The sequence below is a fragment of the Sus scrofa genome, chromosome 16 (genome assembly GCF_054392235.1).
Source record: "Sus scrofa isolate SSC_HxYL_T2T_F1_AM1 chromosome 16, Sscrofa_HxYL_maternal_Yorkshire_Landrace_v2.0, whole genome shotgun sequence".
NCBI classification, from domain to species: domain Eukaryota; kingdom Metazoa; phylum Chordata; class Mammalia; order Artiodactyla; family Suidae; genus Sus; species Sus scrofa.
Genome location: NC_139398.1, coordinates 35,343,008 through 36,496,440, shown reverse-complemented (window position 1 = coordinate 36,496,440; position 1,153,433 = coordinate 35,343,008). Strand labels below are relative to the sequence as shown.

Below are 1,153,433 nucleotides of genomic sequence, written 5' to 3'. Positions count from 1 at the left end.
GTTGTGGCTTAGTGGTTAACGAGTCTGACTAGTATCCATAAGGACGTGGGTTTGATCCCTGGCCTCACTCAGTGGGTTAAGGATCCGACATTGCCATGAGCTGTGGTGTGGATAACAGGCTCAACTCAGATCTGACATTGCTGTGGTTGTAGTGTAGGCTGGTGGCTACAGCTCCAATTAGACCCCTAGCCTGGGAACCGCCATATGCCATGGGAACAGCCCTAGAAAAGGCAGAAGGACAAAAAAAAAAAAAAAAAAAAAAAAAAAAAAGATGGTTGAGGAGTTCCCTAGTGGCTCAATACTCAATGGGTTAAGGGTCCAGCATTGTCATTGCTATGGCTCTGGCTACTGCTGTGATGCAGGTTCAATTCCTGGCCCAGGAATTTCCACCTGCCACTGATGTGGCCAAAAAAAAAAAAAAAAAAAATACGGATGATTGAAATCCATAACTGACTACTAATAAAAATTACCCTTGGAGATTTGGGGTGAGGAAGAGTACATAAGTAATATTTATAAGTAAAATTCAATTTATGTGCCAGATTACACCTTATGAAAGGGGTTCAATAAATGTTTACTAATATTACAGAACTATAAATGCTTCACTTACATTTTCTCTCTCCTCTCAGAAAACATCATGAATGACGACTTCATAGATGATGTTATTTCATTCATAAGAGGAGGAACCAGAAAATACGCAACTGAACTGAAAGAGAAGCTTCTCAAAGGAGCCAAAATGATTAACGTGACTGACTTTGTAAACTGGGCCTCTTCCTTAAATGATGCTCCGGTGCTCATAAATCAAAAAGTAAGCAATGTTTATTTTCAAATAGAAGATTTTTTTTTATTGTCTTAATCAGCGTAACTTAGTGGTTCAGAGGAACAGTCAAGTTCATCTGAAAGAAATATAAGCGTTCAAATGCACTCCCATCCCTGAAAGAAGCATGACATAGAAGAGAGACACAGAGCAGGCACTGGGCCAGCCTGGGCTGGGTTTGTTAGACATATATTTTCTGACTTCTGCAACAGTAAATTCTCTAGGGCTCCGTGTTTACTCTGAGGACTTGATAAGATTGCCTGTATAGAGGCTATAGCACAGATTGGCATCATATAGTTGCCCAGAAACTGCTAGTTCCCTTCCATCTGCCCCAGTGGTCCCTGGCCTCCGGGTGACATCATACTACCACTCTCAATACAGGAGAATCAAATTTATTAAGGGCCTTTGTGAAAGGGAGGTTTTTAAGTTCTCAGAAAATAAGACCAAGGATGAGCAATTCTCATGGTCAGGAAACCCTATCCTTTTTTATTACAGCAGTCTTCAGTTTATAAACCTTTTGAGACTTTACAGTCTGGTACTTAAGGGAAAAAAATCTGCATTATAATTATAAATATATAAATGCCAATGTTATTATAGGCTCATCATTCTTTCCCCAGAATAACGAAAAATGTTATGTGTTTGACTGCCCTGCTTGGTTTGTGCTTGATATTGTCAGGAAGTATTTTTCCTACTTTCTTTTGTAGCTTTCAATTTTCCCTGTATGCTTCACAGTTTTTTTCCCTCAGGTCTCATTTATCTTTGATTGCCTCCTACTTCAGCTTGATTAACTGGAGTTATAAACATGCTGACATTTATGATAGGACTAGTTATTGGAGAATTTTGTTCTTTCATTCTTTGTTATTGTCTTTAAAGAGTGAGGAAAGCCACCAAAACTGCTTCTTTTATGTGAGGGAGAAACTCAGAAACTAGAAAATTGTAACATACTCTCCTTTTAGGTTATGTAAATCTAGCCAATGATAAATGTCCAAGCATAGCTTTGAGCAAGCATAGCAAATATTTTGTCCCAAACTCGAACAAAGAGAGGAAAAAACCTGACCAAATTAGCATGGCTATATACATAAAATTAAAATCAGAAGAGACCCCTTCTGTTATGTTTAAATAATTTTAAATGATTTTTATTTTTTTCTGTTATAGCTGGTTTACAGTGTTCTGTAACCAATTTTCTATTGCACAGCAAAGTGACCCAGTCACACATACATATATACATTCTTTTTCTCACATTATCCTCCATCATGCTCCATCACAAGTGACTAGATATAGGTCCCAGTGCTATACAGCAGAATGTCATTGCTTATCCATTCCAATGTCAATAGTTTGCAGCTACTAACCCCAGATTCCCAGTCCATCCCACTCCCCCCCTTCCTCTTGGCACCCACGAGTCTGCTCAAGTCCATGAGTTTCTTTTCTGTTGAAAGGTTTATTTGTGCCATATATTAGATTCCATTTATAAGTGATATCATATGGTATTTGTCTTTCTCTTTTTGACTTACTTCACTTAGTATGAGAGTCTCTAGTTTCAACCATGTTGCTGCAAATGACTTTTTTTTTTTTTTTTTTTTTTTTTTTTTTTTTTTTTTGTCTTTTTGCCTTTTCTAGGGCTGCTTCCCATGGTATATGGAGGTTCCCAGGCTAGGGGTCTAATCAGAGCTGTAGCTGCCGGCCTACGCCACAGCCACAGCAACACCAAATCCGAGCCGTGTCTGCGACCTACACCACAGCTCATGGCAACGCTGGATCCCTAACCCAATGAGTGAGGCCAGGGATTGAACCCGCAACCTCATGGTTCCTATTCGGATTCATTAACCACTGAGCCAGGATGGGAACTCCTATTTTGTTTTGTTTTTTATGTCTGAGTAGTATTCCATTGTGTATATACACCACATCTTCTTAATCCATTCATCTGTGGATGGACATTTAGGTTCTTTCCATGTTTGGCTATTGTAAATATTATTATTATTTTATTTATTTATTTATTTATTTTGTCTTTTTGCCATTTCTTGGGCCGCCCCCATGGCATATGGAGGTTCCCAGGCTAGGGGGTCAAATCAGAGCTGTAGCCACCCGCCTACACCAGAGCCACAGCAACACCAAATCCGAGCCGCATCTGCGACCTACACCACAGCTCACAGCAACACCCGATCATTAACCCACTGAGCAAGGCCAGGGATCGAACCCACAACCTCATGGTTCCTAATCAGATTCGTTAACCACTGTGCCACGACGGGAACCCCTGTAAATATTATTTAAATTCATTATCTTGAACTCAGTGAAATAAATCTATGTCAGAAGATCTTAAAAAAATTGATTTCGGTGGATGTTTACATTCAGATAGATACCTAAAGTAGCTTTTTTTCTCACCTCTACAAAGGAAGTTCACCTATCCTTGTACTGATCCAAGATTGTTCTCTGAGGAGGTCTTAATAATAGTCTATCATACTCTAGAGCTGATTTTTAAAATTTCAAGTAAACAAAGTACCTGCTGAAGATTTACTACTAGATTTACTAGAACCATGAAAGACTTTCATCAACCCTATTGGGACAGTCCTTCTGGCTGCATGCAAAATAGACTTTATCCTATTTTTAAGGGCAGTTATTGACCCATTTAGAGGAGTAGGCAGTCCATCTAAAATATTTGTAAGTTTCATCCTTCATGAATTGGAAACCTAGACTTTTCATGTCAATGTTCTACGTAAGAAAATGGCAGCAGTGATGATAAGGGCATGAAATACTTTTTAAATTTATCTTCTTGTAGAGGTTCAGAAAACAGCAAAATATTGTTGTTTTTACTGACTTTGTGGGGCTTTTAAATTTCTAAAGAGATGTGAGATATACCTTAATTTGACCTTGAAATAGATTCCAAGTTAGTTTGTTCTCATAAGTTCAGGTGTCCTTTGGTTAATTGGCATTTAAGTGAGTGAGTTAGACAATATGTAATCACTAATTCTTCCTTTGATAAGTTGAAGAATTCTATTGTCTGTGTATGACGTGTTCGCACAGTGGGGGTGATCTTAATATTAAAATAGTTGGCCCTCCTATTTAATTACGTAAAGAATTGATAAAGCCTCTCCCCATTCACACTAACTGGTTTATATTTCATTCTCTCTAGCAATTTAAATCAATTATCTAGGTATTTATGTTGCAAACGTTTTGTCTTAGAAGAAACACAAAGTTGCATTACTTGAAATTAAAGTCTGTTTAAATATATTACAGAGGAGTTCCCATCGTGTCTCAACAGAAACAAATCTGACTGCTACCCATGAGGACAAAGGTTCAATCCCTGGCCTTGCTCAGTGGATTAAGGATCCAGCATTGCCATGAGCTGTGGGTGTAGGTTGCAAACGTGGCTCAGATCTGGCATTGCTGTGGCTGTGGTGTAGACCAGCAGCTGTAGCTCTGATTCGACCTCTAGCCTGGGAACCTCCATATGCCACGGATGTGGCCCTAAAAGGACCAAAAATATATAATTTTTCATTACTGAGATTTTTCTAAATAAGACACTTGGTTTTACTGAGATTTATTTTCCATACTTGAATCTTATGGCTTTGACTATCCTTTAGTTTATGTGCTTCAGCAGACCCCAGATCACTTCCTGAGGAATGTCTTGGCCCAATCTAAGAATTTTCCTTCAGCCTTTCTCCATATGCAGAGGAAATAGGCTGGACCTCTCTTTCAGCGTGGACTTTGTCATAATCTTCAACTTTCCTGAAAGTATATTAATTCGACTTCCAGCTTGCCTACATGGGAAGACAAATGGCTCTACATTTTACCGCAAGAGAATAGCTGAATTTGGTTTCCTAGGCTTTCCACTACAAACGAGTTATAAAAATGTCAGATGAGAGAAATGACATTTACTGACGATTGCCTGAGAGATAGGAAGTTTATGATTTCCTCTAGAGTAATAGAAGTAGAGATTGCTGTAACTAGCATGGAGCAGATTGGCTTCCTGTACAGTTTTGTTTTGGCATTATAAAGGACAAAGTTATGCTTGTTTTATTGGCTGAAAAGATGTTACATAATACAAGGTCCCCTTTATGAGAACTCATGGGAGACATTACTCTTCATTTTCAGTTTTAAGGACAATTTTGTTTCTCTTGGGAATCAGGTCAGCTTTTCTTATAGGCACGTCCTCATTAAAATCCAGTTGTCTTACTCAACATGCTAGAAGTATCATCAAATCCATGACCCTGGATGGGTCCTCCTGCATGAATTTTGTGCACTTGTGTTGCTTTTGCCTTTGTCTTGCCCTTTCCCTTCATTCTCAAGTCTTTTCTTTTTTCTTTTTTCTTTTTCTTTTTTTTTGTCTTTTTTTGCCATTTCTTGGGCCGCTCCCACGGCATATGGGAGGTTCCCAGGCTAGGGGTTGAATCGGAGCTGTAACCACCAGCCTATGCCAGGGCCACATTAATGCGGGATCCAAGCCGCGTCTGCGACCTACACCACAGCTCATGGCAACGCTGGATCCTTAACCCACTGAGCAAGGCCAGGGATCGAACCCGCAACCTCATGGTTCCTAGTTGGATTCATTAACCACTGCGCCACTACAGGAACTCCCTCAAGTCTTTTCTTGTTGCTCTCAGCCACTCCCATCCACCCACATATCAAACTATCTTCAGCTCTTTCTAGAGCAACTTTGAGTAATAAGGAATTAATTTAGCTACCATTTTGTTATACCGTGCACCCATAAGAGTGCATCAGATGTTAAAGAGGAGCAATTTTTTTAAAGAGCTGTGGTACCAGTGTTCTATGTTTTGGTCCCTACAGTTGTAATGATATAGTGAAAATCATTCCTCTCTCTTGTACAGAGATTTTTAAAATACTGCTCCTTTCAACAAACTATTTTTGGTACATATGGTTTAATTAGTTGGGAACCCTAAAAGAAACCTGAAAATACTTCATATTAAACTGTATTGTTAATCTATTTGAAGGTTAGCACGTTGCAGGGTAGATTATATCTACTGAAAATGAAAGAGAGTTAGTGAGTATAGGGAGAAAATTTTAAGCTGTTTTCTTGCATAACAGAATGTCAAAGTTCATCAGAAGAAAACTGTGGTTCTTCAAGAAAACTTCAAAAGTACATTTTAGTTATTCTTTGTCTTCTTGTAGGTTTCTCAACTCCAGAGTTCGAGGCTCCTCTGAAACCGTTTGCCATTGCACGTCCTTCCTTCTTTATCTCTTTAAACACTGTTTATACATTTCATCCAAATTGTATTTTCTCCATGACCCTCTATTCCTGTATCTTAGATCATCTGGCCTTGACTTTCTTTTGAAGGATAAAACAAGATGAACTTCTTTTCTTGAAAATCAAAATAACTCCACCACATGCTTATGTTGTTTGTGCCAATGTGGAAACATTGGTAAGAGGTTTCATTCCTCCAAATAAATACGTCATAGTTGAAATCTGAACCCTACATGCTAATTCATAAAAGACTGTGCTAGGGAACAGTTCCGTGGACTTCATACTTCATTTTCAATATCTTCTTCTCAACTGTATTTCATTTAGTTAACTTGGCTTCAGCTGTATCACATCTGCTATTTAACCAGTCCATTAATTTGTGCATTATAATAGCACGTGCCGGAGTTCCCGTCCTGACTCAGTGGTAAATGAACTGACTCGTATCCAGGAGGACGAGGGTTCGATCCCTGACCTCGCTCCAGTGGGTTAAGGATCCGGTGTTGCCATGAGCTGTGGTGTAGGTCGCAGACACGTCTCAGATTCCGCTCTGCTGTGGCTCTGGCGTAGGTCAAAGGCTACAGCTCTGATTTGACCCCTAGTCTGGTGACTTCCATATGATGTGGGTTCGGGCCTAAAAAGACTAAAGAAAAAAAAATAGCATGTGCCAATATTTCTCTTTACTTTTTTCAAATCTTCTATTTTTAAAAATAATTTTCAAGATTTCCCTTATCCAGTGGGTTAAGGATCTGGCATTGTCACTGCCGTGGCTCTGGTCACAGCTGTGGTGAGTGTTCAATATGTGGCCCCAGAATTTCCACAAGCCATGGGCTCGGCCAAATAATCATAATCATAATGACCAGTTCTCTGCTATAATTTTTAATCTTGCCTCTTATTTTATGTTTATGTACACATAGTTATTTTATTTTATTTTATGGCCACACCGAAGGCATTTGGAAGTTCCTGGGCCGCTGCAGTGACAATGGCAGATTCTTAACCTGCTGCACCACAAGGAAACTCCAAAGGGATTTTGCAGATGAGACTACATTAAAGGTCATTTTGTTTTGTTTGGCCAGGTGTGCAGCAGCTTGATGTGGGGGTCTCTGTTCCCAGACCAGGGATTGAACCCAGGCTGCAGCAGTGAAAGTGCCAAATTCTAGCCATTTATTTTAAAGTCTATGTCTGATAACGCAAATCTTGGCATCCCGGAGTTCCCGTTGTGGTGCAGCAGAAGCGAATCCAACTAGTAACCATGAGGTTTCGGGTTCGATCCCTGGTCTTGCTCAGTGGGTTAAGGATCTGGGGTTGCCATGAGCTATGGCATAGGTCACAGATGTGGCTTGGATCTGGCGTTGCTATGGCTGTTGTGTAGGCCAGCAGCTGCAGCTCTGATTGGACCCCTAGGCTGGGAACCTCCATATTCCTCAGGTACGGCCCTAAAAAGAAAAAAAAAAAAAAAAAAAAAAACTTGGCATTGTCCAAGCTCTGTTCCTTGTTTCCATCATTTCTACTGGTTCTCATTTATGTTGGCTCATTCTCTTCATATCTCGTTACTTTTATTGTGGGCTGGATATTATACTTTAAAAATTGCTACCAGAGTAGTAGCTTGAGGCCTTAGATGATTTTATTTTCTTCCAAAGGAAATCTATATTTGTATCAGGAAAGCTTCTGGGAGTACTAATGACTTAGGATTATTTTAAAACTGGGTTGCAGCCTTTGCCAGGGCTACCTCAATTCCAGGTACCTCTTAGTTCCAGGGCTGTAGTCCTTTGGGTCCTAACCCCAAACACAGCTTGTTTATCTTTGTCGTACCTGAATTCCAACGCTTTTCCCTCCAGTAACATGCTGCTCTTCCTCTTAGCTCCTTGACTACATCTTCCGGATATAGGAAATGTGTCAAGGGAACTGGTGACCCAAAAGTACCGAATTTCCACCCCCTCCCCACCCCAAGTCTTAGCCTACTTTTTGTTACCTTGTTAGTTCTCCAGGGCCCTCCAGCAGATTTTTTAAAAATTTTCTTTGACCCCATGCTTGGTATGTGGAAGTTCCCAGGCTAGGGACTGAACCTGACCCCAGCCACTGCAGTAAGAATGCTGGATCCTTAACCCACTGTGCCACAAGAGAATGCCATAGATTTTGGGTTTTTTTTTTTTTTTTATGTTTTTAGGGCCTAACCTGCAGGATATGGAGGTTCCCAGGCTAGGGGTCAAATTGGAAGTGTAGTTGCCAGTCTACACCATAGCCACAGCAACACAGGATCTGAGCCTGGTCTGCAACCTATACCACGGCTCCAACGCTGGATCCTTAACCTGCTGAGCCAGGTCAGGGATCAAACCTGTGTCTTCATGGATACTAATCAGATTCATTTCTGCTGAGCCACGATGGGAACTCTCTGTACATTTTTTAAATTTTATTTTTACTTTGTTCAGCTTTTCTTGTTGTCCTCAGAAAAAGGATCACTTGACATTATTTAATCTATCATCACTCTTCTGTAGGAACTTATGGTATATTTTCTAATCTTTCTTTCTTAAATCTTTAGATTCTAATTTTCTTCTAAATTTTTGTAGTCTCTTATTTCAAATTGCTGTGCCACTGAAGGGTCTCAATTTCTTACACTTTATTCAAACAGATCTTTATCGTTACATAATTAAATTTGATTCAATAGACATACAATACATTCTTCTATATGTGGTGTGTGTATAATATAACTATATTTTCTATATGTGTTATATAGGAAACATTACTATAGGAATTTTTTGAATTCTGCTCTATATGAGTAATCGTCTTTCCATCTTAACACACTTAGATCTCAACTTAATAGTCATTTTCTCGGGAAAGCTTTTCCAAACTTCCCTGTATCTTACTCCAGGAATTTAAGTAAACAAGATAAATCATTATACTTCATGAATTTAAGTATAATTAAATTTGATATTGAGATCCCATCCCTCCAGGCTGCTGGAAAATTCACCCTTCATTCATTTGTTGGATGGGGTTCAAGGTGGGTTTTGCTTGTCCTGATGCTTCTGTCTGGGAAATGAGGATATAATACATGGAAGTATTTAGTCCGCTGTGGCCACCTTTATGATCTCATCATTCAAGCTTACGAGTTTGCTTGAAGTCATGTGGTTCCAAGCCTTCCATGCTGAAATTGTGCATCAGAGTCAATGACAAGACCGTAGCCTGTTCCTTGATATCCACCTTCCCTAGGGGCACCGCAAAGGTCTAGCTCCTTCCCAGAACAGCTGCTAGAGATCTAGTTCTGGTTTCCTGCTGTGAAAAGGCATGTGCTAAGTCTATCCCCTTCCTGGACATGAGGAATGCCCTCCCTCGCTGGCATTTCTCACGCTCCTTCTCCCAGCAAAAATTTCTCGATGAGTTCAGGCCTTTAGAGAACAAAGTCAACTAAGATTTTGCCTTAAGGGGCTTTCTGAATTGGCCTTCGACACCAACCTCCTCTTAGACAAGAGATCGGAAGCACCTGCCTATCTTCTGGAAGAGAGGAGGCGAGAAGAAGGCAGCAAAAACTATTCACAATAAATGTCTGTCAATAAATCATCCTGCTGAAAGTTTAAATCCCTGTTTGTTCATTTTTAAAACACATATACCTGTACTTTATAGCGCCTATCACAGATTCCATTTTACATGCATCCATATGATTATTTAGAATCAGTCTCCTTACCTCTATAATGGAATCGCCATGATTTTACAGAGATCATGACTAGTTTTGATCCCAGGGATTTAGTCTTAAAAGTTAACATCAGAGTTCCTGTTGTGGTTCAGTGGGTTAAGAACCCAGCTAGTATCCATGAGGATGCAGGTTTGATCCCTGGCCTCCATTAGTGGGTTAAGGATCCCCTGTTGCCACAAGCTGCAGCATAAGCCACAGAGGCAGCTTGGATCCCATGTTGCTGTGGATGTGGCATAGGCCTGCAGCTGCAGCTCTGATTCGGTCCCTAGCCTGGGAACCTCCATATGCCTCAAGTGTGGCACTAAAAAGGAAAAAAAAAAAAAAAAAAGGCTAACATTATATCTGGGAATAATAATCATTCAGTAAGCTGTGGGTTTTTTTGTGGGGTTTTTTTATTTCCTTTTTTTTGCTTTTTAGGGTCACACCTGAGCCATATGGAGGTTCCCAGGCTAGGGATCAAATCAGAGCTGCAGCTGCCGGCCTACACCACAGTTCATGGCAACACCAGATTCTTAACCCACTGAGCAAGGCCAGGGATTGAACCTGCATCCTTATGGGTACTACTTGGGTTTGTTACCATTGAACCACAACAGAAACCAATAAGCCTTTGTCGAATCAATGAATCAACAAATCAACGAATAAATAATTTAGAAAAAATATTGCACAAGGTCCGTCCACAGAAAAAGATTTAATGTTCTGCTCTCTTGCAGCTGTCTCCGATATATGATCTGATTCCAGTGAAACTAAATGATGCACATCTAAAGAGACAAAATTTGGAAAGAGCCATTGAAGACTACATCAATGAATTCAATGTAAGAAAATGCCAACTGTGCCAGAATGGAGGGACAGTGATTCTGCTGGATGGACAGTGTTTGTGTTCCTGCCCAAACAAATTTCAGGGAATTGCTTGTGAAATCCCAAAATAGAAAATCTCTGAAGGTGAGAACAACTTCTTTGATATTATTAAGGACATAAATATACATTTAGGTGTTAACTTGAAAGCTATCTCTTGAATTAATTTGCCCTAAACTTTCTAGGTTATCCACATAAACAGAGGATGAAAATGGAATGAATAGTGGAAATGGGCAAATTAGCCTTTATATATCATTTAGCGTGCAGTTTTAACATCTTCTACCTCTATATCTCAATAGAACTATAAACAAATAATAAATTGTAATGACTGTGTTGCTTTTTAATTATAAAAAAGTTCATATAAAGGAAAAATTTTCAGAAATATAGCAAGCATCCAAGTACTCACCATCCAGAATTAGCGAATGTTAAACACATATATATCATGGAATTCTCTTGTGGCACAGTGGGATAAGGATCCAGAATCCAAGCTGCTGTGGTATAGGTTTGATCCCTGTCACAGGAACTTCCACAGGCTGCAGGCATGGCCCCCCCCAAAAAAAATCATATATACTTTATATATGTATATATAGTATACTATATGTGGATATGTGTATATACATTGGCATAAATACTTCAGAACCCCTTTACAAGAAAACAATCACAGGGAGTTCCCTGATGATGAAGCAGGTTAAGGATCCAGCATTGTCACTGCAACACCTCAGGTTGCTGCTATTGTCAGGTTTGGTCCCTGGCCTGGGAACGTCCATGTGCTGCAGTCCCGGCCAAAAAAAAAAAAAAAAAAGAAAGGAAAACAATCACAGATACAATACAAATACTTTGTACCACATCACCTCCCCTCAAAAAAAACCCAGATCCATTCCTCTGTCCCATACTACTCAGCTGTGGTCACTTTCTTTTTTTTATTCTTCCAGTTTTACTGATACTAAATTGACATCCAGTACTGGGTTTAAGTTGTACATTTAAGTATACAAGAAGATGACTGACTTTCATACATCGTAAAATGATTATATTACCACAATAAGTTTAGTGAATATCTATCATCTCATCTATCAATACCAAACGAAAGAAATAGAAAAAAAAATTGTTTTCCTTGTGATGAGAATGCTTAGGATTTAATCTCTTAACAGCTTTCACATATAACAGAGCAGTGTTAATTATATTGTTCATGTTGTGCATTGTATCCCTAGTACTTATTTATCTTATAATAGAAGTTTTACCATTTGACTGCCATCAACCAATTCCTCCTCCTCCTACCTCCTGCCTTTGGTAGCCACAAATCTGATCTCTTTTTCCATGAGTCTGTTTGTTTTTGAAGTATAATTGACCTACAACACTATCTTAGTTCCTGTAACACAATATAGTGATTTGATATTTCTATACATTTCAGAATGAATTCCATGATAAGTCTAGTTACCAACTGTCACTATTTGAAAAAAAGAAAAAAAAAGAAAGAAAGAAAAGAAATGAAAGAAAGAAAAAGAAATCATATTATTTTACTTTTTTCCAAAGAGGAATGACTTTAGCTGTGTTTCTAACACTAAGAGGATCTGCTTAGTCTTTCTTTCTGTTAGAAGTAATAAGAATGCTGATAGGTAAGTAAGATTTAACTCAACTGTTAATTATCACAAGATTAGCTAGTTAGATTAACTCCTGTGAAAATCATAGCTTACATCTTTGATTGAATAAGCAGTTTACTAAAAGAAAACGTCAGAAGCAATTATATAGTTTCCTCAAAGATTCACAGCCTCAAGTCTATCATTCAACCATACTTTCAATTATTGCTATAAAATTTTTAATATTACAAGAATATCTTTTGCCCTTCTTAGCAAACACACTTAGAAATCTATATGTACAGTGATGATATACATGTAGATTTGCCTTAAATTTTAAGATAATTGGTTTATCCTACATACTAACTCTGTCTCCCATGTATCTAAAATGTCAATCCAGGAGTTATTGGTGGTTCAGCAGAATAAGAACCTGTCTCTGCAGTGGCTTTTGTTACTGTTGCAGTGCAGTTTCCATCTCTGGCCCTGGAATGTCGGCATGCTGCAGGCTTTGCCAAAAAAACAAACAAACAAAAAAGTCAATCCAATGTTCTGTGTTCCAAAAAGCATTTTTGTAGTCTCCAAAAATCCATACTTAGTACCTCCGTTTTCTACCTATTTTTCTCTATGTGGAATATTCTGTAGCTTTCTCTGATTTCTTTAGCCCTGTCTTCTATTTTTCCAGTTTTTGTTTTGCTTTGTTTTGCTTTTAGGGCTGCACTCTCCGCATATGAAAGTTCCCAGGCTAGGGGTCAAATCCACAGCCACAGCAACGCCAGATCCAAGCCACGTCTTTGACCTACACCACAGCTCATGGCAATGTTGGATCCTTAACCCACTGAGTGAGGCCAAGGATTGAACCTGCACCCTCATTGTTCCTAGTCAGATTCATTTACCGCTGAGCTACAAAGGGAACACCTGTTTTTGTTTTTGTTTTTTCCCAGCTACATATAATCTATACCTTTTAGCCAATCTTTTGAGGATTTTTAAAAAATTGTTTTAATTGGAGTTCCCTTGTGGTGCACTGGGTTAAAGATCTGGCACTGTCACTGCAGTAGCTAGGTCAATACTGTGGTATGGGTTCAATCCCTTGCCCTGGAACTTCCACATGTTATGGGTGTGGCCAAAAAAAATATTTTAATTATGAAAAAAGTATAATTAAATTGTAAATAAATTTAATTTCTTTTTTTTTTTTCAAGTCTATTCTTTTTCCTCCCTAACCTTCTGGATTTTTTTTTCCTATTTTTATCTCTTTGAACATGTAAAACATATTCACATATAAATTTCTCTCAGGAGTTCCTGTCATGGCTCAGTGATAACAAACCTGACTAGTATCCATGAAGACAAGGCAATCCCCAGCCTTGCTCAGTGGGTTAAAGATCTGGCATTGCTGTGAGATGAGGGGTAGTTTGCAGACTCGGCTCAGATCTGGCTTTGCTGTGGCTGTGGTGTAGGCTGGCAGCTACAGCTCCGATTTGACCCTTAGCCTGGGAACCTCCATATACTGCAGGTGTGGCCCTAAAAGGCAAAAAAAAAAAAGTTCCTCTCAGAGCTCCTGGGTGGTTCAGCAGGTTAAGGATTCAGTGTTATCACTGCTGTGGCTCTGGTCACTGCTGTGGTGAGGGTTCCATCCTTGGCCCAGGAATTTCCACATGCCACAAGTCTGGCCAGTAACAACAAAAAAAAGTCTCTCAGATTGATCCATAGTATATAGTTTCTATAGTTACTCTCTATAATTAATTTCTTCCTTGAGTACTTCATAATTTTTTATAACAGGCCTAGCCTTCAGTGAAAATAGTTTTCTGTGAGAACCCTGTCTATTCCAAGTAGTGAGAGTATACGCTACGTTAGGGTTAGTTCTCTTCTTGGGAGGCCCTGTTGTTTTCATGCATTTGCACCAGTCTTTATGTAAATTTCTTGGTTTAAGTTCTATATTTTGGGATTGTGAATAATGAAAATCAAGGTCATTTTTGGGAACGAGGGACCTTCAGGTTGACCTTTCACACCTGACCAGGGAAGGTCCATGGATTCCTTGCTGAGACATGAGACCACAGTGAAACCTTTCCTGCTGAGTCTTTCCCTTGAGGAATCGCTTCCAGCCATCTAAATCTGTGAAGAATGAATGTTCAGCTCCAGCTTTCCACTCAAACAGCGATCCCCAATCCTGAGATTGAATACCTTAAGATACCATCTTTCTCTTTTTCTTTCTTTCTTTCTTTTTTTTTTTTTTTTTTTTTTTTTTTTTTGCTTTTAAGGGCACCACCCACAGCATATGGAGGTTCCCAGGCTAGGGGTCCAATCAGAGCTGCAGCTGTCGGCCTAGGCCAGAGCCACAGCAATGCCAGATCCGAGCCATATCTGTGACATAACACCACAGCTCATGGCAACGCTGGATCCTTAGCCCACTGAGCAAGGCCAGGGATTGAACCCGAGTCCTTGTGGATACTGATTGGGTTCATTAACTGCTGAGTCACCATGGGAACTCCCTGGTGAGCTTTTTTAAAAGGGCAAAAACAGAAACGTAGCAAAACAGATATCCATCCTAAGTCAGTTACACCAACACCTTTGTGGTGGATGTTGCCTGGACATGGTTCTTTTTCTTCTTCTTCTTTCTTTTTTCTTTTTTTAATTCTCTAGTTATTCTAATCTATGGCTGGGGTTTAAAACCTCCATTCTGGACCCAGGCCATTTATCACTTCTTTGATGAAATCTCCTCCAGCATCTCCAGGAATCAGTTCTCTATCTACACTCCCTGAGTTCGATTCCCTCTGTTCTTCTGGCACTAATGACATTTACTCTCTGGGCACAAGATGAACAACCCCTCTCCTTTGGAAATATGTCTTATATCTTAATTCTTTATTTGATGAGCTGCATGCAAAATTTCTCAGGCCAGGGACTGAACCCTCACCACAGCTGTGACTCGAGCCACAGCGGTAACAACTCTGGATCCTTAACCTGATGAGCCATCAGGGAACTTAATGTGCATTAAACCTCATTCTTTTCCCAGCACCTACGAAGTGTCTGGCCCATCATGGTACAATAGGATAAGAGGATGAATAAATGAATGAGTGTATTGACTCAAAGTTGAAATCCTGTTAATCTTTAAGATTTGCTAATCCTTGGTCTTCTCTAGGATTGCCAGCCCCCCACCAAAAAAAAAAAAAACAAAACAAAACACTGAGCTGTTGGTTTCCCTGGGATCACATGGGAAGAAAAACACCAGGACTCCAGGACTGTCTAGAGGTAGTCCTTGCTGCCGAATGAAAAGCAACATGCTTCATGAAAATCCCCCCAACCTCTGAAGTCTCCTCTCTCAGATCCACAGAGCTTCTTCTCTTCCTTGAACTCCTATGGTTTCCAGTTTTTTATTACATAATGAGGAGAGTCAGCAGTCAAATATGCCAAGACTGCTTTCTCCCACAGGCAATGCCAATCTCTTGCTAACAAAACAAAATTAAATTAAAAAGAAAGTGTTGGTTAAAAAGACCTTAAAGTCATTGCCAAAGGTCTTTGTATGACGAATACGTTCTGCCAGGTCCATCACCACAAGTCTGTACCATGCAATTTCACTCCTGTTTACATACTTGTGTCATGTTCGGTCATTTGTAGATACGTGCATGCCTTCGTTCTGAAAGTACAAACACCCACCACAAGCACAGCACTCTGCTTTTTAAGTCTTAGCTCTCTGGTTTAACTCTATGTGTCCAAGGAGGAAAATGTATTGTATTTGTAACCAAAAACTATTAGATTCAGTAATGTGAAATTACCTTTATTCAGTCATAGTTTACCAAAAAATGAAAACAAAACAAAAAACAAAACCCAGCAATTCCATATGGTCCCCTTAATACCTAGTGTTACGAGTTGTATAAAGTCTACCCATATAAGAAGTTAATTAAAGGAGCTGGCTGTACAATTGTATTCATTAGATAATGTGGTACTTGAGAGCTTTTAAAGTTCCCGTCATGGCTCAGTAGTTAACGAATCTGACTAGGAACCATGAGGTTGCAGGTTCGATCCCTAGCTTTGCTCGGTGGTTAAAGATCCGGCATTGCCGTGAGCCATGGTGTAGGTTGCAGATGCAGCTCGGATACCAAGTTGGTGTGGCTGCGGGGTAGGCCGGCGGCTACAGCTCTGATTAGACCCCTAGCCTGGGAACTTCCATATGCTGCGGGTGCATCCCTAGAAAAAGGCAGAAAGACAAAAAAAAAAAAAAAGATCTGAGAGCTTTTTAAAAGGTCTGAGGATTCTGAAAAAGGAAGGAGGAGGAAGAGAGGGAGAAGGGGAAGAAAAGAAAGGATTCAAAATATGAAAAGAAAAACACAAAATCAAAATTAATCAATTTTTAATTAAATGCCAAGAACATTATCATGATTATCGTGTCAACTCCACTCCTTGTTATACTTTTTTTTTTTTTTGGTCTTTTTAAGGCTGCACCCTTGCCATATGGAAGTTCCCAGGCTAGCGGTTGCTGTTGGATCCTTAATCCACTGAGTGAGGCCAGGGATTGAACCGGAGTCTTCATGGATACTAATCGGGTTCATTACTGCTGAGCCATGATGGAAACTGCTGTTATTCTTATTAATAAACTTTTTCACATCTTTATAAATAAATTTAAGTTAGTTTTTCTCACTTCAAGAAATTTTCAAGAATATACATGATGGTTGAGAGATCATAATAACAAATAATTTTGAAAGTAAAACCTAAAAAATACTTTTCAAGTTTTTTTTTTTTTTCTCAAAGTAAAAAAAAGATTGTTGGAGTTCTCACTGAGTTGCTGCAGTGGGATTCTGTCCCTAGCCTGGAGACTTCCGTATGCTATGGGGATGGACAAAAAAAAAGAAAAATATTGGTGGATATGAGATAAACAAACATATATGTATTTTGTCTTTTCTAGGGCTGCACCCACCGCATATGGAGTTTCCCAGGCTAGGAATCTAATCAGAGCTGTTGCTGCCACCTACACCATAGACACATCAACGTGGGATCCGAGCCGCATCTGAGACCTACACCATAGCTCACAGCAAAGCCCGATCCTTAACCCACTGAGCGAGGCCAGGGATCGAACCCACAACCTCATGGTTCCTAGTCAGATTTGTTAACCACTGAGCCACGAAGGGAACTCTAGCATATGAGATATATTTTAATGTTAGGTATGGTACAAAGATGGTGCTCTAAAAATAAAAGTCCTGGGCTCTCGAGGGTGTAAAATAGCTCAGAGCTCAAAAGACTAATATTTCCTACTCCCAGAAAGCTGAGTGAATCAGAAAGGATTAGGATGTTAAATGAATACAAATACTGAACTCTGTTCTTAGTCCACTGTTGAGTTTTTGATGGATCTGGATCAAGGTAAAGTTATCATAGTTACTACTGAGACTTCCTTGCAACCTTGCAAATTATAAAATAGCCAAACAAGAGGTTCTTGTCATGGCTCAGTGGAAATGAGCCCAACTAGTATCCATGAGGATGTGGGTTCAATCCCTGGCCTCACTCAGGGGGTTAAGATCCAGCGTTGCCACAAGTTGTGGTGTAGGTCGCAGATGTGGCTCAGATCCTGTGTTGCTGTGGCTGTGCCGTAAGCTGGCAACTATAGATAGCTCTGATTGGACCCCTAGCCTGGGAACCTCCATATGCCACCAGTGAGGCCCTAAAGAGACAAAAGACAAAAAAATATAAAATAAAATAAAATAAAGTAAAATAAAATATAAAATAGTCAAACAAGAAAAGAGCTGAGCCTTGACCAGACCCCCAAGGGTAAGCTTAATAATTTATCAGAGTCCCTTTCCTGGAAGTGGGGGAATAGTGCAGATTCACTGTTGACAGTGAGATTCTCCAACTTCCTCCAAAGGCGGTGTATCTGGTAGAGCATATCCAGCAGGGTGCACCATTGACACACCAGACACTGCCCAATGGGAATCAGCACAGAGAAGTCTCTGGACTAAACTGAGGAAGAATCACCAGAAATTGGGGGAAATGAGGACCTCCTGGCTGCTAAATTTACCTGGCTCATCTTGGATTGTGGTTTCCTGAGAAGGGAAGTCCTAGCTTGCTCCCGCCAGACTGAGTGCAGTACGACCCACACACCCCCCCAGAGAGCACCACCAACTCAAAGAGCAAGGGATGTTGGGGGGAAACAGACTGCACGTTCAGATCATTGTACTGAACTCCAGCCTATATCAAAAGGACCTGGGGGCAGTTCCCGTCATGGCTCAATGGTTAATGAATCCGACTAGGAACCATGAGGTGGCGGGTTTGATCCCTGGCCTCGCTCAGTGGCTTAAGGATCTGGCGTTGCTGTGTGCTGTGATGTAGGTCACAGACGTGGCTTAGATCCTGCATTGCTGTGGCTGTGGCTGTGGTGTAGGCTGGTGGCTATAGCTCCGATTAGACCCCTAGCCTGGGAACTTCCACATGCCCTGGGTGCAGCCCTAGAAAATAAGAGGGGAAAAAAAAAAAAAAAAAAAAAGACCTGAGGAAGCTAGATGGGCTTTCGTGTTTCCTTGGGTATAATGGGAAAACAAGCTTCAGAGAATCACTATATTTAAAAAAAATTTTTTTTTGCTTTTGCTTTTTAGGGCTGTACTCTCAGCATATGGAAGTTCCCAGGCTAGGGGTCCAATCAAAGCTGTAGTTGCCGGCCTATGGCACAGCCATAGCAGCACAGGATCTGAGCCACATCTGTGACCTATCCCACAGCTCATGGCAACGCTGGATCTTAACCCCCTGAGTGAGACCAGGGATCGAACCCATATCCTCATGTATATTAGTCAGGCTCATTTCTGCTGAGCCACAACGAGAACTCCTAAATTTTTTTTTTAATTGAAATACTGTTGATTTACAATGTTGTGTCAATTTCTGCTGTATAGCAAAGTGACCCAGTCATGCATATCTTGCTGTTGTACACATAGCAAGACACTGTGCCCCAAAAACTCATAAGAGCAGCCCCTGAGTTAGTGTCCCAATATTTATGAAAAACGCCCAAAATGGTTAATAAAAACTAAGCTCTGGAATCCCCAGGCCGCCTAGCAGTTAAGGATCCTGGGTTGTCATTGCTGTGGCTCAGTTTTGATCCCTAGCACAGGAATTTCCCCATGCCACGGGTGAGGCCAAAAAAAAAAAAAAAGCTAAGCTCAGCTTATATTTATCCTAAAAGAAAATAAAGCTTCTCCCTCTCTCCTCTACATACTCTATACAGTACATATATATATATACTATAAGGTAAGGGTCCAATTTTATTCTTTTGCCTGTGAATATTCAGTTATGATCAGTAACTTTTCACCATTTCACCATGTGCTACCCTACTAAAGTCAATCTGCCTGGAAAGGACAAAAGAGGACAGGATGACATAGAATTCTTTCACAAATTGTATTCTAATGTTTCTTTTCCTAGCTTCATTACAGACACTCCTAAGCCCTCCATGTAACATTATTAAATAAATAGTAGTAGTACATTTCAAAAGCTACTATAGAATTGAAAATAGAAGCATTCCTATTCTTCTGACCAAAAAGAAAATTGTCACTAGGTTATACTCAGACATGACCAGCTTTGTAATAGGACATAATTTTTTGTATTAAGGTCAGCTTCCTATGTGAAAAAATCCTAATTTGAGCACAAACTATAGAAAAAGACAAAGCTTGAGTAATTTTTCAAATGGAGAGAATAGTGTATCTAGGGTGAAAAAAAAAAAATAAAGAGAGAAAGGGAACACAAGGAAAAAGAGTAAAGCCAGGTGATGTACTGAAACTGCAGAACTCCTGGTGGGTCTTGAACCCACAGGCTGTGACTTGACCCCAGCCAAAACCCACAGTAGGACTTGACTACTGCCTTTTTTTTTTTTCTTTTTTAGGGCCATACCTGCGGCATTTGGATGTTCCCAGGCTAAGGGTCAAATCAGAGCTACAGCTGCCCCCCACAGCCATAGCAACACCAGATCCTTAACCCACTGAGTGAGGCCAGCGATAGAACCTGCATCCTCATGGATTTTAGTCAGGTTTGTTTCCACTGCACCACAACAGAAACTCCCCTGACCACTGTCTTTTAATTGAAATCACACACCTGGTCTCAGGACTCACTGAAGTTGAGGTTCTTTATATCTCAGTGCAGAAGGAATTCATGAGAGGCAAAGTGATAGGAAAGAAGTTGCTTTATTGAGAGAGATACACACTCCACAGACAAAGTGTGGGCTCTTAGAAGGTGAGAGTGGCTCTGAGAGACATCCCACTGACAGAGTGTGGGCTGTCTCAGGAGGTGCGAGGCCCCAAAATATGTGGGTGGTGAGATTTTATGGGCTGAGGAATTTCATAAGCTAATGAGTGGAATTTCATAGGCTAATTTCATAGGCTAATGGTTATTCCAGCTATTTCAGGGAAGGGGAGGGGATTTCTGGGAATTCACTTCTGGGCCTTTAATGGTTGGCCTGGGAACTCTCATGGCGCCTGTGGGCATGTCATTTAGCTAATGTATTGCAATGAGCATAGAATGAGGCTCAAGGTCTAAGAGAAGTCGAATCTTCTGCCATCTTAGATCTAGTTGGTTCTAAGGGGTTTTTGTCATACCCTCAACGTCTACATCATACTTTTAAAGGCTGTGCCCTGCCCCCTTCCCTCCTGTTTCACTGCGAGCCCCTCAAATTCTGAGAGAGGGTAAGATACAAATTGTAGCCAAAATAAGAAAGTAGTGAGTAAATTCATATATAACATAAGAATACTCCTAGAAGCTTTGTCTTTTTGCTCTCCAAGTTAATTGGTTTGATGAAAGACTGACTCCTTGGAGTTCCCATTGTGGTTCAGCAGGTTAAGAACCCAACTGAAACTGACAGCACTAGTGGCCTGAACCTAGCCAGAACACAGATTGGGACTTGAACCCACATTTTAAATTAGCACTCACCCGATGTTCAGGTTCTTTATGCCTCCACGCAGAAGGAATTCAGTGAGAGACAAAGTGATAGGCAAGAAATAGATTTATTAGGGTAGGATGCTTCTGAGAGATGCAAGCAGGAAGCTCTGACCAGAGGATCCGGTGGGCTACAGCTTTTATCATCCAAGGGTGGGGGCAGGGGTCGGAAGAGACTGCTTCTTCCTTTACTAGCTCCTCCTTAGTGTCCTGTAAGGTGTGTATTCAAATCAGCCGAAGGGTGGTCCTCAAACGCTTGCCCTTGGTCTGTCCTGAATACAGGCCTAATCCCACCCCCCACCCAACGACCTGAGGCAATTCTCAGGCCTCCACTAGTCAACCAAGCTTGCCTTGCACTGATGACTTTCTTCAGCAGTTTTTTGGTTTTTTTTTTTTTGGTTTTTTTGTTTTGTTTTGTTTTGTTTTGTCTTTCTGCCGTTTCTTGGGCCAGTCCTGCAGCATATGGAGGTTCCCAGGCTAGGGGTCGAATCGGAGCTGTAGCTGCCGGCCTACACCACAGCCACGGCAACACTGGATCTGAGCCACGTCTGCAACCTACACCTCAGCTCACAGCAATGCTGGATCCTTAACCCACTGAGCAAGGCCAGGGACTGAACCTGCAACCTCATGGTTCCCAGTTGGATTCATCAACCACTGAGCCATGACGGGAACTCCGAGCAGTTTTTAACTTATAGTGATCTCCCAGTGTCCCCTTAATTTCCTTCTTTAACTATGGTCCTTTATCAGGACTTCTACAGCCACCTGTGCCTACTCCATCCCTATCACAACTAGTATCCATGAGGATGTGAGTTTGATTCCTGGTATTGATCAGTGGGTTAAGAATCCAGCATTGCCGCAAACTGAGACATAAGTTGGAGATATGGCTTGGATTTGACATTGCTGTGGCTGTAGCTGTGGCTGTGGCCTGCAGCTGTAGCTCCAATTAGACCCCTAGCCTGGGAACTTCCATATGCTGCAGGTGCAGCCCTAAATAGAAAAAAAATAAAAATGACTGACTCCTTAAGTAAAATTTGGATTATTTCATCATTGTCCTAATTCAGCAGGTTTTTTTAGACTTCAGTAAACATTTGTCTGGGGTTGGGTTTAAACTGTAGAGACAATTATTTCCTGCCCTCTTGGGTTTAAGTACAATCTATTCATCCTGTATGCAGATAGGGTAGGGGATCCCCAGAAAACAAAACAAAACAAAACAAAACAAAACAGGCATGGCTTTCTTGACATGCGAGTAGCCATTTTTGGCCTAAGCCATTTTGTGCGCTACGTCTGGCCATAATGTTTGTCCTTGAACAGGTCTCAATAATTAATGCTCTTAAGGGAACAAAAGAATGCAAAAACAAATGACTGTTATCAGGCAAGAGAAGTGACAATAACAAAGATAATATATCAGTTGTAAAGACTTCCATTTCTATTTCAGACCAGCCTGAAGCACTCAATGACAAGATCAACTGGAATCTAAAGCATGATGATGTTGACCTTTGCTGACCCTCACGACTTCAATGAACTAAAGCTTGGACTCAGTCAACTGCCCCTTCATCAATATACATCTACCCTTAGCTTAAAACTTCCCCAATTTTGTTCTTCTGCTTTGGAAAAAAAACCTCTGGTCTTCTCTTTACTTGCTACAAGTAATAAATCCTTCCTTTGCTAAGGTTTGGTTGTGTCTTTAGGCTCAACACCCACCAAGAAGCAAACCCAACTTTCAGGTTACAATTCTATTGAAAGATGAATTGATTTTTCACTGAAGTTAATGAATACATATTTCTTCCCAGAGCAATCATGTTCTGAAAGGGTTATGGCCTCCCTTCATCAAAATATGAAGCACAAGAGTGAAAAAACAAAACCCATTTTGTTTTCAAAACAAAAAGTGAAAGAGAAATAAGCCAAATCAAGGAAGCACCCATTTCCTCCTACACAGCCTTTTTAAGCATGCCTGTTCTTATCCTGTTTTCTGCTTGCTGCTTTCCACTTGGCTATTTCATATCTATCCATGCAGGGAAACTAGAATTTCCTTGAATTCCTATGAATCTATTTTGTGAGTTTGTGTTGTACTTTCCTGGCACAGTTCACCTGCATGTTGATAAAAGGAGACAAGTTTACAAAATAATGGAAGTTTTTCGGACCAGTTTTCTGGTCTGGAAACTTGTGAGGTCACTTAACCTTTCTATGTTTTCATTTCATCATCCAAAAGCACCAATGTAGTGACCATCTCCTAGGGTGTTAGACTATTTTAGCCAAGAGTTCTCCTCCAGCTTCCCATAAATGATGGGTTTCAAGGAGGCTGTCCACAGGGAGAATTTGTGTGCAAATTGTATACTGCTTTCATCAGATTCTGAAAAATAAAATAAAATAAAATAAAAGCCACTCTAGGATTTAGGGTAACAGAAGAAAGTAAGAAAATCAATTCATGCTAGAGGAGTTTCAGATCTAGTTAGGGAGTTAGACTTAATGCGGCCAACACAATGGGAGAAACATCAAAAGCAGACAAAAGAGCTTCCTTCCTGGTGCAGCCTGCAGGAGTCCAGGAAAAGGGGGAGATGAGTGGCCCAGCGGCAGAGAAGGCTTCCTGGAAGAGGTGAGATGCCATGTCCTCCTGTTCTATCTCGGGGGTCTTGCCCAGGCTTGTGCGTGTCAGGCACATAAAGATGATTATTTGTTTCTAGACTTTCTAAAGCTGAAACTGTGTTAAGAGTTGATAAGTAAGTTTTTGTTAGACCTTTATGCTAACAATTTCAACCATGCTCCTTTTACAACCTGATAGGTACGATAACAAAGCCTTTTTTTTTTTTTTTTTTTTTTTTTTTTGCTTTTTTGCTTTTTAGGGCTGCGCCTGCGGCATATGGAGGTTCCCAGGCTAGGGGTGTGATCCGAGCTATAGCTGCTGGCCTACACCACAGCCACAGCAACACCAGATCCAAGCTGTGCCTGCAGCCTACACCACAGCTCTGGGCAATGCTGGATCCTTAACTCACTGAGGGAGGCCAGGGATCAAACCCCCAACATCATGGTTCCTAGTTGGATAGGTTTCCTCTGCGCCACGACAGGAACTGCAACAATGCTTTTAAATAAGGGTCGATAAGTAGTGTTACTGAAATTGTTATTTGTGTTCTCTTCTTCTGTCTTGCAAACTGACTTTAGAAAAAGAAGAAGAAGCTGGATACCCCACCCCCCTTTAGGTCTCTGGGTCTCACAGTCACCACTTAGCTCTCACTTTGTACCAGGGGGACGGCCTCATTCTACTATTGCCTAAACAAAGACAGTTCTCTAGCATGCAAATTCATGAAAAGAGATTTGAAGAATTACAACCAGTTTTGCATTCTCTAATCTACTTCTCCCTTCTACTAGAAGGAATTATCGCAGCACCGATGCCACAAAAAAATAACTTTATCTTCTTTAGATGGTATCATTCTTCTGTGTCATCTCTCTTGCATTTCCTGTTTCATTCTCCTGCTCAAGGATTTACATACTTAATTGACTTCACAGGGAATATGCTCACATATGTGATATTTGAAATATATATATTTTAAAAGTAAAATGATTATACTCCAAAAACCAAAAATAAAAACATTGGTGCATGCTGAGTTATGGATAGAAGCTTCAGCCTGTCTTTTCTTAGCCAATGCTTCTCTGAAATATGTTTCTAAGAGATTGCTGAACATATGTCAATAACAAATAAAAATTACTTTAATCTGCATTTTGAAATAAACACAAATTGAAATGGAATTCAAATGAATAAACTGAAATTCAATGTTCTCTTAACCAGAGACATGTATAGTTAGCCACGCCATTAACAGTAATTGCTAGATTTCTGTTTATTATGTAATTTTTGTCCAATTTACAGGCACAGAGAGAAAATCATAGAATGATCAAGAATCAGTCATTACTACATAGCGCATGGTAAAAATATGTTGATAATCTGAATAATAAACCGTTTCAGAGTGTCAGGATTACTGTTGCCAAAACTTGGCCTCTGTCCACCAGTGCCGAATGGAGACACAGGGAGAGAGGTTTGGGTGAGGGAGAAAAAACTAGCTTTATCGCTTTGCCAGGCAAAGGAGGCCACAGCAGGCTAATGCCCTAAAGACGGTGCCCTCCTTTGGAAGAGAAGAGGAAGTGGTTTTACAGTTTGGGAGCTGAAAATAGGGCTGTAGATAAAGATCAGGGTAGATGCAAGTTTTCATTCTTCTTCCAAGTTGTTGTTCAGTGGCCCCGAGCCTGGTTCTGGTGGTCCTCCTCTCTAGTTTTCATTCATTGGGGGTTTTTGTTCTGCAGACGTCCTCAAAGATATTGTTATGCATATTCCCTGAAGCGAACCAGGACCCTACCCCAAGGCTGCACTGTTATTTCTGAACAGCTCCTCGCTTTACTCTGCACCCCTCCTTTCTCTGCTCAGCAACTGAACCTTCCCTTTGGAACTCAGGGAATGTCCTGGAGGCTGAAGCTTTTTCCCTAAAACTCAGAAATGGGAGACACAGAAAGTCTTGTATGTCCAGAAGCTCCATAGTGTCCCGCTTGTTTTTAGTATTTCGGTCTTTTGTCTTTTTGTCTTTTGTTGTTGCTATTTCTTGGGCCACTCCCGCGGCATATGGAGGTTCCCAGGCTACGCCAGAGCCACAGCAACGCTGGATCCGAGCCACGTCTGCAATCTACACCACAGCTCACGGCAATGCCGGATCCTTAACCCACTGAGCAAGGGCAGGGACCGAACCCGCAACCTCATGGTTCCTAGTCGGATTCGTTAACCACTGCGCCACGACGGGAACTCCCCGCTTGTTTTTAGTATTTCTACTGACAAGTCTTGCCTGCTAATCTGTTTATCATCTTCCTCGTAGGAGTAACTTGCTCATCCTTTTATTTTTTTATTACTCAATGAATTTTATCACATTTATAGTTGTACAATAATCATCACAACCAAATTTTATAGCATTTCCATCCCAAACCCTCAGTGTATCCTCCCACGCCCTAACCTGTCTCCTTTGGAAACCATAAGTTTTTCAAAGTCTGTGAGTCAGACTGCAAAGAAGTTCATTGTGTCCTTTTTTAAGATACCACATGTAAACGAGAGCATTTGATGTTGTCTCATTGTCTGACTTACTTCACTTAGCATGATAATTTGTAGGTTCATCCATGTTGCTAAAAATGCCGGTATTTTGTTCATTTTAATGGCTGAGTCATATTCCATTGTATATATGTACCACATCTTCTTTATCCATTCCTCTGTCAGTGGACATTGTCTCCATGTCTTGGCTATTGTATACAAAGCTGCAATGAACATTGGAGTACATGTGTCTTTTCGAGTCATAGTTTTCCCTGGATAGATGCCCAGGAGTGGGATTGCTGGTAGCCCATCCTTTTAGAGCCCAGATTTGCCTTCACCTTGAAACCAGATGAAGAACTTTAAAAAGTACTGACCTTTGGGCCTCAAAACTAGGTAGGATGTTTATTTAATGGTCTGGGGTTAAGCCTGGGAGCTGGAATTTTTTTTTTTTTTTTAGATCTTTTTTTTTTCACAGCCATGCCTGCGACATATGGAAGTTCCCAGGCTAGGGGTCGAATCGGAGCTACAGCTGCTGGCCTACACCACAGCCACAGCAACACCTGATCCAAGCCACATCTGTGACCTACACCACAGCTCACAGCAACACTGGAACCTTAACCCACCGAGTGAGGCCAGGGATCAAACCTGCGTCCTCTCAAGAATGCTATTCAGGTTTGTTACCTCTGAGCCCCAATGGGAATTCCAAAGGAACTGGGATTTTTTAAATCTACCCAGATGATTTTAATGTGCTGCCAGATTAAAAGCCTCTGCTTTAGACTCTAAACTGTACTGTCCCAGCAGATAATGAACGAGAAGCTTTCTGGTTAAACTAAAGAATGTCTCCATCTCAAGGTCTTCTTCTGGCAATGGCTTATATCTGAAAGCTTACCTGGTTCTCATATCTGCCTTGCCTTCATTTTCCTGTTCCACTCATTCATTGATGGTTTACTATGTGCCAGAGACGGTGCAATTTCAGATTCCTGACAACCCTCCTAACTCCTGACTATATCAAGCACCACCCTTCTTTAAAATACCTACAGGTTTCCAGGCAATCTCAGGGTTTTTTTTTCCCCTGGGACATGACTCTTGCCCTGCCTTTTTACCTTGTCCTGGCAATGACTCCTTCCATATTCCTAACCATATCTTGATTCTGAAAAACATTTTCATTTTAAGAAATACATAATAGGGAACATCCTTTTAATAAAGGATTTTATTGTCATAGTAGTAATTAGCATTAGCTCAGGATTAAATGAAAAACTTTGGTGTTCATTTACTAGTTAATGCAGTAACAAGATCTAGAAATTTACAACCCAAAATAAAGGAGTCAGTTGCCTTTCCTTTGCAATAGGACACAAAGATTATCTTCAGCCCTTGAAATTACCTTAGTGTCTATCTATCTTTCTATCTATCTATATGTATATATTATATATATTAAAAATAAAGGAGAGGAATTTTCATCATGGTGAAGCGGAAACGATTCCAACTAGTATCCATGAGGTTGCGGGTTTGATTCCTGGCCTTGCTCGGTGAGTTAAGGATCTGGCTTTGTCATGAGCTTTCGTCACAGATGAGGCTTGGATCCTGTGTTGCTGTGGCTGTGGCGTAGGCCGGCAGCTGTAGCTCAAGTTGGACCCCTAGCCTGGGAACCTCCATATGCTGCAGGTGTGGCCCTAAAAAGCAAAAAATAAAAAATAAAAGAGATAAATCCATGTACCAGTATGTGTTCAGACAAGTATTACAGAAGATTGGCGGGAAATCTGACAAGTTGGGAGCAAATATCATGTCCTTAACTCAAGAATCTCTATTCACCAGTCTGAGACACTAAGGCATCTATGCTAATGAATATTACCAAAAAGTTAATGCATGAACCTAGACTGACACTTACTTTATATTTTCTATGAAATTAATAACACCCTGTGATAAACTTATTAATATGTTCACTATTTAAATATTGGTGAGATAGGTTTAAATACATTTGGAGTTGATTAAAGTTGTCATGATCCTTCTCTTCTTTTTAAGATTATTGTTTTGTTCTAAACAATTATTATAAGGAATTCCTGCTGTTGCTCAGCGGTGATGAACCTGACTAGTATCCATGAGGATAAGGGTTCAATCCCTGGCCTTGTTCAGTGGGTTAAAGATCCAGCATTGCTGTGAGCTGTGGTGTAGGTCCTCAGATCTGGCATTGCTGTGGCTGTGGCTAATACTGCCAGCTGCAGCTCTGATTCAACCTCTAGCCTGGGAACTTCCATATGCCACAGGTGCAGCCCAAGGGGGGAAAAAAAAAAAGAAAGAAAGAAACAAGCATTACATACACAAAATAAAAAAGTCAAAAAGTCAGCAAAATACAAAACAAGAATTATTTGTGATAATACCTCCACTTAGGTCAACCACTGTTAACTTTTTTTTTTTTTTTTTTTTGCCTTGTAGGGCCACACCCATGGCATATGGAAGTTCCCAGGCTAGGAGTCAAATCGGAGCTACAGCTGCTGGCCTATCCCACAGCCACAACAATGTGGGATCCAAGCCAGGTCTGCGACCTGCATCACAACTCACAGCAAGTCAGATCCTTAACCCACTGAGCGAGGCCAGGGATCAAACACGCAACCTCATGGATACTAGCTGGATTCATTTCTGCTATACCACAACAGGAACTGCCTTAAATATTTTAAGGGGTTTTTTTTGTTTGTTTGTTTTTTAGGGCCACACCTTTGGCATTTGAAAGTTCCCAGGCTAGGAGTTCCCAGCATGGAGCAGTGGAAACAAATCCAACTAGGAACCATGAGGTTGTGTGTTCAATCACTGGCCCTGCTCAGTGGGTTAAGGATCCGGTGTTGCCATGAGCTGTGGTGTAGGTCGAAGACGCTGCTTGAATCCAGAGTTGCTGTGGCTGTGATGTAGGCCAGCAGCTGCAGCTCCAATTTGACCTCTAGCCTGGGAACCTCCATATGCTGCAGGTGTGGCCCTAAAAAGCAAAAAAAAGAAAGAAAGAAAGAAAGAAAGAAAGAAAGAAAGAAAGAAAGAAAGAAAGAAAGAAAGAAAGAAAGAAGAAAGGAAGGAAGGAAGGAAGGAAGGAAAGAGAGAGAGAGAGAGAGAAAGAAAGAAAAAAAAAGAAAGAAAGAAAGACAGTTCCCAGGCTAGGGGCCGAATTGGAGCTGCAGCTGCCAGCCTACGCCACAGCCATGACAACACAGGATCCAAGCCACGTTTATGACCTATGCCGAAGCTCACAGAAATGCCAGATCCAGATCCTTAACCCACTGAGAAGGGCCAGGGATCGAACCCACATCCTCATGGATACTAGTCAGGTTACTGCTGCGCCACAATGGGAACTCCTATTGTTAACACTTTGATGTGAGTCCTTGATAGATAAACAGATGATAGATCCACAAATACACATTTTATGTAAAGCGAGCTAATAACATACATGGGATTTACTATTCAGGCACTTTTTAAAAAATTTTATGTCAGTCTTCCAGACTTCAGAGCTTCACCTGTAGCTGTTTTCATATTATTAATGTGTAATATCTGGATAAACCTGGTCAGTTATACAAATGCTCTGAGAGCTGAGATAACATGCAAATAAACCTTATATATCAATGTGTGAAGACTGGACAGACCACACATTTCAAAAAAGGAAGTACACCCTGCCTAGCAAAGTTGCACACTCACTGTCAGACTCTGACAGCATCTTCTGGGTCGCTGTGTGCCAGGACTTCAAGTCTTTACAATAAAAATGGTAAGTAGTAGATTTTATACCTCTGCTTCATCTCCTAGCAAACATCTAATCCTTTCTAGGTAGAGTGGAGAGGCGTGGGGGTGTTTCAGGGCCGGTCCTCCAAGCCTTTGGAATTTTTGCTTATCTCATCATTGTTATATTTCCTAACATACTACTAAGGCTTTATTATACCAGAGACGGTGGCTTCAAGAGTTCCGTTTTCTGATTCTAGATTTCAGAATAGAGGAAGAGCTATGCCTTAAAGAAAGAAAAGCTGCGTTCTTCATCTTTGCTTGTTTAGATGGTTGAATGTTAGAAACCAGTGTAGTCAAGTTTCCTTTTATGAGCATTTTGGAACCCTGACCAGCGCTCCAGTGGTATATACATTGGGCAATATTGCCGAGGATGAATGCTATTTTGACAACATACTGTGTTTTATAAAAGGAACTCTTCTGTTTAAGAAAACGCATTTTGTTGTTTTAATTAACAGAAGCAAACAAAGCCCAAATAGTCCAAATCTTAAGGACGGGTTGTGTTCCCCGAAGTTAACTGAAAGTCACCATTTGGAGAGCACTTAAAAGAGTGCCTGAGTTCCCAGGGTACCATAACAGCTGGCTACATTCAACCCGTAGCGTTGCTGAACCACAGCATTAATATCCTGCTGCACGGTTTCTATTATTTCTCTGTACAATTGGCTGAGCTCTTGCGTGTGTGCTGTTCTCAGGCTCCCAGAGTCCAGAAGACAGTCCACTTTGTAGCCCACATCCCCCTCCCCGACTCCGCAGCCCCCAGGAACCTAGAGATCCGTTATCCCTTCTCTTGTCATGGAGAGGATTCCTTCCTTTGGCAGCTCCAAGTGAGCAGGTGGGGACTGAGGCAAGTACCCCTACAGGTACTCCGTGGGGGGAGGGAGTGCGCCGCAGGCACTAGAATAGAGATGGCGAAGGCTTCGTGGCGTGTGTTTGAGCTCTGAAATCTTTTGAGCCAAAAGGCGAATGTGCAGGGGTTGAGAGAGTGTAATCTCACCACGAGGAGAGGGGGAGGAGAGTCATGGGGAGAGGAATACCACAAGGGGGCGCGGCGGGTGGAAATGGTAGTTCATGGACTCTCCCTGCAGCCCCATGGGTAGAGGAAGGCAGTCACCTGTCAAGGTGAGATTTACAAGCCCCTCTAGTGTTTGCAAACTGGGTCTTCAGATCCAGGATTCTTAGAGGGGAGCTTGACCTTCATTACTGATATCGTCTTCAAAAGTAAATAAGGGAACTGTGCTTTATAGGGTTGTTTGGATTTTCTTAAGGGAAACAGGATGATAATATAAGAAAAAAGAAAGAAAGGTGTAACTGGGTAGTGTGTGTTTGGTGTCAAACATAAATAAGAGATCATCGTCTTGGAGTTCCCTGGTGGTCTAGTGAGTTAAGGATCCACCACCGCAACTGCTGTGGCGGCAACAAGTTTGATCCCTGGCAGGAAATTATGCATGCAAAAAAAAAAAAAAGAGAGAGAGAGAGAGAGAAATATTTCTGTCTTATTATTACCAGAGTAACACACATCCGGAGTTCCTGTCATGGCTCAGTGGTTAATGAATCCGACTAGGAACCATGAGGTTGCTGGTTCGATCCCTGGCCTTGCTCAGTGGGTTAACAATCTGGCGTTGCCATGAGCTGTGGTGTAGGTTGCAGACGCAGCTCAGATCCCACGTTGCTGTGGCTCTGGTGTAGGCTGGTGGCTACAGCTCTGATTGGACCCCTAGCCCAGGAACCTCCATATGCCACGCAAGCGGCCCAAGAAATGTCAAAAAAAATAAAAAATAAAAAAAAGAGTAACACATTATTAGAGAAAATTTCTTAGAAATATAGATATGCAGAAATGAAGAAATGACATAATACATATTTAGTATATTTCTATAACCTCAGGGGCAATCACTGTTAAATTCATCCAGATCCTTTTAGAATTTTGTCATTTAAAAATATATCTTAGGCAGTTCCCCATCGTGGCTCAGTGGTTAACGAACCCGACTAGTATCCATGAGGACACAGTTTTGGTCCCTGGCTTCGCTCAGTGGGTTAAGAAACTGGCATTGGTGTGAGCTGTGATGTAGGTCACAGACATGGCTCAGATCCCACATTGCTGTGGCTGTGGTGTAGGCTGGCAGCTAGCTGCAATTTGATTCCTAGCCTGGGAAATTCCACATGCCGTGGGTTCGGCCCTAAAAAGAAAAAATAAATAAATAAAATAAAAATATATCTTATAGGGAATTCCTTGTGGCTCAGTGGTTTAAGAACCCGACTAGAATCCATGAGGATTCAGGTTCGACCCCTAACCTTGCTCAGTGGGTTAAGGATCCGGTGCTGCCGTGAACTATGGTGTAGGTCTCAGACTCAGCTCAAATCTGGCATTGCTTTGGCTGTGGTGTAGGTCAGCAGCTGTAGCTCTGATTTGACCCCTAGCCTAGGAATGTCCATATGCCACAGGCATGGCCCTAATTTTCTTCTTTTTTCTTTTTTTTCCTTATTTAAAAATAGTTTTCTATAAGCACTATCACACTTTATATAGCATTTCCTTACCTGCTTTTTTATTTAAAATATCTTGAGGAGTTCCCATCATGGCTCAGTGTTTAACGAATCCGACCAGGAACCATGAGGTTGAGGGTTCGATCCCTGGCCTTGCTCAGTGGGTTAAGGATCCAGCGTTGCCATGAGCTGTGGTGTAGGTTGCAGATGCGGCTTGGATCCCTCGTTGCTGTGGCTCTGGCGTAGGCTGGTGGCTACAGCTCAGATTCGACCCCTAGCCTGGGTACCTCCATATGCCATGGGAGTGACCTAAGAAATGGCAAAAAGACCAAATAAATAAATAAATATATATATCTTGAAAAATATCCAAGTTATGCAAGAACTTTTAATGAAGAATCATTTTTAATGACTGCATTGTATTCCATAATTTGTTTTAATAATTTCCATACAGTTGAATGCTAAGATTGTTTCTTATTTCAGTTCTCTTTATGGTAACATAGGCGAGACTGTCACAAGCATTCTTTTATATACATTGCCTGATTATTTTCCATCGGCAGAACTACTAGAAGAATAAATGGGTAAAAAAACAGATATATTTAGACTTTTAATATGTTACCCCCTTGTTAATCTATTTTAAGTTTACCTACTATGTAGTGCCAAAGTAAATGAATTTCCCAATTGCAGTTATGGTATATACCTGCTGATCTTTGTAGCATATCAAAGTTATACTAAGGAAGAAATAGATTTCCTTTAGTGTCTCTCTCCCCAACACTGCCTCTGACATTCTATGAGAAGTTGAAGAAAGGCTCGTAGCATATTAAAGGAAGAAAAAAACTCTTTCTATTTTTTCTCCTTGGAAAACATCATGGATCAGTCAAAGGGCCATATTCCTGGATTCTTATGCTCTGCTTACTAGTTATGTGTTTTTTTCACAAGTCACTTAAGCTCTGAGTTTGTCTCCTCCGACAGTGATGAAGATGGTGATGATGATAGTAACATTTGCACAGGGTTATTTTAAGGAGTAAATAAGGGGAGCTCCCGTCGTGGCTCAGTGGTTAACAAATCCGACTAGGAACCATGAGGTTGCAGGTTCGATCCCTGGCCTTGCTCAGTGGGTTAACCATCCGACGTTGCCGTAAGCTGTGGTGTAGATTGCAGACGTGGCTCGCATCCCGCGTTGCTGTGGCTCTGGCGTAGGCCGGTGGCTACAGCTCCGATTCGACCCCTAACCTGGGAACCTCCATATGCCGCGAGAGCGGCCCAAGAAAATGGCAAAAAGACAAAAAAAAAAAAAAAAAAAAAAAAAAAGGAGTAAATAAGATGGAGATTATAAAGCATCTATTTCAGGGCAGGCACCAGCCAGACACTGAATGAATGTTGGTTTCTTTGTTTTCAGCCCCAAATAAATGATTTCCTCAAGAGGCATAAAGACTCCCAGTGAACACAGGAGGAGGATGATAATGGCAGTTAACATTTGTGAGCTTTGACCTATGCAGCCCATTAAATTCCTGTAACAACCCTCACAAAGATTTACTGCGATTGTCCCTATTTTCCAGCTGAGAAGATGAAGTCTTGGGAAGGGTGACTCAGTTGCTCACAGTCACAGAGCAACTGAATATTGGGGCTGGAGTGTGGGCACAATTCTATCTGCCCTCAGAGCATGGGCTTTTCTACATTACGCTGCATCCGAGAAAAAGTAAAAGAGTAGGTGCAGAGGAAGACACAGCAAGGTGGTCCACGAAAAGCCCAGGACGCGCTCTTTGGCATGTGAGGGGCCTTTCCTCAGGCTGGTGATCGCCTCTGTTAGATTTGGGATTCTTCTGCTGTTGCCATTAGGAATCATCTTATTTTCAGAATTCTTACTTGATTGAAATCTTGCAGAGCCCCTGGGAAGGGAGACTGAAGGGGGTCCTGGCTGTGTGGTTCAGAAAGCAGGATTCAATGAGCAGATGCTCCCTCCCCCTTGCCCCAAGCTCACCTGCTGGGTAACTGGTATGACTGACGCCTCCTCCTCCTGATTATGCACAATTCACTTTTTATTGCCCTCTCCCTATAACTTATGGGTAGAGGAACTGTGGAAACTTGTGAGAATAAGGCAGAAAAGTACACTGAGGAGTTCCTGTCGTGGCGCAGTGGTTAACGAATCCGACTAGGAACCATGAGGTTGCGGGTTCGGTCCCTGCCCTTGCTCAGTGGGTTAACGATCCAGCATTGCCGTGAGCTGTGGTGTAGGTTGCAGACGCGGCTCGGATCCGCGTTGCTGTGGCTCTGGCATAGGCCAGTGGCTGCAGCTCCGATTCAACCCCTAGCCTGGGAACCTCCATATGCCGAGGGAGCGGCCCAAGAAATAGCAAAAAGACAAAAAAAAAAAAAAAAAAAAAAAAAAGTACACTGGGCTTTGTGAGAAGGACATCAGCTATTAAGAATGATGGGGGTGTTCCCGTTGTGGCTCAGTGGTAATGAACCCAACTAGTGTCCATGAGGACATGGATTCAATCCCTGACCTCGCCCAGGGGTTAAGGATCTGGTGTTGCCATGGCTGTGGCGTAGGCCAGCAAGCTCCGATTCAACCCCTAGCCTGGGAATTTCCGTATGTCACAGATTCAGCTCTAAAAAGACCAAAAAAAAAGGAAAAAGAAAGAAAGAAAAGGATTGGTTTTGGAGTTCCCTGGTGGCTCAGTGGGTTCAGAAGCCAACATTGTCACTGCTGTGGCTCAGGTCACAGCTGCAGAGAGGGTTTGATCCCTGGCTCAGGAACTTGTGCAGGCAGCAAGCATGGCCCAAAAAAACCGGAAAAGGAATGATGGGTTTTACCCACACAGTGGTAAGGAGTGGGGGGTTCTAGGCCCAGCATACCCTTAACCTATAATAGGATCTTGACCCACTCTCTCCAGCTCTCTCTCAAGCTGCTCAGTAAAGGTAGATGTTGGCCTAGGTGTTCCTTGATGTTCCTTATCATATGATTCCACATTTTAGAAGCAAAAAGTAATGACAGTGGGATTCTACTTCTCCAACATCTGGCCTTGCAGAAATTAATCTGCAACCTTAGGTAAATCAGCTCGATTCACAGCCCTGCCCTAAATAGAAATAAAAAGATACCTGTCCCCATGACAAGTATGTTTAGGTACATTCCCAGTTGTAGAATTTTCTGGGGGAAAAAAGGGATGAGCAGATATCAAATAAGGCACACTTTTTTGTATGTTCATCGTGAGGAGAAAAATAAATCTTTTATGAATAAATCTTAAAGGTTTTAAGAAATGAAATAAAAGTTGGTTTGGGGTTTTTAGGTTTTTTGTTTGCTTGTTTGTTTTTGGCCATGCACGTGGCATTTGGAAGTGCCCAAGACAAGGACTGAACCCTTGCCACAGCAGCAACCCAAGCCACTGCAGTGACAATGCTGGGTCCTTAACCCGATGAGCCACCAGGGAACTCTAGTTTGAGGGTTTATTAGTTTGTTTTGCTCCTTTCAATCATCTTTCAGTTCACACGTGAGCTACTAACAAAGAAATATGTCATCATCACTTTTTATTCAGTGAAGGTTTATTGAGCCCCTGCTCCACGTTGGGCTCTGCTGGACAAGAATGCAGGGTTGCAGGGTGAAGGAGTTCCCTGGTAGCCTAGTTGTTAAAGATTTGGCATTATTATCACAGTGGCACAGGATCCCTGGCCTGGGAACTTCCACATGCTGTGGGCCAAAAAAAAATGAATGCCAGCTGAAGAACACAGGAGGGGTCCTGGCTTCCTGGGGCTCACTCTTAGTGCAGTGGGGCTCCCACATTAGCATGCATCAGAATCGCCTGGAGGTTGGGGATGGAGCCTGGGAATTTGCATTTCTGATAAGTTTCCAAGCAACGCTGATGCTGCTGGTCTAGGATCCACACTCAGAAGACCACTGTTCCCCAGGAGAGGAAAAGTTAATTCAAGTAAACAAGTAAAATACCAGGCAGTGAGCTATGAAGGACGTAAATAAGGAGCTGAGATAAAACAAATATAGGAAACATCCTCTCTAGATAGGGGCCTGGTCTTTGATGAGGTGATATTTAAACTAAAGCAATGGTGGAGTTCCCATCGTGGCATAGCGGAAACAAATCTGACTAGGAACCATGAGGCTGCAGGTTTGATCCCTGGCCTCGATCAGTAGGTTAAGGATCTGGCGTTGCCGTGAGCTGTGATGTAGGTCGCAAACGCGGCTCGGATCCCAAGTTGATGTGGCTGTGGTGTAGGCTGGTGCCATAGCTCCAATTAGACCCCTAGTCCAGGAACTTCCATATGCCTTGGGTGCAGCCCTGGAAAAGACAAAAAAAAAAAAAAAAAAAAAAAAAAAAAAAAAAAGACAAAAATAAATAAATAAATAAATAAATAAAATAAAGCAGTGGTTCTCAATCTTGGTTGCACATTGGAATAATGTGAGTAGCTTATAAATCATAGCCCCAGCCCAGACCTGTTACATGGAAACTTTGAGGTGGGAAGTGGGGCCCAGCACAGGCTGAGAATTACTGCACCAAAAAGTGAGAATAAGCTGGGCACAGGAAGGTGGCAGTAAAGACTGTTTCAAGCACAAGCAACGGTTGGTGCAAAGGATTCGAGGCAGTGGAGCACCTGTATCTGCAAGAAGACAGGGTGGTTGGAGGAAAGCAAGAGGAGAGAGGGGGCAAGAGGTGGTTTCTAGAAATAAGCAGCAGCCACCTCTTGCTAGGTCTGGAGGGCCAAGACAAGAAATTTGATCTTATTCTCTTCACCCTGGCAGTCACTGGAGGCTCCCAAGCAAAGGCCTGAGTGCCTTTATCGGCTTCACATTTTGAGGAGTTCCCACTGGGGCTCAGTAGGTTAAGAACCTGACCTTTTTTTGGATAGGCAAGAAATAGATTTATTAAGCTAGGACGATTGTGAGAGATGCAAGTGGGCAGACACAGAAGCTCTGCTAAGAACCCAACTCATATCCATGAGGATGTGGGTTCAATCCCTGGCCTTGCTCAGTGTGTAAAGGATCTGGCATCGCTGTGGCTGTGGTGTAGGCCAGCAGCTACAGTTCCGATTGGACTGGGAACCTCTCCTCTATATGCTGCGGGTGCGGCCTAAAGAGCAAAAAAATAATACTAATAATCAAAATAAGTGTAGGGTTTGAGAGGGGAATGGGTTTGGGATCTGCAAATAATTTGAGGGCTGCAGTGGAGGCCCAGCAGAGAGCTGGCATCCCAGGGAAATCAGAGCATGAGATCTGTGCTAGAGGAATTTCTCTAGGAGTTGGGGTTCCAGCCCACTTCTTTCAGGGAGAGCAGTGATTCTTGTCCTTAGAGTGTAAGCCAGAGGGTGGTCAATCACTGTCGTGAATGACATGATACCAACCCCAAGAGAAACCCACTCATCCCTCCACACTCCCTTCACACATGCCCCTACCCTCTTCTCTCACTCTATTTACATCCTCTGCTTCTGCAAAGGAGCTACCTCTTTTTTTGTTGCAAGATCTAGACCAATATGTTTAAACAAACAAACAAATTTAAAAAAAAACAAAAAAAACAAACAAAAAAAAACCTTCTCTGTTATGACACATGAGTTTTAAGACCAAAGCAAAAAGTTCAGATTCTAGAAGGCTGCACTCATCCAGAGGTCAAAGCGCAGGAAGAAACGAGAGGAACCTTTTTAGAGCAGATTTGAGCAGACACTAAATGGGCAGCACCCTTGCTCTCGGAGCAAGTGGGTGTGGGGCCCAGTTCTGGATTTGGTAACTTCAACAGCACTTCCCTAATTCTTAGAGATACATTCTAAGGGCCCTTTCTTTCCTGTCATGTCTTTCTCTTTAAAAAATATTATAGTATATTATGAAACAAATCACGAACCAAATACAAACTCACTGCCTAGAGGTCACATATGTTGTTGCCATTTTGCCATCTTTTCAAAAAAATCAAAAAAAGTTGAAGCGCTCTTTCTGCCCTTCCCCAATTCCATGCCCCTCCTCCAATTCCATGCCCCTCCTCCCAACAGCAGAGGAAGACCTACTCCAAGAGTAGCAGCTTGCCTTTCCTGCCATGGCTTTTTCTTGTTTGTTTTTTTGGTTTTGGTGGTTTGTGTGTGTGCGTCTTTTTAGGGCTGCACAGAAGCACATGGAGGTTCCCAGGCTAGGGGTCTAATAGGAGCTGTGGCTTCAGGCCTCAGCCACAGCCCCAGCAATGTAGATCTGAGCCACATCTGCTCAAGGCAACGCTGGATCCTTAACCCACTGAGCGAGGCCAGGGATCAAACCCACAACCTTAGGGTTACTAGTCAGGATTCCTTTCTGCTGAGCCACAATGGGAACTCCCTGATGTCGTTTTTATAAAGTAAGTTCTCTTATGATACAGCAGGTTAAAGATCTGGCTCTGTCACTGTAGTTGCTTGGGTCACTGCTGTAGCTCCAGTTCAGTCCCTGGCCCAGGAGCTTCCACATGCCGAGGGTGCAGCAATACATAAATAAATAAATAAATAAATAAATAAATAAGGGTATTCTCTATTATCAAATATTAAAGATATTTTCTAAACTTTTCTCTAAATGTTTTAAAGATTTGGTTTTCATGTTTAGGTCCTTAATAATCACTTTTATTTATACTTGTGATGTGAAGTAGGCGTCTAATATATTCCCAAGGTGTAACCAGTTGTCAAGTACTATTTATTTTAGTCTGTTCTTTTCCCCTTCTGCTCTGATGCCTCCTTTGATATATGCCCATTTCCTATATATGGATATTGTCTAGTCTCCTAACTCTGTGACCAGTAGGTCCATATACTTATAAAATTCCATGTGTATTGTTTCTTCCGCCTTGCTCTTCTACTCTAGATTCAGTTCTCTTCTTACCCAAGTACACATGCTCTCACCCATTGTCTAAAAATTTCTACAGTTAGTGTTTCTGTTATTTTCCTCCCAAATACAACAAGAATCTAAATACAGTGTAGTGACCCACTGACCATTAGCAAGCAACTCTATTTCTAGTTATTAAAACTTCTGGCTTGAAAGAGATGTACTTCATTTTCACTCAGTTATCTAGAATAAGTTACACAGTCATGCCTCGGCTGCATAGGACAGAGATGTGGGGATGTATAATCCCCATGAATTCAGGGGAACGGCGGAGTTGGGTACCCATTTGGAAGAAGAGTAATGTTGCATTCTGCAATGTATGTTGGGTCTTGTATGACTGAAAACATTTTCATTTTGACTTCACTCATAAATGTTAGTTTAGCTGTATATAAATATTCTAAATTGATACTTTTCCTCAGCACTTTACAGATTTACCCCATTGGCTTCTTTTTTTCTTTCTTTCTTTTTTCTTCCTTCCTTCCTTTCTTTCTTTCATTCTTTCTCCCCCCCCCCTTTTTTTTTTAGCAGAATAAGATTTACTTCTGGGTCAAGCAAGCAGAATAGGTGATTTGTGCTCAAAAACCTGGAACTCTCAGACTTAACCCCTTGAATTCTATTGTTGCTGTTTTGTTCTTTTAAGTCTAATTGTCACGCCCTGTAGGTGAAACTGTCTTTCCTTTTAAGATGTTATTTCTTTTTCTCTATACTCTACAGCTTTACCACGCTTCATAGGCATGTGAATTGATTTTTATTTATTCTGCTTGGTATTCAGAGTGTAAATTTAAAGCAGGCATCAACAACATTTCTGTAAAGAGCTAGATAGTTTTTTTTAAAAAAAGATATGAATCACTTTGCTGTACAGAGGAAAATGGCACAACATAGTAAATCAACTATACTTTAATTTAAAAAAATAATAAATGCCCCCTGAAAAGAGCCAGAGAGTAAATATTTTTGGTTCTGTAGGTTTTGTGGTCTATTACAACTGTTCAGCTCTACCTTTATAGCATGAACACAGCTGTAGACAATGCATAGACAAAGGTTGTGTCAGTGCGCCAAAAAAAACCTTTATTTATAAAAATGGCGGCAGGCTGGATTTGGCTCACAGGCTGTACTTGTCAAAAACCTGATGCAAAGCCTAATGATGTTCTTCAACTCTATCAAATTCTCAGGTGTTATTTATTCAAAAACTATTACTCTACAATTTCCTCTTTCCTTTTTTTTTTTTTTTTGTCTTTTGTCTTTTTAGGGCCACACCCATGGCATATGGAGGTTCCCAGGCTAGGGGTTCAATCAGAGCTACAGCTGCTAGCCTACTCCAGAGCCACAGCCAACACAGGATCCAAGCCATGTCTGCGACCTACACCACAGCTCACTGCAATGCCGGATCCTTAACCCACTGAGCAAGGCCAGGGATCGAACCTGCAACTTCATGGTTCCTAGTTGGATTCATTTCCACTGTGCCATGATAGGAATTCCCCTTTCCTTGCTTCTTTGTCTAGAGTCCTTGTTAGGTAAAAGCTGGATAAACTCAATTTATCCCACATAATTTTAACTGCTTTTCTAATTTTTTTATCTCTGTGATTCTGTGATGAATTCCAAATCAGTTTATGACTTCATTTTCCAGTTCACTAAGTTTTCCTTCATCTGTGTCTATGGTGATTAATGGTCTTATTTTGCCCAGCACTTTCCCAGTTTTAGCACTAAAGGCCCATGTCCCAGAAACTTCTCAGCCCTACACAGATGAGGATAGTTTCTCACCTTATCTGTGTCCAATCTATACTTCATCCCATATATTGAATTTATGTTTCAGTGATTAAGTTTTTATTTATAATTTTTTAAGGGCCACTCCTGTGACACATCGAAGTTCCCAGGCTAGGGGTCAAATCGAAGCTGCAGCCGAGACTTACACCACAGCCATAGCAACGCCAGATCCAAGCCACATCTGGGACCTATGCCACAGCTTGAGGCAATGCTGGATCCTTAACCCACTGAGTGAGGCCAGGGATCGAACTGCATCCTCATGGATACTAGTCAGTTTCTTAATCCCCTGAGCCACAATGGGAACTCCTTATTTCTAATTTTTTGAATTGGTTGTTTTTGATAATCACCTGTTCTTGCCTGATTTCCCCCCATTTTTGTATCCTATATTCTTATGTTCTTCTTAGATATAGATATTACTAATTTTTTTCTTGATGTATCCTAAATTCTTAATGTCACTTTCAGATTGTTCTATTATTTTAATTCAAGTTAAAGTCAACCCATCTTTCAGTTGTTGATTTTGTTGGGTTTTTGTTTCATATTAATGGTCTCTCTGTATTTTGGAATTTTGTGTTATAGACCCATTTGAAAATGTTTTGTTTGTTGATGGCTTAGTTTTCTCTTTCTAGCTTCCATCTCTCCATCTTTTCTAGTGATGTGCTTATCTCTGCTCCTTATGAGGACTCCAGCCAAGAACCAGGTCTATATTGACAGCTGATCCAGGCCCACAATAATTTTGCGTATCAGCATATTCATTACTAAATCAATCAGCTTCCTGACCCAGATTCTGATTCTAGGGCTGTATCTAGCCCAGCATTTCTCAGTTTCAGCCCATTTGTGTGTTATAGGATGTTTAGCAGCATCTGTAGTCCCAACCCACCCGATCTTAATAGCACCCTTGCCCCCTTACTGTGACAACACAAAACATTTCTAGATATTACAAAATGTGCTCCTTCCACCGCCCCCCCCCCTCGCCGTGCCATGTTCTCATCCACAGGTGAGAACTGCTTGTCTATCCAAGGTAATTCTTAGTGACTGATAATTTGGTCTCCTTTCCTGGCTCTAAGGATGGGGAAAAGTGTATCTGCCCCTGTCCTTGGTTTCAAAGAATGACTCTAGCTCAGGTTTTCAGTTGCTCTATAGAAGCTGAACTAACACATACTTCTGTACCCTGAACCAACAGCTCACCCTGCCAGTCCTTCAGTCCTCCAGTCTTACTCATTTCTGTTCTGTTTCTGACATAGAAAGGTGAATTTCTTTTTTATTTACCCAGTTATATAGTGGGTTTCTTGCCCTTTTTTGGAGGTTCAAGTTCTTCTACCAGTGTTCAGTAGATGTTCTGTGTAAATCATTCTACATGTAGATGTGGTTTTTTCATGTGTTTGTGGGAGAAGGTGAGTGCAACACTTTACGCCTCTGCAATCTTGATCCTTTTCCCCTGAAATTTTTTTTGCAGGTAGCTATGTTTAAATTTTCTCATTTTGTATTCTATCCATCAGTGACATGTTGTTAGGTCAGTGAGAGAGTCATAAACCTTAGCGTACTGAAGAGTTGATTCCCCTTCTCTATCTCTTTTCCCTCACTTCCCTTTAGTTCATATCTTCCCTTTTTTTTCTTCCCTCATCCTCCATCAGTGTTATTGGATAAAGCAACAAAGTACAAGAAATGTGTCAGCGTCAGTGTTGATGAGACAGTAGGACAGTTAGTCCAGTTTCTTCCAAGTCTCTATTACCCTCCCCTTTATCCCCATCCTAACTTGTTAAGAAAGTTGTTCTCAATGTAGTAGTCCCTATACCGGCAGGATCAGCATCACTGAATTGGGAACTTGATGGAAATTCTTAGGCTCAACCCAAGACTGATTGAATAAGAATTTCTGGGTGTGGGTTTAACACCCAGCCACTTGGGTATTAATGTGTCCTCCAGGTGATTCTGATGCATGCTTATGTTTAAGATTCCCTGTACTAAGCTGTAGCTAGAAGTTTGGATCAGTGGTTCTCAACCTGGCAGCACGTTGGAATCACCAGTTGAACTTAAGTTGCAGGAGCCCCAGCCCTAGAGATACTGATCTCACTTGCCTAGGTGGGACTCAGGTGCTTTTTTCTTTTAAGTTCTCCAAATGATTCAAACATCCAAAGTTTGCTTTAGTTATTCATTTACTGCTTAACCCAATTTGAAGATCACTTATGCAAACTCTTACCCAGTGTTTTGGAACTTTAAGTGGATATTGGTAAACTTTTAATGAACAGAGTCTAAAGTGACTCTGGTCTGGAGTTGAATTTCCTGGATTTGAATCTCACTGTTGCCCATTTTCAACTATGTGGCTTTGATCAATATACCTTCTCTGTGTCTCAGTTTCCCCATGGGTAAAAAGAACTGAATAACTATACCTACCTACTTACTAAGGTTGTTATAAAGCTTGCCTAGGTTTATATATTAATGTCTTCAGAAAAATGCCTGTCACATAGCAAAAGCTATACAAAATTTTTCTAAAATATTTATTTTGTAAGTAAAACCTGCAAAGAATTTGCAAAACGAACTTGAGTCAAAATAATTGTTTTGAGAATGGGATTTTAGAAGCATTTAAAAGATGTTTCTCTTGGAGTTCCCGTCATGGCACAGCAGAAACAAATCTGACTAGGAACCACGAGGTTGTGGGTTCGATCCCTGGCCTTACTCAGTGGGTTAAGGATTCTGTGTTGCCATGAGCTGTGGTGTAGATTGCAGACACGGCTAGGATCCCAAGTTGCTGTGGTTGTGACGTAGGCCGGCAGCTGTAGTTCCAACTCGACCCCTAGCCTGGGAACCTCCATGTGTTGCTAGTTTGGCCCTAAAAACCAAAAAAAGAAAAAAAAATTTCTCTTTTTTCATTTTGGGAACTTTTGTTTTTATATAACTCACTTTTTCCTCAAAATGCTATACACTGTTTTAAATAAAATGTTACTTCAATAAAAATTAACTTTTTTTTCATTAAAAATGCTAAACGAGAGTTCCGTTAGTGGCTTAGTGGTTAACGAACCCATCTAGGATCCATGAGGATTCGGGTTCAATCCCTGGCCTCACTCAGTAGGTTAAGGATCTGGTGTTACCATGGGCTGTGGTGTAGGTGGTAGATGTGGCTCAGATCCGGAGTTGCCATGGCTGTAGGGTAGGCCGGCAGCTGTAGCTCCAATTCAACCCCTAACCTGGGAACTTCCATATGCTGTGGGTGAAGCCCTTAAAAAAAAAGCAAAAAAAAAAAAAAAAAAAAAAAAAAAGCTATACAGTGTTTTAAAAAATATTACTTCAAAAAAATTAAATGTTTTCATTAAAATTTTCAGGATTTTGCCATATATGTCATATGATTTTTAAAACCAGCCAGTGGGATTATAAAACCAGAACTCAGAATCACTGGTCTGTAGTCAGATTTGAGCAACAAACACTGATAAGCCAACAATAAATTTGACCCTTATGTAAATTCTGGCAGAGATCAAAAGAAGTGGAGTTGAAATAAACATCTGCTGAATTTGACCTACAACAGAAATGTAATTGAAAGAATTCATGAGAAACCTAGCAAAAACGGTTTTAATATATAGGCATTTGGGAGGTTTAACTTAAATGAATACATTTTGTTTTGTCAATGTATGGGCATAGTCCCAAAGACCTACTGGCAATTTTATTCATTACAATCTTGAAAGAGAAGTAGTTGAGTTTACTTTATCACAAGAGGACAGTCGCCCAAAAGAAACTAATTTTATCACATATACCCACAACTGCATGAGACAGCATTTCAGGGCTGGGTGTAATTTTTTAAATAGCAGAACAGACTATCCCAACACCGTAAGGCTAAGATACACACTGTTTAAATTAGTTCCTTAGAGGGTGGGGCAAGGGGAGGGGGGAAATTTCCAAACTATCTGTTGTTAATTATCAAGCAAACAAAGAAGAGACTGTAAGGGTAGAATTGTTGTAACTTCTGATTTCTAAGCAAAGTCCACCTGTAGCCATTGCACAGAGATGTTTTCAGTTCTCAATAGATGTAAAAGTTAGCCAACCTGAGCAAACATTGACTGAATTTGATAACCAGGGCAAGAAGGAGGAAGTTCCAGGAAATAGGCCAAATGACCACATCTTAGTGGCTAGTGGGTATGAAAGACCACATAAAATTTCCGTATATCTTGACCCTTCTACATCCCCATTTTTCTAATCAGTCTTCCCTTCCATATGGGGTAACTCCTTCTATTTAACTTGCAAGCCACATAGATTTAAAAAAAAAAAAAAAAAAAAAAAAAAAAGGCTGCTGGCACCTGCTGGCACATTCCTGAGAAATGACACTACATCTACCCTTTGATCAGTGAGAAAACCGGTTCTCTTTTCTTTGGGTTCATTACAGAGTGGTAGTCAATCCATCAGAGATGGGGGAATATTGCCTTCTTGGGCAAGCAATGTGCAAAAACTAGAGACATACTGCATCTCTCTCTTTTTTTTTTTTTTTTTTTAAGCTTTTTTAATGCTGCACCACAGCATATGGAGGTTCCCAGGCTAGGGGTCTAATCAGAGCTACAGCTGCTGGCCTGTGCCTCAGCCACAGCCACACAGGATCTGAGCCACATCTGCAACTTACACCACAGCTCACGGCAACGCAGTCTCCATTAGCACACCCGCTGGATTTTCTTACAGGAGATACCCACTTTTTATGCTACCTGCTTGTTCCTGGAAAAAACAGAGTTGATGACCCCAGATCAGATATTTTGCCTAACCCATGAATTGAATAATTTACATAGTTCTAGATATATAGAAATAGGGTAAAGTTTGGCAAATTACCTTCTGGATAGGCAGCTGATTTGGGACCTTTGGTTAGGAAGCAGTGCCTAGATATGGGAAATGAGGTCAGATTTCAGTGGATAACAGCCTTCTGGAAGAGTGTTTGCCAAGAGAATTGGTAGGTAGTCAGAATTTAGTATCAAATAGACTATTAATATCTGAAAATCATTTTGAAAGGTGTCAAAAAAACAAAAGTAAATGAATAAATGAGTAGATATAAAGCAAAAGCAAGAATAATAAACTGCTAAAAATTGTAGAATCTGAGGGGGCCTGCATGTTAGCATTCATTTTCAATTCCAATTTTAACTTTTAGATATGCTTGCAATTTTTCATAATAAAAAGTGGGGTAGAAAGTTTGTGTCAATACACTGGGCAAATGGAGCTGGGACTTTTGGTACAATACTCCTTCTTCTACATTCTTAACCAGTGCATGTATCTACTGAGTTTCTGTTTATCTACTGAGATATCAGCAAAATATATTTTTCTCTCTAAATGCAAGTAGCTTCTTCATTTTCCCCTCTTATAAAAATGAGATGCATGATGATGATGAGTATTTTCCAAATATATAGGAAAATAAAGAGAAAGTAAAAATTCCACTATCTGAAGAAAACTAGTTAACATTTTAGTAGTTATTTTCCTTTTCTTTTTTTTCTTTCTTTTTTTTTTTTGTGTGTGTCTTTTTGCCTTTTCTAGGGCCTCTCCCGCGGCATATGGAGGTTCCCAGGCTAGATGTCGAATCAGAGCTGTAGCCAATGGCCTACGCCACAGCTCACGGCAATGCCAGATCCTTAACCCACTGAGAAAGGCCAGGGATCGAACCCACAACCTCATGGTTCCTAGTCGGATTCATTAACCACTGAGCCACGACGGGAACTCCTGTAGTTATTTTTCTAGACATATCACTAGAGAGAGTTTAAGATCATCCATATATGCCCCTTGTAGCTATGCTTGTGCTACTTCTCTGCTTTCTGCTCTGCCCAACTAGCTCTGATGCTGCCTTTAATGCAAGGCTCCACATGTCTTCCTTCAAGAAACTTTCGACTTTTCATTCTCACCCCACTCTTAATCCCCCTGACTTGCCATGTTCTGCCTTCACCATTTCTCTTGTCAATGCCTTGAAATTCTCTTTCGTATTCATATGTGAATCTCCCCAATTATTTTGCATGCTACCATGCCATCTTGACTACCCCAAGCTGTTAATACATGTTTGCTGTCAGATTCATAATTTTACAAAAGCCTAATCTGATTAAGGCAAACTATGCTACTGATGTGATTGGTTACTCGGTAGTTTAAAACAAAATTCTCACTTGAGACAGAAATCAGGATATCCATGCCAATCCAGTTCTGCTAAATCATGGGAAACACAGAGATTATAATACATAATATTCTTATTCCAGAAAATATAAGCCAACCTCTCAGCTGATGCAGAATTAACTTGAATTTTTGTCATTTACATTTCCCAAGAGTTCATGATGAGTGATTGGGATAGTCTCTGCAGAGCAGGGAAGTTTCAGGCTCCCTAGATGGGTATTGGCACTGTTTAGGGATATTTTTATTTCATAGAAATAAAACTAGATTTTGATTCTTTAAGAGCAAAAAGAAGTATTTATTTTTTGTTTGTTTGTTTTTCAGGGCCACATCTGTGACATATGTAAGTTTCTGGGCTAGGGGTCAAATCAGAGCTGCAACTGCTGGCCTATGCCACAGCCACAGCAACTTGGGATCTGAGTTTCATCTGCAAGGTATGATGCAGCTTGTGGCAGCGCCAGATCCTTAACCCACTGAGCAACGCCAGGGATCAAACCCATAGCTTGGTAGATCCTAGTTGGTTTCCTAACCCAATGAGCCATAGCAAGAACTCTGAGAATTATTTTTAATACATCTACTTCAGGGAGTTTCCATGAATTCACTTTTTTTTTCTCACTGTACACTTTCTAAATGGTTTCCTGATTTATTGAAATATCTTCCTTATCATCATTGAAAACTTTCAGGGAGTTGCAAAGACTAGATTAATAGACTTGATAATTTGGGCAGTAAAAAGTGCATTTTTCTAAAGAAAGTGAGGAGAGAAATGGGTTGTTTCTATCTTCTTCCTTTAAGTGTAGCACTGTCCTGAGCTGTATCAAGGTTTTCAAACTTTGTATTTGAAGAAATAAAGAATATAGCAACAATGATCAATATGTGCCTTCTACATGCCGGACACTGTTGTATTTCAAAAATATCAATTCATTAAATTCTCACAACACTGGGAGATAGACCATTTTTACTGCATTTTTAGGGATCTGGAAACCAAAGGAGGCTAAGTGACTAGCAACCAGCAAGGAAGTGGTAGAACTAAGATCCATCTGGGCTGGCTCCAGAGCCTGTGCCCAAACCATTCCACTTGGCTGACTCTCTAGGCTTCAGAGCAATGGCACTCCGGTATCCTAGAGGTAGGGTACAATGGGAACTTGCTGTTTCATAAACTTCAAAAAAAATGTATCTATGTCTCTCTGGGTGGGTCTTACAAGGTTAATAGCAGATCACTAGTAAATGTGCTAAATTGATGCCATGAGCCTTTCTCTTAAATACATGCTTCAACATATTTCTGTCATTTTGATTTTTATGTTGGTTGACTTCGGGCTCCTTGCCTACTCTCCTGTGCACAAGAGATTTTTCTTCTCTTTGTGTCTGTCGTGCAAAATATGTTAAAGGAAATTTGAAAAGGGGAACAATGCACAGTCAGAGCTATTTCCCTTATATGACCATTCTGTTTTGTATCTGCAAGTAAATACATATTTTTACATAATTATCATAGCATTTTTTTCACTTAAGGTTAACTCACAAACACTCTTCCATGTTGTTACACACTGTTCATAGTTCATTTAATAATTGTAACGTATTCTGCGAAGCTAGGGTATCATAGTGTACTTAGATATTTTGGTAATTATCAGGATTTTTCCAATTAGAAAAATTGCCAAAAAGATTACTAGGAACCATGAGGTTGCAGGTTCGATCCCTGACTTCACTCAGTGGGTTAAGGACCCAGTGTTGCCATGAGCTGTGGTGTAGGTCGCAGACTCGGCTGGGATCTGGCGTTGCTGTGGCTCTGGGGTAATCTGGCAGCTACAGTTCCGATTAGACCCCTAGCCTGGGAACCTCTACATGCCTCGGGTGTGGCACTTGAAAAGACAGAAAGACAAAAAAAAAAAAAAAAAAAAAAAAGATTTTTATGCATATAATTGACAGCTGTTTCCTTAAAGTCCTAGAGGTGGTAAAAAATTAAATTTATTATTACTTTATGGGAATATACATTGACAGAAAGGATTTTTAATTTGTTCAGGTTAATTATTTAATACCTAAGACCATATTAAAGAACTATTTTAAATAACTTTTCTTTAATCACCCTTGAATTGAACACATTCAGTTATATTAGGTTAATATTTGCTCTCACATAGGATTTAAGGGCATGCGGGAGGTGGGGGGCTATCTATTGACATTTAATGAAATGCTCATATTTAAATTCCTAATTTAGAATGTATTAAATTTTCATCCCATTTGTGCAAATATATTATACATTTTGCTTTGCCTTTATTTTATCACTGTTGTCCGTTGTTTGTGGCAGGTTTTTCTTCTTTATGAGTTGGTCTTCTCTGTTGTAAATTCTTTAAAAGTCCATACCTTTTTTGGATAAATACTATTGTCCATGCTCTGCTGATTTTCCTTTTAACTCTAGAGTCTATTTGGAAGTTATCCTTACTTACAGAAGGAATTCAATGTGAAGTTAAAATAACATCTATTTGGACATGCTCTTTCCCCATTTTGTTATTTTTAGATTATCATATATGATGGCTCTTTCTTGAGCCATCTATATCTTATTTTTATATTATCATACCTTTTCAATTACTATTGTATAATCCATTCTGTAGTCTAGCAGAGCTAATCTCTCTCACCCTTTCCATCACTGCTCCTCTTTTATCACGATATTCACTGATGTTTTTACCCATGTACTTTTCTAAGTAAATTTTATAATTTTCAAGTTCTTCAAAAAGTACAGTTGTGATTCTAATTGTCACATGTTCAGTATCAAAACAAAAAACAAACGAAACTAGTATTGGAACTAGTACTGGAACTCAGTATCCAGTTTCCTTTTCAGTTACACTCTGTATAGAGTACAATTTACTTTTCACACTTCAGCTTTTAGAGCTGTTCCCACCTCCTCAAGTAGCCCAAAGTATTCTCAGGATGACTGACTTCTCCGGTCAGGGCAGAGTCTGGCCAAAGAGTAGAGAGCAGCCCCTATTGACAATAAAGTCATCCCTTAATAAAACTCTAGTGCTACTTAGGACTCATTCCAGTCTAACCTAGGGAGCCAGCTGGTCACTGGCCATGAAGGAGCTCCTTCTTTTATTTCTGTTGCTTTATTATTATTATTATTATTATTGTGTTACTGCCCATCAAGTTCACTTTCCCTCAGTGTGGTTTAGAGAGGTAAAAGTTATTTAAAGAGTTCAGAAATGTGTGTTCCTTAGATTTTCATGCTCTCCCAAAGCAGTTCCTTCAGGAACACACAGCAATTCTTATTCTCTCCTGAAATACTCTTGAAAACCGCAAGCATGTTTTCGTCAGTTTTTCCATATTTTAAGACAAACTTTTAAACAACAAATCAAGCAAAGTTTGAGTGAGTTATATTCATCCACTAGGCATGTAAAATATTTTCCTAATATAAACCTCTTCAAAGGTGGCTATAAATCATCATTTGAAACTTCTCCATTGAGGGGATGACTAATCCTTTGACCATTAAATTGTGAAATGGAAAATTCCCAAATCACGTGATTCTATCTTAAAGCTATTATTATTTAGGTTTTTTTTTAATTAAGGTGGCTTCAGGATAAAACGTTTATATATGTCAAGTGTGACTATTGCATAAAACTCCAAGGTCCCCTGTCTTAAGAAGTCCATTTTAGTCCTCATGTATCTTAAAATCAGAATACATATCATTTTAAGAGCTTATCAAGCTGTTTTCCAACACTTACAGCATGAGGCTCACCCAAAGGGTTTGCACTGAAATCACTTCATGCAAGACCAGATAAGATCTCACTTGCCCTTCTACCCACAAATAGAGTGATTGCTGGACATATCATTTACGAGGGCCAATTCAAAGGACCCTAATTGTCTCCCTTCTTTTAAGCAATCCTAACACTACACACATACACATAAGCACACACACACGGAAACCATGAATGTGAAAAGTCATAGCTATCATCATAATGAGCTTCAAATGAGAATTCAAAATGAGCTTCCTGAGTTCTCACTGTGGCTCATCAGGTTAAGAACCCAACTAGTATTCATGAGGATATGGGTTCGATCCCTGGCCTCACTCAGTGGGTTAAAGATCCAGCATTCCCACAAGCTGTGGTGTAGCTTACAGATGTGTCTCAGATCCCGCATTGCATGGCATGGCCAGCAGCTGCAGCTCTGATTCAACCCCTGCCTGGGAACTTCCATATCCTGCAGGTGGGGCTCTAAAAAATAAAAATTTTTAACCATGAGCTTGCAGGTTCGATCCCTGGCCTTGATCAGTGGGTTGAGGACCCGGCGTTGCTGTGAGCTGTAGTGAAGGTTCCAGATGTGGCTCAGATCCCCTGTTGCTGTGGCTGTGGTGTAGGCCGGTGGCTACAGCTCTGATTAGTCCCCTAGCCTTGGAACCTCCATATGCCATGGGAGCAGCCCTAGAAAAGGTAAAAGGACAAAAAAAAAAAAAAAAAAAAAAAAAAAAGTGTTTTTGACAATTTGATGGTAACATATTTTATTTCATTTCGTGAAATCTATTCTGAAAAACATTCTAAAAATGACCCCTGGAGTTTCCTCTGTGGCTCAGCAGTTTACAAACCTGACTAGTATCCGTGAGGATGTGGATTTGATCCGTGGCCTAGCTCAGCGGGTTAAGGATCTGGCAATGCTGTGAGCTGTGGTGTAGGTTGCAGATGCAGCTTGGATCCTGAGTTGCTGTGGCTGTGGTGTAGGCTAGCAGCTGCAGCTCTGATTCAGCCCCTAGCCCGGGAACTTCCCTATCCCACAGTGCAACCCTAAAAAAAAAAAAAAAAAAAAAAAAAAAAAAAAAAAAAAAGCAAATAGAATACAATAAAAATGACTCCTAATTGCCAAACATAATGGAACCTTCTTATCTCCTCAACAGCACTTGAGTCTTCCTTTGATTTCTGCAATCCCATCCTTCCCTGGTTCCGCACACTCCCCTCCACCTGCCCCATCTCTGTAACAATTCCTTCTCAATTCCCTTTGAACCCACATCTTCCATTTTGGTAATACTCTAGGCACCATCATTTGCCTCCCTTTCACTCTGCGTGTACTTCCTAGATATTCTCTGTCATTCTCAAGGCTTCAGCTACTACCCACTGCTAATGACTCACATGTGTGGCATCTCAAATGCCACATGATCCAAACTGAAGTCATCATCTTTCCCCAGATCTGTTCTTCCTATATCATACAATCTGGTGCTGCCAGGATGGTGCATCCATCAGCTACCCAGTCACCCAAGCTTTGCACTTCCACATCGATTGATTGATTGATTGATTGATTGATTTTGTCTTTTTGCCTTTTCTAGGGCCGCTCTCGGGCATATGGAGTTTCCCAGGCTAGGGGTCGAATCGGAGCTGCAGCTGCCAGCCTACACCAGAGCCACAGCAACGTGGGATCCAAGCCACGTCTGTGACCTACACCACAGCTCACAGCAACACCTTATCCTTAACCCACTGAGCAAGGCCAGGGATTGAACCTGCAACCTCATGGTTCCTAGTCGGATTCATTAACCATTGAGCCACAACGGGAACACTTCCATGTCATTTTCTATTTCTTCACTACCATCAGTGCCCTGCCACCTAACTTAAAAGCACATACATATTCCCTCCTCAAGAACCATGTTCAATGGGCTGCATTCAGAATTCAGGGCTTTATCCTCTTTGACCAGACTATTGGAGGGTCTAGCATCTCACACTCCTTAAATTCATCCTGACTCTGCTACAGAAATGATCTTACTAAAGCTCACATCTGATTATGCAACTTTCTGGCTTCAAATTGTCCAGGGGATTCCTAGTGGCCTAGTGCAGTGGTCAGCAAACTATGGTCTGTGGGCCAAGTCCAGCCTGCTGTTAGTTTTTACAAATCAAGTGTTACTGGCACACAGTCACACTCGTTCCTTTATGTCTTGTCTGTGGTTGATCTCATCCTACAAAAGTCGAGTTGTAAAGTTTCAGCAAATACCATGTGGTCCCAAGAGCCAAAAATATTTACAATCTGGCCCTTTACAGGAAAAGTTTGCTAACGCCAAGACTAGTCGGTAAAGTCTGAACTCCATGGTATGACATGCAAAACCTCCATCCTCTGGCTGCAACCTCTACCTCCAGTCTTAGCTTTTGCCACACACCCTTTAAAACTTACCCTCTAGCAGCGCTTATCTGCTTGCAGTTTCCCAGCACTGAATGATAGAAATTTCTGCGGTAATGGAGATACTTTTCACCTGCACAGTCCAATGTGATAGCCACTAGCCACATGTGGCTACTGAGCTCTTAAAATGTGGCTAGAGAAACTAAGGAACTAAATGTATAGTTATACTTAGTTGTAGTTATAGAATTTTTTTTTTTTTTTTGTCTTTTAGGGCCACACCCACGGCATATGGAGGTTCCCAGGCTAGGGGTGGAATCAGAGCTACAGCTGCCAGCCTACAGCACAGCCACAGCAATGCAGGATCTGAGCCACATCTTCAACCTACACCACAGCTCACTGCAACTCTGGATCCTTCACCCACTGAGCGAGGCCAGGGATCAAACCCACAACCTCATGGTTCCTAGTTGGATTCATTTCCGCTGCACCACAATGGGAACTGCTGTAATTACATAAATTTAAGCAAAGCCACATGTGACTAGTGGCTACCGCATTGGTCAGTGTTGTTCGAGATTGTGTCACCAGCAATATCTTTGTTCACTCTAACGGGAATATTTAAAATATTTAGAATACTTTGTCCATCTGGGAAACACGTTTTAACAGTTAACTTAAGGCTTGCCTTTTCTAAGGAAGCTTTTCTGACTCCTAAGCCCTAGTCTCCCCCCGAAAGAACCGGGTATCCTCCTTCTATGCCCTCACTGTGCCATCCTATTGCCAGAAAATAATTATTATTTTTTATTTTATTTTATTTTTTTAGCCTTGCCTGCCACATGCGGAAGGTCCCCAGCCAGGAATCAAACCTGGGTCACAGAAGTGACAATGCAAATCCTTAACTGCTAGGCCACCAAGGAACTCTGGAAAAAAAATATTTTTAGCTCTGATGTGTCTCCCCCAACCAGAATAGCAGTCCCTGAATGCAGATCCTGGTCCAGTTTGTCTCAGTTTCAGAAGCCCCTAACCCATGAGTTCCCAGGTAACAGTTAAGGATCTGGCATTGTCACTGCTGTGGCTCAGGTTGCTGCTGAGGCAAGGGTTCAATCCCTGGCCTGGGAACTTCTGCCTACCATAGCTAAGGCCAAAAAAAAAAAAAAAAAGCCCCGAATCCAGTGTCTAGTTTGCACCAGAAGCTTAATTAAAATGAGTCAGATAGATTAATTCTACTTTCAAACTTCTTTTTCAACATGTCACTCTTTCCTTCACTTATAGTTCTTTCACAAGTGAAGAATGACAGCTTGGACAAGGGCTAAAATACCCTTGGTTGTGAAACACCACCCCCCAAGCCCTCTGCCACCCATTAGACGTTGACTTCTCTCTGGGAAAAATACCTGGTTACAATCCCCTCAGCAATTTGACTTTGTTCACAGTTTAAAGTTCACTTCCCTAATAGCATCTTTGAGACTTAAAAATGCCACATTCTTCTAAAAGTAATGAGGAATCCATGACCATTCTGCCAAGCTACTTCTTTGATCGCTATAAAATGTGCTCATTTTGACTTTTTTGAGAACACACTGGTTACTAGTGGTGACCCCTTGGCTACTGCAGCTAACTTGTTTTTTTACTTAGTTGTAGTAACTTTTAACATTATGTAAACTAAGGATGAGTTTTGAGTTTTGTGTTTTGAGTTTTCTTGATGACACGAGCCCAGTGTGCTGAGTTGTGTATGCGACACAAACAATCAACAGTCATTAAAAGGAGGAGCCAAAAAATGTCAGTGTCATTTCTGAGAGTGTTGGAGGATCTAGCCCTGTCAGGTGGATTTCAGAGTCAGCCAAGAATCTAAAACTGCACGTGTTCACAGGTGCATGGTATCAAAGCAAAGTTTCCACACACATCCTTTTTCAAATTCCAACTTAAATATTGACAATTTTAGGAACTCCTTTCTGCCCATATAGAATTCAGAACACTTTAAGAGACATTACTTCAAAATGCTTTACAATCTCCCAACACAGACATGTTTTAAATTATTGAGGTTTGGAGTTCCCATAGTGGCTCAGCGGTTAGAGAACCCAACTAGCATCCATGAGGACCCAGGTTCAAACCCTGGCCTTGCTCAGTGGATTAAGGATCTGGTGTTGCTGTGAGCTGCGGTGTAGGTCGCAGACGAGACTCAGATACCAAGTTGCTCATGGAATGTTTGCTCTTTTATTTGTCTGAGTTCAAATGCTTCAGAATTCCTGTTGTGGCTACAGCTCCGATTTGACCCCTAGCCTGGGAACCTCCATATGCCGCAGGTGCAGCCCTTAAAGACAAAAAGACCAAAAAAATTAAAAAATTTAAAAAATTAATTGTTGAGGTTTAAAATCAGATGATTTTAATCCATTTCAACTGGTTTTTAAAGCTCTAATATCTTTTGCCTGTAGGATGGAGAATGTAAAGATAAATGATCAAATAATGAATGATGAGGGTGCAGTTTGTTCATCAGGTCACTTCTCTTTCATCCTCCTACCAAATAGTCAGTGCTGCCCACACAAACTCCTGTGGGTCCTCTGTCTAAGGGATTAGCACAATGGTTGTGAATAGTCTCAGAGCCAGACTGTGTGCAAATCTACCTTCTGCCTTTTGCCACCTGCTTCACCTGGGGCAGCTGCCTCATTCTCAGTGGCCCCGTTCCCCCTCTGTAGAAGGGGGCAAGGAGAGCCTCTCACCTGTGGGCGCCAGTGAATGTCAGAAGAGCCGATACAGAAGCCTTTTGTACTGAGCCCACCACACAGACACTCATGGAATGTTTGCTCTTTTATTTGTCTGAGTTCAAATGCTTCAGAATTCCTGTTGTGGCTCAGCAGGTTATGAACCTGACTGGTACCCATGAAGATGTGGGTTCAATCGTGGTCTCCCTCAGTGGATTCAGGATCCAGTGTTCCCATGAGCTGTGGTATAGGTCACAGACGAAGCTTGGATCCCATGTTGCTGTGGCTGTGGTGTAGGCCGGCAGCTGTGGCTCCAATTTGACCCCCAGCCTGGGAACTTTCATATGCCACAGGTGAGGCACTAAAAAAAAAAAAAAAAAAAAACAGTTTTTTAATTAAAAAAAAATAAAATGGAGAGGTCCCATCGTGGCACAGCGGAAACAAAACCGACAAGGAACCATGAGTTTGCAGGTTCGATCCCTGGCCTTGCTCAGTGGGTTTAGGATCCAGCGTTGCAGTGAGCTGTGGTGTAGGTCACAGACGCGGTTCAGATCTGGTATTGCTGTGGCTGTGGCATAGGCCGGCTGCTACAGCTCTGATTAGACCCCTAGCCTGAGAACCTTCATATGCCGCAGGTGCCACCCTAAAAAAGGCAAGACAAAAAAATAAAATAAAATGCTTCAAACCTCAAATGCAGATACTTTCACAGCCTTAGCTTAAAATCTGAAAGCTTTGGATTCCCTTCAAAATGGTTTTGAGGAGCTCAAAATTATTTTTTTATTTTTTTATTTTTATTTTATTTTTTGTCTTTTTTAGGGCTGCACCCACGGCATATGGTGTTTCCCAGGCTAGGGGTCAAATCGGAGCTTTGTAGCCGGTGGCCCACTCCACAGCCATAGCAACGCCAGATCCTTAACCCACTGATGGAGGCCAGGGATCTAATCTGTGTCCTCATGAATGCTAGTCAGATTCATTTCTGCCAAGCCACTATGGGAACCCCTCAAAATTCTTAATTAAAAAAAAAATCAATAGCGTACTTTCTAAAAATGCTTAGAAATGTCTGAGATTTCTTGGGAGATATGGAAGAAAAATAGAAGCAAATATGATCAGTGAACTTGAATAGGAGGCTCTGAGTTATGGAAAATGGATAATTGTAGAATGTTTCTACCTGACTCATGACCCACCCAGGGAGTGGCCAGCGGGTAGAGATCCCCTTTAATAGGAATAAATTTCCTCTTGTTACACAAGAGCTACCAAAGAGGTTTACTTTGACTTATAAGCTGCTGGACCAAGTTTCCAAAACCTCAGAAGAACAGAAACGGGCTCTCTGAAAAAATACAGCAAAGTACACCCAGAGCTTCAAAAATGCAGTATTGCCAGTGGATCAAACTTTCAAATGTTTATAAGTACAAACTTTTCTAAAAGCACAGTATGGGCCTTGCATATACTAGATGCTCAACAAATGTTTGGTAAATGAAGTTTGCTAAAATTACCTTGGAGGTATTATTTTCCTTGTGTAAAATATTACAAGACAGTGAAATATCATAGTTGACATATAAAGAAAAATGCCTATAAATATAGTTCTAGGGTAAGAAATGTCCAATATAAGTGATAATTTATAAAAGGGACAATCTATTCCTTTACTTGAGATTTTCCTTTTTAAAAATCATAGTTTTTAGAGTTCCCTGGTGGCCTAACATTTGAGAGTCTGGAATTGTCATTGCCATGGCTTGGGTCACTGCTGTGGCGCAGATTCAGTGCCTGGCCTGGGAACTTCTACATGCTATGAATGTGGCCAAAGTAAATAAGTAAATAAACCACATTCTTACCATTTGTGGTGCTAACCTGGAAACATGAGCCCAGTTGGTGGAACTGAGCCAAAACTATGAGTATTTATCCTTTTTTATAACTAACTAATAATCTTGGAATAAGAGCTTAAGGCAAATAGAACATTGAACTCCATTTGCAAATACAAACTAAAGATTTTAACATGTGTCCAAATTATGTGGGGATCCTTTTTTGTGCATATGCTGTGTAATGATGAAAAACGTTTTCAGTTGCGCAGAACCAAGTAAAAATATGCAAAGTAGAAAATCTTTTAAACATTTCAGAAACTAGTATCTGGAAACTATAATCCACTAGGCAGAAAAGTAACCATTTTTAAAGTCATCTTCTTGGGGAATATTTAAACTTTAAGGCTTACTTTGAGTTTGTAGCATTATCCTATATCGACACAATTCTGAGGTTTGTGCTATGTCATCATTATTCCCATTTTCAGATGAGGAAATTGAGGCACAGAGAAGTAACTGCCATAGCTAACATGCAGACCCAGGCCATCCGACTCCATCCAGGCTCTAAAGCTCTGTGTTACTCTTTGTTGAATGGGAAGATGCTGTTTCCATTATGCTTCTTGTGACATTACTCTGTAACAGGATTTACAGAATGGTTCTGTGATTATGAATGATTATGAACAAATATGAGAATAGTTCTGTGATTATGTTCTGTGACTATGAGATGTTATGAACTCATCACTCTGTCCCCTAAATCATGAAACTGTACACTTCAAAGACCACTCCAAATAGAGGTACACTGCCTTACTTTTTCTCTGTAGGGATGAAACAAAACAGAAGGGTAAAAAAAAATATTTTTAAGAGTTCCCATCATGGCTTAGAGGTAACAAACTCAACTAATATCCATGAGGATGAGGGTTTGATCCCTGGCCTCACTCAGTGGGTTACGGATCTGGCGTTGTCAAGAGCTGTGGTCACAGACACAGCTCGGATCTGGCGTGGCTGCAGCATAGGCCAGTAGCTGTAGCTCCAATATGACCCCCAGCCTGGGAACTTCCATATGCCATGGATACAGGCCTAAAAAGACTTTGTTTTTCTTTATCCCTTTGGCACACAGTATTACAGTGCAATTGCTAAAGAAGAAATTAGAATTCTTCTAGGAGAATGAAAACCCCCCTCCAAGTCTTACTGTAGTCTTCTTTGAAGAAGGATCCTCTAGTAGCTAATAACTCTGCTTGCCAAGTTCTACAAAATCCTGTCCCTCTCCATCCTGCCCAGATATCCCAATCCAGGAAGCCTCTTCTCTCAGATGTCCCTAAGGGTACCCCCCTGCTCTGCCCTAAGGGGCTGTTGGGTCATGTGAGACGATCATGAATTCTCAGTTAGAACTTATTGGAAAATTCAGAAGAATAACCCATCTAAGTAACTGTCATCTTGTTCTTGCTTCTTTCTCAGCAGAACCTGATAAATTATGTTCTCCATCTCCTCTCCCTCTCTCACCCAAAGACACACACACATCTGAGACTGGAGGGAAGGGAGCAGGGCACAGTCATTAAAAAAATGACATAGCCCTTGAGGACACAACAAAAACTGGTTAGAACTATGTCTGGAGTCCCCTGGGGGCTCAGCAAGTTAAGGATCTGGTGTTGTGATTACTGTAGCATGGGTTCAATCCCTGGCCTGGGAACTTATGCAGACTGTGGGCATGGCAAGAAGCAGAAGAACAAGAACAAGAAGAACTGACCAGGTCCCAAAGGATGGAAGATTCAACTTCCAGTGGACATTATATAGTCATTATTAATATGTTAGCTAAATGACACATATCTAGGCACCATGACAATTCTGACGCCAATCATAAAAGCCCAAAAAGTGGGTGGTGGCCCAGTTCTTAGAAATCTCCACCCCTTCTCCAAATAATTAGTACTCCTCCTGCCTACTAGCCTAGGATATCAGCCAGTCCTTAAAAACTAACCACCCCATATTTCAGGGCCTCTCACCTTCTAAGATGGCCCACACTAAGTCTATGGAATGTGTATCTTTCTCAATATACCTACTTCTTACCTAACACTTTACCTCTCACTGAACTCCTTCTGCGCTGAAACATAAAGAACCTGAGCTTCGTTAAGTCCTGAGACCAGGTGTGTAATTTCCGCTAGGAGATTGTGTGTTCCAGTTCCAGTCTAGGGTGTGTGGTTTCACAGCCACACAAACATTGACGAATAATTATTAACTTGATTAGTACAGAGATTTATATTTTGACCCTATGTCTCATTTTGAGTTGGGAAAATATTCCTGTACAAATTAGAAGCAACCCTCCTTCCCCCGACCCCCACCTAATTCATGCACACATGTACACTTTCATTTATTTATTTACTTCGCCTTTTTTTCTTTTTTTTAGGGCCACACCCATGGCATATGGAAGTTCCCAGGCCAGGGGTCAAATCCAAGCTATAGCTGCCGGCCTACACCACAGCCACAGCAATGATGGATCTGAGCTGCGTCTGCAACCTACACCACAGCTCATGGCATCCACTGAGCAAGGCCAGGGATCGAACTTGCAACCTCATGATTCCTAGTTGGATTCGTTCTGCTGTGCCACGACAGAAAATCCAACACACACATACACTTTAAAAATTAATTTTTAAAAATTAACTCTGGATTTCAGCATTTGACAATTTTAAGAAAATTGTTGAAATAGATTGAAAAGAAAAACTTGGAAGTAACCTAGGAGAGTATGGGATTATTTCCACCAGAGGGGAAAAAACCCAAGAGTGAAGTGATTTAACAATTTCTGGTTTATGAAATAACATGTAAGAGTCTAAAGGTTCTCAGTAGCATAACCTCATAATGACTAAAATAAAAAAAAAAAAGGGTGGGGGTGGGGGGTGGATTACAGCCAAGAGGGAACATAATGCAAAATTCTTGGCCTGATCCAACTTCCTTTGGGCTTTAATGTAAATTTACAGAAGAAATGCACTTTAAATAACAAATTATCTGAATATGGTTATAAACAGGTGCCCTCCAGCAATTAAATATAGCATGAACACATCAGATGAGCCAAAATGACAAGGCTCCTTTCCAAAGCACCTGCTTTTCTAAAACAGATTCTTGCTAGAAAGTGCTGTGTATCATATTCCACCTTGTGACTGGCACCCCCTAGGGTTGTGCAGGGCACAATCAACTCAACCATACCTGTTCTTTTGCCTGCACAGAGCCATCCTTAGAAGTGAGATGAGGAGTTCCCTTTGAGCCTCAGTTGTAATAAACCCAACTGGTATCCATGAGGACGTGGGTTCGATCAGTGGCCTCACTCAATAGGTTAAGGATCTGACGTTTCCATGAGCTGTGGTGTAAGTCACAAATGCAGCTGGGATCCTGCGTTGCTGTGGCTGTGGTGTAGGCTGGCAGCAGCAGCTCCTATTCAACCCGTAGCCTGGGAATTTCCATATGCCTCAGGTATGGCCCTAAATTAAAACAACAACAACGATAACAACAAAGTGAGGAGGTTCCCATTGTGGCTCAGTGGAAACAAATCCGACTGGGAACCAAGAGGTGGCAGGTTCGATCCCTGGCCTCGATCAGTGGGTTAAGGCTCTGGTATTGCCGTGAGCTCTGGTGTAGGTCGCAGAGGTGGCTTGGATCTGGCGTTGCTGTGGCTGCGGTGTAGGCCGGCAGCTGTAGCTCTGTTTCGACCCCTAGCCTGAGAACCTCCATGTGCCACGGGTGTGGCCCTGAAAAGCAAACAAAACAAAACAAGGCAAAAAAGAAGTGAGATGAAAAAGGAAGTGGGAACCCCAACCACACTGCCAAGCTAAACCTCATTTCCCTCTCCTTTTACCACCTCTCCACTGTTACAGAACCAAACTTGGGTCTGCTCCCCCGCATGCAGTAGAGCCCATCTACTCTTTTTTTTTTCCGTTGTTTCCCAATTTTATTGATTCTTTATTAAAAGTATACTCATTGAATCAATTCTTTCTCACATGAAAAATTATATGTTAAAAATGAATTGGCAAGTCAAATGCAAATTTTACGTGTAAAGGTTTTGCTTTCGTGAGTTTCCTTTTGCAGCCATTATTTCCAGCAAAGTGAAATTTTCTCAGATTGAATTATACAAATCTAAATGCTACTGTATGCAGTTTTATCCACTATAAATTTTCTTTTGTGTTAGTCTTGCTGCTATTCGTATTTTGTTTTTGAGCCCATCTACTGCTACTGGGTTGTATGGAAGAAAAGTGGGGCATTTATTACAAAGACATCAATACAAGGAGGAGGAAGGGTGGCTTGTGCTCTAAGCTCCCAACTCCCCAAAGGATTTCAGCAAAGCAATTTAAAGTCCAGGTGAGGGATGCGGGGGGAGGTCACAGGGTGTCTGATCGGCTCATGCACAGTTCTCTGATTGATGGTGAGATAATAGGGCAATGCTGCAGGGGTGAGCATTGTCAATCCTTAGGCTTCAGGAGCCCTGGGGGCTGCATGCTCATCATCATCAGGTACTTAACATCTTCCCCTTGGTAGGAGGTTCACTCTGTAAAACGACTCAGGAAACGTGTATCAGATACTGTTATCTAGGTACTTGAGAGAGGAGCTAAAGCAGAGGATATAGGGAGGGCTGCCTGGGGACCCCATAGGGTCCTGCTGGGTTGCACCACTCCTCTAGGCTTTGAGAGGCAAGAGAAAAGGGAAAGTGGAAGAGAAGGAGGTAGAAATAAATGGGAAATTGGGAGGAATACATGGAGCTAAGAGCAGGTAGCTCCAAAGCCCAGGCGTGAAATTTTAACTCACGTCCCCTTGGACATCTCCCCAAATTAAGTCTGGAAGACCCAGGGATGGCTACAGTTCCTTTAGAGTAGCTCCATGTACGCCCAAGTCGCCGTGACCAACCTGGCTGACCAACAAGGCACAGTGGCCTGTGCAGAAGTCTTCAGTGCCCTGTAACACACAACAAAGAGGTTTTCACATGTCAGAAGGGAAGTGGTTTGAAAGCCTAGTTATTGGAGGCAAGAGGTGAACAAAACTTCAAGTCCCATTCTGATACCCTCTCGCCTTTCCTCTGGGGTTAAGACAACTTTCTAAATTGTGTCACTTCACTTGTGCGTGTGTGTGCAGTTATCCCTGAGAAGCCGCTAGACACTCTTGCTGCTGATTTGGGGGGAGCTGTTGTAGAAATCACACACTGATACTTAGAGGGCCCAAGCGGCTTTCTTCTCTTCCTGTGTCCTGGTAATCGTTCTGCATCTCGCCACAGAGACTTCATCGTCTTCAGCCAGCTCTCTCCTCCTACAATAGCTGCTCTTTGTGGTCCCTTCTTTAGGAGGCAGGTAGGCTGGGGCACAAAAGTAATACAAACCAACTGATCTTGGCTTAAATGTTGTGAACTTCCTCAAGTCAGGAGTGAATTATTTAAGACCCAAAGGAAGAAACTAAAATGGCACCTAGCAAAGGGTAAAGAATTCTCTTTTTCTTTCTTTCTCTTTCTTTCTTTCTTTCTTTCTTTCTTTCTTTCTTTCTTTCTTTCTTTCTTTCTTTCTTTCTTTCTTTCTTTCTTTCTTTCTTTCTTTCCCTCTCTCTCTTTCTTTCTTTCTTTCCCTCTCTCTCTTTCTCTCTCTTTCTTTTTTTTCTTTTCTTTCTTTCTTTCTTTTTCTTTCTTTCTTTACTTCTTTCCCTCTCTCTCTTTTTCTCTCTCTCTTTCTTTCTTTCTTTCTCTTCTTTCTTTCCCTCCCTCTCTCTTTCTTTCTTTCCCTCTCTCTCTCTTTTTCTTTCTTTCTTTCTCTCTCTCTCTTTCTCCCTCTCTTTCTTTCTTTCTCTCTCTCTCTTTCTCCCTCTCTTTCTTTCTCTTTCTTTCTTTTCTTTCTTTCTTTCTTTTTCTTTCCTTCTTTACTTCTTTCCCTCTCTCTCTTTTTCTCTCTTTCTTTCTTTCTCTTTCTTTCTTTCCCTCTCTCTCTCTTTCTCTCTCTCTTTCTTTCTTTTTCTTTCTTTCCCTCTCTCTCTTTCTTTCTTTCCCTTTCTCTCTCTTTTTCTTTCTTTCTTTACTTCTTTCCCTCTCTCTCTTTCTCTCTCTCTCTCTCTTTCTTTTTTTCCTTCCTTCTTTCTTTTATGGCCGCACCCTTGGCATATGAAATTTCCCAGGACAGGGATTGAATCTGAACAGTTGCAGCCTACGCTGCAGCTGCAGCAATGCCAGATTTTTAACCCACTGCACAGGAGAAAGCATTTCTTTCTCTTTTCAGCCTTCCTTAAAACTTACCCCCATGGTAATTAAGTAATTAATTACTTAATATACGTGTATATGTATCAATATATATAAAATCTATTGAGTGTATGTACCATATTTAATATATATTACATGTATATACCATAATTATGTATGCATATATTACATATACACATACATAATATATATGTAGAAATATATATATAGTAATATACACATTTACCCAACAGTAAAGCAATTACAGGTACATTTGCCTTGTTAGGTGCCCTTTTGAAAATTTATTTATTTTGCTGCCATGTGAAGTGGTTTGATGTGGGATCTCAGTTCTCAGACCAGGAATCGAACCAAGGCCAAAATAGACACTGAGTCCTAACCACTGGCAGGGAACTCTGAGCTTGTCTATTTTTACCTTCTTAGTTTACAGTCAACAAACCATTCTAAATCTTGATGATATCAGCCAATATTTTACCTATTTCTCCTATATTTGTATGATTTATAGATATCAGAATGGTTCCCTATCTTTGTTTAAGATGAAGATTAAAATAACAGAACAAACCAAAAGACAAAGGAAATAGAAACAGACAGATATCAAACCATTAATTTACATCCTCTGAGTAGGGTTTTAACCAAATGCAGCTGACTGTATTCCAATATCAATGCAAATAATCTCTATCTCAAAGACACATCTCATTTTTTTCTAATCCTTTTTTTATTATTATTATTTTAAGATCTGCACCTGCGGCATATGGAGGTTCCCAGGCTAGGGGTCGAAACGGAACTGCAGCTGATGGCCTACACTACAGCCACAGCAACGCCAGATCTGAGCAGCATCTGCAACTTATGCCACAGCTCACAGCAATGCCAGATCCTTAACTCACTGAGCGAGGCCAGGGATTGAATCTGAGTCCTCATGGATACTGGTGAGGTTCATTAACTGTTAAACCACAATCGGAATTCCGTCATTGTCTGCATTTTTACCTTCATCTGTCCAACTGGGCTGAGAACCTTTGACTGCAAAATCTGTAACCCCTGTAATTCTTAGGTGTTGTTGTGTCTCTACGGATATGACATCTCAACTTCTGAATTTTTGCCGAAGCGTGATAGTCCCTTTGGTCCGCATGTGCTGCATGACACTATCCACAAGAAATGTGATTTCCATTAAAGGTCTTTATTTTCTGCATTTGCCTTTACTCTTTGCCAGAATTATTCATTACCTTAGTTTTTCAATTCATAGATTATTATAATATCAAAAAGCCCCAATGCCTTCTTTAGCCTGTGATAGTCTAGGCTGTCTAGCAGATTTTGCAAGAAAATTGGTCACTTTATTTTTTTTAATTACTCAAGGAATTTTATTACATTTATAGTTGTGCAGTGATCATCTCAACCCAATTTTATAGCATTTCCATCCCAAACCCCCAGCCCATCTCCCCAGCCCCCAACCTGTCTCCTTTGGAAACCATAAGTTTTTCAAAATATGTGAGTCAGTATCTGTTCTGCAAAGAAGTTCATTGTGTCCTTTTTTTAGATTCCATATGAAAGTGATAGCATCTGATGTTGGTGTCTCACTGTCTGACTTCACTTAGCATGATAATTTTGAGGTCCATCCATGTTACTGCAAATACCGTTATTTCTTTCCTTTTAATGGCTGAATGATATTCCGTTGCGTATATGTACCACATCTTCTTGATCCACTGCTCTGTGGATGGACATTTAGGTTGTTTCTATGTCTTGGCTATTGTATACAGTGTTGCAATGAACATTGGAGTACATGTTTCTTTTCGAGTCCTGGGAAAATTGGTCACTTTAAATGAGACATCTAGTCCCATAAATCTTTTAGTGATTATTTCCAAGTCTATTCTTAATTTCAGAGCAAAATAAATAGTGAGTTAATCTCATTAACCTAAATTTGAGCATAATAACAATATGAATAATATAATTTAATACAAAAGAATCTTTTAAAATTCTATTACATGCTTAGAATTCATGTTGCTGAGAGGTTTAGAAAACATAGACAGGATTTCCCTGGTGTCTCAGTGGGTTAAGGATCCGATGTTGTCCCTGCTGCAGCTCAGGTCACTGCTGTGTCACATGTTTGATCCCTGGCCTGGGAACATCCACATGACACAGGCACAGCCAAAAAAATGGTTAAGTGGATGGTTCTGGTCTAGAAGAGGCTGTCCAATACTGTAGCCACTAGCCGCATGAGGCAACTCAAATTTTAATTATTTAAAGGTAAATAAAATTAAAAATTCACTTCCTCAGTTGTACTAGCCACATTTCTTTTTTTAAATTTAATTTAATTTTTATTTTATATTGGAGAATAGTTGATTTACAACATCCTGTTAGTTCGGGTGTACAGCAAGGTGATTTCGTTATACATATACATACATCCCTTCTTTTTCAGAATCTTTTCCCACATAGGTTATTATGAAACATTGAATAGAGTTCCTTGTGCTGAACAGTCATTCCTTGTTGATTTTATATTTTATATATAGTATTGTATATATATTAATCCCAAACCCCTAATTTACACCCCCCCACACACATTTCCCTTTGGTAACCATAAGTTTGTTTTCTATGTCTGTGAATCTCTTTCCACTTTGTAAATAGTTCATTTGTATCATTTTATTAGATTCCACATGTTAGTAATTATATTTGTCTTTCTCTGTCTGAGGTACTTCACTTAGTATGGTAATCTCTAGGTCCATCTACATTGATGCAAAAGTCATTATTTCACTCTTTTTAATGGCTGAGTGGTATTCCATTGTATATATGTACCACATCTTCTTGATACTAGCCACACTTAAAGTGCTCAATAGCAAAATATGGTTAATAGAAACCATATACGACAGCACGGATGCAGTACAGTAGCACATTTCTACATCACAAAAAATCCTAGTGGACAGGACCTCTCTAAACGTTTATTAACAGTTTAGTTTAAAAATATGTAGTATGATTGGGAGTTTCCTGGTGGCCCAATAGTTAGGATGCAGCACATTTACCACTATAGCCTGGGTTCAATCCCAGTTCTGGGAACTGAGATCCCACATCATGCTGCAGCCTAGATAAATAAATAAATAAGAAAGAAAGCTGTACTTCTTTTTTTAAAAAGTATATATGTGTGTGTGTGTGTGTGTGTGTGTGTATAATATGTTTGATGTAATTCATAGCAGCTGATGATAAGTTAAGGTTTCATTCACAATTTACTCACTCAGTGTAACACCTGGTGCCCAAAAAGTGCTCAAAAATGTTTGACGAGTGTTTGTAGAATAAAGATGGTGGATCCCATACAGATGCTCAATTGTCTGGCATCATAATATTAAAACAAAACAAAAAAAAAGGAAAAATTTAAGCAGCATAAAGAGAAGCAAACCATTCTATACACAAGTAATCTACATTTTGTGAATTCTGCCAAATTCCAAATGCAAACTTGTGGCAAATTGTTGACACCGCCTTTGCCCCTGCTTGGACAGCTGTGGATGACATCTGCATCAAATCAGCCAGGAGTTATTTATTTTTGAAATGTGCACTGACCCACTTCTAAGCCCAAAGGGTAAAAATGTCACCTTTGTTCATTTCTCAAGAAAAATATTTTTAAGATCCTGCACTGACTGTGAAAGGCAAAGTGTTCCTTGGGGTGTTATCCATAATTCCCTCTTCATTTCAAGCTTTCTGACAGTCATCACTTCTTGACTCCATTCCTAATTGTAATACAAACAGGAAAGCAATTCCAAGCCAACTGGCCTCTTTTCTTCCAAAGAATTTAAAATTATTATTGAGTTTGTGTTTATAAACTCTGTGGTTTGGTGATTACCTGTTCATATTTCAGGGACCGTGAGCTTTTTGGCACAATAGGACCAGTTGATTCAGTCTTATAATCCCATTACCTAGAACATGGCCTCATAGGAGACAACCAATAAGTAATTTTATATGGATAAATCAGCTAAGATTAACAAAGGCATCTCCTTGCCTGGAGTTGTCTTTTAAGTCAATAATACTATTAATAAAGATATAAATACAATTAAAACAACTTCTATAAGCAACCTTTTTTTTCAGATTTCTCAATAATTCCATGTGAAATTAGGCTATCTGCCTTATATGTGCTCTGGTCATGTGGCCATTACTATGGAACTAGAAGGGAGATTTGTTAGAATATCTAGAAACAAGCCTAGCTAGCATACATTTGGAGTGCACAGTTAGTTTACTTGAGGAATCATCCACAGATAACAGAAGTCTCACATCTCCTGGAAATTTATCAATCCCATTTAAAGCTAGAGAAAGGCCAGAACAGCAGTTCATAAAGTGTGGTCTGAAGACCCTTGGGAACCACCAAGTCCCTTTCAAGGAATCCACAAGGTCAAAACTATCTCCATAAAAATTCAAAGATTTTGCCTTTTTTTCACTCTCATTCTCTCCTGACTGTTCAGTGGAATTTTCCAGAAACCTCGCAATTATCTGAAAAGGCTATTAAGATATTCTTCCCCTTTCCAACTGCATATCTGTATGAGGCCATATCTTTATATGTTTCAAACAAAACGATATGTCACAAGAGATTGAATGCAGACCAAATATGAGAATGCAGCTGTTTTCTCTTACACTATACGTTGAAGACATTTGCAAATATGTAAAGCAGTGCTATGCTTTTCACTAAATTTTTTGTTTTGGAAAAATATGTTTTTCATTAAAGTGTCTTCCATGTTAATATGTAATCATTTATTAAGGTTGTTTTAAATGAATTCATAAATAAATGAGAAATTTCTCAGCTAGCACCCACATTAACAAAAACTATTTAGGGTCATCCAATAATTTTTAAGCATGCAATATAGTCTTGAAACCAGAGTTTGAGAACCACTGTACTAGAATATGGTATATACAAATATAAGATAAATGGGCTCCCAGACAGTGATTAACTAAAGAAGGGAAAAAGGAAATAGAAACCTGTTTCTAAGCTTGGCCAGAAGGCTCTGCTAAAAATGCTGACCATAGTTCTTCATCCAATTAGCTAATTACCCACAGCTCTTTTGAGGTTGCATCTAAGTCTTAGTTTACTCTCCTCTATAAACCAAGCCATTCATCTGCTCAGCCAAATATTGGCCGATTTTCAGTTGCATACAAATTGTTTTGTTTCATAAAATATTTATTCTCAAATGCCACACTTAGAATGGTTTTAAATAACAATTCAGTTTTCATTTGAGAACAAGTTCAGGTCTGTTGGCAGTCTAGGCTAAGCTTGAACATGTGATCACAGCACACAGATGCTCCTTCTGAAACCTGGTGCATCTGGGTTGCTGCAAACAGACTGGGTAAACTGGTGCCCAAAACAGCCCCAACTCATTTTCCCAATGGCTTATTGGTTTGTTTAACTTCACATGACATATTTGTAGGTAATAGGGGCTAATGATACCAGGAATGCTTATATTAAATTGATCCTTTTGTATTCAAGAATGCACTGTCAATTTTAATAAAAACTAAAGGGCATTGGTATTTGTGTGTGTGTGCATGTGTGTGTGCGTGTGTGAGCATATTCTCAAATAGATGTCTTTCAGTCTCTTTTTTTCAGTCACTCTTATCTTTGGCTCAGAGAGCGTTTATCACGCCTAATTGCTCTACCCTGATACATTTCCCAAGAGCTCAAAGCTAAGCCAGTTTGATAATATATTTCTCTGTGTCCCTATAGCTTTTCTTGTGTCTTGCATCCTGCTCATGGTGATCTTTCAATTCTCACCACCTCTGTAAAAAACTATTATTGCTTGGCTGGCCCAGTCTTACCTTGACACCCTTCAAAGGACACATGCAAGGCTGGTGGCAACATGATCTAATGACTGACACCCAGCTGGACAGAGTGCAGCTGGGAATTGCTGACTCTGTGAGAATGTAGTCTTCCTCATCTCAGTTCCCCACCCAGGGAAGAAAAAGACTTTTCTGTTCGCCCATTCACTTCACAGCCATGTAAGAAGAATTTTGAGAATGATGTAGCCTCTGAGATCCTCCTTATTAGCCTGTTTCTCCCATTGTTTCCACTGTCTCTCATCTCACCAAACCCTGCCCATGCCTCAAGTAAGATTTCAGGGTCACTCCAAGGGCTTAATAATCTCTCATGTCTGGACAGAAATATACATGAACCATGTTTTTTGCTCTATCGGTCAGCCATGGCCATATCTGAAGCCCTACCCACAGGGCCTGGGATTCTGATAATTAGACATCCCAGAGGTAACATACTACAGAGTAACGGCAGTGTACTTAGGGATCCAAAGACTGGGAGTCCTGCTCTGCCTCAGTTGTTGATTTCCCTCTGCTTGTTTGCCTATTCGTGAAATAGAGATGATGATCCCTGCCTCACACCATCAGCAGGTTTTCAGTAAACTTTTTTTTTTTTTGGCTGCACTTTCAGCATTCAGAAGTTCCCTGGCCAAGGGTTGAACTCATGTCATGGCAGTGACAATGCCAGATGCTTAACCTGTTGAGCCACCAGGAGACTCTGTCAGTAAATGTTTTCTGAATTGATGGATAGATGGGTGGATGGATGAGCAAGTGGGTGAATATAGTTGGATAGAAAGCCATGAGGCATATGTAAGATTGTCAAACACAGGCGTCCCCATTGTGGCACAGCAGAAATGAATCTGACTAGGAACCATGAGGTTGCAGGTTTGATCCCTGGCCTCACTCAGTGGGTTAAGGATCCAGCATTGCCTTGAGCTGTGGTGTAGGTCACAGACACAGCTTGGATCCCATGTTGCTGTGGCCATGGTGTAGGCCGGCAGCTGTAGCTCCAATTCGACCCCTAGCCTGGGAACCTCCATATGCCGAGGGGGCAGCTCTTAAAAAAAAAAAAAAAAATTGTCTGACACATAACTAAACCACTTCCAGTATAAGCAAAAGGCCAGATTTAGTGGCTTAAAACACACACACACACATGCACGCACTCACACACACACACACACACACACACATATTTATTATCTTACAGCATAGGGCAGAACTTTAAAATGGGTCTGAGTCAAAATCAAGGTATGAGCAGGGCTGTGGTCCTTCCTGAGGCTCTAAGCATCTGTTTCCTTGCCTCTTCCAGCTTCCAAAGGCTGCCTGCATTTCTTGGCTCATGGCTTCCTTCCATCCTCACACTGCAGAGACTGTGGGACAAATCGGCTTAGCATTACATGCTCACGGTCAGTTGTCTCCATTTCCCAGCAAGATAATATACACTCAGTACCGTCTCAGAGAGGTTCATAGCCCTACTGGTGTTTTTTGTTTTTTGTTTTTTTTCTTTTTCTTTTTACATATGGCCACATCTGTGGCATATGGAAGTGCCCAGACTAGGGGTCAAAACAGAGCTGCACCTGCCAGCCTATGCCAACTTGCCAACATACCATCTACACCACAGATTGAGGCAATGCTCAATCCTTAACCCACTGAGCAAAGCCAGGGATCAATCCTGCATCCTCATGGATATTAGTCGAGTTCTTAACCCACTGAACCACAACAGGAACCTGCCTCCTGATATTTTAAGTCCTTCCTTTAGTAAGAGACTCAGTTGAGTCCTCAAAGACTCAGGGATCCCTTAGCCCTAAATTCTTCCCATCAACACAAGCCCCATCCTGGCCCATGAGGCGGGACATTCAATCAGGACTGACCCCGGTCCTATGTGGCAAGCTGCACTCTGTCCCACAGAAAGATGAGACCCTCTGGGTGGTGCCACCTCCTTCCAAAGCCCCTTTACTATCCTACTTTATTTTCATGCATTCCTAAGGATTAGAATGGGCCAAAAGAACTTTCATAATTGTAGTGACAAAAGGCAATATTTAGCTAAAATCCCAAAAGAGTCATGAATTGTAGAATTATAAATGTGTTTTTAAATTTTATTAGCTTCCAAAATTTAAAAAAAAAAAAGACAGGAGATTACATCATAAGTGTGAAAACTTGCTTTATTAGCTTTTGGAGTCAGAAAACAGAGAGGGGAAATTATACATAAGAAAGATTTCCCACTTTTTTTTCCTTTACTTTTCCTTTGCCAGTCTCTTTCTTTAACTGCTGGGGAAGCAAGGGGAAGTACCATATCCAAAAACAATGACCCTGGTGATTTAAAATTGAAATCTGTGGTTCTTTGTCTTCAGGACAACTAGAGTTTAAGGTTTTACTTCCTCTTAGAGCCCATTACTCTAGGATGTCATTTCCAAACATGGTTGGGAATGCTTGTGGGAATCTTTGTGTCCTGTGTGAGGCAGAACCAACATTTTTGTTGGTCAGTTGGTTGGTTAGTGTGGCCAGCCTCACGGCATATGGAAGCTCCCAGGCCAGGGATCCAACCCAGGCCACAGCAGCGACCTATGCCACTGCAGTGACAACACCAGATCCTTAACCTGCTGTGCCATAAGGGAACTCCTTGTTTTTTTTGGGGGGGGTGGTTGAGAAATTTTAAAAATAGGGGAATGAATGGAGTTCCTGTTGTGCCACAATGGAAACAAATCCAACTAGTATCCATGAGGTTTTGGGTTCCATCCCTGGCCTTGCTCAGTATGTCGGCAATCCGGCATTGCCATGAGCTGTGGTGTAGGTTGAAGACATGGCTCAGATCCTGCTTTGATATGCTGTGGCCTGCCAGCAGCTCTAGATCCAGTTTAACCCCTAGCCTAGGAACTTCCATATGCCATAGGTGTGGCCCTAAAAAGCAAAAAAGTAAGGGGGTGGGGTGGGGGTGGGGATGGAATTCCCTGGTGGCTCAGGGGGTTAGGATCCAGCATGTCACTGCTGTGGTTCTGGTTACTGCTGTGGTGCAGGTTCCATCCTTGGCCTGGGAACTTCCACATGCCATAGGTGCAGCCAAAAAAATAAAATGGGGAAAAGCACAAAGAAGTATATAGCAAACATCAATAGATCCATGACGAAGAATTTTGTCACATTTCCTTGAAGTATTTTCTATCATGAAAAGAATAAAGTGTACATATATAGAGTTACAATCCATCATCATTCTTCCTCAGGCCTATTTCCTACCATTTCTTCCCATGAGGGAGACAGTTTCCATCATGATTTCATTGTGATTCTCTTAGGGTTCCTTCTTTACCTACTAGCCAAAGTCAGTTCTGCTTGTCCTGGCTTGTATAGCCAAGGTCCCAAACCCCCGAGGAGTTTGGGACTAGTTCAGTGCCATTCATTGCTGCGGACTGGGTCTTTCGCCTCATATGCTGGTCTAGTCACTGATCTTGGAGAGAGGCACCAGGCTTTGCGTGTGTTAAGAACAGGTACAGCCAACATGGCAAGCCCAAACCTTCTGTTTCTCCCCAGTGTGAAAGGACTTCCCCAGTGAAAGACCCTTTAGTTCAGTTTTATTGGAGGCAAGAGAAACAATCCTATGAAAAGAACCCAAGAGGAGAATTTCAAAGGCTCTTGACCTCCACCTCATGGGTTGCAAGTCAAATGCCTCCTCTGACCTGAGAGGTGACTTTAATGAAACAAGTAGTTAGAGCAAATTATGGAGGTTCTGTGAAACTCCAGCTAACTTTTGTATTAGGAAGTCAGACTTTTCAAATGAAAGCCACAAATCTGAATAATTACGTACACTCTAGTTTTTACATTTCTTCACTTTTTTTTTTTTTTTTTAGGGCCACCCCCTTGGCATGGAGGTTCCCAGGCTAGGGGTCGAATTGGAGCTACAGCTGCCGGCCTACACCATGGCCACAGCAATGTGGGATCCAAGCTGTGTCTATGACCTACTCCACAGCTCACAGCAACACTGGATCCTTAACCTAATGAGTGAGGCCAGGGATCGAACCTGCAACCTCATGGTTCCTAGTCGGATTTGTTTATGCTGCACCACGATGGGAATGTCCTATTTCTTCATTTTTATATTTAAAGTTTAGAAATCCATAGAAAAGCTTAAACAATAATACCACAAACAACTGAATTCCCTTCAGCTAGATTCATCCAATTGCTAACATTTTGCCACATTACATGCATGTGTATAAATAATTGCCTGAACCATTTGAGAGTTGTACAAATCATGACAATTCATTTCCTAAAAATTTAAGTATGTATCTCCTAAGAATAAGGGCCTTCTCCATTTTAACCATGTCATTATCCCACCTAAGAAAAGTAACAATTTCTTTAGCCTTTAATTGGCCATATTAAAATTTCTCCAGGAGTTCCCTGGTGGCCTGGCAGTTAAGGATCCCGAAATGTCACTGCAGTGGCCCGGATCGCTGCTGTGGCTCGGGTTCAGCCCCTGGCCTGCGAACTTCCACATGCCAGAAGCACAGCCAAAAAACAAAAACAAAAGTAGAGTCTGTCTCGGCCCATATGAGTGCATTCACTTATCAAGGATGGAAAGACAAGAGAGAAAGAATTCCTTCTCTCACTGCTGTTAACTGAATGCTTGGCACAGATACTGCGCTGAACATTGAGGAGGAATTGAATGAGAGTCACCTGGGAGAGGGAGCTAGCTGCCCAAGACGTGGCGGGCTCTTACTCCGCCTGGAGTCACACTTATTTTAGAAGCAACTCCAGCTACTCCAGCTACTCCTTTGAGGGCTACTATTCTAAAGACACGGAGATAAAAATTAAGGATTGGGCCCTACCCTGGGCAATTCTGGTGGAACCAAGACATAAAACGCTGTCACGTGATACAGTTAAGTCCTCTGGAAGCCCAGAGGGAAGGTCAGAGCCGCCTTTGCTGGGGGAGGTGAACTCTGGCTGGAGTCGAAGCTGAAGCCTGGGTTAAACAGAATGAAGAAAAGGCGGTATGGACATGTGAGATGCAGAAGCAAGGCCACGTGCGGCTGGAGGTGTGGCAAGGACACAGGAAGGAGAGCCTCCTCCATGGTGAGGTGTTTTAATTTTTTCTTTCTTTTCTGAAGGGTTGGAGAGCCACGGAAGGGCTCTAAGCAACCGTGCGCCAGTTGATCACAGGAAGAGTACACATGGCAGCTCTGGGAAGGGGCTAGAGGCAGAGCAGTTCTGTAAGAGGCCACGGCAGCTACAGAGGTAGAAGTGACGAGGGCAGGGCGCTGGGGCAGGAGAGCAAGCAGGAGGCAGAAGACGCTTGGGACAGAGAAGCACGGAGTCGTGCAGAGGAGACGTGGCTGTGGGAGTTGGGGGAGGGAGGCTAACGCTGGTTTTGGGCTCACGTTTGGGTCCCGTGAGAATGGGTGACTGGGGCGCCCGTTGGACGTTTAGGTGATAATGCGCCTTGGGTGGTTACCTGGTTAGGACAGCAGGAGCGAGAGCCTCAGACTCAGGAGAGACCAGAGGGGTAACGCAGAGGGGGCAGAATGGGGTGAGGAGCCAGGCTTCGGATCAGACAGAGGGTTTGGCTGGATTCTCCAGCTAAGAAAGGAACCCCTTTGAATGGGTGGAACCAACCGGTAGGGAACACAGGCTTTGTTGGTGTCCCTATGCCCTTTGCTACTTCTAGTGCTGTGATCTCCTCTCTCTACTCTTTTTTCCAGTGGCCTCCAAAGTGGAGGCCCCTCCAAAGGAGGGTTCGTAGCCAATATGTTGAGCATGAAGAGAATTTATTTATTTATTTATTTTGTCTTTTGTCTTGTTAGGGCCTCACCCTTGGCATATGGAAGTTCCCAGGCTAGGGGTCAAATAGGACCTACAAATGCCGGCCTACACCACAGCCACAGCAACTTGGGATCTGAGAGGCATCTGTGACCTACACCACAGCTCACGGCAACATCGGAACCTTAACCCACTGAGCAAGACCAGGGATTGAACTCTTGTCCTCATGCATACTAGTTAGGTTGGTTAACTGCTGAACCATGACAGGAACTCTTGTATTTTTTTTAAATCTCTTTTCTATTTTTGTTTATCTTTTATAACGGATAAAGTATATTCCCAAAGTAGTATATATGAATGGATAGAGTTCACTAACAAATACTCAGATATTAGGGGCATGCTCAAATATATTTTATTGCTAGCTCTACATAATGTAAATTTTTGAATGACCACTTTTGTGTATGACAAAACTCAGGAAAGGAGAGGCTTAAGAATGAGGAGGGGGGCTGTGGGTCTCCCATGCCCACTACTCAAAGGTTGCTGGCCTCTTTTAAAAGGTTCTGCCCGGGAGTTCCCGTCGTGGCGCAGTGGTTAACGAATCCGACTAGGAACCATGAGGTTGCGGGTTCGGTCCCTGCCCTTGCTCAGTGGGTTAACGATCCGGCGTTGCCGTGAGCTGTGGTGTAGGTCGCAGGCACGGCTCTGATCCCACATTGCTGTGGCTCTGGCGTAAGCCGGTGGCTACAGCTCCGATTAGACCCCTAGCCTGGGAACCTCCATATGCCGCGGGAGTGGCCCAAGAAATAGCAACAATAACAACAACAACAACAAAGACAAAAGATAAAAGGTTCTGCCCGCTGATAGGACCCCACATGGTAGAATCCCTGGAAATTGTTCCAGGTTCCCTGCCTCTTTTCCTATTTTAAATGTGTTTTTAGAATCTTAGATGCTGAGAGTTGGAAAACTGTTTGATCAGCTAGTTTTCTTCTTTCCCAGGAAGCAAGAAGGAAGGATAAGTTAGAGAAGAAAGTTGGGATCAGAGGAAAAGTAGAGAAAAACCACCTTTTCTTCACACATTAACCTGGAGCCAGTCCTGCATCTTGCAGGTTGTAATGTTTCTCTGATTCAGGTGCAGGAGTTTTGAGGGGAGGAAGGGGACATAATTGTTAAAGTCAAAGAAAATAAGCAGAACCTGTTTCTTGGCTTCTCTTCTATGCGATCTACTCTCATCCTGATCCTAGTTTCTGGGCAGAGGGTGGTTTCTGGTGGCAGGCAATGAACTCACTCTGGGAATATGGGCCTTTGATGACCTGGGATGGGGACTGGCTGACGGAACTCCTGACACCCAGGCATCTGTCAGCAGGGCAATGACGAGCTTTGGGAGGCATGAATTCATCCATGCTTCATCCTGTGCTCTTGTCTAGAGCAGCTCGAGGCTCCTGCCAAAGGCATTCCCTGCTGCGTGAGCAGAAGGCTGAGGCCTGCCCATCTGTCTTCACACACCACCCAGAGCATCCTAGGAAAGGAAGCCACCTGGATGGTGCCAGGGCCTAACTTCAAGCCAAATCACTTTCACTCGCAAACACGTTCATAATTTGTTTTCTGAATAAGTCAATAGAGGCTCTAAATGGCACAGCAGAATCGTCATAGCCACTAGAACCAGGCCGCCTCTCCTTGGAAGGTGGCTCGATGGGCCACTGGCTTTGGGTCACTTACTGCCTAAAGAACTAGAATATGAACTTTGTCATTTTCATTTTATTTTTTTTAAAAATTTTAAAGTATAGTTGATTTACAATTTCTGTCAATTTCTGCTGTACAGCAAAATGACCCACTCGTGTGTGTGTATATATATACACACACACACACACACACACACATTTTCTCATATCCTTCCATCATGTTCTGTCCCAATTGATTGGATGTAATTCTCCGTGCTATACAGCAGGACATTTTTTTTTTTTAACTGAGGGAAAATAAATGTTAATAGTTGCTAAACCTTAAGAGCAATAATTCATACGATATTTTAATTTAGGAACAAAAAAGCAAACGTGTTGATGGGCCATAGGTATAAACAGGCCAACCCTGCACAAGTAGTAGTTATACAGACCAGATAGAAACAGGGTAAGGTTTTTCAGTCTGGGGTAGAGGCGAGGATGGGAAGATATAGGGATAGTAGAAGAATTGACCTGGATTATAAAAACAGAAATTCTGTTATCATAAATGATGTTGATGCTGTTGGTAATGAATGGAGTCAGCTGACTTCCTCCATCTTCTTCACACAACCCCCCTCCCCAACTCACTAATTTTCCTTCTAGAGTATTTTATTTCCTTGGGTTGCACAATAGAATTTCACCAGATAGGGAAGAAAAAGCCTGGTATTCAAGTCCACAAAGAATGAACTATTCATGAGACCATCCTTTGCATAGAATTGCTCTGGCTGGGGGAGGGGGAGAGCCCTAAACATTTAATAAAATATCCAGAAGCACTGAGGTGTTAGTTATGTCTCAGTAGCAGATGTAATGTGAGATCTATCCTTTGACTTAGAAACCTTAGAATTATTTTATTTGACTTTATTGCCAGATTTCCTTGTAATTTATGAAAAGCTTTAGAGAGTAGCTACAAAAATAGCAAAAAGGAGATATGCAACTACTAGCCCCATATGACATTATTAGTTCCTTAAAAAAAAATAATGCAAGTAATTCTTTCCAACTCCACCTCTTTCGACACCATCTCAAGAAGGATTCCATGTGAAGAAAAATAGGTCCCTCCTATTTTCTATTCTTTCATCCAAATGAAGGGGGAAATGCTACTGCTATATAGTGTCTGCAAAGTCTTATTAATTTGCTGGTTCAGAAAAATTGGTTACATAGATCCAGAGCATATAGTAAAAGAGGTTTATACCAAAACACTGCTTTTGCACTTTTTTTTTTCTTTTTTTTTTTTTTTTTGGTCTTTTTGTCTTTTTAGGGCTGTGCCCGCAGCATATGGAGGTTCCCAGGTTAGGGGTCCAATCGGAGCCAGAGCCACTGGCCTACGCCAGAGCCACAGCAACGCCAGATCCGAGCCGTGTCTGCAACCTACACCACAGCTCATGGCATCACCGGATCCTTAACCCACTGAGCAAGGCCAGGGATCAAACTCGTGTCCTCGTGGATGCTAGTCGGGTTCATTAACCGCTGAGCCAGAAGGGGAATTCCTGCTTTTGCACTTATTAATTATAAGCCACATAACATGGAGGGGCGTGAGGAAAAGCAAATGGAATTTTTACATTATTGCTATCAAATAATAATAGATGATTGTACATATTTTCCTTTATAAGGAAAGATGTTATAAAAATTGTATGTTTATTATTATGTAATAATAAGATCAGTTCAAGATAAGACAGATTTGGGCTATTTATTTCAGGAATATATCATGTTACCTAACTGATCTCATGGCTTTTTTCTTGTTTTTATTAAATGTTCAAACCTTTTCAGACACTATCAGCAAGCACAGCTACCATCCAAATGCAATGAAACATTCAATTTTTTTTTCTCAAGTATGTTCTACATTTTATTTTATTTTCTATTTTATTTTTTATTTAATGATTTTTATTTTTTCCATTATAGCCAGTTTACAGTGTTCTGTCCGAAACATTCAATTTTTAAAATGTAGTCTTTCTAAATGTGTATATTCCTTCTCCCTCATTTCAGAAAGCAAAAATGAGGTCTACCCCTCAGAGGTGGAAATTGCTAGACTCATCTTTTCCTGGGATAAGTGCATAGAAAAAAGCAATAGCCCTACAAACCAGGAAGCTATCCTCGGTCTCTAATAAATTAATTCATTTCACAATATTTATAAAATTCCTTGTGTGTGCAAGACACCATACTAGAAGCTAGAAATCAAAGACAAAGAAGCTGCGACCTGGAGTTACTGTTGTGGCTCAGTGGAAACAAGTCCGACTAGGAACCATGAGGTTGCAGTTTCAATCCCTGGCTTCGCTCACTGGGTTAAGGATCTGGTGTTGCCGTGGCTGTGGTGTAGGCTGGCAGCTGTAACTCCAATTGGACTCCTAGCCTGGGAACCTCCATATGCCACAGGTGCAGTCCTAAAAAAGCAAAAAAAAAAAGAAGCTGCCATCCACCCTTAAAGAGCTCAGAGTCCAGAAGTCCAACAACTAAAAGACAGCATAGAAGCCAAAGGAAGACAGCCTTTCCCTGGTTCTCAGGAACTGAGATCAGAAGTCGGTGATAAGTCTACACTGGACTTTGGGTCACAACCAAGAGTGAACCAGAGGTGGAAAGGAGGTGTATTCCATGAAGACAGGGCACACTGGGTTCTGGAAGATTTGTCTTGTTTTTGGCATCTGTCCCTCATAACCATCCAGGAAAATCCAGGGGTGATTGAGTCGTTCCCTGGTGCCAGGGCCCAGCTGCACTGCTGACTCTAGAGTATTAATTAGCCCTGGTCAGCAATGAGCTCACTTGGCTGTACAGTAGAAAATTGACAGGAGGAATTCCTGTCATGGCTCAGTGGTTAACGAATCTGACTAGCATCCTTGAGGATGCTGGTTCAATCCCTGGCCTCCCTTGGTCGATTGCAGATCTGGCATTGCCCTGAGCGGTGGTGTAGGCCGCAGGCACGGCTCAGATCCTGTGTTGCTGTGGCTATGGTGTAGGCCAGCAGCTACATTTGACCCCTAGCCTGGGAACCTCCATATGCCACAGGTGCAGCCCTAAAAAGAAAAAAAAAAAAAAGAAAGAAAATCGACAGAATACTATAAACCAACTATAATGGAAACAAAAAAAAATCATTAAAATAAAAAAATAAGAAAATAAAAAAATAAAACAGGTATTGGCAACCTTTTTCTGCAAAAGGCCAAATAGTAAATATTGTAGGCCACATATATTCTCTGTCATGTATTGTTCTTCTTCTTCTGTGTTTTTCTTACTCTTTAAAAATGTGAAACTTGGAGTCCCCTGGTGGTACAGCGGGTTAAGAATCTGATATTGCCACTACTGTTGATCCCTGGCCCCGGGACTTCTGCATGTCTGAGGCAAGGGAGAAAAAAAAAAAATCCGAAACCCATTTAGACCTTGAGATGCTGCAAAACAGGCTCTGGGCCAGATGGGGCACATGGGTCTAAACTGTCAATGCCGACTATCGAAGAAGGGGAAATTATACAAGGAGGAAAGTGACCATCTCTGACCTCTGCAAGATTATCCACCTCTCAGAGGAAGAGCCTTTTCTCGTTCACCTTTCTAGTTTAGCACAGTGCTCGGCCCATATAGGAGGTGCATAATGACTTGTGACTGAGGAAGGAATGAAAGAATAGAAGGAAGATAGAGGAGGTTAATTTCACAGCCACAATTTCTTAAAATCCCATTTAACCCCAGTGGTGGTCTCTTAACATGAATGGTCTTTGGAATACTCTGTTTTCTCCAGACTTTGAAGCAAATCTAGCCAAGAGCAGACAAAAGTGAATCCCCTGGGCTTTCCACCTGCCTCACCCCCTTTAAGCTCATGCAGTCAGGCAGCCCCCTACAGCTCCCAACTGCAGATGCAGTGCGGTCCCAAATATCCCACACAAAGTTGGAGAGGACTTCCCTAGTCGCAGCCTCCGTCCTTGACCTGCTCCGCAGGCAGACAACCTGGCTGTGCCAGCAGATTCCTGGACCTTCCAGGTTCCTCTCTTTGACAGCCACGGTGGCAGGCAGGAGACTTGGTTTTGCCCTTTTACATATCACGTGCTTGCAGGGAATGTCAGCAGAAGCGTTCAGGCTGAACAGACACTTTTTAGTTCCCCTCTTTGTCCGCCCTCTTACTCAATATCCCGAGGGCATAATAGAACTTTTCTTGTCTAAGGCAGCCTGATGGGGCGGGGTGGGGGGAGAGGGTGGGTCATTCAACTGCTTCCCTGACATGTCCCTGCCAGGGCTCAGAGAGTGCCACAGGGCTTGGATTCTACGTGCAGAGCAGACACCACAGCCAAAACGTGAGGAGGGGACCAGCCCCCCCCACCCCCAGGCCCCAGGAAGACCCACTCATTGGGACCACCCTCCCGCTTTCTTCTGCAGGAGTCAGGTAACAGCCCTACCCAGGTTTCCTCTTTCAAATCTGTGTGTGATGTTTTACAGCAGGAAAAAGTACCGCCTCCAAGTTCTGGCGGCACAGAGTGTGCTGGCTGGAATCATTGACAGCAAGGCATGTTCTCTCTGTTGGCAAATAGAAGAAGAGGTAGACATCAGACCCCACAACTCAGCCTCCCTGTAGCCAGGAGGGTGGTAAGCAGATAAGAATGTGTCCCTTGCTGTTTTGTACCTGGATAGGGCCTCTCAAGCAGGCCTGCGGGGCTCTGGTATTAAATGAAGCCTCGCAACAAAACCAGAACCATGGTCCTAATTGAGCACAGACGACCCGCTTTCATCTTGGCTTCTGACAAGCGGGTACTCACCCTTTTGATGAAGAGGAGAAATTTCCCAAAGTTTAAGAGCTGGCAGGAAGTGGAGATTTGTGTGAAATTTCTACACAGATTAGGGAAACAGGGCTATGCTGCCATCAACCGTGCCTTCTTAGAAGGAATGCCAGCAAACTGGGACACAGATGACAAAAGGCTGCAGGTCATGTTTCAGAACAGCCAATGACTCCAACGTTTGGTTCGAGCCTTTGGCCCTCTTATACGAATTGCCGCCTCGTGGAAAATTCACAAGGCCTTTCCCCCTACCCCATCCTTAATTAAACTGATAATGAAGTAATTAAAAGAAGAGCATGGGGAGGTCCTGTCGTGGCACAGTGGTTAACGAATCCGACTAGGAACCATGAGGTTGCGGGTTCGGTCCCTGCCCTTGCTCAGTGGGTTAAGGATCCGGCGTTGCCATGAGCTGTGGTGTAGGTCACAGACGCAGCTCAGATCCCGCGTTGCTGTGGCTCTGGCATAGGCCGGCGGCTACAGCTCCAATTAAGCCCCTAGCCTGGGAATCTCCATATGCTGTGGGAGAGGCCCTAGAAAAAGCAAAAAGCAAAAAAAAAAAAAAAAAAAAAAGAAGGGCATGGGCCTCTTACTCTGCCTCCTAGCAGTTGTGTGACTTTGGGCCAGTCACTTAACCTCTCTGTGCCTCAGTTTCCTCCTCGTAAAAAATGAGAACAATAGTAGTACTTACCTCATAGGGCTCTGTTGAGTATAAAATTATGTAAACTTCTTGTGTACTAATATTTGATAATAGATCATAAATATTTGCCACTTAAAATACTTTGGGCTTCGAGATTATTCTGTGTAGAAAAATAGATGAGATTGTGAACACAAGCCAAATCATGGCTCTGCTTTTCTGTCCGTGCTGGGAGACTGTCAGGGGAGATTTTATGTAGTTCAAAACATGCGCCTGTACAAAGTGGGGCATGAACTTCAGATATTCTTATGCTCTGAGAAATTAATGATAAACAACAGGATTGCTCTTTCCAATAAAACCATATCCTTAAAAATATTCCATTAGGAGTTCCTATTATGGCTCAGTGGTTAACGAACCCAACTAGTATCCATGAGGACAAGGGTTCAATCCCTGGCTTTTCTCAGTGGACTAAGGATCCATCGTCGCCATGAGCTGTGGTGTAGGTCGCAGATGCAGCTCAGATCTGGCATTGCTGTCTACAGCTACAACTCTGATTCAGCCCCTAGTCTGGGAACCTCCATAAATGCCAAGGGTGCAGCCCTAAAAAGACAAAAAACAAACAAACAAAAAAAAAAACTCCATTAAAGGTGTTCATGAATATCAAAGGAATTGAGGTGAGACACCCTGGAGAAGTTAACCTGTTTCAAACAGAAATGTCTGGGAAGGACTCCATTTCTCTTGGAAATATTATTGTTATTATTATTATTATTATTTTATGGCTGAGCCCATAGCAAATGGAAGTTCCTGTGCCAGGGATTGAATTGCAGCTGCAGCTGCAGCAACACCGGACCCTTTAACCCACTGTACCAGGCCAGGGGTCAAACCTGCACCTCCACAGCCACTGGAGCCTCTGCAGTTGGATTCTTAACCTGCTCTGCCACAGCAAGAACTCTGTTGAGAAATTATTTTAAAAGTTCAAATCCATGCTTCCTGCTTGCCATTTCTATTCATCTAGCTAATTTCCCAGCTCCTGCTGGAATCCTAGGGCCCCTCCCCTGGACTCAGGGCTCAGTCACCTGTTTCTGGGGAAGTTCTACATCCTTGAAGGATATGCTTCATCGAGCAGTCACACCGCCGCCTAGTGGCGTATGGGCTAGGTGCAAGCTATTTCTTTGGCGATTGTTCTAGCCTTACAAGTGTTTTAAAAATCATGAATTTCCAGGGTTGGAATCCCATGTTAACAAGAGAGAGGGGTCAGGGGAAGTAGAAAAGATCGTTTTATTTAGAGGTGTTAGCGGGGGCTGCCTCTGGGTAAACATTTCTAAAAACAAGAAGGAGGGAGAGGACCATGGCTCACTGGCAAGGTTAAGTCTGAGGTCCCAGGGGTTGTGGTTTAAGACCCTAGCTCCAGAATCAAGACCCGAGTTTGAATGAGGGCTTTGCCATTCACGAGCTATGGTTCTTGAGTGAATTACTGGATTGTACCATGCCTTGGTTTCTTTATCTATAAAATGGGAACAGCGATAACTTCTTCATGGTGTGTTATGAGCTCCTAGCACAGAAGCCTTATCATTGTGACTGTTTCTAAGAGTAAGGTGCAGTAGAAGCTGCCAGTCCACAGCTGGCAACACACGACAGTGGGAAGTTCAGTGGATGAGCAAGTAGAAGACTTGCTGATCGTGGCACTAAATAGCTGTGTGACTTTTGGTAGATCGCTTACCCTGTCCTCTTTCTGTAGAATGAAGAGCCTTGAATTCATTGATGTTTTAAGATTTTTTTCTTTCTCAAATACTGTGAGTCTTAGGTCAGTCTTCAGCCCCCAGCCCATACCCCTTTTGCTCTTTATTTTTACCAAAGCCCTGGGTCAAGCATGTCCCAGGCATTTATTGCTATGGTTGCTGACTGACAAGACTGGAATTGTTTCTGTATCAGCCACTAGGAGTATACCAAGTACATGTTTGGGCAGGGGTAAGCAGCCAGTACCAAGTCCTAGAAGCTGAAGCGTAGTCTCCCATCAGAAGCTGGTCTGGGGTTTCCCTAATACATTTGAAGAGTTCATGACTTGTGCTGTTTTTGTTTTTTTTTTTTTACCTCTCCTAACCGTCCATCTTTCATGGACAGGAAACCGGCAGAACTATTGAGCTGTGTAGATTCAAAGCATACTTCATCAATCCTATTGCCATCTGTGCCGCCAACGCTCGTCAGACTTGTACCTGATTTTGCTCCCAAGATCAAGTTAAAGGCCACCAGAGTTCCGATGTGGCTCAGCGGGTTACAAACCTGACTAGTACCCATGAGGATGTGAGTTCAATCCCTGGCCTCGCTCAGTGGGTGAAGGATCCTGCATTGCCAGGAACTGTGGTGTAGCTGCAGCTCCGATGGACGCCTAGCTTGGGAACTCCCATATGCTATAGGTGTAGCCCTAAAAAGCAAAAAAAAAAAAAAAAAAAAAAAAAAAAGCCACAAAGCTCACCTGCTGCATGTGACCTATCCCCTACTCTGTCATTCCAATGCAGGGGCCATCTCAGTCAGGACACTTTGCTCTGAGGTGGTAACAAATGGTGGCCCATAAAAGGTAATCATGAAGTAAGACTTTCTGCCCTTCATCCTAAACCTTATATGCAGGTGGCTTGGACATTTGTAGAAATACCACACAAAGGCATTTTGGATCTTTGCGAAAGTGGATATATTAATTTCTTATGGATCCTGTAACAAATTATCACTGAATTACTTGCTTAAAACAAATTATTCTCTCACAGTACCGGAGGCTGGAATTCTGAAATCAAGGCATTGAGAGGGATGTGCTCCCTCCAAAGACTCTAGAGGAAAATCTTTTTTTGTTTGTTTGTTTGCCTCCTGTAGTTTCTGCTGGCTCCCGACATTCCTTGGCTTGTGGCTGCATCACTCCAAGTCCATCTCTGCCTTTGCATGTCCTCCTCCTCTCTTGTCTCCCCTTTTTTGTATCTTATAGGGACACCTGTCATTGGCTTTAGTTTCACCTGGGTAATTCAGGGTGGTCTTCTCACATGATTCTTTTTTTTTTTTGATTCTTAATTATATCTACAATTTTTTGATTCTTAATTACATCTACAAGAACTCTTTTTGCAAATAAGGTCACATGCACAGGTTCTGAGACATGGACCATTGCTACCATCCAACCCACTTAGCAAGTATAGACGACAGAGGGAAAATGTAGGAAGGCAAGCAACCAGCATCTGCACCTCAGTCCCATTCACCCATACCGAAATAGGGGAGCCTTCGAAGATATCCCAGTCCTTGCCAGTGAATTTCTGCAACTCTGTTAGCAGGAGCTGATCTATAAAAATGGGAGAGTAGGAGTTCCCGTCGTGGTGCAGTGGTTAACGAATCCAACTAGGAACCATGAGGTTGCGGGTTCGGTCCCTGCCCTTGCTCAGTGGGTTAACGATCCGGCGTTGCCGTGAGCTGTGTTGTAGGTCTCAGACGCGGCTCGGATCCCGCGTTACTGTGGCTCTGGCGTAGGCTGGTGGCTACAGCTCCGATTGGACCCCTAGCCTGGGAACCTCCACATGCCGAGGGAGCAGCCCAAGAAATAGCAACAATAACAAAAACAACAACAAAAAAAGACAAAAAAAAAAAAAAAATGGGAGAATAGAGCCGGAAGGATCCAGGATCCCAGTAGTTGGTTTTTTGGGTTTTTTTTTTTTTCTTTTCTTTTTTTTTTTTTTAGGGCCCCACTTGCGGCATATGGAGGTTCCCAGGCTAGGAGTTGAATCCAAGCTACAGCTGTGGGCCTACACCTCAGCCCCAACAAAGCAGGATTTGAGCCACGTCTGCGACCTACACCACAGCTCACGGAGGCACCAGATCCTTTACCACTGAGCGAGGCCAGGGATGGAACCCACAACCTCATGGTTCCCAGTCGGATTCATTTCCTCTGTGCCATGACAGGAACTCCCAGGATCCCAACAGTTTTGAATCACTTTTGTACCCAAGTTATTCCACAGGGTGGCACCCCATCCCATTTGCTCAGGTCATGGCTATGGTGTGAGTTTGGTCCCCAGCCTGAGAACTTCCGTACACTGCAGCACAGCCAAAAATAAAAAGATTTTAAAAAGAAGAAGAAAAAGAAACCTTTAGAGAAAAGAAAACAGGATGAGTTGGAACATTTAGCGTGTGGAGCTTGAAAAAAATCCCCAGGATGATTCTACCACACCCTGTGCTTTTTGCCTTCCTCTTTGCTTGCCATCCAAAATACCCTTACTTACCCTAGCAGACAAAAAAATAACTTCAGTCAATGGCAAGTGTGCTTGTACAACTCGAGTCATTTTTTATTGTTTTTATTCATACTAGAAATTTGGCATTGTTACATTTTAGCCACACTTATATGTAAGCGATTTAAAAAGCTTCACAAGGAGTTCCCATCGTGGCTCAGTGGAAACAAATCTGACTAGTATCCATGAGGTTGCAGGTTTGATCCCTGGCCTCACTCAGTGGGTTAAGGATTTGGCGTTGCCATGAGCTGAAGTGTAGGTCACAGACACGGCTTGGACCCCGAGTTGCTGTGGTCTAGGCCAGGGGCTATTGCTCCAACTGGACCTCTCGCCTGGGAACTTCCATATGTCGCATGTGTGGCCCTAAAAAGACAAAAAAATAATAATAAAATAAAAAGCTTCAAAAGTTTAAAGAAATACTTTGAATCAAAATTTCATCTGGACAGTAAGATGTTTACACATGAGCTTGACCTTACTTAAATGTCATTTTCGCCTCCCTTTTGAGTCATTTTCTTTTTTTTTAATTGAAGTATAGCTGATTTACAATATTGTGTAAGTTTCAGATGTACAGCAAAGTGATATATAGATAGATAAATATTCTTTTTCAGATATTTTTCCATTATAGGTTATTACAAGATGTTGGATATAGTTCCCTGTGCTGTACAGTAAATAGTTGCTGTTTAGCTATCTTATATATAGTAGTGTGTATCTATTAATCCTGTACTCCTATTTTATCCCTCCCCGACTTTCCGCTTTTGTTATGCTGTTTGTTTTCTATGTCTATGAGTCTTTCTGTTTGTAAAGAAGAAACTTTATTATATTTTAGATTCCATGTATCAGTAATCTCCTATGATATTTGTCTTTCTCTGATTTATGGCACTCAGTATGATAATCTCTAGGTCCATCTATGTTGCCGCAAATGACTTTGTTTCATTCTTTTTATGGCTGAGTAGTATTCCATTGTGTGTGTGTGTGCCACATCTTCATTTATTTGTTGATAGACACAGATTGCCTCTATGAACATTGGGGTATATGTATCTTTTCAAATGAGTTTTCATTTTTTCCAGCTAAAACGCAGGAGTGGGATTGTGGGATCAAAAGGTAGCTCTATTTTCAGTGTGGTTTTATGGGGTTTTTTGGTTTTTTGGTTTTTGTTTTTGTTTGTTTGTTTGTTTGACTGTGCCTGGAGCATGCAAAAGTTCCCAAGCCAGGAATCAAACCTGGGCCACAGCAGCAACCCAAACTGCTGTGGTGACACTACCAGATCTTTCATCCACTTGTGCCACAAGAGAAGTCCTATCTTTAGTATTTTAAGGAACCTCCATACTGTTTTCCATAGTGGTTGCACCAATTTACACTCCCACCAACAATGTAAGAATGCTCCCTTTTCTCCACACCCTCTCCAGCATTTATTATTTGTAGACCGTTTGATGGTGGCCATTCTGACCAGTGTGAGGTGGCCTCATTGTAGTTTTTATTGCATTTCTCTAACAATTAGTCATGTTGACCATCTTTTCATGAGCCTATTTGTCAGCTGTATGTCTTCTTTGGAGAAATGTCTATTTAGATCTTCTGCCCATTTTTTTGATTGTTTTTTGTTGTTGGTATTGAGGCATATGAGCTATTTGTATATTTTTTGGAAATTAAGCCCTTGTCATTTGCATCGTCTGCAAATATTTTCTCCCATTCTTTAGGTTGTTTTTTAATTTTGTTCATGGTTTTCTTTGGTGTGCGAAAACTTACAAGTTTGATTAGGTCCCATTTGTTTATGTCTGCTTTTATCCCTATTGCCTTGGGGAGACTGACCTAAGAAAACTTTGTTACAGTTTACGTCACAGAATGTTTTGCCAATGTTGACTTCTAGTTTTATGGTGTCACATCTTATATTTGACCTCTAAGTCATTTTGAGTTTGCTTTTATGTATGGTGTGAGGCATGGAGTCATTTTCATTTTCCTCTTTTAATCACTATAACTTAGACAAAGAGAAAGAAACCATTCACTACAAGAAAATATAAAATCAATGGTTTTCATGTCAGTTCACATCCTTCTTCAACCTCCTGGTAATAAATTTTAAGTGGCAGCCAGGTGAACAATCAAAACCATCCCTAGGGGGACAATGGATGAACCAGAATGGTGCCCCAGGTCTCCGAATTGACCGTTGGAGGTCAATTCACTGACTCCAGGAGGCAGCTGTTTGCAGTAAAGAGAGCTCATACAGTCGTCTACCTAAACCCCACCCCCACACCAAGACACGTGTAGACCACACATCAGAAAAAGCAAGCAGCATTGTTTGTCTTCTCTTAGTTGTTCCCTCTTTCCAGGTTGCATGTGATGTTGCAAAGTCAATCGGGTTGCTCTGGCCAGAGCCCTACATCACCTGTGACTGGTTTCCTCTCCTTATTCATCTCAGCAACTAGGAGTAAAACAAATCTTAACACATCACCTGCAGTGATTACAGATTCTTGGACAGAAGGTAGATTACTAGGGTTTGGTAAAAAATTTTTTGGATCAGAATAGGAAATTTTAAAAGGTTTGTATGTGAGCTGAGATTTTTTTTTTTTAGTTTTTTTTTTTTTTTTTTAAGGCCACACCCATGGCATATGGAAGTTCCCAAGCTAGGGGTCTAATCAGAGCTACAGCTGCTGGCCTACACCATAGCCACAGCAACATGGGATCCAAGCCACATCTGCAACCTACACCACAGCTCACCACAATGCCAGAACTCACTGAACAAGCCCAGGGATTGAACCCCCATCCTCATGGATCCTAGTTGGGTTCGTTAACCACTGAGCCACGAAGGGAACTCTGAGCTGAGAATTTAAACTCCAGCTTCGGGGAGGAACGAATGAAATACTGTATGTGAAATTTTGTTTTTAAATGTGATTATTAGTTCTAATAATAGAATTAGTAATAGTGTAAAACATCAAACTCCAGAATCTTTTGGCCAGATATACAGAGTCTACATAGAAAAATAATTGAGATTATTTGTACCCTGGAATAAGTGACCTTAGCAAAGCACAGACTTTATACTGGATAGTATAAAGTGGCAAAGTGGCTACAACCCAGAACTAGCAAAGAAGCAAGGAATTACTGGTACCCTCAGGAGAGAATGAAGGAATGCATAAATGAGAAGGTACATGAAAACCCAGAGCAGCCGAAATCATGCAGCACTGTGGAAAGATGAGGGTGCCTGGGAAAAGAGGGTGCTAGGTGTTAAGAGCAGAATATGCATCACGAAAAGCTTGTAACTGAGAGCATCACAAATTTAATGAGAAAAAGTGTAAAGAGCCCCATGATGACAAAGGTGAGAGAAATTGCTCACTTCATGGCAGAGCCTTGTTGCTGTGACTTACAGGAGAGAAAAGTGAGGTAATAAGTGTGAGGTGATGATATTAATGAATCCTAATTATGAAATACCGAATGCATTTTCTTCCAAATTCAAAAGGAGATGAGACGGAGTAAAAGTGAGTCAGGGGAGAGGTGTTGGGGGAGGATTCCGTAGTCATATTCTGTAGAGTGAGGGTTCAAATATTATCCATCTCTGTGTATGGAATCTTCCGTAACTCTTCATTTCCTTTTTTTTTTTTTTTTTTTTTTTTTTTTTTCGCTTTTTCCTTTTAGGGCTGTACCTGTAGCATATGGAGGTTCCCAGCCTCGAGGTCTAATCAGAGTTGCACCTGCCAGCCTACGCCACAGCCACAGCAACACTGGATCCTTAACCCACTCAGCAAAGCCAGGGATCGAACCCAGATCCTCATGGATCCTAGTCGGCTTTGTTAACCACTGAGCCATGAAGGGAACTCCCAAACCATTCATTTCTAATGTCTAGTTTTCATTTTCCTCAAGTCACAGTCTGGATCCACGGCTGATGAACAGCCATCCCCTGTCTTGATGGGCCTGTTGAAATCTTCCTCTTCTAAGCAGTTCTCGTCACACAAATTTTTCACATGCTGGGAAGGAAGTCTCTAGAAAACCCCACAGATGGCCTCACTTCCCCACCCCCATCTGCTCCATGTAGACCATACACTTTCAGTTTCTAACTTCTCGTCAAGGGCAGAAAGGAACTCACGTCCTAGGCTCAGTGTCAGGAGGGATGTGGACACTGAGAAAAAAGAGAGCAGAACACTTCTGTTTTATTTTCTCTATGCCAGGAGTATCTTTCTCAGCTATCAAGAAAGTTTTATTTCAAAGTTCACGTTTTTAGCAAAGTAAATTTTCTTTTGCTGGTTTATACTAATTTTTTTTCTTTTGCTTTTTTTTATGGCTGCACCTGCAGCATATGGAAGTTTCCAAGCTAGGGGTCAAATAGGAGCTGCAGCTGCCAGCCTACACCACAGTCACAGCATTGCCAGATCCTTAACCCACTGAGCAGGGCCAAGGATCGAACCCACATCCTCCTCATGGATACTAGTCAGGTTCTTAACCCACTGAGCCACAATAGGAACTCCTGGTTTATGCTATTCTTCTATGCAAAAAGAATAACCATAAGAAATAATAGATGAAAGTAAGATCTCTACAAGGTGACAGAATTGGAGGTACAGGGGAAAAAAATGAAAGGACTTGTACTATGGTGTATACATTAAATATTATCTTAAGAGCCAGATAAACTCCTAGGAAGAGATCTGTGTAAACACCTCACTTATATACAAGTTCACTAGACAGAATGTAAATTCCTCAGAGACTCTTCTCTGATTTTGATTTTAGTTAATACAGTCTGAGTGAATTATATCCTAATCAAATGCAAACTAAATTTGCTATAAAAACTTTGTGAAATGGAATACAAAAAAAATACACATGGTTTCATAATGCCACTTACAGCAACGTGAATGGACCTAGAGATTATCATACTAAGTGAAGTAAGTCAGACAGGGAAAGACAAATACCACATGATATCATTTATATGTAGAATCTAAAATATGACACAAGTGAACGTATCTCTGAAACAGAAACAGACTCAACCACATAGAGAACAGACTTGTGGTTGCCAAGGAGGTGTAGGATTGGGGAGGGATGGACTGGGAGTTTTGAATTAGCAGATGCAAACTATTGTATACAGAATGGAGAAACAACAGGGAAATATATTCAATATCCTCTGATAAACCATAATGGGAAAGGAAAAAACAAAAACAAAAACGCATGACTGCGGGACTGTTTGTTGTTCTGTATTAATCTACATTCTAACCCCACTCCATTGGCATGAAGAAGTCAAAAACTCAGAGCAGAACAAACTTCAGAAACACATAGAAAGTCATATTTAATTTCCTCATCCATTAATGGTTAAGCCATCAGGGGCTGTGCCAAATTCAAAACTTTATCCGTGCAGGAGCTATCCAGTAGCAGAACCAGGGAAAGGTTTGAAGGTTCTAATTTGTAGAATGATGGTGATTTTCAAGCCTGGTCTTTAAAGACAAAGGGTACACAAACGCCTAACTGATCAGGAGACCGAGAGAGCTCAAGGTGACACAGTATTTGGGAGGTGGGCCTCTACCAGTTGCTGAGCAACCTGGCTTCCTCCACTTCAGTTCAACCTGGAAGAGAGAATCCAGTAGGTAAAGAACCAGGAAAGAGTCCAGAGCAGCAGGTGCCTGAGGTCCCATTAGAGGCAACAATGATTCCCAGCAACACTGCAGAGGTTTTCGGCAGGTGCTCAGGCCATCTTCCTGAGGGGAATGGCCACGTTCACCTATGTCGAGGGGAGCCAGGTACACATAACTCCTAGAGAGACCCCACTCCTGCCAAGGGTTTTCTTCTGACTACACTCCACCTCATAGCGTGAGGCCCGGGTGGTCTGCAGTCCCCTCTCCACCTTCATGAGTCACTGACAGAAATGTAAGGGCTGCCACCCCTGCTTCCGCTGCCAGCTCCTCCTCCCTGGGCTTTGCCCGGTCTGCAACAGCCGGCTCCTGCCCCAAGAACTCAATTTGTGGTGAGAGGCGTGTTCCCACATCCTGTTGAAGAGGGGCCTGGTGCTCTCCTCAGCATCAGAGGCTCAGCCAACTGGAATCCATCACAGTCCATTGCGTGAAGTAGACGTTCTGTTAGACAGAGAGCTCTTGAGAATAATGACCAGGGTTCAGCGCTTTTGAAGAAACGAAGGAAATCCTTTCCCCACCTGTCATCTGTGTGATCAGTCATGGAGAAATTCAAGTCAGTTCAGCCCATCAGCCAGGATGCTTAATTTGATGGAAACAAATGTGCCAGGTGTTGTAGGAGTGCCTGTTTGGGTGGGTGGCAGCAGAGGGGTGCTGTTTTTGAGGAAGAAAAATAAAACCAGGTGTCTGCTTTTATATCTCCTTAAGGAAATGGAGTACACATATTAAGTGCATAAATAATGATTCATTAAGGGTCTAAATATCGGGCCAGTGTTAATGGGGGTAAAAGGAAAGAGTCTGCAGTTTCACTGTCTGCAGTAGACCTTGCCATCTACCATCTTCTGAAATGTTGTCACAAGCACTGTATTTTCAGCCAACTTCCCTTAACTCTATCTTAACAATCAAAAGTAATTAGAGTATTTTTGTAATTTTTAACAATAAGGAGTTTTAAGAAAGTTTATTCAGCTTAAGAAGAATCCCCCCTCCAAAAAAAAAAAAAAAAAAAAGGCCAATTCCTTTTTCCAAGTCTACTTACTGGGTATAACAGATCCAGGTCCTTAAAACAGAAAAGTCAGCTTATCCCTCTGGGGGTTGGGGGGAGTGGGAGAGGGCTTGGCTTGTTGGTGGGAACATATCTGTTATTTTCTGTCATCTAGACAATATAAATCATTGAGGCTGAATACTCCTATTGCTTTATGAAAGTTTGAACTGCTTGAGTCTATTCCAAGTTTTCATCAGCCTGCTTCCTCCCCCAAGGATGGTAAGTGTATCTGGCTTACAAGAGAACTTTCTATCTTCTCAGTCTTTTTGTTATACCTTCCAGTCAATCCTTGGCTGAGTGGATCCTAAATTTGTGCAACGTGAGCCATCACCTCGGCAAAAGTGCAACACACCATCCTCACCAGCCTTATTCGCTCTTTTACTTGCACTGGGCAGGACTATGCTGGCCTCCTGGAACATTTCCCCATTACATGTGTATCTCCTTGCAGTTTTTGTGTTATCCTCTGATGCTCCTCTACCTGGGATTCTGTTCTGGGCAATGACGGCAGGGGTAGGAATTAATTTTGTTCCATCAGAAGAACCAGCAATTCGGACCAAATAAGTCATGAGTAATGACATGTTATCTCAACATATCAATAAAAAAATAAGAGGCATTCCCATCATGGCTCAGCAGTAATGAACCATACTAGTAGCCATGAGGACTCAAGTTCGAGCCCTGGCCTCCCACCGTGGGTTAAGGATCCGGTGTTGCCATGAGCTACAGTAGTAGGTCACAGACGCAGCTTGGATCCTGCATTGCTGTGGCTGTGGCATAAGCCTGTGGCTAAAGCTCTGATTCAACCCCTAGCCTGGGAACTTCGATATGCCATGGGTGTAGCCCTAAAAAGCAAAATAAATAAATAAATAAATAAATAAAAGGAAGGAAGAAGAGAGAGAGATAAAGAGACTGATTTGAGTAAAGAGATAAAGAGATAATTTACCAGCTCCCTCCTGATTAAAAGCATCATATGCAACCAAGTGAAAACATTTTCTTCTCTTATTTTATAGGCTCTATTTAGGAAAGAATATCAGTATTCAAATGAGCAGTTCATTCTCCCCATGCTTTAATTACAAAAGTGATACAAACACATCTTAAGGAGGTAAAATCAGACTCAAAGTTATTTTCTTTTTTCAAATAAAGTGTACATTATTCACAATGCCTTGTTAGTTTCAGCACAATGATTCAGTTTTATGTATATATATATATATATATATATATATATATATGCGCAAAGTTTTCTGTTTTTTTTGTTTGTTTGTTTGTTTTTGTTTTTGTCTTTTTTGACATTTCTTGGGCTGCTCCCACAGCATATGGAGGTTCCCAGGCTAGGGGTCAAATCGGAGCCATAGCTACTGGCCTATGCCAGAGCCACAGCAATGTGGGATCCGAGCTGCGTCTGCGAACTACACCACAGCTCATGGCAATGCCAGACCCTTAACCCACTGAGCAAGGCCAGGGATCGAACCTGCAACCTCATGGTTCCTAGTTGGATTTGTTAACCACTGCGCCATGGTGGGAACTCCTCAAAGTTATTTTAAATTATTAGTTACCCACAAGTCATGGGTGTTTTATTTCTTCTGTGCTTTACACATTATATTTTACAAAGATGAGACTTTGAAAGATGAGGAACTTTAAAACTAGTGATAGTCTTTTTTATTACTTTATTTCTCTACAGTTATTTGCAGGTCTTAGAGTGTATTCTATTATAAAAATTAAAAGCAGACTTTCTGGTGAGGTGTTTCCAAATATCCAGAAGCAAGAGAATTAGCTCAGGGCTTCTCAACCTCATCGCTGTTTGCATTGATAGTTCTTTGTTGTGGAGATTGGTCCTGGGCATTGAAGGATATTGAACAGCAGCCCTGACCTCTACCCACAAGGTGTCAAGAGCACTTTCTGGTTGACCATTTCAAAGATGTATCCAGACATTGCCAAAATTGCCGCAATTTTAGAACCACTGGATTAACCTAATATCCAAGATACATTTAAAACCAAACAACATCCAGTTACCGACAGTAGCAATAGGGTATTATTAATTTTCATGTGAAAATATGTAGACAAACTAGCAGCAAAAGAAAACAATTTCTTTTTTCTTTGTCTTTTTAGGGCAGCACCTGAGGCATATGGAAGTTCCCAGGCTAGGGGTCGAATCAGAGCTATAGCTGCCAGCCTGTGCCACAGCCACAGCAATTTGGGATCCAAGCTGCGTCTGTGGCCTACACCACAGCTCATGGCAATGCCAGATCCTTAACCTACAGGGCAGGGCCAGGGATCAAACCCCCATCCTCATGGATCCTAGGTGGGTTCATTAATTGCTGAGCCACAAAGGGAATTCCCAAATGCATTTTAGACTTAGGATATTTTCAACTTACTTTATCAGCATGTAACCCTATTGTAAATGGAGGAAGATATGTATAAATACACTAATGATGGAAATAATAACAAATTGCTTCAAATAACTTGGAAAAGAAATTTCAAGTAATTTGAGATGAAATGTTTATTTTACTTAAAATGTCTTAATATTTTAGAAGACTCTGAGGTTGTCTAGATTGTGAACTATCTCTTCTTAAGAATAAGTTGAGAAGGAGTTCCTGTTGTGGTGTTTCGGAAATGAATCCAACTAGGAACCATGAAGTTGCGGTTCCATCCCTGGCCTCCCTCAGTGGGTTAAGGATCCAGCGTCGCCGTGAACTGTGGTGTAGGTCACAGACGCAGCTCGGATCTGGTGTTGCTGTGGCTCTGGTGTAGTCAGGAGGCTACAGCTCTGATTTGACCCCTATCCTGGTAACCTCCATATGCCACGGAGGTTCATAATAATACAAAAGACAAAAGACAAAAATAAATAAGTAGAGGAGTTCCCGCTGTGGCACAGTGAGTTAAGAATCCAATTGCAGCGGTTGGGAGGTGAGGGTTCAATTCCCAGCCCTGCACAGTGAGTTAAAAGGATCCAGCACTGTGACAGCTACAGCATTAAGTCACAGCAGATTCCATCCCTGGCCCAGGAACTTCTATATGATGCAGGTGTGGCCTAAATTAAAAAATAATAATAATAATAAAGAGGAAGGAGTAGAAGCCCACCTTAAATCTTTAAAAGTTTAAAAGCTCCCGCAGGAGTTCCATCATGGTGCAGCAGAAACGAATCCGACCAGGAACCATGAGGTTGCGAGTTTAATCCCTGGCCTCGTTCACTGGGTTAAGAATCTGGTGTTGCCATGAGCTGTGGTGTGGGCTGAAGACATGGCTCAGATCCTGCATTGCTTTGGCTGTGGTGTAGTCTGGTAGCTGTAGATCTGATTTAGCCCCTAGCCTGAGAACCTCCATATGCCTGGGGTGCGGCCCTAAAAAGCAAATAAATAAATAAATAAATAAAAATAAAAGATTCCGCAAACTAATGTAAGGTGTTACTAACTGGAGAAGCTGGAGTGACATATGGGGGAACTCTCTGTATACTGTCTTCTGCATTCTTCTGTAAATCTAAAACTGTGCTAAGAAATAAAGTTAAGCCTATAATACACATATAATATACACCGGTATGAATCAATTGTCAAGGGAAAAAAAGCAGAGTTAATATTGAAAATGTTTAACAACCATAATTACCTAGGCACCAAGCAAATGGGAGTAACTGGGAGTAATTGCTGATCCACATCTGGCTGTGCTGGTGAGAAGCAGCTCAGTTCAGGAAAAAAGCAAGTTGGGAAACAAGGTTTTCCATTTGTGCAAATTCCATTTCTATCCTCCTGGGAACAGAAAGTGTGCGTGTGTGTGTGTGTGTGTGTGTGTGTGTGTAGCTATGTATTTGTATAGGCACAGCTTAGAAGCACACATGAGAAACTGATAACAGTCGTTGACTCTAAAGAAGCACTGGGTAAGTTACTGTGTAATTTATTGTTTAAAGTAAGTCAAGTTTGAGAGTAAATGGAAACATTAGGATGATTCCATAACAATAGGCATAAACTTGTACTGTAATGGCGATCAGGATATATGAGCCCCCTAGAACCCCAGGCCCGAGGGCTTAGATAAGGGTCAACACTTAAAACAGACTTACTTTTCCCTCTATTGTAAAATACATTGCTGGAGTTCCCGTCGTGGCGCAATGGTTAAAGAATCCGACTAGGAACCATGAGGTTTCAGGTTCGATCGCTGGCCTCGCTCAGTGGGTTGGGGATACAGCGTTGGCGTGAGCTGTGGTGTAGGTCGCAGATGTGGCTCAGACCCCACGTGGCTGTGGCTCTGGCGTAGGCTGGTGGCTACAGCTCCGATCAGACCCCTAGCCTGGGAACCTCCATATGCCGTGGAAGTGGCCCTAGAAAAGGCAAAAAATAAATAAACAAAATAAAATACATTGCTTTTACTCAATTTTTAAATTTTTCAAAGGAAAAAGAGCCCTGGAAAATAGAATGAATATTCAATCTACAATGAAATCAGAATGAAGGAATGTTAAAAAAAGTTTTTAAAATTATTTTTGCCTTTATTATCCTGAAGGAAGGAATTGAGCTATTGTTGTTAGGATTAAGGGCAAATCTGGGTGTTGAAAATTCTATGTAATACATTTATTAAGAGTGATAACAACCAAAAACCTCTAAAGCTAAGCAGTCAGTCTTAGAGATTAAATAGCTGTAGAGTTCAGGCTATTGACTTGCCAGACATATTAACAAACTCAGGCTCTGTTTACTGTGTCTTCAGTGTGTCCCACATCAAAACCTGTGGCTCTTTCTTTCAACATCCAGCTAAAACTTCCAGTGTGGGTAAACCAAACTTAAACATAATAACTCTACGATGATATCCAGGGGTATGTTTCAGTCACATTAATTTAAAATTAGGACATGACATTAACGATTGTCACTTCAGAATTAGGTTACCTGGAAAAAATGATGTTATGTGACTAGTCACTTAGGAGGGAAAAAAACCCACGACAGCAGACAATGATTGGGTGTCTATCTCATGCAGTTCTTGATCTAAGAACTCTACAGGCATTAACCCATTTCATCCTCATTAAAAAAAAAAAAAAAAAAGCCAGGGGAGTTCCCATTGTGGCTCAGTGGTAATGAACGTGAGTAATATCCATGAGGACTTGGGTTTGATCTCTGGCCTCACATAGTGCATTAAGGATCCAGCGTTGCTGTGAGCTGTGGTGTAGGTTGCAGGCTCAGCTCAGATCCCACCTTGCTGTGGCTGTGGTGTGTAGGCCGGTAGCTGCAGCTCTGATTTGACCCCTAGCCTGGGAACTTCCATATGTCCCAGGTGCAGCACTGCCCCCCACCCCCAAAAAAATAATTCCAGTGAGAAATAGGTACTGTTATTATTCTTATTTTATATAAAGAAGATTGAGTCTCAGAGAGGCTAAGTAACTTGCTAGATCACACAGCTAGTAAGTAGCAAAGTCAAGGTGGAACCCAAATCCGTCATTTCAGAGCTGGTGCTATTAACTGTGCCGCAGTACTCCCCCTGGGTCCAGGGTCTGGGTTGGTATCCGAGGCTTAAATTCCAATTCTAAATCAACCACCTCCATATATTCTAAACTAAAATCAGGGCACAAAGATTGGCCATGGGTAGCGTGTTTCATGGATTCCCCCCTGTGGAATCCAAGACATAAAGTTGCTGTGATGAAACAGGACATCACTTAAATCCTTTGGTTTCTGTTTTCTCACCAAGGCAGTGAGAGAGGTGGACCAGATGATTCCCAAGGCTTCACTTGCTTTGTAAAATAGGAACCTCTCCCAGGCTCCAGGCATTCTTTAAAGTGTCTCACAAATACTGATTTGCTTTATTTTCCTGACCGTCTTGTGACATATCTCTAATATTCTCATAATAGAGGTGAGCACGCTGAGTCCCAGGGAGCTTCTGTACTTTGCCTTATGTTAAATGGCTCATTAGACTGAAAACCAAGGAGCCTGGCTCCCAAGTCTGTGCTCTTAACCCCTCTTCTCTACAGCCTCTTATCATTCGGGGCTAAATTGTAGCTCTGGAATACAAGTTACAAAATATGGAGTGAGTCTAGAATAAAAGATTCTTCCCAAGAAACAGATCTTTTTTTCTTCCAGGTGGGGAGCAAATTTTTATACTTATATTTCTTTATGCAGTTTTGTTAAGGCTTAAAGTCATCTGCAGCTGTGATCTCCTGGGAGGCATAGGGCAGGACCTGCCTTCCCCTGTTCCCTCCACCAGCACCCAGACTCTCCCTGGTTCTGTTGTTTCCTGCCTGTTACCTTCAAGCATTGCTTGAGGATTTGAGAAAATCATGCGGATAGAAAAATGGTCATGGGAGGCAAGGCAGAAAACAAGGTATTTTCAGCAACTCAGACACAGGGTAGTAAATTAAAGGAGCAGCATCCAGGCTGGAAAATGCAGCTTTCACCTGGTTTTCTCCTCCTGCTTAGGTTCCTTACCCGCATCCAAAATACACATGTGCTGCAACTTGGTACGGAGAAAAGTGCTTGCTGAAGGCACCCTTTCTTATTTTTCTTTTTTAAGTATAGTTGATTTATAGTGTTGTGTCAATTTCTGCTCTACAGTGTAGTGACCCAGTCATGCATATATATATATTCTTTTTCTCATACTATTATCTTCCATCATGTTCTATCCCAAGAGATTGGATATAGTTCCCTGTGCTGTACAGTAGGAGTTCATTGCTTATTCATTCCAAATGGAATAGTTTGCATCTACTAACCCTAAGCCCCCAGCCTCTCCCACTCTCCTCTCCCTTCCCCTTGGCAACCACAAACCTGACCTGTATGTCTGAGTCTGTTTCTGTCCTGTAGATAGGTTCATTTGTGTCATATGTTAGATTCCACATATAAGTGATATCATATGTTGTCTCTCTCTTTCTGACTTAGTTAACTTAGTATGAGAATCTCTAGTTGCATCCATGTTGCTGCAGATGGCAATACTGCATTCTTTTTATGGCTAATTAGTATTCCATTGTATGTATGTACCACATCACATCTTTTAAACTCACAACTCACAGTATTCAGCTCAGGATCAACCTAAACAATTTCGCAAATATATTAGGATCCTGGGCCAGGTATCATGGGCAGACAAAGAGGAATGAGACAGTTTCTGGACTTTGGAGCCCAGGACAGACCTGATTCTGCATCCGTGTCCTCACAGTTTGTGGCTATGAACCCTTGACAAAGCTACTTAACTTTTCTTTTTTTTGTTGTTTTTGTTTTTGTTTTGTCTTTTGTCTTTCTTTTCAGGGCCGCACTCGCAGCATATGAAGGTTCCCAGGCTAGGGGTTGAATCGGAGCTACAGCTACCGGCCTACGCCACAGCCACAGCAACTTGGAATCCGAGCCACGTCTGCAACCTACACCACAGCTTACAGCAACGCCGGATCCTTAACCCATTGAGCAAGGCCAGGGATCGAACCGGCAAGCTCATGGTTCCTAAACGGATTCGTTTCCACTGCACCACAATTGGAACTCCCTTAACTCTCCTAATCATAATAGTTTCCATCTATCAAGCCTGTGCTGTGGGCCAGTCAGGCACTTTACAAATTCCATCTCTAATGCGAAGGACAGTTGTGGCAGATGTGCACTATTATCCCCATTATATGGATTGTGCACCTGAGGCCCCACTAATCAATGAGGATTCCAGCCAAGTTTCCATGCTTTCACCATGATGTCCTCCTGCAGTTTCAACCTCCATTCTCTTTCTTGCGGAATGGAGTTAAATAATGCCCTCCTCCGAAAAAGTGAGATGGAGCAATATGGATAACGTGCCTGGTTCAGAATTGAGCACGTACATTTACACACTGAACGGTGGTTCTTATTATCATGAAAGGAAGTAACCCCGGAACGTGTAAAACTGCCCAAAGTGCTACATGAGTTAAGAGGAGGGAGCCCATCATCCCAACCGGACAGGATCTGGTTTTGTGGTATTTGAGTGAGGCCTTGAGAGAAGCAATCTGCTGGGGTGTGTGGCAGTGACAGGCCAGGCTGGGGAGTAAGAAAACGTTTTCTAAGTGAATTTATTTTTTATTTATTTATTTATTTATTTATTTTGTCTTTTTGCCTTTTCTAGGGCCGCATCCGCAGCATATGGAGGTTCCCAGGCTAGGGGTCTAATCGGATCTGTAGCCACCAGCCTACGCCAGAGCCACAGCAATGCTGGATCCTTAACCCACTGAGCAAGGCCAAGGATCAAACCCGCAACCTCATTGTTCCTAGTCGGATTTGTTAACCACTGCGCCACGATGGGAACTCCTAGGTTAATTTTAAAGTGCAAAATGGAAGCTGTCTACTTGTGAATCTTCAGTGATTTGTTCTTTTTAAGCCTCAACTTCTTGCTTTTGAGAAAAAAAAAAGCAAACCCACCATGAATTCTTCCAGGTTAAATGGGATTATTGTCACAGAGAAAGGTGACTGGCTGCCCTCTTTACCAAGTGATACCCTGATTCTAGATAAGGACAGAGACGATAGCAGGAAATGAGACTGGAGATGCCAGAGTCTGGAAGTAAAACTTTCCAGCCTGTCCTTGCTGCTTCCTCGTCACGTTCCCTGTGTACCCTAGACTCTGTCCCCTTGAAAGTGAGCCCACTCTGCCTGCTGGTCTGGTTCCAGTGGAATCATTAGCCCTCAGTATGTATCAGTAAGCAGAAAAAAAAAACTCATTTTATTGCTGAGGTATAAAAACAAGTGGGTTTTACTGCCACATCTCCCCATTAGCCAACAGATGGACCTTAAAGGTAGAGGGGAATCAGCAAAAGCTTGCAAACCACAGGGCTGTCGAACATGGCCATGCTATATAAAGCATGCAACCTAAATTTACAGAAGAGCTTGCTTTCATTTTTTAAGTGCAGTTTCTATTTAAAAGGCTCAGCTGTAAAATATGGAAGGAACCACTTCTTGGTCACTTTCTTATTTTCTCAAGTTCAACACAATAGATAAATACCCCGTTCAGAGTAAACCTGACAGGAGAGCTGGAGACACTGTGAGAAGAAAGGGGGAAAGGTTAAGTTGTGATTTAAACAAAGAAACAAAAAACGGCCAGTGGGTCTAAGACAACCAACACGTCTATGTCTAATAGCCCTCCCCCTTCAAGAAAGTCTCACAACTTATTTTGCCATAGAGGAAGATAAATGTTACAATATCTCGCTAACCAATCAGCGACGCTGCAGGCCTCAAACCAGGAAACCCTTTAAAGTGTAGTATTTTAAATTGTGCAAGTGAGACTTCTGGCTCTCAGCGAGTTTTTGTTCCCTGTGCTTGCAGGATGGGAAGGCAGATGTGAAGTCTCTCATGGCGAAGTTTAACAGCGGGGGCAACCCCACGGAGGAAGCCTTGGTCAATAGCCGGCCCTTCAAGGTCACGGGCCAAAACTCCCCTTCAGGAATACAGGCCAAAAAGAACTTGTTCAACAGCCAAGGAAATGCCAGCCCTCCCGCAGGACCCGGCAACGTGCCCAGGTTCGGGTCCCCAAAGCCACCTGTGGGGGTGAAACCTTCTTCTGAGGAAAAGCCTGACAAGGAGCCCAAACCCCCGTTTCTAAAGCCGACTGGAGCCAACCCACGGTTTGGAGCACAGGCTAACCCGGCCACCAGAGACCCCGAGGCGAAAGCGGGATTTCCGAAACCTGCAGGCCCCAAGACCTTCAACCTGCCCAAAGAGGATTCCAAACCTGCGTTTCCCCGGCCTCCTGGGAACAAGCCTGCGCTTCACAGTGCAAACCAGGACCCTGACCTAAAGCCTCTGGGTCCCAAGCCCGGGTCTCATCCTCCAGCCCAGGAAAATGAACCGAAGCCAGCGTTCCCAAGGCTGCCCGGGGCTAAAGGCAAGTTTGTGTCAGCCTCACCGGAGCAGGACCCCAAGCCCCTCTTCCCTAAACCCGCCTTTGGCCAGAAGCCATCCCCTTGTGCCCAGGACCCCCAGGAAGATGAGAGCCCTTCTAAGACGGCGGCTCCACAGAAAGGCCTCCCGGCCCCCCCGGGACCCAAGGCCAGGTCTGGTCCTTTGAAACCTGCCAGGGAAGATCCAGAGAATAAAGAGCAGGGAAGCGAGACCTCAAGTTCTCCTTTTTCTGGGGTCGTTCTGAAACCTGCCGCGAGCAGAGGCACCCCAGGCCTCCCCAAACCTGCTGAAGAGAAAAGAGACGAGAGGAAGATGGATGCTGCCAAGAACGTCTTCCTGAGCAAGATGAATCAGGAGGAGCCGGCCCCTGGGGTTCCTCCTGCCAAGTTCCCTAAGACACCTTCCAAGCCGACGATGACAGGGACCTGGGGCCAAGGTCAAGAAAAGGAAAAGGGGGACAAGAGCTCAGCCACCCCCAAGCAGAAGCCCCTGCCACCCCTGTTTACCCTGGGTCCCCCTCCGCAGAAGCCCAGCAGACCCCCGCATGTTGACCTATCGAAGTTCCGAAAAGCCACTTCTGGAAACAGTGAGTTCTTGTCTCCTTTGCTCGTTCCCGGGTTTTGTTTCACAGCAGAAGGTGTTTTAGCTTCTGGGGAAAAATTTATCACAAGGAATGATTCCGTCAGTGATCCTCCTGGGTATGTGATGACTTTTCTTTGGCATTTATTTTCCTCTGGTGTAGGAGGTCTGAGTGGGTTGAAATCCTTAGTTCTGAGTCGACCATTGTAAGGAAGGGCCAGGTTGGAGGGGGAGGGATACATCTATTCAATTGCTAAATGGTTTTGCTTCATGATAACCATTGCATTGACTCCCTTTGCTGGGTTTCATTTCTGTTGAATGAGACTGAGGTTTGTTCCCCCTGCGACCACAAGAGTTAGACCGAAGGTGAGCCAACCTCTGAGTCAGTGCTGGATGCCCAGGGGACTCTGAATTGTCACAGCTGGAGGGTTGCTACTGGCCTCTAGTGGGTAGGGACCAGGAAGGCTGCTAAACATCCCACAATGAACAGGACAGCCCCTTCCACCAAAGAATTAGCCAGTCCACAATGTCACTAGTACAGAGGTTGAGCAGTCTTTTTCCCAATGATTTTCAGTGTCCACAAGTCTATCCTACATCTCCCTCCTAAGCCTGATATTCAAATAAAGAGATGACTGGGACTCTTCTGAAATGGTACTTATAGTTTTCTAGTTTAGCTGTTTTCTATTTCTCAGTCAGTATAAGGTTTCCTGGATGTTTCTGTTTCATAAAGCAGTACATAAGTACATAACTAGGATAATAAGCCAGACAAAGGGATACATTAGTTTCTTTCTGGCTAAATAGTTTAATTGTCTACCAGAGATGTTACTACAATATGGTACATGCTAAACGTTAGTCCTAAATGACTTGGTAAAGATTTGTAACCCTGCACAGTGATGAAAGAAGCTCCCTTATGCCTAAAAAGGATTAATATTTTAGGCAAGTCATGTGCAACTGTTGTTTATGGTGAGAAAGGAAAAAGGATGCTTATGAGGGACTGCAGGACTGTGAGATATATTTTTTACTTACCCAAGTGTGGTCAATTAAAGCAGATCTAGGTATAGAGGCTGTTTGTCTTCTTTGGCTCTGCAGAAGCATCTCGAAATATGTCATCTTCCTGAGGTCAGTATTCTCAGTGTCAACCAACAGATTGGTGATCAAATCCCACATTAATCCATCACACCGAAAGCAAGTTTGTCATGACCTCATGGTCATTCTCTTGACTCTCCAGCTGTGACAATCCAGCTTCCCCTGGGCATCCAGCACTGACACAGACTTCCAGAAAGCATCAGCTTTGGTACAGTTGCTATGTCCTCATCCATCACCTTCTCATTTGAATGCCGGTTCCTAACTCAGAAATGCTCTCTTTGTGAAACTTTCTAAAAGACCCTATCTTAATTCCCTCTCTCAGTTCTTCTGTGCCTCAGATAAGAAATTACCTACCTAGTGTAACCTCCATTGTATGGCTCTGACTTCAGGCCAGGGAAACTGTTTTGATGTTACTGGGAAATTGTGGAGAGTTTTCTCCTCCGTCTTTATTTCCTCCACCTTTATTTCCACTCCGCTACCATGTTGGCGTGGTGACATCCAGGTGACTGCTGTCACACCCTTGAAAAGCTAATGAAGGCCACTCTGGGCTCTGCAGTCCTGGCAGGGTCCGCACGGAGCTGATTTTCAGTGCCATGTAGCTCTGGGGGACGCAGGCAAAGTCGCTCAGTAAGTGGATTGATCCTTGCCCTCTTTCTCCTCCTCCTTAGAACCTTTTGCCCATCCTGGCGGGGCTCCCCCACTGCTCAGCTGCCCCAGGACAGCATACATCCTAATCCTCTGGTCAGGACACCCCTTCTCCACCCAGTGGTCCCTCCAGACACATCATGCTCTAAAATGGACCCTCTCCCCTCTTCATCCACCTCTTCCACAAATCACAGCTCAGTCTTCCTAATTTGAACTGACTTCATGTTGGTGTCCGGATAAAACAATCTGGTTCCCAACCTTTAAATTCTGAGGAACAGCCTTTAATGCATGCACATTTTAAAAAAGCATTTAAATTTTTAAAGTGGTTTTTTAAATAGAAATTGCATCTGGCTCAAAACCAGCAAGTATAAAAGGGTACACAGTGAAAAGTACCTTTAGTCCTGGTTCACCATTTGTGGGTCTTTTCACCCTTTGCCCCATAGAAACCACGCTTCTTAATTTCTATATCTGTCCAAAGTTTCTTCATATTTACACAAGCAAGTATAAATATAGATAGCAAGCCCCGTGCTTTTTACTCAAGAAGTAAAATATTATATGCAATGCTTTGATCCTCGCTTTTTAAAAATAAAAATAAAATTCCTGTCTCTCTGTCCCCATTTTTAAAAGGTTACTGAATCTTCTTTAGAGCTGCCAGATGTTCAGGTAAATGGATGACTCAGCTAATTGATTTGACAATTTGTATTGTTTCTAAACTTTTCCCCTTTGAAACAATGCGACAGAAAATAACCTTGTATACATGTCACAAAATAAGCATTTACTTTGTGAACACAGAGAATTTCTTCAGAGTCAGGTCTGCTGACTCCTAAGCAAACCATTGCTAGTTTTCCTAAACCATACTAAGTAATTTAGCATTCCACTTAGAAAGGTTAAAAAGAATAGCAGAATTTGGAAGTATATAGTATTCAAATGAACTAAAGCTTCATCTAATGATTCTGTAGGTTTTCAAACCTAGGGAACTTTTTTCTTAGCCTTTTGCCTGATTCCTTCCATTCCCGGTTCACATCCAATTCCTTAAACCTCTTCCCCAGATCTACCCTCCATCTTTCATCATCTTTGTTCAATATATTAGCCATTAAAAATATTTATTATTTATTGAGGACTTGTTACATATTAGACACATGTTACCCCTGTTTATTCCTGCCCCAAACCCAAAGAAATGGGAATTCCCTGGGGTAACTAAACTCAGAGAGGTTAGATAATTTACCCAAGGCCACGGTGTCACTAAGTTGGGACAGGGCCGGCCCACCTGTCTCTCTGATCTCAGAGCCTGTGTCCCCTTCGCCACCGTCCCTGCTTTGTTCCCTCTCTTGAAACATAGGGTATTATGAAATAATAAATCAAACATAAGTTTGAAACCCAAAGAATCTTTATTCTTCTCCCTTTCTTTATCCTTCGGTTGAAATATCTTTTTATTTGTTTGCTTGTTTTACCATGAATACCCCTATAAGCTCCATGTATAACACTATTTATTTGGAACACAAAAATAATATATTCTTGTTAGTTGCTCAGGTTTTCCCTCCCACCAAATTCTATTTAATCAGAATTTAGTATTCATACTCTCTATAGCCTAGCAATTGCTTTTAACGAATTAGTTAACCCCTGCCAATAGAATTGTACTCAGCTGAATGAATTGTGAAATAAATATTATCCAAAGGGCCTGTATTGTAGATCTTTTCAGTTACTTGCTTGTAACCATAAGCTTGAATATAACATGTTGCTTTTCTGAGCCTGGAGCAAACAGCTGTTCTCCAGAACCATTTAAGGAACAAAAGCCTAAACTTAAAAAAAAAAAAAAAATCAAATATCAAAATGTTTTCTGAACTAACCTTTTCTCTGACTCTTTTTGGTTCCTGGGCCAGTGGTGAAAGGCTTCCCTCTCAAGCATCAGTGAAGCTTGCTCATCAATAACCATGATCCTCAACAGCAAAGTCTGGATTGTTAAGAACCTGTAGCCTAACTGCAGGTTTGCATGTAGAAGTTAGTAAAACCTACTGGTAAACATTCAACCAACCCTTTCTCTAGTCTTGTTCTTGAAATTAAAGAGAAACTAGGACTCATCTTTCCACGTGTTAGCTTTAAGAGTGTTAAGCTCAGCGTCTTGACAACCGAAGGGGTAAAGCCAGGGTCCCCAAGGCAACAGCAAAGGGCTATTGACTGACACTGTCCCTCTCTGCTGTGTGTCTCCTTAACAAACCCGGCCTACAACATTTTGAAGCCAAAGGTGCATGGGTTATTTTCATCAGCAAGTCCCTTGCTTCTAAGGAGGGGCAAGATTTTCCTTCCTAGACCCTGAGGCTATTGCCTTTTTCTTCCTCTTCACTCTCCTTTTATGTGCAAATTACCATAGTAGACAGTTATATATTTTAGAATGTTTGATATCTGTGTGTGCTGCTCCTACCCACTGCAGAAAAGGGGGATTCTGTGCTCAAATACATGTAAGATATTTGGGGCCGAGTAGATTCTTGACAGCAGAATTTCCTGAAGCATTGAGACACCCGCCATATGCTTGGGATCTAAAAATAATGTAGATCCTGGGACAGATTTGCTGAGACGTATCACAGACTGGGCTATTTCAGAACACTGAAAAGCCAGAGGCAAAGCTCTTGGTACCCAAACAATTGCAAGCAGTCCAGCTTCAAGCTGCAACAATGTTCTCCACTTACCTTTCTGCTCGATCATTCTCCAGGTGCCTGCTGTGTGCTTGTGGCTGGTATGGGCCTTACGGCTGGAGTCCACTCTTACACTGAGCTCCAGCCTGAGCTGGATTTCCTTCACTCTCCCTCCCCCATCCCTGGGAAAGCTGTTTTCCATGAAACCTGTGGTTCTTGTTTCTATTCCTGGTTGAAACTTCTGAGGACCCACTTACTATGGGAAGCTTACCTGAGGTTAACTCCAAAACAGAAATGCCCCTGAAAGAGTGTCACTCTCTCGACCACACGCTGTCCCCAGTCAGATCTTTTGAGCTTCCCATTCTTGGTCTGGCCTCTCCAAGGTCTAAAGCTCTCTTCTGCTCTTCTAGAATAAACCAACTCCTCAGTCTCATCCCTGTTCTCTTGAACAATCTGGTTCTGGCTGTTATATCCCAACAGCATGCTTTGGACATTTTTTTTTCTGTCTTTTTGGGGCCACACCTGCAGAATATGGAGGTGCCCAGGCTTAGGGGTCCAATTGGAGCTACAGCTGCTGGCCTACACCACAGCCACAGCAACATCAGATCCAAGCCACATCTGTGACCTCCAACGCAGCTCACAGCAGCACCAGATCCTTAACCCACTGAGCAAGGCCAGGGATTGAACCCGCAACCTCATGGTTCCTCGTTGGATTCGTTTCCGCTGTGCCACGACGGGAACTCCACTTTGGACATTTTTTTAATCCAATGTTTTAATCATGTTTATAAGCAGTCTTCATGGTCTTTATTTTTATATTCTGGCATTTAATTTTACTGTGGGAAAGTCTGAGACTCCCCTGAATTTCCCCCTTGGAAAATGATTTGCTTTTCTGTCTGGATTTCCAAGGAAATCTCTGAGTTCAAAGTTTAAACACTTAGCCACGGAGACACTGCTTTGGGAAAGATCCCCAGTGTTCTCTTTACTTGCTGCGGGTCATAAGTCCTTCCTTCTCCCCAAATAAACAAATACAAACTTAGCCAGGATATATCTGCGTCAATCATTCTATTAATTAGCATTTTCTCAGATGATATTCCTCTTAGCTCTCAGAGATTTTCGCTTCCACATACATGGGAGCCCTACCATTTCTTTTGATCTGGCTGATGGATGACAATCACATCGAATCCAGTGTGATGAGTTTGTCTTTCCCCCAGAGCTGTGACTTGAGTTCTGAATATTGCCTTTAATCTGCTCGCCTGCAGCGTGAAGGTTAACTGTGCTGGTCTTGAGGGCAGTCCTTGCAGGGGACCTGAATGCTGTTCCATTTTCTGAGCTCTCGCTCATAACCCTGTACCAGGGAAAGGCCAACTGTGGCAGGTCCTCCTTCTCTGCCTCTGGGATGACTCTGATGTGGTACTTAGGGCTTCCAGGCTATAGGTTTCACTTTGACCTTCCCTACGCTGTTCATCCATCCCTGTGTCCACTCATGAACTAGAGAGAATCTACAGGTTTTCTTAGCATCACAGTCTTCTCCATATATTGCTTCTGAGCCTAAGGGAACAAGTGGGAAGCTTCACTTGCCTCCTATGGCACCCTCTGTTTCTTTCCTTAGCCACTAGTTTTTGAAGTTTATCTAATGAAGTTGCTTCATTACTTCCCTTTTCTCATGGTGACTTGGGGATAATGTTTTTCTTGCCATATTTTGTTTTTCCTATTTTGTCAGTTAGAAGAAGGACATTCTGTAAGTACCCCCTTCATCATTTGATACCAGCTGAATATTGAATATAACCCAGGAGTCAGCAAGGAGGGTGGCAAGATGGTGGAGACTCTGGAGTGCCCACTGACAGCCTTGTTTCGTACTCTCTGGATTGTGCTCCCTGGTCATGGACACATGACCCCTCGCTATCCCCTCCCCTACTCCTATTATGAGGAGTCTTCAGACACAATCGAGAAGGGGGGAGGAGGAGCTCCAGCTACCTGATGGGAGCTTCACTCAGACTGTTGACAGCATCTGACCTCCACCCACCTGCAAATCCCTGAGAGCAATCGTAGTTTCAGTCTTTAACAACCAGTCAGTTTATACTTCGACTAGGAGAGGAGAATGAGCCAGGAAAAGGAGAGGACCACCAGGCTGACCCCTGGGGAAGGCAGATGCCCCTTCTTCAGGGCCTAAGTCATTTTGTCCCTGAAAAGTCCTCCAGCCTATTGAGGTTCCCAGTTCCTTGCTGGGCACACAATCTGGCCTTCAGAATTCTTTCTTAACTGTTCACGTACCAGCTAGACTTTTAATGTTATTTTTGACACAATATTCCATACTTATCATTTAATTTACAGGAAGAAATTTCCTTATAATATCATTCGCTATACCTGTAAGATAGATTATTGCTTTTCTTAGTTATGAAAAGAGAAATTTCTATAAAACCTTTGCAATTTGGAGCAACACGCCATGATTTATCCTGGTATAATAACTCTTCCTATGATCAAGAGGTAGAAGTTGGTATATTTTTAAGGCACTTAAGAGGAAAATATAGAAATATTGCCCAATCAACAGGCATTATATCAACATTCAATACACATGTGCTAGATCAAAGAAGATGTGGCTACTTTATGCATAACTTAAATGAATATTTTGTTTTACAATGACTGACTTAAATAAAATATGAAATGCTTATGAGATGACTTAGTATATAACAAATGTGATCAAAATTATTTAATTTTAAAATAGGTATGCAAAATTATTAGGAGAGTAAATCCTAAGGTATAAGGAAAATTTTTTTTTCTATTTCTTTATTGTTATATCTATATTGAAATGATGGGTGTTCATTAAACCTTTCTTGGTAATCTTTTCATGATGCACGTAAGTCAGATTATTGTATTGTACTCCTTAAACTTATACAGTGCTGTATGTCAATTACATATCAATAAAACTGGAGAAAAATTGGCATGCAACCCATAGAGGTCAAAACATTAAAATGAAATTGCAATTTACTTGAGAAAGAAAGGAGATGAAAAAGAAAGTGACAACTAAGAGTCAAATACAAATGCGTATGAGTCTACTATTCACAAACCTAAAAGCTTTTCCTGATTTACTTTCAGTTGTACTTCACATAAAAAGTTTTTTTAAAAAAAGCACTAGATAAGAAGATTAGGGCAAATGTACATGTTATAATTTGGTCAAGTTCCTGGGCAGGAGATGCCATGTTTCATAGACTCTGCTAAAATAATTTCCAAGCCAAGCCAAATTGAACCTTTTTTTAAAGAATTGGAATTCTATTCTTTTTTTTTTTTTTTTTTTTTTTTTGTCTTTTTGGAGCCGCACCCAAGGCATGTGGAAGTTCCCAGGCTAGGGGTCTAATTGGAGATACAGCTTCCAGCCTATGCCACAGCAACAGCCACAGCCACGTGGGGTCCAAGCCGCGTCTGCGACCTACACCACAGCTCACGGCAGTGGCAGATCCTTAACCCACTGAGCAAGGCCAGGGATCAAACCCGCAACCTCATGGTTCCTAGTCGGATTCGTTAACCACTGAGCCACAATGGACACTCCAAGAATTGGAATTCTAGAATAGGCACTTGCCATTGAAGCTTCCTTCTTTCTGCCGATGGCAACTATTTCTACATATGACAAATTCAAATGCAAAAAGTGCCTCTTTGGGTACATATTTTTTTCTCAAAACAAAATGAAATTAAGTTTTACAACACAAGAACAACTCCAATTGTTAGAACAAAATTATGCCTCAAGAGCAGAAATTTAGCTACCTGGCTTTACGAAAATATCTGGAAATTTCCTATCCTCTTAGAGAAATCACAATCATGATAGCTGTGGCATGGTTCTAAAGCCCAGAGAACCATCTAGAGTAGTAGACTGTTTTTCCGGTGTATAAGAAACAAGGAAGAGGGAAAAAAAAAAGAAAAGTCCATAGTTCGAGAATTTAACTGCTATGTAACCCCTAATAGACATGTAGACAAGAAACATGTTTCTCTTCCGTTTAAATTGCCTCTAAAGAAAAAAGATTATACTTCATTTTCTCTGGCATGGCCAAGGCAGAAAAAACATTGAGAACAGCCAATAGCGAAAGATACTATCAGGAAAAAGTAACTGAAGATGAGCCATCTGGTTGTAGAAAAAAAAAAAAAATCTGAACAGAAACGCATGTGAGGTTTTTCTTTCCCCAAAGTAAGAACTCACTTTGTAGAATCAGCTGTTCAGTTTTGTCACAACAGTCTGCCTCTCTCTGCAGCTGTGCTCCTGCACCCAACTGCTTTCTCAGCCAGCAGCAGGCTCCTGGCAAAGAGCTGGTGTTTCTCCAGGGGCAGCTGTAGGTCTGTTGACATAAAGAGGGCACAGGAAAGGTTCTGCCACATAACACTTCTCCCTCTGTGTGTGTATTGAAGTATAGTTGATGTGCAATATTGTGTTAATTTCTGCTGTACAACAGAGTGATTCAGTTACACATATATGTGTATATATATTCTTTTCCATTATGGTTTATCACAGGATATGGAGTTTAGTTCCCTGTGCTACATGGTGATATACCACTCTCTTTTCTTGACTTTCTTATAATTCTCAGAGCAATAAGATAGCTCATATCTGATTTTCAAAAGCAGCCTGTGTGGGGATAGGATTAATGTAACCAGGCAGCTAAAAATCTGCTCCCTCCCCCCAAAAAATGGCAAGGCAGATAAATATCACAGATATTCAAAGTGTGTTTGAGTATTTGGAAAAAGACACCTCGATTAATGTCCCAAAGAGTCCCTCCTGGTGGTTTATTTTAAAATCCTACTACAGTGGCTCCAAATTTCTCTTCCAAATCGTCACCTTAATGAAGTTGAGGTACATCATACACTCTGTTACTGAGGATCTGGACTGCAGCTTCTCCAGAATCCCTGCATCTCTCTGTTGTCTCTCCAATCTCTGGCTTCTGGTTCATCTAGTTTGGGCAAGAAAGCTACACACACACACACACACACACACACACACTCAAACTCATACTCACACACACATATAGCCTTGGCTAGCTCCTCAGCCAATTTTTCCAAAAGCTGTTTTATATGGAAAGAGGATAAAGCAAAGTGTATAAAAAAATACCTTTCAGTCATTCGTGTTACTCTAAAGAGAGTTTTCTAGACCTGATATGAACAGTTGAACAAGCAGGAAACCTCAGTCTTTAAGAGGCTGTCTTTGATTTCTCTGAAGGCTTGAGTTCTTTGTGCTCATAAGGAGAAATGAATTGTGCTCTGGCTGAGGAGTGTGCGACCAGATAAGATTTCTCTATCTCTGCTTTCTGCTAGATCTCTATCTACCAGTTAGGAACTTCTGCCTTCTCCACTAACTCTGGATGATTATCTAATGGACTTTTCTGTTTGGGTGAACTGTTATGAAGTGAAGTAGTATCTCAGTTCAGGCTTCTATCACAAAAATACCATAGACTAGGGACTTAGAAGCAACAGAAATTTATCTGCCACAGTTCTGGAGGATGGCAACTCTGAGATCCAGGCACCGATAGAGTCAGTGTCAGGTGAGAGCCCACTTCCTGACTCAGATGGTATCTTCTCATTGTGTTCTCACATGGCAGAAAGGGGAGGAAGCTCTCTGGGGTCTCTTTTATTAGGGCGTGAATCCCATTCATGAGCGGTCCACCCTTATGACCTATTCACCTCCCAAAGGCTCTGCCTCCCAACACCATCACATTAGAGACTAGGTTTCATATAAACTGTGGAGGGACACAACCATTCCTGTGCTCCTCACACTTGCAAATGACAGTCCCCCCCCCCCAACCCAAAGTCCCCCCCCCCATCTTGGTTTCTTCTTTCTCATCTTTTTCTTCTTTCTCATCTTCTAAGCTATGATTCTTGTTTAAAAATCCTGCTCTTTCCCATCCCTGCACACCATCACCATGCATCGCTTTTCTTTGGAGACAGTGAAGTGCATAAAACCCTCAGGAAAATGCTGAGCTTTATGGAGGTCTGAGGATCAAAGAGGTTGCTAAATTCTGATCTACTGAGAAAACATGGCTAATTACACATGCAACATGATTTTAAAACAGAAAAGCTAGGGTGGGAAATAAAACAAGCTGCTAGTATGCTCCTTAAAAGCTGGATAAAGTTCATTCCAAACACCAGACCCTGTTTCATGGACCAATTTAATGGTCCCCACAGAAGATCAATGAGTAACCATGTGGCTTGAATTTCCAAGGCCACTTCCGGCTTCCAGCTTCTAACTTGCATCAGTTTAGCAACTGCCTCCCTAACCCTGTGCCGTACTGCTGTCACCCAAACAAGACCTGGTGCTTTTCCTTAGTTTTCATTGCAAACCACTCACCAAAAGCGTTTGTGTGCGTGAGTGACAGACTTCCCTGAGGGTGTGTAAAGACAGGAGTTCACGTTGCATTGAGCCTGGAAACATAAAACAGAACATTGGCAACCACCGTTTTTCAAAAGCAGCAAGACCTTTTGCAACTCAGGCTCCTGTCCCCTTCTCTGTGGCTCACCTTTTTTTTCCCCACTTCTTTGACCTCCCCTTCTCAATAGCAAAGAAAAATGAGAACACTCTTTCCCTTTTCTTAATCAGAAAAATTCAATTGTCTCTAACCCAAACCCTTGAATTCAGCTAGTGTCTCCCTTGCACATAAATAGTTTTCTTAGAAGTTCCCGTCTTGGCTCAGTGGTTAATGAACCCGACTAGGAACCATGATGTTACGGGTTTGGACCCTGGCCTCGCTCAGTGGGTTAAGGATCTGGCGTTGCCGTGGACTGTGGTGTAGGTCGCAGACACAGCTCAGATCCCGCCATTGCTATGGTTGTGGTGTAGGCTGGCAGCTACAGTTCTGTTTCGACCCCTAGCCTGGGAAACTCCACGTGCTGTGGGTGCGCCCTTAAAAAGACAAAAAAAAAAAAAAAAAAAAAAGTAGTTTTCTTATTCAAAGGCATCTTCACCATCTCTTTTTGGAAGGAGTTTGTGGGACAGGATGGCCAAGAAATGGAAGTGGTTGTATTTTATTACTAGAAACAAACTGCTAGTGAATTGAATATATCTGGGAGAGCCCAGCAATCCTGATAGAAGTACGGGAACTGAATTGTTCCAAATTGCTGCAATAGTCAGTTTGTTTTATCCTCTTATTTATTTTCAATGCCTAATAACCAGAGATTCTTTAAAAATAAGATTGCAGGAAAGCGGCTTTTTTCTATAAATATGGGATTTGCACGTTTTCAGATTCTTGCCAGAATTGAGATATTACCAAGACAGCCATGCAAACCAGTGTCCCTTTACACGTCTTCCTGATCATTGTGACACTGAAGGGTCTCTAAAGAGAAAGATGACCTACATGGATAGCTATTCTGATCAACAGTGTATATATATTACATTGTATATATTCATATATTCAGAAGGAGCGAGAGAACATCAAAGTAACTTAGCCCTTCAAAGGTGTCGAACTTCAAATTGCTTAAAAATGCCCCCAGTGGAGTTCCCGTGGTGGTTCAGTGGTAACAAAACCAACTACTATCCATGAGGACTTGGGTTTGATCCTTGGCCCCACTCAATGGGTTAAGGACCCAGCGTGCTGTGAGCTGTGGTATAGGTCACAGACTCGGCTCAGATCCTGCGTTGCTGTGGCTGTGGCTGTGGCGTAGGTTGGAAGCAACAGCTACAATTAGACCCCTAGCCTGGGAAACTCCATATGCTGCAGGTGCAGCCCTAAAAACGACAAAAGACAAAAGACTAAAGACAAAAAAAAAAAAGAAAAAGAAAAAGAAATACTCTTCTGATAACATGTATATATAGGTATGACTGGCAAACTTTGCTGTACAACAGAAATTGGCACAGCCTTATAAATTAAATTAACTACACATTAATTTTAAAATGTAAAAAAGAGAGAGAGGAGAAAAAGTACTGCACTTTATGTGCACTCTGGAGGAGTGGAGGAGGAGGAAGAGTAAAGGGGATGATGGGCTGAGGGAGGAAGGACTTCTAAGTCAGAGATATTTTCCTGAAAATGAAAAAAAAGCCGAACACAGAGACAGGATACTAGAAGTTAGTGATTACATCAAAACATGGAAATGAGTGAATGATCCATTTAAGCAAACAAGTAGTGTCCTTGGCTGATCTTAAAAATTTGCTTAGCCAGGGAAAGTGCAAAGGTGCTATTCAAATATCTAACATCTGGGTGGCTGTCACCAGAGTCCTGAAAGTCTTTTGCTATGTCAGGCATTAACCTGTTCGTTGCTGGATTAAAAAGACATCAGGGGTTACTGAGGGGTCTTCAGATGGCTTCGGCTAACTAGTCTATTTTGAAAGTTGCTAGCTAAATCGTACACCCCAGCTGACTTGCCCTTCAGCCTGAATGAGTGCAGTGCCTCCCCCACCTCCCACCCTGCCCCCCCCCCGAACATCTGTTATCAAGGATGCTCACCACTCTCGACCTCTCTTTCCTTTCTTCCTTTTTTCTATTCTCTGTTCCTTTCTGTTCTCATCTCTCCCCTTTTGCCCTGCAGTGGCCTTCAGTTTTGCTCATGTTTCACATAGCACATACAGTTACTATTCTTTAAATTCATAACCATGTTTAAGAGTTCTCCTCATGGCTGACTAGTATCAAACCTGACTAGTATCCATGAGGAGGCGGGTTCAATCCCTGGCCTTGCTCAGTGGGTTAAGGATCCGATGTTGCGGTGAGCTGTGGTGTAGGTCGAAGACGCAGCTCAGATCTGGTGTTGCGTGGCTGTGGCCAGCGGCTACAGCTCTGATTCAGCCCCTAGCCTGGGAACCTCCACATGCTATGGATGCGGCCCTAAAAACACAAAAGACAAGGAAAAAAAAAAAAAACATATTTAACACTATTGGTGATATTTGCAAAGAAAATGAGATAAATTGACTTGGAAAATCTGAACAGTTGTGTTTCTCTGTAAGAACTGCCAGTATATTTTTTAATTTTTTAAAATTAAAGTGTAGTTGATTTACAGTGCTGTGCAGAACTGCCACTATTATTGATGGAGGCCAGAATGACAGGGGAGCCCACAGTCCTGCCCAGGGTGACCGTGCTTATTCCCTTGGGAGGACTCCATGCTTGGAGATGGAGGGTCCCCTCCACTGAAACTGACCAGCAAGGCGAAGGGCTGAGCAGAGTGTTTCTAGGCTCTGAAACTTATCAGCACCCAAGCGCAACTGTACTGGCCTAGTTACCTCGCTACCTATATAACTCATCCCTAGATAACAACATTCATCTTTTTCTTTTTTCTTTTTCTTTTCGCTTTTTAGGGCCACACCTGTGGCATATGGAGATTCCCAGGCTAGGGATCTGATTGGAGCCACAGCCACAGCAACATCGGATCCAAGCCACATCTGAAACCTATACCACAGCTCATGGCAATGCCAAATCCTTAACCTACTGAGCAAGGCTAGGGATCGAACCTGCAACCTCATGGTTCCTGGCCAGATCCGTTTCCACTGCGCCATGATGGGAACGCCTCATCTTTTTCTGTTAACAGTGAAGTATTTTAAGTTTCTACTGAATTAAGTCTCTAATCTTCAAAATAGACCTATGTTCATATACTATTTTAGAGAAATTAGGCCAATGCAAAAGAAAACTGGGCATTTATCCTAAGATAGAGGGTGACTTTCTTCTTTGATGCTGTTTGGTTGATGTTCAAAGCGAGATGAGTTTGGAGAAAAGCTCTCTCAGGTTCTGATGCCGCAGACAGATTGCTGCATTATGCATCTGATGAGAAAAGGAGAGGGTGGATGTGGCATGGATAAAGACAGAGATTTTTTTTTTCAAGCTTGTCGCTGAATTTTCGTAAACTGGAAACTTTCTTTTTAATCTCGCTGTGAAGTTGATAGAGCTTGCAGAAAGCTCTCTGAACCCTTGGTAATTTATGAGAAGTGAGATCTGTTCTAAAGACAGGAGCATTTTTTGCTGTTGTTGTTTTGAAAAATGCAGGCGTTTACACAGTTGTTTTTCATCACAGAGTTCAGAAAAGTTGCTTTGTTGCTGGAGAGACTCGGGGTCTAGCGCAAGCTCAGAGGCTTACTATGGGCCCGAAAGGAAGGTTCTTAGCCTCTCCAGGCCTTGGTTTTCTCATCTGTTAATGGAGATAAAGTCTATTTTCTGGAGTTCCTGTCGTGGCTCAGTGGTTAACAAATCTGACTAGGAACCATGAGGTTGCAGGTTTGATCCCTGGCCTTTCTCAGTGGGTTAAGGATCCGGCGTTGCCGTGAGCTGTGGTGTAGGTTGCAGACTCGGATCGGATCCCGAGTTGCTGTGGCTCTGGCATAGGCCGGCAGCTACAGCTCCGATTAGACCCCTAGCCTGGGAACCTCCATATGCTGCAGAAGTGGCCCTAGAAAAGGCAAAAAGACAAAAAAAAAAAAAAAAAGAGTCTGTTTTCTCACAGGGTTATCCTGTGGATTAAATGTATACAATGTACTTCAAAAGTTCCTGGTATATCCTGAAGACTCAAATCCTTATCAGCCATTTAACCACATTTACTAAAGGGGCAATGGAGATAATGTTCACATGAAGACTCCACTGAAAAAATAGTTGAGAAATCGATGGTAACCATCAGCTGTTGCCTCAGGTATGAATCCGTCCTAGGAAGAATTTCCAACAGTCGTTGCAGACTTTAAATCATATTTTATTTTGTTTTAACACAACATACAAGATTTTCATTTTCACAGCATCCACTTGGACCTCTTGATTCTCTCTTGGTGTAAGTAGTTGTTCTACTCTGTGTTCACTCCAGAGCCCTCCTTTGTGAGAGCTGACTTTTCCTGAATGCTTGGAGATTTTCTCTTTGTGTGCTTGTGGGCGGTGAAGCTTCTATTAGACTATTTGCCATTTCTGTTTATGCAGCCGGCTTGTGAGCCAAGACAGAGTTCAGTGGATGAAGAGAGTGACGGAGTGCTGTGGGGCAGGGCCCTGATGGCTAATCTTCACCAGGTCTTCCGCATGAGACCCCTTCCCTCTTAGACACTGCAGCCCCCAGAGCACGGCTCCACTTCTCCCACCCAGAGGCAGAGTCATTGTTCCCAGGATTCCTCGCTTCATTCCCGCCAAGCACTCCCCAGGCCCCGTTCCCGCCCCCCCACCCCCAGTGTGCTCTGTCTTTTGAGTGTAGAGCACTCTGAATGGGGGCCCACTCTTTTAGAGCCCTCTTTCTCACTCTCTTTTTTTTTGGGGGGGGGTGCGCACCTGAGGCATAAGGAAGTTCTCAGGCTAGGGGTCTAATCAGAGCTATAGCTGCTGGCCTACACCATAGCCACAGCAATGCCAGGTCCAAGCTGCACCTGCGACCTACAGCACAGCTCATGGCAACACGGGATCCTTAACCCACTGAGCGGGGCCAAGGATAGAACATGCATCCTCATGGATACTAGTCGGGTTCATTACCGCTGAGCCACAATGGGAACTCCTGTAGCCCTCTCTCTTGTGCACTATTTGGGTTCCTGTTTCTTCTTTTAGTATATCTTTTTTTCAAATCTCTTTTTTGGGGCTTCCTCATGGCTTCTGGTTCATTGTGGATTTAATTCCTTGTTTTCTAGTGTGTTTATGGTTTGTTTGTTTTCAACGCTATCTTTTCCATTATTTCTAGAGATGTGGGGTGAGCAGAGCTTGGTTGGGCATGTAGTCAACCATCCACCCTGATTGGGAACTTTTAATCATATATCTAAGGGATAAAACATCAGTAAGGCATTTAACTGTTGTAAATGTCAATACCAGAAAGAAAAAAAAAAGTACTTAATGGGTTATCTTAAAAGAATCATTGAAAATTTTGGATTTATGCAATGTAAAAAACAGTGAAAAATTCAACCATCCTCATGTATTGATAGTGCGTTTGTATCAGTGTAGAGTTTGTCCCCGGTAATAATTAATGACAACCATCCTAAAGAAGATATTGTTTATATGGACTTTTCACTACTTGAATTATGTTTTAAGGAAAAAAATGTTTACATATAATGAGAAATCTTCCTAATGTATAAGGACTTATAAGATCTAAAGAAAGAGCTTTGAGAAATGTGTTTGAGTGCCTCAAAGGGACACATAAGTCATTATTTGGAATTTTAAAAGTTACGTAGGCTCTACAAAAGGATTTGTACTTAGATTCCAGACTTAAGGTATAAATGCTAACAGCATGTAAGTCAGAATCAAGGTTAACTAGAGCAAAGATCAAAAATGTTCTTAATCAAACTGCTTTCCATTCAGTGAGGGGGAGACTATAAATTGATTTGAAAGATATCCATGGGATAGAGATTAATTAATCTTTGATAAATGAAACAGAATTTCTATGAGATTTTATAACCAGGTCAGAATAGGTTGTGCATCATCTCTGATTTTTAAGAGAACACTGATTCAATACGTATGTTGAGTCAGTATCTCCCCATAACACTATTAAATAAATTTGGGGGCAGAGGGTGAACCATCAGAAACCATGGACATTACTGAAGAGACTTTTTATAGTCACACCAGCAAACTGATGGAAGTTACTTCAGCATCTTGATTCAACAAAGAATACTTAAGTAAAAGCCAATTTTCAATAGCAGTAACCTATTTGATAGCACATTCTGCAGTGAAATTAGTCTTTTCCTAGAGTGGACGCATCATCCAATATGAAAATTCTTTGGTAATTTTCTTGAAAAGGCAAGAAATTAATCTTTGTGTAGTCTGAGTGAACAAGAGAGATTTGAATTAATTATACTACCCAATAGTTTAAGATGTTCACATTCATACTCACCAAAATAACCCCTTTAACTTTTGTTTTCAAATTTTCACCTTTTAGTAACTTAAAATAGTTGCAGCAACATTACTGATTTTATTAAGATAAGTATACCTCCTTATGAAAGCAAACTCATCAAACTTGCTTCTGGTTGAAATACTTGAATTGTTTGTTATTTTAACTTTTTGTCATTCTGTTCCAAGGATGGAATTGCAAAATGTTTGAGACTTTATTGCTCTGTTTGTTAAGTTATAACTCGCCTCAGCATTTTGGCAGCTATCAGCTTTCGATAGGTTTATGAATAATCACATTTTCTGGTATGGTCACAAAATTAGCTTAGCAAATCCGTTTTTAATACATTACTCTGTTTTCTCCAGTCATTGAAAACTGAGTTTTCTTCTAAGTTGCTAAATGGGACTGGGTCTGCCAGTAGATGAAGTAAATTTTCACATTCTCAAAATATCTCACTTGACAACTGTTGTAAAATTTTGTTTTTACCCATTATTTCTCAAGGCAGTGTTTCTCCCAGCACAACCTGTGGGCCATCTCCATCAGAAGGGGCTTAGGCACTTTAGAAGACTCAAGATCACTGCCTCCCACAATTCCAATACCATAGCCACGGCTCCCTGAATCAGAACTTCTGGCTTTAGAGCCAAGGTATCTCCTTTTTTAATAATTGCCCAGGAGATTCTTTTGCACATTGACAATAGAAAAAATTTAACTCAAATCAGTTAAATTTTAACTAGCAAAGTATGTTATAAAGTAAATCCAGCTTGTTTTGAGCAGTGTTAGAAGTTTATTTTCCTTAGAGAAGGCCTGGACAGAGTAGGAATGGGAAAGTAGCGTTCGAGGAAAGGGACAACTGGTAAACCAGGCAGTTTGTCAACCACGCCACACAACCTTGTCATAGACGCTGGGCTGGCCTGAAGTGCTACTAGAGCTGGCATTTGGCAGTTAGCTTGCATAGAATCATAGAAGACTTCTGGATAACATTCACTCTTCCATCATGCTAGGAATTGTAGGCAATCTTCCTGAAAGAGGCAAGTCCTCTTAGGATAGGTCCTAACAGGTCAAATGCATACATATGCTTGTTTTCAGTTGTGATTAAAGACCCCTTGGATGCAACCACTTTGGGAACCACAGTTTGAGAGTACCTAAAAAGAAACAGATCTAAATAGGAGACATGGAGACCTTTGAAGATGAACTTTGTCAACTCACATTTGCTTAGAGCTAGGACTACCTGCCGCTTATTTTCTTTTGTTTAAGAAGATAATTCTGCCCTGAACAGCGTTTGAGGATAACGAAATTCTCCTGAAACATCTAAAGAAGTTAATAACAATAACAACAAATAGGAAAGAAACAACAGCACACAAGTGTGTCTGACTGAGGCGCCCACTATTGTAGAGAAAGAAGTGTTGTGAAGAAAGCCTTCTCTTATGCCCTCCTCTCCCTTCAGCTGGGCATTTTAACTTACCAAATATTTCACATCACCTACATGGCTAGGTACTCTGACCTTCAAAGATCTTAAATTATGGCTCCTCGTTTCACCTTGCTTTGGGTCTGTAATGAACTAGTTAGCAAGGAATGTGATGGCACTAAAATAAATTTACTTTTCCCATTTTGTACCTGCATAGGTCACACTAGCCTAGTTAAAATGATGTCTATGACTTGAAAGTCTTCTATTTAATTAAAATTTGTATTAAACAGAGATAATACAGACCCAAATAAAAGCATTTATTTTTACTGCTTAGAGGCACCCCCACAGTGCCTCTGAAAGCTTCCTCAAATTTTTAACCACACACACACACACACACACACACACACACACACACACACGAACAGCATCTGTACATGCCACCTACAGTCCATTTATACCACCATTGTTTAATGAAGGATAAGAAGGTTAGCAAAGTTACCATGGAGAGAGAGGAATAAAAGCAGTAAAAGATGGGACCAGGGAGGTAGGCAGGGGTCAAACCTTATAAGCCATTTTAAGGACTTGGAACTTTTGCCTAAATATGAGGGTGAACTGGTTAATTAGATGTTCGGGAAGGATTATTCTAGAAACAGTACAAAGAGGTAGGAGACCACGGCAGTGATCCAGACAGGAGCTGGGACTGGAGAGGTGGCAGTAGAGATGGAAAAAAAGAGTGGATCTGAGAGATATCTAAGCTAGTAAACAATGGATTAGCTGTGTGAGGAGACCGTGATTTTTATTTTGAATGTGTTCGTCTCGAGGAGTCCAAGGCATCACATAATTGCAAGGGTCTGGAACCTCATGGGAGCTTCGGTTCTTTCTCTTCATGTTGACATTTCAGACTGCCTCTTGGGATCCAGTGCTTTTCTGAGTGCTTACCTTTCTGTCTGATGGACTGTTACCTAGATCTGCCCTGTCCAATGCAGTGGCTACTAGCCACAGGAGCAGTTTAAGTTTCATCAAATACAACTTAAAATTCAGTTCCTCAGTTGCACTAGCCACATTTTAAATGCTCAGTAGCCACCTATGGCTAGTGATGTAAGACAGCACAGCCAGTAAACATTTCCATCATTCCAGAACATTCTGCTGAACAGCGCTGGTCTAATAATCAGCTGGTACCTCAGCTACATCTCTAAAACTGAGTTAATATCACCAACAAGATTGCACCAGTTACATTCTATTTGGTGCTAGCTACTTCTGTGCCTCAACTATTGCGTACTATGAGTTCCATGAAAGGACTATGCCCTGCTCATGCTCAAGTCCCCTCACACCCAGCAAAATGAGTTTGTATCTATGTGCTTGGCAAGCATTGGTTGAATGAATGAGTAACTGAGCAAGACAATATCTAAAACTCTATTCCAAAACTCTTAGATTTATCCTGATGAAATAACTACTAAAATTTGGAAAGGTAGAATACTATAGCTTGGCTTATAAAACAGCTTCAGTGAGAGGGTTTATCACCCGTAATATAGCACAATCATAGTAGAGTCAGGAGAGGTAGAAAGTAGATGGTGTCTCCTGAGTTGCCTTCTGCCTCAGCTGCACTCAGTTTTAAGGAGACCAGCATTCAACGGGTAATGCCTGCCACCATGTGCCTCTTCATGGAGCCGGCAGCAGCAATAGCATCTGTTGCTATGGCATCTCTGTTTTCATCCCTCAAGTGTTCTGCTCCTAAAGGGCAAGAATATCTGGCCAGATAACCTTAGCGGTAAGGAGAATTCTGGCCACATAGTCTTCCTGGGACTGGTCAGGGTCACGATAGGGACTTCCCCAAGAGTCTTAGTCAACACCCATCCTGCATACATTCATCACAGCATTGCTGCCTGGGATTGCCTCGCACACCTAAGGACTGGAGGATCAGAATAGGAAGTAAGCAGTTGTGGAGGGCCCAGGAGGAATGATAAGGCACATGAAAATGGAACAGGGCAGGAGAGGCAAAGCTTGAGTAGAAACATACTCCTTTACCCCAGCAGCGTGATAGGGTCTGGTATTATTTTCTTGTTTATGCACAAGAAAGAAAGAAATCGTAGGTGGGGGATAATTATTTTGAACATGGCGAATCACTGGGGAATGGAACAGTGTGGACAGCAACAAATAGTTATTTAATCCCAAGCATGTTCTAGACCCTAGAGACTGAATAAAAAGGAGACATGTAGAGCTCCCCCTGTGGCGCAACAGTATCCTTGGCATCTCTGGAGCACTGGGATGCAGGTTCGATCCCCAGCCCAGCACAGTGGGTTAAGGATCCAGTGTTGCCACAGCTGTGGCATAGGTTGCACCTGGGGTTTGGACCTGATCCCTGACCCAGGAACTCCATATGCCTCGAGGTGGCCAAAAAGGAAAACACAGGAAACAAGACATATATCTCTTTTCTCCTGAAGCTTGCCTTGTACTCAGACAAGTCATGGACACATATACTACCCTCAACAAGTGCTAAGGAAAGGAGGGCACAGGCTACTGGAGACTGTGAGACTTGCGAATTCGAGGGGGAGGCTTCCTATTGGAACTGACCCCCAAGCAGAGCCCCCAGAAAGGAGTGCCAAGCAGGCCTAAGACGGAAAAGTAGAGGGGGCTGGGAGAGAGAGAGGAGCATGTGCAGATGTCTGGAGAGAAGAGAGAGCTGGCAGGGCAGGGAGCAAAGTGGATTTTTGTCTAACGCAGAGTGGCTGTGCCAGAAGTACAGGGAAGTACTGAAGAGACAAGCCCCCTGTACTGTTCTCTGTCCCTTAGAAAAGGAAAAGCAGCTCACATCCTTTTTTTTTTTTTTTCCCCTACTCTATGTCTTGCTCCCCCACAGGAATCTGAACCAAGGCTGCCCTTCAGTCACACCATGGGGAGTGATGCCATGGCTGGAGCCAGGCTGTATGGGTGTGATGCCCAGCTCTGACCCCCGGTTGCTCTCGCCCATTGGGTGGGTAATGCAAATAACAATAATAATTTGCATGTTTCCTCACCTGCAAATGAGATCAGTAATGCTACCTACCTCCTAAGATTTTTGAGGAATGGCACCAATATTTCCAAAATCAGAGCTCTTAGAACATAAGTGCCTGGCACATAGTAAAGCAGCCTACAAAGGTTGTTTGTTACTAGCATGGGCTGAAAAGACTCTTGTTAACTAGTATGGAAATAAGCATTTAGCCTCCATTTCTGTGGGAAATGACTTACAAACGTCTCTGTCTTTCAATCCACTAAGAATCAGAGCTAAGAAGATTGTCAAACTCAGAAAATTTTCTGTGTGCTCCATGAGATGACGTGTCTTCTAAAATAAGGGATTTCATGAGATTTTTAAGAAAATTATAAAAGGGAATTTGAGGTCATTGTTCTCAATCTTCATTTGCTTGAGGTGGGGAAGCTGAGACCAACTTTGCAAAGATATGTTACCCGTAAAGTAGGAAGTGGGTATTCTTGCAGCTTCTAACAGCTTCAGCAGCTTTGTTGTTCAGAGCCAGAGCTGTAAGCTGCCTTATCTCAGAGTGCACGCAATGGGCACACACAGCCTCAAGGACCAGAGAGAGGCGATGAAGAGCGTTCGGGGACTTGGGTGGCAAGTCCTCAATTTTATATATAAAATTTGAGGTTCAAAAGCTGGAAGTAAAAACAATTGCAAAGTTTCCAAAACTGACTGGGGGAAAAAAAAAAGTCGTTTCGCATTCTGAATGATTGATTTGCATTCTAAATGACAGGATGACTGATTGAGTCCCTGGTACTATGACCACCCGCCGTTCCAGCACCATAAGTTGCCATGACAGGAATCAACCTGCAGTTATTAACCATGAAGTTGGGTTTAATGTCAAGAGTTCCATTCTGGGCCCAATTCTATTAACTTCGGGTTTTCTTGGACAAGGAATTCCTTTGACCACCTTCTCCTTTCCAAAAGGAAAGGGTTGAACTGGATCACTCCTATGGTATGTTCCAGCTCTGGAAATCTGTGAAATTAAAGGAATAGGTGGGTGCCAGACCTCCGCTGGTTGTTAATTCTCCCAGGAAAGGGAGACCTGTCTGGATAGCAGGGGCATGGTGGTAAGAAAACAGCAATAACAACAACACACTTCATAGGTTAGTCACAGCCCTCAAGAAACCGGACAGGCATCTAGGCTCTAGCTTGCAGCCCACTGTGTCATGCTACTAAATTCAGGATGGGATTGCAATAGGAGGTGTGGGCCATGAAGGGCCTGAAATAATAACAACTGTCAAAAAGTGACCTTCCAGTGTTGCCAGGGCTAGGGTTCCTGAGACAGGGTCCATGCGAAGTAGGATAACTTCCTTCCTCCCATGGGTGCCTGATGCCTAATTGAAATTGTAACCACCCTGTCTCTGGAAATTAGGCTGACCTCTTACCTTCCTGTTTTTGCTCCTGTCTCTCAAGGTGAAACCTCGCCGTGGTTTTACTGGTGCACTCGTCACTGCCTGCACCGTCTCAATTAAAGTGGGCTTGGGAAGAAAGACCTGATGAGTGGCGCATGAAATGATTTGAATCAGAAAATCAGGAGGTTGTGTTGCTACTTTTATTTTAGTTTCAGCTTTAGCAAAAAGCCTCATTTCTGAAAAATTCTAACGTTTCCAGCTTTGTTTCTTGTCCCTACCATTTATGACTGTCTTGAGAGATAAACAGTGTTTATCTTTTCAAAGCTTGGCACATTCAAAGTAAAGCTGCTCCTCATCGCTGATGCCAAAGAAAGCCTAATCAATCATATGATCATCCAGAGTGGCGAGTTATCATGTGCTTGGTTTTTTGAAAGTATAGATTTATTGTTGCTGATGTGGGGGAGTCTAGTAGCAGCAGCGTGGCTTTAAAATCATGCCATTCTGGGAATTCCTGTCGTGGCGCAGTGGTTAACGAATCTGACTAGGAACCATGAGGTTGCGGGTTCAATCCCTGGCCTTGCTCAGTGGGTTAACGATCCGGCGTTGCCGTGAGCTGTGGTGTAGGTTGCAGACGCTGCTCGGATCCCGCGTTGCTGTGGCTCTGGTGTAGGCTGGTAGCTACAGCTCCGATTAGACCCCTAGCCTGGGAACCTCCATATGCCGTGGGAGCGGCCCAAGAAATGGCAAAATAAATAAATAAATAAATAAATAAAATAAAATCATGCCATTCTTAGGTGGATATAAAGATGACTTGGGTTTTGTTTTGGTTTGGTTTTGGCCTTTTAGGGCCACACCTGCAGCATATGGAAATTCCCAGGCTAGGGGTGGACTTGGAGTTGCAGCTTCAGCCTACACCACAGCCACAGCAACACCAGATCTGAGCCATGTCTGTGACCTACACCACAGCTCACCGCAACACTGGATCGATCCTTAGCCCTCGCAGTGAGGCTAGGGATCAAACCTGCATCCTCATGGTTACTAGTCAGGTTTGTTACTGCTGAGTCATGAGGGGAACTCCCGGGATTTTCTGAATAAAAGAGGACAACTGTGAGGACGTCCCAGGGGAGCAGCAGAATGTGCTCCATGGGAAGGATTCTACATTGCTGTATTTAGAGGGGGCTGCTCTGGGCTCGGCACCTGCCTCTGGAGCACTTAACACCCTGGGTGTATAAAGTGAGCTCTTCAGTTTTCTGCGTACCATCAGCCATCTGGGATACACTATTCCTCCTCGAGTAAAACTGTCTTGAATCCTTATCAAGGAATTTTAGCCCCTTGACCTCCAGCCACTGAACACCCAGTAGCACTCACTAGCCATTGAAACAGCCAAAATCAACCCCTCCTCCTGCACCCCATCCCCAATTCCAGATGTTTCCTTGGAAGCCGATATTGCCCATCCCCATTTGGACTCTGGTGCAGATGCACCCTGAGCTTCCTCTCTGCCCAGCATCCTATCAGGAGTGGCCAAGAAGAGCACCGGGCAGTCAGCCTACAGTTTAAAACCTCTTTATGTACAGGAAACCTGTAAAAGGCACACTAATAATTGAGCTCATTATGAAATTATAGAGCGGTGATTCCACATACTCTCACAGCAACTTTTGTTTTTCTTCTATTTTTGTCTCCAGGAGAAGGTAGGGGTTTTTCCCGATGAGGTCAAAAGAAGCCTGTCACTAGTTCCAACCATCATACATCCACACTCCAGACCATGTGAGACATTCTCATCTCAGAAGCATTTCAACTCACTCAATCCAGTTCATTGCTAATGTCAGGGACATCCATTACTTGGGGTCTTCTCCCAACCCTGTTTAGTAGATGTCTCAGTTGCTGTTGATATATTCCCTAGCAGCATCCACTGGGACCTCCTTGTTTGATGTTGTCTTGGATTCTTCATAATGAAAATAAGTAGCCAAAACAGAGTTTGCCTGGGTAAACCTCCACTCTCTTCTCTCTTGCCACCCTACACCCTCTCTTCCTCCCTCCAGCTCAGGGGTCTGACTGTCAACCATTCCCAGAAGTTAGTTATCAGTTCTGCTCATGCCCAAATCATCTCAGCATACAGCGCACACATGCACACACACGTGAGCATGCAAACATATACCCATGACTTTGGGGAATTTCTAAGGTCCTCGCTTTCACAAAAAAAAAAAAAAAAAAAACGACTCAGAAAACTGATTCAGGGGTAGGGGGAGAGCTCTGCCTATATTTTTTGCTTTTAATCTGGTAATTACTGATTTGGAGTTTTGCCTTCTATCTCCTTAGTGCTGCTTTCATCTTGGACAGTAATATGTACATTTTTTTATTATTTCACCATTGAGATACTGAAAAAACTTTCAAAAGGAAGATGTTGAGCAAAAATAAGTGAGCAAGAGAAAGAGAAAGAAAGATATTTTTGGTTTCCTGAAATAGTAGAAAGAACAAAAGACTTGGATAAGGAAAAATAGGCCCCTAGAACTAAGATCTCATGATTTTAAGCTTTGCATCCTTTCATGAATTGCTAAACTTTCCTGGACCTCAAATTTCTTATCTTTGATCAGAGTGGAGGACACTTTTAAGAGTTATCCGTTGCTATGTCATCCCTAAGGTTATCTGATTATTTCATTCTGTACTTGAAAGTCTTATGCAGAAGTAAGAAGATGGCTTCATAAAGAATCAACAAGAGGAGTTCCCGTCGTGGCGCAGTGGTTAACGAATCTGACTAGGAACCAGGAGGTTGCGGGTTCGGTCCCTGCCCTTGCTCAGTGGGTTAATGATCCGGCATTGCCGTGAGCTGTGGTGTAGGTTGCAGACGCTGCTCGGATCCCGCGTTGCTGTGGCTCTGGCGTAGGCCGGTGGCTACAGCTCCGATTCGACCCCTAGCCTGGGAACCTCCATATGCCGCAGGAGCGGCCCAAGAAATAGCAAAAAAGACAAAAAAAAAAAAAAATCAACAAGAATTTTTATGCCAAACTACATGAAAGGCACAGAAACAATAAATTTTCAAGGAATTCCAGTCGTAGACTTTTACGGTTGTCTTTGGGAGCAGAGACTCTAATTCCTTAGCTGTTTACTCCACAAGAGGTATATATAGGGTAGGTTGTCAGAAGGGATTCTTTCCTGCCCCTCCTCACCCCCATCTTGGTGAACCCACTTTGTCTGGTTCTTTTCCCTTTCTGGAGACAAAACTGGTGGTTAGTATTCTACAAACTGTATGTTAAGGATCCTGGTTGCTTTGTCTTCTTTTCTCTTGTCTTTTTCATCTGCCATCTCCTAAAGTCATCTTCTGATCTCCCCCACTGCCTCTATCATCCCTACCCTGACTTGTTCACTTCCCCATCCATCTAATTAGAAAAGAGGTAGCATGGTGTCATCTTAATGAGGCCTTTCCCGTTTCATAATCACCTGCTTCTCTTACTTCAACTATGGTTGGGTCATGTGAGTGTTGGTTCTTACAGAAAGGACAAGAAACAACCAGAAAAAACTTTCTCACTCTGAGAAAATGAAGTGCAAACTGAAAGCATCAGTTTGTAGCCAATACGATGTTACTGAAAGTCAAAAATAAACAAGCTGTGCTTTAAGACAGAAGAAAGAGAGGCTGTGATAATACTGCACTTCAGGCCACCAGTTGCACACCCTAGTAGCACAATGACTTTCTTTTTTTGTAGTTGTTATTTGTGTGTTTCTTTGTTTTTGCTTTTTAGGGCCTCACTCGTGGCATATGGAGGTTCCCAGGCTAGGGGTCAAATCGGAGCTGTAGCCGCTGGCCTACACCACAGCCACAGCAACGCCGGATCTGAGCCATATCTAAGACCTACACCACACAACCCTGGATCCTTAACCCACTGAGCAAGGCCAGGGATAGAACCCACGTCCTCATGGATACTGGTCAGATTTCATTTCCTCTGAGCCACAACAGGAACTCCTTATTCATTCTTTTAAAGAATCTACCTAAGGGAGTTCCCGTTGTGGCACAGTGGTTGGCGAATCCGACAGAACCATGAGGTTGTGGGTTCGATCCCTGCCCTTGCTCAGTGGATTAACCATCCGGCATTGCCGTGAGCTGTGGTGTAGGTTGCAGACGAGGCTCAGATCCCGCGTTGCTGTGGCTGTGGCGTAGGCTGGCAGCTACAGCTCTGATTCGACCCCTAGCCTGGGAACTTCCATATGCCACGGAAGCGGCCCAAGAAATAGTAAAGAGACAAAAAAAAAAAAAAAAAAAAGAATCTACTTAAAATATCTCTTTATACCTTAATCTAAACCTTTTACCAGATCAGTAGCACCAACATTAGCTTGAGTTTCACTATTTCTTTAAGGGAGAAGAAAGCCAAATTAATGTTTCTCAAAGTATGGTCCAAGGTCTACATGCATCAGAACTCCCTGAGCTTCTAGGCAAGAGGGCAGACCTCTGAGCCCCATCCAAGATCATCTGAATCAGAATCAGAATCTCCAGAACCTGTTTACTAAATATGCACCTAAGGGATTCTTAAATTTTAAAAACTACTGCGTTAGATCTGAATACAGTAATCAGCCTTATACTCAATTTCTGAATAAATTCTGACAACTTAATAAGACCTTAAAAGGTGATTCCTTTTTGGAGCTAGGCGTCATATTTCAGTTGAAATATCTAAAACGTTAAATATTTTAAGTTTTAAAATAGCTATCTGTATAATTTATTACTATTTCATCTATGGTAAAATAAGGGTACCCTAAAAGTTTTATATGATTGCTTTACATACTTAATTTTTTCCCATCATGCACTAACTTTTTGGTCACTATATAATTAATTTGTGCTTTTTTCTGTGTAATGTTATTCTTTTTTTTTTAGGACCACACACGAGACGTATGGAGGTTCCCAGGATAGGGGTCTAATCAGAGCTACAGCTGCTGGCCTACACCACAGCCACAGCAATGCCAGATCCAAGCCTTGTCTGTGACCTACAACACACCATAGCTCATGGCAACGCCAGATCCTTAACCCACTGAGCAAGGCCAGGGATTGAACCCATAACCTCATGGTTCCTGGTTGGATTCGTTTCCACTGAGCCACGCTGGGAACTCCTGTTTCGTGTGATTCTGATTAGATCTCTCTAACTTACTGGGGTTTCTTTAAGTATAATTCTTATCTTCTAAAGTAGCAGTAGGCCCTTCGACGAGGTGTTATCAGCAATCTACGTGTGCATCTTTGATGCAGTCCTGCAAAAGACTGCATTGGAAGTAATGGTCAAAACGAGCCCTGTGAGCACAAATTGCAGATGTCAAAGTTTACCAAATCAAGCATAAGTAATACAGTTTCAGCAAAGCACATCAGAAGAAACCAAGCTGGAGACTTTAGGTGGGCATAGCTTCTTATGGCTCCTAGCTCCTAACGATAATTTTGAGTTGGTGTCCATTTTATGTTGCTTGTGGTGAATTCCTGGCACCTACAGAAAGCCCAAAATGGGATTACCAAGCTCTTAATCCTTTCCCTCTGGTTTTATCCTGCTAAAACTCCAGGATTACTACTTTTTTTATGGCTGCAAAATCTACATCATATTATCGGCATCTAATATCGCCATTTCACAGACAGTTTCTTACCAGGCTGCCAGCACTGTCTTGCTGTGCTGTCCACATGTTATATAATAACTATTAACTATTACATATTTATAGGCACACTGCAACCAAGCAACAATGACCAGTCAATGGCGATCACATGAAAGGGCAAAGGGATTTGACTCCAAGTCTGACTGACTCCAAAACACATGGTTTTGACTGAAACTCTACACTGGCTGGCTTTCTTGGACTCTTTTCTCCTTCCTGGCTGACCTTTCTAGATGAATTTTGACCAGTCCAATTTTTATCTACCCGGGATCCTTAGTCTTTGACCTATACTCCTGACTGGATTTGCTCTCTTATGGCCAAAGATTTCCTTTGTTCGTCAAGTCAGTGATTTTAAAATTAACTATATTTAGACTCAGTGAATTTTTCCACTGGATGACTTCTTATTCCAATTCCAAGTCTGATATTAAATGTTATTCTTGGGAGTTCCCGTTGTGGTGCAACGGAAATGAATCTGACTAGTACCCATGAGGAGGCAGGTTCGATCCCTGGCCTCACTCAGTGGGTGGGGAATCCAGCATTGCTATGAGCTGTGGTGTAGGTCACAGACACAGCTTGGACCCCGAGTTTCTGTGGCTGTGGCATAGACCAGCAGTTGTAGCTTGGATTCAGCCCCTAGCCAGGGAACTTTCGTATGTCACAGGTGCGGCCCTAAGACAGGGAAAAAAAAAAAAAAAGTTATTCTTTTACTAGTTATATGACTTATGCCTATACTTGACTGTCATTCTTTCTGTTTAGTGCCTGGTAACATTAATTTCACTACTGCATGCTAAAAATAATGATAGTCCTTAGTGTGAATATTAGTGACAGATACAAATTACATCATAAATTTTATTATGTTTCATCTTTACTTTTGTTCTAAGAATGTCAAGATCCAAGAGGGTTTGACATTTCATATTTTTTCTAGCAGAAGATCATTTATTTATTCATATATCCGTGCAACAACAAACATTTAGTGAATGACTACCATGTGTTTATGCTTGGGAATAGAGCACCAAGAATGATATGTATAATTTTTGCTTTCATGTCCCTTATATCCTATGTGAAGGAGCAAATAACACACAAGTAAATGTATAAACAAATTCAGAGAATTCTTAGTGCTGTGAATAAAATAAAAACAGTTATGCAATCGAGTGACTGAGGAAGTGGCAGACAAAGTGAAACTGTTTTGAATGAGATGCTAGTGAACCCCCCTGAGAAGACAGTATTGAAGCAGAGTCATGAATGACCAGAGGGTCCAGCTGTACCATGATGTGGGAGAAGAATTTCAGGGCAGAAAGCAGTGAGTGTAAATTCCTTAGGCAGGAATCAGCTTGATGTGGTTAAAAAAACAAAAAGACCTGAAATTAGCTGGAATACCCCAAGTGAAGGGGGAGTGGTTCAAGCTGAGGCTACAACGGTAGGTGTTGACCAAATCCATGGGTCCTAGAAGGTCATAGTTCAGAATTTGTAATAAGATGCCATTGAAATTAGAGCCATTATGAAGAGTGTCACAATCTGGTCTACAGTTGGGACTTCTCACCAACTGCTGTGTGGAGCATAAAATGTAGGCAAATAAGAATGAGGCTGAGGAGCTCCCGTCATGGTTCAGTGGGTTAAGAACCCTACAAGTATCCATGAGGATTCGGGTTTGATCACAGTCTCAGACCTTCTCAGTCTCTTAAATTTTCTACACAAAATTTTTAATTATCATTTTAGTGAAAATCTAAAAATTAATGTAAGCATACATTTACATTAATTTTCATTAAAATACACCTCTATGGAGTTCCCTGGAGGCTCAGCAGATTAAGGGTCTGGGATTGTCATTTTCGTAGCTTGGGTTGCTGCTGTGGTGCAAAGTTCGAGGGACTTCGAGTGCAGAAAAAAAAAAATACGTCTCTATTTGCCTCAGACTAAAGAAAAAGTGCAAGTGAAAGCCAATGTCACAATGAAAATAAAAACAAAAGTTTCGCAATAACTGAAAAAAGAATGGAGTAGGAAAATTGGGTTATAATACAGGACATAATATTCTAGCAATACTAAACTCTGAAGAAATATTCCTCACTAGGGCACTTTAATCAAAAATAGACAATGAGGAAGTTCCCTTTGTGGCTCAGTAGTAACAAACCCAGCTAGTATCCATGAGGATGCAGGTTTGATCCCTGGCCTCATTCAGTGGGTTAAGGATCTGGCATTGCCGTGAGCTATGGTGTAGGTCACAGACACAAAAAGAAAAGAAAAAAAAAAAAAAAAAGACAATGAGTATGGGTTAAAAATTAAAAATTGATTTATTCACCGGTTAAAGAGATGCTCCTAATTGCAAATGCTTATCAGCACCTTAAGAAAATTATACAAATATGCCTAATTAAATTTTCCTTCACTAAGGAATGCATAGTAAGGGAAGGGAATGAAGGTTCTTGGATTATCTACTGTGAGCTAGGCACTTGGGAAAGGCACTTTTGTTAATCAATGTAATTAACATAACGCTATGAAGAAGGATTTTTGTCATCTTACTGAGCTTCAGAAAGGTTAAGTGAGGGTGTTGAGAAAATTGGAAAAAAAATGATTAAAAATGTCCAGTGGGGAGTTCCCATTGTGGCTCAGTGGTTAATGAATTTGACTAGCATCCATGAGGACACAGGTTCCATCCCTGGCCTCACTCAGTGGATAAAGGATCCAGCGTTGCCGTGAGCTGTGGTGTAGGTTGCACATGTGGCTCGGATACTGCATTGCTGTGGCTGTGGTGTAGGCCAGCAGCTGCAGCTCCAGTTCGACCCCTAGCCTGGGAACCTCAGTGTGTCACAGGTGTGGCCCTAAAAAGCAAAAAAAAAAAAAAAAAAAAAATGTCCAGCAGTAGAGGAGTTATGAGGAGACAAGCCTTCAGAGAGTCTTTATTGACAAAGCTCCACTGCAGGACAATTTGACAGAACCTATGTGAATATATAATGTGCAAATCCATCATGTCAGCAATTCTACTCTAACACATGTAGTCTAGAAAACTACTGCCACATCCATGCTGAGAAGCATGTAGGTGGCTGCTCATTGCTGCATTGTAATAGTCAAGGGATAAAGGACTAAACAAACTCATGAAATATCCCAGTCACAAAGCACCCTGTCGTAGTTACAGAGAACGAGATAGGCCCACTATATACAATATGACACTCAACATACAGTAATATTAAGGTTTTTATGCCAATATTTCTATGCATGCAGACACAGATGAGTAAATACATAGAAAAAGATAAACACTGTTGGAATAGGGAGTGAAATGTGAAATTTTACTTTTCCTGTTGTAAAACTCTTCCCAGAAATAGTTACTATACCATTTGTATAAATTAAAAGACTATTTTTTTTCTCTTTTTCATTCCTGGGCCAGGGATAGAATTCAAGCTGCAGCTAAGACCTACACCACAGCTGCAGCAAGGCCAGATCCTTAACCCACTTCATCACAGCAGGAACTCCTAAAAAATTTTTTTTTTTTTTTTTTTTTAGGAAAAGAAGGAAGAGGAAAAGACCTGCCTGAGGTCATACCTCTAGTAGGAGCTTCTCTGTGGCTCTTAATTCTCTCTTCTGTGTCTTCTTTTAGGTCTTGACTTATCATCTGATGTTCCTCTGGTGTCTCTTGACCCAGGGGCCCTCCTCTCTTCTCCCCAGGCACTCTTCCAAAAATAGTGATGACAAGAATAGTCATTGTCATAGAGATGGCAAACATTCATTGAATTGAACCATCTGTTTACACCCCTCTGTCTGCACAGTTGTGCTTTTTACAGTCACACTGGGTTGAGGTCACTTCATCTCTTCCTGTGAGGTGTCGCTGGGAACGCCTGCTCTGTCCAGGCACTGCAGGAAGGGTCTAACTAACTTCTCTGTTGGCAGTTCTGGTCCTCTTTCCTCAGTTCACGATTCTACCTGATCTGATGGTCTAATTTCCCCTTTTCAAAACCATATCATTTTAGCAGGAAAAACTGGCTTCCTGGTGGAACCTATGATCAGGCAATTTCCCTTAATAAACCTTTTCTTTATGGTGCTTCTTCTTACCTAACCTAAAAAAAGGTATCTATCACAGATTAATTTAATCCAAAATTGTGCTTTGTTTGGTATGCAGAGTTGGGGGTGGTGTTTGTTTTATGCATTTGTTTGGTTTTGTTTACTTAGTTGCCAACATTCAAAAATGGAAAGGTTTTATAGAAAAATCTAGGTTTGTTCCCCACATATTTGAAAGATGCTGGAGTGAGCCCTGGCATAGCCCCCTATTGCTACAGGGCTTGCATCTGCTCACTGTAGTCAGTTCCCTGCACAGTGGACAAATGCCTGTTCCTGCCTGGCTTCCATTAACAAATGAGTTTGGATCATCTGCTTTAATCAGCCCTCTATTTGCTTATATTCTGAAGCTATAATATTGTTTCTGCATCATCAGTGTTTACAGCTTCTCTGCTCATAGGTGTCATGTTTCTATGCTGTACTGATTTTTATTTTAAAAGTATTGATTTATTCCAAATAGTCACTGTTCTTTCAACATATAAATCAGTTCATATGAGGAGTTTCTAAACCTTGAATTCTAGAACTTTCTTTGTTCCTAGGTAAATTTTAGTATACTTTTTAAACAATTTAGCATTTGAAGAAAAGAACTTCAGTTATTGTCTTCTGCCCAAATATGTTCTATCTCAGAATAAGAGACACTCTGTAAGCTAAAGGCATCTGACAAAAAAAAAAAAAAAAAAAAAAAAAAAAAAAAACTTTCCTCTACACTGACTTTTTTCCTCTTAATGAAATGTTTAACTTTTTTTTAAAAGGAAAGATTCAAAATTCAGCAATCTGCAGTCAAATTACTGCCTAATTTGAATGCCATGTTATTTTATGAATTGAAAATAAATAAAAACTTTTATTTAAAAACTTACATTTCAAGATCATGTATAATCATGAAAATAATTACATAAACAAATGAATAGTCAACAAAGTTATTGGGGGAGTGAATTTTTAAGAATTAAAAAAAACATTCAGAGACACTGAATGTTAAAGTTAGGTCCGAGATAGGGAAGTTTAAGATAGTGATCAAAGCTTTTCTTTGCTTATTTTCCTCTAATTGATTGGTATATTTGTTTTGATCTCTACTTCTTAACCTTCGTTTTAACTTCTGCTTTGATTATGTATGCAAACACTAATGTTTCAGTATTACTTTTCTTTCCATGTTGATGGACCATTCTAAGGTGGCCAACATTTTCTTGGCAGCTTGCTTTCAAAGCAAAGGGTTTTTTGCTAGTATAGTTACAGTACTTTGTTTTCAACTAAGTTGATTTTCAAAATTTCCCATCCACTATGAGTTTATATCCACTATGGGTTTTTAAATTCTTTGAAGATAAGAATAGATGATTTCAAGCCAGACAAGAAAAATTTCTGTAAAACCAGATTTTCTGAGCCTGTGACCTAGAGTTTTCAAGTCCTTACCTTTGAAGGCTGCTGAGAATCTTCTGAAAATGTTTAAAACACTTTGACATAAATGTCAATATCTATTTATATGCCTATATTATAAAAGTTATTCTATATTAGATCGGATGCCAATCATAAAAGTGTAAGTTCTTTTTTTTAGCAACCTAACTAAATAGGATGCTGTACCAGTAACATTCTGTATAATGAAGACACAGACACACAGACACAACACACACACACACAAATAAAATGTCTTATAAACACATGAAAAGATCCTTAGCCTCACTTAGAAGCAGAGAAATGCAACTTAAAATGTCATGTCATATTTTTTTTACCCATTAGAATTGTTAAGACCAAAATAGTTAGCAAAGTTGTGGTAAAACTGGTATTCTACTCTTGTGCTACAAGATACATGAATTGATAAAATCTTACCAAATGGCATTATTTACAAAAACATTTTAATATTCAATTCCACTTTCTAAGAATTTATCCTACAGAAATGGATGGATGGATGGATGGATGGATAGATGGATGGATAGATAGTTAGTTTTTTGGCCATGCCCACATCATGTGGAAGTTCCTGGGCCAGGGACCAAACTCCAGCCACAGCAGTTAACAAGTCTGGATTCTTAACCCACTACACCACAAGGGAACTCCTATCCTACAGATATATTTATACTTGGGATCCAACATACAAGTACAAGAATAATTTTGTAGTTGCAATTGTCTAATAATCTAAAAATGTCCAAAAATACAAAACACACTAGAATTCCTCAAGAGTAAACATAGTTACCAAGCAATTCTCCTCTGGAAAAATGGCCAAAAGAAATGAAAACATATGTCCATACAAAGACATGTTCATACCATCATTATTTATAACAGGTAAAAAGTGAAAACAACTCAAATGCCCATCAGGAGATAAATGATTACACAGATGTGGTAGCATAGAGTGCAATATAATTCAGCCATAAAAAGGGAAGAAGTACTGGAGTTCCTGTTGTGGCTCAGCAGTAATGAACCAACTGGCATCCATGAGGATTCAGATTTGATCCCTGGCCTTGTTCAGTGGGTTAGGATCCCATGTGGCCGTGAGCTGTGGTGTAGGTCAAAGACACGGCTTGGATCCCGAGTTGCTGTGGCTGTGGCATGGGCCGGCAGCTACAGCTCCAATTCGACCCCTAGCCTGGGAACTTCCATATGCTGAGAGTGCAGCCCTAAAAAGCAAAAAAAAAAGGGAGAGATGAATGAAGTACTGTTAAGCACTGCAACACAATTGAAGCGCAAAGACAATTAAGTGAAAAAACCAGTCACAGAAGACCACATAGTGCGTGACTCTGTTAATATGAAACATCCAGAATAGACAAATCTATAGAGACCAGAAATAGATTAGTGGTTGCCTAAGGAAGGGCTAAGAGGGATGGGGAAAAGGAGGTTAACAGTCCAAGGTTTGTTTTTGTGGTGATTCGTATATTCTAAAATGAGATTGTGAGATTGTGAAGATGATTGCACAACGGTAAATATACTAGCACCATTGAATTGTACTCTTTAAAAGTGTATTTCTGTAAATTACAGGAGTTCTCATTGTGGTGCAGTGGAAACGAATCCGACTAGGAACCATGAGGTTTCGGGTTCGATCCCTGGCCTTGCTCAGTGGGTTAAAGATCCAGCGTTGCTGTGAGCTGTGGTGTAGGTCGCAGACGCGGCTCGAATTCCGAGTTGCTGTGGCTGTGGTGTAGGCTGGCAGCAACAGCTCTGATTCAACCCCTAGCCCAGGAACATCCATATGCCACAGGTGCAGCCCTAAAAAAAAAAAAAAAAAGGAAAAAGACAAAAACAAAAAAATAAAACAAAGTATATTTCTGTAAATTATATCTTGATAAAATGATTTTTTTAATTAACTAAATTTCTATCAATTTTGAAATGGATCAAATAAATGCAATGAAGAATGTCACAGCTGTGAAAAAAACTCATTGCCTTATTTTTTGCCAATATAGAACACTCTTTAAAAAATTGTTAGGAAAGCAGAGAACAGAATAATGTATGTACCAGGGTCCTTTTTTTTTTTTTTTTTTTTTTTTTTTTTGTCTTTTTGCCTTTTTCAGGGCCGCTCTCGCAGTATATGGAGATTCCCAGGCTAGGGGTCCAATCGGCGCTGTAGCCACCGGCCTACGCCAGAGCCACAGCAACTCGGGATCCGAGCCGCGTCTGCAACCTACACCACAGCTCATGGCAACGCTGGATCCTTAACCCACTGAGCAAGGGCAGGGATAGAACCTGCCACCTCATGGTTCTTAGTCGGATTCGTTAACCACTGCGCCACGACGGGAACTCCCAGGGTCCTTTTTATGTAGGAAAAAAATGTATGGAATATTTCTTGAAAGACTCCTATGAGACTGGTAACAGCTGTCTTGAGGGGTGGGAATGGGGAGATGAGATCTTAAATCTGAGATTTTCTTTTCAGTATTCCCTCTTTTCTTAAATGCTTTACTGTGTGCATGTTTATTTCTCAATAAACTGTTTTAAATTTGCTTTTTCTAAAGGGAAAGAGGAAAAAAGAAAGTCCAAATCAGGAGTGCCCATCATGGTACAGCGGAAATGAATCCGACTACGAACCATGAGGTTTCGGGTTTGATCCTCGGCCTCGCTTTAGTGGCTTAAGGGTCTGGCGTTGCCGTGAGCTGTGGTGTAGGTCGCAGAGGTGGCTCAGATCTGGTGTGGCTGTGGCTGTGGCGTAGGCCGGCAGCAACAGCTCTGATTAGACCCCTAGCCTAGGAACCTCCACATGCTGCGGGTGCAGCCCCAGAAAAGACAAAAAGAAAGAAAGAAAAAAAGAAAGTCCAAATCAGCAAGGCATGAAATGCCCTGCTGTGTATGACAGATGCAAAGTGTTGTGGGGCAAACACAGATGTGGACAGAGTAGACTCACCCTCAGAAGTTTGCTATCTAACTGGGAAGAAAATAAGTAAGTGGCAAGGTGATTTATGAGAATTTTAAAGAACCTAAAATTAGTATAAGAAACCACAGGTACAAATGAAAGAAAGCTCTCTGAGCAGCATTAGGCTGCATGTGTGTCAGGCCTGAGGACAGCGGTATAGCCACACGACACTTAAAAGGGCTGGTGGCTTTTCAGAAGCTTGGTTGCCACGAATGGTCAGCAACTAGTGTGTTGTTGCTGCAACTAGTTGGTTGCCACGAATGGACAGCAACTAGTGTGTTGTTTCAGACAGTGGCAGTTTAGAAAACTCTTCTAAGAAACCATGATAGAGTATTATCATTCCAGTCTCTCTGCACAGAGAGAAATAGACTTGCTCTTGGAGGTTTAATAAGAGTCTATCCCATGTAGAACACAATGGTTCTAGGCTCGAGGATAATTCGTAATTGGAACACTCAGTATGTGCTGGGTAGGTACCCATATTATTTCTAATTCTCAGAGCCATCCTGCAAATTAGAAAGCAGCAGTCTCATTTTAACAGGCAAGGAAGAAAAAGCCCAGACAAGCAAAAATACATCCCCCAGTGTCCTATAGCTGGTACTGGTTGGGATTGGTAGTCAAACCCAGGCTGAATTATTCCAGCACCAGTATTCTTTCTACCAAACCATTCCACTCCCCACATTGAAAATGGCTTCTGGAGTTACTGTTGTGGCGCAGTGGAAATGAATCTGACTATTATCCATGAGGATTTGGGCTTGATCCCTGCCCTCACTCAGTGGGTCAGGGATCCAGCATTGCCATGAGCTGTGGTGTAGGTCGCAGACATGGCTCGGATTTGGAGTGGCTGTGGCTGTGGCCAGCAGCTGTAGCTCCAATTTGACCCCTAGCCTGGGAACTTCCATGTGCCATGAATGTGGCCCTAAAAAGCAGGGGAGAAAAAGAGAGAAAAAAATGAAAAATAGTTTCTGATGCTGTTTAGGAATAAAGAAAGTGAAAGTAATGTTTACTTGTTTGGTACCTAGTTGGCTGAATAAGGAGTTTAACACCCTGATTCTTAGTCCATTCTGAAAAATCCTAACAGAACCAAGATTATACATAACTGGTTTGGAGAAAAGGTTTTAGTTTTTAGAGTTGATGTGGGTAGATGCCATGTACCAACGACGCAGTCAGATTAAGTAATAGCTAAGTATAGGAATGTTTATTAAGAGCTACAATGTGTCAGGTACTTCTGCATGGTAGGTATATATGACCATTTCACAGAGGAGAAAATGAAGGCTTGGAGAACTCAAGCAGCTTACTCAAGGCCCACAGCTGAGTAATAAACAATAAAATAAAGGTTAACCTAAGAGTGGTGTAGTCTGAATTCAAAGCCAAGCTTCTCTATCCCAGAAATTTTCATTGTGCCCTCTGCCATGAAGCCACCCAATCACAATAAAGATATAGAAGTGGCAAATATAGGCTTGTGTTCCAAGAAGTGCAGCTGTGAAGGAAAAGAGAAAAGGCAGCTGCTAACTAGAGTAGGGGACAAGGGGTGGGAAAGGATATTGTTGTGTTTCTTTAGTGTAGAGGAGATCAAGCCATGTTTAAGATGGGAAGTGCTTCTTGCAGAGAGAAACACATAGTCCAGAGCACAGAATAAGCGTACAATAAATGTTGCTTACTTGATGCAAGTGGAGAAGTTAGTGATGAATGAAGCAGGGCCTATAAGGAAGTGGACTCTGCTAAGAACCAAGAATGGCAATTAGTATTGGCAAGAATGACATTTTTTCTTAGAGAATCAAGGACAAAGGAAATGAAGGAAGCAAGATGTAAGGAGGCTCTAAGTTAGAGCAAAGAGTAAGTGGGGATGCTCAGGTGGAGTGTTCTCCATGCTCTTAGTAAAATGAAGGCTAAGGTTACCTGTGGGAAATGAGGAAGGCATGAGTAGGGTCCGGGAACGTGGGAGCTTTGAAACAACCCTTACGGTAAAGGTGTTAAGAGCTCAGTGAGACTCTGTTCTGAAAAAGCCCATGTTTAGTTAGCTGTAAATGTCTGTGTGGGGGCAGGCAACTGCTAAGGGTTCCATCAAGTATGCATTTAGATTTTTTTTTTTTTTTGTCTTTTTAGGGCCATATCTATGGTATATGGAGGGAGGTTCCCAGGCTAGGGGTCGAATCAGAGCTGTAACTACTGGCCTACACCACAGCCACAGCAACACCAGATCCTTAACCCACTGAGGAAGGCCAGGGATCAGACCTGCGTCCTCATGGATGCTAGTCAGATTCGTTTCCGCTGAGCCATGATGGGAACTCCTAGATTGTTCTTAATGCAGAGTTCACCAGTCCAGACTCTGGAAATGCCACGCAATTGCTATTTGGATGGGCAATAGCCACATGCCTACCAGGCCTAGAGAACATAAAAGTCTCTATTCCATGTGACCAGTTGAATAGCAAAATCTTGGGGCTGGTACATAATAATTCCCAAATAAGTAAACGATGACCTTATCTAAATTATTTCTAAATACTTCAAATCAGGTTCATTTGGTAATGATTTTATTTGTGGCAACCATTATTCTTCTACGATCATCTTTGGTGCAATGCTTCAGACTTTTCAAGATGTTTTCATACATATCAGCTCATCTAATCCTTAAGCCTGTGTGAAGCAGTTGGGATCATATCACTCCTGTTTGACAGATGGAAAGATTAAATCACGTGGCAATTAAATGATTTGCCAAAGACAAAAAGCTCTTTGGCGCTAGAACTGTTGGTAAAATCAAAGTTTTCTAATGTCTGGCCCAATTCTAAGACATCCCAAATTAGGTCTAGGGTCAGGGTTTTATGGCCATTGGGGGCAATATGATACAATGTCTTTGGTTTTGTAGAGGAATCCATGGTTAAAAAGGAAATCCAGGCATTCTCGTCGTGGCTCAGCAGTTAACGAACCTGACAAGTATCCACAGGATGCAGGTTTGATTCCTGGCCTCACTCAGTGGGTTAAGGATCTGGCATTGCCGTGAGCTGTGGCGTAGGTCTCAAATGCGGCTCGGATCTATGGGATAGATTTCCTGAGTCGTCATAGACCTTTGCATTGTAAGAGTATTGTGACAATATCTGGAATCAGTATTTAGTTGTCAAAAGAGTCTAAAGTACAGAGTTTGTGAAATAATGCAATTGATGTTTTCTATTACATGAGTGTACCACCTGCCAATGCTGCCTCACTAATCATCCCCTCCCCCTCTTCCTTTCCCTTCTTTCCTTCCCTTTCAGTTCTGTTTTTCCATTTATAGTTTTAGATCCTGATATAATGTCATCACTTTGGGTAGCCTGTGTTTCCGTGAACCTGGAGCCACCCTTCAGGGCAGGGCCAGACAACCCCTGGGCACCGCTGACTCATGGAGGCCCCTCCTGGTCATTTCCTTCTGGTGAAATGTCCCTGCTGTTCCACCCGTCCAGGCGTGTCTGATCAGGCACATAGGACTTGTGCGAGGCTGTTTCCTGGCTTCCAAGATTAAAGAGAATGAAAAGTTTCCATCAGAAGTTGCTAACCTCCCATATTCTTGATAGCTATTTTCATGCTCTAGAAGGTTTTGCGATTTCTCTCCCCTTCATTCCCAACTCACCACGCTTTCTCTGTAACCAGTACAAACTGTTCCCTACCATAAGTACAGTCAGTTCTCTTTTATTTTTGTCATTAGTCACATCTTTTAAAATTATGGTTAAGAATTTTATTATCAAAACTAGGGAGTTCCCATCGTGGCTCAGTGGGTAACGAATCCGACTGGGAACCATGAGGTTTCGGGTTCGATCCCTGGCATTGCTCAGTGGGTTAGGGATCCGGCGTTGCCGTGAGCTGTGGTGTAGGTTGCAGACATGGCTCGGATCCTGCGTTGCTGTGGCTGTGGCGTGGGCCGGCAGCTGCAGCTCTGATTCAACCCTTAGCCTGGGAACCTCCATATGCTGCGGGAGCAGCCCCAGAAAAGGCAAAAAGACAAAAAAAAAAAAAAAAAAGAATTTTATTATCAAAATTACTACACCTCTTGGAGTTCCCATTGTGGCTCAGTGGTAATGAACCTGACTAGTATCCTTGAGGATGCGGGTTCGATCCCTGGCCTCTCTCAGTGGTTCAAGGATCTGGCGTTGCCGTGAGCTGTGGTGTAGGTTGCAGGTGTGGCTTGGATCCCGAGTTGCTGTGGCTGTCGTGTAGGCCATTGGCTACAGCTCCAATGGACTCCTAACCTGGGAATCTCCGTATGCCTTGGGTGTGGCCCTAAAAAGACAAAAAAAAAAAAAAAAATTATTATTCCTCTTGGATAAGTTCTCAGTTTTATAGCAAGGTATAAGTCAAACTCCCAATTGGCCTTTTAGCAAAATGCCCAGCATTTCCTTCTTGAAGCCTTGAGATCCTGTTCCAAGGCCTGGGAACACAGTTCCTGAATGTGACTTGGAATGAGATTGAGCAGCAGGATGCCAGTTCACAAGACTAGCTCACTGCCACCCAGTTGTCCAATACTGTCCAGGAGACCAGCTCTGCCTACTGCCATGAGGCTCATAACCCTGAACAATCCTCTCATTCTTTGAGGAAGAAATTCCAAATGATCTTTTCAATTCCAGTATTTTTTTTCCCCCTTCGGCCATGCCCTTGGCATGTGGAATTTCCCAGGCCAGGGATCGAACCCACACCACAGCAGTGACCACACCGAGTCCTTAACCATTAGGCTCAGGGAACTCCTCAATTCCAGTATTTTAAAGAACCAAGACTACCTAGGCAATACCCCCCAGAGACTGGGGGATGAGACTTATGCGTAGAGATCATAGTTTGGGAAATGTCTCAAATTTTACATTTCTAATTCTTGATGCCGACTAAACTCTAAACTTGTTGTTCTTCCCCTTTGTTTTATTTATGTCATATTTTTTAACTCCTTTCCTGATTTTATTTTAAACTCCTGAATTCCAATTTGTAAGACTTTTTTCCTGCCAGCCTGCATCAGTCATCCATCTCTGGGGGCCCATTTTCCACTAACTCCTGAATGTCTCCTTTCCTGCTATCTGGTTTCTGAAATCAAATTATATCCCAAACACCTATATAGCTGAATTCTTTCACGGATTACAGTCTCCAGAGCTAGTATTGCCCTAATGAAACTGAAAATAGTTGTTCAAAATTGCACTAAAAGGAAAGGTACCAGTTAGAAAAGCTGGACTTATGACAATGTGCTAATATGTTCATTTGAACTTACCAATAATTTCCATTTCATGACTTTGAGACCATGAGCAGAACATAGCAAATAGGGCACAGATACAGTAAGAAATCAACTAAGATTCAGTTTCTGGCTGAGTTAGAATTCCACCTCTAAAGCTTACTGACTCTCTGAACTTGGGTAATTTTCTTAACTATCAAATGGAAACTAGATAATAACATATACCCAAAGAGGTGTTATGACAGTTAAATAAAATTCCATATGCAAAATGCCTAAAATGGTTCCTAGCAAAAAAGGTGATTTATTAATGTAATTATCACTGATCTCAGAAATTTCCTGTAGGTTTAGGATTTATTTCTTCTTTACTGCTTTACTGTAATTCAGTAGCCACTCTTTTCATCACATCAGATTAGATTTTTGCTTTTGAGAGTTCCAATATTATAAATTATATTTTGGCATATTTTATAAAGTCCATATTAGGATTTTAGAACCAATCATATTTCAGTAAGATAAGTCTACCTGTTTTTTTCCCCCTGAAAAACTGATATGCTTTTCCTTAGAATTATTTTGTATATATGCAAATATATCCCCTGCAGTATTTGAAAGTGACCATAGATTTTGCAAAGCAAAATATTCCCCTGCTAAATACCAGTGTCACATAGGAAGAGTTTAGTGTGTGTTCTCCCAAGTTTAATAAGGAACAAGACACACATTAAGCTGTCAAATTATCTCTAACAATGTTTTTAAAAATTTATTATAGTTGATTTACAACGTTCTGTCAATTTCTGCTGTACAGCAAAGTGACCCAGTTAGACATTTATATACATTCTTTTTCTAACAATTTTTTAAAAGTAACTTTTAAAAATAGCCAACGAGTCCGTCTCCATCTCCCAGCCTGCTTTCCTTGGGTTTGCTGCATCCTCAGGCAAGCCCTCTGCTGGTGGTGGTGAGACGGCTGCCAGAGTTCCAGGAAGATCCCCCGCAATAGGAGGTCCGAGCCCAGTAGAAAGGCAATCACACCCCTTCCTGAGCAGCTTGGGTTGCTATAACCAGAGAAGGGAGAGTAGGTGCCAGGAAGGCAGAAGAGCAGGGGCGCACCACAGATGCCCCATCAGAAAGTCTCATAAACCTGTGTAAAGGCGAAACAGGATCATGTGGGCTTCAAGATAGGTTAGTTTTTAGTGTATCCAGTTTGTCATCCTCCACCCATGTCTGTAATTTCTCCCCTCCAGGCCTTAGATCACCGTCATGTGGTGACACCTCCCACTTGTCAAAATTGTTTCCATGAAGAGATAAGTCACAAGTTGCTCATAAACAGCTTTTCTTGCCTTTGGGCAATGGTTTATTCATATCTATCCACAGCGGCTTATTCTCTTTGTGTACAACTTTCAAATCACTTATGAGTCCATCAAAAGCTATATAAAGTAACAGGATGTCATTTTCTTTATTTTGTACTTAGTTGTTTTAAATTTTATTGAAGTATAGTTGATATACAATGGTGTGTTAATTTCTGCTGTACGACAAGACATCGTTTTCCTCTGGCAAATTCACTAGAATGTTTAATGTTTATTCTGTGATAAAAGAGGTTAAGTAATCATAGCTTATTAGACAAATGGTGCTGGGACATTGGTAAATGACTTATGAACAAAAACAACAACAAACCCGTAAAAATAGATCTTACACGTAATTCCAAAATAAATTACTGAGAGCTGAAAAAAAGCTAAATGTAAAAAAAAATGAATCCAAAGAGAAGTGAGAGACAATATGAGGTTAAAAATCATGTGTCTTTAAGGTAGAGAAAGGATTCTTAAACATAACTCTAGTGATAGAAATAATACATAAAACAATTTATTGGAGTTCCTGTCATGGCACAGCCGAAATGAATCCAACTAGGAACCATGAGGTTTCGGGTTCGATCCCTGGCCTCACTCAGTGGTTGAAGAATCTGGCGTTGCTGTGAGCTGTGGTGTAGGTTGCAAACGCAGCTCAGATCCTGCGTTGCTGTGGCTGTGGCATAGGCAGGCAGCTGTAGCTCTGATTTGACCCCTCCATGTGCTATGGGTGTGGCCCTAAAAAGACAAAAAACAAAAGAATTTATTAACTGAATTAGAGAAAAAGTAGCAAGTCCTATATATCAAAAATTTTAACTTTATGACAAAAATGACCTGGACAGAATGTTTCTAACATAAATGTAATAAGTTGGACATTTTTATTTATCAGATTTATAAGGGAACTAATTCTTCCTCCCTCAACCCCCCCCTCCAAAAAAAAGCTGCCAAAAGAGAAAATGAGCTGTTTTTGTAAGAGTTGTGCCTGGCATGGAGTGTCACATGTCAGGTGTGCCAGAGCTGAGAAATTTTGAAAACTCCAAGACGACCATGATAATGAGGAGAGAGCATGAAGAGAGAGGGGAGCATTTTTAATAATTACCATAACTGAACAACTTTGGAGAGAGGCAGGGATATCTAAAAGGAATTAGGAAGCTTTTGTATACTATATGAACAGAGTAGAAAAAAATGGTTGCCTGGGGCCCTAGTGGGGGAAGAAAAATGGAAGCGATAGTCAAAAGGTAGAAACTTTTGGAGTTCCCACTATGGCTTAGCAGGTTGAGAACCTGACATAGTGTCCCTGAGGATATGAGCTCAATCCCTGGCCTTGCTGAGTGAGTTAAAGATCCGTTGGAATGGATTTACAATGAGATCCTGCTGTGTAGCATTGAGAACTATGTCTAGATACTTACATTGCAACAAAACAATGGGAGGAAAAATTATGTATACAGGTATGTGTAACTTGGTCCCCATGCTATAAAGCGGAAAAAAATAAAGAAAAGAAAAGAAAAAGAAAAAGAAAGGATCCGGCATTGCCACAAGTTGTGGTGGAGGTCTGGAATTCATCTCGGATCTGGCATTCCTGTGGCTGTGGTAGGCCAGCAGTTGCAGCTCTGATTTGACCCCTGGCCTGGAAACTTCCATGTGCCACAGGTGCAGCCTAAAAAAAGAAAAAGAAAAGGTAGAAATTTCAATTATAAGATGTATAAAGTCTGAGGATCTAAAATAAAACCTGGTGACTACAGTTGATAACACTATATTGTATAATTGAAATTTGCTGAAAGAGTAGAACTTAAATATTTTCACACACCCCCCCCAAAATAGGTGAGGCAATAGATGTGTCAGTTAACTTGATGGGCAAAAATGTTTCACAATACATATGTATATCAAATCATCACATGATTCACTTTAAGTATCTTACAGTTTCACTTGTCAATTATACCTCAATAAAATGGGGTGGGGGGAGAGGGAATAGAACATTTAAAAATGCCATGTCCTGTAATACTCAGAGTATTAAACTTTTAAAAATATTAATTCAACTTAGGATGCATTTCCTGCGTTTTTTAATTTAAAAATCCTCATTTCTGCCTACTTGGAATGGCCCGTTCTTGTATTTTGAAGATTTGTCTTAATTCATGATATTTTTTGCTTTGCTTTTTAGGTACCAGCAAAGGCCCAACATCTTACTCAACAACTTCCCTACCACCACCTCCACCATCCCATCTGGCCAGCCAACCGCCACTGCCAGCCTCTCACCCAACACAATCGTCAGTCCCAAGTCTACCTCCCAGGAACATTAAACCTCCTTTAGATCTCAAGTAAGCAAAAGATTATCTTCTCATTTCTTTGTCCGTCTCTTACCATAGGTTTTAAAATGATGCTTGGCTAAATGCTGAGGGTTCCATGGTAAACTGATGGAACCACAAAGATGAGCAGATGACAGGGAGGAAGGATGGCTGAGTGGGCTCCTCTCACATTGCCCTTATTTTTCTGTTTTTACAGTGGTTTTCCCCTTAACAGTTCATTTGAAGAAAATTTCCAGTTCCATTTTAGAAATTCCGAAGCATTCTTCAGGTCAGCACCACCACCATGTCCTTCACTATCATCACCACCACTTCCACCACCACCATCATCATCACCACCACCACCATCATTGTCATTGTCACCACCATTACCATCAACACCACCACCATCATCATCACCACCACCACCATCATTGTCATTGTCACCACCATTACCATCATTACCACCACCACCTTCTTTGTCATCATCACCAACATTACCATCACCACCACCACACCATCATTGTCATCATCAACATTATCATCACCACCACCACCACTATCATCACCACCAAAACACTATTATCATCAACACCACCACCAGCACCATCACCACCAGCACCATCACCACCGTTATCATCACCACCATCACCATCATTGTCATTGTCACCACCATTACCATCATTACCACCACCACCTTCTTTGTCATCATCACCACCATTATCATCACCACCAATGCTATTATCATCACCACCACCACCACCAGCACCATCACCACCACCACACCATCATTGTCATCATCAACATTATCATCACCACCACCACCACTATCATCACCACCAAAACACTATTATCATCATCACCACCACCAGCACCATCACCACCACCAGCACCATCACCACCGTTATCATCACCACCACCACCATCATCATTGTCATTATCACCACCATTGTCATCATCACCATCCCCATCATATTTTACTGACTGCTTATGTTGTGGTAGGCACTTTACATATAGAATCCCTATAACGTTATGGAGTGGATAGTGTTAATATCATTTCATAGACGAGTAAACGGGACTATATAGAGGCTAAGTATCTTCTCCAAGATCACATACAATGTATAATAGAAACATGAGTCCAAAGTGTCCATCTGAGTCCAAAGTAAATGTGTGCTTTTAACCCTTCTGCTCAGTAACCTCCTTGAAGTAAAAAAACTGAGCTTTGCTCTGAATACCCAAATTTTTGTGTGTGTATTTAAAAACTGGGAAACTTATTCAAGCCCTTACTTTTCTTAGATGGCACTCTTTAGAAAGTGTAAATGTATGGGTTGTTATATGGGGGTTCTTTATCCACGATTTGCCAGCATAGCTGGTTGAGGAGAAAGCAAGCAGAAGATTGGAATAGAGTGAATGTTGTTTTAAAAATATTCAGACAATGGAGTTCCCGTCGTGGTGTGCGCAGTGGTTAACGAATCCGACTAGGAACCTTGAGATTGCGGATTCAGTCCCCGCCTTTGCTCAGTGGGTTAACGATCTGGCGTTGCCGTGAGCTGTGGTGTAGGTTGCAGACGCAGCTCAGATCCCACGTTGCTGTGGCTCTGGTGTAGGCCGGTGGCTACAGCTCCGATTGGACCCCTAGCCTGGGAACCTCCACAAGCCACCGGAGTGGCCCAGGAAATAGCAAAAAGACAAAAAAAAAAAAAAAAATATATATATATATATATATATATTCAGACAATGGCAAGCATAGGTCCTTATGGAAGCTCAAAGTACATCCTCCCTTTCCTCTTCTAGAAAACTGCTTCCCATCATTCACCTTTACCACAAATACGTAATATCCCAAAATATTTAGCTACAGTTTGTTTCTCCTTCACTTCAGTCCCCTACCAGATTGATGTTCATTACATTTAAAGTACTAAATATCCATTACCCATACAATAGAATCTATTAATATCGATATCTGATTGACAGCTTTCCTTTAATGCTAACAATCACAATTTAGAGCAGGAGTAGAAAACCCTTTTGTCATGGGGAGTCACGACTAAGTTTCACTTTATTATGTTTTTCGGGGGTGGGTTAAGGACAATTCCAGCTAACTAGAAGGTACTAGACTAGCTTAGTTACTACCATTTTGCATACAAGCTGTGTTGTACATTTGTGTTAACTTCATACCTTTTCAGGCATTTGAGTTTGTGAATCCTAACTTATGATACCCAGCTACCAAATAAGAGTGTACACTATCTACCTGCTAATGTAAAAGTGTCAGAGGAATATTAGTTGCATTAAAATAACTAATACATGTTCTTATATACACCTGATTTCTGTGTAAACTATTTTCCCTTCACCTATATTAAATCGTGTGTCTTTTTCCTAATTTTTTCCCTACTTTGATGAATTTAACCCATTAGATTTTGATCTTAGTGCTTTTGAATTTTATTATGCGACTCTCTCCCAGCTACTGGCTTTAGTTAGGCTTCTAGATCCTATATAATTCTAATGAGAAACTTCAATAATTTTGAACATGAATTCCTGTTAATTTATAAGACCTAAAGACTGGTAACTGTTTGATTGGAGAAGTCATAGAGAGGCGTGCTTAACACTACTCTTACTGTTTGGGGAGTTGCCAAGACCATCCATGGGTTTGATGATCCACTAAAAGGCCACCTAGGACTCAGCATATGGTAGTACTCACAGCAGCTGAGGTCTATCCCAGTCACAGTCTGCTTCTAAACCTAGGAGTGGGCAAAAGTAAGACCTCTCCTTCTCCAGCTACAAAAATGCAATACATGTAGTGTATTGCTTCCCAAAGAAACCTATGAGAGGGAGCTTTTTACTGAGAGCCGGCACGGAGGCACCTCCTGCCTAGCAACTACCAAAATAACAGAACTTCTAGAAAGAAAGGGTGTTCCCCCTAAGTCACGTTATTTATACAACCTAGGCTCAGCAAAGCACTCTTGTCATTTAGGCAATTTTTCCTATCAGTGCAGGGAAAGCTTTTGGAGCTGAGTTCCCAGATATGAGGCAACAGCCAATCTTGGTCAAAGATTCTTTTAAAAGATAGCAGCTTCACGGAGTTCCCATTGTGATGCATCAGAAACAAATCCGACTAGTATCAATGAGGATGTGAGTTCGATCCCTGGCCTTGTTGAGTGGGTCAGGGATTCAGGGTTGCCGTGAGCTTTGGTGCAGATAGCAGACGAGGCTCAGATCCTCTGTTGCTGTGGCTATGGCTGTAGCATAGGCTGGCGGTTGTAGCTCCGATTCAACCCCTAGCCTGGGAACTTCCCTATGCTGATGGTGCAGCCCTAAAAAAAAAAGGCAGCTTAGGTCCTGCTATGTTAACTCCTTTCTGTAAACTTACCCCCTAGGCAGAATCCACTGTGATAAGGTGGGGAATAAAAAGTTGAAGAAGGAAGAAAGGATTTCAGAAAGAGACCTATAGCCTGGCCTATACCATCATACAGATGCTGCTCAATTTCCCACCTTTGTAGGAAATTCTTACAACATTGAAAAGATCCTGCCCACCAGCCATGCTCAAATTTTTTTTTCACAATATTGTTTTCATCAGAAATTAGCAAAACCCACCAATGTAATTTTATCTCATTCCTAATTCCATCTTATGAAGGACTCCTAAAATTAAAAAGTTTGAGGCAAGAGCCTCAAAACACATATGCTCAGGAAAAAGATGAAGAGAAACAAGAAACTTAGATGTTACATTGCCTGGACAAGCTAGAATTGGCATAGCTGAAAGCTGTCAGATGGAGAGAATAGAGAAAATGAAAGCTAAAGGACATCTGTGAGATAACTTTTTTTCAAAAGTAAAAATGCGGTATATGGTGAAAGACTTTCAGGCTCCCATCAGAGGCTCAAGAAAAATCCAAAATGAAGAAATATCTGGGTTGCAAACTTTCCCCCACTAGAGGAAGCTAGATAAGACACAAAGAGGAAATGAAAGTATAATGGGTCTTGATATTCAGGCTCACAAATCTATATTTCATGTGGGAGGGAAATGTATAGAATCAACTTTTTTTTTTTTTTTTTAGGGCCGCCTCTGCAACATATGGAAGTTCCCAGACTAGGGGTCAAATTGGAGCTGCAACTGCCAGCCTATATCATAGCCACAGCAACTCAGGATCCAAGCCACATCTGCAACCAACACCACAGCTCACAGCAACACTGGATCCTTAACCCAATGAGCAAGGCCAGGGATTAAACCCATGTCCTCATGGATACTAGTTGGGTTCACTACCACTGAGCCACAACGGGAACTCCTGAAACCATCTTTTTTTTTTTTTTTTTTTTTTTTTTTTTTGTCTTTTTGTCTTTTCTAGGGCTACACCCGTGGCATATGGAGGTTCCCAGGCTAGGAGTCTAATCAGAGCTATAGCTACTGGCCTGTGCCACAGCCACAGCAATGCCAGATCTGAGCCGTGTCTGCAACCTACACCACAGCTCACTGCAACACCGGATCCTTAACCCACTGAACAAGGCCAGGGATCGAACCTGAAACCTCATGGTTTCTAGTTAGATTCATTAACCACTGAGCCACAACAGGAACTCCCCCGGAACCATCTTTAAGTAAAATTGTGAGAGATGGGTACTTCTGTGCTTTTCCACCACACTTCCAAACACACACCTGGGTGTTTCCCAGGTGCTCCCTCTATGGTCTGCAAATGTCATTCATCCCCTCTCTAATGTAAGGTCACTCTCAGGTCAAGATCTAATTGATTTTTTTCTATAATTCAATAATTATTCAATAATTATTTTTTGAGCCACCACTTTGTGCCTTTGTAATAGAAATTCAGGAAATATCAGTAAACAAAATAAAGATCCCTGGAGTTCCCATATGGCTGGGTTGGTTGAGTATCTGGCATTGTCAGTACAGTGGCTTGTGTAACTGCTGTGTCAGGGGTTTGATCCCTGGCCTAGGAATTTCTGCATGCCAAAGATGTAGCCAAGATAGTTAGATAGATAGATAGATAGATAGATAGATAGATAGATAGATAGATAGATAGATAAAGGTCCCTGCCCACCTATAACCTAGGGCAAGAGACATAAGAGATAAAAATAATAAACAGGTGAAAGATAGCATATGTTGGGAAATATCAAGTGCCATAGGAGAAAATAGGGCAGGGTTAGGTGATGGAGTGTGAGGGTGGGGTTGGGAACAGCATGTTGCAACTGTAAAGGGAGATGTGAGGGTAGCTCCCTGTATGGGAAGTTCATCTTGAACGAAGACTCAAGGAAGCAAAGGAGTTAGGCACGCAGACTCCTGGAGGAAGACCATGCCAGGCAGAGAGGACAGACAGAACAAAGCCTAGAGTATTCAAGGACTCAGAAGGAGGTGGCTGGGCAGGTGTAGGTGAACAAGGGAAGGAGTAGTTGAGAAAGACCCAGCTTACACGGGGCCCTGCAGGTCATGATGGAGATTGTGGCTCCTGTTCTAAGTGAAATGGGAGACACGGGAAGAACCTGAGCAGAGAAGTGATGTCTTCCAACTTAGGCTTTACAAATATCGCCTTCCCAGCTGTCTGAGAGCGCCAGGAGGCAGTGTCGAAGAAGGGAAACCAGTTAGGCAGATATTGCAGGTATGCAGGTGAGCTATGGAGGTGGCCCTCAGCAGGATGGTGCAGTGGACGCAGTGAAAGGTGTCCTGGTCATGGATATATTTTGAAGGTAGAGACAGCAGAATTTGTATTTAGGGTATGAAAGGTAGAGAGGCTCCAAGGCGGCTCCAAGGCTTTGAGCCTGAGTAACTCCAAAGATGATGTTTCCATCTCTAAAGCAGGCTTTGCTGAACATGAGCAGGTTTGGTCATGAGAAAGATCAGGAGGGCCTGGCCTGGTTAAGCCTGTGGTGTCTCTTAAACACCCAAGTGGAGATGTTGAGGAGGCATTTGGGCATAAGAGGTGAAGAGTTTGGGGGAGAGTTCTGGGTTATAAATACATATTCGAGGAGTTCCCGTTGTGGTGCAAGAGAAATAAATCCAACTTGTATCCATGAGGATGCAGATTCGATCCCTGGTCTCGCTCAGTGGGTTAAGGATCCAGCTTTGCTGTGGCTGCAGTGTAGGTCACAGACACGGCTTGGGTCCCGAGTTGCTATGACTGTGGTATAGGCTGGCAGCTGTAACTCTGACTCAATTCCTAACCTGGGGGCTTCCATATGCCACAGGTGTGGACCTAAAAAGCAAAAATAAAAAATACATATTTGAGAGTATGGTCATATATCCCACACTTAAAGTCATGAAACTGAAGATCACCAAGGAAGTGAGTATAAGCAGAGGAAGAACTGAACCCCAGGACGCTCAAAATCCACCAGGCCTGGGAGAAGGAAATTCTGCAAAGGAGGATAAAAAGGAGCAACCAAGGACGTAGGAAAGATCTGAGTGTGGTGTCCTTGGAGCCAAGTAAAGCTAGAACTCCTAAGGGGGAGGCAGTGATCGGTTGTCAGCTAAGTAAGGATTCGGCGTTGCCGTGAGCTGTGGTGTAGGTCACAGATGTAGCTCGGATCCCACATTGCCCTCTGTGGTGTAGGCTGGCAGCCACAGCCCCAATTCCACCTCTAGCCTGGGAACTTCCATATGCTGCAGACACGGCCCTAAAAAAAATTAAAGGAAAAGAGATAGGAGTTCCCAATGCAAGGGGATTGGCGATGTCTCTGCAGTGCGGGGATGCAGGTTCAGTCCCCTGCCCAGCACAGCAGTTCCCGCAGTTGCATAGGTCACAAAACAATGGATACTCCATGTGCCACAGCCCAGCCAAAAAAAAAAAAAAAAAAAAAAAAAGATGGTAGAAATAACAGTATGTTTCTACACTTGTGGAAATCGTAATGGTGGAGAGAGAATTCCTGGGACCAAGGACTACAACTACTAAGAACTGAAGCTCAGGGACTGGCTTCCCAAAGGCATAAGTGATAAGGTTCACAGTTCTCCCCAGGCTGTGGAGTCTGGATTACTTCAGGCAAGAAAACGAATCTCTAATTGGGATCAAAGCAAGAATTTCAGGAGATAGCTTGACCTTTTATCATCTGCTTACTTCCCAGAAGTCACTTGTAATTTTCTCCTTTGGGTCAGAACGCCCCGAGAGTGTAAAGGATTGGAGGCAGGTGAGAATTAAAAATAATAAACATCTTCAAAAGGAAAGTAGTTGAGGCCAGTTAGAGTGTGTTTTAAATTGTATTGTTTCTCCACCTAGTGGTCAGATATCGGCTAGCTCTACTTTCTGCTCTTTTACACAGCTGAAGAGGAACTGAAATGGGTCAAAAGAGCTTGTTTATCATTTTCACTGTTCAAATCCACATCTTTAGGGTAACATATCTCTGGGTACCATTTTCAGAAATTAATTAAAAATTTAACAGTATAATTCTTCATGTGAAAACAGAACCAGAGGATGAATACTTTGGTATACGAAGCAAATTATATGGTTATTAATAGTAATGAGACAGGAAAAGTGAAGTAATAAGAAGTAATAAATAATGGAAATGACTAAGGTTGGAAAAGGAAACGCTGAACAGTTCTTACCCTGAGGTCATTCTTAGTCAGTGTAAGATTTTTTTTTTTTTTCCTGGCTCTAAATTTGGAGGAAAAGTAAGAATTTACCACCATAACCTTTTTATCAATTAGGAATGCTTAACATTTTCTGGAATTGAAGCCTTGCCATATCAGTCATCCATGACCAGGCAGTCTTACCTAAGTCCACTGGGAGAGCATTGGCTTAAACAATTCATAGTTTTGTAATTCCTCATGCGTTAAATACCAGAAGACATGTTCCAGAGAAAAGTTCACAGGATTTCGTTCTCAGTGAGGGCAGGTATGGCACAAAGTTTTCTGTGTCACTTGATTTCCTCCTGATTCTTAAAAAAAACTGACAATGAGAGGCTGAAGCCATGAATAAAGGTCATGAATAGCCAATAAAGTTTAAAGGTCAACAACTTCACATCTTCAAATGTCAGGAAATAGAGCTCTAATAGCTTTCGAAACATGACAGTCAGAACATTACATTGATTTTGCCTCTCCAATTTAATTCTGCATGCATAAAAACAAAGAACTGTGGTGAAAGGCCTTCTCGAATAGATGTCCTATTGTAACAGCTGAGGAAGAAAAGCTTCCTTTTCTTCTTAGACTGCTCCCTCTGCTTTGTTTTCTAGGACTTGGGATGTGACTAATTTTGTTATTGGTCTCTTTAACTCTGTGGAGCTTTTCTCAATGCCTGGAACACTTTCTTTGAGCAATTGGTGACAGTTTGATCTCGGTCTGTCCATGACACTCACCTGTCTCTCCCCTTCATCTTTTATCCTTCACTGCTATTCCTATTCTTAACCCTATTTCCTATTTAGTGACGATTTTCACTTCTACATATTAAACCTATGAATTCACAGGTGAATTCAGACCTATATAAAATTAAATAAAATTTGTATGCTATAATGTTGGGTCCATGAATATGCATGTGCATGCAAACATTATCCCCAAGTATAAATGATTTGCATTCAAGTGCAGGCACATAGGTTTAAATGTGCTGTGCAGACACCCTTCATTTTGCAAATATTTGTTATTCATCCAAGTGTTTCAGGAAGTAAACTGCAACCCCAGTAGTACATATATATATATTTTTTGCTTTTTAGGGCCACACCCACAGCATATGGAAGTTCTCAAGCTAGGAGTCGAATCAGAGTTGCAGCTGCCAGCCTACACCACAGCCACAGCAGTGCGGCATCCGAGCCACGTCTGCCACCTACACCACAGCTCATGGCAACACCAGATCCTTAACCCACTGAGCAAGGCCAGAGATGAAACCCGAATTCTTTTTTTTTTTTTTTTTTTTTTTTTTGGCCTTTTGTCTTTTTAAGGCAGCGCCCATGGCATTTGGAGGTTCCTAGGCTAGGGGTCAAATCGGAACTGTTGCTGCCAGCCTACGCCAGAGCCACAGCAACGCAGGATATGAGCCGCGTCTGCAACTTACACCACAGCTCACGGGATGCCGGATCCTTGACCTGCTGATCGAGGCCAGGGATTGAACCCACAACCTCATGGTTCCTAGTCAGATTTGTTTCCGCTGTGCCATGATGGGAACTCCAGAACCCACATTCTAATGAAAACTAGTCGGATTCATTTCCGCTTCGCCACAAGGGGAGCTCCCCAGTAGTCTTTTTAACTTAATATTCTTCTTCAAAAATGATAGCAAACAATTCACTTTAGTAATAAATGTTAGTTTCTTAGTTTTACTAGGACATCATTAATTTAGCCAAAAAGAATCAAAGTGCTACATATGACAGGAATATTCTAATAGCTTCCTAAAGATGACATCATAATATTAAATTAACAAAGCAATAATCTCTTTCTTCAAAGGGCTTATGGTCTCTTAGTAAGAAGAAAGACTTGTAAGTAATTGCTTTATAATTAGAGTAATCCAGAATAATCACTGTGGTGGCTCAATGTATGACATATGGAAGCAGCTACTGCATGAGCTTAGGAGAGCTGAGAATAACTTCACAGTGGAGGGAGTGTTTAAGAAGAGGTTTAGAGATGAAAGAGAGCCTCAAGCCAGGGATCATGAGAAGGGAGAATTATTCCAGAGAAGGCAAACAACATGAGCTCAGAATGGAAAACAAGAAACCAGTGTTCAGAGAGTTAAGTGCGTTCAGTATTAATATGTGAAAAGAAGATGTAAGGAGAGGAAATAGGAAAACTAAAACTGTTAAAAGAGCAGGAATTCATCTTAAGAACCTGTATATCATGAAAAGGGCTATAAATTTTATTCTGTAGAATGTCAGTGTATTTTGATATCTAAGATATTTACATCCTGTGCTTTTAATGGATATTCACATGAGATCAGGCGCCTTCAAGGTGTATGGCCGAAGAATATGCAGCTCGTTAAAGTTAATAATGCAGAGGTCTAATGTATTTGAAGTACTTAAATTCACACAATATAACTTTCTGTGCTATTTATACATCTAGGCATTTTTATTTAAATAGGAATAATTATGTTCAGGGGGATCTTTAATGATTGGACAACTCAGGCTAAATTCTTTCAAATCGAATGGCTATGTTTATAAGTTTGGTTAACTAAACTCCCTTACATGTTTTACATTGCATGTATAAACTTACATATTGAATTTTATTTTTAAATGTTTTCAGTACCTGACTAAATGAATTTAATAACCCCACTCAGCCAAATGCTCCCAAGTACTTAAATGACTTTTGTAAATCTATTAAACCACATTCAGTTCTCTTAAATATTCCAATCACATTTACAGTTGGATTTTTTTTATACTATTCTCTTTTTTTGGCTATGCCCATAGCATGTGGAAGTTCTCGGGCCAGGGATTGAACCCCAAACCACAACAGTGATAACACCAAATCCTTAATGGCGAGGCCACCAAGGAACTTCTCTTATACCTTGTAAGAAGCATAGCTAGTTCTGAAAATTTTTTAGCATATGAAAGGCAGGGAGAATAGTATAATGAGCGGCTGTGTCCCCTTTCCCAGCTTCAACGTTTATAAATTCATTACCAATCTTGTTTCATCTATACCCCACCCACTTCTCTCTTCTCATATTATTTTGAAACTAATACCAAACATCATATAATTACATCCATAAATATTTCAGTAGGTACCCCTGAAAATACTCTATGTATTAATATAAAACATCAAGTGATTGTTCAAATTGCCAATTGTCTCTTAAATTGTGTGTGGGTTTTTTTTTTTTTTTTTTGGTTGTTTGAATAAAAATTCAAGCAAAGTCCATGGTTTATATGTTTTGTAATCCTCTTTCAAGCTATAGGTTCACCCTCTTGTACTTTTTACTTACTGCAATTTGTTTGTCGAACAAATCAAGTTGTGTGTGGCCCTTAGAGTTGCCCACAGTCTAGATTGTGCTGATTGCTTCCTTGTACTATAGCTTATATGTTCCCCTTTCCACTGTATTTCCTATAAATTAGAAGTTGGATACAGAGGGGGGCTTGATCAAATTTAGTTCTACTTTCTACATGTATTCTTTCTTTAGTTAGTTAAGACACCTTCCTAGATGATGGTGTATGGTTTTATTAGGAGCTTATAATTTTGGCTGACTCTGTTTTGTGATATCAGCAGCCACATGGACACTCAACACTCAGAGTCCTGGAGTTCCCTCGGGGGCTCAGTGGTTAACGAACCCAACTAGAATCCATGAGGTTTCGGGTTCGATCCCTGGCATTGCTCAGTGGGTTAAGGATCTGGCATTGCCGTGAGCTGTGGTGTAGGTCGAAGACGCAGCTCGGATCTGGCGTGCTGTGGCTCTGGCGTAGGCCAGAAGCTGTAGCTCTGATTGGACCCCTAGCCTGGGAACCTCCATGTGCCGCAGATGCGACCCTAAAAAGCAAAAAAAACAGAAAACAAAAACAAAACAAAACAAACAAAAAAAAAACTTAGAATCCTTACTTTTCAACTAATATAATCAAGTCTAACTCACAAATTTTTAAGTGATGCGACACAGAATGTTTTACTGAATTATCTACTGTAACAAATCTCTTACATATTACAAATACTTAAAATATTGAACGTACATATATTGACACAATGATTAGAAAACTTATTTCACAGATTTTTGTACCATGGGTTTGAATTACTTCATCATTTCTATATTTCATTCTGAATCTTCCAAGATCTAAAAGGACTCACTAAGAGGAACAAAGGTCTTGTCATGATCAATCTCACTGGACTGGACCTTTATACTTATCTAAATAGGAAGCTAGGCATATATGGGTTAAATTTTAAATGTTTATTTTTTAAAGCAAATTTATTAGATAACAGTTTATGAACACATATGCCTAGAATCTAGGTGGAAACTGTGACATGTATGTCCATGGCAATTCTTCCTGTGCCTCAAGAGTACCCACTAAGCACTTTTTTATGGTCTTCGTGATAACAAGGCACTGCCTACACATATTCTTCAAGTGGTGTTAATTTTGTGTTAAAAAGATCACTTTGGCAGCAGTGTAAAGAAGGGACTGTAAGGGTAGAAAGATGAAGAGCAATTCTCATCGCTAGAAGACTGTCCAGAGACCTCTGCATCGGTCCACACTAGTGATGAGAATCCTGTTCTTGCGTCTAGCAGGATGAAGGAGAGTGATAGAAGGGAGAAGGGCATTCTAGCAGATATTAAACATGCAGAACTGACAGAACTTGATAAATTTGATGTGGGACTGCAAAAACGTGAGATTTAAAGGATGACATGAGGCTTAGGTGGCTAAGTGAATTTTGGTGTGATTTTACCAAGGTAATCAGTGGGACATAGAAATAAAGATGGATGGATAGATTAGATAGATAGATAGATAGATAGATAGATAGATAGATAGATAGATAGACAGACAGACAGACAGACAGTTGAGTCTAAAACTCAGAAGTGAAGTCTGGGCCAGAGATTTTCAATGTTGAAGTCACCAACAGTAAGATAATATGTGAAGTTGTGGGGGTCTCTGAGACCACTTAGGGGCAAACGTAGAGTAAAAAAAAAAAAAAAAAAAAAAAAATGAGGAACCCAATACAAAGGCACACCATCACTTAAAGGGGAAGTCAGAGAAATGAACCCACAAAGGAAATTGTGGGGTAGTAACCAGAGAAACCAGAAGTGAGCCAGGAGAGATTTCTTACGGAAACAAAGGCAGCTGAAGGAAACCAAAATGGCCAGTAACTGTTAAGGACCACAAAGCAATCAAGCAAGATACAGGCAAAGTTTTTAGTGGACTTGGTAATTAAATCTTTTTTTTTTTTTTTTTTTTTTTTTTTTTTGTCTTTTTGCCATTTCTTGGGCCGCTCCTGCGGCACATGGAGGTTCCCAGGCTAGGGGTCCAATCGGAGCTGCAGCCGCCAGCCGACACTACAGCCACAGCAACTCGGGATCCGAGCTGCGTCTGTGACCCACACCACAGCTCACGGCAACGCCTGATCTTCAACCCACTGAGCAAGGCCAGGGATTGAACCCGCAACCTCATGGTTCCCAGTCGGATTCGCCAACCACTGCGCCACGATGGGAACACCTAAATCTTTTTTTTCTTCTTCTTCTTCTTCTTTTTTGGGCTGTGCCCATGGCCTGTGGATGTTCCTGGGCCAGAGATCAAACACGCACCACAGCAGCAACCCAAGATGCTGCAGGGACAACACCAGATCCTTAACCTGCTGTGCCACAAGAGAACTTAATTCTTTCAAGAGTAGTTTCGGTGGTGGCATTCTCTAGTGGCTCATTGGATTAAGGATCCTGCATTGTCACTGCTGGGATGCAGGTCACTGCTGTGTTGCGGGTATGATCCCTGGCCTAGGAACCTCCACATATTATAGGCAAAGCCAAAAAAAAATTTTTTTAAATTTTAAAGGAGTAGTTTCAGTGAAAGATTGGCAGCAGAAGCCAGACTGTAGTCAGTGAAGAAATGAGTGGGAGGAGAGGAATTAAAGTTGGTGAGTATGGACAGCTTTTTCTGCTTGGGCTGGGCAGAGGAGAATTGTCTTGTTGTCCATGTGAAGGATTTAGAAAGGTAAAGAGGAGTGTTTGTCGTTTGTGAATGGAAGTAACTCAAGCTGAGGGAGAAGACTAGAGTGAGATGTTTAGGGATGGGGAGTAGAAGAAGAACAATAATATAAATAATATGATGACACAGAAGAAAGGGAATACAAGGAGTAAAACAACTGATCAGTCAGATAGGATTCAGAACACAGATGGAAAGAACCTTGGTAGGGTGAGGTAAGGATGAGTCTAACTGCAGATGAGCTTGGAGGTTAAGCTTTTTAAGAGAGTTCGCCCCCAATAACTGCTAGTTTATCAGTGAAATAAGAAACAAGATCATCTGATAATTGGGGAGCAGAGAGGAATAGGAGATTTGAGGGAAGTAGTGAAGGTTTTGAAGACCCATTAAGAAGGATGATGCAAGAGAGTATTGACTAGAAAAAAAAAGGTGTAGTGAGAGAGTTCCCATCGTGGCTCAGTGGTAATGAACCCAACTAGTATCCATGAGGACTTGGGTTTGATCCTTGGCCTTGCTCTGGAATTGCCGTGGGCTGTGATGTAGGTCACAGACCTGGCTGGGATCTGGTGTTGCTATGGCTGTGGTGTAGGCCAGTGGCTGCAGCTCCAACTGAACCCCTAGCCTGGGAAGTTCCATATGCAGTGGCTGTGGCCCTAAAAAAACCAAAAAAAAAAAGTGTATGAGATTATAGAATAATGTTGGGGGTGTGGCTGAGATTGAATGCCAATGATGTGTAATATTCAGAAGCAGTAAAATAATTTTCCCTAGCTATGCAAATCTACACAAGATTAGAAACAGAAAATAGAAATGTTCCATAAATCAGGAGGGATTCATGGGGCTCAGGTATTGATAACTGTTAAGAGCAGATGGAGTGAAGCAGTTTGGATGAGGTGCCTTGGGGTCTGAGCCACAAATGATGGAAGAGATGCCAGATGGAGACCATCTGCAAGGGGAAAGGGGTCAAGGATTGGAACTAATGCTCTATGGTGTCCCTCACATAAAGCCAATCATATGCCCTCAGAATCCCAGAATTGACTTATTGATATACAGTCATTTTAACAGAAAACATTACTGCCATGAAACAACAGATTAATTGTAGGAGCTCACTCTGAATGGACAGGGCTGAACTTGAGCTCCCCAAATTCTCCATTTTTTGTAGCAGAAGCAGTAACAATATAACCCCAAAGTCAATTGGGGTTACGGACTTCTGAAAGTTTGGTTTGGTTTGGTTTGGTTTGGTTTGGTTTGGTTTGGTTTGGTTCGGTTTGGTTTGGTTTTTTGGCCTTGCCTATTGTATATGGAAGTTCCTGGGCCAGGGATTGAACCTGAGCCACAGCAGCGACCCAAGCCACTGAAGTGACAATGCCAGATCCTTAACCCACTGTGCCACAAGAAAACACCTGACATTCAAGTTTTAAATCAGAGCAGATATGAAACAGAAAAGAGTTATTTAAAGGATTCTTTTATTCTTTTTTCTTTGTCATTGTAAGGGGGCTATCTACTTGTTCCATGTTCACTTTCTCTTCTCTCTTATTTTCAGAAGCCCTGTAAATGAAGAAAACCATAATAGTGTCATGCACTCCGATGGTAAGAGTCAAAAAGATGTTTTATTTATTGACTTGTTACCTCAGATACGGAAGTTTGAGTCAATTATTCTCATAGGGTGATTAATGAGTCATTATCATCATTGGTTCATGTAAGACCCCTCTCTGTTTTACTTATCTATTTATTACCTCTTACCTCCATAACCTACTCCCTTTCCTTCCTTCCCCTTACCAGAGACAAATAGTCTAATGTATTTAGTGTATATGTGTCTTTTGTATGTGTTCTTTCATACTGTTGTATGTGTATATATTTCAACGTACATAAATATATTATAGCTCACTCTGGCCTTTTTTTTTTTTTTTACACTCAGCATAATGTGTTTTGGGGACGGCTCATCCGTGTTGTGTGTCTGTGTATTTAATTTGTTGCTGTTAACTACTGCACAGCACTCTATGGTATGCATCCCATGCATTTACATTTTACTTCCAACTTGAATACCGTGAATAATAGTGCAAAGCACTTCCTCTCCACATCCCCACCCATGGTCCTCTAAGAGGCTGCCTTTAAGATGTATATCCAGCTGCAGAATGGCTGCTTGGAAAGTCTGGAATGTTTGTTTTGACTGAGTAGGATGAGAGTGCTCTCTAGAAGAGCTGCTGTATATTCCCATCACAGGGCATGAAGATTCCAAGACGCCTGCCTTTCACTAGTGCCTGGCATTGGGCAGCTTTCCAGTTGTTGCCAGTCTGATACGTATAAAATGATGTTGATGTCTCGTTTCCTTTTCATATCTCTGCTTACAGTTGAGTTTGAGTACTTGATTTGTTTGTTAGCCTTTGAGGTTTCCTCTTCTGTAAGTTGCCAGTTCTATCCTTGGACCATTTTCTTCTTGGAGTTGGTATCCTTTCCTGGTTGACTTGCAGGAGTTCCTTGGTATTCCAGCTATTGACCCCATGTCAGAGGCAGACTTTGCACATATTTTTTCTCATTCTGTCTGTTGTCTATTAGCTTAGTCCATACTGTCCTTTACTGAACATAAATATATCTTGATATAATCAAATTCATTAGTTTTTTTGCTTTGTAAATTTTATCTGAAGACCTATACATAGGAAAGAAAAAAGATTTTATTAAAATACAGTTGATTTACCATGTTGTCCCAATTTCTGCTGTACTACAGGTGACTCCGTCATATATTTTATATATATATATATATATATATATATATATATACATATACACACACATTCTTTTAAAATATTGTTTTCCATTATGGGCTATCCCAGGAAATTGGATATAGTTCCCTGTGCTATACAGTAGGACCTTGTTGTTTATTCATTCTAAATGTAATAGTTCACATCTACTAACCCCAAACTCCCAGTTTATCCCACTTCTTCCTTCCTTCCCCTTGGCAACCACAAGTCTGTTCTCTATGTCCATGAATCTGTTTCTGTTTTGTAGATAGGTTCATTTGTGCCATATTTTAGTTTCCAAATATAAGTGATATCACTTACTTGTTTTTCTCTGACTTACTTCACTTAGTATGAGAATTTCTAGTTGCATCCATGCTGCTGCAAATGGCATTATTTCGTTCTTTTTTATGGCTGTTTAGTATTCCCTTGTATTTATGTACCACATCTTTTTAATCCATTTATCTGTCCATGAACATTTAAATTGTTTCCATGTCTTGGCTATTGTGAATAGTGCTACTAAGAACTTAGAGATGCATGTATCTTTTTGAAGTATAGTTTTGTCTAGATATATGCCCAGGAGTGGAAATGCTGGATCATATGGTAGTTCTATTTTAGTTTTCTGAGGAACCTTGATATTATTTTCCATAGTGGTTGTACCAATTTACTTTCCCTCCAGCAGTGTAGGAGGATTCTCTTTTCTCCACACCCTCTCCAGCATTCGTTACTTGTAGACTTACTAATGATGGCCACTCTGACCAGTGTGATATTGAGCATCTTTTCATGTGCCTTTTGGCCATTCATGTGTCTTCCTTGGAGAAATGTCGATTTAGGTCTTCTGCCTATTTTTTGATTGGGTTGTTTTTGTTGTCATTGAGTTGTATGAGGTGTTTTTATATTTTGGAGATTAAGCCTTTGTTGGTTGCATTGTTTGCAACTATTTTCTCCCATTCTCTTGTGTTTGGGGGTGGTTTTTTTATGGTTTCCTATGCTGTGCAAAAGTTTGTAAGCTTGATTGGGTCCATTTGTTTATTTTTGTTTTTATTTCTATTGCCTTAGGAGACCAACCTAAGAACACATTTGTATGGCTTATGACAGAGAATGTTTTGCCTATGTTCTCTTCTAGGAGTTTCATATTGTCATGTCTTTTTTGTTTTGTTTTGTTTGTCTCTTTAGGGCCACATCCAAGGCATGTGGAGGTTCCCAGGCTAGGAAACGCCAGAGCCACAGCAACGCCAAATCCGAGCCACATCTTCGACACACACCACAGCTCACGGCAGCGCCAGATCCTTAACCCACTGAGCAAGGCCAGGGATTGAACCCGAAACCCCATGGTCCCTAGTTGGATTCGTTTGCAGTGTGCCACGACTGGAACTCTGATATTGTCATGTCTTATGTTTAAGTCTTTAAGCCATTTTGAGTTTATTTTTGTGCATGGTGTGAGAGTGTGTTTTAATTTCATTGATTTATATGCAGCTGTGTAATTTTCCCAGCACCATTTGCTGAAGAGACTGTCTTTTTCCCATTTTATATTCTTGCCTCCTTTGTTAAAGTCGAATTGACCATGGGCGTCTGGGTTTATTTCTGGGCTCTCTCTTCTTTTCCATTGATCCATATGTCTGTTTTTGTACCACTTCCACACTGTTTTGACTACTGTAGCTTTGTAGTATTGTCTGAAATCTGGGAGAGTTATGCCTCCTGCCTTTTGTTTTCTCCCTCAAGATTGCTTTGGCAATTCTAGGTCTTTTATGGGACCATATAAATTTTAGGAATATTTGTTCTAGTTCTGTGAAAAATGTCATGGGTAATTTGATAAGAATCACATTAAATCTGTAGATTGCTCTGGGTAGTATGGCCATTCACAATATTAATTCTTCTAATCCAGGAGCATGGGTTATCTTTCCATTTCTTTGAATCCTCTTTAACTTCCTTGATAATTTTTTTTTTTTTTTTTTTGCCATTTCTTGGGCTGCTCCCATGGCATATGGAGGTTCCCAGGCTAGGGGTCGAATCGGAGCTGTAGCTGCCAGCTTACGCCAGAGCCACAGCAACGCTGGATCTGAGCCGTGTCTGCGACCTACACCACAGCTCACAGCAACGCCAGATCATTAACCTGCTGAGCAAGGCCAGGGATCGAACCTGCAACCTCATGGTTCCTAGTTGGATTTGTTAACCACTGCACCACAACGGAAACTCCTTCCTTGATAAATTTTTTTATAGTGCCCAGCAAATAAGTCTTTCACCTCCTTGGTCAGGTTTATTCCTAGGTATTTTATTTGGAGAGAAAAATATTATCTTCTATTTTCTTCTACGAAACTTATATTTAGGTCTTTGGTCTCTTGGCAGTTGACCTTTGAGGAGTTTGTAGAAATCCAAATTTGTTGTCTCTTTATGTAAAGTCAGTTTTCTCATCACTATATTCTGAAATCCACTCTTTTTTCATTAATTTATACTGCCACCTTTACTGTATTAGCTGTATTAGTGTGTTTATGTCTTTGTACACATGGTGTATTTGTGTGTGCATAATGTGTGTTTCTGTTTGCATGTGTGTAATTTGGGTATCTGTTTCTGAGCTCTCTGCTGTGTTCCATTAGTCTATTTGTTTTAATATCAATACTACACTGTTTATTATTATTGTTTTATATTATGTCTTAATATTTGGTAATTTGTTGATGTTACTAAACACTTGAGCAGTAAAATATCTTTTTGAAAAATCCTATTAACTTGATTTGTTTGATACATGAAAGTAAATCCTTGGGAGCAAATAAATCAAAAACTGTGAGCTAGTTGTGATTTTCTGGTCATACCTTTGTTCTACACAAGCCCACAAAATCAAACATGTGTATTTTTCATAAAGAAAATAAAGAGTGTCTTCATTATGTTTTGGTTTTTGCATTATTTTATGAAAGCCAATGAAATGATTTTGTAATTAAATTCCAAGATTCAAAAAAGCCATAATAGGGATCTAAACCACATGTTCTATTTTGTACTTACATACCTTGGGTAAAGCAAAAGTTCTGTTAGATTATAAACTGATTTGAATATTATATTGCATTTCATAATTCATGTTAAACCACTTCTTAATTAGAGTATATTAAATTGTATTCTTTTTTTAAATACTTTAGGTACTGGAAATCTCGATGAGGTCAGTTTTTCTTTCCTTCTTATATTACTGTCAATAGAATATTTAACCATTACTGTGATTCATTATCTTTTTTTCTTTTTTTGTATTTGAAGGGCCACACCCACAGCATATGGAAGTTCCCAGGCTAGAAATCAAATCGGAGCTATACCCCACAGCCTACACCACAGCCACAGCAACACCAGATTCAAGCTACATCTGCAACCTACACCACAGCGCACAGCAACGCCAGATCCTTAACCCTCTGAGCAAGGCCATGGATCAAACCTGCGCCCCTATGGATACTAGTAGGGTTCATTACTACTGAGCCACAATGGCAACTCTGTGATTCATTTTCTATTGGTAAAGGAACAAATGAAAATTCTTTGGAGTTAATGATGGTATTTTTTCACTTATAATCTTATTTTATCTGAAATGCTTGAGACATTAAACACCAATTATTACACTGACTCATAGTAATTTTGCAGCACTGAACATGAGCTCAGGTCTGGCTATATATCTGGATTATATAGCTGGATAGAAAATGGAATCTTTTTGTGTTTATTTTCTCAGTCTACTTCTAAAAAGGAAAAAAATATGTTTTAAACATTCCAAATTTATATGCAATTAAATTTATGTTTGTTTTACTGAGTATTTGAGCAATGAAATATGTGTATGTTCCCTTATTAAATAATTACAATTAATCATCATTGTTTTTCTTGACAGGAGCAAGAGAGTGAAGGAGAAACATATGAAGACATGTATGCATTACATTTTTTTACCATGATATTTTCCTTCTAAGATAAATGCAATGATTTGTAAGAGGGGGTGCAGATAGATATTCAACACTAGAGGAGAGACGCTCTATTGTTCAAATAAAGGGCTTATAATGATAACATTTATTTCAGTACAAGGGACTAAAGATTCTTTTCTTGTCTAAGGATTTTTCAGAGGACCCTGTTCAAATGCCGTTGTGAAAGGAGTTGGGAGCCTACACCCCACTAGATAGCCCACAGGCAGGGAATCCAGGGGCGGGAATCTGTATTTGCCACTCTTGGCAAGTCCTTGGGCAAATGCATTCATGTCCATGTAACACAATCCTCACCTAGGCAGCCCTTCGCCTCACAACTGTTCCATGAGAGACAGTTCAACACAGCACCAGATGCCAAAGTGTCGGCCTGCTAAAGCAGAAAAAATGTTTAAAATAGCTCCAAAAGAGACTTCTGGGTGGCCCAAGACTAAATTTCTCAGAAAATGAGGGAAAGTAGAAATGAGCATCGTATTTTATCTTTTGCTGATTCAGATACCTTAATTTTCTCTACCCAGTTCTTATTCAACTAATTCTGACTAAAAGTTTGGGAATTAAGGTTTGCACATACACATGTGTATGTGCACTTGTACCAGTGAGTGTGCACATGAGAGAGAAAGAGAGAGAGAGAGATGCATGCTATTCATGCCAACAGGCCTCAAGAGCAGGGCCTTTATGGGAGTTCCCGTTGTGGTGCAGTGGAAACGAAGCTGACTAGTATCCATGAGGACATGTGTTCAATCCCTGGCCTCGCTTAGTGGGTTAGAGATCCTGCAGCTCTGATTTGACCCCTAGCCTGGGAACTTCCACATGCTTCAAGTGCAGCCCTAAAAAGCAAAAAAAAAAAAAAAAAAAAAAAAAAAAAGAACAGGGTTTATGGACAGTGGTTTCTACTTGCTGGCATGAGTTTAGGGGTAGCAGAGCCTTTGGAAGGTATCCTCATGTATAGGCCTTCTGCCGTTTTTAAGAACCATCTCATACACCCAGGAATTTTGACAAGCCTTGGCTTTGTGCCTTCACCTGTACTTCAGACACTGCCTTCTGTGGTGGGCAGGAACTCTCTGGAGGGTGAGCCCTAACACATCCATGCCTGCAGATGCTGAAACAACCTAACAATGTTTATCCTCAGAGAAGCATCCAAAGAAAAAGAGAAGAAAAGAGAAAAAGAGGAAAAGAAGAGATTAGAGCTGGAGAAAAAAGAACAAAAAGAGAGAGAAAAGAAAGAACAAGAAATAAAGAAGAAATTTAAAGTAAGACCTCGCTTGCTAATGAATGAAAAGGAGTAACTTCTTTTTTTTTAATATAATGGGTTTTTTTTAATATAATGGCTTTTATTTTTTTCCCTTATAGCTGGTTTACAGAAGGAGTAACTTCTTTTTTTTTTAATATAATGGGTTTTTTAATATAATGGTTTTTATTTTTTCCCTTATAGTTGGTTTACAGTGTTGTGCACGTGTACATTTTTTTAAAAGGAGTTACTTCTTTATAACTTTCACACAAAAGGGGCACCATTTTTGAAACCTTACATATTTGGAAAATTTAATCATTGTTTTCAAGAGTAACTACCTTCATAACAGTAAGGTTTTTGTCCAATACTCTCCCTTATCTTTGCACTAAAAATGCAATATAAGAAAATTCAAATAGGAGTTCCCACTGTGGCTCAGTGGGTCAAGAATCTGACAAAGTGTCCGTGAGGATGCAGGTTCAATCCCTGGCCTCACTCAGTGGAGTTAAGGATCTGGCATTGCTGAAATCTGTGGTGTAAATCACAGATGTGGCTCAGATCTGATATTGCTGTGGCTGTGGCATAGACCACAGCTGCAACTCCGATTCAACCCCTAGCCGGGGAACTTCCATGTGCCGTGGGTGCAGCCATAACAAGAAAAAATAAATTAATTTTTTAAAAGTTAAAAAAATAAAATTCAGATAAAATATGGCAGCTTATGAGTTGCATAAAATCCAAATAAAATATAGTTGGAGCTCAAGAAATTCTACGTCGGTTGAGTGAATGAATACTTGGTTGGTTCCTTAAGACCCTTCTTGACTCTCCTCATCATGCATTTCACGTTAACCTACTTATAATAGGAGCTCAGACCCACACACTTAGCTATTCCTGTGGCATGTATAAAGTGGGGCAAGGGACAGGAGTGTCTCTGGATCAACCATACCTGTCTCAGAATCTCCAAGCTACTCTGATGGCTGATGTCTAGACCTGACTTACATTTTTGCCTGTGTTTTAAGCCTGTGTACATATTGACTTCTGATACTTGCTCTTTCTCATCCCTCTTCATCTGCCTGGATTTCTGACCTCTGTCTTCTCTGATGTCTAATTGTGTGACTTCTATTACTGCCACCACTAAGACTGCACTTGCAGAACGTACTGGCCTGGCTAGTCTGTCTTTGAAAACATGACCCATCTGGTGTGGGTTTGATATGTCAGCTACATTTAGAGTGATTATCTGGGTGACAAAACTATTCTTCACTTTAAAAAGGATAACATTATCAAGTTTCCTTTGAATATTTAATTCTTCCAAAACATTTAATATGTGGTTTAAATTATAGAAATGTGATTTATATACAACTTCCCAGTATATTTCTTATAATAAAATAAAGATTCAACAGCAGGGCACAGGGAAAATGTAAAGCTTAGACTCAGTTGAACAGATGGGCATTGAAATTCCAGATGCACCTGTGAGTTATTTGATGGTGTTCATGTTACTAAGCTTCTCTGAACCTCAGGTTTTTATTTCTAAAGTGAGTAAACGATAGCTCTCCTGAAATTTTATTATGGCATTAAATAAAATAATGCACATAAGGTGCTGTATCATTTATAGGTTCTCATTCAGTTTTTCTTACTATATATAATTAAAACTAAGATTGCAGTATGAACATCAAAACATTTTAATCATACAGTCTATATGGTTACGAGCGTTTAGAAATTTTCAAGCGTAAAACATGAAAAACTAATTTCTTAAATGAAAAATTTTATAGCATATCTATTATAAAGAGATTGTTTATAGTTTTGAAGGAATTATATAAAGATTTTCATTGTGGTTTTTTTCTGAAAAATCACATTGTTTGGCTTATTCATTCAAATAATATTTGTTAGTAAGAAAAAATAGGATATAGAAATCATGCCACTAAATATGAATTTGTAATTTTTTTTTCCCCCTCTTTGCAGCTCACGGGCCCTATTCAAGTCATCCATCAAGCAAAAGCTTGCTGTGATGTCAAAGGAGGGAAAAATGAACTGAGTGTCAAGCAAGGAGAGCAAATTGAAATAATCCGCATCACAGACAACCCTGAAGGGAAATGGCTGGGCCGAACAGCCAAGGGGTCCTGTGAGTGCCAGTTTCCTAAAACTTCAAAGTGTTTTCTTTTTGGGCCAATATGAATGTGAAAATTCTTCCAACAGGCATTACTTTCATAGGCATTAAGTTGCAAGTATGTTATAGGGTGGACAAAGATGAGAAGATTTTTAAAGGACGGGCATGGCTCCATTTTCACCTCATCTGTGTAATCTTTTTAGTGGGGGAAAAAAATGCAAACATTTATATTATTCCAGGGAGGAGCAAAGAGCATTAGATGCTTCACGGACGTTAAAAGACAAAAATGGTTCGTATGAATCACCTTGGAATCTCGAAAACTGATTCAAGGCTTATCCCAAACCACAACAGTGTTAAGACTTGACAAGGTACAGTGAGCGAGCCTAGGAAGTCTGTAAATCAGAATTGCAAGCAAAGAAATAAAGGGAAGATTTAGAGAGCAAATGTGCAGTGAATAACAACTCTAGGATATTTAAACTTCAGTTACTGAACATGAGTCATTCCCCTTTTGGTAGACGGCTATATTAAAACAACGGCGGTAGAGATTGACTATGATTCCTTGAAACGGAAAAAAACCTCTCTTGGTGCCCTTTCATCAAGACCTGTTGAAGATGACCAGGAAGTATATGATGATGTCGCAGAGCAAGAAAATGTTAGCAGGTATGTTAAATGCAAATTGTACAGCAAATCAAACAGTCTCTTTGTCAGAGATTGTGTATTTTTAAGGTGCCAGAATTTTACTTTCCACATTCTTACTGCTCTCTATCACTAAACTAAATTACCGTTTGCAGTCACTTCAATATGGTTGAAAAGTTGTTTGAAATTCCATAGTCTTTTGTTTTGCTCTTTGGTTATACGTATCCAATACTACTTGAACTATAATGGGCCATTTGCCGGGTGTTGCCAAAGGTGTTGTCAATCCGAAATGCCAGTTTTCAGTATTCATTCAGATGTGATCTTAGGGCTATGCCTAAAATAAATATGATTTTGTAAAATATGAAGCATGAAGTATAAAAGTTAGCTCTGAAAAATATAAGCCTTTTTGCTGTGAAATTTCCAAGCCTAAATATATTTGTTATTCTTATTTGAAAACATAACAGAAAAAAAAAATGGGTTTTTCCTATGACTCTGTTTTGCTCTTTAAGAGTAAAAATGTCAAAGCTCAATCCCTTTTGATCCCGGGCATTGAACTAAGGGTCCAACTGTCCATGACCCATTCATTCCATTAGATTAGCACGAGCTTCCCTGCAAAAATTATGGGAACATCTTCCTGGGGCTGAGGAACTGAACAAGGACATCCTTTCTGGAGGAGCCCAGAGGGGAAGCTGGCCGTCTTCTCTCACGTACCTTTCCTTCCCTTCTCTCCCTTCTCAGTCTCCAGCTCCCTTTATTCTTGCCTCCTCTTGTCGTCTTCCTAGCTTTGATCTTTCTTGTTCTTTCTTCTCCTTCTTCTTCCATTCTCCTTTTCCTTTCATGCCTTCTTCCTCTAATATCTTCCTTTCCTGGTAAAGCCATAATCCCTTCAAGCTGAAGGAAAAAGAGGAAGAAAATCTCCCAGCGCAGTGAAGAATCTTCATTTTTCTATGCCCACTTTGTGGAATTGGGAAACCCCCATGTGATCCTAAAACTTGTGCTCTGTGCTAGATCTTCACTTGAGAAAAAAAAAAAAAAAAAAACACGTATCTGCATTCTCCACAACTCAAAACACAAAGAAAAACATGTTTTAATTACCAACAATTTTAAACATGTAAAATGTTCAGATGTTAACATACTAATGAGACATATGAAGAACTAAACGTCCCTCTTGTGGTCTTTGAGCTCATGGCATCATTTAAACTTATTTTGCTTTCAGGCAGTTTTGTCTTTCTAAAATGAATGATAGCCTGCAATGCCTTTTTACTGTGTTATGACCATAAATTATGCAATATATAGCAAAACATGCAATGTATACACTGGAGTTCACAGATTGTAAATTGTAATAAGTTACACATTGTAATAAGAAACACATTGACCTTGTTTGAGATTTAGTAAATGCCAATTTGGGGGTTGGTTGAAGTTCCAAATGGCCATATTCTGAGAGTTACAGAATTTTCTGGACACAAGTATATCATACCATGTTTATTATCAACACGTATACCTTATGTTTGTCTTTTATCTTAAAATTTTCTCTATTAAAGAACCTCAGTTATGTTAATACATACATATTCACACTGAAGAACATACTTAAGAAAAAAATAATCCACAAAAAAGGGATGATGTCCTTAAAATGAAGTCTTGTTTACCATAATAGGTGATTATTTTCCAAAACTAATGCTATGGCCTTTTCCGTTTTCTCTGCTGCGTGCATACCTCCACTCTACAAGGCATCTCTAGTTAGCAAACATGTAGCAGAAAAAGAATTTTCTATTTAACACACTGGGGTTGGAGGAAGTGTGCAGTTTTAATGCTCAATATCTTAAACAAGTAAAGCACCACAATATTTCCTAGCTTCTGTTCCTCCCTTATACATAATTAATAAGAAAACGAAAGAAGAGACATCACTTCTACGCAAGCTTTGTTTGAAACTACAGCTGCTGCTGGCAGAGATCTCATAACAGAACATGCTTTGTCCTTAGCAGAACAAGGAAAGATGCTGAGTATAGCTGGCAGCTTGTCCTGGCACGAATAAGAGAAGGCACCGTCCTCTCCTCTGCCTCCCCCAGTCGCCTCCTGGTTCCTCGCACTCCTGATTCCTCCAGAGTAAGGAGTGCTGACTGTGCACTTCAAACTCTGAGCAGACAGGAGGCTTAAAAGCCCAGGTCCTGGCAGCTGTTCCCCCCTTTCTTCTCAACTAAGCAATTTTTGTCATAATTAGGAAACGAACAAAAGGAAATACAAATGCATGTACCACTCTTACATCACATAAAACGCTTTCTTCTATGTATGTTCCCCAACCTTTTTCCTGCCACTTATCCTTTCCTCTTTCTCCTTCCTCCTCTTTGCTCACACTCCTTCCCCTTACCTCTGGTTCCTCTGATCGATGGTTTGAATTCCAAAGAGGAAATTGAAGAATTGTTCTAGAAATGAAATAATGTATGGCGACTTGGCTCCTGATTATTATAACCCAGTTCTTTGGGAATGGGGTATGAGAATCTCCAAGATGGCATTTGTTTTATTTGCCAGGATTGGCAGCCAACCAAATGTGCAATTTTTTCACATAATTCTAACTGCTTGCTTTATGCTCTAAGGAAGTATCAAAGGCAAAAGCAATGGATGTGAAAGTAGTTTGTAAATAAGTAGAGAATATACTTAAACCTCATCAAAAATCAGTTCCTGGCATTCCCATTGTGGCTCAGTGGAAACAAATCTGACTAACATCCATGAGGACGTAGATTTGATCCCTGGCCTTGATCAGTGGGTTAAGGATCCAGTGTTGCCTTAAGCTGTGGTGTAGGTCGTAGATGCAGCTTGGATCTGGCATTGCTATGGCTGTGGTATAGGCTGGCAGCTACAGCTCCAACTGGACCCCCAGCCTGGGAACCTCCATATGCCGCGGGTGTGGCCCTAAAAACACAAAAGACAAAAAAAAAATCAATTCCTAATTATATATTAAGCCATTTATAGCATGTTTTTGTCCAAAATTCCATTAGCAAAATATTTTTTATCTCTAGATTAGTGGTAGACATGCGTCAGACCAATTTCTCTTATCCACACCTTAAGTTTGAGGAATCAGTAGGTGTATAATTATATTATACCATATGATTATAATATCAGACTGATATCTATTGCTGGCAGATTATCCAAAAGGCAAAAATGGTGACACAGGCAGGGAGTGCAGTGAGGCATAGCCAAAACGACATGGTACAGGACAGCAGGATGCTGAGGTTCTCATCTTAACTGTTAAGTTCATTAAAAGGAAGCTTTGACACTTAATTTTTCGGAGCCTCAGTTTCTTTTCTGCAAAATGAACTAGATGACTTCCCAAGTTTTTTTTGTTTTGTTTTTTTGAGGTTTTTTTTTTAAAGTTCCCACAGTCTAGAGTTCCTCTTTCTTTTTTTTTTTTTTTTTTTTTTTGCTTTTTAGGTCCACACTCGCAGCATATAGAGGTTCCCAGGCTAGGAGTCCAATTGGAGCGACAGCTGCCAGCCTATGTCACAACCACAGCAATGCCAGATCCAAGCTGAGTCTGCGACCTACACCACAGCTCATGGCAATGCCAGATCCTTAACCCACTGAGCAAGGCCAGGAATCAAACCCGCAACCTCATGGTTCCTAGTTGGATTTGTTTCTGCTGAGCCATAACAGGAACTCCTAGACTTCCTTTGCTCTCACAGAATTCACATCTTAATGGGATAAATGGGTAAGAAAACAAATGATTATGAAAGAGAAGAACAGAATGTTATAGAAATAAATTTAAAAATGCAGAAATCTGGATTTAGAGAATCGTAAGCCAGAGTTTATAAAAACCCCATGAATAGAATTTCCATTTTTTTAAAGTTCTCCCTTTGAAAAAAAAAGAAAGTAATGCTATTGGACTAAGAGTGAAGTGCTATGATTATAAGAATTGAAAAAATTTAACTTAATGCAATTAAGGTTGTATATAATTCTGGGAATCATACTTTTTGGGAAAAAAAAAGTCCATTTATGGAATGATGTGATACTGTATAATCTGAAAACTGCCTCATAGGAAAATATCAGAAGGAAACACTATCACTGTTTAGAATAGTTTATGTAGTACCTGAATCTCACTTGATTCCTATTAGGTTTGTTTTGTTTTGCTTTGTTTGCTTTGTTACTACTCATCTATTACCATGAGGAATAATTTTTCTTCCTTTTATTTTATTTATTTATTTATTTATTTAGTCTTTTCAGAGCCTCACCTGAGGCATATGGAGGTTCCCAGGCCAGTTTGAATTGGAGCTGTGGACACCGGCCTACACCGCAGCCACAGCTATGTGGGATCCGAGCCTACACCACAACCCAAGGCAACCCCGGATCCTTAACCCACTGAGGAAGGCCAGGGAACAAACCTGCATCCTCTTGGATGCTAGTCGGGTTCATTAACCGCTGAGCCATGATGGGAACTCTTCTTCCTTTCAGTATGTAACATATGATAACTTTTTTTTCTAGTTAAAGTATAGTTGATTTATAATATTATACTAGTTTCAGATATAATAGCATAAGGACTCAAAAACTTTATAAATTATATTCCATTTAAAGTTATTATAAAATATTGGCTATTCCGTATGCCATACACTGTATCTTTGTATCTTATTTGTTTTATATATAGTAGTTTGTAACTCTTAATCCTGTTTCCCTAGCTTGCCCCTCCCTCTATCCCTCTCCATATTGGTAACTGCACTAGTTTGTTCTCTGTATCTGTAAGCACTATTTCTGTTTTGTTATACTCATTCATTTGTTTTATTTTTTAGATTATTTGTCTTTGTCTTCTGATTTATTTCAGTAAGGCTTCCAGGTCCACCCATGTTGCTGGAATGGGCAAAATTCCATTCTTTTTAATGGCTGAATAATATTCCATTATATATAGATGTAGTTCTATACACACTACATCTTTATCTATTCACCTGTTACTAAACACTTAAGTCATTTATGTATTTTGGCAATTGTAAATAACAACCTGGAAACTTTTGACTGGAATGTTATTTCTCATTTATATAACCGCTCAGTAAATGTCCTTCTCTTCCTGATAGCTAAATAATTCATATATTAACTGAATTTGTCTATTTTTTTCCCTAGCCACAGCCAGAGTGGAAGTGGAGGTAAGCCACACACTTTTATCAGCAGTTTCTCCAAGTCTTCAACATTTTTGTGTATATTAGTGACAAAAATGCTTTTGTTTGCAAATAATGAGGAGGATCTGAATGTGGCAGAAAGAACACTGAACTAGGAACCAATGACCTGGAGTCCGGTCCTGGCCTCTGAGCCTGAGCAGTCAATTCTTTTTTCCAATTTTATCATGAGTCACAGGGGGACTCTACTTCCAGTGTGCCTGGGGCAGTTTTGATTTTTGCCAATCATCTGAGTACAGTGATCTGTAGTTTCCCTCAGCACTTTCAGAAGTATCCTTATTTGGATGATACTAATATGGTCACCTTGGCTGTGACTCCTAAAGACTCCTTGTAGTCTTACCAACAAAATAAGGGTTATTAATAGGTGGCAGTTCTAAAATTCTCATCCCAAAAATCAGATTTCAAATTTATTGCCCATATCCCTATATAGACAAGGTACTTAATAAACATTTTGTAAATAAATATTTGACAAATAGCAGATTCCTAAGCACTATATAATAACAAATCAAACAAGAAAAGGATTTAACGTTTAAAATATCACTTTGATGAAATGAAAAGCCACCTTGTATTCCTTTCCTTGTTTCAGCTCTCATCAGTATTGAGAAATTCACCTTTCCTTTCATTTTCTTTTCTTTTTCGTCTTTTGTATTTTTAGGGCCACACCCATGGCATATGAAGATTCCCAGGCTAGGGGTCTAATCGGAGCTGTAGCCGCCAGCCTACGCCAGAGCCACAGCAACGCCAGATCCTAGCTGCATCTGTGAACTTCACCACAGCTCATGGCAACACCAGATCCTTAACCCACTGAGCAAGGCCGGGGATCAAACCCGCAACCTCATGGTTCCTAGTCGGATTCATTTACGTTGCGCCACAACGGGAACTCCCCTCATTTTTCTTTTCTTTACTTAGCTCTTGCTCAGGAACTTTTTTTTTTTTTTTCCTCTTTTTAGGGCCACACTCACGGCATATGGAAGTTCCCAGGCTAGGGGTTCAATCGGAGCTGCAGCTGTCTGCCTACACCACAGCCACAGCAAGACGGGATCCAAGCCGTGTCTGTGACCTACACCACAGTTCACAGCAACACCGGATCCTTAACCCACTGAGCAAGGCCAAGGATTGAACCCTTGTCCTCATGAATGCTAGTCAGGCTTGTTAACGCTGAGCCACAACGGGAACTTCAGGATCTTTTTCTGAATGTCTCCTCAGTATTAATTAAATTTGTTTTATCACCTTCTTTTTTTCCACGATAAATACTTAACTCCATCCTCTGTTTTTTTTTATTTTTTCCCATTCCTTTCATCTCAGTGCACAGTACTCTTTATCATCCCTCATATTTCACCTCTAAGAATTCCTTATAAAATAATATAAAAAGCTATTAATTTACCTACTCTCTATGGGAGAGTGGGGAAATAAAGCTATTTTTAATTTAAATAGTTATATGAAAGAGATTTGTTTTCTGCCATTAAATAAGACAGACTTCTTATCAAATTTTGAGTGAAGATTTGTGAGCAAATTATGAAATTAATGAGGTTTTTTTCCTCCTAATTCAAATAAAGGGATGTTCCCACCTCCCCCAGATGATGATATTTATGATGGGATTGAAGAGGAGGAAGTTGCTGACAGGTAAGGATGCTGCTGATCGGCAGATGGCCTTTTTGCAAATTGCCGTGTATAGTGAAATTGTATAGTTTTGTTTTCTAGTTAGAATAAAAAGAGGGAAATAGTGTTTCCCTGTTAGATTACCAAAAATTATTTGGAAGAACCTTGACAACTATATCAAAAGAAGTGAAATGAAAAAGGGATAAAGGATTACAAGTGTTGCAGATTTTTTTCAAACTTTTCCTGGTCCATTATTGATCAATTAATAATTTATTTTTATGACAACTTCTGGAAAGTCTATCATTGCATGGCTATCCTTTGTATAGTAATCATAGTTGTGGGCAACCCAAATGAACTGAGATCATATGCAGTCCATGCCAAAACCAGCGTGGAATATTTAATCCTTTAGATGTTTAAAGTTTTTGGTTTTGTTTTTTTTTGTGTGTGTATCTTTTTAGGGCCATACCCGTGGCGTAAGGAGGTTCCTAGGCTAGGGGTTGAATCGGAGTTGTAGCCTCTGGCCTACACCACAGCCACAGCAATCTGGGATTGGAGCCATGTCTGCAATTTACACCACAGCTCATGGCAATGCCGGATCCTTAACCCACTGAGCAAGACCAGGGATCGAACCTGCATCCTCATGGATACTAGTCAGATTCATTTCTGCTGAGCCATGATAGGAACTACAGATGTTTAAACTTTTAAATTGGCATATTATGAAATTTAAATAGAGGAGTTCCCACGTGGCTCAGCAGATTAAGGATCCAGCGCTATCACTACTATGGTTCTGGTTACAGCAGTGTCAAGCGTTCAATCCCTGGCCCAGGAATTTCCACATGTGATGGACAGGCAAAAAATAAATAAATAAAGCTAAAAATTTTAAATACATATTTAAATTTATTTATTTTATTTTTTCAGCTGTGCCCATGGTATGTGAAAGTGCCCAGGCCAAAGATAAAACCTGGGTCACAGCCAGGACAATGCTGGATGCTTAACTCTATGAGCCCCCAAGAACTCCCATATTTAAAATGTTAAAATCTATTAACTACTTACTTTTAATTATAGTAAAGCTAAATTGATGTTTAAAACTTAATCCTGACTTAGTTTGCTCTTTAAGAACCAAGAGAATCTACCAAGTAGAAGAGTGCAACTTACCTACTGTTTACTTTGTAACAGCAGTATTGAAAGACCATGACCGGTAAACTTAATAGCTTCATTTTGTAAGTACAATGAGTAGCTTACAGCCTGAATAATCAATGCAGTGTGATTATAAAAAATCTGATCAATGCCTACGTGCTCCAAAGCTCCACGCCACAGGTTGAAGAGAAGAGTAACACGTGGTCCTGGGGGATTTTGAAGATGATAAAGGGAAAAGATGACAGAAAGAAAAGTATACGAGAGAAACCTAAAGACTCTGAGTCAGACAATAATGAAGGTTCATCGTAAGAGTCAACCGACCACCAAATCCAGTGCACAATAACTACACTAATATTAATTTAATCAAATGCTACTAATATTTTATAACCAATAACCAAATTCTGACAGGCTTAAGCCACTTTAATGTTTTTTATTCCATTAGTCATTCTAGCATCATTTACTGTGTCGCTTTAAATTCATGTATTTACATACGAGGAGAACAAAGGGCTCAAAAATCATCATATGGCTCAAAAAAGTATTTTGCTTTCCATTCAAACGTGCATAAGCACACATACACAAGTGCACACACACACACCCTCACACCCTCATAACTCTCTGTTTCATAGGATTTTTTTTTTTTTTTTTGGCTTTTTAGGTCCACATGCATGGCATATGGAGGTTCCCAGGCTAGGGGTCGAATTGGAACTATAGCCGCTGGCCTACGCCAGAGCCACAGCAATGCCAAATTCGAACCAAGCTTGCAACCTACACCACAGCTCAAGGCAAAGCTGGATCTTTAACCCACTGAGCGAGGCTAGGGATTGAACCTGCATCCTCATGGATACTAGTCAGATTCGTTTCCGCCGAGCTATGACAGGAACTCCCCCACAGGACTCTTTTAAACTGTAGTGTCATATCTAAAAGCTCACAATTCCAACATCACATTTTAGTATATAATGTATTGACTATTCTAATGTATTTTTTACTCTTCAAATAGTCATTCTCTTTTTAAAATTAATTTGCTAGAAATAAAGGACATAATTTGGAATTTCTTTTCTGTAATCGCAATATTTAAAGTCTTTGTAACTCTCTTTTATAAGAATGATATATTAATTCTACTTGAATTACATATTTACCCTGTCCTGAAATTATTCTAAACATCTTCAATTTGTATAAATAAGACTAAAGCATAAATTTTACCTTCCATCCAAAGATAAATTGGAAGATAACTTCAGTATAAGTTCCATGCATATGAATTTGAAGGATCTTAATCACACTAGCTGGTGCAGCATATTCTCATTGTTTTATATGTGCCTAATAGATTCACCACACTTATCTGAAGTCTTTTTAAGATATTAATTCCACATAGAATTCCAAATTTTACGTATTTTGTGAGACAGTTAAACAACACTCAATAAACAGGACACTTAAAATTATTAAATAAGCATAACAAATCTTCCCTTGATGCAGCTTTACTCAAATATTGTCCTTACTTAGAAAAGCAGAGATTATTTTTTCTACTCTACTTACACACCAGCTAATTCTGATTTTAGATCACTTGCACTAATGACCTGTCACACTTTAATGTAGCTGTGCACCATTCTCCCAGTGATGGGTGTGTGTGTGTGTGTGTGTGTGTGTGTGTGTGTGTGTACATGTTTAAACAACAGAAAGTCATAAAAGCAAAGGTCTTTTTCTGTTGTAACTAAAAGCCACTCGACCCTGATCTCATCACTGGTATTAATAAATTCTTATTCTCTAGTTTCACAGGATATTCCTCTCTTGTTCACCATTCTTCTGAACTGGGATATATATGTACATACTGGGGAAATATGGTCATATAAAGATTGCTATGACTTTCATTGATATTGACTCTGCCCTTCTATTCTCTGAGTCAGATCAACAGTTTGGGGCCTGAGCTATGACTCCAAAATATCGAGTCCATTTAATTTAGACTAGTATGATAATATGCCCAAACTTCCTACAACAAATCTAAAAACATTGGTCCAGTAGCTGTGCACAAAACAAACCATTAGATGTCTTGACTCTTGACTTTTTTGGCCAACACTGGAATCCAAAAAAAGTCTTGCTAAATTCCAAATTGATAAACATAAACTTAGGACTCTTCAGAGAAATGGAGAATGAGAAAGGAATGATAGTCAACAGACGATTAGGCTTTATGAGCCTCCGGGCTGTTACTTATTCATGCCTCTCCTAAATAAAAGACTCAATGTCTGTGTTTATATTGTCTAATTATCCTTGTGTTCTCATTTTCTTTCCAGTTTCCCTTCTCCTCCGAAACAAGTGGGTGAGTAATAAAAACTAATTGTATATTTGATAATTTCATTTCTTGCAGATGAGGTAGCAGAAAGGATTGGCTATAGGCATTGCTATCTGGATTAAAGTCCTGACTCCGAAAATAATAAATTGTGTAACCTAGTCAAGTAACTGCACCTGGGGTGGCCACAGTAAAATAGTGGAAGAGGAAATTTTTAAATATCAATGATTTTTAAATAGTTCTTCTAATCATAAGATCACTATGCAGAAAGGGACAAATGAGTAGGGATGGACCCCAACATTCCCCACATCTCTTACCCCAGTTCAGTCAGAGCTTAGTATACTGGACTTCTGCCGAAAGATTTCTAAAAATGCCCTACATTATATGCCACCAAGGTCCTTCTAAATCTAAATCTAATCTATTTTTAAATGTATCATTTATATCATCTTTGGAAAAATTTTCCACTGCTAAATGTAAAACATTTTCCTCTTCATACAATTTTGATCAGCTTACTCTTTTACCGCTGCTGAGACAGATCTTTAAAAGGTTTTTCTTAAATTTATTTTGAACAAAATAAAATGTCTCACAAGAATATTCAGGGGCTTTCAAAAAGTTTATCTTACCTTGTAAATAAATTGAAAGAGCAAACCAAACACAAAAGTAATCTATTCTTCTAGACTGTTCATCTGACTTGTTTTCAGTTATCAATGTGCAAATACATAGGGCTCTAACTCAAATTGAACAATAAGTGATGATGAGCTTATGTCTTAACCTATAATTTCCAAAAACCATTCAGGACTCTCTGTGCTTAACTCCATAGAGAGTATGTGTAAAATGGAACACAAATGTGATCAGTTAGGTAAAAAAAATGTTTCTTGTTTAAATTTTCTTTTGGTCTCAAGTGTGTCTTAAGTGCATGTGCATGGATTAGTCATTTCTTCCCCTCTGGAAACCAAGGATATGCCAAATTTTTGCATATTTATTATAGATTTTCCATATAATCTTGAAAAATGCTTACTTTTCATCTGAACAAGTTTTATCCTGTGAAATTAGTTAACCTTAGTGGGAGGAATACACACACACACACACACACACACACACACACACACCCCATAAATATACACACACATGAGGGGGGGGTCTTTTAAGGAAATCAAACCCTTGCCACTACCACAGAGCGTTTTAAATTTCTGTGATAATCATTCCTTAAAACATTTGTATTCCCTTCAACTCATCTTTTCAGCTTAATTTGCTCTGGTGCCACTTAATAGGTGCAGAGAGGAAGCATTCCTCCTGCCTTTATTAACAAGAAGTCTAGAAGGAAGAAAGGTGTCTACAGATTGGAAAAGCCATTGAATCAGTTAAGGTCATAGCAACTTTCCCACCGACACTGATTCTCAAAACCAAAGTGTCTTTCATTTTAAGGTGGTGCCACACATAATATTACTCTAAGGTAAACGTTAATGAAGAGCAGATCAATGAGTAAGAAAAAGAGTGATAGATAAACACAAAGACAAAGACTCAGACCTACAATAAAATGATGTATAGTATCATTGCACCCTAAATCCCACAAAAATCTTTCAATCTCTACCCTCTGCCAATGGCCAGGAATATTGATTTTTAAACATCAGCAATCTACTAATCCTGCCATTCGTCACACTTGTGAACCTTTGAATCTCAGTCACTAGGAGATTTTTTTTTCCTGATAACAATAATTATAATCATTGTCATTGCTTTTTTTGGTTGTGGTAGTGGGCTTTTTGTGTTTCTGTTTGGGTTTGGGTTTAGGCTTTTTTTTTTTTTTTTTTTTTTTTTTTGAGGGAAATTTAACACAAACATCAGGGGAAATAAAAACTTCTCCCTTTTAAGCACTAGGGAGTGAGTGCTTCCATGAGAAATGTGCAGAGATGTCAGGAAAACCTACTTTGTTGTCCTTAAAGCAATCTTTATATTAAAAACACCATCGAATGCTCATATCAAAATTTAAATTGAGTGTCTCATCATTTGCTATTCCATCTTTTGTTAGACACGGGAGAGGAAGTTTATGATGACGTGGATGCCTCTGATTTCCCTCCTCCACCAGCAGAGTTGAGGTAATGAAAATGTTCTCATTACAGAGATGTAATGAAAATCAGACTGCTTAAGCAAATTCAGCTGGAATAAACCCGCAATAAACACCAGAGTGCGTGTGTCCTCTGGGTGATCCGATTGGCTCTGTCCTCCTCTCCCTGATCCCAGCATCTCTGTCCCTGCCAGGTTTATGAATGGATAGCCCAGATCCTCCTCCGCCCCTCCCTCCTCTCTCCTGCTTTTCTCCCTCCCCCCCCCTTCCCAGTGGCCCTTTTTCCATCTCCTGATTATCTTCTGCTCTGTGACTCACTGATGACTGCATTCACTCATTCACTCATTCACTGGAAAAATATTTGAGAGCCTGATTGCAGCTGCTGTCACTGATTCATCCCCTCCCTTTATTTTTACTTGTTTCCCAAAATGTTTTTTGTCTTGAGTGCACTGCTTAGTTTAGGTCTCAACCCTCACCCCGCTGGCTTAAGCCTCCACCGTCCTCCGCAAGATTGTTTCCTTTTATGAAACAGAGAGAGAGCAGATTTTTTTTTTTTTTAATGGTCTTTTTATGGTCACACCAGCAGCATATGGAGGTTCCCAGGTTAGGAGTCAAATGGGAGTTGTAGCTGCCAGCCTATGTCACAGCCGCAGCAACTCGGGATCCGAGCCACATCTGCGACCTACACCACAGCTCAAGGCAACGCTGGATCCTTAACCCACTGAGCGAGGCCCGCAACCTCATGGTTCCTAATCAGATTTGTTTCCACTGCACCACGACGGGAATTCCTGAGGATTTGTATTTCGAAAGGACTTTTTTTTTTTTTTTTTTTTTTTTTGGTCTTTTTGCTATTTCTTGGGCCGCTCCCTCGGCATATGGAGGTTCCCAGGCTAGGGGTCCAATCGGAGCTGTAGCTGCCAGCCTACGCCAGAGCCACAGCAACGCAGGATCCGAGCCGTGTCTGCAACCTACACCACAGCTCACGGCAACGCCGGATCGTTAACCCACTGAGCAAGGGCAGGGACCAAACCCGCAACCTCATGGTTCCTAGTCGGATTCGTTAACCACTGCGCCACGACAGGAACTCCCTGAAAGGACTTTTAAAAGTTATGTCACTTCCTCACAAAAGCATCAGATTCCCAAAGATTCCATGCAAACAAACAACAATGATGACAGCAAAACAGTTCAATGGTGAATAGTGACATTCTTCAGCTTACCTAAGCCTTCAATTTAATTTGAAACAAATATTGTAAGAAAATCTAAAATCAGTTAATACAAGAGGAGTATCTTTTGAAAATTCTTTTGAAATAGGAAATAACATGGTAGGGTGCTTTTTTACACTCCAGTAAATATGTAAATTTGATACATACTATGTATAAAAGCAAGAACATCTCTCTAGGTTTTTTCAAGAAAAAAGAAAGATGAATAAAAAGATCTTGGACTTGATGAGTTAAAGGATGAAAGTAACAAAAGGAATACAGTAAGTGGTATTTTCTGAGCTGTGCTGGTAAAAATGCATGAGTGAACTCTATTTTTCACCAACATTGTTAAACCAATTAGAGAACAAGAGGCAGTATCAAGATCGAAGAAACTGAAGGGGAAATATGTTGTTATTTATATAAGAAAACCAAGTTCTATAGGCAAAACAAGCAAGAAAGATGGAAGGAGAATCATTCTCCTTTTTCAGTTGTCTATGAGAGGAAAATCTAACCCTTAGTAATATCTTAAGTTTTAATATTCCTCACCATCGTGAAGTCGGCTCTATCCCTGAAAGTTTTGTTTTGTTTTGTTTTTTCCTGGACACACTTGAGATACACAGAAGTTCCAGGGCCAGAGTTCAAAACCACACCATGGCAGTAACCAGAGCCACAGCAGTGACAACACAGGATCCTTACCCCACTGAGCCACCAGGGAACCCCCATCTCTGACAGTTTTAAACGAATTTTTCTGTTTAACATTGCTATAGAAATGCCACCACATTCCATTAAATAGATCTCTAAGAACTCAGAGTCACACATTGGCACTTTTCTTTAAGCAAAATAAACCCAAGCCGGTTAAACTTCATGCGATATGTACTATTTTCTTTCCTATCGCTTATTTTCAGAGTTTAAAAACACTGTGTGTTCTCCAACATAGCATTCTATTTTTTTTTTAATAAGTTTCAATAAATTGTTTTCAGGAGTTCCTGCTGTGGCACAGAGAGTTAAGGATCTGGCATTGCTGTAACTGTGGTGTAGCTCACAGCTGCTGCTCATCCCTGGCCCAGAAACTTCCATGTGCCATGGTTCGGCCAAAAAAATAAAATAAAATAAATTATTTTCTAAGAGAGATTGTGAGGCATTTTTAACATTCATGTGTATTCTGGTCACTCCAGAGTGCTAATCCAGGCCAGCAATTCCACTGCTGCCCAGGGTACAACAGACAGAAGACACTGAGAGCTAATGCAGAACCTAGGGCAGAATAGTGTGCTAATTCATTTCCCAGTGAATGATTGAAATTCTAAGATTCAAAAACTAAGGCTCAAGCATTTAAAACAATCAAAATATTTGATTGACAAACAAATTTGACAAACAAAACCCTATCTTAGGTAATCAAAATAAAAATGAATATCAGTGTTTAAATTTTTTCATTATTCAGAAATATTCTGATTTTTAAAGTTCCCTCCTGCTGAGACTCACAGTCTTTTCCCAACATCCATATTAAACTCTGGGAAATGGTTCATAACCCTGGTTGCAAATTAATATCACCTGGGAGCTTTTAAAATTTAATTTAGAATTTTAAATTAATTTAACTAAAAGTTCTTGAAATTAGACAAGGGCAGTGGTAGTTTTTAAAGAAGTTCACGGGTGAACCTATATGCGGTGAGGCTGGAGAATCACTGCCTTAGACCTTTTCACCTCTCTTATAGCAATTGGCTTTAGCTGGTAACTTAAGATATGACCCTGGCTTCGTTTTAAGTAGAAATAAAAAAGTTAATATATAGGAAATTTTTTTAGCCATAAAAATGGGTCTTCCAAAAAGTGTTCTTTTTTAAAAAAGCCTTTTCTATGACATTAGCCAAACCACTGTCTTAGAAGGGTTGAAAAATTATCTCGGAAGAGTTGAAAAATACAGGGGGTTCAAGGAGAGGTTGAATCATATGAAATTGCTGATGTGTAACCATGTTAAACTATACTTGAGTCATTTTATATCTTTCGACATAATAGATAATCTTTCACTTCCATTTTAACTCAATCTATATTCTCTTGAAGACTCTATTTTGCATTATGAAATGTCACCAATTATTACAATGCATGTACTGGATTTCTGAGGATGATAATTAACTGAAAATGAAATTTAACAAAAATGTAATGTTATGAGCTAAGTGTCTATTACACATTGTCCTTTTTATATTTTGAAACTAAATGCTATTTTATGTGTGTTCTCTCATCCCAGTCAAGGATCCAAGGCCAGGACAGAAGAAAAAGACCCCAAGAAGCTAAAAAAGCAAGAGAAAGAAGAAAAAGACTTCAGGAAAAAATTTAAAGTATGTGACATTTAGATATACAAAGTTCAAAGTGCTAATGAAAAAGAATTGATGATTTTTAAAAGTGTAGTTATCAATATCACAGTTATCCATCACAACTCCCTTATTTTCTATAAGATTTTATATTTAAATTTATTCCTATAACTAATTAACCAAACTCTCATACATGCACAATATATATATTATAATAATCATCTAAATTTAACTACCATTTAAGCTTTAATAAGAAATTAAGCTAAAAACAGTTAAAATAGGAGTTCCCGTCATGGCGCAGTGGTTAACGAATCCGACTAGGAACCATGAGGTCGCGGGTTCGGTCCCTGCCCTTGCTCAGTGGGTTAACGATCCGGCGTTGCCGTGAGCTGTGGTGTAGGTTGCAGACGCGGCTCGGATCCCGCGTTGCTGTGGCTCTGGCGTAGGCTGGTGGCTACAGCTCCGATTCAACCCCTAGCCTGGGAATCTCCATATGCCGCAGGAGCGGCCCAAGAAATAGCAACAACAACAACAACAAAAGGCAAAAAGACAAAAAGACGAAAAGACAAAAAGACAAAAAAAAAAAAAAAAAAAAAAAAAAAAAAAAAAAAAAAAAAAAAAAAAACAGTTAAAATAGTATTAATTAAAAAGAAATTATATATGTATATGTAACATATGTGTGTATATATATATATATACATACACAAACATACACACAAATATATATAATGGAATATTATTCAGCCATGAAAAAGAAGGAAATCCTGCCCTTTTTTCTTTTTTTGTCTTTTTAGGGCCACACCCTCGGCACATGGAGGTTCCCAGGCTAGGGGTCAAACTGGAGCTGCAGCTGCCAGCCTATGCCACAGCCACAACAATGCCAGATCTGAGCTGCATTTTTGACTGACCTACACTGCAGCTCTCAGCAATGCTGGATCCTTAACCCACTAAGCCAGGCCAGGGATCAAACCTGCATCCTCATGGCTACTAGTCAGGTTTGTTACTACTGAGCCACAACGGAAACTCCAAGCCTGCCATTTGTTACAACATGGGTAGATTTTGAAAGCTAAGTCAGACAAGAGACAGACAAAAACTGTATGATATCAATTTAATATGAAATCTTAAAAAAGCAACACTCACAGAAACAGAGAGAAAAATGGTGGTTATCAGAAGTAGGGACCATGAAGAGATGTTTGTCAAAGGGCACAAATGTTCTATTATAAGATGACTAAGTTTTAGGGATCTAATTACAGCATGGTAAGGTGATCAAACCAATAGAATTAAAGCTTTGATGGTAATCATTCTGCAATATATGAGTGTGATAAATCAACACGTGTATGTTTTAAACTTTAAAGTTGTTTTAATTTTAAAATAATTATTATATTAGGTGGATGAGGTTTTAAGCGATTTTTCTCCAAAAATGTTTCTTTAATACTCTTATGGTATCTTTCGAAAACAAAGAACTAGTTATTTAACAAGGGCTTTTAAAATAAATCTATACATAAATGAATTACTTTAATAATAACACATCAATAATGTAATTGTTTTCCCTTATTTTTTCAGTATGATGGTGAAATTAGAGTCCTCTATTCGACCAAAGTTGCACCCTCCATAGCTTCTAAAAAGTGGGGGAACAGAGATCTACAGGTAAAGCCTGGAGATTCCCTGGAAGTTATACAAAACACAGATGATACAAAAGTTCTCTGCAGGAACGAAGATGGAAAATGTAAGTCGCTACTGACTCTGGAGATAGGACACTCCAGAATTTACAACCAAATAAGCGTTAGTGATCACTCTTGTTTATATTAACTCTTTTTTGCTTCATGTTTCATGAATTGTGGAAAACATTAAGAAATTGGAAATCTTGGAGTTCCCATCATGGCTCAGTGGTTAACGAATCCACCTAGGAACCATGAGGTTGCAGGTTCGATCCTTGGCCTCACTCAGTGGGTTAAGGATCCGGCATTGCCCTGAGCTGTGGTGTATGTCACAGATGTGGTTGGGATCCCGAGTTGCTGTGGCATAGGCTGGCAGCTACAGCTCTGATTAGACCCCTAGCCTGGGAACCTCCATATGCTGCAGGAGTGGCCCTAGAAATGGAAAAAAAAAAAAGGAAAAAGAAAAAAAGAAATTGGAGATCTTGCTCTGCTGAAATCAATGTATTTTACTTTTTACTTTGTTTTCATTTCCCACCTGCTGCATTTGGCCTGAGTTGCCAAGGTAATGCCCAATTAGTGCTTTTGGAAATGCGGTCCCACATACCCCCAGCATCAGCAAACTCTTGTGCACATATTCAAACTGCGGGACTCTGGACCCACCCTTGACTTGCTGATTCGTGAGCTCTGGGGGTCAGACAGAATCTGTGGTCATAACTTCTTCCTTAGTTTGTTAGGATGTACACGAAAGTACTACTAAAGTAATGAGTGGTCCTTGCTATGGCCTCCTTTTGAAATTATATTGCATATGTCACATCTAGAATTTGCAGTTTTCCTACCTTGTAAATTCGCTTGTTTTCATTTCCTATTTGGACCCATTTAATGCGGCATTTTATTCCAAATAAATGCAAGAGGAGTCCTACCCTTTCTGACTTTATCAGTTACTACAGCTGACAGATGGAAATGTTTTTGTCCAATTTTGAAAGGAAGCTTACTTCATTTAAAGTCCGGGGAAGAGTAATTCAAAATTATGTTGTCTTATATTTAAAACTGAATAGCCAGCATGGCTGCCCCATATCAGCTCCGTCCGTCTGCACGGAAAACGTGAACGCTGAGTCCAATTTTAATGACAGGAAGGTGACTCAGGGACAGGAATCAAGATGGCGTTTTTAAGAATAAAACACAGTGACTCAGGGATGGGGAAAATAAATCTAAAGTTTTTGTGGAAGAGGTGTGGTTGGCTTTTACAAGGAATAAATGGAATGTGGGTACAAAGGATAAAAGGCAGGGGTTTTTGGTATTAAGACTTGGAGCTCACTGGAGGTAATTCGTAGACAGAGCTCCAGGAGACAAAGAAAACCCCCATTCACACCTGCATTTGTGAAGAGTTACCCCAAGGGATAGTCTTCAATGAGGAAAAACTACAGGCTTAAAGGGTCATCAAAATACTTTTTAATGTTCAAAAATTTTTAAATTATCAAGTTATGATGAAAATGCCAAAATGGAATATTTGATAGAATGATTTGATAATAATATGAGGAAATTCTTATGACACACTAGTAAGAGAAATAAGAAGCCTGCTTAAAGTAGGCTAGGATTTATGTACAGTCATGTGATGGAGCTCCCGTGGTGGCTCAGTGGTTAAAGAATCCGACTAGGAACCATGAGGTTGCAGGTTCGATCCCTGGCCTTGCTCAGTGGGTTAAGGATCCAGCATTGCCATGAGCTGTGGTGTAGGTCACAGACGCGGCTCGGATCCCTCGCTGCTGTGGCTTTGGTGTAGGCCAGCGGCTACAGCTCCGATTAGACCCCTAGCCTGGGAACCTCCATATGCCACAGGAGTGGCCCTAGAAAAGGCAAAAAAAAAGACAAAAAAAAAAATATGTACAGTCATGTTAAAGAAATACATAAGAAAAAGAAACTAAATTAAAATCCTAATAGTGGCTGGGAGTTTCCTTGTGCTGAAACAGGTTAAGGATCTGGCATTGTCACTGCAGTGGCTTGGGTCACTGCTATGGCGAGGGTTTGATCCCTGGCCTCAGAACTTCCATATGCCGCAGGTACAACCCCCCCCCCAAAAAAAATGCTAGTAGTGGTGATGGACCTAAATGATATGTTTTATTTCCTCTACTTTTCAAATCATTTCATGTTTTTCATGACAGAGAATTGTTCTAACACGTCATGTGGACCTTTTTGCAGAGGACAAGCTTCAGACATATATTGCCCTGCTATCCTGAGACTCCTGTCCTTGTCTAGAGCAATGCTCCTTAACTGCAGTGTGCATACACTCCATGTGGGGATCTTGTTGAAAATGCAGATTCTAATTTAGTAGGTCTGAGGTGAGGTGTGACATTGTTTTTCCCAAGCTCCCAGGTAACTGATGCTGCTGGTTCATGGAACATACTCAGTCACAGGATATAAATGACCTCAAGAACAAACATGCATAGATTCAGATTCGGCATCAGAAACAGAAATTTGGGGAGTTCCCGTCGTGGTGCAGTGGTTAACAAATCTGACTAGGAACCATGAGGTTGCAGGTTCGATCCCTGGCCTTGCTCAGTGGGTTAAGGATCTGGCGTTGCCATGAGCTGTGGTGTAGGCCGGCGGCTACAGCTCCGATTGGACCCCTAGCCTAGGAACCTCCATATGCTGTGGGAGCGGTCCAAGAAATGGCAAAAAAGACAAAAAAAAAAATAAATAAATTGCAGTTCAGATCCGATCCCTGGCCTGGAAACTCCATATGCCACAGGGCAGCCTAAATAAATAAAGACAGAAAATAAAAATGAGAGGTAAAAATTAAAAACATTACATGAAATTCTGGTAGATTAAAAACCAAGGGATCCTTGTGACTTTTTTTTTTTTCTGGTGCAAGATCAATGCACTTTACAGTTTCCAAGCTTATTGATAACTAATTCAATCCTTAGGTGGTTCAGGGGTCCATCTCAAACAGAATGAAAACCAGATGGTTATATTTACAGCACTTGCATACCTGTTATTTTTATTTAAAGACTTTTGAGGGCTGGACTTTGCTTTAATTTGGCTCCCCCATATGGGAGGTGATGCTGGCAAACCCTGCCACAAGTAGAATAGACTGGAAAGAGGAGGCAGCCAATAAAGCCTTGTTATCAGGGTGATGGTGACCTCATTGAATGAGTTCAGAAGTGTTCCTTCCTCTGCAATTTTTTTGGAATAGTTTCAGGATAGATGTTATTTCTTCTCTAAAGCATTTGAGAAGAATGTGATAGAATTTGCCCATAAAGCCTCTTCTGGTCTTGGACTTTTGTTTGTTGGGAGTTTTTAAATCACAGATTCAGTTTCCATACTTGTAACTGATCTGCTCATATTTTTTTTATTTCTTCCTGGTTCAGTCGTGGAAGATAAGAATGAACTTATTTGCAAGACAGAAAGAGACTTACAGACATAGAAAACAAACTTAGGGTTACCAAAGGGGACAAGAAGGGGAAGGAATAAATTAGGAGGTTGGGATTAACATATACGCACTACTGTATATAAAATAGATAAACAATAAACACCTAGTATGTAGCACAGGAACTATACTCAATGTTTTATAATAATCTCTAAGGGAAAAATCTGAAAAAGAAGATATGTATATTATGTGCATATGTAACTGAATCACTGTATGTACACCTGAAACTAACACAATATTGGAAATCAACCATACTTTAATTTTTTTTAAAGCCTTGTTACCAAAAAAAAGTTACCATTTGGGTAGCTGGAGCTTAGTCATTTGGGAACTCAAAGTGGCAGTATTATCCTATCCATTGGAAAACAAATTGTGGTATTTATACATCAACTCCTGTCCATCAGGAATTGAAGCCTACTCCTGGGCAGGTGGCCAATCGTTCAGAATACTGAGCAAATGGACAAAGAAGAGTTCTGGAAGCCAGAGAAAAGCTATCAGTAAATAAATTAAAAATGCAAGTGCTATCAGTTCAAAGTTGAACCGCAAAGCAGTGAAGCAATAATGGTGAATGGATATGAAAGGGCCGCCAGGAGCATCTGCTGTTGCATTATTCCACAATTTAATTATCATATCTGCTTGATTTCCCTTTCATCTTTCCAGATCTCTTGCTTTCCTGAATTGTTCTAAAATGGCTTGCTTATTCTTTCTCTGAGCTGAATCCTTGACATTCTTAATTTTCTTCATTTCTGGTCCATTCCTCAAATACCCAATAGGACTTGGAATGATTCTCGTATGGATTTAGCCCACTCTCACCTGGATTATTACAATAGCCTTTGAAATGATACATCTATCCTACCCTTCCTCTCATCAATCCACTCACCACACTGTTACCCAAATATTATTTTTAAAAACACGAAGTCTTTAGGGTTGGTATATAAAACTCTTTATGATCTAGCCTCACCCTCATCCACTATTTCCCATTTGCAACTGACACTCCAGGAATACAAACTACTTACTTGTCATTCCCTGAATAAACTATGCTGTTTCATCCTTCTAGGCTATTTTATTCTCCTTGGAATGCCCATAAATTATCTGTTAAAAACATCCTAGTTGTCATCTAAAATTGGAAGCACACTCACTCCCTCCCCCAGCCACCGTCACACAACGACTCTCTCCCTTTCTCCACTCTGCTACAACTGTTATTGCTGTAATTGTTCTTATTTTTTTACCAATCTATCACTCATTACACTCCGAGTTTGAGGGTAGCTTCAATGAATTGTTCTCAACACTGTATTGCCAACACATTCTACACCGCCTGGCACCTTGTTCAGGGCTTGCTGAATTGAGTATAACAGTTCGGGGATAGCAGTTGGATAATCAAATGAAACTCTGACATACTGACATTGGTAGGAAGAAGCCTGTTGAATATCTTAACTTGTTAGGAGACAGAGGTTCTCTGTCTTCCCTTTAGTGATGTGATTCATTGGTTGTGTATCATTTGGAAAAGGTTGAATCTTACAGCTCTTTACTTCTGCATCTAATGAGCAGTAACGGTATTTTCAATCCAACACACAATGACCCTAACATTTTCCTTACTTCCTATTCTTCCTAAATCCAGCAAAGAAAAGAAAATTGTAGTTTATTTAAACCTAATTTGCAACGATAGAAATCAGAGGCTAAAGCATTAGCAATAATCCCTTCCCACTGAGGAGTAGAGTACAAGCCACTTCTACAGGCATTATCACATTTGATCAAGTCTCACACACTCACTTGTACAAGAGCATACTGTAGACGTGTTGAGATCTTAAATATATATTTCTGGCACATTTCCAAATGCTTAGAATTTCTCGCTGATATTTATGCATATTCCTCAATTCAACGTCTCAGAAGCTTGTGAGTTTTCCCACCTCTTGTTACTGGAGAAGAATTTTCTACAAAAAAGTGTGGAATGAGGCATGAGTTATTTGTGGGCAAAATGTTCTCGATTTTCTTTGGGTGTCGAGGAAGGGAAATTTTAAAAGTGCTTTGGATATTCCCAAATCCAACTGATCATTTTTTTTGCTTAGGTAATTTCGTTTTCAATTTTAAAACAACGCATGGGAGTTCCCATCATGGCTCAGTGGTTAACGAATCTGACTAGCATCCATGAGGATGTGGGTTCAATCCCTGGCCTTGCTCAGTGTGTTAAGGATCTGGCATTGCTGTGAGCTGTCGTATAGGTCGCAGACTCAGCTTGGATCCCACGTTGCTGTGGCTATAGCATAGGCCGGCAGTTACAGCTCTGATTTGATACCTAGCCTGGGAACCTCCATATGAGGCCCTAAAAAGCAAAAAAAAAAAAAAAAAATTGAAACGACATATGCACACTGAAGAAAAAATTTTTATTCAGAAATTCTCTAAGTCACCTGATTTGATTTGAAACCCTAAAAATAAGTAGGGAGAGAGAGAGAAGGAAAGAGATCATTTCTATGAAATTAGGATAATAATTTATTTTTACTATTATGCACTACATTTTGTTTTTAGTTTCTATTATATTATGAGCATTTTCCCTTGAAGTTGGACATTGTTCCACTTGCCTGGGTATATCTATGCAATATGATTTTATTGTTTTTAAACTGCATGAAGCCAAATTGAGTAAATTTAACTTTATTTCTGGACTCGCTCACAACAGATGAAATAAGGAGGAAATAATAAAAGTTGTCATTTTTATTAAGTAAAAATGTTGAAAATATTAGAACAAAGATATTTTTCATTTTCTCTAAAAATGGTTTTGTGTAGCCAGGGTAATTTTATATTCACAATACCCTTCTGGAAGGTGAGTCATTAGTCCTGGGACACATTTGCACTGTAGCAAGTCAGTGATGTGGGAAGAAATTAACGGGTACATATGCAGGTGGGTGTTACTTCTGTTTTGTTTTGTTTTGTTTTTGATTGTGCCTGTGGCATGTGGAAGTTCCTGAGCCAGGGATCGATCCCATGCCACAGCAGTGACAACGCTGTATTCTTAACCCCCTAGGCCACCAGGGAACTCCAGGTGTTACCTTTTAACTAGCCCTGCCTCACTACCTTTTCCAATACATTTATTTCAAGCCACTGTGCTCTACTCTCTGAATGTGAAGTTTCCGAATAATAATTTCACATTATGTGTGAAAATCCCTGCTGGGCCAGTGCCCACAGTATTATAGGGCTAACAGAACACACAACAGCTACTCTACATGTGCTCGAACTATGATGAGAGGGTTTTTTCGTTTATTTCGTTTGTTTGTATTTTTTATTAACATTCCCTATGATGACTGTACATGGAACATGTGAGCAAAGAGAACATTTTTCTACTGAAAAAAAAATTGGTAATGGAGAGACTATATGAAACATCACAGTAAGTCAGTTGATTTGACAGTTTCTTGAATCAGGCTTCTAGCAGAATGAAGTTTTAGCAGAGGTTTTTAAAGGAACCAGAAAGCAAAACCTATGCTGTATTCAAAGTTATTAACCCCGTTAAAATGCTATATAATAGTGATTTTATAACTAATGAGCAACACGTTATTTCAGGGAACTAAAATAGAGCAGCACACCCTCATCCCACACTCCAATCCCTTGATAAACTTGTTCTTAAATAATATTTACAATCACTGATTTTTTGGTATTTCACACACAGAACAGCAAGGACAGTGCATTCAACAAAAGAAAAAGCTGTTCCTTAGAACTCTTGAATAGGCAAGATATAGGAGGAAAAGTAATAGGGACTTGAGAATCTAAGAAAACATACTTTTTATAATTAATTTTCTGAAGTTAGGTAATTGAGTTATGTATCATGAGTTATTAACTTTGGTCACTGAAAGGACAGTTTTATGCCTAATTACAGACAGTGTTTTATCTAGGTCTGTATAAGTTCAGCATAACTGAGTTTTAAAAAATAGATTACCTAAAAGCACAGGAAAATAAAAACTTTTCATTTCCACAAATGGTGATTATATTCTCTTTGTTTTGAATTTTATTTCTCTTAATTGTCTGAATAGTTTTTATAAACAACAGAAATGTATTTGATGCCAGCATAACTCCACTCTCTAGCCATATTTTCTAATTTCTTATAAATTTCTCTAATTTTCTATTTTCTAATTTTAATGCAGTACTTTACAAAGCTCAAACAACTGACAATGAGATTGACCTCAGTCAATTATTATTTTTAAATTAAAAATAATAGTCATTATTTTTAAATTATCCATTTAAACACAAATATCATGGGAACACTTCCTATCGTATTATTTTCCAATTTGTTTTAAGAGAAAATTCAGAAATGAAAACAGAACTACCAATTGTAACTAACGAAAAAAAGAGTTCATGCCCCTTACTGTCTATAGAGACTCTTCACATTTTATTCTAAGGTAAAGAAAGATTTGAACCCTGACAAAGAAATCTACAACTTCTAAAAGTCTAAAAGGTTTTTTGTTTGTTTGTTTTTCGTTTTGTTTTGATTTTGCCATATCCACAGTAGGCAGAAGTTCCCGGGCCAGGAATCAAACCCACGCCACAGCTCTAATCGGAGCCCCAGCAATGACAATGCAGGATCCTTAACCCACTAAGCCACCAGGGAACTCCTAAAAGATTTTCTTTTTTGACAGACACATGTAGAATTGAATTTGTTAGAGATGAGCTTATCCCCCCTTAAAAATTATGTTAAATGATGATGTCTACCTTAATTTAAGTCTGTTCATGTGAAACCAATAAAAGAACTGTGATATCAAAGGCTACCCAAGGATCAAAAATATTAATTTTAGATGACCTTACATTAATAATATTTGCCACTTTTGCTTTAATGGAAATAAAAAGGAAGATATGGTCTAATACTCTGAGAACAATGTTACTTTATTGTGCTTTTATCATTTTGATACATGCTTCATTACTTCCATAGTATAGGAAATCAAAGGTAATTTTGATTCTTTTCCAAAGCAGTTTTCATTAAAAAGCTGTGACTTTCTTGATAAAATATATTGGTTGAATTTTTAATCCTGTAATATTTCAAAAGAAAGTTCATTTTCTTAAAACTTAACCTATAATTTCAGTTGTATGATTATAAATTTTTTTTAAAATTGCATGTTAAATCAATGGCATCATGTCATTAATATGTTTAAGAAAGTTTATTATTTTTGTATTGATATTTGCTTATGAGCTTCCTAGTTTATCATTTTTTAAGCATCAACTCTAATTTAAAACTAAAACTAGGAGTTCCCACTGTGGCTCAGCAGTAACAAACCCAACTAGTATTCATCCTGATGCAGGTTCAATCCCTGGCCTCACTCAGTGGGTTAAGGATCTGGTGTTGCCATGAGCTGTGGTGTAGGTTGCAGACGCGACTCAGATCCCATGTTGCTGTGACTGTGGCGTAGGCCAGCAGTCACAGCTCTGATTGGACCCCTGCCCTGGAAACTTCCATATGCCCATGGGTGCGGCCCTGAAAAAGACACAAAGAAAAAAAAAAGAAATTATTTGAAGCTGGATTGACCATACTATAAATGGTACTAATCTGAAACATACAGTAGTGTTTAGGTGATTTAAAAAACTAATAACTACAGAAGTTAGTAATATTAATTAGATGTCAGCAGACATTTCCTCAAGAAAGATAGTCCAGATTTTTTCTCAGGAGTATTTTTGCGTAATAGGGGCAAATGAGGCTTAAAAAATGTGCTTTCTGGAGTTCCCGTCGTGGCGCAGTGGTTAACGAATCCGACTAGGAACCATGAGGTTGCGGGTTCAATCCCTGCCCTTGCTCAGTGGGTTAAGGATCCGGTGTTGCTGTGAGCTGTGGTGTAGGTCGCAGACGAGGCTCGGATCCTGCGTTGCTGTGGCTCTGGCGTCGGCTGGCAGCTATAGCTCCGATTCGACCCCTAGCCTGGGAACCTCCATATGCCGTGAGAGAGGCCCAAGAAATAGCAAAAAAAAAAAAAAAAATGTGCTTTCTGGTATAAGATATGGTCTGTTCTTTACTTAGAGAAATTACTAGAATCCCTGGCATGTATTCTCCTAATAATGATTTGTTGCAGGAAAGATGGTAATGCAAATGTTCATACTCTGTCAGAAGGCAGCAGAGGGGAGTGGAAGATCTTCCACACTGATTATAAGAGAGTTTTTGGAAAGCCTTTAGAATGCACACTCCCCAGGTGACCTCTCAGTCCCTGAGCTGAAAGGGGAGTTGAATCAGTTCTCACTCTGTTTAATTCTTAGACCTGGTGGTATTTAAAATCCCTACCTATGAACTACTTTTGCAATTAGAGAAACTACACTTAGTAAAATTCTTCTTCAAACTGCGTCAAGAGGGCAACACCTTGAAGAAATAGACAAAACTGTGACAGAAGCTTCTACAACAGCCTACAGTAGCTTAGAAAAGAAAATACTGGTTTTCAGTTTAAGGGGAAAGGAGGAAAGATTGTAAATAGAGGAAAAGAGCCAGGTAGGAGAAAAGTTACAAGAGGAAAAGAAAGAAAAGTTGACACAAATAGGACATATATTTGGAGCTAGATAGAATTATTCAATATAGTAGAGCGTGTTCTTTTAACTATTAAATTCTATTTCAATTTCTTTCAGGTTTGTACTATTAATAAAATTTATTTTCTTTTTCTTTCTCAGATGGTTATGTCCTTCGAAGTTACTTGGTGGACAAGTAAGTCCATTTTCTTCTGCTATTATTACTTGCCAAAAGAATTTATGCTTTTCTTTAAGAAACAGTCCTAATATCATTTGTGAAAATATATTCCACTAAACAATCATAAATTTTAAAACAGGAGTTCCCGTCGTGGCACAGTGGTTAACGAATCCGACTAGGAACCATGAGGTTGCAGGTTCAGTCCCTGGCCTTGCTCAGTGGGTTAAAGGATCTGGCATTGCCATGAAGCTGTGATGTAGGTTGCAGACACGGCTCGGATCCCACGTTGCTGTGGCTCTGGCGTAGGCTGGTGGCTACAGCTCCGATTGGACCCCTAGCCTCGGAACCTCCATATGCCGTGGGAGCGGCCCAAGAAATGGCAAAAAGACAAAAAAAAAAAAAAAAACTTTCATTTCACTTGCTATTAAAGCAGTTAGTTGAATTAATCAGAGACCAATTAGTATCTGCACAGTAGGTACAAATATCACCTGTTAACAGTTGATAGTTTGGCCCCTAATTGAGGGCTTTTCTTTACTAATACCAGGCATAGTAGAGTCTTAAGTTGCCTTTTTTGGAAGCATGCCAGAAAAAAGATAATGGTCAATGATTCTTCTATTCTTATGAATAGGACGTTGTCACAGTCTGGTACTAGTGCTATTAGAGTCCCCCTCAATGTTTGAAGATTCTGTTCTAAGTAAACAAGTGCAAGAAATGAACTCCATTATCAGGGTAGATCATATACCCATACAAAGATGTACAGAATTCAGCATAGTAAAGAAATTAAGGAGGATTCACAAACCGTATCCATGAGCAACCTGAAAGAAGCAAATCAAGTACCCTGTCCACAAACCAGTGAAGAGTCAAAAGAAAAATAATCATAATACTTTTCTTTTCCTCAGGACATTAATCACAGTGATAGGCATGGGACTTTTCAATAGGTTTTACTCTATGAGAAGTACACATTTCAAAGAAAGACTATGTGACAAATAAGGGGACCACATCTTCATCAGTGATTATTACAGGATGATTAAGAGAGAACTTAGAAAGTATCCTCTCTAAGTAAATATTTCTTCACCACCTATTGAAGTGAATATATAACAAATGTTTATTGAATGAATGATAGAAAAATCTGTCATCTTTGCATGTGTGTCAGATTTCCATTAGCCAAACCCTCCCTCAGTCTCAGAGAAAGGATCCAAACAGAAGACATAGGGAACTCACAGCATCTGCCAGAATTGGTAGCAATTTGAAATGCCTGCTGCTGCTTCCATGATAAATGCACAAAGGTGGTACAGGAATTCAGAGTGGGTCAAAGTGACAAAGTCACCTTACATTTCCGAACTTTGAAACTATATCCTATGTTTCAAAGCTATATTAATATTTATAATGCTATTTTAATTACTTGCATATCATTCTCTCCTCCATTAGATTATAAGCTTCTTCAAGTAAAAGCTGTGTCTTATATTTATATCTCCTGGTACATAGGAGGCACTCATTATGTGTATAGAATAGATTTTTTTCATAAAGATTTAAGGTCGGATAAAACCTAGAATGTGTAAAAGTCTCCAGAACTACTATTATGGATGCTGCTTATAACCAAAAATATTTTTTAAATTATACAACGTAAGAATCACCATATAAACCATATCCTGACTACTTATTTTGTAACCAGTATTTATATATTTTGTAATTAATATTTACAAATTATAACTAGAAACATTGCAAAAATGATGCACCTGTTTCCCAGGCCAAATATTTTGGTATTTCATTCAACATTTGAAATCCAAATGGAAGTAGTGAAAGTTTGATGTATTAAGGAATATAAAGAAACCACCACAATTTTGGATTAGGGCACCCAGTGGAGTACTGTGCAATGATTTTTCAGTTTGTTCAGTTCAACAAACACTTCTTAGCAAGCACAGCTGGGTGCTAGGCTCCCGGTTCAATCTAAAGATGATTAAGGTATGGTCTGTGTTCTTGGAGCATGTTTTCATTATTTTGTATATCTGTGATATGGACTAAGTTGTGTGTGTGTGTTTTAAGAATGAAACAAGATTAGATTAAGTCAATGAAAGGAAATGCAGAGGAATGTGAAATTACTTGCCACTTAAAAATGCATAACATGGGCGTTCCTTTCGTGGCTCAGCAGTTAATGAACCTGATTAGTATCCATGAGGACATGGGTTCAATCCCCGACCTTGCTCAGTGGGTTAAGGATCTGGCATTGCTGTGAGCTGGGGTGTAGGTCACAGACATGGCTCATATCTGGCATGGCTGTGGCTGTGGTGGGCAGCTATAACTCCAACTAGACCCCTAGCCTGGGAACCTCCATATGCCATGGGTGCGGCCCTAAAAAGAAAAAAAAAAAAAAAAGAAATGCATATCATGTAACTTCTCACTTTTAACTGCCTTATGTCAGATAAAATCATGTTATTAAACTTTTAATGTAAATACTGCTTTAATGTTAGGATTCTTTCTTTAAAATAAAAATTATTTTCTACATTTACAGTGATGGAGAGATTTATGATGATATTGCTGATGGTAAGTCTCACACCCACCACAGAGAACACTTATGGTGAATTTCCTGTTCTTAGAAAAAATAAGAAAATAGCTTGAAAATAGCTTGCTGGGTTAATTAGAGCCTTCCAATCTGATCAGAATTTGAATCACCTGAAAATGTTAGGAAAGGTCATTGCCATGGTATAATGAAAAAAAAATTATTTTTGTACTTGACTGGAAATCAAGGGAAACTCATTTGAAAACAAAAGAATGAAAATATTTAGTGAATTTTTCACTGTACTATAAATCTTATAAGAACTGCCTTAGATCCACAAAAATATTTGTACTTGGCCAATAAGTAGGTACTTGTTTCATAACCGGTATCACTCATTAATGTTGTCTAAGCATCATATATTTCTGAATTATTATCTAAAAAATTGATCTCACCTGAAATGAAGCATAGTGTTAGTTATCCTTTTAGTCTCCTTTTAAATGTATGATTCTTACTGATATCTAATATTTTCAACCTCTTCAAAATTACTATCAAAAATTACATTTACAAGCCAGTTAAAATTATCTGAGTCTCCTTTTGATAGAGAATAGATTTGTCCAGAACCTTTGTTGGGATTGTACACTGAGCAATGAATGTTAAATAAATACATGCCTTTCCATTTAACTGCTCTTTCATCAAGTGAGCCAATTCTACTTTTTGTAAATCCCGAACCAGGAGAGTATAAATCATCCCCATTTCCAACCTTGGGATACTTAATAGGTATGTGTTTTGTATAACAACATTTAAATTTATTTTTTCTTTTTTTCTTTCAGGTTGTATCTACGACAATGACTAGCTCTGAGCTTTGGTCATTCTGCGATGTTCATTTGATGTCAATGTGAACTCTGGGTTTTAGTTGACATGTTAGCACAGACAAGGTAGCACATAAAATTAATGCTCAAGACTACTTATTGCCGTTTGTTATAAAATTCTTATAAAGTAATTATAAGTTTTGAAATTTGGGACTTAGAAAATGATTTCTTTACATACATTTTGGAAGACTACATCAATGAGATATAAAAATTATTAAATACCCACTTCTGCCTTAGCTGCAGTTATCAAGGCACTTCTTTTAGACTACCAATAGACAATGCTCCCTTCCTAAAAAAAAAAAAAAAAAAAAAATCATTTGAGAAAAAATGACTGTGTTGTTTAAAGAAATGTAAAGAAGAACAGCAAAGGAATATAAGGAAGGAAACTTTTAAACTTTCCATAAGGAGAGAACTATTATTTGTACTTCTAATTATGATTGTATCTTAGATTCACTATTCAAACTCTGTGTCTGTTAAAAGGCAGTACTGCCTCCTCTCTTACTAGTGGGTTAAATGTTTTCAAAATTATAATAGTAGCAGAATGTTTGTATAAAGTTTGTCCCTGTTTGTTAATTGTGAATATATTTTAATTATTTGTTGAGAATGGGCACAAAAAGTATGCATACCTAAGATTAAAACTGTAGAAGAGTCTAAAACGTTTTCTTTTTGCAGATATAATTTTGTATTCTGTTTAAAGTACTGATGTAACTAGAGTAGATATGAATGAAGACTACCCTAAAATGGTGAAGAATGAAGTTTGAAATTAACTAGCCTTTTATGGCACCTCTTTACTGTGAAGTTTTTTATTTTTCAATTACTTCTATGAAAGGAAAAAAATTTTAACCACTTTAATGAAAAGTTGGCCAGCAGAGGGAGTACAAATTAATAAACTTAGCATTTGGGATAGGGTATTTCCCTATTGGTACATTCTTATTCCCAAAGCAACCCCCAAACAAAATATGAAGCATTTGGGTTACAAATCCTAAGAACACTAAACACCATGATTCAAGATGCAAAGACCTAACACTGAAGAAAATAGCATATTAGGAAATTTCTTTCACAAGTTCCAAAATACAAATTGAGCAAATCCTAATGCTGGCTCTGCTATTAATAAACCATGATGCAATATTGGGCAAATCATTCATCCTCTTAGTTGTCTCATCTACAAATCTCAGGATCGGACTAAGTCAGTTTTTCCCAACTTTTTCACTGTCAGTTACCTCAACCTTCTGTAATCCTCCCTCTACCGCAGCTCTGTGTTTGGGAATCTTTTGCTGATTTTTTTTTCTTTTTCTTTTTCTTTTTTTTTTTTTTTATGGTTACTATTTTTGGGCAGTAAAGTATTTTTTAATTAAGGTATGTACTTTTTTTGGACATAATGATATTGCATACTTAATAATTGACTACAGGCATACCCATCATGGCTCAGCCATTAACAAATCCGACTAGGAACCATGAGGTTACAGGTTCGATCCCTGGCCTCACTCAATGGGTTAAGGATCCGGCGTTGCCATGAGCTGCGGTGTAGGTCTCAGATGCGCTCAGCTCCCACGTTGCTGTGGCTGTGGTGTAGGCTGGCAGCTACAGCTCTGATTGGACCCCTAGCCTGGGAACTTCCAAATGCCTCCGGAGAAGCTCTAGAAAAGGCAAAAAGACAAAACAAAACAAATAATAATAATAATAATAATTGACTACAATATAGTGTAAATGTAACTTTTTTGGGGGGAGGGGCACGCCTGTTGCATGCAGAGGTTCCCAGGCCATTGGTTCAAACCCGCCATAGCGGTGACCCAAGCCACAGCAGTGACAATGCCAGATTCTTAATTTGATCAGCCACCCAGCTTTTGCTGATTTTTAAAACTCATTGAATAAATAATGATTAATACATTATCCCTGTTTTAGTATTGCAAAGGCCCTTTGGAGAGTCTGAAGAATGGCCCAACTGAGTCAAAATAATTTCAATTAATTGTAAAGGAACTCAAAGACTTCATATGGGTAAAGTGGGATTTCCATTAGGTGCTTTGAAATTTTTAAATAGATCATCTAACTACTATTGTTCAATTTATGCATTCTAGGAGTCTGAGGCCCCCAAATCAGAAGCCACTGATCTTAAGGACCCCCTCAAATTATAAAATATTTTGATGTCTACTTTTTGATAGGGAGAGCCAGTATATGCTCCTGTGATGAATTTATTTTAATATTAGATAAAATTACATCATCCAAAAGTGGTTTTTGTTTGTTAAATTTGGTAACAAATATACAAAATATACTGAGAGTATATTTCCAGTACTTCCAGTAATTTTTTTCTGATTGAGAATAGTGTAAATTCAATACAGTACCATTTTTAAATATTCTAAATTAGATCAAGGGAATAGTTGAGAGTTTTGGTTTATATGAAAAGAAACAGACACATGCCTATGAAAGATTTATATAATAGAGAATCATCTAAATATCAAAGATCCTAAAGTTTTTATTTTAATGTACTAAATACTATTTCTGTTAAGGTTGTATATAAGGAAGTCTGTCCTATGAAAAGAGGGACAAATAAATACCTTCAGCAGATAACTTTGCCTCCTACTTATCAAGAAATCAAGGCTACCACCCTTTCTGTCCTGTAATTTGACCCCATCTCTGTAAGAGTCTTTCTTGGAGCCCATTCTTACCTCTTTTGACTTCTGCCTCAAAGGATGGGATACCTCCTGTTCAAGACCAAACCTTCCACCAACGGTGCTGTTGATACTTTGCCTCCTGTTTTGTGGTAGAAATTGAGAAAACCAAGTGCAATTCCCTTTAACTTCCTATAATGTTCAGCCTTAACGCATATCCAGAACTATCCCAGACAATAAGATGCCACTGCTCAGATTCAAAGCCCTACCCTGTTATCCCATGTCTTCCTGCCTTCTCCGGAGTCTCATTCCTCCACAGTTAATTCATTCTCAATCCCTCCCTCTCTTTCTCTCTCTCCCCCATTCCTCCCTACCTTCCTCCCTCTCTCTCCTCTTCCCCATCCCTCTTTCCTTCCTTCTCTTCCTGTTTTTTGTCTTTAACTTCTCCCTTTGTGCAGATTCCTTCCTCTAAGCTTACAAACATACTGAAGTCTTTCCTATTTGAAATCAAACAACGGGAAACCTTGCCTCAAAGCTACAGCCCATTTCTATTTTTCTTCCCTCATCCCATTGTCTTAAAATGGTAGGAGCCAAGAAAAAATGCCTCATAGACCTTCAACCACAGAGAGAAATCCATTACCAGAGTTGTGTCAATGCCAGGCTTCCCACAGACTGCTCCTGTGTAGCTAGTGATTGAGCATGGTGGGCCAGTTCCTGAAAAATGCAGAATCTTCCAAAAGCCTTGCTAACCCTTCCTTACCCTGCAAAGCACTCTGAGAATATTCTACCCAACCAACCCTCTCTCCTCCCTTCATGGGGTCAGATTTGCACTGCTGCCTGATGTCTCCCTCCCATTTCCTCTGACACAGGTATTTGCCCCCGACCCCCCCCCCCAAAAAAAAATTACTGCATTTTCACTCTATCTTGGTGTTTGCTCTCCAGAGGACCTGCACTAAATACAGTAGCAATGGAAATTCTGTAAAAATATACAACTTCCTCCTGAGATCAACTGAATCAGAATCTCTGGGGGAGAAACTTTTCAATCAATTTTTTAAAAATGTTATTGAAGTATAGTTGATTTACAATGTCATGTCAATTTCCGCTGTATCAATCAATTTTTTTTTTTTTTGGTCTTTTTGTCTTTTTAGGGCTGCTCCTGCAGCACATGGAAGTTCCCAGGCTAGGGATCCAGTCAGAGCTGTAGCCACCAGCCTATGCCACAGCTACAGCAATGCAGGATCTGAGCTGCATCTGTGACCTACACCACAGCTCACGGCAATGCCAGATCCTTAACCCACTGAGCAAGGCCAGGGATTGAACCCAGAACCTCATGGATGCTAGTTGGGTTCATTAACCACTGAGCCACAATGGGAACTCCTGTAACAATCAATTTTTAATGAACTCTAAACATGAGCTTAATGCTTAGGTTTGGAAACCCCTGGTCCCTATTCACACTCTACCATATTCTCAAGTTATATTCAGTCTTCAGCCCTGCTACAATTACACTCAGTCTTCTCTGTGTGGCTATCCCACAAGTACCTCTAACTCACAAGACTCAAAACTGAACTCAATCCTCTTTCCCCCTTTCAGTTAATGATCTGTCTTGTAGATTCTGTCTCAGTAACAAATCTATCATCCATTCACCCAAGCTCAAAACCTAGAAGTTGCTCTACTTCTGTTCCTTCACTGTGTTCAATGGATCATCATTAAATGGATCTCCCCAAAGTAAAGACTCTGTCTTGCTGTGGCTCAGATTCGACCCGTGGCCTGGAAACTTCCATATGCTGCAGGTGTGACTGAAAAAAAAAAAAAAAAGACTCTGTCTTCTTATTTGTTTTACATTCCTATAGTTCACATGGTATCTGAAGCCTTTCATTATGTATTTAATAATGAAAGAATAAATGATGTCTGCAAAGAATGTGTTCATCCAGTGGGCTGCCACGTAAGTAATTTTCCTTATCACTGTTTCTTTTTAAAATTTTTTGTATTAAACATAGTTGATTTACACGTTCTGTCAATTTCTACTGTACAGCAAAGTGACCCGGTCATACATATATACACAAGTGATTGGATATAGTTCTTAATCACTATTTCAAATATCATAAAAATTTGAGCAAGGCGTTCCCATCATGGTGCAGCAGAAACAAATCCGACTAGGAAACATGAGGTTGCGGGTTTGATCCCTGGCCTCGCTCAGTGGGTTAAGGCTCTGGCGTTGCCATGAGCTGTGGTGTAGGTTGCAGATGTGGCTCAGATCTGATGTGGTTGTGGCTAAGTTTTAGGCCAGCAGCTACAGCTCTGTTTCAACCTAGCCTATGAACCTTTATATGCCTCGGGTGCAGCCCTAAAAAAGCAAAAAAAAATAATAATAATAATAATAAGTTGAGCAAAGTGATGGTTCATAAATGCAGATTCAATTTATCAGCATATAGATCATCGATGACCTTGGACTGAAGCCATCAAGTGTGGATTTTGGGATAGGGTTTGGTGTACAAATGTCTATTAGTGATCAACATCTGTGAAAGGAAGGGAAAGAAACATGACTGAGCAGAGAAAACAGCTGGACTGGGATACTGAGATGTAAGCCCAACATCCTCAGCCAATCAAATGGGGGCCTCGGGAATAAATGCTATGTATCAGTGTTATCCCCCTTCAGGCCACAATGGCCAGCATTTTTACCTCTACCCCACACATCATCATACGTCTTGGGCTGAGCAGACCCTGATGGAGCAAACAGTTTGAGGCAGACTGCAGGCCACACTCCCCTCAGCTGGGTAGCAAGTCCTTCCTTGAAGGGGGCCAAGCAGCCTACGTCCACAAATGGATGGAGAGGTGAATAGAAGGTTAGAAAACTGAGACAGACATAATGGACACCTCTTTCCAGAAATTTTACTGTAAAAATCAGGAAAGTTATGTGATAGCCAAATGGAAAAATAAAGTGAACAAAGATCTTTTTGATTTTATTTTGGGGAATTGCTTGTTTGTAAGACCGAAAAGACTTGAGCTTCTTCAAAAGCTGATGGGGCGGGCGAGTGCCCATTGTGGTGCAGTGGAAACAAATCCGACTAGTAACTATGAGGTTGTGGGTTCGATCCCTAGCCTCACTCAGTGGGTTAAGGATCTGGGTTTGCCGTGAACTGTGGTGTAGTTTGCATACATGGCTCAGATTGCTGTGGCTGTGACATAGGCTGGCGGCTGTAGCTCTGATTTGACCCCTAGCCTGGGAACCTCCATATGCTGCGGGAGCAGCCCTAAAAAAAAAAAAAAAAAAAAAAAAAAAAAAAAAAAACTGATGGGAAGGATCCAGTTGAAAGATAATAAATAATCAAATATCTCAGTTTCTGGAGTCCCAGCTGTGGTGCAATGGGGATCAGCAGCGTCTCTGCAGTGGACACAGGTTCCATCCCTGGACTAGCACAGTGGGTTAAAGGGATCTGGTGCTGCGACCACAGCAAACATAGGTTAAAATTGCGGTTCAGACATGATCCCTGGCCGGGGAGTTCCAGATACCATGGGGCAGCTGCCCCCCAGAAAGCTCAGTTTCTTCAAAAAGAAAAGAGGTTTGGACAGAAATAGGCTGCAGGTTACAATTTTTTTCCGTAGCAAATCATATCTTATTACATCTGTGAAATGCTAAGCATTTTCTGGACACATCATAAGGACTCAAATATTATCACATTATTACTATGACTAAATTTGAAAAACTTGCTGTCTATGGCAATACCACCCTAAACGCGCCCGATCTTGTCTCAAATATTTGCTGATGCAGCCTACATTGTCACAATTATGCCACATACTGAAGGTTTATTTTAGTGACTTTGTATGTCATTTTTGTTTCTCTACCTCTTGCTCGAGATTACCAGCTTAGTTATGTAACCTTGAATAAGAATCAAAATTTTGCTAAGACTCAGGCTCTTCATTTATAAAATATGAAAGTACCTACTTTACAGGAAAAATCAATTGAAACTAGGTACTTAAGCATTTAGTACAGCATCGACCATACTTTTATTAGTATCATTGCCCTGCTTGCTAGTTTGCTAGTATATTGTTTGTGTTTATTTTTACAGCTGCACCCATAGCATATGGAATTTCCCTGGTTGGGGTGGAATCAGAGCTATAGTTGGGGCCTCACCATGGCCAAGGCAACACCGAATCCCAGTCACAGATTGTGGCAATGCTGGATCCTTAACTCACTGATCAAGTCCAGGGATCAAACGTGTATCCTCATTGACACCGTGTCAGGTTCTTGACCCCCTGAGCCACAACAGGAACTCCACTATTATGTGTTTTCAATGTGTCAACTGAATGAAATTCTATTGAGATGAGCATTATGTTAATAATGGCAAACTTGCTCAGATTCCCAGTTATTTACCAGCTGATATTTGAAAGTAACATAGAAACACAAGATTAAACAAAATAATTATAAATAACCCAATGTCTGGGACAGGTCCAGTTCCTACATCTAAGTTTCAGGTAACAGTGCAGACATTTTTTTATTTGGTATTTCCTACAACTCTCTACACTATAGGGAGACAGTCATCCTGGCTTTCATAATACAAGCATCTTTTTTTTTTTTTTTTTTTGGCTTTTTAGGGCCACACCCGCGGCATATGGAGGTTCCCAGGCTAGGGGTCAAATCGGAGCTGCAGCTGCTGGCCACAGCCACAGCCACAGCCACGCGGGATCTGAGCCATGTCTGCAACCTACGCCACAGCTCATGGCAACACTGGATCCTTAACCCACTGAGCGAAGCCAGGGATCAAATCAGGTCTTCGTGGATTCGTTAACACTGGGCCACAAGGGGAACTCCCAAGCATCTATTTTTCTAATCAATGACAGTGTTCACTCTCATCAGGGAAAATATTAGGCTGTATATATGTTCTCGAGTAGGCTGGAGCATAGTCACAATCCTCAACTCTATCTGAAAATTTGGCAAAATAATGAATGTGCAGCAGGCACCTCTCATCTCTGAGGGTTCATCTGCATGCAACTATTCCTCTAAAATTGTCTCCACAGCCTATTGAATTAGAAGAGTTTTCCAAATGTCAAAAAGCCTGTTTTAACACCAACTTATAAATGGTCTTCCTACTCAGTAGTTTAGATAACAATTCAGTCGGAGTTCTTGGCTGTAAGCAACAAAAACTATTAGGTTTGTGTAACTAACAGATCAAAGTCGCTAGAGAGAGAATCTCATTGACTGTGCTTAAGTCCTGGGCCTATGCCTGTGGTGGGGGCAGGGAGGATCCTGATGCTTTGGCTCTGCAGTAAAAGAAAGTCACCTAGAATTACCCTCTGAAGCAAAGATGGAATTGGAAAGATAATTTCTCAATACAAAAATCAGAGTCCTACCAAGAAAAGGGAACCTGCCCCCATGAGTAAAGCAGACAAGATATGTATGTATGTATGTACATATATTTGAAAGACAAAGGTATATTTTGTTTACATATTAACATGCAGTAATATTTCTCTTCTGTAAGATATATACATATCTTGGTCTTCAATCTTTCCTTGGTCTCTTTGTTGGAGACAAATAGAGAAAGAGTTCTGTCCTATAAGAAACAGCATAGTGCCAACATGATGATCAATGGCAACTGATATTCACCTTTGGTGTGGGGACAATAGAGAATGGTGGGGTCTGTGGCAGTAGAATATAAGCTCTGTCTGCAGGATGGAGTTGCTAGTTACACTGATTTAATTATGTAATCTGTATACTGATACAATTATATCTGGAAATGGCCTTCCAGATTCTCCCTCCAATCTTTCCCACCCTGCTCTGTGCCCCTCACAACTGCCTCAAGAGTCTCCTGTGATTTACAGCTTCCAGGTTCATGCAGCCAATGAGGAGCACTGGCAGGCACTCAGAGGAACAGAGTAAGGCTGGGATATTTAGTCCCCCAGCTTCCTTCCTGAGGCATCATCACAGGCTATCTGTGTCCTTCACCCAAGGTCACAGCTCTGCCAGACAGCTTTCTCCACATTGTGCGGCTTCTCTGGTTCCCGTGCTTCTCCTTCCACTGAGAAAGCCATCACTCCCTCGCTTCCTGAGCATTGCTCTTTACTTCCTGGTTTCCCTACACACTGTCCACAGATGTGTAAACTGTCTCTTTATTAGACCTTCCTCAAATTTCACAATTTGAGTTTATCATTTGTTTCCCACCTAGGCCCTGCTAATATATAACTCAAGTCTGATGGATTGTGGGCCTGGCGTTAATAGAGTCTCCAATTTTCAATTGAAACGATAGCAAGGTTTATATTTATAATTTCTACTTTTCTTTTTTTACTGTAGATCCAAATTTCTTAAAATGCACTCTTCAGACTGAACAGATTATCCACATAGGCCGGATTCAACCCATGCCCTCCATCTACAATGTCAGTCATTTATGATGGGAAATCAGACGAGGCACAGGCCACTCTGGAGCTATCCAACTTGCCAATAATGAGGAATATTTTTGTGTGCGTGAGTGACAGACAAAATGTATTTAGTGTCTATGACAGCCAGATTCCATTTCTGTTAATAGCACCAAATGCTGGAGTTCCCTGGTGGTTCAGTGGGCTAAGAATCTGGTACTGTCAATGCCATGGTGGCTCAGGTCACTGCTGTGGCATAAGTTTGATCCCTGGCCCGAGAACTTCCGCATGTCATGGGCATGCCCTTCTCTACTACAAAAAAAAAGCACCAAATGCCATTGAGAATACAATCTTTAAAAATAAAAACTAGGAGTTCCCGTCGTGGTGCAGAGGAAACGAATCTGACTAGGAACCATGAGGCTGCAGGTTCGATCCCTGGCCTCACTCAGTGGATTAAGGATCCAGCATTGCCATGAGCTGTGGTGTAGGTCACAGACGCGACTCAGATCTGGCATTGCTGTGGCTGCGGTATAGGCCGGCAGCGACAGCTCCGATTAGACCCCTAGCCTGGGAATCTCCATATGTCGCAGGTGCAGCCCTAAAAGGACGAAAGATAAAAAAAAAATAATAATAAAAATAAAACTAATGCTGCAGCACACAAATCTCCTAGCATCTGATATACTCAAATGCCATGTGTTGGAGACCACTGAAACTGCCGAATTCTGCAGTAAACAAATTTGGCACACGTGCAAAAGCACAACCTAAGAGAGGCTTTATCATTACCTGCACCTGATTTTGCTAATTAACCTACGTTACCTTCCCTAATAAAAGTCATGAGGGCGAAAGCCTAGGCGCCTTTGTTCTGCAGAACAGAGTGCCTCCTGGTCCCTCATCTTCTAGATGGAAAAAAGTCTCGTGTGCTTTGTTGTGCTGCGCCGTCCTTCTTTCAGAGTCTCCCGTTGCCTTGCAGCACTAGACGCGGCAGCCATGGTCTGGAACTGAATAGAAATCCAGGGTCAAACTGTGGTTTACAACTTGCCCAACTGAGAACGATCTTCAATAGCTAATACCAGCTATTTTGTTTGTAGCCATGTTCTTATGAGTTAAGGAGAGCAAAGAAATGACCATTGATGTCAATTCCTCTCATCTTACTTCTTAGAAATAGATCTTTGAAATATTGGCATATTTTCCCCCAAATTTATAAAGTTATTAAATAATGAGTTGTATTTAGGCACATAAACGCTCCCCTTTCAAATTCATGATCTAACACGTGTCTTCAGCTACTGAAGCTTAACTCACCATCCTATCTCCAGCAGCACTGTGGAAAATAAAAGTTTTTTAAGTTAGGATGAAATTCAGGTTATTGTGTTTTAACTAATATATGCTTGTCAGAGCTTCACCCTGAATGGTAGGAGCTGTGTTAAGAAAAGCCCCGAAATGCTGTTCCACCCACTTATCTCAGGGGACCAAAGTTTTCTTTTGGTTTCTCGTCTTTAATATGTATAGATCTAAAAGAGGTGCACAAAACTATGCTGGTTACTAACCTCCAAGATCTAAATAAACATACAGGACAGAAAACCAAAACCCACAAAGTGTTCAAGGACATGTGAAGGGTTTTGTGCCTTTGTCTGAAAGAAGAACAACACGAAATCTCTATTCCTAACAGCTGTAGAAGTAGATTTCCTAGGAAGCTTCCTTAGGTTAGGTCCCCTGGAAACAAGGCTTGAGACAGGAATTCTTGTGTGAGGGATTTGCTGAGAGGAACCTCCCAGGAGAAGCCCGTAAGGCGTGTGGAAGAAGTGTGGTGCAGGAAGAGAAAGTAGGCAAAGACATGGATCTGGCTCAGCCGGATTCCAGAAGGAAGCGCTGGAGCAGGAGTGGCTCCCCTGAGTCATGCCACACTAAGGCAAGGGATCAGGGCTTGTATCTCCCTCTCAGCAAGCATTGGCTACCAGAGGCTTCCTCCTCCCGCAGTCTCATTCTCTAAGGCACCTCTGGGCAACACAACTCCTTTGGGCTGAGAGCAATTCCCTGGAGTGAGGTACAGCTGTGAGCTTAGCAGCAACTGATGGCAGCTGAGCGGGGGTGTACCTGCCAGTAAAACTACCAGGGATGGATCAGCAGTCACTTTTTTGCAGAAATAGTGGTCCTTTCATCAGGTAGGAAGTTATAGGAAAGTGTCTTTTTTTTTTTTTTTTTTTGTCTTTTTGGAAGTTTCCAGGCTAGGGGTCAAATCAGAGCTGTAGCTGCCAGCCTATGCCATAGCCACAGCAGCGTGGGATCTGAGCCACATCTGCGACCTACACCACAACTCACTGCAATGCTGCATCCTTAACCCACTGAGAGAGGCCAGGGATTGAATCTGTATCCTCATGGATACTAGTCAGGTTGGTTAACCACTGAGCCACGACAGGAACTCTGAAAGTTTCTATTTTATGGATCTAACGCCTAAGCAGGCCCTCCTCACATCATTAAGGGGTTGTACCGGCTTGCCAGGATCTTGTCTGCATCCTGAGTCATTTCAACTGCTAATATTTTCTATCACCAAATATGCACTGGGTAAGTAAGCCGAGAGGCAGTTAAAGGTGAGTGTTCATTATAAGCCTCTTTAAAATTACTCTGTGTCTTTTACTCATTTGTTCGAATGATAATTCAATCTCAGTATTTAAGTCAACTTTGTATACATGCTGCATTGTCATCCTCATCTTCGCCATCCATTAACTAAATTATTGAAAGGTTACTGTGTGCTAGACATGTACTGAGTGCTATGAGCCTTGTCCCATATAAGCCTGACGTCAATCTTATCAAGCCAGGCTCATTTTACTATAAATAGTGTTTAGAGATGATACATGATATGTCCAAGTTTCATGGCTAAGTCTTACACCCAAGATCTTATTACTGTAATATCCTGCTTTCCATGTCTATTTGATACACACTTCTCCCTGTGCTTCCTGAAAAAGAAAGAAGGGAGGAAGGAAGGAAAAGAAAGAAAGAGAAAGAAAGGGGATTTCTCATCATGGCTCAGCAGAAACAAATCCAACTAAGAACCTTGAGGTTGTGGTTTTGATCCCTGGCCTTGCTCAGTGGGTTAAGGATCCAGCATTGCTGTGAGCTGTGGTATAGGTTGCAGATGCGGTTCTGATCTGGCATTGCTGTGGCTGTGGCACAGGCCAGCCACTACAGCTCGAATCCACTAGGAATGATGAGGTTATGGGTTCGATCCCTGGCCTTGGATAGTGGGTTAAGGATCTGGCATTGCAGTGAGCTGTGGTGTAGGTCTAAGACATAGCTTGGATCCAGAGTTGCTGTGGCTCTGGCATAGGCCGGTGGCTTCAGCTCCTATTCGACCCCTGGCCTGGGAACCTCCATATGCCATGGGTGCAGCCCCAGAAAAGACAAAAACAAACAAACAAACAAACAAACAAAAAAACCCACAGAGAATCCAGAAATTAGGAAAATTGTTAGTTCTTTTTTATTATGATACAGATGACAAACAGAAAAGTTAGTGAGGGATATAGCAGAGTCCAGCTTCAAGAGAAAGACTTAGAAGATTGAAATGTAATTAATGTTAGATAAATTTGGAGACTATGAGCGGTGAAGTCTATGATAACTTCAAAAAAAAAAATAAAAAAAAAAGAGAGAGAGATAACGGAGTTCCCGTCGTGGCGCAGCAGAAACGAATCCGACTAGGAATCTTGAGATTGCGGGTTTGATCCCTGGCCTCGCTCAGTGAGTTAAGGATCCCACGCTGGTGGCTACAGTTCCAATTCGACCCCTAGCCTGGGAACCTCCATATGCTGCGGGTGCAGCCCTAAAAAAACAAAAAAAATTTTTTTTAGTTAAAAAAAAAATGATAGCAATATATAGTGAATGACCCTTTAACAAACACACTAGAATTTACACATTCGGTGTACTATTTGATCCCTTCAAAATAATCAGTTGTAGGGAAGCTATACCTGTTTCAATTATTTTAGGAGATTAAGATTTATCATTGGGAAAAAAAGAGAAATTCCACTTCAAATTTGCCTTTTAGAACTCAGGAAAAAAAATTTAATATACCTGTTATCAAAAGATAATAAATATTTATCCTTTGAAAGCAGATTTGATTTTTACCAATAGGCTAAAACCACTTAAGCTCCATTAGAGTATGAAGTGAGCAAAAGCCAGGCAATGTTTTTTTGTACAATTAAGCTGTAACTATAAGGCAATGACAGTTTCTTGTTCATCATAAATTGCCTCTAACTTTTTTTAGTATCTAAAGATAAATTGATTGAATATTTAAAATTTAAGTTTATAGTAATAGTTTTCCATCTCTCCCTCACTTTAAAAATGAATTTTATCATTAAATAAATTATAAATACATTTAAAGCTCCCTGTGTGCTTAATCCAAATTAGATTTTATTCTTTCCTTCCCTCCTTCTCAGAAAAAATCAGTGCCTGATTTTGGTGTTTATCATTCCATGCATTTCTTTATATTATATGCATATAACTCTCAAAATGTGTCAAGTATTATTTGTTGAAATTTGATATAACTAGTATCATACTGTATTTACTTATCTGCAACCTGCTTTTGTCACTCTTCATTATGCTTGGAAAAGACATATTTTTTTCAATGAACCAATCACAGATATTTCTATTTTTCTGTAGAAGTCCATATTGGATCATTCCCAGATTTAGCCAGAGTAAAAACTCTACTGCAGACATTCGGGTCAGAGTTTCTGTGGGCACACATCTGAGGGTGTCTCTATGGCGTTATACCTAAGAGTAGAACCATTAAATGGTAGGATGGGGCATTCTTCACATGAATAGATACTGCCAAACAGCTTTTGTGTCTTATTTAAGAAACTCTTAACCTTTTCCAGCTCATGAAGATATTCTACATTTTCTTCTAAAAGTTTTAAAGTTTTGCTTTCCGCTTTTAATTCTTTGAACCCACCTGGAAATGTAGATCTACCCCCAGCCCCACCCCAGTAAATGGTTCCTCCAGACCGTTTATTGACTGGTTCAACCCTCTCCATAAATGTCCAAGACCAACTCTCCATCATATGCCACGATACCATTTATGTTTGTTGTGAGACTCATTCCCAGGATTTCACGACCATTTTATTTCCACTGTATTCATGCTGTGCATTGCTTGCCATTTGACCAATAATTTCAAGACTCTGAGCACTTTTTACAAAAAAATTAAATAATTCAATAGCATTAATACATTATTAAAAGAGAAGCCTGAGAATTTAAAAATTTTCAATTATGGAAGTAAAGGAATTAATGATCATTCTTAGGAATACTATAGGAAAAAATAAGAGAAAAGTAAAGGAGTCCACTGGTGGCTCCTGAGTTAAGGATCTGGCATTGTCACTGTGGCTCAGATCATAGCAGTGGCCTGGGGTGATGGTTCATTACCTGGCATAGGAACTTCCACATCATGTGGCTGGCAGTGGCAGGTGGGGTGGTAAGAGGGAGTGGGGAAAGAAAAAGTAAAAACACAAATTAGAAATTTACAAAGGCCAGAAAAGTTAATGCAGAATATTAGACACAATTAGTCTACATTTAGGATTTGTGAAAACCTAAAAAGTAGCAAAATGTTTTTCAAAAAATCCAACAATTTCTGTGATTCCACATTGACCAAGTAACCTTTTGGTTACTAACTCAGTTTCCAAGGTATATCTGGAAAAAGGGTATTGTAGGAGAAGAGCAATAGATAATTTAGGGAGTTCTTATTGTGGCTCAGTGGGTTACCAACTCAACTAGTATCCATGAGGATGTGGGGTCTATTCCTAGCCTTGCTTGGTGAGCTTTGGTGTAGGTCAGAGACAGAGCTGTGGCTGTGGATGCAGGCCAGCAGCTGCAGCTTGGATTTGATTCCTAGCCTGGGAACATCCATGTGCCACAGGTTCAGCCCTAAAAAAAGCAAAAATAAATAGATCATATATTACCCATTGTTGTCTGCACTCTTTGTCCCTTCATGTAGAGCTGAATTTCCATCTGGTATTATTCTCTTAAGTCTGCAAAACTTCCTTTAACATTTATTGTAGAACACATCTATTCATGAAAAATTCTTTGAAATTTAAAAAACAGCTCGATCCCGTTGAGACTTGGTTTTGGTTTTTGTTTGGATGTGTCTGTGGTCGCCTTTATTTTGGGACTGGTGCAGCTTTCTCCCTAAGTTAAATCTTTTGGGGGTTTCATTCACCCCTTTCCCAAAGGTGTAGCCTTTTGGAGAGTCTTAACGGAATACTCAGTGTTCACCAAAGTCTCCACTCGCTGGTTGGAACTCTAATGTCTTTCAGCAATCTGCAAACTCTGGCTCTCCATTCAGTTCACATCCCCGAGGAGTTGTTCTCTGCCAGCCCTCACAAAGTACCTGTACTTGCGCAGCTTTAAATTCAGCTAAATAATCAAGAGGATTCATGTACAGATTTCTGGAACTCCTACTCCGTGTGGCTCCCTCCTCTCTAGTAGTCTGTCCTTCAAATTTCAATTGCTTCATTATCTCTGAACTTTAATCTTTCTTCCCTCCATCCAGTGAGACTGCTGTTTATTTCACTTCCACAGCTTCATGTTTTATTTAGAAAGCTGTCCTCAGGCAAAAAGGCAGAGAGAATGTTGACTTCACACTATTTGTTTCTTTCATCTCAAGGTCACAGTGCCACACGATCTATTGTCCAATAGCTAGAAACAGTTGTTCATACATTTTTGTCTAGATTAATAGTTTTTTTGGATTTTTTGGTGGGAAAGTAGATCCAATACCTATTCTCCATCATGGATGGGATCAGAATTCTTTATTTAAAAAAATTGTCTATCCAGACGCCTCCTTTATATTCTTTATATACTTTTTCTATCAGTATCTGAACTCTCTGGGATACAATTCTGCCAATTTTTTTTTTTTTTTGATTCTTACTCATATCAACTTTTTCTCATGCGTTTTGTAATCTTTCGACTTGAACTTTCTTTTTTTTTGGCTGCACTTGCAGCATATAGAAGTTCCTGGGCCAGGGATTAAACCTGCACACAGCAGTAACCCAAGCTGCTGCAGTGACAATGTCCGATCCTTACCCCTCTGCACCACAAGGGAAATCCTCAACATGAAACATTTATTTGTTTGATCTTAAATTGTATTTTTCTCTAAGAAGGATTTGTTATTGCTACTTCTGGAAGCTAGGGGGCATTACCAACCTTGGTCCACTTTGGTCCACTTCTAGAATCTTAGGCTCAATGCAGAAATGTCATGTTTTTCTTTTCCACCTTCTGGTAGTGACTTAGCTTTCAAAGCTCAGGTATGCTATTGGCATTTGCCTTCTATATAGCTTGGCTTTTCCAGTTTTCCACTCACTCACTGTTACTCTAATTTTCGTACACTGTTAGATTTTTGTTTCTTGGTGGAAGTGTTTTGGGTCTATTTTTTTTTTTTTTTAGCTGAAATAAAAAAGGAAAATAAAAGAAAGAATAAATTAAACTACTTATATTTATTTTACAGATTAACAATAGACAATTAACCCTGGTTAGTAGGTTAAATTAGCATGGTCATGTAAGGTATCCTGAGGAAAGACTGGGGATTCTGCAACTCAAGAGGCGTTCACAACCGTCTCCAAGGAAGTCTTTTCTCTTGGGCATATGTCCATATACTATGCCCAGATAAGTAGATTTAAGAAGTATATTTAAAGCTATCCTTCACAAAATGGATACATGGCTTAAAAAGAATCTTGCAAGAAACTGTGTGTAACACAAATAATAAAAGCACAAACACAAGATTTTAAAATATGGAAAATCAGTGTTCTCTCTCGTGTGGTTCAGCAGGTTAAGGATTCAGAGTTGTCACTGCAGTGGCTCAGGCTGCTGCTGTGGTGTGGGTTTGATCCCTGGCTTGGGAACTTTTGCATGCTGTAAGCACAGCCAAAAAAAATAAAATGAATAATATAAAATACAGAAGATCAGATAGATACTCATTCTCCTGATATAAGCACTTTATCAACATCATTACAAAGAAAAAGCAATGATAAGGTAATCAGATGTCTCAATCTCAGCCGATATTTTAAAAACTGAAATTGAGATTTCATGAAATAATGAATTTATGCACCTTAACCTTTACTGTTATTCTAGTGTATACTGTTCCTTGAGATGTTAGCTAATGACAGTACAAAGCTATCTATTAGCAAAATACTTTAAAACAAGCACTCAGAATAAGAAAATAATTTTCTGTTTTTTTCCAGTAAAGTTAGAAGTCATATAGTATTGAATTCATTGCTTTGCAAAAAGCCGTTTTTGTTTTTTTTTTTTCTTTTTTTTTTTTAAGCAACAAAGAGGTACATACCAGTGGGGAATTTAGCAGCATTTCCTGACATAGTTTAAAAAAACACACAAACAAATCAATTTGTTGACAGAACTAAAATATGCAGTCCCACTGGTCAACCAAAATAGAAAAAGGAAAACAAACAAACAAACTATAGATTTGAAGGAAAAGTTTGACCAAGTAGGCATTATGGAAGTTTTTTGGTATAACTGGATAGAAGCATAGATGTTTCTACACTGGGTTCAGTTTTTGGAATTCTCTTCAGTGGTAAAATACACCAGTAACTACTCTTTTTCTGTACCATCATAGTAAAGATGTACCAAAAATGTATATTCTTGTCAGTAAAAACAATGTTTTACGAAAAAGTCGATGAAGCTGTGGCTATAAGTGATACATATAAGAGATTCACAGAAGAATAAAAATAGTACCACATGTACTATTTATATAGTAAGGACCTTTACAACACAGTTTAATTTTCACACACTTTGAAATGAGGAGTGACTATGACAACCTTTTGTATCATGCAAGTGTTTGATGTTTATTTAGTGCCAAACTGTTTTTCATGATGACTGACGGTTTCCAGTAGCATGTTATCAGAAAAATTTTAAAATGTTTAATCTTTGCCTTCAAGGTAAACATGGTAAGAATAACTAAGAAAGTTATTACTTTTCAGAAGAAATTTGTGCTAGGAAGAGGGAGGGCATTTAGATAATAGACATTTGGAAACTTCTGCAGTTTTGTGATTTTTTTTTTTCTGAAAAGGAAAAATATAAGCATGCCACCTACATAAATTTTTATATCTACACACTTAAAAATCATGGAAAAAGAGTTTCTAATATGCTTAGAATCTTCAGATGAAGAGTTTTGAAACTATTTTGAAACTATTTGCTAAACATTTTTAAATGTTATGGCTTCCGGTTTACTATGAAAATGAATCGACATTAGGGAAGATGAATATTTATTAGCTAAATGAAATGAAAAAAATTTGTATGGATGGAATTTGGATGGATTTGAAAAATGAGTATGATGATTTAAAAACTGCAGTCAGTAGAGTAGTTCTTCCATTTTTTATTTTGTATTTTGTGCGATTCCAACAATTAAATCCAAAGAGTTAATATCCAAATAAACTCTTCTTAGAACCGGGCTTTTGAGTTGCTGTACCACAAAGAATTTAACAAGAGATCTTTAAAATAATGAAGTATACTCAGATCTATTGATTTTATTTGTACCATTAGTGAAGTAACACAAAAAATTACATTGAATCACTTTAATTTCATCTTTATTTTTTATGTTTTAGCTAACAAAAAAGTTAATTCACATATATTGGAGTATGTGTACAAATGGACTTTTTAGATGACAAGATAACGTAACAATTTTGATCAATCCACTGCTTAACACATTATTATAATCAAATATTTATGATTGTGGCTTAGGACAGCCAATAAAATTTCTCTAATAGAGTTTTCCTTTAAAAACATTGTTTTAGAACAATTAAAATGAAAGATAACATCACTCAAAATTCTGCCAACCAGAGATAATTATTGTTTAAATTTTAATGCATACCCACCCAGATTTCATGAATTTATGCATCTTTCACAAACATAGGCTTATACTTCATGTAAACTGCTTTCACTGGGGGATTTTATACCTTAGAGAATTTTTTTTAAATGACATATACTTGAGATTTTGCGACAGAGTTTCAATTTTTTTTTTGGCTGTGCTCATGGTATTTCGGAAGTTTTCAGGCACAGGATCAAACCCATGTCACTGCAGTGACCCCAGAGGCTGTAGTGACAATGCCAGATTCTTAACCCACTGTGCCACAAGGGAACTCCAGAGATTCAAATTTAAAGGAACAATACTATGGGACTAGTTCCTGCTGTGCAAGCCTGACTCTTCATAATTAACCCTCTTATAGGTCTGTAAGACCTGTTTAATTTAGCCCATCGCCTGCCATTTTAATGGCCTTTATCTAGATGTTAAATGAGTGGTTTAACTAAGAACAGAAACTACTAAAAAATAGACTGACCAAATGTGGTTTTTCACTTGCTTATCTTTGAATGGCCTATGTAATAAGGCAGATAGATAAGGGGAACTAAGATTTTGGCAAGGCTTTGTTTCTGTCCAGTGCTGCCACAGTATCTGAAACATATAATTTGGTATATAAACTAGAATTATTAACTGTGTATGGTAGAACAGGGACAAGAACCCAGAGTGACTATCAATGGAATCACTGTATCTTCTGAATCAAGCAGTAATATTTCAGAGGTGTGGTCCTGGACCTAATCTCATATAACATTTTTTATCAGTGACTAATAGTACAAGAAAAAAGCCTTTCACATAGTAAATGAAACCTAGTTGGAAAATGAAAACTAAGAAGAGGAAGTCACATTCTCAATGACCAGATCAGAATCAAAATGACCCGGAAAATTAGAGAAGTAGTAAGAAGTAAACAAAATGAGTAAGACAGAGGGGTGGGCTAAAATAAACACAGAGAAAAAACAAGTTTCAAAAAGAGGAGAGGCTAGATCTTAGCAAGTTTAGATGATAACATAGATTTTATTTTTATTAAAAAAATTTTTTTTGGCTTTTTGGTGTTGCGACCACAGCATATGCAGGTTCCCAGGCTAGGGGTCTGATCTGAGCTACAGCTGCTGGCCTATGCCACAGCCACAGCAACACCAGATCTGTAACCCACTGAGTGAGGTCAGGGATCAAACCTACAACCTCATGGTTACCAGTTGGATTCGTTTTCGCTGCGCCGCAAGGGGAACTCCTAAGGTAGAGATTTTAATAAGCTAAGATCAATAATGTAGGATTATGGCTTAAAATGCAAATACAACATTGTAAAATGTATTCCTTACTAAAACTTACCTAAACTCCTGCTTCCTAGCTCAATGTTATTTGCAAGCACTAAGTGTTCTTTTTCTCAGAATGTCATTCACCTTAAGAACAGATGTGGAGAACAGAGCCAATTAAATGACTGACATAGTAACAGAGGGAAAAAAGACTACTTTCATTGTAAGATGAAACTTAAGTCTTGGAGAAAGATGATTTTTTTTTTTCTCTCTCTTGCTCCTGAAAGGGATGGAGTATTCAATCATGATTTTTAAATAGCAATATATTATTATAAAGATGAAAGGTTATTAGATTCAGGATCTCCTGTATCCTAAATAATTTAAAAGTGGATCCGTTGTACTCAACTTTCATGGAAGACTGAGAAAGAAAATGAAGTTAAATTGTTCTGGGAAAGAGTTAATTTAAAATAAATAGGAATTATAAAAATAGGATAAAAGGTTAGTTGAAAATTGGGACAATTCTAAGAAATCTGGTAGAATTTTCATTGATAAATTTCCACATTTCTAAAATGGTGAAATGTGATACATGAAGAAATAAAATACAAAATTTTTAATGTTTTAGTCAGACCTCAAGTTTGGTGATTTTTGCCTTGGGCTCTAATTAGAATATGTAATTTTCACCAAGACTTAAAAACTTCATTAAGAGGGAGCAAGTTTGTTGTCAGTAAAATTACTGCTGGTAATTAATGTCAGAGGACATTTTAAAAAATAATTGTGCCACATCCTTGAATCTAAGAGCAATATTAACAGCAGATACCTTATTGGAGATCTAATAAGGAAAGGACCAGCAATATTCAGAGGATAGTATCCTACGGAGGCAGTGTTCCTCTTTTATTAACCTGATGATGCTACTCTATGCTGCTTTTTCCTGTTAAAATTTGTGCTTGTATTACAATTGATATGTATTAATTACAGGACATTTAAAAAGTACAGACAAACAAAAACCAAAATGGTGTAATTCTACCACTTAAGGAAAAAAATAGTTAACATTTTGATGTACATCTCAGACCTTTTTCTCCATACAAATATATGTAGAATATTTTATAAAGTATACTTTTACGTATTTTAAGTGTTTATAAAAAAGGGACTTTTGTGATCCTTGCTTGATTTAATACCATGAACATTATTTCCTATAAGGTAGACTTGCATATCATTTTTAATGGCTGCAATAATTTGCATAATCCTTACCTTTGGTCATTTAAGTGTTTCCAATTGTTTTTTTATTAACGACTGTATCTTCAAAAAAATTTTTATCAGCAAAAAGAATTGATACAAAGAAAGAAACTAGGGCATTTACTCAGCTACATTATTTATTGAACACATTTTTGCTGGACACTGCAGTAACTGGAAGCTGAGAAAGGAGATGTAGTTAAGGCTGTATCTCCCCTGCTAACTACCTTTCAGTCTCACAGAATAGAAGGACAAGTGTAGAGGAAGAAGAGGCGACAAAACGCTCATCCCTTTCTTTAAAAGTTTATTTAGATTAAGAGAAAGTTGCTGGGTCAGGGACCAGGTCTATATAATACATATGTATGCAAAAGTTTCTACACTTAATAACTGTTAGGTTATTTATATAAAAAAAATTAAGCCACAACATCTACATTGGCCACATACACGGAAAATCTGGACTCAGCCCTCAGCCACTTCTCCTTGGTTCCAAGCAGGGAGGAAACCCTCTCCCCTGGCCTCTTGGCGCCCGCGCGTGCGCGGGAAAAATCCCACCAACTGCCAGGGACCCCCACCCTGCGCTCCAGACTTCTTGAAACAGTTCTCGCGTCCTGCGCCAGGCGGTCGAAAACAAAACTTCCACCCGACCACTTCCACTTAAGAGAATCCAGCCTGGCCAAGTGTGGCTTCGAAGAGCAAGTGCAAGCATAGCGGTCAAAGCGAGGTTGGAAAACAAACTTTGTTACGTGTTAACTTGGTTGGAGCAAAACAACTCCTGGCAGGATTTAGTTACGTTCAAACTGAGCAGTGTTTGTTTTGCTTTAATAAAAACGTTTTTTAACTGATGAGTAAGGAAGAAGGGCTATCTCAGGGCTTGAAAACAATCCTGCAGGATGGTTTCAGCAGGTGGCCAGCACGGCGCATCCCGGCCTCCTCCCACCTCGCGTCGGTTTTGACTACGGTTTCCGTGGCGGCTGGAAGGAAGCATCCTCCACGCGGCAAACTCGCATCAATGGGATTCCCCTCGTGGGAAATGCCCCCTCCTGGCGGACATACTCCCAGAGGGCCGGGCGTGTCGCCGCACCCGCTGGCTCTAGGACAGACGAGCACGAGCTCCGTACGAACTGTAACAAGAGTCAAAGTAGTCACCGCGGTTCCTCCGCGCCCGAGGCGGAGCCGGCTCCACCCGCCACCCGCCGCCCGCCGCCGCCGCCGCTGCCGCGCAGGGGCGGGGGAAATGCCGCGGGGGGGCGGGCGCGGCGAGCGGGGAGGGGGAAGGGGTTCTCGCGCGATTGGGCGAGGTTTCCGGTGTTGTGACTGAAACCCGTCAATATGGCGGCGATCGGCCGCGGCCGCTCGCTGAAGAACCTCCGAATACGAGGTAAGTCTGCTGCAGCCTTCACCCCTCACCGCCCTGCGCCCGCCACCCCTGGCACTTGCCTCCCTCTGGCCCTGGACCGGAGGGGCGAGTCGGGGCGCTGGCCGGAGCCAGGGCTGCCGCCACTGGCCTGGGAGCGAATCCTAATTGGGGCTGTGTGTCTATTTCGCGCAGGGCGGAATGACAGCGGCGAGGAGAACGTCCCGCTGGACCTGACCCGAGGTAACGCGGGGCGCCGCGGGCGCCGGCGACGGTGTTCTACTGGGGAGGAGTCGGGGGCTAGGGGCCGCGGGCAGGGGCGGGCCCGGCACGGGACCCGCGGGGGTGCGGGAAGCAGAGCCCGAGCCCCGCCTGCCGGCCCGCGGGAACCAAGCCCCGGGCAGTCTCGCCGGACCCATCCCCCTTCTCGGTGCCCGCTTTCCTCGCCCCGAGCCCTTCTCCGGGCCTCTGGGTGCTGCGGGTGCCGGGGAGGACCGAGCGGGACTCGGCGGAGCCTGCGACCCACTGGGTTCTCTCGACCCCAGAGGCAGCGTGGTCCTCCTATCCCGGAGCTCGAGCAGCCGAATCCCGGGGGCGGCCAGAGGGAGGTAGAGACTGTTATTTAGGTTGCCGGAGGATGTCTGAGGGAAGAGCGACCACATCCTGCCCTCCTCGTCCCCCATAGCCGAAGCCGGACTGTCTTGGTCTTCGCCGACTGCGTGACTGCTTTTCTTTTTGCCCACCGCCCTGCTGCGGGGACCCGCAGCATTGATAACTCGGTAGCGAAACCTGGAGCCCGTGATTTCTGCTAAGTGTCTGGTTTACGCTGTATTTGCCTCCTGTTTCCCTTTCTCGGGCGGCTGGGACTGTAGTTGGCAAAGACCGCCCCCTCACCCTCGCTGCAGGTTCATTGTTTACCTTCTGCAGTGGCGATGGGTTTGTTTATACCTTTGGAACTGGGTAACCCCCAGTTATATTTTTAAGGACCTAATCCGGCTACGGGCCAGTGTATCATCTATTAGTCACCGTACTGGTGTTTATTCGACAATATCTTGCTGAGGATTCAGTGGTTATACACAAGATTTTTCTTTTCTCTTCCATGGTAAACAAGATTTGGTCTATTGATTCCGAAGAAGTCCTACTTCACACCGGCTGGCTGTAACTTAGAGTGTAATCTGGTTCAGCTGTACAGAATCAGTTTCCTTTTTGAGATCTTAAACACACTTTAGGAGGTTAAAAAAAAAGTTGTTTTAACATTATACATAATACTAAAAATTTTAATCTACGTTTTACCTGGCATAATGATTTTATCTACAGTATTTGTTAGACGTGGGCTCACTGTTGAGGTTCATCTCTGTATTTAATACGTAAAGCATACCTCATTCTCTAATTCGTTTTATTTTGTATGTCATAAAGTAAGATTACTGTTTTGTAAACTAAAGTCTAGTTTTTATTTAGCTACAAGAGTACATTTTTCTAACAGTATTTTATTCTGAAAATTCAGGGACTTATTTTTGTGTGAACTAGTTCCTTTTACAGGCAGAAGAGTTTCTAAGATAAAATAGGGCTTAAGTAATAGAAATGGCAACTGATTAGATCACTAATACACTTAACTGGAACTTTTTTTATTCAGCAGACGGTTTGAATATTAATGTAGAGAGGTGTAAAACTTTTGACTTTTGTGTAACAGTTTGGAAACTTGACTATATATAACACATACAAAAAGTCTGAAGTATATGTGCAAGAAGATAGCTCTAGTAAGTTTCCTAACAAAATAAGCAAAATTCCCACAGGCCTCAATTTAGCATTTGAGTTTTGTAACAGATGTAAATAGTGATTTAATTTATATATACACATATGGATTAGATGGAAGTGAAAAGAGCATTTATTAGATCTCGAGTCTGTGCATTAAAAACCAGTTTGTATGTTGTGCTAGAAATGTTATAGTTGTGCTTTAAATTGACTTTGCTGAATTCCTATGTATAGTGGTTTTTCTGATATCAGAATTTCAGGTAATAAAAGCTATGTCTGAATTTGATACTTTGGTTTACTCCAATTTTACTCAAGTTCATAGATAACTGTATATTTACTTTTTTAGTGAACGCCTATGTGCAAGATGTTTTTAGGATAATATAAAAGGTACAGAAGGTACTATTTCTACTTGTCCTGACAGAATGTATTTCAATTTAGAATGAAATATACACTGCCAATTGATTGCAAAAGCTGTATGCAACTAAGTAAGAAGGCAAAGAGAACTGTATTCCTAAATCTTAAGGAAGTTTCTAATAAGAAAAATAATCTGAGTTAGATTCATTGTATAGTGACTTTGTTGTTTGAGAAATCACTATTCTGACCAACATTCATTGTATTGTTAGAAGAAGGCTTGTGGATCAAACATGAAGAAAGTTCATAAGGAATTAAACTTTAGTTTAATTCCGTTTCAGAACTGTGGGGCAGTCTGGGTTACAGCTGAAGGGCAGCTGTTTGTGGATTAGATTACAGCATGATTTAGATAAAGTTTGGTTAACTGAATTTTTTTTTTTTTTTAATGCTAAAGCAGTGTTTGCTCTCATTTTCATTATTTTTATGTAACCTTTGAGAAATTCAATGTAGCTGTCTAACAAAGTTCATTTTAAAATAGAGGTCATGGTCATTGTAATTCCTAGAGGAGCCACGAATGTACTGAAAAAGAGAGCAAACTGTAAAGTTGTGTAGTTCTCTGAGTTGTAATCTCAGCTGTTACACTTAATGGTTGCTTAATTTGGAGCAGGTTAGTTGACCTTAACTCCTGGTTTTCTTCAGCTTAAAAAAGAGAGAGGTTAACTTGAAGTTATTGTTGAATGTTAAGAATGTGAGAAATAAATGAGCCAGTGTTTATAGTACACAAGAAAAGATATTCCGAGTACTACACTGATACTTTGTGAGCAATGCTAACTAAATGTTAGTTGCTTTCCCACACTATGAAATCAAAATTGTTTATATCACAGGTAGAATGCTTCAAATGATTGATTTGAATATTATAAACTCATTAACAAGGAATTATGGTTTTGAAGCTTTTGTTTTTTGCAGATATACAATTACTTGGGTTTAGTCTGTCTGAACTAGAGTTCTTTTTTATTTTAAATTTATTAAATGCTTCACAATATATAAAGTGTAGGTGAGTATATGTCTATAAATATAAGGAACTCTTTTGTGTCCCCCGATCACTCAGTTTTTCTCTGTGCCCCCACCCCAACTGTGATCATTTTTTTCTTCCAATTTTATTAAGATGTAATTGACATACAACACTATAGGTTCTTGAATATAACAATTGTAAAAAGTAGTTTGTGAGGTTACCTCTATTAGGTCTAAGAGGAGAAAAATTTATTACATTTATTTAAGATAAAATATGATATATTATTTGATAGAACCATAGAATTTTTCTCCCTGACTCCAGAAAATTTCTTAGCCTTGCAAACTTCTTGAAGCCCAGGAGAGTATTAAGGTACTTTGATTTTCATATTGCTGTTAGTGCTATGGTTTATATATAAAATATGCTTCGGTAAAAAATTGCTTATGGATTAAGCAATAATAAATTGCAGTTATTTATGGTACAAATATGATACAATTAAATTGTACTAGATCTTATAGTCAATTTATTGGTAATTGTACTAGATCTTATAGTCAATTTATTGGTAATTGTTCCTTTCAGTTTGTTCAGACAGCTGTTCTACTTTTTTGTGAAAGTCCCTTATATTTACTATTGATATTATTAAGTACTTTCTTATTTTGCGCATCAAAATTTATTTTGAAATCAAAATACTTTCCTTAACCACTTCCACTGCAAGGATGGTCTGTTTTTTTTTTATCAGTCCAGTAGTACATCTCTTCCTGGTACTGAATAACTTGAAGAGAGTATTCATCCTAGCCCTTCCTATTATAATTTCATTGCTGTGTTCAAGGTGAATTTCCAGGACATGGAAACACATATATTCAAATATAACCATTAGAATATAATTTAAGTACTGAGTTTTATATTTTTGTGATATACAACCCTCTTACTTTTCCATTAGTAAGAATAAAAAATTTGACTGTCTTGGAGTTCCTGTTGTGGCTCAGTGGTAACCAACCTGACGCATCCATCAGGATGCAGGTTCAATCCCTGGCCTTGCTCAATGGATTAAGGATCCAATGTATCCAGTGTTGCCAAGAGCAACGTCCTAGCCTGGGAACTTCACTTTTGACCTCTAGCCATGGAACTTCCAGGTGCCGCAGGTACAGCTCTAAAAAGACCAAAAAAAAAAAAAAAAAAGACAAAAAAAAAAAAAATTGGAAGTTCCTGCTGTGGTGCAGTGGAAACGAATCTGACTAGGAACCATGAGGTTGCGGGGTCGATACCTGGCCTCACTCAGTGGGTTGGGGATCTGGCGTTGCTGTGAGCTGTGGTGTAGGTCTCAGATGCAGCTAGATCTGCATTGCCATGGCTGTGGCGTAGGCCGGCAGCTGTAGTTCTGATTCGACCCCTAGCCTGGCAATCTCCACATGCTGCTACAGGGCTACTTCTCTTTCTTGTGTTTAATTTATTGTTCCATATTGCAGCCACTTCTTTATGTCTGTTCCAGTAAAATCCTGAGAAGGGAGTAACGTCTTTCTCTTTTTAACTTCTCCAGCACTTAGTATAGCATTTAATATATAAAAGGCAGTAAACGTTTGTTTTGCCTAACTGGTTGAACAATGTGAGTAATCTCCTAACTACAGAAAATCACAAAATAAAAAAGTGTGCAAATCTGCATCATTCAGATAACCTTCTTAAAAAGCACCTAAGACAGTCAATTGTTTTCTTTTTGTTTTATAGGGCCACACCCACAAGCAAATGGAAGTTCCCAGTCTAGGGGTTGAATTGAAGCTTTGGCCACTGGGCTGTGTCACAGCTGCAGCAACATGGGATCTGAGCCGCATCTGTGACCTATGCCACAGACCTACACCACAGCTCCTGGCAAGGCCAGGGATAGAACCCGCATCTTCGTGGATGCTAGTTGGATGTGTTTCCACTGCACCACAATGGGAACTCCTTCAACTAATTTGTTTTCTTCAGATTCTAAACTGACTTTGGAATCTTCCTACTTTGTGAAGAGAACTTTTGTTTCTTTATTAAGAAGACAGAAGCTGTCTAATGTGAATCCTTTTGTCTTCTCCCTTTTATATTTTCACCTTTACTTTACCTTCTCTTTCCCTGAGTACGAGGATAAAGCATCCGTGTTCATTTCCAAGGCTAAAATGGGAAAGAATTTTTTGCTCCTGATACTCTTTCCCCTAAGATTCTTGGTAGAGCTCAGATTTCTTTCTTCTTCATTTCTTCCTTCCTTTGGCTCAGTTTTCTCATATTCAGGAAACATTTGTTGTATTCTTCATGTGGAGCAGATACTATGCTAGGCATGGGATGGCGGTGAGAGATGTGGAAATGATAAGTCAAAGATTTCAAAACAGTTATTTTTTTGAAGGCCCTACACACAGAGTAGTTTATCCTCATTCCACAGCTTTCTTCCTTAACCCCTTTAGTCTTGTAAGCACAGCTTTCCCCTTGTACTAAAAATAAAATTTTCTTAAAGGATGCTGGTAACCTCATGCAAAATTCATTGGCATTTTTAGGTTCCCCATTCTATTATTAGTACTACTACTGCATTAATAGTTTTGTTCCAGGCACTGAAATATATTATTTTACTTAATCTTCAACAAATTTTTAAGGTTCTCTTATTATCCTTGTTTTACAGTTGAAGATATAGGCTTTAAGATTCTAAGAGCCTGAAATTCAGAAAGGTAAGCCAGGGTCACAGGCTAGTGAGTGACTAATTGCAGATCATGCACTTGTAGCCACTACACTATTGCTATTCTTACAACTCCTGTTCTTTTCCTACGTCTCAGGCTGCTCCCTTTTTGTTTACCGGCTGGTCTTCAGCTCCTTAAGCAAGTGTGCCCTAAGATTCTATTCTTGATTTCATTTTTTTTTTTTTTTTTTATTGTCCACCCTGTGACATATACAGTTCCTGGGCCAGGGATCAGATCCAAGCTGCAGTTGCGACCTAAGTCACAACTTTGGCAATGCCAGATCCTTAACCCTCTGTGCTGGGCCAGGGACCACACCTGTGTCCCAGAGCTCCCAAGAATGTTGATCCTGTTGTGTCACAGCAGGAACTCCTGGTCTTGATTTTCTTTTCCTCTCTCTTATTGAGTAGTGTTTTCACTTATGGTTTCAAAAGTCCATGAGTTGAGATGGTTATGATAGTTATATTTTTATTAATACTTTTTCTTTTAAGTTTGCAAAACAGATTAGCAAGTATGTCTGTAATCATCTCAGATTCAGATTTGTAATGTGTAAAATTTTGCACCCCCAAGGCACACCCACTTTTCATCTCTAGGTACCACCATCATCCTCTGTTATTCAAGCTAGAGAGCTATTGCTCATCCTCTTTATTTGCCATGTTTTTTTTTTTTCTCACTTTACCTCTGAAATGTGTACTGAATGCAGTCTCTCCTGTTCTCATTGTCATTGGTCTAGTTCACATCCTCATTCTCTCATTTGGATGATAGTAAAATACTCTTTTCTCTCACTTTTTTTTTTTTTTAACTCCCTGTGCTATATGATTGCCAGGATTATTTCCTTGAAATCTAGATATGATCTTTACATGTTCATTTTGCTCACAGAATAAAGTCCAAATTTCTTAGTTTGACATTGATGGCCTTTTATGATTTATTCCAGAATTATTTACTTCTGTACTCTCTTAACCATGCTGTTCGAAATCTATCTACCTCTCTTCATCGTTCGCTTGTGTAACACACTCCCTCCCTTCTTTATAAACAGTGTTTCTCAGAGGGCACTGGGGAGAGTTTGCTAAGCCTAAAGTACCTACCTCTTCATTCTTTTTTTTCCCCCTTGGAGATTGTTATGCCCCAGCTGAGAATCCTTGCTTTAGTGAAAGACTAAAAGATGACTGTTATTCCTTGCACATGGCATACATTTTCTGTTTGACCTTGTATAGGTTGTTTTTTTCTGTAGAATTCCATTTGGAGCACTCTTTAGAGAAATCATAATTCTTTGGGGTCTAAGTCAAATGCCACTTCTGGGAAGAATCTTTCCTTATCATTCCAGTGAGAATTCATTGCTTCCTCCTCTACTTTTCTACATCTTTATTTCTTTCTGAATATCACTTAGCATTACCTTACTTAAGTTTTATGTTCAGTTTTTCTGTCATTAGATCTTAAACTTCTTCCCCAGCATATATTGAATAATAATAACCAAAATATTTATCGTAAGGAAGAATGGAGAGAGAGATGGGAAAAGGAGTACAGTACTAAAAGAGAGTAGCAGTGAAAGAGTAGGAGTTCCCGTCATGGCCCAGTGGTCAGCGAATCCGACTGAGAACCATGGGGTTGCGGGTTCGATCCCTGGCCTCGCTCAGTGGGTTAAGGATCCAGCGTTGCTGTGAGCTGTGGTGTAGGTCACAGACGTGGCTCGGATCTCGTGTTGCTGTGGTTGTGGCGTAGGCTGGCAGCTACAGCTCCGATTAGACCCATAGCCTGGGATCCTCCATATGCTGAGAGTGCAGCTCCAGAAAAGGCAAAAAAAAAAAAAAGAAAAAAAAAGAAGCGAAGGAGTATTTTAGGAGTTCCCCTTGTGCTCAGTGGGTTAAGAACCCAACATTGTCTCTCTGAGGATGCGGGTTTGATCCCTGGCATCACTCAGTGAGTTAGGATCTGGTGTTGGCACAAGCATGCAGCTCAGATCTGCTGTTGCCGTGGCTGTGGTGTAGACTGCAGCTGCAGCTCCTGTTTGACCCCTGGCCTGGGAAATTCCATATGCCTCAAGTGCAGCCATAAAAATAAAAACAAAAGGAGTATTTTAGGTTTGCAGACTAACCTCTTTAAGAACAATAAAAGTGATGAAAAAAAAGTGAAAAAAATGGAGAAATCGTTTTAGAAGAGATAAGTTCAGCTTTGCATTTTGAGTTTCAGGTGATTGACTCTCAGAGATGTACAAGAGGTAGCAGCAAATGCTAGAATGAATGAATGTTTTTGTAGTTGTTCTAAACTTGTGATCTGATTCTTCTCTGCTTAGGACCTCCAGGAGGAAAGAATGTAAATAGAGAATGAGCTGAAGATTTGATTGTTGGAGGATAAGCTGATTAGCATATATGTCAGAGCAAGGGAATCAATAAGAAGAAAGGGACCAACGAAGGAGAGGAAAGTTAAAAATTATCATGATTGTGATCTTTGAAGCCCGGAGGAGAGTTTGGGGTTGAAGGGATTGAGACTATAGCACCAAAGCTGCAGTATGGAGAACTCAGTTATTCCTTAATCTGAGGATGAGCTTGGCATGCTCTTTAACCTCTCTGGGGTTCAGTTTCCTGATCTCTAAACTGCATATTGCTTTATATGTGTAGCACTTTCAAAGTCTTCATTCTTTGTGACTCTCAGATATCATGATACTTCTGGTATATTGAAAGTTAAAGAGAAAGTCTTGTTAAGTCACTTGTTAAATTACCATGAGAGAGATCCCCATAAGCAGCAATGAATACATGTAGGAGTATGGTATTTCATAGCTCTTTAAAATGTAAATTATGGTCAACTCTCAGTTTCCTTTTAAGTGATCATCTGCAGTGACTTGCTGCCTCCTCCCCCCTCCCAGGTCTCAGGCTACTGAAAATAGGGCTGTGAAAAGCACAGTGGGGTGAGTGAATGGTTTGCATGCCTGTGTATCTGTACCTCTGTCACCAAGCTAAATACAGTCCACTCTCAGTTACCTACACTTAATAAAAAGGTGAATAATGGTGGAACAGTGCTAAATATACAATCTAAATAGCATTATTTATATGTGGCTTGGGAAGATTTTATATTCTTTCCCCCCCTACAATAGATTGCTGTATCTTTTATTTGAATTATTAGCATCAGTTTTTATTTTCTATGCAAATACTCTTAGAATAGTGGGCTTAAACAGGCTAAAATATTCATAGATAATCCACATATGAATAATTGAGAGTTGACTGTTAATGCTTTTTGGATCATACATTGTTTTGTATTATCTGTGCATTTTTGTTAGTGTGGCCAGGTTAAAGCTTAATCGCTACTTAAAAATTACATTTGAATTTACTTATACAGTTATAAGATGCCAAACTAAATTGAAAATAACTGTGTAAAACTAGCTGAATATAATATTCGTATGTTCAGAGTCATAGGGTTGAGAGAGTACCCAAACCTAAGTACATTTTTAAAATTCCTCTTACACATTTGTTTAGCTAGAAAAATTGCATAAACTGAGCAATGTGCCTAGTAATGATGGAATTTATATAAAATATAATAAAGTTGAAACTATGCCAAGGCTTCAAACATAACTGTTCAAGGAGTCAGTTGAGTTTAGTAATACAGAAGAGTTTTAACCTTAATTACCTAGATTTTAAAAAATCTGGCTCCTTCAATTATTTTGCCTTTTTTTGTTTGTTTTTAATCCCAAATGCTGAAAAATTTGGATTCGTACTGGTTTGTCAGTCAGCATATTTTTTATAAACATATTATCAGGTTAGTAAGTGTTCATGTGAATCAGGAAGGCATAACCCTTGACTTCAAGGAGTTTCTGTTATAGTTGGGCTATATCTACATCATATAAGACAGCAGTATTTAAAGCACCTGCCAGTTATTTTTATAAAGGAATCAAAAGCCAGAGGAATTCAGAAAAATATGGGAGATAGTTAAGGAATGACCTAGAGGAAAGATCTGATGTTAAGTGTTGATACCTGTAAAAACTTTGCATAAAAGGAGCATTTGAATAGTTAAAACTCTGAATCAGTGTTTTAAAAAATTGTACTTAATTTTGTGAACTAACATATTCCTGGCGTATTATTCAGTATTTGAGGATAATGTTGAGAAAAAGTTGGTGATGAGTTCTGCATATAACTCTCTCTTAACTATAGATGATTGATTATATTTCATAGGGATTTTTCAGACCTTTAAAGGTAGTGCTGGACTAGACTGAGATTTTAGGCATATTGTGAAGTAATTGTGTGCTTGTGACTATGAGTAGAAAGATGCTTGGCTGCATTCCAAATCCAAGGGAAAATGATTTTTTTCCTTCCATTGTTTTGCAGTATATGTGTCTCCTCTCCCCTTCATTAATAGTGCATGTTCAAAGGGCTCTGTAAATTTGTGTCAAACTTATTTCTAGATCTGTGCAGTTTGGAAATAGAGAGTCTGAGTGGGATGGATAGTGTTTTTTGTCATTTTTCACAATACAATGACCATATTTCCTGGTTTCAAATTTTAAACATGAGGTTTGACAGTATTTTAAGATTATTCCGAAAAATATGGAATGTTTCATTACCAAATCCAGACACCCTACCCTCTAGTTATTTGGATAAAAGATAAACAGTGTTTGGGGAAATTAACACTCTATTAAAGGAGTAAAATGAGAGTTGAACTACCACTTGCAGGGATTTTAGTAATCTTATTCAGAACTTAGTGTAATTTCATCTGTTTCTTATAATAAATAGGAAAGAAAGACAGAAGCTCTCTGCCAAGTAATTTAAGGTGCTAAGAAGAAACAGCCTGCCAGATAAAAGTGTATTTAACTATTTTTACATGTCTATACATATATATTTTTATCAATAGTTTCATCCTTTGAGAAAATCACATCTTAAAATATTGATGATAATTTCCATGCTTAATGTTCATCCCTCATACACTAAAACTTTTAATTGCCCTTTTTTCCCCACTCATAATTCTGTGTAATACACTCCCTAACCTTGACCACACCACCATCACCACCAGTCCCCTCCCCCAAGGAAAAGAAAAACTGAGGAGAATAAAATTGCAGAAAGTGTGAGAAGACTCCAGTGTTTGGAGGTAGGTGAGCTGTAGCTCTAACCTTTAACTCTACAGCAATATTTGGGTTGGCAAGTGGGATATGGTGGGAATGTTTTATTTAGAAAATGAGTTGTAGATAAGATTTTAATCATCTGTCACACAAAATCTTAGTGTAAAATCATGGTTATGGGATATTTGAATTCAAATAGCTATTTCCTACCTTGTTTATTTATAATGATCTATGTGTGTTTTTATTTTATTACTATAGGTTATAATTTCTAGAGGTTTTTTTTTGTTGTTGTTTTTGTTTTGTTTTGTTTTGCTCGGGGGTTGTGTGGGGCTCCCCCACACTCAAGGCATATGGAACTAGGGGTTGAATCAGGAGCGGCAGCTGCCAGCCTACACCACAGTCACAGCAGTGTGGGATCCAGGCGGGTCTGTGACCTACACTACAGCTCACAGTAATGCTGGATCCTTAACCTAATGAGTGAGGCCGGGATCGAACCCATGTGCATCCTTATGAATACCGGTCGGGTTTGTTTCCACTGTACCACAACAGGAACTCCAGAGTTAATACCCAGGTCTGCTTATGTGTGTCATGTATGTCATGATGTGTATGGATTTTTTATTTTCCATTTGTATGGGCAGTGGATTTATATTAGTTCAAGTCTGGAGCAATTAAGCTAATTTCAACTTAAAATTAAAAAAAAAATTACTTTCTCAATATCTCTTTTTCCTCTTCAGCGTGACTTTTTAATAAGTTTTAGCCATTAGAGTATCTAGATAGGTGAATTTTTTCTTTAATTTTTTTCATGAATGACTGTATAAAGTGTAGATAATCAGATCACTGTAAAGAGTTCAAAGGTATGTGTTATAAAGTTAGAAAAACTAGAATGCCAATCCAGTAAAAGTTTTGTGTTGGAGTTTCCTTGTGGCTCAGTGAGTTAAGGATGCAGCATTGTTACTCTCTGTGGCTCAGGTTGCTGCTGTGGCACGGTTCTATCCCTGGCCTGAGTGCAGCCAAAAAAACAAAAAAGTTTTGTGTTGACCTAAGTGAAATGATTCAAAATTAGCTTAGTATTTCTATGGAGAAAAAAGGAGGATGATAAACCTCCTTTGGTTCCCACATCAATAATATTCTCATGTGAAAGACCTCATTAATAGTTATAAAGTGTCTGTGTGATTGTTTCTCCGTCTTTCCCTTGGGTTTTTTTTTTTTTTCCCCCGAATTTTTCTCATTGATTTTTATTTCCTTTTTCTTTTTTTTTTTTTTTTTTTTTTTTTTTTGTCTTTTTGTCTCTTTTGTTGTTGTTGTTGTTTGTTGCTATTTCTTGGGCCGCTCCCACTGCATATGGAGGTTCCCAGGCTAGGGGTTGAATCGGAGCTGTAGCCACCGGCCTACGCCAGAGCCACAGCAACGCGGGATCCGAGCCGCGTCTGCAACCTACACCACAGCTCACGGCAACGCCAGATCGTTAACCCACTGAGCAAGGGCAGGGACCGAACCCGCAACCTCATGGTTCCTAGTCGGATTCGTTAACCACTGCGCCACGACGGGAACTCCTTTATTTCCTTTTTCTATTTGTGATCTTCTGGTGACTCTTTACTGTAATAAGACTTGCTTTAGAAATGGACCATATTTTTCTTTTTGTGTACTTGATAGTGTTTTATATTCCTTGATTTAAAATAAATTTTAATTTTTAAATTTTTTTACTTAATCCTTCATTGAATTATTTTTTGCTGTATGAGTTGGTGATGCTTTGTTAGAAAAAAGATTCACTGCCCATCTCTTGGTGCATATCCCTAAGAAATTATAATTGAGTATTGCTTAGGAAATTGATTTAATACTTGAAAGCAACTTGGCAATGTGTGCTTAGACTAGATTAGCAGAATAAAGAACACTTATTTCAGTGTGCAAAAGCAAGAGTAAATGTGAAAGTGAAACAAAAATATCTGAAGGTGAAAAGGTTTTGATGAAATGTATTTTGTAAATGTTGATAATTTTAAGAATATTTGTATTCACTTCATTTAAAATATTTTTATGCATCTTACTCTTTGGAAGTATGAAAACCAGTGACTTTGGAATTCCCTGAAAGTGGGAACATTTAAATAACCTTGGGATATCCTGGCTGGTTCTGAGTCTAGACTGTTTAGTTCAGTGAACAGATTTAAACTGTGTGTGGATTATTAGCTACCAAAAGAATACTTGTTTTTAGTGATGAATTTTGAGTGATTGCTTGTTTGATTCTACCAGTCAGGAATGGCAAAATGCAGCAAATCTATATTTTTAACCGTGTTTTTCAGGATTATGTTAATTATTGCTCTTGTACATACTGGTACATATTATTTCCAACTGTTTTAAATGATTTTTCCTAGCATAGAGCTGAATTAGTGTGGTAAACTGTTGGCTGTCATGATCAGAACTTGGTCTAAGATGATATTTTGGTCAAAAATGCTATTTTGATTATCAGAACATTACAAATAATAAAGGATTTATCAAATGGTGTGTTTTAGCAGACAATCTAGAAATATTTTCCATTAAAGTAGATTTGTTTTCCTTCTAAGCAGTCCTCTTGGAAAGGCATATACTTGTTCTGGTTGTGATGTTCAAAACATTAAAAATTCTGCTTCTGAAGATTACTAAAGCTTATATTATAGATCTGTGAATTGATAATTTGATTTGTCCTCTGGGATGAATTGGAGTTCAGGAAATGTTTAAACATAAATTGGGCTCAAATGTAGTGGTAATTTATTAATTCATTGATTTATTCACTCATTAATTTGAAAAGAATTTTTTGAGTGCCTGCTATGTTTTAGCACTGTATTAACTACTGGAATATGTTTGATGAGTTAATTTTTCTAAAAAATAGGCAACCACTATATATGTGATGCCTGCCATTATATCTAGTCCCTGGGTTCCTTACTGCATTCTTATTTCCTAACTCTTTTTCTTTTCTTTTCTTTTCTTTTTTTTTTTGCTTTTTAGGGCCACACCAAAGCATAGGGAGGTTCCCAGGTTAGGGGTCAAATCAGAGCTCAACTGTTGGCCTATACCACAGCCACAGCAATGCCAGATCCGAGCTGCGTCTGTGACCTACACCACAGCTCATGGCAACACTACATCCTTAACCTGCTGAGCAAGGCCAGGGATCAAACCTGTAACCTCATGGTTCCTAGTCAGATTCTCTTCCGCTGTGCCACAATGGGAACTCCCTAACTCTTTTTCTTTTGTTTACTATATTTGGCAAAACAGCCTCTTGCTGTTCATTCCTATCCATTTTCTCTTTTCAGAGCCTTTGTACTTTTGTAACATCCTGTCTGGGTTATTCTTCCCCTAATCTTGGTAGCCTTCCTCTCTCACTTCATTTAACTGTCTTTATTTATTTATTTAGTCTTTTCTAGGGCCGCTCCCACAGCATATGGAGGTTCCCAGGCTAGGGGTCGAATTGGATCTGTAGCCACCGGCCTACACCACAGCCACAGCAACATAAAAAAAACAGAAAATGATGGAGATGAGGGCCACTTCAGATAAGAATGATAAAAGAAGGCCTCAGTGCACCCATTTTAAAGAGAGTTAAGGAGTTCCCACTGTGGCACAGTGGTTAACGAATCCGACTAGGAACCATGAAGTTGCGGGTTCGATCCCTGGCCTTGCTCAGTGGGTTAAGGATCCGGCATTGCCATGAGCTGTGGTGTAGGTTGCAGACCCGGGTTGGATCCCGCGCCACAGTGGGAACTCCTTAACTCTCTTTAAAATGGGTGCACTGAGGCCTTCTTTTATCATTCTTATCTGAAGTAGCCCTCATCTCCGTCATTTTCTGTTTTTTTATGTTGTTTTCTTCTGTAACCCTGTCATAACTGCTAATTACAGTATTATTTGTCTCCCTAGAGTGTATGTGAAGACAAGCACTTTTTGTTGTTCACCATTTTATCTTCAGTGCCTAGAACAGCCTCAGCACATTAAATATGCTTTATAAGTAAATCTTTATTGGCTGAATGAGTGACTATCAAATTTGTGTTTGGTTTGAGGGCTCTAGACCAGTTTTTTCCACTGCTTATTTAACATCTTTACCATGGAGTCATGTATATCAAGCTTTCTTTCACACTCACTAATTATTTTATTATTCTAAAAATCTTTCTGTATTTTCCATCTGGGTTTTAAGAGCAGTACTTTAATTGGGCCAGGCCCCCCAGGGGACACGAGGAGACATTTTAGCCCCATTCTTTGTCCTTATTCTACACATGAAATCTGTAACCAGATGATAATTATTTTATCTCTGAAACACTGATAATTTTTTTTTCTTTTTTTTGCTTTTTAGGGCCGCTCCCTCGACATATGGAGGTTCCCGGGCTAGGGGTCAGAATCAGAGCTATAGCTGCTGGCCTACGTCACAGCTACTGCAATGCCAGATCTGAGCTGCGTCTTTGACCTACACCACAGCTCACAGCGATGCCAGATTCCCCAATCCACTGAGCTCGGCCAGGGATGGAACATCATGGATCATAGTCACGCTGAGCCATGACTGGAACTCCTGTTTTTTCTTTTTTTTTTCTTTTTTGTTTGTTTGTTTGTTTCCATTTCTGTTGTCATGCCTTTTCAGGCCTCAGTTCCTTTCTTGGGTGATTGCATTGGCTTCATAACTACTATGCCTATTCTAGTTCTATCTTTTCCCAGTTTACTCTCTTCACTCTAGAAACAAGTTTTCTACAGTTAATTTCTTCAGTAGGGTTGAATATCTTCCTTCTTTGAGCATCTGTAGTATATTTTACCTTTCTTATAATTTGTTCACTCCTGCCTCTCTCAGTCACAGTTGACAAATACTTATTTATGTTTATGTGCTGGGTACTATTCCTTTGCTGGTGGTTTAGTGATGAAAAACATTGAGTCTCTGCCTTTGAGGAGTTTATGTCTTAGTGGGGAGAACACAGACAGTAAACATGTGAACATTTGTAAATTAACAATAATTTCTTCATTTCTAATATTTTAATGTTCACATTTTCCTGATTGCCTTACATATATCATTTTGTGTCATAGTTCATACAAGGTTCGCACACTTTTGATTTAATTTTTTTAAATGTGTAAAAAGTAAACTATCAAATTGTTTTTTCTGTCTGCATAATCTATCTTTTCGGTCTGTATTATTTCTTTTGCTTTGTTCTTAAACATTTTGAGAAATATGTGTTTAGATGGTTGTTTGTCCTCTTTGGGATGTATTAGGCATCCTGATTCAAAGTATTTGTCATGTTTTTGAATAATTTTGAAAAGTTCTCAGTCTTTGACTTTTCAAGTATTATATCTCCTACATTTTATCTTATTTAGGAATTCTTATTAAACATAAGTTAAAGAGTAATCTCTTATCTTTCTTGTTTTTTAAACTCTTTCATGTATTTTGTTTCCTTTTTTCTTGGGGTCCATGTTCTGTATAATATCTTCAGAAATAGCTTTCAGTTGATTAGTTCTCCCCTTAGCTGTGCTTATTCTGTTTATCCCCCCATTGAATTTTTCATTTCAATTAGGATATTTTTGTTTCAAGAAGTTCTGTTTGGATGTTTGTAAATTTTGAGTCTCGTATTTTCTATCCTTTCTTCCTTTAAACCAGGGGTTTGCAAGTTATGGTTCGCAAATCTTGCAAATAAGACTTACAGATGCTGCATTTGTAAATAGCTTTATTGGTAGATAACCATCCTCATTTAAGTATTGTCTCTGGCTGCTTTGATGCTGTAACTGTTCAGTTAAATATTTGCGATGAAGCCTTCAAAGCCTAAATATTTACAGCTTGAATGTTTATGGAACAAGTTTGCCAACCTCCCCTTCTTTAGATGTATAAAACATAATTATTTTATTGTTTGTATTATATAGTAATTCAAATATTTAGTCTTTTTAGATTGTTTATTGTTTCTCTTGATAGTGGCTTGTTTTCATGTTTCTTTCAATATTTATGATTTTTGCTTGTGCACTGAAATTTTTTAGGTTAGGGCTGAGGGTGGTTACCTATTTGGGTAGATGTGTGGGTTGGGGTGGTGGTTGATGATTGAATTTGCTTCTTCTTGCTGCCTGGGAGTATAGTAGACCAAGGGCTACTTTAAATTAAAATCCTCAAAGTCTGTGAACCAGATGGCTTTACAGGCAAATTCTACTAAACATACAAAGAAGAACTTATACCCATCCTTCTTAAACTTTTCCAAAAGATTGAAGAAGATGGAAAACTCTCAAAGATATTTTCTGAAGCCACCATCACCCTTCTTCCAAAACCAGACAAAGATTACTACCAAAAGAGAAAATTATAAGCCAATATCTTTGATGAATATAGATGAAAAAATTCTCAGGAAAATTTTAGCCAACCAAATCCAGCAACACCTAAAAAAAGATCATACACCACAATCAAGTGGAATTCATCCCAAGTTCACAAAGATGATTCACCATACTCAAATTAATCATTGTCATATACCAGGTTAACAAAAGAAAAGTCATAAACCATATGATCATCTCAATTGATGCCGGAAAAGCATTTGACAAAATCCAACATCCATTCATTATAAAAACTCTTTACCAAAGTGGGTATTGAAGGAACATACCTTAACATAGTAAAAGCAATTTATGACAAACCTACAGCCAGTATAATACTCAGTGGAGAAAAGCTGAAAGTCTTATTGCTAAAATCTGAAACAAGACAAGGATGCCCACTCTCACCACTTTTATTCAACATAGTATTGGAAATTCTAGCCACAGCAATCAGATGAAAAAAGAAAAGAAGAGGTATCCAAATTGGAAGAAAAGCGGTGAAATTGTCACTCTCTGCAGATCACATGATAGTATATATAGAAAACTCTAAGGATTCCACACAAAAACTATTCAAACTGATCAATGAATTCATTAAAGTGGCAGGGTACAAGATTAGCATTCAGAACTAAGTTGGATTTCTGAATCCTAACAATGAAAAATTAGAAAAGGAATATTAAAAAACACCTTTCAAAAATCACATTGTCTCCCCCAAAATTAAATACCTTGGAATAAACCTGACCAAGGAAGTGAAAGACTTACATGCTGAGAACTATAAAACATTAATCAAGGATATTAAAGAGGATTCAAAGAAATGGAAAGATATTCCATGTTCCTTGATTGAAAGAATTAATATTGTTAAAATGGTTGTACTAGCCAAAGAAATCTATAGATTTCATGCAATTCCTATCAAACTACCCATAACATTTTTCACAGAACTAGAACAAATATTCCCAAAATTTATATGGACCCATAAAAGACCCAGAATTGTCAAAGCAATCTTGGGGGGGCGGGGGACAAGCAGGAGGCATACCTCTCCCAGACTTCAGACAATATTACACAGCTACAGTAATCAAGACAGTGTGGTAGTGTACAAAACAGACATATGGATCAATGGAACAGCATAGAGACCCAGAAATAAACCCAGACACTACAGTCAGTTAATATTTGACAAAGGGGGCCAGACTATAAAATGGGAAAAAGTCTCTTCAGCTAGTGATGCTGGGATTATTGGACAGCTTCATGTAAATCAATGAAAATAAAACAGACCCTCACACCAGGTACAAAAGTAAACTCACAGTAGGTTAAAGACTTAAACATAAGACATAACACCATAAAAATCCTAAAAGAGAACATAAGCAAAACATTCTGTGCCAAATGTTTTCTTAGGTCAGTCTCCCAAGGCAATAAAAACAAAAACAAAAACAAATGGGACCTAAACTTACAGACTTTTGCACAGCAAAGGAAAACATTAAAAAAAACCCAAAAAGAAAACTTAGGGAATGGGAGAAAATAGTTGCAAATGATGGAGCCAACAAGGCCTTACTATATAAACACCTTAATATCCAAAATATACAAACACCTCATACAACTCAATGACAACAAAAAAATCCACTTGAAAAATGGGCAAAAGACCTAAATAGACATTTCTCCAAAGCAGACATATGGATGGCCAAAACGCACATGAAATGATGCTCAGCATCACTAATTATTAGAGAAATTCAAGTCCAAACTACAATGAGGGAGTTCCTGTTGTGGCTCAGTGGGAATGAATCTGACTAGGAGCCTTGAGTTTGCTGGTTTGATCCCTAGCCTCGCTCAGTGGGTTAAGGATCTGGCGTTGCTCTGGCAGTGGTGTGGGCCAGCAGCTATAGCTCCCATTAGACCCCTAGCCTGGGAACCTCCATGTGCCTCGGGTGCAGCCCTAAAAAGCAAAAGCAAACAAAACCCAAAAAAACAAGACCAAAAAACTGCAATGAGGTACCACCTCACACTGGTCAGAATTGCCATCATTAATAAGTCTAAAAATAAATGCTAAAGAAAATGGAGAAAAGGGAAGCTTCCTACACTATTGGTGGAAATATAAATTGGTAAAACCCCTCTGGAAAACAGTATGGAGGTTCCTCAGAAAACTAAATGTAGAACCACCATCTAGCAATCTTACTTCCTAGGCATACATCTGGACAAAACTATAATTCAAACATAGGAGTTCCTGTTGTGGCTCAGCAGGTTAAGAACCCACTAGTATCCATGAGGTTGCAGGTTCAATTCCTGACCTTGTTCGGTGGGTTAAGGATCCTGTGTTGCTGCAAGCCGGGGCATAGGTTGCAGATGCATCTTGGATCCTTTGTTTTTGTGGCTGGGGCATAGGCTGGCAGTTGCAGCTCTGAATCAACCTCCAGCCCAGGAACTTCCATTTGCTGCAGATGTGGCCCTAAAAGAATAAAAATACATATGCACGTACCCTGTGTTCACAGCAGCGCTTTTCACAATAGCAAAGACATGGAAACAAGCTAAATGTCCATCAAGAGATGAACAGATTAAGAAGATGTGGTACATATATATACGCTGGAATGCTACTCAGCCTTAAGAAAGAATGAAATAATGCCATTTGCAACAACATGGATGCAACTAGAGATTACCATACTAAGTGAAATAAGTCAGAAAGAGACACCATATGGTATCACTTACATGTGGAATCTAAAATATGGCACAAGTGAACCTATCTGCAAAACTGAAACAGACTCACAGACATAGTGAGCAGACTTGTAGTTGCCAAGGGGGAAGAGGGGGGAGTGGGATGGACTGGTAGTTTGGGATTAGTAGATTACATTTAGAATGGCTATTACATCTAAATGTCATAGATGGATGTATCTATGACATTTAGAATGGATAAACACCAAGGTCCTACCATATAGCACAACGAACCACATCCAGTCTCCTGGGATAGACCATGATGGAAGATAAATGTAAGAAAGGGGATGTATATATGTATGACTGGATCACTTTGCTGTACAGTGGAAATTGGCACAACATTGTAAATCAACTGTACTTTAACAAAAAAATTTAAAAAAGGAAAAATTAAACTCCTTACATTGGGATTTTTTTGGATTGTCCAAAAGAATATGTCTAGGTTCCAAAGATGCCTGTGTTTGGCTTCACAGTCTCAGAGAAGTCTCTTTTTATTTGTTTTATTTTTGTTTTCAGCTTTATCCAGAGAAATTTTTCTTTGCTCTCTGGCTCTGTTGGATGAGTGTTCTTCTAAGTGTATCCTAAGGTCTAACTTTTTGCCTAATGGACTCCTCGTCTTGCTCTAGCCCAAGGGTAAGGCCACACTCCTCAAGTCTTGTACTTAAGCTCTAGAACAGTATTTCTCAAACTTTAATGCTTTGGAAGTCCTCTCCTGGGGTTAAATAATTTGCTTGGAAGACTCATGGCAAAAGGATACAAAGCAAAATCAGCAAAGAGAAAAGTTACATTGGGGTGAAATGTAGGAGAAACCAGGCACAAACCACTGTCTTCTCCCTGTGGATTCACACAGGACATGCTTCATTCTGCCAGCAATGAATTGTGACAGTACATGAAATATAGTCCACCAGAAGGTTTGTTAGAGACTTGGCCCCTAGGGTTTTTATTGCAGACTTGAGAGGTAGGCAGCCTCTGCCTGGCAGGTAACAAAATTCCAGACTCACAGAAGGAAAGCAGATATTCAGCATAAACCATATTGTTTGCGTAAGTGGTTTAGACCCAGTGAGCCACTCTTACCAGTTAGGGTGGTAGAAACCTTCCCCAGATTTGTTTCTGGATGCCAGCCAAAGACTAACGTGTTAAGCAGACCTTTTTAAGGGAAAGCACTTAGGCCTAGTAGGTTAACTTTTTCTGTACTAATGAAGCACCTGGGGATGTTGTTTAAATGAAGAGTCATTTTGGGTAGGTATGAGAGGACCTAAGATTCTGCATTTCTAACAAGTTCACAGATAGACTTTGGTAGCCAGGTGGTTTGCTCTGAGGGCTAGAAATCCTTCTTTCCAAGAATATTTTTATCCTAAACAGTAAGGTTTTATTCTGAATTGATAGAAAAGCTTTTTGTTGGGGTTTAAATTCTCTGGGTTGACGAACAGTTTTTTAATGGTTTATTTTCTTATTTCTTTTTTGCTTTTTTATGGCCACACTCAAGGCATATGGAAATTCCCAGGCTAGGGGTCGATTGGAGCTACAGCTTTTGGCTTAAACCACAGCCACAGCAACTCAGGATCTGAGCTGCATCTGCAACCCACACCACAGCTTCCTGCAGCGCTGGATCCCTGACCCACTAAGGCCAGGGATCGAACCTGCATCCTCATGGATACTATTTGGATTTGTTTCCTCTGCACCACAATGGTAACTCCCATTTATAGTTTATTTCTTATTAAACTTTATTCAACCTGAATAAGATCTTCTTAATTTATACTTCAGTATTGGTACATGTTTTGTGTCATTGGGAGAATGGGAAAAGTGACAGTTTCAATGACTTTGTTGTAGAAAAGAGTGCAGGATCTGGAATGTTGGTAATATTAATTGTGCAGACCCATAATCTCATATCCACAACTTTGAAAAAATGAAAACCCTGAAAATGAAAGCTATTTACATAAATAATGTGACCTGACAAAACCTAACCTGACCTAAACCCACTTGCCAGCAAAACCTGACCGGACTTTGTGTAAGTTCAATGTTTCTCCTCACATATTTCACCTAAAAAAAATTACTATATGTGAATACATAATATACATACAGTTGGGACTGGTAAATCCATGATATATTACATTTAAAATAAATTTTGGATTCCTAAACCTATCTAACCCTAACATTTCAGATAAAGGATTATCTGAAGGTCCTATAGTAGAAATACGGAAAACAGTTATGTCTTAAAAGCACTATCAAAATATATAAATAAATATATAACAATATTGACAATGTGGATCATATTCAAACTCCTGTTCATGCAGTATATAACCAAAAAATGTTCATTATATTGTTTTATTTATAATAGTTCAAAGCTTTTTTTTTTTTCTGGTCTTTTTGCCATTTCTTGGGCCACTCCCGTGGCATATGGAGGTTCCCAGGCTAGGGGTCGAATTGGAGCTGTAGCCACTGGCCTACACCACAGCCACAGCAACTCGGGATCTGAGCTGCGTCTGCGACCTACACGACAGCTCATGGCAACGCTGGATCCTTAACCCACTGAGCAAGGCCAGGGATCGAACCAGCAACCTCATGGTTCCTAGTCGGATTTGTTAAGTACTGAGCTACGATGGGAACTCCAATAGTTCAAAGCTTTTAAAGGTTAAATTCAAACAGCATTTGTAAATTTACTTTTAGATTGCTTTTGATTATTGGTGTCAGTGTTAATTATTTATGCATGTCCAAGTGAAATGTATGGAAGAATAACTGGTAAATTTATAATTAGAGGACTTGTTTACATTTGTATTACACAAACCAGTTGTATGGTGGCATTTTTGCCTGATGAAGATCATCCTTGACCAAGGTTCATTAAAAAGCTTAATTTATCATGTTATTTCCCTCATGAATGGGACTACAGATTAGCCAATATGTTTTTATTTTGATGATTTTATTCGAGTTGTATCTTCTTTGATGTATGTAAATGGTTTTACTTAACCATAAAAACATAAATAGAATGCTAAATATGGTAATTTCTACAAGGCACTCATTAGGAAATTAGTAGTTATAAAAACAAGATAATATTGTGTATAGTCTATATAAGAGGTGCTGAAGATACATATACTAAGATGTCTCGATGATATTTGTTGATTACGTGGATGTAATTTTATAGTTCAGAGAATTTTACTATTGTCTGAGGAGGAAATTTTGGAAAGTTTTTTTTTTTTTTTTTAAAGGATGAAGTAATTTGATTTTATGACATACTGAATTTGAGGTAGACAGACCACCAAACATATAAATAGATTTGTTTCTTTAATTGAAGATAAAGTGTATAATTGAAATTTTGAGGCATTTTTTATATAAAGGTTAAAATTGAGTTTGTTAGGGTTATGGAGACAGTGAAAAGAGGGCCTGAGAGGGGCAAATGATACAATTTTATTTAATATTTAAGTATATAAAACAGGAGGAGGGGATGTAAACCCTTAAGGGAGGTACACAGGGATAATGAGAAATAGGTAGAAGAGGACCAAGAAAAGGTAATTATAGAAATCTAGGGAGAGAAAGTGAATTTGGTTAGTGTCTGCCAGCACTATAATGGAAAAGGCAGGGCATTTGAAAAGCCAAGAAAAAGCCATTGAATTGGGCAAATAGTAAACTTGAAGAGAACAACTTTAGTGGAATGGTAGCTTAGACACCAGATTGGTAGGGTTTTGAAAATGAGCTAAGAATTAACTTGGGTCTCAGAGAGATTTGGTAGAATAAAAATGTAGTGTCATTTCAAAAATGTGAAATAGTGGGCAAGAGCACATTTTTTAAAAGACAGGTACAAGAGTTAGTGAAAGAAACTGAGGTCACTGAGAAATAGTGAATAGATGGAAGTATTAGAGTTAGAAAATAAGATGTAGGCGCAAGAATATAAATGGAAAGGCTAGACAGTAACATTGTAATAACATTTTTCATATTTCTAACCCATACTCAAATTGAGTGTCTTGCGGCCAAAGTGTATTTGTACCCTTTGCTCCTTTATTAGTTTCTAAGAGGGAAGTCCTTAATTACATTCATAGAGGCCACCTGTCAGACAGGTGATCTGAACTATTCATGTTTGGTAGAGAAAAACAGAAACATGAAAGTAGCTGTACAAGCAAAATGTACAACTAACTTTGTAAATAAATCTAGTCTGTGTATATATAATAATTAATTGTCTCAGCTTTTAGGCACAGCTGTTCTGTTCTTTTACAGGGTTCATTTACATAGTGAATTGTTTCAGAGAGAAACAGTTTTTCTCTTATAATAAGTGATTTCTAATTAGGGGACTGTGGAAACAAAATGATGTAATAGATTAAGACATAGAAATTTTATCAGAGCATCCAGTGATTGTAATCTTTATATTGTAATTGCTTTTAGTTGTTTTTACTATTTTAGAAAATGTTCTTACTGCAGACAGTACTTTTGATATGGTTTTTCTGCAGAAAAACATGACAGAGATTTCTTTGAATGGCATACACTTCTGTAGCTTGAAGAATAAATAGCCTTTGAAGATATTCTTTGTATAATGTAGTATATTACGCATATACAAAGTAAAAGTGCTTTGTGAATTTGTTTGCAATTCTCTACTACAATTCCAACGAATTTTATAAGCCAGAGCCATCTACTGATCTCTCAATTTTATTGTGAGAAAGGGAAAGAGATGAACACTAAGAAAGCACTTCATACATTTTTTTTTTCCTTTCAAGCAGCTCTTCATTTTCTGCTAGAAATGTCTGAGCTATCTTTACCAGAAAATCTTTAAAAATTCACAAATTACTTACCATGTAAAAATAGATAATGATGGAATGATTAGAAGATTATTAGAAAAGGCAGTTAGTTAGGCTTTGGTTCTTTATCCAACTAATGCACTTTGGGAACATGATTACTAGCACAGCCATGAATGTAAATATAATGCTTGGAAGGAGGTGGGTGTAGAGAGGGGTCTGGAAGGTGATTTTCTAAAGATAGGTGGCAGGATTAAATGTCTACCCTTTCCTCTCTTTTTGTATTTCTAGACATTGTCATTTAAAATGTTTCTATTTGACAAATTTGAAGTCAAGGTGATTACATAGTTGATTATATTAGATTTTTTCTTACCTTAGAAAGTGAGATTCCTTTTCTTTTTTTTTTTTTTTTTTTTTTTTGTCTTTTCGCTGCTGTTGTTGCTATTTCTTGGGCTGCTCCCGTGGCATATAGAGGTTCCCAGGCTAGGGGTTGAATCGGAGCTGTAGCCACCGGCCTATGCCAGAGCCACAGCAACGCGGGATCCGAGCCGCGTCTGCAACCTACACCACAGCTCACGGCAACGCCGGCTCGTCATTAACCCACTGAGCAAGGGCAGGGACCGAACCCGCCACCTCATGGTTCCTAGTCGGATTCGTTAACTACTGCGCCACGACGGGAACTCCATGAGATTCCTTTTCCAAGCAATATAAAGACATGGTTAGGTTGGGGGTAGTGAATGTTTTTGGTTCTCAGAATTTGATAAATAGATATGTTAAAGCAGTGTGATCTTTCTTATTTGCACCTATTTTGCATATAGCTTGACTATAGTTATTGTTATTATAATTAATCATGAGGTAGTATTTCCATTGTCAGTTCCTTTATTTTTAATATTCACAGTGTGACCTGGGGTCTTCATTTGTTATGGATGCCAGATTGTGAGGTCAAGTTAAAGTAGCAAGTTCCTCTGTGAAAGGAGAACAAAATGTAGTCTGTGATATCTGATAATATAACCAAATTTTTTTCCTTTTTTCTCTTAACTGTTTGTTGAATTATACCCACAGAGAAGTTAATATGTTATAAGTATATTTATTGCTCAGTTAATTCTCAGATTGACACACCTGTGAAACTAGCACTTAGATCAAGAAACAGAGCTTGATATATTTTAAAGTTTTTATGTATTTATTTCTGAATAGTATATTCATTTATTCAGAAAATGTTTTGGGGGGTTGGTTACTGCGTGTTAAACATTGTTCTCAGTATTAGAATGACATCACAGTGGCGAACAAAAGTTGACTCATGGGGAGATAAACGTCAAACAATCACTCAAATAAATGTATGATTACAAACTGGTATGTACACTGAGGGTACACACACGCTTCTGTGAAAGACAGTGTAATGAGGTAGACTGTGGGGTGATTGTATATTGGAGAGTAAGGTAGGCTCAGAGTCAGATTGCTTCGGTTCAAGTCCTCTTGCCACATCTGATGTTTAAGTGACTTTAGCTAAATGAACTAATGTCTCTAAGACGCATTTCTTAAAATAGGGGAGATAATGGTAGCTCCTACTTTATGTAGTTGGTATGGAGATTAAAAGAGATTATTCATGTAAAAATATTAGCACAATATATTATAGGCTTTTGATTTGTATGTTTACTCTGGAATCAGTATTTTTTATAACTCATTTATTTCTTAGAAACACAAGTTTGAAAACCACTGCTCTATAAGTCTGTTTGTGATGAAGGCTAAGTAGCCAATTATTTTGCCTCATCATTTTAACATAACATGCAAGGTGTTTTTTGTTGTTATTATTTGTTTTTTGTGCATGTGCTTACTACCAATGGTAGAAAAATTTCCCTAAATCTCTACTTGTGCTAGGATTCTTATTAGGAAGTAGTATCATACCTTAATTTATCCAGTTGAGAAGTCCTTGATTCTTTCCTTTACATTTCTTCCCATCTCTAATCTGTTTTTCTGTCTGTCTTTTTAGGGCCAAACCGGCAGCATATCGAAGTTTCCACGCCAGGGGTCAAATTGGAGCCACTGCTGCCCTACCCCACAAACCAGAGCAATAGCAACAAGGGATCCGAGCCGAGTCTGCAACCTACACCACATTTTATGGCAACATCAGATCCTTCACCCACTGAGCGAGGCCAGGGATCAAACCAGCATCCTCATGGATACTGTTGGGGTTCGTAACTACTGAGCCACAACAGGAACTCCATCTAATCTGTTATTGATTAAGTTTCTTGTATGGAAAGTTTTTGTAAGCTCAATTTAAACCTACCTTTCTTCTCCCCTCCAGTCTTTCTAAACACAGAGCTGATTGCGCCATCTACTTACATAAATATCTTCCTTAATGATTATCCATTGTCCAAAGATGCCTAAATTTCTTAATATATCTTATAAGGCATTGGAATGCAGCTCCACTTTCCATTATTCCCTGTCATCTTGTTTTCTGGGAATGTATAATTACTTTCAGGTCCTTGAAAAAAATACCATATTTTTCCATATTTCCATTTTGTATACATTTTGCTCTTTCCCATCTTATGTGCCTAGAAGACTTATTGTTTATGGTCAAGAATCAGTTTCCAACACAACATTGTAAATCAACTGTACATCAGTACAATTAATTTAAAAAAAAAAAAAAAAAAAAGGAGTTCCCATTGTGGCTCAGTGGTTAGTGAACCCAACTAGTATCCATGAATACGCAGTTTCAATCCCTGCTATGAGCTGAGGTGTAGGTCGCCTATGTGGCTCAGATCCCACTTTGCTGTAGCTGTGGTTTAGGCTCAAAGCTGAAATGCTAATTTGGCCTCTAGCCTGGAAACCTCCGTGTGCTGTGGGTGTAGCCCTAAAAACCAAAAAAAAAAAAGAAAAGAAACTTAATTTTAAAGTATTTTAAGTCATTTAAATTAGTTTATTTTGCAATTCATTCAATATACTGATTTGAAATAAAGATGACAGAAAATATAATTTTAATAATGTTATGTATCCATATAACTTTTAATAGAAGCTCTGTTCAAATGAATTATTAACTATTTCCAAATGACTGTTTTTTATGTTTTATACCTAGATCAATCCTGGTCTATATTTTACAATTATATAATGACATGCTTGCAGTAAAGCAGTTAAAGATAATTTTTGTTCATAGAATTTTAAAACTATCACATCTGTGAACTGATAGATGCCAGTTAAAGGTATAAAATGAAAAATTGCAAGAAGGACCTTTTTGTCCCTCAGTAGTGTTTCCCTTTTTCCCTTGAAATCATTTAAAATGAGCAATTTTTTGGAGTTACAGAAAAAAGACTTTTTTTTTTTTTAATCTTTCATCCTTTTTAGGGCCATACCTGTGGCATATGGAGATTCCCAGGCTAGGGGTCTATGATTAGAGCTGTAGCCACTGGCCTACGCCACAGCCATAGCAATGCCAGATCGGGGCTGCGTCTGCGACCTTTACCACAGCTCGCAGCAACTCCAGATCCTTAATCCACTGAGTGAGGCCAGCGATTAAACCTGCAACCTTATGACTCTTAATAGGATTCATTTACGCTATGCCATGACAGGAACTCCAAGACATATTTTTAATAAAAATAAGAAGCATGCGTAAAATGAGGCAATTTGACAGTTCAAAACTGAAGTGGAAGAAAAGAAATCTGAACCCCTGGGACACTGGAAAGACAATATTAAAATGTTGTGTAGATCAGGAGAAGCTGCCTTACCTTTTCCTGCAATCTTTATTGTAAGAGTAGGACACTGGAACAGGAACCCAACAAAACTGTTCGCTTCCAGTCTTTGAGAAAAGCATATAGAGAAAAGTTCTAGTTCAAAAATTTTACTGCATTAGTTGCATTTTAACTTTGTATGCTTATCGTGGTCGTATCATTTATAATATAACCTGGGGTACTTTGAGGAGTGAAAGGAGGTTACACTGACACAATAGGTGTAAATTAGAACCCAGGCAGATCAGATACATGTTCTGTCATAACTGCTGTGATAGCGGTATGAAAAATGTATCATGGGAACATAAAGAAGAGAATTTGTAGGTTAAGGAAAACGTTTCATATCTGAGCAAGACTTCTAAAAAATGAGGATTTTCTCCAAATTGGGTAGAGAAAGAAAGGGCATGCCAGGCTGAAGAAACCTAGTGCCATCTTGCTGTCTATGTAGTCTTGCTTCTGTCTAAATCATTACCTCTTAAGAGATGCTTCATGCCCACCATTCTTCTAAAATAGCTCCAGAGAGTTCCTATCATGGCTCAGCAGTGATGAACCGACCGTATCCCTGAGGACGTGGGTTTGATCCTTGCCCTTGCTCAGTGGGTTAAGGATCCCGTATTGCTATGGCTGTGGTGTAGGCCAGCAACTAACAGCTACAATTCGACCCCTAGTCTGGGAACTTCCTTATGCCATGGGTGTGGCCCTAAAAAAAAAAAAAAAAAAATGGCCTCATGGAAATGCTCAGTTTTTAGTATAATAAACCTAACATTTAAGAAGATTATAACTAAACCGATTTTTTTTTGCAGTAAAATTGATCGATAGGTTTTACTTGCCCATCTCTACTACAGTATTTATATGTAACAACACTGATGATTAAAAGATTATCTGCTACAGTTGCTTGAGAGGAAAAATGATTATTTTCACTATGGGAGGGTAGATAAAACTTGTTCTGCTTTCCAGATTGTTACACCAGAACAAATGGATGAAAATTACCGAGGGACAGATTTTGGTGTCATTACAAGAGAAAATATTCTACTACTTTATCAAAGATGCAGTAGGCTGTCCTAGGAAGTTCTGAGTTCCTCTGCATTAGAGGTAAAAGGAAGGCCCTTTTCCCAGGCTGCTGTCATTGGGATAGATGCTTTCTCTACTACATTATATAACTCTTTGATATTAATAATTGTTAGAATTTCAGGAAATGCTAGGTAGTTTGAAGGAGTGCTTCCTCAACTTTTGGACCTGTGGGTAAAGTTGAGAAGATGTACTTGCAGTGTCCTTGCTAGTAGAGGAGACAGATTTGCTGAAGTCTTTTGCAAAGGTAATACCTATTGTAGTTATTGCCATATACTTTTAATCCTCTATGTCTGCTCACAATAATTATAGATAATATTAAAGATTTAATTAAGTACATATAAGATTTGTGTGGTCATTTTGTTAATCTGCAGCCATCTAACTTTTCCTGGCTGGTTGCTTATTAGCGTTTGTTCATGTATATTCACAAATAAATCACAGAAAATATTATTCACTGCTGCTTCCACTTCTAATTCCTCTGACATTTTCAAGAAGGCAAATAAGATGATTAAAGTTCTTTCTTTCTTCTTCTTCTTTTTTTTTTTTTTTTGGTCTTTTTAGGACTGCACTTGCAGCATATGGAGGTTCCCAGGCTAGGGGTCCAATTGGAGCTGTAGCCGCTTGCCTACTCCACAGCCACAGCAACGCAGATCCGAGCCGTGTCTACGACCTACACCACAGCTCTCACGGGAATGCCGGATACTTACCCTGAGGCCAGGGATTGAACCCACAACCTCATGGTTCCTAGTTGGATTTGCTTCTGATGGGCCATGATGGGAACTCCAAAAGTTATTACTTTAAAAATGAGGAAATCTTGGATCATAAAAGTAATACACTAAAACATAATCAAAATTCATTAATTTAGACACACATGTGAATTAAACATTTGCTTGGGCTGATTACAAAACTTTCACATGATTGATCCATAAAAATTATTTTTGCTAAGCAAATAATTGTAATTACAGTTGCTACATTTATTGAGTATCTCTTATGGGCTAGGTACTATGTTAATAAGTAAGTTGCACCTCATACCTCATACCTTGTAACATTGTCTTCAAGGTTAGATAATTAGAATATTCGCTGTAGATATGAGAAGAGGATGCCTTTGAGGTTCAGTGACTTAACCAAGACTCTGTGGTTTATAGGTGAATGAGATTCAAATCCAGTTCTTTTTAATTTCACAGTTGTTCCATTACTTCCAAATAGATGTATGCCAGTAGTTTTTGGTCATTAATTTACAATGTGTACTTGAACCTAAATTTATTTAAAAATCAATTTTATGTTGTATACTTATTGACAGGTAAACACATTAATATTTTTTTGTGGCATGTTACAAAGCAGTATGTATTGCAAATATTTAAAAATAAATGCATATCACTCACATGTATACATAGACGTGTGCATGTGTGCATATGCACAAACATGGAGAAGTAAGCTGAAGGGAATATATGTATGTGTATATATACATACAAAATAAATATACGTGTGTGTGTAGATTTATAAAGATAGGCTTATTTACTGTAATTTCCTTTTGGTGGTTTTCTGTATGTATGTATCTATGTATATGTACTTATATATTATTAAATTGCTGAATATTGACTATAGTTATTTCATTACCTCCAGAGAGAGTCATTGGAAATGCACATAGGACTTACACATTGCTGAATATTGACCACAGTTATTTCATTACCTCCTGAGAGAGTCATTGGAAATGCACATAGGACTTACACAATAAGAGGAAAAGAGCCACTGTAGTTCTAGTAGTTCTTTTGTGTTTTGCTTCCTTGCATTTGAATAGTTGGCCGTCATCATTTGCTAGCCACAATTTTTTTTTTCTCTTTTTCCTAGCCACAGTTTTTTTCCTCTCTTTTTCCTTTAATGCAGCTGTAGCTTTCTTAAACTGCTGGACTTCGGAGATATCCTGGTAGATTATCTCATTTGTGCTTTATACTTCTCAGATGGCAGTATTATCAACAGACAGTTTTGGAGAAGCTGAATTGGAAACATTGAGAGCAGGAAGAAATGGAGATAAACCTCTTCCTAAATTTCTTCCTCTCAACTCCCCATAAAAAGCACATTGATCTCAGCTTGCTCATGTAGTCTTAAGTTCTGACTGTCTGGCATAGGAGTTGGCTCATGAGACAGGATATTTTATAGAAACATAGCCACATTATTTACCTGTGTGTTTTCTAGTATTGCTTTCTTGGTTACAACACCAGAGTTGAGGTTATACTAGAAGAAGAGACTTTATGGCCTGCAAAATTTAAAATACTTACTATCTGGGCTTTTTTAGTAAAAGGTTTGCATGCTCCCAATCTAGCATGTAAGGAAGAAACCAGGGATTTCTCAAATCATTATCAGGGAAACTTTACCCTGATATTTCAAGTTAGAGTTCCCCATAGGAACTTTGTAACACAAGAGCATTACAATGCTCTAACACAAGAGCATTGCATGCTAGTATTTCATGTCTAAAATGTTCATAATACAGAGTTCCTGTCGTGGCTCAGTAATTAACTAACCCATCTGGTATCCATGAGGACACGGGTTTGATCCCTGGCCTTGATCAGTGGGTTAAGGATCCAGTGTTGCCATGAGCTGTGGTGTAGGTCACAGATTCGACTCGGACCTGGCATTGCTGTGGCCGTGGCGTAGGCTGGTGGCTACATCTCCAATTCGACCCCTAGCCTGGGAACATGGTCTCTAAAAAGACCCCCCCCCCAAAAAAAAGCCCTAATACTATTTCTGTTTTTGTGACTATGCCTGTGACATGAGGAGGTTCCCAGGCCAAAGATAAAAACCCATGTGACAGCAGTAACCCAAGCTATACCAGTGACAGCACCAGATCCTTAATCCTCTAAGCCATTAGGTAACTCCTTTTTTTCATTTTATTTATGTCTTTCTGTCTTTTTAGGGCTGCACCTGCCACATATGGAAGTTCCTGGGCTAGGGGTCTAATCAGAGCTGCAGCTGCCAGCCTATGCCACAACCACAGCAACAGCAACGTGGATCCAAGCTGCAACTGTGATTTACCGCGTAGCTTGCACCAATGCCAGATCCCTTAACCCACTGAGCAAAGGCCAGGGCTCAAACCCGCGACCTCATGGATACATGTTGTATTCTTTTTGTCTGTGTGTGTGTGTGTTTGTCCTTTTAGGGCCTCACCCGCGGCACATGGAAGTTCCCAGGCTAGGGGTCTAATCAGAGCTGTAGCCACCGGCCTACACCACAGCCACAGCAACGCCAGATCCTGGCCGAGTCTGCAACCTATACCATAGCTCATGACAACACTGGATCCTCAACCCATGAGCCAGGCCAGGGATTGAACACGCAACCTCATGGTTCCCACTCGGATTTGTTTCTGCTGCGCTGTGATGGGATCTCCACATGTTGGATTCTTAACTCACTGAGCTACAGTGGGAACTCCATTTTATTTTTATATTTTTTTCTAATACTATTTTTGAATTGGTCTAGGAAGTAACATAGTTACTGGGAGGAAACATGTTCTGCCTTTCAGGAAATATATTATGAAGAAATGTTGAAATTCTCCCATATTCCAATTCCGATTGGTACTTCCTGATAATTATATAAAAGAGAAAAAGATGAGGAAGAAAGCAGGATAAGGGCTGATTCATTCTGATTTGGATTGACAGCAGTAACTAACCTGCGTTATAGTGTGTTAGATTCATTTTCTGTCGTTATTCATTAGGCAAACATTTGACCCAATATTGGCTTCTCGTGGCCTGTCAATTTTCATATTGTGGGCATAGATGGTGGTGGTGGTGGTGCTTATCAGTTTTTTTCCACTTGTACATAAGGTCCAGTAAAGAAGGATCTGATTGCTCATTGACATATTCCCATTACCTAAAACAATACCTGACCATAATAGGTTATTCATTTAATACTTTTTGAATGGATGAACTCAGACATGAGATTTTATTTTTGTCACAAAATTGCAGCTTTTCAAAAATGTCTGCAATCAGTTTGTACCTAGAAAATAGTCAATAATTAGAAATCTGCAAGCCTTTGTGAAGAATGTAATCTTCAGACTAATAATCATCCTGTTAGTCCTATCACATCAATCCATAGTAGTAACTGTGTCCTCACTTCTGTGAAACTTTTTGTTTGGTGCCTGACGACTTAATGATAAATTAAAAATTATAAATTGATGAAAAATGATTTAGATTATATTTTTCCATTAGGCAAATTTCACACTGCTTTAAAGATACTTGACTCTGACTTTGCAAACTACTGTAGGTTATAAATTACTTTGAGGCTTGTTACAAAAATTGTATTAAGTTGTCTAGTATCCAAACAGATACCATTTATAACAAAAAGATACCACTAAATACCAACAGTGGTCTACTGATGGTCCATTTGCAATTCTTTTTCAAGAACTCTGATCCCACCCAATGATGAGCTGTTTTCATACCACTTGTAAGACAGCCTCAAATAGTCATTAATTGTAAAGAAATACCCTGAACCATTTAAAATTAGATTGAATTTCATTGGAGTTTTAAAAAATATCCAAAATTTGTAGGAAATGCTCTAAGGTCAAATGAATAATCTCACTATGTAGCAGTTTCAAAGTGATTGGAAACTGGGATATTTAATCTGTTTAGTGGTTTGATACTAACCAATTTGTGGCAAACATTGAATATAACAGAATGGGGGAAGGTATGCAGATGCAAGCTAAATAGAACAATGCAACCAGTTTCATAGCTGAAGAAAACACTAATTCAAAACAAATAGTTACAGGAAGTTCCCTTGTGGTGCAGCAGGGCTTTGTTGTGACTATAGTGCCGGAGACTGGGGTTTAGTCCCTGGGCTGGGAACTTCCACATGCTTTGGGTGTGGCCAAAAACAAACAAACAAACAAAATAACCAAATGCTTCCTTAGTTTTGTGTGAACAGATAAAAATCTCAAAGGAAGTCATAATGGCTCTTAAACTAAAATACCAGTAATGTGACACTGGTTTGATTTTTTTTCTTCTTTAGATTGTGCTTTTGCTTAAAGCAAATAGGATGCTGAATATATTAATAGAAGAATAGCTTGTAGAAACCTGAGGAAATTGACACTCTATTCCAGGACTTGGCAGACTACCAATCACAGAGCCATATCTGACTTTGGCCTGTTTTTGTAAAACAAATGAGCTAAATATGGTTTTTATATTTTAAAAGCTTTTTTTTTTCTTTCTTTCAGTATTTAAATGATGTTCCTCTGTTTTCTCCTTTGCCTTGTTTTCCACAAGAAATTTGTCATCCTTCTCTTTATTCCTCTGTATGTAACTCGTCTTTTTCAATCTGGTTGCCTTTTAAGTTTTTCTCTACTAGTGGTTTTGAGTAATTTGATTATCATGTGCTTTGGTCTATATTTCCTCCTGTTTCTTGTGCTTGGGGTTGATTGAGCTTCTTGGATTTATTGGCTTATTTTTATTAAATTTGGAATTTTTTCACTTGTTATTTCTTCAAAAAATTTTTCTATCCCCAATTTTTTCCTTTGAGGGTTCCACTTACTCATATTGTAATAGGTGGCTTTAAGTCCCATAGTTCACAGATGGTCTTTTCATTTATTTTTTTTCCCTTTGTGTTACTTTTTGGATGGTTTCTATTGCTTTGTTTTCAAATTCACAATTCTTACTTTCTATAAAAGCTATTATACTTTTATTTATTTATTTTTTGGTCTTTTTGTCTTTTCTAGGGCCACACTCACAGCATATGGAGGTTCCCAGGCTAGGGATTGGGAGCTGTAGCCAGAGCCACAGCAAGGCGGGATCTGAGCTGTGTCTGCAACCTACCTATACCACAGCTTATGGCAACACCGGATCCTTAACCCACTGAGCGAGGCCAGGGATTGAACCCTCAACCTCATGGTTCTTGGATTCGTTCACCACTGCGCCACGACGGGAACTCCATACTTTTTATTTTCATTCAATATTTTCGTTTGAGACATGGAAGTTATCTTCTCCAGAAACTCAGTTTGAGGGCTTTTTACACTTTTCATGCCACTCCATAAGTTTTTGAACATATAGACTATGGTTATAAAAATTGTTTTAATGTCTTTTTCTGCTGATTCTAATGTCGTGTCAGTTCTGGGTCATTTCCAATTGATCGATTTTTCTGCTCACTATGGGTCATGTTTTCCTGCTTCTTTGCATGTCTAATGATACTTGGATGCTAATCATTGTAAATTTTGCCTGATTAGGTGCTTCTTTCTTGTTTTTTTTTTATTTTTTATTTTAATGACTCTTCTTGAGACATGTTTTAGTTACTTGGAAACAGTTTAATTCTTTCAAGTCTTGCTTTGAATATTTGTTAGGTGGGGTCAAAGAAATGCTTAGTCTGTATTTGTTCCCCACTGCTGAACCAAGACTTTTCAGAATACTCTAACCAATGCCCAATGAACTGTTAAGGCTTTCAGTATGGCCCTTAGGAACAAGCATTGCTCCCTGTCTTATGTGAGAGGAGTGCAAGGTACTCTTCCCTTTAATTCTTTGGAGTAATAACTTCCTCACATGCATGCACCAATCATTGCTATACTGATTACCTGAGGGTCCCTTCACAGATGTCTAGTGTTCTCTCTCTGTACAGTGCTCTCATCTCTAATACTTTTGATCTTCTTGGTCTCTGAGATTTTTCTCTTCAACCCAAAACACCTTACCTGGGTTTCTCCTCTCAGCACCTAGGCCTAGAAACTCTCAAGACAGTAAGCTGGGGCATTGTAGGGTATACTTGTTTATTTCTCATTTCTTAGGGATTACTTTTCTTTACTTCTTGATGTCCAGTGTCTTGAGAACTCTAGTTTTATATATTTTGTTCAGTTTTTGATTCAAATAGGACAGAATTTTTGATCCCTTTTACTACATTGTGGCCAGAGGTAAAAGTTATGCTTGGAGATGGGGGCTGAAATTTAAGAATTAATGGTCGAATAATTCCACGTGATGATATACAGAGTTGGACATAGTGGACATAGTAGAGCGAAGGTCATCAAATGAGTCATCCACATGGCCTTTGACGTCTTCCAAGTAGGTAGATTTGAGAAACAGTGTAAGACTTCAAAAATCCAAGAGCCAAAGCTGTGAAATTTTAGTAATTCATGTTTTGTGTATTTTTTTTTAACGAAAACACCCTTTTAAAATTATGTTAAATTGTTTTGTCTGTTCTAGAACCTTCTGATAACTTAAGGGAGATTCTCCAAAATGTGGCCAAATTGCAAGGAGTATCAAATATGAGAAAGTTAGGCCATCTGAATAACTTTACTAAGGTAAGTAACTCCAATCTTTATATTATTTTCTTAAATTCTTTTTTCCTTGTTGTGCTTATTGGATACTACTTAACCATCATTAGTAAGAAATTCTTGAGTATTCACTTTATATTAGTGCTTTCCTCTGCTGCTTCTCATGGATTTTTTCAGATATTTTTAAATTCAAAAATATATTTGAATTAAGGAAGTTATGCTTGTTGTAAAAAATTTGGTAGGTTCAGAAGAGAATAAAGAAAAAAATCAGAGTTCATAATTCAGTCTCCACTGTTATTTACATAAGATGTATTTCTTTTGCCTTTTTATACTTATTTTTACATAATATTATATGATGTACATGTTTATATATAAGTATAGGTGCTACATTGCATAGGCATAACCATAATTTTAGAGAAATAATAGAACTTCCCCTTTCTTTCCTTGATACTCTATTCCCATTATCTGGATCTCAGTTAGAGCTCAAGATAAACATGGGGCCCTTGTCCCAAATAAATATTGACTTGATCTCTGTTAGCAGCCAAGAATTCCCAAGTTTGATTGATGGATTGGAATGTCATTGAATCTGGTAGTGCTGGATAGTGAACTCTTGGAAACACTAAAATACCTATAATTTGAGGTGATGGCATAAGTAGAAAACAGAATGTCTACTTGAGGAAAATTTTTTTCCTTTTTAGTTAACTAAATATAAACTGTTTTACATTTTGAATGTAGGAATAATTATACATTTTAACCCCTTGCTATTCAAAGTGTGATTCATATACTAGCAACATTGGTGTCACCTTGGAGCTTATTTGAAACATGCTATTTTTGGCCCTACCCCAGACCTGCTGAATCAGAACCTGCACTTTAGTAAAGATCTAGGTGAATTTTTGTGTCCATTAAAGTTTGAATGGCACTGTTTTAATCCTTCCAAAATGTTCAGTCCTTTGCTATCTGGTAATTAGAACGTGGCTTGGATTTGATTTTATTTCATAGAAATAAAAAAGGATGAAAATATAATCACTGTGTAACAAAATTGCTTTTTCAATATGGTGTATAATAAATACAAAATAGATTAGTTTTTTCATGGTTAGGGAAACATACGTATGCGTCTATTTTTCCTTGGTGAAACTGAATATTCTGGCTTTTGCTTTTTTTTTTTTTGGTCTTTTTGTCTTTTAGGGCCACTCCTGTGGCATATGGAGGTTCCAGGCTAGGGGTCTAAATTGGAGACGTAGCTGCTGGCCTATGCCACAGCCACAGCAACGCTGGATCCGAGCCGCATCTGTGACCTACACCACAGCTCATGGCAACGCCAGATCCTTAACCCACTGAGCGAGGCCAGAGATGGAACCCACAACCCCATGGTTCCTAGTCAGATTTGTTTCCACTGTGCCATGGCGAGAACTCCTGGCATTTATTTTTATATAACATTTGAGAAAATTATTTTGTATGAGGGATGACAGTGATTTTTAAAAAACTTTCAAATTCATTGCTTGAGAAGAGGTTTTCAAAAATATACCTGTGTCTGTATTTTATGAATGTAATAAATATGGTCAAATACCTTTCTTCAGTGTGCTAGTCAGATGACATCAAGTTTTTCAGACTGAGGAGTTGTTCCAAGTTGCAAATTATGTCTCCTGGTTTCACTTTATTTCTAATTTTATATCATTCTTTTTCACTCACCTCTAATGATAATGCCTTACCAATTCCCTATATTTAACTGTTAAAAACAATTAAGAGAGGTTTATGTCCTGTTTGAACTCATGGTTCCTGTCATAAGCAAGTTGACACCTAGATTTATAGTTGCACATTTCTTAACAACTGGTATTCAGAAAGTTGGGAATGAATGTAAGAATGGCATTGATTTCTGTTACTTCTCTTTGGCACCAGAATGGGTCCTAAGCAGTTATAAAAATCTGGAGCAGCCCTGTCCGTTAGAAATATAGTGTGACGGGAGTTCCCGTCATGGCGCAGTGGTTAACGAATCCGACTAGGAACCATGAAGTTGCGGGTTCGATCCCTGCCCTTGCTCAGTGGGCTGACGATCCGGCATTGCCGTGAGCTGTGGTGTAGGTTGCAGACGCGGCTCGGATCCCGCGTTGCTGTGGTTCTGGCGTAGGCCGGTGGCTACAGCTCCGATTCGACCCCTAGCCTGGGAACCTCCATATGCCGCGGGAGCGGCCCAAGAAATAGCAAAAAGACAAAAAAAAAAAGAAAAAAAGAAAGAAATATAGTGTGAGCCATGTATATAATTTTAAATTTTCTAGTAGCCATACTAAAGTAAGAGGAAACATGTAAAATCATTTTTAATAATATATTTTCTTTAATCCTGTATATCCAAGTTACTGTCATTTTCTGTAATTATTACATAAAATATAAAAATATTAATGAGATATTTAACATTTTTTATCCTCAATCTTTGAAATCAAATGTATCTCTTATAGTAACTCTCAATTCAGACAAGCCATATTTCCATGCTTGTAGCCACCTGTGTGTGGCTAGTAACTACCAACCATAATGGACAGTGCCCATGTACAACTTTTTTTTTTTTTTTTTTTTGGTCTTTTTGTCTTTTTGCCTTTTCTAGGGCAGCTCCCTCGGCGTATGGAGGTTCCCAGGCTAGGGGTCTAATCAGAGCTGTAGCTGCCGACCTATGCCAGAGCCACAGCAAGGCGGGATCTAAGTCGCGTCTGCAAGCTACACCACGGCTCATGGCAACACTGGATCATTAACCCACTGAGCAAGGCCAGGGATCAAACCTACAGCCTCATCATTCCTAGTCGGATTCCTTAACCACTGAGCCATGATGGGAACTCCTAGAATTTTGTTTTGTTTTGTTTTGTTTTTGGCCATGCCTGCAGCATGCGAAAGTTCTGGCCAGGAATTCAACCTGGGCCATGGCAGTGGAAATACTGAGTTCTTAACCACTAGGCCACCGGGGAACTCCTAGAAGTTTTTGAAATAAGAGAGGTCTAAACATCTATTTCTAGGAATTTGTTGGACATCTTTCTTTTTCTCTGCTCTGTTCTCCATTTATTTTTATCTAGATTCCAGTCTCTCTTGGGTTGGGGTCAGTTACCCTCTCTCCTTTTTTCACTCTTCCATTTCTTTGTTTCTTTTTGAAATTTTCTGATAGATTTTACTAAGTTGTTCCCTCCACTTGGTCTCTTCTTGATTCATGCTCTCCCAGGCTCTTCTCCAGTTTCTATCTCCCTGCATTTTTTTTTTTTTTCTTCTCCTTTATCTCCTTTCCTGCTTCATCTCCTTTCTCTTCATCCTTTTCTACCCCCTTCTCCTCCCTCCTTCCCTCTTCCTTCCCTATTCCTTTCTCCTTCCCTTCCATTATTGTACCACTGTAGAGTGTAGAATAATGCATGTTTTTAATGAAGGTCCCAGCTTTTGAGCTTTTTGTATTCTTGTTTTTTTGTTTTGCCATATCTTTTGTTTACACTTTTCACATTTCTGTTTGGTTTTAGTATCAGCTTGTAGCAGCCCTTTTATTGGCTGTTTTAGATTATTTATGCATTTAAAAATCAGATATCCAAACTTATTAGAATTTCTTTATAGTATGAGGGACTTGGGTCAGGATGTGAGGGGCCTCAGAGTCCATGAACATGACATGATAAAATCTGATTTGGCTGCTTGGGGATACTGTGGGAAAAGGACGAACTTCAGATCAAGTAAATGGGGTCTTACAGTCCAGCTCTGATCTTAATGAGCAAGACAGTCTTGGGCAGATTTCTTTACCTATTAGAAGCAAAGTCCCAGTATAGTTCCTGGCACATAATATGTACTCCATAATGGCCTTGCACCATAGGGTTTGTTTTTTGTTTTCTTTTGCATTTTTTTTTTTTGCCACTTTTTAAGATTTGGTATTTTGCTTCACTGAAAAGGTGAGTCTGCTTAATAGCTTGAGTTGCAGATTGGTAAACTGTTGTTGTAACAGAGTTTTTCAACCTATGCAACATAGGCATATTGGGCCAGGTAATTACTTGTTTTGGGAAGCTGTCTTATTCATTGTAGAGTGTTTAGCAGCATCTCTGGCCCCTACCTACTAGATGCTAGTAGCACATCTCCACCAGTTACCACAAGCAAAAAAGTTTCCAAACATTGCTAAATGTTTCCTAGGGGACAGAATCACCACTGCTGTAAATAAAGGTATGTAGGTTTTATTATAAAATTCCTCCAAATACCTAGCACAAAGTAAATGCTTATAGAATTTAATTAAAATATAATGTGCCTTTGAATCCCTCTTTTTTTGGGGCAAGCTAAATTAATAAATATTTACAGAGCTGGTATTCTTTTAAAATCTATAAATTCATTAACTTACAGAGTAAAATTTAGAAATTTTTAGAAACCTGTAAGCATAGGTCTATAGAATAAGAAAATAAGAAAAATGGACCATGATTCCAAGAGACTAGTTAGACAGGAGTTAATTGGTCACTCTCTATCATGTTCCTGTATTAGGTTATATATATTTCTACTAATTTTCGTCTATTCTTTTATCATAATTATTATTTGTTATGGGTTATTCTCTTATTAAACTGAGTTTCTTAAACACAAGAAATATGTGGTATTTATTTACTTTTTACTCTTATGTCCCCTTCTACCACAAATCCTAGCACATAACAAGTGTTTAATTAAAGGTATTCTATAGCATTAGGAGATTTTAGAGTTTAAATATGAAATTTTGTTGTACTAGCATTTCTTTTGTTATTAAGTATAGCCTGCCTGTTAGGATTAAGTTAATTTAGTAGATCAGTGGGGCTAAAATGTTGGAGAGGGTAGACTTCATCTCAAGAATGAAACCTCCTTTTAAGGTATGAAGAGAGGGTGCTAGTGATGTGATCCTAGAACCATGTGAGTGTCACACACCCATGCTTGCTTTCTGACATCATTTCACTAGATAAAGTAATGTGTATAACAGACTGTGGATGAATATAACCTTAGTATTCTATTTTTAAAACTGACAACATGCTCATAATCTAAAGACCTGTTTTTAAAAATGAAAATATTTTAGTTCTTTTACATTTTAAAGTTTTTTCCTATGTTTAATCCCATATATTAAAAGCTGCAGAGGAATCTTTATTTTGTTCTGTTTTAAAAAACTTCAAAATCATATATGCTACATATAAAAATTAAAGTGGCACCAAGTAATATATGGTAAAAAGTAAAAGTCCTCTCTCACTTATCCTTCCCGTCACCTCCTCACTCTGACAAAAATACCATTCCCCAAACCACTAGAAGATGTTTTTCCTCCTCTGGTATAATTATAAATGTGTGTGTGTGTGTGTGTGTGTTTATTTCAGTGAATTGTAAGAATTAATTAAGCTAAACAAAAAGAAATGTTTAATGCTCATTTTATTTACCATTTATTATATGTATGCACAAAGGTTTTTTTTAATGAGATTGAGATGTATTGATTTGCACTTTGCTTTACGTATTTTCCAATATATCATAGAGTCTTTTCCTTATCTAATAAATGTAGATCTGCTTTGTAGCTGCGTATGTGTGTTGATAGATGTATGAGTGGGTGCATATCCATCCATGTGTATGTACATGTATTTGCATCCAAATAAATATAGGTATGCGTAATACATATACCATAATTTATTTAATCATTCCATCATTAGAAAATGGAAGTTCTTGCCACTTCTTTTTGCTATTTTAAATAATGCATTAGTAACACTTGTGTACTGTTTTGTGCAGAACAGAATTTGAGAAGTGTGATTATTTAGCCATGAGCATTTGTACCTTTTATTTTAAAACTTACTTATAAATTGCCTTTTGAAAAGACTATGCTGTGGAATTCTAATTTGATTAGATTTATTAAAGTTTGGGTTATTTTGTGTATTGCTTTCTTAAGAGAACTGTTCAGGTAACCTTCAGAACGATATAAAAAAATAAGAACAGCATTTAACTGCCCAGTTTTAACTTAGGTGTTTTTTGGAGTTCCCGTTGTGGCACAGAGGAAGCGAATCTGACTAGTAACCATGAAGTTGTGGGTTCTTTCCCTGGCCTCACTGAGTGGGTTAAGGATCTGGCGTTGCTGTGAGTTGTGGTGTAGGTTGCAGATGTGGCTGTGGGGTAGGCTGGCAGCCATAGTCCTGATTTGACCCCTAGCCTGAGAACCTCCATATATAGTGGGTACAGCCCTAAAAGGCAAAAAAAAAAAAAAAAAAAAAAAAAGACAAAAAACTTACTATTTGTTTTAAAAGTTAATACTTTTAGTAAGCATCTCAGAGAGTTTTATTACCTAGAGATGGTTCCAACTTCATTTTATCTTTGTCAGAATATTAATATAGTTGATAGCCCCCTTTGAGTATCTTAGTATTTATAAGAAAGTTCTGTGGATTAATGATAACAAATAAATTGATTGACTGATGTTGGACATGGATTTTAACAGGCAAAACATACCAATAACATAAAACCTTTACCCCATTTAAAAATAAAATATTATGGAGTTCCCGTCATGGCTCAGTGTAACGAATCTGACCAGTATCCATGAGGACTCAGGTTTGATCCCTGGCCTCATTCAGTGGATTAAGGATCCGGTGTTGCCGTGAGGTGAGCTGTGGTGTAGGTTGCAGACGCGGCTCGGATCTTGCGTTGCTGTGGCTCTGGCGTAGGCCGGTGGCTACAGCTCCGATTCGACCCCTAGCCTGGGAACCTCCATATGCCTCGGGTGCAGCCCTAACAGGACAAAAATACAAAACAAAACAAACATTTTAAGTGACTGTTAGGATGCTCATTCTTAATTTTTTTTGTCCTTTAATACAATTTTTTAAAAATTATTATTTCCCTAATACAATTATTTTTTTCTACTGTATAGCACGGTGACCCAGTTACACATACATGTATACATTTTTTTCTCACATTGTCATGCTCCATCATAAGTGACTCACTCATTCTTAATTTTGAAAAGTCTTTAATGATTTCTAAACATAAATAGTAATTTTAATATTAACAAACCTATGTTGTAGGGCAGGCATTATTGCATTTAATAACATACAGGAGACAGGAAGTTACAAGTAACAGATAAGACAGAATTGAAGAAATTGCTACATAATGATTGAAGGTTAATTAGTAATTCAGTCAGTAGTTGAGGTAGGATGAGATTTCCCCTTGTTTAAATTTACCAGTTCAATATTCTTCTTGCTATTTCTGCTTGCTTCTTTCCTAGAGTTAAGAGTTAAGGGCTTTCATTTGTAGAGTTTTGTTTATTTAAATCAGGAGATGATTAGTAAGGTAGTGAGCCAGTCACTCCAAAAGTTTTGTATTAAAATAATTTATTCTTATTCCTGATATTTTGAAACTTAACAGTAGATGAACTCATGGTAGTGAAAAGTGAAATGATAATGTTTCTTTGATAATCAAAAACTCAGAATCCTATCAGTGTCTTCTCTAATTTCTTATTTTTGATATATGTGATTTATTTACATATAGAAAGTTTAGTGTCCACTTGGGAAAATTAATCCAAGAGGAATATTTTCGTTTAAAACTGACTAATAAGGCCCTCTTCTGTAATTCTGGAAACAACACGAAAGCACAGTTTAACCACCACTGAAAGCATAGCCCTAACATCTATTGTTATCACTGGAAAATAGGCAGCTGATTATGATAAATATGCTATGTTTCATTGTAAATTGTTTTGTAGTTGTTACTTGTGGATCTTCCAGTTTCCAACTGAATGAACATTTTTCTCAGAAACATTTCTTATAGTTGAAATACATTTATATTAGCAGAAAATGAAACTCCTTTCTAAATACTTTCCAAGTTGTATGTGCTTTTTGAGATCATGATAGTAACTTTGTATTTTTTTTTAAGCTTTTCATCAAAACTGCTTATTCTAACATGTTAAATGGTGAACCGTCATATATTTTGTGGTCTGAGAGGGTGGATAACTTGGAAATTATGTTTCTCCGAATCTGCAGTTTTCTACAAGGATATTTAGTAAGTGTGAAAAAGAAAATGCAGAAAAAGAGAAGCAAGTACTTATCTAGAGGAGAAGCTAACCCCTGATGGGATGAGATTTTGTGTACTTTATTTCTTAGTTTTCAAAGTGTTTGATTTTATTAGTAATCATTTTGTTAAAATCCATTACTACTATAGTGAAAGAATGGAAACACTGCCTTTTTATGGAGTTCCCATTGTGGCTCAGTGATAACGAGCCTGACTAGGATCCATGAGGATGTGGGTTCAGTACCTGGTCTTGCTCAGTGGGTTAAGGATCCAAAGTTGCCATGAGCTGTCGTGTAGGTCCCAGACATAGCACAGATCCCTCATTGCCATGGCTGTGGTGTAGACTGCAGCTGCAGCTCTGATTTGACCCCTAGGAACCTCAATATGCCACAGGTGTGGCCCTTAAAAAAAAAAAAAAGCCAAAGAAACAACTGCCTTTTTAGAAATGCAGTTGATATGTATAAATCATTGTTTTAAGAAAGTAACATTTTTCCCATTTTAAAAACACAGTATTTTATATGTTGATAATCAACAAATTCTAAGCTTCATTTTTCTTTTTTGATTTTTTTTTTTTTTTTTTTTTTTTTTTTTGTCATTTTAGGGCTGAATCCGTAGCATATGGAGGTTCCCAGGCTAGGGTCCAGTCGGAGCTGAAGCCTACGCCAGAGCCATAGCAATGGGGCATCCTAGCTGTGTCTGCCAGCTACACCACAGCTCTCAATGCAACGCCGGATCCTTAACCCACTGAGCAAGGCCAGGGATTGAACCCCCCTGTCCCCTTGGATGCCAGTCGGGTTCTCTAACTGCTGAGCCCTGACGGGAACTCTTAAGCTTCATTTTTCTGTTAAGTTTATGAATTAACATATGTCCCAGGTCTTCAGTAGTCAAAACACCATGATAAGGAGTCTTTTTATTTTTCTTTTCAGTAATATTTGGTAACTACAAAGTGACAGTGCTAGTAATCTGAAGTATCTGAGGAATTGCAAATGAATACTAAACTGTTTTTAGTAGTGATAAGTGTCTTTTTTGTCTATTTCAGTCCCTTGAAATGAGCAACCTTGAAATGAGCAATATTTGTGTATGTGGTTTTTAGTTATCTGTTCTAGAAAAAATAATAGTTAAATCCACTTACACATTTTATATGTTTATAGCCAGAGGGTGGTTCTCTAGATTCATGATTCATACCATTTTTGAGGCTGGAGAAATGAAATAAGATGGTAGTATTCAGTTATTCTTTTTTAAAATCCACCCCCCTCCTCAAGTAAATAATTTTTGTTTTTGTTTTTTCTTTTTCTATGTAAATAATTTTAATACAGAAGTATAGTAACATTTCAGTGGCCTCTGAGCTCAGGTTGGTTTGGTTTGATTTCTGACTTTACTGCTTAACTAGGTTTGTGGCCTTGGGAATTCGTTATTACTGTTTCTAGTCTCAGTTGTCTTTATTTACCAAAATATTACTTTCTAGTGTTGACAAGATGAATAGTCAATAAATGCTACTTTTGTTACTATTTATGAATTTTGTATTATATATAAAACCCTTCCCAGATTATGTGAGTAATAGATCTTCATTGTAAACACTTATAAAATAAAACCACAAAAGGAAAATAAATCCCCTATGATTGTACTTTCATTTTTTGATGTTATAATGTTCATATATAGACTTTTTAAAAATGTATATTTTTCTTAGAAATGTGTATCTTTTAGAATATTTTCCCTAACTTACCAGTACATGATGCAGGTTTTTTCCTCATGTTTTAGTATTTTGTAATATTAATGGCTACATAAGGTTCTTCCCTAGTGAACATTTTGTTTCCAGTTCCTTGCTGTTGTAAATGATGTCATGAGGCTCTTGTGCTTGAACCTACTTTACATTATAAATTATTTTATTAATAATATAAATCACCAGAAGTCTATCCTGATTTTGGCGCATTTTTCCAATTAATTTTACAATATGTGTTTAGTTAATGATTCTCTCAGCAGTGTATTTTCTTATCTGATGTAATCATGTTAAAAATAGTTTCTTGCTAGTTTGGTAAGCTTTATTTAGATGGCATTTTTTAATGTATTTGATTCAGATTTTATGAAATAGGAGATATGTTAATCAGTTTTATTTCTTCAGCAAATTCTTTGTACATTTTCTTTATCTCTTCTGAGAAATCTTTCCCTAATTTGTTTAGACCTTCACATTTATAAGGACCTGCCTCTGTTACTTTGCTATGAGGTTGGAGTGTTATGAGCTGAATTATCTCTTTGCAAAATTTATTTGTTGAAGTTCTAACTCCCAGTACTTCAGATGTGTCTCTATTTGGAGATAGGCCTGTTAAAGAGGTAATTAAGGTAAAATGGAATCATTTGAGTGGTCCCTAATCCAGTATGACTAGTACATCACTAAGAAAAGATAAAGACACAGACAAACACTGAGGAAAGATCATGTGAAGACACATAGAGATGATAACCATCTTCAAGCCAAGGACCAAGGCCTTCAGAACAAAGAAGTGCTGTCAGGACACCTTGATCTTGGATTTCCATCATCCAGAATCATGGGAAAAAAAATTGTTTGTGTATAATTTTTGTGATATTTGTTACAGAAACCCTAGCAAACTAATATAGGCCCCAAACTTTTTACCTATTAGTTTTGCAAAATTTTTTTTTGACTAGTATGTTTTTTAACTTTTAATTTTAGGTATACAGTTGGGTTTTTTGTTTTTTGAGGTATAGAAATTTTTTTCTCTTGTCCCAAAGCTTAGGAAATCTTACATTTTTATTTTAAATCTATGTGTATGTCTAAAAAGTCTCATCCTTCTCATATTTTAAGAACTTAAAATATTGTGTAACAAAGCACAATAAAAACAGCAAATAATTTTTTTCTCGTAATCTTTAAAAGTCTAAAGCTTCTTTGTTTATCATACTTCATAATTTCAAGATTTCAAGGATTTTGTAGGAATATAGGTCAATCATTTTGGGTATAGACCTGTGAAGAAAAGCTTTTTAGCTTGTTTTGCCTATGTACCTGTTTATGCAGCATTTTCTTACTGCATAAAATGATCATTTTAATAGTCTCCCTGCTATGAAAATGTAGCAGTGTCTGAGGGCTCCTGTATTCCTAAGCCCTACCCTGTTCTCTTTGCAACATCTCTTTTCTTTCACATCTAAAGAAGATATTGTATAGGAAATTTTATAAGGATCCTATCAATAGGGTAGTGAGTTTATGTCATGAGTTTTTTTTTTTTTTGTTTTGTTTGTTTGTTTCATTATTGTACATTTCACAGAGGCAGATGTGCTGGTCACTTTGGTGGGTTTATTCTGTATGGTTAAGATGTTTACAACTTCGTACTGAGGAAGAGTAATAGCACTTGAAGACCCCTCCTATTCTTTGTATTAATTAAATGATCGACTTTCCCTTTAATCCATTTCAGTTAGGCTCAGAAAATAGCTTGAGAAACTTTTATGTAAAAATCAGTTTTTGAAACTCAGACTAGATCAAAATGATGTGTTGTCATCCAGGTAGAATGCAAATAGCTACTATTAGATCAGTGTTCTTAATGGAAAAAACAAAACAAAGAGAGCCTGTATGAAGGCAGTAGGCCGTAAATGGTGTAGAAACCAAAGCTTCAGAGAAGAATCTTGTGGAGGTGAGCAAACTTCTCTAGCAACATTTACTTGAGGGATATTGGCTAATAGGGAAAGTGGACAGGAAGCTAAAGATTCAGACTTTAGTCCCAGCAGTACTACTATTGCTGAAGGATAGAAAAAAATAGCACAGGGCTTGTGGTGGACACTCAGGGGAAACCAAGTAAAAGGATATTCTCCCTTCATTACGTTTGTTGAATTCCTGGGATGGGGAACTTATTTTTTTTTTGATAAGATAATTTACTTTTTATAATGTGTTAAAATCATATTTTAAACTGTTCCTTGTAGAAAAATCAGGAAATAGAAAATCTTACACAGTTCTGTCATCTAGAAATTTGCAATATTAATATATGAACACACTTTTTCCAGACAAAACAGTCATTCAGTATGTTGGTAGCAATTAGTGTAAGCTTTAGAGTAGTGACCACTCATTAAAATATAGCTAGTACTGCAGGCTGGCATTTTTTGATACAAAAAATGTACAATATCATAATAGTATTATAAAGGTTTATAATTGTATTAGTTTCATTTTCTTAATTTTAAAAATAATTTTATTCAAATTTTATGGTATACTTATATATAAGCAGCATTTCTTTGTGTAAAAATATTGTTACTGAGGCAGATTACTATTATTGTTAATTTGTATACCATTTGGGTTTTTTTTGGATGGGGAACTTAAACATCTAAGTAGAAAATCTTTGAAAATCAGGGTGGAGCTCGTAGTGTTTTTGTAAAACAAAAATGAAATATGTCGTCGTCTTGAGACTGTTCCCTGAACAACAGGTTTCACTTGAGACCTGAGGGGAAGGGAAGGAAAGGAAAAACCAGAGGTAGACTGAGTCTTACCAGGGCAGCAATCTAATCTGGATTTGCCATTGTCCTTTGGCCTAACACAGAGAAGGATGAACTGTTTTTCTCTTGTTTTGTTTAATTTTATTGAAGTGTAGTTGGCTTACACTTAGTCTCAGGTATACAGCAGAGTGAATCAGTTACACATATACAAACACCCATTCCTTTTCAGATTCTTTTCCCATATAGGTTATTATGGAGTATTGAGTAATTCCTCTGAGCTATACAGTAGGTTCTTGTTGCTTATCTGTTTTATATATAATAGTGTGTATATGTTAATCCTAACCTCCTAAATTATCCCTCCCCCTAGCATTTCCTCTTGGGTAACCTTAAGTTTAGTTTTGAAATCTTCAAGTCTGTTTTGTGAATATGTTCTTTTTTTAATCATTTTTTATTACATTCCATATACTAGTGATCTCATATGATATGTCTTTCTCTGACTTACTTCATTTAGTATGATAGTCTCTAGGTACATACATGTTGCTGTAAATGGCATTATTCCATTGTTTTTTATGGCCCAGTGATAGTCTGTTGAATCCATGTACCACATCTTCTTTGTACATCCTTCTGTTGATGGACATTTAGGTTACTTCCATGTCTTGGCTAAAGAGTGCTGCAGTGAACATTGACGTGCATGTATCTTTTCTAATTATGGTTTTCTCTGGATATATGCCCAGGAGTGGGATTGCTGGATCATATGGGAGTTTTATATTTAGTTTTTTAAGGACCTTCCATACTGTTCTCCATAGTGATTGCACCAATTTACATTCCCACCAGAAGCGTAGGAGGGTTCCCCTTTCTCCACACCCTCTCCAGCATTTATTGTTCATAGACTTTTTTTTATGAGTTTTATTTTTTCCATTATAGTTGGTTTACAGTGTTCTGTCAGTTTTATGCTGCACAGCAAGGTGACCCAGTCACACATAAATGTATACATTCTTTTTTCTCACATTATCATGCTCCATCATAAGTGACCAGACATAGTTCCCAGTTCTTTTTTTTTTTTTCCTTCGTCTTTTTGCCATTTCTTGGGCCGCTCTTGTGGCATATGGAGGTTCTCAGGCTAGGGGTTGAATTGGTGCTGTAGCCGCCAGCCTACACCAGAGCCACAGCAATGAGGGATCCAAGCCTTGTCTGCAACCTACACTGCAGCTCACGGCAATACTGGATCCTTAACCCACTGAGCAGGGGCAGGGATCGAACCTGCAACCTCATGGTTCCTAGTCGGATTCGTTGACCACTGAGCTGTAACATGAACTCCACATAGTTCCCAGTTCTATACAGCAGGACCTCATTGCTTACCCGTTCCAAAGGCAATAATTTGCATCTATTAACCCAAATTCCCAGTCCATCCCACTCCATCCCCCTCCCCCTTGGCAACCACAAGTCTGTTCCCCATGTCCATGATTTTCTTTTCTGTGGAAAGGTTCATTTGTGCCATATATTAGATTCTAGATATAAGTGATATCATATGGTATTTGTCTTTCTCTTTCTGACTTACTTCACTTAGTATGAGAGTCTAGTTCCATACATGTTGCTCAAATGGCATTATTTTGTTCTTTTTTATGGCTGAATAGTATTCCAATGTGTATACATACCACATCTTCTTAATTCATTCATCTGTCAATGGACATTTAGGTTGTTTCCATGTCTTGGCTATTGTGAATAGTGCTGCAATGAACATACGGGTGCATGTGTCTTTTTTAAGGAAAGTTTTGTCTGGATATATGCCCAAGAATGGGATTGCTGGGTCATATGATTGTTCTATATATAGTTTTCTAAGGTACCTCCATACTGTTTTCCATAGTGGTTGTACCAGTTTCTTTTCCCACCAACAGTGCAGGAAGTTTCCCTTTTCTCCACACCCTCTCCCCCATTTGTTATTTGTGGACTTACTAATGATGGCCATTCTGACTGGTGTGAGGTGGTATCTCATGGTAGTTTTGATTTGCATTTCTCCACTAATCAGTGATGTTGAGCATTTTTTCATGTGCTTGTTGGCCATCTGTATATCTTTGGAGGAATGTCTATTGGGTCTTTTGCCCATTTTTCCATTGGAGTGTTGCCTTTTCTGATACTGAATTTTATAAGTTGTTTGTATATTTTAGAGATTAAACCCTATTTTCTCCCATTCTGTAAGTTGTCTTTTATTTTTTATTTTTTTCCACTGTACAGCAAGGGCATCAAGTTATATACATTACATTTTTTCCCCCACCCTTTGTTCTGTTGCAACATGAGTATCTAGACATAGTTTTCAATGCCACTCAGCAGGATCTCCTTGTAAATCTATTCTAAGTTGTGTCTGATAACCCCAAGCTCCCACTCCCTCCCTCTTTTTTTTTTTTGGTAGTTTCCTTTGCTGTGCAAAAGCTAGTCTGTTTGATTAAGTCCCATTTGTTTATTTTTGCTTTTATTTCTATTGCCTTGGGAGAATGACCTGAGAAAACATTTAAAAGCTTGATACCAGAATGTTTTACCTATGTTCTCTTCTAGGAGTTTGATGGTGTCTTGTCTTACGTTTAAGTCTTTAAGCCATTTTGAGTTTATTTTTGTGCACAGTGTGAGGGTGTTAATAGACTTTTTGATGGTGACCATTTTGCCTGGGTGACAGTGCATTGTAGGTGTTTTGTTTTGTTGTTGTTGTTGTTGTTGTTTTAGGGCTGCACCCAAGGCATGTGGACGTTCCCAGGCTGGGGGTCGAATCAGAGCTACAGCTGCCGGCCTGTGCCACAGCCACAGCAACTCAGGATCTGAGCCGTGTCTGTGACCTACAGCACAGCTCATGACAACACTGGATCCTTAACCCACTGAGCGAGGTCAGGGATCAAACCCACATCCTCATGGATCCTAGTCTCATTCATTAACTGCTTAGCCACGAAGGGAACTCCATCATTGTAGTTTTGATTTGCATTTTTCTAAAATGATGTTGAGCATCTTTTCATGTGCTTTTTGGCCTTCTGTCGGTCTCTTTGGAGAAATGTCTGTTTAAATCTTCTGACCATTCTTGGATTGGGTTATTGGGGTTTTTTGATATAAAGCTGCATGGGATGTTTGTATATTTTTGAGATGAATCCCTTGTTGGTCACTTTGTTTGTAAAGATTTTCTCCTATTCTGTGGGTTGTCTTTGTTTTTTAATGGTTTCCTTTGCTGTGCAAAAGCTTGTAAGTTTAATTAGGTGTCCTTTGTTTATTTTTGTTTTTATTTTCTTTATTCTAGGAAATGTATCACAAAAAGATACTGCTGTGATTTATGTCAGAGAATGCTTAGCCTATGTTTTCCCCTAAGAGCTTTATAGTGTCCAGCCTTATATTTAGGTCTTTAATCCATTTTGAGTTTATTTTTGTGTATGGTGTGTTAGAGAATGTTCTAATTTTCATTCTTTTGCATGTAGCTGTCGAGTTTTCCCAGCACCATTTATTAAAGAGACTGTCTTTTCTCCATTGTATATTCTTGTTTCCTTTGTTTTAGATAATTGACCATATGTGTGTGGGTTTATTTCTGGGGAGAAAGATGAACTCTTTGTGGGGAAAGGTAACATCATCAGGAATCTCTGCATTTTTTTTTTTTTTTTTTGTCTTTTTAGGGCCTCTCTTGTGGCATACAGAAATTCCCAGAATAGGGGTCACATCAGAGCTGCAGCTGCCAGCCTACCCCACAGCCACAGCAGTGTGGGATCTGAGCTGCATTTGTGACCTACTGAAGCCGAAGTTCACGGCAATGCCAGATCCTTAACCCATTGAGTGAGGCCAGGGATTGAACCCACATCCTCATGGATACTAGTTGGGTTCGTTTCTGCTGAGCCACAATGGGAACTCCTCTGCAAGCTTTTATGTACAAAGATTTTAGGATCTACCATAAAACAGGACTCCATGACCAGAACAACAACAAAAAAAAACATAATAAAAACAGACTCAGAGATGATCTACATCATTCATGTCCATTTAGATGGTAAGCACTTTAAAATATTTAAAATATAGTTATGTATCAAGAAAATAGAGCGTACTATGGAGAAAGTAGGTGAAAAATGAAGATTTTTTTCATTTTGATATTAGATGCATACAAAGTTAAATAGAATCACAATATGTATAATTAAAAATTCACCGGGGAGTTCCTAATGTGGCACAGTAGAAACAAATGCGACTAGGATCCACGAGGATGTGGGTTTGATCCCTAGCCTTGCTCAGTGGGTTAAAGATCCGGCTTTGCCATGAGCCATGGTGTAGGTCACAGATGTGGCTCAAATCTGGTGTTGCTGTGGCATAGGCCAACGGCTGCAGCTCCGATTCAACCCCTAGCTTGGGAACTTCCACTTGCCGTGGATGTGGCCCTAAAAAGTGAAGGAAAAAAAAAAAACCCACACTAGGAATGTATCATAGGTGAGTAGACATTTCAGAAGACAAATAAATAGAAAATACCCAACTGAAGGACAGAAATAAAAGGGAAAGGAGAAAACTCAAAAGAAGACTTAGAAATTTGTGACATGTACAAAAAGATCTAACATTTGAATTACCAGAGAAAATGGAGAGAAATTGGGCAAAAGTAATTTTGAAGTGAGACAGAATTTTCTAAAATTTATAAGCTACATCAACCTAGAGATTCAGAAATTTGTATTTTTCCTAAGCAGAATAGTTACAAATAAAACCATACTTGGAGAGTTTCTGTTTTGGCTGAGGGGGTTGAGAACCCAACATAGGATGCAGGTTCAATCCCTGGCCTTGCTCAGTGGGTTAAGAAAGGATCAAGCTATGGTGTAGGTTTGGAATGGGGCTTGAATTCATTGTGACTGTGGTGTAGGCCTGCAGCTGTAATTCAACCCCTAGCCTAGAAACTTATATTTGCCATAGGTATGGCTGTAAAAAGAAAAAAGAAAAAAAAAACCCCACACTTGAACAGTAAAGATTACTGAAATCAAAGATTAAAAAAAAAATCTTGAGTCTGGAAAAAAGGCTATGACATTCAATAGTAAGACTGAGATCAGGCTTCTCAACAGACAATCGAAACTATCCTGAAATTGTTTTAAGAGCTAGCCTAAAAATCTTTATTTTTAAAGAAATTTTCAGGAATTTTTAGGAGTTCCCGTGGTGGCTCAGTGGTAACGAACCCAACTAGTATCCATGAGGACTTGGGTTCGATCCCTAGCCTTGCTCAGTGGGTTAAGGATCCAGTGTTGCCGTGAGCTGTGGTGTAGGTTGCAGATGCAACTCGAATCTCATGTGGTTGTGGCTGTGGTTGTGGCTGGCAGCTACAGCTCCATTCTGATCCCTAAGCTGGGAACTTCCATGTGCCACGGGTTCAGCCTTACAAAGACAAAAAAAATTTTAAGTTAAAATATAATTGATTTACAGTTTTTTATCAGCTTTGCGCAGGTGGTTGTATTGTAGCCATTGAGGTTTATCTGAGGCATGATTATTGCTAAATGAAAACTTCTCCCAATACAGTGTTTTCCAAATTTCTGCTATTCAGCAAAGTGACTCAGTCATACATATACATACCTTGTTTTTTTATACATTTTTTTCCATCATGCTCTATCCCAGGAGATTGGATATAGTTCCCTGGGCTAGATCTTCTTGTCTGTCCATTCTAAATTTAATAGTTTGTATCCATTAACCCCAAACTCCCAGTTCATCCCACCTAAAAATCTTTATAAATACATCAAGTCTCACTTAGTCCTTCAAACACCTAAGTGAAAAAAAATCATTTTTGGACAAAGACGAAAAGAATCTGTTACCAGCGATCTTGACTATAAATGAAACAAATGAAGACACCAGTAAAATAAATCAACAACAATGAACGGAGGATTCTTTAAGCAGAAGGGAGAATATCCCATAAAGAGAACACTGAAGTGATGAATAAAGGAAATTGTGAATTTGAGAGTAAATATAAATTGATATTGACTAAATATTAACTAAACAGAAAAATGACATCTTATGGGGCCTTAAAAGATAGGCAGAAAAAAACCAAAGTGAAAGGTAAGAGGAGTAAATGGAATTAAAGTGTTGAAGGAGTCTCACATTATCAAGGACATGGAAAGTAATAATTTGTTAGACTATAGTAAGTCAGCAATGAGTGCTGTAATCTCTATGGTAACCACTAATAGAATAGTTTTCAAAATAGTAAAAAAAAAATTGGGAGGAAAAGAAAAGTAAAAAACATTGGGGAGTTTCCACTGAGGCTCTGTGGTAATGAACCTGACTAATATCCATGAGGATGTGGGTTCCATCCCTAGCCTTGTTCAGTGGGTTAAGGATCCAATGTTGCTGTGAGCTGTGGGGTAGGTTGCAGACGTGGCTTGGATCCTGAGTTGCTATGGCTGTGGCCTAGGCCGGCAGCTGTAGTTCTGATTCAACTCCTAGCCTGGGAACTTCCATATACGGTACCTGTGGCCATAAAAGGACCAAAAAAAAAAAAAATTTGGTTAACTCAAACAAAGGCAAGAAACCTAAAACAACTGTCAGGTCTGCATAATTGGACAACAGAATCATATATTATTGAAAATTTTTCTTAAAAATGCCTTATTTTCCAGTCTAAAAAGTTAACATGTAAAAATAGACAAAAATAAATAATATATATGTGTGTGCTTGTTTTTCTGACAGCTGCTTTGTGATATTGGCCATAGTGAAGAAAAACTGGGTTTTAACTATGAGGATATCATAATTTGGTAAGTATAATTCACTTCCCTTTCTCATCCCTTGTCAATTTTAGTAGTAATTTCAACTTTGGTAATTTTAAGCTAAAAATAGGATAACACCTCATTTTGATTTTTTAGAAACAGCTATTTGAATGTCATAATAATTTAGGAATATTTTTAACTGTTACCCTGTTGTTCTTACTGTTACTTTGTAATTATTAAGTATAAAGACCCAAAGCTAATGTTGAAAAGTACCTGGACTTCAGTCTATACTTCTAAATTAATTCACAAAATAAAAGTTCTCACATTCCTAAGAGCATGAAGAACCTGTCCAATTATCTCTAGATCTCAGGTAGACAAAGTGTGCTTATGGCAAAACTTGATTTGTTCATGCTCACCAGCAGAACTGCAGTGTTACAGTTTCATAGCTGTCTTTTCGGTATGTCTAGGAATTAAAATTGGTATAGTTTCTTCTCTCATTGTATTTTTATTTATTAGTTTAAACCAGTGATTCTCTGGGGGAAGTGAAGCAAGTGGGTAGATAGAGGGGAATAGATTGTAGGGGCATATAAAATACCGCCCGAAAAAGGCAAATTTAATTTCCCATTGTTTATATAAAATTAACTTACAGGAGTTCCCCTTGTGGCTCACTGGATTATGAACCCGACTAGTATCCATGAGGATGTGGGTTCAATCCCTGGCCTTGCTCATTGAGTTAAGGATCTGGCTTTGTCTTGAGCTGTGGTGTAGGTTGAAGACACGGCTCACATCCTGTGTTGCTCTGACATAGGCCGGCAGCTGCAGCTGTGATTCGAACCCTAGCCTGGGAACTTCCATATGCTGCACGTGTGGCCATAAAAAAAGGAATAAAGATAAAGAAAATAAAGTTTACCACAGAAGGTAGTACAAAACCCAGTAACATTTTCTTGACTGGTAAGAATGTACCAAGGAGGCACAAATTAAAAAATAACAGTAGCGAAATTCCTTGGCTTACAGCAAATTATTTTTATATATGTAAAGTTACTAGTACCTTTGCTTATTTCAACTGAGGAAGGATTTGGTACCATAATTTTCTGTTTATTTGAAACTTATCAGCAAGACTTTTTGTTTGTTTTCATACAGTTTGCGGTTAGCTTTATTGAATGAAGCGAAAGAAGTGCGTGCAGCAGGGCTACGGGCTCTTCGATATCTCATCCAAGACTCCAGTATTCTACAGAAGGTGCTAAAATTGAAAGTGGACTATTTAATAGCTAGGTAATTTTCCTAGAGCTCTCTGTATTTCTGTACATTTTAAAAAATTGTGTATTAATTTAATTAGCATACCTACAAGAAAGTATACAGACTTTTAGTATATATAAAGCCTGATAATTTTTACAGATAGATGCAACCAAGTACTCTGTTATCCCACATAAGATAGGAAATGTTTTCAGCATCCCTATCAAGTTCTCTTGTGTCTCCAACCAGTAGTAAACATTACTTTGATATTTCTTATTTTAGACTAGTTTTTCCTATTCTTGAGTATCATGTACTAGAAGTATTCATCTTTACTCTTTTCTTTTCTCAGTGTTATCTGTGAGATTTATCAATTTTTATTTTTTTTTAAAAATTTCTTTGGAATATTTTATGTTATGAATAGAGCATAATTTGTTTATTCTGTTGATGACTTTTTTTTTCCCAGAGTTGTTTTCAGTATTTGGCTATTTTGAATAAAGCTACCCTGAACATTCTTGTACAAGTCTGTTGGACATGTATACTCAGTTCTCTTAGGTATATAGGTAGGAGTGAAATTGCAGGGTGATAAGTTTTATGTATATTTAACTTGAGTAGTTACTGCCAAATAATTTTCCAAAACAGTTGTACTGATTTACACTCTTACTTACTAGCAGTGTTTGAGAGTTCAGTCTCTCCACATCATCATCAGCATTTGCTATTTTCAGTTTTTATAACTATACACCTTTCTACCATGGTTTTCATTGTGAGTTTCATTGTGGTTTTAATTTTATTTCTGTCATTTGCTTGTTAAGTATTTGGATAGCCTCTTTGTCCTTTGCTCATTCGTAAATTGAATTGTCTATCTTACTATGTAGGCGTTCTTGATGTCTTCTGGATATGAATCCTTTTGCGCACATGTATTGAGAATATCTTCTCCAAGCCAGTCTACTTTGTCTTCTTACTCTTTTTAATTAATAAAATCCAATTTAGCAGCCTTTTATTTGATAGTTAATGCTTTTGGCCTCTTTGGAAGATAATACCCTATGTTTTCTTCTAAAGGTTTTATTCCTTACATGGTGAAGTAGGTGTCAGGTCATGATTCGTTTTTCTCTCTTTAGATATCCAATGTGTATTAGTAACATTTTTTGAAAATATTTTCCTTTCATGTCTAAATTAGCTTTATTTTGTTGTAAATCAGGTAACTGAAAAGTATTGATCTATTTTTACATTTCCTATTCTCTTTAGTTGGCCTGTTGTCTAATGATTGCAGCTTTACAGTAAGTGTTGATATCTGCTAAGTCCTCTAGCTTTTCTTCTTCAAGTCTCTCTTGGCTATTTTAGGTTCTGTATTTCCATGTGAATTTTAGAGTCAATTTGTCCAATTCATAAAACTTTGTGAGGTTTTAGTAGTTATTGGATTGACGCTCTGAATAATTTGGAGTGATTTAACATCTTTTTTTTTTTTTTTTTTTTTTGTCTTTTTGCCTTTTCTAGGGCCATTCCCATGGCATATGGAGGTTCCCAGGCTAGGGGTCGAATTGGAGCTGTAGCCACCAGCCTACACCAGAGCCACAGCAACACCAGATTTGAGATCCGAGTCGTGTCTGCGACCTACACCGCAGCTCACGGCAATGCCGGATCCTTAACCCACTGAACAAGGCCAGGGATCCAACCCGCAACCTCATGGTTCCTAGTGAGATTCGTTAACCACTGTGCTACAACGGGAACTCTGGAGTGATTTAACATCTTATAGAATCTTCCAAACCTTTATTTATTTGAAACTTTCATTTCTTTCAGCATTTTGTAATTTTCTATGCTGAGGTCTTACACATATTTATTAGGGTTTTTCTTTCTTTTTGTTTTTTTTTTTTTGCTTTCTAGGACTCGTACCTGAGGCATATGGGAGTTTCCAGGCTAGGGGTCAAATAAGAGCTGCAGCTGCCAGCCTGCGCCACAACCATAGCAACGCCAGATCCAAGCCGCACGTGCGACCTACATACACCACAGCTTGTGGCAACATTGGATCTACTGAGCAAGGCCAGGGGTCTAACCGGCATCCTCATGAATACCAGTCAGGTTTGTAACCTGCTGAGCCACAACAGACACTCCCTCTAAGTCATTTATTAAATGATAGTATTAATGTAATTTTTTTTCCTTTTTCATAATTTTTGCTATTAATATCTAGAAAAATAATTGTAGGATTCTATTTTCTGGTTTTGTATATTAACTTCTTATCTTGGTGCTCTTGCTAAATTCACTTTTTAATTCTAATAGTTTTTAGGCTTATTTTAGAGTTTTTATATATACATGAGCACTAATTACAATTGACGACCACTTTATTTCTCCCTTCCCAATCCTACTATTTTTCTTTTCCTCGCCTTATTGTGCTAGTTAGAATATTACATTGACTAGAAATGGTAATTGGACAGCTTTATTTTGCTCCTGAATGCAAGTTGAACGTGTTCATTTTTTTGGCATTATTTATGATACTTACTATAGACTTTTAGTGAATTTCTTTGTATTCCTTATTTACATTCCTAAAATAAACACCTCCTGTTCATGAAGTCTTTTTACTTTAAATATGACTATATTTAGTTTGCTAATGTTTTCTGGAAGATAATTTGCAGCTATGTTTATGAGTGGTATTGCCCTTTATTTTTCTATTACTCTAATATCCTTGTTTGGTTTTGGTATCAAGTATGTTTATAGAACAAGTAGGAAAATGTTGCCCTCTTTTTATATTCTCTAGAAGAATTTACTTAAGATGAGTATTTCTTTCTTTTTTTTTTTTTACCATACGTAATTGGTAGAATTCAATGAATTTGTCTAAGCCTGCGGTTTTCTTTTTTAGAAAGTTTTAATATTATGGATTCAATTTTTTGAACTGACACAGTATATTCAGATTTTCTACTTCCTTCATCAGTTCTTGCTGAAGCTTTCTTTTTTTTTTTTTATTTTTTATTTTTTATTTTTTTGCCTTTTTGTCTTTTGTTGTTGTTGTTGTTGTTGCTATTTCTTGGGCCGCTCCCGCGGCATATGGAGGTTCCCAGGCTAGGGGTCGAATCGGAGCTGTAGCCACCGGCCTACGCCAGAGCCACAGCAACGCAGGATCCGAGCCGCGTCTGCAACCTACACCACAGCTCACGCCAACGCCAGATCGTTAACCCACTGAGCAAGGGCAGGGACCGAACCCGCAACCTCATGGTTCCTAGTCGGATTCGTTAACCACTGCGCCACGAACGGGAACTCCTGCTGAAGCTTTCTTATTGCGTTCATATTTAGAATTGTTAAACCTTCGCATTGGACTAATCTTTTTTTTTTTTTTTTTTTGCCATGCCTGTGGCATATAGAAATTCCCAGGCCAGGGAACAAACCCACATCATTGCAGCAAACGGAGCTGCTGAAGTGAGAGTGCCAGATCCTTAACCTGTTGGGCCACGAAGGAACTAGAGCTAAACCTTTTATAGTTATAAAACGTCCCTCTTTATTCCTAGTAATACTTCTTTTATGAGTGTTCATATTATCTAATATTAATATAGCTATAATAACATTCTTTTATTTATGGTTAGTGTAATATATCCTTTTCATCCTTTTACTTTTTATCTTTTTTGTTCTTATATTTAAGTTTCTCTCCTGTTAACATTACATAGTTTTTGTTTTTTTTTTTAATCTGGTTTGACCATCTCTGTTTTTTAATTGGAGTATTTAGACAGTGGCTAGAGGGTTTTTTTGTTTTGTTTTTTTTTTTTTCTTTTCTTTTCCCTTAGGGCCGCACCTGTGGCATATGAAAGTTCCCAGTCTAGGGGCGAATTGGAGTTGCAGCTCCTGGCCTACACCACAGCCACCGCAACACCAAATCCAAGCCGAGTCTGTGACCTACACCATAGCCCACGGCAAAGCCTGATCTTAACCCACCCACAGAGTGAGATCAGGGATTGATCCTGCATCTTTGTGGATACTAGTCAGGTTCACAACTCGCTGAGCCACAATGGCAACTCCCAAGGCTGGTGGTTTTTTATATGCAGAGTCTATGGACTTTATCCAAAGTAATTATATATATATGAGTTTGTCATTTAGCCATTCATTTTCTCGTGTATTTGACTTTGTTTGCTATTTTGCCATTGGTATTCTATTTGTCACATCTATTCTTTGTTCTTGTCTTGCTCCTCCTGTTTCTTTAGGAATAATCAAGAATTTTTTCCTCTTCTATTAATATTTTGGTTATAAAGTCTTCTTCCTCTAGCAGTTGCCCTAGAGATTATATTTATCCTAGATATATTAAAGTTAACCACTTTTTTACAACCAGAACAATGTAGGAAACCTCTTACAGTTTAATCATGTCATCTCCCCTCTGACTTTTGATTTTTATTTCTACGTATATTTATAACCCCACAGAATAGTCTTGTTATGGATTAAAGTGGAACTATTTACATTTACCTATGTTATTTACCTGTTCAATATTCCTTGCATTTCCACACTTTCATCTTGGGTCACTCTCTGTTTTAATGAATTTCCTTTGCTATTTTCTGGTAGTGTAGGTCTACTGGAGTTGAATTCTCTCATCTTTTATTTGCCCATAAATGCCTCTATTTGCCTTCTCAGTTGAAGGCTGGTTTTCTAACTGGCTACTGTTTTTCAGTGCTTTAAGTTACTGTCTTCTAGATTAAAAAAAAAAAAATCTTCTGAACAATAAATAGCCTCCTTGTTTCGTCTTTGTAAGTGATGTGTCTTTTTCTCCTTTGGTTACTTTAGGTTTTTTCTGTTATTTTCTCTCCTATCTCCTATCCTCTGGTACTCCAGCTATAAAATGTTGACTCTATTTTGCTATCCCACGTGTCTCTGATGCCCTTACTGTATTTTCAGTCTTTGTTGACTCTTTGTGCTTCAGTGTGGTTAGTTTCTAACCTGTTTTTTTTTGTTTGTTTGTTTTTTTTTTTTTTTTTAATAGTCCTCCATCCTGCTAGTAAATCAGTCTCTTGAATTTTTAATTTGTTATTGTATTCCTGTAATTTATATTTTACTCTCAGTTAAAGATTCTAGACCTCTGCTTTATTTCTTCATTGATTTTCTTGAGGACAATAATTATTTCTAGCCCTCCTATGACAACTCCAGTATGTGGAATCACCTGTGTTCTGTTTCTCTTGTCATTTTCTTTTCTTGGTTTTTGGTTACTTGACCCGTTTTTTCTTTGTTTTAAGGCATACCTCATATTATTATGTGATTGGATGTGAACATTGTATATTAAAAGTTTGTGGTGCTGTATCATGTTATTTTTCTCTTAAAAGAGTTATGCTTTATTCTGAAATACTGGCTCATCACATTGATTCAATTAAAATTTGGTTATTACCTTTGCCTTTGTTCTAGGAGGCTATTTGGAATCTCAAGTGAAAGTGTAGATGTTTGGCACCCTTTTCATCCTGACCAGCCTTGAGCCCTAACATCTTTCGTAGAATATTATATACTGACTGAAATTTCCAATCAGTTCTTTGGCTTCTCAGCAGCAGCTTTTTGCTTGATTTCTGGGATTTTAACCCTGCCTTGGAGGGGATTGCATGCAAATTCTTCCTTACTTTACTGTTTTCTTTTCTCTGAGATTTTTTTTTTTCCTTCAAGTTCCAGGCATTTTGGCTGTCCGTAAAGTTCATTCTGTCTCTCCAGTACAGCAAGATTTTTGCTTTCTTCTAGGACTATATTCCCAAACTGGGGATTGACAGGTGTCCCTGGGGACAAAGAGGAGTTTGTGCTTCTCTTTCCAGGGATTATTATCTACTACCCTTTAAACAGTTGCTTTATAAAGTACTTTATTTAACCTTTATAGTTATTTTTGGCAGAAGGATTGGTCTGATCTCTTGTGGCCAGAAATGGATTCTATGTTTATTTACTTTTTAATAAAATTGCTTCAGAGTAATTGTATTCAGATAACAGAAAATTCTTTTTGAATAGCAGATTATCTATTGATATATAAAGTATTGATTAGAATAGTGAACTGAATTAAACATAAGTAAAATTGAATTATTCTGCCACATAAACCAAAGGATTACTATTATTATTTTTTGGCTGTGCCCATGGCATATGGACATTCCTGGGCCAGGGAGGGAACCCTTGGTGCAGTTGTGACCTGCACCACAGCTGTGGCAATACTGGATCCTTAACTCATTCCGCCACCTGGAACTTCCCAAAGACTCTTTAGAAATTGAGTGATTTAATAACTTTTACAGAAATGTCAGTTAAGTGATATTTTGGCTTTAATTTTTGAAGTACATTCAGATTTCAGATTATATTTTGGTAAATAGAATTATTGTGGCTAATATAAGATGTTTAACTTAGTCATAATATGTAAAACTTAAGGCTGTGGTTAAAAATCACAATTCAACTAAAACATAGGCCTGAAATATTTTTTCTTCACAATTTTCATAAAATGTCTGTAACTTTATCTAAGATAGGTAAATTTTTTTTCAGTAGATTTCTGATACTTTGCTTTATGGATATGTTTATTATTTCAGTATAGACATATGTTATTCTATAAAATATTTACTATATACTTTCCTGGAGTTTTAAATGAAATAGTTTTTAATGTTTTGTTATAAGAAGTAATAATTATTAGAGGTATTAAATTAACTAAATAAGTATCTGCTGGTACCTAAAAATTGCATGTATTAAATTTTTAAAATGCTATATTGACATGAAGATGGGTCTGATCTAGTGGTATTATACAAAAAATTGTTTAATGAGTTTTTTTATCAATAATTAAATATTTTGTGTATTATTTAGGTGCATTGACATACAGCAGAGCAACGAGGTAGAGAGGACACAAGCACTTCGATTAGTCAGAAAGGTAGGCTCTGTGTCTGAGAGTAAAGGCAGATTTATGATTTTCATGTTAAGCATTTTACGTTTTTAGATTTAGACTGTTTTGTGAAATCTTTCTATTAAAATTTGAAGACTGAATACTCATTAAACATTTTTATTTTGTTAAAATTATATGTGAGTTAAATAGGTCTATTAAACCTCAAGGTAAGCATAGTTATTTTGTGTAATTACTCTATTTGATTAGGTATAGCTAAGACAGTATTTTTTTTAATTAAATATTGTATAAATTGGAAAGAATATTTCTTCCTTTAGTATACATGTTAATGAAATAACTGCTTTGATATGAAATTGAAGAAAGAGGATTACTTGCTCCCCAGCCTCATTTTTTCTTAATTGTGTGCTACAGTTAATACTATTATGTGAATGTCAAAAATAGTTACAGACTGGTTGTTCTGAAGATGAATTTGGATACAATCAATAGGCAGTTGCAATAAATAATTCAGGCTGTTGTACAGGATAAAAGGCCAAAAATTTAAACTCTACAAGAGAGGGTGTTGAGAATAATCCATAATGATTCTAATAAGAGATCTTCCAGTACTTTTTCGTTGTTATTTAATGTAATGTCATGCCCTAATGGCAGGGAACCGAGACTTAAATTGGTTAGGGTATAGCTTGTATGAGAATTTTTTCATGTTTTATCCTAAAGTATCATATTCTATCATGAGCCTTATGTAGTATACGTTTGTTTTAATGTAAAAACATCTAAAATTATTTAATAGTTAACTTTTTTAGTTCTTTTCTTCCTTCCCTACCTTGAAATTCAGTGCATGCTCCAGAATTGCAGAATGCTGAGTTTGTGCATTTACTAGATCTCTTCTCTTTCCTTTTTCTTCCAGTGTCTAGTTTGTGGTTAGTAATAGTACTCACAAGTGAGTGTAGTAGTAAGAAGTAAATGGGTGAGTTGTCTTCAAAGTTTACAGTTCTAGTGAGAGTGACATTGGAGATAGATTAAAAATGTTTGTTATAGGTAAATTGTTATGTTGGTGTCATGATTTGACTCTTCAGATTTAAATTCAAAGGCTAGGTTGGTTTTTACCTATTCGTACAGTCTCCCCTACTGCCATGATTTTGAGAATTCAAGATAAGAAAACGAAGTTTATTTCTGAAGAACCTAGAATAACTCTTTGGTTACTTGAGTCATGTGTGTGTGTGTGGGTGTGTGTGCCTGTGTATGTGTGCGTGTATGTGTGTCAGCGTTTATCATACTTGGAATTAAATGTGAGAAATTAAGATATATATTGATTATATTAAAAATAAAAAACTTATTACAAGTAAACATAATGAATACCATGTTTGTATAAAAATAACTATATTTTCCAAAAAGAAAATTAGTGTGTAGAGTGGCACGATTTTAGATTTTTGCAAATTTCTTTAGCATTTATTCTGATAGAAGATAGCTGGATTATCATATTTGCTTCTGCATTCAATCTGTTATGATTTCACATGCAGTGGAGCCTCTGGATAACTTCCATATATACTTGTGAGAGAATGTGAGTAAAAAAGACAAATAATGTCTTCGTATTACTATGAAAATAGTTCTAAGTTTGCAAAATCTCTGAAAATATCCTAAGGACCCTCAGTGTCTTAAACCACACTTTGAGAGTTGTTGCATTAAAAACTTCATTCAGAAGAAAAAACAACTCCAAATGGATTAAATTAAATTCATCTTATTTGAATTATTCACTAAATATTTTATTTCAGTTCTATATAGTGCTTTGTGCAAGTTACAATATAATTTATAAAAGAGCCCAGAAGAAGTAAACAGACCCTTAAAAATAAGTAATGCCATAACAAAAATATAATTTTATTTTGTTATCTTTTGAAGAACAGAGTAATTTGAGGCAAATGTCATTTGTGGATCCAAGGATCAGGCTCAGAGGAAGAATTGTGTCACAGGGTTCCTCCTTGGTTTAGCTAAAAGCGGTTAGTGTTAAAGGGAAAGCACACTTGCTGAATGAACTGTAGCCTCTCTTAGCCAGAGGAACTATAATTTCACTAATACTTTTTTTTAGGATTTTATTTTATTATTATTTTTTTGAGGATTTTTATTTATTTGTTATTTTTTTATTGTAGCATTTATAATAGTAAAAAAACCAAAAATGATAGTCATCTAATGCCATTGAATTGTATACTTAAAATTTTTTTTAACTTAAATTACAGTTAATTTACAATGTTCTGTCAATTTCTGCTGCACAGCAAAGTGACCCAGTCATATGTATACCTACATTCTTTTTCTCATATTATTTTCTATCACGTTCCATCACAAGTGATTGGATATAGTCCCTGTGCTCTACAGCAGGACCTCATTGCTTATCCACTCCAAATGCAGTACTTGTAATGATCAAAGCACATGTTTCTTTTTTTCCAGCAACATCTTGGCAACTGAGCTAGCAGAAATTAATGTTAATAGTATAATTGCTATGTCACTATGGGTTTTTTATATGTGTTCAAAACAGTTTTTACATTTTCTATGAAAGTGTTAATCTTTTATTAATTTTTGTCTTTTAGGGCCACACCCATGGCATGTGGAGGTTCCCAAGCTAAGGGTCCAATTGAAGCTGTCGCCGTAGGCCTATGCCGGGGCCATAGTAATGCGGGATCCAAGCCACGTCTGCAGCCTACACCATAGCTCACAGCAACACCAGATCCTTAACCCACTGAGTGAGGCCAGGGATTGAACCCTTATCCTCATATGCTAGTCAGGTTCGTTAACCTCTGAGCCACGATGGGAATTCCAAGCATTAATCTTTTATATTTGAAAGTAAAAGCAGAAACATTTGTTGCTTTGTAATAAGTTGGCTTTTTGAATAATTAAGGAATACTCAAGTTAACTTTTTCTTCTCTTTCACCTATTTCCTTCATTTTAAGAGATTTTGTTGTTCCCTTGTTTCTTTTTCAGTGTCTCGGAAAAGACAATGCTTCCTGGCTTTTGTGCCTCTCATTTTCTGTATTATTTTCCCATTGATCAGCTCTTGCTACTCTTTATCTAATTTAAATTCTTATTGCCTGCCTCATTTAAGCCATTATTTTCTTCTTATGTCATTTATTAATTCATGTAATAAGAGATTAATGTAGCATAGATTTTATATATTTGAAAGGGATTAACTTAAGGGATATAGAGCTAGATATCAGCAAATCCAGAGTGAAAAACTCAGTTCTGCAAATTTCCAAACCTACACTGGCCTATGAGTCCTTTTGGTGTTAAGGCCAACCTGCTTATCTTGGCATTTAGAGCCCACTTAGGGGTCAGCCAGTTATGACCTGTCTCATTATGCCATTATGTGTGTAGACAAGCTGCCCTTTACCACTACTACAATCATTATTTCTGTCCTACTCTTTTCATTTCATTTCAATCCCTTTCTACATTGTATTCATCTTGCAGTCTCAGCTGGAATTTCAGATATTTCCCTTAGAGAACTCAGTATTTCTATAATTATTTTATAGCAGGTCTGCAAATTTATTACCCACTTACGGTCTTTAGTTTGTTTTATATATGTCTGTTCTATCATGTCAAAAAAAGATGATTAAACTTTCATTTTAGTAGAGACTAAATTCTATGACTTTTCTCTCATTGGTTACTCATTGATTTAGGAGAAAAGCATTCTCTGATTTACACAGAATTTAAGAGTTTATTTGGATAAATTTTCCATGGAAAATAGGATGAACAATTTCATTTATTAAAAAATTTAAATTACAGCCACAGGTGCAGCCGTAAAAAAAAAATAGACAAAAAGATTTAAATTACAGTTATCCATTTCATAAAACTACACTTGAGATTCTTCATCTAGTCAAATACACCCTCATTTACAAATGAGGAAACTAAGGCACACAGAGAGAATTGATTTGGCCAAGGTAACAGGTTTTTGTTTTTTTTGTCTTTTGTCTTTTTAGGGCTGCACCCAAGGCATGTGGAAGTTCTCCACCACAGCTCATGGCAACGCCGGATCCCTAACCTGCTGAGCAAGGCCAGGGATCAAATACGAGTCATCATGGATACTTAGTCAGGTTCATTAACCACTGAGTCACTACGGGAACTCCCCAAGGTAACAGTTTATTAATGGCCAATTTGGCCCTAAAAGCCAATTGGCCTGGCTTCTAGCCAGCTCTTTTTAGAGTACATTACATATGTTTTACTGTCTTAGGAATTTTTCTTATAAGCTCCTTATAAGCATAATAATGTATCAGTAAATATTAGCATATAAATTAATATTGTAAGTTAGGATTTTCTCACCCAAGATGATCTGTTTCTTTCTTTCTTTCTTTCTTTTTTTTTTTTTTTTTGGCCTTTTTTTAGGGCTACACACCCCCACAGCATGTGGATGTTCCCAGGCTAGGGGTCTAATTGGAGCTACAGCTGCTGGTCATGGCCACAGCCGCACTGATCCAAGCTGCATCTGCGACCTATGCTACAGGCCGTGGCAGTGCTGGATCCTTAACCTCCTGGACAAGGCCAGAGATTGAACCGCAACCTCACTGTTCTTAGTCAGATTTGTTTCTGAACTCCAGAAGATGATTTTCTCATACGTCTTTTCCCTTTCCTTTCCTTCTTTTTTCTCCAGCATTTTTGATTAATAGAGAATACTGATTAAGAAGCAAATGTAGACACTTTAGTAGATTGTACAGTTATTGGATATCTGTTTTAGTAGATTGTACAGTTATTGGATATCTGTTTTATGGTTGTGGAACAGTATAATTTCATTTGAACCTTATATCACATAATGTTGCTGAATGACACGAGATCTCTTGCCAATATAGATCTCTACTTTGAACCTTTATTGGACTTTACTGGATATTAATTTAGTTATATTGTATCCTCTAATTATGTCATAGTACAAGTGTTCTTTTTTTTTTCGGGCTGCACCTGCAGCATATGAAACTTCCCAGGCTAGGGGTAGAATCAGAGCTATAGCTGCAGGCCTATGCCACAGCCACAGCAACACCTGATCCAAGCTGTATCTGCGACCCTACAGTACAGCTCATGGCAACACCGGATCCTTAACCCACTGATCGAGGCCAGAGATTGAACCCACATCCTTACGGACACTATGCCAGGTTTTTAACCTGCTGAACCACAATGGGAACTCCCAAGTCTTATTTTTCAACAGGATTGTAAATATAGTAACCTCCAGAACAAATTAATTATCCCCAATGTTTTCTTCTACTCTCATGCTAAGACTTGTTAATTTGTTTTCTTTTTTTTTCCTTCTCTTTTGGCTGCCCTGTGGCATATAGAGTTCCCGGGCCAGGGACCAGATCTAAATAAGCCATAGGTGTGACCTAAGCCACAGTTGTGGCAACACTGGATCCTTAACCCCCTGTGCCAGGCTGGGGATCGAACCTGTGTCCCAGCGCTCCCAAGACGCCTCCAGTCCTGTTGTGCCTCAGGAGGAACTCCAAAGACCTGTTAATTTTGAAATACCTTATCTACCAAATAGTCTTTATTAAACAGTAATTGTAAAATTTTTCTTTCTATCTTCCAAATTGAAGATATCTATTATCTGTTTTTAGTATTCCAAATATGTTATTTTCAATTAAACTTTTCATTTAAAATGAGATTCATCAAAAGTTTTATCACCAGGAACAAAATGTTTACATCACAATTTTTGAAGTGTTAAAAATAGATTATGGGAGTTCCTGTTGTGGCGCAGTGGTTAACGAATCCGACTAGGAACCATGAGGTTGTGGGTTTGATCCCTGGCCTTGCTCAGTGGGTTAAGGATCCAGCATTGCCATGAGCTGTGGCGTAGGTTGCAGAGGCGGCTCGGATCCCGCATTGCTGTGGCTCTGGCGTAGGCCGGTGGCTACAGCTCCGATTAGACCCCTGGCCTGGAAACCTCCATATGGCATGGGAACAGCCCAAGAAATGGCAAAAAGACAAAAAAAAAAAAAAAAAATTTTTTTATGGAGAGATTTCTGGCTACCTTGAAGTAGCAAATAACCATGAGTGAGTTACCTGTGACAAAGACCTGAGGGCATCCTCTAAGAGGTCAGAGCAATCTCTCAACAACCCAAAAGGAAACAGGGACTTTTGAAGAAAATAGGTTATGGGTTATTTCTTTTCTTCTTTTTTTTCTGGCCATGACTGTGGCATAAAGAAATTTCCTGGGCCAGGGATCAAACCCACACCACATCAGTGGCCTGAGTCACAGAGGTGATAATGCCAGATCCTTAAATGCTGGGCCACCAGGAAACTCCTAGATCATGGATTATTAACTTTTCCTTTTGATATAATAAGATGTGATAGCTAGAGATAGGAAGATTATTAGGCATTAGTTGCAGCAAAGTAAGAAAAATGAAAAATTTTTTTGAAAGTAGGAAAGAATGAGGGCTCAAATCAGATTTTGATCATGGAGAGAGTTGGGTTATTGAGGTAAATTGATAGGACTTAGTGGTAGTTATATATGGGGAAGGAGTCAGGAATGTAATAGTACAATAGTATGTTGGCAGCTGTTGTCACCATTGACTTACTTTGTCTAGTTACTGAAAAGAAAAAACTTTTTTGATGGTAGTGATTATTAACATTTAGTGCATCAGTTATTTTATTGGTCCTTTGACATGTTCATATGAAGCAGATTAAATTTGATGCCTGAATCTTCTATCTATAGGGTTAAACACCTCATGCTGAACAAAATAGGTTTTAAAAATGTATTATGAAATAAATAACTTCTTTTTCTGATTTCTCTCTGTTACAGATGATTACTGTGAATGCTTCCTTGTTTCCTAGCTCTGTGGCCAACTCATTAATAGCAGTTGGAAATGATGGACTCCAAGAAAGAGACAGAATGGTTCGAGCATGCATTGCCATTATCTGTGAACTAGGTCAGAATTTTCTCTGTAATAAAAAATGTAGTATTTTAGAAAGAATATATAACATTTTAATGCCTTTAATACATGAATTATTTAGTTATTAAAAATATATGAAAAATTCAGACATTCCTGATAGAGAACTAGAGGATTATTATTTAAACAAATAATTTGGAAGTGACATTGAAATTCTATATATTTTAAAGTTTTATTCATCATGAAATTTAATATATTGGGAGTTCCCGTCAATGGTGCAGTGGAAACGAATCTGACTAGGAACCATGAGGTTGTGGGTTTGGTCCCTGGCCTTGCCCAGTGGGTTAAGGATCTGGTGTTGCTGTGAACTGTGATGTAGGTCGCAGACGTAGCTCGGATCCAGCCTTGCTGTAGCTGTGGCGCAGGCTGGCAGCTGTAGCTCCAATTAGACCCCTAGCCTTGGAATCTCCATATACAGTGGATGTGGCCCTAAAAAGCAAAAAGTAAAAAAGAAATTTAATGTATTGGAATTGTCCAAATTCCTTTAGTTAGAATAAAATCCCTTAAAGTCTGGATCTCATACAGTTAACTACACTGTATTCTGATATGAGTTAAAAACAATAATTCACCATACATTACAAAAATAAATATAAATGCCACAGGATTAAAGAATTAAATAAGGAAAACATGGGGGGAAAATGGATGACTATTTCTCTTATCATTATAAAGAAAGGGAGTTTTGAATTCTCAAAAGAAATCAAATGGATTTCAGCAGCTATAGATTTTATTATAAGAATATAAGAAAACATTCAGTGCCAAAACAAAGAAGAAATAAATGTAACAAACATGATAGGTAAATAATTTATTTATATACAGATTGGTATGAAAAATAAGTCATCCTCAAAGAAATGCATGACTAATCAAAATATTTTAGAAGTTCAGCCTCACTTATAACCAAGGAAATATAATTGTAAATGACAAGATATTTTTCCCCACCAAAAGTAGAAATGGTATAGGTTACATTCACTCTTGATATACTCAATAAGTTAATAACAAAAATTTAAAGAAATGAAAGAGCCAAACCTTACCATTGAGAGTTTTAAAATACTACCCAGTATACCTGTTGATTTAGAGACAAAGTCAGAAATTTGAGGAAATTTTGAAAATAGTAAAAATTTGACCACATGTCAATGTATGGAATGCTTGGAAAGCTGTATACTTAGAGTTAACTTCTCATCAAAAGATGCTTTTATAATTAAGCAAAAAGTAATGAAAATAAGTAAATGAACCCCAAAAATAGAAAAAGAAGGAAAAAAATCAATTTTAAGGTAAGCAGGAGGAAGCAGTGATGATTTTGAGTCTTTAGATTGATTATTAGCTAACTTACATTGATTGGAAGAAGAAAACAATAATACATAGATATGCAAATGTACACTACTATCTGAAAAATGCAAAGGTCAGAGAAACAAGTTAATATAGAACGAGGAAGAGAATATAATAGGAGTTTTTAAAATTATGAGATAATTTTTTAAAATATACTTAAAAATTTTACTGAAATAAATGGGTTTTCAGAGAAAATTTAATTTCCAATTGATTCAAAAAGTAGAAAACACGATGGAGTTCCCTTGTGGTACAGCAGGTTAAGGATCGAGCATTGTCACTTTAGCAGCTCTGGTCACTTCTGTGACGTGGGTTCAGTCCCTGTCCTACAACTTCCATATGTCATGGATATGGCCAAATGGGAGAAGAAAAGGGTAGGAAGCATGATGGATCAAAAACCAGAGAGGTACTTGATGAATTATTTGCCTCTAAAAAAAGACTCAGTCAGATGGTTTTGTCTTTAAAAAAATTGTTTCAACGAATAAATAATTCGTATATAATCTAATTGAGAGCATTAAAAACATGGAAACGTGTTTGTTTTCTTAAATGAAACATTTTATACACACATACACACAGATACACATGTACACACAGTTACACACATACATAAAATAATTAGAATGTACTTTGTTAACATTCGGAAATACTTATCTCAAATCACCATTCTTTTATTCTTAATGGTGGAGCTATACAAATACTACATCCTTTAAAAAACTCTTAATTAGTGTTGTTTTAAAACTTTTAGCCAGGTTAGCAAGACAAAATAGTAAATGAAGTTTACATATCGGAAAGGAGAAATTATACTTTGTAGATGATACGTCTGGAAAATTGAATCAATTGAAGAACAACTTAAGTAATTCAGTACAGTGGAAACCTGAAAATATAGATTTGATAGATTATTTTGTATTTCAGCAGCAATCAGTAAATATAATAGAAAAAAGATACAATTTCCAAAGTAGAAAAGAAAACTCTATATAGCAAACTTAGTAAGAAATGTAAATGACGTGTATGTTTTTTCAGGGTACTTTTCAGTTTGTTTAATTGATTTTTAAGAAGGAACACTCATCTTTAGGTAGAAATGAGAATATTGGTTGCCTTGGTTGTGGTTGGGGACCAATCGAAAAGTGGTGTGAAGGAACTTTCTAGGATGATGAATATTCTATACCTTATTTGAGGTAGTGGTTGCAAGAGCATAGACACTGTTCAGATTTATTGAACTCATTAAAATCTGTCTGTTTTACTGTATGTAATCATACCTCAATGTAGAAAAAAAAAATGGAGAGGGACCTTAAATTTAAAATTTAGCTAGAATAAGCAGGAGAAATTCAATTATGAAAACATTTTTGAAAAAAATAAATGGAGGGGAAGGGAAAGACTTTTTTCTCATGTTTTTAAGCTAGGTTATTAAGAAAGAAAAAAATGAAAAAGAATCAAAAGTTGCAGACCCTCATATCTAAAAATTTTCAGTATATTAAAATTATAAAAATCAGTTTGGAAAGCATGCTGAATTAAGTGATTAAACATTTGAAAAAAATTGAGTTTATCCATATTAAGCCGAAGTCAACTTCCTAACAGGTTAAAAACCGAAATGTTAATCATGAGCTCATTTAGAAAACACATGTGTGAGGAGTTCCCATCGTGGCTCAGCAGAAACAAATCTGACTAGTATTCATGAGGATGCAGGTCCAATCCCTGGCCTCACTCAGTGGGTTAAGGATCTGGCATTGCCATGAGCTATGGTGAAGGTCACAGCCATGGCTCGGAACCTGCGTTGCTGTGACTGTGGCTGGCAGCTGCAGCTCCGATTCAACCCCTAGCCTGGGAACCTCCATATGCCGTTGGGTGTGCCCCTAAAAAAGACAAAAAAAAAACAACCCCAGATTAACTAGTGTGCGTGCCTACAAAGAAAATGCCTTGTCTTTCAGGTAGGGGAGAAGTTTTAGAGCTTAAAATCTAAAGTTAAATTATAAATCAGATAAAAAATGTGAAACAAAGAGCTGATTTTCCCACTCTGACGCACTGAAGTCCACAGGAAAAAAGAACCATTCAATAAAACATGAGCAAAGGGTACAAGAAGAACAATACAGGGACATTAAGGAAACAAAAAATTACGATTTTGGGAAGTATGTTCAGTGACTCTTAATTAGATACACTTTATCCTCGTACCCCTTCACCTGTCATTGATTAGAGAATTTTTCAAGTCAGAAAAAGGAAATTAAGTTTTAAAATCTCAGATTTCTGATAATTATCCCATATATAATATATTAAGTTTTTCTTTTTACTTTTAGCACTTCAGAATCCAGAGGTGGTGGCCCTTCGAGGTGGACTAAACACCATCTTGAAAAATGTGATCGATTGCCAACTAAGTCGAATAAATGAGGCTCTCATTACTACAATTTTGCACCTCCTTAATCATCCAAAGACCCGACAATATGTACGAGCTGATGTAGAATTAGAGGTAGGAATTTTAATGTTCTTTTCTAGTTTTGAAATATGACTTTAAATACATACTCTTTGAAATTTTAAAGTTAATAAATGCAGCACAGAATTAAATATTAAACCTAGGGGTTCCCTTCCCTTTGTGGCTCAGTAGTAACGAACCCAGCTAGTATCCATGAGGATGCAGTTCAGTGGTTCAATCCCTGGCCTCGCTCACTGGGTTAAGGATCTGGTGTTGCTGTGGCTGTAGTGTAGGCCAGCAGCTACAGCTCCGATTCGACCCCTAGCCTGGGAACTTCCATAAGCCATAGGTGCGCACCTAAAAAGACAAAAAAATAAAATTATTAAACCTAAATTTTCTAGTAAGACTGGCTTATTCCTAGCAATATTTTATAGCTCATTCAGTTTGGACTGAATTGAAAAAATTCTCAAGAGTATTCCATCAACATAGAAGATGAACTTTATTTTTTGACAAAGCAAATTAGAGCATAAGTAAGATTTATCTACTTAAATTTACCCATTTGTTTAAGAAGACCATTTCTTTTTAAGGAGTGTAGTGTTTTAATTGTGTGTGAATAGCTCCTGCTGATTATATACTACTTATTTATTAAACCATGCTAAAATTCTCTGAACTTGGAAGTACTCTTTGACAACTAATGACCATGTATGTACTTGAAAGAAACAGAATACATATTTTTCTTTTTAAAATATTACACAATTTAAAATTTTTTACTAATTCATTTTTTTACAATTCAAAACAATAAGGCTATCATACATTCTTTTCTGTAATAAAGTATGTAGTAGAGATTGGAACAGAATTATCCCAAATGATACTCTTAAAGATCACTTTTGTAAATGTATTACATTGTTGTCCATTGCAGATAGTTTTCACAACAGGTTTAAACCAGGCCTTTGTTTGTATTTGGTTATGAAATTATGCAAATTATAAAAGATTTATTGTTTCCTAATTTTCCTGCTTAAATTATTTGATGAAACGTGCCTTAAATGTTGTGGTTTTATCAGGGCTATTAGAAATATTTTGAGATTATAAAATTGACGTTAACCTGGATCATTAACAATGTTAATTACAATATTCTCCTCAATAAGTGATTTTAAATACATTATTCATGATAGCCCAGTGGGAATAAGCTGGCATTTTTGATATTTTACAATGCATTTCACTTTTTTTCTTTATCAAGTGTAAAAACTGATTTTAGGATTGGAGAAATGATTACAGTAAAGGAAGATTATAATATGTACAGGTCTATTTTTTTATTCCTTTATAATTGTAGAGCAGATTAGCAAAGCTTTTTTGTAAATGAAAAGACCTCAGAGAATATGATAGACATTTAAGTACACTCCTATCTTTGTTTATATCTTTAAAGCCACAAATGTTAGTTCTTTTTTTCCTTAACAAGATTCCCCCACCCCACCCCGAGGAATCGCATAGGGATTGAGAGCATTGACTTTGGATTATTCAGATCTGATCTGGATTTTTTTGTTCTGCAGCCTAATATTAGCTTTATGATTTGGGGCAATTTATTAGCCTCTCTTGGACCCATTTTTTTCTAGGTAAAATGAAAGTCATGGTTTTTAAGTATTACAATAATAATGGTAATAGTAATGGAAGCAACAGACACTTATGTAAAGCTTATAATGAGTTAGGCAGTATTTCTGGGTGCTTTACATATATTAGTTCTAATCTACATAAATTTTTTATTTGTGTGCCTGGCACAGAATAAGTATTCAATAAATATTGATTGCCTTGGATATTAATCACTATCATCATTATCTACTTTAGAGTCAGCTAAGAGAATATTGTCCTCCTTTTTTACTAGTTATATTTTACCAATTTTCATTCTGACTCCATAACTTTCACTTCTTTTCCATGTGCAAAGGACTCTTATTTTCAGGGCTACTGTCTGTTACTAGGCCCAAATCTTCTGTTAAAAAAAAAAAAATTCATTTTAAATTTACCCAGGCTTCTGTTTCTGCTATATGTAATATAATTTGACCTCACATAGGAAAAAAATGTAGATTTAGTATAATAATGTTATTAGAATAGTCGGTCTATAAAGACTTCAAAATTATAATTGTAATTTTTTATAGTAGATTTTATTTGTTTTTGCTTGTTTGTTTTTGTTTTCTTTTTGTCTTTTCTAGGGCTGCACCTGCGGCATATGGAGGTTCCCAGGCTAGGGGTCTAATCGGAGCTATAGCCGCTGGTCTATGCCACAGCCACAGCCACGCCAGATCCCAGTCGTGTCTGCGACTTACACCATAGCTCACAGCAACGCCGGATCCTTAACCCACTGAGCAAGGCCAGGGATCGAACCCACAACCTCATGGTTCCTAGTTGGATTCGTTAACCACTGAGCCACGACAGGAACTCCTATACTAGATTTTAAAAATAACATTTTTTAAATTTCAGAGTGGGATAGGGTGATTTATAGCATCTGCTATGGAAAACTAGAAAAGTTGAATAATTAAGGAAATCATGTATTTAAAACAGTATAGAGCTTTGAGAGCAATAAGGATCAGAAGGGGTGAAATTCTAAAGAGAGAAAATTCATTGAGAGTTGCTCTAAAGATCTACAGATGCCCTTGGGAACACTTGCAGATGTGGGCCACAAGCTAGAGGTTAATTAAGAACATGATTTCGGCCTAAGTAGAAGACCAGTGTATTTGGCAGGCATATGTGTGTGCAGTGACAAGTCTAGAGATATGAAAAGTCCCTAGATCAATTTGATTTGCCCCTCCAGAAGTTTGCTGAAATAAAAATCCATGGAGAGCAGAAGTTAAAATGTCGAAATCTGAGGAAGGGACAGTAGAAAGCTATGTCTCCAGTATATAAGATGCATGGCCTCCTCGGAGGGGGAGCCTTGGGCAGAAGTTGAAAGGCCTCTAATAAGAAGCAGTGAATTTGCACTGATTTTTTTTTTTTTTTCTTTTTTTGAGGGGGGCATATGCAAGTTTCCAGACTAGGGGTCGAATCAGAGCTGCCGGCCTCTGCTACAGCCACACCAGATCCGAGCCTCATCTTCGACTTACACTGTAGCTTTCGGCAATTCTGGATCCTTAACCCAATGAGCAAGTCCAGGGATCGAACCTGCATCCTCAGAGATACTAAGTCAGGTTCTTTAATCCACTGAGCCACAATGGGAACTCTGAATTTACACTGATTTTATGCAGTTGCTTTTTCTTCTTGGGGCCACTTACTGATTGGGGCCACTTGCTAATCAGGACAAAATTAGAAGCTGAAAATCCAAGTTGGCTTTTCCTGAGCTCTGAAAAACCAGAACAGCTTTTGGCAGTTGTGTGATGATAATCAAATGACAAAATGGGTATTTCATTGCTGATTTCCTATTCTTGACATCTTCAAATTCTGAAGCAATTCTGGATGGATAGCTAAAGATCTAAGTTCAAAACTTATGAAATATGTAGAAAAAATTACCCAATCTCTCACTGTTGAGGAGAAAAAAGAGCTTGCTAAGATATCTATTGAAAAGTATTGGAGATCCATACTTTAGGAACACAGAAAATCCAAAGATACTCTCAGATCTTACTAAAAATTGAGGGTACTCTCAACTTTACTGGTGATTAGGATAAACTGATCAATCCCTTTAATCTACCTGACTAACAAAGGAAAGGATAAACTATCTCTGATGGAGATAACATCACTTTTCATAAAATTTCATTCAGAAATTTGATTGAATGTCACACCAAAAAAATAACTATGTAACTGAAAACTCAAAAGAAGTTCCATAGAAACACGCCCACAGGTGAGCCAGATATTTCAGCTAGAGCAAAAAGACTTTAAAACAACCATGATTAACTTGTTAAGGAAAATGGAAAAGAAGAAAATAGATGAAATAATGGAGAATTTCACCATATAATTGGAAGATGCAAAATGAATCAAATGGAACTAGTACTGAAAAATATAATATGTGAAATTCTGAACTTGACACAATTAAAAAGTCTTTTTAGATGAGCAGATAGTGCTAAACTGGAAGAAAAGTCAATAAAAATATCAAGTAAAGCATGGTGGGGGTGGAGAGATAGAAAGGAAAGGGACAGAACAGGACAAAAGGAACAAAACATCATTGTTGTCTTTGGAGAAGAGAGAGAAAATGAGCAGAGGCAAACATCCAAAGAAATAGTGGTCAAAACTTTTGTTTTTAAAACTTCATAAAGCTCAGAAAACTCAAAATAACATGAAGAAAACAGCATGTAAGCATGTAGGCACATCATGATGAGATTGTTGAAAATCAAGATAAATAAAAATCTTAAAATGAGCTTGAGGAAAAAAGACATTACTTTCAAAAGAACAAATCTTACAGCTGATTTCCCATTAGAAATAATACAACCCGAAGACATAGAATGGCATCTTTAGAGTGCCGAAAGTAAATAATGTCAACCTAACCCATAGAAAATGTCTAAGAATTTTTAGACTAAAAAAGATCCAAGGGAATTTAAAGAAACATTGTTCTTTTTTGGATTGCTTGCCCTATGTCATGAAGACACTAAAGCAGCCTGTAGTGAGGCTCATATGGGGAGGAACTGAGCCCTGTTGCCAACAATTAGCATGTTGTGAGCAAACCATCTTTAAGCAGATCCTACAGCTTTAGTCAAAGATGACTGCAGCCCTGACCCATATTTTGACTGCAGTCTTTTGAGGGACCCTGAGCCATTAATTGCGCAGCTAAGCTCTTCTAGATTCCAATTCACAGAAACCATGTGAGAAAATAAATATGTATTGTTGTTGATAATATGAGACATACCTACACAAAGGAAGATTAAACAAAAGGAAAATGATCTGAGACAAATAAAGGAATGCAGGACAGAATGAAGGGTGGCAAAAAAGACATACATATGACTAAATATGAAAGGCTGCTCACTTGCAAGTTCCTGTTGTGGAACAGTGGAAACGAATCCGACTAGTATCCATGAGGACTCGGGTTCAGTCCCTGGCCTCTCTCAGTGGGTCTGGGATCTGGCATTGCTGTGAGCTGTGGTTTAGGTCGAAGACATGGCTCGGATCCTGTGTGGCTGTGGCTGTGGCGTAGGCCAGCAGCTGAAGCTCTGATTCATCCCCTAGCCTGGGAACTTCCAAATGCTTGTGGGTACAGCCCTAAAAAAGCAAAAATAAAATAAAAGACTACTCATTGTCAGAAGCAATCTTTGTCATGTGTTATGTATTTTATATTATATTTAAAATTAAAAATCAGACCACAATAATGTAATAGATAAGGCAGGGGGGTTGGTAAATGAGATAACAGTGGTTAGGGTTAGGGTCACTAAATATGAGAATACATAAAAAAAACTTGATACTAGCAACAAAAATGAAAATATAATTTATAAAATAAACCATCTAAATAATTGTTCAAAAATAGGTAAAACTAGGAGTTCCTGCTGTGGCACAGTGGGTTAAGAATCCGACTGCAGTGGCTTAGGGCACTGTGTATGGGTGGGTTTGATCCCCTGCCCATCACAGGGATCAAAGGATCCAGCGTTGCTCCAGCTGCAGCTCAGATTCAGTCCCTTTCCTGGGAACTTCTATGCCATGGGTGCACCCATTTAAAAAAAAATAGGCAAAACTAAGTGATAGTGTTAGAAGTTAGGATAGTAATTCTGGGGTGAGTACAAAGGAGAAATAAGGCTTTGAAGATGCTAGTTACAGGGAGTGTGCTTGGTTTGAGAAAATCTGTCAAACCTCATCTTCATGATTTGTACACTATTTAATACATATATAATATGTCAATTTAAAAGTTCAAAAATTCAATTTGTACATTTAAAAAATAATTCAAATATGTTCCTTGATGATGACTTCGAAGAAATAAGTCTCCCAAGCAGTGTATCCAATTAGAATTATAGTGAAGTGGAATTTTCCCTTATTGCAAAAAGAATGCATTTTATAATAAGGACTCTTTTTCTTCCTCTTCTTTTTTTGCCTTTTTTTTAATCAGCGAATTTTAGCACCCTATACTGATTTTCACTACAGACATAGTCCAGATACAGCTGAAGGACAGCTTAAGTAAGTACCTTGTGCGTTGCTGTTAAAACCTTTAGTTTTGCCTGATTATATGTAGAGCCATAGCAAAATCAGTAGTTTTTCTGTTTCATAGGGTTATATTGTAGTTCTCTCATAATTAACTATGGTTTAAAAAATTAAAATTAAGTTTTGGTAAATTTAAAAACTTGGAATTAGTTTCTTATTTTAAAAAATGTAAGATAGGCTGCAGTAGAAACCTAGATCTTTAATAGGTTTTCTATTGTACATATTTTTAGCATAATTATATTGAGACACTAAAAGAATTAAATAACAGTGAATAGAATGAAGAGCTGCTTTAACAAATTAAGTAAGCAGAAAGACTACTGTGTAGAATTTTGAGACTGAGGTTAATAGGAAAATGAGATAAAGGTTATTTTCTAATGGTTTGGATCCTGCATTGCTGTGGCTGTGGTGCAGGCTGGCAGCTGTAGTTCCGATTAGATCCCCTAGTCAGGAAACCTCCATGTGCTCTGGGTTCAGCCCTAAAAAGCCAAAAAAAAAAGATTATTTTCTATATATAAGGATAATTTTCAGAGTCTCTTTGGAGAAGAAAGCACAAGTTTACTTGGTATTTTGGAATAACTATATTCAAATTGATTTAGGGCTCAAATAATGTGTTATCTGTGAAGATTTTGCCAATGACAATTCCATAAATATACCATCAGGTATAGCATAGTAGGAATGTTGGATTGCAGACATACTTATTTTGAGAGATGCTTATTAAGCAGGCTGGTGTTGTCTCTAACGCTTAATTAAAGGTGCTAATAAGTTAAGAATAGTTTCAGAAAGAGAGGAAAAGTAGAACTCAGTAGAAAAGTGGAATTTATAATTTGTTTTAAACCATGTTGTAAATTTTAAATGTGAAGGGGGGCTTATCGGTATATAATCGGATAATTGCTATGAAGTAGATCTTATCTTTATTTTTCTTATATTGTTTAATTTCCTATGTTAATATTTAAATGTTAAGTAATGATAGCTCTTACTCTGATACAGTAGCAGGAAAAACTCACTTACTTTAAATTTAATTTCTTTGCCGACACCTCCCCCACCCAACAGAGAAGACAGAGAAGCAAGGTTTCTAGCCAGTAAAATGGGAATCATAGCAACATTCCGATCATGGGCGGGTAAGTTACTCTGTGCTGCTTTGTAACATCCAATAAGAAAAACTTGACTGTTTTCAAATGTTAAATTATTATTGCAGCATCGAATTTAGATATTAACCTAGTCTTCCTTTGTATGGTATCATTAAAATTGAGAGGTTTGTATACAAGTATTAAAATTGACCATTTTTAAGTCAAAGTACTCATGATAACCTGGGCAATTAAAAGAAGTTAAACATGATCTATACCAAAAAATATTTAAGAAAGTTGACTGTGTAACTAAAGTTTGCCACCTAAAAGTATGATGTTGTAGAATGTCGTCAATTACCAAATAAGCAAAGCTAGACCATTAGTAGCCCCAAATTTCTTTTTGTTTGTTTATTTTTTTGTTTTGGAATTTTAGGGGGAATTTTATTTGTAGAATAATTTAAGGGATGGTATACAAAGGAATGCTGAAGTAAATAGAACAAGAAAATTTACCTGAACATTGCTGTATGCCTCGGTAACCTAACATATTTTTTCCATAAAAATGTCTATCCCAGCCATAGACCTGGCCCTTAGTCAATATATGTATAAAGATTTCCTCTGGCCTCTTAACATTTTAGTAAAAACCCTAACCTTGCTATACCTCTTGACTGCCTATTTCCCCTTATAGTCTTGGACAACCTAAGATTCTGTGAGGGCTCAACCATCACATATCCTTGTTTATACTTTACTAGCCTTCACACAGACTTTCAACATAGAAACCAACACGTCCTCCTGCCAAGGTTAACTGTCACTGCCCTGATCTCAGAAGGTATAATGACTTTGTCTTCTGAAGCTAAGCCACCATTCTTTACAATTCATCAACTTCCTTGCCGTTAGAGTGGTTTTTGCTTTCCCCCAGAATGAATTCTGTGCTCCTCTAACCATCAGAACTACTATCTTCTCATTTTCCCTATTTCAGTCTCTACTCTCTCATTGCTGTGCCTCTAGTCTCTGTCAGTCTCCTGTTTTTCTGAAGTGTTCTTTCTGCTGTGTTCCAGTTTGTCGCAGAGTCCTTTATACACTAACCCATCATTAGAAATGTAAAAAGTCAGGAGTCTCTTTCCCTCCTATTAAGACAAATACTCTTCAACTTAGAACTCTGAAAACATTTTCTCACAAATAATTTCCTAAATAATATTAGGGTCTTTGGAATTCTGTGGGAGTTAAGTAAACTTCTATATATTTGTAATGTTTTTTTCTATCCTGTATGTAAAAATCCATATAACTGGTTGATAAATGAACTTTTAGATCACAGTTTCTTCATGAGTTCCAGTAGCCTATTTTCCCTGTTAGTGCAGACTATGATTACAGATTATCATATCTTAATCTGTAATCTCTCAACATACTGTCAGACATCAGAGTTTGAGAAACACCATTTTGATGTTTTAAGTAAGTCCATCTATTTATTATGTTTTAATTTGAATTAAGAATCTAAATTCAAAGAGAAAATGCGTATTATTCATAAAAATACATGTTAGAGGTAACAGGGCACTTCAGAAGAATTATACAGAGGACACCCATATACTCCTGCCACTTAGATTTTTCTGTTTACTTTAATATATATATCTATCCCTCTGCTTGTGTTGTGTCTCTCTATAAATTCACTGGAACTTGTATGTTACTCTAATACGTTTCAGAGAAAGTTGCAGAATTAAGTACTTTTGACTCCTAAACACTTCTGCGTGCACATTATCACCTAGAATTCAATATTTGTTTAGGGACCTTATTTGGTTATTTTTATTTCTGGGTTTTTTTGTTTTTATTTTTTGTTTTTTTGAGGTAAAATTTATCCCTTATGGTGAAATGCACAAATCTTAAACCTGCCATTTGAGTTTTGACAAATACTTACACCTGTGCATCCAAATGCTTTTCAGGATATAGAACATTGCCATCATCCCAGAAAGTTATCTCAGGTCCCTTTCTAGTTAATCCCTGACCTCACTCCCATAAGCAGCAGCCACCGTTAGGTTTATTTTTTATCATAGATTAGTTTTTCTTGTTCTGAAACTTCATGTAAGTGGAAGTGTTTGTATACTTTTGTTTTTCCTGTTCTGTAACTTCATGTAAGTGGAAGTGTTTGTATACTTTTGTGTAAGGCTCTTTCACTCAACATAATGATTCCAATTTGATTCAACATAATGCTACTGATTCATGTTGTATAAACCAATAATATGTTCTTTTTTCTTGCAAGGTAGTATTCCACTGGGTGAATATATCGCTATGTTTTTAGCCTTCCTCCTGTTAGTGAACAGCTGACCTGTTTCCACTTTTGACTATTCTAAATAGAGCTACTATGAGCAGTCTTGTACAAGTCTTTTTTTGGACATAACTTTCGACTTTTGGGGGTAAATACCCAAATAGAACTGTTGAGTCAGAGTGAATATGTATTTAGTTTTATGAGACACTGCCAGACTTTTCTCAAAATATGTATACTACTTTATACTTTCATTGTCAGTGTATGGGAGTTCCAGTTGCTTAGCATCCTTACCATCATCTGGTGTGGTCAGTATTTAACTTTAGCCACTCTAGTGGCTGTGTGGCAGTATCTCACTGTGAATGTTATTTGCAGTTCTCCCATGACTGATGATATTGAACACTTAGTATATGTTTATTGGCTCTTTATATATCTTCCTTTGTGACGTAGTGTTAATATGTTTGATATTATTTGACCTAATTCCCTCACTTAATGTTTTGATCCGTATCATTTATTTGAAGTCTGTTAGTTATAGTCTTCTGTGTGTTCAGTAAATTTTAAATTTAAACTAAGTTTTTCCCTTTAGGTTAAGAGAACATTAAATAAGCGAGACATTGTCTTATTCTCTCCAGTATTCTTACTCCTGGCGATCACTCATCAGCATGTAGGACTAGTCAGATTCATGAACCTTTTTTGGTATGAAACAAATTAAAAGAAGTAATTTGAATGAAAAATTGAAACTCTTTAATCCATTGGGAAATTCAGAGGATGTTAGAAATATGCTATCACTTATGATAATCAAATAATATTATAGTGTAATTTAGCTTGGAAAAATGTCACAGATTATGTATATCAGTGTAGAAATATATACTATATATTATTATAGAAATATATTACTGTATGCTATATATTAGTACAGAAATATATTACTATAGAATTTTTTTTTTTTCTTTTTGGCCATACTCACGGCACGTAGAAGTTCCCAGGCCAGGGATGGAACCTGAGCCACAGCAGTGATGATATCAAATCATTAACCCCTGGCCACCACAGAACTCACTAGAAACTTTTTTTTGAAATTCAAATCAGTGATTGTTTTTCTCTCTATTGTTTTAAGGTATTATTAATTTATGTAAACCTGGAAACTCTGGGATTCAGTCTCTAATTGGAGTACTTTGCATTCCAAATATGGAAATAAGGGTAGGTAAAAGTTGCTATGATTATTTCATTCCTGACTTTTAGTGGAGGAAATTAATTGAAATAAGTTATTTCAGTTGATACTTTTCCCTTATGATCACTTATCTGTATCACAGAGCATTTTAAAAATGCATGAATAAATATTTACTACTTAGTTGAACCCTAAGGATGTTCTATGCCGTTATTAGGAACTATGGCTGTATTAAAATTAGATTAAAAATGTGAAATTAATTGTGCTTTATTCATTAAAAAGTATAGACAATACACAGGGTCATTCTTATTGTGAAAGGTTCAAGCAATACAGAAAAATGTACTTAAAAAATACAGTATTTATGCAACTTATGCCTCCCAACTTATGTTTTTATGTTATGAGTGATCGGTGGTTTTGATTAAAATTGAATGGTGTATATGCTTACTTATTAGATATAGTTGTAAATTATTAGTGCATAGGAATTGTGTTAAACAAATTGAAATTAGAGGAAAAAAATTAATACTTCATGTGATTCTTTTTTTCCCCTTCAATGTTTTTGTTTTAATTTTGTTGAAAGGAACAAAATTTGCACCTTTGTTTCTTAGTAGTAGTAGTAAATATATTAGCCAGAGGTGCCATGCCTAAAATATGAACTAAAAATAAGAGCATTTAGACCATAGAAACGGAAGGATGTGATTATAGATGGAAAAATCTATAAGGAGAGAACAGAGATTCCAGTTCAATTGACTTCTTACTTAGCAGATGGGGAAAGAACTTGGACTTCTTCGGAGGCTGGCTGACTGAGATTTGACTCCTGGTTTTATTTTTATCTTCATGACTTTGGACAAATTACATTTAACATTTAAATCTTTCTTCATCTGTGCAATGGGGATAATAAAAGATTTATTGAAAAGATTACATCATGTGTATGCAGTAAGCATTCAGTAGTTTTCTCGAGTATAGGCCCGATATGGTGGTTTTCTAAAATACAGTAGTTGTGTTTTTATCAACTTCTAATTCTGGGAATAGGGACATTAAGAAAATTTTAAGTGAAGATTTATTTCATAAAAACAAATCAACTGTCTTTATTTGCACTTGCAGCGAGGTCTCCTTGAAGTGCTTTATGATATTTTCCGTCTTCCTCTACCTGTTGTGACTGAAGAGTTTATAGAAGCACTACTCAGTGTAGGTAGGTATTGAAGTGCATTCACTCACTATTCATATGTTTCAATTCTTCAAATGGCTTATCTAAGAAAGGCAGAGTCCCTCAAAGGAAAAGTACTGAACCAAACATTGAATATCATTTACTTACTGCATATTTGTGGCATGAAGCTAATATAAAGGTAAAATTTCAGATAAATTTCCTTTTTTAAAATTTTTTTTCAGTTTTTTTTTTTTCAATTTTTTGTCTATTTGTCTTTTTAGGGCTGAACCCACAGCATATGGAGGTTCCCAGGCTAGGGGTCCAGTCGGGGCTGTAACTGCTGGCCTACACCACAGCTCACGGCAATGCTGGATCCTTAACCCACTGAGTGAGGCCAGGGATTGAACCCGCAACCTCATGGTTCCTAGTTGGATATTTTTCTGCTGCATCAAGATGGGAACTTCTAAATCTCAGATAAATTTGTAAAAAGGAATTTAGTTTCTTCTACATTACTCAGCTGAATTTCACCTGAAATGAGCAGTGAAATTAATAGAAGAATGGACTGTGCTTGTTTTGGCAGCACATATGCTAAAATTGGAATGATAGAAGATTAGCATGGCCCCTGTGCAAGGATGACATGCAAATTTGTGAAGTGTTCCATATTTTTTGAAGTTAGAACATTTTCTAATACCACACACAAAAATAAACTCAAAATGGATTAAAGACCTAAACATAAGACCAGATACTATAAAACTCCTAGACGAAAACATAGGTGGAACGCTATTTGACAAAAATTGCAGCAATTTCTTATCTGATCTACCTCCTAGAATAATAACAATAAAAATAAAAATAAATGGGACCTGATTCAACTTTAAAGTTTTTGTAAGGCAAAGGAAACCATAAAACAGAAAGACAACCTACAGAATTGGAGAAAATCTTTGCAAATAAAGTGACCAAGGATTAATCTTTAAAATGTATAAACATCTCATGGAGCTTTATATCAAAAAAACAAAAAACTGAATCGAAAAATGGGCTGAAGATATAAACAGACATTTCTCAAAGACATAAAGATAGCTAAATCACATGAAAAAATGCTCAGCTTCACTAATTATTAGAAAAATGCAAGTCAAACCTGCAATGAGGTATTACCTCACACCAGTCAGAATGGCCATCATCAGTAAGTCTACAAACAATAAATGCTGGAGAGGGTGTGCAGAAAAGGGAACCCTCCTATACAGGTGGTGGGAATGTAAATTAATGCAAACACTATGGAGGAGTGTATGGAGGTTCCTTAAAAACTAAATTAGAGCTACCATATGTTTCAGCAGTCCCACTCCTGGGCATATGTTCAGAGAAAAAAATAATTCAAAAAGACACAAGAGCCTAAATGTTAATTGCAGCACTATTTAAATAGTCAAGACATTGAAGCAGCCTAAGTGTCCATCATCAGAGGAATAGACAAAGAAGATGCAGTACATATATACAATGGAATATTATTCAGCCATAAAAAATAATGAAATAATGTCAGTTGCAGCAATATGGATGGATGTAGAGATTATCATACTGAGTGGAGTAGGTCAGAGAAAGACAAATATCATATGATAACATTTATATGTGGAATCTAATAAAAAATGATACAAAAGAACTTATTTAAAAAATGAAACAAACTTACAGATTTCAAAAACCAATCTTATGGTTACCATAGGTGAAACTGTTGAGGGAAGGAAAGAACTAGAAGGGTAGGAGTAACATATACACTGCTATATATTAGATGGTTAATAAAAACCTACTGTATCACATAAGAAAATCTACTCAATAGTTTGTAGTAACCTGTATAGGAAAAAGGAAACAACATGTTTATATGTATGACTGATTCACTTTGCTGTATACCTGAAACAAATACAACATTTTAAATCAACTCTACTCCAATAAAACTAAATTTTAAAAAAGACCAAAAAAAATAGAAGAATGGATCAAGAAAGGAAGAGGAGATAATAAGGAACCTATGTGATTCTCAAATTATATTATTTAATTCTTATTTTATTTTGGCCAAATTATTCTACGTCCCACAGTGAAGGAAGTTAAATCTGTGCTCATGTACATAAAGTTTTTTTCTATATACCTTTCTGAGTTTTTTTTTTTTTTAGCCAGTATTTAAGAAAACTATTTATATCCTGGTTATATATGATGGTTATTTGAAGTGTTTCATTGATACCTCATTTTCTTCTACCTACTTATTTTTAACTATTTTAGATCCAGGTAGATTCCAAGACAGTTGGAGGCTTTCGGATGGCTTTGTAGCAGCTGAAGCAAAAACTATTCTTCCTCATCGTGCCAGATCCAGGTAGAATTTAGATACAGAAAATAGTTCAGATATCTTATAATTACTGTTTTCATGTTAAATATTATAATATATGGAACAATATTGAACTGCTTCTGTGCTGTTCTTATTTCCAGGCCAGACCTCATGGATAATTATTTGGCACTGATACTCTCAGCATTTATTCGTAATGGACTTTTAGAGGTAAGACTTATAAACCTTATTTTATTCTGTTTTGTTTATTTTATTTTCTCTAACAGGATTCTTTCAGAGCAACAGGCATATATGATGGATAAATGTGCTCATATATACTATTTTGCAACTATATTATTTTCTTTTTTATTTTCAAAGGGTTTGGTTGAAGTGATAACAAACAGTGATGACCATATCTCAGTTAGAGCTACCATCCTTTTAGGAGAGCTTTTACATATGGTAAGTTTAATAACTTCTGATTATGTTTCATGGCAGTAATGTTTTGATTTATTAAACATACTGTTTTAACAAACTTGCGTTTATTTTTTAAAAATTCACAACTATTTGAATGTTAATCTTTGCATTACAGAGAGCCCTTGATACCTTATATCTTAATTTATATAGGCTAGTTTTATAAAAGGAAAAAATATAAAAAAATAGAGTACTAAATATTGCTTTTTTACACTCATTTATTTTCTTAATTTTTTAAAAATTTTTTGCTTTTTTAGGGCCACACCTGCAGCATATGGAAATTCCCAGGCTAGGAGTCAAATGGGAGCTACAGCTGCTGGCCTATGCCACAGCTACAGCAGTGCAGGATCCAAGCCGCATCTGTGATCTACACTGCAGCTCACTACGCCGCAGCTCATGGCAACGCTCAACCCACTGAGCGAGGCCAGGGATCAAATGCAAGTCCTTGTGGATACTAGTTGTGTTCGTTATACCGCTGAGCCACAACGAGAACTTCCTATACTCATTTATTTTTATTTTTACTTTTTGGCCACCCCTCAGCATGTGGAGTTTCTTGGCCAAGGATCAGGTCTGATCCACAGCTGTGGCAATGCTGGATCCTTAACCCCCTATGTTAGGCTGGGATCAAACCTGTGTCCCATGCTCCAGAGACACTGCCTGTCCCCTTATGCCACAGCAGGAACTCCTATGCTCACTTTTGTTGTTGACATTTTGAGCCCTATAAATCCTTCTCTTAGACTTCCCACCTGAAAAGCATGAAATTACAAAACTATAGATATTACTTCAGTCAACTAGGAATAGAATTGCTATATGACAGTCAATGTCTGAATTTTAGATAACTTTGTAAAAAAAAAAAAAATCTAAATGTCGCTGCCTTATTTGAATATATACTTCTCTGTAAACTTGTAGGTTGGAGTTCAGAGGCTGGGAATCTTTTTTTTTTTGGCCACGATTTTATGACATTAGCAACTTCTGGAAACAGGATGCTAGCACAGTGATCTGATCATTTTCTGTTCCCAGCAGATCAAGCAATAAGGGTACTCTGATCATTTGCAAGATAGAAATTTGTATTTATAAGTCACTTATTACCTACTAGTTAATAAAATACTAAATAAAAAGAACCACTTTTTGCTTTTTTAAGCAAGAAGTAACCCTACGGAAAATCTTTTAAAATTATGTTTTGTGTTATTATTGGCAGAGTATTTTTTTGTTTTTGTAGTTTTTTGGTCTTCTCTGTCACCAGATTGTTTTTCTACATGGCATTTGGGCTTTGTGAATGAGGTAAAGAGAATTTACCTTACAAAGTTTAATGATGACTGTTTTGTATATCAATAAATTACTTAACCACTTGCTCTATTTTCCTTCAGCCCATCAATGAAAAAATTAAGTAATATTACATGTTCTCAGGTGTGATTATTTTTTAGTTAAAATACCATTTCCTGTAAGGAGATCAATATCTCGAATTATTTGCTTTTATGTAATGGACTCTCCTTAATAAATTTCCTCTATTCCCTTCCCCCATATACCAGAATTCTATGATTCCTTTGAAATATTAAAGCTGGTCATTTTGAGTACAGTGGTGTTAGTTCATTGCGTGTTATTTTTACATCTTCTGGTTTCTACACTTAATTTATTTAGATACATTGGTACGAAGAGGAATGAGTGGTAGGATTTTGTTTGGAAAGCAGAAAACAGGTTTCTTATTTTAAAGATGGGATATGTGACAAACTTGTTTTGAGAAGGTAGTTTTTAAACCGAAGAAGTCAACTTACAGTTATTGTCATCTAGCATTTTAAATGCTGTTTTTAACATACCATTATAGCACTGGATCTAAGTTTTGACATATAGTCCTTTTATTTTTTTAAATTTTTATTTTCTTTTAATTTTTTTCTTTAATGGCTGTACACATGGCATATGCAAGTTCCTCGGCCAGGGATTGACTCTGAGATGCAGCTGCAGCAACACCAGATCCTTTTACCCACTGTGCCAGGTGGAGGGTTGAACCTGCACCTCCACAGCGACCTGAGCCACTAGTCAGATTCTTAACCCACTCTACCACAGCAGGAATTCCTATATAGTCCTTTTCGGTAGTTTAAGAAATGAATTTAGTCAGGCATCACTTAAAAATTATAATTTAATGTAATATTAAAGGATCTATGAAATTTAAGAGTTTTATTAATGCAATATTCTATATTTTATATTTGTTACATCTCATCTTTGTTGAAAGCAAGATAAAAATAATAAGTATGTATTGGAAAGTAATTAACTTTATGGGTAAAACTTCAGTATTTAACATTTCTGTGGATAATCTGTAACATAAAATACTCCATTTTTCAACTGTTATAAAATGTTATGTTTCATTTCAGGCAAACACAATTCTTCCTCATTCACATAGCCATCATTTGCACTGCCTGCCAACCCTGATGAATATGGCTGCATCCTTTGATATTCCCAAGGAAAAGAGACTGTAAGTATCAGTTCTAGAGTAGCTTGTGCCTGGTGTACCTAATACCCATTTAGATGACCTTATCTCCTTTAAAAAAGAACTATATATAGATTATGCCTAGGAATTCTTTTTTTTTTTTTCTTTTTAGGGCGGCACCCACAGCATATTGAAGTTCCCAGGCCAGGGGTCAAATTGGAGCTATAGCTGCCAGCCTACACCACAGCCATAGCATCGCCAGATCTGAGCCACAACTGCAACCTACACCACAATTCACAGCAATGCCAGATCCTTAATCCACTGAGCGAAGCCAAGGATCGAACCTGCAACCTCATGGTTACTAGTCGGATTCATTTCTGCTGCACCACAGCAGGAACTCCCATGCCTGGGAATTCTTTAGGGAAGCCTTCAGATGAGAGGAAAATTAATCATTCTTTTAATTTGTATTTTAAGCCACAAAGCATTTTAGCTGAGTAAAACCTTTTCTAGCATGTTTCTGGACAAGGCCATAACTTTCTATCAGATCAGTAAAAATGCTGGAATTGAGAGTTTTTTAGACTCTTATGTTTTGAGTAGTAATTCTTTTTCCATGTCTGAATTATTTCGAATTAAAGCACAAAGACTAACAATGTAAATGTGTGGTTAAAAATGTTGGAATTTAGTAACCCATACTCTAGGCATTGAGTCAGCTAAACTCTTAATACTGAAGGAAATATTGCAGTTATAAAATTTATAAACTAAAGTATGGTATTAATAGCTGTAGCTTTGCTGTAATTCCAATGGTAATAATAGAATATAATTTAGAATTTTAAAATGGAGGCATTTAATTGGAAAGTGATAGTAGGAATCTGTTTTCATTTGGTAAAGATTATGTCTCGTCGAGGGCTATCTTTTTTTCTGTTATGATCAGAAAAATCTACATATTTAGACTTCATTTTTTTTGTACTATTTTGAAATATAGTTCAGTGGCTATCAGAACTATGAATTTGTTAACAGTTACATTTCTCACAAGTGTAGTTTATTAATTCAAAAGTACACATAAGGGCCTCACTCTAAGTAAATAATATTCTGTAAATTCGTTTTAAGTCTGTCAGTAAAAACACTATAATTTAACAGACTGAAATTGTGTTATAAACTGAGGGCATTAATGACCATTGGTTTTGACTCTAGGATTACATTAGTAGTGGTGGCATTCAGCTTTTTTGTTTAATAATTTTTATTTTTTCCATTATAACTGGTTTATAGTGTTCTGTCGATTTTCTCCTGTACAGCAAGGTGACCCAGTTACACATACATGTATACATTCTTTTTTTCTCACATTGTCATGCTCCATCATAAGTGACTAAATATAGTTCCCAGTGCTATATAGCAGGATCTCATTGCTTATCCATTCCAAAGGCAATAGTTTGCGTCTATTAACCGCAGACTCCCAGTCCATCCCACTCTCTCCCCCTCCCCCTTGGCAACCAGAAATCTGTTCTCCAAGTCAATGATTTTCTTTTCTGTGCAAAGGTTCATACGTGCCATATCTTAGATTCCAGATATAAGTGATATCATATGAAGTGATATCATATGGTATTTGTCTTTCTCATTATGACTTACTTCACATTTATTTTAGTAGTTTGATGATGGAAAAATATATTTTCCCAAAGCCTGGTAGACCTAAAGTATCTGGGTTAGATTATGGCCATGAACTTTAGGGTTCATCCATAATTCGAATTTACCTTCAAAATTCTAGTAATAATAGTATTCTTAAAATGATTTTTTTTAAGCTCAGTAAGTTTTTACTGGTAAGTACTTGCCAATCTGAGCAAATCTCAAGGTTTTTATATTTTAAATCCGATTTAAATCTCGTATTTATGAGAATTTGTGAAGTTGACTCTTAATTGCTACCAAATTCTTAAAAATTATACTTTTTATGCACCACAAAAAGGGAATTAAAAATAAATTTTAAAAGAACTCCATTTACAGTTGCAGATTAGTGGGGAAAATAGACGGTTCAGATGATACTGGAATCATTGGTTATCCAACCTCATACCATAAACAGAAATCAGTTTCTTATGGATTAAAGACTGCAATGTGAAAAGCAAAATTTTAAAACTTTAGAAAGTAAATATAGAAAACTAGGTTCCGACCTTGAGGAAGTAGTTTTTTTTTTTTTTTTTTTTAAGGGCCTTACCCATGACATACATAAGTTCCCAGGCAAGGGGTTGAATTGGAGCTGTAGCTACAGGGCTACACCACAGCCACAGCAATGCAGGATCCGAGCAGCCTCTGCCACTTGCACCACGGCTTGTGGCAATGCCACATCCTTAACCCAGTGAGTGAGGCTAGGGGTCAAAACAGCGTCTTCATGGATACTTGTTGGGTTCATTGCCACTGAGCCGCGGTGGGAAACTCTGAGAAAACAGTTCTTAAAATCAACAGACAAAAGGTGCCCACCACCATAGAAGAAAAGAATAGTTAAGTATGTTTAGTTGAGTCTAAATAATGAGTGTTTCTTCATACAAATCAGCAGCAATCTTGGGTTTGTTTATTTATTTATTTTTTGGCTTTGTAGTTGCAAATTCGATTAAATAATTTACTTTTTAGTAACAATCTCTAGCCTGAATTTATGTAAGTTTTAATGGAGTAATTTTACCAAAGTGATTTGTTTAAAATTACACTTGCCTTGCTACAATATTAATTGCATTTTTTTTCTCATTAGGCGAGCTAGTGCAGCCCTGAACTGTTTAAAACGCTTCCATGAAATGAAGAAACGAGGACCTAAGCCTTATAGCCTTCATTTAGATCACATTATTCAGAAAGCAATTGCAACACACCAGAAACGGGATCAATATCTCCGAGTTCAGAAAGATATATTTGTTCTTAAGGTACTGACATGAAGTTGCGATTTTTCATTTCCTAATTCTTTTAAGCACTGGATTTTAGCAGGCATGCACTTACTTGAGTTCACAGTTTTATTCACGCATGTGGATTTTCAAAAGCCTTCTAAGTTTTATGACTAGGCAGTTAAGAGCTGTGTTTTTATAACTTTTTAAAGTTAAAAACATTGATAATGCTCCTTAGATGCCAAATCTTTCTTTTTAAGACTTGAACTTAGTTTTTTTTTAATGTGAGGACAGTTTGTCTTAATTTTTCTTATTATTTTCTGGTGATTTTAGGATACAGAAGAAGCTCTTTTAATGAATCTTAGAGATAGCCAAGTCCTTCAACATAAAGAGAATCTTGAATGGAATTGGAATCTTATAGGGACCATTCTTAAGGTATGACAGCTTACTTCTTGGAAATGGCTTATCTTCATTTTATTATTTATCATAATTCATTAAAATTATATGTTTAGGAAGTGATAAATACGTAATATATTATGTTTTTCTAGTGGCCAAATGTAAATCTCAGAAACTATAAAGATGAACAGTTGCACAGGTATGTAAGAACTGTTTTGCATTTAAATTTAAAGAACTTAGATTTGAATTATATTATGCTTGATAACTACTAAAAGTAATAATTGATGTTTTAAAAACATCTATGTACATTTTAATAGTTGGTGTTCACTAGGTACATATGTACATTTTTGTATATGGTTCTATTTTATAACCGGATAGTATCAGCTAATTCTTTTTCTGGTTATTTACATTCTGGTTTTAGTTTTGAAACAAATGAAGCACTTGAGATAAAGGTGTCTCAAATTGAGGAATATTGACCATGTACTAATCTTAGCCCTTATGTAGGAAGATGGCATAGTAAGGACATAGTGTCTCCCTTTCAAAATGATGGCCTTTTTAAATCTTCCAATTCTACTTTCATTTTCATCTTGGAGGATTATTCATTCTTTTTCCTCATTACACTCTCCTTAACCAAGATGATGCTCTCCACACCTTCCATAAAACATGCTAATGTTCATAGCTCTTCAGGGTATTGTGCTGTTTTTTAGTACCCCATGCATTTTTATGTCTTCCAAGTTTAGACTACCCCACCGCCAGTGTTGATCTCATTGGATAAGAGGGCCTTTACTTCATGTTTTTGAGGGGTTCATATCATTAACATTATTATTATTATTTTATTTATTTATTTTTTTGTCTTTTTGCCATTTCTTGGGCCGCTCCTGCGGAATATGGAGGTTCCCAGGCTAGGGGTCTAAATTGGAACTGTAGCCACCAGCCTACGCCAGAGCCACAGCAATGCGGGATCTGAGCCGCGTCTGTGACCTACACCACAGCTCGTGGCAATGCCAGATGGTCAACCCACTGAGCAAGGGCAGGGATTGAACCCGCAACCTCATGGTTCCTAGTCGGATTCATTAACCACTGCGCCACAACGGGAACTCCGTTATTTTTTGATTGTACTCATCTACTCAATGATATTTAACTTAATATCTGAATTAAGTTTTGAGAATTGTATATAACATATAAATTACATTGCTATAAAGAAGCATAACACTAACTTTTCAGACCCCTTGAGAACAGAGATGAAGTCTGTTTCTCCAACTCCTGGACCTGGCACCTTTATTAGATTGGATTGTAGTGCATGAAATTAAATTGAGGTAATAAATTAAATGGAAGTTTAGAATATAATGTTGAAAATCATGACATTGAAATGTCATAAATTATGTCCATTGCTTCCTAAAGTCAGTTTCATAACTTTTACCTAGAGCTTTTAGGCTTGACTTTTCCCCTAATTGTGAAAAACTGACAAAATCATAGTGTAGCAGCATTTAATTACAGTTACCTAGTACAAGATTATTTTAGAGAGCCATGGGACAAAGTCTTTCAAAAAGTACAATAGAAGAAGATGTATATAAACTGAATTAAAAGAGAGTAAAAAAAAAAAACAAAAAAAAACTAACAAAAAAAAATGTGTGCACATTAAAAAAGAAGTGGGATTCCCGTCGTGGCGCAGTGGTTAACGAATCCGACTAGGAACAATGAGGTTGCGGGTTTGGTCCCTGCCCTTGCTCAGTGGGTTAACGATCCCGCGTTGCCGTGAGCTGTGGCGTAGGTTGCAGAGGTGGCTCGGATCCCACGTTGCTGTGGCTCTGGCGTAGGCCGGTGGCTATAGCTCCGATTTGACCCCTAGCCTGGGAACCTCCACATGCCACGGAAGCGGCCCAAAGAAATAGCAAAAAGACAAAAAAAAAAAAAAAAAAAAAAAGAAAATTTGTAGCTAGGTGGCGTCCTCATTTATGCCACCTTCTAGCTGTGTTAGTATCTGTATTTTTTTTTTCTGCTAGCATCTTCTCCATTATTTCTTTAAAGCATCTAATGATTCAATTCTTATTTCATGAAGATATTTTTTACAGTAAAGGGATTTTTTATTTTTGGTTGTTTTGTTTGTGTGTAGAATGTACCTAATATGTTTATTAAATTTCTTTCCATTTACCCCACTGGTTTAAATCCAAAACATATTCAGAATCTTATTATATCATAAGCTAGGATTAAGATTCTAAAATAATTATTTGGTTTATAACTTTGTTGCTGATTTTATTTTAATCTTAGGTTTGTACGAAGACTGCTTTATTTTTACAAGCCCAGCAGTAAATTATATGCGAACTTGGATCTGGACTTTGCCAAGTCCAAGCAGCTCACAGTTGTGGGTTGCCAGTTTACAGAATTTCTTCTTGAGTCTGAAGAGGTAATAAGCACTTTGGATATTTTCCAGAGCAATTTTTTCTTTTCTTTTCTTTTCTTTTTTTTTTTTTTTTTTTTTTTTAACTGAATTTGCCCCTTCCTTTTATTTCTGAATATGCATAACCTGTATTTAGAAACATAGGGAATGAGCCTGGACCTAGATTAGCTATTTATGTGACTTTGGGCAAATATTTGCCTTTTAAAAGACCTTACTTTTTTTCCTTGTAAAATGAAAAACAATACCATCTCCTACAGCACTGTGTTGAATGGGATTACAAAGAACAGGTACTCAGTGATTGATGTGTTATTAGTAACTTCATTATCATTTTATTTCTTGGACTTGATAAAAGTTGATTTTTCTAATTGTAGGCACTGTTTTCCAGCAATATCATAACGTATTTGCTTTTAGGATGGGCAAGGATACTTAGAAGATCTAGTAAAGGATATTGTTCAGTGGCTCAATGCCTCATCTGGAATGAAACCTGAAAGAAGTCTTCAAAATAATGGTTTATTGACTACTCTTAGTCAACACTACTTTTTATTTATTGGAACACTTTCTTGTCACCCTCACGGAGTCAAAATGCTGGAAAAGTGCAGTGTATTTCAATGGTGAGCATTCCTAGCTTCTGTTTCAGTGTATGCCTAAACTTTATTTATTTTTTTAACTTTTTTTTTTTAAGGGCCGCACCCACGGCATAAGGAGGTTCCCAGGCTAGGGGTCCAATTGGGGCTACAGCTGCCAGCCTACGCCACAGCCACGCCAGATCTGAGCCACGTCTGCGACCTATACCACAGCTCACGGCAATGCCGGATCCTTAACCCGTTGAGCGAGGCCAGGGATCGAACCCCCCACCTCCTGATTCCTAGTCTGATTAATTTCTGCTTCGCCATGGCGGGAACTCCCTAAACTTTATTTTTAATGTTAGCAAAAAGAGTATGCTCTTTAGTCTGTGTATCTGTGTTTGATAAGTTTTATTAAAATATAGGAAAAAACTTTTATTACAGTTGTTCTGATGCTCTGAAACTTTTTATGTGATGTTTGTTGTTAAATGCTTTCTCTTAGAAATGCTATTCATTAGGAGTTTAAAATATTTGTTGAATTAATGAATCAATAGAGTAGTTCCTAGTAATCGTCATTATTTTCTTTCTTTTTTTTTTAGTCTACTTAACCTTTGCTCCTTGAAAAACCAAGATCACTTGCTGAAACTGACTGTTTCTAGCCTGGACTATAGCAGAGATGGATTGGCTAGAGTCATCCTTTCCAAAATCTTAACTGCAGCCACTGATGTGAGTATAACATAGGCAATAAAATTGTATTTTTATAACCAATTAATTCAATATTGTATAAATTTTAGTCTAAAAAATTAAATTATAAATTCTAAGACTATGAGATTGAACTTGAAAGTTTATTTTAAAACTTTAGTTCCTCCAGGAGTTCCCGTCATGGCACAGTGGTTAACGAATCTGACTACGACCCATGGGGTTGCGGGTTCGATCCCTGGCCTTGCTCAGTGGGTTAAGGATCCGGCGTTGCCGTGAGCTGTGGTGTAGGTTGCAGATGTGGCTCAGATCCTGTGTTGCTGTGGCTCTGGCGTAGGCCGGTGGCTACAGCTCTGATTTGACCCCTAGCCTGGGAACCTCCATATGCCATGGGTGCGGCCCAAGAAATGGTAAAAAGACAAAACAAAACAAAAAAACAAACTTTAGTTCCTCCAAGGAACTCTTATACAGTGCCTATATATATATATATATATATATATATATATACACATTTTTTTTTTTTTTTGTCTTTTTGCCTTTTCTAGGGCCACTCCCACAGCATATGGACATTCCCAGGCTAGGGGTCCAGTCATAGCTGTAGCCGCCAGCCTACACCATAGCCACAGCAGTTCAGGATCCTAGCTGCATCTGCAACTTACACCACAGCTCACAGCAATGCTGGATCCTTCACCCACTGAGCAAGGCCAGGTATTGAACTCACAACCTCATGGTTCCTAGTCGGATTTGTTAACCACTGAGCCATGACGGGAACTCCCAGTGCCCATATTTTTATATAAAGGGTGAGAAGCAGCTGGATAGAAATGGAAGTGTTTAATTTTAGCAGCACTAAGAAAATATTCATATCAAGGGCTAGACCATCAATTCCAATCTTTTTGCCCTTTTCAGGCAACAGAACTATCCCAAAACAAAGTTAGGTAGGCTGTCCCTAGTGGAGTTTGGGGTTTTGTTTTGATTTTTAATGTTCTTATTAATTTTATAGGCCTGCAGGCTGTATGCAACAAAGCATTTAAGAGTGTTACTGAGAGCTAATGTTGAATTCTTCAATAATTGGGGAATTGAATTACTGGTGACCCAGCTACATGATAAAAACAAAACGATTTCTTCTGAAGCTCTTGATATTCTCGATGAAGCATGTGAAGACAAGGTGAAGGTTCATTATTTTATAATAAAATACTTAGACATGAATTTTTGTTAAAATGTTCAGTTTTTATAGAAAATTACATGAAATTATATACAATAGAGGCATTTTGGAAATAGAGTATTTACAGTCTTTGTGCAGTTGTTAATTTGCCTAATGATTGTTTCTTTTAGGCCAATCTTCATGCTCTTATTCAGATGAAGCCAGCTCTATCTCACCTTGGGGACAAAGGTTTGCTTCTCCTTCTGAGGTAAATTTTAAGAACGTTTTTCCTGTAGTTATGTCTTCCTTTGTGTTCTCTCTCGCAGTGTGTATTAAAGCTGGATTGAAATCTGTAAAGGAAGTACTCTATAGAGTTTCGCTGTTAATTTGTGAAAGAGACTTTTTTAGAATCTTGGGCATCATTAAACTGAAGCTATATTTTCATTTTTTTCCTTAATATTTCTTTTACATTTGTATTTCTCATTTTTTTTCATGATGTTTTCTTTACTGTGGTTGAATTCATGTGCTTTTGCAAAGATTATGAAAATTAATTTGTATTTGAAATTACAGATTAATAATTGACCATTTAGTTTTAGGACAGAGTTATTCTTAAAGTTTTTTTAGCTCCTTAAACATACTTTGTTTGAGATAATTTACCTCCTTAAACATTTTTTTGTGAGACTCAATGTTAAACTGTTTCTTCTTTTAATTTATAGATTTCTCTCCATTCCAAAAGGGTTTTCCTATTTGAATGAAAGGGGTTATGTAGCAAAACAACTGGAAAAGTGGCATAAGGTAACTTTCTTTTGAATAAGTTTCAGTTTGTATGTTTTTATCTTGGGAAATAGATTTGTGAATTTAGAGAATTTTTTAAATATCAATATTTTGAAACTAAATAAGTTAAATATTTAAAGATTCATTTGAAGTCATCTTAATTTCTCCATAATTATTTGTATTCAGATTTATCCATTTTTTAAACTACAGTTACAGAGAACTATTGATTTGGGGTATATTCTGTTGAAATTTTGCTTTCAGCTTAATTGATGCAGTCTACTGGTATAATTTGTCATCCTTACCATCATTTCTTTTATTCTTGAGTTCCTCTTACAGCCCTTTTAAGTGAAACCAAAACAATTCTCCTAAATGAAGGAAGATTATGAAGTGGTTCTACCAAGCAGATATAATAATCTAATTAAACTTTATTTTAGGGTGTACTTTTCATAAATCTGAGAGCAAACTTACTGTTTTTTGTGTAATAGGGAAACCTAGGAAGAAGGGAGTAATTTGAAGGTATTAGTTAACTTCCTATAGCTTTTCTTTAGTTGGTCATCACTGTGGCTTCATTTTGTTTGAAGCATTGTGAATTGTCAAACCCATGAAATAATCCTGATGTAAATGGTTTTCAGATTTTTCCATTATTTCAGATCATTATTTTGTCTATATTGAACCATATTTTATAAGATATTCTCATTTTTAAAAATATTATGACAACTATGGTTATAATTATCAGAATCAGGGGATGGGGAGAGGAATTGGATAAAGGCAGTCAGATGCAAACTTCATTATAAGGTAAATAAACTCTAGGGATATAATGTATAAAATGATAAATATGTTGGCACTGCTGTATGTTATATATGCAAGTTGTCAAGAGAATAAATCCTAAGAGTTCTCATTACAAGGAAAAAAATTATTTTCTATTTCTTTAAATTTGTTTTTATGAAATGAATGTTCATTGAACTTGTGATAATCATTTCAGAATGTATGCAAATCTTTATGCTGTACACCTTAAAATTATACAGTGCTGTATGTCATTTATATCTCAATAAATCTGGAAGAGAAAAAAAGGAAAAATACTATAGCTACAAAGCATACAACTTGAGGCATGAAGTCTTTCAATAATTGGTGAATTGAAAAACTGAAATAGGATGTAATAGTTTTATTTCCTAAATATTTACTGGTTATCTGAGAGATCTTTTCAGAATTGAGCTCATTCTCTTCAATGGCTGCATAATAAATTATATCAATGTACCATAATTTTTATAATCACTCCCATACTGTTGGGCATTTAGATTGTTTCCAACTTTTTAGTTTTATAAACAGTGTGTATTCTTGTGCAAGTATATCTGTTGGATAAATTTCTAAAAATATGATTGTTGAGTCAAAAAGTATGTGAATTTAAAATGTTGATAAATACAGCCAAATTGCTTTTCAGAGGTGCTACCAGTAACTTCTAAACTGTTCAAAGTGGTGATCTTTTGCAGTAAATTTAGATGGCAGTGGATTGACTGTTATATTAAAGAATTTAACTAGACGTTTTCCAAGTTTTGGAAATATTTTCTACATTTCACCTGATTTAAATCAGTGGGGAAAGAGATTTCGTACCTACAGATGCTGAAATCATAGAATTCAGTTAATTTCCTTTTAAAATTTCTAGTGACTGTCTTCAGGATTTACTATTAAAAAGCTAGTTGTCTTTTTAATGAGGAAAAGAATTCACATAAGATGAAAAACAAACTTATTAGCTTACTTATATGGACCCTAAAATATTAATTGAAAATGAAAAAAGTTTAAGCAGAAAGCTTATGGGTAGGATTAATAGGACATTTGCATTCATAATACCTTGTTCTACTCTTTTCAAAAATTTCTTAAATTTCCTGAACAGTTTATTTTTCTCATATTTATGCTTTCAAGATTTGCTAGGTTATCTAACATATTAAAAATTTAGTGAATGTTGTGATAATAGATACAAAATTAAGACAATATTGCCTTCTAGGAATATAATTCAAAGTATGTTGACTTGATTGAAGAACAACTTAATGAAGCACTTACTACTTATCGAAAGCCAATTGATGGTGATAACTATGTTCGTCGGAGTAACCAAAGGTAATAATAGTCCAGCTAATGGAATGATCTGTCACTGGTCCTCAAACGTAAAATTTAAAACCAGGTTATTATAAATCATTATTTTAAAAAGTTCTCTGAGTACGTAAATATTCCTATTTCTTTTTTTTTTTTTTTTTTTTTTTTTGTCTCTTTTTTTTGGCCTTTTCTAGGGCCGCTTCCCATAGCATATGGAGGTTTCCAGGCTAGGGGTCTCATCGAAGCTGTAGCCACTGGCCTATGCCAGAGTCACAGCAACACGGGATCCGAGCCGCGTCTGCAACCTACACCACAGCTCACGGCAACGCCGGGTCCCTAACCCACTGAGCAAGGCCAAGGATCGAACCTGTAACCTTATGGTTCCCAGTCAGATTCGTCAACCACTGTGCCACGATGGGAACTCCAATATAACTATTTCTTACACTAACATAGGAAAAATCTTTTGAAAGCATAGCATTGAATGTTCAGAAATTCCAGTGGCATTCATAACTTGCTGAATATGCTACAGCATTCAGATAACTCCATGCTCTTTGCCTAGTCTGTCTTTATAGTCTTAGTTCTCTTACTATTGCTGAGGCCAGCTAAACTACTTTTCTAGAGAAATTCTCATACCTTTCCATTTCCATATTTTTATTTGTATTGAGGGATTATGTTTAATTCTGTTTAGCATTTTATTATGTTATTGTTTAATATTTTAAATGAGCCAATAGGTATATCAATCGCTTTTATTATACTAGATTACAGCGTCCTCATGTCTACCTACCCGTACACCTTTATGGACAACTAGTACACCACAAAACAGGCTGTCACTTGTTGGAAGTACAGGTAAAAAAATTATTTGCTTATTTTATTTTTTATTTTCAATTAATTTTATAGTTGTATATTTGTTTATTTTAAATAGCTACAATAATAGAAAAAATTAATATTGGCTACTGTATTATATTTGCAAAAACTTCTCAAAAAAGCCTTAAGGTCAGTAGCATAATTGCTTTTAAAGCCATCCATCTTGTAATTGATTTGTTTTGTTGGCAATCCTTAGACATATTACTGGCTTGTGTGCATTTATTTCTCTGACCTATGACCTTTTGCATAGCAAATTTATAATGTATAAAGTAAGTATCCCAATGAAAATCTGAGTTGTTTCTTTCTATTTTGTTGGGGAAGTTCACCCTTTTAGTAAAAGCATACTGAAAAATTGAGTTTCTTCATTCCTCTTGTTGGGAAATTAAACTGAACCTGAAACAGATTCAGTTAGCTTTGGTGAGCAACAGACTAAAAGTATCAGCCACTCTTTGTTGGTGCCTCACTATTCTCATGTACTTCACATAATGCAAGGGGCTTAGGCAAGCAGTTGTTCTTTGAGTATAGTATGTACTACTGATTTTGGCTGGGAGTAGTCTTGCTACTAGGTGTTTTCAGTAAGTATAACCTTTTTGTTTTAAGAATAGTTATAGAAGTGTTTGTGAGTTTGAGCAATAGTAATCTAGTAATTTAGCTTTTTTTCCATATCAGTGTTTACCGCAGGAGCAAAAGTTTTGTATAAATAAACTCTATAGTTTCTTGTATTTTTATACTGTCTGTGAAGACTATTAGTGTATGTATCTTTATATCAATTTTCTTAATTCGCTGAAAATTTAAATGGTTTTCTCAGTGTCGTCTACATGGTATGATAAAATCTAGCTGTTAACTTACTGTTTTCTAATTGAAAGAAGTAATGATAGTTAATGACTAACATTTTTTTGTAGTACTAGATCCTAAGTACTTTGTTAAGCACTTTATATGTAATAATTCATTAAATCATTAAACTTTATGAGACAGAGGCTATCATTATCTCTAATTTAGAGGTTAGGAAATCAAGGCATGGGGAGATTATGTAACTTGTTCAAAGCCACTTAACTAATAGGTGCTAACTCTAGTATATGAACTTAGAGCCCATATCCTCATGCTGCTTCTTAAGAAATCTTACATAAAATTATTTTGTGATTTAAATAAGCAAAAATTACTAAATAAAGACCTTAAATAGATTTTAAGATGCAATGAGAAAATACGGTAAAACCATATTTTTAACCTTACGGTATTTTTTCCTTTTTCCAGAATATTATTACAGAACTCTGTCACAATGTTCGTACACCAGATTTGGATAAATGGGAAGAAATTAAAAAACTGAAAGCATCTCTTTGGGCCTTGGTTTGTAACAAACACTTCTATAAGACCTTCTTAATTTTAAGACTTTTCCCATTAATATTAAAAAGTAAAATAATTTTATTTGGAACTTAGAATTCTAAGGCCAAGATTGTTCCTGTTCATTTAAATATTATTTTATGTTGGAAAATAATAAACTATTAGTTTTTTTGCTAAAACAAATGGAACTTTAATTCTTAAGTTCCTTATGTGAGGGTTTTTTCCCCACATTTCTTTCTCTCATAGATTGGGTAGCTCTTGAGTTACTGTTGTATTTTTTTATTTTATTTTGCCTTTTTTTTTTTTTTTGTCTGCACCTGTGGCATATATGGACGTTCCAGCCCAGGGGTCCAATCGGAGCCACAGCTGCCAGCCTACACCACAGCCACAGCAATTCAGGATCCGAGCTGTGTCTGCAACCTACATTACAGCTTGTGACAACACCAGATCCTTAACCCACTGAGCAAGGCCAGGGATTGAACCCTCAATTTTATGGTTCCTAGTTGGATCCGTTTCTGCTGTGCCATGACGGGAACTCCATTTGAGTTACTGTTGTAAATATATCTGATATGTGATTTCTTTTCTTTCAGGGAAATATTGGCTCATCGAATTGGGGTCTCAATTTGCTACAGGAAGAAAATGTGATTCCAGATATACTAAAACTTGCAAAACAATGTGAAGTTCTTTCTGTCAGAGGGTGTGTCATTTAACTCAGAAATCTTTCTAAGTATATACTCTTGTTCACAAATGAGTGTGAAAGAAGAATATTTTATGATTGTGATTACTCAGTGCATTGAATTGAACATTTTTAGGTGCTCTTTGTTTAATAATATTTTATTTTTGTCATTATAATATTGAGATTTACCTTGCAAGTTAACAGTGAAAGTATAGTGTGTCCAAATAGTCCAGTAGTCCATTAGCCCACATATTCCAAATTTATCCCAGAAAAGCTAATATATACTTTTCTTTCTTTTTTTTTAGGGCCACACCAGTGGCATATGGATGTGTTCTCAGGCTGGGGGTTGAATCAGAGCGGTAGTTGCTGTCCTACACCACAGCCACAGCAATGTGGGATCCAAGCTGTGTCTGCCAGCTACACCAGAGCTCTCATGTCAATGCCAAATCCTTAACCCACTGAGCGAGGCCAGGGACCAAACCTAATGTCCTCATGGATGCTAGTCAGATTCGTTTCTGCTGAGCCACAATGGGAACTCCTATATTTTTCTTTTAAGTTATTTCCTCATAATTAGTATTTTTATTTGGATGATTTTTATGTTATTTATTGTTAATTATTGCCTAATTCATTTTTATATGTTTCTCCACAAGCTAAATAGTTTTTAATGGCTGTTAAAGAAAATGCAAATGGATATATAGCAAACTAATATTCTCTGGTTGCTTTAAGAAATCTCAGTTTTGGAATTATAAACTGTCATTACTACATCTTTTACTTACAGGACTTGTGTATATGTTCTTGGACTCATAGCCAAGACCAAACAAGGCTGTGATATTCTAAAATGTCACAACTGGGATGCTGTAAGGCACAGTCGCAAACATCCTTGGCCAGTGGTTCCAGATGATGTAGAACAACTTTGTAATGAACTCTCATCTATCCCAAGCACCCTGAGTTTGAACTCAGAGTCGACCAGCTCTAGACATAATAGTGAAAGTGAATCTGCACCATCCAGTGAGTATTGTAACATGGTCATATAGTTAGCCAAAACTAACTCTTGTGTTTGTAACATCACAGTTTAAATGACTTTTACATTCTTAATTTACCTTTTTCTGAGATAAATTAGCAGTAATAGCCTCTGGGAGAATATGTATCTTTTTACAACAGAGGTTATAGCCAGCAACCTACATTGTTCTCTCCCTTCCAAATAACCCTTTGGAAAATTTAGCTTATAGAGTTAAATAATAAGCCATGTGCCAGAAGAACCAGTCCCCCTTTCACTCACTTATTTTTTTCCTTTAAATCTTTTTAAGTTACAGGGTTGTTGAGCTATAGTATATTTGTTAAGACATTATATTCACATATTTTTGAAATAAGAGCTAAATTTTAAAATTAAATAGTAAATCTGTTAAAAGATAAGAGTATCAAAAATCAATTAAATGAAAAATGGTTTGTGGTTTTAAGCCCTCTGCTAAATTCTACTAATGCAGAAATTTTAAAACATGATTTTTTTTTTTTTTAGGAGATGGTACAAAATTTATCAAACCATATTTCACCAGATCTGAGACACCAAAAATTATAACATGCACCACTTCTTAAAAAATGCTGCCTATTGGCAAATGCGTCCTGATTTTAGAGATTTTAAGTACAAAAAATGCATATCTTAGAATTGACAAAATATGGAAGTACAACGCAGGGTACAAGTTTAAGGTTTTACTTTACCTTCTTTCAAAATATATTTGAACTAGTAATAATTTTTCAACAGAGAATTAATAAAAAATATAATAAAATCCCATAGATGTCATTTGAATCTTTTATTGGAGCTAGGCACTAAATTTAGATGCATTTCTTAGTACCTAAGTCAAAATGAGAAATAAATATGATTCGTTTAAACACAACTTTAAAATGTTGTGATTTGGGGGAGTTCCCATTGTGGCTCATTGGGTTAAGAATCCAACTAGCATCCATGAAGATGTGAGTTCGCTTCTAGGCCCCGCTCAGTGGGTTAAGGATCCAGTGTTGTGGATCACAGACATGGCTTAGGTCCCGTGTTGCTGTGGCTGTGGTGTAGGGTGGCAGCTGCAACTCTGATGCAACCCTTAGCCTGGGAACCTCCATATGCCACAGGTGTGACTCTAAAAAGAAAAAAAAAAAAAAGTTGTGACTTGGTTCTTTGTTTATTTTATTGCTTTTTAGGGCTGCGCATGCAACATATGGAAGTTCCCAGGCTAGGGGTCAAATCAGACTTCAGCTGCTGGCCTACACTATAGCTCATAGCAACACTGGATCTTTAACCCACTGAAAGGGATCAGGGATGGAACCCATGTCCTCATGGATACTAGTCAGGTTCCTTACCAGTGAGGCACAACAGGAACTCTTTGACTTGCTGCTTTATAAGTATAGTTTGTTTAAGAGTGGATATTCAGTTCTTAAAAGATTGATTTCACTTATTGTGATTTGAGTAAACCTCCAGGAATTTGTACCAGTTGAGTGAACATCCATAGTCAAGTCCTTTTTGCCTTTCATTTTATCTTGAATATTTGTAGGTTTTGGAAACTCTGGGATAATCAAAAGAAACTTTACATAAGCTATGCCATCCTGTAGTTTTTCTTTGGAAATAGCAGAAGATCCTCATAGTATATAATTTTATATTTTATTCAAGTATAAATTTTGGGTTTTAAGGAAGCTCTTTTTATGTAGCTTAGCAGTTTAACTCTTTATTCTTGAAAAAACTTTCCCTAGGTAACTTTCAAACAAAAATTTCCTGAATTATATAACTAATAGTTACTGTGATTTTTTGTCCTTTTTCAATGTGCTTTTATTAATTAGTCCTTTGATCATAGGTATGTTCATAATGGAGGATGACCGGTTTGGCAGCAGCTCTACTAGTACATTTTTCCTTGACATCAATGAAGATACAGAGCCAGCATTTTATGATCGACCTGGACCTATAAAGGATAAAAATTCATTCCCTTTCTTTGCTTCTAGTAAACTTGTGAAGAATCGTATCTTAAATTCGCTTACTTTACCTAATAAAAAACATCGTAGCAGCAGTGATCCAAAAGGAGGGAAACTGTCATCTGAAAATAAGACAAGCAATAGGCGGATCAGAACACTTACGGAGCCCAGTGTTGACTTTAATCATAGTGACGATTTCACACCCATGTCCACAGGACAGAAAACTCTACAATTAGAAACTTCATTTGTTGGGAATAAGCACATTGAAGACACTGGTAGTACTCCAAGTATTGGAGAGAATGACTTAAAATTCACCAAGAGTCTCGGTACAGAGAATCACAAAGAAAACACAAGCCGAGAGAGATTAGTTGTAGAAGGTTCAGCGAGCTCACATATGAAGATACGTAGCCAAAGTTTTAATACAGACACTACAACAAGTGGCATAAGTTCAATGAGCTCAAGTCCTTCACGAGAGACAGTAGGTGTAGATGCTACAACTGTGGACACAGACTGTGGAAGTATGAGTACTGTGGTAAGTACTAAAACTGTTAAGACAAGCCACTATTTGACGCCACAGTCTAACCATCTGTCTCTCTCTAAATCGAACTCAGTGTCCCTGGTGCCTCCAGGTTCTTCTCATACACTCCCTAGAAGAGCACAGTCCCTTAAAGCACCCTCTATTGCTACAATTAAAAGTCTAGCGGACTGTAACTTTAGTTACACAAGTTCTAGAGATGCCTTTGGCTACGCTACACTGAAAAGATTACAGCAACAAAGAATGCATCCATCCTTATCTCACTCTGAAGCTTTGGCATCTCCAGCAAAAGATGTGCTATTTACTGATACCATCACCATGAAGGCCAACAGCTTTGAGTCCAGGTTAACACCAAGCAGGTGAGCAAATAATACATTTAAAAATGAACAATAATGGTTGCATTTTAACGGACTTAAATGTAAAGCATTAGCCAGGTTTTACATCTACATAAGCCTCAAAACTGACCTGTTGTAATTGTTTACTGTGGTAGGCTATAAGCTCCTAGTTACCCGATATGATTTGAAATGGATTCTTGCAGCTGCGAGGGGGGAAGAGAAACTCCTTTAGGCCCTGAAAATAAACATATATGCTTTGCAAGGACACTCAAGTCACGAGGTTTTTTTTTTTTATTTATTTCTCGCTTCTGCAAGGATCGATTTTAAAAAGAAGCATGTCGGGGGAATCAGGAGCTTAAGACCTACAATAACAAACAACCTTTTCAGGTAGGTCACTTTAAGGCTCCAAGAGTTGACCTTTTTTTTTTTTTTTTTTTTTAAATTTCGGTACAATTATTTTCAGTTTAAGTAGAAATTATTAAGTAGGAACCAAGTGAACATTATTAAATAAATTACTTGGCCCCCAGGATTCAGCAGTAGCAGTTTGCCTGTGTTCAAGAATATTTGGGAGATTTCTATGCCATATCTAAATTGTATCAAGCTGGTCAAAGTAAACAATTTACATTTTACCTATAAAAAATATGCAGTATTAAGTTTGTTGCAAAAAAGCTCTAAATATTTTTGTTGGGTTGAATACTTCTAAAAATTTCCTCTAGTTTTAGATTGTTCATTTGCATTTTTTTTAATGGATTAATATTTGTCAAGGACTGAGACTAGTGCCTGGCACACATTAAGCACTCAATAAAAGCTATCATCATCACCACTGTTGTTATTGCTATACTGTTATTATTATTTTTGTCTTTTTAGGGCCGCACACATGGCATATGGAGGTTCCCAGGCTAGGGGTCAATTCGGAGCTATAACCGCCAGCCTATGCCACAGCCATGGCAACGCAGGATCCAAGCTGTGTCTGCCACCACGTCTGCCACCTACGCCACCACTCATAGCAATGCCGGATCCTTAACCCAGAGTGAGGCCAGGGATCGAACCCACATCCTCATGGCTCCTAGTCGGGTTCATTAACCACTGAGCCACAAAGAGAACTCACGACAGTTATTTTTTAATGTAATTTTTGGCTCTTACATAACCAAATTCTTAAAAGGTTATTAAGCAGTTTTGTTGCAATAATGCTAACACATTTAGTAGAAGAGGCTCCTTGTAGCAGATAAAGAATTTCATAAATTATGCAGTAATGTCTTACAGATTATCTGACACCCTCATCCCTCTCAACAGCTCACTAGTATAAATCTCTGTGGTGATGTTCACAAATTTTATTCAAAGGAGGTGTCTGACTGACTTTAAAATTTGTTGATGTTTATTCCAACAATTTTAGATATCAGATTTTCAAGCCTATAGAAGCAACAATTATAAGCTTCTAGTAGGGACACTGTGACAGGAAAGGATAGCTGATAAAATTGGTAGCAAAGAAGGAATCTTTAATACTATAATAAAATATTTGAAAACTCATAGACTACAACAGCTTAGTAGCATTCAACCAGGGACAGTAAATAAAAATAGCACACCAAAATAAGCAGTAAGGATATACCATCTTATATATAGCTCAGTATAATAACCAAGTGCTGTTAACTGTGAACCATCCAGTTAGGGTTATTTTGTCTCATTGAAGCAGGCATTTTTATCTAAATTGATTAAAACATAGATAAAAAGTTTCAGTGCTTAAATATTCATTAGAATAAACTAGAAAAGATGGCTGTCTCAAATAACTATTCCCTAATCAGTCTGGGTTCTTAGCATATTATTTACTGTTTTCTCTGTTAGAACAAGAGAAGGTTATTTGGGAATTTTACTCCTGGAGTAAAAACATAGAAGATTAGTAGGTGTTTTTAATTTCTTGGGAAGAGACAAAAAGCAGTCAAGAGAAATAGGAATAGCTATACAAAGGCATGAAGACTTAATGAAAATCTCACGTTCATCTAACCTTTCACTTATTCTTCAAACTGTGAAGAATCACAGTTTGAATCAGTATTGTGAATCAAGTTCCATGGAGGAAAAACTTGCGTGAACATTAATTTTTGTATTCCTACTTCTTTCTTTGGTTAGTTCAGAAAAAATACAAATTTATTTTAAAACAATAGTTTGAAATCTATGCTGAGAAGATGTTTTTGTTGTTTCTTTATTAAATTAGAAGAGTAGTTATACTCATAGCTGTGTTATAATAGCATGAATCCAGCAGTCTTAAAAACCATATCTTACTGAGATATTTCCTTGTATAGCAGAAAAAATACTGAAGAAGGGATCCTTAATCTTGAGTTCTAATCCTGGCATTGGGTGAAGGAACTTGGAAAAAGTTCCATAAATTTTGCCATGATGTCTCATCCACTTGAAGTTCAAAAGTTTTGCAAATCTCATTAAATCTAGAACAAAGCCAGGTCAAACCGAAGCCATTGCAGTGACAACATTGGATCCTTAACCCACTGTGCCACAGGGGAACTCCTTCTGTTGTAAATCTGTATAGTAAAATTCATGAATTTTGAAGCATGTAGGCCTCAATTACTTCGTCTAGTGGAGATTGGACTAGATCAGTGGTTTTAAGCTCTTTTTAAATGTTACTTCTTAATAAAAGTAGAGAATATGGGAATATATGAAATATATATGGAAATGTATATTTTTATATGTGGGAATATGTAAAAATGGAGCTATTCAGGTTGAAATGGGTGTTGTGAAGGCAGTTAATTCAATAATTTCCCTTTCACTCCAGTAGTCTTTGCAGAGTTTTATGGAATCAGAGAGGTATGACAGTAAAATTTAAAAACTACTGACCTATTTTATAAAATTTATAAAATTAAATTATGTGTGGTTTTTAGGTGAAAATTAGTGGAAAGTAGGAATGGTTTTTGCTATGATAATTTTTGTAGCTTTCTATTTATGAAGTATTTATGTGTTTTTCAAGACCTTCATTTTAATTTCAGGCTATATTATTACATTTCAGATGACTTGAGTTTTCAACTGGCAACATACATATACTGTGAAACTTTGTGTAATGCTTTGTACATACAAAGCAGGTGTACAGAAATATTTTATCATGTCTGTTGCATGAATATGACTTTATGTGAAAAGTGTATCTTATGGAAATATCAGTATTCCGTATTGCAGAATCACTGATGAGAATGCATTGAGGAAAAATATCTCTGCTTTATAAAATCTATCTCTTGTAATAGTTCTATATAATACCTTTCTTATTGTTTTGTGTCTTTGTGTTACAAAATCTTATGCTGATAAAGCATTACAGTACCTACCACACAAAGAATAAGTGATCATTCTTATTTTAATGAAAGTAATGTTAAATAGAGATAGTTGATGTGCCCTTAGTTGTATGATAGCAAATCTAGCAGTCTCGGTGAAGGTCATCCTTAGATAACCGCTCTGACTTCTGAGGTCAGTTTTTTGTTTTGTTTTATTTCTGGATGTTGAAAGTTATCTTTAATTGCTCACCTTTTCACTTTCACCTGGGAGACCATACAGTTGTTTTTGGTCAACAGTCAACATTACATAATGGCTTTTTATATATCAATTTATAAGAGATAAATATTTCCAATTATTTATAATGTTCTCAGTAAACAAGATGGCAGTGTTTAGTACTTGACTGGCTTCCTCTTTTTTATGAAGGTATGAAAATAAACTAATTTCTTTATATGATTGATATTACAAATCAAGAAACTAATGCAGTTTTTTTAATGGCATTATAGGTTCATGAAAGCTTTAAGTTATGCTTCGTTAGATAAAGAAGATTTATTAAGTCCTATTAACCAAAATACCCTGCAGCGATCTTCCTCCGTGAGGTCCATGGTGTCCAGTGCGACTTACGGTAGCTCAGATGACTACATTGGTCTTGCCCTTCCAGTAGACATCAATGATATATTCCAGGTATCATAAATTCTGTTTTCTTGTGAGTTGGTTTACTGTTTTTTCATATTCTATAACTGCTTACTAGGAATTATAATCTAGAGTGAAATTATAACTTGGGGGAAAGCGATTTTTTTTAAGGTAGTTTTATTTAAAGAAATTCTGTGATGAAAATTATTTCACTTTTCTCAACTATTCTATTCTCTTTTATTTAGCATCTCTAGGTCCTCAGAACACTATCCTTTTCTTCTCTTATCATACCAAAACAGTATCTTGTTTCTCTATCAGTCTGTTCTCTGTAGCAAATTTTAGTTCCTGGTTTTGCTTTTTAGTTATATTTGAGTTATTACTTGTTGGTTTTTTAAATTGAGATGTAATTGACACATAACACTGTGTAAGTTTGAAGTGTATGATGTACACATTATTTTATGTAATCCTTAACTCCGTTTATCCCATACATGGCAGCCACTTGTGGTAGTCCCATAAAAAACTCAGAAATCTCTAGATGAGAGATAGTACTGAAGAATACACATTTATTTAGAAGTCTAAAGACATTCCAGATAAATAATTGTTTTAATATCCACTTAAATCATCAAGAATAAATAAGACTTTAAAGGTTTTATGCTATTCTGTCAAATTTTGACTTGATTTAATAACCCTCTTCAGTAATCTTATGATTACAAGTTCATGTGGTATAGTAATTCAGTTTAAATTATATTTCATTTAATTGTACTAACATTCATAAAGTGAATTTCTTTTTATAATAGGACTTACCATGATTTATGTCTATTTTAGGTAAAGGATATTCCCTATTTTCAGACAAAAAACATACCTCCACATGATGATCGAGGTGCAAGAGTATTTGCCCATGATGCAGGAGGTAACATATGGTTTTTTTTCTCCTCTATATTAAAAAGAAAATTCTTCTCAGTAGGATGACACTCAAAATTCAGGTATACTTACTTTTGGATCAGCTTTAAAAAAATATAAGCAAAACAGTTGTTTGAGTACTTTTAACATTAAACCACAGTATTTTTGTTGCGTGTGTGGAGAACTTAGGAAACAACTAAGTACCTAGCTTCTCAAAAGGACAAAAACCAAATGAAGTGCTTCTGTTTTAAACAAATAAATAATAACATAAAAAAATTGTAATACCCTCATATGTCTAAGAAACAGCTGTTTGGAGGAAAACGAAGAAAAATGTGCTTATACAGTATAGGATCTCTCTTTATTATGAGAGATCCTGTACTGTATAAGTATTTTCATTGATACATGCATATCAGCCACAGACTTAAAGCTTTATAATCGTGATTTTTTTTTTTCTTAACAAGGACCTCTTTAGACTCCAAATTACTACTTTTCTTTATGCAAATATTGAGAGTAATTGAAATGATGCCTTAATTGTATAATCTTTTTTATTTTGTTTTTAAAACATCATCTTAATATAAACATATCTGCTGTTTAAAACAAATTACCTTTTTTTCTCCCCAGTTAAGATTAGATTTGAAGTCCTTGAAAGAGTTCTGGTTTTCTTTCCTACTTTTCCTTCTTTAAAATTTCGTGTAGTTTAAGGCACCTTGAACCATGTGTCATTGATACTTTCTTCATCAGATTATGTTTTATATTTACTTATGCACAGGTCTTCCATCTGGAACTGGAGGTCTTGTAAAAAACTCTTTTCACTTGCTACGACAGCAGATGAGTCTCACGGAAATAATGAATTCAATCCATTCAGATGCTTCTCTGTTTTTAGAAAGTACAGAAGACACTGGACTACAGGAACATACAGACGATAACTGCCTTTATTGTGTCTGTATTGAAATTCTGGGTTTCCAGCCCAGTAACCAACTGAGTGCAATTTGTAGTCATTCAGGTGAGTGATTATGTCCTTCTAGATGAATCCAACTGAATTTGAATCTTCTCTAGTCACAAGTCCTCTCTCAGCCCTGTTAATCATCCCAACTCCATTCTCACTACATCGCACTTTGTTCAATCACTTAGCATCTCCCTTTTGGAGCGTTAGTGTTTCAGTCTTCAATTTTGGCCCCTTCCAATTCATCTCCTATACATTGCCTGGGATATCTGTTGCCAGTTCTTTACTGATTATTCATGTCCAGCATACAAGACTCTAAATGTGATCTTTCTGTTGTCTTTTGCACCATTCTCCTGTCTTATAATTGATTTACCATTACTGACGTAATGTTTTTGAACAGACTGTGTTCTTTTTTATGATTCTAGGCATGAAAAATGTGTTTTCCCTGCTGTTCCCTCTTACACCCTCCCTTCTCACACACATGCAAGCTAACACACAGACACAGTCCATTTGGCAAGCCCATCTCATCCTCAATTTTATCTCCAAAGCTTTCTCTCATCCTCTTAGTCAGATGTTGACACTTCTTTTTCTTCATTTTCATTGCCCTTTGTACATAGATTTATTGTGATAATATATTACTTAGTTATTTTTTAGTTCCTTCAGGGTATGGTCTTTTGCATCTTTTCATTTTTATCTTTCCAAACCTAGCTGCATACTGCTTTATACACTAGGCACTCGATATGTTTTTGGTGAGGGAGTAAATAAATCAGATCCAGGTGCAAGCACATATATTAGCTATTTCAAATTAGTATATGTGTGTTTAAAGTATTATTATAGTACTTTTCTTGGTGAATATCATTTAGACACCCTCAGAAAAACCTAATGATACTAAGTCCTCTGGCTTATTCATCCAGATTTCTCCTTGGTATTCTGATTCAGAGCGTCCCAGCTGATGGGTGGCAGCACACCAATGAACCACAAGTAGGACATGGATGTGCTGAGATATTAATCCCCTCAGTGCCTTCATGCACCGGTTGGGTTTGGGTTTGACAGACCCTTGGACTAGGCTTTTCTCTTCATGAGTAGTTCTGTCCAGGAACCTAGCATGCTGTAATTATTTTCATTTTCTGGGAGTGAAAGGTTTGGGCAGTATTCAGATGTATTGTACACAGTGATGAAGATGCTGTTTTAAATCATTTGTCTACACATCATGATATTTTAGTTCTTGCAAGTTCTGTTTCTTCATTTACTCATCAGCAAATACTTATGAAGCACTTAATATGGAGTTTTGCTATACCCTTTTTTTAAATTTTTGGTCCTTTTTGTCTTCATAGGGCTGCACCCATGGCATATGGAGGTTCCCAGGCTAGGGGTCTAATCAAAGCTGCTGCCGCTGGCCTATGCCAGAGCCATAGCAACGCCAGATCTGAGCTGCATCTGCAACCTACACCACAGCTCAAGACAATGCCAGATCCTTAACCCACTGAGTGAGACCAGGGATCAAACATGCAACCTCATGATTCCTAGTTGGATTCATTTCCACTGCGCCATGATGGGAAATCTTGTTATACTCTTTTCTCTTTATTTATCAAACGAAAAACAGGAAAACCAGCCCCCTAGTTACCCCCCTAGTCACAAGACAGTCCCAGCTACTTCTAATCCACTTGTGGTCTCTAACTGGGCTGGTAAGTGGAGGAAGATGTGCTGCAGTCAGCAAGACTCTCACCTTGGCACAGTCATTGGAGCCCCTTGGCTTGTTATTCTCATAATGTGAAGTGTTAGATTGGGGAGCAGAAGGGGGAGAATAACTCTTAATTGGGAAATGATTACAATTTACCACTGATGATCCTCTCAGAGGTGTGAAGGGAGGGAGGCTAATTGTTAGAGTCACTGTACCTTTACTCATTCACGCATCCAACGTACTATTATGCCACTACTGTGGGTTAGGCATTAAACTAGATGCTAGTGAAACAATTGTGAGAGGAAAAAAAATTTAAAAAGGCACTATTCTTACACTCTTTGAGCTGTAGTGCAGTAGGAAAGGAACTGGATAGATTGATCACTAGATTAATCAATCAATACACAAATAAAATACTATATTTGTTGGAGTTCCTGTAGTGACACAGCAGAAACTAATCCGACTAGGAACCATGAGGTTGCAGGTTCAATCCCTGGCCTTGCTCAGTGGGTTGAGGATCCACTGTTGCCATGAGCTGTGGTGTAGGTCACAGATGCAGCTCAGATCTGGCATTGGTGTGGCTGTGGTGCAGGCTGGCAGCTTAGCTCCAATTAGACCCCTAGGCTGGGAACCTCCATGTGCCATGGGTACTGCCCTAAAAAGACAAAAATACAAAAATATATATATATTTGTAACAAGTGCCATCAAGAATGTGTTTGTAGTATTAGCAAAGGAATATAACCAAGCAGGCAGATCAAAGGAGAAACTTCTGAAGAATTACTATTGAGCTGTGGTCAAAAGAATGAATAGTAGCTAAGTGAAGATTAGAGTGTAGAGAATTTTAAGACAAAGGAAGTAGCATGATAAAGGTCTTCTTTGATGGGAGCAAACATGGGAAGTAGAAGGGACTAAAATGACCCATTTGAATGGAGCCCAGAAAGCAAAGGGAGAAGGAGATGGAGGATCAGCCTAGAAAGATAGGTAGAGACCAGGTTCTGCAGATCATTTCCTACACAGAGTGGACCAGTAGCAGCAGCATCCCTGAGTGTTTGTTAGAGATGCAGAGTCTCAAACTCTGCCCCACACTGAGAATCAGAATCTGCATTTTATTCACGTACATGTTAATGTTTGAGAAGCACTGCTGTTGGCCATATTAAGGACTTTGTGAGTCAGAAATGAGACATCTTTATTATTAATGGCAGATAACTAAAAATAGTCCATCTACTATTTAATGATCATTTTATTATTTATTATTTTTATAATTTTTTTAAATTTTCCCACTGTACAGCAAGGAGGTCAGGTTATCCTTACATGTATACATTACAATTACATTTTTCCCCCACCCTTTCTTCTGTTGCAACATGAGTATCTAGGCAAAGTTCTCAATGCTATTCAGCAGGATCTTCTTGTAAATATATTCTAAGTTGTGTCTGATAAGCCCAAGCTCCCGATCCCTCCCACTCCCTCCCCCTCCCATCAGGCAGCCACAAGTCTCTTTTCCAAGTCCATGATTTTCTTTTCTGAGGAGATGTTCATTTGTACTGGATATTAGATTCCAGTTATAAGTGATATCATATGGTATTTGTCTTTGTCTTTCTGGCTCATTTCACTCAGGATGAGATTCTCTAGTTCCATCCATGTTGCTGCAAATGGCATTATGTCATTCCTTTCTATGGCTGAGTAGTATTCCATTGCGTGTATATACCACCTCTTCCGAATCCAATCATCTGTCGATGGACATGTGGGTTGTTTCCATGTCCTGGCTACTGTGAATAGTGCTGCAATGAACATGCAGGTGCACGTGTCTCTTTTAAGTAGAGTTTTGTCCGGATAGATGCCCGAGAGTGGGATTGCGGGGTCATATGGAAGTTCTATGTATAGTTTTCTAAGGTATCTCCAAACTGTTCTCCATAGTGGCTGTACCAGTTTACATTCCCACCAACAGTGCAGGAGGGTTCCCTTTTCTCCACAGCCCCTCCAACACTTGTTATTTGTGGATTTATTAATGATGGCCATTCTGACTGGTGTGAGGTGATATCTCATGGTAGTTTTGATTTGCATTTCTCTTATAATCAGTGATGTTGAGCATCTTTTCATGTGTTTGCTGGCCATCTGTATATCTTCCTTGGAGAAATGTCTATTCAGGTCTTTTGCCCATTTTTCCATTGATTGATTGGCTTTTTTGCTGTTGGGTTGTATAAGTTGTTTATATATTCTAGAGATTAAGCCCTTGTCAGTTGCATCATTTGAAACTGTTTTCTCCCATTCTGTAAGTTGTCTTTTTGTTTTCTTTTTGGTTTCCTTTGCTGTGCAAAAGCTTGTCAGTTTGATGAGGTCCCATGGGTTTATTTTTGCTCTAATTTCTATTGCTTTGGGAGATTGACCTGAGAAAATTCATGATGTTGATGTCAGAGAGTGTTTTGCCTATGTTCTCTTCTAGGAGTTTGATGGTGTCCTGTCGCATATATAAGTCTTTCAGCCATTTTGAGTTTATTTTTGTGCATGGTGTGAGGGTGTGTTCTAGTTTCATTGCTTTGCATGCAGCTGTCCAGGTTTCCCAGCAATGCTTGCTGAATAGACTTTCTTTTTCCCATTTTATGTTCTTGCCTCCCTTGTCAAAGGTTAATTGACCATAGGTGTCAGGGTTTATTTCCGGATTCTCTATTCTGTTCCATTGGTCTGTCTGTCTGTTTTGATACCAGTACCACACTGTTTTGATGACTGTGGCTTTGTAGTATTTCTTGAAGTCTGGGAGAGTTATGCCTCCTGCTTGGTTTTTGTTTCTCAGGATTGCTTTGGCGATTCTGGGTCTTTTGTGGTTCCATATAAATGTTTGGATTGTTTGTTCTAGTTCTGTGAAAAATGTCATGGGTAATTTGATAGGGATTGCATTGAATCTGTAGATTGCTTTGGGTAGGATGGCCATTTTCACAATATTGATTTTCCCAATCCAGGAACATGGAATATCTTTCCATTTCTTTACATCTTCTTTGATTTCTTTGATTAAAGTTTTATAGTTCTCGGCATATAGGTCCTTTACCTCCTTGGTCAGGTGTATTCCGAGGTATTTGATTTTGTGAGGTGCAATTTTAAAAGGTATCGTATTTTTGTATTCCTTTTCTAATGTTTCATTGCTGGTATACAGAAATGCAACTGACTTCTGAATGTTAATCTTATATCCTGCTACTTTGCTGAATTGATTAATCAGTTCAAGTCGTTTTGGGGTTGAGTCCTTAGGGTTTTCTATGTATAGTATCATGTCATCTGCATACAGTGACAGTTTGATCTCTTCTCTTCCTATATGGATGCCTTTTATTTCTTTTGTTTGTCTAATTGCTGTGGCTAGGACTTCCAAAACGATGTTGAAGAGCAGTGGTGAGAGTGGGCATCGCTGTCTTGTTCCAGATTTGAGTGAGAAGGTTTTCAGTTTTTCCCCATTGAGTATTATATTTGCTGTGGGTTTATCATAAATGGCTTTGATTATATTCAGGAATGTTCCCTCTATACCCACTTTGGCGAGGGTCTTGATCATGAATGGATGTTGGACTTTGTCAAATGCTTTTTCTGCGTCTATTGAGATGATCATATGATTTTTGACTTTTTTTTTGTTAATGTGGTGTATGATGCTGATTGATTTGCATACGTTGAACCATCCTTGTGAACCTGGGATGAACCCAACCTGGTCATGGTGTATAATTTTTTTGGTATGTTGTTGGATTCGGTTGGCTAAGATTTTGTTGAGAATTTTTGCATCTATATTCATCAATGATATTGGGCGATAGTTTTCTTTTTTGGTGGTATCTCTGTCTGGTTTTGGAATGAGGGTGATGGTGGCGTCATAGAATGTCTTTGGGAGTATTCCTTCTTTTTCAACCTTTTGAAAGAGTTTAAGGAGGATGGGCACCAATTCCTCTTTATATGTTTGATAGAATTCACCTGTGAAGCCATCTGGTCCTGGACTTTTATTTGTAGGGAGTGATTTTATGACCTCTTCAATTTCATTTCTAGTGATGGGTCTGTTCAGTTGGTCTGTTTCTTCTTGACTCAGTTTTGGCAAGCTGTAAGATTCTAGAAAATTGTCCATTTCTTCCAGATTGTCAACTTGTTGCCGTGTAGTTGTTCATAGTATTCTCTTATGGTTTTTTGTATTTCTGCTGTATCCGTTGTGATTTCTCCCTTTTCATTTATAATTTTGGTTATTTGGGTTCTTTCTCTCCTCTTTTTAGTGAGTCTGGCCAGGGGTTTGTCAATTTTGTTTACCTTTTCAAAGTACCAGCTCTTGGTTTTATTAATTTTCTCTATTGTTTTTTGAGTCTCTATTTTATTGATTTCTTCTTTGATCTTTATAATTTCCTTCCTTCTGCTGACTTTAGGACTTTTTTGTTCTTCTTTTTCTAATTCATTTAGGTGGAGGGTTAAGTTGTCAATTTGGGATCTTTCTTCTTTTTTGAGAAAGGCCTGTATTGCTATAAATTTCCCTCTGAGCACTGCTTTCGCAGCATCCCATAGATTTTGAGAGGTGGTGTCTTCATTATCATTTGTTTCAAGGTAGTTTTTAATTTCCTTCTTGATTTCCTCATTGACCCATTGGTTTTTTAGTAGCATGTTGTTTAGTCTCCATGGAGTAGGTTTTTTCTCTTTGCTTTTCCCATGGTTGATTTCTAATTTCATGGCATTGTGGTCAGAGAAGATACTTGAGATAATTTCTATGCTCCTAAATTTATTGAGATTCGCTTTGTGTCCCAATATGTGGTTGATTCTTGAGAATGTTCCATGAGCATTTGAGAAGAATGTGTATTCTGCTTTTTTTGGATGTAGTGTCCTGAAGATATCAATTAAGTCTAACTTTTGCATGTGTCTTTTTCAAGGAAAGTTTTGTCCAGGTATATGCCCAATAGTGGGATTGCTGGGTCATATGGTAGTTCCATAGTGGTTGTACTACAATCCCACCAGCAGTGCAGGAGGATTCCCTTTTCTCCACATCCTCTCCAGCATTTGTTATTTGTGGACTTACTAATGATGGCCATTCTGACTGGTGTGAGGTGGTACTTCATAGTAGTTTTGATTTGCATTTCTCTAATAATCAGGGATGTTGAACTTTTTTCATGTGCTTTTTGTCCATCTGTATATCTTTTTGGGAGAAATGTCTATTCAGGTCTTTTGCTCATTTTTCAATTAGGTTGTTGGCTTTTTTGCTGTTGAGTAGTATAAGTTTGTATATTTTAGAGATTAAGCCCTTGTCAGTTGCATTGCTTGAAACTATTTTCTCCCATTGTGTAAGTTGTCTTTTTTTTTTTTTTTTTTTTTTTTTTTAATGATTTCCTTTGCTGTGCAAAAGCTTGTCAGTTTGATTAGGTTCCATTGGTTTATTTTTGCTTTTATTTCTATTGCTTTGGGAGACATTTGTACAGTTGATGTCAGAGAATGTTTTGCCTATGTTCTCCTCTAGGAGTTTGATGATATTTTGTCTTATGTTTAAGTGTTTAATCCATTTTGAAGTTATTTTGGTGCATGGTGTTAGGGCATGTTCCAGTTTCATTGCTTTGCATGCAGCTATCCAGTTTTCCCAGCACCACTTCCTGAAAAGACTGTCTTTTTCCCATTTTATATTCTTGCCTCCTTTGTCGAAGATTAATTGTGTCTGGGTTTATTTCTGGGTTCTCTATTTTGTTCTGTTGGTCTGTATGTCTGTTTTGGTACCGGTACCACACTGTCTTGATGACTGTGGCTTTGTAATATTGCCTGAAGTCTGGGAGAGTTATGCCTCCTGCTTGGTTTTTTGTTTCTCAGGATTGCTTTGGCGATTCTGGGTCTTTTGTGGTTCCATATAAATATTTGGATTGTTTATTCTAGTTCTGTGAAAAATGTCATGGGTAATTTGATAGGGATTGCATTGAATCTGTAGATTGCTTTGGGTAATATGGCCATTTTTACAATATTAATTTTTCCAAGCCAGGAGCATGGAATATCTTTCCATTTCTTTGAATCCTCTTTAATTTCCTTGATTAATGTTATATAGTTCTCAGCATATAAATCTTTACTTCCTTGGTCAGGTTTATTCACAGGTATTTGATTTTTTGGGGGTACAATTTTAAAAGGTATTGTATTTTTGTATTGCTTTTCTAATATTTCATTGTTAGTATACAGAAATGGAACTGATTAATCTTATATCCTGCTACTTTGCTGAATTTGTTGATCAGTTCAAGCAATTTTGGGGTTGAGTCCTTAGGGTTTTCTATACATAGTATCATGTCATTTGCACATAGTCACAGTTTTACCTCTTTTCTTCCAATTTATTTATTTTGTGCATCTGGTTGCTGTGGCTAGGACTTCCAATACTATGTTGAATAACAGTGGTGAGAGTGAGCATCCTTGTCTTGTTCCAGATTTTAGTGGGAAGGCTTTCAGCTTTTCTCTATGGAGTATTATATTTGCTGTGGGTTTGTCGTAAGTGGCTTTTATTATGTTAAAGTATGTTCCCTCTCTATCTGCTTGGGTAAAAGTTTTTATCATGAATGGATGTTGGACTTTGTCAAGTGCTTTTTCTGCATCTGTTGAGATGATCATGTGGTTTTAACTTTTCTTTTGTTAATGTGGTGTATGATGTTGATTGATTTGTGAATGTTGAATCATCCTTGTGAACCTGGGATGAATCCCACTTGGTTGTGATGTATGATCTTTTTGATATGTTGTTGGATTCTGTTGGCTAAAATTTTGTTAAGAATTTTTGCATCTGTACTCATCAAAGATATTGGCATATGGTTTTCTTTTTTGGTGGTATCTTTGTCTGGTTTTGGTATTAGGGTGATAGAATGTGTTTGGGAGTGTTCCTTCGTCTTCAACCTTTTGGAAAAGTTTAAGGAGGATGGGTATAAGTTCCTCTTTGTATATTTGGTAGAATTCACCTGTGAAGCCATCTGGTCCTGGACTTTTGTTTGTAGGGAGTGTTTTTATTACATATTCAATTTCATTTCTAGTGATTGTTCTGTGCATTTGATCTCTTTCTTCTTGATTCAGTTTTGGCAGGCTGTAAGTCTTTAGAAAGTTGTCCATTTCTTCTAGGTTGTCAAATTTGTTGGCATACAGTTGTTCATAGTATTCTCTTATGTCTTTTTGTATTTCTGCAGTATCCATTGTGATTTCTCCTTTTTCATTTCTTACTTTGTTTTTTTGGGTGTTTTCTCTCCTCTTTTTGATGAGTCTGGCCAGAGGTTTGTCAATTTTGTTACCTTTTCAAAGAACCAGCTCTTGGTTTTATTGGTTTTTTCTATTGTTTTTTGAATCTCTGTTTTATTGATTTCCTCTTTGATCTTTATGATTTCCTTCCTTCTGCTGACTAGGTTTTGTTTGTTCTTCTTTTTCTAAGTCATTTAGGTGGTGGGTTAAGTTGTCCATTTGAGATTTTTCTTCTTTTTTTGAGGAAGGCTGTATTGCTATGAATTTCCCTCTGAGCACTGCTTTTGTGGCATCCCATAGATTTTGAGTGGTTGTGTCTTCATTATCACTTGTCTTGAGGTATTTTTTAATTTCCTTCTTGATTTCCTCATTGACCCATTGGTTTTTTAGTAGCATGTCTAGTACCATGTAGTTAGTTTTTTCTCATGTCTTTTCTTGTGGTTGATTTCTGTTTTCATGCCATCATGGTCAGAGAAGATACTTGAAATAATTTCTATACTCTTAAATTTGTTGAGGTTAGCTTTGTGCCCCAGTATGTGATCATTCCTTGAGAATGTTCCATGTGCACTTGAGAAGAATGTATACTCTGATTTTTTTGGATGTAATGTCCTAAAAATGTCGATTAAGTCTACCTTTCCTATTATGTCATTTAGGATCTCTTACCTTAATTGATTTTCTGTCTAGAGGATCTGGCCATTGATGTGAGTGGGGTGTTAAAGTCCCCTTCTATTATTGTATTCCCATCAATTTATCCTTTTATGTCTGTTAGTATTTGTAGTAGGTATCTGGGTACTCCGATATTAGGGGCATATATATTGACTATTGCAGTATCCTCTTCTTGAATGAATTCTTTTACCATTAAATAGTGTTCTTCTTTGTCTTTCTTTATCCCCTTCATTTTAAAGTCTGTTTTGTCTGATATGAGTATTGCAACTCCTGTTTCCTGTCTTGTCCATTGGCATAAAATATCTTTTCCCATCCCCTCACTTTCAATCTCTGTAGTGTCCTTTGCCCTAAGGTGAGTCTCTTGTAGACAGCAGGTTTTTGCTTTTTTGTTCAATCTGCCACTCTCTGTCTTTTGATTGGAGCATTCATTCCATTGACATTTAAGGTAATTATTGATAGATATGTATTTATTGCCATTTTAAACCTTTCTTTCAAGTTGTTTCTGTTTCTCCTTTCTTCCTTTCTTTTTTTGGTTGGGTAGTTTCTGTTTATGTTATGCTTGAGTACTTTTCTTTTTAGTTTTTGTGGATGTAATGTTTGGTTTTGATTTTTGGTTGCTCTGTTTTTTAAGTATATTAACCCCTTCTAGTATCTGCTTGCTTTAGCCTGGTAGTCATATAGGCTGAAACACATTATTTAAAAAAAAAAAAAAAAAGTCTATATTTTCTTACTTTCCTTCCCCACAGTGTATGATTTTGAAGTCCTTTTTTAACATCTTCATGTTTGTCCTTTTTCCTGTTCCTTGTGTTTATCATCACTTTATTTCCCCTTCTATTTTAAATGATACTCTTGCCAGATAGAGTATTCTAGGCTTCAAATTTTTTCCTTTCAGAACTTTAAATATATCTTGCCACTCCCTTCTGGTCTGTAGTGTTTCTGTAGATAAATTAGCTGATAGGCTTATGGGGGTTCCCTTAAAAGCTTTGCTTTTCTCTTGCTGCCGTTAGAATCCTCTCTTTAACTTTTGCTGTTTTTATTATAATATGTCTTGCTGTGGGCCTATTTTGGTTCAACTTGTTTGGGGCCCTCTCTACCTCCTGTATGTTGATATCAGTTTCCTTTAGATTTGGAAAGTTTTCATACATAATTTCTTCAAATATATTTTCAATTCCCTTTTCTTTTTCTTCTCCTTCTGGAAATTCCTATTATGCATAGATTGGCCTGCTTTATATTATCCCATAGATCTCTTATATTGCTTTCATGTTTTTTCATTTGGTTTTCTGTCTGCTGTCCTGATTGGGTGATTTTCATTATTCTGTCTTCTAAGTCACTAATTTGTTCCTCTGCATTATTCATTCTGCTCCTTAGTGCCTTTAGTTCAGTTTGTGTCTCCACAAGTGAATTTTCTAATTTTTCTATGTTCCTCCTTATATTGTCTAGTTCCTTTCTAAAGGAATCTGCTACTACTGTTCATATCTGCTCTTAATTCCTTGATGTTCAGCCTTAATTTCTTCAGTATTTTCCTTATCTCTCTTTTGAACTCAGTGTCTGTCAGACTGCAGAGGTCTGTGTCATTGTTTGCTGCTACGTGTGAATTCTCCTGTTCCTTTAACTGGGAATGGTTTTTGAGATTCTTCATTTGCTTATGCTTTTCTTTTTCTGTGAGTTTAGGGAAGCCAACCTATAGTTTTGGAGGGCTACTTCTATGCAAGAGCACTCCTTTGTATTTTGTGGGGGGTTACTATTTATTTTTGGCATGGGAGTTTGAATACTTGCTGTCTCTTTCTTTGGCATGAGCAGGCCCTTATCCCCAGGGTGCTGAGCATGTTTCCAGGGAGAAGGAGGCAATGGATAGGACTAGTAGTCAGTGCCTGGTTGCTGGATTCTTAACAGTAGCAAGGACCTTCAGGAAGGTGGCGCAGGCTACTCCTAGTTGCAGGGCCCTGGGAAGTGGCAGATTTACAAGGTGCCCAGAGCATTTGGTAGTGGCAGCAGCAGGGTGTGTGAGTTCCCAAGGGAGTGAGAGCAACAACAGCTAGTGTTCTATTGCACTGTCCTCCTCTGAGGTGATTGGAACCACAAGTGGTACCTGTTCAGGGACCCCTAGAGGTTGCGGGGCATGCCCACCTCTGGAGTCAGTGATAACTGTGGTGGTTTGCCCTGGCCACCTGCAGACCATGCAGAGCACCCTGTCTCACTTAGCTCACACAAGAGGTGCTGCACAGGCTGCTCCTAGTTGCAGGATCCTGGGAAGTGACAGAGATCAAGTGTGTGAGCTCTGCCTGGAGCGTTTGGCAGTGGCAGCAGCAGAGCCAGTGTGCTCCAAGGGGTGCAAGAGCAACAACATGTGGTGTTCGGTCACAAGGCCCTCCTCTGTGGTGAGATGATTGGGGCTGCAAATGGTGCCTGTTCACAGACCCCAAGTGGTGGCAGGGCATGCCCACCTCTGGAGTCAGAAATAACTGCGGTAGTTTGCCCCCGCCACCTGTAGACCCTGCAAAAAAGCACTTCATCCTGCTTAGCCCCCACAGGAGCCACTCCTAGTTGTGGGTTCCTGGGAAGGGATAGTGATCAAGCATCTGGGCACTGCTCAGAGCATTTGGCAGTGGCAGCTGCAGGGTGGTTGTGTTCTCAGAGGAGTGAGAGCAACAACAGGTGGTGTTCCGTTGCAATGTCCTCCTTTTTGATGCCCTCTGCGGTGGTTGGGGCTGCAGGTGGTTCTTGCTCAGGGATCTTTGGTGGCAGTGGGCCACGTCCCCGCTCTGGAGTCAGAGGTGACTGTCATAGTTTGCCACTGTTACATGCAGACCACACAAGAAACACCCTGTCCTACTTAGCCCATGCAGGAGGTACTGAGCCAGCTGCTCCTAGCTGCAGGATCCTGGGAAGGGACAGTGATCAAGTGTCTGGGCACTGCCCAGAGCGTTTGGCAGTGGCAGCTGCAGGGCTGATGTGTTCCCAGAGTAGAGCAACAACGTGTGGTGCTTGGTTGCACTGCCCTCTTTGTTTTTTTGCCAACCCCTGAGGTGACTGAGGCCACAGGTGGAGCCCACTTACAGGCCCCCAGTGGTGGCAGGCCACACCTCTCTCTGAACTCTGCCACATGTAGATCACGCAAGAGGCACCGTGTCGCACTTAGCCCCCTGCTGCCCTTAGCCCACACAAGAGGTGCCTGGCCACTCATAACCTGCACAAGAAGCGCCCAGTCTCCCATAGCCAGAGCATGTGGCTTCTCACCACCCAGAGCCTGTACCAGAGGCGCCCCGCCCTCTGAGAGCCCGCGCAGGTGCGCATACAGGAAGATTCCTACGGTGGTCTTCCCCTTCTCCTCTTGCCCTCCCCAACACTGGAGCCTTGCTTTTCCTGCTGGCCCAGACCTCCTCCCAAGTTCCCTCTGCGTTCTACTCCCCAGCCTGTAGCACACCGCTCCTTAGCCTCTCAGGCTGTCCCCACACTGCCAACCCTAGTCATCTCCCTGGGACTTACCTCTGGAGCCTGAGTCTCAGTGCCCAGCCCCCACTCATGCATCTCAGGCCGTGGTGTCCAGGGCAGTGGTGCCAATGATCTGGGTGGCTCTCACTCTGCTTTGCCCTCCTCAGTCCAGCTGCTGCGCTTTTCTTGGCAACTTTGAGGTCTCTCTGTCTTGGATGATCTCCCTTTTGGTTAGGTGGCTTCCCAGGATGTGGGTTCCTTTTGTATTTCACAGATGCCTCTCAGGAATGCTACTCCCATCCTGATTCCTTCTCTCTCTCTCTCTCTCTTTTTCTCTTTTGTTCTACCCAGTTATGTCAGGAGTTTCTTGCCCTTTTTGGAGGTTTAAGTTCTTCTGCCAGCATTCAGTTGATGTCTGTGCGAGTTGTTTTACATGTAGGTGTGTTTTTTTGATGTGTTTGTGGAAGAAGGTGAGTGTGACCTCTTACTCCTCCACCATCTTGATCCCCTTTTCTGTTTAATGATCATTTTAAATGGACACATGACTTGAACACAACACTTTTCATTCTTTAAAACTTTCAGGTGTTCCCATTGTGGCTCAGTGGTAGTGAACCCAACTAGCATCCATGAGGATTTGGGTTCAATCCCTGGCGCCGCTCAGTGGATCTTAAGGATCTGCTGTGGCTGTGGCTGTGGCATAGGCCAGCAGCTCCAGCTCTGATTCAACCTCTAGCCTAGGAACTTACATATGCTTCAGGTGTAGCCCTAAAAAGAAGGAAAAAAAAACTTTCAGTCTGGTGGTAGTGTTGGTAGTGGTAGTTCAAAAAATGTTAAAGCTCAGAGGAGAGGCTGTTAAGACATTTCATTTATTCTGTGTCTGCCACCTTCACAGTTGTCTAGGCATCGTATCTTTTAGTGTGAAGGCAAAATGTTGGCCTTTCAAAATTTAGAATTACATGTTTCTTTTGGCTCTGCTTTGTATATACCACCACATTTGCCCTAGTGTAGCTAAATGAACTGAGAGTGGGAAACCTAAATGTGTTAGACCAATACATCTGTGAAAAAGAGACCACTGGGGGGAAAAAAATCAGCCAAGGGTAATGGCAAGATCAGTCTCAATGTCTGGGTTATTAAATTTGACAATATGTAAGGAATGGATAGAAACTACACTGGGGAGGGGAGGACCCTAAAGAGAAAGTGGTGGTTTTCAAAATTATCGTAGCTCCAAAATCCATGTTTCAGTAGAAAACTATACAGAAGATCAGTGGTATGCAGATGAGGGTGTAGGGGAAACCATGAAAGGGCACTCCATCTACCTGTCCTTGCCTGGGTATATAATTGGGGGTAGAGGAGGCTAGGAAATGCTAGCATTCCAAGGAACACTGAAGACCACGAATGTAAACATAAGAAAGCAGTGAGTTTGGTGTCTAGAAGACCTAGGCTCAAAGCCAGACTGTTCTGTCTTAGTAGTTCTTTGATCCTCAGCAATCCACTTAATTTCACTGAGCTTTACTTTTTAATTTTTTCTTAAACCTCTAAATGGAAATAATTATACCCACCTTATGGTGTGGTTTTGGTATTTACTGACATGTGTGATTAGTGTTCAGTAAGCTCTCTGTAAATGGTACATACACTAAATTATTTTATGTTAAAAATAATATTCTTTCATAAATTCTGATGGAATGCTCTTACTGTGCTCCTATGGAAAGTCTCCTGTTCATTTCATCTAACATCCCTGCTGCCCAGGAGAAGTGGTTATCAAGTGAGTGTATATATATGTATAGAGAGAGAGAGAGAGAGCACTCCTCACAGGAATTCTTAATTTTTTTCATAAATAATTATTTCAGGATTTCCCATAAGCTTTATAGGGACTTGACTGCTTTCTGGTAGGAAAAATTTGGCTTATGATGTTTCTGAATTAACCCATATGGAGACATATCTATATCTATCTATCTATATATATATATGCTTGCTTAGAACTTTTTATTCTTTTCAACATATAGTGGCTGGAGCTGGTATCATGCTCAGATACAGGGAGTAAAGAAGTTATCCAGTCCCTTAGAGTCTGGTCGGTCCTATGCTTTTATCGTCTCCATTTTTTATTAAACAATAAAATAAAGCTGAGCTCAAATATTGTTAATTAAAAAGAGAGGAAACAATAAAAGGAAACAACTAAGGTTAAGAAAGTAAACATCAGGAATTCCCATCGTGGCTCAGTGGTTAACGAATCCAACTAGGAACCCTGGGGTTGCGGGTTCAATCCCTGGCCTTGCTCAGTGGGTTAAGGATCCAGCATTGCTGTGGCTGTGGTGTAGGCTGGCAGCTACAGCTCCGATTTGACCCCTGGCTTGGGAACCTCCATATGCCGCAGGAGTGGCCCTAGAAAAGGCAAAAAGACACACACAAAAATAAATGTCAATCACAGATAAAATGGTTCCGTTTATGGGCATAATGCTTCATTCAAATTAAAAGCAATCTTGAAATAAAATGTCTTGAATAAACGTTCATTGCATTGACTACTTTTTAAGAGAAGATTGAAAAAAAGGTCCCTAGAGGTAAATTTCATCAACCTAGTATGCATGGTTTTGCTTTCACCAGAGTCATAGACATTTTATTCCATGCAGAAGAAGTTGGAACTAGCTGTTCCTTTCCCAATTTCAGGAATTTTTGATTCTCCTTCTCCTAGAATATACACACTTATAAATAATGCCATTATTCTACCAACATGTTTTTTTAAGTATCCATTTAGCGCATGTAATTATTTCACTTAAAAATTTATTCATATGGTTACACACACAAAAATACCCCATGTAGTAAGAGCCTTATTTTGGGGATGCACTGGGAGTGTGGGATGGAAATACTATAAAACTGGATTGTGATGATCATTGTACAACTGTAAATGTAATAAATGTAAAACAATGAAAAAAAATTTTTTTTTTTTTTTTTTTTTTGTCTTTTTGCCACTTCTTGGGCCGCTCCCACGGCATATGGAGGTTCCCAGGCTAGGGGTCGAATCACAGCTGTAGCCACCGGCCTACGCCAGAGCCATAGCAACGCGGGATCCGAGCCGCATCTGCAACCTACACCACAGCTCACGGCAACACCGGATCCTTAATCCACTGAGCAAGGGCAGGGACTGAACCCGCAACCTCATGGTTCCTAGTTGGATTCATTAACCACTGCACCATGACGGGAACTCCTGAAAAAAATTTTTAAAAAGCCTTATGTTATCATCATACTTAGGATGCTGTTTCACATCTTCAGATGGGACAAACTAATTCTTTTGGAACCTGGCTTAGTAAGAAATGTGTTTTGTTTTTTTTTGTTTTGTTTTGTTTTGTTTTTAATGAGAATGAATGAGGTCTTTAGAAATACAGTGTGATTCTAACAGTTTAGAAATATTAGGAATCATCACTGGTAAAAGGTCAGGCTGAAATGAATTAGTTTATAACTTTTCAGAAACATCATCACTGAAAGAAGTATAGTTTCCTTACTGTTCCCTGTGCTGGAATATTTTGTCATTTTACTTCCTGGGAAGCTCATCAACAGAGTCAAAAATAACATATTCGTCTCATACCTAGTTATTCAGCATTACTAGTTGTGAAGTACATCTTTAGTTTTTAAATCTTTTGGCAGTAGTTTTATTTTTAAAATCAGTGTGTAACTTAAGTAGCATCTATTAAGTACCTGACAGATGCATGATTTCCTTAATAACCAAAATATTAAAACTGTGCTGAATTGATAAATCTTTTCTGAGGAACCAAAGCATATTCTGTTCATATTATGTAAATATTAATTTTAGAAGTGCTTAAAGATAAGATGACATAGTGATGTCTGTGCTACGGAAAGCGACATTGTTGTAGTGACAACAGTCAGTAGTCTTTAGGTAGTATGTATTGACATTAGTCTAGTTTCATGGGCTTTTAAAAAGCATACTCTGACCATGTGTTATAGAGGAAAGAGGACTGGACTAGCTATCAAAAGGTCTTACCTTCCAGCTGAGTGTGTCCCTCCTCTTTCTGAATCTCTTTTCTTAGTGTTTTAAGGTTGCATGATTTTCTGGGTTGCCCAGTGTTACCTCCTTTAAAAGGATAACCAAAGACTTTCTGATTTTCATTTTCTCTAATCATTTAGCTTTAGGTTCTCCAGAAATTTTTAAATAAAAAATATTGATATCTTTTAGCAGCACTAAGATGTTTGGTTCACCTTAAAATCCAGTCTAGTGGTATACCTTAGCAACATGCATGGTAGTAAATTTAACTCTACAAAAGGAACTGGTAAGCCCAGGGTGTATGATTCTTATACTGGTAATTATTAAATGAGGGGAACAGCAAGTCTTAGAATAATACATACAGTATAATCCCACTTATACACCTGAAGAGCAAGAGAGAAAATTTTTATTTTTTTCTCTTAATAATGATTTTTATTTTTTCCATTATAGCTGGTTTACAGTGTTCTGCCAGTTTTCTGCTGCACAGCAAGGTGACCCAGTCTCGCATACATGTATACATTCTTTTTTTCTCACATTATCATGCTCCATCACAAGTGACCATAGTTCCCAATGCTATACAGCAGGATCCCATTGCTTATCCATTCCAAAGGCAATAGTTTGCATCTATTAACCCCAAATTCACAGTCCCTCCTACTCCCTCCCCCTCCCTCTTGGCAACCACAAGTTTGTTCTCCAAGTCCATGGTTTTCTTTTCTGTGGAAAGGTTGATTTGTGTTGTATATTAGATTTCAGATATAAATGATATATGGTATTTGTCTTTCTCTTTCTGATGTACTTCACTTAGTATAAGAGTCTCTAGTTCCATCCATGTTGCTGCAAATGGCATTATTTTGTTCTTTTTATGGCTGAGTAGTATTCCATTGTGTCTGCATACCAGATCTTCTTAATCCAATCATCTGTTGATGGACATTTAGGTTGTTTCCATGTCTTGGCTGTTGTGAACAGTTCTGCAGTGAACATGCGGGTACATGTGTCTTTTTCAAGGAAAGTTTTGTCCGGTGCATATTGATATCAGTATGCCCAAGAGTGGGATTGCTGGGTCATATGATAGTTCTACGTATAGTTTTCTAAGGTACCTCCATACTGTTTTCCATAGGGGTTGTACCAGTTTACATTCCCATCAACAGTGCAGGAGGGTTCCCTTTTCTCCATACCCTCTCCAGCATTTGTTATTTGTGGACTTATTAATTAATGATGGCCTTTCTGAGTGGTGTGAGGTGGTACCTCATAGTAGTTTTGATTTGCATTTCAAGAGACAAAAATTTTAAATAGCAAAAGATCTGAATTTTATATATATAAAAGGATAGGGTATTTAGTTTAGGGGTGGGAGAGGGATTAATAAAGTACCTTCATTTTTTATTCTATATACATCTTTATTTGAATTCTTTAAATAAACACATTTATTTATGTATTACTTGTTAATACAGAAAAATAAAATCTTATATATAAATATCTTTAGAATTCAACAAATTTCATTATCTGAGCAGTCTAGATTTACTTTGAAAATCTTTATCATGGAAAATAGTTACTGAAAACTGGAAAGAAATTACAAGGAATCATCTCCTGTATAGTATAAGCCTAGGAAATTAAGCCATTATACTATGTTAATTGAATTAATTTTTTCTTCAGACCTTCAAGACATTCCATATTCTGATTGGTGTGAGCAGACTATCCATAATCCCTTAGAAGTAGTTCCCTCTAAGTTTTCGGGCATTTCGGGATGCAGTGATGGAGTATCTCAGGAAGGCTCAGCCAGCAGCACCAAAAGCACAGAATTGCTTCTAGGTAAGTTTTCAAATTCAAATCCAAGCCTTGTTAATAAAACTATACTTTGTTGTTGCTGATAAATAATGCTAATTAAAGTTGTCTTGGAGTACCCTTGTGGCTCAGTGGGTTAAGGATCTGACATCACTGCTGCAGCTCAGGTTGGTGCTGTAGCATGGGTTCAATCCCTGGCCCAGTAACATCCACATGCCATGGGCACTTCCACAAAGAAAATGAATGAATAAAGTTGTTTCAAACTATGATGAGTCAGTTTTAGTGAAGTATATTTAGCCAACTACTGCATCTATATGAGCTGGTATATTAGCTATCTGCCTTCATTAGAAATAATTTTGCCTCCAAAATGATTGGCAGATTATGTGAAATTTATCTCAGTTTTATATCTTTAGGTAAAGTTTAAAAAGAAATTCCATGAGTTATAATCATTTTCTATTGTGATAGAGATAAAATACTTTAATCTTCCTTTTCAGGTGTTAAAACGATTCCAGATGATACACCAATGTGCCGTATACTCCTTCGCAAAGAAGTTCTGAGATTAGTCGTTAATTTGAGTAGTTCAGTTTCAACTAAATGTCACGAAACTGGGCTTTTAACGTAAGTAAGCTGTGAGTGTAAGTATCCTTTGTTCTGCTTTTTATGGAAAAAAAGATACTTGAAATGCTTCAGAAGTTAGACTGATTAGCTTTCATCTGTAGTTCTTCACTTCATGGCCTGTCTGAGTAAGGCTAAAGTTTCTTCATCTACTTCAACCAAACTAACATAGGGTAACAAATTGAATGAAAAAGCAGGTATGTGAATCCAGCTATCTTCTATTAAACGAGACTTTAAAGAGATCTGTAAAAATATAAGATAATGCTACACCTATCACTTTTTTAGTTTTGGAAAATAGTTATTTTTCATTAAAGTATATGTATGTATGTTAACATATTATGAGTTTATTCTTTTAAATGAATTAGTATTTTGAAATTTTCTCAATTTAAATTTCTTATATGTTAATTATTGATGATTGTGGCCCACAAAAATATTTGGGGGGGTTCTCAATAATTTTTGAGAAAGGAGTGGAATTCCCATTGTGTCTCAGAGGGTTAAGAACCTGACATAGTATCCCTGTGGGTTTGATTCCTGGCCTCACTCAGTGGATTAAGGATCTGGCATTGCTGCCACCTGTGGTGTAGATTGCAGGAGCAGCTCAGATCTGGTGTGGCTGTCACTATGGTGTAGGCCTGCAGATGCAGCTCCAATTTGACCACTAGCCCAGGAACTTCCATATGCCACAGGTACGACCATAAAAAGAAAAGTAGGGGAATCCTGAGACCTTAAAGTGTAAGAAAAGCCGGCCTACATAAAAATAAGTGATATCTTCCTGGTTTAATTTTTCCCTAATTTTACTCCTTTCTTTTAATAAAAGTTGCAAAAATTTTATCGCTTTTCTAAATCATAGCAACATAATAAAAGAAAATTCAGGCCGTCTTCAACATCTTTGATTTGCACTGTTTAAAGCAGTGGTCCTAAAAAATGCACTTCAGGGTCTCCTGTGAGGCTTTACAAAAAATAGTAATATAGATGCCAAGGTCCCACTGCAGACCTCCTGGTCAGAAGCTAACTGTGGTGAGTCCTTAACCTGTGTATTACTTCGCCCCACTACTGCTTCTGAGATGCTGTCCTAGCTAAAAGCCACCATTTAAAGGTTGAAAGATACTCAGAGATAGCCCAGTCAAGGATATTAACAACTCAGTCTAACTTTAAAAACTTACTCCTATTTTAAAACTTAGTTTTGAAAATATTTGAGGTATTGCAGGCTGATAAATTTTGCAGTTTTTCACGGCAGTGAAAAGGAATATTTCTTACTCTCCAAGAGGTATTTGAGTTTTTATCATTTTAAGAGATAACCCAAAACTTAAAATAACTAATTTAAGTGCGAGTTAGAAATATTTACTATTTTGTATTCTTTATGCCATCACCCCAAATATGCCACTTAATATCTGGAGGAAAAAGATACTTAAAAAGCCATATTTTGAAGGAAAGATAGGCAAGTCATTATTACAGTTTTTATCACATCCCAGACTTTTCTTTCATTTTAGAATTAAGGAGAAGTATCCTCAAACATTTGATGACATATGCCTTTATTCTGAGGTTTCCCATTTGCTGTCACACTGCACATTTAGACTTCCATGTCGAAGGTTCATACAAGAATTATTTCAAGATGTACAGTTTTTACAAGTAAGTAGGATTTATACCTTGGAAATTTATCTTTAAAAAATAATTCTAAGTCAAAAGGGAGTTTATATCTATTGATACACTAGAAGGTCATTAATAATTTATTACTTCTTTCCTAGATGCATGAAGAAGCAGAGGCTGTCTTGGCAACACCACCAAAGCAACCTATAGTTGACACAACTGCTGAATCCTGACCTCATATTTATGTTGTATATAGATGTATACTATATATATTCATATTTGCGGACTTATAAAAGCCTCAGAAAATGCCGACTGACTGAGCAGCAAAGACAGGAGTATCTTCTGTCCACTGTTCCAGCAATTACTGGTACATGAACAGTTGGAACTGCGGACTTCCCTAACCAAAACAACTTCTCTCCCCCATGGAGCCCTTTGGGGGGCTCTTTGTTCGTTACCACAGTTTTAAGAGTTTTAGTGACCATTGTATGCAAGAGCCAAGCACTGAATACTTTCTATTTTTTCATTTTAAGAGCATAATAACAGCGGAACAATAATAAGATAATGCAGAAGCACCCTTTACACAGTTATTTCCGAATTCTTTTTTTAGGGTAAATATAAAGATGCCTTGTTTGTTAAATAATTTGTGGAAATCGGGAATCTATATGTCTGAGGCTACATCCTGTTACCACAATGGGGTGTGCTATAACTGCTGGTATTAGAGGGGGATCTTTGGCCCTTCCACTTTTTCCTTAATGTTTATAACACTACTTCAGAGGCTTGTGACCTCAGAGCAAAAGAAGAGCCTCAACAACCAGGACTTACAAGTTATTTTATGTTTCTAGACTCACATAAAGTTTCTTGTTTTCCATCTCTTCAGTTTTGTTGCAATGTGTTACTATAGGCTATTTGAACTGATTAAGGTTTTTCACTACAGTTCCAGATTAAAATCGGAAAATTATAATTCAAAATATTTCCCATTTATAGAATGCATTTATTTTCAGTGGACTTCCATTTTCATCAGCTTCCCATATCATAATTTTAACCAGGAACTTGAATAAGCACTATTAATTTAGATCTAGAGCAAAAGAAAGCATTAAATAACACCTTGGATCTCTTGAGGAAAAGCTAAGTTTGCCTACAATTTACACATTCCATGGGAAAAGAAGAGCCATAGTTCTTTTTAAAAGTCATTAATGAAACTTACTGTTATGATTAAAAATTGTAGTGAAAAGCCTTAAGTACCAAATTTTAAAGCAGCAGTAATTTAATTTTTTTATCAGTGTTCTTGTTTTGCACAAGCTAAATGCAGTGATAGGTGAGTTTTTGAGTACAGTAACTGCCTTCATCACATTTGTGAAGTTGTTAAGTTGATGAGGGCAAGGTTTTGTTTATTTGCTTGTTTAATTTGTATATGTCTAAAGATATTTGGAAATCTTGACAGGAATTAAACATATATGCAAATTTGTATATAAAAAAGCATGGCCATCTTCATTAGAATGCTTGTAAATGAAAGGATTATCTTTTTTTGAGGTCTATTATAAATAGAAAAAAAAAATCCAGCTGGGCTGATTAGGACCCTTCTTAAATTCATTTGTCTAGACCATTTTTACAGTTATGCATCAGCTTTGACACAGTCATAGTACATGGATTAATATTTCCCCATATTACAGATCCTTTTTATAATGGGCTTGTTCTTTGAGATCTCTGTAAAGAACCCTGTGAACCAGAAAACATAACTCACAGAGATACTTTTTTTTTTTTTTTTAATTTACTGGCACTGAAAGTTCCAATTGGGATGAAGCATTTCGTCTCACTTCATAACACCTCTTTGACTGCACTTCAGTGAATTGTTCTTATGTGCACTGTGTAGCAACTTGCCTTGTAACAAAGCAGATAAGGGCTGTAAGCTGCTGCTTATGATAAAAAGTGGTTCTTCAGATTTTCTTTCATAAAATCCAATTGAAGATAAAACAAATGCTTTTTTTTTTTTAACTTTAATTTATCACTGAACCTAAGTGTTTATTTAAATGTCAACAGTACTTCTGAGAACGTTGCCTGTCACCTTGGTCTTTGGTCTTGGATGATGAAACTGCCTTCCAGAGAACCAAATGTCAAAAATACTAGACCAAATAGTGGTTAAAAACTCCAAAGGAGGTAATGAAGTAATCTTATTAATAATGGGATTAGCATATTTTAGACATTCATTTTAAACACTACCTCAGTTAATATAGAGTATAAAATCTGTGGTTTAATCCCTCAAAAATTAACAGTAATTCTTTTTTGTTACACACACATACACAACCATCCCTGTCCCTGGACCCCACCTCATTCATCCATCATGAAATGAAGTCTTCGTTACTATTAGCCTGAACAGTTTTTTTGTTTATTACTCTGAGAGATGTGTGTATATATCATAATATTTGCCTATAGCACTTAGTTTGGGGAGATACTCAGAGCTTTGAGGTTCTCAGTAATGTAAGAAAAAAGATGTCTATACTTAAATGTATAGTGCTATTTGGTTTATCCATGTTTTACTGACAGGTCTAATATTTTTTTTAAGTACTTATTTGTATAAAAGTAGACTTTTACGATGAAAAATGCTCACATGCAGTGCCAAGTGATTTACTTTGGTGTTTAAAAGTACTAAATTATAGCAGAAAAGGTTAGGAATTTTGTCAGTGGTAATAGAAATAATTGAGAAAAGCATCTATGTATAATATTACCAGACTATAAAATACCAAAATAATGTCAATACTATAGTTTTTCAAGATTTTAGAATTAATCTTAGTCCATATAAATTTGTACTACTGGTAATTATTGAATAATTTGGAGGAATTTGGGCAGTTGTGCTGATCGTAAACTGTGAATTTCTAATTGTAAAGTGAATTGTCATTTTTAATTGAAATTTTTTTCAAGAACAGATGTCAGCTTCACCTACTAAGTAAATATTGATAAATAAGAAATTAGACATTAGTATTCATAATTAAATACGGTCTAAAATTTCTTATACTTTTATCTCCTGTTTATGCTTAGGTAGATTTGAGCAGGGGGGGTGGTGGGAAGTCTTTTCTCCCTAATAAAAAATTTTCTAATAAAGACTGGTAGCATAAGGACATTATGTAGGACATTGATATTAAAGAGGTCTTTAGAGGTATATACTTTATTATACTAGTTACTCTAACATCATGTGTACAAGTCCTTTTGAAATGGTATGGCTTTAATAGTTTTCAGCTCTTTTATCCAGAGCTTGAGGCAATTAAAGCTGAGTTTTTCAGGGCATATTACAATGGCAGAGTGTTCAACAGTAAGGTGTGAATGCTTATTTAGATTTGTCTACTGCTATTTATGTAAAAATTGTTTTCATTCCATTCAGAGGATGCCTTTTATCCCCCACATTAAAGCACAGATCATTAAGCAATAAAAATCAATCAAATTGTCATCCAAATTATAACTGCAATTATTTTTGCATGGTAAGAGCGAGGTGCTAATTTTGTGTGAGATGAGCTTTGTAAACTACCTTGGGAAAGGTCCTTTGGAAGTAAGATTTTCCCCTTTTGTCCTGTGCTTCCAGTTTTGTTTCAAATTCACGATCCATTAAACATGGGAAAAAACAGTAGAATTAATTGAAAGAGTTTTATGAGAGGAGCTGTTGGAATAAAAGAACATTTTAGATTTTCCAAAGCGTAAATTGGGAAAGGCCTCTCTTATGTCCCCATTCAGGAAGTACATTATCACCAGCTTCATTTCAAGAGTATCACTACAGTGAGAATTTAATCATTAAAAGCATACCAGTGAAATTAATAGCAGTCAAACAAAATCAGACAATATCAAAATCTGTGAGAATTTTTCTAGGAGCATTTGTATTTTTCTTTCAGTTCTAGGTTCCCAGGGTAGTTTTCATTCATAGTAGGTTTGTTATGACTCACACAGAATGTGGATTTTCTCTCCTTTAGAGTATTTTTGTAATGTAGGTGGATAGCTATGCCACAGCATGCACAAATTGCACATTTTGTTGGACTTTCGTTATAAAATATTTAATTTGAAAAATATAATTTATGCCAAAAAAGTATACCTTGTAATTTTGCCACTAAATAGGTTGATTTAGCACAAAATGCAAAGTCTTGGGGCAGAAGGGGGGAGATAAAAAATTTCATAGATAATAGTTGGAAAATGTTCCATTATTGGCCTGTCAGAAACCCTAAAGCTGCATTGTTAGACAAATGGTGTAAATTAGTTTTGAAAAAGTGGTAAGGGGTTGTGAAAAAAATCTCAGACTTAATGCTCCCTAACCACATAATTTTCTTATTTTTTATTTAGTAATACGCTGCTACGTATTTGGAGGTTCTGGTGTTTGTAGGTCACTGAACAGACATTGAAATCTGATTTATATTGTATAACTGTAACATAGAAAGAAAAAGTATTTATATATTTTCCGTAAGAATATTTCATTGAGTTGTGTATAATTTAAATAAGGTTTGTCCCCTAATGATTTTGCTCACCTTGATTTTTTTTTTTTTTTCGTGGTTTTCTTGTTTTTGTATAATGTGTACAGTTTATGTCAAGGGCATTAAAAGCTTCCTGAAACATAACCTTATCAAAGGGATACATTCTTAATAAAATGTACTTAAAAATTCTTAAACTTGTGTTGTCGTATTTGACATTTTAAAACATCAGTGTTGATTTGAATTATGTACCACTGAGGCTACTACTTATGAGTTCTAGTGAAATTGACTTTTAGGTACCACAGAAAAGCTTCTGGTTCAATAACAAATAGTGACTTGTTCCAGATATTTCAAAATAGCTTATTTCTACTCTCTAAACACTCTTCATAGTCTAATCAAACATCTTTACAATTTTTTTTTAACTTCAGATCATTGTAAAGTGTTTGAAAATGTGGATCTATCTTTAGAACCGTTCTGACTTTTTTTAGCAGTTAATATACAAAATGAACAATGATGATATGATGGTGTTTCTCACAGTTTTGTAGGCTGAAAGTCTGAAAGCAGAATGTGAACATGGTTGGGCAAGGGCCCTTTTCTGGGTCCCAGACTTCTTGTGTTTGGGTCCTTAGATGGCGAAAAGGACTACATTTCTGTACTGTCTCTTATAAGAGTACTAATCCCATTCATGAAAGCGCTAGCCTCATGACCTAATCACTTCCCAAAGGCCCCACTACCAATCCCATCATCCTAGGGTATTATTTTCAACCGAGGAATTGGAGGGGGGGGTGATCATTCAAAGTACAGCAACTAATTTTGTATTGGATTTTTTTAAATTCAGAATGCTTTATTATTTTGACTCATTAATACCTATTTTAGAGGATGAAGATGACTACATTTGCTTAGTCCTTTAAATTGAATATATTTAGTGATTGTGTTGTATTATTTTAACTAATTCTTTTTTTATAATGATTTTTATTTTTTCCATTATAGCCAGTGTTCTGTCAATTTTCTACTGTACAGCAAGGTGACCCAGTTATACATACATGTATACATTCTTTTTTTCTCACATTATCATGCTCCATCCTAAGTGACTATAGTTCCCAGTGCTATACAGCAGGATCTCATTGCTTATCCATTCCAAAGGCAATAGTTTGCATCTATTAACCCCAAATTCCCAATCTTTCCTACTCCCTTCCCCTCCCCCTTGGCAACCACAAGTCTATTCTCCAAGTCCATGATTTTCTTTTCTGTGGAAAGTTTCATTTGTGCCATATCTTAGGTTCCAGATATAAGTGATATTATATGGCATTTGTCTTTCTCTTTCTAACTTACTTCACTTAGTATGAGAGTCTCTTAACTGCTAATTCTGAATTCTGAAGGCTTTTTATCTTCTGTTATATCTCTTCAAGAGTTTTAAAAGTCCTACTTTATGCTGTATGTTTGGTATGGTTTGTAAATTCTTTGAGATGAAAACCAGCTAATCTTTCCACAGAGCTTTTAGAAGAACTATTAGATGTTGTCTAATTCAACCTCTCTAACAACATTGTAGTGGAAAGTCACTTTCACTAGAGTAAGTATGAGTCAGGTGTTGAAGTGTCAGCAGGCACTTTCAGCAGGGGCATGGCTCTGCTGTGTGACCAGGTTCCTGCTGAGGATCAGTCACCAGGCCAAGGTGGTATTTGTAGGTCTTTTTTTTTTTTTTTTAAGTTTTATGGAAGTATAGTTGATTTACAATGTTGTGATAATTTCTGCTGTACAAGAAAGTGATTCAATTACATATACACACATATCCATTTTTTTTTTTCAGATTCTTTCCCCATATAGATTATCACAGAATACTGGGTACAAATCCCTGTGCAGGTCCCTGTCAACCAGTCATTCCATATACCACAGTTACATATGCCAATCCCAGATCTCCAGTCCATGCCTCCCCCACTACCTGTCCCCTTTGGTAACCAGAAGTTTGTCTTCAAAGTCTGCATGTCTGTTTTGCAAAGAAGTTAATTTGTATCCTTTTTAAAGATTCCACATATAAGTGATAGCATATGATGTTTGTCTTTCACTGTCTGACTTACCTCATTTGGTATGATAATCTCTAGGTCTATCCATGTTGCCACCAATGGCATTATTTTGTTATTTTTTCTGGCTGAGTAGTATTCCATTGTGTGTATGTATCACATCTTCTTTATCCATTCTTCTGTTGATGGCCATTTAGGTTGTTCCCATGTCTTGGCTACTATAAATAGGGGGTGCTGCAGTGAACATTAGGGTGCATGTATGCTTTTGAATTATGGTTATCTCCAGATAGATGCCCAGGAGTGGGATTGCTCGATCATATGGTAGTTCTATTTTTAGTTTTTTGAGGAAACTCCATACTGTTTTCCATAGTGGTTACATACCTACTAACAGTGTAAGAGTTCCCTTTTCTCTGCACTCTCTCCACCATTTATTGTTTGTAGACTTTTTTTTTTTTCCTTCTATTTTGACTACCCTGTGGCATACAGAGTTCCTAGCCAGGGATCCGATCTAAGCTGCAGTTGGGACCTATGCTGCAGCTGCAGCAATGCCAGGTCTTTTAACCCACTATGCTGGCCCGGGGATTGTACCTGCATCCTGGTGCTGCAGAGATGCTGCCGATCCTGTTGTGCCACAGTAGGAACTTCTGTTTGTTGACATTTGATGGTGGGCCATTCTGGCTGGTATAAGGTAAGTACCTCATAGTAGTTTTGATTTGCATTTCTCTAATAATTAGCATATTTATGTGAGTATTTTGGCCATCTGTATGTTTTTGGAGAAATGTCTATTGAGATCTGCCTTTTTTTTTTTTTTTTTTTTTTTGTCTTTATGCTATTTCTTTGGGCCGCTCCTGTGGCATATGGAGGTTCCCAGGCTAGGGGTCAGAATCAGAGCTGTAGCCACTGGCCTACACCAGAGCCACAGCAACGCGGGATCCGAGCCTCGTCTGGTCTGCAAACTACACCACAGCTCACGGCAACGCCGGATCGTTAACCCACTGAGCAAGGGCAGGGACCGAACCCGCAACCTCATGGTTCCTAGTAGGATTCATTAACCACTGCGCCACGACGGGAACTCTGAGATCTGCCTATTTTTGACTGGGTTGTTTTCTTTGTTTTTTAATACTGAGCTTCATGAGTTGTTTGTATATTTTGGAGATTAATCCCTTGTCAGTCACTTCATTTGCAAAGATTTTTTTCCCATTCTGTAGGTTGTCTTTTTGTTTTGTTTATAGTTTCCTTTTCTGTGCAGAAACTTTTTAAGTTTAATTATGTTCCATTTGTTTATTTTTGTTTTTATTGTCATTACTCCAGGAAGTGGATCTAAGAAGATGTTGCAGTGGTTTATGTCAGAGAGTGTATGTGAGAGAGCAATGCCAGATCCTTAACCTACTGAGTGAGGCCAAGGATGGAACCTGCATCCTCATGGATACTAGTTGGGTTCTTAATCCACTGAACCACAACAGGAAGTCCTCTGCTCTGATTTTTTTTTTCCTTCTACTAACTTTAGGTTGTTTTTCTTTCTCTAGTTGCTTTAGGTTTCTTATTTGAGATTTTTCTTCTTTGCTGAGGTACGCTTGTATTGCTGTAAACTTCCCTCTTTAACTTCTATTGCTGCATCTCCGAGGTTTTGGATCATTGTGTTTTTGTTTTCATTTGTCCCTAGATATTGTTTGATTTCTACTTCGATTTCTTCAGTAATCCATTGGTGTTTAGCATCATATTGTTTGGTCTCCACATGTTTGTGTTTTTTGCAGTTTTTTTTTTTTTTCCTTTTAGTTAATTTCTAGTTTTATCACATTGTGGTCAGAATAGATGCTTGATATGATTTCAATTTTCTTAAATTTACTAAGGCTTGACTTGTGGCCCAGAATGTGATTTATCTTTAAGGATTTTCCATGTGTGCTTAAGAAGAATGTGCATTGCTCTGCTTTTGGATGGAATAATCTGTAAATAATCAGTTAAGTTCATCTGGTCTAATGTATCATTTAAGTCCTGTATATCCCTGTTGGTTTTCTGTCTGGATGACCTGTCCACCACTATTATTGTGTTATTGTCAATATCTCCCTTTATGGCTATTAGCAGTTGTCTTATATATTGAGGTGCTCCTATGTTGGGTACATATATAGTTGTAGTTGTTATATCTTCTTCTTGGGTTGATTTTTTTCTTTTTAGGGCCGCACCTGTGGCATATGGAAGTTCCCAGGCTAGGGGTCAAATCAGAGCTGTGGCTGCTGGCCTACACCACAGCCACAGCAATGCTATATCTGAGCAGCATCTGTGACCTACACCACAGCTCACAGCAATGCTGGATCCCCAACCCACTGAGTGAGGCCAGGGATCAAAACTGCATCCTCAGAGATACTAGTTGGATTCGTTTCTGCTGAGCCATGACAAGAACTCCCTGATCCCTTTGATCATTATGTAATGTCCTTCTTTGTCTCTTATAACGGTCTTTATTTTAAAGTCTATTTGTCTGATGTGTGTATTTCTACTCCAGCTTTCTTTTGATTCCCATTTGCATGGAATATCTTTTTCCATCCTCTCACTTTTAGTCTGTATGTGTCTCTGTAACTGAATTGGGTCTCTTACAGGTTGCATCTGTATTTTTTTTTTTTTTTTTGTATGCATTCATCCAGTCTATGTCTTTTGGTTGGAACATTTAATCAACTTACATTTAAGGTAATTATTGATATGTATGTTCTTATTGCCATTTTGTTGTTTTAGATTTGTTTTTGTTGATCTTTTTTCCTCCCTCCTTTTGTTTTCTTCTCTTGTGGTTTGATGACTATCTTTAGTGTTGTGTTTGGATTGCTTTTGTGTGTGTTATCTATTGTAGATTTTTGGTTTGCAATTCCCATGAAGTTTTGATAAAGGAGACTATACAAGATTGCTTTAAGTTGCTGATCTCTTAATTTTAAATGTATTTCCAGTATCCTGCATTTGTACTCCCCTCACAATTACTGGGTTTGATATCATATTTGTGTGTGGATGATTTACTACCTAGTACTACATGTTTGCCTTTACTGGTGAGCCTTTGCATTTGTAATTTTCTTGTTTTTAGTTGTGGCCTTTTCTTTTCTGCCTGGAGAGATTCCTTTAGTATTTGTTGTAAAGCTGGTTTGGTGCTGCTAAATTCTCTTGGTTTTTGCTTGTCTGCAAAGCTTTTGATTTCTCAGTCAAATCTGAATGAGAGCCTTGCTGGGTAGAGTATTCTTGGTTGTTTTTCCTTTTCATCACTTTAAGTATATTGTGCCACTTCCTTCTGGCCTGCAGAGTTTCTGCTGAAAAACTAGGTGATAACATTACTAGGGTTCCCCTGTATGCTATTTCTTGCTTTTCCCTAGCTGCTTTCAATATTTTCTCTTTGTCTTTAATTTTGGTCAGTTTGATTAATATTTCTCAGGGTGTTCCTCCTTGGATTTATTCTGTGTGCTTCCCGGACTTGAGTGAGTAATTCCTTTCTCATGTTAGGGAAGTTTTTGGCTATTACCTCTTCAAATATTTTCCCAGACACTTTCTCTTTCTTTTCTCCTTCTGGCATCCCTATAATGTGAATATTGGTGCATTTAATGTTGTCCCAGGGTTCTCTTAGATTGTCCTCATTTCTCTTCATACTTTTTCTTTATTCTGTTCCACATCCGTGATTTGTACCAGTCTGTCTTCCACCTTGCTTATTCATTCTTCTGCCTCCTGTATTCTGCTATTGTTTCCTTCTAGTGGATTTTTCATTTTGGTTATTGTGTTTTACGTCTGTTTATTTTTTAAACTTTTTTTTCCTTTATTAAACATTCTTATAATTTCTTGATCTTTGCCTACAGCTTTTTTCTGAGATCTTGGATCATCCTTACTATCATTACTCTATAAATTTTTTCCATGTAGGTTGTTTATCTCCTCTTCATTTAGCTGTTCTTCTGGGGTTTTTGTCTTTTCCTTCATCTGGCTCATATTTCTCTGCCATTTCATTTGTCTAGCTTTCTGTGTGGATTCCTTTCTGCAGGCTACAGGGTTGTAGCCTCTCTTGCTTCTGGTGTTCCACCCTTGTGGGTGAAGTTGATACTGGGGCTTGTGGCAGGCTTCCTGATAGGAGGCACTGGTGCCTGCCCACTGGTGGTTGGAGCTGTCTTATCCCTCTAGTGGGTGGGGCTGTGTCTCTGAGTGGGATTATAGACAGCTGTGTTCCTTGGAGGACTTTAGGGAGCCTGTTTGCTGATGGGTGGGGCTGTGTTCCCACCCTCCTTGCTGTTTGGCCTGGGGCTTCTGAGTCCTCATGCCTTCAAACAAGGGGCCAGCTTTTTGCAAAATGGCAGTCTCCAGGGGAGCTCTGCCTCCACAGTGAGCCACAGCTGATCCCTGCCTTCCCAGGAGAACTTCCAAGACCTGCAGGTAGGTCCGACCAGATTCTTATGGAGTCCCTGCTTGTCCCTGGGACCCAGTGTACGTGAAACCCTGTTGCGCCCCCCAAGAGTGGAGTCTCTTGTTTTTCCCAATCCTGTGGAGCTCCTGCCTTTGAGCCCTGCTGGCTTTCAATGCCAAATGCTCCAGGGGCCCCTCTTCTGAATGCCAGACCGTGGGGGGAACCTACATGGGGTTTGGAACTCTCACACCTGTGGGAGAGCTTCTGTCATATAGTTATATTACAGTTTATGGGTTGTCCACACAGCAGGTATGGGATTGTTATATCGCAAAAGCACCCCTCGTACCACCTCATTGTGGCTTCTTCTTTGTCTTTAGTTATAGGATATCTTATAGTAGCTTCCAGCCTACTGAGGATTGTTCAGCAGTTAGTTGTAATTTTGGTATTTTCATGAGAGGAGGTGAGCTCAAGTCCTACTCTACCATCTTGTTTGGAATTCTGGCCTATTTGTATGTTATTAATACTAGTCCTGCCCACCATCAAAATATCCTGTTATTTCTAAGGAAGTACTATGAACTAGGTTTTAGGTGCAATTTTTTAAAAAAATATTATGGCTATATTAAAAGCAAAGCCTATTTAGAAAAATGTAAATTTTACAGATGAAATAATGTGATTTGCTTCAAAACAGTATCAAGAAGGAGGATGGGAGTTCCTGTCATGGCACAACGGAAACAAATTTGACTAGTATCCATGAAGACACAGTTGCCCTGGCCTTGCTCAGTGGGTTATGGATCCGGTGTTGCTGTGACCTGTGGTATAGGTTGCAGATGCGGCTCAGATCCCCCGTTTTGCTATGGCTGTGATGTAAGCTGGCAGCTACAGCTCTGATTCAACCCCTAGTCTGGGAACTTCCATATGCTGTGGGTGCACCCTAAAAAGAAAAAAGACAAAAAAAAAAAAAAAAAAAAAAAGGAATGAATAAAAGTATGGATAGGCTGAAACCACTATGGTTTAGTGGCTACTGGAGCTGATGATAGTACATAAGGGTTTGTGAAACTCTTTTTCTCTACTTACTTTGGCTATACCCACAGCATGCGGAAGTTCTTAGGGCAGGGATTGAAGGCACGTCATTGCAGTGACCCAAGCCACCGTAGTGACAACAATGGATCCCTAGCCTACTGCACCACAGAACTCCACGTTTGTGAAACTTCTACTTTTATGTATATTCGAAATTCTCATAATTTTTTTTGGGGGGGAGGGCCACACCTGCAGCATATGGAAGTTCCCAGGATAGGGGTCGAATTGGAGCTGCAGCCACCAGCCTTATGCCACAGTGACAGCAACATGGGATCCAAGCCACATCTGTGATCTACACCACAGTTTATGTCAATGCTGGATCCTTAACCCACTGAGAAAGGCCAAGGATCGAACCTGCATCCTCATGGATACTAGTTGGGTTCGTAACCCACTGAGCCACAACAGGAACTCCTATATGAGTTTTTTTAACCATAATAATTCTGATGCATGAATACAAATTTCAAAGTTTCTGAATAACACTTCTTAAAATAATGCTGTTACATGGCACAAAGATTTTAAATACCAAGTTATTTTGTTATTTATGAACATGGGAGAGGACTGTTTAATAGCAAAAACCATAGTCAGAGTGATACTGTAAGCAAAGAGTTATGTGGCCCAGTATTTCCTATTGGTATGTTGCTGTATTTCAGAAAGACATATTGGTTTGACTTTGACCAGTGATCCTCAAAGTTGAGTGTGCATCTAAATGCCTGGGAGCTAATAAAATATATAGATTCCAGGCCTGTGCCATAGAGACTCTGGTTTGGAGACTTAGGGTAGTATCCAAGAATTTACATTTCTAGTAAGCTCATTAGGTGATTTATCAGCTCTACTACTTGTTAGATTTTCATTTCATTGAAGTAGAAGAAACACAAAATGCAATGGTGAAATATTTTAATTAAAGCTTATTTCAACAAAAGTGACTTCAAGGTTTTATGGATTATTTTAAAGAAAATCTTTACAAAAGATACTACGTACAAATCAGTCATCACTGTCATGATGTTTCTATGTACTTTTATAATTGCATCATAACAAACACAAAGAGGCTAAGTGATAACAATACTGGCCCCAAAGTTTTCTTGAAACTATTAGACTAATCAAGATACTCATTTATGTTATGCTAGGAGTATATAGCCAATTAGTCCAGCCAAAGGCTTAGTTATATGCAGGGAAAAATTGAAAAGCTGAACAGAATTCCTGGTTTGTGTATATTTAGGTCCACTGACAACCACCTTCCTTTAAGCTGTGGATCCTTTTCTCTCATTCTTCATAGTATGGAATGGCATGGCACAGGATGTTTGGGGCCAGAGATAACAGGCAGTGTCATCTCCATCACAGCGAAGTAAAAGGAAGCCCTAATCATGCTTATTTAGAAATGTGATAAATAAACTTTAAGGGTTGTCAGGCCGAAAGAAAAGAAAGGAACTCTAGCATAATGGAATACCTGTTATACATACACCAGGTAGGTGCTTCGCATACCTTGATACAAAGCTGCTGCTGGGCCACTACAGAAGCCCCTGTTCCATTTAGCTTTTGACAGTTATGTCTAAACAATGTCTAACAATGAGGTTTCATTTTATTACATTAGCATAATAGCAATCTAAGGAGACAGGGTGTTCTCTTGATCCAGACAACCTACTGCAGAGGCCAAAGGATGCTAACTGAAAATAGATTTTTATATATTACAGTTCTTAAAAACAGAGGAACCATAAAATGTGAGTGGAATTAATGACACATTTTCCTTTTTTTCTATTCTGAGGTAGTCATCAAAACCTGTGGGAGAAGACGTGTCTACTAAGGAGGCATGTTATAATCCTGATGCTGAGGCAGGGGTTCCGTGCCAGTCTCACTCTTTAACTGCGGTAAACTGAACAGAAGGACAACTGTGGGATCTCATTAACTCATTCACACATCTTACCTCTTAGATAAGGTCTAATAGGAAGAGTTCCTTTTACTACATCAATGAACTACAAATTATCATCACTCCAAGGCAAGTCTAAAATCTCTTTTGGTCTTAAACATCTGTGACTTCTCTATTAAACACACCTAGAATAAATTAACATTGACAATTGACGCCATAGGAATGAATCTTCTGTGGCCTCTATTGAAGCCTTAAATCTAGTTTCTTTACCCCTGAGATGTTAAATGTGGGGTAAAATGAATGGAAATACCGTCTCCCTAAAAACTGAACTTTGAGGACCATAGCCACCCTGTCCAGTGCTGAGTGGACAGAGTCTATCCCTAGGTCAAGTGCCAGGTCTGCTGTTATAAAGAGGAACCTGGAACCCACACCAGCAAGGTAGCCTATTCCCATGATCCTGCCATTTCTACAGCAAGCCTGCTCCAACCACAAATGTTAAGCTGCATAGCTTCTGACCTTCAAAATGTAGCAAGATTATATAAATCAGACCTGCTAATGGAGATAGCTCACTGGGATTAAGCTCTGAGGTATCTGGTGATAGAAGGGTGCTGGCTATGCTTCTCCTAGTGTCTGTGTAGCATAAGGATATGAAGTGAGTATACTGATTAGCGGTGGTGCTCACCTTGATCTAAAAACGTAGGGGAGGAGAGCCTGCTCTTCTCACTTGGAGGAGGGGAGGCAAGACCCAGGGGTATAGCCATTTGCATTTTATACTCTGAACAGAGTGCTGGCTCTGGTGGATTTGTTGGCAGATTGTCCTTGTCTCCAGACATGGGTGAAGCCAACTGGGACACATAATTCAAACTGGCTTCTCCGGCTGGGATTTCTCCCAGGGAGCTCATGTAGTTTTTCTCTAGTGCCTTTAGTAAATTTCCAGGTGAAGTCAGTGGTCCTGGCTGACCTGGTGGGACTTGAGGGGTTACTGGGAAAGGGCCACAAGAACCAGAACCAGAAGCTGCCTGATTATAGGTAAAGTTCTCAAAACAGATGCAAGGTCCAGAGCCAAGGTAGTTCTTCTCCGTCGGGAGGAGGTAAAGGTAGGTAGGCTTAGTAAATTCAGCTTCTGTGAGTGATTTCCTAGCGTCTACAAACTGTTTCTTACTCCCTTCTGGCTTGTTTAGGACTTCAATAGCATCTGGGACACAGTCGTTGACATTCATTATTGTTAGGTGAGGATTCTCCTGGAACAGAAACAGAAAATGTACAAAGATAATGTGTATGTGTGTGTGTGTGTGTGTGTATCACAGTACAGAAAGTATGTGAAATGCATTTAGAGCCTCACATTTGTGTGTGTGTGTGTGTGTGTGTTTTATCCTGGTCACAGGTGGTGTTGAAAACCAGTACATTTCTTCTGACAGAAGAAATCAAAGCTGTATTCATCCATTTCCTGGCTTTGGGAGCAGAGGTGGCCCGTGCTTTGTTCTATCTTCCTGAGGTGGCCTAGGCGTGTATGGTTATCACAGCCCCAATCCTGCCATCTTTAAGACGTATATGGTATGTATACAATGACCCAGCACTTACCTTGGACTTTATTACTGACAGGACACTGCTCTTGTAAGGGTCTGGAATATCAGGATAACACTTCTCCTTCAGCCTAGAAAAACAGTGAAAATTAGACTGAATTTTGCAATACAGTGGAATAGAGTGAAAACTCTGGAGTCAGATTCCTGGGTTCTAATCCTTGCTCTGTCACTCATTATTAGTGTAACCTTGAGCAAACGTTTTAAGCCGTCTATGCTCTAATTTCCTCATCGGCTCAATGGAGATCATTATGGCAGTTGATGGTGGGTTTGGGAGGATTAAATGAGTTTTTATATACAAAGCACTTAGAAAACTGCCAAGCACATGGTTAACTGAAATAGAAATATTTGCTATTGCCATCAAACAAATTTTGCAATATTTTTATATTATTTATGTATTATTTTTTCTTTTTTAGGGCTACACCTGCAGCATATGGAAGTGCCTAGGCTAGGGGTCGAGTCAGAGCTGCAGCTGCCGGCCTACACCACAGCCACAGCAACGCCAGATCCAAGTTGTTTCTGCAACCTACACAGCTGCTTGTGGCAACACCAGATCCTTAACCCACTGAGCAAGGCCAGGGATTGAACCTGCCTCCCCAAGGACACTATGTCAGGTTCTTGACCCTCTGGGCCACAATGGGAACTCTTTGTAATATTTTTTAATGGTTGGTTTCCTTATGTATTGACTTGTTGCTTATCTGTTGATAAGATTAAAGTTTTCAAATTTTCACCTAATCCTCCTTTGTCCTTTCCTTTTTCAGTGCTTTTTCTCATATTATCCAGAGTGATTTCTATCTTACTAAGCTCCTTATAGATTTTTCTTTGACTTTCATCTTGGATGAAATCTTCCCACCATACTTACCACTGACTTTTTAAGTAGCAAACGATCATGATGAGCAAAACGCAGAAAATCATGGGGAGAAGGATGCGTATCAGTATATGGGCTAGAGAAGGAAAAAGAGAGGGACGTTTTTAAGGACGGCTTTTCCCACAAAGGAAGATGTTTCCATGTCCATCATTGCTCAAAACTCTATTTGTACAGGATTCAATATGAGATCTGCCTGACTAGGGTGGGAGGGGTGAGACCCCAACCAACCAACCAAGGGAACCATCCTCCCTCAACACTTGTGATGCAAACTCATCACCCCTCCTGAGAGATGGGTCATTTCTCCCAATTCTTCACTCCCTCCCTGTATTAGAATCATTCTCTGCACCCTTGACGTGGGGCTCAGCCACGTGATTCGGTTTGGCCAATGGGAGGTGAGTAGTTGGCATGCTGGTAACTGCTTTATATGTGCTTATATAAAGCTTGCTCTCTTGCGCTCCTGTGACCCACCCTGAAAAGAGCCAGAACCTCAGAGCCACTGCCCCTTCAGCCTGAGGCTCAGGGTGAAGCTCCAAGGAACCAACCTAAACCTGCCTGCAGCCTGGAGTCCTTTCTGGCCCAGCCTCCATAGCCAAGCCAGGTGCATCAAAAGAAAGATTTCTTTCTCTGGGCTGCTGAGATTTTGAGGTATTTGATTACATCTCAAAAACTGAAGAATACACCTCTGCTAGCTGGTCTGTGATAAAATTACCTCAGTCATAACCTGGGATAATTATTCTATTTTTTTAATTTCTCAGATACGTCGACCTGTGCTTCATTTCTGCAAATGCCTGTCTTCCTGTTGGCTCTGCTGGCAAACCTACCATAGAACAGGTCAGCTGGGTTGGCTGACAGCCTCTTTTACAAAAGCAAACCGCACAAGGGGGTTTGGATGCTGGCAGTCATTCACACACACATGTATTTTGGTTCGATCCCTTTGCCTCCCTGCCCTCCCCCCACTCCCCACCCCCAAGAGCGGCCGTCCTGGCAGGAATGGGGCCTGATTTGGGGCAGGGGGGCGGGGGGGGGACAATGCTGGGGTTGTGTCAGGGAGGGCAGGCCTGACCCCTGTGCTTGGAGGCAGCACAGGGCTCTGGAGAAAAGGACGCAGGAAGGTAAGAGGGGGGCAAAGCAAGCACCTCAGCAACTGGCCTAAAATTGACCCTGACCCCAGGGGAGGTGAAGAACGCCTCGCTTTCAAGGGCAGGACTTTTGATGACTCTAACTGCTATATTATTATTATTATTATTATTATTATTATTATTATTTTGTCTTTTTAGGGCCACAGCCACGGCATATGCAGGTTCCCGGGCCAGGGGTTGAATCAGAGCTGTAGCTGCCAGCCTCCACCACAGCCACAGCAACGCCGGATCCTCAACCCACTGAGCCAGGCCAGGGATCGAATCTGCATCCTCATGGATGCTAGGGAGACCTGTTTCTGCTGAGCCACGACGGGAACTCTTCTCCAATTGGTTTTAAAATCTGGTTAAATTATGAATTTATACTGTATCTGAGAACAAGCCTGGGGACCTAACCATAGTCGTTTCCAAACTTTAGCTAAACTTTGTATTGAAGTACATATATGCATACAAGAAAGTGCTCCTAAGTGGACAGCCCAGTGAATTTCCAGACTGAACATACCCAGGTAACCAGCACCCACATCAAGAAAAAGAATGTCACCTACTCCCTAGAGAGACCCCACAGTGTCCCCACCCAGGCACCTTCCCCTCCCAAGGTAACCACTAGCTGGTCTTTCAGCTCATAAGCAGCATTGGCCTCTTTCTGTATTCTGTACACGGGGTCATGTGGCAAGAGGCCTGGCTTCTCTCAGTGGCCATTTCATCTGTGAGTCCTCCTTACTCTTTTTGTAACTACACTATCATTCTCATTGCTGACATGAGACAGCGATTTATTTTCCTTTTGCATAATCATCAATAGAATCAAGAGCCTCAGCCAAGGCGAAGGGGGCTTATCATGAATAAGGGAGATAAGCGAAATCTAGAAAATATACACGAGATAATCCTATGTATTATGTGTGTGTGTGGGTGTGCCTTACACATACACAGACACATACATACACGCCTCTCCCAGCCAAGTAAATACCAAAGCTGGAAGGAAAAATGGCCTGAAAATAAATTTTACATTGACTTTAAAATGGCAAGCATGCTCAAAGAATATGAATTGTTGAGTGAAATCTTAAACCGACTCTGGGAGTTTTGGCCTTTGGCTGAGAGACCTGGGGCCAATGTTCCAGTTTAGTGGTGCACAGGATCACCTGCCACCGTGGTCCCCTGCGTCCCCATCACTAGTCAGGGCACCAGGGGCCAGCAGCCCCACCTTTAGCCAGTTATCAACTCAGGCGGATATTTTAGCCCTTTTGTTTCCCACAGAGGATTATCTTGAAAGGTCCCCCATACAGACTTGCTGTGATTCCCTATCCGCTACCTACTTTCTCCTACTTCGATTATCCACATCTATTTTCTCCCGCCACCTGCTGTTGGTTGGAGGTCTGGGTTTACAAGGAAAGTCTTATTCACCAGTAACCAGCTCTTGCCATTCTTCGCCCTTCCTCTCCTTTCTCCACCTTTCAAACCAAATGCATGTTGAAAGGGTGGCTCATCTTTATCTCATCCTTGCCCCACCAAATCTGCAAACTTCAGCTGTGTGAACCATGAACCGACACTGCTTGCCCCACCTCCCCTTCCAATGCCCCCAAGAGACAAAGTCAGGAAGCGGGTGATTTGCCCCTGGGGCAAAGCAGCCAGAAAGAAGGCTGGCTGCAGAGAGTGATTCTGCTGAGAAAAACAGCCCAGCCAGGAGTTCCCGTTGTGGCTCAGTGGTAACAAACCTGACTAATATCTATGAGGACTCGGGTTCGATCCCTGGCCTCGCTCAGTGGGTTAAGGATCCGGCGGTGCTGTGAGCTGTGGTGTAGGTCACAGACGAGGCTTGGATCCTGTGTTGCTATGGCTCTGGCGAAGGCTGGCATCTGCAGCTCTGATTCAGCCTCTTGCCTGGGAACCTCCATGTGCCATGGGTGCGGCCCTAAAAAGACAAACAAACAAACAAGCAAAAATAGAACTCATAAGGCTCTTCCAAGACAGTATCAGTGATATTCAAACTATTCTGGGACTGAGTTCCAGAGAAGTCCTTCAGGGGCCAGAGAGGGGTGAGAGGAAGGTTCCAGGTCACACATCAGTTGGACTAGATTCACTCTTATCTGTCTGATATAGTGGGATTCCATGCAACCTTTTTTTTTTTTTTCTTTTTCTTTTGTGAAACAGTTTCATCTAGAAAAAGAGATAAAGAGACTGAAGGAGAGAGAAGGAAGATTTTAAAGATTCCTGATCTAGACAAAGCCCATGGCCATGTATGTGTCAGTTTCCCAGGAAACTGGGAAAGAGTTTTGATCTGGAAAAACTCACAGTATTCATCCGGAGTCGTGACTTTGGTGAAGGCGCCCAGGGGGCCCTCGCCAGCGCTCGTGTAGGGAGTGACGAGAAACTCATAGATGGATTCTGGCTGCAGGTTTTCCACGACAAATGTCTTTTGTTCTGGGTCGTCGATTCTATGTTTGCAACATACTGAATCACCTGTGGTTTAAAAAAAAAAAAAGTTTCTTTTTTTTTAAGACGCAAAAATGATTACGAGTGTGATAAAGGCCTTGTGAGAGAGTTAGGGACCAAGACTCTGGGTGATGCTACACTGCCAACATTTTTAAAGCAACCAAAAATGAAAGCATACTTTCATCCCACTGGGGACACTGGTAAAAGGTTCAGGAAACAGCCAGCAAAGCCAGCACTGCTGAGATGTTGGGGGCCCACTGGGGAAGCCCTCAAGTCTGCAAGAGAGAGTAAGAGGCTGGGAGAGCTACTTAAAATACATTGACCTTCACAAAGTCAAAGAAAAAAAGAGAAGGAGGCTAACAAGAAAGCTCCCTAAGTGGTAGCCTTTCTTAAGGAGCTGAGGGTACTTCAAATGCTTCTAAAAATACCAGGCCTTATTGTTTTTAAGGAAGTCAAAATCCTGGCTCTTACAGTCTTGTCTGTCCTACTAAATGCACACTGTTCAATCATAAAAGCATGCGAGCATAGAATTCAGCCTGGTCAGAGACTGCAGGCAGCCTTTCCAATGATTTCCAGTAAGATCTTGAAACTGTAAAGTGACAAAAAAGCTAAAAAATAAAAATTACCTGTGAGGAGACCTGTCTTTTTAAATCCTGGGAGGCACTGCTCCCCCGCCTTGGATTTCAGGTAGAGGTAGTACCCTTGGATGAAACCAGGCTGGGGTTCAGTGGAATAATCCTTCCAACTCAGAGTGAAGGAGTGGGAGGTCAAGTTACTCGTGACCACTCGAGGGTTGTCTGAAGGAGCTAGAAAAGGAAGTTGAGATAGTGTAAGAGTCCCCATTTGTAAATAGTCTCCCGTGTAAACTAAAAGTGGAACCACACCCAGCTCCTCAGGTGCTTTATCCTGTTCTCTAGAGGGTGGATGCCCTGACGTGGTCTGAGACAGCTGGGAAGGAGTTGAGCAACCGTCTGTTCAAGCTTTGCCTCTCCCAGATGTAGAAATGGATGCCAGAGAGACTTAATAAGATCATACAGCAAAAAAAAAAAAGAAAATAGGCGTTCCTGTCCTGGCTCAGAGGTAATGAATCCGACTAGTATCCGTGAGTCACTCCTGGCCTTGTCCAGTGGGTTGAGGACCCAGCATTGCTGTGGCTCTGGTGTAGGCCAGCGGCTACAGCTCCGATTTGACCCCTAGTCTGGGAACTTCCATGTGCCATGGGTACAGCCCTAAAAAGACAAGAAAAAAGAAAATAAAGGTATTCCTAGACTTCATTCTACTGGAATTCTCAACAGTGTTTGGGGAGTGAACTGAAGTGGCGGGAAAGGGAGGAGGAGGAAGGGGTATGTTTGAGGACATAAGGGTGGCTTTGAAGAACCCTGGTTCCCAGGCTGTGGCAAGGCACAGGTGTCCAAGTGTCACCTGAGGAACCGGGAAGCATTTATCCTGAAGGCCTCCCCGAGCCTGTTCGAGCACACACGCTGGTGCACGCCTGGCCTACCCCCACCAACACACACCAGCACACCCCTCCTGCCTGTCTGGGGCAGCTCCCACCAAAAGGAGAACCCTAGTCTGATGGTATAGCACAGGGAATGACATACAATCTCCTAGGATAAACTATAATGGAAAGGAACAGATATTTAAAAAAGAATGGATAGACGTATATAACTGAGCCACTGTACAGGTGACTTACAATGGAAATTAGCACATTGTAAGTCACCTGTACTTTAATTAAAAAATCAAATCAAATTGATTGGTGTGATGAAGGGCCCAGCCAACCAATTTCTAGGGGGTGTGAGACTCCGGGTGTCAAGAAGGTGAATAAGCAACCCCACTGGGGGATCAAAACTCCTCCATACTGCCAGTGGAATCGTGGTACAATTCCTGGGGAGGGATTTCACAGTATCTATCAAAAATCTTAAAAGTCTTTGTCTTTCTGGCTCATTTCACTCAGTATGACACAACTTAGAATAGATTTACAAGGAGATCCTGCTGAATAGCATTGAGTATCTAACTTTGTCTAGATACTCATGTTGCAACAGAAGAAAGTATCTAACTTTGTCTAGATACTCATGTTGCAACAGAAGAAAGGGTGGGGGAAAAATGTAATTGTAATGTATACATGTAAGGATAACCTGACCCCCTTGCTGTACAGTGGGAAAATAAAAAAAAAATAAAAATAAAAATCTTAAACATGACAGAACAAAAACAAAAACAAAAAACCAACCCGAAAACCCAAAAAACAAAAAAACCTCAAAAAAGACCAACTCCCCCCAACCAAACCAAACAAACTCTTAAAAGTGATAAAATGGTACTGAAAAAGTTCAAACCTTTTGGCCCAAGTATTCTACTTCTAAGACTTCATTGAGAAACCATTACTGTGGCAATGAACAAAGATGCAGCTAAAATGATGGCGAGTCACATAGGGCATTAGAGATTCAGCCAAGAAAAAGGAGAGATTGAGTATTTGAGACTGCAAGATTACTGAAGGTGAATTTTATAGTTTTTCATTGAAAAATATTGTAATCATCCTAAATGTCCAAGGACGGGTGATTTGAATGACGTATGCAAACCGTGAGGCACTTTGCAATCACGAAAAATGATATAGTTAAATAATACCTAGGCGTTCCTGTCGTGGCGCAGTGGTTAACGAATCCGACTAGGAACCATGAGGTTGCGGGTTCGATCCCTGGCCTTGCTCAATGGGTTAAGGATCCAGTGTTGCCTTGACCTGTGGTGTAGGTTGCAGACTCAGCTCGGATCCCGAGTTGCTGTGGCTCTGGCGTAGGCTGGCGTCTACAGCTCCAATTAGACCCCTAGCCTGGGAACCTCCATATGCCATGGGAGCGGCCCTAGAAAAGACAAAAAAAAAAAGGACAAAAAAATTAAAAATAAAAAATAATACCTAGTGGCATGAGTCAAACAGCACTTCACAAACCGCATAGCCTAAGATCCCATTTTTATTTAAAAGCGTCAATCTTTATAGAAGAAGGATACACATAAAATATTAACTCTGGATATTTGCCTCTGGGTGGTAAAATTAGCAATGATTTTTGTCTTTTTTTGCATAACATTTTAGAAATAGCCTTTAATGAAATTTTTTTATATTTGTATGATTAAAAAATAATTTAAAAAAACCTAATTGCCAGAATAAATGGGACACTGAAAATAAGGAAAGGGTCTGTAATCTTCTTAAACCCAAAGTGAAGCCTGGATTGTTCTGAACCAGGCTGCCCAGGGACACGTGAAGTGTTTTAAACTTACCCAGTTCCTCTACATATCCTGTTTTTCTCTCTAATAAATGAGCCGTCCAGTCTGTAGAAATTCCATAAATTCTGAAGTTGTATCGAACCCCTGGTCTAAAAGTATCTAGAGAAGAAAAATGAACAGATTTTCCATAACATAGAATGACATCCTCTTTACTTCTCAAACAAAAAGAATGAAGAATGAATTCGTATCTATAAAACAGAAATGGACCCACGGACAAGGGGAACAGACCTGAGGATGCCAAAGGGAGATGGGAGGAAGTGGACTGGGAGTTTGGGGTTAGTACATGCACACTAGCACATTTAGAATAGATAAGCAATGAGGGCGTACTGGATAGGGAACTATGTCTAATCTCCTGGGAAAGGAATATGAAAAAAAAGAATGCACAGATGTATATAACCAAGCCACTTTGCTGTACAACAGAAATTAGCACAACATTGTAAATCAGCTATGCTTCAATAAAAAATAAAATGAAACAGGGAGTTCCTGTTGTGGCTCAGTGGAAAGGAGCCCAACTAGTATCCATGAGGACTCGGGTTCAATCTCTGGCTTTGCTCAGTGGGTTAAGGATCCAGCATTGCCATGAGCTGTGATGTAGGTCACAGACCTGGCTCAGATCCCATGTTGCTGTGGCTCTGGTGTAGGCCAGTGGCTACAGCTCCGATTAGACCCCTAGCCTGTGAATTTCCATATGCCTTGGGTGCAGCCCTAAACAAAAAAAATAAAAATAAAAATAATAATAAATAAATAAATAAAAATAATAAATAAAAATAATAATAAAAAGAAAAGAAAAACAACTTTGTGTCCTCTTAATATAATAACTTCCTCCTAGGGGTTTCTGCCCTTCATCTCCACCATCGTCCCTCCTTCCTTCTTCTGAGACTTGGAATCCTCTGGAATCCTCCAGCATTTCTGATGAAATCTGGAGGACTGGCCTCCACATTGTCCTCTCCATCAAGAGCTCTCCAACATGCCCTTATCTGTGTGCACGAAACTGGGTACATGTTCGACCAGATGCAGAAAATCTCGTAAGACTCTCCTTTGACTCCAAATCCCCTGCTGGTGACTTGCCTTCTCTGTCCACGAAGGCCAGGCGTCTGGAAGGTCTGCTCATATTCCCCTCACCTGCGCCTCTGCACTCCACCGTCAGCACCAGCCGGGCCCCTCACACTGCTCCCTCCTCACCAGCCACTGATTGCCCAGCAGGGGCCCTAAGCAATCACCTTCTGACCCAGGCAATTTCCACATCTTCACCCCGAGCCCAGCAGATGGCGCCACCAACTCCTGCTCAAGCCACAACCCTAGATTCCTTTAACTGCTACACTGGCGATCTTGAAATGACAAATCCAAAGTGGAGGTAAAAGACCAAGTTCTATAGGCTCCACTGAAATTGAAGGAACTGATGATTAACTCCCATCACCTCCATGTCTATGTCTCCCAAAGCCACACACTTCTTTGCTTTTGTAAAAGCTCTCAGGACATCTGTTGTGATGTCTCTCTGCCATTCATTAGAGACGGCTGAGTTAGAGGAATAAATTCATGAACGTCTATCCCAGCCTTAGGTCCAGATAGTCTCTGTAAAAGCAGATATGAAAGGTCAAAACGTAGGCTATATTATTGCAACACCTGAACTCCTATAACCCATACAGTATTTGTGGTGTCAATATTATTGGCTGAGCACAAAGTATCTTTGGGATGGTCCAGAAATCTGAGCTGTGCTTGCTGCCAAGTGGATGGAGGGAGATAGCAGAGAAGGTTTTCTCACCCGAGCTAATGACTGTGCTTGTGGTGTTGGGGCCCACGTTTTTCCACTGGGGATCACAGGGCAGGTCTTGGGGACGGTCACACCACTCCACAATGTAGCCAACAGTATCTCTGGCTTGGGGCTTCCAAGACATAGAAAATCCATCCTCTGTGCCATTCACTCTTCCTTCTTCAACCTCTCCTGTACATTACAAAGGCGGTAATGCTTCAGATTTAGTTAACTGTGCATTGTGCAAAAGTAGCTAAAGAAGAAAATAAACTTGAACATTCAGCGTATCCAGCAGGTAAGAGCCCCACCACCGCAGTCACTATGGGGCTTGGGTGAGGGTGGAGGGATGCTTTCATAGGTATTTTCCTGCCTTTCACGTCCCAGCAGATGTTCACACCTGCCCTTCAGATGGCCCTGGTCCTGATCTTCTGAGACTCAAAGGGACGGCAGCCCCTAAAATGGATCAGCAAACCATTTTAGGTTGCCATCAGGACAAATCCAGCCCCCAAAGCTTGTTTTTATATGACCCTTAAGCTAAGAATAGTTTTAAGATTTTTAAAGAGTTATAAACAACAAACACAGGAAGAATATAGAAGATAGGAATTCTTGTCGTGGTTTAGTGGTAACGAATCCGACTAGGAACCATGAGGTTGTGGGTTCAGTCTCTGGCCTCGCTCAGTGGGTTAAGGATCCGGCATTGCCGTGAACTGTGGTGTGGGTCCCAGACGCTGCTCGGATCTGGCGTTGCTGTGGCTGTGGTGTAGGCAGGCAGCTATAGCTCCAATTCAACCCCTAGCCTGGGAACTTCCATGTGCCGCGAGTGTGGCCCTAAAAAACAAGCAAAAAAAAAAAAAAATATATATATATATATATATAGAGAGAGAGAGAGAGAGATAGGAGACTGGCCCTCAAAGCCTACACTACTTACTATTGGCCTCTTTACCAAAAAAGTTGCCTTCCCTTGACCAGAACTCTGTCCGGTATTTGATCTACTTTCAAAAATTACATGTTGAATGAAAGAATAATTCAACTTAATTCTCCCACACCATGCTGGCTGCCCCTCACCTAACTACTGGTCCTGAGGTGTTAGGGATAGAAAGTGAGGTGATCTTGGAAGAAAAAGGAAAAAAAAATCAGATGTGCACCGAGTCAGATTATGCAAGGATGTACACTCTACTTATGTCCTAGGATGCAGCCTCAGTGTGTTTTATGCACCGGCGTGGTTTTTCTAAGGTCTGACAATTAGAAAAAAGGCGATGTGGTCTCAATGGGTGCTACTGATTTCAAGCAGAGTCACCCTAGATTTTTAAGGGTGAGCATTTCTCCTATCTGCCAAGGCTGATGCCATAGTCGGCCACAGTTAAGAGGGCAGTGGTCCCTGGAGGTCACCCAGGGAAAGTAGAGTCTCAGCAGCAGCTGTTCAGAGAGGCAACCAGTGTGGAGCAAATACGAAGTGGGACAGATTTAACCCTCAAAATGTACTTGTTTCTCTGCAATGCAAATTTGACTGGGCATCTCGTGTCTTCTCTGGCCACTCTTTTTTTAAGTTTTGAAATTATTTTTTGGTTCTTTTCCCTCAGCTTCACTGAGGTGTAACTGATCATTTAGCAAATTTTTAGACAGCAATCTTAGTTAAATGCTTGGCTAACGTTACTCAGCAGCATAATAGCTGTGAATAATCATAACACTGAAATAGAATTAGCATACAGTGGAAATTCTGCCACTGTTTTGTTTCATTAGTCTTGGTTTATAGGAGTCCTGCCATCAGGGTTTAGTTGTCAGGGTAAGGGGAACATGGGCAAAATAGGGTTGTCCTCAATATGGTGATTTAGCTGATAAAAGCTGTAGGAACTCACAGATAAAGATACGGACAATTCTAATTATAGCTGAATGTTGATGTGGAAGCAGGGTGCTATTAGATTTTCTAGGGCATCATATTATCATCCAGCTGGAAGCACCTAGAGGAATGTGTGGCCCAAGTATAAGGCGAGGGGTACCCCATCCACACAGCTTCTCTATCTCCCTTCATCAGAGAAACAAATCTCTTGGTGGTTGAAACAGACATTTTTTCACTTCACTTACTCAGACTAAAATTTCACCCCAAACTTAGAAGCATAACTCTTACTGAGCTGCTTCTTTAAAATTGCAAATATGTTTTGAGGAGGGGAGGTAGAGGGAAGGAGAAAGGGAATCTTTCGTTCAGTCATTCACACTCTAGTATGAATTGCCTGGACCTCCTTGGTCTCTTTCACAGCCACATCAGTGTTTTCATCCACTCTAGGGACTTAAGAGTGTGGACCACATTAGGAAGGCTGGATAGAGTCTCAAGGGGGAAGGATGGGGGCCTAAGGACAGGGCCTGAGGAAGGTATGGTAAGAACCTGCAGAAAGGGTTGACCCCCAGAAAGATAATGGTGCTTAGCTGTGCTGTATGAGCTGAGCCTCACTGGAGGCAGTGTTGCTTTAGCTATCAGCTCCCTCGGGGCGATTGAAATGCCCGCCTTTCCTGTCCTGGTCCCAATAAAGACAGAATATAACTATTCATTTCCTTCTCTAAGGCAGTTCTTGACGAGCAAAGATTATGTTAGGTAACTCCTTAGATTTTTCTTCTGTGGCACAATCCAAATTTTCTTACTCTTCACACACTGGATAGTTCTTAAACAATATAAACGAAACAAGATAATAACACCTTCTACTCTAGCCCACTCAACTCCACATTAAGCCTAATTTGAATGATAGGTAGGATACAACCTTACATAAGCCCGCAAGCAGGGTCTGAAAATTTTTATGGCAGTAGTTGAAGGGTGATATTATTGACCTTAGGATGAATGACCTTGGACCCAAAGAGAATGACCGTTCTACCGTGTCCAAGTGTGCAATGTCTATAGTGTGTACCGTTAGGGGCGAGGTTCGTGCCTCCAACCTCTTTTCACAGCTCTCCCAAGAAGGAAATTAATACCACTATTAATTTTACATGGAAGGTCACTTCCACCTTATTTGGTCTTTCACAGGCTAAGGGTCTAGCCAACTGTCATCATTTAGTCCACAGCTCTGGCAAAGAGGAGGAGAAGAAAAGATGACGCCAGTTCTCCTTGTGATTTCTGGAAATGTTCCTGGGCTCATTACAGGTGGCCGAAACTGACAAAATATTTTATATACGATAAATGCAACTCGTATGTCATATGCCACAAACATGTTCATACCAATGCTAACTCTCAGTTAAAACTGTTTCTTGGTGTTGTGTTTATTTGAATAAATTTGAGATAATCTCCCGAGGACAGCTGTCACAGGAAGCCCGGTGACACGCCTGCCCTCAAAGAGGATAACCAACAGTACTCGGCGGCCAGGTCTCTTTTCTTCCCGAGTGACTGTCTTTCTAACGTAACCGTCTCCACCTAATAAGGCCATCCGCATTTTCCTGGAGAAGAAAAACAAAACCTAAAACACTCACGGTTTTCAGAGTCTCCAGAAATGACAATCACGGAAGCGGGAGAAGCACCGACGCTGTTGTGAGCTGTGACGTGGATTTGGTAAGAACCCCGATCGAGGGGCAGTTCTGTGCTGTTGGCCGGAGCAGGAATGGACAGATCCTCTAACCCAGATGGGTTGTCCAGATTTTCTACGAATACTTTATAGAAGAGGATCTTCCCATTGGCATGCGATTTTGAGAGGGGCTGGACAAAAGAGTGATAATCACTTCAAAATGGGCTTGTTACTTGTTCAATTACTTGTTCATCTTTCCTGTCCTCCTGCTGCCTTATACACACACCCCCACCCACCCACCCACACACACACCCCCCACAGACGGCAAATTAAAACAATTTTAAAGCAAAAATGACCCTCTAAACCAAACCCGAAATCAGACACTCCATTCTAACTAAAACGGAGTAGAGAAATGGATCATTGGAGGGTGAGCTCAAGAGCACAGTGTGTCCAGAGAAAACGACCAAGTCAGGAAACGAGAGAAGAGGGGACTCTTTAGCCTGGATTAAAACACACTCAGTGTGGAGTTCCCATTGCGGCTCAGGGGATTACAAAACCAACTGGTATCCAAGAGGATGCAGGTTTGATCCCTGGCCTTGCTCATTGGATTAAGGATCTGGTGTTGGCATGAGCTGTGGCGTAGGTCACAGACGTGGCTCGTATCTGGCATCGCTGTGGCTGTGGTGTAGACCGACAGCTGCAGCTCCATTTTGACCCCTAGCCTGGGAACCTCCATATGCCTTGGGTGGGGCCCTAAAAAACAAACAAATGAACAAGCAAACAAAACACACTCAGTGAGTGTGAAGGGGAAGGTCAGGCTCAGATCCAGACAGGAGGGGCCGGGACCCCAGACCCAGAGCCCCTGGTCCCTCTTCTGGGTGATCCTCTAGGCTACAGAGAATTCTCTGTCCACACAATCTCAAGCCCACATCCAGGGCCTGAAGCTCCGTCTCACTTTCCCAAGGACAGATGGTGCCCTCGTGGGAACCCCCAGCCTGATCACAGCTGTTGGTTGGGGTGTAGACAGAATCTGGATGTACAGACTGGCATGTGTGCACAGGGCCCCTTGAGGGAGGACCAGAGTGAGGCGGGAAGGAGAGTGGGAAGGGCTGTGGCCGGGGGCCAGCTCTCCCAGCATAGCCAGGTGTCAGCACCAAACACGGAGGAATCCGAAAGTTCTGACCCCCAACCAGGCCTTCCAGGTTGTCATGAAGGCGCATGAGTCAAGGTGGAAGGACCAGACTGATTTTATATGAGTTTTTCAGTTTAACTCATAGCTTTTAAATATCAATACCCTGGGGGAGTTCCCGTCGTGGTGCAGCAGAAACGAATCCAACTAGGTTGTGGGTGTGATCCCTGGCCTCGCTCCGCGGGTTAAGGATCTGGCATTGCGGTGAGCTGTGGTGTAGGTCGCAGATGCGGCTTGGATCTAGCTCCGATTGGACCCCTAGCCTGGGAACCTCCATATGTTGCAGGTGTGGCCCTAAAAAGCAAAATAAATTTAAAAATACCCTAGATATTTAAATATTCATAACTTTTTTGCCTTTTTCTTTTTAGGGCCACGCTTGTGTCATATGGAAGTTCCCAGGCTAGAGGTCGAATTGGAGCTGGGGCTGCCGGCCTACACCACAGCCACAGCAAGAGAGGATCCTACGCCACAGCTTATGGCAACACCAGATCCTTAACTCACTGTGCAGGGCCAGGGATTGAACTGGCATCTTCATGGATACTGGTCTAGTTCGTTAATGCTGAGCCACAATGGGAACTCCTAAATATTCATAACTTTTAAATATGGTACGTGCTTCTCCACTTACACTCTTGCCCTGGGTCCTGCAAATGTCAGAGGCAGGCCTGAGGACAAGCTGGGGAGGCACAGTCTTCACAATCAGAACTGGCCCCACAGGCGGTGGGCTGCTCTGGAAGGAGCAGTCAGTGCTAGGGCTGTGGATGTGGAGCAGGCACTCTTCCACCAGGAAAGGAATTCTCCTGGAGTCATGGAAGAGTCCTTCCAACTGGAAGAATGCACTGATGTCTAATTTTGGAAAAAGTTAAGTGCCAAGCAAACATCTGTGTCTTTGAACCTACACATCTTTTTTTTTTTTTTTTTTTAAGGGCCACACCTGTGGCACATGGAGGCTTCCAGGCTAGGGGGTCCAATCGGAACTGTAGCTGCCAGCCTATGCCACCACCACAGTGACACCAGATCCAAGCCACAACTGTGACTTACACCACAGCTTACAGCATTGCTGGATCCTGAACCCACTGAGCAGGACCAGGGATTGAACCCATAGCCTTAGGGATACTAGCTGGATTCTTAACCTGCTGAGCCAAAATGGGAACTCCAAACCTATGCATCTTACCTTCCAGAAGAGATTCACAGTAGGATGTCCTGACACCAACCTCACGTTTCTCCAGACATCAAGAGCCTCTGAGGGAGCTGAAATTAACCAAAGAAAAGCTCGTGGGTCACAATATGCATGTACAACAGTGCATTCAACTTTTTTTTTTTTTGTCTTTTGTCTTTTCTAGGACGACATCCTCGGCATATGGAAGTTCCCAGGCTAGAGGTCTAATCGGAGCTGTAGCCGCTGGCCTACGCCACAGCCACAGCAATGCCAGATCCAAGCTGCATCTGTGACCTACACCACACCTCATGACAATGCTGGATCGTTAATCCACTGAGGGAGGCCAGGCATCGAACCCTCGTCCTCATGGATACTAGTCAGGTTCGTTAACCACTGAGCCATGACGGGAACTCCTAGCTCTCTGTTTTGTAAAAATATTTACAGTCGCCAATAATTGAAATATATGTATGTCCTATTTTAGTTGTTGATACTTTCTACTCAACCAAAAATGACCATATATTTTTAAAATCTACTAGAGGCAGATTTCAATTTGCTAAATAAGCCATCAGAGGGAAAAGCCATTATTGAATCAAAAAACGTATTGAAATAGGCACCATATGAGATGCCAGGCTCAAAGCAGAACCTTCAGCTGGTTTGTACAGACCACTTGCAAGAACAGAGTAACAGGGCAGTTGGTGGTGCTCCATGTTTATGTCAACATGATATCTCCCTCGGTATCACTTTGCTCACTATGATTCTGCTCAAGCAGAATTAAAATACACATAAGCGGGAGTTCCTGTCGTGGCTCAGTGGTTAAGGAATCCGACTAGGAATCATGAGGTTGCGGGTTCGATCCCTGGCCTTGCTCAGTGGGTTAAGAATCTGGCGTTGCCGTGGGGTGTGGTGTAGGTCACAGAGGCGGCTCAGATCCCGAGTGGCTGTGGCTGTGGTATAGGCTGACGGCTACAGCTCCAATTGGACCCCTGGCTTGGGAACTCCATATGCTGCAGGAAGCGGCCCTAGAAAAGGCAAAAAGACAAAAAGACCCCAAAAAAACCCAAAACAAAACAAAGCAAAAAAAAAAAAAAAACCACATAAACATTGACTTCGCCAGCATCAAGCATAATGTGTTACCAAAGGTTAAAAAATATATATATATAGATAGATAGATAGATAGGTAGATAGATAGATAGATAGGTAGATAGATAGATAGATAGATAGATAGATAGATAGATTCGCCATCAGTAGATTCATCTCATTTTCTTGTCATTATAAAAAGCAAAGTTGAGTATTTTTCAGGTTTATTATACAATAATCTAAAAGAAACTACTAAAAATGCTTTTTGTTATTTTCCCTTTGTGCTAAATTTTAGGTATAATGTTGGAATATATTTGCAAAAAAAATGTCCCAAAGCAGAGCAGCAGTAATAAAGTAAAAATTACTTAATGAAACACGACTGAGGCATAAACCACATTACCATCAGGAAGGAGGTTCTCTGCCTCAAGGATTCTTGAGGGGTCTATAGCCCTAGGAGAAATGGCTGGTATGCGAGGGTGGGAACCTCAGGCAAGGAGAGGAAGCCTGCTGAGCCCCTCTGGGGACCCGCACCTCTGTCAGAGTCACTGCTTTAAAACGGTCCCCCACCCCCTGCCCTGCTTACAAACACCGGTAATAAGATGCAATACAATAAATGCAAATAATCCTTCCTTTGGCAGTAAAATAGCCAGGACCTGACTCAATAAGATCACACCCTAAGAGACAGAACACACAGACTCCAGTCTGGTTGCGAGTAAAGCTTTGGAGCTTGTCGGCAGCGGGGTGAGTGGCAGTGGCGGCTCAGTCGCTCGCTGGTGGGGCCAGTTAAACTCCTCATCCTTTCTGTGCCTTCAGGGCCTCATCGATCAAGTATGGATACTAACAGGCCCTACTGCGTGTTGGGAGGGTTTAAGAGGAAACCACCACGGGCGTGGAGCTGTGTCCAGCACATGTTAAACACACAATAAGCAGTCACCGCGCTGGTACCACTGTTACGTCTCTGCCTTTCATTAACTGCAACCAGACAAGTCTTCCCAGTCTATGGGCCCAAGTGTATAAACTGGCAACAGTAATACCTTATTATCCTGGATTGGAAGGAAATGAAAGCGGGGCTGAGCCATCTAATCTCCTGAGGGCTATTTGCACTCTAAGCCATAGTTATTCGGGAGGCCTCTTTGTTCAGTCATTGTTGAGGAAACCGCCCCTGAGAGTGTGTTGAGAAGGCTCCCGGTTTACTGTCGCTGGAACGAACTGCTTAACGATAATGATTAAGTTTCTAAAAATCACTACATTTCCAAACATAGACCAAGGCTGTTTGATATGAGATCGATGCTTCCCCCAGCATGAATGCTACTCTTTGCCCCCAGTTCTGAATTAAAAGTCTACACTAATTTACATAGCCCCGGATCTACTGCGAAGCTGGCAATACTGGCAGCTTAGAAACCATTTTGGCAAAATTAAAGACCAGAGAGAAAATGTCCAGTAGAAATAAGTCAGATGGCAGATATCTGAGGCAGATGCCTTCCCACCCACCTCTTATTCGGCATTTAATTCAGTTTTTTTTTAAAGATGGCACACAGCCTCTCTTATACTACTTTCCCCTTAACTTTTGGTACAACTGAAAGTCCTCAGGGAAGCCCACCCACCTCCCTTCAGTCAGTTTAGATCCTTGAATTGGACACCAGGGAGCTGAACATACCAGCTTCAGGGGTGTTGAATTTTTGACTAATTGGTTCGCTCCATTTCCAGAAGTGATCGGCGTAAGCACAGCGCACTTGGGCCACATACTTTGTGTCGGGCTCCAGTTCATTGAAGAGGTACTCACCATTCACCTTGACGGAAACATTTTGTTGCTTGAATAAAAAATTAAAAAAAATTAAAAAAAAAAAGAAAGAAAGAAAAGGAAAAAGAAGACAGACGTTTTGGTGAGCATATTTCATTGCAAAGCCAAACCACACATGGAACATCCTGATTTGGAAGAAGCCTAGTTCTTCTTTGAGAAAAAAAGTAATCTCTGAGGCCCTCTTTCCAACTCTAAAAGTTTATGATTAATTTCCTGGAACTTCTTAACAGATGACCCACACCCTTTGAACCCACACAGAAATAAGAGATTCAAGAGAGTTTATTCAGCAGTCTCTCTGTTCAGAGCAGACAGAAATTTTTGAAAATAGAAAATTAAGCAGTGCTCTTACTTGTATCACTTTTCCTTCACCAAAGAGTTCAAGCTGACACAAAAGGGTGGAGTCATTCCCGGCGGAGTGCACCTTCCAGGTCACGGTGGCATTTGTGGCACTGATATTTTTAAAGAATAGGTTATAGGGAATCATTGGATGAACTGCCAAAAAAAATAAAATAAAACCATAAAAATATTCAAGCACAGATCCAAAAGGACTTTGATAAACAGGCAGTTCATTTCTTCACTGATTTGATAAGCATTTGTGTGTGTGTGTGTGTGTGTGTGTGTGTGTGGCGAAATGGCCAGCAAAACCAGACTTAGAGCCAAGATGGAGTAAACCATCCAGAGCCTTTCTCTCACTGATTGTTTTACAAACTATAAAGAGAAACAGAGGACGCTGAAAACGAAACAAAAACAGGCAAGGAAGTGGAGGGGAGTCAATACTTGAAGAAGTGGCCCATCCAAGGGAATATAACAGAACCCAGAGTCTAAACAAAACAACATTAACAACGTTGAGGATATGGTCCAAAATTATTACACACACACACACACACACACACACACACACACACACACATCCCTAAACAAACTAAAAGAGAAAGTGTCACCAAGTTCCAAGGGAAAAGGCAATCAACAGACATCAACCTCAAGATGACACTTGTGTCAAGATGAACTGGGTTACTCTGCTGTGCAGCAGAAATTGACAGAACAATGTAAATCAACGATAATAGAAAAAATAAGAACCTAAAAAACAAACAAACACAAATAAAGACTGTCCCACAACTGAGGTGCATATCCAAGAGTGATTCCAGGAAGCCTAGACCTTTACATCTTCCCATAGAAACTGGTTTTCTGTAAATCTTTTGTTCCTACTAACTTCCCTTTGTTGCAAAAATTCCTATATGTCCTCTGAGCAGTTTCTCAGGGTGACCTGAGATGCTGTCTCCCAGGCTTAAGTCCTAATTTTGCCCCAAATAAAGCTTAACACTCAAAAAGAAAAAAAAAAAAAAGAAAAAAGACTCCCTTGAAATGCCACAATTATTAAAGTCTTTAAAACAGATCTACGAGATAAAAGTAAATGCATCTGAAATGAATAGAGGGAAAACACTTCTCAGGAGAGAAATGGAACTTACTTTTTTAGAAAAAGAATCAAATGGAAATTTCAGAACTGAAAAATAGAACATCTGAAATAAAACACCTTCCATCTTACCCACTTCCACAGTTGCTGCATGACCTGGCCCCTGCCCACCAGTCCAATCTCCTTTCTCTCTCAGGAAAGACACAGGACATTCTCTTCATCCCCAAATGCCCAGAGCAGGTTCCCATCCCAAGACCTTGTCAAATCCTACTCCTTTTGCTCCAAATGTCCTTCCCCGAGATGACGGCTGCCTCCTCCTCCAACACCCTCATTCTAACTCACATAACACCCTCGCATTCTCTACCCCCTTCCCTGAAGTCTATCTTCTTCATAGGACTTTGCAATGCTTGACGTTATGTTATTAATATCTTTACATATGTATTGTGTGTCTCCATGCCCCATTCTGAACCCTTTCCGGCAACACACAAGCAAGTACGCTCACTAGGGGCAGTTCTCCCTCTGTTCATTGCCGGATCCCCAGGGCCTGCGACATTGGAGGGGGTAGGGTCAAAACACAGGACGAGATATTCCACTTCAGGGATGTGTAGGTCCAAACTCTTATGAAATAGCACTTTCTATCCAGTCAACTGACAAAAATGAAAAGGGTGACAGTACCCACTCGGAGAGGATACAGTGGTCCAACCACTTTGGAAATCTATATGGTGGCACTAGTTTATATTTGAGTTGAACATTCACATTTTGAGTCCTCATGGGTTCCACTCTTAGGCACATACTCAAAAAAAAAAAAAAAAAAAAAAAACAAACCCACAATTATAAGTGTGTATTGGATACATACATAAAAATGCTCTTATTAAGACTGTACCCAAGAGCATAAACCTTGATACAATCTGAAAATCTATCAAAGAAGATGCACAAATAAAATACTCCAATATATTTAGGAGTTCCCATGTGGCTCAGTGGGTTAATAACCCAACTAGTATCCATGACGATGCAGGTTTGATCCTTGCTCAGTGGGTTAAAGGAACTGGCATTGCTACGAGTTGTGGTGTAGGTCCTGGATGTGGTTCAGATCTGGCGATGCTGTGGCCGCAGTGTAAGCTGGCGGCTATGGCTCCGACTCGATCCCTAACCTGGGAACTTCCTTATGCCATGGGTGTGGCCCTAACAAGACACACAGAAATTGCGTATTTACGTAATGAAATAATCTATAGCCGTGAAAATGGACTACCACAACACTCAATAATATGGGTAGATATTAGCAATTTAATATTATATAAGAATAATTACTAGATTATTACATATAGCTTGATGTTTTTTAATCTACGTTAAGACAAAATAAAAACAGTATTTGGGGATTACATAAGAAATGAGAATATATGCACAGGCACACACATGATTTAACTCTGTCATCATCTTAGGAGAATGAGCAGGGTGGGGGGGCTGGGGGATGGGAGATGAAATCAGTTATTGTCAGATTTCTCATTTGAACTTGAGCAGTAAGCTCACCGATGTTTCATACATTATGAAAACAAATGGGGACGGTGGGCCATGCATGTACCCATGAAGAGAAGCGTGACATGAACAAGAGTTATGAATTTTGTTGGTGTTGTTTTGTCTTTTTGCCTTTTCTAGGGCTGCTCCCACAGCATATGGAGGTTCCCAGGCTAGGGGTCGAATCGGAGCTGTAGCCGTTGGCCTACGCCAGAGCCACAGCAACACCAAATTCGAGCCGCGTCTGCAACCTACACCACAGCTCACGGCAATGCCGGATCCTTAACCCACTGAGCAAGGCCAGGGATGGAACCTGCAACCTCATGGTTCCTAGTCGGATTCGTTAACCACTGAGCCACGACGGGAAATCCTATGAACTAAAACTTTGACTTAAGATGGGAATGAGGCAAAACGCTGTATAGCACTTTTGCTTGATTCCACAGTGTGTCAAACAAAGACATGCCAGTGACCACAGGGGGGCTGCTCTCAAGTCTCACCTCGATGGGTCAGGTTAAAAAGAATATTGACACTTCTTTTTCTTAAGTAGTTTTCAGCCACGAGGGTGAAATTATACATTTCTTGTGAGTCTTGAGCTACTTGCCAATTACAGAAGTTCCTGTGTTCACAAAGTATCTTTTTCCCGGAAAATCTGAAAACAACAACAACAATTTCAGGGTTTACACTTCTGGCAATGCAAATGTGTACCCCTGAATCCCTTGGGGGGCACGATCAGTAGCTATCAAACTAGGTTCCACACAATAGCATCCACCCATCGTCGACAGGTACCGATGATGAAAATATTGTTTCAGTAAACTTGATCCAGGTGGTTAGAAGTGGAATGAGGAATCGTGGACCTTCCCTCATGGGTGGTGAAAACTCTCCTTCATTTACTTTGGATATTCTTAAAAAATTAGAAATTAGGTAGACCTAGTTCACTATAGGGAGCTTTTTTTTTTCCCCATCAACAGGCATCATTCTCTGCCTTTCTTATTATTTTCAGGCTACATTTTTCTTTAACAAAGTACTGTACTTTCAGGAAGAATGTACTACACACTTGTGACCACTTGAGATTTGTTTTTCACACTGATGGTTGGAAAATATTTGTTCAAATTTCCTGTAACATCTCAATGTGGCTTTTGGAGTTTCCTTCCCACTGTGGCACAACGGCATCGGCGGCATCTCCGGAGCCCTGGGACGCAGGTTTGATCCCTGCCTGGCACAGTGGGTAAAGGATCCAGTGTTGACCCAGCTGGGGGCCGCTTGGATCTGATCCCTACCCTAGGAAAGGGAGAGGAAAAAAAAACAACCCAACCAACCAACCAATCAACCAAATACATAAATAAATAAACACATGTGGCTTTTGTTATGTTGTCACAAATACCCTAAACAAGGACGACACTGTTATTACTGTAACCGGAGCGCACTTACGATTCAAACAGAGTGTAGCTTTGGGAAGGTTGTTTAGGCAACGCAGTGTCACTTCCAGGATCCCAAGTACAGTTCAAATTCTTGAAGTCCTGGGTTTCACAAGAAAAGTCCTTGGGCTCCTCGAGTATTTCTGTCCACACAAAGAAAAAAGATGGAGACCTCGCTGAAGCCCTTGGTTGAAAGACAAGTGAAATGGAAAGTTCTCTTTGGGGTCTGAGGCCACTGAATTGCTCTGAACAATGGAGCAATGCACATCAGCAGCTCCAGAAAGGCACATGCTGGGCGCCTCGTCTCAGCCTTTTCTCCTTCATTCTCGGGTGCTCTGCTGAACTATCACCAGGGATGGGCAGGTGTGTTCTGCATGTGGTCTGCACTCTGCTAGTATCTGCTCAAGGCACACAGAGTGAGCAAAAGGCTGACTGAATGGAGTCAGCGTTGCCTGGTGGTGTCCTGTGGATGCTGTGGCTTGCGGGGAGCCCGGGCTGTGCTTGGGATGTTGGGAAGTCAGATCCGGGGGACCTGCTAAACTCCACAGCTGGGAGCTGAGCATTCAAGGAATGAGCAGCACCTCCAAGTTCCCTGGTCACTGCCGTCCTTAGAGGCCACGGCAAGGGGCGCAGGGGACCAAGCGTCCAGGAGACTGGAGATGGCCTCTGTAGACATTGCCCCACTGCGCAGGGGCAGGGAGGTCTCCCGACAAACAGGCGACCACTGTGAGCACACACAGAGCCACAGGAAAAGTAAAATGCTCCCTCCTCTCCCCGCCACCCCCCATGGGGGCACCTAACTTGTCTTGCCCCCAGGTGGAGACAGTTGTGGCCTCATTTGCTGACTACGTGTAACTCTCGTCCTGGGGCCGGGCCCTGTCTGTGTTCATTCATCCTCAGAACCACCATTCGCAGGGGAGGAAACAGACTTGGACCGGCAAGGAAACTTTCAAGATGTCTCACCAGCCATGGGAAGAAGATTCAAACCCAGGTCTTCCGGCCACAACCCTGGCCGCCCCTCTAGGGCTGTCCGGCCCGCAGCCCCTCTCCTCCCTCCGCCGTCCCTCAGCCCTTCCAGCACGACTGATGCAAAGCAGGATATTTTCCCAGTGGTCCAGGTCAAGACCTGAACTTTCTCCCCTTTCACCCTCCCAGTTTCTAGGAAAAACATGTCAGCAAGCTCAAGAAAAGAACAGGAAATCCTCCAAGCATTGCTTCAGAGTTTCCTAGAAGACATGGGAAACGAAAGAAAATTGATTCCATGGGTGGAAATGGTTCCTTGCCTTCTGGGAAAGGAGATTCGAGCTATTCCACAGGATCCGGGTGGTGGGGGGGGGGCGAGACGTGTACACTCACTTGAGACAAAGAGAACAGTGCCTTTCATGGCAACTCCTGGGTCCTCACAGAAGATGTTGGTCCCTGTTCTCCTAATGAAAGACACGTTCTTCAACTCAAACGTGGATACGCGTGGATCAAGTTGTTTTCCGTGGATCTGTGCGCCTTCCAGATAACAGGATATGTTATGTTGAGGGTTCCTAGAAGTGTAGCAGATGGTGACATTGGAGCCTTCTTCCACCAGCTTATCTTTAGGGAAGAGGAACAACAGATCCTGCCCGAGGGAATTCTGTGCTACAAGGTTAAAAAAAAAAAAAAAAAAGTCCGCTCAGTCAGACTTGGACGCAACACTGAAACCAGCCCCCTCCTGTCTCACTCTCAACAGACACCTTTAGCTGTTTCGACCTCCTGGAGCACAAAGGAATCTAAACATCTATAAACGATAGAAAAAATTTTATAGCAAAGTTTATAGCAAGTCTATAAACTTTGGTGTGTGCAAAGCGACTCTCGGTACCATGGCTCCTGTGGTTACCACAACACTGCTGCTCTTGTTCTAAGAACTGAGACAGCGCTGGGACTGGCGGCCTGTGGAGGGTCGGATTATCGCTGGCGATCGCTCACCAGGGCGGCAGCGTCTGCTCTTTACTGATCCTGGCCATGTGTCGTGGGGGGTGGGGGTGGTGTTAAGTGCTTATGCATATCCTCTCTGGTCCTCTTACCACCTGACCACAACAGGATGCACAGGACAGGCAGAGACCAAGCCCAAGTTCGCTCACCCGGCCAGTGGCAAAGTCACATGCACACCCACCAGGTTTGCCCAGTCCCCACGCCACGTGTCCCTCATACTCTCCAAATTGGTCTGTAGGTAGGTCACTCCTCTTCCACCTTCTCAGACGCCAGTCACCCAATATCTCCTCTGGCTTCCATCTTCCTTCTGTATGTCCATTGGCACCAAAGAGTCCTCTAATCCCTCCCATTTTAGGCAAACTCACTGTCCGTCGTGATGGCCCCCTGCTTCCTTCCCCCTCTCCCATTCCCCTCACAGCCAGCCTCCCGGAGGAAATGCCTGTACCCAACGCTCAGCTGTCACCATGCCCTGCCCTACACTTGACGTGTAGCTAATACACATGTCACATGCAGGGAAAATGAATGCTACATTGCGTGCATTTGCATAATTATCTCAATGAAAAAATTCAGAGGCAAATCCTCAGACATCGCTCTCCCGGTGGCAAGTGTCACACCCATGCTTTCTAGATCCAATAGGAGCCAAAGAAAAATAGCACTGTTGTCTACCTGGAGGTCCTCAAAAGGGACTTTGACTATTGACCCCCAGAAAATATGAGTTAGTAAATCCCTTCACGCTTGCATCACCTCACTTCTTACCATCCGCTTCCTCCCAGCGACTCCAGTTGCTCCAGAACTTCGGCTCAGGGATCCTGGCATCATCCACCATACTCCTCACTCTTACAAAGTGTGTTGCACATTCCAGAGGGAGCTCGGACTCCCAGCTCCAGCGCAGGACTTGGTTCCCCTTCACAGTGGTGCTGTAGCTCTCCTAGAAATAAAGCGAAAAACCTGGAAACATATAGCCAGCCATGTGATCCTGGAAAAAGGCTTGACTGGGCTTTTCCTAAAGCACACACTTAAGTGTCCACTGTAACTCCATGAGCAAGTACAGTCTGTCCTCAGCCAGCCAGCTTCTGTGCTCTGAGGGCCCAGCAAGAAGGCAGCCACAGCCTCCTGCCTTCCAGAAACTCGCTCCCAATCCCTCTGGGCTTCCAATTCCAGCGGGTCATGGGGAGCAAAAACAGAAGCTACTTGAGCCTTGGGGGAAAATATTAGAGACAGGCTGGCCACATAGAACCTGCTAAGAAAACTCTTGCAAACTAGAGGATGAATTGAGGCACCCTTTAAGAAATGAGCAAGACTGGAGTTCCCATCATGGCTCAGTGGAAACGAATCTGACTAGCATTCATGAGGATGCAGGTTTGATCCCTGACTTCGCTCAGTGGGCTAAGGATCCAGCGTTGCCGTGAGCTGTGGTGTAGGTTGCAGACATGGCTCGGATCCTGCGTTACTGTGTCTGTGGCATAGGCCGGCAGTGACAGCTCCGATACGAACCCTATCTTGGGAAACCTCCATGTGCTGCGGGTGTGGCTCTAAAAAGACAAAGAAAAAAAAAAAAGGAGCAAGATTGATGAGAATGTTTTAATATAAAACAAACCAAGCTAGCCAAATCTCAGGAGAGCTGGCAGTCCATCATGGTTCCACCATCCCCCCAGAAGTCAATGGATGGCTCCCCGTCACTCCCTTGTCTTTTCAGATACAACGGCCACATGGCCCATGCCCCCTCCCCTTGAGCTCCCTCTGTCAGAGTCTTTGGTCCCCCCAGATGTCAGCCCCACAGCAATGTCCTATACCGTGTGCTCTTGGGAAGTTTTTCCAAGTTGGACTGAAATGTGTATTTCTCACACAGCTTTTAGTCTCACTCTACGACACTAGTATTTTCATTCTCGAAATCAACCAACCTCAGTGGCTCCCTTCACACCTGGCCCTGTCATCCAAGGTCATTTCCAGTCCGACCCCCAGCTGCCTTTGCCTTGCAGGGCCCTTCTCTCTGGACACAGTGGTCTAGCCCTCACTTCTGGAAGAGCTTTATGCTTTTATACCTCAGTGTTTATTCTGTGTCCCTGGTGAGTGTGCCCGCTCTGCTTCAAGGCTCTGTTATACCCTGTCTCCTTCATCAAACCTTTCTTGCTCTTTCCTCTGGCTTCCTCCCATCCGCACCTTCCCAGAAGCCCCTGGCACACTTCATCTGGGGCTGTGCCCCTGACTCCAGCATGGCACCAAGGAAGTGGGGACTGGGCTTCATTCTTCTTCATGTGCTCGCAGCTCCAGGCACTCATGTGCCTCAGTGGGCCCCTCGGGACACCTGCTTTCTGCCCCCACAGCTGGGGAATGGGGACCAAAAACACCTTGCTCTTCCTGGGGAAAGTGGAATTTGTATGCATTTTTTCAAGGGCCAATGGCAAGTCTTCCAGTGAAAAGGATGGGGCCACAGACACGTCACATGCCACTTGGAGCTGCCAAACTCTGAGGCCTTCTCTGCACCTGTGCTTTCTTTCCCCCAGGCTGCCAACCTTCTCTAGTGCCCTTGGGGAACCAAACACGGTCCTGGAGGGAGAACCACTCAGTCCACAGGAAGGGCACCTAATCATGTATGCCTTTCTCATTCTATGCGAAACTCTGCTTTGTGAAGTATTTATTTTATTTCAGGGTACTGCATTTCTTTATCCCTACATGACAAAACACTTTTTTTTTTTTTTGGTCTTTTTATGGCCGCACCCGTGGCATATGGAGGTTCCCAGGCTAGGGGTCGAAATGGAGCTACAGCTGCCGGCCCACACCACAGCCACAGCAACGCAGGATCCGAGCCTCATCTGTGACCTACACCACAGTTCATGGCAACGCCGGATCCTTAACCCACTGAACAAGGCCAGGGATCGAACCTGCATCCTCCTGGATACTGGTCAGATTCGTTTCCTCTGAGCCACGACGGGAACTCCAGAACACATTTTTTTAACTACACATTTTGGGTCCTGATCCATGCAACTTTTACCATTTACTATGGGCAATCTAGGGTAACATTTTTCTTAAATGTTATTTGAGAGCCAATCCCCCCAAAAAAAGAAAAAAGAAAAGAAATTCTGTCAATGGTGATCCTGCCAAAATGTCCACAAGCTACAGACGAGATTTCTACTGGATTTCCTACCTCTCCCTCTGAGATTCAGCCACTTCCCTTGATCGTCCCCACGGTCACCACCCGCTCCGGGCCCCTCTCCTCCGAACCAACCCTATTCCTGGCTTCCAAGTGGTCATACTTCACCGGCTCCACTTCTCCCAACTTCCCTCCACTGTGCAGCCAGAGTGAGCTTTTTTAAAAAAACCTCCCAATAAGATCTTGTCATTTCCCTTCTCACTGCTCCCAGGATAAAACACAACCCCTGAGCAGGACTCCCAGTGTCCCGTGTGCTCCCGGGTCCACCTTCCCATGTGTTCCCCACCTTTTGGCCTAAAAGCTCATAGCCCCTTTCACTCAGGGCCTCCGCTCACACCAGCTGGATCTTCCTGGAACATTCTTCTCGTCTCCATGTAAAAGTAGCTTCCAAGCTTCTTTCCCATTTGGGCTCAAGTGGCTCTTCCTCCACGTTGCTGGAGAAGGTCAGGTGGACTCTGACCCCACAGCCCCTTGTCTGCAGCCCACCCCACACCCCTCCCCACTCACATTTGGGATGCCCTGGTCTGTGTGATCCGTTCCTCGCTCTAGCAGCACCAAGAGCCCCGTGCCTCGAACAATGCCTGGACCTGAGCCCACGGTTGAAAACTATGTGCTAAACCATTTCCTCGCTTCATTAATATGCAGGGAGCTCTATTTTTTCCCAGACGCTCTGTGTGGATTCTGCGTAACCACAAGTTGAGCTTTGTGGTCTTTAAAGCCCTGTGGTGGAAGAGAGGAAACTTGCCTTGAATGCATTGATTCAGCAATCTTCACAAAAGCGATGACTTGTCTTTGGGCTGCTTTCATTCATTGAAGTGGCAAGTTCCATGTGGCCCTGGCAGACGTGAGTCACTCACAAAAACCTGGCATTTGCACAGAAGTCCAGCTGAGGTCCCGGATTCGTTCCTGAGGCCTGAGCTTAGCCCTCTCTGACTCACGCTCCAGGCCTCCTTCCAAGCTGGAGCAGTTACTCTAACTCTGCCTTCTCCCACCATGGACAGAACCAGAAAGCAAGTGAAAAGCTGAGGGTGGAACCCGGTCCTGGGTGAGCCTGTATGGAGCATCCTGGGGGCTAACGCCATCCGGGAGCCCTCTCGGAGGCCCCGGTGCAGCCATGAGCAACTGGGTCAAGATGTTTTTCCTTTGACTTATGTGGGGTCATGGCAATCTGAGACATGGGTCTGGAAAGATGCTGCTTCTCGCCTCTCGAGTAAGGGTGCATCGCAGGGAACTGCCATTGGAGAGGAGATGAGAGTCTAGACAGAGCAGCCCCTCTTGGCCGGCTTTTGGCTCCTTAACTGGAGAGGGGACCTTATGTCTGTCCTCAGTTTCAGGCCTGAGAGATTCAGATAAAAGCGCCTCATGAGAGTTCCCATTGTGGCGCAGTGGAAACAAATCTGACTAGGAACCATGAGGTTGTGGGTTCAATCCCTGGCCTCACTCAGCAGGTCAAGGATCCAGCGTTGCTGTGAGCTGTGGTGTAGCCCGCAGATGCAGCTCGGATCTGGCACTGCTGTGGCTGTGGTGTCGGCTGGCCGCTGTAGCTCTGATTCAACCCCTACTCTGGGAACCTCCATATGCCGCGGGTATGGCCCTAAAATGCAAAAACAAAAAAAAAAAACAAACAAAAAAAGCTCCTGGTGGCATTGTCTCTTCTGGGCCACACTGTGACTCTGTGTGCCTGTCACCCTTCTAGGGGCCCAGGGCTCCAGCCAGAGACAGAGCTGCCATGAGAGGAGCCACTTCCTCCCACCAGCTGTGGCAGCTCCTAGCCTACCCAACCCCAGCCAGCACAGGGAGAGTCCTGGGGGTTCTCTCTCAGGGTGAAGCAGCACAGTTTTTCTTACATCATCCTCTTAGCCTGGCTGGGTGTGTCCTGGACTGTCTTCTCCACTGTGCCGTCAATGACTCAAGGTCAAAGATGGGCTTTCCTTTCCTATTCCTAGCATCTGGCACAGGCAGGTGTGATTATCTTCTGTCAAATGAGTAAATAACAACAACAAAAAAGCAGCACCGCAAACCTCCCTGTACCTTAGATCCCCTGTTGGGATCAGGCTGCACTGCACATCATGAGGACAATGCTACAGACAAGGCAAAACTCTGCTCTCAGACCTCTCCAGCCTGTACGTCATACAAGTAAGTTCCACCAGCAGCTTTACCTCAAAAAGAGAGGTACTACCTAAATCAAAGGTGTAGACACGAGTTCCCATCACGGTGCATCGGAAACGAATCCAACTAGGAACCATGAGGCTGCGGGTTCGGCCCCCGGGCTCGCTCAGTTGGTAAGGATCCGGTACTGCCGTGAGCTGTGGTGTAGGTTGCAGACGCGGCTTGGATTAGGTGTTGCTGTGGCTCTGGCGTAGGCCAGCAGCTACAGCTCCGAAAAAGGTGTAGACAGATACGCAGAACCCTCTGTTCATATGTTGTTATCGTCATTTACTATAACAGAAAGAACTTTTTCTTTATTTTTAAAATATTTTTATGGCCACACCCATGGCACATGGAAGTTCCTGGGCCAGGGATTAAATCTGAGCTGCAGGTGTGACTTAACGCTACCTCTGTGGCAATGCTGGATCCTTTAATCCACCACACCGCAGCTCAGATCTGGTGTTGCTGTGGCTGTGGTGGAAGCTGGCAGCTACAGCTCTGATTTGACCCCTAGCCTGGGAACCTCCACATGCCGTAGGTACGGCCCTAAAAAGACAAAAGAAAGAGAGAGAGAGAGAAAAAGACAGATAGACAGACAGACAGACAGAAAGACAGACAGACAGACAGACAGAAAGACAGACAGACAGACAGACAGAAAGACAGACAGACAGACAGACAGACAGACAGACAGACAGAAAGAAAGAAAGAAAGAAAGAAAGAAAAAAAGAAAGAAAGAAAGAAAGAAAGAAAGAAAGAAAGAAAGAAAGAAAGAAAGAAAGAAAAAAAGAAAGAAAGAAAGAAAGGAAGAAAGAAAGAAAAAGTAGCTGGAGTCTTTAAAGTTAGTGGCTTTTCTGTTTGCTAATGGAGCTTACCATCTGGATCCCCTGTTCCCTCACCTCCACCGTCTGGGAGAAGAGTGGCTGTCCACTAGCAAATGGGGGTCCCCAGAAATGACACTTCCCTATGCCTCCCTTCCTTCCAGGCAACTTCTGTTTCTCTTCAGTGAGAAAACATTTCACTGCCCTTCCACAATCCACAGTAACAAATGAACCTGATGTGTGCACAGGTCCCCCAGGCCATACATAGTAATGGAAAGAAACCACCAGTAGGTCCCAGGGCACAAATGGGGATGTACCAGGCAAAACAGACACAACCACAATTTGAACCAAGACAAGTGAGAAAAAAAATCAATCCCCAATAGTTCAAAGGCAAAAAAGAGCTTCTTAATTTAATTTGTTTTAGAAAAAGCCACACATGAGGCAACAAAGGACACTGTAAGTTCCTTTCCAACGTGGTCCATGGAGAAGCTCTTTGCTGGCCAGAACAGAAAATGCTAGAACTTTTTCCTCCTTGCATTTCGGCATGGGGTTAGAAGGTGTGAAAGTACTTCTAGAAATTTAGCACCCAGTCACAGAGCGTCTACACTGTGACAGGTGTGTTATGGTCTTGGTTTCTTCAAGCTGAATAAGACCTTGTCCTACCCTGGTTTAGCCCACTGACTGTGGCAGACTGGCAGGAAAAATGTTGCCAAATTATTACTTCTGATTTAGGAAGATCTCTGATGGACAGAGAAGAAAGAAGGAAGAGGAATAAGATGGTTGATCATCATAGATTTTTGGAATCCGGGATTCACAAGGACAGACCCCAAGAGCTTTCGAAACAGAGCAGAATTGAGAAATGACCTATTTTCTTAGCACAGTCTATCCAGCCTCCCAAACCCAAATTGCCATGTTACTCACCCCAGATCCTCTTAACCAAAAACACAGAAATGCAATTATTCAGGACCAATGTTCTGAGTTGCTAAAATATTTCCACATTGGGATTTTTTTTTTTATATTATAAAAGATAAATCATGGTGCTGTAAGATTATTTTTTAAAATAGAGCCAAGGAGTTCCCGTCGTGGCGCAGTGGTTAATGAATCCGACTAGGAACCATGAGGTTGCGGGTTCGGTCCCTGCCCTTGCTCAGTGGGTTAAGGATCCGGCGTTGCCGTGAGCTGTGGTGTAGGTTGCAGACGCGGCTCGGATCCCGCGTTGCTGTGGCTCTGGTGTAGGCCAGTGGCTACAGCTCTGATTCGACCCCTAGCATGGGAACCTCCATATGCCGCGGGAGCGGCCCAAAGAAATAGCAAAAAAAAAAAAAAAAAAATAGAGCCAAAAAGAAAAATACTTACTGTCCAGATGACATTGGATGTTGTAAATCTACTGATCTGTATCTGGAAAACCATTTTTAATTCCTGATGATAAGCAAGGGAGTGGACCATCCATTGTAAATGCAAGCACTGATGTGCAGAATTGATGGAAACTTTCAGTGATTCAGGAGTTAATGACAAAGGTTTGGACAAGACTGAAAGACCAAAACAAGATAAGAAATAACATTTAATAGGAGAATAATTGAATGACACAGATAATTAAACTGTTCAATATCATCATTGTTGGCTTTTAGAAAATATTGCTCACGTGCATCCTAGAATTAGACACCTTGAAAAGCTGGAAGGAATTTAGAAATCATTCGGCAGATGAAGAAATTAAGCCCTGGGTGAATGAAATGACTCACTCAAAGATACACAGCAAATTAATAAACTGATAAACAGTTACACAGGACAAAAGAATACTTTTGTTTTTGTTTTGTCTTTCTGTCTTTTCTAGGGCCACATCCATGGCATGCGGAGGTTCCCAGGCTAGGGGTCTAATTGGGGATGTAGCCACCAGCCTACACCAGAGCCACAGCAACACCAGATCCAAGCTGAGTCTGCGAACTACACCACAGCTCATGGCAATGCAGGATCCTTAACCCACTGAGCGAGGCCAGGGATCGAACCTGCAACCTCATGGTTCCTAGTCAGATTCGTTAACCACTGGGCCATGACAGGAATTCCAAGAATACTTTTTGAACAGTCTAACTGGTTTAGAAATTTATAACTAGGCTGAAGAAAGAAAGAGGATTTTTTTTTGCTATAAATTTCATAGTTGTAGAAATCTAAAATGAACGTTTTCTCTTTGAAAGTCGATATTTCATAGTTTATTAAAATAGCAAAGTGAGAGCAAGTCCTATCTCTAAACAGCATTGCTTACGTCTCAATGCACTGAACTTAAAACACTGCTGACAAGAATTCATTGGACTCTTCGGGCGGGACCAGCAACATACTAGGCACTTAATGTCAAATAAAATAGTTTTTTAAAGGAAAGTTTTGTCCGGTTATATGCTCAAGAGTGGGATTTCTGGGTGAGATGGTAGTTCTAGGTACAGTTTTCTAAGGTACCTCCATACAGTTCTGAGACTCTCATACTGAGTGAAGTAAGTCAGAAAGACAAATACCATATGCTGTCACTTATATCTGGAATCTAATATACAGCCAAATGAACCTTTCCACAAAAAAGAAACTCATGGACTTGGAGAATAGACTTATGGTTGCCAAGGGGGAGGGGGAGGGAGTGGGATGGATGGGGAACTTGGGGTTAAGAGATGCAGACTATTGCTTTTGGAATGGATTAGCAATGAGATCCTGCTGGGCAGCACTGGGAACTATGTCTAGTCACATATGATGGAGCCTGATAATGTGAGAAAATAGAATGTATACATGTATGTGTAACTGGGTCACCTTGCTGTACAGTAGAAAAAAAAATAATGTATTGGGGAAATTAAAAAAAGATAAAATAAAAATAAATAATTGTGACAAGGTTCTTAGGTCAAGGAGGAAAACTAGCTGGAGAGACACAACAGACTCCTATGAAACAATGAGAGGCTGCAAGTTTAGAGTGTTTATAGTGGTGTGACAGAGTCTACCAAAGAGGAGAGATTCAAGCATGAAACAGATTTGCTGAGGTCAGTGAGCTGGGAAACAGCCCAGAGAGAGGACGGGCCCTGTTGGACTGAATGAGATCACTGCTGGTTCTTGGAGAAGAATAAAGCCCCACTTTTTACTCAAGCGGAGGAGACACCATACAGATTCAACAGGAACTGTGTATTGCTGAAGCACCTGGTTTCACTGGTTGGTTGGAGGGCAACTAAAATGGGAATGATATAAAGGTATTGAGAAGATCAAGACTGTATTGACAAAATCAGCTGGTTACTGACGGTCTGTGGTAGAAGAGAAGTCATCTTCTTAGCACTGATTTTTCTAGTTCTTTGGGGATTTCCCTTGGTAATCGAAAACCCTCTGGCACCTAGTTTAAAATGCAAGAGAGTACCTTTTTTTTTTTTTTTTTTTTTTTTTGTCTTTTTGCTATTTCTTGGGCCGCTCCCACGGCATATGGAGGTTCCCAGGCTAGGGGTCGAATCGGAACCGTAGCCACCAGCCTATGCCAGAGCCACAGCAACGCAGGATCTGAGCCGCGTCTGCGACCTACACCACAGCTCAAGGCAACGCCAGATCGTTAACCCACTGAGCAAGGGCAGGGACCGAACCTGCAACCTCATGGTTCCTAGTCGGAATCGTTAACCACTGTGCCACGATGGGAACTCCAAGAGAGTACCTCTTTTGAGAATAAAATGGAAGGAATCTCCAATACTGAAAAAAAATGTTCCCACACTGGCATTCTACAGGTGCAATTTTTCTCATAGGGAGGTTAAAATGACAACAATGACAAAATTGAGCACATAATATTACAAGTTGTCTCATGTAATGCCCACTGTGAAACTGAGACAGTAATTGTTTATAGATATGGAAGCTGAAGTTCAGTAAGTGTAAATAATCTACACAAAGCTCTATGAAGTTGAAGTACAGATTGCTCTTATACCAAAACCTGTGTTCCCCTTTATTGCACTGTCCCCCACCTGCTAATGCAAGAGTATCTTGCCCAATCCAAGGTCACATGGAATGGAATCTCTGAGCAGTATGCTGCCTGGCTCCCACAATGTCTTGCCAAGTTCAGGATATGGATAACAAGGATGGGGCTTTGGACACAGCCAGATAAGCTGAGAAGTATCGCTGGTGGATGCAAGAATAAAGCTCTTCATGTGACTGGTCTGCAAGGCAGACAGCTTCAAGACCCAGGTAAGGAATTAGCCTCAGATTTTAGAAGAAAATCTCAGAAAATTCATTTTATTGAAGTGAGATTAACAAGGGTGTCATAAAATCCAAGTTATTAGCCATCAATAACTATCTTCCTACAAGGATACCCATCTCTTGTGATGTTTTTAAGTTCAAAGCTGGGGATGGCTAGGGTACCACTTAAAATCTCACTATGGACTCCCACAACCTTGGTTTTGGCAATGGGTCCTTAGATATGATACCAAAAACATGAACAAAAAAGGAAAATAGATAAACTGAACTTCATCAAAATTAAAAAATTTGTACATCAAACAATGTTGTCAAGAAAGTTAAAAAAATCTATAGAATGGGAGAAAATATTTTCAAATCACTTATCTAGTATCCAGAATATGTAAAGAACTCTTACAACTCAACAACAAAAAAGACAAATCAATTTAAAAAATGGGCAAACAACTTGAACTGGCATTTCTCCAAAGTTACAAATGGCCAAAAAGCACATGAAAAGCTGCTCAACATCATTCGTCATTAAGGAAATGCAAATCAAAATCATAATGAGATACTATCTTACATTCATGAGGATGGCTATAATTTTAAAAGTGAAAATAACAAGTGTTGGTGAGGATGTGGAGAAATTAGAGCCCTTGTACATTGCTGGTGGGAATGTAAAATGGCTTTAGCACTGTAGACAGTATTTTGGAAATTCCTCAAAAAGTTAAAATAAAATTACTATATGACCTAGCAATTCCATTCCTAGGTATATATCCCAAGGAACTGAAAGTAGAGACTCAAATACTTGTACACAAGTGTTTGTAGCAGAACTATTTACAATAGGCAAAAGTGGGAACAACCCAAATGTCTGACAACAGAGAAGTGGGTGAACAAATTGTGGTACACTCGGATGATGGAATATCATTCAGCAATAAAAAAGGAATGAAATACTGATACAAGCTACAAATTAGGTGAACTTTGAAAACATTATACCGTGAAGAAGCCAGATATGAAAGGTCTCACACAGTATGATTCCATGTATATGAAATATCCAGAATAGGTAAACATATAGAGAAATAAAGTAGACTGATGGTTGCCAGGGGCTGGGGGAGAGAGGAATGGGACATAAGTGCCTGATGATTATAGGGTTTCCTTTAGGGGTAGGAAAAATGTTTCGGAAACATATTGAGGTGCTGGTTGCACAATATTTTGAATGTACTAAGTGTCCCTGATTTATCACTTTAATCATAAAGTGATTAATACTACGTTATGTGAATTTCACCTCAATAAAAATTATTTTTAAAATTATACATGCTCATGATAAAAATGTTCAAATAATACATAAATTGAATCCCCACTATTCTACCAAGCCCACTCTCACTTCATCACCGAGTTTAAATCATAAATCATGTTTTCCTTGCCTTTTTCCATACACTTGAAAAAATCATATTGAACTATGTACTCCGTCTTATATTTTTAAAGTACTTACGCTATTTTTTTTTTTTTTTTTGTCTTTTTGCCATTTTCTTGGGCCACTCTCGCGGCATATGGAGGTTCCAAGGCTAGGGGTCGAATCGGAGCTGTAGCCACTGGCCTACACCAGAGCCACAGCAACGCTGGATCCGAGCCGCGTCTGCAACCTACACCACAGCTCACGGCAAAGCCGGATCGTTAACCCACTGAGCAAGGGCAGGGACTGAACCGGCAACCTCATGGTTCCTAGTCGGGTTCGTTAACCACTGCGCCACAACGGGAACTCCTACTTACGCTATTTTTAAAAAGCTATAAAGAGAAGGAAAACTAAAATGTTTCTGGATGGTGAAGTTGAGTGATTTTAATTTCCTTTTTTTATACTTTTCTGTGTTGTTCTTCAGAAAGCATTTATTACTTTCAGAACCATATAATATGTTAGATTTGAACAAAAATATTCCTCTAAGATATCTAATTCATTTCCCTATAATGACACTTCAGAATGCATAATTCAGACCTCTGTGTCAATTTGCACCAAAAGGCTGGACCCCAGTTACCTTTCCAGTTTCCTTTCCTGCTGAAAATTAATAAGTTGGCATTTTAATTCTTTTTTTTTTTTTTTTTTTCTTTTGGCCCACAGCATGTGGAAGTTCCTGGGCCTGGGAGCAAACTCACACCACAGCTGTAACCACAGCAACAGCAGTAACAATGCCATATCTTTAACCTGCTGAGCCATGAGGGAACGCTGGCATTCGAATTCTTAATGAGTTTGAGCAAAGTGAATCATTTATCAGGTCCCATTGACTCAAAGGTAAATGACTTCAGTTGGAATCCTTCAATACTCAAAGTCCAAACATGGTGGTCACCTACTGTTATTTGGTTAAAGATTTTATCTCCTTTGCGAATAAAATGCCTCAATTCTTTAGTTAAAGGAAACAGCTGTTAGCCATTCTCTCCCTAAACCTGTGTCTTCCAAGCTTATTGAAATTAATTAACTAAAGGGAGATCTGGAGAGATGAAAGAGCAGATGCCTTATGGAATAGAGGGCAAATCGTTTTAACAACTGCGGAGCCAATAGCATCAGAGAGAGCAGGATGCATGCAAACTCTTCCCACCTTTCCAAGCTCTCATTTCATCTTGCCTATATAGGCATGTGTGGCTGTCAGTCTCACTCTAGGTTCAAATCTCCTGGAGGACAGAGGCAGGGCTGAGGCATCTCTGAACGGACTCTTGTCCCCAGCACTTGGCACAATGTCTTACCTATAGCAGGTACTGATCTCAAATGAAAGAGATCCAGGATCGCCACGATTTCAAGTGCTTGGCCAACAGCCCCTCGCTAACAATTCATCCTTCCTGGCATTCTCTTCTGCCCAGGGCTGCTTTTCTCATATTGTGTGCGCCCAGAACACAGCACTGCTGTCACGGTCTGCTCTGTTTGTCTCCCCGCAGGCTGTGGGCTAAAAAGGGTGGGACTAAGTCTTACTCAGCTCAGGGAAACCAAGACCATAACACACCTGTCACAGCACAGACACTCCGTGACTGGGTGCTGAATGAGTGAGTCACCCCGCCATATCAATTTTATTTCTAGAAGCTCTAGAAAGCTGCCATATGATGCTTTAGACAAAAGGAGAGCTCTTTATATTGACGAATGTCTCGGTGAGTGGGGAGTGACTCAGACACTTGGTAGACAGCAGTCAGAAATAACTGGGTCAAAAGCAATCTAGGACATGCCGGGGAAATAGTGGGAAATGCCAGGGTAAAGTTGGAGATAAAGGGACTTTGGAGATTATTCAGTTCAATCCCAGTATTTTTCAGATGAGGAAACTGAGGCTAAAAAAATGGGAGTGACTTTCTCAAGGCCACACAACCCGACCAGAACCCAAGGCTCTTGGCTGTTGGCCCAGCTCCCTATTTATAGCACTGTACTGGAGTGTGGCCAGAACGGGCAGGCTTGGAATCCGACAGACCCAGATTCAACTATAGACTGTCACCTCCTACTCTCCTTACCCAGTTTCTTTGGAGCCAACACTACTTACGAAAATAAACCTTGGTCCATTCATAAAACAGGCTACCATGTAGCCATTAAATAGTGTTATTTCTAGAAGAACATTTAACGTCCAAGGTTAAAAACTCTCACTCATCATATATTGTATTATTTTCATAAGTATATATTAAACTTATTAAAGTGCATATATATTACTTGTATATACTTTAATAATTCACCTATATATACTTCAATAAATATATATACTGTAAAAAGTATACATAGTTTATACTAATTATAATTTAATAAGTATACATTATATACTACATAAAAATTATATAGTATATAAACTATATATACTATATAAACTATATGTATATTATATATAGTTTATAGTTTAATAAGTATATGTTATATACTATATAAACATTATATACTATATAAACTTTATACATACTATATAAACTATATATATTATACCTATATACATAGTATACTTATAGTTTATAGTTATATATGGTATATAAACCCATATATATACTTATATATAGTATACTTATATATATAGTTTATATAGTTATATATATTACATATATATGGTATAAATACTCCAAGTATATATAGTATAATTGTACGTCTATTAAAAAAAACCTACACATTGACATCTCTCTGTCTGTACACATAGACACACAAGAAACTGGAAGAAAATACAAACGTTGGTCATGATCTCTGAAAGATGGAGAGTAAGCCCAGGGTTGACCAGAAGTGAGCCTTAGCTCGGTCTCATTGGTCAGGAGAAGCTAGGTTATCAAAAAGAGAGTCTCAGGGTAGTTCCCTTTGTGGCTCAACAGAAACAAAGGTGATTTCCTCACCAACTGGAATCCATGAGGATGTGGGTTCCATCCCTGGCCTCGTTTAGGCGTTGCCACGTGTTGCTGTGAGCTGCAGTGCTGGTCACAGATGCAGCTCAGATCAGGGCATTGCTGTGGCTGTGGTGTAGGCCAACAGCTATAACTCCCATTCAACCCCTAGCCTGGGAACCTCCACATGCTATGGGTGCAGCCCTAAAAAAGCAAAACAAAAACAAAAACAAAAACCCCAAACAAACAAAAAACTCCAGAGTCTCAGATATGAGCCTGGCTGAGTGATCAACTGAGAGGTCCACTGGTTTGAGTGGAAGGTTAGTAGGTACTGGGTCAGATGTCTCGGAAACCGAGCCGAGAAATCCAGGCAGTTCAGGCGAGGACAAGCCAGGGTCACTAGGCGAAGGAGGCCTGCTTAGCTGAGAAAGCTGGAAGCAGAAACAAAGATTGGTGGGCAGAAAAACAGATAAATGCAAGGTCTGATTTAAACAAAGGAAGCTAGGAAGCTGAAAGGGTGAGCAGTAGAGCTCGCTCTGAGTGCAGAGTCCCTTGTAAGTCGAAGGCTCACAGCAAACAGCGATTGGATAAGATAAGGAGACTTCACAAGGGAAGTGAGCCCGGCCAAGAGCCTGAGTTTCTCCGGATGGTCTGGAATTGGGGTCGTGGGTCTGCCTGGGACTCAGGGGCTCTAACTGAGCCTAAACCTTCTTATGGCACAGACTACCCACTCAGTTCCACTGTGTCACACTTAGATTTTAACAAGTAAGAGCTATAGAGTGAGGGGTAGAAATACTACAAAAGAAAAGTTCTCCTAATTCCCACCTTTCAACTCCTGCTTATGGAAGAGACCAGCAACCAAACTGTGATTTTTAAGAAGCCATAAAAGTAGCATCTTTTCATGTGCCCTAAACCCAAACAAAATAAACCTAGACTGAAAGAATATCAGATAGACAACTGAGCTATTATCAGAACAAAATCTCCCTTGTACTTCCAAATAGCTTTTCAAAGAGTTTTAAGGGAAATAGAAAAACCTCTATCGATATTTCTTGCAAACATCATTTTCATGAATCCATGGGCAGGAGTTCTGTGAGTAATAACTAAGAGATGCCTATACTCTGTTACAAAGGAGTTTATAGCAAAGAATAAACACAGAAAGAAGAAAATGCAAAGTTTTATAAAATACAGGTAAAAGCAACACAAATTTTATAAACCAATAGAAACTTGAGCCTCAGAGTCTGTCTTCAAATCGGTTCAGAGTAATAATCAAACGTTTTAGTGGTGTTTGAGTCTTATTAACTTACTAACTTTAAAGCTCATTTATCACAAAATAAATACCCTCACTGAGGGAGTGGCTAAGTGACAAATACTATCTCTTTACCCATAAACAGCATTTCACCATAGCAAACAGCCTCTCAATGAACGTAGCTGTGAAACACCTTGACTTGTTCTAGTGGCCAACACTGGTCAGGCCATCTCTACCCGGCAACTAAGAGGGAACTCCTCTGGCAATGGCCATGGACCATCTATTGATCATGAAATTCTATGTGATCAGGTCCACTAACAAGTGCCTTAATGTTTAGTGCATGGACCAGGAAATCAGGGTTAAGGTGTAGCTTCCCAAAATAAGCCATCAAGACCAGGGCAACCATTGCTACTCACCAATTCTAAGTCATTTCCAAAAATGAAACAAAACCTGTGCACCAATTACCTTATGCATTTTTGTTGTCCCCCCCCCCCCCTTATGGGATTTCTTTCTTTACTGTTCTTTCCACTTCTTACCTTTACTCTGGTAAGTGCTCAGGAACAGCAATGCCAAGAGGAATACTGTCGGAAAGACTGTATAGAGAGCCATAGGTTCTAGTTTTCTGAAAAAGATAAATTACAAAGAAGGAAAATTTTACTTAATTTTAGCTGTGAGCAGGTGTCTTTGAACCAGTTGTGGAAGACAATGCCATCAAGGGCTCCCATTTGTCTTTCCTCCCTACATCCATGCCCCTTGTCATGTGAATCTGGACCACCCCCCCCCTCCTGCTGTCCCCACTGAGTCTATTTCCCTGCACCACCTGACTTGCTCTGGCCCACAAATGAGGCAGAAGTGATGTGCCAGCTCAGAGCTTAGACCTCATGAGACCTTATGAATTTCTGCGTGCTCTTTTGTGTTTCTACCTTTGGCATGAAAAAAGTGTTTCTGGGCTATTCTGTGGGCCCCAGAGGAGAATGAGCAACACAGGAGGGAGATCTGAGTCACCTGAGCTGCTCCAGCTAGCGACAACCTAGATGGGCCAGCAGCCAGCCCCGTACCAGCTCAGAGCAGCTGTTCCCAGATGTGCCCCTGGGGCTGTGTGGCAAGAGATAAGGGATCCACGGATTTCTTCGAATGAAGCAAAAGTTCATAAAGGAAGATAAAGCAGAGAAACAAAAGGTAAATGTTTAAAAAAAATCTCAGGAGTTCCCATCGTGGCGCAGTGGTTAACGAATCCAACTAGGAACCATGAGGTTGCGGGTTCAGTCCCTGCCCTTGCTCAGTGGGTTAACGATCCGGCGTTGCCGTGAGCTGTGGTGTAGGTTGCAGATGCGGCTCGGATGTGGCATTGCTGTGGCTCTGGCACAGGCCGGTGGCTACAGCTCCGATTGGACCCCTAGCCTGGGAATCTCCACATGCCTCGGGCGCGGCCCAAGAAATAGCAAAAAGAAAAAAAACAAAACAAAACAAAAAAAAAACCAGTCTCAGAAGAGCTGCACTAGAATTCACTTCTGGGGAAGTCATCACCACTCTTCCCTGCCTCCCTCCTTCACATTTCACTGGAGACGGTGAGAATTTCATTGTTCAGGATAATTTCCGATTTTCCCTGTCTCAGAAGAGGGCTGTGAACTATAGGTCAAAGAGCTTCACTGATTCATCAGGTCCTCAGACCATCGGACAATCTGAGGGCACAAAGAATCAGCCTGGATGACCTCAAGAAGGCTAATATGTTCTTCACGTAATAATAAGCGTATTAGTCAGGGGAAGCACTGCATTTCACTTTTCTACCGCAAACTCTGACTCATCGCAGAGAGAAGCCGTGAACATTCAAAGTCAACTTGTGCCTCCGTCTGGTCACCTGGGCTTTGTCAAGGGCTAGAAATTCCGTGAAGCAGATCATCCATTTTCACTGCCCCCCACTCTCCATTTATTTTCTTTAAAACAGCATTTTCCAAGAAATGGTGGAGACATTGGGGAAGACAGGAAGAGGGTAAACCAAGCCACTCGATTACTCTGGGGGTGCTCAAACCTGCCTGCAGAGGAGCAGAAGTCTGCAGTCACAGCTTTTCTGGCCACTCCTTTAAGCACCATTTTCTGCTGCTTCCATTTTTGGCAACAGGTCATTCCTGCCGTGCTAAAATCTCTACCCACAATTTTAGAGAGGTCCCTGTTACAACGAAGTATCAAGGCCAGGGGGAAAAACTGCTTCAAGAGAAAACAGTTTCTCAACCTAAATGTCCATCGACAGAGGAGTGGATCCAGAAGATGTGGTACATATACACAATGGAATATTACTCGGCCATCAAAAAGAACAAAATACCAGCATTTTTAGCAACATGGATGGACCTAGAAACTATCATGCTAAGTGAAGTCAGCCATACTATGAGACACCAACATCAAATGCTTTCACTGACATGTGGAATCTGAAAAAAGGACAGACTGAACTTCTTTGTAGAACAGATGCTGACTCACAGACATTGAAAAACTTATGGTCTCCGGAGGAGACAGTTTGGGGGGTGGGGGGATGTGCTTGGGCTGTGGGATGGAAATCCTGTGAAATCAGATTGTTATGATCATTATACAACTACAGATGTGATAAATTCATTTGAGTAATAAAAAAAATGAAAAAAAAAAGAGAGAAAACAGTTTTTGTTTAGAACCAAAGGACGGCAAAGGAAAATACCCATGTGAAGTATCTGATGCTCGCTGGGCATTTAAATATCCATCTGGGAGTTCCCGCTGTGGCCCAGTGGTGACAAACCTGACTAGTATCCATGAGGATGTGGGTTCGATCCCTGGCTCTGCTATATGGGTTAAGGATCCAACATTGCTGTGGCTGTGGTGTAGGCTGGCAGCTATACCTCTGATTTTTTTTTTTTTTTTGTCTTTTTGCCATTTTCTTGGGCCGCTCCTGAGGCACATGGAGGTTCCCAGGCTAGGGGTCGAATCAGAGCTGTAGCCACTGGCCTACACCACAGCCACAGCAACTCAGGATCCGAGCCTCGTCTGCAACCTACACCACAGCTCGTTAACCCACTGAGCAAGGCCAGGGATCGAACCCTCAACCTCATGGTTCCTAGTCGGATTCGTTAACCACTGAGCCATGATGGGAACTCCTGCACCTCTGATTTGACCCCTAGTCTGGGAACTTCCATATGCCACGGGTGCGGCCCTGAAAAAAAAAAAAAATGTCCATCCGGTCATAGCCAAAGGCCCAGGAGGGGCCATCCTCCGAGCATTCACATCACCGGTGGAGCAAAAGGAGCCACCACCGTAAGGGGAGCTCAACGCCTCAATTCAAAAGCAGTTGATTCAGGGGGTGAGATGTCCCAGGCCTTGTGTTTTCTGCCTTTCACCCTTGTGAATGGGTGATTTAAGACGATTCTAAAAATGTGGAGTTCTAGTAAATCAAGTACTTTACATGTCACAAAAATTAAACTAGTCATGGGGCAGAGACCCTCAAAACTCAAAGTTACAGACCACCTACCAATTAAGGTGAAACTAAACGAACCAGAAACTAAAGAATAACAAAATGGAAAGACACGAGTATTTACAGGGAATGTATTCCTACAGCCTGGGTATCTGTGTATCTCAGGATAGTCTTGGAGAAGCACCAGGACAGTCCAGTCTGCAGCCCAGCCCTTCCCCACTGTATCATACACGGCAAATTGTGAGGCAGAGGTCCTGAGCTCCAGCAGCTGCCTAGATTTCCTGCCTTTACTTTTATCAGTTTTGACGGGCAGGGTTTTGCACACACTGGACAGGTGACAGCTGTGACACAGTGCTCACAGCCTGCACAGAGCAAAGTTATTTCTAGTGACCAGGAAGCCACCATTGCAATGCTTCAGGTCCCAGACCACCTCAGGACCTTTGGCAGAAGGACTATGCGTCCTAGCCATTATTTTAGGATCTTTGGAAAAATCAGGTCATCAACGCTTGCAGAATGAGAGTCAGCCCATGTGAGATTTTCCCAGAGATCCCCGTGGAGTCCCTTCGGGAAATGCTGTATGAACAGTTTTCCTGTAGGCACAGAGCCTGATGCTGCTGGAAAAACACAGACACCAAGGGCTCTGAGTCACCTGCTTCTTAGGTCCAGCAACTGAGGCACAGTCCCCAGGGGTCCCCTCCACACTTCCTACAGCAACTCTTCTCCAGTTATTTTATTCCCGGTGCGCCAGCAGCTCCTCCCTGAGACCCCCAGTCACAGAGTGAAAAGCCTGGAGGGGACGGCGTGAACTGCGGAAAGATCACGAGGTAGCGGAGCCCTGGGCATAGTCAAGGGATGACCTGGGTGTTGCTGGGTGTTGTTGTGAGTGAAGAGGTGAGTGATGGGAGATGAAGTAGGGGAAACACTTTAGAAACACTGGCTTCTACTCTGAGTGAGCTGGGAGCCACTTGGGAGGTTTAAGCAGAGGAGCATCATGGTCTAACTTCTATTGCCCCGGAAGGACCCTGTAATGAGAAGAGAGTGAAGGGGGCAAGGTGACAGGAGGCAGAACAGGTGGAGGCCCCAGGGATGGGCCAGGGAAGGCTGACACTGGCTTATTCCAGGTGGATGGGAATGGCAGTGGAATTCGGGAGAGAGGTTAAAGATAGAGCTGGCAGGATGTGCGGGGTGGTGACAAAGGGGGACTTCATGGAAGGCCCCAAGAATTCTGGCCTGAGGTTCTGGAAAAAGGGAATCAGCATTAGTGGAGAACAGGAGAATGATTCAGCGGGATGTATCCAGGACCCAACTTGGGACATCTTAGATTTGAGATGCCTACTTGATACCCAAGTGGAGATGTCAAGGAGCCAGCTGGATACACAGTGTGTATTTTGTGGGAGGGGTCCTGGCTCCGGGTATAAATCCAGGCATCCTCTGTGCGTATGTACACTATTGAAAGCCATAGGACCAGATGGTCTACAAGAGGAGTACCGACAGAAGAAAGAAAGACAGAGCACCACGCCCTACGCTACACCTCCTGATGCAGATCAGAACGAATCCAGGATTAAGCCAGGCTTCCCTACATCACCTCAAGGATGAGGGCTGGTGAGCCTTCAGCATCAGTCAGCTGCTTGGCAGGTTCCCCCACCCTCCCATTCATTCAACAGACTTTCTCTCCACAACCATGAGTGAGGCACGTTGCCATGTCCAATTTCCAGTAAGAAAAGAAGGGTGGGGCAGTAGGAAGTAGCCGAATTCAGAAAGGAGAAATACTTCCCTGCCTCATCTGCATGACTTGTTCTTCCCCAAACCTATGCTCTTTCTTTTCAAAAAAATTTCCCCAGGTTTTAAAAAAACTAAAGTACAGTTGATTTATAATATTGTGTTAGTTTCAGATACGCAGCAAAACAATTCAGATACACACAGACATATATACAGTTATATGAATCATTTCTAAGACATTGCCTATGGATCCCTGTCCTATATAGTAATTCCTTGTTGTTTATCTGTTTTACGCATCGTAGTTTGTATCTGTTATTAGGACTATGGGATTAATGGATACAAACAAAATCCTTCTTTATTTCTATTTCTCAGATCACCATCACCCCAGTCCAGACTATGAGCTGCTTGAGGACAGGCCTGGATCGTATTCCCCACTGTCCATCAGTCCCAGAACACAGGGGCTCAATCTCTAGTAAATTAATACAAATTTATACCGACTCTCTTGCATTCTCTCTTCTTTGCTTTTAATTTTAATTAAAATACATTCCTTTTTTGGTCCTTCTACATTTTCTATTGCCAAATGTTGCCCAATTCACAGTCTTTCATCGACATTCCTTCTCTGGGGGTAGAGGGGAAGAAAGAAAAGAAAAACCAGCCATTCATTTTTGTAGAACTTCTCGCTCAAATCTTGTCACTTTGCAAAAAGAAGATGCCTCTGAACATCCCTCAGTATAAAAACTACATGTGGAATAAAAACACAGTTTTTGAAAAGTCTGCCCTTCTTCACCAGCACTTCTTATTCTGTCATTACTGAAATATTTATTCCTGGGAAGTTTCCCCACAGCACATAATCCCCAAGAGAAGCAGCTTAATCGTCACTTGCTTCCCAAGAACATGAGTGTGTTGCCAAACTCTTTAAAGCTGGCTGGTGCCCCGATGATGTCATATGCAAATATTATTTTAAAGAAAGAAGCTGTTCAAACAGGACGGGTGTGCTCGGGTGTGTGCACCCTGTGAGAGAGTTCTATGTGGCAGTACAAAAAGTTGCATGCCACTTGTAGGATTCCCCACATTGCCCAAGTTTCTTCTTCTGATTTCTTTCAAAGCGCCTCGCCATTTGTCTTTGGGAGCTTCTTTGGAAGGTTCCCCACCATTACAGCACAGGATTGATAACCCACAAGGTGTCACTCCACTTCCAGCATCCCTTGCTCCTCAAGGATCCATCACCAGGAGGAATGCCCAGGGTTCAAGCACTTCTTCCTCCCCTTTCTAAACCTACCCAGTTAAGTGATTCTACAAGTTCTGTAAGGTCAAGCCTGACTTGGGAGCCTGAGTTGGCTCCTGCACAACTCATTTTCTTTTTTTTTTTTTTTTTTTTGTCTTTTTGTCTTTTGTTGTTGTTGTTGTTGCTATTTCTTGGGCCGCTCCCGCGGCATATGGAGGTTCCCAGGCTAGGGGTTGAATCGAAGCTGTAGCCGCCGGCCTACGCCAGAGCCACAGCAACACGGGATCCGAGCCGCGTCTGCAATCTACACCACAGCTCACGGCAACGCCGGATCGTTAACCCACTGAGCAAGGGCAGGGACCGAACCCGCAACCTCATGGTTCCTAGTCGGATTCGTTAACCACTGCGCCACGATGGGAACTCCTCATTTTCTTTCTTAAAGCAACATTTAGGTACAGATTCCTGGAACCTGTGACTCCAGTTAAGAGTAAAGCTGAGTCTCTAAGTGGTATGTCTAGTCAAGAAAGAAATGGACAGCCTGGATTCAAGGAATGATCTGGACCCAAAGAACACGCTGGCATTTAGCAAATGCTAAAGGTGATACTTCAGTTGAGAAAAGATACATATTCCCCAAAATAGTACTGGAACAATGTTTCCCCAGATATGTGTGGGGAAAGGAAGCTGTAATAGTTAAGTACAGCGGCTCTGACATAGGCTACTTAGGGTCAAACCCCCACCTCTGGCGGTTTCCATCACTGTATGTTGATGGAAAAGTTACTTCAACCATGTAGGCTTTGATTTTATTTTCTGTAAAACGGGAATAAATAACCTATCTCATAGGACTGCCAACAGGATCAAATGAGATTATGAGAACACGCACATAGTAAATCCCGTTAACACTAATTTGATCATTATCACTATTGTTTCATTTCCTTCACCAAAATAAAATCCAGATGAACAACGATATAAACGCAAAGCCATTAAATTTGCAAGAACAAACAGAGAACTCCTACAACTCATCATCAAAAAAAAAAAAAACAAAAACAAAAAACAAACAACCCAATTAAAAAATGGACAGAGGATTTCCCACTGTGGCACCTCGGGTTAAGGGTCTGGCATGGCCACAGCTGTGTTGTAAGCTGCAGCTGCTGCTTGGATTTGATCCCTGTCTCAGGAATTTCCATGTGGTGTGGGTGAAGCCAAAAAAGGGGGAAAAAATGGGCAGAGGGCATAGGCATCGATATTTTTCCAACGAAGGCACACCAGTGGCCAATGGGCATGGGACAAGATGTTCAACATTGTGAACAATTAGGGAAACGGAAATAAAAACCACAATGAGATATCACCTCACGCTTGTCAGAACAGCTACCCTCAAAACACAACAAATAACAAATGTTGAAGAGGATGTGGAAAAAAGGGACCCCTCTTGTATCGCCTGATGGGAATGTAGGTTGGTGCAGCCACTATGGTAAACAATACGGCGGGTCCTCAAAAAACTAAAAACAGAACTACCATATGATCCAGCAATTCTACTTTTGGATATCCATCTGAAGAAAACAAAATCACCAATTTGAAAAGATGTATGCACTTCTATGTTTGCTGTAGCACTATTTACAATTGTCGAGATATGGAAGCAACCTTAGTGCCTATCAACAGATAAATGGATCCAGAAGATGTGGTATATATACACAATGAGATAAAAAAGAATTAAATCTTTGCAACAACATAGATGGACCTAGAGATTATTATGATAAGCAAAGCAAGTCAGAAAGAGAAAGACAATACTATATGATTTCATTTACATGCAGAGTCTAAAAAATAAACAAGCATAACTAAACAAACAAAGTCATTAATGCAGAGGACAAACAGATGGTTTCCGGAGTGGAAGGGAGGAGAGAAATAGGTGAGGGAGATTAAGACATAGAAACTTTCAGTTATAAAGTACATGAGTCACGGGTATGAAATATAGAGTATGGGCCATATAGTCGATAATTATGTAATATCTTTGTATGGTGACAGATAACTAGATTTAGCATGGTGAGCATTTTGAAATATATAAAAATATTGAATCACTATGTTGTGTACTAGGACCTAACATAGTGTTACAGGTCAATTACACTTCAAAAACACATTATTAATGAGCTTCCATTGTGGCACAGTGAAAACAAATCCAACTAGTATCCATGAGGATGCGGGTTCGATCCCTGGCCTTGCTCAGTGGGTGGGGAATCTAGAGATGCTATGAGCTGTGGTGTAGGTCGCAGACATTGCTCGGGTCCTGCATTGCTGTGGCTATGGTGTAGGTCAGCAGTTGTAGCTCTGATTTGACCCCTGGCCTGGGAACTTCCATGTGCCGTAGATGTGGCCTGAAAAAGAGAAAGAAAAAAACTATTAGAAAAAAAGATCAGATTTGTGGCTACCAGAAGCAGCAGGTAGATGCGAATTGTTAAGAAAATAAATCCTAAGAGTTCTCATTACAAGGAAAACTTTTTTTCTATTTCTTTAATATTGTATCTATATGAGATGATGGATGTTCACTAAGCTTATTGGGATAATCATTTCATGATATATGTAAATCACTATATTGTATAGCCTAAACTTACAGAGTGCTGTTTGTCAACTACATCTCAGTAAAAATGGAGGAAAAAAACTACTAACAAAACACAGGGGAATCTGCTTGAGCATGATATGAAACCAGAAACAAAAAAGGTAGACTGCCATGCTAATTAAATCAACATTAAAAAATTTTAATGATGTTATAGGCCCCAAAGCAAATTGGGAACAATAGTTTATTTTTTTAAATTTTATTATAGTTGATTCACAATGTTCTGTCAATTTCTGCTATAAAGTGACCAAGTTATACATATATATACTCTTTTTCTCATATTATCCTCCATCATGTCCCAACACAAGTGACTAGATATAGTTCCCCGTGCTATATAGCAGGATCTCATTGCTCATCTACTCCAAATGCAACAGTTTGCATCTACTAACCCCAAACTCCCAGTCCATCCTACTCCCTCCCCATTGGCAACCGCAAGTCTGTTCTCTGTGTCCATGAGTTTTTTCCTTTTCTGTAGATAGGTTCATTTGTGCCGTATATTATATTCCAGATATAAGTGACATACGGTGTGTGTCTTTCTCTTTCTGACTTTCTTCACTTAGTATGAGAGTCTCTAGTTCCATCCATGTTGCTGCAAATGGCATTATTTTGTTCTCTTTTATGGCTGAATAGTAAATATGTGTATATTTACCACAACTTCTTAATCCATTCATCTGTTGATGGACATTTAGGTTGTTTGGGAACAATAGGTTCAATATTTATGTCAAAGAGTTACTATCCTTAATTTATAAAGAGCTCTTAGAAATCAATAAAAGACCAAAATCTGTAGAAAAACTGACAAACGACATCATTATGTAATTCACAAAAAAGAAATATCAATAACCAAAAAGAGAAAAATGATAAACTGGACACTGTCACTAATAATTAAATGTATGAAAATGAAAGCAATAGTTGTGCATATTTCTGTGTGTGTCTGTATGGTGTCCAATGGCAAAGCTTAAAAAGGTTGGTAAGAGTTTGAGAAAGTAGCACAGATACTCACTGATGCTCAAAAAGCACAAGTTTAACAAGGTCAACTGGGCAATATTTATTAAAACTTTGGTATGCATTACCTTTAATGCAGAAACACTATTTCTGGAATTTTGTCCTCTGTTCCTTGTAACCTCATTTTTAATGAGGAAAAAAATTAAAACAACCTAAATATGCATCAAAAGAAACTTAAAAAAACTTAATTATTGAGCATATCTCAAAGGAATACTAGGAAGCTGTTAACAAAAAAGGATGAAATAGACTCATGTGCTAATATGGAAAAATGTCCAAAAAATATTGAATGAAAAAACAAGTTTCTGAAGAGTGTGTGCAGAATACCACCTCTGGAGGAACAGTATGACAACTGTATAGCTGTGCCGCTCGAAGCCCCCCCCTCCCTTTTTTATTTTGGCTGTTTAGGGCCACACTTGTGGCATGTGGAGGCTCCCAGGCTAGGGGTCAAATTGGAGCTACAGCTGCTGACCTACCACAGCCACAGCAACGCCAGATCCTCACCAGAGATGGAACCTGCAACCTCATGGTCCCTAGTCAGATTCCTTTCCACTGTGCTACAACAGGAAACCCCAGAGCTCCCTTTAAGATGGTCTACTGCATAGGTGGCTGACAGTCACAACTGCCACACCTTTGGAGCCACTGCATTCACACCCAAGCCTATAGTCCGCTCAGGTTACTCTCAACCAAGCATCAAGCCAGCCTTCTCCCCTCAACATGGAGCTTCTCTAATAGACAACCTTTGATCAATGCCTCCCCGTCCTTGGCTAAACTTAGAGCTTGAGTGGGCGAGGGAGGGAAGGTGAGCAGGATGAGGGAAATTACAGATAGCTCTCTCGAGTTATGTAATTCTGCAACATAAAGCATTCTTTAAAGCGCCAGTGTGTGTGTGCATGGTTTACTTACATTGAGTTTAGTCTTGTGCAAGCGGTGGCGATTCTATTATTTCCACATTTGAACCCCGTATCCCAACAGGGTTAAACTAGTCAAAAGTATTTTGCGACTCAAATCCAACCCATAGCTGTCAAACAGACCTGAAAAAAGGTTGGTATTTTTAAGGTCCTGGATTAGCCTATGAAGGTGTCATGTGTTTCTCCTTAAAAAAGAAAAATGTGATCTCTCGGGTCCTGAGAAAACACAGGCAGTTTACTACTGCATTTTTAAACATAGTAGAAAAACATACTGCCCTTGGCTTTGGACAGATGGGCACACTGGGTATACAAGATTCCTGTTAGGAAGACTGGGAGTAGAGAGAAGAGACTAAAAAAATAATGTGATGTGTGAGAAATTTACTCACAGGGAGTGCACAGCTGCTGGTGGTTTACACAGTCACACACAGATACACAGTGTATTCTCACACAGTGGAACCTCACTCCATGCTTGCCGAGGGTTCTTTTATCTTATGTTTTTCCAAGTATTCCTTATGTCTTATGTTTTTCTCTTTGTTAAGACACTAATAATTCTGGCTTTTCTATCAGGTGACTCACATTTCATACTTAGACTGGCTATGTTTTATGTGGCTGTCTTCATCATAAGTCAACAGTTTTAAATAATCCACACATTTAATTGTCTCAATGATTGCAGTCTGTTGTGTTTAGTGCTCTCACTAACTCTTTTTCCTTGGGGGTGGGAAGAAGGAAGGAAGGGAGGAAGGGGACAGCACAACTATAATTCAGTTTTTTTAGCATTTAATATTAAAAGAAAGAAATTTACAAGGCATGTCAATCACATTTATCTCAAAAGGAAATACGATTGCTAGCAGCGTAATCTGAAATACCAGTGAGAGACTACATATTCAAAGTATGGAATAAAAACCTGCATTTAAACAAGATCCTCAAGTGATGCTGAAGGACCCTCTGGGGAACATGAAAGTCTGAGAAGCACCACTCTGTTAAACATTTATTACATATATTTGTCTCCCAGGACACTGTGGATTTATAAAGGAGAAGATCTCTGGTTCCCTGCCCTGATAAGGTGCATGGCAGAGCCCAGGTAGGACAGAAAGTGAAATGTGAAAATGACCCCACTGGAAGCTTACTCTCAGCAAGATGCTTTGCTAAATGATGTACACACATTTATTAACTGAATCCTCACAACGGGCCTCTGAAAAAGATTCGATTCTTATCTCCATACAAAAGTAAGAAAATGAAGGCTAAGAAAGGCTAAAAAGTAACCTGTCCAGGTTGACATGGTTAACCCAGAGCTTGAAACCAGGTGAGGCACTACCCAGTCACATCACACTGCTTCCTCCATGCCTGGAGCATATACTAGAATGGACATTAAGGTATAAAAAATTACTGACAATTGTAAATCCAAGAAAATTTTAAGAAAAATTCTAACAAGATTTTATTAAACTTGACAAGATATCTGAAATATTTACACAAAAAAGGCAAATGTATGAACATTATATTTTTTCAAGTTCTGGGGGGAAAAATCTATCCTACTAGATATAAAAACATACCATAAAGCTATCACATTTAACATGAATGGTACTGGCAGAAGAGACAAAATAGATCAATGAAATAGAAAAAAGTATTGAAACAGATTCTTGCAGAGGTATGGATATATTTTCCTATAAAAACAGAATTTCAAATGAGTTGGAAAAAAGATGGATGTTTAAACAAATAGTATTGAATTAACTGCTTAAAACTTAAAAAAAAAAGAGCTGTTACATTTTACCTTTCATTCTATACAAATCTGATATTTTGAAGAGCTAAATGTAAAAACCAAGATAGCAAAAGTATTAGAAAAAATGAGATAATTTTGAAAATAATTTTTCGGTGAAAAAGACCATTCTAAATCACATGAACTCATATGATTGCAGAGTTGCAATCACTGCACAGCATCACCCGAAAATCTTGTTTACATGCAGGCTTTTATTCCACACTATGAATTGCACAGAAATCATATGATTGAAGAGTTGATTACACAAACATTTAAAATGTCTGTGCAGCAAAAGATGGTTAATAATAAAAGCATTATGAATGGATAAGCAAAATGTGGCATAGAAATACAATAGGATATTACTCAGTGTTAAAAAGGAAGGAAATTCTGATGCATGCCACACCATGGATGCGCTTTGAGGACAGTTTGCTAAATGAAATAAGCCAATCACAAAAAGGCAAATAAATACTACATGATTCCTCTACTTATATGAGGTACCTGGACTACTCAAATGCACAGAGACACAAAGTAGAATGATGGTTGCCAGGGGATGGGGATGGGGAGTTATTCTTTAATGGGTACAGAGTTTGCAAGATGAAGCGTTCTGGGGATGGATGGTGATGGCGGTTGTACAACATGAACGTACTTAATAACACAGACCTATATACTTAAAAATGGCTAAAATGGTAAAATTTATATTATGTACTTTACCCCAATAAGAAAAAGATTGGGAAAAAAGAGCATTACACTATAAGAAATATTTGCATCATCCATAGCAAACAAAAGATTAACAAACAGAAAACCTATAAGAGCTTCTAATGAAAACAGAAATAAGATAAAGTGACTCAGGAGAAAAGTGAGCAAAGGACATGAAAGGTCATTCATAGGAGACACACATGATCCATAAATACGTAAAGACATTAAATTTCAGTAGTCATCAGCAAAATGCAAATTAAAATGTCTTACTGGGTTTCACTCATTTACCAGATTTGAAAATTTTAATTAGGGAGTTCCCTTCGTGGCTCAGTGGAAACGAATCTGACTCGCATCCATGAGGACGCAGGTTTGATCTCGCTCAGTGGGTTAAGGATCCTGCGTTGCTGTGGCTGTGGTGTAGGCGGGCAGCTACAGCTCCGATTTGACTTTTAGCCTGAGAACCTCCATATGCCTCAGGTGTGACCCTAAAAAGACAAAAAAAAAATTAAATTAAAAAAAAGATAACCGCTGGTGTTATGAAGATAAGGGAAATAGATTCTCATGCCCTGAGTTTAAATTAACACCTGGAGTGGATCAGTAGTAAAATCTGCAGGGTTTATCTGACAAACTGAAAAATGGACAAACCCTTTGATTCAGGAATATCTCTCCGAGGATTCTATTCCACAGAAATACTCAGCCTTAAGCACAAAGACACATGCACAATCTTCCCTGAAGCACTGCTGCTAATGCTGCATGATTTTAGACAACCCAAACGTCCACCTATAAGAAGGGAAAGAACGAATAAACTGTTCTCCTTTGAATAATGAATAAGAATACATTTTTATTTATTCTGTGTTTGTTTTTAACAATAAATATTTCTACTTTTGAATAACATGGGAGTTCCCACTGTGGTGCAGTAGTGAAGACTCCTACTGCAGTGGCTCAGGTTGCTGCGTAGGCACGGGTTCCATGCCCAGCCCCACAGCTCGGATTCAGTCCCTGGCCTGGGAACTTACATATGCCATGGGTATGGCCATTAAAAAAAAAAAAAGAATAACATGGAGTTATTAACAAGAGAAGTACATACAGACATGGAAGATCTCTGACAGGAGTGAAAAAGAAAGCTGTGCAGTGATAGTAACATCTCATTTATACACATTAAAATATAGTATATGTATATGATGTGCAAATGTATAGAAAAGAAAGTCTTAAAATGGTGGGTACCAACCTGACCCTTCCCTCTTCTGATGGCGAGTAGGTGTGATAAAGGTACTCCTATATTTCATTCCATATATTTCTGCATATGTATTTAGCTATTATTTGTAATTTTTTTTGCCATACCCAAGGCACGTGAAAGTTCCTGGGCCAGGGATTAAATCCATGCCACAGTAGTGACCGGAGCTGCTGCAGTGACAACGCCAGATCCTTAACCTGCTGTGCTACAAGGGAACTCCTGTATTATTTTTTAAATATAAAAAGAAAACACAGACAACCTGGAATAAATAAATGCTGAAAACCAATAGCGTTTTCAAAGCAAGGACGGGGTTGCTGCAAAAGAAACTCGCACTTTATGGAGCTACAGGGACGCCAGCTTGGAGGGAGGGATATTTCTCACAATATTCTATTAGTTTTATATTTCCCCATTTCACAGTTTTTTTCTTTTTTTTTTCTTTTTGTCTTTTTTGGCCTGGACCCACAGCACATGGAAGTTCCCAGGCTAGGGGTCAAATCAGAGCTGTAGCCGCTCGCCTACGCCACAGCACAGCAACATGGGCTCCCAGGCATCGGTGACCCACACCATGGCTCACGGCAACACCAGATCTTTAACCCACTGATCGAGACCTCCTGGAGGCTCCTGTCCTCCTGGATGCTTCAGATTCGTTTCCACTGAGCACTGACAGGAACTCCATCACATCTTTTTTCAAATCAGGGGGGACTTCCTCCCCCAGGGAAAGGAGGGCCAGGGCTTACTGTTCCTGTAAGTGAGCAAGATGACACTCAGTTTTCCTTCGATCAGAGCCAACAATGCTCCAGCCCAGTTCCCACAAGGAAAACATACTCCTTCCTCTTGTCAAATCCCCGTGCCACTGATTCCTCTTTCAAAACCATGATAGTGTTCCTGACTTGGTTCCTTTTTTAGGACAAAAGGATTACAAAAGACAAGAGAGATTCTGGAATCCCTCTGTGCACCCCTGTTGGTATTCCCAGTCTTTCAGGTTAAAGAAAGGGGTAGAAGGAAAGAAACCCAGTGTGTGAGGAAGGATTCTCCCCAGTGTGGCTCCAGGCCCGCTCTTTGCTCTCGAGGTGGTCTTTGATACACAAAACTTAAGACACATCTGCTGGGACAACAGGAAGCATAACTGGGACCACAAGGAGGTTCAGTCACAGCTGAGAATTATCTCTATCCAGCAATGAAATGTTAGGTGGTGAGCTCCCTGCCACTGGAGGCATCCTAACAGCACTGAATGCTATCAGGGGAGCTGCCAAACGGAGCATGCCCTGAAGATTCTGAATAGGCCATGGAAAGTGCACTCCAGGGCTTTGAAAAGCTTCAAGAATGATTTTGAGGCAAAGCTAAGTTTGAGAACTCCTGGCCATTATGACCATTTGGGACCCTTCAGCCTCAAGGGTATCTGAGTGCATTTTATTTTTTATTTTATTTTTATTTTTTGTCTCTTTTAGGGCCGCACCAGCGGCATATGGAGGTTCCCGGGCTAGGGGTCCAATCAGAGCTATAGCAGCCAGCCTACTCCATAGCAAGGTGGGATCCTTAACCCGCTGAGGGAGGCCAGGGATAGAACTGGTGTCCTCACAGATGCTAGTGGGGTTCGTTAACCGCTGAGCCACTACGGGGAACTCCATCTGAGTGCATTTTAAAGCAGCCCAGGAGATAGACAAAGCAGGACAATAATGTAGAACCCCTGGGGGAGGGGGCAAAGGACGCTCTAAAAAGAGTCCTAGAGTTTAAGGCACAACAGTGGTTATAAGCAAATTCCAAAGCGAAATCCTGACTCACTTGCTAGCTGTGTGACCACAGACAAGTTACTTAACTTCTCCGTGCCTCAGTTTTCTCACTGATAGAATGAGAATGACACAACTACTACCTACCTCGCTGGTGAGACTTAAATGACCTAGCATATGTACAGTACTTAGAATAGTTACCTGGTCCATAGTAAGTATGAAACATTATTATTTTGCAGAGAAGGAAACAGAGGCTGAGGTCCTAAGGTAACCTGACCCAAGCCTCAAGGTTAGTTTAGACGGCAATAAGGCACAAAGCTTCCCTCTAGCTCAAATTAAATACACCACATTCAATTCTATCTTATCCTTTGCCTACATGGATCCCTCTTGAAGAAGCTTGCTCAGTCTTCAAGCTTGGCAGTCACCAAGAGTCCGTTCTCAATAGCACCTAGAGTACTGTGCCTCCCACCATGGGAGAGGCAGGCAGGATGGATGGATGCGTGGGTGGGCCAAGGACTGACCAAAAAAGGGGCGGGGAGGCTGTCTGTAGGTGTCAGGGCAAAGTCCACGGCTCCGCGACATCAGCGCCACCGCGGTCAGTTCTACAGTCTTGGACAAGTTATCGACCCCCTCCGTGCTTTCTGCCTAGAAAAGGTTTGTCTATAAAAATATTAGGGGAGGGCGGTTGCAAATGCAAGGCTCCCACTGCCCAGCCAGCCAACTCCTTTCGCTCTGCGCCTGCCCCAGACGCCACTGCATCTCCGGATTCCCGCTCCACCTGTGTGCGAGCGCCTCCCACTTCCAGGTGTAAATAGAGACCGGTGGAGGGAGCCAGCCTACTGCGAGAGAAATGACTTCAGGTGGGAGTTAAGGGGACGCGAGGGAACGTGGGGGACAGCAATTAATTCCCAATTAACTTCGGGGTGCTGGGAGAGCGCAGAAGTGGATCACATGGGGATTTTAACTCTACAAGCATTCCCGGACTACCTAAGAGGCGGTGGGATGGAGAACGTGAAAGCAAAGTAGGGGCCGCCGGGGTGGCCCCAGCAGTGTGAGCTCTGGAGAGAATTAGCATTCCAGTGATACGCACCAGGCAGGGGTCCACGGACAAGGTCCCCTCAAAGCACCGTCTCCGAGCACAGCGAACCCCGAGCCAAAGCAAACGCCAGGCCGAGGCGGCGCCGAAGAGTGGAGCAGGCGGCTGAGCTCCGGGTCCCTCGGGAAGGGCCGGCAAAGGTGTCCGATTTTTCCCCCGCGCCGCCCGAGTCCGTCCGTCGGAAAAGCCACCGAGGGAGGCGGGCCGCGCGCGCGGAGGTGGCGGCCGGCTGCAGGGCGCGCGGAGGGGATCGGGGCGGGTGGCCGGGTACTCACCCCGGGGCGGAGGGCTCCGCGAGCCGAGCCGAGCCGAGTCGTCGGCGGGGCGGCCGCCGCGGATGCGAGGCCGCTGCGGACGCGGGTGTGGACGTGCTGGGCCGGCCCCTCGCCGGGCTATGAATCAGCTGCGGGGCGCGCGCCCAGGGGCGGGAGTTACGGGAAAGCCGCGGGGGAGGGCAGAGGGCTGAGGACTTTTGCAATTTCCCGTCTCGCTGCACTCTTGGCACTCCTGGGACCCACAGGAATTCGCCTCCTTTGGGTCCGGGCGCGGGGAGCGGACGGGACCCTGCCGAGGTGCGGCTCCCGGGACTCGGCGGGCGGGCAGGACCGGTGGGAAAGGAAGTGGGCGAGGCCTGGGAAGGAAAAGTGGAAACCGAAAACCCGGTGGGCCTGGCATCGCGCCCCCGTGCTGCGCTGCGGCCCAGCTGGCCGGCCGCCCCGCGGACACGAACGCAGAGCGAAGCCGAGCGATGGCGAAGGCCGGTGGGGTCCTGCGGGGCCACTTGTTATCCCAACGTAGAGAGAGACCCTCTGAGTTCTCAGGCAGAAAATCTTTGGGCAAAAGGCAAGTGCTCCAGACTAACCTCGGACTGTTTCCATCTGGCATTCAGAGCAAAAAACAAAAACAAACAAAAACCCCTCTGTTTTATGTGTTTGGTAGAGTTCTAGGATCCTGGTTCTCGTTCCTCTCTAGAAATGCCCTGTCACTTTTCCCTGTAGCAACAGTCCTAAGACTGTAATTTCACCAAGAGTCGTGTGAGCTACAACGTGTCTTCTTTTTCCTCTTCCAAATACCGTCCAATCTTTGAAATGCATATTTCTTATACAGGGTCTTTGAAATACATATTTGCCTTCTCCTTATAGTTGATGGTGGACTATTTAAAGGCATGTCGGCTTTGGAGCTGGTGTGGAAACCGTCTTACTACGGCTGCTACTGTGGCAGCCCTGAGCCTGGCAAAGAGAGATGGGGGCAGGGACACCCCACAGCTCTGAAGGCTTGTGCATGGGGCCTGGCTCCCAGTTACCTCAGCCCAGTGCGGCTCCTGCAGTACCACAGATGGCCGGGACTGGGGTTTGGGGAGAACCAAGAGCAATCAAGAAGGATCACCCATCTTAGAACCACTTCTTGGCTGGATGGCTCAAAATAATCAGCCCAAACGTTACTTTTAACCACTTTTTTTTTTTTGCTCTTCCCAGTGTCATCCCAGGGAAAGAATTCTTTTCCAGGGCTAAATACACTTAATCTCTAATGGCGCCAGGAAGACCATGGTGGATGTAGTAAATATTTGATGATAATGAAGTAAAGGTACTTTTGTCTAAATACATACATGGTCCTTTGCCACACCTCTCATTACTTGAAGAGTTTTAAGGAGTCCATTAGTTTAGCCATCTGCATGGCTATGGAAGCTCTGCCCAACCAGGTCCCAAAGGCTTACAAAGACTTTTGATTCTCTGTTTCACTGAGTGAGGAAATGCCAATTTCTTCTTTACATAAACAGTTCAGAGGAGGTGTCTCTTATAGCAGGTGAGATGCCGAATAAGGAAATATTGAGTAATGAGGATTTCTACAAAGTGAGTCTTAACTTACTTTGGGTTCCTACAATGGCTGAAAGAAACTAAGTTGTAAAAAATTAGGTACTTTTGCTTTATGACCTCCAGGAATTCCCTTGGTGAAATTTGAAACTGGCCCTCTTTCCCTGAGGTCAAGGAGAGACTGAAGAAAGAGACCAGTTCAGATTGGTAGGTGGCAGTTTTAATAAACAGGGATCTTACACAGGAGGCTTGTCTCCTGCAGCATCAACATAGTACCTTTCCTCACCTGCTAGCCAGAATCTTAAAAGTTTATATAGAAGCCTTGATGGGGTTCAGGCTTGTAGACAGACAAGATGATCTCAACAACACATTGCTCTCTCAAGAATGCGTCTTTGACCTTGGCTCCTGGTACAGGAACAGTGAAGTACATTCTGAGCACAGAAGAGCAAGGAGCCTCTAATTGCCTGGGTCCAGTTTGAGGGTCAAATGGAGGTCACATCCTCTCAATGACATCCTGCAACAGGTACCCAGGTAGAATTCATTTATTTTGTATACAGTTCTGGTTTCTTGAATATATTCTTCTTTCTAGCGACTAGTTAGTGTAGCACCTGCAAATCTGTGATCATAGCATTAGGTTGGTGTGCAAGATTGAATAGTGACCTTCAAAAATTCAAGTCCATTCTGACTTCAGAATTGACCCTATTCTGAAATATTGTTTTTTCAGATTTAATCAAGTTAAGATGACATCATACTGGATTAATCCAATGACTGCTGTCCTTATAGGAAGAGGGAAATTTGGACACAGATACCCAGGAGGAATGCCGTGTGATGAGCAAGGCAGAGATTGGAGTTATTCTGTCTCAAGCCAAGGAATGCCTAGGATGGCTGGCCACCAGCTGATGTCAGGAGAAAGGTACAGAGAAGCATAGCTCTCAGCACACGTTCATATATTGTTAGAACAAAGAACGTTAAACAACTCAGGGATGCATTCCTTCAAGGAAATAAAACCAAAACCAAAATAAAACAGATTGGCGTGTACACAGGGAGTCAATATGGCCTTGGCACCTGGGAAAGGAGTCTTATTATTGAAGGAGTGCCAGCATTGGCATTCCAGGAAAGGAAGCATTTAATCTTTATTTTTTGTTAGGGGCATTCTTCTGGTCAGTGCTCCCTTTTCTTTTGTAATTAAAGCAGATGTGCAATGTTTTGTTTGACAGGCCATGAACAGGTTGTTTTAGTTAGCATAAAATTCAGGTTAACTCACATATAAACCGGAATGACTTCCCCATACCTGAATATGGGGAGATTTCTTTGATCAGTTCCCTGTCCCCTTCTTGTCCTCCACTTGTCCCCTAGATGCCCGTGTGCCCAAGGCTCCATCCTCGATACTCTTCTCTGAATCCACACAGTCTCCCAAATGATCACATCCACGCTTCTGATTTCCATGGTCACTGACTTCCATGTGCTCTGATGACCCTTGAATCTTCCTTTCAATGCGGTCATTTCATCTGAACTCCAGACCCATTTATTTGTCCATCAGAATCAATATGTCCAAGTTCAAACGCTTCCCTTTTCCCCCTTGATTCTCTTATATTAAGTAAATGACCCAGTCTTTAATTCAGATACCAAGTCAAAACACCTGGGAATGATCCCTGATCCGTTCTTCATCATCTGCCACCTTCCACCAGAAAGTCTCATCTGTGTGGCTCTTACAGGAGAGGCATGAGTGGAAGGCAGCCCTGCCTTATTACCCTCCTTCTCAGGGGGAGTATAGTTCTATAAAGGTCAGGAACAGTATGTAGATATGGCTATGGATATAGATACAGGCATATGAAATCAGCTACATACATTGTGAATTATATTTCTGATTTTATTTGGCAGTTTTTGGTAAACCAAACTGACTGAATTTGAAGGAATTGGGAATTTTCTGAAGAAAGGGGCTTAATCCAGTAAGTAGTGATGATGATTTACAATTACCTTCTTGGATGAGAATTCTCTATTGGGGGCGCATGTATATCACATTTGACATTTTCAGGATTCGCTTTTAGTTCTGAAAGTGTGCTGCTGTGGTTATGAGTGTTGGTGATTCTGGCATTACTTCTAAAAAAACTTAATGGACATTAAAGTGTTATTTTGTAAATGTATTCTTGTGAAAAACTAAACAGGACTTTTGAAAAGTTTCTAATCTAAAATATATCATAAAGCTTGATTAGTTAAAAGACAGCTATCATTTCCAAATTAAAAAAAAAAAATCCAAAGCAACAAAAAAAGGGAGCCAACAATGGCAAACTAAGATGTTGAGTGTTAGAGGGGCGCATGGACCATCCACATTAGATCATTTCAGGGGATTCCCTGTAAGTACAGGTGTATAAACTGCTTTCCTTCAATATCTGTTAGTGAATTTAAGTGAGGGATAACATCATCCGTAATAGTTGCAAAGGAGTTTCTTCCTTGAGCTTGATCTTACTGGAAGATTCATTGACAGACGAATTGGTTCTGCACCGTCCACCTTCTCCTGGATATTCTGATTGTGTTCACACCTTGTTCCAGAAATCATCAGAAACCAGACAACGGGGGAGAACTATTTTAGATCTTTTTATTTTTTTTGTTCCATGGGCTTTAGGGGTAATGTTGAATATAAGTTCACTTGGATTCTCTTGGCCTACAGTTATGGGGGTTAATAAAAATGAGCGCAGGAGTTCCCATCGTGGCTTAGCAGAAACAAATCTGACTAGGATCCATGAGGTTGTAGGTTTGATTCTTGGCCTCGCTCAGTGGGTTCAGGATCAAGCGTTGCTTTGAGCTGTGGTGTAGGTTGCAGATGCAGCTTGGATCTGGTGCTGCTGCAGCTGTGGTGTAGGTCAGCGACTACAACTCCAATTCAGCCCCTAGCCTGGGAACCTCCATATGCCATGGGTGCAGCCCTAAAAAGACAAAAAACAAACAAACAAACAAGTGCAGTAGTGAATGCTACAGGACAGAACATTGATCCTGTTAGGAGAGAAGTACTTTGGGGGAAAGTTAGGTGGGAACTTGAGAACTTTTGAAAATGATTGGCTAAGCTTGACCTAAAATAAGTCTGTAGTTGTGATATATTTAAATGGCTTCTCTTACAGACAGCATGTATTTGGGACTTTTAAAAAAAGTTTATTCTGACATTCTCTGCATTTTAATTTGATGGGAAGTGTTTAGCACACTTAGAATTACGGTAATTATTGATATGGTGGGGTTTAACCTAACACTATGGTTTCTGTTTTGTTCCCTCTGCTTTTGTTCTTCTGTTTCTCCTTTTCTACCTTCTTTTACATTACATGAATTTTTTTAAGAATTTTATTTTAAATTTGACTTGTGGGTTTTTGTTATACCACTTACCAGAATTTTTTGGTGTGTGGATTATGGATTGCAACATGTGTCCTTGATTTTTACTGTACCATTTCACCTACCAGGTCCATTTAACCATGCTCCTATCCTTTATGTTATAGTTGTAAAATGTATTACATTGATGACCGGATAAAACTGGCACGTGATATGTATTTTAAAGAAATTCAGAGGAAAAATAGTCTTTTTTATACTTAGTCACATATTTACTTTTACCCTAGGGTTTTTTAATCCTACCGAAGATCTAAGTGTCCATCTGATCTTTTTCCCTAAGCCTGAGGAGCTGGCTTTAGCACTTTTTTTTTTTTTTTTTTGGCCACCCCATGGCATATGGAGCTCCAGGGATCAGATCTAAGCCACAGTTGCATGTGGCTGCAGCAACGCTGGATCCCCAACCCACAGAGCTTGGCCGGGGATTGAACCTGCATCCCAGTGTTCCCAAGAGGCCACCAATTCCATTGTGCCACAGTGGAAGCTCCTCTTGAGCACTTTTTTAGTGCAGGCATATTGGAGACACATTCTTTCGTTTTTCTTTTATTTTAAAATGTCTTTACTCATTTAATCCTTTAGGATATTTTTGCTGGGTATAGGGATTCTCAGTTGACAGCCATTTCCTTTCAACGGTTTCAAAATGTTGTTCCATGGTTTTCTGACCTCTGTTGTTTCTGATGAGAAATTATCAATTATCCGAGTCATTGTTCCCCTGTATATACAGTGTGTCATTTTTCTTTGGTTGTGTTCAGTATTTTATTTTTTTCTTTGTCAATAGTTTGACATTGTTGTGCCTAGAGATTTAAAAATTATTATTATTATTATTCATCGGGCCTGACTTTTGTCGAGTTTCTCGAATTTCCAAATTGATGTCTTTTACCAAATTTGAGGAATTTTCAGCTAGTATTTCTTCAAAAAGTTTTTCTTGCCCCACTTTTTTTCTCCCCTCTCTCTCTCTGAGAATTCAGTTACTCATATGTTGGTCCCTTCATACAGTCCCAAATACCCACATGGCTCTATTAATTCTTTTTCAGTCTTTTTCCTTTGTGTTTTTTCAAACTGAATTTCTATCAAACTATATGTAAGTTTACTGACTCCTATCATCATCATTCTGCTATCAAATTCATCTACTAAATTTTGTATGATATGGAGTATATATTTTAGTTCTCAAGTTTTTCTTTTCTATTGATATTATCCATTTCTTCACTGATATTTACTATCCTTCACTGATATATATTATCCATGTCTTCATTGATATTTGTTTAGATCACAATGGGCATATTTTCCTTTACCTCATTGAACATACTTATAATTGCTGCTTTTAAAGCATTGCTTGGTTATTCCAACATGTGGGCATCCTAGAGTCAGGGTTTACTAGTTGCTTCTTTTATGAGAATGAATCACATTTTCCTGGTTTGTTTATTTGTTTTTGGATTGTCAATTAATTTTGGATTGCAGTTTAGACATTGTAAATATTATGTTATGAAAACTGGATTCAGGGAGTTCCCATCATGGCTCAGTCAGGTTCACTAAAACCTGACTCGCATCCATGAGGACGTGGGTTCGATCCCTGGCCTTGCTCAGTGGCTTAAGGATCCAGCGTTGCCTGTGTAGGTTGTAGATGTGGCTTGGATCCTGCGTTGCTGTGACTGTGACGTACACAAGTGGCTACAGCTCTGATTGGACCCTTAGCTTGGGAACCTCCATATGCCGTAGGTGCGGGCCCTAAAAGGACAATAAGACAAAAAAAAAAAATGGATTCAGTAATATTCCTGTAATGATTGATTTTCTTTTTAAATGGTCTGTTTAAGGTAGTTAGACTCAAACTGCAAGCCTGATGTCAATGGAGTTCCCACTGTGGCTCAGTGAGTTAAGAATCTGACTAATATCCATGAGGATGTGGGTTTGATCCCTGGCCTTGCTCAGTGAGTTAAATGATCTGACGTTGCCATAAGATGAGGCGTAGGTCACAAATGTAGCTCCAGTCCTCTGTTGCCAGTAGCTGAGGTGCAGGCCAGAAGGTGCAGTTCTGATTCTACCCCTAACCTGGGAACGTCCATATGCCACAGGTGTGGCCCTAAATATATACAGTATAAATATATATAATATATTTTATAATGTGTATTATGTAAATATATAATATATAATAATAATACATATAACAATATATAATATATGTATTTTTTAAAAGCATGATGTTGATTACAGTAGTAGCAGCTCAAATCCAAGTTTAGTTCTTCGTTTTTATTGTTGTTTTTTGGCCTTAGCTGGGCTGTTTTGAGTCTGCCTTGCACAGTCATGGTTCAGAGATCCTCCATGTAGAGTTAAACACAGAACATAAACTTCTTCTTTTCTTGCCCTCTCTTTTCTGTTATTTCCTACTTCACTTTGCAAAAGATGTGGTTGCCTTAAACTCCGACCTCTGGCTCTTCAAGCCAGATATATTGTGTACTTTCTAACAGAGTTTTAGTTACCCCCACACTGCACAGACTTGAGTAGTTTCAAGCTAAGGGCCATGACATGTGGGAAACTCACTCCATACTCTTTTCTCTTTTCCAAGTGTTAACTCCCCTCCAGTATCTTCCTGCTTTTGTCAATTCTCCATTACTTTTAAGTGTTTTTTAAACAATTTTTGCTAATGTTTTATATTGTCATACGTAGGAGGGGCAGTTTAATAGATGCTACTCAGCTCAGACTGGAAGGGCACTCCCTACATTTAAATTTTAAAGTCCTAAGTGACTAGCTTATTGGGAGAAAATAGTAGGAACTCTTTTTTCCTTTGCTAGGTTAGATTTCTCGCCAATAAAATAGTCTTCTGAAAACAATCCAGTTTTTCAGAAGATTGAAATATATTTACCTTAGACTTCAATCTGGAAATTGATGAAAAACTGCTGAAATCAGGTAAGATTAATCTGTTATCTTAAACAGCACATTAGGATGAAGATTTATGAGTAAAAACGACACTGTATTACTAAGGAAAGAGTTTTAGGGAAAAAAAGAGGATTGGTCGCACTTGTCCTGGAATTTTCTGTGAACTTTGTTCAAATACCAAAACCAAAAATTTATTTGAGGGAGTTACAGTAAGCTATATCTTAATCTTTGTGATTCTATTTTTGTTTAAATAAATTTCATCTAGACTGAAATGAAAACTTCCTACAGGCACTCCCTTCTGTATTCAACTTTGCCAGCTTCTTGAGAGTAGCTCTTTTCATTTAATTCTAACACAACAGCAATTATTTTGTCCATTATCAAATATTATCAGGTGATGTTTAGTTAGTTTGGAATAATACTCAGGTAATTTCCACATTCCAAGGGCACTTTGTGGGAAACAGGTCGGGGAGAAAGGTTCATTCAAATGAACACAACATAATCAAGCTAAACTAAAATAAGATGAAAAACCCCAGAAGGAGAGAATTGTTATTAAATTAATGCTATTAGATTTTATAGCAAAAATTATCATAAGAACTTGTTTTCCTGGAAATTACTGGAACATGATGCCTAAAGATGAAGGTATCAATGTTAAGGAAAAGAATGACAATAGACAATTTCCTTTGAAAATACCCCTTCCTTTTAGAAAAAAAAGGAATATTTACCTACCTGGAAATTTAGGCTTACAAACATTCATAGTTGCAAAATTACAGCACACACAGACACTCATTAGAAAAACATTGTGGGGAAGTCAGGAGAAAAAAAAAACTCTTTGTAATAGCAAAAACTAGTAACCACCTAAACATCTTCTAATAGTAGACTGAAAATTCTTCATGATTTATCCTTTTAAGAGAAGGAATATTATGTGCTCTATGCGACTATAGAAATATGTCTAAGACAAATGATTAAGTGAAAAAAGTAAGAGCCAGAAAATTGCATTTGTTGTTTTGAGGAGGATGACAAGGAATTGGTGACTATGGTTGTTCTTGGGGAGAAGGTCTAAAATGGGGGGGGGTGGTATGTAAGGGAGGCGTGTGCTTTTCATTTGAGGCCTGTGTGCAGATTAGTTTTGATAACTTTTTTTTAAGTAATACTTTTAGAAAAATCAAAGAATTCAAGGAAATTCACTTGTTATTTACTTCAGTTGCTGTGTTCAAGTTATAATTGATCATAATTTCTTTAAAGATATAAAAGAAACAAAATTAATTGCCTCTGGGGAAGATAGCTGGACAGAGAGGAGAACTTTAACTGTACCCTTTTGTATCTTTTGAATTGTTATCCATGTAAATACATCATTGAGCAAAAGATGAAAAATGTTTAAAAGTGATGATTAACTCAGGCATAAAAAAATGAAATAATGGCATCTCCAGCAACACGAATGGACCCAGAAATTATCATCCTAAGTGAAGTTAGTCAGACAGTGAGAGACAAACATCATATGCTGTCACTTATATGTAGAATCTAAAAAAAGGATATAAATGTACTTACTCAAAGACTTTGAAAAGCTTATGGTTACCAAAGAGGACAGGTTGGTGGGGGGGAGGGACAGGTTGGGGATGGAAATGTTCTAAAATAGGTTGTGATGATAGCTGTACAAATATAAATATAATAAAATTCATTGAATTAAAACGAGTGATGATTAACAACCACGAAAAACGAGGCACCGATCCAAAGTGTTGTATGTGTGAGTCCAGCATGTCAACCGGTGGGCTTCACCCAGTGTGAACAGACACAGCCAGGTCTGCGTAGTCTGAGTTTAGATGCAGACTGCATAGCAGTTGTCTGAGAATGCCGGCTCCTAGAAGCAGTTTTAGATGTTGACTTTTTAGAACTGGGCTAACTAGAGGTTCTAACTCACAGGGCGCTAGGTTGGGGGCACAAAACCTCCCATGGGGAAGAGGAATCCTTATCTCAGGAAGTCCATGGCCAGGAAACCTGGACTTCAGGGGTCACCCTCCAGATAATCCTGTTTATCTCCTTCTATACATTCTTATTTAAGAAACAAAACAAAACAAAACAAAAAAACCAAACCAAACAAACCAAAAAAACCCTCTCTGTAGAAAACCATAAAATTATAGAAAACTATGAGGAAGAAAATCATTTTGTTTATTTAAAGTAGGGAAAAACATCAACCTAATACTACTTACTTATTTTAGCCACATAATTGGCAATAACCCAAATGCTGCTATTTAGTTACAACAGTGGAAAGATGGAAGCAGCTGGCCTGTCTTAGATTCACTTACTTAAGGCATCACTGGGCTAGGTGCAGGAATACAGTGAAGTTTGTTTTTCACGCAGGTCATAGCTGATGCCAGTCAGATTGTTCTTCCTCTTCGGGGATGGAGGCTGCTTCAGCCATGCATCTGGACCACCTGGCTTCCAGAGTTACCTGCAGCAGCGAAGGAGAGGGAGAGAGCGTGACATGGGCTGGTTTTAAGGACCAGTCCCTTTCACCTAAATTCTATTGGCTGGAACTCAGTCACACGGCCCCAACCAAACTATAAAGGAGGCTGGGAAATGGAAGCAACCCAGGAAGAGGAAAGAGGAGCAGGAAGGTGTGAATACATTGTCTGGGCACAGAAGGAAGTTTGTTCATAAATTATGATATACCTTTGTGATGGAATATCATTCAGCCATTGAAAATCAGGTTTCAAAGGGTGTTAATGACAAATACCCATGATAAGTAAAAAAGCAAGATACAGAATCTTTATGATTCTGATTTTGGAAAAATGTAATATTTATACGTGTATATGTGTACATATAAATATTGACTAAAAGGAAATAAAAAATTTTTCTTTGTGGTTATCTCTAAATGGTAGGGTTATAAGGTTTTTTTTTTAATCTTCTGAAGAAATTACTAATTTTCTTCAGTGATAACATTTCTTTGAAATGAAATATGTATAATCTGAAAAACAGGTTTTTTTAAAAGTAAAAAATCCTCATGTCATCTGAAACTAGAGCATCACTTAAAATTCCTTTAGAAGTTGCTGCAGACTATGAATTTGAAGTTATGCTAGTTGTTTTGTTTTTTCTGTTTTGTTTTGTTTTGTTTTTTGAATCAGCAGAGGGCAGCTCTCTGCTTTAGTGCTTATTTTCCCTCAGAGTAGATGCTAGCCAAATTCCTTGTTTTACACATTAATTGTGGTCAGAGTTGTGTATTCAACGTATTCTTTTGGGAAGGAGGAGCCAAGTCTGAAACTTATCTTTGTCAATTGCAACGTTTATAGACTAGCATATGTTTTGCTGAATAGGGCAAAAAAGCAAACCAGGCCAGCCTTCTGGGAGGTTTTAATCTCCCACAGACGGCTGCATATTCTAGTAGGACAGGACTAGATGGAAACCACATTTCCTTTGTGCAGGGAGACTTTGCAGATTAAAAAATACATATAATTAAAAAATAAATATCATTTTTAGTACCTATAGAGGGCGAAGAATATTGATAGGATAGAAACAGACACAATACAGACACTCATTTAACAACAAGAAAAATTGCTGGCTGTATATTTTAAATCCAACATGTTAGAAAAATTTACAAGATCGATCATGTCCAATGTTAATGAGCATGTGGCTCTGCAATTATTTCTCAAACGCTATTAGCGGGAGTATAAATTAGCCTTTGTACTATCAACACTTTAAATGTAGGCTTTCCTTTGATGGAGAAATCGAATGTTTAAGGGTAACTCACTCAGCAGAACTAGCATGTGTGGACATGCAAGGCCTCTGCTGTCCTGCTGTCCACCTTCCTAACCTAACCTGTGAGGTATAACTGTCCTTCTCCATCCTGGTCAGATTTAAGGCAGCTCAGCAAACCTGTCAGTTCACAGCTGGACAAACTGCAGAGAAAGAGACCCTAAAGAGCCCTCTAGTGGCTGCTTTGTAGAGTAGAGGCTCTTTAAGGAATGTTTCCTGTTTTCCCAGTAAGGGGCCCAAAGAAGTTTGACATCTCAGGACACTGGTACTTGGCCTTCCATCCCCCACCCCCAGACTCTAGTACTGGCCAAGAACAGCCCCTTGGGCTTGGCTTTGGTTTTCCCCAGGTGCTGCAAACCCCAGTTTTTTCCCATCAGTGTGCCAATGCAAATAGCCAAGGAATCTGGCATAATCCCCAAAGATCCAGGGAGGGGTTCAAGCACTGGTTCACGTGGTCCTATTTTTTCTTAAAATTCGCAAAAGTAAGAACTGTAAGTACTGTAGAACTATCTTCACAGCAAATTTCGGAGACAAGCACAATTGTTATCCCTATTTTTTTTTTTAGTTCAATGAATTTTATTATATTTATACTTGTACAACCATCATCACAACCTAATGTTAGAACATATCCATCCCAAGCCCTCAGTCCATCCCTCCCTCCCCCACACCTGACCCCTTTGGTAACCATAAGTTTTTCAAAGTCTATGAGTCTGTTTCCATTTTACAAAAAGTTTGTTTGTATCCTTTTTTTAGATTCCACATATAAGTGATAACATCTGATGTTTGTCTCTCACTGTCTAACATTACCTAGTATAATAATTTCTAGGTCCATCCATGTTGCTGCAAATGCCACTAATTATTTCATTCTTTTTTATGGTTGAGTAGTACTCCATTGTATATATGTACCACATCTTCATTATCCATTCCTCTATCAATGGACATTTAGATTGCTTCCATGTCTTGGCTATTGTATATAGTGCTTCAATGAACATTGGGGAACATGTATCTTAGCAAGTCATGGTTTTCTCTGCATAGATGCCCAGGAGTGGGATTGCTGGATCATATAGTAATTTTGTTTTTAGTTTTTTTGAGGAAGCTTCATACTGTTTTCAGTGTTTCTACCAATTTACATTCCCTCCAACTGTGTAAGAGGGTCCCCTTTTCTCCACACCCTCTCCAGGATTTATTATTTGTAAACTCTTATCCCTATTTTATAACTAAGACACAGAAAGGTTAAAAAGCCTTACCATTAAGTGGAGGAGCTTGGATTTGTTGCAAGCAAACTAATACCAATGCCAGAGGGTCATGGAGAATATATACATTGTTTCCAAAGAAATAAAGCTTCCGGGAGAATCCTAGGAGGTACTGTTCATTCTTGCCTCCAGTTCTCCAAATATCATAACAAATAAGACACATATTTAGATGTTGTTATAGTCAGAGGAGATTGATAAGAGGCAGAATACAAACTGTCAGACCAAAGATCAGAGCACATAGATGGAGTGGCCATGTGAAGCCAGCCCTAGATGTTGACAGCCTGGCCACACTGTCAAGTTGGTCACATTGTGACCAAGACGAGTGATACGTCCTGTGATCATTGTATTATTTAAGGTACAATCTAAAACAGAACACTGTGGATTACCTAAAACCTAACATTATCTCCTCCTTATTTACAGTCTAGAGGTGAGTGGTCTTGGTAGAGAGAGCAGCTCTGACATGCTAAACGCATGGCTTCCAAGGCTCCAGCCATCACCTTTCTCCATCTAGAAAGAAGGGAAACCAACTCCCTTTGGTTCAGACGTGACCGTGTGGCCATATTTAGCTATTTGAGAAGCTGAGTAATTGTCTCTGTCTAGGCTCAGAGAAGACTCAGAGGTTCTTTTGCTAAAAGGAAGAAGGGAAGATGGAGATTGGGAGGTTATTAGCAGCGTCTACCAATGCCATGAGGCCAAGAATGGTTTGACTTGAAAACTTGGAGGCCTGAGATCTATGAGCACCACGTGAGAATGAATATGAACTGTAGGGCAAAGCAGATGAGCAAGATAAAGAAAGACAGACCTAGCCAGGAGGTAGTCATGAGATTCAGGCTGCATGGGCAAGGAGAAGTGAGCATAGACCCAGCATTGGCAGTTGTTTCCAGAACTTTCCCACAGTTGTGGGCACTAATGATCTGACAAGAAGATGCACTGGGCATCTGAGAGTCCCTTCTGGTGACTCACAAGAAGTCTTGGGAAACCCAAGAAGAAGTCCCCTTCGTTCAGGGAATGAGGAGAAGACAATGAAAAAAAAAAAGAAGAAGAAGAAGAACAGAGAGATTGAGACTATTTCTAGTCAATCCATGGCAAATGGACATTACCAGTCCCTCAGTGAGGAATGATTCACTATTTCACAAGAACAGAGGGATGGTAACCACATCCTTCCCCCTTTCTTTCTCAACCAAGGTTCTGGAAAGAGTTAGGTTTTGGGACCCATTACCTCTACCTTCTCATCTCTCCACCCTTGTTCTGGTCTCCGGAGATAGCATCTCCCAATTTAATAGATTCTTTACACTTTACATGTTGTTCCTCTGGATCACTTCATCTAAGTGGTTAACCCTTCACTTCTTCATCCTGCCTCTTGTCATAATTTTTCTGATGCCAGGTCCTCCTAATTCTCCCTGGTTTCATCTTCTCATTCCCCTCCCTAAACCCCTCCTCCTCATGGCAGAATGTTGGAAAAAGTAGACGGGCTCACTGAAATCTCCTCCTACCTTTGAAGGGCTAGAAAGCCAAATAGTCCCAAAGTCCCTTGCAGCTAGTGGTCCAGACGTGTTTTTTAAAGAAATATTTTAACATTAAAATATAGTTGATTTAGGAGTTCCCGTTGTGGCGCAGTGGAAACGAATCCAACTAGGAACCATGAGGTCGTGGGTTTGATCCTGGCCTTACTCAGTGGGTTAAGGATGCGGCATTGCCATGAGCTGTGGTGTGGATGGCAGCTCTTGCTCCGATTTGACCCCTGGCCTGGGAGCCTCCATATGCTATGGGTGTGGCCCTAAAAAGCAAAATAAATAAACAAATACATACATAAATTAAAAAAATATATAGTTGATTTACAATGTTGTGCCAATTTCTGCTGTACAGCAAAGTGAGCCAGTCATATATATGGTCTGTCACAAGAGATTGGATAGAGTTCCCTGTGCGGTACAGTAGGACCTTGTTGTCTGTGATTTCTAAATGTAGTCGTTTGCATCTACTAATCCCAAACTCCCAGTCCACCCCACTCCCTCCCCACTACCCCTCGGCAACCACAAGTCTGCTCTCTATGTCTGTGACTCTGTTTCTGTTTCATAGATAGGCTCATTTCAGACGTGTTTTAGATTTGCCTGTCAGGTGGACTCACATGGAGACCTGGGGAGAGACAGAGGGAATCAAGGCAGCTCGGAGAAGAATCAGATCAAGGTATTTACGGAATTCTTAAGAAAGTTCATCCCTGTAAAGTAGGTTAAGCATCACTGCTTTATACAGTCTTCCTAGAAAATGCTCTCAGTTTTCAATTTCTAGACGATTCCTATGTTAGCCACTGATGCAATAGTACTGTGTAACAGACCCCTGAAAAAGCAACACTAGCTTTTACATTTGTTTTTCTCACAGCTCTGCTTCAGGCTTGTTGGGTTCAGATTTGCTCTATGTGTCTTTACATTTTCCCTGATGGACAGTTACTCAGGGCATGTTGTTCCCATGGCAGATCATGGAAACCTGAGAGAGAAGCCAAACCATGTAATCACATTGAAAGCTTCTGCTCTCATCATGTCTGCTCATATTTTTTGGCCAAAGAGGGATACCTGGTCAAGCCCAGAGTCTGTAGAGTATGGGGGTATACTTGTCCCCCAGGGGGAGAAGAAAGGGAATTCATATTTTCTAAAAATTAATCAAATCTATCCCACCTTCCAAGGTAGATATGGAGCTTAGAATATTTCTCTTGGGCTCCAGATACTGCCAGTAGGACATCTTTCCTGTGCTGATGCTGCTTCCAAAACTGCCTGCAAAGATGGCCACAGGGAATTCCCGTTGTGGCTCAGTTGGTAACAAACCTGAGCACTATCTGTGAAGACATGGGTTCAATCCCCGACCTCGCTTAGCGGGTTAAAGATCCGGTATTGCCATGAGCTGTGGTGTAGGTCTCAGACACAGCTTGGATCCTGCTTTGCTGTGGCTATGGTGTAGACCAGCAGCTGTGGCTCCAATTGAATGCTTCCATATGCCATGGGTGCAGCTCTACAAAAAAAAAAAAAAAAAAAAAAAAAAAGATGACCATGGCCTTCCAATTGTTTAATAACTGCCACTTCACAAAATATAGTAGGAAAGGTTAAAGATACTGAGTTGGTTTCTTCGGAGAAAGGACATTCTAGAGAGGGGCTGGGCATCCATGTGTGTGGATGACTAACGATTTCTTTAAATATCAATAAAAATTTATCATTTAAAGCCTTAGGTGATACAAAACAGAAACAGACTCACAGACGTAGAAAACAAACCTATGGTTACCAAAGGGGAAACAGGTAGGGGAGGGATAAATTAGGAGTTTGGGATTAATAGATATGAACCACTATATTAAAAAGAGGTAAGCAACAGGGACTTTATAGCACAGGGAACCATATTCAATATTTTGTAATAACCTATAATGAAAAAGAATCTGAAAAATATATACATGTATGCATGTATACACACACGTATGTATATTATTGAATCATTTTGCTGTACACTTGAAGCATTGTATGTCAATTACAATTAAAAAAATAGGTAATCAAAAAAAATAAAAATAAGAAAAACCTTAGGTAATCTAGCCTTTTGAACCTTTAAAAATTTTTTTTAAATTGAAGTATAGTTGATTTACAGTGTTAATTTCTGCTGTATAGCAAATCGATTTAGTTATACATACATATACATTTTAAAAATATTCTTTTCCACTATGGTTTATCATAGGATCTTGAATATAATTCACATATAAATGATACCATATGGTATTTGTCTTTCTATTTCTGACTTATTTCACTTAGTATGATAATCTCTAGTTGCATCCATGTTGCTGCAAAAGGCATTATTTTGTTCCTTTTTTTATGGCTGAGTAGTATTCCATTGTATATATTTACCACATCTTCTTTATTCCGAAATAAGCTCTTCCTAAAAAAAAAAAAAAAGTGATGTATTCCTTTTTACACAATTGACTTCTCCCAAATTGGTCTTACCACTTAGGCTAAGTCAGAAAAACACCTGATTCACAGGTGAGCAGCCCACGCCTACAAAAATTGAGAGTCTTGGAGGAGCCCAGACCCAGGGCTATCTGTGAGCCAAGAGTTATGATATTTAGGATGAAGGCTCCTTAGCCCGTGGCCAAGTTTGGCTTCTTTACCTTTTCAAGGGACATGATGTGCCATCCATCTGAGGGATGAATTTAATTCCATATTCTAGAAACTGTGTCCATCAAAATCACCAAAACTCCCCAGCTTCTTACCTAAGGGCTCGAATATTACTTTCTAAAAACTTTGTTTTATGGAAAATTTAAAACATATACAGAATTAAAGAAAAATGGTATACAAAACCCATGTATTCATCAGTTAGTTTAAACAATGATCTACTCCTGGCCAATTTTATACCATTTCCATGTCTAGTCACTGTCCTCCATTCCACTGGATGACTTTGAAGCAAATCTGAAAGTCTGTCATTTCAACAATAAATGTTTTAGTATACTCTCTAAAAGATAAGAATTCCTTTAAAAAAATAGAATATCATTGTTAGGATCAATATTGTATATTAAATTGGCATAATGTTGGATTTCCCTGGTGGCCTAGCACTTAAGGATTCTGCATTATCACTGCCATGGTTCGGGTTTGACCCCTGGCCCAGGAACTTCTGTATACCATGGCCATGGCCAAAAATAAAAAGTAAATAAAAAATAAAAAAGCATAATGTATAAATTGCTATTAAGGAGAAAATTTGATTTTTTTTAATAAGATACCATTTACAACTGTTTCAAATAACCACAACAAATCGTTTTCTATGGGTATCAGAATGTGTAAACCACAAAGGCATTAATCTATAAAACTTGGCATTGAACATATCTCTTCAGCTACTGTAATTGAAACAGTTTGATTCTGTTTATTTTAAATAAATTCAAAACAAGAAATTTTCACATCCTGCTCAGCTGCCAGTTTGGTAAATTCTTCCTATTACTGCTCTTGAATAATTTTCTAGGGAATTATCCGTCTTGAGAAAATTAACATTTCCCCCAACCTCTTAGTTAAAATGTCCTTTGAGCTCTGCATTTTGCTGCAAATTAATTGTCCTTACTTGTACGTTACGATGCATTTTTATGGTGGTTTCACAGCCAGTCATCAAACTTTGAGGGCTCTCACTGTAGTGTTCTATTGTTGCCACTCCAACAAGTTTCAGATGTCTACATTCCAAGCCATTTAGTGCTATTATCATCAGCATTTCCCAAGTGGCTTACTGAAGATGTGGTGGCGGTGGTGGTGTGTGTGTAGAGTTGGAAAGGTTCATGGTGATAAATAGCACTTCCATTTGAGACCTAAGCATCAATGGCTTGCCTGGTAGTTTAAAAAATCATCATTGCAAGTTTCCATTGCCATGATACCTCTTTCATGTTTTTCTTTAAAATCATTTGACCTTTATGGCAGTAACTTCTCAGAAATAGGAAGAAGTTGACCTGTGCCTTTATGACGAAGACGTATGTCTTAGCGCTGCTTTCTGAATCTCTGCCTTGCGAGTCCAGTCTAACACCATGCCTTTTGCTGTACTTAATTCCTGGTCTTAGTCTGTTTGGGCTGCATAGCAGTAATGTAGAATAGGTGGCTTTTCAATAACAGAAATTTATTTCTCATAGTGATGGAGGCTGGGAAGTCCAAGGTCATGGTGCTGGCAGATGCAGTGTCTGATGGGGGTTGGTTCCTGGCTTATGTAAGCCGTCTGCTCATTATAACCACATATGGCAGAAAGATCAAGGGAACTCCTTGGGGCTTCTTTTACAAGGGCACTAGTGTTATTTATAGGACTCCACCCTCATAACTTAGTCGTCTTCTAAAAGCCCCACCTCCAAATCCTGTCACATTGGGAATTAGGTTTCAACAATGAATTGTGGGAAGAATACAAACATTCAATCTATAGCATTCCTATTCCCTCAAAGCCTTCCAACATGCTTTCCAAAAATTAAACACTTGATATTCCAGTTGTGCTGTGGTATTAGTGGATGACAGTGACTTAATAGGTTGCTTGTCTTGGAAATACCTTCATCCCAACAGATTACTTCTGGGGACAAAACACCTTGATGTAAAATACCAGGAATGATAAGAATGCCATGTTTTTATGCTCTGGAAGAGATAGAGGATTCTGAGTTAATATTAATATTTTTAAATGATTAAAAAAAAACTGCCTTTAGTCTTGTCTAAAGAAAGAATATCTATGAAACCACTGGTTTGATGTACTCATCATATTTTAAACACATTGACATAAACACATGCCAACTAAAAATTTTAAAAATATCCATCTTTTCTTTCCCTTCCTCTTTCCTTCCTAAACAAGTCAGTCGTAAAGTAATTAGATGAGATAGAGCAAGATAGAGCCCATGATTAGGGGGGTCCAGGGGAGACCTGATAGCCCGGGGTGGGATGTCAGAGTTCAAGCAGGGTGAAGAAGGTGTTCATATGGAGGTTAGAGAGGGAGAGTCAGAGCCAGAGAAGGGTGAGGAGGGCAGCCCCAGGGAGGGTGATGTGGGGGGTGAGAGCTCCAGCAGGTGGGGAAAGAGTTCTTGCTAAAGCTAGTTTGGTAGGGAGAGTCAGAGCCCAAACAGAGTGAACTGAGTCTTCCAAGGCATGACCTTAGTCCTACATGAAAAGTCAGAGTCTGCTCAGGGTGAGGGAGGTGTCTGCATGTGGAGGGCTTTGGAATGAGACTTTTGCCTCGTTCCACATTTGCCTGTGTAGGGAGTCAGAGACTAAACATCCGGAGGAGGGCGTCCATATGGAGGGATTGGGGGTAGGGAGGAGGAGGAGAGCATGGGTGTTAGAACCTGAGCAGGGCAAGTAGAATATCCATGTCAGGGGAGGAGTGGTAGTGGAAATGGGCGACTAGTTACATAACCAATCAAATACGGAGATAAAGGGTGATAGGCTATGTTTCTCACTATTGGAGAAGCCATCAAAAATCTGGAAAGGGAGCAAACTAGAATGAACTCTGTGACGTTGGATTGGGAATGAATGTTTCAGTGTGAATTCATGGTTTTTATCTCTATATAAATAGGTGTTTGAAAGATGGGTAGGTAGGTGGGTAGATAGATAGATAGATAGGCAGACAGACAGACAGACAGACAGATATTCCCTAGCTCTGACCGCTCAGAGGGACGAGGAGTAATTGATACCCCAATAGCAATGAGCACACATGATGCTTAGATCTTGGCTTCTAAATACCATTTCCCACTGCATAGAACCAGGATTCTTTGAAGAAATAACTAATTCCGTGGTGGTTGAGGGAGAGTAAAAGGTAAACCTGAGATGTCTTGTTGTACCAAAAAGTTAAAAAATACTTAAAGAATGATAGAGATCTGGGCTTGAGTAGGATCCCACTGGCCAAATCAGGTATAATTTGAGAAACAAAATAAATAATGGTGGTGTCAATTATAAACCAGAGAATAATATAAAAAACATGAGTGTAAATAAGTAAATGAATAGATTAAAAATTCGATAAGGAATTTTTGTATTTCTTATGTAAATACATAAGGAATATGTATCTACATATTTTTAAAATACCTTTCTAAAAATGCTTATTAATTACAAATGAGAAAATTGTCACTGTACAGTGGAGGAACCCAGCAGGTATTAGGAATAGGGAAAATGGAAATTATGTGTCTATCTCATTGATAGGATTCCATGAGAAGCATTACTTCTGTGATAGTCCTGACAAAGATGCACAATACGAACCTAAAAGTGAGAGGACATCAGGAAAACCCAAACTAAAGGCTATTCTGGAAAATAACTGGCTTGTAGTCTTCAAAAGTTTCAAGATCATAAAAATCAAACAAAGGTTGAGGAATTATTACAGATATAATAGAGACTAAAAAGACATGGCAAATGCAACACATGATTTTGCACTGGGTCCTTTTGCTATAATGGGCCTTATTGGGACTATTGGTGAAACATGAATAGGGTCTGAATATTGAAAGGTAGTAGCAAACCAATGTCAATATTCTGATTTTGGTGGTTGTATTTATTTACATAGGAAAATGCCCTTTATAGAAAACATATCAAAGAGTTTGGGGTAATGGGGCTGCAGGTTGCCCACTGACTCCGAAATGGTTCAGATAACAAATATTCTTCCTTCTGTACCTGCAACTTTTCTGTAAGCTTGTGAACATTTCAGAATTCTTAAAAATTAAGGACATTCATCCTTGTCTCACCCAAAACTGTATTGTGCACAACTGGTGTTTTGGGGACAGTCTTTTGAGGAACACTTCCCTGTGTGGGCTCTGAGATCCTTCTCAGCCACAGAGTCTTACCATTCCCCAATTCCCTGCTGGTGTCCACTTTCCCTATTCCATGGAGCAAGAAGGAGGGAGTGAGAGGAGGGTGGAGGGAGAAGCATCACAATCCTAGCGTCCTATGAGGCTTTTGACTACACCTGTCAGTTTCTCTCCAGGATTCTGGTCCCCCAGGGCACGCCACCTCAGTAAACCCGTGCTGTTTCCCAGAGTGTAGCCTGTCCCTGGGGTACCTTGAAGGAGAAACAAGGTTTAGAATCACCTTCCTAGGGCCTCCTCAGAGACCGCTGGAGACCACCACACACTTTCCAACCCTACTGGGGCAAGAGTAAATAGGAGAGAGCAAGCTTGAAGGGCAGGACCCACTTCACTGTCTCATGCCTGAAGCATAGAGCAGAGGCAGAGGCAGGCAGAGAGAAATGTGCATTGGCAGCAGGAGGGGGGTGTAGTGACTATATCAGGTGCAGTTGTGGCAGGGCTTACATCTGACCCCATCTAAGTTCAGTTTGACTGTTACCTTTGGCGTCATTCAAGTGCTTTCCCAAAGCACTGGGATTCTCTCGTCGTCCTTCAAGATGATATGTGTGCACACCTGCAGTCTTCAGCTGCTCACGAAGCCAGGCAGCAGCCACTTTAGAAATGCTCTCAGACAGCAGGCTGGCTGGGGACTCCATCAGGGTGCTCACACTTGGCATGTCCACTGTGTGCACACCTTCGAGGAATATGTGACACCATCCTGCCAGCAGACACATGACTGTACTCCAGTGTATCTTTAATTTTCATGCCTCTGCAGTGGAAACTGTTGGATTTCAAACCAGCTTTATCACTCAGTATGTCCCAGTATTTCCAGCCCTCAGTTTCTTCATCTATAAACACAGACACAAACACGAACATACCCACACACACGTGTGTGCACACCCACAGAAAGACATAAAATAGACTATTTTTCTCTGTATTTATTCTAATATGAAAACTTTTACTTTGGCATTTCTTTAGCCTTTCATGCTGCTGCTGCTGCTGCTGCCTCTGCTTCTGCTTCTTCTTCTTCTTCTTTTTTTTTTTTTTTTTTTTTTTTTTTGTAGGATTGCTAAGACCTGAAATACAGGGGTAATTTGAAATTCTTTATTAAGATCTGTAATAATAAGGAATAGTTTTTTTTTTTTTTTTGAGGAATGGAAATATTTGGAACTAGACATCTAAACTTAAACCATTACGCAAAAACAAACTTGACTTTGAAAAGAATTGAGGGGTTCCCATCATGGCACAGCGGAAATGAGTCCGACTAGGAACCATGAGGTTGCAGGTTTGATTCCTGGCCTTCCTCAGTGGGTTAAGGATCCGGCATTGCCATGAGCTGTGGTGTAGATCGCAGATGTGACTTAGATCTGGCGTTGCTGTGGCTGTGGTGTAGGCCGGCAGCAACAACTCCAATTAGACCCCTAGCCTGGGAACCTCCATATGCTGAGGGAGTGGCCCTAAAAAGACAAAAAACAAAGAAAAATAAATAAAAAATGAAAAGAATTAATTTCTCAATCTAAACTTCATTGTTACTGGCTATATGAACTGCTACTTGGCTGTGGGTGTGTGAATAAACATTTAATCCTGAGGACATGTTTAACCTCTGAATTGAAATCTCTATTCAGGATTCTTTTTTCATGGATACCTAAGCTGATAGAGAAACAATAAAAGGGAGATAAGAGTTTACCAAATTTATCTGCTTCAAACAGGAAGAAGCTTCAGATCCAAAAGCTTCCCAAGTCAACCAAATGCAAGATAAGCATTTTCTTATATATCTTTCTTATATTTTTCAGATAAGCAAGATCTCAAAAAAAATTACCTCCCAGGAACTGTTTCTAGAGTAGTGAAGAGTGTGCACCACCCAAACAAAAAAGTAAACCAACAAAGAGGAAAACAAGAGATCCAATCCTAAGAGAGATATAAAGGAAGTTCCCAAAGTGATAGGAAAGGGAGATTCCAAGAAAATAGTTAGGAGGCAGCCCTAGAAATTAGTCCACCCAGATAATTGCAGGCTAGAAGGCTCCAGAAGAGACTTTTTCAAGAAGGTGAAACTGATGGAGTACCTAATTTGTTTGAATACCTCGAGAGGAGATTTACAGGAGAAATGTTGGAACATAAATTAGTAAAAAATGCATAGAAAAGTAAGCAAATGGAAAAGCAAAACATACAAGCTTTAGGGACAGAAAAACTGAGTGGAAAAAAATTACCCATATTATATATTACATTGCTGGACTCTATCATTTATTTATGTATAGGTGTTCCTGATTCTCACTTTGTAGGGACCATAGGCGGATGGGAAATGTACTCTGCGTGTTGTGTGTGTCCGTGTGTGTGTATGTGTGCGTGTATAGAGGCAACATCTTCAGTCTCCACAGAGGAAAGTTAATGGATAACAACTTTCCGCAGCGATTTGCAAAGAACATATGAAAGGAATGGAAACAGATTGCCCTGGGAAAATGGCAATGAGATGGAAGGGAGGAGGCCAGTCCCTCTGGTAAGAATTCTGATCAGCAGAGCAATTTGGCTCTTACTGCAAGTCGAGTTCTCTGGAACTCCTTTGTTAGGAAGTACTCTTGGGAATCAGCACTTGTGAAAGAGGCCTGCGTGTGCAGCGAAGGAGCCCGTTCTGATAGGTCAGCGCCCACGGGGAGCAGGCGAGGTGGAGGGTGGATCTGGAGGGCAAGCTGGAGCTAAGCATACACGCGGCATGTTTATACTCGTTTTATACAAGTGGGAGAACCGCATCTTCAGCTCTTTTAACTTTGCTTTTAAAAAAATGATACATTATTGTCCTATATCTGGGTTAATTTGGTGGTGGTTCTACACTCCAGTAGCCTGCCTATGGAAACCTCCTCTTTCTCTCCCCAGAAAAGATCTATAAAAAAGATCTCACATAAAAGAAGATCTGAGCACGTTTGCAGTGACAGGGGCTGGGGATTAACTTTGTTAATTTCAGGCTTTCCCAGAGTTATTTGTCTACAACAATCCAGTCACATGATAATATCCTAAGGAATACACTTTAATAAATGCATTTAACCGTGGTTGGTTAGGCTTTCTTCAGGAATGCAAACTCCAATGACGGCATTGTACTTAGAAGGAAATATGATTCGCTTTAGGTGGGCTGACTGATTGTGGCCCGAACCTGGGTCTGCCTCTGCATGCCTGGCTGAGTGCTGTAAAATGGAAACAAAACAAAGCACGCCTCACTAGAAAGAGAACCAGGGAAAGAAAGAAGGGAAGGGGGTGGAGGCTATTTTGAACCAGGTTTGCAAGATGCAGTAAGCATCAGGGGAATTACAAGGGCCCAGATGGAAAGCAGTTTTGTTGTTTTTACATAAAAAGGTGTAGAGTGGGGGGGGGGGGGGGAAATGGCTTTATCCCCAGCAGGCTGGGTGGAGGAAAAGGAGATGCATTAAAGAACAGGTGGGGGGTAGGCTCCAGGAGAGGCAGGTGACTGGACTGGGGATCAGGTAGATCAGAGCATTTGTTTCAATCTAAACTGGCCATGCCTGTAGCAGCCAGGCAGCAGGAGCCTGAGATCAGCCAGGCACTCCTGCTTCCAAGGGAGCCAGCCAGCCTGGTGAAAGAGATGAAAACTGTGAAGCATAACTTAGTAATACCTAAGGCTGTCAGTCAAGATCTATTGACTTTCACTGTATCTGTCATTTTTCCATGTGTGTTTATTCTTTGGTAACGTTTCACATGCTGGGCTAACTTCATCCTCTGAAAAGAATTTCAAAAAAAAAAAAAAAAGGAGTTCCCGTTGTGGCTCAGTGGTTAACGAATCTGACTAGGAACCATGAGGTTGCAGGTTCGATCCCTGACCTTGTTCCAGTGGGTTGGGGATCCGGCGTTGCCATGAGCTGTGGTGTAGGTTGCAGACGTGGCTCGGATCCCACGTTGCTGTGGCTCTGGCGTGGGCCGGCGGCTACAGTTCCGATTAGACCCGTAGCCTGGGAACCTCCATATGCCGCTGGAGCAGCCCAAGAAATGGCAAAAAAAAAAAAGAATTTCATAAGTTGCCACCTGTTGCAGTGGCCTGAGGTCAGGTGGGATGGGCAGGTTGGTGAAGACAAAGTGGTCTTCTGATTCTAAGATGGCCCTTTAAAGAGCAGAAAACAATGTATATATCTTTCCCCTTGATCCCCTAGGCAGAGGTGAGGGAGATGAGTTGGGGAGAACAATTCAGTAAGCGCAGGGGAATTTCACCACGTGGGCCAGAGATAGATGGTGGGCATGACCTTTCCAGGTACTAAACAGTTGCCCTCTTTGAGTTAAGTTTTTTTTTTTTTTTAATTACTCAAATGAATTTATCACATTTGTAGTTGTATAATGATCATAACGATCTGATTTCACAGGATTTCCATCCCGCAGCCCAAGCACATCCCCCCACCCTTTTGAGTTAAGTTTTAAAAGATTTTTAAATAGATACAAAAGAACAGAGAAAGACAAATATCACATGATATCACTTATTCGTGGAACCTAATCAAAATGATACAGAAGAATTTATTTATGAGACAGAAACAAACTCACAAATTTCAAAACCAGTCTTCTGGTTGAAACCAATCTTAACCATCTATAACCAATCTTATAGGTGAAACTATTTGGGAGGAGGGAAGAATTGGGAGGGTAGGAATAATATACACACTACTGTATAAAACAGATAATTAACAAGAACCTACTGGATAGCACAGGAAAATCTACTCAATAGTTTGTAATAACCTATATGGGAACAAAGAATGGATATTTTTATATGTGTGACTGATTCATTTTGCTGTACACCTGCAACTAACACAATGTTGTAAGTCAACTATACTCCAATAAAATTAAATTTAAAAAAATGTTTAGGGTGGCAACATTATAATGATAGAAGCAGACAGTGGCTTGCCAGGGGTTAGATCTGGGGGGAGGTTGTGACGTTTCTTTGTGGTGATGGAGCAGTTCTGTATCTTGACTGTGGTGTGATTACATGAATCTGCATGTGGAATAAAACTTCATAGAAGTATACACATGCACACACAAATAGTACGTGTGAAAACTAGTGAAATCAGGTAAGTTCTGCAGTTTTATTTATAGTGTTGCACCAAGGTCGACTTCCTGATTTTGATAATTGAACTACGCTTGTGTAAGATGATATCATTGGGGGAAGCTGGATGAAGGCTACATAGGAACTCTCTGTGCTCTTTTTGAAGTTTCTATGTGACTATAAAAAGAAAAAGAAAAATCGGGGGGGGGGTGGGGGTGGCGGGGCAGGTTAAATAATAATAACTCAGCAGAGAACCATTACCAACCACCCACTTTAAGAAAGAGAGCATTGCCATTATTTTTGGAAGCCTTCAGAACACTCCTTCTGCTCCTTCTGGACTCCTTCCCTTCCTCCTCCATTCGTCCCCCTCATCAGAGATAACTGCTGCCTGGATCTTTACATTCATTATCCCTCTGCTTTTTATAGTTTTACTTCATGTATTTAAATCCCCAAAGAATATGTTGTCTAGTTTTGTGCATTCGTGAATGTTAAGAGAATGACATCATTCTGCATGTGTTTTACTACTACTTGGGCTTTCATTCAGTGTTTCCTGTCTGAATTCCATCAGTGGCGAGTGTAGCTTTTTGATTTGTTCATTGATGTATTCATTGTGAAAACACTATGGTTTATTTATCTATTCTATTGTTTATTAACATTTGGTCTGGTTTTGGGTTTTTTTTCCCCCAATGACAAATTCACAGTGCTACTATAAGCATTCTTCTGCATGTCTCCTAGTACACAGTGCAAGCATTTCTCTAGGAACTATACCTTGGGGTGGAATTACTGAGTCAGAGAGAGTTCAGTTACTTTTCTGATTTACTAGATGATGCCAAATTATTTTCCCAATTGGCGTAACTATTGCTATGTATTTTCAGTAATAATGAGTGTTGTCAAGATTCTTACTTCTGGGAATTCCCGTCGTGGCTCAGTGGTTAACAAATCTGACTAGGAATCATGAGGTTGTGGGTTTGATCTCTGGCCTCACTCAGTGGGTTAAGGATCCGGCGTTACCATGAGCTGTGGTGTAGGTCACAGACGCAGCTCAAATCCCGCATTGCTGTGGCTGTGGCTGTGGCATAGGGCAGCGGCTGCAGCTCCGATTAGACCCTTAGCCTGGGAACCTCCATATGCTGCAGGTGCAGCCCTAGAAGAGACAAAAAGACAAAGAAATAATAATAATAATAAAAGATTCTTACTTCTTGTATGTGGTTATAAAGTGGTATCTTATCATTGTGGCTTTAATTTATGGGTTTTCTTTTTTTCTAATTTCTAGTACAGTTACTCTATTTTCAATTTATTTTTATCTGTGTCTTTATATTCCTCTGTGAAATACACATTTAACACTTTTGCCTATTCGTCAATTGGGTTGTCATTTTGTATTGGTTTATGATAGCTCTTTATATATTCTGGAGATTAATCCTTTGAGTTGTGAATATCTTCTTCCAGCTTCTTACTTAATTTTTACTTTCATTATGGTGTCTTTTAAGGAACATAAACTCTTAATATATTTTATTTAATTTTAAGAATCATTTCATTTAACACATTTTTATAGCATATATTTTTTCAAAGAAACATTTATAAACAAAAAAGTCATAAAATTATTCCCCTATATTAATCTTTAATAAATTTTCTAATTCTACTTTTGCATTTGAGTTTTTACTACACCAGAAATTGGCTTTTATGTATGATATGAAGTGTTCAATTTTGTTTTTGAAATATATGAGTAATTCGTTTTTCCCATACCCATATTTTGAAAAAATTTAACATTTCCCCTAGGTATCTGCAGTGTCACTTCCAGAAAAAAACCACTCAGATCTCCATGCATGTGTTGGTCTCATTCTGGGTTCTATATACCGCTGTACTGGTCCATTTATATGTTTTCCCCATCGATACCACACTATCTTATCACCTTAGCCCTGGAATGATTTTAATATCTGAAAGACAAGTTCTCTCATATGGTTCTTCTTTTTTTATTTTTAAATTTTTTTTTTTGTCTTTTTTTAGGGCTGCACCCGCGGCATGTGGAGGTTCCCAAGCTAGGGTCCAATCAGAGCTGTAGCCACCAGCTATGCCGCAGCCACAGCCAAAGGATCTGCGGCCTAAACCACAGCTCATGGCAATGCTGGATCCTTAACCCACTGAGCAAGGCAAGGGATCGAACCCATGTCCTCATGGATACTAGTCAGGTTCGTTAACGGCTGAGCTGCAATTGGAACTCCTGGTTCTTCTTTTTGAGTGTCTTGTCTCTTCTTATCCTTTGCTCTTTCATGTACATTTTGGAATCAGCTTGCCAACTTTCTCTAAAGCCCAGGGGAATTTTGATGGGAATTATATTGAATTCACAAAGTCATATATCTTCATATGTACTTGACCACTTTTTGCCACCAAATAGTTCATTTGTAGAGCATTATACTTTATTAGATCATTAGGGCATGTCACAGGCTGGGGTTGGCTCAGTATGGAGGTACAATAAGCCATTTTTCCCCCCTGCTTCCAGTATATCACAGGAAGAAGATCCTGTGTTCAAATTGCCACAAATAGAGTTTTCACTTAAAAAGAGCTGTTCCTTAAGTCAGAAGATCTCATGGATTGCCATTGCTGTTACATGCATACATCCCTATAAAACAATGAAGACGGTATTTCCGTGTATGCCTGATACAAAACATTGCAGCTAGATGGAAGCAAATGCTATAGGAATAGAGGAGTCAGAAAAGCCTTTTACATCTATCCGTGTCTTCCCACCTATAAAAATTTGTAAGAAGTAGAATAGTCATTGAGGACTATTGATCCAGAGTCTGTGATTATGCAATATGGCTGCAGGATAAACATTAAAAGTCAGGAATATACTCTGCTTTTAGATCAACGTAATATTCATCATATTTTTCTTTTTGCAGTTTAATTAGGGCTAAATAAAAGAGCCACATGAAGAGATACAATACATTCAAAATTTGTCAAGCCATTTTTCCCACCACCAGGGCCTGAGCACAGCCTCATTTATCTCGGTCAGCGAAGCTCAGGAAAGCATTGCACTTTGGCTTCATCTTTAAAAGTCTTGTATGCTGATGTTTATTCCATGTCTCCTAAAGATAAAGTGCTATTCCACTGGCATAACTCACCATGTCAGGCTTTCTGGTAAATTCTTCAGGCACACCTTGCGGGAAAAGGCATCAGTTTGCCACTTCCTAAGAAATGGGCTGTTGTATTGTAATTTGATCCTTGTGAGGCATTGATGGAAGACAATAATGGCTCAGAGTCAATCACAATACATAGAGGCTGACCCTTAAGATATGCGCCATAAGTTAAGACTTGTTTTCACTTGACTATAGGGTCAACTTAGTTGACTAATAATATCTGACCCTTAAGCATAGCATTATGCTTCAGAAAAAGCACCGCTTTCCAAATTGTCTAGGTATTTAATCCAAAATGATTTAACTCTTTCCCCCTTCCTTCCTTCCTCCCTCCCTTCTTCCCTCTCTCCCTCCCTCTCTCTTTCTTTCTGCCATGCTGGAGGCAGGTGGAAGTTCCCGGGCCAGGGATTGAACCCTCGCCACAGCAGCCATCCAAGCCGCTGCAGTGACACCATAGACCCTTAACCTGCTGCGCTGCAAAGGACTCCAGCATAACACTTTCTAGTTGTTTGAGAGCATTGAGTGGCCACGCAGGATGCTTGCACTCAAGAAACTTACAAACTAATAAATGAGACATGATAGGAAGCCTTATACTGCCATAGGACTGTTCAAGAAAGTTCACTTGAAGCAACCTGAGATGGTGCTGTGGTTTGGACCAAACCCTGATTGTCAATCAGCTAACAGCATTAATTGGACATCCACTGAGATAGATCAGTGGTCTTCAAATTTTTTTGCACACTTTCTCCTAAAAAATGTTTGGAAAAGCTGTCTGTATACCTCCTGTTTCTGCTGCCTATATGGGGTTATCCAAAGAAATTGTCACTGAGCTTTTCTACACAGGCGCAATTTGCTATGCTAATAAACAAAGACTGCTTCAGTGCAAGAAAACTCAGGTTGTTTCTTTAAATTCTAGGATAATTAAACATTAGTTCATATTTATTAAGTGCCTGCTATGTGTCAGGCCTTATCTGAAGCCCTTATATGGTTTATCTCATTTAATCTTCACCCAAACCTTATGAAATCAATATTAGAATTATACTCATTGTATTGAGAACTGAGGCAGGAGGCATTTGGCTCCAGAGACCATGTTTACAACATTCGTGCTCTCCTGAGTCTTTAAAGGCAAAGACTGTCTCTTCCCAGTGTGGTCACCAAAACAACTTTTGCCTGGAAGCTTTAGAGGCAACCATGAGTCTGTTTTCCTCAGTGCTTTATCCATCTCAGATGAGAAGGGAGGCTCCAACTTCTTGGGCAGAGCCATGTAGTTTATGGAGCCAGGGTATACCTGGCTCTCTTGATAGGCTGCAGTTCTAGCATGTGTGTCTTCATTGGGCTGGGTTTGTTGGGGCAGGGGACATCTCATCTTACTTTCCCGAACCCATCGTGTGTGGGGGGGTGGATGGTGAACCACAGCGACATCATAACATTGTCAGAACGTCCCTTGACTGGGTATCTAAATTTACCCATAGAATCTGTCTTTGATGCGTTTTGGTTCCCTTCAGGACTTCTAGACATTATCCAAAGCTAAACCTGACCTGGGGGAGAAAAGAAAAAAGGAAAAGAAAAGAAAACAGGAGAACGAGTGCCTGTTGGTCATTGAACAAGTCTATAATGTAAGGCAGAATTTGTAACTTAAGGCAAAATCAAGTTCTTCTTGAAGCAAAAGCTGCATAGTCATAGCTGTTATTAGGAAAAAAAAATGGCAAGTTTAGAGAACGAAATTCTTATCCTCTTCTTTTATTACAATTGCTTTTAGGCCAGATTCTCTCATTAGACGCTAATAAATGTTTTCCATCATGTGCAATAAAGGTTTTATACAAATTCCATTTCCCAGAACTCCATGAATGAAATGGAAACCCCCTTTTCTGGATGTGGAAAAACAAACAAACAAAAAAAACCCCTAAAACCTCCGAGCTCAGAGTTTTTTGAGTTCCCTCTAGCTTTGCTAGGTGGCGCCATTGGCTAATGCACCGGCCTTGCTCGGTGGCCACCTCCTGTGGAAGGATAAGAAGCCAAAGAAGGGAGAAGCCTTCAGTGGCTGTCATTCTCCTTCAGTTAGTCAGAATCCTCAGATCCACTGACAGGAGGCGCGATCTATTTTCCAGGACTCTGGCCTCAGTCATTTTATGAACTGTTTCATTTTTTTTTTTTTTTTTCGCTCCCTTCACCTTCCTTGGTTGACCACAGCTGGCAGTGAGGAAGCTTCTAGACCCTGGGTTTTGGCTATCCTTGAGGCACATTCTGGAGGATCTTAATCTTGGTGCTAAATATTGTGTTTCTCTCCATCTGAATCTCCTGAAAGGTGTTCCGGAATGTAGAGAGGAAGGACCATGCTCATCTTCAAGAATAAAAGGAAGGGACAATAATTCAAAAATTACACCAGCTTCCTCCCATCTCCTGAGCAAGGTCAGGGCTTAGGCAAACCCTGATCCTTGTCCTCCCAAGATCCCTAGTGTTTCCCAGTCTCCCTTCTCCGTCCCTGCAGCTCTCAGAGCCTGCTTGCTGCAGAGGAATAGGGGGCCCTGCTGCAAGGGAGGTGGGGAGCACAGGTCCAAGAAGCCCTGGATGGTGTGGGGGACACCAAAGGAACTTTTGACTCTAAAGAATAATCTCCTTTCCACGCTGCCAGAGGCCGGAAACTCCTAAATTACTGACTCTTTTGCCTGAAGGCATTCAAGACTCTCCTTAAAACACAAATGTGGTGGAAAGGTTTTAATTAGAAAAGTTGTGAAGGAATCCATTGCAAGAGGGCACCACCGCTGAGAGAGAATGCTGGCGAGGAGCCGGTCATGGGTGGGGGCGGGGGTGGGCTGCGCAAAGACAGGAGAGAGCCAGGGTGGAAACATACCTTGCTTACTCGGTGTCTTTGTGGGACCACAGCCTCATTTCCACCTGCGTTGTTTGGAGCTGGGAGTCAGATACAGATCTGTGATGGCCGAGGCTGCGTGCCCTTAGCTTTCTGGGAGAACCTGGATTTCATAGACTGTCCCGCTATCTCCATAAGCACAAGTACGCCAGCGTGTGCATGCATACTGCGCATGTGTGCTCAGAAACACACCTGCACGCCTCCCGGCGCCGCCCTCTCCTGAAATCTGCTTCCCGAGCAGGAATACCTGCCAGTGGTCCTGGGGCCTTGACGGGGACGGCAGGCCAAAGAGGGCCCTTAGCCAGTTGAAAGATCATTTGCATTTGTTCCAGGTCAGAAGCCTCATAAACAAACTTGCACAAGTAGCTGAGACACAAATATGGATGGCACTAAACAGGGAACATATTGCAAAAAAAGAAAAAAGAAAGAAAGAAAGAGAAACATACGGTTAAAACAGGAACAAAAATTAAGTTTGAAAAAATAATATATTTTTGAATATATATTATGTATTTTTTTGAAAAAAAAATTCACAAGACCTCTATATCTAAATATTTAGATATCTATACCTATATAGAGATATATTCACAAGAAGGTAAAGAGAAACCAAAAACCTAAACTAGAGGGAGGAAAGCTGAAAAATAAAGATGCACATTTATGGATTTTCATGACTGCTTTGTGACTTTACTTGGTCTGAAACTGCCCAAACAACATTTATTTGAGCAATTACGGGAATTCTCAACCATGCCACATTCATCTTGATACCTCTATCTGTTTTAACCTTGAGAAATCTATCAACCCTTCTAGCATTTATCTCTGTCATAACAATGATGCTTCTTTTGGCAGTAAACATCAGTAAACTTAAGTGCCATGAGTCATATTGTCAATTTTTAATTAAATCATGGTCTCGCTAGAGTTTGATTTATTTAGGCCTGAATTAATTCAGACCCTGCTCCACATAAATTTACATAGTTTATTTAACAAGCTCATGATTGTATACATTGTAAACTCCCTTAGAGTTTATAACAATATAGGCTGTAAAAGCACTCTCTTATCAAGCAAAGAGTGGGAGAATACAATTTCTAGGGGTGGTGTTATCTTTATTCTCAAACCGAGCAAGCATTATAAAGGAAATCTGTTGTATTCTGTGGTAGAGACATTTATGAGATCATTTAAAGATAAGCATCCCATATGTTTTCACTCAGAGTTTTAGTGATATGGCAAAGCCTCCTGAAGAACTAGTGGTGCTGATTTTTATTTTTTCTTTCCCAGAATGGTTACAGATGGTTGTAAATCCACACAGTGAGCATCTAGGGAAAAACTCATCTGCCTCAATTAAATGTAGTAAATACCGCTTTAAGCTGCAGAAGTGTGAGTCATACGGAAATCCACTTTCCTAGAATTCTGATAAAAAAGCATCATGGTTAATTAATGTTCCCAAGAAAGGGTCAGAACTCACAGGAAGTGAACGGGAAGGTGACAGGAAGAAAGGGTGGGGAGCACAGGCCGCTCTGGCTCAGGGCTGTTGGTGACATTCTTGTTCATGCAGCCAGAAACTGACAGCAGCCTTGAGGAGGAGAGAAACCAATTGTGCTCGCACATTTACACGCAAATCTGACCAGACTGGAGGCGCAGGGATGCAGAGGGAAAGGGAGGCACAGAAAGAAGGGAGGAATGAAGCTACTATACATAAAACAGACAAGCAGCAAGGATTTACTGTGTAGCACAGGGAATTATACCCAGTTTCCTGTAAGAACCTATGAAATAGAATCTGAAAAAAAAAAAAAAAAGCTGAATCACTATGCCACACACCTGATACCAATACAATATTGTAAATCAACTATAATAATAAAAAAGAAATGGTATTTAGAACTCCCCCCAAATTAAATATCTATATTATTATTATTTTTTTAGTTGGGAAAAAAAAAAAAGAGAGAGAGATGCAGCGAGAGGGGCTGGATGGGGTTCAGGGAAAATGACCCAGGGAACAGTGATGGATGAGATGCCCTCCACGGCTGCTGTGGTCTGGGCCTTGCTGTCAAGTTGCTTTTGCGGGTTTGGGGTTTCACAGAACTTATTTTTTCAAGGTGCAATTCAATATGATTGAATGGGCACAACTGGCGATTCTCCACTCATGACTCAGTTGCATTTGTGGCCCGTAATCAGTCATCACTTGACCCTCAGAGGGGAAAATGAGTCAGATGCATCTTCTGCAAAAGGCAAAATGGAATTTGCTTTGTGGGAAGAAAGCAGGGCACTGCCCATGAGTGTGTGCAGTGTTGGTGTTTACCACCCGCAGTCAGTGACCTGGGGCTCAGGTAGAAGGGAGCCAGGGACCAGGACTGGGTGGAGGTGCTCTGTCTGCAGGTTCTTCTCTTTTAGTTCGTTCTTCCCACTAAAATGGGAAGTTACAGCCCCCACGTTTCCAAGCAGACTATCAGGATGCAAGGTCCAACACAGGTTTTCAGGGTTTTTTTTTCCTTTTCTGATGAATGGTTTGATGGACACGCAACATTTACAAAGGGCTAAAAATCAAAGCAAATTTCATTTTATGCTTAATGAACTTATTTGTCAGAAAGAAATCAGGATTCTTCTGGGAAATCTAGAAAGGGTGGGTGTCATACTTCTAGCAATTCCTGAAAACCCTTATGTATTATTAATTTTCCTGGAGGGAGGGGGCTGTGAGGGCCTTTGTTGGTTTGCAACACCAGAAACGTAGCTGTATTTGCTTCAAGGGGATATTTTTAAAAAGTCATGTTGATGTATCTGATTGCACGTTTGCTGGGGGCCTGGGGTGGGCAGGGGTGACTGTTATATAATCTGATAACATGTCAAGTATTGCAAATGCCTAAAGGCTGGTGCAATTTCGGCTGACCCCAAGGAATCGGGAAACATGAGCAGAGTACTGTCCTGCTCTGTGCCTGGCAAGGACACTGACAACCCTCCTATCACGGATGTCATGAGGAGAAAAGGGTTTCAGTGAGAGTTTAAGTACCATCTGCCAATCTGTTAGCAAACAGTGGAAAGTCCCACTTGCATGTGAGACTGATTTTGTGAAAACAGCAGGTTTACTGAATAGGAATAAGAAGCCAAGAAAACCTGAGTCCTGTTTATGATGTATCATATGGGTCAAGACTTGTGTTTAAAACCCAGCTCCACAACTAACTAGTTGTTTGTGGATAAATCATGTTATTTTTCTGAGTCTCAGTTTCCCAGGAGGACTGGTCTTTTTAATCAGTTCAAGCTGCCCAGTTCTAAACTATCTTCCAAGTCTTCCAAGTTTCTTTTGTTGCATCTGGGGTAGATTCTAACAAGAATATGGAGGACCAGCAATTAATATTTTCTAAATCTCCCACTATCATTTATGGAAAAAAATACATATTTTGGACAGGAAAGTCATGGTAACACATAACCAACATCCTTCCTGGTATAATCTGTATTTCCGATGATAGGATCTTGGTCTTGATTTTTTTGGGTGCACGTGAGAAGTAAACCCATCCTTGACCCTCTTAGGTAAATATTAAACTTTCCTGGTTGGGTTGCCAGTAACCTAACAGAGAAGACAAAAACAACTTGTAATACGCACTGAACTTAGATAGATACAGAACAAAAGGAAGTCATATGAGGTCAAATAAGGGTAAAGATAGTTGAAGAATGGATGGAATTAGATTGGCCTTGAGCTAGGACGTTGTGCTGGGCAGTGGCTCAGCCCTTTCCTCCGAAAGCCCCAGGGATGGCCTTTTCTTCTCTGTTCTCACCTGAGAATGGAAAGCAGAGAAGAAAGACCTTCTCTGGCTTGGCTATTGTTTGCACATGCATGGGCCAGGACCTACTAATCCACTAAACAGCTGCTGCCATCTCTGTCCTCGATGTAGGGAGACACTCTTCTTTTTGTATTTTTGGGTCCCAACTTCCCTCACCTTTCCTGAAGTTCATATTTAATGCCTGGAATGATCATTTACCCAAGGATTCTGTATAGTTGTATCACTTTATAGGGCTTGTGGGAGGATGCTGAAATCAGGCAGTTTGCTCACTTGTACCTCTTTTAGGTGCAAAGGTCCACTGGCTAGGCCTGTGTATATGCATGTATGTGAGTACATGTGTGTATGTGTGTGTCTGTATCTATGTGTTTGTGTGTATGGGATGGGGTGGGGGGTGAAGGGAGGAGATCTATGGAGGTTCCAGAAGGGAGCTTGCTGGGCCTTGAGAGGGCATCTCTGATGGTTAATTTTATGTGTTGGCTTGGAGGGCATATTTGGATGAGACTAGCATTTAGATCTGTAAACTCGAGCAAGCAGACTGCTCTCTATAACATGGATGGGTCTTATCCAATAAGTTGAAGGCCTAAGTAGAACACAAAGACCAGCCTTCCCAAGCGAGAGGGAAATTTTCCAACAGATTGCCTCTGGACCTCATCTGTACCATCGATTCCCCTGGGTCTCAAGCCTGCCTGCCCATCGTGTAGACTCAGGTCTCACCAGCCGCTGGAGATTGTGTGAGTCAGTTCCTTATAATAAGCCTCTTTATATTAACATGCATGCACGCATGCACGCCCGCACGCACACCCTGTAGATTTGGTTTCTCTGGAGAGGACAGCTGCTTCGTGGGGCCCCACATGCACTTCCCTAACTCCTGACTCCCTCTCTTTACTTCCTGTATTCTTTTCTCTTGAAGTTCTCATCTCCCTGTCATTGCAGTCGGGCTCCCTGGGAAACAGATTTGGAGCACAGGATGTTGACTAGGCAGTGTGCTTAGGATTAACAGCTGTGGAAGAGGAGCAGGAGCCGGGCTGGGATGGGGATGAAGGAGAAATTGAACTTCAAAGTTCCCTAGTAACAGCCTTAGCCAACTCCATGAGGGGTTCTGGAGTGAAAAACAGCCTGTCAGGGTTGTCCCACACTGGGCTGAAAGGCCAGCCTCCATGTGTCCATCTCAATCGGTCACTGAACGTGGGTAAGCCCCTAGGCCAGGCAGCTCCATGCGGGTACAGGCTGACCTGCAGGGCTGAGCTGAAAGTGTCTGCTGATGGCACTCCCAAGAGCTGGGGCAGTGAGTTCTCTCTTGAAGGGGCAGGCAGGTCACTGCACCTGTGCAAAAGGCTACTTGTCCACCAGTAGGACCCCCGTCCCCTTTTAAGTGCCTGGTTTTATCTGGACACTAAGCTGCCCAGAATAAAGACTGTCTGGCAGCCAGGTTTGGCTCTACGTTTCTCTTTCGGCCAGTGGACATTAGCAGATGTATGTGTGTGCAGCTTCCACAGTGTGCCCTTAAATGAAGGAGCGGGTGCTTTTCTTCTCTCCTTTTTCCTTTCTACTGACTGGAAGACAGATGCAATGAGTGGGGCTCCAGCAACCACTTGGATGGGGATGCTGCTTTGGAAATGGAGACTGCGCATGGCAGAGTAGCACGGAGAAGGATCCACTTCCCTGCATCTATGGATTACTTACCAACAGTCTCTGGTGACCTCCAGACGTCTTAATCATGACAGAGACATTCTTCTTTCTTCTTGAAGTCATTCTTATTTGGGAAATTTCTGTTTTGTATAGCTGAAGTTAATCCTGATTTACACTCTCATATCCCTGCTTCTAACCTTTTGCCAAGATAAAAACCCTAGAAAAATAATCAAGTCTTATATCATTTGGTACTTTCTTGTGTTTTGCATTCTCTGTAATGGCCTTTCTCTTTGGTCTGACTTTTGCTGGTTCAGCAGCAAATCGGGTCAATTTCAGCCTCTGAGATGACTGGCTAAGGGGGTGGTCGGTGTATACAGAGGTGAACTTTGACCAACAGGAAAGACAGAAAGGGCTTCCACTCTGGCTTATGACTTACTCTTTCTCTTTGTTCAAAATTAAACCCACTTCATTTTAACGAGGGTTAACTTCCTTTCATGTGTAAATATTTGATTAGCACAAAAAAGGCGTGTTCTTCCTCTCCACAAACATTTGACTCTATTTCATGCAAAGTAGTGTTGCCGGCCTTTTATTATAAGGGGAGGATTTGGCCCCTTTTTGCCCTGGGTTCCATTGCTAAATTGTACTACAGTCAGACCTCAGAGATATTACGGGTTCAGTTCCAGACCACAGCAGTAAAGTGAATATTGCAACAGAGCAAGTCACAAGGATTTTTTTGGTTCCCCAGTGCATATAAAAGTTATGTTTACACTATACTCTAGTCTATGAAGTGTGCAATATGGTTATGCCTAAAAACACAACATACATACAATTAAAAAGTACTTTATTGCTAAAAAATGCTCACCATCATCTGAGCCTTCAGCAAGTCGTCGTCTTTTGGTTGGTGGAGGATCTTGCCTCAGGGTTGATGGCTACTGACTGATCAGGATGGTGTTTGCTGAAGGTTGGGGTAGTTCTGGCAATTTCTTAACATAGATGACAATTTAGTTTGCCACCTTGATTGACTCTGTCTTTCATGAATGATTTATATGTAGCGTGCAATGCTGTTTGATAGCATGTCACCCATAGTAGAACTTCTTTCCAAATCAGAGTCAGTCCTCTCAAACTCTGTTACTGCTTTACCCATTAAGCTTCTATAATAATCTAAATCCTTTGTTGTTATATATATATGGAGTTTGGTCTAAAGAAGGAAAAGAACATGCAAAGTCCTTTGATGAAGACTTTTCTGAGCAAGATAATAAGATGATTGATTATACTCTGGAAGACTGGGGATGAGAACAGAGCAGATAAGGACAGAGGTTTGCCTTATACTATGCTAAATATTTTTGAGTAGGAGGAGTCCAGATGGCTACAAAGTAGGCTGGAAATTCAGTGGTTCAGGTCCAAAAACAGCTGGAGCCAGAAAGGAAACTAAAAGTGGGAATTAGCAAAAAAAAAAGACTGTATCAATATTTGTGACAGAGAAAGGGGACAGGCAATCTCTTTTAGGGTCAGGGGATGGAAGCAGAGGCAAAAGAGCTATATTTTACAAAAATGACTGGCATTGGGGTCTGGGTCATGGTGCTAGAGAAGGTGGAAGGGGTGATGAGAAGTTGGGGGAGAGTTTCTGCCCTCAGATTGTGAGTGGCAGGTGAGAGAAGGATTTCTGAAAAAGGATGTTTCGGGGGGCAGAGCAAGGAGGTGGAATTAGGGTCTGGTTGCGAGGCCTCTGGCTTGGAAGGCCTGTGTCGGGGTCCCAGGTCCACCTGTGTTACCTTGCTTAGATGACTTCATCTCTCCAACCCTTAGTTTCTACATCTGTTGAATGGGGCTAACTCTAGGACTGGTCTCACATCCTTAAGTGGAGCGGTTGGACCCTCCTTAGGTCCCCCCCAAGCTCTGATGTTCTGCTGTCCCCAGCAGCACCTGGTAGAAATGTCATGTAGTGGTTGGTCTGGCACTCCCCAGCCATGGATCGATTATTAAATCAAAGAAGTGAGTTCAGACCAGAATGGGGGCAGCAGAACAAAGAGGGCAGACACGTGGACGGTCTCTCAAAAAAGTGACCTGGCTGAAAGGATCATCTTACGTTAATCACAGTGCATCTGTCTGCATCCTGGGCCTCTTTTTAAGCAAGCGAATGAGGATAGGGATGTGCTCAAGTCAACAGAGGCTAGTTTAGCTGAAGATGTTGAGAGGTAAATTTCCCTGCATAAAAAAAAAATTATAAGTAATTTAGGGGAATGGAGAATAACAATAAGAGAAAGGGTGAAAGGGGCTTTTGAGTGGATGTGGCCCCCAAAATAAAAAATAAGTCTATGTGGCTGGAATTTTCCATGGCTGCTGGTTTTGATGATGGTGCAGTGGGATGTTCTCTGAGCTAAAGCCTGCTGGTCTGCATGGGAATGCCCTTCGTTAGCACCAAACTCTTCATAAAGTGACACTTAGAGTCTTTTGTTAGTTGTGCTTTGAGGGCATGAAGGAAGAGCGCTGGTGCTCATCACAGAGAAAGATAATGAGGAAGATGATGATGGTAGCAGGACATGGGACAGAGAGTAGAGAGGAAACGTTTAGGGGAAGCAAGAAGCGGGATCAGTGGAAACTTAGGGCCCCCTAGGAATGCTCAGATATATTAGGTGATCAGTAGGCTTAAAGAACTTTAACATAGTGAAGAACAAAAAGATGCGACAGTCTGAAGGACTGGGGTACCCAGGAGGCTGACATGTAGGTTGTTCAAGGTAAAACAAGAGGTGGAGATAAAAGGCAGTACAAAGTGTGACTTCCCCAGTGAAACACAGAGTAAGAAAAAAGAGACTCCTTAAACTACAAAGATTTTGAGAAGAAGCAAGGTAAGGGAGAGTAATTCCTTCACCCAGGTAGGGGTTAGAAGACACAGCTCCACCTCAGTTGTTCCTTGGGTCCTGCTTATGTCTTCAAAATTGTCCTCAGTTCTGAGGAAAATTGAAATTAGGAGGTTTTCAGAAAATTGCTGTCTGGTCCACTGCAGGGAGAAAGGATGACGTAAGAGGTCTAGGAGGTGACCTGGGAACAGGGCTTTTAAAAGCTCCCCAAGAGATTTAATGTGCAGCCCAGGTTGCAGCCATGGTCCTGTCTGAAGAGCTAAGTGGGCAGCGTACCCCTGGGACAGGAGAGGACCGGCAGTCTTAAAGAGAGGGGTTTGGTTGAAGCTTAACGTCACATTGGATGGTCACATTGGATGAGATGAGCTTTAGGAAGCTGATATGGAGAACTTCAGGTGTGAGCAAATGCCCGGAAAGACAAATGTGACTTTCTGTGCATAAAATCATGCAGGGGCTTTCTCAGAGAGAAAATCTGCAGACAGAGGATCTCAGTTGCTGGAAGGTGTCTCAGATCCCCTGGCATCCAGATCAAGGTGGCAGAACACAGTGTGGTTGGCTCACAGACCTGAGGAGGCTCCAGCTCACCTCAAATATCTCCTTCTGATACTGGGAATAAAAATCCACAGCTTTAAAACTCATGGGAAGGAAACTTAGAAATTACTTGGTTAACCCTCTGACATTTTGGATTGATTGATTGATTTGCTTTTTAGGGCCACACCCATGGCATATGGAGGTTCCCAGGCTAGGGGTCAAATCAGAGCTACAGCTGCCAGCCTACACCAGAGCCATAGCAATGCAGGATCCTAGCTGTGTCTTCGACTTCCACCACAGCTCGTGTCAACGCCAGATCCTTAACCCACTAAGCGAGGCCAGGGATCGAACCCACAGTCTCATGGTTCTTAGTCAGATTCATTTCCACTGTGCCATGATGGGAACTCCCTGGAATTTTTTTAAAAATCAAAATTGAGGAATTCCTATTGTAGCACAGTGGAAATGAATCTGACTAGGAACCATGAGGTTGGAGGTTCGATCCCTGGCCTCACTTGGTGGTTCAAGGATCTGACGTTGCCGTGAATTGTGGTGTAGGTTGCAGATGCGGCTCGGATCTGGCATTGCTGTGGCTGTGGTGTGGGCCGGTGGCTACAGATCCAATTCGACCCCTAGCCTGGGAACCTCCATATACCTCAGGTGCAGCCCTTAAAAAAAAAAAAAAAAAAAAGAAATGAAGTGTCTGGTCCAGGAAACACAGCCACTTGGCATAGTGCCAAGATGAGAGTGGGGTCTTTGAACAACCAGTCCATTACTGTGGTACTCTCAGGGAAAGTATTTGGGCTTAAATTCATATCCAAGTGTACATGACTAATATAAAAGTATTTTCTTTCCAGCTGGTTATAACTGGGTGGGATACATAAAACTTAGAGACCTGAAAACTGAAAGAGAGAGGAAAGTCAAGACTGATGAGAAAAGTCAAAGAAAGGGACCTGAGTAGGAGGATGAGGGCAGACAGAGCTGATCTCACGACTTAGACCAGCACTGGATCTCCAGAGTTGAACACGACTTGGGTGCCCCCCTCCCCTGCCCCTGCCACCAACTCAGGACACTAGGAGAGGGAGAAGAATGACTCTGTGTTGACCGTGAACACATTTCAAATTAACACGTGCCCAAACCACCCACCTCCTCAGAGCAGAGGATGCCCCTAAAGACTGGCCCCCAGTGACTGCATCCCATTACCAAGAATCACTTGCATTATGGCTATTTCTGCTTCATCCAGAAGGTTTTCAGTTACCTTCAGAGTCAACAGGAAATTAATCAGCAAGTAGAAAATTGAAAGAAGATCTGCATCTCACTGCAGGAGTCATTAAAATAAAAGCAGATTTGGCAAAATGGCAAGCTTTTTTTTTTTTTTTTTAAATCTCCCTTCTATTTCTTACTTAATAAGTTGAAGATTGAAAAACAAAGCCTGAGGAACAGAGGCTCCTTGGAGGGCGGGGTATGCACTGTCCTAAGACCTGTCTCCCAGCTGAGGACACCAGCCCGAGGGCCATGCAGATAGCTTTCCCTTCGTGCTCTCAAAAGCCCCTGGAAACCCAGCTACAGGGTGACACGGTCTATTGAAAACTTCCTGGACTCATCTCAGGCCATTATCTCTGTCCTGTGTTGTTTGACTTGCCTCTCGCCTGTAAGCTCTTGGGGGGAAAAGAGATTTTTTTTCCCCTGTTATGGAATGAATTTATTTATTATTGTAAGCCTGGGTGGAGAATGTACTTCCTTGCTTATCTCACAGTTATGCAGAAATCTTAAATAATAATAATAATACCTGGATGCAGTAGAGATCATAATACTTTGCCTCTCATATAACCTTTGCTCTGCCATCCTGAATATCTGGGGAAGCAGCTTCTCTTCGTCTTCCTTGTTCTGGAAATGAGAAACCCGGAGACTCTAAATTTGAGAACTAATCTATGGAAGGATGGCAAGGAAAACGTTCTCTTCTCTTCCACTGGCTTCTGACCTATCGATCTTTAAAAAGCTCCCCACCTCCCCCTGCCCCAGCGTGGTTGTGAAGAGAAAGGATACAGAATCAATTGCATTTCATGTGAAGTCTTGAGGTTTGCAGATCACAGAAACCAAATCCAGTTGGTGAAGCAGAGCTGGACATTTACTGGAGAATCATTGAGGTTTCTCACAGCACCCACAGGCTAGTCTCAGGGGTCTGTCAGGAAGTTCAGGGCATGCTCTCTTCTCTCCCTCTGCCTCTCGTCTTTGTTTCCTGGCCTCTACTAAGCATTTCAGGAAAGCAGGGATTTTGTCTGGTTTGTTTCCTGCAGGCTTACCTGTGCCTTGAACAGTGCCTGGCATATAGCGGTTGTCTGTCAGCGCGTGTTACCGCTTTTCCCTGCAGGGCGGCTTCCTGTGTTCCTCTGAGGGTGTGGTCAGAAGGTCCGAGGCGGTTACCCCTCAGTGCCACAATTTCCATCTCTGAAATTCAGGCTGGTGTCAAGGATCCATTCCTGGTTGGGCAACTCCAGCCGGGGGATGGGATTTTCCAGCAAATATGATTGGGGCAGAGATGCTTTTGCATGAAAGGCAGTCTCCTTGGAGTGATGCAGACAACTTCACACGCCTTTACAACACCTGGGCAGGTAGTTGTCTTTGGTGCTGAGAGCCTGTGGGAAGTGGTACGGGGTAATTTCCACCTAGAACCGTCTTTTGGTGAATGGCTAACGAGGGAGGACTTCATCTGCTCTCATAGCATGAAACTTTCTGCAACTTTGCTGATATGTTGCTGGCTTCTCTCTCTTTGAACATCTCCAAGGCCAGAGAAGGCACTCTTTCTCAGTTGTTCATTCCATTTTTTTCTAAACAAATCTAATTATTAATTATCGGTCTGACTTCAACCTCCATTGCTCCTGGCTCACCTTTTTGGAACCAGAGAGAGCAAATTTCTTTTCCATATCCCAGCCTTTAAAGAAACTCTTTGAAGGACTTGATCATGTCACTTTGAAGTCTTTTCCTTGGAGTGATGAGTAAATGCTGTCTGTGCAGTCATTACATTGTGTCTAGGATTGCTTTGTTCTGATTCCTGAAAATGACAGAATCAGTGACTTCACTGTGGATGGAAGATAGGCCTCCTGGATGTTGGATGTCATGATTTGGTTCCCACCTAAGAGAGAGACTTCACGTGTTTTTTCAGCCATGCTTTACAGAGAAAACAGTTTTCATCAGAGGTGACATCTCCTGCTTTGAGGAACACCTGTTACCTGCTAGAGGTGAATGGCTAAAGAGCTGAAATTTATCGAATGGTTAGTCTGGACCAGTGCAGACCTAACTGGTAACCTGCAGCTATTCCCAAGTTAATAATATCTTTATTAAATTTGTCAGCCCCTTCGTATCTTCTCTTTTCAAGGCTAAATACACACATTCCAACCCCCGTCTCTTTTTACACTTAATTCATATCATATAAAAAACATTTAGGGAACACCAGCTACTGGGGAAGAATTGTACCATTTGCTGGAATAACAGATAAAGGATAAGATTTCTACTTCCACAGAGTTCACAGTGCAGCAAGAATGGATAGCTGGGTAAACAGATGATTTTAACTTAGGATAAGTGCTGTGACAAAGGGATAGATAAGGACTGTCAGCAGCAAGCAGGAGGAGAGGCTCTCAGCAGGAGGTGGGAAGAGGGGTGGAGAAAGGGGTTCTGGGAATGCTCCCTGGTGAAGGTGGGGCCTGAGATGAGTCTCCAAGGAGGAGGAGGACAGCCAGAGGAGTCTGCTGGAAGGGGAGGATGGGTGAGGTAGGAGCAGGGTAAGCCAGGCACGGGTTTTGCATTTGCAAAGCTGTGGGGAAGTTAACATAATGGTTTGAACAGAGTGTGGCTGAAACAAAGAAATATGAGCACCAGAGTAGCAAAAGTGGAAGGTCTGTATGGGCTGTAACTGTTGGCTCTTGCTCTGTGACCAACCACCTCAAAAACGTAGTGACTGAAGCCAGTAAGCTTTTATTATTGCTCACGAGTCAACAAATCAGCTGGCAAGTTCTACTCAAGTGGCCCAGGCCCGTCTGATCTCGACTGGGCTTGCTCGTGAGTCAGCGGTCAGGTGGCAGATGGGGACTGACTGGTTTTGGATGGCCTCACTCACATGCTGGCAGTTTGCTGGCTGTCAGCTGGGTGTCAAGGTGAAAAGCTTCTCATCATTTAGCGGCTGTAGCCTGGGCTTGTTCACACAGGGGTGGCAGAAACAAAGTGGAAACTCACGGCCACTTAAAACCTAGGTGTGGACCTGGAATACCAATACTTCTGCCCCATTTTATTGGCCGCAACAAGTCACGAGACAACTTCACTCAAGGGACAGGGACATCTATTGATGGGAGATACAGCAAGGTCTTGTGGCAAAGGAGATATACATAGGAATCAGTGAATAACCAGTTTTGAAGTCAATCCACCACAAGGAGCTTAGATGACTGGAATTTCTCTTGACAAAGATGGGGAAACACCAAAAGGATATTTATTAAGAAATGTTTCATTTTGGAGTTCCCGTCATGGTGCAGTGGAAATGAATCCAACTAAGAACCATGAGGTTGTGGGTTCTATCCCTGGCCTTGCTCAGTGGGTTAAGGATCCAGCGTTGCCGTGAGCTGTGGTTATGTCGCAGATGTGGCTCGGATCTGATGTTGCTATGGCTCTGGTATAGGCCGGGGGCTACAGCTCCGATTTAACCCCTAGTCTGGGAACCTCCACATGCTGTAGGTGTGGTCCTAAAAAAAGACAAAAAAAAAAAAAAGGTTTCATTTAAAAAATTACATTATTTTTAGTAATTGCATTGTATTATAAATTATATTAAAATATTCTATGGAAACCATAAAAATTTTAAAAAGTTAACTTTTATTTACGCGTTACATTAAAGCGCATTCTCAGAGCTCCCTGGTGGCTCAGCAGGTTGAGGATCTGACGTTGTCACTGCTGCAGCATGGGGTCGCTGCTGTGATGTGGGTTTGATCCCTGGCCCCTGGAACTTCTGCATGCTGCAGGCTTGGCAAAAACAAAAAAAACAAAAAAACCCACATTCTCCTTTAAAAAAGAGAATATCAAAAATATCAGATAAGGCTATACCCTGACCAAGTCCTTGTAGAGCAGGATGATATGGATGATGTTTCCTTGAACTCCATCCTCCAGGTCCCCAGCCAGGTGGTTTATATGGACCATTCCCCAGCATCCTTTGCGTCGGGTTGTCTGGCTAATTAGGATGCCAGATGAATCTCTTTGCTCCTAGACCACATCCTGTATTTCTCCATAAGGATATCCTAACACTGTCAGCTGCCTCATGACACCCAGATTCACAATGTCTTCAAATTCCTGATTGACTCTTGGTCTAGTAAACCTGTCAGAGAAGAGAGTGAGGCAGGTTCAGTACAGTTTGGCTCCTCAGATCTTTTTTTTCAGGCACTCACATCTCCTTTAAGAGCCATCCTAGAAGGTGGCCCATACTGAAGTTGGTAGTCTATTCTTTGGGGGCATCCATATGCCCTTTTTGAAATCTGGGTCCAGTTCCCCTTCCACCATCAAAGTTCCTTAAATGCAATGAGCCGTGTTCCCATCATTCCATCCCTAGGTCCTCCCAGGTCCCTGAGAGAAATCTTACCACGACCCACCTGCCCATCTCATTTAGATCTGCCAGGTGCTCAGATGAGCTCGTCTCTTGACTGGATCTTAGGTTCTCAGGCCAGTGAGCTCCAGTCTTCCTACTTGATGTGGGAAAAAGATCATGAAAGTCAGAAAGAGATGAGAAGAAGGGAGGAAAGAAAAGAAAGGGGGTTGGAGGGAGGAAGAGGAGGAGAATTAAGTGCTGGCTCTTCTGGTTCTGTCATCACTTTACACTGCACCACTTTTAAATTTTTTGTGTGCATCTTATTTAGCGTTTAAATAAATATAAAACTTTTAGGGGACCGTTTTTCTGGAGATGATTTTAAGAAAGAGCACGGAAAACTGTACCCTATATTCTGTGGTAATCTGTGTAGGGAAAAAAATCTGAAAGAGAATGGATATGTGTACATGTATGACAACTCACCTTGTTGTACAGCAGAAATTATTATGACATTGTAAATCACCTATCCTTCAATAAAACTTTAAAAAATCAAAAAAAAAAAAAAGAAGAAAGAAAGAAACTGTTAACAGTGGTTCCACTTGGAGAGGAGAACTGGGGTAAGCTGGTTGGGGGCCGTTTTTCCTTTGGCGTTTTTCTCCACTGACTGAATTCTCTGGGCATGCCAGAGAGACTCATCTAGAAAATGAAATTACAGAACATGTTTCCAGTTTTCTTCCTAATTTCTCTCTTTTTATTAAAATATTTGAAAGGTAAAATAACCACGTTTTTGGTTGTTTTTACAACAGTGACAAATATATATATGGAGCACTTTGTGTCCGATGCCATGATAAGGCATGTGCTCTATCTACATTTATTATTTTCTTTGCCCTACAACCACCAAGCAGGGGAGGACTTCTTACAGTTTTAAAGATGAGGAAATGAAGGCACAGAGCAGTTATGCAACTTGTCTAAGGCCACACAGCTACCAACAGTCAGTGCCAGAATTTCCCTCCCCACCTTCAGTTCTATCAAATTCCATGGCCATTTTTTTTTTTTTTTTTTTTTTTTGGTCTTTTAGGGCTGCATTAGCAGCATATGGAGGTTCCCAGGCTGGGGGTCCAATCAGAGCTGCAGATGCCAGCCACAGCCACAGCAACGCGGGATCCGAGCCAGGTCTACGACCTACACCACAGCCCACGGCAATGCCAGATCCTCAACCCCCTGAGCAAGGCCAGGGATCGAACCTGCGTCCTCAGGGATGCCAGTCAGATGCATTTCCGCACAGCCAATGTCTTATCCACTTTGTGCTGATGACTCCATTTTTAATGGATATTCTTTTAAAGTCAAGCTCATCAGAGATGACCTTGGGCAGCCACGTAACTTCTTGCGGCCACCCTTCTCACTCCTTTGCCATCCGTGTCAGTGGAACTGTAGTCAGACTGGCTTCCTGGGAGTCTCTCACCTTCTGTGTTTTCTCTGATCTCTAGGAATCCACTCCACTAATGCTGAAGTCCGTGTCTGACTGAGCTGCTGCTCTTCCTCCGCATTTTCTCCAAAGTTTAAGCTGCTCCTTTCCGCCTCCTTGCTCTTTTCATCGTAACTCGTTTTTTCCCAACAGATCAAAATTCAGGACAGAATAATGGTTCTCCTTTATCACTTTTTCAGCCTTCTAGGGGAAGAAGTGGTTGTAAGCCACAAGAATTTTCTACGTTCTGTTGTTCTTAGCTGACCTTACCCCTGTCTTGCCACATCGTAAACTGCTGTGAGTCCTGCCTGAGCCAGTCACTTTGGGTTTTGTGTGTTCATTGTTAACCACAACTGAACTTTAAGTCTGGGAATCGGGTCCAAGTTTCTGGAAATAGTAAGTGGCTCCCTGTCTCTCTGTTGTTGCTGTAGATCAATTTCGAGGGGAAATCCAACCTCAAAACCTCTTTGATTCCTTCCTCTCACTTGCTTCCCCCTCCTCCACATTCAGCTAATGGCTGTTCTCTCTTCAAAATATCTTCTTCCACCCTACTCGCATAATTATTTTTACCGCAGTAAATAAAATAAATTCAGGCTTCTGAAACATGTTCACCTACTGTGTGGCATTAACTCCTAAGCTGGACCAGTCACTACGCAGATTTTCTCGCCAACATCCATTTCCCCCATCCCCCCACCCCTGATGGTTATTTAACAACTATCTGGTGACTGGCTTCAGAATGGGCGTGTGGCCTGATTCTGTTCCAAGTGTGAGGGGACATCTACTATGCACCTTTTAGGAAAGATTTCCTAAAATTAGAAGCGTCAGTTGCTTTGTCTCTTTTGGATGTGCAGCATCCGGATATGGTAACAGAATCTCCAGCACCCATTCCTAGGCATTTCTAGGGATGTACAGTTTCAGTTGTCTAAGTTTTAAAATTTCAAAGCATCTCAACAGATACACCAGCCTCTCTGCCTGTAAGTCTTCCAGTTCCCATCTTACTCATGCTAGATTAACCCCTCTAAAACACAGAATCCATTACGGCCTCATTTTTCTCTTCAAGGTGCCTTCCAGGAAGGGAATTGAGAATTAAGGGCCAGGGTCCAAGATGATAAGAGTCTGTACAATTCTGTAACTTTGTTATTTCCCATGCTTGTTATTTATTTTTTATGTTATCCAATGCTCAGTCACTTTCATTCAGTCAACAAATGTTATTGAGCATCTGTTGTCAGATTCGATGCTGTACCCTGGAGTGTCTGCCATCAGGGAATTTACAGCCTAGTGGGGGAGTATGGCAGGCACTAACGCTGCCCACTCAGTAGACAACTCCTGTTCTTTTTTCTTAACAGGACCCCAATTTTGTTCAGACAGTCATATATCTGGCCAGAGGGGATGATTTGTAATTTGTCTAGAAGTGAACATGTGAATGAGACTTAATGGGAGGTCTACTGGGGACTTAGGGAAGAATTTTCTTCCTGGAAAAGGGCATGGGTCAATTGCCTACTTCCTTTGTTCTTGAGGTCCTGTTTTATAAGATCATGCTGGGTAGAGCAGTGGGCCATCTTGAAATTGAGGGAAATGCCAGTTGCGTCAGAGAGATGCACATAGTGCAAACACACTGTGACATAACATCGTTGGACTCCTGATCCAACTTTGGAACTGTGTATGTCTAGGCTTAATTTTCTCTAAGGTAATCAAGTGCCTTTCTTAAGTCATTATTAGTTGGGTTTTCCAACTAAAACAAAGGAGAAAGCCATGCAAAGAAGTATTTGAGAAGTCCCTGTCGTGGCTCAGTGGTTAATAAATCCAACTAGGAACCATGAGGTTGTGGGTTCAATCCCTGGCCTTGCTCAGTGGGTTAAGGATCCGGCATTGCCGTGAGCTGTGGTGTAGGTCGCAGACACGGCTCAGATCCTTTGCTGTGGCTCTGGCGTAGGCTGGTGACTAGAGCTCTGATTAGACCCCTAGCCTGGGAACCTCCATATGCCACGGGAGTTGCTCAAGAAATGGCAAAAAGACCAAAAACAAAACAAAAGAAAAAACAAAAACAAAAAAAAAGCACAAAAAACAAAAGAAGTATTTGAAATACAGTATAATATATATGAAGATGGAGTCATGCATGGAAGGCACTATTCTTAGAAGTATACAAAGGGAAATAATATCCTTCCCCAACCCTAAGAATCACAGTCCAGGAGAAGTAGACTCATCAATGTGTATTTACAGTGCATGTGATAAAGGCAATTCAATGCTAGAAGTATTCATGGAAAAGAATAAGCACATCAAAGAGGAAATCTGACTGGAAAAAGGTGTCCATAATGTTTGCTCATGATAAGAGTGAGATTCTGTGTTTTCAGCAGGAGCACTGCAGATGTCATTTTGTGTTCTTCTTAGCACATCACATCAGTAGGTGCATAATGTCAGTTTGTCCCATTACTGGCAATATTAAATTGGATTACAAGGTTCAGGAGGTGTTTGGCATGTTCTCATTAAAATCAGCATTTCCCAGTTCCCATCGTGGCGCAGTGGTTAACGAATCCGAATGGGAACCATGAGGTTGAGGGTTCGATCCCTGGCCTTGCTCCGTTGGTTGAGGATCTGGCGTTGCTGTGAGCTGGGGTGTGGGTTGCAGACGCGACTCGGATCCCACGTTGCTGTGGCTCTGGTGTAGGCCGGTGGCTACAGCTCCAATTAGACCCTTGGCCTGGAAACCTCCATATGCCGTGGGAGCAGCTCAAGAAGAGGCAAAAAGACAATAATAAAATAAAATAAAATCAGCATTTCCCTTTGTCATTGATAACCATTTTGTGGTAAGATAATTTGAGATTCTAAATATACCATTATGAAACTTTTACCTACCAGTTTTAGCATCTATTGCTATTTCTTGCTGAATTGCTTCTTGTAAGGATGTTTGCAAAATGATTTTTAAGACTCTTTTGGAGTTCCCACTGTGGTGCATTGGGATCAGGTGTTTCCGCAGCTGTGGGGCAGGCCACACTGAGGCTCAGATTCCATCCCTGGCCTGGGAATTTCCATATGCCACAGGTGCGTTTGATAAAGAAAGAAAAAAGAAAAACAGGAGTTCCCGTTGTGGCTCAGCGGAAACAAATCTGACTAGCATCCATGAGACCACCGCAGGTTTGATCCCTGGCCTCACTCAGGTGTTGCCATGGGCTGTGGTGTAGGTCACAGATGTGGCTCAGATCTTGTGTTGCTGTGACTGTGGCATATGCCAGTGGCTATAGCTCTGATTCAACCCCTAGCCTGGGAACTTCCGCATGCCGTAGGTGCCACCCTAAAAAGACAGAAAGGAAGAAAGGAAGGAAACCTCTTTTATTCCTTCTATATTTATCTTGTGGCAATATATAATAGGAAATCGTTTTTCCTCCTCTTTCAGTTACTTCATTCATTCATTCATTCATATCACTATGAACTTATGGATTTCTGTTTTACTCAGTAGGTAATCTATAGGAGTTCCTGTCATGGCTCAGTGGAAACAAACCTGACTAGTATCCATGAGGACGCGGGTTTGATCCCTGGCCTTGCTCCGTGTGCTGGGATCTGGTATTGCTGTGAGCTGTGGTGTAGGTCACAGAAGCAGCTCAGACCCTGTGTTGCTGTGGCTGTGGCGTAGGCCAGCAATTTGACCCCTAGCCTGGGGACTTCTGTATACTGCTGATGTGGCCCTGAAAAGATAAATAAATAGATAAATAAATAAATAAATAAATAAATAAATAAATAAATAAATTTTATTATTGTATAATTGTTTCAAGTATATAAACATAATTCCAAAAGTTGAAACTATTCAAAAATATTCAGAGATGGGTCACTCCCTCACCTCTTGTTCCTTCTACCTCATTCTCACCTTCTCTTATATTTCTGATGTATTTTTTGTTTTTGTGAGATTAAGGAGATACATGATTTTTTTTTATTCTCTTCACTTTTTTTTTTTTTAACAGAAAAGGTGACACAATATAGACATCACACGGCATCCTCCTTACTTCATCACATCAGTAGGTGTGTGATGTCAATCTGTCCCTTTATTGGCAGCGTAGTATTGCATTACAAGCACAAGTTCTTTTGTACTTTGCTTTTTTCGTTTTAACAACTGTAGTTCGTAAGCATCAAATATTTTTCTGACTGCGTAGTGCTCCATTACATGGAAAAGAAAATACTTTATTTAATGACTTTTTACATTTCCAAAGTATACAATCACAAGCCATGCTGTGTTGAGTAACCTTTTGCATGTATATATTTTTTATACTTTTAGAAGTGTATCTTCAAAGTAAGTTCCTAGACATGAGATTGCTAAGTCAAAAGGTAAACACATATGTAGTTTTGTTAAAATTGTCAAATTCAACTCCTCAGAAGTTGTATATGTTTTCTTTCTTTCTTTTTAGGGCTGTAACTGCAGCATATGGTAGTTCCCAGGCAGAGGGTCGAATTAGAGCTGTAGCTGCCAGCCTACACCACAGCCACAGCAGTGCCAGATCCGAGCCACATCAGTGACCTACACCATAGCTCACAGCAATGTTGGATCCTTAACCCACTGAGTAAGGCCAGGGATTGAACCTGCCTCCTCATGGATACAAGTTGGGTTCTTAACCTGCTGAGCCACAACAGCAACTTCAAGATTATACCAATTTTCATTTCCACCAGCAAGGTCAAAGGGCTCCTGTTTCCACAAAGCCTCACCAAAAAATGAAACTGTAACATTTTGCCAGTCACATAGCTGAGAAATGGTACCTCAGATTAGCTGAACCTTTATTTCTTTTATGTTAAGTGGTGTTCAAAGGTGTGTGTGTGTGCCTGTGTATGTGTGTGTTTGGTCTGTTCATGTTCTTTGCTACTTTTTTTTTTTTTAGTTTAAAACAACATATATTTATTATATCAGGAGTCTCACTGGGCTAAAATCAAGCTATCATAATTGCATTCCTTTTTTTGGAGGCTCTAGGGGAGCTAGCTTTTATTTTTACCTTTTCATCAAGCCTGTCAGGTCTCTTTCTGTGACTTTTAAATGAATTTTTTATATATTAAGAATTCTTGGCATTTCCATTGTGACTCAGTGGTTAACGAACCCAACTAGCATCCATGAGGTTGCCAGTTCAATCCCTGGCCTCACTCAGTGGGTTACGGATCTGGTGTTGCTGTGAGCTGTGGTGTAGGTGGCAGACATGGTTCAGATCCTGTGTTGCTGTGGCTGTGGGGTCGGCCAGCAGCTGTAGTTCTGATTAGACCCCTATCTTGGGAACCTCCATATGCCACTTGCAGCCCTAAAAAAAGCAAAAAAAAAAATTATTAATGTAGTAGAGATACTAGCCCTTTATCTATGGTATGTGTTGCAAGAATCATCTAGTTTGTCATTTTTGTTTATGGTGTTTTTGGCTATGCAATCTTTTATTATGGTTAAAATTTTAAATCTTTTATTGCCTCTGGATTTTGAGTTATAGTCAAAATTCTTTCCTTACACCAAAGTTATAGAGGAATTCACCTGTGTAAACTAATTGCATCTATATTATTTCACTGTTTACCTTTTTCTCTCTGATCCGTTATTCTTATCTGTGGTATGAGATATAAATCTAATTTTATCTTTTTCCAAACGACTATCCGACTAGTTTCAGCACCTTTCTTAAAACACTTATCTTTGTTTCAGTGATTTGAAATACTGCCCTTTCATACACTAATTTTCCACAGGTGCTTGGGTCTAGTTTTTTTCAATCCTATTCTTGTCTGTCTATTCACACGCCAGTACCTTACTGTTTTATATAATGTTTTTATATCCTTAATCCTCCCTGTAACTTTTCTTATTTTGTGTTTCTCTCATTTTCCCATCAACTTGCGTAGCTCCTTTTGAAAACAACTCTTTGGTATTGGTGCTGGGAATGCATTTAATTTACACATTGGGGGAAAATAACATTTTTATGGGCTGAATTGTTCTCTCCGAAACAAGAAGTGTCTTCTGTTTGTTCACATGTACTTTTGTTTCTGTCTGAAGTGTTCTGAAGGCATCTTCATTTCTTGTTTCGTAGGAAGTCCTCTGTCACCCCAATCTCTCCACTCAGGTGAGTTAGGCTCCAAACACTATGAGTCAGCACTTCTGCTTCCTCTGAATTTATCTTCTTCTCAGTCACCCCACAGTGAGAACAGTGTTTTCCTCTTGGTTCTTTTTGGGAGTTAATGGCAGAACCAAGTACTTCTCCTGTACAGGACAGCACAGGCTTCAAGCATTGAGCCAAGCCCTGAAAGTCACATCCAGAATCACAGAGGACAGACTTTACATGGGATCTCAGTGTCTTTTCAGCCACTTTTGTAGAGAAGACAGTTTTGATCCACGATAGGATGAAGGGATAAATCTGTTCAACTCTATCAGCGGCTGTACGTGGATGTGTGAACAGTGAGTTCAGACAACCGCCAAGTATGTCTTGTTACTTCTGCTCCTCTCCTAATGGTTTAGCCAAAGCAATTCACCTTTGACTTGCTCAGGACTGGCCTAGCTAAAAGGTGTTTTCAACACAAACCAACTATTATGAGCCTTGGGAATAAAAGGGTCAATTCAAGCACAGTTTATCAGGTTCTCAGGCAGTTTGGAAACTCCCTTGTGGTTGAGCATAAACTACCTATTTCCAGTCTAGACTTTTGTAGGTTTTATCAGAAGTCTCACCTGATTTGGGGAGTGTGGCCAGTCCTGCACTCCCCAAATTTTGTCAGTTCTCAGATCCGAAGCCATCGTTCCTGGGATACGTTTCATGCCTTTCAGAAACCCAAAGGCAATACCAAATGTCAATTTCCTGAGATAAACATTCCTTTCCTCCAATTGTTTTCCCTGTTAGCTTAACTTGCCAATTTTCAATCAATTATCTTTCCAGTCAAGTGCATATATTTCATGTAAACTCTCTCTCCTTTGGAGACCCGGGGAAGGGCTTGCTCCCCAGCTCCCTCCGGTTCATTCCCATCTCAGCATAGCTGATCTAAGTCCCCACAGACTCTGCAGATCCCTGGAGCAGGGAACACAAGGGGCCTTACAGAATGCTTGCCCTGCTAGGCACAGTCACCCTGTGCCAGTGAGTCGGGGATCTAGATACAGCTAAGATCTTTTTAAATCCGTTTTAGGAGTTCCCGTTGTGGCTCAGTGGAAACAAATCTGACTAGGAACCATGAGGTTGCGGGTTCGATCCCTGGCCTTGCTCAGGGGGTTAAGGGTCTGGCGTTGCCATGAGCTGTTGTGGTGTAGGTCGCAGATGCGGCTTGGATCCTGCGTTGCTGTGGCTGTGGTGTAGGCCGGCAGCTGTAGCTCTGGTTGGACCTCTAGCCTGGGAGCCTCCCATATGCCAAAGGTGTGGCCCTAAAAAAAAAGCAAGAAAAAAAATCCATTTTAGAGAAATCTGATTATTGACTGAGGCCAGATGGGGACAGAGACTAGAAACATTCATCCTCTGATTCTGCAGAGAGGGCCTCACTCTCTTTTATAGGATATTCTCACCAGTCTGCTCTCTGGGTTGCTTCTTGCGAGGTATACCTTTACCAATCACTGCTCACAGGGCTGTTACTCAGGCCCAGCAGTCTCAAACTGTGCCCTGTGGTCCAGCAAATCAGCTGCACCACAAATGATTTTCAGTCCAGCCTCACATCTTACTGAATTTTCCAGCTGGATGGACAACAAGCCCCGTGAGGTTAAGGGATGGAACCCTGGGCTCCAAAGTGAGTCAGTTGCTCAGCTATGCTGTAAACTGTGGGCCCGTTCAGGCTCCCAGGACTTTTCTCTAACCAGCAGACCACAGGGTCCCTCTTCTGCAATAGGATCATCTTGTCTGCAGAGAAATGGAATTAAGCTATTAGCAAGTGGTTTCTGACTCCTGCAGAAAGCCCAGCAACAATGGCCACTTCGACATAACGTTTGAAGAGGGCTGTTGGTTTTGGCAGCGCTTCACTATATTACACATTCCTGCCACTTAATTGTCCTTGCAAAGATCAACAAAGACCTTCTGAAGCAGAGCTGGAAGCTGGAGAACTCAGCCAACCAAATGTTTGTTAAAATGAGGAGGAAAAGGAGGGTGAGCTCTCTACATGCAGCTGTACTCTGAAACGACACCATTTTCTCTGCACAGTCATCCATTTCCTGAACTTCCGTATCCTGCCCCGACTGCCAAATCTGAAAGAAAGTTTAAAAATATGTTCTAATTCCTGATCTCATTATTATCAACCTGCTTCCTCTGACCTTCACAGTCATTTGGTGAGTTCAAAGCTCACACAAGGCACATTGTCCAATTTTTTTTTTATTATTCTTACTATTTTAAATACAACACAAATCACATTATTTTAACAATATGAATGAAGACAGTGAACAAATGCCTTAAATATTTCTTCCTTTCTTTCTTTTTTTTTTTTTAATTTTTAGGGCATACCTGTGGCTTATGGAAGTTCTTAGGCCAGGGGTCGAATTGGAGCCACAGCTGCTGGCCTACAACACCAGACCTGAGTCTCATGGATACTAGTTGGATTCATTACCCCTGAGCCACAGTGGGAACTCCAGATGCCTTAAATAACTTAGTGGACATCAATAAAGGACTCTCATGAGCTAAGAGCCATGCAAGACCTGGATGTGAACATGAGTCTCTCTCTCTCTCAACAAATGCAAGACAAAAAGAAAAAGAAAACACAGCTGTTGATACACATTTTTTTTTCCTTCACTTTCTACGTGCAGTTTCTGGCCAGAGACCCGGGGGCAGATGGCAGTGAGATGGGGGAATCAATTTGTGCCCATAATGAGTTAATGATCTAGCAGGATGGCGAGGTCATGCCCATGTTAGAGATGGTTAATTAGAGGCAGAAAAATCACCCCATGGCTTTCCTGGGTCTTTGGGAATATTGCAAATTAAAAGCCAATTTCTGAAGGGCATGTTTAGACTTTGAGTGTAAGAATGACGTCTGTTTTGGCCACACTTTATACTTCTGGAAACATGCGCATGTTTAGTATGTCCTGTGCGTTCTATCATGAGTCTTTTGCACTGGAGGGACACTATTTTATGAAAATGGGCATGTGAGAAACAGAAATGAGAACTAGGACTCCCATCTCCAACACTTAACTGAGGAAAGTTGTGAGGAGAGAAATCAAAGAGATTGGTTACGTTAAAATTATGCTTTCTCCTTTGAATTATCAATAAACATGTGTAGAGCACTTCCAAGCCCATGGTACAGAAGAGATAACATTTTATGGGTCTCATGAGGTAATAGAAGGGAACAAAGAGTGTCTTCAGATGCAAAGGACCTGAAAGGTGAACTAACCATTGTCTTTGCACATACTGTTCCCTTTGCCTGGAACACCACTCTTTGCCTGGCTCACTCTTACCTCCTGTGCAAGACTTAGCTTTGATGTCACCTTCTTTTTTTTTTTTTTTTTTGGTCTTCTTGCCTTTTCTAGGGCTGCTCCTGTGGCATATGGATGTTCCCAGGCTAGGGATTCATTTGGAGCTGTAGCCGCCAGCCTACGCCACAGCCACAGCAACACAGGATCCGAGCTGCGTCTGCAACCTACACCACAGCTCACGGCAACGCCCGATCCTTAACCCCATGAGCAAGGACAGGGATCGAACCCACAACCTCATGGTTCTTAGTCGGATTCGCTAACCACTAAGCCACAATGGGAACTCCAGATGTCACCTTCTTGAAGAAGCCAGCCTTGGACTTCTCAAGTTCATACAGCTCCTCTGTGATCTCATAGCCTTTCTCAGTCTCAAAATACACACTTTATTGTATTTTGTTTGAAATTACCCTACCCAACACTTTCAGAATAAAGACAATCTTTTTTTACGTATTTACTCCTAGAGCCTAGCACATAGCTGGTGTATATTCAATATTTTAAAAAATGATAGAAAAAATTCCCTATCTCTTAAAGAGGCAGCAAGGAAAAGATTTTAACAATGGATTCGAGAGAAAGGTTGTGTTGGTTTCTTGTGGCTGCTGTAGCAAACTAGGTGGTTTAAAACAGCAGGCATTCTCTTGTGGTGCAGCAGGTTAAGAATCCAGTGCTGTCACTGCAGTGGCCCAGAAAGTTCCATATGCCATAGGCACAGCCAGAAACAAACAAAAAAAACTACAGGAATTTATTTTCTCACAATTCTGGAGCCTAGAAGTCTGAAATCAGGATCACAGGTAGAAGTCAAGGTATCAGCAGGGCTGTGCTTCCTTTTGAAGCTCTAGAGAAGAATCTGTTCCTTGCTTTTCTCAGCTTTTGGTAGTTGCCAATATTCTTTGGCTTGTGGCTGCATCACTGCCATCTTCAAGGCCAGCATCTCCAAATCTCCGTCTGCTCTGTCTTCACATTGCTTCCCCCTCCCTGTGTGTGTCAGATCTGCCCCTGCTTCTCTTGTCAGGATACATGTGATTACACTTAGGGCCCATTTAGATCATCAAGGATCACCTTCCATCTGAAGATCCTTTATCACATCTACAAAGACTTTATCATATAAAATAATATTCACAAGCTCCAGGTATCAGGATGTGGCTGTCTTTAAGGGGCCATTCTTCAGTCTACTGCAGGAGGCTTAGGAAGAACATTTTTTTCATGATGGTGAAAGAGTTAACAAGAAGTAATTTGATGAAGAATAATATGTCATAAAATGAGCAAAACCTTTGAAAATGAGGAATTTGATAAAGAGGAAATAAAAGTTATTATAAAATAGGAACCAAAATATTTAATTTGTCAATCTAGGGAAGCAGACTTCATAGCCCAATAGTTAAGAGCACAGATGCTGGGACTCAACTGCCTGATTAGAATCTGGCTCTGTCATTTACTGGCTGTGTGACCTGGGATAACTTACCTAACTTCCCTGTGCCCCAATGTCCTCATCTATAAAATGGTAATAACAATAGTACTTACTTCATAAGGGTGGGGTAAATGATTAAAAGACAATATATCTAGAGCATTTGGAAGTGTTTGCAGTTATTATTTTAAGGAAACCCGAAATCTATAAAAGGAAGTTTAAATTTAAAACAGAACAGGAGTTGTTCCCGTTGTGGCTCAGAGATAACAAACCCAACTAGAATCTGTGAGGATGTGAGATTGATCCCTGGCCTCACTCAGTGGGTTAAAGGATCCAGTATTGCCATGAACTGTAGTATAAGTTGCAGATGCGGCTCAGATCTGGCATTGCTGTGGCTGTGACATACCCTGGCATCTGTAGCTCAGATTCAACCCCTAGCCTGGAAACTTCCATATGCCATGGGTGCAGCCCTAAAAAACAAACAAAAACAGAACAAAACAGAGAAATGTATGGAAGATAAATGTTGATAAGAGCACTTTTAAAATGATGGACCAAAAGGAAGAGTAAAAAGAAATGCTACATAAATGATGTGAGATGAAAGATTTTTTTTTTAAAAAAAGCAAATTAAAAACATTTGCAACCACAAATTTAAGGGGGAAATAGGGTAAATATGTTGCATATCAGAAGAAAGACCAAAACTATAATTGAGGACATCAGAAAAATTGCAGAAAGCAGGAAAGAATGTTCCAAGGCTAACAAGTCTCCTTTCCTTTATATATTTATGTGGTTGGTACTGTTTTTTCAGATCTTCTATGTGCTGATTTTTTTGTCTAGTTATTCTAGTACTTGCTGAGAGAAGATTGCTAAAATCTCTAAGATTGTGGAATTTTCAATTTCTCCCTTTAATTCTGCTTTTACCTCATGTATTTTGCAATTCTCTTTTCAGTTATATACACATTTATGGGGCCAATGCCTTCCTCTTGAATTTACCCTGTTATTATAATGAAATATCCCTCTTCATCTATGATAATACTTTTTGTCTTGTCAGTTTCCTGGGGTTACCATAAAAAAGGACCACAAATTGGGTGGTTTTAAACAACGGAAATTATACTTTCTCAGTTCTGGATGTTAGAACTCCAAAATCAAGGTACCAGCCTGGCCATTCTCCCTCTTACCTCTTCCAGCTGCTGGTGGTTGCCTACAATCCTTGGTGTTCCTTGGCTTGTAGATGTGTCAGTCCAATCCCTGACTCTATCAGCCCATAGCCTTCTTCACCCTGTGTGTCTCCATATCTCTGCATCCAAATTTTCCTCTTCTTAAAGGATACTGGTCATTGGACAAGGGTCCACCCTAATCCATTATGACTGACCTCATTCAAACCTGATTACATTGACAAAGACCCTGGTTCCAAATAAGATCATACTCATGAGGGATTAGGACCTCACCATATCTTTTTGGAAAACGCAATTCAACCTACAACATCTTGGAATCTGTTTTTGTCTGATAACCATATAACCACTGCAGCCTTCTTATGCTTTCTATTTGCGTCATATATATATATTTTTTTCCATTCATTTACTTTAAGCTCTTTGTTTCTTCAAATTTGATGTGTCTCTTGTAGACAGTAGTTTTTAAATTCCTTCTTACAACCTCAGATTAACTTTATTTTAATCTGATTAAATCCATTAATATTTAACGTGATTATTGATGTGTTTGGGTAGGTTAGCCATTTTATTTTTTGTTTTTTACCTTTTTTTTTTAGCCTATGCTTGTCATTTATTGCTTTAAAATTATTTGAATATTTTACATTTCATTTAAATTTTCTTGTTTGCTTTTTAGCTGTACTTTGCATTTTTTCCCCTTCATGGTTGACTAGTGACTGCAATATATATTCTTAACTTTTTACTGCAATATATATTCTTAACTAATGTAAAATGCTGAAAACTTGCAAATATATAAAGCCTGTATAAAATATTGAAAACTTACAAATATATAAAGCCATATCCACTCCTGCTCTGTCCTTTTTGTTATAGTCGTTATATACATTACATATACCTATATTATAAATCCCACAAGGCAGATTTATTTTTAAACAGATTTATTTTTAAAATTAAGAGAAAAAAGGAAAAAAAATCTCTTACATTTCTCCAGCTTTTTTTCCTCCAAACATTTCTGATGCTCTTCATCTTTTTCTGAGGATCCAGATTTCCATGTAGAATCTTTTCCCATCAGCTTAAGGAACTTCCCCTTAGTATTCTTATGCTGTGGATCTGCTAGCAATGAATTCTTAGTTCTCATTTATCTGAAATAGTTTTTATCTTGACGTTATCTTTGAAGGGTATTTTTGTTGGATAAGATATTCTGAATTGATAGGTTTTTCGTTTGTTGTGTTGTGTTGTGGTTTTTTTTTTGGTTGTTTTGTTTTGTTTTGTTTTTTGCTTTTTAGGGCTGCACCCATGGCACACAGAGGTTCCCAGGCTAGAGGTCTAATTAGAGCTACAACTGCCAGTCTATACCAGTGCAGGATCTGAGCCACATCTACGACCTACATCACAGCTCACGGCAAAACCAGACTCTTAACCCACTGAGCAAGGCCAGGGATCAAACCTGCAACCTCATGGTTCCTAGTTGGATTCTTTTCCACTTTGCACAGGAGCTCTGATAGGTTTTTCTTTTTTTTTTTTTCTTTTCAGCACTTTAATGCAGTTCTGTTCTCTTCTGGCCTCCATGGTTTCTGATGAGAATTCATTTCTTAATTAGATTCTGATCCCCTATATTGTAATGTATCATTTTTCTTTTTCTGCTTTCGAGGTTTGTTGTTTATTTTAGGCTCAATAGTTTAACTATGATGTACTTCAATGTTCATGTCTGTTTAAATTGGTGTTGACAAAGCCTCTCAAATCTGTAAATTTTGTTTTTCAAAAAACTTGGGAAACTTTTGGCCTTTGTTACTTCAAATATTTTTTCCTGCCCTATTCTTTCTCTTTTCTTCTGAAAACTGCCTGTTAGGTTGAGCCATTTGTTATTATCTGAGACGTCCCTTGTTAATTTTTTTCACTTTTTTTTTCTTTCCATTCATCTACTTAGATAATTTCATTGAACTATTTCCAAGTTCACTTAGTCTTTTTTTTTTTTTTTTTACATCTCCATTTGGTTATTAAGTTCATTCAATAATTTTAAAATTTCAGATTTTTTTTTAGTCCTAGAATTTTCACTTTTTATGTATCTGCTGAGTTTTCCTATGTTTTCACTCATCAAGAGCTTGCTTTGCTTTACTTTGTCAAGAATAGTTAAAATAGCTGCTTTAACATTCTTATCTGTTAGTTTCATCATCTGCTTCATCTCAGGGTCAGATGTTATTCACTCTCTCTTGAGAGTCTACTTCATTTTCTTGATTCTTTATATGTCAACTTATTTGTGAGTGTATCACATATATTATGAATGTGAAGTTATGGAGTTTCTAGTTTTTGTTGTTTTCCTCTAATGTGTGTTTTTGCCTTTGCTTTTTACAAGCAATTTTCTTGGTTAGGCTTGAATGCCAAATTCTGTTTCTTTGGGCAGCAGCTCTAGTCTTGATGCAGATCACTTGCTAGAGCTGAGCTGTTTTGTTCTGTCCCATGTCTGCATGGGTCAGAGGTCAACCTGAAAAGTGGAGAGACAGAATTTAGGGATGCTTTCTCAGTCTCCTTTCTCTTCTTTTCCAGGATTCTTCCATTCAGTTCGGTAAACATTTCCCAACTTCACTTTTCTGATTCTCCCAGCCAGAAAGCCTGTGGGTATTTCCATCAGTGCCCTTCCCACTAGGTTGCCAAATGCTGAATGGATCACATCAATCCCAGGCTCAAAGCTGCAGAAATGGGAAACTTACATCATAGCTCTCCTCTCCTTCAAGCGTTCACTCCCCACAAGAGAATTTCTGCTTCCCTTCTCTCTCCAATGGCTTCAGGTAGTTGCTTTTGTACTACATCCAGGTGTTATCATTGTTTCAAGTAGGGGAAGGGCATCCTCTGGAAGGACTTATTCCATCACTACTGGAAGCTGGAAATCCACTGGACCTGCAGGATTTTCTCTAACAATTAAGAGGTGAAAACAACTTGAATGCTCATCAACAGAGAATGATTAAAGAGACTAGGGTACATCATCCTCTGGAACACTATGTAGCCATTAAAAGAGTAAGATTAACCTGACTGCTAAAAAGGTGAACTCACTAGGAAATACTTTTAGGTTTAAAAGCAAGTTTCAGGAGTTCTTGTCGTGGCGCAGTGGGAAAGAATCCGACTAGGAACCGTGAGGTTGTGGATTTGACCCCTGGCCTCGCTCGGTGGGTTAAGGATCTGATGTTGCCGTGAGCTGTGGTTTAGATGCAGCTTGGATCTGGCATTGCTGTGGCTGTGGTGTAGGCCAGCAGCTGTAGCTCTGATTAGATCCCTAGCCTGGAACCTGCGTATGCTGCAGGTGTGGCCCTAAAAAGCAAAAAACAAAACAAAACAATAAAAGCAAGTTTCAGATATGTACATGAAGCGTGTGTCTTGGGTGTTGTGTGGTGGGCCTCCCAGGTACCCCCTTCAGGATCAATGCACTCATTTCTCCAGCTGCCAGGAGCATTGGGATAACTGGTCATGTCTAGTAATGGCCTTTCTTCATGATTCCACTGAACCCAGTGGATTACACTGTGTCCATGGACTAACTGGAGGGAGCTCAAAAAGACAGCAGGAGTGACAAGAGGAATGGAAGAAAAGAAAAGATATATTGAGAAAAATTAAAGGGATTATCTCTATCTATCTATCTATCTATCTATCTATCTATCTATCTATCTACCTACCTACCTATCTCTATATCTATCTGTCTGTCTGTCTGTCTATCTTTAGGTCATATCCTTAAATGGAGATGGAGGCTGAGAGTAGAAAAGTGACTACAGGAGTTCCCATCGTGGCTCAGTGGTTAGCGAATCAGACTAGGAACCATGAGGTTGCAAGTTCGGTCCCTGGCCTTGCGCAGTGGGTTGAGGATCTGGCGTTGCCGTGAGCTGTGGTGTACATCGCAGACGCGGCTCGGATCCCAAGTTGCTGTGGCTCTGGCATAGGCCTGTGGCTACAGCTCCGATTCAACCCCTAGCCCAGGCCCAAGAAATGGCAAAAAGACAAAAGAAAAGAAAAGAAACGAAAAGCGACTATAGATAGAGAAAGGGTGGGGATGGTTAAAACCAATCTCAGTGTACTGAGTGGGCCAGTTACCCATGGGATCTGAGATTCTTAATAAAGCAAATCTTTATTAAGAAATGCTATTTAAAAAAAAAAAGAATTTTTTTTTTTGGCCACACCCATAGCATGCAGAAGTTCCCAGGCCAGTGATAGAATCTGCACCATAGCAGTGACAATACTGGATCTCTAACTACAAGGCCACCAGGGAACTCCCAGATTTGGTTTTTTCAAACGGCATAATTGTAGATAGATCTTCAAAACACTTTTTTTGATTTCCATTGAAATTATTTTTATATTTTTGATATACTGGTAATAATAACACCAATACTTTAAGAGAAGTTTAAAAAAAATTTTTTTGAAATATAGTTGATTTACAATGTTGTGTTAGTTTCTGGTGTGCAGAAAAATGAGACATATATATATATCACTACTACATGTTATATATTGTAATGTCATTATAACGTATTATATATTATAATGTAATATTGTATATCACTATGTGTATATATATATATGTGTGTATGTATATATATATATATATATATATATATAATAGCTTGCATCTGTTAATCCCAAACTCCCAATCCATCTCTCACCCTTGGCAATCACAAATGTGTTCTCTATGTCTGTGAGTCTGTTTTAAAAGTTTTTGTTCTTTCAAGTGAACCTGTCAACTCCTTTTTAATCTTAACTTTTATTATAGAAAAATTTTGATTTATACAAATATAGAGAGAATGGTATGTCAACCCTCATGAATGCCCCACTCAGTTTCACCAATTAATCTCTATTTGCCTGTCTTTGGTGTAGCCCCCTCAGGCCAACTGTTAAGCTAATATCTCAGCTCCAGGCCCACCTGCTGTATCTCTTTGAGATGCTGGGGACTGGGGCTCTTCAAACCTCATTTCTATGCTGCTAGCTGGCTCCCTGCTGGACTCCGCCAGTGGCGGTGCTGGAGGGAGACTGAGCTGCAGGAGGAAGGACTTGTCTCTTCCTCTTGGCTTCCTATTAACGTTACCACCCTTTCCTGAGGCAGCAGTCGCTTTCCAGACTAATAGTTTCTCCAACATTCACACAACCAGCCTGATTGCCCTCCTCAAGGGCACCAGCCCCAGTTGGCTAGAGCACTGCCTGAGTTCCGGGGGGCCTTCAGCGCCCCTCCTCCAGCTGAGAGACTAGCCATCTCCTCAGCGGTCTGTGTTCTGGCTGAGGGGGGCCCCTTCTCCAAGGTTTTGATAAGTGCAACCAACTTCTTCCCTTTATGTCCCGACCCTGGGGCAGTAACTACTTCCTGCAGTTGCTACTTTTGAGGTACCTTCGTTTCTCGTTTCGGCTTTCAGTGTCCTGGTTAATAGTTCTTTCTGTTAAATTCTCTGTTACAATAAGTGGCGTGGATTCTGTCTCCTGACAAGAGCCTAACCGACATCATCTTCCCCCGCCTTTACTTTCAAAGCAAATTCAGGAGTTGCTGCTGTGGCTCAGTGAGTGAGGGACCCATTGTTATCGCCGAAGCTGCTTGGGTCGCTGCCGCTGCCGTGGTAAGGGTTTGATCTCTGGCCTGGGAACTTCCTCGCAGCCAAAAAAGGAAAAAGGAAAGAAAAAAAGCAAATTCAGACATTATGCCATTTCATCTGTAAATGCTTCAGGATGTACATCCAACTTATAAGCATCTAAAAAAATTATATAACCACCATGGCATGAACAGACTTCAAGTTAACAGTAATTCTTCAGTGCCATTTAATGATTCGTTTGTAGACAAATTTCTTTAATCGTCCCCGTGGCATCTGAGATCTTCATCAGGCATCATTCGCAGGGGCCCTTGAGATGAAGGGAGGGAGCAGGAACATGGGACATGGGAGGGGGGTGCCGCTGTAGGTGAGAAGTCCTAAAGAACTTGACATCACTTTCATTTTCATGCATCTTAGGGCTCTACCCGGTATAGAAGGGAGTCCTGAGAGAAGACAGGAGCTCTAAGGGCAGACACGGGGTAGAGGGAGGCCCTGGGATTCAAATAGCAGGATTGGGATGTGTTTGTTGGCCAAAGCATTATCAGTCACCTTTGGACACTGTCTCCTCACCACCACAAGCCTCTACGGCGACATGAGTGAAGGAAGCATCTTGCAAAGGGGCTCTGAGGAGACAGAGTACAGGGCATACGCAGAGCTGAGCTGGATGCTTGGGTCAGTTCAGTTCATGATGGGATCTGTTCCTGGCAGCGGCTGCTCTGCTGGCTGTCCCCTTCCTCCTGACATGAATCTTCATGCTTTCCCAGGAGAAGCATTGCCTTGGCTCAATGGTGATTTTCATGATGAAAGTTTCAGTGATTTATTTATCTTCCCAAGATTCTCCAAACAGAAGAAACTTAATTGGACTTGTCTAAACACTGTCAGTCACCCGTAGCCTCAAAGACCTCCTTGCTCCATGTTCAGAACATAACTAAAATTAATGACATAATAAAGATGCCAAAACTCTGTCCCTGGTAAAGGCAAAGAGAAAAAGTTGTGAAAAATGGTCGCCTGGACTTTGTATCTGGGCTGCACTATGTTTCAGTTTCAACGGAGGAGGTGAGCAGGACCCCCAGAGAGGAAACACATGAGGGTATTGGCCATTTTCTTATGAACACTTGTGACTCTCTTGAGCTTCCAGGCCATCCCCACACCCGACTGGGCAAACCTGGTGGTTTTGATGACATTTGGTAATTAATGCTGAACCATTAACCGCAGTCTTATATTTGCATGTTACTGTTTTCTCAGCAAGTCAAATTAGCTGTTACTTACACAGATTGGTTAGACCAGCGCTGGATGTTTCTCTTGACCTTGACGTCCCAGGCTATCCCAGAATGTGTTTCTTGGTTATTTTCCATGAACAGTGTGGAGGCTCAGTAACTGCCCAAGCCCCAGCTTTAAAGATCAAGTTGCATTATGCTTCATCTCAAGTGACAGAATTTACCAAAAGACTGGGAGAGGGAAAACCAAGGTTCTACTTTTGCTCTGCTGCTTTTAGTGATATGAGCTGGCCAAGTCCACCTCCCTAGGATCTCTGTTTCCTCCTCTGTAAAACGGAAAGGAGAGCAAAGACTTGCCTGGTTTTCTACAGAGTTGTGATGAGCATGACATGAGAGCATTGTTTAAAACAACCATGTATTGGGGAGGTCTCCGCAGAAGTATTTAGCAACTCATGTAAGTCTTCAGATTGCTTCTGCTAAGGACCTTGGAAAATTCTTTAACCTCGCCTTGCTATGATTTAGGCCAAGAAGAAATGAGATTATTAATTCCTTTTCTTCTCTCTCTTTCTCTCTCTCTCAGAAGAAAGTTGTAGAAGAGAAAGAGTAAAGGGGAAGACTGCAAATCCTAGATTTCTTTTGGGAATCATTGCCAGGTACCGCAGCTGAAAAGTCTGGTACTAGTCAGAAGTCACTTATACCCCTTAGAAGTAAGCATAATCCTTTAGCTCCACACACTGGCCACCATCTGCTGAACTTGGTACCTTCTCAATGTCTGTGGGAATTCTTTGAGGCACAGCAGAAGCCAACCTGAGTCTGTCTGCTGTTCTCTCACAAATCTGTCTGCTGTCTGCTGCTTTAGCATCGTCACCGCCCAAGGCCCTGATGCATCCCTGGAGCTGGGCTTCTGCATGTCCACCCTTTCAACATCCCTTCTCCCCACCTTGCTTCTCCATAATCAGCTCTCCTTGCAGAAAGAGCAGGTTAGGTCTCACAACGTAACAGAGTCTTGTTATTTGAATTGAATTCTGATGATGCTCCAGGGTCTCTTCACATGGCATGTCCAGATCTGACAGCCCAAAGGAGGATCGCCCTGTGGACCTTCAATGTGGCAGCATTTGTTGTTACATTAAAGCCATACTGTCTTTTAAAAAGCACTGTAGCCAATTTGGTTTGGCTTTGATGGCCTTGATAATCAGGATATTATTGGCCTGTTATGTTCTCTAGAGGCAGACCTGAGTTACAGTTTTCATGAATATATCATCAACGGGCATGGAAACAGCCAAAAGCTCCATAAAGATTGCTCCGTTCCACTGTCTGAATCTCAAGCCAAGTGCATCTCACTGGTGAAACCTCATTCAGGGCTAAAACCCTTGCTGCAAGGCCGGCTGGCAGATGGAGACTTCAGCTTTTTAACCTTTCCAAATTGACCTTCCCGCAGTTTTCGACATCTCAGCAGCATTTGACTCAATTGACAATGTCTTTTTAAAAATTTTTAAATTTAGATTTCATTTTTATTTATTTAATTTTTGTGGCCACATCCTCGGCATATGGAAATTCCCTGGGCCAGGGCTTGGCTCCAAGCCACAGCTACGTCCTACACCACAGCTGCAGCAATGCCCAATCCTTTAACCCACTGCTCTGGGCCAGGGATCAAACCCACCCTGCGCCTCCACAGCAACACAAACTGTTGCAGTCGGATTCTTAAGGCACGGCATCGTGGCGGGAACTCCAACACTCTCTTTCTTGAAGCCTCTTCCTTTGTGTCTGTGATTCAGAACTCTCCTGGGTTTCCATCTTCCCGTGTGGACCTCGGTTCTCAATCTCTTTTGCGGTTGTACCTTTTCTGCCCTTTCCTTAAATAATGATGTTCCTCATATTTTTGCCCCAGACCCACTTACTTTTCTCATCCTATATGCTTTTTTTTTTCTTTTAAGGTTTGGGCCTATGTTTGGAGTTCCCGTCATGGCTCAGTGGTTAAAAACCTGACCAGTGTCTATAAGGACACGGGTTTGATCCCTGGCCTTGCTCAGTGGGTTAAGGATCTCGCATTGCCATGAGCTGTGGTGCAGGTTGCAGACATGGCTTGGATCTTGTGTTGCTGTGGCTGTGGCGTAGACTGGCGACTACAGGTCTGATTCGACCCCTAGCCTGGGAACCTCCATATGCTGCGGGCATGGCCCCCCCAAAAAAAGATTTGTGTCCATGTTTAAAGTTATCATCTATTTGCTGTTGACTCCCAAATTTTTATCTTCAATGTACCTCCCTCTTTTGAGTTTCAAATTTGTATAGTCAACTCCCTACTAAAATTGTGTATGTCCCAGGAGTTCCCGTCGTGGCGCAGTGGTTAACGAATCCGACTAGGAACCATGAGGTTGCGGGTTCCATCCCTGCCCTTGCTCAGTGGGTTAACGATCCGGCGTTGCCGTGAGCTGTGGTGTAGGCTGCAGACGCGGCTTGGATCCCGCGTTGCTGTGGCTCTGGCGTAGGCCGGTGGCTACAGCTCCGATTCAACCCCTAGCCTGGGAACCTCCATATGCCGCGGGAGCGGCCCAAGAAATAGCAACAACAACAACAACAAAAGACAAAAGACAAAAAAAAAAAAAAAAAAAAAAAAAAAAAAAAAAAAATTGTGTATGTCCCAAAAGCAAGGCAAATTCAACATGCCCATTAATGAATCCATCCAGGTTTCTCTCAAAATGTGTCCCTTTTCTGTGTTGTCATCATCCACGCAGGAGTCCAATCAGAACCTTAATGTTTCTAAGGATTGTGCTTTTTACCTGGTGGCTGGCGTCCAAGAGGCAGGAAGTAGAAACTGCTAGGGCAGTTAAGGGCTCTGTCCGTAACTGGTGCATCATCACTTCTGCTAAATTATATTGCTCAAGTCAGTCATAAGCTTCACCCAGATTCAATAGAGTGGAGAAATTAGCTCCCTCATTGAGGGGGAGTGGCAAGTTCACATTGCAAAAGAGTGTGGGGAATGGCAGCTGTCCTTGTGATCATCTCTGGAAAATGCAATTTACAATAATGGCAAAATCAGAAATGAAATTCAGACACAACAAACTGCAAAGCCAAAGCCCTTACCCGTGAAGTTACATGGCTTTATATGTTCAGAAGCACACTTCTTTCACTTGTGAAAAATAGCTGAAATAAAGGAATATGGGGGCTTCACAATCCTTAGTTAATTATTCATTTATTTATCCAATATCTTTCAGTACCTGCAACAATCTCAGGCATTGTTTGAGTGCACACAGAAATGAATAGACAAGTCACTGGTCTCCTGGAGCCTAGAATCTGTTCTTCCAGCATTGCACAAGCAGTTTCATTTCGAATCCAGGGAATCAGAATCAATTGTTTTTAAGGGGCAGGGACAATCAATTTTTTGATCCTAAGCAATGTTGGAATGAAACCCTACAGGGAAGTAGAGGTCTGCACAGAATTTAAAATTGAAACTTGACCCAGTCAAAGTTTATAGCATCATAAAATATTTAGATCTCTTGGTGTGGCATGTATACAGGGGAGATTATATATTTTAAATATTTACAACTGATAAATATTTTTCATTATATGACAGTACTTGACACATAGCAGCTTGTAGGAAAAAATGCTTGAATTCAACATTCAAGTGAGTTAATTTCACATCCTGTCCTAGGGTCAAACTGTGGTGCTGGCTAAACAGCCAACAGTTGGCAGGCCAATTGCCAAAACAATCAGTTGGATCACTGTGCAATCCAATTCCCTCATTAAGACAACTGAAACAATAACAACGAAATCAGATTGACTCTATGGAAATCTAATCAATTGCTCCACAATCAGATATAACAGCTCTCCAATCAAATTAATTTAATTTTATTGGGTTTAGTTAAGTGACATAGGCACAATCTTCATGGGTGCCTGTTCTTTCCTCATACACAGCATGACCTAATATTAGCATTTGAAGACTTCTCATCCTGTGCTTCTCACATGGGAAAAAAGTGTAGGCAGCACACAAAGTCAAGGGGTCATTATGGGGTGTCTCTGAGGTGCTAAAGGTTTCTTCACATTTGGAGGGGAATATATTTACATATTTAAAGGAATACGAATACATCCCAGAACATATGTTAAGATCAATTAGAATATGCTCCGAGGAGTTCCCGTCGTGGCGCAGTGGTTAACGAATCCGACTAGGAACCATGAGGTTGCGGGTTCCATCCCTGCCCTTGCTCAGTGGGTTAACAATCCGGTGTTGCCATGAGCTGTGGTGTAGGCTGCAGACGCGGCTCGGATCCCGCGTTGCTGTGGCTCTGGCGTAGGCCGGTGGCTGCAGCTCCGATTCAACCCCTAGCCTGGGAACCTCCATATGCCGCGGGAGCGGCCCAAGGAATAGTAACAATAACAACAAAAAAAAAAAAAAAAAAAAAAGAATATGCTCCGATGACAAAAAAAAGCCCACTCTCAGTGACTTAAAAAAAAAAAAAAAGACACATATTTTTCCCTCTTGCACACAACCAAGAAGGTCAGCTGTGGCCTGTGTTTCATTGTCCTCATCATAGGATCCAGATTGAAGGAGCAGCCTTTCGGTAGAACTTTGCCTATTTTCTTAGTGGAGGAAAAGAAAACTAGAGTGAATTATGGATTAAAATTTTACTGGGCCAGAGTTGATTTATAATGTTGTATTAGCTTCAGGTTTATAGCAAAGTGAATCCGTGATGCATATACATATACCTGTTCTTTTTTCCCCATATAGCTTATTACAGAATATTGAGTAGACCTCCTTGTTCTATACAGTAGGCCCTTGTTAGTTGTTTATTTTATAGATAGTAGTCTGTATGTGTTAATCCAATCCTCCCAATTTATCCCTTCCCTCCACGGTTTCCCCTTTGGTACCCTAAGTTTGATTTCAAAATCTTTAAATTTGCTTCTTTTTTTAAAATTTATTTTTTATTATTGTCTTTTTATGGCTGCACCCATGGCATATGGAGGTTCCCAGGCCAGGGGCTGAATTGGAGCTGTAGCTGCTGGCCTATGTCACAGCCACAGCCATGTCAGATCTGAGCTGCATCTGCGATCTACCCCCCAGCTCATGGCAATGCTGGATCCTTAACCCCCTGAGCAAGGCCAGGGATCGAACCTGCATCCTCATGGATGCTAGTCAGATTCTTTTCCACTGAGCCACAATGAGAACTCCCTGTTTCTGTTTTGTATATAAGTTGTTTTACTTTTTATTAGATTCCACATACAAATGATATCATATGATATTTGTCTCGGGCTTACTTCACTTACTATCATAATCTCTATGTCCATCCTTGTTGCTGTAAATAGTGTTATTTCATTCCCTTTTATGGCTGAGTAATATTCCATTGTATATATGTACCACATTTTCTTTATCCATTCCTCTGTCAGTGGACATTTAGGTTGTTGCCATGTCTTGGCTGTTGTAAATAATGCTGCAGTGAACATTGGGATGCATGTATCTTTTCGAATTATAGTCTATATATATGCCCAGGAGTGGGATTTCTGAATCATACAGTAGTTCTCTATTTAGTTTTTGAAGGAACCTCCATACTGTTTTCCATAGTGGTTGCACCAGCTTACATTCCCACCAAAAGTACAGAATGGTTCCCTTTTCTTCACACCCTCCTGAGCATTTATTATTTATAGACTTTTTGACGATGGCCCTTCTGACTGGTGTGAGGTGATATCTCACCTTAGTTTTGATTCATATTTCTCTAATAATTAATGATGTCAAGCATCTTTTCATGTGCTTTTTGGCCATCTGTCTGTCTGCTTTGGAGAAATTATATTTAGATCTTCTGACCATTTTTTGATTGGGCTGTTTGGTTTTTTGATATAAAGCTGTGTGAGATGTTTGTATATTTTGGAGATTAATCCCTTGTTTGTTTGCAAAGATTTTTTTCCCATTCTATGAGTTGTCTTTTCATTCTTTAAAAATACACTAACTGTGAAAAAGCAGAGAGTGAAATTAAAGAAACAATCCCTTTACCATCACACCAAAAAGAATAAAATACCTAGGAATAAACCTACCTAAAGAGGCAAAAGACCTGTTCTCTGAAAACTCTAAGATGCTGATGAGAGAAATCAAAGATGATACATACAGATGGAAAGATATACCATGCTCTTGGATTGGAAGAATCAATATTGTCAAAAGGACTGTACTATGCAAGCCAGTCTACAGATTCAGTGCATCCTTATCAAATTACCAATGGCATTTTTCACAGAACCAGAACAAAATATTTTAAAGTTTGTATGGAACCACAAAACACCTCAATAGTCAAAACAGTCTTGAAAAAGAAAAACAGAACTGGAGGAATCAAGCTCCCATACTTCTGACTGTAGTACAAAGCTACATTAACCAAAACAATATGGTAGTGGCACAAAAACAGAACTTTAAGTCAGTGGAACAGGCCAGAAAGTCTAGAGATAAGCCCACATACCTATGGTCAATTAATCTATGACAAAAGGAGGGGAGAATATGCAATGGAGAAAAAACAGTATCTTCAATAAGTGATGCTAGGAAAACTGTACAACTACATGGAAAAAAATGAAATTAGAAAATTCTCTAACACCACACACAAAAACAAGCTCAAAATAGATTAAAGACCTAAACATAAGGCCAGACACTATAAAACTGCTGGAGGAAAACCTAGGCAGAACAGTCTTTGACATATACTGTAGCAATATCTTTTTTGATCCACCTCCTAGAGTAATGAAAATAAAAATAAAAATAAATTGGACCTAATTAAACTTAAAAACTTTTGCACAGTGCATCATGAAGCTTAATACATCCATCCAAAGTGGTACCTGTCAGGTCCACACATACTTCATTGGCCAAAGCATGTCATAAAGACCCACATATCTTCAGAGAGGGGCAGAGAAGTGCAATCCTAGTATGTGCCAAGAAGAACTAGAAATACTTCGTGAGTCGTATTATTACCTACCTGCAAAATGGGATGCAAATTTCATGAAGACTTTAGGATGAAACACAAGACCTGGAAGAAGTTTCTTGCAATCCATGTGCATCTGCTCAAATGCTGATTAAATAGAGGAATCCTGGGAAATGATACATACTTGCCTGAAGTTGTTACTGAACCAGGCTTGTGTGCTGGATGCACAGCAAGCCAAATGCTGAGATCCTCTGGTCTATAGCCAAGAGTTTGTTCATGAGGCAGCCAAACAAGGAGACAGGAGAACACGTCTCAGACCTGCCTCCCCGAAGGTGAAAGGTTTGAGATATTTATGGAATAAAGAAGTCAGGTGGTCTTTGACATGAGGAAAGGGGACTGGAGGTGGGGAAAATGTGAGGTAGTCAGTGCTCTGGGCAGGAGGATCTGAGTTACATGGTTATCCATGGGATACATGTTCAAAAATGGAGGCACTTCCCATGGTCTGAGGGTGGAGTTTTTGGCCCCATGATATCAAAGGCGTTGCTCCTCAAACACCTGCACAGGCCTCGTTTTGGGGTCAGTGGTCCCAAACAGACTTGGCCTGCTGGAACTGGGCAGGAGCTGACTTCAGGTTCCTAGAAAACAACTTAAGCCCTTACACACCCCCACCCTCCTTACTATAGAGACCCCTGTGTCAGAGACATTATTTGTAGGGGTGGTTAAGAAGTCTGGTGATATATTACCTAGGCTGCGTGAAGCTTGGGGGGTGTGCAATTAAAGAAAGGAAAAAGAAAAAGAAAAACAGCTAAAGCAGGCTTGATTAGTAAAGGCAGGTTACAAGCAAAAGGTTTTTGATAAGTTGTTCTCCTACCTGCTGTTCTGTAAAACACACTCAAGGACTTCTGTTAAGGTCCCAGCTTGTTAACCCTAGGGGGCACTGTTTTAAAGTGCTTCACTGTATTTTAAAATATATAAATGTATATTCATTCCCTTATCTTTTGATGTCAGTCTGAGTGGATATCTATGGACATGAGGTTCTTGATTGGGATTCGTTATTGTCTTATATCTCTAAGTGCTTTATGTGAGAATTTAAAGCCACAGGCAAAGGCATCTGAGTGAAAAGTCCTTCAAGATGTTTTCCCATTTTTTTCACCATTGTCTCTTCCACACATTATTTGGAAGCAACTTTCATGTGCAAGTGCTTGCATTAAAAAATGTCCAAAGCTTTTAAACATTACCTTTTCAGCATTCACTATTTATTTGAGAAGATTTTCAACGAGGAGTTCCCACTGTGGCACAGTGGGTTAAGAATCCAATCGCAGCAGCTCCAGTTCACTGCAGAAGCACAGGTTCCATCCCCAGTAAGTTAAAGGATCTTGGATTCAATCCCTGGCCCAGAAACTTCCATATGGGATGGATGCAGCCATTAAAAAAAAAAATAAAAAAAAAAAAGATTTCAAACATACAGACAGGAACTCACCCTTGCATGTCTACCACCTCATCAGTCTAGTTTTTGTAGAAACGACAACTTTACTTCTTTTTTGCAATTATGTTCTATGCATTTAAATGCTATTTAATTAAATTAAACATTGTTAGAATGAGTACAAAAGGCACAAACAGGTTTGGGAATGATACAATTCAAGTGGAGGGAACAGAAATGCAAGAGCATAGTGAGAGTATAAGGGCCACTAGTCTCAGCCATGCCTGGACATCAGACAGCACTTTGAAACATTTGTACATTTTAAATGACAAATGGGGAGCACTTGACGATAATCTGGTAAAGTCATTTGTTAAAAGAATGTGTGCTAAACTTTGATGGAAAAGTTTAGGAGCACTGTCCAACATCCTCATATTGCAATTAATGATCCTAAAGCCCAGAGCCTATAAACTACTTAAATCCATTCATTCATTCACTCACTCATTCATTAAGGCATTTATTCATTGACACTTCATAGGCAGTAGAGGATGGTGGTGAGAACAGATTCTGGCACCAGACAGCTGGATGTGAATTCCAGTTATGTTGTGTGACCTTTGGGAAGTTTCGTCACATCCCTCGTTCTCAGTTTTCCCAACTGTAAAATGGGGAGATAGAACCCACCTCATAGGGTTGTTGTCAAGATTAAATGAGATAATGGATACAAACACTATATAAATGTTAACTGATGATAAACGCATTCGTTTGATGAATATTTGCTGGGTAAATATCATGTGCTAAGTGATATAGAGAGGTGAACAAAGAAAAAGTCCCTTTTCTTGTAAAGTGAATGGTCTAATGTGAGGAGACAGATATATAAGTAAGTTTGGAATAATTAGGTCGAGTTAGTTACATTCTGAAGTACAGGGTGGCAGGAATGAGCCTTGCCTTTCCATTACCTCAGAGATTAGTAGACTCTGGCATATACTAAGTGCTCAACAGGTATTTCTAGAGTCAGTGAATACATTAATAAATAACTTACTCATTTAGTGGATGAGAAAGTACTAAAACTAAAGTCATGTAATTTCTAGTTTTTCTAGTTCACTAAGATGCCTTCTCGTTTATTTATTTATTTATTTTTAATTTTTTTGGTCACACGGCATGTGGAAGTTCCCAGGCCAGGGATCAAACCTGTGCCACAGCAGTGACAATGCCAGCTACTTAACCCACTTCACCACAAGGGAACTCCTGAAATGGCTCCTTTTTTTTTTTTTTTTTTTTGTCTTTTTGGCATTTCTTGGGCCGCTCCCGCAGCATATGGAGGTTCCCAGGCTAGGGGTCTAATCAGAGCTATAGCTACCAGCCTATGCCAGAGCCACAGCAATGCGGGATCTGAGCCATGTCTGCAACCTACACCACAGCTCACGGCAACGCCGGATTGTTAACCCACTGAGCAAGGGCAGGGAGCGAACCCGCAACCTCATGGTTCCTAGTCGGATTCGTTAACCACTGCGCCACGACGGGAACTCCTGAAATGGCTTCTTTAAAGATGTTTTCTTAGATTTGAACTTAGGTTACTAGATTCAGAATTTTTACTTTTATGTGATGACTATCACCACTAGGTTTATAAATTTAGGACACATGCAAACAGAATATCACACATTTGAACTGCTATTTTCATGTGCTTCAAAATGAGTATCTTTACTAGTAGGGTTTTAAGTTTTTGAACTGCGGGAATCTTTCGACTGACCAGGAATGTTATCAAGTGGCAAATAAAAGCTAAAAAGTGAATTGTTTTATTGGTCCCTAAATCTTACCAAACAAACCCACCATTTAGCAGATCTCTGAGGCCTTCACTAACTTTGATGACAAACACATGCAGGAAAACTTGGGCCTTCCAGAACCCCTGCAGGAAAAGGGGCCCAGGTTCCCCATGCTGGGGAGCTCAGTTTTAACTGAGGGTTTACCTCCTGCAGACATGACACACAATTTTTAAAAACAGTTTAGTTAGAATATTTTTCAAGATGCATTACTTGCTTCCTTGACTTCTTGGATGGAATCTTCTGAAAATGCAGCGTGTCCCGTTGTAGCGTGGTTGGGTCCCAGCTAAAGACAGCTCTCCAGTTGAAGCTGTAAAGAAGAGAGTGGGCAGCACCACTCTTTCTGTTTCTCCTATTTCTCCTGTCTTTTTTTTTTTTTTTTGAAATTTTATCTTATTTTTTTTACAGAATAAAATACATATATTTAAACACAATTACATTCACACAGATTATTATATCATGGATCTTAAGAAACAGAATGACTCCCTCTGGAGAAGTGGAATGGAAAATATGCTGAGACAAATAGGAAATTTATTCTATACTTTATCCCATTTTGTATGGCTTTCATCTTTACTATTTAGTATTATCTATTACATTTCAATTTTTCTTTAAAAATTAGCATTATATTAAAATTGTGTATATTGTGCAACTAAAATTTATAAAGAAGAAAGCCTTATATACCATTAAATATTTTAGATAGCATAATAAAGAGAAAAACTTAACTGGTAAGAATAACAAAAATAATACACTCTCTGAAAATAAGTAAAATATAAAATGCATAAATTGGTTAAGAATCAGCATAAGAAACTTAACTGGTAAGAATAACAAAAATAATACACTCTCTGAAAATAAGTAAAATATAAAATGCATAAATTGGTTAAGAAACAGCATAAGTATATAAATATGTCCTCTGTTACATCTTATTGATTCTTCAGTATAGAGATTACACCATTCTAGGTGATGTGATAAACAAGACATTGTAGACCTTACATTGTACCATGGAGAGAAATGGTTATTAATAATACAATCATAGAACTGTATTATTTAATTGTACAGTTGCATTATTTAATTATAATTACAATAATTTCTTTGATGGAGAGGAAATCAGAATCAGATCTAAGAAGACATCAGCATTCCAAGAATGATGTCAAATGACCCCCTTCATGGTGGATTATGCACTTATTTACTATGCGATATATTTCTTCTCCAGAGATTCCTCGTTTGGTATCAACTGTAGATTTTTGGTTTGCAGTTATTCTGAAGTTTTGATGTAAGAGTCTATATGTATATGAGATTGTTTTAAGTTGTTGTTCTCTTAATTGCAAGTTCATCTCCAGTGTCCTCTATTTGTACCCACCTCTTCTCATGATTTCTGATTTTGGTGGTATAATTGTGCATGGATGATTTTGTATCTTTACTGTATATATACCTTTACTGGTGAGCCTGTCATTTGTGGAATTTTTGTTTCCTGTTGCTGTCTTGTCTTTTCTGCCTAGAGAAGTTCCTTTAGTATTTGTCATAAGGCTGGTTTAGTGTTGCTGAATTCTCTTAGCTTTTGCTTATCTGTGAAGGTTTTGATTTCTCCTTCAAATCTGAATGAGAGCCTTGCTGGGTAGAGTAATCTTGGTTGGAGGTTTTTTCCTTTCATCATGTTATGTATATCATGCCACTCCTTTCTGGCCTGCAGAGTTGCTGCTGAAAAATCTGCCTATAACCTTATTGGGTTTCCCTTGTATGTTATTTGTTTCTTTTTCCTAGCTGCTTTCAAGATTTTCTCTTTGTCTTTAATTTTGGTTAGTTTGATTAATATGTGTCTTGGTGTATTCCTCCTTAGGTTTATTTTATATGATACTCGTTGTGCTTCCTGGATTTGAGTGAGTGGTTCCTTCCCATGTGAGGGAAGTTTTCGGCTATTATCTCTTGGAATATTTTTTCTGTCCCCTTCTCTCTCTCTTCTCCTTCTGGCACCCCTATAATACGGATGTTGGTGCGTTTAACATTGTCCCAGAGTTCTCTGAGACTCTCTTCATTTGTTTTCAATCTTTTTTCTCTTTTCTGTTCTGCATCCATAATTTCTACTACTCTGTCCTCCACCTCGCTTATTTGTTCTTCTGCCTCCTGTATTCTGCTGTTAGCTGCTTCTAGTGAATTTTTTATTTTGGTTATTGTATTTTGCATCTCTTCTTGTTTAAGTTTTATATCTTGTATCTCTTTGGTCAGTGTTTCCTACCTCTTGATGTGGCATCCTCTTTTTCTTCTGGAGTAGGGTATCTTTTTTAAGGTTTCCAGTCCATTTGGGTGGAGATTGCTCAGTCTTTAGTTGTGAATTTTGTTGTTTTTATGAGAGAAGTTGAGCTCCAGTCCTTCTCTCTCCTGTCTTTTATAATTTCTCAGCTGTGTAAAGAGGGACATGACTGATAAGGGCCAAACATATTTCCAGCTCTATCTATTTAGTAACCTCATACCTGCTAAGTGTGAGTGCATTTATGGACATCACAGGGCAGAATATTTAATTTTTGCAAGATCTGGTGTCCAGTTTTCTATAGGCATCCATTGACATAAAGCTCTGGCAGTGTTTAGCGATTTGGTTATTGTGGACAACTAGAAAAAATAATTAAGCCTCTAAAATCCATTTTGCTTGTTCCAGTCTCCTCTCTTGTTCCAGTCGCCTCTGAAAGTCTGAACTAATCTGCTCACTCCATCCTCCACTTATTTGCAAAATTTCCCTTCCTGTCTCCTCCCTCCATGTCTTCTCACTATCTCCTTCATCCTTCTCCCACTCTTCTTTTTTTATTTCTTTTTTCTTCCCCCTTTCCCTTCTCCTTCTCTCCTTCTATTCTTCATTCTCCTTTCCCCCATCTGTCTTCCATCTTTCTTCCCTGCCTTTGTGACACTTCACTCCTCTTTCCCCATCAGCAAAAACCTACACATGCAGCTCTTAATCTTTACCTGCAGTTGCCCTGCAGTTTAGGCACAGGGTTCCCCTGAGGTGTGTCTCCTATGCCTGCCAACTATTTAGGTCTTCAGATCTGGAGATAGGGTGATGCATCCTCAAAGAAGAACTGATAAAAATAATCAAATATAAGCTGCCAGTCAACACTTGACAGCTGGCAGAAGAGCTTTCTTAAAGAGAATGCAATTAATGCTGAGCAGGAACCCGAGGAGGTTATAAAATTCCAAACGAGCAGTGTGAACTGTAGGGCAGACAAAAGACAAGAGGAGAAGCTCCATTTAAACACGGCAAAGTGAAAACACAACCTTGGATCTGGGAAGAGTTGATGATAGCTAAACTAAGAATTAGAAAGTGGGTTCGGAACTTCCTGTGGGAGCCCTGCGCTGGCCTGTCTTCCCACTCCATGGACTATGTGCCAGCAAACACATCTCCTTTTCATTTGTCAGCATTCTGTTTCTTGTTAGCCACTGGGGTTCCCGGCAGTGGAAGAGACCAACATCACTTAATATGCAGGACCTGCACTCCTGCAATGATCTCTGCACGCTTAGGTCCTCATGCTTTGGAGACGCTGTGGGATGTCCCAGCCACCTGGGCAGTAGCTGGGCATGTTGCAGGGGCCACTGCCGCCTAAAGACAAGCCCTCTTCTCTCCCCAGAGACAGCTCTGTCCTGTGGTCTTCCTACCCTGCCCTCTCCCAATGTTCTTTTTTTTTTAAATGATTTTTATTTTTTCCATTATATAGTTGGTTTACAGTGTTCTGTCAATTTCTACTGTACAGCAGTGACCCAGTCATACATATATACGTACATATATATATATATATGTACTTTCTCTCACATTATCTTCTATCATGTTCTGTCACAAGTGAGTAGATATAATTCCCTGTGCTATACAGCAGGATCTCATTGCTTATCCACTCCAAAGGCAGTAATTTGCATCTATTAACCCCAGACTCCCAGTCCATCCCACTCCCTCCCCCTCCCCCTTGGCAACCACGAGTCTATTCTCCAAGTCCATCATTTTCTTTTCTGTGGAAAGTTTCATTTGTGCCCTATATTAGATTCCAGATGTAAGTGATATCATATGGTGTTTTTCTTTTTTTGACTTACTTCACTTAGTATGAGAGTCTCTGGTTCCATCAATATTGCTGCAAATGGCATTATTGTGTTCTTTTTTATTGGCTGAGTAGTATTCCGTTGGGTATATATACCATATCTTCTTAATCCATTCACTAATATTCTTTTTCTTGGACCATTTTTCCCCTGAGCTTGCCTGGGCTAGCACCTCCCTTCAAGTGGCCTAACAGGTAGATAGTAGGCCTCTGTACCCTTTGTAGGGGAGGGGTGCTGAGGGACTAATTGGGAGCGGACACAGGGAGCCCCCTGGGGTGCTGGCAGTATTCTTTGTCTTGGTCTGAGTGATGGTTGGATAATGATATGTATGTAAATATCCATCCAGCTGTGCATTTGATTGTGCACTGCACTGTGAGTAGTAACCTGAGAGAGAGAGAAAATATAGAATCTGGGTTGGAATCCACTTTGAGTTGTATGACCTCTGGCTCTTGCCAGGCCTATAAACAGGGATAAATATACTACTTGTCACGGAGGGAGTTGCATGGATGAAATGAAAAAGCATTTGGTGCTGTATAGGGTGCTTGGTACAGGATGGGTGCTCAATAGTAGATTTGCAAATATCAGCATTATTGTTTGAGACAATGACTCTTCCAATGGTAATGAATACAAATGTTTTGATTTAAAATCCCTCTTCGCATGCTGGAGCATCTGGAGACCATCTCTCAAGGCCTTAACTCAAAGGTGTGACTAATCGTGGGGATATTAGGCAGTGAAGCAGGCTAACAGGAGAAAGTCACCGGGCAAGGGGCCCGGGAGTGCTCTTTCATTTATGGCAGCTGGGCAGCCCCAGCCACCTGGCTGGCCTGTGCAGGCTGGCCTCACCTGTATATCACACCCATTACAGCCACGTTTCTCGAGTCCTGGAGGCAAATTGCTGATGAATTCATTTCTGGCAAATAAATTCCACTCATATGCAAAATGTAAACGCTCTTGATCGACCCGCTCCAACACCAATGCTGAGAAACACAGCTATGACTAATGGCATTATCTCAGCTCAGCGGTGGAAAATCAGAGCCTTCGTGCTTCTTTTTTCTGACATCATTAAAATCTGCTTTACTCTGCCCAGGAAATGGATGAGACCCCTGGTTGCTGACCTCGACTTTGCCTGGAAATACTTAGAAATCCATAGAACTATAGAATGTCTGAGCTGCACGAGGTCTTAAAGAGCAGCTCAGCGAAAACCCCTCGCTTTATAGAAGTAGGAGGAAAAGTAACTCGCACAAGGTTCATTCATCTTCAACGAGTATTTATTCAGCGATCGTGGGCCAGGATTTGTGGTAGACCCTGGATTACATAACTTGGCATGGAAAATTCCTTCTAGCGCTCTTCCAGAATCCTCCCAAGCCAGAATATGACTTGAGTCGGTACTGCCAGATATGTATTAATGTCTTCAAGAGAATCCAGACAGTGTACAGCAGCTGCAGTGCTGAGTTAAATAATCCAGGGGACCAGGGCTTCTGTCAGCTGGTATTGCAAACCCCAGGGGCTCACATGCAGGTGAGAGTCCAAGGCCAACACCTGAGCTGGGCAGAAGGACGCAGCCTCCCCTGCACTCCTCTTAGAATCTCCTCTGCTGCTCACAGCTCTTTGGGGGCATCACCTTTGTTTCCCGACTTCCTGATTTTCAGGCTGTTCTACAAGGTCTTTCCATTCTGAATTCAACCATGTACACGGGCTGGAAAGAGAAATGGACTAACCAGGGGGTTAGCCCTCGTCCTCAAACCCCCTAAACCACGGGCCCCAACTGCATGTGCTGTGGGGTATTAAACACCCGCCAGGTAACTTTATCACCCGCCAGGCCAGTAACCTAACCTGGAGAAGTGGACCAGGTTCAAGGCACCAGAGAGTATCCAGGGCTGTGGCAAATTGAAGAGGGCATGTCCTGCATAACAGGACAGTCTCTCCTCAGTCTGGTGGGTTTTTCCATGAAGATTACAAATGCAGCATTGCCACAGCTTCAGAATTTTTCCAAAAAAGCTGGAAAATTCTTTTTTTTTTTTTTCTTTTGGTCTTTAGGGCCATATCCATGGCATATGGAGGTTCCCAGGCTAGGGGTCCAATTGGAGCTATAGCTGCCAGCCTACAGCACAGCCACAGCAATGCCAGATCCAAGCCACATGTGCGACTTACACCCCAGCTCACAGCAATGCTGGATCCTTAACCCACTGAGCGAGGCCAGGGATCAAACCTGCAACCTCATGGTTCCTAATAGGATTTGGTTCCATTGTGCCATGACAGGAACTCTGAAAATTCATTTTTTTAATATGATATTTCCCAGTGTTGTAAAATCATTCTGAGGATCAAATAAAAATATATTTGTAGGCTCCTGGGCTGTTTTTTGTTTTTGTTTTTGTTTTTTTGGTTTGTTTGTTTGTTTGTTTTTGCCTTGCTCACGCCGTGTGGAAGTTCCTGGGCCAGGGATTGAAACAGTGTCAGAGCAGCAACCAAAAGCACTGCAGTGACAATCCCAGATCCTTAACCCGCTGCGCCACAGAACTTCTGAGCTGGTTTTTCTTTCTTTCTTTTTTTTTTTTTTTAGCTTATGCCCTAAAGGATGGTCTAGAGATATTCTTTAAAATTCCAGGTCAGCAGATGTAGAGAATGATGTTGAGATCTGAGAATCTGTTACTTCTTGGTTCAGGAAAGACAGTGCAGATATTGTGAGAGGGAGCTATGATCATGAGGAAGCTGAAAGCCAGCCTCCTTGCAGACCTCACCCTCTGGCAAAGTCTTTTAAGCAGCCTGAGCCTTCTTTTCTCTGCTGGTAATAGGGGCTCATGCCATCCCCTCAGGGACTTGTGATTTAATCCAGAAACTTTGTGATCTTGAGGTATCCAGCCACTCATTCATCCATTTGAATATGCATAAGAACCTCCCTTGCAGCTATGTGCTTGCAACCTGTAGTAAGCAGATCAAACACCATCCTGGGCCTCCAAGAGCGCACAGTTGAGAGGGAAAGACAGGTGACTTCAGAAGCAATAACAAAGCCTGTGACAAACATTATGGTGAGGTGGGGGGTGCTATGGAAGCACCCCAAGATCTGGCTTTATCTTCCTCGCCTCTTCCCTGGCTTCTTGCATTGCCACCACAGGTCTCCAAGCTGCTCCCGCCTCTTCAAGCTGCACCAGCCTCTTCATGCTAGTGTCTTTTCTGTCTCCGTATCTCTGTCCTCGCCATCCACTCTGCCTGGACTTATCTTCCCTCAGACATGTGCAGAGCTGCTCCCTTATTTCACTCACACCTCTCTTCCGAGGGATGTCCTCTACTCAGAGGTGTCCCAAGGTCCTCTCTAAAATAGCAGTCCCACGTGTTCTGCTCTCGTTTTTTATAGCACTGGCTACCACCTGGCGTTCTAGTATGTATTTGTTTTATTGTTATTGTTCAGCGTCTGTCAGCTCCACGGGAGGGAGTCTGGACTTTTCTCTGTTTCATTCACTGCTATCCACCCCGCCGTGCCTGGAACAGAGTTTAGACCCTGGATGTTATTCATCAAGCCTCTGTTGAGTGAATGAGGGGAATATGTGGGGGATCCTAACTGAGGTTCAGGGCAAGCTTCCTGGCAGAGGGGATGTTTAAGCCAGTAAGTTGGTCAGATAAATAAGTTGTTCTGATAAAGAAGGGAGAAGCACAAGTGTTTGGCAGAAGATGCCGCTTGCGAGATGTGCTGGAGATGAGTGAGAGTTTGTCACCAAAGGGAAAGAAGGTGAGTGTGATGGGATGATGAGGTGTGGAAAGAGTGGGCCAGTGGAGAGAGCTGTGGCTGGAAGGACAGGCAGGAGGCAGGTGTGGAGGGGTCTGAAGACCTACAGTCCAGACTTTATCCTTCCAACCTGGGGATGCAAAATGCTACAGCCACTTTGGAAAACAGCTTGGCAGTTATGTATAAGGTTAAATATACTTTCACCATGTAATCCAGGAATACCACTCCTAGGTATTTACCCAAGTGAAATGAAAAAGTCTATGTGAATTTCTTAACAGGTTATTTATTTATTTATTTTGGTCTTTTTAGGGCCGCACCAGTGACATATGGGGGTTCCCAGGCTAGGGGTCAAATCAGAGCTGCAGCTGCTGGCCTACGCCACAGCCACAGCAATGTGGGATCTGAGCCACATCTGTGACCTGCACCACAGCTCCTGGAACGCTGGATCCTTAACCCACTGAGTGAGGCCAGGGATTGAACCCGCATCTCATGGTTCCTAGTCAGGTTCTTAACCCTCTGAGCCACAAGGGGAATTCCTTTAACAGCTTTATTTTTAATTACCAAGAAGAACTGTTCTACATTCGGAATGCCGTGGTGGTTTTCCCCCCGAGTGTTGGTGAAAAAATCTGTATAATCGTATACTCAAAAGAGTGATTTTTTTTAACTGCATGGAAATTACTCTTTGATTATAAGAACTATCGGAAATCTTTAGAGAGTTTTCAGTGAAAGAGTTACAGTGTTGGAGTTGGGGGACAGCAAGAATGGAAGTAGGACCCCAATAGGGGGTCAATAGCAGGGGACCAGGTAACAGGTGACAGAAGTTTGGACAAAGTGGGGATGGACAGAAGCAGAGACTGAAACATATTTAGGAAGCAGAATCAGCAAGACTTGGTAGTTTATTAGGTGTGGGGAATGAGACAGAGAGAGGAGTCAAGAACAATGCTGAGGAATTTGACTTGCGGGCAACTGGGTAGATAGTGGTTTTTTAGATGGCTGGGTAGATAGCCATTTTTTGCATATACATGCAGGACGTGCAGGAGGAGGGGCAGCCTTGGGAAGCACGTGGCATGAGGATAACAGGAGGCAGGGGTGGCCTGGTACACATCGGTGTGTGATGGAGGTTTTCATCAGTTTGGTTGGTTCTGTCCTCTTTTAAGCAAGATAGCACTGACCTGAGGGTCTACTTCTAGGGGTCTCCATGCAGCCAGAATTGAAAAAACTCCACCTATCTTATTTATAAGTTACCATTGAGATATTCTGTTCGGTAGCATCAGAACCCTTTCATCTTCCCATCTTAGTGCTGCCATTTGGATGGTTAAGCCATCGGGTCTACTCAATATTTGTAGGTACAGCCATGTCGCTAAGATAGTCACGAAGTCAGATGGTGGACCCTTCCCCATGCTGACTACTATTTTCAAGGCAACTTAGAGACAGAGCAACAAAATGCAAAAGCTTCAGAGAAAATCAATATCCACACTCTGGCAAGGGGAGCCAACTTCCCAAAGCCTTCAGCGCCTGCTCATGGATGTGGTTCAGATGGCTCTGACTGTACGGTGATCTTCCACCTCCTCCTCTGCTCTGTCAGCTGCTTCTATTCTTTGGCCCAGATAAAGCCAGAGTGCACACCTCCAGCCAGCCCACCTTCTACTGTTTCCATGCGGCTCCGATTCCGTGTGGCCTGGCCTGGTGAGGAGGAACTCCAACTGAACGAGTGTGGTTCGTGGCCTGGAGAGTGCACACGTCTTTCAGAACATTCAGGATTCACAACCAGTGTTTTATTATTGATCCTGAAAATATTCTAGTAAGCTCACTGGGAACTCTTGCCTATATTTATAAATAGGGAAGCTAAGATAAAGAGACATTCACTCTAGACAAATCAGCTTAGATTAAAGACAATGGCTGCGTATTGGTTTCTTAATTTCCCCTAAAATATCTTACACTTACCTAAGGGACATGTAGCAAGTTTGTGGGCTTTCTAAATGCGCGGTTCAGTGAAACTGCTTGTTAATGGTTACTTCTAGGTGGGTGGGATTATGGGATGGTTTTGATGTGATTGTCTGTGATTTCTGGTTTCTCTATGATCAGCGGGTATTACCTTGATAACTGGAAAGAAAATAAAAGAATCTTTCTAAAAAACCTGTACTCAGGTTTGAAGCTTGCAGGAATGTATGTAAGAAACCATTTTTAAAGGAAAACAGACGTGAGATTACACATCCATATGTTAATAGCAATCATCGTAGACATGATGGGGATATGGGTGATTTTTCTTGGCTTCCTAGTGCTTCCTAGCGTTTTTCCAGTTTTCTAAATGAATACAAATTACTTCTTTTTTTTTTCTTTGTCTTTTTGTCTTTTTTAGGGCCGCATCCATGGCACATGGAGGTTCCCAGGCTATGGATCTAATTGGAGTTGTAGCCACCAGCCTATACCACAGCCACAGCCACGCGGGGTCTGAGCCACGTCTGCGACCTACACCCCAGCTCACAGCAATGCTGGATCCTTAACCCACTGAGCGAGGCCAGGGATCAAACCCGAAACCTCATGGTTACTAGTCGAGTTTGTTAACCACTGAGCTATTACAGTAACTCCCACATATTACTTCTGCAATCAGAAAAAAATCAAACATTCTTTCAAAAAATGCTATGTAAGGAGTTCCTCTTGTGGCTCAGCAATTTACAAACCTGACTAGCATCCATGAGGATGTGGGTTTGATCCCTGGCCTCGCACAGTGGGTTAAGGATCTGGTATTGCCGTGAGCTGTGGTGTAGGTCGCAGACATGGCTCAGATCCCGAGTGGCTGTAGCTGTGGTGTAGGCTGGCGGCTACAGCTCCAAATGGACCCCTAGCCGGGGAACCCCCATATGCCATGGGTGCGGCCCTAAAAAAGACACACACACACACAAATGCTATGTAATATTCCTCTCCTCAACTAGATCCTCAGAACTCTGAGGATGAGGAAACCTGGCTTTAGTTGTGACCCTAAAAGTAATTAGCTGTTGACTGGAGCCAAGTCACATCCAGTGAAGCCATCCATTTCCATGGCTTCAGAGAGGGGTCATAATTCTAGTGCCATCTCCCCCTGAGGGCGTCTGTCCCCCACAAGCATAGGCCTGTGAGAGCACTTGGAAGGAAAGTACTAAGTTGGGTACCACAGCTAGAACTGATGTTCCACAAATATCCTATTCAATATTATGAAGGGAACATGCTGTCATTTCAAGGCACATTATTTTTATCTCGAGGGAAGAGACTAAATCAGTTATTAAGTCAGTCTCCTATACTTTGGCACTTCTTGTGCTGACTGATGTCATGTGAGAGTGCAAGGGGAGAAAGTTTGTCCTTATACACGTTGGCTTCCTGCCACCATCCAGGCTCAGGCCCAGGGATCTGGCCCTGTGAGGCAGAGCTGGCAGGCGGGTAGGGGCTGGGGTGTGGCCAGCTCTGGGAAAGGGCTGCTCCCCTTGGTTGGGAAGAAACCTGCTGGGGACAAGGATTCTGAGAAGGTTGCAGATGCTGCCCTCGAGTCTCGTTAGTCACCGAGCCTGAATCATTTACAAAGACAGACAATCAGACCCTCTGACCAGCAAAGCACACCTCTTGGCTGCGCAGTTGACAGAAAATCTATGACTGGGTAAGGCGGCTCCATCAGGGAGCTAAAGCCACTGTTCTCTTCTAGTAAAAAGTCACTAACTATCAGTGTTCAGTCATCTAGTTTTATGGCTGTGATGATTCACAGAGTCTCTGAAAGAAGAAAAAAAATGACATGGAAGGAAGAGCTTATAGATCAACCTGTTCAAACAGAAGAGACTTTATCGATCAATCTCTCTATAATGTGTAATAGAGGGAGATTTATATTTATTTATATTTCTTTGAATTTCAAGTTTCACTAGGCATTTAATAATATATTCTCATGATCATTCTCTTCCTCTCTCTCTCCCATCCCAAGAGTGGACATGGAATTTATTTATTCTAGGCATTCCACTTAATTCAAGCTCTTCTGTGGCTAAGCACCAGTGGAGGGGGTGGGGCTGCTTTCAAAAGCTTGTATTCTGATTATGCTTTTGTTAAGATCTCTTTATTGTAACATGATTGGTATATTGGTAGAATGAAGGGTTCTTGAATTACTTTTCTGTCTTACACCTGGCTGATTTTTCCATCTGCCTCAAAGAAAAAAAAAAGTATTTTCCCCACTTGCCAGGCAATTTTAGGAGTTGTCCTATGGTTAGAAAAAACAGGAAGCAAAGCTGAAGATTATTAATATTAAAACTGAATGTTGGGGAGTTCCTATTGTGGCTCAGCAGAAACAAATCTGACTAGCATCCATGAGGATGTGGGTTCAATCTCTGGCCTTGCTTAGTGGGGTCAGGGATCCGGGGTTGCTGTGAGTTGTGGTGTAGGTTGCAGATGCAGCTTGGAACTGACATTGCTGTGGCTGTGGCATAGGCTGCTAGCTACAGCTCCAATTTGACCCCTAGCCTAGGAACCTCCATATGCCGCAGGTGTGGCCAAGAAAGAAAGAAAGAGAGAAAGAGAGAGAGAGAGAGAGAGAGAGAGAAAGAGAGAGAGAGAGAGAAAGAGAGAGAGAAAGAAAGAAAGAAAGAAAGAAAGAGAGAAAGAAAGAGAGAGAGAAAGAAAGATAAAGAAAGAAAGAGAGAAAGAAAGCGAGAAAGAGAGAAAAAAAGAGAAAGAAAGAAAGAAAGAGAGAAAGAAAGCGAGAAAGAGAGAGAGAGAGAAAAAAAGAGAAAGAAAGAAAGAGAGAGAAAGAAAGAAAGGAAGGAAGGAAGGAAGGAAGGAAGAAAGAAAGAAAGAAAGAAAGAAAGAAAGAAAGAAAGAAAGAAAGAAAGAAAGAAAGAAAGAAAGAAAGAAAGAAACCTGAATGTTGGAAGGCTTCTTGAGGTAATTTGATTACACTCAGTGTGACTAAACTGTCTTTGCACAGCCTAGGGACATGGCGAGTGTGCTCCCTTCTCTAGCAGGATGTGAAATAGGATGGGTCCTGTTACCCAGGTTCCAGTGCTGCGGGCAGTGGGTGCCAGACCATCAGCAGGAGTTGCTAAGAGGTTGGAAACAGTTTTTCGACCTCGAGTACATCCCCACCTTCACCTGCATGTATAAAAGGCAACAATGATGCTGAGAGAAGGTTAGTAAGAGAGGCTCTCTCTGGGCCCAGAATATTTCCTCTCCTCCCCCTACTCAAATTCAATGAGTGAGAAAGGGTAGAGGTACTGGATGTTGGCTGGGAGGGGACCAATGGGAAATCTTGCCCATTTACCCCCAAACCAGAGGTTTGCATCACTAAAGAAATCCAAGGCTGCCATGGATTTAAAAAGAATTTTCAGGAAAGTCTGATGAGTATTCTCCAGAGTTGGCAGATCACAAGGCCTACAAAAGTCCGAAGGGGAACTATGGATGGAATTGTCCCCTGTGGTTGGGTGAAGATAGAGGGCTGGTGGGACAGCTAATAACAGCGCCTTCTGTGGTGGGCAAGGCAGATGCCATCCTGTCCTCTGTGGAACAGGGGGTCACCTCAGGTGAAAGCCAGGCTCTGGTGCCTTGAAAGGACCCCATTCAAAGGGTCTGCATGACAACCCAGCAGAAGGAGACTGAAGGGTCAGCTGTCAAGTGGGGGCTGAGGAGGTCATGAGTGGTCAGCCAGGAGATATTAATCTCCTCAGCAAGATATCCCCAGCAAGGAGGTCTCCAAAGGACCAACAAAAAGGATGGATGAAAGGAAAAGCCAAGACTTGCCAGGTAGAAGACACACAACCACATCGCTACAGTGCTGGTCCATAAGGCTTGGCCACTTTCCTTCTTCTCCCTCCCCTTAGCATGGTTCTAGAAGGGTTAGAAGCAGCAGAATAAGCTGGGGAGAGAGTGTTATAGGGCAAATAAGAAACTGATCAATGCCCTCCTTCTTTCTTTAATGCAAGTAGTTGACCCCAGGTCAGGCCTGTAATAGCGCAGGAGAGGAACTTCGATATACATGAGATATTGAAGTTTGGGTTTAGATGAACTGGATTTTTTACCTGCAGATAAGACATCCTTGAAACTTGACTGACTAGAAAAGATAGAGGGTCAGCTTGAGTTACCACCAAGGCGTGAGGAAGAGAGACCCAACAGAGAAGGTTGGATGTCAGTGGGTGAGGGAAAAACGAATTTGTTCCATGAGGGTCCAGCCCCTCAATATTTCAGTTATCTGAGCAAGGATTCCACAAAGAGGTGTCTTTGCACACCATTGATTTGTGAATACTTTGGAGACGTGCAGTCTCCGTACTTGATTTATGAAAATACTGCCTTCATTTCTTCAACACGCACCTTGGCAGACTGTTACCTTTGATAATCTGATCCAGTCTAATTCTGGATTTGAAGAGCTTCTCTCCTCTACATACACCACAGAGATTTTCATCTTCAGAGCTGTTTAGATTGTCCAGAATATAAAACTGACACCTCAAAAACCAAATTTTCTGCTGAAAAAGAAGATATAGTATTTTTAAAGCATGACTGGGAAGTCTTCCTCCGAAAGGAAGATCTAGCTTTTAGTAGAATCCTAGTATTTGATAACTAAGAGCACAATCCATTAAGACACTAAACTCAGAGCCTGGCTCTGTCTCTTCCTAATTGTGTGACCTTGAGCAAAGTATATAACCTCTCTATTCTTTAATATTCTCCCTTTACAAATGGAGATAGTAATAGGCACCTATTTCATGGAGTTTTAAGGATTAAGTGAACTAATATGAGTGAAGAGCTTAGAGCAGGGTCTGGTGCCATGGGAAGCAACTCAAAATGCTAATCATAGTTGCAGACTTGGTCGGAGCTCAAGTCATATCTTCTTGGCTACCCTGCACTTGCCAGTGACAGTTCTCATGCACACCCATAGCTTCCTGTCCTTGTCTCCTTCTCTTCCTGAGGATGTCCTCTGGCAGCAGGAGTGAGCTCAGCCCAAGTGCACGGCAGGTCAGAAGTGCCAGGAGTTCACACCCCAGAAGGAACTCTTAATCAATGAGCACTGGGGTTGGAGGTTAAATACCCCAGCTCCCTTGCAGCTCAGGGGGTAGATTCTGAGACATGTTCCTCACAAGCTCTCTGAGAATCCCCAGTGCGATCAAGTCCCACTTGTCCATGGCAGTAACCCCTGGCATCCTGTATTGTCTTGCCTCTCTTCTCTCTCGCTTCCCCACTCCCCTCTCATGTGGCCTAAGATCACCTCCCAAATAAATGACTTAAACATAAATCCTTATCTTAACGGGGGGGGGGGGGGGCATTGGGAAAGCCAAAACCAAGACAGCTCTTTTATATGTAAATCTTCTAAATGCTTAAAAAGGCTATCTTACATGTTTTTCATATCACCCACAGACCCTTGGGAATTGCAGAGCTCACAATAGGAGCTCAAATACTTGTTTACTTTTTAATCTTAGATCATCTTTCTGATTCAGCATCTCTGCCTGAATTCCCGTGGGCTTTGAATTAAAACTGCATTCCCAGAATTTCAGATGGATGGATAGTTATCTTTTTCTTAAGTACCTCCACTCAAAGGGTTCCAGGGCTCTGGTTTTGCTCATTCCTGTGCTCTAAGAGTCAAACACAGTATCTGGCATCATGGTACTCAATGGAATGCTACTGACTCACCAACCAAAACCCTGTCCTTCATGTTAAATCAGACTGTAACTTGATACAAATTAAGCCCCAAGTAATAAGAAAGCATCAGAAAGCAGATTTTATATAGTAGGCCTAATAATTGTGTGAAGAGGGTATACTCTTAGTACAGAAGCCACTAGCGTCGTCTGGCTACTGAGCATAGGAAATGCAGCTGATGTGAATTGAAATGTGCTGTCAATGTACAATGCGCATCAGAATCTAAAGATTTAGTGTAAAAAAAGGGAAAAAAAAGAAATGGGAGCCATTTCATTACTAATTTTTTTTTTTTTGTAAATCACATGTTGAAATATTTTGGATATTTTGTGTTAGGTAAAATATATTACCAAAATTAACCTCATCTGTTTCTTTTTACTCTTTTTAACATGGCTGCTAGAAAATTTAAATTATGCACATGGTTCGTGTTATATTTCTATTGGGCAGAGTAGGCCTATTGAGTGGTCATACCCATCTCTAGGTATGATTGCTCTTTCTCATCTCTCTTTCATGGTCATAATTTTTTTTTTTAGTGATTTTAGTTTTTTTCCATTGTAGTTGGTTTACAGTGTTCTGTCAATTTATACTGTACAGCAAAGTGGTACATTTTTTTTCTCACATTATCCTCCATCATGTTCCATCATAGGTGACTAGATACAGTTCCCTGTGCTATACAGCAAGATCTCATTTCTTATCCATTCCAAATGTAATAGTTTGCAGCTTTTAACCCCAGACTCCCAGTCCATCCCACCCCCCCTCCCCCTTGACAACCACAAGTCTGTTCTCCAAGTCCATGAGTTTCTTTTCTGTGGAAAGGTTTATTTGTGCCATATATTAGATTCCAGATATAAGTGATATCATATGATATTTGTCTTTCTCTTTCTGACTTACTTCTTGGTGGTAGTTTTCTTATTGAACTTTGTACTGAATGTTTTTGGTACAGTTGTCCTGTGCCAGAGACTGAACACATGAAGGCTTAGCATTGCTTGCTACCTGAAACTGGGGTGGGGTAATGAGGAGGAAGATCCCACCCAATCAGAGTCTAGGTCCTACCTGCCAGCTTTATACCTGTTCTTCTTGGTTCCCAGAGAGGGAGTGAAGTAGTTAAAGCCCTAAAATGTCAGTAACAAATAATTAGAATCCAATAACAGTATCTTTATGGAAATGTCTCTGCTTCCATATGTTTGGTTGGTTGGCTTTTCATCTATGGCGTGCCTGGGTAGCGTGATTTCCTTCTGACTCCACGGAATGACTTGAGAATTGAGAATTCAGAGATGTATGCTTGAATGGAGGCTGTGTGTTTTCTAGTCATTGAGTGAGTCACTTAACCTTTTAAAGTGTCAATTTCCAACCCTGTGAAATGACTTTAGTGACATCTGACCAGGTATCCCACAGAATTGCTATCAGGAACAAATCAGAGAATGGGGCAGTTAGATTTTCGTGAACAAGACTCTGGGATGAGTTCCTGAAATGACCTAATTTAAGGAGCTGCAAAAGCTTTGACTTTGAGTGACTAAAATATCCCAGAGGGCACCCAATGGTTAATAGACTCTTCTTCCCTTCATTGAATATGTCAATATAAAGTTTGGTAGAATATAGACAAAATACCTGTTCTGATGCATTAACTTAAATAATTGTCTATATGACATATTGGTTAGTGTGATCATTATCCTTATGGGTTTGTTTGTTGTTATAGTTATACACACATTATTATTCTTGAGAACCCCAAGGAACAAAATGTTATTGGAATCCTCTCCAGAAACAAAGAACAGCTGCATTTGTTTGGGACATTTCCCAGGCTGCTCCTTCCTCCATGTGTGAAGGATGCTGTTGATCTGTCAACCCAACATTGAAGAGGGAGAGTGAGTTCTCAGCACTGTCCTTCACCAGCACTCAGGTGGCTGCGGGATATGCCATGTAGATGCTCTGCTGTGTCTTATAACCCCAGAGCAATAGCCTGGGGCAAAGGGAAGTCTACTGACACTGGCCTTCCACTTAAAGTACATGGTGGTGACCATGCAGCCCCCATGGAGGGAGATCCTGGAATGTCCCTACTTCTACCAGGCTGACGTCATCCTGACAATTGCTGCCATATATAGGAGGATCTGACTGTTAAGGCTGAAAGAGTCATTGGAGAGTTGAGTGGGTCTCAACTCTGGCTGCCCATTAGAATCTCCCAAGGAGATGTTAAAAAGACTCAATGCCTAGTCATCCTAGATCCTGATATTCTGATTTAATTGAATTGCAACAGAGTCCTGCTATGTGATGCTTTAAAAAAGCTCTTTAGGGTTGAGAACCACTGGACTTAAATCTCTCTCAATATCCTATCCAGAAACTAGAGAGAACATGGCTTTAGACTCACACGTCTTTTTATTATTATTAAGTTTTATTGAAGTATAGTTAATTTACAAGGTTGTGATCATTTCTGCTGTACAGCAAACTGACCCAGTCATACATACACACATATCCATTCTCTCTCAGGTTCTTCTCCCATAGAGATTATCAAGTTCTCTGTGCTATACAGCAGGTCCCCATTGGCTGATCATTCCATATACCTCAGTGCAGACTCACACATTTTTGAATTTCATTTACTTATTAATTGGGGCCTTGAATGAACTATTGAAATTCTCAATTTTCTTGCTTACACAGTGGGAAGATAACCCTTATGTCAGAGCATTTGGGGAAAAATTAAGTGTAAAGACTTATGTCTGTTTTCTCCATTCATTGTATGCATCTTGAAGATAGGGATCATCTGGTAATAAAAATAACATTTAATTGAGTAGTTATTATGTGTCAGACACAGAAAATACAATACGTATAATCTCATGTAAGCTTCACAAAACAACTCCATGTGAGTCAAAGAACAATTTCATGAAATGAAGCATCTAAGACACAGATAAGTTAATCATATGCTCAGGATCTCACAGGCCACAATGAAGCCAGGGGTTGAACTCAGATCTTTCTGGCTGCAGAGTTCCTTTTTTCTTTTTCTTTTTGTCTTTTTAGGGCCGCACTCATGGCATACGGAGGTTCCCAGGCTAGGGGTTGAATTGGAGCTGTAGCTGCTGGCCTACACTACAGCCACAGCAATGCCAGATCCAAGCCATGTCTGAGACCTACACCACAGCTCATGGCAACACCAGATCCTTAACCCACTGAACGAGGCCAGGGATTGAACCTGTGTCTTCATGGATACTAGTCGGGTTCATTAACTACCAAGCCGCAAAAGGAACTCCCAGAGTTCCCTACCTTAATGGATGCACTATAATGTTTCCTCAGACTGTGCTAAATATTGTATCCCTGGCCCCTAGCATGCTGCTTTCACAAGGAAACCATTCAATACATACTTAATGAATGAATAAGAATGAAAAGACATGAATGAATGAGTGAATGAATGAAGGAATGAAGTACCCTGCTCATGGTAAACAATCAGTTAATATTAGTTCTTTCCTCTGTTGATCAGGCCTTCTACTAACACCATCAGAGATAAAAGGATTTATCTTCCACAGAGGTAACATGCAGTAAACAAAATTATAATGTGCCCTATATCATTGCCATAGGAAAATGAGAACGTGAACTAGCAACAAATCAATCCCATTCTTCCATTTACCATGAGGCAGGATATGATTTTAACTCAGCATGTTGATTGTTCCAGATCAGAAAAACAAATATCAGTTCATGCCAGTTTTAGACTCCCGTTAATCTTCCCAATTATTATTTAGACACTAGCTGTCAGTGTACTTTATGTATTTCCTACATGTATTCTGAACACAGCTGGGCTAAAATTCTGAGGGTTTATTTTAGTGCATGACAGCGGCTTGGACTAGTGGGAAATGCACGATATACAGGGTCAACAAGCCCGAGTTCAGGTTCTGGCCATGCACTTACCAGCTGCGAAGCTTTAAGCCCAAGCATCTCAAATAAAGAATGCGTGCCCTAGAGGTTTGGGACGTTGTGCTGCAAGGTCTCAGAGATGCAAGATAAACACAATGCATTCATTCATTCATTAAGCAAATATTTATTGAATGCCAGGGATTGAATTATAAGTGAAGTTGGTAAGACCGATAAGGTCACTGTTCTCATGGAGCCTGAGATTCTTCGGAGAGAGATACATTATAAATAAGATAATTTCAAATACAGATTAATGCTGTCTTAAAAAAAAAGATAACTTGAAGTTTGTTTGTTGTTTTTTTTTTTTTCTTTTTTCTTTTTCTTTTTGGTCACACCCGCAGGATGTGGAAGTTCCCAGGCCAGGGACTGAGCCTGCACCACAGCAGTGACCCAAGCCACTGCAGTGACAATGCCAGATCCTTAACCCACTGCACCATTAGAGGGTAGCAAGTTTATTTTCAGAGGGTTGATAATAGACTATTATCAGTTGCCTAGCCAGAATCAACCTTCCTCTTCCTAATGGTATGCTTTTTCAATTTGATGTCTACTCTTGCCACACACCATCCATGGGATGGGTACTGGTTGACTTCAGCAAATATGTTCAACTCCCCATTGGTTTAGGGGAGCTTCATAACCTAAACTGTCCAATCAGAGTTAATCTTAGGACTCTGACATGCAATCCTGGTACCAGAATTGTTTTTACTCCTTTCCTGCCCAGAATCAGAGGATGAATATATAAAGACAAGGACTGTTGGAGCCACTGAAATGGAAAGAACTTAAGGATGAAAGACAAGAAGAGAAGGATGCAGGGGGAGGACCCACTCGGAAGTAAGCTGACTCTGAGGCTTGCCTTACCTCTGAACTTCAAGTTATAAAAGTGAATAAATTCCTGCATTGCTTTAGCTAATTTGAACAGCTTTTCTGTGTCTTGGACCAGAGAGTTCAAAACTGATACAGTATTTGGTTCCAGGAGTGGGGTGTGGTAAAATATAAAGCTAAAATATGGACTTGTCTGAACAGAGGTGATGAGGTGAAGGCAGTGGCCTGTTCCTACAAGGCACAACAGGGAAAACGGCAGGAGAAATCTAGGATTTGGGACTACAAGAAGGTCCTACAATAAAGAAACAATCTTACGATGAAGTGACCCATCTGAAAGAGAGAGAAGGAAGTATGGTTTCCTTAGAAAGCCCTCTCTGGGTATGGACTACAATAAAAATTACTGGAATCTAGCAGTGTTGCAAAGACGAAATACTCTACTCCAAGTTAAGCTTCATACAAGTAAAGACAGGAGCTAAGACTGGGGCAAAAGACAAGCCTATCCCCTAAATACTTCCTATTTAACAGTCCCCACCTGACAAAGCAAACAAGAGCAGCTGTGATGGAACCCAGGGCAGGGAACAAATTATTCCAGTCCAAGTTATCGTCCAGAAGCAGAAGCCAAGATAAAAGTTACAGCCATTACATTAGGATCTAAGGCAATGATGATACAACAGAGGTCTGCTGTTAGACAAGAGCAATTCTTAGACTCAAATGCAATGACCAGAGAAAGGCTCTTTGGCTCTGGAAATAACTAGTCAAATATCTTGATGATAAGTAAGTCTATAAAGGAGGTATATTACCAAAGAGGTCCTAATCCTGGACAGCCCCAGTCTATAACTGCTCAAACGCTATGGCAATCTCAGGCTCTTTGAAGTCACACACACAGAATAGGGAATGCTAAAATCATGCAGCTCCTATAAAGGGAAGCTTCTCCATAAACCAAGAAGAGCCTCCAAGAGAAGATAAACAGAGGCTGCCAGATTGATTGACTAAGCTACTCCTCCACTGATAAAGCATTATCAGCCCATGATACTGAGAAGAAAAAGAAAATCCTTAGTACCAGCATTTCCAAGCCAGAGTCCTCAGATTCTCCCTGATTAGGCTGGTTAAGCGGTGTTCTCATCTGCAAGTCACATACCCACCCTGAGGGAATTATGTCTTTTATGCATTATTTCCCAGTGTATGTCTGTGTTCATGTGTGTGTGTTCCCAGTTCTCCTCTTTTATAATTGAGATTTCTTTGACTGAAATGATCTCTACTCTCTCTCTATTATCATACATTGGATGTGTTGGTCATTGAGAAATTTGCTTTAACTAAGCATGAAAAGCTAAACCCAGCCTGAAAGGAAAAGATTTTCTATCAGCCAGGAGGTCTGGACTTGAAACTAAATGGGGCAAGTGGATGATGCTTCAGATGATGCTGTTTTGGGGGACAGAATGAGGCTACTTTATGTAGGTAAGAATGAACATTTAAAAAATGCATATGTGGGAAGATGGGTGTATGTAGATGTTGCATAGTCAAAGGGGTGGACCGTCTAAAACCACTTCATATGTATCCTAGGATTGAGCAAGTAAGTTCATATATTATGGAAAGTAGGAGCCAGATTTATAACGGTCGGGCAAAGGAGTTGTAAATAAGGAAAGAGGAAAGACTAGAGTGAATGAAGTGTTGGATTAACATTGGAGGTTATAAAACAAGGGCTCATGGTTTTTAATTTGTAGATGCATAGAGAAATGAACATAAATATATGCCCGTGTGTTTACACATTTATCTCCTAGCTCCATCTGCAGAGAGAGCCGAGAAGCAATGCTAGTAACAATGAACACAATAACTGTCCAGATCTTGCTTTCTGAACACTAGTCTCCAATAAAAGTTACTATGGTTCCTTGGAGTAATGGCTGATTCTAGGCAGAGAAAGTATAAAATGGGCAGGAAATGTCTTGTGATGATAGAAATAAAGAAGTATTAAAAAAGAAATGTAGACCATGATGGAAGTTGATATAAGGAAGGGAATGTATATGTATGTATGATGGGGTCACTTTGCTGTACAGCAGAAACTGGCACCACATTGTAAATCAACTACAATTTAAAAATTCAACAAAAAAGGAAATGTCACAAGAAACAAAAAAAGAATCCACAGTGTCACAAGGAAAATAGAAAGAATCCACAAACTGTACTGACACAAACAAATAAGTGGGAGAAGAGAAAAAGTAAAGTAGAATTCCAATGAATAAATATAGAAGAAACAACATCAAACATTTGTCAAACACCACAGTGGTTTCAGGCAAGATTCATCAATAAATGTTAAAATAGTGGATAAAAGGATCAAGACAAACAGGATATTTACATAATCTCAAAGTATCCCCCCCACAAAGTCTCTTATTAATCACAAAGGGAAAATAGTAACATTATTATAGAGAAAGATGGCAGGCATCACCTTAATTTAATGAGCAAAGTTTTCATCACTGTAATGCTCCAAGTCATCATCATATGTCTTTGTTTATGGTGCACTTCGTTTATGATGCACTCAGATGGATACAGCGTCATTGGGCAGCATTTATTCCAAAATGTGTGACCTGAATTTAAATTTTGAGCAAACACCAGGCAAACCCAAATTGAGGGCCATTCTACAAAATAACAGACCAGCACTCTTCAAAAATATAATGAAAGACAAAGAAAATGTATTCCAGATTATATGAAACTAAGATGACATAACCACCAAATACAAAGTGTGATCCTCTATTAGGTCTTGAACCAAAAAAAAAAAAAAAAAAAAAAAAGGACATTAGTGGAACAATTGGTGATATTTGAATAAGGTAAGTAGATTAGATGACAGTATCCTGTTAGAGAAAATTTCCTGATTTTGATCTTTGTGCAGAGGTTGTGTTAGATATCAACTTTCAGAGAATCTGAGTAAGGAATACACAGGAAGGAGTACCTGTTGTGGCTCAACGGAAACGAATCTGACTAGCATGCATGAGGACGCAGGTTCAATCCCTGGCCTCACTTAGTGGGTTAAGGATCTGGCGTTGCCCTGAGCTGTGGTATATGTCACAGACACAGCTCAGATGCTGCATTGCTGTTGCTGTGGCTATGGCATAGGCCAGCGGCTACTGCTCCAATTTGACCCCTTGCCTAGTAACCAACATATGCTGCAGGTGCCCCCCCCAAAAAGACTCACACAGAAAAGAATACACAGAAAGTCTTTGTACTGTTTGGAAGGTGCTTGCAAGTGAAATCATGCCAAGATGAAAAGTTTTAACATTTTTTTAAATTAAATTTTAAAATATGAAAAAAAATACTCATCCTTTAAAATGTTTTCATGGTTACTCCTTCTTTAAAAAGTTCCTGACTCCTTAATTATTGTAATTCCATACTTATGTTTACTTCTATATTGTAATAGTTTCTGTTATGACTCAGAAGTCCATAGACTGGCAGCCTGTAGGCTAACTGACCTTCAATCTCTTTTATGTTTGGCTGGCACAAAGGTTTCCCCATCCCCACAAATTGGATTTGTCACAGCTCCAAACTAGTCTTTGTTGTCTGCAATATCAAGCTAGCTTTACTCATTTATAATACCAAAGTTTTTTTTTTAGTAGATTAAACATTTCTACCCAAATCTTGAAATCTTGTGTAACAAATTAAGCAAAATATGTTTGCCTAGATAACTTGACTTTATTCTCTGTTTAAATAATCACATTTACTGATTCATTGGGCCTGAGTAAATGCTCACTTGACTTTTATTACATCATGAAAATAAGTGCCATTTCATTTTTGACTCAGAAATAGCCATTAGTCACCAAATTCCCAACACTGCTCTTTGATTTTAGATCAATCACAAAATGTATGAAAATGAGATTCAGAGAGATTCTGCACTTATTACTCATTTCTCAGAAACCTGAGGGGCTCTTGGTTTAGGGATTACATCATCTCTTCCAGAGTCTTCCTCCACCCCCTCCTCTAATCACCTGGGAAGCTTTTTTAAAAATTTTAATTTTTTTTTTTTGGTCTTTTTAGGGCCAAACCCCTGACATATGGAAGTTCCCAGGCTAGGGGTCAAATCAGAGCTGCAGCTGCTGGGCTATACCACAACTGACAGCAACACCGGATGCCCAACCCACTGTGAGGGACCAGGGATTGAACCCAAGTCCTCATGGATACTAGTCGGGTTTGTTACCACTGAGCCATGACAGGAACTCCCCAAAATAGGGAGATATTTATTTATTTATTTATTTATTTATTTATTTATTTTTCTTTTCTTTCTTTTTTTTTTGTCTTTCTTTCTTTTTAAATGATTTTTATTTTTTTCCATTATAGCTGGTTTACAGTGTTCTGTCAATCTTCTACTGTACAGCAAGGTGACCCAGTCACACATACATATATACATTCTTTTTTCTGCATTATCATGCTCCATCCCAAGTGACTAGATATAGTTCACAGTGCTATACAGCAGGATCTCATTGCTTATCCATTTCAAAGGCAATAGTTTGCATCAATTAACCCCAAATTCCCAGTCCATCCCACTCCTTCCCCCTTCCACCCTGGCAACCACAGGTCTGTTCTCCAAGTCCATAATTTTCTTTTCTGTGGAAAGTTTCATTTGTACCTTATATTAGATTCCAGATATAAGTGATATCATATGGTATTTGTCTTTCTCTTTCTGACTTACTTCACTTAGTATGAGAGTCTCTAGTGCCATCCATGTTGCTGCAAATGGCATTATTTTTTCTTTTTTATGGCTGAGTAGTATTCCATTGTATATATATATACCACATCTTAATCCATTCATCTGTCAATGGACATTTAGGTTGTTTCCATGTCTTGGCCATTGTGAATAGCACTGCAATGAATGTCCAGGTACATGTGTCTTTTTCAAGGAAAGTTTTGTCTGCATATATGCCCAAAAGTGGAATTGCTGGGTCATACGGTAGTTCTATATGTAGTTTTCTAAGGTACCTCCATACTGTTTTCCATAGTGGTTGTACCAGTTTACATTCCCTCCAACAGTGCAGGAAGGTTCCCTTTTCTCCACACCCTCTCCAGCATTTGTTATTTGTGGACTTACTAATGATGGCCATTCTGACTGGTGTGAGGTGGTACCTCATAGTAGGTTTGATTTGCATTTCTCTAATAATCAGGGATGTTGAACATTTTTTCATGTGCTTGTTGGCTATCTGTATATCTTTTTTGGAGAAATGTCTTTTCAGGTCTTTTGCCCATTTTTCCATTGGATTGTTGCCTTTTTTGCTGTTGAGTTGTATAAGTTGTTTGTATATTTTAGAGATTAAACCCTTGTCAGTTGCATCATTTGCAACTATTTTCTCCCGTTCTGTAAGTTGTCTTTTTTTTTTTTAAATGGTTTCCTTTGTTGTGCAAAATCTTGTCAGTTTGATTAGGTATCATTGGTTTATTTTGGCTTTTATTTCTGTTGCTTTGGGAGACTGACCTAAAAAAACATTTGTAGGGTTTATGTCAGAGGTGTTTTGCCTATGTTCTCTTCTAGGATTTTGATGGTGTCTCCCCAAAATAGGAAGATTTTTAAATATTGATGCCTAGATACTACTCTCAGAGATTTGAATTAAATTCCTCAGCAGTAGAGCTAAAGCATACATGTATTTTACTTTTAGGTTTCCCAGATGATTCTAATGTGCACCAGGATTGAAGGAGAATCACTGATCTTCCCTGGTGATATTTGAGGGGATGAAGCACCCATTGTCTTGGGCACAGGGTATACCAGGAACTTGACAAAGTTTACCCCTTCCAGTATCCCTTGATATGTAGGGTGGGTCACTGAGAAGAAATTATAGATTAAAAATTCCTGGGGAGCATATTAAGCATGCAGAGTCCAGGGTCACATCTTCATAGATTCTGATTCAGTATTTCTACTGCACACTATGCTAATTACCTGCTAACCACTTCATAGAAGGAAGACCTGCAGCTCACTGTCATTCAAAGCTTTAGTTCTGAACCACTTGTCCTGATTCATTCATTCTTCCCACCATTTTGCCTCTTCTTAATCCACAAACATCCACATTTATTGCTCATCTTCTTTTCCATCTTCCACTTTCCCATTGGGCTTAACTTCTGGCATTTTCTTCTTCCTGGCTCCTCATTCAGTGTAGTATGATTTTCCTTATGAACCTGTTTTATTTAGCTTGTTTTAGGAAACTGCCCACACACCAGTTCCATTCTTCCCAGAAATTTCTCCCATTCGCATTCTCCTCCTCCATCTTCCATATGTTGGGGTTATCCCAGTTTGAGCCTCCCTGTATTAGTTAATTGAAAAGCCACTTTAAAACTGCATGGCCGGGAGTTCCTGTCGTGGCGCAGTGGTTAACAAATCCGACTAGGAACCATGAGGTTGCGGGTTCGGTCCCTGCCCTTGCTCAGTGGGTTAACGATCCGGCGTTGCCGTGAGCTGTGGTGTAGGTCGCAGGCACGGCTCTGATCCCACATTGCTGTGGCTCTGGCGTAAGCCGGTGGCTACAGCTCCGATTAGACCCCTAGCCTGGGAACCTGCATATGCTGCGGGAGCGGCCCAAGAAATAGCAACAATAACAACAACAACAACAAAAAAGACAAAAGACAATAAAACTGCATGGCCTGGAGTTCCTATTGTGGCTCAGCGGTGATGAACCCAAGTAGTATCCATGAGGATGGGGGTTTGATCCCTGGCCCCGCTCAGTGGGTTAAGGATCCGGCATTGCCAGGAGCTGCAGTGTTGGTCACAGACCTGGCTTGGACCCCATGTTTCTGCAGCTGTGGCATAGGCTGGCAGCTGTGGCTCCAATTAATTAGATCCCTAGCCTTGGAACTTCCATATGCCGAATGTGTGGCCCTGAAAAGAGAAGAAAAAAGAACTGTATGGCTCAACCCAGCAAATATGATTCTGTGGGATAACTAGATGTTTCCTCTAGTCTGGACCAGCTGGGCTGGACGTGGGGACTCACATCTTTGGGATCTCAGCTGTGATGACGGAGACAGCTGGAGGCCTCTCTCCAAGTGATTCCTCATCCTTCAGCTGGTCAGCCTGGGCATCTTCAAATGGTGATGGAAGGGCGTTTGGAAGCTGCAAGAGAGCACAAGCCTCAATAAGCAAGGGTTTATTCACATCTCTGTTTGCACTACCTTTGCCTATGTCCCATTGACCAAAGTTAAGTCACTTGGCCAAGCCACAAATCGGTGTGGGAAGGGGCCACCTGCCCGCACGAATCAGTGCGGTGCCCAGTACTGCAAAAGTAGACTACAGCCTTTGCTCAAATTCTAACTATTTATGTACGTTTCATGTGCAAAATGTACTCACTTCCTCCGAGACCCCCTACGAAGCTCATTTAACTGTAGCCTTAGGCTCAGGGTCTAGAAACTTATGATTTCTATCAAGTTCAAATGAGGATGAGTCAATTTCTTGGCTCTGCCTTTTTTAGGTCTAGAAACCTGTAAGTGAAAGAGACAAAATTATATGCTGTGCACACACAAAACAAACATGAAAGACAGGGCCAGGACAATTGCAGTGAATACTTCCATTCAAAAAGGGAATTAAAGGAAAACACAGAGTGACACTGACTCCAGAATTCTGGAATCTCGCCAGGTACACGCTGCCAAGTTCCCTGTTCTGACAGCAGCAGGACCCAGTTTTGTTCCCAGTCCATTGTTCTCCTTTGCTCTTGGCGCCTCTGTCCAGCTCTTGGCATTGCCTTCTGAGACAACTTTCTTTTCCATAGAAGTAACCTGTGTTATCTCCTTTCGAGCCTATTTCTTACTCAAAAAGGGGGGGGGGCAGGGGGTGTCCAAAGGCCATTTTGCCGTTTGTGAAATCTCAGACTCTTTTATTCCAAGCTGGCTATGGTTTTTTTGTTTGTTTGTTTGTTTGTTTTTAATGAAGAGTTTATCTTATTAAGGCAGTTTTCAGTTCACTGCAAAATTGAGGGAGAGGGTCAGAGAGTTCCCATCTATCCCCTGCCCCCACACATGCATAGCCCCCCATTATCATCTCCCACCAGAGTGGTGCATTTGTTACTATCAATGAACCTACACTGTCACATCGTAATCACCCAAAGTCCATAGTTTACATAGGGTTTACTCAGGGTGTTTGGGCTCTACAGTTTTAGACAAATTAATAATGATACATATCCTTCATTCCAACATCATACAGAGTATTTTCCCTGCTCTAAAAATCCTCTGTGCTCTGCCTGTTCATCCCTGCCAAACCCTAGCAACCACTCTCTTTGCTGTCTTCGTAGTTTTGCCTTTTCTAGAATTGTTGTGATTTTTTTTGCTGTTGTTGTTGTTTTTAATGCAAATCTCATTAAAATGTCCTAGGTGTTCTCTTATTGTCACTCATGTCTACTACATGCTCCAAACCACATCTGTAATTCTTTTTGAGACTCATGTCTCTCGCCTTTGGACATGTTTGGCTGCCATGGAATAATACCCTTAAGATTCTTCAAAGCTCTTTTGTCTACCTAAGAGGTTCCCCTGGAAACCCCCTTGTAAAACCCAAAACCCCAGATTCAAGACGAAGTAAGTTTCAAAAGAAGAAGGAGAAGAAGGAGAAGAAGAGGAGGAGGAGGAAAAGGAGAAGTAGGAGGAAGGAGAAGAAGAAGAGGAGGAAGGAATCATTTCTGTAAGAACAGGAAGGTAGCAACATAGAGAGAGGGCGGGAATTTGCAAGGCCCAGACCTTGGACACTGAGTTCTTCCTGGATGTTGTATGGATGGGTTGAACCCGATTAAAAGCACAGGACTGGGCAAGCAGCCATAATTGGACAGCTGCCGTCCCAAGATATATTCCGTTTCCTGAGGTATTTTTTTTTAATTCAACATTATTTACCTATACATTTACAAGTCATTTTATGGTGTTGGTCATGTATTGTTTTAAATGGTTCTCATCAAATTAATGTCATCATCTACCCCCCCCCCCCCCCGCCCCAGTCCCTTATTTAGGCAGTTTGGATTTTCTGCTATTAAAATAACTCTGCTGTCATCATCTCAATACATTTTTACTTTTGAGCTTGTTGATTAATATATTTTCCAATCTTTTAAGAACTGGGTCACTGGTTAATCGCATAGAAACATACTTGAGGCAAGAGAGCCAAGTGCCCAGGGTTTTCTAGAAGAGTTGTAGCAATTTATAACACTGTCATCAGCCTACCTAGTTCCCTGAAGATTTATCATCATTGAGTTCCATCATTATTCTTTTTTTTTTAAATGTAACAAAAATGTAACAGACAAAATGGCATCTCATGGTTTTCATATCTGTTTCTTTAATGTCTAAGTAGAGCAATGATTTTTTCCTTTTGTTAAATTGCCCAGAGTCATTTTTCTTGTGTGGAGTCTGTGCCACTTGCAGAGTATAAGTATAAAATTAACGTTAGGTTCAGCTGCAAATGACCAAAACAAGAAAATCCAAAGGCCAAAAAAGTCTAACTGTGGCTTTTTTCTTTCTCACATAAAAAGAAGTCTGGGGACAGTCCAGTGCTGCCAGGCGCTCCAAGTTGTCAGGGACCCGGGCTCCGTAAATGTTCCTGCTCTTTTATCCTCAGCAACAGCTTCTGCGCTCCAGTTGGCAGGCAGGAGATGAGGGGGTGGGGGTGGGATAAGCCTTTTCCCTTTAAGGACATTTTCCAGAAGGTGCAGGCCACTTCTGTTTATATCCCCTTGGCCAGCACTAAGTTTTATTTCTAGAAAAAAAGGGAGGACATAGAGCACTTTGACGAGCAGTCTCTGCCCCACAAAGCCAAGTTCCAGCTCCCATTAGGGATGAGAAAGAAGTGGCAGTGGGAGGAAAGGATGGTGCAATTCAATGGGGAGTGAGCAGAAGAGCGCCAAGGCTCAGGCTGGCAGAGACGGATGTGTGCTGGTGGGAAAACCTCGCCTGTGGAAATCAGGTTCTGTCGGATCCTGCACTCCTGCTGGTGCTTAACCCCTGGCCTGCTCTAAGAGACCTTCTGTCTCCTCCCCAGATCTTCAATATTTTCCAAGAACCCAGCTCAGACCTCAGCTCCTTCTGCAGCCTTCCCTTACCAGCCCAAGCACTTACTGCTTATTTGAACCTAGAGCCTGAGGTAGGTCTTGTCAAGCTCTCATTCCCGTATGTGTAGGTGACCCAGAGAGATTACGAATCTATGGAAAGCGGCAGAATACATTACATCGAGGACATCACCCTTTCATATTCTCCTGCGTCAATTCAGGAATCCCTGCCTACACCCAAATACCCTGTTTTGGAAAATCCAATGCTACAAAAATCCAGTGAATGTGATTTGCTTAAGAAGACATCGAGTTATATTACACCAGCAGCTTTTAGGTTCTTATCTCGTCAATAAACAGACAGTATGGAGCCGGGATAAGAACATTTGGGACTTAGTAATATCTTTTTGTTTTGTCATTTTGTTTTGCTTTCCTTAGATCTGCTTTATAGATAACTCAGAAGTATCAAAGAAAATACTCCTCAAAATTGTACATGTGGCTTGAAACTGTATATCAGGGGTACATTAAGTATATGACAAATTGGAGGATGTTGCCTGATAATTAGGATGTTAATAATCTGTCTCATAAAAAAAAAAGGAATATTTGCCCATTTATTCACAAACAGGTCATATGTATTGAGTGCCTGCTACCTACCAGTCACAATGCTGGGTCTGATACTCTGGAAGATTCAAGATGAATCACATGAGGGAGTTCTCACTGTGGCTCAGCAGGTTAAGAATGTGACTAGTATCCATGAGGTTGCAGGTTCAATCCCTGGCCTTGCTCAGTGGGTTAAGGATCTGATGTTGCTGCAAGCTGCAGGCTTGGATCTGGTGTTGCCGTGGCTGTGGCGTAGGCTGGCAGTTGCAGCTCCGATTTGACCCCTCACCTGGGAACCTCCAAGTGCCACAGATAGAGCTGTAAAAAGAAAAACACAAAAAGAATCAGACCAGGATGTGGCTGTCAAGAAGTTTTAGCTTTGTAGATGAGAAACACACAGAGAAAGGTCAGTATGTAACACTTTAACTGTCCCTTTAGCTGTTGGAGAGTGGAAGAAACCCAGTTAGCAGAAAGAGAACCTTGCTATGTGTTAACTGAGCACAAACAGGCAACATAAGAGTGGCTCAAAACAGCCCTTGACTTAAAGTGAACAGGAAGGGAGGTAGAGATGAAAGTCAAAGTCAAGAGGACAGTGTGAATCCAGGTAGGCTGGCAGACATCGTCAGGGTCTGGCATTTGCATGGGCAAGTGCAAGGCTGAAATTTGGGCCTTTGCAACTGCGTCTATTGTTTGGCGATACCTGCCACATTGATGATTATGGATCTTGCCTCTTACCCCAGCTACACCCCAGGTATAGGAAGGGGTATAAAGAAAAGCAGGTGTGAAAGGCAGGAGAGAGCCAGATGATCGAGGGCCCCAAATGCCAGGCTGGGAAGCTGAGAGGCAGTGGGGAGCCATGGCCAAGTATGGTCCTGGAATCAGGTAAAAGAAACACTCAAGTTCACATTTTCTCTTTATCAGATATTTACTGTGTGAATTTGGCCAACTACACACTTCTTACACGTAATGAGGATAATGATACTGACATCACAGTCCATACTCAATCTCTCATTGCCCCACAAAAGTCGTTAAACATTTTGTGCAGCGTAATATGCTGTCATATGACTAATGGCCTTACTAAGCAGGCTATAAACTACAACTTAGTAAAATTGTAAATGAATTAATTCTTTTATAGCTGCAAAATTATAAAACAGATCACTCATCCAGATCTAATGGCTCCACTTCCAGAAACTTCTTGACACTTCTTGAGTTGTCTGGCTGAGGCTTGAAGGAGGAGGAACCCCCAGATGTCTGAGTTAAAGACACAGCAGGGGATCCAGGTGCTTGGCGGTGGTCCTCTTCTCTGTTTGCCAGTTAGGGAGGCCCCTCCACCTAAAACTACCTCCCTGGGAGGGAGCTGGGGTGTGGGAGAGGAGGAAGCAGTGCAGGAGGCTTTTGGGAGAGAAGGTGAGAGGATGCCAAGGAAAACTTGTTTTACTGAGTGACACCCCCCTTCCTATGACACACCCTCCAGAAGCTGGGCTCTGGATAGCCTTTTTTTTTGGCTTTTTAGGACCACACCCGCGGCATATGGAGGTTCCCAGGCTAGGGGTCAAATCGGAGCTACAGCTTCCCGCCTAGCCTATACCAAAGCCACAGCAACGCAGGATCCAAGCCGAGTCTGCAACCTACACCACAGCTCACCGCAACATCGGATCTGTAACCCACCGAGTCAGGCCAGGGATCGAAACTGCAGCCTCATGGTTCCTAGTCGGATTCATTTCTGCTGCACCAGGACGGGAACTCCTGAAGAGCCTTTTGAGCTGGGGGCGCACGGGAAACTCTGCCCAGCAAGCAGGTTCAGGAGGCACTTCTGGTTGGCAAGTCTGGCATTGGCAGCATAGAGTGTCTAGAAACCCTGAGTTGCTGAAGGGGCCCTGGGAGTGGGAAAGAATGCAGACAGAAGGCAGGAGGTGAGAAGACGGGAGCGTCCACACCTACTTCACCAACCAGAGCAAGTCCTTCAGCAATGATCTACCTTTTTACAATTGATGTATCTGTCTCGGCTCTTCAGCACACGCGCCTTACTATGTGACACTCAGAAAGCAAGTCCCTGGGAATGAGAACCGTACCTGGAAGACTGAGAGTGGGGAGAGAGGAAGAAGACAAGGAAATGAGCAGCTGGAACTTGGAGGAAGTTGGCTCTGGCTGGCCTGTGGAAATGGGGGCTTGAGAACTTTGGCTTGAAGGAAGTAGACGTTGGGCTAGATGCAGTCTGGGGGTGAATGATGGACAGGGATGTTCCAGAACAACCCACCACTAGGGGCACTCAAAGTCCCATCAAAGTGTATACAAACATGGGAAATTTGAAGAGAATCAATTTCCAGAATCCTGTGTCCCTGTGTGTTATTTTCCAAAACTGATCCCCCGGAGGACAGATCCTGGATGGCCTGGTAGTTCTTATTCCCTACCTCACCATTGACAATGGCCCTGGGGCACTTTGCCAAAGGAAGCTCCACCTGTCCTGCAGGCAGTGTCTTACTACAGTGCACTGCTCCACAGAGGAAAATCCCCCCCCCCCCGGGGGGGGGGGCAAATGAAGAGTTAACTTAGAACATGGGTGTCTGCGTCTCAAGTACATATTTTGCATTGATTTCAAATAGGAGGTGAAAGATTATGATTATAGTTTCAAATTAAAGTAAGTTAAAGGGGTAATTTCTTAAATATTTGCTCAAACTCATGGGGGAACAATTTCCTTTAGCTTTTGCCAAAATATTGTGTATCATAAATCTGTATTTGGTTTTTTAATTTGGGTACAATTTTTCTGTTTGCTTCAACTTTTTTTCACCTTTACTGACCCATTAGCGTCTGTTCTTTTTTTTCCTGTAATTTCCGCAAAATATTGTCTTATTCTAGCAGTGAGCAATATTTATAATACATAAATTGACCTTTAAAAAGGCTAGTTTCAGAGTTCCTGTCGTGGCTCAGTGGTTAACGAATCCGACTAGGAACCATGAGGTTTCCGGTTCGATCCCTGGCCTTGCTCAGTGGGCTAACGATCCGGCGTTGCCGTGAGCTGTGGTGTAGGCCGCAGACATGGCTCAGATCCCGCGTTGCTGTGGCTCTGGCATAGGCCAACGGCTATAGCTCTGATTCGACCCCTAGCCTGGGAACCTCCATATGCCGCGGGAGCAGCCCTAGAAAAGACAAAAAGCCAAAAAAAAAAAGGCTAGTTTCCTTTTTATGTTTAATGATTATTTTAAAATTTTATATTGTAATTATTTTATTTCACGCAATTGTATACCAATATAAATTATAATGAAAAATCCATCTAGAAGATTGGTTAACAAGTGCAGTCTTATAGTGACAGGAAATTTTAACTTTTTCAATTTTTTTTTCTTTGGCTGTTCCTGCAACATGTAAAAGTTCCCAGGCCAGGGACTGAAACCACAGCACAATAGTGACCCAAGTCACTGCAGTGACAACACTGGATCCTTAACCTGCTCTGCCACAAGGGAACTCCAACTTTTTCAATTTTGAAGTAATAATAATCATTGTAAGTATTAAATCTAGAAAAATTTAATATGTAAAACTTGAACTTATGTGAATATTTTGTTGCCGAGAATTATGATATGGTGATCAATCAAAGATTTTCAAGTTTAAAAGTATGTTGTACTAAAATAAAATTCTGTGGGTAACGTAGATGGAAATATGAGTGCAAGGAGGAATAAAAAATAATGGAAAGTGTCTGGCTGTTAAAAAAAGAGCTTGTTCATGTATTTTTCGAATAGATGAAGGTAAGGTATTTTATACATTTAATTGAGTGATTTCATATTTTTAAAAGCCAATGTGCCATAAGTTATATATTTCTCAATTATTTAAACTTGCAATAAAATTTTTATATGTTAAAATTAGAAATGTGTGAGGATATATAGTTTTTCCAAGAGTGTTAAGGGTTCCCAGAACAATCTATGCCATAGGTCTCTGCCCTAAGAGGTGGGACGTGAATACGGAAAGGGGGTGGCAGGGAAAGTGCCAGCCCCGGCTGCCATTTTGCTGCGAGGTGGGTTTGTGCCCCATGTCATTTCTGAGCTGCCTCTGCTTTGCTGTCAGGATGTCTTGTCTGGCTTTCCGAGAGGACGTGAAGCAAACCGACCTGAGTCAGAACACCGCTGTCTCCAGAGAGCTCAGACGTGAACAGGCATGACGATGGAGTCCACCGGTGGATGCTGCCCGTGAGTTTGCCTTGCAGCCCATCCTGTAGCCCTCACAGTCCTACAAGAGCATGGCAGTGCGATGTGCTAGTGGGGGAGCGAATTAAACTCCCTGGAATGCTAACGTCTTAGTAGAGCTGCTGGTTAAGTGAAAAGAATGGTGTTAAAAATGCGTGATGGAGAGTTCCCGTTGTGGCGCCGAGGAAATGAATCTGACTGGTCAATGACGATGCAGGTTTGATCCCTGGCCTCAATCAACGGGCTAAGGATCTGGCGTTTCCGGAAACTGTGGTGTAGGTCACAGGTGTGGCTCGGATCCCTGTTGCTGTGGCTGTGCTATAGGCTGAAGGCTGCAGCTCCAATTAGACCCCTAGACTGGGAACCTCCATATGCCGCTGGTATGGCCCTAAAAAAGCATTAAAAAAAAAAAAAAAAAAAAAAGCGAGATGGAAAGGGTAGGAGAACGCAGATTATCCTATCAGCCTTCATGCCAAGAGCCCTGGGTGACTCTGACTGGAGGATTTACGCTTCTCCAAGCTCAGGCAGAGATGGTCCCTCAGCAGCCCTGTCAGTGGTGATGGCTCACCCCCTCCTGGCCTCATTACCCTCTGCTGGTGTGTTTCATCCTCCTCTCCTGTGGTTCCCTGGAGTCTCACCATCTGCTTAGGACGTTTGCCAGCAAGTGCTGTTTGGACAGAAGGTGCACTGGGTTCTCTGGGTCCAGGGAAGTCAGTTTCCCATCATCTCCAGAAGTGCCTTTCTAGGGGGTGCCCACTTCTCACAAGGACAGACTGTGTCTGGGAATGGTGGCCCCAGGGCTGGCCTGGCAGGAACAGGGCAGCTGGGAGGGATGATCTGAGGCCAGCGGAGACACCCTCTTGGCAGCAACAGATAAGACACTCGGAAACAAAGGGGGTCCTCAGGTAACCACAGCTGTGTGGTCCCCACAGCTCTGACGACCAAAGACAAAGCAGGTGGTATGAAGTGGCATCTCCAGTTTGAAGTTAAAATAGTAATCTTCCCAGTATGCCCTTTCCTTAATAAACCCCAAAGTCACTTTTATGATGGGAGGGTCTCACTGCCCAGTGACCTGTAGATCAGTGGTCCTTAGGGTGGACTGTGACATCCATGAGGTCAAACCTATCCCCATAATGATATTAAGATTATTTAAGGAATTCCCGTTGTGGCTCACCAGGTTAAGAACCCAACGTAGTGTCTGTGAAGGGTTTGATCCATGGCCTCAGTCAGTGCCACGAGGTATGGCATAGCAGGCATTGCTGTGGCTGTAGTGCAGGCCGGCAGCTGCAGCTCTGATTCCACCCCTAGCCTGGGAACTTCCATAAGCCACATGTGCAGCCCTAAAAAAAAAAAAAAGAAAAGAAAAAAGAAAAAAAAATGTTTAAATGTTCATTCTCTCATAAGTATGTAGGAGAGGAAAACATTCTCCTCGACCCTTTTAGGGTCCCTGACTGGGTCTGAAAAGCTGACCAAGAATGATTAATAGGAGAAAGGCATGTACATTTTCTTAAATGTTTGCATGTACACGAGAGCCTTCCCGAGAGGATGAAGACCTGAAGAAGTGCCCACAGAAGGAAGCTTTTATACCTTTAAGACAAAGAAACAATAAATCTGGGGAGGATTGACAAGGCAAAGAAGTCTGGGCTAAACATAGGAATGGTAAAGAAATAACTCGAAAGATAAGCGATAGTTTAATAAGGTTTATTTGCAGATTCCTCCAGTGTCATCACTGGACTGTTAAGAGTTTACCTCCAGTAAAAGAAGAGATTATTTCCTGTCTTTAGGCAGATAAGGGAGAGCTTTTTTTTTTTTTATTTTTTTACTGCCTCTTTTTTTAAATTTTATTTTTATAACGATTTTTTCTATTATAGTCGTTTTACAGTATTCTATCAGTTTTCTATTGCACAGCAAAGTGACCCAGTCACACACACACACACACACACACACACACACACACACACACACACACATATACATTCTTTTTCTCACATTATCCTCCATCAGGCTCCATCATAAGTGACTAGATATAGTTCCCAGTGCTATGTAGCAGGATCTCATTGCTTATCCATTCCTAAGGCAATAGTTTGCATCTATTAACCCCAATTCCCAGTCCATCCCACTCCCTTGGTGACCACAAGTCTGTTTTCCAAGTCCACAAGTTTCTTTTCTGTGGAAAGATTTATTTTTACTGCTTCTTAATTGCCTTCAGCTCAAAATAAATTTTATGTCAAAGAGGCAGATTTTGAGCAACACACTCTGGTTTCCTTCAGGTGTATCATGGAATTTTCCAGAGGCTCTGTGACATACAACAACATCTTTGCTTTGATGACAAATAGCGTGTGTGCTTTTGTGTTCTCACGGTGTAAAGGTTTCCCAGTTTTAGTTTCTACTGGAGTCAATATCAACAGCTGTAACCCAATAGGTATCGCAAAAGCCTTGGAGTTTCCGGTATTTTACAGAATGCTAAAAAGTCCTGAGACTGAATGAATTTAAGAATTGCCCTCTTAGATTATCTATCTCAGCACTTGTTTTGTAGTTTGGAGAACAAGTTTCCCAAAGAGAGGAGATCATCTGCTTAAGATGACACTGAACTTGAGGCAGAGCTGGGAAGGGACTTCTGTACACACCACGGGGCCCAGGTCACTATGTTGCTATTGGCCACAGCAGTGAGCCTCACATAAACTTACCTCCCTCCAAGGATGTGGGGCATCCTTTTGCCTCCTGTCTCCCTCCCCACCACCTTGGGAGGAGAGGGTCTCAACAAAACCACACTAGAGGAGTCTCTGATGCTAACAAAATCGGCAACGTAGGGTTCATCTGTGCTCCCTTCTGGAGGATGTCAGGTTTCTCTGCACACATCCAGGAGTAAGTCAGTCTGGAACAGAGCAGGGAGATTGGAGCAGGGAGCAGGGTGAACTGGTCTGCAGCAGAACCCGTCTAGACTGAAAGGTGACCGGATGGAAACAGCCAAGGTCTATTTTGTCTCATACCTTGGATTCCAACCCTGTGATCCTAATCTGTGGTGACTAAGGTTATCTTCTTTCTGTCAATGTGCTGTTCTCCAGGCCCTTTCAGACACCATAGGGCACAGCAGTGAGAGCCTTAGAATTATCTAGTGCATCTGCCATCACTCAACGGTGTTTGTTGACTGCCTGCCACGTGGCTCACACAGGTGGGTTCTGGGGGTATAGCAGGGACCAGCCAGATACGGGCCCTTCTCTCGTGGAGACCACCCTCTAGCAGGATGGTCCAGGTTCTCCTTTTCAGATGCCAGAGGCTCAGAGAGGTGAAGTGACTTGTCAAAATCACACAGCTAGGGGAGGAATGAATTTTCTGAGAATCTTCTGTGTGCCTGGACCCCTGGGAGATACAGTGGATAGAGGGGATTTCACCTGTGCCACAAATGAGCTTGTTGGAGAGTTGAGACACATGCCCAAGACAGTATTATAAGGATTTCGAGGGCAAAAACTATGTAGGCTACTTTGTTCATAAAGTAACTGTCCAATTACTTTAATTACTTGAGGGCAGTTTATGTGAAGAAAAATCATTCGGGGGTTAGTTTCTTGTCTGTTATTTCTTTAAGGTTTAATTTATCAAAGTACACATTTAAAACTCGAGTTCTCTCAAATTCTGCTTATAAATAAATTCAATTTTTCAATCCACCAAATTTGAAAAATGTGTTGTAAAACTTACACATTCAGTTGAACTGCTTTGAACATTTTCAGCTGCATGTACAAATTTAATACATCTGATTTCCTTTTTAGTAAGTAATTCAGTTGCCTGACCTCACACAACATCCTGAGTACCCAAATAAGCTCACAAAGAATTGTCAAGTCACAATCTTATAAATGTGGTGAAGGTTAAGTTTTCTTGAGTGTTTCAATGCATAGAGAACAGTGAAATTTCTACTTAAAATCAAAAGTCTAAATTATTACACAGTCAACATTTTAAATTGAAATTCCAACACTGACCTATTTATAACCCAAATAAGCCAACTTATCCTCAGTGTTCATATTTCTAAGGTACCTAAATTGTACACGTTCCTGACACAACATATTAATACTGTTGCTTGATACTCTTTAATATTCTTATACCAATTTTAACTTTTTCTGAAACAAGCTAGGGAATAATTTAGATCACCCTGCCATATTCTAGGAGTTACCTTGTTAAGGAGTTTTGAGGATTGCTTTCTCAGCTCACACATTTATCAGCCACTTTGTTCCAGATACTGGCCAAACCCTTATCTGCTGCCCTGACATCAAGAATACTCAAAGTGGTGTCCCTAGGCATGGATGTTACATTCAAGTTAAACAGTAACTCTTTCGACTTCCACTAAAACTTGTCACTTGATTGGATTTTTCTCTTTTGGGGGAGGAGATCTTCAGACATCTTAAAAGTATTTGTGTCAATACCCTGGAATTGAGAGACTCTTGTACTGTTTGATCTCGTCTATTTTTAGAACCTCACAAGTCTTAGGAATATTAAGACATTGACGGGTGTTCTGCTGAGGGCAGCGAGTCATTTCCACACATGCCATATGAACAGTCCCTCTTCTACTTTAAAATCACATTTTAGGCTGAGGCCCTGGCCTTCAAGGCATTTAGAATTGTGCATTCTTTTCTCTAGTTCTATCATGAGCTTCTTAAAGGGTTACGTTTTGTCAAATATACCTCTTGAAATCCTTCCCCACACCTAGCACAGGATACTCAATGCATGTTTTAGGAGATTAACAAATGTTTGAGGACTAAGAAACTGTGACGAAATGGTAGAATTAGGTGAAAAACTGATGTCAAGCTGATTGAGTGGAGAGATAAAGGTTTGTCCTTGAAGATGTTTGAAAGCAAAGAGGGTATAAATGGATGGGAAGTTAAGGTGTAAGGAAGAATACTACTGATGGATGGAATGAGTGAGTTTAGAGAAAAGTAATAATACCCAAATTTATTGAGTGCTTACTATGTGCCAGGCTCTGTCTTAAATGTTCTTCTGTGTCTCAACTAACTCATTTGGTGCTCAATACCCCTGTGCGGTGGATATCATTATTACCACCATTTTCAAGGAGAGGACACTGAGGCACAGGGAGGTTAAGTCATTTATTGTTATACTGCATGCGTGGTAATTTAAGATAGCTCAGCATAGGAGTTCCTGTCATGGCTCAGTGCTTAACAAATCTGACTAGCATCCATGAGGACGCAGGTTTGATCCCTGGCCTCGCTCAGGGGGTTAGGGGTCTGGCGTTGCCATGAGCTGTGGTGTACGTCACAGAGGCATCTTAGATCCCACATTTCTGTGACTGTGGTGGAGGCTGGCAGATACAGCTCTCATTCGACCCCTAGCCTGGGAACCTCCATATGCCATGGGTGCAGCCTTAAAAAGACACACACACACACACACACACACACTCACGTACATACACACACAGATATCTCAACATAAACTTCAGTATGATATTCGCATGTATAACTTAACCTTAGGCTTGGTGTAGGTAGGTAGCAACTGAAATCTCCTAGCCAGGAATTCTTGCCCCCTCTTCCTAGTTTTGCAGGCTGGTCGTGCTATAGAATATTGTTCTGTCTAACTAGAAGTGATTCTTTTTTCTTATTGATGTATAGTCACTTTACAATGTTGTGTTGTTAGTTTCTGGTATACAGCAAAGTGATTCAGCTATGTATATATTAGGTATATATTATATACATATATATTCTTTTCCATTATGGTTTACTATAAGTTGTTGAATATAGTTCCCTGTGCTATAGTGGGAGCTTATTGTTTATCTGTTTTATGTATAGTAGTGTATATATGTTAATCCCAAACTCCTAATTTATCCTTCTCCCATTTCCTTTCCCTTTTGATAACCATAAGTTTATTTTCTATATCTGAGTCTGTTTCTGTTTTGTAAGCTCATTTATATCATATTTTAGATTACACATATAAAAGATATATGGTGTTTGTCTGTCTCTGACTTACTTCACTTAGTATGGTAATCTCTAGGTCCATCCATATTGCTACAAATGGCATTATTTCATTCTTTTTTATGGCTGAGTAATATTCCATTGTATATATGTACCATATCTTCTTTATCTGTTCCTATGTTGATGACATTTAGGTTGCTTCCATGTCTTGGCTGCTGTAAATAGTGCCGCAGTGAACATTGCAGTCCATGTATCTGTATGAATTATAGTATTGTTCATATATATGCCCAGGAGTGGGATTTCTGGATCATATGGCAACTTTATTTTTAGTTTTTTAAGGGACCTCCATAATGTACTCCGTAGTGGTTGTACCAACCAAAATGCCAATGTGCATTCTTACCAGCAGAGTAGGTGGGTTCCCCTTTCGATGCCCTGAAACTCTTTTCTGCAAGGTACCTGTTGGCGTGCTTGAGTATGGGGCAGGGCCAAATCAAGCGTACAAAAACAGAACTGGGATGTTGGTTTTGAGCCTGCTTGCCAATAGATATTTGCACTTTTTGCAGAGTTTGATCTCAGATTCACCACCACAGTGACATGTGCCTGTTAGTGAGCTTGCTGGGGACTGCTCTACCTTTGATCACCAGGGGTTACTGTTACCTGCCAGAAACCCTGGCAATTGCCGAACTACCCCATTGCTGGGGGAAGCCTGCAGCTGCCCCCAGTTGCCTAGCTGGTAAGGACAGCCCCAGCGATCACCCCAGGCCTGTGGTTCCCTAATCCACCTGGAGAGAGCCACACAGCCGCTCTGTAAGAGGAGACTGAACATATGTGCATTGGCTAATAGCAGAGGGGCAGGGTTTCTAGGCAAAGCACGCAGCAAGAGGCTATAATGTTTAAGAGGAAAGATTCCTTGGAGTCAGGAAGGGAGGAGACAGTGGTGTAAAGACAGTGGTGCCTCTTTGAGTAAGTTTAGAGACAGAGGGAGGTATGCAGATTCTTCCTGGCAGATTGTATGTCCTTGGTAAGCTAGGAATCAAAGACTTGGGTTGAAAGGGAAGGGGCTGGGATCCCTGGCGAGGGACAATAAAGGCCCTTTTGTTTCTCCCACTTCTGTTCTTACATGAAGCAGGGCTGTCCAGGACCAGGAGGGAAGCCTGGGGAGGCTGAGTGTGGTCCTAATGTTGAGCCAGGGTGTCTGTGCCACCCCGGTGCCATCCAGCAGGAGACCTGGAATACATGCCTGTCCTAATGATCAGTGAGCAGAGGAACAAAGCGCAGCAGGAAGGACCAAGCAGCCAGAGCGCCCACTGAGCAGGACTCAGCCAGTCTGGAGAGGTGGGCAGTGATGGGGCGCTTTGCTGTCCCTTCCCAAAGTGCGTGGGAGTGTTCAGGATGCTCGTGGTGAATTTTAAGTTTCCCTGAGGACAGTCGGTTCTGGAGAGGTGACATGACCCTGCCTGTTGTGCCTCTGTAAAAGCTGATGAATAATTCAAGGCAACGGTAGGGCTCAGAGCAGGGACATCCTGGTGAGTTGCCAGGAGACACTTCTCAAAGGCAGAGCCCTTCTCTGTCTTCTCTCCTCCTTGGCATCCTTGGCCCTGACCCCATGAGCTCCCATGGAGCCATGCTCCTTTCAGCCCAGGGGATGGAGTGTCTTCCTCGCAGAGGCCCTGGAGGAGCCTCCAAATACAGCGGAGACAAGCAGAGGCGACGAGGCCAGCTGACTCCCTCTCAGGCGTCTGCATTGTGCCGTGGGAAGCAGGGGCGCTGCCAAGGGGCAGGGGCGAGGCAGGGAATCCCATGTGCCTGCTGGGCCTCACCCCTGCCTGCCGGTGGAGACAGACAGTCTCTTTCTTTATGACTAAACTGCTTTGTAAGCGGCCCCTCTCCCTGGACGCACCTTTGACCTAGGCTTGTTGCTCCTCATTCAGAGGAATGAGCTGTCTGTCAAGAGACCCTCAAATGCAGCAGATGCCCACGTCTCGCTGGAAGGAAATTTGTCCACCAGCAAATCCGACACCTGGGTCAGAGAAGATCGTGATCAAATTGTCTGGGCTTTGCCTCCCAATTCAGCTGCACGGGGATGCTTGGTGTGTCCTCTAACACAAAGAAAACACCCTTCAATGCACAAAACAACAGTCTGCTTCGGTAGGAAGAGCAGCTGTGCAAAGGTCCTGGCATCAAACCCAGTTACTCAACAGGAGGGCTGACTCCTGCTCTCCCAAGCCCTGTGGGCCTGCCTCACTGCGGGAAAGACTGTCTCAGGCCACCACACATGAAGTCAGAGAAAAGCGGTCTGCCAAGTATAATTGCACTTCATTTGGAGAATAAAGTTTTCGTATAGTTTTCAATATACAGGATTTACAGCACCTCAGCTTTTAAAAAAAAAGTATATTATCGCAACTCAGGCATAAACTCGTTTGAGAAATCCTGGCAGCCACGCCAAGATTTTGCATCGGACAAGGGAGTGGATGTTGCTCTCAACAAACCCATCATTCATTTTCAGCTATATTCCCCCCAATGCAGAGGGAGGCATTCACTCTGTGGGTGCAAATCCTACTAACGAGTCAAGCCCCAGAGACTTTGGGTCAGTCACTGCCAGGAGACAACACCGCCTGATAACTTTTGGTTACCTCGGGAACACTAAGCATCGTATTTCATTAAAATAGATATCCTCACTCTTCGGCCAAGTGGTGCTCTGTTTTATTTTCTCACATATATCTGAGACCCAGCGATAGGCTGAATGATGTGAGGGAAATCTTAGAGAAAGAGAGAGGATTGGCAAGCGTGTGCAGGGGGTATGTTGGGTAAAGAAGTTACTGTTTATAAAGACAGAACATTAAGAATCTACTCATTAATCAACAAGCCAAGATTGAGCATCCACAGAACTGCTGGGATTTAGATAAATCGAGACAATAACAATGATAATAGAGCACTTTCTGTGACTTCGACTCTATTCCAAGCTGCTGTGGCCTGAGTGTTTGTGACCCTCCCAGCTTCATATACTGACACTTAACTCCCAAGGTGATGGTGCTGGGAGGTGGGGTTATTAGGAGATGATTAGATCATGAGGGCAGAGCCCTCACAAATGGAATTAGTGCCCTTGGAAAAGAGACTCCAGGAGCTCTCTCCTCCCTTTCTCTGTGTGAGGACACAGTGGCCAGTGGGGAAGCTAACTCTCCAGAAACGGAATCTGCCAGTATTATCATCTTGGGCTCTCGAGCCTCCAGAACTGTGAGAGATTCATTTCAGTTATTTATAAGCCATCCAGTTTACGATATTTTTGTCACAGCAGCCTGAACAGACTAAGACGGAAGCCTTCATGTTTTGGGAAATGTGTCATCTGGTGAGGAAAAACCGCATAGACCCAATTAACATTAAAGCACAGGAGAGTGTAACTGATAGTCTAAGAAAAAATAATTTGAGGAAAAATCGCATAGACCCAATTAACATTAAAACACAGGAGTGTGTAACTGATAGTCTAAGAAAAAATAATAAAGATCTGTGTGAAATTACACAGGAGGGAGGCATAAACTTTTTTTTTTTTTTTTTTTTTTTGGCTTAGAATCACAGCCATTTATTTAACTCATGCTTTGGCCGTTGGCGGTTAAGACTGGGCAGTTCTGTTTTCCTTTAAGCATCTGTGTTAGCTCCTACCCAGCTGGGTAGCTCTGCCTCTGGGGCTTGGCTGCATGCTGGTTGGAGAGGTGAGGTCAAAAGACTCTCATCCTCCAGCCCGCTGGTGTGAGCAGATGTTCCAAGTTAATGCACAGGAGTGTGCAAGGCCTCTTGAGGCTTAGGCTCAGAGCGGTCACTTCGGCTGCATCATACTGGCCGAAGCATCACAGCCTCAGCCAGATTCAAGAGCAGGAGAAATAGACTCCTTATTTATTTATTTATTTGTTCGTTTGTTTATTATTTTCAATTTTAAGAATTTCAGCTTTATTAAGGTATAGTTGACATATAAAATTATAAGATAATTACAGTACACATTGTAGTGGGTTCTTTTTTTCTTTTCAGGACCACACCTACAGCATGTGGAAAGTCCCAGGCCAGGAGTCAAATTGGAGCTGAAGTTGTGGTCTACACCACAGCTTGTGGCAACACTGGATCCTTAACCCACTGAGTGAGGCCAGGGGGGGCAGGTTGAACCCACATCCTTATGGACACTGTGTTGGGTTCTTAACCTACTGAGCCACAATGGGAACTCCTGTAGTGATTTTTTTTTTAATTGAAGTATAGTTGATTTACAATGTTGTGTTAATTTCTGCTGTACATCAGAGTGATTCAGTTATACATATATACATGTATATACATAGTTATACATATGTATACACTCTTTGCCATAGGATTTTGAATAGTTCCCTGTGCTCTACAGTAGGATCTTGCTGTTTATCCATTCTATATATAATAGCTTATATCTGCTAACCCCAGCCTCCCACCTCATCCCTCCCCTGACCTCTAACCCCTTGGCAACCACAAGCCTGTTCTCTTTGTCTGTGAGTCTGTTTCTTTTTGTAGATTGGTTCATTTGTGTCATATTTTAGATTCCACATATAGGCAATATCATATAATTTTTTTTTCTGACTTCATTTAGTATGATAATCTCTAGTTGCATCCATGTTGCTGCAAATGGCATTGTTTCATGCTTTTTATGGCTGAGTAGTATTCCATTGTATATACATACCACATCTTCTTAATCCATTCATCTGTCAATGGACATTTAGGTTGTTTCCATGTCTTGGCTATTGTGAATAGTGCTGCCATGAACATAGTGGTGTATGTATCTTTTTTTTTTTTCTCTTTTAGGGCTGCACTTGCAGCATATGGAAGTTCCCAGGCTAGGTGTCAAATTGGAGCTAAAACTGCCAGCCTACGCCACAGCCAACAGCAACATGGGATCTGTGCTGTGTCTATGACCTACACCACAGCTCATGGCAATGCCAGATCCTTAACCCACTGAGAAAGGCTAGGGATCAAACCTGCATCCTCATGGAGCCTAGTCAGGTTCGTTAACCACTGAGTCATGAAGGGAACTCCCCCTATCTTTTTGAATTGTAGTTTTTTTCCAAATATATGCCCAGGAGTGAGATTGCTGGATCATTTGGTAATTCTATTTTTAGTTTTCTGAGGAACCTCCATACTATTTTCCATAGTGATTGCACCAGCTTACATTCCCACCAACAGTGTAGAAGGGTTCCCTTTGGGAAACAAATTCTGAAGCTGGAGGGTAGTGGTAGAAAAGTCTTCCTGGAGAACACACATGTTGGAAGCCCCTGGCACACGCAACCTCCACTCAGATATATAAATATATTTGTTGAATCAAAGACTAGAGTGATGAGCATTTTCTTCCATTATGCCAATGGATAAGTCTGGTCCAGAGCCCACATGGTCCCTCCCCTGACGCTGCTGCAGCTGTGCCATGAGGACTCAACATAGGACAATCAACCTTTGAAATTCTGCATTTTCCATACACCCCAGACAAAGAGCTTCCTCCTTACTTTACCTAATATTCTCTGTAGTTAATGAGTCCACTGGGCTGGAGTCACTCCCAACCTTCCACTGATCTTGATGACTCTACCTTCAACATATCCCCGGAATATGACTACTTCTCACCACCTTCCCTGCTACTGCCCAGTCCATTGCTCACTTCCCTCTCTTGGTCCCCAACAAACACAGCAACAAGAAGGATCTCTTAAAGAATATAAATCATAGCCTGTCACAACCTATGCTCTTCCCATTCCCCACATTCTCTAGGGCCTTCCATGCTCTGGCCCCTGCATCCTTTATGAGGAGAGCACACACACTTCCATTAATTCCTTGCCAGGGAATTTCTTTCTCACACGTGGTGAGACATGCACTTTCATCGTCTTCCCACTTTTGTTCAACTCTTGCCTATTACACTGAAACATGTTCTATCTTCTTCTTTATTGGTACCATTTGCGAGCCAAAAGACAAGCTGTATTAAGCCTAATAAATCTAAGAACAGTTATAGAGAGAGTGAAGTTAGATCGATCTGAGAACCAGGGTTGGCATCTTCTGGTTTGTCAGAACTTCATGTCTGCAGAGTCCCGTAAGCATTCCCATAGATGCTTCCTTTGCCTCCTTCTCCTCAAGGCAGCCTGCTAGTCTTTGAGTTCTAGCCCCCTTCAAGTTATAGAATCTTTGCAAAATAATTTCTTAATTGGGGTTATGGTTTTTATGCTTTAAGTAGTAGTATAGAAAAAGGGGAGTTTTCTTCTTTCTTTGTATGAAAAATTTTCAACAATATTAATGATTAAATAGGCATCTGTGATGGTACTCTTAGGACATAAACATACTTATTATATGACTTCTGTGGAAAAACCAACTAATTTATGCTGAAAGGAAGAAAGGAGCAAAGGAAATTTACTTCATAAAAGTAGAAGTGGGAGTTCCTGTCGTGGCACAGTGGTTAACGAATCTGACTGGGAACCATGAGGTTGCAGGTTCGATCCCTGGCCTTGCTCAGTGGGTTAAGGATCCGGCATTGCTGTGGCTGTGGTGTAGGCCAGCAGCTACAGCTCCGATTAGACCCCTAGTCTGGGAACCTCCATATGCTGCGGGAATGGCCCAAGAAATGGCAAAAAGACAAAAAAAAAAAAAAAAAAATGAAGTTATTTCAAAAAAATTTTCATGAGCAGTCTTTGTTTATTCTTTTTGTTTTTTCCTTGAGACATTGTTGAGGGGAAGGTGGAGATGAGTTTTGCTCCCTATTGTCAATCAATTCACAATATAAAAGAAGAAGCAAAGCACCCCCCTACACACTTAGGTAGCCACAAATTTCAAATGGAGCAGGACACAAGATGTCTGTATTAATAAGATAAATGGCTAGGTCAATGAAAAGTCCTTGCCTCCCAGTCCAGCACACCATTCTCGGAAGCTGAAGGAAGAGAAAAGCTGCAGAGAGCTTAAGTTAGATCAGCTCAGAGGAGGGGGCATTCCTGGGGAACTTCACTGTTTCATTTCAGAGCACATCTCCTGGTGTTGGAGCCCTGGGCCCCTGAAAATCTACAAAAAGGGGAGATAGACAGGACTCACTTTGAATTTTTGTGTCCTATACAGAGCATCTAGCCAGACTAGGTAAGATGGAAATAAAGGGATGGACTAGGGCCAGCATTTTAGAACTTCAAAATATTTTGCTGCCTGAGAGAGTGTCTGTGAACTGACCATGATGACAGTTGGCTGTAGGCCTTAGCAGATGCATTTCCCAAACATTTTCGGATTTAATGAGTCCAGAGAACATCCCGTGGGGCAGGTCAGTCACTTATTACCAGATTACGATAAGGAAATGGGGGGATCTAAGGGTTTTAGTGAATGGTGGGGACACCAGGAGTGAGTGTCTCAGCCTGATTCTCATAAACACTTTTGCTTCCAGGAGAGGCAGCAAGAGGGGGTAGCTTCAAGTGTGAATGTGACTTCAGGGAAGAGGGGGTTGATTTCCCATGTGAACATCTAGTTCCATACACTCACAAACGCTGCCCAAGCCTGCAAAATCCAGTTTTTTGCAATGGATAATCCATCATGTCATCTGGCTGCCCAGAACTTACCCAGTGCCCTATCTTGGTTTGAAATGTTCTAGATTTATGATCCCACTTCCCCTGGAAGGAGCCAGAAACTCATTTTCCCAAATTCTTTTGCAGCTAGATAGAGACATGGGACCGTTCTCCTCAGATGCACCCATACAAGACTGACTTGGAGGCGAGTCAGGAGGGCTGAGTGGAAGACTTCTGATGGGGGTGGCAGAGAGACATTTGGACTGCAGAGGCAGAGGTCATTGATGGTCCCAGTGGCAATCCCCCATGTCTCTCCAGGAGTAATAATTAGAGTGTTGGTCATAGCCGAGTAGTCTCCAAGTCTAATTCTCTAGCCCTCAGTGATATTTGGTGAAATAACCAATATAGTCCAATGAATACGATTGAGGTAGTTGCAGTGAATTCTGTTGTTTGCAACCAAGAACTCTTACCAATACTCCCTGCACATATAAGGGATGCCCCCACGCTCAGTAATCAAAATGAATATTTTAACCTAATATTCTAAGCATTTAAATACATTAAAGCATTTAAGCCTTGCAAAAAAAGTATGCCTTGCTTACATTTATTTTTAAGTCAAAGAAACAGAATTTCAGAGAAGTCTAGTATTGTACTCAAGCAATTTAGTACACCCGGATTAAAACTAGAACTAAGCTTGCTGACTCCTGGTTCAGCACTTTCTCCATGAAAATCTGCCGCATCATAGAAGGATACTAAGTCATATTTTTGATTGAATTCAAATCTTCCATTAAGTGGCTCTGCCTCGGGCACCAACAGGACTCTGAGCAAGGCTGGGACTAGGGTGGGGCAAGTGTAGCACAGTTGCCTCCAGTGCAGAATTTAAAGGGGTGCCAAAAATTCAGTGATCAAGATATGTAAGACTTTAGTGCAATATTAAAAAATAAAAATTAATATATTCTATTAATTTTAACAAATATTAACACCTTTAAATTTCACCTTAAAATGAAAATTTTTAAATGTTCATTTCAATTTAAAATTTTAATTTTACATAATAGTAAATACATATCATATTTAATTAATATAAATTTTAAAAATAAAAATTAATTTTCAAAAATCATTGAACAAAATATCACAATTTCAAATAAAACCAGAATCAGTATGACCTATTTTTCCCTTTATCCCAAGCTCTGATATAGTTACCAATCCTGTCTTTAGGGAACTTATACAGTTTACTTAATTGCCTTCTCAGATATTCAAATATTGAAGCTTTTTTCCTCCTGGCATGTGAATTTTCTCTGGCAGAAGACATAGCAGCATCTCTCTGTGAGCATTCCTGAACCTGTAAATTTGGATTAGATCAGAATATCCATGTCCAGACCTGTCTGGGTCTTGCAGAAATATTAGCTCTGGCTGAATCTCTAACACAACAGAGTAAAGAACCAAATGAAACACAAGGAGACATAAGATTAAATTTTAATGAGGATCTGAGCTATTGGCTGTTCAGCACCTCTAAAGAGATGTCTTGATAAAGCATAATGACAATCATGGTGATTAACGCTTACTTGACACCCTGTTCTAAAGACTCAGTGCTATAGACACGTTAAGTAACTGCCTCTCCTTGGCACAATCCTGTGAGGTAGGAACTCAGAGGAGCAAAGTGAGGTCGAAGTCCTGAACATCAAGTGGTAGAGCCACAATACAAGCCTAGGTGAAGTCTCCTTGCTCTAGTTGGTTTCCTTTCGAAAAAGTGAGTCTGTTCTCCCCAGAAATCTAGAACTCCAAGGACAACAGAGCCTCAGGGTTGGGCTGCCCCAGCAGGCCAGTGGATGTTGTTGGGCTGGGGAAATCTCACCTTCCTATTGATGAGTGACAGGAGTGGAAGGAGAGAAAGCAGCAACCTTCCAACCTGGAATGTCTGTCAATGGCCTGGCACCCCTAAATTGTCCTCACCATGTGGTGAAGTTTGGCTGGTCCCAAAGGATAGCTTCACATGCTTTGATGCTTGCTACATAAATCTAGAAGTTCTAATATGAAGAGAATTTCTTCAGAAGACCTAATATAGATGGGGGAATAGGCCCTGGTAAGCAAAGCAATTTCAATAGTAAAAGTGGGACTAGAACCCAATATTCCAATCCCCGGGTGGGAGTCTATTCACAGCACAGTACAGTTGCTCAGAGTTGGTCCTCCATTCTTTGTGTCCTAAAGATTATACATTGTCAGTGAGGCTGAGCGCTTCTCTTAAAGGGTTTAGCCTGGAGTTCCTGCTGTGGTGCAGTGGGATCACGGCATCTCTGCAGTGCCAGGACACAGGTTCAATCCCTGGGATCCAGTTTAGCTGCAGGAACTCCATATGCCACAGGGCGGCCAAAAGAAAAACAGGTCTTGTCTGTAGACTGGAGGTCAAAAACTGGCATTTTAAGGGCTAAATCTAATTTGCAGGTGTGGTTTTTTTCCTTGGTTTTTAAAGTGTTTTTGAGAAATGTGAACAAGTTGCTATCATTTAAAAATCAAGACTTTTCACACACGAATCCAGATTTCTGACTTCTTTTGAAAAAATTCAGAATCAGGACACACTGGAACCATTTTCACACATGGTAACTAATGGCTAGAGCTGATGGTGTGCTGGAGCGAGCTCAGACCAGCTCCTAAGAGCCAATGATAAAGTGCTCAGAAATGTTGTGCGCGAGTGTTCCATAGCTGGGAGCTTGAATTCAGCTATAGAGAGATTTATATCTCAGGCATTGGCCAAACTACAAATTAGGGCTTTTATTTCTCCTTCCCTTCCCTGCCCTGCCCTTCTCTCCTTTTTTCCCTTTCTCCCTTCCTTCCTCCTTCCCTTCCTTCCTTCCCCCCTTTTTGATCCTTCCATCTCCACCACACCACTTGCTCGATTACTTGTGCTTTTCTCTTTTCCTTTCTTTTCTTTTTGGACTGCCAGTTTCCTACCACAACACTGGCTGGAACTAAAGAGAACCCACCCTGTTCAGAAAATCATGGTCCCACTGGGCCGTCTTCACTTATTTATGTTACCCTCCAAGCTAGGGGAGCGACCAGAATTGGCATCTCCTACAGTAGACTCTGGACATAAATGGTGGTATTCCTAAAACCAGTTTGTACATTGCTGAGCAAAGGGTCAATCATCACCATCTCTTGATTTTAAGCTCTTTTAACAAAGTGTTTATTCACATATTATAACACAAATGTGCAAAATCTAAAGTCTCAGCTCAAGAAGTTTTCATAAAGTGAGCACCACATGAGAATATCCAGTTGAGAAAGAGAACGTTGACAGTATACCCAGAAGCCCCTCATAACCTTTCCCAATTACTGCCTCTTCCTCCTTGTCAAAGGTAAACCATTTTCCCAACTTCCAACACCATGATTTCCTTTTGCCTGCTTTTGAACTTCATATAAGTGAAATCTAGAGCTTATATTCTTTTCTAGCTAGCTTCTGGATTTGCTACTATAGTTGTGAGTTCCATTCATTTTTTTATAATGGACTTCAACTATTCTTTATGAATATCCCACAATTTATTTATTCACTCTACTACTCAGTTTCCAAATTGAGCTCTCTTAGCCTGGATTCCCCCAAAAGGAGACCCCACGACAGAGGTTTGCCTGTGAACACTTTATTTGGGAATGTTCTCCCTGGGAGAGTGAAATGAGAAAAGAGAGGAGACCAATATAAGAATATTTTATTCAGTTAACTATTTCCACAATTAGCTACTGTTCAATCCTCCCAGCGTTTTCTAAGGGGCCTTTTGAAATGCGTTTCAGAACTGCTTACCAGGAAGAACGGAAGTAGAAACATTTATCCAGTGTCTTTTGGCTCCTGTTTCCCATTGTCCAAGGATGGTCCCACTAGTAAAAATCCTCTTATTCTTCTAGGTCATGCGTGCATGAGTTTTCCATGGGAATACCAAGTAAGAGAAGCTGCATTGCAGGAAATCAGGTGTATATGGTGCAGACCCCTAGGCAAAGCATTACTGATTGTACCTGCAGAAGCCAAAGCTTGCAGGAGATCAATTACAACAGCAAAGATGGGGCCAAGGAGATTTTGAAGTTATGCAAAAGAAGTGTCTCTATACTGGCTATTTTGAATAGCATGGCTGTGAGCATTCTTGTTCATGTGCCTCGGTGCACATATGTACACATTTCTGTTGGGTATGTTCATAGGAGTGGAATTGTTGGAGCATAAGATATTTACATGTGCAATCCAGTTTTCTAAGGTGTTTATTTTACTTACATTCCCACTAGCAATGACAACATTTTTTGTTGTCCTATCTCTTTTTAAAATGTTACTATAAAAATATATGTATATACATATAGCTTTCTAATGGCTGGAGATTGTTGCCAGATTGTGTCTCCTCAACTGTCTGGTCCACTTAGCACCACATTTTACATCTGGTCGTTTTAGTGCTGTGTCCTGGGCTGCAGATGTGCTCAAGTATTCCGAGCTGTTGGGTTGAGCCCAACAACTGTGCACTTGACCTCAGTGGCAATCCAAAGTAAACAAAGAGAAAGGAACAAGACATGTAATATCCCCCAAAGAAGTCACTGTAATTGATTAATTTCATCTATCAAGAAACCATTCCAAGTCTTTGACTGATTTGAGACTCCCTGTTGTGATAGAGAATGTCTTCCTCGAAGGGATGTTATAATTTTTGCCAGTAATATCCAGAGGCCTGCTTTTTTTGTGCTCAGAGACTAGGTTGCCTGTTAATATGTAATCTTTGATAGAGAAACGGAGAGGAAGGTGAGCCTACCCTTCAAGGTCTGGCCCCAAACCCTTTCCCCTTAGTTCTAGTCCAAGATTAACTTCCACCTGACTCCTCCATAATGCAGTGAAAGAGCCAATTGCCCTCACTCTGAAATGCTCCCTTGGTTTCCACTGGCCACAATAAAATTTCCTTCTCTGTGGTCCTCTTGGCCTGAGCTTCAGAGGAACACCTCCTAGGAGACACACCAAGTCTAGCAGACTTAAGTATATTCAGCTTCTAAGCATCTCTCCCAAAGACAAGGAGGTGGGGTTGGATGAGTTGTAAATAGAAGTTTCTTGTCAAGAAGCCTCCAGAAGCTTGTTTTGTTCCTCCTTTTCTGTAGTCTGCTGTGGTCATTCCACTCCTTGACCACTATGAGCAGAAATTCTCTAGTCTTGCCTCAACCCTTTGTACTGGCCCAGCCCACCTGGCTGCTGTCTGATATGGGCAGTTCCTGGGGACACTTCTAGTCTAGCCTGCTATGCTGGTCCATTGTTGCTGGGCCTCTTAAGGAGGCTGGAGGGGAGTTCTCTTCCCTAGAGGGATGCTTCACCATTCAAGGCAAAGGACTTCACTATGGGTGAAGGGAGGTCAAACTAACCCTAACTTCTTGCACTGATGAGCATCCAGGATTTATCCTTGAATATCTCAACACCCTCTCATCTCCTGAGGAGGGAGACCCAAAGTTGTAGCATTTTTCTTTTGCACCTCTTTTCTCTGCCTTAAGGCAAAGCTGGCTTGCTCACGGGTACTTCTACATTTCATTGACTCCAAACATACTGATTCATCTGGGGGGTGGGGAGGGAAGCAGCGATGATGGTGATGGGAAGCCAGATTTTAGAGCTTGATCTTACAACTTCTCTACTGCCGTAACAGCCAATATTTATTGCTGGACTTACTATGTGTACTTACTAAGCCCTTTCCATGCATATTATTTAATTCTACAACTCTTTGAGGAATTAGTCACCTTTATAGCTAAGAAAATGGTGTCTTTGGATTCTGTTAGAAAGTGGTCAAGCTGGGATTCAAACCCAGGCAGCTGGCTCCTAGAGCCCACACCCTCAGTAAATACCTCCTGCTACCAGGATTTCTTGCTCAATCACCCAAATGCTGGTTCTCAACTCCCAGCTATTATATTAGTCTTCCTTCTTTGTGGCCCCAGCTCCCAGGACTGTCCTGAAAATGACTCAAAGAAAGTTGACTGGGACCCATCCCCACCCCTTGTCTTTTCCCCAGGGCTCTTACGTCCTCCTGAGATGGGAGGACGTGGGTTTTGAGCTCTGCAGTGGTGCAGAGCATGAGCTCATGGCTAAGCCATGGCTTGACTTAGACTCTTCAGCCTCAATCCCAGCTTCATCACTTAGCAGATGTGAAAACAGCAAGTTATTAAACTTGCCAGCCTTGGTTTCTGCGTCACTTCAATGAAATAATAGTAATGCCTGCCTAATAGAGTTTTTCACAGGATTGGAGGAGTTGATACATAGAACATTTAATACAGTAACAGACATTCTGTGAGATGCAGTGAATATCAGTTTTTACTGCTCGTGAAATTCCTAATCAGTTTTTTGAAATCTTGACCTTGGAAAGAGCTAGTGAATTTTCTTGTGATTCCTGATTTCTCCAAGTCCTCTCACCCTTTCCCCATTTCAGCACCACTCCTTACCCCCAGTCATTTCACATGGCTTTTGAGTGCTCACACTTTTCTCTCACCACTTTCTGTGTTCCACAGCGACTCAGCTTTTCTATCCATCTGGGAATGAGTCTGAGCTCTTTCCTGCAGCCCCTAGTCAAAGCCTGTGCCATCAGTGTGTCCCTAATGGAGTCAAAGTGCCTCCACTTACATTCAGCAGCTCAGAGGCTTAGTCCTTATGAAGGATTTGGAACCTTTGACCCTGGATAACAATGGGTTATCACCTTACATAGAGATTTCCTCTTCTAGATGACAGAACTGAGTTTCATGAACAGTCTTGCACCAGTGCTACCCGTAGAAGTATAACAAGAGCCACTAACACAAGCCTCACATATGTCATTTGTTTTCTAGTAGTCATACATTTAAACACGGTAAAACAAAAGAGGTGAAATAATTTTAATAATACTTTTTATTTAACCCAATATCCGCAATATTATCAGATCATCATTTATTCGATATAAAAATTATTAGTGAGATAATTTACCTTCCTTTTATTTGAACCAAATCTTTAAAATCTGATAGGTAGTTGACACTTACAGCACATCTTAACTTGCACTGGCTCATTTCAGCTACTCAATAGCTACTCATGATTACTGGCTACCATATTAGACAGAGGACCTGAGCCATTAGTCCCCTGGGTCTAGAATCCTTAAACATTTCCTATTCTACATCTCCATTCTAACAGTGGGCGCATGTAGCACAGTGCCTGGCACAGAGTAGGTGGGCAGTGCAGGCGTTCTCTTTCCTTCTAGTTTTTGCTTTTATTAAATCACCCTCACTCTGACTTATCCATTCCCTTTTATTATATTTGTTCTCATTTTTCAAGGTGCTTGGAAGGGAACTGAGAGCTAGATGCAATATTTAGAGTGGTATTAGGCAACAACCCCAAGACCAAAATAGCTCACATGGCCAGAACTAAAATTAGACTCTTGACCCAGAAGAGAACTCTTCTATCCAGAGAGTGACTTTGAATTAGCTTGACCCACAGAAAATGGCTTACTCTTACTGATGGACAGTATTAACATCCAGAAAATGCACTGAGCATTTTACCAAAAGAACATCATAAGCTATCCATGGAAGTTGGCTTCTTATCCTAGAAGTGCTGCATCGTTCATGTCAAGAATGCATTTTCTTGTCAGTACGTAAGATTGAGGTTAAATCTCATACTTACACTAATGCAGTGGTTCTTAATTAGGATGTGTATCTGAATTATATACCTGAGGAGATTTCTCAAAGGGTTTTTCTCCCCCAAGAGTCCAGCATAAATTAAAATCACAGACACACAAATATGTATATTTTGATTCTGGCACAATTTCCCCTTCCAGGCCCTGTTCCCACCTTCCCCATCAAGAACCACCAGCATGGCGGCTTTTCAGATAGGTGACACCTAGATGAGCAGCTCTGAAAGGGAAAATCAAAAGAGTCAAAACTTCTAGCAAAGAAGGAGACTTCTTGCTGTCTGCTCCTGGGTATTCTATCCTTTCAAAACGGCTTCTCTTCCCAGTTAACTCATAAGAGCCCAGACTTTTTTCCTCAGTGGTCATCTTGGCTTCCTCCAACGTCTGTCCTTCTCCCCTGTATCTCAGAGGTGGCATCTGAGACAGAGCAGGAGCTAAGTACACACGGCAAATCAAGGAATGGTGCCTAAATTAAAGGGAGGTCTCCCATAGCTTATCAGTTTACCCAGTAACCTTGTCTTTCTCTGTCGAGGTTACACTTTTATGCACATAAATGAGAATTAGAACATCTCTGCCCTGCTCCTTTCAGCAGTATACCTCTGCCTTGATGCATGCTGCCATCCATTTCACTGCAACGTTTGCCATAAATTTGCTTTTAAAAGACTGTCTCTTACAATACTGTCAACGGCCTTTGCATTAAAAATGAGAAAAATATGGAAACATGCACCAACATATTCGGAAATAAATGGCTTCTTTATTACATAAAAGCTCTCATGTGTCTCAAAGCTACTGAGAATAGAATAATTTATCGTAAATGAGATTATTATTGCTGGGAAAAGGTCTATTTTAATGCCAGTTTTCTTGGAGATTAAACCAAACCCTAACAGTCCACTGGGGGTGTTCGTAAATGTATATGTCAAATACTTAAAAGCTTTAAGTGGAAAATATATGCTGATGCAGCAGTCTTGGAGAAGACATTCTGTTTGTCTTATCTCTAGGGGGTCAGGTCCAGTGTCCAAAAAAAAAAAAAAAAAAGAAAAAAGGTAAAAAAGATAATGCGAGAGATCCACTGTGCTTTGTGCTTTGGGGTTTGATGTGCAATGTCGGAACCTCAGTCTCTCGGCCTCAGGATCTCCAACAGCTGGGTGGTGTCCAGTCTCGGGGACACACTCTGCAAAACAAATACAGTCTTGAGAAAATTTTATCCTGTGTTTCTCTAGGGCATATGTTTCGCAAGAAGATAAATGGGGACTCGAGAGGAAAACTGTAGATCTGGACTTAAGAAAGAGAGTGGATTATACTTTCTGACACAGCTCGAAAACAGGGTACTCTGCTTAAAGGGCATGAAAGATGAGTGGCTGATTTTCAGACGCTGAACGAGATCAAGGGTATTTCTCATGCAAACTATACTGAGTGTTATTTTATCTTTCTTTGTCGAATCAGGGTCTTTATAAATATCAATCATCATAGTATAGCGACTGAGTGGTCCGTGAGTAAAATGTTACTTTAACCAGCTTTTACAGGATAGGGGTTTAATGGTCTTGGGGGAGGGGCGGACCACCTTTTGTACTATCCCCAGGTGTTTAACAACTTATGCAAAGTAGGAGTAAAGTGATGGGTATGTATTTTGCTACCCATGTAACTTCTGTGGAGGACTGGTGATTGTATCTCACGTTCCCCATCCTTTATAAAGGCGTTCTTAGATCATCCAGCACTGGGATGACAGATGTAAGGAACACCCTTCGTAGCTCTTCTTGTCTTCTTCTTCTCAATTCCTCGCCAGTATCCTTTAACCCAGGTCCTTTTGCAACTTCATTTCTAGTCAGTGCCCTGCCACCCTTCTGGAAAGATCCATGGATCTGAGTACTAAAACTGTCATGATTGTCTGTTGTTGAGAGGGATGGAGGGGCGGGTTTGGGCTGCTAGAATCCCAGGCCGGAAGAGTGGAGCTGGCAGGGAGGAAGTTTGGCTTAGGGACAGGCCCCCCAGGACTGATGCATTGGCAGTCCATTCAAGTCCTTGGATGTCTGCACTGGAGTTATAACAAGAGCCAGTATTTATTAAGCATTTTGTATGTGCCAGGATCCGTGCATTATCTCTTTTAATCCTTAGACAACCCCAGGAAGTAGGTACTATTATTTCTGTTTTAAAGATGAGGGCTAAGGCTCAGCAAAGTTAGGTCAAGTTCTAAGTCCACACATCAGCTAAGTGGCTGGTCCGCGTTGTATCTCCTTTCAATGCTTGAGCTCAGACCACTCTGCTCCCCACCCCACTATTAGATGTAGCTTCCTTCTTTACCTTTGTCCATTTGTCTCTCTCCTTTTTAAGATGGATGAAAATTTCAGAGAGTGTGTTCATATCTTGTCTAGTCTTTGTAAACTCTGAGAGAGCAACCAGGCAGTTCCTGAACCAAGGCTCATGAGGCCCGAAGTCTTTCTTCAGTATAGCCACCAACTCAGTGTATCATAGTGACACTGGACCATTGGGCCTCAGTTTGTCCATCTGTAACGTGAGGGAGTGGACTAGATGTTATCTGAGGATGATTCGGCCTCTGACATTGGGTGACTCCCCAGGGTCTAAGAGAGTCCATGGGGCATGACTCCCACGGACTGTCCCCAAGGGCTGGGGGGACAGTACCTGTGTTATGATGATTGGATTTCTAAGCCCCAATTCCAAACACCCATTATCCAAACTATTGGGTGACACTAAGTTGTAATAGTAAAATTAAACCTGCTCCAGAAATCCAAATATATGGAAAATAGGGTAGGTAAACTCAGGTGTACCCTCGAAAGAAGGCTGAGGCATCAGCAACTATTTCTATCACCCACCTCTCCTTCCACACCCAGACCCTGAAGTTCTTTCCACACCCAGTTCCTCTGCCCCGAGTTCCAGCAAGCAAAATGAGAACAGTGTTTCTCTCCTGTTGTAGAAACATACCCAGGCTCCTGGGCTGTGGAGCCGATTTGCATGTTATTCACATATATTTGCATACTGCTTTTGTTAAGTGGTTCCAAGCCTGGTTTGTAAAATGAGACTGCATCAAATCAAGGCAGAGAGGGCAACTGCATTTCCATTTGGAGCAAAGGTGGCCCCTCGTGGGACCTGTGTTTTTCAACCCGACCGTAGAAACCTTTCCCACTTTAGCGGAGAGAAAGCATAATTAGGCAAATTCGCCATGGTCAGAAGCCTGCCTTTCCTTGCCTTTAGTGGCGATGGAGCACTTGGAAAGAAAAAGTGCCAGATGCTATGTGATTTTTAAAATCTTGTAAGTGTTTAATAATTAATATTTTTTTCCTTCCATTCTTCCCCACTCCCTCAACTCCTCGCCCCACTCTAATATCCTCTCAGGAATTAGCATATCTTCAGCTGTTTATATAACCAGAGATTAAGTCCACTTTAAGAAGAAATTTGGGCAACGGAGAAAACAAAAACAAAACCCATCATGATAAGAAAACCAGAAAGGTTGTTTGCCTTGGGGTTCCAATCTGAGGTTTAGTCTTAGCAGCTGCAGAGGAGCATCTCATAAAAGCTTCTCAGTGGAGTTGTGGATTGGGGGTGGGGACGGTTGACTATTATCTGCACAACTGGAATAAATGAAAGCAAATAGTGAATGACACCCAGCCTCCTCTCTGGAAAGGATCTGCTGCACTTGTGAGATAAGATAAAGCTCTAATACAAATATTGATTTAGTTTCTCCTCTTTTGCACTTGCTTGCTCTGCTAAGTTATCTCATTTTTATAGGCTTGACCTCAGTACAGTCTGAGGTTTCCTAGGTGGGTAGTTGTTGCATCTTTGTGCATGGTGGGTCTTGCGCACGGAAGGGATATAGCTCAGCCCCTGCCTCTCCTCCCCACTCTCTACCTGCTACCCGCTCTGATGACAGAGGCAAAATAAGGCATTATGTCCATAAGCCATTATTCAAAGTAGATTGGAGTGACCAGCCACCACAGAGCAAGCAGTGTCAGCCTTGTACAGCAGATCATTGCTCTTCATGAAAGAGGGGGTAGGGGACATGCAGGGCAGGAAAGGCAGACAGCAGCAGAGCTTCGAGTACCTCCTGGGAGAAGGGGGAGGTGGGAGGGCTGGGCAGCGACAGCTCCTGCAGTGGCCCCTCTGGGTCAGTGGCTCTTGACCTCTGTCAAGGTGCAGGAGGATAACCTGAGCTGCTTGTGAAAAAAGCGGATTCCTGGGCCTCAGCTCCAGAAATTCTGGTTCTGTTCTTATGGGGAGGGTCTCGGATCATTCTGATGCGGGCCGCCCAAGATCAGAAACAATTGGAAGGGCAACCGGCTGCTTGCCAAGGAGGAAGGGGCTTGAAGGAGAAAACAGCAGAGAGTGAGGAAGTAGAGGGTAGCAGAAGGCAGTTGAAAAAAAAAAAAGGTAAGGTCTTTAAGAGTCAAACTAGTTTCCGATCTCAGCAACTCTCCCACTTAATCTTCATGAGCATACTTCCTTCATGCACAAAGAGAGAAGAAATAGCAATGGTCGTAATAGGTAATAAGTGATGAGTTCTTAGCACAGAGCTCTGTGTTTTAGCGGGTTGCTTCATTTAACCCCCACAACAACATTGTAAGGAAGGCATATCATATCTCCATGTTACATGTGAGGAGACCCAGGCACGGCCTGAGTATACAACTTGCCTAGAAGGCAACTTCTAACAAGTGTTGGAGCTGGGATTTGAACCCAGGAAGTCTGAGTTGGGGGAATTCAGTGAGAAAATATGGAGAAACTACATCGCTCCTGCCTCATGCTCAGGGTTTGTTTCCTGCCTTCACAGTGTTGCTGAGAGACAGCCAATCAGCTGACCTGATGTATCAGCTGGGGGCTGGGTGAAGCGCACTGGATCTGAAGACCCTCTAAGCTTTGGTTTCCTGATCTCCAAAATGAGGGCAGCAGTGCCCTTATGTCACAGGATGTCACAATGAGGTGAGATCAGGGCTGTGAAAAAAATTTTGTAAACTGTACAAATGACCAGTACCATTAGACATATAATGGCTCCAGTCATTACACAGAGTAGCCCAAACATCTTCTTCAGGTGTTTTCTCCTCTCTTCTAGTGACTCCTGATTGTCTCTTGGGTAAAATTAAATTGTTTGCTAATGTGTTTTCAGATTGTGGCTTAGTTTTCTTTTCCTAATGGGGCCATGTTCTCTTGCGAGTGGAGAAGGGGAGAGGTTAGGTGAAAGTGCTGGGGCTGCACCTTTGGGACAGAAGGAAGCCTTCATCGCAAAGAAGCCAGGAGGACTGCCAGCATGGAGGGCATCCCGTGACATTCCAGAACATTCTGTGTATTCCAAAATGTGGAGGAGTTCACCCCATAGGCCAAGACTTGAGATCTTCAAAGAGAGACCACCCCCCTGCTACTTGGCCCTTGCTGTGATAAACACAGTCTAACCCCCAAAGCTGATAGAACTTTGTGGCATTTATACATTTTGTAACATCTTTGATTCAGACATAATCAGTGTCCTGTACCGCCTGTTGGAGGTTTTGCTGAGTTATGCTTGTTTCAAGGTGCCCTTTTGGTGAGGACCTTCTTTCGGGGAGAGTCAGCCGGACCCACAGATAGGAATGTGGCAAGAGCAACAATTTCTAGACTGGACCGTAAAAGCAGACCAGGAAAATGAGACTCGAATTACTGTCTTCCTTTTCTAGGAGTCTCTTCATTACCGTTCTTAGAAAAACCTCAGAGCTGCCAAGGAGAAATAATAATAATTTTGCCCATAATGAGAGTTTGCAAATAAAGTCTTGTGGCAAATCAGCACCATCCTCCCACACAGAAAACCTATACACTTCCTCCTGGAAGAAAGAGGATCATTTTCTACTGGGAAAAGTGGTAGACCCAAGAAAAGTACAGGTTGTTTTGGGTTTTTTTTTAGAAAAAAATCTTTAAAAAAAAAAAAAAGTGAGAACTTTCTTGCAACAGGTTGAACTCCCCTCTTAGAAAGTCTGTATCTCATAAGACCTTCTTAGTTAGGTCTTCTCTATAAGGGACACCAGAGTTTGCAGAGGGATGGGCTTGAATTCCCTTCCAAGAAATTCACTTCCACTCTTTCTCATTCTGTTCGAGATCCTCTGGTTCCTTTGCTAATGTGTACAGGTGGCTAAACACTGAGGAACTGTTGTGGGTCAGGCAGCTATATGAGTCCTGGGAGACAGAGATGAAAGAAACTGGCCTGTGCTTCTGCTCTGCTAGATGCAGACTGGAAATAGGCATCCCTGAGCCAAGGGGTGCCCTTTTGGGGGGCAGAGGGAGATCAGAGCAGGCAAAAAAGCCATAAAGAAACAGGATCAAAAACTGGACTTAGACTTTGGCGGTTAGGCTAAAGGATTGAAAGTAAGGGGGCACAGAGGCTGAAAGCTAGGCAGACACCTGGATGCAACCCCACGTGTGTTGCATTGCTGAGATAACAGAATTGGAAAGTTTGCAATGTACTTTCACACACTTCGCTTCACTTCATCAATAAAATAATCCTGTTACCACCCTGATTTTACAGATGAAGACACTCAAGCTCAGTCATGACTTGTTCAGGGGCTTAAGGTTTCTATGTGGCCAAGATAGTGCACTGAACCTGTGTCTTCTGTCTCCTGGTCTGTTGTTCTTTCTCTGTGTCACAGCCTCAAAGGACACCTTGCATTCACAGAACATCTTGTTCCTTAAAAACTACTTTCAGTTTTCCTCCTTTCTATTTTCCTCAAACTCCCCACTGGGGATAAAGTAGCCTTTGAGAACAGGGGTTTTTATTGTTGTTTTGTTCCTTAGGAATATAAGACAGAGCTTTCCCTCAACTCTAAAAATTGGGTCTGGACTTGGTAAAGTCTAGCATTGTTTTAGCTCCAGCGTCTGTGTTCCTGAAATCTGTTATTTCATTAGTTGACACTTTACTCTTTTTTTTTTTTTTTTTTTTTTTAGCCTTCCAAAAATCACACTGATTTTGAGAAGCAGTGTTCATGCCAAATTCATTAGAGTTTGAAAACAGAGCTATGTTTCAGCTCTTTGGAGGCCCCAAATGAACTTGGATATTTTTGCAAATGTGAAAATTCTTTCAGTCATGCCAAATTAACTCAAAACATCTGAATGGTCTGCTTCCAGGTATCATAAAATTTCCTCTTTTAGGAAATTTCCTCTTTTAGGCTTGGAATTTTATTTTAAAGAAACTCTGTTCTCATAGATGTGATAATAAGAGACCGAAAGCTGCAGGGAACCCTGATGGAATGATCTTTGCCGGGTGGGCTGAGGGCCAACTATTGTTCTTGCTGATTGTCAATAGAGAAGGGAGAAGTATTTGCTAACTATCCCCGGAATCTCTGTCAATTAGCTTGGAATTTGAGGGGTTTTCCTGATGTGTTTTGTGGAGGTCATTTAATCTGGGGGGAGAGAGGAGGACCTAGGTGAAAGTTTTTAACCCCGCAGTGGAGGATAGGCTGGCTCAGAAGACCAGCTTAGATGAGAATTCTACCTCATTGAAATCAATCAGCTGGTGACCCCATCCATGGAGCAAACCTTGGCCAAACTCTCCTCTGTTCCACCCCATGGATGGGTTCCTAGGCCTGACTCTAGACCAATGATCTCCTAAAATTCTTTGTGGCTGGAGGATGGACTCTATGTTTTAATAAGTGTCCAGGCGATACTTCTACGTGTTGTAGACTGACAGCCTCTGCTACAGTCTTTTGAAGGAAGTAAAATTTATGTATGGAAAACAGAAAGCAGTTATCACGACAAAATCCCATGCCTTCTGGAGTTGCAAATAGCAAAGCAGCAGCTAGAGACCAGGTTCTGTACAGTCCACGGTTGTTGGAAAGGCAGACAGAAGACCTTGTAGGCGCCCTAAACCTGCTAGAACTTATGAGACAACATGCATCAAAGAGGCAAAGAATAAGGCAGACAGGAAATGAGAGGTGGGTTGGATTGTGGCAGGGAAACTTATGGGTGCAACAGAACCCAAGCTTGAGCTTGAGTGAGGGAGAGGCTGTGGACAGCTAACATTTGACTAAAGAAGTATTCCAGTTTTTTAAAGATTTTTGGTGTCTTTTTTTTTCTTTTTGGTCCTTTTAAGGCCACTCCTGCAGCATATGGAAGTTCCCAGGCTAAGGATCAAATCGGAGCTGCACCTGCCGTCCTCCGCCACAGCCACAGCAACACCAGATCTGACCTGCACCACAGCTCAGAGCAACAATGGATCCTTACCCACTGAGCCTGCCAGGGATTGAACTCACATCCTCACAGACCTTGTGTCAGGTTCTTAACCTGCTGAGCCACAACAGGAACTCCAGATTTTACAGGTGGCAGCAGACATATGAATCAGACATTCTGTTGTGCTGCTGCCTTCATGGACCTTAACACACTCGTTGTTGAGGGGAAGGAGGGCAGAGCATGATGAACACAGGAAGATGTAAACAACAGAGGAGACAGCAGAGAAGCCAAGTGGTGATCTATAAGTCAAACAAGAGTCACAGCACCCAGAATTCTAAGCTCAGCACGAGGGGCTCGAAGGGATGGTGAGAATGTGGGTGAAGGCTGGGGAAACTGAGCTTAACTTTGGGGCTTAAGAGGAAGGTACATAAAATAAAACAGGAGAAGGGAGTGAGCGGTCTCCTTTTGAGGGAGCAAAGGCTAGGAGAGGGACAAGGGTCTGGAACAGGCGAGCACAGTTTGGCTATGGATTAGAATTCTGAGGTTCCAGACCATCTTACTACTGAAAACCATCTTCCGAGAACTGCAGCTCCTGCTTGGGGCTCGGGTGGGCAGAGTGATGCTGTGTCCTCGGCAGCACAGCCCTGCAGCCCTGGAGAGGATGTCGGACCAGGCTCAGTTTGCACAGATCCAGTTTGGGGCTGGGGGCGGGGGGGGGGTGTGTGTGTGCCCAGAGCAGCCTGCAGCCTGCAATGCAAGCTTCCTTCATGAGTTCCAACCACCAATTTGTTTCTCCTTTGTCTCTGGCTCTTAGTTTGTCAGAGGGAGCCAAAATTTTAATTAACACAAAAGGTTAAGCCGTTGTTTGACCTGCCTGTTCTGCAGAGGGGACAGTGGAGGAGGCCAGGGCGCAGGAGGAAGACAGGGTGATCTCTGCTGGCCTTTGTTTATAGGAAGCGCCTGCCACTCGCTGAGTCCCAGCCTAACTGCAGAGGACACGAAGGGTGTGATTATCAGGTTGGCCGTAAATGGGAACACACTGAGGCTTTGTTTGGGCTTGCGGGGACTTTTGTGTAATTTCTTTTATTTTTTTTAACTTTCAAATCCCCCCTGTAAAAATATTTGGGGACTCAATGGTGCTGACTCTGCATTTCTTACCTCAAGCCCACACTTTCTCTTCCCTGAATATATGTGTGGCAGTGGGCACAGCAGTGTCTCAGTGGTCCTGGTTGCCCCAGTGGTCCCACTCCTCTGACTGTACACAGAGCAGTTGGTGTCTCACAAGTGACCACTCTGCCCGCAGGCTATGCCTCCCCCTTGAAAATGAGCTGGAGTGGGAATGTTGCTTCCTGGAAGCTCACAGAGATTCCTCTAAGCCAGCAGGACCTGTTTATTTGATTATTAAAAAAAAAATTTTTTTTTTTCATTGAAAAGGGGACACTGCCAACATTCAGAGGCCTCCCTAATTCCTTCAGGCAGGAGAGTTTGAGCAGGGCTTGAAACGTGAAGGGTCTAAAGCCATAGGCGCCCGGCCAGTGCCCGCTGCGGCTGGAGCGTTCGCCATTGTCATCAGTTGGGACCAGCAGGACCCGCCTCAGACTCAGGGTGGAATCAGGGGTTGCTGATTTCAAGCTTCTATTTTTAGGGATCGAAAAGGTAGGTATTTTTAGGCTCTTGTTTAGATTTAGCTGAAACTTGGCTCTGGTTGGCACCCATTTTGGTTCTTGTCATCAAGTTCATGGGGCAACCTTGAGGGAACAGGAGACCTCAGTAGACACAGACCTTCCTGGGCGGCTTCCTTCACCACCGACCCCAACCCCCTCTGCCCCAGCCCAGGCCTGTGGTTTGGCCCAGCGCATCACCTGGCTTTGAAGGATACACATGTGGGATCTAGCGCCTCTGGCTTCTGAGCTTCTTTGAGGGAAATGTGCTTGTTTAGAGTAGATCATTATTTACACGGGCTTGGGTAAATAATGATTTGAGTTCCCTCTATTGTGAGCCTAGCTAGGGCTACCACTGTCTGCTAGATGTGTTCCCGCATCAGTATGCTCTCCTAATTTTTTTTAAGGGGGTATTTTTAATTAGAAATGAGAAAGGAGACAGGACAAAATACAGGAAATAGATTTTTTTTTTCCCCTCCAAATCCAAAGAGAATGTTATGCACGTTTGTAGGCTAATAAACTGAAATCTTCAATAAAATGAATAATTTTTAGAAAGATGGAGATTACTAAAAATAACTCAAGAAATATAAATCTAAATATAATAATAACCAAGGAGGAAATTATTTGATAACAACCAAAAAAATGCGGCTTGTCCCAGTGTTTCCACCAGAACAATTTTCATAGTTTCAAGAAAGGGGTGATTTTGATGTTGGATAAAACATCTAGAGTGCAAAAAAAGATAAGAGTACATTTATGTCCATTAGGCAGGCAAGGTCTCTTTCCTAAAATCTGATGATAAAACATACAAAAAGAAAGTTATAGGCACACATCGCAAGTGAAGATAGATAGGAAAAGCTTAAATAAAATCCTCATTCTAAAAAGAAACTTGTTTTACTTAATGCTTTATTTTTTTAATGAGTTTTATTATATTTAGAGTTGTACAATGATCATCACAACCCAATTTTATAGCATTTCCATCCCAAATCCCCAGCACATCCCTCCACCCCCCAGTGCTCTAATTTTTGTGTTTCTTCTTGTCTATGTTCACTTCAACAAGTGTTAATAAATGACTACCTGTAAGATGCCAGATGCTGACAATTATCCCTCAATTTGTATTTCACTTTGTGACTTTTGAGGTACTTTCCACATGTGGTCTCAGTTGATTTCCCCTCTGATGAAGAGCAGATACTAATAGCCTCATTTTCAAATGCGCTATTGGAGGCAGGCGATGGGCATCTGAAATTACAGTCAAAGGTAGCGTGGGGATGTGCCCCATGTGTTTTGACAGTGACACTAGAGCATCTCCCACTGCACCACAGTCAAATTGGAGCTCAAAGCCTGAAGATCTGCTCAGAGTTTCACTGTGACCGGCCCTTGGAAATTGGAAACAGTAAAGTCGGGAAGAGACATAGACCATGAGGCAGAACGGAGGGTCCAGCAATACCCGCTGCTCCATGTGCCTGGAGCTGACAGCAGCAGCTTAATGTAGGGTCAAGAGCTGGCCTGGCTACTCACTGGCTGTGTGACTTAGGCCACTTATTTAACCTCTCTGTGCTTCCATTTCCCAGAGGCAAAATGTGAATAATCAAAATTCTCAATTCATACGGTTATGAACATTAAATGAGTGGATATCATAGTCTAGGAGCAGTGCCTTGAATACTGTAGGTGCCAGGGAAGTGCTGGTTAAGTTAAAAAAAAAAAAAATCTTTGCTGTCAAGCTGGGCTTGGCTAATTGCTGGGGATGAGGGTATGAGTGGGGTCATATGTTCTATCAAGCATGAACACATGCAAGCAAATCAGCCAACACTGTCAACGAGCAGGAGCCACCACTTTCTTCTTCTTTTTTTTTTTTTTTTTTTTTTTGCTTTTTAGGGCCACACCAGTGACATATGGAGGTTCTCAGGCTAGGGGTCTAATCGGAGCTACAGCTGCCAGCCTAAGCCACAGCCACAGCCACAGCAATGCCAGATCTGAGTTGCATCTGTGACCTACACCACAGCTCATGGCAACACCAGATCCTTAATCCACTGAACGAGGCCAGGGATTGAACCCATAACCTCACGATTCCTAGTCAGATTCGTTTCCACTGTGCCACAATGGAAACTCCAGGAGCCACTTTCAAATTGGCAGTATTTTCAGAGGTAAAAACTGTACTCGTGCTTTGAGAATTAGAGGAAATATTTGAAGTCCTGGCTGTACCAGATAATCCAGGATGGGCATGGATGCCTGTGTATGCAGGCACCTGACCGGCCTGGCTGAGGAAGAGCTGCCTTGTAGAATTATCAGTGCTCATGATGGAAGCCATCTTATCAACTAATTCTGACTCCTCATAGATCCAGCCCTCTTTTCCAGAGATCAGGAAACCAAGGTCCAGAGAGGGCAATCAACTTGCCTAGAGTCACACAGATCACATGCCCAGGTCAGCCAACCTTGTGAATTGCTCTTTTTTCCTGTCCGAATTGAAGACTTAGTGCTCTGGTCCGTGGGAAACTGGCTGAGGGTGCTTGTCCCAGCTTTGTGCTTATTTTGGACCCAGATCTGAAAGCTTGAATGGATGATGGGGTTCCCCTGGATGTTAGAGCTCTGTTTATTTCTGGAGGACTGGTGACACCTCACAGAGGGAGAAGAGTTCTGGAACTTTCCACACGCACCCCCAAGTCCTGCTGCTCATGAGTACTAAGGTGGCCCACTATCTCTCTAGCAAACCAGACACCCATTCCAAAGGCATCCTGTGTGGATTTAAAGCTTATGGGTAGGCCCATAAACCTCACAGACCCCTGAGTTCCCTGGGTCAGATGGTTTAAGACAGGGGTGATGTACAGTCTACTCTTTTCTTTGGCAGAAACATCCCCCTACTGAACACACACACTGGTTTTAAAAATGATAGTGGGCTGGAGGTCCCGTCGTGGCTCAGTGGTTAACGCATCCGACTGGAACCATGAGGTTGCGGGTTCCATCCCTGCCCTTGCTCAGTGGTTTAAGGATCCGGCATTGCCATGAGCTGTGGTGGAGGTCACAGACGCCGCTTGGATCCCATGTTGCTGTGGCTCTGGCGTAGGCCAGCGGCTACAGCTCTGATTTGACCCCTAGCCTGGGAACCTCCATATGCCATGGGAGCAGCCCTAGAAAAGGCAAAAAGACAAAAAAAAAAAAAAAAAAGATGGTGGGGGTGGTAAATGAGAATCTTTATGGTTATGTAAATGCTGGAAGAAAGACCCATGTTCTATAATCTAGTTGGAGCCAAAGAGCCAATGATGAGGAGTGCTAATGTTAATCTTCATCATGAGCCAAGGACTCTTGTTATCCCTGCTTCACAGAGGAGGAAGTCAGAGCTCAGAGATGTTAAACTATTTGCCCATGGTTATACAACGAGAAGAGGGCTGAGCAGAGCAAATGCAGTTTGATGCTCTGGCTAGGACATTGATTTCCATGCTGTACTTCCTCTGCAGACATATGGCAGGAAATGGACCACACGGTCTACAGTCTACAGCGAATATGCAGAGATGAGATAAATAAATCACATCAGTGCAGACTGAGGTGTGCAAGGCAGAAGCAATTCAAAGAGAATGAAAGGGAGAGGAAGGCCCAATTAGACTCCATATGGAGAAAAGGCACAATGCAAAAGCAAATTGGGAAAAGCAGAGACAACCGAGATACCCTTAGGAAGAAGGGGAGAGGAAAAGCAAAACACAAGAGGACTGTCCTCTACAACCTAAACCCACCTCATGAAATAGCTTGGGCATGAGTTTTTCTCTTCCTAAGTTATAACTGTCTGCAGCCAGCTGTTTGCAGAGCATGTGGATTGAAATATTTTATTACTTTATGAACGCAATAAAATAAATGAGATTAAAGACAGCAGTGACACTTGAGCTCTGGTGGAAGACCTGGGATGCTGAAGCCTGGGCTTTATCTGAGCAAGGTTTCTTTTTTATCAAGGAAGAGGAATCTGTTTCACATTCTTGTGTTGGGACGATAACATAGGAATGGATGGAGAATAAGAGATTTTAAAGAGTCAGGATATAAAAAGAGATGATAAAAATGTTCCATTGGGGTGGGAAGCATAACAGCTCAAAATATGAAAGCAGGGGATTCAGGGAATTATTGTTCTCATAAAGGAAGCAGATGTGGGGTCTGGAGCATATAGGAGAATGAGATGAAAGAAATCTTGAGCATGCTAAAATGATAATATTTCTTAAAGAGATTAGAATGTTTTTCCCCAGCAAAGTTCTGGCAGAAGGAGATGTGAAGAATTTGGCGATTCAAGGTGAGATAAGGCCAAAGGCCCACTGTGGGGAGAAAAAAACAAGACTTTGGAAATTAGTGTTCACAGAGGGAGGGACTATTGAGTTCCAGTAACTGGGCTGTAGGAGAAGAGACACTAAGAAAAATGCAAGTCAGATCTGCAAATACTGAGTCAAGAACTGTGCTGGGTGCTCTGGGCTGGAGGAGGGAGAGGGCAGGGGTGATGTTACAAAATGAGTATAATAAACACCTTCCATCTTCATTAAGGATTTTATACCCTAGTGAGGGAGAGTGATATCAACTCCTGACTCTATTACATGATGCCAAGTGGCATAAATATAAAATGCAGTCATTAAATTAGGAGTTTAGACCTTAAGTGGGGCAGTGACTGGATTTATAACATACTGGAGGACACAGAGTCAAGGAAGGTTTCACAAAGGCGGTGGCATTTCAGATGGATCTTGGAAGGATGAAGGTTGTCTAAAAGAAACTCAAGACTTCATAGTATGGCTTCTTAGCAAAAACCAATGCTGGAGAGCCCAGGGAGTGAAGGTCTAGAATGACAGGATCCAAAGCTGTTTGGAATTTAGAAGAGAAACTAAATCACATGGAATTGTTTTATTTATTTATTTGTTTATTTATTTATTTATTTATTTATTTATTTTTGCTTTTTGGGGCTGCACCCACAGCATATGGAGGTTCTCCGGCTAGGGGTCAAATTAGAGCTATAGCTGCTGGCCTATGCCACAGCCACAGCAACACCAGATCCAAGCCGCATGTGCAACCTACACCACAGCTCATGGCAATACCAGATCCTTAACCCACTGAGTGAGGCCAGGGATCGAACCTTCAGCCTCATGGTTCCTAGTCAGATGGGAACGATGCCATGATGGGAACTCCTGAATCCTGGTTTTATTTTATAGGCTAGTGTTTTTCAACCATTTTTCTGCCTCTGCACCATTTATATGTGCAATACAACAGTCCCAACTTTCTGGATGCCTCTCCTACTAAGGGGTCATATCAGAATTGGGGAGTAGTGGACTCTTAAGGAGGAAAATGGGTAAGAGCTGAGAAATGAATTAACCGGGATGGGACTGAAATCAGGAAAAGCAACCTTGTAAGTAATTATGGTTATCCAGATAGTTATGATGAGGGCCTCATTTTCATGTATGGAAGTAGAACTGAATGGGCTTCATTTTTTTTTTAATTTAAGTATAGTTAATTTACAATGTTGTGTTAGTTTCAGGTGTCCAGCAAAGTGATATATATATATAATATATATATTTTAGTTAAAATTGTATATACTAGACTATAAACTATATATATATGTATATTATTTTTCAGATTATTTTCCATTATAGATTATTATAAGATATTGAATATGGTTCCTTGTATTGTACAGTAGGATCTTGTGGTTTGTAGAAGGCACCCCTAAAACATATAGATCTGGTGGCCAGAAGGGAGTGTGCTGCTCACACTCGCCCCAAAAGATCCCAATGGACTTCTCATATATAAGGCAACTTCTTGAAGTTTGGGAAATGTAACCAACCTACCTAATGCATAGAAATAAACAGAAAGAATTAGGCAAAATAAGGAGACAAACAAAGGAAGAAGTCAAGATCCCAGAAAAAGAACTAAGCAAAGTAGAGGTAAGCAATCTACCCAACAAAGAGTTCAAGGTAATGATCATAAAGATGCTCAATGAACTTAGAAGAACAGATGAGCACAGTTTAACAAATGGCTAGAAAATATTAAAAAAAAAAAAAAAAAAAAAAACAGAGCTGAGAAATGCAATTACTAAAATAAAAAACAGGAGTTCCTGTCATGGCACAGTGGAAACAAATCCGACTAGGAACCATGAAGTTGCTTGTTTGATCCCTGGCCTCGCTCAGTGGGTTAAGGATCCAGCGTTGCCGTGAGCTGTGGTGTAGGTCGCAGACATGGCTTGGATCTGGTGTTGCTGTGGCTGCGATGTAGGCTGGTAGCTGTAGGTCTGTTTAGACCCCTAGCCTGGGAATCTCCATATGCCATGAATGTGGCCCTAAAAAGCAAAAAATAAAATAAAATAAAAAATACGTTAGAATGATTTAATAGATTAAATGGTATAAAGGAATTAATTAGTGAACTGAAAGACAGAATAGTGGAAATCATTCAAGCAGAAAAGAAAGAAGAAAAAAAATGTAAAAATGAGGTTAGTTTAAGAGACCTCTGGGAAAACATCAGCTTAATAACACTTATGTTATAGGGGTCTAAGAAGGATAAGGGAGCAGATACCTTATTTGAATAAATAATAGCTGAAAACTTCCCTAGCCTCAGGAAGGAAACAGACATTCAGGTCCAGAAAGCACAGAGAGTCCCAAACAAGATGTACCTAAAGAGGTTTACACCAAGACACATAATTAAAATGACAAAAGTTGAAGGTCAAGAAAGAAATCTTAAAATTAGCAAGAGATAAGCCGCAAGTTTTGTACAAGGGAGATTCCATAGGACCATCAGCTGACTTTTTCAGCAAAAAGTTTGCAGGCCAGAGGGAGTGGCATGATATACTCAAAGTGATGAAAGGAAAAGACCTAGAAACAAGAATGCTCTGTCTGGTAAGGCTATCATTCAGATTTGGTAAGAGATAAAGCTAAAAGAGTTCACTACCATTAATCTGACATTACAAGAAGTGTTAAAAGGACTTCTCTTAGTGGAAAAGAAAAGACCACAACTAGAAATATGAAAATTATGAAATATCTCACTGGTAAAGGCAAACTACAGTAAAGGTAGTAGATCAACCACTTATAAAGTTAGTAGGAATGTTAAAAGACAAAAGTAGTAAAATCATCTATATCCATAATAAATAGTTAAAGGATACACGAAACAAAAAGCTGTAAAATATGATGTCAAAAACATTAAATGTGGGAGGGAGGAGGGGAGTAAAATGGCAGGACTGTTAGAATGCATTAGAATTTAAGAGGTCGGAGTTCCCGTCGTGGCGCAGTGGTTAACGAATCCGACTAGGAACCATGAGGTTGCGGGTTCAGTCCCTGCCCTTGCTCAGTGGGTTAATGATCCGGCGTTGCCATGAGCTGTGGTGTAGGTTGCAGACACGGCTCGGATCCCGCATTGCTGTGGCTCTGGCGTAGGCCGGTGGCTACAGCTCCGATTCGACCCCTAGCCTGGGAACCTCCATATGCCGTGGGAGCGGCCCAAAGAAATAGCAAAAACACACACAAAAAAAGAAAGAATTTAAGAGGTCATCAACTTAACCATATATATATGTATAATTTATATAGTTACATATGAACCTCAGAGTAACCACAACCATAATTCTATAGTAGATACACACACAGAGAAAGATCCAAACAAAACACTAAAGATAGTCATCAAATCACAAAGGAAGAGAACAAAAGGAAGGAATAAAAAAGAATTACAACAATTAGAAAACAATTAACAAAATGGCAGTAAGTACATACCTACCAATAATTACTTGAAATGTAAATGAACTAGATGTTCCAATCAAAAGACATAGAGTGGCTGAATGTATTAAAAAACCAAGGCCCATATAGTGCCTCCTGCAAGAGACTCACTTCAGATCTAAAGACATATGCAGACTGAAAGCTTAGTATTTATTTTTATGTGAACTAGAAAATAATTATTATATAGCTAACACACCAAACTCATGATTTCTTAGAAATAATTGCTCGGGAAGAGGCTTAAGTGAAAAACAAGAAACAATAGCAAATATATACGTATGAGTGTGTGTGTTTGTGTTGTGTGTGTGTGTGTGTAACATGTAATTATGACCAAAAAAGGGGGTAGTGCTCTCATAAAATATGGGTGTCTGCAAAGATGGAGTAGATAGAACAGCTATCTGAACCTTTGGGGAGCTTAACAAATGTGTCATTATTACTTCTCTGGAGGTTCCTGAGTCTCCTCACCCCTAAAATTCAACAAATGGTTGCTGCTGCCTTCCGTGTACCACTCACTTTTCTGGGTTCTGGGGATATAACACTAGATGAGGAGGACAAAACTCCTCCCTCCTGCAGCTTACATTCAAATGGAGAAACAAACCTAAACCCACAAAATGCTTGTGTGGATCTGACCTGATCATTTATGAAGAAGGCATTTGACAATTGCAAACACTCTCTCAATGTCTGGTATTGTTGAAGGGAGATGCCAATGGGGAATTGATTTGAGAAGATCCAAAAGATGGGTGGCAGAATGCAGAGAAATGCTATGGCATGGACAAATGCAAATTATTTTTGTTTCTGTTGGGTTTTCCTCCGGGTTAAGTTCCTGGAAAAAGTTTCCTAAAACTTTTGCACAGTGAAAGGACTTATCTTAATGGTCCGTGTTTGGCGCCACGATCTCTCTAGAGGTAATGAGAAATGTGAGTCTAACCAGTGCCATATTAGATTTATGCATCTTTGTCTTCATATAGTCTATTCAGCTTGAATTAATCTAACCATAAAATTACTTTTCTGAATCAAATGCTCTTCTGATATCCAAATATGTAAAGTCTAATTTGTTTTCCTTCATTCTCTAATGCTAAAGTCCTCTCCAAAAGAATTTAGCAAATTTCCCTGGACTGATTTTCTCTTTTTAAATCCCCAAAGTAGTATTTCTTAACTGGTTTGGGTTGCATTATGTCTGCATTTATTGGATCTTCCTATCAACTCATAAGTTGGCTATTTGACAACATTTAAAGGGCCAGCTGCTCCTACTTGGGAAATTACTGCCTCAATGAACTTACTAAAAAAAATACCCCAGTGGCTTGAAAGAGTAAAAATAAGTTTCTAAAACAGGGAATAGGTTATGTGCTGAGAGACTGTTGAAAAACGAGCAGTAATGGATTCATAACAAAGTAACCGCCCGGTAAAGATAAAACCGTAATATGATATATGAAGAGAACGTAATATGTGGAGCCAAAATGCAAGAGGAAAGATGTGTTAACCAGGCCTGCACAAATGAGACAAGTCCATATAACTTTAACTTTCAGATCCTGTCTAAGTGAATAACAAAGACGATGACTCATTACTCTTACGCTGCTTCACGCTTGCCTACAGTTCCATGTTTAGCACCGTTACTTGGGATGATGGTTTCACTGTTTTGCTCAAGAATTCAAGTTTCAATATTTCACTTCACTGATTCTTGGTAAAGTGCACAGCAGGTGTGTAAATTGTGCCTCAGTTTTATAGGCTTAGTCTCTTAAAAAAAAAAAAAGCTTAAGGTGTTCTGTTTTGATTAAATAGCAAGCAGATAAAAGTATTTGCTATACCTGCCTACCTGGTAGGAAAGGCAAGGCTTGTAAATTTCAAATACAAGGTAGGACTATAAAATGATTTTTAAAAACAAATCTCCCAGTACTCAGAATCCGAAGGAATGTTGTCTCTTTTCAGCTCCTCCTCATTGGGAGGTCATATACTTACTCTAATTGTGTTGTTTTTCCTCTAAACATTTGGAACTCCTCTCGTGGAATTGTCTCCAGAGCCTGCAAAGCATTTTTCTGAGAGTCCTGCTCTGTGCCAAGTCTTCTTCCTTTGGGGTGGAGTGGGGGATGGGAGCCAGTGGAAGGGAGTGGATTTAATGATTTCTGGAAAGATCCGAAAGTCATCCAGAGGCCAATCTGGTAAATGGCGTGAGTGTAACCATTTGGGGTTAAAAAATAAAATAAAAAGGCTGTCTGTAAAGTGCAGGGCCTGGCTGTCATCTGGCCTGTGAACTGACTCTTTGAAGGCAATCCTCAAAACGGCTTCCCAGGCAGCTCTGGCTTGTGACTGGCATTCTTTGAAGAAATGTATAGAGCCTCCTAAAGTGGCTACTTTTGAAGTTGTACTTCAAACACTCATGTCCTTGTATAAGACCCAGAGTGCTTTTTTTCACAAACTACCGTGGTCATTCGTAGAAACGAGCCATCATTTACTAAGGATCCGGAACTGAGATAAAGACTGTTAGGCAAACACACTTTCTCAATAACACTGAGGAAAGGAAAGAACCTGCTGTGAAGTTGGTGGTGGTTCTCCCTTAGGAACCAGGGTTTGGATTCAGCTACTGGCTGTATATCTACCGTATATGCCCTAGTATAAGGCATTGTAAATATGAGACCCTCTTCAGTTCTCCACATAAGTTCTCTGTTTCCCCTTGCCAAAAGTTTTTTAGATTTAGCCAAAAATCACCAATCATCTCCTTATGAATACTTGCTTTATTAATTTAGTTCCATTATATTTATACTCATTTTATACTCTAACAAAACTGATATGTATCACTTTATATATTATTTTATACTTCATATAAAGAAATGTTACTATAGTCATTTTTGTCCACTGTCATGTTTCAATTTTGTTCTGAGCCATGGCATAGCACTATGACAGTTGTTTTCTTTCATCCTGCAGTTGCATATTTTCAATATCCACTATGTAACCACTTACTGTAATGTTTTAAAAAGTGATAATCAAAAGTTTCATTCACATCAACGTGCACTCTTGCAGATATGAGGCCGTTCACCCAAGTGAAAGAATAATTAAATATGTATTAAAGTTTACTAACTCCACTAATAAACATCAGAATCTTGCATTGATTATGAGCGATAATGTGTCTTCTCTGAAAAGAACAGTGCTATTAGAAATAAAATAATGGTGAAAACACCCTATAGTAAGAAACTCTAAATAAAAAATGATTCCCTCTTTTTTTTCCCAAGGAGTGATTTTAGGGAGAACATACTTGGCATTTGAGTGTATCATCTCTCTCTGTTACCCCTCAGAGATTGAACATGTCATTGCTATTAAAATGGTGAAAATAGATTACCAGCAGAAAGTCAGAGTTTACAAGAAGAAATTTGATAGAAAGGCATTATAATGGACAACATATAGAAGACATTTGATTTTCTTTTGGCATGCAGTAGGGGAAAAACAGCATACATTGTTTTCCCCTAGAGATAGGAATGGGTGTGCTAGATTACAAAACAAGTACAAAAAGCTCTATTTTTTTATGCATGAAAAAATAATAGAAAATAGCTGAGAAGGAGTTCCTGTTGTGGTGCAGTGGTTAACGAATCCGACTAGGAACCATGAGGTTGCAGGTTCGATCCCTGGCCTTGCTCAGTGGGTTAAGGATCCGGTGTTGCCATGAGCTGTGGTGTGGGTCTCAGACACAGCTCGGATCCCACATTGCTGTGGCTGTGGTGTAGGCCAGCAACAACAGCTCCAGTTTGACCCCTAGCCTGGGAACCTCCATATGTCGCGGGAGCAGCCCTAGAAAAGGCAAAAAGACAAAAATAAAATAAAATAAAATAAAATAGCTGAGAAGAGAGGGAGGAGGAAAATAAGCAAGAGAGGCAGGGGTCTATTTAGTTAAATAATAATTCCATTTATACCAGGACATCCTCAAACTTCTGTCTTTGGGCTTTCAAGCAGTGGGTTCTTAGAAACCATTCTGTTTTGACACCAACCTCCGTTTCAACTCTCACTGTATTTAACATTGTAGCCGAAGTTGATGTTCTTTTTTTTTTTTTTTTTGTCTTTTTTTTTTTTTTTGTCTTTTTTCTATTTCTTTGGGCTGCTCCCGCGGCATATGGAGGTTCCCAGGCTAGGGGTCTAATCGGAGCTGTAGCTGCCGGCCTACGCCAGAGCCACAGCAACGCAGGATCCGAGCCGCCTCTGCAACCTACACCACAGCTCACGGCAACGCCAGATCGTTAACCCACTGAGCAAGGGCAGGGATCGAACCCGCAACCGCATGGTTCCTAGTCGGATTCGTTAACCACTGCGCCACGACGGGAACTCCCGAAGTTGATGTTCTAACCCTGGCTGAGTCCCCAGATTTTGTACAGCCTTGGTGGCTTTTCTGGTGTGTTCACAGTAGTGCATGATAGTGATGCCTTCACAGGATAGCAGCATTCCATCAAAATGGCAGGCTTCCTGCTGTTGGAGCAGCTTGCTAGCCTCCACATTTGATTTTGGAGACATAGAAATTAAAGCATTGTTCTGAAGCCTGGGTGGAGAGCCCTGGTTTTAAATTTCTCTCCCTTTTCTACTTTGCAGGGTCTCAAAATGATAGCCTTCAAGGTACTGTCCACGGTCTGCTGACCTGGCTTAGTACCCCTGATACCTGATAACCTGCTTTGTAATTTCCTCCTCCTAATTCTACAGGCACTTTTCCTCCTGATTTTGGACAATCACTGGCATGATTTGGAAACTGCTTGTCTTTTTTAAAAAGAGTTGATGGGAGTTCCCATCGTGGCGCAGTGGTTAACGAATCCGACTAGGAACCATGAGGTTTCGGGTTCAGTCCCTGCCCTTGCTCAGTGGGTTAACGATCCGGCGTTGCCGTGAGCTGTGGTGTAGGTTGCAGACGCGGCTCGGATCACGCATTGCTGTTGCTCTGGTGTAGGCCGGTGGCTGCAGCTCCGATTCGACCCCTAGCCTGGGAACCTCCATATGCCGCAGGAGCGGCCCAAAGAAATAGCAAAAAGACAAAAAAAAAAAAAAAAAAAAAAAAAGAGTTGATGTGGGTAGATAGCCTTTTCTGTTTTCTGTATTTTTCATCCCTTTCACAGTAATCCACTGATAGCCACAGAAATATTGATAGCCACATGGATTTAAACATATCATGAATAAAAATTCCTCATCATGCCAGGAAAAAATGAGTCTGCATAGATCTTCTCAAGGAAGCCTGAGGAGGCAGTGAGTGGTAATGGGCAAAACTGGATAGGAGTCCCCATTGTGACTCACTGAAAACGAATCTGACTAGTATCCATGAGGATGCCAGTTCAATCCTTGGCCTGGCTCAGTGGGTTAAGGATCTGGCGTTGCTGTGAGCTGTTGCATAGGTTGCAGATGTGGCTGGGATCCCCCGTTGCTGTGGCTCTGGCGTAGGCCAGCAACTACAGCTCTGATTCAACCCCTAGCCTGGGAACTTCCATGTGCTCTGGGTGCATCCCTAAAAACAAACAAACAAACAAAACCACTGTAGAAAGAATGATTTGAGCTGGCCTCTCATTTCTGTTCTCCCTTTTATCTTTGGACTGTGGGAAAGTCATGTAATTCCTCTGGTCGTGCAGTCCCATGTTCGTGGAATGAGTTGACTCCCTCATCTCTCAGATTGTGTCAAGGTCTAATATCCTATGTCTCCAAGTTATAGTGGCCACTGGGTACTGAACACTTACTCTGGACTAGACACTGTGCAGAGATGTGCATGGGTCAGCTCTTTTAATCTCCCCATCAAAGCTGGTGGATGGACAGTCTTATTTGTAGGTAAAGAAAATAAGTGAAGTGACTATCCTGGGGAAGAAATTTTTTCTTTGACTGGGTCCTAGGTAATGGGTTAATTCATTTCTCTTCAGAAAGTGAGATAGATGGTTTAAAACACTAAGAGAAAAAGATCAACTAGTGGGTTTTTCAGCACTTTTTATTTCTTTTCCTTTCTTTGCCTTTCATAGGTCTCAGATGAAGAGAATTCAGTTATTTTTGTTTATTTAGTCTTTATTTTATTTTCTATTATGGTTCATTAAAGGATATTGAATACAGCCCCCTGTTCTATATAGTAGGTACATGTTGTTTATTTCAGTTATTGTATTTTGCATCTTTGCTTGCTTAAGTTTTATATCTTGCGTTTCTTTGCTCAGTGTTTCCTGTAAATTATCAATCTTTGCCTCCAGTTTATTTCCAATGTCTTGCATCATCTTCAGCATCAACAATCTAAAGGCTTTTCCAGGAGGCTGATAATCTCCTGATCACTTAGCTGTTTTTCTGGGGTTTTTTCTTCCTCCCTTATCTGAGTCATAGTTCTCTGTCTTTTCATTTTTATAGGTTTTTGGTGTGGTGTCCTTTTTGCAGAAAATAGAGTTGTAGCTTCTCTTACTTCTGGTGTCTACTCCCCTTGTGGCTGAAATTGGTACTGGGGCTTACTGTAGGCTTCCCCTTGGGAGGGACTGATGCCTGCCTACTGGTAGGTGGGGCTGATTCCTATCCTTCTGGTGGGTGGGACTTTGTCTCTGGCTGAGAATAGAGGGGGCTGTGTGCCTGGGGGGTCTTTAGGCAGCCTCTGTACTGATGGGTGGGGCTGTGATCCCACCTGGGTTGTTGTTTGCCCTGGGGCTTCTCAGCCTGACTGATGGGTGGGGCCAGATTTTCCTAAAATGGCCACCTATAGAGAAAGGCAGCTGCTGAATATTCCTGAGAGCTTTGCCTCCAATGCCCTTCCCCCAAAACAAGCCGCAGTCACTCCCTGTTTTCCCAGGAGATCCTCCAAGATCTCCAGATCTGCAGTCTGGTCCGACCCAGATTCTATGGAGACTTTGCTTTGTCCTGGGACCCCATGCATGTGAAAGTCTGTGTGCACCTTTCAAGAGTGGGGTCTCCGTTTCCCCCAGTCCTGTGGAGCTCCCGCACACAAGCCCCACTGGCCTTCAATGGCAGATGCTCTAGGGACTCTTTCTCCCAGTGCCAGATCCCCATGCGTGGGGGTTTGATGTGGGGCTCAGAACTCTCACTCCTGTAGGTGAGTCTCTGAACCAGTTAGTTTCCAGTCTGTGGGGCTTCCCACCCGGGAGGTATGGGGTTGTTTATATCACGTAATCACCCCTCCTACCTCTTGATGTGGCTTCCTCTGTCTTCTGGAGTAGGATATCTTTTTGAAAGTTTCCAGTCCATTTGGTTGAAAGTTGCTCAGCATTTGGTTGTAATTTTGTTGTTTTTATGAGAGAAGTTGAGCTCCAGTCCTTCTATTTGGCCATCTTAATCCCCTGTTTATGTATTTATATATAGTAGTTTGTATCTGCTAATCCCAAACTCCTAATTTATACTTCCCCTACTCTCTTTCCCCTCTGGTAACCATTTATTTGTTTTCCATATCTGTGAGTCTGTTTCTATTGTGTAAATAGGTTCAACAGAAACAGACTCACAGATATGGAGTATCATATATTAGATTTCAAATATTAGTGATATCATATATTTGTCTTTCTCTGACTTACATCACTTGGTATGATAATCTCTAGGTCCATCCATATTGCTACAAATGGCATTATTTCCTTCTTTTTTTATAGCTGAATAGCATTCCATTGTATATCATACCACATCTTCTTTATCTAGAAAACTGAGTTATTACAACTCTTTTCTTTGTGACCCATTATCAACATCAGTCCATATAAGACCCTTCTTTTTTTTTTTTGACAACAAACTTTTTTTCATTACTTAGTGAATTTTATTGTATTTATAGTTGTACAATGATCATCACAACCAAATTTTATAGCATTTCCATCCATAAGTTTTTCAAAGTCTGTGAGTCACTATCTGTTCTGCAAAGAAGTTCATTGTGTCCTTTTTTTTTTAGATTCCACAGCTAAGTGATAGCATGTGATTTTGGCATCTTGCTGTCTGACTGACTTCACTTAGCATGGTAATTTCTAGGTCCATCCATGTTGCTGCAAATGCCGTTATGTCATTCCTTTTAATAGCTGGGTAATATTCCATTATGCATATGTATACATTGTCCTCTGTTGATGGACATTTAAGTTGTTTCCATGTCTTGGCTCTTGTATATAGTGCTTCAGTGAACATTGGAATACATGTGTCTTTTTGAGTCATGGTTTTCTCTGGATAGATGCCCAGGAGTGGGATTGCTGGATCAAATGGTAATTCTATTTTTAGTTTTCTGAGGAATCTCCATATTGTTTTCCACAATGGTTGCACTAATTTACATTCCTACCAACAGTGTATAAGGGTTCCTTTTTTCCACACCCTCTCCAGTGCTTATTGTTTGTAGATTTTTTGATGATAGCCATTCTGGCCAATGTAAGGTGATACCTCGTAATGGTTTTGATTTGCATTTCTCTAATAATGAGTGATGCTGAACATCTTTTCATGTGTTTTTTGCATTCTGTATGTCTTCCTTGGAGAATTGTCTGTTTAGATTTTCTGCCCATTTCTTGGATGGGGTTGTTTTTTTTGGTATTGAACTGCAGAAGGTGTTTATAAATTTTGGAGATTGATCCCTTGTCAGTCACTTCATTTGCAAAGATTTTCTCCCATTCTGTGGGTTGTCTTTTCATTTTGTTCAGGGTTTCCTTTGCTGTGCATAAACTCTTAAGTTGAATTAAGTCCCATTTGTTTATTTTTGTTTTTATTGTCATTACTCTAGGAGGTGGATCTGAGAAGATGTTGCTGTCGTTTATGTCAGAGAGTGTTTGGCCTATGTTTTCCTCTAAGAGAAAACAAACTTTCAAGTTTAATATAGGTCAATACCTTAATTTTCTCTGTTCTATACAGCAGGTCCCCATTGGCCAATCATTCCATATGCCTCCCTTCTTTTTATTTTTATATTTTCCCCCATTGTCCCCCATATCACCCCTTTTCTCCTATGTGTGTTTACTATAATGTACTTTATGTCTTTGGAATTTATCTTCTCTTTATTTAGACAATATATTTCTGAAAAATAATCATTTTATATCAGTATTTTTTTACATAAATGTCATCAAGCTTTAAATCTCACCTTTTTTTTTTGTTTTGTTTTGTTTTGTTTTGTTTTGTTTTTTGGTCTTTTGTCTTTTTGTCTTTTGTTGTTGCTATTTCTTGGGCCACTCCCGTGGCATATGGAGGTTCCCAGGCTAGGGGTTGAATCGGAGCTGTAGCCACCGGCCTACGCCAGAGCCACAGCAACTTGGGATCCGAGCCGCGTCTGCAACCTACACCACAGCTCACGGCAACGCCGGATCGTTAACCCACTGAGCAAGGGCAGGGACCGAACCCGCAACCTCATGGTTCCTAGTCGGATTCGTTAACCACTGCGCCACGACGGGAACTCCCCTTTTTTTTTTTTTTATCATTTTTACTGAATGCTTTGAGATCCATCCATGTTGCTGTGTGCAAATCTTGTTCACTATGTCTGATAGTCACATTCGATTCCATCATATTCTACATTTCCTTTATTGATCTCTCTTATCAGTGGACATTTTCCTCCATAGCCTTGCTTCCACAACCTGTCACAAACATCCTGTAATGTGGCTTTGTACCCACTTAGAGGAGAGTTTCTTTGCAATATATACTCAGGAGTAAGACTTTCTGGTCATTGCATGTTTGCATTCTTAATTCCACTAAGCATTGCTAGGTTGCTTTCTAGAAAGGCTGCCTTGCTCTGTACTTTCTCCAGTGGTGTATGAGGATAACACTGTCCCCATACCCTCACTAGCACTTGTTATTTTCTGGCTTTCTACTTTGTGCTATTCTCTATTAAGTGGTTTTAATTTACATTCATCTGATAACTGGCGAGGTAGAATGTTCTTCATTAATTATTAGCCTTTTAGGTTTTCCTTGTGTGATTTGCCCATTTATATAACTTTGCCCATTTTTCTCTTACTGTGTTTCCAACTTTGCTGGCTTTTATAATTGTGGATTATAATTTGTCATATTATCTGATAGGGTAGGCTGTTCTCCCCACACTCTGTTTTGAATTTCAATTTCAATAATAACTTAGCTAAATTTAAAATTTTTTTCCACATATTTTTTGTGTGTGTGTCTTTTTATGACTGCGTCTGTAGCATATGGAGGTTGCCAGGCTAGGGGTCAAATTTGGAGCTGTAGCTGCCAGCCTGTGCCACAGCCATAGCAATGCCAAATCTGAGCCACATCTGTGACCTACACCACAGCTCATGGAAACACTTAATTCACTGAGAGAGGCCAGGGATCGAACCTGTGTCCTCCTGGATCCTAGTTGGGTTCATTACCGCTGAGCCACAAGGGAACTCCTCTCCACATATTTTAAAATGTAATTATTTGTGGGTGTTAGCTCTTGTCAATATTTCCTCCCAGTCTGCCATTTCTGGTGGCTTTATCAGTAAAGGTTTCCTTTGTTTGTCATATGTTCCAGTATCTGATTTATCTTCTTTTTTGATTTTGCCTTCATTCATTGAAAATTCTTATTTTTCTACATAACTTTTAGGATTTATTTTTTCTGTTAAAAAATTTTCACTCTGGGACTTTTACTGTAATTACATTGAATTAGAGATTAATCAAAGAAATCTTAGTACTCTGTGATATTAGAGCAATGTGTTCATCTATATTGTTTAATGTTTCGTTTGTTTAGGTCTTCTGGTTTGACCTTTAATACTTTAAAATTTATTATTTGTATAGAACATAAATTGTTTCTTTGGTTGATGTCTATACACTTATAGTTTTTGTTGCTACTATTAATGGCATCTTATATTCTATTATATTTTCTATTGGGTTAATGCTTATTCATAGGAACACTTTGGAGTTTTATACATTGTTTTTACACCTAAAATACTTGCTCAGCTCCCTTTTAATTTTAGTAGTTTACTGATTTCTTAGGTTTTCTGTGTATTTGATCATGATATTATAATTGGAAATAATAACAGTTTGGTCTCCTTTCTTCTGGTCTTAATGCAGTGATCAGGACTTCCTATACTCTGTTAAAGAGGGTTGATGATACCAAGTCATTCATGTCTTATTCTTAACTCTCAAAGAAATTGCATCTAAACTCTTACATTAAATTTGACAGGTGTTCCCATCGTGTCTCAAGGGTTCACGAATCTGACTAGGAACCACGAGGCTGTGGGTTTGATCCCTGGCCTGGCTCAGTGGGTGAAGGATCCGGCATTGCCAGGGGCTATGATGTAGGTCGCAGATGCAGCTTGGATCCCGTGTTGCTGTGGCTCTGGCGTAGGCTGGTGGCTACAGCTCCGATTAGCCTGGGAACCTCCATATGCTGTGGGTGCAGCCCTAGAAAAGACCAAAAAAAAAAATTCTAAATTTGACAATGGCAGTGGATCATTGGAAGAATGCCTTTGTTGGGCTAAAGAAGCTTCTCCTGTATTCCTAGTTTTCTAAAAGTTTATATTAAAAACCTAGATGTTAAATTTCACCCAATGTTTTTTCTGCATTTGTTGATATACTCATATAATTTGGCTCCTTTAGTCTATTAATGTGATGAATTTTTTTAATAGTTTTATATTTTATTTTCTTAAACCATATTTCTTAAATGAGCCCAATTTGATCATGCTTTCTATTTTAAATTCATTATTAAATTCTGACAGTTGATGTTTTAATTAGGATCTTCATGTACATGTTCATAAGGGAAACTGATCTGCAGACAGTTTTGTTTCCTTGTACTGTATTTGGTACTCAAACCAAATGAGTTTGACTTTTTCCCTTTTTTCTGATTTGTGTGGCACCTTGTATAAAACAGGGAGATTCACTGTATAACAGCCCTTCTTCCAGTTTTCACACACAAAAAAACAGTAGGCCGTTATTAGAATAAAGCACTGATTCCTCTATTTCTTTCACACCCACATTCGATTTTGGAGCAAATCATTCTGGCGCTTTATAGTACATCCCAAGTCTAGCCCATCTCCCCACCACCACTGCCACTCACCCCTATGTGAGATGAGGGTCATGTCTGGAAGATGCCATCACCCTGTATATGAAGCTCTTGGTTTTGTTTTCACCTCCTTATAGTTCATTCTCAATCATAACCAGTATGCATTCAAACCATAAGTCAAATTATGTGACTCTACTATCATTGTCTCCCATTCACCCCATCGGTGAGGAAGGGATTCTGTGTCTGGGATCACAATGCAGAGTATTAACCACTACACGATCACAGTGAGTGTCTGGGATCAAAAACAGACCACTGTTGGAGTTCCCGTCGTGGCTCAGCAGTTAACGAATCTGACTAGGAACCATGAGGTTGCAGGTTTGATCCCTGGCCTTGCTCAGTGGGTTATGGATCTGGTGTTGCCGTGAGCTGTGGTGTAGGTTGCAGATGCGGCAGGGATCCCTTGTTGCTGTGGCTCTGGTGTAGGCCAGCGGCTACAGTTCCGATTGGACCCCTAGCCTGGGAACCTCCATATGCCGCGGGAGCAGCCCAAGAAATGGCAAAAAGAAAAAAAAAAAAAAACAAAAAAAAAAACAAACAGACCACCGTAGCCATCTTCCTGGGCATTGGACAGATGAGACTGACAATAGCATACTCACACACACTCGCAGTCTGGGGGAGGAGTGCACTGCATGCCACACCTGACTTCATGAGGGTTGCACTCAGAAACAGAACTACCAGGGGTGGTGGGAGGGAGGCTTTGTAGTATCAAGGGAGTATGGTGTCTACTGATTCTCACAGGAGGATGTGATTGGCTTTTTGAGTTATTCGGGGGTAAGCAGGAAATCTACCTGCTCCACTTGATAAGAGGGTTGTTTGGCCAGGGGATCTTTTCTGCAGAAGCAAAGTGGGGAGATGCACTTGTGGGTATGCCATTGGAGACCTTCCTACTTTCCCCTACGTGTCAGGGAAGGACCTTAATTTTAGGCCTTACACCACAGGTTTCTGGGCCAAAACTTTCCAATGGAAACTGCAGGGCCCTTCATGGCCTGACAATTGGCTACCTCTCTGGCCTTATTTCATATATTCTCCCTTTCCCTAAATATTCTGTTCCAGCCACACCATTTATCCAAACTCTCAAACATATTTTTACCTCAGACCTTAGGCCCTTGCTTTTTTTCTCTACCTCGAACCTCTCCCCTCAAATATTGCCATGATTTTTTTCTCACTTTCTTCATATTTCTGCTCACTTCCTTGATATATAGTAGGAAGCATGATTTTTCATGTTTTCAAACTTTATATAGAAGGTATCTTGCTACATATAGTTTTTCTTCTTTTTTATTTTATTTTTGAAATTCATCCTGGTTGCTACATTTAGCTCTGTTTCATTTATTTTATCTACTCTATTCCATTCTATGAAAGCAGTAATATATTTATATCATGTTCTGTAGATAAATGTTTAAGTAGTTTCCAGGATTTTTTCACTACAAAGAATGCTTTAGTGAATCACTTTGTCATGTCTCCTTGTGAACATGTATGAGACTTTTTTCTAGGGTATACATAAAAATTTGGAATTGTTGGCCAAAGGATACCAGGAGCTTGCTGAGAGTTAGCCTCCAGAGGTGGGGCTGAGGTTGCCAAAGTAAGATGGGAGAGTAAAAAGACTTGAGCTTGCCTCCTCTCACAAAAAATGCCAAAGTTACAATTAACTGTAGAACAAATATTAGTAGAATGACTGAAACTACCAAAAGGTATTCTATACCCAAAGATAAAGAAAAAGCCTGAGTTCCCATCATGGCACAGCAGAAGTGAATCTGACTAGGAACCATGAGGTTGTGGGTTCGATCCCTGCTCTTGCTCAGTGGGTTAAGGATCCGGCATTGCCTGGAGCTGTGGTGTAGGTTGCAGATGTGGCTTGGATCTGGTGTCGCTGTGGCTCTGGCATAGGCCAGCAGCAACAGCTCCGATTGGACCCCAGCCTGGGAACCTCCACATGCCATGGATGCAGCCCTAAAAAGGACAAAAGACCCCCCCCCCCTAAAAAAAGAAGAAGCCACAGTGAGATGGTAGGAGGAGTGCTTTCATGATAGAATTATATTGCATATCCACTGGGTATACAACCCACAAACTGGAAAAAACCTACATTGCAGAGTTTCTCCCGTAGAAGTAAGAATTCTGAACCTCCCATCAGGCCTTCCAGTCTGGGGTCTGACATCAGGAGGAGGAGTCCCCATGGTATTTGGCTTTGAAGGCCAGCAGGGCTTGAGTGCAGGAGCTCCACAGGACTGGAAGAAACAGACTCCACTCTTGGAGGGCACACACAAAGTCTCATGTGCACTAGGACCGAGGGCAAAGCAGTGACTGCATAGGAGCCTAGGTCAGACCTACCTGTGGGTTTCAAAGGGTCTTCTTTGGAGGCACAGGTTATCTTTGGCTTATTGTGGGGGCAAGGACACTGGTGATAGAGGCCCCAGGGAATAATCATCAGCATGAGCTCCGCTGGAGGTTGCCATTTTGGCACTGAAACCTGGCCCCACTCAACAGCCTACAGATTCCAGTGCTGAGACACCTCAGGTCAGACAACCAACAAAGTGGAAACATAGCCCCACCCATCAGTGGACAGGCTGCCTAAAGTTGCCCTGAGCCCAGAGCCTCTTCGAAACACACCCCTTCACAGATCCCTGCCCCCCAGAGGGACAAGACCTAACTCCCCACCAGTGGGCAGACACCAGTCCCTCCCATCAGAAAGCCTGCACAAGCCCCTGAACCAATCTCATCCACCTGGGGAAGCCACAGAAGTAAGTGGGAGTATAATTCTCCAGCCTGAGGAAGAGAGATCACAAATATAGAAAGTTAGACAAAACGAGACAGCAGAGAAATGTGTTTCAGATGAAGAAACAGATAAAATGCCAGAAGAACAACTAAGTGAAGTGGTTAAAGGCAATCTACCTGAAAAAGAAGTCAAAGTTATGATGTTAAGATGATCCAAGATCTAGGAAAAAGAATGGAGGCACAGATAAGATACAAGAAATGTTTAGGAGTTCCTACTGTTATGCAGTGGGTTAAGGATCCAATGTTGTCTCTGTAGTGGCTCAGGTCACTGCTGAAGCACAGGTTTGATCCCTGGCCCAGTGTAGTGGGTTAAGGATCTGGCATTGCTGCAGCTGTGGTGTAAGCTGCAAATGTGGCTCAGATATTATCCCTGGCCTGGGAGTTTCCACATGCTGTGGGTGTGGCCAAAAAATAAAGTTTAACAAAGAGCTAGAAGAGTTAAAGAACAAACAGAGATGAATAGTATAATAACTCTAGTGAAAAATACTCACAGGAATCAATAGCAGAATACATGAGTCAGAAGAATGAATAAATATGCTGAAAGACAGATGAGTGGAAATCACTGCTGTGGAACAAAAGAAAGAAAGAAAGAAAAGAAATGAGGACAGTCTAAGAGGCCTCTGGGACAACATTAAACACACCAACATTCACATTATAGGTACCCCATGGGGAGAAGAGAAAAAGTGCCTGAAAAAATATTTGAAGAGATAAAAGCTGAAATTTTCCCTAAAATGGGAAAGGAAATACTCAAGTCCAGGAAACATAGAGAGTCCCATACAGGATACATGTAGAGTCCTATACACATATTAATCAAATTGGCAAAACTTAAATACAAAGAGAAAATATTCAAAGCAACAAGGGAAAAGCAAAAATAATGTTCAAGGAAATCCCCATAAGATTATCAGCTGATTTTTCAGCAGAAACTCTGCAGGCCAGAAGGGAGTGACAGGATATATTTAAAGTGATGAAAGGGAAAAACCTACAACCAAAAATACTCTGCATAGAAAGGCTCTCATTCAGACTCAATAGAGAAATTGAAAGTCTTATAGACAAGAAAAAGCTAAGATAATTCAGCACCACCAAATCAGATTTACAGCAAATGCTAAAAGAACTTCTCTAGGTGATAAAGAAAAGACCACAGCTAGAAACAAGAAATTATGAATGGGAAAACTCACTAGTAAAGGCACATATACAGTAAGGTAGGAAATTATCTGTATACAAATATGATATCAAACCCAGAAATTGTGAGGAGAGTATAAATGCAGGATATTGGAAATGCATTTAAAATTAAGGAAGTCCCATTGTGGCTCAGTGGTAATGAATCCAACTAGTACCCATGAGGATGTGGGTTTGATCCCTGGCCTCACTCAGTGGGGTAAGTATCTGGTATTGCCATGAGCTGTGGTGTAGGTCACAGATGTGGCTTGCATCCTGTGTTGCTGTGGCTGTGGCATAGGCCAGCAACTACAGCTCCAATTCAACCCCTAGCCTGGAAATTTCTATGTGCTAAATGAGCAGCCCTAAAATCAAATCAATCAATCAATCAATTAAATAAAATTAAGAGACAAGCAACATAAAATAATCTGTGTGTGTATATATGTGTGTGTGTGTGTATATATATTACATATATACCATATTAAAACCTTATGGTAACCACAAGTAACAAATCTATGATAGTACACACACACAAAAAGAAAAAAAATGAATCCAAAGACAACACTAAAGATAGTCACCAAATCACTAGAGAAGAGAACAAAAGAGGAACGGGAAAAAGAAAGACCTACAGAAGTGGGACTGAGAAAGTGATATGTAGTCTTCCTCCTTCCTCAGAGTTGAGCATCCCTGGAAAAGGCACTGATATAAGTAAATGCTGACAGTTATCTCCATGGTTCAATCGAGGAGCTCCTATTTGTGAGCAGAGCCAGTGCTCCTTGTTACTATTGCCATGGGCCACCCTCTGTGAAGCATCTGTTGTCACTGAGGCAACTGGCAAGATGCTTCTACTAGCAGGAGTGGCAGCTGTGACAAATTATTAAGCTGGAGGGTCTTAACTCAGAGATGTTGGACATTCTCCCACAGCCTCACATAAATCACTCTTTACTTCCAGGGAAGCATAGTGAGAGTTAGTCTTTGTCAATAGCCCTCACTTAGTTGAGAAAATGACAATTTCTCCATAGGGATCCTTGGTAAAAATCAGTCGCCTAGAAACTATGGAAAGAAACTCAAAACAGCTTCAGAGATCCTGAATTAGAGCCCAGTCTTCAAATTCTGATGGAGGGTGTGGTCCAGGAAAAAATGGCTTCATGGCATATGCATCTATTTACTGTCTCCCTCCTCTAGTCCTTATTTTGCTCTTTCACTCTCTCTGTCTTCTTTCTGTCTGTTTCTCAGTGTCTGTGTCTGCATCGATGTCTGTCTCTGTCTCTTTCCTTCCTTCCTTCCTTCCTTTCTTTTTTTCATCTCTCTTCCTCCATTGTATACATGTTAGATTTGTCAATAATATTTCAAGACCTCACTTTGCCTCTGTGATATTCATGTTTTCAACAAAGGAAGGCAGAGAAGTTTAGTACTTTGGTAAAAAGTTGAGGATTCAGAAGAAATCCATGCATATTGAGGCAGTTCCTGCCCCATAACTTGTCCTTTGACTTGGCTGAACAAGCCATATTCTTGGGATGGCTCTCGACTGCATTGTAGAAGTGGTGCTTCCCCTCCATGGAGACCTCTGAGTCACAAGAACCTCATAGAGGCCCAGGAAGATGGCTATACTGATCTGTTTTTTTTTTTGTTTGTTTTGTTTTTTTATCCTAGACACAGAAATCAGCTAAACATTTCTCATATGCAATACCATCATGTATATACCTCCAAATCCCTCAGTCACAAGAGCTAAAGCAACATGAAGTGAGGAAACATTCAATTGAAAGTCAGGAGATTTGAGTTTTAGTCCTGGCTCTGCCACTATCTAGTTGGTGACCTTGGGCCAATTATTTAACACTTCAGGTGTTAGTTACTTCGTTTTTAAAATGAGGGCTTTTGTTGGCATATAATTGGTCATAGTAGTCTCATATGATCCTTTGTATTTCTATAGTATGAGTTGTAGTTTCCTCTTTCATTTCTAATTTTATTTGAGTTTTCTCTCTCTTTCTCTTGGTGAGTCTTTTTAGTCAGTTTTACTTATTTATGTTCTGGTCTTTGTTATTTCCCTCTTTCTACTAACTTTGGGCTTAGTTTGTTCTTCTTTTTCTAGTTCCTTGAGATGTAAAGTTAAGTTAAAGACTTCTGTTCTGGCAGATCATATGATCTATCCTGGAGAATGTTGGTGTGTTATTGAGAAGAATGCGTATTCTGTTACTTTGGGATGGAATAGTCTATGAATGTTAAGTCCATCTGGTCTAACATGTACCTTAAGTCTTTTCTTTATTGATTTTCTTTACTGATTTTTCTTTCTAGATGATCTACCCATTGTTGAAAGTAGGGTATTAAATTCTCTTGCTATTATTGTATTGCCATATATTTCTCCTTCAAGTGTGTTAATATTTCTTTATATATTTAGTGTTCCTATGTTGGATGTGTAAATATTTACAAATGTTATATCCTCTTGTTGGATAGATCTCTTTATCATTATATAATGATCTTCCTTTTCTCTTATCACAGACTTTATTTTAAAGTCTATTTTGTCTAAGTATAGCTATCTTAGTTCGTTCTTTCTCACTCTTCCTTCCTTCCTTCGTTCCTTCCTTCCTTCCTTCCTTCCTGCTTCCATTTGCACATATCCTTTTTCCATCCCTTTATTTCAGTCTATATGTGTCCTTAAAGTTGAAGTGGGTCTCTTGTAGACAGCATATAGTTGGGTCTTTTTTTTTTTTTTTTTTTAATCCATTTAGTCCCTCTATGTCTTTTGCTTGGAGAAATTTACATTTACATTTAAAGCAATTATTGATAGGTATGGATTTACTATTGCCATTTTATTAATTATTTTCTGGCTGTTTTGTAATTCTTTTGTTCTCTTTCTTCGTCTACTGGAAAACTTAGTATAAATTTCTAGACACATAACCTACCAGCCTTGAGTGTTGAGGAAATAGAAAATATGAATAGACCAATTACTAGTAAGGAGGATGCATATATAATAATAAAAAAAAATCTCTCAATAGACAGAAGTCCAGGACCAGATGGCTTCACTGGTGAATTCTACCAAACATTTAAAGAGGAATTAATACCAATCCTTCTCAAACTATTCCAAAAAACAGAAGAGGAGGGAATACCTCCAAACTTATTTTATCTTATTTAAAAAGAGGAAGTAAAACTGTCTCTATGTGCAGATCACATGATATTATATTTATAAAACCCTAAAATACAAAAATCACTTTCATTGATTTGTTTGTTTCACTAATACAAACTATCAGAAAGATAAATTTAGAAAAACAGTTCATGACACATGCACTACTATATGTAAAATAGATAACCAACAGGACCTACTGTATAGCACAGGGAACTATACTTGGAATAACCTATAATGGAAGAGAATATATACCCTATAACTGAAGACTATATGTGTGTGTGTGTGTGTGTGTGTGTGTGTGTGTGTATTGCTGTGCAATACACCTGAAACTTGCAAGTCAACTATATGTCAATATAAATAAATAAATAAAAATTTAAAAATATTAAAAAGATCAATCCCATTTATAATTGCATCAAAAAATAAAATACCTAGGAATAAATTTGACCAAGGAAGTGAAAGATCTGTACATTAAAAACTATAAGAAATCGGATGAAAGAAATTAAAGATGACACAAATAAATAGAAAAGTATTCTGTGCTCATGGATTGGAAGAATTAAAATTGTTAAAATGTTTTACTACCTAAAGTGGTCTACAGATTCAGTGCTATCCCTATCAAAAATTTCAATGGCATCTTTTTGGAAAAATAGAAAAAATAACCCTAAAACTTGTAAGGAACTATGAAAGACTCTTGAGAAAGAGGAACAAAGCTGGAAGAATCATGCTTCCTGATTTCAAACTGTATTATAAACCTATAGTAATCAAATCAGTATGGTATTGGCATAAAAACAGGCACATAGATCAATGAAATAGAATATAGAGCCCCCAAAATAAACCCATGCCCATATGGTCTATTAATTTACAACAAAGGAGCCAAGTATATACAATGAAGAAATGATATTCTCTTTAGTAAATGGTGTTGAGAAAACTAGCCAGCAGTATACAAAGAATTGAGAGTGGACCCATCTTACACCATACAAAAAAAATCTGGATTAAACTCAAACTGGATTAAGATTTGAATGTAAGACCTAAAAGCGTAAAACTCATAGGAAAAAACAAATGTGGTAATCTCCTTGATATCAGTCTTGGAAAAAAATTTTTTTTAATTTGACACAAAAAGCAAAAGTAACAAAAGCAAAAATTAAAAAAATTGAACTAAAATTAAAAAGCCTCTCCACAACAACAACAAAAAACAACAAAGTCAAAAGGCAACCTATCAAATGAGGAAAGTATTTGCAAATCATGTATATATAGAAGGTTTATATCCAAAATACATAAAGAAATTATATAAGTCAATAGCAAAACAAACAAAACCCCCCAAAAACAAAAAAAACTCAGTAAAAATGGGTGGAAGAACTAAATAGACATTTTCCCAAAGAAAACGTGCAAATGGCCAACAGTTACATGAAAAGGTGTTCAACATCACTAATCATCAGGGAAATGCAAATCAACACAAGATATCACCTCACCCTCGTTAAATAGCTATTACCAAAAAGATAACAAGTGCTGGCGAGGATGTGGAGAAAAAGGAATCTCTGTGTACTGTTGTTGTAAAGTCCATTGGTGCAGCCACTATGGAAAACAGTAGAGAGTCCTCAAAATGTTAAAAATAGAACTACCATAGGTTCCAGCAATTCCACTTCTGGGTATATATCCTAAGGAAATGAAATCACTGTCTTGAAAAGCTATCTTCATCCCTATGTTTGCTGCAGTATTATTTATAATAGCCAAGACATGGAAACAATTGGGGTGTCCATCAATGGATGAATGGATAAAGAAAATATAGTATATATATTACTCAGCCATAAAAAAAGAGAGGCAATCTTGCCATTTACAATATGGATGGACCTTGAAGGCGTTACGCTCATGAACGATGTAAGTCAGGCAGAGAATGACAAATACTATATGACTTCAATTATATATGACACTTATAAAAACCAAACTCACAGAAATAGAGAACAGATTGGTGGTTGCCAGAGGCCAAGAATAGGAGTGAGGTGAGGGGAAATGGGTGAAAGTGGTCAATGTGTACAAACTTCCAGTTATAGGATAAATAAGTCCTGGGGGTGTAATGCCCAACACAGTGACTATACTTAGCAATACTGTATCTCCTATTTGAAAGTTGCTAAGAAAGTAGATCTTTAAAGTTCTCATCAAATGAAAAAAAAAATGTAATTGTATGAGGTGATGAATATTAACTAAACCTATTGATGACCACTTATCAATATATATGCATATATCAAATCATTATGTTTTATACTTTGAACTAATACAATATTCTAGGTCAGTTATATCTCAATAGAACTGAAGAGAATCACAAGGGTTTTTTGGTAAATCATTTGTTCACTCAAAATTTATTAAACATCTACTTTAAGCAATTAGTAGATACACTCCAAGGCAAATTTTAGTTCTAAAATGTCTTGACATTGGAAGGAATTACAAACTTTTTTCTAAGCCTGAGATCTCTTGAGTTGTAATCATTCAAGATCCTAAGTGATTTTACAGATGCTGTGTTACTACGAGGTGAAAATTCATGCCTGGACAGACTGGAGGATCTCTGCTGTTTTCTCATCTGTGCAATTCCCACATAGTTGTGGGGTGTGGTGTATTTAGCCTTCCTTGTTGATGTGTCTTCTTGTTCTGTGGCTTCCGCATGTGTGCCTTTTAGGGGACATGATTGTTACTGGAGTTAGGTCTGCTTTTTCTTACGGTGACGGCTCTGTTTCTCAGCCCTTCTGCCTGGGACTCAGGGGCATCAATCCCAGGCTCACAGTACCACACCTATTTGGGAGGATACAGTCTCCTTCTATGGTTAACAAAGAGAGGCATTGTTTCAATTAAATATTTCCTACTAAATAAGGATTATAGTCCATGCTGTGGCTTCCCAAGGGGCATTTTCCATGAAACTGGAAGGAACATTCTTTTGAAGAGACTGACAAAGGAATGCATCTCTCATTAACCATTGTGAGAAAATAACTTACTTCTTGCATATGGCTGTCATATTTATTTTGCTAAAGCACCAGATTTCTCTAATCATTTGTCTAAAACTGCCATCAGCCCCTATTGCTTATATAATTAGAAAAGAATTAGAATTTGTTTACCTTTTTTTTTTTTTAAGGAAAACCTATTCGCTGGTTCCGTCTTATCTCTTTATCATTATTTCCCATTGCTCAAGTTTGCATATCTCCCCCTGTTTCCAAATGAATATATTTCTACCTCTGGAGGAAGGAAGAGGACACATCTTAAATGATTGCCTTTTGTGTGCTAGGTATTTTCACATTTGTTATCTGATTTTATAGTTGCAGAACTTAGGGCTCAGAAAGGCTATATACATTGCTCCACTTATAAGTGGGAAATCTGGAATTGAGCTATTTGACGTCAAGCCCATAATCATTTTGGTTTAACACCTGCCTCTAGTCTAAGGGTCCCACATCCTAACCTGCTAATCAGCAGGGTGTTTCTGGGAGACCACCCCAGGTTTTTCACTCCTGGAAGACCACCCCAGTTCCTGCTACTCTAGAAACCTTTGTAAGCACCTAAATTTCTGATTAAATTTCTTCCTACTTAAATAATTAGAGGGACTTCTGAATCCTGATGGAAACACCCCATTATTAGGGAATATGTTTACATAAACATTAGTATCAAGTAATTTTGGAGCTTAAATTTCTTTTTGCTCTGCCTTTTCATTTTCTAGATAAGGAAACTGAAACCCAGAGAGGTAAAGAGAATTGTCCAACATCACATAACTGGTTAGTGACAAAGTCCAAACGATATATGTTTGCCCAGAAACAAGGAACCAAAATGGCAGACTGAAATAAGTATTTTAGAAATTTTTAACCCAGGTCCAAATCCTGAACAAGACTCTTAAGCCCTTTCTCATTAGGAAAATCATTTCACCTCTGTGGACCTCATTTTCTTCCTTTGTAAAATGAAATGATAATAACTTTTTGCACCATTGTTGTGGAAATTGGGAGCTTTTACATGTAGAGTCTGGTTTAGTGTCTACTTCATAATATATGCTCAACAAATGTTAGTTAAGTGCATTAATCTCTATTATTCAGAGTCAGTAAAACCCAACTCCTACACTTTGGGGACCAGCAGAAAACCATCCAATAAAGACAATCATCCTTAAGTTCTCGCTCCTGCCTCACTGTAGAGATACTTGCCAAGTATTACGAAAACAAATTGGGTGTCCCATGAACTAAGACTTGTAACTTTTATATCTCTCCCAGCAATTTATTTAATTTTGCATACAGCAAAGAGTTTCTAATCATATAAGACATTGTGAAATTTATAATCACATGAATAGCTTTTTTTCATGTCCGAATTGAGTGGGGGGAGGTGTTTGAGGCTTTCTAGAAGGAAGAAAAAAGAAGGGATGGTGAAGCACCAAGGATCTAAGGATAGTGAGCAGTCATTACTGCCCCTCAGCCTGAAGGGGCAGAAGAGGACGTGGAGTTTCTGGAAGTTAGTGAGAGCTGTAACGTGGGAGAGGAGCCCTCTGATGGTCTGACCATCAGTAGGGGAACAGGACCAGAACAGCAGAGACTGAGGTCAAAAATATTCTCACCTCTTTGTCACCCTCTCACCTCTTTCCAGTGACTTCCATTGACTGAACTCAACTGGAGTCCATGGATGCAATCCCTATGGGCCAGCCTCCTGCGGTGGGTGTCTGGCAGTATGAAGAAAGGGAGAAATGGATTTGGAGGAGCAAATGGAAAATAGCTCTGTCTGGCCAGGCTGTGAGTGCAGGGAAGGGCACAAAATCATTATTTCCTCAGTTGTCCCTGCACTGTGATAGCTATATAGCTAATTCACACTTATTGATGAAAAAAAGATATCCATTATATATTTGTACCAGTTCATAGTAGATACAGCAGCTGGAAGGGTAAACTCACGTCTCTCAGGAGGGTGAAGCTGGAAGGATGCTTCATTTTAAGCCTAGAAAGATCCCGTAGGGTTGATATTCTCAAGAGTCTTCTGAATATGCTGGAGTTTTAAGGGGCCCAGTAGTGACACCCCTGTTCTTTGCTCAACATAGACATGAAAAGTGGGCAGATGGAGATTTTCTTAAAGTTACCTTTAGTATTGATAAAGCTGATAAAGAAAGCAAAGTTTAGTAGTAGGAAGACCAGATGGGTTTCCTAAAACTGTGCTATAGAATTTTTTTTTTTTGACTTTTTGTCTTTTTAGGGCCACACCCGCGGCATATGGAGGTTCCCAGGCTAGCGGTCTAATCAGGGCTGTAGCTGCCGGCCTATGCCAGAGGCCAGCAACACCAGATCTGAGCCTCATCTGCAACCTACACCACAGCTCATGGCAATGCTGGATCCTTAACCAACTGAGAGAGGCCAGGGATCGAACCCTCAACCTCATGGATCCTAGTCGGATTCGCTTCTGCTGTGCCACAGGGAGAACTCCTTTGCTGCAGAATTTAATACCCAACCCACCGAGGCAAGGCAGTCTTGCCCACAGAGGCAGAGTCTTTCCTGCTAAACTCTTGAGCAGATGCTCAATTCATGCTTCATGCAAATAACTGGACCCCAGAAAAGGAGATGCAGGAGCTGAGGCATCATCCTTAATTCCTTCCACCAAATTCAGGGGATTAAGTCTGCCCCTGTTGCCTGGTGGGAAGAGTTCCAACAACATCTAAGGAAGTATAAAAACCGACCAATCAGACAGACCCTGGGCTCACCCACCCATTATTCCCTTTCTGATAGTAGCACCAGGGGTGTTTTATGGCAGAAGGGGGTCCAGTTTCCCCCAGGCTCTCAGGAATACATTGGTGCCCATGCCCAACTTCCTGGAAACGCTTGTTGAACCTGTTGATACTGATTGGTATGACTTCGTGGGGAAGCCAGTTCGTTGTTTCCCCCATGGAGCATCTATCTGTATCCCCAGACTGTGGGGGAAAAAACAGGAGGGCCAGGCTACGTCCCCGCTTTTGTCCTCCAGGTGGCAGGAGCACCATCTGGACTCTTCTCGCCGGGGCCACCTCAGGCCAAGCCAAAGATAACACTGCTTCCACGCACAGGAACATGCTGTGCTTTTCTGGGTTCCCAGGAAACCAAATCCCAGCGAAGTTCAACAGTGCTGTTCGACTACGGGTAGCTCACATTCGGAGCATGAAGGACAAACATGAGGCCCCAGAACTTCCTTCTGTAGGAGACTTAAGAGCCCCCTCCTGGGTCTTCTCTGATCCTTTGCTATGGGTTCTTTGAAGCCTTGTTCAGGTAGTGTCAGAAATTCTTCCACAGCCTGGCTCAAGTACCCAGGGTAAAGAGCTGCCCCTGTTGCTCTGGAGGGAGGGGCAAGGAGTTGCAAACACCCACACACCCACCCCACTGACTCCCTTCCCCAGTGCCTCTCCCTCCCCATAAGCTCATCCCAAGGCTAGTGCAACAGAATGCAACAGAAGCTAACTCATCATGCTGACTTGTCAGAAACGAGGGATGTGGATGCAGTTGCCTGCTTGCTATTTCTTCCTGGATGTCTCACAGGAACATCTCCCACCTCCATCCCAAGCCTGGGCCTTCTGCAGTGCCCCCCTCTCAGCAAAGGCTTCCCCACCCATTCCATGTGTAAGCAGGGAACCCAGGTCCACTCCTGTTCTCTCAGCCCATGTCTAAGTCATTGCCAACTCATTGCGATGTTTTCCTCTGATCATCTCTTGAATCCCCTTCACTACCCTCCCGTCAGGGTCACAGGCATCTCTTGCACCAGTTCTTCTGCATGCATTTTCTCTCGCCTTCTCCACTTCAGCTCCACATTGCAACTAGCATTTTTTTCTTTTTCAGAATGCCAATCTCATCCTATTACTTCTCCACTTTAAGGCCTTTCAATTGCTTCCTCCTGTTCCTGGGACAAAAACGAAGACCCTAAAATGACCTGCTAGACCTTAACCTTGCCCTTGCTGCACCTCCACCCTCTGGTCTGGCTGTGCCTCCCACCCCAGCTGCCCTCTCTATTTCAGTCTCTCAGGCACCGTTTCTCCTCCCAGCAAAGGGCCAATGCGTAGGTATGTGCTTTCTTTGCTTGCACTACTTTGCCTTCTTTGTGCAAGTTTAAGGCTGTCTGACGCTTCAGATCTCAGCTGGCAGTCACTTCCTCAGGGGAAATTTTCTGACTTTCTGGAATAAACCAAATCTCTCTGTTGTATTTTTCCATGGCACCAATGCCCATCCCCCTTCAGAGCACTTACCATGGTCACTATCTGACACTTATTCGAGGATTATTTCATTCGTGTGTCTCCCCAACTAAAACGTAGCCCCACATGGGCAAGAAGGACTTCTATTTTTGCTCTCGCTGAATTGGGTCCCCTGTGTCAGCCATAAGGATGAACAGAGGGCCCATAACTCTGTGTTGAATGAATTGCAAGGTCCTCGCCGAGCCCCTACTGAGCAGGGCACTGTCTGGGGGCAGCTGCTCCCGCTCTGGCTCTGGGTTCTTCCCCTCCATCGCAGCCTTATCCAGTTTCCACCCTGTGGAAGGCCCGTCCTCCCCTCGGCTCTACGCCTCCCATGGAGCGTGGGTTCCTGTGCTGAAGGACCGTCTCTGCAGCTGCTCTGCGAAGCCCCCACTGACCTCGCCAGAGCCATTGCCTCTACTTGACTCTAACCTCGTGGGGAGGGTTCCTGCCTCCAGCTGCCAATGTCACCTCCCTCTGGGGGAATTTGACTGAGCTAACTGGGCTCTCCTGGATTTTTCTCTGCTTTAGGAAGAGCACAGAACAGAGGACTGAATGTGAATCAGAAACTCTTGACTTTCTCTCTCTCTCTGCCCTTCTTGCCTTTTCTTCCTTCCTCTTCTTTCTCCTCCTCAACTCTTCAACCACCCCTGCCTATAAGACGTTTTTCCTCTCCAAAGGAATTACTAGCCATCCCCTCTGCTTAGGAGCTGGCTGTGAGGAACCAGGTCAACGTGACAGAGGGGGCCCCATGCCAGCAGCCCAAGCACACAGAACTTGAGGGATTTTCTCTGATGTGCACTGTTTTGCAGAGAAGTATCTATTTGTGCCTTTCAGAATCCATAGGTCTCCCACAGGAAATGTGCGTTCATAGTGCATGTTTACATCTGAGGGAGTTGTTGGGGCGGGGTCAGCCCCAGGTTTCCACAGGCAGCCTCTCTCCCCTCTCCAGCTGCCAGAGGTCTCTGCAGGAGATCCTGCAGCAGTTAGTGACCATTTCTCCTGGGGTGCCCATGAAAATGCACCTCAAAGACCTCCAACTACAGGGAGCGAAACTACCCCAGCTGCTGTGATCAGAGATCCGGCTCCTGGTGCACATGGTCTTTAGGCTGGGCCTGACCGTTGACTGTCCACAGCCGCAGCTCCAAGGCAGGCCTGCTCCTGGGTGCCATAGAACGCCTCTGACAGCTGACTTTCACTCCAGGACTCCCTGACCACCTGCGTCAAGCTCTGTATCCTGCAGGGCCCCCTAGGATACATCTGCCCAAACTTCTTTCCTCTTCGCTCTGTTTGGGGTCCCTCTCACATTGACACTCCCAGCCACGCCAGCTGCCTACACATGGCTTGTCACTGGCAATTCCCCTATTAAGTCCTGGCATGTTTAATCTGCCCCTTAGCCGCTGCTTCTTGGAAGACCCAGACGATCTTTTTATGCAGATTCTCTGGAAGAGCAGCATGCTCAGTAACAACAAAGCCTTCCAATCATGCTTTTCTAGGACATATAGATCTTGAGATAAGAAGGGTGAAAAACAACATTAAAAACTGCACATGCTGGCGTTCCCATTGTGGCTAACAAACCTGACTAGGATCTTTGAAGATGCGGATTTGATCCCTGGCCCCACTCAGTGGGTTAAGGGTCCAGCATTGCTATGAGCTGCAATGTAGGTCACAGATGCGGCTCAGATCCGGCATTGCCGTGGCTGTGGCGCAGGCTGGCAGCTGCAGCTCTGGTTCAGTCCCTAGCCCAGGAACTTTCATATGCTGCAGGTGCAGCCCTAAAAAGACAGAAAAAAAAAACCAAAACACTGCACATGCAACATTAAAAACTGTGTAAGTATAAAGGAGGACCATATATAGTAGTATTTCTTACATAAAAATGGTGTGTCCTCACATGCACCCGCATGTTCATTGCAGCTCTATTCACAATAGCCATGACATGGAAACAACCCAAATGTCCATCGACAGAAGATTGGATTAGGAAGATATGGTATATACACAATGGAATACTACTCAGCCATAAAAAAGAACAAAATAATGCCATTTGCAGCAACATGGATGGAACTAGAGAATCTCATACTGAGTGAAGTAAGTCAGAAAGATAAAGACACATACCATATGATATCACTTATATCTGGAATCTAATATACAGCGCAAATGAACCTTTCCACAGAAAAGAAAATCATGGACTTGGAGAATAGACTTGTGGTTGCCAAGGGGGAAGAGGAGAGAGTGGGGTGCTTAGAGAGCTTGGGGTTAATAGATACAAACTATTGCCTTTGGAATGGATTAGCAGTGAGATCCTGCTGTGTAGCACTGGGAACTCTGTCTAGTCACTTATGATGGTGCATGATAATGTGCAAAAATAGAATGTGTACATGTATGTATAACTGGCACCATGCTGTACAGTAGAAAAAAATTGTATTGGGGAAATAACTATTAAAAAATAATAATAACAAAAAAGAAAAAAGAAAATAAAGGACAAGAAGTTCTACAGGAAAAAAAAAAAATGGTGTGCCCTAAGAATGCCTCTCAAAAAGAATGAAACAGCTCAACATGCTGGGGCCCATGGACAGTCCTTAGTCCTGCTGAATTTCTTCTTGACCTTGAGAAACATTTCCTAGAGTGCCAAGTCCTTCAGTTTCTAACAAAGTTCTGCATATGAAGGCAGGGCCACCTCAGCATTTCATCCCACGCTCTGAACACTCTTGATCTTGCGGCTCTTCCCTTTTGTAGGGTTAGAAACCAAAAGAGAATATCTCATATTCTAAACAGAAGGGAGGAAACTAGTGAGAGAATGAACAAAGTGGGGTTGCCAAGGCTGTGCTATAGAAGAGGAAGTTGAAGTTCATGGCTTCAGCAGTGTTTTGGGATCAAACCATCCCTTGGGGGAAAAATGGTCTTATTTACATGTATATGACATTTATTGTCATTTTATATTAATATATATGCATAAAAATTAAGTCCTTTTAAGCTAGAAAATAATAGATTTGTAATTCTAATCAGAAAGTATTTATTATTAAAAATAACTACAGTAAGTTCTTCTTGTGGCTCAGCAGTAATGAGCCCCACTAGTATCCATGAGGATGCGGGTTCAATCCCTGGCCTTGTTCAGTGGGTTAAGGATCTGGCGTTGCCATGAGCTGTGGTGTAGGTCGCAGACATGGCTCTGACCTGGCGTTGCTGTGGCTGTGGCATAGGCCGGCAGCTGTAGCTCCGATTCAACCCCTAGCCTGGAAATCTCCATATGCCCTAGGTATAGCCCTAAAAAGCAAAAAACAAACAAACAAACTACAGCACTTATTGAATACTTGTATTGCCACACATTATGTTAAGCACTTCACGTACACTGTTTCACTTAATTTTCACTTTACAGAAGAGAGAATTAGTGATGTTGACCAAAAAAAAAAAAAAAAAAAAAAAAGCACAACATGAGAGTTGTGAGTTAAATTTTATTTGGGGCAAAACGTGGACTATAGTCTGGGAGACAGCATTTCCAATAGAGCTGAGAAGCCACTCCAGAAAGATGAGGGGAGGGTCAATATCTCTGTGATTTTAGTGACAAAACACATGAGGTCAAGCACCCACTTGGCAGAGCCTTGCTACAGTCAGGAGGAGCAGGTGTCACTGTTCATGGTTTTAGTGCTTTTCTTGATAGGAGGGGATGCCAGAATTCAGCTCATAAAATCTTCTCCTGAAAATATCTAACTCCCTGAAGGCCTGTTTTGTCAGTTTTCCCAGAGCCCAGAGTGCCTCGCTCCTGATCTCCACCCTGAGCTCCTTCCAGGGGGTGCTGAAGGTCAGTGGCTGCAGCAGCTCATGAGTTAATCCTTGTAGAGGTAGATGGCAAGCGCCCATTTTTAGGTGCCAGTGTGTGGTAGGATTCTGCACACAAAAGACATGATTTTATCCCCTCAGCCTTTTTCCCTAAATAGATTTTTTCATTCATTGAACCAGTAGCCAGATCACAATGTTCTAAGAAGCAAACCACATGGGACACCTTTGTAATAACCAAAACAGGTAGGCTTTAAGAACTCACCTTGGGTTACATAGCTAGTAATGGCAGAAGCAAGATTCTACCTCAAAACTATTAAACTCCAAAAGATTGCTCTTCCTTAGAACAATAATAGTGAACACTTAACAACAGCTAAATGCTTGAAAAACAAATTCCAACAGATTGCAGGATTAAAGGCATAGCTGGGCAATTCAATATGTGAAATCACTATAGATTTGAACTTTGGTTCTGGTTTAAAAGACCTTGACAAACCAAGCTTTTTCTGGGGGAGAAGTATTTAAAAGTACAAAAGGGCTAATAATTATATAGAGAAGACCCTACTTTCTCTCAGAAGCAATAGGAGAAATGACAAACTGAATGAAATACTCTATCAATGTTGTATTCAGTGTAATTGCTTCAATCAAACTGACAGCATTTTAACATCCGATGGGTGTAGGAAACATATTATCATGGCTGAGTTATGTATTCCTCACTTCCTTTTGGCCACAGAAATTCCAAGTTGAAAAGTGAACTAACTTAAAAAAAAAAAACCTTCTTTGACAATTATTCACTCTTTTCCGCCTGTTTTCTCCCTGAGAAATATTTTTGAACCATGTTTGCCACTCCCTATTTATAGCTTTCCAGTTTTGGCAGGTATGGGAACGTTTATAAGTGGTTTGTTTCCTTTGCTATATCCAGTGTTGATTTAGGTTGCTTTAGCCACTGAAACAATTGGAAGCACTTTCAAGGAAGGTTGAAATCTGTTGACGACTGATAACATTGTAAAATCTAGATAGTGGGAATCAAGATTTCTTTGGGGGGCTCTGGGCAGTGAGAAAACTTTAGCGGTGCTGTGGTTTGAATAATTACCTTTACCTCTTTTTTGGAGATGGTTCTGGAGGACGTTTCGCCTTGCCATAGGTAGGAAGACCGTCTCCTGAATGTTCTCCCTCTTGTTGGTGACTCTGGGTTGAACCCTGCCAGCCAGATAAGAAAGTACGTGGCAGGCCCTCCATATCTGGCGTCTGCCTGTAAGGGCCCTTCCTTAGGAACCTATGTCTAACGTTTGGGTTTTAACCAAGTTTTACATGCTGACCAGAAGCAAACATTAGTGGTTCTTTTGTTTAGGAGAGATGCCTGGAATTTCTGGGTTTTGTTTCATAAATGACTGACCTAAATAAATACATCTGAAAACCAGCAGAATTATAGGCATCTTCCCCTCCCATCTGGCATGTTTTTATGGGTGGTATAGTTGGGTATTTTTTTTTTTTTTTCTGGATTTTTCCACCCTTTCCCTCCCTATAATTTGTGGGCCTTGAGAAAAGTCATGGTTTGTCCTGTAAATGTAGAGGGAAAGCCTATTTGGGGTCATTTCACTCTTTCTTGTCGCCTTGTCCTTGTCTGTGGTGCCACTAATAGGGGGAGCGCAGGGAATAAAGAGCCCCAACACAGAGAGCTGGATTTCCAAGTTCAAATGAATGAAAAGAAAATGGCCGTGTTTTTGAGATTAAGTGGCTCCTGGAAAGTCAACCTCATTGGGGACAGGAGCAGAACATGGGGGCCGGCCACCTGTCATTTGATCCAGGAGCAGTTTGGAAAGGGTAGAACCATCATAGGTCATAAGGACACTCGGGAAAATGAGGCCGTTGAATAGCTCAGTGCCCCCACTGGGGCTGTTAATCCTCACACACCTGGGAGGCCAGGCACTTTCTCCAACTGTTCCAAGGTCACTCAGGCGAGTTCAGTCAATTCTAGAAATAGATCTGAGGCAGCTCCGTACCCCCACCCTCATCCACACACCCAGCCCCACCCCCTCAACCCATTTGCTCATTTGCAGCTCAGTTCTTTCCTTTCTTCTTTGGTCATCACCATGATTCATACCCTTCTCCGCTTTCTAAAGTATGACAAGTACTTTAACAAAGTCTTTAAAATTAAAAGTCTTTGAAAAATTAAATTTATGTAAAAGTAAAGAAAATCGTTTACCGAATCCCCCAATGCCATCACCCAGATTCAACAATTATTAAGAGTTTTGCCTCAGTTGCTCCATGCCATCCCCCCTTTTCTCTGCTAAGAATTTTAAAACAAATCCCAGGCCTCAATCATATCTCCCTCTCATACTTCTTTACACATCTCCAAGCATTGTAGATATTTTCATGTCTAGCTATGCCATTTTCCCACTCAAGAAATTCCTTGATGTCTTTTTCCATCCACTTATACCTCAAAGCTCCCAGCTGTCTTAAAGAAGTCTATTTACAATTGATTTGATTGATCAGTGATCCCACCAAGGGCCTCTCATTGCATTTCTTTGTTACATTATCTTCCATCTGTTTGTGTTTTTTCTTTTTTTTTTTTTTTTTTTTGCTGTTTAGGGCGGCATTTGTGGCATATGGAGGCTCCCAGGCTAGGGATCTAATCGGAGCTACAGCTGCCGGCCACAGCCACAGCCACAGCAATGCCAGATCCAAGCTGTGTCTGTGACCTACACCACAGCTCATGGCAACACTGGATCCTTAACCCATTGAGAGAGGCAAGGGATCAAACCTGCAACCTCATGGCTCCTAGTCGGATTTGTTTCCACTGCGCCATGATGGGAATTCCATCTTCCATTTGTTTTTATCTTTTTCTTTCCTGTCGTAGATTTTTTGGAAAGAGCCAAACCAATTGTCCATATGCTCACTTATCTTCCCACAATCACATGCGTTATTTGAGGACTGAGAGTTGTAAAACCTCTCCTATCAAAACTCATATAGCAACCAGTAAAGAGCATTAAGTAACCAGAAGAAAGATATTATTAATGTGTACATGGTTGGTAGGCTATGGGACCCACCCAAAAAGTAAGAGAGGATTTCCTTAGATGTTGAAATAGGTTAGTAAGAAGGGTTGTCTTGTGCACCGTGGTTTAGGTATGGTTCTTTTCTAGAGATATAAAGTAAAGTAGCAGAACAAGATCTCATTTTTGAGACACTAGGTTGGAACTCTAAGGAGGTGCACTTCAATAAAGTGTCTGGGCTGCCCTAGGAGAAATCGTCCCTCAGTTGACTTTTTTTCTCTCTTTGTCAACTCCCCCGTTGTTCCATCACTGGGTTTTAAAAGCAGGTGTGTTGAGGCACCAAACAATAAAGTGCATTTTTTATGTGTACAATTTGATGCATTTTTGAGGCATGAATACACTTGTGAAAACACCACCACAAGGAATATAATGATTTTATGATCCAGCCTAAAAAGTTTTCTGGTGCCCCAACTTCATTTCCTCCCTGCTGCAGACACCCACTGATCTGCTCTACAGATCTGATTAGTTTACATTTTCCCAGAAATTTGTATAAAGGGAACCTGGCTACTTTCATTGAGCATAATCATTTTGAGATGCATCAATGTTGTACTGCATATCAGTAGCTCATTCCTTTTTATTTTATTTACTTTATTCCTTTTTTATTTCTAAGTAGTAACCCATTGTATTCTATTCCTAATTAATGATGGTAAGGATTTAGAGGGAGTGCCCTTATCTGGACCACTCTTGGGTCTTTAGTGTCCTCAGTATTTTTGGAGACATACTGGTCTTTCAATGGCCTGGGGCAATGACACTTTCTTAATATACCTACTCCCATGAGAATAAATCCTTGCTCCATCATCACTTTTTTTTTTTTTTTTTTTGTCTTTTTGCCATTTCTTGGGCTGCTCCCGCGGCATATGGAGGTTCCAGGCTAGGGATCGAATCGGAGCTGTAGCCGCCGGCCTACACCACAGCCACAGCAACACAGGATCCGAGCCGCATCTGCGACCTACACCATAGGTCATGACAATGCCAGATCCTTAACCCACTGAGCAAGGCCAGGGATCGAACCCACAACCTCGTGGTTCCTAGTCGGCTTCGTTAACCACTGAGCCACGACGGAAACTCCTCTATCATCACATTTTTGAACATCCCTGGTCCTGGTTCTGTCATAAGGATCTGAAGTCACTGTCCTCCTCGAATTCTGTAGTTATGAGTATGTAGGTGGCGATGGTAGGCGCAGGCATGGGAGGGCTTGGGTGGGATTGTGGGAAGAGTAACATCCATTTGCTGCATCGTAGTGACACCAGTTTTCACTTAAAGGCAACACCCGAAGCCCTTTATCAAAGCTCTGAATGCTACATGGACTATTTGAAGGACCCTATTTCTTTGAGTTGCAGTAAGTTCCTTCATATTTTCTGAAGATTAAAAACAATCATCGTAGCGAGAATGACTTTTTTAAACTTTATGCAGAGGATGTTATTGTTTATGACTCATTATCATTTAAGACATACTAAGCATCCTCCGAAAGTGATTTTTAGGCACAAGCTCAGAAGGTTGGTCCAAGGATCGTGGCGCACAACCACAGAGAACAGTTCAAGGAAGGGGAGGTGAGCATAATCATGGTGACAAGAGGAAGAACGAGAAACACCGGGGATGGGGGGTTGTTTGTTTTTTGCTTTTGTTTGTTTTGCTGGCTGAAGTTCCCTGGCCGGGGTCAAAACTGCACCACAGCTATAACCAGAGCCACAGCAGTGACAATGCCAGATCCTTAACCCCCTGAGCTGCCAGGGAATTCCCTGAGAAACGCTACATTTCCATCTTGCTCCTACTCCAGTTAATAGAATGAAAATGATGTCTCCATTTGATCCCCATCCCCCACCCCATGGTGATTCATTATGGACAGGATGTCTTTTTACTAGAAAAGCTTATCTTCTCTAAGAAAGCAGTTCTGGTTTGCTTGGCACACACTGACCGTGAACATTCAGCCTCTTCCTTAAAGAGTCAAAAGGAGAGTGTGAGGAGGGCGCAAGGAGATCCAGGGTCATGATGGCCACATTATTTCTTCCTAGAATAACATACTCTTTGCTGGTTGCCAGCCTGCTTATTTTTATGTAGATTTGACCTCGGTTGCAGCCTTGAACAACTAAAATAGAATAAAATAACTATAAGCTACTTCAAAAAGCTTGACCTTAAGAGTATATAAAAATATAAGACAAAGGCAGGAAAACAAACCGAGCCACAGCTTCGAGCAAAGAATAAGTGAGCTTCTTGAGTCTAGTTAAAATATCAGCTCTGTGCATATTAGATTCCATCCTGTGTTTGATGATTTCGGCAGTGAGTGCTGCCTTTATCGATTGTTAGAGTGGAATGTTCCAGAGCATTATATTACAATCTGTCTCCAAATGGCTTTTCAGAAAGAAATTTCCTGTAACTCAGAGGCAGAAATTATGCAGGGACCTAAAAAGGAAGAGACTAGACAGCTGAATTTCACCCAGACTTTTGCAAATGGGAAAGTAAGTGACGGAGTGTGCCCAGAGAGAGCCTGGATTGGTTTTCTTAGTAAAGGTCAGTTTCAGTTTGTTATTATTGCCCCACCAGAAGCTGTGCTAAATACTGCTACATAAAGCAAACTGGCGAAGGTTGTGGCTTTGAGGGTCACAGTCCCTTAAAGATGCCTTGGAGCTCAGGGTCTCTTAGCTCAAGCTTCTTCCTTCATTTATCTCTTTTTCATCCAACTGCCTCCTGCATGTTCTTGCCTCCACCTCACCTCCTCCATGCAGCCCCTGTCCTCTTTCCTTGACCGTCTCGCTTCTCTGAAACCACGACATTTTGCACCACCGCATGCCATTTACATATTATTTTCTAACACTTACATATGCATTGATTTTATTTTACATTTAGACTACCACATTAAGGATGTGTCTTACACAATGCGTATCCTCTAAAGAATTCTAATGCATTGTGCAGAGGCCAAGGGCTCGCTGTGTGTGTGTGTGTGTGTGTGTGTGTGTATGAGTGTGCATGTGCACGCCTACTGCCCTACATTGTTTTCTTTAGTCAAAGATGTGGATTTTCTAAATTATTAATATTTGGGTTGTGTATTTAAGAAACTTCAACTCACCTCAGCTTAAACAAAAAGAGTGGTTTATTGGCTCAACATGACTGAAAAATTTAGTTTTGGTTTCAAGTAAGGTTCAACCCAGTGGTTTAAGGATGTCAAAACAGACCTGATTCCTTTCTGTCTGCTTTGCCTTCCATGAACTTGACTTTGCCCTGTGATTCTTTTCATCTCAGGACCGCAGCTCGCAGCTCCTGGTGTATATAATATGTGCATCCTTATTCACATGCAGAGGAGAGGGCATCTGAGTCCCAGGGTTCCCAACAGAAGTGCTAAGAATCTGTTGGACTAGCTTAAGCTGCATGCTCACCCCTGCGTAGAAAGGAGTATGGATACACAGATTAGCCTAGATTAGCCTCCTGAGATGATATGAATCCCCACATGGAAATTGGGAAGGTCAAGTTAGTGTATGGGAACTTGGAAGGCTACCAACAAATGCTATACAACTTCCGCTGACTTTGTTTATCAACCTCCCACCGTCTGCTAATATCTCATCTCATATAGAAAGGATCTGTTCTCTGCCTTCCAGGCATTTTTTTCTAGAGAAAATAAAAGGAATCAATGCATAACATTGGCATCAGCTGGCCGCCAGAGACTTTGATAAATTCTCTTGTTACCACATCACTAACAGGGTTTTCCCGGGACTGTAGTTCCCTCCTATTCACTCTTCATCACTGCAGTGGAGGGAGGGAGGGAGAGAAGGAAGGAAGAGAGGGAGAAAAAAAAGGGAGGAAGAAAAGGAAGGAGATAGGGAGGGAAGCAATGTACTTTAGCTTAGAGGCTTAAACAAATCCCCATGACTCTGGTTCACCCAGGCTTGGGGAGACTTCCTGGGCCAGGTCTGTCAGAACACAGCATTGAGAATGTAAACGGAAGAGTCAACGTCATTTGCTGGGCTTCCTTGCTACTTCTCTGCTAGAGGAACACCAGATATTTTTGAGTGAAAGACTGGGTTCCTGGAGGTGACACTCCCCTCAAGTATGAAGCCTGTTCCTTCTTGGCCCCATTTAAAACCTCTGCAGGGGGAGGCCACATGATTTCAATTTCTGTGCTTCTATTTCTGACAAGATCTGGGGCATTCTTGTTGTCAGGAATAAGCTATCGGTTGATGACAGGACAAAAATGTACTTTCAGTGTGTGTGATTGACCAAGCAAAGCCCCGTTTTCAGAACATTTGCTCACGGAAGCTCAGAACGAGAGGGAAGGCGATGGTCATGACTGCACTGATTTTGGAATAATCATCTCGCCATCTGAGAAAGTCAAGCTTGGATTTGAACTGAGTGTGGGAGGGGGCGGCAGGCGGGGAAGAAGATAAACCTCTTCAGAAGGAGAGTCTGTGTAGAAGAAAGAAATGCTTCCACATCCTCTCGCCAGACACCTGTTCTTTTTTAGTATAAACTCCAGCCTTGGACACAGTATGAAGAACCTTCACTTTGCACCACCATATCTGAAAAGATAATTAACAAAACATCAAAGAAAGGAAGAAAAGGGGGCGGAATGAGGAATTCTTTCTTTGGCAAAAAGATTTCTGCAGGGATCATTTCAAGAACAAACCCCCCTTGGTCTTGGGAGATAGTTCAACTTCCCAGACTTTTCCAGAACCCAGCTCTTTTGTAAAAGGAGCTGGAGGTAAGATGCAGTGTTTAGCAGCTTGTTGAAGCTTGAATAAAAATGCGGAGTGCTTGCTTCATCTGCCTCCTTAAAGACGACTTCAGCTTAAAGAGACGTTAAACTCACTTTTCTTTAGTGCCTTATTAAAGTGATTGTGTCGAAAGAGATCCAGAAGATAGGAACAGTTCTTGCTTTTTGGAAGGAATCATATCAGATGAAAGAGGCATAGGCTTTGCTGAAACCCCAAACGATGTTTAAAGACACATTGTTCCATGGTCTCTTAAGACCTGTCTTGACAGGAAGATGCTGCCTAGGTCTAGTCCTGTCATTCAGAGGTGAGGGGGTTGCGTTAGCCCATCCAGAGGGGCCCTTCAGGCCCTGTCAGTCTCAGAGTCTGTGCGCCTGGGTCAGCCAAGTGAGAATCAAGGACCACACAATGCAAGCATTCAACCGGTGGTTTGATCCCGCCAAGCCTCCTGGGCGCTGACAGTTCCAGTGGCATGAAGCAGTTCCTACAGTCTCTGCACTGTTTGTGGCATTCGAGTTGCCTGCTAACTACTTTCTCCTGCGCAAAATGCCTGTCAAAGACTGCTCGACAATCGCTAATTTAGCCAAGTCGTTCGTATCTGATATTTAGACAAGATAAGCTGAAGGTCTTTGTGGAAGCTCATTACTAAAAGATTATTTCTGAGCAAGCGGGTGCTGTCTGGACGGTGACAGCATGGTAGAGGCCTGATAAGTAGCCCTGATGGGCTTTAAGTTCTTAAAGGAGTGTCCCGAGATGGATGTTGGCCTGTAGCAGAAGTTGCACTCTCGCTGCAAGATAGTTTTCCCAGCTACGATGCAGCTGGAAATCCCGTCAACCAGATCCTTCCAGCACTACCAGGCTCCATTCTGGGCATCAGGTGCCAGTGGGCCCACAGAGGACCTTGGGAAAGGCACAGAGGAGACCAGGAAATCTGATTAAGAGATTGGAAAAATAACGTAAGAAGGAAGCTGATATAAAGGCCTTGGAATTATTTAGCTCAAGGGAGGAAGAAAGGGGAAAAAAAAGGTTGTTCTAAACTGCAACTCTATGATCAGAGAAATTGGCCAAAATAGATGATCATTTTAGCCCTAGAATATATGATTCTGTGATGCTACTGGCCTTACCCAAAACACCAGTTATTCATCCATGTGAGTGACAGGGACAACCACTCACCGGTCTCTTCAGCCTCATTTGGAAGAGGCAGGAGTGAGACCAAAGCTCCTTACTCTTAGCCATGGGTCTCAAGGGAGAGAAAACTTTATGCCACCATCCAAGCTGGGATCGTCACAGTTTCCAGATGCTCAGGAATCAATGTCCTCACGCCTGTCACCTTCTGGCCATCTCTGGGAATATATGATGGTGGAAAGAGAATCAATATGAGATCTTTAAGTTTAATTTCTGTTTAATTAATTCAACAAATAGTGAGCACCTCCTTCTGCTGGGCAGTGTTCTAGGTACTGGGGAAATAGGAATAAAGGAAAGACCCAACTCCATCTTCTCCATGTGTACGTTTCATAAGAAGACTGACACTGACAGATGAATGATACAGAGTGTGGGCGCTAATGTAAAATGTTTTGAAGGAATGAGGGCCTTGAACAGCAGAACCTGGGTCATCAGAAAGAGAAAAGCAGGAGTTCCCGTCGTGGCGCAGTGGTTAACGAATCCGACTAGGAACCATGAGGTTGCAGGTTCGATCCCTGCCCTTGCTCAGTGGGTCAAGGTTTCGGCGTTGCCGTGAGCTGTGGTGTAGGTCGCAGACGCGGCTCGGATCCTGCATTGCTGTGGCTCTGGCGTAGGCTGGCAGCTACAGTTCTGATTCGACCCCTAGCCCCGGAACCTCCATATGCCGCAAGAGCGGCCCAAGAAATGGCAAAAAGACAAAAAAAAAAAAAAAAAAAAAAAAAAAGAAAGAAAGAAAGAGAAAAGCAGAAGAGCCCATCCTCCAGCCCTAACCCTTGATTTGAAAGCAGCACCACAGCTGCTCCTTGGGCTGCAAGCTGCATGCTTCTTCCCTTAAATTTTACCAAAGTGAGTGCGTGCTGGCTGCACAAATCAAGTGACTGTCACAACTCTTCCCACCATGCAGGCTCTCCAAATTGAAGAGTAATAACTTCGCTCCAGGAGGGGCTGGGATGGGGTTCCCTGAGCACTCGCTCGGTGGGAATGGCCCAAGCCTCAAGTCAAAGGAAGTCAGTTCCTGCCTAGGGATTCTGAGTTTCCCAACTCAAAAGCAAGGCTGCAGAGACACGAGTTTTGTTTCTGAGAAACAATTGATTGGGGAATTCGAGTGTATCATTGTCTTCTCCAGTCCTTTGCCCTGATCTCATCTTCAAGCCCCTCCCCTCATTTCAGTCCTTGAGGTGTCTGAACAGTCATCAGCTAAAGGAGGGCTTGGATTGTGTGTGTGTGTGTGTGTGTGTGTGTGTGTGTGTGTGTGCGCGCACGCGCCGTGTTCTTGTTTCGTTTTTAAATCATGGAAGAATTTGGGAAGGAAGAAATGGTCGGAAATAAACTTTTAAGTGTTATTTCATTACTGTGGTTATAAAATTTTCCATAAATGAGATACGCAATGACCTAGACTTGTTATGTGTGCCCCAAACAAAACAGGAGAATTTTAATTGCGATTTTACAAGATTGTTGTAGGTGCACAGATGGTGCTTCATAAATGCTTACTGAATTGAGTGGGACTAGCTAACGCATTCAGGAAACAAGTATTGTGGCAGATCAAGGGCCTCACCAAGGCTTTGCTCTGGATGCATTCCAGCAGTTGTTGTCACTAGAGGTTTAAATATATAAAGATGGTACAATAGATTCTATTTTCATGGAAGTAAACCAGACTCTAATTAATACACCAGAAGCTGAATCACTTTGTTTTTTCAGGCACCTAGAGAGGAAGTGCCATCTCCCCTCAGTTATGACACACTGCCAGTTAGTGATGTATAGTTACCTTTTTTTTTTTTAAGGAGTAAGAAAAGAAACAGAATTGAAAGCTAAAATGGCAGAAACCTCAGAGAGAATTCATACAAGGAAGAAAGAAGCCTGGGGAAGGACCTGAATTGTCCCACATCACAGACTCTCACAGCATCAGACTTTCTCTTTTCTCCCATACCAGGAGAGAAAGCCCATCTTAACACAAGAATTCTTCCAAGTCTCCCTGGACAGGCTCCCTCTGCTCCTCTCTCCATAGGGCCTCTTTCCAGCTGTTCTACCTGCCTCCGAGTCTCCAAGCCACCAAACCTGCCCCTGCAGTCTCAGCAGAGACTTTGCCCTCTACCTCACGGACCACAGGAGAAGCATCAGAGGGACACGCCTCCACTTCAGCATCGCCTTCTTTCCCTCTGGCTCTCCTGAGAAGGTGGAAGAGGAGTCTTCCTCTCGGGCAAAGCCCTCCAACTTTGTCCTACACGCCCTGCTCCCTCCCACACCTGCAGGAATTTGCCCCTTTAGTCACCCACCCTCTTTCCTGCATCTTTCACTAACATAAGAATGTGCTTAAGTCTCCCGGATCTTAAAAAAAGTAAAATAAAATCCCTTCATTGCATAAGTTACCTCTAATGAGGGACCTTCATCCCTTCAGAGCCAGGATTTTTTAAAAGGTGGTCCTCCCTGTCTCTTCGGTCTCGCTCCCCTTTTCTCTTTACCCAAAGTCTACCTCCCTCTCTCTCCCTAAAGTCTCAGATGCCTCCCTGGGTGCTGCTCTAATGGACATTTCCATCCTCTCCTTCCTTGTTCTCGCTGTGGCTTTGGATGCTCTTGTCTCTCCCTGGGTCTTTTTTTTTTTTTTTTTTGTAGCTTTTTAGGGCCACACCCATGGCATATGGAAATTCCCAGGCCAGGGGTGGAATCAGAGCTGCATCAGCCAGCCTACACCACAGCCACAACAATGCCAGATGCGAGCCACGACTGCAGCCTATACCACACCTCACAGCAACACCGGATCCTTATCCCACTGAGCGAGGTCAGGGATTGAACCCACGTCCTCACGGATACTAGTCAGGGTTGTTACCGCTGAGCCAAGATGGAAACTCCTCTCCCTGTGTCTTGAGACACTCTTCTTCGAATCCACAGAACTGCTCTCTCCCGGGTTTCCTCTTAATTCTTTGGCCACTCCTTTGCAGTTTTCCTCTTGGCTCTGTTCTCCCTGGTAAATGCGGGAGTTCCCTGGGGATCTGTTCTGATCCATTCTTATCCTTCTTCCTTGCTGTTCCCAGAGTGACTTTTTTAAGCACATATAATCATGTTCCTCCCTTTAATGTCTTTTAGAAGCTCTCAGCCACCTTCAGAATAAACCCTAGCTCCAAGATAGGGCTCACCAAATCTGTCCTGATCAGACTTGTGGTCTTCAGCTTCATCTCTTACCAGCTCCCCCCTAGTTTTTTAAACTCCAGCCAAAGTTAGCAGTTGACTGCACAAATCATGTTCGTTCTGGTTTCTGAGTCTTGGAAAATATGGCTTCCTTTCCTTAGAGCACATTTTCTTCCCTCTCTTTACCTAACAAATTGTAAGATTTTTCTCCCAAAGCTCATTGCCCATTTCTAGCATAGGGTTTATCAATTTATATCATAGTTGTCTATTTTCCCTTTAGAGTTTGTGGATCTTAAAATAGGGATTCTTTTATTTATTTATTCTTCTAAGCTCCTTGTGCTCCTTGCCTAGCATGGCACCTGCATGAGCTATACATTCGTTGAATGGATGCGTAAGTAAATGAAGGCTCTCAGTCCCTTTGATTCCAAGCCCAGCGTGTAAACGCAGTTCAGATAACAGACTTTTCCATCAGACCTGCGTATAATGCTTCTAAACCGATTGTACACATCTCCACAAAGTAAAAGATATTGATTTTATACCTACGAAATAAATGCAGTTCCAGTTGGAAGGAAGGTGTTTGTTCTGGTCTTCCTGGTAGTCATGGAAATGAATTACAGCCTTGGGTAAAAGGGCATCCCTCAGTCAAGGGGATGTGGTGTGATCGGGTGGGTAGAGAGGGTGTCTTGGAGGCAGCATTCCATTTATAGCTGGCGTTGACTCCTCTGGGCAGAAAAGTCTACTGACCCTTCCTCTCCTCTATCCCATGCCATCCCTGATATAAATCTAGCAAAGGGATTTGCTATTCTCTTTTCAAATTGGGTTCGTTTCTAGGTTAGCAAAGTGTTTGCTGATCGAGGGAGGCCAGAGAGAGCTCTGCCAAAGGTTTATTCCCATGCAAGTTTCCAGTGTGTTTAGTTCTCATGCGCTCATTATGGGTTTGTGCTGTTTCTCTCACATGATACCCATGTCTTTGAGAGGAGGAACCATGTATTTTTCTTTCGTGGCAGTATCCCTCAAGCCAAGTTTAGCTGTTTACCTTAGAGCACTGGCTAACTGGCCTGGATAATTGTATATGGGTATAATCACTGATTGTCAACTTAGATACTTTGTCTTGAATAAAAGTGTAAAATAGTCAAAAACCCACCATTTAGTACTCAGATCTCCAGGATGATGATATATAGGCTTTTCTACAGAATCCTGGAAAATATGAGAAGACCCCAATCAGAATGGATGCAATTTTTAGCACGTTCTCTGAGCACAAAGACATGATTTTCCAACGTATTTCTAGAACAATAAATAATGTATTTTAATCTTTGGCATAATCTGCAGCAAGAGAAGATTATTGCAATGATAGATTGCTTTCTGGAAATATAGTTATTAAACAGTGCAGCAGAGAGGGAAGTGCTGATCCTCGAGTAGGATGGATTCCAAGCGCTTTCAAGTTCTGGATATTTATAGCCCCTTAGTCCTCCACCCCACTCCACCCCCTTAGACACTGAGTTAAATATTAAAATGACATGAGCATTTGATAGAAGGAGCTTTGGCTCAAGTCTTCTAGATCTGTGAAACCTCATTGTAGTAACTTGTCTCCAAGATAACCCCAATGGTCTTCGCCTTCTGGTATTCATGCCTTTGTATAGTCACTTTCTGCAGTCACTAGGGACAATGTGCATTGCCAAAAGGATTTGTAGAAGTGACAATATGTCACTTTCTAGTTTGGGTCATCAAAGACAGCTTCTGCCTTGCTTTCTCTTGGATCATTTTCCCAAGGATCAATCAGCGGCTCATGGAAAGGTTCATGTGGCCAGGGATTGAGGCTTCTTGCCCACAGCCACCACCAATGCACTAGCAATATTAGTGACCCATCCTGAAAGTGGATTCTCCAGCCCCAGTCAAGCTTTCATATGACCGCAGCCTCAGCCAACATCTTTACACCTTTTCAAGAGACCCTGATCCAGGACCAAACCATTAAACTGCTCCTAAATTCCTGATCCACAGAATTTTGTGATAATAAAGGTTTATCATTGTTTTCAGCCACTAAGTTTTGGATAATTTCTTATCCAGAAATAGATAAAACTTGAACCTGAATTAGACAAATAGATGGTCTAACACTGTAGTGGCTACTATGATTCACTGACTAGATTGCTCCTTCAGGACTGACATAACCATCTCCCAGCTTCTGGAAATACTGTCTTAACAACACATAGTTATACCCCTCACTAGAAATTGCCCTCAGCTGAAGATATGTCTCATCCAAGACTATGACTCCCTCAGTGGGACAGCCTATAGCCAATGACTTACTGGTATGAGGATAAAAATTACTGCCTCCCTTGCTTAAATTTGCCCATCTCCCCAGTGCTGCATGCTCATGTCTTTAAAGATAAATCTCCTGAGTGCATCCCAAAATAAATCTTCTGCAGTCAATCTCAGCGTCTGGTTTCCAGAGCACCCCACCTAAAACAGTTGGTATCTAGAATGGTCCTTGGAAGCAGAGCATGTGGCAGATGGCCTGGTTGGTATGGAAAGACTGAGGACTAAGATGTCTGTGGAGAAGGCCCTTGGATGGGCCTGTGGTAGTGGGCACTACCAGATAGCATATATTGCAGAAGAGGCACTAAATAACCAAGTGACTCAGGTAATAGTCTGTTCTCTTCAACCTAGTGCCCATACAGTGGATTTGTGAATAGAGCTACCATGATGGCAGAGATAAAGGCTTAAGCATGGGCCCAACAACATGCTTCCAAAATCTGTTTTAGCTAATGATGCTGTTGAATGTCCATCCAACCTGTGGGTAGCAGAGTAATGGTGGGTCTCCAAAATGGCAACCTCCCTTGAGTAGACCAATCAGTAGTTTGGTATCGAGTCAATTCTTTTGAATCTTTTCCACTCTAAAAGGAGGAGCAGTTTATCTTGACTAGAATGGACACACATTCCAAGTATAGGTTTGCCTTTCTTGCCTGCAGGGCCCTGGATGGATGGTTTTGGTGCTACCATGCCAGGATTTAGTGGTTTATAAACAGGCATAGCAGCCACAGCTTGGGAAGGACTGGTAGCTCAGCAAAGAGAGTCTAAAATCCCCACCAGGTAATCTCCCTGGACAAGTATACATGATGGCTGAGGGTGAGAGACACCTAGGGTGCGTGGTAGAGGATAAGGACCACAAGTGTCAATTATGAACATTTAAGTTCAACTGCAACTGTCGGGCTATTATGCATCCCATTGGTGCTTCTAAGCTTTCACAAGAAATAAGACCATCCAGAACCCTGGAGACGCTATTTCCAGATAAGACAAAATGACTCTTAGATCCCAGCGGATCTGAGCGAACCAGAGAGGATGCTGAGGGGCTCTGTTAAGGTCCTGTCTTCTGGAATGGTGTACTCATGCCCCAGGTGTTAGGACTGTTAGCTGCTGACGGGTCAGAGCTTCATGTCTCACCAAGGAATTGTCTTTGGCTACAGAGAACCACTTCAGCTAAGGTTATCTTCTCTCCCAGGGACAGCTAGCAACCAATGATGGGCCAATGTAAGGATGCAAAGTAGTCCCGACATCTCTCAAGGACCGTCCCAGCTCCAGAGCTTCCAAGGGAATGGCTGAAGCTTCTGCTGCAGCTGCATCATAGCCCAACTACTGCCTCCCCCACTCCTGCCTTCCCCAGGTCCTTATAGGTGCATCTCCCAAGACACTTCCCCAATAAACTTGCTGCATGCAACTCTGTCTCAGGATCTGTCTCCAGGGAACCAAACCTAAGAAAATCTTCCATATAAGGATTTCAGTCTTCAGTCAACACAGTGAAAAAATGAAACCAGAGGTAAGTCCCTGCTCTTCATGTTAACCCCAGAGACAAGACAACTAAAAATGACAAGCTCTGAGGTAGGAAGATGGGGGAAAGTTTGAATAAAGAAGATATTGCAGGAGTTCCTCTTGTGGCTCAGGGTGTTAAGAACCAGCACTGCCTCTGTAAGGATGTAGGTTCGATCCTTGGCCTGGCTTAGTGGGTTAAGGATCTGGCGTTGCCCCAAGCCGGTTTAGCTCACAGGTGCAGCTCTGATCCAGTGTTGGCCAGCAGCTGCAGCTCCAATTCAATCCGTAGCCCAGGAATTTCCATACACCTCAAGTGCCAGCTGTAAAAAAAAAAAAAAAAAAAAAATTACAGAAAGCCCTGTTGGACCTAAAATCTTGTGTACAAGTTAGATTAGTAGTTTTCTAGAAGAAGGTGTTATTTGGAGTTCCCGTCGTGGCTCAGTGGTTAACGAATCCGACTAGGAACCATGAGGTTGCAGGTTCAATCCCTGGCCTTGCTCAGTGGGTTAAGGATCCGGTGTTGCCGTGAGCTGTGGTGTAGGTCACAGACGAGGCTTGGATCCCGAGTTGCTGTGGCTCTGGTGTAGGCCAGCGGCTACAGCTCCAATTAGACCCCTAGCCTGGGAACCTCCTTATACCGCTGGAGCGGCCTTAGAAAAGGCAAAAAGACAACAACAAAAAAAAAAAGAAGAAGAAGAAGAAGGTGGTCTTTAAGGCATGGGACATAAGACAAATGTTTTAATGGGGGCAAGAAGGAGGAAAATGCCAGTGTCAGTGAGAGTGAGGCTGATTGACTTTGATGCTGACCACAAGGAGAAAGTAACTGAGATGTCCTGAAATCACTAAGAGGCTGAAAGCATGGAGTCTCCTTCCTTCCTGGTTAGGCACTGAGAAGAGTAAGGCAGTGGGGGGAGAAGTACTTTACATGCCTTGGCTTTCTAGAGGGAGATGAACAACATGGAAAAACATTCTAGTAAGGCTCTTGCTGCAAATCTTAGTGCTATGATTGCCATACAATGTTTCATTTGTTGTGATTACTCTAGTTAATTATTTATCATTGTACATTTCATAATATATTACTAAACAACTTGTAGCCTCTTTAAAAAAAAGAAATGGTTCCATGGGAATTGGATGTTTTGCTAGAGAGAGAGAGAAAAAGAAATTCGTAGGAGTTGGTCACTTGTAGGTAGCTGCACAATGCAGCTGCAGCAGGAGAGGGTGAGGATAAGGTTATCCAGCTTTTATGCTTCCCGAGATCAGTACAATTCTTTTGTGTATTCTGACTCCTCCCACCTCGCCAAGGTTCTTGTCTTCTGTTTGCCTAATGCACTCTTCTCCACCCTGCTCTCTGCCCCCTGGGGGGCAGGGGGGGAGGGTGGGGGGGAAGCTGACCAGCAGGAATTACACTTGAGGCTCATTCCTTCCAGCTGCTGGGTGGAGTCAGCCAGAGGTAAGCTGTGCGTGGGCAGGAAATTTGAAGCCAGCAAGAGCCTGAAGCCCGGGTCACGGCTGTGCCTTCTCGCTTCTGGTGAGGCGGCCAAGGCTGGGTGCATCCCTCAGTGTGTGTGGGGGGGTCACAGCTCCTGTCCGACAGCCCCCTCTGCATAGCTCTGTGACTCCACATCCTAGTAACAGCGCCCTCTCCTGGCCCCATTTGGCTTAGGGGTGCTAACCATCCCCACTGTTCCTTGCTCTGGGGGATCACATTATCCCTTGCAGGATCCCTACACTCTGCTCAGATCTTGGTAGTCAATAATTCCTCCATCAAGCCTTTGTGTTATTCAGCTCAAGTGGTGTGCCACTGTTTACTGCCAGTGCCCTGAGAGAATGATTTTCACTTTATCGCTTTCCTGGTTAGGAGACTCAATTCTCAACCTGGTTTTTATAGAAACAAGCTAAGCATCCATGTGCAAATTGTTTCATTGATGTGGATGAGGAAACACCTGGGAGCTGGTGTGCAAAGGTTTAAAACATAACTCTGAATTGAAACTCTTCTGCTTCATTTCAGTGCATATGATGTTATTTTCTTGAAAGTGACAAGGCAGGAGAAGGATTAACATACTAAGCTCCCCATGAAGACAGGGTGGTGAACACTAAGATTTGGCATAAGAATGGCAGCAGGTAATAGCAGGCCCAGGCCAATGAGAGATTGAAACCAGTGGCTTTGGCAGAGCAAAGGCAGGAAAGAGATTTTAAGTTAACTCAGGTGCCTGGGAAGCCATGGACCGACAGATGGAGCAGTGAACAGCCATTCATATCTCTCTAGCAATGGCCTCCGTGGACTAAGCACCTGCCATGGCCCAGGCATGAAGCTTTGTGTGCCTTGGCTCATTTCGGCATCACAGGACAGAGAAAGCTGGTGTGGGCAAAGAGGCTAAGTCACTTGCCCAAGGACCCAGAGCTCAGAAATGGCAAAGCCAGGATTCCAAGCCTGGGATTTTTTTTTTTTCTTTCTTTCTTTTTCTTTTTTGAAGGCTGCACCTGCTGCATATGGAAATTCCTGGGGCCAGGGGTCAAATTGGAACTGCAGCTGAGGCCTACACCACAGCCACAGAAACACCAGATCCTTAGCCCACTGAGCGGGGACAGGGGTGGAACCTACATCCTCATGGATACTAATTGGGTTCTTAAACCTGCTGAGCCACAATGGGAACTCCCCTAGCCCAAGATTTATTTATTTTTTTTTATTTTTTATTTTTTTGGTCTTTTTGCTATTTCTTGGTCTTGGGCCGCTCCCGCGGCATATGGAGATTCCCAGGCTAGGGGTCCAATCGGAGCTGTAGCCACCGGCCTACACCAGAGCCACAGCAACGCGGGATCCGAGCCGCGTCTGCAACCTACACCACAGCTCACGGCAACGCCGGATCATCAACCCACTGAGCAAGGGCAGGGACCGAACCCGCAACCTCATGGTTCCTAGTCGGATTCGTTAACCACTGCGCCACGACGGGAACTCCCCTAGCCCAAGATTTAATCACCCTCTCCTAGGAGAGATTTAGCCTGGACTTAAGGATGCACATCCAGTGGGCATGGACCCTGGGAAGATTCAGCATGACCTCCTCTTATCTCTCAGAGATCACTGAAGCTGACTGAAGTTCATGCTTAGTCCAATACCAACCGTCTGGGTATAAGCCCAGAATTGCTCAGAACTGGACGAGGCCCCCAACAGACTGGCCGGTCCTGGATCAGGGAGCCCATTTCCTTCACTGCCCCCCCGGCACCATGCCCATCCTGCCCAGGTGTGCATCCTCACTTCCACGTGGTCAGGGCGCAGTGTCACAAGCTCTGGGAGGCAGAGACATGGGACATAAAAAGTTATTTGTCTCCGTGGATTCTCCTCTGTGTGTGGGATTGCACTGGGAGGGAAGGCATTCCTCAAGCAGTAAACAACCCAGGCCAATTTGCACCCCGGCCACTGAGCCGTAATCTTTTCATTATGCTTTGCATATTTATAACCAAGAGTTCTTTTGCTCTGGTACAAACAAGACTGCAATCAGCCTGCCAAAGGATTCTCTTTAAACATTGGTCTTTACAGAAGAAAAAACAAAATGAGCATCACACCGAAGGCCCTTTGAATAAGTGAATTCCCGCTTCTTCTCTTCCGCTGGAGGACAGTGTGCAAAACTTGGTTCTAAGGAGAGAGGGCTTGTTTCTTTCAAACCACCCTCCGCAGATGGTCCTCAGTTTGGCGACAGCAGCCTCCCAGCTCCTTTGAAATGCTCTGCCTAGCGGGTGCCAGCCTGCTTGAGCTGCTCCTGAAGATGCCAGTTTCAGCTGTCACATTTATCTGCATGTCCTGAGGGCCTCCTGTGCTTTTTCTGATTCTCTTAAGTGAATAAAAATAACTTAGGAGCATGGAGAATATGACCCTATCCCAGTGTGCAAGCTTCTGCTACAAATATGTCCATGTCCGGGCCTCTTTGTTTTAAAGAAAGGAGGAAACAGAAAGGGGGAATTTCCCATCCATTTCCCAGATCTTTGGGGCCGATGTAAGGTGGTGAGTTAGGATGGAAGAAGTTTAGTTATGCAGAGGCCAGACACCTGTACCATGGCAGACACAAGCCCTACCTCTGTTCCACTGTGAAAAGAAGCAATTGGGGAAAAAAAAACTCCAATGAATGCAGGCAGATTCCTTACTCAGCTTGGTAATGAAGATCTCAGGGTCTCTGCAGCACAAGCTGATATGACCAGAGCTCAGAAATAATGGGAACCGTGTCTCCGATGGAAAAGGCATCCGGGATTTTGAACTGGACTGGAAAATCTTGAGCTCCAGGGATCTTTCTTAGGGTCAAAGAAGGCTCCTCCCATGTTGTGGAGAGGGCCCTGAGCATCCTCATGTTACACTCTAGACCCGAAAGGAAACCCCTGCTGAGCCTGCCCTGGCACTCACCACAGGGCTGCCACAGTGCCAAGCCCAGCCATGAACGTTAGGTTTCTTTCTCTGGTGCTTTTAGAGGCAGTTTCAGGGGGGAAGCAGAGTCAAAGAGTGCATTTCTGCTGCTATTCTGGCTCCTTTGCCCAGCCAGCCCTCAGTCGCCAGCATTGCTCAAACCATCGTTTAGCTGTGAATACCCGAGATTTTCTTCCTGTGCTGACCACAGTCGCCCTGGTGGTCATGCCACTTTCTGGCAGAGCCAGGCAGAGGGCCAGCCACCTCAGAGCCTCTGAGAGGAGGAGAGAGGAAGGATGCCTTCCCTTCTCATCCCAAAGGGGCTGTGGGTCCCAACCGCCTGGACACTCAGGGTAGCATCAAGCCGAACAAATTACAGGGACGAATGTAGGGATGGGGTCAGGAAAAGGGGAAGGGGTCTGTGCCTTGATCTGGGCCCGCGTTTTCAAAGGCTTCTGTTTTGCGAAGGTGTTGTAGCCCAAACCTGGCTTTCTCTTTGCGAATGAACCCACTTGTGGAAAACTCTGGAAAAAATAAAATAAAATAAATAGAAGAAAAGGAAGAAAGAGAAACAGAGAGAGGCAGAGCAAATGAGTGCTTTCCATGCTAGCTATCAAATGACCCTACAATTTCAGAGCTTTCGTCTCCCCCAAGGATTCTTTTGCAGTTTTTAGCAACATTTTGGTCCCCCCACATCGTCTCTTCAGAATGCCAGGACAGCCGTCATGGAATTCTTTGGTCTTCTCAGGGGTCTGAGGTGGAGAGAAATAAATTCAATTTCAGCCCATGGGTAATAATTCATAGGAGTCTTTGCTTTTGTTTGGAAGCTAAGAATTCCATATGCAAAACATTAGAAAGGATTTTAGGTCCATTTATCAGTAAGGGTGGTGGAGACAGATAAAGAAAAGAGGGAAATCAAAGTTGGCCAAAGAAATATGTGAGGCAAGAGTTCCTGCGGTGGCTCAGCCGATTAAGAACCCTTCCGGTATCCACGAGATGCAGGTTCAACCCCTGGCCTCACTCAGTGAGTTAAGGATCTGGTGTTGCCATGAGCTGTGGTGTAGGTTGCAGACTTGGCTCAGATCCCACGTTGCTGTGGCTGTGGCATAGGCTGGCACCGGCAGCTCAGATTTGATGCTTAGCCTGAGAACTTGTATGTGCTGCAGGTGCAGCCCTAAAATGAAAAAAAGAATAGTGTGAGGAGAGGCTCAAGAAAGAAGGGAAACTGAGGAGAGGATAGAGTGGAATATAGTGTAGGGGTGAGGATTTTGTGGGTAGCATGTACTTATCAGCATCTCCTTGCCTTTGCCTCTCCCTCCCCATCCCTCCCAGCACATCAGAACTTTCCACCATCTTTCCTCCATTCCTTCGTTTACTGAAATCTTACCCACCCTTCAGAGTCTAGCTTAACCTCTGTCTTCTTCACATAGACCTTTTCTGCATCAGCAGCCTGCATTGATTCCCTTTTCTGGAAACTCTTCTTCCACTTAGGAGTCAATGTCATCCATTAAGTGCTTAGTCAGCAAATTATGTTTCTTTCAAATGTGTGTTTTGTTGGCCTCAACAAATGATAAGATTCTCAAGGACCAGGGTCCTGTCTTCCAGTGGGGTCAGACATAGAAGGATAGAGTGGAGCCACTTTGCAAACACTGGTTTGATGGATGAATGGTTCAGGACCCTGTTTCTCTGGGAACCTTATCACGCCAATGTCTGGGCAAGCTTTCCATTTCTTGGCCATTTCCTTGGCCACATAGCCTGCCTCAGTACTTCTTAATGGCTTTTAGGTGTCCCCTTTCCAGCCCAGCGGGTGAACGTGGGTTATTTCCTTGCAAAATGTTGGAGAAGAAGGGTGGTACTATTCTTAAATGACAGTGAAGAATGATGGGCCTGCTTTTTGTACTTTATGCATAAATATTTGTTAAGCTGTGATAAAATGCAAGACTTGGAAATGGCTGCTACACACTCAGTGGGGAAAGGAGGGCAGGTTGCTGGACGGTGAGCCTTTCAGCTAATACACAAGTGTCTGCTGCCATTTCAGGAAAAGCTGACTTTAGTTAATCAGTTGGGGGTGGGGAGCATGAGGGGTGTGACCCAACACCTTTGTTCTGGCTCAGAGCTCTCTTGTCCTCTTTTCAGCACTTTGACTTTCTAAGATTTCTTCCCCAGGGGGCGTGGAGGTAGGGAAGAAAGATAAGGGAAAGAAGACCATTCACAAAAGCCATGGCAGTCAGTGGTCTCACAGCCCTGCCGGGAGACCTGATGCAGAGAAGGCTGAAGGTTGCTGCTCACAAGACTCTGGGGTTGAGGATCATCTCAAGATTTAAGAGATACGTGCCAGCATGTCCATAGTGCCCTGGGAATACACAAAATGGTAGTCTGAAGGCAAAGTGGACCATGTACAGCATTTGAAATATGCCACAAAGAGTTTTGCCTTCTTTTAGTTTTATTCCAAGATATAACCAAAATGCTATCATTTGATGAGTGTTAAGTGCCAGACTCTTTATGTACAGGGTGATCTCATGCGCAAAACAACTCTTCAGAGCAAAAATAACTGCCCCATTTATACAGACCAGGAAACTGAGGCTCAGAGGAGTTAAGTCAAGCTCATCTATTCAACAAATATTGATTGTGAGTCTTTCATGTGCCAGGGCATAGAATCAGAAAGGAGCAGGACTAGGATCCAAGGGCAGGTGTGTCTGGATCCCAAGCCTCTGTTCTTTCCGTGGAACTGTGTTTCTTCCCTGGGGAAGGAATGGCTCCAGAAGGCCTTCCCTTTCATCTTCATTTTAAAAATATTCCCGGAGTTCCCGTCGTGGCGCAGTGGTTAACGAATCCGACTAGGAACCATGAGGTTGTGGGTTCGGTCCCTGACCTTGCTCAGTGGTTTAAAGGATCTGGCGTTGCTGTGAGCTGTGGTGTAGGTTGCAGACGCGGCTCGGATCCCGCGTTGCTGTGGCTCTGGCGTAGGCTGGTGGCTACAGCTCCGATTGGACCCCTAGCCTGGGAACCTCCATATGCCGCAGGAGCGGCCCAAGAAATGGCAAAAAGACAATAAATAAATAAATAAATAAAAATATTCCCTTTGGAGTTCCCATCGTTGCGCAGTGGTTAATGAATCCGACTAGGAACCATGAGGTTGCGGGTTCGATCCCTGGCCTTGCTCAGTGGGTTAAGGATCCGATGTTGCCGTGAGCTGTGGTGTGGGTCGCAGACACGGCTCGGACCCCACGTGGCTGTAGCTGTGGTGTAGGTGGCGGCTATAGCTCCGATTCGACTCCTAGCCTGGGAACCTCCATATGCCGCGGGAGCGGCTCAAGAAAAACGCAAAAAGACAAAAAAAAAAAAAAAAAAAAAAAAAAAAAATTCCCTTTGCATCTGCAAGCTCCTTGAGGACAAAGTGAGGAACACTCACTATGTTCACTAAATGGCAATGATGATATCGGAAGATACTTGATTTGGTTGTTGTTGTTTTTAAAGGAGAGGTAGAGGGAGATCATTTTAGGACTTAATTTTGTGCTTTAGGAGCATATGGGAAAGAATAGGAGAGCCAGTAGTTCCTAAAAGCAATATTTTGGCTGTGGGAGCCTGTGCAACCTGATTAAGTAAATGAACTGAAGGAATCAGGGGTGGTTTTGTTAAAGGCACTTAGTCTGCCACTTAAATTTAAGTTCCATTCCTCATCCTCCAGGCTCTTCCCCAGAGAATCATGTGGTTGGCCACCCCGCATACCCTGGAGTCAACCTGGACACCCCTCACTCAGTCTTACTGAGGACATTGACCTCGTCAACGTGCCCGCTTCTTCCATCCACATTGCCGTGCCCGGTTCACACCACCATTCTCTCCTGCCTACATTTCTTCAACTAAGTGATCTCCATAACTCTGGACTTATTTCCATCAAATCCATTCCCCACACAGCAGCCAGGGTAAATTTTCTGATATGTAAATATAGAATCTGTTTATTTGATCCTGTTTCTTCCCATTGCTTTTTGGACAAACCCAAACATTTTAGCAGGGCAAATAAGCTCCATCATAATCTAGCCCAGCCCTGTTCAATATCACGTGAGCCACTTATATAATTTTAAATGTTCTAGTAGCTATATTTAAAAAGTAAAAAGAAACAAGGGAAAATAATTTTAATGTATTTTATTTAACCCAATATATCCAAACATTATCATTTTAATATGCAATCATTATTTTGAAAATATCAATATTTTTGCCATCTTTTTTCTTATACCTTATCTTCAAAATCTGGACATCAAATTTTTATCAGAAATACTTTATTTGTGTTTAGAGTTCATAAAATTTACCCTTTAAAGGGTACATTCATATATCTGAGTTTTTTTTTTCTTTTGCTTTTTAGGGCCACACCCATGGCATATGGAGGTTCCCAGGCCTGGGGTCTAATTAGAGCTACAGCTGCTGGCCTACACCACAGCCACGGCAATGCCAGATCCAAGCTGCATCTGCAACCTACACCACAGCTCATGGCAACACCAGGTCCTTAACCACTGAGCAAGGCCAGGGATCAAACCCGCAACCTCATGGTTCCTAGTCGGATTTGTTTCTGCTGCACCATGACGGGAACTCCCAAATTGTTTTAAACATATTTTAAATTATTCTAGTAACTGAATCAAATATTAGCTTAAATTAAAATTAATTTTAAAAAATTTCCAGAATATACAAACAATTAATATAGCTCAATATCAAAAACAAACAACCCAATCAAAACTTAGGAAGAAGACCTAAATAGACATTTCTCCACAGAAGCCATACAGATGGCCAACAGGCATTTGAAAATATGCTCAACATCACTAATTATTAGAGAAATGCAAATAAAAACCACAGTGAGGTACCACTTCACACCAATCAGAACTGCCATCATCAAAAATTTACAAATAATAAATCCTAGAGAGGGTGTGGAGAAAAGGGAAGCTTCCTACACTGTTGGTGGGAATGTAAATTGGCACTTCAACTATAGAGAATAGTACAGAGGTTCCTTACAATACTAACAATAGAGTTGCCATATGATCCAGCAATCCCGCTTAGGGCATATTTCTGGAAAAGGTGAACATTCTAGTTTAAAGAGATATATGCACCTCAGTGTTCATAGCAGCACTATTTCCAATAGCCAAGACATGGAAGCAACCAAAATGCCCATTGACAGATGAATGGATAAAGAAGATGTGATACATATATAGATGGAATACTACTCAGCCATAAAAAGGAATGATATAATGCCATGTGCAGCAACATGGATAGACCTAGAGATTATCATACAGAGAGAAGTAATTTAGAGAAAGACATATTATATGATGTCACTTTTATGTGAAATCTTAAAAAATGGCACAAATGAACTTCTTTACAAAACAGAAATAGAGTCGCAGACATGGAAAACAAACTTATGGTTACTAAAGGGGAAAGGGGGGAGGGGTTAATTAGGAGTTTGGGATTAACAGATACACACTACTATGTATAAAATAGATAACCAACAAGGACTTACTGTATAGCACAAGGAACTAGATTCAGTATCTCGTAATGCAAAATAATCTGAAAAAGTGTATTCTTTATGTATAACTGAATCACTTTGCTGTACGCTTGAAACTAACACAAATATTGTAAATCAACCATACTTCAGTTAAAAAAACATGAAATTTGATATTCAGTTATTCTGTCACATCAGGCCCACTTGAACCACTTAGTGGTTCTGTGTGGCTTCCATATTGAACTGCACTGATCCAACCCCAGGTTAATCTCCCCACAAGACCTTGAGGACATTATGCTAAGAGAGAGAAGTCAGACACAGAAAGACAAATACTATATATCATTTACATGCAAAATATCAAAAGATCAAACTTGTAAAAACAGGGTAAAATAGTGGTTACCGGGGGCTGGGGGTGAGGAAATAGAGATGTTTAAGGGTACAAACTTCTAAGGAACAGACAAGTTCTGGAGATCTAATGCAATGTGTAGTAAATATAGACAACGAGATTGCCTTAGAGTCATCAAACTTGCTAAAAGACTAGATTTTTAACAATTCCCACCACACAAAATAAAGGATAATTTCACCATGAGGTGGGGTGCTGAGTGTTGCTACAACAGCTGTCATGTTACAGGCATATCTCATTTTATTATGCTTCGTTTTACTGTGCTTGAAGCTTTTGCTTTTTTGTATATAATTGAAGATTTGTGGTAACCTCACATCAAGCAAGTCTATCAGCATGACTTTTCAAACAGCATCTGTTCACTTATTTCTCTGGTCACATTTTGGTAATTCTGACAATATTTCAATTGTGATTCTATTTCTTTTAGTATTTCATTATTATCATATTTGTTATGGTAGTCTGTGATCGATGATCTTTGATGTCACTATTGTAATTTCTTGCAGAGGGCGGCGCAAACTCTGCCCAAATAGGATGGTGAACTTGAACAATAAACGTTGTGTGTTCCGACTCCTCCACAAACCAGCCATTCTCCCATCTCTTTCACCCTCAATTTCCTGAGATATGATATTGAAAGTAAGCCAGTCAGTAACCCTACAATGGCTCTAAGTGTTCAAATGAAGGAAAGGTCACACAGCTCTCACTTTAAACCAAAAGCAAGAAATGATTAGGCTTAGTGAGGAAGGCACCTCAAAAGCCGAGATAAGCCAAAAGCTAGACCTTTTGAGCCAAACAGGTAGCCAAGTTCTGAAGGCAAAGTTCTTGAAGGAAATTAAAAGCGCTACTCCAGTGAACACCCAAATGAGAAAGTGAAACAGCCTTATTGCTGATACAGAGAAGGTTTCAGTGGTCCAGAGAGAGGATCAAACCAGCCACAACATAGCCTCGAGCCAAAACCTAATCTCGAGAAAGGCCTTAACTCTCTTCAGTTCTGTGAAGGCTGAGAGAGGTGAGGAAGCTGCAGAAGAAAAGTTTGAAGCTAGCAGAGGCTGGTTCATGAAGTTGAAGGAAAAAACCATCTCCGTAACTTCAAAGTGCAAGGTGAAGCTGTGCTGATGTAGAAGCTGCAGCAGGTTATCCAGAAGCTCTAGCTAAGATCATTTATGAAGTTGGTTATAGTAAACAACAGATATTCAATGTGGATTTTTTTTAAAAGCTTTCTATTGGGGAAGAAGTCCTCTAGGACTTAAATAGCTGGAGAGGAGACATCAAGGCCTGGCTTCAAAGGTTCAAAGGACTGGCTGACTCTCTTGTTAGGGGTTAATGCAGCCAGTGACTTGAAGGTGATGCCAGTACTTTTTTACCGTTCTGAAAATCCTAGGGCCCTTAAGAAGTATCCTAAATGTACCCTGCCTGTGTTCTGTAAACAGAACCACAAAGCCTGGATGACAGCACATTTGTTTTCAACATGGTTTACCGAATATTTTAAGCCCACTGTTGAGACCTACTACCCAGAAAAAAAAAAAAAAATTCCTTTCAAAATATTACTGCTTATTGACAATGCACCTGGTGACCCAAGAGCTCTGCTGGAGATGGACAAGGAGGTTCATGTTGTTTTCATGCCCGCTAACACAGCATACATTCTGCAGCCCATGGATCAAGGATTAATTTTGATTTTCAAATTTTTTTTTAAAAAGAAATACAGTTCATGAGGCTATAGCTGCCATAGATAGTGATTCCTCTAATGGATCCGAGTAAAGGAAATTGAAAACCTTCTGGAAGGAGTCACCATTCTAGATGCCATCATGAACTTTCATGAGTCATACAAATACTAATAAGGGAGACAAGACATCAAAATATCAACAGTCACAGGAGTTTGGGAGAAGTTGGTTCCACCCCTCACAGATGACTTTGAGGAGTTCAAGACTTCAGTGGAGGAAGTGACGACAGACGTGGTGGAAGCAACAAAAGAACAGGAATTGGAAGTGAACCCTGAAGATGTGGCTGCATTGCCACCATCTCACGAGGAAACTCTAATGGATGAAGAATTGCTTCATTGGGTGAACAAAGCAAGTGGGTTTTTGAGATGGAATCTTCTCCCGATGAAGATGCTGTGAAAATTGTTGCAGATGGCAACAGAGGATTTAGAATATTACACAAGCCTGGTGGATAAAGCAGAGTTTCAGAGGATTGGCTTTAATTTGAAAGAAGTTCTACTGTAGGTAAAATGCTTTCAAGCAGCCCTTGCTACCAAGAAATCGTTTGTCAAATGAAGAGTCAATCACTGCAGGAGTTCCCATCATGGCTCGGTGGTTAATGAATCCGACTAGGAACCATGAGGTTTCGGGTTCCATCCCTGCCCTTGCTCAGCGGGTTAACGATCCGGTGCTGCCGTGAGCTGTGGTGTAGGTCGCAGACGCAGCTCAGATCCCACATTGCTGTGGCTCTGGCGTAGGCTTGTGGCTACAGCTCCGATTAGACCCCTAGCTTGGGAACCTCCATATACTGTGGGTGCAGCCCTAGAAAAGACCAAAAAAAAAAAAAAGAGAGAGTCAATCAATGCAGTAAACTTCATTTTTGTCTTATTTTAAGAAATCACCACAGCCACCCCAACCTTCAGCAACCACCGCCCTGATCAATCAGCAGCCATCAACATTGAGGCATAATCCTCCCACCAGCAAAAAAAAAAAAAAAATGACAGCTCATTGAAGGCTCAGATGATGGTTAGCATTTTTTAGCAACAAAGTATTTTTTAATTAACGTATGTACTTTTGTTTTTAGACATAATTCCATTGCAAACTTTTTGTGTAAAGATAACTTTGAAATGCACTGGGAAACCACAAAATTCTTGTGACTCATTTTATCTCCTTGGTCTGGAACCAGCTCAGCAATATCTCTGAGGTCTGCTTGTACAGTATATAAATGTATCAAGTCAACACGCTGTACACTTTAAATTTACACAATGTTATATATCAAACATACTTCAATTAATTAAAAAAAGAAAAATAGTGGCTAACACTGGTGCATATCAGGCACTGGTCTAAGTGTTTTCATGCATGAACTTACTGTAATTGAGTTGTCACAGGACAACTTTGTGACATAGATACCGTTACACCTCCATCTCACAGGAGGCAAAATTGATGGGCAGAGATGCGGTGTGATGTTCCCAAGTTTACACGGCTATAAAGTAGTAGATTTGAGGTTTGAACCAGAGAGTCATGCCCTAGAACTTGTGCTCTTAACCACAACAATCTCGATTGCCTCAAATTTTTGGAGCTCCAAAAACTTCCTCTCGCCTCAAGGCTGTCACATCTGTTTCTCCTACATGCTTTGGTGATTCTCCAGTAAAAGCTTGGGAATGCACATTGGCTCCTTCAGATTGGGAGGGTGCCATTTCCCACACTGCAGCATGATTTTTCTGGTAATTATTTGGTACTTATCTCTGCAGATTGTGGAAGTCAGTGTATTACTGAGACAAATGTCAGGTTCATAACAAATTCCAGGGCAGAAACAATATTTAATCAGATAGGCTTATCAAGGCTCTCTTTCCCCCTTCAGAAATGTCCAAGCTGCTTTTAAGCTGATACTGTCCCCCTGTCCTGACAAGGGCATTCACCAGACCCTCTGGGTTACGTAACTTGGTGCGAACTCTCTTCCTCTGGTTGTAGGAGGCGATGGTTCTCAGAGCATTGACATGAATGTTTCCTGTCCTTCCCGGCTAATGAAGAGCAGCCTTTCCAGGAAACATTGCTTTGCGAAGTCTGTCATTAAGAGCAGACTAAGTCAGCTTGAGGATGGGGTGCAGTGAAGAATGATTAAAAGTAGAGGATTAAAAATACCACAAAAATATTATAGCCGGAAATGGAAAAGAATGAGAATTATGAGCAAGGCAGCTCTTGCTGGACTTTGACCTCAAAAAAAGAAGAAGGGATCTCGTTCTAGTTACATGAGAAGGTAAAGGGATGCAGTTACCATAAATCACCGTTAAAATTCACATTAACAAAATTACATTTAAAAAATTAGATGAGAAGAGGGAATGCTAATTGGATTCTGGTATAGTCAAACTAATCAGTATTCTTTACACAGGCAGAAGATAGGATTTATACAGAGATGCTGCTGACATATTAATGGCCAGTGGTGAACAGCACCAAATGGTTTGGTGTAACTACCAGAGATGAATCAGCTGCTTAATTTAGCTGCATGGACATGAACCAGGAAAGATTATCTTCTAAGACATTTGTAGCCAGAGTCTGGCCTTAACATAGTGCCAGGTTGTGGGCCAAAGGTTTGAACATCTGTGGGCCTCAAAACCATGGATGGATAACCTATGGTGAAAATGCAGTGACAGGAGTTCGTGTCTTGGCTCAGCAGTTAATGAACCTGGCTAGTATCCATGAGGGTGCAGGTTCAAACCCTGGCCTCGCTCAGTGAGTTAAGGATCTGGCGTTGCTGTGAGCTGTGCTGTAGTTTGTAGACGTGACTCAGATCTGGCATTGCTGTGGCTGTGGTGTAGGATGGCAGCTACAGCTCCGATTAGACCCCTACCCTGGGAACCTCCATATGCCTTGAGTGCAGCCCTAAAAAGACACACACACACACACAAAAATCCAATGACAGCATGAAAGATAAGTTTTATAGAAATGATATGTGGGTGGGGGTGGTGAAAAGCAGCTTCTAAACATGGGGGGGACATTAATCCTCTTTCCTTCTCCCTCACCTATCTCCATACACACAAGGGTTTCTCCTTTATCCCTAGCCATTATAAAGAATGAAAGGATAAACACCAGCATGCCTCGAACACCAGCAACACTCGAAGAATTTTGCCTGGAGGCCAGACTTCTGCTTCCAGCCAAGATGGAGGAACAGTGACCAAAATGACTCTCTCTCTTGAAACAACCAAAACCCTTAAAAGATTGTGAAACAATAGTGTTCAAGATACTGACTATCAGGCCACAAAGGGTAATGATCTATGCAAGACAGGAAAAAAACAAAGTGATCCCTATAATTGTTCCAACTCACTGCTTTGAGATCATTTACAGGGCACAGGGCAGGGAAGAGAAACCCAGAGAAGATCCTGAGTTGAGGAGATAGTGGTGAGATGGAGGAACCATGGCAGCTGGAGTTCTCAGGGCAGCACACGAGAAAGGAGAGAGAGATCCACAGAGAAAGATGCTCCTTTGCATAAGTGTGTAGCTGATAAGCTCAGGCATGTGAGGAACTACTGGAGACCAGGAGAACCATCCAAAAGGGTAAAGGATGACAATGTTCAGCTCCCATAAGAGCCAGCAATAATGCCTATTCTTACATTATAGACTGAACACCATCGTGATTCATGGGGAATGGCATGGGGTACACAGAGGGGTCTTGTCTCAGTAGTTAGCCTTATTTATTGAACACTGAACACTTCCATTCCCACTTAACAAATCTTTTTTTTTTTTTTTTAATGGCCACACCTGTAGCATATGGAAGTTCCTGGGCCAGGGAGTGAATCTGAGCTGTAGCTGCAGCAATGCCTGATCCTTTAACCCAGTGCACCAGACTGGTGATTGAACCCGCACCTCCCACAGTGATTCAAGCTGCTGCAGTCAGATTCTTAACCCACTGAACCACAGCAGGAACTCCCCACCTAACAAATCTGAAAAGCACTCCAAAAGGATCAAACTCTTTCCAAGTACCTTAGCTCTGTCCCTAAACAAGCTAAAAAGGTTTATAGAAATACAAAAATATCCAACATCCAACAAGTTAAAAGTCACAACGTGTAGCATCTAGTAAAGAAGTACCAAGAAGCAGCAAACTATGAGGAGAAAAAACAACCAGTTGAAACTGACCCAGAATTGACACAGGTGTTAGAATCGTCAGCAAGGGGACATTAAAACAGTTAATATAACTCTATTTCATATGTTTGAAAAGCTAACTAGAGATGTGGAAGATATAATAAAGGCCCAAATTGGAATTTTAAAGATGAAAAGCACAATGTCTGAGATGAAAAATGCACTGGATTGTATTAATAGCTGTTTGAACATTTTAGAAGAAAAGATTAATAAACATGAAGACAGAGCAAGAGAAGTGATCCAAAATGAAGTACAGACAGAGCTCCCTTTATGGCTCAGCAGGTTAAGAACCTGACATAGTGACTGTGAGGATGTGGGTTCAATCCCTGGCCTCGTTCAGTGGGTTAAGGATCCTGTGTTCCTGCAAGCTGGGGCATAGGTTGCAAATGCAGCTCTATCCGGTGTTACTGTGCCTGTTGTATAAGCCGGAAGCTGCAGCCCCAATTCTGCTCCTAGCCTGGGAACTTCCAAATGCCACAGGTGCGGCCATAAAAAGGGGGAAAAAAAGATGCAAAATGAAGTACAGAGAAAATAGTGAATTTAAAAACAGAGAAAGAAACAAAACAGAGAATCGCTGAGCTGTGACAAGTTTAAGTGGCCTAATAAATGTGTAAGTGCAGTTCGCAAAGGAAAAGTGGAGTGGTGGGCAGCCCCTAGGCTGCCCCCCAATGACCCTTGCTTCCTGTCATTCATGATCCTTAATCCCCATCTATTGTGTTCGGGGTCAATTTATTGACTCACTTCTGATAAAGGAAATAGTGCAGAAGTGAGGGGATATAAATTCCAAAACTAGATTACAAAAAGAGTCTGGATTCTATCTTGGGAACCCTCTTTCTCACTCTCTTGACTGTCTTTTTTCTGGAGAAGCCAGATGCCACATCATAAGGCCATCTTGCAGAGAGATTTACCTGGCAAGGAACCCAGACTGCCAACAAGGATGTGAGTGTTTGGAATCAGATCTTCTGACATCTGCCAATAGCTCCTTGATTGCAACCGCAGAGAGCTTCAGAGGCAGAGGCACCCACCTAAGCTGTGCCTAGATTCCTGAGCCACAGAAAGTGTAAGACAGAAAGTGTCTTGTTTTCAGCTGCGGCATTTTGGAGTTACTTGTTACACAGCCGTCAATAACTAATACAGATAAAAATCTTTGTAGGTGATAGCCAGAAAGTTTCCAGATTTGGTGAAAACTAGAAACCCACAGATCCAAGAAACTCAATGAACTCCAAGCACAAAAACAATGAGGAAAATAACAGTAAAGCATATTGTAATCAAATTACTCTAAACCAGAGACGAGAACATCTTCAAAGCAGTCAGTAAAATAAGACACAAAAACAAAAGGATGGCAGCGAATTTCTTATCAGAAAAAAATGTAAATAAGACCTCAGTGCGACAGTACCTTAAAGTCCTGGAGCTGTCAATCACAAAACTGTGTTTCCAAAACAAAGGTGAAATAAAGACCTTCAGACATACAAAAATTGAAAGAATACATCACCAGCAAACCAGAACTTCATCACAAGACGTGTCAACAGAAGTCCTTCAGGCAGAAGGAAATTACCAGATGGAAATCCAAATCTACACAAACAAAAAAAGAAAACTGGGGCTCTCATACACCGCTCCTGGGAGTGCAAGACTGTACCTTGGAAATAAGTCTGAGAGTTTCTTCTTCTTCTGTTTTTTTTCTTTTAATGTGTATTGTTTTTCACCTTATTGAGATACAGTGGACATGTAACATGGTGTTGATTTTATACAGTTAACAAGTTAATTTAGGGTTAAAATTGCAAAATGATTACCACCCTAGTGCTAGCTAATGTGTAATAACTAATTCTTTTTGTTATTACAAAAATGTTTTGAAAACATTTAAGGTCTACTCTTTTCACAACTTTTCAAGTACGAAATAGAGTATTGTTAGTATTCACTATGCTGTTTATTAGATTCTCAGAACTTATTCATCTTGTAACTGAAAGTTTGTACCTTTGACCAACATCTTCCTATTTTCTTCAACTTTCAGCCTCTAGTAACTACCATTCTACTCTCTGTATCCATGAGGTTGGCTTTTTTAGATTCCACATATAAGTGATATTACATAGTATTTGTCTTTCCATGTCTGACTTATTTCACTCAGCGTGATTGATACCTTTAAGGTCTAGCCATGTTGTTGGAACTGACAGGACTTCCATCTTTCTCATGGTTGAATAATATTCCATTGCGTGTACAGATATAGATACAAAAATCACATCTTTATCCATTCATCCATCCATGGATGCCTAGGTTGTTTCCCTGTCTTGGCTAGTGTGAATAATGCTGCAGTGAACGTGGGAGTGCAGATATCTCTTCAAGATCCTGTTTTCATTTTCTTAAGATATATACCCCAAAGTGGAATTGCTAGATCATATGGCTCTATTTAAATTTTTTTTCTTGTTATGGCTGCACTTGTAGCATATGGCAATTCCTGGGCCAGGGGTCAAATCAGAGCTGCAGCTGGTGGCCTACACCACAACCATGGCAAGGCCAGATCTGAGCTGCATCTGAGACCTATGCCGCAGCTGTGGCAATGCTAGATCCTTAACCCCCTGGGCAAGGCCAGGGATTGAACCCACATCCTCATAGAGACAACATCGGGACCTTAACCCACTGAGCCACAATGGGAACTCCTATGTTTAATTTTTTGAGGAACCTCCATACTGTTTTCCACAGTGGCTGTACCATTTTTTACGTCCCTCGAAAGTGCCAGAGGTATTTACCCAAGAGAAATGAAAGTGTATGTCCACACAAAGACTTGTATACAATGTTCAGAGCAGTTTTATCTGTAATAGGCAAAAATTAGAAACAATTCAAATGTCCATCAACAGTTCAATGGATAAACAAACAATGGTATATTCATACAATGGAATAATCCTCAGTAATAAGAGAAAATGGATCATTTATATAGGCAAAAATGAGTGAATTTCAAAATAGTTGTATTGATTGAAAGAACCCAGACCAAAGAAATGAGTACATACTACATGATTCCATTTATTTAAAATTATAGAAAATGCAAACTAATCTATAGTGATAGGAAGTAGATGCTTAGGGTAGGAGTTGGAGGACAGGGAGAAGAGGCAGGAGGAAGAGGTTACAAAGGGGCACAAGAAAACTTTTGAATGTAATGGTTATACGTCCATCATGTTGATTGGGGTAGTGGTTTCACGGGTGTATACATATGTCATAACTTAGCAGACTGGACACCTGAAACCCATGCAGTTTATTGCATGTCATATCAATAAAGCTTACACCTCGTAAAATTATACCTCAGTGAAGTTGTTAATAAAAGAAAAGATCAAACTCAAATGTAGACAAATAGGTTTCTATCTGTAAGGAGATAAAATAATATTGCGAACCAAAATAACATGATATCTGAATGGCAATACCGGTTTACTTCAAGTTGTAAATGTTTCTTTTGTCACCTTGAAACTGTGGGGAAACCAGGAAGAACAAGGCCATCCCATGTTCATCACATATGTTACATCTGTGGGGTGTTTGAGGTGCTACCATCGCAATTTTGGTACCGCTGGTGTCAGAAGACTCTCTCCATTCCTAGGAAGACTGCCTTTCTTGACTCTCCAGGTGTGAAAGTCATTAGGGAAAACAGTCACTAAATTCAATTTTTAGACTAATTCCTGGGTCATGAACCTGTGCCAGGTACCACATCTGGTTCTTTCAAGAGTTTAATTAGCATTCCCTATTAGGTGTAATTAAAAGAAAACAGACAAGAATTTTAATGAGATTCAAAATCATACTGGGTCCACAGTCTTGGAATGACTTTGGATGTGGCACCACTCCTGGAGGCAGTTAGGGGCAGGATCAATGACGGAGCGCCCCAGCTGCTGGGAAGCAGCACTCCACAGGCTTCTTTGAGGTCATGGGAGCAATGATGCTGCCAAAAGGCCAAGTTGCCTGGTTCAGGTGGAGGAGGTACCCACCTTAGCAGGGAATTTCTGCTCCAACCAGCTAGGGACGGTCCTGATGTTAGGCTGCTAATATTTTCATCCTACAGATAACTCTGGATACATCACTCTTCCTAAAGTCTTTGTTTCAGGCTCTGTGCTTAGAACTTCACTCATAAATTCTTCACCAACCTTATTAGGGAGGATATCAGTTAGGCTTGCATTTGGCTGCAAGTGACCTAATTTAACAGGCAGTGATCCCTTCTCCTTTCTCCTCTTTCTCTCCTCTCCCCCTCCCCCTTCCCGTTTTCTTCCCCTTCCTCCACACCCTCCCCCTTCCCCCTCTTTCTTCTTCTTCTTAATCCTTCTTGTCCCTTCACGCTTACCATGTGATTTCGTTTCTCAGTGACTGCTCAATCTCTGGCGGGAAAGGGGGGGATGTGAAGAGCAAAAGCAAGTGCCAGTTGAATCTGTCTCCATTGGGACCGCCCCACCCGATGATATCTGCCTGTGTTGCCTGTGTTGCCTGTGTTCATTTACCAGAACTGGATCACACGGCCACCTCAACTTTATCAAAGTCCAGGAAATGAGTGTTTTAACTGGAAATATCAGAAAATTGAACAGAATTATGGCTCTAATAAGGAAGAAAGGGAGCATAGATAATAAGTCGGAAATGGCAGCACCTTCAGAGGATAATATGAACATCACGACTTCACAGATGAGGAAACTGGTGCCGAGAGGTGAGCAAAGCTAGAAACTAACAGAGATGAGATTGGAACCAGCCACCCGGCCCCGGCCTCTGTGGGCTTCATTGCCACATCAGAAGCCACTGGCTCTGAGCACCGGGCTCCTGCACATCATTGGAATGACCTTCCATCTAAACAGATAGGAGAAGGATGTTCTGGCCTCCCCTTTTCTGCTCAATCAATAAAGATTGTTCTTCCAGTGATTTCCTTCCTGTAGGTAGGTCAGCAAACTGACCTTTATGCCACATGCATACTAATACACTGAGTTGATTTACTGGAATAAGTACTGGGCTTTGTTTACATGTGCTACTTGCTTAAGAAATGCAGGGCTTCCCCTACCTCTGGAATTAGGAACAAAATATTAGTTGTGCCTTATTCGTGGAGAAGGCCAAAACATATCTCAAGTACTGACCAGGCTGTGAGGATAACCTAAATTCCTTGTCGAAGACCAGACCTGTGAGTTCACCAAACACGTTACGCCTGCTCTTTCCACACCGATGGGAGCTGTTTCCTTACAATATAGAGAGATCAAATTTGCAGGCTTGCCTGTTACTTTTATGCAGGATGGTGGGTGAAAGAAAAGATGCCAATTTCCATTTCCTCCCTTCTCAGAAAAGGGACCAGAACTGCGATCCTATAAACTCTCCTCTTAATGGAAGCCTTGAGTTTCATGAGCGTAGATCAAAGTAAGTGCCAAACCCGTTTCACCAGTTTCAAGGGCCACAGAGTTGGCACCGGCAAATTCCAGGCTCCACTCCAAATCCTTGTATTGATACCAGGCTGTGTCTCCTGGGTGATAGTCATGACAGATCCACGTGTACTTTATAAGTCACACAACTGTCATCTCCAGGATTCAGGAGGATGCAGGTCCTCCGGTTACCCTCCTTGCTAAGCATCATAAAGGCTAAGAACACCTATGTTTGAACTTCACATACACCTGTGTGTATGTTTGTACTCAAGTAAATGATTTTCTTTTCTATAAAGGGAACCTTAATAATGCTTTATAGGTGTGTGTAGAAAGACAAACATGAGTGACACAAGGAAAGTATTTATGCAACCAAAGACTGTTGGTAAAATACTAAAAATTCCAAATCCTTATTAGATTTTTTTTTGCCCCAGTTTGTAATGTGGGTGTCCACAGGGCTCACGTTAGCCGGATAAATAGCAACTCCTCTTTAACTTGGTGTCTACCAAGAAACAATATTAAATTAGCGTTTGATAGAGTTTGGTCTTAAATGTCCGGATTTCCTTTCATCTATTAAAGAGGCCATGTGGAAAGACTGCACCATTCGAGCTGAAGAGATACTTCTTTTCTCTGGTTTGGTTTGTTTGGATCTTTTTGGCAGCAAACACTTGCATTTGTTTGCATGTTTATAAAGAGTCCTTTATTTCACCCTGTGTGAACTTGACATTTCACTTTTAATATAAATAAATTGCAAATAAAGCAGTAGTCACTTAACCCTGTGCCAACCAGAGGAGCTAAATACAAAAACTGAAAGTCTAGAAGCTTCCAAAGTACCTGCTTTTGTTGGAATGACAACCTCCCTACAGTAGCACAAAGCTGAATGGTTCAAGGAAATGGTAAAAGACAATTGTGTTTTCAATTTCCTATTCAGTGCCTCAATTGTGGTCCACAAGAATGGTAATCAAGCCATTTTGACATCTTGGCTTTGTTAAATGAGCTTAATAATAGAAGCCCATATATTCCTGTTCTAACCAATATCTGGGCAACGACTTAGCGACTTCTTGTCTCTTTTCCTCCTCCCCTTCAGCATGCACAAACATACTACCTGTGTGTGTTTGTGCAAATAAGATAAATTTTTGAGACTTTTTCTCACTTAGGGAATGTCAGCAGCATTTCTCTCCTGGAGTTGTTATAAGGATTAAATGAATTATGAATGTCTACCTGTGTCTGGAATATAGTACATGCTCAATAAATCCGAGACGCCTAAGTTTTCTCCTCTTCCCAGGACTGATCAGCTTCATGGGCATGTGATCTGTAGAGCCAAACAGAGCCCCTGCTCTTGGCCTTATACTCTGCTGTCATTATCTGGTCATTCTTACTGTTCTTTCTGAACAAGAAGCCCACCTACCTTCCCATTTTGCACTGGGCCCCGCAAATTAAGTAGCCACTCTGGCTATCCTTTTTTCTTCTTCCTTCTCTTTTTCAAACATTTTGGGTTTGCACACCTCAAGGTTGACAGGGGCGGTCAGTTCTGTAGGTTGCCCACAGGCTGTTCTGGCAGCCACCATGCTGTCCAGGACTGAACTCTGTTTTCCCAGCCTTGACCCAGGCTTTCCCTTTCTTTTGTACAATATTGTCACCATGCTTCTGGGTGAGGTGCAGGTGAATATGTCAGGAGGTGGCTTTGAACAATAAAGCTTTTCTTAAAGAATCTGTTTGCCCACAACGTGTAGCTGACTCAGCACAGAAGGAATATCAAAAGTCCGCATCAGGAGCCAAACTGTCAGGTCATTGGGGGTTTTGATTTTATGTTCTGTTTCTTTTTTCTTTCTTTTTTTTTTTTTTTTTTTTTTTTGTCTTTTTGTCTTTTGTTGTTGTTGTTGTTGCTATTTCTTGGGCCGCTCCCTCGGCATATGGAGGTTCCCAGGCTAGGGGTTGAATCGGAGCTGTAGCCACCGGCCTACACCAGAGCCAGAGCAACACAGGATCCGAGCCACGTCTGCAACCTACACCACAGCTCACGGCGACACCGGATCATTAACCCACTGAGCAAGGGCAGGGACCGAACCCGCAACCTCATGGTTCCTAGTCGGATTCGTTAACCACTGCGCCACGACGGGAACTCCTATGTTCTGTTTCTTAATTTTCCCCATCAGAAGGAGAGCTAGAGTTCATGAAGCCCGAGCTTATGTACTTTGGGAAACCTCTCAGGAAAAAAAAAAAAAAAAAAAAAAGGCACCGAATTATAAATACAAAATTATATCCAGGGCCTTGTAAGGGGTAGGCTAGTGCTAGTACAGAGCTGGAAGCTGCTGCTTCCTTAGCTTCCCAGGAAGTCTGCCCCACTTGCTCTCCTATGTATCACAGAGCTTTTTCTTTTTGACTCCTGCTTATGAAAGCAGAAAACCATCCATGCTGTACCCTAACTGGTTCATTCCCGCCCTGTTGCTTCCTGCAGACGGTGATAGACACGGTTTAAGGGAACTTGAGTACAGCACATTGTTTAGCTCCTGTGCATGTTGGAATTACTCAGGACAGGGCTCCCTCTCTGTCTAATTCTGTGACTGACCTAATTTGTTCCTATCCTTTGACACCATGCCATTGACAGAGGCTTGTTCATTTTTGTCCCCAGCCCCAAGCCCTTCCCCGAGCTCCAGGAATGTGTGCATAGTGGCCCCCTTGACACCTTCACGAGGGTCTTCTCTTTCCCTAGATCTCCCCCCATCACAGTCCTATTTCTTTTTTTCTCTGAAATAAACCTCAAATCCAGGTTTTTTGTTATGTTTTTGCATTCCCACTGTCACCAGCCCAGTCCAAGTCACCTCAGTTTCTCATTTGGCTTCCTGAGAACAACAAATGTCCTACTTCAATATAGTCTCTGTTTAGCACACAGAGTTATTTGCTAAAACCTAAATGGATCTTCACCATCCTTGACTGAATGTCCTTTAATGGCTTCTCCTTGGGGCTTTACATAAAGTTCTATGCTGTGGTCCATGAAGCCCTGTGTGGCCTTTCTCCAGCCTCATCTCCATCACTCTCCTCTCTAACCACAAGCCTGATTCAGGCCCCACACACCATTCCCATCCTTGTCTCTGAGCCTTAGCCCATGGGCTGTGCCCCCTGGTCTGGAAAGATCTCACCTCTGCTCTGGGCATGATGGGCTCCTCTGTTCTTTGGACCTCAGCTGAGAGGTCTGAAAAAAGTTTCCTGGGACCATTTCAAGAGTGCAGGCCCACCCCTTCTGTTTTCACTGCACCCTGTTTGTTTCCTTTATTTTTGGTAGTTACATACTATTCTTGTTGTTTGTTCTTTGCCTTGCTTATTGTCTATTCTTCTGTTAAGCTACAAGCGCCATAAGGTTCAGGACCATGTCTTTTTTTTTCCCCACATGTATGTTATATGTCATAGATAGCCACTGGAGGAAATAGGCACTAAGAACATATTCATGAAATGAATGAACCACTGAGCAACCTCTGAACATTGGACAGACCTTATTGTACATGTATCACAGTGTACTGAGATTTAATTATTCTATGTATTTTCCCTGCTTGACTATGAACTGCATAGGCCAATTATAAATAATAGTACTCTCTGTATCACTGGCATTTAACACACTGCTTGAGATGTACATATCCCACGAAGTATTCAATTAATGCATATTTAATTAAATTAGCTGCCAAATTATTGATGGCCACCAGCTCTCAACTTAGAAACATTCAGTGAAACACAGGAAAGGTAATCATCTCAGCTGGAGGAGCAGATGATAGGGAGAACATTTTTAGAATCACTTGGGAATAGGGAGTTCCTGTAGTGGCGCAGCAGAAATGAATCTGACCAGGATCCATGAGGACGTGGGTTCAATCCTTGGCCTCGCTCAGTGGGTCAGGGATCTGGCATTGCCATGAGCTGTGGTGTAGGTTGCAGATGTGGCTTGGATCCCATGTGGCTGTGGCTGTGGTGTAGGCTTGCAGCTGCAGCTCCAATTGGACCCATAGCCTGGGGACCTCCCTATGCTTCCAGTGTAGCCCTAAAAAGCAAAAAAAGAAGGAAAGAAAGAAAGAAAGAAAGGAAGAAAGGAAGAAAGAAAGAAAGAAAGAAAGAAAGAAAGAAAGAAAGAAAGAAAGAAAGAAAGAAAGAAGGAAGGAAGGAAGGAAATAAAGACAGACAGAAAGAGAGAAAGAAAAGAAAAGAATGAAAAAGAATTATTTGGGAATAGAAGAAACAGATATTTCCACAGTCTAAGCTAGGTACTTGAAAGATACTTGAGACGGTAGCTAACCCCAAAGTGTTAATGGAGTCCTATTGCAGTTTATAATAAAGGAAGAAGAGTTTCCACCACTCCCAAAACATATCACCACTGTTGTCTGTGATATATATTAGGTTAGGATCTAACTCGTACAATAGGTTTCTAATAAATGTTCACTGATTGAGTAAAATACCAACTGGCATTTCTAAATGTTTTTATATTCTCTCCAACCAAATTATAGTCTTATTTAGAGTAAAATCTTGGAGATAGACCTGTTATTTCTTTGAATTCTCCATAGCAATGCCTTTTTTTTTTTTTTTTTTTTTTTTTTTTTTTTTTTTTTGTAGGGAGAATGCTTGGTCAGTGTTTGTTGATTGATGCATACCATGTTTCCACACTACATGCCAAGACAGAAAACCAGACACTTCATTGTAAATTTTTTTTAACTTTTTTTTTTTTTTTTTTCCTATTAGGGCCAAACTCATGGCATATGGAGGTTCCCAGCCTAGGGGTCTAATTGGACCCACAGCCACAGAAACTCAGGATTCTAGTTGTATATGTGACCTACACCACCGCCTACAGCAATGCTGGATCCTTAACCCACTGATTGCGGCCAGGAATCAAATCGGCATCCTCATGGATCCCAGTCGTTTCCTTAACTGCTGAACCATGAAGAAAACTCCTGAACTTTTTTTTTTTTTTTTTTTTTTTTTTTTTTTTTTTTTTTTGGCTGTGCCTGCAGCATGAGGAAGTTCCTGGGTCAGGGATCAAACCCACACCATAGCAGTAACCAGAGCCACAGCAGTGACAACACTGGATCCTTAACCCACTGAGCCACCAGGAAACTCCTTCACTGTAATTTAAAGTTGTCAAACTATTGTTCTGCCCTCTTGCTAATTTCTAAACTTAAAAAGGATTTTTATATATCACCTGGTGACACCATCACTTTACTGACAAGGTAACAGTCTAGAGAAAGTGACTTGCTAAAATGATACCAGTGGCCTCAACTGGACTTCAGGCTTCTCAACTTGGGGTCCAGTGTTTATCCTGCTCTAGAATGCTGAGTGTGTAGCTGCAGAAGAAGAAAAAACACCGAAATTAGATATGATCTACTTAAGTTACAGGTTATATCATGAGATTCTTGAGCATTGAGAAGTATTTTTATTTTATCAGTTTCATCAGTGAAAGCATGGTAATGATTCCAAGGTTAATGTTAGATTAATTTTCCTTGTAAAGACTCCATTGTTTTGAAACAGGGAGGAAATGTACAGAATTAGACTTGGTCATATTTCAAAGAGACAATGTTTGTGATTTATGATACTATCCCATTATTTTTCATAAGCCATAATTCATCTCAAAGCTTTAATTTAGGATTATTTTATCTTTCTGCAAGAGGAAAAAGGCATTTTCCCCCCAAGACAAATAGAGCTAACAGAAAGTGCTTAATTACAAAGATAGCTTTTAACCTGTGATTTAGCCTCTTTTTCTGATTTTGGTAAAAATTAGAGTAAACCCCAGTTTGAGATAGAGAAAGATTTTGATCAAAGACCTTCAGATAATCTGTATTTGCCCAAATGACCAAAGCTGACTGGGATGTTGAAAGACCTCCCTCCTACTGGAAGGCTGGATGTTCTTTAGTGCTGAAGGGCCCCGGAAGAGTATTTTCCCATAGCTCTTTGGGAAGGTCTGCTCTTCTTGCAATGACCAGGCTGTCAGCCCAGGGGTTTATTCACTCTGGCTGCACATCGGTATTATCTGGGGAGTTATAAACAAAAATCACCCAGACCCCATCCCAGATCAATTCAACTTGAATTCTGAGTATACACATTCTGAATATTTAAAATGTTTGAAATGTCATGAACGTGTTGTGCAGCCCAGTTTGAAAACCATTGGTCTGAATGTGTTCTGCCCAGATGGAGCCTCTCTTTCCCAATTCCTGCTCAGGAGGGAGAAGAACCCATGTGAGGAATGGAAAGGCTGCTTCTACAAGATCTCAAGATTGTTTTCTCCAATCCTGAGCTGAGGAATGGGAAGAGAGCAGAGGGCCCCAGGTGTGTGCCCTGGAGGATAGCTTTGATTTTTGGTTTTTTGTTTTTTGTTTTTTTGTCGAAGGTACAAAAAGAGATTCAAGGGCTCCACTATCTCCGAGAGCAGGATTTTTCTCTGCTCAATGTCTCTATTGACATTTGGGGTTGGACACTTCTTTGTTGTGGGGGGCTGCCTTTTGCATTGTAAGGATGTTTAGAAGCATCCCTTTTACCCACTAAATGCCAATAGTACTCCCCTCCCCAATCAAAAAATGTCTCCAAACATTGTCAAATGACCCCTGGTGGGGGAGGCATGTAAAGTCACCCCAGTTGACATATTTCAGAGATACAGCAGCAGAAGCACTGATGGAGCTTTGGTGGTGAGTGAGAGGGCATGTAAGTATTGGCGAAGGAATAAGAGAGGTTTTGTAAGTATTGGCAAAGGAAGGCAAGAATGGCTTGTGTTGGTGAGGACATTGATGGATATGGGGATTTGGGCTAAGGCAGCAAGAAGGACCCTTCAGGTGGTCTTGGTGTTGTGACTATGAGTCCGCAGAGGGTGGTGGGAGAGACCTCAGCTGGTCATGCTAAGGCTCTAGATGAAGACAGCAATACCAGGCAGCTAGAAGGTGCGAGTAGTTATAGACTCCTCAAGAAGAGGGAAGATGTTGGTTGAACTTTGGGGCAAATGGATTAAAACATGAGAGACGTGTAGGAAGGCTGGGGGAGGGACTTGAGTGCCACTTTTGAAGGACTAAAAAGTCATATTTGGATTGGACTGTTGAGGACAGCCCAGGAGAAGGAGCTGTCCTTGATAAGATGGGACTCCTGGATGGTAAGTTAATGGAATGGGAAGAAGAGCAGACTTTGCTTTGAAATCTCCTCAAGATTTAGTTAACACTCCAATGAATGGCTCATTAGTCATAAGTATGAAAGTTGGACCTTAAAAAGGACACCACATTTCCTTCCACTCTAATAAATTTAGTCATATTTACCCACCTCACTCTCCCTCCTTAGATAAAAGAGAAGGACATCAGAAAAGATGAGAGGCAACAATTTCCAAAGCCTATGAGATTAAATCCACAATTTAAATCACGTGATTCTACCATTTAGGCTTGGAAGGGACCATCATTTTATTTGTGCTTTTTTATTCTATTCTCATACAGAAAGATCACTCATTACACTGACAGAGGGAATTATGGCTTTTGGCAAAACAATTGATAAAATAGATAGACAGACACGCATATATGTATATATATATGTATAAATATATAGAGATGATTATATATTTTTTAACATATGTACAGTAAACTATTTGGGGGGGGTGTCTTTTTAGGCCTGCACCTGCAGCATATGGACATTCCCAGGCTAGAAGTCAAATCGAAACTATAGCTGCTGACCTACACCCCAGCCACAGGAACTCAGGATCCTTAACCCACTGAGCCAGGCCAGGGATCAAACCAAGTCTTCATGGATATACTAGTGGGGTCGTTACTGCTGAGCCACAACAGAAACTCCATGGTAAACTCTTTGGGGCAAACAAAAAACAACTCAGAAACAATTTCCAGAGCTGATTCACAAGTTCACCAGACTTCCCAGGTTTAGAAAGCAAGCGACTTTATTTCATAGAGAATCATATATTTTAAAGTAGAAGGTGATGTCAGAGGGTTAGAAGTTATCTGGTTCCTCAAATATCAATATTAATAGAAACTACGAACTATGAGAATGTTGCATTAGCCTTGAAAATGTGTTTGGCAAAAAAAGGAATTTAACAAGGAATGTTAAAAGGTGCCTATGCTTCAAAGTATAACAAGAAAAAACTTCCATTAGCTTTCTGTTTGCCCTTCTGATATACATAACTACCATTTTCCCAGGGCTCTTCCAGTGGAGTAGGAAATGCACTGTTAATTCATCACCTTCAAACGTTTCAATGGAAATAAACCAATTGCCACTTGGAAAAATTGTTGAAATGTGTTTAGAGAACCCTACACCAGGGTTTAGCCGCTCGAGGTCCAGGTCTCGTATCACATTGCAAACAGGCTGCTTTTAGACCAGCTCAGCTTGTGCTTCCTTTTTTTTTTTTTTTTTTTTTTTAAGGTCATGGAAGCTGAAGGTTGAAAAAGCAAACAGAAGAAAAGAACACACACATTTTCTTCAGCATAAAGATAAGCAGGAAACCCAAAGAACATGTTCTTAACAATAAGACCTCAGTGGTAATACTGAATAGAAACTCAACCAAGTGCATCTGACAGAAGCCCAGGCAGGCATCCAGGAGATTCTTGTGGTGAGCTGATGAGTCATTCCTTGTGCCTCCTTTTCCTCATCTGTACATTGGGGAGAAAAGCAATGAAGCCTGAACCATGCCATGAAAGTATGATCTCATCTGTTTATTTTTTTAAAAATATTTTTATAAATGCATAGGTTATTTCTGATAGAAATAATCTCTCTAGAAACAACAGAGGCAGGCTTGATGCACAGTCTCATATTCTGATTGGCAGGTAGAAAAATATTGTTAGTATCATCATGATCGCCTCTAAGTCAATTCGCCTCTGAGTTTGTGACACTTGTTATCTATACTACTGTATATAACCCCATGCACCTGACTTTGTCTTCTGACAATCTTGATTCTACCCCTGGCTTGCTGTGGGACTCAGGGAAAATTGCTCACCTTCTCTGGGCATTGCTTTTCTTGTCTATCAAATGGAGAGAGAGAAGTAAATTCATCTCCAGAGCCTTTAACTCCCACATTTGATGGTCAAGATGAGTCAGGAGTCAACTGCAGTGAGCCAGTCCCCTGCTTCACTCACTCTGGGATGAGGGTCTGCGAATAGGAAGACACCAGTGTATGAACTCATATTTCTATATCATAAAGAAGGTATTTACAAACGCATAGACCGTTTTTGAAATGTTATCTGAGGCTTTCAGGGATGGAACTGGTGGGAATGGAGAGCATGAAGGAGGAAAGAGGCTTGATTTTTAATGTAGGGTGTGAAAAAGTGTGTCCTATACAAGTTTAACTTTTCTAATAGAAGTACTAATTAGCTCCAAACACAGGGCTATGGCATGAATTGTGCAATTAAAGAGGTTTATAAACCTCTTGACTAGTCAGTCATAGGAGGTAATGGGCTGACTCTAACCCCAACATCCCCCATGAGAGAAAGTTATCACCTGATGAGAAAGGATTGGGCTTGGGAGTGGAATGGACATGAATTTGAGGCTTGGCTCCATCACCTAATGTGGAGCTGTGCAGCACTGAGCATGGTAATCTCTGAGCCTGTTCTCTCTGTAAAACATCAAAATAATATGCGTGTCCTAGGCACTTTGGGGGATGGAATCAGACAGTGGAAGTACAAGCTTTTATTATTATTTTTAAGTAGTAGGTGTTGGAACTACAGATAAATTACACTATCTGGCCATTATTTGTCTCATCCTGATTCTACCCCAACATAGAAACTAATATTGATTGATTGATTTTACAGCACTTAAATAGCATTTGCTACGAGCCAAGCATTCTTCTAAATTCCATATAAATTGTAATTCATTTAGTTCTCAAAATAATCCTAGGAGGTAGCTACTAGTATTTTCAGCTTCATTTTACAGATGAGAAAACTCACAGAGAGGTCAAGAAATTTATCTCAAGTCACAGAGCAGCAAGTGGTGAAGCCAGGACTGCCGTCCATGCACTGAGCACAGCCCTTGTCCTAAACCCCTATGTGGTGTTGCCTTTGTGCAAAACTGGAAGTACAGCCCAATGTCTTTAAAATGACTGGCCTTCTTTGGGAGAAGGTTCTGGATATCCATGTCATAGATGCTACTCTGCCCCTTCCTCCCATCCATGGGTCTGGAAGTTAAATAGGAACTAGTGAATTCACTTTCTTTCTTTTTTTTTTTTTTTCCATTTTTGAAAGTATTGAAGTTTAGTTGATTTAGAATGTTGTGATAATGTTTGCTGAACAACAAAGTGATTCAGTCACACATGTACACACATCCATTCTCTTTCAGATTCATTTCCCACATAGATTATCACAGAATATGGGGTAGAGTTCCCTGTGCTGTACAGCAGGTCCCCAATGGCCAGTCATTCTGTATACCTCAGTGTGCATATGCCAATCCCAAACCTTTGTTCCTCCTTACCCCCCAACCTGTCCCCTTTGGTGACCATAAATTAGTTTTCAAAGCCTGTGAGTCTGTTTCTGTTCTACAAATAAGTTCATTTGTACCCTTTTTTTTTTTTTTTTTTTTTTAGATTCTACCTATAGGTGGTATCATATAATATTTGTCTTTCATGTCTGACTTACTTCACTTAGTATGATAATCTCTATGTCCAGCCATGTTGCTGCAAATGGCATTATTTCATTCTTTTTTATGGCTGATATAAATATCTCACATCTTCTTTATCCACTCCTTTATGGATAGACATTTAAGTTGCTTCTGTGTCTTGGCTATTGTAAATAGTGCTGCAATGAACGTTGGGGTGCGTGTTTATTTTCAAATCATGGTTTTCTCTGGTTAGATGCTTAGGAGTGGGATTGCTGAATCATATGATAGTTCTATTTTTAGTTTTTGGAAGAACCTCCATACTGTTCCACAGTGGTCGTACCAATTTACATTCCCTCCATCAGTGCAACAGGGTTCTCTTTTCTTCACACCCTCTCCAGCATTTGTTACTTATAGATTTTTTGATGATGACCATTATGGCTGGTGTAAAGTGGTACCTCATTGTAGTTTTGATTTGTATTTCTCTAATGATTATCAATGTTGAGCATCTTTTCATATTTTTTTGGCTATCTGTATGTCTTCTTTGCAGAAATATCTATTTGGATCTTCTGCCCATTTTTCAGTTGCGTTGTTTTTTTGATACTGATGCTCGCTGACATAAACCGCAGCAATATCTTCTCAAATCTGCCTCCTAAAAATAAACAAATGGGACCTAATTAAATTTAAAAGTTTTTGCACAGTAAAGGAAACCATGAACAACAACAACAACAAAAAAAACCCCACAGAATGGGCAAAAACATTTGCAAGTGAAGCAACTGACAAGGGATTAATCTCCAAAACATACAAACACCTTCTGCAGCTCAATATCGAAAAACAAATAACCCAATTCCCCCCCCCCAAAAAAAAGGAATTCACTTTCTTCTGGACAGAAGTAGTACAAAGAGGATCTGTTCCCCTGAGCCTCAACAGTTGCTGAAATGCTGCCCAGGGCCTCTAAGTACCTGAGCTCAGGGATTGTGCTATCATGTTTGCATCTCTGCTGCTTCAAATATGAAATATGCTTGTGTTTACTGCATTTAATAAACATGCCTTAAGGACCTACTTTGTGCTTGGGACTTTCAGAGTCTATGGGAGAAACATGTAAATGACCAGCACCTGCCTTCAGGAAGCCTAAAGTATTGTGATTAAAGACCATTACAACATACATGGGAAAATAGAAACAACAGTAGAGCAATACCTGGAAGGTGTGAAGTGAGTTGAGTTTAGGGATGAGATTCTGCCCAAGCTGAGTCTGATCACAGCATGGAAGTGAGAGGAGAACCTCCAGGAAGACTTGACTTTCTTTGCATAACTAAACCCTCATGCTACTCACATCCAATCCTGAAGTTCAGTCTCTGGAAGTGTTAGGATACCAGAGAGTGTCCATCTTGGGGGTTAAACTGGGGACTACCCTGTTGGGAGAGATGGAGGCCATTTCCTTCACATGTGCTCCAAAGCTGCTCAAGCCTGGACGGGCCCCTCCTCTCCACCCCCCGCCCCCCGCCCCGGGGTCACCCAGGCCACACCTCCACCTTTGTCCTTTACGCAGGTGTTATAGGATCTGCTTAAGGGTCTCCCCCTGCCCTGGCATTTGCAGGGACTGAGTTAAAGCGGCTCAGCCATCTTTCTGCTGAAAGAGTTCCCTGAGCTCATGTGTATACTGTCAATATGCAGCTTTCCCCACACATAGTTGACCCCTGACTCTCCTGTGAGAAATACCTTTTAATAACTCATGGGACTATAATTCTAAAGAACACAGTTTTAGAAACGCTGTGCCAGCTGTGGAGGAGAGAGGGATCGTGAGACAGGACCTCGGCCTCCAGAGCTCAGATTAGTAGTGCGGAAGCCGCCACAAGAAATTACGCTCAGCTCGCTGTACAGGGATGTGGTGATAGAAGGGTGCAGCGAAACAAGAAGAGGTCAGAGGAGGCTTCGAAGAGAGGCTGATACAAGAGCGGAGTAATCAAGGGCTCGTTGGCATCCGCCAGAATCAAGAAAAAGGCGGGCCGGCTGGGGGGCGCGCATGCGCAAAGGTACGGACTTGGGACCCGGCGGGGCTATTTAGGAGATTGCCCTGGAAGTAGATGAAGCATGAGGGTCTCCTTGGAAAATGGCTGTGCATAAACCTGGAAGAAAGAGGGTAAATCAGGAAGGAGCTCGTGCGCCAGGCATTGTGTTGACATTTTCTCTGGCGATGAGCAGTGAGAAGGTATTGAATCCTGAAGAAAGATCATCAGCTTTCCTCTTTGAAAAGTATCCAGTGGTGTGGAGAACACACTGGGAGGTGGTAAAACTAGACACAAATGACTGGTCTGGAAACTGCTGGACTATCCAGGTGAGAGATGATGGGGGATAACCAAGACATTGGCAGTGCAGAAGGCCAAGGGTAAAAAATAAACAATGAGTAAGAGGCAGAATTGGCTAAGGGGCGGGGGAAGGTAGATAAGCCAAAGATGACTCTGTGGTTTCTGGTTTGAATAACTGGGCGGCTGGTTGTATCATTATCAGGAGAGAGAGCACAGGGAAAGGAACAAAGTCAGTGTTTGAAGACAGGGGCCCCAGTTCAGGCCTGTTGATTTTTTAGGTTTTTATGGAATCTATAGGTAAACTCATCAGTCTGGATTTTATGCTGGAGATATATACTGGGGAGTTGTCAACCTAAAAAGAGTATCTCAAGCCATGGGAGTGGATGAGATCACCCAGCAAAGTGAAGTAGGAAATGAAGTGAGGTGAGGCAAGTGCAGAACCCTGGAGAACAAAGGCCAAGTAAGCATGATGGAGGAAGGAGGTCCCAGTGCAGTGATGTGGCAAAACCTCCTTGAAACATCTGGAAATGAGTATCCAAGCGCCGTTGCTGATCCTCTAAGGAGGGCACTAACCCACGTAACCATGGTCAGAACTCGAGGTCCATGAGAGAAATCTTGAGCTGACACCAGATCCACCCATACCTGGCGTCTCTTCCTCGTCCCATCTCTTTACTACAGTCCTTCCAGTTTATGTCCTGACTGACAGACTTTCTCAGATCAACCTTCTTGCTGTGTTCCCCACTCTGCCTCTGTCCTTGTTTATTCTATCAGACCATTGTTGGCGTCTGATATCAGCCCGGGCCTGCTGGGTGCTTTGTGAAAGGAGCCTCCCTCTGCTCCTTCCCACAATTCCGGAGGACTAGGTCCAAAGCGATCAGGAGATTGAGTCTTAGATTCAGAAGTCCTCTTTCAGAGGTCCCATTGTGGCTCAGTGGTAACAAACCCAACTAGCATCCATGAGGATGTATGTTTGATCCCTGGCTTCGCTCAGTGGGTTGAGGATCCGGCGTTGGTGTGAGCTGTGGTGTAGGTTGCAGATGTGTCTCAGATCCCGTGATGCTGTGGCTATGGTGTAGGCCTGCAGCTGCAGCCCTGACTTGACCCCTAGCTTGAATCTTCCATGTGCACAAGTGCAACCCTAAAAAGAGAAAGAAAAAGTCTTCATAGAAGCCATTGCTGAGACCATGAATGCCATTGTCTAAGTAGAGTTTGGAGAAGGGCAAAAAGAAATTTGAGGAAGCCTCTGCTTCCAAGGGACTAAGAGAGAAACAGGGCCAGCCTGGGAGGCTGTACAGTAATATTCAAGAGGACTGAAAAAGAACCAAGAGAGCGTAGTGATATGGAAACCACGGGAGGGACAGGTAAATGAAGGAGGGGTGGGTGGTTGTGGTGCAGAATGCTGCAAGGTTTTCAGAAGGTGATGAAAGCAGCTCCTTTGCCTCTTTCCTCTTCGATCATTTCTAACCTTAAAAGAAGCTAATTATAGGAATGAGATGACCAGGCAATTTAACCTAACTCCGAACGTGGGCTCTCCTGAATGTACACCATATCTTGCCTAACCTGTTGATTCTTTTCCTAGATAGAAAGAAGTAAGAATGAAGCTGTTAAAAAGTGACTAGCTCTCTATCCCCAGCAGCCCCCTTAGCAATCCTGCAGGCAGATCATGCAGGCGAGATAACATCTGAAGACAGAGTTGGCTAGCGTGCGTGCAGTGGACAGTGACGCAGAACCAACCTCCTGCCTTGATGATTCACTGAGACTCTTCCCCTTTCTTCCCTGTCCTGGCTGGTCTTCAGGCTTGGTCTCAAGGCCTGAGTCCACCTTCTCCCCAGATGGCTGGCTTTTCTGTAAAGCACCTTTCCATGCCGTTGACACTGGCCTCTCACATTACTGGCTTTTGAGCCGTGTGCAGCCGAACCTGAGTTTGGTGACAGTGACTGGATTTGGCAACACAGACGTCACAGACAACTCACTAAAAAGACATGCCAGTCATCTGAGGGTGGAAAGTAAAGAAGGGGGAAGCCAAAAGGAAGCTCCTTCCAGAAGTCTAATCATGGAGAACACAGTTTTGACTCCTTCATTCATTGAATTCTTAAGCATCTACTTGGTCCAAGGCACTAAGACAATGTTCAAAGCTTCTTGTAACATCAAGGAGTCTGTGATCCAAATGAGAGGATAAGATGCACAAGAAAAATGAACTGAAAATACAAGACATCAGGAACTGTTTGACATCTCCACCCCCGCCCCCGCCTCTGCACTCTTCTTCTCTACATTTTTGTCCCTCTATGACTGCACCTGCTCCCTCAGCTTCAAGGATTGCCTGGGACACAGCCCTGTCTGTACTATCGACAGCACGGAGCCTTCCCTTAGCTCCCGATCTGCCCTCTAATCTCCAGATGGGCACTACTTTCTGCCCGCTGAGGTCTTCCATCTCCACCGTTCCTACTCCAACCTGTGGATTCTGTACTTGGGCTGGTGACCCGTGAGTACTGGTGCCAGACCACACAGTCAAATGTGGGGCCACTCTACCAAAAACACTTATCTTAGCGCTAGGACGTTAAGGCAATGATTTTCAAATGGAGACCTCGGCATGGCCCCTGGGGTACTCTCCAGAAAGGAGACTGCATAGGCTTTGCATTTATAAAACCCATGTTCCTGACTCACTTTCTGTCCTTGCTCTCTGTTTATCTGTGACCCATTTCTAAATGATGCTCTTTCCCTGGAAGCACAGCTCCAGGGGAAGCCTACTCATTCGCTTTTTCTTAGCCAAGATCCGAGTGAGGGTTAGGACCCCCGAAAGGGGCCTGGAAGGGCACGCCCAGTTCTCACCCGGGAAATCCCAGCACCTCTCTGTAGTAGGCGGATAATCGTTGTTACCGCACAGGGGGTTGAGAGAATGACCTGGGACAGCGAGTGCAAATTCTCTCACGTTTGAATGAAGAGGTATTGAGGGTCCTTTATGGGCCATTGTGCTGGGTGTAGATGCCTGCCCACAAGGCAGTGAATCATTACAGTAAAGTGAAAACAATACTGCAGGAGGTGCAAACTCTTCTTTTCTGGGGAAGCGCAGAAGAAGCGCAGGCAGCCCGGGGTTGAGGGGAGGAAGTGAGTGCTGATGTCCATCCTTTGTCCTCTGCGGAGGAGATGAAGTTGGACACTGAGTGGTGTTGGGGGAAGGAGAGAGAAGGGCCATGAGGTAAGAGAGCAAAGGAGGGATTCAGGGTGGCTGAGACAAGAGCGCTGAGTGCGGTTCGATAGGGGCCAGTATGAAAGTGTGCCTTCTATTTTATCCGGAAGGCAATAAAAAACATCTTAAGTCCTGGAGCCACCGCCACCAATGGGTCTCTTAGAAAGACCCCATCATGTGATGCCTGGATGCCGCTGGAGAAAGCTGTCAGTCTGGATTCTAATCTAGACCAGTATCTCTGGAGCTTTTTTTCATTCTTATCTCCCTAAGGAACCTTTTAAGATATTTTCCCCCCTGCCTCTCATGCAATTTTAATGTCACAGAAATGCTGTTCCTGTGTTGAGGAACTTTAGACATATCTGTGCTTTATACATAAATGATGATGTTTTTTTGTTCCCCGAGAACCAGTTTTCCCCTCCGGGGGAGGGATAGCATCTCTCTGGACTCTTCCCAGCCCCTCTCTCTTTCCCCACTTCCTGCCTCCCCCCTTCTCATGTGTAGTATCCAGCTTGTCATTTATCGAAGTCCTATCTGGATTTAGAGGCTGAGTAACTCTTAGTGGGAAGGGGAGGCTGTCCTGTGCTTTGTGTGACATTCAGCACCTTCCCTGACCTTAGATGCTAATGGCAACCCTCCTACCAGTTGTGCCAGCCACAAATGTCTCCAGACAACTAAAAATTGGCACTTGCCATCTACCTCCATAAGGGTTAAATCATGAGCTGGTGCAGCCACTGACCTTCAGCACCCCCTGAAAGGAGCTCAGGGTGGAGAACAGGAGCGAGGCACTCTGGGCTTTGGGAAAACTGACAGAACAGGCCTTCAGAGAGTTAGATATTTTCAGGAGACAATTTATGAGCCCAATTCTCGCATTTCCTCCTATCTAGAATAGCACTAAAATCCTTCATGGCGACACCTGCTCCTCCTGATTAGCAGTAACCTTCATGAGACTAGCAGTGACCTTCTGCAAAAACCGTGTGTGTTTGATGCTTGTTTGCATGGACCTTCCCTCTTCATCAAAATCACTTCGGAACAGTTGCTCCGAGCTCTCAGAAATGCTCTCTCCCAGGCCACTGTCCACATTTTGCCCCAAATAAAACTCAACTCGCAACATTCACATTGTGCTTTTTTTTTTTTTTTTTTTCTTTTTTTTCAGTTGACACCCCCGATTGAGAACCAGTTCTTTAAGCCTTTAGCTGCTGTTTCTTCTGCTCCTGCAAAACAAGATTTGCCACCACACTAATTTTTCAGCCCAGGAGAGACAACCTCCCTGGGCCCAGAGGGAACCAGGGAACCAGGAAGGGAAGCCCTTGCCCCTTACTTTGTAATCCTCTCACCCTACAAGCTGCTTCTGTGTCTTTTCCTTATGCAACACTGAACTCTCCAGCTCAGACCTCCAGGTCCTGAGTTGATAATCTCATTACAACTAATCCTGTTTACGGCCCTTCTCTTGGCAGAACAATCTTGTCAGGACAGGGGCCTTTCCTTGCCACCCACTGTTCTTGCTGCTCCATTGTTCCTGGGGACGGTGGCCTGGCTGCATATAAGCTTTCATTGATAGGGCCTATCCTGTTTACAGGGAGTCTGCAGAAGGACCGCATCAAATACTTCCATCCTTTCCTTCAATAAATGGCTCTCTTTGATCTGTGCAAGGCAAAATAGTGTTTATCAGAAGCTGGGCTTCCTCTAGCTGATGATGGGGACATCCTGTCCCAGAAGGCTCCCCAAAATAACACTTTCTGAATTTCAGAATATTTTCATGTCTCTCTCTCTCTACTTTTTTTTTTTTGTGTGTGTGTGGTAAGCAATTTTTATTTTTATTATTTTATTTTATTTTATTTTTTTTGCAGGGTATCTCTTTATAGCGAGTAAAGAAGTGGGGCTGAGTTTAGTTGTTGAAGCCCAGGGTAATCCAAAGCTGAATGGTTTTCCACAGATCACTGCCAAACAGGAGAAAAGGATGGAGCTGATGATACTATAAACATTTGGAATCAGGACAAGAGACAGGTCCTGATTAGGGCTAACCAGGTGAGATCCCTTTTCATATGGTCAGCTTCAAGCTCCAGGTTATCCAACAAGGTGAGAAAGATGTCATGGTTGCTGGTCATGGGAATAACAGGGTGGGAGGAGCTAGTTTAATTATGGGGATGAATGATAAATGGATTTTATACTTTCTTAGCTTTTAAGAAATTACTAGGTGAAGAGAGATTCTCTCTGTGATGCAGTGGATCTCAAAGTGTCATGCTGAAATCCAGCAGCATCACTTAGGAACTTGCTCCACCCCAGATCCTGAATTGGCACCTCTGGAGGTGGGGCCAGCATCTATGCGCTAACAAGCCCTCCAGGCGATATTAAGGCACACGGGTACACAGCTGTCACCCTCAAACTGCAGTGTTCCCAAGAATCATTTAGGGAGCTGATTAAAATTCAGATTCCCATAAAATCTACAGAATGGAAATAGACTCACAGACATGGAAAACAGACTCATGGTTGCCAAGGGGGAGGGAGGAAGGAATGGGATGGACAGGGAGTTTGGGGTTAGTAGATGCAAACTATTACATTTAGAATTGATAAATAATAAGGGTCTACTATATAGCATGGGGAATTCTATTTAGTCTCTAGGGATATGCCATGATGGAAAACAATATTTATTAAAAAAAAAAAAAAGAGTATATATATATAGGTATGATTGAGTCACTTGACCGTACAGCAGAGGTTGGCCCAATGTTGTAAATCAGCTGTAATTGAAAAAGAAAAAAATGCAGCTTCCCAGACCCCATCCCAGATATAGCTTCACTGGGTCCGGGGTGGGCCCTGGAAAGTCTGCTTGTTAAGTATCCCAGGGTGATTTATTAGAGGCAGAGTCCAAGGCCCGAGCTCAGGGAAGCCCTGCCCTGTGTACACAGGCACAGCAGAAATTTTCCAGTGCCCCAGTCCTGTTCAGAAGAGACTCCCCTTGTGGCTGAGAAGGAGCAGGTATCACAATTCAGTTTCCCTTTTCAGTCATTCAGTGAAGCTGGCTGCTAGGGTTACCTATTGTGGCAGGTGGTTCTTTTCAGGATTACTCTAATACTAGAAGGTTAGATAGGCCCCATCAGTTCCTCTCTTGCTGACGTCTGAAGCCCTTTGCTAACTCCTAACCTGGGTTGGGCTCATGCTGCTAGCTTGGAAGGGAGAGCTTTGTATCCCATTACTAGTTCCTTGAACCACAATCCAAGACTCAGCTTGGTTTTCCCAGGAGTTGTGTTTTGCACAGCTGATGCATTCCAGGCATTGTTGGGATGCGTTTTTCTTCTCCTTTTTCCCTACAGCCCCCAGCCTATACGAGCATATATAGCCTCCTGGGGTGATCATCTTCAAATCCTAACCCTCTCTCCCACAGCTGTCTCTCCCACCAGATGCCCTGGCTTTTCACTGTGCAAATCTGCTCTCACCTAAGACCACCCAATATCGGCTCCAAATTCCAGCTCAGAGAGGAAGCTGCTCCTAGTGCTGCTGCTGTGTCTCAGATGTAGGTTTCTAGGTACAGTATTGCTATGATTTGGCTCCTGTCTTCTTACTGCTTCTGAATGTTGGGCTTATTATTTCGTATGTGGTTTACTGTTATCTGTTCTTTTTTTGTCTTTTCTTTCTTTCTTTCTTTCTTTCTTTTTTTTTTTTTTTTTTTTTTTTTGGTCTTTTTAGGGCCGCACCTGCGGCATATGAAGGTTCCCAGGCTAGGGGTCTAATCAGAGCTACAGTTGTCGGCCACAGCCACAGCCACAGCAACGCCAGATCTGAGCCGAGTCTGCAACCTGCACAGCTCATGGCAACACCAGATCCTTAACCCACTGAGCAACGCCAGGGATTGACCCTGCAACCTCGTGGTTCCTAGTCGGATTCGTTTCCACTGAGCCACAAAGGAGACTTACTGTTATCTATTCTTAACTGACTCTTCCCTCACTCAGTCTTTTGTACCCTACAGAGAGGATCCTCCTTTGTCTGCAGTCACTGCTTGGCGCCCCACAATAGCAATGGATGAAGTCCCCTAGAGCCACTGCATACAGTTGTATGGTTTGTGTACTGCACAAAGACTCCTGAGGAAGGGGGCAAGTGTGGACTGCAATCCTGCTTGAGCTCTGCTCACGAAGATGAGTGCCTGACACCGTGCTATGGACGCCTGGAAGAAGGTACACTGTTTTGTTTTCTTTTCACTATGATATATGTGTGTGTATGTGTACACATATATACACACGTATGTACACACACACAATTATATTAGCTGATTGACTGAGACTGGATTAATATGTCTTATTGTCATTCTCAGTGTTTCTGTGAAAATGAGTGCTTGAAAATATTTTATGAGAAAGAGTTAATTCATAGGTTTTATTTCTTAGAGTAGTTTTAGGTTTATAGAAGATCTGAACAGAACGTACAGAGGGCTCCCACATACTCCTACCCACTCCCTCTCACCCCACCTCCAGTTTCCTCTATTATTAACTTCCTGCATTCATTATGGTACGTTTGTTGCAATGGACGAACCAATATTGACCCATTATTACGAACATGCTTTACACTAGGGTTCGCTCTTTCTGTTGTACATTCTATAGGTTTTGACAAAAGTATAATGCCACGTACTCACCATTTTTGTATTATTTCTATGCTCTAAAACCCCCCTGGGAGTTCCTGTCGTGGCTCAGTGGTTAATGAATCTGACTAGGAACCATGAGGTTGCAGGTTCGATCCCTGGCCTCGCTCAGTGGGTTGAGGATCTGGCGTTGACATGAGTTGTGGTGTAGGTTGCAGACATAGCTCGGATCCTGCATTGCTGTGACTGTGGCATAGGCCGGTGGGTACAGCTCCGATTAGACCCCCTAGCCTGGGAAGCTCCATATGCCACGGGAGTGGCCCTAGAAATAGCCAAAAGAAAAAATAAATAACTAAATACCGCCCCTCCCCCACCCATGTTTCACTTCCCCAAAACCTCCCTCCTTTGCTTAACTTCCCAGGCCCTGGAAACCACTGCTCTTTTTACTGTATCATAGTTTTGTGGAAGGTAAACTTTTCTTTGTACAAAGGAATATCTCCAGCTGAAAACCACCGGGTTCTTTTCACCCAGAGATGCACCAATTTTTAAAATTTAGCCAATGCCTTGAGTCTGCAGTCAAACCTAACTTAGGTCCTTTCCCTGGGTCATTTCAGCGTATCCCCACTCCCTTATGTCTCCTTATCTAGTACAACTTTTCCTCCATAAACATTACTCTGTGGTCCCTTTCTCCATCCATCCCTCCCTCCCCTTCCGCAATGCATTTTCTTTGTCAGCGGTGTCCCAAAGACTTCTTTGCAATGATGACAGTGTCCTGCAATTGGTGTCACCGATACAGGAGCCACAAGTTTCATGTGGCTGTTGTGCACTGGAAACGTGGCTGGTGCGATGGAGGAACTGAATTCTCAAATTCTATTTATTTTTAATGATTTCAACTTAAATAGCCCCATGAGGCCAATAGCTCCTGTGCCACATGGCACAGATTTAAGTTTTTGCCCACGCCAGATCACCCATGCTAATAGCATTCGGAAACTCTTCCCCCTTCCTTCCTACTGCAGGTCCTCTCCTTCCCCTTGGAGTCTTTACTCCTTAGAAAAGACACTGAATTCTGCCTGACCCCATTGCTGAAATCCACAGTTCCTGCACCTGTCACATTTATCACCATCAAACACAGTCTTTCCTTAAACAAAACATTAACATGTCTTGTAAAATCTATTGAATTTTATGAGGCTCGCCCGTGTCCCTTGTTTATGTGTTTTTATGTCTCCCTCTGCTAAAGGTTTTCTGTTCAAAACTCTATACTCCTAGAAAACAGAATAGAATTACATAACTAATGCTTTAGTTGGCAGTAATTGCAAGCCATTGTGAGTGGGTTAATACATGCTATTTTAGATGATGGTGACACAACATTTAAGGTATGAAAGAGGGGTTAGAGAAGAAACAATAGCATCAAAGGCAATTAAGAGTTGTAGTCCAGGAGTCAGCGTGGAGTGAGTCAGGAGCTATGGACTGGCTTTCAGGAGGCTGGCAGTCTAAGCACATCTGTGCCCCCAGCAAGCCCATGACATTGGTCACAGCAAGGACTCAGCTTTCTCCTTCATAGAATGAGGGTTTGGGAGTTCCCTTTGTGGCTCAGTGGTAACAAACTTGATGAGTATCCATAAGGACTCAGGTTCAATCCCTGGCCTTACTCAGTGGGTTCAGGATCCGGCGTTGCCATGAGCTGTGGTGTAGGTCGAAGATGTGGCTCAGATCTGACATTGCTGTGGCTGTAGTGAAGGCTGGCAGCTACAGCTCCTATTTGACCTCTAGCCTGGGAACCTCCATGTGCCAAGGGTGCGGCCCTAAAAAGAAAAAAAAAAAAAAAAAGAATGAAGAGTTTTGACCAGAGGCTCCAGTTCAACGTGTTTCCTAGATTAAAATGCTCCTTGGATCAAAAGTCGCCTGGGAATGACTAGAAAATGGGAATCAAACTGTGGCCACATGTAATATTTCCCCCAATCTCACCCCCACCACCCGCTCCACCAACTCGTCATGTTTGTGATGAACATATTAACTTTGCTAAGGACAAGACGGAAACAATATTTTAAGAACCAACAAAACCCAGTTCAGAGTGAGTCATTGGTCCCAACTCTAGTGGCTAAACTGACCACAAAAGTTTGTGAATAGTCTATATGGTGTCCTGAAAACATTTGCACAAACCTTTTATTTCCAGTGCTTTGAACAGAAATAAACACAGTCTTTAATCCAAACTCTACATTCCACAAAACAGATGAAAAGTTAAAGTCGAAGCACGGACTCCCTGGCTGAGTATCTCTCGGCCGCACGCCCCTGCGCGTGGTCACTTCAGTGCTTGGTCTCTGTTATATAAGCAGTAGGAAATCTCTACACATAAACATAGGGTGAGTTGTGCTAAAGGAAAATTTGGGTTCTGGAACTCTTAAGTGCATATAATCAGCACTTAGGCTTCCAAGCTAAATGATTTGCTAATGGGAACTAAAATGTGACATGCCCCAGAGTGAAATAATTGATTCATAACTTGGGAGGGTCAGAGTCAATTGTCCTCAGTCAAGTGCTTAGGTATTTTGTTCTTCCCTAAACTTTGCTGCTGTGGTGAGCACTAGGAAGAGTGTTGTGATGACTAAAGGAAACGGGGGCAGAGGGCTATGAACCCTTCCTTCAGAGTCTCCAGCACCATTGCGAAGAACATTCGTTTATAGCATCTCTTGCCTACTGTCTCTCCCCGCTGGACTGTAAGTTCCAAGAAGGCAGGGAGGGTGTCAGCTTTTGCTCAGAGCCTGGCATGAAGGAGGGAGTCCACACAAGGCTTTTGAATGAACCATGAAAATCATTTAGAGTCACTGTAGTCAAATCCCTGGGCTTGGATTTTGTGTTCTTGGACAAGTAGCTTTTCTGCCTTTATCTTCACTTTCTCTTCTGTAAAGAAGGATAAAAAAGGCATCTACTTGGTTAAATAGTTGTGAGAAGTAAGTGAGATAATATGTGCAGAGATCTTAGGATAGTGTCTGGTACACAAGGAGGACTCATTAAATGTGAATAATTTTTGATTATATGATGATAGTTGATATGTAATAAGCACTTCATAAGTGACAGCTCTTTGTTACTGAAAGACTATTTGCCTTTTGAAGGAGCAGCTATAGGGAGGTCTTTGGTCACATATACTGTAGCGGGACGGCTGCTTTGCCTTTGCATGGTAAGCCAGTCAAAGGAAAGACCAAAATGATGGTCACAATGGTTCATAGATCTCTAGGGGCCGAGGAAAAGTTACAAAATGTTTTCCCACCTCGACATTATCATGCTTCTCTCACTTCCTGGTAGCATCCTCTCATCTCCATTTAGCCAATCATCCCAGAAAGTCCCCAGCTTGCAAATAAGCCTCCCCTATAGGATCTGTCTCTACCCATCATGGGTAGAGGATGCTCTCGTGGAAATAATTTATCCCTAGAAAGTAAATGATAGAAGTCTGTATTTCTGTATTCAGGACAGGAAGGGAAAATAAGAAAAAAGACTTGAGACTAATTCTAGATTCTGCCTTTACTGTGTCACTTCCGGTAAATTACTTGATTAGTTGTCTCAGCATACTTTCAGTTAGATGGGAATAATCAATATGGGATCCATGTCTGGGTTTATGAAAATTAAATGAGATAAATATGCAAAGGGCCTCGTTCCATTTAGGAGAAGAGAGTTTCCCAAATTGAGAAAAGAACAATTTTGCCATCCCCGCCCTTCCAACTCTAGTCATTCTGAGTTTCCAAACTGACCTAGGAGATTTAGCTAAGGGCTTTTTCCTTTCCCTAGGGACTTCCTTTTTAAATGGTGGGGCTTTTTCCTGTCTAAGGACAAAGGAGGGGTGGGGAAGGACACACACGCACACACATACACACTGACACACACTTTCTTTTCTTTGCCTTCCGACCTCTTCCCTAATTTGTAAGTAAAATTTGAATAATGCTATAATTCCATTCTAGTATTTTCTGTATACTGCCTCTTAATGGAATAAGGTAATATATCTTATCCCTACTCCCTCCCCTCATTTTCCGAATCCAATGACACTAGATTTGAGTTTTATAGCATTTCAGGAACAAGTTTTTTTCCTGTGTAATTTGGGATTCAATTTCATTTGTTTGAGAGTTGGCTGTTGTTAAAAACCTAATTATTTTTAATAAGTATAATCACTTTCATCCACTTTATTCATGTTTTATAATTAATGAACACTCACTTTAATAGTCATAGTTCTTTGAAGTCTAAGGCTACACATGAGTATTTCTTGTTTCAACATGATCTAGCAAGATCAATAGTTATTTGCAAAAAAATAAAAGGGGGGGAGGGGTTAGCATGACACTTAAAGAAGGCAGTATCCCAAAGAACATCATTGTAAAAAATATGACAGCAGTATCATAGATCTCCTCAACGTAAAAGTACAATTAATGCTAAGAAATATGTGAGTAATCTGATCCATTTAATTCTGATGGGGAGAATATATAGAAACAGAGCTAACCTAGAGATCAATGATTTAGACAGCTGATTGGGTAGATGATCTGGAAAATAAAGCGAAAAGCTCAGAGTGTTTTATAAAACTCGCTAAAGCAAACCTAGTTCTAAAGAGAAACATTCAGACAAATTCCCAAGTTCGGGTCTTAATGTTCCTTTTATCCTATTAGAAGCCATCCCTTTCCTGAGCACTGAAAGGACTGGGAGGTGCTTGATTAATCCATAGGGATCTAAGGCCTTTTTCAAAAGGCACTCAAAGACCTAAGCAAACATTGCCTCTGAATTTTGTAAATATTTTAGTCCTTACTCATTTATCTGAGCAAAACCATACATCCTATTAACAGCCTTCTCTAGGTACACTTTTAACCTAAAGAAAAAAAAATGGGAAAGAAAAAATGTGCTTTGGGATTTAATTAGAATTGAAAATTCATTTTCTTTCTATGTAGTAATGACTTTTGTGGGCTTATTAATAATAAGTTCGCTTAAAAATATTTAAAGCCCCATGAGGAATGATTGGACAGTCTCATGCTTTATGCAGTAATTTTTGTGTCAAAATCATCTCCCTCAAGCCCCTTCCTCTTCCCTTTATCTCCCCTCCCTCCTTTGTCAGGACCATCAGAGAGAACTGCTTGGTTCTCGGTTTGATCCCAGAGGACAGATGCTGGTCTCTCAGTCCCCAAACTTTGTATCTGTGTGACCTTGAGCTAGTGGCTTAACCTTCTGAACCTCGGTCTACTCACGTGCAGCAGGGTATCTACTTCCCAAGGTTGTTGTCGGAATTAGATCCGATGGTGGGGATTTTGCTAGTAGGAGAAAGGTTTCCTTTGCATCTCCCAGTCGCAGTTAACTTTCACTTGGACATAATGTTATTATCGATCAAAAGTAAAATGGGCCTTGGGACATGGATAAATGCGTGAGGTCAGAGTACAGATTCCAAATTCCACTGTCACCTCTGAGAAGGTGCAGAAGGCAAGACCTTTGCATCCCTTCTCCTTATGTACGTAGTAGTAAGCACTAGATGCACATGTTTTCGAATGGTCTTTTGGCAGATTTGATGGAGATGAGGGAGAATGAAGCTGGTAAAGTGAGAAGATGGTAGAGAATGACGGGTTAAGAGCAAAGAGTGGAAATCAAGCACACAGGGTTCCGATTGCTGTCTTGGAGTGACTTTGGACAAAAGTACCCTCAATCTGCATTTAAATCTGACCATTCTTCTCCTTCTCCACCCACCTGCCACGCCCCCTCACACACATACTCGCACAAAGCAGTGACAACCACCACCACTCTGAGTGGCTTCACCTTGCCTTTAGGATAAAGTCTAAGTACATCCCACAAGCTCTGGTCCCTCTCACTGTTCTGTCTCTGGTTCTCTTAGCTCCAGCAACAGTGTCTTTTCTCAGTCCTTCAGAAGTGCTCTCTGGCACTTTCTTGCCCCTGTGTTACCCAACAGGTGTCCTGTCTCATCTGCCTAGAATGACTCCCCCCACCCCCACCAGCATCAGTACCTCTTCCCCAAATATCCCTGAATGTCTAGACTCAAACATCATTTTCTCAGTGATATTTTACTTCCTGCCCCCATATAGGGGCTCCTTACATGCCCCTTAGTCTCCCGCTGTCTACTTTCAACACATTGTGATGTCTCTTCCCACCATTAGACTCCATGAGGTATCTGTGAACATGTGGAAGGTAAGGCTGGCATGGACTGGGGAGCGTCAGTTTTACTTTTTTCTCTACTGGGATCCCAGAGTCTAGCCCAGTGTCTGCTCATAACACTCACAGACTAGATGTGTGAAGACTTGGTATCAGGAGGCGGTGATCTCCTCCCAGACTTGGGAGGGCTGAAGGAGACGATGTTCAGCACACCTCTTTATACTTGGTAAATATCTCAGCCACTGGTGGCTATGGTCATTAACAGAAATGTGTTTCATTTCTAAATTCTTCAATGGGCACTTCTCCAAATGGGATTTAAAGGAAATAAGCAAGTTGCTCTTTTGTACCCATTCTTCCGATTACTATCAGAGAGTTTCAGAGCAGAATGAGATGAAACAATGGGCCAAACCAAAATTGGAGCCAGGACAGAAAACAGCTTTGATGTGATGGATTGAGTGTAATTGTATGTTTGCATGGGCCTCGGGTCTGGCTACACTCCAGGTGCAAACATCCATAACCCAGTCCATCAACCATATGTTACCAGTTTGGAGAGGTTTTTTTTTTTTTAGCAGAAGTATGATCTATGCCTATAGAAACCTACATGTTAGTACTTGGTAGTGAATATCATATAAAAATACAACTTGCAAAAGATAATTATGGAATCCACATGAAAGTCTTATATCTGAGTCTTAAACTTGAGTCATAAAGGTGAATACTCTACCTACAGCCAGAAATTATAAGTAGGATGTTCATAATGGAATCCAGATTACATAAAATTTGTTGTGATGGAGTCGCATCTTCTTTTATTAAAAATTATAAGTAAGTGTGATACTTCTTTTATTTTCAACTGACCAGGCCTCATAAGTTACAAACTTTGCTGAAATCTAGTACAGGCAGGATAGATGCTCATGATTCATAGTGTTGGAAGAAGCTTCATGATTCAGTGAAATGAAGTCATAATGTTGGTATGTCATATATCAGGGCTGATGTATTTCAATGGGGATTTTAATTCCATTTCTGTAATTGGCCCAAAATTTCATCAAAAGATTGTAAGGGAAATGACAGGACATTTGGAAAGGGAAAGAAAAATCTGACTAGCTTTTATGTCTTCTAAACTATTTTCCCTCCACTGCTAGTGGCCTCCTGACACTGGCTTTTCTCTGAGCATCGCTAATTGAGCTTCTGTTAGTAGACTTGGTGTATCAGTTAGGAGTGTGTTTGGTTGCAAGTAACAGAAAACCCAAATAAATGGTAGCTTCAACAAATAGGGGATTCTTTTTCACACATGACAAAAATCCAGAGTTAAGTGCTTGCTGGCATTGTCTGTGGCTCGTAATGTCATGAAGGACCCAGGTCATTCTGCCTTTCTACTCTGCTAATCCTTAGAGTCTCATGTTCCGAGATGTTCTAAGATGTTTGCTATAGTTCAGCCATCACATGTGCTTTCAAAGCAGGAAGAGAGTGTTATCTCTGCCTCCTTTTAACAGGAAATCAAAGGCTTTATCAGAACTTCCAGGCCAACATCTACTTGTGTTTTATTGGCTGGGAAAGAGACTGTTTAGCTGGAGATGTGTTTAGGGAGAAAAAAAGAGGGAAGTGGATATTGGATAAGCAGCTGACAGTGATGCTACACTTGGCTTGGTCTTCATTTTATCCTGGTTGCTGATGGAAGACGATGAAGAGGATTGACTGACCTATGTGGATGTTGGATAAGCAGCTGACAGTGATGCTACACTTGGCTTGGTCTTCTTTTCATCCTGGTTGCTCATGGAAGATGATGAAGAGGATTGACTGACCCATGTGATCAGTCATGCACTCTTGGTAAGGAGCAGGTGAATAAGGGAAGATTTGAGAAGCCATTCTGGGGGCCTTCCAAATCTGAACTCAGCTAGCAAGGAAGCTCGCTAATAATATTTTGCACTTCACTTACACCTTAAAAATTATGATTTTCTTTCAATTAAGGTCGATAGCCATTCTCAATCGAGCTAGAGACTTTTGTACACAGAAGACGAGTGACTAAGTAACTATTCATAGTGGTTCCTAGGTGACTATATGCCTGTGCATTCCTGTACGCTAGAAAATAGTTGGGCCTTCCTGATGTCCAGGCTGGCATCTCTTGCCAAGTCAAAAAGAGATCTGAAAATTCCCAATTTGTTCCATTTGTGGAGGACACCACAGCATTTCTTCTTCCGACCCTAATGGGAAGCACATGGAGATCACTGAACATTGGGAGCCCTTCTTTGCTCAAATTATGTTTTTTGAGCAAGGGCTATGATAAAGTAACCTCTAAACATGACCCTGGCAAAAGTCAGTAGCCTTGCTTATTCTGGCCACGTTCCTGGTGCAATCCAGGGTTCTGGGAAGATTTACTTTAATTACAACCTCTTTTGCCCTCTTTCTCTCCCTCTCAGACTCATGATCTCTTACATAACATGTGTTATAGTTACCAAACCTGAAAATTTCATTCTTGAGTTAATTAGATGAATGTAATTTGCACTTGGCATCTTCAAATTAGCATGTTGTACTATTTTTCTCAGCCACACATAACTTCCATTGTCTTCCTTTATTATGCTTTTATGTCTCAGTAAAAATTTCATTTTTTTGTTTTCTGTGGCAAGTATAGTAAAGAGACATTGTATCTTCTAAATTTTCTTTAGCCATACAATGTCCTCTAAAGAATATTTTTAGAAGATTTTTTCCTGGGAGTTTTCGTCATGGCTCAGCAGTTAACGAACCTGACTATAATCCATGAGGATGTGGGTTCAATCCCAGGCCTCACTCAGTGGGTTAAGGATCTGGCATTGCCATGAACTGTGGTGTAGGTCGCAGATGCAGCTCGGATCTGGCATTCCTGTGGCTGTGGCTTAGGCCGACAGGTACAGCTCCAATTGGACCCCTAGCCTGGGAACCTCCTATGCCGAGGGTGCAGCCCTAAAGAACAAAAGATAAATAAATAAATAGATAGATAGATAGATAGATAGATAGATAGATAGATAGATAGATAGATGGATAAGGCCCTTGTTCTCATGCAGTTGCCCTCTAGTGAGGAAAACAACAAACAAAACATTAAAAAAAAAATCTTTTCCTTAGTCTACTAATAATTTCTCATGATAATTGGTTCATTCCCAAAAAGTTTTGCATGTAAAGTTTAGAATTCATATTGACTCAAAACATATTAACTCAAAAATGTAAGAAACACTACATTCTTCATGAATCATGAAAATATTGTCACGTTAAAACATCAGATCGAAAAAATGTCTTCAATTCTACTATATTACTCAACACAAAATGTGTAAATCATATATTTTTGCCTTCAGTTCAACAGCAGCTCAGTGTAACAAACATTAACTGAGCACCTTATGTATGTGCAAAGGCACTGTGCTCTGAGTAAGAGAGGAATTGGTCACCATAATACCTGCTCTCAAAAGATTCTTATTCCCCTGAGAAGCAACAGATACATACACAAATAATTACAATGCCATGTGATAAAACATGGTGATAAAAAGATATACAGGGACAGGATTTCACCCCGTTGGAGGATGGTGAAACCAGGGCATTAGAGAGGTCAGAAGGAAGGTGACGCCTAATGAAAAGGCATCTTTCATCAGCCAAAGAGTTCTTGATTAAAGGAGGGCATTCTTTGCAGAGGGAAACCAAGTAGGAGTTCATGGTAAAAGTGCAGGTAAGGAGTGATGAGCACCTAAGGCAATGTCAGAGGAGATGACATGGGATGAGTTTGCAATACTTAGGAGGTAAAACTGGATAACTTGACAACTTGATTTAGCATCTTCTGAGAAGGCTACCAAAGATGAGACCTAGTGATGGTTCATTGAGATGATTTTACTGGTATAGTCTTTTCAAGAGATAACTGGATTCAAAACAAAGTTTTGACAAATACTATATAGGCATAATCTGTTTTCATTTGCATATTACATGTATGTAAATTCCCAAGTCTATGTGCACAAATGGTATTTTCCAAGGTATTTGTTCATGGTTCACGGCAATGGACCAAGGGCAAAATAAGAAAATGATGTAATATTTGGTGGGCATGGAGGGAAAAAACAAACTGGTTTCTCACTGGTCTTTCTGTAAGTCTCCTTTCTGCCTGCATGAAGGAGTTACTTGGTTCTTGGCCACTTACCACTGCATATTAGCAGAAAAGCTTAACCAACCTTGCTTATAAATGGCCAAGCAACAAACTGCTTCATTCATTCATTCTGTTGACATATTCTGAGTCCCAGGATGCTTGGAGCCAGGGATAGAGAAATCAAAAAGTTGTATTCTTTGCCTATGAGAGAAGGGGGCATGTAAACAGACACTTTTAGTATAGCCTGGCAAGTACTTTGTTAGAAGTGCAGTTGGAGTCCTGAGAGAATACTGAAGAGAACTTACTGCATCATGCCAACAGAGAAACGTCACGAGTGATGTAATAGAAGACTTTGAAAGTTTTGAAGAATGGGAAAAGTAGGGACATGTGATGGTATTTCAAATATAGGGAACCTTGAGAGACTATATTATTGTTTCTAATTATTTGTTTCTCATCTCCCTAGTATAAGGAAAGATATATGGGGACAAGAAAGGTTTCTATTTCCCCTCCCTAATTAAGGTCAGTCTTGGCCATGTGATTTACTTTGGCCAATAACATTTGAGTAGAAGTGTTTTATGCTACTTCTAAGCAAAACCTTTAAGATCCATCATGACATTGCAAAGTCACTCTTTCCCCTCTGCCATATGAGCAAACCTTTTCCAGAAAGAAACTGCTAAGGTTTAGTGTGGATCTCAAAGTAAGGAGGATGCCTGGAGTAGAGCTGAAGCTGCCCTGCAGACAACATGTAAGTAAGAAATAAACCTGTGTTGTTAAAAACCTCTCAAACCTGAGGATGGTTGTTATAGTAGCATAACTTGGGAAAGCTGACTAACACAGAAATAATATAAGCAAAGGTGCAGAATTATCAATCAGTTTGCAGTGTTTGAGGAATGGTGAGAAGTTTAGTGTAGACTCAGTGTTTAGAGCCTAGGTGGCCAGAAATAAACCCAAAAAGAGAGTTAGAAAGAGATTTTTGAAGGGTCCTGCATATCCTGCTAAGAAAGTTGAACTTCATTCCTTAAATGGCAGAAAGTCAGTAGAAGTTAAAGAGTGATATAATATGACTTGTTTCTTAGGAAGATGATTCTATTGGGAATGGAAAAATACTAGTACCAGTGAAATTAGCTAAAAAGTTGTTATGATACTAGTAACTGACATTTATTGTGCATTTACTACATGGCAGGCATTTAGTATATAATTACCAGTGTAATCCTTGCCACAACCCCATTAGTAGGTATTATAATGATCCTTCTGTGTAGAAGAGGAAATTGAGGCACAGAGAGGGTAAATTACTTGGCTTGGTTAGTCTACCAGAAGTGGTTAGAGTCAGAATTCCATCCAAGCTGTCCAGGTGCCAGAATCTATCCGCTTCACCACCACACCACGCTCTCAGAATCCAGGCAAATGGTGATCAGTGCATGGGGATAGAGAGGAAGCCTCAAGTCTCATATTTCTTTTTTTTTTTTTTTTGTCTTTTTTTTTTTTTGCTATTTCTTGGGCCGCTCCCGCGGCATATGGAGGTTCCCAGGCTAGGGGTCTAATCGGAGCTGCAGCCACTGGCCTACGCCAGAGCCACAGCAACGCAGGATCCTTAACCCACTGAGCAAGGGCAGGGATGGAACCCGCAACCTCATGGTTCCTAGTCGGATTCGTTAACCACTGCGCCACGACAGGAACTCCAAGTCTCATATTTCTGAGTTTGCCCAGAATGTGGGCATGATTTGGAGTTTTAAGGTAGAAGAAGTGGAGGGGCCAGAAATAGTGTCCCACATTTTACCCAGGAGATTAAATAGGCAGTGAAACACTGATTGGAATCAAGGAATGTAAGAGCAAGTTTGGGAGAAAAATGAAGAGTTTTGTTTGGGATACTTACATTTTGAGGCAGGTGTGCAGCAGCACCAGGTAGAGATGATCTGTTGGCGATTAGAATAGGGTACTGCCACTCAGGAGCAAGGCGGAGATAGATCCAGGTGGAGCAGAAGCCCAGAGAGTGGACTGATGCACCTTGGCATGTGTAGAGTGAGTTGAGAAAAGGCCAAGGGCAGAATCAGAAGGACCCCATTTCTTAGGGAGTAGATTAGGAGCCAGGGAAAGACTGAGAGTCAGTGATAAAGGAAAGAAGAGAGCCAGAGAACAGAGGATGGGCTTTCAAAAAGGTATTCACCACCAATGACCTAAAACTGGAAAAATTGGGAGGTGACCACAATCACCTCTATTTGTGGCATGTTCTGGCCACATAATGACTTTGAGAAATAAGGACCTCCCTTACACAGAGGCCCACACATGGTACGTCACCAGCATCCCAGTGGAGGTACAAGGTTGCATTGGTGGAGGTAGAGAAAAAGTAGGAAATGATTTCCTCCCATCATGATGCTCATAGAATGGAGTACTTTTATGCTTATTTATAACTACAGAACCGCTTATGAACTTTTAAAATGATGGGTTCCTATAAATGGGGAAAAAAAGTGCATTGCCTCAATTTACAGGAATTGCCTAATTCCAAACATGGTAATGAGATAGATTTAAAAGTAAAATCTTTTCTGGAACACTCTCAATACCTGGAAGAACCAGCTTATTAGATTCACTTCTTAAGTGCCCTCCAGTAACACTATTACATTTCAATGGCCTGTAACTAGTTAGAATAATATGAAAGATTTTTGCATAGAATTCCCCAGGTTTTTTGATGACCTAGTAGAATACCAGAATGTTTTTTAAACTATGAATAGCTTGAAGCAACACAGAATTTATTATGCAATATTCTGCTAGGAATATCCCACATGCATGCCTTGTAGTAGGGGAAGAAGAAAATGTTACTTTGTCTGCAACACAAATGACATTTTTGTCCAGTGCACCTCAAATTGTGGAGGTGTGTTGACATGGTGTTTGAAAAGGGTTCCATGGAAACAAAGCTTGGAAACACGGGGTTAAATGAGCTTAATTTTTTTTTTCCATTGAAGGACTTCTGAGAGCCTTTAATATGCTGGTTTACATTGTGCAGCTCCAGAGGTGCCTAGAATAAGCAGTCTTCCCCAAACTTATCTGACCATAGATTTCCCCAAGAAAACATAACCTACCTTATCAAATGTCCTAGGTGATAAATTATATTTCTGTTCAAAGTGTTGGCTGCTCTTCCCTTTGGTATCTTTTCTCTATAGGATTATCCTCCCCTGCTCCACCAAACACAGGAGTGGTTATGTGATTTGCTTTGGTCAGTGGTATATAGCTTCAAGTAATGTGTATTACTTCTGAGCAGACTTTTTTAAGAACCAGCCTGTGTTCTTCCTATTCTCTTTACCCTACATTATAAGACCAGCTGTGTCCCAAAGAAAGATTGTTCCAATAGCCCAGAGTTCTGGAGTATCCTGTGATGAATATGTATGTAAATGCACAAGAAGTAAACCTTTGAAGTTGTAAACCACTAATATGTCACTTATTACTGAGGTTAACTTAGCCTAACATCCTACCTCTAAGAATTTATAAATTACCTGGATTTTACAGCTTTTTACAGGTATGTTCATTCAGTCTCAATCTTATCAATGATGCAGTGTTTGCAGAATTATGCTTTAGGTTCAGATAATAATACCTGAAGGTTTACTAAAGATATATAGATAGATGTAGATACAGATATATGAAATATGACTTAAAATCTGTGGCCCTCAAACTCTTGTATGTCTAGAAAATTACCTGGAATTTTATCCAAAATGAACACTCTCAGATCCACATCCCCCAGATTCTGATTCAGTGGGCTTGGAATGAGTCCAAGGAATCTGAATTTTAAGCCAACCTCCCAAGATATTACCAATGCAGGTGGTCTGTCAGCCACACCCTAACATGCATTTAAAGAAATGCCATGTCAGTTTAAAGAGGCACCATGGAGACTCCTCTTTTGAATTACTAGAAGCATGTATAATTAGTTTCATTAAATTTTGTTTATATTCATTATATTTCATTATGTTTTACTGGAAAACATTTGATGTACAAAATGGTAGTCTGTGCTTTAATGCCTACCTTATTCAAAAAGCTTGACTTGGTGGCTTTGGCTCTTGCAAAAAAGATCAATCTGCTTTAAAAAACAAAACAAAACAAACAAAAAACAAGTTCTATTACCTATGAAGATCAAGGACTTTCAGTTGCAAGTGGCAGAAACCTAATTTGAACCACCTGAAGCAAAACAAATTTATTGGTTACAGAACTAAAATGGCCATGGCTTTGAGGGAATGAAGTTTAGTTGCTGGTTGAGTGGGCTGGACATGTTAGAACTGGAGGCCAGACCTGCCTTTGGGAAGGTGTTGGGAGAGGATGATGTTTCAGGTAAGCGGGCAAAACAGGGGTGATGTGAAGGATCTCTTGGGTGGAAGACCCACCAGACAGGGCGCTACCTGGATGGTTTGGACAAGTGAGATGGAAGTCTAAGCATGTGATTTGCACTGGAGAAGGTTGGCGAGGTGTGATCTGGTAGAAGACCCGGAAGCTGGGCAGGGAGTGACCAAGGGTTAAGGAACGGGGAGGTAGACAGAGTAAAGAACGTGAGTCGTGGGAGTTCCCGTCACGGCACAGTGGAAACAAATCCGATTAGGAATCATGAGGTTTCGGGTTTGATCCTTGGCCTCACTCAGTGGTTTAAGGATCCGGCGTTGCTGTGAGCTATGGTGTAGGTCACAGACACAGCTCCAATCTGGCGTGGCTGTGGCTGTGGTGTAGGCCGGTGGCTACAGCTCTGATTTGACCTCTAGCCTGGGAACCTCCATATGCCACAGGTCTGGCCCTAAAAAGCAAAAAAAAAAAAAAGGAAAAAAAAAAAAAAAAGAATGTGCATCAGCTAGAATCAGGACTTCACTTGTAGTTGGATCTAGATGCTCAAAAGATGGCTTCAGGTATCCACTTTTGTCCATGTCTCAGCTCTGCTTTTCTCCATGTTATCTTCACTCTCAGGCAGACTCTTCCCTGAGGAGCAGGATGGTGGCCACCATCTTTGTCATCCCCACAGTGGGTCTTATAGGTCTGGCTTGAGTTCAAGGCCAACATTTGACTCAGTTGTTGTCGTCAGAGTTGCCCTGTTGGGCCAGGTACTCATCTCTGGAGACAAGAATGGGTTACAGCTACTGAATCACAAAGATCCTCTGAAAGGAAGAAGGTTTCTGCTATTCCCAGAAGGAAAGAGGGCAAGGAGGACCAGGCAGGGAAAATTCAATCAGTTTACTGGAGACTTGATGACCTTCCCCTGCTCTGGATCAGCAATCTGACAGGGAAGGGAGCTCACACACTGGATTTCCCTTTCCCCCAAAGGGGATTTTTTAAAAAATATATAAAATGAATAAAGCAAGCAATTTTAGTGTTTGAAGGAAGCAAACTGGGCCTATTCCTTCTTGGGAAAATATCAGAGAAGAACCCAGTGTTATGGACCGCAGTTAGGACTAATTGCTATCATAGGAACCTGTGTTTTCTACTTCAAGGTTGTGTGTTAATGAAATTTTTTTCCACTAGATATGTTGAGCCTACACATACCTCATTTTTTTTTTTTTTTTTTTTTTGGTCTTTTTGCCGTTTCTTGGACCACTCCCGCAGCATATGGAGGTTCCCAGGCTAGGGGTTTAATCGGAGCTGTAGCCACTGGCCTATGCCAGAGCCACAGCAATGCGGGATCTGAGCCACGTCTGCAACCTACACCACAGCTCACGGCAACGCCGGATCCTTAACCCACTGAGCAAGGCCAGGGATGGAACCCGCAACCTCATGGTTCCTAGTCAGATTCGTTAACCACTGCGCCACGATGGGAACTCCTACACATACCTCTTAATCTTGCTTTAAATTCACAATTATTTAGTTTGCAAAGAAGCCAGATTTTCTATAGATGCATAAAGTTTAAGGAGAAAAATGTTGGCAATCTCATGTCCCTTTAAATCTGTTATTAAAGGCTGAAATGAGAGTCATTTGCCACAGAGTTCTCAAAATGCCCCAGAGAGAAAGCAGTTCGGTCTTTATTGTGTCTTTTACTGACTGACTTGTGAATTTTAAACAAGATGCTCCACTTTGAGTCTCTTGACAAAAGCTGGTTTTGGATTCTCCTGTGTCTTTCTATTTATGGCTCATAGTTTCACTGCCTTGTTTTCATGGAGCAATGTTAAGGTAAGGAAGTTTATTTGTAAAGTTGTTTATCCATGACCCTATTCCTTTTACATAAAGAAAACTCCCTCTGCTTGTCCCCATGGTATCATGAGGCTCCCTTGCTTACAGTTTTGTTTGGATGCTGCGCTAGTATGATTCCTTACATACAACATGTGTTCAGCGTGCCATTAATTAATGACTCAACCAAGGATCAACATGTTTGCATTCTGCCACCATTCACTGAAGCCCTTTGGAGTCCTTTCTGAGACAACTTGGAACTCTCCCAAGATCTAGATATTTGGGCGTTTTACCAGAGACTTGGGAAATTCCAAACATGAGATTTTTTTTTTCTTTAATATGGTTTTAAAAACAATTAAATGTAACAGCTACTTTTATTTGTTAATGCTCAAAACATAAAGGGAGCACAATGAATAAAATAAGGTTTAGGAGTTCCCATTGTGGTTCAGCAGTTAACGAATCTGTCCATGAGGACTCAGGTTTGATCCCTGGCCTTGCTCAGTGGGTTAAGGATCTGGCGTTGCCGTGAGCTGTGGTGTAGATTGCAGATGCGGCTCGGATCCTGCATTGCTGTGGCTGTGGTGTAGGCCAGCGGCTACAGCTCCGATTCATCCCCTAACCTGGGAACCTCCATGTGCTGAAAGTGTGGCCCTAAAAAAGCCAAAAAAAAAAAAAAAAAAAAAGGTCTAACTGGGAAGACTATTTAAACTCTACCTAGATGCTAACTTTAGCATTGAAGATTTCAACATCTGACTGCAGAGAAATAGCGCTGATACATATAATCCATATAGAACTTGTGTGGCCATGCAGTTGGAGCATTGCTGCCCTTTCTCACATCACATTTCCTCTTCTGCAGGGGTGATCCAGTAACAAGTGTATTTATCATTTTCAGACCATTCTAGAAAACAGAAGACCAGCCAGGAACCCATACTCTTGTCCTGCCTCTGGCCATTGTGGGAGTGATTACAGCTGCCCTCCCCCATAGCACTCAGGCACTGAAAAGTTCAAGGGCATGGAGGGCTTATCTCTGTCAGCTCTTTCCTTTGGTAGCTGTAGGACAACTGTTAGAAATCAGAATGGGAAGAGAGAGGAGGGAGGAGAGTGAGTTGGCTGAATACCATGGCCAGATGTCCAGAAACCAAACCATAATCATCTTTTCAGCTAGTGTCCTTGAATTCCTTGAGCTATTCTTGACATTCTTATAAACTTGAATATCCGTTTATGTCATCGGTGTCAATTCAAATCATGGGTTCCATGGAGCGTTTGATGAATGATCTTCAGTTTTATCACAGGCAAATACTTTAGAGTTCAATCAGTTGTTTTGTTTAAGGAAGCACTTTGGGATTTTTCCACACATCTCTTTCTAGATAAAAGTTTAGTTTTAAGAGCAGTGCTTTGCCAATCTTTACAGGTTTGTACTTTGGATCTATCTGGAGTTTTGCTCCCAAATGCTTCCGCCCAACAGGCATACAGGCAAACCTGAAGTAGAAATAGTAGATGTTTGCTTACTTGACTCTTGATTATCACAAACAACTAACTACTGTATCCAGAGAAGTCCCTGCTGATATTACTGTAACATTTGCCAAAGAAACTGCCTAATGTCGTGTTAACACAATAAAAATGATGACCAACCTTGACTCCAAGTTCCCCTCTGCTTGAGGCATCTTGACTCTTGGCATTTAGAGTTGTTTGCTTCTTGAACAGTGTCAGGTTTCTATGGCTCCAAGGGCTGGCTCGCATTACAGTCAAGTGGAACCAAGACAACGCAGGCAAGCTCTTCATGGGAAGAGAGGCCTCCCATGATTTCAGATTTCGTGGTCCGTGAACAGAGAAAAGGGAGATGTCGTCTCTTGACTTTTCCAAGATTTTGACAGAAGGAAGTTGTGGAGTTGGGGATGTTGGTAGGTCATGTTAGAACTGGGAAGGTGGGGGTGAGGTGTTGATGGGAGAAGAAGGGGAGAGTGTACAGGCTCAGAGCAGGGAAGAAGAGATAGCAGAGGGTCACTGCACCTAGGGAACAGGGAAGTGGCAATCCAGACAGGTAACCTGCACTAGGAAGGTGGAGGTGAGAGATGAGCAGGTGAATGTCCTCCCAGGTGGGCTAAGCATGACCATAGGTGGTGGGAAGGAAGGAAGTAGCCGGGATCAAGAGCACTAGTCAACCAAAGTCACGGTGCCATCTGGAATTAAGGGACAGACACTAATCTTGAGGGTGGAGTTTACAAGAACAGTAAGACAGAAGAGGCACAGTGATCAAGTCTTAATCTGGATGTCATATCCATGTCAGATACCAAAGTGGGCTATAGATTTTATCCATTCATTTACCCAACAAGTTTTAATTGAGCATCTACTATGTTTCAGCCACTGTTCTGGGCACAGGGCATAGAAGAAAACAAAATTCTTGCCCCTTTGGATCTTATATTTTCATAGGGGAGACAGATATCAAACAAAATAAACTTTAAACTAGATGAGTGGGTAATAAGAGCTCTAGAGAAAACTAAAGCAAGGTAGAGAGACAGGGAGAATGAAGGATTCAAATTTTAGATAAGGAGGTCAGGGAAAGCCTGAGAAGGTGACCTTAGGGCAGATCCTTGAAGGAGGTGAGGGAGTGGGCCTGCAGATACCTGGAGGAAGAACATTACAGGCAGAGGAAACAGCCAGTGCAGAACTGAGGTGAGAGTGTGTCTGGTGTATTCAGAGAATGGCAAGGAGGTCAGGTGGCTGCATTCGTACAGGTGAGGGGCAGAGTCAGATGATAGGAGAGGCAGGCAAGGGTTGAAGGTGAGGGACCATCTGAGCCTTTTTAGGCCAGTGGTTCTCAACCAAGGTCAGCTGTTTCCCAAGGGACATTTGGCAATGAATGGAGACATTTTGGGTTGTCACCATTGGGAGTTCTTTGTTCTAACTGCGACTTTCAACAATTCACAGTGGGCTCTTTACACGCCTAGTGTAAAGGCATGTAAATCTGAGCAAATAGTGGCCAGCACATCCGACAGTGGTGAGAGATTTCAGACTGGTCTCTGTAAATTGAAGTAGTCAGAAACAGACAGATATGAAGCTATTTCATAAAACCTATTATTGAAGTGTAATATACATAAAGAACAGTGTACATACCCTGAATGCACATACTGATGATTTTTTACAAGCAAAACACGAATACATAACTGGCACCCTGAAAACCTTTGCCACCTCCTCCAGTTACTGTTCTTCTAAGAGTAGCCACTATCCTGATTATTAAGTATTATAATAATTTTTAAATTAACTATATATAATTTATTAACTAATTTATAAGTATGAATTAACTAACATAAATATTATAAATTCGTTTGCCCGTTTTAGAACCTTTTATAAATAGAATCAGGAGTTCCCGCCGTGGTGCAGCGGAAACAAATCCGACTAGGAATCATGAGGTTGCAGGTTCGATCACTGGCCTCGCTTGGTGGGTTAAGGATCTGGTGTTGCCGTGAGCTGTGGTATAGGTCACAGACGTGGCTCGGATCTGGTGTTACTATGGCTGGGGTGTAGACTGGCGGCTACAGCTCCAATTAGACTCTAGCCTGGGAACCTCCATATGCCATGGGTGCGGCCCTAAAAAAAAGGACAAAAGACAAAAATATATATATATATATATATATAAATAGACTCATAGAGTGTGTAATTGTCTTCTTTCCCTCAACATTGTGTTTGTAAGATTCATCCATATTGTCATAGAAAGTTGTAGACCATTCATTCTTATTGTTAGATAATATGCCATTGTGCAAATATAAAATAGTTGGTCTATTCTACTTGGACAAGCCTTTAGATAGTTTCCAGTTTGGGGTTAGGTTATTATGAGTAGTACTGCTATGAAAATTCCACAACATGCCTTTTGGTGAAAACATGTACACATTTCTGTTGAGTATACTGCTAAGAGTGGAATTGCAGGGTTGTAGAAAAGAAAAGAAGTCATAATAATATGAAATGTAGCATATTATAGCTGGAGAAGTAAAAGTCATATAAATATGATAGGGAAGATTTGAACTGGTTCAAGAATGAAAGGAAAAGCCGAGAGACTAGGAGAGAAAACATTATGACACCAAGGGTGTGAGGTAGAGTGTAATCGATGTTATGGAGAACGATGTGTATAGACAGGCATATAGCTTGCAGAAATCACGTGGCAGCTGTGTGGGATAGTAAGGGGCTTGGTGGGAGTCAGACCTGAGTTTGAGTCAGTCACCAGATGTGACTGCATGGCTTGGATGCATCATTTGGCAACTAGAAGCTTTGGCTTTTCCATTGCATGAAATGCAGGTTGTTGGGAAGATTAAAATCATTCATGCAATGTCTACTGATTGAATATCTACCTATGTGCAGGGTACTGGGGATTCCTTGGTGAACAGAAGAGTCTTGGGGAGTTCCCATCATGGCGCAGTGGAAACAAATCCGACTAGGAACCATGAGGTTGCAGGTTTGATCCCTCGCCTCTCTCAGTGGTCTAAGGATCCGGCATTGCTGTGAGCTGTGGTGTAGGTCGCACATACAGCTTGGATCTGGCATTGCTGTGGCTGTGGCCGTGGCCAGCAGCTGTAGCTGCCATGAGACCCCAAACCTGGGAACCTTCGTATGCTGCAGGTAAGGCCCTAGAAAGCAAAAAAAAAAGAGTCTTTGTCCTCATTGATTTTACTGGGAAGGAATGCAGTGAACAATGATCAGTTCATTATAATTACAGCACAAGCAATGAAGAGATCTAGCCTAGTAGCCTAGTCTAGGGGTCAGAGGGCTTTCTCTGAGGCCAAGCAGACATGAGCCAGGGCAAGAGTTGGGGGTGAGAAAGTCCAGGCAAATGAAACAGCACAAGAGAAATCTAAGGACGGAAGGAGCTTGGCACGTGTGAGGAAAAGAGACAGTGAGTGTGCAGACAAAAGGCATGTGGAGGAGAGGGGAGAGACGAGGTGGAGCGGCAGGCAGGGTTTAAGTGATGACATTGACATCACTGTTTTTTAACGATTTTAAACTGAAGGTGAGGAGAAGGCCAGGGAATGGAGAAGGTGTGGTGACAGAATTGGATAAGCATAAAAATAGAGATTGTTTTGTGAATTTGCATTTCAAAGTATTTAACCAAGAATTCATTTATACTTCTGGAATGTGGGACTACCAAGTGAATCTGGTAGTGTCTGAAATTATTTGGATATCAATAAGTATCAAATGGATGAATACATAAATCGCCATTTATGAGGTTAACATAACTTGAAAAAAAAACTATTTAATAGGAGTTCCCGTCGTGGCACAGCGGAAACAAATCCGACTAGGAACCATGAGGTTGCAGGTTCCATCCCTAGGGTGAAGGATCCAGCATTGCCATGAGCTGTGGTGTAGGTCACAGATACGGCTTGGATCTGGCATTGCTGTGGCCATGGCTGGCAGCTGTAGCTCCAATGAGACCCCTAACCTGGGAACCTCCATATGCTGCAGGTATGGCCCTAAAAAGAAAAAAAAAAAAAAAAAGTATATGTTTAAAAAAATAACTATTGAAAATCACTTAATTCTTTTTGCCTGATATTAACTTAGTTAAAATAGCTCTTCAGTCTAGGAACAGTAGCTGTATTGATTGGGTTACTGTGCACCAACTTCCGTTCTAAGCAGTGCAGAGAGAGTAAATTTTCTCATTTAATCTTCATCACAACAACTCAGGGAGGTACGTTTTATTATTATCCCCGTTTTACTGATGGGGAAGTAGACACTGAAAGGCACTCTGAACCACATGACTGAACCCCCCCCCCCTTAGTAAGTATAGAGGCAGGATTCACACTCCAGCATTCCAGCCCACAAGCTCTCAATGACTGCTCTTTATAGCCTCCAGAAAGAGGTCGCAGACCAGCCGACACAAACATCTGGTTGGTTGGATTGCTCCCCTTCTCACTGTGAATTAATAAATTAGCCTTGTGCGTACACAGTCATTTCTTATGACTTGACTAGCACTGAGTCCATTTCCTAGGGCTTCTTCCCCTGAGAGTGGACTAAGAAGGCTGAACCTCCAAACCTCCAGTTCAGCTGCAGCCCAATGACTGCACCTCAGGAAAGCAGTAGGAGTAGAGATCGGGGAGGTAGGCAGGGTCCAAATCCTGCAGGCCTTGGAGACCATGGAAGTGTTTCGGATTGTTCTCTTAGCGCCAAGGGAAGCAGTATGATTGGTTAGGAGTTGATGGCAATAGTCTGGATGAGAGATGCTGGCCAGTGTGACGGCAGTCAAAATGGAGATGAAATTGGAGATAGTAAGTACAAGGACTTACAAAATGCTTGGCAGATAGGCACATTGTAAGGGGTGGCTGTTGTTAACAACAAAGACAAGTTCATTTTGATCTAGAGGACCATTTTTTCATGGATTGGAGACTGCAGCCTAAAGCACGGCATTGGAAAGATTCTGCACCTCTTTTGGATCTGCGTGGAATGAGTTCTGTGATGGATTGGAGATATCTGCCATGAGAGCTGGATCGGCAGTTGGTAGCACACATGCTAAGGGGTGCTTTAATAATGATTCAAGTACAGAGAAGATTCTCATACAGATGACTTTGAGTCATGTTTCTCTATAAAATAATTCCAAAACAACCAAAATATTACATGATATATAAGATAAGTAGATAAGTAGGCTTAAACTTAATATAAGGATTTTTTAATTACACAAAAGCAATACCTGATGGATAGTGGATTACAGAAACTTACCAAATTGACCTTGGGCTTGTAAATATTCATGGGAAATGGGCTGCAAACAAAGGGTTCCATGGGCAAGTTAGTTTGATTTAGGTCAAATACTTCATTCCCTTTGTAGAGATCCATGATGTATATCAGCATGTTAAAGTTTCAGAAAAGTATGCACACCACAAGAAACCTCTTTAATGCTGTTGCACCCAGAATTTTTTCAAATTTCTGTGACCCTGGAATTTTTTTTTCCATCTAACACTTAACATCTTATAGAAACATGGTAACATCTGCATTGATGCTGTGTTATAATAACACGATGCTGTGCTACACAATTTGGAATGCCATCTTTTTTGGTCCTGGCTTTTGTGGAGCTCAATCAGTGGGAGAAAGAGAGAGACCAATACATAATATTTGTTTCTAGAGACCATTTATTTATTTATTGCTTTTTAGGGCCACACTCATGGCATGTGGAGGTTCCCAGGCTAGGGGTCGAATTGGAGCTGTAGCTGCCAGCCTATACCACAGCCACAGCAACTCAGGATCTGAGCTGTGTCTGTGACCTATACCACAGCTCATGGCAACACCGGATCCTGAATCCACTAAGTGAGTCCAGGGATTGAACCCAGAACCTCATGGTTACTAGTCGATTTGTTTCTGCTGTGCCACAACGGAAACTCTGAGAACTTTTCTTACTTAATGAGAATTGTTTGCATATATGGAAAATTTGCTCCGAATCCAATCACTGACTTAGTAACTATTGACAATGTTTATCTGTCCAATGAAGATCAGTTTCTAGCCTGAACCCATGTCCTGAATTTACTTAAATTTAAACGACCCAGCAGACACACAGATTCCACAGATGTGGGTCAGTCACAGAACACTGGGGCTTATTCATTTTAAAAGTTTCCAATTTTTGGTTCACTGCTTGGTACACAAAAGATACTCCATAAATATCTTTTGAGTAAATGAATGAATACATAACTCAATGAATAATAATGGTGACTATTTGTTCTCACAAGAAAAGCTAATTATGAAACCACTATGTATTACACCAAATCAAAGAGGAAATTTCAATAAAGCAATAAGTCTGAGAAATAAACAAGATTTATTTTTCTTTTCTTTGTTTCCCTATGGAGATTGAGCAAGTTAGATCTACTTTTGTTTGAATTATACATACTGAAGAAAACAGTGTCTTTGGGCAAAAACCGGATAACGTTATTGAGAATCTTCGCCAACTTGAATAACTTGGCTAAGTTTGTATGAGATAGACAAGTCACATAATCTCCTTGTTTTCTTGTCTCCTGGACTAGGTGATCCCTAAAGTTCCTTTCAGTTCAGAAGTGTCTGTGAATCTATTCAATTATAAATGTGATGCTTTGTGCTTGTTTTTTTCTTGCAACATTGGAGAAGTGCATAATCTTCATTATAAAACCAGGTCTGAGTCCAGATTCAAAGGGCCTCAGGAAAGCAGAGAATTCCAGAACATTTTGCAAGAATATCCTCACTCATTAAAGGAATGCTCAAAAGAGGGAAACAAGAGCTCTATTAACATATTTCCCTGCAGAAGAGCTATGTGAAGACCCTTTCACTGAATATATGATGCGTAGAGAGGGCGGCGCCGTGGTCTCCTCTGTGGTGGTCTTGATGAGCAGGGATGAGCACAGGTCAACAGGGGGCCTAGTGACGTGGACCCTACTATAAGCCAACACATATGTGCTTATTAGGGAGCAGCCACTGTTCTGAATACTTACACTAATTCATTTAATCCTGACAACAACCCCATGAAGGAGATGTTTTGATTATGAAAATGAGGATTTTACAGATGAGTAAACTGAGACATAAAAGGTTAAATTTGCCCAGGATTATGGACCTAGTAAGTGATAAGCCCAATTGGAACTCAGATAGTAGGGATCCAGGAGCCCTGCTTCACCACTCTGCTCTACTGCCAACTTAGGATATTGTTGAGTCATTGATGAAAGCTGAAACCAACCAAGTCACCCTAGATTTATGGGAAGCCCACTAGACTGAATGCTGCGGAGGAACTGATGAAGACGTCTTTACTGTGCTAACCCAGCTAAGAAATAAGTAACTCACTCCCAGCAGAATGGAATGAGCACTAGAACAGAAGTTCTGGGAAAAGAAGAAGGTCAGATTTGAGTGAGCCCTGAAGGATGGGATTTTGATAGATAAAGGGGAGGAGACCATTTCAAATTCAAGCAGCAGTGTGGATTTTAGGGTGAGCCAAATTGGCTTTCTATACAGATCGTGAGACGTGCAGTAGGGAGATGATGGTTGACTTTTAGAAGGTTCTGAACGCTGTGCTGAGGAGTCTAAATGTAATTCTACAGGCAATAGGGAGCAATTTGACTTTTACCTGGAGCATAATTCTGGAGGTAGCATGGTGGGCTATAGCCTAAACAGGAGGAATGAGAAATTAAATCAGGGCAGTTTCAGTGACACATGTCAAAAGGGATGGATGTTGTGATATGGTGCCCAGACCCCCCTTTAGGGAGAAAAGTCTTCCTATCCAAGTCACTGGGAATGCTGCCATTATAGAGCCCTCCTCTGTCAAGCCCCTTTCCCCAAGGTCACACCCTCTTCCTAGGATGGTTGTCATCCAGTGACTAATCATTGTCAGGGCATAAATGCCCCTACCTCTCACCCCGGCTGGGGACAGTTTTGAAGGATCATCCCAGCGTCCGAACTCCTTGAATTGCCATTGAACTTCTTTCTCTCCCAGATCCTGATTCCTTCCTTTTTCTTCGACAAGCTGTTGTTCCAAGAGTACTCCCTAATAAGTCTCCAGCATGCTAATCTCTGTCTTAAAGTCTGCATCCTGGGAAACACAATCCGCTTTCAACGGCTGTATGGTGCTTTGTAGAAACAAAACCCGCAGTCAGGCATCTATGCGGGAAGGTAACAAGTGAAAGAGAAGGAAAGTCAAAGACAATACCCAACCAAGATAGCCAGAAGGATGATAGTCCAAGCATGGTGTCTCCGCTGGACAACTGTTGAGCCCCTTAATGACTTTTCTCTTTTTTTTATTTTTTTATATAGTTGATTTACAATGTTCTGTCAATTTTGGCTGTATAGCAAAGTGACCCAGTTATACACATAAATACATTCTTTTTCTCACATTATCCTCCTTCATGTTCCACCACAAGTGGTTAGATATAGTTTCCTGTGCTATCCAACAAGATCTCATTGCTTATCCACTCCAGATACTATAGTTTGCATCTACTAACCCCAAACTCCCAGTCCATCCCACTACCTCCTCCTCCCCCTTGGCAACCACAAGTCTGTTCTCCAAGTCCATGAGTTTTTAATTTGTTGTTGTTGTTCTTGTTTCTTCTGTAGATAGGTCCATTTGTGCCATATATTAGATTCCAGATATAAGGGATATCATATGGTATTTGTCTTTCTCTTTCTGACTTACTTCGCTTAGTATGAGTCTCTAGTTCCATTCATGTTGCTGAAAATGGCATTATTTTGTTCTTTTTCTCTTAATGACCTTTCTATTTCTCTTTTTGATCCCTAAGATCTGTTCTTCACACCTAGGCCAGAGGGATCACATACAGAAGAAAAAATTTTAAATCCTTATTTCACCCATAATACTCCACTTAATCTGACCCCCGATGCCTCTCCAACCTCTCCTTGCTCCCCATGCTCCAGACACCCTGGCCTTCTTGCAGTTCTGGAACATTCCACCATACACCTATTAGCCCCCTAGATATTCTTAAGGCTCCAGCTCTCATTTCATTTATACCTTTCTACTCAAAATTTCCTTCTCAGGGAGGCCTCCCCAGTTAGCCCACTTAGAATAGCGACCTCCTTTTCTTTGCTTTTTTTTCTTTTTTTTTTTTCTTTTTTTTTTTTTGCTTTTTAGTGCCACAGGTATGGCGTATGGAAGTATGGAAATACCCAGGCTAGGGGTTGAATTGGAACTGCAGCTGCTGGGCTACACCATGGCCAGGGCAATGTGGGATCTAAGCCAAGCCTGCAACCTGCACCACAGCTAATGTCAACACTGGATCCTTGACTACTGAGCGAGGCCAGGAATCAAACCTGCATCCTCATGGATACTAGTCAGGTTCGTTTCTGCTGAGCCACAATAGGAACTCCCAACAACATCATTTTCTATCTCCCAGACCCACCTTATTTTTTCCCAAAGCACTTATTTCAAGTTGACAGTGATATTGTCTTATTTACCTCTTTGTTGGTGTGCTTCTCTCTCTAGAATAGAGCTCTATGAGGACCAGAACTTTGTGTTCTGGCCTGCTATATCCCTGGTCGGGACCATCATTTGTTCATAAGTTAATGAAAATCTGGGACAATCAGGGACATAGAAGGAGTGAACTTTCAGTAGAAAATAGTTTCATGTTGCATATGCTTAGTCTGAACAGTCTTCAGAACAGTCACATCTGAAGTTTAGAAGACAGTTGCCAGTTCAGGTTTCTGTAAAGATAGAGAAAACGAAGTTCCTTGGGGCATCTAGTACCCTCTAAGTGTATGAGGGAGAATGAGCTAGAATAACAGTTCCCAAGTTGCTCTGTGGGAATATTTGTTTCATGAGAGGCTCTTTGAAAAAAAAAAAATAGCATGGTTATATTCTTTCAATGGAACAGAGCCCAATTTAAACAGGTGTAATAAAAGAAAAATATGTAAACAATCAAAGAAAGAAAAAGAGGAAGAGAAACAGAGATGGAGAAGCAGAGAGACAGAGAGAGAAAGGAAGAGGAGGGGGACTTATTGGCTCATGTAACTGCAAATTCCAGAGGCTCAGGCTGGACCAGATCCAGGGAGTCTGAGTAATACTAGAACTTGGTCTCTTCTCATCTCTCAGCTCTGCCTTTCTCTGAGTTGACTGCATTCTCAGCCAGCCTCCTTTGATGTGGCACACATGGCAAGTAGATTACCAGAATTAGTTCCAATTCCTTCTATCAGCAAACCCAGCTAAAGACAGTGACTCTTCCACAACAGCTCAAAAAAAAAAAAAAAAAAAAAAAAAATCCAAGGAATGGAACCTAAAGAGCTGGTCTAGCTTCAGTCATGCACCCAGAGGGATAAGTGGCCTGATTCACTCAGTCTGGGATATATCTGATATGATGTGTGAAAGGCTCCTATAACTCACCATGCATGGATCTTCCCAATACATCAGCTATTTCACCTTGGTAGCTTGAATTTGGCCACAGTGGAAGTATTTACACCATGGAAATTGGCAAATGCTATCAGTCAAGGCTATTTTTCTTTGGAGAATTAGTTGTTAAATACCTACCAACACATCCATTGGTCTTATGACTATTTCTAAAGACCAGGGACTGGGAGATGGACCCACAGAACTAAAGGACTAAGAATGGGGAAGGGGTGGCTCCCTAACAGGTAATCAGGATATTGTTACTGAAGGATGGGAGAATGAATATTGGGCAGTGTCCCCTACAATGTATATTATGTTATATTATCACTTTGCATCACATTACGTTATAATTGGAGATGAACCAATGACTCTAACGACAGCCCCAATATAAAAAGCTGTTTGCCTTTATTTAACCCATTGTCACCCAAATGCCTTTGATAAGGTAGCCCTTTTTTCTCATAAAACCTTGATTAACTTCCTAACATCTTTGGAAACTAGTGAACCAGAGTATAGAGAACTAGATAACAAGATAAGAGAACTAAAAATAAAAATAATATTAGTATGTAGATCTATTGCTGTTAGTGGTTGGGAAAAAAATAATTCTTTAATGTTTCCCTCTTCCTGGAATAGCAATTAGAAAATATCTAAATTGAAAAAAAGTGTTGATTTGGAGTTCCTGTTGTGGCTCAGTGGTAACAAACCCAACTAGTATCCACGAGGATGCGGGTTTGATCCCTGGCCCCATGATCCGGTGTTGAAGTGAGCTGCAGTGTGGGTCACAGACGTGGCTGGGATCTGGTGTTGCTGTAGCTTGGGCTGGCATCTGCAGTTCTGATTGGACCCCTAGCCTGGGAACTTCCATATGCCTCAGGTGCAGCCCTTAAAAAAAGAGAGAGAGAAGAGGAAAAAGTGTTGATTTTAAAATAACTGAAATGTCTGCATATTTTATTTTGACTTCTAGTCACTAAAAAAGGTTTAAAAATCAAAGGAACTAGAGATTTCCTGTGTCTTTTAGGCTGGATATTACATGTTAATTTCTAACACATTTATGAGCTGTAATTACCCTGGACTCTTGAGAAATTTATGTTAAGGTTTTAAGCACTTATGTATAAAACTATCTAGAGATGTGATAGGAACAAAAAATGAAAAGCAGAGAGCAATAGAAAACTGTACTTAACAAATAGGAAATTAATTGCATCCTACGTTGTGAAAGGGTCTTACAATGCAAACTTCATGAGGATAAGGGCTCTGTTTTCCACACTGTTGTATCATTAACATTTGTATATGGTAAGTGTTCGATGAATATTTTGTTGACTATTGAATTTAAAAATCTAAAAATGATGACAGAGGTACACTTTTTTAATCACATCTTATGCTTCCTCATAAACCTGCCAATCACACATCCCTTTATTTAGGATTAATCTTCCTTCCACAGCCCTAATCACAAATCTCCACAGCTATCTGAAAGTTTTTGTTTTTTCATGCTCTCTCTCTGCTCCCTTTTTGCCCTGCATTGCAAACTTAGAGTTACATTTTGACCACTTGCAGGAAAGGAATCTTCATTGATCAATCTTCATCAATATCTATTATACTGAAAACTGTATTTGTGGAATTTGTAGAATACTAATACTCTGCTCTTTACCTGAGGTTTTTGTTTTGTTTTGTCTAAAGATGAACAAATGTATTGAAAATCCAGGGCTCAAAAACTGGATCTAATTCCAGTGTTGTTCTATCAAACTTCTAACAAAAGTGCTGTGTAAAATAAAATACCTTGTGGTAAGGTATGAGCAAAGACAACACTCTCTAAATCCATTAGAAAAATCTGGGGATGCTCCTGGCTGTTTGGAGCCTCTGAATGTAAAGGCACTTTCCCTTTTTTTTTTTAGGGCTGCACTTGCTGCATATGGAGTTTCCCAGGCTAGGGGTCTAATCAGAGCTACAGCTGCTGGCCTGCGCCACAACCACAGCAACTTGGGATCCGAGCCTCGTCTGCAACCTACACCACAGTTCAAGTCAACATCGGATCCTTGATCCACTGAGCAAGGCCAGGGATTGAACCCACAACCTCATAGTTCCTAGTTGGATTCATTTCCTCTGAGCCACTATGGAAACTCCAAGGCACTTTCACTTTAAAGGGAGCAGAAACCCACAGAGGTAAAGGGTTCTGTAAAAATCTGATCTCGGGGGAGTTCCCGCCGTGGCTTAGTGGTTGACGGGTCCGACTAGGAACCATGAGGTTGCGGGTTCGATCCCTGGCCTCACTCAGTGGGTTGGGGATCTGGCGTTGCAGTGAGCTGTGGTGTAGGTCGCAGACGCGGCTCAGATCCCGAGTTGCTGTGGCTCTGGCGTAGGTGGGCGGCTACAGCTCTGATTCAACCCCTAGCCTGGGAATCTCCATGTGCTGCAGAGCAGCTCTAGAAAAGGCAAAAAGACAAAAAAAAAAAAAAAAAAAAAAAAATCTGTTCTCGGGGTCTCAATGCAGAGGGGAGGAGCTTGGGGGTAGTGGGAAGGGAGGAGCTTTGGGGGCAGGTCCTGCAAAGACACAGTACTGTGCAATATGGCAGAACACAATCAATCAATACTCAGAAGAAACAGCACATCATCTATCTTAGTGAGTAATAAAATCTGAAACAGGGATGTCTGAGAGAAAGAGTTAGATTCATGCCAACTAAAGGAGAGAAGCAGTTTGGACTAAGGAGAGATTGGAGAACACTTGGAGCATACCTTCGGATGGAGAAGGGCTTTGCATAGCTTGATCAAAACCCAACTTTATCAGATCCTCACCAACAGCAGCCACAAACTGTAGGCGAGATCCCAGTGAAGCTCCCGAAACTAGAAGTGGCAAAAGGGTTAGCAGCCAGGCTGACACTGATAGTGACAGCGTGGCAGGGAGGATGGATGGAGTTGGCACCCAGTACCTGGCATGCTCTTAGTACCCGATAATGTTCATTTCTGGTAAATAGCAAGTGAGGATTCTGAACCTACTTTTAATCAATGACTTTGGAAATAGATTGGAATTCAAATCCTTGTTATTTTACTTCTTTGAGTTTCAGTGTCTTCACTTGTAAGTGGGACTCTTATCTATAACAATGAAAATGCCCATGTTAATAACCAGCTGATAGTCATCTCCCAACCTGATGGTCACCTGCACAGGTGTTTCTCTTTCCTAGAGTTAAAAAAATCTAGCAAGCTTGGATTAATTGGTGTAGTTCAGGTTAGGCCTATCAAGATGGGTGGAATGAGATTCTGTGAGCACTTGAGTTTGAATTGGATGGTCTTAATTTAGGTAGTGTTATAGTTTCTGTTAGCTCTTTGAGCATAAGATTCTGTGATTAAACAAAATAGCCAGAAACCTCAGATTTCTTGGGCATGTCACAAAAACGAATTTCAGAGCTTCAGACTTTTCCTCTGAGAGTGGTGTCCTCAGTTACCTTAAGTTCCAGCGGGGAAATCATCCACAGAAATGTCCCTATCCACCAGAGCTGCCATAGTGATGGCCACTTCTGTTTTCCGATATGAGACCCAGGCGGTGTTCCAGATTAGGTCCCCTAAGGAATCCCCAGGGACATGGCTGTTATTAAGATTAATTATTTAAAAGACTCGTTATTTTTCACCTATCCATTGCGTTAGAGGTCTTAACTCGGCTGGCAAATGTGTAACCACTGAAAATTCTTCACAGTCAGCAACTGGAAACAAAAATTCACTCTCTTCCGGTTTTAGATTTTTGTACAGACCATTGAAAGCTGTGGATTAAGTGCATTAGTTAGAATAATATATTCAAGGATTTAAGGAATTTGGGTCTGATTTCGAACTGCTCCACTACCTCTGGCTTGACCTCAGCTCAATTCCTTAATCTTTTGGCTTCTTTCTCCATCTGTGCAAGATGCCTCTGGCAACACAGTGAGTGCAGTAGCTGTAGGAACAAATTAAATAATGGGCTTAATATCACCACCGAGAATGGAGTAAATTGCTCTTTTGTGGGATCCATTAGCTCAACTGAGATTATGAGCACAGGATTCTGGGTCTTTGATGGGCTATAAGGAATAACGTAGCATCAGTTTTAATGTCTTGCTTTGCTCCTAAATGACTCTAGACAACAGATAAAGAATATAGAGAAAGAGAGAGAAAAGCAAGGACAGAGGAGAAGGCTTGGTAAGTCAAAAGGAAGAGATAAAAGTTGAGAGGATAGAGGACTGAAAGGTAAGACATGCAGTGTGAGTGGAAACACCTGCGGAAAAAAGAGGATGGGAGAGGCGGGAAGAGAAACAAGAAAATATTGAACAAGAGGAAGACAAGGTTTTGAGATGAAGATTCTGTCAGACCACCATTCATTGGAGCAAATGAGAGGGATGGAGAAGGGGGATAGAGCAGAGGGTGCAGGCAGGGTTTATTCCAGAAACAGAAGGTTGTGCTAGCTCTCCTCACAGCCCTGGTATGCCCCCCTCCCCAACCCTGGGCTCTGGCTCAGGGAGTTAGCCTTAGCAGCTTGAGGCATTTAAGTTCTCAGAAGCATAAGAATTTTGACAAGATTCTTGAGGTGACTGGTCTTAGGACCCAGGGAGTTAACTAAATGTTAGTCTATCTGGAGAAAGGACCCCCACCTCCCACCCCTTACTCAGGGTACCTCAGATCAAACAATTAGGTCATGTAGGACAGGAGGTGATGAGCAACCCATAAAAAGGATATCCATTTACTCCTCACAGGCCTCTAAGCTTTACCTACTGAGATTAACAGGATTTACTAAAATCACTACCACATGTAGCCCCCAAACAGGCTCACATGTCTGCTTTGGCAGATGTAGAAGTGCTAGTAGAAATGGTAATAATGATAATATTTATTGCTGATATTTGTTGCTTACTCTGTGTCAGGCACATATACCATGCAATCTTCCCAAAGGGATTTGAGGTGCTTTACCATAAAAGATATTATAAGAGGGGAGGAAAAACTATATATATATATATATATACACACACACATACCTTGTCTGAGGAAAACTATAGCGAAAACACTTAGAGCGGTAAGAGTTTTTATAGAAATTAACTCATTTGTCTTCTCTACCACCCTATGATTGGTACTTTTAATAAATCCATTTTATAAAGAAAGAAACTGGGAAAACCAAGATTTGATATTATATCCTTGGCTTGCCTTCGCAGGGCACCACACAAAAATAGTAACTCAGAGCTCTCATTGTAGCTCAATGGGTTAAGAACCCAACATATCGTCCTGTGAGGATGCAGGTTTGATCCCTGGCCTTGCTTAGTGGGTTAAGGCTCCAACGTTGCTGTGAGCTGTGGTGTAGGTCACAGACACAGCTTGGATCCTGAGTTGCTGTGGCTGTGGTGTAGGCTGGCGGCTACAGCTCCAATTAGACCCCTAGCCTGGGACCCTCCATATACACCCTAAGGTGTAATAACAGTACCTAAGTTACAGTGTGGCAGCCCTCAAAAGACAAAAGACAAAAGACAAAAAAAAAAAAAAAAAAAAAAAAGAAAAAAGAAAAGAAAAACAGCACAAATTGTGGGCATAAAATAATTAAAGAAACTAATTCTGCTTATCCAGGAAGTAGTTTAAGTGTAACATTTTGCTGCTTCATTCCCATTCAATTTTAGCTTATATAATCTACCTTCTTCCTTCTAATTATGTAATCATTTCCATTTCATTCTTTGTTTGACAAACATTGAATGAGAACTTCTATGCGCCAGGCTGTTCATATTATACAATATAAATATCAAACAAAACAAATTTGTGTTCTGATATTTATTTGGCAACATCTCAGGTCTTTTATTTAAAAAAAGTAAATATTATATAAAATAGTATTTACAGCAGAGTGGTCTATGACAAGGGAAATAAAAATGGTGTCAATTTCTGCCACTTGAAATTGAGTTGAAATTTCTTTAAGAATCCTCAGTAGTTAATTCACATCTTATACAAGAGTTAAGGAACCTTTACTGCTGTCACCCCAGATAGCAGGACCATATCAAGTGTGGCAGACTGAGTTTGTGTCATCATCAGAATATCGCTAACATTTTTAAAGCCCTTGCTTTGTTACGGAAATATAAAATCTATCATTTCTCATGAAAAGTGTGTATAATAACACTACTCTTACAGTGGTGAGCAGGCCTCAGTATAATGTAGACACTCAGATCCTCCTTAGTAGCTGTGGCAAGTTCCTGAGTTTCCTGACCTATGAAATGGGAGTATACATCGGAGGCAAGTTTTCTGAGAAGCTAATTAAAGCATAAGCTTCAAGGCATCTTTCCAGGCCCCCATCCAAAGCCCTGGCAGGAACCCTAGCAATACATTCACGTGGTCATGTTTTTGTACAACTGGCCAAAGTAAGATATTTTAACCACCATCAGCTAAGTCTGAGGTCTCTTTCCACTTGGATATTCCGTTTGTCGCTTTCCCTCATGTTGGGCGGTGCTGGAACAGCTTGGGTGTGCTGCATTGTTTTGTTTTTCTTTTTTCTTTGGGAGGACCACCCAAATTGCATACATTTCAGGCCTCATAAAACCTGCATCTACCCTAAGGTGTAATAACAGTACCTAAGTTACAGGTGTGTTGTGTGGAATAAATGAGGTATAGGATGGTGCCAGACACATAGTGTGTATCCAACAGATAACTATTATTACTCCTCCAAATGTTTATATATATACATATATATATGCACATGCATAAAACAAAGTCACAGAAGTTAGCATTCTATTTAATATGCTAAGAACTAAACTACATTATTTTTCCCCTTGGAAAGCAATTTTTCAACCCCATGTAGGGGCTGCAACACAATTTTCTTAAACCCTAGCACTTTTGCCTTTGTTGAACCCCTTCCTCCATCAAAAAAATTTAAAATGTTTCCCAAACCACCAAGGACTCAAGGACCAGGGTAACACAAAATCAACCTTATGCATCTTAAACAGGGGTTCAGATACACATAGTAGAAGCATGCTTTGCAAACAGGTTCTTAGGGATAATAGGAAGCATTTAATTTTGGCCTTCAAAATATGCATACAGATGAGGCTGGCTATTGGAACACTAGAGGGGACCTTGTCTTACCCTGAAAACATATTTTTATCTAGGGAGCCCACTTTTCAGTCATTGTACTGGTGGTGTTTTGTGAGCATTTTAGTTACATTATCAACAGGGAAATGTTATTTCAGAAAATAAGCTTCGTTTTGCCAATTTAGAAATTGCTTTGGAATTTCATCCAAAGGTCTCTAAAAAAACACGTTGGCCTTGGTGCTGGTGCATCAAATAAATCACAAATGAAACAAACAAGCTAGCTTCCTATTGAAGGTGTGTCTGCAGAGCCCGGTGACTCTGCGTGCCAGGGGCTCCATCTGGCACATTTCTGAACTTTGCAAAATTAATTGTCGAAGAGAACATCATCAAACGCGTCCGGCATAGAGCGTAAACATCTTCAAACCACGATTCTGCGCCATCAAACGCTCTCCAGCTTATTTCATTTGGTGCCTTACTCTGGAAGAAAATCGAGGCCAAGTGAAACTGCGGAAATGGGAACAATGCAAGGAGGAAAAAAATCTCACCCCATTAAGGGACTTTTTTTTTTTTTTTCTCCGCACAAATAAGCCCACCACGCCTCAGAGGCAAGACTAGGTGGCTCCAGGATATTCTCAGAATGTCCCCGCGGCCCTCTCGGGCTGCACCGGGAGAAGGAAGGTGGCCTGAGTGGCAGCGCCCCAGCCCTTGGGGGCATTTTAGGTAACTCATAAAAACTAAGTAATCGCTCCCCCTGCCCCCGCCCTCCACGCCCAGGCGCAGGGGCTGGTTTTCGTGCACATTTAGATAGGAAGCTAAAACACTGCCCTACGTTGTCCTCTCCTCTTTTGTTATTTTACAGTGTGCACTGACAAGGTTCTGGGGGCCGCTCTCCTCCATGCTGGGCCGCGTCGCGCTAGGCCGGCCTTCCCGGATCCTTTGCACCAGCTGCGCCGCTCCTTTCCCCGACTCTTCCATGACCTTCCAAGATCGGCCTCGAAACGGGACTCTCCGCGGAAGCACCACCCTCGGCGCTCCGACCTCGCGCACCGCCGCTCTTCTGCTCCCAGTGGCCGCCCGGAGCTGAGCGCCGGACGCGCGCGGCCTGGCCAAGGGGCGACAGCGGGGGCGCGCGGGCGGCTTCCGGCGGGGGCGCGCGGGGCGCGGGCGGCGGGGCGGGGCCGGGGGCGGGGCCAGGGCCAGGGCAGCAGCGCCCCCCGCCGAGCAGCGTGCAGGCACCGCCCCCGCGCGCCGCAGTCTCGGCTGGACCGTCTCGCCAGTGGCCGTGGCCGTTACTGTTGCCTCCGCGCGGCTCTGGCGGCGGCGGCGGCGGCTCCCGAGGCTCGCGGAGGGCAGCGGGCCGCCTCTCGCCTGTGGCGGCCGGGAGAAGCCCAGCGCTGGGACAAGGGAGGCGAGACGGCGGCGGCGGAGGCGGCGGGTTGTGCCCGGCCCCCCTCCTCCGCGCCTCCAGCCCCGGGCGACTGCGGACTCTGGGCAGCCCCCGGGCGGCGGCCGAGGCGGCCAGGCTGACGGCCAGGGATGGCCAGATAGCGGCGCGGGAGCGGCCCGTGAGTGCGGGGAGCGGGTGGGTGCGGTGCGAGAAGTGGGAACCGCGGAGCCTGGAGCCCGGTCCCGTGGGCGCATCGCCGCGAGCGCCCAGTAGCCCGTGCGGGTGGGGGGCAGCGCTCCGGCCGGCTCTGGCCTCGGGGTCGGGGAGCGTCCGAGAGGAGTGACCGGGAGCAATGGGGGGGGGGGGGCAGGCGCTCCAGGTCGCTCCGCTCTCCTCGCGCCCTTGGGCCACCCTCGGCTCCCGGAGGACGCCGGCTCCCTGGCCACGAACTTCTGCTCCACATAGGGCAGTAAGTTCTGAGGCCACAGGCTACCTGGGGGATGGGAAGGAGCTTTAATTTTTATTTTCCCTAGCAGATGTAATCATTCGAGTGTTTTCGTGACCCCGTGCCTCTGCTCTTCGTTAAACTAGTTCTCTGTACTCATGGTGTATTTGATTTACCTGTATTTTTATGTGCTTCTATGCGAAGGCACTATACTGATTAAATCCAGAGTTAAAGGATTGGCGATGAAAGTTACGCTTCATTAATGATGCCACTTTTAATATGTTGTTTAAAAGGACAGAGCTGGAATCATGAGTTCTGACGGACAGAAAACTCTGCGCTTCAAATGTTGTGACTTTATGCCTGGGCTTGAATAATGTGATTCTCGTCCCCACCTTTGGTTACTAAAAATATATGAGATGTTTTATTTACAGTTGGATACCTGTGTGCCTTTTTGTATGGTGTGATTAATGCAGTCAAATATTGACATATTATATACTGTTATTGAATGGCATTTGTATGGAAATGATTTTTTTGCATATTTTAATGTGGTCTGTTAAGATACATTTTTCAGCAGAAAGGTTTCAGGTTAAGGTTTGCTTTCCGATTTGCTCATTTTCAGTTTCAGGTTTACTTTTAATTTTAAAAAAACGCTTGGAGTAAAATTAATGTCACTTAGTAGTAACATTTAATTAGGGGTCCAAAAATGATTCCTAGATTAATTTAAAGCAACCCCCCCCAAAGAAAAATTAAGCGTTTGTTTGGTGCAAATGATGCTTGCTCCTTCTCTTAAAGAATGATTTTGCCACAGATCTGAAATCACATTTCACTCGTATCAGAGGGTTCGTTGTCTTCTTTGTAGAGGAAAAGAAACCTAAGTGTAGTGTGTGTTTTTAAAAACACTGTCCTCTTACTTGTATCTTACGTTGACTTTCTGTTTTATAGCCAAGGGGAAGCTGTGTTGATTTGGAGACTTCATTAAGTAGTTACAAGCCCAATTTAAATTTTCCTTCCAAGAACTGATTTGAGGCTTAACTTGCTTTGTAATAGGTGAGATCATAAGCATGGCACTCTCATTAGTAGGGCTGTGAATTCTTTCCTGGGAAATAGGGATCAGGTTCTGTGCTGTTAAAGGGAACAAACCTGTGTGATTTTTGAAAGCTTTAGCTTTTTGATGGTCATCCTTGAATAATATGTTAGTAATGGTATCAATTCAGTGTATCATGTTAATTTGCGGAACAGGCAACCTGAGCACCTGAGGAAGATTCAGTAGATGAAAGAAGCTGTAGAGTAGAAAGTACACCTGTCTGCCCCCAGACCTCACAGCACCCTCTTCTCCCCAGCACCCAGGGTTACTAGTGCCTTGTGTATATCTTTCCAGATAAAGCCTATGCTAGTATAAACATTGTGTATGTGTTCTTTTTATTTGTCTTTCAGCAAATGAGGACACATTGTATACTCTGTTCTGCGCCAGCTCCCCCACCCTCCGCCTCCCCCCACAGTACTAAAATCTTGGCAGTCTTGATATCAGTACCTAAGAGCTGTCTCATTCTCTAACAGCTGCTGAGTACCCCATTAAGAATGAGCCATAATTTATTTAACCTCTCTCTATTGAGGGATGTGTAGGTTGTTTCTACTCTTTTGCTATAGAATGTTAGTTTTTGAGGTTTTTAAGTGGATTTCAATTATTCCCAAAGGCTCAAGGGCAGCAGTAACTTATTTTTTGCATCGTGTTCCAGGAAATAAATGCCCCCTCTCTCCAACATACCTTTTGCTTTGATAAAATTCAGAGTGATCCATAAGGATGAGCCATTGAGGCCAGTTACTAAGGTCATAGTCCTTTATTAACACCTTAGCTTTTTGTTTCAATAAAAGAACAGATATAGAAGTTAAGATAACCTGTCAGAAAAAATTCTTAAGAGTTTAACTATTTTGAACATGGAGAAAAGGCTCATACCTTTGATTCAGTTTAAGAGAAAGACTTTTTGTGTTTCATAAAACTTGTTTGTCATTAGGCGCTAATATTCCTGCCTTCTTTGGATTATCACCATATGTCATATTTTAATGTTATAATATGGTTATAAATTGTACACTTTGGGAGAAGGTTAATAATGACCTCTTAAGGAGGAGTATACTTTTAGAAAATATTTGGCCTTTTCTTTTAAATTAAAAATTGAGGTCCCTTAGAGTGCTTTTAAAACAGTAAATTGTAGAAGTAAGACTATTAGCTAGCTAGCACTTGAGCCAAATACATTATAAAATTTGAGTATTAGCCAGTGATGAGGTTTATATTTTCATTATGCTTATTTTTGAGAGTATTTTTAGGACTAATGTAAAGAGCTATAATGATTTTTTTCTTTAACTGACCGAACAAATCTTTTAGCATTTAAGGTGTTGTCTTTTTTTGTTATTTAATACCTGTCATTGTACTACAAAACTGCTAATGTCACCTGTATTTGCTCTTCTTAAATAAGTCTTTACTGAGCAGCTGTGACATTCCAGGCAAGTTTCTAGGGACTGGGAATATAGCAGTGCAGAGGCCAGATAGACTCTGCTGTAATGAGTTTACATCTTAGTGAGGGAGATGGACAAAAAGCAGAGAAGCAGTAAAGGAGACAATATCAGATGGTGATGAGTGCTGGGGAAATAATATAATAGGACCGCTGTGGCAAAGAGGGGGAGAGTTGGAGCTGCTGTCTTAGACTGAGAGGCCCTAGAAGCCTCTCTGAGATACAGAGTTTTGAACAGAAAGTTGAGTGTGTTTTTGGAGATCTGGAGGGATGGTGGCTCCGCCAGAGGGAATGGCACGTGCAAAGGCCCTGCAGTGGGATTGAGCCTCGCTTGCTAGAGAAACAAAGGTCTGCCTGTGTGGCTGGAGTTTATGATGAAAAAGTGGCTGTCAGGAGAGAGTGAGTTCTGGGATCTGTGTCCTGGGTGTTTGCCTAGGTCAGGGGGCTCTTAGAAGAAATGGAAAAGACCTGGGTGCTGCTTCTCCAGCTGCTAGAAACTCCAGGAGGCCTGCAGAAACCTGCTTGTTCCTGATTGCTTTCTCTGTGCCCGGAACAGCCTTGGTCAGGAGGGGCTGTGAATATTTATCAAATTAATGGATAATTAGAGAGTTTAAAAGATAATCTTGCCTGGCTTTGGTCAAAATACCTAGATTTGGGAGCCTTACCTAAGCTTTCCATCTTGGGTCTGGCCCTTGACATTACCAAATCTATTCTACTAGTAACACATCCTCGCAAATTATTGCTTTAAGTCAGCTGCATTTGATTTCTGTTCCCTGAAATTCAAGGATGAAGCCTTAAAAACGTGCGTAATCTTCCAGGATGTTATGGTGATTTCTGAGTAATTTAATCAGAAGCTCCATCTTTGATTTCCATGAATTAGCCATTTGCTACAGTGTAGAATTTTCAGAGATGCCTTTTTATATAGCAAATGTTTTAATCCTTTTGGGCAGATGACAGACCAGTGAGCACATAAAATATATGTACTTTATGCAGGTACATTTTATTCTCACAGGAACAATGTGTACATGTTCTATTTTAGGGAGTATCAGGAACTATGGTATTTCCTTTTCCCAATTTCTAGTCCGTTTGTCATTCTAAATATATGTTCCTTTATATTAACTCAAAGCTGAGGAAGTGAGTTTTGTTCCAAGAAGTTGTTATACTTGCATAATAAGAATCTGTTATCTTTTTCTTAACTGTGACTTTTAAGCTCCTGTTCAATATCAGGTGTTTCGTAATCTTTCAGAATGAGGGTTTTTGATGTATTTCCTACCCTAATTGGTTGATACCTGAACCCAGTCAGTTGTTCCCATTTAGGATAATTTTACCTTCCTGCATTCTCTTCTCAGCCCTGTGCTCACATTGTGTAAAGGATGGATTCTGTGACTGTGAAATCTTAAGTCAAGTCACTTTTGTCACCCTCCTTACAGTGGAAGCTCTTCAGGCAAATTGCAGAAGTCTGTAAGCATCTGTTTTATAGGTCAGCGGTACATTTGGAGGCTTAGATGCTTGAGTCGAAGTACTTTTACTACAACCTTTATATTTTCTTTGTGAACTTATAGAGATGCAGGAGTTCCAGATTTGTCTTTCATTGTCTAAAATTTACCACACAGACATTCCTACCAGTCCTGGCTGCTGCTGCTGCCTTATGAGCAAAGGTTGTATTTATCAGATACTGTTTTATGCTTTTATGTTGGAAGTTGAAGAAAAACTTCTGGTGGGTAATTTTTCATGTATTTTGCAAAGAGATGAGAAAATCTGGGTTCTTACCCATCCTTCTGGTTTGTAGGGCAGGTACAGAGGAAGATGTGGAATCATCCTGTGTGCCCATAGCTAAGAATATCTATCTGTAATATTAAGTGGCAGTATCCTGGAAGACCACAAGAAGGTGCTAATACTTCCAGAAAGCATATGCCTCTTCCCTAAGTGGTGACTTGGATACTAAGGCCCCTTGCCTTCCTCTAACTTCTTGCAGCAGCAGGCTTCTCCAAGGAGACCCTGGATCAGAGGACAGTTGAAATGGTGGTAGCAGGAACATGTGGTGCAGAATAACAAGTGGCGGCAGAAATAATGCTTCCCATTTCTAATATTGGAAATGCTGGTGGGCAGAGAATTGTAGGCGTTCTGTAGACAGAATGTACCTTTGATTGGGAGTGAGGGTAAGCTGGAGAGAGGTAAGACTCCACCACCACGACTTCAGTGCTGCAATTGCCAGCATGTCACCTTAAAGCTGGGTGCCAGCCTTCCCATCCACAGGCTTGGAGACCTGCTGCCATACCAGTGGGTCCTGTTTCACATTTCATGCCATTGTATTTATAGTGCAGTACAACAGCGAAGGAGGCAAGAATGTTTTAGGATCCTCTTCACAGAAACAGTTAAAGGGTGGGAGGATAAGTATTCATCTAACGGAATCTTATCCTGTGTTATTCTTTGAACTTACCTGGATCACTGAAATTTTACTGTAGATGTAAAATTTGGGAGGAGATTGACTGAGAACCTGGTTCTGACTTCAGAGGAAGAACTCTATAGAACTTAAAATGCAAAGTGCTTAGGAAAAATAGGAGCTTGAGCATTCAAACAAAACCAAAGAAGGGGCCTCAGATCATCTGGTCAACTTTTTAAGTTTACAGATAGAAAAACCAAGCCCCAAAGGTGTTCTGATTTACCCAAGAATTTGGTGGTTCCAGACTGGCCCCATAACCATAATTTGCTGATTCCTAACTGCAGGGTTCTGAGCTACCTCTGGAACAGCAGGAAATGGATAGGGTTCACTGCCTAGAACAGTAGACATGCAGCCCAGAGTAGACATGCAGGTATTTGTTGAATAAATGAATACATAAGAGAATTTTGAGAACCTAAAATTGCTACATTAGCTATAAGATGGTACCTATAGGACTATACAGTTTCATGAGTTTCTTGTTAAACAATAGCGCATGTTGCCATTAAACCCAAACTATTAAAACTAATGTTAGGCAGATGAGCAAGTGAAGTTTTACACATGTCACTTGGCACATGTCACTAGATTTTCCTGGTGTCGCTAGATTGTCTAATATTCTGTTCGGTCTGCCAGGATGTGGTGTCATTCAGGTTTTATATTTTGTATTTGAAAACATGTACTTTAAAATCTAGCATTTGTTGTCTGAATTGTTTGCTGTTTTTCTAGATATGTTTTATCAATAGCTTTGCTATTTTAAAACTTTGGGCCATAGAGTGATTTGATTGTTTTAAAACAAATCTGGCTAACCCTTGGGTTTTGGGAATTGTCACTTTCAAATGCTGCTGGTGGGTATTTCAATTGTTATAACTTTCCAGGAGGACAATTTTGTATTACTCATCGAAAGCCTCAAAAATGTGCCATGTCCCTTAGTCAGGCATTTCCACCACTAGGAATTTAAACTAAGGAAAAAAAAATAAAGCATGTGCATAGAGACCAATCTATAGCAGTGGTTCTCGCCTACACAAGGCATGTGGGCACCGTATTCCTGTCAGTAGCCTTGGTGGGAAGTCCATTTAGTGGGGTGTCTCAAAATCAGGAGGGAGGTGCTCTCCCAAGTTTGGAAAAAACTCATCATCAGATTCTGGTGACCTCCTCAGAAAGTTTACCAAGAAACTCAACCTCTAGTTTGTGAAAATGATTTTGGGGCTTTGTTTGTGATAGTTCTAAGCTAAAAACAACTTAAATGTTCAATAATAGGGAGATTGATTACATAAATTGTGGTATATACATGTAATGGAAAAGCCTTTCTTCGTTGACAGTGAAATATTCAAACTGAATATTTATAAACTGAAAAAGCAGATTGCAAAATAGCGCGTGTAAATTGACCTAAGGTTTGTTTTTGGAGAAAGAGGAAGAGAGAGAGAAAGGGAGGAAGGGAGAGAGCGCACACAGTTTTCTACCTATAATGTAAGAAAATGCAAGGAAGACTGTATAGAGAATGCTAGATGAGACCATCTCTCTATGTGTTGAAATTACAGGTGACCACAAGTTTTGTTTTCCTGGATTTCCAATATGTAAAGCATATTATGTAGTAAAGGGAAGGAGAACCGATCTCCTTTCTCATTTGCTGGTTGTATGAACTGGGGCAAGTTTTGTGTCTGATTTTTTTACCTGTAAAATGGAAATAGTAATATCCAGCTCAAGGTACCTGCCGGTAGTGTTAGATGAATGTTACCTTGCCCTCTCTGTTCTGTTATGACTAATGCCAATAATCTTATTATTTCTTTTTCCCACTCTTTTTAGGGCCACACCCACAGCATATGGAAGTTCCCAGGCTAGGGGTCGAATCAGATCTGCAGCTGCCGGCCTACACCACAGCCACAGCCACACCAGATCTGAGCCGTGTCTGCGACCTACACCATAGCTCATGGCAACGCCGAATCCTTAACCCACTGAGCGAGGCCAGGGATTGAACCTGTGTCCTCATGGATACTACTAGTCAGATTCGTTACCACTAAGCCATGATGGAGACTCCCAATAATCTTATTAATACAGGATTTCTAAGCAGAATAATATAACATATCAAACTGTTGTAAAAAGCATTTTAGGCTCTGACAAAATATTACTTCCAGTCACTGGGAAATATTTTGTTGAATTTTTGTTTACTTTAAAACTGAAATGCTTTCCATTGCCAAGAAATTTTATTTTGAATCAAAGGCATTTTTTTCCTTCTGTTGTCTTTTGTCCTTTTTTTTTTTTTTTTAGGGCTGCACCCATGTTATATGGAGGTTCCCAGGCTAGGAGTCTAATTGGAGCTGTTGCTACCGGCCTGCATCAGAGCCACAGCAACGCCAGATCCGGGCCGCGTCTGCAACCTACACCATAGGTCATGGCAACGCCGGATCCTTAACCCACTGAGCGAGGCTGGCGATTGAACCTGCGACCTCATGGTTCCTAGTTGGATTCGTTTCCACTGCGCCATGATGGGAACTCCTATCCTTCTCTTGTCTTCAATAGTACTATATGAGAAATTCTTAAAGGTCAGGGTCCAGTCTTCTTTCCTGTTATTGAGTTGCTGAAGTGTGATTGATTCATTCATTAGCAACTATTAAGGGTCTTTTTTACCCCCAGCTAGTGGGTAGGCATCAGATACAGCAGCCCTCACCACCTGAATGACATGGAAAGTGACCAGAGCAGTTCAGGGGCAGGAGGCGCACATGCTCAATAAACCGGTGTTACTGCAGCTGACAGTCAAGTAGGCCTCCTTTCCTCTCACTTTTCAGTGAACACAAATATCACCTCCTGCTTGTTTCACAAAATACAGGAGGAGCAGATGAGGGTTATTTCACCTTGACATTCACTGATGATTTAGTGATGACTTATACATGTATGAGAATATCTAGGCTAATAGTCTTAAAATTGCTAGTATATATCTTCTGTGAAGGACATGCCTTTTTGAGATTATCTTGCATAAAATTATTGTGATAGATTTCTACCAATACGTTTAGGATGAACCGAATTCATGGATATCCCATTTGAGAAATTCTAGCACGTGGTCTCACTGAGGATGAGGACAGTAAAGCATGTAGTTTAAAATAAGGTTTCCATTTGACAGTGTATAAAAATACATTAATTCTATAATTTGTTCCTTGTGTAGGGAAGTTATTTTAAAGTTGGCAACAGCTGTAAGTATTTTGACATAAAGTAAATGGTCAGTAGTCATGAAAGATGTCTCATAACCTTCATGACAAATACTGACCTTGTGTTTTATTTCCCCCATGCAGTCTAATAAAAGAAGTTGGTTTCATAGTTGGAGCCGCTACTAAAGCCAACATTTAATTCTTCCTTTATGTCACATTTCTTCTGTCTATAGCCCTGCTTTCCATGGCCCACCCTACTCCCCTGGCCTCCACTGGAACCAGCGGTTAGCTTTCTTTTTTTAGTTGGGGGCGGGAGGAGTCACAGCGAAATACTCTCTCCTGAGATGTACTGGGTTATGTAGTAGTAACTAGAGAGCAACCAAGCTGTGTGGACCTGCAGACATGGAGTTTAGCCAACTTACTCTTTCTCAAATGCCAGCTTCAGTAAAAGTACAGATAACTCTGTTTGGGAACTTTTCAGCTCACAAATAGTCAAAGTTGTGATTGCTGTGATCATGCATCCCGTGGGCTCTATTGTTGGGCTCAAAAACTCGAAAGCTCATGGGGACAGAGAAGTTCACATAACATTGCTGAGTAGGTCTGATCTGCCCTTTGTCTCTAAGCTTTCGATAGAAATGTTAAGAAATATTTTACTTTCTTCTTAATTCTATTTAAGATAGACAAGAATGATCAACTAGATGGCATGACAACTGAAATTTGTCTGGGGACCAGTAAGGAAGGACACTGAGGAAGGCTGGATCTGGAGCAATGTAGGCTGAGTTTTGAAGGACGAGTTGGTGTTTGTTAAATGGACAGGGAAGAGTGGAGTGGGAAGGACATTCTGGGTAGAGGGTACAGTGTGTGCAGTGACACAGAGGACAACAAAGCCTGGCATATCTGCCAGTGTGGGGCAGAGGGTGGAGGTAGGTGGCCTGAAACAGTGGCATGAAATAGCAGAGAGGCCTCATGCCTTGCTGAAAGTTGGCCCCTTCTCTATGGGCTAGGGAGAGCTATGGAAAATTTTAGCATGTGAGACTGGTGTTTCAGCCATGTGAGACTGGTGTTTCAGGTTGTGTCATTGAGGCTTGGGAATCCAGAGACCAGTGAGCAACCTGGCAGTCGTGCAGACAGAACCGACAAAGCCGCAGCAAGGCCCCAGCCAGCCCCAGTCCCGGAAGTCTGTCGTTATCGTCCTAATAATGTCGAGGCAGTGACACTCGCAGTAGTAATGATTCTGCTCTTCTCGTGCTCAACCCATCATGCCTTTTTCTTAACACTTTTGATTGAACTTAAATAGTGAAAAGGCACTCATTGTGTTTAAAGGTATCAAACACAGATTTCTTGATGCCTCGCCTTTAAGGTGCTAAATGATCAAGGGGTCCCTAAGTGTGAGTGGAGTTATAAAACAGAGTAGGCAAAGTAGGAGTAATGAAATAGCCACTTGAGCTGAAGATGTTGGCCAGAAGGCACAGACTTTCAGTTATAAGATGAGTAAGTTCTGGGGATCTATAGTTAATAATACTGTACTGTGACCTGGAAATGTGCTATGAGAATAGATTTTCAGCATTTCTATCACACGCAGAAAAGAAGGCCTCTGTGTGTTGGTAGATGCTTGTTAGCTGAATTGTGTAATCATTTCACAGTGCACATATGCATCTATCGAGTTATCACGTTGTGTACTTCAAGTATATGAAGTTTTATTTGTCAGTTATACCTCAGTAAAGCTGAGGGAAAAATAGGGAGTAGACTGCACTTTTGGAGAGATGTGCTAAAAACACTTCAAGGAAGATTTATATTGAAACAAGAATTTATAATAATTTGGGTAGTAATGAAGACAATAATAATAGCTTATGTTTCATGTTAATGATACCTTGGTGTTGGATTATCTACTTATTTTTAGAGTAAAAATGAATCCTTCAATTTTTTTTTTTTTCTTTTTAGGGCTGCACCCAAGACATATGGAGATTCCCAGGCTAGGGGGTCCAGTTGGAGCTACAGCTCCTGGCCTGTGCCACAGCCGCAGCAACTCAGGATCCAGTCCACGTCTGCGACCTACACCACAGCTCATGGCAATGCCATATCCTTAACCCACTGAGCAAGACCAGGAGTTGAACCTGCATCCTCATGGATACTAGGCGAATTTGTTTCCATTGTGCCAGAACAGGAACTCCAAATGCTTCAGTTTTAATACCACTGAAAGACAGGATTTTAGATATTGTGATAAAATGAGGAGACAAAAGAGTTGTCCCACTTCTTGTTATTCTGGCAGTTGCATTGTGTTAATGGCCCATCTCACTAACCATCCTTTGGTGTTTTTCCTGCATGTTGCTGTTAAATCATATCTCCTCCAAACTGTATTTGTTCATTTTCTCTGTGTTATTGTCATCATCATCGTCATCATCATTTTATTTGAGACCTTAAAATTATCAATGCTAAATTTATCTTCTTGGATTAGTTTGTTAGATTAACTTCTTAGGATCCTCATTATTACATCCAATATATTTCTTTTTTGCTCATTTTTTTGGTCCACAGATTGATGAATGTGATTCCTGTATTTCCCTCTAGTTCATTAATGAAAGTGTCCAGAAAAACAGAACCCTGTCATGTCTGTCCAAAGTCTTTATCCCAGGTTGGCAGCATCCATTTTAGACCCTTTGAGTAAGATTGATCACGGGGTGAAAGAGCCCCCTTCACTTTTTTATATACAACTTGAATCTCTTTATCTTGCTCTTGAATATCTTTCAGGTGTTACAGACGGTCTTGTTAAAAGCCAGATATTTCGTGTCTGCTTCTGACACTGGCTTTCCCAGTCCAGTGGCCTCATCAAGTAAGGGGTGAGGTGGGGCTGAGCTACGTTGCATTAGGGTCTCTTTCCTAATGAATTTTGTAATCTTATGTGGGGTCAGTGTCAAGCTCACATGTCTCTGGTCTGTAGAACCCACTATCTTGATAGAAAGCCCCTTTCCAAAATAGTATTGACAAATGCCAGTTAGTTCAGATTCTGTTGTATTTTTCATTCTCTGTGCCATCTTCTGTGGAAGACTCAAGTAAATGTTAGGTCAATGCTCTACTTTCACATTCTTAGAAGACCCTGTAACCCTGGTCCGAAGCAAAAGATTTTTATTTGTTTCTTTTCTTTTCTTTTCTTTTCTTTCTTTCTTTTTTTTTTGGAGAATTATTTGTATTCTAAAATGCTGCTATGATTTAGGGATCTGGGATTGAGTAATATGATCAATTAAAAAAAAAAAAGCCCATTTCAATTCTTTTGGAGAGGAGAACTTTCAGATTCTAACCCCAAAGAATGTTAAGGAAACATTCAGGCACATTTTAGTCACTATCTGCCCTGAAATATAAATCTTCAAACAGTTTATATTTTAAGATTATTTCAACAGCAAGACAAGAATTTTTTTATGCCAATACGTTTTGAAACAGGTTGTTAACTGGTGCCCTAAGAACTGTATTTGGCCTGCAAATGCGTTTTATTTGGCTCACATAATGTTTTTTAAAACATTGGGATTAGTTGCCAGCATTTAAAAATAAGGAAATTTCACAGTTTAAAAAAACCCTTGCATTTCTGGCCCTTTTTGAAAACCTTGACAGTCTTTGACTATACCAGATGCTTGTCCCTACACGGTGGTAGTAATACTGATGACATAGCCAGCTAGGTGCCTGCTGCAGCCCTCCCCTCCTCATTGCCTTTCCCAGGCCACCGTTGCTCCCTTCATCAGCCGGGCCCTCAGAGTGTGTGTGAGCCGGCACCTGCTGAGTCGAGAGCTAACCAATCAAAAGCGTTGGAAGAACAGTAAGAGGGTAGATTTTTGCTATTTTGTTCCCTGGCAGTAACTGCCTGACCTCTGTCCTGATGCGATGGTTGGAAGTGCTTGGTAAAAGCATTTTGGGTTTCCATGAGGAACTGCACTCAGCTGGGCAGGGGTGGGGGAGCAGCCTTTCTGCTCACAGTCTACATCTCATCTCCTCGTTCATAGACATGACAAGCAAGATGTCCTAGGAAGACAACAGCTGTGAATTTCTTACGACATTTAAAGGAGGGCAGGTAGGCCCTGGGTCACACCTATGTGGTTTTAGAGGTGTTGGGGAGTTTGGCCAAGGTTGCATGCCTGGATTGGGGGGCTGCGGATGGAGCCCCAGACTCCTGACTCCGGCTCATTGAGTTTTTCGCTTCTCATTTTTCAGTTTAGTGTAGTGGTCTGGAGATGAGGTCTGTAGTCAGCTCTGGATTTAAGTGCAAGTTCTGCTGTTGACTAGCTATGCAACCTTCATCAAATGTCTAAAACCTCTTTGTGCCTGATTTCTCTTGTTATAAAAGGGGGAGAATAATGATACTGACCTCATAGGGTTGTCATGGGAATTAAACATAATATTGTATTTAAAGAACATAAAATAGTGTCTTGCCTATAATAAACAGTACATAATGCATGATATCTGAAAAATAGTATTTATGAATTCCATATTATGGTAGACTTAGCTAAAACCAGCATTTCAACCTCTCAAAACTATTATGTAATTATTATTTTTTTCCTCTTAGAGTTTAGAAATGGCTTTAAGGAGAGTTTTACTACATCTGTTTTTTTAAAAGCCTCAGTGGGAAAAGAGGATGGGAGGAGGGAAAGAATAATCTTCATAATACCTGCTGTGATACGATAAATCACCAGAGAGCAGCAGGAACATGAAGAGGCCGCCAGTATCTGACGCAGTGGTCTGTGAGCATAGACAGGCAGAGATGCGCCAGGGACTGAGTAGGGGGCTGTTGGTGTGACAACCTCCTGACGTTTGGCCTGGACTTTGAAAGAAAGATGCGATGGAGATGGAGATGCTCTTCAGAGCCAGGAGAGTCACTGTGGAAGATGGATTTCGGGAAGCCCCTGTGGAGGCCACGGGATGAATTAAGTAGTGGTTTAAATGCCCGCTGCTGGAGATGCCGATGAGGGCCTGCCAGAGCAGTGGGGATGGAAGAAGGGGTGGGTGTTGGAGCAGAGTCAAGGTGTGTTTGGGAGGGAGAAATGGTGAGTGGGTGGAAAGGGTAAGGAAGGAGGAGGAGTTGATTGTGACCCAGGAGAAACTGGTGCCTTGAATGGGGACTTGTCAAGGGGCAGGTTTGGAAGGGAAAGTGAGTTTAGTTTTGCATGTGTGGAGTTTTGGGGGAAATCTTGTGAAATATCTGAGTGAATATGTAGCATCAAAGTATTTTGTCATTTCTGAAAGACCTCATTTGAGTGGATTTGTGCAGGTAAGAAAGAAACTGTCCGGTAGATAGTTAATCTGTAACCGGGAAGGTAACAATCCTGGAAATACATAGTTAGATGTCATTACTTAGGAGTGATGGTTAAAGCCACAAGAATAGAGGGTGCTGTTCCGTGGAGCAGTGTGGGGTGAGGGAGTAGGGGGTTAAAGGTGTTCCACCAAGGAAGTTGAGAAGGAATGGTATCCTAATGGCATCTCTAGTCAGTGGGGGAAGGAATGGGTTATTTAATAAACAGTGTTGGGACAAGTGGTGACCTTTGGTGGAGGGAGGGGAAAGCTAGGTCTCTGGCTCATACTGTTCACCAAAATTACTTTCATATGGATTAAAGCTAAAAAAGTCTTAATTGTACTTGAAGACAGTAAAGATGACAATATATCTAATCTTAGCATGAGAAAGAAGTTTACATTCAGAAACCATAGAGCACAAAATTGAGAAATCTTTCTTAATAAAAGTCAAATAAAAACCTCACTGGAAAGTAAGAGAACAAACTGAGAAATGTATGTGTACTGTGTATTATAGAGTTAATATTCATATAATGATATTTCTTTCTAATTGAGCAGTAAGGAACAGATTATTGCCTAATTTAAAAGACAGGCAAACGGTAGAATAAATAGTTTATAAATAAAACATTGCAAATTACCAGTAAGCATAGAAAACATATTTTGATTACATAAGCAAGGAAATGAGACTTATGGCTAACAGTCAGAAGAGATTAAAATAAAATAGAAACGATAACCCTTGATAGTAGTGAGAGTGTGAAGAGGCATGAACTGGGGAGTGGAGCTGTTCCTAGTTCTTTTCGAAGATAAACCTATATCTTACTTTCTTGCATGTTAAAGAGCTCTTACATGTTTTTGAGCAAGAAAGAATGTTCTTCGGGTTGTTTCTTGAGTAGTAGAGTGTTTCACCCTTGTGATGGAAGGAACAGACAAGTTCATTTGTCTGCTGGGCACTTATGGACATTTACTGAAGGCTGTTGAAGACTCTCAACAACCCAGCTGAGGTGAGAGTTGAGTGGACAGATGTCTCTGTGCTATGGGGGGGAGGGCCTTCTGGGGCCTCCTGAAGTGGGGGCGGGAGGCATTGGAGCATGGAGAACAGAGCCGTGGTTTGAGGGAAGGCCTGGGGCCTGTGAGGAAATGGAGGTTTGGGGGCTGCAGGTCTTCAGCTCCACCGCAGAGGGGATTGGAGGCCAACGGCTGGTGGCCCCTGGAAGGGCTTGGTCTGCTGGGTTGAACAGGGGCTTGGAGCAGTGGGAACCTTTGGAGGATTTTAAGCACTAGAGCAATGTACTCACATCTGTTTTGACATGCCGAAGATGATAAGGAACAGGCTGTTGGATTAACAGGGAAGTCCTTGCTGGAATGAAGACCAGAACCAACAGAGAGGAGTGTAAGGATCCTGAGGGAAAAAAAATCTAGGTGACAGTGTGTAAAAAATTCCTAGGAAATTCAGAAAAACATAAGCTAGATTCTTATATCATAGCAAAAGTTGAATTTCAGCATTATTCCCCTCCACGCAGAATGTGGACTCAAGGATGGAGCTGTAGAGCTGTCCTCTGATTTAATTCCCAAACTTCTTGGTTCACAGTGTCCTTGTGTTTCATTAATGTTATTACAGTGCCCCCAGGTCAAAAGAAATACCTAACAGTTCTTTTTATCAAGTAGTTAGGTCCAAACAGCTTAGTAAGTATTTATGACCTGACACTTCAGTAGCATATCAACTTAAAAGAAATAATACTTTTATTTCATTCTTAAAAAGCTACATCTGTGAACCTGCTGTGTATTGCACAGCTTCTCAAACCTTGGAAACAGATTCGGCACTGCCACCCTCATTTCCATTTCTCCATTGATTTTTGGGGTGGTACTTGTGTTTTATCACAGCATCCAAGCCTTCCCTCCCAGTTCACAAAGATATGATGTCACCGAGAGGAATGCAGCATGACCTAGTGCTGAAACCCAACTACTTTGAGCTAAAGGTTCTCACAGGGTTGGACAGATGTCGCATTGTTTACTCCGAAAATTTACAATATACTCTGGTACCCCACATCTTTTGCTTTTGTGCCTTGGGGCATCTCCATGCCTGGTTCAGGAACCACAGCTCTAACTTTTGTTCTCAGTATTGGCCTACTTGGGTTACTGTGAAGCCTGGCGGTCAAAGACAGTATGCAGACATACACATTTATTTACGTCTCGGGATTCATTGGCCCATCAGCCAGCTTCGAGTTTTGAGTGTCTGCTGTGCTTGAAGACTGAGGGGAGACGGGGTGCTTACTGTGAACAGAGACGGTGTTTCCTCTCAAGGAGCTTCCAGTTTACCAGAGGAATTACAGAATTGGGAAGGGTCAGCAGTCTTTTCTGTAACAGGCCAGGTGGCCGATATTTTAGGTCTGCTGGCCTTGTCTCTGTGGAAGCTGTTCAGGCCCAACACGGAATTGTGCAAATAGCCCTGGACAGCACTTAAGCAGATGGGTGTGGCTGTGTTCTAGTAAAACTTTATTTACAAAAACAGAGGCAGGTGGAATCTGATCTGCAGGTCAGTTTGTGCAACCCCTGTGATGGAGATGTAATTACATGTCCTAGAAGCAGGGGAAGGAGCAGTAGACCAGGGGAATCTGGGAAGGTATCAGGGAGGTGATGAGGCGCTCTCCCTGCCTCCCCCCAGGAGTCCCCCAGGCGAGTGGAGGAGAGGGGGCTGAAAGAGTTATAGAGGGAATTCCAGGCCGAAGGAAGAACATGCAAATATAGTCCTGAAGGGGTCTGGCACCTGGGAGAATGGGATCAGTTTTAGTGTGAACTGGAGCGAGATCGGAGGGGAGGTACAGGGCTTCTTTCCTGAGTTAAACTCTGTTCTCATAGATCATTTTTCTCACTTTTTGTTTTCTACCTCATTTTTCGGTGAATCACATCCTCTAGTAGCCTCCAGAGAATGGCTGCATGGAAGGAATCTCTTTTGAGATCTGGGATGTCTTAATAAAATATATGTTATTCTTTCAATTAGTAGTTTGGATGAGTATGGAATTCAAGTGTGAAAACAATTTTCACTCAGATTTTAGAGGATGTTCTTGTTCGCTTTCAGTGCTAAGGAGTATTCCTCCCCCACCCCGAGAGTATTTACTGACCACACTGCCAGTGTCTCCTGCACACACCTTCCCCATGTGACAGTGGGGGGCTTGTCAGCTCAGGGGGCTGTTCCCTTGCTGCACCCATTCCGGGGCCCTATATGGGAACTCTGCCCCCCCAAGCTTTTCTGATCTTCTTTTATGCAATTATCCTGGGTGCTGTACTTTGGAAGGAGTCTTTTTCGCTGTGCTGGGTACTGGGTGGGCTCTTTGAGGACTAGAATTTTGTATTGAAAATGGATTCTTTGTACATCTTTGTTATTGCAGTTGTCTCTTAATCTTAGAACACCGCTTCCTTCAAGCTTCCTGCTTCTAAAACCTTTAACTCTCCCTACATAGTCTGGTCTCAATCTGCCTTCCCAAACTGAGCTTCTAGGTCCAGCCAGGTTGGGGTTTTTCATGGGTATGCCTCTCATTTGACTTCAGTCCCCTGCCTTCCCTTTAATGATACCATGGAGTCTACCTACCTGTGAGGTTTGTTCCTGAAAAGCCTTTCAGAGGGTGGTGCTTGAGGAACTTAAGTTCCTGTGACTAGGAAAGAGGTTGCTGCTGGTCAGTTTTCAAATAACTTTTCTTTTCTTTTTCTTTTTTTTTTTTGTCTTTTTGTCTCTTGTTGTTGTTGTTGCTATTTCTTGGGCCACTCCCGCGGCATATGGAGGTTCCCAGGCTAGGGGTTGAATCGGAGCTGTAGCCACCGGCCTACGCCAGAGCCACAGCAACGCGGGATCCGAGCTGTGTCTGCAACCTACACCACAGCTCACGGCAACGCCGGATCGTTAACCCACTGAGCAAGGGCAGGGACCGAACCCGCAACCTCATGGTTCCTAGTCGGATTCGTTAACCACTGCGCCACGACGGGAACTCAAATAACTTTTCTTTTAATCTTCCCCAGTAGAAACCAAGAAAGAAAGGGACACTAAGGCAGATGGGAATTGGCTCTAGAACACTGCCTTCCTTCCATCCGGCTTCCCTTGCTGGCGTGAGCGCCCAGCACCTCCTCTCTGTAGACTCAGCAGCCTGCTAGCACATCTATTTTGCTGTCTTGTAGTTAGGCAGTTTTTCTCCCTCCAGTGTCTCATTCCTTCGAGAGTTAGCGACAAGGGAGTTATCTCACTGAGGTGACAAGGATAGAGAGGCTTTGAGCTGTTTTTACTCACCTCCCTCTACCGAGCAGGTATTTGTCAAACCCTGTCCTAGGCTGGGGTAGGTTCGTGCCAGCAGAAAAGGCTTACTCGTTCTGTGTCACCTTCCCTCTCTGCCCATCACCCTCCCCCCCCCAAAGAAAAATGACCATAAACCGCATAGGTTAGGACCACAGTTCCTGGTGCTCCTCTGCCTTGAGCTTTACTTTTCTCCACTCTTTTTTCTAACTCTTGTCAGCAGAAAGGTCCAAAACTCCAGTAAAGACACAAAAACAAGCAAAACATGGATTTTTTTTCTTTCTCTTCAACAGTTTTATTTGATTCTGCATGATCCATTTTCCTAAGCAGAAGGTTTTATTGACATTTTAAAATCCTTTCAAATAATTACATTGCACAGGATACAAACCGGTAGCCCTTAGGCAGGAAGGGCTTATGTCTGAAGGTGTATTTTGTTTGGCCTTTAGAATGTTTAAAAAATATGAATAAGTTGCTAATGTTTACAAATTTGACTCTTTCATGTAAAATCCCAGATTTCCACCTTGCCTTGAAAAAAAAAGAAAATCCGGCAAAACAAGGCTCATAATCACCACTTTGCGAGCAGGTGGCTCTCCCCACCAAGGACGCAGAGCTCCGGTTGGCACCTGCCTGTGTAGTTTCTTACCTGTCTAGCTCCTCTAGGCATTTACATTTGCATTCTTCTGTGTGTCAAGACAGCTATCCGAGTTTTGAAAATTAGCTCTTGAAATTCCATAAAAATGTGCTTTCCTCTAAGGCATAAGGCATTGGTGGGGAAAAAAAATAAGTTCTGACAGTGTATCTTATTGGAAGGGAGCAGAGATAAGTTTCATGTGTCCTTGTTTTCCTGGAGGCACACTGGAAGGCCCTGTTCACGTATTCTTCCGGCCTCAAATAAGTCTAATTGGTAGAGAAGCCAGATCTATTACAAGCGCATTATATGGCCTGAATGACTTCCTCAGAATTTTCTATGTAAATGTTATAACAGGAAGGTCCTCTTTATCACCTTGCCTATTTTCAGTGAAGCTGGCCTTGGTGACAGTGTCCTTGATTCTGCTCTTTCTGAGCATGCCCGCCCTGAGCCTCGCAGGCCTCCTCAGTGGTGTTGGGGGCTGCTGCTGACCTTGTGCTCCTGCCGACTGCTGGCTTGTGCCTGCCAGTGGGAGTGGAGTATCCCAGCTTAGCTTCAGGAAATCTCTCGTGTGGACCCTGAGTAGAGCTTGCCTCCCTGCCGCCAAGGTTGGAGGGATTAAGTGATTTGTGCTCAGTCACACTGCTAATTAGCAAGGGAGCCAGGATGAGAGTCTTAAGTCCACTGCACCTCTGTCCAGAGCTCATCTTCCACCTGCCACTTCTTGGGACACACTCTGCTTTTCTAGAACAACTGTAAACTTGAGGGATTGTCTTATTTCAAGGTGGTGTTTAGCCAGTCAGTGAAAATGGTTTGTGATCATTTTAGTAGTGGTTTGGTCATGTTTGGTCTTCTTTATTCAGTTTTTCCTGTACACACCATGTAATTCTGTAACTTAAGCAATTGGCATTTTAGACATTCCATGAATAAATTTTCATTCTAATAAGGAAGTTTGGCAACACAGTGATTGACTAGGAAGCTATTCATTCATCCAGAAAATAATTTAACAGTTTTGAAATGTGTGCTCATGCCTCATGTGTGCTTTGCTTATGAGTATTTGCTCAGTTTGGGATTCATTTCTTGAGTTTTGGTACTACTCACCAATAGCCAGCCAGTCATCCGGCCATTTGCTTTCACTAAGAAAAACATTTCTTGAATTCTCTTACTAGACACCGGTTATTTAGATGCTGGATCACCTTTCCTTTGTCAAGTCCATTTCTCACATCCTGTCTCACATTTCCTATTTCTGCCTTTTGCTTATTCTGAAAGATTACTCACTGTCACTTATCTGTTTATTAAAATTTTTTAGTGTCTGAGTTCCCATCATGGCACGAACCTGACTAGGCACCATGAGGTTGCGGGTTCGATCCCTGGCCTTTCTCACTGGGTTAAGGATCCAGCGTTGCTGTGAGCTGTGGTGTAGGTCGCAGATGTGGCTCGGAATTCCGCATTGCTGTGTTTCTGGCGTAGGCTGGCAGCTATAGCTCCGATTAGACTCCTAGCCTGGGAACCTCCATATGCCACAGGTGTGGCCCTAGAAAAGACAAAAAAAAAAAATTTTTTTTTAAATATCAGCCAATGTATTTAACATATAAGAGCTACATTTATTTTGATTATTCGTTTTTCATTGCATTCTCTTCTTGTTTTTATGGCTGTGCTGTGCCTGCTCAGAATAATATTTAGAGGCAGTTTTCTGTTTTGTTCTTTGTTTGTTTGTTTTTAAGTTTTCCTCTTCCTCACATAATCCCTATTTCCTCTGGGAGTAATTTTTATTTTCTTCTTAGTGATCCGGCTTATCCTGAGTTTCTCTTTAATGATTTAGGCTTTGCTTATAAGTTTGGATCTTTCATTATGATCTCTAATTGTCTATTCCAGTATCAAAATGAGGCAATATTAGGTGTGACAAGGAGTTTTTAGCATGTAGGGAGGACTTGTTGGCTGGCAGCCTTCATTCAGCAAGAGTGGACAGAACACCATTACTCAGAGGAATCCCTGTGTCAGGTGTAGAAGGCTTTCCTTCTTGGCACCATGTCTTTGTTAGCTGCTCTGCCCCCTAACAACTCTTTAATGTTCTGCAGGAGAACACTTCTGTTGGAGTGGGGAATAGGAGCATGGTCAAAGTTGACTTCCATAAATAGATCTTCAAACCCTTTAGCTCCAGCCCTCATAAATCACTGCCTCCTTCTTCATGCACCCAGAGAGGATTTGAGTGGCCCCACTATCCAGCCAGCATTGTTTTTTCCACCAAATCTAGTAGCATATTTGCCTTCTCTCTTCTCCCTACACCTCACATAATATACAGAATACACTTACAACACATATATGTGCTTGGCACTATTCCAGGTTCTTTCCATATATTTACTCATTAAATCTTCACAACAAAATTACAAGCAAAATATAGTTATCATCCTTACTTTACAGTTGAGGAAACTGAAGCACAGAGAGATTACAGTCACACCTAAGTGCAGAAGCTGGAGCTCAGAGCCTGTGTGTGTTCATAAGCACCACACTGTCCTGCCTGCAATGGATGGGTAAGACCCGGCATCTCTAGAACAGATCCTGAGACTGCCTACCTCTCACCACCTCTGCCCTTAGAACTGCGGTCCTCACCAGTTATCTCGTGTGGAGTATGGTTTCTTTGCCTCTGTCCTCCCCTAGAGTCTGTTCTTTATGTAGCAGCTAGAGAAATCTTCGGTATCCCTTTGATGCCCCATGTGGCCTGACCAGCCCACCCTCTTCCTGACCTTTGAACCTGATAAGCTGCCTTTGTCTTAGGATCTCTATATTTGCTTTTACTGTCCTTTCCTGTGATCTTATCATGACCGTCTTCTCATCAGTCAGATCCCAGCTCAGAAAACAGACTTTCACTCACTCGCTCTCATGCCTATTGATTTACTCTAGTTTTTAAAGTCATATCAGGATCTTAAATTTCTTACTTATGTATGTGTCCCTAGAACTAGCATCTAAATTCCTTGAAGGTGGGGATTTAAATAATTTAAATTTATGAGAAATAGGAACTTTACATCACAGTATTTGTGGAAAAGAATACCAATAATACTTTTCATAAGTAACTCTAAAAGTTAATATATACTAATTTAAATTTAAAAAGCCATTTCACATATCACTTAAAATTATCAGAACCTCAGTTTTATGCACTGCTTCTCTGTACTCTGTACTGGAGTGTCGATAAATATGTGCTCAGTTATAATCTTGAAAACTGACCCTTTAATGCATCCCAGAGCAACAGCTGTGTCCAGTCATCATGTCTCCTAGAGCCGGGGCAGCTGAATCTAGTGTCTCCATGGTTTTAACATGCAGTATGTTTTGGTATTTGTTGGTATCCATTTTCAGTGTTGATGTACACAGGATAAAGATGCTTTTGGACCAGTTTGAACACCATTTGAAACTTTTCTTCTCACACAGGACTGACTGCATTTCACAAATGATTTCCTTACGTTTGAAGAGACCATCCTGGATGGTGGACAGTAGGAGAATGAGGACGACTTCTGATTTCCAATGGCTCTTATTAATGTTTTTTCTTATGTATTTAATGAGTCAAGTAAACAGCCAGAAAAAAAGTAAGTATATCCAGAGTCAGGGAAAATGAGCTGATTGCAGTGTCATTACTGTTTTGATTAAAAGGCAATATTGGGTCTTTACTGAACCCTTCAGATAGTTGTTAAAATCCATTTCTTTGTTATTTTTTAATGTACTTTTTGGTTTCTTTTAAAAAGGCCCATAAAAGATAGCTCTAAATATTCTTTTCCCACTAAAAAATTAAGGTATAACTTACATACAGTAAAATTCACGCTCTTAGAATAAAGTTCTGTGAGTTTTGGCAAATATGTAGTCATATAACCATCTGCACAATCAAGATACAGAACAGTTGCCTCATTCCAGAATATTTCTCATGCTCTTCTATTGTCAGCCCCTCCCATCCCCCCCTCCATCTAGCAATGATCTGTTTTCTGTCTGTAATTTCAAAATGTCACATAAATAAAATCTAAATATCAGCTTTAAATAATATATGGTTTGTTTTCATCCTGTTTAAATATATTAGAAATGTTGTGTAGGTGGGTGTTACCTAGCTTACTCTATAATGAACATTTTCATCCTTTTGCCTCTGAGTTTAGTTTTTATATTACTTCCACAATTAAGCAAATCTTCTCTTCCCCCAACATCACTGCTAAATAATTTTATTATGATTGCTGATGATTTCTAATGTGTTTCTAATGTTTTGTTTTCTGTCTTATACAAATAGCTTTATACTTTATTGCTGTAGTGAATATCATATCAACTCTATGTAAAAATTAAAGAAAAAAACCTTTTTAGTAGCCACTTACATAGAGAATTTGAGATAGAATACCTTTTTCACACCCTAATTGCTTTTTTCCCTTCCTTCCTTTTGTCCTCCTTTGCCTCCCTCTCTTCCTCTCCTTTCTTTCTTTTCATTGTCCTTTTAGATCACATTGTGTATCATTTATATATTCTATGATGTTATTTTACAGATGTAAATACTATTAGGACGGTAATCTTCTGAATGACTTGTTACTTTTGAATTGTTTAGGCCTACACAAAATACATACTTTTCAGAGATTTATGTGAGTTTATTACTGTTTATGTGATTCCTTCATAAAAATCTAAAGATTGGCTATGGGATTTCTGTGTAGGTGGCAGTCTGGTAAGAAGCCATAAAGCAGTAGTGGTTAGGAGTGCTCAGAAGCTGTGTTTGTAGCCCGGGAGAAACGGAGTTTTTACCTAAAGCCTTAGAGTTACTTTTTTTTTTTGTCTTTTTTGCAAACGGGGCCATTGGAGATAAAAATTCTCCCAGGCCCTCTCTTGGTCCATTCATTAAATCCGTACAGTCACTCCCTCATGCCCTCTATTTATCTTAGTTGCCTGGAAGTGGAATTTTTGAGAGAGGCCTAACCCTCAAGTGGTCTAGTGGTTGGCCCACTTTGATCGTTTACTCACTAACTTTTTAGAAGCAAAACTACAAAAAGAAATATCACCTCCTGTGACTGCAAGTTCCTCTCTGCATGAAGAACACCGGCCCTCTGCAGACCCAGACGCTTGTACTGTCTGCTGGGAGGGTTGACTAGTTGACTTTCACAGTGCAGTTACGTTAATAAGTGTGTGTGTATGTGCGTGTGTGGTTTCTCCTGCTCCAGGGACTCCTCGTGATCTGAAGTGTGTAACAAACAACTTACAAGTGTGGGACTGTTCTTGGAGAGCGCCCTCTGGAGCAGGCCGTGCTGCTGCTTATGAAGCTTGCATTGAAAACGGGTAATGGAACTGCTTTGATTACTTTCTAGTTAAAACCTAATAAGGATTGCTTGTCTTTAATTTTAGAATTAAAAATGAACATTTAGATGAACATTTTCATCCTTTCGCCTCTGAGTTTAGTTTTTATATTATTTCCACAGTTAAACAGATCTTCTCTTCCCCCAACATCACTGCTAAATAATTTTATTATGATTGCTGATGATTTCTAATGCATTTCTAATGTTTTCTCTTATATTAGTTTATACTTCATTGCTGTAGTGAATATCACATCAAACATATGTAAAAATTAAAGAAAAAAACCTTTTCCTGGAAGTTTTTTAAAGAAATTTTAAATCATAACTCTTTATTTCCTAAAAATCTGAATCCTGTATCAAGCAGGATGGAAACAAGTCCTTCTCCTGGCTACAACTTTGATTCTTTTATTATATGAATACTGAGTGTGGGACACCCTTCTCATGGGCTGTGGATTCTGACCAGCTCTGGGAAGTTTTACTGGCCTGTCCTAATCCAGTGTCTGCCTACTCAGTGAAGTTCAAGTTTTGACTCTGCCTAAGGGAAAACGTCAGTAGTAGTGGCTTAACAGACAGGCATTTACTCTCATGTAAAAGGTCTGGAATAGGTGGTTCAAGGCTGACATGACGTGGGCGCATGTGGCCATGAGAGACCCAGGTTCCTCTTTATCGTGCTATTTGGCCATCTCAGTATGTGAGCTCGTGGTTCAAGATGTTGCTTCAGGAGCAGCTATCATGTCTGCACTCTAGAAAGCAGGAAAGACAAAAAAACAAAAAATTTACGAATCTGACTAGCATCCATGAGGATGCAGGTTTGATCCCTGGCCTCGCCCAGTGGATTAAGGATCCAGCATTGCTGGGGCTGTGGTGTAGGCCAGCAGCTACAGCTCCAATTTGACCCCTAGCCTGGGAACCTCCATATGCTGTGGGCACAGCCCTAAAAAGACAGACAGACAGACAGATAGATAGATATAGAAAGCAAGCAAGCAAGCAATCAGGAAGGAGAAGGAGGAGGATTTTCTTTAGGGAGACTTCTAAGAGGTCCCAAATAAAACCTCTGCTTATATCTCATTGGCAGAACTTAGTCAAATGGCTAAGCCTATTTGCATAAGAGGCCGGGGGTTTTTTCCTCAGAGCTTATGGCAATGTGCCCCCATAAACCTTGGGGTAACATTGTTAAGAAAAGGCAGGATGTGCATATAGGAAGGAAGCAGCAGGTTCTGTCACACTGCCTTACCCTCTCCAGTAGTCTTGGAGGGCCTGCAGGTCCCAAAGCCTAGAGTGGGAGCTTTCAGGCTGTCTGCCAGCCAGTGCCTTCTCCTGGCTCCTCCCTAATCCCAGCAATGCCAGAGAAGTTCTGGCACAGCAGCTCTGAGCACCAGTGTGCTGATGAGTGGTCCTAATGTAAGTTGACATCTGTGTGGCCTTAAATACACTCAAATTTGTTCCCAGTCAGTGTATATTTATTGAGCATTAGTCTAAGTGTTGTGGTCATTTATCAGCCAGGATAAACTTGGTTTTATTGCAGAAACAACCCTTGTTGTTCTTTTCTGCAGTGAAAATACAGGATTATCTCCTGCTTGTGTTTGTGTCCACTGGGGGTCAGTTGGCATCTCTGTCCGTGTCCCCCCAAGGGCCCCAGGGCAGGGGGTAACCTCATCTCCCAGTGCACAGGAGCACTGCCCCCTTTTAGAGCCTCCTTCCTGACGTGATAGGTTTGACTTCGCCCAGTTTCTCTGCGACTAACGCTGTCTGGCCATGCCTTGCTTCAGAGGAGCAGGGAGGTGCGCTCTTGCTGGGAATCCAGAGGGGAGGACCCGAAAAACCTGGTCATTAGCGCAGTTGACTACCGTGGGCCACATGGAGAGGAAGTTGTCCTGGCTCTGGGAGTTCACAAGCAGGGGATCCTGTGACGCTGTGGGTTAAGTGCTGATGGAAATTGTCAGTGATGGTCTGAGGGAGCACTGACCACGGAGTGGGAGGTCCAGAGAAGCTGTCAGAAGCATGCTTGTGGAGTAGAAACACTCAGTTTTCTCAGCAGATACAGGGCAAAAAGGCCTGAAAGAATATGGAGTATAATGCCATGAATGTATGAAAAAGCATGATTTAGAGAATTCAGATGGTTTTGTGTTGCTGGTATGAAAAGAAGCCTCACATGTGAGATTGGGAGGAGGCAACCAAGCCTTTCACGTCTTCAGTCCTAAGTGAATAATGTGAAGAAGCCTGGGTGGGGGAGGGTGGGGATGCAGAAGGTGCCAAGAATCCTTTTGCTTGAATTAAAAATGTTCATAGGAAGTTAGAAATGTTTGTGAATAATAAGAAAAAGTATGTCAGTGTTCCCTGGGAGGTGCAAAGGGCCATGGAACCACAGAAGAAAAATCACTTTTGTCTGAGAGGTAATGGGCGGGAACTAGAAGCGTTTTGAAAGCAGAGCCCATGAGAACGTTTTGTATGGGTGAACCATGAGCCAAGACAGAGGAGCAGACAGGTTGAGTTGAAGTCTCAGTGAGAGGTGGCCTGTGATGATCTGGTCCAGAAATGGGGGTGGGGTGGGGCAGGGTCTGTGAGGTGGGAGGCAAGGCTGCACAGGGAAGTTTGGGTAGGGGTTTGAAGTGTGTGCTTAAAATCCTCAGTTTCTTTCTTGAAAGAATCATCTCTGCTTATTCTCTTGACTTTCTGGTACAGTCCGGTTATGTTTCCTCCCACCACACTGGTGAACTTACCACTAATCTCTCTTTTTCAATCTTAAAATAGGATAGAACTTGTAATGGGTTTTTTTAATATACAAAAGAACATAAAGTATTTTACAGTACACTTTGTGTTTGTCAAGTTTTAATGGAAATTGCACTCAATTTTGTCTGCTGCTTAGAATTTGATTTCTTATGTTGCAGGTCTCATTCTTGTTATCGATTGGAGAAAAATTTTAAAATCCCAGCTCTTTTACCTGGTGATCATGAAATCACAATAAACCCTTCACATGACTTTGGAAGTTTTATAAGTAAATTTACGCTAAATGAAAAAAACGTTTGTAAGTATTTGAAAAGAAAATCAATTTGAAAATAACTCAGTATAGTGCCTTTGTTAATATTGTGGTGCTTGTAATTGACAGAAATTTGCCATTCTTTTACATGTGTTGTCACACTAATACACTCCTTTACCCAGTGACAGTACGTACTTCCAACTCGGGAGCGTAGCCAGGATCCAGACAGAGGCAAACTCTCCCTCTGGTCAATCAAGTGCATGTCACACAGGTCCAAGGGCCATCCCGCAGCTGGACGCTTTTCTCCTTTGCCTCTCCTTTGTTGATTCCTGTACACCTTTCAGAATTCCTCAGGCATCCTAGGGAGCAGTCTTTGACCATCCCCACCCAGAGGAGACCTCTTTCCTTTCTTAGCTTTCCATCAGACTATCCATATTTCTCTTTTGTGGCATTTCTCACAACATCATGAATAGGTGTATGTGTTTTCTTGTTTCCTCTATAAGAAAATGGTTCCCTGAGGGCAGAGACTTTATCTTTTATAGCCAGCGTCTAGCCCAGTACCCAACACATCATAGGCATCTTCTATAGATGTGTTGACCAAATGCCTAGGATGTATGCTGTAGGCTGGGTGGAGGCGTGAAATAAAGCCAGGCTGATGGAAATAGAAATTTTGCGACACAATGAGACCTTAAAAACCCCAATGGTCTTGACTCTCTTAATGGTGGGGTAAACAGATTTGTTGCCTTCTGACAGCTGTTATGGGGTGGTATCATAATGATGTTACTGTGGGTCTTATAAGGATGACTTGCTCTGAAGCAGGGGAAAGAGAATATAAGTACCTGGTGATTGTCAATTTCACAGACAGACTGCATATTTGGAGCGGTGTGTGTCTGAGGTAGCACAGATTTTGAAAGGATAATAACAAAGCATACTGTCTAGGAGCTTAGAACTTGTCTCATTTTCTGGCTGAAGTACTGCGTGGGTAAAGTGTTATTTAGGGCTGTTTTCAAGATAAAAAGGAGCCATGTTTGTTATTTTCTTTCTATTGTCATATGTGCAATCCATGTGAGATTTTGTACAGGTCAGCCATGATTCTAATACCTACAGAGAAATAGTGTTAGTACTTACATACATTTTCTTGTATATACATATAAACAATAAACTTCATGCTACTTTATAATAGGCCTAACAGAAGATACAGATTTTCAAGTTGTTATGTAAGTAAATCTTTTTTATACAGACTGCATGGTATTCTATTGAATGGAGGTCCCGTAATTACTTTGAGTCATTGATTATTAACAGTGAGATTTTTACTTCTAGTTTTTTAATATTATAACCAATGCTTTAATGAACAATTTTTTGCACATATATGTTTCTGAATTTGTGTGATGGTTTTCCTAGGCTAAATTCCTAGAACTGGGGATACTGCATTGACATCTCCTTTTTATGACTCTTGATATCCACTACCAGTTGCTCTCCAAAATTTTTGAGTCTCTTTGCACTCCCGCAGACATTATAGAGCATGCCTGATCATCCACATCCTTGCCAGGACTGGATATTGTCTATCTCTCTTGATTTTGCCATTTCAATCTGATGGTCTCCAAATTATAGCACTGCTGTTTTTATATTTCTGTGATTACTTTTTAAAAATTATCATTCATTTTTTTATTTTCTGAACTACCTGTATTCTTTGTAAATTCTCTCTTGTGTGTTGAAATTCACTTTTTCCCTCATCAGTTCATAAGAACTTTCTGGATAGTGTGGTTATTAATTTTGTCATATTTGCTATAATATTCTTCCAAGTTTAAAATTTAAACTTTGTAGTGTTTTTTTCACACCACAGGTTTTCATTTGTATATAGTAGTATCTCTTGCTATTTTTAATGGGTTTTTTGTTTTGTTATCATGCTTGATTTAAATCTTTCATCTACCTGGAATTATTTTGTAGTAAGGAAGGTATGAGGAATCTAACTTAATTTTATTCCAGATTTTAAAACATTTCCCCAGGACTCTAGCAGAGACCCAGTTTGTGTTGTCTGTTTTTTCATTAGGGATTGAGGTTTTGTCTGGAAAACTACTTGAAGATAACAGTGTTAGAATTAAAAAGGCAAATCAGAACAGACTCTGTGACTTATTTGATTAATAGTTCATTGTTTTTGCATATCATGTTATTTGTTGACAGCATTTTAATAACAATGGGCCTGATTGTGATTAGAATGTTAGATGAACAGTATCCCAATGCTAAGATGTTGCTACTACTACTCAAATAGGAAAATACTGATAGGAAAATGGAAAAGCAAATTAGATGAACATAAGAAAGGAAGGTGGATGCATCAGCAAATGTTTGAGCACCTGCCACGGGCAGGAGAAACTGTGAAATGAGAGTGAAGCTGTGCATTAGAAAATTTGGGTTTTTTGGCAGTTTGCTGCTTAATGAAAGTATGAAAAGTTAAGTTTCCTCCAGATCTTAAGATGCTTTCAGAAGTGTACATATAAAACAAGATATTTAACATATATGCGTATATATAAAATAAGCTTCTGATTGACAAGCATAGGCATGAAAAGAAGTCTTTATAAGATTTTTTAATTGCTAAATTCCTTAAAATAACCTAAAAATTTGGATCCATCTGAGGCAGAATAAATAGCGTGGATCCTATAAAAGAGCTAGGAAAGCTCCCATATCTAGTGTTATAAAGCAAAAAGTTATGGGTAAAGGTGTAGCAACTTTAAAAAAGAAAGAACACTGATGAAATTTTTTTCCAGCTGAAAACTTTCTAGTTTCTAGAAAGCAAGTTAACATTGTCCTCAAGTGTATTTTAGCTGGAAAGAAATGCCAGTGACAGCTCATTGGAGCTTAGAGCAACTTCCCAGGTAATGGATGAAGACCTGTACTCTGAAGTCAGGGAAGAAAGTGTGTTTAATCTTTTCGTTTGTAATTATGGCTATTGCTGTCTTTAGCCTGAGATATTGGATATGTCTTTGTTTTTGAAAAGCAGCCCACTGCTGTTTAGATAGAATGTAAATTATGTGTACTTTTCAGGAAAGGAAGCATTTTAGTAGATGAGTGTTGCCTTAATAAAATACTCCCATGTTTCATAGTTTTAAGTTTCTACATGGTAACATCTTGAAACATTTGAAGGATCTGCTTTCTTGGCAGCCTCTCTCTGTGTGGTTGCCCTGCCACCTTGAACTTGCCCCTCTTGGCACTGAATCAGCTTGTTGCTCCTCATTTTCTCCTTTTTAAAAAGCAGTTTCCCACTTAAAACTTCTGTAAAGCATCCTCCACTCTCCTTATGTAGCTGTGTAACTGTTGACCGTGTTGCATAGTTTAGGCTTTAAATCCACATGTTCTAGTTCTTGTGCAGCCCTAAACAGTTTACATAAATCCGGTATAGAGCACTGTGGCAGCAGATTTTAGGTGAGTTCATTCAAAACTTACTTTTAAATTCCAAGACTAATTTATATGGGTTTTCTCTGCCATTTTTGTTACTCAGCACATCCAGCTGCTGCCGAGGTTGGCTATGAGCTTACTTAATGGTCCTTGAGCTTCCTAGGGAAGCACTAGGATAGATCTGGGGCCTGAGAGCCTGTGTCTCTGGATTTCTTTTAACCTACCTTCAACTTCCTGTCACTTGAGGAGAGAAAAGGCAAGAAAGCCCTTCATACCAGAAAGCCTGCATTTCACAGAACAGAACAGGCTCATACCTGGTGTGTTTTCCACTGATTCTTTTTTTTTTTTTTTTTTTTTAATAATTTACCTTCCCTTGTAATACAATAGGAAGACCTGAAGCATTTGAAGAGTATCTTATTTTTTTTCTGCTACTTTTGGTTTACGGCTTCTCCCTGTGAGAGGCCATGTCCTTGGATGTGGTTTTTCCCTTCAGGACCCACTGCCCTGTCAGCCTGCTTTCTCAGATGTTGACAGTACCTTCACTGTGTCAGTGGTCTTTGCTCAGCCCTCCTCTCTGAACTCTTATTTTCTTGATCCTAGATAACAACCCTTTTCCTTTGTTCTCAGCAGTCCCGGATTTTCTCTAATTTCCTTCTGCCTCTCTGTCACCCCCTCTTGGGATTCCTGCTGGGGTCTCTGGCTTCTTGAAGGTATGACTGTTTATCCATAGTTCTCAAACCAGCTTCAGCTGTTTTGTGTCTGTGTGTCGTGTTCATTTCTCTAGCTGTGCTCAGCGAGTTCCTCTTTAGTCTGTGTGCACACTCTGACTGGTCCCCTTCTCACCTAGTATCTGCACGCCCCCTCTCATGGGCTCTTCTGTCCTGACGCTTAATCAGCCACAGCCAGGCTCCTGCATTTCCTCACAGTGCTCCCTGATTCTTTTTGCCTTTCTTTCTCCTCCATTCTGGGCTGAGACTTGAGGAATCTTAGGTGTTTTCATATCTTGTCATACTAATCCTTCATTTTCTTTGATCCAGTCATTTCTTCAAAGGGCCTATCAGACCTTGTCCTTTCTTTTCCATATATGGCATCATGAGCCATGTCCTTTTTTTACTCTAGCCAGGCTTTACCCAGCTGTCTCCTGCTTGATCACCATATCTCTTTCTTAATCCCCTGCAGGCCTGTTAAACACCACTGCAAACTAGCCTTTCTGAAGGACTTTGCAAATCCTGCCAAATACTTCTTAGATCTGAATGGTACCCCATTGGCTTCCTCAGCTCAATGCTTTGGTCATTACTGTGGTCTTACTGCTATTTACTGCTCCTTAGGCCAGTAGTTGCTGATTGTATCCTCAAGTTAGTGACTTCACCCAGCATGGAGGCTCTGAATTGGAGATGGGTGGGAAGGGTGCAGAGAAAACAGATGGCAAGCTTTCCATAATCCCTACCGAGGGAGCACTTTTACTTCTCTCTAATGTTCCTTCCTTGCAGAGTCCAGACCTGATGACACGAGTGTGTTGTGGGAACCAGTTGCTGTTCATATTAGAAGGCTTTTTATGAATTTGAAACAGCTGGCTAATAAATAATTTTATCAGATTTGGCTGATGGATCAGTGGGAGCTGCTTATACAAAATAATACATGTGTTCTCTTTTTTCAATAGTAGGTGCGAGAATGTGCTTAACTATTTTTTGATGAAGACGGAATGGAATTTAAAATTAGTTGATTAATGCAATTACAAAGTGAAAAATCATTACCTACCTTACTAAGTTTTATATTTTGTTTCTTTATTTTAAGCCTTAATTCCAGGCACTCCAGAGATCTTGAACTTGTCTGCTGATTTCTCAACTTCCACATTACACCTCAAGTGGAATGACAAGGGTTCTGTTTTTCCACGTCACTCAAATGTCATCTGGGAAATTAAAGTTCTGCGTAAAGAGAATATGGAAATCGTAAAATCAGTAAGTTGGAACAGAAATAAATTTTTTTCTGTGACATTAAATAAACTGAATAATTAAAAAAAATTTAAGGTGGCATCAGTGAACCTTTAGATTATTAAAGGTTAAAGAAATAGATCGGATATCCTTTCAGGGTTCATTGAAAACCATATTATGTGATGGAAAAATCCTAAATTATTAGAATAATGTGTAACCATTATAGGAAGTTTAGGAAATTAAGGGAGGCTTAATCTATGCATACACCACTTGAACATGGTAAATACTATATTCATGTATTCATATCTAGTCTTTATATGAAATGCATGTTTTTACCTAAATGAAATTAAAATATGCATATAATTTAGGGAGTTCCCATTGTGGCATAGCGGAAACAAGTCTGACTGGTATCCATGATGTGGGTTCAATCCCTGGCCTTGCTCAGTGGGCTGTGGTATAGGTAGCAGATGGTGGCTTGGATCCCACATTGCTGTGGCTGTGGTGTAGGCTGGCACCTGTAGCTCTGATTCGACCCCTAGCTTGGGAACTTCCATATGCTGCGGGTGCGGCCCTAAAAAGCAAAATTAAAAAAAATAATAATAATTAAAAATATACATATAATTTAGTCTATTATAAACTGTCTAATATTATAAAAATAAATGTTTTAAAGTCTATTTAGCCATTGTAATTATTTAAAAATCTTGTAAAAATCTTTAAGTTTTAATTTATCTGAATCCAAAATAACATTCTTATATTTCACAGCACATGCTTTTTTCCTCCAGTTTTTTTAATCCTGTTTGTGAATGGTTTCCTCATGATCTGTCTTTAGTTTGTTTTTAATCTAAGGAATAGTGAGAAATAATAGTGAAAAGTATTAACAGCTCATATATGGGAATTCCCCCTTTTTTCTTTTTACACTTTTCCTCCTCGATGGACTTGAAATATGCCTATTATATGTAGACTTAAGAATTAGAACACCATGATTTTACAGTTATTTGCCTAAGTATATAAATATAATTATAAAGATAATAAATAGGGTTATTCTGTGTTTTCAGAGCCACTGTCTTATTTTTCCTTTTTGATAGCCTATGTATCACATCCTTAAAATAACAATATCCAATGCTTCCTATGTTTCTGGCACTGCTATGAAAGCTGTCTATATGTTAATAGTTTGCATCTTCACAACCGGTCCCTGGGGGAGGCGCTGTTAGCATCATCCTGTTTTACAGATGAAGATACACAGTCATAGGAAGACATTAAGTGGTGTAGCCAGGACTCAAACCCAGACCCTTGACCAGAGCCTGTGTTCCTTCTTAACCAGTATGATTCATATTCCGTATCAGTAGACTTACTTTCATCTAAGATGTCCTCCCCTTTTCACCTCTCCAAACTGAATGCACATTTCAAGACCCAGCTCAAATCCTACCCCTTATTTTAAAGCCCATACTGACTACCCCAGTCTAAGATGCTTTCATTTCTTTAATTTTAATGGCAATTCTTGCGTGTCAGTCTCATTTACAGCTAACTTCAATACGGCTCTACCATTGTTGTCCTAAAACTATTACTTATTTAAAATTGTATTGTGTAGTTTGTTATTATGGCCTAACATTCTGTATTCTGGGTTCCTGCTTACTGGCTTAGGATGATTTCTCAAAACCTCCTTTTTCTTATTTGTAAAGTGGTGCTAATATTTGCTGAAGTAAATGATATTTATAAAGCTGCTGAAGAGCTGTTAGTTGTCATTACTTCCTTTGGAGGCTAAATGGGGTTTTTTGACTAACTTAGGGGTGCTAGAATAAGAGGGATAATCTTCGCTGTGTAAGTGAAATCAAACATAAACAAATGGTGATATTATACTAATGTCATATAACTCATTGCCACAAGATGCATAACAAAACAGCAGTGACAAAGTAGTAATTCCCTACTTTTGGGAATATGATCTTTGAAAAAAAAATTTTTGTATGGGAAAAAAATAGGAAGAGGCAAGAAAAATAGAGCTAGAACAAATTAATTTTAAAAAGTTATTCCTGTCAATAGTAAAATGTGACATTTTTGTTTATATTATTAGTATTAGTATTTAAAGCAGAATTGTTTTAATCAGTTATTTTATGACAGGTTATAATGCTATTATTTTGTAATAGGAGATTATTAAAGACCCTAAAACACTATAAATGAGTGTTTCATTTACAAGTTTCATATAAAATGTGACAGTTTCTGTCCAAAACCTCACAGACAGCTGTTTCATTTACAAGTTTCATATAAAATGTGACAGTTTCTGCCCAAAACCTCACAGACAGCTGTGGAAGCTGTGCCCTGCTCAGACCAGGATGCGAGTGACCCTGGGAATTCCGTAGCCCCCTCAACTCCTCATTTGTCTCTCCTGTATATAATGAATTTCAGTTCTTTTAGCCAATTATTTTTTTTGTTTGTCTCCATTTTTCCAGATAGCATGCTTATGCTTATGTTGTTTTTCCTTTTTTTTTTTGTAGTTTTTGAACAATGTTTTATTAACTTCCCACAATGGAAGATGAAAACTTAGTCCTGTCTCAGCTCCCAATCTGGGCACACACAATCACCTGCTCATGCACTTACATGCACATATGCTTTCTCTCTCTCTCCATTTCCTCTTTTTTTTCCCCAGTATCATTCTGTTACAATATTTGGTAGACAAGTATTCGTTATGCATACTATGGTCATATAAACACCATTCATAACTGAACCAAGTAGTGTATACTCTTCTTTTCCTTTTTTTTTTTTTTTTTTTTTTGGTACATCTTCTCATATTATCTTGTATTTTTAGTTTTATTTGTCTGCTTCATTAATTCAATCCTAAATTCTCTCTAGGTTGTGTAAATCTCCTGTCAGAATGTTCAAACATATTTTATCAGTTTTGTCTTTATGAATAAATCCTTCTGAGGGCCTTCTGACTTACTTCCCAACCCTTTTCACATAAGAATTCACGTGAATACTGCCAGTATTTGTATAGTGCAGAGTGTGGTAAATAGCTGAGTATTCTTGTGGCCAAGGTTGTCCCAGGAGCTCCAGCAGCCTCGACTCATAGTAGCCAACCCTAGGTTTGAAGAGATTAATGTTTGGACATGCCTGTAACTCATTCAAGACAAACCTCTGTGTTTTTCAACATATTTGTTAGGAAGCTATGCTTCATCATCATTTAGAGGATTCCTTTTACATTTTTCTTATAATGAATCCACTTTTTCCTTAATTACTTGTCTCCCTCTTATTTCTTCATCTTGGGGGAAGCATACATTCTAGTAGTTATTTGCTATTTATTGTAGATAGTCTCTGCTAACTGCAGTGATAGCTTGCAGATGTATTTTATTTTAAAAATTTTAAATAGGTTGCCAATAAAATTTAAAAGACTATCAGTTCCAAATACTGAGAAGATGTAGAACAATTGGAACTTTCATATGCTTCTGGTGGGAATGTAAAATGCTACTTAGTGAACACATTGAGGCATGACATTTCTGAAAATGCCTTACTCTGAATGCGCTCATGATTTCTAGTTTAGCTGGGTATAGAATTCTAGATTGGCAACTTTTCTCAAGATTTTGAAGACATTGTTCCATGGGAAATTTTGCTTACTTTATGTCTTCAATTTCTTCATCTCTATTTTCTGCTTCTTTTCTTATAACTTACTTTCTTTAGAAAGTGGACTTTTTGACTGGTCCTCTAATTGTCTTAACAGTCTTACATTCCATCTATATTTTGCCCTATTTTATGAACAGTTTTTCTTAAACTTTATCTTGCAATCCTGCCATTGAATTTCCATTATTTATTTTTTTTAATATACAAGTGATCCCTTTTTGTTCTTGGTCCTTTTTTAAAAAAGTGTGTCCAAAAAAATTAAAAAAAAATAAAGTGTATCATGTTCTTATTTCATGAATATAATATCTCTTCTTTGAGGATATCAGAGATTTAATTTTTTTTTTCTTTCTGTGCAGTCCATTCCTTCAAGTTGCTTTTCTCTTTTATTTTGATCTTTGACTTTCATATTTGAACTTTTGCTCCAATTCCTGGTCATCCCGGTGCTGCTTGTACTTAAGTGAATGGTTCTTAAAATTAAAAAAAAATCTAATTGGAACTTCTGTTTGCCTGGATGGGGCTTCACTGTAGGTGATAAGGATGGGCTGTCAAGCAGGAAAAGTCTTAATATTAGTTTTTTATTTTGACCTGTTCATATTGCCCCAGGAAAGTTTGTTTTGACTCTTACCTGGAGAGTACATGCTTGGCCTTCAGTATCCTGGGGGCCGAATAGGGGAAGAAGGCAGGAGTGCCCTGGCCTTCATAATGCATGGTTAGCAATCTCCCTGTTTTTAGTATGGTGTTCCCCAGTCTCAACTTTTCCTGAATTCTTAAATTCAGAGGAATTCTGTTTTACTTTTCCAGAGCATAAATCTCTGTTCTTTGGCTGAGAAGAATAGATTGTGGGAGACGGGTCTGGGTGCCTAACATCTCTTCAAACAACTTTCAAGCTGTCTTCCTATTGCACCTCACCTTCACTGTGTATTTTCAGGGGAACCTGGTGCAACCAATTCCTGAGCCCTTTGGCTTTTCCATGATGGAAATCAGGTTGTTTCTGGCTTCCTCATTGGTGGCTTAAGATTCAGCTTTCTCAGGTCCTCTGAGTCAATTGTCATTGTCCAAATGCTTCCCAGTGTCAGAATCTTACTGGTGTTATTTCTTCTGCCTTTTTCCCTTGTGCACCTATGCCTTAAAAAAAACAAAAACAAACAAAACTGCATACTATTGTTTTAGAGGGATTTCAAGAGGTAAAGGGAAGGAAATACATTTATTTAATCTGTTGTCTTTAACCAGAAATTCCAAGATCTCTTTCTTTCGTTTGTTTTTGTTTTGTTTTGTTTTGTCTTTTTTGCCATTTCTTGGGCCACTCCTGCAGCATATGGAGGTTCCCAGGCTAGGGGTCGAATTGGAGCTGTAGCCAGAGCCACAGCAACTCGGGATCCAAGCCACGTCTGCAACCTACACCACAGCTTCACGGCAATGCCGGATCGTTAACCCACTGAGCAAGGGCAGGGATCGAACCTGCAACCTCATGGTTCCTAGTTGGATTCATTAACCACTGCACCACGACGGGAACTCCTCAAGATCTCTTTTAATGTATATATTTCCTCAGTGTTTCATTGAAATTTTGCCCATTTTTCATAATTCAGATTAATATTTTGTTATAAGCTTGCATATTTAAAAATAAAATTTGAAATAGATAATACTTAAATAGAAAGCAGATCCAGTCTAAAACAATAGTTTATTTTGTTGAAATGTTCTCCTCTCTTTGACTTTAACTCTTGGAGGTACAAATCCATTAATTTTTTTTTTTTTCTCCGTGAAAAATGGAGACCATCTTAAAGCAATGGTATACTTGCACACCCTATTGAATGTTTTGGGATATCAACATCTTGTGTAATGATGAAGTTGGTCCTAAATTGGCAGTAACTCTCCTTTTGTGCCTTATAGAAAACTGAGATAGTTTTACAAAAGAACAGACCTTTAGCTTACTTAGCTGGTGATTACATACAGTCTGTTGTGGGTTTTTTAGCTCTGAAGGAAAGCAGAACATGACACTCCTTGGAAATGGAATTTTGTGTTTGGAAATGGAATTTTGTGTTTGTATTCGTTATGTAGGTGACCCACAACACTACTCTGAACGGCAGAGATACAGTTCATCACTGGAGCTGGACCTCAGACATGCCCTTAGAGTGTGCCACTCACTACGTGGGAATTAGATGCTACATTGATGATCCTCTCTTCTCTGGTCGCAAAGAGTGGAGTGACTGGAGCCCACTGAAGAATATCTCTTGTAAGCACATGTTTAAAGAATTTTTGTCTCAGATGAATTGGATTAGTCTTGCTTAAGGGAAAGGTTTAGTTTAAGCCTTTACTTCCCTGAACCCCATTTGGCTGCATGAAGGTCATCTGGGAATCTTTCAGGTCTTCCTTCCCAGAACATTGTGATGCAAACCCCTGAGATCAGCTTCAGGAATCTGTATTTCTAAAGAACCTCTGAGGGATTGGATAAACATCCAGGTTTAAAAATCACTTTGATAGGCATTGAAAAGCATTTAAGAATTTTATGTAGGTGGTAATGAGATCAAGTCCATATTTTTTTAAAAATGACTCCCAATTTTTTGCTCCCAGAGCAGACCCCTATGGACTGCAGAGAACATGGGACTCTGCAGGTATACCAAAAATCGTCTGTACGTTAAATAAAACTCATATGCAGGTAGAATGTTGGCAGTGTGAAAGAAGGCCTGGAAAACCAAGGACAGTAAAATGAAGCCTTTACAAGGCTGGGAATTATTATAGATTATTCACTTTAGTGGCAACATGAAGAAATGAATCAGAGGAAGGAAGGACTGGAGGCAGGCAGATTTATAAGGAGAATCTTGTTGCAGTTCAGCAAGACGGTGAGGGTGTCAACTAGGACACTTGGGTTTAGACATGAAAAGGGGGAAGAGGTATTAGAGACAAAATTAGTGACTGTGCATTTGGTAGGGGAAGAAAAATAGAGCCAGAGACGACTGTTTGGGCATCTGGTGATGGTATTCAATGAGAAAGAAGTGGTGTGAACAAACTAGGTGGGAAAGACAAATTTCATTTTTAATCTGTTGAGCTTGAGGTGGCTATGAAGTGTCTGGGAGCAATTTCTCACTGTCAGTTGGGAATGTAAGTTTGGCCTCCAGGTGATTAGATGGCATCCAGGTGATTGGAGCTGGAGATACATAATTGACCCTTGAACAACCAGGGGTCAGGGGCTCTGACCTTCCATATAGTGGAAAATCCACATATGATTTAAAGTTGGCCCTCCATATCCATAGATCCTCCTATTTGTGGTTCTTCATCCTAGGATTCAGCCAACCACAGATGGTGTAGTACTATGGTATTTACTATTGAAAACAATCCATAAGTGAGCCCATGCAGTTCAAACCTGTATTGTTCAGGAGTCAACTGTATATTTGAGAATCATTAACATATGTGATGTAAAATTTAAAAAATCTGAGAGAGGACAAGATGGCGGAGGAGTAGGGGGACACGCTCGCCCTCTCCCACAAACACAACAAAAAAAAGCACATCTACAGAATAAATGACTCGCACAGAACAGCAACCAATTGCTGGCAGAGGAACCTAAACTCCAATAACGGCAAGAAGTTCGTGACATTACTGGGCAGAACGGGAGAAAAGAGGAGGGTGAGAGAAGGTGAATCCGAGTGGGACAGGCGCTCCCAAAAGGGAACTGCGGAGGAGAAAGGGATCCCGCACCCTGGAAAGTCACCTACACGGGGGAAAGATCAAACGAACCAGAGGAATCTCCAGATGCAGAGAAGAGTGTAGCAGTAAGTTGGAGTACGGAAAAGCCGATCAAGATCTGAACGGACCATCTGAACTACGGGCACAGTCACCAAAAATTGAGACGCCTGGGTGGGGGCTGGGCACCGAATCCTCGGCTCCAGAGGTTAGTCCCCGGGAAAGGGCCGGGGGACGCCTGGGTGGGGGCTGGGCACTGAGACCTCGCCTCCGAAGGTTAGTCCCCGAGAAAGGGCCAGGGGACGCCTGGGTGGGGGCTGGGCACCGAGACTTCGCCTCTGAAGGCTAGTCCCCAAGAAAGGGCCGGGGGACGCCTGGGTGGGGGCTGGGCACCAAGACCTCCGCTCCAGAGGTTAGTCCCTGGGAAAGGGACAGGGGACGCCTAGATGGGGGCTGGGCACCAAGACCTGGGCTCCAGAGGTTAGTCCGCGAGAACGGTCTGGGGGGGGGCGGGGCAGAGCAGAAACTGCTTGGGAGGTCTAGGAACCATTTGACGGGGCAGAGACTGCCTGGGAGACTAGAAAACAAAGTTGTCGCAGAGAAAGGGAGCAATACTCTAGGGGCGGGGAAGTGGAAAGCCGCATCAGAGGGAACCTGGGAGAAGAGACTGGTCTGCGCCCATGCTGGGGAGGGGAGAGAAGAAGGGGTGGGTCCCCATAGAATACCCCCCACGCCACAGCAAGCTTACAGGCCCGCTAGCTAGCTGAAAGCTGTGCTTCCCAGTGCATCCCCTCCCCCACCCCCACCACCCCCTACGCTCTCACTGAACCTGGGGCTGCCTGCCATCCAGGAGGGCTGGCCTCAACAATTGCCTGAAGCCTACCACCGCAGGGGCTGTCCCTGCACAGCCCTGCTTGCCCTTTGGAGGGGTTACACTTCCGCAGAGCAGCACCAAACACCACCAGCCCCCGAGAAAAGGCCTGCAGCCCAGAAAAGCTAGAACAAGCCTAGCCAGGCTGTGAATAGATCGGCCTAATTCTCGGACGGTTTTTCTGAGTTAGGCTGCCCCGGGGAGGAGGCTCTTGGGTTTCCAAAGGCCCTGCTACCCGCCCAAGCCCCCAGGGGGTGCCCCACCCCCGCGGAATAGCTGCTCAGCACCACCAACCCTCTGGAGGACCCCCTGCAGCCCAGAAAAGCTGCAACAAGCTTGGCCAGACTGTGAAAAGATCGGCCCTACATTCGCAGGCCATCCTTCTGAGTTGGGCCGCCCTAGGGAAGAGCCTCTTAGGTTCTCAGTGACCCAGATAGCTGCTCCAGCCCCCAGGGGGTGCTGCACTCCTGAGAAACAGCTGCCCAACACTGCCAACCCCCTGCAAGAACCCCACAGCCTAAAAACACCAGGGCAAGCTCTGCCTGACCAAGTGAAATCTGCTACCATCGTGGTGTGGACCTCCCAGTCCTGTCTGCCCTCAGGAAGTCCTCCTTTGCTTCAAAGAAACACTGTTAGCCCCATCAACACTCCAGAAAAGCCACACTGCCTCAAAAAAGATTGACCAACAACGCCAGCCCTCGGGAAATATTCCACGGCAGTGACAAGGCAAACACTGCCCAATAACGGAGAGTACAACTCCCTCAGGAAAAAGAAAACAACAAGTAAGATGAAGAAGCTGAGAAACCACCCCCAGTCAAACCAACAGGAGAACTCACCTAAAACAGTCAACAGTGAAACAGACCTCTGCAGTCTGACAGACCTGGAGTTCAAAAGAGAAATAGTGAAAATTCTGAAGGAATTAAGAGAAGATATGAACAGTAATGCAGATACCCTCAGAAAGGAACTAGAAAATATAAGGAGGAGCCAAGAAAAACTAGAACATTCATTTGCAGAGATGCAAACTGAACTAGGGGCAGTAAAAACCAGAATGAATAATGCAGAAGAACGAATCAGTGATATGGAAGATAGAATAATGGAAATCACTCAATCCGGTCAATAGACAGAAAACCGAATCAAAAAACTGGAAAGCAATATAAGAGACCTATGGGATAATATAAAGTGGGCCAATCTACGCATAATAGGAATTCCAGAAGGAGTAGAAAAAGATAAGGGGGTGGAAAATATATTTGAAGAAATTATCGATGGAAACTTCCCAAATCTAAGGGATACTGGGTTCAAGATACAAGAAGCACAGAGGGCGCCATACAAACTGAACCCAAATAGACCCACACCAAGACACATCATAATAAAAATGGCAAAAGTTAGTGATAAAGAGAGGATCCTAAAGGCAGCAAGAGAAAAACAGAATGTTACCTACAAGGGAACCCCCATAAGAATATCAGCCGATTTCTCTACAGAAACACTCCAGGCCAGGAGGGAATGGCAAGAGATATTTAAAGTGCTCAAAGGAAAAAATATGCAACCTAGAATACTCTATCCAGCAAGAATATCATTTAAAATAGAAGGGGAAATAAAAATTTTTTCCAACAAACAAAAACTTAAAGAATACAGCAACACAAAACCCAGGTTAAAGGAAATATTGAAAGGGCTTCTCTAAACCAAAAAGAAAGGAAGGAAAGGGAAAAAAGAAGAAGAGGAAGAACTAGGACCGAGGAAACCGCAATCAGAGAGCAGTCACTCAAATAAGCCAGCATACAGATTTAATCATGAACATGCTTCAAACAAAATAAAATTAAAAAGAAAAAAATAAAAAAGAGTCATCAAAACCATAAAATGTGGGCAAGGGATGTTAGGAAGTAAATAACCCTTTTTGTTTGTTTGTTTGTATGTTTCTCTTCTTAATTTTAATATAGTAATGAAGTGTTTGAACTTACAGGACCATCAGGCTAAAACACACAATTATGGGAAGGGGTTAGCATACTTAAAAAACAGGGCAACCACAAGCCAAAACCAAATATTGCATTTGCAAAAAATGAAAAAAAAAATACACTCAAGCAGATAATAACAGGAGACCATCCAACCAAAAAAAAAAAGGAAGAATGGAGAACCATAGAATCAACTGGAACACGAGGTTCAAATGGCAATAAATAATCATCTATCAATTATCACCTTAAATGTCAATGGACTGAATGCCCCAATAAAAAGGCACAGAGTGGCTGAGTGGATAAAAAGGCAAAAACCTTCAGTATGCTGCCTACAAGAAACTCACCTTAGGACAAAAGATACATATAGATTGAAAGTGAAAGGGTGGGGAAAAGTATTTCACGCCAATAGACATGACAGAAAAGCAGGAGTCACAACGCTCATATCAGACAAAATAGACTTTAAAACAAAAGACATAAAGAAAGACAAAGAAGGACACTACTCAATGATTAAGGGATCCATCCAAGGAGAGGATGTTACTATCGTCAACATATATGCCCCAAATACAGGAGCACCCAGATACATACAACAAATATTAACAGACATAAAGGGAGATATTGATGAGAATACAATCATAGTAGGAGACCTTAATACCCCCTCACATCAATGGACAGATCCTCTAGACAGAAAACCAATAAAGCAACAGAGATCCTAAAGGAAACAATAGAAAAGTTAGACTTAATTGATACCTTCACGACACTACATCCAAAAAAATCAGAATACACATTCTTCTCAAATGCTCATGGAACATTCTCAAGAATCGACCACATATTGGGACACAAAGCGAATCTCAATAAATTTAGGAGCGTAGAAATTATCTCAAGTATCTTCTCTGACCACAATGCCATGAAATTAGAAATCAACCATGGGAAAAGGAAAGAGAAAAAACCTACTACATGGAGACTCAACAACATGCTACTAAAAAACCAATGGGTCAATGAGGAAATCAAGAAGGAAATTAAAAACTACCTTGAAACAAATGATAATGAAGACACAACCTCTCAAAATCTATGGGATGCTGCAAAAGCAGTGCTCAGAGGGAAATTTATAGCAATACAGGCCTTTCTCAAAAAAGAAGAAAGATCCCAAATTGAAAACTTAACCCTCCACCTAAATGAATTAGAAAAAGAAGAACAAAAAAGACCTAAAGTCAGCAGAAGGAAGGAAATTATAAAGATCAAAGAAGAAATCAATAAAAATAGAGACTCAAAAAACAATAGAGAAAATTAATAAAACCAAGAGCTGGTTCTTTGAAAAGGTAAACAAAATTGACAAACCCCTGGCCAGACTCACTAAAAAGAGGAGAGAAAGAACTCAAATAACCAAAATTATAAATGAAAAAGGAGAAATCACAATGGATACTGCAGAAATACAAAAAACCGTAAGAGAATACTATGAACAACTATACGGCAACAAGTTTGACAATCTGGAAGAAATGGACAATTTTCTAGAATCTTACAGCCTGCCAAAACTGAATCAAGTAGAAACAGACCAACTGAACAGACCGATCACTAGAAATGAAATTGAAGAGGTCATAAAATCACTCCCTACAAATAAAAGTCCAGGACCAGATGGCTTCACAGGTGAATTTTATCAAACATATAAAGAGGAATTGGTGCCCATCCTCCTTAAACTCTTTCAAAAGGTTGAAGAAGAAGGAATACTCCCAAAGACATTCTATGAGGCCACCATCACCCTCATTCCAAAACCAGGCAGAGATACCACCAAAAAAGAAAACTATCGCCCAGTATCATTGATGAATATAGATGCAAAAATTCTCAACAAAATCTTAGCCAACCGAATCCAACAACATACCAAAAAAATTATACACCATGACCAGGTTGGGTTCATCCCAGGTTCACAAGGATGGTTCAACATACGCAAATCAATCAGCATCATACACCACATTAACAAAAGAAAAGTCAAAAATCATATGATCATCTCAATAGACGCAGAAAAAGCATTTGACAAAGTTCAACATCCATTCATGATCAAGACCCTCGCCAAAGTGGGTATAGAGGGAACATTCCTGAATATAATCAAAGCCATTTATGATAAACCCACAGCAAATATAATCCTCAATGGGGAAAAACTGAAAGCCTTCTCACTCAAATCTGGAACAAGACAGGGATGCCCACTCTCACCACTGCTCTTCAACATAGTTTTGGAAGTCCTGGCCACAGCAATTAGACAAACAAAAGAAATAAAAGGCATCCATATAGGAAGAGAAGAGATCAAACTGTCACTGTATGCAGATGACATGATACTATACCTAGAAAACCTTAAGGACTCAACCCAAAACTACTTGAACTGATTAATAAATTCAGCAAAGTAGCAGGATATAAGATTAACATTCAGAAGTCAGTTGCATTTCTGTATACCAGCAATGAAACATTAGAAAAGGAATACAAAAATACGATACCTTTTAAAATTGTACCTCACAAAATCAAATACCTCGGAATACACCTGACCAAGGAGGTAAAGGACCTATATGCCGAGAACTATAAAACTTTAATCAAAGAAATCAAAGAAGATGTAAAGAAATGGAAAGATATTCCATGTTCCTGGATTGGGAAAATCAATATTGTAAAAATGGCCATACTACCCAAAGCAATCTACAGAGTCAATGCAATCCCTATCAAATTACCCATGACATTTTTCGCAGAACTAGAACAAACAATCCAAACATTTATATGGAACCACAAAAGACCCAGATATTGCCAAAGCAATCCTGAGAAAGAAAAACCAAGTAGGAGGCATAACTCTCCCAGACTTCAAGAAATACTACAAAGCCACAGTCATCCAAATAGTGTGGTACTGGTCCCAAAACAGACAGACAGACCAATGGAACAGAATAGAGAATCTGGAAATAAACCCTAACACCTATGGTCAATTAATCTTTGACAAGGGAGGCAAGAACATAAAATGGGAAAAAGAAAGTCTATTCAGCAAGCATTGCTGGGAAACCTGGACAGCAACATGCAAAGCAATGAAACTAGAACACACCCTCACACCATGCACAAAAATAAACTCCAAATGGCTGAAAGACTTAAATATACGACAGGACACCATCAAACTCCTAGAAGAGAACATAGGCAAAACACTCTCTGACATCAACATTATGAATATTTTCTCAGGTCAGTCTCCCAAAACAATAGAAACTAGAGCAAAAATAAACCCATGGCACCTAATCAAACTGAAAAGCTTTTGCACAGCAAAAGAAAACAAAAAGACAACTTTCAGAATGGGAGAAAATAGTTTCAAATGATGCAACTGACAAGGGCTTAATCTCTAGAATATATAAACAACTTATACAACCCAACAGCAAAAAAAACCAATCAATCAATGGAAAAATGGGCAAAAGACCTGAATAGACTGTTCTCCAAAGAAGATATACAGATGGCCAACAAACACATGAAAAAATGCTCAACATCGCTGATTAAAAGAGAAATGCAAAATAAAACTACCATGAGATATCACCTCACACCAGTCAGAATGGCCATCATTAAGAAGTCCACAAATAACAAGTGCTGGAGGGGCTGTGGAGAAAAGAGAACCCTCCTGCACTGTTGGTGGGAATGTCAACTGGTACAGCCACTATGGAGAACAGTTTGGAGATAGCTTAGAAATCTATACATAGAACTTCCATATGACCCTGCAATCCCACTCTTGGGCATCTACCCGGACAAAACTCTACTTAAAAGAGACACGTGCACCCGCATGTTCATTGCAGCACTATTCACAATAGCCAGGACATGGAAACAACCCAAATGTCCATCGACAGAGGATTGGATTTGGAAGAAGTGGTCTATATACACAATGGAGTACTACTCAGCCATAAAAAAGAATGACATAATGCCATTTGCAGCAACATGGATGGAACTAGAGAATCTCATCCTGAGTGAAATGAGCCAGAAAGACAAAGACAAATACCATATGATATCACTCATAACTGGAATATAATATCCAGTACAAATGAACATCTCCTCAGAAAAGAAAATCATGGACTTGGAAAAGAGACTTGTGGCTGCCTGATGGGAGGGGGAGGGAGTGGGAGGGATCGGGAGCTTGGGCTTATCAGACACAACTTAGAATAGATTTACAAGGAGATCCTGCTGAATAGCATTGAGAACATTGTCTAGATACTTATGTTGCAACAGAAGAAAGGGTGGGGGAAAAATATAATTGTAATGTGTACATGTAAGGATAACCTGACCCCCTTGCTGTACAGTGGGAAAATAAAAAAAAAAAAAAAGAACTAGCTTTGGGGAGTTCCCACTGTGGGCCAAGGACCCAATGTTTTCTCTGTGAGAATGTGGGTTTGATCCCTGGCCTTGCTCAGTGGATTAAGGATCTGGCATTGCCACAAGCTGCATGTAGGTCACAGATGCAGCTTGGATCTGGTGTCGCCATGGCTGTGGCATAGGCTAGTAGCTGCAGCTTCAATTCAGTCCCTAGCCCAGGAACTTCCACATGCCACAGGTACAGCCATAAAAAAGAAAAAAAAAATAAATAAAAGAAACTTTTGGAAGTTAAACCCCTTAATCATTAAAAAAAAAAAAAAAAAAGACAGAAGGCACATAACACAATACGCTTGGGCAGTCTTCACATAATTTTAACTTAGCACCATCAACTAATATTTACCAAACACATCTTGCATCTTATTTTTGGTATGATATTTGTCAGACTTGAAAATACTGGCAACAAAGTGTGTGCACGTGTGTGTATCTATACAAGGAAAACAATCATGCATTTGAATGTGTATTTATAATTATCAACATTGTTGACTACCTGTTGTAGACCTCTGAAGCAAAAATGTATTCTTTTTATTAATAACCTTGAAATAAAAACATATTTTTATAAAAAAAAATTTTAAAAATCTTAGAGGTTAAGTTAACTCAAGAAAAGGGACATGGAGACGAAGAACACATCCCATGGAAGCTTGTGTGAGACGGGAGGATGGAAGAAAAAGTGGCCAGTAAAGCAGAGGGCTAAGAATAGCAAATGTGCAGTGGTCTGCACCCCAAGAGAGTTGGGAGTTTTGAAAAGGAAGACCTGAGTCAACATGCCAGATGCTGTGGAAGTTAAAGGAAAAATTACTGAGTAGCTGCCTTTGGATTGAGCAATTAGACCAGCCAGCCATTTTAGTAAAATGCTCAGAGTAGAAGCCACGTTGCAATAGATTATAGAGTAAGTAGGTAGAGACTAGAGAAAATTTTTGTAATTGACTCTTTAGGAAAATAAAAACAAAGGATTTTTTAAAAAGGGCTCTTTAAGATGTGGAGTGCTTATTAACTATATATGTAGGCTGATGGAAAGTAAGATGTCTGATAGAAATACATAGAATAATTTCAAAGGAATGAAATTATTTAATGAACATCTTTTTCTTGGCATGGATTTTTCACATGTGGGTATAAACCCACTGAATTTGAACCTTTAGACTTCTTAGATATTAACCTGTGACCTTAGACATTGGCCTACAATACCCTCTACTCCCCCACCATCACCCCATCATAAGTAAATAAAACCACATACATTTTTATTTCTTATGTATGCCTTGCTCCTTTGAAACCTGAGGGACATACTTTATCTTTGGGCCACTATTATTACAAGGTACCTAACAGTGTGTTTTATGTACACTGGACTAATTTATGTAAAGGACTTTTAAAGTATTTATAATTCCTTTTGCTCTTTCTAGGGTTTCCTGATTCTCAGACTAAAGTTTTTCCTCAAGATAAAGTGGTACTTGTAGGCTCAGATATAACAGTTTGTTGTGTGACTCAAGAAAAAGTGTTATCGGCACAGATTGGCAGAACAAATTGTCCCCTTATCCATCTTGATGGGAAAAATGTTGCAATCAAGATCCGTAATATTTCTGCTTCTGAAAGTAGTGGAACAAATGTGGTTTTCTCAGTAGAAGATAACATGTTTGGAACAGTTATTTTTGCAGGATGTAAGTATATGATTTTTTTTTAAAAGAGTTTCTGTTTATCTGTTTTGGTCCTTCTTGAGAGCCCTAATGCTTTTTTGGGGGGTTGGTTTTATTTCTTATTTTTTTCTTTGGTACAAATGATATATGAAGGTACTAGAATTTTTGCTTGTTTTAAGGTGAGTTCTAAGCTTGTTTTCTACATACCTATATCTGTGTAATTTGTAGGTTTTGTAGTAAGATTTGAAACATTCAACTGCTAATTTTTAGTTTAAATTTTTAGTTAACAGCTTTGTTGAGTCAAGGATAGTTAGTGTATGATATTTCTTAATCCCACATTATTTAGGAATTTTTCCATGTAAATTTCATTTCCCACCTCATTAAAGCATACCTTTTTTAAGTACTTAAATTACAGAAGTTATAATGATTCTACACAGAATCTCTCAATAGCCCAGCATGTGCTTCTTTGATGAGAGGAGGGGGCCTGGAGGATGCGGGAGAGGAAGAGTGCTCTCTCACTGTGTGTGATGTACGCTCTGTAACGCAGGGCATCTTCATTAACACGGTCACTCCGGCACTTCCAGCGTTCCATGACATTTCCAAAGGTGGTTGTGTCTGGACTGCCCTGCCACTGTGGCTTGTGTTGTGCAGCCACAGGTAATTTTGCAGGTAGACTGTTTCTGCCCCCTCTCCTGCGGTAACTGTAACGTTATGATGCACTGAGGGCTGTGCTGCCACAGTGCTTCCTTTCCTCCTCACAGTTTAACTTAAAGTTTCTCGGTGGTCCAAGGCTGTCATGAATACAGTCTGTAAAATGTGGTAAGCGGATTTTCTGATTTTCTTTTGATTGCTTAGTGATTTTTCTTATACTTTTTTTTTTTCTTAATGATTCTCAGTTGTCCTCTAGATCGGCCACTCGCAGTCTGTTTTTTACTTTCATAGAAACTTGTGATGAATTACATTGAGTTGCTGATAGATTCCCAAGGGAATAACCGGAATTAGATGCCCTTCTCAGCTTGATGATTGCAACCTTACTCTCTTTTGGCCTTCCCAGTAAGGTGTTTTGAAGTTCAAATGAGAGTGAGGGTATATTCAGATTTAAATTTTGAAAATTAAATTTTCTTTCCTAAATAGAATTTTAGGAAATGACTGGCAGCATTCCTCACAAATGATCATGGAATCTAAGTTGAGAAGCAGTGTAGTAAAGCTGCTTAATAAGTGATATCAAAAAGTGAGATAGGAGTTCCCGTCGTGGCGCAGTGGTTAACGAATCCGACTAGGAACCATGAGGTTGCCGGTTCAGTCCCTGCCCTTGCTCAGTGGGTTAACGATCCGGCGTTGCCGTGAGCTGTGGTGTAGGTTGCAGATGCGGCTCGGATCCCCCGTTGCTGTGGCTCTGGTGTAGGCTGGTAGCTACAGCTCCGATTCGACCCCTAGCCTGGGAAGCTCCATATGCCGCGGGAGCGGCCCTAGAAATGGCAAAAAGACAAAAAAAAAAAAAAAAAAAGTGAGATATTCACTGTTTTTATTCTAATAATCTTTTATCATGGTACTAGAGCAAACCTATTTAATTCTTAATTTAGCTTTCATTTGTAACATTTGGAGGTTGAAATATTAATCATTATTTGTCAATTCAGGAGAAGCGGTAGCATTTCACTTCAGAAGGAGCTCTTTAGAAACTTACAGCAAGGGCAGGCTGTAGTGTGTTAGAGATCAGTATACATTTTTCTTTCCCTGATGGGTATCCTGTTAACCCACCATTTACTGAAAAGACTGAAAAGAATTTTAGAATCAGCTTGTCACATTTCCCCTACACACACACATACATATTCAAACCTGCCAGGAATTTGATTGCTATTATATTAAATCTATCAATTTAGGAGAATTTTTATCCTTACACTTTTGAGTCTTCCAAACCATTGACATGGTGTATATATTCTTCCATTTATTTAGATTTTCTTTGATTTATTTGAGGGATATCAGGTCTTATATATCTTTTGGTAAATTTATTCCTAGGTGTTGTTTTCTGATACTATTAAAAATTGATGTATTTAAATTGCATTTTCTATATGCTGCAATTTAGAAATAGAGTTGATTTATACCAGGCTTTTACCTATTTTCAATTGATTCTTTTAGTGAGTACATTATATTTCAAATACTGCCTGCTTATATTTTTTCCTCCTTCTTCTGTCTAGTTTGCTCCTATTATTTGGATTTTAAGTATTTCACCTTAATATATCTGACAAATCCTAAAGTAATCAGCATTTTAAATATAGTCAGAACTTTGGGTATTTTAATAAGATGACAAAAAGTTTGACCTTAAGTTTAAAACAATTTTCAAAATAAACATGTTGCTTAGTTTTATTATCCAGTTGTTAAACTGTCATATAAATATTCATTACTTCTCTTAATGTTACCTAGGATACCTTGAAGGATGTAATACTTATCTCTGGGGAAAGTATGTGAAATTTTCTTTTTTTTTTTTTCCAATCCCTTTTATTTTTATTTTTTTACAGAATAAAATACATACATTTACACACAATTACATTCACACAGATTATTATAACATGGATCTTAAGAAATAGATTAAGTGACTCCCACTGGAGAAGTGGAATGGAAAATATGCTGAGACAAATAGGAAATTTATTCTATACTTTATCCCAATTTTATGGCTTTCATCTTTACTACTTAGTTTTATCTATTACATTTCAATTTTTCTTTAAAAATTAGCATTATATTAAATTGTTATATTATGCAACTAAAATTTATAAAGAAGAAAGCCTTATATACCTTAAATATTTTATATAGCATAGTAAAAAGAATAACTTAATTTGTAAGCATAACAAAAATAATACACCCTCTGAAAATAAGTAAAATATAAAATGCATAAGTTGGTTAAAAAAACAGTGTAACTATATAAATATGTCCTCACAATTTGTTCCACCTCATTGATTCTTCAATGAAGACATTACACCATTCTAGGTGATGTGATAAACAAGACATTATAGACTTTACATTGTACCATGGAGAGAAATGGTTATTAATAATACAATTGTAGAACTGTATTATTTAATTGTACAGTGGCATTATTTAATTATAATTATCATAAGTTCTTTGATGGAGAGGAAATCAAAATCAGATCTAAGAAGACTTCAGCATTCCAAGAATGATGTCAAATGACCCCTTTCATGGTGGATTATGCGCTTATTTACTATGAGATATATTTCTTCTCCAGAGATTCCTTGTTTGAGTATCAATTGTAGATTTTTGGTTTGCAGTTATTCTGGAGTTTTGATATAAGAGTCTATATGTATATGAGTTGTTGTTCTCTTAATTGCAAGTTCATCTCCAGTGTCCTCTATTTGTACCCACCTCTTCTCATGATTTCTGATTTTGGTGGTATAATTGTGCATGGATGATTTCGTATCTTTACTGTATAGATACCTTTACTGGTGAGCCTTGTCATTTGTGGTATTTTTGTTTCCTGTTGCTGTCTTTTCTTTTCTGCCTAGAAAAGTTCCTTTAGTATTTGTCATAAGGCTGGTTTAGTGTTGCTGAATTCTCTCAGCTTTTGCTTATCTGAGAAGGTTTTGATTTCTCCTTCAAATCTGAATGAGAGCCTTGCTGGGTAAAGTAATCTTGGTTGGAGGTTTTTTCCTTTTATCATGTTAAGTATATCATGCCACTCCCTTCTGGCCTGCAGAGTTGCTGCTGAAAAATCTGCTGATAACCTTATCGGGTTTCCCTTGTATGTTACTTGTTTCTTTTCCCTAGCTGCTTTCAAGATTTTCTCTTTGTCTTTAATTTTGGTCAGTTTGATTATTATGTGTCTTGGGGTGTTCCTCCTTGGGTTTATTTTATATGGTACTCGTTGCGCCTCCTGGATTTGAGTGAGTGGTTCCTTTCCCATGTTAGGGAAATTTTCGGCTATTATCTCTTGGAATATTTTTTCTGTCCCCTTCTCGCTCTTCTCCTTCTGGCACCCCTATAATACGGGTGTTGGTGCGTTTAACGTTGTCCCAGAGTTCCCTGAGACTCTCTTCATTTGTTTTCAATCTTTTCTCTTTTCTGTTCTGCATCCATAATTTCCACTACTCTGTCCTCCACCTCGCATATTCGTTCTTCTGCCTCCTGTATTCTGCTGTTAGTTGCTTCTAGTGAATTTTTTATTTCAGTTATTATATTTTGCATCTCTTCTTGTTTAAGTTTTATATCTTGTATCTCTTTGGTTAGTGTTTCCTGTAAGTTATCCATCTTTGCCTCCAGTTTATTTCCAATGTCTTGCATCATCTTTAGCATCAGCAGTCTAAAGTCTTTTTCCTGGAGGCTGACAATCTCCTCACTTAGCTGATTTTCTGGGTTTTTTTTCCTTTCTCCCTCATCTGAGTTATAGTTCTCTGTCTTTTCATTTTTATAGATGTTTGGTGTGGTGACCTTTTTACAGATAATAGGGTTGTAGCCTCTTGTACTTCTGGTGTCTGCCCCCCTTGTGGCTGAAGTCTGTATGGGGGCTTGCTGTAGGGTTCCTGATGGGAGGGGCTGATGCCTGCCCACTGGTAGGTGGAGCCGATTCTAATCCCTCTGGTGGGTGGGGCTTAGTCTCTGGATGGGATTAGGGGCTGCTATGTGCCTGAGGCTCTTTAGGTAGCCTGTTTACTGAGGAATGGGGCTGTGATCCCACCTGGGTTGTTGTTTGCCCTGGGGCTTCTCAGCACTGACTGAAGGGTGGGGCCAGAGTTTCCCAAAATGGCCACCTCCAGAGAAAGGCATGCCTGCTGAATATTCCTGAGAGCTTTGCCTTCAATATCCTTCCCTCACAACAAGCCACATTCACCCCTGTTTTCCCAGGATGTCCTCCAAGAACTGCAGTCAGGTGTGATCTAGGTTCCTGTGGAGACCTCTCTCTGCCCTGGGACCTAGTGCACGTGAAAGTCTGTGTGCACCTTTTAAGAATAGGGTCTCTGTTTTCCCCAGTCCTGTGGAGCTCCTGCGCACAAGCCCCACTGGCCTTCAGTGCCAGATGCTCCAGGTGCTCTTTCTCCCAGTGACACATCCCAGCATGTGAGGGTTTGATGTGGGGCTCAGAACTCTCACTCCTGTAGGTGAGTCTCTGTGAGCCAGTTAGTTTTCAGTCTGTGGAGCTTCCCACCTGGGAGGTATGGGGTTGTTTATATCACGAAATCACCCCTCCTACCTGTGGATGTGGCCTCCTCTTTTTCTTCTGGAGTAGGGTATGGGTTTCCAGTCCATTTGGGTGGAGATTGCTCAGTCTTTAGTTGTGAATTTTATTGTTTTTAGGAGAGAAGTTGAGCTCCATTCCTTCTATTCCGCCATCTTAATCCCATCAGCTATGTGAAATTTTCTAAGTCTTATTTGATAAACTAAGGACTTTTTTAAAATTTTGGGTTTTTAAAAAGTTATATTTTAGACTTTTTCAAGGAGTAGATAATTATTTAACAAAAACTCACCTCCAGTGAAAGATAGTTTGGATAAATATGGCAGTAGGAAGTATCAATTTCTGTATATGCTTGGTGGAACAAGGTTGCAGAAAGTTCACTTTCTGAAATCAGTGTCAGACTGTAGAATTTTCATTTATCACAGGAAGGTCTCACAAAACAAAAACAAAAACACTTTTTTTTTCTAATCTTGCCCCTACAAAAACAGAACAGTTTTATTAAAGTACAAAAACAACCAAAGAGCAATGGTCACTTTGAATAAAAGGAGATGCAGAATTCTACCAAGAGTTACTTTGTAAATAATAGTTCTTATAACTTAGTTCAGAACTCTGAAATTTGTAACATGGCTTCTATTGACTTATGATTTGGTACTCCTTTTCAAATCATAACATAAAGATGATAGGTAATAATACTTTTAACCTGTAGATTTATCTAACTAGTTGGGCACAGGTTCCTCTGATAGATTTAATGGACTCCAAAATAGAATTTAAGGGGAAGAAAATAGTAGTTGATCTCTCAGGTTGCTCCTGGGGAGTTTCCAAATGAGCTAGTAGTCATTCTTTAGTATATTTTAATCCATCATGTCTAATGTAATATGAACTCTGACATAACATGCTATACAAAGAATGGTAATTCCTGCATCGTTCAAATGCAGACAAACTATTTTCTTTTTTAAGGAAATTTTCCAAGATGTAATTAACATTTACGAAACATAACGTTTGCAGAGAAAATTATGCAATCAAAGTATATCTTTTTTTATATTTCTTTCTTAGATCCACCTGATATTCCTCAAAAACTGAACTGTGAGACGTATGATTTAAAAGAGATTATATGCACTTGGAATCCAGGAAGACCAACATCCTTGGTGGGCCCACGCAATACAAGTTACACTTTATTTGAAAGGTAAAGGTGTTTGGGAAAGGTTGTCACACAGCGCAGAGTACATTGGAAGGATTTTAAAAGACACAGGGAAAGGCTCTATTTCGTTTGTAATATGAGCAATATATAAAATCAAATACGCTGTAGAAAATTGGGTGTACTATAAATACTGCAGTTTAAACACAGGCAGACTGGGTATCTTAATCTTCTTTGTTAAAAAGCCTAGAAGGGAGAACCTGCAAATGTGAACAGACTGTTTCTGAGTAGTGAGCTTATGGCTGATTATTCTATTTTCTATATTGTATGTATTTTCTTTTCCTGAGTATGAAGTATATGTGTAATCATAAATAAAAACTCTTTAAAAGATTAGTTATTAGAAAGTTACCCATTCATTTTTTTTTTCTGCAATATATCTCTTGCCATTTTGAAGTTATTTTAATATTCCTTAATGCTCTCTTAATTCAGTTTTTCAGGAAAATATGTTAGATTTAAAAGAGTTGAAGTGTCCACAAATGAAAGCTATCAATTATTCTTTCAAATGCTTCCAAACCAAGAAATATACAATTTTACGTTGAATGCTCATAATCCTCTGGGTCAATCAGAATCAACACTTTTAGTTAACATAACTGAAAAAGGTAAGCTGCTGCGTAAACCAGTATCTTAAAAATAACTTTAGAACTGGTAAAATGTCTTGAGATTAATGAAAAAAGCTTCTAGGGATTACTTTGTACTGATTATTTTCTTTATAATTACTTAATATTCATTTTGTAAATTCCATTTAAAAATCTTTAAAATTTATAATTTCAAGTTTTACTGTTTTGTTGAATTCAAATAAAATTTTGAATTGGTTGTTTCTGAGAAGCCATTAAGTAGCTTTATCTAACAGTTTTTGATTTCTGAAAATATTTTTTGCCCAATTTTTAAAAACTTTTTATTTTGAAATAATTATAGACTCATAATTTAGCAAAAACACTAACACGTTAAATCCATAGCCCAGTAGTAACATCTTATGTAACTGCAGTACCATATCCATACTAGGCAGCTGACACTGGTTCAACACTGAACCAGGCTGTCAAACTAGACTACTGACCTTGTTCAGTTTTCACCTGTTTTTATAGGCATTTAATTGTGTGTGTGTGTGTGGTTCTGTGCAGTTGGATCCATGTATAGATTCACGAATCACCCAGTGTAATCAAGATACAGAATAGTTCTATGGCCCCAAAGGAATTGCCTCCTGTTGTCACTTTAGCACCCCCACCCCCCACCAGCACACACATGCTCAAATCTCAGTCCCCCACAAAAACTAATCTATTCTTCATCTCTGTTGTTTAGTCATCTTGAGATTGTTTTATAAATGGAGTCTGTACACTATGTAACCTTTGGAGGTTGACGTTTTTATTAAGGATGATGTTCTTGAGATCATACACGCTGTTGAACGTGTCAATACATCCTTCATTCCTTTTTACTGCTGACGAAAATTTGTGGCTTTTTACCAATCCTATTCATACATAGCTCAAAATAGAAATAAAAGAGGTCCATCTTTTGGGCATTCATTCCTGGGTCATTCCATGTGTATCAACTCCATGGCAGGCTCTGCAACACAGAACAGTGGAGTGGAGGCCTCCTCATAGAGACTCAGAGTCAGGGGCATCAGGGCTTAAACAAAACGTGTTAAAACATAGCCTGGCAAGTGCTCAGTAGACACTCTGGTTGCCTTATTTGTAAATGTAAGTCATTTTTATCAGTTATTTCTTTGCATCATCTTTATTTCTTGATATTTTCCCCTAAGGTCAGAAAGGCTGTACTTTATACTTGAGAGGCAGTGTTTGCATGTGTCTGCCCTCTGCCATTGCAACCTTATTTTCCACATGATTCTTCACCATTACTCAAATTAATACATACCATCACCATTGTGATATGTACCTTTGTTCTTGCCAAGACCCCAACCTGAAATGCTTTTCTGCAGCCGTTCTGCCAATTTCAGTCTGATTCATCCTTCAGCCCGCCTCTGAAGTCCCATCTTCACTGTACATCTACACTTACACATCAATGCCTGTAGCAGTTATTATTGGTACCACACATCTAGGACTTAACTTGTATATATTCTTGTTGGTTTTCTTTCTTTTTGTCATTCTCCAAGTAAATTAGGAGTTCCTTAAAGGTGGAGGCTATGATCTAACAACCTTTTAGTTTTTTTTGTTTTTTTTTTTCTTGTTTTTTTTTTTAGGGGCATATGGAGGTTCCCAGGCTAGGGGTCCATTGGAGCTACTGCTGCCAGCCTACACCACAGCCACAGTGCAGGATCCGAGCTGCATCTGTGATCTATACCTTAGCTCATGGCAACAACAGATCCTTAACCCACTGAGCAAGGCCAGGGATCAAACCTGCAACCTCATGGTTCCTAGTCAGATTCGTTTCCTCTGCGCCACGATGGGAACTCCTACCTTTTAGTATTTCTGATGCCACCTGAGAAAATTTGATTGTGGTTGGTTCTTAAAAAGTGCAGGCATGATGTCAGCAGTAAAGGTGAGATTTGTTTATTCCACAAATAGTGGGTAAAATATTGTTGATCAGCACTAATGACACCTCTCCTGTTTTTTGTTTTCTTTGACTTTCATTTGTCATATTAGAAAATAGCTTTTAAAATAACCTTTGAAAATTATATTTACAGTTCATCCCCATATTCCTACTTCAATCAAAGTGAAGGATATTAATTCAACAGCTGTTACTCTTTCCTGGCATTTACCAGGCAACTTTGCAAAGATTAAACTGTTATGTCAAATTGAAGTTAGTAAAACTAACTTAGCACGTGAATTGGTAAGTAAAATTCTTATCTAAACTTCCTTTGAGCTTATTTTAGCTAAAATACTTAACTTTCAAAAAGAATTAATTGATGTGCATAATCTCTCAGTTACTTAGATTAAGAAGAGCCAAGGCATTATGTATATCAATATCATGATAGCGTTATATTTAGCACTTAAAAACAGTTATAATACTGGATATTAGAGAACATAAGTTTGACTTTTACTATTCAGAGGAGAATGTTTCCATATCTAGTATAGCACCTGGCACATAACCGGTGCTCAATAAATTTGTGAAGTGAACAAGTAGTTTTTGCCGTACATAGCCTTTGGCGTTAGTTAATGGCCTGATCAGCACCAGAGAGACATGCGATTTTTAAAACTGCTAAGCGCAGCGATAGGAGCAAGTTATAATTGGTCATTATATGTCAAAACATGACTTTTTCATACATTATTTAAATACTTAGGTTGACTTTTATGCTGCACCATCTTGTAATTTGTGGTAGGTCCAAAACAAATGATGTTGTACTTAGTCATTTGGAAAATTACTGACAATTTCTAGAAAATCAGTCAGACTGCAAAATGTAACCCAAAGCTCCTTTGTGGTAGGTAACTGGAAACTCAGAAACTCCTGAGGCATGCACATCCTCACGTTTGTTTAGAATTGCTTTATCTTGATTTTATTTAGTTCAAGTATTTGTTGAATATTCTGTATGCTTAGTGTCACACTAGAGATTCTAAGTGCCGTATACAAAAAGATGCATAAGACGGTGCCTGCCTCCAATAAGCTTCCAAATACCATCCGAATAATAATATTTAATCCTCAAGGTCATCATTTAGATTACTAAATTATATTAAGGTATGTTGCATCACCAGTAGCCATTGACTGATTATCACAATTATGTCATCTTCTCTGCATAATGTAATTGACCACTATTACTTAAATCCAACATCTGGATTAAAAAGATACCTCAATTTGGAGTTCCTGTTGTGGCGCAGTGGTTAAGGAATCCAACTAGGAACCATGAGGTTGCGGATTCGATCCCTGACCTCGCTCAGTGGGTTAAGGATCTGGCGTTGCCGTGAGTTGCTGGCAGTTGTAGCTCCAATTGGAACCCCTAGCCTGGGAACCTTCATATGCTGTGGGCGCGGCCCAAAAAAAACAAAAAAAAAGATCAATTTTATTTATTCCTATTGTAGAACATAGTTTCACTGGTTTGGCATTTATATAAGAATTAAAGTATATTGAATGAACTGTCTTTGGTCTTAGGGAGGTAAACTCTTACAACATTCAGTCAGTTTATGTTGCAAATTTGAAAGGCTTTTTTCTTGGAGTTCCCATCGTGGTGCAGTGGTTAACGAATCTGACTAGGAACCATGAGGTTGCAGGTTCGATCCCTGGCCTTGCTCAGTGGGTTAAGGATCCGGCGTTGCTGTGAGCTGTGGTGTAGGTCGAAGACTTGGCTCGGATCTGGTGTTGCTGTGGCTCTGATGTAGGCCGGTGGCTACAGCTCTGATTAGACCCCTAGCCTGGGAACCTCCATATGCCACGGGAACATATGGCATAAAAGACAAAAAAAAAAAAAAAAAAAAAGGCTTTTTTCTTAAAAATATGTAATATATATGTTTATCTGTTTTCTAATAGCGGACTGTCACAGTGAAAGGAGTAGAAAATTCAAATTATCTTGCTGTTGTGGACAAGTTAAATCCGTATACCCTTTATACTTTTCGCATTCGTTGTTGCACTGAGCCTTTCTGGAAATGGAGCAAATGGAGCAATGAAAAACAGTATCTAACCACAGAAGCCAGTAAGTTTACTGAATGATTTATAGCTAATTATTACCATGGATCCTGAAATTATGCTTTTTTTTTTTTTTTTAAGAAAATGTCACCAAAGTGACTAAAAGTAGAATGTTTAGATAAACTGTGTAGGTGTATAATACCTACTAGTAAAATATCATGCAGACATTTTAAATGATAGTTTTTAAAGTTTTGTGATAATATGGAAAAATGCTTGGCATGTGTTTCATGACAGGACTAGTCTACCTTATCCACAGTAAGGTTACAACTATATTAAAAAGATGCAGGAGTTCCTGTGCGGTTTAATGGGTTAAGAACCCCAGCATTGTCTTTGTGAGGTTATGGGTTTGATCCCTGGCCTTGCTCAGTAGGTTATGGATCCAGTGTTGCTGTGGCTGTGGTGTAGGTCTCTGCTGTAGCTCCAATTCAACCCCTAGCCCAGGAACTTCCATATGCTGCAGGTACAGCCATTAAAAAAAAAAAAAAAAAAAAAATGATACATAGGGAACCAAACTTGAATCTGTAGGAAGATTAAGATTATACGGTGATTTTTTTCTTTCTCACACTCTTTCTTCCTATTCCTGGAATTTTAATAGTCTACTTTAAGGTGTCTGCTCATTGAAAACAATTATTAATAATGATAATTTGGTGGAATTTTTGTTTGTGACGTAGGCCTAAGAAATGGATTGGGACTACAGGGTCTTAAACTTTGGTTTCTGTGGTACACCCAGGCCAAAATATTTGTAAAATCAGGTAACTAGTTTTTTGAACATAATTTCCAAAGACAGAATGAGATTCTATTCTTGATTAATCAGATGTCATCTTCAACAGCAAAAAAATTAGAAATAGCTGTAATTTTCAGAAGTTATCCAACAAAAGAGAGCAAAGGCTTTATTGGTACCATATAATATAGGAAGTATAAAATTTCTTCTAAAAAATTTAACCAACAGTAAGACAAAAACATTAATCCAGATTTTTGTCTCCCCATCTAAAGACTAGAGAGATAAGAGGAGCTTTACAGTATGTGTAAGAGTTATTTGGATCATGTCTGAGTCCAGGGAGAGAGTTTTTTACTTATCTGTTGCTATGACAGATTATCCTAAAGCTCAGTGTCTTAAAACAGCAAACATGTATTGTCTCACAGTGCCTGTGGGTCAGAAATTGAGGAGCAGCTTAGCTGCGTGGCTCCAGTCAGGATGGAGGTAGGGCCATAGGCCTGACTGGGGCTAGAGGATTGGCTTTCAAGACAGTTCACTCATATGGCTGTTGGCAGGAGGCCTCTGTTCCTCATCACGCGGGCCTCTCCATAGGGCTGCTGGAGCGTCCTCAGTATGGCAGCCAGCACCTCCCAGTCTTGGTTCTCTACAGCGCAGCCTCCATGATGTCTTTTATGGCCTACCCTCAGCAAGAACATAACATCACATCTGCTGTACCCGGCTGGTCACACAGGCCAACCTTGAACGGTGCAGGAGGGACCACAGAGGGCAAATGTCAGGAGGCATGACAGGGATCATTGGTCATTTTGGAGACAGGCTACTGCAGGAGCTTTGGCCTTCAGTTGATGAGCTGTTACTGCCAAAAGGAAACACTTTATTTACACCTCAGTAAGATGAAGGCATTAATTGACTTAACAAATACTGAGTATCTAGGACATATCAGGAATTGTTTTGGTCACAAGGGATATAGCAGTGACTAAAACAACAACATCTGCCCATGGAGTTTATAGGATAGAGGATTAGAAATGAGTTATTAAGGGTTTACATAATAGTATGGCAGTGAGAGTGACAAAAAAAAAAAAAAATCAACCTAGCAAGAGCACTGGGGAGTGGAATGGGGAGTTGCAATTTTAGAGTAGCTGGAAAAGACTTCACTAATAAGGTGACATTAATCTGAGATAGAAAGGAGGTGGAGACACAAGCTTCATGGTTAATGCAAAGGAGGAAAGTTCGAGGCAGAGGAGGAGAGGGCACAGAAAGTGCAGAACGCCTGGGGCAGGTGTCCTTGGCATTTTGATGAGGAGCTAGGGAGGTAGGAGGATGTGCGACGGAGAGGTACCCTCTCTTAGGGCCTTGTGGGTGATTTTAACCCATTGTTAGGGGCCTTGTCTTTTACATATGTTCAGGGCTCAGCTATTCTGTTGCTTTGATTTCTAAGTGGAAGCCACTGACTGCTTCACATTTTTATTGAGAATTCTAAAAGTCTAGATAAAAATTTCAAACACTACCATCCCAATTATTGATATTATCCAAAGACATAGTATGCACCTTCAGACACTAACTTTTACATTTCTTTCCTAGTTCCTTCAAAAGGACCAGATACTTGGAGAGAGTGGAGTTCTGATGGAAAAAATTTAATAATATATTGGAAGGTAAATATCTAATTTTCCTTGAATATTTAAATAACTTTATTATGCTAAATTACTTATATATGGTACTTGGGTTAGCAGGTTGCCAGGATTCCTCAGACTGGCTTAGTGTGCAGCATTGCTGAGAATGTAGCCTGGCTTCTAAAACCCTCAAATTTCTCATCACTGCAGTTGGACCACAGTCAGTGTAGGGAGGATGTCTGTCTCAGATTTGAGCATTCTTTAGTTGGATTTTATGAGGCCTGTAAAGGACAGAGGATTTCATGAATTCCATCTCTCTCACTTTAGTCAGAAATACAGCCAGAAACTACAAGTTAGAATCCCAAGTTTTTATGTTGCATTTTTTTCTTCAAAGAATAGGAAACTAACCTTTTATATGTATCATGTGTAATTTGTTTTCCCTTAAATAAATTGCATTATATTATGACAATTGTAAAGTTTTACATAGTTTTTTAAAATTTTAGGTAAAATATGAATTGCATTATATTTTACTAGTTTTTCCTTACTAGAGCAAACATTTTTGTTGCTGTATTTTTTTATCTGATTTATGGACATCCAAACCATGAACATTTGTTTTCTCCATCAGATTTCATAGGAGCAGTTTAAATATTGAGTTTTGTTATTGACATCAGTACAGCTTTGAGTAAAGTGTAGTCTGTGAGCAAGTTGTGCACATGTTCTGTTGCTCTGAGGCTGTCTGTAAGTGACTCTCAATTCAGAAGTCCCCGGACTACTCAGTTGACTCAGATTTCACAATAATTTTGTAACTGTTATACAGATTACTTCAATGTAGAGAAGTTTCAGAATATTGTTCGAAGGTTAGCCAAGGATTTAAAATATTGACGTGATTCAGTGACTAGTTGATGGTTGTGCCATATTTGGGTGAAAAATTAAGTTGTGGACATGTTGCTTTCCTTAAACATGTGCCAATGATATTAGAGCACAGTCCAGTCAGTAGTGGTTTGACTTAAGGCTCTGGAGCTCTGGAGAGATCAGAGCTAAAGACATATTTTTGAGTAGCTTATACATGGGATCGCTGGGGGAGAGCACACAGGGCAGAAAGAAACTAGGGTAGAAGCGTACGTGATGGCAGCATGCAAAGGACTGTCAAAGGAGGAGGATCCAGCAGAGGAGACTGAGAAGGTCAGAAGGGCAGGAAAACCAGATGAAAGCAGTTTTCCAGAAACCAGGGGTGTCAGGGATGTGTGAAGAAGTGAATAGTATCAAATGAAGCCCATGGGTCTAAGGATGGTAATGAATAAACTGGGCCAGCCGTTGGAGAACCACAGGGGAACCTCTGCTGGAACAGTGTCTTCAGCAGCGTATTAATGGCAGTGTTCTCTAGACCAGAGGGTCACATATATTGCCATCTAAATTGGAGCAGTTTTTGGAAATGTAGTTTAACAATATAAATAACGAAGTCTGAATGTTTATCTTCTTTTATGCAATAAGTCCACTTTTGGGAACCCACATTAAAAATTATTCCTAGGGAGTTCCTGTCATGGCTCAGCGGTAACTCTGGCCCCGCTCAGTGGGTTAAGGATCCAGCATTGCCACGAGCTGTGGTATATAGGTCCCAGACATGGCTCAGATCCCAAGTTGCTGTGGCTGTGGTATAGGCCAACAGCTGGAGCTCCGATTCGACCCCTAACCCGAGAACTTCCATGTGGTGCCCCTGTGGCCCTAAAAAGCAAATAGTAATAATGATAATAATCCTGGCTTTCCTGTTGTGGCTCACCCGGTTAAGGACCTGATGTTGTCTTTTCAAAGATGCAGATTCAGTCCCTGGCCTTGCTCAGTGGGTTAAGGGTCCAGCATTGCTGCAGCATGTGGCATAGGTGGCAGGTTTGACTTGGATCTGGTGCTGCCATGGTTGTGGCATAGGCTCCAATTAAACCCCTGGCCCAGGAACCTCCATATGCCACAGGTGCAGCCATAAAAAGAAAAAGAAAAAAAAAAAAAAAAGAATTAATCCTAACCATGAAAAGAAAAAAAAAGTGGCACCAAATGGTTCATTTTAGTATTGTGAAAAATTGAGACCTACTTGAATTTCATTTATTTAAGGAATATTCAAGTAAACTGGTAAAAACACTACATGAAATATAAAGCTATTAGAATGTATATAACTATATTAGTATGGATAAGTGTATATTATTGAAAAGTTAAAAATAATATTAAATTATATAGTTTGTTTGAAACAATTGTAATGAAAGTCTCCATCTAGAAAAACAACTTGAAGGAAATATCAAAATGTAAGAATATTTAAGAGATGGAAGTGTAGGAGATTTTTCTTTTCTTCCAACTTTTGAATATTTTCAAAATTTTCTGTAATGAGCAAGTACTACTCATTGAGAAAACAGTAACTTTTAAAACACCTGATGCCATACTTTTTAAAGTTTAAGTAGAGCAGTGCTTCTCATAAATTTTTTGCTTTGTTTCTGAAAAATGTGAGGCTAAATATTGTTTTGTTACTAATTTTTATATTTCTGTGTGCTCCTACTGCTTACAGCACATATAGTTTTTTCTTCAGCATTGCTTTCCTGATTTATCCAGGTCTTGGTGGATTTTAAATCTGTGTTGAGCACTTGTTAACCACTTCATCTTTTCTGATGTTACTTTGTTAGAATTAGTGGCATGTCCAGTTTAGTTTCAAGGCATTTCCTTGTCACACAATCAGTCTTTGCCCGTTTTTATAACAGAATTTGTTTTTCTGTTTTTCATAGCCTTTACCCGTTAATGAAGCTAATGGGAAAATACTTTCCTATAATGTATCATGCTCCTCAGATGAGGAAACACAGTCCCTTTCTGAGATTCCTGATCCTCAGCACAAGGCAGAAATACAACTTGATAAAAATGACTACATCATCAGTGTTGTGGCAAAAAATTCTGTTGGCTCCTCACCACCTTCTAAAATAGCTAGTATGGAAATTCCAAATGGTGAGTACTTAAGATAAAAGCAGTACATAAGAACAGGAAATTAAAGTGAATCATTTTGAAGGTATTGCTTACTCCCATATATGTCAGCTTTCTCCTCATATCCCCTGTTGCTGCTGATAGATAAGGAGGAACAAGCAGACTAACATCGAGTAGTCATTGAGAGCCGTTAGTATTGACTTGAACCACCTCCACTGATGGATAAAATAATGACTAAGCCCAGTTAGTTTAACACATAGTGTTGTAGAGTTGTCGTGGTGGGTATTACTCTTAGGAAGAAATATTTTAATAGTTTATCCAGATACCATTTTCATATCTCCCCAAGACTGTGAGGGTTGATGCTTAAGTCAGCTGGGCTATTTTCAAACAGGTAGGAAAAACTACTCTTTTTAAATGGCAGCTTTATTGATAAGATATTCTTTATTAATAGGAATCCTTTTTGATAAGAAATTCTTGTTAAAACTAAATTAGATCTTCAGTATAAGCTTAAAAAACAATTGTGATGTAATTTTTAAATTTCTTAGCACCCCCTTTAAGTTTGATGGATTACCAGTGATTAGACGGATCCTGCCTAGCTGCCTTGACAGGCTTTTGGTTTTTTTTTGTTTTGTTTTGTTTTTATTTATTTATTTATTTTCATTATTCAATGAATTTATCACATCTGTAGTTGTATAATGATCATCACAATCCAGTTTCACAGGATTTCCATCCCACAACCTAAGCACATCTCCCCACCCCCCAAACTGTCTCCTTTGGAGACCATAAGTTTTTCAATGTCTGTGAGTCAGCATCTGTTCTGCAAAGAAGTTCAGTCTGTCCTTTTCTCAGATTCCACATGTCAGTGAAAGCATTTGATGTTAGTGTCTCATTGTATGGCTGACTTAGCATGATAATTTCTAGGTCGATCCATGTTGCTAAAAATGCTGTTATTTCTTTCCTTTTAATGGCTGAGTAATATTCCAACGTGTATATGTACCACATCTTTTTTGTTTTGCTTTGTTTTTGGTCTTTTTGCCATTTTCTTGGGCCACTCCTGCAGCATATGGAGGTTCCCAAGCTAGGGGTCTAATCGGAGCTGTAACCGCCGGCCTATGCCAGAGCCACAGCAACGCGGGATCCGAACCACATCTCTAACCTATACCACAGCTCATGGCAATGCCAGATCCTTAATGTACTGAGCAAGGCCAGGGATTGAACCTGCAAACCTCATGGTTCCTAATCGGATTTGTTAACCACTGAGCCACAACGGGAACTCCTGTACCACATCTTCTTGATCCACTCCTCTGTCAATGGACATTTAGGTTGTTGCCATGTCTTGGCTATTGAAAATAGTGCTGCAGTGAACATCGGAGTACATGTGTCTTTGCGAGTCATGGTTTTCTCTGGATAGATGCCCAGGAGTGGGATTGCTGGATCAAATGGTAGTTCTATTTCGAGTTTCCTGAGGAATCTCCATACTGTTTTCCACAGTGGTTGCACCAATTTACAATCCCACCAACAGTGTACTAGGGTTCCTTTTCCTCCACACCCTCTCCAGCACTTATTGTTGGTAGACGTCGATGATGGCCATGCTGGGTGGTGTAAGGTGGTACCTCATTATGGTTTTGATTTGCATTTCTCTAATAATGAGTGATGTTGAACATCTTTTCATGTGTTTTTTTGCCATCTGTATGTCTTCTTTGGAGAATTGTCTGTTTAGATCTGATGCCCATTTTTTGATGGAGTTATTTGTTTTTTTGGTATGGAGCTACAGAAGGTGTTTACAAAATTTGGAGATTAATCCCTTGTCCATTGATTCATTTGCAAAGATTTTCTCCCATTCTGTGGGTTGTCTTTTCGTTTTGTTTAGGGTTTCCTTTGCTGTGCAGAAACTTTTAAGTTTAATTAGGTCCCATTTGTTTGTTTTTACTGTCAATATTCTAAGAGTTGGATCTGAGAAGATGTTGCTGTCGTTTATGTCAGAGAGTGTTTGGCCTATGTTTTCCTCTAAAAGTTTTATACTGTCTGGTCATATATCTAGGTCTTTAATCCATTTGGAGTTTATTTTTGTGTATGGTGTTAGGGAGTGTTCTAATTTCATTCTTTTGCATGTGGCTGTCCAGTTTTCTCAGCACCACTTTTTGAACAAGCTGTCTTTTCTCCATTGTATATTCTTACCTCCTTTGTCATAGATGAGTTGGCTGTAGGTGCATGGGTTTAATTCTGGGCTTTCTATCCTGTTCCACTGATCTATATTTCTGTCTTTATGCCAGTACCATACGGTTTTGATGACTGTTGCTTTGTAGTATAGTCTGAAGTCAGGGAGCCTGATGCCTCCAGTTCCATTTTTCTTTTTCAGGATATCTTTGGCTATTCTGGGTCTTTTGTGCTTCCAAACAAACATTAAAATATTTTCTTCGAGTTCTGTGAATAATGTCCTTGGTAATTTGATAGGGATTGCATTGAATCTGTAGATTGTTTTAGGTAGTATAGTCATTTTGATAATATTGACTCTTCCAACCCAAGAGCATGGTATGTCTTTCCATCTATTTGTGTCATCTTTGATTTCTTTCATCAGTGTCTTATAGTTTTCAGAGCACAGGTCTTTTGTCTCTTTAGGTAGGTTTACTCCTAGCTGTTTTATTCTTTTGGATGTGATGGTAAACAGGATTGCTTCCCTAATTTCTCTTTCTGGTCTTTCATTGTTAGTGTCTAGAAATGCTGTCTATTTCTGTGTATTAATTTTGTATCCTGCGACTTTGCCAAATTCGTGGATGAGCTCTAACAGTTTTCTGGTAGAGTCTTTAGGATTCTCTAGGTATAGTATCATGTCATCTGCAAATAGTGATAGTTTTACTTCTTCCTTTCCATTTGGATTCCTTTTATTTCTTTTACTTCTCTGATTGCCGTGGCCAGGACTTCCAAAACTATGTTGAAGAGTAGTGGTGAGAGTGGACATCCTTGTCTTGTTCCTGATCTCAGCAGGAATTCTTTCATCTGTTCACCATTGAGAATGATGTTCGCTGTGGGTTTGTCATCTATGGCCTTTATTATGTTGAGGTAGGTTCCCTCTATGCCCACTTTCTGAGGGGTTTTTATCAGAAATGGGTGTTGGATTTTGTCAAAGGCTTTTTCCGCATCTATTGAGAGGATCATATGGTTTTTATTCTTCAGTTTGTTCATGTGGTGTATGACACTGATGGATTTGTGGATATTGAAGAACTTTTGCATCCCTGGGATAAATCCCACTTGATCATGACGTACAATCCTTTTAATGAATTGTTGGATGTGGTTTGCTAGTATTTTGTTGAGGATTTTTGCATCGATGTTCATCAGTGAAATTGGCCCGTGGTTTTCTTTTTTTGTGGTATCTTTGTCTGGTTTTGTTATCAGGGTGATGGTGGCCTCATAGAATGAGTTTGGGAGTGTTCCTCTGCAATTTTTGGAACAGTTTCAGAAGGAGAGGTGTTAGCTCTTCTCTTAATGTTTGATAGAATTCGCCTGTGAAGCTATCTGGTCCTGGACTTTTGTTTGTTGGAAGTTTTTTAATCACAGTTTCAATTTCAGTTCTTGTGATGGGTCCATTCATCTTTTCTATTTCGTCTTGGTTTAGTCTTGGAAGATTGTACTTTTCTAAGAATTTGTCCATTTCTTCTAGGTTTTCTGTTTTATTGGCATATAGTTGCATATAGTAGTCTCCTGTGATGCTTTGTATTTCTGTGATGTCTGTTGTTACTTCTCCTTTTTCATTTCTAATTTTATTGATTTGAGTCCTCTCTCTTTTTTGCTTGATAAGTCTGGCTAGGGGTTTATCAATTTTGTTGATCTTTTCAAAGAACCAGCTTTTTGCTTCACTGATCTTTTCTATGGTTTTCTTTGTTTCTCTTTCATTGATTTCTACTCTGATCTTTATGATTTCTTTCCTTCTACTAACTTTAGGTCTTGTCTGTCCTTCTCTCTCGAGCTGCTTGAGATGTAAAGTTAGTTTGTTTAATTGAGCTTTTTCTTGTTTCCTGAGGTGGACTTGTATTGCTCTAAACGTTCCTCTTAGAACGGCTTTTGCTGCATTCCATAGGTTTTGATGTGTCGTATCTTTGTTGTCATTTGCTTCTAGGTATTTTTTAATTTCCTCTTTGATTTCTTCAGTGATCCATTGGTTGTTTAGTAGCATGTTGTTTAGTTTCCACGTGTTTGTGTTTTTTGCAGTTTTTTTCTTGTTGATTTCCAGTTCTATAGTGTTGTGGTCAGAAAAGATGCTTGATATGATTTCAATTTTCTTAAAGTTACCAATGTTGGATTTGTAGCCCAGGATGTGATCAATCTTAGAGAATGTTCCATGTACACTTGAGAAGAATGTGTATTCTGTTGCTTTTGGATGGAATGTCCTATAAATATCTATTAAGTCCATCTGGTTTAATGTTTAATTCAGGACCTGTGTTTCCTTATTAATTTTCTGTCTGGATGATCTGTCCATTGCTCTAAGTGGGGTGTTAAAGTCCCCCACTATTATTGTGTTATTGTCAATTTGTCCTTTTAAGGTTGTTAGCAGTTGCCTTATATATTCTGGTGAACCTATGTTGAGTATGTAGATATTTAAAATTGTTTTAACTTCTTCTTGAATGATCCTTTGATCGTTATGTAGTGACCTTCCTTATCCCTTAAAATAGTCTTCACTTTAAAGTCTATTTTGTCTGATATGAGTATTGCTACTCCAGCTTTCTTTTGATTCCCGTTCACATGGAGTATTTTCTTCCATCCTCTCACTTTCAATTTGTGTGTGTCCCTAGAAGTGAAGTGGGTCTCTTGAAGACAATATATATATATAGATCTTGTTTTTTTGTATCCATTCAGCCAGTCTATGTCTTTTGGTTGGGGCGTTTAGTCAATTACTGATATGTATGTTCTTATTGCCCTTTTATTAACTGCTTTGGATTTGTTTTTGTAACTCTTTCTTCTTCCCTTCTTGTCTTGTTCTCTCCTCTTGTGGTGTGATGACTATCTTTAGTGTTGTATTTGAGTTGATTTTTCTTACTTGTTTGAGTATCAATTGTAGATTTTTGGTTTGCAGTTATTCTGGAGTTTTGATATAAGAGTCTATATGTATATGAGTTGTTGTTCTCTTAATTGCAAGTTCATCTCCAGTGTCCTCTATTTGTACCCACCTCTTCTCATGATTTCTGATTTTGGTGGTATAATTGTGCATGGATGATTTCGTATCTTTACTGTATAGATACCTTTACTGGTGAGCCTTGTCATTTGTGGTATTTTTGTTTCCTGTTGCTGTCTTTTCTTTTCTGCCTAGAAAAGTTCCTTTAGTATTTGTCATAAGGCTGGTTTAGTGTTGCTGAATTCTCTCAGCTTTTGCTTATCTGAGAAGGTTTTGATTTCTCCTTCAAATCTGAATGAGAGCCTTGCTGGGTAAAGTAATCTTGGTTGGAGGTTTTTTCCTTTTATCATGTTAAGTGTATCATGCCACTCCCTTCTGGCCTGCAGAGTTGCTGCTGAAAAATCTGCTGATAACCTTATTGGGTTTCCCTTGTATGTTACATGTTTCTTTTCCCTAGCTGCTTTCAAGATTTTCTCTTTGTCTTTAATTTTGGTCAGTTTGATTATTATGTGTCTTGGGGTGTTCCTCCTTGGGCTTATTTTATATGGTACTCGTTGCGCCTCCTGGATTTGAGTGAGTGGTTCCTTTCCCATGTTAGGGAAATTTTCGGCTATTATCTCTTGGAATATTTTTTCTGTCCCCTTCTCTCTCTCTTCTTCTTCTGGCACCCCTATAATATGGATGTTGTTGAGCTTCACGTTGTCCCAGAGTTCTCTGAGACTCTCTTCATTTGTTTTCAATCTTTTTTTCTCTTTTCTGTTCCACGTTCGTAATTTCTACTACTCTGTCCTCCACCTCGCTTATTTGTTCTTCTGCCTCCTGTATTCTGCTGTTAGCTGCTTCTAGTGAATTTTTTATTTCAGTTATTGTATTTTGCGTCTCTTTTTGTTTAAGTTTTATATCTTGTATCTCTTTGGTTAGTGTTTCCTGTAAATTGTCCATCTTTGCCTCCAGTTTATTTCCAATGTCCTGTATCATCTTCAGCATCGACAGTCTAAAGTCTTTTTCCTGGAGAATAAGAATCTCCTCCTCACTTAGCTGATTTTCTGGGTTTTTTTTTCTTTCTCCCTCATCTGAGTTATAGTTCTCTGTCTTTTCATTTTTATAGGTTTTTGGTGTGGTGACCTTTTTACAGATAATAGAGTTGTAGCCTCTCTTACTTTTGGTGTCTGCCCCACATGTGGCTGAAGTCAGTATGGGGGCTTGCTGTAGGCTTCCTGATGCAAGGGACTGATGCCTGCCCACTGGTAGGTGGAGCTGATTCTAATCCCTCTGGTGGGTGGGGCTTTGTCTCTGGATGTGATTAAAGGCAGCTGTGTGCCTGAGGGGTCTTTAGGCAGCCTATTTACTGATGGGTGGGGCTGTGATCCCACCTGGGTTGTTGTTTGCCCTGGAGCTTCTCAGTGCTGACTGAAGGGTGGGGCCAGACTTTCCCAAAATGGCCACCTCCAGAGAAATAAATACTGCTGAATATTCCCGAGAGCTTTGCCTCCAATGCCCTTCCCTCACAACAAGCCACATTCACCCATTTTCCCATGATGTCCTCCAAGAACTGCAGTCAGGTTTGACCCAGATTCCTATGGAGACTTTGCTTTGCCCTGGGACCCAGTGGACATAAAAGTCCATGTACGCCTTTTAAGAATGGGGTCTCTGTTTCCCCTAGTCCTGTGGAGCTCCTGCGCACAAGCCCCGCTGGCCTTCAGTGCCAGATGTTCCAGGGGCTCTTTCTCCCAGTGCCAGATCCCCACATGTGGGATTTTGATGTGGGGCTCAGAACTCTCGCTCCTGTAGGTGAGTCTCTGTGAACCAGTTAGTTTCCAGTCTGTGAGGCTTCCCACCCAGGAGGTATGAGGTTGTTTATATCACGTAATCACCCCTCCTACGTCTTGATGTGGCCTCCTCTTTGTCTTCTGGAGTAGGATATCTTTTTTAAGGTTTCTGGTCCATTTGGTTGAAGATTGCTCAGCCTTTAGTTGTGAATTTTGTTGTTTTTAGGAGAGAAGTTGAGCTCCAGTCCTTCTATTCCACCATCTTAATCCCATCCGACAGGCTTTTGAATCAGGAGTTTTCAGTGCCACCCCTGCCTCCTCTCTGAGTTAATTCCTTTTCTGAGTCATTCCCTGCCCACCCCCCACCTTGCTGTCCTCCCACACTATGGCCACCTGCTCCTAGAGAAAGAACAATTGGTCCAGTGTGGGTCCTGAGTATCTTTTCAGTTCTTGCTTGAGGCAGTGTCTTACTGCTTGTTAAGTAACTGGTTCTTTCCTTTGTTTCAGTAGGTCATGGGTACATTAGAAGTAAGGAATGGAAGCACACAATCCATTTCAGAGACACACAACACCAGAAAGAAGGGTCTGCGGGCAGTGGTGTAGAGGCAAAAATAACAAAAGGGAGAGATGTGTGAACACCCAAAACAAGATAACCTACTGATTTAGAATAGGTATTTCATAGCTCTCACAACAATAGGCAACAGCTATATTATCTTTTTAATTCAGGAACTATATTCATACCTCTTCTCTGTGTCTCTCAGGAGATAGTAATTTATGGAACTAACAACAGTCTGGTCATCAGTCTTCAGACAGTTACTGAAGCCCAGACAAATGATTATTCCCTGAGGCTCTCCCAAGTTGGAGACCTTGCAGCCTCAGCTGAAGTTTACGCTGTGGATTTTAGTTACATTGAGCCAGGAAGTTGTCATATCCAAAGTCTTCTCTGTTCCAAGCCAGATTGCTGTCTTGTGTCCAGTAGTAGTTGCTTGTGCATGCATTTTGTTAAAAAACCCTTTCCATGGCTTTTTCCTGAACCCTTAATATATATCAATTATAGAAAATTACTTCTAGAGTTCCCTCTGTGGCGAAGCAAGTTAAGGATCTGCCATTGCTGCAGCTGTGGTGCAGGTCTCAGCTGTGGCCCAGGAACTTCCATATGCTGTGGGGCTGAAAAAGAAAAAAAAAAAATTACTTCTTTCTCCCATTACATGGAAAATTTCCCTCTCCCCTTTGGCCACGCTGTCCTAACCATGCTATTTCCTCACCCCCAGCCTTGGGCCTCCCTTATCACCTCGGCTGAGATAGGCAACTTGAGGAAGCCAGACTTGGCCCCCTTCCGCTAACCCCCACAGCACCCCTCTGTACTGTAGGAGTGCTTTTCCCTCTCCACCACATTCATCCCTGCCCGGCTCCAGAATCCCTTCATTCACCTGCCCATGGGGCAGCAGTCTGCCTTCCATCATTCATTGCATTGCGCTGCTGCTCTGCAGGGTCTGTGCCCCAGGCTGGAGCTGCAGGGACGAGCCCCCCTGCTCTCATGGCGCTCACATCCACAGGGGTGATGATGGGAGGGGTTCTGACCTGCCCTCGCGCTCTTCACCAGCTTCCCACCTGCCTCTCTCTGACCCGTTTCCATGCCGTGCCCCTCTAGTGCCCGTATCCCCTCTGCCCTAGCCTGCATGGCTCTTGATCTCCATGTCCCAGCCCTGCTATGTCCCTACCTGATCCTCTGTGCTTTTCTGTTGTTTTCTTCCAGCTGCCAGGTTAATCTGTGTGTACAGGTAATTGCCATAGTTAAAAAGAGCAGTAGTGCTTCTAAACTTTGCTAACAGTTCATCTAGTTAGCAAAAAGAGCCAGACTATGTTACGATATCTGTAGAGTGAGGTCATTTTTATAACTCTTGCCCATTTTCATGAGATTTACTTAAAATATTTTTAACATGGGTAAAATATCCTTCTGTCTTGAAGCTGATCTCAAAGTAGAGCAGGCTGTTGGAATGGGAAATGGGATTCTCCTCACTTGGAATTACAATCCCAACATGACTTGCGACTACGTAATTAAATGGTGTAACTCATCTCGGTCTGAACCCTGCCTCATGGACTGGAAAAAAGTCCCTTCAAACAGCACTGAAACTGTAATAGAATCTGGTAAGTGTCTCTTGGAGTTCTTCAAAGATACTTCTAAATTTACTTTTTATCAGGATAACATTGGTTTATACCGTCATGTAAGTTTCACGTGTACACCACTATGTTTCTACTCCTGTCTACACCGTAGCATACTCACCATCAAAAAATACATTTCTAACAAGAGCAACACATGGAGTGACTGGTTGCAGCTCAGTGACTGTAGCCCTTCACCACTGGGCTGGGTGTGGGTTGGTTTATCTTTTCTGGAAGGTGGTTTGTGGCAGTATTTGTGTAAAGCGATTCATAGGCTTTGATCTAGTCATTGCTTGTCTAGGAATTTATTATAAGAAATAATCTGAGAGCACAGATTTGCATCTAAGAATGTTCAACACAACATTATTTATAATTGTGAGAATTGGAAACAACCCAAACAGCCGATAGGAGAATGAGTAATTTATGGCACAGTTACAGAATGGAAAGGTAAGTAGCACTAAATATTTAACAGCAGAGGGAGATGCTCATAAAAGAAGCAGACTGCAAAATTGTAAGCACCGTGATCTCAACTCACTGTCCTTTTGCCCTTGTTTGCCCAGGGCCAGGTCTCTGAGCACCACGGACTTGCACTCATTACTACCTGCCCTGATGTAGCTCAAGGGCACAGTGGTGGGCGGGGGGCAGCGCCCAGTGCCTGACTGCTAAGGAGCCCATGCAGTGAGCTGCCTTGATACTGTACCACCTGAGGTTCAGCCAGGAGACCTGCATGGTAACTTCCAGGCTTGTCCTTTGCAGTTATAGCCCTCCCTCCACTGTCACTGCCCTCTGAGTAGCTGATGAGAGCAGCCTGTGCCTCTGCCTTTGGGAATTCTGGAACCTGTTAGTAGTGAGCTTCTTGACGTCATCACTTCTCCGTCAGGGTTAGTGAAGCTCAGGAGAGCCAGCAGCTGCTGATTTCCTCCTTCTCAGGGAGCACGTTCTGCTCTTTTACTTTGTTCACTCTCGAATGGTAAGGGTGAGCCCCGTTCACTGATTCCTACGTGTGGCTGCAGATTATTTTCCAGTTCTACTTGGAGTACAGCCAAACTCCTTCACATGGGTAACTGGCCAAGGCCCTGACAGTTGCTTTTATCCTTTTTTTTTTTTTTTTTTTTTGGTCTTTTTAGGGCTGCACCTGCAGCATATGGAGCTTCCCAGGCTAGGGGTCAAATCAGAGGTACAGCTGCCGGCCTACACCACAGCCACAGCAACACCAGATCCGAGCCACATCTGTGACCTACACCACAGCTCACAGCAACGCCGGATCCTTAACCCACTGAGCAAGGCCAGGGATCAAACCTGAATCCTCATAGATACTAGTCAGGTTCATTAACCACTGAGCCACAATGGGAACTCAGCCTTTATCCTTTCTTACAGCAAATATACTAACTGGTGTGCCCAGCCGCACCCTGCTCTCCTCTTCCTTGCCCCTTGCCTTGTGTTTCCCTCACGTGTCTGCCTGAGCCTGACACATTGGAAGTATACTCTAAAATCTTGACCACTCTTCCATCCTTTCTCACCTGGGCTTTGAGAATAATCCGCATGGACCAGGCAGAATGGAGTGATGTGGAGATGTACCTCTTTAGGTAAAATATCTAGGATATAAATGTAAGCTGAGACCTGTAGGATGGGAAGGAGGACTTGCACTGCCAAGACAGATGAGCAAAGGCCCTGCTGCGGCTGAAAGAACAAAGGCTCTGAGAAGTTGGGTAACTTGCCCAAGGTCACAAAACTCGTTTTTGATCACACCAGGAATTTAACTTTAAAGCAACTCAGAGCTATTCAGAGCTTTAAGAGGCTGGGGATTTTTGTCTTTTATTTGCTGCTGCTAGGACAGAGTGTGGCCACAACAGGCATGTTTCCTCTTCCTTTCTCATCTACTCTTTCAACTCTCCTCTCCCTTTTATGATCTCAAAACACTGTCCCAATGCTCTAAACCACTCAGGCTCTTTTCCTTTTTAAGGTGGCTGAACCCTATAGAATATTGATATGCATAATTGTAACATAAAACTGGTTTTACTAACAGACATGCAGTGTAAAATCAGACCCTCAAGCATACTTGTCCCCAAAGAGAAAAGTTGCAAAGAGATTTTAGAGGTTGACCATCTTCCTTTTGAGCCTGCAGACCACTGGTGTTCCGAATCAGAGAGTGAGTGCTTTAACCATACGAGAGTAATGGTACTCCACAAATTAGATGCAGCCCTGTAGGCTGCCATTTCCCCCGAAGCAGTCTCTTCTTAGATCACTGCTGGTGAGCTACTAAGTACCCTTCAAGGCGCTGTTCAAATAGCACTTCTTGGTGGCTCTTTTCTGATCTTCTTAGATTCATTTGGTGCCTCATTGAAAGGGCCACACACAGGCTGTGAGAGGTCCCTCTAGTCTAACACAAGGTCTTAGAGTTACCCCCACCTCGTCTGTCTTCCCACCTCTCTGCCAGCAGCTCCAGGCCAGGGGCCTTGTTATGTCCACCTCTGAGGTCCCAGCATTTCCCCCATTGCATTGTATTGAAGAGGCATTTTAAAATGACCAACTTAGATTAAAGTTAAGTTCTGCTCTTGCTTGTCTTGTGGAGTGAACTCAAGGACACTAATGGTGATGCTGTGAATAGAAATAGACTTTAAGGCCCATTTCCTTTAACACTGTAGTGTCATGGTAGAGTGGAAATTTTAGTATCTGCTTCTTGGGAAGAAAGATACGTTCTTCTTCACAGGAATATCAGCGGGTTCCTTCCAACCCAAAAAGAACGCTAGTTAGGGAAGAACTTTTCAGAGTCATGATATGCACCTGAGACAGGTTAGAAAACTAACCCTAGACCAAATCTGGGAAGAAGTTGTCATTGCTTCATTTGAAGGAACAAAATGAAAGTCTTGATTACCATTTTTCCCCTTCAACGTGATGTCATGTTACAACCCTAAACTTTTCATTACAACAGAGGTGAATGCATTTAATTTTGGTTGAACTAGTTTTCACTCTGGATATTTACCAATTTTGAAAATGCAGGTCTGTTTCTGTGTATATATATATATATATATTTTCTTTATTTTTTGCTTTTTAGGGCCGAATTTACGGCAAATGCAAGTTCCCAGGCTAGGGGTCCAATCAGAAGTATAACTGCCAGCCCAAGCCACAGCCACAGCAGCGCAGGATCCGAGCTGTGTCTGCCACCTACACCACAGCTCATGGCAGCGCCAGATCTGCAACTCACTGTGCAAGGCCAGGGATCAAACCCAAGTCTTCATGGATACTAGTCAGTTTTGTTTCTACTTTGCCACAATGGGAACTCCCATATTTCTATAATTTTTTAAAAATTAGCTTTGGAGGAGTTCCCATTGTGGCACAGTGGAAGCGAACCCAACTAGGAACCATGAGGTTGCGGGTTTGATCCCTGGCCTCGCTCAGTGGGTTAAGGATCTGGCGTTGCCGTGAGCTGTGGTGTAGGTCATAGACGAAGCTCTGATCCTGCATTGTTGTGGCTGTGGTGTAGGCCAGCAGCTGTACCTCCAATTTGACCCCTAACCTGGGAAGCTCCATATGCTGCAGGTATGGCCCTAAAAAGCAAAAAAAAAATTAGCTTTGGAAATTTCAGAGTGAGTTATAAATATGAATAACATAAATATTCATAGTAATATGTACTTATGAAAGCTTGCTGATTGTTTTCATCTTATAGATCAGTTTCGACCAGGAGTAAGATATAATTTTTTCCTGTATGGATGCAGAAATCAAGGATATCAATTACTGCGTTCTATAATTGGATATATAGAAGAATTGGGTAAGTTTTCTTAGAGTTCAAGGCATAACATGAGAAATTATAAATATTTAATAATTGTAAGATTGAATTCTAAAAAGATTGAATTGAGATACTAGTTCAAGGAAGAAAAATAATTTGTAAAACTAAAATATTTATAATTATTCTTTATTTCTTAAATGTTTATATTTTGCAGTTTTACTGTTGTCATTGAGAAAATTCTTAATTTGGATGTCAGAGAATACTTAGTTTGCACTTATACAAATTTAAAAACTGTTAACTTAAAACTAACAATAAAGAGGGGAAATGTAAATGAGGTCTATTCAAGTAGCCACTTAAAGATTTTACATAGGTTACCTCCCTAGATATGTATCACTTCTAAAAGTTGTAAGTTCTACCTTTGTGTCTTCACAGCAAAAGTGTGATAATATCTATGAAAGTTTATGATTAAATAGAGAATGAAATTCTAGTTCCAAGTTAGCTGTCTTTGAAGCTAAAAATCTCATTAGACTTTAATGCTTTGGAGTTCTTTGGTAGCCTAGAGGTTAAGGATTCTGCAGGCAAGGCTGGAAAAAAGAAAGAAAGAAAGAAAGAAAAGAAAGAGAGCGAGAGAGAAAGAAAGAAAGGAAGGAAGGAAGAAAAGAAAAAAACCTAAGGTCATGCTCTGTATCAGTAAACCCTCATTTAGCTATTGACTTTTTTCCTTCTACAGCTCCAACTGTTGCACCAAATTTTACTGTTGAGGATACATCTGCAGATTCAATTTTAGTGAAATGGGAAGATATTCCTGTGGAAGAGCTTAGAGGCTTTTTAAGAGGATATTTATTTTACTTTGAAAAAGGAGAGAGAGATACATTTAAGATGGAGGGTTTGGAATCAGGTAGGTAAATTACTAGAATAATTATACTATTTCTTATAAGTTCTTTATTAAATTACAAAAAAAAAAAGAAGAAAAAGAGGGAAGAAAATGCTGCTGAGTAGTTTATACTGAATTCCAAAACTCTCTGAAAAATAGGAAAGTGAATATGCAGTCATTTGATGAATATGAGAATTTTAAGATTCTTATATCACATGTGATAAATGGCATGTAGTCTTTCAGAAATCATTTAAATCCAAATCTTTGGATTGAGTCTCATAGGACAGAGACGATCTCTGACTAATCTTGCATGATCCATAACATATAGCATCTTATGAAGATTGCTTAAAAAAAAAAAGTCTTCCTGTGCTTGTAATGATGGAGGAGAAAACTCAGGAACCTAACTAATGGCCTGGAAGCCTCCTCCTATCTGACAAGAACCATCCACACAGCCATGGCCCTACTGACTTAATTGTTGATCAGGGATAATGTGTATGTCCATTAAATCTTGAAAAGTACAGTCAGTCCTTGACAATTGGTTAGTGTGTTATGTCCAGGGACCTTTGAGAATCCTCAGATTTATAATACAGAAATGTTTATCGCAGACTTTTGGCTTTAAACTCTAAATTGTATTTCTGTTGGGAATCAGATGTTTCTTATTCATGGCTGAACAACACAGGCGTATCATGTCTTCAATTTGAGAACTTTCATTTTCCCAACTAACGACCTCTCCTTGGCAAGAAACCATTTGAATTATTTAATGCCTGTCTGACAAGTAGAGAACAACAAGGCTGCATGGAAATGCTGATCAACTGGGCACTAGCCGAGTCCCCTCCCAAGAGCAGCTGCAAATGCACCTCCTCCAGATGACCAGGTTCTGCATTTCCTCAACCTTCAAAGTTGAAGGACGCCCTAAAGATCAGATTCTGCAAACATCGAGTCTAGTGTAATTTCCTTCAGATGCTCAGAAATTTTATAATTGAACCAGTTAAAATTCTAGCATGTAGACTTCTAGTTAGGGTGGATTAGTTGCTAAAATTAGAGTAAAATAGAAAAAAAAAAAAATGCTTAAAGCCACAAAGAGGAGTTCCTATTGTGTATCTCAGCGGGTAACAAACCTGAGTAGCATCCATAAGGATGTGGGTTCAGTCCCTGGCCTCTCTCAGTGGGTTAAGGATCCTGCATTGCTGTGGCTCTGGTGTAGTCTGGCAGCTACAGCTCCGATTTGAGCCCTAGCCTAGGAACTTCCATTGCTACGGGTGCAGCCCTAAAAAGCAAAAATATATATATATATATATATATTTTTAGGCCACAAAGACACACAACTTGAGAAGCGAAAAAGAGGATTTGGAAACGTTGACGTATGGAATTGGCCAAGTGGCCTAGAGGATGGGGAAATCTAGGTGGACAGTCAGGGATCAGTGAGAAGTAATTTGGTTCATCCTACAGGCCAACGATTAGGATGCATCTGGCCTGAACAGCAGGAATTGATTGAAAGTCTGTGGAAGGAACAGTTAGAAGCCCCAAGTTCTACGCCAGCTCTGAGCTGCTCATGTGACTGCCCTCCCCTGCTTGAGAACAAGAGGTTTATTCTGAATCAGAGAGCCTTCTGACAGGGGACACCGTAATAAACAGTATGACCTGCCCTCTTCTTCCTTCCCACCTAATTAATAGGACTTCAGCTAGGCCTACTTCCCGGGTAGGTGACGAGAGGATCAGAGTAAATGGCTCCTGAGGAAAGACATAAAAGATGCTGTTATTTGGGGTATTATCCTAATGAAAAGCCAGGAACCCACCTGGTCATTCCCCACCAGTGATGAGTAAAGCCCACCAATCAATAAACCCCACCTATGCACATCAAGCTTCCAGTGCACCTTTTAGTGGCTCACCCTTGAACATGACAATTGGACAGGGATAATTAGGTGGTTGAGATATCTGCTAACATGAAAGACACCAGGAGAAGTAAGAGGAAACAGATGCAGTGTGGACTGGAGCAGATAATGTCTAAAATTTAAAAGTGAGCATTGCCAATCTAAGTTTATTTCAAAATATGCAAGTAAGTACCCAGAGAAACCAGTAACTTGATTTTAAAGTGATTGTAGGTGGGTACTGACAGAAAACTGCTACTTTTGGTTATTAGCTACATAGTGTGATTTAGTTTTTAAACTATTGTATTATTTTGGTTAAATTTTAAAAACAGTAGTTTAAATAGTTCTTCACGTTTCCCTTCAGAATGATTCAAAGGCTTCCTCACTAGTGTCTCATTTGAGAACTCAGGCACACTGCCTCATTGCCTGCACACTTTGGGGCCATTTCTTTCGATGTCTGTTCTTGCTCCCTAGAGTTTCTCACTTGGCTCACAGGCACCATCAGCCTGAGTGATAGTGTCCCCGCCCCAGTGAGTTTTGGTTGGGTGGGATTTCATACTCTTGAGAAAGAGAAGAGACTTTTATTGATCGCCCGCTATATGCCAGGCAGTATTCTAGAGAATATGCACAGAAATTTCACACAGCCCTGAGAGGTAAGTTGTGATATTCTATTTCACGTTGGAGAAACTCAAGGTCAGAGTGGTTTAAATGATAGGCCTGTAACATAGCTACTGACTGGCAAAGATGGAACTTTGAACACGGCTCTGGCTGGCTCCATGGGCTTGGTCCTGAGGTGGCCAGCATTGGCTCATTTAAAAAGGATATGGGTATGACAGGTTTGAGTAACCATGTGTTTAAAACGGTGTAGAGATCACTAATAATCTTCTTCACTTTAAAAATAGGTCGTTCTGACGTAAAGGTTAAGAATATTACTGACATATCCCAGAAGACACTGAGAATTGCTGACCTTCAGGGTAAAACCAGTTACCATCTAGTCTTACGAGCCTATACAGACGGAGGAATGGGCCCAGAGAAGAGCATGTTTGTCGTGACAAAGGAAAATTGTGAGTTAAATGTTGCCATTGAGTTGCTTTCCATATTTGAATGCATTGTGTTTCTAGCTGTTGGTTTTAAAATTTCAGGGTTTTTTTGCACTTTTATAGTGGGTAGAAGGCAGTGTTAAAAGGGCATAGGATGACTTCATATTTATTATCAGTAATCTGAAGCTTATGGCCTAACGAGTACTTGAGAGAGTAATGAATTAAAGATGCATGTGAAGTCTAGAATTCTAAGTTCATGTTGAATTTATATAATGGTCAATAGTTTTAAATTTTTCTGCCGGAAATATTCTGTGATTTTAACATATCAAGGAAGAGTGTAAGAAATATCCTTTTTAAAAAGTATAAAGCACAACACTCACAAATTTAAGATGGAAAGTGGAGAAGAGTGATAGACTTGACTAGCTTGTCAACAGCCAGGACCTTTAGATCATAAGTGTATTTTCTAGGTGTTACCATCGTGGCTCAGCAGTTTTCAAACCCAGCTAGCATCCATGACAACTTGGGTTCAATCCTTGGCCTCGCTAAGTGGGTTAAGGATCCGGCATGGCCATGAGCTGTGATGTAGGTCGCAGATGTGGCTCGGATCGTGCATTGCTGTGGCTCTGGCAGGTACAGCTCCGATTCGACCCCTTGCCTGGGAACCTCTGTATGCCGAAGGTGCTGCCCTAAAAAAGACAAAAAAAAAAAAAAAAAAAAAAAATGTTTTTTTTCTAGCTCTGGGTTGGAATTCACATTCACCCTTAAATAAAGGACCATGTGGAGATGATTCTCAGCTAGGGGTGATTTTGCCTTCTAGGAGACACTTGGCAATGCCTGGTGACATTTTGGTTGGAGCTACTGGTATCTAGTGGTTAGAGACCCACAGATGCTGTTAAACTGCCTACAGTGTATGGGACAGCCTCCTCTTTGCAAAACACATGACAAAGAAATATCTCCCAGAGGTGTTAGTAGGGTCAAGGTAGAGAAGCCCTGCTCTAAAGAACATAAAAATTATTACAGCACTTTTTTAAGGTTATGTTTGCGTAGTTTTTTATTTTCCTTGGAGTAGTTAGGATTTTTTTTCATCAAGTAATCTACTGACTTAATCTTGTAGTATGAATTTATTCCATAGTTCATACTAAAAAATGGTGATTTTAACATTTTCAATATTCTTTTCAGCTGTGGGATTAATTATTGCCATTCTCATCCCAGTGGCAGTGGCAGTCATTGTTGGAGTGGTAACAAGTATCCTTTGCTATCGGAAACGAGAATGGTAATGATTTGCTACTCTTGCTGTTTTGTTCTCAAGGGCATGTTTATTTAGTTTATGTGTTAACATATATGTTTTTGGTGGAAAGTAGGTAGTTAAAAAATACCTGTATTAGTCAGAATTAATGTTGGAGTTAATATTAAGCAAGAACATGGCACATTATTTTCAGGTTTTAAAATTAACAAGGTGAGTTCCCATCATGGCTCAGTGGTTAACGAATCCAACTAGGAACCATGAGGTTTCGGATTTGATCCCTGGCCTTGCTCAGTGGGTTAAGGATCTGGCGTTGCCATGAGCTGTGGTGTAGGTCGCAGACACAGCTCGGATCCCACGTTGCCATGGCTCTGGTGTAGGCTGGCGGCTACAGCTCCGATTAGACCCCTAGCCTGGGAACCTCCATATTCCATGGGAACAGCCCTAGAAGTGGTAAAAAAAAAAAAAAAGGTGAAAGTTTAAATTTTTCTCTATAGTATTTACTAATTAAACTAATAGCAGTTGTGCTCAAAAAAATATTTACAGGCGTAAGTATGTCAGTAGTTATATATAAGATTAAATGTAATTTAATGATCACAATTTCCCTTGTTTTTGGTGCTGACCTAGTTAGAAAATCCAGTCATTTATTTATTTATTCAACAAATAGGCACAGCCCCTCGCATGGAAAGGGGGATATAGTAGTGAACTAAATGAGCATGGTCCCTAGACTTAGAGGAGAGTGGGAAGGACGTTAAACCCATGCTCAGTGAATGAAGACATGCATACAAAGTGGGCTTGGGGGCCGGGAAGGCAGGGGCACCGTGAGAGGAGAGGAGCGGGGACCCATCTCAGTGGAGGTGATCAGCTGGGGCTCCCGTGGATTCTGCCGGATCAGGGTCCTGAAGGGTATGAAGAGGGGAAAGAATGGGCCAGACAGAGGGAACAGAGATTGGAAAGAGCTGATCCTCTGGAGAGGGAGAACTGTGTGTCAGAGTGCAGCGAGAGAGTGAGAGTGGTGTGAGCTAAGTGAGGTGAGCGGGCTCAGGGGCAAGTGCCTAGTGCTTGACCAGCCCAGCTGCCGGAGCTGGGCTGGGGGGCTGTGCTCATGCTGAGACTGTTCTCACTCGCCTTAAAACTGCTGTCATCTGTGATAAAGAAGAAAATGTACACTAGCAATCCTGGCTTGTAAATCAGAATAGTAATAGTTCAGAACTATAGCATACCCTGTTTTGGTGACCATATTCTCGTTACCAAAAATCATATTTTAAAAATGATTTCAATGCAAACAAAGATAAAATAAGCAGATAGTTTAGAAGTTAGAGCATTTTGGACTTATTTGAACAAAAATTTTTTTTCTGCAGGAATTTCAAATAATCACTGGTTCTTTTTATCAGCTATGGGGGACTGAACAAATTTCATTTTTGTTTGCATTCAGTTGTTCCTCAAGATTAACAGCCTTCCTTTTTCTAATAGTTGAGGGCCTATTTTCAGCAGTGGAGGACTGCATAATGCAAATATGTTCCAAGTAGTCAGCCATGCTTAGTCCGGTCTGCAGTGTGCACATTTTGATTAGATGAGTAATGCCTGTATTGGACTTTCGACTTGATAGCATAATCACCATTTTAATTCTTTGCATTTTCATTTTCATAAGATATTACAGTTCTAGAAATAAAGGTACTGTTTCTAATTTTCAAATAGAACCTCTCAATGCATTGTTTCAAAAGCTGTTGGTGACTGATCACACTGAGAATCGTCTTCCATTTTTACCTCAAATGTTCATTGATGTATTCAAAATAAGCCTGATAACTTATTATTTGTTGTCTAATTGGTGACTTATCATTATTAAATGTGCTTAATCTTTATTTAAAGGATTAAAGAAACCTTCTACCCTGATATTCCAAATCCAGAAAATTGTAAAGCTCTTCAGTTTCAAAAGAGTGTCTGTGAGGTAATCCTTTATTTTCTTACATTAACTTTTGAAGTATTGACTTCCTTTTTTTAGTCTTTTGTGATATATGCAGATATCACCCAAAGTAAAATGTATTGAGAAAATAGCAGAGCTTTAACATCTGCTGAACTTCTGAAATTATTAATTTTAATTTTAGATTGTACTGTGCTCTTTTTTTCCACTACTGTTGAGCAAAGGAAAACACCGATGTAGAAAAAAAGTAGCTTTGCTCTATTGTGCACTACAGAATAGTAGAGACACATTTTTATTAGCAGCTGTGGAAAAAAAATGTTTCTTTTTGTAGGAGGGGCATTACAGCAGCTTTTGTGCCATCCCTAATCCATTTTCAAATTTATTTCTAGGGAAACAGTGCTCTTAAAACATTGGAAATGAATCCTTGTACCCCAAATAATGTTGAGGTTCTGGAAACTCGATCAGCAGTTCCTAAAATAGAAGATACAGAAATAATCTCTCCAGTAGCTGAGCGTCCGGAAGAGAGCTCTGATGCAGAACCCGAAAACCATGTGGTTGTATCCTATTGTCCACCGGTCATTGAGGAAGAGATAGGGAACCCAGGAGTGGATGAAGCCGGCGGGGCCTCACAGGTCGTTTACATCGACGTCCAGTCCATGTACCAGCCTCAGGCAAAACCAGAGGAAGAACCAGAAAATGACCCTGTGGTGGGGGCAGGCTATAAGCCTCAGATGCACCTCCCCATTACCTCTACTGTAGAAGATCTGGCTGCAGATGATGACTTAGACAAAATTGCAGCTTACAGACCTCAGGCAAATGTAAATACTTGGAACTTAGTATCTCCAGACTCACCTAGGTCCACAGACAGCAACAGTGAAATTGTCTCTTTTGGAAGCCCCTGCTCCATTAACTCCCGACAATTTTTGATTCCTCCTAAAGATGAAGATTCTCCTAAATCCAGTGGAGGAGGGTGGTCCTTTACAAACTTTTTTCAGAACAAACCAAACGATTAACAGTGTCCCCCGACACTCCAGTCTGCCATCTCAATAAGCTCCTGTTGCCAGTGCTGCCGCAGCAGCACTGGGTGTCTTGGAGGGATCCTGTGAAGCATGGTTAGTGAGGTGGATGTCACTCACAAGAGTTACACTGCAAGTGTTCATGTGCTTTTAATGTAGTCGAAACGCCAAAATTCAGTAACTCAAATTCAGTCCACACAACTCATGGTTGGGAGCTATCTGTGATTCGAGCCAGAGAATTCTCACGTTGCTCTGCCTTCAAGAAGCATTTCACTAATGAAAACTGCCTGGTCCATATGTGCAAAACAAACCCCACAGCAACTGTATTCTGTTCTGTTGTTCATCATCAGGTTTTCTCATGCATATGCTTTTTGGAATTGTAAGCAGATTTGCAGGCAAGGGAGAAAAATGTCAAAGTAACAGATGAGGTTTATTTGCCTGGCATTTGCTCCATTCTAGATGAAAGCCAAGCATAGATTTTAAAACTTTGACCATTATTCTTTATCCACTGCATTTAAAAAAAATTAATATAATTTTAATATAGCAGCAGCTCTTTAGTGTTTTGTTTGATAATGTATGCTGATTTCCGTGCCTACTGTATAATGGTTATCAGTTTTCTCAGGGGTACAAACTTGGAAAATGAGCGTGACACTGACCAGCCCAAATCAGAATCATGTCTTCTCGCTTTGGTAGGTTTTTCAAACTGTTCCATTATTTTTTTACGCTAGCTTCCCTAATTAGGGTGCCCTAATATTTAAAACTTAAATTTCCAAGACTATAGATACTAAGTTTTCAAAAAAATCATTATTGGCTCTTTTGTTTTTGTTGACACAGGTCAGTTTTATAATATATGAACAAATTCGATATTATTCATAAACATATAATTCCAGTGATTTACTATTTGAAATGACTACTAAGCAATATCTGGCACCATTAGCTCTCTGGATAGTTCAGATTGGCCTCGGTTCCTCCTGACAAGACCGTGCGTTGAGCCCCATTGCCCAGGCAGTGACGATCTTTGACACCTTCTGGCAGGTACCTCCTGCTCTGCTCCTGCACCTTAGCAGTTCCTTCCGCTTAAAGGATCATCAGTCCAGACTATTTGATTCCGTCCTCAGACTTTTAAATATTAAAACTAAAAAGATAAGGATTCTTACAGGGACAGTTACTCGAGGGCTATTTCATGCAGGGAGTCATCCGACTGCTTGGAGTCAGCGGGCCTACCTGTATTAAAGGCGCAGAAGTTGCTCTGCTAACTGTCTAGCACAGCACCCTCTGCCCTCTGATTTTCAGAAGTGATGTCTAGAATGAATGTGGTTCTTGGAAAAGCAAAACTGAAAAACTAAAAAGCATTATCTTGCATTTTTCCTGCCCTCAGGTTGTCTTTGTATTTTGTCTTTTGAGAGTTAAGGCAAAAGTACTTTAAAATTTGGAAGATCTGAGTAAGTCAAGATATGCCCTTTTTAAAATCATCTGAGGTTCTGTAATGTACTTACAAATAATGGATCAGTTATTTTTTTTTTCTAACACATAATGTATCATTATAAAAAGCATATTGTGGAAAAAAGGCACAATATGAGTGACAAGGGGCAAAATCTATTTAGGTACTCTGTTTATGAACCCTGATTTTAATTGCTAGGATTCAATTAAATCCCTGAGCTTCCTGCTATATAAACATGTGGAATGAAATACAATTAATTAGGTATACACATAGTGTAGTAAAACTGCATGATAATTTTCAACAATGAAAATTGTATCAAACCAGAGCACCTCTGAACAGATCACCCTGTCCTCATTTCTCCTGTTGGGCTCCTTCCCTTTGCTTCCACCCAGACAGAGGCTAAGGCTACCTTCTCTCCCTGCAGAAGCTCGTCATTATCACACCCCTCCTGCCCACCACAAGGGCAGCAGTCCTATACCTCATCTCCTTAGGATAAGTGTTGGCTAAGATAGAAGTTTATTGATCTTAACCCCACTAACGTGAGATAATGGGAAAAGGCCAGAAGAGATTGTTTGATCTCTGCCATTAATGCATATGCTTTTCAGCTGTGACCATCTGGATCCAGTGCCCCAGCCTATATATAACGACTCATTTGTTTGACTAATGGTAAATATCACTGGAGCTCAAGTCCTTTCACTCCGTCCAAGTCTTCACAGCTTTTTCTGTGTGAAAATGGTTCAAAGTGCAGCTCACCTCTCCCCTGCCTCTCGAGAGATCCGTCTGTACACTGGATCACTGGATTGGCTCTGTTTGTCTGGGCAGGCTCCTTCTAATTTGCAGTGTGCTTAGAAGAATGTGCTTTAGGTCTGAGGATTTCCTTGTCTTTCCCCATTGGATTGAAGCTAGATCTACTCTGTAGATGGGAAGTGATTACCTCCCCACCTCCGTCCCACCTGGGCCTGTGGGGACAGAGAGGGGAGGGGAGGGGAGACGGGGCAGAAAAACACCCTCTGTCCCAGATCCAGTTGCTGTGGCACTGGAGACCCTGGTAAATGTGCCGTTTGTCAGTGCCGGGACCAGGCCTGGCTCTGTCCAGGCAGATTAGCTCTTTCTGTAGACGGGCCAACTAAAGGCTGCTTAGAAGAGGAGGCCGGACGTGTTCCCTCCAGCCCCTCCTGACTGGGCAAATAATTGAGAAACCCCTCTTTGCTGCCAGGGTTTCCAACTAAAACCCAATCATTGGTTGGAAAATTCTAAATGTCTGAACTAGAAGTATATTGCATTATGTCTTGATGAGTGCTGTGTAAAGGACATGTTTTCACATTTCCTACAGGCCTGTTCACTTATTAGCCAATTTCAAATCAAGCTTCCCTTGGGAGGAATGGAGATTCTGGTGGTCATCGTGACTGCATTTCTCTTGTGAGTGGCCATCTTAATTAAAAAATATTTAATGTAAAAATATTCTTAGAAGACTTAGCTAGGCTTTTGACATGAGCTAGACCTTGTACTTATGTATTGCATGGATTAGCATCCATATGTGATTGAAGTTTCAGTGTGCTGAACCTGCAGAAGCCTGGGTTTGACCTTGTGACCCGAGTATCTGGATAGTTGATGTTAATGTGCTGAGGTGAGAGAGGTGCTCAGACACAGAGGCAGCCACTCACAGAAAAGTTTAAGGGAGGAGGTTTCAGCCTCCTTTTCCATACCAGCATTACTCTCCAGCTCACGAATCTAAAGGATTGCATTTAAATATATCTAGTCCAGTCGCACTCCTCGGGAAAATGTGGTGAAAGTCACATTCTTAAATCTTCATGCAGCTTGTATTCTTGTTGGAAACTAGTCCTGTAACTTCTTGTCTTCATACTGGCCATAATTAGAGAACATTATGGAAGTTCCCTGGGGGGTCTAGTGGTTAGGACTCGGTGCTTTCACTACTGCAGCCTGGGGTCAGTCCCTGGTCTGGGAACTGTGATCCCACATCAAGCCACTGCACAGTGGGGCCAAAAAAAAAAGCAAGAATATTATAGTCCTTTCTGTATTGAATAATGAGATGTAGTTTAGTGAAGGAGGCTAGGGAACATTTTCTTCCAAAAGGAATTTGGAATCAATTTTATGATATTTTGAAATGAAAGTACTCCCTAACATGTCAATCTGCAAAAAAATGTTATCTCAAAATTTTACTACTGCTGAGTCATATAATCTGAGAAAAAAAAAGTTTTTGTTTAATTTTTACTGCTTTCTGTTTTGAACCTTGTTAAAATTTGTGTATTTTTTTAATCAAATGCCCTTTTTTCCTTATTTTGAATGTATGAAATTGGGCATCTCAAATATAGGGTCATTAGCTAATCACAAAGACTAGGCACGTAATGGCAGTTCAGTCAGTTTTTTATTGACAGAGACCCATCCCAGAATATGCAAATTCAGCAGAGTTTTCCTAAAGGTCAGTAGATGTCAAGATCCAGCTTTGCAGATCTGAGATTCTTGGCTTGAAGATTCAGATCTACTCCAGAAGCAACTCCACAGTTTGAAAACCTGGGAAAGACTCATGCAGAAATATCACAAACATCACCAGATACCTTATTCCAGCTTAATTTTGAGTGTTCACAGTATCTTATTTGATGGGTACACAATGTGGGACATGTTTGTGCCAACCAACAAGTGTTTCTAGCAAACCAACAAGGTGTGAGCTTAGCTGACTAGGACGAGCACTCATTCTCTTGATAAACTCTTTCTTCAAAGCATTTATTTTAAACTGGTATTTCTTGCTGAAATAAAGTTTCATGGTACCATGTCCATCTTTTTATATTCAGAAGGAAATCTTTCACAGAAGAAAACAATTTGTGGCCAAACTTAGAGGAATTGCATCTTTTAGATATGACCTTAGAATATCATTGGAAATGACTCGTTTTGAATTTGGTCTGTTTATACCTCTGTGGATTATGTACCAGGGCTATTAATGTTTAAACCTCTTATTTTGATAGCGTGGTGACGTTTATATTCCTTTAAATTAGTACTTTTTTCTTAACTATTACATGATCATCTTCATGCTAGTTATAATACAGATGAACCATTTTTAATGCTGGTAATGGAGGATTAAGAACAACATTCTGTTAATGGATAATGTCAGGCTTTATTGGGTATGGTAAAATTTCAGGGGCTGTAATTTGAATATATCCAAACCCTTATAATTGATACTGAGTTATGACAGAATTGTTATTTTTAACCATGAATAGCACTTGTTTATCCTTACATTAAAAATGTTAATATTTTGGATTATAAATCTCCATGTTATAGAATTTACCTATCCAAGACAAATTCTGTGTAACATTTTTATGGAAATTTAAAGTAGTGCTTTAAGAGGGAAATCCTCTGAATGTTTTTTTTTTAATGTGCCTAGTTGAAGAAACAGAAACCAATAAATTCAAAATCTCTTACATAAGTAAACTATAACTGATTGACTGTTAACCAAATACAAAAAGGTAATAAATTGTATTACTTTTTGGTTGCTATAACTGAATACCCTAAAAACTAAGAGATTTGAGTGGGGGAAAAAAATGAATGTTTAAATGATGAGGAATTGATTTTTATGGAATTGATTTTTATTGCACACACACACCCATATATATATATATATATATATATATATATATTTTTTTTTTTTTTTTTTTTGGTTTTTTTTGCTTTTTAGGGCACTTGGAAGTTCCCAGGCTAGGGGTCCAATCAGAGCTACAGCTGCTGGCCTACACTACAGCCACAGCAATGCAGGATCTGAGCTGTGTCTGTGACCTACTCCACAGTTCATGGCAACACCAGATCCTTAACCCACTGAGCAAGGCCAGAGATTTTACCCGCAACCTCATGGTTTCTAGTAGGATTCATTTCCGCTGCACCACAACGGAACTCCCTACATGTGTATCTTCTAAGATTGCCTTTGCAGTAGCCAGTCAGAACTGCAAAATAAACAAAAAATCCTAACATAGCTCTTATGCTACCCATATGACCAAACTACTTTGTGTACCTGATTGAATGGTTCCCTTAAATGTAGTGCATTCTTTATACATTTAAAATGTGCTTTCCTGGGAGTTGTTATGGTGCAGCAGAAATGACTCCAACTAGTCTCCATGAGGATGCAGGTTTGATCCCTGGCCTCACTCAGTGGGTCGGGGGTGTTGCTGTGATGTAGGCTGGCAGCTATCGCTCTGGTTCTACCCCCAGCCTGGGAACTTCCATGTGCTGTGGGCACAGCCCTGAAAAGCAAGAAAATAAAATGTGTTTTCTTTTAGATACTCCATTTTAAATGGGTGGCTTTCAATTTCTAAACTTATTTACTCTTCTTCCTAAGCATTCCAGTGGTATATTATAAAAGATTAGAAGATTTCTAGGTAGAGAATTTTCCTTAAACATGGACAAGTTAAATTGTTAGGTTTAACCTTAGTATTTTTGTAACTGATAATAGAAAACAATACTGAATAATGATTTTCATAAAAATGTTTTTCAAATACTGTCTCCAGTTTGATTTTCCAGCACTTGTCCCCATTATTTATGATATATCCTTCTATTTAATTTTTTCTTCCAACATGTTTCAGGAAAACGTGAGTATATTATGAATACAGTACACACAGGAAGAAACCTGATATCATTCACTGTTGTGGAAGGGTAGGTATTATTTGATACCCTGGGATATGTTTTAGACTATTATTTTCTCCAAAAGGAGCAAGGCATCTTCTTAATTACATTTCTATTCAGAATTGCTTAAAAAAGATTGGCCTGGATAGAGAGGCATCCTAAATTTGAGATAATACTAACTTAAGGTATGTCCAAAGGTAACATCATTTTAAAACACTAAGCTTTCCTAGTAGGAGTATGTTACCTTTTCTTCTCTTTCATTAGCCAGCCGCAAGTCAGAGGTCCTTATAATGCTAAGAAATCACCATTTTTTACTTTCAAAATTGCATTATAGTGAATTACTGTTTACAAAATGCACATACTGTGAACAGATACAAGTTTTTGTCTTTTATAAGGTTGTTTGTAGATTGTTTTTTTAAAGGGGATGTTATATGTTAAAATATTTTCAGTTTTTTTTTATAAATACTAAGTAACTGTTTACTAATTTTTGTTTAGTCAGTTGTGTGCAAATGTAGCTGAAAGGTAGGGAGAAACTGCAGATCCAAAACTGAGATCCAAAACTGTTTCCTTTTTCATTTCTTGAAATGTTGCCACTACAAACTTTTCTTTTTTAACCTAAATGATCAGTTGTGATGTTGTGTACCTAAAATCATGTATCAGGAAACATTTAAATATACTTATGCAGGAAGCAAACTAGAGATTACAGTATATTTATGTGATTCAGTCTGATTCACAGAATTCTGAGTTTAATATGGATTAAACAAACTCCACTTAACAGAGATGACAACTGAAGTATTTTCTGCCTTGTGAAAATTTGGAGGTGATGTTGCTGTTCGAAAGGAAAATTTGAACATTTTATATCATTATATAATTTCAGAATTTAGTTTCCATAACTTTTGGGAAACATGGTTATAGCAAGAATATAGAATATAAATAACCTATTACTAAGATACCTTAAGTGTAAAACTAGTATGCTGGCTGTTAATTCTAAAGATGTTACTTATGTTTGTTTTTAAAACATGCATGTATTTAACGATTTTATCATAGTATTGTCATGGAAAAAATAAATATATTTTCTTACAACTTACACTGACAGACGGTCATTATTTGGGTTTTCTTTTTCCTATTTTAAGCTCTTAGGAAAAGTGGCTTCTGCTTCATTGTTAATATATATATATTTTGAATAACAACTGATACATTATGGATGGGCCTGTATTTGACCTGAAGAAACTGTAGATCAATTTTCAATTGATTGTAAAACACATGTTAGTATTTTAAGTACCAGAAGATCTCATACATGTGGTCTGTCTTTTAGGGAGACTTTAGTGCATTACTAGTTTCCTAGATGGTAAGTTCTTGAGCCAAAATGTGTAGCACCATCAACCCCGGGGACTTAGAAAGGGACAAAAAGAGAGGGATGATGTAATTATTAGGGGAAACAAAAATATAGGTGTATGAATAATCCTTTTTTTAAAATCTATAGTGTCCAACATCACACTAAAATGTTAGCTTCCAAACTCAAGTTCATTACAAAAGACCTGTGTAAGAATCAGTTTTGAATGGCCTATAAATTTGATCCATTACCCTTCCCCCAGAAGGACTAATAGTAGAATTGAATTAAAAGTCCTTATTCAGCCTATGAGAACCTGCAAACTTGAAGTAAGAGGATATGTCTTGAACTAATTTGGGATTAAACCCAAGATGATTTTATCCCAGCGTGATTACTTGCAGATTAAAGAAACGAAAGTTTTGAGGGTGATTTTGATTTAAAAAAAGATGTTAAGTGGACAATCCTAGGGGATTAAGATGACAGAATAGAAGGACTGGAGCTCACCTTCTCTCATAAAAACAATAAAATTACAACCAAATGCTGAACAGCCTTCAACCAAATGGACTGGAAACTTTCAAAAAGATATCCTACTCCAGAAGACAAAGAGGAGTCCACATCAAGAGGTAGGGGGGCGATTACGTGATAGAAGCAACCCCATGCCTGCCAGGTGGGAAGCCTACAGACTGGAAAGTAACTATCACAGAAACTCACCTACAGGAGTGAGAGTTCTGGTCAGGTCCCCACTGTGGGGATCTGGCATTGGGAGAAAGAGACCCCGGAACATCTGGCATTGAAGGCCAGTGGGGTTTATGCATGGGAGCTACCTGGGACTGGAGGAATCAGAGACCCCTTTCCTGAAAGGCGCACATAGGCTTTTGTGTGCGCTGGGTCCCAGGGCAAAGCAGAAACTCCATGGGAATCTGGGTCGGATTTGACTGCAGTTTTTGGAGGATCTCCTAGGACAACAGGGGGTGACTGTGGCCTGTTGTGGGGGAAGGGCATTAGAAGCCAAGGTCTTGGGAATATTCATCTGCTGTGTGTTCCTCTGGAGGTGGACATTTTGGTAAGTCTAGCCCCATCTATCAGTGCTGAGAGGCCCCAGGCCAAACAATAATCCAGGTGGGATCACAGCCCCACCTATCAGTAAATAGGCTGCCTAAAGACCCCCCAGGCACACAGCCACTTCTAATCTCATCCAGAAACAAAGCACCACCCACCAGTAGGCAGTTCCTCCTATCAGGAAGCCTACAGCAAGCCCCCATACCAACTTCAGCCACAAGGGCAGCAGACATCAGAAGAGAGGCTTCAACTCTATTGTTTGCAAAGAGGAGACCACACCAAAAACCTATAAAAATGAAAAGGCAGAGAACTATAACTCAGATATGGGAGCAAGAAAAAAAAAAAACAGCTAAGTGACCTGGAGATTATCAGTCTCCAGGAAAAAGACTTTGATGATGGTGAAGATGATGCAAGATACTGTAAATAAACTGGAGGCAAATGTTGATAATTTACAGCAAAGATTTTTGAGCTAAGAAATACAATATTTAAAACTTAAGCAAGCAGAGATGCAAAAAATAATACCTGAAAAAAAAATTCATTAGAAGCAACCAACAGCAGAATACAGGAGGCAGAAGAGTGAATAAACGAGGTAGAGGACAGACTAGTGGAAATCCCTGATGCAGAACAGAAAGAAAAAAGATTGAAAAGAAATGACACTCTAAGAGAACTCTGGGAGAATGTTAAATGCACCCACATACGTATTATAGGGGTGCCAAAAGGAGAAGAGAGAAGGGGACAGAAAAAATATTCCAAGAGATAATAGCCAAAAACTTCCCTAACATGGGAAAGGAACCACTCCCTCAAAACCAGGAAGCACAAGTACCATATAAAATAAACCTAAGGAGGAACACCCCAAGACACATGTTAAACTGACCAAAATTAAAGACAAAGAGCAAATATTGAGAGCAGCTAGGGAAAAGAAGTAATGTACAAGGGAACTCCAATAAGGTTATTGGAAGATTTTTCTGCAGCAGCTCTGCAGGTCAGAAGGGAGGGGCATGATACACTTAACAAGATGAAAGGGAAAAACCTCTAACCAAGATTACTTTATTCATCAAGGCTCTCATTCAGATTTGAAGGAGAAATCAAAAGCTTTACAAATAAGCAAAAGCTAAGAAAATTCAGCAACACTAAACCAGCTTTAGAACAAATAATAAAGGAATGTCTCTAGGCAGAAAAGAAAAGTCCACAACTAGAAACAAAAATACCACAAATGACAAAGCTCACCAGTAAAGGCATATATACAGTAAAGGTAGGAAATCATCCACACACAAATATGCTACCAAAATCAGAAATCATGAGGAGGGTACAAATGCAGGACACTGGAGATGCACTAGCAATTAAAAGATCAACAACTTAAAGCAATCTCATGTATAGATACACACACATACACACACACACACACACACACACACACACCTATATCAAAACTTCAGGATAACTGCAAACTAAAAATCTACAATTGATAGACACACAAATAAGAAAAATCAACTCAAATACAACACTAAAGATAGTCATCAAACCACAAGAGGAGAGAACAAGAGAAGGGAAGAAAAAAGAGCAACAAAAACAAATCCAAAGCAGTTAATAAAATAGCAATAAGAACATACATATCAATAATTACCTTAAATGCAAATGGAGTAAATACCCCAACCAAAAGACATAGACTGGCTGACAAGATCCATGTATATGTTGCCTTCAAGAGACCCATTTCACTTCTAGGGACACATACAAATTGAAAATGAGAGGAGGGAAGAAAATATTCCATGCAAATGGGAATCAAAAACAAGCTGTAGTAGCAATACACATATGAGAAAAATTAGACCTTAAAATAAAGAATAATGGAGTTCCTGTTATGGTGCAGCAGAAACAAATCCGACTAGGAACCATGAGGTTTCGGGTTCAGTCCCTGGCCTCACTCAGTGGGTTAAGGATCTGGCGGCATTGCCGTGAGCTGTGGTATAGGTCACAGATGTGGCTCAGATCCCATGTGGCTCTGGCTGTGGCTGTGGCCTGCAACTATAACTCCAATTGGACCCCTAGCCTGGGAACCTCCACATCCTGCGTGTGCAGTCCTAAAAAGCTAAAAAAATAAATAAAGATTATAAGAGACAAAGAAGGACATTACATAATGATCAAAGGATCAATCCAAGAAGATATAACAATTGTAAATATATATGCACCCAACATAGGATCACCTCAATATATGACAACTGCTAACAACCTTAAAAGGAAAAATTGGCAGTAACAAAATAATAGTAGGGGACTTTGACACCCCACTTAGAGCAATGGACAGATCATCCAGATGGAAAATCAACAAGGAAACACAGGCCCTAAATGAAGCATTAAACCAGATGGACTTAATATATATAGAACATTCCATCCAAAATCAGCAGAATATATATTCTTCTCCAGTGCACACTGAACATTCTCTAGGATTGATCACATTCTGGGCCACAAATCAAGCGGATCCCTGAAGAAATCAAAGAGGAAATTTAAAAATACCTAGAAGCAGATGACAACAAAGGTACAACACTCCAACTATGGGATGTAGCAAAAGTAGTTCTAAGAGAGAAGGGTAAAGCAATACAAGCATACCTCAGGAAACAAGAAAAAGCCCAAATAAACAACCTAACTTTACATCTCAAGCAGCTCGAGAGAGGACAAGACCTAAAGTTAGTAGAAGGAAAGAAATCATAAAGATCAGAGCTGAAATAAATGAAATAGAAACAAAAGAAACCACAGAAAAGATCAATGAAACTAAAAGATCAATGAAACTTTTTGAGAAGATCAACAAAATTTAAAAACCCTTAGCCAGACACAGCAAGAAAAAGAGAGGGAGTTCCTGTCATGGCACAGTGGTTAACAAATCCGACTAGGAACCATGAGGTTGTGGGTTCGATCCCTGCCCTTGCTCAGTGGGTTAACGATCTGGCGTTGCCGTGAGCTGTGGTGTAGGTTGCAGACACGACTCGGATCCTGCGTTGCTGTGGCTCTGGCGTAGGCTGGCAGCTACATCTCTGATTAGACCCCTAGCCTGGGAACCTCCATATGCCACGGGAGCGGCCCAAGAAATGGCAAAAAGTCAAAAACAAAAACAAAAAAAAATACAAACAAAGAAAAAGAGAGGACTCAAATCAGTAAAATTAGAAATGAAAAAGAAGTTACAGTGGACATCACAGAAATACAAAGGGTCATAAAGAGACTATGACATGTAACTATATGCCCAAAAAATTGAAAACCCAGAAGAAATGGACAAATTCTTAGAAAAGTACAACCTACCAAGACTAAACTAAGACGAAATAGGAAAGTTGAAACTGACTAAAAAAACTTCCAAAAACCAAAGTCCAGGACCAGATAGCTTCACAGGCACATTCTACCAAACATTTAGAGAAGAGCTAACACCTAACCTTCTGAAACTATTCCAAAAAATTGCAGAGGAAGGAACACTCCCAAACTCATTCTATGAGGCCACCATCACCCTCATACCAAAACCAGACAAAGATACCACAAAAAACGGAAATTTCACTAGTGAACATAGATGCAAAAATCCTAAACAAAATACTAGCAAACTGAATCCAACAATACATTAAAAGGATTGTACATTATGATCAAGTGGGATTTATCCCAGGGATGCAATGGTTCTTCAATATCCGCAAATCCATCAGTGTGATACACCACATTAACAAACTGAAGAATAAAAACCATATGATCCTCTCAATAGATGCGGAAAAAGCCTTTGACAAAATCCAATACCCATTTCTGATAAAAAACCCTTCAGAAAGTGGGCACAGAGGGAACCTACCTCAACATAATAAAGGCCATATATGACAAACCCACAGCTAACATTATTCTCAATGGTGAACAGCTGAAAGAATTCCTGCTAAGAGAGTTCCCGTCGTGGCGCAGTGGTTAACGAATCTGACTAGGAACGATGAGGTTGCAGGTTCAGTCCCTGGCCTTGCTCAGTGGGTTAACAATCCGGTGTTGCCGTGAGCTGTGCTGTAGGTTGCAGACGCGGCTTGGATCCTGTGTTGCTGTGGCTCTGGCGTAGGCTGGTGGCTACAGCTCCGATTGGACCCCTAGCCTGGGAATCTCCATATGCCATGGGAGCAGCCCAAGAAATAGCAAAAAGAACAAAAAAAAAAAAAGAATTCCTGCTAAGATTAAAAACAAGACAAGTATTTCTGCTCTCGCCACTATTATTGAACATAGTTTTGGAAGTCCTGGCCATGGCAATCAGAGAAGAAAAAGAAATAAAAGGAATCCATATTAGACAGGAAGAAGTAAAACTATCACTATTTGCAGATGACATGGTACTGTACCTAGAGAATCCTAAAGATTCTACCAGAAAACTGTTAGAAGTCATCACTGAATTTGGCAAAGTTGCAGGACACAAAATTAATATATAGAAATCAACAGCATTTCTATATACTAACAATGAAAGATCAGAAAGAGAAATTAGGGAAATAATCCCATTTACCATTGCATCCAAAAGAATAAAATACTTACGAATAAACCTACCTAAAGAGACAAAAGATCTGTACTCTGAAAACTGTAAGATGCTGATGAAAGAAATCAAAGATGACACAAACAGATGAAAGACATACCATACTCTTGGATTGGAAGAGTCAACATCATCAAAATGACTATATTACCCAAGGCAATCTACAAATTCAATGCAATCACTATCAAATTACCAAGTACATTTTTCACAGAACTAGAACAAACTATTTTAACGTTGTTTGGAAGCACAAAAGACCTGGAATAGCCAAAGCCATCCTGAGAAAGAAAAATGGAGCTGAAGGAATCAGGCTCCCTGACTTCAGACTATACTACAAAGCTACAGTAACCAAAACCGTATGGTACTGGCACAAAGACAGAAATATAGATCTGGGAAACAGGATAGAAATCCCAGAACTAAACCCACACACTGAAAGCCAACTAATCTATGACAAAGGAGGCAAGAATGTACAATGGAGAAGAGACAGCTGCTTCAGTAAGTGGTACTGGTAAAACTGGACAGCCACATGGATAAGAATGAAATTAGAACACTTCCTAACACCACACACAAAAATAAACTCAAAATGGATTAAAGACATAAATATAAGACCAGATACTATAAAACTCTTAGAGGAAAGCATAGGCTGAACACTGACATAAACCACAGCAACATCTTCTCACATCCACTAGAGTAATAACAATAAAAATGAAAACAAACAAATGAGACTTAAACTTAAAAGTTTCTGCACAGCAAAGGAAACCCTAAACAAACAAACAAAAAAGCCCACAGAATGGGAGAAAATACTTGCCAATGAAGAGGCTGAAAAGGGATTAACCTCCAAAATTTATAAACACCTTCTGCAGCTCAATACCAAAAAACAAACAACCCCATCAAAAAATGGGCAGAAGCGGAGTTCCCACCATGGCATAGTGGAAATGAATCCAACTAGGAACCATGACGTTGCAGGTTCAATCCCCAGCCTCGCTCACTGGGTTAAGGATCTGGCATTGTTATGAGCTGTGGTGTAGGTCACAGACACAGCTCGGATCTGGGGTTGCTGTGGCTCTGGCATAGGCTGGCAGCTATAGCTCTGATTAGACCCCTAGCCTGGGAACCTCCATATGCTGCAAGTGCAGACCTAAAAGGACAAAAGACAAAAAAAAAAAAAAAAAAGGGCAGAGGATATAAACAGGTAATTATCCAAAGAACACATACAGATGGGCAAAAAAACACATGAAATTATATTCAACATCACTAATTATTAGAGAAATGCAAATAAAAACCACTATGAGGTACCACTTTACACCAGCCAGAATGGCCATCATCAAAAAGTCTACAAACAATAAAGGCTAGAGAGGGTGTGGAGAAAAGGGAACCCTCACACACTGTTGGTGGAAATGTAAATTGGTGTAACCACTGTGGAAAACAATATGGAGATTCCTCAGAAAACTAAAAATAGAATTACCATTTGATCCAGCAATCCCACTCCTGGGCATCTATCCACAGAAAACCAATTTTCATTGCAGCACTGTATACACTAGTCAAGACATGGAAGCAACCTAAATGTCCACTGACACAGGAGTGGATTAAGAAGATGTGGTACATATACACAATGGAATATTACTCAGCCATTAAAAGGAAAGAAATAACGGCATTTGCAACAACATGGATAGACCTAGAAATTACCATGCTAAGTCAGTCAGACAGTGAGACACCAACATCAGATGCTATCACTTACATGTGGAATCTAAAAAAAGGACACAATGAACTTCTTTGAAGAACAGATATGACTCAAAGACTTTGAAAAACTTATGGTTTCCAAAGGAGACAGTTTGGGGGGGTGGGAGGATGCACTGCGGGTTTGGGATGGAAATGCTATAAAATTGAGTTGTGATGATTGTGGTACAACTATACATGTAATTGAGTAATAAAAATGCTATTAAAAATACTGTTAAGTGGAAATCATGTTAAAATGAGTACAGCTGCCATGTGTAGAGTTCATGACGGCTTGTAAATGTTTGAAAGCTAAGAAAGAATTTCAAGTCTCAGCTCACATTTGCATCTTCTGCCTCCCCTGACCCAGCCATCTTGATCAGGGCCGAGAAGAGTTAGGAATTCACTCAGACACAGCCTTCCCAGTCAGGGACAGTCGGGTTCTCCTCCTGGCACCAGAGGACTTGCTCACCACCCTCACGCATACCTTCCTTCCGTCAATGCAAGAGTCAGGAAGCAGAGCATTGAGAACACATGACCCCTTTTGGTCCCAGATTGCCCAGATCTAGGACCGACGCAGACGACGCACGCCCCTCAGAGACATACCTGGAGTCTTGATTTTCTCAGTGACCATTCGTGGTTCCTTTCCTTTCCCGTGGTGGCTATTGCAGATGTCAAGCCCAGGGCAGCAGCTGCTTTGTGTGAGCTGCACAGCCCTGGCTCTCAGCCACTTTCACCACCACTTACTACCTGGGCAACCTCGGAGAACTTCCTCCACTTCTCATCCCATTCTCCCCAGCTCTGACTATGGGTCTGGATAACCTACCTTTGCCTAGTTGTGGAGATTCCAGATAGCATACATAACGCCCCCAACAGAACGGATGTCGGGTTTTTATATGCACCTCTGTCCCTTGAGAAACCTCAGGAGCACCTCAGACTTTCTGACCAGCATCTTAAAGGTATAAATGCTTTCAGACTGGCATAGATGCACCTTAGTGACATCCCTCAGGTACCCAGAGGGCAGTTAGCCAGCAGGAGAACTGCTAGGTGACACAGAGGATCTCTTCCCAGGGGCCGGATTCTGTGGCCCTCACCTTTCTTCACTTGGGTAACTTCTTCCAGGTCTCGTTTTAAGCAGTGCTGCTCATTAAGTCTGTCCAGCATCCCAGGAGCCCGATGCCTTCCCAGCATCCCCACCTCTCCATGTCCCAGCACAGGGCTTCAATGGATAACAGGCATTGAACAACAGCACAGTGGCTGCTGCATCCACAGAGCTTAGTGCTTGATAATAATTGTGCCCTGTCACATCACCAGTGCTTGATAATAATTGTGCCTTGAAAGAAAATGGTTTGGTGTGTTTCTAATATTATCTAGTATTTCCCAGGGAAATACTATCTAACATTAGAAATGTTATCTTACAGAGGGATGGCCCACATATAGAATATTCTCTAAGGACAGAAAGACAGGAGAGGCCTCATGGAGCTAGCCTGCCTCAGGAGAGGAAGGAGGCTTCCCAGGTCAGCTGGGAAAGATTCTGTTCAAGGTAGATGCTCCAGTATTCACTGAACGCAGCTACCCTTTATTCTCCCTCAAAGGAAATTTGCTCTCATCCTCTTATCTCTGTGAGGAGCAGTTGGAGATAAATGGGCTTTAACTGAAGTGACCACAGTTAGAGCCCTTCTCCCACCCTCTGCCCATCTCCCACCTCCTCCTGCTATGAAATGTATTTTACTCTGCCTCAAGTCCTCTACATGATTCAAAGTGATCATTTGCAAGACATAAGAGTCCTATCCCCACCTTTCTTCCCCCAGGGCATATCTGCTTCTCAAGGCAACAATCCTTAACCTGCCTCCAGGGCATTCACTTTGTGGGTAGATAAGCCCTGGTACTTGGCAAAGGCTGCACTGGGCTATAGCCTCCTAGGCCATCCAGAACTGACACAGAGCTCTTTCCCCCAAAACTCTCAGGCCAGACGTCCCCAAAGAGCAGAACCCCATGATTCCAGGCTTCTCCAAGTTTACAGCTTTACACACCACAGGGGGTGCCCTTCCAGCTTCCAGCAAGGACTCTGGTTGGCCTGGCCTGTGTCACCTGCCCACCCCTAGTCCAGTCCTTTGGCCCAACGGAGGCTCTATTCAAAGGCCACTTTCACAAGTACCACAGGGTTAGAGGTGGAAGAGGATGAGTCCCTCAAAAGAAAAGAAATGGTCTTCCGAATGGACAAAACAATCACTAGTACAGCCTCACTGAAGAAAAACTAGAGGAGTTCCCGTTGTGGCTCAGCAGGTTACAAACCCAATTAGTATCCATGAGAATGCGGGTTTGATTCTTGGCTTATCCAGTGTGTTAAGGACCTGATGTTGTTGTGGCTGTGGTGTAGGCTGGCAGCTGCAGCTCTGATGTGACCCCCTACCCTGGAAACTTCCATATGTAGCAGGTGCAGCCCTGAAAAAACAAAACAAAACAAAACAAACAGAAAACAGAAGGAAAAAGAAAAAAAAATCATTCAATCTTCTTATGCAGAATTAGCTATTTTTGACATGTTAATTTTTACCCTTTCATTTTCTTTATATGAATGCGTTATGTATATATATTTATACATATTTTCATGTATGTGTACATATATGTGTGCATATATGTAAAAGGGTTATATTGGACATTCTGTTTTGGAACTTGATTGTTTTATGTAACATTTTGAAATTCCTTGCATATCAATAGAATATTTAAATGGTATTATCCTTTCATGGATATATAAAATTCCAATGTATGGATGACTTCTTTAAATTCAGCATTCTAGACATTTTACTGTTCACACTTTTCATTTACGGATGACTTTAAAAGTTCAAGTAAAGCTGTTTGGCACTGATTTCTTTGGGACTAAGAAGCAACACTTGAATTCACACCAGGTGCCATTGGCACAGGGCATTTGAGAACTCCCAAACCACCTTTCCTACATATAAAATGTGGCTTTCACCACTCACCACTTGGTGATTTTGACCCAATCCAGAGCCTTACTGCTTACATGCCATTTCCTTTAAGATGATGGGGTGGCCAGAAGGAGCTCAGGCTGGGGGCTGCTCAGGATTTATGCTGAGCAGCCACTGGAAATGGAAGCTGCCTAGCTCCGCTTCCTTGGTCCTGTTACAGCTGGCAGATAGTTAGGCCTGAGCAGAGAAGGGGGGCACTGGGCCAGATTGCAGGAAACCACACATCATGCAAACAGCAGGGTCCATGGGTAAACAAAGAAGAGCCAGAACCTCCAGACTGATAGGAAACCACAGCTTTTGGGGTGATAAATGCCCTGGGTGCAAAGAACACTGGAGAAGGGCCTGAATCTCCAACGCCCAGGTGTAACCTGTTGCTCATTATGCCCTCATTATAACAAAATTGTAATAAAATTAGCTATGCAGATAAGAAGTACCCAAACACCAACACCATGACACTTCTGATAAAGCCAAATAATTGTGAGAATTAACACATGTCTTTTCTATCAAAGGAAGTCTTGGCTACTCCATTTTGTTCCTGCTTCATCTGAGACATCCCTTCTTCATCCCCCTCTTTCCTTCTCCCAGGAACAATTTGTTTCAAATTAGCCAACCGAGAAGAACGTGCGCCCTGACCTGACCAATGGGAAGGGGATAGGTATACCACCCACGTTGGGGATAAATAAGGGGGGTCTTCCGTCTTTGTGTGCACTTTTTGGGCACTCGCGCCCTTCTGCAGAAGAAAAGAGCCTTGTTGAGATCTCCCTGTGTTCATGTGTCTTATTTTCCGACACTGACAATCTGAGCCAGAGTCACTCTTCCCCAACATAAGGACAAAAATCCCTCCTCCCTTCAGGAAGGTGAAACGGATGAAAATTCACCTTGCCAGTGAATATCCCGCCCATACAATTAGATGCCCCATATAACCGGTGTGCCAAAAAACGCACAGCAGCTGCTCGCCTCTTTGCCCACCTCTCCTTAAAAAGGTTGTATTTCTCGCTTAAATAAATCCTCAATTTTCTTTCTCATTTCCATCTCGTTTTTTAATTCTTTCTGTGATGAGACAAGAATCTAACCTCCAGGAACAGTCCGAGGGCACCCCCATCATCAATGGAACTCCGTGCTGGGCTTTTTTTTTTTTTTTTTACTTTTTATGGCCGCACCTGCAGCTCATGGAAGTTCCCAAGCTAGGGGTAGAATCTAAGCTACAGCTGCTGGCCTACAGCACAGCCACAGCAACTCGGGAATCTGAGCCACTTCTGTGACCTACACCACAGTTCAGGGCAATGCTGGATCCTTAACCCACTGAGCAAGGCCGGGGATTGAACCCTCATCCTCGTGGATGCTAGTTGTGTTCGTTTCCGCTGTGAAACTGACAGCACTAACTGCCTGAACCTAGCCAGAAAATGAACTGGGACTTGAACCCACGCGCCAAGATTTGAATCCAGCCAAAATCCAGACTGGAACTTAAACCCACAGATTTAAATTAGAATCACTCACCCGTTGGTGTCTGGACTTATTGAGGTTCAGGTTCTTTATGCCTCTGCGCAGAAGGAATTCAGCCAATGACAAAGTGATAGGCAAGAAATAGACTTATTTGGATAGGAAGCTTGTGAGAGATGCAAGCGGGTAGGCCAGGAGGCTCTCAGTTTTATTATCCAAGGGGAGTGGGGATTGGAAAAGACCGCCTCTTCCTGTTTCTTCGAGTAGTAGCTCCTCCTTGGTATCTGGTCTCCATGCTTATTCAAATCAGCTGAAGTTCTGTCCTCAAACTCCTGCCCGAGGTCCGAATCTGAATGCAGACTTCATCCCATCCCCCACCCAATGACCTGAGGCAATTTTCCAACCTCCACTAGTCCAGCAAGCCTGCCTTGTTCTGATGGCTTTTTTGAGCAATTTATTAACTTGCAGTGATCTCGCACCATCCCCTAGATTCCCCTCTCTATGATCCTTTACTGGGACTTCTATGACCACCTGTGCCTACTCCATCCCTATCAGCTGCGCCATGATGCGAACCCCTTGCTGGGCCCCTAGTCATTAATGAGGGGTTCCAGCACCCAGAGGAAACAGGACTTAAAATATTTATTTCTATAAGGAGGGATTTTGAAAGATTATTATGCTCTCTGGGAACAGGAGCTGTTTTACCCAGGGGTCCTGCCTTGACTTACGGGGATCGGGCGGGGGGGCGGGGGGCAGACAGTAAGGCTCATTCGTTAGATGGGATGTGATGCAAGTTGCTGTGAACTAAAGGTTGGCACTTGCCGTCAGCCTCTACATGGATTTAATCATGAGCCACTGCAGCTGCTGACCCACAGCACTCCCTGGGCAGAGCTCAGGGTGAACGCTGGGAGTGAGGCACTCTGTGCTCTGGGAAAACTGGAAGATGAAGTCTTCAGATATGTGGAAAGTAACACAATGTCTTTTCTATCAAAGGACATCTTGGTTACTCCATTTTGCTCTGGTTTTGGCTGAAACTCCCTCCTGCGGCCCCCTGCTTGTCACCTCTTCTCCCAGCAACAGTTTGTTTCAATTAGCCAACCAGGAAGAACCTGTGCTCTGACCTGACCAATGGGAAGGGGACAGTACATCACCTGTGTCGGGGATAAATAGGGAGGGTCTTTTCTTCTTTGCACGTGCGTTTTGGAGTACTCACGCCCTTCTGCAGAAGTAAAGAGCCTTGTCGAGATCTCCCAGGTTCATGTGTCTCATTTTCCGACACTGACGATCCAAGCCATTCTCCAACAGATAGTCAGATATTTTTAGGAGAAGATTTTAAGTGCCCAATTCTTGCATCGCCTCATATCTAGAAAAACCCTAAAATCCTTCATTGGTGATGTCTGCTCCCCGTGACTGGTAGTCACCTTCAGATGAGCCAACAACTTTGGTAAAATGTGTGCCTGGCTGCACGCCCCTCCCCCTCCCCTTTATCACATCCTGATGTTCCTCCTTTTCCTCCTTGGGTGGTGTTTCAGCCCCGTCTCTAGTTAAGGATAAAACAAAGAATGTCACAGGTCATCTGATTTGTGAATGCAATCACCTCCAAGGGTGAGAGCCCCTGAGTCATACAGGCTGTAAAAACTCAGGATACTGGCCCTGTAGCCAAGGTGCATATCAAAAGGAATGATTTCAGAGAGCCCAGACCTCTTTTGTTCCTGCTCCCTGCCCTTTGTTTTTAAACTCTTATATCCTAGCTCCCCCCGCCCCACCCACTGCCACCTGACTGCCTCAGAGACTACCTGAGATGCTCTCTACCAGGCTTAGTCCTAATTTTGCCCCAAGGAAAATTTAACTCTCAACTTCCAGGTTGTGGGTTTTTTTGTTTGTTTTTTTTAAGTGGACAGTACATAAAGTACACTTGAAAGAAACAAAGCTGGGAGTTCCCGTCGTGGCTCAGCGGTTAACGAATCTGACTAGGAACCATGAGGTTGCAGGTTCGATCCCTGGCCTTGCTCAATGGGTTAAGGATCCGGCGTTGCCTTGACCTGTGGTGTAGGTCGCAGACTCAGCTCAGATCCCATGTTGCTGTGGCTCTGGTGTAGGCTGGCGGCTACAGCTCTGATTAGACCCCTAGCAAGAAAATGGCAAAAAGACCAAAAAACAAATAAATAAATAATAAAGTAAAAGTAAACCAAAAAAGAAAGAAACAAAGCTGGTCTCTGGTGAATTTATCGACTGGGAGTCAGGATTGAAGAGTGGTGGAGGAGCTAGAGTCTAAGATGCCCCCTGAGACTCTTGGCCCTGGGTGCACACCCCTGGTACAATCCCATGCCCTGGAGTGTGGCCCAGCCTGAGTCAGCTGACTTTGCATTAATAAAAAGGGATGCCACCCAGGGTGGGTCTAACCTAATCAGGATAGTTCTTACAAGAGAGACCAGGCCTTTCAGTAAGGGGCTCTCCTGTTGACTTTGAAACCCAGTGGGCTTGGGAGAGGGCCTTGAACCTCCACTGACCCCACAGCCCTTGGGAAGAAAGAGAACCTTCACTATCTGGTTTGGCATAAAGTGAGTGCCTGCTTCAGCAATGCTGTGAGAAGCACCCAAAAAACCATTTTGCGTTCCCACCCTCCATTCTAACAACCCCAAAGCCTCCCATCCAACTCCAGGAGCTTCAGGCTTCCAAGCCAGAGGCAGTCCTCTGACAGGGAATAAGGCCTCAAACCTGGGCAAGTCATTTTACCTCCCAAGCACTGTCTGAGGGACTGGACCAGGACATCAACCAGCTGATTTTATTGCTGAGGTGAAAATGCACTCTGGACAACTAAAGGCACTTCTGCTCTATTTGACAGTGCCCTGCCCTTCATACCCCCCCCCAACTTCCCCGCTCCCACAGTTGCTTTTTTTTTTTCTTCTTCTTCTTTGCCTTCCAGGGCCTCCCCCGTGGCATACGGAGGTTCCCAGGCTTGGGACTGGATCTGAGCCACAGCTGCCTGCCTACACCACAGCCACAGCAAAAGCCACGCCAGATCTGAGCCACATTTGCAACCCACACCACGGCTCATGGCAAGGCCAGATCCCTAACCCCCTGAGCAAAGGCCAGGGATCAAACCCACAACCTCAGGGTTCCTATTCAGATTCATTTCTACTGTGCCACAATGGGAACTCCCACAGTTGCTCTTTGAACCCTAAGTTCCGTGAGGACTCAGATGCCTGCAGCCAGAGCTGAGAGGTCACCATGCAGCAGGGCTTGGAACCCCAGCTCCCATCCTCTACAGCCCCGTTGGTCTGAGTCCCTTTACTCTGCCTCTGCTTTCCTTCAGCCAACTTCCGAACAGGGCTTCCCACAGCTAAGTCCCTGGCCTGTTGCCTGTTACTTCTGTTTCTGAATGAGTGTAGATGAGCAAATTCCTTGCACTTCCTTGGCCTTCCTTCTCACAGATGTTCCCATCCAAGTCCTCCTTCAGCCAAGGCGGAGGTGCAGCCCCCCCCTTAGCCCCAGGTCAGGCCCTTTGCTGGAGGTGGGCAGCTGGAACATGGCAGGGGGTCGGGGGGGGGGGCACATACCACATGTTTGAAGACCTCACGGTGTTTGGTAAACCTCTGGATCTTGAGCAAGTCAGAGACTCAGAAAGACAAAGAGAAAGGCAGCCAACTCATCCCAAATGCTGAGACATAGAGCTCCTCTCACCTCTTTCTAGGAAAAGGCGTGAACTCCTGGAAACCATGCACTTTCTAGGACAAAGCCATCTTAGCAAGGGGAGGAGGAGGGGCGGAGAGCTCCCCACTGCCCGCCCTGCTCTTGCAGGCCAGGCGGAGGCCCAGGGGAGCACACCGGTGCTCAGACTTAGCTTGTAGCTACTCCCCTGAGTGCTGGAGGGTATTCATGGAGAAGGCCAAGGCCAGAAGGAAAAGACTTCAAGCCCAGACTTCATTGCAAGTGGGGTGAGGGGACCCCTGCATCCCACCCAAGGGAGCAGCTCTGGTCTCTGCTTTCGGATTTGTTCAAGCCAGAGTCCTCATAATAGGAGAGCTTTGGAAGAAGGCAGATTGGAGCTGTGATGAGCCTGGCAAGCAGACACGAGGGGGACTGGACTCTGCCGAAATCCCCTCACCCACAAGACTCCCCGGCCAATGACAGCTCACCTCAGGGAGCCCCAGAACGCCACGGAACAAGCCTGGGGTCCATGGGCCGCTGCATCTGACTGAAGGTCGGGTAAGGGGCAGAAAGGTCCCTAGTGAAGCACCATGTTGTGTCCTCGTGGTGGGACCACAGGCAAGTCTCTTGGCCTTTCTGGCCAGCCTCCATCCTCCCAAAGTCAGACTGGCCTTGCCATCTGCTCCTGCCATCATCAAAGGAGGGCTGTTGTTGAGATCAAATATGTGAACATTCTTTGAACATGAGTTTGAAGTGCAATTACTCACAGGGTCTCTCTCAGAAGCCAGACCCGGCTGTTGAACTGGATTAGTCATTTTGCTGCCTGAATAGCACCACCTATCAGCTGGGACTTCCTAAGGACAGCCTGTCACTTGGACGAAGACCCCTGGCTTAAATGCCTTCAGTCTCAAATGCTATGACCTAGGCAGGGCTGCTTATATTGCCCTTGTCTGTTTCACGTGTGCTGTAGAAAAAGCTACTTCCGATGCTGCTGAATGACCCTGCCTCCTCCATTTGGTGATATAACTATGGTGGAGTGGGCAGAAGCAGCCCAAATTCCTTTTTCTGGATTCCGATGTTGACTCCCTGCTGGCAGCCCTCTCCCCTCTGGGCTCCTTCTGTTTTTGTTTTTGCTTTTGTTTTGCTTTTTAGGGCCGCATGCGTGGCATGTGGAAGTTCCCAGGCTAGGGGTTGAATCGGAGCCACAGCTGCTGGCCTACACCATAGCAACAACAATGCGGGATCCAAGCCACATCTTAGACCTACATCAAAGTTCAGGGCAACGCCAGATCCTTAACCCACTGAGCAGGGCCAGGGAACAAATCCGAGTCCTCATGGGTACTAGTTGCATTCGTTACCACTGCGCCACAACAGGAACTTCTGGGCTCCTTCTGTTTGTTTGTTTTTTGGCTGCCCCTGGGGTATAAGGAGTTCCCTGACCATGTCATCAGGGATCAGGTCTGAGCCACAGCTGCAACCTAAGCAACAGCTGCAGCAATGGAAGATCCTTCACCCACTGTGCGGGGATGGAACCTGCGTCCCAGTGCTCCCAAGACAGTGATCCCGTTGCGCCACAGCGGTAACTCCTTTTTTGGTTTGTTGGTTTGTATTTGCTTTTTTGGTGGGCTCCTTCTGGATGGCAGGCCTGGTGCACTTCTTCCCTGCTTTTGACAAGATAAGCCAAAAGAACCCTTCTCCATTAAGGGACCGGCACCCGCCTACCCCCACCTCCACCTTCAAGGGCAGCCACTGTGTGTTCCTGGAGAGGCCAAGAAGGGAACGTGAAACAGCCAATGCTTGGTCTCCTAAAGGATGACTCAGCTTTCCACGTGGAGCTGGAATTCTCCGCCTTCATTTTCCCCAGCAGCTGGGCCGTTGCAGGCTGCCCCTGTGCCTCCCTCCCCGGGAAGCTCGGCCTCGGGGGCAGGGGGCTGGCCCTCAGGGCCCTGCGAGGGGCCGTGAGCACCCCCTCCCCAACTCCCTATTCTCCTTCCTTTGGGAACTCTCAGCGCTACAAACAAGCTTGCTGAGAACCATATTTTTCTGGGTGAAAGGTGAAAAATGCAGCATTTCCTCCAAATGGAAAGCACTGGGCCTGCCAGCTCCGGGCACGTTTCCGAGATCCTTCCTCCCACTTGGAGAGGAGGCAGCTCCTTGCAAGCGGGAGAGGAGCAGAGGTGGGTTGGCGGGAAGGAGAGGAGGGACGTGGGAAGGGAAGCCCCGGTCCCTCTGAAACCAGGGCCCTTCGTGTGTAGAAACCGGAGGGCCTGTTCGTGTGCAAGGGGCCTGGAGACGGGGCAGGACCGGGCTTGGAAACTGAAGGCAAACAAGAGGGCGGGAGAGCAGCACAGCTGCTCAGAGTGGCGCCTGAGGGCAGGGTTGCCCGAGCTGCCGCTTCCCGGGTTCTGGAGCAGCCTGGGGACCAAAGAGAGCCCACAAACCTTCGTGAGAGAGATCCCAAAGCTGGGCTTAGAGGAAATGCATGCTGTCAAAGTCAGGTTTAGCGGGAAAAGCAGGAACGTTCCCTTCTCTGACCCCACCCCAGCCGTCCTTGCTTCAAGAACACACGGGAAGTTCTGGGGAATTTTCTCAGCTCCTGACTGGAACAAACGCTTTTCAGGGACCTATGCTTCATGACATCCTTCCTGAGCCATCAGGGGCTGCCTTTAACTCCACGCTCCCTGGCTGCTCCTCAAACCTCTCCATCTAGCCAAGAGCCCAGCTGGCCTTCTGCGCAGAGCTGCTGCCCAAAAGCCATGACACAGATCCTGTCCCCCCGCCAGTCCTTCCTCCGCACAACAACATGGCCTACAAGTATCAGGCCACAGGCCGGAGAACAGAAAAATGGAAAAACGGGAGTGCAGTAGGCGGGGCTGGAGGAGCCGAAGCTGCAACCCCGGGCTGGGCCTGTCATCGCAACCTCACAGGGCCCCTCCCAGCTCCAAGGGTCCTACGGACACACCACAGCCACGGACTCCCTCCTCCTCTCACAGCCCCGCCCTCAACAGCACAGGACTTGCTGTGGGGCTTTGACTGCACTGATGGCCCTGATTTTCCACCTCCTCTGTACCCCAGGCCCTTCATGATGGAGGTGGCGTTTCTTTCTTCATCTCTTGAATGTATGGACTCCGATTGATAGGATGTAGCAGAAGTGACACAAGGCGCTTCCAAACCTAGGCTAGAAAAGGCCTTAGACCTCAATCCCAGGGCCCTCGGCCTCCCCTGTGGTCATGCAAAGGGCACATCAGGCTGGCTCGCTGGTCCCAGGAGGAGGCTGGAGCAGACCCAAGTCACCTCACCATCCCGGCCATGGCCACGCTAAGCGAGCCACCCTATATGAGTGAACAAGTCCTGCTGAGGCCAGAGCCACCTAGAGAAGCCCAGCCAGGATCAGCAGAGCTGCCCAGCTGACCACTCAAGGCATGTAAGCAGGCAGCATGTCTTGTGGTGTGCCACTGAGGTTTTGTGGTCATTTGTCATGTAGCACTATTGCGGCAATAGATAGCAGATACATTCACAGAGGAAATGGAGGTGGCGGGGTGGGGTCGGGGGGACCACAATGCCAGGCTAGCTCTCCTGACCATCTGAACCCAGGTCTGATCCCTCAGCTTCAGGACAAGGATTATATCCTCCCAACTTCCTCTGCTCTAAGCTGCATCTCCTGATTTTTGGCCACTGAGAGGGTCCAAGAGCTCACTCACCCCCACCTTGGGCTATGCTGTCTCTTACCCTGTTCTCCTACCCTGAGCCTCCCATGTGACCAGCTGCCCTACGCTGCTGCCCTCTCATCCACAGCATCTTTACTGCCCTGACTCCACCTCATATCACCTGTCCCCCTCCAGTCCCTTTTGCACCCCCTCCTCTCCCACCCCCGGGGGGAAGGTGTTTTGCACCCTCAGCAGCTCCAAGCTCCACTCCCCCCACCCACCCCTTTCTCGCATTTTCCTCTGGCTAACACTTGCAGGGAATGACAGCTCATCCACAGCCCAACTCTACTGGCTTTAGCTCAGCTGGATATTTTGCTTAAATCACCATCCCTTCTTTTTTTTGGCTGGAGGCAATTAATTCAAAATGTGAATCCTTTGGAGTTGCGAAAGCAACTCTATTATATCTTGGGAAGCACTGGCCCTAGATGTCTCCAAGGAAGCTGCGTGGAGGTGAGGGTGGTGGGGAGGTGGTAAAACCCACTTTCTACCATGTGGTTTTCTCCCCTCTGCACTCACAAGGTGACATGTGTAGGCAAGGGGATTTCCTGTTGTTGTTGTTGTTACCTTTATTGGTCTGGTGGGAAGGATCCTGGTCATCAAAGGTCCTCAAAGCCAGTTGGCAGAAGGCTGAAGCTCAAGACGAATGTCTCGGAGTGCCCGTTGTGGCTCAGTGGAAATGAATCCGACTAGCATCCATGAGGACACAGGTTCGATTCCTGGCCTCACTCAGTGGGTTAAGGACCTGGCGTTGCCATGAGCTGTAGCATAGGTCGAAGATGAGGCTCAGATCTTGCATTGCTGTGGCTGTGGTGTAGGCAGGCAGCTGCAGCTCCGATCTGACTCCTGGCCTGGGAATCTCCATGTGCCGTGGGTGTGACCCTAAAAATACAAAAAAAATTTTTTTAATTTAAATAAGTAAAAAAGACTAATGTCTCTGGTTAATTTATCTTGTAGAATTTTTTTTTTTTTTTTTTTTTTTAAATAGCAACACCCTCAACATATGAAAGTTCCTGGGCTAGAAATCAAATCCCAGCTGTACCTGCAACCTGCCCTGTAGCTGCAACAATGTTGGATCCCCCAACCCACTGTGTCAGGCGGGGGACCAAACTCATACCTCTGCAGTGCCCCAAGCCGCTGGAGTCAGACGCTCAATCCACTGCACCACAGTGGGAACTCCTGTAGAACTCCCCCCTCCACCTTTTTTTTTTTTTTGGAGTTTTTACGGCCATACCTGCAGCATATGGAAGTTCCCGGGCTAGGGGTTGAATTGGAGCAGCAGCTGCAGGGTGACGCGACAGCCACGGCAACAGGGGATCTGAGTCACATTTTTGACCTATGCCACAGTTGTGGCATGCAATGCTGGATCCTTAACCCATTGAGCGAAGCCAGGGATTGAGCCTGCATTGCCAGAGCCTCGGGAGGGATCAGTAACCCATCCACAGAGGAACAAATGACCAAATGAACGTCCTGGAGCCTTCCTCGTCTCCTTTATTCAAGTTACTGCAGACCCCCACTCTTAAAACCCAAACGACAGTGACCCACCTCAGCTCACACCTGTGCCTTTTCATCTGCTTATTTTGGAAGACGTTTCATATCCACCTTCTTGAGCCATCATCATTTACGGAGAGAGAAGGGGCAGCTCCCCAGGGTGCCCACCCCACTCCTCTGATGCCACAAAGGGCCCACACGAGTCTCCTGTGGGAGAAAATTCTTAGGAAGGGTGCAAAGAGTTCAAGGTTGTCCACCCGAACTTGCAAAAGTATACTGTGCAGACAATCTGTAGCTATAAAAATATACACATAGAAAAGGACAGCTACAAAATCCTGGTGCCCATTTTCTTAGATTTGCATTATAAAAAGTAGGGATTTCGCATTAAAGGTAAACTCTACATGGGGGTGTGGGGGGCAGCTTTATAATTATGATTCTATCTCTATATCTCTAGTCTCCCTTCATCCTTATTTTCATAGTCAGAGCACGCTGAACCAGTCAGTGAGGAGGGGAAGGGGTTAAGCGTAGTAATCCATGGGCCAAGGTGAGAAATTCCAGGTTCAAGGTCACACAGTCATTCTGCTGTCAGTAAGAGTGTCATGAATCAGGAGAGGAGAGAAGTATTTTAATACTGCCCTTTGGGTCTCCCTCTCTGTTGTTTTTTTTTTTTTTTTTAAACGAACTATGAATCACAACACAGTCACTGAGCTAGAGCAGACAGGCTGTGAAATTCGCCTTGACGTGTGATCTCTGGCAGCCACTCCACAGGCAACTGATGCTTCCTACACAGAGCATTCCGTTGGGTTTGGCCCACGGAGTGTCAGCAGGAAAGGCCACACAGGGGCTCCCGTCTCGGTCCTCGTTTCTCATCAGGGTGTACTTGCTCCTTGCTGAGAGGAAATACACCTGGTCCCCGTGCCTCTGTGTGTGGCGTCAGGCAGTCTCGGGCCCCCCCCGGGATTCTCAGGATAGAAGGCTCAGTCCCTCGGGCAAGGCCAGCTGGTGTTACTTGGCTCCGCAAGTATTGATGTTTTTCCCATCCACGGCGTCTTCCACAAGGGCAATGTGGTAATCAGTGGACAGGGTGAAATGAGAAATGCAGCCCACGAGGCCTCGCATGTACTGCCTATTAGTGTGCAGGGCAATTTCCTTCATTCCACCTGCCAGGAAGCAAGAGGGAGATGGCGTGAGCCAAAGAGGAGCATGTCTCTTGAGTGCCTACAGACCCAGGTGCCCCTTGGCTGACAGCATGAGACTGCGGTACCTAGAACTCAGTACACGGCATCTGTCCAGTTTATAATGATCCTGGAAGGAACCAGCTGACTTGGATCCACTAGAGACGAGAGCCTGTAAGTCCCACCTCCTACGTGATTTCTACCCTCGTCGTCCCCTTAAAACCAGGTAAGATGATGAGGCTGACCTTCCTGACTTCGATCAACTGAAGCTTGGACTCTGTCCACCTTCACCCCAATTCCATGCCGAATTCTCCTCCACTCAAGCCCCCTCATGAATATGCATGTACCCTTAGCTTAAAACTTCTCCAACTTTCCTATTCAGGGAGCTGCTGCTTTGCTACAAATGATAATAAACACTTCCTTCTCCAAAAAAAGGAGCCTGGTACATTCTGAAAGAAGGTTGTACAATGTCAACACAATGTAGTGTGTGGGAAGAGGTGATGTCACCTTAAACCAAAAGCAATACACTGACGCCGAGTCCTCTCACCTCAGTTCACTTTTGGGAAATATCATGTGGATAGAGGTTATCTTTTGATGTTTACGTGTCTGCATGAGTGGGTTCAAAAATACCACTCATTCTAGTTTTGACAGGGGCCAGAGTGACAGACCCTCCTTCCTTAAGGAGAACTGGAGGAGCTATATTTAGCAGGTTCCTGTGCTATAAACAAGAATAGCAGGGTTTTTCCTGGCGGGTCAGTCCACAGCACAAATGCATCTGAGTGCATCCTGTCCCCTCAGCCATGAGTCAGAAGTTCAAAAAGTGGAAGAATGGACTCTCTGGAGACCTTCCTGATTTCCAAATATCTGACTAATCAGTGAAGTGCACAGCTTCGGGAAGACCCCGCATGACAAAAGGAGGACTAACAAGAAAGAGCATTGGTATAATTCAGGGTTGGTCAAATGCCAAGGTCACTTACCCACATACAGCGCTCCATTGATGTTGAGCTGCCTCATCATGCCAGGTGACTTGCCCGTTCTGGCCCCATAGTCATCCACAGTTATCTTTCCGGATTGGCCATCCCTGTAAAAGCCACCAGTTTGGGAGCTTCATTCAATTATTCATTCATTTCAGTAATAATATCCTAACGTCCTTCCTGTGCACTAGGCTCTATACTAAACACTGGAGGAAAAGATGAAACACACTAATCAGAAAAAGAAGAACCACCCAAATTCCCGAGGCAAACAAAAAACCATATGGCAAAGGACAACACAGTGTCATACACGCTATCGCAGAAGGACGCCTGGGTGCCGTGGAATTCTACAGGCGGGGGAGAGGCCAGAAAAAGCGCCTCAGGAAAGATTCTGTCTGAGATGAGGTTTGAGGGCTGGGTCTGTCAGGTGAAGGAGGTGAACGCAAACAGGAAGTGGCAACGGCAAAGACAGAAAAGACAAGACAGAGCTTAGAGAATTCTGGAGGCGGGAACAGAGTAGCAAAAGATGAAGCCAGCAGCCCCTGGGGAGGGGCAAAAGGGGCTTTGTCAGAATTTACCCTGAACACAAGAAGGAACCAGAAAGAACTTTAAGGGGATGAGGAGTGGTGACCTGGAGGTACATGGCGAGTGTGGATGTTGTTTTAAGCCCAGGGGAAGCCAATGCAGCCACCTTTGCAGGTAGAAGACCATTCCAGGGGAGGACAAAGAATGGCTTAGTTTCTGAAGGATCCACAGAGTTAAGGTGGTTTCCAAAAACCAGCCACACTTTTTCTTTTTTTTTTTAAACCAAGTTCTTTTTTTGTTGTTGTTGTTGTTGTTGTTGTTATTGTTGTTGTTGTTGCTATTTCTTGGGCCGCTCCCGCGGCATATGGAGGTTCCCAGGCTAGAGGTTGAATCGGAGCTGTAGCCACCGGCCTACGCCAGAGCCACAGCAACGCGGGATCCGAGCCGCGTCTGCAACCTACACCACAGCTCACGGCAACGCCGGATCCTTAACCCACTGAGCAAGGGCAGGGACTGAACCCGCAACCTCATGGTTCCTAGTCAGATTCGTTAACCACTGCGCCACGACGGGAACTCCTAAACCAAGTTCTTTACTGGTCTTTTAATGTTCCTTTTTTATAGTGAAGAGTTCTTTTTTTTTTTGGCTTTTTAGAGCTGCACCCATAGCATATGGAGGTTCCCAGGCGAGGGGTCGAATCAGAACTACAGCTGCCGGCCTACACCACAGCCATAGCAACACAGGATCCAAGCTGCATCTGCGACCTACACCCCAGCTCACGGCAACGCTGGATCCCCGACCCACTGAGCGAGGCCAGGGATCGGACCCACAGCCTCACGGTTCCTAGTCAGATTTGTTTCCACGGCGCCATGACGGGAACTCCTTTCTTGGGTTAATAGCCTCTTGTATCTCACCAATGATATTAACGTTTTCATCATTTTTTGTGTGTGGAAGTTCCCAAGCCAGGGATCAAACCCACACCACAGTAGTGACCAAGCCACAGCAGTGACAATGCCAAAGCCCTAACCCACTGAGCCCCCAGGGAATCCACATCATTTTTTCATTCATAGTCTCTGTTTCCTCCAAGGTGCTTTATTATGTCTATTTGTTCTGATATCCAGCTTTCATACTGGAAACTTTCTTCAAATGCCTCCTGACCCCCATCTCTCACTTCATAGTTAAGTGTTGAGCACTAAGAAGCAGACTGGAAGTCCTGTGTGCAGGATGGCTTTTGTTGACTGTGCTGTGATCTGGCCTATTCATTTCCTTGGGTAATAGCTGGATTTTCTACTCTTCTTACTGTAGGGTATAGGCCTACAGCATTCTGGAACTCAATGGGGGAAGAATTATGGGACTCTTAATACTCAACACAGAGGTAGTTCCTGTCACGGCTCAGCGGTAACGAACCTGACTAGCATCCATGAGGATACAGGTTCCATCTCTGGCCTTGCTTGGTGGGTTAAGGATCTGGCATTGCCATGAGCTGTGGTATTGGCTGGCAGCTGTAGCTCCGATTCAACCCCTAGCCTGGGAACTTCCATATGCTCTGCATGCGGCCCTAAAAACAAAACAAAACAAAAAGATATTCAACACAGAACTGTCATGTAGTTCCCAGTATTAATTACTTGATTAATTTTTTTGCTTTTTAGGGCCACACCCAAGGCATACAGCAGTCCCCAGGCTAGGGGTCGAATCAGAGCTGCAGCTGCCAGCCTACACCACAGCTCACAGCAACGCCAGACCCCCAACCCACGGAGAGAGGCCAGGGATAGAATCAGCATCCTTATGGATAACTAGTTGGATTTGTTTCCTGCTGTGCCACAATAGGAACTCCTCCTAGTATTAGTGAATACTGGACTAGTATGGAACCATCCAGTATTTAGTTCTACCTTCTGTCTCCCATTCCAGAGACACGTATTTCTCATTCTCCAGAAAACTGACTTGCACCGTCTTCACAGATCGGGAAAGGGCAGTGTGCCAGCTACATGCAGTAGAGAAGGGGCTTGGGGTCTAGCTCCTCCAGAAAACTTAGGTAACATTTTTAAGTCAATCTTTCTGCTTTCAGCCTCTCATTCACCTTCCAAAGTTTCTTGGCTCTACCGCCTTTTGTTAAGGGGTGCGTGTGCAATGACAGAAATCTACTTGCCTCCACCTCGCTTCTCATAGCAACTCTTCTAGCAACTAGCTTTAGAGGGTATTTCTCCTCCTCTGTCATCACCCTTGAGCCCACCCTGCCTCCCCATCTTGGACATGCTTTTTCCGAATCTCATACCTGAAGACTGTGATGGGCAATGCCTTGCCTGCTCTTTTTTTTCTCATTCCTCTAAAAAAGTCCATTCTCCCACTGTATTTGATCAGTTCTAAGACTTTTTCATTGTTTACATCTCCGAAATGAGGATCTGTCTCTAATCAATGGCATCTTAGATTTGAAAAAACAACACGACAAAACATGGTATCATCTTCTAACATAGTAAGTGTAGGTAATATGCTTGCCAAGTGCTCATGTACTTACTAATGTACATAGTAAGTAATGGACTTCTTTTTTTTTTTTTTTTTTTTTGTCTTTTTGTCTCTTTTGTTGTTGTTGTTGTTGTTGTTGCTATTTCTTGGGCCGCTCCCACGGCATATGGAGGTTCCCAGGCTAGGGGCCCAATCGGAGCTGTAGCCACTGGCCTACGCCAGAGCCACAGCAACGCAGGATCTGAGCCGCGTCTGCAACCTACACCACAGCTCACAGCAACGCCGGATCGTTAACCCACTGAGCAAGGGCAGGGACCGAACCCGCAACCTCATGGTTCCTAGTCGGATTCGTTAACCACTGCGCCACGACGGGAACTCCTGGACTTCTTCATTATGTTCATTACTTCTTGTCTATGGCCTCTCACTAGAATACAAGACCCTCAGGGTAGGGATGTGGGTACTATTCGATGATGCATCTCATGTGTCTGGAATAGCACATGGCTGATAGTAGTAGATGACCCAACGAGTGACCTTGGGCAACGTCAGCATCCTCGTCGGAAATGGAAATAACTACGCCTATCTTCGAAAGCTACTGTCAAGATCAGAAATTATGGTGCCAAGCACAGAGCGTGGTGTTTGATACCTACCTGCTCCATACAGAGTGGTAGAAGAGTGTGTTGCTATTTTTTTCAGTATTATCATCATTTTCATCCATAAAAGGAAGAGTATAAAACCCCAGCTCCTGAGAATATTAACTGAGATAAAGTATGTGAAATACCTGGCATCCTGAAGATGCCTAATAAATGAAGATTTTCCCTTTTCTGCTAGGATTAATTATAATATTTAATAACAATTAATAATTATTAAATAATTAATAATAATTCTGCAAGACTAGAATTATTCAGAGCAAGATGAGGTATAAGGCAAAGGCCACCCCCACCTGGAGATTTCCTCTTCATCAGTTCCTCTGTCTCTGACCCTGGAGCCTGTGGCAGAGAATTCAGGTATCCCTTCAATGCTTCCTGCCACAGTTGATATCCATGGCTTTGACCCACTTCCTGCTTAGATCTGCTGTACCATCCCTTCTAGGTCAGTCTGGTTCTCTGGAACATAACTCACAATATCTGCTTGGATCCTCCCATCTATCTCAGCTCCTTCTGTTCAGCCCTCACTGCAACCAAAGACCCTCTTGGAGAGACAGTAATAAGACCCAAGTCCACTAAGCCATCTTCATGGCGCCGAGCTTAATGCTGTGACATCTGCAGTTTCTAGGGTGGAGCACTCCCTGTCTTATCCCTCCAAACATCTGAAATTCTTGAGGGGGTGGGCTGCACTGCACCATGGGACAGGATGAAAAGAGCTTTCATCTAGGATTCTAATCTTGGCTCAGCCCACAAAGAGTTGTATAGTCTTGGGAAAGTCCCTTCACATCTGTTTCCTTGGATGTCTAGGAACTGCCTGGAATCCCGATCGGTGTGTGATGCACATAATCAACTGTAACAATTTGGGGGGGTTAAAAATCCTTCCACAGTGTCTGCATGTTTTATGGAGACCCTTTCTTTTCATGGACATTGAATTCCCTGATGTTCCCAGGATGGGGTTAGAGGAATCACATGTGGTCAAGCATTTTGTATTCCTTTGGATGTTTCCGAGTGAGCCCTTTTAAAGAGGACGAAGAGAGAAATGAAGAACTTAGAAGCCAGGGTCTGAAGAATCTTGGAATTGAGTTGAATTATGAGCATTTAACTTACATTTGAGATCACTCCTGTAAATATTCACTATGGCTAACACGTTTACTTTCTAACAAGTCAGGGTTAGGCCTTCATCAAAATCACTGTCTCTCAAGAGCCCTCAAAGCCACTCAGGAAGCTGATGGGCAGAGATCTGGCTCCGTATCCTGACACAACCTTTGAGCATCAAAGACAGGCAGAGTGGACAGGAGAATGAGGTCCAGCAAAACTACTGCCATCACAGCCCTATGTGAGCTGAGTAGGAAACTATAACTGAGCAGGGCTCTGTGGGGCTTCCGGGCACAAAACCCTCTCTGGGCCCCCCATTTCTTATTTTTAGGAAACAGGCCTCATTCAGCCTCCATGATCTTCCCTAAGTTCCAAGGGACAGGGTCAGACAGTTGCTGATGAAGGAAGGGGGGGATGCAAAGACAAGGGAGGAAGAGCCAAGCAACAATCGTGCAGCCATGGGGAAGGATCCTGGTTCCCTCTCAAGGGAGACACATAATGATGTAGGCATCTTATACACCTAAGAGAAAAGTTATATTCCTTATGCTTCTTTTATAAATGAATACTTTATTATTTTTTTGTTTGTTTTTTTTAGGGCTGCACCTGCAGCATATTGAGGTTCCCAGGCTAGGGGTCAAATAGGAGCTGTAGCCACTGGCCTACACCACAGCCACAGCAATGCTAGATCTGAGCCACATCTGTGACCTACACCACAGCTCACGGCAACTCCAGATCCTTAACCCACTGAGCAAGGCCAGGGATCGAACCTGCAACTTCATGGTTCCCAGTTGGATTCATTTCTGTTGAGCCACGAAGGGAACTCCAGAAATGAATACTTTAAAATTGAACAGCTCGAAACTTTTCCTTGTGCTTCTCCCTCATTTGACGGAACCATAACACAATCCCCCGTAAGCTAAAGATTAGACACCCTGAGCACAATTACCTGTGGGTTAAAGATTATTAGCACATGATATTTTTTAAGAACGTTCCTAGTTTGTTCTAATCTCTGATCTATATGCTCTTTTCACAATTACTGTTACTGTAAGCAATAACCCAGAAGACCACATCAGCATCACTCTGAGATCTCCTGACACCAGCTTCAATGGCTAAGGTTTCCCCAAAGAAAGAAGAATGCATGTCCCCGCCAATCCTGATTCTTATCTGAAACCCTGTTTTCTCCTTTTGGACCATAAAACTCCCTGCATTTCTTCCTGCAGAGAAGGGCATGGTCTTTAAGGTATTAGCCTGCTGCGGCTTCCTTTGCCTGGCAAAGCAATGAAAGCTTTTTTCTTTCTTTTCTTCCGCTTTTTAGGGTCACATCCATGGCATATGGAAGTTCCCAGGCCAGGGGTAGAATCGGAGCTACAGCTCCTGGCCTATGCCACAGCCACAGCTAAGCAGGACTTGAGCCATGTCTGTGACCTACACCACAGCTCATGGCAACGCAGGAGCCTTAACCCACTGAGCAGGGCCAGGGATCAAACCTGAGTCCTCATGGATATAGCCAGTTCTTAACCCACTGAGCTGACTTAGGGAGTTCAGCCTCTCTGGCCTGCCAGTGTTGGGCAGAGGTGGGAGTTGGTACCAAGTTGCCCTAACGACCTGGATACCAGGCAAGGCTGGGAAACAGGGAGCAGGACCAAAAGGATGGGGGAGCACACCCCATCAGCTCTGTCTCACGCTGTGGCAGGTACTCACCGAACAGCCTTGACTCGGTGCCACCGGCCATCGTTGAATGAGCCGTTCACCATGATGGATGCCACACCACTGCCCAGGTTATAGCTAAAGGTATTGGAGAAGAACAAACAGAGATAGGATCACTCACAAATGGCGTTCACTGTGAAAGTTCTTAGTAGTTCAGAATGTACTTTCCTTAACACAAAATAAAACAATGTTATAGAGACATGAGGTTCCCAAATAAGGATGTGAATGATCACAACTTTTTTGAAAAATTTTTATTTGTGGTAAAATGTCCTACCTTAACCATTTTTTAAGTGTACAGTTCAGTCATGTTCAGTATACTCTAATTGCTGTACAACCAATTCCAGAACTTTTGCATCTTGTAAAGCTCTGTACCCATTAAACAACAATTCCCCGTTTCCCTCTCCCTGCCACGCCACCACCCCTGGCAACCACCATTTTATTATCATTTTTTTTTTTGGTCTACTTAGGGCCCCAACCATGGCATATAGAGGTTTCCGGGCTAGGAGTTGAATTGGAGCTATAGCCGCCAGTCTACACCACAGCCACAGCAACATCAGATCCAAGCCGTGTCTGCGACCTACACTACAGCTTGTGGCAATGCCAGATCCTTAACCCTTAACTGAGTGAAGCCAGGGATCGAACCCGCATACTCATGAATTCTAGTCAGATTCATTTCCACTAAGCCATGAGGGGGACTCCCATTTTACTTTTTATTCCATGAATGTGACCACCCTAGGTATTGCATTAAGTAAGGTCGTACAGTGTTTGTCTCTTTGTGAGCTTTGTGTATTTTTTTTCACTTAGCATAATGTCCTCGAGGCTGATTTATTTTAGGTCCCACATACAGTATTATGGCATAAGGAACAAGAAGGGCTTTATCATTCTTTTAAATTATAGTTGATTTACAATGCTCTGCAAATTTCTGCTGCACAGAAAAGAGTCATATATATATATATATATATATGCATATACTTTCTTTACCATTTGTAATGTGTTGTACTAGGTTGAATATTGTCCTCCCAAAATTAATGTCCTCTCAGAAACTCAAAATGTAGGAGTTCCCGTCGTGGCGCAGTGGAAACGAATCCGACTAGGAACCATGAGCTTGCAGGTTCCATCCCTGGCCTTGCTCAGTGGGTTAAGGATCCAGCATTGCTGTGAGCTGTTGTGTAGGTTGCAGATGCAGCTCGCATCTGGAGTTGCTGTAGCTCTGGCATAGGCTGGCAGCTATAGCTCCAATTAGACCCCTAGCCCAGGAACCTCCATATGCTGTGGGTGCGGCCCTAAAAAGACCAAAAAAAAAAAAGAACTCAAAATGTACCATTATTTGGAAACAGGGTCTTTGCATATGTAATTAGTTAAGATGACGTCATACGTGGTTAGGGAAGCCCTGAATCCAACAGGACTGGTGTCCTTAGGGAGAGAGGAAATGTGGACACAGAGGTAGAGACAGATGGAGAAGAACCCCACGTGAAGATGGGGCAGAGACTGGGGTGATGCATCTATAAGCCAAGGAATACCAAGGCTGGCCAACAACCACCAGAACCTAGGAAAGCATCACAGAAGAGATCCCCCCGCAGAGGTCCCAGGAGGAACCAACCCTGCCAGCACCTCCAGGTTGGACCTCTAGCCTCAGACCTGTGGGAGAACACATTTCTATGGTTTTAAGTCACCCAATCTGTGGTCACTGGGGATGGTAGTCCTCAGAAGCTAATACATGTGTTTTTACCTTTCAAAAAAAAGAAGAAAAGAAAATCATGGCTGAACCCCAAAGAGATGAAGGGAATTTGCCTAAGATCCCAAAGCCAATGTGTAGGACTTGAACTGGAGGTCTTATCTGTCAACCTGCCACCGCCACCCTGGCGCCACGTTTTACTCGGACAGCGGATCCACTCGGTAGCTTTCTATTTTCCATTTCAGTTGCCAGATACCTTGATATGCTAAGGGTATCAGAAGACATGCATATGTTATCCCTCTCAGGCCAGTGTTCATTCAATTATTCTACCTTAATTCAATACAACAAATATTTAGTGAGTGGCTATTCCAGGCTGGGCACTGGGCCAACTGCCTAGACCTCCCCTTGATAATCTAATGAAGCCTCTGTGATCATGCTTTTGAAGGAAAATGTGTTCCACCCAGACAACCCTCTCCTCATCTTGTCTCCCCTGTAGCTCACGGGCCAAGACGTAGGAATATTGAGAGGAGATGCGGACTGGTCCCTGAGCTCTTGCATGCACTTAGGTCTGAGAAAAGAGTAAGAATAGAAAGCTTTGCCTTCCCCTGGGGAAAGCACTAGGGGTCCTTTCTTTAGTAACGGAGCCTCAAAGAAGTCACACAGCCCATTGACACTGAACCAAGAATAGAACCCCGGGAGACCTGACAAACTATGAGACAAAGCTGTGGCTCTGACCTGGAAAAACCCACTGTTTCCTAATGCATCTTCCCACATCAAGCATCTTCTTGTATGAAGCAACCCAGAGGTGGAATTTTCAGCTTCATTATTTAGTGGCTAAATGCTTGTCGAAGAAACGAATGAATATAGAGCAGGGCTGAAAGCTGGTTGGCAGAAACTTAGGGGAATTACTACGTGGGCTTTTAGGAGAAGAAGCACAGGGTGATGCAAAGAACCTCGGCATTTGGATCAGAAGGATCTGCCTCGATTCCCAGCCTTGCCAATTACTAGCTCTGTGAGCTTGGGCAATTTGCTTCATTTCCCTGAGCCTAAATTTTCCCATCTGTGAAATGGGAGGATCTTAGGGAGGAGCCAGTAAAATCACATATGTAAAGAGCACAGCACATAGTAAAAGCAAAACAAGTAGTCAAACCACCCCAAATATGTGCAGTACTTAATGCAGCATGTGTACAGTGCTGACAACACACCAGGAGGAACTAGCAGTAGGAAAAAGTTGCCACTAAGAGTTAAACTGGTCAAGCCTCTCCTGGAAGAGTAGTCATGTGTGAGAGTAAATCAACAGGCTGTAAATATTTAACGAAACATTTGGGAACACCCAGGTCGAAGAATCACGGTGACTTGGGTCTAGCTGTAGTGAACATTGGACGGCAATGTGATTGTATACATATTTTTTCTTTTGTCATTTTAGGGCTGCACCTGTGGCATATGGAGGTTCTCAGGCTCGGGGGCCAGTTAGAGCTGTAGCCGCCGGCCTACGTATGCCACAGCCACAGCAACTCAGGATCTAAGCTACATCTGCAACCTACACCACAGCTTATGGCAACTCCAGATCCTTAACTCACGGAGCAAGGCCAGGGATTGAACCCTCAACTTCATGGTTCCCAGTCGGATTCATTTCCGCTGGGCCACGATGGGAAATCCTATTTTTTTTTTAAATTTTATTTTATTTTACTTTATTTTATTTGCTTTTTAGGGCTGCACCTACAGCATATGGCAGTTCCCAGGCTAGGTGTCGAAGCAGAGCCGTAGTGGCCAGCCTACACCATGGCCACAGCAACTAGGGATCTGAGCCACGTCTGTGACCTAGACCACAGCTCATGGCAATGTCGGATCCCCCATGCCCTGAGCAGCGCAAGGATCCAACCCACCTCCTCATGGATACAGGTGGATTCATTTCCACTATGCCACAATGGGAACTCCCGAATATGATTGTAATCCACGTAATGGAAACCATTCCACTTGTGTTGGATAAAGGATGATGGCTCCAGTCTGATAACATGCCTGTTCCTGCAAAGAGCCAGACTGTACTCAAGGGAGAGAACACTGAATCCAGCAGAGGAATCCAGCCACCACTGCAGGTGGAGGGGTGGCCCAGATGGCACATCTAGCCTGACTCGCAGTCCCCCTCCTCCCCTGATTGCAGACCCTTCAAATTACCTCTCCTGCTTCCCCAAATGCCTGATACCTCAGCCTGGAATTCCTCTTTCTTTTAAACAATAACAAATGACCCAGGAAGAGTGGTTGCCTTTACTGGGAGAGGGCATGAGGGAGTCTTCCTGGGTGGGGGACATTTTCTATATCCTGTTCTGGGTGGTAGTTACACAGGCATTTACATATTAACAAGTGTATTGAGCTGTACACCTACTATTTGTGCACTTTATGTAAGCGACACCTCAATTCTTAAAATTGGAAGTATAGTTGATTTACAACATTGTGTTAGTTTCAGGTATAAGCAAAGAAATTCAGATATAAATAGGTAAATAGATAGACTCAGATATATCTATATTCTTTGTCAGATCCTTTTCCACTGTGGGTTATTACAAGCTATTGAATACAGTTTTCTGTGCTGTACGATAGGACCTTGATGGTTATCTATTCTATATACAGTGGGGTGTATCTGTTAATCCCAAACTCCTACTAATTTATCCCTCCTCCGCTCCCCACTGGTAATCATGAGCTTGTTTTTGAAGTCTGTGCATCTGTTTCTGCTTTATAAGTTCATTTGTATCATTTTTTTGGATTCCGCACATAAGTGATACTATATATTTGTCTTTCTCTGACTTATTTCACTTAGTTATAACTGAATGAAGAAGAAATGAACAAAATAAAGGTATGCCTGGTTTCTCCATCAGTGTCTTATGAGTCTGGTTAGCATGAATTAGTTATCCTGATCCGAGTTTACCCACTCAACTTGGTGTGCACGAAAGGCTAAAGAGGCTGAGCACCAAGGTGGACCACCAAGAAATGCCATCAGGTAAGGCCTCCCAGACGCCACTTGACTGCCTCCACACGGTGGTACTTATACTTGGTTGTGCCTCCCTTGAAGTATAGCAAAGTGTACTCTGCTAATCAGACTGCTTCCTTTACTCTGACACGTGAAGATGTTATCAAGGTCACACGGAAATTAGTGTGAAAGATAGCCAGTAAAATGAGTTTTGCACACCTGATTTTGTGACCCATATATAATCATAAAACAAACAAAAGCAACCAAAAAACCCCCACAATCTTAGCTGAGCACTTTCTATTTCTTTTACTTAATCTTGCACCCAAACCATAATTTTTTTTAAAGCAATTCTATCACTCTTTCTTATTCTCTAGCAGAAGCGCTTTCGGCACTAAATTAGCAAAAGGGTAATTTAGGTGAACAAAAAGTCAAAAAAGCTGAGACTATACTGTATTATCTTAGATTGCCTACTAATTGCTTTGGACCTGGATCAAATGCCAAAACCTCAAAAATGATTCATCTGCCTAATAAACCATTCACTCCCTGGGTTCCTGATATTAAGTTGATTGAGGGTAGGACCTTATTTAAAATAATAACAACAATAACAATAATAATAGCTAAAGTTTAGGAGTTCCCATCATGGTTCAGTGGTAATGAACTCAACTAGGAACCATGAGGTCTCGGGTTTGATCCCTGGCCTCGATCAGTGGGTTAAGGATCTGGTGTTGTGGTGAGCTGTGGTGTAGGCCGCAGACATGGCTCAGATCCCGAGTTCCTGTGGCTGTGGTGTATGCTGGCAGCTGTAGCTCTGATTCGACCCCTAGCCTGGGAACTTCCATATGCTGCAGTATGGCCCGAAAAAGGAAAATCATAATAATGGCTAAATTTTGTTTGTCTCTTTAGCTAAATTTTAGATAGCAGATATTTTGAGTCAAGTTCCTTATATATACATATAATATATATATTAGAGATCTGAGTATTTATGTATTTTCATTTTTGGCCGCCTCACGGCCTGTGCAGTTCCCAGGCCAGGGATCAGATCCAAGCTGCAATTGGGACCTAAGCCACAGCTGCCACAATGCCAGATCCTTTACCCACTGTGCTGACCAGGGGATTGAACCAGTGTCCCAGTGCTTCCAAGACACTGCCCATCCTGTTGCACCACAGTGGGAACTCCTAGAGATCTGAGTTTTAGAGAATAGAAAACACTTGATCAAAGACAGTAACTTTGATCGTCGTGATCTCTAATAACCAGATATGCCAGGCGCTGCACTAAGTCCCGTACATGAATTAACTCATTCAGTTCTCATGACTAGCCTGTTCCTTTTTCAGAGGATGGGTAACTTTGCAGGAAATCCCGTGGCCATGGGAATTCGGCATGTCTGACCCTGAAGCCCCTTCTGACCACTTTGGACGCTTTTTCTCAAGGCCTGGTGCCTGATTGCTTCCAATGGAATTCTGGCGCCCACCGGGTCCTCCTCCCCCAGAATCTCTGATACAAGCCCCGCGGCTGACTCTCTCTACGCTGACGATTTCAAACCACGGACCACACTCGAATTCCTCTCTGTGCCCAGCCTCCCTGATGCCTCCCTCCTTCTGGGTTGGGCAAATGAGGTGGGGAAATAACTGCCCAGAGGAAGGAAATGCAGCAAAGCGGCAACGCTGGGCTCCAGGCCCGGGGATGAGTGCGGATGTCTGCTTCCGCCGCGGGGGCTGAGCCCTGCACCCGGGACACAGGACACCGCCAGACTCCAGGCTTCAAAGAAAAACACGGAGCCAATTTCCAGACACCTGAGAAAGAGGTGCTAACAAAAGAAATATGTTGGGATGGAGTGGAGTTGTCAGAAGGGAGCCCACGGGCCGTGGGAGTCCGGCCGGCCTGGGTGTGAGAGCGGGAGGGGGCTGCGGGGCGGCCCAGAGCAGATCGAGTTTCTGTGTCCGGCTTTTCGCTGGCGGTTTAGGGGGGAAGTTGGGCCTCCCACCCTCGGCTGAGCTACTGTTTCAGTTCCCTCTTCTGGGCACAATCAAGTACTTGAGGCCTTGGCGAGGTTAACCACAGGAAAACCACGAGAAAATGGCTTTGAGGCAGCCAGCCTGAAACTGGGGTGTGAAGAGGCAGCATTTGACCTCTGGGGCCAGGGGGGAGCTGGGAGGGGGTGAAAACTGCTCTCTCTGGCAGCCTCTAGCTTTCAGTCACACTCAGAAGTCCCCAACAAACATAGGGTCGCATCGCTGAGCATGTTCTGCTGTGTAGGGGCAAGTGTGATGTTGGACAAGGGACATTTCCTCCCGCAATGCCCAATGAGGTCCTACTGTACAGCACAGGGAACCATATCCAGTCTCTTCGGATAGACCATGATGGAAGATAATAAGAGAAAAAGAATGTGTGTGGGGTGTGTGTGTGTGTGTGTGTGTGTGTGTGTGTACACACACACATATATATATATGTATACACACACAGTCATATATGACTGGTCACTTTGCTGTACAGCAGAAATTAGTACAACATTGTAAATCAACTATACTTTAATAAAAAAAAAATTTTTTTTTTTAATTGCAAAGGCTTAGGAGTTCCTGTTGTGGCGCAGTGGTTAACGAATCCGACTAGGAACCATGAGGTTGCGGGTTCGTTCCCTGCCCTTGCTCAGTGGGTTAACGATCCGGCGTTGCCGTGAGCTGTGGTGTAGGTCGCAGATGCGGCTCTGATCTGGTGTTGCTGTGGCTGTGGCATAGGCCGGTGGCTACAGCTCCGATTAGACCCCTAGCCTGGGAACCTCCATATGCCACGGGAGCGGCCCAAGAAATTTCAAAAAAAAAAGACCAAACAAAAAAAAAAAAATTGCAAAAGCTTACATTATTCTATCCTGGCTGTCAGCAGTCCCAGTTCACGACCCATTGATGCCTTGGAATTAAGCCCTCATCTTCTCCGTAGTTCCGTTACCTCGCCTTGGTCTATTTCAATTCCAATTCATTCTATATTATTTAGTGAACACTTGTGCTAGTCACCAGAGGGGAGATTAAAGAAGGCAAAGCCAGAGAAATTCCTGCCCCCCCCCGGGGGGGGGGGCACGTGGGCAAATGCTCCAGAGAGCGAGTGGGGCTTTCAAACCTTAGCTGGTGTCAGATTCAGCTGCAGAAACAGTTACCAGATTGCTGGATCCCACCCTAGAGCTCTTCTGGTTCAGTAGATCAGGGTGGGGCCCAAAAATTTGTATTTTTAACAAGGTCCCAGTGATGCTGATGCTGTTGGTCCAGGGACCACGCTCTGAGAATCAATGGCTAGACAAACTCTTTTTCTTTCTTTCTCTCTTTTTTTTTTTTTTTTTTTTTTAAGGGATGCACCTGTGGCATATGGAAGTTCCTGTGCCAGGGGTCGAAATCGGAGCTGCAGGTGCAGGCCAATGCCACAGCCACAGAGCAGTGCCAGATCCAAGCCACATCTGTGACCTACATGGAATCTTGCAGCAACGCCAGATCCTTAACCCACTGAGCGAGGGACCAAACCCGGGTCCTCATGGATACTAGTCAAATTCTTAAAAAGCTGAGCTATTTTTAACCTCAGGTCAGACTGTGACATCAAAATCTCTAGAGAAGCTTTTTCATGTCACACAGCTGGTCCCTGCCTCTTGGGAATCCTGCTTCCATCCACCAGCTCTGGGTGGAAAGAAGTTGTCCAGGTAATCCTGCAGCTACTTCACAGTTACCCATCTGACAAGGCTGAGAACAGTCTAAACTCAAAAGATGTCAGATCTTCTGAAGGTGTCTTATCCGTTAGCATCCAAAAATCACTTGCAAAAATCCAAATGGTGGGTTGCTCTCTTTTTTTTTCAGGGCCATACTTGTGGCATATGGAAGTTCCCAGGATAGGGGTCAAATGGGAGCTATAGCTGCTGGCCTGTGCCACAGCCACAGCCACAGCCACACAGGATCTGAGCTGTGTCTGCGACCTACACCACAGCTCATGGCAATGCTGGATCCCTGACCCCCTGAACGAGGCCAGGGCTCAAACCCACATCGTCATGGATACGAGTCAGATTCATTTCCACTGTGCCACAACAGGAACTCCAGGGTTGCTCTCTTGAGAGATGCATCTGTGCTTTGTTCTTTGCAGTGGGAGATCGGAAAATAGGCAGGCATTCTCCTTCCCAAGGCTCCATAGCTAGTGGGGAGCAGAGTCAAGAATATAATGGCAGGTCTCTGACTTTAGGTCTTCAGATCTGCCAGAGCCAGGGAGCACTGGGCCATGTTCATGCTTGGCATTATCAAAGTCTTCTTTCTACTACTTTCCAATTTGTGAGGGTCAGGGGACGATATATGGTAGTAACCTACTAGAACAGGGGTCATAAAATTGTTCTCCACAGGGCCAGGTAATAAATATTTTAGCTGTTGCCATACAGTCCCATTGAAACTACTCAAGTATATCCCTGAAGCACGAAAGCAGTCATAGACAATACATAAATGAATGAGCATGGCAGTATTCCAGTAAAACTTCATTTACAAAACTGGGTGGGGGGGGGGCCAGATTTGGCTGTCAGGCTGTCAATGTTGGCCAACTGCTGTCCTATAGATGGATGTTGGGAAGAAAGACCAGGAGCCTAGATACACCCAGAGCTTCAGGCAACAGTTAATCCTAGCAGACAGTGTCCTGGCTCCCTCTGCAACCCTCTCCTTGGCTTGATCTACACTGTCTGAGAAAAACAGCCACGTGATGCTGAAGGCAGCCGGTGGAGGGGTTACCTGAACACCAGGGCTCCATCCCGAAGGCCCAAGGAAATGAAGTCACTGTTGGGTCTCATGGGGCTGTCTCCCCTCCACATCAACAGGCCATCTTTGGCAGTTGTCTTAAACCTCATGAATGCATTTGATCTCGATCCCGAAACCCTGGAGAAAATACACAAATAGTTGCTGCAAATCAATCAGTCTCCACAAGCATCTGTTCCTGAGTAATCCTGATTTTGTCTGCCAATTATAAGGAATAATCTGACATTTCTGACACTTACCACCAGGAGATTAAAAGAGGCATCATCACCCTGACTCACGCAATGGGTCTAAAAGTCTGAACTATCACTGGGCAGTGGTGTCTCTCTCCCCACATGTGCTGAAACCCCATGGGAGGGCATGTGACCAGTCACAGATTAGCCAGACTCTGGCCAATGCCATGGTCCCAGCCTGCACCTTGAGGCCACACCTCAGTCTTCCTTCTTTCCTGTCCTATCACTCAAGGGTCCTTGGGAGAGTGTTCCCTATTCCTCAAAAAGAAATAGTCTCCTTAATTACCAAGAGGTTCAAGTTGGCAGATGTTTGGGGCGACAATCATGGGCTGTGGGAGGCCCTCTCTGCAGATGACTGTCCTTGAGAGCAGAAGAGGAGTGACTGGAGAGAGGGCAGAGTGTCACACAAAGAAGATGCCTTGATGGGATAATGATCTTGAGAGGTGTTGGAACAGAGGCAGAGGCAGGAACCAGAAACCGAGAGGAAGGGACAGGAGCTCAGGAATGTCAGGTCCCAGCCCTACAGCCAGGCCTGGGGATAGGATCATGTGCTTCTGTGTCCCTATCAATTCTTGGGGTGTTCTCATCCATTCTTAGGACTAGACTGGTTCAGAGATCTAGTTTCACTAGGAAGTGACCAGTGTTTCGTCTGTATGTAGGGAGAAAAGCAACCATGGGGTCCTTAAATAAAAGATGAGATAGGAGAAAATATACCTTAATATTGCTACGAAGCTGGCACTCCTGGAAAAGTCTCTTTTTCTATTTTCCTGCCCATGTGCCGTCCCCCTGTCTGTCTCATGAACCTGACCGTGGAGCTGTAGAGTGCATTCCGTAGTGAACAGTGGAGGGGACTTCTGGCTAAGGCAACCCAGAGTCTGATTGAGACAGGAAGAGATGGAGTTTGCCCTCCCCATGCAAGGTCTCAGAGTGTGCGTGAGAAGGAGTAGGGTCCATGAGGCTGACTTCTCTATCCAGCCCTGGAACCATTCCCTAGAGATCTGCTTTCCCCAACTTTTATTTAAGGTTCCTTCCTTCTCTCACATGCCTTGGATACATTAATTGGTACAAGCCGATCATGATGGTTCCATTTCTCTTGCGTGACGGGTTTAGGGGTGGGCACGTGACCACTGTTGTCCAATGAGATGAGGAAATTTATCAAAGGATTCTAGGAAAGATTCCTCTCCTCTTAAAAGAGTCATATGAAAACAAAGTTTTTTACTTGTACTAGTATTGCCATGATTTATAACCATTTAATGAGCATCTTATGAACAGCTGTTTTATAACCACAAAGGGCATAACCTTTGGAAAATATGCCGAGGACAACAAGGAAGAAAGACGAGTCTTTGATGATACAGCTCATCTCTGAATCCATCATCCTGGATCCAGTCTAAGTGTGGACAGCTTGTTATAGGAAATAATAAATACCCTTCATATCTAAGGCATTTTGAGCTGAGTTTTCTGTTACTTGTAGCTAATGACATCCAACTGAAACAGACCCTGCACTTGACTTTTACCTGCAAGTTCACACACATGCATACATACATGCACCTACATATATGCACACAGGTACCACTGAGCTGTTCTGCTTTGGGGCCTGGCACCTCTTATTTTCACCAAACCCCTCTATTCCCCCAGATCACCCGCTGCCTCTCACGAAGCATGAGGGGGCTGGAGACTTGGGCCCTGTTCGCACTTCCTGTTTTCTGAGGACTGAATGCCTTTTTATCTCTGAGGAAAAAAGGCTGAAGAAGGAAGAGGGTTTCTCAGCTGGGAAACCACTTTGCCTAAAGCCCATGCAAGATAACCTCGATACGGGAGTTCACGTCGTGGCTCAGTGGTTAACAAATCTGACTAGGAACCATGAGGTTGTGGGTTTGATCCCTGGCCTCCTTGCTCAGTGGGTTAAGGATTCGGTGGTGCTGTGGGCTGTGGTGTAGGTTGCAGACGCAGTCGGATGCAGCATTGCTGTGGCTGTGGTGTAGGCCAGCGGCTGGCTACAGCTCCAATTCGACCCCTAGCCTGGGAACTTCCATATGCCACAGGAGCTGCCCAAGAAATGGCAAAAAGACAAAAAAATAAAAAATTAAAAAAAATAAATAAATAAAAGATAACCTCGATAAATGCAATGTGGGATTAGAGAAACAAAGCCCTGTCTGTCTGGCATGTGTTCAGAGGGACATCCAGTGCCCAGGATAATGTCTCTCAACCACTTTTGTTCCTTGAAAAGCCACCAGATTCCACCCTAAGAACTGGATACTTTTTTGGCTTAAAGTGCCTTGGTCTGTGAAGATGCGAGCAACCTAAAGGGGATGGAAAAAATCTTAGAACCATGGTGTGGGTGCGGGGTGGCAGGCTATCAACAACAAAGAGCTGGGGGAAGGAGAAGGAAGAGAAAAGGTCAAAGCAAAAGCGCCAAAGAGGAGACTCACTGGATTGAAGATTCTGCCTAGAGTCCATTTTTCTCTTGTCGTGTAAGTTGGCTATTCCAAACCAGGAGCTTGGACTCGGAGTGGGGCTGGAGCTTCTGCCACCAGCAATTAAAAGCCACATCTGTGGAGTTTCCACTGTAAAGCAGCAGGTTAAGGATCCAGCATTGTCTCCGCAGGGGCTCAAGTTCAATCCCCAGCCTGGAGCATGGGGCTAAGGGTCCGGGGTGGCCACAGCTGTGGCGTAAATCACAGCTGCTGCTTGGATTCGATCCCTGGCCCAGGAACTTCCATATGCCATGGGTGCAGTCAGAAAGGAAAGAAAAAAGAGCCACAGCTGTGACTCGGGCATCTCCTTGGGCCATGCTCCACATGAAGAGAGCTAAGGAGCCCCTCATCGAACTGGTAAGAGCCTGAAGAGGACAGTGGACCTTGCTGATGAAAACACGAAGTGGGACATGGACTTGGAGCTGTCTATGCGGCGGAGGGCGCACCAGAACCCTTCTGCAACTGGTTCCAGGCAGACCCTGGCCATAGCACAGCAGGAAGCTGACTGCCTGCTGGGGAAGCAAGTGCATGTAACCCTGCCTTCTGGAGCATCAAGTTCTCACTGCTTCTCAAAGCCTGAAGGGTAGCAATCCCGGGTCTGGGTACGCTCTTCTCTCCATGCCCTTTGACCAGAAAGGGTATGAGTTGTTTGTCAGGCGCTTGTTTGAAAGGCTGCATTTTTGAGTTTGTTTTTTTTTTTTTTTTCGTGTGTGTTGTTTTGTTCTAGTTTCTATGTTTATTTTGTGTGTTCTTTTCCCCTGGGACTGTGGCTAAATTCTCGTGCCTTCTTGGAGAATTATCTTCTGGCATGCAAGATAAGGAACAGTTCTGCGGAAGAGACTGAGAAATCGACACCCCCCCCCAGGAGATAAGGAAGATGCTGGTGGAAGCTTATTACCTCTTGAGGATGGCTGGGTTGTCATACGTCAGGTAACTGCGGCCGATAAACTGCGGGATCTCAATGGCTTCCGTGATGGCTGAGACAGAAGAGAAAACGGAGGTTACATGGTCTGTAGTTCTCTTGACCCCCAGCCCTCAACCCCGTGGCAGGAAAACACAAAGAAAGCCAGCTCCTGGAAACAGGACATTCATCAGCTTGTCAGCCCCTTCCTCTTGGCAGCACACGCACTTGGCCCGGTTCGGGGCTGCGGGACCTGAAGGCCTGGAGTTGGCGTCTCCCCGTTGTCCCCTCCCTGGGGCTGGCTGCCACTGCTACTGGCCTCAGCATTACCAAAAGGCCTTGCAATATGCTGAAACCTGAACCATGCCCAGCGATTCCTGGAAGCCAAAGAGCAGGTCTTGGGTCACGTGGGGAGCAGCTGGGGAATAACTGTGTTATGTTCTCTAGGGAGGCAGAGAAAACAATCCCCCAGCAAACTCCCCACAGGATTTCTTTATTTGAAGCCAATCTGGCCCAGAACCCCTTTAGCCATGACCTCAGATGCTGGTGAAATAAGAGGGACGAGGTTTTGACTTTTTTTTGCAAGCCACCTTCCCATGTCAAATGTCACAAGCTTTTCATCGCAATCACCTGAAGAAGTGGGGGGCATGGGGGAAGGGAGGGGTGGTTGTCCCCACTTTATAGAAGAGGAAAGTGAGGCACAGAACCACCAAGGATTTGCCCAAGCTCATGCAGCTCAGAGCGCAACAGACCACGAACCAGTCTGGCCCTCCTCACTTCTGGCCCTCAGCCCACTTTTTACTTTCTAATATTTTACAAGTGTGTTTCCTTCCTCCCAACCTCTCGTCACTTCGTTTTCTTGAGGAATCACCCTCTTCCACCAGTTAGCAAGAGAATAGGTTAAGCAGTTGTGTTTGGTGTCACAAATTAGGGATAATTCAGGGCATTTCTTCTAAAGACGTAACAGCAATATCTCTTTTCTCTTTTGAAAGACCCAGAAATGGGAGTATAAAGAAATTAAGGTAGAATGAACTTCATGTTCAAAGAAATGTGTAAAACGAGAGCAAATAAGCCAGCTGAGGAAATCAGTTATAGTTTCACAAAACTATAAATATGTGGTTGGTGCAAAGCAGACACTGAACTAAGGACTCCACTCCCAGGAAAGAAAAATGTGTGATTGTGGACACTATGGATGACCAGAGAGTTTAAATTTAACTTCTGAACATTAGGAAGAAAGAAAGAAAGAAGAGGTAACAGCACACCACAAAACCTAATGACACTGGGCCCCCAAGTATAAGTTTCTATGTGGGCAGGTCACACACAGCATGTTTGCAAACTTCATAAAAAAGAAAAAGAAGAAAGAAAGGGAGAAAAAAAGAAAAGCAGAGGAAGAGAGGTAAAAATTTAAAAGACAATTTCTGAGGTATCTATACAAGAAATTGCTTTATTGTCCTCTGAAGAGGCAGAGGCCAGGACAAGGGCCCGCTGGGCCAGAAGGTCTCTTAGAGACAGAAGTGAAAGGCTCGGGCAGTTTAAATTCTGGCCCACCCCACTTGTCGCCCTCTGGTTAAAGTGAATAGGAGGAAGAAGCGGCGTTCCCATTGTGGTGCAGCGGAAACGAATCCGACTAGGAACCCTGAGGTTGTGGGTTCGATTCCTGGCCCTGCTCAGGGGGTTAAGGATCTGGCATTGCTGTGAGCTGTGGTGGAGATCGCAGATGTGGCTCGGATCTGGATCTGGCGTTGCTGTGGCTGTGGCGCAGGCCAGCAGCTGTAGCTCCAATTAAGGAGACACCGGAAAAGGAGAAAAGAAAATACCAGGGAAGCAAAGGAGGAGACCCAGTGAAAAGAGAGAAGAGCCGGTGGATGGTAGCCTGGGCAGGGGAAGCAGAGGGGGCGGAAAGGGCGAGACCAGGAGGGAGGACCCAGAGGAGCAGAAACAGACATGAGCTGGGAGAAGGACGAGAAGTGAGAGTGTGAAAATGCAGGAAGCAAGGGAGCTCTTAGCTGTGCTGCCAGGCCTGAACCTGCAGACCGTTGGCTCTGAGACGGAGAGGAGCAACAGTCATTCCCAGAGCCAAATGCAACCTGGCACCCCTGCTGGGTTTGGCTCAGCCTTAGAGACAGCCCCTCCCTGCCCCCACTGTCATTGGCCATGGATGTGGGCCTGTGGCCAATAGTCATCGCCCCCCTTGACCCCTTGAATTGGCCCGGACATACTCTGCACACGGACCCTCAAAGGGGTATGTGGGAGGCCCGTCCTGCTGCTGCTAAGCCCCCCAGCTCAGGAGCTCAGTGCCTCCCGAGGTCCAGCTGGAAGACAAGCATGTTCCCACGGTCGGAGCCTTTGGAAGGAGGACGCTCACCACCCTGGCAGGTGTGTCGGAGTCGCGCACGGCCTACCCCAGTTACCCTCTGCAGGTGGCTGGCCTGCACTGTGGCCACAGCCTGGCCAGAGCCTGCCCTGGCACGGGCCCAGGGCACCGTCACACTTTCTCAGAGGACTCACTGTACTTACTATTGAGACAGTAGTTCCCACACTCTGCCGGGTGCCAGCATGAAACAGAACAGGCAAAGTCAGAATTTCACAGTCATTGTAAAATCCCAATTACTTCGGTTGCAGATCTCTGGAAACCAGCCTTGCTGCCCTCACGAAAGCCCTGCAGGAATTCACATGCCTCTTAGGCAACGTGAATCTGATGCCCAACAGGAACCACTGGAAATCTTTTCTCAACCTGGTTGTCACTAAGTCCCTTCAGACCCAGCCTAATTGTGGGGGTGTGGGTGGCGGGACATGTGGATAAGAAATCGCCTTACACCTCTGAGGCTTCCCTGACCTTCACCTGCTGATCCTCATTCAATCCAAACCTGGTTTCCTTGCTAAAGAGTTACTTACCTTGTCATTGACCATTACTTTTCTTGGCTCTAGGCTGCAGGCGAAAAAGGCATGATAAGCCAGCCAGCTGCTTCTTTTCTCCCCGTGGTGGAAAATATCACCCTCATTCCCACCCCACCCCCTTGGCAAGATTCCAGAGCCCTGGTCCTTTTGTGATCCACAAAGGAACAAGAGAACTCTCCAGAAATGATGCCACTGAATACAAAAACGGTGAGAATGTACTCAGTGTCGACAGTATATGTGGATAAATATTAATTCCGTCCTAAAACATCACAGCTAGAAATGACCATCTAACCCCTTCTGGCCCTTTGAGGTTTGTTTATATATTTTATTTATTTATTTATTTCCGCTTTTTGGTGCCAGACTGGCAGCATATGGAGGTGCCCACGCTAAGGGCATAATCAGAGCTACAGCTGCCAGCCTACGTCACAGCCACAGCAACACAGGATCCGAGCCATGTCTGCGACCTACAGCATAGCTCGTGGCACTGCTGGATCCTTAACCCACTGAGCGAGGCCAGGGATTGAACCCATAATCTCATGGTTCCTAGTCGGATTTGTTTCTGCTACACCACAACAGCAACTCCTGCTTATATGTTTTAAAAAAGACTGTATTTTTTCCTGATCCTTTATATCTAATTTCTTTTGCATCGTCTTTTTTTTTTTTTTCCTGTGGCAAAGGCACTCATCAAAAAATGGTTTTGGTGTTTCTTCACATTTAGACCTAAAAGCTTGTGCCATCTGGTGACACAAATGATACCCCCAAAGAGTAGCCGCCTGGAAGCCAGGCAAAGCAAATATGCCACTGGAGGGACTTGAAATTCCCCACGGACTGTAAAGAGTTGAAAGGAAAGTGCTGGCTCCTTCATACAGCCCCAGGACCAGTGAAGGAAGACCTGAGGGTGTTGTAATCTAGCTTTCCCCGCAACCAGGACTCCTCTCAACAACATCCTGAGCGATGGCCACCCAACCCCAGAGAACGCTTTTCACGGGGGCAGGGGGTGCTGTCGGGGGGACAGCTCACTGGCCCACGGGGCAGCACCTTCCCTTGCTGGACAGCTCTACTTGGTGCAGACGTCTCGGTTACATGAAACTGACTCTGCAGCTACCAATAGGACAACCGCAAAAACATCTTTTTCTACACTACTAGCCTTCGACTATCTAAAGATTGACATCTAGGCTGAATGCCTCTGAATTTTAATGACACCCTCCCAAGAAAAGAACTCTCCTAGAGTAGGCACAATTTCTATGTTTTATTCATTTATGCTTTTTCATATTGAGTTTTTTTAAACTGCAGCCCCTATTTACTGAAGCTATTTTTTTTTTTTTTTAAATGCACTGGAACACACACAACCCCCCTCCTCCACCAACAATCACCCAAATCAGACCCAGCAATACAATGTTTATTTAGTAAATACAACATGGTTGAGCAGTACAGATCAGGCAGGTTCCGATCTCTGAGGGCTGTGCAAAGTGTGACCTAAGCCAGGGGCATTCTGTGTCAGTAGTGAGTGTGGAACAGCTTCACTCGCTACAGAGAGACACCGCCATCTAGTGGTCTGCAGGGGTTCTGCAAGATCTGAGTCAACTCAGTAATGCAGGGAAGGGAAGGGAGGACCAAGGCTCAGACTTCTTTCCCAAGTGGGCTGTCTGCTTTTGGTTGTGGGAACTCCCGGAGGGAACAGCTGCACCCTGCACCCTTGTCTTGGACACTCGGAGCACAGAAAAGGCTCTGAGAAGTCCCGCAGAAAAGAGAGAGCAGTTTGTTCACCCAGGATTACCCAGACTTAATTGACCCCAGAACCCCCTTCCCGTTTTGTATATGTGAATGCATGTTGTCTCTCTCTCTGCAATGAGCACAAAACATCCAATCATATTCCTCGGAACTAAACTTTTTACATGTGCTTTGTAAATTCTGCTTGATCTCGTTAGTAACCATTTAGATATAAGAGCTCTGAAGGGCTGGGATGGAAGGTGGAGTACATTTGGATAAGAGTAGAGAGAATGATGAAAAAAAACCTCCAAGGGTGGGAAGTATCTTTTGGGGGAGGGAGGCTTTCTGACACCCTGCTGCTGAGATAAGAAGGGGGACTCAATTATTGGGGTGAAGCAAGGGGTGCTGGGATTTGAAATGGAAGAAGGCTATTAAAAGTAGGAGCCCCCAAACAGCAGGAGAGGGGACCACCAAGCCTTGATTTTTACTGATACCTGACTGAGGTCATGGCTGGGAATCAGATGAGCCTCTGGGCCACTCCCGCCCCAGGCTGGGAAAGAGAGGTTCCTTCTTTCTTTCTTTCTTTAATGGCTACACCCACGGCATATGGAAATTTCCACACGAGGAACTGAATCTGAGTCACAGCTACAAACTACGCGACAGTTGCAGCAACATCAGATCCTTTAACCCACTGTGCCTGGCCAGGAATTGAACCCTTATCTCCGCAGAGACCCAAACCGGGTTGGATCTTTAACCCACTGCCACTGTGCCATAGCGAGAACCCTGAGGCTCACTTATCTGCAGATCAGTCAAGCCTGGTGCCCACTTTCATCTGGGCTCAGGCTCTGCTCCTGCCGCTGATTCACAGAGATGAAGGGCAGGAGGCAGGTCTCGAAACTACCGCCATGGTCTGATGGTCTGGATGGTCCTGGAACGGCTTCAGGATCTGCCTGAGTTTCTGGACACCAAGGCGGGGGAGAACAAGTGCATGGAACTTGCCTGCCTCCCACAACCCCCCTCTGAGGAGGCCAGAGAAAACCAGACTCACTGAGGATCCCCCAAGCCAATTTCCTAACGGACAAGGTGGCCCTTGGTGCAGACTGACTGAGGCCTGGTGCTAGGAGCGTCTAGCACTGAGGCCTGGTGCTAGGTGCGATCGCTGAAAAAGGGCTGGTTTAACTTCCATGGGGGCACTAGGAACACGTTCTCGCTTTTGAAGCAGGACCCGTTCATCAGGGAAGGGAAAAAAAATCAAACCTTTAAATATATGTGGCTATGAGAATCCCCTTGCTGGAGAGACAGGGTTCTCTTTGACAACCAAGATGGTTTTTAACCATTCTTTGTCTTTCCCACTAAGAATATACCCAACATTTAGACTGCTCTGCATCTCTCTGGAACCATGTAGCTGCCCATCTCTCTCCCCCTTTCTTCCGATCCTTACCCAAGACTAGATGGTCACCCCGATGTTACAGCAGTCTGCACAGTAACTGTGCACCTCTGTGTGTCTGCTGGGGCCTGGAAAAATTGTCCGTAGCAGGACTAACCTGCACCCAGAGTCCCATGAATCCTCTCGGGTCACCCAACTGGAGAGGAAATTATGTGATACAGGCCGCGCCTCCTATATACAAATCCTCCTAGGATTGGCAACAGCTGCCTTTTGGCCAGAAACACTATCTTTACTTCAAACATGGAAATATACTGATACATCTGGAGGACAGCTGATGGTCTGTTTGGGTTTTCGTCTTGGCTCTAGCCCAGGATGCTGCAAAATAGATGCCTAGATGCCCCTCAGAGCCCCCTGTCTGCCACCTGGCTCATGCCGGGAGGCCCAAGCCCTCACCAGCAACCTCACTCCTCATTCGGGGGAAATTTGTTTCTCATTAAACCTGCATCTAGAATTACAAACCTATACATGCGAGCACTTGATATCTGTAGTCTAATATCCTGTAACAGGAAACGAGGGTTAACAAGATCACAAACTGTCCTTCCCTTCCTCCTTTAATTCCCAGAGCTAAATGTTCCTTTAAGCCTGGACGTGATCTGAGAGTGTGTTAGCGTTTAAGGCAGGAGCAAGCTTGAATTTGCCTGTGGTAAAATGGGGGACCCAGGAGATTCCAACTCTGATGTGTGAAATCCAGATCCAATTTTCTGAATGAATGGGACACATTGAACTAAATCTCTCCAAGCATATGCTGAGAGCTGAAAAGGAATTTGCTTTTTAGAGTTATAAACAGGATCATTCACAAACGGATCCATTCCTCTTGGGGGATCACACACTAGTGCATCACTAAGGTGCACTATGTCAATTCATAAATTTCAAATGATGTGCCATGCAGCTTTCAACACTCCTTTCCATATAATACCACTTACTCTTCCAACTGGCAAATTGGCATCTTTCAGATTTTCCAATACTGCTGCAAAACAGCATTTCCCATTATCCCATATACTGAAATACTACCTGCGGTTTAGAGTTTTCCTCTAAGCCCTACTTCTGATAAAAAATCAGGAGCCTGGAAATAAACCCCTTAAGCAGGTGTGGAAAGCTCAGTTTAGCAAGGCTGGGACCTGCTCTACTTTCAGACAAGGGCAGGCTGGAAGCCGAGTAGCTCACAGCACCTCCTGGTGGATTTTATCTTTCTCACCAAGAATAATAACAGGCTTGGTTGAGTACCTTCCAGGTATTCTTCTAAGGAATCCGTACTGCCTCACCCCTCATCTAAGGAATGTGCATTGCCTCATTAATCTACTCTACAATTCTCTATGTTAGGCGATACTGCTGTTATTATTTCCATTTTACAGAGGGGGAAACTGAGGCACAGAGGAAACATAGCATGAAGAATAGCATTCTAATGGGTGGTTCATATTTTAGTTTGGAGCAGTGAATGTACAATCCATAGTTTGCCACATTTGGCAAGATTTCTCTTTCTAGCATTCATAAGTAGGAGTCAAAAATATGTAGGCAAGGAGTTCCAGTTGCAGCAGAGTGGAAATGAATCTGACTAGTATCCATGAGGATGCAGGTTTGATCCCTGGCCTTGCTCAGTGGGATAAGAATCCAGCATTGCTGCAAGCTGCAGCATAGCTGTGGCTCAGATCCATCGTTGCTGTGGCTGTGGTGTAGGCCAGCAGCTGCAGGTCCGATTTGACCCCTAGCCTGGGAACTTCCATATTCCACAGGTGCGGGTATTAAAAAAAAAAAAAAAAAAAAAAAAAAAAGAGTGGCATCTCCCGCACCCCCCCACTCCAGCCAAAATAGTCTGTCCATTCCCTCTGCTCCCAGAAACAGTGCCTGAGCCCCCCTCGTACCTTTCTGGCAGTGTAGCCCCTCGAAGCCCAAGGGACAGTCACACTCATAGCCCTCCTTTCTGGGCCGGCAGCTGCCCCCATGGGCACAGGGAGACCCCACGCAGGGGTGAGCTGCATTCTCCACATTCACTCCCCAGGTAAAGTCATGCTTCACGTGGATGGTCCGGTCATTCAGGATGATCTTAGGAGAGAAAATGTGAAGCTATTCAGGAATCCGGAAACTGTCTTTGAGGTCTTCGACAACTTCCCTTGACACCCCAACCCGAACCATGTTTAGGGAGGAAGCTTTCCAAAAAAACGAGAGAAAGTCTTGCAGTTGCTTTTATAGTCTTGTAAGCAATGCAGGAAGGGAAGTGATTACATTTGGTGCTTGGGAGACTCTGCATCCTTTGCAAGACTATATAAACAACTTCCTCTGGTTCCGGAAGACCTGGCCACGCAGGTCACATTCTTAGCACTGCTGTGGTGTTCACCAGGACAAGAGAGTCCTTTGGAATTCCCACCGTGGTGCAACGGGATCAGAGGCCTCTTGGAGCAATGGGATGCTGGTTCAATCCCCACCCCCTCCTCCCCACCCCCTGCCCCAGCCTGGAAACTCTCTATGTATGTTGCAGGGCAGCCAAAACATAAACAAAAAATAAAAATAAAAGTGCCTGTTGTAAGGGGGGAAAAAAGTTAAAAAAAAGAGAGAGAGAGAGACTTCTTTGCTCTCACCCCACTTCCCCGCACTAGGGCTTTGGTAAAACTGATGAATTATAGGGAGAGGTTGCTGGGCCCCCACTAGGGACTGGAGTGTGCACTGGCCCTGAGCTGTTGGTGCTCTCATGTCTTGCAGGCTTTGCAGACCTCAGAGACAGAGAGAACTTCTCCTCGGGGACCCTCCACCGTGCCGGGGGTCCTTAGAGGTTAGCAATGGCACTTTCAGGTTGGCCTGCTTGCGGGAGAGTGTCAGGAGAGCTGGGAGACAACTTTTCCCCAGACCTGAATCTCAGAAGCTACCAGAGAAAGCCAGGATCTTTCCACAATCTCCCCCTCTTCCTGCTGCAAGTAAAGGGCTGTGAGACGGAGCCGTTTACCTGACCAAGCCAAGAAGGGTGCCATCCACAGCAGGACAGGGCACAGCCCATGACGGGGTCCCTGGGAGGGGAGGGGGCCTTTCCAGGAAGGGAGGAGGAAAGGCTTGTGTGTGCCATGTGAAAAGGGGGCAAAGCCTGACATGTGAGAAGGCAGGTGAGCCTCTTGGCATCTTGGCTTGCTTCCTAAGTGAGAATTTCAAACCTGTGATGAAACATGGCCAATCCCACTCGCAGGGGCCAAGGGTCTGAACCAAGGTGTCACTGACGTCACCGTTCGGCCACAAAGGGAAGCCGACCAGAGTGAGGAAACACTGCATAGACCCCTTTCTGGGACCCACATGGGGATACAGAGAAGGACGGCCCAGGGACCCTTCCTAGAGCCCGAATGTGCAAATTGTGACAGGCCCTTCTCTCACTGCCCCTCCATCCCCTTAGCTCGTCCCCACTTCACCTCAGGTTTGAGAAGGATCGGGGCTCACATTCCACCACTGGCTGCTCAAGGGAAACAAGAGGGCGCCAACATCCAGGAACCGGATGGGCTTTTCTTCAGATCCCTTTCCCCCAGCGAGCAGTGGCTCTGGGAATCTGTGTTTGTGAGTCAGCCTACGTGTCTGATGCAGACAGAGCATATTCTCATGACTGGAGAGACCATGGGCAGCAAGAGAAGGAATAAGAGAGAGATATGAATGAGGTCAGCGCCCTGTCTCTTACTAACTGAGTGGGCTTTTTTTGAAACTGCTATGGAAACACTCCTTTTTTTTTTTGGTCTTTTTTAGGGCCACACCCACGACATATGGAGGTTCCCAGGTGAGGGGTCTAATTGGAGCTGTAACCACCGGCCTACACCACAGCCACAGCAATGCGGGATCTGAGCCGTGTCTGTGACCTACACCACAGCTCATGGCAACACCGGATCCTTAACCCACTGAGCGAGGCCAGGAATCGAACCCGAGTCCTCATTGTTCCTAGTGGGATTCGTTAACCACTGCACCACGACAGAACTCCTGGAAAGACTCTTAAATCTATCAAACCCATGTCGTCATGGATACTAGTCAGGCTCATTAACTGCTGAGCCATGACCTCCTACGTTTATGTTCTTAAGAGTTTGGTTACATGACTGATGAACAACTGCTAAATCGTGGGGGTGGGGGTGGGGTGGAGGCAGGAGTACAGTTGGTTCTGGCCTTGAGCAAAAATCAAGTGACCCCAAAGAGAAGCAAGAGTCACTAGGAGACTCCATTCATTTCCGTTCCTTTTGTAGAGGTGTTTGCAGCCACCTGGTGCCAGTTCCTGCCCCCTCGCCCCCCACCCAATCCCAGGAACTTCTAGTGGATTTGTTATAAAAAAAATGCATCTTCAGGGAGTTCCCACTGTGGCTCAGTGATTAAGAAACCCGACTAGTATCTATAAGGACCCAGGTTCAATCCCTGAGCTCGCTCAGTGGGTTAAAGATCCAGCGTGCTGTGGCTATGGTATAGGCCGGCTGCTACAGTTCCAATTAGACTCCTAGCCTGGGAACTTCCACATGCCAAGGCATGGCCCTATCAAGACAAAAAAAAAGCATCTTCACTGAGTTGTATTCATGGAAGGTCTGCTGGGCATAGACCCAGGACAGATGTTATAAAACAGCAGGCTTGGAAAGTGATGCTATGAGCATTAAAAAATAAAATCTTAAAAATGTTAAGACTTTCTCAGGGTTCCCATTGTGGCTCAGCAGATTAAGAACCCAACTAGTACCCATGAGGATGCGGGTTCAATACCCGGCCTAGCTCAGTGGGTTAAGGGTCTGACGTTGCCACAAGCTGTGGTGTAGGACACAGATGTGGCTCGGATCTGGTGTGGCTGTGGCTTGGCTTTCAGCTGCAGCTCCAATTTGACCCCTAGCCTGGGAACTTCCATATGCTGCAGATTCAGCCCTAAAAAGGAAAAAAAAAAAAAAAAAAGTTAAGATTCTCTCAAGATTTGCTTTCGGGTGCAGTAGGTTGCACTGATCACAATTCTCAATTCCATCGTCAAGGTCACACAATACACAGGAGGAAGGGAAGCCTGTACCTTCTGGATGCTCCCACTAAACGGCTTGAAGACACCCGAGTTCTTCTTCACATCGTCGTAATTGGGTACCCCACCAATGAAAATGTCCGAATTGCACTTAATCTGGGTGAAGCCTCCCTGCCAAGAGATTGAAAATGAAGCAGAGCATAACTTCAGAAGAGATGGTTAAGACGATCAAAGGTATCTTTGGTTCCCTGTTAGGAACCAAATGGCAAAGACAGTTTTAAGACTCATTGCGACAATTTGGCTCCACATCGGCTTGACCTTTGCATTGTTTTGCATGGCTCCTTACCACCTGTCTGACGGCCAGTCCATCTCATGACATTTCCGAGACGCAGTTACATCATCTATAAGAAGGAAGTGAGTGCGGTAGACCGCTCCATCCCCAGAACTCCTCCCCCTGCAGGAAGACTGCCTCTTAACCTGTCCATCTCAAGTGGGGCCAGGTAACTTGCTTTGGTCAAGAAAACATGAGTGGAAGCGAAGTGACTCATTTCTGGGCAGAGACTTTCAGAGCCAGGAGTGGTTCACTTTGCCGTCCTCCCCGGCCCCCTCTTCCTTCAGCCTGGGTCTCAGACTAAAGCTGGCAGCTGACCACTGATGGACATGTAACGTGAGTGAGACATAAACCCTTATTATAAGCTGCTGCTGTTTGGAGCTTCTGTGTGCCTGACTACAGCACAGTCTAGCCTGTTCTGGTGGCTGAGATCCCACTGATGTAGCACTTTGCCCAGAGCTGGATGCATGATCAGCATTCCAGGATGGTATAGCTATTGTGATGTTCACTGATGGGTAAAGACAGAATGTCTTTAGGCCCAGAGAAAGGGAAGGCATGGTAGGTGGGAGGCGTTCCTTATTATTAAATCCAAAGGGCAGAGAAATGTTTCCAGGTTCTCGGAGAAATCCCCATTGTCAATCCGAAAAGTCTCCCCCCTGCTTCTGGTCATTTCAACAGCCTAAACGCCAATAGCTGGGCCAGATGACAAGCTGTGTGTGATATTTAACACCTAATCCCCTTCAAACATGAGTCTTTTTTTTTTTTTTTTCTTTTTAGGGCCGCACATGCGGCATATCAAATTTCCTGGGCTAGGGTTGAATCGGAGCTGCAGCTGCTGGCGTATGTACACTACAGCCACAGCCACAGCCATGAGGGATGATCAGAGCAGCATCTGCAACCTACACAGCAGCTTGCAGCAACTCTGGATCCTGAACCTACTGAGTGAGGCCAGGGATTGAACCCGAAATCTCACGGATACTAGTCTGATTCTTAACCCGCTAAGCCACAAGGGGAACTGCCAAACATGAGTCTCAAGCAAAAGGTTAAAAGTGTCTAAAGATACCACACAGAGATAAATTACAATCTGACATCTCTGGGGATACACATACTTTGGGTAACACAAGTTATTGTTTCCTTTGATTTACAGTTAAAAGAAATACAAACAGTAACAGCTTTCAACTATTTAACAAATATTATTGGGCATCGACTGCGTCCTGGGTACTAAGTGCTGCACAAACAGCAGTAAATCAGAAACAGCAGGTCTCTGCCCTCCAGATGCTTACACTGGGGGGATGCAGACAAGTAAATGGGCCAGTGGGTTAGCCCTGTGAGGTGTGTCGGGGTGCCTATGGGTGACCTGGCCGGGAGGGGTCGTCTCATTCTCTACCCCAGACATATATAAGGGTGGACTAGGAAGAGCTAGAACTATTGAACCTAGATGGACCCAGGGCTTGGACATGTAGGTACGAGGCAGAGGCAAAGAGGGTCCAGATCATACATGGATAGACATTTGCACTTTACCCCAAAAGCAATGAGTTTTAAGCAGGAGAGAGAAGAGTCAGGTCTGTAATTTAGGAATATCACTGGCCAGAGGGAGGAGAATGGATTTAGGGTCTGCTTGGACCAGAGAAGGGGAGACAGGGGAGCAGAGAGAAGGATGCTCCCTCTGGGGGGGTGCTCCCAGTGCTGGGTCCATTGAGGTGGCTGCAGAGAGGTCTTGGATGAGACAGATGGAATTGCCTTCCACCAGTAACCTTCAGGCAGCTTTGAGGGTTCTTATTACTTCACTACCAGAAGGAGGGGGGTCATCGAATAAGGGCTTTTGGGAATTCTCGTGGCCCCGCTGGAACAGAGAAGCAGGCAGGAGCCGCCAGTGCACACCCACAGGCGCCCATCTCCATCTTGTCATGAAAATAAATTAATAGACGGGAAGGAGGAAGGCAGCAGGGTCTAAGGGATTTCCAAGAAGCAGGCTGTTTGGAAGAAACTCTGAGTCACTTGGTTGTATCCAGTGAACTGGGTGGGGTCTCACTGGGGTGAGAGCTTGTTCCTTTGAGCTGCTCATCCAAGTCCTCCCCCGCCACCCTCCTCCTCCTGTGGACCAGAGGCAGGGCTGCAGTGGTCACACCCATGAGGAACCGCAGGGGAGAAGCAAATAGCAACAGGGTGGGGGGAACTGTTCCAAAATGAGGCGCTCCAGGCCTGGATCTGCCACTTTGGTTTAGCTGGAAGTGGTTGGGAAAACTGAGCAAAGCCCCTGGTCAGGGTTTCCTGAAACCCTCAGAAGCACCACCCCACCTCGGAGTCTGCATGGCTCGGCTCAACCTGAGCGGCTGGTATTTCTCAGTGCAGCTGGCTGAGCAATCTGGTGTAATCTGGAGCCAGAGGGGCTGGGTTAGCCCCCAGCAGTGTCCTCTGATCTCTGTCCCTACCCATCTCCAAGGCTGCCGCCCCTGGCAGCCACACCTCTGAACATGGCATGGAATGCTGGAGTTGGGGGTAGGGGGGCAGAAACCCCTCAAGGGAGCTCCGATGAAGGTTGGACTCACTGAGATCAAAGCTGGGGCCCTCCTGCCCCATCTCAGGGTGGCCTGGCAAGAAGCACCCTCCAATGCACCCCGAGTAGCCATGCCTTCCCTCCTGCCTGTTTACATGGCTTTCCAGGTGGGCTGTCCTCCAGTCAGCTCCATCCTCAGCTCCATCTGTTTTTTTTTTTTTTTTTTTTAATTTATAATGATTTTTATTTTTTCCATTATAGCTAGTTTAGTGTTCTATCAATTTTCTACCGCACAGCAAGGTGACCCAGTCACACGTATATGTATACATTCTTTTTTCTCATGTTATCATGCTCCATCCTAAGTGACTAGACATAGTTCCCAGTGCTACACAGCAGGATCTCATTGATTATCCATTCCAAAGGCAATAGCTTGCATCTCCATCTGTTCTTTTTTATTTATTTATTTATTTTAATTTTTTTTGTCTTTTTGACATTTCTTGGGCCGCTCCTGCGGCATATGGAGGTTCCCAGGCTAGGGGTCGAATCGGAGCTGTAGCTGCCAGCCTACGCCAGAGCCACAGCAACGTGGGATCCGAGCCGTGTCTGAGACCTACACCACAGCTCAGGGCAATGCCGGATCATTAACCCACTGAGCAAGGGCAGGGATCGAACCTGCAACCTCATGGTTCCTAGTCGGATTCGTTAACCACTGAGCCACGACGGGAACTCCTCCATCTGTTCTTAAAGCCAAAAGGGATGACACTGGCTCCACTACACTGTCTACTCCTCATTCCCTGCTCTGGCTGTAACAGAACCCGAGGGGGGGTGGTTTATTACTGTGCCTCCTCTTCACTGTAGGATCACACAGTAAATACTGCGTCCTGCGGAATATCTTATTTGTAATCAAAGGCCTTAACCCTGCTGTTTACAAACACACCCACCCTAAGCTTTTATTACTACTTTACAGATGTTGGTACCTAAGGTCCAGAGAGATATGATGCTTTTTTTTGCATTTCTGTTACTAAGTCAATATACGTCAGATCTGCACTTGAGAGCTTCTAATCCTTTGTTGCACTAAAGTCCGCTGTGATTTTCTGGTTTGTACCAGCAGGACTTCCATTCTATGCACCGCCCCCCCCCCCTTTTGCTTTTTAAGGCCACACCCATGGCATATGGCAGTTCCCAGGCTAGGGGTCTAATCGGAGCTGCAGCTGCCGGCCTACGCCACAGCTACAGCAATGCCAGGTCTGAGCCACATCTGCGACCTACAGCATAGCGACCTTGGAAATAAAACCAGGGACGGAAGTGATAAGCCTGAGTGGAAATTCTGAGCTCTTGAGGTCATGACAGTACCCAATTAACAGTTCGTTAAGCCACACAGCGCTGACCATATGCCAGGTTCTGTGGTCCTTCATAAATACAGTGATTCTAATTCTCACAATTAAGCGACACTATGATTCACACTATTATCCCCATTTTTTAGATGCTTGAAGGTCAAGCTACTGGTCCGGGTTGACACTACTGGTAAGGAAAGAGCTAGACAGAACCCCAGGAGGCTGGCTGCAGAGTCTGTGCTCTTGTCAGATGTGTGAAACTCACTGACCTCCTCCCATCACGGGCCCTACCTTGGACTTGTGTTCTGACCTTCCTCATGTGGTGGCATGAACAATGGCAGGGAGGTGAGGAGGTGAGAGGCAGTTATCTAAATGCTGCACTGGTAGCTCACTTCATCCCTACAACCACTCTGTGAGGCCTCTATTATCATCCCCGCTCAGTTGAGGAATAGCAAAGTTACATAACTCGCCCAGTGGGGAACTCGGCTTTAGCCCAGGCCGACTGGCCCTGGAGCCCAGGTGTACAACCATTCTGTTGCTGCCTTAGCCTCCAAGCAGGAAGGCGACAGCAACTCCGCTCACACCCGCCATCAGGAGGCGATGTCCTTCTTACCTCCGCCATCCCCTCCACCACCTTCTGCTTATCCACCTGTAAGATGCCGTTCCTCGCTGTTCGAGACACATGCAGGTCATGCCAGTGGCCGAGGCTGAGGGGCTCTTCACTCCTGTTGAAGGAAGGAAACTGAGCATGGGTTAGCAGGGCTGGCATCATGGATAACGTCCTGAAACCCGGCTCTGATGAAATGCGCCAACTTTAGGCACCTCACTGTGTTCAGCAAAGAGAAAAGCGTCACTCCTCCTTAGTAAACACAGCAGCGCTCGCTCCACTCATTGGACCCTTTCACAGGAGGAGTGCCGCATGTATCACTTTACTTCTTACAACAAGCCTGAAATGTGGGTAAGATTAGCCTGGTTTGCAAGAAGAGCGGTGACATGAGGGTAAAACACGATCAGAGTTACCCACAAGCTTGGAAGATGAGAAAATTAAATGGTCTATGATGTAAAACAGATTCTTTGATGCATTGATGTCTGCAGCATCACTTGAAATACATAAAAAAATAAGATGGATGGATGGATGGAGGGATGGGGGAATATAAGGTGATCAAACAGGCAAACAGAGCAAAACATTAACTGTAGACCAGAAGTGGTGGGTAAAAGGGTGTTTCCTGTGCAAGTCTTTCAATTTTTTTTTTACCATTTTCTTAGACCACTCCCATGGCATATGGAGGTTCCCAGGCTAGGGGTTGAATCGGAGCTGTAGCTGCTGGCCTATGCCAGAGCCTTAGCAACTCGGGATCCGAGCTGTGTCTGCAACCTACACCACAGCTCACGGCAACGCTGGATCCTCAACCCACTGAGTGAGGCCAAGGATCGAACCCACAACCTCATGGTTCCTAGTCGGATTCGTTAACCACTGAGCCACAATGGGAACTCCTCAACTTTTCTTTATGTTTGAAATTTTTTATAATAAAATAATCAAGGGGACAGATTCCAAATTATCTGATATTGTGAAAAGGACTAAAGGTGCTTTAAAAAACTTAATTATTAATGCAAGACTAAAACATTTGGCGTTTAAATGATATTGATAGGAGTTTTACACCTTACATTTTACAGCCAGGTGTGCAAAAAGAATCTAATGATGTATTTATAGTGTGTTTCTAACGATTATACATAGTTCCTGGCCTTCACGGAACCTCCCAATTATTTTTTCATCCTGGATCATCTTTAGAAACCCATCAGGAATACCAAGGGGCACAATTATTGAAAGGTCTCCACCCCCTCACTTGGTTTTTTTGCTTTGGCAAATGCTTTTGTGATTTGTCCTTAGCAATTAGAATTTAATCACCTTGGCTCAATCAATATGCACTAAAGCTCTCTTTCAGCAGCCCATCTCCGTAATAACTAACGGCACCCGAGCCTGTTCTTGTCCTGCCGAGGTCATTCCCTGTCGATACGCTGCCTCCCTCAGCACAGTGATATTGATCACGGCCATCATGAGCTCATTTCAATTGTCTCGAGTTTTGAATCAAGTTCATCATAAATCAGACCGCCTTATCCTTTTTTCCTAAATGTAAAATGACTTGGCTGATCCCACAATTTCCTGTCATTCAGTCTTTCACTGAATGGTCTCAAGGAAGCGGGAGGTCTTTGAAATGGTTTTCAAAATAAATATCTTCCAAAGGGCCATCAGAAACACTAACCATGAAGGCTGCTGTCACTTACCCTGGAGAGGGGATGACACAGGGGAACAGAGTCCCTGAGAAACTCTGAGCTCTTGCTTCTATTTATCATACCTAATACTCAAGAATTCCTTTTTCCAGGAGCCCTTCTTGACAGGCTGGGAAGCAATAACTTATGTCTTAAAAAAAAGTTTTTTTTTTTTAAATGCCTCTTGTCCAAAATGAGCACAGAATTATGAAAGAGAGAAAGGCTGGATTTCTAAGGTTCCACGTGTCTGTGACCCCACAGCTGGGGCTGCCACAGCAGAGGGACAGGGGCAGGGGGCAGTCTGTGCAGGAGGAGAGCAGACAAGCCCCAACCTTCCCTGGCCCTTCCTGATGATTTCTTGTTCAGGAGGAGGCCATTTGAAAGGATAAGGTGTCTTCCCTTTTCAACTTGACAAATGGTTCTAAGTGAAGTGCTTAAACTGTTTTGCGTAATCATATGTAAACTGAATCAATGAAATACCCACCAAAGTTGTCTCAAGACAGAGGATGGTCTTGCCTAACCAAAGGTACAAAAATGTTTGTCCATCCCTCAAGGGAGGCATCACTGCTGTGTAGGAATTTCAGCCTTAAGGACAAAAATGAACTGTCCTTTTTAAGAACTGCTGAAACCATAAGTTCCCGTTGCGGCTCAGTGGGTTACAAACCTGACTAGTATCAGTGAGGAAGCAGGTTTGATCCCTGGTCTCGCTCAGTGGGCTAAGGATCTGGTGTTGCCATGAGCTGCGGTGGCTCGGATCTGGCATTGCTGTCTGTGGCTGTGGTGTAGGCAGGCAGCTATAGCTCTGATTTGACCCCTAGCTGGGAACTTCCATGTGCTGCAGGTGCAGCCCTAAAAAGACACACACACACACAAAAAAAAAAAAAAAAGACCAAAAAAAAAAAATTGTTGAAACCTAAGGCAGCAAGTATTTCCCAGCAGCTATGAAAAATGATCAGCAATTAAGGGCAATGCCTTGTTGCAACATCTCACCAACAAACACTTTCTAGAAATGACAGTCCAGCAATATGCATTGTGATTGAATACAGCCGACGAGTGCCGACAATTTCCTTTAAAACAACAACAAAGACTAACTGATTTCCTGCTGCAGGGCGCCATGGAACAAAACACGCCAGTGAGTTTCAAAAAGAGTAGAAATCGCCAAATGGAGGAAAGAAGTAGGTCTGCGTTAGATGAGCAGGCCTCCGGCTCCAAGGTAAGAACTACCCCGGTTAGAACACGGTAAGCAGAAGGAGACATTAACAACTAAGAAAAACATCTGCGCCTCCCAACTGCAGGCTCTGAGGGATTCACAGAGATCCTGCCACACTGTGCAGGAACCACGGATCTGCTGAATCGATGAAGAGCACCAACTAGAGAACAGAAGGCATTTTTGACGACCCAGAACCAAGTCTGCAGACACCAGCAAGGACTTGAGAAACTTGTAAACTATTGAAACTTCATGCTATTGAAACCAGCCATCACACAGCCCTCCCGAGCACAGTGGTAGGGAAGGGTCTTTGCAAGTGCCCATGATTGGCTGTCAGTTTCTATCTATGGATAACAGAAAGAGCCATGCTAAGTAACTAATTACCACCTAAGAAATAATGCAAGAGGAAAGTTAAAGTTTAAAGTGGGGTTGGAGTTCCCGTCGTGGCTCAGTGGTTAACAAATCCGACTAGGAACCATGAGGCTGCAGGTTCGATCCCTGGCCTTGTTCAGTGGGTTAAGGATCCGGCGTGGTGGTGAGCTGTGGTGTAGGTCGAAGACACGGCTCGGATCCCACGTTGCTGTGGCTGTGGTGTAGGCCAGCGGCTACAGCTCCAATTCGACCCCTAGCCTGGGAACCTCCATATGCTGTAGGAGCGGCCCTAGGAAAGGCAAAAAGACAAAAAAAATAAAAAAATTAAAAAAATAAAGTTGGGTCACCAAGGACATTTCTGTACATTAAATTTCTATTAGGACTTTTTTTATTAGCTGTCATATATTGGCCAAGTACCCACCAAGTGACACTCTGAGCAAGGGGCTGATGGACAGTTTATCAAGTTTCTGTTGATTGGGTTGCATGATCTCAGGTGAATGGAAGATGGTTTACCCCCATCTGAAGCCAGCCCAGTTTTCCAGAGAGTCACTACCTGCTGGGGAGTCACCTGAGAAAAGGAAACCTTGCCGGCAGGAGAGCATTGTCTCTAGGAAGCATGTCATCTGGAGGAATGAGGACAGGCTTCAGAAAAGATAACTGTGTACAGAAGACAGAAAGAGAGCCAACTGGTAGATGACCAATTTGTCTTTCCCCAAAGTGATTGTTGTTTGGCTTTTGAGGGGAGGGATCCCCTGACGGTCTCAGCCCTTACCTGAGCACACCTGTCCCAGAGCCACAGTCAAAGCGGAATTCCACATGGCCCCCCGCCATGGTGATGGACAGGAAGTCTTTGCTGCCCGTGTCATAGCTGTACAGGAGGACGCCGTCCTCTGAGTCTGGCCGAAATGTCATCTCAAACTCCATGAATGAAAGGTAATGGCGGGGCTCCAGTGGCCAGGGTGTGGCAGCGTAGGACCTCAGAGACTCTCTGAACTGAGGAATGGTCAAGGTAAAAGCTGAAAAAACAAGCACGTGGTTAGAAATCCCTCATGTTCTTTTCCTCCCTGGTCAGAGCTAAGCTCTACCTCTCAGCTGCTCTGAAGGTAGGTGGGTGGTGTCACTGAGTTCTGGCCAGGGGAACTGTGGAGCAGTCCACAGCATTCCGGGTCTAGCCTCTGAAGCGTCCCTCTGTCCACTCACTCTTCCTCACCAGCTGGCTGGATGTAGGAATCAGTGGAGGATTCCGAAGCCCTAACAGAGCCACTAGAACACAGGCACCTGAATCCCTGAATGACTGTGTGGAGCAGAGCCAGCCCCTCCCACCACCGACCTGCAGGGATGTGAGCAAGGACCAACCTTTATTATGTTATGCTTTGGAAATATGAAGATGATACACAACAGCTTTAGCTTTGGCTTGTTCTGACTCACAATGCCCTTGTCTAGGTGACCAGAGATTTGAGATTATACAGTGTGAGAAAAACGTTTCCCCAGGATGGTGTCTTAGGGCCAAAACTGAATCACTGGTAGAAAAGTTAAAATGTGGTCAACCCTGCTTGGTTTTCCAAAATCTTTTAAATGTTTAAAAGTTTCTATTCTTATGTGTGTGTTGGTATGTACATATGTATTTACATGTATATATACATATGTGAGTATATACACTCATAATATATAATCAATATATACTGTAGTGAGAGGTGGAACAATTCAGCAGAAAAGTACAATGAAAAAGAAATAGCACTGTTTTGTTAATATTACTGTGCATACCTCTCCAACATCTTCTCTGAAACTGTCAGATAGTCTAAGGAACATGAGCTGTGAATGCTTCAAATTCTGATACAAACCACACAGAGTTCCCCAAAGTTATGGGAGGGTCAGGAGGAGCCCACCAAAGCCTGGCCCAAGAACATCTTAAAATGAACTTGTCTTTGGCTAGTTCATCACCACCTGAAGATGCTCCAACCTGGTAAAAAATAAATAAATACAAAGATCCTCCCATCCCTCCCAGCAAAGCAATGTTAATCCCATCAAAATCTATGGGACCTTGCTCAAAGTACATCGATGAGAAATGACCTCAACAAGAATTAACAATGCAGACAGCGCCATCAACTTGTTTCTTTCTCACCATCTTCACAGTGCCGACCTCTAAATCCCAGGGGACAGAGGCAGATGTAGGTGTCGGCTTTGCTGGCCGTGCAGGTGCCACCATTAATGCAGGAGGCTTCATCACAGATCCCACTGCTGCATTCCCCTAAATACAGAACAAGGAGAACCACAAAGCCAGGGCATGTGAACCAGGGCAAGACTGACCACACCCAACAGCTCACAATCTTGAACAAATACAGCTCACGCCCCACCCATATGGATTTGCTCCTCTGCACAACTGCAAACCCGCTTTCAGGATCAGTTGCACCAGCCCTTCATTTAAACTCGATTTCGCCTTATTCTTTATGAAGAGCCACAGGGAAGCTTTAAAACACGGTGGACACAGTAAATCCAATAATAAACTACCAGGCAATTTTAGGACCCCTGACAGGGATGACGGCGTTGTTTCTGCTCTAATCCATCTCACTGTTCCCCCCACAAGAGTGTGTGTCAATCCCTCCAATATCAGCAGAGTGTTTATTTAAAAGCATTCTCATTTGTGTGGCCCCAATTGCCTAAGTGCTACCCACCTTGATGGTTGAAAGTTGAGGCAAGCAAGATAAGCAAAGAAGCCGTTGAGGGGCCAAGTCTAAGCTGATTAGCTGGCCTTGACCTTGATTGTCGACTCTGTCTGAATTAGAGAAGGACCGGGGGGAGGGCTCCCTAACACCTTAGCAGGAGAAGGGAGGGTGGGGAAGGGTCCCAGAATCCTTTTTTTTTTTTTTTTTTTTTTGCTGTTTAGGGCCGCACCCTCGGCTTATGGAGGTTCCCAGGCTAGGGGTCGAATCGGAGCTATAGCTGCCAGCCTACACCACAGTCACAGCAACACGGGATCTGAGCCGCATCTTTGATCTACACCATAGCTCACGGCAATGCTGGATCCTTAACCCACTGAGCGAGGCCAGGAATCAAGCCCTAGATCCTCATGGATCCTAGTTGGATTCGTTAACCACTGAGCCATAAAGGGAACTCCCAGAATCCCTATTTCGAAGCTTAAAGATACAATCTCATGACAGACAGGAAGGTGACCAGAAGTAAAAACTGCTGAAAGGCTCAACAGCAGGTGGGTTAGTTCTCTTTACCAAACACAAATTAGATAGGGACACATAGTCATTTTCAAGTGCAGGTCACCAGACGAAGTGAAAACAAACAGAGTGACTTTTGCTGGGCTGCTTTTCTGCTGCATCTTGGCTCTTCCTTTTCTCCTTGTGTCTAATAAATAAAACAGCTGGGCCACAAACAGGCCCAGCACTACAGAGGTGAGGGGTGGAGGCGAAGGGGGTGCATCTCTGACCGAGTCATGAGGGATCCAGGTCTACACTCCATGGTCTCCAAGCCAGGAGCTGCCTCCCGTGAGAGGAAGCAGCCTGCTGGCATGATTGTATCACCTCTGCAGAGTAAGTCTCTTATCCTCTCCCATCAGTCATCTGTGTTGGTTGAACTGGTCAGTCTTTTTTTTTTTTTTTTTTGCAAAAGCCTCCTCGGAGGAGGGAGAAGGGCTGGGCACACTGCATACCCAGGAGAGGAGATGGATTTCAAGAGCTGATAACAGAATTTAATTACAGCCCTTCCATAAGGCTTGCCCTCCAGCCGGGTGGGCTGGCCTCTGTGAATTCCAGCTGGGGGCCACTGGAAGTTCAAGCAGAAGTGATCGGTGGTCTTTTTTTTTCTTTCCCCAGCCACAGTCCGGAGAACATGGCCAGCACTCAAGCCTCCACACAGAGGCTGACTTGGCTTTAGAGAGCCAGCCTCTCACAAGTACCCACATTCCACCACCTTCTGTGGGCGAGAGTCTTTCTCAGAGAAGGGCTAGTCCCACAGGAAGATGGGGGGTCCTTGGGTCATTTTAGAGACACATGGAAGAAATTATTTTACAAATTTGCTTTGCAACTCTTTGGTATAAGTAGGAGGAGGGGGTGGAGGCTTGAAAACCAGCCAGAATTATTTACTTGATGAAAGCAGTGTTTCAGCAAGAGTGTGCTGGCTACATACAATACGCAAGATAGATTGTGAGTTATGGGGGTGGGAAAGAGGAGAGAAATCCTATGGGGAAGAAAATGGGCTGGAGACAGTGAGAGCAGAGGAAAGAGAGAGAAAGTGAACAATCAGAGAGATACAGTACAGGAGTTTCTACCCTGGTGCAGTGGGTTAAGAATCTGTAGCAGCTCAGGCTGCTAAGGAAGCATGAGTTCAATCCCTGGCTGGGTGCAGTGGGGTAAAGGACATGGCATTGTTACAGCTGTGGTGTAGGTTGCAGCTATGGCTCAGATGCAATCCCTGGCCTGGGGACTTCCATATGCCATAGTGCAGCCATTAAAAAAAAAAAAAAGAGAGAGAGAGAGAGAGAGAGAGAGAGAGAGAGAGAGAGGAGTTCCCATTGTGGCGCATCGCGAACAAATCCGACTAGGAACCATGAGGTTGTGGGTTCAATCCCTGGCCTCGCTCAGTGTATTAAGGATCCGGTGTTGCCATGAGCTGTGGTATAGGTCACAGATGCGGCTTGGATCTGGTGTTGCTGTGGCTCTGGTATAGGCTTGGAGGCTACAGCTCTGATTAGACCCTTAGCCTGGGAACCTTCATATGCCATGGGTGAGGCCCTAGAAAAGACAAAAAGACCAAAAAAAAAAAAAAAAAAAAGAGAAGAGATAAAGGGCAAGGGGTAGGCAGTTCACCCTAGAGATTGAAGGTCAAGGATACTCTAGCATAATCTCCAGGCTTCTAGCTGGAAGTCTGAAAGGAGAGTGCAGGAGGAAAGAAACGAGGGACGCTCGGAACAGGACTTGGTTCCTGTGGAGCAGAGGAGAAGTTGGCTTTTGTTCAACTTAAGCGTCAGGGGGTGGTGGAAATGTCCACTGCTGATCCCCACGGCAGGAAGGGCTCCTGCACACAGGTGAGGGTGGGAGGGGCAGCAGCAGCAGGGCGGTGGGGGTGGGGGACCCTGACAGCAAGAAAGATGGGCTCTTTGGAGTTCCCGTTGTGGCTCAGTGGTTAACGAATCTGACTGGGAACCATGAAGTTGCAGATTCGATCCCTGGCCTCACTCAGTGGGTTAAGGATCCAGTGTTGCCGTGAGCTGTGGTGTAGATCGAAGATGCAGCTCAAATCCCTTGTTGCTCTGGCTCTGGTGTAGGCTGGCAGCTACAGCTCCGATTCGACCCCTAGCCTGGGAACCTCCATATGCCGAGGGAGCAGCCCAAGAAAGGGCAAAAAGACCAAAAAAAAAAAGAAAGAAAGAAAGATGGGTTCTGGGCTCTTTGAGAGAGGGTGGGATGGAAGGGCCCTTGGAATCCCCAGGGAACCATTGAGGGTTGAGCAGCCGGCAGAGAAGGCAAAGGGAGAACAGACAAAGGACCACCAGACAGGGTGGGCTCCCAGAAGCTCAGGGAGGAGCAGGAGCAAAGAGGGAAGTCAAGTTAGTACTGCCGAGAGCTCCAGGAGGGGTGGGCAAAGAGAGCACCACTCACAGCTTCAGGACAGTGGTGGAAGGCAGAACCCCAACACAGGAGGTTCAGACAGGGGGCCGGAGGGGTGCTGGAGTCAGGTCTTGAAAGAGAGGGAAGAGGTTCCCAGGGTTCCCAAATTGGAAGGGTCCAGGATTCCGCAAACAGGGCTCTGGTTGAAGCTGGAGCAGAGGTGAATAGGCTAGAGCAGGGGGTCGCTGAACTTTGATGGGAAACACATTCATCTTTATATTCCATGATCTCTAACAAACTCGAGTTGTTCCTTCAATTAATAATGTAGGTCATGAACCGCCAGTATTGGCAGTTCTCATGATTTATGCCCAGTGGACCTGAGAATGGGGTGAATCACTTTCCCTTTGTTACAGAAATCTCAAAATACCATTTATGCCCATCGCTACTTTGGAAACATGGTAGTTGTTGCACCCACCATGAAAGGATTCCGTTCTTTAATGTAAAGAAGCACACACATTACTATTAAAATGAAACTTCATTATATAGCTTCATTTCAAAATAATTGTTTCCTATGATGTATACCGTCTGCATTTGAAAACATCCTTCTGAGAAGAGGTCCGTAGACTTCCCAGACTGCCAACAGGGTCAATGGCACACAAAGGTGTCAGAACCCTGGGGTTATTGGGAAGAGACAATCTTGGCAGCAAAATCCCAGGGACGGAGGGAAGGATGGGTGCAGAGCATAGATGATAGGTTAGTTTTAGAGAGAAGGAAAACTTTCACCTCCGAGAGTTGGAAGAAGGAGGTGTAAGATCGTATTTATAGGGAACGAGCAGGACCTCATCATCAATAAACCAAAAATCTTCTATTGACATTACACCCACTGCAGACCCGCGTTTGTGTTGGTCTATGCAAGATAATGAAGTGAGCGGCAGGAGAGAAATCGGGCTCCCAAAGAGGGAAGAGAGGGCGGAGTGGAAGATACTAAGACAGTGGACAATGAGCCATCTCCCTGCTGCTTGTCTCCCCATTCAGCCCCATGATGAGGCTTCTCTATTTCCGCTCCTAAAGATCTGTCACATCTGCCACCCCTATCACCCTGGATCAAACCACCATCGTCTTTAAAATGAACTACTGCATAGCCTCTCTGCTGATCAACATGCCCCCCCCACCAAAGCCGAAGATATTGTCTTATGAGCCGCTGTAGTCACAGGGATCTTTTCAAAACACAAACTAGTTCATGGAACCTGCCTTCCCCTTACACTCCCATTGGGACAAGCCATTTCCTCTGCTTGGAATGCACTTCTCTCTTGTCTCTGCTTTCTAAGCCCTACTCTTGCTTCGGATCTCAATTTCACATTCATGCTCAAAAATGCTTTTCCTGACCCTTGGCCCATAAATCCCCCTATTTTTCTAGTGTTGCACTATCACTGCCCCCCCCCTTCTTTGGTTTTGTGTTTTTAGGGCCACACCTGCAGCATATGGAAGGTCCCAGGCCAGGGGTCCAGTCGGAGTTGTAGCCAACCTAGGCCACAGCCACAGCAACTGGAGATTCGAGCTGTGTTGCAACCTACACCACAGCTCACGGCAATGCCAGATCCCTTAACCTACTGAGCAAGGCCAGGGATTGAACCTGTGTCCTCATGGATACTAGTCAGGTTCGTTTCCCCTGAGCCACAACAGGAACTCCCCATTACCTCCCCTTTGTAACACTTACTTGGAAACTGTACTCATTTATTTCTGAGATGATTATTTGATTAATTTGGCCTCTCCTTGTAGCAGGTAGATGAGGGATGAGCTGGGATCCTGTCTGTCGGTCTTGTTCATTACTTTATCTCCGGAACCCAGTGTTGTGACCAGCATTAAGCAGGAAGTTAAATAAGTATTTACTGAGTGGCAGAAAGTAAGAGTGAAAAGCCATGGTGAGACTCGGAGCCACTGCAGACCTCTTGTTTCCAATAACTTGGTAGGTTGGGTCTATAGCACCCAAGATGGCACTAGGAAAAAATGAGTGGTGGTGGTTTAGGTTTGAGAATTGGGGCGGAAATAAGAAAAGGCTGGGCCAGAGAATGCAACAATTTGCTGAGATTGCTGAGTATTCTCGAATGTGAGTTCAGAGAGAGTCCAATAGCCGGAAATAATCTAATGAAGGCGATGAGGTGGGAGGGGTTGAGTAACGAAAGGCCCCCTGGAAAAAGGTTTAGTGGGAGTGGGGAGGTGGGACAGTGAAACAGCTGTGGCTGAAGACGGTAACGGGAATGCCAAGGTAGAGATCAAAGGGAGGAGCTGGGATGCAAGGACTGTCCTTACCCTATTCTGGAAGCCTGTATCTCCACAGAAATTCATCACTGTTTGCAAAGGGCCCAGTCTCCCCCCATACTGAGACTGCATTTAACTTAGAGGAACCTGAACTTCATGTGGACTCACTCAAAAGAAAGCAAACATGTTGGGTGAAGGGGAGCCAATCCTGTTCTCATACCCCAGAGGGAAAAATGGGAAGAAATTTAAAAAAAGGCCATGTGACCAATGCCTGCCATTAAGGTCATAGAGAGCAATGGAATAACGCAATAGCTGCCACCAGGGAAAGCGAGCCAGCAAGCTGGGCCCTCCTAGTTCATCTGCTCAATGGAGATGCTAGTTGACATTTTTCCACATGAGAATTTAAAACACCATCAGATACCAGCTGCTGCTCAATTTTGCAACCTCTTAACTACCTATCAGAGGTCACTGCAGCCTCGAGACTCCCAGATCTGTCCTGAGGGCTGTTTCCCTCTTAGTTCAATGAAGAGAGAAGAAAAAAACTCATGCCCTGTGGATGGCGGAGTCAGAATATTAATAATCATATTAACAGGAAATATTTATAATAGATTTGCTATGTGCAAGGCTTTATTCTCAGTATTCTATAGGAACCACAACTCAGGCAGCCAAAATAACCTTATGAGGCAGTTACTATTTACAGATGGGGACACTGAGTCCCAGTGAAGTTAATGGATCTGTCAAATCCAGGCAACCTCAGAGTCTGAACTCTTCAACACCTCAGGGGGTTTCTGATGGGCCTGCTGGTTCTTCCATCCTGAATCATCACAGATACTCAAGAAGAGGGATTTTGGAGACATTGTCCTGCCCCAGGACGTGCCTTGTAATAGTTTTAGTCATTACTGTTGGTTGTTTGCTTTGATTAAATGATCAACTGAGGAAAAAGTAACAGAGGGAATAACAGGTGGAGAGTAATCTTCTCCTTTCAAGTAAACCCCATCTTCCGTAGTTTTAACAATGGTATCACCTTTGGGAGTGAGAAAGCTAGAAGGAAGCAATTTGAAGCCAATTCAGGAGACTGATGAGGCAAATGTGCTTGGGGGCAGACACTGGAGCCAGAATCCCTGAGATCACAGCTTATCAGCTCTACCACTTACTAGCTGTGTGACCTGGGGCAAGTTACTTAACTATCCTGTACCACCAACTCTCATCTGTAAACACTAAGACTAATCATAGCACCCACGCTGTAGGAATTTCAGAAGATTAAAGTAGTTCAGAATGGTGGCTACATGTAGTAGCTGCTCAACTAATATTAGCTACAAAGCAAAGAAACAAAACGATCCCTGGAGTCCCAAATCCAAGCTTTGATCCAGGAATGGAGAGAGGGAGGGATAGGATCCTATGTGATAAGGAAATGCAGCCAAATGTGAAGGGTAGAATCTAGGGAGTGGGAACCTGGTGTTTACCATGTATTCTTTCAAAAATAACATCTCGAAGATGGAGAAAAAAGGAACCCAAGAGAGGCCTTGCCATTTCTTCCCACAAAACAATGTTGTATGAGGATGTGATGCTCAGAGTTGCGGCACCATCTTGGGATTACGAGTAAGAAGCAAGAGAACCACAGAGATACCAACCTAGAGTGCTAACATTACCGAGTCGTTGTTAGGGACTGAACTGTGTCCTCCCAAACCTCAAAGGTTGAAGTCCTAACTCCCAATGGGACTGTATTTGGAGTTGGGTCCTGTGAGGAGGTAATTACGGTTAAATGAGGTCATGTGGGGGGGGGTGCCTAATCTAGTCTGACTCGAGTCCTTTTGAGAAGAGGGAGAGCCAGGGGTTCAAGCACAGACAACAGGCCATGTGAGGACACAGGGAGGAGGTGGCCATCTCCAAGCCAAGGAGAGAAGCCTCCAGAGAAACCAAACCTGCCAACACTTTGATCTTGGATTTCTAGTCTCCAGAACTGTGAGAAAATAAATTTCTGTTGTTTAAACCACTCAGTCTTTGGTATTTTTTTATGGCAGCCCTGACTGACTAAAATAGTCACTGAATTAACCAACCTTAGAATTATCTACCTGCTGCCTTTGGTAATGGAATAAATGTCCTTACTGCTTTTTTTATTGTATTTTTTTTATGTTTTGCTTTTTTAGGGCCACATCTGTGGCATATGGAAATTCCCAGGCTGGGGGTCAAATTGGAGCCTACACCACAGCCACAGCCACACCAGATTCAAGCCGCTTCTGTGACCTACACCACAGCTCCCAGCAAAGCTGGATCCTTAACCCACTGGGCAAGGCCAGGGATCAAATCCGCATCCTCATGCATACTAGTCGGGTTCAGAACCCGCTGAGCCACAACGGGAACTCCATAAAATGTCCTTATTGCTTTAAAAACAATCCTGGTCTTTTTAACAAATGGTGATGGAACAACGGGGCATCCACACACACAAAAATGAATCTAGACATACAGCTTACATCTTGCATAAGAATTAACTCAAAAGGGATCACAGACCTAAATGTAAACATAAAACTCCCAGAAGATAACACAGGTGAAAACCTAGATGATCTTGGGTGAGGTGATGACTTTTTAGATACAACAGCAAAGGCATGATCCATGAAAGAAATAAATGATAACCTGGACTTCATTAAAATTAAAAACTTCTGCCCTGTGAAAGACAATGCCAAGAAAATGAGAAGACAAGCCACAGATGGAAAATAAAAAATTTCAAAAGACACAACACATCTGATAAAAGACTGTCATCCAAAATATATAAGGAACTTGTAGAACTCAATAATAAGAAAAGAGACAAGCTAATTAAACAATGGGCCAAAGACCTTAACAGACACTTCACCAAGATGTACACATGGTAAATAAACATGTGAAAAAATGCTCCATATCATATGTCATTAGGGAAAAGCAAATTTCAATAAGGTACCACTACACACCTATTTGAATGGCTGAAATACGGAAGCCTGACAGCTTCAAATGCCAACAAGGATGCAGAGCAGCAGGAACTCGCATGCACTCATGGTGGGAATGCACAGTGGTACAGTCACTCTGGAATACGCTTTGGTGGTTTCTTACAAAACTGAACATACTCGTGCCATCTGACCCAGCAATCACACTCTCTGGCATTTATTTACCCAAGAGAGTTGAGAACTTACGTCTACCCTCAAACCTACACATGGATATTTCTAGCATCTTTATTCATAATTGACAAAATTTGGAAGCAGCCAAGATGTCCTTCGGTAAGTGAACAAAGAAATTGTGGTACCCCCAGACAGTGGAATAGCATTCAGTGCTAAAAAGAAATGAGCTCTCAAGCCATGAAAAGGCATGGAGGAAACTTAAGACACATAACTAACTGAAAGAAGCCAATCTATGAAGGCTACATAATGTATGATTCCAACCATATGACATTTTGGAAAAGGAAAAAATATAAAGCCCATAAAAAGATCAGTGGGGGAGTCCCCATAGTGGCTCAGTGGGTTAAAAACCCAACTAGTATCCATGAAGACACGGATTCGATCCCTGACCTCGCTTAGTGGGTTAAGGATCCGGCGTTGCTGTGGCTGTGGCATAGGCCAGCAGCTGCAGCTTGGATTGACCCCTAGCCTGGGAACTTCCATATGCCGTGGGTACAGCCCCTTAAAAAAAAAAAAAAAAAAGGATTTGGGAATGGAGGGAGTAGAGAGATGAACAGGCAGAATACAGAGGATTTTTAGGGCAGTGAAAATACTCCGTATGTGACCTATGGATCTGGGGTGATTATGATGTGTTAATAGGCTCATCAGTTATAAGAAATGTCCCCTCTGGTGGGGGATGGGTTTGTTTATTTATTTTTAAGTTTTACTGAAGTATAGTTAATTTACAAGGTTGTGATAATTTCTGCTATACACCAAAGTGACCCAGTCATACACAGACGCATGTCCATTCTCTCTCTGATTCTCTTCTGGTGGGGGATGTTGATAACTGCATGTGAGCGTGTGCGTGTGCGTGTGTGCGTATGTGTGTGTGTGTGTGTGCGCGTGTGTGTGTTGGGGGGGGTGTCCTAGTTATGTGTGAGGGAGGAGGGGATAGGGGAAATCTCTGTTCCTTCCCCTTAATTTCACTGTGAATCGTAAACTATTCAAAAACAAAGTCTTATTTTTAAAAAAAAAAGTAAAATAGAAACAAAGAAAAAAAAGCCCCATAATCCTAGTTCTGCCCCATTTGGGATAAGTTCTTCAACTTTTACAAGTCCCCCTGTCTTCATGTGTAAATAAGTATGATGATAATTTCCCCTGCCCCCCGCCGTCCCCGAGAGTGAGTGTAAGGAATAAATGAGAGGACTTTCCAAGCACACGTCTGGCACAGTGGTCAAGAGTTCGAATGTGGCCACTTCCTTTAAAAGCAGAGAGTAGATGAAAGATCCTTCTACATGATTGTGTTGCTTTTTCCACTGGACTTGGGTGACGAAGGGTGGAAAGGCTGACTTGCTGTTGCCTCGTCGGATGAGTCCAGGCCACGTTTCATGAAGAGGCCAGGATGGCAGCAGGACCCAACCAAGGGTTTGGGGCATGCTTAAGAGTTATTTACCATGTCCTGGTGTTCAGGTTCAAGGTCATCATGTCTGCAGAGCCCCAACCTGACCCCTTAGAACCACCTCCTTCCTGAAGCTCAGCCCAGGGTTATGGCCCATGAAGCTGCTCCCCTCCCTGGTCCCACCCAGAAAGGCAATCCCACAAGGGCACCCCACCTGCCCAGCAACCACTTACCCACATCGGCCCCGCTGAGCGCTTTCCCCAGGGGCCAGGGCCTCAAGTCCATTCTCTTCCCATTAACAGTGAGCGACTGTACACAGCCTTGAAAGCCTCGGTTTGTCCCTGTGGCTCTCACCAACCAGTAAACACTGGGAGCCCCACCAACATAAAGAGGAGTCCGGAAGGTAATTTTACTGTACTGGCCCTTTAAGAAAGACGGAAACCTTAACTCACTACACAAAGTCAAAAGCTGAAACACAACAGAGTTTCATGAGGGACATGGGTAAGATGCTGTTTATAGCCCCAGTGTTTTCTTCCATCCGTACTTTTCTTTACGTCACTGTCCTACTGGAAAATGAAACCCACAGTTAACCATAGGAAACTCAGCTTCTCAGAGGGCTGGGTTTCAAGAAAGGATGATTTTGGAATGCCTAGAAGGGAAGGGAAGGCAGGTCAGAGCCAAGAGCAACCCAACAGGCAGGGTACTATGCTGGGCGTCCAAAAAAAACCTTTCTCTTTCCACTCCTGACACCAATTTGCTGTGTATCTTGGATGGGTCATAGGACTATGCTGTGTCTCAAAAGGTGATAATACTCATTTTGTGTATACGTGGGCTAACATTGACCCTTTTACCATCCTCGTCACCATTATACTATATCCTGCAAGAGGCATTTGTGAGGGACAGGGAAATTGCCAAGACTGAGTTGCAAAATATTTTGAAATTTGCTCATGGACCCAATTTATTTCTAGTGTTATTACAGCGAGGTAGGGACATTTCCAATCTTAGACTAGACCACAATATGGATTGTAGGTTTCGAGGTTACAAAAAACAGAGCTGAACATTTGGTGGGACAAAATTAAGGTGCCCTTGGTTATTTGTTTTTTTTATCACAGAAATACCTCATTCGTTTGGATTAAAGTGGGTGGGGAAAGGCATGCTGCCGGAAGTTATAAAATGTCCAGAATGTAAGCCACTGAAATGTAATCTTTATCCTTTATGCTTTTGTTATCAAATGGTAAAACATCTAATCATTGCTTTATCTTTACTAAGGAACAGATAAGAACCATTTGTAAACAGCATATTAAATATGAGATAGGCAGCTTTGAAGTACTCACAGTGGATTTTAAGGATTAATCATTTGCTAGTCACTGGCACACAGCTTTTCTTAGATGAACTGAGTCCCCTGTTGGCTTATTTCATCAAGATCCTCAGAATGCACTGCGTCTGGGTCCCATCTTCACCCCTCTGGCCGTGTTCCCTGATCCAGGACCACAGCAGGAGCCTGACAGCTCAATCCCTTTCCTTTTCCCGAGCATTAAGTACATCATGGGGGTGAATGATTCCTCTGAGGCTCCCATCACAACATCCCAAGAAAGAGTCTTCGAGCCTGGCCTTTATCTCCCTTGGATGAGGGTTGCCTTTCAGCCCCTGGAACTTGCTTTGCCTGCCTTTTCAAAGAACTGGTGGTGCCCTAGAGTTTGCATCCCCCCCTCCCCGGAAGAGCACTTAACAGTTTTTAATGGGTGCTTAAGTGTGAAAGTCCAGCTCCCTTGATTGGTGCTGGAATAATTCCAGGTACAACATACACGCTGGGGCTCCCTGGGGGGATTATGCTGAAGCAAGACCCTGATGAACTCTGCCTGAGACTTTACTCTTGCTGAGTTGTGCCCCATTCCTGTCCATCTTAATCCCCTCTATTACAGGTTTCCTATGAGAGCATTTTCTTAATGCATCATTTGCAGAGGATTCCTTATCTCAGGTTTGTTTTGGGGGAACCCCTACATAGGACAAAATCACTATCTCCCAAGACACTTTATTAAACATTCCACATCTGCGGTCCTACTTAGGCAACTTGCTTAGTAAACCTGGTAGCAGAGAGGAAGATGTTGCCCTGAGTATCCATAAAATTATGTTTCTTGCAATTAATTCTCATATTTGTTAACATCATAGACTCCAAATGCAATCCTCTTCTAGGATTAGAGCCACTGTTAGAGCACTACGTAAGCACCAGAGATTATTACCTCTATTTTTTTCTAGATGCTATGCCTCTATTAATGCAACCTGTAACTTCTTTAGCTTGTTGTTACCACAAGGCCCTATTTATTAACTTTTACTGAATTCCCTTATTTTAAACCATAAGACATTTTCACATGTTCCTTCTGTTACAGCTTCTCCATCCTGTATGCATGCTAACATTTGGACTCAAGTTCAAATCTTCTTTATTCTATCAAATTTAATTCTAATCATATTAGGCCTATTGTTCTGGCATTTATGTGACTCTGCAATGCATATTTCCTGTCTTTTCCTTCCTTAGAAATATATGCATATATGCGTAAGTGATGTTCCCGCATTCACGCTCACGTATCATATTTGGATTCTTGTTCCTTTGGATTCTTGTTCAGGGTCCAAATGAATGAGATTTATTTTTTCTATTCTTTCTTTTAAAACAGCAAGTCATGACCCTTTATATAACATGTCTTGTCAGCAAAACAGTGAAGAGCCCAGGCAAGGGAAAAGCCATACACACATACACACAAAGACTTTCTTGCTACATTTTTCCTCAGAGAATACAGACACCTGCCTGATTATAATTACAGGCTCGGTTCCTTGGCAGGTTGCTAATCCAAACTATTTATTCTAAACACAGTCCTAAAATTGCTCAGAGCATGACAAATATGTGAATACCTAGGTGATTTGCTGAGTGGTCCAACGGTGAAATTGTTTTACCACTTCCTATAATCATGGCCCCCAAAAAAGGTGGATGAGTGGATTATTCCTGCATTTTGAACCAAGTGAACCTTTCGGGATGATTTTCTAAAGCCACAAGATTGCAACACCCCTGCCTTAAAAGCAAGCTTTGTGCTTGGCACTAATAATGGCTTCTATTCTTCTAAGATGGGCCTTCTTCCACCCGAGGCTTTGATATCCTTATAGAAAGAGACCTGTTGCCTGTCCCCATGCACCCAAGAGCACAACGCTGGCAAATTCCATCCTCTTCTTCTGTCAGTGTGGGCTAGATGCCTGTCCTGAAGCCCCACCTTGAATGGAAAGACCAGGTTGCATGGGTTCTCCATGAAAAACAGCCCATCTGCCAGGGCCGCCAGCTCTCTGCAATGGGACCCTCCCAGAATGCTTGCTGGGGGTGCTGGGTGGGTGGGGAGGGAGTGAGGCCCACACTCACCTGGGACTGGCCTGTCACTGGGGTACCATTGTTCAGCTGCAGCAGCCCATTCAGCCCATCTCTGTAGAGCGTAACGGTGTGCCAAGCCCCTAGTTTGATTTTGGTCTCACTTGTGATGATAGCAACTCCAGTTCCACAGTTAAACCTGTGGGGGGAGAAAAGGAAAGGGTGGAGGGTTCTTTTTTTTCTCTCTCTTTATAGCCACGCCTGCGGCATATAGAAGTTCCCAGGCTAGCGGTCAAAATTAGACCTGCCGCTGGTGGACGACACCACAGCCACAGTAACACCAGATCCGAACTGCCTTTGTGACCTACGCTGTAGCTTGCAGCAACGTCGGATCCTTAACCCACTGAGCAAAGCCAGGATCAAATCTGCATCCTCATAGACACAAGGTCGGTTTCTTAATTTGCTGAGCCACAGCGGGAACTCCCAGGAAGGTTCTTTGATCAACCTGTTCACCACGAGCAGGCACCTTGCCACCAGGGCAATGGCTTCTTTCAGAGCCAGTCCGTTCAGTCGGCTTTGCAAATATCAAGAGCTGTTAAAATGTACACGTGGAAAAACTAGGCACCTCCTCCCTGGGATGACATCAACCCAGTTGTCTTTCATCTGCCCATAGAACCCTTCCCTGGAAGGCCTTCTTTAATCTAATTTTCTCTGCATCTTGGAGAATCCTGGGCAGCTAAGATCTTCCCTCTCCATCTCAGTGATGACCAGATGCTAAACGCGGACTCAAGGTGCAGAGAATTACAGCTTGAGTCATTCTGCTTCCAAGGATTTCTCTGGGGACTTCCCACAACTCCCAAATGACAGGCTCAGTGATATTAATAAAATGGTGTAAAAAAAAAAAAAAAGGTTTTCACACTCATTTTGGCAAGCTGGCCAGCACTGCCATCTGTGTTCAGCTGGGCCCGAGTGCAGGTGTGGTTTCCATGGGAAGCTTGGCTCAGGGGGGTGTGGGTGGAGGACAGGCATTCTCAGACAGTTGCGTTATTCTTTTTTTTCTCCCCGACCTCTGTATGGCCCAGGGTGCCCAGTGGTCACTATGCCTGACATCTAGAATTCTGATCCTTTCCAGGCAACTACCAAGCAGCCACCACGCCACCTCCCCATAGGTCCTGAGACCGAGGGGAGAAGGAAGCATGGCTGGTGCTGTCCTTATGAGGGCTTTCCCTAGCTGCAACCCACTTCTCACGGCCTCCCATTGTCTCCTGATCCTCAGGGGTGTGGAATGGGATCAAGAGGCTTTGCAGAACAGGCTCACCTAGAGGGGGGATATCAGAACCATGCGGTAGGAGCTGCAGAGTTGGGTTATTTACCACCAGCAAGTGACCATCAGGGCTAGTGGGAGTCTCTCAGGCCCTCCAAGTGTTATTAAAGCCCCATCAGGTTAGGGCCACAGCCCCAGATCCTGCTGGCTAACCTTAGTCTCCCATCAATCAAAGCATTTAGCAAAGGATGGCAGTGGGGGTGAGGGTGGGAGGGGGGAGGTGGGGTGGGGGAGGAATGGCATTTTCTACCCTACGTGGGATGCTCGACAGCCTTATCAAACTTAACCAAAAGTAATTTTTGTGCTGAAATAATCAAAAGACAGTAACGATTGATACTTGCAGAGTGCTTGTCATAGGTCACGCTCTGCTCTGCTCTAAGCACTTTGATATGTTAAGGCATTTAACTCTCACAATGGCCTTGGGAGGACATGCAGGCTGGGATAGGCTAAGTCACTTGCTGAAGGTCAGGCAGCGGGAATGGTGCCATCAGGGTCTTTAACCAGCACACCATGGAGAAGCACAAGGCTGATCCCCACTGGTCATTCTTAAATAGCGCTGTGTACACCTCCAGGAGGATGGTGAAAATGTGTCCACAAAACTCTGCCTCCAGAAAACCACACACACACAGACACACACACACACACACACACACCCAAAGATGGCTTCCAAGGTATGTTAGGGCAGAGGAATTAAGTCAAACAGTTCGCCACGGCCCCAAAGGAAGACGAAGATGGGATCCGAGCCTCTGGGAACCCGTAGACGACCGTGGACTCCTCTCTGCTCTCCGTGGCTGTCAGCTGTATCTACAGGGGACAAGGAGGAGGTTCCAGCCCTCTTCCCATTGCATCCACTGGAGCTCCAGGAGAGAAGGGACTCGGTTGCTTTGGCTCACTGATGCTACAGCAGGCACTACAGCCGTGCCAAGAACACCTCAAGGGCTCAGGAACATTTGCTGTTGAATGAATGAATGGTTGCAAGGTTCTGAGACTTAAATATCAGAGGTTATCCTGCAATCCTGATACTCCAGTATTTAGTAAACTGGTCCATGCTCATCTTATACACACTATTCCTTTATTTACAGGAATCCATCCTATAGAGATTTTAAAAAGAAAACATCACGTAGACCAGCAGTGAAAATCCTAGGGGTTTTGGGGAGGAGTTACCTGAACTGGAGTGAACGCCGGATGATGGCCAGGGCCATGAAATCTCCCCTCCCGTGCTCATTCTCCCCGCAGTAGAGCAGTAAGCCATCCTCCGCCTCTGCCTGTTATACAAACAAAAGCCACGCACACAATGAACACCTCCTCTTCCATAAAGCACCACCTGGAAACACTCATGAATATGAAACCTGAGCACCTCCACTGTTGGGTGGTCCTATTTACAAGCATGTGGATTCCCATTAATTCCCAGGTAGCCGGTCCCGATTCATTTTCAATAAACGAAGGGCAGCAGATAAACAGCGTTTGAGGAATTTGGCAGTGACATGAGAGAAGACCGCCCTGTCTGACCCACTCTTTCCTTGGCTTTGTGGACCCACCGGCAGAGCCTCAGGGGAAACTGTGAGCACAGAGACCATGGTCACACAGGGACTGTTCGCAGGCTCATCAAATTCTAGTCTCACCAATGATCATTCTACTTTTTCCTTGATTTGTTTTACTTCCCATGCAAATTTGTTTCTTCGCTTCCTTGAGGAGAACATGACAATACAAACAGCCCAGCTGCTGGACCAGTTTGGTTTTCACCCAGATTGGCCATCCTCGACTGGGATAGATCGTCTTTTGGACCCTCAACACGTTGACCATGACCTCAAAGGGGACTTGTTTCCATATTCCAAACCTTTTTCCATCATCCGAGATACCCAAAAGGATCACTTTAAGCTGAAAGCACTGAATTCTGACTTGCAGCTAATTCCGATCACTTAGCACTTATTGGACCCTTACTGTATGCCAAGGTTTCATATATCAGATTTTTTTCTTTTCTTTTTTTTTTGACTTTTTCTAGGGTCGCACCCACGGCACATGTAGGTTCCCAGGCTAGGGGTGTAATTGGAGCTGTAGCCACTGGCCTACACCACAGCCACAGCAACATGAGATCCAAGGTGTGTTTCGACCTACACCACAGCTCACAGCAACACCAGATCCTTAACTCACTGAGCGAGGCCAGGGATCGAACCCATGTCCTCATGGTTCCTAGTTGGATTCATTAACCACTGAGCCATGATGAGAACTCCCGGATTTTCTATTTGTTCAGTTACAGTAATAACAATGGGCTCTGTTTAAACGGTATTTGGGGATGAAGAGTGCATTTATGGCTTCTGAAACCCTGGCTGGGAAGAGTCCCTATTATGAGTGTTAACTTGCTGAGGATTTAAAGCGGGGGAGTTAGTCCCTCAGAACTATCAGACTTAAGTCCTCAGCAAATCTGCCAAATACTATTTTCAACTTTTAGGTGGTATATATATATATTTTTTTTTCCAGCTGACATGAGCAACATGGCAGGGACACAAACATTCTCCCTGGGAACCTTCAGGCCAGCTGTTTCCCTAGCTCAGTAATATGCAGAACCCAACCCACTCTCCCCTTGCTGGCACCCTTGAGTGTGTAAATGTGCCCACTGTTCTCACTACCACTGTGAATGGGTTTGCCTCCCTGCTTCCTCTCCCCTCCTCCTCCCTTTGATGGAGCCCCACTGCTGTGTTAAGGTCTCCAATAGGCTCTCATCAAATAATTAATTCTTCTTACCCTAAATTCAAGAGTAATTTGAAATGCCTGATAAGAGTTCTTCAGAGGTTCAAAGGTTACATAGGAGTGGCCAAAGAACTGAGGATACTGTATAACAATATCTGAAAAGAGAAAAGGACAAAACAAAAGAACGCTCTTTCCTTACTTCTTCAAATGCAACAAAATCAATACACACCATTGCCTGGCTGTCATTAAGTAAAAACTGGAAGTCTGTTAAGCCTAGCTTACCATCTTCTTTTCTCTACTCTTTACCCCTAGGATTCTCATTCCTGAGGACTCGGAGCTTCTGGATTTCTTAGAGAGAAACTGCATCTTTGGAGATTGCTACTTGCCACCTTCAAAAGAAATCAATGGCCTTAAGGCCACTGACAGCTGCTTTCCAGCTGTCCCTGCGTGTAACAGAAGTTGACTCAATTATTTTCCTTCTTAACATTTATGCACATGTTTCTGCTGCATTTTTTTCAGCAGAGGTGTGAGAAAAGTAAAGCCCACCCCAGGGTGCCATCAGGATGATTTATTAATTGCTCCAAAAGGATGACATGTTTGGCACATATAGACATAGTGCTGCTATCTAACGAGAAGCAATGGGAGTTGCCTCATGTTTGCCCTGTAGAGCTAAGGAGCTAATGTAATGACTAAAATGGGAAGAAGGGGCTTATCTTAGAAAAAGGGCTTGTAGGAACCAGGTGTGGACTGCAAAACTGTCCTCTGGCGCCCAGTGTGACCAATTCATCAGCATGTTCCATCCTCCCCCCAACACACACACACACCAAGAGCCTACCTTCTGAGCAGCTCTCACCACCTTTGCCCAGGTTGCAGTGGCATCGAGAGCCCCCCCAGGTGTAGTCATTGACACAGAAGCTGTCAGCAGAGCAGAGAGTCTCATCACAAGACATGTCAAAGAGCCGGGGCATCAGAGCCACACCAGTCTTCCCCTTCCTCTCCACTGGGGTGGGCTGGGGAACCACCGTAGTCATAGGCAGAGATGCCGGGGTAGGGGGGACAAGCCTGGAAATGGTCATTGGGTTTGATCTAGGCGCCATCTTGGATTCTACCAAAAAGTTCTTATTCCTTTCTTTGATAGCAGGAAGCGGTTTAACCTAAAGACAGAGAAGGAAAAGAAATTCAGGATTAACACAGAGCACAGTAACGAGCCTGCCTTACTTCTAGCTGATGCCCAATACTTGAAAACATGGTCATTTTTTTGATACTTCCCCAAAGCCTGGGATGCAGAGGGAGCAGATACTACTGATCGAAATTTATGGTTAAAGAACTTGAGGCTCAAGGATTTTAGGCACCTTGCCCTGTATTACTCAGAAAGTCAGTACTAAAGCTGCTATCATATGACTTATCGTTATTACGACATCACCAAATGCATTCCTTTGTCAAGGAATTGCTTATTCCCTTATGTAAACGGACTAAATAATGTTTTTGCCAGACTGTGAAGTCAGCAGGCAAGGGCTAAGTCAGCATGGTTGGTGCTGAGTTACTATTAATTTGTGATCACTGGGAGCCTAATAGTCAGAGGAAGTAGATAAGTGTTAAAAGCAAAGGAGCCAATTTAATTAAGTGTTAAGGAAAATGTTTGTTGTCCATTGACCAAATTGCCTTGTTCAACAAGAAAACAAAACACGAAGGTTTTAAAAGCAGTACTGTTGGTTACCTCCTCAAAGGAAATATCCAAATCTGAGTTGTCTTCAAATCCGTCACCATCCTCACCGCCTTCTGTGTCGGTCATGTAATGGGGTCCATAGCGCCCACTTCCTGACTCCTCAGGGCCTTCTGAGAAAAGCAGCACAGTGTGTCAACATAGGCCTTGGCTCCCTTTTCTATCCTAATTCAGCTACATACAGAGCTGTGCTCAATGAATGGAGACGTACAGGAAACACACAAGGATTCAAAACAGAAGAGGAAGCAGGGAGCTCCTGCTGTGGCACAGTGGAAACGAATCTGACTAGCATCCATGAGGACGCAGGTTCGATCCCTGGCCTCGCTCAGTGGGTTAAGGATCTGGCATTGCCGGAAACTGTGGTGTAGGTAACAGATGAGGCTCAGATCTGTCGTTGCCTGTGGCATAGGCCAGCAGCCACAGCTCCAATTTAACCCCTAGTCTGGGACCTCCATATGCCACAGGTGCAGCCCAAACAAACAAGTAAAAAAGCAGAAGAGGAAGCAGCCACGAGCAAAAAAATTCAAAGAACATTTCATCTCATAAGCAGTCAAGGAAATGCCCATTAAACCCAGAAAGAACTGTCATTTTATAGCAACCAGACCGGCAAACAGCAAAGTTGGGAAATAAAAAAAAATATTGCCAAGGGTGGGGGTCAAGGGAGACTCAGACCCTAACTGTTAGATGTGTAAATTGGTACATCCACGCTGCAGAACAATTGGGAATATTTAGTAAAGTAGAACGTGTTCATAACTTTTGACTCAGCAATCTCACCCCAACTTACAAAATCTGGAGAAATTCTTCTATGTGTGTACCAGAAGATGTGTGCATAACATATTCATCGCATCTGAATTTCTAACAGTAAAAAAAAAAAAAAAAAAAACCCCGCCAAATTCGTTATTTATAAAAGTAGGAACACCCCAAATATCCATCAACAGAGAATGAATAAATGAATTCTAGTTTATCTATGGAATGGAATACTACGGAATAGGGGAAATGAATGAATGGGTATTTAAGGTATCAATGTGATTTAATCTCACATGATGTTATGCACAAAAAATGCAACTTGCAAAGGCGCCTGTTCAGTTTGATGCCACTTATATAAAAGTCAACAGCAAGGAAAACTATATATTATTTAAGGATATAGTCCCTAGTCCCTTGGTATCCCACACATGGTTTTGGTTACAGGAACCGCCCCCCGCCCCCAGCCCGGCAAATAAAAAGAGCCATGACAGAGTTCCCATCGAGGCTCAGCAGGTTAAGAACCCTACATAATGTCCTTGAGGATGCGGGTTGGATCCCTGGCCTTGCTCAGTGGGTTAAGAATCTGGTGTTGCCACGAGCTGTGGTGTAGTTTGCAGATGTGGCTCTGATTTTATCCCTGGCTCAGGAATTTCCATATGCCACAGGAGCAACCACTAAAAAAAAAAAGATCTGAGATGCTGATGTTCCTTACATAAAATGGTCCTTGGTATCTGTGGGTTCTGCATCCAAAGATTCTACATCAGCAGCTTCAACTAACCATGGATCGATAAGGCCTGACTATATAGTTAAGCTTTTAAATAAAGTGATGACAAAAAATACCTGGGTAAGGTTAGAAGAGGGATGTGCACGAGGCGTAACATGCAGGGGCCTTTGAAAGGACTCTAAAACACTCTATTTCTTAAGACAGATGCTGGGCTCCACTATTTCTGAATAGAGTGTTTGTATTTTTTTTAATGTTACATAAAAGCATAAAAATAATATGTATAAAAGCATAAGTATATGTATATATATATTTGCTGTCCGAAATATTTCATTAAAAGTTTTTCAATAAGAAAGAGACACTATACTAGAGCAAACACTCCCACATCCAGCAAAAAAGGGGCCCTGTGTGGCATCTGAGGGGTCAACTATTTTCATCCATGTTAGCAGAACAACGGGAGCTTTCAGGACTGGAAGGTAAGCTGAGAAAACTCAGAGGGGACAATACAGGGTATTGTTCTTTGGGGGATGGTCAGATTAATATTTTTATTCAGTTGTCATCCACAAAGTCTACTGATCCACAGCAGTCCTGACTCAGGCTGGACACAAGAAGCCCTACCCCCAGGGTACGAGTCTTTCAAATGCTGCTCCACAGCGCCCCCATTTCCTCCTGGTGGGTCTGAGTAGACACAAGCACACGAGGCACCAGGCTTTAAGACTGTAACAATTCTGGCAACAGAAACTGACTTTTGCAGGTGGCTGATGCCCATTAGTTACTGGGTGATTAGTTTAAAAAGTAAAGAAAATGACATTAAAAAGCCATAAATTGAACTTAAAGATAATTCTGCTTTCAGAATGAGCTATGTCAAACAGCTGTCTCACAAAAGCAAACTCACCCTCCATGAGCAAAATAGCAAGCAGATTGAACGTGAAGTGAAGGAAATGACAAAGACAGGGTGTGGGACGCTTGCTCAATGGGCATGCTGCTGACAAGACATCTCCTGGACCAGGAAGAGGGAAACGTGGTCAGCAGGTGATCCACAGACAGCGGGGCAGGACCTGTTCTCAGGTGTCAGGCACATCGTGGTGGAAGTGGGCTAACACAAGAGAGGTGGTGATGTCACCACCTCCGCACCAATCCCCCAGTTTTACTTAAAATAGCCCACATGCCAGCTGAAAATTCAAGCCTGTTGATGCCAGATTTACACTCGGATATAAATTCTCTTCAGCCACCTGCCTCCAGCCAGCACAGCTGTGTGCCAGAGGTCTTCACACAAAAAGCCTGGAGGTCTCTGAGGACAGCTTCCCCAACCTCATCTCTCTGTATCTACCTCTTCCTCTGCCTCTCTCTCTCTTTTTCTGCATCTCTTCTTGCCTTTTCTCTCTCTCCATTCTATCTCTGTATCGCTCATGTTTTCAGATTTGTTACATTTCAGAAGAAGGAATTCTTTGGGTAATAAAGGAATTATGTAGAACATGCATGAGGAGAGCTGGGTTTTATCTTCAGTAGATAGGTCTCTGTACCTCAAAAGGTGTTCACCCTTGCCCTCTGCACATTCTAGCCATTCTTGTACTATTCTCATCAATGTCAAGATTCTTGCATTTCATCGCATAATACCCTATCTGGAGAAAGAAAATCTTCAAAGACTCGCACTGCCTACAAGATAGATGCCAAGGCTCCCTGGTCAAGAATTCAAGAATCCGATGATCACGGCTTCTCTTCCCCTTTCCCATCACCATTATTTATTGACACCTACTGCCTCTTCCCTATTGACAGGTACTGTTGTGTGCTTCCTATCACACATTTCTAAACTGTACAATAATCCTGCAAGGTAAGTGTGTTAAATTTCATTTTGTACAGAAGTCAGCTGAAGTCAGGGAAGTTAAGTGGTTTGACCAAGTTCAAAGATTTTGTGACTGGCTGAGTCTAACTCAAAGCCAAGTCTGTCTGGTGGCTGCTCTCCCAGTGCCTGTAGGAGAAGTCACTGTGGAGGAAGGAAGAGCCTGGCATTTAGAAAATTAACATTTACTGATACTTTTCACTGTGCCAGGAGCTTTTCAAATATTGTTTCTATTAATCTTCACAAATCCTGTGAAAGTGGTTTGAGTACACCGATTTTACCATGTGGAGGTATAAACTGAGAAAGATTAAATCACTTGCTCAAAGACATGCAGACAGTAAACAACAGACCTAGATTTATCCTTGGCCTCTTTTCTGATTACATCATGTCACTTTTAATCTGACTCCAAGTTGTAATTTTGACTCTTCGTTTTCCCCTCTTCCAAAGCATCAATGGACAAGCTGGTCTACCAGTTGTCTCATAAAAACATCTTGTGTTTTCTTCCTCCAGGATTTTGGTTAATGTTCTTCTCCACATCATCCTCTTTTTCCCTCTCTTATATCTTTATATATGGTCTACTCACCCTTCCAGCTGCATGCATTTGTGGATACAGAGATGAATGTATATAATCAAAAGACCACCAAGTGACCTTTCAAAAAGACAACACCAGACTCTTCTGAGGGAAAAAAAATGGCGACTTCAGAAAAGGTGGAGTAGCCAAGATCTGGGATATTCCTCCATCTCTTCCTGGATGGGACGATCCCCCCCCAACCCCCCAAAAATATATGCCCCTAATCATGAGCTCAGAATAAGCTTCCATAGTTTGATGGAATCAATCAATGGATATTTAAGATGGACTTGCACTTTCTGGACTCCTGGCCTTGGAATGCTACCCTTGTGTTTCCCAACTCAACTGTGAATGCCTTTGAAGGCGGGAACTATATTTTAGACTTCTTGACACCCCTCTCTCCATCCTCCATTTAACTAAGACTTCACATATTCATTGACAGCCACGACCTCCACCAGGCAGGGGAAACACTCCCCCAGTGCTTCACTATAGGGGGACTTGTTTCTGTCCCATCCTGGCCCAGTTGGCCAGGCTTGCTTAGGTGACAGAATACTGGGGATGAATCCTTCTATGGTGAGACTCTGCCCCCAAATCCAAAGACATTTCCTGTCTCTTTCCCTAACTCAGAACCAGAAGTATAGAATTGGAAAAGACCTGAGACACCGTCTGGTCCAAACTTCCCATTTCATAGATGTGGAAACTCAAGCCATAGAAGAGAAGTGACTTAAAACCAAGGTCACGCATCTCACTGATGGAAGACTCAGGACCAGAACCAGACTATATGACCCCTAGTTCAATATCCAGAATACTCTAACATATAGATGTTTTGATACCAGGTGTCTAAGATACTTCAGCCAGAAGGATATATGGAAGCCAAGGGTTGGTGTGTAGGTAGCTCAGTTCTCATCCTGGCCCTTAACCCACCCTTGGATATCTATCTTGAAGGAAACTCTTGGAGGAAAGGGCCAGGAATGCATTTCTGCAGGTATGAAACGGTACCATGGTAAGAATGGAAATGACTCCTGGTTCTCTGCGCATATTGAGAAGTAAAATAAGGCACATGTTCAATGGATAAAGTTTTTTGGTCTTTATAATCATTGCTTCTGTTGGGCACTGTATATAACATCTCCTTGAAGCCAGACGTTACTTCTCAGTATGGGGAAACAAAGGGCATGAGATAAGGGTGGGAAGAGGATATGGAATTACAAAGACTTAGAGTCAAAGACATCTTGACTTTTATAGAATGACCTCAAATATCAGGTAACACCATAGGTCCATCTTAAAGAGGAGTAAACTGAGGTTCAAAGAGACCATGACACTGGCCCAGAGAGAGGGCTCATTAGCGGCAGAGCTGATCTAGAATTCTGGATTCCCAATGCTGCACTCCAATAACTCTCCTCAGCACCTCTCTTAGCCTCTCATAACGATCCAGGTTAATAGCCATCTCCCATTTTTTTTTTTTTTTTAAATAGGAACGAAATGAGCTCAGAGAGGACCAGGCACAGTATGACATGAAGACTTCTGGAATGAAGCTCCCTGCTCTTGTCTCCTGATGGCCTGAGTACCTCAGCTCTCAAATCCTTGGCTTCCCTGAAGATTCTACCAATGCTGTTTCTAAGTGAGCACAGAATGTACAGTCCAAGCCATGACAAGAAATCTCTCAGTAGCCTGAGGCTATTGTGATTAAAGTGCATAACTTATCTCTCTCTACTTGGCACTTTGCTAATTAGGAAAAGAGAACATTAAAAAGAAGTCATTTATTTAGAACCACAGAAGTCAAACCACTGATGGAATGCAAAACAAGTACAAGGGTTATTCTGCTGTAAGAAAAACTAATACGCAAAAGGCAAATTTCTATTAAGGGATGATTTTTATTTTTAAAAACCTTTATGCTTGTTTTTATAGAGGCATCACCAGTTTTCTATAAATAGTAAGTTCCTCTGATGTATCAACATGGAATAGTTGGAAATACCCCTGCTCATGGAAACCAATGACTGGATGGGAGATGGACACAAATACCGTATGACCTTGGATGAGTCATTTCATCCCCCCGGGTACCATGTTTCTAATAAAATAAGGAATGGGATTGGATTTGATGACTGGCTGGCACTAACATTCTGTGGCCTTAAAGTTTATGCCTTTGATTTAGACATACTGCAGGGATCTGTTACTCCAAGTGAAATTTGAAGAAGAAACAACTAGGGGATTTCACTTATGTGGATGAAAAAGAAAAAAAAAAAGTTCAGCAAGGAAGTTACATGCCTTGGGAATTGCAGCTTTGTGTTCAATGTTATAAGCCTCCTAGAAGATGTGACCTATCATTTATCAGAACTCATCTTCATTTATAAGGACCAGGTTGTATTTGGGTCCCTTCTCTTTCAGCTCTTAGCAACGATGAGAGAGGGACACTTATTCTCCACTCCTGAAGCTGCATCATAAGAAGAGTTTCTGAAAATACTGCTGGATGCTCGTCCAACCTTTTCTCCTCCCTAGAGAGGGAGAGACATAAACTGAGATGATGAAGAGAAGCATTTGGTCCATAGTTCTGAACTGAGTGAAGCTCATCTATCAAAGGACCTGGAGGAGGGAGGAGGAACTGGGGACAAATTCAGTCCCTCTCACCTTTGCTCTCCAAAGCAAGTATGATCCCAAACTTTGCCTCAAGCAGGTTCCACCGCCTGGATTGGACAAAAGGGGATTTGCAAAAGGGAGTTTGTGCTTAGAGTGAGCTATGTTCTCTGACTCAGCCTTTAGCACAAATAAGGATGGCTTTCAATTCTTTATCTTCAGAGTGTGCTGTCTTCTTTCTGAACTGGTTCAGAAAATGGACAAAGCGAGGATGTGTTATTGACTGGGCATACTCAAAACCCTAGCAGCCTAGGCAACACAGGGACTCAGAGGGTCTTTGAGGAGGCTGAATGGTTTCCTTTGCTCCTCCCTTTCCCAGAAATAATCTGCCTGATTCTTTTTCTCCAACCTGAGCCAACCTAACTAATCCAAGGGTATGTTTCTATGATGACATGGGTGGGATTACTGAGAGACAGTGGGTCTAAAAAAAAAAACCAACCATAGGCAGGTATATTTGTTCTTTTCTGTTCATCATGCTTCATGAAACTCTTATTTGACTAGAGCCCAAGAAGGGCACCGCAGGCAGAGCCGTCACTTTCTAGAGCCTTCTCCTCCAAGCTTCCTCGACTCCTTTTTTAGTTTTATGCCTGCACACACAGATGAGGGGACAACTGTGCATAACCCCTGTGGAGTGTTTTCTTTTGAAGAGAGTATAAACCAGTCAACCAACCACAAGCCACTGTATCCTTCTCCCTTGGAGCCTCTCCTTATACAGATAATGGGACTGTGGAAAGCTAAACAGATGGCCAGAAATCAAGGTGTCAGGCACCTGTTTTTCTACTACCTGCTGATAGAGGGGATACCTAGGCAAACATAATTTGGGAGGTGGCTGTGAACACAGCAGGACAATGGAGGGCCATGTTTTCATCATGGTGTGCTGAAAATTTCAGGTGTGGAATCTTTGCAACTTCAGAGAATAATGAGTAATAATTTACTGACAACATTCTGTGGGGATACCTCAGGACTTGAGGTGGCGTGGGAGGTGCACAATTTACACAGGCAAGTAAGCAGCTGAACTAGTGGCTGGCAGTGTTATGTATACTCAATACATATTTTTTTAGATAAGAGAATGAGTGAATGTTCTCTGTAAGAGTCAAAACTTCTTAACAAGGGGTTCTGCACACGATAAAAGCAAAAGAAATATTTGTTGAAAGATCTCAGCTTTAATCTGGTCTATGGTGATACTCTAAGTGTCTAATCAGTCATTTTTGCTGGGAGTTTACTGGTAATTCCCAGCTAATAGTATTAACCGTAGAAAACTATTGGGAGTTCCCGTCGTGGCTCAGTGGTTAACGAATCCGACTAGGAACCTTGAGGTTGTGGGTTCGATCTCTGGCCCTGCTCAGTGGGTTGAGGATCCAGCGTTGCCGTGAGCTGTGGTGTAGGTTGCAGACGCGGCTCAGATCCCGCATTGCTGTGGCTCTGGTGTAGGCCGGCAGCTGCAGCTCCGATTCAACCCCTAGCCTGGGAACCTCCATATGCCACGGGAGCGGCCCAAGAAATGACAAAAAGACAAAAAAAAAAAAAAAAAAAAAAAGTAGAAAACCATTGTCCATGGGGTCAGGAGAATAATGGGGCTTAAAGAGTGAGAGCTTCTCTTTCTCGCCCCACCCTGCTCCCCACCCCGGGTCTCCTTCTGCAGGATAATTTAACAGTAGATATCAAAGGTTTAAGTTATTTGACTTGTAATTCTGCTATTAGGAATCCGTCCTAAGAAAATAGCCAGATGTATCAAAAACACGCATTATCATGTAAACATTATTACTAGAAAGGTCATGGTGTATTCTATGTTCACGGGAAGAATTTGTGTTTGGAAATATGGAGATCCTTGGCGCTCTGCCTCTCCGTGGTTGGGACAGACTGGAGTGAGGTGAAAAATTAATAGGAGGTTGGGCAAAAAGTTGTAACAGTAAACATAGACAACACAGTAACTCTAGCCTGAGGAAAGCCTTGAATTGCAATGGGAGGTGGAGGGGCTATGGGGGTCAAGGAGGTCTTCTCCGTGAGTATGGAATACATGTTTGTAGGCTGATGAGAATGAGCTGGAAAAGCAGAGTGAAAGATGGATCACGTGGGAGAGACTGGGGGTAGCAAACAAAAACCGGACATGCATAGTGGGATCTCCAGTTGACCCAGTACAAGTAAGGGCTTGGTTCAGATCTCACACGTGGCAACAGGAGGTACAACGGAAAGCCTGAGAGGAGATGCAGCTCGCCAGTGGCTCACAGTCCACATACACCTACAACTGCAGGGCAGGCTGACTGCTGCTTCAGTGAGACTGAGCTCCAGTGTCTGGTTTTCTGTGCTCCTTAAAGTGGCTTCACAGTTGGGCATCAACTGCAATTCAGTTCCCCTGTAGGTATTCTGATGGGCAAATATTTTTGCCTTCCACTCTATCATCCCTTTTTTCTCCTCTGAGAAAAGGTGCTAGGAGAAAATAATTACCACCACAAAATTCTATGTTTGATTAAATGACTGTTCAAAAGTAAAAGCAAAGCAAAAGAGAGAGCCCAAGGCAGTTGGTTCCTAACAGCATTTCAAGGATTTACTGAGAAGTATACTGTAAGAAGAAGGAAAGAGTAAGATGCAAAGAGTAGTGGGCAGAGGAACTACATGGATAAATCCAAACAACTGTATCTGTAAAAAAGAAAAAAAAAAAAAAAAACCCAAACCTGTGCCTATTAAACAAGGTGAAATGACAAAAACGTTGAAAAGTAACACGTGTTTATGTCATCTTTGATTTCTTTCAACAGTGTTTTACAGTTTTCAGAGTACAGGACTTTTGCCTCCTTAAGTAGATTTATTCCTAGATATTTTATTCCTTTTGATGCAATGGTAAATGGGATTGTTTCCTTAATCACTGAGTATATAGAAATGCAAGATTTCTGCGTATTAATTCTGTATCCTGCATCTTTAATGAAGTCATCGATGAGCTCTAGCAGTTTTCTATACTGCCCTTTGCAGCAACACTGATGGACTTAGAAGTTATCATACTAAATGAAATGTCAGACAGAGAATGACAAACAGCATGTGATATCACTTATATGTGGGATCTAAAAAGGGGGTACAAACGAACTTATTTGCAGAACAGAAACAGACTCAAAGATTTTGAAAACTAACTTATGGTTACCAAAGGGGATAGGTCGGGGAGGGATGGACTGAGGGTTTGGGACTGGCATATGCACACTGAGGTATACGGAATGACTGGCCAATGAGGACCTGCTGTACAGCACAGGGAACTCTACCCAGTGTTCTGTGATAATCTATGTGGGAAAAGAATCTGAAAAAGAATGGCTGTGTGTACATGTATAACTGAGTCACTCTGCTGCACAGCAAAATAAGCACAACAATGTAAATCAACTATACATCAATAACATTTTAAAAATGAAAAAAAGAGAAAGGGAAAGTAAATGTAAGACAAGAAGGAAGACAAAAAAAGTCCTTTTATTGTTTCTGATGAGGGGAATAGCTATTGATTAACTTTAGACCATAAAAGTTTGGAAGTTAATTTATGGGTAGTAAATGAAAGAATATGTAATTTCATCCCAAGAGAGAAGAAAGAGGACTAAGAAGATGTAGTCAATTCAACAGAAAGTAGGAAAGGAACAAAGATAAAAATCCCTCTCCAAGAAAATGGAAAAAACAGAGTAAATAGTACAAAGTAAGGTGGTAGAAATAAATATTCAACAACTATAATAACCGAATGTAATAAACCTGCCACTTAAACACAGTGCTTGTCAGACTGGAATTTAAAAAGTTAAGCTAATGTACACATGTATGTGTAACTGGGTCACCATGCTGTACAGTAGAAAACTGACAGAACACTGTAAATCAGCTATAAAGAAAAAATAAATAAATAAATAAAAAATAAAAGTTAAGCTACATGTTGTTTCCCAAAAGTACCCACAACATAAGAAACAGAGATGAAAAACTTTTTAAAAAGTAGTAGATGTTACAAGCAATAGCTAAAATAAAGCTAGTAGATCTAATTATTGGGCAGTATAAATTTTAAGGGAAAAATGAAATACTATTAATGATAAAAATAGTTATTAAGTAATGATGAAAGGTATCACCAGGAATATAAAATGATTCTAAACTGGAGATATATGTGAAAAAGTTTAATGTATCTATCTCAGTAATAGCTATATCCAGCTGACAATTTAGAAGATCTGAGCAATGATATTAGAAAAGCTTGGTCAGATGCACACATGTAGAACCATAGACACTAAAATAAGAGAATGCACGTTCTTTACAAAAGTACACGGGAAATGTGCATGATCTTCAAATTATAACTATAAAAAAAGAAAAGAAAATCCCACAGATTGAAAAAAAACTTAAAACAGACTTCTAAATCTAAAAGCCTTGGGGATCTATCTAATGAAAGCCATGAAGGACCTTTATGAAAAAAAAATATTAAAAATCTGCTGAAAGTCTTTAGAAAAAAATCCAAATAAATGGGTGAGATATAACAGCAATGAACTGGATGATTCCATATCCAGAGATACTTATTCCTCCAAAAGCATTTTATACATTTTACATAACTCTGATTTTTAAAATTCAACAAAATCCTGATTTTTAAAATCCCAACAGTGTTTTTCACTGAATTGAAAAACTGCTTCTAAAATTTATAATGAAGAGCAAAGGGTCAAGACAGACCAGACAATTTTGAAGAACACAGTGGAGTAGAAATACCTACCAGATATCATGACTTTACAGAGCTGCAGAAACTAAGTGTGGTATTGACATAGGGATAAAGAAAGACTTTAGGACCCAGAAAACAGATTCACAGATGTATGGAGATCTGATACATGAGAAAGATGCTGTTGTGAATCGATAGGAATAAAGATGAACAATTAAATAATTGGTGCTGGGGCAAGTGGTTATCTGTTTGGAAAAAAAAATACTAAATTAGGCTCCTACTTTTTCATACCTAAAACTAAATTCCAGATACATTAAGGTCCTAAATATGAAATGGAAAATTTTCAAACTTTTAGCATAAAATAGAAGATTTGGGGAAATCCTCGAAATGCTCTTGGAAAGAGGAAGCAATTTTTTTTTTCAGGGCCACACCCACAGCATATGGAGGTTCCCAGGCTAGGGGTCCAGTCAGAGCTGCAGCCACCAGCCTACATCACAGCCACAGCAACGCGGGATCCGAGCCACGTCTGCAACCTACACCACAGCTCACAGTGATGCCAGATCCTTAACCCACTGAGCGAGGCCAGGGATCGAACCCGAAACCTCATGGTTCCTAGTTGGAATCGTTTCTGCTGTTCGTTTCTGCTGTGCCATGACGGGAACTCCGAGGAAGCAATTTTTTAAAAATTCAGGAAATCATAGAGAAAACTGAGATATTTAATTACATCGAAAAAATACTGGTATTCAACATGCGATATTCTACTTTTTTTTTTTTTTTTTTTTTTTTTTTTTTTTTTGTCTTTTTGCTATTTCTTTGGGCCGCTCCCGCAGCATATGGAGGTTCCCAGGCTAGGGGTCGAATCGGAGCTGTAGCCACTGGCCTACACCAGAGCCACAGCAACGCGGGATCCCAGCCGCGTCTGCAACCTACACCACAGCTCACGGCAACGCCAGATCGTTAACCCACTGAGCAAGGGCAGGGACCGAACCCGCAACCTCATGGTTCCTAGTCGGATTCGTTAACCACTGCGCCTCGACAGGAACTCCCAACATTGATATTCTAAGTGAAGGATAACACAGACTAGTAGAAGATATCTGCAACACATTTCTGATTCAGGATTAGTATTTCGATATCTATATTGAAGCTTATTAATATTATTTACATGTAATTATACACTATGTATATAATTAATGTATATGTATATATTTCAATAAAATAGGCAAAATATATAAACAGTCATAGGCTGACTAATAAAGCTATAAAAACCTGATAATATCAAGTGTCACAAGGACATACAGCAAGAAAAGTTTTGAACACATTGCCAGTGGGAGTGAAGACAGGTACAATTACTTTTTTTTTTTTTTTTTGGTCTACATTTTAGGGCTACACCTGCGGCATATGGAGTTTCCCAGGCTAGGGGTCGAATCAGAGCTGTAGTTGCCAGCCTACACCACAGCAACAACAGAGCCGAGCTGTGTCTGCAACCTACACCACAGCTCACAGCGACACCGGATCCTTAACCCACTGAGCGAGGCCAAGGATTGAACCTGCGTCCTCATGGATACTAGTCAGATTCCTTTCCGTTGAGCCACAATGGGAACTCTGGTAAAATTACTCTGAAGAACAAATTTGGAGCAATGTAACAAAGCCTGAATTTTATTAGGAGACTGAAAATCTGCATCTAGGGTGGGTAAGAAATAAAATTGATACTGTTGAAAGTTGAACCAGCGATTGGGAGATAAACATGAAGAATTCTCCCAGCACGTTGAGAAAAATGTCAGAGGTAAAACAAACGAAGAAACAAAAAAAAAAAAAAAAAAAAAAGAGAGAAAATAATAGATATGGATACAGATATAGAGCAAAAAGTCCAAGCTGAGGGATTATGGGTGTTTCCTTGGTATTCACCAGAATCAAAAACATAAAAATATACCTTGTCTGAGCTGCAAAAAATTGGGAGAAGATATTCTGAAAGGGCTAATTATTTCCACTGGCATCAAAAGATCTACACCTAGACATAAACTGATAGAATTTCTATAGGATAAAGAAAAACTTTAGGAATCGAGACGGCCATCTCCGAGGACAAGCAGCTGGGCAAGTGGAGAAAGACATGAGGCTGAAGTTCCTGTATTCACGTGGGCACAGTGGGTTAAGGATGTGCCCTTACTGCAGCTGTGGTGCAAAACTGTGGCACGGGTTTGACCCCTGGCCTGGGAGCTTCCACATGACATGGGGGTGGCCAAAGGGGGGGGGGGAGGGGGAGGAAGAAATACTTGATGTTGAAACACATAGTCCTGAAGGTGATTAATCCAGATTACATCTGGCTTAGTAAGGACAAAGGGGGAAGGGGAAAGACAAAGAAGTTCTCCTATCTTCAGCAAGCGTGTCTGAACTAGAAAGAATAAAGATACTTAAGATACTTTTGATAACTACTAGCTTTTCTCTGTATTTGTGAGTCTATTTCTTTAAGTTCTTATTTTATATCTAGATGAGATGATGGGTGTTTCACTAAACTAAAAAAAAACAGAAAAGCACATCCGAGTGTCTTGGGTAAGCTCACAGTCCCAAAGCTTGCATGGCCCTAGAAGACACCCACACTGTAGAAGAGACCTTTGGTGATCACTAAGCTAGGGAGGGTCCCATCAGCGTCCTGTTAGAATGAAAACAACTCCTGCTTCGTGAATATTGTCATCGTAGAGCCCGTCTTAAATCAGGGAAGGGTTTGGTCCTCACTCTGACCCACAGTTCTGCCCAACAATTAGCTGACTTATCCTGAAGCAATGCTGGATCCCTAACCCAATGTGCCAGGCTGGGGATTGACCCTGCATCCCAGGGCTCCAGAGGTGCTGCTGACTCTGTTGCACCAGAGCGGAAATGCCCAACAATTAACCAAATGTTCTGCCCAGTCTGTGTCGGGAGCAAGCCAGCCTCTCTCTGGGCCATGATATTAGCTGTGCCCAAGACATCAAAGTACACGGGAAGCAAGAGTAATTTAGTCTCATGTTCAATAGCTACTGTGGCATACTGTTTAAACCGAGAGACAGAGACAGGAGAAGCCCCAGGTGCTGATGAGGGTTTCCAAGCACAGAAGCCCCCATCAAAGAGAATATCCTGAAATACCAAGGCTGAGAAATCCTGTCTGAATGGCCATCATCCACTGGAGGTGTCATGGAGAATTTTCTAAAGCAAAAATTTCTACAGGGGTTTGAAACCTACATCTTGAGAAAATACCACCTAGCTGAAGTCGGCTGAGGGATCAGAAAAGGAGGAGGCAACAGAACAAGCAGCCCCATGGGGGAGTGGCTGGGATCCATCTGCTGGGGTGGGGTGGAGAGGTAGGGATGATGCTATGAAGTCAGGAGCAATAAGGCAGACAGGTTGTTGGGGGCTAGACTGTGGAAGATATCAGACGTTGGGCTAAGAAGCATGGCCTTTATCTGTGAACAAAGGGGAGCAGGAGAGGAACAGGCTCATGGAGGTGGTTTTACATTAGCCCAGCAGGGGGCGCAAGGGGTTTACTTTCTGCCTCTGCACCCCTTGAAACCTTTTGGCCTCCAGCACATGCTTAAATATCGCTCATCACTCAACCCAGGAAAACTTCTGCTGGATTCTCCTGTTCCTCATCCTCTGTCCCTTTGGGGAAATCCTCCTCAACCCTTACAGCCATGCCCAATGTCACCTCGCTGTGGAACCTTTGCCAACCCACCTGCCAGCTCCCTGATCCACTCCCTCTTTGCTGTGCTGTAAAGCACATTTGTGTGCTGCATGTCACGTCTGTTCCCCGGACTGTATCCTGAACCCTGGAAGGCAAGGACTGGCTCCAATTCTCTTTGAAAAGGGTGTGTCAAAGAATTGAAATTAATGACGGATCCTTTCGATTTTACTTCCATACGGAATCCACCCTATGGATTCTATGGCTCTATACTAACATGTCAGTGTTAATATGTCATTTATATGAAACTGTATTCAATTTCCTTATGTATCTGACTCAGTATTATTCAAGCTGCACATTTCAAACCCATTAGTAGAGAGTAAAAATAACTCACTGGAGCCTGACAACATTTTTTTTAAAATGGAACCAAATGGTATAAAAATATAAAGCTCTGATTTTAGCAGGAGTATTGCTCCGTGAGGCATTTGCACGCACACCCATGTATTTCTAGATATGTTTTGTGTGCACTGGGGAGGGGAGCAGGGCAAACTGTAGATTCTTTCTGTGGCCTGCAGTCCCAAAATGTTTTGAGAAAAATTCTTCATCCTAGTTGATTTTTTGAATGTTGGTTAATTTTCCAGCCTGACTGCTGTTTTATTTTGAGCAGGGCTTAGATTTTCTAATTTTATGTTTGTGCTGTAGTTAGGTTTCTCAGCCTCAATAGTTGGGTTTCTACTGACATTTGGGGCTGGATCACTTTTTGGGGTGTGTGTGTGTGCACTGAGAGTGGGGTTCTGTGTATTATAGGGTGTTTGGCAGCCTCCCTGGCCTCTCCCCAGAAGATTACAGAGCACCTTCCCCCCAGCTGAAGCAGCCAAAAATGTCTCCCGACGCCTCTGTCCCATAGGGGGCATAATCACCCTTAGTTGAGAACTGTACCCCGTAGCCCATGGTACCCAATATAATGGAGGGCATTCAGGCAGACTTTAGGAAATGCATCAGACAGATCTGAAGCGAAGATTCCATGGGAGCCCACTGCCACAGAAGATCTGGGACCACTGATCCCCAGTTTCTTAATCTCCATCAGGTTTACAGCCAAGTCCCTCTGCACCCCTGTCGGACTGCACAGAGTGCCACTGATCTCGCCTCAGGATTTCAAGCGTGTGCATGAACACAGCAAGTATTCAGGGTCAGCAAGTGTTCTTGGAAGTGCCAAGAGTGCAGAAAGAATCCCAGGACTTCTAGCTGAAAGAAGTAGAACCTTGCAATGGAAGAAGCATCTCAGGAAACTCATGTGGAAGGTCCCCTGTTGGGACCACAGAAGGAATAGTCTTCCTGCTCTAGGAAGGAGCTACATGCATTCAGGAGATGGGTGAGAAATTGTGCCAGAAGTGACCTGCTCTTATACGGAAGGGCCCAACCACGCCTGCAGGTGGAGTCTCTGCACAAAGAGGAGGAAATGCCAGGAGCACTGGACAGAGAGTCCAATGAATCTAACACTATGATAACTAACTGTGACCTAGAACTTGTCACATAGCCCAGGGATATTTCAGTTCCTTATCAAAAAATACTGGAAGTCTAGGTCCAATACTATCTGCTGGTTTCAAATTCTGTGCTTTTGGCTGGCTTTTCTACCTTCTCGTTTTATACGTATTCTCCTGTGAGCAATATAAAATTGCCTATCAGTCGCCCTTCTTTCTGCTGATTTCCCCACACTGTAGCCATAGTGATCCTGTTTAAAATTCTGCTGCTCAAATACTTCAAGATCTTTGCATCTAACTTAGAAGAAAACCCAAAGTCCTCACCAGAACCTGCAAGACTGGGTATGATCTAACCCTGGCCTCTGGCTACCTTTCTGACCTTATTATCATTCGTCTCACTGACCATGTTCCTTTCTGTCTGCAGACTATCCCAAGCCTGTCCTCACCCCAGGACCTTTGCACTTGCTGCTTCTGCCACAAAGAAGGACTCTGCTCAGATCTCTCTTGAAGGGACGCCTTCCTTGATAGCCTGACCCAAACAGCAGCTCCTGAATCCTCTATGCCCTCTCACCCCTTCTCTTTTCCTCTTAACATTATCATTAAAGACATTACTTACATAAGATAATATAATTAATATTATTTTATTACCTACTTACTTATTGGGACTGATTCTCCCACATTTCCATAAGGACAGGAAATGCCTATCTTACTTACTGCTAGGACCCCAGCACCCAGATACTGCCTGGCAGGTTACAGACATTAAACGCACATTTTTCAAATGAATTGGTAAATGAATGTTAAGCAAATGAAATAATCATGGTAGACTCAGACACTAAATCTTTACTTTCTTGAGCATCATGAAGACATTTTCCAAATTAATGTAAACTCATTACCAGTGGTGACGCAAAACCAATCCAAAAAGGCCTGACTTTAACTCCCAGTTGTTTGTAGCTTTTCTTATCTCTCACTCTTCTATTTTTCACTGTTCTACCTCTTTCTGAATTTGACAGTCCTTTATTTCATTTTGTTTTAGAGAGAAATGTATTGCATCAGTTCTTTTTACCATTAAGGTTCAGCACTGATTATAAGTAAGATGCTATAAAGGTCTCAGATCACTGGAGAGATTTCAGTTTCAGCTTATGAACACTTTTCTTTCTATTGCGAAAAGTAAAATCTAAAATTAACTGCCATCTTCCATTTGGTGGGACTAGTTAACCGTGGAAGAAGTCAATCATCAATAGAATGGAACTTCTCTGTTTTGTCCTCATCTCAACACCTCAAGCAACTCCAAATGGATTCTAAAGGGCTCTCTGGGCTCTGAAAGGCTGTGAACTATTGCCATCTGCTGGGTGACTTGTGAACTACCAGCTGGGGCTCAGCCTCTGTCCTTCCTCCTGAGGGCCAGTTGTTGGTCATTCCCTTATGTCTATGACCCTCAGAATCTATGGCTCTCTGGAATCACCCCATAGCCATGTGACAAAGGGTACTGAAGGGAGAGAGTTCTCTCTTGGTTCAGCGGGTTAAGGATCAGTGTTGTCACGGCAGTGGCTTGGATTGCTGCTATGGTACGGGTTTGATCCCTGCCCCCCCGCCCCAAAAAAAAATTACTGATGGGAGAAACACTTCACTGGGCCATAATGGATACACAATTACACTTTTGAGTATGGTAGATGGTATGGTTGGAGTTAGACGGCAACACTAATGGGTCTTCATGAAAGATAGAACAGGAAGCTAGAACCACCAACTTCCAATATGAGATCTAAGCTTCAAAAATAATTTCATCCTGGAGTTCCCATTGTGGCTCAGTGGGTTGCGAACCCGAACGGTATCCGTGAGGATGTGGGTTTGATCTCTCGTCTAACTTTGTGAGTTAAGGATCTGGAATTGCCGCAAAGCTGCAGCATAGGTGGCAGATGTGGCTCGGATCTGGCATTGCCGTGGCTGTGGTATATGCCGGAAGCTGCAGGTCTGATTCGTCCTCTAGCCTGGGAACTTCTATATGCTGCAGATGTGGCCATAAAAAGAAAAGAAATAGTTTCAACCTTATAGCAGAGGATTTAAGATTTCTGTCTCAAAAGTGTGTATCAACACCATGCTTTAGTACGGGTGGGATCTGTCAAAACATTTAACAATAGCAGGAAGAGAGTTGGGCTTCAAATACTATCCATTTATGAATTTATATTAGTCTATCCATCGATAAACATGAGAGAGAAAGAGCTAACAGTCTTGACCCATCCTCCCCCACAGACATACCAAAGGGATAAATACTAACCTGGACAAGCCAAAAGATAAGTAAGAGAACTATTAAGTGGCCCAATTTTTATATAATAGTGAAACAATCTAATTGTCCATCAATAAAGAATGAGTTCAATGTGGTAGAGATTTACAATGATATATATATATATATATTGCAGTCATTAAAATTAATAATGTAGGTCTGTATTTAAAGATGTGTATAGTATTTTATGCCACAGAAATAAGCTAATTACTATGATCTCATATTGGATATTTATTTATTTATTATTATTTTTTAGTGTCACACCTGAGGCATATGGAAGTTCCTGGGCTATGGGTCAAATCGGAGCTGTAGCTGTTTAGGCCGATGCCACAGCCACAGCAATGCTGGATCCTTAACCAACTGAGGGAGGCCAGAGATTGAACCTGCATCCTCCCAGGGATAACATCAGGTCCTTAACCTGCTGAGCCACAATGGGAACTCCTCATACTGGATTTTTAAAAAATTCTAACAATTATGTATCAAAATGTTAATAGTGGTTATGTCTGGATGCTGAGATGAGAGATCATTTTCCTCTTGCTTTTTACATTTTTATATGTTGTTGCTTTTTTTTCCCCAGTAATAAGTATGGATTGCTTTTACCATTTAGAGACAACAGAAATGCCATTTCTCTTGAGGGTTATTGCAATGGTTTTCTTCCGTGGGTCTTGCTGTCCTCGCCCTTGCCCAGCTACCATCCTCTTGTCACACTCCAGCAAGGGTGATTTTGCTGAGACCTAAGTAAGGTCTTTTGGCTCCTCTGGGCAAGCCCACCCTGCCCCCACCACTCAGTCCTCCCGTCTCTTTCTGAGAACAGCAAAGTCCAGTGGCCTCTGATAGCCTCCAAGGTTAATCAGCTTCCACCAACTCCAACCTCTTTCTCTCAGGCCTCATCCCCTTTTCTCCCTCACATCCCCTCACCTGGCCACACTGTCACCTCTGCTCTTCCACAAACACCCCAGCATCTACCAGGAGCACTTTCCCCCCAGACAACTGGATGGATGATAGACAGACCAATCAACCCGGGTATGTCTAGCCAGAGACTTCACCCTGACCTTCTGACTCAAAGGTCACCCTCTCAGGAGGCTGACTGCCCGTGCGCTTCCCTGTTCTGTTTTCTTCCACGGCCCTTTCACCACCTGACATGCATCTACATTATTAATGCATCTGTTCACCTGCGGCTGCCCTGACTAGAACTTAAGGTCTGTGAGGTCAGGATGCTTTTTGATCTCTGCTCTGAAACAGTGCCTGGCACGCAGCAGGCATGAAGTATCTGTTTGAAAAAATAAATGGATATATTGTAAAATAAGTCAGGAAACGGATTCTTTAGGAAACAGGAATCCCACTAGCATAAGGAATCCAGCTGCAAACAAGGTAATCGTCAAACTGGATGCTTGCCCAGGACCTGCCACCCAGTGACCTTGAGAGGCTGCTGAGACGTCCTGGGCCTCAGCTCTGGCATGAGCTGAACGAGGGGGTGGTGCTTTCCAGCTCCATGAGTTTACAAACCCTCAGTAAATGACTATTGGCCGTGAGACCTCAGTATTTCCCGTGTTCAAGGAAATAAGCTACCCAGGCAAAGACAAATGAGATAAGGTCTGTGCTGTCTAAGACTGAAAGACCAAAAAATTATCCATATTTGTGCATTCCATGCAAAGGTACCATTCTCTTATTAGGTCAGGTGATACCTGTACTGGTTGTAGCCCATCCTTTCCCTCTGGCCCCTGCCCACCTCTGCCCTGGACCTGGGAGGCAGAGCTGTCTGGCTTCTAGTCCAGATGCCCCAGGAGTAGAGTGAAGGAGGGAGCAAAGGCAGGCATCAGAGTATCTGTTCTCTGACTTCCACCCCAGGAGGTTGTCATGCGACAGGTGTGTGAAGGTCACAGCGCTAACCCGATCGGCCTCCCTGTCTGTCCCCAGAAGCTGGTTACTCTTCCCTCTCGGTTTCTTCATATCCACCCATCCAAACTTTTCCAGACTGTTCCTTTGCCAACCTCACTTCAAATTACCCAATTGCCCGTGCTTCTGTTTCCTGCTGGGAGCCTGATAACACTTGAGATCATTTAAAAAACAAAAACAAAAACAAAAACAACCAAACCATCTTTTCTCCCCTGGTTCCTTCTTACTTATTTGTTTCTCATTTGGTTGCATAATCAGATGAGATCCGTCGGACTGAGCTGTGTCAGACTCCCAAATGTCTGTCACTGATTGGGTCAAGCTGATTTTGCACACCCCCTTCTCTGGGCCAAACCACCTACGTGATTCAGGGATTTAGATGTGAAGAAAAGATCCCAGTGGAAAATTGTGGCAAAGCAAGAAGTACTCCAAAAACAAGAAAAAAAAAAAAAAAAGGAGGACTCCAAAGAATAGAACAGATTAACCCTGAGATGGTGAGTATAAAGAGAAGAGAACAAAAATGAAAAATAAGGAAATAGAAGGAAACGAAAAGAAAAAGAGTTAAATACATTTGGGCATTACTCACTTAAAAACCCACTGAGACAGAATGGAATCAAGCGTATATGTTGGCTCACTGTGTGGCCGCAAAACACCAGCTGACTGAATAGACAGCACAGTTGAAACTAGAGCACCACGAGTGCCTTTTCTTCGGAAAATTGTGTTTTCTTATCATCTGTCTTGGGCTTTCTTCCCTATCTGGCCAGAGGAGGTGAAATATCGGTGCACTGATTATAAGCAAAGTATGGTAATGAAGGATTACGAAGGCCTCAGGAGAGCAATTAGCAGGTAGCAGGTATTTAAGCAGCAAATGAATCATTCCCTTTAGAACCAATAAAGTGGCACAAATGAGTGTTACTCAGATTTACAGGCATCGCAGCACGAGCACATCAATAGAGCGATTACCAGGAGGGCACCTGGATGTAAAACCCCACTTAAAGTTATGTTTCTGCACAAACTGCACATTTAAAATGCAGATTTGTCCAGGCTAGGAGTGAAACAAATGATTTCTTCTTCCTCCTGTTCGCTTTTTCATCTCGCATTCCAAAGATTTACAAATCCATGAAGCTCACCCATTTATACGCCTATCCCAGGCTCCTGGAGTGATGCCAAGCGGCTTTCTCTCTCCCCTCCCCCCCCCACCTCTCTCTCCCTCCCTCCCTCCCTCTGTTTCTGTCTCTGGGGAGAAGAGCACAGACGGGTCCCAAGGCAGTTATACAGCCGGCTCTCCAGGTCTCTTACTTATTTCAGAACGTCCATGTGAAAATTAAATTGCAGGGGTTTCTATCAAGAGAACAATTTCCTTAGAAGGCGCTAATTGATTCCCTCCAATTTTGACGAAATTGCTACCAAAGAGAGGATTTCCCCAAACCTCCTGGAGAACCCCCTAAAATTCCGGGGAAAAACCCCAGCAGTAGTATACTGCAGAAGTCAGCAAACAGGCCAGATCTGGACCACCACCTGTTTCTGTATCGTCGAAATAAATTTCTAGGTCCAAGACGGAGCCCTTTCTGCCAGGAGGGCCACCTTAGCAAAGCAAACCAAAACTTAGGTAACTTAATATCCCTGAAAATGTCCCTCTTGACCAAAATATAGACTACAGGCACACCTTGTTTTATTAGGTTCCCCTTTATCATATTTAGCAGATATTGTGCTTTGTACACATTGAAGGTTTGTGGCAACTCGGTGTCAGGCAAGTCTACTGGCTCCATTTTCCAACAGCATTTGCTCATTTTGAATGTCTGCCACCTTCTAGTAATTCTTGCAATATTTAAAATTTTCTCATTCTTATTACACTTGTTGTGGTGATCAATGGGAGTAATCATTGATGTCACTACTGTAATTGTCTTGAGGTGTCATAAACTGGCCCCACATAACACAGAAAACTTAATCGACAGGTGTCCTGGGCTCTGCGTGCTCCACTGACCAGCTGTCTCCCTGTCTCTCCCCCTCTCCTCCAGCCGCCCTATTCCCTGAGACTCCACAGCAATGGAGTTATTAAGGTCAATTAATAACCCTGCAATGCCTTCTAAGTGTTCAAATCAAAGGAAGAGTCACACATCTCTCACTTTAAATCAAAAGCTAGAAATGATTAAGCTTCGTGAGGAAGGCAACTTGAAAGCTGAGATGAGCCAAGAGCTAGGCCTCTTGGGCCAAACAGGTAGCCCACTGTGGCTCAAAGGGAAAGTCCTTGAAGGAAATGAAAAGTGCTATTCCAGTGAATATACAAATGATAAAGCAAAACAGCCTTACTGTTGATATGGAGAAAATGTTAGCGGTCTGGACAGAAATCAAACCAACCTCGACATTGCCTTAAACCAAAGCCTAATCCGGAACACGGTTGAGAAATGTAAGGAAGCTACAGGAAAAAAGTCTGAAGCTAGCAGAGGTTGGTTCATGAGGTTGAAGGAAAGAAGCTGTCTCCATAACTTCAAAGGGCAAGGTGAAGCGGCAAGTGCTGATGTAGAAGCTGCAGCAGGTTATCCACAGGTCTAGCTAAGATCATCAGTGGAGGTGGCTATACTACACAACAGATATTCAAGGTCGATGAAACAGCCTTACACTGGAGGAAGCCATTGGGGACGTTCATAGCTAGAGAGGAGACGTCAATGCCTGGCCTCAAAGGACAAGCTGACTCTCTTGTTAGGGTCTAATGCAGCTGGTGACTTGACGTTGAAGCCGATGCTCATCTACCCTTTAGGAAATGTTAGGGCCCTTAAGAATTATGCTAGGAGCTCCCCTCGTGGCGCAGTGGTTAAGGAATCCGACTAGGAACCATGAGGTTGCGGGTTTGATCCCTGGCCTTGCTCAGTGGGTTAAGGATCCAGCGTTGCCGTGAGCGGTGGTGTAGTTCGCAGACGTGGCTCAGATCCCAAGTTGCTGTGGCTCTGGCATAGGCTGGTGGGCTACAGCTCCGACTGGACCCCTAGCCTGGGAACTTCCATATGCCACGGGAGCGGCCCAAGAAATGGCAAAAAGACAAAAAAAAAAAAAAGCTAAATCTATTCTGCCTGTGCTTTCAAATGGAACAACAAAGCCTGGAGGACAGCACATCTGTTGACAACAAGGTTTGCTGAATATTTTAAGCCCACTTTTGAGGTCTACTTTTCAGGAAAAAAAAAAAAAGAGAGAGAGAGATTCCTTTCAAATATTACTGCTCATTAGCAAGGCACCTGGTCACCCAACAGCCCTAATGAAGATATACAATGAGATTCATGTTGTTTTCACGCCTGCTAACACAACATCCATTCTTCAGTCCATGGATCAAGGAATAAATTTTGACTTTCAAGTCCTATTATTTAAGAAATACATGTTGTAAGGCTATGGCTGCCATAGATAGTGATTCCTCTGATGGATCTGGGCAAAGTAAACTGAAAGCCTTCTAGAAAGGATTCAGTATCCTAGATGCCACTAAGAACATTTGTGGTTTGGGGGAAGAGGTCAAAATATCAACATTCACAGGAGTCTGGAAGAAGCTGGTTCCAACCCTCACGGATGACTTTGAGGGGTTCAAGACTTCAGTGGAGGAGGTGGAAGTGCAGATGTGGTGGAAACAGCAAGCGGATTAGAATTAGAAGTGGAGCCTAAAACTCCTGGACTTGGAGAACAGACTTGTGGTTGCCAGGTGCAAGGTGAAGGGAGCGGGATGGATTGGGCATCTGGGGTTAATAGATGCAAACTATTGCCTTTGGAGTGGATAAGCAATGAGATCCTGCTGTAGAGCACTGGGAACTATATCTAGTCACTTGTGATGGAACATGATGGAGGATAATGTGGGGAAAGAATGTATATTACAAAAAAAAAAAAAAAAAAAGAAGTGGAGCCTAAAGATGTGAATTAGAGTCTGAATTGCCGCCATCTCATTATAAAACTTTAATAGATGACAAGTTACTTTTTATGGATGAGGAAAGAAAGGGATTTCTTCAGATGGAATCTACTCCTGGTAAAGATGCTGTGAAAATTGTTGAAATGATGGCAAAGAATTTAAAATATTACATAAACTTAGCTGATAAAGTAGCAGGAGGGTTTGAGAAGACTGACTTCAATTTTGAAAGAAGTTCTACTGTGCCTAAAATGCTATCATATAGCATTGCATGCTCCAGAGAAATCAACCGTGAAAGGAAGTCAATCAATGCTGCAAATCGCATTGTTACCTTGTGTTAAGAAATTGCTGCATCCACCCCAGCCCTCAGCAACCATGTCCCTGATCAGTCAGCAGCCATCAACATCAAGGCAAGACCCTCCACCACCAGAAGGATTATGATTCACTAAAGGCTCAGACGATGGTTAGCATGTTACCAATAAAGTATTTTTATTTAAAATTTTTTTTTTTATTTCTGTCTTTTTAGGGCTGTACCTGAGGCACATGGAGCTTCCCAGGCTAGGGGTCAAATTGGAGCTGTAGCTGCCGGCCTACACCACAGCCACAGCAAAGCCAGATCCGAGCCACATCTGTGACCTACACCGCAGCTCACAGCAATGCCAGATCCTTAACCCACTGAGCGAGGCCAGGGGTTGAACCTGCATCTTCATGGATACTAGTCAGATTCGTTTCCACTGAGCCGCGATGGGAACTCCAGCAATAAATTATTTTTAAATTTTGTATGTAAATTGTTTTTTTATAGAGATAGTGCCTTTGCATACTTAATAGATTACAATTTAGTATAAACATAACTTTTATAGGCACTGGGAAAACAAAACATTGACTCACATTATCGTGATATTTGTTTAGAGCAGAGCAGTGGATGGAAAATGGATCAGTGGATCCCCAACCACCAAGCCAACTCTGAGCACTATCCTTATTTTCTTCTTCCCTATTCACTTTCTCCTTTCCTCTTTGTTCCTCATTCTTTACCCTGTAAAGGCTTCCTGCCTCCTGCACCATTCTGCAGTCCCACCTTTGAGAATGGAGACCGTCTACTTCATGAGATGTTAGTGTGTCTGTATCGTCTCAATTGTCTTGACTCTTTTTTTTTTTTTTTGTCTTTTTGCCTTTTCTAGGGCTGCTCCCGCAGCATATGGAGGTTCCCAGGCTAGGGGTCTAATCATCAGAGTTGTAGCCGCCGGCCTACACCAGAGCCACACTAATGCCAGATCCGAGCCGAGTCTGCGACCCACTCCACAGCTCATGGCAACGCCGGATCCTTAACCCACTGAGCAAGGCCAGGAATCGAACCCACAACCTCATGGTTCCTAGTCGGATTCGTTAACCACTGAGCCGCGACGGGAACTCCCTTTACTCATTTTTAACAGGTCACAAGTTATGGACTTTTACATTCTTAAGTGGATGAAAAAAGGTTAAAAAAAGGAATACTCCATTGTGATGCATGGAAATTATATGAAATTCACTATAATTGAATTTCCACTGATAAATTGTCCGCTGATAAAGTTTTATTGGAATGTAGTCACGCGTATTATTTACTGTCTTTGGCTACTTTCACATTACAACAGAAGGTGACCTGGAAGTCCCCAAATAGTTATTATCTTGCCCTTTATAGAAAAAGTTGCTGATCCTGTCAAGTAAATGGTTAACTTTTGGAAGATTAAGAATTAAATAAATGAAAACGAGAAGTACATTATTATAACTCTGTGGGGTCTCCCTTCCTCACTTCCTTCCTCCCTCTCTCTCGATTTCTTTCTTTCTTCCTTCCCTTCCTTCCTTCCTTTCTCTTTGCCTGAATCCAGGATGTGCCTGAGCGGTGAAAATTATGAAATGATATTGTTAGTGTATATTGTTCATTGTGCCTTTCAGTGTTAACTCTCTGATGTCTTCTAAAGCTACAAGCTTTCAAGACTAACCAACCAACGAACTAAAACCCACCCTCACGATTCTACTTGACCTAATCCGTGTGGCTTTTCCTATTCTTCCACTAAGGGAAGTTTTTGCTCTTGGCCCTTTGTTTCTGAAATCTGACATTTCAATGACCGCAAGTCCCAAGAGCACAGCTCAGGGCTGAGAGCCATAAAGAAAAAGCAATAGACCAGCTGGCGGTCACCCAGGTCGCTCACACCATCCTTCAACAGTTAAGGGTGGAAGAAATAAGTACCCACCTCTTCTTCATCTTGAAAAGTGGGCAGATGTCATAGGCTCTGTTTCATATGCATTTCCTCCAAATAATGTTGAGAAGTAGAAAACAGTACCTGCCTCAGACAGTACTGTACCCATTTTAGAGATGAGGACACAGAGGTCCAGAGATATTAAGTGACTTTCCCAGGAAGGTCTTACAATACGGTAATAAGAAGTCAGTTCTCCTGGACCTCAGATGTAAACATGGCTGCCAGATTCTGCTCTGTTCAAAGGGACAGTGTTTGGGGGGCAAGGAGGACTTTTCATAGACAGTGACCAAAGGAGGCAGCAGGCTGTATGGAATGTGCTGGAGAGTGATGAATTTTGGAGGAAGCTACTTCCAGGAGCTTCTGTGGGTTTTTTTTTTTTTTTTTTTTTTTTTTTTTTTTTTTTTTTTTTTAGGGCCACACTAGCGGTATATGGAGGTTCCCAGGCTGGGGGCTGAAATGGAGCTGTAGCCACTGGCCTACACCACAGCCATAGCAACGCAGGACCTGAGCCACATTTGTGACCTACACCACAGCTCACAGCAGCACCGGATCCTTAACCCACTGGGCAAGGCCAGGGATCGAACCTGCAACCTCATGGTTCCTAGTTGGATTCCTTTCCACTGCGCCACGATGGGAACTCCTTCCAATACCTTCTCTCTCTCTCTCTTTTTTTTTTTTTTTTTTTTTTTTTTGTCTTTTTGCCTTTTTCTGGGGCTGCTCCCACAGCATATGGAGGTTCCCAGGCTAGGGGTCGAATTGGAGCTGTAGCCGCCGGCCTATGCCAGAGCCACAGCAATGTGGGATCCGAGCCGAGTCTTCAACCTACACCACAGCTCACGGCAACACTGGATCCTTAACCCACTGAGCAAGGCCAGGGACCAAACCCGCAACCTCATGGTTCCTAGTCGGATTCCTTAACCACTGCGCCACAACGGGAACTCCTTCCAGTACCTTCTTGAATGCTTCTCCCATCCCGAGGGAAGCAGCTGCCTTCTGTCCCCACTTGCTTCCTCTCTGCTCACTGCTGCCGCTAATCCAGGGCACTGTGACTGGGGATAAGGGAAACCTATCCCGTGGCTACATATGTGCGCACATGTTCCCAGGCATGCGAGCTGGTCTCTGGAGAGACAGTCAGGCAATTAAACACAAGGGCCCAAATCTCAGAGCAAAACTGGGCAAAAGCCAGATTCACACACAGACACTTGTGTGATGAAGAACATAAACAGATTCACAACAGCTGGACAGAGCAATGTCTAAAAGAGAGCAGGACAGCCGAGACGGGCAAAGAGGGATGGGGTGGCGGGGGAGGTGAAGGGCATCGTGGAAGTAGGTTTATCGTAGAAATCTGATCGATGTGAAGACTGTGGTGAAAACCAAACCCAAACCAAGCATCTCCCCTCCTCCCTGTTCAGGCTCTGAGGATCTGAGACCGCAATCGTATGAGGACTGGAGAGAAAATGTACTCTAATTCAGCATAGAAATGTTAAAGCATATTCTAATGATCCAGAAAGAACACAGAAGAGAAGTGAGGGCTGCATTTGAAAGAGCTGGAAAATGCCTCTCCCTTCCTCATTCGCTTTATTAGCCAATCTTTCGATCACTGAAATTGCTTCTCACAGGCCTCTTTTCCATCCTTACGGCCTTGAACTTAAACTTCGTCCCTTCCTTCCTTCCCTCACTCTTTCACTTTAGCATTTTCTAAGGACCTTCTGGTAACGCATGACTAGTAAATGTATTCTGAAGCCTTTCCAATAGCCTGTAATCTCTATTTTAATTTTCTTTTTAGGGCCACACCTGCGGCATATGGAAGTTCCCAGGCTAGCGGTCAAATTGGAGCCACAGCTGCCAGCCTACACCACAGCAACAGCAGATCCAAGCTGCATCTGTGACCTACACTGCAGCTTGCGGCAACGCCACATCCTTAATCCACTGAGCAAGGCCAGGGATGGAACTGCACCCTCATGGATACTGGTTGGGTTCCTAAACCGCTGAGCCACAACGGGAACTCCTTCCCTTTACTATTTTCTTATTTGGGTCTCATTCCAATTCTGGACGCTTGACTTTGCCTCTGAACCTTGCCAATGGGGAACACACTTTTGGTCTGATGGGTTTCTAGACCAACTTTCTCTTCCTGTCTTCTCTTTGAACTTTCCAGACAGGAGCAGTGGAAAGCTATCCAGCCTCCATCGTAGTTATGGGCTTTTGGCTTGTGAAAACACACTGCCATTCAGTTACCCAATCAATATTTATTGACAGCCTACTTTGTACAGGGTGATGGGAGTACAACCTTGAAGAGTCATTCCAACTCCAGTATGGAGCTTATTCTGGAGGCAAAGACCAATAATTAGATCTTTTCAGGCAGTGAAAGGGCCATAGAGAAAAAGGGAGTGGGCCGAGGTAACAGGGGGCAGAGTTTAGGGGAGTCTATCTAAGGAGGTGACAGAAGAAGAAAGGGGGGCAGTCATGGGACATGGCACAATCTGGGAGAGAGAGTGCCAGGCAGAGGAGACGTCTAGCAGGTGCAAAAGCGCCGAATCAGAAAAGAGCAAAATGACTTTTGCTGGGAATAAAAGAATACCTTCTATCGAGGACTGCCCTGAGGATACCAATTTCACTTCAGTGAAAATCTTAAGTGCCTATATCATGAGGCTAGAAGATGAGAAATTAAATGGCTTAGGGTGGTAGGACAGAGTTCTTAGGGAAGGTTATATAAGCCTAGAGCTGGTCACACATGTGACTGATTTTTCACTTCATTCCATTTGTCTTTGGGAAAAAGAAAGAAAATACATGACTTTCTGACTTCTGCCTTTTCTCTTATTTACAGGTCATGTCCTTTATTACCTGTCCCATACTTCTTGATCAAGCTAAGCTGGGATCCCAGAGAATAAGTGACCACCAGCTGAGGCAGATACATGTCTTACTACAAAGACACCTGTCCACTAGTGTCCCTAAGGCTCCAGAAGCCCCCTGTTCTGAGTGGCTGATTTATAACGTTAATCACAGGGCAAAAAGAACGCCATGGAATAATAGGCAAATTATAATACTGTTGGCATTTCATTCTTTTTTTTTTTGGCTTTTTAGGGCCGCACCAACGGCATATGTAAATTCCCCGGCTAGGGGTCGAATTGGAGCTGTAGCTGCTGCCCTATGCCACAGCCACAGCAACACAGGATCCAAGCCGCATTTGCAACCTACACCACAGCTCACTGGCAACGCTGGATCCTTAACCCACTGAGCAGGGCCAGGGATCGAACCTGCGTCCCCATGGATGCTAGTCAGATTCATTAACCACTGAGCCACAATGGGAACTCCTTGGCATTTCATTCTCGAAGGAAACAAGTTCAATGGGATGTGGTCAAGTATAAGGAATCATGATCTTTGTCTTCCTTGTATGTTCTTCAAGAAACAGAATAGGGGCTGACATGGGTGGAAAATCTCTCCAGAGATGAAGGGAGTCAATGCAGGGTGGCATGTTTCTTATTCAAGGTCTGAAATTAGAGGATGTGGACACTAAAACATCTTAATTTTTCCTGCCCCTTCTACTTGTGTCTTTGTGGAGCTAAGCAGAGATGGGGACCTTGCGTGCACCTCACCATGCCCCGGTGAAGCCATCCAAACCTTCACCCGTCCTCACCCAGGCTGAGCACCAATTAAGGAAAACAGCGGGCCCTGCCTTCCAGAATCTACAGACATGAGCACCCAATGTTTGCCAACCACCCCAGCTAAGCAACTGAGCTGCCAACAGGGTCAGGCACTAAGAGATCCAGGGGAGGTCCACGCTTTGTGAGTTACCAGCGATGATGTGTTTTATTTTTTACTGAAAGGAGGTAGATGCAGGCCTAAAACAGGTGACAGAGGAGCCCAGCCACTGGTGATGTCCCGGACGGGATCTAAGGGTTCCCACAGGGCCCCCTGCACTTGGCAGTCACCTTGAACTCTGTTCTGAGGTTCCTTGTTCAGGCAGCAAAGTGGACGTGAACCAAAAGAACCTCCACGAGGGTAGGGCCTAGAGGTGGGGAGGAGTGGGAGCTGGGAGAAAGGGAAGCCCAACCTGTGGGAACACTTGCCTCGCAAACTCCTTCAGGATGTGAATGTTCAAAATATTCAACAACGTCTTGAAGGTGGTTTACAATATCGTGACAGTTTCTGCAGTACAACAACAAAGTGATTCCATTTATACATGTACACTCCTCGGTAAAACTTTGAAAAAAAATGAGAAAAAAAATGTAAAAGAACACTTTGAAACTAACACAATGTTGTAAGGCAACTATACGCCAATAAAATTTTTAAAGTTAGGGAGCTCCCCTTGTGGCTCAGCAGTAACGAAGACGACTAGTGTCCATGAGGGTGCGGGTTCGATCCTCGGCCTCGCTCGGTGGGTTAAGGATCCAGTGTGGTTGTGGCTGTGGTGTAGGCCGGCAGCTGCAGCTCTGATGTGACCCCTAAGCCTGGGAACGTCCACATGCTGCAGGTGTGGCCCTAAAAAGTAAATAAATAAATAAATAAACACTTTGACAGAGAACTTTTCTTACATTGACCGTATAGTATGTGTTTCGTAAAGATGAGAATCTAATCGTGCTCTGTATCTGTCAATATAGCACCAAAGATTGAGAGTTGTGTATGTTCATCAAAAGTGTTCATCTTTTTGGAAGAATGGATATATGTATACGCATAACTGATTCACTTTGCTGTACACCTGAAACTCACACAACATTGTAAGTCCACTATACGCCAATAAAATTTTTAAAAAAAGTCAACAACTTCTTCGCTTGGGTCTGACCAATTACAAGGGCTGGTGGCTAAAAACTACCAGGGCCATACTGATGCTTACTAGTAGGATTTCAGGCCTATATATGTATGTTTTATTCTTGTTCTCATACGAACAAGACAGGTTTTAAAAGAAAAAAACAATTCCTATAGGTTTGTTCTGTGCTATCAGAGCTCCCTTAGTCCACAGACTCAACTAGGACTGTCCCCTGTCCTTATTTAATGGCTGATGTTACCTTTCTCGTGCTACTTTGGACTAGAATAAGAACCTTCCTTAATATGGATCTCACTCAGGGAAGTGGCCTGGCAATCGGCCAAACTGGAGTTCGGATCCTGCCTTTACAAGTATTATCTTGGCAAAATATGTGACCTTTCAAAGACTCAGTTTTTAAAAACTCTCTAAAAACGAATACTAGAGTTCCCATTGTGGCGCAGTGGTTAACGAATCTGACTAGGAACCATGAGGTTGCAGGTTCGATCCCTGGTCTTGCTCAGTGGGTTAAGGATCTGGCGTTGCAGTGAGCTGTGGTGTAGGTTGCAGACGCGTCTCGGATCCTGCATTGCTGTGGCTCTGGCGTAGGCCGGCGGCTGCAGCTCTGATTCAACCCCTAGCCTGGGAACCTGCATATGCCACAGGAGCGGCCCTAGAAAAGGCAAAAAAAAAAAAAAAGGAATACTATTCCTTGGGCACAGGGTTTTTGCAAAGATTAATATGGAGTCTCCTAGGTAACTACTCAAGAGGGTGCCAGCTCATAGGAAACTTCCCCCATGGTAGCTCTAATTCCAAGAAGGGCTATTTGGTAATTAGGCATTTTTATACATGGAAAAGTGGGTTTGGGAAATAAAATAATAGCCTAGACAGACAGCAGAACAAGAAGTGTGAATGTGCCAGAACACATCAGAAATGACCATGATAAAAAAATCACAATGGAAGGGAGTTCCCTGGTGGCGTAGCAGGTTAAGGACCTGGTGTTGTCACTGCTGTGGCTTATCTCACTACTGTGGCCCAGGTTTGACTCCTGGCCCGGGAACTTCTGCATACCTCAGGTGCACCCCCTCTCCCCCAAAAAAGGGAAGGAAGAAAATCTATATAAACATTATGTAAGTGTATAATAAAAGAGACATTCTTTTAAAAAAAAAAAATCACAATGGAAATACCAAATACAGCCCACTCTTAAATATCCAGGAAACAGGCCTCCTAATAAATTCTATTTCTGTTATCTTGATCTGCGTGACTGTATCCGTGTAAAAGAAGTTAAATTGTATTTATTTAAGAATATTTCAGGGAGTTCCCATCCTGGCTCAGTGGTTAACGAATCCAACTAGGAACCATGAGGTTGCGGGTTCGATCCCTGGCCTCGCTCAGTGGCTTAAGGATCCGGTGTTGCCCTGAGCTGTGGTAGGTCACAGACGCAGCTCGGATCCCACGTTGCTGTGGCTGTGGTGTAGGTCGGCGGCTACAGCTCCGATTCGGCCCCTAGCCTGGGAACCTCCATATGCCTCCGGTGAAGCCCTAGAAAAGACAAAAAGACCGAAAAAAAAAAAAAAAAAAGAAAGAAAAGAAAGAATATTTCATAATTGAGAGTCTTCATTGAATCAGCCACTTCTGCACACAATTCCTTTGAAATAAAACTTACTTTATAGGGGTGACCCCTGGTAATGAAATGTCACATATTCCTAAAGCGCCTTCACACACCTCAGCCCACTTAATTCACAAAAACTGGCATCCACGGATGGGGAAACAAGGATCAGAAACTCCAGGACCAGACTCGTGGTTCTGTTTAAAACGAAAAAGTTCAAGAGACAGCCCTCCCTTCACTCCTCCCTGAGCCCAGTCTCCACACCCATGTCCGGGGCCAGCTGGGTTGTTCTAGCTCATTTTTCTTCTACTCCCTCATCTGTGGAGAAGGAGACAGTAAGAGAAAGAAGGAAAGCGCCGAGCCCAGGATAGCTCACGAAATGGGAGCAGAGGCATTCGCTGTTGGGGTGGGATGGGTGGGCAACCCCAATGCTGCTCAGCTCATGAGACAAAAAGACAAACGACGCGTTTTCCCAATACAGTCAGATCCTGAGTCTGCCTCAGCCACGGTCGCCCCAGGATGTGGCCATGCGTCACAAAGGGGAAACAGAGATTACAGTGTCATCCAGCAGGCGTGGAGGGAGGCCCTTCTTCGATCCGAAATAAAACCATTAACATTTCCTATAGATAGAAGGAGTTGTATCCCTTGCCACATGCCTGGGGAGTTTTCGCTTCCAAATTCTAAAGAAGAGCAGTGGAAACAATTGCTGGGTGATCGTGTGATAGGGCACACATGCGCCCTATGACACGATGTGTGTGTGTGTGTGTGGTGTGGCCACACACATCCCCATATCTCCTAAGATTCAAGGTTTGGGCAAGGGTTGTTTGCAGAAGAACCAAAATTCCTAGGACTTGGGGAACTTGAATCGCCCTGCCTAGAAGCAGCAGGTGGGCACAGAGGTCAGCTGTGCGGGTGGAGTGTGAGGAGAGGGGAGGAGTTTATTCAGATCAACGAACCAATAGGAACAGGGGAAGAGGGCCTTGCGCCGGCCCCAGGCCAGCCTCTGACCGTGTTCGGTGGGCTTCTTTTCTGAGAGCTCCTTTCCCAGATAAAGAGGACCAGGGATGACAGTAAGGCTGGAGGATTTTACCAGCAAAATTGAATAGATTACAGTCTTCTAACCAAAAAAGTACCAACAGTTGTGTTCTGAGATCTTCCCACTACACAGGGTTCCAGGTTTACGTAAATGTATCGCTCGCTTCCAGAAGGCAAAGATTTCGAAGCCAGATTCGCAAGGTAGTCTAAGACGAGGGAGCTTTTCAGTGGTTTTTGAGTCATGTGGGAGCTCTTTAAACCTCAGACCATAAGCAGAATCTGACGTTTCAGAAAACCCCCAGGTGATTTGATGGACTGGCCCACAGCCCCCAGAGAGGCCCTATGACAGACAGGAGTCTAGGCCCTGGGCTGGACCCCCAGCTACACATCAGCGTGCCAGCAGCTCTGACTCCCACACCGTCCATCGTCCATTGGAGGGGCTGGTTCTACTTGGGCAGCCTTGATTTGCTGGTGCAGATTAACCCCGTAGGGTCTGGGAGCAGTATTTTTTCTCCCATGACTCGAAGCTAAACGCTTTTTTTTTTTTTTTTTTTCCTCAAAAGATGAGAAGGGGGTGGGGAGAAGGCTTCGCATCATCTTGGTATGTGGTCTGTTCCGCGCTCATGGAAGAAAACAGACCTCCGACTCCCCAAGGATAATGCAAAAATAAATCCGATGACCTTCTGCGCATAGAAACAGCCTGTCCCTGTTGAGCGCCTCTGACTTCCAAAGGGCTGGGAAAACCACTGCAGGAAAGGCTGAGGACAGCCCCACTCCACGCCGCCCTCCTGCAGGGCGCTACAGACACCCGGTCAAGTGGATCCTCCTGGGGCAACCTGAGCAAACCAGGAACATCTATCTGTCTGTCTGCCTGTATGGCCGAAGGGCCGCAGTACTCACGGGTGGTGTGGATGGTGTCGCTGGGCTGGCTGCGGGGGCTGGAGCCGTGGGGATTCACGGCCCTCACGGTAAACTGGTAGTTGGTATCCGGATCGAGGCCCTTGATAACCATGGAATCCATCTGGATCCGCTCTTGGATTAAGGTCCAACTCCTGTCCAAATCTGGCCTTTATTGATTAAAAAACAAAACAGAACAGACACAGGAGTTCAGGCATAGCTGAGGGAAGGCAAGCTTGCTGGCTGTGTAAACTAACAGCATTAGAACCCTGGGAGCAATACTTATAAAAATGAATGAACATTTCCTATCTAAAAGTCATCCTGATTTTAAATCACAGGTCATAATTTTTAAGTCCTTGCCAATAAAAGCGAGTAGATCATTTTTAGGGCCAGTTTTAAGCACTGTTTAAAGATCACATGCTTCTCCTTGCATGGCCTTGACTGCGGTGAAAAGATCCCCATGTAGGAATTCAGTCTCAAGGACTCTGCCTTCCAGATGTTTCGTAAACAAGCCTTCCCCTGACAGTCCCCATTCCCAGAGGTCAAGGGAGCACAGATTCTATCTATTCACAATCTGGTCACAAAATAAACAAATATAAATTTTATAGGGTGACTAATTGCATGAACTGCCATGAGAAAACCCAAGAAGATTCTGTTCATGGCCATTCTTACTCTTCACAAAAACCGTTCAACTGAGCCAACTTGCCAAATGTTCCCATGTTCTTCTGAGAACTGCATGAAAAGTGCAGAACTTGACTTAGAGCTTCCATCTGTGGGGCAACATACAGGGAGGGGGTAAGAAACCAACTCTGGAGCTGGAATGAACCATTTGAACCCTGCATCTACTGCTTACTAGCTGCTGTCTCACTACTTCGGGTCTCTAGCTCCTCATCTGTAAAATGGGGTGACAAAAGCACCTATTTAGGAGTTCCCGTTGTGGCTCAGTGGTTAACGAATCCGACTAGGAACCATGAGGTTGCGGGTTTGATTGCTGGCCTCGCTCAGTGGGCTAAGGATCCGGTGTTGCCGTGAGCTGTGTTGTAGGTCGCAGATGTGGCTCGGATCCCACGTTGCTGTGGCTGTGGCGTAGGCCAGTGGCTATAGCTCCGATTAGACCTGGGAACCTCCGTATGCTGCGGGTGCGGCCCTAGATAAAAAGGACGGAAAAAAAAAAAAAAAAGCACCTACTTGAAAGGGCCATCATAAAAGAGAAATGCGTGACATCGTCTCAGTACCATGCCTGGCCTCACGCTGTAAAGGCTCAGCACAGATTAGCCATTATGTGAGGGACGTGCCCACCTCCCAGAGCTGGCAGGCTACCCTGGGCCACCTGCTCCCTCTGTGCCTGTGAGCTCCAATGCATTGGCACTGGCCCATGGGGCTAGTCAGTGCTTGAAATGTGGCTCGTCTGAACTGGGATGTACTGTACATGTAGAGTGTACAATGGCTTTTTTAGGTATAAAACATCTCATTGATATTTATATTGATTACATGTTGAAATGATAATATTTTGGATTTGCTTTTTAGGGCTACACCTGCAGCATACAGAAGTTCCCAGGCTAGGGGTCGAATGGGAGCTGCAGCTGCCGGCCTACACCACAGCCACAGCCATGCCAACTCCAAGCCTCATCTGTGACTTCCATTGCAGCTCACAGCAATGTGCGATCCTTAACCCAAGTCATCATGGACACTAGTTGGGTTCATTATCACTGAGCCACAATAGGAACTCCTGTTTTTATTACCTTTTAAATGCCTCTATGAAAAAACTTAAAATTTCAGACTTCTCTGGTAGGCTAGCAGTTAAGGATCCAATATTGTCACTGCTGTGGGGAGAGTTCGATCTCTGGCCTGATGCCCTGGGTGCAGCCAAAATAAACCATAATTTAAATTTTCTTATAGGCTTGCATCTTCTATTGGATAGTGCTGTTCTGTGTGGACTTCCTGGTTGGAGGGGAAAAGGTGAGCTTTCCAGATAATAAGAACTGCAAAATGGGAGTTCCTTGGTGGCCTATTGGTTAAGGATTTGGTATTACCACTGCTATTGCTTGGGTCACTGCTGTGACACAGGTTTGATCCCTGGCCTAGGAATTTCTGCATGCATGGGTGTGGCCAAAAAAAAAAAAAAAAAAAGAATTACTAAATGAAATTTGGGAATATTTGTGCATGGTGGGGAAGGGGGGTGCACAGTGCAAAAGGCATAACTGGAGTGGAGCTTCTATGTTAACAAGCAATAATAGCTATCATTTATCAAGTCCCTGTGAAGTATCAAGCATCGTTCTAAAACTTTAACTCATTTACTTCTCACAATTACCCTAAACAGTAGATACTAATATGAAAAACCCTTCTTTCTTTGAATAGGAAATTAAGGCACAGAATGGATAAGTAACTTGCCTGAGGTCCCACAGCTGATAAATGGTGAGACCAACTTGGGTTGGTGGGGGAAGGTTAAATTAAGAAGATCCTTTGCAAACTATTGCTCTTGGAATGGATTTACAATGAGAGCCTGCTGTGTAGCATTGAGAACTATGTCTAGATACTTATATTGCAACAGAACAATGGGTAGAAAAAAAAATGTATACATGTAAGTGTAACTTGGTCCCCATGCTGTTCAGCGGGGGGGGGGGGGGGGGGGGGGGAGGGAAGAAGATCCTTGATGTCAAATGAAAATTTGAGGTGCTCATGGTTGGGAGGGGTTATTCTCCATCTTTTAGTTTGCTCTTCAGTGAACCTCTCGGTTTTTCTATTGTTAAACACCTCCTCACAGATATTTAAAGAAGCAAAAAAGATGGATGTTTGTCCTTTATGAACAACTTAATAGACAAGGAAATAAAGACTCTCTTTGCTAAAAGGAGATGATGGCTGGATTGTACATGGATTTCTCTAATTTGTGCTCTCCTAGTTTTTCATTAGCAAGAATCGTTGAAAGCCAGATGGAGTCCCTAAGTCCCTAAGCCTAAGTAAAAGATGCTTCTGTGGCTCACCATGCTGCTGAGGAGTTTATGGGGCCCATATCTCACAAGAATTCATGTGTCTGCAGAAGGAGAGGTCACAGGGCATGGCCCCTGGAGGAAGGGAGGCTCATTTCTCTTTCTGGGTATCTTTTCCCTAAAGATGGACTTGTCATGTAAACTAACTCTGTCATCAAAGAGAAAACCTCCGTGAGTGGAAGGAAACACATTTGCAAACTCAAATTAGAACAAAAAGCACTTCACAGAGGAAAGCTGCAGAGGATACCTACAGTAAAGCCAGAAAAGATGTGATCTTTAGATAAAACTCTCCTATCATCCTTTGCTAATTCCCACGTGGCATTTATAGAGGAAAGGACCTGTAACTGCTCTCAGAATGTGCCATTGTCTACCCAGGGCTACCTGCCAACATCTGCAACAATCTTTGCATAAAAATTACAGCTTCCCCCTCCTACCAAAAAGATTACCTTGCATTTGTTCATTTAATGTAAGAAAGAAAACTATATTTTCAGTGAATAAGAGACTGACATCATTAACATTCAATTTCATTGCATATGGTGAGAGAGGAAAGCTCATGAAGATTGAAAACCAGTTCAAAACCTTTAACATTCTGCCTCTCATTTTGTCATAGGTTTTGCATTTAAATGTCTCTTGGGGTACCAGAGTGCAAAGGTGAGGCTGAGAGAGAGAGAGAATCAGGCAAGAGTATTGTCTTAGATCACCCTCAAACAATAGCTTTATCTTTTTCCACCAAAGAAAAGCATTTTATCTGAACTATAAAGTTACCAGTCAGATCACCATAGCAACACCAGACTGCCAATTTCCACAATAAGGAAAAGACTCGGAGGGGGAAGAAATGGCGGGGGGTGGGGTGGGGGGAGAAAGATGGTTAAGATGGGCAGCCTGCAGGGCATCTTGTATCTCAGTAGGACCCCCTCTGGAAGGTGGTTGGGTGGGTCAGTTCAGATAGGACAGATACAACTGAGTCTGCAGTGGCCATTCGAAACCCAGTTAGCTGATTTGAGTAATCAACACTCACTCCCTGGTTCATTTTGGTGGGAAAAAGCACTACCATTGGCTATGTTAGCATCCAGTCTGGTTATCAGGAAACTTACAGATCATTTGGTCCAAGTGTCTAAAGGCACTCAGAAATTACATGCAAGATTTTATGTGTGAACATCATTTTATTTTCCAAAGTAAACTGTCCTCAGCTTCTTATCAGGTTCTCAAAGATAAAAGCATGATCCCAAAATTTTTGACTATCTAGTCCACTGTCTCATTCTAGACATGTGGATACTGAGGAAAAATAATTTATCCAAAGTTATAAAACCACTGGGTGGTACATTTTTCTATTTTATTCCCTTTCATGTGGCATTTCAACCACTTTGTCTATTGCCAACTCTACCCTTAGTGGACAATCATTTTTCTTGGTACCATCAAACCCAGCAGGTGGCTGCCTTGGACTACTCAGTTGGCAAGTGATTAATGATTATCAACCATGCATCCATCACAGAAGTTATATTCTAGGAGGCTCCAAGGAACTATAAGCACAGTTCCATTCTCAGGGAGTTTATAACCTAATTGGCAGATAATACATCTAAGGACCAGCAGGAAGTCAGTGCAAAGCCACATATTTCAAGAGCTGTATTTGAATGGGTCAGTGTGAACTGGTATTCTGGGGAAAGTATATGAGACCAGGAAGAACTAAGTTAGATTTCTAATATATTGGGATTTTGATCACTGAAAAGGAATAGAGCATCTCTGAGTGGAGATGGGTGCAGCATTATCTCTATGTACCATGAGTAAATTTTTTTTTTTTTTTTTTTTTTTTTTTGTCTTTTTGCCTTTTCTAGGGCTGCTCCCATGGCATATGGAGGTTCCCAGGCTAGGGGTCTAAACGGAGCTGTAGATACCAGCCTACACCAGAGCCACAGTAACGTGGGATCCGAGCTGCGTCTGTGACCTACACCACAGCTCACGGCAACGCCAGATCCTTAACCCACTGAGCAAGGCCAGGGATTGAACCCACAACCTCATGGTTCCTAGTCAGATTCGTTAACCACTACGCCACGATGGGAACTCCCACGATATGAATAAATTTAGCAGCAACTACATGTAAAATATAGTGTGAGATATCCAAAAAGAGTAGATAAATGGGTTCCTAATATGAGTGATCAATTAATCTACATAAAATATGGGTAAAACATATAAAAACATTAGCCATAAGTACATCAATGGATATATCCCACTTCTCTGCATATCACATATAGTCAAAGCTTTCCTTATCAACCTCTACTTTACCAATTTGTCAGACTAACTAATCATCTTCATTTGTTCCCACTAATTCAATACCTGGCTTATCAAGAGTTAGTTGTGTTTAGGGAGTTCCTGTTGTGTCTCAGCAGTAATGAACACAACTAGTATACATAAGGATGCTACTTCGACAACTGGCCTCCCTCAGTGGGTTAACTATCCGGCACTGCTGTGAGCTGTGGTGTAGGTTGCGAACCCAGCTAGGATCTGGCATTGCTGTGGCTGTGGTGTAGGCCAGTGGGTGCAGTTCCTATTCGACCCCTCGCCTGGGAACTTCCATATGACACAGGTGCGGCCCTAAAAAATAAATAAATAAATAAAAGTTAGTTGTGGTTATTTTCAAGTTTATTTATAACTTTTGTGTTTGTTATAATTATGTTATTTAATGCAATGTTATATAAACTAGTGAATATGAGTAAAAAATATTAAGTGATAGCTATGTTAAATAGTTTTGAAAGACTTAGTTAAGCTAAACCACTAAAGCAGAATTGCCTTTAAACTAAGTGAAAGCAACACAACTGTAAAAGAGTGAAAAGAAGAAGATAAAATTCTCTAAGGATTTTGCAGTCAGATAACTTGGCATGTAACTTTAAATTTTTAGCTTGAAAAACCTGTAGGTAGAAATTGAAGCTGCTATATTACAGGTATGACTAAAATGTCTACATTACCCAAAGGAATGTATATATTCAATGCAATCCCTATTAAAATTCTAATGGTACTTTTCACAGAAATAGAAAAATACTAGCAAACCAAATTCAGCAGCACATTAAAATAATCTCACATGATCAAGTAGATTTTATCCCTGGATGCAAGAATGGTTCAACATAAGCAAAGCAATAAATCTAATACACCACATTAACAGAATGAAGGATAAAAAATAGAAGGGTATCTTAATAAATGAAGAAAAAGCATTTGATAAAATTCTGCATCCCTTCATGATAAAAATTCTCAGCAAATTAGGTATAGAAGGAATTTACCTCAAAATAATAAAGGCCGTAGATGACAAGCCCACAACTAACATACTCAACAGGTTTTTTTGCTTTTTTTTTTTTTTTTTCCCCTCTAAGGGCAGGAAAAAGGGTGAACACAGGTATTCGCTCTGACCACCTTCTATACAAAGTAGTACTAGAAGTCCTAGCCAAGGCAATCACACAAGAAAAATAAATAAAAGTCCATCCAAATTGGAAAGGAGGAAGTTAAATTGTCTCTGTTTGCAGGTGACACAGTATCATAAGCCTTAAACACTCCACCCACCCAGGAATTGAAACAAGTTTCACAAAATAATTCTTATTTATGTTATGTGTGATACCCTCTGATATTTTTCTTTTCTGTTCTATTTTGATTTTTTTTTCTTCTTTTTAGGGCCATACCTGTGGCATATGGAAGTTCCCAGGCTAGGGGTCAAATCAGACCTGCAGCTGCCAGCCTACACCACAGCCACAGCAACACCAGATCTGAGCCGCATCTGTGATCTACACCACAGCTCACACCAACACTGGATCCTTAACCCACTGAGCGAGGCCAGAGATCGAACCCATATCCTCATGGTTACTAGTCGGATTGATTTTCATTGCACCACAACAGGAATTCCTGTTCCATTTTGTTTTTGAAAAGCTATTGGTCAGGACCCTCTCAGCTGAATTTCAGTGCCTTCTAATGTGTCACAACCCACAGGTTGAGACTTTCTTTTGTGGAAAGTTCAAGCTGAGGTGAGGAGTGAAGTTCAAGCATGTTATAGACACTAACTAGGAAACTGGGCTAGGGATGGTTAAATTCTGCTGAGAAAATACTGTTAAGAGTGGAATTTGTTGGAGCAGAAACAGCCCTCTAGGGAATCCACAGAACATCTAGGATGGCCTCGACTGTGGCGGCCACTCTATGTGGCTGAGACCAAGTGCACCAAAAGCCTAACTGCAGCACAACCAGAGGTATGCCTGTTCTCCTTCCCTCAATATGGGACCATTCCATGCTTTAATGGCTTCTGAAGGACCCTGAGTTATTTGGAAGCACCTTCCTTCAATATTCCCCTTTATATTATTCCTTCCAAGCATCCTTTCAGAGACAAAATTGATTCTTCTCTGGACTCCCCCATCCCTTAAGTCTGATTCTACTATTTCACTGGATAGATCACGTTTTAATGTAAGTTTGTATTTCTGCCTTCCCTACTAGGCTGTGAGCTCATTAACATGCTGATTGTCTTATTTATCTCTGTGGTCCTTGGAATGGCTGCACGATCTTTCAAAAGGCAGATACTATCAGTCCCTTTCCTGCTAGACAATTCCCCTAGCGCCCTATTCCCTTCAGAACAAACCAGAGCTCCCTTATAATACCTTTCCTGCCCAACCTTTGCATTCCTACCCAGCCTTATCTCTAGCCACACAAAGCTCCAGGCTTCTAAGCAATTCCAGGAACTTTTTTTTTTTTTAAACCTCCAAGCCACTGCTCAAGTAGCTTCTTCTGGCCTAAGCCTTTTCATGCTGCTTCCTCTCTTCCCTTCTGCCTGGTTATCTTGATGTGTCCTCCTTAGCTCCTGCAAGAAGCCTTTCCAGACTCCTTCAAAACTGGATCAGATGTCAAGGATCTGTTCCTCAAGGCCCCTGGTCCCCACCCCTGCCTGCAACACTCACTGCTTTGGACTCTCTGCTTGTCCGCCTTCTCCACTGGACTACCCAAGCAGGGGCAATAGCCAATTTGCTCCCAAATCTCTTGCACATGATTTGCACATGGAAGATACTCAATATGTACACATTTGGATGAATGTATGCACGTAGTAAGTATCTAATAAAGGGTGAATTGAGCTCAGTTGAACTATCCTCAGAATTTGATTAGGAATAACACAATGCCCTACACCAAGAGGTGGCAAATTTCAGCTGTCTGCTCGTTTTTGTAAATAAAGTTTTATTGGAACACAACCACACCCTTTTGTTTAGGTACTGCCTATGGCAGCTTTCCTGCTACAGTGGCAGAGTTCAATAGTTAAATACAGAGACCATGTGGCTGGCAAAGCACAAAATATTTACCAACTGACCCTGTAGAAAAAGTCTGCTACTCCTCGTCTCAGACAACCGTCTTGAATCTTGTTTTGCCACTCTGACATTCTGTAGAAGCCTGAATCCCTTCTCAGATTAATATTTTTAAATGCCTAATATAAAATGCATAGGCCAACAAAGGAAACGAGTTACACTGAATACCGTCTCCAAAACAATAAAACATTATGATATATATATATACTTTGTCGTTAACACATTAAGTAACCATATCTTGCAATGGATTTAATAGCTACAATCATTTCATAGTAGTGATAAGCATAAATGGTATCTTGAGGTATAGGTGATAACTATAATGGGATAAACACATATCTATGATTCTATCGGAGACCAAGTCACAGGAATTGCTAATGCCACTGTGGTTACTTGATTACATTCATATTTGAAGAAAACCTTCAATTTCAGTGTATACAACTAAGAATGTAATTTTTGTCCACCCAAAGTTCAGGGACCCTTTGGCTTCTATCCATGAACCCCCAGGGGATCTGCAGACTGTGGCTTAAGTAGGAAAAACATGTGATCCCACAGATTATCCGGGGTGATCGCAACAAGAGTAAAAGCAAACCTCAGGCTCGGAAAAGCCTCCAAGTCTCTCTCCATTTTACAGACTCGCTTTTATGCAAGATTTGCTCTACACTGGAATGAATTGCAGAGGAAAGTCCAACACCACTAAGCAGTCACAGTTAAAAAAAAAAAAAAAAAAAAAGACCTATTATTTGACCTTCAGCTCTCAGCCTTCTTTCTTTCTTTATGAATTCATTTGACCGAACCAAATGACAAACAGATGGATAGAATGGGGTAATGATAAACTCAGCTGGCAATTTGTCCCTGGCAGGGTAACTGGAGAGCACACTTTCATTTACCGCTTACAAATGGCTCCCAACGCCGGTACACAAGAATTCAATTTGTGTCAGCTCCCATCAATCTGACCAGGGATTACATCAGGAAAGCTCACGGTAGGAGGGATGGAAGCTGTAAGGGATCAATTTGTAGAACTGTAGGTCAAACTTCTACAAAAACAATCAGAATCGCCCTTCCATTTATGCCTGAGTGGAGGAACGAGATGGCTACCAGAACTTCTGGGAGGAGGCACCAGTCCAGAAGGTGGTTCTGAGACTCTTAATTTAGAAACTGAAGGTGACAAAAAGGAATTTTTACTCATTAACATGAAATGTCAGCTGACATCCAACAAGCCCACTCATACTGTTTTCCATTTCTATTGTTGGTGGCAAGGAAGGCACATTTTTCTTTTACCTTTTTTTTTTTTTTTTTTTTTTTTTTGGGCCACATCTGCAGCATGTTGACGTTCCCAGGCTAGGGGTCGAATCAGAGCTGTAGCTGCCAGCCTATACCACAATCACAGCAACACAGGACCTGAGCCTGGTCTGTGACCTATACCACAGCTCACAGCAACGCTGGATCCCCAACCCACTGAGCAAGGTCAAGGATCAAACCGAATCCTCACAGTTGTTAGCAGGTTCATTTCTGCTGCACCACAACCAGAACTCTCAGAAGGCACATTCTTAAACAGCACAACTTCCTAAAGATTTTCTCGAAAAGAAAGGTTCACCCTCCAAATTAATTAATTGTATATAGTTCTTTATGTTAAGCTCTATACTTTGGAGGGCAGGAAAACCAACACAGGGCTACATCACTGTTAAACAGGGCATCCATTTGCCTGATTATTACTATAAATTCTAGTAAATTGCTATGAAAACAGTTGGCAATTCACTTGCATGTTATGGAGAGCTCCAAAACACAAGTTATCAATATGAAATAAAATCACAATGGGAGCTTTCAAGTTCGTCTTATACATGAGGTGTTATTTGGAGCTTTACCTCATAGCAATATCCCTTTTATGATGAGGAAATAAAGGCAATAAATAACTTTGGGTTGCGGTAGGGAAAAGGAACATGCATACAAATCTATATTGGGTTTTGCCTGGCTTTTAATTCTGCAGTTGGTAAGGAAGGATGGTGGTTACTGTTGTGGCCCCGGAGATTAGTGATAAAGGATTCATTGACTCTCCTGTGACTAATAAGGCAATACATTGCCATGTAGCTCAGGGTAAGGGAAAGAACAGACATTAAAAAAAAAATCTTCGGAGTTTCCATCTGGCTCAGCAATAACAAACCTGACTAGTATCCACAAGGACTCAGGTTGGATCCCTGGCCTCGCTCAGTGGGTTAAGGATCCAGCATTGCTGTGAGCTGTTGTGTAGGTTGCAGATGCAGCTCGGCTCCTCTGTGGGTGTGGGTGTGGCCAGCAGCTGCAGGTCCGATTCAACCCCTAGCCTGGGAACTGCCATATGCTGCAAGTGTGGCCCTAAAAAGCCAAAAAAAAAAAAAAAAAAAAAAAAAAATTCCAGAGTTTCTGCTATGGCACACAGGGTTAAGGATCCAACTACAGTGACTCAGGTTGCTACAGAGGTGTGGGTTTAATCCCCAGCCTGGCACAATAGGTTAAGACATTGCTGCAGCTGCTGTATAGGTCGTAGCTGTGGCTGAGATTGGATCTCTGGCTCAGGAACTTCCACATGCTGCAGGTGCAACCAAAAACAACAAAACAAAATCCTCCATAGGCTACTCTTCTGAGTACTGTACAGACATCTATTTATCTTTACAGCCTTCCCAAGGCAACCACTATTATCATCCCTACTTTACAGCCAAGGGGAGTAAGCTTAGGTTAAGGATCTCGTGCAAGGTGCAAGGAGCTGTTGTTTTTCTCTAGATTCCATCCCCTGACTGCCTGCATGCACGTATCCACCGGCACCCATTTGACACATGGTATACACATATTCCACAGAGGGAACAGGTCAAGACACTGCCCTCATGTCCTGGTAACGAAGACAGAACTTGAACAAGTGATTAAATACAAGTGTGCCAAGTGCTGCAAGTAAATATTGCAGGTATACCTAACTTAGTCTGAGGAGGGGGCATGGGTTCAGGGAAGGCTTCCTGGAGGAAGTGGCACTTAAGCAGGGGTCCTGAAAGGTGAACAAGACTTAGCTAGGTAAAGAAGTAGAACTAACCTGGCAGAGAACAGACCTCTAGCCAAGAAAGAACATGGCTCTAAAGGAAAGCACAAAAGACTCATCACAAAAGCCTTAATAGGAATAGCTGCATTGCTTGAGCACCTACTGTGTGCCAGGCACTGTTCTGTACATTTCATGTGCATAAACTCGTTCAATCTCATAATAACTCTACGAGGTAAGTAAATTGTTATTGCCATTCTTCCGTCTGAGGCACAGAGAATCAACTAAGACTGTTTAAGAGTGGTGGAGGCAAGGGTTGGACCAGGGAGCTAGGTCCACAGCCTGGGAAGTAAAGCATGCATACTGCCTCACCTTTGTCATGAGAGCAGAAAATCAGTCACCAGATTTTAGAGGTCAAACCGTACAGCTTTATTTCATACATAAGGGAGCTTAGAGTTGGAATCAAGCCACTTGTCCCCAGGATTAGAGTCAGCTCAGAGCTGTGTCTTCCGATTCCACATTTGGACAAACTTAAACCCGAGAGATGATACCATTCATTGGACTGTAAGCCTCGATCTTGAATGAAAAACTTTAACTTTCACAGCCTGTGACCCTGACCATGAGTCAAATCACATCATCCCTTAAAACTATTCAAGGAAAATCCATAATCCATTCAGCTTCCTCTTTGAATCCCAGACTTGATCTGCATTTCAGTAACAGCCTTTGCAGGGTCACTTCCTAGGAGGAAACTAATTAAATGCATTCGTTATTTGTAGACTGAGGAAGTTTATGATGGGATGGGAAGACAGACGCCTTTTGACAAAAATACCAATTTGTAAAATAATTTTAAAAGCCCATCCAGGTGTGCATGACCTTGAAATTCTCAAGTAAAACTGATATGTAGACACTGCAATCAGCTTAAAAGCAGCTCTGCGTGAAGAGGAATTTTGCAAGTCTTATTACAGAAGGCATCTGCAAAGGACCAAGGAATTATTTAGGCAGAGAGGTGTGAAAGGGAAAAGAGAGGAAGCATTGCCCTTTTCCATTTATTGGTATAATGTCTCAGGCTGAGATAGAGAGATCAACATTTCTTGACCGTAAAACATACACAGAAATAGTCTGAACTTCCAGATGTGCCCCAAAATGGGCCAGTGGTGCACTTTTTATTGAAAATAACCAGCGAAAGCTTTAATTTGCCCTTTCCAACAATGCAAAGCTCTGAAGCAATTTTAACCAATCAGGTTACACTTTCAAAAAAAACCATAGGCAGGAGTTCCTGTTGTAGTGCAGAGGAAATAAATCCGACCAGTATCCATGAGGATGCGGGTTCGATGCCTGGCCCCACTCAGTGAGTTAGGGATCCACTGTTGCTGTGAACTGTGGTGTAGGTTGCAAATGTGGCTTGGATCCTGCATTGCTGTGGCTGTGGCAGCTGTAGCTCTGATTTGACCCCTAGCCTGGGAACTTTCATATGACCTGAGGGGGCCAAAAAACAAAACAAAACAAAAAACCAAGAAAAAAACCAAGAAAAAAAAACCAACTCTAGGCAAGTTAAATGAAAGCTATTTCACCTTTAACCAAGCTGCGAGATAACATATATGGAACATGGTACCTCGAATGGAACATCAGAGGTAAAGGATATTTTTCCAGGCCTTTGGGTTTTCACTGTCACCAAAGTATGTATTTTTCACTTATGAGAAAAGCACTTACCCTGGGGAAATTCTTAGGCAGAAGGAGGAATGTGTCTTAGATATTTATAACCGAAATATTTCAAAACATAGGTAGCTATATTTATGCTTGGTTCTTATTTTAATGAACACTAAGATTGCTGCCCACAAAGACATGTTCCGTATCACTTTAGAAATAAAATATTCTTCACCTCAAACGCATGGTTTTTCTGTTTTAGAAAAGCAGGAGGAAAAAGATTCAAAAACATTGCAAAATATGTTACAGCCTGCAGGCTTACTTAGAATTTGCCTCTTCAAGCCTTTTCTATGCTGATTAAAAATTTAAAGTCTATTGTAAATAAGGAAGCGGATGAATAGCCCCCAGGCTAACTTTGGGAGCGATTATGAAGATTACTGTCATCAAAAAGCCTCATCCTGCCTGAGCCAGAGACCAAGCCACCCCTCTGATGCGATCACCAAGAACACCCCCTCAAGGTGCTCACCCCACGGGTATCCTTGTGTATGGCTGGTAGAAGCTGGACGAGGAACAAAAATTTGCTTGGTTCTAAGCCCATGAACCCATGAGAGCATCATAAACACGTGGAATGGGAGTTCCCGTCGTAGCTCAGTGGTTAATGAATCCGACTAGGAACCATGAGGTTGCAGGTTCGATCCCCGGCCTAACTCAGTGGGTTAAGGATCCGACCTTGCTGTGAGCTGTGGTGTAGGTTGCAGATGTGGCTCGGATCCCACACTGCTGTGGCTCTGGTGTAGGCTGGAAGCTACAGCTCTGACTGGACCCCTAGTCTGGGAACCTCCATATGCTGAGGGAGAGGCCCAAGAAATGGCATAAAGACAAAATAAATAAATAAATAAATAAAATGAAATTAAAAAAACACATGGAATGTGCACCTGAAATATAATCAAAACTAGCAAATAAGGAGTTCCCGTCGTGGTGCAGTGATTAATGAATCCGACTAGGAACCGTGAGGTTGCGGGTTTGGTCCCTGCCCTTGCTCAATGGGTTAACGATCTGGCGTTGCTGTGAGCTGTGGTGTAGGTTGCAGATGCGGCTCAGATCCCGCGTTGCTGTGGCTCTGGCGTAGGCCGGTGGCTACAGCTCCGATTCGACCCCTAGCCTGGGAACCTCCATATGCCGCAGGAGCAGCCCAAGAAACAGCAAATAGACAAAAAACAAAAAACAAAAAACAAAAAACGCCAAAAAAAAAACCCTAGCAAATAAGCAGCCAGTACCCCATACCCAGGTCTAGTGTAATTTTTCAGGTTAATCTCTTATTAGCCAGTTAAATATGTCCATACAAGTGTTTTTAGACTACTTCCTAACAATGTCTTTGCTATCATAATCCTCATTGACCAAGAAGAGCAACCGACGTATAAGCGCCCACCAAGACAGAGAAAGAACTGGAATCTCATCTTCCAGTGATGGAACTCAGGCAAGAACTTCCCAGTATGATGGGTGACATCTGGGGATCATTGCTGATTTCTACAATTTCCTAGCCTTGGCCTGCCTCTTGGATCTAAAGAGAAACTTTGGGTTCACACAGAGACCTGTCACAGGTGTTTCTGTCCACAGGAGGTATCTGGGCAAAGAGTTAAACATTAAACAGACCTCTCTGGGAAAAAGAGATAACTGACGACCCCCTCAAAGGTTTTCACACTAACTGCAGTTTCTGATTTAGAGCCCAGGAAAGTTCTCTCTAAACACACACCCTCGGGCTCTCAACTGAAATGGGGTAGACTCTGAGATGTTTACAAATACATGTGGGGATTTATTTTTGCAGCCAGCCATGAAATGCCATGACAAGCTAGGAGAGCTCTCTTTTTGGAATAACAGCCACCAGCAGCCTAAAGTGAGGCTACCCATTTCCTCGGCCAGCAGGTCTCCGGGCAGGCTGAGTCCGTGCTTCCATCTCTGAAGGTGGACCACAGGCATGAAGGGGATGTGGAGTTTTGGAAAAAGCTCTGGGCTGGAAGTCAGGAGACTTCAGTTCTAAGTTTCTTTCTGTCCCTAATGTATCATTTTACCTTGGCAAAGCAACTGAAGCCATTGACCTCAATTTCTTTCTTTGTAAAAGGGAAACAGTGCTGTGGGGGGAAAGAAACAAACAGATACTGAATGACTACTATGTATAAACACTTTATGAAGAACTATGAGCAACAAGCCTGCAGTGAGGGTGGCATGAGCTTGATATTCTACATGAGGAAATGGGAGTCCTGAGATAAACTAACTTGACCAAGTTAGTTACATGTTCTGGAAGTGATAACAGAAGCAGAATTCCTAGTACAAGGGCTGGAACCAGGAGCTGGTTTTCCCCATTCTACCATGTTCCATTTGGAACATTGAGAGATCCAAGAGTTCTAAATTTGAAGCTAGTTTTCTAGGACATTGTAAAAGTGTATTTGTTAAGATAAACAGAGTTTTAAAATACTTAACAGTTTGTAAGAATGGTATACACTTTTGTTAGAATGGTATCTGCCAAATGTTTATACACAAGAATTTGGGGCCTGAGCCCCTCAAATGTTAGAGGTAGTTCTGAATGTTAAGATGCATTTTTGTTGGAGAAGAATTCTAATTTTTTTTTCCCTTTTTATGGCTACACCTGGGGCACATGGAATTTCCTGGGCTAGAGGTTGAATTGCAGCTGCAGCTGCCAGCCTATGCCACAGCCACAGCAACATAGGAACCAAGCTGTATCTGTGACCTATGCTACAGCCTGAGGCAATGCCAGATCCATAACCCACTGATCGAGGCCAGGGATTGAACCCACATCCTCAGAGAAATTACATCAGATCCTTAACTCACTGAGCCACAACAGAAACTCCTTTTTGTTGGATTATAATTATTAAATATAGATATATATATACATACATACATATAAAAACACACACGTACACCTTTAACTAGTATAGTTTTTTGATATCTACAAAGCTCTCTCACTTGTGATTTCACTTGATCCTCCTACCAATGCACTCTTAGGCTGGCAGAAGTTATCACCCGTATTTGGCAGATAAGGACATTGAAGTCAATGCCTCTGGGCACCTTGTCCCACTTCTGATTTCAGCAGCAGCTGTGATGTGGAGTTTCACATGAGCCCACCTTGCCTTGCAAGGCCAGCCTTGAACCTCAAGCACACGCTGTGCTTACCTCACTCCGTCCATCCTAGGACCTGCTGTCATACCCCTGGGGGAACCATCAAACAACAAAAAGAGGACAGAAGTCAGTGTGTAAATAAATGGCTGTGTCTTTTTGATAGGCAAACTCGAGAGGAATTCTGCATGCTCCAGAGAGATCTCCATGCAATCAAGCACCCACGGAAGTGCCATTGCCTATAGAGATGCCATGAGTAGCACACAGCCATCTGTCTTTCTTTCCTCTCCCTTCTTTCTCATTCTTGCTTGCAAATAAAATAAACTACTTGCACCCAAGTCCTTGTAAAATGCTATTCTTTGGGGAACCTCAAACTATGAGAGGCACTGAGTCTTGAGGATGGAAAGTAACTTGTACAGCGCCCCCTTCTGGCAGTAAAAGAGACAGCAGGCACTCCCTTCTAGTTCTTCTAGTTTTAAATCCAATAGATCCCTTTCATCTACTTTCAGTGGTGCACAAAGGTTAGGAAACTGCAATTTCCACCTTTTCCCAATATTCCAGACTTAAGTTTTAAAAATACATATTTTGGGAGTTCCCATTGTGGCACAGCAGAAACAAATCCGACTAGTATTCATGAGGATGGGGGTTTGATCCCTGGCCTTGCTCAGTGGGTTAAAGGATCCAGCAATGCCATGAGCTGTGGTGTAGGTCACAGACATGGCTTGGATCTGGCGTGGCTGTGGCTGTGGTGTAGGCCAGCAGCTGTAGCTCCAGTTCGACCCCTAGCCTGGGAACTTCCATATGCCACAGACGTGTGGCCCTAAAAAGCAAAAATAAAAAACAAAAATAAATAAATAAATAAAATAAAACTACATGTTTTAGTACAAAATAGTAAATGATAACCATCATCATTGTTGGGGTTATAAAAATGATCTGCTAGGCTACTATGAAAAACTGCACATTTTTCACAATTTTAAAGTATCATGCTTTGCTTTGCTGGTGTTAGACAAGTCAATGAGAAATGTTAAATTTCACTCCAAGTTTAACAAATGAAAAAGCTGAAGTTTTAGGACTTTCCATTGTTCTATGTTTAATTACTCTTAGAACCAGGCTTAGAATCTTTTCTACTCCAGACACGTCCCAGGCGTTGCCTACCAAATCTCTCCAACAGTGAGACTGTAGATTATCTTCAATGGAGAGCACTGGTCTGGTGCTTTGCAGTGGGCATCTTTTATTCATTTCTTTTTTAATTTTCCCACAATCTATGCCTCTCTCTTCCATTAATGTCACCACAACTTTCCTTTGAGGAACCAGCCCTCTTGAACCCTCAATCTGTGTTCTTCAAGGTCTGAATGATGCAGCCATCCTTAGTTCCAGAGCTTAGAATATGACAAGTGCCTGGCCAATCAGTGTACTCTTCTCCTTGGCCACTGTGATTGGCTCAGAGAATGAAGCCTGGCCAATGAGAATGAATACTGAGACTCTAATGGGTCCACTGAGAAAAAGCCCCTCTTTCTGTTGGGAAGCTAAGCATACATACCAAGCCATCAGTGCCTGGTGGCCATCTTGCCACCACACACAAAACATGCTTAAAAATGAAGCCAGTAAAGGGGGAGAATAACAGAGAGAGGGCTGGAGACAGACTGTGGATGTGACTCAGAGCTAGTCTTCCTCGAATTTCGATTTGCCACTGGAGTTTCCAGTCATGAGGGTGAATATATCATGGCCTTATCTTCCTTCAAGCATCTGCCACTTGCAATTCAATAAAATCCTGCCTGAAACAAGCTCTGTAAGCAAGCATTAAAGAGACTCAGTGCAGTACTTCTCTGAAGAAACAAATATCTGCTTTCTACGACCAAGGAATAGGCTAGGAAGTCAAGAAACAGAAGCAGAGCTAATCAAATCTTGGCAGAACCCTTCGTCCCAGCTTCAGAGAGCCTCAGGAATGAGATGCTGAGCAAGTCTCTTTATGAATCCATGAGGCGACTGGCCTCAGACAAACCCTACCGCTTTTAATGTAGAGAACACTAACTCCACAAACATTGTTTTCATCAGTTAGGTGCTTCAATTCGAAATTCAACTGCAACTAGAGTTCACAGTAAAGGTCCTAGATTGGGAATTACTTTTGCTTATTGTTCGGGTGGTTGGGTTTTTTTGTTTGGTTGGTTGGTTTTTGTTTTTGCTTAAAGTTACACAGTGGCATTGAGAAACCTCTTTTTTTTTTTTTTTTTTTTTTAAAGAATCCATGTTTTTACATCTGTAAATTCTTAGAAGAACTTCTAAGAACTAATCACTCTCCTACCCTCTGATAAGCTGGAAACAAGAACTGGAGGAGTAGAGGAGAGAAAAAAGCTGAAATCCAACCAAGACAACTGCCCCACGGCAGTATGGACGCAAAAGAAACAGTGAATCATACTGGTTTTTAAAGTATTTTTTTTCCCCCTCCCTTGAGAAAAGTCACCATCAAATATTTACTTCAAATATAATGTTTCAAAGCCAGGGAAGCAAGTTTCAAGTTTGAAAGGCAGGCAGGCAGGCTTGTGGGTAGCAGTGCCTTGGGAGTTTTCAGAGCCTAGGAAAGTCTGACTGTGACAAGGAAATGGGGAAAAGGTAAGATGAGGATGGACAGGTTTACCAGATGACCCACCACCAAAGGGGAGTGGGGACAGGTGCTGGCCCAAGGCAGAATACAAACACAGGTCTCCAAGCCTTTGCCGTCTCCTAAATACGCACGCAGTAGAGACTTCTTTCATGCTTGAATACCTGAGGTCAATACTGTTGGCTTTAGAATGTGACCCACAAACTTACCTGATGAATTCCACAGAATAGTACTGAATAGGGGAGCTTCCTTCACTTTCTCCAGGTTTCCAAGATAGGGCCACCTCGGAATCAGAAACAACAGTGACATGCGGCTGCTGGGGTGCTGCTGGTGGCAGGCAGGAATCTAGGCAGGATAGCAAATAACTACAGTTGGCTCTGGTCTTTGCTGCTGGAGAGGTTTTATATGTGTGTGTGTGTGTGTGTATAAAATATATAAACAAGTGTTCTTTCTATAGCCTAAACATTTCTGTGCAGAACAGCCTCAAACCCCGAACAAAATAAACACGCACAAATAATCACAACTGGATTCATGTAAGGTTTGAGTCAATGAGAGCTGGGCTTCTCTCCCTCCCCAAGCACCGTTGGCTGGAAACCCAAAGAATTTATATCCGGATCACTGACCCTGGGATGCACACTGATGCGTACCCTTTAAAACATTCAATCACGTCCCACTTCCTAACAACCTTTCATCTCTGTTTGCATGTTGGAATTGATATTTACCTACAAGGCAAATTAAACGCTTAGCCTTACTGTCGCTTAGCTTTCAATTCTCGTGTGTGTGTGTGTGTGTGTGTGTTTGTCTCCCCACCTCCTCCCATCATCAGAGTACAGACAATGGCAGGATATCTGGACAATGCCCTCCTGTGTAAAGATGTAAGATGACCCCACCTGAAGGGAACTACTGTCACTATTTCATACCCAGACTCTCACATCTTCCAACCTGTCTTTACTTTATTGCTTTGGCCAGAAGCACTTTTTCCCTGCCTTTTCTTCCTAGCAAAATCCTACGCAGTTTTCCAACTCTGAGCCAAAGATACAATTCTTCCTGAAACCCTCCCTGAATCTTGGGATGGAGGGAGCGATCCCTCTGAGTGCACCAGAGCCAGCCGGGCAGACCTCAGGTGCACTGCAGCTGCTTGCCTACCACTTGCCTCTCCCTCCACAATGAGCTCCTGTGAGCAACGATGTCTTCCAGACACCTCTGTCCCCAGTGTCCAGGGCAGCCGCCACCTCAATGAGCCTTTGTCGGATCCCCCCGGCCGCCTATACAATCTCTTCTCCCACTCCCCTTCCTCACCTCCTTATTGCCCACTTACTCATCAGCTCTCCACCCAGACATCTCCTCAGAGAATCTTTACCACATTCCTACATCTGATCTTACAGGCAAAATCGTACAGCAACACAGGAAGCGCTTATCACTATCTGTGGCTGCACATGAATTAGATAATGTCTTGACTCACCCCGCTACGTTCTGAGAGGGCAGAGACTGCTTGTTTGGGTTCACCATTGAACTCCCAGAGCCTAGCACAGTGCCTGGTACCTAGCAGGTCCTCAGTGATATATGTGGAGTAAAGGAAAGAATGAATAACACCCATCACTTTCCTAGGACTAATGAGTTAAACGCATTTTACCTTGGGGCAAAGTGGTAACATGCTGAGGCGAGCTAAGCCGCCCTTTGCCCATCTGGCTGTAAGCTGCCACACTCACTCGGTATTCAGTGCCTGGTTTCAAATTTCCAATCACTTCCTCCTGTCAACGACCAAACAGGAAATGTGTCAAGAATCAGAAGTGCTTTTGAGGCAAACCAGACAATTTACATGAGGGTTGCATCTCGAGGCCCCTGCAGAATTGCTTAGGAGATTGTCTTGCTTCTTCTAGGATTGGTCACATTTTTTAATTTGCAAAGAGGAAAGCACCAGGACATATTTCCCAAGACTCGAGACTTACCCTTTCATTGTAATCGATACACTGCCCTAAGATTGGAACTCATTCACCGTATCAGATGTTGCTCTTAACATCTGAGTTCTTTGATCAGAGTACCAGGCTGCTGAAATTCAGCTGACAATTTTTTCTAGGGCTGAATTCCTCCAGCTCTTCCTTTCCATTTACACATCAAGATCCTGGGGGACTAACCACAACAGCAAACTGAGGTCTTGATTTATATCCATAGAGACTCAAACTTTGATTTCCAACATTTATTTATTTATTTTTGGTCTTTTTCAGGCTGCACCTGTGGCACATGGAGGTTCCCAGGCTGCAGGGCGAATTGGAGCTACAGCTGCTGGCCTGCGCCACAGCCATAGGCACAGCCACGTCAGATCCGAGCCTCATCTGCAACCTACACCACAGTTCACAGCAACACCAGATCCCTTTACCCACTGAACAAGGCCAGGGATGGAACTTGCATCCTCACGGACGCTAGTCAGATTCGTTTCTGCAAAGCCACCATGGGAACTCCTGATTTCCAAATTTTATTTTATTTATTTATTTATCCATTCATTCATTCATTCATTTTGTCTTTTTAGGGCCAAATCTGCAGCACATGGAGGTTCCCAGGCTAGGGGTAGAATCAGAGCTGCAGCCACTGGCCTGCACCACAGCCATGTCAGATCCGAGCCTCGTCTGCAACCTACACCACAGCTCTTGGTAATGCCGGATTCTTAACCCACTGAGTGAGGCCAGGGATGGAACTTGCATCCTCATGGACGCTAGTCAGATTCGTTTCTGCTAAGCCACCATGGGAACTCCTGATTTCCAAATTTTAAATTTTATCAGAATTACCAGGAAGGCTTCCTGAAACAAACTGCTGAACCTGGCCCCCAACATTTCTGATTCAGTAAATCTGGGAAGGGGCCTGATAATTTCCATTCCTAAGAAGTTCCCAAGTGTTGCTGCTGCTGGAACCATAGGACTGATGATGGATGTGTGTGTGTGAACTTCACCTGCATAAAGGTCCCGACCAGAAAGCCCCAGCTGAAGAGGACTGCTCCATCTTGAGGCTACAGTGTTAAATAGTAAGTGGGAGCCTAGGTCCCATCGGTCCCAGGACACTGTGGTGGAAAGGATACCGTCTTTGGAATCAATCAGTTCGGGGCTTTATACACAATGGAGTATTAGTCAGCCATAAAAAGGAATGAAACAATGCCATTTGGAGCAACATGGATGGACCTAGAGATTATTATATTAAGTGAAGTCAGATAGAGAAAGACAAAGACCATATGATAATACTTATATGAGGCATCTTAAAAAATGATACAAATAAACTTATTTACAAAACAGAAGCAAACTCACAGATTTTGAAAACAAACCTATGGTTATCAAAAGGGAAGAGCAGGGTGGGGGAGAGAAGGATTGGGATGGCATTTGCACACAATGGTATATAGAATGGAAAGTCAACAGGGACCTCCCGTATAGCACCAGGAACTCTACCCTGTGATAACTCATATGGGAATGGATATGTGTATATGTGTAACTGAATTACTTTGCTATACAGCAGAAACTAACACAACATTGTAAATTAACTATACTTCAAACATTCTTTTTTTAAAAAATCAGTCCTGGGCTTGAATCCTGACTTGGCCACTTGCAGCCCCAATATTAAATTGCCTGAGCCTGTTTTTCTTTGTCTATAAAATGGCGATGATATAGAACTATCTGGCATCATTATAATATTTGGGATAGTGTACATAAAGTAGCTGATACCAAGGATGTTCTCGAGAAACAGGGTTGTAATGAGTATTGCCTTAGGTATGTGAAAGCCCTCCTTGTCCCTGCTTATTTAGGTTCCACCTCCTCTCTGAGGCCCAAATCTTCCCTGTGACACTGGACCTGATCTTGCCCTAGCAGGTATTGCACAACTAATTTAGCACTGACATATATTACTATTTCTATTTCTCCTATGGGATTGCAAGCCACTTGAGAGCAGGGCTCCTGTCTTGTATTTCTTCACAACATCCTCAGCAAATGATTAAACATGCACTGTTGCTAAGGAGAACTAATCCACTGGTCGACAAAACCTTTTAAAAGGATTCAACCAATAATTATCGAATACTGTAACAATGAAAGCGTATTAGAATCCTCTGAAGATTGACAATAATACCAACGCCCAGACTCCACCCCAGACCACTTACATCAGCATCTCTGGGGGGCAGGGTCCACGCGTCAGTTTGTCTAAAGCTCTCCAGGGGATGCTGATGTGGGCAGCCAGGTTTGTGAACCACTGGTTTAGAGCGTGGCTCCCCTCCTGGCCTCTGAAGGCCGTCTGTTCCCCATCCTCTCTCTTTCTCCTGTCCTCCATCCTCATCCTTATCTGCCTGATTCTTCTGTAAGTCTTTCCTGTGCTCAAGTCACCCTCAGCTTAAAAAACAATCAATAATGCCCCCACTTCGCATGCGCCCCTGCCTCCACAGCACAGAGACCCCCTTCTGGAAGCCGTCGTCTCCACTTCCTTTGCTCCTATTCACTCTGCCTGCTCCTGTGGCCTCTCCTTACCACACACAATTGAGATGTTCTTACGAAAGTCATCACAACCACGCCGCAGTCAACCCAATGGAAATAGCTCCATCTTTACCTGACTGTTTGCAGCTTTCCATCCTGTTGCTCACTCTTACTTCTTCCTCTTTTTGTTTTTAAACTGATGTACAGTTGATTGACAATGTTGTGTTAGTTTCAGGTGTACCACACAGCAATTCAGTAACATGTACAGATTCCTTTCAGAGTTTTTCTTTTTTTCCTTCTTAGAGGTTATTATAAAATATTGAGTAGGAGTTCCCTTTGTGGCACAGTGGTTAATGAATCCGACTAGGAACCATGAGGTTGCAGGTTCGGTCCCTGCCCTTGCTCAGTGGGTTAACGATCCGGCGTTGCCGTGAGCTGTGGTGTAGGTTGCAGACGCGGCTAGGATCCCGAGTTGCTGTGGCTCTGGCGTAGGCCAGTGTCTACAGCTCCGATTCGACCCCTAGCCTGGGAACCTCCATATGCCGCGGGAGCAGCCCAAGAAATAGCAAAAAGACAAAAATAAAATAAAATTAAAATTAAATAAAAATAAAATAAAATAAAATATTGAGTAGAGCTCCCTGTGTATACAGTAGGTCCTTGTTGGTTATCGATGTTATATATAATAGCATGTATATGTTAACCCCAAAGTCCTAATTTATCCCTCCCCCCTTGCTTCTTAAATCTCCTGGTTCCCTTAGAAACGGAGACTGCTCCTCCTTGGTCCCCTTCTATTTCTCTTATTGTTCCTTCCCCCAATCCTCCACCCACTCCCCATTCTCTGCTGGCTCCTTAGGTGTTGGTCTGTCCCAGAAGTTCACCCCTCACCATCTTCCCTTACTCTGTAGCCTTGATTAGGTGGGTTCGTCGACTATTCTCTTAGCTTCTGGCATCTTCATGTGACAGCTCCCACCATCTCCAGCTCTAACCTGTCTCTTCATCTCCAGACATGGGTTTGTGGCTGCCTCTTGAACTTCTCTACCCAACAACTACCATGCACCTCGAGTTCGGCATAACCAAAACTCAACTAATCATGCCTCCTTCAACTACCAAAAACAGAACCAAAAAAGTGCTTCACCTTGTATGTTCTCTCTCATCACCCAAACCAGAAATTCTGGGCTTTTTCCTCTTTGTGTTCACCCCTCTTCCCTAACCATCATTCCATCAATACTCTTTCATAACACTTGAATCTGTTTATGTCATTTTTATCCTCACAGCCATTCAAGTCCAAGTCCTCATAATAACAACGGCTCTGACTCTCCTGGCCACCAATACCTCCTACACGTCCAATCTGGACTCCACTGCTGAGTTATCTTGGAAAACCCCAAATCTGATCGTGTCCCTTGCCCCTTACAATAGCATCTTTGCGTCCCCCTGTTTATCCTTCCAGCATCATCTCGTGCCACCTCCCTTTCCTGCAATCTACATTCCAGTCATACTTAAGGACTTGGCAGGGCTCAAATTTATGCCATTCAATTCCTTGCCTCTGGGCCTTTGAACCTGCTGCCCCCTCTACATGAAATGCCCTTCTCCCCACTCCTGCCTGGATCACCCTGCTCATCCTTCATGACTCAGTTCAGCTGAGACATTACATCATGCCTCTGACCTGCAGCCCCCAGTCTGGTTAGGCGCCCTCCTCGATGCTTCCTTGGTGTCCCTCGATCACAGCAACACTCACCTTTTACTGTAATTGTCTGTTTATTGGTCACCTTCTTCCCACCCACTCGAGAACAGGAAGCAAGTTCTTATTCCTCTGGCATCCAGAAGCTTAGCATAGCATTATCAGACATGTAGCAAATGCTCACACAATGCTTTTGGATGAATGATTAGATGAACCAGGGAACGAATGAAAGAAAGAAATCAAGCCAAGATGTCTGATATAAACAGAGAGCCTCATCATGAACCAGCTTCTCCTCCTGACCCCTCCTACTGGATGAAGAGCATCTGTATCTCTGTCCCAGATGTGGAGTTCATCACCCCATAGACAAGGCTGATGTCCTCTTCCCCACCTCCCCCTCAGCCACTTCCACATCTTCTTCAGACCTGCCCCTTCTTCCACTTCCCTTGACTCCTTGCCTGAGCTATTTCTCCAGCCTCCAAGAAGGTGTCTGTCTCCTAGCTTTCCTTCCTTCCTCTCTCCCCTGGTTCCATCCTACATGTAACTGCACAAGGGGTCTTGGCTGAACAGATGGACCTGCTTTCACAGCTCCCTGACCCCTGCCCTTTATCCCTGGTCTAATTCTCTGCATCTGTGCATCCTAGGTCTACCATCTGTCCCCTGGTTTCATGTCAAGTTGGGTGGTTAAGGGGCTGGAAGTAGCGGGTGTATTACCCCTCTCCCAACTGCCACTCCCAGGCTTTTCTGGTGGCAGCAGAAAGACACTTTCGAATCCACCCAATGCTCTCACACGCCTTTGCTTTAGGATTCTTTCCTCTTGTGACGTCATTAAGCAGCATAAAGTATGGCAGTGGTGATGTGGTTTCATGGATGATTGCAGATATTAGCTATAAGCCAATACCGAATACAACTACCATTAGTAACCATTTATTGTTTCCTCTGTTCCAGGAACATACAGCCCTGATTTAATTCTTTCTCAGTCCTATGAGGTAGGTATCACTCTTATTTGTGCTTACAGAGGAGAAAATTTAACCTCTGAAGTTAATGATTTGCTCAAGGTAATTTACGTGTTAAGTGGCAAGGTGGGATAGACTCCGGGGACCAAGTTCTTTCTTTCTTTTTTTTTTTTTTTTCTTTTTAGGGTTGCAACTATGGCATATGGAAGTTCCCAGGCCAGGGGCTAAATCAATGCCGCATCCAAGCTGCATCTGAAATCTATACCACCACTCACAGCAACACCGGATCCTTAACCCACTGAGTGAGGCCAGCGATCGAACCCGGGTCCTCATGGATACTAGTTGGGATCGTTACTGCTGAGCCACAATAGGAATTCCCAGGGACTAAATGAATAATACATATATGAAAAAATTAAGTAATATTTAAGTCAACAAGAAATACTTATCCTGAACACTGAAGATTGGATTATTTTATCTATAAAATATAGAAATTTATATATCAGAAACTTAAAAGTGATCAATGAAGTTCTTAAGGTAGATTAAAAAATAACTAAACTTTTTGTTACATATGGAAAATCACTGCTAGCTTTAGCCCAGGGATATTCCAAGGGGTAGAGGGTCACCCTCTGGGAAGCTAACTATTTCTTCTTCTCCTGAGCTGAGGGGCTGGTAGGTTAGCATAAGGGAGTCAAGGGGACTGAGCAAATGGGGTCGTAAAGAGAGGGATTGGGGAGTTCCCTGTGTGGCTCAGCAGGTTAAGAACCTGACATAGTCTCCATAAGGATGCGGGTTCAATCCCTGGCCTGGCTCAGTGGGTAATGGATAGAGTGTTGCCACAAGCTGTGGCATAGGTTACAGATGCGGCTGGGATAGATCCAGTGTGGCTGTGGCCGTGGTGTAGGCCGGAAGCTGCAGTTCCAATTCGACCCCTAGCCTGGGAACATCCATAGGTCATAGGTGCAGCCATAAAAAGAAAAGAGGGAAAAAAAAGAGGGGCTGGATTCAATGATTTAACTGTCACTTCTTCCTCTGACATCACGCCTCCCAAATGAAATCCCTCAGAATAGTGTGACTTGTGATAACCCTCGAATTCTTTAGTAAAATGCTGCACAATTTTTTTAGTAAAATGCTGCACAATTTTTCTATTTCTGTCCTTAAATGTCTGATGGCCACTACTTCAGCCTTGCATCAAACTAGATAAAGTGCTAAATACAGGCTTTTCAAAGTAGAAAAACAAAGTGTTTTGTTGCCTTGTGGAAGTCTGAAAACAAGCCAAAATACATATCTCTCTTGGATGTCTTTCTGCACAAGACGGTGATAAGCAAAGTAAGAGAAATTGCTTTCTTGGAGTAGAGGCCCAAGTGAATTCCAGTCTTCTTTGGCCCCTCCCATAATTTTTTTTTTTTTTGGTGGGGAGAGCAAACCTAGGTGCATTGCTGCAAAATAACCCTACTTTGTATTTATCTATCCCTTTCCGAAATACAAAACCCCTTCCAAAAGTTGCCTTCTTTGTCTTTTAACAAAACCGGTGGCTGTCACATGATCAGAGAATTTATATCTATAGAAGAAAAAAGGAACGCTAGCTAGTTAGTTCATTGAGCCCGAGAAGAAAGCTCAAACCACTTTACAACCAAGTGAGCTATTCCCCAGGACGCTTGCCTCCCTCAGAGACCACCAGAAACACCAAACTTTCATCTTATGATTGTATCACCAAACAATACTTTGCATTTACACTCTACTTTTGAATTTATAAAACACTTGCACACCCATGCCACATTTAATTCTCACAACAGCCCTGAGATGTCAGTCTTGTCCCCATTTTACGGACGATGAAACTGGACCCAAAGAGTTTATAGAACTACTACTCTCAGGAGCAACAGTGGGTCTGGTTTCCCTCATGAAAAGCACAACTTAACATGCATTCAATTGCCTGATTCCCAGACAGAGCACATCTAAGTCTCAGGCTGGCACCTTGTTTTTCAGATGTCCAACTGCCTCTTCTGTGTCTGCAGACACATTCCCTCCATTCATGGTCTGTGATAAGAATGATTCTTGGTCCTCTAGTAGCCATTCTCTCCTTTCTTCTAATAGGTCCCTGTATATTTCAGTTGGCCCATGGCTACTCAAAGACTACATTTCCCAGAATGCCTAGCATCTGTGTGTGTCCATGTGACTACATTCCGTCCAACAAGATGAGAGCAAAAATGCTGAGGGAAATTTCTGAACTATCCCTTAATAGTAAGTGATGTGTTCGCTTTCCTCTTTTCCTCATCTATTGGCTAGAATGTGGATGTGGCAGTGAGCTATTTGGGACCCTGGTGAGGCAGGCCAAAAGGGCTGGCAGAACAATGGAAGAATCCTGGCACAGGGAAGCCACCAAAAGCACCTTAAAGTGGTTATATCTACATGGTTACATGGGGGAAACATGAATGCATATCTTATTAGGATCACTGTTACTTTGAGTTTGGGGACTTCTAAACTTTCATCCTAATTAGTACTTGACCTGATGCACTAAAACAACCTGGATAGCTGAGGAGCCTCTGCAAAGACGGGGCTATTCTTAACTGAATCCCTGTTCACCTTGTGATGATGAAACCATGTTGTAAGGTTCTGAACTTAAATCTCTGACTTTGAATCAGACCTCACCTTTACCCGCTTTTACACCCTACTTTACTCCTACCGCTGGAAACCCAGGTTGGTCATTGTTTCCAGAAATGAAGCTGGACGGTGTCTTGTTCACTAGTCTTGCCATTCAGCTCCTATATGGGGTTGCGGCAGGGGTGAGGTGAGCTGGGGTTAGAATTCAGTGAGCAGAGCTGAGGGGAGGCACGAAGGGGGGAGAGAGCACTGGACTAGGAGCCACAGTAGCTGTGTGGTCTTGGGGATGCCATTTAAACTTCTCTGGGCCAAAGTTTCAATGTAGAAATTCTGTAATTCTTCTAAAATACCCTTCACTGGTAGCTAGTAACCTTGGATTCAACTTCACAGTTGATGCTACAAGTCAAGGCTAGGTCTTAGTTGCCTTAGTCAAAGTTGGGACTGTTTAGCATTGTTAGATAGAAGGCACAGGGAAACAGAAAAGGAACATCTTCCAAACAGACTTCTCCCAAAGGTCCTAAGGAAGGCCATGCAGGCCAGAGTGGAGGGAGGCGTTGGAGGCATTTCCATTCCCTGAGTGGTCATGGAAAGTTAGAGAATATCATCCGGGGTTTTGCAAGAGGGGGAGCATTGGCTTTGGGGCTGGACAAATCTTCCTCGTATGGGTTTACCTTGCATATTGCAGGAGAGTCAGTATCCCTGAAGCTTGTCCACCCAAATACCCACACATATCTGCATATGCCCATAGGGAATAAGGGAAGTGCCAGTTGAGAACCATTACAATCAGCCCCTTCATTTTATAGTCAAAAAGTGCCTCACAGGAGTTCAGTGACTTGGCCAAGCAGGTTCCTCTTGCTCTAGGGACAGAGCTGGGACTAGATGCAAACCTCACGATTCCTGGCTGTTTTCTCTCTCTGACCTTGGATAAGAGCCAAAGAGAATCACTCTTCTGGGTCAGCCAGACCAGTGGCCTCCAAAGCATGGTGGTGGGACTAGATGGCCCAGACAATCTATTGGATGTCAGAAAAAAACAGAAGAATTTGCTGTTTCTTTCTTTCTTTCTTTTTTTTTTTTTTTTTTTTTTGTCTTTTTGCTATTTCTTTGGGCCAGTCCTGCGGCATATGGAGGTTCCCAGGCTAGGGGTTGAATCGGAGCCACAGCCACTGGCCTACGCCAGAGCCACAGCAACGTGGGATCCGAGCTGTGTCTGCAACCTACACCACAGCTCACGGCAACGCCGGATCGTTAACCCACTGAGCAAGGGCAGGGACCGAACCCGCAACCCCATGGTTCCTAGTCGGATTCGTTAACCACTGCGCCACGACAGGAACTCCAGAACTTGCTGTTTCTATGTTTCCCCCGCCTTTAAAATTCTGTGGGATTTTCTAATGTGCATAATGTATTAGTAGAGCAGCATATGTAAAATTAATAAATACATAAATATACATATACTGGTACATGTTCAAACATTTCTTCACCAAGGATATGCCTGATCCAAAAGTGTGGAGACCACCAGTTTATATATCCATTTCTTAACTTGATCCCCTTGCTGTACAGTAGGAAAATAAAATTAAAAAAAAAAAAAGGAGTCCCCGTCGTGGCGCAGTGGTTGACGAATCCGACTAGGAACCATGAGGTTGCGGGTTCGATCTCTGCCTTTGCTCAGTGGGTTAAGGATCCGGCGTTGCCGTGAGCTGTGGTGTAGGTTGCAGACGCGGCTTGGATCCCATGTTGCTGTGGCTCTGGCTACAGCTCCGATTCGACCCCTTGCCTGGGAACCTCCATATGCCGTGGGAGCGGCCCAAGAAATAGCACAAAGACAAAAAAAAAAAAAAAAAAAAATTCATCACATTTCTTTAAAGATTTTACATTACATTAAAGCATTACTTCCTATTTTTTCATAAAATCTAGGAAAATCTTGCTAATTCCAATGGAAACTATTCCTCATTCCACTACCATTCAATTAAAAGGAAATGATGACCTAAAAAAATAAAATAAAGTAAAATATCCATTTCTATCTCTAACTCTAAAAATGTACCAAACAGTCCTGATATGTTTTATTATTGATTTTCCCAAGATGAAACCTGCAGGTTGTTCTTCTAAGCAAAGGCTAAGTGTCAAACGCAAATCCAATCAGAAGCCTTTCTATCGGCAGATTATCAAAGACTGCATCAGAACATTCCACATAATCTGCCAGGTTATTTTGGTCATTTCTTCGCTGGACTCAGATGAGCCATGTGTCAACCCAATCTTCTGGTTGGCATTCAATCCAGAAAGTCAATCAACCAGCTTTAGGTGACCTGGTCCTGCCTCACTGAGAAGGTCTGGAATTGTTTCAAAAAAAAAAAAAAAAAAAAAGTGAGGAAAGAAAAAAGAAAGGTGGGGGGGAGTGGGGAAGCTCCCCCCACAGTAGTGCTCGCTAGTATAAATATTTTCTCTCCTTTTCAATCTTTTCCACCTGGGCTTGGAACAGAGCTTCAATGACTTCAACCTTTAAAAACAGTGTTCTTCACCTTACTCTGCCAAGTGAGATAAAAGCAGTTTCCTTCTCAATGATTAAAAATTCACCTGGTATGGTCCACCATCCCTGCTTCGATCAGAACCAAGCCAGCTCCGTGGGCTTTAGTCAGTATGAGCGGGAGGCAGGAAAATCAACATTTTGATGAAAAGAGACCTCCTGAGTCCTGGGCTGGGGCAAGGGGTGCACTTTTCTAAAGCATACTTACAAAAATCACCTGATGATCCAATCGTCCCTGGAGAGGAGAAAAAAACAAAACAGTATGAAAAAGAAAGGGAAGCTTGCAGAAACGAAAATGAACCCGCAGAGTAGGTGCCCTTCCGCCAGGTACAGCCTGGGGCAGCAAACACACACCTTGGCAACGTGAGTCCTCTTGAGCGCTCGCTCAGCTCTTACTCTGGGCCAGGTATGGTGCTGGGGGCTCTACCACCGCCCCCTCAAATCTTGTTTAACACCCACAGCATTCTTATGCTATAGGATGATGTGATAAGGCACAGAGATCCCCTAACTTTCTCCGTTCACAGCACCATTAGCATCTCAGTAATACCTTTGTGGAACCTCTCATCCAAAAGAAACGCCTAGTTCCATTTATTCAATAGCTCTATGCCCAAGATTTGACACAGAGGTTGCTGTTTCCCATGAAAAGTTCAAATATTCCACGAGGCCCCTGAGAGTTTCCTGCAGAGCCTAGAGCACCGTGGCACACAGGCTGGGAACCACAGGTACGCTCCTCCCATAGGGTCTATTCAAATCTGTTTTTTCAATACAGGACCTGAAACCCAGTAAGGTTCCCCAACTGGGTGGCTGTCATCTAGGAATCGAACGTGAGTCGTCTGAATGCAGAGCCTACTCTGCTACACCAGATCCCTCCCCTCCCCTCTTTGTGGCTCACCGCCTTTATGTCTAGTCATCATTTGCTCTCTCTCCTGTGTGTTCTGCACCTCCTCCCACCCCCGCCCAAACACACATGTACACGCGCATGTACACACACACACACACACACAAGCGCACGCGCATTCATTCCTTTGGGTCAAAAGATTTGAATTCCCCTCCCTCTCTGCCTTTTCAGAAACTGCCCCTGCTTCAACTCTCAGCCCCAAATTTTACCCCTTGCCCACTCATTCCTACACCAATCTCCCCCTCTTCAAAAACCTTAGTCTGTCTATGAAGTGGCCTGTAATTGGCATTTGGTCTCTAATTGCTTTATCAGTGTGAACACGGTTTGCCCAGGAAGACCAAAAGTTGCCCAGGAACAGCGACCATGGGTTATCTTGTGCTGAGCAAACAGCAGCAACTATGAAGGTTTGTTGAAATCAGCGAGGTAATCAAATGATGGCATAATTTGGTAGCATATTCTAGTAGCTTGGTGTAATTAATGGAGAGAATATATTTAACATAAAGGCACTGATCTTCAAGGAGTAACACCTAACATCTACACAGCTTCTTTACATTTTACCAAATGCTTTTTTATGTGTACAATTTTTCTTTTTTTTTTTTTTTTTAGGGCCATACCTATGGCACATGGAGGTTCCCAGGCCAGGGGTCAAATCAGAGCTATAGCTTCCAGCCTACACCACAGCCACAGCAATGCAGGCTCTGAGCCACATCTACAACCTACAACACAGCTCACAGCAACACTGGATCCTTAACCCACTGAGCAAGGCCAGGGATTGAACGTGCATCCTCATGGGTACGAGTCAGATTCGTGACCGCTGAGCCTTAACGGGAACTTCCTACATGAATAATTTTATGTGCGGCTCACAAGACCATAATTATCATACCCCTTGCATGGGAGAAAGTTGAAGCTTTGGCAGTTTAAGTAGCTTTGGCCAAAGTTACCCAACCTGTAAGTGGAGGAAGGTGGTCTGGAAGCCCACGGGGGCTGCCCAGCCTGGGCCTCTGCTTTCTGTTTGCACTGCTCTGGCCCTTCCCAGAGATGTCAGCGTGTCAGCCCCCGGGTCATGTGACGGGGCAGGACCTTGATCTCAAAGGCGCTGTGCGGATTCCACGACCCCTGTCACCAGCACTGTGCCCTTTCTGCCCAGGCTGCTCTAGTGCGAGCTGTGACCCACACTCCCTGCAGGACAGGAGGCTGGGCAGCTGAGGGACACTGCTGGGGACGGTGCCAGCCCCTTGGTGAGGTCCAGGGGCTAGTGGAAAGTTCCAGTGATGTCAAGCGGAGATGGAACCTCTACCAGGAATGGCGTCATGGGGCCAAGCCAATGTCCCCCTCTTTGGATAGAGTAAAAGCACAGAGGCTGGGGCTGAGGACCCCTGAGGCACATGAGGGGTGCTTAAGCAAAAGGCTGAGAATACATGTGTGGCGTTCAAAATACAGACAAGCTGAGGATGTGCAGCTCTTCTTTTCGAGTCATGAGAGCTTTGGTAAAAATAGCCAGAGCAGAGTGCAGAATCCAGTCTGCCCTGGGTTTACAGTGGACTCTTACTTCACCTCCCTGAGTCTCAGCATCCTTGTCAGTTAAATGAGGTCACAGGATAGTTGTGAAGATTAAATGGAAAAACATAAGTAAAGCATGAGGGACAGTGCCTGGCAGGTAACAGACTCTTAATAAGTGACAGGTACTCATCACAGATGACAAGCAAGTTTCTAGGTGCACCAGCCCAGCAGGCAATTACTAAATGGGAGCTACAAACACCAACTCCACCACCACTACCGTTACGGCTAGGGTACTCGGGGCACTGATGCCGACTCCTTGCAGAGCAATTAAAAAGGCTCTAGCCTGTAGAAGAATTGTAGGAGAGTGGGGAAGGAGGAGGCGAGTGAAAGAAAAGAAAAAAGAACATGCCTAAGGCAGAGAAATTCACCCCAAGAGACCTTGACAGGAAACAGAAAAGAAATAGATGAAGAGCCCACACTTGGTTAGTGGAAGGACAGGATGCCGGCTGCAGAAGAAAAATAAACAACTTGCATCGGTTGAGTATACATTTCAAATTGCATCATTTTCTTTTGCATTGTGTCTCCAGGCAGTTGAGAAGATACGAATGTGTCATATTTAATTATAAAGCTTTATTGGGATTTCAAAAAAAATCAGAATTGAATTTTGTGGAGGAAAAAAAGGGGAGAAAAACAGCTGTAAGATAGCTGTTTCTCTGCAGGATAAAAGGGGTTGGCTAGACCAGGATGGAAGCGCTTATGCCAGAAGTCTTTTCCTTACACGGCTGCCTTTCTGGGGATACGGATGCATGAGATGGGGTTACAGACACGAAAGATGTTCTAAATTCCAAAGGACTATACAAACGCCAGTGGTTGTTATTAGGGTTATACATACAGCGGCGCACATATACACCAAATCAGAAATCCTTCTGAATATCAGGGACATGCCAGCTGGGGGTGCGCTTTTGGGGGTGCCACCAGGATGGAGGTACTCACAGTGGTCGGGGCATCCAGGCTCAGTGGCACAGTGTGGGACCACTCCTGCAGGGCTTTCTCTTCACCGACCTCAGAGTAAAAGACCTGGGAAAGATGCAGAGTAAAGTGTGACGGAGAGGGCGGGACCCCATCCTAGTATTTTTCCCCAAACCACAGCTTTCTTAGGTAATCTTTCAGTTTCCCACAGTTGATTGTACCTGAGTCCAGAAAAACATTTCTCTACTTCAAGATGACAACAGGACAAGGGCCACGATAAACAGCTGCTCTCCCTTGGTGAAGGTGAGACAGGAAGGAGTGATGGGTCTGAGGTGTTATGAGGGGTTTACATCCTGGCAGACAGCTCAGCTTGAGTGGGCTTGGGGCCTCAGAGAAAGGTGGGCCTGCCCTCTCTGGATATTCCCAAATATTTACCACAAGTCTCTTAAATTGTAAGAGTTGACTCTTTTTTTTTTTCCTGCCTGCCCCATGGCACATGGAGTTCCCAGGCCAGGGATGAGATGCAAGCTGCCGTTGCTACCTATGCCACAGTGGCAGCAACACAGGATCCTTAACCCACTGTGCCAGGCCAGGGATTGAACCTGTGTCCTAGCACTCCAGAGATTCAATTCTGTTGCCCCACAGGGGGAACTCACGTTTTTTTTTTTCTTTCTTTTTAAAAAGGTGGCTCATTTTTAAAAACACTCTTCAAAGACAACATTTCAGTGAACGGAAATCAGGCTGATGTGTAACCTCTGACAGGTAGGAATGACTTCTCTGTTCCCTCGTCCACTTTGCCTGTCTACTCTCACTAGGATGCGACAATGTTTTGTCCTTATTGACAACATATTCCACAGTAGCGCCCTACTATTTCCCATGTTTCTGCTTTGGTCTCCAAATGTGACTACAGGCCATTGGAAAGCAGGAAGCATGTCTTCTATTGAGTTTATATTTTCCCATCCCTGAACAATAGAGCCAACTGCCTTTCGGGGCCCTTACAAATGCCCTTAAAAGGGAAACATCTCTCATTTCACAGCCTAACATGGGAGGGGTGATGTCAGGAAGCCATATACAGAAGGAGCAAATATGGCAAGGAAGGAGTTCCCATCATGGCTCAGCATTAAGGAACCCGACTAGTACCAGTGAAGATGCAGGTTTGCCCCCTGGCCTCACTCAGTGGGTTAAGGATCTGGCATGGCTGTGAGCTGTGGCGTAGGTTGCAGACGTAGGTCGGATCTGGAGTTGCTGTGGCGTAGGCTGGCAGCTACAGCTCTGATTCACCCCTATTCTGGGAATTTTCCATATGCCATGGGTGTGGCCCTAAAAAAGACCAAAAAAAAAAAAAAAAAAAGGAAAGGAGGCATGGTTACCCCAACACACCCACTGAAACCCCTGTGCCCGGGTACTCACAGTATAGCCCATGATGGAGCTCCCAGCATGTCTTGGCATTTTCCACTGGATGCTGAAAGCTGTGCAGTTCAATGCATCCAGTATGATATCGAGAGGTGGCCCCACCTTGCCTGCCCCAAAACAAAAGAGATGGTGTTAGAAGCTCCATGCATCCCCTAGAGTATACTTCCAAAAGATAGAAGAGAGTGCACTTACAGATGGAGAGCATACTTAGAGATGATGTTCAGGCCAAAACTGCAGACCTCTCTCCAGTTTGCCACATCTGCATCAGCTGACCTCACCAGACCTCTGCTATCACCTCCCAACCAGCCAGTGGGAGGGAATCAGCCCAGCTATGGCCCACGGTCCCTTCCATAACCCCTAAAACCTCAAGGTCCAGCAAAGGGAGGTTCAAAGTAGCAGAGACCAAACACCCAGGCTTGACTCTAGGAGCTTGGAACATATCAAAGCAAGATAGTGATTTTAAACTCAGTAACATATATATATACATATGTTTTATACATATGTTATATAGACATAAGTGTTTATATGGCTTGTATATTCTTATTGCAGAATGTTTCAAAAATGTGGTTTGGTGTAAAATGGGGTTAGGGAATCTCTAAGGTTTTGCTCTATCATTACCTTTAATAATTTTATGGTTATAAATAATAAACTATATCTTTATAAAAACAACATACTCAGATTTCAAAATTGAAAAAGTTCACATGAAAATTTCCATCATTCAGAAATAAGTCCTGGCAATATTTTAATAGAGTATACCTCCTTTTGGTTACATGCAAATTTTTGAAAGATATATATACTCACATATGTACATATTTTTATTTATATAATGCATAGGTAACTTTAATTTTTATTTATTGTGTTAATATATATAATAAATATATATATACATTTATAAAATGATTCTAAATCTTTTTCCACTTAACATATATTATACATACATAAATTGACAGTATGCATTTACTGATGGAAACAATTATTTTTGGAGTTCTTGCCATGGCTCATCAGTTAAAGAACCCAACTAGTACCTATGAGGATGCGGGTTCGATCCCTAGCCTTGCTCAGTGGGTTAAGGATCCGGCGTTGCCGTGAGCTGTGGTGTAGGTTGCAGATGTGGCTCCGATCCCATGCTGCTGTGGCTGTGGTGTAGGCTCGCGGCTACAGCGCCGATTTGACCCCTAGCCTGGGAAACTCCATATGCCGTGGGTGTGGCCCTAAAAAATGACAGAAGACCAAAAAAATTATTTTTAATGTCTGTTAGCTCTTTCACATAATGCATGGACTAAAATTTACAGTGTATCACATTTCACTACTGTTGGACACAATTTATTTCCGATATTGTGTTATTTTAAATAATTCTTCAGGAAGGCAGAAACTAGGTTTGTCCTGTTCAGAGCACATAGTCTAACAAATGGAAGACTATTTTGATTTTCCACTTACTCATACGTTCTAAGACAGAATTTCTCAACTCCCACTACTGATGTTTGGGGCTGTATAGCTTTTGTGCAGGCTCTCCTGTGCACTGTAAGATGTTAAGAAGCAGGAGTTCCCATCGTGGCACAGCGGAAATAAATCCGACTAGGAACCATGAGGTTGGGGGTTCAATCCCTGGCCTCACTCAGTGGGTTAAGGATCTGGCATGGCTGTGGCTGAGGCGTAGGCCGGCAGCTGTAGCTCCGATTAGACCTCTAGCCTGGGAACCTCCATATGCTTCTGGTGCAGCCCCCCCCCCCAAAACAAAAGGTGTTAAAAAGCATCCCTGATCTCTACCCACTAGATGCTAGTATCACCCCCCAACCTTAGTTGTGAAAAACAAAACCATCTTTAGACACTGACACATGTCCCCTGGGGCCAAAACTGACTCCAGCTGAAAACAACTGATCCAAGAAAATGAATATTTTAAAGTGCTTTATAAGTGTAACCAAACTTACATCTAGAGAATGAATCAATTTAGAAGCTTACAGAGGTATATAAGAATGCCCAGTATAGGAATACATCTTTATCAGATCTGAGTATTCTTTTAAATTTTTTGCTAAATTGATAAGAAAAAAAAAAGATGAATAGTTTCATATCTTCTTTGGCTATGTGTCTTCCTCCATTCATGTGTTTTGGACATTTTTCATATGGGTTAATTTTTTTCTCACTGATTTAAAAAATCTCTTAATATGTTAAAGATCTGAATCATTTACATATATTTTTTCCTGTGAAGTTTTACCTTTGAGTCCAACTGTACGATTATTTATTACTGACCAGCTTAAATGCTGAGTAGAGGCCTGTGTTAACAAACTCACTAAGGAAGCTGGGAATGGGAGGAAGATAGTAGAAATGACTTACAGAACCCTCACAGAATCGTAGAATAACCAGTAGGCACAATCCCGTTTTAGGAAGAGCAACACTCTCTTTATTTTGGGAAAAATACTACTGATCAAGGCAAGCAACTTGGGTCAATGACTGGGAACCAGTCCTACCGCGTGTATCTGCTGTGGTTCAGTACAGAAAACAGTCTAGGTATTTTAAGCAGAAAGGTGGTTCTGAAATTGGTGGAAAGACCAGGGGAATGGAATTCAGGAGTCTCCATTACTCTATTTTATAGATACATTAAGAGATGAGGGCAAGAGATAATAGGTAGACAGATGATAACTAGCTACCTAGCTATAGTGGTGATTCAAAACTAAGAAGTCTCTGCCTTCACACTCAATCCTGCCGTTACTGCCACCACAACTGCCTCCAGACACACACAAAAGTGACAGTGAACCACTTGGAATGATGAGTTCTCATGTTTTGATGGCCTTTTTATATCTCTTGCTTTGATGGCAGGAGACAGAGCAGCCAAAAAGTGGCCTTCATCCCACTCCTGGCTTCCATAAGTACCATCTAATTGTTGGAACCTAATTACCTCCAGAAGACTGACTGCAAGGCAACTGGGGAGATGTTTTTATTTCTCCAGTCTTTGCATGACTGGATGTTGGTGAACAAATCAATCCACAGTATCCATGATATCCTGGTACCATAAAAAGCCTGAATTCCAATAAACTATGGCCTTTAACGTTCATATTCTCTAGGAAGGTATTCAAATCAACTCCTGCTGGGACACAGCTGGGTGTGACTTCTATTTCATGTCTATATTAATTCATTTATTCAATCTTTCACAGCCCTAACAAATATTTATTGAGCTCCTATGTTTATCAGACATTGGCTTAGTGGTGAAACTACATTAATAATGCAGAGAGACAGGGACTGCAAACAGGTGAGCAGGAAATTACAACTGGGTGTGATGAGCTTAAGAAGTATGGAACACTCTGGTGGCAAGGACACACCCTGACTCCACCTGACAGACTAGTAGGAAAGAGGTAAAGTGGGGCTGGAGAAGCAACCCAAGCAGAGGAAGCGGTACACTTGCTTCCTCAGAGTCTGGGGAAGGACCACATAATAGAACACTAGGGCACCATGGCTGAGTGGATGTGGGTGGTGAATGAGAGGAAGGAAAGCCCCAAGGATTCTGCCTTTGGCAGCACAGGGAAGGGGCTGTGTGCCATCCACTCATCTAGGGCCTCTGAGACAGCTGCTCCTGCTGCTGATGTAGGTGGTGTGGTCATTTGCAGCTGGTGCGGGAGAGGTGGCCAGGTCAGACATTTGGGCCAAATACCAAAACTATCCCAGATGAGTCAAATGGTTAAAGATGGAAAATCAAACTCTGGAAATGAACTGAATTTTAGAATCTGATTTTTTTGAAGATAAACCTTTCTCAGCCTAAAAGAGGTAGAGAAAAGAAATCAAAAGAGAAGTGATAGATTCTACATCATAAAACCTTTATGATGCTCCTCAAAAACTACAAAAGGAAAAAAATCAAAATGACAGATCAAAGGGGAAATAATTTGCAGCAAAATGACCGGCCAAGGGGTAACTTTATTATAAAACTCATACATATTGAGAAAAAATATATTCAGACCCTAATAAATAAAATACAGACAACTCACAAAAGAGAAAGTATAGCTGGTAAACACACGTGGCAAAATATTCATATTTGCTAGTTATCAAATAAATACAAATTCTTCAAATTGAGATCTCATTTTCACCTATTAAATTAGCCAAAATATTTAAGTGATAGTAACTAATGCTGACAGGGGTACATAAATATGCTACTTTCAAAAAATTACTTATGGCAGTATAAATGAGCACAGGCATTTTGGAAGACAATTTGGCTAAGAGCAGCAATATCCAGAGTCATAAGCACGTTCCTTCTCCTGGACTCTCAGACGTGGGATTACAGTCTGTCATGAGGAAAAAAGTCTTAAAAGAAGAGAAGCCTGTTCACATGAAGATGTTCTTCAGAGAGAGAATCGCTTGTGACATGGAAAAGTCATAGACAATATAAATATTTAGAAACAGTGGACTAGGTCAGTAACAGCACATTACTGGGATGGACCGGTATACACACATTAAAAATGAGACTTGACTAAACACATGGTGGTGTCTTGGGATCTGGAACAGGAAAAGGACATTAGTGGGAAAACAAGTGAAATCCAAACAGCCCACAATTTATTGGATCATATCATACTTCTACTACTTAGTACTAGCACTAGCTAAATTTTTTTTAGATTTGACAAATGTATCATGGTTATATAAGATGTTAACATGAGGAGAAACTGGGTGAGAGGTATTCAAGAATTCTATTATCTTTGCAACTCTCTATAAATTGAAACTAATTTCAAAATTAAAAGTTTATTCTTAATTAAAGTTTCTGCAGAGCAAAGGAAACCCTAAACAAAATGAAAAGACAACCCACAGAATAGCAGAAAATATATGCAAACGAAGTGACTGACAAGGGAGTAATCTCCAAAATTTATAACACCTTCTGCAGCTCAATACCAAAAAAAACAAACAACCCCGTCAAAAAATGGGCAGAAGATCTAAACAGACAGTTCTCCAAAGAAGACATACGGATGGCCAAAAAACACATGAAAAGATGTTCAACATCACTCATTATTAGAGAAATGCAAATCAAAACAACTATGAGGTACCACCTCACAGAATGGCCCTCATCAAAAAGTCTGCAAACAATAAATGCTGGAGAGGGTGTGGAGAAAAGAGAACCCTATTACATTGTTGGCGGGAATGTAATTTGGTGCAACCACTATGGAAAACAGTATGGAGATTCCTCAGAAAACTAAAAATAGAATTACCATTTGATCCAGCAATCCCACTCCTGGGCATCTATCCACAGAAAACCATGACTTGAAAAGACAGATGCACTCCATTGTTCATTGCAGCACTTTATACAATAGCTAAGACATGGAAACAACCTGCATGTCCATCAACAGAGGAGTAGATCAAGAAGATGTGGTACATATACATAATGGACTATTACTCAGACATAAAAAGGAACGAAATACCGGCATTTTTAGCAACATGGATGGACATAGAAATGATCATGCTAAGTGAAGTCAGTCATACAATGAGACACCAACATCACATGCTATCACTTACATGTGGAATCTAAAAAAAAGGACACAATGAACTTCTTTGCAGAACAGATACTGACTCACAGAGTGAAAAATTTATGGTTTCCAAATGAGGCAGGTTGGGGGGTGGGGGGATGGGCTGGGGGTTTGGGATGGAAATGCTATAAAATCGGGTTGTGATGATCATCACTGTACAACTATAAATGCAATAAAATTGAGTAATTTAAAACGAAAAAAAAGGAGTTCACATCGTGGTTCAGTGGTTACCAAATCCAACTAGGAACCATGAGGTTGTGGGTTCGATCCCTGGCCTCACTCAGCGGGTTAAGGATCCAGCGTTGCCGTGATCTGTGGTGTAGGTTGCAGACGCCCCTCGGATCTGGCGTTGCTGTGGCTCTGGCGTAGGCCGGTAGCTATGGCTCCGACTGGACCCCTAGCCTGGGAACCTCCATATGCCGTGGGTGCGGCCCTAGAAAAAAGACAAAAAGACAAAACAAAAACAAAAACACAAACAAACTTAAAAGTTTATTTAAAAAATGGGGTTTGGAGTTCTCTTGTGGCACAGTGGGTTAAGGATCACATTGTCACTGAAATGGCCAGGGTCTCTGCTCTGGCACAGGTTTGATCCCTTGCCTGTTTGATCCACATGCTGCAGGCACAGCCCCCCCTCCCAAATAATAATAATAATTAGGTTTATATCACTCTGTACAACAATTATGATGTGGGGTTACATAAAAAGTTTACCCAACTGCCATCAATACTGTTATTAGAATCATACGAAATACTTATTTGTAAAATAACTGGAAGGCGAGAGTAAAAGGCTAGTCATTATGTTAGGGTAGCTGAGATTAAGGATGATTTTCTCCCTGTTTTATTCTCTTTGGTAAGCTTTGCAGAATGTTATTATATTGTTTTCCATGATTTGAAAAAATTACTCTGCAATGTATTTTGATATTCAAAGACCAAGTGGTGCATGGGTGCTGGTATGACGAGGCTCCCCTTGTAACTGAAGGAAATCTTCAAAATGCGTGGGTCAGTCAGGTGAGGGCAGGTGGCATTGTCTCAGGTTCGCCGTCTCTCTCTCCATTTAACCGCAAGGCCAAAAATTGTTTCATAACGAAGATTTATTAGCTCTTAGCCAAAGGTAATGTACCTGTGTAAAACAGTATACGTATCAGAAGTCAACTATCATAGCAAAACGAAGATGTCCAGGCAGGAGGCTATTGCTGCAGTAAACAATGCCACACAGACTTGTCAATCATCCGCAAATGAAGAGCTCATGGGGGTCCTGATATTGTGAAGGTCACAGAACAGGCACTGTCTTGCTCCACCCTGCTTTCGTGGCTGGCCATAATCTATAACGGGATGTCCCCCAATTTTTCGTTCTCTGTGTTCTGGGTTCTCTAGGGCAGTTCTGATCCTAAATTATGTGTCACAATCATGTCCAGCTGGATCTCACAATGTGCTACCATTGTGGCTCAGTGGTACGAACCCAACTAGTATACGCGAGGATGCAGATTTGATCCCTGGCCCTGCTCAGTGGATCAAAGATCCGGCATTGCTGAGAGCTGTGGTGTAGGCTGAAGACACAGCTCGGACCTGGCATTGCTGTGGGTGTGGTGTAGGCCAGCAGCTGCAGCTCTGATTTGACCTCTAGCCTGGGAACTTTCATATGCTGCAGGTGCAGCCCTAAAAATCAAAAACAGTGTGCAGGGAAGGAGAGATGGGCTCATGACCATGAAGATTCTAAACTAGAGCTGGTGGGGAAGCCCAGTGCTCCAAGCAGGCTGCCTTCACTGTACCCACTCACATGTTCCTGAATACTGATTTGGAAGATTTTTTTCTCCTTTCTCAAAATAACTAACACACAGGAGTTCCCAGTGGTGCATCAGGTTAAGGATCCGGCGTCACTGCTGTGGCTTGGGTCACTGCTGTGGTGGAGGTTCAGTCCCTGGACTGGGAACTTTTTCACGCCAAGGGCACAGACAAAAAGAAGAAGAAAAAAAAATTTAACCCCTAATGTATAATGCTATATAGAGCGTATATAGCTAAAGGATTTGGCATTGCCGCAGTTGCCATGTAGGCTGCAGCCGTGGCATGGATTCAGTCCCTGGCCTGGGAACTTCCATATGCTGTGGGTGCAGGCATCAAATAAGTAAGTAAATAAAAATAAATTCATTGCCACTTGTCCACAGGCATTTCAGTTTCACCACTGCCATCATTTCACAAAACTTCATCACTGCCATCTTCCGTCTGTTTCCTTTTGTCCTACTGGTCAAAACTCTTTGTCCCAATTTACAAGCATCTTCCTGGGGCTTCAGAAGAATGAGTAGTAAATATGTTTGTTCAATCCACCATGTTTCACCAGAAATCAATTGATCTTCATCACACTATGCAATAGAGGTAGAAGACGTTACTCTCATTTACCAGATGAAGAAACTGAGGTCTAGTGTCTATTGATAAGATCATATCCATGGGGCAGGAGACAGAGACAGTGAGTAACGAAGAAGATTAAATTTGTGTTCTCAGGGGTTCTGCCCAACCTCCTCTTCTCAGCTCCACCATACTCTCCTCCTGGGAGTTCTCATCCTCTCCAGTCACTACCGCATGTACCCCCCCACCAACAAGTCCATTTCCCAGTCCAGCCCCCTCTTCCAGAGGGCAGGTCTATGTACCCAACTGCCAGCCGGACCCAGATGTCACATGGGCCTCTCGAATTCAACACGTCAAAACTGAATTCCTCATCTTTCTCTTTAACCTGAGCCCCTCCAGGACTCCCCGTCCTGGTAAACAGCATCCCCATCCACCATGACCGCCAGAAACCTAGAAGTCAAGCTCGGCATCAAATTGATCACAGTGTCCAATCCTCCTAATCATGGAGGCCTCAGAATCCTCCTCAATCCAGCAGCCTGGAGCAGCATCACCAATTTATTTATTTATTTGGTCTTTTTAGGGCCGCACCCACGGCATATGGAGGTTTCCAGGCTAGGGGCCCAATCGGAGCTACAGCTGCCGGCCTACGCCACAGCCATAGCAATGCCAGATCCAAGCCACGTCTGCCACCTACACCACAGCTCATGGCAACACCGGATCCTTAACCTGCTAAGTGAGGCCAGGGATTGAACCTGCATCCTCATGGATGTCAGCTTCATCTCCACTAAGCCACAACGGGAACTCCAACACCGGATCTTTAACCCACTGAGCAAGGCCAGGGATCAAACCCTCATCCTCATGGAAACTAGTCAGATTCGTTACTGCTGAACCACAACGGGAACTCCCACCACCAATTTTTCAGAGCTGTGCCTGTAATGGAACTTATTTTCCATTTGTTAAGATTTCCCCCCACCCAGGTTTCTCTGATCTTTCTAGACCCTAAGGAATACAGTTTCCCTCCCATAGCTCCCACAGTCTGCACCCTCTTCTGAAGAGTGTGTGTTAATAAACTAAATGGAATTTTTTTTCTGCAAAGCAGTCAAAGGCCATAGGATCGGTGACTCTAAAACTTATAAGAAGGAGGGAGCGGATGAAAGGCCATCTGGTTGGAAGGAAGCATCAGAGCCTTGTCTGAAGACACATTTGCATTGTGAGCACAGCATTTTTCTCTGTGTTTTTTTGAATTGTCCTTGAAGGAAGGGCAGGTCTCCAGACAGGGGCTGCCTGAAGCTGTATTCACAGAGGAAACGCAATATATACAGAGATTGTATGATTACTGGACTATACATGAGCAGGGGGGTGGCGGTGGCTGAAGGCAGGAGCAAAGCACCCAGAAGAGCCCCCTCTGGGCTGGAGACAGATTCCAGGTAGGTGGTGACAGACCCAGAAACACCTGAGAACCCAGCCTGAGGCTTGGCCCGGTATTGGCTTTAGAGATAAGGGGACAGTAGAGCGTGGTCCAAACTCAAGTGAGCCAAAGAATTTCTCTAAATCTCTTCCAGCTAGAGGAGTGAAAGATTAGGAGTGATACTAAAGAGACTTTCTCACATCCCTACAACTTCTGAGTCATCAGGAGAAAGTCCGATCTTTGGACAGGGCAAGTCAAGCCCAAGCTACTGGCTCAAAAAACTCTTAAGGAAACAAAACAGTTTTGATAATGGTTATACCACTGAGGTCTTCTGGGATTTTATCTACGGTGATATAAAAACATACTGGTGCTTCCTCGATATTAAAAAAAAAAAGTAAGTATAGGCCGCTTATATGTGGACTAAACAAAATTCAAGCTGTTAAATACAAAAATAACACTCATATTTAACCAACAATGGTTACAATGTTGGAAAATATATTATGCAACAGCAAACTGGTTTTAAGGAACTGGAGCCTTTAAAACTAGTATGATGCATTGATACAGCAAGTCCTAAAGCTGTGTTCTTGTAAGCCAAAAGCTACATTTCCTAAGAGATAAATAAATAAAAAGTGTATTTCTTTGTCATAAGGGAGCTGTATGCTTGGGCTTTCTTTGGAGAGCTTTCAAAACTGTGTTAAGTTGCTGCATTAGAAACTTCTGAATGATTAGGTCCATTTCTTATGGTAACTTCATTTCATAAAATACTTCGACTTCCTGAGCAAAATTCATCTCTGATTCAATTAGTTTGGTAATCCAATTCATAAAAACACTCCAAAATGCAAACAAAAATATCATCTGTGACAGAAATACATTGCTAGCTTTTTAGTTATTTGATTTTCACAGAAGGAACCAAGTTACCTTCACTGATGAAATGGAAAATGCCCAGACTAACTAAAAATAATCAGGAAAGTCTGAGTAGGAAAAAAACCCATTTCCATCTTTTTGAAGCTTGCTCCAACTATTATTACTAAAGCAGCACTATGAATATATAATCAGAATCTGCCACTAGAGCCGCTTTCAAGGTGACGCCTTCAAGGCGACAGTAAAAATGTGGGTTTAAGACACAGAACAGTGTTTGTTCTAGTTACCTGGGGATTCAAAAAATTCTCAGACACTGAGGAGCAGCATAAAGTGTTTTTCAGAGCCCTCTCGCTTCTCTTTGTTGAGGGGCTCATGGTTCATATCCCAATCATGCTTTCCTCCGAAACCCCCCATTCCAGTGTGTAATTTCAGAATGTAAGCAGCCCCTGCAGAGTATAAGCCCAGAACCGAACCCACCCTTACCTGACTTCTTCTTCTTCCTTTTTTTTTTTTTTTTTTTTTTTTTTTACTTTTTAGGGCTGCACCTGTGACATGTGGAAGTTCCCAGGCTAGGGGTCCAATCAGAGCTGTAGCTGCCAGCCGAGGCCACAGCCACAGCAACTCAAGATGCAAGACATGTCTATGACCCACACAACAGCTCACAGCAACGCCAGATCCTTAACCCACTGAGCAAGGGCAGGGATTGAACCCGCATCCTCATGGATATCAGTTAGGTTCATAACCCACTGAGTCACAAAGGGAACTCCTGGACTAGCTAATTTCTAATGTCCCTCCTACTCTGACATTCTATGATGCTCTCCTAGTATCACAAGGAGGAGCATCCATAGAGCTCTAAAGGTAAGAGGAAAGAGAATCACTGGGAGCAGTTCCTGGCACAATTAGACCCAGACCAACATGGGCCCTGTTTTAGAAGACCTGGGTTTCATCCTCTTTTGGCCACACCATGCCTCGTGGCTATAGAGTACTGTCCCAGTCCATGAGGACATGCCTATAAGAGCCTGGGGCCCCTCCAATCACAGACCACTCCCTGAGCACCCAAGACCCTGGATTCCCTGCCTGGCGGATAGTCCTGAGCCTGTTGCCTGGTCCTCAGTGGTCTCTCCCCTGAGTCTGTCCTTCTCAGGGTGGACCCTGCTGATGATGCGTGCACCCTCAGAGAGGGGGTGACCAATAGGTCGCTGTTGGCCAGGACAGGCAGAGGACAGAGCTGGGGTTGGTGTCTGGGCCGCCCATGTGTGTGCACAGAGCACCCTTGAGAGAGGGACCGAGAAGAGGAGCAGCAGACCAGGGCTCGGGGACCAGTTCTGTCCATACCGCCCCTTTCAAAGTACAAATTCAAGGTGTCTGAGCAATCTCAGTTTGAACCTAGTCTTCCAGGCCATTATGAAAGTATATTTGCCAGGGCAGAGAGATATCAATGTATCTCAGAGTGTGTTTAATGAACAAACTGTAAGTTTTTACAGGTGATAGGTATGTGTCCATTCGAACTTTTGTGCTGGATGCACTTGCCCTGGGGGCGGGAACATCTCACTGCTTCATAAGTGGGGTGCAACTGGGCTGAGAGAGATCTTGCAAAGGACTCCTTCCAGCCCAGCTGGGGACTTCCAGCAGAGGGAATTCTAGACTGAGAGCCTCTAACCACAGTTCCTGTTAAGAATCCGTCAGCCAAGTGAGGTCAGTCAGACAATGAGACACCAACATCTCATGCTATCACTTACATGTGGACTTTAAAAAAAAGGACACAATGAAGTTCTTTGCAGAACAGATACTGACTCACAGACTTTGAAAAACTTATGGTTTCCAATGGAGACAGGTTGGGAGGTGGGGGGATGCACTGAGGGTTTGGGATGGAAATGCTATAAAATTTGGTTGTGATGATTGGTGTATACCTACAAATGTAATAAAATTAATTAATTAAAAAAAAAAGAATCAGTCAGCCAGCTGAACAGAGGACAGATGCCAGAAACGGAGAAGGATGCTGGAGAGGGAGGTGGCATCAGAGTGTTGACAACCTTCTAGAGTAACAATTAGACAACAGATGCGTAGGTACAATTCTACCCTAATTCCAGTTGTGTTAGCGAGGGTTAAGGCAAAAACCAGCTTTTGCATGATTACTGTGTACAGGATCATCCACTGTGACCCTTTGCTGTCACTAGTGAGATCTCCCTTCCAACCACGTCATCCAAGAAAGCGCTCAGGAAGGCTGTGAGTCTCCATTCGCCAACCTCCTGTTGCCACACACACACACACGTGCACATGCGTGTACATACAGACACATATACACACACACACGCATGTCCTCTTCCCAAGCAGAAATCACTTAAATCCTTTCACAATAATTCATTATTAACAATGATTAAATGCTTAAGATCATTTAACACAGGGGAGGACAAAGAAGATTAGACTGTGAAACTTGACAAAAGCATCTGGACAAGAACATGGAGCAGAGGTCTAAACTGGAAAGGAGCTCCAGGAGTTTCCACTGTGGCAATGGAAACGAATCTGACTAGCATCCATAAGGATGCAGGTTCGATCCCTGGCCTCGCTCAGTGGGTTAAGGATCCAGTATTGCTGTGAGCTGTGGTGTAGGTCACAGACGCGGCTCGGATCTGGCATTGCTGTGGCTCTGGTGTAGGCCAGCAGCTACAGCTCCATTTCGACCCCTAGCCTGGGAACCTCCAAATGCTGCAGGTGCAGCCCTAAAAGGACAAAAGAAAGAAAGAGAAAGGAAGGAAGGAAGCAAGGAAGAAAAGAAAGGAGCTCCAAATTTCTCAAATCCAGGGGTTCTCTAATGTCTGGGAGCATCCGAATCACCCAAAAGGCCCCACCTGGAGTCTCTGCTTCAGCAGGTGAGGGGTGGGTTCCAAGAAATTGCATTTCCAACATGCTCCCTGGAGGTGCTGATGCGGCTGGTCCCTAACACAGTGTGAGACCCACTGGAGTGGCCTACCTTTTCATTTTAATGATGGGGAAATCAACACTCAGAGAAGCTAAGTGAGATCACAGAGCTAGTGAAGACTGACACTATGATTTTGATGTGTTCAGTCCCCAACCAGCAGCTTTGAAGAACCTGGCACATATCTCTGACTTTCACGAAGCTGCACTGGCTTTCAGTTGAACCCTGGCCTCCTCTCAGCTTGTATCAGTAACTCTCAACCCTTTTTGTTGGCTTCCACATGGTCACATGCCCCTTAGAGGACATCTCAATGTGGGAATTTAGGGGGGATGCCCCTAAGGGGTATTTCAAAGTCTGGGTCAAGGACACTGACGCATGGAGGGTGAAGACACCCTTCAGGTGGTGCTGATGTACAGTTGGCCCTGGCTGAGCTCCTCTGGGAGTCCCATTTCTCCAGGTGGACTCATCCATCCCCACAGTGTCCCCAAGTACGTGCCCGATGTCTCTTTCCCTTTGTTTTGGTCTTTTTTTAGGGCTACTCCCATGGTTTATGGAAATTCCCGGCCCAGGGGTTGAATCGGAGCTGTAGCCGCCAGCCTACGCCACAGCCGCAGCAATGCAAGATCTGAGACATGTCTGTGACCTATACCGCAGCTCTGGTGTCAGATCCTTAACCCACTGAGCAAGGCCAGGGATCAAACCTACATGCTCACAGATACTAGTTGGTTTCATAACCCTCCGAGCCACAACAGAACTAATAACAACAGAACTAAGTAAGCTCTGCATGTTTAACTGGGCATCTCAGCCTTGATGGCTCATAAACACCCCACACTCCAAATGTTCCAGACCCAAATCACCTTCAGTCTCCAAATCTCCTCTCTCATGTTTCGCAGGGTCTAACAATCTGGGCGCATCTTCAACTCTTCCTTCTCTCTTATGTTCCAAATACAATGCACCCACCTGCTACTTCCAATAGCCCACAGAATGTAAGCTCCATGAGGGCGGGACTGTGATCATTCTTTATTCTTCGTATTTATAATAGTCTCTAGAATGTAACAGGCATTTCATAAATATTTGCTACCTGATTGACTAAATGACTCGCCAAATAAATCCATATCTTCCTTCTACTGCTACTGCCGTGACCTTGGTTCCGCCTTCTATCAAACTACTAACGTCCCAAATTAGCCACAAACCTGAATTTGCTCTCCTGGGTGCCCCAGGTATCACAATGATCGCTAGAAAGAAGAAACCATGGGGGACAAGAGTGAGTCACTTCCTCGCCACTGTCTTGGTTGGGACCAGAGGCTATTTGCTCCAAGTCAGAGACCTGCTGAGACCTATAGGTCATTCCCAGTGAGAGGGCTCAAGAGAAAGCTTCATTCCAGAGACCCCTATGCAGAGAGATCTGCTGCAGGAAACAGGGTCATCTTACCAAAGAGGGCATGGAAGGGGCATGGGGGAAGGGTCAGGGTGATATGTGTTCCTATTATTAATTCTTCCCACTTCATAGGGCTGAAGTCACAACCATGCAGAGGTCCTTGCAAAGGCTAAGGGTTACGATGTCTACAACCAGCCTCCTATAAAGTTCTCTGAGATGACCTTAGAGAAAATGACCTGTGCTCACAGAGGGCAGCCCTCCCTGTAATCCCCCGGGCCCCACTGCTAGATGAATGGACTCTTGGGGTTACTGTAACTATGGCGAGGGTCCTCATGAGAAAAGAAAGAATCACCATTAGATCACTACAGTGATCACTGCTGCAGGCAAAATCCACGAAAGCAAATTTTAGTGGGTGAAACTTTGATAAAGAGAATATTTACAGAGCCTCAAATATCTCATCAAAAACATCTACTTGGAGTTCCCGTTGTGGCGCAGTGGTTAATGAATCCGACTAGGAACCATGAGGTTGCGGGTTCGGTCCCTGTCCTTGCTCAGTGGGTTAAGGATCTGGCATTGCCGTGAGCTGTGGTGCAGGTCACAGACATGGCTCGGATCCAGTGTTGCTGTGGCTCTGGTGTAGGCCGGTGGCTACAGCTCCGATTTGACCCCTAGCCTGGGAACCTCCATATGCCGCGAGAGCGGCCCTAGGAAAGGCAAAAAGACAGAAAAAAACAAAAAACAAAAAACCTACTACTAATTACTGTGGTGGTTTTAACATGCGTCCACAAATTCTTTAACGTTCTTCCTCTAGGAGGTGCCCCCTTGAGTGTGGACTGGAGTTAGTGATTCAATTCTAATAAACAGAATATGAAAAGGAAGAAATGGTAGCTTTACTGTGGAGACAGACCTGGCAGGCAACATGTGGTTAACGTGATCAAGCCTACCACCACCAGTGAGAAACCACGTTGGCATCATTCATCCAGATGGGATGGGATATGAAGGATGACTCATATCTCTGGTATTCCTACCCCAAATGCACAGCCCTAGTCTGATCATTAGAAAATACAAGACAAACCCAAATCAAATGACACGCAACCAAATAATAGACCAACCTTCCTCAAAAGCATAAAGGTCATTAAAGAAAGACAGAGAATCGGTCACAGATTAGGTGAGACCAAGGAGACTGGACCACAAAATGCAGTGTGGTACACTGGATTAGATCCCAGGCTACAGAAAAAGGCATTAGTGAAAAGCTGATCGAATTTGAAAAAGGACTCCTCATTCACTAATAGCATTGAAACCGTGTTAACATCTTAGCTTTGATAAATGTGCCACAGCCGTGTAACACATTCACATCCAGAGAAGCTGAGTGAAAGACATATAGAAACTCCATACATCACCACAACTCTTCTATAAATCTAAAGCGAATCCAAAAATAAAATACTATAGAAAAACGTAGATCCTTCCTTTTTTTCACTATAATCCCAGAAAGAAGACCCTTTTCTTTCCGGCAGGGGCCCCTTCCCAGGCAAAGCTGTCTCCCTCCTGGAGCACAACTGTGCCAAGCCCTGAAAATCAGCAACAGAAAGCTGGTATCACCCATCCCTGCCCACTGGCAGCATCCATGCAGCCGTAGTGACGCTGGTGAGAACAGCATTGGCTCTTTCTCATTTCAAGGATGGGGTTTCTCTCCTGTTTCCTCCTCCAGCAGGGGTCCTGCACCATATAGCAGCACAGCACACCCGGTCAGGGTGCCCAGGCTATACCTAGTGTTTGATCAGAATCTGGCCTCTGCGATTTTCAGGGTGGCAGCAAGAAGCATCTTGCCGAAAATTCACCTGTGGCTCTTGGGTTTGCAGAACTTGAAGCTTAAGGATCATACACTGCATTAGCTTGTACGTGATCACAAAAGGCTTAAAACGTCTGGTTCTTCAGGGAATGGAGATTAACAGTCCTTTAAAATGGAAATGAAACCAATCACTTCCCTTTTCCCCAAATACTAGAAAACTTAAATTCACTAGGTTCATAGTTTTGGCGTATGAATTTGCTAAGAATGACAACGGCTATCATTTGCTGACCACCATCTCCAAGCTGGCACTCATCGGCATTTTGTAAAGAGTCCTTTTCAGGAGACAGGATTAAGATGGTGGAGTAGAAGGACTGGAGCTCAACTTCTCTCCTAAAAACAACAAAATTCACAACTAAAGACTGAGCGATCTCTACCCAAATGGACAGGAAACCTTAAAAAAGATACCCTACTCCAGAAGAAAAAGAAGAGGCCACATCAAGAGGTAGGAGGGATGATTTTGTGATATAAACAACCCCATACCTCCCGGTTGGGAAGTCCACAGATTGAAAACTAACTGGTTCACAGAGACTCACCTACAGGAGTGAGAGTTCTGAGCCCCACATCAAAACCTCACTTGCGGGGATCCAGCACTGGGAGAAAGAGCCCCTGAAGCATCTGGCATTAAAGGCCAGCAGGGCTTGTGCACAGGAGCTCCACAGGACTGGGGGAAAAGGAGACCCCATTCTTAAAAAGTGCACACGGACTTTCACGTCCACTGGGTCCCAGGGCAAAGCAAAGTCTCCACAGGAATTGGGTGAAACCTGACTGCAGTTCTTGGAGGACATTCTGGGAAAACAGGGGTGAATGTGGCTTGTTGTGAGGGAAGGACACATTGAAAGCAAAGCTCTGGGGAATATTCAGCATCTGCCTTTCTCTGGAGGGGGCCATTTTGGGAAAATCTGGGCCTCACCCAGCAGTCAGGCTGAGAAGCCCCAGGGCAAACAACAATACAGGAGGGATCACAGCCCCACCCCTCAGTAAACGGCACCCTAAAGACCCCCCAGGCACACAGCCACCTCTAATCCCATCCAGAGACAAAGCCCCACCACCAGAGGGATTAGAATCGGCTCCACCTACCAGTGGGCAGGCATCAGCCCCTCCCATCAGGAACCCTACAGCAAGCCCCCATACCAACTTCAGCCACAAGGGGGGCAGACACCAGAAGTAAGATAGGCTACAACTCTATTATCTATAAAAAGGTCACCACACCAAAAACCTATAAAAAGGAAGAGACAGAGAACTTAACTCAGATGAGGGAGAAAGGAAAAAACCCCAGAAAATCAGCTAAGTGGTGAAGAGATTCTTAGCCTCCAGGAAAAAGACTTTAGATTGTTGATGCTGAAGATGATGCAAGACATCGGAAATAAACTGGAGGCAAAGATGGATAACTTACAGGAAACACTGACCAAAGAGATACAAGACATAAAATTTAAGCAAGAAGAGATGCAAAATACAATAACTGAAATAAAAAATTCACTAGAAGCAGCTAACAGCAGAATACAGGAGGCAGAAGAACGAATAAGCGAGGTGGAGGACAGATTAGTGGAAATTATGGATGCAGAACAGAAAAGAGAAAAAGATTGAAAGCAAATGAAGAGAGTCTCAGAGAACTCTGGGACAACATTAAATGCACCAACATCCATATTATAGGGGTGCCAGAAGGAGAGGAGAGAGAGAAGGAGACAGAAAAAATATTCTAAGAGATAATAGCCGAAAACTTCCCTAACATGGAAAAGGAACCACTCACTCAAATCCAGGAAGCACAACGAGTACCATATAAAATAAACCCAAGGAGGAATACACCAAGACACCTATTAATCAAACTAACCAAAATTAAAGACAAAGAGTCCCTTTCACCACTTCCAAACCTATAGAACATGTTTAAGAAATGAGGAAAAAGATTCCCCCTTTTAGCACACACAGACCCTGCCCCCAAGTCAGGCACAAGGCCTGGAAAGAGGATGGAATTTCTGCCCCCAGGCAGTTGCATCTTCAACCCCTCCTGAATTAACAAGGCAATCCCAAACTGGATTCTAGATCTCTGCAACTCTTGGCTGCAAACAATTGGCCCAACATTATGTAAGTCACTCTTTTTAATTCTTTCAACAGCTCTACAAGGTGGATGTCATTACACTATTTCTGAATGAGGAAACTGAGGACAGACAATTATTTGACATAGTCAAGATCATAGAAAATGGAGTAAGCCAGGATTTGACCTCAGGCCTCTCTGATTCCTAAATAGACGTTTCCAATTACTTTCAGGATTACGTGATGGAAGAACCATTGGAGTGTTGATAGGAACAAACTGAGATTTACTGCATGGGCAGTAACTGCTGGCAAAAATCATATCCTGCTTATTTTGCCTTTGGGCCAAAGCAGCAAGTCTGCCCTGACCCTCCACTCTTTCCTAGTAGCTACTTAAAAGGTAATATAAGAAAATGGGAAAAATGTATTTCCCCAGATTTGGGGTTGGGAGGCAAACTGATCTGGCAAGGTTATTCCCTGAAAGAAAAATAATGGGAGCAGCTGAATTGGACCTCAAGTCTCAAGGAGCTTCATGAGGAAATGAGGGTCATGTTGCAGGATGTGGGGTTTGGAAGGCAAGAGAGTGTAAGGAATTAAGACTGCAAGATGGAGTTCCCGTTGTGGCTCAGTGGTTAACGAATCCAACTAGGAACCATGAGGTTGCGGGTTCGATCCCTGCCCTTGCTCAGTGGGTTGAGGATCCAGTGTTGCTGTGAGCTGTGGTGCAGGTTGCAGACGTGGCTCGGATCTGGCGTTGCTGTGGCTCTGGCGTAGGCTGGCAGCTACAGCTCCGATTAGACCCCTAGCCTGGGAAGTGGCCCTAGAAAAGGCAAAAAGACACACACACACACACACACACACACACACACACAAAAGACTGCAAGATGGAGGGGATGCCAAATCACCAATGAATATGCTGAACATGGAGTTTCCTTGTGGTGCAGTGGGTTAAGGATCTGGCATTGTCTCTGCAGCAGCCCAGGTCGCTATTGAGGTGTAGGTTTGATCCCCAGTCCAGGAAATTCCATATGCCACGAGTACAGCCAAAAAAAAATAATAAATAAATAAATAAATAAAAATTAAAATTAAAAAAAATTCTAAACTGACAAAAATGTGGAAGTGGAGAATAACAACAGTGGAATTTTGTTGATCACCTCATATATGTCAGGTACAGTTATATAAGCTTTGGATGTATTAAGTCATTAATCCTCATAACAATTCTGTGGCTCCAGGAGGCATGACTACTGTCTAGTTTGGGGGGTGAGGAATTTGAGAATGAGAGAGGCTAAGTAGCTATTCCAAAGTGATGGAGACAGACCAGAGCCAAGGACAACTCCAGAGCCTTGGGGAATAAGAAACACGTGGAGCCTGGTGCCAAATTTGACAGACCAACCAAGGAACAGGGAGGGGGGAACAAAGACATCTGGGCTATACTAGTAATAAAAGCAAAAATACAGTAACTGCTTTAAGGACTAGATTCTGCACTTAAGCAATTTGTACATATTTTCTCATCTAATCTGCAAAAAGAATCCTCTTTCATGGATGAGGAAACTGAGAATGAGAGAGATAAAATAACTTGCCCCAATCACACACCCTGCAAGTGGCAGCTAGGAACCCAGGTCAGCTAGACAGACACCAAGCCTTTCAATCACTGTATTTTACAGGAGTCCCTCTTGTTGCAGATGATGTCAATGTTCTCCTTCCCCTCTAAGGCTTCTAGTTTCAGACCATCTGTGCAGGTCCGTTTAGTGAGGGGCAATAGGTTGCATGATTAATTAAGAAAGTCGAACAGGAGCATGTCACACATAGACTTTGGAAACATAGCATGCACAGAACACATATTCATGGAATGAAGGAAGGAAGGTCCAATTTGGCACTACAGTCTATGAAGGGACAAAAGTGACATAAACATTGACCATGCTTATCAGGACTTATGATCTGAATGGGGAGAAAAGAAAAACATAACTGAAACAATAAAATACGAAGAGCTGTCTATTGTCTCGTCCAGCAAATCATGTCATAGGTAACAGAGAAGCAGGGCTGGAATCGCTAAGGACAATAAAATCCAAGTTGGAAAATCAATACCCAGTAAATGAGCTTGAGATATGCAAAGTCACCTTAAAGAGATGGAACAATAAGACTTGAATAAAGTACAAGGCTAACAATCCTGCTGCATGAACCTCCACATGCCCTGGCTGGTATTTGTTTTGATTAGTCCATGCTCGTGTCATACCATTTGTTAACTACTTTGATTCCTGCAACTAATCAGGATGGGCTAGGTCATGCTGCTATAATAAACAAACCCCCAAATACACTGGCTTACAACAACAAGCATATAATTATCACTCATCCTGCAAAATCACACTGTCCCCACTGTGGGGCCCAGGCTACTGGAGTAACTTTATCTGGAGCTGGTGAACCATATTCTGACTCATGAGCTTCTTCTCAGAGGTGATCCAGGTCACTACTTTCATTGACTGGAGCCAGTCACATGGCCCCACCTGAGTTCAACAAGTCACCTTCACAGATGAACAACAGCATTGTATCAAGAGGTGAAGAAAGATGCTATCCTTTGGTGGAGGACTGGGGATTTATATGGAACAGAGAAAAAGCAGAGTCAGAGAGGCAAATGACAAGGGTACCCACCTAGGCCCTGTCCAGGGGAGCTAGTGCCTGGAGGCCTTCTAGTGACATCTGCATCCCTGAGTATCTCCTTTCAACAAATACCAATTACTCTGTGACCTGTTCAGAGCCCAAAGACAGCAAGAAAAACAAAGCTATTAGGCATTTATAAGTATCTATTGCCCGTATCCTCACATTTACATAATTGTTCTGGCTCTGCAGGGTTCTCTCTTAAAATAGTGGACTTAAAATACCCTTCAAACATAATTAAAAGACCATGGTATTGGCATAGAAACGGACAGGCAGATCAATAGAACAGAACAGATAGCCCTGGAATGTATAAAAACTTAATTTATGATAAGAAAGGAATCTTGGATCAATGGGAAATGAAAGAATTATTCAAAGGATGACATGAGTACAGTTGGTTGGCAAATTAGAAGAGAAAATCAATTTCTAGCCTTAATTCATACTATACACCAACATAACTTTAACTTGAGATGGACTAAAGAATTAGAGAAATTTACATTTGTAAAGCCATAAAACAAGATTATCCCCATTCACCCCCATCTACCCAAGCATATTTATTTATTTAGAAGAAATCATACTCAAAATAAACAGACTATGTAACTTTTTTTTTTTTAGGGCCACATTTGTGGCATATGGAAGTTCCCAGGCTAGGGGTCAAATCGAAGCTACAGCTGCTGGCCTCCACCACAGCCACAGCAACACCAGATCCTTAACCCACTGAGCAAGGCCAGGGATTGAACTCACATCCTCATGGATACTAGTTGGGTTCATAAACCTCTGAGTCACAACAGGAACTCCCTACAACAAATTTTTTTTTTTTTTTTTTTTTTTGTCTTTTGTCTTTTTGTTGTTGTTGTTGTTGCTATTTCTTGGGCCGCTCCCGCGGCATATGGAGGTTCCCAGGCTAGGGGTTGAATCGGAGCTGTAGCCACTGGCCTACGCCAGAGCCACAGCAACGCGGGATCCCAGCCGCGTCTGCAAACTACACCACAGCTCACGGCAACGCCGGATCGTTAACCCACTGAGCAAGGGCAGGGACCGAACCCGCAACCTCATGGTTCCTAGTCGGATTCGTTAACCACTGCGCCACGACGGGAACTCCCCCCCTACAACAAATATTTTAAAACAATTTTTCTGTTAGAACAACAACTAAAGTTACAATACGGCCTGGGGACAAATATTTACAGACAGAAAAAAAAAAGATTAATATTACTTAATATATAAAAAACTCATACAAAACACAGTGGCAACATTTTATGGTTCATAGAGAAAAATGGACAAAAAGCATGAACAGATAAGTTGCTGAAAAAAAGATAAACTTTGAAAACATACATACAGAAAAATATTCAAAACACATGGGTAATTGCAAAAGTAAAACTTACAGCAATACTGAGGGCCACTGTAAGTGGCTCACCTATAAACTGAAACTAATTTTTCTAAATGGTAAAACCCAGTTCTGCAAAGATGTATTTTTGTACATTTTGACTGTAGTTTACTCGGTATAACGCTTTTAGAAAGTCATTGGACAATGTCTGAGGATTCTTAAATATATACAAATGTAACCTAGTATTTATACTTCTTGTAGTCCCTCATAAAAAAATAATCTCAGAAGTTCCCATTGTGGCTCAGTTGTTAATGAACCCAACTAGCATCCATGAGGATGTGGGTTCCATCCCTGGCCTCGCTCAGTGGGTTAAAGGATCCCACGTTGCTGTGAGTTGTGGTGTAGGTCGCAGACACAGCTTGGATCTGGTGTTGCTGTGTCTGTAGTATATAGGCTGGCAGCTGTGGCTCCAATTTGACCCCTAGCCTGGAAACTTCCATATGATACAGGTGCAGCCCTAAAAAGACGAAAGGCAAACCCCCCCCCCAAAAAAATTTAATTATAGTAACATATATAACTGATGGTCTAACATAAAAATGATGTTTAGGGAGTTCCCGTCATGGCGCAGTGGTTAACGAATCAGACTAGGAACCACGGAGCTGCGGGTTTGATCCTTGCCCTTGCTCAGTGGGTTGATGATCTGGTGTTGCTGTGAGCTGTGGTGTAGGTCACAGATGCGCCTCGGATCCTGCGTTGCTGTGGCTCTGGCGTAGGCCGGCAGCTACAGCTCCGATTGGACCCCTAGCCTTGGGAAACTCCATATGCCACGGAAGCGGCCAAAGAAATGGCAAAAAGACCAAAAAAAAAAAAGAAAAAAAAAATGATGTTTTGGAGCTCCCATTGTGTCTCAGCAGGTTAAGAACCCAACATTGTCTCTGAGAGGATGTGGGTTCGACCCCTGGCCTTGCTCAGTGGGTTAAGGATCTGGCGCTGCTGCAAGCTGTGGCATAGGTTGCAGCTGCAGTTCTGACATGACCCCCAGCCCGGGAACTTCCATAGGCCACTAGTGCGACTGTAAAAAAAGAAAATAAAAATGACATTTATAATAATAGGAGGAAATACTTCTGTTACGATGTTATGTAAACAAGGCAGTCCATGAAATGAACGCACACACTAAGTCATGCAAAAGAAAACCCTGAGGAAAAAAAATCATCCAAAGTTCACTGAAGTTGCCTGAAAGTGATTAATGTTTTCTACTTTCCCACATATTTATATTTTCTCTAAAGACCATGTATACTTTTATGAGAGAAAAATAAGCATCTTAATTAACTGACGGTAATAACTGAGTGTGGACTGTATCAGGTGCCATACTGGGTGCATTACAAAATCAAGGCCGAAGCAGGTACAGCTAAAGGCAGCGGAAGAACATCTCACACGCATTAGATGCCAGATACTCTCTGGCCCCAAATATCCTATCGTCAAGTTTATTGGGATCCCTATTTTACAGATAAGAACCTGAGACACAGAGAGATCGAGCCACTTCTCCAAAATCACACAGCTGGGGAATATATGATGGAGCCAAGGTTTGAACCAAGACAGACTGGCTCCAAAGACAGCTCTTGTAAACTATACAGTGATTACTGCATTTCTCATTGCAACAACCTGAGGGATACAATTTTACAGATGAGAAAACTAAGGCTTTGAGTATGTTAAGTGACTGTGGTTACAAGACTAGCAAGAAAGGAGCTCATATGTGAACGTGAGCATTCTGACTCTGGTATCCCTCTCCCCCCAACCCCTAAATCCCTAATCCTGGCCACTGGACACAATGCTGCCTTAAATAACCAGTACATACAGCTCCCATGCTTTTCTCTTTTTCCCTCTGTGGTCCCCTTTCCCTTAGGTACAAAACTACACTCTCAGTTGCTCAGGGTGTGAATTGTCCAAGACCTTTAAGAGTCATTGCTTCCTTCCATTTGTCTGTCTTTTTTGCTTTCCTTTCTCAGCATTTGCAATTCTAGGCTTGCCAATGTTGCTCCAAGTTCATGAGTTGATCAAGACCTTGGTAGGGAGGAAAAGTGTAAGCACTTTACAATGTTTCATAAATGTCTTGATTTCCATTCTTGCTTCCATTAAAACAGAAAATACGAAAACAAAAAGGGACAGTTGGCTGCTGCCTACACAATGCCATTAGTGACCTTCCCATCTTCCCATCACCCACACCGCATGGTTCTAAGTAGGAGGGAGAAAGGCAAGGGGCAGGCAGAGTGAGGGTGGGGGGTGCAGAAGGAGACTGAACAAAGGGGAGATGCTTGTCCCTACATCTGGGCACCTCCGGAAGCAGTGTCCCAGGGCTGGCACCATCACGAGGCCCCCTGAGACCATTCTTCAGCAGTTTTCACCTGTGAGCAGCTCTTTGTGAGCTGGAGAGGTTACTGGCCAAACTGGCTGCAATAGTGGCATGTCAGATAAAATGCCTACGAGATTAAAACGTTAAGGAAGATCAATGTCAGTCACTACATTTGCAACTTTGTGTTACCTTTGAAAACTGTCTGCCAATTTAGACCAGAAAGGGAGATGATAATAGCCTGAATATGTATGCTAAGGCATTAGGAAAAAATTGATTCCTCTTTTTTTTTTTCCTCTTCTCAGTGGTTATGTTATAACATTCAAACAAAGAGATTCCTAGAGAAGGTGCAAAAGATATGAAGGAGGCAGGCAGGAAGGTTAAAATTTTACAGCGGTGGAGGGTAGAATGGCTTCAAAGGAAAATAAAGAAAAGTGGACACTTTCTGAGCTCTGTGTGTCACACAGGGTCTGAGTGATTTAACTCAGTGAGCTAATACATACGCCTAATTGAATCTTCACAATAATCTCACGCCATGGGTGTTATCATCCCCATTTCACAGATGAGGAAAATGTGATACAAAGTTGGGCAGCTGGTATGTGACGGCAAATTCTGCCTGATCCCAGAGCCCATAGCTCTTAACCACTTCGCTAATCTAAAGAAAGCAACCTCAGAGCAGATCAATGGTTTAAATAAGTGGAGAGAAGGGAAGATTAGCTTGTGAGAGAATCTGGAGAACTATGAACTGGAAAAGCATAAGTGAAAGGTCATCCAGATCTGTTTAAGGCCTTGAAAAGTATCACCCTCTCTTGTTCTGGGAAGCAGTACCACCACGTGTCTGTGCTTTGTGTATTCCTCAAGCAATTGGCGGCCCTTGAGATTCAGAATTGTATCATCAACTTGGTATTACCCATCATGGCTTATTTAAGCCATTGCTCTGTCACAGCCCACGCCTGGTGCTGTGGTGGTGGCCCCTGGTGTCATTGTGTAGTGTTAGCTTATCATCATGCATTGCGGTGAGAGGCAAGTTGGACTTTCGCTGCCCCCAAAGAAATGAATTTTCTGTCCTGCAGTGGATAGTCCATTGCCTTTACACGTTGTATCAGAGGAGGGAGAGGGATTAACCAAGTGCCAGCGAGGATCAAAGCTGAGAAAGAGCACCCCCAGGCCACCCACCAGGCAGGTTCAGCTGGGGTTCAAACACAGTGTGCTCCACTCAAGGCTTCAATGACATTTCCCAAGTGGTTCCTCCACCACTGCTGAATATACCCATCGGTGGTGGTGGGCTTGTCAGTGGACAGGGTACATTGGGCTTGTCAGGTGGCCAGAGGGCAGAGCAGTCTACACTTCAGGCTCCTGGGGATGGAGCAAAATCTCGCTTCTTTTCACCCCTGTGTTTCTTTCTTTCTTTCCCCTTCCTTCTTTTCTTCTTCTTCCTTTCTTTTCTTTTAACTAGTGTTAGTGACTGGCTTAAGGATAATCAACACACTGTGGTCTCCAGAAGAATGAAAGGCTTTTACTCCTATTTCTTACCTTAACGCTGTCTAAAGCTTTTTTAAAAATGCCTTCATTTGTAGCGCTTGCCAACTACCATAGTATAAATACTCACACCATGGCCAAATCTAAGTCGCCAATGAAATGTTGTCAAACATGGACTTGGAAAGAGATGTTGCAGGAGCACATCATTATGCAGTATTTCCACAGTACCAGTACTCAATAGAAATAATCTCAAGAACAGAGACAATCCAAAGTGCCATATATAATGAGACAGAGATAAGTTCTGAAGGTTTGATTGTTAAGTTCATTTAATTTAAATTGGATATAATAGCTGTGCTTGACAGCTGGCAAAATTCCTGAAAATTTAGCACTTGGCTCTGAGGAGCTGGCAGGAGCTGGCCCCAGCACACCACTGTTCTTCATCTCATCCAGCTGCCACCACTGCATTTGGATCCCCAGGTAGTCACTGTACAGTAGGCCATGCACTGACCAACCTGCTTAACAAGATACAGCAGACCTGTGGGTGAGATGCAAACCACAGCACATCTTGGTTCTTCCTTCCAGATCCTTTCTTCTTCTCCAGTCCTCTTTGATCCTCTGCTAGAAAGAAGCATTTAAGAGCTCTCTGGACCTTACTTCTTTCTCTAGAGCCAATCATCACCACCATCTTCATTATCACCACCTTTCACCAACCATCCACTCTGGGTTCTTAACACAATTTACTTTTAAACCTCAGAGAAACTCTATAAAGTAAGCACTAAATCGGATAGTTTTGGAGGTTCCTTCATGGCTCAGTGGTCAATGAATCTGACTAGGATCCATGAGGATGTGAGTTCAATCCCTGGCTTCGCTCCGTGGGTTGGGGACCTGGTGTTGCCATGAGCTGTGGTGTAGGTCGCAGATACGGCTCAGATCTGGGGTTGCTGTGGCTCTGGCGTAGGCTCGTGGCTGCAGCTCTGATTTGACCCCTGGCCTGGGAACCTCCATGTACTGCAGGTGCAGCCCTAAAAAGCAAAAAGAAACAACAACAACAACAAAATTGGATACTTTTGAGATAAGGAAACTCCAGAGAGTTTGGGTAACCTCCTTAAGGTCACACAACTAGAGAAATGCCAGAGTGAGGATCCTGATGCAGATCTATCTGGTTCCCAAACTAGGGCTCTTTCCACGCACCCAGTTGCCAAGCTTCCTTTCTCTTGGACCAACCCAGCTCTCAGCACGTGGAGGGTCTTAGGAGCAGAAGGCACCAGTCAAGCCTTTACCAAGAGAAAAGAGAGAGTTGTGAGGGTGCTGACAGGGGCCACAGTGGTGGTGAGGAGGATGGAATAAAAGGGGCTGGCATGTGGCAGGTGATTTTCAAATGTTCAAAAGAGTGTGTTGGTTGTGCCACTTTTATATAATAAAAGCTACCCTTCTGTCTTTTATTTAGCAGTTGTGAGAAGGGAGAGGTTTTTCAAAGGGACTACTTTAAAAAGAACATGGAGGAAGAAATCCGTTTATTCCTAAGAAGACATCTTTCTAACATTTTTTTTTTCTGGAAAACTATTCTTTCCCACACAAAACTGGGGGGATGGAAGAAGTAGACCTTCCCCAGAAGCTGAGAGCAAACAGAACCAAGAGTATGAGCAGACCAGAGAAATGCCAAGAGAGCAGTCCAAGTCAAGGGAAGCCATGTCCAGCCTTCAGGCCAGACTGGGCTATAAAGCCAGAGGGCAGTGTGTCTCTGGCGGTCCGAAATACTAGAAAATTCTGACTAGTGAGTTCATAGACTCTTAGGCATATGTTCCCTTGAATATCTAAGCAGTAGGAGATCTTTCTTTAGTTGGACAAAAGATCTTTGCCAAGAGAATTATATGTAAAGAGCAACAAAAAGAACTACAACTAGCAATTTTTTTCATAGCTACTTGAGAAAAACACAGATTCACAGGCTACATCAGGTGCCAAGTAAAACAGACATAAAACAAACAAAAACAGTAATATAGCTATCTGTTACTGAATAGCGACCTCCAAACTCGATGGCTTAAACTAAGCTTACTAGTTATTCATTCATGGTTCTCTAAGACACGCTTGTCTTCACCCCAGTGTCAACTGGCCTGGCCTCGAAGCCAAGTTGGCTTACTCGCATGGTGGCTCACTGGTCTTGCTGTTGGATCGGAGCTCAGCTGGGTTTGGCAACCTATGGTCTTGGTTCTTGGTTTTCACTGCCAGCTGGGCTTATTGATTCCCCTACACGCAGCCCCTCATGTGGTACTTTCATTGGGCTTCCCCACTACATGGTGCTCTTGGTGCAGTGAGACTTCCTACATGCAGCTGAGTTTCCCCAAAGTGCAAAAAAGCAGGTGCTTTCAGGACTTCTTGGCTGAACTTTTGGTTCTCTGCATTTTGTTGGTTAAAGCAAATCATAGGGCCAGCCTAGCTTCTAGGAGAGGGCAGTAGAAGTGCATGAATATTCACAGGGAGGCATGGTTCATTGGGGGTTGCCAATGTCAACTGACCAGCACAAGGTGACTTTTCCCACTAGTCTGAGAAATGTCATATGCTCAGCAGCATAACTTCAGTGCATATATAAACAGAATAAATAAAATTAGAGTTACATGAAAGCAAAAAGAATATAAATTACAGAACAGCAACAATAGCACCAACTGTAATTCAGTGAAGTGACCCTAAATATAAGACATTGAACTTTAATAGCCAATGTTGGGGAGGAGCTATAGTTTCCCTGTGAGCCCAGAGGCCAAGCCACAAACAACCAGAATGTCAGCCTAAACCAAGCAGCCACTGGGCCTAAAATGTATGCTTTGCTGGGTCCCTTTGTCTTAGAACAGATACTACCAAGTGACTGAATGTTGAACTTAGACTTGTGGATTGAATAATAATTTGGTGCCCCTTCTAAGCAAGACTATTTTTCAAAAAAAAAAAAAAAAATTGTGGTGATTCTAATAAGATGTCTGTTCACGAAACCTAGACTTTTACAAATCAAGTTGATAATTTAGTAGGCTCCCATCTATGGCCATGATGAACTAGCCAACACCAAGATCTCTGCAAGTAGGAAGACAGTTCTGACGACTGCTCGGCTTGCTGTCAGTTATGATAACCTCGCCCATCAAGTCTCTGTGACTAAGTACTGCTTCTTGGCTCCTGTAGCCCTGAAATCCCATCATCCCTGAATTCAAGGGCCTGGTTTGATGGCAGCAGTTCCCACTGTCATTTCTGGCTTACACATAAGAGCCCTTCAAGGATGCCAGGGCTCACCTAATGAATGTTTTCCTCACTGCCTTGGTGAAGGAAACCTTTCTAGGGTCACAGTGTGAAAGTCTTATATGAGAAAACCTAGTGTTTCAATATCCCTCATTTGGATTCTCTGGAGAAATGCACAATTTTTACTGTTAGTAGGTTGTTGTTTTTGTTTGTTTGTTTGTTAGTACTTAACTCAACAGTCTTTTCTTTTCTTTTTTGCTTTTTAGGGCCACACCCACAGTATATGGAGGTCCCCAGGCTAGGGGTCAAATTGGAGCTACAGCTACCGGCCTACACCACAGCCACGCCAGATCCAAGCCACATCTGCAACCTACACCACAGCTCATGGCAACGCCAGATCCTTAACCCACTAAGCGAGGCCAGGGATCGAACCCACAACCTCATAGTTCCTAGTCAGATTCGTTTCTGCTGCACCACAATGGGAACTCCTATTTTATTTATTTTTATTTTTTGGCCACCCCATGGCACATGCAGCTCCTGGACCAGGTATCAGATCTGAGCCACAGTCAAGACCTAATATGAAGCTGCAGCAACACCAGATCCTTAACATACTCTGCTGGGCCAGGGATTGAACCTGCATCTCAGCACTCCCAAGTCACCACCAATCCCGTTGTACCAGTGGGAGCTCCAAACTACAGTCTTTTAAATCTCAAGACAGTAAGACATGTCGGATACTTTATCAATTTTATTTTGCTGAAGAAATATTATCCAGAGCCTCCTGACCTGTTCTAGTTTGGACTGGTTGTCCTCTTCATCTAGTGAGTATTTATCATTTAGCTGGGTATGGAATTCTGAGTTAGAAATCATTTTCCTTCAGAAGTTTGTGAAGTAATTGCTCCACAGTCTTCTTGCTGTCAGTATTGCTGAAGTCCCAATCTATTCTAAGCCTTGAATTTTTCGGTGCTTTTGTTTTTCTGCCCTGGAATTTTTTTGTATCATTTTCTCTTCACTCCCTGGTTTGGGTCTATTTCCATCCATTGTGTATATAGGCCTTTTTGATCTATAAATTCATGTCCTTCAGTTCTGGGAAATATTTCTAAACTACTTCATTTGTAACATCTCCTCTGGTTTTTTGCTGTCCCTTCCCCCCCCCACACCCCCCGGTCCTTCCTTTGTAGAATGCCTGCTATTTGTACATTTGATGTCCTGGACAGGGCACTATTTTTTTTTTTTTTTTTTTGCTTCCTTTTTGCCATCTCTGTTACTTTGCAAAAGATTTCTCTTTTTAATCTGCCTTATAGTGAATTTCTGATTTCTGTTATCATATTATTAACATCCCAGAGCTCTTTTTGCCCTCTGCTTATTATTTCCTTTTATATATACTATCCTGCTCATGTTTCATGGTTGCAACATCTTATCTCTTTAGGGATCTGGGTGAATAATTCTTCGATGAGTGTCTTTTACATTGTCTTCTCACAATCTCTATTTCTTCCAAGTTGCTTATTTCTGTTTTTGTAATTTTGGTTTCTATCTTCCATGTTAGAGGCATTTTTTAGATGCCTGGGAAGCCCTGATTATCTGCCCATATTTAAATGTTCAGAAATTCAAAGCTCATAGTAAACTTTGTGTGTTAGTGCAACTTTTTGACTATGAACTTTACTATGGCTGTTTCAAGAGTTTTCATTAATTCCTTCCTTTTAGTCTAGTTAAATCCCAGAGAAGGATCCTCCAATATTCTACCTAAAGGAGGAAGTCTGTCTGCCAAAAATATGGGAGCTGCGTAAGGAAGAAGACTATGAGGTCTCAGCATCCTGTACATACACTTTTGTATATGGTGCACGTTTCCCCAAGTGTGATGAGTGGCCCCAGTCCACAGAACTTTTGCTTTACAAGTCTTCTGGGAAGGAAAGAGGTTGGAATTGCCAGGTGCAGGTATTAAAAAGAGATCTGGGACTCCCACTACTTCTTAATCACACTTCCAGTCCGTCTTCTTTATTTTAGCTTCCTCTTTACCTCCCACTTTCAGGAGTACCTGGTGCTACCAACCTCTGAGAATTCAGGAGATTTCAAGTTGTAAATTTGGTAGGTTTTCAGCTTTCCTTACTAGGATTCGAGTTTCTTAAGTCTACTAAATCATTTATTACTCTTCTATATATGTTTCAGCTTCAAGAATTTTGTGAATGTTGTCCCTATTCCAGTTCTGATGAGCCTTTAAATCCTTTTGCAATCATCTTAGTAGGTCTTTGAGGAGGAGTAAAAGTAGCTGTGTTGTGTGTTTAACCTCTACTCATTGCTCCCAACATTTGAGCAGAAGCTCAAACTTTACGTTTATGATCAACACTTATTTAGGACAAGCTGTTCACTGCCTGAGGGGTTGAGGAGGAGGGATGAAGAAGAGTGAGTGATCCATAGGCTTTGGCTTCAGCTGTCTTCCCAACAATTAAGCTCTGGCCCCAAACTTGCACAGCTCAGTCAGCAAAACTTAGAAGCCCTGTGGATAAATGAACCCTTCTCCTTAAAGGGTATTTCAAGAATTCTTTTGTTGGTAAGAATTCTCCTTGAGGGTTTTCACCATCCACCCCATCCCAAAGTGTCTTTATCAAAATGAAGCTTCCCAATTATAAAGTTCTCTCTGTGAGAGCTGTTCTGATAACTACAATTGCCTTCATCTTATATTTCCAGTGAAATTTTTACTTCCCTAGCACTCTTCAGGCCACTGCTCAGCTGCCTCCTCCCCTTACCTGCTCACTGACTGAAGATTAATGAGAATACGACAGCAGACTGAGAAGGGCAATTAGATGTGGGAAATGTTTTTCTCTTTAAGAAGTCCTTTAAAGATATCCCAGAAGTGTTCTGGCTAAATCTCAAGGACAACGGGTATGTTTTCTGCAAATCCACAACTTGCTAGTGTTCTTCTTACTTCCTCTATGAAATGGGAATGAAAACCCTCCCCTGATCTTTCCTCATGAACAGCTGTGCATTCTGAGATGATTCCTGCCAAACCTTGGGATTCTAAGAGTCTACAGAGAGCTCACCGTTGAATGTGGGCTACTGGGGCATGAGGACAGCTAGGGGATAGCAAGAGTAGAGATTACTCATGAATTCTCTCTTTAGGCATAATTTTCCTGATCAGAAAATTACCCTGGAGTGGAAATAACTGAGGCTTTGTCTCTTACCAGGTGTGAGCAAAGCTTTTGAAAAATCCATACAGTCCATTTTACAGTTATTTGAACATAGAGACAGAGAGAGAAGGCTTTTTTTTTTTTTTTTTTTTTTTTGATTCTCAGACAATCCAAAAGCAAATCTCTTAAAGAAATAGAGTCTGAAATTTTAAGAGTCTGAGTGAAGAAGTGCCTCTGAATTGCTGGGAGAAAATGAACCTAAGCAATGGAAATATAATTAATTCATATTTTAGAAGGGAGCAGGAAATTAATTTATTGGCTCTTTTTTGTGTGCCAACATTTATGGTCATATGTAGTCTTTGTCTTTTTTTTTTTTTCCTTTTCTAGGGCCGCTTCCCGCAGCATAAGGAGGTTCCCAGGCTAGGGGTCTAATCGGGACTGTAGCCGCCGGCCGACACCACAGCCACAGCAATGGGGGATCCGAGTTGCGTCTGCAACCTACACCACAGCTCACGGCAATGCCGGATCCTTAACCCACTGAGCAAGGCCAGGGATTGAACTCACAACCTCACGGTTCCTAGTCGGATTCATTAACCACTGCATCACGACAGGAATTCCCAGGCATATTTATTCTTTCGTTAAATTTTTTAAATCAACTTATAAGGTGGTCATTACTATTCTTCCCATAATACAGAAAAGAAAATGAAGGTGCAGAGCTGTGTCCAAGTACACACAGCAGGGGAGGGTCCAGCTGAGACTGGAATGTTAGCTTGCCTGACTCCCTAGTCTATGCCAGCTCCATCACTACCATCTAAGAGGAATCCTGGCTTTGGAATTCAGGTGTATCTTTTGAGGTCTATACATCTAGTTGAGAGTGCTCTCTCTCTATCACAGGATTAAGCTGCACCATTGGGACTGTCAGGAGAGTCTGGGAAGACTGATATCAACTGCACACCAGGGACCGGACAACTTGCCCAGCAGAAGACACTGGGTTGACATAGACACTGCTGGAAACCAGTTCTCCCCAAACTCACAGAATTTAGCAAGTGTCAATCCTCAGCTCGCTCTCTCCCTTCCCATTATCATTTCCATCTTGTTCCATCCTCCCCCAATTCCAATCCCCACATGACACCAGCAGTAATATATGTGAACTCTAGATGTCATAATGCTATTTAAAGGATTTGAGCTATAAGCCAATTAAACTTACTGTTATTTCTCCCATCTTAAAAATAATTCTCCTGACTCAATTTTTTCTGGTAACTATCATCCATTTTTCCTTCCTTGCCAACACCATTCCCCCAAAAGAGCGGTCCATACTCACTGTCTCCCCTCCTCTCATTTTCCCCTTAAGCCCACCTCAGTCAGGACTTCCCCTTACCCTGCCACTGAAGTGCCTTTCTTCAAAGTCACCAGTGTCCTCAATCTCTGCTAAGGCCAGTGGTCACTTCTCTGTCCCACCTCATCTGACCCTCAGCAGAGTTTGCCAGCTGATCACTTGTCCTCCTGACTCACTTCACTCACTTGGCCTCCAGGCCACCACCCTTTCCTAGCTTCCTCTTGGTTTCACCTCACTCCCTCTCAGCATCTTCTGTTGGTTCTTCCTTATTTCTCTGATTTCTTCATGTTTTAGTACCTGCATTCCATTTCTTGCTGATCTCTTCCACACTTGGCTTTAAATACCACTGTTTGGCCCTCAACCTCTCCTCTGAATTCCAGACTCACATTCAACTGCTTTCCTGGCACGTGGATGTCTATCAAGCACGTGGAACGTAACACACCCAAAAGAGAACTCCTCGTCTGCCAACCACCATCAAACCCGCTCCACCCATAGTCTTCTTCATCCAAATTGATGTGAAGTCTTTCCTTCCAGTTGCTCAGGCTAAAAATCTTGGCATCATTCTTGCCTCCTCTTTTTTACTCACACCCACATCCCATGCATCAGAAAATCCTCTTGGCTTTATCTTCAAACTAAACCCCCAACTCCAGCACTCCTCACCACCTCTGCTGCCACACCCCAGGCTGAGTCACCACCTTCTCCCTCCTGGATTACTGCAATGGCCTCCTAACAGGTTTCCCTGTTGCTAGTTTAACTGTCACATATCTAGTCTCCACACAGCAGCCAGAGTGTTATTTTACAAAGAGAATCCAACCAGGTTTTCCCTCTGTCCGAAACCCTGTAGTGGCTCCTCATTTACGCAGCATGTTGACACTGGAGCTCTTGCCTGATCTGACCCCCGATTATAGCCACGTCCTCCTACCTCTCACCACTCAGCTCCAGCCGCTCTGGCCTCCCCGATGCTCCTGGGAGCTGTTGGGCACACTCCCATCTTAGGACATTTTTACTGGCTGTTCTTTATCTTGCTAACTCCCTGGCCTCCTTGGAGTCTTTTGATCTTTTCCGTGAGACCAACCTGACCACCCTGTTTAAGATCACAGCTCCTATTTGTTCCTGCCTAGTCCCTCGTATCCTCCTGGCTCTGCAGTATCTCTAGTTTTTCTATGGCACTGCTAGTATCCATCTATGAATTTACTTATTGTCTCTGTCTTCCCTCTAGAATAGAAGCTCCATGACAGCAGAGGTCAGTGTCTTCATTTGTTCTTTAAGGCATCTCCTGCACCTCAAACAGTACCCAGCACATAACATATGCTCAATAAATACATGTCAAGTGAATCCTGTCTATCACCTGGTTAGGAGGACTGGTCATAGCTAAGCCTCACGCACATGTCTTGCCATGGTATCTGGAATTCTGTTCCAACTCACTGGGGTTTAGGTAAGCTTCTTTATGTAAGACACATAGTACACGGATGCTTTATATGTCAAGAAAAACAAGTAGACAAGGGAACACTATAGAAAAAGTTGTGAGTTTTCTGTGGGTTTTTTTTTTTTTTTTTCATGGTAATGGGCATTTGAAGAACCACAGTCTGGCTTGCACTCATCTTTTGTGTTGCTGAACACAAGCCAGAGCCCCTCAGGGGCAGTCCACTGTAGTGACCCAGAACACAACCCCTGGGCCGTGCGAGCCTGGATGCACAACCTGCCTCAATCATTCACCAGCTATAATGACTAAGGGCAATTTCCTGTCTATGCCTCCGTTTTCTCAACTATCAAATGGGGATAAATATTGTACCTCTATCCAGGCTTGTATAAGGGTTAAATTAGCTAGTGTGAGGTACTGAAAACAACGTTTGATCTATAATAAACATTTAATAATTTTGATTAATATTTGGTAAAAATACATGTAGGTTTCATATTTATAATTTGAATAATAGAAGTATTAACTTTCATATTCACAGGCATTCAAATAGCTATATAGTGGAGTACCTAATGTCTTAAAGTACTTAAAACCCAACACAAGAGCTTCTGTAAGTGTTTGATAGCCCCAGAAATCATCCAAAGCTAGGGTCTTGGGAAGGCGTGGACTCACTAGGATTGAGAAAGTGAGTTATCTATAGGGTGCTGCCTTACAAAGGAGCAACAGAGAAATACAAGGAGCTGATATGGATTATTTTAAATTTATTTTTTTGAAGTATAATTGATTTACAATGTTGTGTTTATCTCTGTTGTACAGCAAAGTGATTCAGTTATATATATGTATACACATATTCATTTCCATATTCTTTTCCATTATGATTTATTACAGGATATTGAATACAGTTACTTGTGCTATATTGTTGTTTATCCATTCTGTATATAGTAGTTTGCATGTGCTTAATCCCACACTCCCAACCCATCCCTCCCCCATTATCCCTCTCCCTTGGCAATCACAAGCCTGTTCTCTACATCTATGAGTCTGTTTCTGTTTTGTAGATAAGTTCATCTGTGTCATACTTTAGATTCCACACATAAGTGATATTACGTTGTATTTGTCTTTCTCTTTCTGACTTATTGCACTTAGGACAATAATTTCTAGGTCCATCCGTGTTGCTACAAATGACATTATATTATTCTCTTTACGGCTGAGTAGTATTCCATTGTATATATGTACCACATCTTCTTTATCCATTCATCTGTAGATGGATACAGATTGTTTTGTTGTCTTGGTTATTGTGAATAGTGCTGCTCTAAACATAAGAGGTGCATGTATCTTTTTGAATAATAGTTTTATCCAGATATATGCCCAGGAGTGGGAAGGCTGGATCATATGGTAACTCTATTTTACGTTTTTAAGGAACCTCCATACTGTTTTCCATAGTGGCTTTGTCAATTTACATTTCTACTAACAGCGTTGGAGGAGGGCTTCTTTTTAAAAGAGCTGAGATGTTTTACATCTCTCCTAATCAGACAGCCCTGGAAGAGAGTAGCTGGGAAGTTATCTCCAAAGATAACTCAGACAGTGTCCAGATACAGCTGGAGCCACAGTCAGTTAAAACCAAAGCCTTTAAATAATGCCGATGTCTGCACGAAGAAAACATCAAAGACAGACGCACCACCAGAGAAGATTCTTAGGTAGAGCATGTTAGAAAATCGCCTGGCTCCTTCTCCTCTATAATCTACCTTATCAAGATTGGAGATGTTTTCTGCCTGAATCTTCATAAGCCCTCAATGACTTAAGTTTTCTTGAGGCCATTCTTCCAGCGGCGTCATTTACACGCAGTGGGGATTTAGGCTGAATGGCACTGGATCCAGACAGAAATCACTGAACAAACATTGCCTTTGGACGCTGATGGAGACTGGATCTCACCTGCAGGCTGTCTCCTCCTTGGCTGCTCCTCTCTACCTGACACCCGGGGCAGGGGGGTGCCCAGATAGAGCTCTGACTCTTTGGTCTGAGGCTTCCAGTGCCCAGAAGTTATTGGAACACCTCCTGGTGCCCAGGAACAATACACGCAGCCCTGGAGTACTAATCTCACTTACTAATGAATGGTTCTCGCTGGCTCTTTTGCTTGAGAAGTGACTTTAAACCCCAGGGAATGACTACTAAGGCAGGAGAGACCTCAGAGACCCAAGCAAATTTGGGGTAGGACAGAAGTGTTCCTTAAAAGGCTTCCTTCCATTTCTGATGTGATTTACAGTTCATATAGCCAAGTTTTGAAAAAGAGTCCAAAATTCACAGGGCAAAGTCAAAAGGAATAAATTACCTGACGGTTTAATGCTAAAACAAAATTGGGCAATTTGAAGTTCATTGCCAAGAGACGAGATATTTTAAAAATCCTTGGAATTTCTGTTTCTGAACAAGTAAATAATAGACAATGAAGGTCTTTCCTTGGTAAAAGGATAACTCTTTAATAATACAACAAGAACCCCAGACTCGGAGTTCCCATTGTGGGTCAGCAGTAACGAACCTGACTAGTATCCATGACGATGCAGGTTCAATCCCTGGCCTTGCTCAGTGGGTTAAGGATCTGGCATTACAGGGATCTGTGGTATAGGTCACAGATGTGGCTCAGATCTGGAGTTGCTGTGGCTGTGGTGTAGGTCAGCAGCTGCAGCTCCCATTCAATACCTAGCCTAGGAACTTCCATATGCCACAGGTGGGCACTCCCCCCCCACCACAAAAAAAAAGATCCTTAGACTGTTAACTGAACCTATGGCATTATCTTTATTGTTCTAAACATTGTATTTATTTAATTTCAGAGTTACAGAAAATTTGCTAAATAGTACAGAGTTCCTGGAAACCCTTCACCAAGCTTCTCCTAATATCAACATTTTCTATAACCTTAGCACAAGGGGTACAATCCAGGAAATTAATGTCAGTTCAATAACTAAACTGTAGCCTTTATTCACGCTTTGCCCTTTTGTCCACACATGTCCTTTTCTGTTTTAGGATCCAATCCAATATTGTGTTAAGTTGTCCTATCTCCTTAATCTCCTCCAAACCGGCAACAATTCCTAAATCTTTCCTTGTCTGTTGTGACTTTGACACATTTGAAGAATATTGGTCAGCTTCTGTAGAGTATCCCTCAGTTTGGCTTTGTGATGTTTTTTCATGGTCAGACGAGGTTATACACTTTGGGCAAGAATTGCACAGAAGCAAGGCTCTTCTTAATGCCTCCTATCGAGAGGTAGAGAATGTCGATATGTCTTATGTCGATATGTGGTGTTAATTAACCTTGTTCATTTGGGTATGGTGCCAACTTTTTCCACTGTAAAGTTACTATTTTCCCTTTGCAATTAATCAATATCTTTAGGAAGGGAGATACTTTGTTATTAGGAGTTATCCTGCTTCTCTTCAAACTTATGAAGAGTCTATTGATGGAGCCTACCTCGATTCATTATTATTGCAGTATTTGACTAATAATGATTTTCTATTTCTCTCATTCCTTTGACATTTATTAACTGGAATTCTTTTGTAAGAAAGATGCGACTCTCTTTAAGTAAGATGCAGCCCAGTACACTGTGAGGCTGCTAAATCTAGATGAAATGGCCTTTAGAGTTAAACTGAAGTTAAACTGACCTGTATCGGAACTATTTAATTTACGAGGGTACATTTTCGGTAAGTTGATTCTCTCATCGCCATCATCACCACCATCATCCAAAATTAAAACCTGCCTCCTGCAGGACAATTCTTTAGCTTGGTTTAGAATAGTTAAAGCAATTAAGAGTTGAGAGATTTTCTTTTTATCTTTCTGCCTTGGCTTCTCCTAAAAAGGAACTGGATGGAGACCATTCTTCACTCTAACCCAATTCTATCAACACCCCACAGACACCATTTTCTTACCCACCCATCACTTTTAAATGATTGCATGTCCAGGAGTTCCTGGTGTGGCTCAACGGAAACAAACCATGAGGATATGGGTTCGATCCCTGGCCCTGCTCAATGGCTTAAGGATCTGGCATTGCCGAAAGGTGCAGTATAGGTCGCAGATGAGGCTCAGATCTGGCATTGCTATGGCTGTGGCATAGGCTGGCAGCTGCAGCTCTGATTTGACCCCTAGCCTGGGAACTTCCATATGCCACAACTGGGGCCCTAAAAGAAAGAAAGAAAGAAAGAAAGAATTGCATGGCCAGGAGTGTCGGGTATAACTAGAAGTAGACATGGTAAACTCCCTAAAGTGTCTTAACAATTATTCATGGGCTTGCTTCTGATTTAAACTGCATTAACCCCAAATACACACCAAGTATTCCTCTCTATTTCGGAATTACTACTTGTACTACCTATACTGTGATCCTGGCCTTCACAATGGTGAAGTATAAAACTATGGTGTTTCAACCCACTATCAACTGAAAAAGGAGGTTAGCTTGGCAATGGAATACATTCTCCTTTACATAGGCATTTTTTCCTACTAGAAATTCAGAAGGGAGCTTTTACTAGTTGTATGATAACTATCACCATAATCTTATTTATTGCCTAGGTGCACTTTGGGTAGGAGAAAGGAATACAGTTCTATCAGTTATACAGTTCAAATCGGGATCCACCTCTCAGTTCCAGACTAAAGTTATAAAAAATCAACTAAATTCATATTTGCCATGGATTCTTTTCTAACTTTTTCCATGTGAAATATTGGAACTCTTCTAACACACAAATGGAAGAAGAGAAAGGATGACATATTTGGTCAAACCTATTTGATAGTTTGTCCATCGGTACCTTATTCATCAGACTTTTTTTTTTTTTTTTGGTCTATTTAGGGCCACACCAACTGGAGATGCAGCTGCCGGCCTATGCCACAGCCACAGCAATGCCAGATCCGAGCCTTGTCTGTGACCTACACCACAGCTCATGGCAACTCCATATCCTTAACCCACTGAGCAAGGCCAGGGATTGAACCCATGTCCTCATGGATATTGGTCAGGTTCATTACCACTGAGCCACAATGGGAACTCCCATTAGACATATTTTTTTCAAATACGTTATATTAAAATACCTATTTATTCAAAGATCAAACATGATCCTCTCTCTGTTTCAATTACTACCACAAACATGCTTTTCTTTTCAAGCACAAACTATTATCAAAAGAGCCCAGATCCCTACAATGTTCCATGGGCCTCATTCTGTAATCAGCTATCCAGGTGTCTTGGTTAATGGTTAGTAGAATCTAGCTGTGGGGTTTTGTTTGTTTGCTTTGTTTTGTTTTGTTTTTAACGACTGTACTTGCAGCATAAAGTTCCCAGGCTAGGGGTCGAATCGGAGCTATAGCTGAAGGCCTACACCAGAGCCACAGCAACAATGGATCTGAGCCACATCTGTGACCTACACCGCAGCTGGCGGTAACCCTGGATCCTTAACCCACTGGGTGAGGCCAGGGATCAAATCCACATCCTCATGGAAACTACATCAGGTTCTTAACCCCCTGAGCCACAATGGGAACTCCTAGCTTGGTTCTTAGTCATGGTATGCTGCCATCAATATGAGCTTTACTGAGAGCAATTAATGATGAATCATACCTAAAATATGAAAGTTTAAGAATGATTTGATTTTTAACATGTCAAGGTAGATATACTTCCTTGAAAGGGATTGGAATGGTAGAATTATAGCTAGACCCAAGACAGACCTGTAAAACCTGCAGCCTTTCTTATATTTTTTAACAGTGGAAATGGGAAACCATCTTCTATGCATCAGGCTGGCCACTGTAAAGGGACATTAGACCTTCTATATTTATACTGTAGAGTCTCAATATACATGTGCATTTTTAAAATTCATTTACTCAACAAATATTTATTTATTTATTGACTAGATATTTACTAACTTCCCTATAAGGTGCCTGCCAGCCATATAATCTCATTATGTTTCCTTTTTTTCATTTTTATTATAGTTGATTTACAATGTTCTGTCAATTTCTGCTGTACAGCAAAGTAACCCAGTTATACACATAGATACATTTTTTTTTCACATTATCCTCCATCATGTTCCATCACAAGTGACTGGATATAGTTCCCTGTGCTATACAGTGAATCTCATTGCTTATCTACTCCAAACGCAATAGTTTGCATCCACTAACTCTAAACTCCCAGTCCATCCCACTCCCTCCCCCTCCCCCTTGGCAACCACAAGTCTGTTCTCCATGTCCATGAGTTTGTTTCTTTTCTACACATAGGTTCATTTGTGTCATAATTAGATTCCAGATATAAGTGATATCATATGGTATTTGTCTTTCTCTTTCTGACTCACTCCACTTAGTGCAATCTCCAAAATATACAAACAACCCATACGAATCCACAGCAAAAAAACAAAAACAAACCCAACCCAATTGAAAAATGGGCATTAGACCTAAATAGACATTTCTCCAAAGAAGACATAAGGATGGCCAACAGGCACATGAAAAAATGTTCAATATCACTAATTATCAGAGAAATGCAAATCAAAACTATAATGAGGTACCACCTCTCACCAGTCAGAATGGCCATCATTAGTAAGTCTACAAATAACAAATGCTGGAGAGGGTATGGAGAAAAGGGAACCCCCCTGCACTGTTGGTGGGAATGTAAGTTGGTACAACCACTATGAAAAACAGCATGGAGGTACCTCAGAAAACTAAATATAGAGTAGCCATATGATCCAGCAATCCCATTCCTGGGCACATATCCAGACAAAGCTTTCATTGAAAAAGATACAGGCATCCCTATATTCACTGCAGCACTATTCACAATAGCCAAGACATGGAAACAACCTAAATGTCTATCAACAGATGAATGGATTAATAAGATGTGGTACATATACAATGGAATACTACTCAGCCATAAAAAGAATAAAATAATGCCCTTTACATATGCGTTTTATTTATTTATAGGAATTCAACTTACACACATGGAACTAGAACAATTAAATTATTCACAAAAAACATTTAACCTCCCCGCACTCCAACATGGAAAGAGAATACATCCTTGCCCCTTTGAACTGGGCATGGCCATGTGCTTTGCTTTAGCTTCATGGTCATCAGGGTATATCTATTTCCCCACTTCTTGTCTTTAAGCTTAGCAATGTTACTTATTTTGACCAATGAGATGTTAGCAGGCATGATGCCATAAGTGGTTTGGTATGTTCTGTGCATTTGGGTTTGCCTCTCATGCCTCTGTCACTGCCATGACAGTCCCTTCAGTCTGGGTTCTCAGAATAGAAATAAGACGTATGTGGGGCAGACCTGAGCCTAACCTGCTACAAGAAATCAAGCCCAGAAGAACCTGTACCTTGAAAGAGCACTGCCCAGCTGGGTACAGCCAACCTGCAGAGATAGGAGTGAGAATAAATGATAGCTCATAAATCACTGAGTTTTGGAGTGGTTTGCTATCCAGTAATAGCTGACAGATGGCATAATAAAGAAAACGAAAAGAAAGAAACATCAATATAAAGGGTGCTTAATGAGTGAGCACCTGGAGTGAGCTTGAGATGGGATTCTGGAATCTACTTTCCCTGGCATCTCCCAGGGTGAGTATCAACCCCACAGAATGTTTGAAGAGAAATACTTTTCCTGCAAATAGCTCCCTAAAGGAGAGTCACATGTGTAGACGTCAAAGCACATATACTCTATTTGATGAATGATAATGATAATAATAAAGACTTTCAAGAATAACGCTGACTTCTTGTACAATTCTTTTTTTTTTTTTTCTTTTTAGGGTCACACCTTTGGCATAAGGACGTTCCCAGGCTAGGGGTCAAATCGGAGCTGCAGCAGGCAGACTACGCCACAGCCACAGCAACTCAGGATCTGAGCCTTGTCTGTGACCTACATGGCAGCTCATGGTAAGGCCGGATCCTTAACTCACCGAGCCACTGAGCGAGGCCATGGATGGAACCTGAATCCTCATGGAAACTAGCCGGGTCCTCACTAGAACCCAACAGGAACTCCATTGTGCAATTCTGATATAATGCACTGATAATAGGAAATAAACCCATAAAACCTATAACTCCACCATTAATATCTTGAGGAACCACACATAAAAGTTTCCACCTTTGGGGACTGGTAAAGGGTAACTGCTAAGGAAAAATATGCTTCCAGTATGGATAACTGTTTATGATTAAAATGTTTCAGCAATGGAAGAAGACACTAAGGAGGAAATTCTTGGCAGCCAAGTCTCTATTTGGTACCTGTACAATTACAGCACTAATCATTTAAAATAATACATTTAAAATTTATATCAGACATATGACTAAACTTAATCCTTACTGTTATTCTGGGGGCAATATGTATTGTTCTCCATATTTATTTTGCGAACAAGGAGACAGAAGTTCAGAGAGGTTGAAGGCCTTGTCTAAAGTCACACAGCAGAGACTGAGACTCAAATCCAGGTCAAATCCAGGTCTTCTGTTTTCAGATCTCATGTTCTTCCCACCATATCACATATGAAGACAACAGCAACACAGCCCAGATTAGAAAGCAAAGGGTTCATACTTTGGAACACTAAACAAACTAAAAGGTCAAAAATAAAGGAGTTCCTGTCATGGCACAGTGGAAACGAATCCAACTAGGAACCATGAGGTTGTGGGTTCGATCCCTGGCCTCACTCAATGGGTTAAGGATCTGGCATTGCTGTGGCTGTAGCTATGGCATAAGCCGGCAGCTGTAGTTCTGATTAGACCCCCAGCCTGGGAACCTCCATATGCCATGGATGTGGCCTTAAAAAGACAAAAGACAAAAAAATAAATAAATAAAACAAAAATAAATAAAAAATTTAAAAGTTTAATTAGACTAGAAGTTCTCAGGGATGAGCAGTTCAAACTCCTCTGAGTAGAAATGAAAAACATATGGAATCAGAGCCTTAAAGGCAGAAATAAAAGCTGCCACCTAAAAACAAAGAACACAGGAAAGGTGCTTTCCGACAGAGCAGTATTTCACAAGGACAAACCTCATAGAGAAAGGAATAGATAGAGAGCAAGAATTGATTTTTTTTTTTACAATTGTTAATGGTTCTCCATAGAAATATCAAGCATTTCACCAATAATATAATAATATATAATAATAATAATAAATGCTTATATGACCCACTATAGAATTATGTCCGTTTCTAACACTGACACAGACCTCGACTCCTCCAGAAAGTTCTCCTTGATTAATCACTGCCAGCCCTCCCAGCCCCGGCCAGTGTACTTATACATGTACATAGAAAATTCTCCTAATAGCAACACAAACCTTTGCAAAGCAGACTTGAATTGCCTATACATGCACCTGTGAGCACTGGCCCCTCTGCATATTTGTAATCTTTATATGATTTTGATATAGGGATAATCATTAACTCTTTGACCTGGGGTACCTAGTGAGTGTCCATCAGCAAATAAGAGGACATGAGTGACTTATAAATGCGACGGATTTCCGAATCAGAAAGATAAAAGCAAACTTTTAGGTTATCTGCTCTTGCAAGAGAAATTCACAACTAAGAAGCTGATTTTTCTTTTTTTTTTTCAATGTTTTCCTTAGACTTTTATTTAGGCCGTGGAGATAGTTACAAGAAATATGACAAAGCCATTCTTCAAAGCCTTAGCCCTGTAAGAATAAAGGAGCAGTCAATGAAATCGAAAGGCAACCCATTTAAAACGGATAAAAGAAAGTGCCTTCTTTTTTTTTTTTTGTGCATTATGTAACTAACTTAAGAATTTGTTGTGCAGGAAACTGTTAAGGTGAGTTATTAGATATAATTTTTTCAAAAAGGATTTGACTAAGAAGATAATCTGTTTCTACACTTGTGGGGAGTTTAAAAAGATGGGCAAGGTCACCCATCTTTGTTTAGAATGAATTTCCACCAGTTGCCAAAGTTTCTCTTTGGGCTTAGCATTTCAAAACTAAATGGCGGGAGTTCCCATTGCGGCACAGTAGTTAACAAATCTGACTAGGAACCATGAGGTTGCGGGTTCAGTCCCTGGCCTCGTTCAGTGGGTTAAGGATCCGGCGTTGCTGTGAGCTGTGGTGTAGGTCGCAGACTCGGCTCGGATCTGGCATTGCTGTGGCTCTGGTGTAGGCCCGCAGCTACAGCTCCGATTAGACCCTTAGCCTGGGAACCTCCACATGCCGCAGGTGTGGCCCTAAAATGACAAAAAACAAACAAACAAAACACCAAAAACCAAACTAAATGGAGGGGTTGGGGTTGCCATGTGAGGAAACCGCACGATGTACAACCAAGGACAGGGACCCTGTGCATGAGACCAGGGCCATTGACTCTGCTGTAACTTCCGGTCATAGAGCCCTGGGCTGCCATGGAAACCTGAAAGCCAGTCTTCAGTAACACGAAGGTGTCTCCTTGGTTTTTTTTGCTTTTGGGGTTTGTTTGTTTTTTTGTTTGTTTTCTGGCCTCGGCATGCAACAGCTCCATGTGGGATCTCAGATCCCAGATTGGGGATTGAATCCAAGCCCCAGCAGTGAGAGCTCTGAGTCCTAACCACGAGGCCACCAGGGAACTCCCTGAGAGCATATCTTTGGAAGCGAGGGGGAGCCAGGTGGATTTCCTCCTTCAGGCCACACCACAAAGAGTGACGGTGAAGATACTTGCGTCGCCTCCTCTTCCTAGTTCTGAGTCACACAAAACTGAAGGTTTTGGTAGCTGCCTAATCATGAGGAGCCCTTGGCATATGGTTTGTGGTGATACGGTGTGTCCCTTGAAGGTCAACTGCATGCTCCTGGCCGTGTCACCTGAATAGACAAAACATCTTCATTCCACTGCCATTCCAAATGGGAATAAGGACAGGTATGCATCTCCCGGACACGACAGCTCCGGGGACCCTGCCATAGGCTGCTGGAAACTGCCCTGCCCTCATCAGGCAACTCCTCTTCCTGAACTTCTCAGGAGGGGACACTGCAAGTGGCAACACAGACGTCAGACATCAGGTGAGTAGAGATGCTCATGGTGGCACATTAAGCAGAAAAGCAGAAAACCACCTCCCCCCAAAATTCAGATTTCAGTGTGGTGTTTGGCAAAGCCAGTCAAACTGAACTGAAGTGAAATGAATGTGCATATGGATGCGTGCACGTGTACTGTCATATTACTGTACGGTCATATTATCTGCCTTATTCCACCCAGCATTTGAAGAGACTGAATAAAATACCAGAGTTTCCTGATGGCTCAGTGGGTTAAGGATCCAGGGTTGTCACTGCTATGGAGCAGCTTCTATCCCTGGCCTGGGAACTTACGAATGCAGCAGATGTGGAAAAAAAAAAAAAAAATTTCACAGCCTCATGAGCCTATAGTCTAATCCAGAGAAAGACCTGTCCATACATCTTGGCCATGCAAGACAGGACAGGAAGGGGCTAAAAGAGTGTAACCCTGCTGACTATGGTAGGGTTGAGAGATGAGAGGGAGAACTTTGGATAATCAAATAAGGGTTCATGGAGAAGGCACTGAATGAGTTAAACAGAGAACAGGGGTAGCAGTTAAACAGGAAGCACAGAGCAAAGAGAACTCCTAGCAGAAGAAATGGTACAAACACAGGACTAGAAAGAAAAAGGACAAGATGGTTTGAAGAATGGCCGGTGATTCGTGTTGTGTGGAGCCCAGACCCATCTCCAGGGCTGGTTAGTAAGTAGCGAGAGGTGGATGCAGACAGTAGGTTCAGGAACAAGAGCATTTGGGTTTAAATCTTATTCACTGTATTCCTCGTGCAAGTAATTCCATCTCTCTGTAGCAGAAGCTGCCAATTTCCCTCAGGTAATCAACACTGTTCCAGAAGACTGTCAGCTGGCTTGCCTCTGCAGGAGGGCCCATGTGGTTGGCTGTGGGCAGGGCAGGGCAAAGGCACCAGGGAACTTACCATCTCAAGAGCAACCCTCAAACAATGGCGGATAGGAGTTGGTGGGAAACAAGCCCAGTCCCTTGGCCCACAGTGGAGAGCTCTGTTCTGCAGTATCTCAGAGGATCTGCGGCTGCCCCCGCTGTGGGAACCCACTCATTATCCTATAATCCCACTGTCCCATGACACTCCTGTTTTGCTGTTATCACACCCCCTCTCCCTCACTGGGCGTCCCAGTATCCAAGTCCTTGCTACATGGTCTGATTTTGGAGAAACCCAAACTGGGACATTCTTTAAGCCTCCATTTCTTCATGTGTCATCTGGGGATAATAACGCCTACCTTGAAGAGTTGTTGGGAGAGACAGCTAAGATAATGGATTAAAAAATGTAGCAGGTTACCTGACATAGCAAGGGCTTAAGAAATACTGTTTATTCAATACATGTTAGAGATGGGGGGGAACCGATAAAGATTTTAAGTAAAGGAGAGGTTTGAGGAGACTTCAGTGGCCTTCGTTGGAGAACCTGGTCTTTAACGGAGGATTCTGGCCTTCACTCTGGGATGGAACATCGTAGCCTCCTCATGCTCCCCAATGTCCATTTCTCCACTTGTTGCAAGCGCACGAAAGGACCCCACATTTCTGCATGACTGTGAATAGAAGTTAGTGTCTCACTTCTGTGACAGAACACTTAATTGTCAGTGCGAGACCATCCAGCACCCCCTTCTTGGAAAACTGATGAAATTCTGAAGAGTGGAGCTTGGGTCACTGACTGAAGATGCTATGAAAATCAACCCCTAGCATCTATGATGAGCACGTAACATAAACCAAAGGTAAATTTTGTGGCTTAAGGCCACGGAGATTTTTCTGATTGTTACTGTAGCATAACCTAGCTGACCCTGACTAATACAAAGGGAAATTAAGCAGAATGACAGAAAGCAAGTTAGTTAGGGGTTTATTGCAAATCTCGAGTAAAAAGAGTTTGAGATAAGATCTAGAAACTGGAATGTGGGAGAGAGGGAAATAAAAGAGGAATTTCCAAGGATGAAGAATCAGCAAGTAGGGGAGAAAAGGACTTAAAGATGACTCTATGGATTCAAGTTTGGAAAATTGGAAGGAACATGATATCTTGAAAGAAAAAGGCAAGTCTAAAGGACGAGTCTATCCTAAAGAGGCTGGTTTGATATAAGACATTAGTTTAAGGATGTTCCACCTCATACCATCAAAAGAGGACTTTCTATGCCCCCTCCCAAACGAGAGAAGGAATTGGGGGTTAATAATGGGATCAGCCACAGGGTTTCCCTAGTATTTTCCTCATAAAAATGTGTGGTGATAAGAGAATCAATTATCACATAAAATGATGGAATACCCTGTATTAAGGTCCTTGCCTTATAAGCCAGTACTCTTCCAACCCCCAAACTGGGACAATGTTGAAGAAATGACACATATCTGGTCTACAAAACCAGAGGAAGGGTTGCTCAACAATGCGGTTAATTTGATATTGTCTAGACAACTGAGTTATATAACTTGTAAGGAAAATAAAGCAAACACTTGTCATCTTTTTCCTTCTTCCAGTCTGAGAGTGTTTTACCACAAGAAAAATTACATTGTAGGCTGTCCTAAGCTTCATTACGTAATGAAACAAATACCACTTCTAAGAAATGATGGGAGCCCTGTATTTTCTCAACTTGTGGACCAACATCTCAGGAACTCAAAACCCCACTCTCAACCTTAGATGTGGACTGCTCCCTCAGACTCTTTGCAATTATTAAATTTTATGAAATTATTTAGTTTCTCTAGTTAAAATACCATTGCAAAATGAGGGCTTTCTATTTGACCAGAAGATGAAAATAATACTATGAATAATAAATAATATCAAAGTGGAGGTGCTTTCATTCCCAGTAATATGTTTTCTTCATTTTCTAATCTTTCATAACCCCAGAAGTTACAGCTATTTAACTAATTATATTAAAAGTGCTAGAAGATGTCAAGAAAATGGAGTAATACAATAAAACAGCCTCACCGTATATTTAAGGCTTTTTATCTTTAAAAGCTTCTTTTTAAATCTGCAGACCATCTAACCCATGCACTGAATTTCCATTTATATAAAAATACATTAATAAAGGTCTATATTAAGAAATTACACTGAAAACGCAGTTCATAATGTACCTTTCAGCTTTATAATTAGTTCTGTAATCTGTGATCAGATGATTTAAATCTAATATAGTTAAATTACAAACTAAGTAATTTCTATTTCCAACAAGAATCATTATACCTTTGGAATTTTGCAGAGCATTAATGAGTTTTAGAGAAATGATTATATTTCTTATTCACTTTTATTCCCAGCAGGTAGCACAATACCTGGTATATGGTCCTTGCTAAATAAATAATTGCTGAATAAATAATGAATACGAAATCATAAATAAGTGATTAGCAAAAGCATGCCTATTTGTCATTGCTTTCTGCCCTACTCCCACCCCTGCCCTACTCAGGGCACGAATGATACTCACTTCTGTGACTTAACTGAGAGCACTGGTCCATTTTCTTCTGATCAGTTAGGTGTCCATTCTGACTAGATGGTTCCTTTGCCTTATAGTTTGTTAAAGAGACATGTACCTGCCTCCCGAGAATGTGTGATAAAGGGCAAAGGCGACCGATCTAAGTAAGAGTCGGAAGATGTGGGTCAGGTCCTGCCGCTCCCATGACTCTCCACATAAAGAGAATCGTTGAACCGACTGCAAACTAGGCTCTGTGCTAGGCACATCATAGACATTATAGGATTTAATGCATGAAACTCTAAAAAGAAAGGATTTATCCTCATTTCATATGTGGGAAAAAAACAAAAAGAAGTTCCAAAAAATTAAGGAACTGGACCCAAAATCTAAGAGGCAGGACTGTAAGACAGCTCTGATTCCAAAATCTATCACTGATAGCAATGCAATTAGATATAGACTATATATAGATATAGATACAGATATAATAGCAATAGATATAGACAAGAGTTTTGTCTGATACATCAGACTCTGAAGCATCAGATACATAAGAACTATCAACCTCACAATCTCAGTCTCCTATATTTCTATTGTTGTCTCCATACATAATTCTTGTCTGAAGGCAGCAAAAACCACTTAATACACTGGCGGAGGCCTAACTTTGCTGGATCTCTGTGGTAGGCTCTGGCCAGGCCTGCTGGGCTCTACTCCTTCCCAGGGTGTTTAGTTCAGACACAACTGTCTGAGCATATTCGTGTGCTGTCATCATTTCATAGGCACCAAGTCACTATTTAGGAGTGACGTCTGCTCATAATTTTATAATTTGGGGAAAGTGCAGCAAGCTGGTGCTATAGCAAAGTACCCTGAACTCAGATACTCAGTGCAGTGATACTGCTTTCTAATGGCAATTTCATATCTATAAAAGCTAAGAATGCTGGTGTTTCAGGGTCCATAGCTGAGGATTAAAGAGGTTTGGTCAACACCTCTTCCAGGCTGCTCATGCCCTGGAAAGATCTCCTTTGGACTAGAAGTCTACCACGGCCACCAAGACAAGCATGTCGTCCTTGAGGAACTGGAGACTCGGGAAGTTGTACTTGCTATACACCCCCCAGGCGGAGACCTCATGATACCGCCTGGGGGGTGCTTAGTGGAGTGAATTGTAAGATGTAAAATATTTCGGTGTCAGAGTACTCACTGGGGTCAACCCATCTTTGCGGGTCAACCTCAGCCCTGGAGAGACAGAAAGAAATGGCTAAGAAGAAAGCCCAGCCTGCCTTGCTCAAAACCCAGCTCTGCCACTCAACTTTCTGCCTCAGTCTCTTCATCTGCAAAATGGTCCCAGGATAAGACCTACATCTAAGGGATGTTAAAAGGAATAAAAGTATATTATTTCTAAGCACTTGAAAGAATAGTTAGCATGCAGCAAAACTGGATGAACATTTAAGTTTTTAAAAATTCTGAAATAGTTTACTAATCATGTTTTTTTTTTTTTTAACGTACACATGTCATTACAGAAGACACAGGTTCATGGACAACTGGAAGGCATTTCATCCATTTGAACTCCACCAAGGCAAAATTAGTGGACAATTTCATCAGGGTTTGGCAGAAGCCTGTGTATGGTCTACTGTGAAGAAATCACCTGTGCAAAACAGGAGTCTGGAAAAGAGGGCAGGAAACTTGTAACAAACCCAAACAAAACGACTTTTTAAAGCACTGGGAGAAGAAGAAAGTCTACTTATTTCCTGTATTAACCAGCATCCTCCATTCCTTCTAAAGTGTACTCAAGGTGACCGCCACCAGTGTCCCTGCAAGGCTTGGGTCAGCAGGCTCCTCTCTCTGTATGGCCCTTGGTCATCCATTCCCCTCACAGTTGATGGTTTGCTTACCAAGGGTCGGCTGTGTTGTTCCCAGTTGTTATTTTAATGACACAATCTTTCATTCTGTAAAGAATGAAATACAAACACAAGAAAAAGTTGTTTCTATAAAAATAACTTGACTAGGTTGACTCAATAAAGGGGTTTTCTAAGCAACAACTGCAGCAACTCTGAAACTTCTGGGAGGTTTCTGCACTCAGATAACACCCTCCTGTGGCAGGGCATTTATGCTTAAAGGATGATCAAGAACTTCCCCATAGTATATGGATGTCTTCAACTTGTTTGGAAGACATCCATATACTATATGTAATCAGACAACCATTTTTTTTCTAGATTCAAATAAATGTTAATTTTCTTTATTATTTATCACTGTAGATACTGTCTCTGATAATAAAAAGATGTTATATTTAAACAACAACAACAACAAAAAAGAATTCCCATCAGTGGGCCCAGGATTAAAAAAAGAAGCATTACACCTACATCCCAACATTGTCAAATAAACCCCCCATTGCTATCTCTCAACTGAAAATAAAATGTATCTAGGGAGTTCCTGTCGTGGCGCAGTGGTTAACGAATCCGACTAGGAACCATGAGGTTGCGGGTTCGGTCCCTGCCCTTGCTCAGTGGGTTAATGATCCGGCGTTGCCGTTAGCTGTGGTGTAGGTTGCAGACGCGGCTCGGATCCCGCGTTGCTGTGGCTCTGGCGTAGGCTGGTGGCTACAGCTCTGATTAGACCCCTAGCTTGGGAACATCCCATATGCCGCGGGAGCGGCCCAAGAAATGGCAAAAAGACAAAAAAAAAAAAAAAAAAAAAAGTATCTATATTTAAATTGTCCCCTTAACTGACTCTTTTAATTAACTGACCAATCCAAATTAAAGTGGAGAGGAGAGTTTCTACTGCAATGATATGACAGTCAGTCTTGATGACAACTGAGTCTTATTTTTCCTTTAAAACAGACCCATTGTCATTACTTAATTTATTTATTTTTTTGTTGTTGCTGTTGTTGCTGTTGTTGTTGTTGTTGTTGTTGTTGTTGTTGTTGTTGCTATTTCTTGGGCCGCTCCCGCGGCATATGGAGGTTCCCAGGCTAGGGGTCTAATCGGAGCTGTAGCTGCCAGCCTACACCACAGCCACAGCAATGTAGGATCCGAGCTGCGTCTGCAACCTACACCACAGCTCACGGCAACGCTGGATCCTTAACCCACTGAGCAAGGGCAGGGACCGAACCCGCAACCTCATGGTTCCTACTTGGATTCGTTAACCACTGTGCCACGATGGGAACTCCCTACTTTATTTATTTATTTAGCTTTGCTTTTTAGGGCCATGCCTGTGGCATATGAAAGTTCCCAGACTAGGGGTTGAATTGCAGCTGCTAGCCTACACCACAGCCACAGAAACACTGGATCCTTAACCCACTGAGTGAGGCCAGGGATCAAATCTGCATCCTTGAGGATACTAATCGGGTTCTTAACCTGCTGAGCCAAAGGGAGAACCCTCTACTGTCATTATATTAAAATATGAGCAGAATGGGGCTTCTAGGATATGGGTCAGGTCTATAATGCTTTCTGTGTGTGTGTATTTTAGACATAGTCATATATGGCCCACTATCTACATCAAGTGGAGAGCTTGAGTGATAACTTGACATTTATCTAAGCCTAACTCCCCTGGACTTGCTCTAAAATTCCTTGTTGGAACTTGGGAACTGGTCAAGCTATTTGCCAAGACAAGACAAACTTTCAGCAGGAAAAAAAGGATATCAATTACGTAAATAATGAATACAGACACCACAGAGGGAGCAAACAAAAGAAAGCAGCAGGCCTGCTGAAGTATATTATCCGAAAGCTTAGGCTGACTAGGGTTCCAGCAAAATGTGGCCCTCAGCCTGTTTTGTAATAAAGTTTTATTGAAACACCGTCCTATCGAAACATTGCCTACTTACGTATTGCCTATGGCTATTTTTGCTTTGCCATGGCAGAGCTGAATAGTTGCAATATAGACCCAATAAATAAAAACAAAATAAGAACATTTACCATCTGGCCCTTTTCAGAAAAAGATTGCTAACCTCTGCTCTAAAGGATCAATTCTGTACAAGGCACTACTCTACAAGGTATGACTATAATTGTGGGGCTTTTTTTTTTTAAATGTTCTGGAACTCTGCCATAGTGGATTAATTCCTCAAGGTTATCCCCAACAAAGAGAAGCAAGCCAAGTGATTAACTAAGCCACTGACACAGTCTTATGACACAAATTTCCCCTCAATTTCCCCTTCAAGGGTGCCTCCTGGAAGGATTCATTTAATGCTGTGGAGATCATTTCAGAAGGGAATTCTGATGCTCTACAAATGTACTCCTTTCTCTGCCCTGTCTGCCTACCTGTGGATCTCTGCGGCTTAAAAGATGGTGCTTCTCACAGACCCTGTATTTTGGAGCAAACCATGAGGAGCAGAGATGGTAGCTTGGGCTGCCTTTGCACAGGTCATTTGTTTCTCCAGTGACTTAACTTCTCTAGACTGTACAGGGTTACACAGTTACCCCTCAGGTCCCTTCTAGTGCTAAAATTCTAGGATTCTGTGATGCCAGTCTTAGGAGGCTGTGCAGTTACTACCAGTGCCTGGCACATAGCAAGCACTATGTAAATGCTAGCTCTCATTACCGCTTTGTGAGGTCATGCCTTTACATGTAAAAGTGGGTTCTTCCCTGTTGTAATAATCAACAGCCTGAACTCAAGTTCTAAACAACAAAGCATAACCTTAAGCCATGAAGACTGCAATTTCTATTGGCCTTCTAATTAGCACTGACAAATAAAGCTTTTGGGGGGAGTGGGGTTGAGAGGGTCAGTGCTGATGGTGGTCTTGAATCTAAAACCCAAGCAGGAGTTCCCGTCGTGGCGCAGTGGTTAACGAATCCGACTAGGAACCATGAGGTTGCGGGTTTGGTCCCTGCCCTTGCTCAGTGGGTTAACAATCCAGCATTGCCGTGAGCTGTGGTGTAGGTTGCAGAGGCGGCTTGGATCCCGCATTGCTGTGGCTCTGGCGTAGGCCTGTGGCTACAGCTCCGATTGGACCCCTAGCCTGGGAACCTCCATATGCCGTGGGAGCGGCCCAAAGAAATAGCAAAAAAAGACAAAAAAATAAAAAAATAAAAAATAAATAAAACCCAAGCAGTCACCCTTCCTGAATATCTCCAACTGGAGAACTGGTTCAATCAAAAGTCTTTATTTTGTACTGCAATGGAAAAAGTCCCGCCCCACCCCCAAAAATCTTGATATAGGTTGAGACTAAGAAAGAGGCTTCCTTGGAGTTTTCAAACATTCCTTCTTTTCATGATAAACTCCTTGGGGGGTGGGAAGTTGTCCATCAAAATGGTAAGTGACATTCAGTCTTGCATTTCCAAATAAAAGTAGTCAGTTATGGGTGCGAAGAACTGTTAGTAGCTACCATAATCCCTCAGGCTTTGCCCTTCAATGTTGGCCAGCCCACTTCCAGCTACTAACCTCTACAACTCTTGGCTTGAGAGGTTTCTCAGAAGACAGAGAAAACTGCTCTGCCCATAAGCCTGACAGGCAGGAGGTGCTAGGGGATTAAGACCCACCCTGGAAGCCGCCCTCCTGGAGAAGGACAGAATTGATATAAACACCCCAGTTCTCTGGCCCTTAGACAGGATAACCCTGAGTCACGTGTTCTACACCATCTCCTAGAGTTAGACTCTTCCATGAGTCTAAGCTCTCATCATCCACAGAGTAACCTGCCTGAGGAGAAAACCTTCACTATCTGTCTTCTCAGTGGACTCCCTGTCTCACTTATCCATGTTGTTCTGTTTTGCTTGGCTTTGTTTTACTTTTCAAATAAACCACTTTATTTTTTTATTTATTTATTTTTTTTGTCTTTTTGCCATTTCTTGAGCCGCTTCTACGGCATATGGAGGTTCCCAGGCTAGGGGTCTAATCGGAGCTGTAGATGCCAGCCTACGCCACAGCCACAGCAACGCGGGATCCGAGCCGCGTCTGCAGCCTACACCACATCTCAAGGCAACGCCAGATCGTTAACCCACTGAGCAAGGGCAGGGATGGAACCCGCAACCTCATGGTTCCTAGTTGGATTCGTTAACCACTGCGCCACGACGGGAACTCCTCAAATAAACCACTTTAAATCAAATCCTTCAATCCCACTCCTGGGCCATCTATCCGGAGAAAACCATGACTTGCAAAGACACATGTACTCCAATGTTCATTGCAGCACTATTATCAATAGGCAAGACATGGAAACAACCTAAATGTCCATCGACAGAGGAGTGGATCAAGATGTGGTACATATACACAATGGACTATTACTCAGCCATAAAAAGGAACAAAATACCAGCATGTTTAGCAACATGGATGGACCTAGAAATTATCATGCTAAGTGAAGTCAGTCATACAATGAGACACCAACATCAAATGCTTTCGCTGACATGTGGGATCTGAAAAAAGGACACAATGAACTTCTCTGCAGAACAGATACTGACTCACAGACTTTGAAAAATCCTATGGTCTCCAAAGGAGACAGGGGGTTGGGGGATGCACTGGGGTTGTGGGATGGAAATCCTATAAAATTGGATTGTGATGATGATTGTACAAATATAAATGTAATAAATGCATTGAGTAATTTAAAAAAAAGAAGAAAAATCAAATCCTTATCCTATGGTCTGTTACTGGTCAATCCAAGTAATGGCCATGGATGTAACCTAATGAATTCTTTAAAGTTTGAATACTAAGCATTTTCAACTCTACAGATCAGGAGAATACTGGGTACAAGATATTTATAATGAAGAAATCAGAACAGAGTTGAAAAAATACCACTGGCATCAAAACCAGCCACAAACCTAACGGAAGTGGGAGAAAGCCCTAGTTTGATGTGGTCCCTTGAGGTCAAATTCCCTGGAGTTACAAGAGGTAAGTTTGGGTTCATGGTGACTCTCTCAAGAGATGAAGAATTATCTTCCATTCATTTCATATGTGTTCCAGAAACTCCTGAGTTCCTAGAATTTCTATTAAGAGTCCTAGAATGACCGCAATCATTTCTCAACACCACACAGCAATGGATAGGTCAAGCTCAATGTGCTCTTAGCCAAGAAGCCAGCAGATCTGGGCCCATTCTCAAAAGATCAAGGTTTCTATTGCTCTCATAGCTCCTCTGTGATTTACAGCAGGCATCCTTAGGCTAAATCAGACCTGATCTTCAGAGGGTTCTGAATGCAAGCTAAACACTAATCAAAACCTCATGGTTACAACTAAGGAGGAAAATAGTAAAAACAGTGCATTTATCACAAAGCAGTGGTACCAAGGGTAGCAATTAGGGTCCCCGCAGGAAGAAGAATTTACTTAATTTTAAAAGATTGTAATGAAAAGCCTACCTACAGTGCTCAATTTGGCAGCACATGTACTAACTTTGGAACGATACAGAGAAGAAGATCAGCATGGCCTGACGTGCAAATTCGTGAAGCGTTCCATATTTTATATGTACAACTGGGTCACTTTGCTGTCCAGCAGAAATTGGCACAACACTGTATATCAACGACACTTTAATAAATTAAAAAAAAATGTGGCAATCCTAGGTTTAAAAAAAAAAAGACTATTTACAGGGGTGTGAACAGCTTTGAGGAACAATTAGGGGTAGGGATGCACCCAGAGACCAGCACCAGGGCAGAAGATGCAAGTGGAGAAAAATACGGAGCCAGCTGGAGCTGGAAGCCATGGAGGGCCACGTGGTTTTAGAGACAAGCAGCTGCTGCCGGAAGAGCAGGACCAAAGCAGGGAGGAACCAGGGATAAAGTACAACAGAGTCTCTCCCCTGCTCTTCTCTGAACCCCTTCTCATGCCTCCCATCAGCTGAACCCCAGAAAAGCCAAAGGACGATGCTGTCTGGGTGATACTGCCAGGCCAGCCCCAGGGAGCAAGGAGCAGGGCAGCGGGTAAACATGGAGGGAGGAGCAGGACGAGAGTAGAAAACCCACCGCAATCTGGGGGCAGAGCAGAATACGCTAGATCCTCACTCTTTGTGGGATAAACAATGTAGCCATTTCTTTTGTTTCCTTAATACTTATTTCACCCCTTTCTGTCAGTTTATTATGAAAATAACCAAACAGCACAGAAAAGTGCAAGAGTTTTAGATGAACATGTGTATAATCACCACACGGATGCTACCAGGAACATTTTATTACACCTGCTTCATCGCACAGGAATCAACACCCGACCCCTCTCTCCATCAGTGAATCTGATTTTTGATGTATTTCAAAGTAAATGTCAGACATCAGGACACTTCCCCTTACATACTTTAGCATCATGTCATTTACTTTGCTCATTTTTTTTTTTTTCTTTTTGGCCGTGCCCACGGCACATGGAAGCTCCCAGGCCAGGGATCGAACCCACATCACAGTAATGATCCAGGCCACAGCAGTGACAACACTGGATCCTTAACCCACTGAGCTACAAGGGAACTCCCTCATTTACTTTGTTCTTTTTTTTTTTTCTTTTTGCCCACCCTCCCTGGCACATGGAGTTGCCCAGCTAGGGATCAGATCCAAGCCAAAGTTTTGACCTACATCACTGCAGCTGCAGCAATGGCAGATCCTTAACCCACTGTGCTGTGCCAGGGATCGAACCTGCATCCCAGCGCTCCAGAGACACCACCAATCCCATTGTGGCACAGCAGGAGCACCTACTTTGCTCTTTTTTTTTTTTTTTGTCTTTCTGTCTTTTTAGGGCCGCAGCTGCGGCATGTGGAGATTCCCAGGCTAGGGGTCGAATCGGAGCTGTAGCCGCCAGCCTACACCACAGCCACAGCAACGCCAGATCCGAGCCGAGTCTGAGACCTACACCACAGCTCATGGCAACGCTGGAGCCTTAAGTCACTGAGCAAGGTCAGGGATCGAACCTGCAACCTCATGGTTCCTAGTCGGATTCGTTAACCACTGAGCCATGACAGGAACTCCTACTTTGTTCATTTTTAATTGCTACTACAATGTGGCTTATTTTCCAGCTGCATTTACATATACATACATATATACTATTTATATATTTATATATTACACATTATATATTATATATATAAGGCGTGATAGTCCTTAGAAAACAAAGACCAGAAAAACCTTTGCAAACACTCTAGCTTTTGGCTGCTTTAGTTTCCAGGGATGACAGAATCGATCTCCGTAAGCAAGCCAGGGTCAGCACAATAAAACTGAAGAGACTGTTGAAGAACTTGAGGACTGTTTTTCCTCCCGACCTGGCAGTCAGATCTCATTACGAGAGATGGACGGGCTTTATCCCTTCTCCTGCAACCTGACCTTTCGATCACACTGCCAATGCCATTCCCACACAAGTCTCATGTTCCTTTGGTTTCAGAGTCGGATGGAAGAAGGAGGGGGACTGAGCACTGGACTGCTTTAACGCCACCTCCCCCACTATCTTTGGATGTACGAGTAAACAGCATTGTGGCCTTTTCTTCTTATCCTCCCAAAACATGACCAAAAGGCAGGTCTGAGCCAGACCCCCAGGTTACTTCAAACTCTACCTCTGCCCCCGGGATCAAAAATGGCGTATTTCCCAGTATGGACTCAATCAGACGCTTCTTAAAAATCCACAACTCCAATAGCCTCTGGCAGCATGGAGGTAGGACTTAAATTACATAGGGCTGCAGATTGACTCCTGGGCTATTTCCTTCTCTAAATCATACGGCAGTGTGGGTTTTCAAATGTCTGCTCAGGTTGAGAAAAAAATGTTGGCACAGAGAAGTGACACCTTTTCTGTATTGTGATGGAGGAACGGAATGAATTTGGGAGCTGGGAGCCCAATCAAATTAATCACACTGTGTTCAAATGTATTTGCCCAGATCGAGTCCATCCACTGGGAAAGGCCAAACTGCAAGCAAGACACTCCACCAGGCGATGGGGGGGGACACAGAGGTGACATAGTGCTTTCCTTGCCAAAGCTACAGATCTAAGAGAGGACCTGGGCCAGGTACACCCCAAACATAAAACAAGCCAGAAATGGCTTCTGGCTGGGAGGATACATGGAGACCTCACAGAATAGGGGCCACCAAGCCATGCTTGGAATGGTCATTGCATTTCTTTGGGCAGCGATGAGGGAAGGATATTCCAGGGGGTGGGAGATCAACATGTGGACATGTTCAGCATCAGGAAAGCAAAGAGGAAGTCTACGCTTCACTAGAATACAGATGATCTATTCAGTGAGAAGACAGGAAAAGTAAGGGGGGGACCATACTGTGATAGACTTCGGATGCTCAGCTTTTGAGTTTGGAAGGCAGTAGGGAGTCAGAAAAGAATATGAAACACAAAAGGGACAGGATTAGAACTGCATTTTAGAAGGATTATTCTGGCAGAGAGGATGGTTGATTCAAAAATGGGGAGAGAGCAGCTATCATAGAAATAGCATCTTTTATATTTATTCTCTTAACGCCACAGTGAGAAAGGGAGCTAAGGAAATTTTTCTTAATGCTCTAACTGCAAAGAACCTCTCTTTGGGTATGGAGCCATACAGCTGATACATGAAAATCTATCACTACTACTGCAGCTATATATAATCTTCATACAGGATCTTGATTCTTTCTTCTTGGTTTTATCCAAAGCCCAAAATGAATATTAGCTCTTTTTTTTTATTATTAAACTCTAAGCTGACTCCTGATCTGTCATCAATAACATGAACTTTATGACTGATCTAGACATCAAAAGTCATCATCATCTGATGACACAAACTCCAAGACTCTAGAATATGAAATTAAAGAAATGAAATTCCTTTCAATTCCATTCTCATGGGAGCCTAAGCTCAATTACACTTTTGGGTTAATGTTGGTAATATTTGGGGTTATAGTAAATATGAAAAAACTACCATCTCTCCTACTATGTAAACTCCATGGACTATAATGAACCTAATTAAAATGGACTAACTTTGGAGTGCCCATTATGTACCAAATGTATGAGTATCTCCCTAGCGCACTTCCAGTCATTATACTATTTCACTGACTTATCAGATAAAACCAACATGGTAGGTATTATGAATCCTAAATTTCAGATAGAAGTCTAAGGCATAAAGAGATTAAGTACTCTATTGGGGATCAACAGTCATAACTTTTAAAGCTAGGACTCAAACCCAAGTCTGTTTGATTGGCTTCCTGTTACAATTCCTCCAAGCTACAGGGATGTGCATTATGTGTGCAGGTTGTGGTCAAAGCCTACCAATTACTTTAAAACAGCTGTCAAAGGAAGGCTTCTTTTTCTAACCTAATAGTTTGCTGGTTGAACTACACCCACTAGGAACCCTTAGAGCATCACAGAGATGTTTAAGACAGAAAACCTTGAGACTTGAATGATAAATCTTGGAAAATGCTGCATTGGAGGTCTAGCAAATATCACCTCCCTAAAGAAGATGTCTAAAGTGGAGGAATGGAAAGCTTGGAGGAACAGTGGAGGAAGTACAAAGCCAGGCTGTTTCCTGAGTGTCCCTAAGACCCCGAAAGGATCTTCCATAGGAGACACATGAGGATTCTGGAGCACTCCTCCAGCCACTACAGCTGCTTCTTTCCCCTTTGCAAACAGCCCCTCGGTCATCGCATATTTTGCAAAAGACACATCAACCAGTCTGAAGCATGACTGAGCACACTACCAGTTCATTCTGCAGAGGCTCCCAGATATACACGGAGCCTCTGCAAGTAAAAGGGGCGAGGTCCCTTCCTGGCTGCAGAGCTGGACTCTGGCACGTCACAACAACCACGCTCTTGGCCATTAGCTGCAGGAACACCCCTTGGATTGACGGGAAGCATCAGGAGCTAGAGGTGATCGACCTGGATTCAATGTCCTCGCTGGGCCTGTTTCTCCTTTGCTAAGTCATTTGCTCTTGACTTCCCAGTGGAGGAAGGGGTACAAGATCACGTGAGAGCATTTCTATGAAAGTGCTCTGAAAAGTGCAGTGGTTCAACACAACGTATCGATTTATTTTGGGGGGCTCAGTCCACACCATCTTCATCCCCATCAAAGCAGGCTGCGGTGTCTAAAAAATGATTTTTATATTTTAAGATGCATCTCTCACTGAATAAATTATTCTACCATGAATAGTCCTTTTTGTTATGGGACACAAATAGAAGGAGCTTCGAGAAAACTGTGGCAAAAACTGGAGTTCTAGTCAATGTGCCTTAGAAACTCACTCTATTTAACCCACTGGATAGTTACTTTACTTTTTAAATGGGTTAATTTTACTTTTTTGTAGGAAATATGTAGCTACAAATAGCATGTAGAACATACACCAAATTTTGGACATTATTGCAAACTGATACAAGTCAATTTGACCGCTTGGCTTTTAGATTCTTTTATTAAATCGTGGTAGTCTCCAACAAGTAATATAAGTAGTACCTATCCTTTCCTTTTCTTTCAGCTTTTTTTTTTTTCTTTTTAGGGCTGCCTATGGAAGTCCCCGGGCTAGGGGCTGAATCAGAGCTGCAGCTTCGGCCCTATGCCACAGCCACAGCAATGCAGAATCTGGAGCTATGTCTGCAACCTACACCACAGCTCATGGCAACACCAGATCCTTAACCTACTGAGCGAGGCCAGGGATCAAAGGACACCATGTCGGGTTCTTAATCCTCTGAACCACAGTAGAAACTCCTATCCTGCTTTTCAACAAGGTTATACACTACAAGGAAAGCAAATTCTAGGCCAAATTCTGCCATATATGTACGAAGTCACAAAAATTCTCAAATAACTTATTCTTTTAACATTCTTGTTTGTCCTTTTAGGATCTCCAAAGCACTACATCAGAGACAATCCACCACCACCTCTGGTCATTGTCTTCCTGGGTGTCAGCTGACTTACATTTCCCAGGCTCCTTACAGCTGGGGGTGGGGAGGGGGCTGTGACCATATTCTGGCCCGGTACATAAACATCTCCCACACAAGTCTCCTTTTTCTTTACCTTCTATGATCCATTTTAAAGAGAGAGTTATTAAAAATAGAATGACTCAGGTTTTCCAGTCACCATTCAGAGGAGGACAACCCAGGAGAACTGCCCAACGAGGAACATTCACTTTGCACTTGGTGTAAATGACTTTTATGTCAAGCTACTGAGATGTGGAGTTGTTTGTTACAGCAGCAAGCAACTTGCCGAGGCAGATACATCAGGCAGGATAAGGAAATCATCGAAGGGCACCAGGCAAATGAGTCTACTGTTCAGTGAGAAAGATTCAGGATTGAATGGAGCTCAGTTGCAGCCTAGCACCAAAGCAGTTCCACTCTCGGGCTTGCTGGATTGTTACTCTTTGTCCATGGAAAAATAGAGGGACGTGCACAGTCTTTCTAGCCAATCCTTTATTTCACCAATGAAGACATTATTTCTAACACGATTTGTGCCAATTAACAAACCCTCTAGCCTGGATTTTTTTTTTTAATTTATTTATTTTTTTTGTCTTTTTTGCTATTTCTTGGGTTGCTCCTGCAGCATATGGAGGTTCCCAGGCTAGGGGTCTAATTAGAGCTGTAGCCGCTGGCCTACACCACAGCCACAGCAACTCCAGATCCGAGCCGTGTCTGCGACCTACACCATAGCTCACGGCAACGCCGGATCCTTAAGTCACTGAGTGAGGCCAGGGATCAAACCCGCAACCTCATGGTTCCTAGTCGGATTTGTTAACCACTGAGCCACGACAGGAACTCCTAGCCTGGATTTTTGTTAACATCATTTGAAGTATTTTCCCACCCACCTTTGAGAGTGGACTTTGTAGGAAAGTTCTTCAAGTGGTAACCAATCAGCCCTGGAGTGTAGATTCCTGGCCAGTACAGAGGTGAAGTTCAAAATATGTAACCACTGGTATGCACAGTCAACAATCAATTAAAATAAATGTAAACTCTAATGCTGGAGTGGTACCTTCTATCCTGGATTACATCAAATGTTACTTAAGCACCCATAGACTAGAGATTAAAGTAATTCACACCATGACTGTTTATACTGAAGTATTTAAAAAATAAATTAGGAGTTCCTGTCATGGTGCAGCGGAAATGAATCCGACTAAGAACCATGTGGTTTTAGGTTCGATCCCTGGCCCCACTCAGTGGGTTAAGGATACAGCGTTGCCTTGAGCTGTGGTGTAGGTTGAAGACGGCTCAGATCTGGCATGGCTGTGGCTGTGGTGTAGGCTGGCGGCTACAGCTCCGATTCGACCCCTAGCCTGGGAACCTCCATATGCCACGGGTGCAGCCCTAAAAAGACAAAAGACAAAAAAATAAAAAATAAATTACAAACAGGCATCTAATTCACAGCCGTCATGCAGTTTATTTATGTCTCTGCTCACTCTAAGAATTACCAGCAAAGGATCATGGGACTTATTCGTAAGTGTAAGATTAGATCAATAAAATTAGCCATCTGTCCAAGGAAGGCTTTAAACTCAGGTTGTATTTAAGTATTATGTTTCCAACTGCCCAGATGTTACAGAAAACTGCCTGCTGATACAACTCCTTTTGCAAAATGTAAACCATTAACTGGTTCATATAAACTTGTTGCACCAAGAAAAATAAATAGCATTAACATTGCATTAAATTTGATTCGGGGTTCTGGGTGCCCTGTCAGCAAACACAAGTGTTAAGATTTTGCTCAGGATTTGCAGAGTCAGACAAAGAAAAATCTTCAAATGTCTTTAGGGGAATGGGGAGGAAGAGACTGAAAAAGAGATCAAAGCTTCAGAAAGTATATCCTTGGCTGGTCAAGGTAATAATAATTACTGTGATTACTGGTAGATAATAATATCCTATCGTTGTGTAGCACTTCAGTTCTTTCAAAGCACTAGTCTGCTTTATTTCCTTTGATTCTTAAAATAAGCTGGTGGGGTTATCTTGGGTAAGTGGGGTTTTCTTTTCTTTTTTTCTGGAAATGCCAGAATCATTAGTAGAAAAAGGAAGAGCCCACTGGAGCCTCGTCTCTATCCTTCTCTTTCATAAGCAGTGGCTTATAAATTACTCCAAATCTAATCAATGAGCAAAACCTGACCATTTCTTAGCTTCACTGAGATTTTCAAGGACACCCAGTCACAGGTCAGTCTGGATAATTCTCTTTCAGGAACAGCTGCTCTCCCCATCACACGCGGCAAAACCCGCCACATGACAATTTCCAGACAAAAATTGTCCATCACCCTTGGGGTTACTGTTTCGCAGAAGAATCCACTCAAGCAAGACCACAAACCTCACGGCCACATTTCCAAACCCCCAATCAAGGCATGTGGTTGACCGCAGAGTCTTTCTGATTTGTCAATATATCTAAAAAATTGCACAACTCAGGACAAATCGTGTTATCAATCATAGGTGCCTGTGTTAATTATTCTGATACCTAGAAACAGACATATCCCCCCCCAATCCAGATTAAATCATCCCAATTTCATAAACATTGCCTTCAAGCTTCAGGTTTCTAATCCTTTTTAATGTCTTGGTAAATGCATTACCTCATTTAATCCTTAAATGGTAGGTTCTTTCCTTATCTTATTTTTACAGACAAGGAAGCCCAGGCTTAGAGAGCTAATATAACTAGCCCCATGTCACCATGTAACTAATTAAGAAAACAATGTCATTAAATTCATTTGAGTAATAAAAAATTTTAAAAAAATTATAAAAGCAAAAAAAAAAAAAAAGCGAAGAAAACAATGTCAGAACTTGAACCCAAATTTGTGGAAGAACAGACTGTACTTTCACCCAAGCCTTCCTGCTTGGCCAGGAGAAACCAGGCTGAAGGAAGGAACTGCGTGGGGTGGGGTGGGGGGGTGAATCTGGGAGAGATGGGACTGAGGGGCTGGTCACATACAGTCCCGCCTGGCTTCTTGTTGATTCCACTGCAGGGTGTCCCTCCTGTGTCCTTCAGGGGCTTTCAGAAGCCCTCAAGTCCCAACTCCTATCTTCAAAAACCCTGCAGAAAGTCTGAGCCCTAGGTTGTTCTGGTTAAAATACAGATGCGTGTTGTGGAAGTGGAGACCTTAGGTACTGGTGAGTGCCTGCGGTGGAGGTACTGTGGGAAGGGAGGCAGTGGGAGGAGCCCAAGTTCTCTTCTGTCCTGTCCCTCAGTGTGGACTGTGAACCACACGAACCAAGTGACCCGAGGTTCTGGTTAAAAAACCAGATGTCTGGGAGGCACTCCAAGAATTCTTATTCACACGGAAGTTCAGGAACGACTTGCCTGGGTCAGCTCTGGAAAGTGCGCCCTCTGCTGGCATCACTTTGATTTGACTTTCACCTGAGTCTCTCCCTGCTCCCCAAGCCCAGCCACGCCATCCCATGAAATCAGAGGTTCCTCAAGGAGGCAAAAGTCTTCCAGTTCATTTCAGGAGGCTGAAGCCACACTCTGGGGTCCTTCTTCAAAGCGGCAGTCCACACCAAATGGAATCAAAGTGAGTTTGGGGGGTTTCCCCTACGAACTGCCATTTAAACTCTGAAGCATCTCACCTTTTCCTTTCTTCTAGCCCTGAAAAAGCAGGTGCATGTCAAATACCTGTAGCTTGTCAGGCTGTGACCAAAACAAGTGGCAGGGGTCTTGACCAGCTCAAATGATTCTCTACTGCAATCAGGATATCACATCACTCATTTAGTCCACTGGGAGAAACCCACAGTCCTGCTTGCTGAATAGGTGAAGCAGGGTCTTCCCAGGATAGCCTTGCAGGAGCTGAGATCCCACCTCTGCCTCAGACACCTGTGTCCCTGTTTTCCAGAAATCCATCTCTGGGTCACTGGACCACTTCTGAGCTACAGTAACCCATGAACAGGGAGACAACTACTCCCAAAAGAATTATAAGGTTCTTAAAGCCCTGGGCTCAGAATAAGAAACAAAAAGCAAAAACAAAAAGCACCACTCAGTTCCTTTCTGGTCAAGTCACTCTTTCATGAGAAAGAATTATGTGTATTTACTCTTCACTGTGACCTCTCTGTCCCTTTAACTCATGGAGAATCGAAGGAAAGAGAAAGAAGCAGGGGCTTGTTTATAGGGATTATGTGTGACATAGAAACAAATGGGAAGGTAGGAAGGCTGATGGACGGAAGGATCAGGTGGAAATATATCTGTTATAGTGCCTGAACTGCATGGGATACTAGGAGCTAGGTGGAGGGGAGATAGATAGATAGACAGACAGACAGATGGATGACATAGAGATGATAGATAGAGAGGCAGGCCACCCCCCCCCCCATGGTGTTTGTGTGGTCCAGTTTTCAAGCATGATAATCTGGATCAGCCTCGTGGAGGAGCAGGGTTGGTTGGAAAGGGAGTTGGGCGGCATCCGTAAGATCTGAGCACCCCAAATTACATGCTTTGGGAAAAGGATTTGGATAAGAGCTTGCAGCAAGGGCATAACCAGTCTCTTGTGAATATCAGGTTATTCCTGATGCTGAGGTGGGGAGGTTACTGAACCAGATGACCCCTGAATATGAGCCATTCAGCCTCACACTAGTAGCTGCAGAAACCAGCTGGAGGAGCACCCACAGTGGCACAGAGGAAGCGAATCCAACTAGGAACCATGAGGTCAAGGGTTCAATCCCTGGCCTCGGTCAGTGGGTTAAGGATCCCAAGTTGCTGTGGCTGTAGTGTAGGCCGGCAGCTGAAACTCTGATTAGACCCCTAGCCTGGGAACCTCCATATGCCGCAGGTGCACCACTAAAATGCAAAAAGAAAAAAGAAAAGAAAGAAACCACCTGGAGACGCAGGTCTTGGCCAGCATCAATGAACAAGGCACGTTGCCCCTGAGCTAACTCTGCTCTGCTCCTCCAGGCTTTTGTCTTTTCTTTCTGAATTGCCCTAGAGCTTCGATTTGGTCCACCTTTTCAGGTAGGGAAATGTGCAGGGAAAAGTGGAAAGGCAAAGATAAGAGACTTGCCTCTCCCTTCAAAGGCTAACCCCCTCCAGGGCTGACCTTGTACCACTGATCCTGGGACCTCAGGCAGCTGGAAAGGCAGAGCCCTCCAGCACCCTTCCAGCCCCTCTCTCTGAGCCAGAGAGTTAAGCGAGCACCAGGTGTTCCCAACCTGCCTAGGGGGGCACACGTGGCTCCACATAAGCAGATTTCCTTTTCCCTTCCTCCTGCCCCACATCAGAACAACAACAGTCCTGCCTGCATGTCCTGGTGAGACTCTGGGTGAGAGAAGTGCTGGAGATCACTCAGGAGGATCTGGGTCCTAGTCCCAGCTCAGCTTTTGAGGCTAACTTGGTCACACCCAGCCTGGCCATAAAACTCGGGTGTTTCCCTTCCTGCCAGGTCTGTGACTTGAATTTGGGAGCCCTGTGGGAGCCCCCTCGTTCATGCAGGAGGAAGATGCCGTCCCTGAAGGGCTGAACACCTCTGGAACTGGGCTGCCGTGGACTCCTTCCTGGTCCTGGATATCGGAGCCCACATTCCCATTCCCCCCATTACTTAGTTGTGTGACCCTGGGGGAGATATTTCACTTCTCTAAGACACAAGTTCCTCTCCAGCCTCACACTAGTAGCAGCACCCATCTCACAGACCTGTTAGGTTGATTGAATCAGTATGTGTCGAGTTCTTAGACCAGGGTAGCAAGTACTTAACTCGTGTTCATTATTACTGGTTTATTTTTTTAACTTAAAGTTGATTTACAATGCTGTGTTAGTTTCAGGTGTACAGCAGAATGATTCAGATATATTCTTTTTCAGATTCTTTTGCATTATTCATTATTACAAGGTATTAAATATAGTTCCTGTGCTATACAAAAGGTCCTTGTTGTTTATCTGCTTTATGTATAGTAGTGTGTATCTATTAATCCTAAACTTCTAATTTATCCCTCCCTCCCCCTTTTCCCCCGTTGGTAAACATAAATTTGTTTTGTGTGTCTATAAGCCTATTTCTGTTTTGTGAAATACATTTAAATGACTTTATTTATTTATTTTGGTCTTTTGTCTTTTTAGGGCCATACCCGCGGAATATGGAGGTTCCCAGGATAGGGGCTAAATCGGAGCTGTAGCCACCGGCCTACGCCAGAGCCACAGCAACGCCAGATCCGACGGGTGTCTGCAACCTACACCACAGCTCACGGCAACGCCGGATCCTTAACCCACTGAGTGAGGCCAGGGATCGAACCTGCAACCTCATGGGTCCTAGTCAGATTCACTTCCTCTGCACCACAACAGGAACTCCTAAACGACTATTATTAATTTGACCTAACTTGAAAACTATCATTTCTTATGAGTCTCAGCAAATGCAGAGTTTTCTATATTAATGCTCAGTGACAGAGGAGTAGTTCTTTTGGGGTGGAAGGAAAGGTTGCCTACAGTGGAGGCGAATGAGACTAGTAGTTGAAGCTGCTACTTGTTTTTTTTTCTCACAGAGGTGAGGATGGGGAATTTTCAGGTGGATTTTGAATCCAAGGCTTCTCCAACAAAGCTGTATTTGTCAAAGGTAGGCTTAGGAGTGTGAGGAGAAAGACAGGGTCATCCAAATAAAACAGAACTGTTTCAGTATGCCTTAGGTGGTAGCCATGCTACCTTCAAAGCACTGCACACAAACCTATTTCTATTGAGGAAACAAGGTACAAAGAAACTCCCATCTGGATACTAGCAGGATTTGCTGGTGTCTGGGGAAGATTATAAATTAGCTGGCTGCTGTTCACATCAGAGCCAAGTGGGGCACATTCCGTTTTTAATCTGGACCAATTTTCCCGATCAAAAACTAGTCTTTCCAAGGGATGTAAATGAGCCCAGGAGGAAATTTTCCCCCTGAAGTTTATGAAGTAGCTGTCATTTTAATCTGAGCGGCTTTCCAACCCGAAAGCTGGTGTCTGGATAAAATTATATTATAAAGTAATGAGAAACTCTTCTAGGCTGAACCTAGTCCAAACACTCCTTCTACCTCAGATTTGATATATTTAATGTGCCAAAATATTTAAAAGGTAGAGTTCCCACTATGAAAACTCTATCTATGCTTCAAATAAAACCAATGAGGCCAACATTACATATTCATAGCATGAAGAACTGAATAAGACCCTGGATGAACCAGGTAGGAAATATTTTTAGGAGAAGAACTACAAAAAATAAGAAAGGAAATATGGTGAACCATATGAGCATGAGTTTTATACAGCAAGCTTTTGTGAAATACTTAAAAAAAAAAAAAAACTCTGCTTGCATGAATTGAAATCTATCCTTAAAAGAACATTACATACACTGATGGTGCTTAAGAACTATAGATATTACTATGCATGGCTTAAAAATTACGATTAGCTGGTTTTATGCGAATAAACCCACAGAATGCAACTGATCACTGTGCGGTTATTTTAAGGAGGAGAGTTAGAAAGAAGTCCTTCACTGAAATCCTTGAACATGTGTGTCTGTGTGCATGTAGGCAAAGAAACAATAAAATATCACTTTGGACTGCTGCTATTTTCTTCAAAATGAATAAACAGTGGAAATACAACAGCTCATAATTTAGGTGTGCTTCAGATTATGATAATGACTATAAATCTGAAGGCAGGTAGTAAGGCGCAGGTGATAACAGATACAACTTGAAGGGTAAAGGGTGTCTTCCAGAGCTGAGAGGCAACAAGTCACATTTCCAAAGGGAGAGATCCTTGAGCAGGGAAGATATTTAAGCAGCTATATGGGAACCTGCCAAGATTATTCTCTTTGCCCTCTGATAAATTCCCTCCGGTTTGTCTCTTTGTTAGAGAAACATTATTTGGGAAGACAAACTGCGCTTTCTGCAAAGTTTTGCAGACTGCATTCAAATAAAGTTATATTGTTTTCCATTGTTCTTAAAATATAATTAATCCCATAAGACAACCCTGCTTACAAAGTAAACTAAGAAAAAACAGATTTTTCTGAATTCTAAATATAGTCTCAGCAAAGAAGAATAAAAATCATGATTTGAGAAACAAATGTTTAGAACTTTTCTTGCTTAGAATGTTCTGCTTTCAACCATCTCACAACACAGGCCAAACCAAAGTCGACAAAAACACACCAAGACTTTTCACCTGTGTAACTAGAGGAAATTCAAGTTACTGTGTTTCAAGTTCTCTCCCGTCCATTGTTATAGCCTACAACGCCATACATCTTTGTTTAAATCGCAGAGCAAAGACTGGAGCCCAAAACACGATAAAAAATTAACGCCCCCGGGCGCTCCTTTTTGAGAAACCGACCCTAGAGTGGAAGAGGGTCCCAACGGCAGAGGCCACATCCCTACAAAGTGCGTGGGAAGGACCGGAGATGGGCACAGGGTACACCAGGCAAATCTTCAAGACACTTAACAGGAAACGACGAGGCTCTGGACAATATGAATTCAATAAGCTGTTTGGAAACACAGGAGGAGCTGTTTGACTTTTCCTGCACAGTTGCAATCCTCTGTAATTGAGACAGCATGATCGCTGCCCCCACTCCCAGCTCTCTGTGGTCAAACACGGAGCCCTCCACCTCTACGGTGTCTGGAAAATAGATCATTCCTTAAACAAACAAATATCCCTGGAACCGCCTGGGCTTGGGAGGGGGAGGCGAGGTTCGCCTCTTTCCCCAGCTCTGGGCAGAGACGAACCCGGTTAAGCGGAGAGTTGCCGCTCTGCGTTCTCGCTATGGACCGGGACCTGGGAGCTCCGAGCTTGGTGCCCCCCGAAGCACTGCGCGCATTACCTGGTTTTCTGAGAGCTGCTCTGAGCGGCACCACGCCGGGTCCGAGGCTGGAAACCAGGAGCAAGAGCTGGAGCAAGACGCCTGGGATTAAATCCATTTCACCACGGGCGCCGGCAAAGTTTCACCAAGTCCGGGGCGCACAGGGAAAGGGCGTCTCCTGGGAGACGTGGGGGGGACGCGGCCACTGCGGATCCTCTGACTCTCGTAGAAGGCGAAAGACTGAGGGAGCTGGACCAGGAACGTTGGAGAAGAACAAGGAGGCAGGAGGTCGGCGTGCGGGAGTGAAGCCGGCTGCGAGCGGCCGGGCTTCTCGGGCGGGAGGGGCGGGGGCGGCGAAAGAAGCCGACGGGGAGGGACCTGCTGGCCGAGGGAGGGAGGGAGGCTAGACCGGCCCGGGGATGGAATTACAATCGAGTGGAAGTGAGAGGGGCAGGCCCTGAGGCAATTTACTCTTCGCCTACCCCTGGGGCAGAGAGCCCGCCCATCACCTCTCTAGCGACCCCCAGCGCAGCCCTCCCCCGCTGGTGACCTAGATTGGGGCGCTAGGAGGGGCCAACTTCAACCACTAGGGATGCAGGGCAGGATTGAGGTGACTGCGAGTCCAGGACCCTCTGTCTTGGTCCTGATCCGCAAATCTTGCGGCGCCGCCTCCTCCCCTTCTATACTCTCCTCTAGCCGCGCCCCTCTAGGTCGCTACCACCGTCCTTGAGTACTTTCCCCAACACCTCCAAAGGTTGCTCCCAGCCAGACCTCTGCATTTGGAGGAAGGGGAATAACAGGGCGAGGGGGAAGGGTCTATGATTTGCTAGTGGAGGAGGGTAGGAGGAAGAAGGGGCGGGGCCGGCCGGGACCTAGGCGCTAAGAAGATAAATGGGATTTAAGGCGCGCAGATGGAGAGCTGAAGTCTGCCACTCGGTTGGAAACGCCCAGTGGAGATTAGGGCCTGGCGCGGGAGAGTGGGGTGCCCTTCCGACGCAGGAAAGCAACTTGAGACCCTCCAGGGAGGAGACGAAGCTCCAGGTTAACCTGGCGTCGGGTGAAGAAGCAAACTCGAGCCCCCGGGCTGACCTGGAAGACCCGGCTGGGAAGGGGCGCACGCCGACGGGGTTGGGGCTGGAGACCAACAAGGTGCCCTGGCCATTGATCCCTGTGGCCAGATCGGCTTCCTGGCCCGGAAAAGGTCCCTTCTCCGGATTTGCTGCCGAGGACTCAATAAAACGTGCCTGTTGTCGGGTTTCCAGGTGGCGCTGCGAGAGAGGAGACCCCGGGACTCAAGTCCGGTTGTACATTGGCGTGCTGGTCTTCAAGCCAGAGAGAAGAGAACGCAGAATAAATAAACCAAGAGGGAAAAAACCTGGAGGAAAACGCAGCCCTCGCCAATTGCTGGGGAAAGATCAAAGGCCCTAGGAAGTACCCCGCAGAGGGAGCCGCGGCCGCTCGCGGAGGGAACTTCGCGCCCGCCCCGCCTCGTCCCCACCTTAGCGCGCAGCGGAGGCTCCCGGCGTCCTGGGCCCTCCATTGTTATCCTGGGTTTGAGAGCGCTGTAGGAAACGATGTTGACTCGAGTATCTCCCTCCACTCCCCACCCCCCATAAGATTTCTGCTCCTCCTTTAGGAAGGAAGTATCCCCTGGCTTGAGGGTTTGTGGTGAGCCAGATCTGGTTCGTTAGCAGCGCTGAGAATGCGCTCCCTTATGTGTTGGCGTTCTCAGATGTGCATCTGTCCTTAAAGAAATTCAGAATCCACTCCCACTGAAGTCTCTGGAAATCTTAGATGTGACACCAGGGCTAGTCCTTTTACATGGAGCTGGAGGGGAAAAGTTGTACAGACCGTGCTTTTTCACTTCCAAAGCGATGACAAACTCATGTCTGGGAGCCAATAATGTGACTGCCCTCAAGGCTGCTAGTTTCAAGGGTAGCAGAATCCTAGACCCCTAGGATCATCTAGGCCCTGCCACTATTCCACGCAGGAATCTGCCCTTCATCATCCCTGGCCCGAATTCCACCTGTGACAAGGAACATCTACATCACCACCAGGCCAAACTTGTCGGATCGCTCTTTTTATGAGAAAGGCATTTCTTAGAGCGGACCTAAAGTGGCACCTGGAACCAAGCAATTGCTACCATAAAGATACTTCCCAGGTTGGTTCTGCTCATTCCCACTTAAAAATGATTCTCCCTGGGAGTTCCCGTCGTGGCGCAGTGGTTAATGAATCCGACTAGGAACCATGAGGTTGTGGGTTCGATCCCTGCCCTTGCTCAGTGGGTTATGGATCCGGCGTTGCCATGAGCTGTGGTGTAGGTCGCAGATGCGGCTCGGATCCCATGTTGCTGTGGCCCTGGTGTAGGCCCGTGGCTACAGCTCTGATTCGACCCCTATCCTGGGAACCTCCATATGCCCCTCCGCCCAAGAAATGGCAAAAAGACAGACAAAAAAAAAAAAAAAAAAAAAAAAAAAAAAGATTCTCCCTGATGTAGAAGTCAGAAGTAATAACCATTAATGTTATGGCTCCCATTTATATAGCTCCTGCCATGTACCAGACCCTCTTTGAAGTACTATATAATCCCAATAGCAACTATATGAGGTAGTTATTGTTATTATCCCCATATAACAGATGAGGAAACTGAAGTGGGTAAAAGTTAAGTAACCTGCACCAAATCATGCAGCTTCTGAGAGACAGAGCTTCCGCCGAATCCAGGTGGTCTGATTCCAGAGTCCAGACTTTTAAAAAGACAGGTGGAGAGCAGATTAGAACAGTGCACTAAGAATCATGAGATCTGCGTGTTTAATACAAGGCCCTGCCTATAGTGTATCTTGGCACCATGAAGGGGCTGGATGAAATCATTGCTAAATTCCAGGGTTTGCATTCTCTTTGTTATCTAATAAAACAGCACCATCCAATCCAGGCCATTTTTGCTCTGAATGTGCCTTTTCAAAAACCTGTACAAATTGTCCATTGTGAATTTTGCAAGCCTGAGATTCAGGCTTCTTGCTGATATTCTCAACATGTGTCCATACCACCTCCTCAGCCCTGGCCCCCACCCGGCCTCCCACCCTCTGCAGAGGGCCATGGGCGTTTTGGAAGCTGCTTAGTTTCTTCAGAGGCCTTTTGTTTCTCCTTTGCAAGGATTACCTTTGATTAAATTGTTACGTTTTACTTTTGAGTGCCTCCAAGCACTCTTGATCCTCAGGCCATTGAGATAAAACCTTACTTCTCGCCCTCTGCTTGTTACAAATCTAGGGCACAGGTTAGACAGGACTTATTCCTTGTTTATTCCCTTCCTTCACTAGTCAGATCACATCCCCCAAGGTTCTCTCTTCTTCCAGTTTGACAACCAGTTTAGGGCACTTGTAAATCTGATTGCACTTGTAAATCTGATTAAAGACAAACGGAACACTTGTCTTTCACTGTCTTCCTGCCTTTGGGGAGGAGGGGAACTAAAGAGGGCAAAGAGGCTTTGATTGTTTCATTTAAAAAAAAAATCTGTTCGAAGTCACTTGAGATCTAAACTCAATTAATAAGGTCACCAGCATAAGAGTGACCTGCCTGCTTTGCTCAATATCAGGGAAGAAGAGTATGACCTTGCCTCCACGGGGTGGATTTGGAGGCTGTTAGAAGAAAGTAAAGGCAAATTTACCAATTATAGAATGTTTAGGAAGTCCCTAAATTAGAGTGAAAAAAGAGCAGCAAAGAAGCAGCTTTGGGTTTAATTAATTTTTGAGTAGGTTATATGTACATATAAAATTTGAAATGTGCATCAAGCAGAGTGTATAGTGAAAGAATTGTTTCCTTTCACCCCTTTCTGTCTCAGAAACAATGGCTATTATTATTTTCTTGTGTATCCTTCTAGAGCTCTTCTGTGAACATACAAGCAAATATATATACATACACTTAACACAAACAGAGCATCTTGTGCAGGCTTTGGAACCTGAGGATCCTTTCAAATCAGCAGGTACAGATCTGCCTCCCTATTACTAACTGCTGAATAAAATTCTGTTGTATGATGTGCAACAATCTATTTGCTCTTCCTTCTGTTGTTTCCAATTTTATTATTATAAACATCATTGCAGTGAATAATCTTGAATGTATACCAGTTTGCAGATGTTAGAATAGACTCTAGGGTATATTTCTAGCCTAGCCACTGCTCAACCAAAGGGTAACACCTTTTCCTTTTGATAGCTTGGCCAAATTTTCTCCCAAGGAGATTGTACAATGCCTGTGTGCAATCCTCCCACAAGAAATATGTGAGCCTATTTCCATAAACCCTCACCAGCAGTGTCTTATCAAACTAGAACTATATATTATATATTTTAATAGACAGCATATAAAGAAATATACACAAGTAAGTGTGCCATTCGATGAGTTATAGGAAAGAGAGCACTCGTGTATAATTACCACCCAGACCAAGAATTAGAACATGACCAGCACCCCCAGTGATCCCTCCTCATGCTTCCCCCCAGGTGTATATATTTTTGAAGAAGAATAAGGAGAGTTCAAACCTCCCATTCGCTTTTAATTAAAATACACACAATTGGATCAGCAAAAATGTAAAAACTCTCCATCTTCAATGCGAAACAAACATTCATTGAGATGCGATCTCATTATGTGCAAGGCTCTGTGCTGAGAATAGAACAACAATAGGAGAGAAAAGACAACACTGTCTGGTGCACTCAAGAAGACCACAATTTTGTTGAGAGAAGACAGTTGCACAGCCAACTGTTTTACAAAGCAGAACAAAGGAAACACCGGATCAGAGTTCAAGCAGTATACTGTTGGTGTGTCAGGAGAGGAAGGCCCTATATTATAATTGATAAACTGTGTAATCAGCTACTCTAATATACAGCCATTAGCATCATGAGTGCTTAAATCATGTTTATACACATAATAGGATTCACCAGGGACGGAACTGGAATTACCCGGGTGTATCATCTGGTATTTCCAAATCTGTCATTCCTTTTGCATACACTTCTAGCAGAATCAGTTAAAAATGTCTGGGGAGTTCTTGTCGTGGCTCAGCAGTTAGGGAACCCAACAAGCATCCATGAGGACACAGGCTCAATCCCTGGCCTCACTCATTGGGTTAGGGATCCAGCATTGCCGTTAGCTGCAGTGTAGGTCGAAGATACGGCTGGGATCCCCCATTGCTTTGGCTGTGGCATAGGCTGGAGGCTACAGTTCCGATTGGACCCCTAGCTTGGGAACCTCCATGTGCTGCAGGTGTGGCCCTAAAAAGACAAAAAGACCAACAACAACAAAAAGTCTGGGAAGGAGTTCGCTGTTGGCCTAGCAGTTAAGGATTTAGTATTGTCACTGCTGTGGCTCAGGTTCCATCCCTGGCCTGGAAACTTCCATATGCCACAAGCATGGCCAAAAAAAAAAAAAAAAAAAAAAAGGACTGGAGTATTATAGTTAAGTTGGGCAATCTGATAATTCTTCATCCTTATATTGAAATGTCAACTTTTTAATGTAGTATAAAAATGCAAAAAACCTAAGAAAATAATGCAATGGATTGTCACAAAATGAATACACCCATGGAATATGTCCCCAAATCATGAAACAGAACAAGGCCAGATCCTAAAAGCATTAGTCATCATAATCTACCCCACAACCAAATGGGAAAACATTTCCTGATGTCTAACATCTAGACTAATTTTCCCTGGTTTTGAACCTTATATAAACAGAATCCAGTAATTTAATCCAGTAGTGTAATCATTTATATCTCACCTTTCAAAAAATATTTTGTAAACCGTCTTTAATTTTGCTCTTTGATTTACAATTCCAAGTACAATAAAAAAGCAAAAGTTCTAGGAACATCAACTTAGGTTTTCATTTTACATACACTACTTTTTCATATTTTCTTAATTCCGTTTCTGTGATTTCTATGATGTCTAGCCTTTTTTACTCAATGTTCAAGATTTTTATCCAAGTTGCATGGTTATTCCTTTTCATTGGTATATAATAGCATTCCATTTTATTTATGTATGTATTATTTATTTATATACACATGTATATTATAATTTGTTTATATTCTCTTACTGATAGATATTTGGGTTGATTCTGATTTAGAGCTACAACCTAAAATGCTTCTGTGATCATTCCAATACGTTTCTTTGGTAAATACAAGCATGTATACTACTATGTATCCCTGTGGGCAGAATTACTGATGTGGTAGGCATTAGATTCAGAAGATGATGTCAAGCAGTTTTCCAAAGCAGCTATATACTCCCACTGACAGCATATGAGAGGTCTAGCCATTCCATAATCTCACCAACACTTGACATTGTTTGTCTTTTCCATTTTAGTCATTTTGATGAGTATGCAATAATATCACACTATGATTTTAATTTGTGTTTCCTTGAGAAAACTATAAAGTCAATACCTTTCACTTGTTTATTAGCAATTATATATATCCTATTTTGCAAAGGGCCTATCCATGTGTTTTGCCCATTTTACTACTGGATTATCTAACTATTTCTTGTTGATTTGTAGAAGTTCTTTATATATTCTGGATATGTCCTAGGAGTCCTTTTGTTGTAGTTGGATATTTATATTTAAAATATTTTTCCTACTCTGTCTTTTAACTCTCTTAACGATGACTTTTTTTCTTTTTTTTTTTTTTTAGGGCCACATTCACAGCATATGGAAGTTCCCAGGCTAGGGGTCAAATTGGAGCTACAGCTGCCAGCGTATACCACAGCCACAGCAATGCAGGATCCGAGCCACGTCTGCAACCTACACCACGGTTCACCACGAGGCTGGATCCCAAACCCACGGAGCAAGGCCAGGGATCAAACCTGCAACCTCAAGGTTCCTAGTCGGATTTGTTTCCCCTGCGCCATGACAGGAACTCCTTGATGATGACTTTTAATGAACAAAATCCCTAGTACAATTGATGGATTTTTTTCATTAATGGTTAACTTTTTATGTCTTATTTAAGAAATCTGTACTCACCCCAAGATCACAAAGATACTAGCCCATGTTCTCTTCTCAAAGCTTCATTGCTTACCTTCCACATTTAGCTCTGCAGTAGGTTTTTGCGTATGTTGTGGGCTAGTGCTCACAGCCTTTTTGGCTAGATGCTCTCTCCTGATTTAGATCTGGGCTGCTGCATCTCCACAGGGAAGAGTTATGGCTTCCAGGATGGAGCCCCTGTAGTGTGTCTTTTCCTCGGCAAGCATCAGCCAAGCTGATGTTCAAGACTAAAACTGCAACTGTACTTCTCACCTGGAATAATCTGGGCAGAGAGCCATCCTGCATTACACGTTTTGGAGCATAAACAAAACCCATCCCCCCCGCCCCGTCCCCACCCCCACCCCAAGTGTCACACTTACTGGTTTCTTGGTTTCCTTGAATTTCTACTATTTGAAATACTCCTATGGGTTAAAGGCATGACTTGTGTTTGTAACGTACATCCCTTCTAATCCAAAGAGCATTGGAGAGAAGTGGAAGAGAGATGTTTTAAGAATTTTACCCAACTGGTCCCTTTTAAAATGGATGTATTCTTCTTGCAGAGGAAGGAAGAGCTCACTAATACTGTGCCTGTTTTGTACATACTAATTTATTAGCTAATTTAGCTGACACCTAGGATATCAGTTCTGGCGTCTACACCAGATAGAATATACAAGTTTGATAGTGATTTGGAAAGGGAGAATTGGTGGCAATAAGGTTCAGAATGTGGAAAATGGATTGTTTGTAATAGCAAAACCCCGGAAGCAATAAACATATCCATTACTAGAGGAAAAACTGGTAAAATACTTTATGGAATATAATGGAGCACTATAGCCATCTAAAAACAAAACAAAACAAAACAATTGGGAGTTTCCACGGTGGCTCAGCAGGTTAAAAACCCAACATAGTGTCTGTGAGGATGCAGGTTCCATCCCTCACCTCACTCAGTCAGTTAAGGATCCAGTGTCGCCACAAGCTGCAGTGTAGTTGCAGATGCAGCTCAAAACTGGTATTGCCATGGCTGTGGTGTAGGCCAGCAGGGGAGCTGCAGCTCCCATTTGACCTCTGGCCTGGGCACTTCCATATGCCACATAAATAAGTAAATAAATAAATAAATAAACAAACAAATAAAACAGTCAGGGCTTTATGTGCCTAAAAGGAACAAAGTGGACCAAGCAAGATGCAGAACAGAGTGCAGGTGTTAATTCAATGTGGAAAGGGGACTGGGAGGTCTGGATGAATGGGGGGGACGTTAGCATTATTAGTATTTTCACTGCTTATGTATTTTTTATTTTATTTTTAATTTTTTTTTAATTTTTAGGGCTGCACCTGAGGCATGTGGAGGTTCCCAGGCTAGGGGTCTGATCAGAGCTACAGCTGCTGGCCTACACCACAGCCACAGCAACTCCAGATCCGATCCATGTCTGCCACCTACACCCCAGCTCATGGCAACGCCGGATCCTTAACCCACTGAGAGAGGCCAGGGATCAAACCCGCAACCTCATGGTTCCTAGTCGGATTTGTTTCCGCTGCACCATGACAGGAACTCCTGCTGCTTATATTTTTAATCATGGGACTGTCTTTATTTGGACTAAAAAGAAAGTATGAAGGCATTTTAAAGACTATGGGGCAGCCTGGGTAGAGTACTTGGTGGGACAGGAGGCATGCCAGGGACTAAGAAACCAGGAAAAGAGATGCAAGTCCCAGACATCTTAGAAGAAGAAAAGAAGTTTGAGACAGGCATTCACAAAGGGGAGGGGGGCAGGAACGGCAGACCTCACAGATGATGTGGTTCTGTCTGGTGCTGCCAGATTTAATGTAAGAAAGGGAGCCAGAGCTACCATTTTCCTGGAAATGCAGGGAGACCCTGAAGATGGAAGGGATCTCCAGGGCTGTGTGGTCGCCAGCAGCCTGTGAACACACACAACACAACAAAAATGCAGGTGCCCTATAGTGGCCACAGGCTACTGCTCAGCATATTAACAGGCGTCCATTTCGAGAGCCAACTTGCACCTTCAAAAGGAGAAGATTGATGAGAACCTGCTGTACAGCACAGGAAAATCTACTCAATAGTTCGTGATAACCTGTATGGGCAAAGAAAATGGATATATTTATATATGTGACTGATTCACTTTGCTGTACACCTGAAATTAATACATTGTAAGTCAACTATACGCCAAACAAATTAAAATTTTTAAAAAGAGATATGAAAAAAATGCAGGGCTTGCTTGTGCAATGACCATGATCTCAAGAACATCTCAGTGGGTTAGCAGTCAGGAGCCCTGCCCTCTGGCTCTAGCCCTGTTTCAAACAGTCAATGGGACTTGAGTGATTCAACGGACAGCTTTAGACCCTTTTTCCTCTATCAAATGAGGGTGTTGATGAGATGTGGTCTGCCCTTGTCCTACAGCTTATGGTCTCAGCTTCCATGGAAAGACCTCTTTACTTTCCCTAGGACAAACAGATGTCATTACTTAAAAACAACAAGAACACTTGTAAGAGGTTTTTTCTTAGAAAAACTTTGAAGTTGGAAAGCATTGATCTCTTGCCTTTCCCCTCTACCAAAAAAAGAAAGAAAGAAAGAAAGAAAGGAACAAATGAAAAAGCGACAACATAAAATGCAACATTTAACACACACACACACACATGCATGCATGCACGCATGCACGTGTGCACTGACAAGGCTGTAGGAAGCAGACTCACAGTTTCCAAGCTGGCCACATCCAGTCCACCCAGACAGAGGAAATGGGGAGGTGTGAGAAGGGAGGGGCAGGGGAGACCAGCCTGGGAAGGTGGGCGGAGGAGGCAGAGGAATGCTGGCTCAGTTTCGAGGTTATTTCATGACAGTGCAAATACATACCGACTTTCTGATGCCAAGAGAAAACCTGTGAAAAGAAGCAAACAGCCAGTTCCTCCATCTGAGTATGATTATATTTGTATTTGGGTGTTTCTTAGTGGAAGTTAAGGAGGCAGGGACTGGGAGATTTGAAGGTATCGTCTAATGTCACTAAGTGGGAGGTGTCAAGGAGGTGAAAATAGCTGAGCAAGGGGAGACTGGGTTTATACCCAGCCCCAGGGAGGCGAGGTGTGAGAAGGAAAAGTTGAAGCAGAAGAAGTTGTGTGGTCTATAAGGATGACAGTTATGATGGGAAGAAGGAGGAATAGTATAGCTTCAAAGGAAATGCCCAAAGGTGAGAGGGGATGGCCTAGATCCAGGTTTTGAAGTTAATTGTCAATATAAAGAAAGATCAGCAGTGAAGGATGAGGGAGACATTGGCCTAGGTTTCCTCCCTGTATGATGGGATGACCACCCATTTTAAAGGCTGTGCCCATCAGATGGGGTAACCCAGGGCACTGGCCATACTGTACCCTTGACATTCACTGAATATTGGCTTTATTCCATTCCATCCCTCTCGTGTTTATCACGGAGACAGGCTAAATCCTCTCTGGAGTTAAAGTCCAGAAGCACTAGTGGATTATTGCTGGGATGGCAAAGAAGACTTGAGGCCAAAGATAAAGCTTTGCTCCAGACACTTTCAATGTAAACTGGAAACAATGGAAAATCAAGGTTTGAATTTGGGGACAATGAAAGATCTCCCAGAAGATAATGATATACTCCTTAGGGATTCTTCCAGGAAAGAATCAAAACACCGAGCCATCAAAATAAATAAAGATACACGCAGTTTACACCTACAACTGGTAGGACACCAATTCTCACTGCTCCTGGGAACATCCAGCCCCATTCATATTTTCTTTTAGCTTTAGCACCTCTTAATTGATCCAGTATGTGTGCTTTCCATGTTCCCTGTTTCCTTCTCTGTTTATTACTTATTATATGTCCCTGGATGAGTCACAGTGGCTGCCTGACTTTTGTTTCCTGGGCTGAACTGGATGGAGTACAAGATCCTTCCCAGCTCAGACATTCTTGCATCCATGTTTGGACATGGTGGCCCCAGGCACATCCTCCTCAATGATGTCCAGATCCCAGCGGTTTATCCTGGGAAATGCTACTGTGACTCTGGTATCTGAGCCAAAGGAATAGATACAGAGTGGTTGCTGAGTCCAGATGGTGGAAAAACCCAAGAAGCAGAGAATATGAAGATGCTGATGTGCCTGAAGAAGGCAGTCCAGAAAGCATTTGTGTGGTGAAGAGAAGGGAGGGCTTTAACTGCTCTTTGGTCTCAGGCTCTATTATGATCAGAAGTTTAGTTGAAACAAAAATAATAACAACACACAATATGAGCTATTCACTTTCACCAGGGGTGACCAGCAGGCTATAGCAATAGAATGACCTTGTTCTGAATATGTAAGAAAGTGTCCCTGTGGATCCCCACCTATGCAGGTGCACACCTGGGCTTTCTCAATCAGTAGAGAAGTTGTGGAAGGAAGTTAGGATAAAGAAGAAACCCTGAAGTCAAGGAAACAAATTGGGAGAAATGAACAGAAGTGGAAAGTACGGAGAACAGGAAGAACATTCTCACCTATGTTCCAAACGTCCACAGAATTCGCTCACAGGTTAGATAACACCATTTCAAATTCCAACATTTTAACAAGTCAAGAAGATAAACAAAATTGCCAGTTCAAATAGGTAGCTCTTTATAGGTGCACTCAGGTTTAAGAAATCTGAATACATGTAAAATATTCATTGGGGTGGGGAGTTCCCACTGTGGCTCAGCAGGTAAAGAACCCGATGAGTATCCATGAGGATGCAGGTTCAGAACCTGGGTTCAGTGGGTTAAGGATCTGGCATTGCCGTGAGTTGTGGCATAGGTTGCAGACATGGCTCAGATCCTGTGTTGCTGTGGCTGTGGTGTAGGCGTAGGCTGGCAGCTCTAGCTCTGATTCAACCCCTAGCCTGAGAACTTCTATATGCCACAAGTGTGGCCCTATAAAGAAGAAGAAGAAAAAAAAGATTTGTTTGAGGGGATGATTGGGATTTTTTTTCATGATTAAAAAAAAAATTTAGAAAGTAGTCACTACAGGGAGATTTCCCCAAATGTTTTAATGGAGAATAGAGTAGATAATTAAGCTAAAGTGTTAGCTTCAATTTCAGTTTATATGTGTTCGAATATAAAAATATAGCGTTTTCTACAGTGAAAAAGTAGAACATATGTACCAAACTTGAGATTCCATTTAAAATTTCTAAATGCAAGTATTATAATATTAGAAGAAAAGAATTATGCTTAGAAAAAATATCCTTCTTGAAATATTCATCTTCCTCACTCACATTTTCATGGGAAGCAAAACCACTTGTTCCTTAATGGACAGCAGAAATGTTCTAAAATTCTCTTATCTTTCAGGCACCCCAAACACAATCCTCTCTTCCTACGATACTTGCTTAGTCTACAGAGTGAACATTAATAACAAGCTATCTCAAAGACTACTGGCTGGGATGTTTAAAGAAATGGGAATCAAATTTTGAAAACACTAACACTCTATACATCTGTCTAATGGGTCAGATTCATGACGAAACAACACTTGAAGACGTTGAGCCAGATTTGAAGGCTAGATAAGCAGGGGATGGGAGGGAGAAGATGTAATGGTATTTTATCCTCAAATATCCAAATAATTCAACTATAGTATAATATAATATTAGTTTTCAAAATAAATATGTATAAAGGAAAGTTTGTAAAGGAAAGTTTGTAAGTTTGTAAGCAGTCACATTTGATTCTCATATGTGACTGATACTCAGAATGTGAGAGCTTCCAAATTTATTATTGAGTTTATTTTATGCTATATATATATTTTATGTATTTATTTACTTACTTTTTAGGGCCATACCTGTGGCATATGGAGGTTCCCAGGTTAGGAGTCAGATCGGAGCCACAGCTGCCGGCCTACGCCACAGCCACAGTAATGCAGGCTCTGAGTCACGTCTGCAACCTACACTACAGCTCAGGGCAATGCCAGATCCTTAACCCACTGAGCGAGGCAAGGGATTGAACCCTAAACCTCAAGATTCCTAATCGGATTTGTTTCTGCTGTGCCACAATGGGAACTCTATTTTATGTTATATTTTAATTTATAGTAAATTAATATGACTATGGGTAGCATTTTGAATTTCCTTTTAAGTTAACACTCTCTCCGTACTCCTCAAATCTTTGATTTGATCACATATTTAGTCTGTTTAGAATTACTCTTAACATAGTTTATATATTTCCAAGCAACAATTAGCCTAATGCACTACTATCAAAATAAAACTAGATAGTTTAAAAGCTGATGTCAGCAAAATCATTCTCCTTAAATCTTGCAAAAAAAAAAATTTACAGAAGTCAGTTTTTTAAACTGTCACATCACAAGCAAAAGGGTTTATTAATCAAGAGGGGTATTGAGTGGAGAAAAATAAGCAGCCACTTTTGAGGCCAGCAAGAGAATGATATTAGCAAAATTTCTCTTAGACATATCAGGCCAAGGATGAGACTGGGAACCCCATGCGCAGCTATGGAGCCCACTAGCCTGGCAGCTATAGAGCTTCTTGCCTTCCTGTTCATCCCTTACCCCAGAGGACCACGAAAGTGAAAGCAAGAGGATGGACTGGAAGTGAGCTGGCCAAAGGAGAGTGGCTGTGTGAATTGTCAAGCCTCCTAGTGTATGATATTAAAGAGTTTGCCGTAAATTATTATACCGATTTAAAAAAAATATTTCCAGGCAAGGTGTAAGTGAGATATTAATAAAGTTTTTCCTTTCTGAGGGGATATTTGCATTTTCACGGACAATCAAAGCAAGGAATGAACTAAATGGCCTAAGATGCAAATGCATAGCTCTTGACCAGTGGTCCATACTTCGTTACACATTAGAATATGGCAAAGAACATCATAAAATACCAATGGTTCAATTTTTATTCGTCAGGGGTGAAGCCTCAACTTTGGGATTTTTAAAAGCTCCCCAAGTGATTTTAATGTGCGATCAAAGCTGGGAATCATTGATTTAGGATCATCGATCTGTGTCCCAAAGGCTGACGGTGAAAACTTATGAGCACTGGAGGGCAGCTGGTGGCGGGGGGGGGGGGGGGGGGAGATGCTGCAGATAGGATTTCTTCATCTGATGAGGGGCTGGCCTGAAGCAGCACTTGTCAGACCTGGGGGTGTGGGATGGAAATGATATGAAATTGGATTGTGATAATCATTGTACAACTATAAATGTAATAAATGCATTGAGTAATTTAAAAAAAGATGCATGCTCATCTCTTGGGATCTTGTTAGAAGGAAGATTCTGATTCAGTAGATCTGAATGGCTCCTGAGATTCTGCATTTCTAACAAGTTCTTAGGTTGGTACCTGTGCCTTGACTCTTGAGTGACAAAGGTCTAGATGACCTTGAAGATCCCTGCTCATGCTAAGATTCTATGATTCTCTAAATTGAGAGCATAAAGGCTGGAGGAGCTATTCTTCCAGGGAGAGTATGCAGGCTCAAACTTGCAGGATCCCACTTCCCGAGCCATGACCTGATGGTGAACAAATTTGCCAATGAGCATAGTCCTTTGACATACAGTTGGAGGAGTCAGCTTGATCCAGACCCAGTGGAGAGGTGCATGAGCTAAGGAAACATTTCAGAGCTCAAAGGGGAACTCAGACCGAAGAACCCAGGAGCCTACTCAAATACTCACCTGAGAAGACCTGCTATAAACTTGGAACTTTTTAGATTCGGAAAGAGTATCCTCACAGAATTCTAGAAATCAGAAATTTTACGAAAAGCCCAATTCCACAATGAATGTAATGATTTTCAGAGTTTTCTAGTATTCTTAAGAGTTGTTTAGAGCAACAGGGTTTTTTGTGTTTTTGGTAGTTTTTTTTTCCTATTTATGACCCTACCTGTGGCATGTGGAGGTTCCCAGGCTAGGGGTTGAATGGGAGGCGTAACTGCAGGCCTACACCACAGCCACCGCAATGCTGGATCCGAGCCTCATCTGTGACCTATGCCATAACTTTTGGCAATGCAAAATCCTTAACCCACTGAGTGAAGAAAGGGATCGAATCTGCATCCTCATGGATACTAGTCGGGTTCTTAACCCACTGAACTGCAATGGGAACTCACCATTTGCCTTTTTTGATTTGAATTCTCTCATGAGAGTATGGTGGGGTTTTTCAGAGGCTGCCTGTCACATTATAACACCACAGACTGAACACAGAAGCAGATGTGAGCATGCAACCCTCTTCTATTAAATTGGATGTTAAAGAGATTTGCAGAAATGTGCAACAAGGCCATTCTTCTCACTGATTTTTCCAATTTTTTATTTATTTTTAATTCGTTTTAGCAAAGTATAGTTGATTTAAAATGTTGTGCTAACTTTTATTTTGAAAAATAGTCATCTTTAATTAAAATGTGTCATTTATATTAATGTGTAATGTTTCAATATTTTTAAAATATTTTTTCAATTTCTTAGTTTTAATTTTTATTACAGTGAATATTAAAAGGTATAACCCATGTACACAAAAGTTCCCTGGTGTCTTCAATAATATTTAATGGTGTAAAAGGGCCCTAAGACCCCCAAAAAATCTTCAAATCACTAGTCTAAGTTCTGTTTCTCAAAGTGTGGTCCACGGACCAGCAGCATTGGCTGGGACCTTGTTGGGAAGGCAGAATCTTGGTGCTGCTTCACACCTATGGAATCAGAATCTGCATTTTCACAAGGTCCCCAGGTGACTCCTGGGCACAATTATCTAAGAAGCACTGAACTATCATTTTTATTTAGTTAGTTGATCCTCATCTCAATATAGCACAATGATTACAAACATGGATTCTTTTTTATTTAGTTTTTTACTTTTTTGCTTTTTAGGGCCACACCTGCAGCATATGGAGGTTCCCAGGCTAGGGACCGAATCAAAACTACAGCTGCCTGCCTATACCACAGCCACAGCAGCACAGGATCTAAGCCATGCCTGCGACCTACACCACAGTTCACAGCAATGCCGGAACCATAATCCACTGATCGAGGCCAGGGATCGAACCTGCATCCCCATGGACACTAGTCGGATTCGTTTCCACTGTGCCATAAGGGGAACTCCACAAACGTGAATTCTTTGAATCCATCTCAACCTCTCCCTAGCTAGGTGAAGTCTGACAAATTACATCGGCTCAGTTTCCCCATTTGTAAGCAGGGGAAATAACAGTACCTAACTCATAGAGTATTAAAGACATACATGAATTAATATATGTAAAAGGTGAATAATGCCTTACCTGTAATAAGAACTCAGTAAATACTGGTACTCAGTAAAGAGCCATTAAGTTCTGGTTGCAATTCCTACTTCAGAGAGAGTTCAGATCGGTAAGGAGGTGGGATCCCAACAACTTCCATTCAATAAAGCTGCCCAGAAGACTCCCTGTGTGTTTGAAAAGGCAGAAACAGCAGGTGCAAAGGTGGAGAATCCTGGGAGAGCATGACATGATGAAGGAACTACCGTTTTCTTCACCACAAGCCTTTGAGCTTCACAGGCGAGGCTGAGGCACAGAGAGTTTAAGTAACTGGCCCAAGGTCACAGAGCTAGTAGGAGGTAGTCAGGATCCAAAGAAAGGGGGGTGGCTTCCAAGTCTGAGCACTTAACTTTTCCACTGCATGAAGCAGCCTTGACACCAACATTTGTTTTTAATGGCCGCACCCCCAGCATATGGAAATTTCCCAGCCAGGGATTGAATCTAAGCCACAGCTGCAACAATGCCTTTAACCTACTGTTCTGGGCTGGGGATCAAATCCGCACCTCCACAGTAACTCAAAGTGCTGCATTTGGACTTATTTTTTCTTTTTATGGCTGCACCTGTGTCTTACGGAAGTTCCCAAGCCAGGGGTCAAATCAATCAGGGCTGCAGCTGAGGGCTACTCCACAGCCGTGGCAACATGGGATCCAAGCTGCATCAGTGACCTATGTTGCAGCTTGCGGCAATGCTGGATCCTTGACCCACTGAGTGAGGCCAGGGATCAAACCCACATTCTCACGGACACTATGTCCGATTCTTAACCCACTGTGCCACAACAGAACTCCATTACCAACATTTTAAAATTTATTTGTTGTAATTTGTTTTCTGGGGAACAAGTGACCTATGCTTGCAGTTGTCCAAAGTCCTCGAAAAATCAAAACTGCATAATGCTGCTGTTCAAATCCAGATGGGGTCAGATTGTGAAGGGTTTACGTGCCAGGCAAAGGAATTCAGTTTTCATCTGGTGAGCCACTGTAGACTCATAACAAGGGGGTGACATTTTATTTTCAAGATGATGACGATCAGTCAGTTGGATGCTGTGGCAATTATATTCAGCCAAGTGACATCATGATGAAGAGATGCTAAGAAGGCAAGAAAAAATACCTCAAAGAGCATGAGCATGAGCTTGATCCTGCTAAAAGTACCCCAGAATCCAGAAAAGAAGGACTTCGCCTACAGCCACAGGTTGGGCACGTTTCTAAAAGTAGAACCAGACAGAGGAGGGCTCTTGGCTAAACGCTGTTTGGAGATGTGGAATTTAAATTGACCCTTAGGTCCTGAGACCTCTGACAAGCATGTGTACATGTTTTAATCAACAAAAAAATCAGAGGTCAAAACTCTGGATCCCAGGAAAAGGAGCCAAAAATGGGCTGGCTGAGCATGTTCTTGCCTCCTTTCATGAGGAATGAACTTCTCTGGAAGTAGAGCCTCAACAGATGCCTGTCCTGCCTCTTCCACCCTGAACCCCAGCATCCTTCACCTTTCCAAGCAAATTAAACCCCAGCATCCTTCACCTTTCCGAGCAAATTAAAAGGGGCTTTGCTCAAGTAACTTCATTCGTGGCTGGCCAGAGGGAGGGGATTTTCCTTCTGCCTCTGAAAGTGTCCACAAAGGAAGGACCAAATGGCACATTGATGTAATTAATTAAAGTAAGGAGGGAAAACTCACATAAAAGGCAAAACTATAGAGAGAGAAAAATATCAGCAGGTGCCAAGGCTGTGGGGGGAGGGGCTGGCTACAAGAGGCAGGATGCGTTTTCGTGATATGATGGAATTTTTCTGTATCTTGACTACTGTTACCCCATTGTACATGTTTGTTAGCTTTTCTGGAACTGTGTACTATATGCAAATTATAGCTCCAGAAACCTAGCTTTAAAAAAATTGCATATTATGTCCTTCCCATTTTTAAATTTGTTCTCTCTGTATTTCCTTAACATTCTTTCAGAGCAAGCATTTCCTGAGTGCTTCGTATTGTCAGGCGCAATGCTGAAGTTTCACACGACACTGAACCAATTCAGTGTGCCATGTCCATAAGTCAAAAGATGATCAAGTATCAGCTGTTTCATATGATTTAACCTAACACTTCCTATAACTCTTTAAGGTAGATACAATTATTATCTTCATTTTGAGGTGCAGAATGAGGCTCAGGATGATTAAGTAATTTGCCCCAATACACAGTGGAGTGAAATTAAAAAAAAAAAATTACAGAATTCCTGTCATTGCATAATGGAAACGAATCTGACTAGGAACCATGAAGTTTCGGGTTCAATCCCTGGCCTCGCTCAGTGGGTTGAGGATCCGGCGTTGCCGTGAGCTGTGGTGTAGGTCATGGACGTGGCTCAGATCTGGCATTGCTGTGGCTGTGGGGTAGGCCAGTGGCTACAGCTCCGATTAGACTAGACCCCTAGCCTGGGAACCTCCATATGCTGCGGGTGCAGCTCTAAAAAGCCAAAAAAAAAAAAAAATTGTGCTTAACAGAGAAAAGTGGTGAAACACGGAGATTCCCAAAGGAAGAAAAAAAGGCAATATCATCACCCAAAGTGATAACGTTTTAGTGTGTTACCAACAAATATTGTTCTAAGCATTCAATAGAAATTATTCTGATGCTTTTTTAATAGCTGAAGAGGAGAGATGCGGGCATTGAATAAATATAGGAGAGCTATAAATGAAGATTTTGTCTTATTTCAGCTTGCCAGGCATTTTGATAACTGAAAAACCGTTTAATGCTATTTTACGCACTAATAGTTTTAATTTTAATCCATCTTTTCTCCTCACTTTCCACCCCTTAATACTAGTCAACTTCACATAATTAAGGTGGCTATCGATAATTATCATGAGTTTCCAATGCAGTGGTAGCACTTAGAGCCTAAAAATACAGGTGTCCACGTAACTAATTAGCACATCAATTTACCTCCAAGGCCCCCTTATCTTCTCCCTCCTGTGAGTCATTGATAACTTGCTGGCTTGAGATGAATTCACTGTGTCAGGAATAGAGAAAGAGCCTTGTGGAGTTAATTCCTGCTGCCAGAGAAGTTCAATACACCCAAGAGAAGCCTTTGAAAAATAAAAAAAAACTCTTAAAAAGGTCTTTAAAAGTAGTTTTTTATGTTTGGCCCAACAGAGTAATAATGCTTCTTTAAAGATAGCAGCAATGTGAGCCAATCAATACACTATTAAGACACTGACAGCACCAAGATAGGATTACATGGTGAAGAAATTGTGAAACCTCTAACTTTTTCATTTTCAGCGAGAAGAATGGGGGGAAGTGGCTTTTTAAAATTTATTTTTATCTGAATAGCCTTAGGTCATACAATTTTTTCATTTGAGAGCAGGAAGTTCACGCTCAGTCCACATACAGCCAATAGATCAAGTTGACTTCATGTCTTGTTCTTTTCACATGACTTTATCCCCAAGTCTGGCCAGACTTCCTGGTTTGGTGGAAACATGCAACTACTTACCTGCTAAAGACTCCTTATTCCATTCATTGTCTTTATTCCATTATTGAAGCTTGAGGAGCTTAACCAGATGAATTTACAGAGTAATTTGAACTGCACTTGCATGTTAACTCCAGCTCTGAAACTCCTTCTAAATAGAAGTCAGTGGTCTAGGAGAGATTGTTAAGGCTGGACGGATCTGTAGTAGCCATTGTATTCCACCCCTAATTTCACAGATAATAAAACAGAGACCCCAGAGCAGTTAATTGACTTAAGACCACACAGACAGACAGATAATATTGAAGTTGAAAATCACCATAAAACCCTGATGCTTAGACTAGATCAGTGACTTTCCACTCCGGGTGTATATTAGCGTCACTTCAGGGAGTTCTAAAACATTCTGACGCCCAAACTGAACCTCAAACTAATTAAAATAGAATCTCTGGAATGGGACCCAGGCATCAGTGTTTTTCAAACTTTCCAGGAGATCCCATGTTTCCTCTCCAAGCACAGAGAACCACTGGGTAGAGCCTCTTGCTACAGTGAGTGTCTGCTTTTTAAAAGTCAGCATTTGGCATGTGTGATTTGGAACATGCTCCAGGTCAACTTTTGCCCTGTCAACCTTAATGACATGTGGGGGTCAATGCTATTTCACAAATATTTTCAGCTGCCTGTCAGGTACTTGGTAGGATTACACTTCCTGGGCCCAGGGTGACAGACAGCACTGGGGCAAGTGACCTGTGCTGGCTGATGAGTGGTGAGCAAACGTTACTCGGGGCTGAAGCACTTAATTGCTTGTTCAAGTCCTTCCGAAGCTCTCGTTCTCCCTGTCACAGTGATCAGTCATATTCCATAGAAGGACCGTGACATAATCCTGAGTTCCAGAATGAAGTCAACACTCACAATGGGTAATATCCCAAGGATGAAAAATAGACCTGGGTTGCCTGGAGCCACTGAGATTTTGAGGTTGTGTGTTACCACGGGTTAACAACCCATCCTGAATGATTCACTACCTAGTCCTAAAACTAGTATTAGGTGAAAAGTAAATTATCATTAAGAGAGAAATTGGTCTTCTCTCCCATAATCAGTATTAAAGATTTCATGTTTTTCTCACTTGTCTATTTAGGCTGGGTCATAAATATTTAATGTCAAACTCAAACTTTTGAAAGACTTGTCTTGTTTCCAACATTGGCACCACTATTTCTACGTATCATCAAAAGTCAACTAGGAGAATCACAAAGAAGATTCCCAGATGTTCGGAAATGAGAAGCTACCTTTGAAAGACTAAAAGTCTTTTCAACACACACAGGGACTTCCCTTAACATGACTGCTATTTTACCATCTACTGTTGGACTCACACCTGAACTCATTTTTTGTCTCTTTACGCTGCTGGTTTTGTTGCTTTACAATTGTTTTTGAAAGTCCCAATGGGACTCATTGGCTGTTAGAATTCAAATGGTTATGACTTGTCATCCAAGTCACTGGCAAATGATCATACTAGGGTCTGGAAAGATGCCCTCTAGCTTCCTTCTTGGGCTCATATCTTAACATTCTTATTCCTGAATATAGTACCTGCCAATTTTTCTTCTTCCCCAGAATTTTTGGTAATGACCTCTGTCCCACTGGTGCCCAAGTAGATGATGGGACTGTCTTGAAGGAGAGGCGCTCCCAACTCCAACTCAAAATCTGCAGGCAGAAGAGGCAAAATCCACCAACATCACTTATGGGCTTAAATCCAACCAAGAAGATTCCATAGGATGGGAAGGAATAGATGATGGGGAACTGAGAGTCAGAGTCACAGGTAAGAGTGATGGAGAAAAAGCTGAAGAGAAGCCACACCAACTCTCATAACCCCCAGGCAATCAATAATAAATGAATTTAACATGCAGTCCAGCACATCTGGGAGAACAACCCAGCATTGTAGGGCGAGGTGGGTGAACCCACTGACCCAATAATGAGCTTCTTCCTCTTCCATGTCTGAGTCTGTGATAGCCCTGGAGCCTTGTTTCACTGTGCTACAGTTACAGCCTTCTAAGTCAGGGTGGTCCTTTAAAGACTTCTTTGACTCTGTAGGGGCTCATTTTATGTAGCTGATGAAACAGATCCATTTTTAAGCATTTACCTTCCTTCCTTCGATTCTTCTGGGAAATTTCTCCCCACCCCTCGTAACCCATCCTACAACACAATGGTGGCTCTACAACTTCAAGAATAAAATAATGTGGAGAGAGGAGGTAGTCAGTTTGCAAAGTGGTCAAGAAGTTTCTAAGAATGTTACTTTCTTTTCTGAAGATGGAATATATTTCCATGGGCTGAAGTTGGAATCTGCCGTTTCCTCCCCCAAAAATGATCAATTGATTGTTGTTCCTGGGAAGTTACCATGGTGTCGAGAAAAAACAAAAGATCTGGAAAATGAAAAACCTAAGAGTCAAGCCTCACTCTAACACCCATCAGTTCAGTAACTGAGAAAAGTAGATGTATTTTCAGACCTTAGGTGTTTAATTTTGTAAAATGGGGTAGTAACAAGCCTTCTCTATCTTAGCTATTGTACTGGGATCCAATCAGATAACATATTTTTCAAACTCTGGGCATAACATTATCAGTAAGAGAGTATCTGTAGATTTCATCATAATCATTAACAGAAATGAGATTTGAGAAGCAATAAAAAAAGTTTTGTGATGACTGCAACTTACGAATTTCCAAATTGACAATATTCTAGAAATATGTGTTAGTTTTGATAAATACTCTGAGTCTACTATTGCCTTGTAGAACATAACATTTTGAGGGTGTCATCTCATATCTAATAAGAAGGTTTCCTATTGCTGAATATAGTGGTGCTTAATATATGTGAGTTTGGGAGTTCTTGTCATGGCTCAGTGGTTAACAAAGCCGACTAGGAATCAGGAGGTTGAGGTTGTGGGTTCGATCCCTGGCCTTGCTCAGTGGGTTAGGGATCCAGCATTGCTGTGAGCTGTGGTGTAGGTCACAGACACGGCTCTGATCCCACGTTGCTGTGGCTCTGGCGTAGGCCAGCAGCTACGGCTGATTCAACCCCTAGCCTGGGAACTTCCATATGCCGTGGGAGCAGCCCAAGAAATGGCAAAAAAGACAAATATATATATGTGTGTGTGTGTGTGTGTGTGTGTGTGTGTGTGTGTGTGTGTGTGTGTGAGTTTGCTAGTGCAGGGGTCAGAAAACAGAAAACTTTATTTATTTTGGCAAGGGTCAGATGGTAAAATATTTTTGGATTTGCTGGCAGACAATCTCTGCCACGATCACTCGACTCTGCCATTGTAGCACAAAATCAGTCATAAACATACTCAGTGAATTGGCTTGGCTGTGTACCAATAGAACTTTATTTACGAAAACAGGCACAGACCAGATTTGGCCTTTGCACCAAGTTTGCCAGCTGCTAGACTAGAATAATGTAGAAATACTGCCTGTCCTTGAGTGGACAGGGGTTTGTTTTTATTTGCTTTTTTGTTTTTTCTTTTTACAGCCATACCTATGGCATATGGAAATTCCTGGGCCAGGGGTTGAATCAGAGCTGCAGGTGTGGCCTATGCCACAGCCACAGCAACACTGGATCTGAGCTGCATCTGAAAACTTCTCCACAGCTTGCAGCAACATGAGATCCTTAACCCACTGAGCAAGGCCAGGGATTGAACCTGCATCCTCACAGAGACAAAGTCAGGTCCTTAATGCACTGAGCCACAATGGGAACTCCTGGACAGAGTTTAAGAATGTAAATCTCGGGTTTCCCATTGTGGCTCCATGGGTTAAGAACTCCACGTTGTCTCCATGAGGATAAGGGTTTGATCCCTGGCCTTGCTCAGTGGGTTACGGATGCAGCGTTGCTGCAAGCTGTGATGCAGATCGAAGATGCGGTTCAGATCTCGACTGGCTGTGGTGTAGGCTGGCAGCTGCAATTCCACTAGGGAATTTCTTTTTCTTTTTCTCTTTTTGACTTTTTAGGGCCACACCCACAGTATATGGAGATTCCTAGGCTAGGGGCCCAACTGGAGCTACGCTGCCAACCTATGCCACAGCTACAGCAATGCGACCCACACCACAGCTCACAGCAACGCCAGATCCTTAACCCACCGAGCGAGGCCAGAGATCAAACCCGCAGCCTCATGGCTCCACTAGGGAATTTCCATATGCCGCAGGTGTGGCCCTAAAAAAAAAGTGTATATATATTCACACATTAAAATGATTCCTAAGGTCGATTTCCAAAATAGTCCCCAGACCTCTGCTTGCTTGGAAGATTCGGGTTGCCTAATGGCAACTGCAAGGTTAACTGAATTGTGCTTCTAAGATGTTATGGCATTTGCCCTACATGTGCCATTTAAAGAGGGAGTAAATGGAGCACCCCAAAGGGCAAGAACCAGAAGCCACTGAGTGGGGTACTTTGATGCCTGTTTGTCCATAAGTGTTTGTGTGGAAGCAGAATGTGTCTGAGCCTCCTTGCTCTTACTACATGTAGCGTGATGATGGGCTTGGAGATATGCAGTCCTCATCTACCTCTGACTGTTGATATACACCTGCTACGAAAAAAAGAAAGCCTGAGAATTCTATGCTGCCACATGGGCTTAGACCAATTCACGACAGAAGTAGAAATGAGAAGGGAGAAAGAGTCTCACTAAGAAAGGAAAGAACTGATTCTAGAGAAAGGGAAAAAGCAAGCAAAAAACCCCTGCTCCATGAAGTCATGACCACACAGAACCCTGTCCTTCAGAGTCAAAGATGACATTATCTCTGTGAGTCTTTGTAGCTGGAGAGACCACCCCCAGATTTAACAGCCCTTTCAGCTGAGCGTGGGGGGGAGCAGTTCTTTGACTGGAGGCAGCAGTTTTACAAAGCTTGTTATTGTTGGCAGTTTTGCTGCTTCAAATCTTGGTAAGTGCTTAGAACAACCTCCTCCTTTTGGACACCGGGCAGAATTTCCAACACCTCTTTTATAGGGATTGTAAGGATTAAGTGAAACAAGGTATGTAAGGCCTGGCTCTTAGTCAACACTCTATAAATGCGAGGTGTTTATTATCATCTCCCAAGTTTAACGTGGCTTCTGCCCCACAGGGATTCCCCCCTTCTTTTTTTAGCATCTGCTCCCCCCCCTTGGGCTTTTATTCACAAAATTCCACAATTTGAGGCCAAAAAGGGGCATTCAAGATCATCTACTTCAACTTCCTCATTTAAATTTGCGAAGATCTGTGAGAAAGTTTGAGGAATTTCGTCCTTATCTGTGTATTTCCATGTGGAGACATACACTACTTCAATACATAAAACGGGCTTTAGAAATGTGCAACCAACAACACATGTGTTAATTTATCCCAAGGAAAAATATAGGTCAAAAAATAGGTAAAATACAAAAAAGTAAAAGACGGAATAATTTTGTCAATAGTTCAGGTCACTGTAATATAAATATTTCAAATAAAAGTAATCTTTTTCTTCCTCTAGGGTTTGGGGAACCCATCTACTTCACGAAATATTTTCTGAAAGCACTCTGAAAAGCTCATTCATTCTTTCATTCATTTATGTAATCAACAGATTTTCACAAAATATCTACATGGTGAAGTTTTCCTCGTAAGGAATGGTTAGGGCTAATAATTATAAGCGTATAACTCTTAAATCTCTATCTTTAGCCTTAATTAGCCTCTCTCTTTGCATTTTCATTTCCTTCCTCAGTGGAGTAGAGATGGCCTGAACTTTGTTCATTCAATGCAGAGTCATTGGGCACCTATTCAGTGTCGGCTGCAGTTCTCATCATAGGGGACACAGCAGTGCACAAGCCAGATGCAGTCCTGGCTCATACGGAGTTGAGGTCCTGGTGAACTTTCTGAAGTTAGGATTCCTTTGTGCCTAAACATGTTGAAACCTAGATTCATTCAGATTCCATAATTTTTACTAAGTTCAAACAGTTTTCCAGGCATTTTCACCTGTATTCTTTTTCTATCCCCCACAGCAACCTTGTGAAGAAAGCATTGCTATTTTTTTTTTTTTTTAAAAAGGGCTGCAGGAGTTCCCGTCGTGGTGCAGTGGTTAACGAATCCGACTAAGAACCATGAGGTTGCGGGTTCGATCCCTGCCCTTGCTCAGTGGGTTAACGATCCGGCGTTGCCGTGAGCTGTGGTGTAGGTTGCAGACGCGGCTCGGATCCCGCATTGCTGTGGCTCTGGCGTAGGCTGGTGGCCACAGCTCCGATTCGACCCCTAGCCTGGGAACCTCCATATGCCGCAGGAGCGGCCCAAGAAATAGCAACAACAACAACAACAAAAAGACAAAAGACAAAAAAAAAAAAAAAAAAAAGGGCTGCACCCCATGGCATATGGAAATTCTCAGGCTGGGGTCGAACTGGAGCTAAACCTGCTGGCCTACACCACAGCCACAGCAACACGGGATCTGATCCTCATCTGTGACCTACACCACAGGTCACGACAACGCTGGATCCTTAACTCACTGATCAAGGTCAGGGATTGAACCCACATCCTCATGAATACTAATTGGGATCCTTGCTACTGAGCCACAGTGGGAACTCCAGAGCATTTCCGTTGCTATCTTAATTTGTCCAAGACCACACAGCTCTAGTGTTCGAACCAGAATGCAAATCCAGGTGTTCTAACCCCAGGCTCCATGTTTATTCTCTCTCTTTCTCTCTCTCTCACCTCTTCTCCACAACTGCACCTTGATATTTCCCAGGCAGCTGCCCCTCCCTAACTCATGCATTTCCTGCCATCTTTAGCCAGGAGGTCTTAATTCTCCATGTCATTAGCCCCTTCATCTCACTTCTCTCTTACCTCCCACCCCAAGCCCCTAGATATCTCTGTGTCTTGCAAATTCATTTTCATTGACCGTTGTTAGGTCTAGGCTCTTGTATCTACTTAGCCATTCCAGCTAGACCCAGAGAGGCCAAGCACATTACTGGCTCCTTACATCATGGGAATTCTTTGGGAGAATTCCTTCTAAGTGGAAGGGTCCAACATTGGTCATTTTAAAGGACAAATCGTTGTCCTTTACAGTGTCTCTCAGAATAAAAATCCTCATATCTTCCGCTCCTTGGTATTTGGTTAATAGACAGGTACTCATATGTGCAAAATGACATGACTGGGCAAATATACTCATTGCAATATTATAATAGCAAAAGACTGAAAACCACGTAAACATCTGCTGGTAGGAATTCATTAAGCAGAGCATGGTACATCCCTAAAATGGAATACTATACAGAATGGGAAAAATTTCTTCATGTATTAATATGGAAAGCTCTTCTAGATGATATTGTTAGGTTAAAAAGGAAAGATTCCAAGAAAGTATTTAAGTATACCATATTTGTGTGGAAAAATAAATCTATGCAAGTTTATTTAAATATAGATAGAATACTTTTGAAAAGATTAAAGAAATGGGTAATAGTGATAGTTTTTAGAGAAACTAGGTTTCTAGATGGCAAGGGAGAGGGAAGGACTTGTTTTTTCACTAGATGACCTTTAATGTTTTTTGGATATTGTACGTATTATATTATCTACTCCAACAATAAATTCAATTTATTGTCCAAGTGTGTCAAACGCTTCCTTGAAGCTTAACTTCAAGGAACCTAGAATGTAGTTATCGTATTTTGTTTGCCCATATGCCTGTGTAAATGGCTAAAAGTCCAAATGATAATTGATGCATTAACTACTGACAAGTATATTGAGGTTAAAAAAGAATTGCATATATTACAGAGGTGATTTTGGTTTGAATTTCATCAACCTCATGAAGCTTATAAACCCATTGTTATCCAACAATGTACAAGTAAATACTCAGAGCATCATTAGGAGCCCATTAAAATAGATCGTGGAAAAACATTCTGTTAAATCAGGAAAAGAAAAGGAAAGGAAAAGCCATTTTCAGCTAAACTCATAACAAGAAGCACATGCTTGGCCACTGATAATCACAATCTCTTAACTCATTAAATTACCAAATTTGATGACCACATCAGAATTTTTTGGTTTTAAGACCAACTTAAAACACAAATACTTTTTTTTTTTTTTTTAAGTAATGGCTTTTGCAGTGAAAGAAATACCAATTTTGAAAGGATCATGACCGAGGGCTATGGAGGGCTCCATGACTCACTGCATTAAGCCTCCTGGTTAAAAAGCTGGTCAGCTGTTTTTTTCACACAGCTGTGGTGTGTGTAGGCAGATGCTACTTCCTGTCACTTTCATGAGCAACCACACTAGCCACACTGTGCCCCTTCCCAGGCTGAACTTGGATACAGCCAAGGAAGAACTCAGTCTGAGGATGTTGGGGAGTGAGGTGCTTTCATTCTGCTGAATCCCAGGGCGCTCTCGTGGAGCATCACAAAGGTCAGAGGTCAAAGATCAGCAGTGGGATGTCTGCCAGTGAGACTTGGCAAGCCAAGTCTCAGAATAACATCAACACAAGTGTTAACTTCCTCCTTCCTTACCTTCCTATGAGAGTGAATTAGTGGTAGATTAACAACAGTTTATTTCCCTCTCGCCTCATGGGTTAATGTGAATTGGTGGGAGAGTGAGCAAGGGAGGAGGGAGAGAGGAGGGGTCTCTTCCAAACAGTCATTCAGGACCCCAGGATCCTTCTATCTGGTGGTCCCACCACCCCCAAGGCAGAAACTCGGACTTTTCTGTGTCATGAATCCACTTGGCAGTCTGGTGAAGCTTAAGGACCAATCCCAAAATATCTAAAAAGTTTTCCTTTTTATTAAAGGATAGTTGATTTACAGTGTTGCGTCAATTTCTGCTGCACGGCAAAGTGACCTAGCCATACATATCTACACATTCGTTTTCTCATTTTATCTTTCATCATGTTCAATCACGAGATTGGATATCGTTCCCTGTGCTATACAGGAGGACCTCATTGCTTATCCATTCTAAATGGAATAGTTTGCATCTACTAACCCCAAACTCCCAGTCCATCCCACTCTCTCCGCCATCCCCCTTGGTAATCACAAATCTGGTCTCTAAGTGTGTGAGTCTGTTTCTGTTCTGAAAGATAGGTTAATTTGGGCCATATTTTTTATTTTTATTTTTTGTCTTTTTAGGCCCACATCCATTGCATAAGGAGGTTGCCATGCCAAGGGTCCAATCAGAGCTGTAGCTGCCAGCCTACACCACAGCCACAGCAGCGTGGGATCCGAGCCGCGTCTGCAACCTACACCATAGCTCACGGCAACACCAGATCCTCAACACACTGAGCAAGGCCAGGGATTGAACCCGAGTCCTCATGGATACTAGTCAGGTTCGTTAACCACTGAGCCATGACGGGAACTCCTCATTCTCTTTTATGGCTGAGTAGTATTCCATTGTGTATGCATGCAACATCTTCTTAATCCATTCATCTGTTGATGGACATTCAGGTTGTTTCCATGTCTTGGCTACCAGAATAATATTTTTAAAATAATATTTTTAAATACGTACAATGAATGACTTGAGGTTGCAAATCAGTAATATTGAAGTATAGTTATCAAAGTATTTGAGAAATGGTGATACATGCACTTGTTGTAATAAGAACTACCATAATGTCACAGTGGTGATGATCACACAGCATTTTGGAATCTCATCACCCACTGTAATGTGATGTGAAAATACCTGTCATTTCTACTGGTGACAAAGTCATAGATTCCATTAATTTTACTATGGCTTCATTCATAGTTAAAGAAAATATTAAATTTCAGTTAGCTGGAGAAAATAAAGGTGCATATTTTCCCCCCAATTCAACTTCTCAGTTCTCCTAAATTTGTCCATAGACCTTTTTGGGGTCTAAGGACTCTAGGTCTGAGCCACATCTGTGACCTACACCACAGCGCACAGCAATGCAGGATCCTTAACTCACTGGGCAAGGGCCTGGGATTGAACTTGCATCCTCACAGATACTAGTGGTGTTTGTTACCCTGAGTCACAGCGGGAACTCCAATATATGAATGATTTTTTAAAAAGAATTTACCCAACGTTGATAATTTAGATGCCAAGAAGCCAGTGTTTAGAATCTGAGCCCCAGGATGAAGTTTCAGCCTTTTGATCCATACTTGTTCACTGTTGTCCTTGGCCCCCCTTTGCATGGCCGAGGTCTCCCTTTGATGCTCCTGCCATGCCCTGCGGTTTGACCTGATGGGCAAGGCCTGATGGTTTCAAAGAAATAACATGTGAGGTCCCAACAGCATGAACCAGTGTTGAGCTGTTTGGGAGACCAAATCTGAAGGTCTCTCTTATTCTCACAATGAAAGAATGTGTGTGTGTGTGTCATTGACTCTCTTATATTCTGAATGTTTCGTAATTCTCTATAGGCTAATTCATGGACAGAGCATGATTCTGATCTCAGAAATATTTGTGGACACAGCAGGGCCAAGACATCAAGAAGGGGTGTCTGCCTCGGGTGTTAGGATTTCAGTCTCCACTGAGCCAGCATCAAAACCCTGGGGACTTCATTCCACAGTAAGTACACTCACTTCATTTCAAGTAGACCCCGAGTCCGGTCCCTTCCTGCTCCCCAGCAGTAATCCCCGATCCCACGCGCACCAGAGGTAGACTGCTGCACATCAATCTGAGTGTTTGCTGTTCCTGTTTCCAGAGGTGATGCCTCTCCCGTAACCTGACAAATCAGAATTAACAGGGAGTGAGGCAGTGGTGGAACCCCCCACGATGGGGGCCAAGTTCACTGGACAGCATCAGCCCTTAGCCTCATGTGCTATTTGGAGCCATTCAAGTGTCTGCTCCGGCTTCACTTCCAGCCCAGGGTTGAGTTCCTACCTCTTGTGGAATAAGGAAGGTGATAGCGTGACCTTTGGGAAAACCACCTCACTCCATTCCCAGACTAAGGAGGAAGGCAAAAGATTTGGAAATGTATGTGGTGGCTGCTGACCCCATTTATTCTCAGAAAGCATTCAGTTCTCCAGGCCCGTGCTCTTCTGAAACAGTATCGACATCTGCCCAGTACTAATGAGCCCCCTGACACGTGGTTTCTGCTGCAGAGTAAAAGAAATCACAGCCTTCATAGCACAAGCATTGATGGATAGGATTATTTATTCCATTGCCACGGTGTGCAGAATAATACAAGAACTGGAGAGGTTTTTTTTTTTCTGTAATTCTTAAACATAAAGTTATTTATTTTTCTTTAAAAATTTCTTCAAATTGGAGAACTTTTTTTTTTTTAACTGATTCTTATGGGAGTTGAAATACCCACTTTTACTCAGAATTCATGACAGCAAAACAAACTCCAAGAAAATCTAGATTACACTTAATTTATAGATTTATTTTCTAAATCTATAGGAGATACTGATAATTAGGTTTATTATATATTTAATTTATAATGAAAGATTTATAATAAATGCAATGTATCTTAGATTTCACTTGATTATGATACTATTGATGGTTACTACATTCATAGCCTGAAAATCATTCTACTGACATTTTTTTCAGGAAATCAAGTGGAACTATTTTCTTTTTTCTTTTTTTGTCTTTTTGCCTTTTTGCCTTTTCTAGGGCCACTTCCTGCGGCATATGGAGGTTCCCAGGCTAGAGGTCGAATCAGAGCCGTAGCCACTGGCCTACGCCACAGCCACAGCAACGAGGGATCTGAGCCGCGTCTGCAACCCACACCACAGCTCACAGCAATGCCAGATCCTTAACCCACTGAGCAAGGGCAGGGACTGAACCCGCAACCTCATGGTTCCTAGTCGGATTCGTTAACCACTGCGCCACAATGAGAACTCCCAAGTAGAACTATTTTCTTAATTCTGCTTGAGGTAAGTGATGTTTGCAGACAGGTAGCCTCATTTTCCCTTCAGTCATTAGAAAGCATGGCAAACTTACATTTTAAACATGTATGAAGTGTATACAATAAGCACATACAAAGCATGCTGCACTCAATGCAGACCAGACTGTTCTGGACTTGGCAAAGTTTAGGTCAAGGTCAAATGTGTGTGTTTGGGGCCAGGCAAGGGTGTCGGGGGGGGTGCACAATGCCTTGTTGTGTGTCCACCAGACTGGCCGGCTCTCTCACTAGCTGAAGCAAAGCTGCAGAAGCAGCCAGCACTCAAGTATTCAGGGGCTGATTGTTGAGCTTTTGAAATATCCAAAACCTTCGTACTGTTTTCTTCTTCCCTTCATCAGGATTGCCCCAAGAAGGTGATGCTGTAACCTGAGATTTTATCTCTTTATAAAAGATTTAGTGGGGCAGATATTGGAAACTACTGGGGATGAAGGAGGGAGAGAGAATTGCTAGCTTTTTAATACGATTATTTTCATTGAAATTGATTCATCGTTATAGTCAGTAAACAAATGTTTTCCATATGTGCAAAATAATTTCCAGTCTACAAAGTACTTTTCTCTTTCCTTCTCTTCCTCTCCCTCCTCCTCCTCCCCTCTTCTTTTTTCTCTTTCTTTCTCCCTCTCTCTCTTTGTCTCTTCTCCCCCACCCCCACTGGCTTTTTTATTTTCTTTTTACGGCCACATCTGTAACACATGGAAGTTCCCAGGCTAGAGGTCAAATCAGAACTGTAGCTGCCGGCCTACACTACAGCAACACTGGATCTAAGCCACATCTGCAACCTATGCCATGGCTTGCAGCCACACTGAATCCTTAACCCACTGAGCGAGGCCAGGGATTGAACCCATATCCTCATGGAGACTATGTCCGGTTCTTAACCCACTGAGCCACAATGAGAACTTCCCCTGTCCCCTTTTATTTTCTTGCTGGCCCATGTCCTTCAATGTCCCTTTTTCATTTACAAATTATGTATGCTCATACACACTCTCTGATTTGATCCTTACACGAAGGCCAGGGTTGGATTTCTTGTGGTGGTGTGTCGGTAGTGAACCTGACTAATATCCATGAGGATGCAGGTTTGATCCCTGGCCTTGCTCAGTGAGTCAGGGATCTGGCATCGCCATGAGCTGTGGGGTAGGTTGCACACACAGCTTGGATCCCGCATTGCTGTGGCGGTGGCTCTGATTCAACCCCTAGCCTGAGGACTTCCATATGCTGTGGCTGCAGCCCTAAAAAGCCAAAAAAAAAAAAAAAAAAAAAAAAAAAAGCCAGGATTTCCTTACTCTAACTAATGAGGAAATGGGGCATCAGAAAGGCTAAGGAACTTGCTCAAGGCTACACAGCTAATAAATAGCAGAAATGAGATCCAAATGCAAGCTTAGTGTGACTCAGATGCTGCCTGCTTCTGTCTGCTACGCAAACTTGCATAGTTCTCAGTGTCAGCTGTTGGCTAATGTGAGGGGACCAGGCGTGGGTTTGTGTTGAGTGAAAAGTTTCTGCAGTAAGGGTAGGTTTTCATTCCATAGCACTCGTCATCCGTGGAGAGTCTGGGAAATAGTCAGAGATCGAGACCTGAGATGAAAAAGCACAGGCAGGCTGTAGGTATTGTTTCCTTTGACCTGGGTGGGGAAGGGACAGATGAGGCTGAAATCAACACACGGAACACATTCTTTGAATTTGACAAATCCTACTGTAAAGGTCACTGTCCTTCCCTTGACCTTTGCAGGTTTCTAGGGCCACCTTGCTCCTGACCTTTCAAAGTTTGCAAACTCTACAGCTACTTATTTTATGAACATGTGGGTTTTTAAAATATCAACAAGATGAAAAGAGAATAATGAAATGGGACCATATATCAATTACCTAACACGGTGCTGGGCACTTACTAGATGCCCAGTAGAACTGCTGCTCCCAAGGCCATTACCATTACTGTTGTTGTTTTTAGATTTATTCTGCTTTTCTCCTTATTATGAAAAAGCCAAGCTATATTTCTTTCCTTTACTCTGATAACACACGCATAAATGGTTTAACTGAAATTTTATACTTTCTGCTTAAAGATAAGAGCAGTGACTGACAGTGATCACCAAACCAACTTTAATAAAAAGTCCATTTTGGAGTTCTCTTGTGGTGTTGTTATGGTTGCTGGGGTGACTCTTAAGGCATGGGTTTGACCCCTAGCCCAGGAATTTCCGCATGCTGCTGGTGTGGCCAAAAAAAAAAAAAAAAAAAAAAAGTCCATTTTGCTCTAGATTATTTTATAATCCCAATGCTTGGACATCCCAACTAGAGTTTCTGCTAAATATGCAAATGGATTGTTAGAGAGATATTATTACAGAGCCATGAACTACACCAAACAACACACTTTCTTTCCTTCCTCCCTTCTCTCTCATTCCTTCCCTCATGTTTTTTCCTCCCCTCCTTCCTCCTTCCATTTTTGCCTTCCCTCACCATGATTTTTCACGGTCTGTCACAGTAAATACCTCGAAAGATAAAACAGAAAGCATCCGTGAGCAGTAATCAGGTTTGTATACAGTGATGTGGTTGATGTTTTGTTTCTCAGTCCTGTAATTGTTGATGACTGGTGACTGTTGTCTCCACTGGGATTTGAGAGTTGAAAGTCTCTACTCCCCCCCACCCCCAACCTCAAATCTTCTCCATGCCTGCATTTCCTCCACTGGGAATTTGTATTGGGAACTGTCTTCTCTTTTCCCAGTACTTCCTTTAAAAAGGCAAACAGTCCTGGGGAGGGTGACGCTTAAGCCCTTACGGCTCGGTATAGAAAAGTTTATCTGGTGCTTTGTTTGTGACCTGAGTTACTAAGGTGCTTTGAGGAGATGGAAGACCAGGTGAAGGACGTGGGGAAGGAAGGATTTCTAAAGATAAGTATTATCTACCTCACCGTTTGTCAGGGCTCATCTTTGCTCTTAGCTCTTTAACTCTGCCGTCAAACACGTTGAGCGACGCCAAATGGAACTTCCGACCCTCCCGGACCAGCTGACTTTCACAAACAGGTTTTCCACGGGATGATCAAATAAACAGACAAGTGGGTTTAGAGCAAGGGACTCAGGCCAAGCAGGCTCCTCTTCCTACATCAGATCTTCCAGCCTGCAGCCTCTGTGCATGTATGATCTGGGCCCCGTCTGCATGGTCACAAAGGTTTCCCTGTTCCTGTGAAAGACCAGCCCTCGTTTGTTCTCTGAATCTCTCCTCCCTCATCTTCTCAAGGCCCTTGCTTCTGTGGTTCTTTCTTTCCTCCTCTGCCTTTCCCCCCATTCATCTACGCTCATCGGCATGCTGTGAGCACGCGTAAACGTGCTGACCCCTCCTGGTTCTCCTCTGTCAATGGCATCTCCTTCTCAGCCTCCTTTGCCAGCTTTATCTCCTTTCTCTACAGTTCTCCAGACAGAGACTCTGTCCTCTACCCACCTGGTTTTCCTAACTGCCCTTCTCTCTCTGATCCCATCCAGCCCTGTGGCTTTAAATAACATCAATGTGCTGATGACATCTTTATTTACATTTCTAGCCTCAAGCTTGCTTCTCAAATCCACTTGCGTCTCCTTCTTTGGACTTGATCTATCTCCGCAGATGACTAATAGGCACTCAGAAGAGGACTATTGATTTCTGCATCTCCTTAGCCCAAAGGTACCCTTCCCTCCAACGTCAGCATCTCAGTCCATGGCTCTATTTTCCAACCGCGTAGTCAAGTCAAAAAGCTTAAAAGAACCCTGGGAGTTCTCACTGTGGCTCAGCGGGTTATAAACCCAACTAGCATCCGTGAGGATGTGGGTTTGATCCCTGGATTTGCTCAGTGGGTTAAGGATCCGGCATTACCATGAGCTGTGGTATAGGTCACAGGCATGGCTCAGCTCTAGCATTGCTGTGGCTGAGGTGTAGGCCGTCAGCTGCAGTTCCAATTTGACCCCTAGCCTCAGAATTTCTGCATGCTGCACATGCAGCCCTGAAAAGCAAAAAAACAAAACAAACAAACAAAAAAAACCTTGATTTTTTTAACCACTTCCCATGACAAAACCACTGGGACATCCTGTCAATTCCCCTTTCAAAGCATATCCCAAATCCATTCACTTTTTTTTTTTTTTCTTTTTTAGGGCCGCGCCTGCGGCATATGGAGATTTCTAGGCTAGGGGTCCAGTTGGAACTACAGCTGCCGGCCTACGCCACAGCCACAGCAACTCGGGATCTGAGCCATGTCTGCAACCCACACCACAGCTCACGGCAACACCAGATCCTCAATCCACCGAGCAAGGCCAGGGGTCGAACCCACAACCTCACGGTTCCTAGTTGGATTCATTTCCGCCGTGCCACGATGGGAACTCCCATTCACTCATCTTTATCACTACTGTTGCCACCTTTGTCCACATCACCACAATTTTTTTCCTACAATGACCTCCTACAGGCCTCCCTGATTCCATGTTTTTCTACACAACCATTCTTCATGAACCTGTCAGAATTATCCCTTTAAAACAGACATATCCTGCCTTTTCTCAAAACCCTCCAACAGTTTCCCAGTGCACTTAGAATAAAATCAAGACTCATTATGATGATCAGGCTCACCATAGAAAACCTCTAAGGAGATGTAATTGGAAAACTCCAAAGCTCAGCAGCACAGATATGGATAATGACAGGTTGTTCTGAGGCTGGTCCAGCAAAACTTCTCCATCCCTTAATCCAGCCATGACATCTGGGTGACATGGCTTCCTTAATGCAGAAAGATTGTCTCATGTTATAGCTGATCTTCCCTGTCAGATGGAGGCTGGGTCACAAGCAAGTACGCTGACGAAGGGAGTGCTAGGTAGAAGTGTATTCTTCTTTTGAATGCACTTGAGCTCACAAAGTATCATTTCCACTGTAGTCTGTGGATCAGAGAAGCCACAAATTTCTTCCCAGATTCAAGGGGAAGTAAAAAGAGCCTACCTCTCAGTGAAGGAAGTGTCCGTCACATTATAAGAAAAATATACGGGAATGGTGTGGACGTCTTTGGGAAAGATAATCTGCTACTTGAGTGGTCATGGTTGTGATTTTATATTGCATTGCCAAGTTTTCTTTTAGTAAAATTGCTCCTGGAATGAACAGTTCTATAGTCTATAGTATACAAAGACTCAGGGGTGCTGTGCCTCCTGAGCAAGTGTGAGAAGCACTGATCTTGTCCAACTCTTTCATTTTGTAGCTGAGGGACCAAAGGACTAAAGAGATGTCTATAATTGGTCTAAAGAGAAACTATTCCTGATCTCTTTCTCACTTTGCCTGATTCTGGAGGACATTCTAGAGCAGGTGGAATTAGAGACTAATTCCAAAGGATGGAAGAGTTGTAGGTGGAATGATTGGGCAAGTAGTTGGGTGCTGATGACAGATGTGATGGACTTTAAGAAAGTTTGGGGCTCTTGGGTTTCCCTTAGATGTGAATCCTAAAGAAGTCTGTCTGGCAGCAGGAAAGGGAGGGAGGGCAGGACATGCAGAACAGGACAGCAGCTAGAAGGGGATGAGTCCAGGCAAGTTTCTCAAAGTGATCCTAGTGAATCAACTGCATCAGAATCAGAATCTCCTGGAGCCTTTGTCGCAATGCACTCCCTGGGTCCCACACCTCCTGTATCAGAATCTCCCATGTTGGGGCCCAAGAATCCAGTTTAGCAGGTTCAGTGGGTACATACACACTCCAATATATGCGAATTATACTGAGACAGATGGTAAGTAAAACTAACTGGTCTATAAAATTGAAACTGGCTCAGAAATATGAAACCAGCAAATGGGTTATGAATATCTGTGAGTTACCTTGACAAAGCTCATCAAATAAAGTGGAAAGATATTCTAGTGATGAAGGCAAAATAAAGATTCAAGTTTCCTTAATATAGAACATAAGTGACTAGTAAAACCTCTAAGAATTCATTTTTTTACCCTCCAAACATTATTCAACAGTATTTTAAGGCTTTTGTCCTGTTCAGCAAGTGAATCTTACCAAAGGAAAGGTGACAGTTTGACATCAAAACACCCCTCCACCTAGTGCTCCACAGAACTCAACGGGAGAGAGAATACATCTTTTTCTGACATTTAACTGATTTGCACATGCAAGTTGGGAAGCATACATTTCCACGCAGGCTGAAGGATGAAAAGCCAGAACACTACACATTGGGGGCACTTGATACAATCTCATTCGTCTTTGTCTCACAACCCATCCATGGTTTCCATTAATATCTTCCCCGCTTCATCTCTGAAATCCTTCATCATCAATGGCTTATTGTAAAGCACTTTCTTCCTTAGCTTCAGGCCATTTTTACCAGCTGGTTCCATATTCCCCTTCCCCCAGACAAGATTCCCCCCGCTTTTTTTTCTTGGCCACTAAAGAATTAGCTTCCTGATGATGTGCAGCCAATTTCAAGGATGTTCAGACTCTCTGGCCAAAGGAATTGACTCCTTGTGTCATATATGGCTGACAGACACTCTGACCCACCTAGAGTGGACACCCCAGAATGTCAGAGAGACTCCCAGAGAGCTTCTCCCCATGCAACTAACAATCTCCATGGCAACAGACATCCATCTGCTTAACTTTACCAGATAAGACAGTTTTCTCTTTTGGGACAGTACGGATGCTGGAGCCTTATATTAGATCACACTTTGTATTCTTAACTCAAGTATCTTTTAGGAAAAAAAAAAACTCTTTAACTTTGTTTCTAAAGTCAAAAATTGTTGCTCTTTCTTTAGACATCTATGCCTGTCTTTCTATCCCGCCCCTGTCCTCTGCCCCTCTCATTGGTGGGCTGTACATTGGTGGGTTATTAAACAACTTCAACACAGCTGCACTTTGTTTGCTCCATGTCTATGTTTTCGGCTTTCTGAGAGGAGGTATTGTGCTAGGCGGGACTATTTGATTGGAGAATTTTTAGACTGTGGCAAGTAGAAGAGCTATAGAGGATATCTTATGGAGTTAAACTTCAAGGGAAAAGAAGCCATCATGAATGCACAAAAAAAAGAGAAAAAAATGAAAAAGTTGGCATGGATCAGAAACTTGGGTCATGCTAAAACAAGAGTCAACTCAGATCTTATGCTTCACCATACTGGAATTTTAACTTTGAAATGGAATCCAACTTTTGAACATTTCAGTCTATGAAGAGGTAGAATTGAGAGCGTGAAAAATTTGCTTAGAAATATTCATGAGCATAAGTCAAAGTTTTGATATCAGTGTTTCTTAAAACCCAGTGTCTTCATTTTTTCATAATTCTTTCTGATTTTTTTCATCATGTGGGTTTAGCCAGCAGAATGGCATTTCTTTTTCCAAAGCTCTTTATACACTTATAGAGCTTGGAAGCCTATGTCTGTTAAGGTTTATGTCAAGGTGGTCCCCAAATTCTGATGTTTCAGTGAAGTACATCTTAGTGGAAGAGAGAGTTGGTGTGGACTCAAAGCCTTGCTGAGTAGCAAGGCAATGTAATCTACTGAAGCACTTAGCTGGAACTAAGAGACCAGGGTTTTGAGCTTGACTCTTCCCCTGCCTGCATGACCTTTAGTGAAACTTTTGACTTATGTAGGTATCAACTTTCTCATCTATGAATACGTTAAATGAACGCACATTTCCTTTTACCTCCAAATTTAGAAAGTTACTATCAGGAAACTGAGCGCGGTTTTCCTGCCTCATGGTGCTCCATGAAATCACTGTCAGTGTGATTAGAATGAATCAAAAATATTTTGTTCATTTAATTTTTTTCATTTATAAGACATCTTTCCTATAAACTATATCCCTATGCACTTTACAGAGCATCTGTAATTATGTGATTCTAGAAACTGAGGAGAAAGGAAGTTGGGGAAAACATAGGAAGAAATGATGTGAAATGTAGATTTTCCCCATATTTTCATACGTATAATAATATAAAGAAATCCTGTTCCTACTAGAGAATAATGTGAGCTAAAAATTCCACCTTCCCGGGGCTTCAGGCATGATGTGGCTTCTTCCTTTTGCTATGAGATATATTATGCGTTCAAACAACTAAGATGACATCTTGTTAATTTGAAAGTTCACCTGTCAAAATAGATATACTGGATGTTGCAAAGGTTGTCAGCTTAGAAACCTGGGTAGCATTTAGGTCTCTGGATCTCAAATGAGAGCACATCAAAGTAACACTGGTGGGTCAGGGAAACAAATGTCCATAGTAACCTGCCTCAAACCAGCGGTTTACTGGATATCAAAACTGTACTTTTTAGTTCAGCTAATAATGACTAAGGGGTTGGATATACCAAGCACGAATGTTAAAATGACATGACAAACTTTTGGAAGCAAGAAGCTCACATGTCCTGATGGTACAGATGCCAGAAATACCTTCACTGGAAAAAGATGAATGCATCCCATGCTGTAGCTAATGCTAATGCGCAGTCATTCTTAGCATTCTCAATAATTAGTATACATTATTTTAATTATTAATTTAATAATCATTTAAAATTATAATTACCATATAATCATGTGTATGAATAATTACTGTCATTATTATAAATCAATGTAAATAATTAATAATGAATTAATAGTGTGTAGTGTGTATTATGTTGCCACCTCTTTTTTCAACACACATCAGTTTTGTTGAAAAGAAATAGCTATTGCTTTCTCTGATTATAAAAGCAATATATACACAAAGTTAAAATTTTTTTTAAAGAACATTGGAAGAAATAACATCATTTAGCCCACAAAGCCTTCTCGTTCCTCTAAATTCCTGAAGTGTTAACCATATGTACTGCTCATTTGGGTAGCTTGAAATATAGTGTCTTGGCTCTTGAGACTTTTCCCGAAAGGGTCCCCTCCTCTCCGTCTTTGCTCTCCTGCAATTTCCAAAGCCCCTCATCCCATTCTAGTCTGAGACCCACCTTTACCTCCTCTGCACAACGTTAGTTCAAGGTCATGCTCCATCTTTTCCTACCCCAGTAGCTTCCTGAGAGACCCCATTCCCTCCTGCCTTGACCCTGAAGAAGTGGCCTTGGAAACTTGGCCCATGGCTTGTCAGAGCTTATCAATCTCCCCGACATCTGGGAGGAGACATGCACACAGGAGGTTAGGGATAAAGATGGTCACCACATTGTACAAGACTCACACTGTGTTGTGTCTGAAGAGCACACACGCTGCCCTTGACAAGCGTGGATAGTCCTTTGGGAGTCGTGCAACATGGGACCTAGTGGCCAACATTCTCAGAGGAGGATGGTGGGCCAGCCCAGGGTTGGCCCAATGCAAATTGCTCTTGTTGTCAGGGGTTGGGGCAGTGGCTCAACAGTCATGTGGCTCATTGGCTGCTTAGACACCAGGCCCTTTAATGTGGCTGCCATTTGGCTTTGGCTTTGCTGGTCACACAAAAGGCCAGCTACACATTAGGCTGATCTCAAAAGAGTTGCCTGTTCTAGAGCAGTACAAAACCCCTCTGACTTGTAAAAAAAAAGACTCCACCCAATGCCCAAATGTGGTGCAAGTTTACCAATATGAACCAGAGGACTTTGTATCCATCCGATGTCCTGTACTATAAACTGAAGCGTGCAACCTGAAAGAATTCTCACAAAAAATGGGAAGGGAAAAAAAATGGCTTATGGAGACGATACAACGTGCTTACAAGTCAAATATCTGTCGGAATCCCCCCCCCACCTTTTTTAGTGCTAAGTTGACTCTTTCAAACTGAATTGACAAAAACTACAAAATGCTCACCCTCTCTTTAACTTTCTTAAACTTCAAACTCATACTAGTCCTAGGTCTGACTAACACTTAAAGTTGTGTTTGTTTAGCATTCCTGTCTGTTCCTTCTACATCCTCCTCTTTCTCTTTCAGTCCACCCTCAACCTCAGAGACCTTGAACCCTGTCTGCTTTGGGTTCTCTATTTGCAAGAGATGTCCATTTCAAAATTCTGCACTCCTTTTCAAAATCTGCACTCCTTTCAAAATCTCTCTTAGCCATCATTCATTTACCTTCCAAGGAATAAAACAATGCACGGTTTTTTTGTTTGTTTGTTTGTTTTTTTGCTGTGGTTGCTAATAGCTTAGCTCTCTACCCCTCCTAAAACAATGCACCTGCATGCATTTGCATATGTACCTTCTAATAAGAGCTGGTACTGTCTTACCCAAGGAATGAGCAGTGATAGAATTTTTAAATGGTCACAGGAGCAGATATTTGGGCATAAGATCACCTGAAACGATAACTGGAAAAACAACAGGGCAATCTGAATTCTACCGTTTTCATTCAAAGAGAACTTATCCCTTTCCTGTCTCTTGTCCCCCTCCCCTGCACCTCTGTCACTTCTTTTCCACAGCACAGGGAGAAGCCATCTTCCCATGACAAAAGCAATAAAGACCCTACCCCTGAGGAGGAAGGAGTTTTGTTTTTAAGCCTCAAGAATTTGATGAGAACTTTAATGGCTACATTATGAGTTAGGATAGGCTAGCTGGTACTTCAGTAACAAACAGCCCCATATCTCACTGGCTTAATAAAAACCCCCAAAACAAAAAATGGTGTTTTTCTCTGCATTGCCCACACTCTGAGGCTCAGCTGAAAAAATCCACTTTTTTTTTTTTCTTTTTAGGGCCACACTTTTGGCATATGGAAGTCCCCAGGCTAGAGACTGAATCAGAGCTGCAGCCACCAGCCTACACCACAGCCATAGCCACAGCTACAGCCAAGCCATATCAAAGCTGCCTGGGTGACCTGCACTGCAGCTCACAGCAATGCTGGATCCTTAACCCACTGATCAAGGCTGGGGATCAAACCTGCATCCTTATGGATACAAGTACATTTCTTAACCCCACTGAGCCACAACAGGAACTCCCAATATCCACTTTTGTCTTTTTTGAGGGCTGCACCCGTGCCATATGGAGGTTCCCAGGCTAGGGGTCTAATTGGAACTGTAGCCGCCGGCCTATGCCAGAGCCACAGCAACAAGGGATCCGAGCCGCATCTGTGACCCACACCACAGCTCACAGCAATGCCGGATCTTTAACCCACTGAGCAAGGCCAGGGACCAAACCCGCAACCTCATGGTTCCTAGTCAGATTTGTTTCCACTGAGTCACAACGGGAACTCCCCAGTATCCACTTCTTGAAAGGTTTCTGTTGACCATGGTAAGAGAAAGATGAGGTTCGAGAATGAAGCAATGTACGCACAGGCTATTAAATTTTGATCAGAAGTTGCATGTGCTCCTTCCTCTAACATTTTATTCACCAAAGCAAGTTCATGGTCACACTTATTGCCCAGTGGGTATGGAAATACACTTCTACCATGTGTCTGGGATGATGGAGTCAGAATATTTGCAAAAAGCCCAGCAATTAACTCTGAGTATCTAACACAATTATTTTACAGTAAAATGCCAAGAACAGAGCCTGGTATTTAGCAAGAGTTATTATTACTATTAGCATTGTTGTTACCTGTGGGAAAACTGGTCTAGGAACATGAAATGATGACTTAAGATCACACAGCTAATTAGGAACAGAACAGAGATGATGACGCATATTTATTAAATCCAAGATAGGAGTTCTTTTCCCTCAACTCATTTGAATGCCTTAAAAAAGACACCATCCACCACAGTTATTGAACCACCACGTTCAACTAGAGGACCAGGAGGTGAGCTTTGTTTTCATGATGGGTTGCCTTCAAGAACTAGGGGCCACAATCTCTTTCTGTAAAGAGTCAGAGAGTATTTTGGGCCACATGGCCTCTGTCACCTGCCATTTTAGCGCAAAAGTGGCCACAGACAATATGTAAAAAGAAGGCAGACGCTGTGTTCTGCTAAAACTTTTTTTATGAAGACAGGTGGTGGGCTGGACTTGGCCAGGGAGCTGTAGTCTGTCTACCTTTATTCTTTACTGGAGAAAGACTGGTTAATGGAAAGTCAGGGAAGAATCCATACAAAGAAATTTGGGGCAGGTTACCTCACCTCTCTGTGCCTCGGCTTCCTCTGCAGTACAAAGCCTACCTACCTGTGCAGGTTGGTCAGCGGAGCGCCCTTAGAGGAGGGCCGGGCAGCAGGAAGGCCTCTGCTCACCTGCGCAGAGGTTTACTGCCCCGACTGTGCATCCGCCACTGTCCTCGGTGCTGGAGGCTCCATCTCGAGCACAACAAAGTCCCCGCTCGCCCGCAATTCCCATTCTGGCCCAGCAAGTCCGAGAAAGAAACAGATATGAAAGATGTCAGCAGGCTGAAGAGGAAAATCAGACAGGACTAAGGGTGGGTGGGGGAGGTATAAAGTTTTTGGTAAGGGCGGCCTGAGGCGAGATCTTGGGGGGGGGGGTGCTTTAGAAGGGAGGAAGTGTGCCAGGTGGGGAAGCTGTTTTTTCAACGCAGATAAGATGAATGCAAAATCCCGGAAGCAAGAGCCTGCTGGCGGGGCTCCCAGACCCAGGAGAGGTGGGCGTGGCCACAGCAAAACGGGAATTCCCAGGCACCGTGGGAGAAAAATATGAAGCATCTGGGGAAATGAGAAAGAGGACAGGTTATGCGTCCTAGTTTTAATTCTGCAGGAGATGGGGACGATTATTCTTATGATTAGTTGTAATTACTATTATCTTGTACCACCGGCACACTTTCTCTCATTTTTCCTCACTCTTCCTCCGATCTCCTTACTTTTCCTCCCCCACCTCCCTTTCCCCATCTAGCTATGCCTCTTCACCTGTGCTCTTCTGGATCCTATTTTACCCTCCATAACTCCTCTTTTTTTTTTTTTTTTTTTTTTGTCTTTTTGCCATTTCTAGGGCTGCTCCCGTGGCATATGGAGTTTCCCAGGCTAGGGATCGAATCAGTGCCAGAGCCACCAGCCTACACCAGAGCCACAGCAACACGGGATCCGAGCCGCATCTGTGACCTACACCATAGCTCACGGCAATGCCGGCTCTTTAACCCACTGAGCAAGGCCAGGGATTGATCCCGAAACCTCATGGTTCCTAGTCAGGCTTGTTAACCACTGAGCCACTACAGCAACTCCCATAACTCCTCTTTTAGGTAATACTTAGCTCTGTTGGTGGCACCTGATACCAAGGAGGTCACTGCCCCTGGAATGACCCAAGAAGAAAATGAGCCAAGCCAGGGCTTTCCAGGAAAACTTATCTTATTCCTCAGATGCTGGGCATCAGACAGAAAAGGCTTAGGAAGGATAGGATGAGAATTCAAGCCGAGTCCATCAGGAATATTTTGTTATTTGTGGAACAAGATCCCAACGCATTTAAAGAAATGTGCACATTGTGTTGTGTTGATGCGAACATGGGAGGGAAGAGATGGATGCATAATCAATTCTTCTCATCCTTTTTGCAGTGTGAGTTGGTAAGTGGGTGTGTGTTTATCCCAGGATTCAGAATGTAAACCAGCTCTTAATTACCAGGGCTAATGGGTGTGACATCAATATTCCAAGGAGCTGAACATTGAAAGTGCTTTTCACAGATGCCTTTTCAGGGTAAGCTGTTGAGTTCTGTTTAAATATATACGTACATGATGGTGGAACTTTGGGATCTCTACCATGGGGATGGGTGGGAGGTGGGAAGGAAAGAGGGAAAACAGAGAGAGGACAGAATATGACCATCAGTAAATCAATCATCAAGGTCACTGTGTAATGTGCAGATTAACCCCCAGAACAAGAGCCCCTGGTCACACACGCTAGTGGGTGCTGATTCCTGCTGTGCTCGGAAGTTTACAGGTGCATCAGCCTGCAGGGAGGCACTTTTTTTTTTTTTTTTTTTAATTTATAGGAAGACCACAGATAGGCTAGTGGTCCTTGTGTGCTTCACAAACTGGAACTGCTACTCCTCAAATCACCTGGGGAAACTTTTGCAAATACAGATTCCAATCCAGTGGGTTCAGAGCAGATCCTGAAATCCTGCATCTCAAATAAGCTCCCAGGTTTTGCCCACAGCTGCCCCATGGGGCAAGCTTGAGTAACCTAGTGGGACTTTTAATAATAAATTTGAAAGAGTACATTATAATACATGTTTTATTGCATTAAATGGTGACATTTGTAATATTATATCTTGGCCAGAGACAGGCATGTCATTTCTGGGTTGGGGACCTCTGAAATTTCTACATCGAGTTTTCCAAGGTGAATTTATTTGGTTTGGAAAAATGTTAACCAATGTATGGGGCAAAAAAAATCCAAATATAGTCCAGTGTTGGCTTTGGTATCCAGATGTCTGGAATCCGATGGCTGGATGTTGATCGGCTCTTTCAGCTTGGGACCTGTGGTGTGAGCCAGGTGTGAGGCCTATCGTGAAAGGGCCAAAATATCTGGCCAAATTGTGTGCAAAATGACTTAGAGCCAAAAGGCAGCTAGTTAGAGCTTGTTGGCCTTGGGCTCCCTCTAGTGGCCCAAAGCAAGAAAACATAGTAAAAACTAGAAACAACCAAAGGTAACATGGTTCTCATTTATGCACAATGCTGTTGCGTTATGTAAGCTAATTATGAACAATGAATCTTAAAAATATTAAATTTCTAAAGTGTGTGGGTTTGAGTTTATAAGTCCCCATTTTGGGGGCTTCTTTTTCTAACTGTAAGGTTGAAACCCTTGCTAAGTTCAATAGTTTTGGCTTCAACAAACATCCTGTGTCTACTCTTGTTTGTTCTGTGATCATGGCCAGATTACTTAGTATAGAAAGGCCTTAAGTTCTACATCTGTAAAATGGGGATAATACAGGGTAACAAATCCAATGTCAGATCTAGATTTTGAATGGAGATCTTTTACCTCTAGATCATGGGGTCTTTCGATGACAAAGTCACTTTCATTGTAGGTATTAGTCTGATCATGTACAAGGAAGCATGTATTAGTCAGCTTTCACTAGGTTCTCCTGCAGTAACAAGTAACTCCAAAATCTCAGTGGCAAACAGAACACAAAGGTTTATTTCTTCCTCGGGTTACGTGACCTTCACTCTCTGAGCTGTGGTTGCTTCTGTTGGCCATGGGCAAGTGAATACACCTGTTGGTCCATTGGTGAAACTGGAGGGAAAATGAAGGGGTTTTTAATTGCATCTATATTGTCTAGGAAGTTATAGAGGAAGGTCATCCAATGACCATGAGGCAAGGAAGCAATACTGGAAATGTGAGGAGAGAGAAGTTCGGAAAGTGCATTTTGAGGAGATTATAGAACAACTGCCCAGTAGCAGTAAGAGCTGATTGGAAGCTTTCATCATTAAAGTTGAGGTGTGCTGGCCAAACTTGCTATGTGATTCCCTTCAGGACACCAAGCTGGCTTGGCTTCAGGAGTGGAGGAGGCAGAAAGTTGGGTTGAATATAGTTTTGGGAGAGAGAGGCAAGGGAAATAAAGGTGGTTTTAACTTTTTTTTTGGGGGGGGTCAAAAAACGTAAACTCCTTCTAAGTCTGAAGGGAACCCAGAGGTCAAGCAGTTCTTTCTGTTCTCTCTCCCCCGTGAGATGAAAACCAGAGGCCCTAACTAGGCAAGTGACAGCCTGAAGGTTACAAAAGGAGGTGGATAGAGCTGGAAAGTGATCCTTTGTGAGACGTGAGGAATGGTCACTGGTGTCTCAAGGCTGTTGGCCGCTCCTGTGCCCTTTCCTTCACATCCCGCTGCCTCTGCCTGGGGAGAGCTCCTTACACCCCCAGCAGTTATCAAAGTGAAGATTTCATCCAAGTCCTGGCTCTTCATTGCTTTAAGGGCCACAGCTTAAAGGAGTCCCAGGAGCGGTAGCTGGAATTCAATGGCCCCACTTCTTCATCCCTCCCCTTTACCAGGTGACTTTGCTGTTCCTCCTATAGGAAGCAAAGTACCCTTCCTGACCCCTTAACATTGGGCTTGGCCAAGGGACGTGCTTGGCCCAGTGGGGGTGTTAGAAGAAATGATGCAAGACAGAGGCATGAATTGTGCTTGGCCAGTTGGACTTCTGTCCTTTCCATGAGAAGAACCTGTTCCAGGCACTCCACGGATTCAAGGATGAGGAGACACGCCCAGAAAAGAACCAGAACCAGCCTGCAGCTTGGAGCCCAGCCCAGCCCCGCCTGGATCAGCCAGCCTGCAGCGGGCCCACAGTTGTGTGAGCAAAATGATTCAATGATAATCCATGGCACTGAGCTTTGGAGTTCTTTGTTATACAGTATTTTTGCAGCGATAGGCTACTATGCAGGAGTATCCTTTCAAAATTTGAGATGCTTGTTTTCTTGTCATCTACCTTTCTCCTAAAAATAGGGCACCGCAAAATGTTTAGATAACTGAGGGACCCAGTGAATCGCTTCTGCTTATCAAAGCTTTGCCATAGCCTGGAACCATTTCTAACTAAAAATGTACAAGCCTGGTGGGAAAAGAAAAATGTTTCCATGCAGATTCTAACTCTCTGGGAAAAAAAAGAGTTAGGAGAAGGGAGGAAGTCACTTTTACTCAGATTTTTGTTTTGTCACTGTCATTTGTCATCACATAGCATTTTTTTTTTTCTGGTTGTGCCTGAGGCATGTGGAAGTTCCTGGGCCAGGGACTGAACCCATGCAGTGACAATGCTGGATCACTAAGCCACTCGGCCACCAGGGAACTCTCACCTAGCAGTTTTAAGACAGATGAGATGGAGAGGAGCAGCAAAGTGAGAATATGAGGATATGGAAAGAACATAGGAAAGAAAGAAGGGAGGGGGCAGATAAGAGCAGGAGGGAGATGGGAAAACTAGACCAGAAGTCCAGACAGGAAAGGGACAGAGATTTTTCCCTGGAAAATCCAGGCAGTGGGGGATGGGAGAGGAGTGGATTTGGTCTCTTCACTGCTTAATGCTACCTCACTACTTAATGCTAACAGGGACATACACTTATTTCGACATACAAAATGCACAGAACAGCAACACAACTAAATTTCTGGAGTCCATTTCACTAATTTCAGGTGCTTTCGTATTTCATGCTGTGGTAATTATTTTTTTTTTTTTTTTGGCTTTTTGGCTTTTATAGGGCTGCTTCCGCGGCATATGGAGGTTCCCAGGCTAGGAGTCGAATCGGAGCTGTAGCCGCCGGCCTATACCACAGCCACAGTAACGTGGGATCCGAGCCACATCTGCGAACTACACCACAGCTCATGGCAACGCTGGATCCTTAGGATCCTTAACCCACAGAGCAAGGCCAGGGATCGAACCTGCAACCTCATGGTGCCTAGTCGGATTTATTAACCACTGAGCCACGATGGGAGCTCCATGCTGTGGTGCATTTTAGACAGTTGCCATTTCCCTGCCTTGAGATGTACTCTTGGAACTTGGTGGGTTACAACATGGCGACGTGGGCCCCCACTGCGACCCAGTTGATACTGGCAAGTGACAGCTGAGATGGAAGGTGACGAGAAGAGGAGAGGGGGGACAGGAGAGCAGAGAAAGAGGACGAAAGGAGAAATGACAGCCAGACGGGTCACCAGAGAGATAGTTACTGATTTCGCTCCACCAGCCACGCCGCCGGTTGGCAGCCCAGGCTCAGTCCCACTCAGGACCCATGGTTGGCTGGACTCCTGCCGCCAGCGTCTGGGAGTCAAGCCCGAGTTGGCCACGCTGGAAATCGAGGGAGGGGGCATGACCACATTCTTCTCAACCACATCTGAACTGTGTTTGCAGGTTCTAGGTTTGCACAGTCCTATCTCTGTCCTTTCCCTCACTCCTGTTTTTCTGCCATGGAGCCTCCCAGCTCTCAGAGTGGAGCCGTAGGTCTGCTGCCTGTGCCCATAGATATCCTGCAGGGAGCATGGGAAGGTCAAGATCCCCTTGAGATAGTCCACTGGGGCCTCTGGAACAATGCCCTCCAGAGTTATTTGGTCCAAAGACATAACCTGATTCATTTAATTTCCAGTGTCTTTGCTGAGGGCAGGAGGAGAGATAGAGGTCAAAGCCAAAAATTGTGCATAAACCTGCACACATTGCTGGGGCATTACCACCGCATAGTCTGCTAGGAACAACGGAAGCCTGAGGACTGTCTTCCCAGTGCATCTTCTGCCTTGACGTGCTCTGTGTCCAGGCCCTTTCAGTATCATGTGCCCCATTCTGAAAGTTTGGGTGAGAAAGAAAGCCCATTGTATTCCTCAGTGACACCAGCCTTAACATGTTTCTTTTGGTGTTCCCGTCATGCTGCAATGGTTAACGAATCTGACTAGGAACCATGAGGTTGCGGGTTCGATCCTTGGCCTCACTCAGTGGGTTAAGGATCTGGCATTGCCGTGAGCTGTGGTGTAGGTTGCAGACTTGGCTCGGATCCCGCGTTGCTGTGGCTCTGGAGTAGGCCAGTGGCTACGGCTCCAATTCGACCCCTAGCCTGGGAACCTCTATATGCCGTGGTCGCAACCCTAGAAAAGGCAAAAAGACCAAAAAAACAAAACAAAACAAAAAAACATGTTTCCTTTCCTCTAGACAAACTCCCTTCAAGAGTTTTTTCAAGTAGGCTTTATCGCCCAGCCCTCCTAGAAGCAGGTGTTTGTTAGAATCATCTTGCAACCTCCCCTTTCACTTCTTGTCCTCTACTGGGTGCCAGCAGTTGAATTTTGGGTTTGCCCCCTTCTAGCCCTTTCGCTTCGGGAAAGGCACGTTCAGTCTCTGTCTCCATTTCCTCATCCTTAAAATGAGGCAAATATTAGTACCTATTTCATAGAGTGGTGGCAGTGATGAAATAGCCGAGTCAGTGACTAGACCAAAACCTAGGATAGGATGTGTTCAATAAATATTGTCCATCCTGATCTGCTGCTCTGGGCAACAAAACAAATCTCATAATAGCGGTAAGAATAACCTCGATGGTACTAACCACCCTTGTTTAAGGACATGCTACACACCAGGCAGGATTCCAAGTCCGTGGCCCACATCAGGCTGGTGGTTGAGAAGTGGTTCAGCTTCCAGAACCCAAAGTGTCAGATCGGATAAAGGGGTTGGGTCTGATCAGATAAGCAGAGTCAACGTGTTAGATTTCTCAGGAACACGGATCCAAAATTTAGATGGAAAGGGAAAAATGACTTCTTGGTGGTGGAATTTAGGCATGACCTACAGGGTAAGCGAAGGGTGAGGTGTAGGGGATGACACTTAAGCCTGGACGTTGCTGCAACCCTTCCAAGTAGCACTTGACACAGCTGGCCACAGAGCAAGTCTTTTCCAGCCCAACTCAAGATGCTCTTACTGGGGTTATATTTTCAGAGGGTTGGGGGCCAACAGAGGGCTAGTGATGGAATGAGCCTTCCCTCTCTACCAGGGCCCATATGTTGCTCTGAGAAAGGAGATTTGCTCCTAGAACATCAGCCCCTGAGACAAGAAGGGGGCACGCATGAGAAAACCAAATAATAAAGAGTTGGGAAAAAGTAATAACTTGAGCCGTGCCTGGATGGGATTCAATTTCTGCCTGCAGCAGTTCAGTTTTAACTGGCTAAACCTTGGTCGCAGACGTGCGAGGACAGGCAGTGCAATTCTGCAAAGCAATCAAAAAGCCACTGCCACGCTATGGGGAGGTTCCGTCGTGAGTTTCTAAACCAGTGCTAATCGAATAAATGTTGGAGCAATGAACTGTGAAATTGAGAGCATGACTGTCCAGCTTCCCTAAGACAGGGGAATGAAATGGTCATTTCCCCCTTTATTTCATAGGAAAAAGGCATCACAAATAATCATCATTTTGTACCTTTGTAACTCTGAAGGTCTAACGGCATTTATTAGCAGGGAGAAAAGACTGCGAGAAATACAATCCTGGGCTTGCCAGAATCCCACCTTCAAACAAAAGGCGAAAGAAGAATTCTGGACTTGGGAGAAAGAAGGCCTGGGTAGGAGCCCAAACTCTGCCTTTTAGGACTGTGTGTGTGTGAGTGAGGGTATTAATTCCTATTTTTCATCATCAACGTGAGGCTTAAATGAGATAACGGTTGCGGCTAGCACTGCTTTAACTGTGTGAATGACTGAGTATGAGGCAGGACACAGAGTGAACAAATACTTTCATTTTAGTTTGGGGAATGATGGGTAGAATTTTTTTCTGCCACTTAACCACAGTTATTTATTTTTTATTTTTTGTCTTTTTAGGGCCATACTGCAGCATATGGAGGTTCCCAGGCTAGGGGTCGAATCAGAGCTGTAGCCAGATCCTTAAGCCACTGAGCGAGGCCAAGGATCCAACCTGCATCCTCATGGATATTAGTCAGATTTGTTTCCACTGAGCCACAATGGAAACTCCCACATAGTTTTTTTTTTTTTAACCCCCTCAATGTAATCGCTGCTCTGAGGACAGCTATGACAGCAAAGCCAAGGCAATGGAATCTTGATGACCGACCATCCCAGTTGGAAGAGCAAGTCAAATCAACAGTTATTTTCTCAGACCATCAACCGAATCCGTGGTCCTAAGCTAGTGGTGCAGGAAATAAAACAACAATGACAATTTGGTGACTGCTCCCAATATGTTCACAAGCCAGTTGAAATCGGGCTGGATAAAATAAGTGAATTTTACACAAGATGGAAAATTACAAGTGTCCAAAGACATTCAAAAAGCATTAAATAATTTCAAATAGATAATAGACTACTTCTGGATGGGAGATCAGATAAGACTTCAGGGAGGAGACGGACTTAGGAGATGTGCTTTTTAAAATGGATAGAGTATCATTCAAGGTCCAATCTGGAAAACAGACACCAAGGTAAACATTTCTAACTAGAGGATTTAATTCAGGGAATTGTTTACAAAAACACAACAGACCAGAAGAGCAAAAACAGAAAGACCAGACAATGCAGGGAATTGTAGCTGAAGGAAGAAGTTTCCATCCCTATGGCTGCAGAAACTAAGAAGAGGAGGTGGTTTCACCCACAGCCAAGGGCTCAAACCCTGGCGCTGCTGGGGCGCCTCCCAACGATCAGGACCACTGCAGAGGGGCTGCCACCTGGAACAGTCCCAGAACACAGGGCCCTACAGCTGGTGCTGGGACATCAGAGCTGAGAAGCACCATGTGACAAAGCTGGTTTGCCAAGGGGGCACTGTGTGGCTAGTCTGGGGACTGGTGAGAGGGCACCAAGCTCCATTGTAGGGACCAGGACCGTGCCTCCACGCTACACCTGTCAAAGGACATCAGAGCTTAGAGGTGTCTCTTACTATCTGCTGGAAATATACCTCCAGCACCTAGAAACCGAACAAGTTTACCCTCTCCCTTCTTCACTTTCTAATGTCCAGTCAGTACCCCCTGGTAGGACCCAATCAGACCAAAGCTGCCAAGAGTCTGTTCATCCAGGGGGGTGTGGAGCCCAAAATGGCCAGGTGGCAGACTCAGCTTCCAGTTCCATGTGGCTATTTTGGGCTTCCCAGGTGGGAAGCACTCTTCTTCTGCCTGTAAAAACCTCTACAGCAACAGGGGCTGGAGCTTTGGAGAGGGGGGCAAAATTTTGTAGCTGGGTTCTACATCTACTCCTCAGTTCTCTAGCCATGTTATGGGGAGGAAAAATGGCATAATACCCACATTGGTTTTGACTGTATTCTCCACCTGGAGGAGAGTACACCAAGCTGACACTGTCACTGCATATTTCCTAAGCCATCCGACTGCTTCATAGAGCACACTGCTTCTGGGTGATGGGGCACTTGGTAAAGAGGAAGTATCAGTCAGCATAGGCTAAGTAATGCTGCAGTAACAAGCAACAAAAGTTTTCTTTTTCACTCACACTCCACAGACTCTTGCAACCCTGCTTCATGGCATCTTCACTCTAGGACCCAGGTGGATGGAACAGCCTTTTCTAGAACATTGTTGGTCTCATGACAGGAAAAATTAATACTGGTGACTTAAGTATATTGTTGGAGTGAGAGCCAGAGGGAGAAGATGGGGGAAGTGTCCCCTGGATCTTTTGGGCTCCCTGGAGGATGTAGTTAGCACCTAGATGCATGCTAATTAGAAGCCAGTCCTTCAGGCAACAGCAGTTTGTAAAGTATGCTGTCCCACCCCTTCCAGGGAAGGCCACAGGAGTTGGGCTGTTTTTGCCGCAGTGAGCCCTGGAGTGATAGCTGTGGGGAGGGCTCGCCCATGAGCAACCACTTCTCCATTGGCTACAGCCCTGTGGAACTTGTGAACGCAGGCCCACCGGCTTTCAGAGCCAGGTAATGTGTAGGCCTGTCTCTTGAGTGGCAACCTTATGGTTGGGGCCCCAGAGATGTGTGGTCCAAACCATTTGCTCCTTAGGGAGAAGCTGGGAGTTGGGGTTCCATCCTGATTGTAGGGCATTGTGCTGGGGTTGGGGTTTGTGGTGAGACTGGGCTCAGTCTTTCCTACCCTTTTCCCTGTGAGTATTTTCTCAGTGGCCAAGATGTAGGAGTCACTCATCTTGTTTCTGGGTTCCTCTTGGAGGCAAATACTCCATGTGCAGCTTTCATCCATGGAAGGAGGGACATGTCTTCTGGGTCTGGTATCCTCAGCAGTCATCTGGAGATCACTGAACCTCCAAGGGAATTTGAGGTGGAAAGCTCTTTTCTTGGGGAGGGTTTATTTTTTCTTTTTCTTTTCTTTCTTTTTTACTTTTTAGGGCCACACTCACAGCACATGGAAAGTCCCAGTCTAGGGGTCGAATTGGAGCTACAGCTGCTGGCCTACACCACAGCCGCAGCAACAGGGGATCTGAGCCACATCTGCAACCTACACCACAGCTCATGGCAACACCCGATCCCTGACCCACTGAGCAAGGCCAGGGATTGAACCGGAAACCTCATGGATACCAGTTGGGTTCGTTTCTGCTGCGCCATAATGGGAACTCTCAGGGAGGGTTTATTTTTCATTCTCTTACCTAAATTCTAAAATCCCTACTAATGTGTACCCTCCAGTCCTATGACTACCTGATTACAACCTATAGTAATTCCAGGATCCTTGGTCTTCTGCACACCCCCATGTGGACTTAAAATAGGATTAATAATTTTTAATAATTGTGGATGTAGCAGCTAAGTTTTATTGAGTGTTTATAATTTCCATGCATGTGTATTAACTCCTTTAAGGTAAATGCTATTACTATCCTTGTTTTGGAGAATCATCACCCCTGCACCTTTCAAGTAGCACTAATTTATATGAATACCTCCCTCCCCCAACTCAGGAATGTTATATTACCTTTTTTTTTTTTTGTCATTTTGGTAGCATTCTTTGGGTCTTCTTTGGGTCCTTCTTACCATGAAATATCTTATTCCACAGACTGAGAGTATTCTGATCAAATACTTATTTGACCTATATGCCCAGGGGCTGGTGAAATAACTAGGATATGCTCGGGATCCCACTAAGCTATGTTTGAGGTGGATTTAGACAAAATATCTCTCATCACATGGCCTCCACAATCTCTAAGAATTTGTTAGCTTAGAGTCAGCATCAAAATAAGATCTTTCCCCAGGACCCAGTTACCCTGGTTAATGGTCTTCAGGCATCTTTGGAAAACTAAGCGGAAAAACTATATACTGTATCCTTGAGATGCTATTGCAGAGTCCTTCCTCAGGGCACCCAACTTCTTCACGTACTGTCCTGTCATTACTTTCCACCAGTGGTTTAGCTCGAGTCAGACCCAAGGTCACAAGATCTGGAAATTAGCCGTGTCATTAAATTTGATGACTTTTTAATAACTTTTGAATTAGGCATCAGGACCCAAGAGAGATGTCTTCAGTTTTGTTTATCCAAATAATTCAAGTTGTTAGCTGAGTCAGGGATTTTTGCTTGACCACCAGGTCTCCAATAGGACAACCTTTTCCGAGTTGTCAGTGTACTGAATACTTAATCAAGCAGAGTATCTCATTCACTACTCTGCCCAACAGCAGGGTCGTCCCTTGTAAACTGTCTTTGAAAATTCCTTTTTTGTTTTGTTTTTTTTAGGGCCACACCTGCAGCATATGGAAGTTCCTAGGCTAGCGGTTGAATCAGAGCTGCAGCTGCCAGCCTACACCACAGCCACAGCAGCCGCGTTTGCAACCTATGCCACAGCTCACAGCAATGCTGGATCCTTAACCCACTGAATGAGACCAGGGATCGAACTTGTGTCCTCATGGACACTCATCAGGTTCGTTACTGCTGAGCCACAACAGGAACTCCTGGAAATTCCTTTTCATCACTAGTAAGGAGATCTCTAGGACTGTGGCCTAAGTTCTCTTAGACCATAATTCTTTTTTTTTTTTTTGGCCACACAGTGGCATGTGGAAGTTCTTGGGCAGGGGATTGAACCTACGCCACAGCTGAAACCAGAGCCCCAGCACTGACAATGCTGGATCTTAACCTGCGGAGCTATAATTCTTTGAAAACTAGTGGGTTGAATCTGAAAGAAGTGAACTCTTCCCAGGCCCAAGTCCCCTCTGCATATGGGGAGTATTACTGCATCCTAAATGGGTAATTCCGGAATCAGCAGGACATACTATCACTTCAGTGTTTATAGGTCTAAAGTCTCAATTCTGCCATGAAATAGATCATTTTAGTTGGACGCAAACATATGAAGTCAAGAAAAAGAAAAAAAAAAGTATTTTCCCTGTGACCAGTTAAACTCTTCAACTTCATTTATCCCAGCTGTTCTTTCCCAATAACTGGGACACATTGGCTTTGCTGAGGGGCAGGCGGTGGTCAGGCACAGGGGGCCCCAGATGCCTCTCTGGTGTCTAATTGTCTGCCTGTGTCGAAGCAGTGCTGCCTTCCACCAACCTCAGGCCTCTGGTTCCCTGACAGGAGCTGGGAGCTTAGAGGGCAGTGGGGTTCCCGTGCTGCTCCTCCCTGGCCACATGTTTATATGACCCCGAAGGGGCCAATCCACAGACTCTCACCCTGAAGTTATTTTCAGTCATGCAAAGCAAGCAGGGCTGTGATAATCCATATATGCATGGAACTTCAGGAGCAATTAACTTCTGCCCCAAATGCCCCTTCCATCATTCCTATTACAAGTCAACTCTTGTGCTTACCATGGTAAACACACCCCCTTTGTCTCTGTCTGCTAAGTGCTTCTCCTCTGCCCCCCACTACCCTCTCTGACTGCCTCTCCAACCCCACTGAAATCAGGGGACCCATTTCAATCGTAGACCCTGCCACTCGCATTCCCAGACGATAGGCACTGTTCAGAGATGGCAGGTCGCCTCTCCTGTGTTATTTCCAAAGGCCTTGGCGAAGAGCGTTGTTGCTGGGGCCTCTCCAGAAACACAGAGGATGGGTGCTGATCAAACGTGCTAAATCCACGCCAGCATTCCCATCTCTCCAGGTCTTTTTCTACATTATACTAAGGAATTTATCTCATCTTAATTTTTTTTTTTTTTATTTTGCTCTTTTCTAGGGACACTCGTGCGGCATATGGAGGTTCCCAGGCTAGGGGTATAATCAGAGCTGTAGCCACCGGCCTACACCAGAGCCACAGCAACACCAAATCCGAGCCGTGTCTGCGACTGTCACCACAACTCACAGCAATGCCGGATCCTTAACCCACTGAGTGAGGCCAGGGATCGAACCCGCAACCTCATGGTTCCTAGTTGGATTCATTAACCACTGAGCCATGATGGGAACTCCTTAATTTTTTTTTTTTTTAATTTTTAGTTCTTTTTCTTTTTTGGCTGCCCTAAGGCATATGGAATTCCTGGCCCAGGAATCAGATCCAAGCCTCAGCTGTGGTAATGTCAGATCCCCAACCCACTGTGCCAGCCTGGGATGGAACCTGTGTCCCAGTGTTCCCAGGATGCCACCTATCCCGTTGCACCACAGTGGGAACTCCTTTTTTTAATTTTAATTTTTCTTTATTTTTTATTTTTTGGGCTGCACCTGCAACATGTAGAAGTTCCCAGCCTAGAGGATGAACTGGAGCTGCAGCTGCAGGCTTATGCCACAGCCCAGGCAGCAGGATCTGAGCCATATCTGCAATCTACAAGGCAGCCTGCAGCAACCCTGGATCCTTAACCCAATGAATGAGGTCAGGGATCGAACCTGCATCCTCATGGACACTGTGTTGGGTTTTCAACCCACTGAGCCCAACAAGAACTCCAAATTTATCGCATCTTGCTATCATTTAGCAGCTTCGGACTATTAACCCAGCTAACAACTAGGATCACGTCCAGATGCATGAATTAAAGTCACAGGTTAAAATTATGCCCTTCCCTCCCTGGTCAGACAAGCTAAGAATACATTCTTATGTGATTTTTCACATTTTTGACTGATTAAAATTAGAAAAGTGCCATGTTTTTTAAGTGAGGGGGAGGCATAAGGTTTTATCTAGATTTGTCTTCAGAAGTGCACCCCAAGGGTGTTTGATCCTTCTGGGGGTTGAAGGACTTCATCATGTCTTGTTGGTTTTCTTAACCTCCTCAACCCTGCCCTTACCCCTGTAAACAGTCTCTTCCTTAAGATCTTTTCAGGGAAAACCTTTAAGTGTTTCATCTGTTATCATGTCACTCCCTCAAATCAGAATTCAGAATCCTGGGGGGTGGGGTGGGGGTTGGACTGCTTGAGCCTTGGTCATTGGCCTACCTCCCTGTATCCATGGAGTGGGAAAAAGAACTCTGTGCTCTCCCTTATGTGTGAAGACAGGTCTGCCTCTCACCAAGACCCACAGCCATGGGGCTCTCTGAACAGGAAGAGCATTACAATAATCAGTCATTTTTCAAAAGACAACTGGTCTGCTTGGACAAGAAAGGAGGGTGGGTGGGGGTGAGGAAATTAGGCTGCAGGAGGAGGTGAGGCCCTTCTTAATTATATATTTATATATAGTGATAATAATGATAATAATAATAATAATAATAGTTGCCTGGCTGTAGGCAAAAGGATCTACATCTCATGAGATGGGAAATGGGAAGCCATTGAGTCTAGAGTAGGGAATTTGACGTGCGTGATCTGTGCTTTTGCAACATTCATGGGGCAGAAGCATATGAAGGAATGACTGGGAGGAGAGAATTTAACTTTCCCTGTTGGATTGAAAACCTCATAGGAGGAGGGCCCTGTGGGATTGTTTAGTGTTTCTCTTCCTAGTGATCAGCCTAGGGCCCAGCAAATCGTGAGTGTGGAATCCATACTTATGATTAAAAGCACAGGAGCAAAGGCTAATTAGGAGGCTGTTAAGTTAGCCCTGGTGAGAAACAAGAAGACCTGAATAGAAGGAAAGAGAAAGAACCTACACTGAGACCATGCGACATCATGCCAGATATTTAGCCTCTCTCATCCCATCAATCTTCCATTTCACAGATGAGGCTCAAACACATTAAGGAAAAGTCCACAATTTAAAGGAAAGCCCACAGTCATACATATATGAAACAACAGAGTGGAGGTTTAAACTCACGTCTGACTCTGAAACTCATGCTCGTCCCCTGCCCCATGCCAGTGGGTACCAAGGGTGGGATGCAGTAAAAAGAAGACGGAAGTAAGAGGTATCGGCACGTCTCAGTGGCTGGGACAGGAGCACGAGGCAAGGTGGAAGAGTTTCCGGCTTGGGGCACAGGGAGAGTGGTGATGCAGAGAAAGGACATCAAGACGTCAAGGGGAGGAAGGCACGTCTAGAAACAGGATGCATGAGTCTGCTTTAGGCATGTTGATAGGGGAGCCTGGGGGGCCCCAGGACAGAGGCAGCAGTAGGGAAAGGGAATTAATTGCAAGTGGTCCATGTTGAGATGATGACTTGAAGGTATGGATGTGAGCGAGAAAGGTCACCCAGGGATGGGACGTGATCGGACATCGTCCTCGCCCTCTAGGCATGACCTATGGGCGGGGCTGAGTAAGTACAGAGCCTAAGTGTGTCCTGAAAGTAGGTCTGCTCTCCTGACTCTTCCTATCAGCAGTTTTATTTTTCTACTTTTTTTTTTTTCTTTTTAGGACTGCACCTGTGGCATATGGAAGTTCCCAGGCTAGGGGTCGAATTGGATGGAGCTGTAGCTGCCATCCTACATCATAGCCATGGGATCTGAGCCGCTTCTGCAACCTATACCATAGCTCATGCCAACGCTGGATCCTTAACCCACTGAGCGAGGGCAGGGATTGAACCCCTGTCCTCATGGATACTAGTCGGGGTGGTTACTGCTGGGCCACAATGGGAACTCCCCTATCTGCAGCTTTCTTATGATCTACCACCCTGATATGAGCAAGGTGTGTTGGTTGGCAGGGGGCGAAAAATATACACAGATGAATTCTTTTGTTTTTTCTTTTTCTTTTTTTATTACTCAAATGAAATTTATCACATCTGCAGATGAATTCTAATCAATGAAGGATTCGCTGTTGGTGTGACTGATGTGCAGTGTGTGTGTGACTGATGTGCAGTGTATGTGTAACTTGCTCAACTTTCTCAAGGAAGGAAACTTCAAATAGCCACGTTAAGAGCTACCAGGGCTAATGATTCTCCATCTGGGGGCTGAAAACCCAACCTCCAGACATCACCATTCCTCAGGTCTTCCACCTGTTACCAGGACTTTATCTGGGCAATTCTAGGACACAGCTTCCAGGATTAGGTTTCTGTGGTGGCAGGTGGGGATCCCTCTCCCTCTCTTCCTTTCCAGCTCTCTGTTCCCATGAAGACATACTGGATCACCTTGTCTTAGGGTTCCCCTGGGTTGAGGCTTATGAAAAAGCTAGGTTCCCCCAAATTCTAGTCCCTGATGAAATACAGTTTTTCAGGCCAAGCTGTCCAGTTACAACAGCATCAGACATGGTCACCTTCATCTTTCTATATCCAACCAAAAAACGACTTCAGATTTCTATTTGAACATAGATAATCCAAAACGGCTGAACTTAAAAAAAGTAAGACTCCTCTTGCATGCAATGTTCTATAGTGGAAAAATACCCTGATTAATTACGGCAAGCATTTTACACTAACTTAGTTATAAACGAATTAAAATGTGCTTTTGCATCTGTTTAGGATGACATTTCATGGGCATCCACGCTACATCACAATTTCCATGATAATAAACACAAAGACTTGTTATGTGATAGTTACATAATTGAGGTTTTCTTCTGCTTATTCTCACAGAGGTGGAGAGCTGCCTGTATGCTTTTTGTTTTCTTCTCTCTTTTTTTCCAAAGGAAAAAAATGTAAAACACACCAAACCAGAAGGAAAGAAATGGTCACTATGAACACTGCTGCCTGTTAAGCTGCACGTTTTTTTGCCAGTTCACTCAATTCTGTGAAGCACTTTCCCAGCAGGTTAGGATCAGGGCACCTTGAGTGGCAATGCTCACCAATGACCACCAGAGGGCAGTCACGGGCCTCATAATACCTCAGGCAGGCAGGCGTTTATTAGCTCTCACAATCTATATAATTTCAACCACTCTCAAACTCTCCCAACCACTGTATAAATAACTACTATAATGGAAGATGATCTGCATGTGCTCTGCAGTCAGACTGCCTGGGTTGAATCCCAACTCTGCCACTTCCTAGCTGTGTGACCTTGGATAACTTATTTTAACTCCCTGGGCCTTCCTCCTCATCTCAAAATGAGACTCTTTTTTTTTTTTTTTTTTGTCGTTTTTTTTTGCTATTTCTTGGGCTGCTCCCGCGGGCATATGGAGGTTCCCAGGATAGGGGTCGAATCGGAGCTGTAGCCACAGGCCTACACCAGAGCCACAGCAACGGGGGATCCGAGCCACGTCTGCAACCTACACCACAGCTCACGGCAACGCCAGATCCTTAACCCACTGAGCAAGGGCAGGGACCGAACCCGTAACCTCATGGTTCCTAGTCGGATTCGTTAACCACTGCGCCACGACGGGAACTCCCAAAGTGAGACTCTTAATAATCCTTATTTCCTAGGTTTGCTGCAAACATTTAATGAGATAATATTTGTTATGTCCTCAGAGCATGGCACATGGTAACCTATTATATGTGTTGTTATTACTAAGAATATTATGGTAAACTCTTTTGTTTTCTTTCTGGGTCCCAACTGGAAGTGTCCAAGGAGAAGACGCGTGACCCATGAGGAAAGATGGAAAACTTTGCTGAATCTCAGGCCATGACAGGCATCTCTGGATGATGGAGAAGGGGATGTCGGAAATGCCTGTGCTGTGGCAAGAGGGCAAGAAAATGGTTCTAAGAGAGGGTGGGTGTGGCAATGCCTGTCCTAGGTTTGCTGGTTTCTTCCCCAAAGGCAGAATGACAGAGCCGAGCTTGGGGTAAAGGAAGGTCAGCAGGCAGCAGGCACAGGAAGGGCTGGAGGCAGGTGAAGGGCTGTGCTTCCCAGCAGCAGTCAAGCCTGGTGCAATTAGCTACAGCCAGGGGAGATCATCACGAGGGGTGTGCCGCCTGGGCACCTCTCTGCGCAGTCTAGGTGAAGCACAAAGGCAGGACACTAGCTCTGAGAGAGAGGCCTTGGGGTTATTTTACAAGTGTGGCGGAAGCCGAGGAAGCAGGTGGGTGTTCTAGCTGCCTTTAGCAAAGGCATTCCTGAGAGGGGACTAGCCAGGGCAGAAGGCGCATGCGCTGTTCTGGAGACGTTTCTGGTGCCTACAGGGCTTGGTCTGGAGGTAAGTTCAGGGTAAGTTCCTTGAGGGCAGAGACCACATCTTATCCAGAATTGTAGAGCAGCAACTGTGCTTGCCTTAGGAGTGTGAAAAAATATCTGAGGTGGCTATCCTTCTGACACAGAGTAGGATCGCACTTCCCCACCTAGTTGAAGTTGATCTGGCCATGTGACTTTCTTGGGCTAATGAACTTGACGCAGTAGCATTAGGAGTCATTGCCTTTTTCTCTCTGATGGTGGTTGATGGCTGTTCCACCAGCCAGCGTCCCACTCTGACCCCAATGAGCATAGTGCCCCCTAGGCTGACCTATAGCAAGAGTACCCCTTTGTTGCTTTAAGCCATAGAATGCTGGAGTTATGGGCTCTTTGTTACTGCAGCATAACCCAGCCTACCCTGACTGAGACAATAGCTCTCCTTTGGAGTGCCCTCTGCCATATGCACAGGCCTTTTGTACACTGAACCATCATTTGATCCTCTGGAAAGAGTGGTAGAAAAGCAGGTCTATCACCCTAATTTTCCCAGTGGTGAAACAGGGTTTCGGAAGCTCAAGTATTCAGGATCCCAGAGCAAAGTGATAGAGCTGGGAATCCAATTCTCAGAAGTCCACCACCAGAACCCTACCACCCTCTCAAGCATGATGCCTGGCAATGTACCAAACATGTACACGGAAGTGATAAGACTGGCCAGCCCAACCACAGTCATCATCATCGCTAGGCTTTCAGAACAACTCTTTCTTAGGGTTCTGAACATATATGTACAGGATAGCTGTAGACAAAGAGTAAAGTTCAGTAAGAAGTGATTGGCATTCCCTAGTAGTGGAGCAGGTTAAGTATTCAGTGTTGTCACTAATACGGCTCGGGTCGCTGCTGTGGCTTGGGTTCGATCCCTGGGAAATTCTGCGGGTATGACCAAAAAGGAAAGAAAAAAAAAAAGAAATGATGTGTACAATGTATTACAGAAAGGACAGATATTAGTCAATGTCACCTCAGGAGGGCCATCTTACTGTTATCAATAACTGAACATTGATTATAGGATTTTTATTTTTTTAATTATTTTATTTTATTTAATTTTATTTGGTCTTTTTGCCTTTTCTAGGGCCACCACCACGGCATATGGAGGTTCCCAGGCTAGGGGTTGAATTGGAGCTGTAGCTGCTGGCCTACACCAGAGCCACAGCAACTCGGGATCCAAGCTGCATCTGCGACCTACACCACAGCTCACAGCAACATCAGATCCCTAATCCACTGAGCAAGGCCAGGGATTGATCCTGCAACCTCATGGTTCCTAGTCGGACTCGTTAACCACTGAGCCATGACGGGAACTCCGATTATAGGCTTTTTAAAAACCAGCTAATATCAGCCCCCTCCCGGCCAAGTCCTTAAGCACCATCATCCTGATGCCAAATTCTCACATTCTTTGTACCATATTCTCCTCCAGGAACATGGACCAGTTCGGGTGCCTCACTCACTCAGGACCCTTTTCTCCTCCTGGGAAACTGGCCAAGTGTACCAGCAAACTCACGAGAAGGCTGTCAACGTGCTGTTGCTCCTAGAGGTCGCATTTATATTTTAACCTGGCTCCCTGCGTGCCGTTCTAGCGTGGGATTTCAGAGCAACTCAGCAGGCTGGTAGGGGAGGTATCTGGGCACTGGCTGCCTCTTCACTGCACCTCAAATCACATCCTGTAATTGGCAGCCGATTCCACTCAGCCTAAGACGGGCTTTCTGCATCCACCCATCCTTTGCTGCTCACTTTGAAGGGATCAAAAGAGCCCTGTGTATTTTCCTAATCTCCCTAATCCTCCTAACTATTCCTGTGAGGATGCAGGTATCATCGCCCCCATTTTTCAGATGAAACGAAGGCCCAGGGCGTTTTAGTGACAGGCCCAAGGTCACCCCCATGCACGGGTGGCAGAGACGGGGCTAGAACTCGGACCGGCTGACCTCCCGGGCCATCAGTCCCATTAGACCCAGCCGTCTCGCTGAATTCTCCCTGCAGTTTTAATTGAATATCATGTTCTTCTTCACTTCCTGCCCTACACAGAGCAACAGCTGCCACTGTACCCTCCTGAGCCGGCTGGCGGTACTTCAGTGGTGGGTGAAGTTATCCCGGGATATAAAGTGGGTGAAGCGTTTCAGGATAAAAGGGCCCATCAACACAGAAGATATTCACAGAAAGTATAAAAGGGTTGCCCCGACTTTACTGCTTTCCCTGACTTTCAAATGACATCTTGTCAGGCACCAGGCTAAGAGGGAAAACTGCGTGGGAGGGTGAGTATGGGGGTTAGAAGGAGGGGCGTTGATGGAGCAGAAAAAAAAAAAAAAAAAAAAAAAAAAGACGTGTGTGTAATTGAATGAAAACTTCTTGCCAAAAAAAAAAAAAAAAAAAAAAAAAGTGCCATGTTATTGGTGAGAAGCCTGAGGTCTGGCATTGTTGGGCTGTCCTGGGTTCATCTGTTTTTCTTGCAAATGTTGCTATAGGGTTTCAGGAGGAGTAAAAATAGGAGGAATAAGATTTGCTTCACCCCATTCTGTCTACGTACAGTGACTGCAGCAGTGGGTCTGGAACTTTGAGTGTATCAGAAAGATCGGCATCAGTTACTGGTCTGTCCTGGGTGCCTGTGGTGGCTTAGGAGAATTTGTGATTGACCTGGAGGGGACCCTTAGGGAGGGCTGATCCCAGACCTTTCTCGTGCCCCTGACCCTCAGGAACTTTTTGGAAAGGAGGAGGCCCGCCAGGGAGGGGCTTTCTGTCTGCTGCACCCTCAAAGCCTTTGCAGAGGCCAGTCTACAGGCGGAGTGAGCCTCTGAATTGCACTTCAGGGCACCCAGGACCGAGCAGAGGAAGAGAATCTCGCCCTTGGAAATCTGAGCGGTTTGGTCCAGGCCAGGAGGAAATTGAAAAACTTCCCAACCAAAACGTTTACTTCCCGAAGAGATAAAAAGCAGCTCAGGGTCATAAATCCGTGCCAACATCAGGACCCAGAGGTCAGGCCGGAGGTCCGGAGGGGGATCAGCCGCCCGGCCCAGGGTGAGGACTGCCAGGCGGGAGAACTGGCAGCGCTCGGGCATCCCCACTGATGCCGGGCCCCAGCAGACGCCCCCTTATCCCCGGAGTTGCGACTTCGGGGGCCAAGCCGCTCAGACACCGGGGCCGCAGGATCGTGGGGAATTGCTCACCCCCCCATCTGTCTCCCCTTCCGCAGGACCCTGCGTGCCCACTGGCCCTCTGTGCTGTGCCTCGCGTGGCATTCTTCCTGGAAGCCAGCTTAGGCAAGTTCATGGAGAGGAAGCAAACCCCCCGGGAAGACGGGGTCAACAGCGGGCGGCTTCTTGTTTTCAAAACCCAGAACCTGCGCTGATCCAGGAGGCCCGCTGATCAGATGCCCAGCCTCTATCCCCAGAGCGGGGCTGGGTGCACAACTCGGCCCCGTTTTGGGCAGGTGGGCCGCTGAGAAGGCAGCCCTAATTACCCTCAGGAACCTCTGGAGTGTTCAGGAAACCATGAGTTATGACTGCCAGGGCGCAGATTGAATTATGACTCTGGCGCTTTGGGCTGCTAACTTCCATTTAACAGGGGCAACTTTTTTTTCAGGAAGAGCTGACATTTATAAAGCATCCCCCCACCCCCGCCCCAGTGTACAAAGGACTTTCACATTAACATCTTTTTTTTGTTTTTTTTCCAACTCAGAGAAACTTTGTGGAATAGGTTTTAAAAATTTATTTATCAACAAATGTTTACCTATTAGTCAGTGAGCAAGAAGGTGCTGGGGTACAGTTGATACCTTTACGGCATTTATAGTCTAGTAGGGGAGAATGGTAGCAGTCAAGGAATTATGCTTGAAAAGTCACAAACTAAACTGTGATTGGGACTGTGAAAGAAAAGAGCACATCATATAGTAAGGGAAGTCACATATAATCTGGGGTGAGGATACCAAGGAAAAGAGAAGGGGTGGTGACTGACTGACTGACTGATTTTATTTATTTATTTATTTATTTATTTATTTATTTATTTATTTATTTATTTATTTATTTAGCTTTTTAGGGCCTCACTGGAGGCATATGGAAGTTCCTGGGCTAGGGGTTGAATCAGAGCTATAGCTGCTGGCTTATGCCCCAGCCCCAGCCACAGCAACAAGAGATCTGAGCCAGTCTGTGACCTACACCACAGCTCCCACCAATTCCAGATCCCCAAAACACTGAGTGAGGCCAGGGATCGAACCAGAATCCTCACGGATACTAGTCAGATTTGTTTCTGCTGCACCACAACGGGAACCCTGGGGTGACTTATTTTTAACATGCATGCATTCCCCCTCTGGGGAGCATTTCCTATGCTCCCTATCCCTTTGGGGTCTCAGTTACCCCAAACTATGAAAATTTGCAGAAAGGTGTCCTACGAATCAAGGAACTGCTTTATACTTTTCTCACAAAGGCTAGTGGCAAAGAGGTCATTTCCAAGGGCAAACGTTACTACTGGGATTAAAATGTCTCAATTTCTATATTTTAATCACATTCCACTGCTGCAGAATGAAGCAGATAGTCCTCCGAAGTGAGGGAGAGGGTGGGGAAATTTTAAATAATTTGACCTTAAAATAAAGCGTGTTCCCCTCCAGGATGGCATTGCAACGCTAGACAGGCCCTTTAACCTTTCCAGGCCTCGGATTTTTCTCTCTATAATATAGCTGTCCTTTCATCTGGTAAGTAAATCATGAATCTTAACTGCCTCTGAAGGGCCTTGAGCTCCACCTGAAAGGCAGCAAAAGCTGAGCCCAATATTAATGTGCAAGTGCTGGCAATATAACTAGGAACTCAATTACAGAAGTTAGAGGGGCAAGTCTCACAAAGCTGTAAGGCAATATTTAAAGTAGGAGCATCACTGTTCAACAGAGAGTTGATTCTCTCCTAGAGCAGTCATCCCTAAAGGCCATCGCATGTCTCTGAAATGGTCTTAACACATAAAATAGACATCAGAACGAGGAAAGGTGGCAAGTCTAATGATCTGGACTTGGGGAAAAATATATGAACTTCGCCAGCCCCAATTCAAGCCCAGGATGCATGAATTCATGATCTTGAGCAAATCATCCTGTCATTCTGGCCTTTGCTTTCATCATTTCTTTGTTTTATTTCTTTAGTTGTAAACATGCACACACACACGCACGCACGCACACACACAATAAATTTACCCTCTAAATTTTTAAGTGCCCATACAGCATTGTTAGCTATGTCATTCATGGTTTTATACAATAGATTTCTAGAACACTTTTATCTTCTGTTACTAAAACTCTATACCCATCGAAAAATAACATCCTATTTTCCCCTCCCCTCAGCCCGGGCAACCACCACCCTACTTTCTGTTTCTGTGAGTTTGATTACTTTAGATGCCTCATATAAGTGGAATCACACAATACGTGTCTTTTTGCGACTAGCTTGTTTAATTTAGCATAATGTCCATGAGTTTTATCCATGTTGTAGCACATGCTAGGATTTCATTCTTTTTTAAGGCTGAATAATATTCCATTGCATGTATATACATATCTACTTTACACATTGATCTGTTGATGGACGTTTACGATTCTTCCAGATCTTGGCTATTGTGAATAATGTTGCAGTGAATGTGTGTGTAAATATCTCTTTGAGATTCTATTTTCATTTCTTTTGGGTATATACCCAGAGCAATATGGCTGGACTATGTGGTAGATCTATTTTTAAATTTTCAGAAACCCTAATATTGTTTTCTGTAATGACTGCACCATTTTATAGTCCTACCAACAGTGCACAAAATTTCCAAATTTTTCACATCCAACACCTTTCATTTTCTGGGGTTTTGTTTGGTTTGGTTAGTGGCCATCCTAACAGTTGTGAGGTAATATTGCATGTTTTTATTTACATTTTGCTGATGATTAGTGATATCGAGCATCTTATATGCTTGGTGGCCATTTGTATATTTTCTTTGGAGAAATACCTGTTCAAGTCCTTTGTCCATTTTAAATCAGTTTTTTTTTGTTGTTGTTGTTGTTGAGCTGTGGGAGTTCTTTGTATATTCTAGAGAATAATCCTTTATTCCATATGTGGTACGTAAACATTTCCTCCAGTTATATAGGTTGCCTTTTACTCTGATAATTGTATCCTTTGCTGTGCATAAATTTTAAAGTTTGATGTAGTACCGCTTGTCTGTTTTTGCTTTTGTTGCCTATGCATTTGGTGTTATAGCCAAGAAATCATTTCCTATTCCAAGGTCATGAAGTCTTTCCCTATGTTTTCTTCTAGAAATTTTATAGTTTCAGGTCTTACATTTAGGACTTTAATTTTTGCATGTGGTGTAAGATAAGGGTCCGTCTTCATTCTTTTGCATGTGGATATTCAGTTTTCCCAACACTGTTTATTGAAAAGACTATCCTTTTCCTGTTGTGTAGCCTTAGTATCCTTGTCAAAGATCATTTGACCACATGCATGAAGTTTTATTGGGGGTTCTCTATTTAGTTCCGTTGGTCGATTAGACTTTTTTTTTTTTTTTTTGTCTTTGCGTTTTCTAGGGCCGCTCTCGTGGCATATGGAAGTTCCTAGGCTAGGGGTCAAATCGGAGCTGTAGCCACCAGCCTATGCCAGAGCCACAGCAACGCGGGATCCGAGCCACATCTGCAACGCACACCACAGCTCAAGGCAACGCCGGATCCTTAACCCACTGAGTAAGGCCAGGGATCGAACCTGCAACCTCTTGGTTCCTAGTGAGATTCGTTAACCACTGTGCCACAACGGTAACTCCTCATTGGTCTATAAGCCTTTTTAGCAGCACCATACCATGTTGATTACTACAGCTTTGTAATAAGCTTGGAAATCAGAAAATGTGCAGCCTCTGGCCTTGTTCTTCTTTCTCAAGATTTTTTTGGCTATTTGGGATTCTTTGAGAAGCTATGAGAATTTTATGAATTTTTTTTCTTTCTGCAAAAAAATGCCACTGGGATTTTGATAGGGATTGTATTGAATCTGTATATGGCTTAGGGCAGGATGATCATTTTAATAATATTGTCTTTCAATCCATGAATATGGAATTTCTCTCCATTGATTTGTGTCCTCTTTTACTTCTTTCATCGCTGTTCTGTAGTTTTCTTTTTTTTTACTTTATTATTTTAATTTGTATAATGATTTTTATTTTTTCCATTATAGCTGGTTTACAGTGTTCTGTCAATTTTCTGCTGCACAGCAAGGTGACCCAGTCACACATACATGTATACATTCTTTTTTCTCACATTATCATGCTCCATCCTAAGTGGAGCTTAGATGTAGTCTTTGGTGTACAATCTTTTGCCACCTTGGTTAAGTTTATGCCAAGAGACTTTATTCTTTTTGATGTTATTGTAAACGGGATTACTATCTTAATTTTCTTTTTAGATTATTCACTGTTGGTACATAGAAATGAAACTATTTTTTGAGCACCGGTTTTATACCTATAACTTTGCCGGGTTAGTTTATTGATTCTAATAGTTTAGTTTTGTGGAATCCTTGGGGTTTTCTACATATAAGAGCATGTAATCTGCAAACATATCATTTTACTCCTTCTTTTCCAATTTGAATGCCTTCTACTTCTTTTTTTTTTGCCTAATTGCTCTGGCTGAGCCTTCCAGAATTATGTTGCATAGAAATGGCAAGAGTGAATATCTTTGTCCCATTTCTATCTTAGACGAGATGCTATCACCTTTTCACTTTTGAGTATGATGTTACCTATAGGATTTTAATATATGACTTTTATTATGTTGAGGTAGCTTCCCTCTATGTAGTCTGTTCCATGTTTTCATCATAAAAGGCTTTTAATTATGTCAAATGCTTTTTCTGCATCAGTTGAGATGATTGTGTAATTTTTTTCCTTTATTCTATTAATGCAGTATGTTCTATTCATTAATTTTTGTATGTTGAACCATCTTACATCTGAGGGATAAATCCCACTTGGTCATGGTGTATAACCCTTTCCAATGAGATGTTGAATTTGGTTTGCTAATGTTTTGTTGAGGATTTTTGCATCTGTATTCATTAGGGATACTGGTCTAGAGTTTCTTTTCTTTTAGTCTCTTTGTCTGGCTTCAGTATCAGGGTAATACTGGCCTTGTAAAAGGAATCTAGAAGTAGTCCCTCCTCTTCAGTTTTTTGGAAAATTTTGAGAAAGGTTGATATTCTTTTTTTTTTTTTTTTTTTTTTTAGGACGCATTTCCCAGGTTAGGGGTCGAATTGGAGCTACAGCTTCAGGCCCACACCACAGCCACAGCAATGCAAGACTCAAGTTGCTTGAGTGACCTCCATCAGAGCTCATGGCAACACCAGATCCTTAACACACTGAGGGAGGTCAGGAATTGAACTTGCATCCTCATGGATCCTAGTTGGGTTCATTACTGCTGAGCCACGATGGGAACTCCAGATAGTAATTCTTTTTTAAATGTTTGGTAGAATTCTTCAGTGAGGCATTCTGGTCCTGAACTTTTCTTTGTTGAGAGGTTTTTGATTACTAATTCAATCTCCTTACTAGCTAGCTATAGGTGTGTTCAGACTTTCTATCCCTTCCTGATTCAGTCTTGGTAGTTTGTGTGTTCCTAAGAATATATCCCTTCTTTTAGGTTATTCAATTTGTTGTTCATAGTTGTCTCATATTCCTTTTTGCTTCCGTGCCATCAGTTATAATGTCCCTTCTTCTATTTCTGATTTTAATTATTTGTCATCATGTTTAAAGGCAAGTTGTTGAACTAGATGATTTATAAGGCCTTTCTAACTCTGAAATTCTTTGGCATGTCAGAGTAATATTTAAAAATGGTTTATAAAATTTCCATCAATAGATGAATGGATAAAGAATATGTGGTACATATAAAATAGAATACCACTCAGCCATAAAAAAAGAATGAAATAATGCTATGCGTGGGAACATGGATGCAACTACAGATTATAATACTAAGTGAAGTAAGTCAGCAAGAGAAAGATGAATACCATATGACATGATTTATATGTGGAATCTAAAATATGGCACGAATGGATCTATCTACAGAACAGAAACAAACTCATGGACACAGAGAACAGACTTGCGGTTGCCAAGGGGGATGGGGAGGGAGTGGGATAGACTGGGAGTTTAGGGTTAGTAGGTGCAAATTATTGAATTTGGACTGCATAAGCAATGAGATCCTGCTGTACTGCACAGGGAACTATATTCAGTCGCTTGTGATGGAACATGATGGAAGATATTATGAGAAAAAGAATGTATACATATGTATAACTGGGTCACTTTGCTGTTCAGCAGAAATGGACAGAACATTGTAAATCAACTATAAAAATAATAATAATAATAAAAAATAGAAACAGACTCACAGACATTGAGAACAGACTTGTGGTTGCCAAGGAGGAGGGGGTTGGAGGATGGATGGGGTGGGAGTTAGCAGATGTAAGCTATTGTACATGAGAGGAATAATCAAAAAGATCCTACTATTTAGCACAGAGAACTATATTCATTGTCCTACGATAAACTATAGTAGAAAAGAATATAAAAAATAGTGTGTGTGTTTATACACCACTTTGCTGTGTACACATTGTAAATCAACTATACTTCAATTAAAATATTAAAAAGTGAATTATAAAATAGTTGACATAAAAAGATATAAAGAATACAATGAATACCCACTCAGCTTAAGAAATAAAAGTTATCAAAATCATAGACAGCTTTCTGTGTATCATTCCCCAAATGTGTGCTCCACCCCAGAGCTCATCATCCTAAATTTTGTGCTTTCAATTTCACGCATTTCTTTAAACTTTTATTGTGTACATATATATATCCCTGAGAAGTAGTAGTATTTTTGCCTGCTTTTGACTTTATATCAGTAGCACCATACTGTGTTTATTAGTCTAAAGGTGATTTTTGTTCTCACCACTTTTTGTTTGTGATCTTCATCCAGGCTGATGTATGTAGCTTTTCTTCATTTTCACCTCTATCTAGTACCTGATTATGTGAAGGTACCATGGTTTATTTATGCACTGTTGATGGACATTAGGTTGTTTCCACTGTTTTACTTTAACCAATAATCTTACTCCAGGTATCCATGCACATGTCTTTTTTGCACCTGTATGAGACTTGTCCTAACAGTGGACTACCTGAGCAGAGGGAATGCACATTTTCGCTTTGACTAAATAATGGCAAAGTTTTGTCTAAAATAATTGGACCAATGTACACTCCCACCAGCAGTGCATAAGCTTTCCCATTGTTCAATATCCACACCATCACATTGACTATCAGACATCTTATACCCAATCTAATGGCATAAAATGGTAACCTGTTGTAGTTTTCCCTTGCATTTTCCTGATAACCACCGTGATAGTTCATTTGGTCATATGTTTAATAGCCATTTATGTTTCCTCCTCTGTGCTTTGCTTCTTTGCATGCTTTGCTGACTCTTGATTTTTAACATAGATGTACTGTATTTATTACCTAGCCCAGGAAAGTCGTGGATTACTTGACCAGACCTTACTAGTGTGAATTGCATTCTTGGGGAAGTTATAACACGGCTCCCCCTTGCGCTGTAAGAATATGTGGGCGAACATCATCTTTCCTTGGGTACATTCACTGTATCCATGTTCTTCACACCAGCCAGTTCAGGTGGAGAATGTGAGTCTCTTGATAGAAAATTGAAACCTGGGGTCTTCACAGCTTTTGTTGCTGAGCTGATACTGATTCTATCCAGATGGCCACCTGCACCACCCAATCCAGAGCAGCCTAAGCAAGCACCAGAGGGAGGCTGTGCTCACTGATTCTCCAGTAAAGAGTCATGGAGTTATGGCTCCTGCTCTAATACTGAGAATTTCCTGGGTTTTATGGAGAAGTGTGTATTCCTGGTATTTTTCAAAGTTGCAAAACACTAACATTTATTTAGAAAGGTGTCCCAAGTGAAGCCAAAAGAAACATACCTAAGGTTGAATTTGAGAGTTCTTTAATTCTACTTGTAGTTTTGGAGCAGAGTGTTCTCCAAAGAAGGGTTGGGAGTGAAGAGGCAGAGAACCTCCCGTGTTTATTCCTGTTTAACTTTTTTCATGGAAAGCTAATTTTATCCACCAAGGCTTTAAAGAAGTAGGAATCAGGAGGCAGTGGGCACATAGGATAAACTGGCCTCTGGTTTAAATGAAATACTGCTGCTGCCACTGCAGATTGCTGCCCCACCTTCAGCCAGGTTGGGTTGCTTTGCAAAGTGTAGTATTTGTGGAGACAGCATGTCTGAAATGGGTGCATTGCCCCTAGAGAAGTCTAAACTCTCATTGTCAGAGCCCAAAGTGAGAAGAGAAATTGTGACTTTGGATGAGACAGTGCATAGGACACTGAAGAGGCAGAGAGGTTTGTTTTTTTCCTCCCCACCTTCAGCCTCCTTCCAAAATACACACACACACACACACACACACACACACACATCAGTTCAGAAAAGCATATCTACTCCAAGCAGCCCTCATTCTGCTGATTTTAATTTCTCCTATTTCTATGTCTAAGCCAACAGTCAGATGAATACAGAACAAAAGAAGCAAAGAAAACATCTCACTCTCAGGCCTGAAATTCCTCAGAGAATGAACAAATATGTTTACCAGCAGATCATGAAGCAAATCACCATATCATCAGTAAGTTAGTCAGTTAATGCACAGTTACTGAGTGTAAGGTGTTGTGTGTATTCTGGATTGGGAGGCTCCTGTAGCCTGGGGCCCTCTAGAATGGATATTTAGGAATGTCCCACACCTGTATAACTGTTTCAGTTTTCAATCAGCATCTTAGATACAGCCAATAAAAGAAGTATAGAAAAGATAGAGCTAAATAGAGGCTAAATAGAAGACTATAGAAAGAACTGGGCAATGGGAGTCTTTAAAATAAGTGAACCGGAGTTCCCGTCGTGGCGCAGTGGTTAACGAATCCGACTAGGAACCATGAGGTTGCGGGTTCGGTCCCTGCCCTTGCTCAGTGGGTTAACGATCCGGCGTTGCCGTGAGCTGTGGTGTAGGTTGCAGACGCGGCTCGGATCCCGCGTTGCTGTGGCTCTGGCGTAGGCCAGTGGCTACAGCTCCGATTCGACCCCTGGCCTGGGAACCTCCATATGCCGCGGGAGCGGCCCAAGAAATAGCAACAACAACAACCAAAAGACAAAAAAAAAAAAAAAAAAAAAAAAAAAAAAAAAAAAAAAAAAAAAAAAATAAGTGAACCTTAGGTAATCAATCCATTTGCAAATATTTATTGGCAACTTGATATAAGCTGTCAGTGTCTCTGTCCTATTGGCAACATAATAGCATCTGTCCCTTTGTGCCTCAGTTTTCTCAGCTGTCAGTTGGGGATAATAGTACCTACCTTGAAGGATTGTTATGAGAGTCAAATGAAATAATGTATTTGAAACATGTGCAATGGTACCTGACAGTGTGGTAACAATGCAATCTAAATTAAGGCAGGAGACAAATCCTAAGCACATAGAAACTGAACAACAATAAATACATCAATAAAGAGATGTGACAAGGCAGTTCATTATTAATTGCCAAACAAGTGCTTCTCACCCGTGAATGTCAAAACCGAGGGCACAGAGCTAAGAGGGAGCCAAAAGAGTTTGGTTTCTCTCACTAGCCAGGCACCTGCCTTTTGCACGTGTCTGAGAAGCTGCAGATCGGGTCCCTCCAGAGACACCATGGATCGTGATGGGCTTTTGGGAAAGGACCCAGAGCTGCTGCTTAGCACGGAGGCAGTGCAGCACAGTGCTGGAGAGAGCAGCCATGATGCCAGATCACCCAAGTTCAAAGCCCAGCCCTGGCACCTGCTACTTGTAGGTTCCTGGGAAAGTTATTTAACTCTTGTGAGTCTCAGTTTCCTTGAGGGTAAACGTGGAATGATAACAGTATCTATTTCATAGGTTGGCATGAGACTTTAACAAGAGTTCACATAATGCTTGTGATAGAGTGCCTGGCATAGGCAAGTTAAATTGCTCATCTAAATTGGATGCTAAACCAGCTGCTTCTTCAAGTTCTCCAAGGAAAGAAATTCCACAACCTGCCAGTGGTCAACCTGCTCTGATGTTCACAACTTCCTCCTGTTAGGAAATCCTCCCTGTTTTTGGTATATGTAAGTTGAGTGGGCCATTAGGGATTTTTATAAACCAACTCATTCTATAATTCTATAAATGAGGAAACTGACCTGGAAAGGTTAAGCAACTTTCCCAAAGTTATCCAGATGGTTAGTGGCAGAACCACAGTGGCTCCCAGTTCTCCTGGAACCCAGATCTATGCTGTTTCTGCAAAGCCTGCATTTATTGTTTTCCTCTACAGGCCGTCTCGTCTCATGCTGATTGTAGTAGAGACCCTTTGATCCATGTGATTCCAAGCTCATAGGCAGAGCATTCAAAGCCCTCCATGGTCTGGCCCTGGGGTGGGGGGCACCAACACAAAATGTCCTGCTGCCCCATGTGGGCTCTGGACAAATGGTGAATTCAAAGGGTGCACATGCAGCCAGAACATCACCTATACTACCGATCAAGGCTAAAGTGGAGAACATAGCTTGGAATGAGAGCAAAGGGCCTGATAGTTGACCCCAATAGACAGACTTCTGCATGCAGACCCAGGTGTGTGGACTGGCTCATGGGGGAGCAGAATTCCTTGTGTCATTTCCATGGGATATTCCAGATCCCCAGAGGAAGAAGAAGGACAAGACTGAGCAGAACATGCTCTGTATTCTTCCCCAGTTTACCAGTCAGAGAAGCCACTGAACCTCCCCAAGGGTGCAGAGAAGGGGTGGAGAGAAGTCAGGACTGTGCATGGGGAAAAACTCCTCTCTTAGAAGCCAAGACTGATTAATATTTCTTTTCAAGTTTCACCTCTTTCTTTTTTTTTTTTTTTCATTTTTGGCCAGGAATATGGAGTTCTTGGGCCAAGGGTCAGAGTGGCAGTTTTGACTAATGATGCAGCTATAGCAGGCCAGATCCTTAACCCACTGTGCCAGGGATCAAACCTGCATCCCAGGCACTCCAGAGACACCACTGATCCTATTGTACCACAGTGGAAACTCCTTATTTCACCTCTTTCTAACCACTCCTCCATTGTTCCCTATTCTCTGGTCCTACAAACCACTTGTAACTCTCTGGCTCTATTCTGTGGCTGGTTTTACTCACATTATTCCCCTTGAACACAATACTCAGGCTTCTGAGTCCCCAAATGCCACAAGCCCACTCATCTTTCAAAACATAGTTCATGCATCAGCTTCTGTATGAAGCTCTTCCTTTCTCTTCTCATTTCTACCCTTAACTCCCAAGGGGTAGAATTGGCTAACACTTTCCTTTTGTTCCTATTGTGTTCAGTATAGACTCTCCTCTTAGCCCTTTTAGCACTTTATTCCACTTAATTTCTGAAGGCAGAGGCCACTGACCACATATTTGAAGACTTACACAAGGCTTTGAACATGTAGTCTTCGATAACTTGTTATTAAATAAATGATGTTGAAAATTCTTCTAGATACATTATACGATATTAAGCCAAGTTCTTGTCTTCTTCCCCTACTCTTGGAATCTCATTCTTTTGTTTACCCACTAAGTGCCCACAGATTGTATGGCACTGTGTTAGGTACTGCAAAGATACAAAATTTGTAGCCTCTTCTTTCTAGAATCAGAAAGTCTACCTGAAAAGGTTGGGTATGTTCACAGGAAAAAATTGAGTTTTGCATGATTGATACAACTACTTCTTTGCTCCCATTGAACACTCTATAATTTCAAAGCTAAATCTGCTCACTTTGCCATTTGGTCTAATGACCACCCTGTGAGTCAGAGTGCATTCATCAGCTCCATCTGACAGATTAGGAACTTGGGCTTGAGAAGCATCAGATGATTTACCCAAACACACCCAGCTGGCAGATGACAGAGCTGAGTCTGAATCCAGACAATTGTTTCTTAACCCAGTGTGGTTTTCAAACAATTGAGAGAGTGGAGGTGTTTGGTGATACCATGAAGGGAGTGTGGTTAGTACACCCTGTTAGTGTCCCTGTAACCTTTGGCTAGGCTCCAAAGCTAGTGTGTGTGCTGGCTTCCTGAATCCCAACACCCTCATGCTTTGATCAAAATCTGTCAGTAGATGAAACCCAGGGTCTTTCTGCCAAACCAGTGGGGAAAATTAGAGGGAGTTTAGAAGCTGAGAAAAGGACTACCTAAGGTGGAATGTTAGTAGCTATCCAGGTGCATTGAACAAACTATAATTTGAAAGAAATGCAAATATAGGGAATACAGTATCAATGTCCTAATAATTTCCTGCTATACTAGCACAAATGCTTCCAGTCTATAGGAAAATATTTATATCAAAAATGTCTCTTGAGGACTGTGTGGGATGGTGGTAGAATGAACAAATCTGAGTGGGAAATGAGTCATTTTCTAGCCAAAAGAGGGGTTTTGATAAACAAGTTATGAGATGGAAATCATTCAGATCTGAGAGAGTGCTGTTTGTTCCTCCATATGAACAAGTGACAGCAATTTTCATATCTTCAGATTTTACTTGAAGGATATAGATCTTTCCAAGTCTTCTGCCTAAATGTCCTTGTTATAGTGCCTGGAGTGTCTCTTAAAACACTTCAATATAGACAACATGATGTGTCCTGTGAGAACAAGTTAGTGTATTCTACCTTCATGAACAGCAGAAGACTTGTACTCAGAAGTGAACATCACAGAAGAATAGAAAACACAACTGTCTTGATCTAAACCTGTTTCTGAGAGTTGTTTAATTAGCATAAAGGATGTTGAAATAGTTTTTCATTAGTAAAAGTAAATGATGCTCAAGATAAATGATATTCTAGAAAATTTGCTAAGGCATGTCTGCCCTTCTGTGAATCTGGTGACCTGCCACATTTGGAAAGCTCCCTTTGACCTGGAGCTTCATTTATCCTCTGTACCAAATACATGGTGGAAGAAGGGTGTGCTGATTCTGCTTATCAGAATGTTTTATGCATTTGCCTTGGCTTGCTTGGGGTAAATCTTTAAATCTTTAATGCAATGTGCTTGTCAGTTGCCTAAAAAAATTGAGAGTGAGGTTGTCCTGACCTTACAGATCAGCTTACAGGGTTGTTTGGGGACCTGAGTGCTGGTCGATATCAGAAGGGGGTCTCAGATTTGCTTTTATTGCTGTCTACCACCAGGATGTGGCGGAAGAAGACATGGAGTTCTACCCACCCTAATTGTTGGCAGTGCCCTATATTTACCACTAGATTCCGTCAACTTCTAACGACAGTGGCTTTAGGTCCTTGCAAAGGTCTTTAAAAACCCCCTCCATTCTTAATAATCCTCTTCATTCTTTCACCTTCTTCCTTCCTGCCATATCCACAGTTCTGCCAAATGACACCCAATCAATGAAAAGGGCGCCAATAATTTTTTTTTTTTTTACCACACACTTACCCTATGCCCTTTATATGCATTATTTCATTTTAATCCTCATTTTATAATAATGTAGTATCATCATCCCATTTAGTAAAAGTTGAATGTCAGAAGGATTAAGAAACCACCCTAACATCACACAACTTGTAAGTGATAAAGCTGAGATTTCAAAAGCTTGGAGTTAAGAACTCATGGACTTTTCAGCAGACAACTTTACACACTACATTGAAAGGAGTTAATAATTATTGGCACTTTATGGTCTTACATCAGATGGCTTCATCTGGGGTTTTTGGAAAAAGGAAAATCAATCATAATGACTTGCAAACACACTTTCCTTTCAAGACCATCCTTCTGCTGTAAACAGGGGGAGAATTCATTCCCTCTGAGTAGAGATGTTTGCTTCTGTTCGTCAACTGCTGTCCAGAAAAGCTTATCTATGGTTAGACCATGATGGAGTGATCATTAGACAAGACTGAATCCATAGGGTGCCAGGACACACCCGAGACCTATAAAGATATGCTTCATTCAATTGGTTTGAACCTTTATTATCTTCAAAGCCAAAGCATGGATAGACCTCCTATTTCCACAGACTTTCTCCCACTGACCTTTGATGACTTATTTTTCCCTTGAAGGCCTCTTTCTGGAATTTGGCCTGATTTCCCCTGGATCAAGAGGCATAATTTACCAGAGCCCTGAAGACACTATAGATGACCACAAACCTACACAGTTTAGGCCTACCTATTAATTGTCTCAAAGAAATTTCTCTGGTGTCTTCCTTTTATCCTCTCACAGATACTTCTGTAAAAGAATATGAGTTGTTAGAATCCTATTTGCTCAGTGTTCTCTAAGATATGCTTTCCAGGTATGCCCTGGAGTACTCTGTATTCAGTTCTGGGCATCATAGAGTGAGTTCAGAGGGCAGTATCCTAATATGGAAAGCTCAGAAGATTGGGCATATAAGTCAGTTCAAGCTCTCCAGGGAGAAATCAAGACAGAGTTAAGTTCCCATTTTGAGGCCCTTATTGTTCTGAAAACATAACTGGAACAACAAGAATGTAAAAGGAGAATATTAAAAGGAAAATCTGTACTTTAAATTAAAGTAGACATTTTCATGCAATTCATATTTAATAGAAAGATAAAGCTATGGCTATGGCTAAAAGCCAAATCCTGGAACAGAAAAAGATGAAATAGGGTTCAGCTGCTGTGGAAAAACAGAGAATTAAAGTATATAAATAAAATAAAACAATACTGGGTAAACCCTACATTGGTTATAGTTAAAGAGAGAATTTAAGAATTGAAGGACAGTTTTGAGGAATTCACTCAGTGCACAGCTCAGAGAGAAAAAGATATATATAAAAGAGTTGTGAGAGACAGGGAAGGTACACTGAGAGGGTTCAAACCAATGTATAATCATTTCAGTGAAAGAAAAAGAGTAACTGGAGGAGAAGCCACACTGGAAGAAGTCATGCCTAAGAATTTTTAAGAACTGAAGAAGGTCATGAATTCTCAGATCGAAAGCACATACTGTATACAAGGCAGCATTTAAAAAAAAGCAAAACAAAAATACTTCATTACAAAATTGAAGAACACTAAAGATAAGGAGAAAATCTTAAACTGAGCATGTTGGGGTTAGGGCAGTAGGTAAGGCAGTGAGATAGGGCCTGTCCTTAGATGTCTGAAAAGCTGTATTTCGGAAGAAGATTTAGTCAGGATGACTCTGAATCCTTCAGAGGGTGACTCTGGATATGGGAGTAGAAATCACAGGGAAGCAGATTTTTTTTTGTTTTTTTTTTGTCCTTTTGTCCTTTTGTCTTTTCTAGGGCCGCTCTCGCGGCATATGGAGGTTCCCAGGCTAGGGGTCTAATCGGAGCTGTAGCTGCCGGCCTACACCAGAGCCACAGCAATGGAGGGATCCGAGTCGCGTCTGCGACCTACACCACAGCTCACGGCAACGCCGGATCCTTTAACCCACTGAGCCCGCCAGGGATAGAACCTGCAACCTTATGGTTCCTAGTCAGATTCATTTCCACTGCGCCACGATGGGAACTCCAAGATTTTAAGTGACCTTAAGGAAGAGATTTCTAATAACAGGGGTGCTCAAGAATGCATACCCTGCCTTATAATTAGGAAATGAGTTCTCTGTCATTAGAAAATTTCCTTTCCACATAGAGTGCTCCATTCTAAAAGGCACTGAGGGAGTTCCCGTCGTGGCTCAGTGGTTAATGAATCCCACTGGGAACCATGAGGTTGCGGGTTCGATCCCTGGCCTTGCTCAGTGGGTTAAGGATCCGGCGTTGCCGTGAGCTGTGGTGTAGGTCGCAGATGCGGCTCGGATCCCTCCATTGCTGTGGCTCTGGTGTAGGCCGGCAGCTACAGCTCCGATTAGACCCCTAGCCTGGGAACCTCCATATGCCGCAAGAGCGGCCCTAGAAAAGACAAAAGGACAAAATAAATAAATAAAAATAAAAATAGAAGGCACTGGAGGGAAGGTAGGCAGATTTGGGAGGGACTGGATGGCTGGCCTTGTGGGACCTGGGCTATTTGAACAGCTTAAACACTTGGGAAATGGGGACTGAAGGATTCAGGGAAATGGAGAGAAACCAGCAGTGCCCAAAGGGGAAATGTGACTTTACCTCTGTAATGATTTGTTTGGGTCTGTCCTCTTGCTTGCTATTATTTTTTATTTTTTAATTAATTAATTAATTTATTTATTTTTGTCTTTTTGTCTTTTCTTGGGTCACACCCATGGCACATGGAGGTTCCCAGGCCAGGGGTCCAATCGGAGTTGCAACCGCCGGCCTACACCACAGCCACAGCAAAGCGGGATCTGAGCCATATCTGTGACCTACACCACAGCTCACAGCAATGCGGGATCCTTAACCCACTGAGCAAGGCCAAGGATCGAACCCACGACCTCATGGTTGCGAGTCAGATTCGTTAACCACTGAGCCACGATGGGAAGTCCTTTGCTTGTTATTTTTTAAATGAACTATATTATATATGTTTCTTCAAATTCTACTCCACAAGCTCCCCTAGAGCCAGACAATGTTTTCTTTCATCAGCCTGTTTCTTGTCCTACCTGGACTTTTTAGCAGAATGATTCACCCTCTTGAAACTGCCTTACCTCATGATCTTTTCCTGAGGAGATTAGACAGCCGCCATAAACCTTACCAGCCATTTCCACATAGGAAGGTGTCACTGGGAGATGCGTCTCTTCCTGAGACCCTCTCCCGCAATTCCCTGATGTAGAGGACCAAGCGACTACGTGAAAATTAGGATGACTCAGATCAGGAGGCCGTTGTGTTTTACAAGGCTCTGTTATGGGCACTAATCTCAATTTGCATGAAAGAAGTAGAGCAGTCATTATTAACCGCTAGGAAATCAAGGATCGGGAAGGTTGTACAACGTGTCTACAGACAAAACCCAACACTCAGCAACAAATCAAGTGCCTGGGCTTCCAAATCAAGAGGGGGTTGGTCACCCCAGAGAGTTGAAGCCATCTGGTGCAAGAGCAAATAGAGAGGGTTGCTCCAGGAAGGAGGTTTTATCTACTGGGCATTGTTCCTTACCTGCCCCTGAGCCCCCACCCCTATGCTACCCTGAGTGGGCTCTGTCTGTCCCTAGCACTCCCAGCGGACACTCCAAAGAGATCTTCCTAGAGAGCCATGGTTGTGGACATGTAGAGTATGAGTACCAGCACTAATCCCTGGCAGAGAGTGGGCACCCAGTAAAGGCATTGCCCTGCATTAGAATCACAGCTCAGACTTGTTCGGGGCTAAATCGACTACCGAGATGCTAGCTGGGGAAACTGCCTAGCATTTTTCTCTCCCCAGTGTTCATTCTGCTCTGGCTTTCTTCTCAGTCCTTGAAGAGACCAACTTCACTCTTGCGTTGAGTCTGGACTTTCCTCGATCTCTTTCTCCTTCAGTTCTCTCTCAAATGGCCTTCCCAGCCACTCGGTTTATAATCCCAGCCCCATTCCTATACTCCTTATTCCTGGTGCCTATTTCATTCCTTTCCATAGCACTTAGGATCATCTGCCATGTATATTTTATGTGTTTGTGGGTCACCTGTCTCCCCTGACCATGGTATACACTCCTAGAGGACAAGGTTGCTCCCCACAGCTTCGCCAGCATCTAAAACGGTGCTTGCCTGTTCCTGTGGCTCAGCTGTATTTGTGGAATGAATGAATGAACAAAGTCATTCAAAATATTGAATGGACTTCCAGATTCAAACAACTAACATAGGTGACTTTGGAACATAAGTCAGTTCAGAAACAGGGATTTTCTGGACATTTGTGTGCGTGTGCATTAATAATGAAATGCAGACATGATTTTTACTAAGTTATTTAAACCTTGTCTCAGGTTTAGCTGTGAACCACCCATGGTCAGCTTGAAGCTGTGGGGGTACAGAGTAGGGGCATTGCTGGATGGAAGTGAAGGCTGAATGCCCGGAACTGAAAAGAAGACATTCGGTGGGAGAACAGCGATCCAGCTCTGGAAACCGAGAACCTACAGTAAGTCTAGGGCTGTGCTGGGCACCGTGCGCCACAGTAAGGCTCCATCATGATGCCAAGGGACAAACAACGGAGTGAGGGGGCAACTGTAAGGAGGAGAAGAAGATGCATGGGGGGGGGGGCTACACTGTGCGCAGGATAAGAGTGTTCTGGGGGCAGAGGTTGCTAGGGCTGGGGGAGCTGGGGCTGGGAGCTTTTCGGAGGCGGAGGCTCCTAGGGGGAGGTGGTCCTGCAGCTGACCTTGAACGAGGGTGGGTCTATAGCCTCAGGAGGGAAGGAGCGCTTGTCCCAACCTGGGCCGGGAGAACTGGTGCAGCAGAAACAGAGACCAGGGTGCTACAGCCCAAAGCTCTGTGTTAGCAAGTCTAAAAATACCCTCTCTCTCTCGCTCTCTCTCTCTCACTCTTTTTTCTCCCTCTTGGTCTCTTACTTTTCTTCTCACCCTCCTTCCTATTTTCTTCCTTCTCTCATGATCCCTTCTGGCAACCCTGGGACTCACTTGCTCATCCCTGCCAGGGAAGCTTTTCCCCACCCCTTCATCACCCCCACCAGATGGGTCAAAACCTTGAGGGGGTGCCCTGCTGTTCAGGTACAGGTTGGCAGCAGCTCCAAAGCCCCCTCCTCCACCCGCCCCCCTTGACTCCGTTCTCTCAAATGCCAATTAACAGGTGTCAGAAATGCTGGCCCGGACTAAAGGACCCACGTCTGCATAACAACCCAACTATTTTGGCTGTCCACCCCGTGAGCATAAATATCGTGGTGTTTGAGCCCTTGGGGCCTGTGGAGTTTACAAGTATGCTGTCAAGATCTCTTCATTGGGCTAGTGCTTGAAGTGCTGCCAAAAAGCCAGGGGACTCCTGTGCTTTTATGTGTGCCCAAGCGCGGGCAGCCCTGGCTCCGAGAGGAGCCCTCTGGGGACCCACTGTCGGTGTGAATCTCAAACAGCAAGCTGACATTCCGGTTGGGAGTGTGACAGTGCATGCCTGGGTGATGATGCCAGGGCGGCAGGTGACACGGGTCCACTGCGGAGGGGGAGAGCGACGGCAGTGGCTTCTAGTTACATGTCCTCAGAGCTCTGAAGGATGGAATTGGGGTCGGGGGAGCGGTGATAACATGACGTTACAAAATCCGGATGTCCTGATCACAGAGACCACTGCGATTGGCCATAGGAGCGCTGGTGTTCCCAAAAAAGGCATCCGACTTGGGCTCATCTGGGATTAAAGACATTGCAGGCCAGAGACACTGACTACGGTCAACGCACGCATGCGCACACACACAGTCTCCCGGACATTGAGAGAGTAGGCATCCATCTGATGCACCCTAGGTGCCTCCCAGAGGAATTCCTCTTTCTGGGCACTGTCCCCTTCTCCCTCCCCCAGGCCTCATGCCCTGCCACCGAGCTTCTAACCCAGGGTAAACATCTGAAAACAGAGTGGCTGCCAGGGAGGAGAAAAAAGAGGCCAGGATGGAATGGATGGGGTGGGGCATGGCGACAGGAAGAGCTCAAAAGATTCTCAAGTTGGGTGACTACCAAGGTTGGCTTATCCCAGAGGGCAGTTGGGCCCCGGCCTGGCGGGCATGGGGGAGCCGGTGCAATGCTTGCTCCCGCCGGTGGGGGCAGCCTTTCCTCTGCCTTGACCAGCACACTGCGCAGGCTCTGCTCAAGGTTCCAGTCTGAGGGAGCTTGTGGGACCTTTCAGAAACCTGGTTTCACCCCAAAAAGAGCTGTATCAAACCGTTTGAGAAAACGTTGTCTCCTCCACTTTGGAGTTGGGATGGCAAATTGGAAAAGTCCACTTCAGAGGCCTGATTTGGGGGGGGGCACTATATAGAGATCCCCACAATTTCAACCAGAATATGCTTCTGTGGTCCTTGTTCTAGAAACTCCAAGGAGGAAGGCCTTCCTGATGTCCCTAGCTCTTCATCACTTGTCCCAGAAGCCCTGAATACTATAGATTTTATATTGGGGTGGACCAACCCCGAGAGAGAGGCACTGAGGTGTAGAAGATGTCATACTTTGGGGGGGCAAAACCCAGCTCCTGGCGCCCAAAGAAATACTCTTTCTGCTACACTGTTCCTTGTTCTCTCCACCTCACACATAACCCATTAACTTATCAAAATGAAACAATAAATTATGACAAATAAAAGCATCCTTAGGAAGAGCTCCTCTCCCCTGCAGTAGGCTATACACTCTGTGAGGCAACAGAGGTGGCCTCTCTTCCTTGGCTCCCTGGTCCTTGACACTCTCGGTGCAGTATTTACTTTGTGTGCTCCTGGCCCCTGACCATTTGAGGAGAAAACAGCCCTGCACTGCCCTGATGAGTCTCACAAGAATCCTAAAATGACACAGAGTCCTGCTCCTCAACTGTGAGCATTTGGAAGAAGGCTGCTGCCTCTAAGCCAAAGCCAGATGCCAGTGAAATAGGAAGCTTTCAAAAGGATCAGGTCCGTCCTCCTGAACTCTTGTTGGATGAAGACAGAAAACAAAGAATTCCACCCAACATGAGAAAACAATTTGTTTCTCTGCTCCAGGGTGGCCAGAGGCCGCTGAGCTGTAAAGTCTGAAGGGAGCGGTAGGTTTGAGGAGGTTGTTGTGGGGGTCACTTTTATTGTAGAGCGCAGGGTCCCCAAGATGGCCAAAGGGGACTGTCAGCATCTTGGATCTTCACCCTTTGGGGGGAGGGCCACCCTGGGCAGACATTTCGCTGATCATAATCACTTTTCTGTGTAACTGGACCTTAATTCATTCGGTAGTCTGAGCTACGGAAGGGCGGCACAGATTAGCGAGCTATGTCGGTAACTGACGAAGTCTGCGCCTGGCGTGCGTTTGTGGGGAAATTAAAAATAAAGTGAAGCTCATCTGAAAAATGTGTGGACTAGAATTAGCCGTCTCCTGACTGGTCACGCATGGAACTTTGTCGGAGATGACCAGGACAGAAAAGTGAGACCTGGGCAGCAGATCGGGCCGCGCTGCCCGCCAGGTCCTTGGGAGCCTGTCATAATTTATAATGGATTATCTTAGGAAATAGATGAGGACGGCTTGTGTTCAGGAGCCAGGAAAGATGGCTTGGGTTTAAAAAAAAAAAAAAAAAAGCCCAGAAAACATGCCTCAGAAACGCATGACCCATTGTTATTTTTTCCGCAAGGTATTTAATGCCTTAACTTGGTTTGAATTAACTCATCCAATCTTGTGCCCTGAACTTGACCTTTGAAGGGAGCTAACATCACCAGGTAAATGGCACCCTTTCTGGTGCTGCTGTTGGGCCTCTTGGCCATAAGGTAGCTATTCAAATGTATTGGAGTTTTTAGTTTATACCTTGAGTTTCAAAAACTGGGTCTTTACACACACACACACACACACACAGAGCTAAGTATTTTTTTCCTTCTTTGCCTTCTCTCTTCTTCCAACACTGGCCTTGATGCCCTTCATTTAATTTCATCAAATAATCAGTAATAATCAAATTAATCAAATAATCAGTAATTGCTCTGGACCAACTACATTCAGGTGCAGAGAGAGGGGAAGGGCAGCAGCATCGTTGATTCTCCTCTGGGCATGTGCTGGTATGCTGCATAAATTCTGTTTACCTTCACAGAGACCCTTGGAACACTGGTGAGGCACTGCATGTCATGACCTGCCAAGGTCTACCATCCTATAAGTGGCCTAGCTGGGCTCCGAACCCAGATCCCTGTGGCTTCAGGCCTGAGTGGGTGCCCCTGAGCCTGGAGAAGTCAGAATCCTACTGTAACTGAGCAGGATCTGCGCTATCAGAATTTTGATGCAGCAGCCAGCTCCATCTCAATCCTTCGCTCACCCTAGTTCTCAAATCCAGGCTTCTTTTCCTGGAAACAATTATGAGGAAAAAAAAAAAAAAAACCTGCACTTCAAACTTGCAAAGGTAATGGCAATTAAGCAACTCTCTTTCCATCGTCAGCTGATTTCTCTGCCTCAGTAGCAAGTCTAATGGGCTGTTTTACAGGGATGACAGAGACAGATAATGAAAGTCAAGCCTGTGCACAAAGCTTCCTTGAAAGCGTGGTAATTAACGGCTTTGCATTGTTCTTTAATAGCCGTCACTTTTTAATGCATTGCCATCAAGGCACAAACTCCGAAGCGTATTTGCATTTCAGCCACGTTCTGTGTGAACACAGCCGCGAGATTTTCATTCAGAGGAGCTGCCTTTCAACCTCCGTGGAAAGAGAGACCCAGAGGTAGCTGTTTTGTCCAAAATGACTCCACACACTCCATGCATCCAAGGTGAGGTATGAAACCTTCCCAAAGAGGTTTTGGGGGAAGAAGCTTCAGGGCTGAAAGGAGGGGCTGAGATGAGAAGCTTGAAGGTGAAATGCAGTCCCCACCTGCCTACCTGAGCTCATCTGTGTCACACAGCAATGGAGCGTGAGGGTGTGTGTGTGTGTGCGTGAGTGAGTATGACTGACTGGGGGAAGGTTTGATGAGTCCCTCAACACCGCCCTGTGCTGTCTGTGGCGTAGAGGACGTCAGAGGCCATCTGCTTTTGAGGGATCTCCTGAACAACAGAGCCCAAGAAACTTTCACTCCAGCCCAACAGAAGCATCACTCCTGCCACGGAGGTGAAAGGAAAAGGGACCAAACCCTTAACAGTCACCTCCTATGTGCAGGGCACCATGCTAGGCGCATTTGCAAATCTTTTTAACCCTCATCACAACCCTCTGAGGTCTTACTCCCTTTTTAGAGATGAGGAAATTGAAACTAAGACAGGTTAGGTTACTTGCCAAGCATTACATAACCAGTCGGCAGCCTAAGATTCAAATCCGTGTGTGTCGGACTCTCAAACTGAACTCTTTGTCCCCTGTGAAAATGTGACTGTTCCCGGGAATGGTGGCTCGTGGGACCCTGGCATTCATACCCTAGTGCTGTGAACTGACCCTACCTTTTCCTGAGAGAAAGCTTTGCCTAAAAAGCCTTAAAGTTTCCCCAAAGGGGGAGAAAGGGTACCGAAAAAGGGGACGGTGATCCTAAAGACAGGTCAGTTCCCCACCCCACCCCACCCCCCGCTCCCCGATCTTGCCCAGCCCGGAATCTCTCTGGTGGTCTGAATAGAGCAGGTGAAACGGGGAAAGGAAGTGTGAAATACAGTGTCCTTCTTCTACTCTCGTTTCTGAAAAGATAGTAAAGAATGGAAATAAGGCTAATGTTCCAGGAGCAATGCCGTTGAGAAGGAAGAGAAAGCTTCCTTTTAATTTAGGGTAGCATAACTCAGCATGATAAAGCAGGGACTCTACTTAGGCTGCTGCACGGGCCTGGGTCTGCAGAACCTGCAGGCTGAGTGGGTTTAAGAATGATTCTTCTGGGCATTCCCGTCGCGGTGCAGCAGAAACAAATCCAATTAGGAACCATGAGGTTTCGGGTTTGATCCCTGGCCTCGCTCAGTAGGATAAGGATCGGGTGTTGCCATAAGCTGTGGTGTGGGTCGCAGACGCGGCTCAGATCTGGTGTGGCTGTGGCTGTGGCATAGGCCAGCAGCTGTCGCTCCGATGAGACCCCTGGCCTGGGAACCTCCATATGCCACAGGTGTGGCCCTAAAAAGACAAAAGACAAAAAAAAAAAAAAAAAAAAAAGAATGATTTGAGGTCTCTTTCCTCAAACCTCTCTGCTCAGCACCACCTTCTTGGCCACAGGATGTAAGGACTGGCTTTCTCCCTTCCAAGCCATGTGGCATCCAGCGTGTTACTTGCCCTCTCTGTTTCTTCATCTATGAAATGGTAATCATAATGTCTGCCTCGAAGCATCACTGTGAGGACTCAATAAGATAATGTGCCAGCAACACTTAGTAATTAGTAACTAATGCTACCACACAATCTGCAGTCAGGATATGAAAGCTTTGGGAACAAGTTGACCTTAGCCATCAACAAAACCTTCTATCACTACTCTGTGTGAATTGAGAGGTGATAAAGGGATTTTCAGCTCCAAACTCCAAACTATCTCCTTTATGCAAAAGCTGCAGTGTCTGAAATTTCACATTCAGGTTATTTTCCTTTGACAATTGCCCCAAACCAAACATTCTTTTCTTAATACTTCTGATGGGTAACACATTAAATCGATGACGACTAATACCAGCTGCCCAGACAACTGGGATTGTCTGGGGAGCTTTATTTATTTATTTATTATGCTAATGCCTGGGCCCCACCCCAGATCCCCCAAATTAGAATTACTGGGAGGGAACAAGTCATTGAAAAAATATTTGCCAAGTGTCTCCAAGTTGCCAAATGTATAGCCGACGTTGAGAACCCCTGCATTAAATCATTTTCCTCCACTAGAGTATAAACAGCAGGAGACCAAAGAATACACACAGCACTGTGTCTTCAAAGTTTACCACTGAGCTTGGCGCAAAAATAGCTAACCGGCAAGTTTACTGTTGTTATTGATTTAAAAAGATGTTGATGACTCTTGGAATTCCCGCTGTGGCACAACAGGTGAGTGGTATCTCTGCAGCTCCAGGACGCAAGTTTGATCCCTAGCCTGGTATAGTAGGTTAAAGGATCAGGTGTTGCTGCAGCTGAGGCATAGGTCACAGCTGCTGCTTGGATCTCATCCCTGGCCCAGGAACTCCATATGCCATGGGGTGGTCAAAAAAAAAAAAAAAAAAAAAGGTATTGATGACTTTAGTGAGAGCCAGATGTAAGGTGAGAGAAAGGGGCTAAAAGGTGCAGAAAGAAGAAATAAGCTCTAGGCAATTAGAAAAGAACAAGTCATACTTCTAAGACAGTTCAACTGCTTATCATTCTAATGGTCTTTCTAACAGGAAAAGACAGATCTCTTGGAAAGAGGGACAGACTACACTAGGACAGTAAATCTTCAAGTTTCTAAAGTAATAGAGTATGAAGAGAAAAAAAATTCAATGAAATATTACAAAAAAAATAATCCCCTTAGCAGTTGGAGGAGTAGAAAACCATACACTCTGGAATCCGAGAGCTTTGGCTTTGACATCTCATGCTTCCCATTTACTAACTGCTGACCTCACAGAGGGAGGTGGGCTTTTCTTTCTGTGTTTTTTCAAGCCTCTCCGACCCTCCATTTCCACACGTATAAAAGCAGGAGTAATGGATAGATTTCCCAGGGATAGGAACTTGCCAGCACATAGTAGGTGACTGACGCATGTGAATTCACTTCTCTCTGCTGCCTCCTTTCCTCTGTTGCTCCCCGGCAAACAAGGTCATTCATTACTCTAGAGATGAACAACTTTTCAAAAATGAAAAATCAAATTAATAATGACTATATTTCTCTTTTTCTTTTTCTTTTTACAGCAGCACCTGAGGCATGTGGAAGTTCCCAGGCTAGGAGTCCAAGCAGAGCTGCAGCTGCCAGCCTACACCACAGCCATAGCCACACTACATCTGAGCCACATCTGCAACCTATGCCACAGCTTGTGGCAATGCCAGATCCTTAGCCCACTGTGTGAAGCTCTCTGAGTGAGCTGCATCCTCACTGTGTCAGTTCTTAACCCACTGAGCCACAGTGGGAACTCCATGACTATATGTCTGAATGCTAGTTTGTTGTGGGAATGTTAGGGAGAGGTGGGTGCATGAAACTTCAAAAAGGCAAGAAAGGAAAGGACCAGACAAGAAAGGCCAGGTTCACTTAAAATCAGCCCCGTAAAATTGGTGGTCGAACCCGGAAATAAACATGTGACGGTGGTTATGCTGACTTTAAAAAACACGGAGGAGATGCCTTCTTATTCTAGGGCTGAAATGACATAAGTAACGTTGGAATTATCTCCTTTTTATAGGCTCAACTGTAAAACCATTTCAAGGGAAAGTTTAATCCCTTTCCTAATATCCTCATAGTAAACTTTCCATACACATTTTTCATTTAGTCATGGGTTTTGGGGAATACTTTACATTTTTCTAGAATTCTATTACAATTTATCTATGGGCTTCTAAACTATGCCTGTTTGCATTATTATAATTTTTTAATGGTTGCTCTATAGATTAAGATGCATATTATTATTTCACAATCTTTTAGGGTTAATATGATGTATGTTGCAACTGCATAAAGAGTTCCCCCGCCCTGTACTGTGAGGAGTGCATATATATATATATGCTATATAGGGCCGCACCTGCGGCATATGGAAGTTGCCAGGCTAGGGGTTGAATTGGAGCTGCAGATGTGAGCCTATGCCATAGCCACAGCAATCTGAGCCATGGGATCTGAGCCATGACTGAGACCTACACCACAGCTCACGGCAATGCTGGATCCTTAACCCACTGAGCAATGCCAGGGATCGAACCCACATCCTCATGGATACTAGTCAGGTTTGTTAATTGCTGAGCCACGATGGGAACTCCTATATTTTGCCTTACATATGTTATACGCCCATAAGACAATGTTAACATGTTATAATTTTTACTTTCAACAGTCATATTGAAGCAGAATAATAGGTAGTCAGTGTAGGAGCATGGGCTTTGGTGTACTCTTTGATATGGTTATTGATTAACATTTGTAGCTTAAGGGCTCCAGGGAGTAACATCTCCACAGGACTTGTTTACCATAGGTAGTGTACCTATACCCAGATGGGCATTAATCCCTAACCCCCTGCAACTCAGTTTACTGGAAGAAAAGGTCAGAGAAACCATGAGACTTACAGGACACCCCTAAGACCCCTACTGGACAAGGACTGATAAAGGTAGTTGGGCAGGGCCAATGGGAGAAAACCACATCTTTCTGGACCCCATGTTGGTATCCCCAATCTTTAGGGGATAAAAACTCCTATAAGACAATAGAGAAGGGAGTTCTTCTCCCCTCTTCTAGCAGTCCTGGAAGCTACTTGCTTTTCTGTAATAAAGACTTGCTTGCTTGCTGCCTGTGTGTTCTCGGAGTTCACTCTTTGGCTGAGAGAGCAAGAACCCGGATTCCAGTAACATCTTTCTGGTATCAGTATGTCTTTTAAAGAAATTAGGAGGAAAAAAACCCCTCATATTTATCCAGACATATACCACTTTTGCACTCATTCTTGGAGATCCAAGTTTGCCTTTTTTTTTCTTTTTTTTGCTTTTTGGCTTTTTGGCTTTTCTAGGGCTGCACCTGCCGCATATGGAGGTTCCCAGGTTAGGGGCCAGCCTATACCAGAGACACAGCAATGCAGGATCTGAGCCACATCTGCGACCTACACCACAGCTTATGGCAATGCCAGATCCTTAACCCACTGAGCGAGGCCAGGGATGGAACCCACAACCTCATGGTTCCTAGTTGGATTTGTTAACCACTGAGCCACGATGGGAACTCCCAAGTTTGCCTTTCGTATCAGCGTGATTAACTTCCTTTAGCTTACTTCTATAGTGCAGATTGGCTGATGACAAATTCCCTTAGTTTTCTTTGCTCTAAAAAATATTTATTTTGTCTTCATTCCTAAAGGATATTTGCATAAGATTTATACTTCTGGCTCAACAGGATTTGTTTGTTTGGTAGGTTAGTTGATTTTGTTTTCACTTTAAAGATGTTATCTCTTTATCTTCTTAGCTCTGGAGTTTCTGATGAGGGCGTAAATCATTTGAAATATTATTCCACCGGATGTATCACTCTTCTCTGGCTGTTTTTATGATTTTCTCTTTATCTTTAGTTTTCAGAAGTTTAATCTGATTAGGCATGGTTTTTTGGTATTTGTCCTACTTGGGATTAGCTGAATTTTTTTTTAATTTGGAAAATATCTGACTTTTGTCAAATTTGGGAAATCTTTAGTCATTGCTTCTTCAAATAGTTTTTCAGCCCCATTCTGTCCCTAATCTCTTTCTGAGATTCCAAGTACATACATGTTAAACCTTTTGAGGCAGGATATTAACTCAGGTAGTCAGTGTAGAAGCATGGGTTTCAATGCATTCTTTGATATGGCCATTGATTAACATTTGTGGCTTAAGGGCTCCAGGGAGTAACATCCCCACAGGCCTTGTTTACTATAGGGAGTGTACCTATGCCCAAATGGACAATAATCCTTAATCCCCTGTGACTCCGTTTATGGGAAGAAAAGGACAAAGAAACTATGAGACTTACTGGACATTTCCACCCCTAAGGCCCTATTGGACAAGGACTGATATAGGTAATTGAACAAGGCCACATCTTTCTGGACCCCACGTTGGTACCCCCCCATCTTTAAGGAATAAAAACCCCTATAGGACAATAAAGGAAGGGGAGCTCTTCTGCCCCCTCCCAGCTGTCCTGGGAGCTATTTGCTTTCCTTTAATAAAGACTTTGCTTGCTTGCTGCCTGTGTGTTCACAGAGCTCTTTCTTCGATCACTGTGAACAAGAACCTGGATTCTGGTATCATCTTTCTGGTATCACTTTCATCCTATAGTTTCTTGAGGTCCTGTCTATTTTCTGCTCAGTGTTTTTTCTGTTCACTCTTCAGATTGAGTGATTATCTATCTATCTATCTATCCATATTTCTATCTTTAGATAAGTTCACTGGTTCTTTCCTCTGTTGTTTTCATTCTGCTCTGAATCCCCATTCAGTAAGTTTTTAATATTTCATATACTATAATTTTTTAAATTCTTTTTTATGGCATCTATTTCCTGCTGAAATGTCCTATCTTTTCATTAATTTTGAACATATTTTTCTTCACATCGCTGAACATATTTTATATAGCCGCTTTAAATGTTTGTCTGTTAACTCCACCAGCTAAGTTATCTCATGATTCCTTTCTCCAAAAATGAGTCACATTTTCCTGTTTCTTTATTCATCAAGTAACTTTGTATCTTGAATTAGTACAATATTAAGTTGTAGACACTGCATTTAAGTTTGTTTTAGCAGCAATTAGGATGGTTGGATTCGAACTTCAAACTCTATCTCTTGGGTCTCTTGGGCAGCACTTCAAATCTCAGTTCCATTCCTTTAGCCTTAGATGGCCTCTCAGTCTGCCCTTGCAACTGTTCAGGGGTCATCCAGAGATCTGGGCAGTTTACACTCACACTTTGGAACTCTTCTTTTCTGGCTCTCTCCAGAAATCTCTTTACTTCCTTGTGCTGGTTGTCTTCCTGAACCCCCTGGTTCTACAAGCCAATAAGATGGGAGAGTTTCTTTGAGTTTTTGCTACCCTATATGATATAGACTGAAACCAGCTTTCAGAAAAAAAGAGGAGGGAACTTACCCCATGCTCTTGCCTTCTAAGGGTCAATCCAAAATCTCTTCCCCAGAATCTACCTTCCTAGTGCCTTCAAGTAGTTGTGTTTATTTGGTCTGTAGTTTATGGTTGGTCTATAGGGGCTTACTTGTTCATACTACAAGCAGAACCAGCCTGAACATTTACTTTAGGTTTTCAACTTTGTGCCATTGGGGAAATTATCTCATAATTACTTTAATTCATTGGACTCTGTATTCTTTTGACATTTTCATTCCTAACCTTTTTTCTCTTTTTACCTTGATCAGTCTTGCAAGGATTTTTTTCCCTTCTATTTTGTAAATATTTTCAAAGAACTGATTTGGGAATTGATTTATCCCCTTTTCTAATTCTTCTTCTGTTTATTTCAGCTTCAATCTTTGTAATTCTGGGAGGAAGATATAAGAAATAATGGTATAAGATGGTATAATAATGATATAAGAAATAACAGAAATCTGAGCTGGAACAAGGAGATCTGAAAAGTCTAAGTTTTTGTTTTAATTTGTCTATGACCAAGAAAGTAGCAGGTGCTGAGGAATCTAGAGAAGCAGTAGAGGAAGGCCAACCCATTCCCAATGTCTTATTGGTCTTGAACTATTTTATTTGCATTTTAGAGCAATTTCCTTGCTTTTGAGGTCTGTAGACATCTTGTTCTAACAGGGCTACTTAAAGGCCCTTTGCTGAAGCATTGATGACAACAAACTGGAATAACAGTTTCTGACTTCAAAGAAGAATAAGGACGTAATCAGAGTTCCCATTGTGCAGTGGAAACGAATCTAACTAGGAACCATGAGGTTATGGGCTGGATCCCTGGCCTCGCTCAGTGGGTTAAGGATCTGGCATTGCCATGAGCTGTGGTGTAGGTCACAGACATGGCTCAGATCCTGAGTTGCTGTGGCTGTGGCATAGGCCAGTAGCCATAGCTCTGATTAGACTCCTAACGTGGGAACCTCCCTATGCTGAGAGTGTGGCCCTAAAAAGCAAAAAAAAAAAAAAAAAAAAAAAAGAATAAGGACATAATCAATGAGATTAGAAGAATGGAGCTGTCTCTCTAAGGTAATGTAAATGGGCTGGAACTAAAGCATTTCCAAAAGGAACCATGTCTAAGAAATGGACAATGAAATTACACATGTGGCAAAGACTTCTCCCCATGATGGGGCTTCTCTCCAAACTGATCAAGTGCTATGTTTTGTGACCACTTACAAAACCTGGACAGCTGTAAGCCGTAGTACTGGCCAGCTCCTAAGTACTCCAACTCCCCTATCTTGGACACAGCAAGGGGAACAAGAGATCTCTGAATAGGCCATTAGTCTGCCAACTCTTCCTAAATACCACAAACATTTGGGCCCCACCCATCCTGTTTGAAGGAAGATGTACTTCCTCGGCTCTAGAGTGATTTACTCCCTGTTTCTGGGACGTGCCCTGAGGGTTCGGGGCACACTATAAGCAAAGCACAGAAGGAGTGCCAAGACATGCTCTAGGTGTTGAGCAAAGCATTTCATCTGGAAGGTATAAGAAAACCAATTCCTCCAAGTGAGTGATGGAGGAATATACAAACTTTAGGTATTTGGGTGTGTGCTTGGCCTCCAAAATTTGAAGTTCTCCAAAAGTAAGGCTTGTGCTTGCTGCCATTTTTGTTGTTGTTGTTGCTCACAGCATTTAGCATGAAGCCTAATATACAGTATTTGATAAACATTTCTTGATTCCAGCTAGGACTTTTCAAATAATTAAGAGATTAATAATTGCCTTTACTATTGCTGCAGTCTATGATCATCCCCCAGCCAACTTATTCACCAATCAAAACGATAACAATTTCTCTAATTGAAAACTCTGATGAAGAAGAACATTTTGAAAAGACAGGGCAGAAATAAATACATGGTACTAAGTAATGGAAGGCAATCTAAGAAGGCTACATGTGGTATGAATCCTACTGTATGACTTTCTGGAAAAAGCAATACTTCAAAGACAGTAAAAAGATCAGTGGTTTCCAGGGTGAAGGAGCAGGATGAGTAGGCAGAACACAGAGGATTTTTAGAGAAGTGGAACTATTCCATTTGATACTATAATGGTGGATACATGTCATTATGACTTTGTCAAAACGCAGAGAATGAACAATACAAAGAGTGAACTCTAAATGTACACTATGGATTTGGGGTGAGAATGACGTATCAATGTAGGTTGTAACAAATCGTACCACCCCAGTGTGAGAAGTTCATGGTAGGGGAAGCTGTGTGTGAAGGCAGGGATAAATGGGAACTCCCTGTACTTTCTGCTCAGTTTTGCAGTGAACCTAAAACTGCTCTAAAAAAATAAATTCTAATTTTAAAAAGTCATCTCCTTTTAATGCCCTTCATGGGATCATTTCTGTATTTGTCATAACTCTCTAGCCTGGCCCCAGATGCCAACCATGGGCTGCCAACTTCTTCCTCCAGGGAAAGGAGATCTTTTTTCCTTGTAGGCTCCATATGCTTCTTGTCTCCCCATGAAACCCTAACATCTCACTTGTCCTTTCCCTTGTTGCCATTTTACAGTCCTTCAAGGCACATTCAAATACCACCTCCTCCACAATTCTTCCTCCATCCTCTACACCATTCAGATGGTAGAGTTCCTACCTCCAAACTCCAATAACCAGCCACTTCTCTATGGCATCACTTTCTACCTTGCTTTTTTGTGTGTGCACATAGCTCGTTCAAAGCAGAAGATTGTCAGTATGAAGGACTATTTGCGACGTATTTTTGTATCTCCCGTGGCACTAGCATAGTGTCTTGTTATTAGGTGCTTAAAAAAAAAAGAGTTGCTAAATAAGTATCAAACAAATATCCTATTTACTGTGCTATAGCACTCCAACATTTTACATGAATTTTATTAGGCTCATCTATTCCCGACAAAATAATTTAAAGCAAAGGAACAACGCAAGACTTTTCAGAAGAGTCCTGAGTGAGACATTTTAGGAAGGTGAGCATGTTAGTTCATGAATCATACATTAATAGCCCCATGCCTTTACTTATAAGTCACCCTTACAAAAATTCACGGCACTCCTGTACCTCGAATGTATCTTTCCCAGCTGAAGTGGGAGAAGAAAGCTGGGTTCCTAGAAAGGCAGTTGCAGCAGATGTTTTTGGTTTCTTGGCCATCGTCCATGGCTCCTTCCCTTTGTTTTTGTCAGGTCTTCATCCTTTCTTTATATGACTCAGGGAACAAATCTTGATTAATCTGAACTGTTGCAATTGCATCTCTCTTGTCAGTTATTGATTTAGAAATCTTGGCCAGTAATACCTAAGAACTTTCTTTTTTTAGGTCTTTTTAGGGCTGCACCTGTGGCATATGAAGGTTCCCAGGCTAGGGGTCTGATCAGAGCTGTAGGTGCTGGCCTACACCATAGCCACAGCAATGCTGAATCCTTAACCCACTGAGCAAGGCCAGGGATGGAACCGGAACCTCACAGCTCCTAGTCAGATTTGTTTCTGCTGTGCCACGACGGGAACTCCTGTAAGAACTTTCTTAGGGGATTCTGAGAAGTTTTCTCTACAGATAAAAATAGACCTATGGGAAAGGCAGCCTTTCCTCTGCTGGATCTCCTATAGATGCCACATAGATCCTATGAAAGTCTGGATTATCTATTCTATGGATGTCAACTACTATAAAGTTGTCAAATCTCTTAAATTTAGACTATGAATTTTTTTTTTTTTGTCTTTTGTCTTTTGAGGGCCTCACCTGTGGCATATAGAAATTCCCAGGCTGGGTGTTGAATAAGAGCTGTGGCTGCCCACCTACGCCACAGCCACAGCAACTCAGGATCCAAGGCACATCTGCAACATACATCACAGCTCATGGCTAGCCAGATCCTTAACCCACTGATTGAGGCCAGGGATTGCAACTGCATCATCATGGATGCTAGTTGGGTTCATCACCACTGCACCACCATGGAAACTCTAGTATTTTTAATACAACAGTGACTGAACCGAATTTCACCTCTGCTTGAAAAGAATTTTATAAAACCAATTCACAATGTTAAGTAACATTTTAGGAAGCATAGTTGAAGAGAGAGGTATAAATAAGATAGATGGATTATATTATATTTTGTTCATTCATTCATTTAATCAAGAATTATTGGAGTTCCCGTTGTGGTGCAGTGGTTGACGAATCCGACTAGGAACCATGAGGTTGCGGGTTCGATCCCTGCCCTTGCTCAGTGGGTTAACGATCCGGCGTTGCCGTGAGCTGTGGTGTAGGTTGCAGATGCGGCTCGGATCTTGCATTGCTGTGGCTCTCTGGCATAGGCTGGTGGCTATGGCTCCGATTCGACCCCTAGCCTGGGAACCTCCATATGCCGAGGGACTGGCTCAAGAAAAAAAAAAAAAAAACACAAAAAGACAAAAAAAAAAAAAAAAAATGTTAAGGCCCCTTCTGTTGTGATTACAAAGCCCCATCTGTGAGGAATCATAGAGAATCGCTGAGACCAAATTATGTCAAAATAATCTTTTTTAAAAAAATATACTTTATCTTGGAATGGTAGGTGAAAGCAATGCTAATTATAGTATATCTAAATTTCATCAAAGCATTTGAAACATCTTTTGGGGTGACATCTCTTTCTTTTTTTTTTCTGCATAGTTTCAAATTTTATTCCCGATTTCAATTTTCATCTTTTGTGGGGCAACGGGAGATTTCCAAACACATTAGGTATTAAATAATTACATGTTTAATTAAAGTTATAGAAAGTTTATTCCTAAACCAGTGGTTTTTAAACTTGGCTGCACATCAGATTCACCTGGGTAGCTTTAAAATTGTGGTTTTTAAATTTCTGTGTACATCAAATCACCTGGTAGCCTTGATGAAAGACAGATTTCTTGTGCCAATCTCAAGTTTCTGATTCAGTAGTTCTAGGGTGGGAGACCCACATTTTGCATTTCCAAGTAGTTCCCAGGCAATACTGATGCCACTTCTGGGGATTACCTACTCTAAAAAGTATTCATCCTAGACTATAAATCAGAATCTCCTTGGTAGGTGTGCATTTTAAGACTCTTGATACTATTCTGATGGAGGACCAGTTGAAGAACCACTGTCCCAGAGGATGATGGCTGGCTTTTGTGTCCTAATTAGACACTTACAGAAGCCCTTTTATTGTCATAATAAAAAACTCCCTGTTACACATCAAATCCTTGACCCCCACACACTATCTCACTAGGAAAAGTTAATAAACTTAGATTAAAAAACAGATAATCACTAAAGCTGATTACTCAGAACAATCACAGGCCAAGTACCAACTATCTCTTTCATGAAGACAAAAACTGTAGATAAACTCAAAAGAATTACTGCAATGATTTTATCAGTTAGAGTCTAATCCTGAAAACAGAAATCATCATGCATGAGATTAGCAACTGCTGGAAAAACCAAGGGAGGAGGTGATATTGTTACAGCCTAGTGGTCATGGTTACCTGAAGGAAGCTGGGACCAGGATGGGCTTTTTTGGTGATAGAGGGAGTCAAGGAGGAGATACATCTGCTGCTAGAAGTGATCTCAAAGGCAGAGAGGGAAAAATAATATACTTTCTCTTGGAATGATAGACGAAGGCAATGCTAATTATAGTATATGTAAGTTTTATCAAAGCATTTGAAACATCTTTTAGGGTGACATCTCTTTCAATATTTTTTTTTTGCAAAGTATTTTAGAACTCAGTCATCAATTCACAAGTAAAATAATTATTAAGATTAGAGTTCCAATAAGTCCAAATTCTTGAGACATAAACTTACTTTCTAGTGATTTTACAATGTCCTGTTCTGCATGACAAACTTTAAGATCATTAAAGACAGCCTCTCTTAAGTGTGAGTGCTATTGATTGTTTCTTGCTTTGGAATAATTAGACAATGTGACATTGATTGATTCTCATTTCCTAGGGGATTAGAAGGGGACAAAGGAGATAAAAATTCAGCTGATCAGTTTCAGACGAATCATCAGATTTGGTCCATATGTCACCATAGTTCCCTTCCTCTTCCCAGAAATGCTCTTGGTATTCATTTGGGGATGTTATAAAACAGTTGAACTTTGGAAAGTCTGTACATCATTAGTGTCAGTGGATGCCCAATACAGTAATCATCCCATGAGTACAGCCTATCACAGGTTGGCACCCCTCCTGAAAAAAATCAACAGAAAGAGTCATGGTGGTGGATTCATCCCTTGGATATCCTTCCTGATGGGCAACAAGTTGGTCTTAAGAGGCTGGGCTCCACCAACTGGCATTGGTTGGTCCGGAGTGATTTTTCTCAATGCTGCTCCCATGACGCAAGTGAACAGACATTACTTTTGTTCCACTTCGCCCCCACGCCCAAAAGTCACAAATGGCTTCTTGATGGATTGGCTCCTGGAATCCTGCAGCACCCACAGCTGATTTTCTTTCTGGAAAGCTGCCTCCTGGTAAACATTGGTGGGGTGAGCAAGAGGATGTGTGGGACAGGCTAGGACTTTAGGGCTGTGACTATGATTACGCTCTTGGTCATCATCATTTCCAAGTTGCATATTGTCAACACAGATTGTGTTGGGGATGTTGGGGAGGAAGGGAAAGATCGTTTCTCTTCAGAAAAGAGTGTCACCATTGTCCAAAGGTGGTGTTAAACTGTGCTTTGACAGACTCTAAAACAGAAACAAAGGACGGGACAATGGAGAAAGAAAGGCTGAAGAGAAGAGTCCTCCTGTGCTCGGAACACAATGAGAGATTCATTTCCGGTTTAGCTACATCACTATCCCCTCTCTCCTGGCTTTCTTTTATTCTTTTTTTTTTTTTTTTTTTTTTTTTTTTGCGTTTTAGGGCCACATCCACAGCATGTGGACTTCCCAGGCAAAGGGTCAAATTGGAACTGTAGCTACCGTCTTATGCCATAGTCACAGCAATGCAGGATGCAAGCCATGTGTGTGACCTACACCACAGCTCACAGCAATGTTGGATTCCCGACCCACTGAGTGAGGCCAGGGATTGAACCCATATCCTCATGGATACTAGTCGGATTCGTTTCTGCTGTGCCACAGTGGGAACTCCTCTCCTGGCTTTCTTTTACAGACTTCAACCCACATTGGAGGATAAGCATGTTTCCCTATGTTAGGGATATTTTTCTAAATGTAGATTCTGAAATGAAGATTTGTTTTATAAGGGAGGAGAGGAAGATGGATGGTGGGTCTGGAAGGGGGAAAATCCAAATAGGGCTATGATTTTAGGGAATATTTCACAAGGGGTAATTGAGCCTGATTTTTCACTGTAACTCTGGAGTGTGAATTACGCCTCCAAACTTATCCCAAATTGAGGCAATGGATCAGGACTTTCACTCTCCTTTGCCAGTCAGTTGTTGGGTAAGGGATATACAGGGGGATTAAGCTCTCAGGCACTTCTGGCTTTCAAGCTTGAAGGCAAAGGGCAGTCTTCTGAGAGAGTCACAAGTGTGAATGAATAAACAAAGTCATACAGAATCCAGGGGGAAAGAAGAGCACACTAAAATGGAAAAAGTGGATCAGAGAGGATCTGAGTAGACCAAGGCAGTGTCTCTGACACTCCTGGTTATAGATACTGGGTCCTTTACCAAGAGTTGTTCTATAGCTTTCAATGCTGTCTCAAGAACTGATCAGAATCTGGTTTTACGAGAGCCACACCAGGACCCACACTCAGTACAATCTGTACATTCATAGCATAGGTTATAATGGTACTTGGAAACTAAACTTGCCAAAACATGTCAAGGAATCTCGAAAACCTCTAGATTTATTGGTATTTGTTTTTTTCCCCCTTTGTCTGCATCCCTGATCCACAAAAGTCAGTTTTCTCTACTTGTGTTAGCTTCACTAATCCTTTAAATTCATAAACATATCCTCCCCAGAAAGGCTTCCCTGATAGAGTGAGGTAGAAGCACCATTGCCTGACCTCCTACCATTTAATGGTCACTCAGAATCTGCCTTAAGTGATTCACATTTATATATACCATTGATTTGCCAAATAGACTATGAGATTCTTGAAGGCAAATTTATGTTACCACCTGTGTTCAAGTAGCACATTACTGTTGTCCCATATGCCTCAGGCAATTTTTATGAAGACATAAAGGTATTTGGGTGTCAGTAAACATAAAAGATCTATATAGTATATGGTGGTGCATTTTTAACTAGTAGATAATAACATTGTGTATCCCTTTGAAGTTACTGCTTCTTTCTCTAAAGGAAAAAATATGAACTACCCTTTTTTTGGTAATTTGTTGTGCCAGTTGCTCTCTTGTTTTGCAAATTTTCTGCATTTTGAAAAAAATCGATCTAATTGTTCATCAAATTGCTGTATTTTTTTTTTTCCAAATTTTTTTTCACTGTACAGCATGTGGACCCAGTTACACATTCATGTATACATTTTTCTCCCACTATCATGTTCCATTGTAAGTATCTAGACATAGTTCTCAGTGCTACACAGCAGGATCTCATTGTTAATCCATTCCAAAAGCAATAGCTTGCATCCGTTAACCCCAAGCTCCCAATCCATCCCACTCTCTCCCCCTCCCCCCAGGCAACCACAAGTGTATTCTCCAAGTCCATGATTTTCTTTTCTGTGGAAAGGTTCATTTGTGCTGCATATTAGATACCAGATATAAGTGATATCATATAGTATCTGTCTTTCTCTTTCTGACTTACTTCACTCAGTATGAGAGTCTCTAGTTCCATCCATGTTGCTGTAAATGGCACTATTTTGTTCTTTTTTATGGCTGAGTAGTATTCCATTGTGTATATATACCACATCTTCCTAATCTAATCATCCATTGATGGACATTTAAGTTATTTCCATGTCTTGGCTATTGTGAATAGAGCTGAAAAGAACATGCAGGTGCATGTGTCTTTTTTAAGGAAAGTTTTGTCCGGATATATGCCCAAGAGGGGGATTTCTGGGTCATATGATAGTTCTGTGTATAGATTTCTAAGGTGCCTCCACACTGTTCTCCATAGTGGTTGTACCAGCTCACATTCCCACCAACAGCACAGGAGGGTTCCCTTTTCTCCACAACCCATCCAGCTATATTATACTTTCTCATTCCCTTGTTCCAGCTCAGAAAAGATGGAAATACATTTTTGGGGAATGAAAAGAGGGATATGCTAAGTTTATTTAATGAGGACTAGTGAAAGGTTACCTAAAATATTTTCCATCTAGATTACTAAAGTATGATCTGCAAATAACTGAATGTAAAAGACACATCAGAGGCCCAGTCACTTACTGAAAATGCTAACTGTATAAAAATATTGAATCACTATGTTGTACACCTGAAACTAATACAGTGTTGCATGTCAATTAAAATTTAAAAAATCCCTTACTCAAAGAATTAGAAAAAAAAAAGAAGACTTGAAAATGTTCAGATTAGACAATTCTGCCCCTTGGAAAATCAAGTCCATAAGTAAAGGTGCCACCAGAGATATGAACAAGGCCACTTATGATGTAATCACACCTAATCCTTCAATTCTTTCTCCATTCACTCACTCCCTCAACATTCATTGAGCATCTAGTATGTGTCAATGCTGTGAGGTGCTGAGCAGAACATCATCAGTCTTCTTACTGCAAGTTTGAATTGTTCATGGACTTGGGCTGAAATCCTAGAACAGTGAAGCACATCCCATCAAGGTGAGGCCAAACTGAAGCGAGCCACATTTTCAGGCTGCCTTTTAATATCGGATTGACCAGACCTTCCTAGTTGCCCATCAGTTAACCTTTAGAAAGATTCCCTCATTGCCGATCAGGCCAGTCATCCCAATGAGGGCCCAGTGCCGAGTGGACAAAGGGCATCTTTGTTTTGCTCAGCGTGAACTCAGAGGCAAGCCCAGGAAAGAGTGATACAGCCAGGATGGAAATGAGGTATCTTTGTGACAGTAAACTCCTTCTTCGGCCCCCATTATCGGGATCAACCCGACTGAGTCACCAGGGGATGAAATCAATGATTGTTTTACTCTGCTTACCCAGAGTCACTCACTGAGTCAGTGTGTAAACTGGGATCAGAACCCAGCCTTGTCCTATCGAGGAGGAGCGGTCCGACTATATTTATCCAGGGTCTCATGATTCTCAGTGCTTTCTGCTCTGCCCTCTAATTTGCACTGTGCCTGCCATAATATCTAAACGGGAAGTTGCCAGCTAAAATGGTCATTATCCGAGAAATCTATTTAAACATGTTTATAAAGTCAAATGAAGTGGGTGGTGGGTAAGCTAGACAGAAAACAACGAAAGCTCTGGCTCTGGCTCAACGTAGCCAGTGAGGCTGAAGCTAAAGAGAATAGAGGTTTTTTTTTTTTTTTTGTCTTTTTAGGGCCGCACCCAGGCTAGGGGTCAAATTGGAGCTATAGCTGCCAGCTTACACCATGGCTACAGCAATTCTGAACCCAAGCTGTGCCTGTGAGCTACAGCACAGCTCACTGCAATGCCAGATCCTTAATCCAATGAGCGAGGCCAGGGATCGAACCCACATCTTCCTGGATACTAGTTGGGTTCGTTTCTGCTGAGCCACGATGGGAACTCCAAGAGAATAGAGTTTTGATGTCAAACTAGCACATGGTGGGAAAAGGCAGTCTCACCAAAATTATATCTAAAAGCAAGAATGACCTGTCGAAATATTCAGCCACTAACTGATGTCTATTTAAGAAGCTGAACAATGGATTTGGCTTATTTAACTCCACAGGTTGACAGTTTGAGGTGCTATCTCAATAGGGCCCCAAACTGCGAAACAATCTCTATATCCATAATGTGTTCCAGTGAGGGGGCGGAGCTGGGATAATTAGGAAGGATGCCCAGAATCACCCACAAATAATCTTTGATGGGTTTACTAGGTAGAAGTGGGTGCTGTAGGACCAGAGGGAAATAAGGAAATGAGGGGAAAACCTAATGTGTCTTGGAGCCCAAAGTGGGCTTCCTGTTCATTCAAGACTTGGAGAACTATTAGCCCCAACAAAACTGACATCTCTTATAGAGAACAGATATGTGGTTGCCAAGGTGGGGAAGGAAGAACTGGGACGCCGGCGTTAGCAGATGCAAACTATTATATATAGAATGGATAAACAAGGTCCTACTATATAGCACAGGGAAATGTATTCAATATCTGATGATAAACCACAATGGAAAAGAATATAAAAAAGAATATATATATATATACACACACACATGTGTAATATATATGTGTGTGTGTGTGTGTGTATCACTTTGCCGAGCTGCAGAAATTAATGCAATATTGTAAATCAACTATGCTTCAATAAAATAAATTTTTAAAAACTCCACATCTCACAATTTTGAGCCAATTTTAGGTGTAATTTTGTGCCTCCCCAAGCTCTGCTCAGCTGTCCTTGAACATCAAAGAAAAGGAGCAGAGGAAAGAAACTCTTTCTCATTCCGGTTTTCAAAATAACATGGATATGAGTTGGGAGTCTTCGGGATATAAAGAGAGTGTAGCAGCTGAGAACACTCCCTGCACCTTGTGCATGAGTTTGGATGTTAGTTCATAGAAATTGAGCAACTAAATAGGAGGTCCCTTTGTGGTTCAGTGGTAACAAACCCAGCTAGTACCATGAGAATGTGGGTTCCATCCCTGGCCTTGCTCACCGTGTTAAGGATCCGGCATTGCTATGACCTGTGGTGTAGGTTGCAGACTCAGCTTGGATCCTGCGTTGCTGTGGCTGTGGCATAAGCCGGCAGCTGCAGCTCCAATTCGACCCCTAGCCTAGAAACCTCCATATGCCATAGGTGCAGCCCTAAAAAGACACACACACAAAAATTCTATGCAACTTAAAGAAATTCAGTTTTGGTGAAGAAAACCAATATGGTATCCATTGGAAAATTTGACACACATGGGCCTGGAGTAATTTAAATCTCAGAGGAGCGTTAGTATCTCTTTTTTATTATAAATGAAATTCCTGTAATGAACTCCCTTTCATACAAAATTCACTTAGAAATATTATTTCTTCATGGAGTTTAATGTGGTGTGGTTTGGGCTAGAACTGCATACCATTTGTCCTATATTCCTTCTTTTTCTACCACAAAATTAAGTTCGTTTTGTCCCTTTCTTCCTTGTTCTAGTCCTGGCCCTCTTCTCATTTCTAATGAGTCCAGAAGTGATTTATTCAGGTCATTGCTATAAGAAAGAAAAGGAGGGAGAGCAAGAGGGGAGAATATTGGGAAAGAAGTTAGGGAAAGGAGGAGGGCAAGTAGAAAGAAGAGAAAGATTTCAGGATGACCAGAGAGGCCAAGGGGAAGACGGGTGAAAGCAGCTTTGATATATTGAAGCAATGGTTCTTCCTGCAGCTGTGGTTGGTCAATGCAGCAGCCACCAGAAGGTGTGGCCATTAAGTGCTTGAAATGCAGCTGGTCTGAATTGCACTGTGCTCTAAGTAGGAAATACACACCAGATTTTACATAATTATGCAAAGAAAGATTTCAAAGTATCTCATTAATATTCTATGTTGATTACATTTTGAAATGATGATATTTTGGCTATAGAAGGTTAAATAAAATGCATTTTATTAACATTTAATTTCACCCATGTCTTTCTACTTTTTTAATGTGGCCACCAAAAAAACCTCAAATCACACATGTGGCTCACATTGCATCTCTCCTTTGGCTTCGCCCATGGCATGCAGAAGTTCCTAGGTTAAGGATCAAACCTGTGCCACAGCGGTGACAATGCCAATCCTTAAGCCACTGAGCCACCAGGGAACTCCATGTCATAGTTCTGTTCCACAGTGCTGTTCTCCATCCTCATGAGAGGTAGCAGAATAGCATTTCAGTCCCAAATTCAAGTCTTAACATAATTATAAACCCTTCAACAGCAATGCTGCTGTCTGAAGTTTCTTTCTGGAGGCAGTTAACATATCTAGCAGCTTCTACTTTGGGGGAATGCAGGTCCAGGGCCATACGCAGAGGCTGTGGGGAGGGAGGTGAGGGAGAGCAGTCCTCAGACCCCACCAGGTGGAACTATGACTGAGGCGACGCCCAGCTCTCAGTCCTGCTGTGCTCCTGACTCTCCCGCTCCAGCCCCAGGGGCCCCTTAGCACAGTGGAGTTTTTTGTCTTCCCCACAGACCCTTCATCATGGTATTTTCTCCCCCAGTTACCTTTCCAGCAATTATTTATTTTTTTCTTTTACTTTTTCTTTCTTTCTTTCTTTTTTTTTTTGTCTTTTTGCCTTTTCTAGCCCTGAAGTTTTAGGAATGAGAGTCATCTACCTCCTTCGGTTCTCTTTGCTGTCACCCTTTATCATATCACTTGGGGCTGGGATATGTCTGGGTGACTCTCAGGTAGATGTTAGAGGGAAGACCAAAGAGAGCTCTGTGGCCAGCCTCTCACTATTCACCCAAAGTAGAAAGGCTTCTATGACTTTCCACTGATAGATGCCTGCTGGGTTGTCAATGTCACTTTTTTAGGCAAGAGACTTGAGAACTCATGCTTTTCGTAAATGCCCAAAAGCCTTGAGAGATGCGTTCCAAGACTGTCACAAACCTCTAGATTTTTTAGGAATTGTTACTTTCTTTTTTTAAACTATTCATCCTAATGTGTTTAGGTTCAATGCCAATCATTGATTCTACTCAGACAGTGAAATTTTCAAACATCAGCTCCACCACCTACAAACTGAGACCTTGGATAGGTCACTTCAACTCTCTGTGCCTCAGTTTCCTCAATGGTTTCATGGGTATAAGAATAGTAAAAACCCATATAAGGGTTTTTAGATAGATTGAGTCCTTATAAAAGACTTATAAGGACATAAAAAGTCCTTAGGACAGTGCCCAGCACATAGGAAGCATTATAAGTGTTTACTCATCTCCAGAAAATACTTGTTGAGTGGCAGCCTCATGACAGGCACTGTGCCAAGCAGTGGGGGTAAGCAGCAGAGGGAAAAACAGAGATTCCCTGTTTGTCTGGGGCTGGCATTTCCCTAGCAGACTGCCTCTGCTCTCCCTCAGAGATCTGAATTTCAAATATGTTGCTGGAGTCTAGGGATTTGCTTTTTTTTTTTTTTTTTTTTTTTGGTCTTTTTAGGGCCATATCTGTGGCACATGGAGGTTCCTAGGCTTCAGGTCCAATTGGAGCGGTAGCCACCGGCCTACACCACAGCCACAGCAACACTGGATCTGAGACGTGTCTGCGACCTTCACCACAGCTCACGGCAATGCCGGATCTTTAACCCACTGAGCAAGGCCAGGGATGGAACCCACATCCTCATGGATGTTAGTCAGGTTCGTTAACCACTGAGCCATGACAGGAAGTCCAGGATTTGCATTTTTAACAAACGCCCCCAAGTGATTTGATGCAGGTGACCACCGAACCAAACTTCGAGAAACCCTGAAAATGAATCCACTCCTGCATCTGTAGGATTTAAGTTCCTGCTCCAATTCAATCACAAAGCACTGTATATCCTGAACCTTTGAGAAGGGCCAGCACTTGGAACGCCACTGGGCTCCAGGACAGGGTCCGGCACGAAGTAGAGGGACGGAAGTTCACTTGCAGAAAAGGTTGAACACATGAATGTTTGTGGAGGGATGAGGAGCGGGGATGGCAGGGGGATGTCTTTCTAAGTATTGATGATGCCCAGGTTGTTCTTTAGGAAGGGAGCGAGGACCAACTGCAAACATTGTGAAATTCTGTTAACTGGCTACTGCTCTCTTCCTCATCTAATTGGAAACGACCACTTTTGCGTTTGTTTCTAGCACTGTTGACTTTTCCCTAGAAAAGCAGATTGGCTGAAAGTAGAACTCAATTTGAACAAGGTCTAGATACTCTCAGGACTATACATCCACAGAAAAGCATTAATTTCCAGGGATGTGTAGGATGCTTTCCTTACCTTTGCTTTGAAGTGTTATTGAAGCAGACCTGCTAGTCACTGACCTTCTTCCTCAAAAACCTCATCTTGTTGGGAGGTGCAACACCCCCGGCTAAAAATCCACACTTCCCAGCATGTCTTACAGAAGGAGTTCTAACACATGGAGCTTAAGGAAGGCAGGCTCATGGGTCTGTACCATTTACCTCTGTTTCTCCCAGGTCTTCCCAGATACCTTGGTCTTGGTATCTTTAAGTCATTGAGCCAAAGAGCCCTTAACCACTTACTTCTGGATCTTTTGAAAGATGAAGAAAATAAAATCCCTAGTTTACATAAGCCACTGGTGGAGGGACGGGGGAGGTGGGATGGTGGGTGTGGGGTGCTACTTGTAGCTGAACACATTTCCTGTTACAGATTTTAGGAAATAAACATCTTTGCTTTCCCATAAACAGCTTTACTGCCACGGCTGGTGGTAAATACAGACCTATCTATTGCCCTAGAAATATGTTGAACCAAATGAAAATTTGGCTCTGCATGTTAAAGAAAAAACAAACTGTGTTTGACTGTGATTTTCCTTCGTGTCTTTAAAACAACTCATTACTCTCATTATTTAGGTTATTATTTAAGTTTTATATAACGGGTAATATTGCTAATAAAAATACTCCATTTCTTACATGAATTCAAGGCACAGGAAACCCTTCAACTGGCCTACAGCTTTATAGAGCATCTATCCTCGTAAAATCATAGAATAGGAATTATTTCTTTGTTAACTGGCAGCTCGAAATGGGCGGCTGCCGTTGAACATTTCAGGAAACATCCCTTGCCAAGCTAACTTTCAGAAAGTTTCTGGGCCCAAAAGGCTGTGTCGCTAATGTGGCACTAACCAGAGGCCACCATTTCTCCCATCAAATGACTGGATTCTATCAGTCTGGAGGTCAGCTGAGGTTAATGAACCCCACCTGGGTCCTTAAGGACCCCTGTAAATCAACCTCAGATGGGGTCACTCGTTAATGTCAAGGTAACCAGTAGAAATCAACTTTTTTTCCTCCTCCTGGGCAGTGCAGAAGATGTTCACAAACAGTTTCAGGGTAATTCTGGAAACAGCGTCATACAATTTAGACAAGTGTTGAATTCATCTCCTCAGACACTGCATGGGATTTGATCCCAGGTCTAAGTCTAGAAGGAAGGAGAATAATTTTAACCTCACATTGAGGTGTCTACGGAGCATCTCGGTAATGGAAATGAATAAATTCTAAACTAAAATTTTCCCACGTAGAAAATTCAACTGCTGGTTCTTTCTATAAACTATGTCTTCAAAGGCCCGATGCCATTTTTCCTCGCCTAATTGCTATTATGAGACAATAAATCTCTTTTATGGAAATAGTGCAAATATAACCACATGGCATATGTAGGCCATGTGTTCTAGCAAATCCATAAAAATGTTTCATTTATGTTTTGATGAAAGGCACAACAATCTTCCAAGAACATTAATCATTCATTTTGGAAATGTAGGATTAATACATGACGTAGCTCAATACTGAAACAGGGCTTGGTAAATATTTGTCAAAGATTCATTCATTCAACTAATATTCAATGAGTCCCTGCTATGCTGGAATTTAAGGATCGTGCCTTCCCTGGCTAAGTGGCATTTGTATGTAATATTGTGAATGATATTCATATGACATTTTAAAAATGTGTTATAGTTTAAGGTTTTCTAAAACAAAATACACAAGAAAAATTATTCTAGGGAGCAAGAAGGCTATTTTACAATAAAAGAGAACTAACCATCCATCTTTCTTCATCTACCAACTTCTGAGATTTTTGGTTAAGGCTTTTAGATTGAAAATAACACAACCTACTGAAACTGGCTTAAGCAAATTTATGCATCTTGGGACAAGAAGTGTAGCTGGGTCTTACGAGGAATTAGATCACAGACTGTAAAGCTGTCAGAACCAAAGAGAGTTTCTCTATCTCTCTGGGGCCATGTGGTCTTTTGTTTCTGTTTTTGTCTGCATATCGGCATCATTCTATTTTTCCCTTTCTGCAGACCAGCTTTCTCTGCTCTGCCTGAGACCCAACTTTACATTATAGTCTGGCTCAAAAGTTGAGCTGAATCTGGCAAGCAGTTTAGAATCCTAATTCTGGGTTTTGGGAAAAGAAGATTTGATTGGTTCAGCTTGGGTTGGGTGTTCCCCACTGGTCCAATCAACTTTGACAGCAAGGGAGAGGTTATATGGTATATGCGTAGGATCCCATCCTGATGGATGGTGGCAGGAAGGGTTCTCAGAGATGGGGAGCATGGATTGGACAGATACCTCCAAACCTTTTCTTCACTTGCACTCAACAGAAAGTATTCTCACTTGTGGGCTTTAGTGTAAAGATAACAGTCGAATTCTAACCCTCACCCAGCTTTGTGGAAAATCTACCAGAATAAATGCATTTATACTTTTAGCCAGAGTAAAGTTGCAATTCACTCTTCCTTGGTCCTCTCAGGCAAACTAGCTTCACTGAACATGACGAAAGCACCTGATGTTTCCTTTTTAAGGACATGGTGAGGTGTGCATTCCCATGCAATCTTAGCTTCATTCAACTTTTTACTTACTTCATTCTAGTACCTCCCACCTGGAAGTTTCTCTGTGTATTTCTGTAGTTCTTCAGCCTATTGCTCTCCTAAGACATCACATCATTTGGTTATGGGTACATTTGATCCAATTTGCATGATTGCCCTGGCTTGGAAATCTGTCATTGCTACCATAACATAATACAATCCTCAGAGATATTCCTCAATTCACATGAAAACCAAGAAGGCTAAATTGTCCCACCTTTCTATATTCAGATCAACAGTTTACGTCTATTTCAAAATTTCCAGTACCATTTTCTGGCACCAGCACTTTGCCTTGTCTCAAACCCTTTCCTGTGATTGCTTCATAGTAACGCTTAACCTGGTGACATGGTGGCTCATTTTCATTTTACACCTTCTTCTTCCTATTTAGGAAATCATGTCAAAGCTTTCCCCTCATTTTCCCAACTCTTACAAACTAATCTCAGCGAAAAATTACAAAGCCAATAAGTATTTAAAATGCATGTGAAGACACAGCCTATTAAGTGTGGCTTCCATCCTGGACATGAGAAACTGACTTAACTCCCCTCTTCCCACCAGCCGATGTTTATCCAACAAGAGCAATGAGTACCCACTCTGATGATGTGAGGCCCACCCCAGGTCTCAGACTGTCTCAAGAGACAGTACTCTTCCCAGAATAAAATTAGGTTGAGTTTGCATGTGTCTATTAAAAACATTGTTGAGTTAGCTCTTCTCAAGTATATTCAAAACACATCCGCGCAGATGATCTTACTTTATCCTCACAACAATTCTATGAATGAAACGGTAATAAGGAAGGGAAAATATTATCCATCCCATCTAAAAGGTGAATCAACCAAGGCCTGAATGACCAGCTTCCTGATGGGTCACAATCTTCCAAAGGAGATCTGCCTGAGCAGGTGAATGAAAGGATTAAAACAAGCAACGTTTCCCTAAAGTTCTGTCTGGCCCTATTTGATTTTTATTTAGCATTTTCTAAGCAGATCGCACAGCCCTGTGGTAGGATTAAAACTTAGCACTCAGACTCCTAGCCAGGTTCTTTGAAGACGAGCAGGGTGATTTCATGAGATCGAACAAATATAGAATGTTATAACTCATAGAGTCTGAAGACGCTGAATCAGAGGTTCCATTTCTAAAGTTATGACAATACCCAGAGTGAATTACAGAAGACAGTGTAAATAATTCTCAGAGGGAAGCTCAACTTTCACTGGCAGAATCTTAGCAACAAGTGGAATATTTGAGGTAAAACCAAAAAAAAAAAAAAAAAAGTTTATCTTTCAAGCTATAAAATGGTCATGTTGAAAAATTCCATCCATTTTCCGGCCAAATGGCCCAAATAAAGTCACAAGTGCAGGTGGATCTGGAACAATTTTTCAAAATGGAAAGGTTTTTATACAAGTAATGTAGTTTTCACAAAGATCCTCTTGGGAGTGTGGCTTGTTGCCTGGGCCAGATTTAGCTAATGGGTCAGAAGCAAAACACGCTAAGCTCAGCACGGGACCGCTGAAATTCCGCCCTCAAGTGTGTGCTTGAGCTGCAGTGGTGCTTACCCTCTGGGGAGCAGGGGCCCAAGCACTCAGGGCCACTGAGCCTCATGGTTCAGGAAGCCTGTCACCAGATAACTTACTCTCCTAGACCAGCTGTGAACTTGGCATTGCTTGGTAGACTCTTTAAACATCATTAAATAAAAACCTTAGACTCTACACAGCTGCATGCTACATGCTACACAGCTCACACTCAATTATGATTTTTCAGTTTCGAGAGTCTGCCTTTGTAATTTTTAATTTTTTTAACTTTTTTTTTATTACCGGCTTAAAGTTGAAATAACTATTTTATGTATATATATATGCACACTTTTTTTTCCTTTCCTTTTTAGGGCTGCACGTGTGGCATATGGAAGTTCCCAGGCTAGGGGTCCAATTGGAGGTGCAGCTGCTGGCCTACGCCACACCCCACAGCAATACCTGATCCGAGCAGCATATGCAACCTACACCATAACAAAGCCAGATTTTTAATCCACTGAGTGAGGCCAGGGATGGAACCTGCATCCTCATGGATACTAGTCAGATTCCTTTCTGCTGAGCCACAAAGGGAATTCCTAAGAGTATCTTTTCTAAAAAGCAGCTTTATTGAAATAATTTGAATGTCATAAATTTACCCATTTAACAGATACAATGGTTTTTGTCTATTACGAATTGCACCATAATCACTGTAATCTGAAGTTAGAATGTTTTCATCATCTCTCAAAGAAATCTCAGACCCATTAACAATTACCTTCCAGTTCCACCAACCCCAGCCCTAAGAAACCAAGAATCTACTCTCTGAATCTCTGTCTTTGTAGAGCTGCCTATGAAATATGTAGTCACATGGACTTCTTTAAGTAGCATAACTTTTTTTTTTTTTTTTTTTTTTTATCTTAGGGCTACACCTGTGGCGCATGGAAGTCCCAGGCTAGGGGTTGAATCGGAGCTACAGCTGCTAGCCTATGCCACAGCCACAGCAATGTGTATCCCAGCTGCATCTGAGACCTATACCGCAGCTCATGGCAACGCCAGATCCTTAACCCACTGAGCAAGGCCAGGGGATAGAATCTGCGTCCTCATAGATGCTGGTCAGATTCGTTTCCACTGAGCCACATTGGGAACTCCTAGCATAACTTTTTTAAGGGTCATCCACATTGTAGCATGTATCAGTACTTCATTCCTTTTTGTTGCTGCATAATATTCCATGCTATATCATATTTTGTTTATCTTTTCATCACCTAATGGACATTTATTATGAGGCTATTATACATAATGCTGCTCTGAACAATCATATCCAAGGCCTTGTGTAAACCTATCTTTTCTTTTATCTTGGGTAGATAACTAGAAGTGGAATTGCGTTGTTATAGAGGACCTCTGTGTTTAAATTTGAGGACCTGCCACACTGCTTTCCTGCACCATTTTATGTGGTAGAGTGAAAGCTGGGAAGGGCTGTGGTGAGGAGCAGAAGGCAGCTAGGCAGCTGTTACCAGAAGCCCATAGCTGCCAGTGGCAGAAGCAGCAATGAGGAGAGAATGGCTATTTCTCATGTCAGAAAAGGAACATATCTCCTGTCTCTGAACCCAACACAAGTGATGAAAATCCAATCCCAGCAGCTGCAGCTAGGCATGGTTCTTAGTCTACAGGGCTTGTTCAAGGCAGGGGGAGCCAGTAAGGTGAATCGGAGCTAAAATCTCAGCGGGTACCCTGATGAAATTTGGAGGTCAAGTCCTCAAGGGGCTGATGCGAGATCTTTTTTTTTTTTTTTCTTTTTTCTTTTTTCTTTTTAGGGCTGCACCTGTGGCATATGGACGTTCCCAGAGCTGGAGGTCAAATCAGAGTGGCAGCTGCCGGCCCACGCCACAGCCACCGCAATGCAGGATCTGAGTGTGTCTACAACCACAGCTCACAGCAATCAATTCTGGATCTTTAACCCACTGAGCGAGGCCAGGGATCAAACCCCAAACCTCATGGATACTAGTCAGGTTCTTAACCCACTGAGACACAATAGAAACTCCTGATGGGAGATCTTAAATGGGCAGCATCAGAAGGCAGGTCAAGCCTGACCTGAAACAAACAAAGTTGGTCCCAGGTGACAATTGTGAGCACTATCATGGTGTGGGGACCTTTATCCACTGGCAGGGGAGGGCACACAGCCATGGGGGAAACACAGACAGGCTGGGTGCTTAAGTCCTCTGTGCTTCCTGGGGCTGGTCCCTGCTGTGGGCTTACTTGGGAGGAGAAGACAGCAGGACTGAGTTTTTCCTGGGCCTGGCTTATTCCACCCAAGGAGGGAGCCTGAGCCTTTCTGGCTTTCTGGAAGGAGCTGGAAAAAGACACTTGAGGGGCAGGAAAAGCATTCTCAAATGCTTGAAAGCTGGGGTCGTCTGTCCATGGAAGCCCAGGGTGGTGCTACCAACTGCTCACATTTTGAGTTTTTCACGAGGGTGATCCTCGTGAGTTTATGATTTGGAAGACTGTGACAGTCTCTGCTTTGCTTGCATGTGCACACACGCGTGCACACACACACACACACACATGCACGCAACACACACACACACTCAGACACCCATGCATGAACATACACATCCATAATCAGATACCACAGACCACACAGACTACAAATGCTGCTCGAGAGAATCAAGAAAAGAGTTGATGCTGATCTGTCTGAATCCAACCTAGAAAATTCTTTCTCAAGCCAGGAGACAAAGGGAGGAAGGCAGCTTTGTCCTCAGCAAGGCTGATGAGGGCTGGGTTACCAAAACTATCTGGGCTGGAGACTGGGGAGATCAGGTTCCCTTACCAAACCTAAGGTATTTCCTGGTCTGAGCTGGCCCTAAAATGCCAGAAGTGCCCCGGCGCTTCTGGCATTTTGGTATTTCCAGCAATTAGGGGTGTTGAAAAATCTTTGAGGAGAAAAAGAACCCCTGGCAGTGACTTCACAAAGGGAAAACAAACAATTTCCCCCAAGCAGGGGTGAGAAGGTGAGCCAGATTTCTACCTTAAATTTAGAAAAAATTCAATTCTGCATTTGATTTGCCCTGGCTGGGTCTCTAGGACTTGGGAGGGTGGTGGCAGGCAAGGCCATGGTCCCTCGGCTCAGGCTGTGGATCCAATTCAGATCCTCTGTCACTTAACGCTGCTTCAGGTTTTCAGGCAGACTTAAAATCATTACTTGGGAATCTTAATACGAATAGAGGCTTAAAAGTGGCCTCCTTCTGGTGCTGCCGAGAAGGCTGAGCCGGGACACGCTTGAGTGTTGAGCGAGTGCTGATAACTGCAGAGGGGTGAATTTACTGGGTGAGCAGCTCATCGAAAACCCGGGTCACTCCGAACTCATCGAAGCAGGTGCGAAATGACCAGGTTTCAACAGCTGAGGTGGGATGACACTTTGTAATAAGAGAAGACATTCCTGGGACAGGGGCGGGCGAGACCAAGACTAATCAGGGCACGCTGTGGCCCCGGCCAGCGCTCCGGAGCTGGTGAGCCCACGCGGACGTGACCCGCCCCGGCTCAGCGGGGAATGCGGGGCGGCGGGCAGGGGTTCCCGCAGCCCCCAGCGCCCCAGGGCCAGAGGGCTTGGAAGGGCGCTCGCCACCGAGGGCTGGTACTTTGTTCAAGATTGCAAACGCAGTTCTAAATAGTTTGCAAGCCCAAGATCTCAGAATGGTTTTCTGTCTCTTTCGTGCTGCCTCTTTCTTGCAAAAGAGTAAGTCAAGAGCGAGCCTATGGTGTGTCTTCCATTTTAAATGCGCAGCTTTCTTAAAAATAATTCCGAACGCAATGCAACCTTATTTTTTTTCTTTTAAAGGCTTTCCAATCCAACAAAGCAGATGAATTTTATTGATGGCACTTTTTGGAGGTGACTAAAGCCACGGAGTCTAAACGTGATACAAATCAACACAGCTATGAAATAAAACTAGACTCAGAGATAGAACAGATTGGTGGTTGCCAAGTGGGGGTGTGGGGGAGAGAAGGATTGGGAGTTTGGGATTAGCAGAGACCAACTATATATATACAGGATGGATAAACAACAAGGTCCTCGTGTATGCCACCCAGAACTATATTCAATGTCCTGTAATAAATCACAGTGGAAAAGAATGTGAAAAAGAATATATATCTATAGATAGTATAGATATAATTGAGTCACTTTGCTGTACAGCAGAAATTCATACAACGTTGTAAATCAACTGTACTTCAACAAAACTGGAAAAAAAAATATTGTGGTGAGCACAAATCTGAGGGGCACAGGACCTAGGAAGTGGAGAGCGGGGCAGTCTTTCCCAGGGTCTGACAACATGGAGATGCCCTGAAATCTGCCCCCACAGCCCCCGTTAGGGGCAGGAGCATCCCCCTGCACAGCCAGAGGAACCACATAACCAAAGGAGGAGAAAGTTGGATCTACAGGCTGAGTGCCGGCTGCCATCAGCCTCCAAGGTTGATTGAGGCTGTTTACTATGAGGCGGTTTACTAACAGAAGTAGTATGAGATGCTATGGAGGAAATACAGTGTTCTAAGGACAGTCAGCCTGGGGGGTGTTCTTGCAAACCAGACGTTCAAAGTGGTGAAACACTAAGCTGTTGTTTTAGTGGTTTTTTTCTTTTTTCTTTTTTTCTGTTTTAACTCAGATTCTGCATGAGAAGTCAGAATTTCAGGCAAGATCACCTACATCATTTGCGGGGCCCAGGGAGGAATGAAAGTGAGGATTCTTTTCAAAAATTAGTAAACATTTCAACGGAGTGACAGTAGAAGGTTGGCCAAGTATGAGGCTTTCGTGGCCCCAGTTGTCACATTCGTCATCCTTAGGTATGAAGCCTAAAGGAGGCCAGACCTCTGTTTCTTTGTTGAACGAGGCTGTTTGAGGGAATTCACCAGGCTCTGCCATCTTGCTGGAGGTGGCCCCCCTTAGCCTTTGCCAGGCCAGTCAAGGACACTGTGAGGTCTCAGTCACAAAACCCACGAGGCAGAGCAGCTAGCTGATCTGCAGCCATAGAAAATACTGGGTTTCTAGTTCAGCTCCTAAAAGTAACATCTGCTGTGGGTTTTTTTTTTTTCTGATTATAAAAAATAATACATGTTTATTGAAGAAAATGCAAAAAATACAGAAAAGCCCGAAGCAAACAAAATCAACAATGACCCAACCACCCCGATGTAACCACTGTGCACGTATCCTAATTTTTGCTTTTGTATGTTTTCCGTGTGTGTGTGTGTGTGTGTGTGTGTGTGTGTGTGTGTGATTTTATAAAGCTAGGATCATACTCATACCATTTTATAACCTTTTTCAGCTTCTTATTTTGCTCTCTCTCCTTGTCATTGAATAATCCCTAATCACTTCATTTTTAGGAGGTTGTACAGTAATCAAATATATACAGAGAGAGAGAAATTTAAATACGACACGAAGTAATTAACAATATTTAGTGTATGTGCACTTGATATTTATATTCGAACATATACACATATATGTGTATACACCACACACCAAGAAACACTTGTGCTGGACTATGTGAATTTGGTGGTTATTTACAAAAACAGCACAATCTAAGTCTGGCTACACTGTTCAGGCTGAAAATAAAATGCCCTCTTCTGTTTACTCAGTACGCAGCATTTAAAAACAGAGAGACGAATTCATTTTTGAATCATAAATTAAAAAGAAAATCAGGACAACCACTACCTCTGAAACAAATCTCTCTGCTTAATTGGCACATTTTGTCAAATAATCAGTCCACTGAGTACAGTTCTGTCGGGTCTAACAGGTAAATGGCATTTCTGAATATTCTGAAGAAGTGGCAGTTCATTTGGAACTGACAAATGTTCGCCCGGGAGATAACCAGCAATATTCCTGCTCATCACACTGGAGTATTTCCTCATTCAGTCACGCAGGCGGGGGCGGCAAAGAGCCTCCAGATTAAAAAGAATACTGCTAATAATACACCAAAATGTTTCTAGGCATGAAGAGATGTTTCAGAAGTGGCTTTTCATTTCAACATTCTTTCAACAGTTCCGTCAACTTCTCGTAAAATTAATAGTAAATACTTTTTAAAGGGGTGTGTGTGTGTGTGTGTGTGCTGATATTTTTGTGTGATTTGTTTTGTGTGATTGAAGCATTTTGCTACCCTGGCAAATGCTCAGCTATAAATGCCATTCTTCATTAAACATGAGCTGGGCGCTAATACACGGCCTTGCCGTCCTCTCTGAATGGGCGGTTTTTGCTGCTTCCTGCTGCCTTCTTCCCTCAGAGCACGTGTGTGGGAATAGGAGTGGAGATGGGGAGGCCTTGAGGTTGTCATGGAAACAGAATTCCGCCCCCCCATATGCAAAACTAATCATCAGTTTTCACTGTGCCAGGAACTGCCCCGCATCTTCTCTCATTAGCCCTCTTGGGTATTTCTATTCCCATTTTTAGAGTGGAAAACTGAATCAGGCCAGTCTAAGGTCTTGCCCACAGTCCGCCACTGTTGGGTGGCAAAACCAAGATGGGAATTAAATCATTCTCCAAGCAACACTGCTTTTCCAACTCTTCTGCCCTCATCTTCTTGGAGGGACAGGAACAGGGAGACACCTGGTCCCATTTCTCTGAAATATCCTGAGGGTGGTTCTGGTGGATGGTGGTATGTGGTAGCTTTCAGACTGATTTTTTCAGTTGCCGTATTTGACAGCATTCACCAGTGACCAGCTCCTTGTTGTGCGTCTTCCTTTAAAGATTATAACCTGGGTAGTCAACCTCAGAGGAACAAGGTGACATGCTCCTGGTCGTCTTAACAGTGACCTGGACTTTTAGACTTTCTCTAAGAGTTGAAAACAAAAAGTGCATGTGTGTGTGTGAGTGCGCATGCGCGTGCATGTGTGTACGCATGTGTGTACCATGAACAGGAAGCAAAGGGGGTGGGGTAGGATCTGGGTGATAGTAGGAGCAAAGGCCTCAGAAATTCCACCCAGTAACATGGTAAATCTGAAGTTCACCCTCCCCCCACAACCCACACCAACTCTGTAGACCCCATCTGATCTAGTTCTACAGGCTTGCTTGCCGCACTTGTATCTACATCCATCCACATCGTCTGTTTCACATATATGCACCTCTGCAAAAGTCCCATGATTTTCTGCAGGGCTACAGTGGCTTCTCTACAGGGTCTAAAATCTTTTCTGGGTTGGATTATTCCTGATGCTCAAGGTCGAGCTTCACTTGGGTAAAGAGAGGCAGCCAAGTCAGGTGGGGTCAAATTTGGAGACATTTCTCCAAAGAAGACATACAGATAGATAGCCGATAGGCACACAAAAACATGCTCATCATTGCTAATTATTAGAGAAATGCAAATCCAAACTATGATGAGGTACCACCTCACACCGGTCAGAATGGCCATCATTAAAAAGTCTTTAAACAGCAAATGCTGGAGAGAGTGTGGAGAAAAGGGAACCCTCCAACACTGTTGGTAGGAATGTGACTGGTGCAGCCGCTATGGAGAACAGTATGGTGGTTCCCTAGAAACTAAAAGGTGTTGCCATGTGATCCAGCAATCCCACTCCTGGGCATATATTGGGGAAAAAAATAATTCAAACTGGTACGTGAACCCCAATACTCATAGCAGGACTATTTGCCATAACCAAGACATGAAAACAACCTTAATATCCATCAATAAATGAATGGATAAAGAAGATGTGGTATATATATGGAATGGAATACTACTCAGCCATAAAAAGAATGAAATAATGCCATTTGCAAGCAACATAGATTCAACTAGAGATTATCATACTAAGTGAAGTAAGTCAGAATATGTGGAATCTAAAATATGACACAAATGAACTTATCTACAAAACAGAAACAGATATAGATATAGAAAACAGATTTGTGGTTATCAAAGGGAAGGGGTGGGGGAGGGATGGATGGAGAGTGTGGGATTAGAAGATGAAAACTATTATATATAGGATGGATAAACAACAAAGTCCTACTGTATAGCACAGGGAACTACATTCAATTCCTATAATAAGGATAATGGAAAGGAATATGAAAGAGAATATACGTATGTATAACTGAATCACATGACTATACAGCAGAAATTAACACAACATTTTAAATCAACTATATTTCCATAAAATAAACAAAACAAAAACCAAGTTGGGGAGGTCAGAATGTAGCTCCTTGGGAGTCAGAGACTACGTCAGCTGTTGCCTCCTCCATCTCAGTACTCATCCCCAAACACACTAGAATTTGCTCCCCGCTCCCAGGTACATCCTATACTCAGCAAGGAACCAATTAGGAGCTTATTAAGACAAATTGGACCAAGAAGCCACTCTTCTTACCTGGCACCTAACTCCTGCGGATGGTCATGGGTGGTGGAGGAGAGCAGATACTCTCCCCATAGCTGTGGGCTTTTACCCCAACCCATATCTAACCCATAGGTGCTCCTAAATAGTTCTGCAACAAAGAAGTACCGTGACCTGTGGGACCATATTACCTGGACCTGGTTACAAATACAAATACAGACTCTCAAGCCCCACCCCAGATATGGAATCCCCATGTAAAAAAATCCCAGATGATTCACATAATTGAGAAGCTCTGCTCTAGACTCTAGAGGAAGGATCACTATCAACCCTGGTTGCACATAAAATTACCCGTGGAGATCCTTAAGGTGCCCCAAACATAGGTCCCACCATTGGATGTTTTTTGTTTGTTTTGAGGCTGCACCCATGGCATGCTGAAGTTCCCGGGCCAGGGATGGAATCTGTGCCACAGCAGTGACGATACTGAATCCTTAATCACCAGGGAACTCATCCACCATTAGATTTTGATTTAATTTGTATGGAGTGGCCCAGGCAGTAGCAATCTCCAAAGCCCCCCAGGTAAGGTTGCCAGATTCAGCAACTGAAAATACAGAATACCCAGTTAAATTTGAATTTTGGACAAATAACAATTTTTTTAACTGTAAGTGTATGCTATGTAGCATTTGGGACATACTTACAGTGAGAAATTCTTGGGTTTATGTGAAATTTAGATCTCACTGGGCACCATGTTTTTTTCTGGTAAACAGTCCCCAGGTGATGCTAATATACAGCCAAGTTTGATAACTTCTGCTCTCAAAAAACCTATTGTTATGCAGTACTCATCCTGGAATTTTCCACTTCCCCAATGGTCCTGATTTCAAATATTCTCTCCCACGGTGGTCATGGATCAGACTTGTGGAAGGAAAGCTTTTCTCATGAGCACCGTGAGGCCTGCGGAAGTCTAGGAATGCCAGTGGATGGAGAAATAGAGAGGCTAGGTGGCCTGTGTATACAGAATATGTCCTGTAGTTAATGATTTTGTCCTGTGTCATATATTGACTTTGTCAGGACTCCTTAAATGTTCTGTGCTCAGCTATTTTGGGAATATATTACAAAAATCTGGTAGCTCAGTCAAAATTATTTTTCAAATAGAATTGGGTGTCATATGTATATCTACCTCTTTTTTTTTTTTTTTTTTTTTTTTTTTTTTTTTTTTGCAAAGTCTGGCAACTCTATGGAGAAACAACTGTGCTAACATCCTGGGGAATTTATCCTGAGAAATTTGGCCTCCCAGATTTGGTACATGTCTGAACCTCTGTTAAGGTTTTTTACTCCAGACCTCTGAACTTCAGCAGGTCAAGTCTGCTGGAAAAATGTGGCCACTCTACTAGCCAAGAATTTCAGTTCATTCTTCACTGTTCCTGTTATTTAAGTTGAATTTAATAGTTTGGCACTTAACTCACTCATATATCACACATGGGATAAATTAATATTGACAGACATTTGTTGCTAATAAAATGATCTCAAATGTCTTGGTATTTTCCTTCTTGCATTATTTCAAAAAGAATAAAATTTAGACAAGCAGTGGCTATAAAAACAGGGAACTGGGACCCACAGATAAGCCAGAATGGACATGCAATGACTATTCATGGACTGCTGGCTTCCATGTGGACCCAGGGTTGTAGATGCTACAGAAGAGATGGGACGTTAGATGAATCTCAAGTGTGCTCAGCCTCATAACACAAACATCGGTGAGAAATGCTCAGGGAGGGTCTTGATGGGACCCAGTTAGCTGGGGGTGGGGAGTGGGGAGTGAGGGTGTGGATGACAGTGGCTTTATGCTATAGAGAGCCCGAGGCAGCCAGCCTCCAGGGAGAGCTTTTATTTGTGTCAATGTCTCTCCTTCCCATTCCCTGCCATGGTTCCTACCACCATTCTCACTGTGGGTCAGGAAAGAGCAGATCTCAAGTCTGGATTTGCAAGCTAGATGTTCAGGTTGAAGAATTAGGTCAGTAGGCAAAAAGAAAACCTAAACAGATGAAACAAATGAGAGAAGAGACAGATATGAAAGTTAGAAATGTCAACATCTAATAGAAATCGCAGAAGGAAAAATGAGAATAAACAGAGGGAAGGAAACAGTGGGTCTAGCAGGCAACGAACAAGCACATGTTCAGAAGATTTTAATAATATGGTTAAGTACTAATATATGTTAATATATAAGAACTGATTATCTACATATTCAATAACATAAGCACTATGTATATATGAATATGTATACCATCATTCCCAAAAAAGCCACATTCTTTCAAGTTCATATGAAACGTCAAAAAAATTGGACATGTTCTTGGCTGCAAAAAAAACCCAGATTCAATGCATCAGTGTCACAAGGACTAACTTCTATGACCCAGTGTAATAAAATTAAAAATTCATATAGTGATTTTTTTTAAATTCCATACATCTGGAAACCAAAAAAGATATCACTAAAGAAATTGGAATATAAGAGCAAATCATAGAATAATTATTAAAAACAGAGCTTTATGGCAAGGGAAGTATTGCATTTCAGCATTAGTGGGATGCAGCTAACGTAGTGCTCAGAGGGCTAGGGAGAGCTTTAAATACATGTAATGAAAAACAAGAAAGATGGAAAATGAGCTAAGTATTCAACTCAGGGAGATCAAGAGTAGTAGAGCATACATAAAGAAACAAGAATGATGAGCTCCATGGTGGCTCAATGGGTTAAGGATCCAACATTGCCACTGATGTGGCTCAGGTCACTACTGTGGCACAGGTTTGATTCCTGGCCCTGGAACTTCTGCATGCTTCAGGGGTGGCCAAAACAAAACAAAACAAAAAAGAAAAAGAAAAAGAAAAAAAAAGAAACAGGAAGGAAGAAAATAAAGGAGTATAAACAATGAAACAGAAAGTAGTGAATATGAAAAGTAAAAGCTGTTTTTTGAAAAACTCATATAACTGATTAAATGGCAAAGGGAATTGCAAATATAAAAAAGAGCTTGTAATTATAAGAATATCCATTTTTTAAATTATTAAAATAATCCTTGAAAAAGACACATGCACCCGCATGTTCATTGCAGCACTAGTCACAATTGCCAAGACATGTTAACAACTTAAATGTCCATCGAGAGATGATTGGATTAAGAAGATGTGGTATATACACACAATGGAATACTACTCAGCCATAAAAAAGAACAAAATAATGCCATTTGCAGCAACATGGATGGAACTAGAGACTCTCATACGGAGTGAAGTAAGTCAAAAAGAGAAAGACAAATACCATATGCTATCACTTGTGTCTAGAATCTACTATAGGGCACAAATGAACCTTTCCACAGAAAAGAAAATCATGGACTTGGAGAATACACTTGCGGTTACCAAGGGCGAGGGGGAAGGGGAGGGAACAGGACGGATTGGAAACTTGGGGTTAATAGATGCAGACTCTTGCCTTTGGAATAGACAAGCAATGAGATCCTGCTGTGCAGCAGTGGGAACTATATCTAGTCACTTATAATGGAGCATGAAAATGTAAGAAAAAAGAATGTATACATGTATGTGTAACCCGGTCACCATGCTGTACAGTAGAAAATTGACAGAACACTGAAAATCAGCTATAATGAAAACAATAAAAATCATTATATAAAACAATTTAAAAAATAAAAATAAAATTATTAAAATATAATAAGCAACTTTAAGACAGTCTTTTCAACAAATGGTGCTAGGAAAACTGGATATCTACAATCAAACCAGTGAAGTTGGACCCTTATCTTGTACAAAAATTAACTCAAAATGAGTCTGAGGCCTGAATTTAAGAGCTAAAGCTATAAGACTCTTGGAGAAAACAGGAAAATCTTTATAACTTTGAATTTAACAGTGGTTTCTTAAATATGATACAAAGCACAGGTCACAAAAGAAAAATAGGTAAGTTGAACTTTGTTAAAATTAAAAACTTTTGGATACCATTGAAGGAGTGAAAATATATCCCATGAAATGAAAAAAAAATTTGAAAAAATCATATATCTGATAAGGGGTTAATACCTATAACATATGAAATATTCCTATAATTCAACAAAAAGACAATCCAATTTAAAAATAGACAAAAGGCCTGACATTTTCTTAAAAATGTATACAAATGGCCAATAAGCACATGAAGAAATCTTCAACATCCTTAATAATTAGGGAAATACGTGTCAAAACCAGAATGCGATACTACTTCAATAAATAACACTAAAATAACTGTAACTTAAAAACATAGAAAATAAGTGTTTGGGAGGATGTGGAGAAACTGGACCCTTGTACATTATGGGTAGAAATGTAAAATGTACAATCACTGTGGAAAATAGTCTGATGCTTCCTCAAAAAAGTTAAATATAGAATTACCATATGATTTGGCAATTCCTTTCCTGATTATATACCCAAAGAAAATGAAGACATGTAAACAGATACTTGTATGCCAGTGTTCACAGCAGCATTATTCACAATAGCCAAAAGGGGGAAATAACTCATCTCCATCTACAGATGAATGGATCAACAAATTATGGTATAGACATACAATGGAATATTATGCAGCCATAAAAAGAAATAAAGTTCTGATATAGCCTACAACATGTATATATTAGGTGAAGGAAGCAAGATATAAAAGGACCAAATAAGGTATACTTCTATGTATATGAAATATTTAAGATAAGAAAATTCAGAGGGACAGAAGGCTGGAAGGAAGGAGGAATGGGGAATTACTGCTTAATGGGTACAGAGCTTCTGTTTAGGGTGATCAAAAAGTTTCAGAAACAGATAGTGGTGATGGTTATACAACCCTGTGCATATAATGAATGACACTGATTTGTACACTTAAAAACAGTCAAAATGACAAATTTTATTATATATATTTTACCACAATAAAATAGCTTTTAAGTCTGTTGGTTGATGGACGAGATAGGAACAGAGATAAAAGAGATTTATATGTGAGTTTCTCAGTCGCCCATCTCCTCCACCCCTGCAGCCCCTCTCATGAGATCAGCTCTCCACTTTCTTTTCCTAGGTAGGTTTCTTGAGTCAGTCGATACGGAGGATCTGTGCACACACAGAGAGAGGATGCAGGCTTAGGGAAAGCTATGATGTGAATGAACAAAGAGTCGGGGAGGCAGCAGGGGAGTCCCTTGTTGTTTGGGGGAATAGAGAGAGAGAATTTCGGCAGCTGCCGAGAGGGGAAACTCTGGAGATAAGGGCAAGATGTCAAAAGAAGTTATAAGCACCCTTCAAGAAAATCTATAATAAAGACAGGTGTCCATCGTCAAGGAGGTCCAGAGCAGGATTCCTATTTCTTTGAATGCAGTGCTATGCAAGTAAGGACGGGGCTACAAGGCATGTCTGATTTTGAGCCATCTTCCTGCACAACAGACAAATGGTCCCAGAAGGAGTCCCCGCCTGTAACGTTTTCAACCAGTGAACCCCGAGAACTTCCTATCTGTGAGCATCAGAGGCAAGACTGTGCTGCCAACAACAAAAACATTCTTTCAAGAAAATTTGTGAAGTAAAACCTCACTCGCCATTTTGCTCTCAGCGGTGAACTTTTGAATGTTAACATTCCAAGAATCCAAGCAGTGGCCTTCCAAATGTGCTCCAAACTCAGGTTTCTTCACCAACAGGCCCTCCCACCACCCCAAACACACCTGCATTCTTGTTTCAGCCTCTGACTTGCCCTCCCCCCCAGTCTACGGCTCTCCCACCTGAAATGTCCTCCCACCTGGAACATCCTCTCTGCTCAGCTACATCCCACCCAGCCTGAAACACCCCTCTTCCTTGAAGCCCTCCCCAGACTCCAAATAGCAATGATGTCTCTTGCCCCAGTTTGCCCTAGCCATTATTTCTCTAGCTCACCCTTTAGCTAGGTGTCCTGATTTCTACTAGTCTCCCACGGGTAACCATAACAACTTGTAATTAATGCCCTTGCAGAGGCGGCCCTCGGGCCACAGCACACATTTGTGAGGCTTTTGAATCTGATCTTAG

General features: G+C 41.7%; 8 protein-coding genes, 3 long non-coding RNA genes, 1 other non-coding gene and 2 pseudogenes across 43 annotated transcripts in view; 9 read left to right on the top strand and 5 right to left on the bottom strand.

The window, feature by feature from the left end:
* C9 (complement C9) overlaps window positions 1-22,671 on the top strand; it is a 76,631-nt gene extending 53,960 nt beyond the window's left edge. For 2 of the 3 annotated variants that reach the window (XM_085001452.1, XM_085001451.1), the window contains 3 exons: window positions 627-805; window positions 10,404-10,632; window positions 22,438-22,671. In XM_085001452.1, the coding sequence (XP_084857578.1) occupies window positions 627-805; window positions 10,404-10,619 (395 nt within the window). In that variant the 3' untranslated portion in view covers window positions 10,620-10,632; window positions 22,438-22,671. Of the gene's footprint in view, window positions 1-626; window positions 806-10,403; window positions 10,633-15,246; window positions 16,030-22,437 lie in introns of those variants that run through there. The other variant, NM_001097448.2, reaches the window with a different exon arrangement.
* A 638-nt stretch (window positions 22,672-23,309) lies between these two features.
* Window positions 23,310-204,870, top strand: FYB1 (FYN binding protein 1). Of its 11 annotated transcripts, none has more exons than XM_085002134.1 (19): window positions 23,310-23,595; window positions 102,412-103,573; window positions 149,043-149,199; window positions 164,198-164,244; window positions 168,515-168,534; window positions 169,237-169,271; window positions 170,448-170,568; window positions 172,500-172,659; window positions 173,160-173,304; window positions 178,381-178,403; window positions 179,990-180,056; window positions 181,337-181,474; window positions 183,452-183,477; window positions 185,474-185,540; window positions 188,945-189,035; window positions 190,572-190,734; window positions 200,709-200,742; window positions 203,234-203,265; window positions 204,049-204,870. In XM_085002134.1, the coding sequence occupies exons 2-19, from the start codon at window positions 102,439-102,441 to the stop codon at window positions 204,069-204,071; spliced, it is 2,484 nt and encodes an 827-aa protein (XP_084858260.1). In that variant the 5' UTR covers window positions 23,310-23,595; window positions 102,412-102,438; the 3' UTR covers window positions 204,072-204,870. The 11 variants fall into 11 exon arrangements, 8 of the variants coding, with proteins under 8 accessions (XP_084858260.1, XP_020932307.1, XP_084858261.1 ...); XM_021076648.2 differs by lacking the exon at window positions 23,310-23,595 and adding an exon at window positions 29,736-29,797; XM_021076647.2 differs by lacking the exon at window positions 23,310-23,595 and adding an exon at window positions 74,114-74,550.
* LOC110257226 (uncharacterized) lies at window positions 91,450-107,277 on the bottom strand. Of its 2 annotated transcripts, none has more exons than XR_014831204.1 (3): window positions 107,145-107,277; window positions 104,593-105,253; window positions 91,450-92,814 (listed from the first exon to the last, which is right to left on the bottom strand). It is a non-coding gene; the product is annotated as an uncharacterized LOC110257226 (long non-coding RNA). The 2 variants fall into 2 exon arrangements; XR_014831205.1 differs by lacking the exon at window positions 91,450-92,814 and adding an exon at window positions 101,173-103,636 and having other exon boundaries at window positions 107,145-107,266.
* Window positions 204,871-226,666: 21,796 nt separating the features above from the next.
* RICTOR (RPTOR independent companion of MTOR complex 2) lies at window positions 226,667-366,786 on the top strand. Of its 4 annotated transcripts, XM_085002121.1 has the most exons (40): window positions 226,667-226,737; window positions 226,909-226,956; window positions 235,376-235,417; window positions 263,183-263,280; window positions 282,295-282,359; window positions 283,452-283,583; window positions 290,313-290,376; window positions 297,104-297,230; window positions 300,860-301,029; window positions 306,977-307,044; window positions 308,119-308,186; window positions 311,498-311,580; window positions 312,650-312,737; window positions 314,946-315,036; window positions 315,150-315,216; window positions 315,364-315,444; window positions 317,823-317,923; window positions 320,607-320,772; window positions 321,064-321,165; window positions 321,279-321,325; window positions 323,395-323,530; window positions 323,936-324,135; window positions 324,687-324,813; window positions 325,787-325,951; window positions 326,119-326,195; window positions 326,644-326,722; window positions 328,701-328,810; window positions 329,545-329,632; window positions 330,902-330,994; window positions 331,579-331,685; window positions 332,443-332,672; window positions 334,502-335,510; window positions 335,802-335,873; window positions 339,254-339,431; window positions 340,206-340,290; window positions 341,050-341,283; window positions 359,817-359,972; window positions 360,440-360,563; window positions 362,051-362,189; window positions 362,306-366,786. In XM_085002121.1, exons 4-40 carry the CDS (start codon window positions 263,245-263,247, stop codon window positions 362,378-362,380), a joined length of 5,040 nt encoding a protein of 1,679 aa, XP_084858247.1. In that variant the 5' UTR covers window positions 226,667-226,737; window positions 226,909-226,956; window positions 235,376-235,417; window positions 263,183-263,244; the 3' UTR covers window positions 362,381-366,786. The 4 variants fall into 4 exon arrangements, with proteins under 4 accessions (XP_084858247.1, XP_005672486.3, XP_084858248.1 ...); XM_005672429.4 differs by lacking the exon at window positions 235,376-235,417; XM_085002122.1 differs by lacking the exon at window positions 335,802-335,873.
* Window positions 263,679-269,039, top strand: LOC146395512 (uncharacterized). Its single transcript, XR_014831201.1, has 2 exons — window positions 263,679-265,107; window positions 265,438-269,039. It is a non-coding gene; the product is annotated as an uncharacterized LOC146395512 (long non-coding RNA).
* LOC146395511 (U4 spliceosomal RNA) lies at window positions 281,056-281,172 on the top strand (annotated as a pseudogene).
* LOC146395510 (U6 spliceosomal RNA) lies at window positions 313,257-313,359 on the top strand. The gene has a single exon (XR_014831646.1). It is a non-coding gene; the product is annotated as a U6 spliceosomal RNA (small nuclear RNA).
* An 8,129-nt stretch (window positions 366,787-374,915) lies between the features above and the next one.
* Window positions 374,916-435,567, bottom strand: OSMR (oncostatin M receptor). Of its 8 annotated transcripts, none has more exons than XM_085002128.1 (19): window positions 435,447-435,567; window positions 418,313-418,398; window positions 414,947-415,143; window positions 409,409-409,581; window positions 402,692-402,863; window positions 401,330-401,602; window positions 399,987-400,116; window positions 399,056-399,207; window positions 395,985-396,127; window positions 395,492-395,645; window positions 392,773-392,849; window positions 390,381-390,603; window positions 386,943-387,122; window positions 385,175-385,279; window positions 382,537-382,716; window positions 381,770-381,937; window positions 378,342-378,423; window positions 377,481-377,553; window positions 374,916-377,140 (listed from the first exon to the last, which is right to left on the bottom strand). In XM_085002128.1, exons 4-19 carry the CDS (start codon window positions 409,496-409,498, stop codon window positions 376,565-376,567), a joined length of 2,778 nt encoding a protein of 925 aa, XP_084858254.1. In that variant the 5' UTR covers window positions 409,499-409,581; window positions 414,947-415,143; window positions 418,313-418,398; window positions 435,447-435,567; the 3' UTR covers window positions 374,916-376,564. The 8 variants fall into 8 exon arrangements, with proteins under 8 accessions (XP_084858254.1, XP_084858255.1, XP_013840202.3 ...); XM_085002129.1 differs by having other exon boundaries at window positions 395,492-395,624; XM_013984748.3 differs by lacking the exon at window positions 414,947-415,143 and having other exon boundaries at window positions 435,166-435,567.
* On the top strand, window positions 377,284-382,545 carry LOC110257329 (uncharacterized). 2 transcript variants are annotated; one of them, XR_014831203.1, is made up of 4 exons: window positions 377,284-377,453; window positions 378,788-378,992; window positions 379,103-379,178; window positions 381,629-382,545. It is a non-coding gene; the product is annotated as an uncharacterized LOC110257329 (long non-coding RNA). The 2 variants fall into 2 exon arrangements; XR_014831202.1 differs by lacking the exon at window positions 378,788-378,992.
* On the top strand, window positions 434,645-802,332 carry LIFR (LIF receptor subunit alpha). 4 transcript variants are annotated; one of them, XM_085002125.1, is made up of 29 exons: window positions 434,645-434,729; window positions 437,707-437,895; window positions 438,864-438,931; window positions 546,860-546,981; window positions 631,141-631,293; window positions 651,853-652,049; window positions 661,111-661,297; window positions 670,697-670,788; window positions 672,143-672,271; window positions 672,725-672,929; window positions 731,980-732,134; window positions 733,728-733,842; window positions 736,745-736,881; window positions 742,018-742,181; window positions 747,816-747,990; window positions 758,009-758,263; window positions 764,469-764,598; window positions 765,040-765,209; window positions 767,246-767,391; window positions 769,021-769,183; window positions 771,473-771,543; window positions 774,264-774,477; window positions 783,298-783,477; window positions 787,157-787,258; window positions 787,947-788,114; window positions 790,861-791,022; window positions 792,178-792,271; window positions 794,111-794,189; window positions 794,552-802,332. In XM_085002125.1, exons 11-29 carry the CDS (start codon window positions 731,999-732,001, stop codon window positions 795,173-795,175), a joined length of 3,285 nt encoding a protein of 1,094 aa, XP_084858251.1. In that variant the 5' UTR covers window positions 434,645-434,729; window positions 437,707-437,895; window positions 438,864-438,931; window positions 546,860-546,981; window positions 631,141-631,293; window positions 651,853-652,049; window positions 661,111-661,297; window positions 670,697-670,788; window positions 672,143-672,271; window positions 672,725-672,929; window positions 731,980-731,998; the 3' UTR covers window positions 795,176-802,332. The 4 variants fall into 4 exon arrangements, with proteins under 4 accessions (XP_084858251.1, XP_084858252.1, XP_084858250.1 ...); XM_085002126.1 differs by lacking the exons at window positions 434,645-434,729; window positions 631,141-631,293; window positions 651,853-652,049; window positions 661,111-661,297 and adding an exon at window positions 434,879-434,935 and having other exon boundaries at window positions 670,611-670,788; XM_085002124.1 differs by lacking the exons at window positions 434,645-434,729; window positions 651,853-652,049; window positions 670,697-670,788; window positions 672,143-672,271 and adding an exon at window positions 434,879-434,935 and having other exon boundaries at window positions 630,979-631,293.
* LOC146395509 (uncharacterized) lies at window positions 452,926-467,673 on the bottom strand. Its single transcript, XM_085002167.1, has 3 exons — window positions 467,512-467,673; window positions 457,009-457,585; window positions 452,926-454,329 (listed from the first exon to the last, which is right to left on the bottom strand). Exons 2-3 carry the CDS (start codon window positions 457,241-457,243, stop codon window positions 454,262-454,264), a joined length of 303 nt encoding a protein of 100 aa, XP_084858293.1. The 5' UTR covers window positions 457,244-457,585; window positions 467,512-467,673; the 3' UTR covers window positions 452,926-454,261.
* Window positions 708,434-711,479, bottom strand: LOC146395508 (uncharacterized). Its single transcript, XM_085002005.1, has 3 exons — window positions 711,441-711,479; window positions 709,339-710,344; window positions 708,434-708,945 (listed from the first exon to the last, which is right to left on the bottom strand). The coding sequence occupies exons 1-2, from the start codon at window positions 711,477-711,479 to the stop codon at window positions 709,382-709,384; spliced, it is 1,002 nt and encodes a 333-aa protein (XP_084858131.1). The 3' UTR covers window positions 708,434-708,945; window positions 709,339-709,381.
* A 20,771-nt stretch (window positions 802,333-823,103) lies between the features above and the next one.
* EGFLAM (EGF like, fibronectin type III and laminin G domains) lies at window positions 823,104-1,026,879 on the bottom strand. Of its 5 annotated transcripts, none has more exons than XM_085002112.1 (23): window positions 1,026,568-1,026,879; window positions 955,582-955,691; window positions 954,196-954,279; window positions 951,013-951,039; window positions 940,252-940,369; window positions 938,828-938,963; window positions 919,947-920,113; window positions 885,104-885,222; window positions 884,222-884,540; window positions 883,441-883,541; window positions 881,863-881,963; window positions 879,429-879,573; window positions 876,262-876,451; window positions 865,816-865,941; window positions 864,466-864,709; window positions 860,460-860,571; window positions 855,739-855,855; window positions 852,611-852,791; window positions 844,694-844,772; window positions 841,068-841,211; window positions 831,688-831,771; window positions 825,274-825,377; window positions 823,104-824,281 (listed from the first exon to the last, which is right to left on the bottom strand). In XM_085002112.1, the coding sequence occupies exons 1-23, from the start codon at window positions 1,026,662-1,026,664 to the stop codon at window positions 824,127-824,129; spliced, it is 3,060 nt and encodes a 1,019-aa protein (XP_084858238.1). In that variant the 5' UTR covers window positions 1,026,665-1,026,879; the 3' UTR covers window positions 823,104-824,126. The 5 variants fall into 5 exon arrangements, 4 of the variants coding, with proteins under 4 accessions (XP_084858238.1, XP_084858239.1, XP_084858240.1 ...); XM_085002113.1 differs by having other exon boundaries at window positions 885,104-885,219; XM_085002114.1 differs by lacking the exon at window positions 951,013-951,039.
* LOC146395507 (U6 spliceosomal RNA) lies at window positions 1,012,338-1,012,435 on the top strand (annotated as a pseudogene).
* Window positions 1,026,880-1,153,433: the final 126,554 nt, after the last annotated feature.

Coding starts and splice junctions, on each gene's coding strand:
- OSMR (XM_013984748.3), bottom strand. CDS start 418,385: ATGGCTCTCTATACAGTCTTTCCGACAGTATTCCTCTTGGCATTGCTG. Junction 400,117..401,329: donor CACTGTTCTCTTTGTCTCAA/GTGAGTGTACAC, acceptor TTGTGTGGACAG/AAATACTCGAGGAGCCCAAG. Junction 378,424..381,769: donor CACGACTCCGGATGAATACT/GTGAGTTTTTCC, acceptor TTCCTTCTCTAG/CCCATATACTGATACGCATC.
- LIFR (XM_085002125.1), top strand. CDS start 731,999: ATGATTTCCTTACGTTTGAAGAGACCATCCTGGATGGTGGACAGTAGG. Junction 742,182..747,815: donor ATATGGAAATCGTAAAATCA/GTAAGTTGGAAC, acceptor TTCGTTATGTAG/GTGACCCACAACACTACTCT. Junction 787,259..787,946: donor TGGATATATAGAAGAATTGG/GTAAGTTTTCTT, acceptor TTCCTTCTACAG/CTCCAACTGTTGCACCAAAT.
- LOC146395509 (XM_085002167.1), bottom strand. CDS start 457,243: ATGTGTCTGCTGGCAGGATGGTGTCACATATTCCTCGAAGGTGTGCAC. Junction 454,330..457,008: donor GCACTTGAATGACGCCAAAG/GTAACAGTCAAA, acceptor TATCTCTTCCAG/AGCATAAAAACATGGCATTC.
- FYB1 (XM_021076647.2), top strand. CDS start 74,455: ATGAAGAAAAGGCGGTATGGACATGTGAGATGCAGAAGCAAGGCCACG. Junction 185,541..188,944: donor CCTCCACCAGCAGAGTTGAG/GTAATGAAAATG, acceptor CTCTCATCCCAG/TCAAGGATCCAAGGCCAGGA. Junction 200,743..203,233: donor CGAAGTTACTTGGTGGACAA/GTAAGTCCATTT, acceptor CTACATTTACAG/TGATGGAGAGATTTATGATG.
- RICTOR (XM_005672429.4), top strand. CDS start 226,689: ATGGCGGCGATCGGCCGCGGCCGCTCGCTGAAGAACCTCCGAATACGA. Junction 307,045..308,118: donor ACAGCTGAAGGACAGCTTAA/GTAAGTACCTTG, acceptor CCCACCCAACAG/AGAAGACAGAGAAGCAAGGT. Junction 362,190..362,305: donor AAGATGTACAGTTTTTACAA/GTAAGTAGGATT, acceptor CTTCTTTCCTAG/ATGCATGAAGAAGCAGAGGC.
- LOC146395508 (XM_085002005.1), bottom strand. CDS start 711,479: ATGACCATCAAAAAGCTAAAGCTTTCAAAAATCACACAG. Junction 710,345..711,440: donor AGCTTTCAAAAATCACACAG/GTTTGTTCCCTT, acceptor TCCCCCAGGTAG/CCTGTGGCCTCAGAACTTAC.
- EGFLAM (XM_085002112.1), bottom strand. CDS start 1,026,664: ATGGATTTAATCCCAGGCGTCTTGCTCCAGCTCTTGCTCCTGGTTTCC. Junction 955,692..1,026,567: donor AGCAGCTCTCAGAAAACCAG/GTAATGCGCGCA, acceptor GTTTTGGGGCAG/GCAAGGTGGGGCCACCTCTC. Junction 940,370..951,012: donor TGGATCATCAGGTGATTTTT/GTAAGTATGCTT, acceptor GGTCGTTGACAG/GAGGAAGTGATTGGAAATTT.